Raw genomic sequence first — 962,879 nt, 5'->3', positions numbered from 1 at the left:
GCAATGAGGGAAATATATCCATAAAACATAGACCTTTGCCATGATTGTTGCAAGCTAACTTGGTGGCCTCAAAGATGAAGTACCAGCTGTCAAATTACAGTCAGAGCCATTCACCCTCTTTAAAGTGTAACTGGGAGGAAGTACCTTGAGCATGTCTCCCAACTCAAAATGTTGTTAAGTCCTACCCACAGTGGACCATGGCTATGAGCATGATTCTTTTGTCAGAAAACTTTGTTTTTATTGGTTTTGAACATTGCAAAAAGTGCAATATGAGTAAAAGTTGTCTCTGAAGACCCAAGACAGAGAGATAACTGAAGTCATGTCTCTTATTGCAGGGTAAAATGAAGCATGATCAATAGGAGAGAAATGCGTAGGCTGGGACTAAATAAAACTTCTCTACATTTGGCATTTTGTTGCCTTGACAATACAAGTCTGTGTAAATAAAATAAAAAAAAAAAAAAAAAAATCTCTGAGTACCAGACTGGATGGAGCCACATCTGATGCTGGGAAAGGATCCTGCCCATTAATTTGTATGAGCAGAGAAAACTACATGACAGTATTTGGGCATTGGAGACAAACCACTCAACAGGGAATTTGCACTTAGGCTCCATGGTGGAAACATAAAACACTTGCAAATCTGACCCTGCTTTAGGAATTTCTGCTCCATGAAGAGTTTGTCATTCCCCACAAGGAGGGCAAAAGTCATCCTGCACAGTGAAGCTCTGAGACCATATTGTGTATTGCCCTACAAGTTGGTTTTGATTATATTTTTAATTGATCAGGCCTTATCAAAAGAATCACTTTGACAGTGAATGGCATTTTACAGGTTGATTTACTGCATCCCAGTTGAAGCCAGCTCAAATGGCCTTCAGAGAGCAACCTGTAACAAAACCATTAATTGTGTGTTCTGGTTGGAAACTGTGCATTCTGGAGCCAAGAAAAATTCAGTCACGACACATTTTGTGAATCTTAATTTTTTGAGGATTTACAGGACTATTTCACTGCCTGGAAGGCTTGTGCCAAGGAGAGATCTAGAGCTCAGCAGAGTCTCAGCAGGGAAAAAAAAGCGTTTTCATCAGACAAATTGTTTTTTTCAGTAACATGTTAGCACACACCATTTTGGCTGAAAATCTATTATTTCTAATCTGAAATTGCCCCACCACAGCTCATGGACATTCCAGCCAGATGATCCCTGCTCCTATCCTTCTCTTTATCTCAAACTCCAGGATCTGTTTTGGCTGCAGCATGACAGTGAACCCTGATGAAAATCCTAGGATCTGTGATGTGGTGCATTTCCAGCTGAATCAAAGAAATATCAGTTGTGCTGTTTGAGGTACAGACATAAGCTCACTGTGGTTGGCTGTGCTTCATGGAAGGTTGATCTGTATGAAGTCAAGTGCAGAAAAGAACCAGTAGGATCAAACAGAGAGGAGAAAATTCAGTTTGATATTGGAAAATGAAGACTGGAAACAAATATGGTCGTTTATGGCTACAGTGTAATAAACTCCAGAGAGGGAAGAGAGTTGTTATTTATGAAACAACATTATCCAAAAGTGAAACTGGCCTATGTGGCTTGTGAATTACGTTAGGGTGGAAATAAAAAATTATTTAAAACCTAGCCATGTTCTGGAGTAGCCTTTTGTATGGAGGAACAAAGGCCAGAAACCTAATTAGGCTAAAGATGGATTATATGATGGGAATGTTGCTGCAGTAGGAAGCAGTTCTGGAGACTCAGTAGATTTTTTTCCCATCTGTGGTTCAAGGGGAGGCCTGATAGGGAAGACACATGATATGGCAAATTTGGGTCACACTGTTTTACAGGAACTGCATTTCCAAACTGAATTTTTTTTTTTTAGTTTGGGACTTTCCCTTTTCCAGCAAAAGAAGACTTACTCATGAGAAGCAGACACACTCCACAAACATGCTCATCTGGTCAAGAAGATGTTTCCCACTGAGAAATCATTCATCTGGAAATTTTCAAGTAGCCCCTGCACTAACATCTGCTTGGATTTAAACCCCTTGGGCAATGGCCTCCTCTCCTTGTTTCTTCAATGCTAAACGCCCTTGGCAAGAGAGATAAAGAATGACCAGGCGAGGGAAGCAGAGAGTCCATCCAGCTTCTGCCACCTCCCCTTTCCGTGGGCTGTCTGGGAGAGGAGAGGGCAGGGAGTGACCCTGATGCATTCAGCAGCTGGGTTGGAGCAGGGAATGCTGCAAAGATGTAAACCATACAATGAACCTGACCGTAGAAAACTCAAACATGACTTTGCAATGCACAAGCTCTTACAATGAAGTAAAGCTGAATGAAAGGGTAAAATAATAAATAACAATGACCTATTGCTTTTGGTAAACCAGCCAAGGGTAGTGTTGGGTGAAATAAGAAGGCATCTCAGGAACCCAGGCCCTACTAAAAATCATGTAATTATTTGAAAAAGTAATTCTATTCCAAGAGGAGAAAAAGTAGAACTTAAGAGCTTGGGCTCTTTTTCAATCATTCCATTACGAAATTGTTCTATTTAAGAAGAATTCAAGTGTTGTCCACTGCAGCTGAACCCTTCTGACCTACCTGCCTGTTCTCTCATCCTGTGAGACACAGAACTCTGTATATCTTATGTATGTGGAATAAAAAATTTTCTTCCTGGAGAAGATTAATCCTTTGTCAGGTCTTCCTCATTTTTGCCACCCAGAAGTCTTTTGGGAAATGCTGTTCAACAAGCTTGAGTTAATTCAGAGAATTCAGCAGAGAATTCAGCTCAGCTCTTTCACAAAGCTTTTTAAGAGCTTGATTATCAGCAAGATGTGCAGGGAGTGCTCAGCCACATTCATTTCATGATCTCAAATTGCCCAGAGCTCAGGAGGTCTGAGTACAGTGCATAATTTTGGTTTGTACCCCAGCTCCTCTGCAATGTCAGCTAACCAAAAAAAATGAAAGAATCATGTGTAGACACACACAGAGTGTTCTTCCTGCTGCAGAAAGGAAGGATTCTCCATGCCTGGGAATTTCTGTGGAGAAGCAGTGGAGACAGCAGCTCTCCTCCAGTGTGTCCTTGCTTGTCACAGCCTGGCCAAACAAAAAAGAACATGCACAGATCTCACTCAGACATGACTGATTGCTCCGATTTACCCTTGTAGGTTTTGTTGCAGGTTAGTTTTTTTGTTTGTTTGGGTTTTGTTTTATGGTTTTGGTTTTTTTCCCACAGCCTTCTTTTTCTGCTGTAGCTGCCAAGTGACCAAGTGATTTAGTGTTTTTGCTGGCTCAGAGGCTGTAAGGTCATTTTTACTGTATTGCTCCCACACAGTGCCTAATGATTTGGAGTCACAGCACCCTTGCCTATAAAAGGGAACATAAAGCAGTGGGAATCACTGCCACTTGCTGGACCTGTCCTGAGTGGAAACAGGGTAGTCTCCATTAACAGATAATTATGTTTACATTTCACAGCCCATAGGGCTATTAAAGGTCATACAGGCACCAGACAAGGTCAATGAAAACAGCATAGTTTGGAGTAAATTAAACAATTATAAAGCCCAGTTTGCTGGAGCAATTGCATTGACCATGACAGGAGTGGAGCACAATCCCCATTTCCCAGTGAGGGTACAGATGCATCCTGCAGCGCCCTTCTGGCAAGGCCTCCATAAGCTTCTTTTGCAGGTTTTGCTCCCAGAAGTATGAAAGTATGAATTCAAATACCCTGTAGATGCATATAACAGCAGTTCTGGCACTGGGAATGCTGAATCAACAGTGAAAAGCCAACACAGCACAGGGTCACAGCATTGATGTGCACTGCTCACTCCTGTGTGAGGAGTTCACTGTGCACTCACCCTCCTGGGATCTGTCCTCACGAATCCCCTTAGAGTAGGGTCAGGATTCAGAAGAGGAGAAAGCAGCAACAAGGTGATTTTCATGGCCCTGTCCTGCTGTGACTACTTGCTCATAACTGCTTTCATTACAGAACACAGCACATGATGGCACATCTCATCTATCCAGCCTCGTGGGTTTCCCCAATCCATGCTCTATTCTCTCTCTACCCACACAACTTCTTCCTGTCCCACTGTTCAAAGTGGTGTGCAAAAAAAGGTCACTCCCCACTATCAGCACAGGGGTGTCAGAGAAAATTTACAGGTCACTGCCAATAGACTGAAGACATTTTCAGCTGTCAGGAGTACAAAGTAGAGGTTTGGGGTTTGCCTTGGAGCAACTAAGCTGATCTTTGCTGCCAAATGTGTTTTACAGAGGTTGGCAATGGACAGAAACAGGCACCCATCAGGAACTGAAAGCAAACCCTCTCCTGAGGAGAGCAGCACCAGGGCTCTGCCTGCCAGCTCAGGGACACAGGGAGGAAATCTCCTTTATCTGGCCACCCTGATTCATGGGTAGCCAAATTAATGACATGAAGGCTAACAGGTCCTAGGATAATTCCAGTTAAATGCATTTGTATTTAGGGACCTCACAAGACAACAGGAGGGGGACTGGAGAAAGGTACTGAGCTGAAAAATAGGCTGTATATGATGGTGGGGATAAAAGGGAGGTGCAACATGGGGAAGCAGGGAAAGAGAGGTCTTGCCAGGAGATACTCAATGGCAAAATTTCCTCCTGTTGCCTACAGTGACCATCCAAGTGCTTCAGCAGTGCTGAAATATTTCACAAGCACTTGTCAGTGGTTTAGACATGTTGAATCATAGGTTAACCAGTTAATTAGTACAAATAGAATCCCTGACCTTCCCAAGGACTAAGGTGCTTGTTCACACCATCAACTGCTGCCCCATCAGACTGTTGCTACAGTTAAGCCAATAAAAACACTCCAGTTTTTCAGTCAGCTTCATAATTCATATTCAGACATAGTCCTGAGTGTCTTGTAAGCACTGAAATTTTCTTCTCCTGTTTCATGGTAATATATAAAGCTGTCTAATCTTGAAACCCAGAGAGAACTGATATGTTCTTGAACTGCTTGATGTTTTTGCTTGGATTTGATTTTTCTTTTTTACTTTTCTGTTTAGCAGATTCTCGGGGTCGGCTGCTTGTTCTCTGCCCCCGAGGTGAGTTGGGTGGTCCAGGGAGCGACCCCAGGCTCTGAAGAATGAGACTGGACTCTTTGCTGTTCGGTCTTCAGGTTGTTTATTAAGTCTTATCTACAAAATTTTCTTCCTGGCAGACAGAGGTCTGACCAGCAAGGCAGCCACGACGCTCTCCGCCCGCCCCAAGGCTGCGCCGCATTTGTACTACAAATTACGTATATCATATTTACTTTTACCTTCCAATACCTATCACCCATGTTAGACAGTGCACCTATATTCTAAACCAATCCCCAAGTGCTAACATCACAGCAGAAGATGAAGGCCAAGAAGAAGAAGGAGAAAGGCTGGACACACCCAGTTCCCTCCATCTTGCCTCCTGAACCCCCATACCAAAAAACCCAAAATCTTCTTTTCCAGCCCGTGATAATTTCACTATTATTCTACCTAAACTGTTGTGGCTTGCTGATCTTCATATAAGGTTGGTAATTTGCTCCATGGGTCATAATCAAAACCACAGGTGTCTTGGTCTCTGTGACAGGGTCTCTGAGACCCCTAGCAGGGGTCCTGGTGTCCTGGACAGCCAGAGGTGTGTCCTGGGTCCCGACACAGATCTTCAAACTTCTGTGACTTGCTGACTTTCTTGTGGCATAAATTTATAAAACACTCCCAAATTCTGCAGCAAAAGAGCACTCTTTAATCTGCATCACTCAGAACGGAGGAGAAGCTTTAAAGAGGGCTGTCTGCATGGCTTTAACTTGACCCCAAATGCAGATGCATCATTATATAGTCCTTAATGACACAATTACACAGTATTTTTCTTCTGAGAACCCCTTGGCAATTTACCACATGAGGAGTGTTTTCATCTTTGCTGTTGAGTGTCTCACCCTGAGCCTTGTGCTGGACAATCAGGCTGGCATATTTCCTGCAGAGGATTCAGTCAGAGGAACAAAAGGGACCAACCCTCTGTTCACCCCACCCCAGCCCTTGCCCTAACCACAATCACAGCTGAATCCAGTCATTTGTTTCTGCCCCAGTCTAGGGAGCCTGAGGGACACTAGGTTCCTATGATTGTTGGCTGAGGAAGGGAAAGAGGCAATTTTCATGTCCTCCTGCAGGGTTAATATGCCTGTAGGCTCACACCAGTATCTCCTCCATAAAATCCATGTCCTTACCCCAGGTGTCCTTGGCTCTGCAGTACTGGAAACAACTGCTTTTTTCCTGGTACTCATTCCCATGTTGATGCTGGCCTCTTATAATTATTCTGCTTCCTTGCCTATGGTTTTCTTTTTTTTTTTTTTAATCTTGCAGTTCCCTGGGGCAGAGCAGTGGCTCTGTGAATGCTGGAGAGCAACTAGGAGCAGCGTGAGAAATTGAATTCCTCATAGAAAAAAAAATTAGATTTCTAAGTGAGACATCCTGTCCTGGAACAAGAGAAAAAAAAAAGCCAAACAGAGGAACAAGTAAAGTTTGTTCTTCTTAGCAAGAGGGCAAAGCTGGAGTGCATAGTAAGGTGGTTCCTTTCCAAAATCAGGGGTGGGGCTGGAGCATCCAAGGTCCTTCACAACACTCTCTTTGGGATGAAACTCCCTTTTTATTGACTAGAAAAGGGATTATGACTCTGCAGAGCCAAGAGGTCTCATGGTATCCTGGGAGGGGAAAAGAAATTAAAGATTGCATAATATGCAGATTACCATTAATCTGACCTGTGAAAAGGACAGGGATCTTGTCATCCCCCAAAGTTCAGGCAGCTGTTCAGACTGTGCACCGTTGTAGTCTCCTATTTGAACATGTAAATTGCATTGTTAATAAAATGCACAAGGGCTTGTGTCAGCTCATGATTATAGTCTGGGTTAGCTGGTGAAGAGATTAAGTGCTGGAAGAGATCTATGTCTCCTTGTCTGTTTTAGTATCCAAGAGCATCCACTGCTTGTACCTTGGGGATGGGAGAAAGGGAATACTGTGAAGGTTTTGCAGAGTGGCAGGCACTGTGGGCTGGCAGGGAGGATGAGAAAGCAAAACTGGCCCCCAAATTGGCTTAAGGTCTAACAAAGGTGGGTGGAAAGGGCTCAGCAAAGCTCTGGAAGGAAGAATATTCCTGGTATTTGTTACCAAATCAGATGGGATGTTTTGGTGACACACATCGGAAAAGGAGGGCCCCAATAGCTTTGAAACAGATCTGCAGAGCACTGATGAGAGACTGGCCATGCAGACTCACAGCAGATTGCCTGCCTTGAGAACAAAGGTGGATGCAGTGCCTCTCTAGCATCACTGCTACTAGAAAATGAGGAGAAAAACCTCTTTAGGTGCTCTTTTCTCACTTTACTAGTTACCTCTGCTATTATAATGCAGCTCTTGTGTCCTGCTGTCCCGAAGGCAGTAGATGGTACTATTGATAGCACTATGAATGCATGTGTTAATCAAGTAAAAGTACCCCTAGATGAACAATGCTAAATGCTTGTGTTTTCCTCATATTCATCATCTCAAGGAACCTCAAGGCACTTCTCAAAATTTAAAACCTGCATTTTTATGTCAGTTCATGTTCAACCTCAGTGCAGCCACTGTTGTGTGAGTGCACAGGCCCTGCTCCAGAGAGAAGACAGAAGATAACACACTCATGGTAAATGGCAAAGAGCCTTGCTACTCCAAGTCCCACTGAGCCTTGAAAGATAATTTCAGGAAGAAGGATGCAAAACAAGCGAGGCTGGAATCTGGCAGGGCTAATATAAATCAAACTAATCTCTCAGTTTTACAAGAGAGCCCTTCACAACTTGAGGTCAGGTTGCCATCTCCATTTTCTTTTGGGAAGAGCTGTTCTCAAAAGCCAGCACTGATTACCCTGTTGGCACAGGTAGCTACTCTGCTGCTTCTCAGAATGGGGACTTGTGATCTTGGTCCCATTACAATAATTGACTTTTATCAGTCTCAAAGTAGCAAATTAGGCAAAAGCCATGTTCCCCGGGGGGAAGAGATGGTGCAAAGATACAGCTCTTGCCGGAAACAATTTACAAATGCAACTGCTCCACCCTGAGAAATTAAATAACACCAGCAGTATCACAAAGCTGACAACACTGATTTCTGACTCCAGTTCAGTCGTATTTCCAGGAACAAACTGAACTCCTTTTGCACCCTGCACAAAGTTGTCATTACAATCACAATCCATGCATCCTAGCAGAGATGCTAACAAAGGAACAGGCCAAAATACACAGCAAAGAGTCCTCAAGGATGCTGAACTGCCCAGCTCAGCAAGACGCTCAGCAGAGTGCTTTGTGTTACCAGGCTTTGTGGAAAACATCTGATGCCTCATAAAACTGAGTCAAATTTCTATTTTCTGAAAATGTCAGTGCTCATAGGAAAGACAGCTCCTTATCTGTGAAAAAGGTGCTCAGAGCCAAGAGGAGTTTAAATTTTTCTGCATATCTTAAGTCTTCTGTGTTTTAAAATCAATGTTTCAGGGCTGGTATACAGCCCTTTTCCAAATGCATCCAAACGCACATCCAGCTCTGCAAAACACATGCCAAGCATGAGAACATCAGTCTGGTCCAGCCCCTGCTCCACTTTAAAATCTCCAGTATTTTCTATAATTTTCCTTTGTCAGCAGCAATTTATTATATTGCTCTTTTGAATGTGTACAATTTTTTGCTCTGTAGATGTCTCAGAGAAGATTTATATAGCAGCAGATTGTGTTTGAAGCCTTCCACATTGATGGAAATTAAAGGTCCATTTCCCAAAGCTTTTAAATACTTGCTTAACTTTGGGCATATGAGCAGTGCTATTCAGCAAAGGGATATTAATGTGTTTTGTACAACAGCTGGATAACAATACAAATTTGCTCAAGTGACGTTCATGAGATTACATGTTTTCTTAAAAAATAAACCTACAAGAGGAATATTACTTGGCAGCACATTTTAGGAAGGGAAAGAGGACCTGACAAAGAACACATAACCCTGAGCAACAGAGTGTGTTTTGTCTCACTCTTTACAGGTTAGATCACCCTTAAATAGTCCAAGACCCTGAGACTTGGAGAACTGGGAGGGGCCAAGTGTTTGTAAAGCAGCTGTACAGCAAAGGACGTGGGGATCCTGGGGAACACCCAGCTGACCATAAGTTATCATCATGCCCTTGCAACAAGGAAGCCCACCAAATTCTTCAAGAGAAATTACAAGGAGCATTGCCAGCAGGATGTGATCCTTCCTCTAGCACTGGTGAGACACATATGGAGTGCTGAATCCAGCCCTGGGCTCCCCATACAAGGAACATGTGGGAATGGAGTGTCTGTCATACAGGGAGGAACTGCGAGCTAGGACTGTACAACCTCAGAAAGAGACAGCTGAGGGAGGAACTCATCAGTCTGTAAACATAGCTGATATGGGGGGAAGGGATAGAGAAGATGGAGCCTGACTCTACTCAATGCTATCTAGTGCCTGGACAGGAGGCAATGGGCACAAATGGAAGTACATAAAATCTCATTCAACCATAAAACAAGATATTTTTTTCCCTTCCTGTGAGAGTGGTCAGATGTTGGCACAGGTGCCCCAGAGAGGCTGTGACCTCTCCATCGTTGCTGGTATTCAAAACCCAACTGGACATGGCCTTGAGAAACCTGCTCTGACTGACTTTGCTCTGAGCTTAGGGGTTGTTCTCAACAGATAGTCCAGCAGCAGCAACCGCAGATCTCATGTGAAATTCAGATTTACATTAAGATTTTTCATCTTACTTTTCCTGTAAAATAGTACTTTTAAAGTATAGCAGCGTAGCTGGCTTATTCAGCTGAACCATGAAATAATGGTCATTAACATATACTCAAGGCGAAGGCACTAACAACCAATGATCCTACAAGCAGTGGTTTATGCAGAGCGAACCTGTTAGTCTTTACTCTGTCTTTTCCAATGCTACTGTGCTTCCATTAGAATCTAAATGGACAGTTGTGGTTCAAGTCTAAAATGTCTAAATGAAAGTTACGTCTGCTTTCTCCTTTTAACTTCTGCCTGCAAGGTTACAGGAGCACTAAAAACACCTGCTCTCCTGCAAAATTCCTTTCTGTTGCCAACCAAGTTGTTGCACTAAGTAAGGCCTGCTCCATAGCTTCCTCTTTTGTCACAAAAGCAGCAAATGCATTTTAAACTTGCAGCATATGCCAGTGAAACTCCTGGAACACTTATGGTTCCTCTAGTGCAGGCTGAGCCATATTAGCACCAAGATGCTGGGATGTCTGAAACACTCTTAGAAATATTGACTCTGTTGGTGAATCAAAGCCTGAGTTATCCAGGTCTGACTAATTGTCAGTCTTCTGCAGACAGAGGAGATTGGCTGACCTCCCTCACCATCCAGGGGAAGAGTTTAAATGATCAAGTAACCCAAAATTGCAGGAAAGGCAAAAAGAAAGTTTGCTGTGGAAAAGAACTGAGTCTTAGTATTTGACAGACTTTAATGACTACCATCAAACCCATTTCAGCCATATTCCAGTCATGCCAGTTCAGTTCAGACCTTAATTCTAACATCTTCCTCGTTTTGTGGTGGGCTTGGAAGTACTAGTTTTACTGTTCGACTCTATGATCTTAAGGGTCTTTTTCAACCTAAATGACTCCACGATCTATAGTATAATAATAAGTGCACACATACACTATTATTGTCGGTGCTAAAGTTTGCAGCAGCAAAAGCATCAAACTAGCATCTGGGCAAGCCCTGCATTAGCAACAAATTACTTCAATCAATATTTACTTCTCCAAGAATCAAACCCAGGAACATCTACAGACCAAGAGAAAACAAGAAACATTGGTAATGTGTAGAGAAAAGCCAGTCGCTAGGGAATCATATGAACAGCTTCATTTTCCCATTAGGAACTAACACAGGAGTCATCCACCACTACATATTGCAGAGTTGCTCCTGATTTTCCTATACTACAGCCACAGAAATCATGCTCCAAACAGCAGCTCTCACTCCTACCCTATGGAGATGACCATTCTACAAGGAGAAGACTTCATCTTATACCAGCAACTTTAGTTTCTTGTTTGGCACCTCAAGCAGTGTTGAGATCAAGTCAGTAAAATTGGTTGGTTTTTCTCAGGCCTTGGAGCTTACAGGCCAAAATCTGAGTTGCTGTTTTAAGCTACCTTTCACTTTAGAAAGTATTTATTGTTGCGACAGCTGTCCTCCTTTTCCACTTAGTTCAAAAGAGAATGTGAAAATTTGAAAATATTTCTGCCATCTTTTTTTTTTTTTTTCCTTCTGCATTCCCAGATATAGAAATGAACCAGAACAAAGGGAAGGGCCAGGCTGAGCCTCCCTCTTGCAACTGGCACACAAGCACACTCATTAACCAAATGCATTGTAGCCTGACTGCTGACACAGAGGCAGCAGCTGAATCACAGCTGAGCAGGGCTAGACAGAGCCTGAGTTTGATGTGGGAGACATTTGGGGAGTCAGTCCAGCAACATAAAACCTGTTTTCTAACTCTGCATGTCAGGAGTTAACAGTCTGAGAGGAGCAACCTGCCAGGTACTAAATGAGAACACAGCTGAGGCTCACAATAGAAAACCAGCAAAACTTCTGATCAGTACAAAAATACCATCACTGGGGTTTTTTACTCATTGTTGATTTGTCTTAGAAAGTTTTTACCTAATTTTCAGCTGGTCATTTCTACAGAAAAAGCTTCCATAGAAGTTTCCTACAGTGAATGAAGGAGAATTTAGAGAAGCATTACAGAGCCCACATGTCACCCTTTCACAGAATACAAATAATGATTTGACAGTATTTGAAGTGTTCAAAGTGGCTTTGCTGTTACATATACAGTATTTTATCACATTCTAATTACAAGTTTCTGAATCACTTAGCTAGATGCAAAAAAAAATCCTAGAGGAATAAAATTCAGAAAACAGAGGTAAATAGTTTATATGTGTTGTCATGAAGATGATGGCATTTTTTGTGATGTTGCAAATATTTCAGATAGGTAGTAGTAACACAAATTTACTCAATGGAAAACAAAACAGGAATAGCAGAGATTATTACTTTATATACCCATTGGACACACTTTCCACTGAACCATGAAGTTAATCTCTTCTTACCAATGCTGATTTATTACCACTTTTGCCTGCAAGAGCATATGTATAAAACATTAAATCACAGTAATATTTGCCCTTTCAACAGCCAAATCAAGGGCCAAAATACCAGGTTTGATGACACTGACCTCCCACAGCTGCTCTCGGGTATTGATGTTATGTGGACGAAAAGACAATGAGTGGGGAGTGAGCAGAACCTCTATAACCTTGGAGAGCTTTTGCATCAATCACTTCACAATTTTAAATGCCAAATGTTTAAAAATTAGCAATGAAGGTGTTTACATTCCCAGCCCACTGCAGCCAGTGTCTCTGTGGCACAGTAGGTAGGAAGAAGCTCAGCATAAAAGCACTTGGAATATTCATGTAAAAAGTGATAGTATTTCATTAAGTTCAAACATTGCTTCAAAATACTGCTGGAACAGCCCAGCTCTTGTTTCCAGGGTGGGAGGGAATATTGAAGCACCACCAGATTGCACCTGTAGAAAATTTTAGCAGTTCTTGATATCTTGTTTGTGTAAGTCATTTACCCATGGCTAGAAAGAAGAGTTCTTAAACACCTGCTAGTTGTTTAACATTTTCCTGGACTGACTGGTTGGTAGCATTTGCATTCTGCAGTCAAATCATAACTTCTTCCACTAAGAAACCTACCAACTTCTGTCTACTTGATTTGTGTAAGAGATGCTATTGTTAACACATATGGTCTAGTTCAAATAGAAGTAACAGGACTTCTAAGTCCTGCAAACCTTGGCATTAGAGCTAAATATGTCTTAAAATCCGTCTTGGACCAGACTTGAAAACCTGTGGAAAGATTTAGGAAAATCATGTTGATGGTAAAACAACCTAAGCCATCAGGAAGGAGTAAAGAGTCTGATTTGGTGATAATGAGAGAAGGTCTGAGCTCTATTTATACTATTTAACTCCACTGAGTTAAAATCATAAGAGACTTTAATTTTGCTCTGGGTTTCTCTATCACAGTAAAACATTTTGTGTGGTTTCAAAGGCACTTCAGATAAAACAGTGGATAGGCAGTGCTGATAGATGGCTCCTGTGCTATCTATTACAGGACATCTGTCACACACATACCTGGCCTGGTTCTCACTGCTGTTTATTTAAAGATGACAGGCATGTTCTCATTCAGAAAGGCTGTCTATTTATATAATCCCCTTAACACAGCTTCCTTCACTGCTCTGTAGAAGCTTTATCCAAACAGGAAGGAGGCCAGTGTAATCCAAAGGATGCTTTGAAATGAAATGATGAATTCAGGCATGTCTGTTGGGAAGACACAAGGGGCACATGGCTAATCCAGTCCATGAGTATTGTTCCTGGTTAGCTTAGCCGTGCAGTTTTTAGCTGGGGACACACATGCACTTTGCCAGAAACAATGCACTCAAAGTAGCATCTATATACCTAATGGTTTATAAACGTGTTCTCAGAAATTAACACTAAGAGAGAAAATCTGTGGGGGCCTGCTGCTGCTGTCCAGGAGACTGCAGTGAAGAAGGAGGATGGAGTGAACAGCAGATAGCCTTCTTGGGTCAACACTGTCCCAGCAGAAAGAGGTGATGTGTGCTTCACACATCTAAAGACAGGAGTATCACAACATGCCCAGTCACCAGAATAACCTCTTATTTGTCAGTCAGGGGTGTTTCCCCACTCAGAGCTTCATGCTGGATGTGGAGGTGTCTGAGGGGTCCTCAGGGACCTCAAAAACCATCCTCAGTGATGGCTTTTTGCTCTGGGACCCAAATGTTGTCCAGGCTAGCCTGCTCCTGGAGGAATGCATTACCCAGATGATGTGTTGCTGCCCACCAGCTCAGCCTGCAAACACAGCAGGACAGACACCTGAAGACTGTCCCTGTAGCATGCTACTTACAAGGTATCCTGCTTTTTAGCTGGGCCTCAGAGCTGGCATAAACTTGGTTCTGATGGGATTTTTTTCTTCTGGGAATTTAGAGGGAAAGACAACATGCTTCTCAAGGGAAAAAAAATCTTCAGAAATCAATATATAAATATAAATACTGTGCAAAATGTTTGGGTCGTCCTTCTTGTATCCATTTCTGGCCTTTCAAGGCCCTACCTACCAGAAAGAATAACATTACAAACTAATCTAAATGCAGTTGTCCGAGACCTCAGTTTCAGCATAGTGAAAATGATGGGCTTGCTGTTACTTATGCCCTCCTTCAAATTGCTATTTTCATAGTACAATTTCACTGCAAGACATGTATTCTTTATAAAGATTTGGCAAATAGGAACAAAACTAGGTATTAAAGCACTGGAATAACTACATTAATTCCCTGCAGGGAATGGTACAGAGGAGCCCCTCACAGCTTATGCTTTAAATCCAACACTAAAAAGACAGTCTCAGCTTGTCCTTTAAAAAAATAATAAAAAAGCTGATCTGCAATGACTTGCCATGACTCGCTGGACTTCCTTTTGTTCTTCTCCAAAATCCCTAAATCTGAGTACATCTGAAGACGTAAAGATATGCTATTAAAGCCTCAAACTAGCCTACATTCACTCATCTAATTATTTTCTACATGTAACATAAGGTGCAGTTAATAGTAAATTTAAGGAGAATTTAAGGTACTGCTTAGAGCTAAGGCAGCAATGCACTTTTTCCTTGTCATTGAAACAAACTGTAAAAAATGGACACTGACGATGAAGCAGTGTTTGATGATCAAGTAATGCCACTGCAGAGTGGCAGTATAGCTCAGCCATGAAATACTCTTCCACAAATCATCACGGTCGGGCACTTCCCCTGTAATAAGCTAAGATCTGCTGTAAAAGACAGGAAGCTTTAGAAATCAGAAGAGAGAAACTAGGAGATACTGGAAGAGCTGCCAAAGAAATGCTTGACCTTGAAACAAGGATAATTTCTCCTGATGAGGAGCTCTCTTGCTTCCACATGCACAGTCCTCTAATTGCTTGAACACCCAGACCCTGAGCACTCATCCCCTCAGGGCTTAGGGCTGCTAATTGAGCCCATTACTCCCTGTATCTCAACTCGGGTGTAAAAAATAACCGGGGGACAAACCAGGAACTTTAGCATCTCCCAGTCATGTTGCATTCACAGAGACAGAAGACCCACTGATGTAAATACTGAGTGTTTGCTCCATTCTTCCACCTGTTCAAGTGACTATACAGGCAATGCCATCTCTGCCTCCACAACTGGGCTGTTTCTTATCAGTCCAGATGCCTCAGGCTGTTATTAGCTATCGTGCTATTGATCATCATTATCTCTCAGGCACATCTTCAGAGAGAGGCTGGAATTTGCAGATGCTCTCTGCCTCCCAAACCATCTCTGCTTGAACGGACCCATGAAAGCTGGAATGTCAAATGCCCATTACCATAGACTTTCACTGCAATTAACCCCCTGATGACACGTGGTGAAGGGAATGAGCTGCCCTCAAAGCACTGCTGGAGATGTAATGTGCTCACCCAGAGCTGTGAACTGCCAGCTGAAAAATTAACCCAATACACATTCATGGGAATGGGATGAAAAGGTCATTTGATGGTGATTAGCAACACCTCAAGCCTTCTGTTCAGTGTTATTAGCAACCCCATGCATGGTAGCTATGAGGAGTTTGCTGTGCCTTCCTGGTAGAGACCTCATGGCTGGACTGGGTTTACACGGAGAAGTGCACGTGTTAACCAGGCACGAAACTGCCATCAGGGCTGTGTGTAAGAGTGCAGCCTTTCCCAAAACAGAGGGGAAGAAACAGGACCCCATGGCAGCAGTGTTTTTGGGCCCTGCATGTGCTGAGGAAGGAAACCCCCAAGAGACTCCAGGAACCAGAGGGAGCTCAGGAGACAGGCTCTGGCTCTGCCAGCTGGGCTTGTGAAAGTCATATCCAGCAAACAAGAAACTCCCCCAGTCACTCCTGAATATAAACACTGTGACAAGCAAATGACCAACTAAATCAAGGGCACTTCAGGAGAGGGTGGCATGAACAGCTTCTTGTGAGTGACTCTGTGTTCAGGTAACAGCAAGAAGGTCATTCAGGAGGAAAGAGCCCCTTTGAACCAAGCACTGTACAGCCTGGGGTGATTTCCCTACACCTCTCCAAATCTGCAGTTGCAGGAAGACTGTAGCAAAACAGAACAGTGAAACAAAATAACTTGGGGTGAAAAAATAGCCAATAAATTCACCTTTGTTAACTCTGAATGCGGAATTTCTGACAAAGGCTCAGTTAAATTCAGCCTCAGGATGTAAGAGTGTTGTCTGCCTAACCTCCTCCAAAACGGACAAAGCTCACTCTATCCACAGGACAGCTGTCAAATTCAGACCTTAGGTATATGGGGTTTTTCAGATTCAAAGTTAATTCATCAGCAGCTATAAAGGACTGATGGCATTGTTGGAGTCAATAGTACTATGTTCATTAATTCCAACTGATAATCTGGCCCTTAGGGTTTGATTCAGACACAAATCTTTAATCAACTAAATGCCAACATGAGAAGCTGCAGATGCATTTGTAGACAGCTCATTGATTAGAACAGGAAGAAAGAGGTGATTTTTCCACATATGTTTACCAGCTATGCTTTTTTATTGTTTTCAAATCCAACTCAGTCAGACCTAATATGACTCCTCAGAGGAAGCTGCATAAACCAGAGTCCCTGCCCTTTAATAGAAAAGGACAATGCAGTGCAGCTGAGGAGTATGATGTGAATTATTATTCTCAATGCACTGCAGTCTCATTACATTCCAGGGCAGTCGTCCGAGTCGATTGCAATGTCCAGAGCACTGCCAATTGCAGTCCAGGGGCTGGCTGAACTAAAAGCCAAATAGGATGCTGAAGAATAGGCAAATGCAGATTCTCTCTGCCTTTCAGAGGGGAATTAAAGCTCTTAATTTTGTTTCCTGGTAAGAATCTCCCTGCTGAGCAATGCTGCTGTGCTCTGGTGCCCAAGGTTCTCCTGGAGTGCCCACAGTCCAGGGATTTCTTTAGTCTTATCAACCGTTAAGATTAAAGAGCAGAACTAGAGATAAGACTTGCAGAGGGAATTCTAACTGAAAAGGGAAAGTAGAGGTAGGATAAAGCCAAAGGGAATTCATTCTCTACAGCCCCCACATGTGATCTGAGGAAGAGCACCACATTAACAAAACATCACTCCCTGGACAGGAGGGAGCTGTGGTTTCTCAGGCAAGGCAAAAATCCCAGGCAGAGCTGGCTGCTGGCCAGCTGCCAGGCTGTGTCCACCTTGCAAAGGGACAGCTTGGCCCAAAGGCCAGCATGGAGGCAACAGGACATTTGCTCCAGCAGGCTTCCCCCAACCTTGCCCTCTGTCAAGAAAAGCCGTGGCCACCTCCTTTCCTAGCGATGCAGGCAGGAATGTAAGCTGACATTGAAGAGTAACCAAAGCATGAACTGCTTGGGGGCAGCCTGGGCTGTGCCTCATTCACCCTTCTGCAGAGGACACACTGTGCAGTGTCCCCACACAGCCTCAGACACGGAGAGGTGCCACTGGGTGATGCTACTGCAGGTTTGTATGGAAGCTGCTTGGGCAAATTGAAAGACAAGCATTGATTTACACATTCTTCCAAGGAAGCACCAGTATTTAATGCATTTAATCAGCAGAGGTTCCCCATTCATTCATTTTGCCTACTTAGCAAAGGGATGCCAAAGCTGTCAGCCTCCACTCACTGGAGATCAGCCTGGAGGCCTTTGCTCCCTGTTGAGCTCTGTGGGAGGTGAGCAAGCTCAGCTTCTGGAAGGAATTATTTTCTGCAAGATTGTGTCCTTTGAGACATGGAAAACCCCAGTGACAAGAAAGTCTTCTGTAGGTTTAATCACCAGAAAGCACTGTCCTAGACACCTGAACAAATTGTTTGCCTAATATATGCCAGAAAAACATGCAAACTAATTTCTGCATTCAGTTGACTGAGCTGGAACTTACTGGTCTTGTGTGAAACACTCCCAGGTGATTTTGTTGAAGAATATTCCTGGACTCTGCCTCTGACACTATTTGATATCTGACAGCCAGCATTGTCTCATACATTGCACCTTGTCCAGGCCATGATTTGATGAACAGCTGGTGGTTTTAAAAAACCCAAACCTGAGCACTTCCTACATTGAAGGGAATAGGGTTTTAGTGCTTGGGCTCAGTACAGAAGCTATAAAACGTCCTGCAGTGTGACTGCAGCATTTTCTGGCTCCCCTGCTGTCATCCCATCTTAGGAGAATAATCTTCTCTTAAAATAGAGGAGCAAATGCCTGCACCCTCTGTTACAAGGGACATAGAAGCAAAGACTTTCTCTAAACACGGCAGATAATTAGAAGTTTAGGAACTCTCTCTCTCTCTCAGACATTAAGAGTAAGGCTTGGAAGACCCATGCTGGGGTCATAAATCTTGCATAAATCATGAGCTGAAATCTACCTACACAGTAGTCCCCAAGATGTCCAATGGCTTTGGAATAGCCTACAAACAAGTGCCATCTAAGTGAGAGTTAAAATTGCCTCCACAATTGAAAGGTTGGCTACTTTGAAGGGAATTCATACAAGGTGACACAGTCCTGAAACTAACCCCTCCATTGCTGGTTCAGCAGGCAGAGACAGCACTGCTCACTGGAATGAGACATGTGAGAACTAAACCTTGGGCCAACACAGTTGCCCTCTTTACTATAAATTGTAGTGCAATGCAAGCAGAGTCCTGCCAAGATCAGCTGTTTCCTCTAGAATTCTGTCATGCTTTGACAGCTCATTAAAAGTTAGGAGGGGAAAGGGTTTGATTTGCTTCACTTAGAAGCAAAGCTTAGAGGCTTACCCTTTTGCACAAACAATAAGGAAAAAATGACCTTCGCTCTTCCTGGCTTTTCTATGCAGCACCATAGCTAACAGCAGGGGAGGACCCAGTTCTGTGCACAATTATTGCCAAAAGTCTTTTAGAGCTTTAAAATTGATTCTCCAGTCAGATACTAATTTGCACTGCAAGAAAAGATTTAGAGCTACCTGCAGGTTTAAGGCATACAGCCGCATCGATTATGCTGAAAGCACCAATTCAGGCAATCTTTGCAGCTTGGAGAGCTAAACCTCGCATTTCCCCCCACCCTGTTAGAATCCCCCCACAGACTCCTACAAGGGCAGATCCACTGCAGGCCCTGCATGCCAAAGGGAGATAGAGTTAAATATCCATGTGACAGCATGGCTGGTACTGCCACTGCCAGGAACTGTCGTGGTGTTTGTGTGCAGTGTGTTAGTGTGACATTAAAATCGATGTGTGCTCTGTATACCTGCAGGCAGTGCTCAGTCCCTGGTAAACAAGGCAGGCAGGGCTAGGATGAGAGACAGAGGACTCAGTAACGGCTCTATTTAAAGAGATCTCATTTAAAATACATGGCAATTCCATGTATCTTGCCAAGAACATCCAAAATACCAGAGCACCTTTTTGTTCTTCTGTTAGAGCTTTAATGCTAAAAAAAAAGTGCTGACAATACCTTTTTATACAGGAAAAAGCTTTTGTGTCACATTTCTCTAATACTCTAGGAAGTGACCCAATCAATGTACATCTGCCTTTTCTGTTTCTCAAACCTCAATCACAACATTCTTCTCCCATTAAAACTAATACAAGCAATCTACCAGGGATTTCTTACTTCTTTTTACAGCTGTGTCTGATGGCAAGAAAAAGAGAGGGAAACAGTAAAACTTCTGGGGTAAAGCCTGGTCTTACAGAGTTTTGTGTGCCTCTCTGGTAAGTCCACACACTTGAGCCACTTTGCACTCCCTGGGCTGGCCTGGCTGGTGGGGGCACAGACACAACTGCTGCAGCCTTAGATCTTTGTCCTTCTGTTCTTACTCTTGGCTTGCAAAGCAAGACCATACATTCAGCCAAGCATCTCAAACCACCTTATTCCTATGCTGAGAATGAAAGTTTCTCCCCAAAGCTGCACTTTTTAATTGTTATGCATTAATAACACCATACACTTCATGTAGCACAATATCCCACACCTAAGTCCCTCCTCTCAACTCAGACCCTCCATCCTCTCCTCTTGACAAAGTTTCACAGCCCTTTGAACCAACCTCAAATAAAGGCATCACATAAGCAAGAACTCCATGTTGTACCTTACCTGCAGCATAGACAGTCTTGTCTGGAAGCTTCCCCATCTCTCCTGCAGGGGATCTTTAGCCCACTGTTATACAAGTGTCTGCTACAGCTCACTGCATCTTCATCAAATGCCTTTAGGCTCATGGCTCCTATCTCATGCTGCTCACCAAGCTCCAGTAATGAAGAGCACTTGTGCCCCTGCTCTCTCCCCACCTGTCAGAGCCTCTACTGCCTCCTGAGCTTAATGCACATCACCAATATGCCTGGTGTTTGCAAAGGTGAGGAAAGATGGGAGCTTCCGTTTTTACTGTCCTTGCAAAGTCCAACCTACCAAGGCCACTGGTTGGAAACCAATCTTACAGGAAAGCTGCTCAGAGGCTTTTCATTGAAATAGATGTTTTTCTTTTAATGAGCTATAGTTCATTTTCATGCACATTGCAGCATGTTGGAAAACATGTCAATCACTTGATTTTTGAAAGCCAAACAGAACTGTTCTAGCAGTGCTGAAATGCCTTTGCAAAAGACAGCTCATCTCCCTGGAAAGGTGTGGAACATCCTAGGAAAATGAGCATTTAAACCAGCCTATTCCTTTTTCCACAGACTTTTCTCTTAACTATCCAAGCAAAGCTCTGCACTAAGGTTTTCTTTCTAATTACACTTGTTTGTTGTACATGCTGCATTCTCAGGCAAGGACACTGAAACCAAGCCTCTTTTTTCCCCAAGCATCAGGAAATGTAGGAGTTTTGGGGAGCTGGTTGGGTAGATGACCTTTCAAGGAAATAGGTCACAGCACTGAAAGACTCAAATAATTTATTCAAGCAAAACTTGCCAAACAAGTTAAAGAAGTATGAAAGCTCTTCTGGGGCTGGTATTGAATGTCTCACAATAATAGAAAAGTGTGTGATCAGAGCAGACTGTCAGGAAAGAGCAGTGTGTACATTGCACCACTCTATATCTGCTTGGACAAGTAGAAGAGACAAGTGTGCCCCAGTAGAGGGAGGTTTCAATGAAGTTATTTTTCCATTTTCTATTTGAGCCCACACTGGAGACAGAAATGACCAGCTGTGCTGAAGCTGGACACAACCTCCATATGTGTAGCTATTAAAAGAAGCTGTATCTATAGCCCACAGCTATCCTTTTGTCAGGGGTAGGTTCTACAAAAGCTCCAGCTCCTAGTTCAGCAGAAATTAAGACCATTTAGGGACTGCCTTCAATTTTGGAGGCTCTCTCTACAGTGCCATCAATTAGCTTGCAGTAGTTATTCCAGCCTGTATTGAGGCAAGCTGGAAAGAAAATACACAAATGAAATGGCACAGATTTTCTCTCTGAAAACAAAGGAATGGACATTATAAGATGGTCACTGCAGCTTTGTGCATTTGGAAAGTGTGCCATCTCAGAGAAATATCCAGTGGAAAAAAAATAGGACTGCTTTGTGCTCCACCTGTGCTACCAAAAGGGAACAGGCCAGAGAACCTGGCTTTGGCTTTGCAAGGGCAGAGAGATGAGTGACAGATGGGGAAGAGGCTACTTATTCACATCCAGCCCAGGAAGGAAAAGCCAGGTAGTTGCACTTAGTTTAGTGATGTCAGGATATGTCCCCAAAGCACAGGAATATGTCCCCAAAGCACAGGAATGCACATTAGGAAATGCAAGGTAGCTGCCAGTATCACTCATAGCAACGTCCAAAAAGTGAGGAGCAAATGAGAGTGAAAAAGCAACCACTTCACTCTTCAGCTGTCCTTCATCATCAACTGAGCCAAGCTGGAAAGGTGCCTGAGTTTGGGAGAGGATAGAGAGACAGCACTGTCAGCTCCCAGGATAATAAAGCCCAAGGTGAGAATGCAGAGGAGAGTGCTTTCAGAGGGCTTCAGCTACAGTGAGTGCATTATTCCTCTCTAAAATGAGTGCAGGGAGGAGGTCTAGTCTGTCAGTGCATAAGCTGGACAGCAGGAAAGTTAGGGTGAATACCAGGAAGGCTTTCCCAGCAGGGAAATATGTAAGTGTGCCGAACTATGTCAGTGAAGGCAAAGAGATAAACCTGTAATAAAGGATATTTCATGTAATGAACCAAGATTAGAGCATATTTTGCATTTGCCTTATGTGGTTTGTAGGACTCATTACAGGGGGCTTACTTAAACTACTTAAACTGCTCTACAGATCTTTGATTTCTTAGCCAGCATTTCTCCTTTAAATAGCTGAAGAAGTCACACCAGGTGCAGGGAGATATTTGGATACGACCTGAGCAAGTGTCAGCCCTATTTATTCTCCATTTTTTCTCTCCTGCAGCCCAAAAAAAAGGAAAGCCTTTCCACCAGCCTCTGCCTACAGAGCAGGCACTCAAAGTGTCCAAAACCTAAGGGGAGCCCAGGAGTTCGAGTAGGGTAAGTTACCCTGTAGGGTGAGTTACCAATGCATGGAGACAGTATCTCCCTAGAGGCTTTTCCCTAGCTTTAGACTTATTAAACCTAAGTAATTTGTCTCATTAACTGGCAACTCAGTAGCTGTCCTTGAAAAAGCAAGGGATACAAGAAAGGAAGAAACATGAGGAGTTCCCAAACCTCAGAAGGAGCAGCTTCACGGACGGCCTCACCTCTGCTGGTTCCCAGGCAGACCTGGTGTCTCCTCCTTCTCACGGCCAGGGTGATACAGTCCAGCAGTTCCTGGCTCAGCCCAGGTGTGGGGGCTTTGCAGAAGCCAGCAGACATTCCTGCACACCAGCCATTCTCCACCAGGCACCAAGGGAAAGGTGGGTGCTCAGTGGTTGTGCTCCAGCTGCCAGGGTGTTTTTCACCAGCCCGTGAGAAAAATGTCTTTAACTGCTCTGCTCACTTATGTCTTTCTGATGTTATGTAAGGAAATTGAGAGAAAAAACACTGCCATGAGCAGGTTTCTAATTAGGAAAAGAAATAAAAAGAATTATGGAATTAAGGCAAAACCTCAGCATGAATGACCCAAATCCCTTCCTTGTGCTGCAATCCACAGCAGGCTATTAGAAAACTTTTTAAAAAAAGAAAATCTATCACTAAGATGGCACAGCAAAGTCAAATTCTTTTGTAGGCTGGCACCTGCTTTCCCAAGCAGCTGATCCCACTTGATTTGTCTATTGTAAGTGTGAAGGATGCTTTAGAAAGAGATGTGCTTTGTGACACTAGCACTCCTACAAACATTGCTGAAATATGAGTAACAATGGGGCATACCACAGAGTTTCAGAATCATCGAGGTTGGAAGACTCCTTTAAGATCGTCAGGTCCAACCATCCACCCAACACTACCATGGTAACTCCTAAACCATCTCCCAGCACCACATCCAGATGCCTGTTGAGCACCTCCAGGGATGGCGGCTCCACCACCTCCCTGGTCAACCTATTCCACTGCCTGACCACCGAACAGTGGAAAGGATTTTTCTGATATCTTATCTGAGTCTCCTGTGCCTCAGCTTAAAGCCATTTCCTCTGGTCCTCACACTGCAGAAGAGACCAGTGCCCACCTCACTGCAGGCTCCTTTCATGAAGGGAGTTGTAGAGGATGAAGTACCTCCTGAACCTCCTTTTCTCCTGACAAAACAATGTGAGCTCCCTCAGCTGCTGCTCATGAGTTCTCTAGATCTTTCATGAGCCTTCTTGCCTTTCCCATGCTCCAGTACCTCAATGGACATTTTAAAATGAGAAGCCCAGAACTGAACACAGTGCTAAAGGTGCACTCTCACCAGCACTGAGTTCAGGGCAGTGATCATTTCCCTAGTCCTGCTAACATCCATCCAATCACCATACCATCACCGTTTCCTAATTTGTGCTGGCAACTTTCTCTTGGTGGTCTGCAGACTGTCACTGCAACTGAGAGCTGCCTACAATGAGTTACCTACTATCACACTGCATAGAGGTGTCTCATCAACAGTGGCTTGCTTTCTGAACATTTCAAGCATCCACAGGTCTCCATGACCTGACTTTAACAGGAGGTAAGAGCACCCTACATTTCTCACCACTGAGATCTTATTTCTCTAAACACTCAGTTGCAGATTTAAGTGCCTACATTTTAAAACATTGGCTAGCCAAACAAGTCATTTTATGGTTCTCATAGGAGCAAGTAATTTGAAATTTGCTGAGGAAATCTTCTTTACCCTCACAATCCTGCTATTGTGAGTGGAAACACCTGTCACAGAGTGATTTTGATGGCATTTGAATCCCTAAGGGCATGGTATTCTCTAGCAGATACCCCAGAATGTAGCATGGCTGTTTGGAAAGCTCACATCCTCAGTAAATCAGTTGGTGTTTGCACAAGAAGCCAGACTTATTCTCTGTTTTTGAAGGCACCATCCCTCTGAAACTGCCATGTTACATGACAAAGTCTGCATCAGCCAGAAAATGTGCACTGGTCATCATTGGTTTGATAGGATGGTAGCTTATTTTCTGCACCAGTCCTTTTTCTGCTGGGTCAGTCCCCTCAGGGTGAGGGATCTTTAGGCTTTTTCCTTACTGCAGCAAGGCTACAAGGATGAAGTACAAAAAGGAGACCTCAGCTTTCCTCCCTACTAAGAGACCTTGACAAATGCAGCACAGAGCTGAATGAACCAAGCTGCCACAGGGAAGGACCCCACTCTGGCAGCTTGAGGACTAATGTTTGGCAGGCAGTGGCATGCAGAAACCTGAACCATACAAGAAGGAATCCAGCAAAGCTCATTAATAAAATACCTTCTGCAATTGCCCAAAGGACTGGGCAATTAGTTGATGCACCCTGGCAACTACAAGGCTCAAATAAAGAAATACAAACAACTGTTTTTGGGAATAGTCTTCAGCTTAGGGTGAGCAGACAGAACATCACTGGTAGCAGAGGTACCATGCAACTGCATTATCTCAGACTGTTCTGCTCCTGTCCTTTCATCACAGGAAGGTGTGTGCCAAGGTGGGATCCTCATGCCTACTAGAGATAGGTACATGGATATACCATATCTAGGTACATGGATATACCATATCTGCAAGAGCTCTGTGTCAAAACACTGCTACGATCTGTTGTCTTATGATCTTTAGTACCATAAGACAGAAACTTCCCATTTTTTTGGGCTGAAAATAGTTACTGTGATGCTGATGCTCTTGGATTTGTGTGTGGTGTGCAGGCATGCTGGTGGGTGGTGTTGACCATCTGCCACAGCAGTGACACCACAGGGTTAAAACGCTGCCTTTTCCACCTGGGCTCAGGGGTGGCTGTGCTGGGTGAGTAATGTGCAGTTCTGTGGCAGGGGGCTGCTGAAAGGCTGAGTGAATTGGTGCCAAAGGGGGAGCAGCAGCTGGTGCAGAAGAGCCTGTGCTCATGAGCAGCTGCACAAAGGCACTGCACTGACACAGAAGGAAGCAGACAGGTCTCTTCTCTGGCAGGGACAGCACGTGGAAGCTTCCACCACCACGCTGAGCTTTGCCAGGTGCCAGATCTCAGGCCTGAATCCAGAAAGCCCTTCGTGGCTGCTCTGACCTACACACACCCATCAATTCTGGCAGAATGTTCACCCTTAAAAGTCCTTTCTTTTCCCATGTCAGCCTACAAACAGAGACCCAGAATAATTAAGACAGTGCTCATTTTATTGTACTCAGCATGGAAACCAGATGTGAAACAGCAAAACATTAAATTCCTAAGGGACTCAGTCAGGTGGGTAACATTGCTTTAGTATCACTTTAAGACTTTTCACATGCAAACTTTTGTTGGTATGTCTCAAATGAATGCCATGGTACACCTGGTAGCCTAAGACTAGTTTTATTTTGTACAGTACATCACATTCAATCAGTGTAACTATAAAATTAATAAAGCCACAATAATATTAGTTGTTGTTAGAAGCCTCCAAGTTGGTTTTCTTCTGATGCTGGCTGACTCATGGCCATAGTTTTTGAAATTAAAAGTTCAGATACACTTCCTACCTTTAATTCTGGGCAGAAACTCCCAGTACTCTCCAGTGTCACTGAGACCTTTACTTCACAACTTAGACTCAGTGATTTTATGTGCCACAAACACACAAACCGTTCTCTTCCATTTTATGGAAATTCCTCAGGGCAGTGTCTAAACTTGCTTCTGATGGACTTGAAACTATCGACTGTGAACTGAGCTAAGGGAAGTGTCATGAGGATCCTCCAGCAGAAGGGTCACCTCTTACAGCAGAGCTGCTGAGAAGTATCTGAGCGACTCATATTCTGCAGCAGATAACTGCTGGAGACGTTGCAGGCAGATTTGTAATTTATTTCTACTCCAAGGAGTGTCAGTCTTAGCAGAAAGCTAACAAAAACTTAAGGTCTCATATTCAAATGGGGATTAGTTCATGTGATTCTGTTCCCAAGGAGATCAGATGCTTCCTATCACCCACAGTCTGCTTTTCAGAGACCCAAGAAAGAGAAGGATTTAAACTTGCCTCAAGGTTGTGGAAAATGCTAAGCCTCCAGCATTCAATCAGAAGGGCAAAGGGAAAAAAATCATATTAGAGCATGAGTGATGCATGAGACCTGCACACATGTACTTGCCTTTTAAACAGGGACACACACATAAGCTTACCTACATCAGAATTTTTCCTAGAGGAAAAAATATTTCCTCTCTGTGTGATTTGGCTCAGTAATAACGTCACTTTTCTTTAAAGAAGCCTGAATGATGAAAAGTAGGTTTCACTTTGCAAAATCTTCTTTGCTGGGATTTGATGCAAAATCCACACTACAAACTCTAGGAAGGATGAGCTACTCAGAAAAACACAAAGCAGAAAAAACAATATATCTCAGCATAAAAAAAAAAAAAAAAGAAAATCAGTTTGGCTCAATTCAGCGGTAATACTTCAGTCTTCCTTTTAAACACCTACAGTGACTCAAGGGGGATAATTCAGGCCCCTAAAAGAATATTGAAGCCAGTTCAAGTTACAGGACCTGACCTTCAGGTCACACCACAGCATCTAATGGCACCAGAGATATTTCGTAGTGCGCAGTATTTGGGTGAGGATCTACCTTCATGTCTTTGGGACACCTGAAAATACTGACCACTCATACAGGCATCACAGAGACACCAAAAAATAAACAAGCAGAGATTGGGTACTGAAACATGGAGTTAGGGAAACGACCACAGCCCTTAATTTTCTAAGCCCACAGAGTCTGACAATCAGTTGTCTGTCATTCAGAGCAGCCATTCCCACAAGCTGTGTGCAAAAGTTACTCTGTTGTGGCAGCATTTTGCATTAATTTTTAAAAGGTGTGGAAGGACAGACACAAAACAAGATAATGGAGTTAATAAGTTAATAAAATTTGTACTTTCATACAGACCTTGCATATACTGAGCTAACTAATGAAACACTGGTATGGTACATTCCATGAAGTTTCCAAACTGAAAACCAGCAGCAGCCAATTTGAATTCCTCATCAACACTGATTGTCATTTGGATTTCCACCTCTAACTTTAACACTTCAACGCAGTAATGAAACTTAAGAGAAAAGCTAATGCTATTTAAGAGCATATATTCAACTTTTGAATCTCTTCAATATACTTCTTCAAACAGTGCATTTTACAAGCTCTTATGTTTTAATGGCAGTAACAAACAGGTGGACTGCTTAGAGGTTTTGTTGAATCCTATTTGGATATATCTGTAAATACTAGCAAAATATACAGCCTTTGGAAATATTCATTTTCCTAAAAGACATGGGATGCCAACAAATAGAAAAATACATGAGGTAAGAAAACAAGTGGGTAAAAAAGATATAAGAATGGGAATTCATTGTGAAGCACCTACACCAACTTTATTTTACTTCTGTTTTAGTCCTTCCCTCCCCATGTTTCTCAGCAGTTTCTTCTTCTGTATTCAAAAGAATGTTTTCTTCTCCTGAAATGAAGAAGACAGATATTGCCCTACTTGTCCCTTCAGCTCTTTCCCCACTCTTGTCCAAACCAAGTCAGCAGAAATGATGCAGAATTTCAGCACTCATGCCCGAACAACACAAAGCTAGTAGATCCAAACCAAGTGCACACAGATGGATATCATAGCCTCATGTGAAATCCAGGACTATATTGTAAATTGCCTGCAATAAAATATTCCTTCAGCTCAGGTATTGTATTGGCAACACTGAAACATGCTTATTCTCATCTTTGGATCTAGGGGGCATATGGTGGAAAGCCCCCTGAGTGAAACTAGAAGTAAATCTTCCATTCTTATTCACTGCTTTGATTAATATGGTTCAAAAACAACTTGGAACAAAAAAAAATTAAAAATTTAAGAGTTATTTCAACTGGCTAGGTTGCAACACAGGTTTGGGGTTTTTTAAAATATATATTTGCTCTTGGGAATGACAAAGGATTTTCTGTTCTGAATCCTCCCTTTATTAGGCCAAGTGGATTTCCTTGGTTGCTGCCCATGCAACTAATGCAACATGATTCTGAGTCACTGGGCAGAGAAAAAGAATGGGGGGGATGGCACACGGATCATCTCCGCCCACTCTCAGCCATATTACTACTCCAAGTGCATTTTCATTTTTGAGACTGACACGACACCACGAACAGCCTTTCTTGGCTGCTATAAGCACTCTCAAATGCATAATATTTGCTAATTGCTACCCCCAACGTGGTTGTTCTGCTGTTGGTGAAAGATGTATCGACAGTGAGGATTCACATTGTCGCCTGGACATTGTATTCAGGAGGAAGCACTAATCACCAGTGTCAAATAGCAGGTTGCCTACAGTCTGCCCTAGCAAGGCACAGTCAAAACCTAAAATATTTTCCACGAGATGTGCTGGTGTTTATCGACTCATTTTTATGTGTTGGCTTTTGGCACTTTATTGCTTGGCTTCCAACACACGTCTGCAGGACTTCTGCAGCCACCAGACAGTGACATGGACAATTTGCATCTTTGCACTCATATTTGCCCAGAAGACAGGCTGAGCACTACATTTTGTTTCAGTTATGCCCATGAAGTTGTTCAGGTGCAGCCACTCAGGAACTTCGGCGCTTTGCAGTACAAATGCACTGGCGAAATTTTCCTAGAAGAAAGGTCATTTGGGGTGGGGAAGGGAGGTGGACCAGCTACTGGAGACTCACAGCTGAAAGAAGCTGCAAGGAACCAGGGGAGATCTCTCGTTCCTTGCAAAGAAGCAGTAAGTCCAGTGCTGCCCCAGCATCCTGCTCATTCATTGCCAAGCCTAGTTTGCTCTCAATAAAGCAACTCATACCCATATCCTAGAAATATTTTGCAGAGCTGGCGCTAAAGGATAAAATTCATGGAAATCAGTGAATGAGTGATAGCTGTTTATTCTCCTCTGGAAGAAAAAAAAATAGGACAATCCATTTGCATATTCAGACTGAGCATATTTGTAAAGGGACAGTTCAGAATAAGCTGGCTCACAGCTACAGCAAGGGGAATGCAGAGGGGGACGAGCTGAGCCAAGGGACACGGCTTCACAGGAAGACAGGCTGGGCAGCAGCTAGCAAGGGAAGGGGCAGAAGGGAGGAAAAAGGAGCAGCACAGAGCCTTGGACCTGGACAGGACACAGCAAGAATGCAGGCAACTCGGGGAACCTTGTCAGGGCTGACACAGACACAATGCGGGAAGAGACACTGAACTTGTTGACTAACCTGACCTAATGATACTGTCAATATTAATCCCACACAGAACTTCACATGAAACTCGGATCTCAGACACTGCTAGGAAGAGGGTGGAAACAGCAGTACTAACAGAAAAAAGGTTGGAGACTTTCCTCCTGGTAGGTAGAGGTGGGAAGATGCTCTCTAATGTGGTGTTTCAGAATTAAAAACTCAGCACCACAAGTAGGAGAGGACTTGAAATAACATACAGAAATTGAACAAGGATGTGACATAAAGCCCCCTGGTATATATCTGAGGAAAACTAGAAGTCAATCCAGTACTATGCTTAGGGACAACACTTTTCATTGCACTGGGTTAAAATGTTGTATCTTACAGTATTTTACTTTTCTGCTGGGGAAAAACTGCCCCCAAACAGCTACTATGAAGGTTTGGCAGTTGATATACTCAAGAAGTCTGGCCTCCTAAATAACTGGGGACCACTTCAGGTTCACTTCACAAAAAAAAAAAAAAAAAAAAAAAAAAAAAAAAATACTAATACTCATTTACATGGTGTAAACCTGTAAGATTTAGAGTAAATTGTAAGAGCAAGATCTACAGAGCAAGTCAGGTGTGTGGTACTAGAGGCAGAAATAAATTATCATCATGATTCATGAAAAATCTTTAATGGACTAAAAGTATCTCCTATTTAACTCTAGTACTCTGCAGGATTACAATATCCAAATAATCAGTGCTTTGCAGGATTGATAACTAAATTTTCTACAAACTGCAGGAGTTCCCCAGCCTCCCATAATGAATGCTAGTGGACAAAATACAAAGCTACTGGGAAACACATTTCCCAAGTTGGAAAAATATTATTAAGAAATGAGACCAACATATATTTGAGACATTATTGTATATCATACTTCTGGAGAAACAGTCACTAAGCTACCTTTTATTAGCAGTTTCTATAACTAAGTTCAGAGATACAGCAAAGATTGTCTCAAGATTTCAGTACTGCTGCAAATTTTTCAAGTTAACAGTATAATGGTTCATAATATAGAGTGTTAGGTAAAACAAAATAACACATAGGCTAAATAAATGGTATTTGGGTTTTGAAAGGCAGCGAGAAAAGCACCAAAATACTGAAAAAAACAGTAGAGTTGGCTAAGGACTTAAAGGGAAAAAAAATCATCAGTGTAACACACTGGACACAGAGGCTCATGGACCCCAATGCACAGGAAAGCCTGCTGCTATGGGAAAACATTACTGTGCATCTCTGGAGAGAGAAGAAAAATCCACATCACTTTAAAGAGTGACTTAGAACAGAGGTGCTCAGTGCCACAGGAGGCTGGGAGCAGGGGCTGCCCATGCCACCTGAGGAGGCAGAACAGCTCCCTGCTTTTTAAAGACTTGGCAGGAGTAGCAGAGAAAGGGTGGGCACCGCCCTGCTGGGTGCAGGTCCATCTACCGATGCGCTCTCGATGGCTCACACCTTAAGAGTGGCCACTGCAGGGGACAAACAGCATCTCTCTCACACCTCCCCTTCTGGCCATCAACATCCCACAGATTTAGCTTCTCCCAAAGAGAGAATCCTTCAGTCTTGATCCTCATGCTTTGCCTGGTTCTGCATTTCAACAGGAGGGGAAGACCGGGCTCTCTGGGGCTCACTGAGACCGGCGCCCCACAGTATCAGCAAAGTGAGGCTGCTCAGTGATCAATGTCCATAGCCTGTTCATGGACTGCCTCAGCACAGATAACTTACAAACCAGGAAAGCTGTCTTGTATTAGGTCTTTACAGCTGTTGAACCTTAATTCCACCTCCCTCAGCTTCCTTCAGTCCACCCCTTTAGGTAAGACCTCATAATGCACATAAATAAATTCCCATAATTCTGACAATCCCTCCGCTTCCTGCTTTATCAGAAGGTGCTGCTCTCCCTGCAGCAAGGTGGCAATTGAAATTTGTGCTTTTGCTAAGTGCCTAACTTTTCATCTGACAGCAGTCAAGGTTGGGGCATAATGTGGAAATACACCAGCTGTGACAATAATAATGGCAGGATGGAGCATGTGGCTAGTCAGAAAACAAAGGGAAATAATTTTCCACTGTTGCATCACAACCCCAATTACACAACCAAACAGCAGGACTTGAGGGAAGGGATTCTCTCCACCACCACAGGTATTTAGGCACCCCTGCAAACCATGTCAGTCTAACACAGAGGAAGGAGCAGGTCGGACGCAGCAATTAGGACGCCTAAAATTCTGCAGCATGGACTGGAACACGTTGTGCTGCCTCCCTTTTAGTTTTTTATTTGAGGATGTATCTGAGGAAATGGATTTCCGGGTCTGACTGTTCTGGGCCCGGATCAGTTTCTCGTGTTCCCGTATTTGTCTCTGTAAGTGGTTCTGGATGGCAATTCCCAGGGATTCTGGATCGAGGGAAGCACCATAAACCTCCCACGTCATTCCTTGCTCATCCCAAACAACATCCCTGACGTGTTTGGACTGCTTCACGTGTACTTTGGCCTCCATGGCTGGGGTGGAATGCTTTTTGTTTTCCCCCAGGTTTGGCACAGCCTGAGAGGAAGCAGGAATCACTGCAGTGTGGAGATCGTGTCCGGACTGCCTGGCCTGGAGGCCCTGCTGCTGGGGAGCTGCTGATGCTGCCACGGGAGGGGCAAGACTTGCAGGACTCACACTCAGCTCGGGTGTCAGTCCTGCCTGCAGGTTCTGGCCAACAGCCACCTGAGACTGGCCGCTGTCTCCATGGCCTCTGCTCTCCCTCTCATCCTGTGGGCACACCTTGGCACGGACAGCAGCAGGCTGGCTGCCAACACTCAGCCCTCCTTTAGGATCAAGCACCACCAAGTTTTTTTCCTTTGGTTTTACCACAGATTGATTAGGACTGGCCTGCCCTTGACTCCCACCCTTGCTTTGCACAGGCTTTTGCTCAGAGCTGCCCAGGACCTCCTTCTGCTTGGCTTCACTGTCCTTGCCAGAGAGTAAAGGTGACCGGCTGCTTCCTGCATGAGGGATGAGATCTTGCACGTTGTTCTGGGTTCCTGGGACAGCATCAGTGCAAGTGGTGCTTGGCTCACCAACACCACTCCCAGACTGTGATGGAGTTTGATTACTGGAGTCAACTCCAAGCTGCTCAGCTGGGATGGGCTTTGGTGGGACTGGAGCATCCTTTGGCAACTGAGCATCATCCTTGACATCACAGGCTGCACTGCTCATTTCAGCATTACCCACAGATGTTCCTTGAGAGGTACCAGCTGCAGGGGAGCAGGGGAGAACAGGTTTCGTGTTATCTGCTGATACTGGAGATGCCACATCAGATGGGACCCCAGGCTGGGTTTGGGCTGAAGCAGTCACAGCCACAACAGTCGATTTTGATGTGATACCAGGAGAACATGGAGACTTTTGTTGTGAGGATAAACTGTCAGTAAGTGCAGCCTGGCTCAGCCCCATACCTCCTTGGTAAATTATGTGCAGTTCTTCCTTCTCCTCTGGAGGAGGATTCCCTTTTAAGAAGGCAGCAAAGATGCTGGGACTGGTGGAAGCTGATTTGCTCTCCACAGTAGCCACGGCCTGAACCTCAGCATCCCGCCACGTCCTGCTCACAGCTTCCTGAGTACAAGGGCTGCTCTCTGGCTGAGCTGTCATTGTACCTGTTTCTCTGAATTTGGAGAGCTGGGTGGGGCTTGGACTCCCAGGCATGGGGCCCAGGTTATGTACAGGATGGGGACTCCCGTGGCCAGACTGGGCTGGTGCCTCGCTGCTCTGCACCGCTTCAGTTTTATCTGGGGGATGCGACTGTGGCGTGGCTGCAGTCCCACCTTTTGCCTCCAGACTGGTCTGAGAGTCTCTTCCCAGGTCAGCTTCGGTTTGTCCTGCTGCCAAGGCTGACTGACACTCAGCAGAAGCATTTTTCTCTGCCTCCCTGTCTTCTTCCCCTCTTTGCAGAAGGTTGGCCTGAGAAGTATGACAGAATTGATTAACCCCGACAGGATCACCCGGGGAAGAATAATTTAACACTTCAAGTGCTGGCTGATCATCAGTTCCTTGAGGTTTCAAGGCAGAGTCGTCTATTTGTGTCAGGGAGCTCGTTTTGGCCTGGCTGCCTTGCACAAACTGCCGGGAGCTCTGGGGGGCTGGCATCATCTCTGGCCCTTGCCCCCGAGAGGGCTCCTGCAGCAGCAAGGGCTGGCACTGCCGGGATGCCCGCTGGCTGGGAACAACCAGCAGGCTTTACGTCTGCAGGATGCCCCTCTGCAGTTGTGCTGGCCAGCCTGGGAGAAAAGGCTTCCTGCTGGCTGCCATCATCTGTGTGGCACTGCTCACACCTCTGCGTGCTGGCAGCACCTGCGCAGGTCAGGTCGAAGAAGCAAACCCCAGCTGAGCCGGACGGCGCGCAAGGGAAACCATTGCTGGCCCTCTCGCCACTGGGGGCTTGGGGCTGGTGCTTGGCAGGCTGCAGGTCTCCCAGGTGCTCCTCCTCTGCAGAAGTTGAGACCAGGGAAAGCTTGGCAGATCTCAGAGGGTCTGGTACAGTCCCCATGGACTGTCTTCAAGATGTTGTTTGTCCTCAGCTTCTCCTTGGAGTTTTCTCGCTGGGCAGGCTGTTGACAACAGGTTTCCTGTGAAGCTAATCTGTTAATGAAACAAACACAGTGTTAGCAGCAGTCAGATTCAAGAAAGAGTACCCATAACTAATTGATTTTACAGTGTGAGGAGAAATACTTGCAGGCAGCGGGGGAAGTGAAGCATCCAATTCTGTCTGAAAGTCACAAAAAAGACACAGATTTCAAGGCCCTCCCAATTCTCAGGTCAGGATGGAGAAAACAATACTAGGGATAAAGCAACATGAGCTTCTGTGCTGTTGATACATTAATGAAAACATTGACATGCCAAGAGGAAGGAAAAAAAAAGAAATATGAAATGTAAGAAGAGGTACAGACTTTGCATGGAAGTTTGAGCCACAAAATAAAATCCCTGTGATAACATTCTCTAGCAAGCCACCCATGGAAGGAAATGCCTACGTGAAGAACAGATCCTTAGGTTTGAGTGGATTCCACATCTCCAGTGAGCACCAGTTCCCCCTTCTTCTTAAGGATATCCTTTCTAGCTCCACTACCAACAAGGACAGGGTCACAGGGGGCAGAGATCAATTCAGACTAATGTGGATGAACCAAAACCTCACTGGTAAAAGGAATACAGAGGGATCACAACCTGCTGGGTGATGCAGATAGAAACCAAGAGGAGGTACTGCGCACTGTTGTGGTGTTGTGAGGGCCCCAGGAAGAGGTAAGAGATGAGAATTTGACTCCATGTTCTCAGAAGGCTGATTTATTATTTTATGGTATTATATTATATTAAAATAAATTATATAGTAGAACTATACTAAAGATAGAGAATGGATACATCAGAAGGCTAGAAAGGAACGAATAATAAAAACCCGTGACTGACCAGAGTCCCAACACAGCTGGACTGGGATTGGTCATTAATTAAAGACAATTCACATGCTGGGTAAACAATTCTCCATATCACATTCCAAAGCAGCAAAGCAGGGAGAAGCTGAAGCTTCCCAGCTTCCCAGGAGAAGAAATCCTGGTGAAGGGATTTTTCAGAAAATATCATGGTGACACTGCACACCAGGGCTGTGCACATACTCACTGCTGTCACATTGAGAGCCTTTGAAATAATTACAAGGAAGCCAGCTTGATTAACAAATAGGGGTACAGATGACCTAGAAATCAACTTACAGGTAAGTGGTATGAAATTGAAAGGGGAACATTGCAGCACTGCAGAACAGGAGGGGTTCATGCCATACCCAGGGAAATGTGGGGGAGGGATTTTAAGCAGGTAGAACAGAGTAATCCAGGTTGGAATCATGCCAGGACTGCAGAGAAATCATCCCTTCAAACTGGAGGTGATGTCCAAATGTGTTTGCTGGCTTTCCAAAGGGCTTAGCCTGGACACTGCTAGAGATCAAGGATGGGATCCATGTCCCAGCAGAGTGGTGGTGGCCAGGGATAAAATCCCACTCCACTCTTTTAAGCTTCAGGCCATCTGTGCTTGTTTAAAAAGCTTTCACTAGCTTATGCTGCCTGCAAAACAGGTATGAGACCTGGGAGACACTCAAGTTGTGTTAACCTGATGACAAGAACATTGCTGTACCTGTTTGTGTGCCCCAGGATCTCCCTTGATACATTACTAGGGAGATGATGCTGGAAGCAGTGGAGCTGTCACTCAGCTGTTCCAGACCCTCCCTACCCACTAGCAAAATCAACAAAATTTCTCCCCAGAAAAATCTCTACTCTCCTTTTCTCAGCCTGGATGGAAGTGGTATGACTTCCTTAGTTTGTGTAAAATCAATCCCAAATTTCATCAGCTTAGGATACTTTAAAAGAGCAACAGGAGAAAAATGCTCAATGAAGGAAAATTTTTAAAAATACAGCCAGTCTATTTTTTTCTAAGAAAAGGAAAGTGCTGCAACTTATTACTTATTCATTAAGCTTTCTGTCTTCCAGGTATTAAAAATTTATTACTTTTATACTGCCTCTTTGGGCTCTGTCCAACCACAGAGATACAAGGTCCTGGGTTAAGCCAGCCCTGAGAAACTGTAATCCTGCCCCTGAAGGATCCCAAGTTCCTCAGGTGCACTCTGTGACAGCAGCCCAGCATCACCCCATGATGGCTTTCCAGGAGGGCTAAGGATCACCAAGCTTTTTGGGAAGTACTGAGTATGTACACCAGGCTGCAAACCAATGGAAGGCTATGGCTGCCCACTTGTCTTGCCTTCATTTTGTTCTCACTTTAAGGACAGCCAATGTACTCCTGAAGGAAGGACACACATTCCATGTTCACCCTGTGGTGCTATAAACATCTAAGGGCTGCGAGGAGAGGAACAGATGGCTTTGGGTATCCACTGGACTAAATTTTGTTACTCTCTTCTATCCTTTTCCAAATATCTCTGCAAACCAAACCAGTTCATACAACTGGGCAGGTCAGATATCTTTTTCCCTTATATTTTAGACACAGACTTTATTTAAGAAAAATAAAGCAAATAATGGAACAAAATCAATCCCTATTTTTAGGATGACATGTACTACTCAGCAAACACAGTCAGAAGAAATAAAGATTTCAAAGAAAATCTGTTTGGTTCTTCACTATACAAAACCTGGGCATGGCAATCTGCATACAGGAGCATTATCTTTTAACTCATACCCACTCAATAGGGCAGTCATTCCTAAATTTTCAATTAAATGAATTAGTTCTGGCCTGAATTCTGCATGAATTCTCCATATCTGTTTAGTGGCTCTTTCCTACAATCACCTGAAACACAGAGTTGAATGTCTGCCTCATATGGTAATTAAAAGAGATTTTGCTACCAGTCCTTGATATACAACATCAACAGAAGAAATTTCCGCCAGAAAACCCACCTGAACCTCTTCTCTGATGTGGGAAACTGAGCACAGTACAGACATTTTGCCTGACCCTTGCATATGGGTTGGAGGGTGGGTCATTCTTCTGCCTGGAATGACTCTGCATATGAGTTAGTTAATGAGCATAAAGTTTCTATAAAGACTTTTTTGTCAAAGTCATAGGAATTATTTTCTAGACTGTCACTAAAACATCCTAATGACAGGAGCCAAAGGCACTGAAGTAGCCTAAAAAAGCATGGTAACTTAAGAAAATATTCTAACTTAAGAATTAATAAAAATCAGAAAAAAAGCAAAGTCTTATGAAAGAGAGCAGCAAAGAAGTCCTAGAGATTACAGAATTGGAAAGGCATTTGTATTATTGGAATCTAATTTATGATTATTGTCTCATTTTTATTATTTGAGTCCTGTTATACAGGAATGATGGACAATGTTGGGACCTGTGGGCAACGCTACTCAACTGCCAAGACACTGAGGATTCAAACAAACAAACAACATTGCCTGCAAGCAAATACTTAGGAAAAACAGAAATACAAAACTCAGTAGAAGGCCAAAAAACACGTCAAAACAAATTAAGATCGCTGATGAATTTTTCAAGTCTTGTGTGCCAGACGTGGAGCAATCATCCAAAATTTTCTTTTAACAGGAGGTGAAATCAGTATCTCTACAAAGGTCAAAATCAATTTTTAGTAATAAGAACAGATTTGCTACACCAACAGAATTCTCATCCTTATTCTTGCAGATCAAATTAGCCTGCCTGACTGTGTCATTCTCATCTCAACAAAGAATTGTTCTGGACCTTTAGCAGCAAGAGGTTTCTAACTTTGGCAAAGTCTGTGTTTGGCTTAAATGGTCTGGGAGGGTCCCTGTGTGGCCAGCAGACCTTCACAGATTCTTGTAACTGAGTAGGTCTTTTTCATGTGCTGTTAAAAAGTCCAAAACCCCTCAAATCCCAAGAAGTTTCCAGGCAACTCAATGCTGACCATGTAAAGAAACTCCAATCTATTTCAGTAATAACCAACCCCCATTATATAAAACAACACTGCAAGTGTTAACAGTATAATGCTTCATAATATGGAGTGTTAGGTAAAACAAAATAACACACAGGCTAAATAAATGGTATTTGGGTTATGAAAGGCAGCAAGAAAAGTACCACAATACTGAAAAAAACAGTAGAGGTTTTTTTTTGTTTGTTTGTTTTAAAGTCTTGCTTCTTATGAGAAACTCAACAAAACCAGAAAGTCTGCATGTTTCATAATACAAACCAATAAATTTTCAGGAAATTCCTACATAAGATTCTGCCTTTCATTCTCTCTGGAAGAAATCTGAAAATCTGCAAAAGCACAAATAAGACTTCCAGCATCTCCACCTACCCTCAACCACAAAACCAACTAAAAAGCAGCTCCCAAATGAATCAAGCACCTCATCCCCAATTCTGGATTCTCATCACCTTTCCATTCCTTGAGTCCCGTACTCTTTGAGCCCTCTCTTCAACCTTGTCTCTGCAAATGGAAGAGCTGAACACTTGTTCTTAATAGCTCTAATCTTACAAGATCTCTCAGATCATCCCAAAAAAATCATTATATAGCCACATCAGTTAAGAACAGAGATAAACATCTGCTGAAGTGGGAATTCAGTCTCTGTTCTCATTTTCTGATCTGAGGAAAAAGACAATGGCTCACTTGAACTCAGACCACTAAATACAAAGAAAATAAAACACATTTCTTTAAATTTTAAATATACAAACATTCTTCTAATTCTGCAGCCCGTGGGTTTTTTACCCTCTTTTCAATGTCAAAGGGTGTTTGTCATCCTGGGTTTCTGAAAAATTTGCTTTATGGGCCATTTTCTCGTAATTATCTGTGGGATCAAAAAGACTGGCACTACAAATGAAAGACAGCACAAAACAAGGACACATTCATTAAAATACCTAAGAGGTTGCCTGAAGAGGTAAGATGCAAGATGCAGAGCTTCCATCTTTCAGTGTGTTTTGGGATGCTGACAGGAGACAAATTATTCCCTGTGATGACAGGGAGGGAAGAGGTGGTGGGGGATGCCCACAGACACCCCGCACACCTGTGATTCCTACCAGAGACAGGGCTGGTATTTCAAGCAGAGGGTGCTCCAAGTCCCAGTTCCCCTTCTACACCTCAGGAATGCAGATGTTATTGCAGGTCAGACCTGCAGACAAAGCAGAAACCTGTGCCAGAGGCAGGCAGAGAGCAGGACAGCAGAAGCAACATGTTCAGCACACAGGGCTGCAGCACCCTCTGTGCAGACATTAAGCAAAGTTGTGGAAACCCAGGGCACTGGGAATATTTCTCTGTCTGCTCTGGGGCGTCCTGACCCCTAGGGGAGCCCTGACTTTGACCCTCATCCATGGAGAAAGTTTCCTAGACTTCAAGATAGACTAGAATCCACAAAGTGTGAATAGATTAAAGAGAGTAGTGTAGGTGTATCACTTGGTGAGAAATTTAGGTTTTGGGATTTTTAGTATGTTGTGGATGGAAGCAAGATGGAGGGCACAGGGTATTGTCCTGGGTTTCTTCTTCACACTTCTTCTTCCTCCTTCTTCATGGGTTTGGGTGGCATTTTGTAATTGGCTGGAAAAGTCCGCATTGCAGCTCTTTGGGATCAGTTATTGGGTTAAAAGGGAAATAATCTAGGTGTCAGTTCTTAATTGGATAGTTTAGTCTTAAAAGACCTTGTAACAAGAGATTGTTGGCCATTTTGTGCCTTCTAATGAAAAGCTGCAACTCACAGTAGTGAGACTTTTACTGATAAGAAATAATAAACACTTGAGTCCAAACAGAATTACTGCCTCAAGTGCTTTCAGTCCAGACCCAGAGAAACCCTCAGCTGGTACCGCCACACAAAGTAGGTGATTGCACGTACACCACAACACCAAATCAGCTGGAACTACCAACTGAGCCACGTGGACAGTCCTGAGGAGAAACCAGATCCAGCCAGGACTCCTCTCCAGATCTCAAAGCTCTTCCTCCTGGATGCTGACATAACCAGCAACGTCTATCAGGTTTGCTTAGAAAGGTGTCATGACACAATGAAAAATGGAAATGGCAGAGGCACAAATGGGAAGTAAGTCCAAACACAAAAACAGAGGCTCAGTGCTTGTCCTTGCTTTGTAATGGTAGTTAGCTGAGGAAAATCATGTGAAAATCAAGGGCATGATGCACTAACATTTTCAGCCAAAAAGAGATGGCTGCCAACCAACCGGACATCTACTGAAGATTTATCTAGCATATTTGTACACACCGAAGAAATGCATTTTTCTGGTTGTTGACTCCTCCCATCTTGCATCTCTCTGCCAGGTATAGAGGTTAACTCTGCAGAGTGCAGAGCATGGGAACTCCACTTTGGAGGGACAAAGCTCAGCTAAAACCTGCTGCCCACAACCTACAGATGAGAAAATTTGTAAAGCCAGTCCTACATATGGTACAATGGCCTCTGGAATTAAAACAAAGCAAAGCAAACTGCTTTGTACCTTCCTTCATTTCTCCCAGCTTCTGGCAAACCTTAAGTACATCCTGCAAAGAGCCCTAAGCAGGACCTTGCCCCAACATTTTAAAATAGTCCAGGGACACATGGGTACCTCAGTAGCCACTCAGGGACAGATGTGTGAGGATATCTGCAATCAGCTTTTAATAGGCAGGCACAGAGAATAAAAACTGTGTGGTGACCAGCCATGATTCAGCTCTAACGTCCTGCTGGCAGTTACCCTACAATTAGGAAGATGTCCATCTAAAAGGAAATACAGCTCTGCTACGAGACAGGATGTTCCAGCCTGTGTCCCATCTGTTCCCTGTGGGCAGCACCCATCTCGGCCTGGCCAGGAGACAAGCAGTAACCCCCACATCCAGCTCTGGCACCTGCTGAAGGGGCCCTGGCAGGAGCCCCTGCACTGTTAGCAGTGCTACAATGCAACTCAGCCCCAAAACTGGGCTGCCCCTGCTGAAAATGTCATTGTCCTCTGGCCATGGCCACAGGCTGCTATGTGCTGTGGGTGTGCTGTGAGAGCACCTTGCTTGTATGGGAGTAAGAATCAAGTGTTTATGGATTTACAGGTGGAACATGGTTTAGCAAAATTCTTCCACATTTACAGAGAGAAAATGGGTTTGCCTTGCACTCCAACCCTTTAAAGCAAGAAAAACCAGTATTTAGAAGTGATAGGAAATACAGTATCGAGAAGATGGCTAGAAGACAACATTTGGCAAGGAGATTGAAAATCCTAGTTTAAATTAATAATTGTGGTATCATCTGCTGCCATCGAAGTTTTGAGCCTTCAAAGATCACTCCTTTCGCACAGATTAAAAGCCTTTTCCAAGAGAAGCTCAGATCTTCATGTACCTGCAGCCTCTAGAATCTCTCCAGAGAGCGTCACACATCATCAGAGGAAGGTGGCATGGCAAGGAACCACAGGAGGGCTGGATGAGAGACTGAATGTCCATCCCCTCCACACTCTTCTCCCATATCATCCTGCCCTCTGCTTCCCACTCAGCTCACCCTCCCAAGCATGCTCCCTGCTGCAGACAGGGCCCTTGGGCAGCAGCAGGGGCTGCAAAGAGAGGCTCTCTCCCTGCTCACCTCCTCCCAGGGCTACAGCACACAATAAAAAGGCTTTCTTCAGTGAGCCATGTAAGCACGCAGAAGCCCCTGGGCTTGCTGCAGAGCTGCGCAAAGAGCCCATCAGTCTTTCTCCTCCAAGGTGAAAGGGAAGGATAAATGGCTTTATGAAAACAGCTCAGTCAAACAACAACTACACCGACTGGCAGCCAGCTGCAACAGTTGCATAAGCTACAGCTATATTCCTCCTATCCTGGGCCACCCTGGAGGGGAGACAACATCAGGGTAAAACCCACAAGGATATACCTTTTTTTTTGTTTAATTGCACGTTATTATGTTTAGCCTCATTATTTATCAGAAGTGTTTTCTTATTCCAGTGGCTGACCCTTGAAGTAATTTTTAAGGAAATGCAGCCTGACTTGAAGGGTAAGCCGTGTTTCAGGAGGAAGTCTGCATACACACTCCTGACACATGCACATGAGAGGAAACCAGCAACCTGCTGTCCACATCAGGCAGGTGACTCCACTTCACATAGCTCACTGCCACTGCTTGTTTCTCTTCAGCTTATTATTGCACAAAAACAAGGTGTGTTTTTTGAGGAATGTGAACAGGAGGGTCATAGGGACCTCTCAAACACCACTTTTGTATTTGGTGTTGAAAGCAATAGAATTTCTAAAAACCAATGGGAATTTCACTCCTTACCTATCCTGCTATCTTTCTGATAAAAGCATGGTGAAATCTAACCCCTCATTAATGCATATTATGCAGCCGACTGCATCATGCTAACAGCAGACACCCAAAAGCCCTTCGTGAGCTTTTTGTGAGAGCAATTTAGCAGTGACCAACAACAAATACATTTTTCCTGCCCAGCAATGCCAACACGACTTCATAAAGCAAACTGATCATCTTTAGGGATGAAAGCATAATGCTGGCTTGTTGCCCATGCAATTCTTGCAATTCTTCTTTGCTGCCCAGACAACTTGCAACAACCAGGATGATGTGGTTTACATGGATGTCGATCCACTGGAAGCTAGACTAACACAAAAATCCCATTTCTGTGGTCAGGAAAACATAACCGCTGCTGAGTAGGTGTGTCTTGGAAAGGGTGGCTTCTAGGGACAAAGGCTGTTATGTACTTCTAACATGCTTTCAGGCTCTGAAAAGGAAGTTTCATTAATTTCATTATGACCTCCTTAAGAGCATTCCCCTCAGTGCACTGCATACATTCATCTTATGGCTGAAGCATCCACAGGAGCAGTTACCATCCTAGATAATCAGGTCTGATTTGCTTCTGAATAACTATATTATCAGAGCCCAGAGAAATGTATTGTAGCAGCACTTCTTATTTTAAAACCAACTTTGCAAGTAAAGAAATTCTGCCTTGGAAGAGCTGACAGCAGGATCAATGTCTTTTGCATAAGGTAAAAACCCAAAAATTACAATGTTTAACTCTCATGCACAGTATGAAAAAATTAAGTTCTCCTCATAGATCACATTATTTTAATGAAGATGCTGGGTTCAGTATTAGAGAGGGGAATAGATCTTTACATAACAGGCACCTGGCAAGGGTCGTCTCCATTGTTATTTACAGGCATTATCCTAACAGAAAAGAACTACTCCAAAAGGCATGTAATTAGAGAAGGATGCAGTGCCTACCCAGTCATTACTGTAACAGAAATGTGCTGTACTGTGTGATTAACCTAAGAAAGGCATGATGATGATCTCACCATGTCTGCTCTTACCTCCTGGCTATCACAAAACACAACTCATGTGAACAGAGAGGCTGGCAGCTGAAACAGCTATCACCGTAGGTTTTTTTTTTTTTTTGGTAAAAAAACCCAACAGTTAAAAATATCTTGCCTTCTTCCTGCTGCCACCTCAGCAGTTGCTTCCTGTTTTTTTCACATTGTCACTTTGCTCTGCTGCTGGCTGTCATTGACAGTAAGAGCAGCAAAAAGAACAAAATAATCTCCTTAGCAAACTGCCTCCTGCTAAACACCTTCTCAAGAAACCCACGAGAGGAAGTGCCATGTGCTGGGCCACTTTTTGTCTGATGTATTGAGGCTCTGCAGGAAACCAAATGGCTGCAGGTGAGGCCTTCGGTGTTCAGGGATAAAATCTGAGCAATTCTGTGGTGTCTTTACAATGCTGGTAAATGCTCTTCTGAGGGCAATGACTCAAACCTGTGTGTCCAGCTAAGCACTCTAAGCTGCTCACCTCAGTCACTCAAGCTTATGATGTGACTTTACTGAGACCATTACATGAAAAGCTGCCATCTCAGCTTCAGCCTCTTCTTTTTCTTCACTTGAGGCTACATGCTTTATTGTGTTGAACCCTGACCCTAATGGAACTGGACAACACCAGTGCCTCATTCATTATTTGTATAACTGATGAAGCACTGCATGTGGGATGTGGGGGAACCAACACTTGTCATGTACTGCAGATAACCAGTGAGACCACTGTTCTTTATATCCAGAAATGACGGAACAGCCTAACGGCACACAAAGCACTGTAGGTGGGTGATGACTTCCAGTCACCTGACTAATGAAGGCCAATGCCAGATGGGAAAATGGTGGTAAAATATTACAACCATAAACCACTGCAGGTTTTCTTTGGTCTCCATCCAGAGCTGACAGAAGGTGTGGAAAGATGCATGTGAGTAACCTCCCAGACGACAGCGACTGCCACTATGGCAGAGCTGATCAGGTGAAATTGAGAGAAACTGACTGCTCTGGCTCTGGGCTTGAGCAAAAGGCAATTCTGGCACTGATACCAACTCAGCATTGCTGAAAATCAACTCCCAAACCTTGCATCACTAACTTTGTGTCCTGAAATTCACTATGTAGCCAGAGAGTTCTTTGGGACAAAGAGAGGCTCTTAAGTCTTCTCCATCCTGCACTTAGATGTGCTTGAACAAAGAGAGTGCAATGTTTCCTCCAGGTGAAGCAGCCAACTCAGCCACCAAGTCATTCTTTCAACACCTCCATCTTCCTACAGCAAAGAAAAACACCAACAGCTGTGCTGTATGATGGCTTATTTTAGGAACAACCCATTATTTGCAGTCTATCCCACAGGTGTTTGATGGCAATAACTTTTTAAAGTTGCCTTTGCAGGGAGCCCAGGAGTGTAAAAATCTCTTATACTAACAATTGCAGGAACCATCCTCACTTCTGTTAGAATTGTTTCCTAACAATGGCTTACACAAAACATGTATTTTTATCCTTCTAGCCCCAAGAAGGGGGCCTAAGGTATCCAACTGTCTGACACAATTTATACTGTGATTTAAATATAATTTTCACAGGCTTAAGAATAATTACATTCTCTGCTTCTGAATTCTTAAAAAATCTCAGTGCTTTTAAAACAAATCCTTATTTAGTGTCTGACCTGGGAAGTCCCATCTGTGTTGGAACCAAACTAAGCCCAGGACCACTTCCTCAAGACAGACAATATTTAAGTGGTAGCAGTGCAAAATCTGGAGACTAGTTCAATAAAACAGGCTAGAAACAGAGACACAGAAGGTGTTGTAAGGCAAAGCTTTGCCCACTGCAGTATGGCACAGCCATATCCATACCACGCTTATGGTCCATTCCACACCCTGGAACTCTGCAAGGCTTACACCAGCCTAAAGTGACATCCCCACTCCTGCCAAAGGCTGGCATCTTCCAAGTCAGAGTTCAAGGTTTACACTGAGCCTGTTGCTGGGCACACCTCTTCTCCTTATTTCTTCTGCATTTAGGACAGAGGGATTCACATTTACATTTATCAGGTGACTGAAGCAATGCACGCAGTGATGAAGGCACTGGTAAAAAACATTGACTTTGCCTTGAATCACTGTCCCTCAGGATGATTGCCAAATTGGTTAATGAGAATAATTAGCATTAATTAAAATGACATCCCAAAGGAGTTATCTCACATCTGAGTTCAACTGAGTTTCAGGTTTACTGGAGCTGGCTGCCTCAACCACCTGGCCAAGCCCAAAGCAGACATCCCCATGGGCAGCGTGACTGGCACTCACCTGGCAGCTTTCACTCCAGCTCACCTTCCAGCTTCTCACACTACACACTGCAAGCAAATCATGCCCCAGGCATTAAAAAAAAAAAAAAAAAAAAAAAAAGAGAAAAAATGATGCGGCACCCCCAAGGAATGTCTGAGTTTATCACCTAATGCCCAGCACCTCCCTTCAGGCTGCACTGCTTTTTACTCCTCTTAGGAGCAGTTTTAGCTGCCCTTGCTCAAGCTGCCAGCATATTTAACCTGCAGATCTTAGAAGTGATCTAAGGTCAAGCTGTATCTTGCTAGAGTACAGCTGTGAGAGAGCAGGGCTGTGGGATAGCTTTGTCCTTGTTTCTAAGTCAGCTGGAGAGGAAGCTGGCAGGGTGTGAAAAAGGATCTTTCACAGCTTAGGGTTTAATTACTGGACTCACATTGAACATCAATGCCCCATGCACAGGGGCACACTTGAAAGAGCGAGAAAACACATGGCAACCTTAGAGCCAGTATGAAAATCCAGACAAGATGGTTTATTTCCACATAGGACCTTCTTGAAGATAAGTACTAGATACTTCAACCAGTCATCTGACAGCTGTGAATGCACAGCAGCCTTCCGACCACAATTTATTTTTATTGACATCCTGTTTATGGATACAATTTGAATTACCACAAACTACACACACTTACATGACTGAAGACAGACATACGCATGAAATCTGATATATGCTAACAAAGATAGTCATCTAGCCTAATCTGGGTGATTAAAGATTGAAATCAAAGATGCTCAAAAGTGCTGAATAATCAGAAATACCTGTAAAGCCACTAGGATTCAAAGGTTGCTCGATATTTTTGAAAATACAATTTTTTAGTCCCATTCTTATTCAAGAAATGCCAGAAGGTTCTAACATACTCTGCCATTTTGCTGGATGCTACATGTGAGCATAGAGATACTAAGCATTCATCACTCCAGCAGAAAAGATACAGAGCAAAGGTAGGAACCTCTACTTTTTCTGCCTCTTCAATACAATCCAACACAGATGAAGATCACAAAGAAGGCTGTGCAACAGCCAGTGTCTAATGCCAGTGATTTAAGTACAGAGCACCTTTCTTCTACATCTCATCATCTACTACTAAAAGCTATGCAATCATGAGCCCAGCAATTTGGGCTTCAGTGATCCACCTCTGCAGCATTACAGAAAAAAAATATTCAAATGAGTTCCTTCCCTTCCTAGATTCAAGTCCTGAATCTACAAAGAGGGAAAGAGACCTCTGCTAAACAAAAGACAGAAAACAAAACAAGTGTACAGAATACGCTGCTGCCAGCATTTGCAAAGGAAAAAACCAAACCCCAGAAAACCACCACCTTAAAGCTGAATAAGCAAAGGGTGTTACAGAGCCAGGAAAAGTACGTGCACATACTCCACCCAAGAAAAGTACTTGCAACCACTGCAGATGCATAAGTGTTCATACAAGGAGGTAAGCACTTCTGGAAAGGGCTCTCTTATTGCTCTTGCTCTTCAGACAGCTCAGACAGGGCATGGGATCAGATGGGGTATGAACATATGACAGGAGAGAACAGGACATCCAGTGTAAACAGGGTAGCAGTCAATGAGATACAGAGCCAGCAACTCAATAATCTTTTCATCTTCTTACAGATGAGCTGCTTCTCTTGCAGAGAGCAAGGCTGGCAATTTGTTCTGAAACACCTCTGTGATGGTGTTCGCAGGGGTCTTAGGATGAGGGAAGAGACGAGAATGTTGACTCCATGTTTCAGAAGGCTTGATTTATTATTATATATATTATATTAAAACTATACTAAAAGAATAGAAGAAAGGATTTCATCAGAAGGCTAGCTAAGAATAGAATAAGAATGATAACAAAGGTTTGTGACTGACCGAGACAGTCTGGACAGCTGGGCTGTGATTGGCCATTAATTAGAAACAACCACATGAGACCAATCACAGATCCACCTGTTGCATTCCACAGCAGCAGATAATTATTGTTTACATTTTGTTCTTGAAGCCTCTCAGCTTCTCAAGAGAAAAAATCCTAAAGAAAGGATTTTTCATAAAACATGTCTGTAACATACCTCTCCTATAAACCTCTCCTAACAGCCTGTGTGCTAGAGCAAGAGAACTCAGAGCAGACCAAGAACAAATGGAATTAGTATGTGGACAGAGGCAGACTGTGTCAGAGGATCAGGTAATGCCAGGCTACAGAGCTGGAAACTCAGTGCAATTTATCAACGTGGCTGTCACTAAGGTGGGAAGAAACCTTGTCCTCCATCCCTGCTCAGCTGCTGGTCAGCATAGTCTAGGTAATTACTGTACCTTCGTTTTCATTATATCAGCTCTCTTCACTCTGGTCCCTCATCTATTTATTAACAATCCTGAGCCACGGGTGTGGGCAGCCACAGGAAAACTGTTAGGTTTGTTTTACTCCAAGTCAAGAGGAGAAAAATATTTTTGCAAATGCAGACTGCCATGTGAGGTGGCTCGAGAGAGACAGATGTCTCATTAGCACTGCAGATGGGCTGAAATATCCCCCATCACCACTTCAAAACTCTCACCCTTTTCCTTTTCCAGAAGGACCAAAAATGTGCTCTTTTCCCCTCGTGCGGCAGCTTTGCCTTTATTTTAAGGGAGAAATTGCAACACCTAGAAATTCATTAGGCCCCTGGCCTTCTCTCTGGGCAGCAACTAGATGAAATGGCTCAGCTGTTGAATTTCAAGGTTAGCATTCCTCAGTCCTAAGTTTCTCCCACAAAACTAGAGTGTAAATGCTGACCTTTGGGGAAGACCAGCCTTCTCCCATACAAATTCAGTGACTTCATTCCATGTGTGAGGCTGACATACCTCTACAACTGCTGAGTGAGAAGGCAGGGGGAGATAAGGGCTGAAGGGGAGACCCACTCTTTCAGGAAAAAAAGGAGGATGTGCAGAGGAAAGGAAGTTGGTTGGTCCCTGTGATAAGAGAAATTCTTTGGCCCTCTACCTCCTGGACCTAGGCTTGGATGCTCTTCCAGCACTGATTCCCCATCTGTCTCCTACTGTGTGCTCCTTGCCAGACCATTTCACAGCTTCATATCGCCCAAGGCCAGGAAACTGTTCATGAATGGTTATTTTAAAATTGTCTTTTGTACCATGGTATGGCATCATTTTTGAAAGACAGTTTTAAGTATTTGTGATGTTGACCATGTTCCTATCTCTTGCTGCCTCATGTTGCATGTTCAAGTTGAATAATGTAAACATTGCTTTGTCTTTCTAGGCCTCTGATGAGCACTTTTTCTCATTTTCTGGGGTTTTCTTGGTAAAGTATTAGATCTCTTTGAATGGTTGACCAACGTCAAACACAATTCAAAAGGCTGCTCTCTGATCATACAGAAAGTATTTTTATGTATATATGGACATAGAAAAAAGAAACCAAAGCCCAAAAAATCCACACGAAAAACCTTCAGACAAACAAAAATCCCTAAACAGATGTAACTAAAAAACAATTGTGTCTGTGCATAAGGGTTGGGAAAGCTCATTTTCCCAAAGACTGCCCTCTTTTCAGTAACAAACAGAAAATCCTCTCTCAAAACAGAACTAGTCATTAAGCATATATAACCAATTAACACTTAGAAGTTTCAACAGTAAAGAATTTAAGATCAAAACTAGGTGGCCTCAAGATATTTATCCCAGCTAAATTCTGGTCCTGGAGGTCAGCTCAGAAGCCCATGAATGAAATTCCCCATGCAACACACAAATGTTGATCCCACATTAATTCAAAGGGCAATGTATATTTTCATGTACATTTCTTCTTCAAAATGCTCTCCAAATGCAAACCAGCAGGTTTACCCCAAAACACATTTAACTGCATCTTTAGCTCTACAGTGCAGAAGAGTCACCATATGGTCTACTAGAAAACACACTTTTCATTCATCTCTACCTCATCTGCCCTACATTCATTATCAATCAGCCATCTAAGACAGGATGACTGAAAGGATGATGTGGTTTGGCTTCCTGTCAGAACGGCAACTATGGTATTTGGAACAATTTCATATTAATTTAGTATCTCTGGTTAGGCACCTCTGGTAAAAGGCCAGATTTACCTCCTGTAAACAACAAAGGAATTACAGCCTTTAACTGCAAGGTCAAATTTCACCCATCTAATTAAGTTTCCTACTCTGAGCAGCATGTTAGCTACTGACTTTGATATGATTTTTACAATAACAGGTGTGGCTCTGATTGCCAACTAGTTGAACTCATGTGGTCATTAAAGACTAATTTTGATTGCTGAAGTCAAGAAGGAGGAGTTCAACAGACAAATGAGACAAAATGAGACAAACTGAGGCTGAGTAGGTGGCATTCATTAGTCACTAGAAGGCAGGCTCTGCTCCTGAGGAACCACCACCACATGAATCGTCCTGGAGCATCCACACAGACGGAACTGATGAGTAACAGCAAATAACACTTCTTACAGAGCTCCATTCTTGGGATCAGAATATTACAGGCATAATGTAATTGAAGCTTGCTTTCCTGGTACACACTTAAGGAATCTATTATTAGCTTTGCTGTCCTTTTACTTAATTTTCCTCTCCTAAGGCTTTTTAAGGAACGGCTCAGACATTGTGTGGGTTCTCTCCCTGTCATCTACATGTTTGAGCTGCCTGCTGCTAGAAAGGTCTGCTCATATTCCTGCAGGCATGCCAATCTGGATACAACAAACACATACAAATAGTCTGCCATGCAAGAATCTAGTGGGAAAAAAATTAAGAAAAAATCAAACCAAAACCCAATCCCAAACAAACAACAAAAAACCACCCTGAAACCCCAGGGTACTATCTCATGAACAGATTCAGTCCACTCATCTTCTTTTTAGGGAGTAAGTGTGAGTGTGCTTATTGTCCATCTCTTTGGCAAGCATCCTGCTACCTTTGTGTCCCCTCCAGCATGGAAAACTGTAACTCTAAAATAGGTCATTTTATTATGAAAATTTGTTTTCCAAGCAGTATTCCCTTGAGGCCCTATATACTAAGAGCATCTTTTGAATGGGATAAATACTGTTCTCTTATTTCCCAATATCAACTCACATGTTTATGTGATAATGGCCAAGAACGGTCCAGCTGGAAGCAATTCTCAAATAGACCATTTAATAGAAGAGTATTTCTGAGGGAAAGCTCCCAGGCTTTATGATAGGATATTATCTGCTTTTATTGCACTGTGGCCCCATGACTTGAGCTTTGAATCGTTCCTTTAAAGTTGATGCATACCCCAAACCAGACAGGAGGTAAAATTCCCTTTTCTCACCAAAGAAAATACCATCTCTGACTTTCTGTGCCTGCTATATGCAGGAGGAAACTGCTTGTCCCTTCGCCTTCCTAGGCACCAAGCTAATTGAGACTCAAAACAATCAATAAAGGCTGGATTAATTCCTGAGTGCCAAAAGCAGCCAAATTAATGAAGCTAATCCTTTTGTAGTACCCATTAGTTAAAACTTCTCTGCAGCTCCTGATGCAGCTTGCTTGACTTCTCAGGAAATGAATGAACCACTATCATTCCTCAGTCATAGTTCACAGTGCATCCTCATGCATTTTTAGCACCACTAGCACATGGCCAAAACCATGGGCTGAATTCAGCTGATGAGCCCTGTGTTCTGAGGCACAGATTCTGCACAGCCCCAACCTGAAGCCATCACATGCAGCTTCCAAGTCTAAGCAGCTCTTGGCTGAGGTAGGTGAAAACACATTTGCAGTTACCAATGCTCTCACCTATGGCATGAACGAAGTTTATTTGAAGAATGGGGCAGCAGACAGGGACCTGAAAGCCTGGTCACTTCATTCTGCCATAATGTAAGCTATTCATGCACTTGAGGTGACTCCTTGAAACACCTCTTACCCTTTCTGTGAAAATGCCTTTGGTGCTGCAACTAAGAATTGTCAAATGTTACCACAGCTGACTTTGTAGATAGGATACTTGTCCCTATGGACAGCTGGAAACTGATGCTATTTTATGGAGTACTGAAACAGCAGATCTTGTAAGGCTACTGCTTAGCTTCAGCAGGAATCTGGGTGCTCAAACTCATGCAAACCTCCATAGGCTCTTTTAACAGCTTTTAACAGATACTCCCTAACTATTAACCTCAAGGGCAAGATTAACATTTTTATTTTATTTAACATGGAGAGGCTGTGGTGTGCAGCAGTATTATAAAAAGTTCTGAAATGCCAGCCTTTCGGAGTGGAATAATTCTGTCACCTTGTTTCCACACAGTTCTTCTCAAGACTATCATCTTTCTGACAAGTATTTTATGACTATTACTTCTACCCCTACTACATTCCCCAGCATGCTTATTATATTCCATAATTTTCTTAATGAGTCATCTCAACCTTAATCTTTCAATTGTGTGAAGTTTTTAATGAAACTGATACTTCAGAGGAAGGAGAGTGACTGTAAGGAAAGTGACCCCTTCGTTTGTTAAATACTGAACTGCTATTTTCCTTCAGCATTTCCTAGCCAAAGGGCTGGCTAAGACCTCAACAGCCAGACTGCTTCTAGGAGAGCTGAGCTGGGAAGATTTAGGTGACTTTTACACCTCTCCACTTTCTGAAGGTGGGACCTGGTGATATCTGACTCATTCCTCAGTGCCCAAAGGGCATCTCAGAAGCTGCTGTGAACTTCAGCTCCAGCAGTCTAAGAAAAACAGGGACTGGCTAAAATGCAACAGTGCCCTGTCCACATCACCTTCTTTGCTGGAAAATTTCTTACCTGCTTTGTTATACCAACTTCACAGACGTAATCTGTTATTTGACCCTGTTTTTGGCAAAACTCCACAGAGTCCTAGGGCCTATGGAAGGGAAGGGACTGTTATCTGGGCACTCAGCAGACACACTATTTTCTGGAGTAAGATCTCACTGGCAATACATTGAAGGTAAAGCACTAGTCCCTGCACTTCAAAACATTTCACAGTTTCTTTACTAAGACAAAATGATGACCCACGAGTAGAAAATAACTTTCAGTCAGGCTGGCTCTAGGTTAAGGGACTCTGCTCACCCCAAAACTGGCAAACATCACATTTCCCTGACCAGAGAAACCACGTGCCAACTCTACTTGCTACCAAGAGGAACACTCATCTCTTCCCAAAACCAAGTAAAATCAGATTAGTAAGCAGCCTACTGTTCTTTTCCTTCTCTGTTCCACCCAGGAAAGGAAAAATCCATCCATCTGAAAATTATGCCTAACCACATGGGTTTTTTTCCCACATAAATGTTAATGAATTGACTCCTGTTTATGCAAATTTAAGGTAAACATCGGATCCTTTGTTATCCCATACTGGAAATTCCCACTGTTTCCATGATAACATCTTGACTGATTTTTCTCGGCTTTCTAGTGATTATTTCATGCATGTAAAGATGGGTCCTGGAGTCACCAGAAAATTTCTGAATTAATTCTTCACTGACTTCACTGTCATCATTTGAGATAAGCCATTGCTTTTTATAGTATCCTTTTCAGATTAGTCATAATTTAGCATAGTATTCATGGCCTCTGTTTCAATCTGTTGGGTTTTTGCATGAAGAATATTAAAAATAATTGCACATCTTGTTGTTTCATTTTGCCTTTTTTTCTTGTTTTATTTCCCTTTTAAAAACTGAACTTTGTTTGTTTGCACATTAGCATCACTGGGAAAAAGATCTTCACCATTAGAATGCAGTCTGGGATTCCAACTGCAGTAGCCAATATTTGTTCAATGTTCTCCAAAAGAAGTAGGAAGGCACGTGTGCATATAGAAAGCCATCCTATTCATCCAGATAAAAATGCCAACTGGTTATAATTGCATGATGACTTTGAAGAGCTGACAGTATTAATTATCATCACTGAATTAGAGGAGAATCTCAGGATAGAGGTGTCACTGTGGGAATTCAAGCAAACATTGATTACTTCTCAATATTTTTAGAAACACCTTGTCCATTTAGCAGGAAAAATGAAAACCCAACAAACCAAAAACAAAACAGAAAAAGGGAAAATAAGTTAGAGCTGTCTTTCCAAAGCTGAATGTTTGGTTACTATGTTCTGCTTATATTTGGTGTATGTTTTCTTCAGAAAGTAAGAGTACTCCTGTTGCAAGGCTCTCTAGACAACCTTTCCTGCAGTAGTCACTTCAGTCCTGCCCTATGCTTTAGTCCATAGCTGTAGCTAACTGGAGCACTAACATAACTCTTGCCAGAATCATCCAGACTGCCAAAGCTTCAGGGAACACTGCTCTTCCCTGGCTTGTGTGTGCATTAATGTACAGGCACACAAATGGGAGGGGGTGTGCTATTACCATGTAACCACAATCAATCCACAAATGATATGAATGCTTTTCAACTTAGCAATGCTGCTGCTTCCTGGATCAGGAGGTCACCAGACCACAGTGAAGATTCCTGTCTAGCAAAGTGCTTCCTATCTGTTTTATCATAGTTGAATTTGACTATGAGGGTTGCCTGAGAGGGAGATGATAAATATCTCAGAACACATACTTCTTGTGATCCCCTTCTAAAAATCTTCTCCTCCACTCCCTCAGCATAATATTTCTTCTCCAAAGCTAGACAACAGTGATATAAATTAGATTGGAAAATGAATTGTAACCACCTGCCAAGCAATACAAGCTTTCAGCATCAGCTCAGAGCTGGTCTCCACTATGTCAGACACAGACACCAGCAGCATATAGGGATGCTGACAGCACAGATACCAACAATGTAATAGAGCACTGGGATGCCTGTGTCCCCCTTGATTAACTCCTTGCTCTTCTAAAAGAACTACTGTCAGAGGGAGGGCATAAGCAAGCTCAGCTGTTACTACCACGTTCTACTAATGTATAATAACTGCAGTAAAACAATTAGTAGGAGTAACACAGGTTGCTAACAACTACACTCGCAGATATCATAGACACAAACACATTTTCCTGGATAATTTCATAAATACTGTATCTTCCTGGATGTCTGGCTGATACTGGCTGTGGTAATAGCTTCCATACCTGCCACCAAGCTTTGTTTCACAGGATCACAGATTTAGAGGCATGGGGGAGATGAGGGGAAAGAATTTAATCTGCCCTCTGTGAACACACCTATAGCACTCTTTTACCACAATGCACGGTAATATTTGTCATTGTTGGCATTCTTCCCTCCACTTAATTATTCTCATCAAGTGCACCACTTGTGCACTTTCCACTGCTGACAGAGGAAAAATAGGTGCAAAATGCTATTATGCTGGTTCCCAGTCATTCCTACTCAAGTGCCCATCTTTTCCTTTGCCTTTCTCCCCCTGCACAGCCTGCATGGAGTTGCAGGTGTTGGCACTGCATTTTCTTCCCTATTTACTCAGCAGCATCCTGACACCTCAACCCTCTAGGATCTGCTGCCAATCTACAAATGCAAGCTCCTAGCCACAGACTCCCAAGAGACAAATAACTCGATGTTAATAAGTAACTGATCATGTGTGATTAAATTTTTAATCGGCACCACTTTGTTCCAATAGAACTGTTACTGAGTTCAAAGTCCATATATACAATAAAAGATATATGTATACCTTTTCTATTTTTATTATTTGCAAAAGTAAACTGTATTTACATATACTTTCAAAAAGTTTTCCTATTAGACAGCAACTTAATTTCATTCAGAATATGTCCAGAACTTGTTTTCCCCTAGTAAAATTATCCATCTTTTTTTTTGTTCTGACTCTCAAGAAGGTGATGTTTACCTAAATTAGGTAACATCAGGTCTTAATCCAGGATTGCTCCTAAATCTACATAGGCAGCAGATTCAGCCTGTATCCTAACTCTGCTTTTAGTGTGCGAGTTATAAATTAAGAAGTGATGTGCTGCTAGGAGCATAATTCTCAGTTAGGAAATTTTGTTCTGCCTGTAGCTGTGAGACGACAAGCAGATTGCTTGTACTCCTACAGCAGTGAGGATTTCACAAACTGGAGGCAGGATGTTGTTCCCCTTAGCTTTGCCTGAATCTGACAGAGGGAGTTTATGGTATTAAAAATAACAGTGTCAGTAACAGTTTCAGGACCCAAATCTGACAAATTTTACCACTGCCATAGTATCTTGCTAGTGAAATATGTCTAGCCTAGTGCTCTCAGTCTTCAGCAAGCCTCAAAAATACTATCTTCTGTCTGTTTACAATTAATTAACAGCCTGTAGAATTAATTACCAGCCACTATTCTTAATGCTGGGCTTCATAATTCAGAAATGTGTAATTTTTGGGGCCAGCCACCCCAAGGAAACACACACATATTCTTCTGATTGCAAAAAGAGTTGGAGAAAAGGTGCAACCATGAGAAGGGAAAGCATATGTTGAAAAAACCCAGAGATATTAGCCCAGTCTGGGGGACAGAAGGTGAGTTTGAATGGGTGAGTGAAAGATATCTCTCAGGCAGTAACATTTTAGAATTCATATTGGGGAGATAGAGAATTGGACAAACACCTGAGAAACAATTATTAAGATGCTTACACCAGCCTGTAGAAAATTCAGCAGAATTCTGGAGCTCTATTCAATCAGATGTGATATCTGAGCTCTGTGATGATCTTTCAGACTGTTTATATTTAGTGCACCACTGTGTATACTTCATGAAATCTTATGAATAGACATTTTCTGGGACTTGTAATAAAAAAATCTTGATGAAATTTCAATAGCACTCTTTGTCCTGACATTTAAGTCGTTACACAGTCAGAATGTACTGTTCTTAATTTTAACACTTTGAAGACAACTAGGTCATTCTTAAGGCTGAAACCTGCTATCATTATTTGTGCAAACTCACAGGCATCATCACATCACGTACTCCATGGGATGGTTTGCATGTAGACCTTTAATTTCCAGACCTCTTACACCACCCTCCCTCACCGTGTATTAAGCTCATAGACAGGGCAAGTCAAGGTGGCTACAAACACACAACTCCCAAACAAAAAATAAAAACAACCTCAACCCAAACAAAAAAAATAGTTAATTTCAAAGAACTTTGTTTTGTACCATCTCCCACAGAAGGTGCCTTCAGACTACTCAATCTCATCATTTTGGTGAGATTCAAGATGCTACCTATGTGCTACTGGAAAAAATGACAATATTCTGTCAAAGCCACCTAACTTCTGGCCCATACTCTCAGATATTGTGCTTTCTAGAGAGCTGTAAGTCCAGGCTTAAGCACACTTCAGAGCAAGTAAAACTCACAACGTTGAGGTTAAAGACTCTCAAAATAATGACACTGTGTATGTCAGCCTAGACACCAGAGCCAGCAGTGGGATTTACAGTTCTTTAAGACAGGAAAGCAATTCTCTCTTTCTCTCACCAACACTTTGAGGCACAGCTGAACAAAAGCAGTTACAAAAGCAATTCACTGTAATGGGCACTCTCAGTTTGCAGTTCATACATTACTCAGGGTAACTTCTTAGTATCTTTTACTCCAAGAGACCTTAAACTTATTTGAAGTTGGCTGGGGGAGAAGACAGACCTTTAGGAGGGGAGATCCTGGGAAAAGAAGCCCTTCTGACTTCAAGAGGACACCAGAGGTCTGTTGTGACTCCTGAGCAGCAGACTCCACAGAAGTGAAGTGAAGTGAACTGAGGAGGGAAAAATCTCTAATATATGCAGATTCAAAGGTATAAATGTAGAAATATTTAATTCAAATGCTCCTGACAACCAGCTTCTGAGAAAACCTTAGCTTCCAAAGAAGTGCAGAGATCACTGCCTCTAACTAGTGGAACAGAAGTTCCCACCGTGTAGTCGTGGGAAAGAAAAGTTTGTACCACTGGGTGAATAGACAGGGGAATACTGAGCACGAGGTTATTATCTCCACACGTGACATTAACGAGGGCCTTCCTGGAGCCCTGCTGCTGTGCAGCACCAGAGGCCGGCAAGGATGGTGGTGCAGGCTCAGAGAACAGCAGCCCAGACATTTCTCCTGGGGAGCATCTGCATTCCAGGGAGAGGCCAAGGGAGTCAGGTCTATTTATCTCATCACAGACAATGTTAAGTGGCTATTTAATTACTGCCCTTAAATACTTGAGCAGAGAGAGATGATCTGAAACTAGATAGCTATTTAATCTGACAGGCAAAACATTACAAGATCTAGTAGCTGGAAGATGAAGTCAGAAAAGTTCAAAGGGGAAAAGAGATGCAAACGTTTAACAAAGCTATAAAAATTGGAGCCAATTATCCAGGAATGTAGTCAACTCCCATCGTTGGAAGTCATTTAATCAAGACTGTTTGAAGAGGCTGGTGGGCCAGACCTTAGAACCACTGGGGAATAGTCTCTGCTTTATATTATGGAAGAGGTTAGGCTATAAGACCATAATAATGTCTTACAACTAAAAAACCCACCACCAGCATTATTGACAAAAAAATTGTCTTCCTTGACAAAAAAAGGATGAAGGAATAAAGCATTAATGAAATCAAGGCCTGTATGGGGTACAGAACACAAGCTGAATGTGGACAACACAAAGCCACAGACCAGGAGCTGACATCATCAGTAGTTTTATCACCAACTACAGCAAGAGAAAGAAAAGGCCGTGAGGGATTCGTGCCCAGCCCCAACGCCCTGAGCCAGGCAGGGGACATCACCTGGCCAATCCTCACGGCGCGATGCTCCCTGACCGTGACACCCCAGCCCGCAACCCCCGCGGACCTTCCTGCTCTCGGCCGAGAGCCGCCACACCACCACGGTCTGGGGAGCGCCGGGCTCCGCCGACCACCACCCGGGGGTACCCAGCACACCTCACCGCCCGGCTTCGGCCCCGATCCGCACTCCGGGCGGCAGCAGGCGGCGGCTGGGGTCACCCCCGCGGCGGCGGCCGCCTCCGGGGCATCCTCCGCGCTGCGGCACCGCGGGCGCGTTGCCGTGGCGACCGCGCCGCGCATCCCCCGGCCCGTCCCGGCGGTGGGGGGCATCTCGTCAATATTCCCGCCACCTTCTTTATTTCTTTCCTTAAGTTTTCCGCACTCCCGGACCACGCCTGAGCCCAAGTCGCTTACAAGCGCCGGTTAAACCGAGCAGAGGATGAGAGAGGCGCCCTCGGGGCCGGCCCGGCCGCTCCCCACCCGCTGGTGCCCGCTCGGCGGGGCGGCCGCGGCCCCTCGCCGCCGCGGAGCCGGGCACGGCTCGGCACGGCTCGGACCCTCGGCCGGGCGAGGCACGCCCTCCTCGCCCCGGCACCTGCCCGCGCACCCCGCCCGCTCCTCTCGGGCGCCGAGCGCCCTGGCTGGGGTGTGTGCGGGCCGTGTAGGTGCTCGGCCAGCCCGCTCCGCTCCCCCCGCCCCTCACCTCCGCGGCGGCGCCGGGGAGCCGCGGGCACGCCACTGCCGCGGGCAGGGATGACCTTGCGGAGAAATCCATCATCCGGGCAGGAAAACAAGCCGTTCCTCGGGGTGTGCGGCGGCGGGAGGAGCGCGGCAGGCAGGCAGGGAGGAGGGCTCCGCTTGGGCGGCCCTTCCCGCCGCGGGGGCAGGACGGAGGCGATCCGTGCCGCCGCCGCCGAGAGGCAGGGGCAGCGCGGCCAGCCCAGGCTCCGCCGCCGCCCGCGGAGCTGCGGCTCCGGCCGCGGCTCCCGGCCGGCTCGGGAGGCGGGAGCGGCGGGGCTGCGGCGCCGGGCCGGGCTCCCCCGCGGCCGCAGCGGAGCGGGGCAGCTCCGGGGCCCCGCCGGCGGGCAGCGAGCGCAGCGGCAGCCCCGGAGCGCTGGCCCCGCAGCCCGCCCCGAGCCCGCCCGAACGCGCAGGGCGCGGACACGTACCTGCTGCCAGGGAGACATTTCCCGCTGACGCCAGCCCCACCCCGGGCCTCTCCTGGCTCTTACAGCGCGGGAGCTGGCGGCTCCTGTCCTCCATCGGGCGCATGGGGCTGAGCAAGGGTCCCTGGCAGCCCCCCGGGAGCCCCGGGCTCCCTCTGTATTGCTACCTCTGCTAGCCGGCTTCTCTCCGGTTCCTAACCCAAAAGTGAGCTGCTTCACGGCAGCAGAGTGAGGACCTGACCCCTCAAATCCGCCAGCTGCATGCACCTGTGCCAGCCATGCATGTGTGCGCGGGGGAGGCGCTCGGGCAGCGAGGCAGCTCCCGAGCCCTCTGCTCGCGGGTGGTGGCACAGGTTAGCGCGGGCAATTGCAGCGCATGCAAATGCGCTCCAGCTCTTGTCACGCTTTCAGTTTGGGTTGTTGTTTTTGATAGGCAGACTTGGCTTCCTGTGTGAAGCACTGCCCTGTTTGCCTGGGGGGAAAAAATAGTAGAATCAAGCAAAAAGAGGTTTTGGTTTGGAAGTCTTAATTATCCGGAAATCTTTGATCTAATTTCGGTTTATTCCCACCACAGTGGAATTTTATCTCTCTCTGCTGCAATCACAGGAAATGGTTCTGCAGTGCCCGGAGACTCAAGTCAAGTACAGGTTTTCAGCCGGGAAGGTTTTAACTCTTCTGCAATCCTTTAGGGATGAATAGGAGCAGGATTAAAAAAAAATAACAAAACCAAACCAAAACTGTAAGACAAGCTGTGAAGAGAGCTCTGTTGCAATATGAAAAAAAAAACAAACCAACAACAAAACAGGATATCTAAAAAAATAATTTTTATCCCTGAATATCGTAGGCATCAATGAATCATATTCCCTTGATCCTTATGAATGGACCTATATTTTATTTACTGCTTTAACAAACACCCTCCCCCTCAATTACTGATCCTAAATCTCCTTGACTCAAGAGTTAAGTGATCATGAAAAACACCTTATATTTCCTACCATAGCAAATGTAATTTCTTTCCCCACAGCAGCCACTAACATCAGCCCATATTTGTGTAGTAACCGTTCCTGAATGTGGCTTTCTGACAGTTACTTAAGCATGAAAAATTCAAGATATGTTTTCAACATTCACCTACAATAACTATTTTTTCTCATATGCCAGAGCCAATCCAGCAGTATTCTTAAAAGCCTGAACAACCCAAGCATCCATCACTGGAAGGAGATTGAAGAGAGCATCACACTTTATCAGGAAAAGATTTACAGCACTAGCGCATCCAAGGCTTCTCAGTAGCTCTTCTTTACTTTGTTCTCGTTACAATTTTGCTACTTTTTTTGGTGTTCTGGGGGGCTGAACAAAGCCTGATCCTCCCTGTGCCCATGTCTGAATCAGGAATACAAGGTCAGCTTGGCGAACTGAGTCAGTGTTCAACTCCTCTTCATTATTCTGCTAAATGAGCTATTTTTAAAGAAACATTGCCAAACTTCCTAGAATTAATCCTCCTGCCATTAACATTACTAAAGGGGAACTTCCCTTTTTTTGGTAAAGAAAGAAAAAGGCTGGATGATGCAATTTCCTTTTGTCAGCAATTACACTTTTATGAGGAGATAGCTGTCAGCACTTAGAGGCCTTGCAGCTGCAAGGACTTTGTGGGACCTCACAGGCTACTCAGCAAGGGAAAATTACAATTAGTCTTGTTTTCATAAACCTTCCTAAGCATGAGACTCCTTATCTGGATTCTTGAGAGACCTTTCTGTTGACAATTCAGCCTTGAAAGTCACAGCAAGAAGAGTTACATGCATTCAGCTGGAAAGTGCAGGGAGCTTTTCTATGGGCCATTGTGTCTGAAGCACCTTCAGAGCATGTGGAGGACTCAGTCCCAGAACCTGTGGGAAATTGGCATTTGGAGGCAAAAAAGAGAGGAACTGGGAGCTTTTCTTGCTCCAAGTCCCTGCATGCTCATGCACCTCATAACTAGTGTCCACGTGTTTTCCTGCTGAGTTCAGATAAACCTTTCTTCTGTCTGTACAGCATTGCTGAGAATCCCCACCCTGCTCTCAAGCAGTCATATCTGAGCACTGGGTCTGCTATTACCATATCTGATGGACAAGGAATTCCAAGAGAATAGAAGACAGTAATATGACAAATACTGCTCAGTTAATAATCTCTTTTCCATGCCCCGTAGGGCACGGATGCTTTAGCTTGCAGATGCAGTGATGATCTGGAAGAGGTGTTGCAGAGACTCAGGTCATTGCAGAAGCTGGTTGGGATGATGCACTTTGGGCATGGCCTCTTTGTTCATGAATTATTCTCACATACCTGTTTTTTCCCCTATACTCTTCCCTGAAGCACAGTCTGCCATGTAATGGCTTCATTTGGTACATTAGACAATATTGGTTTTAAAGACCTCTGAAGGATTTTCTAAACCCTGTTATGAGCTCTGCAGTCTGCTAGCCACTGTTCCAATTGTCAAGACAAGTCATCACATCTCAGCACATCAATGTGCCACCATATCAATGCAAACTAAAGATTTAGATAATTCTGATTTATTTATCTGAGTGTTTAACTCCCTTAATCACCTGTGAGTCATGGCCAATTTGCTACTACTTATCCATCCTTTTTTCTGCTTCAATCTCCAACTATATGCATTGGGTTTATTTTGACTTTTTGTAGGTCTCAATGCAAAAAGTATTCGTACCAAGGGCAGCAGATAGATGGTTGCTTAGCTTTAGGCACTGTACTGAGAACTTTATTTAAAGTCAACATGCTTAAAATTAAGTGTGTGCATATTCTCAATAATATTGAAAATAACAAAGAATTGAACCTCTTTAACTTGCTAGTATTTTCTGAAGTGAAAGCATAAATGTAAATGTGTTAGACCAGAGCTCAGGGCAACAGGAGCCTGGGTTTTTAGGAGCTGTCACAGTCCAATCAGCCATCAGAATGACAGCCACACTTCTGCAGTGCCCTTGACTCTTGTAGTGTATTTTAAAATCTCATCTTCAAACTTTATCACTGTCTGGCTAAAAGATGTTCCTTACTGTAGCTCAAAAAATTTCCTTACTGTAGCTGAAAAAAAAATTAGATGTGATGATTTATCAAAATGAGTGGTGGTATAACATGTTGAGAAGATGTGCATGTGGCCTAAACTGGTGTGGCTTCATTTACTTCAGTAGTGCTAGGCAAATTTACGTCGGTGGGGATTAGGCCTGTTGTTAGTGCCGTGCTCCTACATATTTCTTAACGTATTTTGATGAGTTTTGATGACATTAATAACAAATTTAAGCTGTGGGGAAGCCTCTTTTTTTTTTAATGCAACATCTTTCATGTCTTCTTTAGGAAAAGGAGTTAAGAATACTTCAAAAAGTAAAGAGAGGCATAACTTCTCCCCAGCAAAACTTCAGTTCAAGGTAGAGCTGAAAAGGGCAATGAAGAGCAAATTTGTGAATAGAGTCATTTAGCATTTATGCTTTCGTGAAGGCACTTATAACTTTACTTTCCATTAGTGTGAAAAACAAATTGAATGGCTGGATGAATATGTTTATTTGGGACCAGGAGCTGAGCCAAAGAAGGTGCAGGTCCTCTGGTTTGATAGCTGCAGTTGACAGCTGTATCATTAGAGACAAATGCATCAAGAAAGAAAACCCTACCACATACAGGGTGATGTGGTGCATGTGTTCTGTGATCATGCACTTTCTGTCTGACCAGCAGGGCAGAGTAAATACTCATTCCAGGTATTACACAGCATCTCCCTCTCTAACTCTCACACACCTAATGGGCTGTACCAGGCACCTCATAAATGGATGCACTGTTTGGCCACATAATAACTCTCCTGGATCATTAGACTGGGACTGATAGTACAGTTTATGGCTAGAAATAAAGGGTTCTGTTGGTCATATTTAAGAATGATTCCTTTAAACATTTTGGTCTTTATAAAAATAATAATAAAAGGGATATAAAGAAAAGTGCATTGAACACATAGTATGCCAGTGTGAGGGAGCACAATATTGGGGATGCTTTTCACAGTGGTTCTAAAACCCTCTGCATTCATGAGCTGTACCTCTGGCACTTCTGTCAAATTTCAGTGAAAAATGTGTAAGCATGTGAATTTCTACAGCATTGTGAAAATGTTTTTGCATCTTGCCGTGCACCTCTTGACAGCTTTTGCTTTTGTCTGAGCTGTGAAGGTCCTCATGGGGAACTTCAACCACCCCAGCATATGCAGGAGGGACAGCATAGTAGGACACAGGCAATCCTGGAGGTCCTTGGAGTACGTCAGCTTCTTCCTGCAAGTGTCAGAGGAGCAGAGGAGAGGTGCTCACTGCACCTCCTGCTCACCAGCAAGGAGGGGCGCACTGGGGATGTGAGGCTCAAAGGCAGCAGTGACTGTGAGATGGTGGAGTTTGAGGTCCTGGAAGGAGGTGGGAGAGTAAAAAGCAAGTTCACGACCCTGTACATCAGGACAGCAGATTTTGGCCTTTCCAAAGGGCAGACTCTCATGGAATAAAGCCCTAGAGGAAAGAGTGGTCCGAGAAAGCTGGTTAATATTCAAGCATCACCTCCAAGCTCAGGAGCAATCTATCCCAATGAGGAGGAAGCCAGGAAAAATTTCTGCATGAATGAACAGTGAGCTCTAAGACAATCTCAGAGACTAAAAGGAAGCATACAAGGAGATGAAGGAAGGACAGGTAACCTGAGAGGAATAGAGGTACATCATCAGAGCATCCAGGTAAAGTTAAGAAAGATAAAGCCCAACTGGAATTTAATCTGTCTAGGAATGTCAAAGACAACAAGAAGGGCTTCTATGCGTACATAGGTAACAAAAAGAAGATGAGGGAAGATGTGGATGCATTAATTGCTGAATGAGATGGGAGACCTCTTTACACAGGATGTGGAAAAGGCTGCCAGAATCCCCTGTTCACCTCAGGCTTTACTAGCAAGACTGACTTTCAGAAATTCCAGGTCCCTGGAACCAGTGGAATCTCTGTGTCAGAGAGGACATAGCATTGGTGGACAAGGATCAGGTTAGATAATATTTAAAGCAAACTGGACATGCACAAGAAGGTCAGGAAGAAGGACCCAGGCCAGTAAGCCACCCTTCAATCCTTGGAAAGTGACGGAGCAGTTAAACTTGGAAACTGATTCCAGGCACATGAAGGCTCAGAGAGTTGCCCAGAGTAGTCAACATGGTTTCACCAAGGGAAAGACATGCTTGGCCAGCTTAATAAACTCCTATGAATGAATGGCTTTGTAGATGAGAACAGTGATTGTTGTCCACCCACACTTCAGGAAGGATTTTGGCACTGACTCCTCTAAGTTTCTCATAGTGAACATGAAGTATGAGCTGGATGAACAGCAAGCTGGATTGAATAGTGGCTGAACAGATGTGTCCACAGGGTGGTGATGAGTGGCAAGAAATTTAATTGTAGGCTAGTCACTAGTGATATATCTCAGGGGTGAAGACTGGTTAATATATTAACAGTATTAAATAATATTAAATAATAAGATATTAAATATATATTATTTTTATATATATTAAAATATTATATATATATATAAAAATATATATCCAGATCATTTGTGATCTGGATGTTGGTGCACCATCAACAATTTTGCTGGTGGTACAGATCTGGCAGGGTGGCTGACACACCAGAGGGTCGTGCTGCCATCCAGAGACACCTCAGAGGGCTGGAGATATGGGCTGACAGAAACCTGAGGCATTTCAGCAAAGGAAGTGCAGGGAGGAGTAACCCCAGGCACTGGTACACGCTGGGGCTGCCCATCTGAAAGGCTGAGAGGGTGACCAAGGACTGACACACCTGCCCAGAGAAGCTGTGGAGTCTCCATCCTTGGAGGTATTCCAAGGCCATTTGGATGTGGTCCCAGGCAGCTTGATCTAGGTGGCCCTGCTTGAACAGGGGTGTTGGACCAGATGGCCTCCAGAGATGCCTCCCAACCTGCAGCAGTCTGTGATTCTGTGATTCCTTTGGTTGGATGGGAACTTTTGGCCAATGTGCTGCGACACTTCTGTTTTCACCCTCAGACTCTGAGGAGGACAATTGGGTATGATTCATTTCACATTCTGCTATTCCCATTTAACACATTCTGTGTATTCATTGCTGTGTTCCTACATGTGAAGCAGGCCACACACACACACAAATAACCTTGTCCCTTCTCAACGAACGATTAAAACAAACGATTTGATGAGTCAGTAATTTATACTGTTTACCTCCCTTTATGTCAACAATCCCAAGACCTGGAACAACACATAATCATAATGATTATAGACATAATGAGCTGATTTATTACGTAGACACCACATGGTATTCTGGTGCATATTCAGCTGTAATGATGTCAAACAATATGACTGGAAAATCTATCTGCTCAGACAACTGCTGCCTACTGGGAACAATAAATTAAGCTAATGCAGTACCAGACACATGGGTTCTCTGGACTCAGTGCTCCATCTCTACCTAAATTATGTATATATCAAAAGCCTTTGACGTTTTTAGAATTTCAGGAGAAAAGAAAATCAGTCGGGCATCCTTTTAAGGAGTGGTTGTGAGTGCTGAAGGTAAATGTAAATGAAATACTCTCCCAATACAGTTCTGTGATATGGAATCCCTCTTGAAGCTTGTACATTTTCACTGATTCTAAGAAACTGTTTGTTCTGTTAGCAGGTTAGTTCTTCCTACTTCCTTGGCTGTGCAAAGTGTTATTCCAGAGGGAAACATCCTTTAACAGGGCTATCACAGCTACTGTCATACCTTTGCATGTCATTGCACAAGACAGAAACTGCTCCTCATGCTACCAAAAGAACCATTCCCTGGACCACTACAAAAGATGTTTATGGCTCACACTTGCCACCTACAGCATGGATTTTTATGCTGATTCATACAACAGGTGAGATGAAAAGCAGATGTGATAGGTGCTGCAAGGTGAGTAGATAAATGATGGATATGTGGAAGTGTGGAGGATAAGTACCATAAACAGTAAAGAGTGGAGATAAAAAGAACTAAAGAGAGCAGAGGCTCTTTTTTAAATATAAAGAATGTCAAAATCACAAGAATAAATATATAGAGTAAATATATAGGTCAGTGTAGAATCATACATCCAAAAAGGAAAAAAATCTGGATTGAAATCACTTCTTCATATGATCTCTAAACATGTCAGTGCTGCATTGGAACAGAAAACCTTACATTGATTCCAGGCAGCTGACAAAATAAAACATCAGGTTGTTTCTGTTTCCCAGATATATTCACTAATTTTCACTAGAATCCCACTGATTACATGGTCTTAACTGTCTGTGATGCAACTGTGCTTTGTGAAACAACATTCCTGCTTAGCCCCTTTAAATTTGCCTGTGTCTACATTATTCCTGTGTTCTGTGTAAAAACGTCTGATTTACTTTCTTTCGGCCATTCTTCATGTTGTACCTATCATCATAATGTATCTATTAGTCATCTATCTATTTTTTTTTAAAATCTAAAATAAGAAGTCAAACATTTACAGATTATTGCCTTTTCATGCATCTATTGCACCTCTTGCCCAGCCATGGTTCTAATAACATTATTGGTATCACAAACATGTAATAACTGCTCTATCTGAATACAAAGAAATTATGTCTTTGGCTGAAAAAGCTTAGCTGTAGCTAAGAAGCTAGAAGCAGAGCTTGATCTTTTCAAAAACCTGTTTTGTCTTTTTTTCCCCCCTCCTTTTCTTACCATAGAAGCAATTGCCTCCACTTGATCAAACCAACTGATTTTACAGTTTCTCAGTTTAAAGTAGGTCAGGCCCTGTCTTCTGTTTGTCTGGATTACTTTCTATTTGATCTTTCATGCATGTTGTAAACAGCTCTCCTGGTCACACAGGGCAGCCTCATCTGCAGCTTCAGCCAGCCCCATGGAAATGGACACAAATGTGCCCAAATGGACACGTTGCACCTTTCTACGTGGGCTCCTCTGGACCAGTCTTCACCACAGGGGTTGCTCTGGTTTAGTGTCACTTGAATGGACAAGGTCTGCCTGAGAGCCTCTCCCTCCCTCTTTTGTCCTCGTGGCTCTTTCTGCTAGGCTGACTTTTCAGTCTGCCTTGGTTCTGCTCCCTTTGCAGCCCTTCCTTGCTGCAGGGATCATCCAAACGCTGTTTCTATACCAGGAACATGAATTATTCAAACCAGGACTGAATGATCCACTGGGCTATGTGCAGGGCCCATCCTGTAAGATTTCAGCATTTGTATGACCTCTGAACCCAAGGAAAGCATTTTGAGAGAGGCTTACTGCAGCACAGACCATCACTGTTTTCACCTCTACCAAAACACGTCCATTTTGTCTTTTGGTGAATTGCATGAGAGGTAGAAGCATGATTACAGTCATGTGTTTTGTCTGATTATTATTATTTAAATATGTTTGTTTTTTCCTCTGGAGTTTGAAACCTCCCTCCTGATCATGAGCCAGTCAAGGTTCAGTGATCCACAGGGAAATTGGGAAGATTCCTGTCTCACAGCTGCAGAGCAAGAAGACATTTTTCTGTCAGTGCTAAGAACATGTCGAAAAATTGTCTCTGAGCTCAACACAACAGACACTGAAGCTTCTAGGTGACTTCTGGTCTCAGTGGATGAGGCAAAAATCATGGAATAAGTCACAGATGGCAGATGAACAAATGTTTTACTATCCCTTTAAAGTCAACATCCCTTAATATAATTTCAGAAGAACTTGACCTTTTCTTTGAGCTAAAAAATCTTCAGACTCCTGTTAACCAGGGAAAAGGCCAGGGAGAAATAGCTGAAACTAATTCTAATAATTTTATATTATCTTGCCTACTGATAAGATATTTGAATAGAGCTCAGCATGGAAAAAGAAGGTAAATTTTTCATCTGCATCTAATGTCACATTGCTTTATGACAGAAACTTTGATTAATTAGCAGCATTCTAAACTCAGAAACTAATGGTCTGTGAGTTTAGCTTGTCTTGACAAGGTGATTAACTTAAAAACCACTAAGACTTTTCTTTTTAGAATCATAGACTCATTTAGGTTTAAAAAGACATTTAAAATCATCAAGGCCAGGCATTAACCCAAAACTGAGTCACTCCGTCTGTCCTCTCCTTCTAGAATTTGTAGAATGAGGTACCTTCTACTAGTGGAGATGTTCTAACCTGTTCTTCTGAAGACAATATCAAGGTTTTCTCAGCTGATATTAATATTTTCACCTGGCCATGAATACAAATGCACTTTACAGTGCAGCTTACCAGACGGAATAAGAACCACAACATCTCTCTACTTGTTAGCAGGGGAAAGGCTATTTTTGTAGCTGTTCTTTGGAGTGTTTCAGGCATATTTCAGGTAATGGCACAAGAACAAAAAGTATTTTACTTTTGGCTTTGTGAAAGAAAGTTAGACACTATAGCTGACCAAATGACTTCATGGGTTTGGTCCATGGTGTGGCAGTAAGGCAAAAAAATGTAAATTCTTGTTATATACCTTGTTATATAAACAAAAAACATCCCCAGCATGTGTAAATTTTATTATATTGGTCTCAGGAAGCATTGTAGAGGTATAATAGTGGTGAAAACTCCCCAGACTCCAGAAAGATATGATATTTTAGAAAATACACTGAATACACAAGCCTGTCTCTGTCTTTCATTTAATCCCTTACTATTGTTATTTGCCCTTCTTCTGAGCTGAATATAAAGTGCTACTCTCTGTAGCTAAAGAGTGTTAAGATCAATGCTCTGTGCTTAGCCAGAGGTATTAAAAGGCACTTGCTGACACCATCAACAGCACTGAACCTCCACCACCCTAAGAGCAAACCTCCACTCCAAAAACTGTGAAGTAGAAACAAATTACCTAGATGACCATCTGAGAGGCTGGATGTTTAGAATAAATTTGTTAAAGATGCACTCATGGGCTTCAGTACAGTTTGCAGATTAGTCACCAGAACATTCCCAGTTGGCACAGAAATGTGAGAAATGTGAGTGTTGGAGCTGCAGGACTCTAAGTATCTCACTGTGCTTTTGGGTATTGACCAAGGCTGCCTCAAGTACTTTGGGAATTTTTTTTTTTTTTACAAATATGAGAAAGACAGAAATGGTTCAGTGGTTGGAGCACTGGATTCTAACATGATTTTATATCCATTTGAGCATAACCCCAGATCTCCTTCATGGTGCTAGTCAAACTCTTAGAGCTTTGGTTCTCTCTACTTTCCAGTTGCTCAAGAATAGCATTGCTGAAGAATAACAGAATTGGGAGCTATTTGGAGCAAAGGAGGCACCTCTCTGTAAAACAGGGCTGCCAAGTTTGTAGAGTTTTTTCCCTTCTTTTCCAAACTTGCAGTGGAGTAGGACATACCTGAGTACTGTGATCACCAGAGCTGTCAGGGAAGACTTGGTCTAGGTTTGCTTTTTCTGAGCTAGTATTGCAGTAGTGTGAGACAGGAAGAGACAGGAAAATCAGTGGTAGCCACGTCAGTCAACAGTTTATAAAACCTGCAGATTTGATATTTGGGAATAGCAACTGCCTGAAACCTGTATCATATACAAAATGGCACCTTTTTAATGGATAATAGAGTTTGACAGATTCTCCTGAGCTTTGACGTTTCTTCCCACAGGGTACATATGACAGAAGCCAGGCAGCTCAGGCCAAGGATCTCACACATCTCCGTCGCACCAGAGCAGCTTTTTTCCCCCTCATTCTTCCTGTGCAAGGTTGACTGATCTCCTTACCTGTGAATCCTGAGGTGCTCCCAAGAAATAAATAAACTACTGTCTCCCAGGAAATAAAAATGTTAAAAGTAAAATATTATGAAAGTAGAATTGTTTGGGTTTTATATTGATACAATCCTTTTCAGATTTGTTTGCTCTTTTGGCAGCCTGATGCTCTGGAATTTTGGAAATCACCCATTTGCAGATACAACAGAACAAGCTTGACAAAATCTGTCCTGCTGTGCTCTGGTGAAGCAGCTGCTTGGTATTATGGGATGCATATTGACAGGGTGTTCCCTTGTCAAGTGGCACAGCACTGTTTTCTGGCTGACAAAACACTCTAGACGGCCTAGTGGCTTTCCTCAATCCAGTTGCTAATTCCTGCAGTTTCCTACCTTTAGAATAGCCACAAAATCTTCTCCTCTGACACCACAGTTAAACACAAAGACACTCTCACACCTATGAGTCTCCACCAGATCACATTCCTCCATGGTCCTGTTGGGAATGATCTCGGCCTTTATGTGATGGCACTTGTCACCCTCCTATCTTTTTCCTATTTGTGATAAATGATTATGAGTCAGTTGCCATTTTTTCCCTCCTGTGGTGTCATCCTGATGGCATGACTGCAAAATCAGGGGCCTGGGACTAGTCCTGCTTTCCTGCTCATCATCAGAATTGGCTGACATGAGATCCTGGATGTGGTCACTGAACAGGATGCCAAAACAGTGAGAGTGAAAAGCAAATAAAAATCCTCTTTCATCTCCTGCTTCTATATAATGGATGGAAAACTGCAAAATTCTCAGCCACTATGACCAACGCTTTCTGTGGTTATATACACAAACACACACACAGAAAGACATAATGCAGGATAAGGTTTTCCATGCCTACATCCTCATGCTGTATCTTCAAAGGAGCTGGAGCTCTCAACTTTTTAATTATCATTCCCTTAGATATAACCACATTGGATTCAAATGAGCAAATTGTACCTGCTTTTCTTGCCAGAGTGCTCTGAGCCAGCATCTTGATCGAAGTGAGGCCAGCTGGCAATACTGTAAGCAGCAATCATTATCAGTAAACTGAAATCAATGAATCTCTGGCAATTTATAGCAGGTAAGGATCTGCCTTTAGCAAGAGGGAAAGCCTTGGAACTTGTCTGAGAGGTGTGGTAAGACAGAGCAATCCTCATCACCATAAAGCTGTCACAAAGGGCCTAAGCTAGAAGCTCAGGGTTAAGTGGGCATCCTGTGACAGGATGGCACTGCCACATACAGAAACCCCCTGGTTGATGCAAAACCCCTGAGAAATGGAGTAGGTTGCTTCCACAAAGTAGGCCTGAAACTGCTTTTGCTGGGCATTGAGAGCTGTAAAGAGCAGGGGAACAAGGTGGTGGCATGAGCCAGGCTGGGTCCTGGAAAGACACATGGAAGTCCAGTCAAAAAAATTCCTCAGTTATCAAAAACAATTGTAAATTAATTAACTCTGTGTTTCACCTTTTTGTAGTACTCAGAGGGGGAATGTTTCTTACTTCCAACAAAAGATCATGTTTCTATGTCAATGGAATAACAAACATTTTAAATTTATAGGGGGTTGGTTTAGATCAGCTCTTTGTTGAGTATAAATCACTTTTCCTTTTTCCAAGGGAAGAAAAGCATAAATATGACTTGACATTCTTATCACCTATCCATTCCCCAACTAAAAGATTTACTGTGTTGCTCTCTGGGAAACATTCCTGTAGTTAAGGGACTCATGTAGGAAAGCTTAGCTGTGAGACAACCTTATGTGTCTGGGAGATGTAAGTCAAACTAAAGTAATCTCCATGAATCTATAGTACATTAGCTTCCAGATTGCAAAGGATAGATAAGACTCTGCTATTTTTCACTTGACTCTGATATACCTTACACTACCATACAAATATACTCTACAGAACTTTGTGATGTATGAGAGGCTTGTGGCCATTAAAATTTACTAGATTATGGCTTACTATTCAAATCAGAATATCTTAAGGCGGTGAATTCTTTGCTAATATCTTCAGTGTAATTGAAAAATTGATTTGTATATGGTCAATGTTATTTGACGCTGTTAATGTTACAGCTGGACCCTCTGCTGGAGTACTTCTGTAATATTGCTAATTCCTTTTAACCTGAATATATATGCAGAAGTACTCTGCTTCCAGGGGAAACCAACATCCTCTTTCAGAAGTGACCACAGAGATTTGGTTTTTTTCAGTGATGTCCCCAGTTTTCTAAAAGTGTGTGATTAATTCACATTTCTGTTCTGCAGGAAAGGGTCACTTTGCTCATTGGTATAGCAGCCTGAGAACTCTCTTCAGCATAGGAAATTTGGTTGTGACTGGTCTTTAAGTGGTTTATCCTTGTGGGCAGGAAGGCAGCAGCGTGTTACAGATAATGTACAGCCACACTGATAACACAGCTTGTAATAAAGCCTCATCCTTGGCAGGCCCTTTGGAAGAAACTCTGCCCCCATGTAACTCCTTCAGAGCTCAGCACAGCATCAAACTTCACCACAGACAAAAAAACCCCAGAAACTTCAGTAATTAATGAAGACACTCAGTATTGCTAAGTCTTCTTTTTATCATTTCCACTAAAGCAAAATGAATTTGCTGTTGATACTGCTGTTGATACTGATTATCTTCCTGTACACTTCAACAGATGTCTATTGTGCAGATACCTATAAAGAATTCATACTTTATATTAAAAAGGGGGGGGGGAAGTTAAAATTTTGGTTTTTTTAGCTGAAGAGCACTATCAGCTAGTCACACATGAAGAAAACTCACTTCAGATTCTGTTCACCTGACTGAGCTCATCTCTTTTTTTTTACTGAGCTGAATCCTTTGCACTAGAATAAATGGCAGGCTGCTGGGAGATTTTCTAAATGAACCCTGGAAATCCTTGCTGAGTGATTGAAAGCTGCTTCTTCCTGTGATCCATTCTTCCTGGCAGGGATTGCCATCCTCAGGCCTGAGAGAGCAAAGTATGTGATGCTTAAAGCCATCTTTCTTGTGATTTTAATAAAAATCCTTGGAGCCTCACACATTCAAGGAAACCTTTCTCTGTGTTGACTTCACGCTACATACAGTAAGCTGTAGCAAGGGAGTGCAATAGGCACAGGAGGAAGTGAAAAAAAACCAAAAAACCAAACCAAACCAGAGAAGTGAATTCCTGCTGTACTTGCACCAGAAAGAGTTGCAAGTCCATTTTTTAATTCCTTGAAAACATTTGTGGAATCATGCATATGTTAAAGTGTCTCTTTTCTGCTAGTGACAAACCTATGCCATGGACTTCTGAATTCATTCCTGTCAGACTCAGACATACATTTGTCTCTGCTAGTTTTAATGTAGGAATAGTGATTATCGTGCTTATCTTTGAATTTGTGCCTGTCTTGAGTTCTGCAGTTTTTGTTACCAGTTCCCTTTACTGGTTCCCTTTTCTCCTCCTGTACCAATTCTCTGCATTTACTTTTAGTTATGCCATTTACCTGTGTGTGAAGTGAACACTGAATTTATCATCATTGCAGAATATTTCTAAGGAAGTTTGGGGTTGCCAAGGTTTCTATCAAAGGTCACAGTGTAATCTACACCTTTTGCAGAAGATTTCCTTCTCCCTGTGATGCCGTGCCAGGTTTTGAGCATAGAACCCACTGCTGTTCCTTCCTTTCCTGGCTTAGGTTTGCCTTTTGCTGTCCCAGTGTATTCTCATCAGATGATTTTGGCAAGTCTTTTGACCCAAACAAAGAAGCATCACTGTCACAACAAGGTGATGCTGTCAAGAACTTCCCATGTTGCCTGTTTTCTCAGGAGTGTGGCCTTCAGAAGCATCTCAACCAACACATAAGCAGAGCACGTCCTGTACTTTCCCTTAGCCACTGGTGGCTCTTCAGCATCACTGCCCATGAGCTTGCACACATCCACCAGCAGCTAAATAATTCAATGGCTGCTGAGGGATATATTGGAAGAATTCAATTGGTCTTCTAAAAAGTGTATATTAATGAAGTGTGTCTATTTAAGAAACCACTTTAATAGGCAGCAGGAGAATTGTTGAGAATTCTGCCAAGGGCAACGGGTACAATTTATACTGCTAACAGAGGATATTACTCACATCTAGAAGAATAAATTGGATATCACCAATGCACTGAATTACTCTCTTGAAATAGAGTTGGGGAATAGAAGAAAAAATAATATTCCAAAAGCATTAAAGAATCCATCAAAGAGTTTAGAATTTTTATTAAAAACTGTAATCAAAGCTGGATCCCATTGTGCTCTCACTCTAACTTAATGGTTGGCAATGCTCCTCTGATCTCAGTGGCATTGCTAAGAAGGGAGTCAGCACAGTCAGAAACAGATTCTTTTTAGTCTCATTTTTGTAAGTTAAAGGTGAATTGAAGAGAAAAACCTATTTATTTACCAAGATTGATGAGAAGAGGCTAGAGAAATGAAAGCAATATTCCCTCCTGTGTTCAGCTGTATTTCAGCACTGCAGGGATTAACCATGCCACCTCCAGGGACAGTCCCCTCCTTGTCACAGATGTAAGCCGTCCTGGCAGCAGGGCACAGGAGAATTTGCACACTCTGTGCCTGCCTGTTTGCCCCATGCTACTGCATGGCCTCCATTAAGTGGCACCACAGTGTTTATCAGGACTCATCTTGGATGAAAAGGCTCTCAACACTGGCCAAAGTTGTTGATAAAATTTTTCTGGAAGTTTTTTTAACAGCTTGGCAAAGGCTAGCATTGTGTAAAGGGAGAGTATCCAAGGGAAAAGAAGGCGCAAGATGCACCCCATGCTGGGGAGAGATAAGGCAAAGTCATCTCCTTTTCTGAAACTCACTGGGAATTTTGTAATATTCCAGGAAGAGCAGAACTGAGTCTCCCATAGAAAACGTCAGCACCCCAACTTCTGAAAAAACCTCAACCATTGGAAATGTCTCACAACAACGTTAAAGCCCCTATATTTTTCAAATGTTTAATCTTCTGGAAAATACCGCATAGCCTCTCCCATGTGCTGAGCACTGATAAGCCAGCTTTAGCTCCTCAAAAGTTGAAGAAAATCGTGTAGGGAATGGACACAAATGAGTTAATTTCAAGTCTCTCACACAGAAGAGATGTGGTGTGTTTGTAGAGTAACCAACATGTTGCTTTTCTGTATAAGTCAGCAGTGTGTGGATTTTTCTCTTGTGCTGCATGTGCTGTTTACTGAGTCATTTTAATTGTCTTACCACAGAGGATAACAATGTGCTTGCTATCTATAGCCACTGAACTCAGACTTAGCTCTTTCTCCTCCAGGACTTTTCCCTGGCTGCATGCTACAGGAGCAAGGACAGCCATTTTGGACACATAAAATAAAGGTGCAGAGGGGGATTCAAATGGGGCAAAAATGCAGCCACCTGAGATGGTTTTCTTCCCTTATATGGATTTTCTGATCCTCATGCAGCCCAGAGGGCTCATACAATACAGGGCAGGCAGCTGGACAAAGTTTTTTTTTGAGAACTAACGTTGATCAAAATTCAGGCTCCTGGAGGGTCCAGGGGGATCATGTAAGCTGCTAGATCAGAGCATTGTGCCTTCATGTATTTCATCACTTTACCAGGGCCAGCTAGCACTCTGCTGAGAAACTCCTGTGCCTGGCTGGCTGGCAGGTAGGATGCTCCAAGTCCATGCCAAATCACCTCGTTGTGGAGAACACAAAAATTTACGAAATTTGATGGAGCTTGCTCCATGACATTTGGCTTCATCCTGCAGCAGAGGGGCCACAGACACAGCGTTTGCTTCAGGACTGCCAGAAGGATGTGGGGGAATGTAGTTACTGGGCAGTTTTCAGTGCCCTGCCTGCGTCCTTCTCGCAGCTGCACCTTCCTGCCTCTCCTCAGACCAGCACAAACACTTCCTTTCCTCCGTGGTAAGCCAGAGGGCTAATGAAGGCAAAAAGTATAACTCTCCAAATCATTAATTTTATCTATACCAGCTGTCCAAACCATCTTACCACAAGTGTACAGGGACCTCCAGCCACCTCAAGGGAAACGTAGGAAGAGAAGTGAAACCTCCAGATCACAGTCTTGGCCTAAGTTGTTGTGGAACTGTACTTAAGCTGTGGGTAAGGTCTCTCCTCTACCCCTTCTCTTTATGATACTGCTATGAAAAGCAATTGTTTCTTAATTCTGCTTCAGAAACAAGAAGTAGGCCTTTCAGTTTCTACAAATAAAAACCTGCCCTTTTTAAAATAAGCCATCGTAGCTCAAGGTTTAATTCAAAAGGAAGAGTGGCCTTTTCAAGGTTTGAAAGATTTAAAAAATGCTTTAATGGATCTCACCACACAATGGTCACTGATGAAGCAGGGAATTGTGGACATAGAAGCACAGTTTGTCCTGGGCAGGCTGAATGGTCCCATACCAGTGAATAACTTGAGATAGGTGCTGTAAACTCATTTGGTGTGCATCCTTCCTCATTCCATATTTGCACAAGGCTTTACCAATGAAACCTCATTCTCTGTGGCAGCATAAGTAATGCCATAATATGACACACAACAGCTGAACAGGAAAAGTGAGAGAGTTTCCTGCTGAAATCAGGCAGATGGATCCAGGGCCCTGCCTACTTTTCACTGGACTGCCACTGGAAGGCAAGTGTCTGTACAGAATTCACCAAAGCTTTTCCAGCTGAGAACTTCAGGTGGGTCAGGCATCCCTGCAGGACAGCTTGGTAAGCTGAACATACCATTCAAATTTTACCCACAAAAGTAAAAGCTTTCCCCATTCTTCCCTTGAGAGGAACTTCAGGTGATGCCTGGCTGACAGCCCTCTAGACGTTAACCTTAGAAGCCCTAAAATCTCCAATTCCACAAGCAGTACATCTGTAAAGCATGCCTATTATTCACTGCTGTGCTACTCCAGCTGAATTCCAAAGCAGCTCTGTAACTGGTGCAAAATCTGACTAATGAAGTGCTAAATCAAGCCCAGCAAGTAGAAGGGTTCAATTCTTTTTTAGTTCAAAGCTTTTGCAATTAAGGATAATTATGATCCAATATTTAAACTGCTTCTGTTTCAGTTTTCCTGCGGACGAGATTTGGGCTTTGCACACATAATACTATTTTGTTTCAGTAAATATTTCAGTAATAGTATAAGTGGTCTATTATCATGTAGTAAAAATCTGTTGCAACATTTATTTACTAATAGCTGTGAACTATTCAGAAATGGCCAAAAATTAAAAAAAAAAAAAAAGGCAGCCCAGTCTGGAAATGCATGAATGAGTTTGCAAGAGCACTGTTTGCTTTTTCCCTGTAAGCTTCTGTTGCTGCAGGGAAATTTGATTTATGAAGCCCTGAGTCCATGTCTGCTTCAGACCCTGGCCTGTTGCTTAATTTAGCAACAAGGCATCGGCTGTGGATTGGCTGCCTTGGAGCAGCACAGCAGTTGGGCTCACTCTTGCTTTCCCTTGTGTAAGGTCACTTTCTCCACCAGCTTGAACGTGTGATGTGCTGCATACAAATAGACAGGAAAAGGCAAAAGCCTGTTGTGAAAACTGTCTGGCTCTCTGGTACTCATCAACAACATTCAGCCTGCTGAAGCTGAAATGACACTTACTCCTCCCCCCTTATACCTTAAGCCTCCCTTTAGCCCTACTCTGTTTCTGCAAGTTTTCCTTCAACCCCCCGTGCTTCTTGTTTGCTTTATTATTGTCTAGCACCTTTATCCAAGAGGCTTTATTTTGTGGACATTTGGAGTGGTGACAAACCATCTGAGCTCCAGACTGTTCAGTTCAGTAGACCAAAAGGAAGGTGACATGACAGCTGGAGTAAGTATCATACCATTTAACACACATAGTGGGAGGCAAGGAACTCTTAAGTCTTACAACTTCACATGCTGACTGGCTGGAAGATGGAGGTGTAATAGGTAAAAAAAACAACTAAACAGGAGCCCCAAATGGTTCAGCACCTACATTTTAGCTTTATTTTTTCCCAGGCCTGTCTCTGTGTTTTCAGAACATGAAGTAAAGTTCCTTTCTATTTTTACCTTCTAACCCCTCAAGTGGATATTCTTTATAACCCAGTTTAGGTCTGGAAGAGCTGCAGTTGCTCCTGCAGGAATCAAATGGAGGATATGGTCCATTGTAAAAATTTGCATTTATCAAATGGCAAAGAACAGAGATAAAGCAATTTTTAATGTCCTCTTCCAGCAAGTGCAGAGCTTATATCTCTAAAATTTGCTGACCACTTTGGCTGGATTAACCCTTCAGTTATTGACTTCAGGAGGTATTCTACATGTCTCTGCACCGTGTACCTTTTTGGATATACGTATTCCCATGGATGAAAGCTGTATAGAGCTTCATAAGCGAAGCAGAGACATTCTACCACCATGGGACAGTCCTTCTGCCAAGCAGCAGGCTTATTCAAGCAAAGAAAAAGTCTCAAGAACCCTTTCTAATGAAATTTTGCACAGAATATAAATATAGACATTTCTGTCAATTCCCTCATTAATAAATCACAAAGAAGAAAACATAATTGCTGTTTACGCAGGAGAACAAACCAAATAATCTAACCTTTATTTAGCATTGGTTTCTGCTATGACTTTTTCCATAGTTGACCTTTTCTACTTCAAGAGAGATCTTTATAAAGAATAAGCATGGATGGGGGGGAGGAAGAAATGAAATTATCTTGCTGAAGTGATAATTAAGCAAGACAAGGGCCGTGAAAATAATATATTTGCAAAGGTCTGGGCACACTCAGTTGCCTTGGGCAACAGGACAACATAAGTGACGCTCTGCCCCTCCTACAGCCCTTCCTGTCCCTGACATCAGCACATCACTGTCATTAAAACTGTCATAAAAAAAATAGACAGGGCTGATGGGCTGGCTGAGAGGAGCTGTGACAGCTGCTTTGTGTGTGTCACTGGGTTTTATCACTCCATTACAGGATAATGATAATGATTAGCCTTGCCTTGCTCACAGAATGGAAAGAGGTATTTTTGATGAAAGGAACTGAAAACTTGGTTTGGGCATCATGGCAAGATTTCAAGAATCAACAGCATCTGTCAGCACAGCTCTGAGTTATTTGAATCTGCATTCCAATAACACCTGGATGGCAAGTGTATGATGCAACCCCTGGCCTGAAGGTTTAAAGAAAAGCTTTTCATAGGTTTAAAGAAAAAAGGTGCACGGTGTAGAAGAGGAGGCCATTTTTGTGTGTGTTAATGTATAGTACTGACTGAAAAGCATGCATATGTGCATGAACATTTTGCATACAAATGTAGGACAAGCCAGTTTCCAGCACTGCCTGTCAAGCAGCTCTTGCTTGTGGGACACTGAGCTACCTTGTACTCATGCCAGGTTGATTTGACACTCAGCAGGTGATGTGAGACGACTCATGCAGGTTCTCTGAACTGTATGACAGGCACCAAACTCTTCCTGTTGCCTGTGTATGAAACCAGGGTATCCTGAGTTAGCTCCTCTGATTCGCAAAGACAGTGTTTTGTTCTGGGCTGAAAGCATTAGAAAACGAGTCAAAGGTTCTGGGTTAGTTGCAGGCTTCCTTTTGATGCTAAAGATTTAACACAAGAGAATTACACAAGGACCTAATTGCACAGATGATACCAATTCCTGTATTTTCTGAGAACTAAAGATTTCAGTCCTCATGCTCATTAACGTAGTGTTTTAAGCTCTCAAACAAATGTGAAATGTTCCAGATTGTTGTATCTGGTAACTATACATCCTGGTAGGTATTCCCACTGTTTCTAGCATTCCTCTCTTCACTTTTCCTCTTACAAAGGAAGTGGAAATCTGACTGCAAACACACCAACACTAAATGACCTGAAAATATATCTGGTACACCAACAAGTATTTTGTGGCTCTTCTTGGGCCAGGGTCTACCATCTTTATTTAACTCTGAGCATTTCTTGCTCAGGAGACAGTCCAAATACAATTAGTTTTTCCTCTGAATTAACCATAGGGAAAACAGACTCATGTCTTTATTGAAGCATCTTTTTCTATGAAAATGAAAATGGAAGTCCTCAGCAAAGCAAGCACTTCAAACTGTATTGTGGGACCAAGAGTTCTGAAAATTGTTCAAATCACATTCTCAGCTTTCCTCACAGGGTAACATTGTAGGCTGCTTTCTCAACAGCAATTATCTCTAACCAGGCTTTAATGTTTTCTACTTTTAGACTTTTATCTCTTATTTCAAATGGACATTCCTTGGACGTGAGTGATTTTTCTCATTTTGTGAATCTTCAGAAGTCCTCTCTGTTGCACATGCAACAAAGCCATGGGCTTTTAATGACTATCTGGGACAAAACAAAGCCAGTAAAAAAATCTGCCAGAAACACAGACATCTTTCCCTTTAATCAAATGGCCCCCAAATCAGATTGCTTTATGGTGCAAGAGACCCAGCTGTGCCTCTGTCAGATGAAAATGTGACTTGACGTTTGTTCACCTCCCTTGCCACTCAGTAGTTGCTCTGTTCCTCAGCTGGAGCTCTGTCGTGCTGGGTCAGCTCACACTTCGCTGACCACAGGGGTCATGATCAAGATGGACTCTGCACCCTGTCGTTCTATTACTTGCAGGCCACCAGAACTTCAAACTCTTATCTGGCCTCATTCAAATCAGGTGTCAGCAATGACTGAACCATCTGCTGATCTTGGGACAACGGGTATTGTACCTCAGAATGTGCAAATGGAGTTTTCTTCATTTTGTATGGTAAATTATGACTCCAGAAGAACTTTATTCTTTGTCTCTCAGACTCCTACATGTGGTCCAGGGTTGATATGGTACATGTACCCCACATAGAGGCCACAGCCAGAGAAGTCTAAGGTGTCATCTCTTCTGAAAAATTCATTTCCTAGCAAAGCTGGTCCATATCTTTCCAGCCAAGAGAGAACTGTGGATGGGCTAAGCCATAAAGCAGGTAACTTGTGAGAAGGACAACAACTACAACTTCAGAATACACTAGCAATACAAGATCCTAGAAGGACCTGTCTGTGATCCACATGGTGAAGGTAGGATCTGGCTGCATGCTGCTGGTGTCAGTGGAAGCAGAAGCATTCATTCCTCTGTGGGTGTGTAACAAAGTCAAATATAGTTTGGGAGTAATCCAAAGATATCAAGTTAATTGCTCAGTGCTACGTCTGCATGCTGTGCAGAGGAAGGAAATGGCAATTTCATTAACCTTTTAGTGCAAACAACACACCTCTTTGTCTTGCTTAGTTCCTACATGTTACTCGAGATCTGTGGCCTTCATCATATTTCATTTGTATAAACTGAGCTGTCATTTTGCAAAGGGGACACTGGCTTTGATTTAACAACCAGTAACATTATTTAGTACATTCTGGTTTTATTCATAACAAAATATATGTGGTCCTCATAATTTGCCTTTTGGTTTACAAGGCAAAGGTTTGAAGTGCAAAAAAATATGGCATTTTATGAGTTCTAGATTGTAGTAGTCTTCAAAACCACCAGCAAAAATAGCACAATATCCTGACCTATAATTACTTAAACAATATAATTTGTGGTGGAAGCACAGAACATTTTGAAGCACAGTGACATTTTAATACCTGCAGATAAATTCCTTTAGGTAAGCCTTGAGAAGCATGATTTTCAGCAGCCAGACTCTTCCACCAGCAGAGGAGGCAGATGGTTCTGTCCCACAGAGACGTGGAGGAGGAGTCACAGCGGGCACCAGTGGGACAGCCTGCACATTTGGACAGCCTCCTTGGCTCAACAGCATGTAAACACCTCCACCCTTTTATCCCCTCTTTGCCATCCTCACTCAAGGGAATGCAGCTCTGATTTAAGTTGCTGCTGCTGCTTGAGTGGGATATTTGTAACCTTTAGATACACAGGCACCAGGAGTGACCCAGCTCCTTCTTGTCCAAGGCGTTCCTCTACAGCACTGGGACCTTTGCTTTCTGTTCCTGGCCAATTATCTCAGGCTGTCCTTGCCTGCCCAAGCTCTTCTCCCCCCTCCCCTCTGTGCTGCACATCTGCAGTTGTTCCAAGTCTTTGCTGTCTCCACCAGGTGCCCATTCAGCCCTTTGCTTGGTTGCTCCTGCCAAACCATGCAAGGGCTTCAAGATCACCTCAACTTCTGACCAACACTGACACGCTGTGTGTGTCATTGACTTCATCTTCTCCTGCAATGGCAGCCCCCCTGTATTTGTCTAGAGAGGCAGAGAAAAGCCTAAAGCAAACCTGTAAAAGCTGCCTCAGGGATTCCCAGTGCCTGTTACAGTGGGTGGAACCAGGCAAAGCTATCTCCCAGACATTTCAAACACCTGCTAAAGGGCCCAATCTGTCACAATTTTGTGCACTTACTCTGTCAAGAAGAGCATTAGGAAAGAAAATTGAAATGAGTTTCTAACCTGAGAATATTTTTAGTTCCCAATCGAAGCTTTTTGGCATTCAGAATCGTAACTGCATGGAATGGGCTGCAATTTCCCTCCTCCCTGTACTGATGTGATTTCCTGCTCCTTAAGTCTTCAAAACAATTTTTAACAGAAACTGCACATTTCCCATGTTTTTGAGCAGTTATCTTCATTCATGTAAATGGGAACCTTTTGAGGCTTTCTAAGATTATTCAAAATTTTTAAATACAGCATCTTAAAAAAATTTGACTATGAAATTGTGAATTTGATGGGAAGGAGAGCTTTGCAAAAGGCTTTTTTGCTAAAAACTCCTCAATTGCTTACAGAGATGGCTAATATTTTAATCTTCAAACAATGAAGAAAAGAGAAAAGATAATAATATGCCTTCTCTGACTACCTCTATTACTTGCTGTTGGAAATCTTTAGTGAAGAGTACGTGAACTTTGACTTGGAAAACAAAATGCCTCTATATGCTTTACCTATGCAATTAGCACCATATCAGTTCTGGGGGCTTGGTGGGCTGATTTCAGGACTGGCCTCTTGATTGCAATTTGCCTTTTACCTAAATACCTAACGAGGCAATTTTGAGAAAAAGGCCTAAATAATTTTGTTTGTTGGTTTGTTTTTTCAATTTTTCCTCAAATTGGATCCTAGACTGTGGTTCTACAATCCTTTATGCCATAGTTTTAGAAACAGGAGCTAAATGAATTTAAACTGGATTGAGAGTTTACATGTGGTTGTGACATTTTAAATCTGGTTTACAATTGATAGTTCCTTCAAAATTAGATTTAATTAATTGCAGCCAAACTAGTTTAAATATAAACAATCTTATCACCAGACACAACTGTTTAGCCAAATGAGTAAATCTACACCTTAAGCAGGCTGTTGGTCCATGATGGGTTTTTCTAAATACAAAACACGGGTGAAGGGAATCTCAGAAAAGCTCATTATGCAAACCATGAGGTACCTGTATGGTTGTTCTGACCCTTTATGTTCTTTCTTAGCACAGCCACACCTCTCTCAGCTCACCCTGTGCCAGTGACACTGAGCCGTAGGGCAGCTCCAGGCCAGGGGCACTCTTTAGGCCAGCTTCACTGCACTGCAGATGGGGAGGAGGCAGGCTCAGGCACAGCCAGAGCACACCTTCTGCAGCCACCAGAAGCTCTGTGACCAGCTGGCTGGGGAGGTTTGGACACCCAGCCCCTGCACCCCTGCACAGGATGTTTGCAGCCTGGCTGCCCCTTTGCCCTCCTTTGCTGCAGCTGGGGCAGAGCCAAGGCATCCACATCTTGACCAGATGAAATTACAGCTGCTGGGTCCAGGGGCACTGGGGAAAGGAATGAAATGGGTGATTTCATGTGTTTTCTCTATTGTATTTCAATTCCTTTAGCCCACAGAATGTGAAAATGTTTTGTGATATCCTACATCACTGTGAGCAAATGAAATAGAAACAACGAGGATGTGTCTGATTGCAGGTTCTAAGGGAAACTGTGGAATGTTTGCAGTCATATTAGATTTAATCTAATCTAGCTTTTTCCTTTTTTTCCCCGTAAGATAGCAGTCAATGTTCCTTTTTCATAATTTAAAGGGAAAATAAATCACTGCTGAAATATGTAACACTTGCTAGCATTCACCTGCAGGAAGTCCATAACCCTGGCACTGCCAAGCAATACATTAAAGCATGATGTTGAAGATGAAAATAAGGCAATGAATGCTACATAATCACAGATGCAATCTGCAAAAGGGGCTCCAGTCTTTATGAATGAACACCCTGTTGTTAGCCTCCCATCTCTAGGCATAATAAGGGATACAAAAAAAGACATATTACTTTGTTTTCAACTTTTTTTACTTTGTCAAGTATAAAATTTTAAATTTTGCTCCACATCAGTGGCCTGTTATTTTCTGGCTTTGCACCAGTCTGTTAAAACAGAAGAAGAAAAACCTTTCAATCCTAAAGGTCCATAGGGAAAAAGATCTTAGTTTGATCTCATTTTCCTTTTAACATTAATTGCATGTTTATTTTTTGTAGGCAGAGGGCCAAGAAGTGAAATAACAGCTTCCACCATGAGCATGACTAGGGCCAAGCAGCAGAATTTAAGGCCATTTTGTTCTTAGTGTTTCTGGCACTGAAAATCCCCGACTCTGGCTCAGTCCCTCTATTACCATCTTGGATGTGTTACAGAATAACCCTGTGCATCTCAAAGTGCAGAATGGAACAGGAGTGTAGGTGCCTGCAGAGCTTGAGATTATCTACACAAACATAGCAGCTAGTAAATACTGCAGTGCACCCTCCCTGCTCTTCTGCTGTCTCTTCCCCTTAGCTCTTAAGCTGCACCAACCTCACCCTCATTAAGAAATGCCGCTGAAGACTTGATACACTTCTTTTTTAATCTGAAAATGTTTGTCCTTACCCTTTGCATGTTCCAGCAAATATAACCACTCCACTCAAAAAGAGAGCAAGGCATTTTAAAGAGGACATGCAGGGAAGGGAAGCATATTTTCATTTGGTTAGCTCTTAGTGCAAAAGAGATTTGGTTTCCATCAGTGGCACAATACAAACTGAGCCAAATAATCAGTTCTTCACGCTTTAGGAGTTGGGCTTAAGTTCATAACTTGATGTGATCCCAGTTAGAGAGAGGAGCCCAGGACAGCAGACTGAGAGTGGCAGGCTGGAGGTGGGAATAAAAATTATCAGTGGAATAAAATGGCTGTGGTTCCTTCTGCCCAGAACTGACCTGAGAATCCCAGAGTCTGTTGTGAATGCTCCCAGGGCCTTGATGAGAACAAGAAGATGCACTGTCACTGCCCTGCTCATGCTGGAGATGTCTTTGCTCACAGATCAGCTCACCACAATGCCCAGGCAAGTTTGGAGGATCCTATGCCTCAAGCTGTGTTTTCAGAACAGGACAGGACTGGACCATTTACAGAGGCCTGAGTTCACCTTGGTGTGCCACAACCACAGCTTTTAATGCAAGCAGGAACAAGCTCAGTCAGGGCTGTGTTTTTTCTTCTCAGCATATTTTGGGTATACTTATTACAGCATAAGCTCCTTTTGCTGCCATAAGGATTATAATAATTTCATCAGCTGTCATCTACTGAATGATATCCTTCCTTCTACCAACACTATCATTCTTAGGTCCAAATTCTTTAGAAAAAAGCAATTAACCACAAACTTCATGTAGTTAACTAAAATGAGAGGAGTTCTTTTTATTTGTTTGCATTTGTCACTGCAGTAGCAGCACCAATTTGCTGGTTTGTTTTCACAATGACTTAAGGGGAAGCAAACAAATTATTTTAAACATGTAATAAATACCTAGAGAAAAATAGCAATAATTACATTTTCAATGTCAAATAAGTTTTACCTACCCTTATCCTCTGTTTTACAATTTTATGGTGTTTCCATTTTAAAAGACTGCTTTTAAATAATTGTCAGTAAGTGTTCCCCAGAAAATAATGTGTTTAATGGCATTTCTTTTCTCCTGTGCATGAATGGCTTAGGGATTACTGTTGAGTTTTCAGCTATAAATGCAAATGTAAACCTAACCCAGTTTACAGTTTGAATGTGTGCTGTTTGCTCCAGCTGTTTTGTGTTTGCAAGGTGGTCTGATTCAATCCTCTCTATCAAATGACACTTTAAATTCTCTGGTTGTCTGGAAAAACCCACTGAAAGGTGAAAAAAGAAAGCGATTTCAAGACAGACAAATACTGTTTTTCTGGTTAGATAGGTAGGGAAACCACTACCTGTCCAGAAATTTCATAGGGCTTTTGAGCACCACAGTTAGAGAACAGAAAGAAAACAGAACAGAATTTTTGATCCCAGTGAGAATTCTGTCACCTGTGGGACAGTGGAGAGGGAGGTTTGGGGGCTCACCTCTAAAACTTCTGGGGAGCTGCAGGCCTCTGCTCTTTCCTGGCCACTCTATCAGGGAGAAGAAGTACATTTTATTTTCATGCCAGGAGTATGAAAATACTCCTCATGCTGCTTGCTGCACACAGTCAGGGACTGAAGGCATTCCCTGTGGAACAGGTATCTCAGCACACTTACATCTTGCAGGCTGAGAAATCCTGGTAGCAGTGTGGCTGGAATGGTGAAAAATCAACCCTGGGCTGGTGAGGCTCAGCACAAAAGGCACTTACATGCTGGAGACAGGAATGCAGTGGCAAGCTTTAAAGGAAAATCATGGATTGTGTGACCTTTTGGGGAGAGAAGAGTGCTCTTCCTGGCTGTGCCTATATGAGATCTGCTTCTTGTCAGATGATCCCTAATGTCACAATATGGCAATGTGGGAGCAGCGCCAAGGCTGGCAGAAGGGGTCTAACATACAGAGCGCCATGCATCCTCCTCTGAACCTGCCCCAGATTCCCTGAGGTTTTGATTAAGGCTCATCCCAAAGGGTTTCATCATTTTGTTTACATTTTTGGAGCCGCTGGTGTTATTGGCACAGCACTGCACACCTTGAGCTGAACACACCTCCAGCCCCCTGGCACATCAGTTGAATTATGTAGGTCTCGGTCACTGTGGTGAATTTGTCTTGGGGCAAAGCGCCTGTTTGTTTGAAATGCTGCTGCATCTGTGCTCAGTCCACATTAGGGTTGTGCAATCAATAAAAAAATACATGAAAATTGCTCTAAGTGCCAGTTTGGAAACATAAATGAAATCTGGTTACATGCATTGTCAGATTGACAGGCTCTGCTGCAGGAAAGAATAACTTTCATTTTATGGCAGTATTTACTTATGAATCTGCTGGGAGACCATTTCTTTGTTGCACAGTCTTTGCCAGCAGCCTTGTGAAGCTTTGGCATTCCCAATGTTCTTTGTCTTTCTGGTCAAGCAGGGTGATCAGCCAGGACTTGGGAGTGTGACTTTCTTTTCCAGCTCTGCACAGGCTACAGAGGCACAGCCTCACCCAACTGCAACCAGATCAGCTGCAGAAGTAGGTAAATTCTACCTCCTTTCCCCTTCTCTTTGTCTGATCTTTAAACATTTGGATTTAGGAGCAGCCTCCAAAGGTACATCCCTGCTGCACCTTTGCAGTGCAGAGGGGAGGGAAATATCCAGGTTGCCCTGAAGAAGCAGCACGAAGCAGCTCAGCCCAGTCAGTGCCAAGTCCCCACAGGATGCCTGGCATCCTGTGGCCAGGAGCACAGAGCTTCTACAGCTCAGATAGTGCAGACAAGATCTCATCTAGTTCAGTTATCTTTACATTCTGCAGCGTGCAGCCACCTTTCCTACATTTCTGCAGCCTGGTGACACAAAGGGTTGATGTTTTACAGTGGCTTTGTGATGTGGGGATCAAGCTCCTCCAGGATACTGTGGTCAGCTTCAATGTAATTGAGGTCACTTTCAAGCAAGGCATCAAACCACAGTTTGCCTCATCAATACAGCCAGGAGATGGAGCACTTTAAAGGCTTTGAAGGCTGAACAAAAAAAGTGTAAAATCATATCCCCCTTTTTGGCAGCTGTTCTAATAGAAGGTAAAAAATCATTGTCCTTGGCAAGCCCCTTTCCTAACACCCAGAGACATGCCCAAACCTCAAAGCAGCCAAAAATAAAATAAAAAGAGCAACCAAAAAAACCCCATTTTCAGTAACCAGCAAGGTTCCTTCATCAAGCCCTTGCTTCAACAACAGCCAGTATTAAGGCAAGGAAGGCAATGGGATGAAGAGAAGTAAAAATTGTCTGCAGGAAGGCAGCCCATCATCTGAAGGGGTGCTCCCTGCTTCCCTCCCCACAGCTTGTTTCTCCTTACAGTGCACCGTATGGCTTAGCAACTCTGCAAATGCTGAGACAAGTGTGCTGGGGAGCAAAGAAATGTTTCCTTACAGCCATGCCAGGCTGTCACTCCTCTGCCTCCCCCGCTGTTAGGAGCTGCTAGACTCTCTCAGCCATCTGGTGCAGGATTTGAAATTTCCTGCTGCTAACCCTGGCCAGTCCTGGCATTGCTGTGCACTTGCTGTATGGAGATGAGACAGGTTTTGAAGTGTTTCTGCAAAGCTGGAAAAGCAGTGGAGGAGGAAAAGGCTGGAGGAAAATGAGTGGGGAGGTGTGAGCTGGAAATAAGACACACTGGTGATGGAGGCCTCAGCACGTATTCCCTTTTGTGGGGGATAAAGGGAAGAGCTTTGCTGTTAGATTTTAGTGGTCATGGGACACAGCCATGGCAGGATAAATTGTAGATAACACACTCCTCTTTATTCCCTGCTGGGGAATGGAGATGCAGACAGATTTCTAGAGAAGCACAAGGACATGAAGCCCTTTGGATGAGGAAGGGTCTGAGAAGCCATCTGCCTCAGTTTACTCTGCCAGCTCCTCCCTGTGGGATGCCACTCATGTGTGACAGTTGGGAAGCCAAAGAAATCCTTATGAGGTGTATTTAGACCAGCGTGCCAGTAGCTGGGATCAGGACCAAGCTGTGCCTGCATAATCTGCATGGACAAGAGACGAAGTCATTGCTGCTCTTGTGGCTCTCCCTGCTGGAATCTGCTCTGACCCCAAGTTACTCAGGTTTGCTAATGCACAGAGCTGCAAGGCAGGTGTTAGACCACTGTGTTTGTGCACTTTTTTCATTCCACTGGCATTCAGAAACCCGTCACACTAAATGTATGATTAATTTGGCCATGTGAGAAGATGTAGCTCTTTCCATGCACTCAGTGCTAGCAGTGCTAGCAAAAGCAGAGAGCATCCCTTTCCCTGACACGGGGGACACCCACAGCTGTCCCCAGTCAGGCTCTGTGATCCCAAAGTGCTTATTCATCACTGTGCACATATCCCTTGTAGTCACTGTGATGAGTTTTGAGCTGATCCTAGAAAGCCCTGAATATTCCCAGAAATTCCTACAATTACTTTTAAACAAGTCCCACAACATCAATAGGTGTTTTACCTGGGCAAGAGTCTCATAAGGATGTAGCCTCTGGTTGGGTGGAGTGGGTGTGTTAGGCTATTCTTAGACAACATGAATATCCAAAATAGACACTGCCTTGAGTGAAACCCTTGGCTGGGTTTTCCTCTGAACATTATTATGCAGCAGATACAGTTTCCATGCAAGGTGACTTGACATTTCCCCAGTAAGAATGATAGGATGGTCAAACAGTTATTTAGTTATCAGTATCTGAATTTTGAAAATATGCTTGTTCCAGATAAAATGAGAAATATCTTAGAGTATATAGAAAAACCTTCAGCTCTCCAGTTTTAAGCAACTGTCTCAAATGTGTACTCTAATACTTGCAGTGTGTATGGTGGGGGCAACAGTATTGGTGCAGGACTTCTAAGAAAAATACCCCATCTTTCCACAGGCCAGCATGCAACTGCTTGAAAATAATGAGCTGGAGATATTGTTTTCTATTTCCCAGTGAATAGTTGCTGAAATTATTTACAGTCTTCCCACAGTTCCAATTATTTTGCTGTGTGGCCTTACAAGCTCTCTCTATGTGCAAGGCATTTACTCCTGTATTTCCACACAGAGAAGAGAATTTATTGGCACAAGCTGGCACAGCCAAATTGACTTTAGCTACCTGCAGTGATTTTAAGTTGTAATAACTGAGGATGCTTCTCACACTACATGCACCACCCAACTGTGTGCCCTGAAATTCAACTAAAGGGTGCCCATTAATTTGAATACTGTTTTGGTGAGGCTCTAACAAACATACTACCTTGGTCTTGACCAGGACAACATTGCATGGACTTCAGCGTGGATTCACTTTCTGAACAAGCAACAGGTAACTTCTGCCCCATTAAAGATGCAGCTACACTACAGTAGGGAAGGTAAATGGTGATGGTGATGAAGATGATAGTGATGGTGATGACCATGGTGGTGGTGTGCTCCCCAGATGCCACTCAATGTCTTTATCTCACTACTTAGAATGCCTTCCATTTTGCAAGCTAAATGCTAAACAGTGTTTTGCACTGCCATGTTCTTCAGATTGCCCTCAAGCTTACAGGCTTTGGAGAAGAGGATAAGCTTCAGAGAAGCTGTCAGTGCTCCTGTCATCAGCTGGCAGTCATCAAAGGGACATTATAACCATGGACACAACAAGGAGCAGCTTGGACCATAAACAAGCTGTCTGGATACCAACATGTTATTCTCAAAGAAAACAGTTTTCTTGGATGTGTGCACAGCCTGCTGCTCTTTCGATCTTCAGAGCACCAAAAGCATGATATTTTCACCTAAACATCAGTACATGATATTTTCACCTAAACATCCACCTGAACCCATCTGGAGAAACAGCAGGCCTTGTGCCCCAAGCAGGGCCTGTTTCCTTTTTCTCCTACAACTCACAATGGGCACAAGAGTGGCAAATCTTGTGCCTTTAGCATTTTTCCCCCAAATCAATTACTATGGTGGGATGAAAAGAACACATGCTTCTGACTGATCAAACCAAGACTGTAATTTTCACCTGTTAAAAGAAGTTTGTCTGCTAACAGTCTAACACAGTTGAGCAGAAAGACTTGACTGTATTTAAATTAAATAGTACTTCATTTGTAATTAAATTCAGGGAAAACAGAACCATATACAACAAGAAATATATACACGAAGGAAAAAGTCTTTATATTACCTAACCCCCAAAATCCACCTGAGTCTGTGCTGAGAAATAGAAGTACTCATCTGTAAATGGGATCACATTCTTTATGAGTGAGTTCTGTCCTGCAAGTTGGGCAAATGCTGGCAGTCTCAAGGATGACAGAGAAGCACTGACTGCAGAAGACAGGGCCACAGCAGGGTTGACAAAATCAGTCATTCTCTTTGCACAACCGCGAAGCAAGGAAATCACAATGTGTATTGGGAGGAAAGATTTTGAGTTTGCTGCTCTATTGGCACCAGGCCAGTAGGACTTTGAGTATCTGAAATCAGTCTGTTACTGTTAGAATAATGAGAGACCCACACGTCTGCCAATGCCATCTTGGCAAAGGTTTCCCCCTCTACCTTCACCACCAAGAAATAACTTTAGACTTTCAAAGCAACAGCTGTGCCTCAAGCCAGCTGCACACATCATCCCAAATTAGCTGAGTTTCACAGCTCCCTCGCTGTTCCACTTCCTGTCCCACAAAGCTGAAAGAATGACATGTGGATCCTCACCTCTGAGTTTTCATCCACCCAAACTGGAGAACTACCAGGACTGGCTGACCATGAACCAGAGGGACAGCCTGCACATTTAGACAGCCTCCTTGGCTCAACAGCATGTAAACACCTCCACCCTTTTATCCCCTCTTTGCCATCCTCACTCAAGGGAATGCAGCTCTGGTTTAAGTCACTGCTGCTGCTGCTGCTTGAGTGGGATATTTGTAACCTTTAGATACACAGGCTCCAGGAGTGACCCAGCTCCTTCTTGTTCCTCTCCAGCAGTGCGACCTTCACCTTCCCTTCCAGGCTGATTATCTCAGGCTGTCCTTGCCTGCCCAAGCTCTTCTCCCCCCTCCCCTCTGTGCTGCACACCTGCAGTTGTTCCAAGTCTTTGCTGGAACTGGTGTCCATTCAGCCCTTTGCTTGGTTACTCCTGCCAAACCATGCAAGGGCTTCAAGATCACCTCAACTTCTGACCAACACTGACACGCTGTGTGTGTCATTGACTTCATCTTCTCCTGCAATGGCAGCCCCCCTGTATTTGTCTCGAGAGGCAGAGAAAAGCCTAAAGCAAACCTGTAAAAGCTGCCTCAGGGATTCCCAGTGCCTGTTACAGTGGGTGGAACCAGGCAAAGCTATCTCCCAGACATTTCAAACACCTGCTAAAGGGCCCAATCTGTCACAATTTCATGCACTTACTCTGTCAAGAAGAGCATTAGGAAAGAAAATTGAAATGAATTTCTAACCTGAGAATATTTTTAGTTCCCAATTGAAGCTTTTTGGCATTCAGAATTGTAACTGCATGGAATGGGCTGCAATTTCCCTCCTCCCTGTACTGATGTGATTTCCTGCTCCTTAAATCTTCAAAACAATTTTTAATAGAAACTGCACATTTTCCATGTTTTTGAGCAGTTATCTTCATTCATGTAAATGGGAACCTTTTGAGGCTTTCTAAGATTATTCAAAATTTTTAAATACAACATCTTAATAAAATGTGTTTATGAAATTGTGAATTTTGACAAGAAGGTGAACTTTGCAAAAGACTTTTTTATTAAAATTCCTTCCATTATCTACCGAGATTGTTAGTTTTTCAATGTTCAAACAATGATGAAAAGAGAAAAGAAAATAATATGCCTTCTTTGACTATATCTACTACTTGCTGTAGGAAATTTTTTACTCAAACTGATTCCTAGGCTATAGTTGCATGATTGTTTATTCTCTTGCTCTTCAAATAGCAACCAGCTAAATGAACTTACACTGGATTGAGAGTTTACGTGTGGCTCTGGCATTTAAAAATCTCATTTACAATTGATAGTTCCTTCAAAATTAGGCTTAATTCATTCTAGTCAAACTTGTTTAAAGTAAAATAGTCATATAGCCTGACAAAGCTGTTTAACAAAATGAATTTTTGCCTTAACGGGACTCTCCTAGGCACCCACATGGGCCCCTGTACACAAGCAGTAAATAAAGGGTGCATTTAAAGTTATCCTTGGAAAATCTTGAAAAGGAGTCAATAGATAAAAATATGTTTTCCCTTTTCTTCTGTTTCATCTAATTTCACATTGCTTTTATAATTCATTTCACTATTGCTGCAAAAATAACAACTACAATAGTATGTTGTCCTTTACCACCTTCATCTCATGCCGGGTGTTTAAGGCCAGAGGATCCAAAACCATGAGTGGAATTAATCAAAGTGCAAACTGCATATCAAGACAGATTCAGGTCTACACAGCAGAGCTGATTCTGGCCCAGGTATCCACCACAGATGTGCTGAATTAATAGATTAGCCAAAACCTACACACTGAAAATCCAAAATCTCTTTCTGCAGAACACCCTAAATTGGAAGAATAAAGAACCTCTCTCTTCCAAAGGAGCATTGCTTCTTAGAGCTTGGCTTGAAACAGAACACAAAGGAGTATGACAGAAAAAAAGCAGGAAGAGAGTAATTTCAGTAGAAAAGAAGACATCCTTTCCATGACATGAAAATTAATTTCATTACTTCATACATGTTAATGTATAAGGAGTAGCCACCCTATCATAGCAGATAAACATAAATAAAGGAAAACTTTTCTCTCTCAGTCTCATCTGTGGGTTACTATGCTCACCCTTTTTTTTTTTAGGCTACATTTCTTGCTAATATTCTTCCATCTCAGTATTCATTTGCCAGTTTGACCAGCAAATTGAGAAAAATCACCTATACACTCAGCACCTCCTGAAGCCACCTGCTTAGCTGAAGATCTTTGCAGTACAAAACAGAGGGATGTGACTGTTCCAGGATTGCACCTCTAATGCTGAAAAAACCATAATATTTGCGTATTATTAGGAGCTAAATAATCATCCAAGAGTATAGAAAAACCTTCATATCTTGCACAATTGAATGGTTGGAGATGAACTTATAAAACGTCCCCCATAATTTACAGAGAGGAAAGTGAAATAGTAACCTCAATTCATTTTTGCACTGTGAGAACTTGGCTACACTAAATTATTTAAATATATATTTTTATTGACTTTGGAAGGGACAAGGATTAATGTGTTGATATTTTCTATTTCTTAAAATGAAATCCCCAACTGCTGGGATGAAAAATGTTCTCCATCATTTCTTAAAATGAAATCTCCCAGTGCTGGGATGAAAACTCCTGGGATCAAAGGTAAGTGTTAAAAGGAGACCACTTACTTGCCCCAGTGAGTCTTGGTCCCAGCTTCCATACCCAAGTATGGTGGCAGCTTGGACCCTGACACAGAAATCCTCGTTCATGCCCAGATTGGATTAGCTGCTACTTTTTTCTTCCAAAAGCTATCAGTATATCCAGAAATAGGTATACTTCTTTCTCCATTTTTTCTGGAATGATAGTGATTTGTTTATTTATTTATTTAGTTAGTTAGTTGTATTGCAGAAAAAAAGATCAAGAAGTATCTGAACTTCAAAAAAAACTCCATCTGACAGTTCCTCTAGAGAGCTTCCATTTCCTCAGAGTCCATGGAGATAGTGCTTTTATAGTGGGGTTGGGTCAGCCTTTTCTCACTCATCATCTCACTCTTCATCTTTTTGTGTACATGAAAGCTCACGACTTGACAGGCAGCTCAATACCTATAAATGGCCATTTGTTATTTATGGTGATTAGAAAGTGTCCATGCTTTCAGACCTATTACGTGTGCAGTGATGTAAGGCTTCTATTTTAAAGATAGTATTTATTTATCATACCAGAAGGGGCTGATGTCTGGAAAGGTTATATCGGTAAAGTAAACATGGAGCACTACTGAACAAAGGATAACCTAAATGGCCTGTTTGCATTCAGTATTGAATTTTTAATCTCATTTCCCCATTTTGTTACAAACAGTAAGGGGAAAAACCGATAGAGAATCCATAGGGAAAAAAATCCAGGGCACTGAACACTGCATGTGAGGAAAAAAGTCCCCATGATATCCTTCTGCTTTGTTATTGACAACATTTTGCTCCCTGCCAGTAACAGTAAGAGCAGCAGAGCTTGCTTTAAGTTCTGGTTTTCCTGTTTGTAGCTAAGTAAGTTTATTAGGGATAAAAAAACAGGTGGAAAGGGGGACAGGAAGGAAAGAAGTCCTTTATGGTGTGTAGGTTGCACACTATAGAATAAATATTTAACACCCTGGTACCCCATAAAGCCTCTGTTCCCAGGCAGCTCTGCTCTCTTGGGATGCAGCCAACAGATAAGGGAACATACTCCACCTTCAAGTCCCTTCTTTTTACAGTTCTGAAGGTCAGGGTGAATGAGAATTAGAAGAGCCAAGAAAAAGGCAGAGAGAAAGAAGATCCAGATTATTAACTGATCTGGAAAGGTGTGGGAAGTCAGACAATTTCTGAGTTCTCTGTGGACTCAGTGCAAGCTAAGACAGAGTCCTATTTTCTTAGCAGATGTATGAAAAGAGACCTACAAGTCATGCTGACCATGCCACTTCAGGTTTCTAAAGCCTTTCCAGATCATCCTACAGGGAGCCTAGGCTGTGTGAATAGCTATAGAAACAGCTCCCTCTTCCATCTTGACATGATTTTATTCCTAAATCTTCTTGTGGTTTCGGACACTTGCTGCCACATCAGTCTTAAAAGAAAAAAGAAAGTCTCATGTTGTATTATTGATTTTAGAATCAATAGAAAGTCAGAATTCTGATATGATTTCTGTGATGGCCCAAGGAAGATTAAAATGGCAGTTTGCCATAGAAAGCTCAGGCAAGTGAAGATAGGGTGAAATCCTGAAAGGATTTGTCAAAACCTCTCTGAACAAAGCAAACTTATTTGATTTCATGCACTCAGTTGGTACAACACTCTTAGCCTCAGTTTTCCAATGACAGTCCAACAGCCAAACCCACAAACATTTTTATAAACAGTGAAAGCAACACAAAGTAGAGAAGAACAAGGCAAATTTGAACTGACTTCTATTGATTTTGTGATAAAGGCTCCATGGAGACTAGCTTTTAATTACCTTTCAGAGGAGACACTTAGCTTGTAGCCAGGGTTGGGGTTTGTTGCCCCTTTCCTCTCAGGTACAGTAGACTGTACTGCTAGGATTGAAACTATAAATGTGTATTGGGACTCAGTTTTAATTATTCATCCATTTTATTATGGTACTGCTAAAGACCAGGCAAGAATGAGACAATACACAAAATAGACATGCCCCATCACAACTGCTTTGCTAGCGAGTAATATTTTCAGTAGTTTATCACCACTTTCTTTCTAGTCAAAGTTATACCAAAGCAGCACGTACCTGTCCATCTTGTTTTCCTTTACACTGCTGTTTTTACATATGTTAGTGACTTATCTCTTGCGGGTGAATGGCATGAATGACTTAACCCTGGGAGGTACAGAGCTCTCCTGCTGCCTTCAGGGTGGGGGCAGAGGGGAGTCACAGTGCTGTGTCTCTGTGTTTAGCTCCTCTCTGAAGAAAACCAGCAAGTCTCAGCTGTACGATGGCTCTGAGCTATGTGTGGTGGAAGACAAGCAAGTAGGGGCAAATGAGGCTTGAAAACCATCTGTTCACTCACCAGAGCCTGACATGGGCTGATGCAGTGTTTGCTGCCCTGCCTGGGTGATGTGAGCTGCTCCTTACAGCAATAACAGGTGCAGAGCTTTCTGGTGCAGTGTTGTTTTTAAACCCCTGAGTCCCTTCAGTAATCCAGAGAGGCGGTGAGCTGAGCTCTCCAAAGCCGTAGGACCAACTTTGTACATGCAACCTGGGCAATTAGAGATGCAAAATGAATCCTGCAAGTGAAGTCACGCTGTTCGTCACTTCCCAGAATTACTGGGGATAGTGTACACAGAGCAGGCTGACACACAACAGCAGGATGACATGGTTAGACTTTGCAAACACATATGCTTTTCCTCGAAAATCTCTCTTCTGCTACTAGGGCTCTTGCAGTTCCGCTGGAAGTCCTGATGCAGAGATCATGGAATCACAGAATTTCCAGGGACACATTCTACTAGACTAGGCTAGACTCAAAGCCCCATCCAGCCTGGCCTTGAGCACTTCCATTGATGGGGCCGCCACAACTCCTCTGGACAATCTGTGCCAGTGCCTCAACACCCTCACAGTAATGAATTTCTTCCTAACATCTAATCTAAATCTCTCCTCTTTTAGTTTAAGACTATTCTGCCTTGTTTTAACACAATCTGCCCCCTCTTTTTAAGACCCCTTTAAGTACTGGAAGATCTTCCATTTTTTTTAGCTACCTTGAGAAAGAAGGTCAAAGAGAAAGGATGTTGGTGACTGCAGTGCACAAGAAGATGAGCATTTAAATTATTCATTTTATACAAAATCTCCTTATACATGATTGAAAACAGGTGGTGCCTGGAATGACAGCTCATAGCTGTTTTCTGATTACTAATACACCATCATTATGTGGTGTAAGGAGAAGAGCTATAGCAGATGGGGCTCTCTAAAGCCAGACAGCAGCAGGCCATACAGGAAAATGCATGACTCTGTTTTAGCTTACAAGCTGTAAGTACAAATGGCAATATGATTTTGACTCAGAGGGAGGCCTTTGTGCAGTAAAACTTGGGAGTCTTCAAACACTGCAACCACTCAAAGTAGAGAGGCTTTGGTTAGTCACTCTTCTCCTGCCTATCTTGAATTTCTTTTTCTTCTCTGTGCTTGTATAGCAGCATATCTAGTGCAAAATAAGCAAAGAGAGTAAACTAGAAACAATCACCATGATGATCTTGGTTCACACTTCAGCTCACACATCAAGAGTCTCTGTACCTTAACAAGCTGCCACTCACAAGGTAGCCAACTCAATCACAAATTAACAACCTCTGCTGGGTTTTGATTCTAGATCTATTGTGCCTTGAGAAATATTACATCTAAAAATACTCTGAGTTAAGGTCCCCCATGTGCTTCAAGCGGGGTGTTCTAGAAATGATCTGTAACATTTTGCATGTTAAAGAACAGCAGCAGCCTTGGTGCAGAACGCTTTGCTCATTTGTATTTCTATACATTCCCAGACCAGCCAAGTGGCCAAGGTGACTTTGGGTGGAAAAGGCTGCTAGAGTACAACCAGTGCAACTGGGGCCCACAACTTTCTGTGCATGTCAAAAGACATTTGCATATTCATTATCTTTTGATGAGCATTTTGTGGTCAAGGGAAATGTGCTTTCCCCTTTGGTGCATAGCTCAATTTGATCAGCCTTCTGTAAATCTCCCATGCTCTGTATCAGTGTGGGTATAATTTAGTCCATTTGCTGTATGGAAAGATCCTTCCCCCAGATTACTGTGGTTTTAACTGTAAACAAAATATTTGGAAAGGCAGAGAGCCTGGCAGGGGAGTTTGCTGGGGGCAAATATATAATGGCTAATTGTTTAATTAGGACCAGTCCCTAGAAGTTTTCTAGGAGATAAAACAAGTTTCATGCTCACCAATGTTGAACAGCAGAGGTGCCAGGCAGGGTTACTTATAAAGCCAAGAAATTTAGCATTGGGATCAGTCCTCAGCTCAGAGATTATAAAAACCCCACAGCTCTCCTGTCCTCACAAGAAGGGTGAGAATTGAAGCAATTCATGATCCACCCTTAAATATGAGACAGAAGCTACAGAGGAAAGAGTAGGGACTCAGCAGATGAGCTCACCAGTGCAAAGGAGTTTGGCATTGGAGAGGTCATGTTATTCATGTTCTTGGAAGCTGGATGCGCTTGGTCTGACTGCTTTGCTCTAGTAACACAAGGAGTGACCTGGCTTGCAGCTCTATAGGAACAATTCCTTGTCCCTCTCTCAGGTCTACTCTTACAGGACAGCAATGCCACTTAGTGGCTTCATGAAATCTGTTTTATCGTGAAAAAAAATGCCTGTATTAGAGGGTGAGGTGTTTGATGGAACAGCAACTTTTTGCTGAATTCTGAGCAGAGCTGCAGACTAAGGATGAGACACCACCCAAATCTTTTGTCTTCATCTTTTCCAGGTGTTACACAAGGCATAACCTCCAGTGGGATGTTCTACCCCTGCCCGAGTGCCCAGAGCTGGCAGCACAAAGCCCACATGCCTGGGAGGCTGATGGGGAAGGCAAGACTTTGGGGCACAAAAGCCTACTTTGCCTTAAGAAGGAGCTCCATCCTAGCAGTGCAATTAGAGCAAATAACCACAGTTCAGCAGGAAAAGCTATTCTCAGGAAAGGAGAGGAGGCTTTGTGGCTCTCACTGACTGCCAAGCATGTTCACTCCCAGATTTGTCAAGGTGCTGTGCCATCTAGAGGAATTTGAAAGGCATTTTCCCGTGCCTCTCCAAAGAGCTCGTGTCTGCCCCGTGCTGGCCGCTAAAGCTGCGCAGGGCTGCCACTCCTGGTTCTGGGCCAAAACCACTCCTGGCAGCCCTGTATCTGGTGTTCCTGCCCCAGCACAGCACCAAGGCACAGAGGGGATTTGTGTGAGTTATACTAAATGCCTTTTAAATGTGTTCCTTTAACTGTTTGAATGTGTTTTCTTTACGGGTTCAATTTACATCCAAGGGTAATTTACAGAACCAAGGGCACATCCCTACCCAAATTCCAGACACCTGTTACTAGATCTACTAGATGAAACAAGGGCTTCACCCTTTTCTTTTTCTTTGCTCATGTACAGCATCACAAAGAAAACTGCTGCAACATCCAGCTACCAGTGACTACAGGCAGAGATGGGCTTCATGGCTTTTGGTGTGAGGTGAATCCAGAGCACACTAATGCTAATTAACATGGAACAAGCTGTGGCCTACAAATAGAGGCACAGGGTGGGTAAATAGCTGGTGTCTCGGGCTCTCTGCTGGTCAGAGTGACCCTGAGATACGTACAAATATCTTTTCCCAGCCTGGCAGTCGAAGAAGGAGTCAGGATTCCTTGGCTGTAATTTTCAAGGTTGTTTATTACTTCTTATCTATAACATTCTTTCCCTGGCCTGCTGAGGTCTGGTCAGCAGGTCAGTCAGAGGCACACTGACTGCCCTTGGAGGTGGTGTTTTCTTTTATACTAAAAACTATGTGTACATTATTTACAATTACTTCCCAAAACCTATCACCTATGTTAGACAGTGTGTTCCTACCTTAAACCAATCCAAAAGTGCCACCATCACCTAGAAGATGGAGGCTAGGAAGAAGAAAGAAGAAGGACAGGGCATGCCCAAATTCCTCCATCCTGGGACCCTGAGCCCCCATTCTAAAACACCAAAAATTTACTTTTTACTTTGTGACAAACTAACTATTATTCTACTTAAACTCTCTTGACATGTAATTCTTCATATAAAGGTGGTAATTTGCTCCATAGGTCAAAATCAAAGTCACAGCTGTCTTGGGCTCTCTGCCAAGGTCTCTGAGCCCCCTGGCAGGGGCTCAAGCCATCCAGGACAGCCAGAGAGATGTCCTGGCCTCTGACACTGGTGAATGTTGCTATTGACTGAAAACAGTTGTTTAGTCTTTAAAAGTGTTAAGTTGATGCAAAATATTTCCTTCATTCCTTTCCTGCTCAACAATACCTCAGGTTTTATTCACCCCCTGAACTGGCCATCCTCAGCTCTTTCCTGCCCCAGGTCTGTCCTGGATCACATTTGTCTCCTCTGACTGGGAGCCATCCAAAGCTGATGGGCTGATTCCTCTGCATTACCAGAATAACTCTGTGCTCTCAGCCATGCACAATTCTTTTAGGCATCCTAATTCCTTATGTGATTCTGACCATCAAAGACATGAGCCATAAATTAGTAGGAAAAATGTCTGTCCAATTTGCTGTAAGAAAAATAAAGGAATTTCCCAGATTCTCATGAGTTTGAAATCACCAGATGAAAATTCTACAGCCCACTTCCTTTTTGACTTGTCTTCAGTTTTGATGCCCTGTGCTCTTGGTTTTGTCCCCACCAACCTGTGGGCAGTGCTGTATGGCTCCAGCAAAAGGATCACTTTTTCTGGCAGGAGGTGACTGTTACCCAGTGACTGTCAGAGATGGGTGTTTGTTGTCAGAACCATCATCCCACACTGTTTGTAGTCTACCTACAAAAACCCCAAATCCAACCAAACAAAAAAAGAGTGGAAACAAAAAAGCCTATGGTAACAAGAAGTAATCCATTAGCATCATATTTTTTAATGCTTTTAAATTAGCACGTGTGTGGGAGGCCCCTTTGTAAACTTTACTCTGCTTTTTAACTCTGCTTTTTAAGATTTACTTAACTTTCATAGCAAATCTAGAGAGCTCTTCCATGTCACACTAAAAAAGAAGATGATTTTTCACATCCAGAATCAATGTACTTTCTCCTGATTATCCAGGGGGTGAGGTCATGGTCTCACAGGCTTGCATTTGAATTGCTGACATCCCCACCTTGCCCATGTGCTCCAGCTGCTGGGCCAAGATCTGTTTCTGGCTCTCATTAACTTGCTCAGTAGCTCTTAGAAATCAGTTACTTCCTTCTGTCTTTTTATCCATGTCCTGGGCAGTAGGGCATACAGCATGAAGAAGAGAAATGAGCTTTCACTGTATTTTCTTTCCTTCTGGGATTTCTGCAATGTGCTCAGAATGAATGGTTTGGTTTGCCCCTTGTCCCTTGTCCTCACAACCTGCCTGGGTCCCCACCTCAGCCTCCTAGGAGAACAGAAATAATTATTTCAGGGAATAAGTGAAACACTGCTGAAGCAGCAAAGTTTTCACATTTTAGTCTAATTCTGTAGTATCTGGGACCTGTAGAAAACAGAGGAGCATATTTTGAATTCTGAAGGATTAGATTAAGCAACTACTCCAACCACTATAATTTCAGAGCCAAAGGGCAGATGGTTTATACATACACATTCAGCTGAATTCTGACCTGAAAAAGATGATATAGCTCCTCTGGGTGTAGCTTTTCCTGCTTTCCCCATGCCAAACCCAGTTGTGCTTATTCACTAGAATAGACTAGAAAAACAGGTTCAGTCAGTGCCTGGTAAGAAATGACACCACTGTCTTGAAAGTCAAATCAAGTCAACAAGGAAAGTACATATATGCATTTTGATTCATGATATATTTATCAAAATTACCCCGTGTTCTGTGAAAGAAGATTATGTGTATGTTGCAAAACAAGAAATTAAAATGTGGCTGAGTAACTGGGTAAATGCGTAGTATTATAAAGGAAGTAATAATAATAATGATGATACTAATAATCTAAAATAGAATAGTAAATGACAAAACGTGTCAAGGGTCCTTGTTGGGGATAGTTTGTGGAAGTTAATGCAGTGGGACCACAAGGTAGGAAGGATTTCTGGGCTGAATATAAAAGGTTGAATATAAAAAGGTTAAGGGATATAAAAGAGTTCATGATTTGAGTCACACAGCAATTGTATGGTTTGAATTGTCAGACAGACCTAATTGAGGGACACAGAGATGCTGCCCTACTTAGAGTCCAGCTTCGAAAGCTGATCAAAGTCTTGCCAAAAATTGCTACATTTTAATGTAGGAAAATCAGGAAAAAGCTTAAAAAGTGCTATTAAACCAGGCCCTTTAGCACCTTGCAGTAGTGTACAATTGTCCAAACTGTTCTCAGAAAGGTCTTGCAGGTAAGCAATGAACATGGTAGTGAATGACACAACAAAGATGGGGACAAGGGCTGCAGAATTCGGTGTTGTACAAACATGCAAGGCATCACTGACCTTTAGGGCTTTCAGGACAGACAAACAGTGGTGGAAAAGTCATTATTCAACACAATGGAAGGGTTAGCCTATAAAGCCTGGAAGCATGACCAAGCTTCCCAAATCCCTATCGGTCACCTTACCCCCAGCCTCCTTTGGATGATATGAAAGAATTTTTACTGCTTTGTGACTTGTCTTACAGAAGAAAATCATAGGAAGGAATTCTCACAGCAACAACATGAAAATTAAAGAACTAGACTGTCTCTTGAAAAGAAATTTGGGCAACCGCACAATGTAAATTGCACGTACTGGCCTGAAACATCTGCTTAGATGCATTGATTTCTGAGAGGATTTTTGGATTGTTATCTATTTCAGTTGTCTGAGGGTCCTGGTGGACAACAAGCTGTCCATGAGCCAGCAGTGTCCTGGTGTCCAATGCTATCCTGGGGTGCATGAGGAAGAGCATGGACAGCAGGTGGAGGGAGGCTCTAGTGAGGTTCAGCTGGAGTCTGTGTCCAGTTCTGGCCTCCTCAAGACAAGAGGCACATGGAGCTCCTGGCGTGCATGTGGAAGGCAACAAGGATGATTAGGAAGTGGAGCATCTCTCTTATGAGCATAGGGAGGGGATCTTAACCAAGACATGTCAATAAATGTCTGAAGGGAGGATGCCAAGAGGACAAAGCCAGGCTCTGCTGGGTCGTGCCAAGCAATAGGACAAGAAGCAATGGGCAGAAAATGGAACACTGGAAGTTCCACTTGAACATGAGGAAGAACTCACTGCAAGGGTGACTGAGCAATGGAACAAAATGCCCAGAGAGGTTGCAAATTATTTTTGCCTGGGGACACAAAAAGCTGTCTGGACACTATCTGAGTAATGTGCTCTAAGGCACCCTGCTTGAGCAGGAAGGTTGGACTGGATGATCCCCACTGGTCCCCTGCAACCTTATCCATTCTGTGATTCTAATTAAAAATCTGAAAGCTGAAATCCTTCAGGAAGGCTTAGAATCTTCAAAAGGAGATGTGATTTTCCCCTATTCCAGAGAGTGAAGACAAAAAATTGTGGCTCCCTTAGTAACACAAAGTAATCAGCCCACACTCTTAATCAAGCCTATAAATGACCCTGTGGTGGACCTGTGCTTTTTGGAAAATGTCCTCCAAGCCTGACATCGTGTGGTGCTGGATCACAGCCTGCCCTCAAACTAATCAGCATGTGTTTTAATGTGAAACAGCTGATCAGCACTGCTCTTGCTAGTGGCACTTTCCTCCTAACACTGCAGGTGTCACTGTAAAATAGAAAATCTGCTTGTAACAGAATCTGTTCTGGTGACTTTGCAGGGGGATGTACACAGCTAGAGTTTATGGGAAAATGTTTGTCCTCTGATGCTGGATTAGATACTATCCTCTTTTCTAAAACTGTTGCTTGGTCTGGTTCTGGTGGTTATCACGGCTCTCACAGGAAGAACAAAATGTTGATGTTATAAAGGCAGATTTCCTCCTCTCCTACAATATTGCCATTTGTGAGAGAAAGGCAGAGCATCCTTGGTCTGCAAAGCCAAAGTGTTGCTTTGTACAAACGTAGCAGAGCAGTGAAAGTTCAGCAAAATGTAAAACAGAAATTTGTTTCTTGGGCATATGATTGTCCATGGAATTTTGTCTTTCAGAGATGCCAGAGTAATTCTTTGCAGAAGGAAGTTCAGATGCTTTAATTTGGATGGGTATATCCAGTCCACCAAGTGATTAGGATGATATAATGAAGAAATCCACAGCAGGCTCCTGTCTGTTATATGTGAGCAGTATTTTAACTTTGCTGTAGCACAGTTCCATAAAAAAGAGGGATTGTGTCCTATCACAAAGGTTCATTGTGAGGATAAATGTATTAATGAATGTGAATCACTTAGATATTTTAGGTGTGAAGGTCAGATCAGACGCCAAATGAGATTCACCTCTCACTCAGAAAAACTAGGTTTTGCCTGTTGTTTTAACTGTTTTAACTCTGATGAAAAACCATGGTGTGAAAGCAAAAAAAAAAAATCACCTGATGCATTCCCATATTGCAAGAAAAAAATTATTCAATTTGCCCACAATTATAAAGATGTTTGTAAAGGAAAAAATAAAACACAAATTCATTATTTTTTTCTTTCTGCATTAATTGCAAGCATTTATGCCTTTGGAACATCCCTAAGGATATATTTCAGCAATATGAATTTTATACATTCAAAAAAGTCTTTGACGCCTCTTTTAAGAATGATGCAAGAAATTCCAGAGAATGTGACCTTATCAAATGACATAAAAGACTGTTTTAATTGTGTAGATATATTAGAGACATAAACCAGTCTGCTAGCATTTATATATTAGTATTAAATATTTGACTATATTAGGAGATATCGGCTCAGATATCCTGGAAGGAGGAAGACCTCAGCTGTTTAGGAAAGTGACATTAGCACCCATTGAAACATCTGTTATCTATCTGTTATCTAGGAAACCCAGTGAGATGTTTGCCAGAATGTCAGCATCTCCATATTTTCTGTTTCTCAGGTTGGGCAGTGGTTATTCACAGCCCAATATTAACTTCTGCAGCCTGAACTCTCCAGTAAAATCTCGACCACTGGAGTTCTGCCACTGAACTCCACAACACTCAGTACAGACACTCTGTCAGGGGAGTCATTTCCCTTGGCAGCTCTGTGTGAGGGTAACAACAGCATCTGTGCAGGATCTGGAAAGAACAAGGCTGTCAACCTGCAGGAAAAGCACCAAAGTGCAGCCAAGTTGTGTTGTGCCAATATTTCAGGAAGCTGTCTGTGTGGGATAAAGGTTCTCACCTCTCCTGGTATTTTGTGTTGATTCTCTTTCTATAACCAGGAACATGGAAAACTGTTGCTGCTGTTTTTCCACACTTCAAAGAAAATGTTTGCTTCAGGCAGATTTTTACCTTTGGCTTGTCCTGGCTAGTATTTTAACAGGTTCTGAGAAAATGAGAAAGATACATCCTGATTCCATTATAATTCCTGTGCAGGGATTCCTTCCACTACTAGTGTGGATACAGCATACCACTTCAAATACTGTAGACATCTCATATAATCTTTAGTTTCCTTTACTCCTGTCCTGGACATAAGGATAGATTATTTTAATTTCTTTTATTTCTGATGGTGTGCTGTTCCTAGATACTACGGTAGAAATTTTTTGTGACTTCCATTTACATTTAACTTATCATACTCACTTGTTATAAGTAGCATATTTTTATAAGCCTATGGAATGGCAATATTTTTCAGAGATTGCCTTTAAGTTCAGTGCTATTATTATTATTATTATATTATCACATTATTATTCGTCTTCTTTAGGTTGAAACATGAAGGCCAAATGGATATGCATTAAAATAATTTATTAGATTGTCCTTTTTTTTTACTTACAGCCTTAGAAATCAGTTATAAATTGTCTGTATTAGCATGGTGAAGAAATGAATGTAAAACTAAATGTGAAATATGTGTATATATACTATGCAATTCCCTTCAGGTCACAAGCTTCAGAATTAATTATTTTTGCTGTATATGTCACCCTTCCAGTGTCCTGAAATGACAGCCTTGGTTCCTAGCCAGCAAGCAAATGAATTCCAGGAGTATAAGGTAAGTAGCTCTTTTGTATTCCTGGATTACTTTTGATCCCTACAGTTCAACAAGAATTTATAGACCTTCCAATGCGTTGCCAGAAAATTTCTATAGTCAGAGAGTTTATTATCTATTCCCATCTCAGCTCCTGTGAAAAACCCATGAAAGGAAGATTTAAAATCCTGAAATTGTGTATGACAGCTATTCTTATGTGCCTACATTAGAATTATTTATTATTAGGATGGGATGGGTTTGAAAGCAAGAGAAAGAGAAAAGGAGGAATAGAATAGGGTGGGTTTTTTAAGTGCTCTTAGGTGACTTAAAATTTTTAATTTATTTAAAAGATTTAAATTTATTTAATTTTAATTAAGCTTATGCTTCTCTTTCTGGTACTCCCAATGGGTACTCATTCATTTGGAAAACCTGTGGCTATTAAAAATGTCAGTAAAAATGTCCTAATTAATCTAAGACAGTTGAGACTTTGGTACTGTGCCCTGTCATGAACACCTGCAATGCTGCAGAAGGAGGTGCAAAACTCAAGAATGTTTTCTTTGCCATTAGCTTTCAGTAAAAAACCCTTGCTGGTCTCTGGGAAAACACCTTGGACTGCTTTGTATCCACAGATCAACCCTCTGCATCTTCATGTGTTGTGGGATCATATGATTGAAATCTGATTCCTTTCTCTGCTCTCGAGTGGATGCCCCAAACCTGAATTCTCAATGTTCCTGTGCTGGACTGGGTTCCTTGTTATCCTTTGTACAACAAAATGCTGATAACTCTACCCTTGATCCTGCAAAACACTTAAACTTACCTGCACATGTGCTTTGATGCACAGCAGCCAGCACTCAGCAGTTTTCAGGTCCATTAGCCGGGGGAATAATTTTGAAATATTCTGTGAGAACTCCACAAACCAGAAATTCTTTCAAGCAGATCAATGCAGAGGAAAATATTTCTGTTGTTTTTTTTCACTTCTTTTATTTCTTGGGCAGGAAGGAAATTGAATGGAAAGATAGTAAAAGACCTGATGCAGAAACAACATTCCTATTCCTTACTAGCATAGCAAACTTAGGACTCACACTCAGTTAATAAAGTATCCTGCACGATGATCTTCTCCTTCTCACTATATTCAGGTTCATCCCACAGTTATGTGAGAAGCAGGGAACTGTAAGAATAGCATAAAAGGAGAATTCACACATAGAATTTATCTTTTCCATCTTATTTAGGCCAAAAAAATTGGTACCCTTTACAAGGGGACTCGATAATTGTTTTAGACATGCTCAGAAATGTGACTCTTTCCTCTGATCCTGGATAAGAAAATATACAAACAAACCTGATATACACATTTACACCATGTACAGTGAAACCTGCAAGAATAAATATTATGGAAGAAAATGATAAAATAGATTATAGAGATATATTACTCAGACATTATTTAGGAATGCAATAATTTACTGCCTTAGAAAATTTATTTGAATAAGAGACTTATTTTTTTCTGTCCACTGTGTGCAGAAATAGATAATTTCGCTCAGTTTCATTACAGGAGGGAATTACTCTCACACTCATATGTTTAGGCATGTACTAACAGAATTTGATATTAATCTTTGCCTCTCTTTTCTCCCAGGGTAGAATTATTGACTGTGGGATTTTCCTTTGATATTGTTTTTCAATGAAGTAAAAGTTGCCTCAGTCATTTAACTAGAAAATTACATGTATTTATTTTTCTTGTTTGGTAATCTTGTTTTAAAACCAACAAATGTAAGAAATTTTTTTCACACCCAAGGTAGGTAGAAGATGAGGTACTGATTTGAAAACCTTAATATCACACACAGTGGCAGACAGCATTTAATATTAAGGGCTGTAGTTTCCCTAAATCAATTATATTAATGTGCCTATTATCCAAATAGGAATTTAAAACCCATTTATACTATATTACTAATATTTAATGAAGCACTATAGCTACAAAAGCACTTAGAAACTGTAGTACTGCCTAAAAGCACAGTGTGAGTTGAGAAGTCCACACTTCATTCTACCACTTGTTGATCCCATGCCTTCCAGAGGTTTGTAAGGTTTCTGCATGGGCTTTCACCAGCCAAATCCCAGTGCAGATCAGATTCTAAAGTGCAGAGCGGTGAGGTGCTCCACATTCAGATGTTTCATTTCCAGTCTTTGGTGTCAAGACTGGCATGTATTCAAAAGATTTCTGTGAAGGCAGTAAGATGATCCTGCTGCAACACCTCAGCCTTTCAGCTACTGACTTGATAGTCTGGGATGCCAGAAGCTCAACTACATTTCTACATTTCCTTCCCCTTCTTGAGGCAGTTTCACTCTGCCTATTTCCCTATGTCCCCCTGTTGCAGAATTGCCTTAGCTCCTCTTGCTGTTGCATTTTGCATGTGGTAATTGCACAGTCATCAGACAGAGAGACTCGCCATGTTCATTACTTCCTCAGGCATTAGGCAGGACATGGGAATTACATGGTGACAGCAAGTCACAGTGCCAGGAATGAATCATGCATCTTAGCAACTCTGCATCAACAAGGAATCCAATTGCAGAGGATATTCTTCTAATCCCATCAGCAGCCAATTGCCTACAGAGTCAATCTTGCTTTCTCCAAACAATAATAATAAAAAAAAAAAAATCAGTGTTATTCATCATTTTCAGAAGCTGCCAAAAATCTTGGAGGCTTAGCACCTGAAGAACTATATTAGACACAACTATTTGCATTTTCCGTAGTTCCCCTTAGAAAGTCTTGAGTTTTCATCTTGTACTGAACTGGCACAGCTTCACTTAGTTTTCTCACTATTACAAGTTGCTGTTATCAAAAAACCCCCAACTTATAATATATTTAAAATATTGGTTAGCACACCTCCATAGAAAAAACAGCAAGAAAGATGATTTTCCTTCAAGTGATTGCTGCCTGTGAACTTGAAAGTTTGATAATTTTAGTTATAATTAATCTAGTGCAGAGATAGAAGGGCTAAATCATAGTGCTTCATGTCTTCTTTCCACTAAATGAAAGAGAATAGCTATCGACCTTTCTCCAGCAGCAAAAAGAAATTGGTATGTTTAGCCCAGTGTTTATATGGAGGAAAGAATACAAGTGCTCTATAAAACATGCTCACCATCAAGTCCATCCATTCTAAGACTGTAGCCAACTTTAAATGCTAAGCTTATCCAAAGGCCCTACAGTGACAGGATTTCTTCACTAACTTTGGTAAAGTTTGGAGCTGGAGCTAGTTATTACACCAGAAAAATAACATCCATTTTTTGGGATGTGGAGTCCTAGTCTGTTCATGGGAGTGGGAGAAAGAGGAAGGATGTGAGCTGTCGCTTGGATGCTGGAACCCCTCCAGGGCACTGGAGGAAATCTGAGCTGTGGGAGTCAGAGACATGCGCCAGACAAAATGCAGGTAGGAAGGACAACCATGCAAGCAGGTGTACCCCTGCAATCTCTTTCAACAGAAAGGACAGTCTGAAGGAGAGAATTGGTGTCACTGTCATATTTTTGGAAAAATCTCAGCCCAGGATTCTTCTCCTGGGAAGCTGAGAAGCCTCAGAGAAAAATGAAAACAATAATTATCTGATTTGCTTCTCCTGTATTTTGCCACTTTGGAATGTGTTTGGACATTGTTTACCAAGAGGTGATTGTTTCATTGGTTTCATGTGAATTGTTTTTGACTTAATGACCAATCACAGTCAGGCTGTGTCGGGACTCTGGAAGGAGTCACAAGTTTTTCTTTAATATCTTTTAGCCTTCTCTCTGTATCCTTTCTCTATTCTTTAGTATAGTTTAGTTTACTATTCTTTAATATAATATAGATCATAAAATAATAAATTAGCCTTCTAAGAACATGGAGTCAGATTCATCATTCCTCCCTTCAATGGGGGTCTCTGAAAATACCACAGACTTGGGGTGTAGAGGATGTCTCATGTCCTTTTTATATTAATCCTTGATTTATGAGAGGACCCAGGACTTGTTAATTTAGTTATAGGGAATAATCTAATTCATGGTTTGTTTTTTAATTCTGAATTTTTTTGCTAGATATGGCCATGATTGTAATGACATATGTGGTTTTATGTTCACTAAGCACTCTCTACTAGTTCACTAGTAGTTTCACTTTGACTTCAGGAAGGAGTTTTGATTTCTTTATTTACTGACAGTTTTCCCTGACAGGAGGAAGGTACTAAATGTTGCTGTCATCATACTGCTGCAAAACTAAGGCCAGAGAATAGTTTGCCTTGTGGGTGCATCCACCAAAAGTCTGAGTATTGCATAGATGAATAGCCTAACTGGTTTTCTACACTTGAAAGAGAAGAGCTCAGTTAGGCAAGAGGATGATTATCATTTAAGGTAAAAGTTAGACACAAGCTTTTGGAAGAAAAATCCTTCTTCCCTTTTCCCCATAAAATAAAAAAAAAGTCAGGGGATATCGATCAAACATTTCAAAAGATAATGTTGATTCTGGCAGAGTTGAAAAAATAGAGTTTTATCCATTTCTATATTAACTTAAATGATGAATGCTCTTGGCAAGATCTATGAAGACAGGGCAGGTAGGGCTCACAGAAAAACTCTCACAGCATCTTCCTTTGCTTTGATCTCTAATGAGAGAACTGCTACAATGTTCGTGACTCCTTACAGAAGAATTCGTGTCAAAACCTATGTAAAATTTACAGTGCAGAGCCCTGGAGGCCCTTTAAAATGCAGAAAAATCCATGAGATGTAAGGGAAAGGGAATGTAATGCCTTAGGTTTACAATTTGTACTTTCTTTCAGTTCTTATGGTTTTGCTAAAATTAGAACCAGAAGCCACTTTGTACAATTCCCAAGTCACTGTAGCATTACACTGGGGGAGTGTATACACAAGGTATATGCTATACGTTATTAAAAATATATATAATCTCCCTCTATTATACATACAACCACTATATTTATATCTAAAGTAAAAGTATGTACGGAAAAGATACATTCCAAAAAAGGAACAAAAGGAAAAAAAAATAGGGAAAGAAATCTGTTCATTGTAGGGAAACATCACTTTCAGTTTTGAAAAATTGGCTGATAGTCCATAAGGAAATTTAGACACATCTCACTAAACATTATGTCACTGAAAAATAACCTCTCTGAAGCACCTGCAAAAACCCCCCAAAATCTACACAACTCAGATAAGAGACATCCTAAATACTCATTTAAACTGTCTCAAAATGAGTTTTTCTGAGTCAGCAGGTTTGTTGCATGTTTATATCTGATAACTACAGCATTACTCCCTTTCTTTTAAAAGCTGTGCAGAATTCCTGTTTCTAAAACCGAATGAGATGCAACCCTTTCCATTTTCTCTAACAGAAATATCAGCTAAATCATACTACTTTTCAGAGTTGTACGTCTGGAATATGACTGAATCCTATGCTTCATCTGAGCAAAAACACGCTGGCAAACTGCAATTAATATCTATGTGTGGTCAGCAGTAAAATAAATTTGGCAGGCAATGAAAGAAATTCATACCAGTTCTGAAGAGCTGTCAGAAAAAATATTACCCATTTAATAATGACTGAAAAGCTTTTCCCCCCAAACACCTCTCCCTGTAGATCATTGGGAAAAGCTGTGGCAAGCTGCAGTTCTGACTCACAGATAGTGTGAGAACAGGTGCTGTAAAGACTGGTATTATCCTTCAGAAGCGTGAATTAGTATCTGATGCTCTCTCTACATAGATCTCAAAATGTTTTCAAAAAAGCTAGAGAGTAATTTACTGTTATTCTCCAATGGATTGATAATGGACCCAGGAATAGCTTAAATTCATTTATCTGGGTTAATATTCACATGACAGTAGAGAGAGAAACATAATTTAGAATGTGCTATTTTTTTTCCAGATGGCTAACTCCACATTTGTTGGCAATGATGGAGAGATAATAATGCCAGAACAGAATAAATAGGAATTCAAAGAACTAAGAACCAGTATTTACAGACATCAGCAAGAAAGATAGATTGGTATAAAATATCCAACTCTTCTGTCCATTGTCACAGGCCATTTTAAGACAGATTTTCATTCCCACGTCTCATTGAGATGCATCTACAGACCGAGTGGCATCTTTTATTATAATGTGTGTCTGGTTGCCATCTCTGGATTTGTAATCTGTCACTCCGTTTCACAGCTTGAGTGCCTGAGCCAATGGCAGTGGCAATGCACACACATCAGCCTCCTCCAGAGGCTTTGTTTACTGCCATTTGTCTGTTTCCCCACTCTTTTCTCCCTGCTCCCTGGAAAGCTACTTGAGCTAAATCCTGCTCCCAGCCCTCCTTGTGTAACTCTGCAGTTACCCGCTGGAGAGACAATTTAAAATTTGTATGCACTTGTGGCAATCTGCCCACCTTTGCTGGTCCAAGGTTGGGTATGAAAAATGCTGCAACCCCCCCCAAAGGAACAAACATTGAGTCCTCATTAGACTCTAGAGGTTTTCATGGATTTCTTCCCTTGCAGATCAAAATCCACATAACTCTACTGCCTTTAAGGTTTTGTTTTGGTTTGGTTTTTTGGGTTTTTTCCCCCCCAGTGTGTTGGAACCCTGGATGCTGAGAATTTTAACCTTTCTGTGCTGAAAACCCCAGACTCACAAGAGAACACAGCATTTGATCTGAGGCTGTGGAGAAGACCTCCAAAATTGATTGATAGCACTGGGATTATGGGTGTGTAGTTGGTTAGAAGTGTGTAATATCACAGGGTGGAAAACTTAGAGTTTGGGGCTTTAGAATATAGTAATAAATACGAAGCAAGATGGAGGTTTTAGGGAGGAGGCAGGTTGCTCTTCTTTGCCTTCTTCTTCATGGGTTTGGGTGGTATTTTGTAATTGGACAGAAAAGTCTGCATTGCAGGCTCTTTGGGATCAGTTATTGGGTTAAAAGGGAAAATAATCTAGGTGTCAGATCTTAATTGGATAGTTCAGCTTTAAAAGACCCTGTAACAAGAGATAGTTAGCCATTTTGTGCCTTGCTAATGACAGACTGCAGAACTCACAGTGGTGAGGCTGTAACACTAATGAGAAGCAATAAACACCTGAGCCTGAACTATCGTCTCAAGTGCCTTCAATCCTGACCCCAACAGAGGTAGAAAAAACAAGCAGAGAACCCGCACCAGTACTTTTCTGGTGCTGTGAGTATGCCAGGAGGCTCCTTTGAAGATAGAGGGCTCAGTTGAAAAGCAGTTTAAGAACACGTAGAGCTTTGCCTCTGATACAGGGTACTGCACTTGTCCAAACACAGGGCATTTTAATCACTGATTATGCCAGCAATGTTCAAGGTTATATTAGGCCTTGTTCAAGTCTTAGAGTGGCTTTTCTGCTGCTGAATTAACACCTCTGCCGCAACACTGTTAGTGGGGTCCTCTGTAAACGCCTAAAATGGGAGAGTTTTAGTTGACAGTTTTCAGCTTACCACAGTTCAGGCACTGAGGTCACTGTGTAAGGCAACAAACTGGGACTTGAGGCACTTCATTTTCCAGTCAGGAAATTCTCTGCCTTGGTAGCAAACTTCCCTGGGACTTCAGCTGTATCATGCTGGTATCCTCCCAATGTCTTCCCCTGATCTGGGACATTGAGTTACACCTGGAGATAAAAACCCATCCAAAATCCATCATCTCTGCCACATCTAGCACTGAATCTGGATTTAATGCTAAATCTAAATATAATGCAGAGTCTTTCCAACTTACTGGCATCATGTTGTGGCAATATTTTGAACATAGTGAGGATCTTCTGAGTTTTGTGTGCATATAATTTATTTCCTGCTTCCTGACTCACAGCATGAGGAAATTTAATTATATTACTTGAACACGTAATTTAGCTTTTAAAGCCTCAGCACTGAGGTGTGAGCTCACAGGTTCTGCCAGTGAACAAAACCAGTCATGGATCATGCAAGTTCCTCTCCCCAGTGGCACCACATCAGCCACAGCCTGGAATTTCGTGGAGAGCCTGGACACTGCTGACAGCTTGCCAGACACAGAGGCTTGGGCAGATGGCTCTGAGATGAAGCAGGAGTCAGGGTCACAGTATTGCTTGGGGTGCATTTAAATTGAATTGTCTATTGGCTTCCTGACAAAGGCTGGTTTTCTCCTTGGATTACTCAAGCACAAAGAAATATACTCTGCAGGGACCTAGAGGAATGAAAACCTGTAAACTAGGATTGCATTAGGAGAAATTGGTGCCTCAAGAGTGTGTCCTCAAGACACTGTCTCAGGAAAGTAATTTAGGGCTGTAGAAAGCTCTCTCTGTGTAAAGTATCTGCTTATTTGGGCTGCTACCAACACAGTGTTCTTCACTGGTAATTCTGTGGTGGATGAAATGTACCACACTGTCAATTAATAGAAATTAATTAACTTTGCACATAGTTTATAACAGTAGCATGTGCAGGAATATAGATTTTTCAAATGCAAGTTTTCAGGAGGAAGACAGCCTGTCTTGTGCCCATCACTGTGTCAAATTTTCAGGAAATTGCTGTTATAGTTCCCAGTTTATGTAATTTTATGTACTTTTATGTAATTATTATCAAAATGAGACTCAGTATTACGTATACATTTTACCTCAACACTGAAGAATGAACATAGCTGTAAACTATGTGCCTGGTTTTCTGCTTCTGGTTGTTGTTTTTTTTTTTTTTCCTGGCTCCTGTGACATAAATACTTTTAAAAAGTAGGTAAAATTGTAAAAAATCCCCAAACATCTACTGCCCTGATAGAAACCCAAACAAACAGAAAAAAACCACAAACAAAACCCCCAACAAAACAACATCGTTGAAAACAGCTATCAGTTACCAACAGTAACTGATAATTAGCATTTCAGCCATTTTGGCTTTGAAAGTCATTTTGAACACAAGTCTGCTAACATTCATGCAGATGTCTCAAAAGATAGCAAATGAAAATTGTTCTAAGTAGGTGAAGACAATCAGATTTATTAAAAGGACATGCGGTACAATATTAATGGTAACTCTAATAATCTCTGCCATATTCAGTGCCTTAGTGGTATTAAATACTCTTAGCTTTTCCCTGCTCATGAAGGTCTCATTTCACAAATAATATGTATTTATTTATGTCTTTTCATGTTTGGCAGCAGGATTTTCAGGATTTTCCCCACGCTACTAAATATAATATCCTTCGGTAGCATTAAATTCCCTTCCTGGAGCAGATTTCCAGCAGAACATCAAATATAAACTAACAACAGTGCAGGAAAGCCTCTCCAGGCAGGCAAAAGAACATTGCAGCAGCTTGTCCATGTGATCCTCCTTGTTTCTTTAACTGAGCACATTCATCATCTTGACAGCCACGCTTGAGAGAAGATCTATAGTTTCTCTCTCAGCCACATATCTCTGGAGCATGGGGAATCATAGAATGGTTTGGGTTGCAGGGAACTTTTTAAGGTCACCTTGTTGAATCCTCCTGTTAGATCTGGTTGCTCAGAGACTTGTCCAGCCTGACCTTGAACGTTTCCAGGGATGGGGCATTTACCACCTCTCTGGGCAACCTGTTCCAGTGTTTCACCACCCTCATTGTAAAAAAAAAAATCCTTATATTTTATATCTTCCTTATATCTTAGTGTGAATCTATCCTCTTTTAGTTTAAAACAATTTAAAGCCAAATTTGTCCTATAGCAACAGGCTCTGTTAAAAGGTCTGTGTATATGGCAGCACACAGTTCTCTTCTGCTTTCTAGGATATTACTGACATATGGAATTCATGTGCACCTTTAGCCTTGTGGCTGCTCCACTAAAAAAACATCTCCCATCAACTTTATTCAGGGTATTTCTACAGATGAAAATTTCATAGAAAGAAAGGAAGGGCCCATATGTCCCTACTTGCACAGTGAGTATACCAAAATACAGAACTGGAGATGAAACTTTCACATAATCCCAGAGGGAGGACTTAAGCCCTGTTTTCATTAGAAACCCAGAAAAGAATTCATGGGCATGCTCAACTGATACAAAAAACAGTTCAGGGGAGGCTGGCTGTGCTGTGGTCAGGATCTTAATTTCCCTTGAAAATGTGTTTTCCTTGAAACTGAACTTTGTGAAATTGTACTAATTTGGCAAAACACTGCCTGAGAGTGAAAGAATTTTTACAATAATGCAACATGACACTTTTCATAAGAGCTTAGTTTTAGGTGTTTTATTTAGCAATTTCCTATGGTATAAAGGAATACTGAGTGTTTAAGTCAATTTGGTTTCAAGGTCATTTTTCTGTTTAGCATGAAACTTAATTTGGAAATCTGAAAAACCCCAGACCAATCAGACTTTGCATTCTCTACCTCACTTCTCCTCAGATGATTTGTGTTATATTTTTCTAGGCTGCTTGCTTTCTTTACATTGATTGGTGAAAATGAGAATTTTTAGAAATTGCCCATGTCATGGTTGATAGAAATCACTGTGTATGAGGTGCTTAAAAGCCTTCAAAAAAATCTGACTCCAAGTCTCTATGGTATAATGTGGAGATGCATGTAGATAAGATTAATGAACACAAGTTGGGCAGAGAGAAAAACATAATTAGGCTGTTTCTGATATTTATCCGGGAGGAAGGAGCCATGAATGAAAAGCAGGCATTTAATCAGGGTGGAGAGACGTGCTCATGGCTGTAGCTCGCTGTGAGCAGACCTTGCCTTCCTCCTTTAGGAAGCTGTTTGTCAGGAGCCAGGGAGGAGCAGTGGGAAGGCACAGGGACAGGAGGCACTTAGGGAGCACACCTCAGCTCCCTGGCTGCTGTGCCAGCACTCAGCAGCGGGGCTGGCACAGGGCAAGAAGTGGAAACAGAGGGTTTGGTGTGCCTGACAGTCCCATGAATGCCCCCCTCTCCCATGGAGCTTGGGAAGAGGACACAGGAGCTGAAGCACTGTCATGAACAGTTGTCCTTTTATAATTGCTGTGGCGCCCCTGGCAGGCAGCAGAAGCAGAATGTTGGGTATGCTGGTGTCCCCACTTGGCACCACGCTGTGCTGTTGTCACAGCCCCCAGCCAGGTAATCTCATTGACTCCATGATGCACAGGAGGCTGATCAATCTCTTTATTTACTAAGAAACCCATCGCCCTTACAGACAGTCATGATACAGGTGAACCCAATTGGTCCTCCTGTCCAAACACCATCACCATTGGCTAATTAAGAAACCACCCTTTGGTAAACAAATCTCCATAACAGATTCCACATGTTCACAACAACAGCTGCAGCAAGTTAAGATAAGAATTGCTTATCATTCTTTTCTCTGATTTTCTCACAGCCTTCTGCAGGACACTGCCTGGGAAAGTTGTGCTTCTCTCTGTGGCCAGAGAGCTGCTGCCACACTGTGCCACCCAGACTTTGGGTCATGATTTTTAGGGATTTTTTTTCAAAAACATATAGGAAGAGGGGAAAAAAACCCATAAAAGTTTTCTTCCATTCTGGATATCCATCTTGTCAGAGTGGTGCAGTCCATAACAACCCAAGAAGAAAATGGCAGATTCAGGGTCTTGAAAGAACTCAGTACAGAGCAGAAGAGTGCAATGCAGACTAAATCAGCTGCAAGGATGCCTCCAGTTAAGTCTCTGACCCAGTGCACAGAAGCCAAGTTTGATAGCTTTTTTAGTATGACAGTAACTGAGCATGGGCAGTTTTCCCAGAGGGGTAGTGGAGTCTCCATCGCTGGAAATTCTAAAAAGCCATCTGGATGTGATCCCAGGCAGCCTGCTTAGCAGGAAGGATTGGATCAGATGACCTCCATGTGTCCCTTCAAGCCTCAGCCACTCTGTGATTTGTGGTTCAATGAGATTATTACTGCTATTGTTGTGTCCACTTGCTGTTTCTCTGTAGATAGCACAGCAGAAGCTCCTTCTTCCAGCCTCTGGGCTGTCTGCTTACATCTGAAGCTGCTCCTAAGGCACAGAGAACCTCTGGTTTAGTAAGATTGTCAAGAAATGGTGACCTCAGAGGCAGCTTATGGCTAATATCATAATACTGCACTTGATCTAACAGCCTTCTCACTCAGGGGGAAGGAGATAGCATTTTCTATGTGTTTTCACTGAGTATCTATACAGAGTGGCCCAAAGATGGAAGCAGGGCTTGGCTGCTTATTCCCATCACCATAAGCTAGAAACAAAATTAGCCTGAGGTGGCTCACACAGACATTATGAAATTGTTATTCACCATTTAGTGTGAGGCATCTGTTTTAACTACAAAATAATTACAAGCAGTAAATTCAAGCAATTTTACGTCCTTTGGTTCCAGTTCTAGGTTTATACCACCTTAACAACAGCTGTAATGAGTTTTGCCTTCTTGGTCATGCTCAATTTGATAGATGGATGGAGAAAAAGTCTGAGCACTGGAAATGCACATTAACACCACACAACCACTGTGCATGGGAGCACATCCTGGTGATGCCAAATGTAGGTGTATGTTGACTCACAGCATTTGGGCAGTTCTAGGGCTGCTAGCAGATGCCTCATCTTAGCAAGTGAGCAGAGGGTGCACCAAGCATCACTCTGGCAGTGTTTCATAATCAAGATTCCCCTGAGATGTGAGGAAGCACTGAGCAGTTTAGGCCATCTCACACTGGTAGGTGGAGGTGGGCATTGAGGTTGAAAACCAGCCCATTCCCCCAGGTCCTTTCCCTTTGCCCATTTTCATGAACTGCAAACTGCCATTTAAATGTTTAACTCTTCATCCCCTCAGATGCACCTAGAACAGCTTCAGGAACTGCCACAGCAAATGCAGCCTTAAACACACACACAATAAACATCTGGAAAATGTGTGCAAGCATCACTGCACAGCTCTAGATTCACAAAACTCTTCCCCCTCACAGAGACCTGAAAGGCTGAGCCTCATCTGGACAGGGTAGGGGCAAGTGCATCCTTTCCAGGAAAGCACATTAGACCAGTAGTGAGGAGGGCAGCAGGAAGATGGATACATTGCGCTCTCCCAGCTTTCTGTGGTGTTAGGCACCGAGGGAGGGATGGCAAAAAGATGTCACTGTTCAGACAATGCACTTTCAAAAGGCTGTACCAAATGCTTACACTTTTTTTATTCTTCCCAGATACAGCTTGTTTCTTTGAAGACAGCATGGCTCAATTCAGTCCAGGTGTATTTACAGTGGCTTCTCTTGCAACCTCCTTATAACCAGGCTAAAATTGTTCTTTTGTTCCACATTTTCTTTTTCGTAACCAGCCACAGCACCATTGTCCTGGCTTTTAACACTTGTAGCAAACCAGCAATTGCTGCCTGAAGTGCCTTTGTTGTCCATTTGCAAGGGATGACCTTCCTTTTTTTCTCAGCACAAGTCTCCAGATGGAAATGAAATCTTTCACAGTTGAGTGACTTTCAATACACAAGCAAAGGCAGAGTGAAAAAACTTAGCATTGCTATTAAAGCTGCTCTCTGTAAACAATTACTTGTCTTAATAGGGATTAATATAAGAAATAAGCATTGAAAGAAAGTGAAATCACTGCAAAGCCTGTCTTGCAGCTGTAATTTCTTTCTGCAAATAGATCTGTGAAGCTACTGACTAAGTCAGGCACTCTCCATCAACAGAGTGAGTGCAGAAACAAACTACACTGGTATCCATGGGAAGAAAACCTGTTTGTTTATTTGTTGTTAATTATGAAGACTGCAAATACATGCAGACATACAGAAAGCATATGCTGTAAGGAGTTTGTTGGCTTTTTAGCAATAGAAAGTTTACATAAGACTTCAACTAAAGGACAAACTAGTGTGTGCAGAGCACTAGAACAAATAAGAATAAGCTAGGTAGTAACTTTTATTTGGTGAATTTTATGCACAGTCAGTTCATTAGGAGCCACAGCAATAGAGAACTAACTACTCAGAGATGCACTAGCACAATCAGCTAGATTAAATGCAACCTTTTGAACCACTAATAAAATTAGATTTCAGTGAGCTAATCAATGCAATATTGTGATTACATGGAGTTAAAATAGATTTTTAGAATAGAAATCAGGCCAGTCATTTAGATGGAATTAATAGCCCACCTTTCCTTGTTTTTACATTTCTTAAATTTCAAGCTCAGTGCTAATAGCTTTACAGAATCCTTTTTTTGTTATGTTCTGTCTATTTGCCATTCACTGGAAACATCTTGTTCAGCCATGTGAAGTGATTAGTGAAAATCTCATGCTGTGCTGTAATGTGTGGAAAAGGGACAACATCTGGGGAGATGCTTGTCACATTTTGCTAAGGGACACCAGTCACACAAAGATGCTAATAACTGAGCAGCACAGACAGACTTCTTTAAATGCTGAGTGTGGACCCTGCAATCTAACTCCACATTCTGGTGACAGTGCTGGCCTGCTCTGTTCCAGAGTCACCTGTGTCTCACCTGTCTCAAGACAGAGGCTGTCCACATTCCTCAGCTTCTCCATGGAGCTCAAGAAGTAGCTCTGAGCTTAGAGATGGCTCTGGACTCAGCCAGCACATCCCACTGAGCTGTGTGGCTTCCCTGCATGTGGCCAGTCGTGGCACTACCACCAGAGAAGCCATACATGCCACCTACTATGGGAGCATCTCTGAGTGCTGAGCACCTGGAATCCACAAACACAGTCCATGTCTTGCAGCACCAAATGCTTAGCAATAATTGTTAGGTTATGGATAGCAGCTCATTGGGACAATCAAAAAGGCCCACACACATAATCTCCAAGCGTGCTCCTTTTTTCCTTTTTACCTCCCCAGCCAGGCTGTCTCCTGACTGCCCACTGCCCTGTGTCCTTTGAGCAGTGTATCTGCCTTTTTTTTGAGTTTTTTTGTTTGTTTGTTTGTTTTTGTTAAATCTTGTCTCCCTCAGTTTAAATAGTAATTTTTTTTTTTGGTGGTAGAAATCAAATACCGTGCTCTTGTCACTGTCATATTTTCTGAAAAATCCCTTTGCCAGGATTTCTTCTCCTGGGAAGATGAGAAGCCTCAGAGAAAAAACAATATTGTCCCATTTGCCTCTCCCTGTTTTGCTGCTTTGGAATGTGGCTGGAGATCGTTTACCAACAGGTGCAGGTTTGATCGGTTTCATGTGAATTGCTTTTACTTAATGATCAATCACCATCAGTGTTTTTTTTTCTAGAAATAAACACCAGTTTTATTATTTTTGTATCTTGCTTCAATCTGCCATATACCACTGCTCAAGGAAAACTTTTATTTTCTTTTTTCTCTCAAGGTTTTATTTTTTCACAATTCTGTGCATTCTGAGGTCAGATGACAGGATGCAATGTTTATGCCATTTGCTTTTTAATGTTTCTCCTTAGAAAAGGCCATTAATTCGCTTTTTGATGCTCATGGTATTTATGGCATTTTGATTCAGTGCTCATTAAAAATAAAAAATTAAATCATTGACACCTTGAGCCAGAGCTCTGGGATGGAGAATATCCTACTTCCCTGTTTTTAACCTGTAGAATCTTTTTTACCCATTTCAATGCTTAACTATTTATGCTCAACTATTAGGCCAGAGAAGCCTCTGCTGCAATCTTCATCGAAAACAGATGCCAACTGTGCTAAATTTAATCCATCTCTTTACACCACTGTCCCCTTTCTTTTTTTTCCTCTATGAGACTCTTCCAATTTCCTTTGCATGGCTAATATCTGCCTCAGCAGCAGCAACTTTTACTTTATCATTATTCTATAATCTCCTAATATCCTTTTTAATATCCCCCTAGTGCAAGCTTTATTATCCTTTTTTACTAAAATAAATAGCAATCAGAATATTATTATTGTTATTAAATTTTATAAAGATCATACATTTGTAAATTCTGTAAAGAGAATAAGCAGACAAATGCAATTGAAATAAAAGGTAAATGCCAGATTAGTATGACATTCTTGCTGTCATCAGCCTGGTTTTTCTCCAAATGACCAATTTCCTTCAACCAAGAGTTCAGGTTAGGAATCCTCGCCCCATACAGAGATGGTCAAGGATTTTATATTGTTCCTCAAAGCAGAAAGGTTGGAATGGCTTTCTTTGCTCTCCTTGACATGCATTTAAGTATAGGTCAAACAAAAGCAGTTACTGGGTTTTGTGGTAAATCATGGAAGCTCAATATGCACTGTGAGCAAAATTCACACTTTTCCATCTAGAGCAGCTTCATGGTGGAATAAAACACTGTCTGCAAAAGGCATATGCAGGTAATTTTGTTGTTCTCTTGTGAACTCTTTGTAATAACTGCAGAGGAAAATAGCACATTTACAGAAAATAATGGTATTACATTGATGCTGTCACAAGAGCTACAAAAGATCTGACAAAGGTTGAATAAGCCATTAAAATGCAATTTTTCTTTTATGCTACCTGTTCAAAATGCAAATTTCACTTTGTGACACACCTTCTGCCTGGAAATGTAATTTGCTTAAGAGGTAGTTAACTTCTTTGTAAAAATTTACACAGAAGTCTCTGAGTGAAATGGATCTATTTACATGATCTATGTACTTCCAAATATAGACTTATTTTTTATTTTGCATTTGTGCAAGCATTTCAGGTAGTTCTCATGTCTGTTCAAAAATGATTTAAAGACTCCTCTTATTTCTTTTTAATGTATTTTTCCCCCAGACATTTATTTTAAGGTAGAAGGACCTCTATTGCTAAACCTTTATTGCTTAATCAAAACACATTAAAAAAACCAACTACCTGAGTTTTCCTGTATTCTCTTCTGGTTTTCAAGCAATGAAAAAAAAACCCTGATAACTCATTCCTGTTGACCCAAGTACAACACATGATGAGAGGGCACAGCTTGAGTACAGGACCATATCAACAATTTTGGAAGTGTGATATGCAGAAAACCAAGGAGGGTCTGAGTCCATACTCCAGTCTGTCTGCTTTTAACTTGAGCCATGCAGAGTCTTGCCACTTATCATTGTCAGACCTGGCAGCCCAAATGCACAAGTTCATGCACTTACACCAAATTACACCTTCAAAAACCCTCCAGGGACCTGCTGTGGAGTAGTCTGGCCATGGTACAAACATGGAGAGGGCAACAAGCACTGCTACTAAATCAGCTTGCTATTTTGTTTCCTGCTTCTGAACAATGGAAAGCAATCAAGAAAGCACTTCTGGTTTTCTATGGATGAAGAATGAATCTGGTATCACATCAGAAAAGATGCCATCAGCTCCAGCAGGGTCTGCTATCACAAGTCTGTCATCAGCACATCTGGCTGGCAGGTGAGTACAGGAATGATGGTGAAGCAGAGGACAATAGTTTTCTACAAAGAAACAGCAACTATTTCTTAGTTATACCCATATCTTTTTGTTTCACTGCAGTCTTCTGAGCAAGTATTTGGAAATTTGCTTTTCTCAAAATGGCACAGAAGAAGCAGATCACTCCTTCAAAGATGAAAAGAAACAATTCTTCACAATTCTGCATCTACTAATTTTATGAAGAATGATTTATATGTCAACAAATTTCTTTTTTGTTTTTTAACAGGTCAAAAAGAAATCAGGTTAGAAGGTTTAGCCAAGTTTATCAGCTGCACATTGCCTCATACCACTCTGTCCAGACATTTTTGTTTCCTTTTCTCTTCTAGTCTTACTTCCCTTTCACTTCTCTCTCACTGCATAGAAATTTTCTTTCTCAGTGTTTTCACTGTATTTTTGCTTGAAGTTTTACATGCCTGCAAGCAGCCTATGAGCAAAAAAAAAAAAAATTTGAAAGAGCATAGCTTATCTAGCTAGCAAAATGAAACCTAGAAGAGGGTAGGATTTCTCCTCAGGAAAATCGCAGAATGGTAACTGCTACAAACGGAGAACGCTGTTTAAACTACTGGACTGTACTGGCAACGAATCAGGCACCAACTAGTTATAAATTAATTTCACTTGGATGTTTTGAGGGTTCAGTGCTGGGTCTAAGCTTCCAGAATAGTCTTCCAACAGGAACATGAGGATAATTCACCAGAGTGGTATTAAAACAGTGTTTATTACTGCTATAGTAAAAGATTCTTCCTGGAGAGTTGTAACGCCAAATGACTGAAGACCCTCTCCAGATCTATTATCTCACATTGCCAGTTGCCCAGTTCCTTTTCCTGTGCTGAAATTTCCTATGATTCTACATGAAAATTCATGTATTCAAACAGATAAGACAAATAAAAGCCTCCACACTGTGCAGCCTTGAACTGGCCACGTGCACCAGCCGCCTCAGTCACAAAGTGGAACGGCTGGTAACTCTCCAGTGTAGCAGCACTTTGTTTTCCCTAGGTCTGCTTTCCAAAAAATAAAATGGATGAATTAGACTAAAATGCAACAAAGAGTAACACAGGTTTTGTAATGCTGCTGTTGTTACCTCACAAATTCCTGTCTCCATTTTTAAGGCTCAGAACATCTGTGAGTCAGTCGCTTACAGAAGGTAATTAGCTCTTGATTAACACTTACACCTAATTTTATATAATTTCACATTTTCTAGTTTTCCCAGCTTAGCCTGCTCTGGTTCTTTCTTTCAAGGGAAGCATTCTGGCGCTGTTCTGCAGCCTGGTTCTCAGACACTGCTCTGCACCAGGGTGACTCTTGCTAGGACTGTATTTCTCCACATACACAAACAAACAAAAGCACCTTTTCTAACATATTTTCAATGAACTTCAAACTAAGGCAAGAACACTCCAAAACTATCAAGTTGGGGCTTGACTGAACATGCATGAGGCAGCTGGTGTGGTACTTAATGGTGACTGACCCAGCATGAAGCAGGTATGAGTTCCCAGCTATGCCTGTCCTCATCTGATGGATGTTTCTTTTTTGTTCCACATCAACCAGCCCAGCATTCTTCTGGCTTTTTACATGTCACACCTGTGTGTGAAGTAAAAAGCTCTTGGAAAGTCCCCATCTATAAAAATACACCCTCCCTCAGAAGAAAGAGTGATTTTCTCTCTTCAGCATCAACCACTTTAACTGGCAGCAGTTGAATATGTATTTCATTTTTCATTGAAGTTCTATTACCTTTGGAAACCTGTAAAGCTCCTGAACAGGTTGTTTTGAAGACAACTGAAGGTCATACATTTTGGTTGATGGCTGGAACGTGATGGAAGAATCAAGTGTCAAATCAGGCTCTGAAACATAAACTTAGCTTGAATTTTTGCTTTTTAATGAGAACATATGTTTGGGGAGATGGCCTGAGGCCACCTTATCTTTAGATTTGCATGCTTTTATATATTCAGACAATTAAACCATAAACTCTCAAGGTAACAGGGAAATCACCACTATTGGACTAGGATATTAAATATCAATCTTGGTTAGTTGGTAGCTGAGGATACAGCTCAAGCTTAGTCTTATGTTGGTACACTTACTTCTGCCCATTGTCTCACTGTATTTGTGTGTGCTTTATTTTCCATTGGCCACGATGCCCACCAACTTGCATAGGAGTTGCCACTGTTATTAACAGGTGGGTGATGATAAAGTGTGTAACTGTGACTTTTGATCGTACTTTACCCTTCACAAATGTAGCTAATGAATGCTGACCTCATAAGTCCCTGTCCCTATTCACTGGCTCAAGGTAAACAGCCTTTTCCTTTCACACTTTTTGTCAAAGCCTTTCTGACATGCTTCACACACAAAGTATTTTGCTGCCTTTCTTGAAATAAGAAAATCTTTGCTGCAAAGTTAGAATGACCTTGATATTTTTCCCTGCTAAGATTACACTCCTTGCAGGTACTGCTTCCCTTTGAATGGTTTGCTCTGGCTTCTGAAGTGATTTTACAAGGTCTTCTTTATCTCTTCATCCCAGACTAATTCATTATAAATGTCTACAGCCTGTCTGGGACCTTGTCAGTGCTTGTACTGCAGTGCCTGTCCCAGGTGCTGCCGTTGCAGTTTGCTGTGTGTCAGGCAGCTGTTTCACACACTCCACATCCCTGGCAAATCTTTCTGCAGTGATCTGCTGACCACGAGGTTAGACTGGCTCCAGTTAATGCCAGCCATTTTTTGCTTGGCTCATTGCTGATACTTATTACAAGGTGACAGGGATTAACATCAACAGAAACCTTTGGTCTGGTCCCAATGTCATACAGTAAAACCTTCCTAGCACTGTTTTTCCTTCCATACTGGTAATCTCTCAGGTCAGACAGATGAGATGGTGAGCACCCTTTAAAAGTGACACCTTAAAGGGCTGTCTGTAAACATGTACTTCTATAGTCTAGCAAGAAAAATTGCCTACTTATCTAAAGGAAGATATAAGCTTTTATCCGATCAGTACATGTGATTTTTTTTTTGTGTGGTGGATAGACATAAATCCATTCATATTTACAGTACCTCTGTGTTAATGACACAGTTAATGTCACAGCTTTCCTGCAAATATTTCATGAAATCCTTGACATCAGAACAGACCAATGTCTATGTGTCAGCTCCTTCTCTTCAATGAGGAAATGTCCATGTAACCCTGTCCTAACCATTACAGCCACAGAAACGAGTCAAGATTCATGGCTTTAAGAGGCAGCTGCCAAAAGCAAATCATGGTGTGTACAAACCTGCTCCCATTTCAATGGCACTGGCAGGCAAAGCCAAACCTCCCAAGCATCCTGCTTCTCTGTGTGCTAAGCTGACAGAGACTTTAACACAACCAGCAATAATGGCATGTCACCCAGTCTGATTGTTTTACTCAAGGTTACCCCCCAAAATAAGGATCTAAACAGGGGAAACATCGCAAATTTTAGATTCCTTAACAGCACTGACAGCCTAAGTCGTGTTTTCCAAAGGAGAGGGAATCCAGCTGGGCTGTGCAGTGACTCAAAACCATTTTCAGATGAGTAGCCTTTGGCTGTACTTCAGATGACACATGCAGCCTACTGAAGCAAGCACAGCCACCAAGAGAGGCAATCCTGCCCCTCTCCCCAGTTGTTTGTTTCCACACTGCTTCCTTGTGCTAACACAAGCTTTTCTGTGAATATTCTGCAGTACTGAGAAGACTGAAAAACAAATCTTTTCATTTGGTTTTGGCAAGGCCATTTTGCAGCTCCCAGAGTCTCACCTGTCACCTGACTGCACAAATATTTGTGCTAGCCCAAACATGAGGCAGGTTTGAGGCCACAGAAACTACAGCCTTCCTAGCTGTAGTAATCTGCACAGACTTTTAAAAGCCAGATAATCAGCAATGCTGTTTCTCCAGGTGAGGGTTGCAGGCCCTGATCCAAGACCTGTGCCACACCATGACACAGCCATGCAATACTGTACCTTTGGTCCTTCCAGAAGAAAACTACCATAAGTGATCTGCCAAGAGCAAAACAGCCAGAGTCATGGGTTTGTGAACAGCTCAAATAACAGTTTCCCTACAGATTAAAATGAGATTTTCTAAGATGAGTGTATTTTCACAGAGTAGCCCTAATTGCTTTTTGTGCGGGTTGGTGTTTCTGTTCTTGAAACTTTACCTGGTAGGAACCCCTTTTAGGAGAAAACAGAAAAAGAAGAAAAATAAAAGAAACTTTTTAGTCTCATTGCTGAGCAGCTATTTTATTCTGGTTTTGCTGTGTCTTTTCCATTCCTTGGTGTTCCAGCAGTAAGAGAGCAAAACCCAATTACACCTGAAGTAAAGCCATGAAATGAAAACAACTAAGAAAGCAAAATAGAGAACAGCAAGTGGTGCAGGAGAGCACATCTGGCTCTGCCCAGGGAACACAAATACCCTGCCACTTTGTTAGGCTCATGATGACTGGGCAATTGAGCAGCCAAAACTACCTGAAAATGAGAGACTGTGGGTGCTGTTAAGAGCAGAAAGTGCCCTTCTGTGTGCAATCACTTGAACTCCTCCTGGAGGGGGTGGGATGTCTGTGTGCATGGGTGCTGCAGCCACAGCTCCAGTGTCAGTGAAACCAAGGAGTGGAAAGGACACTGGTTACAGGGGGACTCTAGCAGGTGCTTCAAATTGGATGATGCCTAAAATCCCTGGATTTTAGGGACCTGAATTGCATTCTGCCTTAATGCAAATACAAGATGGTACCCACCAGTACAATGTGCCTCATGAATTTAACTGCAGCTACTTGTATCCCTACAAACTTAAGCTGAAATAAGGGGAGGCAATATTGTTTTGTTGAGTCTAGTGCTCACCTGTTTAAATAATCTAACTTGCTGAATAAACTCCATGCAGGAGTTTTTGGGGTTTTCTGTTTTGTTGGTTTTTTTTTTTTTTTTTTAACATTTTTTTAATTTCTTTTTTTTTCCTGAACTACTAAGCCTCTGTAATGTTTGGAGACAGATCTTGAGAAAGGTGCCCTAGTGCAAGACAAGCTATGATGTGCTGGTGACCTTCAGCCAGCTCCCTGGAGCCTCCCTGAGTGTGTGATCATCCATTCATTTAGCAGATTCACTCTTCATCATGGACAGGGTTCATCCCACTCACCTTTAATCATGAAGGTATCTCACAGAGGCCATTTCTCTTGTCTTATTCTGTATGAATGGAAAAAAGTAGTCTCCAATGAGTTATACAAACGAGAATTGTAAACAGAAACAGAGGAGAGTGTAGTTGCAAATACTTAAAGCTCTTTAATTCAACCGAGGTTGTTTTGTAGTTGCTCATCTTTGAAATTTATTGTTCTGATTACTTTAAGACTTGCAAGTTACGGAATGAAAAATAATTTGGCTTTTTTGTTACTTTGGTATATTGAGTTCATTAACTGCCATTGAAATAATGCAGGACTGTTGCCATCTTTTGCAAAGTTCCCATAACTTCTTGGTGATTTCTCATGTGCAGCTCCTCACAGCACTGACTCCTTCTTCTTCACAGCACAACCAACAAACTCCATCTCTCCTCACCCAGCTAACCCACTCTTTTGTAGCACTCATCTTCTTATTGGACACAGCTGTGGCCTATTAAGGGCAGGCCTGTTCCTAATCTTTGGTGATTAGTACAGCTGCAACTCCTCAGGTGTGAGACTACCTTCCACATTAGCTTTATTTTCTTACATTCTATCCCTCCACACAGGACTTACAGAACTAAGAAGTACATGTACCAATTACAGTACTATGTAGATTACCTGAAAAGCCATAACTCTTTCCTCACTGCTCCCTCTATGATCATTTTCATGTATATAACCAGACTTTTAACCACAAATATTACTTGTCTGCGCCTCTAGACAATGAACAGATGCACCTCTCTTTCAAGCAATAATATTCTTTACAGGTGATGGTTTCTTAGTTCATTTGAGTCTAGAATTAATCTCTTCCAAGAGCATCTTTCTTTTGTTTAGCTCTGCACAATACAACTGTCTTCTGTTGTAGTCTTGTGCTTTTACAACTAGTCCAAATGGGTTTCCTTTGTCCTCATTTCCCAAAGGGTGTATGAAACATTATTGACCATTATTCTAAGCTTGTTCTGCAGTGGGCACTCAGCATTTTACTGGCAAGTGTTCACAGGACCTACAGCCAGGTTAAAAGAGAGAAGATTTGCTAATGTTGTGCTTCCAGGAAATCCTTCCAGCTAAACATCTGTAGTCATAGCTAACTTTACCATACATGAAGTGGTCTGGGGCTCAGACCAATTTTTTAAAATTATTGTTTACTTAGTACAATAAATATAAATATAAAGTATGAAAAAATTACAATATTTTAAAAACATGTTGCTACTGTTTAATAAGACTTATCATGCTAATTTTCTAATTAGTGTGCTCAAATTGAAGTGCAATCAAGACCAGGAGCTTTCATAATGCTCTCTATGTAGATAAAAGCAATTATCAATGTATAAATATATTTTATACCCACTAATATATATATTTAATATATATATTTAATATATATATTTAATATATATATATTTTATTTTGTTGGTCTTCCAACAAAAGGTAGTAACTTTAACTTTACCCCAAAAAGAGGTTTTCCTTCATTCTCAAAGATTAGATACTTTTGGCAAAAATAACCATTTAGCTACTGTATTTAAGGTCTTTTCTATTTGTCCACAATCTCAGGAGTGTTTGCTGGTTCTAGTGATTCCTTTAGACATCCCAAAGCCTAAATGATTTCTTTATTTTAATATGCTAAAGTACTGGGCTGTTTTTTTATTTTTTGCTTGTTTGTCTTTTTCTGAACAAAGAAAAATTATCCTGAGTCTTTTGGGTAGTCAGAATGAGCCACCCCCCCTGTCAGACTGAGCACCTTGCAGTCAGATTATCTCAATTCACTTGGGCTCTGTCTCTGCTGGCACAGTGTGCCATCATCTGTGATACATGAGCAGAATGACATAATTTTTTCTTAATTTCACTTAATCTCTAATGTCATTTATGCCTGTTTACACAAAGGAAAAGATCCTGTAGGTGAAAATAAGATATTTTTTCCAACATTAAGCAATGCTTCACCAAGTGCTTAAATGTATATATATGTTTGTATTTCTCACATCACCAGCTCCACTTTTCCCCTACACTTTAAGGGAAAAACTAGCTTTGCTGACAGAATGAATGTGGAGAAGACCAACTTCAAACTGACAGGGGGAAAAGGAAGGACAGGACAGCAAACACAGCACCAGTTTTGAACCCAAGACCATCACCCCCCTTGGACACAGCTAATACCTGTAACACCCCTTGGAAAGTTATCCGGGCATTTTAGCGGCATTTCCCGGCTGCCGGGCTTGCAGAGGGGGCACAGCGGAGGGGAAGATGCCCTGGCATCTTCCAAAGATGGCAAAGAGGGCTCCAAGGGCTCCTCTCCCCGCCAGGCACCAGGTGGCGATGCACGGCCAGCGAAACCCAGCGCTCCCGGCAGCATCCCCCGGGAGATGCTCCCGGCCCGGAGCACATCCCTGGGGCCGGCAGCGCCCTCCCCGAGCACCTGTGATGGTTTTAATTATGGGACAGTGTCGGGTGGTTCCTTACTTAGCTCTCCCTCTCCCCACTGCTCAGAAGGTGAATCTCTACTTACCTCTGTGGGAGCTGGCAGATCCTGTTCAGAAAGGCACAAGATTTATTGCTGACATTTGTTTCTCACTTTGTTTTCCCATCTCTAAAATATAACCAGACAAAATCATTACTAATTACAGCAATTTCTCCTGCATGCAGCCTGTCTGAATATTTGCATTAAGTATGTACAGCTTCCTTCTGAGGGGAAGAGGAGGGGCAGGCACTGATCTCTTCTCTCTGGCCACCAGAGACAGAGCCCAAGGGAATGGCCTGAAGCTGTGTCAGGAGAAGTTTAGGCTGGATATTGGGAAAAGGTTCTTCACCCTGAGGGTGTTTGGGCACTGAACAGGATTTCCAGGGAAGTGGTGACAGCACCAGCCTGACAGAGTTCAAGAAGCATTTGGACTCTCAGGCACAGGGTGTGATTCTTGGGACACTCATGTGCAGGGCCAGGAGTTGGACTTGATGATCCTTATGGATCTCTTCCAACTCAGCTTATTCTATGACTCTACATCATCCTTTGGGCCAGCTGAGATGTGGCAGCAAGAATATTCATGCCCAAGAATTCCTGGGGATGACTATTCCATTCAGTCTTTTGGCAGTGACTTGCAACAACCAGAGGTCTCCAGTACTCTCAGGTGAGCTGCTTAGATTGTACTGGATATTCCTCCCCCAGGAGACTTTCTGTCTGTGTTCTGAAAGGCTCAGTAACCTCAGATCATATTTCCTCAGTCTGGAAGACCTTTGAGCAATAAGCCCCTTTGAGAAAAAGATGTATGAATTAAAAAATGTTAATGCAGATTCCACCTCTATCTACAATTGAGGATACAATTAATTTTCTATAGTCTACAACTAGGACTTCTGTAGCTGTGTTATTACTTGTGCCAATCCTTTCCGTCTCTTACAGCCCAACAACTATTTGCAATTCAGTTGGAACACTCAGAGCTGTTTCTTGGGAGGGAAGTGAAAAGAATTTTCATAATATTTAAAAGAAAGTACTTTCTAAGTTAAATATGGGTCTTTTTTTCTTGCATTATCTAAGGCAGTATGGCTCTACAGTACTTTCATAACCATAAGCTGCCTTCAAAGTCACATGATGGGTGAAATTTCAGAGTTACAAGATGAAATATTTTTGTCAGTTATTTCAGCTTTGCTCTGCAAAGAAAAATTCACAGAAGATGCACAATTTCTAAAGCTGTCCTGAAAAGATCTCATATTGAGCACAGCTCAACAAAAATGTTACCTACCATTAATAAACTGCTGATTGAAAGGGCACCTACAACTTTCACTGACCTCTCCTGGCCTCTCACATCCTGTAATAAACACCTTCTACCGGCAAGAAGGAGGATAGAAATGAGAAGGGATGAAATGCTCAAACACAGAAAGTCAGAGAGAATTTCAGGGCACTCAGATATGCCAACAATAAAAATGTAGGTAGGTTTATTTTGGCAGTAAGGAGCTGTGACTAATCATGCACAAAGGAAACCTCTGTAGAGTGGGAGTTTGAGGTGCAGGTGGGGAAAGAAAAGGACAACACCAGGAGAAAGAATATTAACATGACAGAATTTAGATTTTCAATGTCTGTCTGGGTTTCCCTTCATGATGCCTCAGTCTGTGTCAGTAGCATTCATTAAATCCAGAAGTTGCCATGATGGCAAACTTGTACCTACCTTGAAATTCTAGAGTTCAAGGAAGAACGAGCAGATGCTCATTAGATGCTGAGAGCTTAGATTGGACTGAAGAGGAGGGGGAGGAAGGAAACAAGCCCATTATCTGCTCTCTTTTTAAAAACAAACCTACTAACAGCTCTACTTAAAAGCAAGCCCAAACTCTTCTCTAGGTCAATATCAAAGTAACTAATCCAGGAGTATGCATGAACTCCTCCTGAAGTCTGTCCACATCCATCTGGGACACCAGCAGGTACATCCAGCTCCTGGGCACTGTAAATGCCTTCATGGATCATGAAAATACAGAGCACTGCAACATTTTACCTCCTCAAGTTGTGCCCCCCCCCCCGGTGTAGGTCTTTAAATGAATTAGTTTTTGACTTAGAAGTAGAAATTTGCTTGCCAAATATACTATAGTCTTATACGCTCTGCAGATTATGAAAGTTCCCAAATTTACCTTAAAGAAATGAGTTTCATGTGCCTAAACAAAAACAAGAGTCACCCCCAAAAGTTCAGACCTGTCTGTCAGTGGTTGGTTTTGTTTTTTGGCTTTTTTTTTTTAATCTGCCATTGAAGAAGCTGTCACTCTTCTAAGGGCAACAGGGCTTAAAACCAAGACCCAGCTATAGATTGGCCTGGTGATATTGTGATATCCAAGTGGCTGGCTTGGTACACAAGCAGCTGAAGGCAATTTGTCTCTAGAGCACCTGTGTAGACCACCAGGGAGATACCTCCAGGGCCTGGAAATCTCAGAAGAGGTGAAGAGAGCTTATTCTGTGAGCCTCATCTGCATCTGATGAACACCCATATCACACCCCACTCTTGGTGCAACCTAAGAAACAACCCCAGATTTTCAGCATTCCCACAACTGAAATGTAACAGAAATATCCAGAGCAGGCCTGGGTGGAAGAGGAAAAAAAATAAATCTCAACTGTTAAACAACTATTGGGAATTAGCTGAATACTGCATTTTTACAAAACCAACCAGACCTGACCTTCTAAGAACTCTCTGGAGGGATTTCAGCTCAAAGAAGCAGCTTGAAAAGATAATACGTAAAAGTGTCTCAGGAGAGAGAAGAAAATATTTAGCCTTTTCAGAACAATGGGAAATCATCAACCAGGTAACTGCTGCAAAGATAAAACAGGATCCTGTGTGCTCAACATCACAGAAGGACACAACACTGAAATGTGGGACTGTATATAAAGAACAGAAAAGGAGGGGACACCCATTCCCTGTAGATTATTAATTAGTTTCTTGGCAATGTCTGCTCTGCATTGATAGCTTAGAAGCATAAGCCCAGCTCAGCTGGGAAATCATACACAGGTGAGACCATGCAGAGAAGTCAGGACTAGGTGTTCAAGTCCTTAGGTTAGATCAGGCTCATCAGATTTTCTACTGGAAGATTGTTTCTTCATTTGTACCTAGAATCAAAATGAAAACTACCAGAAGATGAAGAGAACAAATATGTCCTGAGCCATGAAATAAAAAAATAGGTGAAAGATGTTCTTGCAGGTCAAATCAATCTGAAGCAGGCTTGCTAGCTGTCTTATGAACATTCTAGTCTGAAAAATAAAATTATATATTCAACCATCATCATCTGAAGACTGAGAATATGCAGCAGTTTTACATCATGGAGTCAGCAGAATTCTTACCCTTGAGACAATGATTTTCCCTTGAAATTTCCAAAACTCTGTAAATGGGTTCCAAATTAGTCAGAGTTCAGTCCTATGGCATTTGCAGGACTTTTCTTGACATCAACAGAGATCTGTACTGTTATATCTCTGTCTTACTGTGTAGTGTAAATTCTACTTGGCTCTATATCCAAATTTTTAACACACACAAAAAAAGGTAAGTTCAGAGACACATGGATGTATCCTGAGGCTTACAAACATATTCCTCAGCTGTGGAAAAAAAGTAAAAGTAAAATGAAACTAAGAGCGCAGTTATCATATTTTTTTAAAATTTTCAACAGAAAATGTGAATGGGGATCATCCATCCCTGCTGGGCAATTTCTAAGAAAGTATCTGTTTAATGATGGGGCTGTTACACTCCATATTGCATGCATCTAAAAGTAGGAAAGCCTGTAAGTTATAGTCCAAGCCAACTATTAGTCTAATCAGTGTATTGTGCTTATTGTAACTCAGTAAAGAGTTGTTAGAAAGATTTTTTTCTAAGCTGTACAGAATGGCCTGGAAAAGATCCAGTCACTTGACACATCTTAGAATGTCACCAGGAGGAGAGGAATTAGATGTACAATGCTATTGTAAGAAAATGTTCACAATTTCCAATGTTTTTTTACCACTCTCACAATACCCAAAGGTGCATAATTTGCAGTGACAATACAGGGACTGTGAGTAGTAACATTTACCTCACAAATATTTTTGTCAGATACCTGCAGCCTAACTACAGGAAAGAAAACCCAAATTAAACCATTCTTCAGAATTACCCTTTAAATCAAAGTCAAGCCTGCCAGGCATGAGTAGGAAGGGTTCAGAGTCAATACTGCTGTGTCATGTTTGGAGGTAATTGGTTTGTTTTATAAATCTCTCTGCAAATAAAAAGCTGTACTTGATATGTCCAAGACTGTGTAAACATTCCCCATTTGCAGTATTCAAATTCTGTTTCAAGCTAAATAATTGAAAATGTTGTCTGTAGAAACCTTACAACAAGCAATGAAGAATGTAAGTCTGACATTTCACTTTAGTCCAGTTACTTTGAGATTTTGATTTCTTGGACACTCTTCTGGGTCCCTGGGCACCTATTAATGAATTCAAGGCTCAGAACCTGACCACACTCTGCTCCTGCCTCTAGAGTAATAACATCCTGAAAGAGGGCTCCTAAAAATGCCAATGTTCCCATGAGAGAGCTGGGATGGAGGAGCTGGAAGTTCTGGGCTGCCCTGAAGTGATTTGTACAGCAGGGATGCCCATGGGACAGACACACCAGGGATCCCTTCCTGCTTCACAGACCTCATGGCCAGCAACAAGAATATTATGGAGCAGCTCTGAATAAAATATTTACTCAGCTCTGGAGCAGCTGCTGAGTAAAAGATTTTGCTTCAAACCTACTGTAGTCAGTTGCTTCTGAAATGAAGTTTTCTTTGATTTCTGGTTCACAGATTTCTGCTTGAAACAGAAGAAATTAAATTAAAAGAATCAAATAATGTCTCATAAACAATGGCTCCTGGCTGTTCAGTGATCTCCATGTGGTACTGTTCTCTAGAATAAAACTTTATTTGAGGACAGTTCCCATTGCTTTTCTGCTGGTGGATAAAGCAATAACAAGGATACTAGGTATAGCTGTACTGCAGCTTGCTTTAGTTCCAAAACCCCATGAAGTAACTGCAGCCTTAACATCTGCACAAGAGAAGACCATACACATTTTTGCCAAAATCAATCAGTGCAAGAATCTTTAAAACAATATCTGAAGTGGGAGTAGAAAGAACTCCAGCTCTGATCCATCACTGCTTTCACTCAAATAATGTATTAATTTAAAAACCATTGCCTGCAGCATTCTTTAGCAAGGCAAAGAAGGAGGAAGAGAATGAATTTAATCAATGGGTTTTCCTTTCAGAAGAGGCTGGTTTGGTAAATGTCTACAGGGATCACCAACAGGCATGCTGCTGTTTTCCTTGCTTTTTCTGAATGCTGCTCTAGCCCTGAAGAATTTCAGCTTCCTGCTCAGTTGCACCTGAGTGAAAACTGGTACCATGGGCACAAAGGTGACTGAGGGAATTGTGCTCCTTCCTGTGTTTCCCAAGCAGCACTGCAAAACTGCTGGTGGGCATCCCCTCTATCTGAGTTACAGTTAAGATAATATTTATTCTGGTGTTTCAAGCACAAGTTCTGAAAATGAGGTCAAGCAGGCATCTGGAGCTGAGTTTTTCCCTCTCCCACCATCCCTGGCCACCTACCTTTTTTTTTTCTCTCTGGGGCAGCTTAATGGGCTAAAAGTTATCCTCTTAACAGCAGCAGTAGAGTGGAAATACTTAACCAAAGACTGGCAAAGTAGACCCCGTTTCAGAGAGGAAACAGTGAGGTGGTGTGATTTTCATTTGCTGTCCTCTTGGGCACTTTGCAGCAGTTCTGCAAAACTACTCTCACCAGCGGGTAGAATTTGGCCAGTGACAAGATGACAGCACCAGTGCCTCAAAAGAACTGGAAAAACCCTGCTGCCACGGGTATGCCCAGTGTTTTCCAGAGGTATTTAAGATATAATGTATCAGAAGTGTTTTTAAGCAAAGGCTAGCTTTGGTCAGTTCAGGGTGTAGAACAGTATTTCAGCAGGAAATACTCCAGAGGTATTGAAGTTGGATTGCAGCCACTTAAACAATTTCTAGGATGGTGTCAGTCAGTGCAGACAGCAGAGACAATGCAATTATGCACTGAGCCTAAGCAGAGGTCAGGACTGGGCTGCCTCTGAAACCACAAAACCAACTTAAAAACAAAACCAGTGACACATGCAGAATGAAGCTCTTCTTGTGCATCTACTGGATAGCGCTGCCCCATCTCTCCTCTTTAAATGAAAACTCAAAGTGTGAGAAAGAATCCCTGGAAACCCAGACCCCAAAGTCTCAACATTTAGTCTGACTGAACAGGTGGGGAGAGTGGGATTTGGAAATCACCTTTCTCATGAAATGACTGAGACTGCCCCAATACACAGTGTGGTGCTCAACCTCTCCGTTCCAGATGGGAACTGTTGCAGCCTAAGAGAGGGTAGCACACTCTTCCTGCTGCCAGCAAGAGAGGCTCCCACTGCTTGTACTCACAAAACAGCCTCCCTGATGAGCACCTGAGTGCCTGACCTCACTCTGCTCTCTAGAGAATGTTTTAACAGCACACAAGTGTGCTGTTAAACAAACACAATTGCCAAACAAACACAATTACAAGTGACTAGAAAAGGTCTGTGGTGAACAGCACCAGTAATTTTTAGAGACACTGGAGCCAGTCAAAGCTGCTGTGACATAACAGCCTTGAAGCCAGGAGGTGCCTGGACCCCCAAACAGGAAGTTGATTCTGGCAGGAACATCACCCAGTGCCTTTGGTGATGATTTCCTCCATATCTGGAGGCAATTTGGATATGTTATTTTGAGTAGTGATACAACAAAGGACTAAATGAAATATTCATCTCCAGTTGCTCTAGAAAATTAGCTCCATAGGCATCTTTGGCATTATTTATTAGATCATTAAAACTCTATAAACATTTGTTAAATTATAAAAATTGGAGGTAAGGAGAGAAGCTGCAAATGCATATTTGCTCAGCCTTGCCTCCCTGTTGAATGTCTGTGGACTATGATTCATCAACACTGTTTTGGGGTTGGATTTACTTTTAAGCCCAGAAGCACATTTACATTAAATGAACAACTCTGCAATGCATTTGCTCCAGATTCTCTAAGAAAAATTAAACTTGGCAGTTCAAGTTACCCTGGCTGTCAGCCTACAAAATGTTTTTCTCAAAAGACTTTGCACAGTTAAGAGTGGTCTTTGGGTTTGTTTACTTCATTACAAATGCCAGAGAGGGACTGGTAACATCACTCTCATATCAAAATGCTTCCAAGAATGAGTTAATATAATTTAAAGAAAATGAAGCCAAGAAGACATTGCTTCCATTGTTAATCCCTAAGCAGGAGCTAAAAGGCTGGAATAAACAGAAGGACATAAATATTCTGCCTGTGTTTCAGCTTGCTTGCTAAATGTTTACTTACCAACATTGTGGGATACAAAAGGGGTTTTAGGGTGGGGTAGTTTTTCTCCCATTTAATTATTCCTATTACTAGTTCAATTCAACATTTGGCTGTAATATAATTATATTAATCTTAGTTAAGACATTTGCAATTTGTAATACTTTGATGTAACTTAATTGATTAAATTCACTAGATAATGTGTGTACCTTAGGCTGAAGATGGAAAGGAGGAGAAAAGGGAGAACACTGGGCTCACTGCAATGGTTGAAGTGAAAAATCACCAGACACATAATTTCTAGGGAAAATTAAGGAATGTTAATACTGCACTGTTCTTGTGAATGAAGGCAAATAGTGCAGACAAAGAAAATGATGAGTTTGAGAATGAAAGCTCTTGGCTGGGGAAAAAGATAAGAAATTCAGTTTTCAATAGAATGAATAATACCATAAACTGCAGCAGGCTTGTCACTATGAAAAGCAGCAAGTGAGTTTAATTAAAAATGCTGCTTTTTCATGTAAGAACATGCAGTCTGGGCTGCGTCAACATGCTGCCTGCCTAATCTGAGTATAAAAAGAGCTGGTAGCAGTGAGATAAAGTGCAAGCCAAGGCAATGGTTTGGTTGTTTGGATTTTTTTCTTTTCTTTTTTTTTTTAATTGTTACTCTACCTCATGGTCTGTTTTTTTTTTTTTTATTATCAGGTATTAAGCAGCCTCACCCTCTTTCTCAGATCCATATTAAATTAGATCATCCACTTCAGAACTGTAAAACACCAGAAGATGGATCTGGATTGCAAAGGGAGCAAAGGCATCCCTCTTGAATATTGAGATATGTTGGACCCAAGAAGTTTTGGAGTGCTCTTGGCCCAAAGACCTATGAACTTTTTCCAATTTATTGCAAACTGAGTATTTGAAGAATACAAAGGAGGGTTGTGGAGGGGGCATGAAAACTCAGTAAGGCTCTCACATGCAGCCGATACACTGAATATCCTCAATGTTTTCCTGATCTGCAGAGGAAATAAATTCCTATGTCATATCCGAAACGCTTACTAACATTTAAAACCATTTGGAGGAAAACAGAACATGACCCTGAAGGTCTTTGCAAAATGTTGGAATGGACTCTGATGAGTTTTGGCTCAGAGTAAGAGGATTCTCATTGCACAGAGTATACCCCAACATGGAATCAGTCAGACGAGGGGAAAGAAAGAAACAAAGGAGGATTAAATTCCAGAACTCAAACACACACCTCCAGCATATTCTGACAAATCTTCTCATCATTTGGCAATTATCCAAGAAACCTGAAGAGTATAAAAATCACTCAAATTCTATCCAGTAAGCACCTTTTAAATTTTGCTAGTTGGTACATTTGCATGCCAATGATGCTACAAACAGTTTTCAAGTTATTGTTACTGTTAGGAAATAAAGATTTCAATTGTTTGCAAATTATAGCATCCATGTTCTGAACATTTCAGAGTATAATTTTAGTACTGTGATCCAGTTTATTTTCTGCATGTGTCTGCTTGTTAGGAATAAAAAAACTAAAGTGAAAAATCGTATTAATACAAGCACAAGAGAGTTCAATTCTCAAATGCAATTACAGCAAATCAAAGCTGAAGACCTGGAGCAGAACAAATTAAATGGTGTGAGTACAATACTTTTTCACCCTTATAAAAAAAAAAAAGCAGAGTTGAGGGAAGAAGTTTTGAAACCCCTGCTCAGTCTCCAATGAGCCACAGTCAGGGACAGCCCAATGCCATCAGAGCCCAGGAACTTCCAGTGACAGCAGAATCAATAGAATAGAATAGTAATCTTTCTGGTGCCCAAAAAGATAAAAATATATGCATTTTAGAAGTTTTCTACCTGCAAAAATATCCTTCATTTAAAATGAACAGAATCCTTTTTCTTTTCCCCCTGCAAATTAAGACAGCTATTGCTGACCCTCCAGTGTCCCTGATTTTTTTTCCCCTGCTAATATTTTATTCCTGGCAACTTCTGTTGAAGAACTACTGAAGAAAAAAATATGGGTATACAAAAAAAAAAAAAAAAACCCCAAAAAACAAAAGACAACAGTCAAGTGTCTAGCTGACAAAGAGTTTAATTTCCTTTTGGCTCCTAAAGAGAATGCAGTGAACTTTCTTCAGCAGATGTAGTTTTAAACAAATAAACAAACATACATTTATTGTTTGACTATCAAGCAACAGTGTTCATTTATATCCATTTTCAGGAGAAGCAAGAAATCACCTGATGTCTTTAAGATTCATGTGCGTAGTAAAAACTTGTACCTGGGGATATCACACAGGACAGAAACTGGAAAAAATATTTTACACATTAATTCTGGCATGCAAGTTTAGTGGATTTTCCCATCCAAAAATTCAAAAAGAAAAAGGAAGATGACCTAGGGAAATTTAGTTAACATCACTCCCCAGCAAAATCATGGGGAAATGAATACAAGACTCAACTGATAGCCAGTGAAGGATGTAATTAGTGCCATCAACACAGTTTTATGAAAAACATCCTTAGGGATCTATGGTTTGTTTAATGGAGAAAACTACAGGTATGTAATGTAGTGTAGTATAGTATACACAGACCTTGCTGAAGGGCTCAGTTAATCTTTGCAGTGTGTTCTGATAAAAACTGGCTCAAATAAATGGATTTGATGAATTGACAGACTGGCGGACACAAATTTATTGAACAAGCATAATTGAAATCACATTGTTTATAGAGATTTTTTTTCATTGAAGTAAATTAGATCTGATACAGCTCAATAGTTTTCATTAGTGATCCAGAAGCATTTTTCAAAACTTGGATGATCAGATTTTCAGATGACAAAGATGAGTGGAATAAAAACATTAAGACAGACAAGCAGTCATAGAAAATTACAGAGACAATCTGAGAGGGATGAAATTTTCATTTTAACAGGTTTCAGTGCAAAGCACTGTATTTAAACACACAGACTACAAAACAAGCTCAGAAAATGACTACATCCATCCTGGAGCAACAACTCAAGGAGGACTCTGCCACAATATTCAGAAATCTTACCCTGAAATGTCTGTGTCATGGTATGATAGAAAAACAGGTCCTGCAGCAGACTTCAAGGGCCTGAACACCTTATTATGTACTGCTCCAGTGCTTCATAAACACAGAGCAAAAGCCAGCATCCCTTATCCCCAGAAATTAAATAGCACAGATGCAAGAGATGCAAATTTACTGACATCACATTCACATATCCCTGCAGCATTCACGTGGATCTGCTGCAGAGGCCAATTAAAACAGCAAACCAGGTAACAAATCAAACATCACATGGGGAAAAGGGCAAGCATGACAGTGTGAACCCTGCTGCATTTCTCAAGGTGAGCAAGGAAAGAGGAACTGCAGACACAAAGGTCCCTGAAACAAGCCCAGAGCTGGAGCCAGCTGAGGCTGTGTGATTCATGGCATTAAGAATCCTGGCTTCTGGCAAGGTCTGGGATCATGTGCATAGGCAGCAGTGGCCAGCTGGACAAGGATCAGCTCTGGCAGCAACAGCAGCACATTCCACAGATGGAAATGATGACTGCTGAGAGGAGGTTCAGGGATTAAATGCACATATATTAACCTGCACTGCACTGGTTTTTATTTCTGCACCTCCAACCCCCTGGCTAATCCCTCCTTGGCAAGGTTTCCCTGTGTTGTTCTCCAGTGGAAGGTGCAGGAGCTAACTCTGATCCTGACTAAAGAGCATCTTAGCAGAAGTGGGAGTCTTCAAGGTCAGCTCTCAGCCACTGGCTCCAGTCCTGGCCCTGGCAATAAGCCAGGGTAATCTAGGCTTGTTCTAACCTGTGACAACCAACTGGGACCACCAAGGGACCACTGACCAACAGAAAGCTGACACTTCCCCATCCCTCTCTTACTCACCCTCCTAACATGCCTGCTCCTTGGAGTCCTACTCTAGTAAGGGTGTGCTGGCAGTGCTCCAAAGGCCACCTTGATGAACATAAAGGACAAGCAGAGGGATCAGGCATGAACACATGTTGCTATTTCAGGACTCCTACATGAGGGGTTAAAGGCAGCAATAGCCACTTCCACAGACAAACTTCACTGTGAAGATTTGCCTACAGCACAGGAAAAGATTGGGAAAGCTGCTGCCTCTAGAACACCTAGCAGGGTTATGATTACACAAACTCAATTTTTGGTCAGCAGTTCTTTGCTAATGCAACAATTCCTCCTGTTGTGCCATGCATATCAGTGGGAGTTCTGGTATGAACTCTACATACAAGCTGGAGAACAGAAAAAAATACTCTTGCCACCTTATTTTACTGAAAAAGCCTCCAAAAGAAAAGAGACCAGCAAAATCTTTACCTTGGAAAGCAAGAATATTTACAAATTCTTGTTTAATATCTATATTCTTCTGTTTCACAAAGACCCAAGTTGTTACCTACTTGAGGCACACAGAACACATTCTGTGGACAGTAGAAGAAAGCTGCTGTGTTGTAAATAGGGTGCCACAAAATGCCTCCCAAACACCTAGCTCCAGCCTGCATTGGGCGGTGAAGTCAGCAGGTTTGTCTGGATATAATAATGGAAATAATGGATATAATAATGGAAATAATGTTTGAAGGTGCCTTAAGCACCTTCCCCCTGTTGGTGACAGCCCCTGAGGGGAGGCACAGTGTTGTCCCCATGCTCATTTCCTGGCCCAGACATGGGAAGTGCAAAGATGCCATGTCCTCCTGGAGAGAGCTGAACCCTGAGCTCTGTGCTTCTAGATCTCTGCAGAACACCTCACCCCTTCTATATGATTGTATATGATTCAGTGAGAGCCCCATATGTGACAAATTAAGGACAGCAACCAGTAACACACAACTATAGGTCTCATAGCACCTGGATTTCTAAGCAGATGACAGACCAGAAGATTGATGTACTGATGTCAGATTTTCCCTCTCCACTGGAATGAAAGAGGTTCACCCACACCAGCCCAATGCCAAATCCAGCCCTATGCCAGAAATGAAATATCAAGTGGGTTTGAGGCTTTTCCATAAATGTTGCATGACTGTTTTTCTCAGTCTGAAGTATGAGAAGCCTTAACCAGGCAGCAATTACCCAGAGTGCCAGAGTCAGTTGTGGGCAGAGAGCAGGAATGCTTTGCAGCAGGCAGGTGAGCAGCACCTCCGAGGGAGGCATCACCAAGCTCTGCAACATCTCCCTTTCCTCAGAGACACACTGAGCATCCAGCTCCCCAGGAGAGAGAAAACCTTGAAGAAAAGCTCTGCAGCTTTGTTCACACTTGACATTTAATATATCACATAAAATCTGTTGAGCTTCAATAAATGAAACCAGGTGATCATTCAGCTTCTTGAATGTTTCCCTTTACTGTACACACAGACTGGTACAAGGCATTCCTTCCTTTTCCAAGTGTTACAAGGCAGCAGCATGTGATGATGCAGATTCACCCTCAAATACTGTGAAAAGTAAACACCTGCCATTACCTGATTTCTGATAATTGTGTAGCATCTGGGTCTTCAAAAGATCTCTGTAAAATAAACAAAAGCAATAAGGAAATTTAGGTATCACTCAATAACCCAAAGGGGCAATCAGAAAGCTTTTGGGCCATGAAATGTGTATTTGTGGCTGTAGATCTCCTAGCACAAGAGAATTTTGAAGCTTGATTAGGCTGAAACCCTTCGACACTGCCACCCAACAATTAATAACCATATTAACACTAAGAATTAAAACACAAGCTGACCACGTTGCTATGGAAATATAAGAATATGGCAAATACACCCTCCTGAACAGCAGCCAATAACTGGGAATGGCAGAAAGGAAATGAGCCTAAAATTAATCACTAAAATAAATAGAATTTCTTTAAAAATGGAAGGAAGAAAGACTTGCCTAGCCAGGCACCAGCAAACACGGGTGCATTAGTATTTGCACTGATCCTTACCTTCAATAATAACATTTCCAATAGCATAGTTACAAAAAGGATGGGAAGAAGAAAAATGAAGCAAACAAATGGAAGGCAGATAAACACCGTTATTAATCTAAAATCTTTTAAAAGCACAAGCTTTCTGTCTTGTAAGAAATAATGTTGCATCTTTTCTGGTTTGAAAAGGAAAGTTCTACTACAATATATCAAGATAAACAATTTAAGTGCCAGAAGACAACTAAAGTGCTATTCTTCACTGAAATTTATACACCAGCCAATGCAGGGATACATCTGGAAAAGAAAGATCCTCTTTGGACTTCCTTTTATCACCACATTTCCATCTGGTAACCCCAAATCAGAGCATGTATCCCTGTGCCTCAGTCAGCATTTCTCTTACCCCTAAGGGAAGGGGAAGGCAGCGCCTTTCCCCAGGTGCTGAGTTTTTCCAACTTCTGTGTCTGATTCCAGCTCATGGAAGCACTTGAGTTGCTAATTGAGAGTAGTCACATTGCCTCTATGGATAAGAGAAGGAGCAATATAAACAATTTCTGGAAAAACTTACTACAGGAGCAATGAAGAGGCTTAGGAAATCACACTGCTTGTACAGGAAAGCAGTGAGCAAGAGGGGACAGAATTCTTTTGCTTTCCTTTCCCCATAAAGGAGTCCATCTCCTGAGAGGTTTGCTTTCACCTGTTGACAGAAATCTGCATCCAGAATTTCTCACAGGACTGCTTTCCCTGAGGTTCTGCTGTGCTCACACCTAAGAGATTTCTGCTGGTTTGTGTTTGGGCTATTCTATTCTCACAGCTACTGGAAATTTCCTCACATGTACTGGGAGTTATTTCCCAGCAGAGGTGATTAATTTTTCACACACAAAACATTCTGGTGATTTTGAAAGCATTTATTTTTTTGTGCTCATATGTTCTTGTACTGATTCTCCCTCAAAACTGTGGCTGAGAATATCATTCTGTCATCGTTACGGTGGAAAAATCCAATAAATAGGGACAACGACATAACTCTGTTATCTAAATCCTGGGCAGTACATTGCCTTTTGAAATACTGATATATCACTGCTTGAAGACATTTCTGAGCTGGATTCCCACTCCAGCATGAGGAAGCAGGGAAGACATCCCCCCACCTTGGAGCACGCATGTTGGGCACAGGTAGCCCCACTCAGAGCAGTGGATTCAAAAGCTCTGCTCTTTCAGGATTGCCCTGGTCAGCCCCAGATGACACAGAGCACATGCAGAGCAGAGGAGCAGGCTGGTCAGACAGAGATTTAAAGGGGAGGGAGCAGGAAAATACACACATGAACAGTATCTATACACCAACTCCCCACCTTGCCCTGGGTAGAAAACTGCTGCACACAGCCAAGAGCTGTGTGAGCCCCCATGTGAGCAGTTTGGTTTTAAAAACAGATGCCCAGTAAATGACATACATCCCTATTCACATCCCAGTAACAATTTGCACTTTTCTTTGCCCACAGACAGTGCACAGAAATACATTAATTATAATTTAAACACCAGAGGTTATGGAAATTTTTCAGTAGAATAAAGCCTTATACAGCACAAGAGACACAGACTTTATGGACAGAAAACTTTTAAACAACAGGTAGGTGAAAAAAATGGATTATTAAAAGCAACTTGTCATTTTTCATTTAAAGACACCACCATCAATAAAATCAGTTCTTTGCCATGATGCAAGTTCCCTTAGAGGCAGACTCCATCACTTTGGACTTGGAGTTGCGTCTGAAGCACAAAAAGAAGATTGAAGACTTACCTGGAGTAAAATAAACAAATTGCAGTACAAAGCCTGTGGGTATATAAATGCTGTCGGTTCCTTTGAAAAATGTTTCACTGTATTAGCAGAGGGGCAGGAAGGTCTGCTTCTCATTTCATTGCTCTGAATTGTCTAAGTATTTAAGGGTCATAAGGAATATTCTTCACCCAGGACCAAAAAAGGAAGTACCCATGGGCGTTGATTATTGAGCACAGAACAAGATATCAGTCTTTAGTGCACAGAAAAACTCAAGCACTTCAAAAAAAACCTGAAGCTGAGCATCATGAATAAACTGGGTGATAAATGACTGGATCTTAATTAGAAAAAGAAAAAAGCCAACAGTGAAATATATGTTTTTAAAAAGAAAGGAAAAGAATGATGACTGATGCTACTGCTCTCCCTATTTCAGCTGATTTAGTTCTCTCTCATGAAAATACAACACTAGAAAACAATAGATCCAGAAAGAAAAAATACCAGCAACGAAGACAGAACATCACATCAGCTAAAGGGGCAAGCAGGAGCACCATGGCAGTGCTTTGAACAGCAGGCTCTACTCCACAGAGGCTTTGTCTGGAAAGCTGATTTACCATTTATGCTTTATAGGCAATGTTCCAATAGCTGGTCTAATCACATCATTTTTTTTCCCTAATATTTTCAGGAAACCACACAGGTCAGAAATGTAATACACTGTCTGGTAGTTTGGGAAAGGGCTGTAAACGTGAGCAGAAAGGACAGAAGACATTTGTTTCCATCTTTTCTAAACTGAATTTCAGCCCAGGCATTGTTGGGGATTGGATACAATACTAAGAAATCTGTATTGTATTGACAAGGCAACAACCAGAACTGAGTTCTTACACTGAACTGGAACCCAGTTTGGACCTGAGACACCAAATGCTCTACCAGCAAATTTTCAATTATGAAGCATTCAAAGGAAAATTTTTATTGCAACTCTCCAGCCCTCTGCACCTGCTCTAGGCAGAAACAAACTCGCTCACTGAAACTGCAAATAGTGATAAAAATTTATAAAGGGGGAGGAGAACAACAGTGCACCCATAAACAGCATCTGTCTTTATAAGGGAGACATAAAAAGCTGGGGAAGAAATAACGAGTTTTATGGAGGCAATGAGAAAACAAAGATAATTAAAACCAAAACTAAAACTCTTTACCATCATGATGCCCATATAATAGCTTCCCTACAGGAAAATCAAGGAACTACATCTGAATATACATGTATGGGGGAAGAAAGTTCTCTTGGCACCCGAAATAAGAGACAAATCTTTTTTGTTTGGTTGATTTTTTTTTTTTAAATCAAATGAGCACCAAAGAGACTTGACTTCAGCTCCTGTAATGCTAGAAACATTCTGGTGCCGCTGGCCTCCAGTCACTGAAGGACACCCAGCAGAGGCAGGATCACTGCCAGCTTCTCTCTGCCAGTGCTGCCCATCTCCAAATAAGATGGTATGCTTGTTCTGTGGAGAGGAAACATTTGCCTTGTCTCTCTGTTCAGCTAAGACAGCAGATGTAGCAGCTAATTTCACTTGTATTAATCCTTTCCTCCAAGGGCTTAAAAGTGGAAATACTGACCTGCAGCAGTATTCTGGTCACCCTGCACTGCTGCAGTTCTGCCATCATCCAAGCTCCAATACTCATTACCCACCACAAAAACATCCCCTCCAGTCACAAAACTGTATGTGGTGCAGACATCAAGCTGTTTTGAGAGCCAAAATGCAAATAACTACCAACAGTTACACCTTTCTTCCTGCCCATTAGGAACATTCTCCAAATTCCAATTCTCACATGTTTTTAACTGCAGTTAAAAAACACTTTTCAGGAATAACACCACACCATAGCCAAAGTTCTGACAGCTAGAACCAATTCCCTGCTCTAGTAGGCAGTGATGGACAGAGCTGTACCTGTTTCTCCATCTCTCCAGAAACCCCTCCAGTAGGAGAGATGCAGGTAACCTCACCCAACACCCTGCCACCTCCTAGTGTAAGACAGAAAGGCAGCTGAAAGCCCAGACTGCACATAAAGCTACTGCTGTAGGGATAGCAAAGATCCCATTTCAAGGCTCATCTAAAAACCCTTCCCCCTGTGCATGGAAGTCTGCCAGAGCTTTAAGGAGGTGCCTGTGTGCCAAAGGCCCATTTCAGAGTACATATAACCATGTGTGCCAGGGTGTAAATATTGCTTCCTCTTCTTGTACACTCTGCTATTGTTAATAATGCAGCTAAATTTAAAATACTGTGCACCCAAGGTCTCTGGTGGGAAGCAAAGCCTTTGCAGACGAAGCAGCTTGAGCCAAGAGCTTCCTTTCCTGCAAGCCCTGTCTGAACCACCAGCTGCGACTGCCAGAGTGAGCCTTGCCTTAATTCCCTCTCCAGACAATAAGGTCAGGCTGGCAACAAGACAGTTTTCTTGGAACAAGAGTCTTTTTCAAAAAAGCAAACACAAACCCCAGCCCATTAACAGCTCCATGCAAGCCAGTGGAGCTTTAAAACCCAAGAGTTTCAGCTCTGTATCCACGTTGCCCATGACTTCATGCCACGGCTGCTTCTTCACCTGCCCTTCTTCTCTGAACTCAGTGAGCACATATGGTACAGCAGATGTGTGAGCTGCCTTCCCTCCCACCTTCCAGCCACCAGAGCCCTTAAGTCAAGTCTCTGCTGAAAACACTCTCAGAGACTCTGTCATGCCCTTGACCTTCTCTGTTGAGCTCATCTCTGTAGCAGTTTGTACCGTGGAAATGAAATGCCCCAAACATACTTCCTGTAGGATCCCTACCAGGATTTATCCCTGTCCCTTTCCTTGTTCTCTTCATGATAAAACTGATGAGCAAATCCCTGGAGGTCCCACCTGCTCACAGCACCTTTGCTACAGTGTTCTCTCACCTGGGGAAAGAAACACACTGCATTTATCCTCTGAGAAACAAGACTGACTATAATTCTGGTGCACAGCTGAGAAGTATGTAATCCTATTTATTATTTGCAATAGTAGACTGCAACACATCAACCAAAATTTAAGCTTTTGGGTGCTAATGAGAGCAGGCTGGCAGACATTCTATGACATTTTCTTAACATTTTTGACCAAACTCTCAGCAAAGAATATTAAGTAACAACAACCACCAGCACCATCAACCACACAAACAAACAAAACCCCAAGTCCAACAAACAATCACAAACAAGAATGTTTCGTATTCTTCAGACTTAAGAAGCACTTTTCATGAATTCAGCAATGCAGGTCAGGTTAAGATACATGTTCAAAACAGCACAAAGCTGATGCAAAATGCAACAAAAGCTCTTCCCCTCTGCTAAGGGCACCTATAAAACAGTTTATCTGTTTGAGTCATCTCAGTTTTTCTGATGGCACCAGAGGAGACAACAAGTCTGGCTCCTCCAGACAAACCACTAAAGCTAGCAGATGAACACTAAATTCAAGCAGAACATATTCTCTTCCGGAAGGATTTGTTTAAGTTTCTCAATATTCTGTCTACATCTGTATGCACAGAATTGAGCATTTACCATTTTCTTGGACTGATTGTCCTTCTCTTTAAGGAGTGATGCAGGGCCGAGGAAGTGTCAGAATGTTGTGCAGCCCTTGTCACTGTCAGTATTATTTCATACTGTTTTCTTAGCAACTCCTGCTGAGATTCATAAACTGTTTGCACATAAGGATTACTAATGAAGTTCAGTCTCATTCTTCAGCCCCCCTCCAGCCCACAGTGCAAAATATAGCTGTACTTTGGATTTAGAAGACTGACTAATCATGCAAGATACCTACCATTTATCTATGGAGAAGGCAGCAGTTTCTACAAGAGGATTCCTGCCTTTCTCCACTTTGCTCAGCTCTGTATCAAGACAGAAGGACTATTCTGTGGACAGGGAGAGAATTAAGAACATCTAATCACAGAATTTCAGAAAGGGAAAGGCTGGAACGGAGCATTGCTGGGGTCATCTGGTCCAACCTACCTGCTCAAGCAGTGTCCCCAGGAGCCAAGTGCACAGGATTGCATCCTGGTAGTTCTTGAATGTCTCCAGAGATGGAGACTCCACAACTACCCTAGGCAACCTGTTCCAGTGCAGGGTCCCCCACACAGCAGATCAGAGCCTTCAGTCCCAAGGAATTACTAGCAGGTTTCATACCCTACTCTTTAGGAAGACTGCCCACCATTAATAGGTAAAGGATGATTGATCAAGTATTTATAGCATGAATCTGGGAGTAAAGATGAACCTTAAAGTGCTGCCTTAACCTAAGTTTTCATATCTTGGTACTGAGCAAATGCCCTAAAGTCCAATAAAGGTGATGATGACACAGCTCTCTTGGAAAAACTTGGCTAACACAAATAGCCTTTCACAGATCAGGTAGTTATCCCTTCCAGGCTGTATTTTATAGTCCCAAAATACTTGGTGTTAATATTCACCCTCTATTAACAATATCAAAGCATCATAAGAAAAGCCCTGCTACATTTTCACACATTTAATGATTTTCAGGTACAGAATCATTTTTCAAAAGCCTTTGTAGATAAGAAGAGACAGAAAGTTTAAACATAGGAAATATTTGTCTGGGCATCAAATATTTGTCTGTGCAGCCTTTACAAAGAGCACATCTGGAACAGAGAGAAGAAGAAAAGTCTTGCAGAAAAGCAAACCTCTAATAAATCGGTTGCATGTCAGAATCTGTCAGCAGTGTGACTCATTCTGTGCTCATTTCCACTGTAACAAATTATTGCTTTTCCAGGTTTGAATTTTCTCACATGCTGTTTTGCTACCAGCACTGCACGAAATAACCCAGCACTGAGCACCCCACTGCAGGAGTGCCACATGCAGTTTATCATTAGCAATATAATTTTGGCAAAGGATGGATAAGGGTGGTAGTGGAATGCATGAATAAAGCAGTATTGAACAAATAAGCAACATGCAGCAGCAGGTGGATTCAAAACAAACAGCAGGCCATCATTACAGTAGGCTATTTTACACTGAGCCATCAGCTTGAGTCCTGCCTCAGTTTGTCAATGTTGCTGCCATCAAGCAGCCACTTCTTTTCCTGTTTCTAAACATGGCAGTGGCCACAGTTGTTCTGAGAGGGAAGATCCAGATTTTCAAGCAAACAGAACACACCCATGGGCAGTGAAGAAGGCAGAGTATCACTGTCTCCCTGTTCTCCCTTTCCTGACAATAGACCTTCCCTTCAGCATTTCTGTTATGCTTGCTCAGGTTCACTACCATCCTCTCTGCATGTCTCCTCTGTTCTAGCCTTGGCATGGTTGCTGCAAAACCTAAAAACTGTTCTCTAGAAGCCCCAGCAGAATACTGTGAAATATCAGTGAATGCTGGACTTTGCCCAAACACCCAAAACTGCCTTGAGCTTCAGTGTGGTAAGAAGAGAAACTGGGAGTACACAAGCAGACATAAAATAAGGAGGCTTCTGGTGTGAAAAGGACAGACTGGAAGGCATCCCCTGTTGGACATTTCTCTACTGTTTTCAGAGATTGGAGGAGAAAGAGCTGGCTTCACTCCCACACCTTCCTTGGGGGCTTGCCACAGGGTTTTTAACTTGCTAACTTGCTGAAAGAATAAATTAAAAACTCAATTAAAAATTGCATATCAAAAACATTCCCCACCTCAAAGCACATACCCTCAGTCTCCTGTAAATTGACTGTTGAGGTAGTCCAAGGTGAGTGTGACAGGGAAGAGGCATCCTAAAAGTCAGAGTTGATGCAAGAAATACAAATTCACTAATATGAAATGAGATTTATCTGGTACAAAGCTAAATGATTGGTTTTAGAATAGCTTTAACAGATCATACCTCTTTTCTTGCCTCCTAGTAGATGTTTCCCTCTGTGTTACTTACTGCAGTGACAAAAGGACGACTTCTAATCAATAGTAATTTAGAAATCAAGAGCAGTCTCTGTGGAGTGACTGCCCAAAAGCACTGGGCAGGCTGCACAGACAAGAACCTATGCCCAAATAAAAAGAAAAACCAAGAAAATCTTCCTAATCACGTCCATAGCACTGTCTCTGTCCTGACATCTCTAACACTAAACACCTGTGAAGACAGAATTTTAAAGGTGTTTAGACAAAGCCTCTATTTAAATAGAGAGGTGAAGCATTTTAGGTGTTAGCACAGTAACTCTGACTTCCTGGAAAAGTGCTCAGACAAAAGGCTGTATCTATCTGTAACCCTGATATTTGTATGTCTGCATGTCACCAGCCCATGACCTAAAGGCTTGACCTGCAAACTCCCCAGGCTTCATCAGCTGCACAAGACACTTCAGGCTGCACAAGACACTTCAGGCTGCATCTGCACATGTGCCAAAGGAAGGAGAAAATGGTAGAGCTATTATCTGGTGAATCAATTGTCCAAAGGTCTCAGTTCTAAACAGACTGAATGCTCCTCTGCTCCCTCTCTGACAGCCTAAATGGCACACTGCGTTTAAGGAAAGAAAAAAAAAGGCTGTGCTGGTGCTACAAAGCCAGATGAGAGGGTTTTGATGATTCTTTTAGGTCCTTTTTAATAACAATCCATTTGAAAACAGAACATAAATGATGACATATGAATAACATTACTGGTAGGATTTTTAAAGTATATTCAGACATGGCCCCAAAAGGTGATGATGGTTTTTGAGATACGCCACAGCAAGGTTAGACACAGCATTTGAGGGTCATTAATCTAAAATAACAGCAGTGATAAATCTCCAAATCACCAGAGTTTCCTGGGGGGAGGGAGGTAGAGGGAGGAAGATCATGTGGTGGCATCCTAACAAAGTGAGGAGCATGCTGAGTGCTGGCTTATCTCAATACCTGATGTTTAGCTGCCAACAGTACTCCTCAGTTTCCCCACCCTTTCATCAGCAAATGCTAGAACATTGCATTGGAGGGTCAGAATGCAATCCCCAGCAGGTCAGCCTACAAGCCAGGGTTTTTTTCCAATTGATTCTGAAAAACAATCTCCCTCACCCTCAGGTGTGTGTGATTGGTTGCAAATAGGGGACTGCTGCCCTTTAAAACAAAAGTATTTAACAGCGTTTCTTTACAATGTTGTTGTTTATTTGTGTGGCACTGGGAATATGCCAGATGTTTCTAAAAAGCCACAGACACTCACCTCCCTTTCAGCTTTGTAAATAGCAGAAAATGCATTTACATTCTTTGTCAGGTTTGCTTCTCCACCCTGGTATTTTAGAGCCCCTTGGCCCAATCGTGTCTAGGGCCTGAGGATGCTCTCCTAGCACCAGCAACAAATAATAACTGAAGCCCCTGGGATTTCTGAAACCACTGAGAGGTGAAACAGGCTGCCAACCTGTCCAGAGTATTTACAATCTCATAAAACCCACAAAAATGACACCAGCAAGCTGGCTGATAAACTGTACATGACAGCCACAAACACTGATCTTCCTGCAACCAGTATCATTAAAAATGGCACTGGAAATACATCACTGTGTCAAACTGGATGAAAGCCAACAGGAAAGTGATAGGTCCTTCTGTGCTCAGCACAGCTGAAAAAGCTTTTCTCAAGTGATAGGTGAAGCCTTGCATAGCCACAAAAACTGTAGAAAGTTACTTTTAAAGGTAAATCTGATAAGCATCAGCAGAGAGGCAGAAATCTGAAGCCCAAAAGCAGAAATGTGAAACAGGAGGAGGAAATGCCTTATTTTAGGATTTTTGAGTAGCAAAGTACTGAGCAAAGTGGGATCCAAAAGCAACAGCAAGGTGACTTACCTTCTGGAAGAGGAAATCATATTGACAAGCATGAAAATAAACTACTTGGATTTCAATGAGCAGATTAATTAAATCTGGCCTCTGAGGTCTGGCTGACTTTTAATTGCCCCTATAGCTGAAAATGGATTTTGCTCCTCTGGGCATGTTCACACCTGGTTCTCACCTGGACCATTTATTCCAAGGTTCCCTCTTGGCTCTGCAAACTCAATCTCACTACATTGTGACATGTAAATAAAATCACTGACACAGAAAAATGCCTATGGGGAAGCCATTGCAGTGCTGGTTTCCATCCCTATCTATGTGACTCCATTTCCCTTCAGATGGCCAAGACTCCTACTTAATGTCTAGTAACGTGCCCAGAAAAATAAATATGCTCATAACCACCTGGTTTTGAAATAATATAAATGGGAAAAAACAACAAAAATAGAGCAGATTTCCTTTTAAAAAAATCAGCACATATCCATTGTACTAATCCTGCACTTTCTGTACATTATGTCTCCAAAGAGATTCCATTGGGAATCAGGGATGTGCAAGGTTTTGACCTGGCAGTCAACACATCTTGGGCTTTGTAACTGAACACTGTAAGAGCAGCAGGAAGACAAGGATACAAGTTAAGGGAGAAAATAGACTATTCTTTGGCAAGAGTGTTCTGGAAATAACGTGTGAGTGAAATTCTTCCCAAACCCTGAAGATAAAGTCTAGGAAGGATGCACTCCAACTCCTGACACTTGGGCACACAGTACCAGAGCTCAGACTGGAGTTTTGCTGGCCCAATCAACAAGTTCAGAGCTGATGAGAGCAAGTCACAGCTCTCCTCTAGCTCAGGTGTGTCTGGGGTACAAACCCCAGACTTGGGGTCAGAACGTGGCTGTGGCACAATCCCAAGTCAGGGAAGATGGAAAAACAATTACCTTCAGGTACCTTGGCTGTAAATTGATGCTGTGCAAATCAATGATATCCATGGGAATATTCATGTTCCAGTTTATTTAATGAAAACAACAGAGAATTTTTGCATGCCACATATAACCGAGCCCATTCCTTGCTTTCAAGTTAAATTAAGAAGTTAGAAGAAAAGACCTGCTGTTCCTCTTTTCCACCACAGAATGACAAGCGAGAAAATAAAAAAAAAAAAAAAAAAACAAAAGAAATGTTTTGGTAATGTTCCCTTTTATAAAACATCAGCCATCTATAAATAGTATGGCTTAGGCCATTTTAACAGAAATACCTGCATGTCAACAGGGAAACCTGCAAACTCATTCTTTTACACTTTCCAGTTCAGTTGTCTTGACCTTGTCCTGTGTTTCCTAAAGTCATGAGAGCCAGTTAGCCCTGGTAAAAGACAAGTGTGACAGGAGAAGACAGAGGAAAAGAAACATCAAACTATGGCAACTAGCTACAAATAAATTTCCTGTTCATTATCTTCTACTGCTCTATTTTGTCCACATTATTAAATGAAGTCAGGGTAGCTTCAGAACTAGCAGTAATAACACCTCTAAGATCTGCAAGCACTTTGCAAGAACAGCTATTTCAGGTTTAAAGTTGGGGTTATAAGTTCAGTTGAGGTGATTTCCCTACCACAACATCATAAGCAAATAGCAGAATTCGAATGAAAATCTGTCTCTGTATCTTACATCATCAAAGGATGCCCTTGCTGTCCCAGTGTTGTGGGATCTGTACTTGCCCACTGATTTAATTTTCTGATTGCAACCCTTCATGCTCATCAGAGACACAAAAAGCTGAAGGCACAGCCCTGTATGGCTGTACTGCTTCTGCGGGTACTAAAGAAACAGCAAAGCAATACTTCCCACTTACCTCCAGAAAGCATCTGCTTTTTGCAACATCACAGTCACACACTCTTCTTCCTTTCCTTCCCTTTTCAGTTTCTGAAATAAAGAAAATTCCACTTAAAAGGCAGCATCTTCTCTGGAATTTGCATCCCTGTCAAGCAAGTGGAGGTGGAGCTGGTTCAGGCACTAATCAGGAGATGGAGCTGGGAACACACAAATACATAATTTTAAACAATGCAAAATTCTTTAATGTTGGGTAAACTAAAACTTTTATTTCCATGACAGCACCTGTGCTTTGTCTAATGAGAAGCCTGGCAGGAACTTGGGCAACAATTTACAAATGGTTGAAGTAGCCCACAGGGACTGAGAGCTGAACTCTGCTCTAACACCACTCATACCATTTTCCTGAAGATTTCAAAAGGGTCTCCAGAGGCAACACACTTGACTCTGTTCTCCTGACCTCCAATTTAACACTATTATCTTTTTACTTCACTTAAGTTTCAGTAATATTTAAGGTCCTATCAAACAAGGGAATGAACAGTCATGGAAGAGTCAATGACCTTTCCCTCCAGCAACCTTGTGATGTGTAAGACAAGAAAAAGAAATTAAAGAGAGAAAAAAGATGGGCAATTTATCAACACATTAAATGCATTATCTCACCAAATGCTCTCCTATCTTCACCAGTTCTTGTCTTTCAGATCCAGAGGGAGTGAGCACGTGGGCTCTCATTTCTAGACTGACTTGCATTAGTCAGCTAACATGCTCCCAGGAGCTGCCTTGCCATCAAGCTGCTCTGCTAACACCCATCTATTCAGCTGTATAGTCAAGCTCAGGATAATTCCCTTTATTTAAGCAGCATAGCTTATCTTCTTAGGAGAGAGAGACAGACTACCCTGATCTAACATGATTACTTGCATGATGGTTACCCTTGATAGAAAGAGCTTGCTGGCATTCACACAGGAGCCAATGTCCCACTGGCACTTAGGTTCAGAAAAGCCATGCTGTTCTTAGGAGCAGGAGGTTTGCAAAAAAATCCAGTGTGTCACCAGGAAATGCCACGGTTTCTGGGTAGGGTGCTTTTATTATCACGCTCAGTTAAGTGGAACTGGCACTATGACAACTGCTTCAGAAAGAGCACTAAGCACAGTGTGGGGGAGAAAAAACATGGATCTCGACTGATGGAGCTGTATCATCCAGAACACCCAGTCCAGAGGTGTAGTAACAACAGTGCATCTTTATTACACAGTGTGTTTCACTGTAAAGGAACAAATAATGTCAGTAATGCTGCGCTGTAGGTAAGATAAGCCACTTACACAGTTTTGTGTTACCTGCAAAGCTCCGATAATGCAGGCTTGGGCTGTTGGTTGTGAGGCTTGAATTTGGCAGCTTTCAAGTATGTTACCTAGTATTTATATTAAAAGCCTTAAAAATGGATTCCTTGAATTCGGGATAATCCTGCACCCTTGAAGACCATTACTAAAATACACTTACATATACTTGAATACACTTACAATACTTGAAGACAATTACTAAAATAAACTTACAGTATCTAATGATAGTGCCTACACATACTGAAGAACAATTGCAGCAAGAAAAGACTTATCTGTCTGTGAAATGCAGAGTACAGGACAGCTGTCACTCTATTGCACAGCAACTGCCTTTGCACAGACTCTGCTAGCAGACTGAAATTATCATCATATTTGAATTTTTGAGCTTCCATAAAACTGAGAATGAAAACTGAAGCCTTTCAAAAGTCCATTTATTTCACACCTTGGAACACCCAGTTAGTTATTCAAATAAAATATATATCACTCTCTTGCTGCAAATCTGGGCCAGAAAGGAACTAGATTTTGGAATGAGAGAGCTGAAGAAATAGGAGGAATTTTGTTTCAAGGGTTTTGTCAGAGATTTCACCACCTTCCTCTGCCAAGGAAAGTTGACACTTACTTAGTGGACTGAGATCACAGATTTAATTTCTTTTTGGCCTTATTATGTATTGCTTGTAAATCACTGTTCTTTACATTCTCACCATTAGCATGTTTTCCTACATTACACAACAGCACCGTTATGTCTTCCTGCTAAGGCTGCTCCTTTTGAGATTCTTCTGGTTTTGGGATAATGTAGCCATTTTAGGTTTTAGGTAATGTAGCCATTTCAGCAGGATGCTATCTTAACAACTGCTAACATTAGATGACCATCTTTGTTATTTTTGCAAGGATTCGTGGAATTTTACAAGTGAAATTCGCACAAATAAAACGCCTGGCCAAACAGAGATACAGACCCTAAGGGCATCGTGCAGTTTCCTCTTCTGTTCAGGAGACTGATAAAATCAGATTTCATACTTCAGGGTTTTTTTAATTAATCTAGTACACTCCTCAGTCAACTGCTTTTGTTTTTCTGGTACAGAGGATTTCAGAAAAATAGAAAAGGAAATTCAGCATAAAAAGCCAGGTCTCCTCAAACAGCACAGGAATTCTGGCTCATGGAGAGTAAAGCATCCCCGTTCTGCATTTACCTGGCTCCTGGAGGTGCCAGTCCCTGGAAGGGTTGTAAAGCCACGGATATTTTCTATCATTAGCCTCTGACACCAGAAGCAGTGCCTGGGGGAGGGAGGCAGGATGAATGCCAGCCAGTTCTCAGCAAGGCTCTCATGCCTGGTTTTCTCCTCCAGCCTCCTGAACTGTCCCTGCACAGCCCCTGTGCCTCCCCAGCTCAGTGCCTTTGGGCACTGCCTCTGCCTTACCTTTGGCTGCAGCAGGGATGGAGCACAGCAAGGAGGAGACAAACTGTCCTCTTTTCAGAGGGAGGATCAAAGACCAAGAATCCCAGCTCTCTAGACATGCTTACAGCCTCCTCACAATGCACTAGACACAATGGCTGGAGTAAAATTTTGCAATGAAATGGACACTCAGCAATGGGTACAGGGTAAGATCTGACCTGCTGGAAATTTTGCAGATTAATGGAGATAAAGAAACCAATGGGACAGTGGTGAACAGAAAGAAAAAGAAAAGTTGAGGTATCCCACAAGTTGCATTTTCATAAAACATTGTTCTAGTTAAATCTCGTGTTTAATGAGAAGTACATGGGTGCTTTGGCTTCCTGTGAAGAACTCTCCCATGCTGCATCTGAAAACCACACACTTGTAATCTCAGACATTCACCTTTTCTGCAGAAATGTACCCTACAGATGCATCAGTTGTGGGTAGACTCTGACCTATGCACAGCTGTGAGCATTAGTGGGAAATGATGAAACCCACTTTATTGCATCCAGTGGAGGAAGAAGCATTTGTGAAAGCATTTATTCCATCATGGGAGAAATCTCATCTGACCTAGTTTCCTATTCTGTTTGTTACCTCCTGGCTGTCTCATCTGAGGTTCCACCTGCTGTTTCTCCATCTGCCAGTCTTTTTTATATCAGAGGAACCTTCTGAGTTACACGTTAAATGTCAGGCGGGTTGGAGAAAAGCTGTTTATGTCTGCATTTAAACAGATGATATTTCCATTAGAAGTGCTTCATGGAGACACTAAAGGCTAAGATGTCATTTGCATTTGGTTATTGCAATTCACAGGCAGACCTGCCTGTGTGAAAACTCATGCTATTATTTCAGAACTTCATACACCCAAGCAGAATGACCATACCCTGGGAAGTTCATTAATAGTGTCTTTCCTAGTAATATTGAAAGCCTTAAGCTAGGGGCCAAAAAGCTACCAGATAATATAGTTAAAATCACTAGAAACCAAAACCACTAACAGGGAACCACCTGTCTTCTCCCACTTACCTCCTAAGCTACTTCAGAGCAGAACACAAAGAGTTAGTTTGGATTAATGTGTGAATAAACATCAGTTACCGTAAAGAGTAATTAACTCTAAGATTGCAATACTTAAGGGCAACCATCCCATTCAAGCCCAGCACCTGAGGTATATTTTGCCAGCATATAAAACCACAGCTATGCTGAGAATACCTGGTAAGGATTTAGCTGTGGGATTATCAAGATATTTTTCTTGGCTTTTCTGTTACTTTTGCTATTCATAGATACTTTGCAAAGAACTTCCCTTACTTTCAGCAAGTTAAAGATCAGGGAGCATCACCTCCATCACATATCATCTCCCTCACAAAAAAAAGTACTGCACAGCCAGTGCCTCAGGAAACTCTAGAATCAAGGGTTTCAGCAGTTATTTTTGCCCAAAAAAAGCATACAGAAGAAATGAAGTGGAAACTCATCATGTCAGTGCAGACTGCCACACAATTTGTACAAGAAGATCAAATGTATACTGGAGCTACAGCTGTCCTCACACACCTATGTGAAGCCAGTAGGAGTATTTTCACAGATTTCAGTAAACTTTGGATCAAATCTTAGGGCCAATTCAGTAGTCCTATTCTGTATATTAAGATTTTTGAGTATGTGTAGGCAGACATTCTGTACCTGTCTTTCATTGTGCTCCTGGAATTACTTCAGCCTTTAAATGGACAGCTGTGGCTTTTCCAGTCTCCCAGTTCCTGGAGGCAGTGGTCTCAGCTTCGAGTTTGCAGCGGCTGTTTGACCCATTGTCCATGTCTGACCCTTCCACATGAGCATCCCTGGGCCTAGACTGTCCATGCTATGAAAACCAGGATGAATAAAATCTGTGCTTACTATAGAGATACAGGCATGTTACTTTGAGTTTATTGCAATTTACCTTAACTCGCCTACAACTGTCTTGAGGGAATGAAGAAAAGTCTTTGGTGGAGAGAGGAAACACTTCAAATTCATTATACAAAAGTCATGTAACACAAGTATTAACACTATGATTTACAGTAATAAAAACATTATTACAATGTGTTTAATTAGGAACCATTACAAGACCAATTAAAGTTGTCAAAATACAACAAAAAAGCAACATGTGTTTTCCCCTGGAGGAGTGGGATATGGTGAGGCTCATTATTAACTCTTAATTAGACAATAGAAGATTGCTTTTGCTTTGAGTTAAAATCCAAGCTCTTAGAAAAAAAGAGCTCCAAGTTATATTCCTCTCTGTCAGACATGGTTTAAAAATTTTTTAGCACACCACCAGAAGCATTTTTTAATACACAGAGTAGACACTTAAAAAACCTGAATTCAACAGTATCTATTTAGTACAGCTTTAGCACCCAACACAGTTCTGACATCTGTGACCTGCATGCCAAAATCCATCTCCACAGCAAAAAATAAGACACAATGACACTTGGTTTACCTGGAAAGGATGGTCAGGCAGCCCTTAAAGGAACCTAATTAAAATGCAGCTTGTTACCAGAGCAGTGCATCACACTGTGCTGCCATAGTAACCAGGGTCCCACGGACTTTTGGGGCCATCTGAGGGCATGTTTGCAAGAGGCACACAAGAACCAAACTGATCGCACCTTTGGTACACTTTACAAGACCTTAAAACTCTGAATGATTTGCTGATATTACAAATGAAAGAAACTAATTAACTCTGACATGTTCAGACAAGGGACCAGTCTCAGAAACAAACTCATTACTGTTCTTTATGGTATAACACTCCCCCCAGCTTATTTAAGAAGTGCACTACTTACTTGCAGCATGTGAGCAGCCAGTTTAAATTGATTCCCTGGTAAAGAAGCAATAGGGAAATCAAGACCTGGGCTCTGAAAGTGAAGAGGAACAACAGAAATACATGTTCTATTTAGACTGCTCTTTCCAGTGCTATTTTCTGAAGTACCAGGCACAAGACTCAGCTCAGTTGTTGCTTTTGGCGGATGATTCCCTGCTGCCATACTGGGGTATAGCACTGAGCTTTTCTTTCCAAGTCCTTCTCCTAGAACAGAAAGATCCTTAAACAAAACTAAGATATACATAAAAGCAGTATCTTACCTTGTACCCCATCCTGATATAATTTTCCAGGAACACAATAGATTAGTAACAGACGCATTCATTTTTCACAGTAAACATGTCCAGGTCAAGAGAATCCCTTGACACATCACCTGTGAAAGAGACTTCAAACTGTTGGTGGGTTGCTGCAGATTACCATGAAAGATTTCTGCAAAAAAGCACAGGACTTTAGATTCTGCTAAGCAATTAAATTAGTGATGAAAATACCTGAAAGTTGTCTGAAATTTTCAAGGGGATTTTTCATTGCTTTGACAAAAAAAAAAAAAAAAAAAAAAAAAAAAAAAAAGAGAGAGCTTGATAGAAATTCTTCTGAAATAAATCAAAATCCTGAGAAATACTGAAATACTGGGTTGGAGCTGGGGGATGACACAGGAAACTGAAGCACTGGTATTCTAAGCACCATGAAACCAGCATGTTCATGTGACTTTGGCTCACAGTACTACATCATCAGCTCCCACTGTCCACAGATGGAATGGGCACACAGTTGCAAAGATCTATTTCATGTTGGGCATGATAGTACCAGAAAGGTTGCAGAAAGCCAGAAAGGAGCTCAATTCACCAACAAGTTGGAAAGTTCATCCTCCTTGGGTCTGTGTCTCTTTTTGAGCATACCAGTAACACGCATTATGTGGTTGTGCCTAAGTTTCCCCACTTTCAAAACCACACAATGATATTTCCCTGTTACCCAGAACACTGAAAAGGGGAGCTGCAAGTCAAGTTCAAAATCCTACTCAAGACTAGAGAACCTTAAACACAAAACCACTTCAGGTTAGAGCCAACACTTGATCCAAAATAACAAATAATAAAAGATAATAGAAGTAAAACCATCTCACATTTAAATATACTGAGTAGAAAAATATCCAGGTAGCACATGTCTAAAAATAGACAGTAGACTGTACTTCAGCAAAATGAGACTTTATACAAGGCAAATTCATTGCAACTAAGCCATCACTGAATATCCAAGCACTTTAACAACTTTGGAACAGTAATTCCTCAAAGGGCCTCATGATTTCCTGTTAATCTGCTGCAGCCCATTATTAATGGCTTTACTCACTTTCAGGTTGCCCTTACAACAGCAAGTTTATTAGCCTACAAACAAATCTATCTGTCAGCAAAGCTGCACCCAGCTGCAGTAAGTATCAGCCCTGATTTTCTCATTCTTCATGGTTTTTGTACAGACTGGGCTTACATTTTCTGTTTTTGCTCCTCCAGTTCCTTCAAAAGAAGCAACACAGCTTGAATGCTTCAACAGGGGCTTTTGGAAGGAAAAGGTGGTGTTAGAAATCATCACTAATTTAGAAATTCATTTTTAATGGGTTACATTTTATTTGCTTCAGTTGAACACCATTATTTACAGACACAAGTTAATAAAACACATCACAAAACAATAAAATTTCAACAGCTAATATTTATAGGTGCATAGTTCATGCTCAATTACTTTTTTATATGTATAATACATACACATATATAAAGCTCTCACAATAAGTCATCTCTGCACAGAAAGAATAGTCATAGGAAACAAATAAAAACTGTATCATAAACAATATCAAATTACTGACAGCCTATCAACAAAACATGTACAGAATTAGAAATAAGCAGTAGACACTTAGGTGTTTTTACTTAATATTTTCTTTTTTAACTTTTAAACTTGAAGCCACAATATCCACAGCACAACAATGACCCTGCCAACCGGCTTTCATTTCAGCAGGAGGGAAATGCTGAAACAAGGTGGATGCAGTCACAGATACTCCAATCATTGCTGATGGAAGACTTCAAAATACACCGTAAAAACTGTAAAAAAATTGAACGACCGGGCACATTGGAACTCAGCACTTGTACAGGATGGGACGTCTTCAGGAGTTAGTAGACTTCAGGTGATAGAAAGGAAGGAAAGGACTCTCATGCTTCAGGCTCATAGTCTTGATACTCTTCCTATTGAGGGAAAGCAGAAATCAACACTACTGGTATTTTAGATAAAGACATCCTATTTTTTCTATTTATTCTACTCCTGGTGGATTCAATGCCCAAATAGTATGGATTCTCTTGTGACCAGGACATGAAATGTATTTGGATTTTGTCAGATTTCCCAGATTCTGTACCTTACAAGTCATGGTACTTAGAGGAGAATTAGACTTTTACAGTGATTAACACATCATTCAGCTGATGCTGCCAGGAACTCCTGAGGCCACCCATGACAATTCACTTGCAGAGGAAGGAATAGTGCTTTTGGGCTGAACAACACACAAGGTGCTGCTGATCCTCATATGAGTCAGTAAATCATTTAGAGACATGTTTAACTATGGCCACATGAGCAGCATCCATAATTTCAGTGATATTCAAGATGTTACCCTCAAGCTTTTAAGTCTTTTATTGGATCATGGCCTAAATTTTTTATACCTCTCATTTTCAGTCTTATTATCTGTGCCACCATAAAACTACTAGTCCAACTAACAGTGCATCATGCCAGACATTGCAGAGAGCTTGTTCATAAAACCAACAAAATAATTTACTCCCATAACTGCATTAACTTAGGATCATGCTTCACAAAGCACGATGCATTGGTGAGTGGCCAAGCTATTCAAACCATCTATGAAGTTTGTCTTGCATTCCCTATTAACATACAAAAAAAAAGATTCCTCAAAACCCAGGCACAAGTGTTTTAAAACACAGAAAATAAATTCCTATTTAACTTTCTTACTATCAAAAGAACAAATAATTTTCTGACTCGCAGCACTATACCTCCGGCAGATCTTGGCCAAAGAGACCAAGTTTCTGCTGTGCCCTTGCAGCTCCCAGAACCAGCCTGGACCAGGCTCATGTGACTTGAGCATGCACCCTCCTCCTGTGGCTTTCTCTTACATGCATTCCCAGCAAACACCACAACAGATTTACCTCTGGAGGCATTTCGTAAGCCTCATTCTCAGGATCCACAGGAGCACCTGTATTGTTCACCATTCCCTCCTGCAGGAAGCCTTCTTCATTCTACATTTAAAATAGGGAAGGAAAAGTGAGTGACTGCTCCCCTCATCACTCCCACCAAAGTGAAGAAGAAGCATGAGCTCTGCCAGAGCAGAAGCTGCTGGCATTCATCCTGAACTGTAAGAAAACTGATATGAAAACAGGCAGAGTGTCTCAATGGATCTATTGTGACCATGCTGACTTATAACAGGTGTCGACCTAGACAGAAACACACTAAAACCAATTACAGACACTCAGGAAGGAATTAATTTAAAAAAACCCCACCTGCAGGCTGGTAAGAGTAGACAGAAATACAAAATTAAGTAAATCATAAACCAGACTAATGAGATAATTCTTCAAAATCTACAAGTAAGATAGTGGTGCTAAATTAAATTTAGGATACAGACAAAATGAGGATAAGAGAAGCTAAACCTGAAATTCACCTCTGAAAGCTTAACACAAAATAGAATATAAAATACAAAAAAGGTGGCACTAAACCCTCTTTACCTTCCCACAGTATTTACTGCGCTCCCCCATTTGCCACATATTGGCTCCCTCTGGGGTTTAACCAGGTGACCTTAGTCATAACACTCTGTTCCTCACTTTCTGCACCACCCCAAACACAGACTGTGACTTATCTGCCAGATACCTGTTCTTCCTTGGATCTGTCACCTTTCTGATGCATATGTAGGTACACATTTTTCATCCTCATCATCCAAGTTTACAATGTACAGAATTTAAATCCATAATATAGATTCTTCTCTCCATCTCTTGTTTCACACTTTAAAAGGTACAGTATGAAGAGATATCTGGCTCTATTACTCCTCTATGCTTTTTCCTTTGGAGGTAAGCAGCACAGTCTGTGTTGGAGTCTAACTGTTCTGCCAAGCTCCCTCCACGCATGTGCCTGCTCTGAGTCAACACCCTGAGCTGCTCTATGGCATAGACAACATGGACAAATTCCAAAAAGGCATAGACAACATGGACAAATTCCAAAAAGCCAAAGGACTCCAATGAAGTACTTGCAAGTACCTTTATTTAGGCATTTAATAGGCACCAGTTCGGTTTTCCAGAGCTGCCAAAAATTTGGGGTGTTCAACATGAAAGGTAATTTTTCAGGCTTGAAATTATGAGAAAAACTAGGCCCAATTACATTTTTGCCTCATCTTATTAAAACCCTCGAGTTCCCCAGATTACTTCAGTATTTACTTACATTAGCTTCTAAACACATTTTTCAATAGCATTTTTGCCTGTTTGCTTGTATGAAAAGTAGCATCAATCCCCACTAGCTTTGACTGAAATAGCCAAATAAAGTGTGCAATGCAAATTTTACAGAGGTTACTGTGCCCTTGCCCTAACAGACCAGCTCTAAAGATGTAAAACGCCTGCTGCATGCTCTCCTGCTTAATCCAAAATAAAATTTAATTTCTGCTTCCCCCAGTCATTAAGGAACAGCTTCAGTTAACAATCGGCTCATCAAGTAAAACTGTGCCCAAAATCAGGCTTGAGGGTGCACAAGAAAACATGCACACAGCTTCATGTTATCTGTAGCAGGAAAACAGATGGCAAGTGAAACTGCCAGGACCATTATTAACGACAAGGAAAAACACTTCCCAGCTGAATTTCAAATATGAGCTTCCAAGTCTGTATGCTGTTTTTTTGTTAGGAACCTCTGCAATGGATCTGGACTGTCCATCAGGATTACTGAGACACAAGGCCTAAAAGACTGAATTTATCATCTTTCCAAGTCCCTTCAGCAAGTTCAGGACATAGGTTTCTCTACAGCTTGAAATAAAACAATCAGCAGCACTAGAAAAACACAACATCAACCCCAGCTTTCAGAGGAAGTAAATCATAAGCCATAACAAAACTCCAAGGGACCTCCCTGCCCAGGAAAGGTTTATTGCCTTTGCCCAGCTGCAAGCAGCAGCACGAACACCACCTCTCATGTTGATGTCACTGCAGTTCAGGTGAGGATGACATTACTCAAGGTCATCTGTTACATAAAATGCATAACAAAAGTGACCACCTCACTTTAAATGGTGGCATGCTCTGCTTCTGATGTACAGCTCCCCAAAGTAAGGGTATCACAAAAGCAAACCACCACATCCAGTAACCACCTAAGGTACACCTTAAATCATATTTTACCTCCTTTAAAACAAAACAAATTTCATGTTGTCATGATCAGTAATTCCGTATCTTAATTCAGTTATGGAAGAGGAAAACTATCCAAAAGACCAATTCTTGTCTTAGTATGAAAGACACATTTTTCTCTAGAAGCTGCTACCTCTCTCAACCACACTGAAAGGCATTTCCAGAGGGAAAGATTTTTTTATATTAGATCATCTGAAAAGCTCAACTAAAGCTTCTCAGAGATGAAGTCAGTTTTTGACTGGGGAGCATGAACTCTTGCTGGAAAAACACTTTTAAAAGGGGAAATTACAACTCACCCAGTCAACAAGGTGTTAGAAGAATGGTGAGGTGAGTACTTCTGCTTGTTCCCTAAGGATTCCCTTAAGGAGAAATGAATACCCACCCATATATCAGTTTGAAGCATGGTCACTCTGGTTATATTTTGATTCCAGAGAGTCTCATGCCCTCTGACCCCACGTTACAGGCAAAAAGCTTTTGTGCTATCCCAAGCAGAGCACACCACACTGCCATTCTCAGGCATTAACAGGGGTGCCACTTGGTGCTATCAGCACTTCTGCCTGCCTTGCTAAAGGCGTGTGAGAGCTGCACAAAGCCCATGTGCTGCCAGGCCACCTGGCAAGCCCAAGCACACTTTTCCCAGGAATATGTGGCTACATCACACGGTGCATCCCCTCCCTTCCATGAGGTTCTCTCCTTTCATCAAGCAACATATGTCCTTTAATAAACAAAGAGGAGATGGTGTCCCATCATGGTGAAGTGACACTTTTGCATCACCCTGGGCATCAGCTCTGACTCAAAGAACAGGTATGAATATAAGTGGCATAAAAGAGCATGAAGCAGAACTGCTGTGATGGCTCCAAAACATTGATTCTGCCTCTTTTACTGTGGGAATGAATGTTGCCAAGTTCTGCGCACAACAGAGTGAAATGACCCACTTTTGCAACAAAATAGTAATCAAACTAATTAAAAACTCATCCTGAAGACCTGAGCCTGTTAAAATACAGAATATTTGACAAAATTTCCGAACTATTCCTTCTGTGATGTAAATGTCACCAAATAGGTTTTTCTTATTTCAGTGTTTTTGGTGAAAATTGCACCCCATTCTTTCCCTTCACTCTCTTTCCTATGTCGTAACACTTGGTGGAAGGGAAGAGACTGCTTCAGATCCCCTACCCATGAAAAACAGACCAAGTGGTCGACTCCTGGTAGTGCTCCTATGTCAGCACCACGTAGTGAAAGGGTCACCTTCAGGAGTGTGCATTCTGTCCTCTTGGTGACCTGCTGATGTTGTAATGCCAAGTTATTGCCATCAGAAAAAAGGTAATTTATCCCAAGTCAGAGACAAGAGCAACTTCAAAAGGAAGAGTTATAATTGTAATTTAGTGGCTGATCTAAACATTATACTTGGCCATCTCCCTGGTTAGTAATATGTTTCTTCTCTCCATTATGAACACTGATGAAATCTTACAGTCATGCATAATTCTCATGATTACTGGAGACTAATTCCTTCTGGAGTGATTCCACATCCTGAGATAAATAAACCAGGCTACCAAACTGTCTGCTCTTAGAACATTTATACTGGCAAGAGGCAATCACTCTGCAAGCCAGGAACCACAGAGGCCAGAAGAGACCTCCAGAAATTGCCCACCTTGAGCAGGTTGCTCAGGGCCACTCCTGATCAGGTTTTAACCATCCCCACAGACAGAGAATCCACAACCTCACTGGATAACCTTTTCCAGTGTTCAACTAAATACACAGTGAAAAACCTTTTTTCTACATTGAAGTGGAGTTTACTGCTTTGCATTTAGTGCCCACTGCTTCCTGCCATTTCACCACTGAAGAATGCGGTTCAATCTCCTTTACCTCCACCCCTACCAGGTGTTGATGCTCATGGATAAACTCCCTCCCCCCCAAACTCACATTCATGTTGCTTTGTGGTTGCTGATTTTCTGTCTGTTCTTGGGACCTCTATGGAATTTCCCATGCAGATATTGTGGGAGGACCTTTTCTCTAGTTGAAAACCCTACTGACAACAATAAATACGGTGAGGCTTGCCTCAAACAGCTAAAAGATTAATGTAACCTGAGAAGTCATAGCTAATTCCAGCAAAATAGATTATTAAAACTCAATGAGCACTGGTCACTACATCACTTGCCCGTCTGTTATTGAGTGTTTTATAATGTAAAACTGTGAACCAATTAAATTTGATTAAATTAAATCTGTGTAAATTAATCAAATTAAAACTGTGAATCAAAAAACCTATGAACCAAGACAAAAGGCCTTATTGAAAAAGCAATGAACTAGAATAGGGGAAAAGCTGGTTTACAAGATAATCTTCTGGAAAGTCCTTTGAGACCCCAACAAAACGTTCCATGCAAAGCAATTTTAGCATAGCTCAATTTGTTGTACACACACTCCAGTTGGTACCTGTGGGAGATTAAAATCAGAAAATACACATCTAAAAGCATCATTACCTTGAAAAATTATCACATACTAATAGAGTAATGCCTGCCTGCCAGCCATGGGCACGTACATCTTTGTGGGCCCAGATGTTAATTGAAGCCCAGCATTAGTGAATTATTGAATTTGTCGTTGTTACAGTCTGGATAATGCCACTAGTAATCTGTCTTTATTTATTTAGGGATAAAATTGTTTATCCCTAAAGCTGTTGGTCCCGTGCCTGTTACTGCATCCCAAACCTGTAACCTGGCAGGGCTGCCTCAAGCCCTTACAGCTGCTAACTCCATTCCCTGCAGCCTGACTAAGCCATTTCATTTTTGTATTATCTACCTTGTGAGAGCTTTTGTCAGGAACTGTCAGTCATTATATGGCAGAGCTTCAAGTAAAATTTTGGGATTCCTTTCTTATACCCTCAGTGCAGGTGTTATTGTTCCTGTGAAAATTTACCTCCTGCTGCAAGTTGAGTAACAATTTGCGGTGCTTATGGGCTTAGAATTCCCTTTTGAAAAGAAAATAATTTGCATTCCTTTTCCTCCAAAATATAGTCCACCTGGATACTGTACTGAAGAAAAAAATAACTGCCTTCCCCATTTGGTAACTAATTTTTTACAGATCTTTTGACTATAAAGCCCAACTTATCTGGATGGGAGAAAGACCCTTGACCAAAGAATGCAACAAGAGGCAAAGAATCCAACAAGAGGCAAAACAAAGCTATGCTAAAATGGCCTCAATTCATTTACTTTCCTAGTCCTAAGACGTTATATTCATGGAACTGACTGAGTTATACAGTTACAACTGAGTTGCCAGGTCAGGTTAGGATGCTTCAAAGCTCCTGCTCACTCATTGCAATAGTCATTGCCTCCAAGGCTCAGCTGTAAATAACAAAGCATCATCATCAGTCCAGTTGTTTCACTCCAGAGGTACAGAGATGTATCTGTGCACTATCTAGAAACAGACCAAACTGTTTTAATTATCCCTAAGCTGAACACCTAAGTGAAGGAAATTATGAGAAAGCATTATGTGGGAAAGAAATTAGCTGTTCCAGTGCACAATTCATTTAGAATACCAATAAAATGAGACTGTCTCCCTCCTTCTCCTCAAATGGAGAGTTGAAATGAAGAAGAGACATTTAATTAAACAAATAAATATCAGCATTAGCACAAATCCAATGAAGGCTAAAATAGTGCCTGCAAGTTCTACAGGCTGCATTCTCATTTGCATTTTTATGCCTTTCAGTTGGCAATGACAAAAGTGAAAAGGAAAACAACTGAGGCTTACAGAAAAAGGAATACAGTGTCTGTGGAAACCTGCAACCACAGGTCCACCTTGGTGTCTACAAATAGCTAGAAATAATTTTTGTTTGCAACAATCTACAAACTGTTGCAAATGCCTTGAAAAATAAATTTCAGTACAACATAGACTGTGTATTTTTTTTTCCTTTACTTCCTTTAAAATTCCCCAGTATTACTTGTATAGTAATCTGAAACTCTGATTACTGAAATGAGGATTACATGGAGAACCTGCTCATTGCACAGGCCAAACCAGAAGTTGATATGAGTTCTACAGCAACAGACGTGCATCAATTCCAGGTGACAAAGTAAGAGGCTGCCTAAGGCCTGAGTCCATGTGACATCAGCAATACATGTGAATGCAGCCAGGACACACAGCCCTTTCAGCTTCATCCTCTTGTGCTTCCCAAATCCATGGTGACATTGAAAACTCCATGGGTAGGGAAAGAAAAAGCTAGAACACATAATTTGGAAAGACTGAAGTTATTTCTAATTGCAGTATAGTGGGAGTGATGCTAACTAGACATCACGTCAGAGATGTGGCCCAGATCTGCCTCTCCTCCCATTCTCCTGAACAAGGTAATAACAATAATTTAGAATAATAGATCTGCTCAAACAATATCTGTCACTATATGCAACAAATATCCGCTATTAACTTTTTAATTTACATTTTAAAACTGAAATTTTGGACTGCAGTTCCACAGAACTCTTCAGTCAAATAATACCACTAATTCCAGTAAGGATTTGGAAGAAGGGCCAAGGACTGCACTGAACTGTTTGCTCAATCTCATGCAGTAAGAAGGAACAATAAACACCTCAAGTTTGTTTTAATTGTTTTTACTACATAAAGACACCTTGACAAAACTGAGTAAGTGACTGAAATAAATAACATGCACCTTAACAGGAAAATGTGCATACAAGTGTCACTTAGGCACTCACCAAATCAAAGATGATGGGCAAACAGTGCACAAAAAAGAATTACAAAGTCAAAGAGTAACATAAGCCAAAAAATGTCCCCTTAGTGAAAAAAAAAAAAAGGCAGCCATTCTCTCATGCATTAAAAAGGCCTATCCAGCCCTAGGGGGCCTTCTTCTGAACACAGAATTCAGTCTACGCAATGCACTTGGCTGGGGATGTTGGGAGATGCCAAAGCAGAACAGCAGGAATGATCACATCCTAGAACAGAGAGGAAAATTAAGCAAGCTGTCAGACGCTATGTCAGAACATCCATGGGGTTAGCTACACCCATCTGTCTCTTTCTGTAATGGAGGGTTCTCCATTCTGTGTGAACCCATTACCAACAATGACCTCCAAGGATGATATCTAAACATTATCTTCATTAAATAAAAGTAGAACATAATACATGACCTTGAACAGATCACATTAACTAGAAAAATGGTAGTCAGCTGGGAAGTCAGCATAGAAATGAGCAATATTGGTCAGACTTGGCTCTACTAGGTCAGTAAAGATAATTTTAGATAGTGTCTCAGCCAAAACTGCAATGTTATTTTTACCATACTTTATTTAAAACAGTTGTAATATCATGATCACATTTCAATGTTAAGTACATCTTTAGTACAGATAAACTCCAGAAGCTACTGTATAGATTCCATGAGTATAGATTCTCTAAGAAAAAAAAATTAAAGGAGAAAAAATTAATTTCCTCTTGAAGAATTCTCCAGTTACACAAACAGTTGATTCAATGCTGTATCATGTAAAAGAAGCAACCTCTAAACCATAGCTATGTCTCCTACTCTTAGAAAAAGTCCTTTACACAGAACTGCAGGCCCAGCCACCCTCTGGCATTAAGAACAGCATGAGTTCCCACTCACATGGCCCCAGAGAGAGCACGTCTCCCAGCTCTGCACCCTATCTGTCTCCTGTGGCTGTAGGCACAAAGCTCACTCACACTCACTCCCAAGGAAGCTCTTAAAGAAAGGGGAAGATTCTCTCTTCAGGTACTGAGAAGAGGGCAGGTTTTGCTCCCTTCTGCTTTTTCCTAGATTATGAGCAGACAAGCTACTGCAATCAGCACTGACTCATTTGCTTGTTCTCTCCAGCACACTGAGCTGTGGGCTCACAGGTGATCCAGTGGCAGGATATCACCTTCAAAGGCTGGAACTGATTGACAGGACATGTTATGAATGGTCACCCTTCAGTTATTATCAGTGAGCACCTCTCTAAAGCATTCCTTCAATTCCAACCTATTATAGCACTTAACCCAGCTAGGGAATTTTGAAATATATTTCTTGTACAGAGTAAACCAGCACTTGCTTTGAAAAAAAACCCACTTGCAACAATTATTTGAACTACAAAGGTTTCAGGAGTATTTCTTGCCATTGTGATCTACTCAGCAGCAGATCAAACACTACAAAAGACTCAAGAGACAGCCGGCATTTTAAAAGTTATACTCTTGAAGCAACACTCTTCATCTAGAAGCAAGTACACAACTATTCTGAGCTTTCACTTCAATTGGGAAAGGTTACATCACAGTTGAATGGCAAAAAACACAAACATCACTAACACCTCTTCAACTTATTCTTCTCCCATAGAAGAAATAACTCCTTTTAACTAAGTGGAAAGAATTCCTTCATAAAGTCTACTCAGAATGGTGTAGCATGCATATACAATACTTGAGTATTTGTGCTGTCTTTCCCTCCTCCCCTGCACTGCTATTGTTATTTTTGCTTTTCTCTTCTGGTTTAGATGCAAGAAAGCAGCAGACAGAAGTCTGCCATCCTCTACACTACATGAGAGCGGACTTCAAAGCAACAGTTTCCCAGGAAAAATTCTGCTCTCTGTCAGTATAAGCCTGGTGTAGCTTTCCTCTTCACCGAGCCATTTCCATACTTATACCTGTAAGTCTGAGGGCAGCCTGCGTTTATGATTCCCTTTTCAGACACCTGCTGCTCTCCCAAAAGGGATGGACACCAGAAAAATCTTCACTACTACTTCACATATAAGAAGCCATAAAGCCTGTAAGTTTGGATGGCCTTTGAGGAATCACCCAAATTGCACCTCTGTTTTAGGCAGGTTGTTCCCAACAGATATCTGGGAAAAGCCACTTAAAAGCCTTAAAGTAACAAAGATTTGATACTGGAAAAATCATTACCCTGATTCATTTCAGTCTCCTCTGGGCTAACCCAGCTTTTTCTGGAAAAACCTGTGGAGCATCTGCTACCCTGTACCTGTGGTGCTCATTTATGAGAGCTGCAGACAAGTTATATCTTGCTAGTGCTGGACTGTGACCACTTGCTGTTTGGAACAGAGTCAAGTGGAGCAGAGATGCTGCTCACCATGCTGCTGAGAAGGAAAAGGAGGGCAAGCCCCAGTGGTGCCAAAAGTCCAAAAACTACCTGAACCAGTGTGAACTGATGATGATCTCAGCCACAGATGAAACTTCAAAGGAGAACTGTTGCTGCGCTGTTATTACCAGAAGGAGCCTTCTATTAATAAACTCTGTTAAACTATTTGACATTAAAATGCAGAGCTGCTTTTAAAGGATCAAAGCATTAAGTGTTAGTTATTAGAATTGTTAAAATGACAGTTTGCCTCTGGTCCTTTCTTATTATTAATCACAGTAGCTCCTCAAACTTCACCAGCTAAGCAGGGCTGCCCCTGGAATGTATTTAAGTCACTGTGAAGTTATCACCACAAACGGCTAGAATTCACAGGAAGCAGTCAGTCCCAGAGCCACTAGGAACAAAAGGGATATATCACTTTTCACATCAACTCTCCTGATTTGAAAGAAAGAATTCTAATCATACTCCAGCTCTCACCCTGTGAGAATTTTTTACCAGAGGAAAAAATTATGCATACACACAAAGAGGTATGCATAATTTTTGCTAGAGGTAGCACACAAAAACAGTAGTTGAGATAAAAGAGTTTCTTCTGTTCACAACATCCAGAATAGCAGGTAGAAGCACAATTCTGCCAGGAAGTTTTGAGTTAAGTACTGCTTAGTAATTGCACTCATTACACTACTTTGGGGATAAATAGGAAAAACCAAACCACTTTTCTTCAATTTCATGGCATTAACAGTCAGCTACATGGGATTTATGGAAGTTCAGATGAAGCTGAAGAAGAATAATTTCATGTGTGTCACATCAATGAGATTTATTACGAACAAAGCTTATTCTGAGACAAGAATGCTCAGTTAAAACACAGGAGGAGTGAGAGAACACATGTAACAAATTGATTACAGTTGGTACAGCTCTTTCTTCTACAAGCCACATTTACAGTTTCTGAACAACAATACACTGCCTGAAGCAATACAACATTTCCTCCATCATAATGAGAACCTAAATGCTGCTCTTCTGTATTTTCAGAACTGAGGATGAAACAAAAAGACTGGCAGGATGAGTCCGTGCTTCAGAAGAAGATGTGTACTTATCATATGATTCGCTGTAGTTTGAAAACAACACAAAGACCTATCTGCTACCAGCCATAAAGATTGTTTCTCTACATGTGCTGCCCGATGAACATATGGATAAGAATCAGAGCCAGATCTTGAGAATCACCCATGCAGATCTGAACACAACTGACTTGAAAGACTGCCACAGCTCAATGCCCAAGTGTTTCTAACCACTTCAGCAGTACCAGTTGGGCACTCAGCTGGTGAGTTTACGGACAAATGTCATTTTAGAAATGACCCATACTGGAAAATACTTTTATGGAATACAAGGCTAAATGTACTTTGACACGAACAAACAAAGTGAAATCCAGCACTATGCTGTATCATCGCCTTTCAATAACAAGCTCCAAATAGTTCTGTTTCAGTTATCTGGTAAGTATTTGTGCATTCCCTCAATAGGGGTATTGCAATGGCTCTCATTAAAGTATGATATTTTTTGTAGTTGTTTCGCATAAAGCCAAATGATGTGCTTACTGTTCCATAACAAGCATTGTTCAACAAGCAGATTCAATGAGGAAACATAGCAGTGAAATAAGCAGTGATTTCTCTTACACAAGTGTACCATTTCTGGTACAAGGAGGCAACAAACCAACTGGTCTTTGTTCTCTGGTTTAGTTGCTCATCTGCCTGGAATTATCCAAGAAAGGCAGTGGCATTAGAAAAAGCAACAGTTGACTGCTCTAATGTTATTAACCTCTTTCCCATACCTGGGACAGACATAAATATGTGAAGTGTGGATGCCTCATGGGCTCCATTCACCTCCAGTCACTTCTGCTAGGATGCTCTCTAGCACCCTCAAAAAGCTGTTTACAGAATGTCACACTAAGACACAGAATGAAAACTAGTGCCTCAAGTATTCAGAAGCATTTTTCTGAATAGATTACTGCAGAAAAGAGGTTTCAACACATTCTTTGCAACAACAACAACAAATGTAAACCATATTATGTGGCTACATGGTACTTATTTGCCAGTTGGACTTAAACCATGACAAATATGTAAGCAATCTGACAAGAGAAGCTTAAAATAACATTGCTACTGAAAGCTTAAAAGCTGATCGACTTCAACTTGAATTATTTTTAAACATTTAAATTCATTAATTTGATTCAGCAAAGATTTTCAAGCATACACTTAGGCAAGTAGTTGCACAGAAGGCAAAGCTTCCACACAGGTTTAATACTAACAGAACAATGTAGGAAATGAAGAATCACCTTCAGAAATCCAAAGTGTTCCAAGTGCCAAAAAATCTAACCACTTAATATGGTAAGGTAGGATATCTTGGAAATTGTATAAAACTACTTTCATCCAGTGAGACAGACTCAGCATGTATCCATCTGTAATCTCCCACATGAAATCAGTGACAAGTGAGCTCTCCTACTGCACTCTCATTGCAATCAGAGCATCAAGGTTCAGATATAAAGAGACAGCATCCCAACTGAACATGTTCCTAACACCAGTTCCAACAACGCAGTGGAAACCAAGAGTTAAGTCAAAGCAAACTTAGGAGACAACATTCTCCCAATGACTATTCACTGCAGGAACAGAAACCCTTCAGCACTTGAGGCTTTTTTTTTTTTTTTTTTTTTTCTGCTGCCGATTACCCTGTGCAGAGAAAAAATGCTCCAGTGCTTTGTGTTGTGTGGGTGATGCTCCCATTTCCCAGCTGAGTTTGGTTCAACATTTATAGAAGGGATAAAGCATTCTGAATTGGCTTCTATCAGTAAAATGACTCAGTGATCACTGTGCAAGTGGGAGGACTTCAAGCGTTTGACATTGCTTCTCACATTCTTGCTGTCACAAATGCAAATGTTGGGGAATTTAAACTCGTTCCTATCTTGTCATTTTAAAATCCTAAAGGGACCTTTGATCATTCAGTGGCCTGTTAAATATTTAGCAGTCAGGAAGAAAGGATTTTTTTTCCTTCTGTGATGGTTTAACTGGTTTCGAATCTAATACTGCTTCCTTTATGTGAATAGAATGTATCAGCATTTTCCTCAGAGAAAAAAAATCCCTTCAATTAAAAATTGATCTACCTTCTAAACTAATGAAAAAAGAAGACAGAAGTAATATAAACAGAAGAAAGGGTTGTGACCCCCACAAGCTACATAACCTGCATGCATAGAGCACACATACATCTTGGGGGCTTAAAAAATAAATTTTAATTACTCTGTCCTTCGCCTTGCAAATATTGGCTGGGGACATGCTCAGCTTGTTGAAGGCAGCACTGCCACCACCCTCTTCAGAGGTGTAGGGCTTTGATATGAGGGCAGCAATACCCCTACCACACTTGAACTCCTTAATGCCACTGAAGCACCCATGATTGTTTTCATCCTCATACCCACCACACTCCATGAGGAGATGTGTCTCTAACCTAGGAGCTGAAATGAAGCACCAGGGAGCCCTGAGCTGTAAGCAGCCCTGGTGTGCTGGCTCAACCCTGCTCACAGCCTGGGGAGAGAAGGCTCCTGTGGCCTCCCACACAAAGCCTCTCCCGTGCCTGTTAGCATGTCTGTTATATTAATGACTCCTCTTCAGCGTAAAGCACCAGCTCAGGCTTCTCATTAATCACCTCAAGTGTGCTGGCTCCTGCAGTCTGCTCAGAGTCCCTGCTAATTCAGCCTTCAGCATTATAAACACGGGCAAGGAGTTTGTGGGTCAGGCCCCACTCTTCAGCAAGCACTCTGTAACTTCACAGAAAACACAGTCAGGATCTGCCTTTTCCAACCCAGTGTTGGGTAATTCCTGGATATTTTGAGCCAAAATAACTGCTTTCAAAATATGATTCTTAAATTGCATGGGTGGCCAGCAGGTCACTGCTGGTGCACTCCCAGTGATAGGCCCAGACAGGGAAGTAGCCCTGTACCACAGCCCAGTCCACCCTTCCTGTAGAAAAAACAATGAATAGCTTGTCCAATAGTATGAAAAACCTAGAGTAAAAATTAATGCATTGTACTGCAAATTGATTTATCCTTCAGGGGAAGAGAAAAAATTCTCTCAATATATTCTGAAAAAGGCTCTATACACATTATGAGAAGGATGAAGCCACTGAGAAGAGCTGCAGGTTGTGATGAGGAAGCACTGACTTTTCATGGTCTGTGGGCACTTTCTCTTGTATCCCAGCCACCACTAGATTACATTCACAGCTCCTTCTTTACACCTCTTTGGATTTCAATTCCTGTTTCTTCATTATTTCTGTAATAACTTCATTTTATTCCATTTTACAGATAACCATTTTTAATGCTAACTAAAAAGTAATATGGCTTCCTACTCTTGCTTAAAATGGGTTTTGCACAAATAAACAGCAGGGCAAAGTGCGCTGTTAGCAAAAACGAACAGCCTATAACTGATGTAAATTTATGTCCACCCACTGGCTAGCCCATCAATTTCTTCTCTTATGAAATGTCAGACCACCTGTCAATCTTGCAGACAATGTGAGAGGCTTCACCACAGAGATTAAAAGAACAACTCTGCCTTCTAATTTGCCACACCATTTGATGGGTGCACTGTCCAGTACAGAGGTTAGAGTCCAGACACGGGAGATATGCACCAGAAACTCGACAGATTATGTAAGCAGTGCATCAGGGCTGTACCTCTCCTTGACACACCACTTTCTTAAAATACACACTAGATACCACATATGGGGGATCTGTCTAGAGCCATGTATTTGGCAGGTGTATACCAGAGCAGTTGGACTGACTTTAGACCCCATGATTGATCACTTATCTATCCTGACAGATTGCTTACCTACCAAGACTATTTTTGTATTATTGGAGCACCAATTCCCAGGTAGCTGGTCAACTTCAGTTCAGGAGCTGTGCTTCATTCGAGCCAAAAGTACACATCTTCGTGTATAGCTTTCTCCACAAAGGAAGGGGATAGCTTCTCACCTGACTGGGACTGCCAGATTGAGCCTACAAAAGCCTGTAACACTATTGAGACTGGATGTGGATAACTCCCCAGCATTTATATCTTAAAACCACTACTCAATTTCCTTCCACAGGACAAGCGTCTGCAGCTACCCTTCTTCCCTTGCCTGCTTAAAATAAATACCTTTTTGGCACAGGAAAAAACCTACTTTTAGACCTGCTACATATGAGCAATACATTTTGCTGTAAGACAACACACTGAGACCTGAGCTTATGGCAGCAAGGGGCAGCCCACAGCTGACAACACTCAGATCAGCTGAGCTCATGTCACAGGCAGCATTGCTTTTCTGCCTGAAATACATTTTGTTTCCCCTTCTGCTTTAGATTTGTTCCTTTTTTGGTTTTGCACTTTGGGATTACTAACTGCAAACGCAGCAGCCACGTGTTGCTGCCCCTCAAAGTCCCAGCTCCTCTGGTGAATGGCCCCTCAGTGAGGACCTCACCATCCTCATCTCACTGTGCTCTTTTCACCTTGGGTAAGAGCAGTCCAAGCCAGTCAGCACTGACCTGTGTGAGGAATGGTCTCCTGTTACACAGGAAAATTTTCTGGCTCAAGGGGCCAGACTTCTGGAAGTGATGAAGCTTCTCTCCTCTCCATCCCCAGAGGACTACCGGCCTTGCTCCAAGCCCTGCTCACTGCTGGATGGCTGTCAGTGCAATTCCAGAATGCTGGCCCAAGAACTGAAAATTGCTAAAATGTACCACTGACCAAACCTCATTCAGCACTTCATCTTGTGCAACATTAATGCTGTGGCTTCATCACATTGACTGTCTATTTTAATTGACTCAAACACTTGAAATCTCAGTAAACCATCCAGTGGCTGTTCAGGTCTCCCAGCACAGTAGGAGTACTCATGAAAATACTGAAGGAGCTTTCCAGTTCAAATAAAGCAACTCTTTATTTCTCTCCATAATACATTGCTTTAGTCAGAGCAATCTGACACTGTTCAAAAGCCCACATTTAATCAACAGCAGTTAAAAGTTGTCTTTCTACACAGGCACCTAAAGTAATTCATTTCAGCTGCTGAGCTCGTTAAGGACACTTCCCTGTCCAACACTCTCACACCACCTGAGCTGGAACTGAGCCCCCCTACAAGGCTACACCCCCCACACTCACACACAACAGTTTCCCTCACCGGTTGGACCCCAGGATTCCCACAGCACAGTTTCAGATGTCTCCACCTTTTAAGTACCTTAATCATAGTATAATAACAAAATTACAGCTCAAGCTGGTTCCTCTGAGGAGGAACAAAGGAGCCCCTGGACTTTTATACTCTCACAGTGTAAGGGCAGGAGAGACTGGAATGATCAGCTCCCGCTATGTCCCTGAGTGTCCAATCCCCTGAATGGACCATGGGTCCCAGAGCCCTCCGTTCTGCAGGGGGTTGGCACTTCATGGCCTCTTGCCTGGGCTTGGGCTCCTGTCCCCCAGAGCTGAACCTGTAACTCAACAGCCTGAGCCTGAGCTACCTGCACCAAATACAAGCTTGCCAAAAAGCTGAGAGAACTCACTCTGCAGAAATTCCAGAACAAGTTTGCACTGGAAAGTTTTGCTGTACTGGTGGTACATATCGGGAGCATGAAACCAATCTGTCTTTATTGCTATGTCTATATCCACACCAATTCTTGCAATGCAGCTCCTCCATCAGTATAGCATATTCTGAAAAACTTTCTCAATTTTTTTTTCCTTTTACTATAAAAGCTTTGTTGACATTTGGGATGAAGTTCCTCAGAGAGCTCTACCCATCTCTGTCTACCTTCTAAATATAGTCTTCAGACATCTATCACATCCTCCCATGATACACACAGAATCTGTTCAAGCTTTTTGTACAGTCAGTGACAGATTTAACTCTGCATTTGCCAGATTGGGAATGGTATAGATGTGCCAGCACTTCACTGACAACATTTCTGTCCTTTCCCAGCCGTTATTAGACTGTGTAGCTACTTGTCTCCCAATGCCCCACAACTTCTAAGAACGAGCCTATTTCCAAATCTGTTAAAAAAAAAACGCAAAAAAACCTCTGATGCTTGTTCTTTACAAACTGCACAGCAGGAACCAGCTCCTAGTCCCTTCCCTGGATAACATCTCCATTTCCCAGACTGATTCTTGAGGGTCACTTGGAAGTGTGATATGCTTTGCTCTGCTACAAAGCAAAACAATCCCAGAGGATTGCCATGGGTTTGAAGTCAAGGGCATGCCATGTTTACTTGTGATTTCTGTTTTCTTTGGGAAGCCTTGGAGAGAAAAGTCAAGAGTAAGATGCTCACTGCTGACACAAAGCACTGCCTCCCAAGCACAAATGTTTGCACACATGCAGAGACACTCTAGGTACCAGATGTGACCACAACAGCATCTCTGCTTTGAAAACATGATTATTATTCTCACTTTTTTTTTTTTGGTGAGAGAAGGAAAAGGTTTAAATTCAGGTAATGTTCTTCAAAAGACTGCATTAGAGATGCAAAGATAAGCAAAGCACTCAAAAAATCATGAAACACCATCTGCTCTCTTTTATCTTCTAATGTCTATCAGCACCACCAGTGTTGCCAACGTTAGTCACCCTCCTCATGATATTGGGTGTTTTTCTTATGCTCTCAGCTCTCATAATCAAATTATACAATAGCAGTTTACTTAAAATAAACTAAAAAAAGGGTGATGCCTGAGAAAACTGGTGTAAGTCAGCAGCTCAAAGAAGTTAGAGCTATTTAGATAGAATTTAACAGCTAAAATTTGTAATGATATTAAGTATACTCCAGGAGCTATCTTTCAGATTAGCTCAGCTTCCACAGAGGTACCAAAGGGATAACCACACTTAAGACTCAGGGTAGCACACTGAATCTCTCAAAAACCTGCTTTTAACTATGACCACATGATAGCCAAAAAATCCTGTTGCAAGCCACATTTTTACACAGGCATAGCTCATGACAGAGAAATCAACTGAACTCTGTGCCTTTAGAAGCCAGGCAATCATCAAACACCAAGTCCCATATTGATTACAGTCTCATTTGCTCCTCATGGGAGCACCCAGGAGAACAAGTACAGCCTCTGCCTCTCCTGCCAACTTTACACTATCAGGATTACATCTTACTCAGCTGCTTCACACAGCTTTTATTTTTACATAAAGCGAAGAAAGCTTTTGCTATTCTGAAACACGAAGAACGTCACTGCCCCTGCCTGCTGAGACCAGGGTGCAGCTCATGACAAGTGCTGCAGGCACTGGAGAGGCACCAGCAGACCTTGGCTGGCAGGTGGAGGAGGGCAGCCCAGGAAATGCTGCTCACAGGTGGTTTTCAACAACTTAGCACAGGTGAGCTGGGAACTGAATTATTTGGGTCACTCTGCATGTAGCCAGCAGCTGGGAAACACATTATGCCCTGCTCTGTCTCCCCGGTGCATCTCTAGCACAGGTGCCAATCAAGACCTCAGCCTCATCCTTGGCATTTAATGAGATCCAAAGTCTTTAGCCTCAACCTCCTGCTCCTCCTGTTAGAGCTGGAAAGCAGGGGCTGCACGATGTGAAAGTGATCTGCTCTCTGCATGCATGTTACAGCCTGCATCTTTGCAGGAGGCTCTGTGACTCACGGCTGACTCATGAGAGACCTGTACCACCATGAGCATCTAGCACAGCCAGAAAACAGAGTACTTGCCCTCAGGTTAGAAGCTATTTTAATGCCATGTCTGTTAAGGAAGAAATAAGCACAAGGCAAGGTAGCTGGCACAAGGAGATTTGAAGATAATGCTGCCCTCATCCCCACAAGCCTCACCAGCCCAAGCACTGGGGCTTCCACGAGGAAGATTAATCTGAGAACAGCCACCACTTGAGCTTCAGCCACAGCACCTTGGCATCCAAATCCTGCTCAGAACTTCCTGCACATACCCACTTGAGTCCAAACACCTACACAAGAGTGAACCCAAGCACAACCTTGGTCTTTTACACAATGAAGTCCTGGTCTTTCTGGCACTGTGATTTGTGCAATGCATTTCTCAAAGTTTCGTTTCTTTTCCTGTCGGTATTTTCCGACATGAAACAGCCAAGTTAGTAATTTTCTTACTGTTACAGCTTCCCCCTGCCAAGATAGAGGGGAAAACCAGGATTTCAGACCATTTGAATATTTCTTACAAAGTCACCTCCCTCTCTCTCCTTCCAGCCTCAATAAAGCAAAGTCATTTCTACCCCACATTTAAAACCACTGTTCTCATTAACTGCTTAATGAGTTTTGTGCCTTCCTGCTGCACAAGCAGCAAGGCTCAGTCTATTTTCCATGTTACAGCTTTTTTTTTGTTGTCATTTCTAATACACAGTTCTGTGCACAGAGGTTTCCTAAGAGGCATGTGGACCAAGACATGTTTCTTCACAGTAGGAAATACAGAAATCAGTGGAATAGCAGCACTAAAATTAAAAAAAATATTTGAGATGTCAAACAAAACCTACACCACCAAACCCAGGAATTCCTTATTATATTACATTAGATTAAGAAAGCACAGGCAAAATATGTAAAATATCATGGAAATAGAAAATTTGAACTCTTACAGGGTATATTATATTTAGCAATATAATTTAACTGCACCGTAAAGCAAAACTGCTTAAGCACTGGACATGTATATCATTATAGTTCACCCACTGCAAGTAACTCTGCCAGTAGAGACAAGAAATTGTAAATTGCCTGTAGGGATGAATTATCAGAGGTTGGTTGAATATTGAAAACAAGATACATTTTAGAGACCAATTTCCCAAAGAATATCCTGTTCAGTTAGTCCTTCCAGAAAACCAGGCTGGATTTTTAATTGCGTATCAGTCAGTGAAGATCATCTAAACCTATCATTTAAATTACGCTCAGTTTTCAGACATTAGTGGTAAGAATGAGAAGAGAGGAGAGATCACAAGATGATCTGCTTGGTTGATCTATGGCCACTACTGCCATTAGAGCTGCTAGGGGGAAGCAGACAGACATCCACACATGCAAGAATCCATCTTTTTAATCTACTGTAAATAAAATCAAATGACCATCTGGGCAGCATTCAAGAAATGCCATTAACAGCAGTCACCAAAACATGTCTAGAAGGCATCCTTGAACTAATGAGTCAGCTTCCAAACAGCAACAGCTTTCCAACAAGAAAACAACCATCTCATATTGTCACATTTCAAGTCTGTATATTACCTGATCAAAACCACATAAAGCTAACATACTTGGTATTAAGCAAAAGGCTCAGATCCAAAGTCAGTGCCATAACTGCCAAAAACTTAGTCAGTTTTGGACTGAGCTGTCATTTATATCATAGGCTTAACAGTCTTGGATGCTTAGAAGTGATAATAAAAAGTAAAATGCTGTTAGCCTTAACACAAGTTACCTGCATCACATGAACTGCTCTAACACTACCAGAATTCTAAACTTGAATGTTAGTGCAGGCGAAAGCAGGCAGGAAACAGCAGTGACATTGAAAGTATCACTATTTCAGGAAGCATACAGTAGCTGAAGAAAAGGCAGTGGCAGCATCTTTCTCCACATCCCCAATCCTTCAATTACCCTGTGGTGAACCATGGGGAAATCACAGCCTTGGTCCTAGGAGGGAGAGGATAGGTGGTAGATAGTGAGGAGGAGCAGAGGAAGTGGTTTTTAGCAGTAACCATGTAAAGCAGAGTGCACAAATCACCAGCAAATAGCTACAGAAGAACGGTGAGAAAACCAAGAATGAGTCCCTTCCACAGGCAGAAAAGTATGGGCCTATCTCTTTGTAGTAGCTTTTCCTGACCGGAAAAGTCAAGCCAAGTGTCCTGTTGCCTGCAAAGTGGGAATAATTAGAGATCCTACATAGCCATTGCCTAGCAACACCTGTACAAAGAAAAAGTAGCTTCTATCAATTGCAGAATAATATTTTTTAGAAGAAATTTATCCTGACATCCACACGTCTACAGATTTATACCTTTTTCCTTCTGTAAAACAGTTATGTACTTAAATATAGAAAACAATGCTATTTGGCATCTAATAATTTGGCATAAAATCAAAGACAAGAACACATGTAAACAAAATGCTTCAATAGTACAGGAAATACTTACTCTCTTAAGATCTTACTGGGTTAAATCAATATCAAAAAAGGAATGCAATAGCAAAAGGCATCATTACTCATCCAACTACCATGGTATAATGAAAGGAAAAGTCTCACAGTAAGTTTGATGAAACTATTAGTCCTTGGTTTGATCACACTGTTTCTCTACAGATTCTGATGGGAAATATGTGAATGAAGTGAGGAAAGGAATCTCTCAACTACTCAAAACCCATAAAGAAATAAATAAAAGCAAAACCCCAAAGCTAGTATGACAACTTCAGACACCTAACATTCAATCCCTCTTCCCATCACTTCCATGTAATGCTTCAATTTTAAATTTTTTTGTAACCTTACCATTATGCTACCTATGAGTTCCAGTTATTGGGGGGCTACATCTTCACTTCATCACCTTCTGGCCAATAAATCACTCAGAACAAAATATCCAGGCCTAACCTGGCTTGCATTGGAATGACTTTTGAGAGGAGTGATGCTCAAGCTCTATCATGGAGTTAAAGTGAGATCAAGAAAGTCTATACACCTCTGTCAACCACATCCATTAATTTCAGCTTTCTGAATGCTTTGCTAAACACTGTGCTGATGCTCACCTCTGCAGAAGTCTCCCCCTTGCTTACAGTGGCATGCCAAGCTCATATTTAACACAGATAAGGCAGAAATATCTTGCCAGCTCTGCAGGTAGGGAAACAGACTTATGAGATTGTCAGTGATTAAATGCAAAGCTGCAGCCAGTTTATGATAGACCAGAACTGCTCCTCCTACTTCTCCAGCAGCCTCCGTCCATGGATCTAAATTTCAAAGCGGCTCAAAGTACATCCAAGGCATTTTAAGCTCTGGAGTTAAAAATTAATTTTGCCTAGCAACATGCCCTTAAGTTATCTTACTTTCACAGAAGTTGTTTCAGTGATCCTTTTTGTTACAGAGGCAGCTTGGGCTCAGTATCAGCCATTTCATTTACAACTGGTACTGAAAGAACCTGGGAAAAGCTTCACTTCATCCATCCAACCTTGAATTTTCTTCCCTGCTTCCTGCACTAACCCTTAACTGAGTATCACTGTCCCCATTTTCCCCAGAACAACAATTCAGGGAAATTACTTGGATTTTTGCAGTACAACACAACATATTCATTTCTGATTTTCTCTTGACATCTGTGAGGATGCACAGAGTTTACTATGGGGTCACCAGCTGCAAATGTCACCTCCCACATTTTTGTGCAGCTTCTCTTGACTACAGGCTTGTCTGCCATCAAGCAAGTTACCCTGCATCGCTGCCAGCGTCTCTGCTTGTTTCCCAGGACAGAAAATCTAATTGTTAATGATCACACATCCAAAATTCAGCAGCTTCATAACTACACTCCAGCTCATCTAAAGATGCTGTGACAAAGCCTTCACATATTCTATCTTCCCCAGTTTCACCATATGAAAAATTGCCCTGGTCCTTTGAACACCTTATAGTCTCTGAAGAAAACCCTCCCGCCTTGTGCATCACACACACAGAGTTCCCTCCTAATCCTTAGCAGGGACAAGGGACATAAATCCTATGTACAGAACAAAGTTTTCCTCATTTCAACAGGTTTTCAGTGGGAGCCATATGAAACTTTGTGTACCACCCAAATAACACAGTTCAGGATGAATATCCCTCTTTTTTTTTTTTTTTTTTTTTTTACCAGAACTCCATTGTTCCCCTAAATTGTTTTTCAGCCACATTCTCTGCACTGGATAACCTGCCAGATCTTTGCTGATCACACTATATGCTGCTGCTGCCTTTTTTTTTTTTTGCCTGTTAAACTACATTTTTTATTATTTTCAGATTATGTTCTTTGGAAAAATGCAGATTGTTTTCCCAGTTATGCAGCTCCCATCATTACCTCAGTCACAAGTTGTGTATCTCTGTTTTGGCCACTTCCCCTCATTATTTAGTGTAATTTATGAACACTGATTTTCATTCAGCTCCCATGCTTTTAACCAGAGAAAAACAGCCCACTAAATGCTTGCAGGAACTACACTACCTGTCATTCCTTCTGTAACCCCTGGCACTTCTGATCATTGTCCTTAGTAGAAAATGAAAAATTAAGGTGTGAGAGCATGCAACATCAGTGTCTCCTGCTGAAATGACTGCTTTATTTTCTGTTCCTGCAAGATCTGGAGTTGGGTTCTCAAGGTGTAGCTAAGCATATAACCTGTGAGTCGCATGTTCCTCTTTGGGATAGTTGGTGGGCACACCACAAATGAAAAGCTCTAGGGCCAGGCTTCACCAGGCAACTGATACTGAGCTCAAATTGTTCACAATAGGGTTATGCTGGCTGAACATGCAGTCCCAGGTTTTAGTGGTGCAGTGATTTCCTCACCAGTTTCCAGCAGGAGTCGTAACTCATCACTAGGATGTTGGTTGAAGAGATTTTTGACATGTTGCCGTTTTTTATTTTGCTGCTCCCTCCATTCTACATCTTCATTTTGTCTTGATTTTTTTGAAGTCAGACTCCTTTAGAGTTTCTCAGGTCATTCCAAAAAATGACCAGGAACCCTAATAAAACTTGCAGAATTATGTATCAAATTGTATTTTAACAGGGAATAAATTAATTGAAGCATAAAAGATGCTGAACACTAAGCAATTGTAAGGGAAATTATTAAGCCAACATAGCAAAAAGCTCACCTCCTCAACTTCCAAAACCACAATCATTCCTTTTGCCCTAGTGGCTACAGCTACAGCCTTTAGAAAAATCTCAATTTTACATGTTCCTTGCTTTCTCTCAGTCACACTGTGGTGGCAAAACTGTTAGTTTTCAGAACTGAAGGGTCTGGCTAAGAAGTTTCTTAGCTAAAAGAATATTCCTTTTGACTAAAAGCCAACAGCCCATGATGGTTTCCAACTCCCCCCTTGTGAGCCTGGGTAACACCACAGAGGGGAACATGCCATCTCAGTGCTCTCTCACTAGTAAATAAGGTTTCTGTCTGACTTGCCTTCAATTGTACTTGCACTGTTATGCACTTGGAGCCCCCAGAGCCCCTGACAACTCTGTACCACATTTGTTTTGAACACAACAAAATCCCATCTTTCTCAGAGGCCCAAACAAATGCAACCAATGAACTTATTTAATTTCCTTTTCCCTAAAGGAGCATTAATTTCAGTGTTGCATTGTAGCTGACAGAACAGTATGTCTTACAAATGAAGCAGTGAGAAACAGCATTCCCAACATCACATTGCATAATGCAAGACACTGAGATTTACTATGTTATTCTCCAGCCTTTACATACTGTACTCATCTATTCACAGAGCACTGAATCCTCCTTTTTAGAAAAGGCTCCTACATGTCCCATGCTAACAAAGATGACATTTATGAGTTTCACCATGAGTCTTTTTTCTCCACAATTAATTTTGTCACGGTAGGAGTATGTCACTTATTTATGGCACGCGTTTGGGTGGAGTGTGGGGTTTTAATCACCAACTGCAGGAATTTTTGTTGTTGGACATTTTGGCCAAAGCTGTCCTAATTTAAGAGTGGTTCAGAATTAGTAACACTGTTGAGCACTTTAGGAATACCTATTTCAGGATAAGCAATCTCAGATTAGACACCCTGAAGTTAGAATCCTAATTATGGGTCACTCAATTGCCTTGGACAGTGACCTAATCTTTAATGCTAAAATGATATCATCTGTTTTATTGCTGTTGAGAAGGAAACAAAGTAATTAGTTGGTGCTTTTTAACAGGACAACCAGCAATTTAAATTCCTTTTACACGGAAATAGTTGAAATTGCAGACCTATCTGCAAATGAACCTTCACTGAATTGCTTCTCCACTGCCAATAATAGGCCCCCATTGCACAGAAGGCAGAGACTGATGGGAGAGAACTGCATCATTAAAAAGCTAAAATGTGTATGTTATTCCACTTTCTCATGCAAACATCGCTTCTCTTTCACAGCCTTAGAGTAAGAGCATCACATTTGAAGGAAATCGTCTCTCTACTTGCTTTGGAAGGAATAAAATAACCAGTACAAGCCTACACAAACAAAGTAAAAGAATCCCAAGCCCCTAGAAGTCAAATACCTTCAGGCTTCTTAAAAGTCTGGTTATCCTCTGGCCAAATATTCTGTCAGATGCATGACCAGATGTTTAGGTGGGCCAAAATGAACACTGATGAATGTCAAGTGACAACCACTGGCACTTGATGAAGAAGAAGGCAACAGTCTGGGTAGGGATTTGAGAACTGCACCAGAGTCACTGAAGTTGCTCTCTCAGAGAAAATCAGTAACTCTTGCACTGACTGCAAGCGCCAACAACTACACACAGCTGAAAATCCAGCTCCTGGATGGAAACAAACGCAGGCAATAAAACACCAGAGGAATTCTTGCTCGAGAAGATTGCTTATTTTGCGCAGAGTCATAAAATTACTCAATTAAGGGTGCATGGTTAAATTAATCTAGTTAGATTTTACCCAGGCAGCTGGTGTTGTATCTTAAAAATCTTAATTTTAAAATTAATTTAAATTGATTTGAAAAAAAACCAAGGCTTTTTGAATTTAAGATGTAAAGAAAGAACAACAATAAATGCCAATGTTTCAGTTTGAAGGAAGGTGTCTCATCAGTTACTAAAAGGATTTTTTAAAAATATCTTCCTTAAAAGATCTGTGATAGAAAAGACAGCATACTAGTCACAGATTTAGAAGTGGTAATGAAGTGGAAGAAATTCTGATTACTGGCAGCAGAACAGGGACACAAAAAACTAAAAAAATCAATCTGAAACATTAAACTCACAGAATTTATCCCAGAAATAATTGGTTCATAAACTTAAAGTCTTACTTTAAAAAAAAAACCCCACAACAATTTGTAGCAGGAAATCTTGAGAACGTGAGCTAAGTGTAACTGTTACATATATGTGTAAAATCCCAAAAGTACCCAGATGACAACTCAGAGATGCCACATCTCCCCTTCACTTCCAGCTGTTAGGTCAGAAAACTAAGAACAAGAGCTTAAAGTTCAGCAAAATTAAATATCTCAGTAAGCCTTGCTAAAAACTAGCAACCAGCTAAAGCTCATAATACCCACAACTTGGAAGCACTGTCTTTACAATGCCTATTTTAAAAGTATCCATGAGAAGCTGCAGTCACACTAAGCCATTATGAAATATTCCAGAACACTCACGCAAACACAATTCTTGTAACCATTTCAACAGCATTCATCATTCCTTTTATTTACATTCTATTATCATACATATGAGAAACCACTGCAAATATGCACACAGTTATGTATTTGCACAGTTCCTTCAAAAAAGGCTTTGTGAGCTTGGAAGACTTTCCATCCAAGAGCAAGAACATTCAGTGCAATCAGTGACCAAATGTACACTTCAAATAACAAACTGCAAACAGCAGACATAGCAACTGATAGGCTGAAACAGCCAAATAATTTTGAATAATGGGCAAATTAATGGAAATTGAAATCTGTTCACACATCATTTATGGACACAACAGATAAAATCTCTGCATAACAAAGTTTTGAAATAAGCATTAGAAAACACTACAGGAAAAAGATGGCTACCAAGACAAAGACTAGAACATGATCTTTTTTGTTTCCCCCCGGTTTCCTGTAATCATTCAGTCTAAGACAAGAATAGCACAGATCTACTGGATAAGCAAGACACATTAAAAAGTAGGATTTCCCCTTACCCATTTTATTGCAAGGCACATATTTTTCAACAAGTGCAAACAGACACTCAGTCAACGTCAAAAGATATCAGGATGAAGAGCATCTCAGAGAGCTCAAATTTGGTATTTCTTTGATCATCAACTTGACCTTTGCCTGTTAAACAGTACAGAGATAAGGAATGATAGATCAGCTGTCTTCACAGATGAAAACTAAAGGACATGAAATACAGCCACCAGTGCCACAATAAAAATCTTCAAGTGGGACACTGGCTGCAGAGGGTTACACGGATTCAAATAACTGCTCGATAAGTTGAGAAGTACCACAGGGAAACAGCACTTTTCAAACAATGGTTCTGACACCTCTGGTTAGGAAGTCCCTTAATTGAAAACCCCTCCTGGCATGGAAAGAGTGAGACCATGTCCTGCATCTTTGAGATTTGCGTGCCACACCAACGTTCGTAACTCTTCTTGGGTTCTTCTATCTGATGCATTTATAAACAAAAGAACTAAGACATCTAATGCCCATTTTTTCCTTCCAAAGATCAGCAAAATAACAGCATAAGAACTTCAAACATGTCAGCAATGGTTGTAATTTCAAGAAGCACAATGAACAAAAATCTACACTGCAAATCTGGCCCAATGCTGAACACTGAAGCAACAATACCAAAAGATGCAACTCTGAGTCTGAACAACTCAACCCAGCGTGACATTTTAATTTCATGCTGCTTTGTGCAACTCCTCCTTGCCTTGTATTAGAAGCTTTTAAATAAAAATGTGGTTCAAAGGCATGCTACCAAACTTTTTTTTCCTGCTACTATAAGAAACTTTACCTTAAGAAAAATGAAGACAGCCACCACCTAGCTAAAAATTTAATTCGTTTAAATTTAAGAGGACAAGCAATTCATACGGGTTGAGCTGTGCCTGACTAGACAGATGGCATTAAAATTTCTTTCAGTGTTCAGAAACTGTAGAAAGCACAGTTGCTAAAATGCTTTAGGAGTGCTGGTATGTATTAGCCAGTAAACAGTTGCAGGTGAAGCCCCATAAGGTGCTCCAATAAACCATTTAAATATATCTCTAGGTGCCTAAATCAATACTGTGATGGTGAACCTTTGCTTACATGTCCATGTTTGGCAGACATTTGACCAATTCAGGTTCATACCTCTGACATCAACACTACTAATAGGACTAATTAATGTAGCTCATATCCTTCTACTTCTCAAACAGCAAGAGAAATCCAAGCTTCCTGCCTTGCATTTCCAACAGAGTAGAAGCATCTGTTCTGAAGATTAAAAGTGACATTTGCTTTTAAGTTCTTTGAAATAATCCCCATGCTTTTCAGAGTGTGAGGACTAATGATTTTTGTCAGTTTGGATGTTTCAGGATCCTGTTCTAGCGAGCTACATTCCTGTCATGTTTTTTTTCCTGGATAAAATACAAGTAAATCCCAATGCAACAGAGCGTGCACAGTTGCAAACCCTCGAGAGGTGTATTGCGCTCCATCCATCCAAAGTACACTCTGTTGGATACAGTGTGACTTCAGACAACCACTACAGAAGTCTCCACCCACAGATGACTAAAAAACACTGTGTTCTACTTGCAGTTCAGACTGTGTGTGAGGAAAGCACCATGGCTGCCTAGGGAACAACCCCTGTGACTCAGAAACATGGGGTTTGGGGGTCTGGTCCATGCTTACAAGTACAGAAAGAAAGTATCACAGCAGGTTCAGGCCAACATTGTTCCATCTGTGTTCCTCTTCAATGTGATCCCCCAAGGCACAAGGCATCCTTCCCCCCAGCACGCAAGAGGTGAAGTGATTTACTCCCCACAAGGATTGGACTCTAAGGTCATGTAGTTGATGCTGAGAGACTGACTAGGACCCATGGGCTCACCATCTTCTACAATGGAGTAGGGCCATAAAAACACAGTTATTTCTGCAGCACCTATGTCTATCATGTCTGGAGTGATGCCCGCTCAGGTGGTCTGAATACATACTTTTTACCTATATCTATAAATACTAACTGGCACTGAACACTTAATTCAGTTTCCCATCCCTTTTCTCCAACAGAAACAGACATTCATATGTGGCACTTGAGCCAATCCTGTCTAAATAATGTGACACAGAAGGAAGAGATTGTTGAGAAAAAACATGCACAGAATGGTACTGCTATCACATCTCATGCTACTGCATGTGTGTTCTGGTAGGAAGCACTTCAAATACAGCCCAACTACTAAGATGAGAATTAAATCACAAGGAGGAAAGTATTAGAACATGCACTAGAAGGCATGGTAAAAACATGCAAGGCAAAATTCTTTCCCCGAAATTAAAAGTGTAATTACTTTGGTGCAAAGTTTCACACACCTCACAGATATTTTAAGAGCTGCACGTCTACTCCTCTGAAATGCCCCCCTGTTGTAAACACGCCTCCATCCTTGATTACCAGTAATAAGATCGAAGAAAAAAACCCCACCAAATAAACCAAACTCCATAGGAACCACAAAATTCCCTCTGTTCTATTTCCACCTAAACACCTTTATTTCCAGTGGTGGACATAGCCAAGGACTAGAAGATAGGCTATTCTACCATTCTGGCTTCATAAAGCAACTGAAAACTCAAAGGCCACCAGCCTTGTGATCACTATCTCATTTCAAATCAAAAACTCCCATCACCTCACAGTAATTGTCTGCTTCTCTGGCCCTATGAAGAAGACTCCAATAACTTGTCACTGTATTTCAGAGTCTAAGGCAATGAAGAACCTAACTGCTTGGCTTGGGAAAGGTGGAAAGGAAAGCACAAAAAAAAAAACTCCACAGAGTTCTAAATTATTATTACTTACCTCAGAATTAGTATAGTGATCTTTCAGAATGGAAAAAGAGTAACAAGGCAGCATATGCCATCACAGTAGACTAAATGCATATAGATACAATAGCAGTTCAGGAAAACAAACAGATGACAGTCTGGATGATCTGTCCGAGAGCATAGCTAACATCTGTGTTATTTTTTTTTAATTGCAAAGCACTTCTGTGCAATGCTTGACTGATCATTATTTCATATATTCACAGCTAAAGAAGCAGCTTCCCTGACAAGAATATCCTGCTGCCTGGCATTTGTACTTTTTACTAATATCCCAATTATGTTACTACTGATGACCAAGAAACAATAAAGTATTCAGTAAAAAAAAATGGCCATGCACCAAATTCTCAGATTCTCAGATGTTCAGTCTACACAGTCTTGAAAAACAAAACTATTTCTATGGCATAAAGAAGTACTCCAAGATCAGAACAATTTTGAATAGAAGGCAAAATAGAAATCAAACACCAAGTAAATGGAACAAGTTTTCTGTTGAGTAGGTTTGACTGACAAGATCATCCTTACTTGCTGTCAAAGAGTGACAGTCCACACTGAGGTGGCTGAACAAGCAGTGAAATAAAAACTTACTGTCAAAGGAAGTAAGAAAACTTAACTGCCACCAGCTGTCACTGTACCAGCCTTACCCTCTTGTTCTTAGTCAATTCTAGTTGCTTTCCAACCTTGCCAATCTAGAAGGCACACCAGGTTGATCAAGAGTACAAGACAGAACTGACAGCTGACAGTTCTGCAGCCAGACAGATCAAATGGGAACAAGGGATGAGACCAACAGACCCCAACACCATTTTGCATGGTAAGACTATGATGTTATTTGCTGCTTTGTACTATTTGGGTATTATCCACCCACTGCTTGATGCCTCTGGAAGAGCAGCTGCCCAGATGACTAACGCTAACGCCCACAATGGAGAAGACAACACTCCAGATGCTATGGAAGAACAATACAAGGAACAATGAAGAACAAAACATTTCCATGTCACATTTAAAGCCAGAAAAACTACACATCCCATTTGTTTCCACCCTCTAGAGAATTATTTAATCATTACTCAATAATGCCTGGGGGCAAAACTCTCGGGTTTTGGTTTTTTGTTTTGTCAAGGACAAGTACTATATTTTTTTTCTCATATACAACTTTACCCAACGATGGTTGAGATTATTAACATAAATGTGAACACTGAAGCATGCACTGCAATAGTAAAAGACAAGCAGAAACAACTCACAATTGTGTAAATACAGAGTTCAAAAAGGCCCAGATATGGCAATACCCCAAGAGCTGACTTAATGAAACTATGAACTCCTTTTAGCTAGTACACTTAACACATCTGACTGAGAAAGCCTATTGTTAACCAGAACAACTACAAAATTACGTACTAGCATTGTCAATATATGCTAGAGTTCGACCTCACCAGTGCTATACATGTGCATGTACTTGAGATTATTTCATGTTATCAATATGCCCATTCACTTCTGCTTGTTTTTCCTGCAATCACCTGTCAAACCTTTCTGCATTCTTGAGCAGCCTCAGTGGCTGCAGTTCTGCTTACCCACTCACCAAAGCACTGTTGGGTGGCTGAAGAATAGCAGAGTCTTACCCTTGATGCACTTTTAGTTTTAACATTAACATACTAAAGCACTTCAGCCTGTTTAGCACTCCTGAACAATCACAAGAACCATGCACTCAAGCATAAGCATGTTTTTACAGTGAATGATTCTCAAGCACATCCCAAGTATTTCCAGTGCCAGTCCATAGCACATGCAAGTGTTGCACTCCTGTTGTTTGATTTTGGAACTGAAGCAATCTGTGCTTCTTGAGTGGGACATATCAAGTCATCAGCCAAAACAGGAGCTTCTCAGTCCATCTCTGCCACTCGTTGCTGTCCTAGATTGCATGGTAAAGTGTGTATGCTGTTTGTCATCTGTTAGAGGTGTGGCTCTGTTATCTTCTGTTAACTGGGCAGTTTTCTTTATCTCTTCCACAACCAATCCTCCCTCTGGGGAGACATCTGCTGTTAATGGGCCATTGAGTGTCACTGCATCATCCCATTGTGAGATGCTCTGCCCAGAGGGAGGAGCCAACCATTCCCAACTGGATATAATCTGAGATTTTGGGACATCAGGACAGCATTTTCCACAGCATTCCCAGAGCAGCTGTCTTTTCCACTGGATTCCCAGAGGAAGACCAGGCCCATCTACACCACCACTGGATCTTCAGAAGAAGCCTCCACCCTTCTACAGGATCACTGCTTCAACAGAACCACACCTGCTACTCCAGGAGGACTGCAGCCACCATTCCAATTGGACTGCTACCAGCACCCCAACCCACAGGGTGTCAGGCTGTATTCTAACTCTCTAAGTGTTGCTTTGTATCACTGCATTGTCTATTTTATTTTTATTTTCTTTCCTAATAAAGAGCTGTTATTCTTGCTCCCATCTCTCTGCCTGAGAGCCTCCCCTAATTTCAAAATTATAACAATTCAGAAGGAGGGGGTTTACATTTTCCAGTTCAGGGGAGGCTCCTGCCTTCCTTAGCAGACACCTGTCAGTTCAAACCAAAACACTTGCATAGCTTGGGTCCTACCAGCAGCTCTTCCAAGCTTCTGTTAGCTATTCATCCAAAACAAATGAGGGTAGGAACTTCATGCAATGCCTCACTGTGAGCACGATAGCTCCTCTTACGCAAAGATAACTTGTATTTCTGCATTTCTTTGCCCCCACTTCTCAAATCAGTCTCAAATGCTGGCCACACACAGAATGATTCTTTGTGAAAGCACAGTGTGTTCTAATAAAGGGCAACCAACAGCTAGCTGGGTGTTCTGAAAGACAAACCACATGTCTGGGGATGAGCCAGGCAAATTCCTGCCTCTCCTCCAGAAAAGATTTTAAAAATCCCAAAAAATCAAATGCAGCTCAGATATCACGATCAGAAATTATGTGATGGTCTTACCATAAAGGACCTACCAGGTGAGATACTGCAACACAAAAGCTCCTTGTAAACATGCTACATACAGTAGCTTGAAACACAGTCATGATTTTAACAGCTACATTGAAATGCTTTTTTGCAACTAGTTGACAGTTCATGTCAAAACAAAAAAATACAAATTATTTCAAGTTTTCTTCCTTCTGAAAAATGTTTGGTAAATGCTATGACAGGTTTGTTTCTCTCCTTGAATGCCGGATACACTCAACTACACATAAAGAAAACTCTAAAAGTCAGCTTGAGCTCTTAGTTCTCCTGGATCATGGCTATACTTTACTAAAGATCTATCTATCCAAGCTACATACTCAATTTTGCCTGCATAGCCACTGTGGAAAAGTCTTGTACCTGTTCACCCATGGACAAGCAAAGTAGCCTTTGACAGATTTACAAAAATAAAGCTGAGCGTTAGGGCAACAAAAGGCCTACCTTGACTTGCACCTTGATGATTTGTAAGAAAAGCAGGAAAGCACCTATTCGGTTCTGATCTCCTACCAGTCTACCTGGGAGATCAGGGCAAGAAGTGCAGAAAACAAACATTCTGAGTAAATTCTTCATACTTTGTTGAAACAGTTGGCACTTTCCTTAAGTGCCAGTATCACTGTCAATGATGGAGAGTCACTCCCCTTACTACTCTGGCATCTATCAATACACGGCAGTCATTGTTACTTCCACAGGACTGCTGCTGAGATCATGGCAAAGGAGAAGGGAAGATAATGGCTGGGGAGTTGGAAGCAGATTATCTTTAAGGTCCCTTCCAACACAAGTCATCCCATGACTCTCTGGTAGAGCAGTATGATGTTGTACTGGACTGATGAAATAGCTGGTCAAACACTGTGCACCCAACAGAAACCAAAAGGATAGGCTCCTCTACAGGTCACAAGAGTGCTTGTAGGACAGACGGACCTAAGGCCCAGATTTTAACAGATTACAGAACTCACTGGACAGATTTTAACTCACTGAAAAATTCAGAAGGTATTCTGATTTTATCTTTAATGCGGATAGTCAACAAACACAAAGCACACAGCTGTAGATTTTTCTTAAACTTAATCATCTTTGAGAATTTGTTTTGTCCTTCTTTCATGCATACAAACTCATCCAAATTCAAGATTCTCAGAATCTGATAAGTTTCTTTCTCAATGGGGCAAGGGGTACTAATTAGGTGAGCTAGTGAGATGTCAGCATTCAATCTAGGAACATGTGGGTGCATGTGATTGTTTGCACACAGCTCAGGCATTGAAGGGGAGGACACAACATGATGGACCCTGTACAGATCCTTTCAGATAATCTGAAATCTTATCTGAACCTATGTCCCTGTAAAACAACCACTCAAACACCCTGCTTTTCCAAACGACTCCAATTTTAGATGCTAGGCTAGATATTCAAAAGCAGTCAGCCCTTACAAAGCTCTGCTACAAATAAGTTTTCTGGCAATTACCAAAGGGATCCACATTAGGACAGATGCAGAGCACTTATTAAAAAAATCTAAAATGCAACTTATTCTTCCCAAGAGATTCACGTTTATTCAACGTTCACCAAAAAGGCAAAACATCAGGCTGAAATATTTAAGTTCCAGGGCAGCTCAACTTCCCAGCCACTATTTTGCTGGCAAAATCTTGGTAAAAGACAAAGGTGGAATCCATTGCACATCCCATATCAGTTTGAGCCCTTCTTCTGCGTTCCCAGAGGCAGAAAGATTTCTGGAGAGCGAGTTCTGTGCCAGCATCCCATATCCCAATGAAACAGGATCAGAGGTTGCCTCATGGTGCTTGAATGCAAGGGGAATCAAGAACTACCTTCTCTCATATATGGCCACTCTTTTCTCCTCCCACTCATTCCCTAATCATCCCAATCTTCCTGAACCGAACTCATCCACACCGTTGGCTTTGATTCCACAAATAGACTTTTGCTAACTAGGGGATACAGAGAAAGGTTGGGTTTGCCATCTGTCCCCATCAAATCAGTTACTGTTTTCTTAAGCCAACTTTAAATCCAAGATAAACAGAAAACTTGAAGCAACTGAATGTCCTTAAGTCTTTGTGGAACACATTAACCTGACACCTTGACCAGCTATGGTCATCCATTTTGCTTCAAGTACAACCAAGAGATCTCCACGTTCTCTTCATGTAACCTGCATACTAGGATGAATTCCCAAGTCTGATTCTCCTTTAGGAGGCCTGCAAAGGCTTTCATTCCCATCATGTACCACTCACAGTCTAGAGCCATAGAGTTGAGCTAAGGAACACAGAGGCTGGGAAAAGAAGAAAAAACAAATCCACTACTACTCATCTGAACTGTCATCATGATGTTTACAAAATAGATTTCAAAGCAAGGTGTAAGCTTTGCTTACTAAAGTGGTTTCATTACTTCTCCCAGCCTCCCCTGTTTCTCAGTTTGGACAACAGCTGGCACGTACAGCAGCCCAACCAGCCGCATTATAAAGCATACATCTGAAATGTAGCTCAGGGAAAAATCTACAGAGACAGCTAAGACTTAAAAACTCCATCTCATAGATGGTGTGTAGGAGGTGGAAAGAGGCACTGCTAAATCTGTTACCTTTCCTGTGAATGATGAGTACACCACCCCTTCCATAAATAGACCCCAGAGGAAACATTATGCTGGTGACTGTGAAGAAGCAAGCTCACCACTGTGGCTCAGACACCAGGTCAGCTGTATGTGAACACATGCCCTCCTTCAAAGATCCTGGAATAACTATTACTTAGGTGTTTTTTTTAAAGTAAACACAAGGAATCTATTGAGAAGAACAGTGCTTAAAAAAAATGTACCCTCCTTTCAAGAAGATGTTTTATAAACTCCACACTAACAAAAGGTAACAAATGACATAAGGCTCCAATAAAAGCTTCCATCGTCCACCTGTGGGTCTGACAACCCTGCATTGCATTCTATCACAACAGCCATCACTAATCCCACCTGCCTTCCCCTTTTAAACTTTTGCTCTGCAATATGCACTCACAAAGCCGGTCTTCACACTGTGGACAAGGAAGAGAGTTCAGCTGCTAAATGCATTGGTCCAGCATCATCAAATACAGCAAACACACTTCAGAAAAAACTCCAGGACCATAGTAGGGATGAGGAGAGGGGAAGAAATCTTTCTTCCATCTGAAGATCTGTGCCAAGCCAGTGACTTCACTCTTGACCTGCTAGAATAATTTTCTCCAGAGAGGGGAATTAATTCAGCCTCCAGCTCTATTTGATCTCTGACCTTTACAAAACAATCTGCATACAGTATGTCTGAACTCAATCAGTTCTATCTTGAGGGATTTGTAAGATCATCTGGTGCATGCACAAAATTAAAAATGACCCAGCCATTAAAATTGATGCTATTAGGAATTTGAACAGAATCATTTGTTCAGATCAACCATATGAAGTATTAGCTAAGTCAGACAGGGGTTAAACAAGCATGTCTGAGTGCAGTCCTTACTGGGCTGATATGCTGGTTGTTAAGTAATGAACTGAAGTGTTTGATGCCACCAGAGTAATATTATTTTTAATTGACATAAGTAGATTCATTAGGCAAAGTAAAAGTGTTTCATGCACACATTATCATCTTTAAACTGCATTATGGATATAAATTCTACCAAACTGGCCAGCAACTGCATACACACTTGTAATTAAACCACACATTTCAATACCTTTAAAGTATTAACTTATTACAGATTATTAGCTTAGTAATTAAAAACACTTCAAATTAGAAGCAATCAGAAGCTCACAGTGAGTTCCCAACATCAGAGATGCTAACAGGTTTTATAGCTTCCAGCCTCTTCCTGAAGGCTCACACAAAAATCAAGAGAACCTGCAAGCTTCAAAAGTGCACTTTAACCCAGCTCAATTGCCCTTGTCATTTCCTTCCCCTAGCACATTTTGCATTACAAGCTGTAAAAACAATTTTCTTCAGATGAGATAGCTTGTTTCAACCACTGGTTCTTGCCTTCTTCATCTTGAATAGACATTCCCTATTAGAAATACTGTCTCTATAGATAAGTAGAGATTTCTTGTGACTGACACATAACCTGACACCTTAACTGAATTTTTCACACCACGCCAGGGCAATGCATGTTTGTTTAGACCACAGTGAACCCTTTGCCCTTTGGGCCTTAAAACCATCACAGGGAATTAGTAAGGAAAAAATAATCCACATATCTTTCTTATATATAGGAGCACACGAAGGAAGACCTACATTACACAATTAAAAGGTACAGCAGAGGTCAGCCAAAGGAGCCCAGAGCCTCATCCCACAGCTCCTGAGAAGAAATATGCATGGCTGACATAATACTGGCAGGCTATCAGCTGCTCTAGGTGATGCCCCTTCTACACAGGATGGAGTGGGAGGTGGGACAGAGGAATTAGGCTGCTTCAAAGGCACAAATCTTGCTTTATGTGCTTCTGAAGGAAAGGCAATTACAGACAGCTCCTCTTTCTGTTCATAGCTAACCTACCAAGCAGAGTAAAAGTAGTTCTATACTGGCTGCATCTCCTCATTTTGAGCTTGACTTTGACTTTTCTGACCCAAGTCTGGCAAATCTCCAGGGCATGTGCTAATAAAGCAAAAGGAAATAGCTCTGAAAGCTAACACCAAAAGTTTGGAGGGCAATCAATATGTCCACTACACTTGAGAATCAGGCTTTCTGCCTGCTCCAGCCTTGCAAAAAGCATGTTTTTTTGAAGGACAACTTTAGCAGCTTACACCTCAAGTTTCATCATAGGGAATATTTTGCATTAGATAAGCCACTGGCAAAAAAAAATTCCAATCTAAAAGTTCAGATGCATTTCTGAGACATTCAATGTAGCTTTGTCCAGTAACAAATTCCAGTGTCCAGATATATCATGAAAGCTTTTGAAACACTCTGAGACAAGTGCTTAAAAAATGAAAAATTATTACCAATCATCCTTATCCAAGCCACTTAACTTCCTCTAGCAAACAAATTAACACAGTTGAAAGCAGGTAAGAGCCAGAGTTTAATAACAGTTTACTGTAGGAAAGATGGATCATCTCCTCTCTTTCATTATGTCCTAGCAGCTTCAAAACAGTCCCAGACATCTGCAAGCTCTGTCCAAGCTTTTATCAATTACTCCATAGATAATTTAAGAAATTCTACCAGTGGTTAAAATAGTCACAAAAATGGTGTATATCATATTACACTAATATTTGCTAATCATCACCAGTACTCTGATGATATAAGCTTCCTTTCTTCTGTAACAGTAACAGCACCGCCAGCAATTAGGTAGTCCCAATAAAGCATCCCACCTTCTTTAATCCTCCCTCTCCCTCTTAACCTACAGGATTTCTTCAGGAGGGAGATGACATTGGATTGACATTCTGAAAATACAGATTCACCTCTATCTCCACAGAGAAGTATTTACTCCACATTTCAGTTCTTGAAGTTTATACAACGCTCATCATCACATCAATCCAAGACCCCAATTTGCTACTCATGCCTTTTAAACATCCTGCTGCCGTGCTTTGCTGAACACACTGGCAGACATAAACACACACATCGCAGTGCTTTGCCAAAATGTCATTTCAGCACCATAAACTTTCACTGCTAGCTAAAAAACCCAGCCAGCTGCAGTCCTTGGTTTTTACAACATCAGCAACCAGCTACCATCACAAATCCTCTGGAGACAATGATTTCCAGATAGGCGCAGAATGAATCACACTTAAGCTTCTTACCTTCCAAGACTTACCCACTGCTTCTTGGCCAGCAGAGGAAAGGAGCACTGAAACACGGTAGCAGATGCTAAGGAGACAGCTTTAAGCTTGTAAAACCCTTACCCTAAGTTGCCACTTTACAATTTGCCCAGCTATCACGAGCTACATGAAACTATGTCCCATCTGAAATTGCTGAATCTTTCACACAAAGTGGGCAAGAACAGGAAGAGTTGGCATGAACATACATCATCCCCAAATGAACTCAGAAGTATTCCTCTCACCCAGTAGCACCTTCCTGAGTATTTAGCATAGGATTGGCAACTACTTAGAACAGGAAAAAAAAAATTCTGTGAGTACTGCATGAAATCCCATAGATGGATACATAGGAAAAACTGGGACACTACAAAATGGAATTGGTTCCATCGTTAGCCTTAGAGAATGCCATAATGCAATGGCCATAGCTACACAGGGGAGATCAACACAGAAGCTTGGAATGTGCTGTGGGGGCACGTTAGGTAAGTTACATGGAAACAGGAGATGGAGGCTATGGGAGGTGGAAGGGAGACCAGAGTAAAGAAGAGGGAGGAAACAGAGCAGATTGCAGACAAGCAAGTCCTAACAATAAATGCCAAAGGCAGACTCCTGGTAAAGGAAGGGGACTGTCTTTTGCTTCTCTCTCATAAATTGAAGAAAAAGAAATTAAAAACTGTGTTCTATTTAAAGACTTTACAAATATTAGCTCATTAGACATGAACAATTCCTAGTGGAGAATGTGTTTACCCTTCTATCAGCTGACAAACAATTCTTCTTGGAGACAAAAGGAGATAGGCATATACAGATTAAGATGGGGGTACTTAATTTCTCCACAGTCAAAGATAAATCTGAGGTTAAGCAATTGCTAGAAAACAAAGAACAACATGATGCCACCCAAAAGCTCCTTAACTCAATTCCTCCACAGATAATTAGGAATACATTATGGTCAGAAGCAGTGAAGGCAGCAGGTAGACCCTGAATACCAGCCTGCACTAAAATGTTCTCACAGCATGGAAGCCATTAGGAAGCCAGGAAAACTCCAAGACCTTTATATTACACTGACATTTGCTCCTGAATTAATGAAGAGCAATAACCTCCAGGATATTTTGATAACACCTTACGAGTTTTCTTTCCTCAGGTTCTGCTTAAGTCACGGATATGGAAATGCTGTAACAGAGAGAACATGGCTTTCCTTCAAATACTACTTTGCCCTCTGAGAAAAAACACTGGCAACATGCCCCACAGTAGGAAAATTATTTTCTCTGCCAACCAGGGAGGTCAAGCATAAGTTGGTATTCAGAGTTCTACCAGCACTTCAACACCCTTTTCAACAAATACAAAAACTCTAGCACTTCTATATACAGTCACCCATCTTCCACCTTCTGTTTTCCCCCCGCCAAGTATTGTTACTTTCTGTGCACATTCATTTCTATATTGCCCAGCCTAATTTTAAATATTTCAAACAGAGGTGTTAAAAGTGACATAAAATTAATCTACTCACATCCAGAAGTACTACCAGAATGTGCACATACCTGCCAAGGAGGAAGTGACAGGTAAGAAAAATCTTATAAAGCAAAACAAAGGCAGAAGAAAAACATTGTATCTCCTTGCTGGCTTTGTGACTTCTGTACCCTTGCTATTAATCAGCGTATTTTCTGTGGGCATCATTAGCACATTTCATCAAATAAAATTTCCTGTAAACATTGCAGTCTGTTTCACACGCTCCACACTGCTCTTTACTGTGCCATTAAGCAGTATCAACATATACTAAGCCACATATGGTGGCTTGCCCATGTGGAAACACCAAGAGAAAACAGAACTGCATTAATGAAACTGCACTGAGTGGCTTCAACTGTAGCTGTAATGTGCTTCCAAAATAAATTCAAACCACTAAATCAAAGCCACTTGCATTCCAACACTCACAATTCATACCGGATTGCAACACAATTTCACAGCTCTACTGACATTCATTCCTGTGTACAACCTAGATGAGTTATGAGCTTTGCCATCAAAAAAATACATGTGCTGTCATGAGAAAGAGACTGGACTATGTACATAAAGCAGGTTTGAAACTTTAATATCACCTGCCTATGGGTGCCTTATGAGTCATAACAAATCAGAGTTTGCTGTTTCTAGAATATGCATTAGCTTTATAGAATGAATTTCTTATAGATATTTTAGTACAACACACCATCATTAATTCTGAGAGCAGTAAGAAAAGCTCTACCAAAATAAATCAGTCCAGCTGTGCTACAACCAAAGAGTTATGTGAGCTCACTGACAGTTCCACTTCCTCCAAGAACTTAAAGAAACAGCTAACAAAGGCTTTCTCTTAGAGGGTCCTCTGTGAATCAGCTCCTGAGCAGTGTGGATCCCCTAATGGGAAATCCATCCCTCATTCTTCCACTCTCAATCAATTTACAGACATTAAAAAAGGAGACACTGCTACCAGCTGCTAAATATCCTCTTGGTTTTGCAGCAGCCACTCATATATTATGCATAGATCAAGAATAAAATGATAAGCGGAGAAAGAAAATCTACCCCAGACGATATGCTCTGCACATGAGGATTCAAACAGAAATTCGAGAGCAAGTGTTGTCTGACTGTTGTCCAGCTGTGACTATCTGAGCAGTTCTTCTCCTATAAATCATCTAAACCACTTTAGTCTTTGTGTGCTAGTTATCCCACCAGAAACCACCCTATGAAAGCTTCCAGGGCCAGGCTGATGGGGCATTGAGCAACCTCAATAGTGGAAGGTGTCCCTGCTTGTGGAAGGGGGTTTGGAACCAGATGATCTTAAAAGCCCCTTGCAACCCAAATCATTTTATGCTTCCAAACCGTTGCTGTAAAGGCTTGATTATTTAATATATTCAATCAAACTTATCCATTCTCCACTGTGACTTTTATTTGAGCCATAAAGGGTAAGAAGTAGTTGAGGAGGGCAAAAGATGCTGTACCCCTCTAAAGCCTGCCTGCTCTACAGTCTCTACAGAAAATATTTAACTCCAGAAGTTAACTGGTGGAGGCTATTTTTGCATTTGGCACATCAAAAACTTACTGAAGTTTCCTCACTTAAATCAAGGCTTGATGTTTTGCTCATACTGAACACTCTGGAAGATCTGCTTGCTCCAACTAAAGAACAACAGTTTCAGTCTCATGCAACTTGCACTTACCATCCTGCTTTTCCTTGGGGTCTGTTTGCCTTTTGGGACACATCTAGCAAACAGCAAACAATGGAAGGCAAAGGTGAAAAAACTCTCTAATTCTCTTTCTGAAAAAGGAAATTTGACATCTTTGCTCCACAACTTTGTCTTTTTAGCCAAGCTTTTCAAAATTACTTGACTAGCATAGACTGGAAAGATGGGGAATGGTGATCCTTCAATAAGCCAAGCATTCTCTACAGTATACTGAACATTAAGGTGGTCAGAGAATCAGGAGATCTTCATATTCTATCAAAATACGGTTCCACCTACACCCAAATTCTGCAATGATCAGACCTACTTCTACAATTTTATTTACAACAAAAAAGTACATTAAAATTAATTTTGAAAGTCTCAGGAATTTTCCATGTGGCATGTTAGTATTATGGCACTGTAGCAAAAAAAATATGCTAAATAAATCTCAAAAAGATAAAAAGAGACAAAACAAGAAAACACCTGTTGAAGCTTTTCAATTACCAAGGTAGACATTTTTATCATATGTAGGTAACAAGGAGAGCACTAAAGCAGTGTTGGGGAGTTTAATGTTGGTATTCAAACTTTGGAAACTGATATCCAAGATAACTTAAGTAGAAGTCAAATGTCATCCATAAGTTAATTCTGCCTAAGACTGCTACAGAAGGGTTTACAAACTGATCTCCATCTTTAAAATCAAAGTGTAAAAACTCAGGATTTTATATTCAGGTTTTTTAAATTACAGATGGCAATCAAAACTTCTTTGGGAAGACAAAGGAATCTCTGTTTGCAACAAGACAAGTCAGATATCTTTGAAATAAGTGGTATTGCTTACAGTCAAGAAATTGATGCTTAATAAAGCAGAAAAGTATCCTTCTTTCTGCCACAGAAAGGCCAATTCTCAGAGATACTGACAGGGTCTGCATTCCTTCTACTAGTAACATTTCCCAAATGAACAAGTAACAGATGACTGGAATCCACTGTGATGTCTGGTGCCTTAATCAAAACTGAGTTGCTCTCACCAAAATTAAAAGGTGTTTCATCATGTCTTTAGTCTCAGCAATGCACCATGTCTCATGGAGCTTCCCTGTAAGAAGGGTCAAAAAGGCTTCTACAAATTTTTATATTTGATTATGGTGATTCCCCAAAGCGGAATCATTCACCCTGGCTCTGAACAAAGGATAATGTCTGTGGAAAATTTTGGTGGTTCACAAGATTAGCTGTTCTAGCAAAGTAGTAAGATAATAAATACTCTAAACCTGTGGGTTCCACTGCACTGAATGTTTATGCTATGATGCTGCTTGAATTCTAAGGAGTGCCAGGAAAGGCAGGGGGTGGGAAAGGGAGACAGAGCTATCAGGAAGCAGATTCCCTATATACTTGTTATCTGCTACTGTAACTTCATGTTTTCAGAGCTATTTATTGCAAATGTGTTAAATCAAGAGACACTGCTAAAAAAAAGGATTTAGCACATAGAGATACCAAACATGATCCATACAGAACCCAAAAATCTTAGGGACAAGACCTGTTCTTCTGTTTACTTTAGCAGAACTTACAGCACATGAAATCCATATGACTACAGCACCACAGGGTACTCAAAGAACCTTGACATTTCAGCCTGACTGGGAATTATGGTGCCAGAACAGTAAAAATAAAATTACTCAGCATGGAAATCATAGAAGTTGGCAACTGTTTATTCTTGAGATGCCAGGGAACCAAATGGCATGGATTCAGTGAGGTTAAGAACTTCAATTGGTTAATTAACTATCTGAAAACAAACTTTATAATCCATATTTTGTTTTCAAAATATTATACACTGGACACTCAGTTGCTGGTACACCCCCCACCCATTTGCATCCATAGATTCAGGCTGACTTGCAAATAGAACAGGCGTGTTCATCTCTGCATTAAATGCAACTACTAGTAGTTTTTACTTTCTTAAAAACTCAATTAGAAGACACACAGAACACAGAAATGAAACACACACAGTCACACAATAAATGTTTTATGATTCAGTAAAATCCTGCTTGCAATACATTAGCCCTTTTATAATTAATTTGAGCCTACAAACCACCACTACCCTGGCTGTGTTGAGCAGTGACCTTCTGCTAAAGCAGAAATCCCCCAGGCAGCCTGAGATGGGCACCCTCAAGTCATCCCTGTCTGTCACTGTCTCAGCTGTCACTCCACACTGCCTGCTCACACCAGCTGCAGGGCAGGTGGGTGACAGGGGGGTGTCACAGCAGCCCTCCAGCCTGGCCTCACTTGGCTGCTTCAGCTTGTGCTTCATGCTCCAAAGCACGTCAGTTTTTAAGGCTGCACTAGGCCAGCTTGGAGAAACTTCTTAAGAAAGAGTTTTACCAAGAATTTGCTACTTATTTCCTCTGCATAAGTATCATTCCATCCACAGGTTTAAAAAAAATAGTGTTTTTAATTAGTTGAAAGTCAAAACCAAACTTCCATCAGGGCACAAGAAAAATGCCAGTCACCACACAAGACTGCAGGCTTTCCCACAGGCAAGCAGCCTTAACACACAACCTTACAGAGAGAGATAAAGGACACAAAGTTGCACTGGTACTTTTAATGCCTGGTTGGCACCTTCTGTTATCTCAGAAAGACTCACCCTGCTTCCTCCGTGGTCCCACTGCTACTCTGGATGCCCACTCCTGCCCTACCCAACTGTCAGTTTACCTGGAAAATCCAAGCGAAAGCTATCCCATGTGCCTCCAAGCTGCAAAGGAATGCAAATCCACCAGGTTTTAAAATAACTACATGTTACTCAGGGTTGATATTGACATTTTCTAAATGGCCACTCATTCCTTGCAGAAACAGTCAAAGACAAAGGTGCGAGGCAGTCCAGGAGGAGCCACAGATAGTCATCAGCTACATGGCCATACTGCATAGACGACTGAGAATCTCAGTCTAAAAAAATCAGTATCAAGCCTCAAATGAATGATTTTACATATCTACAGAACAAAAAAAAAAAAAAACCAGTGCAGAGTAATGTTGTTATTAATACAAATAATATGCATGTACATTATGGATGTTCTTTCATTTCACAGATGTGATTTTATTCTGTTACAGCCATCATGACTTATATTTAAGCTTGACAATACAGAGAAGATATTTAAATGAAAGTCAGCAGACATTTGCTTTACACTTGATAATTACAGGGATCTCTCCCTATAGAGAGAGATAAAAAGGCATTAGTTATGGTCAATACTAGAGGGGGTAATTGCGCATTACAGCAGTGATGATCCTTATTACACTGAGTTTCAAGAGCTGTGAACAGAAAAGAATATTCTCAGCATAAAACTACACAAGAGCTTTAGCAGAAATGAAGAGCAGAGACTACTGTGACCATGCCATATTCGTGTATCCCCTGGCAGGTCATTAGATTCTCCATTTTGCAAATCTTCCCACACAGCTTTTACAAAGATCCATGACCACATTAAAAGCACCATGTTACTTATAGCTGAAAAAAAGAAGGCTAAAAAAAAATCCCACAGGAACATTGATTTGAAAGAGAATAAAACTGCTTGTGAGATGTTTCCCCAGACAATCCACCACAGTGAAATGAATGCCTACCACAACGTAATAGCCCTTCCTACTCCCCATAGTAAAGCACCAATAAGATTTGTCAGACAGACAGGACTGCACTTCAACATGGATAAAAAAACTCCAGTTTTTAAGGATGGAATTTTTACAGCTCCTCTGGACAACTTGCTGCAAATAAGATACACAATAGAACTTCATGCTCAATTCCATGACAGCCACATTTTTGTGTAAATATTAAATACTCTCCCTAATCCTATTTTTGTCTAACTCTCAAACGTTCATACAAAAAACAGCACAGGAGGCAGCATTTGTCTCTTCCGAGTTATTTTTGTCTCTTAAAAAATCCACTCCACACATTTTGGAAAGCATTGTTCCTGCCACCCGGGGTCACTTTTCACCTAGTGTCAGTGGATATATATTAACTACAGTGCATGATTAAAAATACCTACAGCGTTTCACAGGATGACCTAGAGCAAAGTTGATCTGCACAGTTGAGGCTATTTAGAGGCATTTTTGAGATAGTGTCACTGTATTAATGGAAGACAGTGACTCTCCAGATAATAGTCCACTTTAGATGCAATGTGTCTAACCAGTCAGTGGATTGGTACACAAACCCTCCTCTCTACAACTAGAGAGGATACAACTTGGGCTGTTAAACCTGAGATGTGCTGTTTGACCTTTCAGTGCTAGCAGATTGCTTTTCAATCCCAAATTACTGGGAAAAACAGTTACATTTTCACAAAACTAAACAGCTATCCTGCAGCAGCTGGTCTCCACTAGAGGCTCTTGAGTTCAGCACCACTACTAGATCACACTTTAAACCATGATCCAAATGAACTAAAACATTTCAGATTAGTTAAGTTCCATGCCTGATCCTACCCAAGTTGCCAGATCCTGCAAGTCACTCAAAATACAAGCTATAAACAGCAGACATCTTTGCTGTTTGTTTGGCACAACACAAACTTGTATTCATACAACTGAGACACAGAAAGCACTCCATCTGCCTCTCAGTTCATGAGCCCCTCATCGCTCACTTCTTCACCTGGAAAAGACTGTAAATAAACCAACCTGTTTGGCCAACTGGTCCTTCTTCACCAAGCCAGTGGCTGCAGCAATGTTCCCTGCTCCTTCCACCGTCTTCTGTGCCACCGCCGTCACTCCCGTCACCACAGCTCCCCCAACATTGGACACCTGCTCTTTGGTCTTCTCAGCCACTGAGGAGAAGCAGAAGATGGAAAAAACACACGATGCCTCTGGGAGCTGTAAGTTTTTCAGAGAACTTATCACTGACAGCCCAACATCATGAAAAGCCATAAGGCCGTAAGGCATAAGTTACATTTTCTGTACCCCAAGTCGATCTTAAGAAATTAAACTGCCCACCTGGTAATGCTGGAGCAGCAGAGGTAAAAATAAGTTTTAGCTGAGGCTCAATTTCTTTCATGTGAGAGATATCTGACATTTTGATTCATGTCTAACTCCAGGGAAGAAAAGTCATTATTTAGGTGCTCTTATTATGTCCATCTCACTGTATAATATATTCTAGTTTGGAAATGCATTCCAATTAGCCCACCAAACTGCATGACACAAGGCATGGAAGATGTGATTTTTTGCATTAGACTCAAAAATTGTTGATTATTCCTTTTTTATTTTCTAAGATCTATTTCATTAAAAAGTAGATCTATCAGTGCTCAACCAGAGCATTTCAAACAGAACCTTTTATCTGACCCCCTTGAGATTTTTGCCCCAATGCTGATACATAATATACTAATTCATAAAAAGACGAATGTCAAAGCAAACTGGATTAACAGCTAACTTCCAAGCCCCAGGGAAACAACAACTCATTTAGCCTACATATACATCAGCAGTTGCCATTCTACCTTTCAGAATATCACTGGGGTTTTTCTGCTCATTCATCCCCAAGGGCTCTTTCTGACAGCAGCTTGAACTACAGTGAAACTGCTCTAAGAAAAGGGATGGAATGACTTCATGCCTTCAAGTTACATACCCAGACTTTTAGTAAAACACACATGTACTCCTCTAAACAAGGGAATGTTTTTCAAAAACATCTATCATATATCTTTGCCATTCTAACTAATCCTATACTTTCCTTCAGGCTAAATCCCATCTGATCCATAAAATGTATTCATAGCTTTATCTGCCTCCTTTACGAGCACAGGACAGATTCTGCTTCAAAGTTAGGCCACCATTTCTGCGGGTTTTTTGGGAAGCACATATGAACATTAGACTTTCTGTGGATAAATTACATTTCTTTAATTCCTTACATAAAGGGTGCCAGTTGTCCATATCACAGGGCAGGCAGCATGCATTAATATGATTGATAATAAATAGCAAAAATTAGGAAAAAGCTAGAAAGCTAAACATGACTAATACAAATTTTTTTTAAAGACCCAAATTATAAATATCTGCTCACTGAAAATTGAGGCAGATAATTTAATGCGCATTCTAGCTAATTTAAAGGGAAAAGTTAGTAACTAATTAAGTATTATCTCTTATGACCAGGAGCTTTCATTACAGAGTAGAACAACAGACTACACATTTTCTGAAATTAGAAACAGAAAAAGTCTGTTTCAAATATCTCCCACACTACACATGCTAATAACCTAAAAGTTCATGAGAAATTTCCTGGTATACATCCACTACTCTGCTGCCATGCTTCTTTTGGGGGGGGGATGGAAAGATAATCAAAAGCGGGTTTTGCTGAAAAGCAAATGTTGCCCTCAGGGAAGGTTTGACTTTTGCTAGCAAGTGCAAAAAGACATCTGTTAAGATGCCCCATTTGATTATTACCAGCTTCAGACCACAAAAAGCTTTGGATTTTATGCATGAAATTCATATACGAAGCTTTACAGTAGGTTCTTGCAAACATATGTCTTCAGATGTATGTCCTCATAACTTGCTGTATCTTGCAAAGCCTACTGAGACCTGCTTGTGCTTGGAGTCTTTCAGAAAGCAATTGGGCAATGTTATGAAACAAACTTATTCATGCTGTTCTATATAAATCCCACAGGTGATGCAAAAAGAATTCTAAAAAAATTGAGTAGCATGTTGTAAAAGCAGATTCAAAATCCAATTTTCCAATAAATATTTAAATTTTAAAAAAAGAGGAAATATGTTCTGGGTACATTTCAGTACCGCTTTTTATTTATTTCTTTCTGGGAGAGATGCTGGGGTGCATGCAAAGCAGCACAACCAGCAAGTCAAGGGAGGGGATTCTGCCCCTCTGCTCTGCTGAGACCCCACCTTCAGGGCTGCATCAGCTCTGGAGTCCCAGCACAGGACAGACCTGGACCTGATGGACAGCGTCCAGGGGACACCACCAAGATGATCAGAGGGATGCAGTGCCCCTCCTATGAAGACAGACAGAGCTGGTGAGAGCCTAATTGTGGCCTTCCTAAAGTACCTAAAACCCTACAAGAAAGGTGGAGAGGATCCTGTGATCATGTTGGGACAGGGCAGGAGTAGAATACTTCAAACTAAAGGAGGATAGGTTTAGATACAGAAGAAATTCTTTACTGTGAGGGTGGTGGGGCACTTAACAGGTTGTCCAGAGAAGCTGTGGATGTCCCATCCTTGGAAGTGCTCAAGGCCAGGGGGCCATCAGCAACCTGATTTAGTAGAAGGCATTTCTGCCCACGTAAGGGGGTTAGAATCAGATCATCTTTAGGGTCTTTTCCAACCCAAACCATTGGGTTTGAGTTTATAATTCAGGATCCTTTCATTCTGTTAAATTCTTTTGTATGGAAGTGCCACACATTGTTTTGAAAACTTCCCTTTCCAAAAAACGCTGAATGGCAGAACATGTAAAGTACAAATTCAGTAGGCTTGATGCTGACAAGGGCTCAGTTGGCCTTGAGCAGACTCATCCCCTCTGATAAAATGATAAAGCATGGTTGTACTGTGCTGATGGTCACAGACACTATTAGTTTTATTATCTCAAGCTCTTGAAGCACCTTCACCTCAAAATATGAAGAAACAGAGTGGAACTGAGTGCCCTGTATGCTGCAGTATAAACCACCTGATTCTCAATGCCATTATTACCCCCACATTTCTTACACTATGTTGTCATGGCAGGTACAACCACCTACCATGAGCAACTACCCAGTGGCTGCTGTTCCCCCTACTACAGGATTTTGGGAAGGCATTGTCTCAAGTACATTTCCTCCTCCCAGCAACACATTATCCTAGGAAAGGCCTAGAACACACAAACTCAAATGAAAAAGGAAAGAATCAGGCCAGCAACACTGTTACTGGCACAACAGTAAGATACTGATAAAAGTAGTAACAAAAGCAGTGTACTTAAGACTGCTTCTATTTCAGACAGCCATGGTTTAACCCCAGCTGGCCACTAAGCACCACACAGCTGCTCATTCACTTCCTCCCCCAGCAGGATGGGGAAGAAGAGAATTGGAAAGGTAAATGGAAGAAAACTCAAGGGATAAGTATGGTTCAATTGAAATAAAATAATAGTAATAAAAATTATAACAAAAAGGAAAACAAAAAAGAAAGAAAGGTATAAAACCTACAGGTGATGCAAATTCAAACAATTGCTCACCACCAACCGATGCCCAGCCAGCCCCCAAGCAGATGACCCCCACTGTCACAGACATCTTTTCACTAAAAATCCTTTCTTAGGATTTTTTCCTTCTGAGAAGCTGAGAGACTTCAGAAACAAAATGTAAACAATGGTTATCTGCTGCTGTGGAATGCAACAGGTGGATCCATGATTGGTCTCATGTGGATGTTTGGAATTAATGGCCAATCACAGTGCAGCTGGCTCTCTGTCTGTCTGAGCCACAGACCTTTGCTATTCTTTCCTTTCTATTCTTAGCCTAGCCTTCTGATGAGAAATTCTTCTTCTATTCTTTTAGTATAGTTTTAATGTAATATATATCTCAAAATAATACATCAAGCCTTCTGAAATATGGAGTAAACATTCTCGTCTCTTCCCTCATCTGAAAACCCCTGTGAACACTGTCACACCCCACCAACCTTGCCCATAGTTTTAGTGCTCAGTATGATGCCACATGGTGTGGAATATCCTTCTGGTCAACTGAGGTCAGCTGTCCTGGCTCTGTCTTCCCCAATTCCTTGTGAACCCCCATCCTTCTCACTGAAGGGGTGAGGCGAGAAGCAGGAAATGCTTCCATGTGTAAGCCCTGCCCAGCAGTAACTACAACATCCCTATGTTATCCAGCACAAATCCCAAACAGCCCCATACCAGGTACTGTGAGGAAAATGACCTCCATCCCAGCCAGCAGCAGCACACAGACACAGCATAAGAAAGCTGACACAGGAGTTACCATGGAAGATCTCTCACATGCTGCTTCAGAAATCAGAGCCATGAAGATAAATTGAGCAAACTATATAAATAGCACAGTTTGGTAAAAGCAATCACAGTAAGGAGAAAATCTTTTCTGTCTCTAAGGAATACCTAAACATCAGCATCATTACCTGAGTGACTTTAATAATGAGATCCAGCCTGGTGACCCTAGAGCTCTGAAAACCCCACAACAGGAGAAGAAAAACCAAAATAAGTTTCCAGTCTCATTTATTTTACTGCTTACACCAAGTAGTAATAGGGAAAGCACTAAGTGTGCACAAACAAATCAGTTCAGAATGCAGGGGGTTGATTCCAACTTAGTCAATTTATCTGAATACCAGGTTGCTTAATGACCTTAAGCCATTAAGTCTTTGTGAAATTGATATTTGCTCTGCATCACAGTGTTGAGACCCAGAGGAAATAAGCTTCTGCAGAGCTTGCTGTGCTATGGCCTGATTACTTCTTATCTATTCAGAGACTGTCCATTCCATTAAATGACGCTGGGACAGTGCACAGTGACCACACCAAGGGTGAGTTTAATTTCTAATACTGACTACAGCACTGTGCAAAAAGTATTAGCATTGAAGTTGTCTTTGCACTACCTATTACAGACAACAGGGCAGCATACAGTATCAATGTAAAACCTCTGGAGCAATTCAAAATAATAACTAGTTACTCTCAACCTTGAACAATAAAAGTAGATTCAAACCACAGAATTTCTCTGAATTGATGAACTTAGTCTTATTGTACCAAATATACTTTTGAGTATATATTTCAAACAGTAGGTTTGTCTTAAGTACTTGAAGAACTCATTTACAAAGATGCCATAAATATGGTGGTTCTTTAATTTATGCAATTTTCTGTAAGATACCTGATGGAGTTCAAGAGCAGGAATACCAATGACTAAGAACATTAAGAAGAACAAGAATGATCTTGAATAAAGAATTAAGCCAAACACCTGACTATGGTTTACTATTATCAATATTGTGTCTTCACTCACATGATTGAAGGACTAAGAGCTTTTTTGCCCCGACTTATTTACAAAGAGTTCTTTATGCAGAATATCTGGAGATGGACTGTAAATATTTCATCTTTGATACTGTTCATTTCTGGGAGATAGGCAAGATGAGTAATTACGCATTTACAGTCAAAGGCCAAGAGACATTTCAATCAGGAAGTCAAGTCTAAACACAGGGCATACACCCCATAAAACCAATAAGCAAAGCTGCTTTTATCAGAAATTCAGAGAAAGGGTGAGCTGACAACACACTTATCATATTCCAATGAATATGGAATATTCATATATATCATTCACAGCCTGGAATCCTCATTTCACAGTATCTTGATGTCAATAAACCTGGTACAACCAGGTCACATTTAAAGCAAGAAACACCTCAGTCTAGTAATTCTGGGTTTGAAAATGAACTGACCAAAGAATGCAATTAGGTTTTTTAGCTCTTCAAGGTGTGTCATTTCAGTAGCGTAGGGGCCTAAATCACAACTTATTCAAAGACAGCAAAGCTATCAAGATTATGGAATTCAGGCATTAAGAAAAGACTGACTGCAAAACCACAAACACTCATTTTGATCTGTGATTCTAGTTTGTATCTGACTGTCTCCAACCTCTCAAACCATTTTTATTTACATAACCAAGTGTTTATTTCACCTCAGGTTTCACATGATGCACTGGGGAGTTAATATCATAAGACCAGCACAGCTTGTGAACTCCCAGTCATATGAAAAGAGACAAGCAGGTCTTCACAAGCAACTTAAAAGGCATTTTTGTCACGTCAACTTTAACAGCATTGACTTAAATGGATTTGATTTCTACACCAACTTCACTAGCATCTCTGTCTTAATGTTACACCTCACAGAATCACTACAGTGAACCCAAGTCAGTTTTTATCTACCTTCTCTTCTTGCCAGAAGAACTATTAATAGGCTTCTCATTATTTTTTTATTCTTAAAATGTGTCCAAGCACTTGCTCTGTTCTTACACTGGCAAATCCACACTGTTTCATTTTGGAAGCCGTGGCCTCTAGATTTTGCCTGAAGTCTTCTCTTCTCACTGACATAGTTCAGCCTGTTCACTCCCTATTCATTTTCCATTTTCACACAACAGCCAAACATCTCAACCAGCTTGAAAGGACAGAAGGTGGCAAATTACAGCACAGAACCCATTATTTCCAAGTTTTGGGTGTTTCACTTTGTGTCACCTGTTTCCTAAAGTGTGTGAGGAGCAGCTACTGTTTTGCCTAAAATCAACAGTAACTTCTCTAAATTTTCTGTTCACAGGCGCAGCACATCACAGGTGTCTCCCCATTATGTTTTGGCTGTTTTGTACCTTCCAGAAGAAAATTTAAGGTATTTTAAAACCTATTAAAAATTCTATTCACCCACTGAAAATTCCCTGCCTAATTAAATATATTGCCAGCACATAAAGAGAGGCACAGCATTTGGGATGAGTAGTTTGTTTCAGCATGAGGAAGAGAAGTCCCCAACTGAGGTAGCCCACTACAATCCCAGTGCTTCAGCATGTTTCATACATGTGCAAATGCCCTTGACTTAGATTCCCACAGCATCCCAGCGTGGTGAACACCACCTCTATTAACTTGCTTCCTAGTGCTGTCAGCTGCTGCTCCCACATCTGTGATGATACTGGATGCAGGTGTCCCAAATCTCATTCTACTGCAATCCTCTACTGGTCATAGCAATGGTCCCTCGGAATATTTTTTGTAATTGAGGTCTAATGAGCTGAGATTTCAAATCTCATAACAACAGTACACATGCTCAGCCTGAGCTCTAACGGACTCTCCTCAATATTCTGTTCTATTTTGTTACTAGAAATACTCTTTTTCAACCATTTATGTGGGTTGTGTATTAAGTACTGACATTTGTTTACTTACCACTGTTTATCCTTTGCCTTGTGAGCACAATGATACACTGGCACGTGAGCTGAATGAGAGACTGGCTGTACACTGAGGAAAAAGAAATCCTTTTCTACTGTCTTATTTATTTCTGAATTTGTTAGGGGAAAAACAAATTTATTGACCATGCATTCTCCTCACATCTTCAGAACTCTCACATTCTACAGCAGAAAATTATACATTTTATTCAATGCCCTATGGTCAACTAAGGCTTTTCTGCACTCTGTAGATATCAAAGATGTCCATTCATTTTGCCCCTTAAAACAAATTATTGGTTACTGGTTTCAGTTCATACCTAAAATGATCCCTGCAAATCAATTTAAAATGTAAATTTACTCTTTCTTGGTGTAAAAATGCTATTGTAAAGATACATGCCTGGCATTAAATTCCAAGTTTGAAAGTGCTCTTGCTACTGAGAGATTAGTCATTGAAAAAAATCCAAAACACTCATAACTGTGACAAATTCAAATCAAAACTCTGAAATTTGTTTCTTTCCTGTAAGCCATTTCCATTCAGTCTTTGCACCCTACCAGATCTCTCAATTTTCCTATGCTTTTCCATCTTTAATAAATTATAGTGCTCTCAAAAAAACTCAATTTTTAACTTTGCTCATGAAGCAAAAAAGCTGAAATCAAGAGGTAATTATCTTACCTGTTGTAACTCCATGAACAACTCCTTCCTTGGTCCTGGAACCTAAACAAAGAAAAATAATAGGCTGAAGATACATATTCTTAAGTACTGGTAAAGACTAGATAGATGATAAAGAGGGAATTACATGTAGACTGCATACTGTTGCACACAATATTTTCCAAGGTTATTAAGAAATTCAGTCTAAGGGAAGAGACAAAGCCATCAGTAAGGAACAACTGTTCTTTAAACTAATTAGCACATACTGCTGCTTAAAACATAACTGGGTGTCTTTTTCCCTACCAGCCCTCTACTTGCCCTTGTCAAGTTCCATAATTTGGCTCCATTTCAGGGATTAGTATCCATCTGTGGACTATGATGCTTAACAATGTGCAATTAACAGAGTTTATGGCTCCTAGTTAATCATCTTACCTAGTCTGCCAGAGATAGGATGACATTTTACTTTTCTTACCAACACAGAAATGACCTTATTTGTAATGCATTTTTTTTGCTGTCATTCAGTATTTGAGACATTATAATTTATACTTCTGACTTTATACTTATAACAGAAGCAAATGCATGAGCAGAAAAATATTAGGGGAAAAAAAGCAACTTTTTGTCCAAAATTCTTTGCAGTAATACAATTAAATACAGAAACACAATATAAGCTCATTCATCAATATGTGCCACTTGCTACTAGTGCAAATTTATGCAACTTTAGCCATGTAGTTCTGACACTATTGGATTGATTACAAGATTGAAAAGGCTCTCTCACCCACAGGCAAGAGTAGAATAATAATCTGTGATAAAGACAAGGGAAAAAATACTGCATCAAGTAAAATGAAATGTCCCTTTAGCTAATGATGATGTTAAACAGCTGGGAAGTCTTTTTCCCTCTTTATTCCAAATTTATCATTAAAAAAAGTTGGTTTTTCTCTCATTGAAAAATATTTACCATTGAACAAGAGTTCAAGTGTTTCATTGTATACAGTTCACGCCTAACACCTGTTTTAGGCATTCGGTGCTCAATTTTGTACCACCATGAGACTTGAAGAAGTAAAGCACATCCTGGAATTCAAGCAGATGATGGTCCTGCTGACTTCTAGCAACTAAACAGCACTGTAGGCTTACCATGTGTCTACTGGAATACTTAATATTAAGCACATGCTTTTAAAGGCATTGCTAGACCGGATCAACATCTTGTTCATGTTTTTGAAAAGACTGTTTGCAAGCCAAGCCATTATAGACATGGCAACCTGTGAATTAGCAAGTAGCCAGTTCCCTAAGGCCAGAAAGGGATGGATGGGGATGGAAAGGGATGGTAGGACAGAATTCCACAGGGACCTGTGCAATACACACTTCTCCAGAGGGACCTATTCCAAGTCAATTCTTACTTTACTCACCCAGGTAACAGTGCTATGACCACAACTCACACAGAAATGCTGATCTTTTTTGTGGAAGACAGACTTTTCTTTAAAAAAAGCTCAGCTCACAGACCCATATGGAATGGGGGTATGTATAGCCAGATCCATTAATTGGCAAACAACCAGCTGGTTGGTGTTCCAGAGCCTACAGCATATGTTAGAGCACAAGAGCACTTGCCCCACTGCTGCATATTTGCATGCAAGAACCTGTTCCTGCCATGGCAGCTACAACAGCATCCAGAAGCACATGAGGAGCTGCCAGAAAAGGCCTATAAATAACAACAGCTGAATTCAGTAGGATGACTTCTGGCTAGCCATGAAGGAAAGTTGGTTGTCCACACTTGTTCCAGGATAAATTAGCTGTCTTTCATCCTGGCATTGCCAAAACACCATCAGTCTTGCTCACTGTACGCTGCATAACAAGGGGAACAGAGGAATCAGAGTAGGAATAATATAAAGACCAATTAACAGGACTCTAACCTAAACCAAGAAGAAATAGTAGTACGTGGTAATGCCACTTTTCCTAGCTGTAATAGACATCTGTGTGAGGGGAGGGAGAACACTAAACTCAATTTTTGGGTTTTTTCCAATTATAAAAAATACCATAGGGTCTCTTCATGATTTATTACCATGGCTGTCACTGTGCCAGAATGAAGGAATGTACCAGCAGTTTGCAAATACACTCATTTCTGGACTATTTGAGACCAATGGACTACTGACATTGCTTAGTCAGAGTTGGTTACAGACTGGGAGACAAACCCAAATCAGAGGAAGGGGCAATCAACATTTAAGAAAAACACTTCCTTCCAAGTCCTGAAGCCATTATTCTACCAGACCAACACTGAGTTCCTCAATTACTCTGCTGGCTTTTCTACCACCAAGGGAAAATAAGAACCATTATGAAAAGAGAGTGGAAGAATTTGGATGCCTTTGCCAAATAGGTCATGACTACTCTGCTCTACTCTAAGGCCACGTGCCAGCACAGGGAGTAGTAAACAACTGTCAACCACACTGCTGCTAATAAACTATTCCTTTGTTCTGAGAGCTTATGACACAACAAAAACAACCAGACTGGAAACTTCCATTCCTGAACATGCAACATGCACTCAAGAGTCAACTGAGTAGAAACTCCAGCTCCCTGGAAGCACACAGAAGCTCAGCAGACATCATGAACACTGCATTGTCAAGAGTGTGTGAGCACATCCTCCTTACTCAGTTCCTGGTTTCAAAGCAAGTGGGGATTAAGTACTGCTACTCACTTCCTCTCTGCTTCACACTAAAAGCTCTTGAAAGCTACAGAAAGATGCAGTTTTATACCTACAGCACACACAGGACTGCTGAGCCTTAGTCCTTCTTTCTAAACAATGACCAGGCCATTTTCTGACATCAAGAAAGGTCCTGATGCTTGAATGAGTTAAGACAACACCACCAACTTCAGTCAGCCAATGCTGAAGCCCATTGGCAGAGAAATTTAAGGGGAAAAAAACCCCAATACCTGAAAGCATAAAAAACCACTGTAGGCTGCATTTAAGGGATCTTGGGTACTTAAAAGGAGGCCAGACAGTGGACTGAGGGAAGGAAGTAGAGACTTCAGCATGGACAGGGGAAAAACCAAAAAAAAAACCCACCTCAATTAATCCTCCAATCCACTGCCCTCCCACATAGCTCTAAGTTTCTCCCTTTGCTAAGAGAAATTTTCTTTGTGCCAAAAAAAATGCCAAAACCAAAACAAGAATAAAAGAATTAGAATGACCACATTTCATCCCAAACAGCAGCTGTTGTTAATAGAACTCTTACCAGGTAGAATTAGGTTATAGTCTTTCACATAATAGTTAAGAGCAGCTTGGACAGAAAAGTCCAGATGCTTTCCACATTTACTTAAATTGCACTGATGCCAGTGGGAAGCCACATCACCTAGGGGATCAGGACCAAAGACTCTGCATCTTAACTCTCCACCAGCAATTGGAGGCTGAATGTTATGAAACTGAAAATGATTAACAGGTCCCACTCAGCCCAGTGTTGTTAGGCTCTTTTTTTGCAAGATGTCAGGCAGCTTTCACAGTAAAATCTGGCTGTGAATCTCAAATCTGAAAACCCAACTATAGAAAAAGGGAGTGAGAAGTCTCCACAAGCTCTAATGAATTGTGCTGCTCCTCTCCTCTGCTCATAAAGGGGCTTCACCACCTTTTGCACTGCAGTCATTATCAGCCTGCAGAAAAAAAGATTATCACACTGGCCTCTGCTAATGCTGCACAGGGGAAGAAACACCTCTGCTGTGTGCTTGGGAAGTAGACAGAGAAACACGCAGCTCCTCCTCTCCCTATTTGAACTTGTTGAGATGTCCTGCCTGTATGGGCAAGCACACAGCTGGGCACAAGCTGCCAGAGCTTCTGGAGACAGCTTCCAACCAAAGGCTCTTTTGCCTGCACAACAAACTGTGCACCTGGCCCTTGCCTCCTGAAAAGGAGGCACCTGGTGGGAGAAGGATCCTCCACCATTACTACAGTCACATGCACAGGTCCCTACCACAGCTCAGGGCTCTGCAGTCCCCAGTAATGTCTTAAAATTCTTGGAAAAAAATAGCAAGCCTGCCCTCCAAAGCTCAACCGCAGCAAAAGCATCTCTGAGGACAACAGGAAATCTGTTGCCTTTGGGAACAGAACTAGGTTCAAATGTAATTACGGTCTGGAGAACAGGTCAGAAACAAAGATTAATTTAGCACACAATGCAGGTTTCTAATACAAAGAAATCAATGACCCCAGAAGTATGGCCAGGGCTTCTAGAAAACAAAATAAAGTCCTACCTCTGGAAAATAATTCCAACCTCTAGCACAATATACAGTGGAAGAACATCTATTTTGCTGTCTTGAAAATGAGCAGATGCTCATTTTAAAATAGAATCATTCTACAATTAGTGCTCAAAATGACTGCCATCCCTGTTGGCAAGAGCACTGAGCTTTGCTATGGCTTAAAAGGGAGGAAGTATATTCCAAATGAGTAGTCCACACTATCTGGAGCAGAAATAATTTCTTACAGACTGGCACTAGGCTGCAAGAGGGAATCCAAAAAAGGCACTGGAATACCAGAGATCTCAGTACTCCCATTGAAAAGAAATGCCTCTGGTTTTCAGCTCTGTTTAACTTCTCTCTGTTATGTGAGCACATCTCCCTCAGTACACAGAGTGCCCATTACAGAACTGACCTGCTACAAAATCAACAGAACAGAAATGACCTACAGAAAAGGATCTCTTTTCCCCCTCCATTCTTTTATAGACTGGCTTTATTTGATGAATAAGAGAAACAGATCCATAATCATTTTTTTATAAATAACCACTTACTCATAGTCTTGGCAGATTGTTTTTCTGTGAATTTTTCATGACAGCATTTGCAAGACACTTTTCAAAAAGCCCAACACTTGCTAAATGAAGATGACTATCCTGCATGAAAGTAGCACTCAGGGATTTGAAAATAATTTTATCCCAGGCTCCGTGCAAGACTTGTTTGGCCTAGAATAAGACACTAACAACTGCTCTGCTACCTTGGGGTCTACCTGCCCTACCTCATTAACTGTAGAGGCTCTTCCTTGAGAAGTGGTGGAAAATATTTGTCATGAATTTGCAGTAGTAATTACAGAACATGAAAATAATTTCAGAAGAAGCCATTTGGCCATACAAAATGTTACCCTCAACATACCAAGCAGTCTGTACGTCTACTACTCAACTCCTGAGCTAACTGCTCAAGTGTATTCTCCTGAAATCCTGTTCAAGCCCCAGATGCTCTGTAGAATGTTGTGAAGCTACCTTCACCTACTTCAGCTTTTACATTTTTTCACATTTATTTTACTGTACCAACCACCCCTTCAGCCTTGATCTGGCAAACTTCTTGCATGGAGTGCCACCCAATGACCTGTGCTGTAAGGCACTTGGCTTCAAAGAACCAGAGCTCAGGAAGGCACAAATTTCCTCTTGCTTCTTTTGCAATGGTCTCCTACAAGCAATTACATATATTTTTCTGCAGAAGAATGGGTCTGATGAGGATCCAGCTGTGAATGTTGGGGTGCACCAACCAGCAGAGTGCTCTCTGCTGCCCACCTACCCACATAGAGGACTCCCTCTTTCGTCTTTCCTGCTGCCTCTGCCACACCCTGCTTAGTCTTTTCTGCTGCTGCTACGACTCCCTCCTTTGCCTTGGAAAGCCCTTTCATGAACACATCCATGGCTGAAGACTTTCTTCACACAGCTCTAGAGAAAAAAAAAAAACAAACAACAAACAGTACACACTTTCAGTAAGGTTTTTTCAGCTTTTTATCCCAGGAAGGGGAAAAAAAATATTCCAACTGAATGGAATCACAATTACTTTAAAATTATATTACTTATACCCCCAAATTGTATAGCTATATGAAACAGATATCCTATTTCCACAGAATCCTATGGAGAGGTTGCCAATAATGCAGTTCTGATTGAAAGGTGGTTCCATTGATAGAAGTACCTTCCTTGCCTACCAAGGCATCATTTCTCCCAAAGGACAGCTCTGTTCATGTGCTGAATGCAAGATTTAGTCCTGTGATTTGGTGATACTCCACCTCTCATCCAGAGGAAAAAGCCAACTTAAATAAACATCGGCAACTTAAAAAACCAAACAAACAGACCAAACTGAAAAGCAAAACGTCTTATAAATGACAAATGTTCACTTGCAAGAAAATGCCATTACAACTCAGGTCTGGACAAAATAAAAACTGCAGCATTTCCATTAGTCCAGCATTTTACACACAGTCCACATCATTCTTTTGGAAACCCAGTTTTCCTGAATGGGTTCCTTGCATGCATCACAACTGAGAAAATATTTTACTGAAAAGCAAAAGCAAGAACACAGGATTTAAAAAGCACTGCACTAAAGCTACCAAGAGAGTCCTCTGGCAGCAATACAATCCAGGGCTACACTGAAACCACTGAAACAGTAATTAAAACCCAGAATCAGCATCCCTTCAACAAATCCATTATCAGTAGAGTCTTTTCTCTTCCTCCACCCACACAAACAGAAGTGCTGCCTGTTATCTTCTCTCCTTTGCCAGAGGCTGAGTAGGAGGAATGGATGTCTAGGAAGGCATCTGGGCTGTCGCAGCTTTCCACTAACTCGTGACGAGCGTGCGAAGGAAGGCAGCGTTCGCGCTCCAGCCAGCCTGCCCACGGTACCTGCCGCCCCGGGGATGGCGGAGGGGCTGCGAGCCTCACACACACACACACACACACACAGCGCCGGGGGAGGCAGCGCCGGCCCGCGGCACCCTCGGGCTCCCAAGGGCCGTCCCCGGGGCAGCGCCGCGACCAGGTGCGGGGGCACCTGGATCGAATAACACACCCCAATAACACCTGCAGAGGGAGCGAGCAGGGCGTCGCGCCCATGTATATGTGCAGGCGCATATGTAGCTATACATAGACAAACACACGAATACACGCACACAGCGAGGCACCTACCGAGGAAAGCAGAGCGGCGCGACCATATGGGCACCGCCGGACTCCCGCGGACACGCCGTCGGCACACGGCGGACACGGCGCCCGGCTTCTCCTCCCTCCCCCGTGCCCGCACGGGAACGTGCAACAGGATACCTCTATCTCTATCAGAGACACACACCTATAATTCCATGCAGACACACACACACACAGCCCGCCCCGAGCGGCCCCGCCCTGCCCGCACTCACCGCCGGCTCCTCCGCCACCGGCGAGCGACCCGTTCCGAGCGGGCGGGGCGGGCGGGCTGCGGGCGGCGGCCGAGGCGCGGAGCGGCCCCTGCTCAGCACATCCCGAGGCGCGGAGCCGGCCGGCTCTGCTGGCACCGCCCCGGCGGCAGCCCCGCAGGCGGGGGGCGGGAGGATGCGCCGCGGGAGGGAGGAGCGGAGGCTCCTGCTCCCGGTTGAGTATGCAGCCCCCTGCTATGCCCACCCTATCACGTCCTCCGTGGCGGTGAAGTGGGAGGCGTGATTAACTCGGGGCACCTGTTTGCTGGGCGCCGAGCAAGGGTAGAAAGCGTGCCAGGCGACTTGGTCCCGCTGGGGCTTCGCACAGTCACCAATCCCTCCAAAGGCTGGAGCGCTTCGTCTTAGAAGTGTTAGGAGGCTGTTGATGCGGCACAGCCCTGAGTCACTTCACCAAAGCCTTAGAGAATCCCCCCCAGCTTCTAATTCTTTTTCATTTACTTCCCAATCTTCAACCCTGAATGACTGCAGTTCAATGTCACCGTTCTCACAAGATTCATGATCCCAGCTCATTTTAAGCACGGGAGGTGGTGCTCTTGCAGGTGTAATTCGAGTCTTAACTCTATTGCGCACAGACGAGAATTTTCATCCCAAATGAAGAGCAGTAGGGCCAGTCTTGCCCAACCCTTACATCCTCCACCACACAATCCATGGCCGCTGCCACCTGAATCTTAAACTGAGGCAGAGAAGTCACTTTCTCCCCACAAAGGGAAGCCTATCAAACTTCTCTATTTTGGTCACAGAATTTAGGCATGAAAAGCCAAGACCAGTAGGAGACAAGGCACTAGAACAGATGGACCTTCAGCTTCAGTACATCAATTCAAATCCTGCAAGACTTACAGAAACAGCTTGGGTTTTACTGCACTCCAAAAGGAGAAACAGAACATGGCATAGATGAGATACAAGGTTGTGAGCTGCAAGGAGCATCTTGCATCCATCATCACTTGCAGATAGCTAATGCATCCCTGGTTTTGTTTTCATGCAGAACATGTAATGCAGGGTCTTATTCTTGTCAGGTTTCTTTGTAAATAACATTTCTGTATTGTTTGGTAATCTTTCTTTTGCTTCATTCTACTAGTATTTTTAATCAACCAAGCATTAGGCAGCAGATTTTACTTCTTTGTGTAAGAATGTTCAGACTGGTAATACAAATCATTTTCTCATAATTCTGCCCTCAAGAAAACCTTAAAAAAACCCCAGAAATTAAATTACATAAGGTACCTCACCTCATTCATCCTGTGCAGCACATCTGTAGTTAGTAGTGCAACAGCTAGATGTGGAATTTCTATTTTCTTCCTATTTTGGGGAGAGGACAATAGGTACAGTTCCAGACAGTAAATAAAATCATATTCTTTGCACATGTTAACTGGTCCAATTTATGTATCTTAGTATGTAAATTGGCTCATTGAAAACCCTTGTCAGTCATTCTCTAGTACCCTGAGCAGTAAACTTAGACCCCAAATTAGAATTAAAGTGAATCTTGCACTCCTTATGTAAGTACTATCTTCCAGATTTAAAGAAGGCTTTTGTTTTTCCAGCATGCAAGTGACTATGAGTATGAAATGTTGCTTTTTATTATGCTGATATAAACGTAGATCTACTTATAGTATTTAATTATGTTAGGAGAAACAGATAATCCAGTATGATAAACAACCTTGTGCATTTATGGCTCTGTTTCTGAAAACTTTACAAAGACGAGCTCAGATATTTGCAACTCCTAGGTTTTGCAAGCATTCTTTTTTTTGCCTTGTGTTTATCAAAGGCAGGCATTATGTTCTGCTGTTAAACAAAGTAACAGCTTGTCCTTTAGCAAAATCATGCAGCTAGAAATAGAGAGATAAAAACAAGAGGGGTAAAAGCAAGAGGGATCAGTTGCCACAGCAGAAGTAAAGCTTAAAATTTCAGCTGTAGTATTCAAACAAGGCAGCTGTTAAATTCTAAATCATTGGATAAGAGGCACAGTAAGAAAAAACAGGGTACAAATGTTGACACAAGAAATTCTTCATTCTGAAAATGAATGGGACTTAGGTGGAAACCAGAATTAAATATGGTAGAGAGTGGGCATTGTATCTCCAAGACAATTGCTATTTAAACCACATTGTCTACAACAGCTGGCTGGGGCTTTTTTTAGGTTGTCTCTTCGGTACTATTAGTATCACAGTAAGTTCTCCCCTGAAGCCTTTTCTGTCTGAAGAAAGGATGGTAGCAAACAGATTGCCCACTGATCACATTTAAAACAAATCTTTATTTAATGACACTGTTTACTTCACATGAGCATCTAGAGCAAAAATCAATTAAGTAGTACTAAAATCTTCTTTACTTTATCTTGCCTTGCAGGCTAACTTATTGGTTTAGTTGCTAGTGATCAAGTATATCTACTTTATCACTATGAAAAGGACAATTATGGACAATTGAAAAAGGCTGCAGAGTAAAATTGATCTCCATTTACTGGTTTTGGATTACTGACTCACACAGACTCCCTGTGTTACCACAGGACTGATAGGTGATGCTCCTCAGAGGAAAGGTTCCTTTGAACACCTGAAAGTGGCAGTATGAAGGGAAGCTGGCTTAGGGCACTGTGTTCACAGTTAACATTGATTACTCCACTTCAAGGCCCTTCTACTGATTGCAGATAATCTGAAAATGGTCTTAATTGAATAAATACATTAACTGTGAGAAACTGTGAACACTTTATGCACATATAGTCCAGTATTTTGATTTCTTACAGAACAGTTTACTATGTGGATTTCTTTAGAGGCAACTGGGAGTTCAGATCAGTTTCCTAGACTCTTGCGTCAGAATGTTTGCATTTCTATTCCCATTCAGCTCCCTCTGTGAACCATTGCTGTCTTTACAGACCATGCTGTAACTACCTGTGCACATAGCCCCTTTCTGAGAACTCAAAAATATGCTCAATTAAAAAAAAAAGGTGAAGAAGACCTTTGCTTATAGGTAAGCCTGAGATTTAGCAAACCATTATCTTTTTCTTATCATGCTCATAAGCGTTGTAATTTAACACTCCGGAGCATGCATGGTGTTCCCATGGTGTTTACCCAACTGAAAGGTAAGCACATGTATTAAAGCCTTCATACAATCAAGATGCAACTCATATCAGAGTTGATTTCCCAGTGGAAGCATTTGGTTTATTAATTTAAAATTAGTATTCATTATTATGCAGCAGTCCCATTGCAAAGATTTCTGTTTGTGGACTGTTTTGATAGATATAGTTCTGGGTGCTTATTATGGGCTGGGCTATTGGATGTCCACTGCCATGCAGCCATTGCCAAGAGACACAGATAGAGCTGATCAAAAAAGCTTTAATTTATATAGAAATATATGGCATCTATATGTTGTATTGGAGTACTTGGAGGAATGTACACACCTACACACACAGATGTATATTGTATTTGAAGGGTTCCCAGACGAAGGAAGGAATGATGCATCTGACTCCATGTTCTTAGAAGGCTAATTTATTATTTGAAGATACTATGTTATATTAAAGAATGCTATACTAAATTATACTAAAGAATACAGAAAGGATACTTACAGAAGGCTAAAAAGATAATAATGAAAACTCATTACTCTTTCCATAACCCCGACACAGCTTGGCCGTGATTGGCCAATAAGTCAAAACAATTCACAGGAAACCAATGAAACAATCACCAGATGGATAGACAATCTCCAAACACATTCCATATGAGCAAAACAGATGAGAAGCAATGAGATAATATTTTTTTCCTTTTTCTCTGAGGCTTCTCAGCTTCCCAGGAGAAGAATCCTGGGCAAAGGGATTTTTCCAGAAAATATGACTGTGGCAGATGTACATATACATGTATGTCAGGAAGATTGATGTATGTCTCTCATCTGATGGATTTCAGCTCAGATATACTAATCTTGACACCAGACAGAAGGGTCTCACATCTTTATATCACCTCTGTTACGGGCAGAACCTGCCAGACTTTACCTCTCCTTCACTTGCAGTCAATGGTGAAGTTACAGAGCCATCACAGCTTTCATAAACAACGGTAACATTTCATTAATTAATTAACCTCTCTGGGCTAGAAATTCAGTCCTAAAGGGCACAAAAACTCTGTTGCACCTGGAACCTTTAGCAAAGCTCTACTCTGAAAAGCAGTATCTTGAGTGCCAAGGAAGCCATCTGGCAGCCTGTTTCTACTCAGAGACAGCCAATAGGTCAGATGAGGCTGACCTAAGGGTGCCTGGCAAAATCAGTGTTGGTTATTCTTTAAGATGTTTCCCACAGAATTACTGAATATGCTGAGTTGGAAGGGACCTCATTGAGTCCTTCTCTTAGCCCTGCACAGGAACATCCCCAAGAGTCCCACCATGTGCCTGAGATCATTGTCTAAAGGCTTCTTGAACTCTGTCAAACTTGGTGCTGTGAGCACTTCCCTGGGGAGCCTTGTCCAGTGCCAAACCCCTCTCTGGGTGAAGACCCTTTTTCCTAATATCCAGCCTAAATCTCCCTGTTAGAGCTTCAGGCCATTCCCTCAGTCCTATCACGGGTCACCACAGAGAAGAGATCAGTGTTTTAACCCCTGCTCTTCCCATCGTAAGAAAGTTGTAGACTGCAATGAGGTTTCACCTCAGTCTCCTTTTCTTCAGACTGAACAGGCCAAGTTGCATAGCACCAATAAATTGATTTTACCTGAAAGAAACAGTCACCTTCCTCACATGTGGCGCTATCAGCACCTCATATAACTGAAAATGCTAATGCTAAAAAAGTGGAAATCACCAAGCCAGAGTCAGGTCTGATGCCTGTCCTGTCCCAAGTTCTGTTTGATTGAGAAGCCAGCACCAGATGTCTCCAAGGTCAAAGATAAGGCAGCATGTTCTAAAGTAGCCTGCTGCAAACATAGGCATCTGAGCCAGTGCAGGCACAGCACATTCATTACCTGGATGGCAGCATTTCTCAAGGGGTGCACCAGGAAGCTGTAGCTTTAATTAGATACTACAATTAGTTACCAGAAAACTGATTGAACAGGTGGAAAACCCAAACAGGAGCATATTTCATTCTATCAAATTGTCTTATTTCTTTAATTCCTAAAGGAGAGTAGACCTCACATAAAGGAAAAGTGGCGGTTTTCATTCAGGTATTAACCCACAGGGAAAACCTGAAGTTTTATCTGGTAACAAATGATTCTCTTCTCATTTCTCTGATTCCTATGTTCTAGCTTCCCAGCCAAGTTGTCCCTTGGACATTTTTGCTGGTGCCACTCCAATCACCATAAACTCATAACACCGTTATCAGCTGCCAGCACTTTTTATGTTACACCAGCCACTGGTCCAATTCAATTCCCATTCATGCTGACATTAAACCAGAGATTGACTCAGGGGAACCAAAAATAGCAAAGGAAATATCACTATAAGCACAGTATTATCTGTTCTGGTTTCTTTGGCTCCTTTATTTATTATATGGAATCACTTATTGGAATCCTATTCTAGTGCAATCTCCAACCCACAGGCAACCTTCTTGTTGATGTTTGCATTACCACAAAACATAAAGAAACTTGTCTTGATCTAAAATTTTTAATTTTAAGGCAACACTCTGGGCTATTAACATTTATCTATATGGAACACTAAGCAGGGCATGGAATAACTGTGGGGAGCCATTTCAGATTTCTTCACAAGGGGATGTATACTCAGGCTTGGGCAATGTAGACAATAGGAAAAAAATTACTTTTCCTCGTAATCACGCACAAAATAAATGTACTTGCAAATTTAATTTAAATTACCATTTCAGTTATAGCCTCAAGCTCAAATCTTAGGAAAAAAACTCTACCCTAGAAACATTTAATTTCTGTTATGCTCTCCAATTTGTTTCAATTCACAGGCAGTTTGAAGCATTCACATTTGCAGTGATGCCCAAGAGGCAGGAGAAAAAGACTCAAAACATCACTTCAGTAAGAGACAAGGCAGTTAGGTAAGAGACAAAGGGAAGACCAAGCAGCAAACAGGGTGACAGTGGTCAAAATTAAAGGCCACAGTCAACCCAAGTCAAATTTGTGTAGGTATCTCAATGAGGGGTCTGTCCAGAAATAAATTGCAGGTTGTCAGTGAGCTAAGTGGAGATTTCTGGACAATGAATTTTCATCTGTGAAGATTTCCTTTTGTATTTTCAAATGCAGATGTAGAATTTGTGCAGAATCAGTGTCTCAGGAATTTACCTTCTTCTCATGGTACCAGTCTACAGGAAATATTCAAAATATTTAAGAAGTTAAATTCTTTTCCCCTATCAATATATTCTGGCATTCACTTCACTCATAACTGCTGATGAATGCCCCACTGGGCTTGATATTTTCTAGCCATGATCAGACAATTTTCTTGTCTCAAAGGGGCTTATCTTGGTTTCACGACAAGACACCAATAGGGGAATAAAGCACAGATGAAGAATTTCAGAAGTAGTGAGAATGAAACAGGTGAACCATTCACAGTAACCTATAATCACAGATCACTGCCTTTCTAGGTACTAACTGCCCTGTGAAACCAGAATTTGACATTTCTGTAGCAGTAAATTCTTTGTACCAGTGGTACATACTCATCAATAATATCTTCTGCTGGCATCCTCATAACCATGTAACCAGTTGCTTATGTAGTTTTCTCCAAAAATTAAACTCTTTCAGAGCTACTTGAAATGGGTATAAATCAGAATTTCCTCTTGCTATCCATGACTCAAATGCAAATTTCATTATTCTATGACTAATCAGAATGCTCTGGTGAAGAAAGGCATTGCCAATCATCAGCAAAGTTGAGTTTCAACTTGAAATATGTCTCATTACATGCATTTGAAGTGAACATTCAATTTCCTAAATGAACTTGAATGTTCTTCACTTAAAATCGTTGTGCTGAACACCTTAAAGAAATGTTGTGTATTATATATTCACTTAGTGATTTTAAAAGGTAGTGTTTCAGTCACTGCTACTTCTGTCTGTTGTGGGTAATATAGAATTTACTCTGCAGTGGTCATCTGTGCTGCAAAGTACTAGCAGCATGAATGAGAAAATGAGACCTTGACACTTCATTAAGCCATCTCAGCCTGAGAACAGCCTTTTCAGTCTCTAACATTTTTCATAAGTCAGCTGTGTTGCTCCCATCCAGTATCTTTCCATCACCATGTTACAGTTTTGCAGTTTTGACATATCTAGTGTGTAGTCACCAAAAACAACCCTCTCCTATTTCTTACTTCAGTGATCTCCATTTGACTTTACCTGCCTGATTTGGACTACCATTTAGACCAGCTCTGTGGAAGACTGATTCCTCACAGGCACCACAGAACTAACTCTGTATATAGATGCTGAGTCAGCCAAAGCCACCGGAGGTGGATCTATCTTGTCCCTGTCTCAAAAGATCAAAACATTCAAACAGCTAGGTATTTATAAAATAAACCAAATTTTCTAGTCAAGTCAGGTTAGATCAGACCAACTAATTATCCCAACTGAAAATGAAAATATTTATACCTGATTTTGTCCCACATTGCCATGTTCTGGCAGCAGCTTTTGCTTCCAGACCAGCTCATCATTTTGCAGCAAGCAAGCCCTGCGTGTTTTCCTTTGGTCCTGGGAAAGTCCTTCAGACCCACCTGAGGCCAGGGAGCCTCCCTCTGCTCTTCAGTGCCATTCCAAAGCTCTGTGGGCTGTCGGCTTTGGCTGCAGGTGGTGCTGTGGGGCCCTGCCATAGGACCTTCCCTCCCTTACCAGTCCACCAAAGAGGTTACAATCTCTTTCTGCCTTCTAGGAAGTCTTCCTGATCCAGTCTTCTTAGGCCATTTTTCATCAACCAAGAAAGCATTCACACCCTCTTAAACGACACTGAGCAGTACATTCACAGTTAGTAGTGCAAACATTTGTTCATTTAAAAGTCACACCCTGTTCAGACAGAGCTTTGTTGCAGAGACACAGCTGTGTCATGCACCATTATAAATCTGGAGGTACTGCATACCTCAGATATTGAACTGAAATCCCACGCTGAAGATGGTTATGGTCCGAGCATGTAGAAAGCAAATGACATTTTAGCATTGAGCATTGACCCAAGTGCTAGTGGCACAGTCTGAGACTTTTTCATCTGCTGTTGTGATTACAGATTTCAGACAGACAGCCTACATATGACAGAGGGAGAAAACTGTAAGCACCAGAGCACCAGAGCTGCTTGACAGAAGCGAGGAATGCATTTAGTATTCATTGTAGAAACAGCAGAATAGTGTTAATCAATAAATCAGCAGGATCCTGTTGCAGAATTCCTTTGCAATTGTAAGGAGAGAGAAAGATATTTCTTGCAATAAAACCCTATCTGTGTATGTCCACAAAGACAGGCTTGTTCTTTCTACCTGAGAATATGGTGAGGATCAAATGTGTTTCTCTCAACAACATGTCTGCATAGGCACACGTAGGAAGACCTTTCCTGCTGGAGGAAAGTGAGATTGTTCTGGGAGGCTGTAATAGCATAACTCAGCTCTGCTGAGAAGCTCAGTGTGATGTACAGCTCCCAGTTGAAGTAATGCATGGAAACAAAGGAGCCCTCTCTAGCCAAGGGTATGCTGCCTTCTCAGGCTTAGCTGGCTTGTCTGTGTTGCTGCAGCTTCTATAAAAATCTTAGTGACTCTCATTTATAGAGTAGATCAATACTTGAGCTTGCATGCTTCCTGCATGTTTAGTCTTGCCAAGCTTTGCCTTGTTCTGTGGTTTCAGCTTGGTGATCAGCTTATCACTGTGCAGCCACTCACTCACTCACTCCCCCACAGTGGGATGGGGGAAGAATCGGAAGGGTAAAAGTACAAAACTGTGTGGGTTGGGATAAAGACACTTTAATAGGTAAAGGAAAAGCTGCACAAACAAGCAAAACACACTAAGGAATTAATTCACTAGCTCCCATCCACAAGCAGGTCTTCAGCCATTTTCAAGGAAAACAGGGTACCCATCACATGTTATGGGTACTTGGAAGGTGAAATGCCATAATTAGGAATGTACCCCCTTCCTTCTTCTTTCCCAAGATTTTATTGCAGAACATGGCACCATATGGTGTGGAATACCCTTTGGATCTGTTGTGTTCAGCTGTCCCAGTGTGTCCCCTCCCAACTCCTCATGCAGCCCCAGCCTCTTTGGGGTGTGTGAGGGGCAGGAAAGGCCTTGATGCTGTGTAAGGGCTGCTCAGCAGTAACTAAAACATCCCTGTGTAATCAGCCCTGTTTCCAGCACAAATCCAAAACCTATCCTTATACAAGCTACTCTGAAGAAATTTAACTTTATCCCAGACAAGCCAGCACACTTATTTTTGGTTGAATAGGCTTTCAGTGTGGTTTGCAATCTTCCAGGATTTCTTCTAAACATGTGAGCAGCCATTAACATTAGGAGCTCAACTCTACATCTGTTTCTCTGAGATGCTCTGCTGTGTCACTAGCTCCCCTATCCTGTTCTACTTTGTGAATTACAACTTTGTCTCTCCCTCTCTCTCTCTCTCTCTCTCTCTCTCTCTCTCTCTTTTAGACTCACGTAGGGGAGCATGAAGAGCATGTCATTATGTTGTGGTTGAAGAAGAGGTTCAGTAACTCAAGCAGATTCATCAAGTGTTTCCTCCAAAGGATGAACACATCTCTGTATTTGACCTTTTGCTATATTCTTTCCAGTTTTTAGATACTGAACTCTCTAGGCAGCCAGGATGTGTTGAGCTCAGTGAGAATTAGTCTTTGATGAAAATTTCTGCTGGTTCCTTCTTCTGTTACCTTAACAACCAGCATATGTGCCTCTCAAGTTATATCTTCATCTGAAGTGCCTCCCTCTTCCACATACATTTCCACTCAGAATATTCACCGAAAAATTATGCTGGAAATCAAATATTACACAGAATTTGTATATTCCTGTGTCCTGGTTTTCCCACAGTAATTGAAATTATCAGATAACAAACAACTCTTCTGCCAAATTGTGTGGATTTTTCTTTTTAAATTTACCCCAATCAAAAAGGATAACTTCTTGTTTAAGCTATTGAACACCAAAGCAGAACTAATAAGAAGTACTCAATTTCCTCCTAAGAAAAGATTCTGCCACATTCTACATTAACATGGTGCTAGTTTTCAGTGGAGGACTGCAGATTTTTTATACTTTTTTAAAAATTCGACTCTTCAAAATTCAGTTAAAGCAACAAGATTCGCAATGATTATACATGCAAAAGTCTCACCAAAGTCCGCAGTATACTTCAATAGGATACATCCTTAAGGCTTAAAAATTTTTATGTTCCAATTTTTTTTTATGGCTATCTGCCCATATGAAATAATTTCTCTGTATGGGAACATTGGTAGTTCAGACTCCTCAGTTCAATGGTGTATATCAGCATGTTCTTAAGTTTGAAGAATGCACAGCTCAAGCCAGACTTCACACGTTTAATGCTCAATTTGTAGATACGAGTCCTGACATTACTGATCATACTTTATGTATTTTCTATAAATTACTGTCTCTGGGACTTGTAAATTGTTGTAATACTAAGTTTTCCTTAAAGTCTATCATACATGCACTTTGAGGATGTAACTTGTTTTATGGATGTTAGATTTTCATCCTTCAGTATCATGTGCACATATTCTGTGCTAGTAATCCTTTTCTGACAAATCAGTCTCCCCAAGTCATCACATGAAAATGTCTTGCAATGAGATTACTTTTAAAAGTTGTGCTTCAAACTTGTTAAGGTTTCAGTCAAAGAAAGGACTTAACCTTTTTTGAAGTACAAGTTCAAACACACTCTATCAAGTAAAAAAATAATAGACTTACAATCCATTTGAAATGTGTTTCAAGGTTTAAACAGGGGGGGTAAAACCAACCCAACCATAACCCAAAACATTTTCTATGATTTTTTTTCCTTTTTTTGACAATTTCTTCTCCACACCTATAAGAGAGTAGATTGAGATGTTTTTCTTCAATGTCATTTCCATGAATTTGTATGGAGGTTACATTTTTGGCAGAAGTATGCCTTAAAATTGTATAGTTCAGGTAGATACCTGACCCTTTCTGCTTAGTGAGTTGAACTCTTTAAATAGTTCTGAGCATCTTGCAAGAAAAGCACAGATTACAAAAACAAATGTCATTAACCTCCTCCTGTATTGCTGAATACAACAAACTCCTGCTGTTTGTTGCCTGGGCTTCATGCTTTGGTGTAAGGGCACCTCAGCTGGGCTGCTGGCTGTGTCACCTTCTTAGAGAAACACCCCTTAATTCCTTTGACATATTCCCCTGGTGTTTCCCTGTTGGCATTTTTTGTTTCCCTGTTGGTTCTTTACCTCAAGAATGCCTGACTCATCTCTGTAAGACTGGAAGTGTGCTCCAGTGTGGCTCTCACATTGCCGAGTCCCTGGCAGAGGGGCTCTCTGTTCCCTCTAACCTTTGCATATCACCCCAGGAACAGCCCTGATATTGTTGTGTGCCATGTCTGTCACTCCCCTAGCACACATAGTTTAAAGCTCTGCCAAGTCCTGCTGGTTCCTGAGCAAAGACTGTCCTCTCTTGCTGAGAAAGGTGACTCCCATCTGATGCCAGCATGCCTGGTGCTACGCAGGCCATTCCGCTGTCAAAACCCCCAAAATATTGACCACCCATTTAGCCAGGTATTAACAGACTCAGCCCATCTGTTTCTTCCAGTGTTACTGCCTTCCACTGGAAATCTGGAAGAGAATATTACTTGTGCCACTTGTTCCTTTCCAAATGTTCCAAGGCTCTGAAGTCCTGTTTTGATGGCACTTGGACTACATGTTGCCATTTCATTGTCTCCTGTGTAAGAGATCAGTATTGGGGTACTCTGAGGGCTGCACCAGGCTAGGAATTTTCTTGGTGTCTTCCTTGACTCAGGTCCCAAGGAGGCAGCAGATACTCCCATGGGTTGAGCCAGGTTGGCTTATTGGGCCCTCTTAGAAAGGAAATCCCCTACAACTTCATCTTTCTTTCACTCTTTTTTTTTTCTTTTCTTTGTTTTTGCATCTTTCTTCCTCTTGGAAGTGGGTGTAATACAGGGGGTTGACCTTTCTGATTGTAACATTTCTGATTGGTGTAACTGAGCCTTCATCCTCTACATCCTTTGGCTGGCCTCCCACGTACAAAACCTCATAGCTATTCCGCAGAGGATGAGTTCAAAATTCCCTTGAGAACATACCAGTAATACAGAGCAACTTGTAATTCTGAGATTCCCCCTGAGAATCTCAGAATCCTACTTCTTCTCTTTGAGCAAACAGACTGTTTGTTGCTCTTTTACCAACATAAAGTCACAATGCAAAATCGGGGGGGAAACCCATGGAAATATAACCTGGTCAACCCAGAAATGAGGGTCTCTAGTCACCTCCCAGCCTCTCCACCAGTTTTCTGGTGGCCCTAAGAAGGAGATCCAGCACTCAGGATGGGGGAGCCACGGTTCTCTGCCACCCCACACTTGATCTGGACAAGAGTGAGGCTGAATGCTGATGCACACTAAAGGGAGCATACACAGATTCTGTCTATTAAATACTTTTATTACATGCTTGCCACTGTGGGTTAACATGTCAGCACCATGATGCACCTTCAGTCAGGTGTTCCCATATTCTTCTATGTACCCTACAATGCCTTGCTTAGTGGCTTTAGAAAGGCTTTAGGCTGCTACACTAAAAATACATATTTTTACTGCCACCATCCCAAACTAAAGCTGTCTTTTCCACCCCTCTGACTCAGAAATTTATCAGTTAGGGCTATTTGAAACTCAGTAAATGTAGCTGGCAGTGGCAAAACATCTGGAAACATGTAGAAATGGAAACTGGGGCTCATAAAGAAAATTTTATTACTGCAGAGGGTAAGCACAGCTTGCATGCAAACATAAGCACTCATCTTAGGCCCCAGCCCACCACATGACAGGAAAATGTGTTGCTCAGTTCAAGCAGTTTGAAAAGCAAGGAATAAGCCATCAATCATTTCATTTTACTGTATCTCATAAATTCGTGAAGTCTGTATTTCCCAGCAAACCATACAACCCATTTTATGGAACCATGGAGCTTCACAGGAAGTCAGGCACAGCCCGGCCTGCCCAATTCTATCACATTGTCTTTTCACCAGAATTGCCTGTCATTGACAGTGAGCCTTTTTACAGAAATTAATCCAATGAAACTTCCCTTCCAGTTATTGGAAACATCCCTGGTTAGTGGCCCAGGTTACTGGCAAGGCTTGTCCTGGACTGCAACACACACTGATGGGTTTTCCTCTGCTGTCTCAGTCTGCTACTCACAGTACAGATTCTGCTCTGCAGTTTAATGCGTCCATATCAAAGATTACACTGCCTGAATCCTCCACCATTATACTCCGAAATAATTATTTGTGGCGCAGTTACAATGATGCTTACACAGTTCAAACGAAATACAGTTAAAAATGACAGGTTTCAGGACAGACTTCCTAAAATCTATCCCTTTTCTCTGTTATTGTGCTCACCCTTGCACAGCCCCTCTGGGTATGAAGGCTGATACCTTCAGGACATGGGCAGGGAGTTAGAGCACAGTCAGCATCTCCTCCCTGGGAGGAAGGGGATATTGATTCTCCCTTCCCAAATCAGGACCAGTGGTTAAGATCGATATTATGTTTGGTAAGAGCATCTATACTCTTCTCTTTTTCCTTTGGTTTGTGATACCATGCTACACCTTCATTTGTGAGCTTAGCATGTGTTATATACTGATTCTTTGCTCTCTTCCCCCTAGAAAACTGGCTATAGCCAGTTCTAGTAGGAAGAGAGCAAATAATTAGTATATAACATATATAGGCTGCTTTCCTTAAAAAAAAGGAAACCTATTTGTATCTTCTTTCTAACAATTGACCGGCGCTAAGTCGTGAGTTTGCTGATATGGTCCCTTCCCTGTGCTTTAAAGCTCCTGCCAAAGAAGGCAGATTGAGAAGGAAAAAATCATGCTTATACACTTGGTACAAGGTTTTCCAGCACTTCCTATTGGAATCATTTGCTGGTGGGCATTACTGCCTACTCTGACCCCCTTTGACACTGTGTTAACCTCCAGTTTTCCTCTTACTGGTACAGGTAAGAAATCCTTCAAACACCTTTCCAGCCCAAGCTCTCATTTGGCACTTACTGTGTCATGGCTGCTAGACATGAGCACACATGTGTATATTTAGATTTAGTACTTGCTCCCAAAACTCTTTATTTTCTAAATGAAGCCTCTTCAGGCTCCAGTCCAACTCTAAACTCCCAGCTGTGGCAACCATTGCATCACACATTACTCAACCTTCCTTCACTTTTTTGTTCCAAGGGAAAAATTAGTCACTACAAATAATCTACATTTGCTCAAATAGAAGATTACACACAGAGGTTCATGTTGCCTTCCCTTTGTTTTTCTCCGAGGGCATGTCAAGACTGCTAACTAATTTTCTAGGAATAGAATTAATAATGTGAGCCAGAGAAAACTCTCTCAAATTTATTTTCTGTGTGATGGAAAAAGCTTCTTTGTAAATAGCAGAGGGTTCATTCCTAGAGCTTGGAGCAACATTCTTCTGTTGCACAGTCAGAGGATTTTGAGAAACCTTTAATGTTGATTTTTTTTGCCTATTATCAAGTTTTCCAGGAAAACAAAATGTAGCTTCATAGAGTAGCAATCTACACAGTAGCTGAATGTGTGATATTAAGTCTGGGTGAAAAGGATAATTTTGAAATGCTTGTGTTAAAGGCTACATTGAAGAGTAAATCTGGGCTGGTTTGGAATCTCTTTTCTGACAAATCCTTGTCTTCTCTCATGCTTATATACCATTTTCTGACTGGAAAATTAAAACACATAACCATCAATAAATCTGGAGAAAATTTGCCCTACCTTCAAATAAGGTCCTAAGCACCATAAAGCCCCAAGTGTCTCTTTAAGTAGGGTGAAAGGGAGAACAACATGATAAAGCAATTGTGTGAGAGAAACTGAGCAGGTTAAGTCAGTGTTGGAAATTGGCTCCAGCCAGTCATTGCAAGTCAGGTTATTCTCTTGTATAGATATTCCACATCCTTAGCTCTTCTACCAAACCTATTCATATGTAAACCCACTTGCAAATCCGGGACAAAACTGTCTGCCCCCAGACTGCTCCAGTCTTTGGAGATACTTGGCATGAACTGGTTCTGTTCTGTGACCTAGCTTACCCCACAGTCATATCAGAGGGAAATAGGACACTACCATATCCTGACACAGTACGCTCCAAACCACTGAGATGCCAGCTGGGAAACACCCAGAAAACCAAATTTCTTACCCTATTGAATTAGAACACCATGGTCACTACAAAAGTTAGAGACTGACATTTTTATTACTGTGCGATTCATACACTCACCCTCTGAACAGCAACAAGCTCTAGTCATGTATCCAACCAAACCTGGACAAATTTCAAGCACAGCAGCAAAAATTAGGAGGCAGAATTATGCATAAACTTAAATTTATGTATACTGAAATGTCTACAGCTGTATTATCACCTTCCCTTTTAGGTTCCTATCCCACTAAGCCTTTCCAAATGTCCCAGGCAGAGTTTGGCAGCAGGCCATAGCTCATGAGTAATGGAAGAACTTAATGGCTGTGTGCTACCAGTTGCAATGCCAGGACCTCACTGTTGGAAAAATGGGAAAAGGAATTCTGTGTATAAAATGACTACAATGAAATTGACCCAGAGATATCTCAGAAGAGCAAAATGCAGAAAAACAAAACATCACGAGTAGAACTCCTGTAGTCTTAGGAAATCACATGCAGCTTTTTATCGTGATTGGATCCATAAAGCCATAAAGTTATGCTATGTCCTTAGCATAACTTACACAACGTTCATCCTCCTTAGTAAGAAGCAAATGAGTTCTCACTGTCCTTTTAAGGATCTATGACTCTCATTCCAGACTGAGCTACTTGCAGGGAGAAGACATATTTTCCCATGAAATGCATACCTACAAGAAAAGTGGTAAAAGAGTGTGATTGTAGAAATCCAAGTCTGTATATTTGCCATGGAAACGGCAGTTTTAAGAAACAAAGTGATGGGAGGAATATCAACTATCACTCCAGTCTGATTTCTGCAGAATGCAGTTATAGCAAACTGGCTAAAAGCAGCCTGCTCCTCGTGCAGCTTGACAGACCCTCCAGTTTTATTAGCTGGGTGATGATGGGTCATTTCTGGCTGCTACTTGTGAAATGTCCTAGGTTTCCTTTACGATATTCAGGAAATATAAGGAATTAAGGGGAAAGGGTGAAAAAGGATCTCACCTCACTCTGGACACTCACCTCATTTTTTTGTGAGGCCAGGAGCAGCCTTGATGCATGTTTTGTTCACATGTCTGCCTGTTTCTTTACATCCTAGCAGAGGCACACAGTATAAGGAAGGAAAGGAACTTCCTTGGACATCTCCTTGTCCAAAGCAGTTCAGGCCTAATTCTGGTATTCTACTTTTGGAAGCTTTCTGTTTCACACATACCAGGAAAAACTTGACATCAAAAGCACTTCAAGGGTCTAGGAAAGCTTAATTGATGTAACAAACTCAAATTTTAGCACAGTGTTCCCTTTCCAGGGCTGTCACTACTTTTGTAGTCATCATCTCTCTGGTTTTTGCCTCTTACCAGTATTCTTCCTTTTGATGCCCTGTACCTCTTCAGTCACTTCTCTTTCCCTTCTTTATTCCGTTCTTTTTGCTACCAAAGGTGTAGTGAAAGCATCCCAGTTTTATTTCTCATCCCTACTGATGGGAATAAAATGAAGCAACTAGTTTTATCAAAGGAGAGAGATAAACAGGCTCAATGCAGTCTCTTAGCACTGGACTCTACAAAGCAATTATGGTACATGCTCCAGAAGAATTCCAGCACCTGCCCTTAAGGAATGCCAAGGTGTTTGGCTGCTCCCAGAGTTCAGGGAAATGCTGCTTTTCCAGTCACTTAGGGCACTGCTATTCAGGAGGGTTGATCACCACGTGGAGTTGCCTTCAGCTGCAGGAGAGCAGCCCAGCACAGACATGGATATGTGCTTCCAGCAGAGGAAACTTTTGCTCGTCTGGTCTTTTGTCACAGTCCTGGCTTCCTTCTAGTTTCCACAGAATGTTGTTGACGGATACACTGGGGAATGAGCTGGCATGGGAGCTTGTCAGTAGCACAGGTTTGTTTTCCACAGGGTGTTGCTAATGAAGCTTTGTCAGTAGCAGACATGGGTGGGAAATCCACACTATCAGGCAGATGAAAAGCGCATCCAGGAATTTTCTGTCCTTCAGGCATCATTACTTAGTCCCCAGCTTGCCACATTTTCTTGAAGATAAAGCCAAGCTTTTCTTACTGTTGGATTTAAAGCCTCTGAAGGTAACTGTTGTTTTTCTAGGTCTCTTCCTGATTTCCTGGCTCATGGGAATGGTTTGGTCTCCAGAATAGTGTAAGCATTGCCTCAGCTAAACTGTTTTTTAGCACTATCACCTTGAGGCGGGTAAAAGAGGGTGCAATGATCATCAAAGACCAGTGGCTTCATCACACTTGGGAGGCAATGCTGTGAAAAAAAAAGGCCAAAGTGAGATCTCTGAACCAATAAGTTATTTCTTTTGTTCTAGGAAAAACCTAGTGTTCTTTGGTTTATTTGCCTATCAAGGTCAGAAGGGAAGTGCTAGGAACAGCTCACAGAGGGTTTTTTTTTAAAGCAACCAGATGATTTCCAGTTCCATTTATCTGATGCCAGCTTTGCCATAGGGATAGGCTGAAGTTAGACCAAAGCAGACAGCAATCTCCTTCATCAGCTGCCGCTGCTCCCAAGTAAAAGAATATATAAATGTCTCTGAAGGCTGAAAATGTGCCCAGAGGCAAAGAATATATTGGAATACACTTTAAAAACACAGCTAATACATAATACTTCAGCAAAGGTATGTGCTTAGTTTGATCAAGAGTGATGCTGGGGATGGAATAGGACTCTGCCTTAGCTGGATCCCAATCACAGCTGAGCCTTTAGAAACACTCATGCTGTAACCATGCAAATTTCTCATCCTGTCCTTTTACTGGAAAATCCTTCTGCTGCTATGTGCTTCATACATACACATAAAGCAATGATTTCTCCTGTTACTACTGTCCTGAGCAAACTAGAATTCAAAGGAATTATTTTTTTGAGAGGAACACAGTGGTCTGTACTATGTAATCAGAACAAACCTAAAGAAATCTCACAGATTCATTGAATCTTATTTTAGATGTAAAATTTTAACTTCCTGGATAGACATATTGAAATACTAAATATACAATGGCTTTAATTTGTAAAATGTGGCCACCTGAAGTCTGATTACATATTTTGTAATGTATGCTTTTAATTCGTGCTAACCAGTTATACACATTGGATATGAGCTTTTAAATAAAAAAAAAAAAAAACAAAACTAAAACTAAAAGCAGAACAGTAATTATGGGTATTGCTTAGGAGTCTTCAGTATACTTTTGGACCTTACAGAGGAAACATTATGACCAAAAACGATAGTTTTTCTTTTGATATAGTGGTATTTAGAGCTCCTCATAACTCTTCATAACCTGATAAGAATTTTCTGAATCATTGCAGACTGTCTACAGAAGTGATTTCTTCTTCCTTATCCTGAGATACCTATTTTCCTGTCTTAAGTGCTGCCCTGTGCATCTCTATATGAGAGAGGAAAGCAAAGTGATTTTTTCACTGGACCATTCAGCTGGTACCAAGAGGCACTGCAGGAAGTGTGAGAATTTATGTCAAATATAAGTGTGTTTGATCTGGAGCAAGGGAAAGCAAAATTCTACCAGCAGTAAGCACACTAGTGGAATAAAGAGCTATTCAATAACATCTTTCTTACTGTTTTTGGCTGGGGTAAGACTTAAAATTCTTCCCAGTGGCTGGTGTGTGGCTGTGTTTTGGATTTGTGCTGAACACAGGGCTGATCATATTGAGATGTTTGTGTTATTGCTGAGCAGGTCTTGCACAGAGCTAAGGCCTTTTCTGGCTTTTGTGCGGCCACACTGGCAGGGAATTTTGGAGTGTGTGGGAGGTTGGGAGGGGCCACAGCTGGGACAGTTGACCCCAAAGGGCTATTCCACACCATATGGCATTATGCTCAGTGTATTAAGGGTGGGGAAGAAGGAGGAAGGGGAGGGGATGTTTGGAGTACTGCCTTCCCAAGTAGCCATTACATGTGACAGGGCCCTGCTCTCTGGAGGTACCTGAACACCTGCCTGCCCGTGGGAAGCACTGAATCAATTCCTTGTTCTGCTTTGCTTGCTTGTGTAGCTTTTGCTTTTCCTAGTGAACTGTCTGTATGTCAACACATGAGTTTTCAACCTCTTGCCTTTCTGATTTTCTTCCTGATCCTACTGGTGAAGGATTGAGTAATCTGTGTAGGGCTTGATTGTTGGCTACAGTTAAACCACAACACAGGCATAGAAACTCTCATTTTTTACCATATCACTTTTGACCCCAGGTGCTGAGCAGACAGAGAGCCCACTGAATGACCAGTGTTTTACAGATGTTGGAGCTGCCAGCAGAGGTAGAGGAGAGAAATGATGTGGCTGTCCATTCCTTGGTCTGAATAGCTCTGAGGTAACAAATCCCTACGGATTCAGACTACTCTGCCTAAGACTGGGAATAGGTTTTCTACTGGTGAAGCCTGAAGAATGAGGATGACAGACTGTGGCTGTGTAGCCATGGTGATCTTACTGAAGTTGTTAAATAATCTGGATGATCAACAGTACCTCTGCCAAGGTGGCTACGCAGTCTATGTAACTCAGGGGGGAGCAAACCTGATGCTCTCCTTACAGTGCCTGGGGAGAGGTGAAAGTTCCTGAAGATGGCTCAGGTTATGCAATGAGATGTTCAGGGATTTGTCTGAAGTCACAGTGTTGAGTGTGTGCCATTAGGACGTAAAAGATTAAAGTGTTTCTAAGATCACACTCTTTGGTCAGCTCACTCAACCATAAGTAACTCACCTTGTCTGAAGAACCACAGCTGTGACCCTGAAAATAAATTGTGTTCTTCTGCAGTACAGAGCAGGGATAACTCTTCTGTTAGCAGAAGGGTACTGCTCTTTTATATAATGTAGCCTGGTGACTTAAATGTGACAACCCCAGGAGTGTGTTTGCATCTTCACAATCCATTTCCACCTCCCAGAAAACTGCTTCCTTTACCATCTTTTGCTCTCACAGGAGATGAGAGACTCTCAACATCTTCGGCTGAATGTGTCAATACCTATAGAGTTAAAACTCATGGAGTGAAAGAATATGTGTTCAGCAGCACATATGAGTGTAGACTCTCATATGGACAATTAATACAGATTGGAAACTTGAGATCCAGCTTCTGATCCAAGCTCAATTTTTAAAATTTCCAAGAAAAGCCCATGAGGCCAGCCCAATATGCAGAGATTTCAGTAACATGAATACACAACTAATACAAAAAATGCGGCACCTATGGATTTATGCTTACAGGAGTGGGCAGCATATTGAGTGGGACTTTTCAGGATAATTTTGAATCTAGTCCTGAGTTTCACCAAATGCATCCAAGTGCTGATCTTTTCCTGGGTTCAGTTTACATCAAGACAAGCAGCACTTGGATGTGAACTAATGCTGAAATAAGACTTATAATGAGCTTGGGATTCAGATCCAGCATACAACAATCTGAAAAGGGATATCATGAGTTTCTTACAGTGCCAAGATTGTTTTGCTAAATAAAAACAGCCTTCAAACAATTTTATCCTTTCATTTAAAGCCCAGGCATGTGCTAATGAAGTAATATAACCAATAGATTTTCATTTTGGAGTATTCAGAGAGGGAAATAAACGCTACTGTAGTGAAATCTACCAACCACCAAAAGCCAGACTCTTCTGCATTACTTTTTTCTGCCCCAGCAAAAATCTGCAGTCATTTCTCTGAATTTAGAGGCAGAATTAACACTTGCAATGAAGCGACACAAAGCAGAATCCAAGCTTTTTTTGCTATTAGGCACCCTTATTGCATAATAAATGCAGTATGTAGCTGCTGTATTTTTTTTAATTAAAGTCAGTTTGTGTTGAAGTTGCAAATACAGTCAACACTTATTTACCATTTATTTTGTCTTGGGATTTCTAAAAAATATGGGATGCTAAATGCTAATTCATGTGATTGTACTAATTCAAAATCTCAAATATAAAGCTCAAAAAGATAAGCTCTCACATGAAATTGCTTGTATTAGTCTTTAAATTAAATTGCTCATTAGATTGTCTCCTGTGTCCTATATTCAAAGGTCATGTACAGATTTCACTATGAGTAAGAAAAAAGAGAGGGGAAATAGTCTCCAAAAGCAAGCACAACTGCATTGCATATCTTTTCTAGTATGTTGTATCATAAAATTGCATCTGGTTTACTTACGCAGTAAAAGCCCGTGCTTTCCAAGACAATAAAACAGAAAAATATGCCATAAAAGAGGGAAATCCCAACCCTTTAGCACACCTAAACTTTTTCACATGGAAACTGAACGCAAGACACTGTTATGCAAACCTTCTAAACAGGAAAAACCATCACAGAGATTTATTTGACTGAAAAAAGAGCTGGTGGTTTATCCCCCATGTCTGGTGTTTTACTCTTGAGTTTATTGGTTTGGGGTTGGGGTTTTTTCGAAAGTATTTTCTGAAAAAACATGCAAGGAATTTACCAGCTTTTCCACTGTGCCCCTGTTAGTCATCAGATTTCCATGAAATGGGGATTTTGTGAAAAGGTGATCCTCAAATGATATGAAGCACACCCAGAAGATGCTGTTCTGTTTGCAGGTGTGTGAGCTTGCTTTCAGGGATGTCTTGTCCATAGACCTTAGTACAGCACTTGTGTCAGTGGCCAGAGGCTTTTTGAACTGATGTGCAATGGTCTCTCACATCTATATGGTTCCTGACCGGTCTATTCTGTTGCTGCTTTGTACCCACTTTAAAATTTCATGTGGTATTTCTCTATGCAATTTCTACAGCAATTACCTTTTCTCTTTCTTTTCCTCCAGCAAGAAACTAAGCAGCCTTACTCTCAGAGAGATGGAGAATGGCAGAAGAGGAGGAAAGCTTTCATCTCCTCTTTCCTGGCTGCAGTGTTCAACCTTGCAGCTACTAGGCATAATTTCATAGAGTGATATAGACTAGAAAGGACATCCAAAGGTCATCTGGTCCAGAACCCAACTCTAAGCAGGGCTGAGATCATATTGCTCAGGGTCTTGTCTTTGAGTTTTGGGTCAGGTTTTGAATATCTCCAGGCACAGACATCACTGGTGGGTTCACAGTGTGAACTTCTTCCTTATCTCTGCACTGTTAGCAGCAGTGTGTGCAAATGTTCAGAGGAAAAAGAGAAGACACGACAAATGTTCAGTTTTTTGTAGCACACCAGTTTTGTCAGCTCTTTTTCCAATAACAAGGTCATAAGTTTGAACCATCCAAAGGGCCCATGTGATAAGTCACTTGTCCGTACATGTACATGTGAAAGGAAAAATAACTAACAATTTCAGTTTTTATCCCTCAGGATTACTTCACAGTACATATTTTTCCACATTTCTATTGCACCATTAATCTTCATCCTGTGCCTTCTGCAGACTTCTTTTTTTCCTCCCACATAGGCTGCCAGGGTCCTGCTTTCCAAGGGGTCACAGGTTGCAGAGGGATCCACAGAAACAGGAAACCAGGCTTCCTCAGTCAGTTTTGAAACACCAAAACCTGTTTCCTTTCTACAGAAATAAAGCCTGTCAGGGCATCCTCTGGCTAGGCTCACTATCTGAGCAGCAGCCCAGAAGGAGAGAGAAGCCACAGGATTTCTTGTTTAGGAAATAAATGTGAGATAACTTGTAGCATTTACAAACCATCAGAATGAAAGATATCATATTCTTGCTGCTCCTGTTGCACTTAGAGAGGGGCAGCACTGGATTCAGCGCTCTAGGAAAGCTCTGGATCACAGGACAAGGCGATGAAACCCAGACAAGTCACTCAGACTCAACTCCATCTCTGACCACAATTAGGGGGTCACCCCACTCTGAAATTCAAGCTGCCAGAGCAAGAGCCTCACAGGGACCTCCTTTTGCATCTACAGGCGAGACACTGGGAATGACAGCAGTGAAGAAAACTTCCAGTCCTACAATGTCTACCCCTGCAAGTCAGTCAAATGGACACAGTGATGGTGACTCTGGCAGAGACAAGACGGGGAGCTCATCTCTCAGCAAAGGGACCCTACAAAGCACGGCTGGAGAGATCCCTCTGCCTCAAGGGCTCACTGCAAGCCTGGATATAGCTACAGGGAACAGATCTGTCAAGCAGTCCTCTCGCAGCACTGGTATCACCAGGAGCCAGCAGGATGCCAACTCCAAAGCATCTGGATTTGAAACTACCAGGGGAAAGTAAGCTACGTTTATTTTTTCTTTTCTCCTATGTCCTGCTTGTTTTCCTGTTTCCAGTGGCATAATTGGCAAAAGTCCTAGCAAGTTCAGTAAAATTATTTTTTTACCTTAAAAAAGACCATCTAAAACAAGCAAGGGAACAAACTGGCAGCATTTACTCGGGCAAAACCATTGTAACATTTCTAACAGAGTAAATGCTGCAATGTTTTATTCCTTAGGGTGGTTATCTCAAAATCAACAGGGAAGTCATTATCATATATGGGTAGGAAAAGACTACAATAAATGGCCCCCTGTTTTATGCACAGTAAACTACTGTTGATTTTTTCCTTCTTTCTTTTCTTGTGGATAAAAGAAATTGCAAATGCACTATTTCATTTTGAACCTATTAAAAATATTGTGTCTGTAAACTTCTCCACTAAATTGAAAATACAAGCAATTAAATGTACAAAACGCATCAATGTCTGACAATTTGAAACATCCTATTCTGTGATAAAAAACTTATGAAAAGTGATGTTGTAGATGAATGTGCATTCAGAGCTCTAACTTAATATACAATAGCTGTGCATAATAGAGTATATCAAACTGTACTGTCTAGTTTTATAGTTCTGGAGCACTCAATTCTTTTCTTTGTTCCCCAATGCCTTCAGTTCTCAATGATGGTATTAACACTGACTTTGCAGATATTGCAAGTTTCCCTTAATTGCTGATATATAATCAGATACTGGTAGAAAATGAAAGATGCAAAGGAATGGTTGTTTTCCATAGTATTTATGGAGAGTGAGCTTTCAGAATATAGATTTCTTCTTTTGATACTACTTTCCCATGTGGTACCATCTAAAATCATCACTCCTACAATTTTCTTGCTGTGTGTGGCTGGGAGTTAATGTTCTTTCAAGTGAAAGAAAAGATTCCCATTCACCTGAGCATGTTTTGGATGGTGTGTAAGGAAAATAATGCATAAGGACCGAAAGGAAAGGAGTCCTTTGCTTGGAAGACAGAGCCCAGTAAAGGAGCTGTTTCCCAGACAGCTTTCCTAGCACACTCCTTAGGTACTGAAAGTCATCTGTTACACCACCTTACCACAGTGTTTGGCAGAATGTCTGAGTTCACCTGAGTTAAATGGAGTCTCTTTTTACATGAGTGCTTATAGCTACATCTCCACTGAAATAAATCCTAATACATGCTAACCTTGGTCTTTGGCTTTTACAGCTTCCTTCAAGAACTGTATTCCAATTAAACTAATCTTCAGCAAAACTCTGTGAATCAGCAATTTTCTACCTTTTACTTGAGATATAAATACAACTACCAAAAAAATGAGTCTCTGGTGAAGATGGTCACATATTTTATTTATCATAATGACACATGATTGCAACTGCAGAGAGGCAAAAGAAGCAAATCTTGTATTTGCCAGCCCCTAATTTCATGAGTGGTCAAGGAGCAGCCTGCTATGCAACATGCATATTGGAGTCCACTGATCCAGTTAGCAATAAAACCAGGATTGCATATCACATTTACAGGAATGTGTAGCAGCATGAAACCCCAGCACAAAATTGAATGCTGAATCCCCATTTTCTTGCTCAAACTGCTGAGCTACAAAGCCTCTCCGTCTCTAGCAAATATCTACAGTTTTAAGTTTGGCTCAGTCCTTTTCACAATAAGATTCTTGTGCTACAAGGCTTGCCTTCCCACTGTATATGAGTATTTTTACAATAGGATGTGGTCTTTTGAACTTCCCTTACACTTTTGCCATGACCTAGACTGTGACTTAAGTCACTTCACTGTTCCACCTTCCTTTCCTTATGGATTAGACCTGGGTGAATAATAAACTTGCTTGTGACTCATTTTTCTTTTTCAGCAAGAACATGAGAAAATGCCTAGTCTAGGGTGTTGACTGTTACCAATCACTGTGAAACACATGAAAAGCTACTGCTGAGAAAATATGCGTAAGACAAAAATTTTTATTTTTTTAAGTGCAGGTGCCATAGACTACACCCCAAATAATTTGTCCTATATATTTTCTTTAGAAAAAAAACAAACATAAAACAAATATAGTGAGAAAGATACTGCAAAAATTCCAATAAGACACAGATTTCTTCAAGGTTTTACTCATTTGAAGCCTGAGCAGAGCATGACTCAATAGCAGATTCCACAGCTGTAAAGTGTACTGTCTCTGAGGAAATTTGGAAGAACAATTCGCTTTTTGAATTTACTTTGAATTAAAGCACCTCCTTGGTTATAGTCTGTACTCCAAACTGAATTTTTGAGTGACCTTGTAGGAGCTGCACGACTCTGTAATCCTTTATGGCAACCCATTGTGCTAACATATGTGCAGAGATGCTGATGTTAGGGGACTCCATATTTCTAAATGGAACAATAGAGAGAAATCTGTGAGACAAGGAAAGAAAACAAGGAAGACAAGAATGAGCATTTATTTTTAAACATACTTATAATTTTAAAAATACCAATACACACACTTTGTTAGAGAGTCTGCAAGGCTGTCAGATTGTCCACAAGGTACAATATGTGTCCATTGTACAAAATTAATTACCCAAATACCCCTTTCTCAAGGAGGTCACGTGCCTTAGTGGCTTAATTACAAAGATAATTCCCTTTCTGTCACTACCCTAGGTTATGTGAGGACAATATTATTCACCCATACCTTACCACATGCACTCTAGAACTAGGCTGGGCTTTGAACCTCTCTCTACCACAGCTTGATGTGGTATTACAAGGGCTAAATATTGGGCATATCCTTTTCTCTAAGAAAATTATTCTCTTCCTTATTCTTCCCTGGCACAGAAATGTAATTAAATCCTGTTCTTTCACATTGGAACAATTTTATAATTAACCTTAGAATAGGTACAGGAGAACACAATTTGTTGCTGCCTGCTCTCAAACCATTTTAGAAGAGTGTTTTCTGTGGTGAGGTATCCCCCCTTCAGGCAGGGTCTGCACCCAAGCTTTCATGAGGATAAGAAAACTTCATAGGGAGCATATCTGGAACGGCCTGAGCTGAAGGGAAATTAATTTCTTCACTCCTAGTAATGAATTTGACTTACCCTCTGAAATGTGAAAATTAATGTCTTTACAAATATACATTTTTTTTTATTTCTACATATCTTCAAAGTTTTATGCAGTCTATATCAATGAATAAAGAAGTAATGGAAACCTAGAGTGAGAGAATTTCTCTGAAATTAAGTGACATAAATCTGAGTATCAATTTGGTGTGAAAGAAGAAAATTTATGATGCATTCTTTTCAATTGAGTTAATTTGAGATACATGTTTTTCAGCCTGTGGAGAGAGACAATTGCAGTATTTTACTGTGTGAAGCAGCTTAAACAACAGTGGTGCAATGGAGTAAGTCTCAGGTGGAGTCCTGAGACCAGCACACTCATCTTTTCACTCTGAACATGATTTTATTAATTACCATCCAAGGCAGCTCCTGAATACATGCGACCTTCATTCAGGTTGTAAATTAAGCACAGTATCCCCACACTGCTGAGTGGCTCTACATTACTCTTTTCTCTTATTGTTTGTATTTTACACTTTTTCCAGTTCTCTTGAGGGTCTTTATAAACTTCCTTTACCATTACCCTGGGTAGTGCTGAGGTGACAGTATTTTATTACTAAGCACAGAAAGGTTTAATAGAGTCAGCACCAGGGACAAATTTGCTTAGCTGTCACATGTGATAGGAGTGCTGAAATATTTCATTCGCATGACCAGATGTGTGCATTTCTCTCTGGAAATTGCTTTTGCCTATATCAGCTTGGTAGAAATCTAGTGTACTGGCAAATTAAAATGAATGGGTAAGTTCAGCAGACAGTTCAGATACATGAGGCATGTAGAAACCTGATTTAACTGCCTAGTTAATGCAAGGTTCACAGTCTCTCTTCATCATGTCACTTTTTAATGGAGCAGAGAGAACAATCCTTGAATCGATTTCCTAAGATTTTGCATCACTGTGCATTTACAAAAAATACAGTCACACATGGCTTAGGTTTCTGCCTCACTGGCTATATTCACTATGACCTGGAAGGAAGGAAGAAGCTCTTACCCAGGCCTGAGGTTGCCTTGGTGGCTGTGTCAGGGTGTGTTTGACAGTCTTTTTCCCCAGAATGTTGTACTACAGCTATGCAGATCTTTACAATAAGTCATTTTCCTCCAGCAGCACCTTGAATGTATTTCTGATGCTTGGCTGTAAGCCCACCATCCAATTTTCCTACCCATGCTAAGCTCAGTGTTACTCCCATAGCAGTCCCAAAGCAATGATGGCTAGTAGAGTCAGGACAGACTGTTCACAGCAGGACAGGTAACATAGCACTGGGGGAAAAAAATCACTTCTTAGCCAAAGTTGTTTTTGAGATATACACAAATACTTAGCCTGCTCAGAGCCTTGGTTTTTAGTTTTTCTGTGATCAGAAAAGACACCACTATACAGATGATTTCTGATTTTTTTCAGGATGGTAAGGAAGGTTTCTGCTTGTCTTATTACACTAACTATTGCATTAATGATCATGCTTATCTTGCTCTTGTTCTTTGTTTCATCTGCCATGGGAACAGCAAGGATTAGAAAGAGATGGTTTTCCATCCCTGGAATGTCCCTTCACCCCTGTGAATAGATTAGGATTACTGTACCACACTGGACACAGTGTTAGGATTTACCCACTAGCCACTGCAAATGGTCAACTCTTTGTGGCAACAAAAACATCTGCTCAGGTATGCAGAGAAAATAGGCATTCTTACAAATCTGAATATAATTAACATTTTAGAGAACTAATTCTAGAGTAGACTTGGCAAGAAGAGGACTGCAGCAAGGTGTGTCCCCATGTGTTTTCCAAAGGCATTATCTGTGTTGCCAGATAGAGAATGCAAGTGTCGCAAATGTCACTTTTTCTGCCAAATCTGTTACAGAGCATCTATTTTGTATCATATTCCTGGTAAGCAACACCATTGGTCATGAGGAAAAGCCTGTGGAAAAAAAATCACCTTGAATTTCATGGACTTTGGCTCAGATCCTTTCTGTTCAAGAACCCATAAGATCAGACAGTGACAGCACAAAGATATGTATCTGTATGATTAAGTGGCAAATCAGATACAAAGAAACTGGCAAGGCTTTTAATCATTTAATGAAGGGAAACAAGAAAAGAGAACCTGCCCAAAACAACCCTATAAACAAGGACAGATTCACCCCTGAAACTTTAACAGATCTTATTTTTTATATTTTCATTTTGTCACGTACAAAGGTGGTTTTTGTTTTTTTTATTGTCAGCATTTCTCTAAGTGGAGAAGCCATGTCTGCCATACTGCAATCTCCTTTTCTGTAGATCACAAAAGCACTAAAAAAGCAGTGAACACCAATACCACTGAAGGTTACCTGGAAAGCACTGACAGTAGACAAGGCCAGAACTACCTTAATGAATTTTGTACTCCGGGTCAATTAGAAGATGGAAAATAAATTTATATTCCTGAAGTAAAAAGGAATCCAGACCTCTTTAAAGAGCAGTTTGTCTGCATTTTTGGATGTGTTTTGCTGTTTAATTCTCAAAGATTTGAGATTAATGGATATCTTGTCCAAAGTCTAAATTCTATCTGGAATGGTTTGATTGTGTTAAACGGCTCTGAACATGGAGTGAAAAATCATGTATCAAAGAGGTGATCTGATTTGCAACAAGAAAACATTTTAAATGCTTTAAAAGATTAGTGAAGTGCTAGATAAGTGGAAATTCTGAATTAATTTTTGCAGCACGAGAGAGGACAAAAAGTAAATAAAAATTCGGATGAAATAAAGAGGCTGTTCACAGTCCAAGGCTTCAGTACTGTAATACAAAAAAAGGAAATGAATGATGAGAGCAGAATTTGTGTTTTGTAATAGACAGGACAAAATGTCAGGACACTGAGTCCTGGAAAAAAAACATTAAACAAATCTTTGACACCTTATGCTCCAGTCAGTGTCAGCAAGTCAGCTGTTTCTCAGGGATAAAAACATATCCTATAACACATTTCACTATCACTTTACTATTTTATAATACATGTCACATGCATCTTTTAGTTTGTTCCATTCCAGCCAGCTTGTAAAACACATTTTCCAGTTTGATTTGTTTATGGCCAGTCCCCAGTGAGTACTGAATTTTTATTGCCACTGACATTCATACATTTCAGAGCAAAGGAAGCTGAGCACTGAACTGAAAGAATTAACTGGTTTTTGTTCAAGCTTATAATTTCTGTTTGAAATAGAGCTTATATTTTTGAAAGATGACTGACGTTCACTTAAAGATATAGAATTTACCATATCACAGTGAGAAGTCTCTGTGGTCACCTAGTGGAATTCAAAGGAAATTGCTAAAGCCAGTCTCCCATGCAATAGCAAAAAACAACCTTGAGAGGGTGCTTGCTATCTTTACAATCTGAGTGTTTACACTGTGTCAGTCAACATTATCTCTCCTCATCCGAACTTGGCAGGTTGTTTAAAGCAAATTGAAAAGCCAGCACCTCCTGGCTCTAGATACTTGTGGCATCTTTGTACATCCCCTTTGCTCAGATGTAAAGGACGATACAAAATTAAAACTGTTGTAGAATCAAGGTGAGTATTTCATTAACTATTCTGTGAAATAGAAATAAGCTGCATATGACATGAAAGAGGCACAACCACAAAGCCGGGCATGAACTTTGACAACAGCTCCAGCTCTGGGCCCTTTTGTATTCCGTCAGCAACACAGTAATCTCATTTTCATGAGTCAGTGATGTTCAGCTGGGCTGATTGAATAGCATTTCTATTAAAAGCCAGGTAATCTAATTTACTCACAGACAAAAGTCAGTCATTTTCAGGTACGATATGAAGGGGGCATGACTGATTCTATACCGTTTGTGGTCCGACTAGCACTGGGGTGGCTTTAGGACCACTTAGAAGCATCTGTGCTTACAAGCAGGCAGAAGGAATCACGTACGGGCGTTGCCAGCAGTTTTTGTGAAGTTTGCTTTTTTTCCGGCAATGGACACGGGGAACATTTTACAACAGGAGGGGGGATTGCAGGGACCTTAAAAAAACTGGCGTAAATTGTACTTGGCTTTTTAGAGGCATCGGGTGGCCCAGCGCCGGCACCTCCGCGGGCTGCGGCCGCCACCTGCCCGCCGTGCCCGGCACTGCCGGCCTGAGCCCGGCTGATCGCGGCTTAGCACCGGGTTTAACAGCGCAAAAACGGGCTTAAGAGCTCTCGAGTGTCCCCCGAAACAGGAGGCGGGGATCCCAAAAGCCACAGACAGGCTTAAAGGCAGCGTCCGGGTGCCATGGATGGGTCCCTGCCCGTTGTGGGCGATTTGTTCCAGCCGCCTGGGCAGGCTCCGGGGCCAATTCCCTGCTTAGGACTTGGAACTGGGAATGGCCCCAAGGCCCAGAGGGCTCTGGCTGCCGAGGCTGCCGAGCAGACGGGCTGACAGCTTCCATGCTGCTCCTCCTGCCGTGCCCTGCTGCTCGGTGTGGGTGCTTCCTCAGCCCTGAGGCCTCACAGCCTCCATGCTGCTCCTCCTGCTGCGCCCTGCTGCTCAGTGTCGGTGCTTCCTCAGCCCTGAGGGTGGGATGTCACATTTGGGTACAGCCAAAGCCCACCGAGTGCAGAGCTGGGCCAGGAACAGTTTGATTTAAGCTGGAAATACCGCAGCAAATACCACATCAAGGAGGCTGCTTCAAAGGCCTGAGGACTCTCCCACACGTTGCCACCAGTGCGTGTTCCTGGCCAAGACATGCGAGGGGAGGATGAAATCTGTCACTTGGGCTTTTTGCCAGCTGGGGACTTGTATTGCTCTTTCTTGTTGTTATGTTGTGAAGGTTTTGTTTTGTTTTTAAATACAGCTTTCCTGATTGAAATCAGGCTCAATGCAAAAGAGACGCTAGGCTCCTCCAGCTCTCAACACAATCTGCATGTTAGAAGCCTGTGTTGATGATCTGGAATAAATTATTCCAGAGAGGGTAAAGAGGATTTTCAGGTTTAAAGTCCTGTTATGCAAATCAGTTGTCTTCTGTTCTGCCTTTGCATTAACACAGCCTGTCATAGTTCTTCTGCCACGCTTCATCTTCTATTTCCAAATCTACATTTTTTCAGACAATTTGATTTCAAAATTATATTTACATTCTTAACGTCTCTTAATGAGCTTATTTCATTGGTAGCATAAACTTAATTATGAGTCACACCAGGGGCTCTTTTGCTGTGAATATTTCCTCCAATTTAGCCTGATCAAAGATTGTTGGGCCATGTGAGAACCACAGCTTCAGACATTGCACTCACGTACATTAACAATGAGTTAAATATTTTAAATGGAAACAATCTGCTCAAGTTAGTTACATTTTTGGTAGAGACCAGAGCCTGAGTTCAGACTGTCTTTAGAAAACAAGAATAGCCCTTAACATTTGGGGTGTAGTGGAACATATTTTCCTTTGGAAGGCATCTCCAAATGGGCAAGTCCCAATAGTTGTTCCTCAAAGCTAGATACCCTTAGTAATAATAATAATAATAATAATTATAACAAAAAACAGTGCGAATTTTTAAAGGTTTGGGGGGGAGGTAGGGTTGTTTGGTTTTTTAATTGAAAACCATATTCCAGTGCTTTCATGTCTTTTGCAAATTTTTTTAATGCCTGTTTTAATTATTTTATCTTTTCATTGACCCCATTTGCTCAGGTGTAAAACGACTCTCAGTTACTATGATGTATACCCCAAACATGTGCACTGCAGAACAGGCTGTCAATGACAATATTGCTGTACATCTTCTGTTTCATCCCTTTCTCTGGTGGGCTGTCAGATCTGCATGCAAGGTTAAAGTGCAAGCTAGGGAGCCACAGGCCCAAGTCCCTAACCTCACCCCTGCCCCACTGTAGCCCAGATTTTAAAATCTGACCCCTATATTTGGTTTCTTTATTTTCAGAGGTGGATGCTTAGCACCCAGCTGCCCAAGGCTTTAGCTCCTCACTTCCTAGAGATCTAATGTGGAACAGGAATGCACAAGTGGTACTGCCTAACAGCTAGAGATGGCATCATTGCTTCAGAGGTTTTCTGAGCAGACTTTGTATGCCATCAGTTAATTGCTAAGATTTATTTAGGAATTTAGATATTTACATTCTCTATACTTAGTTTCAATCATAAGCAAATCCCCATGCTTAGTCAGAGCTCTTCCTAAATAGATCAGTGTCAGTCTGGCCCAGAATCACTTCCTGCATTTGTTAAGAAATATTTAGTATCCCATTAATATGCTGGGAGGATTTTTTCTTTTTTTTTTCTTTTTTTTTTTTTTAATCTCTGTGCTACACTTCAGAGGAAAAAAAATACAGGTTTTAATCTTGGGTATGAATTTGCAGAACCCTCACCACAGCTGTGAAAGGGAAGAGATCTCATGCCTGCACTGAGCAGGATAACAAGCCTTGATGGACCTAAGCAACCTCACCTGTAGCTTCCACCCACACCCCTGAGCCAGGACTCCACTTAAGCCCAGCCTTGAGCTTGTGTTACTTTCCTTATAAGGGTGCTTGTCTTTAGCAGTCTCCTGGACCTGGCTCCTTACCTGGGCCCGGCTGGGCTGCTCCTTGACCTGTTCCTGCCATGCCCCTGCAGGTTCCTGGTGCTGTGGTAGCTCTGCTGCTGGTGAGGTCAGTGCCTGGCTGGTGTGGCTGACCCTTTCCTTTGGAAGAAGCCCCACTCTTGTGCTCCCTGATGCTCAGTGAGGAAGCCCCCAGGAAGGGCTGTTTTCCTGGCAGGGCTTCCAAGGGCACCAAGTCCCCTGTGCTGCTGGTGTTTAACTCAAATATCATTACTACTTTGTTCCTACTGCCAGTCTCTGTGATACACGAGACTGTGAAGGACCCACATGCCCCACTCAGAGGGGTGGGTAAGTAAACTTCATTATCCCTTGCAAAACTTGAAAGACTAAAATTTCCTCTTGTTTTTGCCGATTTTATGTCTCTCAAATATAGCTGCTTCTGACTTCCCCAGAGAAAGTGAACAGAATACCTAATATTTATGCTCCTGCTTGATAGCTGCATTTGACTTTTAGTAAATATTTATGGAGTCTTTAATTAATACACACAGATAAAAGACAGTAACTAAAGGAGTGAGAACCTAAAGGAAACATCAAAAAGAGCACAGCCTTTTAATACCTAATTAAGAAGAAATACTATCTTAATGAAAACTCTCAAGCAAGTAGAGAGTGAGTGAGCAAAATCAGATCAAAGGCACTCAGTAAAAGCCCATTTTATATGAGGCACATTATTCCTCAAATAAACAATGTGCGTTGTGAAAGGGAGTGCTGCAATAATGGCAGTAGAGATATTATGAGATTAAATCTGTTAGTTTTAGCATCTTTCTGGCTTATCCTGCTTTTTTTCTCAGGAATCATTTTCCAAGTACAGCACTACTGAGCTTAATGTGTGTACACTGGTAGGATCTCAGTAGACAAAAGCAATCACTTAAGGACAGATGCTGATACTATTTTGTGTTTTGTGCTGTTTTTCATGTTTGAAACACTGTAAATCTATACTAATGCCACTTAAGTAAATGGAACTAATCTGGTCTTAATTGTATTTTGATTTTCACTCTAAGGAGCCCATAGCGAGGTATGCTATCTGGAGTAAATATATATATTAATGAAGCATGAAAAGAACTAACTTTAACTGGAAGAAAATGTTAGCAGTAAAACACAACACAGTAAGATGAACTTTAAGTTCTCATATGCAAATATTGTTTGGAAGTTCTTGCAGCTCCACCAATCCTACAACTGAAATAATATCTAGTCACTAACTTGCCAAGTCAAAAATTACATATGTTTCAGCATAGACAAGGGAATAATGTGATCCTGAGATAGGCTGCACTAAGTTAAAGATGAAAGTAAGAAGTCAGCACTAGGCCAAATAGGCATTTGTTCCACCAGGAGAAAAACAATAATACTTTCTTTCAGGATGCTTTCCAGTCTGCAGCTGGGAGACTTCCCGAGACAAAGATTAAAGTTGCGACTTAATGATTATTAAAAAAACCTGAACCGATAATACCCTATTGGTATGTTTTTTTCATTAAATAGTTGTACTGCTTTTTAATATCCCTTTTGGCTTCCAAATTCAACACAGTCTATGACTATGGAAATGCTGCCTGACTCTTCATTTTTGTCTTCTTTAATTTTAAACCTGTTTTGTTTTGATGCCCATTTATCTTAACAAGACTAACTGAATAATTAATGTCATGACTTCATATCCCTCCTGCTCTTCATTTGTCTTTTTTCCACCTCTCTTTAGGGTGTGGGACCAAACCTGAATTCTCTGTTCGAACTCGCTATAAACTCATATACAGCAACAGAGAGTTCATGTATTGAAGCAGTGGTGATTACTGTTTGTTCTTTAGTCCTTCCCTAATAATTTCAAGCATTTATTACTTAGCTTAGTTAAGGCAAACCAATAAATTGGCCTATTGAGAGAGCCATGACTCCAAGATGATTTTTTCCTCTGATGAGAGCTACTGTATGTAGTGATACTATCTCTATAAGCCTATATTTGTAACTGATTCTGCATTACAAGACCCTTTTCTGACACCTACTTAGTTGGAAACTCGGTATCATGAGACTTGTGCAATTCTTCAAGCTGAGCTTTTTTTACTGCACAAAATGATTTTGTAAAATTCTGTATAACCCTGCCATCCCCCTATTTACTTACTTCCCCCCTAGTTAATTAATATAGTGCCTATTCTAGATTAATGTGGGATTGTGTTGATAAACTGTGTCTTGAAAAAGCAAACTAGTCTTTCATCCCTCTGATTTAATGCCTTATTTATATTAGGATCTGTCTTCTTACTATGTAATAGATTGCTTCCCCCCTGCCCCTGCCATATCTTTTGGTGAGTGACCTTGCCAAGAGCCCCTGAAAATCACACATTTATCTACCTGCTTCTGATTCAAGGAACACCAATATATATCTGTGGGATAATTTCCCTGTACAAATCTGTCCTGAGCCATTATTCGCTTTATAATTTTGACTTAATTCTATTCTCTACTGTAGCCAAGTTTCAAAATATGATTCAACAGTTTGTATTTGCTTCCAACTTCCTTAGAAACCTTTTCAAAGAAACCCAGCAAACCACCTCTTGCACTCACCAGCTCTGGCCCCCCGTACTGCAGTGATATAGTGATATAGAGTTTGATCATTTTGTATGTGACTGCCTTCTCTGGATGGGCATCCAGAGGCACAAGCAAGTGTGGAGCTGCTGCATGTGTTTGCTGTGTGTGGATTTGACCTCACAGTGCACTGGAAAACAAGGTCTTCCTGTACTCACGGTATTGCTGGGCCAAGGGAGAAATACTAGAAAGGCTGTCCATAAAGTGAAAGCTGTGGATGATTAAAAACCTCACTGAAAAATCCTTTGAATTCTGGATAAACAGTTTCTGTAGTTGGAAAATTAGGTGTATTTTAAGACCTGTCATTACTGTCATCTAGGAGAGCTTCTTTGTTCTTGGAGCTCCACAGATGTTTGCAAGTTAAAATACAGATTTGCTATATGAATGTAAGTAGAGATGGAGGAATGATTATTTGTTTTATTTGCTGAAGCACGAAGACCAAGTAATTGCCCAAGACAACATTGGCAGTTTGAGTGAAACAAACTTAATTTTTGTAACTTACTCCTATTCGTAAATTATGGGTTTAACTTTCACAATTAAGTATCATAAATGGTATGGTGGAAAATTTTATTTGTACTTTTAATCATTTTACCTTCTCTGTTTTGCAGAAACTGGTGTGCTTATGTCCATACCAGACTCATACCTACAGTTGTGGTGGATAACCTAGAAACCTTCTCATCAGGCAGAGCAAAACCTTGCACTTGGCAAATTGGATCCTGTGCTCAGAGGTATGGAGAACTGGGAAGAAAGACTATCTGCAAGCACTTTAATTACAACCAAATACACCATAAATGTGATTATGACTTGAAAAATTGAAAGGGAAACGAGAGGGAGCATGCCCTCACTCTGGCACCCTCCAGTCAGTTCAAAGTCTTCGAGTCAAAGAGAGGTGCACAAGTACAAAGCTTTAAAGCACACACAGGGAAGAAAATCCTTTCTGTGCAGTTTTCCAAGCTTGTGCTCTGTTGAATCAAAAAGCTTCCCCTGAGAGGCATAAATATTTTTATTATCTCTCTGCTTAGTGCTTATTTCTGGCACAGCTTTGGTCAGGCAGTGAACCTAGACAAGTAATTGGCCTGGGTGGAGCTTGTAAATAATACCTCTGTTAAACACTCAGGTTGTCCTTTGTGGTTTGGGTGCCTCATTGTATTCTCTAAATGTTAGCTTTCAGTCATAAGTGAAATTGGATTTTCATGCATGAATTTGGAAAATGGCAAAATGAAACAGCACCAGCAAAATGGAGGTTTTAATGTGCTTTTCTCTTGACAAATTTTAAAAGCCTCTTAAAAGTCCGTTTGACTGTTCTGGGAATTGTCCTCTAGATGGTATGGCAGAACACACTTAAAGCTTTGAGTTGAAACTGGGAATAGCTTCCTTAGCATTTGGTGACTCTGAAATGCAGTTGACTGCATGGCAAAACTGTGGAGTGGACCCTGTGCTTGAAGTGTTGCCAATTTTGTTATTTTGCTGTAGGTTCTTTTCATATTTCATTTGCTTTAAGTCCTTGTGCTGCTCCTATAAATAAGGCTCTACTACATAAATTTCTGAGACTCCTTTACATGAATTTTTTAACGTGCATTATTTTTGAAATTGCTATTCCTGATTAACTCCTTTCATGGACCCTTCATTTTTATGAGTGGTTTTAGGAATGGATTATGCTAATGCAGAATAAGGGGTTTTTATCATAAGACCATCCATACAGCAAAATAACCAGGAACTGTCTTGAATTCAGTTCACCTTAATCTTTATTGAGTTCTTGCTGCTGAAAAAGCCATTTCTTAGAGCCAAATCTGGCTGGGGACACATGCAAATCTTCTACCAGCTGCTATGAGAATTTTAATATATGTAATATTACATCCCTTGGGAAAGGGTGACAACATTAACTGGAGTGTAAAATAAGGTGGCATTTTTTAATGCATTGGGAGGATATTTTTCAGTCTGACAGCCTTTAAATCTGTCTCTTTCTGGAATGATTTATACAGGGATTGTGTGTACGAAACAATTCAGTAACTGTTTTATCATCGTATTTTCTGAGATTTTAGAGGTTCTTTGTGTTAGTGCTTATAACTAGTAATAGCATGTGACATTATTTTTTTTTAACTTTGTATGTAACATCTTAAAAGGACAAGGAGAGCTGCTGTGGTTTATTCTATATGCCCTGCTGCAGCATGTTCATTCTAAACTGACTTCTCTGTGAAGTTAAGAAACCTAGGAGAAGTGATGGGGTAACCAGGACATGCAGAATCTTTTGGAACATAGAAATAAAATTGCTGCTTCCTCTGCAGTTGCATGCTGTAAAAGTAATAACTGAGGCCTCACAATTACATAGAAAGGCCCTCCTTTCCCTGAAATCCAGAGTGGATTTTTTTCACACTTTATTGGATTAATGTTTGTATAATCTTGTTTAAAATAATCAGAAGGGAAGGTTTCCAGTGTGCACTAAATGTGTGCTGATGTGGTGTAAATTTATTGTGAATGCATTTTTCTACTGATTTCAAAGAAAAATGGTACAAGAAAATCATATTTTGGCTCCCTTTTTTCAGTTTAGTAATTATTAATGGTAATGTCTTCCATAAAAGATTGCAGTATTTGAATCCTGAGTAAGATATTCTGGGAAGAAATCTAAAGAGACATCGGGTTTCTTTAAAATTCATGCAGATAATCTGGAGGTTGCAGTCTTAAAGCTCTGATTGCTAATGAAACACCAAACCCTGGTTAGATTCACTTTGAATTTCAAGCAGTAATAAAAGGATATGACAAGTGAGATAATGTGATGAAGCTATGCAGGTATCTTACAGCTCCTCTTTGGTTACGTAAAACAGATTTAAATTGTTCTCATTTCACAGGTCCCAGACAACAACACACCAGGCTTACAGAATCAAACATAAAATAGTGACATCACTGGAGTGGAAGTGCTGTCCTGGGTACAGTGGGCAAAGCTGCCAACCCAAAGGTGAGTAGAACTGTAACGGTCTGAACTCTTCACTTCAGCAAAAGAAAACAATGCAAGTTTGATCTGTGAGCAAATGGTTCTGTTGAAAACAAATGCAGTGCTTTCTGTTAAATTCAAATCCAGAAAAAATGCACAGTAAAAAAAGAAAAAGCTTTGGGATGTTGACTGCTCCCTGCATGTGAATTTCCAGAGCATCTAAGCAGAATGTCTTTTCCCTTCTTCCACTCTAAATAATGCTCATAAAATCTTCAGCCATATTTCATTTTGCTAAAATATGGAGTTTGCATTCAGTGTGTCTCTACTTTTGACCTTTTAGTTATTGAGAATTTCAGTGCTGGGGGAATTAAATCCGGGTCTTCTATTGGATACTTGCTGCAATATTCTCTACAGCAGTGTTATTCTTTTGCCTTTTGGTTTCAGACTCCAAGAGTATATTTTGTTTGCGATAAAATAATGAATCAATTTTTTTTTACTTCTCTGAATTTTGTAGTTCTTCTGCTGTTCATTTCAACAGTGACTGAATTTTTCTAGGTATTACAGATGATCCCTGTATAATTGTGCCCTTTTTGACAGAATAGCCTTTTACCTCTGCCCTGGTGAGCAAACATGTGGCATCATATTGTAATTTTACATCTCTATAAAAGCTCTTTCTTTGCTGCTGGCCTTAAGCAAGCAGTCCTTGAAAAATTAGATATGGCATCAGCATACAGGTTTTAAACTAATAAGTATTGCAAGAAAGGCTATCAGATATGATAGGGAATTCAATCAGCAGTGGTAAAGTAAAGGGCTGTGATTAAAAATTAATGTAGAGGAATGAAGAAAAATCACTATTGTTCACATCCAGGAGGGAAATTTCAGTGCCAAAGAGCCAGAACCTTGGCAGGCACAGAATTCTGCTCTGCACAACATTGTGGAGTCAGACATTAACAGATATGAGCACAGTCAATCAGCAAGGCTGTCCAGTGAGCATGGATCAAGTGTTTTAAATAGTTCCTTTCAGAAAAGAGCAAACATTAGCAAAAATAGATTAAAAAAAATGTAAAGGGTAGCATTGAAGAGTGACATCACAGTTGACAAAATTGAAATGGCATCAAAATAACAGGCAAACATCGACTAGGAAGAAAATCTATATAATTCAATTTGTAGTGGCATCTGTGTAAAAAATAAGGATAAAGGGAAGTGCTGTGAATTGTTACAGGAGCGCATGTTACATCTCCTGGGTTCTATTTTCAAACCTCTTCTGGCTTACTGAATAACTTGGGGAAGCCACTTATAATCTGCATAACCAAGTTTACCCATCTAGAAAATTGAGATGACACTTATCTCACAGGGGCACTGGGATATTTAATTAATTAATGCTTGTAGAAATGCTTAAAGAGATTGGGATGAAAGGTGTTATGTCAGAGAAGCTTTTCTTCCTTGCTTCTGGAATCCTGCCTCCCATGAGGAGCAGACCACCAGCACAAGCCTGCCTGTATTATTCAATTCCCACGGAGGGACGTGGGCTAATGAACTTCAACAGCTGGGAGCCCAAGAGCCTTGTCTTCCTTCCTGTGCTCCACAACAGCAGGGGAGAGTGAGGCTCTCCCGAGTCACTGAGCCTCCCACTTGGCCTCTCTGTTGTTCAACAACAGAATTGTTACTGAAGGGTTTCTGTGCCAAAGGAACTGGGCTGTTCTGACAATCCTTTAGATCCTGGAAAGGTGCTGCAAGGGGGATGTCGGTTGCTCGTAGCAAATGCTGATTTAAAATGCCTTCTGGTTTAACTTCTCTCTCAGAGTGAAGTCATATGAAACTATTTCAGTCTGATAGTCTAGGCAGGAGAAACCACTTAGCACCACCTGGTAGCTATTACCACACATCTGAAAGTCTTATTTGGTGGCCCCCTTGTAACTGCTTAGCTACAGATGCTTCTCAAGGTAGTGCAGTAGTGAGAGAGATGGAAGTGATGTGTTCAGATCGCTGTTTCTAACCTTACCTCCCTTGTGGCAACACATGACCAAATTGGCTAAGACAAGGATCCTATTCCAGCGTGGACAATGCAATTTTTGAAGAAATTTTATAAGAATGAAAAAATATAGACGTCATTTTTATAAGTTTAACCAGACAAGTCAATATGGATGATTAAACAGTTAAAGCATCATCATTTTGACCTGGGAATATCAAATGCTTAACTGAGAGCAAAACCACTAAAACAAAAGGACACTTCAACGCGGAGTTGCAGACATCATTACGTCACTTTTACTAAAGACAGTTTTATTTTAACTTTGCATGTGTAGTAATGAAATCCTGGCTCCTCCATGCACATTCAGAACACCGAATTGTATGGTTTAGAGCCAGCAGCCGGCTCTGTCACAGCCGCTGTCAGCACGAAATTCCCTGGAGTGGCAGTGATGCCATTTCTCCAGCAGATGGCCGTGCGATGTCCCATCCTCTGCATGCGGCGAGCGGCATGCAAAAAAGGTGGGAATTCGCCTTGAAACACAGGGAACGGGAGGAAAATACCTACCCCCCTCTCTGGGAAGCCTCTTCAGCCATTCGTGCTTCACCAAAGATATATTGAGTCAAAAAGACGCTATCTCTTTTATTTTTTTTTAATATTCCCTGAAATTATTTTGAGCACTGTGTTTAAAAATATGTAGGAGAATAAATTATACATCTAGGCCAATATACTGGATAATAGACACCTAATGTTAAATTTCTGTATGCATTACCTGTTTTTCTGATACAACTGGAAGGACTCATTGCATTGGATTTCGTATTGCTGCTTTTTTGGTTTTGTTTGTGGTGCTTTGTTATTGCAAATGACCCCTCTAAGGTGGGTCTAGCTGTCTCATTTGATTTTTTTTTCTTGTTTGAACTGAGCATGGCATATCTAATTTTTAAAGGGTCTCAAATGTGAGTCGTTTGATGGCTATTTCTACCCTAAAGAGTATGTCTATTAGGTTTTTGGTCTGGTGCTTCTATCACACCTGCTCTTATCCAGCATCTACAATGGGAATCTCAGCTGTGGGAATAAGGGGCACATAAATGTAATCAACATATGATGTCTTGGAGTGATTCCTTTGGAAAAGGCCTGAGCCCTGCTGGAAGAATGATGTAGGAGAAGCTGTATTGCTAGTGACTCCTCTGAATTTGTTTTACAAATGAAAAGCCTGAATTTCTAATGCTACTTGCCAAGTACCTTTCCTGTACTGTGGTGAAATGTGATAAGCACACAATATGTGGCTGTCTGTGGGTGAGGTTCGTGTGTGTGTGCATCACTGGCTCCAGCCCTTGCTGCTGTCAGAGGCAGTGCAGTGCACTTGGGGTTTGCTCCATGACTGGTTTGCTCTGACAGAGGTGCTGTGTGCTTGGTCTCGCAGCCATTATGTTACCTGAACATTATTTACATGAACAATTTTAAAGCATTGGTAAAACAAGCACACAGGGAGAAATATGTATCCTTGGAACTTTAAGAGTGAATAAAACTGTGAGGATTTGGGTATTCTAGAATGTGGGGCAATTGATTTGCTAAGGAGGATGAAAGATAAGGCGGATAGTATATATAAAAAAATGTGGTGTCTGTAGCACCAACAATTTCAGTGAATGCATTTAGAGCAATGGAAAGACAGTAAATAAAAGGATAAAAGGACATTGATCAGCTGGTCTTTATCACAGGCAAGTAACCGACTCCCTTGTCATAGATTGTATCACCACAACACCACCTAATAAATCCTGTATAATGAGTTGGGCTGACTGCAAGAATTTAGCTTCTGTCAAAAACCATGCCACAGAAAGATAACAGAAGCTGTTGAAATTATAACCATTTGAGGATTTTGTATTTCTCATCAGGCAATTTGAAAAGATTCTATCAAACTATTGATCTGTATGATAATCTCATCTGAGTTCCTCGCCTAATTTTTACAGCACCCTTAATTTACAACTGAAACACCTTATATTGTCCTAATTGCAGTCTATTTATTTTCAAATGTTATGTGAAATGTGGAATTTCTTGACTCTGCATTTTAATCCATTTCCCTGGAAACTCGCATTATGGCTAAACTAGATTTTAATATTTGAAGTGCAAAATAATGTCACCATACCCAAGTTATTCTGCTTGTACTGTACTAAAGACTGGAAATCACATTAGTGCCACATGTGATATGCTCCTCCTGGAACATTGACGTCAAAATGTTCCACAAACTGAGCAAGTATATAAAAATTGGTATCAATTTACACTAGTAAATTTATTACCTAATTTGTGCATATTTTGTTTTTCAAAAAAGTAAAATAAAACAGCATCATTAAGCCTGATGACTAGAGAATGTATGTCAGGAATATAGAAATCTCAGTTCTGTTTCCAGCTATCTGACCAGTTCATTACTTTTTGTGAGTGAAGGCACTTAACTTTCTGGACCTCAGTTTCCACAGCTATGACATTGAATTAATAATGTTAGTCCAGCTATCTGCAAATTACTCTCAGATCTTTTGGGCTGAAATGTAAAATAAAACAGATAATCTCATCTGAGAGAAACCAGAGAAAATACTGACAAAATTGCCACCTTTGTGAAGTTTTTTTAATATATGTATACCAGTCATAAATGTCAGATGACATTTGTTGGAACTTAGAACTTGATTATCTTTTGAAATTGTTCTTATTTTTTAGGTGCCACAAAAATGTAGTATCACCATTGCCTTTAGTAGTAAGATTTCCATGGTTGAAGATCTGTGTGATCTGTAAAAAAAAAAACAAAAAAACCCAACCCAAAAATCAGTTTCAACAAACCTGGTTGATTTTGTAACCATTAAAAATCCCTAATTAACTTTACAGCTGACAGTCTCTGTATTGTCTTTATACTGCTGTTTTATATTGTTCTAAATTATTCCTCTAGAATTTTTTGCCTGTGGCATTTAAAAATTCTGTTCATTATACAGCAAATTTTGACATTTTAATATTAACACCAGCCCCTGCCATTCTTGAGAGGTCTTTTATAAAGACAGTCACCATCTTGAGCAAGGTGGTCCCACACTTCATGAAGCAGGTAAGAGTCACTGCAGATGATCAGGCTTTGGTACAGCTGGTACAGAATAAAGAAAGAAAAAAATTTGTTGTGCAGTCATCCCAATTATCATGTTCTGTGGTTCACTCGCATCCTTTGCTTTCCTTTTTTCTCCAGCTCAAGAACAGCAATCAGTTATACACAGCAACCAGGCTGAAAGCAGCAGAACTGTTGGTGAGAGGACACCAGGAGCTTTGCAGGACCCCAGTGGGCCAGGTCAGTTGTTAAAATTGCTCTCACCTCTACCTGGTCACTGAGATCACTGCAAAAACAATTTGAGGAAAAGCTCTGCCTACTGAAGGGACCTGAATGCAATGTCAATTTCTATCAGTCATGGTGCAGTGGTTTGCTCTTCTGATAAAGATGGGCAGAAGATAATGAATTTAAATGCAGCAGCAGGTCAGAAATAAGAGGGTTTTGTGCTGAAATTAAAACCAGGGAAGTATTTGGTATAGAAATATTTAAACAATAATGTTATTGAATACAATAAATTAATTAACAGGAGGAAAAAAAGAAAATGAAAGCAAAAAACCCCAGCCCAAATACAGAAGTAGTACAGACCAGCATTGCACACAGAAGAAAATGTAATGAAGTAATGGACATGATTATTGCTATGTATTTTCTTACAAATATTGGTTCTTTATTCAAAATCAGTACAAAGATGTTTCAACCCTTAACAAGGGCAGCTCAGGCATCTTTTAAGCTACTATGTCTAGGATGATCAAATAACTAAGAAACAAAATGAGAGTTTAAACATTTATACCAGAGAGGTTTGAGAGTATTTCTTATTGCCTTATGCACTTGCTCATTTTTGTGTTTACTTAACACAATCTGGATATTATGTTTTGGAATATAATGTCAGTGTTGTCTTGCAGAAGTATGTACAGAAAAATGAGAATTGTAAGAGCTGGTCAGTAACAAAAAAGATTCATTCAAATAGTGATCTATATTCAGAACCTATGTTAGATGACTGCTTTGTGAAAAGCTTCTCCACATTTTGGTCGCTATTCGCTGGAAGCTTTGTTTGGGAGAAATCCTGAAAATGTTTGCCATTTTAGGAGGAGGCACCCCACTGCTGCCTATAAGTGCTGCAACATGAATGGTGGCCGTTTTTCATGGGGATAAAGCCCCATTCCCCCAGTGTCTCAGGATCAGGTCAGAGGTGGAGTTTGGGGCTCCGAGGGCAGCCAGAGTCCTAGCTGATGGCAGCTTTGGTCTTGGTGAAATCCTGCAACATTCACGATTTTTGGAGGCAGCACGTGAGTTTGGCCACATGCACCTCATCTCAATTGGTGGCCCTTTTCTACTTTTCATGATGGGGAGCCAAAAAATGGCCAAGATGTGGAGGAGTGTGAAGTGTTTAATGCAAGTATATTCCTTGAACTTTCTTACTACCTTCCTTTTCTTTTGAATCTGTTGATTCTTGTCTTATTTTTGTCTACACTGCCTTTTTGTATAACCATCATCTGTTCCATGCTGTGGTGTTGTTGTCACTCGCCTGTTGGCCTATATCCAGTAACATTCTCCTGAAGCAAATAAATAAGTCAAGTTATATTCTCAGGTCTGTGTTTTGTGGTTTTAAATACCTTCTTGTGGGCTGAAATGCATGCTGAGAGAACAGGGTGTCATAATTAAGATCGCTACGGAGATTTATGGATATTTTACACATGCATGTACTTACATGCATGTATGTGCTTTATTTTAGATCTTAATAGACAGGAGGAGAAAGAGAGGGAAAGATGGAATCTGGCATGGAGATTTAGAGTGGTATTTTTGAAAGGGAGTTAGGCTGTTGTGCCTTGGTGATAAAGTATGAGCAACCAAGTCTCTCAGGGCTGGAGGGAGGGGCATGTTTAGTAAAGCAGGCAGGGCCTATTATAAAAAAAGTGAGCTTGATCAATAGAGCACTGAGATAAGCCACTTCCGTTAGTAGGAATTATGCTCTGAGAAACAAATCTGAAATTGGAATCTCTAACGTCCATATTAATTGCTTTTCAGTTATTTTTAAATCAAACTGGGTCAGTCTAGAAAGAGAGAGATACCTGTTGTGGCTGTTAACCCTGCGAACATGGCCTGGGGCCAGGCCTGACTGCTGTGGTCTGTCATTCCATCAGCACCTGCTATGGTTCTACAAGCCAAATTCTGCTTCCAGCTCCCACTTTGCAGCCATGCCACTTTCAGGCACAAAACCTCACTTTCAGGTCCATGTAGCTTCTCTTCCTTCCTCAGTGGCAACTGGTAGAAACCAAGCTAAAAAAAGGGTTACACCCTGCAAGTTAGTTATCAGTTTGGGTGACTGTGTGTGAGCTGCTAATGAATTTAGATCCCTTTCTCATAGTAACAATTCAACCAGAAGCAGAAGTGTCCAGACCTGTTTGTCTCTCACAAAGCTTTATTATGAAGACAGAGGTCTATCAATGGCATGGTCTTTGCAGCGCCAGGCAGAAGAATTGCCAGAGTCTAAACAAGGTGGTTGAGTTAGAAACAATTTAGTACTTATCTAAGTAGATGCCTTGGGCAGAGAACACAGTTGGAGATCCTAACATCCTAACCTAAAAGAGCCTTACTCTCCAGGCTCTTACTATGATGGCCTTTAGAAGCAACATGACTCTACAGGAGAATGAATGTTGGTCTGCTTCATCTGCATCTGGACCTATCTTTACACACCAGAATTTTAAAGAATACAAGTCATCAGAAGAATATTCCCTTTTGCTTGGTGGTTTTGGAGCCTTTGAACCCCTGTACTTAGGATTTCTGATTAAAGCTGTTTGCTGCCATAGAATAGACACTGGTGCTGTAATGAAAAGTGACAAAGGATCAATAGGAACACTGTAAAATTACACTTATAAATATTCATATGCAATGCTAAAGAATCTCACCCATAGCAGTTTATTAAGTCATAGTATAGCCCAGATCATTTGGGATAATATATCATATGCCTAACATAGGCACTTAGGCTGAATTCTCAAAGGAGATTTTCTAGCTTTGCTGACAGGAATTCAAACATCTAATTTTGTCAGCATCTTCTGAAAATCCCAGACTAAGTTTGATACCTGTCACACTCAGATGGCTGGCTGAAGTCATGTGGAGTCCCAATTTTCAACATCAAGGCATCCTTCACCATATCCTGTCTTAAAAGCATCCATCTAGACCTCTTTATTCCTGAGGAGACTGCAAGTATCAAGAGCAATTTGGGCAGGTTTTAAAATAAACTTGACTTTGTAGGTTAAGCTTCTATTTTTAATTATAATTTTGGAATAATTATTCCTTTATCTATTAGCTGTTTTTCTGCCTTGCTGCTGTGTTGAGCAAGTCTTTATTTCGACCCTTACAATGGAAAGATAATGTATTCCTTGAGACACAAGCCTTGCAAATTCATGAAGTTGTGTTATAAATAGTAAGTAAAAATGAATGCTTTTGTGATTGTGTTAGAGGAGATTGACTAAATGAGAGTTAACTGAATACCCTGTAGGGTGCTAGGTAGAGGAAGAATGGCATTATGTTGATTAAAATTAGCTAACCATTCAGAATACTCTTGTAGAATCATAAATACTTTATAATGGATACATATGCTTCAGTAATTAGTAACTGCTGTGCTGCTGAATCTCACTAATACATGGTACGTGACAAAAATCAACATGGTTCACTCAAAAATAAAAATTCAGAAAATTTTCACCCCACTTTTTGCTAATATTTCTCAGTCAATTATACCTTCTTTTATTTATTCACTAAATTATGTTTAACAATACTTGTTTCGGGGTTTTTTTTCTCATTTTGTTTCCTGACCAAGCACTTTATCAAAAAATGAACGAGAAGATTAGCAGTCAGGAGATGAAACTGACTTTTCTACAGAAGAAGGTTGACAGCATTGCTGCTGCGATGAATGATGTGAGCAAGATGCTTTCTTCTCTGGAAAGCAAAATCAATGAAGATAAGGGCAGAGACTTCCAGTCTTTTCTAAAAGGTAAGAAAAATAAATTAATGTAATCACTCACCCTGTTAGAAGTGCCAGGAAAAAAAAAGGCTCAAAATCTTCATAGGCTGTTCTATTCTATTACTCAACACTTGTTGAGAGTACTCATTTTTAAAATTGCATTTCATAATGGAGGAATTTGTTTATTTCAACATTGCTATGGTGTCTTTCATAGTGACAAAAAATTTATATTCTTGGGTGCTTCATCATCTACATGGTAGCTCAAGCCACTATCAAGGCATTTTCATTTGCTTAGAGCATCTGCAAATATTCTTATGTCTGTTTTTGTTTATCTGGCAGCTGCTAAAGGATGTAGTATTTGTTTTGCTACCAAGTCTAACTAATATTCTTTAATACATAATTCACACACACAGGGCAAACTATAAGGAATTCTGTGGTGGTTGTGTTTATAATACAGCAAACATTCTGCTGAATAATTTGTCCCTGATTGTATTAAGCTATCTTTGATAAACATCTGTACTGATATTCAGTATATGAGAAAGACACAGCTAGAGATCAGATCCTCACCAGCAGAATCATGCATCCATTTGTTGTGAATCCTGTTGCAAGATCTGGGTGTTAGCCAGCTCAAAATGCTGTTTAACAAGCAGATTCAGACTGCAACTTTCATTTCCTCAATATGCAGTATTTTTCTAATTATTCAGGAATGTTCCCCAAACCATATTTTGCACTTAAGAATTCAGAGACTTTTCTACTATTTAAAAATAGAACAGAGGTTCCGGAGTTCTTTACATTGAGATAAAACTGAACAAAACAATAAGGGGTTTTGTATCTCCCTCTGATTTATCAAGTTGGGTGCCATTTCTTGTATTTTCAGTCCTCTATCTCCTGAGCTACTCCTGCCATGTGCTAGATGGCTCTCTTGTATGCAAGTTCATTCCATCTCTTGATCAGTGACCTGCTTTCACCTCTCCCCATATTACTAGATGGCATTCTTGACCTTTGAGTGCACATTTAATCTGTCTTTGAATATTTTCCATTTCCCTTCTGCTTTCTCCTCATTCCTTTTTTTCTATTTCACTCGTTCTAGCTGTCATTTTCATGCTAGTATAAGAGGTGTTTTTCAGCATCCTGTGTTTCTGCTTCTGCACTCCCTCTCTCTATTTCAGGGTCTAAGTCTTAATTAAAATCTGCTGTCCAAAACCCTCCTTCTTTGAAAATGCCTTTCAAGCTTTTATTGTTTTTAGATGTAATGTTTTATATTATACCTGCTCAGAAAAAAATCTCCAGCAGGTATCTCTCTTTTTGATTTGTTCTCAATCTATCTCCTAATCAAGGAGATAGAGCACCAATGAAAAAGATGCTATCAACTACATTCCTTGGCTCTAATTATGAGCATTCCAACACAGGTTATTCTTGGCTTCTACATAGGCAAACAGCAGGAATGAGGAAAGGAGGGGAGAAAGAAAAGGTTAGTGTGTCTGTTGGCTTCTTTGTGCAATGGCAAATGGCAACTGCAGTTTCTGCCCAGAAAATATCAGTCAGTTGTACTCAAATGCATAAACAGCACTGGACATTCCACCTTGCTAAAGATTACTCTTAGAAGCTCACCTGAAGCAAACCACAGGTTTCCCAGTACCATTGCCATCCTGAAGCAACCTGCTTTTAAAGCACACTTAAGTCTGTAGTTGCTTTATGCTAGTCAGGCATTTTACTTCTTCACCTACTTTTCCATTTTCTTCCTCTGGTGCCAGGTCCTTTTGTGACATCCATACATCCTCTTTTTTTCTTATCACAGAAGTTCTAATGTTCTGCCCATCTTTGTATCAGGGTTTGTTAGGAATGAGGTCTGATTATGATTATGTGACCGAACAATTCAATATGGTTTAAAAAGTCTTTAATTCTTGGTTTCATCTATGACTTCAGTGACACAAACATGTCATCTGCTAACAGAGGTCAACACTCACTGGAGTAACTGATATGCTCCTCTGTTCAGTTAATGAAACCTGTTGTGCATTTTAAAAATTGCTTTCAGTATTCAGGAAGCTGTTGCCATTTGTTACTTAGGGAAAATGACTTTGTGCTCTTTTTAATTTAAAAAACTCTGCTTACTTCCTGCTATTATTTTCTTCCTCCTCTAACTCCATGTTTAATATACACCTTTCCTCTTCATTATAAAAATGTACACTCCTTACAAAATGAACTCAGTAATGGAGTGTTAATCACTTCCAAGTCAGAAATGTCATTTGCAGCTGCATATATAACCTCAATTCAGTCTCCTGTGTACATAAATTTATTTTGCACATTATTCTTCAAATAATTGAAACTGCAAAGAGAATATATGTTGACACAGAGTAATTACACCCTTTGGTTTTCAGCCAGGAAGCTAAAATTAAAATTTATAATCTCATAAAAAGTGCAAGAGATCTTTAACGTTCACAGGTAGCTTGGACCTTTCTATTTAAAAATGAGCAACAGAGAAATTGAGTTACATCCATGACTGCACACATGTATTTGCAGCTCAAGCTTAACAATATACCCAACTGTCACCAAGTTTGGGTCAGGTCTTTGTGTGGTCTCCCACAGCCCCTGCTGCACTTTGTTTACAAGCTACCCAGTTGTCCTAGCCAAAAAGCAGGGTAGAGAGAAACCCAAAGCTCTCTGGTTTAGCAGGCTCCACACTCTCCTGGTCAGGGGAACATCTGAAAACCAGAGCTGAGCTCCATACTACACTCACTATCCAACTGCATGGAGCTGAAATTGCTATTCCAGAAAGTCCAGTTGGAGAGTGAGGCTGGCACCTTCTTGTCTGTCACAGAAAGAAAAGGTTGATATAGACCTTCTGGAATGCCTCTCACAGATGAATAGTCTGTTATCAAGATTTCTTGCTGAGATGAACAAATTTAGTTGATTCCTCACAGAAGGTTTAGAGTAACCTTGGTTTTTTCCATAGCCATCAAATTTTTTTCCACAGCTCATTGTGTCTCAGAGCACAGAACATTTTTCAGCATCAGTAAGTAACCTGACCAAATGATCTCTTGGAAAGTTTTTTCTACATGAATTCATATCTTGGTTTTTCCTCTCAGCTGTCAGGACACCTTTATTCTGAGATACTTCAGTGTGCACATACATGTGCATGTTCATGTAAATGCATCTGTCTAGTCACTGACTTGCTCTTTAGGTAGTTAAAAGGAAGATAATAAAGGTAATCTCAGTATTATCACTGCTGTTTATTATACTTTATATAAAATTGCTGGGACATTAGGGACGTCAGGTGACAATAATGGAGTTTAATTCTTAGGAAACTTCATGCCAGATTTCTGATGTGGCTCTTGCCTGGGCTAGCAAACTTAGTTCTGATTTCTTGATGTTTTACTGTGCTTGTTGAGAATGTACCTTCAAATAATTTTTGAAGACATGCTTCACTGTTTCAGGAATGAAGAAATAAATTTCAGGCTGTAGAATTAATTGAGAATAAAATGGAAGAAGGGAACAGATAATTTCTGCCTTTATCAATACACTTTTAATCATAGAACCTGTGGTCATTGAGGCATTATAGAGGTTGAAAAATTTAATCATTATATCAGAGTCTGGCTGCAAATGTTCATAGGGCTTATGAAAATTGTGCAAAGAATGCTTCAGTGTTTCAGTTGGACAGACGAGCTACCTTTGAAGAATAAATTAATAAAATTCCTTCTATTCTCACACCAGAGCAGAACTACTGCTCTAATTGATTGAAATATGTTATGCAGAACTCTTTTATGCCTGTCTTGACCTCTCTAAGGCTATATGGGAAACATTTTCATATTGTTCACTGGGGCAGAGTTCACACATTCACCTCTGCCTAGTGCTTTTCAGGATCAGAATTCCTAGGAGTTATTTAAGGAGTTGTAGTATGGAAGACTTAAAGTTTCTACCTTTAAAATACCTGCATCTTGCAGCAGTTGTCACTTTACGAACTTTAGCTGTTCAATAAGGCTATTCTTTTTTATTTTGCTTTGTTCTCACAACAGTGTGGTGCATCATCACCTAGCACATACAATACAGTAGGAAGGTAATAATCTGCTGTCATTTCTTGACCATAATCTTGTAAAGCAGATTTTTTTTTTTGCCTTACTTTCCTAGTGGAGAAAGGACACAGCATTTTTTGTGAGTAAGCCACAAAAGCACATAGATCTCCCCCTTTCAGTGCTCAGAAACAGCTTAGGTAAGAGGTTAAAGCTGGTACTACATGTAGAGTTTGAGTTTGTCCTTTCAGAATACTGACAAAAGCCCCTACTGATTTCAGTAGAAACAGGGATGGATCCTCAAACACTGTAGCTGTATGTAAATTGTAAGCATCCTCTACATTCTTCAGCTGTACATTTTACTCTATATGTGGGTAAATTTGGGCAGGGACGTGTGTTTCACCTCTGTGCAGTGCTGTGTTTGCCCACATTGTGGGGAAAACTTTGATGTTACTAATGCGGTTGATTTGATTGTTTCCATGTTTTGATTTGATTGTTTCCATATTTCTCCTTTCCCCCAAAGGTCTCAAATCCAGAAGTATCGATGACTTAATCAAAGACGTAGTCAGACAACACTTTCAGGTATTTCAAGGTGAAATGCAAGACAGCATGGCTCAAATTTTCAAGACTATGTCTAGCATGTCAAGTGACCTTGAAAATACAAAAGAACTAGTCAAGCACCTGAATGGAACCCAAAATAAACTTGCTCAGGAGAAAGATAGTGGGCCAACAGAGCTTGACATTCTGGAGCTGAAGAGTCATATGGTGCAGATGAGAGAGGAAATGGCCCTCACTTGTGAGAAGCCTATGAAAGCTTTACAAGAAAAGCAGAAGTCCTTGGAAGTAAACTTGGAGCACCAACAGTCAAGAAGTGTTATTTATTATCAATCTTTAAATAAGACCCTCTCTGAAATGAGAGATGCTCATGAACAACTGTTATCAGCTGAACAGTCTTCAAGACAAAACCTTCCCCCAGCAGATCAAGACACGGAGTACAATGTTACAGAGTACATGATCACACTGCATGAGAAAGTAAAGAGACAAGGCATAATGGTGCTGGAGATCTATGATGACTTAAGAGTGCAAGATAGCAAGATCAGCAATCTCAGTGTTGCGCTGGAAATTCAGAGAGACTCTGTTCTGGCGGTCTGTGATGACATGTTGTCAGAGAGCAGGACAGATTTCCAAACACAGCTTGCAGCAGTCCAAGAGAGTGTGATTGCTCTAAACAAGAGTCTCTCTGATGTGTTCCTTCCATTGGGCAATAAGATGGACAGAATGAATGAGCAAATTAATGACTTGTGCTATGATATGGAGATCCTGCAACCCTTGATTGAACAAGGAGTACCTTTCAGTCTAACTTCAGAGTATGAGCAACAAATCCAAACTAAAGAATTGAAAGAGAAACTTGAAAACCTCACTGTTGTCATTAACGGAATGAATTCTGCAATGACGGAACTTTCCAAAACTCAGGAAGGACTTAAAAATGAATCTCAGGCTTATCAGGAACTGTTTGAGAGTCGTGTTAATGAATGCTCCATGGAAATAGAGGATGGATTAAACAAGACCATGATAGTAGTAAATAGTGCTATAGATGCTATTCAAGATAATTATGTACTGAAAGACATGCTATATGCTCTAAGAAATGAGACTGAAGTTTGCTGTGGCAGAGCTGAGGGACTGGACAGCCTCCTGGCTTTTATTCCCCAGTTCCAACAGTTGAATGAATCCCTCCAGTCACTGCTTTATAACAAGAGACACAAAATTACTTCACAGGTAGCGCTATCTCTTTCTGATCTTGCCAACAAGGAGTCTGATAAAAGTATCCTCCACAATTTCAGTAGAGTTTTCCATATTTTAAATGATACCTCATCAAAAGTGGAAAAGCAGCAACAAGAGATGAGGCGCCTGCAAGAAAAGCTGGTTGACTCTGTGGAGGGTTCAAAGGACCATGAGGTTCGCCTTCTGAATGTAGAATCAAAAATTTCCAAGTTTTTGGCAAACAACTGTGTCTCACTAAAAAAAACCAAAGCTACCTCAACAGAGAAAGAACAGGTGGTCTCACTTCAGCTCCAGGCACTGAGTTCCAGGATCAAGGCCCTGGAAGCCAAGTCTATCCGTTTCTCAAACATCATTCCACTTGTGAACAAGACTGCTCATGAAGCCTGGGGGCTGTGCCAGGATGCCAACAACAGTATCCAGAAAGTGAATGCAAGCATACCTGTGCTAATTAAATTGGCTCAGCCAGATATCCTCCTGCTGCAGAGAGGCCTCAAGGAGCTTGTTGAATCTGTGCTTGAAGTAAAAGCAGGAGCTATTTTGACAAATTTAACCCAGCATGTTGACATATCCCTGGTAAATGCAATGAACAACATCACCAAACTTCAGAAGCTGCCAAAACCAGTTATAAAAAAGCCCTCCCCAACAAAAAAAGTGGCAGGAAATGCCACCATGAGCCTGGCAAGCCGAAGCCAGAGAAACGCAGATAATGTAATAGATCCAGGTGATGCATTTTACTCTACTAAAAATCCAGGTATGTTTTATAAAGATTATGTAGCCATTGTGATGAGCTGAGTGGCAGAACTTGACTGAGAGTAAATAAAAAGTCTAAAGACTGCTGTGAAGAGTGTTTCAGAGGATAATGAGATTAGTCTCTTGCTTACAATAGAATTTATTTTGCTTATGAGATTTTGCACTCAATTTAACTTTCCTTTATAGGTTCCCATCTGATCAGTGTAAGATATATGCACATACACTCAGCTGAGAACCTGACCTTTGAAAAGTTACTGACAGTTTAGACAAAACCTAAAGAACCAGAATTTTATGCCTGCATCTCAATTAGCAATTTCAGTAGAAAAAAAAATGTATGCAAGCTGGGAGAGAAATATGGAGTTGCATCCATACTTTGCAGTGTCAGCAGGGATGACAGGTATCAAAAACCTGAAGCAAGTGAACAAAAATGACTGTAATGAGGCTTTTGCTGGCTCCTTCAGGACTTCATTGAGAAGTGCAGTTACAGCAGTGTGTTCCTGAAAAAGCACGAATCCAGCCAATCAAGTAAATTTGGCTCCATTCCACCTGGAGAGCAGTTCCGCTAAGCAGGAGCTGCCATTCTTAAAAAAGAAAACTTTGAGTGTGATCTGCTTCTGAACTTAAATTCAAATGCCATCATGTGAAATTAGTTATGAATGAATTCACAGAAATACCAACTCTTGAGTTGTAACTTCTGCAATCATACTTGAGTGAAAATCATAAGCACAAGATAATGTTTTATGGAAATATAACTCCTGGCACGATACAGAAAATGAAGAGTGGATGAGTGACTCGAAATACTGAGATGATTTTAATTCACATTAAAATTAAGATTTCTTAATAACAGAGTCATGTCCAGATACTCTTGAAGATCCAGACCTGAATATTTTCTGTAAAATGCTCCTAAACTTAAGAACATTTCTAAACCAATACTTGGTCCCTATTGCAAGCAGATATAGAGGTAGTAAGAGCTGTTACTCTTATCCATGTCCTAAGGCCATGGGTAATTTCCTTCTCCCTTTCCATGTTTTTTTCCTTCCTTTCCACTTGAGTTCTTCATCTCTTTCCATCCTAGGGACAGCATTTCTCAATGACCAATGGAAAGGATCCTTTTTAAAGCCATAATCTCATGAGTAGCTTGGTTTCTGATGGAAGCCATCCCCACTGAAGGATTTCAGTCCTTGGTTGTCTTTAAGTTAGAGCGAGGACACAGCTACTAGAGAAGGCAATCACACTTAAAAATGCACAAAGTAATGTGAATATTTTGCTATTCAAAATTGCAATTCTTCCTCAAGTCCTTTTTGGTTTATGTCTATTACTGGCACTGCACAGGATGGAAATTCAAAATCTTTGCTCAAAATCGAAATGAAGAGAAAATGAGAGATGTCTTTGATTCTTCCCACACCATGTACTTTGTTGGAAAGTATCACTAGTGCTACCTGCCTGGAGCATGGGAAAGGTGCCATGTGCTCTGACTCTCTCTCAATTTTGATGAATTGTCTTTCCCATTTATTATTTATACTCAATTTTAACAAATAACTTGCTTGATAGCATTGGATATATGCTCGCTTGCAGAAAGTGTAGTTCTTTGCAGATGTGGAGAAGCCTTATTTTTACATGAAGTTTCTACATAGCAATGCTTATGCTGACTTTTCCATTGGTACTTAACAAATTTCATGCCTAGCAAAGCCATACATTATATTTCTGTAAGTTAAAGAAGCAAGACCGTTACCCTAATTAACAAATATCCATCTTCTGCCTGGGTGGATTTTACTTCTCCATGAAAGCCTTTTCTTGCAAGTTCTAGGACACCACCAAAGATTTGTGCTGCCTTTACTAAAATTTCTAGAAGACATTCTGAGGCATAATTGGCTAATCATAAAATGTATTTAATCTTAGATTGCATTTTTCAACTAAAACAATCTAGGAAGAGGTGAATGACAATTTTCATTGACTCCAATATGTTCAATATTTGAACCTACTCTAACAGATTAGGGGTTTAACTGGCTTTAATGTGTTCAGGATTTGACCCTGAGGTAATACATTCTCAAGTAATTGGTTGAAATCAGAAGAAAACAATGTGAGTTTGCATTGCATATGCAAGAACATTAAACTTTGCTGACTTCCCATATTGTGGAATAAACTTAAGTTCTCTGTCAAGTAGAGGCTGCAGTACATGTGTGAGGGGTGAAAGCACCAACACTTCAGCTGACACTGATTGTAACAGCAACCCAGGATGCATAAAAAAAGTGATTATCTTAAGACAGCTTCAATATCTAAAAGGAGATGACAACATTAAAATATAGATATATTTTTAATATATATATATATACACACACAGTAACTGTTAATTAGTCCTGGGTGTGGGTTGTGACTGGTCCTACTTTGCAATGCACTGTTCTGCAGAAATGAGTGATGCAGCGTGAGGGCAGTTTAGCTCAGTTCCCATTTTCCTGTTGCTATTAGTGCTGCTCTCTAGGGATTCTAGAGGCTGCTGTGCTTTCCAAATGTGAGTGCACTCTCTTGTTGCATGTCTTGTATCAGTTGTGGGTTTTGCTTTATTCAGATTATGCCACCCTCCCATCAACATGAATAACTGGGAGTCAAGCTGTGTTACATTTGTGCATTTAAAACAGTGCACCTGTATGAGAGGTAATTTCAATTCGTTCTCATTTTCTTTGTGTCTTATTTCTGATTTTGGTTTCGCACAAAAAGATTTCTAACTCCTAACAGAAATGCAAGCTTCTATTGTTGCTTTATCATTCAACCCTTAATTTCAAGTGAAATATTAACCTATTCAAATGTTTTCCATCTTGTGTTTTAATTGAACAAATGAGATGGGTATTCCAGTTCAGCTTGGTGACATACGCTTCAAATTTGCATAATTCCTCTTTAGACTAATGGGTTGATGAAGCTGTTGTGTTGTTTTTAATTTGGCGAGGCTAAAATCATCCTACAGGAATTATTAGATACCTCTGTTTAACAGAGAAACAGAGTTGCTGGAGTCCAAGTAGCTCAGATTGGCCCTGACACTCCACCCCACCCAAAACTGGAGGGCACAGTCCTTTCCTCTTTACTTTTTGCCCACTGTCAGCCTGAGGGTGCTAAAATAGGGGTGATTAATAACTATGGGCTGGCAACCAGTTTGACCCTGTGTGAGCAGGGTGGTTTAGTAGTTACCCAGGTTCTTCCAGTCTCCTGGGGCTTCCTGAGAAGTAGGTACTGATACCTGAATACTGAGAATATGTTTTTAGGTTGCCTCCTGGTCAGAAGAATTTCCAAGCTGAACTACTGGAGTCAATCTTTTCCATAAGGAGACCATTAAATTGCTGAATATTTGTTTTGCTTCTGAAAAAACCCCGGTAGATACTGAGAGAGCTTCATTATTTGTTTGAGATTTGTTTGCGCAAGCATTGGCAGTCTATTTCCCAAAAGAGCTTCTGACTGTCTGCCTTCCCAGAGAGTAGCAAAACTGAGCATTAACTGGCTCTTCTCATTACTACCATACCAAGTTTAATTAGCAACTGCATTTTATTCTCTGCTAGTAATAGTGACAATTTAAGCCTTTAATTTATAGTCTCTCTCTTTTACTCATCTACACTACTAAGTTGTGAAACAATAATCAACAATAAAATATTTGTTTTAGTAGAACTGTTCCTAATCTGCACCCTCTGGTATCTTTACCCCAAGGAGATAATTCAGACATAGTGTCTCAGGATACTCTTCAGCATGAAAAGAGAAAATACTGGGCAGAGGAGCAAATTCAGCCAGAAATGACAGCAGAAAGATGCTATTGTAGCATAGTTATGTGGAGATTATTGACACAGTGGAGATCTGCAGAATTTGCCTCTTGCTCTGAAAATCCTAATTTGACTCAAATCTCATACAACTTCTCCTATTCTAGCACATGGAGGAGCTTCCCAGTTGCTGTTAAGCAGTGTTTCACAGGGAGGGTTAATTTAATGTAGATAGAGCTATGAATTTGAATTAACTCCAAGGTTGAGTTTGGGCAGAACCACACCACAGCAGACTTCCAAAAGGCTAGTCTCAATCTCATTTCCTTTTAGTGATCTTTTTCCTGTTTCTTGGGTTTACTTCTTCATTATGATAAGTAGAGGCCAATTAGCAGAGAGACTGCTGTGTTCTTACAGGAAGCTTTGTATTTTGAGAGTATGATACAGTCAGCACAATCAGCTGTTTTCCTTCCTTTTCTGCTTTCCTTTGACACTTGGCAAATATGTGGATGCTTGGTAAATATCAGTGAAATGTTGTGGGTGCTTGGTGAATGTGAGTGAAAAATAACTTCAATGAAGGATGTAGCAAAAAATTATCTGAGAAGCAAACCATTATTTTCTCATGTCCAGTTGCCTGTGCTGTGACCCCAGTCATGACAGTCCTAAATTGCTTTATTTCAGGCATTCCAGAATAGACATTATTTTCTGTGAAAAGAATGACTGTTGTGTTTATAAACCCGTATGCTATATCGGAGCAAATTAAAGTGTCACTTTACAATGTGCCTCAGCATTCTGCTCACTGAACTAAAATATCTCACAGAAACAGTTTGCCTTAATGCAGCAGTCTGTGAAATACCTGGTTGGGAAAACAAGATAACACTGGAATTACTGAAATATCTGTGTGAAATCCAGGTCAGCATTTTCCTGGCTATGTACTTTTATGCAAGACTTTTTCAGTTCTGACCTACCAACCTAGATTTACCATAACAGAACTGTGTGGAGTTCTCTTTCCAGAGTTTTGCTGGTAGTTCCTGGTGAAGAAAAGGGCTGTTTTCTAAAATATGTGATTTTTATTTGACCAAACCAAGAGAAAGCAAAAACATGTGATTTTAGAATGCTTTGTGTTCAGAATTTTTCATAGCAATATTTATTTTTTTTTATGTGACCTGAATTTTCTCCCCCCAAAACAGTGCTAGGACAACACATTATTCAATTACACTCAGTAATTACTGTCTCAGAGCTCAGCAGCTCTGGCCTGACAGATTTCTCTGTATAGGCTGAGTTTAATTTGGCCAGCTCATACCTCATTCACAACAGAGGCAAGGACATCCTCAGTGAGGGTGCTCTGCAAAGGCACCTGTTTGGTATCATTTTTCTTGCTTGCAGTCCAAAACTTCTACAACAACCTTGATGGGTACACTGGAATTAGGGACTTACGGACAAGTACTTGAAATGGCTGGGATAGCATTTAGGACCTTTCATCACCAGGAGTCTGGGTCTCCTGCAATATTTGTCACATGCCTGGGTGAAAAATGTCATAGACAAGACAGTCCAAGCTGTACAGCAGCAGTACAAAATCTCTTCTGGTACACCAAGGATAAGATGGCTCAGTCCAGAAAGAGCAGTCTGATCTAACTTCTTTGGTGGTTCTTCTTTCTTACTGCATGTGCCTGACCCTCTGAGACCAGCAGAGCTCAGAATTTACAGGTAACCTTGAATATTTTGGAGGATAGCTGCAAGTATGCCGTGCTCAGGTAGAGGGGAAGGCTGGACAGGAACTGAAGTTGGCCTTCACGAAGAACTTCAGCAGAAATTGTGAATTGTCAAAGAGCCTTTCCAAATTACTGCATACTTGGGAATTGTCCCTGCTGTGACATTACAGCTGAGGCTGTTTGGTTTGCTCCTCTCTTTCCCAGGGCAGCTTTCAGCGTGTGCCAGCTCCCCGTGCCAGAACGGAGGAACCTGTGTCAATGACAGACAGAGTTTTGTCTGCGCCTGCCGCCACCCCTTTGGAGGAGTCAACTGCAGTGTGAAGCTGGTGAAGGACAATTCCCTGAGTGTTGGCAAGTACAGAATTTAGCAGTGCAATCCAGGATCAGTGCAGGCCTCTGCCCCAGGGCCTAATTACACAGCATGTGCTGGTCAGAGGTCTCACATTTCGCTTTAATGAGTGACAACTCAAGCAGCAAAGCTCTGTGTTTTGGTGCTGAAGACATCAATCCCCACGGGTGACTCGTGATCTCTTTTCTTAATATTACCAGATGATGGGATTAAATTGGTTTGGGACCGGTGATAATAGCTGGAAAAGCTCCCTGATGAAATGTGCAGAGTGGGAGGGTGTGCAGTAGATACATTTGAATGTGATGTTATTTTGAAGGGGGAGGTAAAATCACATCACTGGGAAATACTATCTTCAATGAAGCCATAAATGTTTTATAAATACCAATAGCTACCAGAAGGTGTGGGACTGTGCTCTCAAGGAGTCATTTTAGGCCTGCCTCCGGCTTTCATCAGCAAAGGATGCAGCCCCTTGAAAGATTCCAAAAGAAAAAAAAAAAAAGTGAAAATTATGCTTATTCAGCATAATAGATACAATAAATAATTTACACCCAGGCCACACGAAATGTGAATTTTATGCATCTTTCAGCAGTCATTTGGCTGATTTTTACTCATGACAGCATATGAATAGTGAATGAAATAATTTGTACAGAGGCAGGGAATGATATTGTACAGGCTCAGCTTGAAGAGAAACCCATATACTTTTATCCCCTCATTTAACATCATGAATGCTAAACCTCCTTGCTGTTTGTCTAAGATTTCTGCTGAAATTCTTGGCTTCAGCTCACTCACATGAAAGAGATCCTGGAGTGGGAAAACTAGGAGGGGGTGTAAGGTGGAAAGAAAGCACCCTTAATGATAACATAGTATAGACAAACATCAAGTTCCCTTGCTGTTGCTAAATTTTTCTCTTGTGGATACACCTAGCACTAAATGTGAAGAAAATTACTTTTTATATAATATGAAAAGATGTGTTTATGCAGGAATACTATGTTTCAGTTGCTCAAGTTCTGTCATACACAGGATGATGTGACATCAGAAAATTTGCATTTGGTCTTCTGGCTGGTCCAAGTTGCCTTTCTGCCATGTAACATCACTTAAATTTTTTCTTTATTCCTTTCCAGATTTTTCAAAAGGATCATACAGATATGCACCTATGGTGGCTTTTTTTGCTTCTCATACATATGGAATGACAACTCCAGGACCCATCAGATTTAACAATCTGGACGTCAACTACGGCGCCTCGTTTGCCCCAGCAACTGGGAAGTTCCATGTTCCATACCTGGGGGTCTATGTTTTTGAATATACCATTGAATCATTCAGCCCACGTGCCTCTGGCTATCTGGTCATTGATGGGATAGACAAACTCACCTTTCAGGCTGAAAATATTAATAACAGCAAGTACACTGACAGAGTAATTAGTGGAAATGCTTTATTAGAGTTAAATTACGGTCAGGAAGTCTGGCTCAGACTGGCAACTGGCTCTATACCAGCCAAGTACCCACCTGTAACTACATTCAGTGGTTACTTGTTGTATCGTACCTAATCAGTCCTAAAAGTGAGCTATTAGTCAGATGAAGCAACCTGCAGGTGAATTTAGCTTTGGATTTAAATTCTTTGCTTCTTTAAGGGCATGAAACTTCCCATGTAATGGCTTTTCTAGTGCCAATCCTCCAAGATGTTCTTTGGTTGTAGCCATGTGCACAACCCCAAGGAGCCCACAGGTTGGACATGGGGAAAACAAAGCATCTTCCTCATATCAATATGACTGGGAAGCACAAATCTGATGTTGTTCCATTGGAACTGGGTGTTCCAATGGATCTGCTGTTCCATTGCATAGACATGCTTACACGAGATTGCTGAGAATCACTTCTCAAGAGAAAGATCAATTTGATCATTCCTTTATATCCTGACTGCAAATCAAAAGTGATGGATAGATTCTGATGACTCAGATGCTGGATTACTACTTAGCTCATTGTATCCATTGATAATCATGTGTATATATTCTGTTTGGAAAAAAAAGATATTTTTTTCATTTTGCCTACCATTATTCACTGCATATTTTGATATGGCAGTATTTAATTAATTCATGATTTTTTTTATGTGACCAGTATGATGATAAAATAGGTTTTTTGAATCTGGCAGCAAAAAAAAAAAAAAAAGAGGAATACATTCAGATTAGAAATAAGCTATTTTTAGCATTTAAATTAGTCATAGGATGAACATCATAATGGATTTGGTGGATTCTCTCTGCTGCTTGAAATATTTAAACCACAGCTGGATTTTGCTTGGGTAATATGTTTCAAGCAAACATTGTCATATTGGCTTCACACAGATTTTAGCATTTGACCTCTAAAGTACACAAGATTAAATTATATAACCAAAGTATTTTCTGAGTTTGAATTCTATAAATCTATGATATTGTTTGTTTCTGCATTATATTCACTAACTACTGAGGCAAGATGAAATTAACTTTAGTCTGCATGTGATTTTTCAAGCACCAATACAATAAAGAAATATTTTTAATTGATGCCTGACTGCCTGAAAAAACAGACCCTCAGGTTTTTATTCTTATTCTTTGCAAAGTCCCAGGCTGCTGCAGTTTCTTGATATCCTGTCCCCTGGTGTGACTGGCCAGCTTTGTTTCTGGTTATTGCCTCTGTTAATGGTATTTGACCAGATTTTTCTATGTCTCTGTGTTTTTCTCACTCCCTTTTCTTAAAAGCTGGGAAAAAATCTAACTATGATCTATGTCAATCTATTGAAGCACAGAATGTTTTGGTGCTCTCTGAATTATTTTGTTTCCCACCATCAGGAACTTTTCTTGAAAACACATGAGCATCATCAACTCTCTTCTTAGTATTACTTAATGGACCTTACAAGATCTTAAGATGAATTTCCATGAAATTACTGAATCCTTGCCATGCTGTATGTGGATAAAACAATCTACAATATCTTCCCTCAGGTGCATAAGTGTACATTTTGCTGTTCCAAACAGAAATGAGCATTCCCCACGAGAAGCAGAGGTGCTAGAGCTTGTCCATGGGCATGTGCTGGCTACTTGAAATATGCAGCACTCAAGAGCATCCGTCCAACTTCAGGGGGCATCTTATCATGGCTTGTGGTTAAGGACAGCAGTTAAGAATTCATGAAAGTTTTCAATCTAAACCCACTTTTTTTTTTTTTTTTTTTAGGTTTTTCTGTGACCACAAATCCTTTCTTCTCTGTAATTAATGGGTTCCTAATGTACCATGGACACTGAATGAGTGTGCTACAGACCTTTCCTCCTGTTGCATACCACAATTTTTCTCTAAACACTTAAATCTTTGATATGGCACTAACTCAGCCTACTGTATCACTGAATGTTATCAAATATAATGAACATAAGCCACACTGCCTCCTTGTATGATGCTGTCATTTTGATGTGCTTAGTCCTCTTTATTCCTGCTGTGGTTACAGCTAAATGGCATGAAAATTACTCTGAAGATGAAATTAAAATGATCCACCAGAGTCTGTATCTCTGTTTTAATGTGACTTTCTTTGCCCTTGCAGCCCTTCCCTCTAAATCCTTCAAGCTGGGTCCTCATCTTCACAGGCACTCTTTTCCACCAGCAATCAGATAATTTCTGTGTCATTGTACTGGTTTTCTTTCCTCTTTTCTCACCCTTTTTTTTTTTCTCCTCTCACAAAACAGATTCATTGGGTTAAAGTAACAATTCTGATTAAGACCACATATGTATGAGTAACATTTAGAAGACTAATTTCCCTAATAGAAATTGCACTGAAACTGATTCTCATTTTCCTATTTAAAACATGGGGAAAATGAATACTTTAAAATGATAATAAATGTATACTCCCCTTTCTATACTGTTTTACAATCCATTCCAATCTTTCTTCAGACGTCTTCAAAGTAGTTATCGTTGACTTTGTCTATTTTTAAAAACTAAAATGCAGATTGTTAACTGTGAAGATAGTTCTGTATCAATCACTGAAGCTTATTTACAGGCTTATGACTGTACTTGAGCTGGCTGGACTCACAATGCAAACCACTGAAAAATAAGTGAGGATCAATAAAATCAGTCAGCCTACCCGTGATGCAGAATAGGCAACAATTAGCCTGAAATCCCAGGAGCACTTTTTAGGCATCACCCAGGATAGGTGGTTCCTGAGGCACTTTGTCGCCCCTCTGCTTTCATCTTCATGTTCTGATTTGCATTCCCTAATGACAGCAGGCAGCAAATCTGAACGCTCATCTCTGCCCACAGCCCTTGTGAGGGACCACAAAGCCATCCTGAGCCTTTGTACTTCAGAGTGAACAGTGTTCCCTTTATTTGGGTGACTCAATAACCATGGCAACATTTTGTCTGCTCTGGCTCTGACAAGCCCATCCAATTTATTCCAGAGTTTGTGTTATCATTTCCTCACCTATACTAAGTGAGTTACAGCTGAACCCAGCCTCTCATACGCTTGGGATTCACACTGAAACCAGCAGCTGGTTTTCCTCATGTGCCATTTCTAGCTGCAGAGCCAGCACAACTCGTGCCAAGCTCCCCTGCTAACCCAGGCCTGCCCGCGTCTGTCTCGCGGCTATTGCTGTCTGTCCCTACCTCTGGGATTTTTCTTTTTCAATTTTTTTGTTCTCCCTGATAATAACAGTGGCAGCAAGCAGGAAAGAAACCATTATAACCATGAATTCAGGCAGTGACTAAAAGCAGCTCTTAGGAGCAACACTGCAGCTAAATCCCACCAAAATCAGTGGATACCTGGTGATGAAGTACCTTTGACAGTGGGATAATAAGTGCATTGAGGCAATTGCAAAACTGAATCTACCTAGCAGCTCAATTGGGCAGGTGAACAGGAGAGTGCACAACAAAATAAGACAACACACAAACAGTTCGGGCATTTCCAAAGTACAAAAGTGTGCACCATGGCTTTGCACATCAGTCACTGGTAGTTGCTACCTGGCTGCAGAAACAACTGCCTAGCAGCTCCATGCCTTTCATTAACCCCTTCAGGCTATCAGATGTGTCACACAATTAGCAACGTCTAGATTTTTTCTGCTTTTATTTTATTAATCCATACTTCTTCCTATCCTTAGCTGACTGCTGGAAAGCCTGACCCAAATGCTCCTGTTCCCATGCCAGAGCCTTATCAAGCACAGAAGATGGAAACCTTTAATTGTTGTGGAATTGTACTTACTAGAGCATCCTGGTGTAATCATATTTTCAGCAGTTTTATAAGAAGTACAAATATTTATCAGGATTTTGTTTTTTAAAATATACAGTAGTTCCATTGCAGTAATTTTCCCTTTGCAAGGCTGCCATTACCCCCCTTTGTATGATGGCCCCAATGGCAGGTGAGTTCTCAAGGGTGAGATAAAATAAAACACTCTGTTCAGATGGGACTCCAGTCAAGAGTGCATGGTAAGAAAGCTTTACCAGCAAGCTGCTTCCCAGCTGAAGTTGCTATAAAAATGTTACAACCAGCATGCTGCCTTGTAATGAACTTCCTTGCTCTGCTTCCCCACCCTCAGAAATCTGTGGTGGCTGTGAGCTGAGAACAGTCTTCTGCACTCACATGTTACATGTAAACAAACCAAAGTGTTTCTGAAAACACCGATTGCCGTGGCTGCTGCTGAAAATTCTTATCTTAGAAAAAGCAAGTTGCAAACAAAACAGACCATGGCTGTTTACAAACACTGAGCAAGTACTTCCAGAAAGTTTGCTATTCAAATCTGCAGGGCTTGGGCAATGCCATAAAAATGATCTGAAGTGCCCAGAAGTCCTTTATAAATACTACAAGCTTTCTAAATGCTTTTTGAGCCGCTGGAAACCAGTATATCTCACATCCACACAGATTTAGGTGGTGAATAGCAAAGTCAAGAACAGTGGCAACTAAAACAAAATCCTAAAATGACAGACTTGTTTAGATAAAGAATTATCCTCAGCTCTATCTGATGTCTCTGTCAATTCTCTGCAAATTGCCTTGGAAAGGAAAAAAAAGGTTCAGCCATCCATTGCTAGGCTACTTATTGGTACTTACTGAAGGGAAAAAACACACGAGAGAAAATTGTGTACTTTCAAAGTACAAAGAAAGGGCCATTACCAGCTTACTCAAGCAAGAGACAATTTTCAGGCTCAGCATTTAGATACATTCTAGAAGAACATAGTAGACTTCAAGTATAATTTTCATCAATAATTTTTAGGGTCTAAGTTGATTGCTGTTACCTTGGCCCCAATACCTGGTGTTATTACAGCTTCTTAATGCACTATCATAAAATATTTAATTCGGGAAAAACAGGAATGATGCTTCCAAAAAAAAAGGGAGAGAGATTCACTAAGAGTTACAATGTAGCTAAAATAAAATGTAGGTAAAATAAAATGAAACTGGAATGGCATCAGCTGTGAATGACAGAATCATTTAGGTTGGAAAAGACCTCTGAGTTCATTGTGTCCAATCTTTGATCACCACCTTGTCAACCAGACCATGGCACTGAGTGCCATGTCCAGTCATTTCCTGAACACTTGCAGGGATGGTGGCTCCACCATCTCCCTGGACAGTCTATTCTAATATTCCATTAAGAAATTCCTCCTGATGTTCAACCTGAACCTTTAATGGCACAGCTAGAGGCCATGTCCTCCCATCTTGTCACCAGATGCCTGGGAGGAGAGGTAAGATGTGCATGAAATACAGCCCATTTGGGGAAACATTGCTAAAAGTCATTCCTTTACATGTGAAATTACTTGTGTGAACTAAACAGAAATATGATGGCAGCTATGAGGAACTCCAAGCTTCTAGAGCAAAAGATACAGATCTAGGGCCACACTTCAATTTGTCTGTGGGCTTACCTTGTTTGTATAGATTTGGACTTTGACTTAACTAGTATATATGGTCATCAAAGGAAGGTCAGATGCTTAAATAATTGTGGGAGAAAGCTACAAATCAGGGAAATAACACAGGACATGTTTGTAAGTGTTAATCAAAATGCATACATAACAATGCATTTGCCTTCCTAAATAAGAATGAAGAGGAAAATAAATTAAAAGTAAGAGATGGGAGAGTGTTTGTCTACAGTTAAAATGCCCAGCTGAAAGGGATTGTTCTCCCAGCTCTCACAGCACCCATGTGCATTTGCTGGCACTGAACTCCAGCCCTGCCTTTTCTCTGCGTTCCCTGTTTCCAACCCAGCATTTTTTTCTGCTTCCCTGCTGTTTGTGTGAATGACCAGATTGCCATGACCTTGGAAATTGGTTATGATGCAATATCCTTGCACCACATTTCTTCTGAGCCATAAAATAAGGACATATTTTTCTTTCCTCTGTTATTTTCGGTTTGCTGATTCCAACGGGCACCCCAATCACCACCATTTTAATTTTCTTATAGTACAGCACAAAACTCCAAAAAAGCTTGTTTGGAAGAAGGGATAGAGCATTCTTTCAATCTATATCTACACAAACACAGTATTTCATTGCTGCTGTTTGTGTGTATATTTTTTTTTCAGGAAAGAACAGGAGAACCTGATGAGGAGAAATTACGTTTCAACCACGTGATATAGACTTTAGTTAGAGAAAAAAGTGCTCGTGGATGAGAAGCTGTCTAGTGTCCCGTTTTAAACTCCGTTCCATGCTTTTCATTTTTTACAGGTGTATTTTCAATCTCTCCACTCATTTGGTAGCCAGTTTCACAGCTCTGCCTGCAGGTTGTGCTACCTCAGGTCATTTTTCCAGTGACTGTGAAAACATGTGTTTATGTCTAAGGCCTTGTATCAGCAGTGAAGAACAATCCATCTGCTACAAAAATACTTGGAGATCCTTTCAGGTTAAGGTACACTGCTGGTCACCCAGCAGTGCTGCCCAGCAGGAGATTGTGGCCAGCCGGCAGACCTTGATCTATCATTTGAAACAGAATTAGAAGCAGGCTCAAAGATACAAAGGTAAAAGAGGAGAGTTAGAACAACAGAGTAGTTAAAAACATTGCAGAAACAGGTAGTCAAAAGTTGGTATATGAATTTGTTGCTCAGTGCATAGGATAGACTTGTAAGATTTCTTAACATCGCTCAGAGGGAGATGAAAAGTTCTTTTCTGTGCTGATCAGAAAAACTTCCTGTTTAGTGAAGACAGAGAACGTGTGGGAAGACTTAGACCTGTGAAAGGAGATTTCATTGAAGCATTTAAACACAAGGAAGGTCTTGATGTCCACCTAAAAGCAGAAGGGATATACAGAATGAAGAATCATGCAGCTTCTGAAACTTGGCAGGAAAGCCGTCGACAGGAGCACCAGAGCTGAGGCTGAGTGGGTCTGAACAGTGTGTGCTGGCTTTCTTACTGGGAAGAACATGATTAAACTGGGGGCATCTGGGGCACCTTGGGCCACCTCAGCTCTTATTGTGCCACTTCCAAGTATTAGATCAAAACTGACTACGGGTATGTAAACAACCTAACCCCAGCTTGTGCTTTGATGTGTATGTTCAGAGCTCCTCTTGGTTTATGAGCACTGATAAAAATAAACTCATTGAGTGAAGTGTCTATCTCATGTCAAATTACCTGGATGTCAGCTCCCTGCAATTCTAAATACTCTTGCAATAACTTACTGTGGAAAAAGATTGAATCCTTATCTCAATGAGAACCACTCAGTTGAATTTAAGCCAAGTAATTACAAAAATGTTTAAGAAAATAATGAGATTACATTTTGCATTTAAAAGTCCCAAGATAGACTTAAATATTACAGCAAAAGATGTCAAATATTTTTTCAGTATAAATTGAGGGAAGCTATAAATGTGGAATTTTTTTGGCAGCCCTTTAGTTCTGCTAACATTACTGAACCTGCAGAAGGGAGGCAATTCCTCCTGCATACAGAGAGCAGTGCTATTGGAAGTATTAGTGTGGCAAGTTTTTTTAAAATCTCAGGCTTAGGTGGTTATAGCAATGAATGAAGACCAAACTGCATGTGTGACACTCCTCCTACCTGATGGAATAGAGCTGCATGGAGAAACGTGCACAGCAGGTATTCTATTGCAAGGATGTAGAAAAGAGCAATGCTAGACAGAGTAAATGAGCACTTACAAGAGGCATATAACAAGTTGAAGTAATAGAGAAGAAGAAGTGCCTGACAGCATTAACAGGTTAAGGGCCAGGCTCCCACTCAAGTCAAGTTTTTTTGCCAGTCTCCTGTTGTGTCTTGGACCTTTTGGCCCTCATGCCATTCTAAGGTGTGCTTGTGAGCCTCACAGCCTGCAACCAGAGCACATCTGAAGAGCAGCAAAGCCCGTTTGCCATCTCTGGAGAGTATCACCAAACCAGTGAGCACTGGTACCGTGTCAAAGCCACTGAGAGTGTTAGGGGGGGTCGCTGATGTCACGGTGCATTGAAGTCTATAACCACTTATGAAGGTGTCTTTGTAAATTGGATAGATCTTGCTTCACAACTACTGACTAAAATAATGATGTCTGGTGAGAAAAGGACTTTCTTGGAGTAGTCTTTCATCACCATCTGGTTTACTACTTTTCTTTACAGAATTATTTTCCAAAGTGCTTGCAAGGACAACCCCTTTCCAGCTAAACATCTTTAATGAGAAATTTTGGTTTGACTTTTGATCTTCCCTCAGCATGGTGGCTCTCCTCTGCAGAGTTACATCAGCAGCCATGTGCTTGTGTGTGCTGAGAACAGCGTGCTGCAAGTACTGATGGTGTTGGGTCTGTCTCTCAAACCTGACAAGATTGATCATAGCAATTCACCTCTCAAGTGGTCAATACTTCTGCAACATTTCAATCTTTCTGAAGTGAATCCCATACAGTTTCATGCTTTTAAATCACTTTTATTTCATGCCAGTTGACTGCAGACACACTGGAGACTCACAAGGGCTCAATTTTTACATGTGTGCTGTTTTGAGTTTTTATATTTCTTTGGAGCAGGCAGCATGTAAGATATTTTCCACCATCATTGTTATGCTGATCATTCAGTGTTTTATCTATCAAGTGCTCACTTTGGGAATTTGCATTCAAATCCGATTACTTGCATAATCCAGGAGTGTTAAAGAAATTGCCTTGGGAACAGCATCTTTGTCTCCCCCCTCAGTACCCCTGTGTTTGGTTTTAAGGAGGTGTGTTGTGTAATTTCTGATCTGCTTTTTCTTATGAACTTTAAAATCATGGTTGGTTCCAATGCAGCACTTTAGGCCACATACCGCTTCAGTTGCTCCCAGAAAGCTGATTCAGATGGGCCTTAAGAAAATTAAACTCTGCTTTAGAGGTAGCTTCCCCTCAATGCTGCACCTCAATAAATTTCCCTTCCCTGTTTCTCAAGCTGTTGTGTCTCTTTCTGTGACACAGGTGTTCCAAATTGAAAATTTCAGGCTTTCCTACCTGACTTGAGAGCAGGGTTTCACATGGAACAAAAAAATGCCACAAACACCCACAGCTGAGAATAAATGAGTGAGTGCTGTGTCTCTCAGCATAAAAAAATAACTTCAATAAAAACCACATTTTGTGGTAACTGCAGAGTCTCTAGCTCCTTATTTGGCATCATACATGACTTCATGAATTTTGATGGCAAAAAGTAACGTAAAATATATTGATTGATTCTGTTTTACCCTCCTCCTGGGATGACTTTGATGTCCAATACTTTCTTCTTGGAGAGGGACTATTTGTCACAGCATTTCAAACAGTTAGCTTGAAATTATGTGTTCTTCTGGGGTCCCCAAAACACTTGAAGCTAAACACTTCAGAATTCAAAGAGAATTTGCTGGAGTCTGTAGATACAAAAATGCTTTGACATAAACTGTTGCAACCCTTTTAAAAATCCCCTCTGTATCATGCCCTGTTTCATTATGAGACTAACTCCCCTTTCAGCTGGCAGATCAAAATGGCACAGTTTGAAGTCACAAAGCTTCCCCATATTCTCCTAGGAGCTGAGAACCCAATTTCTTCACAAAACTATCCAGACTGTTGATCTGCTATAATCTTTCAGAAAATAATGACATTTTGCTTTGGAAGCTTGCTCTCATTTACTTGTATGTTGTCAGTATTACATGAATTACCAGATATTCCTCCTAACCTAGAATCCTCCAAATTAAATGTCTTTATTGCTCATGTGTTCTCATGATCCTTTTATCCAATCATATGGAATGAGTACTGACAGCAATTAATTTGATAATGACTGTGTTGTGCAGATGTACAGAAGGGTAAAAATTCAATTCTTAAAGACAAACACAATGAAAACAAAAGGAAAGCATCTTGCTTTGGCTGGCCTCTCCTTCCTTTGTACCAATACCCTCTAAAACAGGTTTCCCCATTAAGACTAAAACAAGCAGCTTGATTCTTGAGGATAGCAATTATTTTTGAGTGCTCTAGTGAGTATAATTACACTGTCAAGAGTTCACTTATGTTCTGCTGGTAGCCATGTGGGTCTCTTTCAGATTTTCAGTTTCTCTCTCCTACAGGATCTATGCCCCTTGAATGGATTTAAAGCTGTACCAATCCAACACATTTGTGCACGTGCTGTGGTGAGTCACACACCACCTGCCCACAACCATAACAGCACTGAGCAGAGAAATATCATAGTCCAATCCCCAGAGGCTCCTGATTCCTGCTTCCCGACAAGTGGCTGCACAGCAATCCTGGGAATGTCACCAGAAAATGAAAGTGGGAGAGGGAGAAAAGGAAGAACTGTGTTGAGAATATGCACCCCTGAGAAGCCTAGGTGTGAGACGAGTCCTGATGACAATGACAGGGATTGTATTCCTAGAGTGAGAGAAGTCAGCATTGGGGGAAATACCTCACAGGGAAAGGAGATGTACTCTGAGCTGAGGGCTCCCATGCTGCTGAAAAACGGAAAGCAGCAAGAAATAAAGGAACAGTGGTATTTGACAAGACAGATACTGAACCAGAGGAGAAACATATAGAAAAACAGCAGAACAAAAGAAAATACAAGGGTAAAATGATTGCAGGCAGTGATTCATTAGATAACATTTATGGGGTCTCTGTGATTTCCAGAGGATGAAAACTTCACTCAAAGTATGCTTCAGAATAAATTCAGGTCTTCTCAAGAAAGGCAGAATGAATCCATCTGGTGAGCAAGATAAAACAACGAGCAGGAGAGACAATGAGAAATTATCTTGGTCCTGCTGCTAATTTTCTTTCTATGTGACTCAAGCTGCACTTCAGGTAGGCAGCACACTGTACCTAGTCAGCACAACCCCTTGACCAAAATTAAGCATTTATATAAGGTTTGATGGTTTAATACCAAATGCCATATGGGGAAGAACAGAAAGATTTTTACAATGAGCAGAGCATGTTTTCATATGCTGCTGATTCTTTTAAGCTGGAGCAATTTGCGTTTGTGCTATTCTGAAGAAATCTATTACAAATTTCTACTCTTGGTTTTTTCCCCACTGATAGATGTTATTATACCTTGTGTTACATGAAATAGGAGTGGGAGAGACAGAATAAGTCTTGGGGAATTCAGAGTGGAAAAAGGATGAGCTTCCTTTAGAAGTAAAAATGGAAAAGAGATTGAACACCTTGGGGCCTATGACAGTTGTTTTGAAAATATGTCTTGACTCAAATGGGAAAACTTCATAAGAGGATAAGCCCACTTGCTCTGCTTTGACCCCTCCAATTTGCCACTCCCAAGAAAAGATCCCTCTGCTTGGGAGATGTAGGGGAGACTGATTCTTCAGCAGGAAGCAAGAACACTTTTTCTTGGTGTTTTGAAAGGAAGAGATTACATCCCCTTTGGAGCTCAGAGTTGTCTGATCTCTCTCCACCTCTGCTATAAAATGCAAATCTGTCTGAGAAACCCTGAAACCAGCAAAGGAAACGTGAAGACCTTGTTAGAGCACATGCTGCTCCCTTCTCCAAAGGGACAGGAAAGTCCCTGCACAGGAGGCTTGGAAAAGATTGGCCTGGGAAAAAATGTTTGGCCTGGGAAAGAGACAGTGACTGTCGTGCCCTGGGAAAGCACCTGCTGTTGGTGTGTTAGTGTTGAGACCTCTGGAACAACAGTTACTTGGCTATGGGTGTGTTGACTTTATTTGTTAAAGCTATGGAAGGAATAGACAGGGCACAGGGATGAACACAAAATATGTTTTGGACCATTTTTTCATTTTGGTTTTTATCCCTTTTGTTGGTTGTCACTGTTGTTGCCACCTGCAATTTTTGGCCTTATCTTTTCCTATGTGCAATTTTCTCTTTGCACTCTGATTTAATTTTGTAATTTATATTTTTATGGATTTTTATTGTCATCTATATAATGAAACCTTTTCTGCTGTTCTTCCCAAAACCTCAAGAAAGCATCAGATGGTCTGAGTTGGCTGTTCTGTTAGAATTAGAATTCTGTTCCACTGAATTCTAAACTGGTGAAGCAAACCTGGCTTGAACAGCTGATATTACAGTGCAGCAAAGGGAAGAGAAATTTCCCCCTAACTATACCACACAAAATTAATAGTGATAGATATGATTCCATTTCTCATATTTTTGACCAATGCTGTAGAATGAGAATAGATATTATAAAAGCTTTCAATTTTGCAGTCTCCTGTGATATGGCACTTTGTTGACAGAAAGATAATTTATTGGCTTTTTGAGTATCTCTGCACAGCTCATGCTTGTCACAGAGTGACAAGCCTTCCTGATTCATTGGGTCTCTGTAGAAATATGCAGCTCCTTTTCTTGTTTTTTATAAGATCAATACATGGGTTCCTTCCAATTTAAGATATCCTATGATGCTATTCCTTCCCTCCACTCCAGTGCAAGTAATAAAGGATAAGCATGGGATTAAGGATTAAAACAAACAAGTGAAAACATATGTTTATTGATATTGATTGCCTGGTTGTGGTGACAAAAATCTTCTCAGACTCAATGTAAAGTGCAGAGGTTGCAGCAAGGTGCATCCTCTGTGGATTTGGCTTATCATGGGCAGCACAAGGGTGGAGTAAGTATGCTCTGATTTTTTCAGATTAAACCAAAAACAGAGGAAGATGCAAAAGTCAGTGTGAAATTAAGGTGCGCGTATGAATGCTTTTCCTTGTCAGTGGTTGATTTAAAGCTGACAAACCAGTTCCTGCCTGGGATTTGACTCATTTCAGGAAATTGCTTTCACATTCGGGTGAGAATTCTCAGGGGTTAGAAAATGCATTGCACTTGCATAAAAATCATCAACTTCTGGGTTATTTCATTGGGATTTTATTTGTCTGATTTTCTAATTCCCAGTTCTTTTGGCCAAAACATCAGGGATAGAAAAGTGTGTGGAGTGGATTGGCGGGAAATGTCAGTTTTGAGTAAATGTTAAGGTTTTCATGTAAACCCTTGCTTTATGATCTGGATTTTCAAAAAGATTCCTGTGAGACTGCTGGAAGCTTAACAGTATGTTTACTTTTACTGGATGTCAGGTTTCTGTTTCACATCCGGTGAGTTGTGATCTATATAACCCATGTCTCAAATAGCCTTTCCCATGTTTCTTTTCTTCTGACACAACATTCACAAATTTCCTGTTGCTATTTAGTATGAGTGCAACAATTATCTATTATGAAATTCAGGGATACAGCAATGATAAACCATAAGAAGAATCACTAAGTGTGCATGTGCAGATTATCATATGCCACTTTTTGTTACTGGGACTTAAGTAGTCAATGCTCAGTGCTGACCCAGCTAACACTTTACATTTAAATGTAGCTCACAGTTAGTGACAGATGCTGAAATAAATATACAAATAGGGAGGTGAGGGTATTAGTTTATATACAGCCATTTATCTTCTGATAGCACGAGCAAAGCTGAAGTCAGATACAGTTAAATGAACTGAAGCTGTAACAGTACCTCTTGAACTGCTTGAATTAACAAAATCAATCCTCATAAATTAAACTATCATTGATCTATGATACAATTAAGTCCTATAATCAAAATACACTATTGGTGCATGCAGCGTAACCATACTTATTCCAACGCTGAATTTTAACCACTGCTGGCTAACTGCTCCTGCCATGTTCTGTAAGGCTCCCATCTGGCATGGGAGATGCTAACATTATGATACAGTTATTTCTTTTCCATTTTTCAATTTAGGCTGACATCTGCTGGTCTCTGCAAATGGCAGGCAACCCTGCTGAATGCAAACCAATTTGAGGCTGCGGCTTCTCATGTTTTCCCTTTGTCATTTTTCCAGAGCTGGGAATGGCAACCAAGCCACTTAATTACAAAGGAAATTCATGCAGAATAATAACTCAGTGGAAGAAGAAAGGCAGGAACAATGCCCTGTAGAAGAAAATGAGTTTGACATGATAAATTGCATTCATGCACGCCCAGTGCACTGTGCAAGCACTCAGAGAAGCCAATGGCAGCCACTGTATATTGGCCAATTAGACCTATACAAAAAAGGTGTTATTTAAGGGCACCACACTGTGGGTTGTAATGAGGAGGCTGGGGAGGGGAGTTCTCTCTTTTACACTCTCAATGAGGCTGATGAGAGGGGGAGTGGTGTGATATTGGGCAATCAGCACTTGATGTCTGCCCAGACAGACTGCAGTGGTCACAAGGAGCTGGGCATTTGAGGGTGTGAGACATTCCAACAGGAGCTCCAGGTAATGTGCTACACACACCTAGCCCAAAGCAGCAAGAAATAAGAGGCTGCTGTATGATTAAATAAAACAAGGGGCACCTCCACATTCCCTGCTGGCTGTATATATCATGGCTCTGTTTTTTAGGAAAATGAGTCATTTGACATCTTACACTGACTGTAGCACTCCTCACCCTGGCAGACTATTCAGGGATATCTCCAGTGATGCAGCTTCCACCTGCATGGACTTTCAGTTCCATTGTCACCCAGCTGTTATTTTGGACAGGAATCCACTCACAACCACTGCTTTCCCACTGAGATTTTGAAACTCTGAGTAAAACCAGTCACCTCTGAATCAGTTGTGAATCTGTGAGGCTACTGATGCTTGAGCTACAATGCAGATCTGGATAGGCAGCATTTACTGACTCCCCTATGGTGGTTTGTTTGTGCACTTTGAAGTCCAAACAGTTTTTCTCTTGCTACTTTTCATTTCCTTTTGGTCCAGCTCTTTGTTTGAAACAGCTGGCGTGCCTCTTACCTCAGCAGCAGTATTTCCCATTTCAGCTGCATCACTTTGTCTTTCCCAAGATATTTTGTAAGCAAACAGAAGAAAGAAAGGAAGCATTAATTATGTGATGGCAGAGGTACTCCTCTAACTCCAGGGTGTTTGAAGCACAGGTTGCTGACAGTGGGTGCTGTCCATACCTCCTACAGCCTGTTGTCCTTCAGCAGCATGCAAGTTGGAGTATTATCCTGCTCTTCCCTGTTTTCAGCAGGGTGATGACATTGTGGTGGCTGTCTGATCTAACATCCTGAGACATTTCAACACTTAAGTTATTGCAAAGGGTAGATTCACTTTTAATCCTGCACTGCAGGTCCTTGAGTTGGTTTTTTGTAGGGTGTTGAAAGTACTCAATGCTAGGTGTGATAACTCACGATGATGACATTTATCCTTGGGAAACTGGTTGAAGTTTCTGCTGTAGCTTGGAGGAGCCAAGAAAGCCTGAGCCAGTGATAAAGGAGAGCACTTAGAAAGTTGCCACCTCTATGAGTTGCCATGGCTGGTGCTGAGGAGCAGCATTACAGCACACAAAGAAAGGGAGAAAGGGTGGATAAGATCTAGGTCCTTACACCTCATGGGCACTAAGGATCCTCCAGCTGATCCTGCCCAGGAAAGCAGAAAGCCTTTCTGCTTTGGGGAACAAGGAGTAGTGAAATTTGTGCAGTTTATACATGCTGCTAGTATTTCAGCCAGGAATCTGAAGCCTAATTGGGGTTTGGCACAGGTTTAGTGATGGTTACCAATTACAATTAACTGTTATTGTCTGTTAAGTGCTGACAGACGTAAAAGGAGGCAGTGCCACCCCCAAGCATGATAACAATCAAATGAATCAGCAGTTGCTGCCAATAATCCTCATCCCCTGGTGGTAAGGTGCAGCTGAGTTACAGATTTGGAATTGATGAAGATCCTACAAATAGTGCTTGGTTAATGCTGATGGGATGTGGGGGTCAGGAAAGTCCCTTGTGCTTCTTTTGATAATAGTAATAGTGCTACTGCTTCTACTAATAGTAATATTTCTGCAGCACCTCTAAGAATAAAATACCACTTCAAAGTGTCAGCCCTTTGGATCCTCACTGAAAATGTATTCATGAAGATAGGCAAGCCAGCTAGCAAGGTGAGTTTTTCCTCTTAGTGCTTCAAATCATACCAGTTATGTGAAGTAGAAAGCTACAATACTGAAGCTGACACAAAAGTCTTGATATTGCTAGCATAACTCGTATGGGGGTTTGTCTGGTTGTTTGCTTTTGGTTTGTTGGGTGGTTTTGCATTTAGGTTTATTTTTGGAGTTTTAAAATGTCTTTATAAAAATTGTATAAAAATATTAGTAAACTGTAAAGCGAGTGCCAGGGCAACATCAGGGTAACTATCAAGTAAATCCTTAAACTACCTTAAGCCTTTAAAGGACTTGTTACAAAGCAGTTTGGACAGTTATGTAACTGTAGTGACATTTGGTGCTTCTTCAGGTTAAAGCCCTCTGAATGCTCCCAACAGCCCTGAACTGCAGTTCAGATTGCTCTGTGTAGCTGCTTCCCAGTGAAAACTCAGGCATTTACCACTGAATGGCTCTTTGACTGCTGGTGTTCATTTCTCTCACTCTCTGATTCTGCAGACACCCCCTTTCTCTCAGGTGTTTAGTAGTGACATTAATATACTGACAGATACACCCAACCATGTTGCAATTTACTGGAGCTGATGGGGAAATGTTCTCAGAGCTACACTTGCAAAATGGAGCTGTTTTATAACTTTTGTGATTGCTATTCTTCAAAACTTCACCTCTCAGAGTGCTGATAGACAATTTTCCCTTCCATTCATTTCTCTGCTTATTGTAACAGATACTTTAAGCACAGACCAGTGAACTGTTAATCTGAACAGACTCCTCAGCATTTCATACAGTAGGAGAGAAGCACCAGAGAATTCACATTTGTTTTGAAGCTAAAATAAATTATCACTCAGATATCTTGCTAAGATAGAAAACTTGGCCTTATATTTTTTTTGGCTCTGATGTTGAAGATCTGGAACTTGAAAGCTATCTGCCTGCTGCTATGATTTGTGCAATAGACTTTAAATGGAGTGATACACTGGATGGCTGAATGGACCTGTGAAAGTCTCATTTAAATCAATTCCTGTAAGGGTGATGTTTAGTGGGTTGTGTATCCTGGATTCAGATAATGGCAGAGGGTAGAATCACCATGTGTGTACAGACTGAACATTTGTGTAGGTATGAGGCACATCATACTAATGGTGTGCCCAGAAATGTGTTCAGAACTTAGCCAAAAGCTAAACCAGCTATTCCCTAGCCATCTTAGATCTTTAATGGAAAATTTTATTATGGCTGTGAATTTGCTGCAGTTTCACGCCACAGAGCAAGATAGATGTAAGATAGGTTTATGGTGAGTGGTCTTTTACTATTAGTTCACTGCTTTTTTTTTGTACTAACCACTTTTGCAATTTAATGATATGGCAGCAATGGCTTTTATTGTGAAAGTGAAGGCAGGTAATTTCAAATTTTTGAAAACTGTATTGCACTGCCTAAGTTTAGGATATGCTGTGATAACATCTAATTTTGTGTCATCACAGGCATTCAGCTTGCATATGTGGTGCCCTCCTTTTACAATTTCTTTGACAGTGGCATCACTGCTAATGAACAAGCCCTGTAGATGATAATTTTCCTGAACTTTTTGTGTCTAGACCTGATTTGGTCTAGAGGATTTCAGCTCATCAGGTTCTCATTTGAACTGCCAGGTACTTTTACACTCTGGCATCTTACAGAAGTGAGCATAGACGTGATCCAGAACTGCAGCAGTTCAGCTGTGTTGGGTGGTTTTTTTTTATCTATTCAGTTGACAAGGTGAATCATCTTTGTCATTTTAGTATTTCCTTAGACAATAATTTCCTGAGACAATTTTTTTCTTCTTGGAACTCATTAGCAAAAACATTGACCGGTCTGAATTGAAGATAATAGTATCTCAGCTTTTCAAATTGCTGAGACAAGTAGAGTTGGTAACCCCTGAACTTGAAAAAAAACCAGGTTGGAATGCCTGGACCAAACCACCCAGATGACCTTTCAGTCAAGTCAGAGAAAATTCTTTGAACAGTTTGGGGAGAGGAAGGAGAAGTTCATCTTTCACAGCAGAGTCATGAACAGAAGAGGTTCCAAAGCAGTAGTGTGATTTCCTGCCTCTCAGTCCTTTTTTACAGACAATATAATCCTCTGGAGCAGCTTCTAACCACTTTAAAACTCTTGATCCAATTTCCCACTGCCTTCTGCTTTGTCCCTTCATGCCAGTAGAAGTAGCTGTGAGACATTTTAGAAGAGCTCACATGGTCACACTTCATGCCCAGTTTGCCTCTGGTGGAGGCAGCAGGGTAAAAACCACCAGAGACTCAAATATTGACCTGACAGAGGGATCCCAGAGGGGCAGCTGCAGCAGAGAGCAAGATGAGGACCTCTTTGCACAGCAGAGCTCAGGGCAGCACAGGCCACGTGAAGCCACTCCTGAGGCATCCAGCTGGGAGACAAGAGCGGGATGTAAATTGGTGGAGCTGCTCCAAGTCGTGCTGGGATAGCTGATGGCAGACTGGCTAGCTCAGGGGATTTGGGGGCTGCAGGGAGCATGCAAATCCTCTGTAAGACTCAGCAGTGAAGAGCTCAGGCCAAAAAGCTTCGGGGCTGCTGTGTCGTCTCTGCCTCTGTCCTCACTCAGCTCCCACAAGAATGCTTAAGCAGCAAAGCTTAAGCTTAATCGAGTTATGTGAGCCAATAAACTTTGCTGCATTTCTTATTGCCCTACCACAGTTAGATGCTTCAAAAATATTTTGCTTTAAATCAAGGCAGGTTTTTTGCAGATTTCTTCCAGCACAGTCTCTCTGCTTCCCCTCCTGAACTTGCTGCTCTGCAGCTCAGGTGGACTCAGGACTGCCTGGCGTGCATGTCTTTGAGGAACATTATGAACTGCACAGCTTTCACTTGACCTCAGGCTTCAGAAGGAATGTCAGGATCAGACTCTGAATATCTGAATTAAAGGCTTAACTTGGAAAAGCGCACCGTCAAAGTGGTCAGAAGGTCTGTGGGGTGCACAAAGCAGCCGATTGTGCACTTAGACTCCTGTGTTAGCCTTCCATCTGTTGCCAGCAACCAAGGCTGAAAGAACATGCTTGTGTTGCTGGTAGTGGCATGAAAAATAATTGTTCTTGTTGAAGTTCAGTTCTGCAGGAGCTGGCCTTTCTTCTTCATCCCCTCAGCTTCACAGTAATGAGGGAAACAGCGAGCTCTTCCTCTCATGATAACTGAGCTCACCCAGCTTCTTCCCTATTGCGGTGTCTGCAATCCTCCTTGCTGTATTTTAAAAGCAGAACCTGTAACAACTACAAAGCCCTAAGAGAAGCAAAGCTTCAATTCTGTGGACACCAGTGACATTCTCAGGGGTGCATCTTTCTTGATCCCAGCCCGTGCTTCCCACCTCCTGGTGAGCACAGGGGGAAAGGCTCGTGTCTCAAGGCAATGGAGCTCCCAGGCATCTTTCTTCATGATTCACACAGAAACTTTTAATTTATAGAACTGACATGTTAACTGCAGTGTCCTAAAAGAATAAATGAGTAATACTGTGGGGTCTTCCATTCAGAAACAAGAATGTTTTCCCCAAGACCTCTTTTTAATTGAAGCCATTTGTCATTTTGAATGTCGAATGTATTCATTAGAAAGCAGCACCTCGGAGGGGACTGGGGAGCTCAGGAGATTAGTAACAGGGTACAAAGCCTTTTGCCTCCAGGTTGCCAGTTTCAAATCTGGCCATGTCACTATTGATCAGAAGAAGTCATTACAGGCTGACAGATGTTTGGTTGCTTATATAGAAGTGACCTTGTCAGATTAGTCAAATTTTTTGTTAAGAGATATGTCCCTACTGCCTCTCACACGCAGGCACACACACAAACACACACAAAAATCCTCATTAGCACCTTGTTGGTAGTGCTCACAGCATCAGTAAGGACAGGGCACAGTTGTTTATGCATAATCAGAACAGAGAGATTTTTGAGTTATGTGAGGGTTGATTGAAGCATTTTCAAAGTGTTTCATGATGCACTTTGAAATTTCCAAGTTGATTCTGTGCTGCATAATTTAAAATGAACCCTTCTTAGAATATTTGCAGTGCTTTGATCAATATAAAATTTATTTTTTTAGGAATCTGAGAACTGCATTTTTTCTATAGCATCTATCAGCAGTAAAGCATGTTCTTAGCAAAAAAAGAAAGGGGGGGACATCTGAAATATGTGGGGGGGAAAAAAAGAATGGTAATACTGCATACATATTTGTTTAACAACTTTGAGACTAAGGCTGAAAATACTCTTAGTCCTGTGATTTATTTTGAGGACCGATACTTAGGGAACAGAAGAATCTTACAAAATCACCACAGACACTTCAGTCCAGCCTGCAGTAACTCATATCTCTAATTTGGATTAAACTCCTGTTCCATGGACCACAATGGCCACCTGTGGTAACACCAGGCATCTTTCACAAGGCTCTGCTACCTCTTGAGCATAACTCATGGCCTTCAAAATCACCTAGGACAGGCACTTGGAAGAGTGTACATGCAAATTTTAAAACACAGGCTCCTAAAGGGGTTCCTGTGTTCCTTTAAAGATCCTATGAGGAACATAATTCAGCTTGGGTTGAAGCTTCCTCCAGCTTCGACTCAAGGGAAGTTTACCCACGTGAAGGGGCTCTGACAGAGATGAAAACCTCTACACATAAGATCTCTATGAGAGACCCCAATTCTTCTCTGAAATAGAGGAAAGAAAATGCTAGAAATCCAGTGGAACCTCAATTTGCCATAGGGAACAAAAGATTAGTTTTTTGTCAGCTTTGCAGCCCATGTTGCAAATTGAGTTTGAGACAGAAAAAAATGATTTGGGGTGTTCATATTTTTTTACATCACCAGCAATAAATATCAAAGCTGGGCTGGTAATGTTGGCGTGAAAAGTGCAGGTGCCTTTGGTCTGTATTGTGAACAGAGCAGGTAAAGTGTGTCTTGATTAGTGAGGTTGGTATGTGACAGTTTGTAATGTTGTGATTTTCATTCCAGTCCAAACTCGGCTTTTAGAAGACTAAATCAAATTTTTACCTGAGCTGAACTTGCTTCTAACACAGGAGTTTTGAACAAGGTCTTTTTTAAAACAATTATAATCTCTCTGCAAAGGGTGGAGGATTATAGGGTGTGAAAGCAATAAATAATAGCTTTGGGCAGGTCTGAGCTGTTCTGAGAAATGCCAAATGACTGGCACACCTTATTATGTCTTTTAAACAATCACAACACGTGACTCCAGCTCTTTCTATGTCAAGAACATTTGTTGTTAAATGCCACAAGGATATGGGAAGGTGTGCCAAGGCTTCTGTGCACCTTCAGCTGTTCTCAAGGTGATGACTTAAAAATGGCAATTTAGCCTCTGCGGAGCACAGAACAGCATGTGACATTCAAGTCTTGGGCAAAAAGATAAGATAACATGTTGTATTTTAGAGCTGAGGATTATGAATTGGATCTCTGGAGGGTGGGTAGGGCGAAGGGTGAACACTTCACCTACCAAACTTGGCTGATTTGATTTTTCTTATCAGTGAGGAGATTTAACTTGCCTGATTCACCACTTCTTTAAGGTCTAAGTAATATTGGTTCTGCAAGAAGTAATATTTCAGTATGTGTGGCTTAAAACCTGTCCTGCCTTAAAGTCACATCAGCCATAAGTAATACACACTGACTACTTAGGATCCCACAAATGTGACCTTCTACTTGTGTCCCAGCAATGCAGAAGGCACCAGCCCAGAGCAGGTCTATGGATTTCACAGGCATCTAATAGGTAAAATAAAAAGACAGATGTTTCTATGGATTGTAAGGGGAGGGAAGGCAGAACCAACAAGAAGCTCTAAATTAGTTATTGTGGTGATGAATGCTGTGTTATGGACCTGCATGTGTGCCTCAGGCTTTTATGGCCTTGTAATTATATTAGGAGATATTGCTTTGACCTAGACATAACTGTACAGGTTATTTACTATTATTATTTCCCTGAGAGAAATAAAACCCAATCCAAACTCTTTCAAATACTGTATGCCACACTTACATATAACAACATATAGAATAGATTCCCTGACAAGAAAAGGAACTAAAATGGCAGTAGAAATCTATTTCAGGGTGGATTGGTGAATGGCAATATTGCTGGTTTCATGATGGTAATTGAGCTTGTCTTTCTGTGATGGTGTCGATAAATTGAAGTTTGTGCTGCCACTGCCTGTCACCACTCTTCCCAGAGGCAACGTGTCCTGATGGACTAAAGAAACTTGGCCTATTTCAAGACAATGGGACAAATTAAGTTAGATCACCACTGAAGGCATTTTGGAGCAACCTGGCTAAACTTTTCTAGGTGGCCTCAAAGCCTTCACACAGCCTAGAAAAGCTGCTTAGCTGGGAGGTTGCAATGAAGCACTGTTCTAAAATAATCATAAATGTTCATAAAGCAGATGAAAGCCTTCAGTAAGTACAGCCAAGCTGTAGCAAAGGCTAAAGTAACAAGACATGATTTGTTTAAGACTTTCTCTCTATTTGCACTATTTTTTTTCTTTCTTGCATAAAACTGAAAAACAAAAAAGCTTTAAAACAAAAGGCTAAGAATTTTCCCAGGTCAAAATCAAGGCCTTTAGAAGTCCTGCAAAAGTGTGATATTACTGTTATAAAATGCACATAGAAACAGAGGATATCAGGATAAAAAATTTAAAACATAAGGAAATAATGATGCATCCTTTTTAATATTGTTTCAGCAAAGGTAGCCATGCAGCAAATTAAACAACAGTGGATATGAAGGATTCCAATTTCAAGGAAGAAAAGAAAAAAAGAAAGCTGTAACACAGCCTGGAAAGTACAGCTATTAAAGCAGAGAGACTTGCTGAGGCTGAGGCTACAGGTAGATGCTATGCTTCAGGAGATACTGACACCCAGAAGGGAAAATTAAGCTTTCCAAAAAAAAAGGGGGGGGGGAGGGGTTGGAATCTCCAAAACCAATTGAGAATTTATGTAGTGTGTGACTTGACTTGCATTTCTCATTTGTTTGCCATCAGATTTCTTTTTAATACCAATATATACTCTCCATATCCAAACCATAAAAGCGTGAATTATTTTCTTGGTGATTTCTTTGCACGGCTGCAAGCCTTCCAAGCAATGAGAAAAGATGTCAAGTCTCTGTAGCATGAGGTACAACTTCTTAAGGCATTGGAAGCTGTCAGTGTGGCCAAGCTGGACTTGGCAGGGCAAGCCAAGGGAGAAGAAAAGAAAGTGATTATTGTGCCATTGCTGTAGTTGCTGTGTATTGCTGCTTTAAACTGTTTCTACTCCAGCTGCTCCCAAGAGCTTCTAGTGTCCCAGGGAAGCTGCCCTTTCATCACATGCTTTCCCTACTCCTTCACCCTTGCCAGGGGGAAGTCAACAAAGAAGCTTGGGCTGGTTGTCTCCAGGACCTGAGTGGTGAAGTGCTCTTTGCACACAGAGACACTTTCTTGGAGCACGGCTGCAAACAACTAATCGCTCTTTAATCCTGCTAACCTCTTTGCCTTGGCCGTATGGTGGGGTTAAAATTCCTGCTGATAAGATTAAGTGCTGTCTTGGACTGGGGCCTACAGAAATAATAATGCCATTTCCACAGTCTCACTCATTAGAATGAAATGTAACTAAGGATGTTGGTCTTCCTGCTGTGGGATGTCAGCCAGCTGCTAATTGTTTGTGGTCAGAAAGAAGTTCTCCCCTTGTTGTTCTTTAGGGATCTGTGTGTGTTGATGTAAGTCCATTTTACACTTGCACTGAATTCAAGTGTGTTCATCTACAGTGTTTGAACTAGATTTTTACTTTTAGAACGCTGGATAGCTGCATGTAAGTCTAGGTTGCAGTCACCACAGGTTTTGTCTTTTAGTTTTCTTATAAGGTTGTAGTTTTAATCTGAGTGGCACCTACAGTAAAATCCTTTTTCATGGCCAGGACAGTTGCACCTCAGATTTAATCCCTTTATTATAAAGTAGACATGTTTTCCCCATTGTCAGACTGGCTGTGACTCACTGCTCCTTTCTGCTAGCAAGAAATCCATTATATTAATGTGAGTTTGAGAACTACAATGACATTATTCCAGTAATCTCTTTATTTTAAAAATTCATCAGGAAACACCACAGAAACAGAGTGACTAGGTCTGCTGTTTTACTGAACAATCTAAAAAGAAACAGCTGTTAGAGACTGAACAATGAATTTGTGGCTTTAATCTTTAGAGGTGCTCTGTGCCTTGTCAACAGCTTAGGCACAAAAAATATGAAACACATGCCTAAATCTAGGCACACCTGCAATTCTGGAGTGACTAAATGCTTTGGTTGCTTTAGCTGTATGTTGGCAGACCAAAGAAACCTCTGGATACAACCAGTGGAGTCTGGATAATCTTCTAAAGCAAATCATGTATGAAGATAAAATAATCACTCATGCAGCATTTTAAAACTAAATGTTGAAACAAATGCATCTGTTTTCCCTTGAAAAAATAAGGGACACAAAAGAGACCCAAGAGTAGCTTTCCACCTAACAAGCATCTCATGTAGAATAATGCAGGTGTGGCTGAAACTACTCTTGACATAAAGTATACAATAACACGTGTGATGGAGATGTGTTGACATTCCCAGCAGTTTTGTCTGAATGCTTATGTCGAAAAAAAATCTGTTTCCTTGCAAATTTCTCTGCTGCAGGGTGGGCAAAGGGTTGGAGGGTAGGAGCGCTGATGTTTCCCATTTTGCTGGAGATGGCTTTGAAAATGTGAGCTGAAGTGGCTGTTATCAGACGAGGAATCTGGCTGGCTGGGGAGCAGGGCTTTGCCACAGGAGCTATGTAGGGCACGCCTGCAGAAATGTCAAATAACGCCTGTCTGTGATGCTGCTCCCCGTCGAGCATGTCACGAGTTATCCTCACTGCTCCTCAGCCTCGCGCTCGTAAGAGGGAAATGCAAATTTCCTGATGTCTTCTGGAGGGCTATGGAGGGAAGAAAGTGAGGAAGGGAATCAAAGGGAATACATTATTGGTGACAGCAAGTATAGTAAGTGAGAGGTGGAAGCAGGAGCTGAAGATGTGGTTAATGAGGGCGTGCGAGGGAAAGCAGCCCTCCACGCACACTAAACCCTCAGCAGGGGGGAGACACTGGAGGAAAAGGACAAAGCAGGGATTCTCTGCTGATAGTTGTGATGCTGCAACCCTGCCCTTCCAAGAAAGCAGAACCCATCTGGCGGCATAATCAGAAGCCCTCCAATGCTTTTATCCCTCTTGATGTGTTCCCCATCTAGAGCAGAGGTTCTCTCTCCCCCTTTGCAAGCCCCTGCTACCCTCCTGCTCTCCAATACTGACACTAAAAACAGCAAAGCTTGGTGCCATTTTGACATTGCAAAATGAATTGCTTATAGCTGCAATGACTTCTTTCAGTTTTCGTTTTTTTATTATTATATCTTTACATATTTTCAGAATGAAATCCCTTTGGTTTTCAAAAAAATAAGGACTTCCAAGTAAAATGATTGTTTTCCCAGAATGTTTCTTTCCCGGGGATTTCAAAACCACCATGTTTCATTGTAACTCATCTTGAAGCCAAGCCAGATTCTGAGTTTTTAAGCCTTTGCCAAATAATATTTTCATCCTTTTGCCAGGTCTGGATTAGACTTGTAGCAAGACAGCAGCAGGACAGACCTTGTACTGTACATTCATCCCTCTCACTCTTACACAAGACTTGTAAACACGCGTATACGTCCTCATCTTGGCCTGTATCTTCATTTTGTTGATGGTTTAGTTTATTTTTGTTGTGTTATTATCCCAGCCCTGCTTTTTCCCTAGAGGCACAAAAACCACATGGAAGCAGCATAATATCACAATTCTGCAATTCTTATGGTAGGTGCTTTTGGAGATGCTTGGTCCCACTGCTCTGCAACTATTACCGTACTAATGCAAAATTTCCAGAGATCTTGATTTATACATTTATGCAATATATATATATAAGCACACACCTAACCCCAATCATTCTTTGTATTTAACTAGCATTGGCATGCTTTCATCTATAATTAAGATGGTCTTTCAGGATCAATACAGTCTCCAGTGAACATTTTACACGCACTGTCTTATTAGCATCTCTCCTCAGAGGTCATGCCTTTGTACACTCTACTCCATTGCATTTAGAACTCCTTCTGAAATTGTAAGATGTTCAACCAAGATTGACAAAATTATCTTCATAAGAATTACTATCATGATGAAGATGGAAAACTAGATATATAGCACATAGTACTTTTTATGTGTATTAGGAATATTGCTTTAAATTTGTGTTTTGTACAGAAATTTTGATGTTTGAATATCCTGACTGTGTTGCAAAGAAGGAGGACTCAAATATTTTAGAATGAGGGCAGAAGCAATGCCTGGATTTAGGGACTTTCCAAAACATAAATGAAAGTTCTAGTGGATGCATTCAATGTACCATATTCAGGGATGTCTTAGTTATTGTTGAGTGGCACTTGCATGGTGTTGAGGCCTTTTTTCACCCCACCAGTGAGGGGTTGGGGTGCACACGGAGCTGGGAGGGGACATAGCCAGGACAGCTGACCCAAGGGATGTTCCATCCCATGTGGTGTCATTCCTGTATATAAAGCTGGGGGAAGAAGGAGGAAGGGCAGATGTTTGGAGTGATGACTTTTGTCTTCCCAAGTCACCACTGGATGTGATGGGGCCCTGCCTTCCAGGGGATGACTGAACACCTGCCTTGATTTACTCTGCTTGTGCACACAGCTTTTGCTTAACCTGTTTAATTGTCTTTATGTCAACCCATGAGTTTTCTCACTTTTACAGCTCTTTCCCCCATCCCACCAGTGGGACAGTGAGCAAGTGGCTGTCTGGTGCTCAGTTGCCACCTCAGGTTAAACCACAACGTTGCTGAGAATAGTTTAACACATAAATGCTCTCTAAATTTTGTTTAAAAAATGTCCAGTGACACTTTGTTTTCAGATCAGGTAGCATATGCCAGTGAAAGCTCTTTTTTCCCCCCTCTAGTAAGAAAAGTAATTTCTGAGATTGTGTTTGACTGCACTTCTGACAAAAAAAAAGAAGACAGGTCAGTTGAAATGAGTTAGTATTTCAACAGAGCAACAATACAAACCTTTTATCAGGAGACTGCTTGAAAAATAAAAGGCATGTTGGGAAGGAACAAATAACTCCCTAGATGAACAAATTTTTGAAGTGCAGCCATTCATTTGAAATATTACAGATTTAAATGAGTACACTTCTCTTAGTCTGATAAGAAATGAATTTGTGCTTTGTAGCATTTTAACATACAAAATTATTAGAATGAAATTATTAGAATTATTTTTAAAATATAATAAAAAAAATCTATTAATAATTTATTAATAATAAATTCAAAATCGAATAATAATAATTAGATTTTTTTAAGGCTCAAACAAAAATAACTATATACTTTTTATCAACTTGTCCAATCCCAGAAAGTTCATATTTCACATAAAGCTAAGATTAAGCTGAGACTTCTAGAAGGATGAAATCTGTTTTCATAAGCACCATCCTGCATTACAGGAAAATCCACACTTTAGGAAAAGCCAAAATCCAAAACCAAACTACCCTCCAGCTCTAGCAGCCTTATCCTAAGGCTACACATGGTACCTACATACACTTTCTTCTCTGTAAACACATAACTGGATTAGAAGGACCGTGAGGGTGATGATTTGATTTGCCTCTTGCCAACAGCAGAATGTCTTGCTGCCTTATTTTAAATAAAGTTTATAAAAGAAAAGCATCTATACAAATAATTTTCCAGGCAGTGCATAAAAATCTTTTAAATTTAAATATTAAGATGCTAGGAAATATGATTGCTAACTGGAACATAAAAATGTTAATAATTTTTAAATCCTTTTTTAATGTGGAAATACATAAACTTGAATAGAAATGTCTTTCTAGCTAAGGAATTGTCCCCTTTTAAATTAGCAATCACAAATCTGTCCATCAATTCCACATGTAAGTATCAAGCTAGAAAGCGGTCTTGTCATTCTCACTTTCATTTGTGCATTTCTAATTTCAATGCAGAAATCCCTTTGTGGGAAAATCCCTGAAACCAGCATCAACATGTTTTCTTTTTTACACAGTATAAAGCTATGCCCACAGAAACTGCAGTTTTGGAATTCACTGATGATGTGTGTCAAGAACTGCAGCTGTTTTGCAGAGCATTGCTAAAAGAAACAACTACTAGTCACTTTCTACTTATTTTACTGTGTTTTACCTTGATCAGCAGCTAATGGCTTCTGCTGAGGACACAGGGGAGGATAGATCCTCTTCAAAACAAACAACACTATTTTTAATTCTTCTGTTGTAACAACATATTTATGGATCTAGTTCATTCCTTCCCTTTTGGGAAATGTATGTTGCAGAACTCAGCAGCTCCTGCGTGTTGGGTACCACCAAGTTCCAACTACAGACCTTGGGAAGGTGGGAACACCAAATTCAGAGGGGGTCAGTTCTAAAAACTGCAGTGATACACTCCAGGCTGAGCAAAGCACGTGCTTAACTATGAGCAACTTCAGAATCACACAGCAGATAAGAGAGCAACTTCTGCACTTGCAATTTTACTGCTCATTGAAGTTTTGGGTTTTTTTTTTGACAAAGTCCAGAGTCTCCAGATTGCAGGACTGAACACCCCACTTGACCTCTTCACGTCTGAATCCAAGCCCAGTACAGGCAAGGAAACAGTGCCTGAGTGTTCATGGACCCTGTTATCTGCACCAGCCTTGAACGGGGCCCTCTCATGGCAGCAGTATTTTTAGCTTTACTGAAAATTTTGTAGCTCAAATTTGAACAATTATGGAAATTTCAAAACCCTTTTATTATTCCCATCGCTTAAGTAAAATGTCTTCCTAAAGTTTCCACAATATTATTCTATTACTTGTCAACTTGTTTTTCCCTATTATCTGGGTCCTCATTAACGCATAGTCTCTCATACCTCTTCACCATTTTCCTTTTCTGGGTGACTGATATAAGACAACAGGTCATTAACCCCACCATTATAAAATTCTTGTTCATTTGCTGATCCCCCTCATTTTTCAGTGATCCTGCTTTTCCCTGGTTCTTCCTTTATGCCTGCTCCATTAAACAGGCATTTATTATCACCCTTAGCTTTGTTGGATAGCTCATTGCCTTTCTGCACCTTGTCTTGTTCACTGCTGGTTATTTTCTGCTCTGCTCTAGTTTTCCCTCCCATTTCAGGACTTCCTTGCAGCTCTCTGTGAAGCAATGGCACGTGTGTTTTTAGACACCCACCTGTGGTATGGTGGTTCTTTCCCTTTCTTTGGTGGCTCTGAAAGTATGGAGAAAAGATGAAGTGTGCCCTGGACACATTCCTCTGCAGTTCTCCCTCACTCTTCTGTCTGTCTCCCTTTGGAGAGGTCCAGAGCACTTCAGCTTCAGGACTAAATTGCCCTTACTACTGACAAAATATGAACTCAATTCATTATTTCTGCTGAAAATGAGTTCATGCTGTAAATCAAGCGCTGCAGAGATGAGATTTCAGAAGAGGTGCATTTATGGTGGAAGGAGGAAAAAAGAAATTCCTGTCAGTATCCTGTCACTACTTTTGGCACATCATGTTTGGTGGCACATTACATGCTGCTGCACAGGCTTCTTCTACAAAACACCTGCTTCTCATTCAAGTTAAATTGCAAAGCTGCCATGAGTTTCAACATGACAGGAAGGCTTTGTGAGCTTTGCTGCTGGTGGAGTCACCACTGTGTTCTTCCTGAACCTCTGGCACCACACCATCAAACAGGTACAAGTTTCTGTGCTCCTGCACTCTGTAATTTCACACACTTCTCTTGTATAAGGGCATGTTTGAATTTTTGCCTTTCAATATGTTTTAACTGAGTACCAGTGACAGGTGCTTCATAACACACATGGTGCAGAACTGCAGCTGCCAAATCTTCCCTGCAGATTGGGCCCTTCAGTGCTGCTAATTCTTTGCTGAGTTAACCTGAGTGATCAGACTGAAATCTGGAAAAGGAGCCCAGCCCACATCACTCAAAAGAAATCTCCTTTACCCTCCCCTGATCTCCTGTATCTGAAAGATTTCCAGCCAAGGTGATGCTATCTGTGCTCACAAGAGGGAGGAGATTCTGTAGTTTACCATCTTTTGTATTCTTTCATGTAATCTCTATTTACGTGACCAAAACACTAGGAGTAGAAGAAATATACAAAACTATTCCCAAAAGAAATGGCTGGAGCAATTTGATTGCTTATTTCCCAGGAGCTCTTCTCATGTTAAAACCTCTCAATCTCTAAAATTAGTAGCTGGAGAAGAACAGATTATAGAAGAGCAAACTAACAAAAAACCCCTGCAATCATACAGCTCTATCACATGGATTTGTACTCTGGATCAGCTTTTGCTACTTAAGTATCTATTACTGGCAAAAATTTCTTCGTGTTGTCTTTATTCAGAGAGTTACTCTCAGTCAAATTACTGGCTAAAATCCAAATAGGTAAATGCTGGTTCCTTTAATTCTTGAATGTACCCATTTCAAAGCACTTACTCTGCATTCTGCTGCATTTTTCTCTATTAATTAATGCCTTTCTATGACAAGACCCTGAAAATCCAAAATGTGCTGTACAACTAAATAAGAAGCCACAGCTTGCTGTCCTTGGCTCCAGGCCATGCCATCCCTCCATACAGATCCAGACAGGCACAGGTATCCACGTTCCTGCATGTTGGTTGTAACGCAAACTGAGGGAAGATTGCAAAGGCTTTGACAGATGAGATAAAAACATAATTTGGAGCTTGGGGTTAATGATAAATATACAAAGATCGGATGCCTAAACTGAGGCAAGGATGCTAAATGGACTTGTAGCTGGCATTTGATTCCAGAAGCCCATTTCCAGGAAAGTATTAGCAAACAGATTTACGTGACCTGTGGGCATGTGGATTGTAGAGAAAATGGAGTCACACAGTTTTTCTCTGTAAATCTGTACACCTGGAAGGAGACATAGGAAACATGGAAACAATCTCCCAACCATGCTCTGTCTCTTCTAAATGTTTCCATGCTGATGGCTGGAAACACAGACCAAAGACACTCAAATACACCGGGACTTTTTCTCACTGCAACAACTGCATAAATGCCTCCACAAGTTCAAGGATGCTGCAACAAAACACACACAAAATAAAGAATATCCCTCTCCCAAAACTTGAAAACACCATGAAGTTGATGTTTCTGTTATACTTGCTTTCATCATTTACAGAGTACCATGATCTGCAGGGTAACCTGGAACATGCAGAGAGCTCATTAGCACATTAGTTGTCATGGGGAATATAATTCTAGCTCCCATTTCTGGCAAATTAAATTTTATAATTAGTTCTGCTCTCCAACACGTTTTATCCATCAGAATCAAATAATAATTTTGTTTTGCATAATCTTGTCAGTAGACTTCAACCATATAGGGAAAATTTGTGTAGAGAAAAATGTAGAGAAAATATACTCCATAGAACACCAAACAGTTTAGGAGAAACTGTCCATGTGAAAGATTTTGACCCACAGCTTCCACACTCTGCTGTCCCTTATAAGAAATGTGTTCTTCTCTTTTAATTTTTCTGGAGAGTACCATGAAACTATGACATGGCTTCTCCTTGCTTGTAACAGGATCATCATTTGCTTAATCTTCTCACCATGAATTTGTTTCCTGTTTCATTCTCCTTTTCTTTTTAAGGGAGATTTATTTGCAAATACAAGGTTTCCTCTCAGACCTATTAACTACTCCTACATTGTTCCTTGACTTTCTGTCTCAGCGTGAGTCTTCATCTGACCTAAGATACCATATCTTGCCAGTGTAGATAGGTGGCTAATGAGTTATTACAACCTAGATATTTTAAGAGTTATGTATTGCTTCTGAACAGATGTGACAAGATAATATTTAATCACTGTAGAATTCTTGACATCCACTGGGCTAAATGTCTAAAACCTACAACTCATATCAGAAATGGATGATTGCAAAGAAAAAGGGAAATAAAAAAAGATTATTTGCCTTTATCTTTGACTGCTGTGGAAACAGACACACAGATGTTCTTTTTCATTACTGTGTAGCAGACTGAGCACAGTATTCATTGTTGAGTAAAATAATTACAGGAAAAAAGGAGAGATGAAGAGAGAAGAAAGACTTGCTTAATAAAGATAATTTGTTTGGAACTGAGGAATCTGTAATCCTTCTATCCATGCCTATTGTTCATTTGCACTATATTTGTTTCCCCATAGCTGTGAATAATCCTACAGGCTTTTTTTTTTGTTTATCAGAGAAAACTGGAATTTTTTTATTAATTTTGCATTTATGGTGTATATTCTTCTGTGCCCCCTCTCAGATGGCACTGACACGTTACTTGACTACTAAGAAGCAATATCTGACACAGGAGTGGAGTGGGGGCAGGGCAGGGAATTGACTTTTTCAGTCCCTGATCATGCAACCACATCTGGAATTGTGGGATGCCTACAGTAAATCCCATCTTCTTATCCTGCATATGAAATATAACTCAACTAATGACCATATGGAGCAGATTAAAGCAAGCAGTCTAATTTCCTAAAGGCAGGGGCAAAAAAGGGAAATTTCTTGCTTAATTAACAAGGGCAGAAATGCAGCAACAGACAGTATAACAGGAGGACCATATTTAAGGCATCTCCAATCAAATGTTTTAATGGCGTATAAGACCCAAGGGAGATCTAAAAATGCCTGGCACTGCTAACGCACTTGAAACATGGTTCTACTTTTCAAGTCATTTTGGGTAACAGTTTAGAAAACGATCAGTTATTAGGGATATCTTGATTTTTCTGTCTGTCCAGCTTGCAATGCCTACAAAGGGGATGATATCTATCACTCTGTACAGTAATTACATAGTTATGACAAGGCAGAGCAAGATACACTCTCAAAAAATCAAGGCACCGTGGCCTCAGCTGGAGGAAGATACCACATGAGCCGAAGGACAAGGCAAACCCAGTGTGTCTACCTGCTTGTTCCCAAGTGGTACCTAAGAAACATGATCTCACCTGGGACAGCAGTCTGTCATCATCTCAGTAGCTGTAAAAGCAACTTTCAAACATCATCCTTGGCCTGCGTGGGCGGCGCTCCATCGTGTACTGCGCATCCTTGCTTTTGATTCCTTATCCAACCCAGGCAGCTCCTTTGATTACTACTGCAGCCCTCAGAAGCCTTTTGTTTTCTCATATATTCAAATTAGTCTTGGAGATGACTACTGCATGAAAGGCTATGGAGTGTGTTTTGCCTGTTAAAGCAATAGTTTTTAACTGATTCTTTTTCCACTTCACAGCTGCTGTGAACCTTGTGAAGTTCGCTGTACAAAAACATAGGAAAAGGCATTTCTTTTTCAGGGAAAGCTTTCTGTCTGAGAATCAAAGCAGGAGAAAAGTGATTCGTATAAACCTAGAGAGACAGTGAATATATTTTGAAGAAATTAAGAAATGTTAACCTTGAAGGGCTTTTTCCTGCTTTTTTTCTTTATCAAGACAGTGTAACAATGGGAAATTAGTAAAACCTGAAATATTTCAGATTTTTTATTTTGTTTTTACCTATGACCCTGGAATTTTTCAAAATGCAGGAAACCACAAACTGTATTTCTTTGTATTCCTGACAGCCTTCCTTCAGCCTCACTGCCATCCCAACTTCAAAACCATTTTCTGTGTTGTCACATATATGACACCGGATGGCTCGGATTATGTATAGCAAAATGTAATTAAAGATACATATTGCATGGGAGAGGTAGAGTCACCAAGGAAAAGAAGATTTGCCAACCCTGAAGTGAGGATTAAGGAAGAAGGAGGTTTGAAGAGACTTGAATACATTAATTTTCCTAACAGCTTACATAGCAATTCAGTGACTTCTATTGTGCAGAGTGTAGTTACCACCTTCTCTGACCTGAAATCAAGAAGAAAGGGTGTGCTTGTGTGGAGTGAGATGAAAGAACATGTTATTGCAGAGTCAAAGAACAAATATCCTAGTCCTGAAAAGAAAAGCTGATAGATTGTAGCCAAGGATTAAAGTGGCTATGTCCCTGAGGAAAAAAACCTTTCCATCTCATCCTTTGGGACTGTAGTTAAATGACAATTAAATGGTCAATGAGATTATTTTCCCAAATCACATTGTTTCGCAGTGCTTGTTGGACTTTTCTTGCCTTGGACGCATCATGAACTAGATCTGGAAATAAGATTAGAAATACCACCTCAGTGTTATCTCTGAGCTGCTCAGTCTCAGCTCTGAAACCAGCCTCAGTGGTTGCACAAAGAAGAAAAAAAACCCATTTCATGTGAACATCTGTTACAGAAGAAAATTATGATTTAGGGGCTATGCTGGAATAGGAAAGTATGTTCTCTGTTATTCTCCATTGTATGTGTCTGTCCATCAATTTGCATATTTTATACATCTTTTCAACTTCTGTGTTTTGTGTTATACTATAGACTTTGCCAGTAGGAAAATGAAATACATGCAAAGGCACAGAGGGAAAAATCACACCACTACAATGTGAGGATTTTCATTATTTTAATGATTAATTATTTAAATCTCTGCTGCTTTACTTACAGTTATATTAGACCTGTGAACAAACAAAGAGATGATGCACTGATCAGAAGATTGTGTGGCAGTACAAATATTTACCCCAGCCCAGAAGCTACTGAGCAGATGATATATTACTGAGCAGCAAAGACACAGAACAAGGCACAGACCACCATGAAATTTTGATATCTGCAATGGGGAACACTGTATTTCCCTCTGAGGCCACAAAGACATTGCTGTCATCAAATGAATACATACAAAAAGGACTCCAAAAGACAACTGAGCTGTGGTAGAACTTCAGGAACTTGAAACAGTGATGTGATTCACTGGAATCAACTTCATTTAGTTTTAATACTAAAGGTTTATTTCTTTGTAGCCTTGTTTCTCCAGACAGGCACAGGTCTGTTTCCAGCTCTGGCAGGAGGTTCTGCACACCCTCAGAGGGCTGATTCTTTCTGAAGCCTTTCTAGTTCTGCCTTCCCAATCTGCCCAGTCCTTTCTCCAGCTGCTTTTGATCTGTGGGGAAGAGCTATCCCAGTGGGGTGGGTACAGAATTTCCTGCCACTCACATACAACACTCCACAGCGATTGTTCATGTGTTCAATACAAACAATTTTGTGTTGCATTGCTCGAGTGTCTCAATCACAAGCCAGGCATGTTTGCTACATGCTGAAAATCCTTGCCTTGATTTCACAGGAACCCGCATGATGTAACAGTGTTCTTCCTGGATAGGTTGAAGTTTATTTGTGGAGCCTAAGGAATGAAAAATAAATAAGTGCAGCCAGACTGAAGTTCAATGAAACTTGCATTTTGTGCTGCCAATTGTGCATGCATAAGTGATTGCCTTTTGAATAGTGATTAAGGGTTTTTCAAATTCAGTGATTATTATGAGGGCTGAGCTTTCTTTCAACACACAGTTTGTAGGGAAAGTGAGAGCAATTCCCTCCAAACTTTGCCCCCTGCTGTACAGCCCATATGGGCTCATTTAATCTGATTCTACAAACACAGGCCAGTGGAGACAGCAGATGATTTCTCCTTTTCCTTTTTTTTCTACCTGAAGTTGCAGTAGTGCCGGTGGGACAGTAACATGAGAATCCACGGAAGGAAAAGCAATTGATTCAGCCTGAATTTCTGGTGTGGCCTGTGAGATATCTCCCCCTCAGCTCTGGCCCTTTCCCAAGAAATAGCACAGCACCTGAAATTTGGTCCTGCTGCTGGTGCATCCTCTGGGATGCTGCAGCCCTGGGGAGTTTGGTGGCGTTCCCCAGACCCCGTACACGAACATTGGGCTCTTCTGCAGCCAGGGCTGAGGCTGCCCTGCTGGACCACTCACATCCCCAACCTTACAGAGCATAAACTTCCTGTCTAGAACCAAGAAACTTGGATCCTGCTGCTTTTGCCTGTCTAATAGGAGAGTTACCCCAGGATAGCCTTGCATGCAACAAACCTTCCCAACACCTTTCTTTTGTCCATTGGCAGTTTTAGCCTGGCACACAGTTCTGTGGTCAAGCAGTTTAGAATGGGTAGCTTTAACCTATGACAGGTTTAAAGAGCTTAAGTATGGGCTCTACTGGAAAGTGTAACATTTCTTTGCTGAACTGAATAGCCTGGGTGTCTTGATAGTACAGGAGATCATTATGCCTGGCTTATCAGAATAATTACACTATCAATGACCTTGGCTAAGAAGGTCAGATCCTTTCTGCTTATCTCCCAATTTGGTATTATCTTTTTCATGCACCTTACGCTGGCACTTAAGTAATCCATACAATGCAATTAGCAGGGAATGGCCACGATTTTTACCTTCAGAAGTAGGGAAAAAAGGTAGGATTTCTCTAGCACACTCTTAACTATTCACTAATTAGCTCCTGTTGTATCATTAACATCAGATACTGGTCTCAGGAAATTAAGGGTAGTTGACACTGAAAAAAGACCACTCAGCATTAATTTCCATACAGCCAATGCTATCTGCAAAAGTTTCTGTCTGTTCTTATAATGATTTATCTTATAAAGTGCTAATCATCTCAGGTGTTACAAAAACTACGAGGGGATTCTTAAATTATTATTATTGTTGTTGTTGTTGTTGTTTTTTTAAAGCTTTACTATAAACTGTTAATTCACAATTCATACTCTAGAATGAGAATGCTAAGAACGTACTGTTTCAAAGAGCCGACTGATCATGTGGTACTTATTGTTTCTTAGAAAAATTGTGTGGAAATGCTGGACTTGACTCATACCAAGTGCTATGTAATACTGTGTGCTCTGAAACATCATGTTCATCATTGATCAAACCAGATCCCCACAACAAAGGTGTCTGTGTTTCAGTTCCTTTCTGTATAACAGAGATACTATCATCCCCTCAACTCACAAAAAGTGCAACAAAAATGAATTATTTTTTTCAATGCACCCAGGTATTAGCGTAGTGAGATTCTAGCCCTCACCCCCTCCCAGCTTGCTGTAATATCTGATTCCCTTCCCTTTTACTTATTCCTATTTTGATCTTAGAATTCACCCTTTTTAAGAAGGCACTTGTTCAAAAGTTCTTACAAAAATTAAGAATAAAAGTGTTGTCCAGTATTGGACAATTCTTTTATGAAGAATAAAGATTTCCACTTTTAGTTTAGTTAACCATATTTTGCGAATGAAATGAATGTGTTACATCCATTTAAATGGTCTGAAAGCTTCAATTTTTCTAAAAAACTTCTCACTTTCTAATTTACAGAAAATTGTGTTAAATTCAGCTTCGGGGGAAAAAAACCCCCACACCTGAGATAGGCTAAAAATGGTTACAGCTGAGTAAGCAACCATACTTGGTAATAAAGGAAAAGCCCCTGTGAATCAATTCAGCTGGGAGATTTAATCAGGGTCCTGCTTCAGGTGAGAAGAAGCCTCTAGGGCTTGCTTTTGGGCATAGAAGGGTTTCTATTTTACCATTTGAGGACTGTTATGGCCTGACCAAAGGAGGGAAAGAAAAGGCTTGTTATTTTCTTCTTTCTCTTTGTCTGCAGTTGTACTATTTTTTCTATTTAATCTGTGGAGAAAAGGTCTGGCTAAGTAGAATGGCTCTGGCATTTATTGTCCTGTGCTTGTTAAGTCCTGCAACAAATCTCAGGTGAAATGAAACAGAATAATCAGTCTTGGAAGAAATATGTCCCCTTTTTCAGTTTGAAATGCCTGGGAAAAGTCAGGAGATCAGTTTGATTTCAATTTATAATGAGATTATTTTTTAAAATTTGTCTTCTGTTGTTGTAATGGAAACTGAGTTTTAGCATTGTTTCTTTGAGGGCTCTAATGTTTTAATTACTCTTTACCAGCAACACATGGCTACAACATGAGTTTTTAATTAACAATATATGCCAGCTGAAAGAGATCTTCCTTTTCCTCACTGCCTTATATCCTGGGCAGGAGAGGTGCCTTCTGTGAGTTGTGTGGTCAGAGCATGTACTCCTGCTCATTTGTGTTTGTGCTCTCTGCAAGCAAGGTCCAAGGAGGAGATGTGAGAGAACTGGGAAGAGGGTCCCTGTGATTGCTTTCAGCATCCAGAAGCTACAATTCTAAGCAGCCAAGTGCTTTGTCTCCCTGCTCTCAAAGTGCTTCTTTCAGAGGCTAAAGAAGCAAAGGTAAGTCTAGAGTAATGGAGACAAAATAGCTTCTTTAGCTGAGCAGAAAGGGAATAAGGGAGAATGTTGAGTTTCCCTCTTTTGCCTGGACTGGGTTGTAACTGCAGTAAGATGACTACAGCAAACAGTCAGCCTGTCTGAAAGATAGTTTTGCATTTATTTATCTGTGTAAAATTGTTTTCATTTTGGAGTGTTTGCACAGTTGCCATACAGGCTTATGCTTATTTTCTGACTAGTTGTTAAATTGGTAGACTGGGGAGATGTGAAATTTCACGCTATATTCTCAACTTGTTTCATAATATTCCGGTTATCATAACATCTAATTAGGAAAATACAAAATTAAAATGCATTCTTATCTAGGAGGACTGAAACAGGAATACAAAAGCAAACTAGAAAAGAGCTAGTGAGAAGCGTTGCCCCTTAACATCTTAGCTCTACAAACTGCTCTTGAAATGCAAGAGGTAAGTCTAGGTATTGGAAAGCCAGCTTAGAGAACAGCTGTGCATTAAGAGATGTCTAAGCTCCTTTCTCTGCAGAAGCAATTAGAAACCTTTCCCATGAAGTTAATACTATTAATATAGATTAATATAGCTGTAGTAGATTTCAAAGTCTGGATTTAGAATGAGAAGTCCTTTGTGTCTATGCGCACTTTGTGTCTACGCAGCCACAAACAAATATTCCTAAGACAAAGTAGGGGGGAATTTCATGTGTTTTGGATCACAGGTTTTTTAACTGTTCCCATATGCTAATACACAAAGGAATGAGAAGCTGGCTATTCTTTGATTCAGTTGTGTACATGTATAAAATGTGTTTGCTATGTAGAATGCATATATGTGTCGATTCTCGTCTTTATTTGTATGCATAAAGAGACACAACATTTCAGCAAGGGTCTTTGCCCCAGGGCCTCCTTACCTAACTTGTCACTCCTTCCAGCAGAAGAGCACTCCCAGCATTCAGGGCTTTGATGGGTTTCTTTTCCCTTCCATGCTTCGTTTGTTCTCCTTCCCCAGGGTGTATGCAGTGGGTGATGAAGTCTAAAATGAAGGATGTGCCTGGCTTTCTGAACATGCTTGTGCAGAAAACTGACAAGGATAGGATGCTTGCTAGCTCTCTCTAAAACTTCCTCCTTACTGCTCTGTATTTCAGATGTGCAATGCTACCAGCTTGTTTTAAAGATATTGTTTTGGGTAATGAAACTTCCTATTCTTTAAAATTAAGTGACTGAAGTGTATCGATGACACCTAGGGTAAAAAGGGGTGTTTTCTGCTGAGATATGTGTATCTTGTGATAGTGATATAAATTCTTATTTAGCTGATTCCATTTCTACTAATGAAGGGGTCACTATTGTCTATTATGCCTTTTGGGGAAGTTATGGCTCTCTTCCAAGATTATTTCTGCAGAGATATGGTGGAATATGACTTACTGCCAAAGCAAAACCAGACCTTACAGAATACCTGGAAACAGGCCCTCATTCCTCTGTGTTAGTGTTTACTGGAAGGTGCCACCTTTTTTCTTTCCAAGGACAGATGAGGTCCAAAAATTCAGCAAATAAAGTGTCACAGTGCATGTCTTCCTATTTTCTGCCAAGGACTCCTCAGATCTCACAATTACTGTGTTGCTGTGCTGTTGTTGCTCAAAGGCAAAGTTGCACTAGACCCTACCAGGCAGGGAAGCTGGAATTTTTTTTTCCTAGTGGTTTAAATTTTAGGTTATGAGCTGCTGTAGAAAATACTAACTCATCTAAAAATTCTGGGGAGCTTGCTGTATACAATCTTATCCACTTGTACCTCTTATGCTACAGTCTACTTTCCACAGAAGAGGTAAAAGATTAATGATTGACAATTAAATATATACCTGTAGGTGTAATTATGTGGTCTCACTATTTTAAGGCGACTTTCATGAGATGATAACTTCATTGGAAAGAAAAGATAGTTTAAAAAGACTAGTTTTTTTATTGTCTTTATTTGAAGCCTGTGGATCCACAGTCAGAAACAAAACAAACAAACAAACAACAACAACAAAACAAACAAACAAACCAAAAACCAAAAAAAAACCAAACCAATATATCATGAGAGAGGTACTGAGGGACAGATTACTTCAGTGTTCCTGAAAATTGAATGCTTGCCACAGGAATGCAAGGGGTTACTGATGTCAGCAAACTTGCCTCTCAGCTCCCTCAGAGCACAGGGAATATAAATTGGGGACAGACCTTGCCACTGCTGCCAAGTTGCCCTTCTGGAGGCTGGAAGGGAATTTAGGTAGAAGCTAAGCAGCAAACATGAGATTTTCCTGCCAGGTGGCTGGCCATTTAGATGATGCTGGCTCTAAAAATCAAATTCTTTGTTTCAGGTGATAAACAGTTCATAACATTGAGTACCAAATGTCTGTGTGTGCTAGTGATCTGCTAGGGTAATATGTGAGAAGATTTCCTTCTCTGTAGCCACAGGAAAAGAGGAAATAAAGTGTTAGAAAATGCTGGACTTTGATTTTGGCTGTCAGAGTATTTTGTATATTCTGTATAGTAAGAGCAAGAGTCTTTTGCCAATCTTAGTATAAAATTTTGAACCTGGAGTCAATGTAAGTGATTCTTGGGAGACCCTCTCTGCAATCTGTGAAGCTATCAATGGAATAGATTAAAGCTCTTCTTCAGACTCTGCTGAGATATTTTGTCCTTTGACTTGATAAGTCAACACAGAAAGATTTAAGCATTAAAAATAAGATCTTGTTATCAAGTGGACTTAATTGGTACAATTAATGAGCTCACTGGAGGTCTCTAGGTTTTTACATTGTGAAAATTTTTCTGTTAGGTTATGGACCTGTGTTTTTCTGGGGTTTTCTCATTTCCATCTCCTTTCTCCTGCAGAAAACATAGATTGTTTTCCCTCCCTGGCCCCCTGCCTATTACTTATTAAATACAGCATGAAAAATGAATAGCATAAAGGTCGAAGTAGTCTGAGTAATCAAGAAAGCTAATTATGAATTTTTGTATTTACTTTTAAGAGCAATTAGTCATTAGAACAAAAATGCCTGGAGGAAAAAAAAAATGGATTTTCTTCCACTTGACATCTTTAGGTTGGGATATATGTTTCGCTGTTCAAGCAAAAGCTAATTTTAATGTAGACATTTCTAGATTAGATTTTAATCTAGTCTAGTAAACTAAGTGAGCTCATACAAGGCATTTAAAATAACACCTCTTAGGTAGTGAATTTAGACCTATCGGTGGTAACATTTTGCTCTTTGATCAGTGAAGGTAATCACCAGATTGTACTCTTGCAGAAGGATTAAATGCTGTTTCCTGTTCTGATGAAAATAGTTGGCAGAAAGGTGTAGTCATCCTCTGTGGTCAGTAAAAGCTCATAAAAACCCAATTGTCTGTACTCAAGATTCAACAGGAACAAGTATCATGTGAGATGGCTTTGGCTAACACAGGAGGCTTTCCTGAGCTTGGGAACTAAAGGCTTTGTAACAAACTCTGGATTAGGTTTTGCAGTTCAGAAAGGATGATTTAACTGCGTTGCCCAGTTGAAATATTTTACTATTCCTGGGCTCTATCTGAGCATTTTTTAAAATTGTTATGAAATCCTGTTCATCACTGAGTATCTGATGGCTAAGATGGGGTGATGGGCATTTTAAAGGTACTTGGTGTTTGTCCCTGTGGAATGAGATGCACAATCTCCTTTGTGTTGTGTCAGCCCTGCTGTGTGTCACATTGTCACTGGGCTGTTTCATGTGCTGTTGACCTCTCTGAGAGCAGGCAGAGGAGATTCAGTGTTGAAATTCCCCAAGTCCTTCAGTCTGTGCCAGTGCTGTGACAGCTTTGTGGAGAGGGAGGGCTTGGGGAGTAGATCTTGAGCTACAGGATATGAAAATTATTTAGTTTTCTTTTGTGTAGACAAAATGCACAATTTCTCTGCACACTTCTATCCAGCAATGCAGCCAGGCTCAGGGTGATTATTTTTTGTGCTTCTTTTCTATACTGAATACCATCTGCTACTGAATGAACTGTATTAAGGAAATTTTTAGTTTATCTCATGTTTAGCTGATAGCATCTATAGTTAGAGCTGACATGGTTCTTATTGACTGGTAGATTAATTTCTGAATGTATCAGGTGAACTAAATCCAAGCCATGTAAATGCATATTCAGTGAGAGCTGGAGAAGAGTGCCTACTCCTGTAGGATGGGCTGGAACAGACGTGGGAAGAAGCTGAGTGTACTTTGGCAGAAGGGATGTAGCAGGTGCCTGGAACACTTCCTCCTTTTTGATAGGGTACCCTGCAGCAGAGAATTATCTCAAGCACAACACAGGTTCCCACTGATAAGCAGCTTGCCACTGGACCCAAGCATTTCTTACAGACCCAGTTCTTCCCTGCCCCATGCATCTCATAAAGCACCATCCAAAAGAAATCCTCCCAGCTTTGGTCTCTAATACAAACACGATTTCTGTAAAGCAAACAGAAACTTATGCTTCTGTAAACATTGCTAATGGGTGCTATCAGAATTACCTATGTGTGGGCACAGTGATGACAGGAAGAAGCAAGAAATGCTGTACACTTGCGTGGGAGGAGGCTGGACACAGAAGATGCAGCCTCCCAGCCCCTTGTGCTGACAGTCTGTCTGCCAGTGTCTGTCTGCAGCTCTTTCAAGGTGCCTCATGCTCCTGGAGATCTGAGGGACAGCCTCTGGCTATGCCAGGGGTCCTGCTTGAGGCAGAGCTGTTGTACAGTCTCCAGGCTTGGTCTCTGGGAGAGCCCTGGGGAAGTCTGATGTGATAAAGATGCAGTTTTAATTTATTTGTTTTTTAACTTCCTTGGAGAGTGCTGGGAGTCAGCTTGCTCTGAGAAGTCTGTGAATGACTGATGTTGCTCAAGAGGAGGCTTCAGCTCAAAATGTGAGGTTTTCTAGGCTCACTGTGATGTTTTCAGGCTGCTCTTGGGTAAGTCCAGAGTCAGGTAGCTCAGAATGGCTCACCCTGAGCTTGCTGTCGTGGGTCAGTACTTTATCCAGCCCTCTGCATCTGACAGTACAGTTCTTCAATTTGGTTTTCCCTACCAAACTACCTTGCAGTGGTTCATAGTGGAGGTGGAGTAAGCACATCCAGAATTATCTATTGTTAGTGGGCACAGGGACTTTCAGACCTCTGTCTTCTTTGGATAGATAAAAAAGAAACTGTTCAGTAGTTTTCAATAAACAAAAATGAGCTGAGGAAAAAGCAAATTAGACTCCATTTCTTATCTTCCAGCTCCTGGTAACACTTTCAAAGTGGTTTTGTACCATTACTTCAACTTGTTCAGTCTGTATGGTGGGTTGTTTCCAACCCATGAGTGTGTGGGACTGCGTTAGTGACATGGTGATCTAAACCTTGGCTGATTTTCTTGTATGCTGTTTCCTACCCAAAAAGAGTAAAACCGGAGGAATTTTTACTTTTTACTGCTACTTTTATTCAATCAATGCAAAATTACCTAATTACCTGTCACAGAAGTATTTTTAAACATGAGGCAGTATCTTTGCCCAGCTATAAACAGAGGCATGAGTACCCCCAGTCCATGAAAACCACTGGACCCTTTTTTCTGCTTGTAACCACAAATCACCCTGCAGCCATCTGCATCCATCAGCTCATTTTTATAAGCATAAAATGGAGTGTAAATGGGTTAAGTGAGATACAGGCCCATCTTCTGATGTGCTTGAAATAACAATAGCAGCAGTTGACTGCAGTTTCTGTGGATACACTTGGTCTCATTCATGTGCCTTCTCTATTGGCAATTGCTGCTCTGCTTTGCTAAAAAGCTGAAATACAAAAAACCCCCCCCCTGCTCTGTCAAGTGTCATCTGATTTACAATGGATAGTTTGTGAACAAAGACAAACTGTGGGCTTATGGAAAGCAGAATATTGAGTAGAATGAATCCCTAGGATAAGCGTTCATTTGTTTTGTGAGTTTTATATCTAAATCATAAATAAGGCATAACAATTTAAATCTCCCTTCTGAATTAATCTGATATGGCTCTGAAACAGTACTGATAGTTATGATCTTTTTCTTTCCCTCCAGTGCCTAGGTGAGCACTGTCTTTATTGCCCTTTGTGTTGTTTAATCTAGTGGCATTAATTGCTGTACCTTAAAAATAAATTACCATGAATTCACATGTCCTGTGATTGGCTTATGTGGTAAATCCATACACAGCTACAAGAAATATCCGAGTCTGTTTATGAGCCCTTAAGTGCCCACAGCTAATGACAGTGTGTTTTAATGCAGCTATTACTGTTGTTGTTTATTCTATTAAATTGTGAATAGGTTCCACAATTAATTTTAATTATTACTAACCTTACATTAATGTTCTAAACACCTCAGATATTGGCAATAAATATATATGGATGAATAGTGATCTGGAAAAAAATTAAGGCTTGAGCTTTCAGCAAAGTGACTTGAGAGGAATTATGGAAACACTTGCCCTTTTTTAAAAAACTAATGTGTGTGCAACATTTTACTATTAAACAGACAAGCAAATTAAAAAGGAAGTCCTGGCACAAGGTACAGCCTTCCTCATCACGAGCTGGTATCGACAAGATATTTTAAAAAATGCGGACAAAACAGTAGATAGAAGCAGCCATTATTTAAGATTATTTGAAGTTAGCTGAACAATAAAGGTCACAGGGAAAGGTGTGGCATTAAGGTCTAAGGAAAATATGGCTGGTACTTGAACTTTGCTAATGAAGCAATTGTCTAACATGTGGAGGCCAACCCTAAAGCAGAAGAAAATTGGCAAAGAAAATGGAAACGAAATCCAAGGCATTTAGAACAGCTTCTGTATTTGTAAGTTGGAATATAGAGCATCTCCTACTTTGCTCAGGAATGGGAGGAGATACCAGGGCTTTGTTTTTTCTGCAGTTATTCCTGCTGGTTCCAGGCAGGCATAAAGGATGTTCCAGTGGGCTAGGCTGAAGGGGAGTTGGTAAGAGTAGAAATTGTGCAGACTCTGAATCAACCATCACCTCCTGGGACCTGCAGTAGAAGGCAGGGGCAGGTTTGTCTCTGAGAACCTCAAATGTAGGGAAAACTGAAGGAATAATGTCATCTCTCTTGCTCCTTCTAAGCACCAGCTGAGTCAGTCCAACTGGCACTGTATTGAAGAATAATCTCAGTTTTTAAGTTATTGTTGTATAGACTGAGGAAACCCATGTATAATGTAATCATGCTGATGATTTAAAAAAAGGAGAAGATGAAACACCATTCTGAGCATTTTTTAAAAAAATAAAATCTGTGGTATCTTTCTTCTTAATTTCCTCATGCTTCTTAATTTGCATGTCAAATAAAACCTCCCTGACTGATTTTGATGACATTGCAAGCATTCAGCTCTGAAGACCATCAGTGTAAATTGTCACACATTATCAGATAACCACTGACAAACTACCTAACCATGTGCTTCACAGCCTAATGTGTAATGATTTTTCTCATGAAATTAAGAAAAATTGAGATCACTACAAAACTGTGCCTTTTGTTTGGGAACACATTATGTGCAGAGCTGGAAAATGAGAGTCGGGTCAGGGAATGTGACTGGGCTTCCTTTTCGCTCTGCCTCTAAGGCCCATTTAGCCTTGAGACATTTACCATATGCTGCAGATTGTTTTAACCATGAGTGCTCCATAACTTTATGGATATGGAGCTACCACTGGGCTTTCACTGTTACTGGACTTTCAAGGTTATTTTTCTGAATCAGTCAAAGAATTATGCTGATATTGCAGACATGTCGATCCTGATCTTGGCATTGTTTTTCCTTTTGTTTTTTTTCCCATGAATAAATTTAAGCATCTGCGAACAGCCATTGGTTACCTTGCAGTGTGAACTTGAGGCAGAGAGAGCAGAGTGTGTGCGTGTATATATTGCCTAGCAGGGGCGTATGTCTTCCTGTAAACTATGGGAAATGTGGGTATTGCATTTTCATATTAGGCACATTGGGCTCAGCCAGTTATCCCACTTGGTGAGGTGAAGTGATCCATACTAAAGGCATTTTTCAGCAATATCTTTGCAAATGTCATAGAAACCATCTCTTTATCGATGGCAATTATTTTTCGCCAGTGGAATGACATCCCAGTCTTATAGGACAAAACAATAGGAAGGTGCAAAATTGGCCTTGTCAACTCTGATAGACTTGATTGAATGCACAGCAACAAAGAATAACTAAATATATATGCTTTCTTATCCTGGGATATTTTTGTTTGTATCATGAGATATAATTTCACTTCTCTCCATATTGCGGTTAGCAGAAAGAGGGAAATATCTCAGCTATGCAATGCTGTTATTAGGTGTTACCTATAAACATGGGTTTGCATTAGTTTGATGTGCTGATATACCATTTGTTAGAAATTATTTTTCTCCTAAGAAAGACATGGTCAGAGCATTTTTTCATAAATGCCATTTGCACGTTGTATATAATTTAACAAGGAATGAAAAGATGAAAGGTCATGTACAGGTTTTATCTCATTTGAAATGTAAGCTTAAACTGCTTAAGGTTTGGTAGCAAAAAAACCACCAGAGTGAGAGCTTTTTCCCTGGAATGTTCCCAGGATTTTCTGAAGGGCCTCCTTGTCATGTCCTTCACCTGTCTGAGTCTCAGGTCACTTCCCCATGGCTGGAGGGCTCATGGAGAGCCCATCACATGCGGCAGGAGTGTTCCTCAGCTATCCAGCTTCAGTACTTTATCCTTCAGCTGCAAAGGGGGCAGGGAACAACTGAAAAAAATGTAAAATGCTAGCCAACACACTGCTGTCATTGTGTGAACAGAATGCTGAGCTTCGTGTTGCACACACACCTCTTCTCCCTGTTGATAAGAAATTATTTGGGTGCTAGTAACTTGCTGGCTGACTGGTATGAGAGCATTGCTTAACAGCTCCTACCCACAGATGCTGGATTTTTGCCTTTTGTTTGGATGCAAACACACTTGAAATACTGCAGAGGACCACTGTGAAATTTTGTTTTGAGGGCTTGCCTCAGGTGCTGCCTTCAACCTGTGGCTCAGGGTGGAGGAAGAAGGGGCAGTGAGGAACTGTGCTCAGACACCCTGTGTCAGGTGGGTGCTTAGAGGAGAAGGCAAGCCCTGAGAGCCCACCAGGGCAAAGCAGCCCTCCAGCCCCTCGGGCTGAGCAGGACCCTCCTCTCCTCCCTTCTCCCCCCTGTGCTCTCAGCCTGGCCTCTCCCACGGGGATGGGAGGCGCTCCAGTCAAAGGGATGGTGTTCACTTCCCTAGCAGCTGGACAAACTTGAATGTCTGGTTCTGCCCTGGTTCACACGGGCTGTTCACTGAGGAGATCAAAGCCTATTTATTTCTGGCACAAGACTTGATACAGATTGTTGTGGCTCTATGGAAGCAGGGCATGGATGGACTCTGACCATCGCAATAACCCCAGATCCATCAAGATGTCAACACCCCCCACCATGCCTTTTGGGAAAACAGCCTTTTTTTTATCTAGCAGACCAACCTTTTCTACCAAGTAGTTTGTAATGATCAAAGATATCAAATTCTCTTGAATATTTGTTATTTTTGAGGTTTTATGGATTAAGTAATATCAGATTTTCAGGCGTCCATGTGAAATAGTTGTGAAACAAGATGATCAACTGACTCATTTAATGTTGTGCCATAATGCCTGGCTTGATTCAGCTTTGAGTTTCAGCTATGCCTACTGTAGTTATACCTGAGGGGTGAATCACTACCTCTTGGTCACTGGCCCTTTTGGAGTTGCTTGGGATCTATGACTAGAAAAAAAAGGCTTGTCCAAGTTAGAAATTTCCTGTTGCTTGGTCCCAACCTGTTGTAGTTAATTATCTGTGTACCTACCATCCTCATGTTCAAATAGTTTTATTTGTTCGTTTTTCTTACTTTCCTAAGAATTCTTGCCAGCTTGTGAAGAGGCTGGTTAGTTCACAGCCTGTCCCCCACAGCTCTCTACCACATCACAAGCTCTGTCATATGTTAGGGTGACTGGCACTGAGTCATACTTTCCTTTAATGTACCTGTACTGTCTTTTTTCTTCCATAATCAACTTTACTCATATTCTTTCCTGCCTTTATTGAAGTAATAATTCACATGCTAATGGGATTTTGTTTGGGCCTGTTTCTAGAAGAGTAGCTCTTAGCTGAAGTTTGTCTATACTTTCCATTGTGAAGATCAGTTTAGATTTGAGGGTTTTTTGTTTGGTTTTTTTCCGCCCCAATAGCTGACATGGGTGATGAGCAAGCAGTGTGCCTCTCTAAATCCCTTGTGAAAAACCGAGTAGGATGCCTGTACTATTTGCAGTAGTTTGCCAGAGGTAAAAGCAATGTTAGAGCTCTCATGCTAAAACCATTGCTCTCTCCTCTGCCTCATGATTGTATCTGGCAATCCCCCTTTGAAAGGGGCTGATTTGACATCTTAGAGGGTCCACAGACAAATGTCTGTCATGGTAAAGATGCTCCAGAGTGCTGCAGGGCTTGCTGAGTAGCCAGGTGCCCAGCATCACTATCTCGGGATTTCCACCTGTGTCTGAACTCTCACTGTTTATTCAGCATTCAGGCCTCATTTGGGCATCCAGGCTCCTTTGTAAAAAGGTTAAGAAAGTTAGAGAAAGGGATCTTCTCAAACCAGGAAAACCCATATTGCTTGTGACAGCTAGGAAGTGACTATTAAAGGAAAGAACTGGAGTTTATGTATGTGCCACACTCCTCTTCCTTTGGGGTCCAAAGTGTGACCCTTTCCTGGGGGCTTATTCCAAAAGTGGCATTAGTTAGATACATCTTTGAGTGGCCCTGCTTTGAGCAGGATTTTGTACCTGATGTCTTTCTGAGATCGCTTCTGACCCAAATAATTCCTGCCTGGGGGGAACTGGGTGGAGGGACATGGAACAACATTGTCTTGTTTCCAGGGGTTGGGATTAAAGCAGCAGCATGTGAGAGACCCAAGTTTACGTTCCTGTCCTGCCTGTTTCACAAAAACACAAATCCCTCTGTTCTGCTCCTCAAGGGGCTGTCCTGACAAACAGGTTAATAGACACTCTGGAGAGCTCAGGTCTCCTTTGGTTTCTTTGTCTGGAGGAGTTTACCTTGAGAAAGAGACAACTGGATGTTGGCTCCATAGGTTACTGCAATTCCCTGCAGATGCAAAAGACTGGGTTAATAAATGTGGGGTTACTCATGAAGTATACACAGGAAAGAACAGAAAATAGCTTTCCATATGCTGTGCTTACCTGAGTCAGACAGCTAGGTTGAGGGAATCTCCATGTTTTTCTCTGACTTCACTGCACCAGTAGATGTTTTGGTATTTGCTACCTCTTCAAAAGCTTTATAGCTCTTTGGGGAACATCCCTGTATATGCTGTAAACTGCATATCAATGTCAAAACCATGTTTACAAACCATGGTAGCAGCCAGCCCAGTACTGAGGGAAAGGAGCAATCCCTGAATGAAGCTAAAATGTACCCTCCTTTTTCCTGGCAAATCTCAACCTTGGCATGACCACCATGAGGTCCAGGAGGCTTTCTGCCTGTTTTTATTTTGTTTTGTTTTGTTTTCTAAAGAAAGAAAGTCTGACTCTACAGAATGAGGAGACTTCCTTCTGTAAATACTGCAATTATGGGCACAAACGTGTTTTACAAACAGCGCTGAGCACAGTCTTTTCTTTACCTGCTAAGTAAATACTTCAATCTGAGCTTCTAGAAATGTTTGCTGCAGTAGGTGACAGCATATCCCCACAATATGGTAAGATTGATCCAAATAATTCTATGTAAAACTCTAAACTTCTACACACGTGCATACATAAAATTCTATTGATGTAATGGATTTTCTACTGCAAAGGGAAATGCTTGGCTTGGATTTTTCCCCTCTGTTCTGCAGGAGTAAAATATTTCAGTATGCATTAAAAAGCATGCACTTAAATTCAAACTAAATTGACTAGTTTCTATAAAAAGTAAAACCAGTATTTTCAGGCATTTCATTAGAATAAAAAGAACTCTGCTGCAAGAACAGCTTCAGCCCTCAGCCCAACTCACATGCTTGGCTAGATTAATATGAGAGGAACTGAAATAAGTGAGTCTGGATCAAGTCCAAGTCAAAATTAGACTGCAGTGAACCAACCATTGAAGTCCAAGATAATTTTCCAATTGATTTTGGTAGATAGGGGATGTTAGAGCCAAGAAAGATGCTGAAAAACCTGACATTTCTGTTAATAGTGCTGTGTTGAGGATATACCTGCTTCAGATTTTGCCACCTACTTTCTGTGCAGGGAAGGTGCAGGCAGCAGGCTGGGAGAAAATGGTTGAACCCAGGATTTAAGGGCTGAAACTCTAAGTTAGCATCCTCTTAGAAGGCTAGTTATGGAATTCAAGACTCTAGAGCCAAACTGGCTGTTCTAGGAATACACTGTTAAATACCTGATCACTCTTCTGCTGAAACAACCTAGGAATTTCCACACTAGACACTAATCCAGTGGCATTATTTCCCTTGCTGTGAAGAGAACCTGTGAGGTCCTTTTAGATAATTGGGTTGCTGGGCTTTTTCACACTAATTAAGCAGAAAATGTTTTGAAGTGAAGTCAGTCACTCTGCCTGGCACGTTGCCATGTGAATTGGTGCAGGGGCAGACGCCCTCACAGCTCTTCACTGGCTGCAGCTTACAGAAATTGGTAGGAAAATGACTGAGTGGAAAATGGCCAGTTCTGTGGAGATGTAATAAATAGCAACATCAGACAAATAAAAATCAACAGTGTGATGTTTTTATATGCAGCTGTAATTATTTTCCACTAAAGGAGGTGAGGGAGAAGTACAAAGCCTGTGATTCCCGTTGGCAGCAGCCTGCCTAGCAGAGCGCCTGCCTCCTCCTCACTGCCTCTCACAGACACACATCAAACAATTGCATTAGCACTTCTGCTGCCTTTCTTCTCCCACCCTCTTTTTTCACACTATTTAAGAGCTAAAGAAGAGTGGTGTTGATAGTTGAGCCTAACAGTGAGTTTTGTTTGAACACAGCTTATCCTATCAATGATAATTCAGAAATTTCTGCATGCGTTTTGAAGGCAAGTTTAAGTAATTTTTAAAGATGCACTTCTCCATTTGCAAATAGTAAATAATGTGTTCTGTTTAGTGCTTCTCAAAGCGTGTCTTTTTGGAAAAGCTTGCTATGGAATGTTGGAATAGGATAAAATTCTGCCTCTAATCACACAAATGGGCTCTATGTGTTTGTGGATTTAGAATACGTGGAGTTGCAAAAGACATTTTTATATCGTTTATGCCTTTTTTAAAATTAAAAGGCCATCATTACAGAAGAACAAATTTTAATACTTCATCTTTATTGCCACATTTACTACTGTGGGAGCAATTTTAAAGAGTGGCAGTTGAGTAACTCTAGGTGCTTTCTGCAGACAAGTGCTTTTTTTTTTTTCCTTGACATGTTTTTAACAGTTTTTGGATCAGGCCCCAAATATGTGTAATTAGTTTTTTATAAAAGCTATTAGAATGTAATCGTCCTCCCATCTGGATTTTATGTTCTGGCTATTAATGCTACAGATGCTTTAAAATATACAGCTCCAAGCCCTGCTCTGATCCTATTAGCTAAGGCCTAAATTCCATTTTATTTTCCAAGAGGCATGGAGAAATTCTTGGGATTTTAAAAATGTACTCACCTGACATATAGGGAATGTGTTTAATACTGTGGTTTTAGATAATTCACCAATGATATAGGTCCGGTGCTACTCCTACTAAAATTACTAGGACCTTTGCCATCAAGTTCAGCATATACAAGTTTGTGTTCTTGTATGTATTAGCAAAATACACGTACATTTGCTTATCAGCTTGCCTGGCAAGCTTTCTCTTTGACTAAGTCAATGTATCTTCTACAAGGGTTCAAGTGTTGTGGTCTTACATAATCAGATGATGATCATAATGTCTAAATAAAATCTGTGGGCATAATTTGATATTTTGAGCGGTCCAACCTTTGCAAGCGGAAATACAGACTCAAAAACAAATGTAGTCTTGAAAAGAATGTTCATTTCATATGGAATATTTGTGGAAGTCTGTGGGAGTTAGTATCCAATTTCTGGTATTTTAATAGGATTTAGGTCCCTAGCTCCTATATGCTCTCCAGAATCTCTGACTTATTTATTCCCCAAGATTTGCAATGAAGACCAGAATCCTGCTGGGCTAAACCACAGACCCAGTATACAATTTCTGCCTGAAAGAATCCTCTATATATTACTTCAAACATAGGATCTGGTCAAAGCACAGAAACCACAGGCTGGTGTAAAAGTGCCCTGTACCTACATTATAGAAAAAAATATTTTGTCCTTCTAGAGTGTTTTTTTTAATAGTCCTTTAATGAATAGAATTATATAAATTTTTTTTTCCCCAAAGATTAGTTCAGTTTCTTGGAATTAACTAAAGGGCATATGATTCCTCAGGTTTCATGGCAGGTATACAAATGTTTATTGAAGAGAGAAGCATTTAGGGACATAAATCCATGCTGCTTGTTGAGGCATAACTTACTGTTGCCCTTGGGAGAGAACAACACACAGCACTTCTGTGTGTGTGTGTGTGTGTGTCTTAATGAACACATATTTAATATACTGGCACGTTTTACTTGCTGCAACACTCAGGTTTTCGTTTTCCATTTTTATTTGTCAGCTCCAGTGGCACTAAGATGTCTGTGGTCTAGGTACTGATGTGTTAAAGTAATCTGAACACTATATAGAGTGAGTAAGAAATATCTGCGTTTATTTCATAACTATTCTCTACATGTATCCTGTTCATTGTCTCTATATGGTTTGAAGATTGTAATGATAAATAGAAAAGTATACTCAGGGAACAGTAAATAGGGATATGAAAGTCAGAAAAGGTTGTAATGTGTGAATTATTGTCACTATATATTAGTGAAATAAGTTTTGTGTTTTAAACCTTTTTTCTTAATTTTTTGCTTGTGAAGGGTATCTATCTGGTAATGTTTGGGCACTACTGAACTCCAGCAATTTCTGGTGCCTTTCTACACACATCCTCTATGTTTCTGCATTTGCTAAAACTTTTGAAATCCCCACTACTGAAAATGTGTCTGTTTAATGGCAGTTATCACATTTATGTGACTATAAATAGCAAAAATTAAGAAATTACCCAGGTTGATGTTAACAGACCTTTCTGGTATCATCCTTCAGGTCATTTAAACTGGTCACCAAATGAATAGAAACTTCCACAGGAAAAGTGCAGTAGGGAGCTGCTGTCTCTTGCTGAACACCAGACTTGTCCTGTTAATATAGATTCTCTTTTCCAGATTCATGTTTCCTAGGAAGGGATATGTGCTTTAAGGACCTGAGCCAAAATACGAGCCTGTTCAAATATTCAGTGCATGAGGCAACACTCAGCATTTCTATATTTGGGAAGTGTGCTGATTTTTTTTTCTCATACTGACTATGGTGGAGCTATACATCATGGGTGCTTGTGATGTTCATAAAAATAATACTGTGTAATAATAGAGTGTGCCATAGAGTAAAAAATATCCTTTAGGATGTAAGACAAAGCCTAATAAATTCATTAAGCAGACTAGATTTCCAGCCTCTAGCAGCAGACCTTGCACTTAAATCAAAATCACAACATGCATTTGTCTTTGATAGAGACTTGGAAAGAGACTTTAAAATGAGAAGTCTGAATAAAGAAAATGCCCTTGCTTTCATAAATACTAAGTACGAATCTAGGCATAATAGACATGAATGTGGAAATGGAGGCATCTTAGCATCTCTTTGTGTCTCAGTTTGATTGCACATTGTGAGGCCTGGTGGCCGATGCCTTCTCTCCTTGAGCCTTGTGATCACACCAGCCAGGGCAATGGCTGATGAAGCAAACCCATCCCTGCTGTAATAGAAACCTCAAGTGGAATGCAAGGCACTAACCTCTTCTAGACTTTGGTGCCAATTTGGATATTTCCATGCAAATGCTGCTCTGTAAAAATGCAATCTCACATTTACATAGACCTGCCTGAGACTGCATCATGCATGGCAGCAAATACCAAGTCAGGGTGGTGCTGTGGGAAGGGCAATGACATCAGGCTGAGAAAGTGTTTTTGTTTGGGTTTTTTTTTCTTTGTCTTTTTTTCTCTAACCCCAGTTCAGGAAGGGACTGCCAATTCAATACTCTCAGTTCTTTTAGTCCCCTAAGTCCATTCTCTAGCTGCAGCCTCAGACAGGGCACAGGAACGTGCACATTGATTATTCAGATGCACCATAGTGCAATAGTTCATAGATCATCTGCCTACTGAAGTAAAAAATTTAAAAGTTTTAGTGAAGTCTAAAACACCTTAATTTTAACTTGAGCATATGTTTACTGTCGTATTGGCATTTGAGGTCTGCCACAGGTTGATTTGTGTGACTACTAAAGATGTAAAAATTCTGATTTTCCCGTGCTTGGGAGAATATGGAGCTGGTGTTTTATGCAAAGACTAAATCCTTTGCCTCCCTGAAAAAGCAATGGTGACCATCCAAGTTCAGCTTTCCAAATTCTTGCCAGTGTGACCACTGCATGATAGAACCCAGAAACTATTGCGTATTTATTTCTAGTCTGTTTTTTGAATGAGCTCTGAATGAGCTTAGGCATCTTTCCGGGACTTGCCAAGATGCTGGTAATTGATCATACAAGCCAGTTGAATAGAGTAGAATTCATGATGTGTTCTTCTGATTTTGGTATTAATTCTTATTCTTTGACCAATACTTGAAGGCTTTGTAGACATTCTTACTAGGAGAAAATTTAATTTTTTTAATTTAACAGTCTGAAGGATTAGATAAACAAATGTTTTCTCTTCTGTCAAGTCTCCATCAGTTGATAGGCACATGAAGAACATGGGTGTTTCAGGGGAGAAGTTAAAAGTGCAGCTGTAGAATTGAAAAGGAGAATTTGGGAAGGTAATGCTGCAAATCTGGCTTTGCTCTGCATGGGTGAATGATACTGAGAGAATCCTGTGGTATGGAGTGTCTGTAACAGCTGCAACAATAGACTAAGGGCCCTGAAGCCCATCTGTGCTGGAAGCCTTTCCAGTAACTGGTCTTTTAGGCGTTATTCTACGTAATGTATGTGTGCACCTTATATGTTTTGGAGTATTAATGTTTACAGTTGGATATTCTACATTCCCTGCATAATCTCAGATGATGTATACCTCTCTTTTTTGGCTCTTGTCTCCGGTCTTTTGTCTGCAAACCGAGAAGCTGCTGCTCACTAAACACATGAGGAAAACTTCAATAATTCCATACAAACTGAATAACTTGAGGTGCTATTTTGGCCCAAGGCAAACCGAATTAATGAGACTTAAATGCAAAATTTGCTCAGCCCTCCCAGGTTCACTGACACTGAAGAAAGCTCCTGCTGTGATGATGTATTGGAGTCACAGATACCACAACATGCAGTACATATTATTCTTTTATAATCCTCTCTTTTCTGGTACAGAATATCATGGTCAGACTATGTTTTCAATGCTAGCACTCAATCTATTACAAATAGAAATACAATTTTCCCTTTCAGCATATTTCCTTCCTTTTCCTATTTTGTACAATGGATAAATAACAAGGCTGGAAAGAATGCTTGTCAACTTCAATTTTGCTAAACATGTAAATGTTAAAAGAATAATCTGTAAAAAAAATCCCTAGACAAACCAGAATATTTCCACAATTTAAGTAAGATTACAAAGATGAACAGATAATTTACAAATAAAGCCTGGTAGCCTGCAGAACCAAAATATTTTGTCATGGGGATCCTCCAAGTGAAAGAGCTTAGAATGAAAAGTAAAATCTCATTCATGAAGACTTGTGTTGTTCAAATCAAAAGGCACGGAAACACACAAGGCAGCCTTTGGAGGCTTTTATTAGCTACTGTTTGTGAAAATAGAATGCTCAAGTTCTTTGGAGTCCTTCAGGTTTATGTGTCCATGTGGAGCTTTGGGGATGACAATGGAGAACCAGAATTTTGCTCACCTACTTCAGGATTAGATCCTCAGCCAGTGTGCTGAGATTTTACTGGGGAAATAGGCCTCCAAGTTGGAAGTTTTTATTCTTTTTCAAGACAGTTTTGCCAGTGAAACACTGAACTAAATAAACAAAACTTCATTCTCCAGTTATGGCATGTTTCTCTATGGGCATGTAAACAAACATTACCACTAATCTAATTTAGATGAATATCAGAGCTGATAAGATTTTTACGCTTTTGATTATACTGATAACAGCAAAGCAAGCAACTTGCATATTGACAGTGTTTGAAATCGGATTAACCGGATAAATATATTCACAAAGCTGGTTTGTTAAAGAGAAATCTTCTGGTGCTCTTCTGTGGTAGTTAGACATTCATTGGCATCACACTTTCCAGTGATGAGCAATGATAATATCTGCATTAACTGTTTGAAAGGAAATAATAAAGCCAAAATAGATGAGCTGTTCTAACAGACTAAACAAAGAGAAAAGTGCAGGTATGGGGATTGATCCTTTTTTAGTGCCAAACTGGAGATTTTTCATCAAGGATAATATCATGTCAGTTATCTCACCACTGGGAGTCAAATAACATTTCTTTGTTCAATTTATTAAACTAAATTTTGAAGTGTAAGGAGCATTTATCTTTTTGAATGAACAGATATTGTGTATTTCTAGTTGTAATGGTTCTTTCTGGCTTCAGTAGTGAATGTGGTTATAGCTCTAGAAAGCGGTGTAATTTTTGGTGCTGAGGGAGCCAAGAGACAGAGTATAAATCAATTTACAGCCTGTTTAAAAGTGGGGAACAAAATGCATGAACCTTAACTCAAAAACTGCTTCAGATTATTATTTTTTTATGATTAACTAAAGTGCACTTCAACCTCCTTGGAGGTTTCAGTGTTAGCATGATAAAATTCATAGCTTTTAACCAACTGTCTGGTTTCAGTATTTATTCAGTACATTACACATACATGGAACTGTACAGCAAGGGGAAGGTCACTCGATTAATCCTTGCTCCAAAGATGTAAGTGGATATGATCACATGCAATACAAAACTAATAGGTATTGATTAGTGTGACAATGCTTCACTGAACAGATGCCTCTTGAAAGGAGAGTGGAAGCAATTTGGTAGTGGAGGTTTTGTTAGTCCTCTCCTCTCATGGTAAGGTAAAGCAGGACCTGACCCCAGAGCCCTCCATGCTCACACCCCTAATGCCAACCTGGCTCAAACAGTACTGTAAGAGAGAAACATTTAGTGAAGTCCATACATCCCCTGGACCTCCCAAGATGTCTCAGTGTACCCCAATGCCAAGGTACGGTTCTCCCAGCCTGTGGTCATGAGTCACTGCTGGGCATACTTAGTTCCTCCAGCATACCAGTCCTCCAAAACTGGCTTCTTTCAGGGTCATAAAATGCTCCTACAAAACCAGAAATTAATCTGTTTTATCCCCAAGGGCTGTTTATAGCTCTGGCCAGACCGAAAATTCATGCAGTTAGGAAGACAACCACTGCATATCACGTCAATGGAATAAGACAGACTAGTGCTTCTCTGTGCCCTGAGACTTCTTTTGAGAATAAAGAGATGCTTGTTTGGCCAAGGGCTGAGACCTTCAAGAAAGTCACACAGGGATACATGCTCAACCCTGATGGACAGAGCTTTTGAAACCAATTTGATCCCACATGTCTCAGCTTCCCCCACGCCTGCCTATGCTGGAACCATACATGTGGAAACAGAACCACAAAGGGATAAAAGTGGGAAAAACATTAATCCCTTTTATTCTTGGAAGGAGACAGCATCAAGCATGAGGATAATGTGAAATCCTTGGTTAGGCAACAAGGAATGAATGCCAACAGAGAGAATACAGAGACCAGACAGCTGATGCAAGGGAATCAGACATATCAGTTGTAATGACTTTCATGACATATCTCAGTGAATGAGCATGTCTTGATCCTGGTGAATCTCCACCTCTGAATCTGAAATTTCCTTTTAAGGCTTTGTTGTGGTAGCAAAACCTAATGAAGATTTTGGTGAAACACCCTATCATAGCCTCAGAGAGGTGCCCTCTGCTGAAGTCACCAGGGCCACACCAGTAGGAAACTGGAGGGAAAAGAGGATTAGTTGCATGTGCTTGGGGAGATCTGGGGTGTGGTGACCACAAGTGCTCCTCCTCCAGTAACTCCCATAGCTATCTGCTGAGGCCTCAGGTAGCAAACCTACTTCAGCACAGGTATTGCTCAATGCTTAAGCTTATGACCATGTTTAGGCCTTTTTTGGGGCCATCCTAATCCCTAGAATTTGGAAATGGTGACATTTTTCCATACAACCTCTAGCTGCAGTCTCTATTGTTTGTCTGTCTGTGTCACTGGACTAATCAAAGCCTTGACAGCTTCGCTGGAAGCATCACTTGTGAGTGTGTCTGACTCAGCTTAACACAGTGGCTAAGAAGACCCATAATTTTACTTGTGACAAATACCCTCCTCTTCACTGAGACGACTCATGCCCTTGCAGTTGCTTAACTACTTTGTGGGTTGTGAACCACCTCTCAGTCAAGTCATCTGGTTACTGCATACTCTCCTTTGAAATTCCCTCATTGTGAAGATAGGTACTTTCAATAATGAGTACTCTTGGGGCTGCGTCACATGAGATCTTTTGCCTTTTAAATGCAGATGACAGGTTACTAAAAATGTTTCTCTCAATGTAGCATTTTTTTGCAGGGCTGCTATGTGCTGCATATGCCTGTAAAATATTTTATCTGGTTTACATTTATTATCTGGCCCAAGAAGAAAAAAGAACACCTTGAGATTTGGTTATCACATTTCATTGAACAATCCTGTGAACATGTTAAGCAGATTGACAGTTATATTTAAATATAATTAGGTATGGTGAACTCAGTAGTTTAGTTTTGTAAGACTTGTTTAGTTTTGTAAAGTTCAGTTTTGTAAAGACATAAGCATTCAGTTTCTTGTTACTTTCATGCCAGGTATGACACGGACCTCTGCACTCTGACAGAATTCTTACTCAGAATTTCAGTGGAACCTCATTGTTGCTGTTAAGTTGTACCTGTTTTTTTGTCAAAATCTGTTTTACTCAAAATTCTTCAAAACTCTGACTCTTCTGGATCTGTAGCCTAATGGTTCAAAGTTCTTTGGGTTGCAGTTGCAGCATAAGCACAGACTGTTACAGAACAAACACACTTTATTCTTGTTCAGATGGCAGTCTGCCAAGTCCATGTGTTGCTTCAATGTAAGGAGTTTTATGTGTATTATTTTTTGGTATGAGAGAATAGGGCACATATCTGCAGCCTGTCACTTTTGAGTCATCACTCATTTTACTCAATTGTTCTTAATGAGGCAAGGTAGCTTATTTTGGTGGGTGATACAGGAGAGATGCTGTATAAATTGGCAAAAATCTCAGTCATAGTCCTGAAGTATTAGTCACAGAGAACACGGCTATTTCTCTGCTTTACCTTATCCTTCTGAATTGATTAAGGAACTTAGATGTAATGAATTAAACGCCAGGTATTTGACCTCTGCCCTCGCCCGATATTCCACAGAAATCATTCCCGCTCCTAGACCGGTGCAGCCGAGACCTGGCCTTGGTGTGGAGCTGCTTCTTCAACGTCGTTTCCTAGTTCCCTCCCTAGGACCAGCAATGCACCGGGATGGCCACGGAGCAACCGGGAAATAATTACAAAAGGCATCTCTGGAAAAGAGGACGAGGAAGTGAAATCAGAAGGCTCCGCCGTCCTTCGGGAAAGGGAAAACTACGCAGAATCCCTGAGCAGATGGTGAGTGTAAACACACCGGAGGGAGCTGAGCTCCTCCCGGGGGGAACTCGGACTTTCTCCTCTCGCCCGAGGAGGCCGGGGGAGCTGCTTCGCCCGGGGACACACGGACAGACACGGGGAAGCGCGCACACAGCAGCACAGATGACACGCTCTGTATCATCCCTTGCACACACACACAGAGGCACACAGAGACCGAGGCAGCCACGCTCCGCTCCGCGGAACCCGCGCCCCGCACCGGCACACGGGCGAAGCGCCGCCCCGGCCCGCCCCCGCATCCCTCCCTCCTCTCCTGCCGCCCTCCCTCCTCCCCGCCCGCCGCGCACACACACGCACACATACACACCGGCCGCAACATGACGGGCGGGCGGACAGACTGACAGACCGGGGCACCGCCGCTCCGTACGGATTATTCTCCCCACGCCGGGGCGACGCGGCGGAGCAGCGACCCAGCGGGGCGGGGGCGGTGCCGCACCGCGCTGCCAGGAGGGTCCCAGCCCCCGCCGGCGAACGGCGAACGCGTCGGGCGCTGGAGGAGCCCGGCCAGGTAATGCGTCCCTCCCGGGAGGGCGGTATCGCCGGGCAGAACCGGGCCAGGCCGCGGGGTCCCGGGCGTGCGGGTGCCCCGGGGCGGCGGGGCCGGGTCGCCCCGCTCGGCAGGTGCCGAGGTGATCCGGCGGGTGTCGCCCCGGGGCGCGGGCGGCCCCCCTGCCTTGGCCTCGCCTTCCCCCGGCCGCGGGGCGGCGGCCGCCGGGCGCCCTGCGCCGACCCGCGGCGCGGCTGCGGCGGTGGGGGGCGGCGGAGGATCGGGGCTGCCGGTGCCGCAGCTCCGCGCTGATCCCCGGCAGCCGCGCTCCGGGAGCGCGGGGGATTTGCGAGGGCGGCGCGGGGACAGCGGCACCGGCGGCTTTGTGGCGGGGCGGCCGCAGGTGTCCCCCGGGGCTGGCCCGGCCCGGGGCAGCGGCGGTGCCGCCGGGGTGGCCTGGGGACAGCGCGGGGCTCGTCGGGCCCGGCCTGCGGGGGCACGGCGCGGGCAGCCGGTGCCCGGTGCCCCGCTGGCCGCCGCTCCGGCCTCGCTGCCGCAGGTGACGGGGAAGAAATCCCATCCTTTTTTTGTTTATTTTTTGGCATTTCTTCTTTCCGTTTCCTCCCCTCTCCCTCCGTGTGTGAGTGTTAAGCAATCTGGAATTAACCAGGGAAAGCGGCAAGAAGTGGTTTCAGAAATGGGAATGGGTAGGACCCGGCCACTGGCGGTCATGTGTGACCTTTGCCATGGATTGGGAGGCAGGAGCTGGAGGATGCTGCATGTGCGTTCCAAAATCGCATGGCAAGCTTAAAAAGTGGAGCAGATGGTGATGGTAGTGCTTATTATGGAAGAGGTTCACGGAAATCCTTTTTTTCCTCTAGACAGTTTTTGTTTTGCTCCTCCTAGCTAAAGAGATTCTTTGACTTTTGGCAGGGAAGGGATGTTGCTGCGAGTTGTCTTGCAGAGGAACAGGGTTATTTTGCTCTTCCACAGAGAAGGGATCCCCCTCCCTCCCAGCTTTATGTCTCTCTTTCTCCTTTGGGATTGACAGCAGTGTCTTGGCATAGACAAACTGCAGTATGCTTTATTTTCTTATCGCACACCTTTATAGTTGAATGTAACAAGAAAGGAGACTGAGAGTATTCTCTTATCCCTCTCTATGCCAGATGTGTTTTTCTATCTGGTATATATTGCACTTGAAGTGTTAAAGTCTCAGGGGGCACGGAGGTGGGGATGTGAGGCAAGGTCTGCTAGTTACTTCAAACAATTCTCCTTGCTCATACTTAAGAAGGAGAGAAAGGAACATGTTGTAAAAGCAGCTGAGGAATATATAAAAGTGAAATATTAATGAAGTGAAAAAGCTCAGATAGCAAAGACGTTGTGCCTAATCATTCAGGAGGGTTCTTGTCCTCTTTACAACTTTTCATTTTATGTGTTCCTGTACTACAAATGCAATTGGTATAAAGGATGGTAACAGTTGTATTTATTTAGCTGGAAGCAGTAGTAGTACATTTTGGGATTTTTTTGGCATTAGTGATCATCTCTGGAGTAGCTTCCTTTAGCTGTGATTTTTGAGGCTGCTGTAAGAAAAGGGATTATTGCAGAAACAGTAAAAAATACTTCAAGAATGTTTTCTTGGAAGTGTAAATGGGAAGATCTGACTCAGCCCTGGAATAACCCAGAGGAAGAACTAGTCTTGGAAAGTCTTCTTAGAGACCTCATGATGACAACTGAGACATTATTAATCTCTTGCGTCCCAGAGAGCAATGTCCCAAAAATAGGCAGCATTGTCTGAGGAGAAGGTAGTAATACACAACTGTCCATGGTGTGCTGAAAGTGAGACATAGAAGCAAGGGGTATTTTCTGCCAACTGAGGTTCCTTTACCTCTTTGAGTCTGGAGTGCAGTGGTCCCTGTAGTTTGATTAACTTCCCCAGTTTGGCTTGGAAGGAAACTTAAGTGCAGCAGCTTTTTGCTATAGTTTGGTGAAGGACTTTAGTTCAGTGAGAAAGTCAGCCTGCAGTGTGAAGTCTTGTAACCCTGGCTCTAATCCTTGGCAGGACTTGTTGAAGTAGCTGGTGGCTTGAGTGAAGCCTGCCTTCTGAAGAGCTTGGTCCAGGCCTGAGTAGGACAACAGATACAGGAGCTGTACCAGAAGGATCAGCTGGAACAGCACATAGGGCATGAATCATGTCTGACTTATAGGAGTTAATGTTTGTTTTTTAAGTCTGTTAGTCACAGAAGATGCTGAAAAAGCATCTTATATCCTCAGATCTGTGCATGTGGTTATGTGAGAGCACGATCTCTTGTGCTGTGTAAGCTATCTGTGGCTGGATTTCTCCTTTTTCATTCAAACTTAACATCACATGAGCCTTTTAAGTTGACATTGAAGAAATATTTGGCAGTGTTTTGGAGCTTTCTTTTTTGCTTGAGTGTTTCATAAACTGAAAGAGAGAGGTAGAGAAGTTGCTCCATTGGGAGAAATTCCCACTCTTCCACGAAAGTTCGTGGAAGATACTATGGCTTTGTTGGATTAGCCCATCTGGAGTACTGTATATTTTTTATGATGTTGGGAATTACGCAGATACAACTAAGTTATCGAGAAAAGCGTTTTGTAAAATTAAGCTCAATGATAGTTTTTAAAAATCATAAATCTATCTGCATATTCTAGAACCATGATACTTTCATACTGTTTAATTGGATTGTTTACACTGTAGTTTTGGAGGCCTCCTTTTACCTATTTACCTTAGCTTGAGGCAAGGGAAGAAGTGAATGTTGCACTGTGGTTTTTCTGAGGTTGATTGACAGTACTAAAGCACGACATGAAATAACATTCATGTGTCAGTGAACATATCAATGGAAAAGAAGCCATATGAACACTTAGTTAAATTAAATAGCTGCCAGCTTGTTGTGGTGAGGAGCTGAACTACATCTTCTATCTTCTTCTAAGAAGTTAGTCTTTGTTGTAAGTTTCAGTGCCTCAGGTCTTCCCCTTGAGGACAGTTTTGCTGCAATTGGAGGGGCTCATCATCAGGTGGGACGGAGGGAAACAGAAGGAAATACACACATAAATAATGGCAAATAGGGGACTGGGTTTGTTTTCTGAAAAGTGACTGCAATTTCTTCAGGTTTTTCTCTCAATATTGCCTTTATTTGGCAGTTTTCTGCAGTGACAGTAAACTGGGTTACCTTGATAAAGTGAATATGTTTTAGTATTAGACTTAAGCTATGGAGTGTATGGGCTGTGTGAGATGCTATGTAAAATAACAGAACTTGGAAGTACCTAAAATGTATATTGCCATTTGTACTGTTAAGATTTCATATATGCTCCTGTGCTTTAGCAAGAGCCTGTAACTTTAAGAGTATGGAAGATGCATCTGTATATTTTACAGGCATCAGTATTAAGCCTCTGTAGCTGATTGGTAGTTAAATGTGTGGTTACTTTAACTTGCTGCTTCTTGACTTGTTCTCACTGCACTACATAGTAAGCTGTGTTGGTTAGACAATACAAACTCACTCCATGACTGAAGGCTGTAATATCAATTGTCTATTTTATGGCAGTGAAATGATAGTAATAATAATACTAGTAGTAGTAATAATGCTTTCTATGAAGTCTATCTTTACCTGAAATGTGACAGAGGATAGTTGGTTTATATTAATGGAAAGGAAGCTACAGGCAGGCAAAAGTAAAAGTAGTGAAGTGGAAGAAGCAAGATTTTTATTAAATGTGCATTGTAGTCTTGTTGCCTATGTTTTGTAACTCTGCACAAAAAGTAAAACCACACTGTTGAGAGGTATTACCAGATCTGAATGATGATGGTTTTATATCCAAACATTGCATGTTGCCTACACATGGTGCTATGTTTTTGCCCTGATTATTGCTATGGAGGCCCACATAAGTGTTGAGGTATGGATATGTAGTTCTTTTCCTCATACTTGGGACATTGAAGCAGTGATGTGTGGAAGTCACACAGCTGATTTGTGATAAAGATAATTGAACTGGAATATGCATCCCAAGTCCCACAGTCTTATCTTAATGGATTAATTTATTTATATAGTTTGTTTGATAACCTGGCATAGATGTGGAAACTTGTTTCAGATCCAATTACAGGATTGTGTGTAAAGTTATGAAGCATTTTCTCAACAAAGACTAATTACTATCAGGTGATTTATTTTTTTTTTCAGTCTAGGCAAAAGAGCTTTTCCTGGATTTTTTTGTTGTTAAGTTTGAGAGAAAGCAGTTCTGCACTCGTAGAATGTAATGATGCTTTTGCATTATTTAAGGAAATACCACTTAATTTTTTATAATGCTCTAGCATATCAGGAATTTGAGATCTGGATCAGTCAGTAATGCTTCTGAGGATCACAGCTGTTTTCTAGTGTGAAGAAGCAGTTGTGACAGACTGGTAGGAAGCTTTTAAAAACACTCCTTTATAAATTTTAGTAGTGCAAATCATTGCTTCTGAAAGTATATTGTTTGGTTCTAGTGCATATCATATCCAACTGTAACATTTTTTACTTATTTCATGCTTGTTTTTGGGCCCCTTTACTGATCCTAGTTTGATGTGCCATGTTTATGTGATTTCTTTAAACATTTTAATAAGAAAATAACAGCTCTAAGGGATGTACTGATTTTGTATAGTACCGTTGGATTTAAATTTGGGTGGGGATACAGAAGTATTCAACAGGTTTCTCATCAGTGTGTTGCTCATGGCATAGTCCAAACCTTGTAATTTACCTAAGAACCAAAGACATCTGTTCAGATGTCACCTCCCAATGATGTTAAACTGTCACTGTGTGCCGTGCCAGCCAAATCTCACACTGAGAGAAAGATGGAGTCACCCAGTACCTCCAAAATATAGTCAGAGAGGTGTGCTGTGCTCAGGTGGCAGTGGCAGTCAGTATCCTACTCTGTCAATATCCAAATGCACCAGCACTTTGTGTTTTGTTCTGTGTGCTAGGTACTAATTCCAAATTCTAGTGTGTCTTCTAGCTTTAATTTAGTGCAGTGCCAATTTGTGGGGCTGTTTTTCAGAACTATACTGCCTCATTTATTTGTTAATTTACAGTGTTTTTTCTTATTTTTTTTTACTAAATGACTGGCGAGGAGAGAGGAGAAGAGCCAAGTTTGACCATCTATTCTTGAAGAAGTTTTGGCCAGTGGCAGAATTACTGCCGATTTGAATAGGAGCCTTGGTAACTGTTTTGTCAGGTTTTATGACTTTAAAATATGCTGGCTAGATTCTTGATGACCAACTCAACATGTTGTGGCACAGAGGCAATGTAAATAGAGTAACAGTCCTGCCAAAAATAGATTGCCTTTCATTTTTTTTTATTAGTTGTCACCACACATATTTATTCTGTGCAAGAATATTTATTTCATTTTTAACACAGAAGCTTTAAATAAGAATGCAGTGTATATATTGGAAGGATGAAAATGCTAAGAAGCTAATTTCATTTGAAGTGTTCAGAAATATTAATAAACTGCCTTGGAAAGCAATTTCTGCAATAATATATTCATGTTTCTTTTCTCTTGATTTTGCTGAAGGGAGGTGAGTGGGAGAAAATGGCAATAGGGAATGTGGCTTTCTCCATATTTTTCCATTAAAGGGACGCTGCAAGATGATGTACATTATTTTGCATTCATTGAGACCTCTCAAATACCTTGAGTGCAGATCATGCCTTCACCTGTGAGTGTAAGATATCAATTGTGCTTGAAGTGACATGTTAAGCTTCTACTATTTCTTGATCCTTAAACTGAGTATGTTTAAGTTGGGCCACCTAGCATCTGCAGGAAATGGCTCATCCATGTTGATATCATGCAACATACATTAGGTTCAATTTGCATGTAGAAGCACAAACATTGTGGTATAATAGAATCATAGGATCATTAAGGTTGGAAATAAGCTCTAAGATGGAGTCCAACCTTTTATCAAATACCAAGGTGCCCAATAAACCATATCACAAAGTGCCATGTTTCATTTTTTTAATACTTCCAGGGGCTGGAACCCTTCTACCACTTTCCTGGGCAGACTGCTCCAATGCTTAACTGCTCTTCCAGTGAAGAAGTTTTTTCCTCATATCCAGTCTGAATTTCCCTTGGTGCAACTTCAGGCTGTCTCCCTTTGTCCTGCTGATAGTTGCCTGGGCGAAGAGGCTGACCCACAGTCTTGGAGTGCCTGAGCCACAGCCTCATTTCAGACAGTTGTGGAGAGTGATAAGGCCTCCCTTGAGACTCATTTTCTCCAGCCAGTAGAGCACTCAGCCTCTCCTCATAGGGTTTATGTTCCAGACCCTTTCCTTGTTGCATGACTACTTGGCTATTTGGGAAAAAATCCAGCCAGCATGTCAGGCACTCCTGCATGTCTTCCAGAGGCAGCCTTTGAAGGCATTCTAGTTGATTTCTTGTTAGAAGTTACTGAACTGTCAGGGATCCTGGGCTGGGAGAGCCGTGTAGGAATCTCCTGTTCTCTTCTGGTTTTGCTGTTTCCCTATGTAAAAGTAGATGTGGTAGAAGGAAGGTGATAGCAGGCTCTGCCATCTCTGTGAATAGCAAAATAAAATGGTTTTGTTGTACATGAATTTAAATTTTGAATTATGTGAATATGTAGTGTTTTGTAGCCAGTTAATACAGAGGATACTCTGTGAGTAGGACATTGAAGCATCCTAATTTGTTATGGTTTTGAACCTGTTTTTTCACTGTAGTGGCTGTGAGCTCAGGGAGAAATGTTGGCCCCATAGCTCAGTGGCAAAACTGCTACTGGTTTTAAAGAGGCCTTAATTATACCCTTAAATAATATTTTAGTGTATGTCTATTTGCTTTATACAACATTCATTTTTTTTAAGGACTGATTTTCAAAAGTTACTGAGCTTGTACTGTTTTGATGGTTTTTGTTACATCATGAAATTCTTAGTGCTTCTAAAAATTAAGTTATAAGAACGTTTCTTAAAATAAGTAAGTCCAAAAGAATAGGAATTTTAGAATGTTTAAGACTGCAGATACAATAGATGTGAGTAAGTTCAGTGTCTGAAAATGAACTGCTTTGTACCTATAGCTACCTACTCTATAGCGATGGTGATTATGCAAGGGGACAACACAAGGCATTTAGAGTTTTTATCAAGTCCAGCTGGAGCAGAGATTCAAAAGACCAGGGTAGTGAAAATCATTGCCTAAATTTAAAATTTTCAGAAATAGATGAGTGATGGGGAAAGTAGAAGGAAGAAGATAAGATTTAGGAAAACTGTTTCAAAATAATATTGACTGGAGAGTTGTGAAAAACATGCCTATGGAGTAGATGAGGAGGAAATAATAGAAATATGAAGAAATTAGTTTGTCCGGTGCTAAGAGCTGACACCACAAATGGCTTCTTTTTACCTGCTAATCTTTATTTTATAGCTAGCAAAGTCTGGGGCATTTGCTGAGATAGGGAAGAAAAAGTCACAGAGGAGAGGTGGTGGGGAATGAAGGGAAAATCAGCAGTTCTGTTCTCCCAGCTCTTTGCCTTTACTCAACCACAAAACGGGTGTTAGAAGAAATTTAGGGATTAGTCACATGAGCTGCGAGGTAATCTTTATTGTGTTTAAATCCTCATCCCAACATCCTGATCTTGGTCAATTATGGCTTCGGTGTCTGTCTGTGGCAGCATCTCAGCAAATTTCACACCAGTCTTTAGTACTTGCTCATGGCCCTTAATAAGGGAGCAATGTACAATTGTCTGTTAATGACAGGTTTTGTTACAGATTAAACTTTTAACAGGCAGAAAGCAGAACCAGAAGCTACAAGGCTGTTTTACACTGTCAGGTGTGCAGCTCTGCAGCACTTGTGTCTATTTTTAATAGTTTGTTTTGCTAGTTAGCTCTTTTCATTTAGTATTTGCCATGAGCTAAGAACATGCAAATAACCACCTTACATGGCTTAGCTAAAGGCCTAATAACTTATGCATATGAATCTTCTTTGGCAAGAGACACGTACCATTTTTACCTGTAAGAGTTTCAATTTCAGACTGTTAGCAGGTGAAGAAGACTAGGATGTCAATATGTAAGCAGCTCACAGACTGGGTTAGCTCAAATCTTAGTTCAAGTAATATTAATGTAATATTCCCAAGACACTGTGGGGATAAATTTTCTGGAGTAAATACTGCATACACGTGTGTGTTTGTGTGTATATATAAAATACAAATGTTTTCAGTGAAAGAGGGTCAGCAGTGGTGGTTTCAGTTGAAAGCTATGCTGTTTTTAATATGGAATAGTGAATGGTTCAGAAAAAATATTTCTTTCATTTATTGCATTAGAAACAGTAAAATTGAAACAGAAATCCACTCTCAGATATGCAAGTAGGGGGCAGGGGTAGGCAGAAAATAACAAAAGCAAAAAAATAAGAAAAGCTGCTTATCCTGGTTTTAAGTAGTTTATTTTGTTGTGTGCAAGGTGCTTCTCAAAGCTGTATATTGCAGTACACACATTATTTGTAGCCTTGATTTGAGAGGGCCTTAGGATGATACTCTCTATTGAAGAAGGTGAGCAAGAAGTTACTGTTGGAAAAGGGTGTGTAAATTTTAGGTTTTTTGTCTATTTTCTCATGCTTTCATTTGAATTTTATTGACGTCTTGCATTATGAATGTTTCATTATGATTCTGTATGCTTTGAGAATAGTTAAGGGGGGGGGAAATGTATGTATAAAGGATACAATTCCCTAATCGCAGTAATGGTTCTTACAGTTGGTATAGGACAATGCATGGGACTTCCAAAATGCTGAAGTTGAACACCAGAGAAACGGTAAAACACTTACACAGCACTGTATCTATATTTAGAAAATGTGCAGCATTTCCTAAATATAGACTAAATCCTTGTCATAAAGAGTTTGTATAGTTAAAATAAAACAAGACTTGACGTGACACAGAACAGCTTGAGAGAGGCATGAGAGCTGTAGGTGAGAAACTGTGGGAAATGAAACAGCTGTTTCAAGTGAAGGATTTTGGGAAGGCTTGGAAGGACAGTGAAGATGCCTACCCCCTTCAGTTGAAAAAAAAATTAGAAGGGAGTTTAAACTCCTTTTGTTGCCTAGTTTCTTTATTAGTAGGTTTTTAGAAACCACTATTTGTTTCTAATTTAGATAATAAAAACAGTAACTGTATGAAATCTACGGAAGGTTTTTTGGTAATAAATAAGAAAGGAATTTAAGCTGTTGTCAGCTGTACACATGTGGGTCTAGATCCTCAGCTACTGTTACAGCTTCCTTCAATGGAGATCGATTCAGGTATTGCTTGTAGCTCCTGTTTGTATTTATTAGGCTGAGCAGTAGCTGCTGATGGCAGTGAAAGAAGGATGGAGTAGGCAGAAAATGCAATAGCTTTTGATCTACAGTGCCTCTAGCATCCTTTCCTTGGTATGTTGTTGGTTCTCCTCTGTTCCTCTTGAAACTGGTTTTTTGTCCTAGTAGTTAAAAATGAAGCTTGCAAACCTTTGGTAAATTATGCTGCTTGGACAAAAAATGAAAGCACATTACAGAGAAAACAACTTATCCTGATTTTCTATGGAAACAATAGTTGTTTATCCTACTGTCCAAGGATCCTACTGCACAAGCTGCACCAGATGTGTTTGAACTTCTTCGTTGCTTTCAGGGGTGTTTGACAAAATATTGGAAGTCTTAAAAATTACTTGAAGTTTTACTGAGTTTTGAGAAATTGGAGGAGAGACACTCGTGTAAATTCTCTGGCTGAGAGAAAGGCTGCATTTTATGATCAGTATCAAAGAGTCTGCCTAGGAGTTTTGTTCATGTCCCAGCTGCTTGCAGCTTCTTAGACATTGAAATGAACAAACCACAACATGCAAATCTGTAGGTAAATAAGCCTTGTTAGGTCTGGCATTTATAATGGCATATGAGAGGAAAAAAAACCTGAGTGCCCTTCTTAAGGTGTTGTTTGTTTGGGGCTTGGTGTTTTATTTTTTTGGTGTTTTTTTTTTAATGGTCTTCCTCCCTTCCCCTGGGTTATTTTATATCACCTTTTTGAAAGTGGGGTGTGGAGCACTTATTCAGGGTGTTGGACTGACGCCTGCTTGATGAGAATTGATTTGTTTAAGCCCTTCTGTTGTATCCATTTACAACGCCTGAAGATTTGCTTCTCTTTATTTATTTTTTTTTTTTGTAATTAGTTTCTTACCTGAAGTCCTCAAGCAAGCTTATTGAAGCCACGAACCTTTTATTTAATTCAGCTTTTGCCGGGAAAGATATCAGGTATTGTGTTTTTTAATTGGTCTGTTCACATTGACACTCAGCACGTCTATTGCAGAAGCAAAGAAGACCAGACTTCTTTTTGTTCTGCGGTGTCAGAAAAGAATGGAAAGCCCAAACAAACCCTGCTGTGAACAACGCACAATTGAATTGGTTTTGCTTTGAACTAACCTGAGTGCTTGAAAGAACAGACAGAAACTGTGCCTACTTAGTGAAGTGTGTATTGGGCTGGCTGGCCATAGAGTAATAACTGAGGGGAAGATCCCAGTTACAGATGCTCAGCTGAAGGTGGGAAACCAGTAATTTATGTATGCTCTGTTGCCGTTCAGCTTCTCTGTGTACCTCTGGCTTGAGAAGGTTTGTTAAACATAGGGAAGTAGGAGAAAACTTCAGAGGCATCTGCTCTTCTGTGCAGTAGCAAAACACTTAGCAATTAGTCGTGAATGCAAAATCCAAATATTTGTATTCAAATAGAGTGCATTCCTACTGAAGCGTTTTGAGTGGTTTGTTGCTCTAGTAGAAAATGAGCTTAGAAATAAAGCAAGGGAGTCTTTGTGTGAAGAGAAACTTAATGGAACGTTATGTTTCAGTACTAAAGTGTTTATGCTAAGATTTGGAGAGCATATTACTTTTCTGAACCGTACCTGTGCACAAATTGTGGTGAAGAACATACAGGAAAAATGTTGAAGAGAGTGACTCTGAGAAATAATGGTATTGTGTAAGTGTTTGGCACAGTAACGACATCAAACCCCTCCTCATGTGTTTATTTTGGAAAACAGTTTGGGCAGGGCAGAACTGTGATTATTCAAGTCATGTTTGGATATAAAATGAGCTTGGTTTGCTCTGTCAGGCAGGTGCTGCTGCATTCCAGTAAAAAACGTTTGCTGAGCTTGTGTGCAAAAAATGCACCTGTTTATGGGAGTGACAATTTCAGCTGAGATAAACTGGTCTGCAGGGTACAGCAAAATGGCTCAAGGGTGAGCCATCCTTTTTTAAGCTAGTATTCTTCCTTTGGCACTGTGATAATTTGGCCTTTGCTCCTGGTAGTTGTGCTTCAGTCAGTGCTGCTTGTACTTCAGTTGTATGTGTGTGTTAAAAAGACCTTGTGTAATTTATGTATTATGAATGATGGTTATTGAGGAAAGTTATTTCATGGGCTACTTTATTATCTTGAATACAGCAGCTTGTAATACTTATGGGTTTACCAGAGGGATTTAATGAAGCTGTGACAATAGAAACAATTACAGGGGTGGTAGAAAGAATTCTTGAATGTATTATTTTTATTTCCCTGGAGTTAATCTTCACATATCAAAATAAATTAACCAGAATATGCTGTGTTGATGTCTTCTGGATTCCCAAGTCAGAAGCTATTATGAACAAAATGTGATTCTCTTTATTCCCTGTCCTACAATCCTCTCTCACAGAATGCTCTTAGTGAAGTCTATATAGTGAACAAAGTGTAATATTCTGCATGTGTTCCTGGTATTAAGGGAAAGACACTAGTCACTGGGATATGTACAGGTAAGATTGTTTCAGGAGATATTTTTGCTTCCTGAATCTTCAGCTCCTGCCACCCTCTCAGTCTCCATCCAGCTGGCTGGTGTCACCCATCTTCATGTTCTTTGTTATCCTGAGGGTTGGCAGTTCATGGCCTGTTGTCTGAGTTTCCACCCAGAGCTCGACCTGCAGCTTGCAAGCCGAGCAGCCTCCATCAGGTGTATTCCTCAACACTGCTATAGAGTGTTTGCATGCCTCACTTTGTCCCTGTGATGCCCTGAGGGATTGCTGTCGGAGTGGCATTTGCTGAAAAGGTCAGGTTTGATGGAAACTGCAATTGTAACTTAGCTGGAGATGGAACAGAATATATTTTGTGTTTATTTGCCTAGAAGTAGATACATGCAGAGATAAATTTCAGTGTAATCCTCAAACTGCTTAGTACGTTGTGCTAATCTCTACAGCTACATCTGATTACAAAAGAAAAAAAGGCCACTGGTAGGTTTTAAAAGTTTCTGCCATCTGTCCTGGTGCTTACCCTTCGTTCCCTGTAAGGATGTATTGTGAGAGGCTAGACAGCCTCCCTGTGTGAGGCTAGCAGCCTCTTAGGCTGTCTTTACCTTCTGTCTCTCTTTTGGACTCTGTTCAAATGGAGCAGCATGTGGGTCTTCTGTTTTACCAGGACAATACAGATCCTCATATCCTGTGCTTCAGTTGTTTAACCTACCAGCTTTGGATTTGGGATCTTCTTTTTATTGTGTACCTCTTCACAGCAGCTTGCAGTGGTGTTATCACAAGGAAGAGATCTTGTAGGTTTGTTCTAGCAAGAGGAATGATGTGATTTCTTCTTAAATCCTTGGGATTTTAGTTCTTGTGGAATGGTTTCGCACTGCATCCCCTTGTTAGCTGAGTGCATCTCTAGATCCCTGCCGTGTAAATGACTGTATCCTTTGGGTGTCCTCTGGATAAGACTCCTCCTTTGTCCTCATCTGACACTTCAGTGTTTCTGTCTCTTGGGGAGATCTGCCTAGGTTTGAAACCACAGAAGGAGGGGGATAGCATGTACTTCTAGCAGGAAAATAGCTTTCCTGCAGCTCCTAGCCTGCTGTCTGGTGTGCATGAGTTAGTGTAGTTGAAAGGAATTGGATTACTTGTGACTGTGTGGAGGAGCAGACTGATGTCTTTGGGAGAGCTGAGGGGGTGCACTATTTACAGCAATGTTGTTCATGCTGAAGTACTTCATTCATCTAAATCACATTGTGTTCATGTCCTGAGTGTAACAAACACCATGTTATTAAAGCTAGCAACAACCACCATGGCTTTTGAGAAAATACTATCATTACTGAAAAGCTGGGTTAGGGTCTCCCTAAATCCAAAAGTAATTCAGACTGCTAATGGGGTTTCAGGACTCTTCCCTAGAAAGCACAGACCAGGCAAGTGATGGACACGAAGAAAATAATATACAGATACCAAACTTGAGAGCTAATCCCTGTATTTTTAAACATTCAATGAATAATTTAGCAAAATATTTTAAATATTTAAAATGTATTTAAAGCATCATTTCAGCAATTCCTGTATCTTTAGATTTTTCTTTCTAATCTTTTTGGTTCATAATAGGTTTCAGATATGCTGTTATTTCCACCCCTTAGGCTATAATGAAATGAAGTATTAGTTCAAGATATTAAATTGCTGATGTCACTGCTTGGGCAAAGTTAGACATGGAGACCTAAAGGATTTTAATTTTATGATGGAAATCCATTGTAATAAAGTTGTGGCTTTCATAGAAAAAGCTGGGCTTAATTGGAGTTATTCACACAACTTGATGGGACAAAAGAGTACTCTTAGAAAACATGATGAAATAATGATCAAGTTTTAAAGTTTTTTTGCCTCCACAATGTATACATTCTCTATATCAGTTGTGGTGTGAAAAATTGTATTGGTACAGTTTTTTATGCTCAAAATATATTATTTTTGTTTATTGTTTGTCACTGGCTGTGGCACATGAAAGTAGCTGTAGCTTAAAAAAAAAATTAATTTAGCATGGTCTTCGTGCAGTGGGTGTGTAAACTTGAAGCTTCATGCCAAGATGTGTGTTGACAGTTAAGAGCATGTGTGTTCTAAAGGGAATGCAGGACAAGTTGATGTGAAGTCCAGTGAGTTCATGTATGCAGAAATTCTGGCATGGAAATGGAAGGAGAATATTTTGGGGAGGATTGGTATCTTAGGTTCTTCCTGAGGATAAGATTTTGCAGGGCACATGGCCTGCCCCAGATCCAAGTTCTGCCTTCACAACACACCCTCAAAAGTGTTTAAAACTGTAGAAATGTGGAACTGGAAGTTTGCATGAGAGCTGGTTATGTCTGCAGTGCCCAAGGTAATGCAAATTGCATGAGCTGACAATCTTATTCTGTGAGCTCAGGGAATGCTGCTGATCTTCTTTTGGTTTTTTGAACTTTGATAATCCACTGTCCCACGTGGCTAAACAAGGGAGAGAGATCTTGTTTTCTATTTATCTAATGATGGCAGCAATTTCTTGGCAGCTGAATTAATTTCAGATTCTGTAACATGGCTTCAGATTAACATGAGTTTTCTCATCACTAATGGTATTTTAGACTCCTAACTCTATTCACAGGAAGAAAAAATCCTCTCTGTTAGAGGTATTTGTGTTTTACATCTGATCTCCCCTACTTTCTTATATAGTGTGTGTGTCACAGTTTGACCCTTTAATAGATAAAGGTGTGAAAAGCACCCTGGTCGTGACTAGCATCACTTCTTTTCAAAAATTATTGCTTAAACTTTGAGATTCTACATGAACAAAAAGGTTGTTGGTGTATACATAATAAGAAGAATTCAATTTCAGAGTGATCTGTGCTGCATAATAAGATGAACTCACTTGTACAGGGTTCATTTTAATAAGCTAAATGAAACATTGAATGAATAGGAAGCAAAGATTTAGGTCACTCTTAAACTACATTAGAAAAACAGTGACTCACTGAGGTAGTGGGTCACCAATCCCCTTGTTGTACGGAGGATGGGGTTACAGTGGGTCTCTGCATGGGAGACTGACTACTCAGCAGAAATAAAGGAGGTGTTTTTTGTGCCGTGTATTTTGATAGCAAGGCGTGCTGGATCAAGTCAGTTTGGTGTCTTATATGGAAAAATAGGATGTCTTTTCATGGAGGATTTAAAGAAAATGAAGGAAACTTCTTCAAAAATCAGGAAATGTTTTACCCTGAGGGGTTAAAAAAGGGCTTGTTTGATTTAACACGGAAAAAAAAAGAACTTACGAATACAAATATGGAAGTGCAAGTGCAGATGAGAGGAAGGCTCTGGAAAAAGAATGATGTTTAGTAGTTGGAACTACAAAAAATGGTTCTATAAAAGCTGGAATCTGAATGTGAAGGAACTGATTTGTGTAGGCTGTTATATACGTGGTCGGAAACAGTGCTCATTTTGGTTACTCCATCCCTAAAATCTGAGAATAATAGAACTATTCCTGGGATGCACACAATCACATGGTAAATTTTATTTTAAGACTCTGATGGATGGATTAAAAAAGTAATTGTTTTAGGAGAGCCCAGGTATTTTCTGTTTGAAATATTTTAAAAATGGAAGCAGTTTTCGCTGTACATGCTGATTACTTTCTCTGTTAATTTATTTTTAGCAGCTTAGAATAGGGAAATGATCTAGTCTTTTCCATCTTGATGTTCTTACACATGAGGACAGACTTAATAGAAAAGATGATGGAGAGAGGTTAATTAATTTAATTGGTTTCCATGGGACTTATAAAAATAAATATGGATACAGCTCATTTTCTCATGGAAGGCTGTTTTCTGTAAGCCTAATAGAGTGAGTTAAATTTGGCTTAAAATCTGTTTGGAGAAACTTACTTTGATGTGGCCTGAGGGATAGGATGGCTCATGTTTTTGGGGTTTAGAGGGATCCAGGGCCTGAGAAGTGCTTTCCTCCATCCTTGGCAGCAAATGTCATCCCCCAGGCCACTGTGAAAGTGGCACCTGTAGCGTGTGCTAGACTGTGCTTGAGAGGAGGTGTTCAGCCCTGTGTTTGCCATCCCTGAGCAGCTGTTCTGCATCTCCTGCAGGTGACAGCCAGATGGAGGTGTCTCCTGTGCCTGCTGCAGCCCACAGGCTGTCCTCTGGATGGTCCACATGGCTGGCCAGTGCTCCTGGTGGCTTCTCCTGCGGGCATGAGCGGGTTTTCTAACAGCTCGCAATGCTCTTGGGTGTGAGTGTGCTTAAAAGCCTTGCTTTGCTGAGAATGCTGGATGGAAAAGATCAGGAATCTTTCTAACACAGAAACTGACTGTTCATGAATTTTTCTAACCACAAACTTGTTTCTTCTCTCCCACTCCTGACTGCAACTTCTTTCCATGTTATCTGCTGGGTTTTTGCCTTTTACATCTGTGGCTGCATGCAGTTAGTCAGTCCCTAGCCCACATTAGCATTCTGTGCTGGGAGGAGCCCTTGGAGACCATGGCTTAGCTCTGCTTAGGCTTTGCTGTACAAGCCTGTTGTTAGACAAAGCTTCACATTGAATTCACATTTTCATTATGAAAATGTGCATCTAATTGGTTCTTTCAGCTAACTGAAATGAAGGATGGGTGGCATCTGTTTAATAAAGTCCATAATGATCTGGAGATTAAAGAGGGAAATATTTATAGTTTGCTGTATCTTAGTGTATCAACTCTGTGTTTCTGTAGGGGCTTCAGTGCTGACCTGGAGTTTTATAAGAAACTTGATGCAGTCAGTACGTATCTTGAAACTGTTATGAACATGTGACCATATTGATATTTTCTTGGACTCTAGTGGATATCTAAATATTGTACCTGTAAATTTGAACCTCCAGAAAATTGAAGTGTGTGAAAGATAAAAAAATTAGCAGTCTTTTATCTGAGCTGTCCCATACACGCATCCTAATTTAACCATGAGTCTCTCTCATTTACTTCCACCATGATGCACTGTATTTCTAGGAACCTAGCATATTGTATTTTTTTCTGTCTTTATTTCTTCATACTTCGAAAGAAATTTTTGTGCTGGGAGTTGGAGGCAAACATTGACACAAACCTGAAAAAGTATGTAGGTACTTGAGGAATACTGTATATTGCCCCCAACTTTGCTGCAGCTGGACATTTCAGAAGCTTGTCATGGAAGCATTTCATGGGGGGAAGTGTATGGAGGACGCATGGCATGTTTGTTGGCGGACTGTGGATTTCTTATGTTGTTGTGTATAAGCAAAGATATAATACTTTCTTTTTATAGGTATTGCATGTTTGTGTGTGAATATGTATATGTATGTGTATATATATACATATGAGAGCTGAATTTATGCTACACTATTGCAGAGTAAGTGTTGTAAGGTATAATTAGACAAGCTATCATTAAACTACTACTGAGTTATGTAGTTTAGGATTATACATAATTTCATTTTGGATTGAGGCCATTTCTCTCATGTGGTTTCCATATCTGTGATTTCTTGTTCTTCAAAATACAATTAAAGACTCAGCAGACATATACAGCTAATGACACAGAGAGAAATTCAATGTTTTAATGACTTGAAGTATAAAGCACCATCCATTTATTTCTTTACTAAAATATTATTTAATACTTAATCTGTGCTCATGAAATAACAAAGGTGCAACCACAAAAATACACAGCATCTGTGGTGAAGCTGAGCCTGAGATATTTAGGATCTTGTAAGTAAAGGGTGTGTTTAAAGGCTGCCCTTTGTGCATGAGCTAAAACTGCTGTTATGCCATGTCATAGCAAGAGACCATAGTGGGAGCGCTGGTTTCTTGTTGAGGGGCTGCTTGTAATTGTTTTGATGACTGAGGGATTTTGTGAGGTTCCCCTACTCCAAGGACTGTCCTTGTTTCTGCCCAGTCAGCTGTGGCTTAGGTTAAATTCCTGGACTGGTTTGGGTCATCTTCTTCAATACCATAGCTCAGGTTATAACAAAAGAGGAATTCTCAGGACATTGCTGGTGCCTGTGAGAGAAAGGGAAATGTGCCCTTATGGAAAAGTGTGGACAAAGAGTGATATAGCTAGAGAGGAGCAGCATTAAAGGGCCTGTGAGGAGGAAATGGAGAAATGTGGCCTCAAGGGAAGAGAGATGTTTTGGGTGTACATGAGCAGGTTGTGTGCTAGGAGCTTGATATTGTCTTTGGGGGATGACAGTAGAACTGCTGCGTTTGAATGATGCTTATTTTGCCACACCACAGCTGGACAGCTGTGGCTCTTTGGAATTAACCAGTTCAGCTGGACACCTGGAGAGGCTTTCAGAGAAAAGGCAGTGTCAAATGGATAGGTGACAGTGAACATTGCTTCCCTTCGCTTGTTATCAGGAAAAAATTCTGAACAAATGTAACTCACTATGTTTGTGTATATATGCTGTTCAATATGTACATATTTACATAAGCTGCAATCCTTTCGCATGCATGATTTCTGTGATAAAAGTATTTATTACTGCCTGGTGAAAATTTTATGTTCAGTTTAAATAAATGTTTTGTCAGAATTTCTGCAGTAGTGATCTTAGAAATAGGTTTGTTTTTTTTAAATTTACTTTTCTCTGTGGTTTAGTTAAAGGTTTAGTTAAAGACTTAAGAACAAATACCTGTTCTGCTATAAGAATAAAGAATGCTTTATTTGAACAAAGTGCATATATTTTTCAGCTACTTACAAGCTTTCCCATCTCCTTACCATAGCAATAACTTTTTAGTGCTTACACAGTGCTTGACTTTTCCAGAAGCTCTTTGCACATATTAGTTAATTATTTTCCTGGGTTGGAAAAGTTGCACTGTGCAGACATGTGGGTAGGAGGAGTTGGGGACAGCCAGGCCAGCAGAGCGATGTGTCTTGCTACACCTCATAATTTCCAGTTGTAAAGATGATTGTCAAAGGTGCCAGCCACCTTTCATTGTCCTTCCCTCTTGATGGCTCTTATCTGGAAGAGTCCACCCTGCATATTGCTTAATGAATCTCACCTCTGGGAATGCACCATCGGGTCTTGCCTCATATATAATTTTAGGCACACTAAGATTTTCACTGGAAAACAATTAGTACTGCAATATTTTCATATTGTGCCTCAAACTAGCAGTGATTAGAATTTGTGTGGTGCTTTCCAAATAGTGATCTTAAGGAGTCTAATGAAGTTGGCATTTCCCTATTTTGGAAATGTATAAAAAAATTAAAGGTCAGAGAAGCTGGAATTAGAAATAGCATATTGGACTTCTGGCAAATAGCTTCTCTTAAAGTGAATGAATAAGGTTGTCTTAGTATGGTAAACAGAAGTGCTTTGAATTATGAAAAAGAGTAAGATTACAGGAGTTAGGAGATGCAATATATTTCACATCCCACGCTTAAGTCAGAGAAAAGGAAAAGCCAATGCCCATGCATGTTGAATTGGGTTGACAGTAAAATGGTGAATGCCTAAGAACTTGTGTAGAAATTAATTGCTATTTAGTTTTCTTAATAGATTAATTAGCAATTAATTTATTGCTTAATAGTAAGTTAACTGAGTGGCCAAGTAAGTTAACTGAGTAGCAACAGCCAAAACTATTGTCAGACCACACCTATGCGTTGCAGTTGACTTCGTGTTGCGTTTTTTGCTGTAGAGGAGGCAGCACAAATCTGTTTAAATCCCAGTTTTGTTACCAAGCACATTAACCTGTATTCTTCCTGGGCACTTGAGAAGCACTGAAATGCTTCTTTCCAGTGCTGTTTTTTCACTGGTACATCAAAACCAGGATTGCTGCTGCTACAGAGTCTTCTCACCTCCAGCTGCCAGTTACAGGTGTAGCTTTAGTGTCATGCTTCCCTGGGTTTGGTGAGGTGTGGTTATGATGTGTGCCCTGGGTTCCTACTGATCCTTCTGTGTTAGTTGCCTAGACTGCTTCTTGAAGGTTTGAGTGTCCTTTTTTTTTTTTTTTTTTTTTTTGTGCATCATGCCCCATCATGTCCAAGGAGAGCAGGATGTCATTTCCAGTGATCCCACTTGGAGTTAGAAGGTTGAGTAGGAAAGGGAAGAAGTTGTCAAGAAAGGAGGAAATTCAGATGAATTAAGGGCAGGAGATTAATATTCAAATGAGTCACTTTTTTTTTTATCTGGTATTAGGTTTTTGTAGAAAAATGTCTGCTACAGATTAAGAAAATTGTATATTTGATATTGTCTGCTACTGATTCAGGAAATTTGTATAAACAAAAAATGGCATTAAAGGCTCCAGTCATCAGTATATTCTTCTTTGTAGAATTGAACACAATTTTTGATTCATTCTGAATTCTGGCCTTTACAACTGGTAATGGCGTGGATATCTGCAATTCTTTGTACCCTCAAGAAATGAGAGCTGGGGACATAAATCATTGTGTTGTCAAGTACCTAACAGTGTGCTAAAATCCTGTGGAATTACAGATTTTGATCATTATGTGCAGCAAAATGATTACCTTTAAATGACAGTGAGATTTTTTTTTTAATTGAAAAAGACAGCTCGACTCTAACACCACAATTAGCACAGATTATCTTCAGCATTTGTCTGTTTGTGCTTTTACTTCAAGGGGCACTTAAGGATGGATGAATATTTGTTAGAGGCACCTTGTTGTAACCAGCTGGAAAGTTAACATATACATACACAAGTTAGTTGTAGATAAAAGCTTTGCTGTAGAAAAAACTTTGCTTTTTAGATCTTAGTTTTAGTACTCCTCTTTGCTTAATGGTGCTCTCCAGTTCTTTTCAAGTCCTCTCCATTTTTGTCTATAGCTTTCTCTATGATAGTGCATCCTAATATTTAGGAAATTTGTTTTTTTTGGTAAAAAGGTAATGCAGCTAATAATTTTTTTTTAAAGATTGATCTCAATAGGTGTAATTAAGCACCCAGTTTGTCACCTCAGTAGGCAGCAATTCTACTCTTGTCCTAGTATCTTGTTGCGCTGTGTCTGGTCACACTTGGTTAACGTGTTATCTGAACATTTTATCTGATCTGAGCAGTGGTGAAGTTCTTAGGTTGATCTTTGAATTACTAAATTAATGCATTGCTTATATGAATATAAGCAATGCAGTGTTGCACATAGGCCTGTACTTTGAGTCTTAACTCAGAGGAATAACTCTGCTTTGTTTTCTGTCTACTTATACTGGAAGACTTACCTTTGGAACATAGAATTTTCTTTTTCTTTTTTTTGGCAGCTGAGGTTCTTTCAAGAATGGTAAATCCTGTGATCAGAGAAGGAATTCTGAAGTTTTTTTAAATGTGAGGTTCTAATCGTTGCTTATTAAGAAGGTTGAATTTCCATGTTAACTAGAAGGAATTAAAAAAAAAAGCTTTATGCTGAAATCTCTTATTTGCAATCCTAAGCTTTTTAATTATCTGAATATCATATCTGATTTGTTTGTACAATTTTTTAGAAAATTATCAGAATAGTGTTGTGGATGGTAGCCCTAGAAGCTCAACAGAAGTTAAAGCATCTCTGCAGCCGAAAAATACACACCCTGGGATGTAGATAGAGTATCACATATCTCAAAACACAGGCTTGGCCTATTGCATATATAAATTATGTTATGATTTCCAGTATCAAAGTAGGAACGATGTTTTTGATCAGTGGTCAACCGGGGCTGCTTGGAACACCTCAGGTCATGGGAGAACTGATAATGCGTACAATTTTGTCTCAAATTTAGACTGTTATGAGCCTGCAGTAACTCTGCCAAGGACAGTAGGGTTATTCTATGTTTATGTCCAAATAGATGATTATCCAATTAGTTCAGTAGAAGAAAGACTAGAAACCACTGAACTGAAAGATGTTTGGCTTTATCAAGGATGTTGATATTCATGGTTAAATACTAAAATATAAATGAACATAATAAAGCAAAGAGTGATAAGAACAGCCTGTTTCTTCTGGCCATGTGGATGTTACTAAGGCCTTAATGGTGAGAGAATTGTTTTGCATCTGTATTGGGACATGCCTTGTGGAAGCATTGAGCATAAACACTGCATACCCAAGCAATTTTGGCAATTTAGATCATGGGATGTTTTCTAGCAGGAAATGTCATTGCATACTGCCTGCTTGAGGTCAGTGAGTTAAATATTGGAGTTGGATTCTAACAGGGCTGGATAATTTAATAACCTGTAACAGCATTAGCAGTTAGGCATGCAAAGATAAAGGTTATCATGCTTTGCTCTGTAAGCTGATTGCAGTGGGACCTGTGGGGTCTCTTCCCTTCTCTGCTCGCTTCAGGGCAGTGCAAGAGCTGCTCTCTTAAGACTCAAATCACCTTTGTAAAAAGAGAAACAGTAGACTTATAAATTCAGTGATCTCAGCTTATACAGTGGGTGTGGCATCACTCTGTCTATTCCAATAAGATGCTTGAAAAGCAGAGATGTTACAGGAGGGTTGGCACAGCACCACAAAGAGATAAAGTGCTCTGCCTCACTAATGCCCAAAATGTTATTTAGGGCAAAGGAATAGGAGCAGCTTTGTATAAGTTAGAGAATTTACAAGTGGATTAAGAACTCTTCATCTCCATGTCAGTACAGATGGATACCTTGACAGAGGGAATCTGGTAAGCTGTTGGGAAAAAATGTGCAGAACTGCCATACTGAGACTATTAGCTAATCAGAGCTGAACAGCTTTAATCTGTTTACTGCTGAAAAAGTACACACAAGGAAACATAGAATAAAAATTGAACTTTAAAGTGAGTAAAAAGTTTCTTGTTTGTTGATTTGTCATACTTTTTAAATAAAATTTGCAGTCAATTAGTGATGTGAGAGGAGGCAGGGTACCTGCACCTGACAGTCAGATTTGGAGTAAACCCCTTCTGCTTCTTAGTATCTGCTTATTCAGGACTGGCTGCAAGCATGTTCTCTGTTAATCTGGACTTTATGAAAGAATGTTGTGCGGAAGGTACCAAGTTCTTTGGAGATTAATTGATGCTAAAACACACTGATCCAGCAGCTGAGTATGTGCTGAAATGTGTTATACTCTTAGAACCAGTCTGGGCATGAAGAAGCTTTGATTATAGTTAGGTTTTTAGCAGTTAGGGGGGAACTGTTGGCCTAAAATATAGCTACCTTGTATTGCAAAATATTTGTTCTCATAGTCTGCTCCCCTCTTTATGTATATTGCTGCTGTTTTCCCCTCACATCTTGCTGGAAGTTTGCTTCCTTCTTTATATTTCGTTTTTTCTTCCAAATTTCTGTATTTAATGGGATGATGAATGAATATTGGAAGTGTTAAATTATTGTTTACTGTCTACTGACCTTGCAGTAAACTCCAATATGGGCTTTTTACTAAACCAGATGAAAACTATAATCAAAAAAACCTAACTGTATTCTGTCTCAAGTCATTTAGAGTTGAACTTTATCCCTCATTGCATATTTAACTGGAGAATTGGAACCTGCCTAGGCTGAGATGCTTTGTTGAAGTCAATACTCTAACATGTGTGGGCTATTGCTCTCCAGCACATCTGTCTTAATCATTTGGTGCATTGGGATACAGGCCTACCTAACATTACTCACTGTCCTGATCAACAGATACTTCCAGGAGACTTGGTGTGTGAGTAAGATAAGCTTTAACGCTGTGAACATTTAATGGATAAGTGAAAATCAAATGCATAGGTTTTTCTTGTTTGATTTTATAGAAGCCTGGTTAGAGCATTGCAGAGGGACTTAGGGTTTTCCCCCCTTTCCACCTTTTTTTGATCTTGTAGTCAAAAAAAAAAAAAAAAAAGAGCTGGGATGTGCAGATGTCTTAAGCTTGCCAGTAACAGGAATTCCCTCCCCCTTTTTCAACCTTAAGCTGCAGAGCAAAAAACAATCCCCTCATCTAATGGAGTACCTAACTCCTTTTTCATGCTGGTGGTGGTTACTGTAATTCTCACGTTCTGAAATTGGTCTAGCGGTCTGTTAGGGGACACAGTAAATGACTTCTTATATAGCTGTGATTGATCTCTCAGAGAGCAGGTAGTTTGTCTGGTGCCAATGAGAAATGTCAGTAACAATGCACAGAAATCAGCATTTCAGCAAGGATTTTTACCCAAGTCTTTGAAATTGCAGAGACCTTTTAAATCTGATGGCTTAGATTAGAGGCATAGGAGACAGAAGGGAAGCTTGATTTTGAGTGTGACTGCGTTACTAAACACCAATTCTCTGATAATATAAATATTTGCTCTTTTATTCCCTTTAATTAGTGAGAACTAGTTAGAAATAATGATTTAAAAAACTGCTTTAAAAATTGAAAAGTATTTCATGTTTCTTCTGCCTTCTCAGGAAGGGAGAAACTGACTTATCCAGGAATAGTGAAGTTACTCTACCTAAAGTATAGCGTAGCTTTGGAAAGAGCCAAAGACAGGTGTATTTATATTTATGAAGGTGCAACTTCTAAGCATGCATCTTTTGCTATTGCAGCTATGATATTAATGTTGGAAAAATACTAAGTAGAGGTTCTGTTAATTATTGCAGTAGGTGATGGCATTCTCTTTGTGTATGCCAAACCTTCTTCCATAAAGAAGACTAAGTCCAGTGTTTTAGATGAAGACTTGTGCAGGAGAAGCCCATCAGCAGTTTATTTAGAATTTGGTAAACTTCCCATGTGAATTTTCCCTTGGAAATTATATTGATGGGAAATGGGCAAGAAGGTTTTCATCTCTTCTAACCTGACCAGAGGTTAAAATGCCTGCCTGGTTGTCTCACTTGGAAGCAGCCTAGTGTTTGAACAGTAAAACCTGTAATGCTGTTTAGAGTTCATTGCCAGAAGAAAGACTGACTGCCTTGTAGTGGTTCGTATGATATGTGAATTTAGCATGCAGGAATTACACTTGCGGAGAAACAAATTGGCTTCTTTAAATGGGTACAGCTGGCAGAATTGCTAGTCAACATGCAGTTTACAGTATGAACATGGTTTTGAAAACTCTTGGTTAGCTTGTGCTTCAGGTGAGATAAAGATAAGACACCAACTCTTTTCCTTTTCTTTTCCTCCTAAAGTATCTGTTGTTATGTTTTTCTTGAAAATAAACTCAAAAAAATGAAATTAAATAGTTGCTCAAAAATTGGCATGAAGTTCACTGTGTGTCATTTACACAGAAACAGCCCTCGAATGGAAACCTTACAATTTTCTACCAAGGAATTTTATTTCCTTGTATTTCTGAAGTTGTTAATTTAAATGTTTTGGCAGTAGCAATGTTTCATTTTAAAAACCTTACTGGGAATACTTTGTGTGGGCAACAATTCCAAACTTTTATGCAATGGACTGGATTTCATTACATTTTTGCAAATTGGATTTTTTTGTTGTTTTATTTACATTTTAGAGTTTGTTTTAGTTTTTCCTATTGATTAAGAGCAGATGGTTAGCTTAATGCCGACTAAGCTTAATATGGCCAAACAGGTTAATTTTCTGGGTTTAATCCTCTAACATGCATCAGGAAAACTTTGGAGTATTTTCTGCTACCTTCAAAATATGGTGGGCCATATTTCTAAGATTTCTGAGGTCATCTCTGCATAGCATTGCATTGTAGATAATAAATAATTTGACGTTAGTTGAACAACCTCCTGGAGGTGATGTCTTCTCCATAACCCTTCCTAATCTCTCATGTCAGTAAATACAGGCTCTGAGCTTGCACCTCTCTGGGGCTGTGGTGCTTGATGACAGCGTTATCACAGCCAGGGCAGCAGTGGCAGTGAACTTGCTGGTGGTGTTTTAGCTCTATTGAACGAAGATCAAGTGATTTCAGACAGAAAGTTTGTGGAGAAGAGGGGGCTGCTTGTCACCTTTGCTGCATGTTTGGGTTGGTGTGAAGTGAGGAACAGGTGAGAATGGTATTTCTGCTAATGGTACTGGTGAGAGATGAGTGTACATAGTATAAAACTTACCCTGGGTTACCTGCTTGGAGAAGAAGGCAGGGTTTTATGTGACAGCTGCTGTTTCGGCTTACAAGCCAGTGAGTGAACTGGTCCTGTGAGTTACTACAGTGTTACAGAGCACAATTGTGTATCTGCAATTGCCACAGGTCCTGTTAGCACTGGTATCAGTGGGGATGCAACACCAGTTGGTTTCTTCTTCAGGGAAAGTGAGATGTGACATAGGGGTTTATGTTTTCAGGATGTGTCTTCGGCTTTGCAAATCAAGCAGTAAGTAGTTGTATTTCAGAATGTGCTTTGATTTTCAAGATGTGCATTTTTGAAGGGAAGAAGCATCCAGATCTTCTAACTTCAGCCACATAGCTGAGATCCTTATATTAGAATTCTGTTCTTCCTCTGTAGTCAGTGGACACTGAGAGACTTCTTGATAAAGCAATTCAGAACATCTAAACTGGATTACTTCCTTGATTTGTTCCATTATGGAGCCCACCGTTCTTCACAGAGGAAACTCAGGGAAGCTAAAGTCATTATATACTCTCTCATGTCAGGTATGGTAGAACTCCTCTACCCAGCTTCATTAATATTTGCATTACATGGTGGAAAAACACCTGAAATTTGGTATCATTCCTATACATTTTTCCATAAAAGATTGGTGATAATGAGCAAATATTGCAATTACTATGAAGCGGTATTTTCAAAATGTGTTATATATTGTCTTGGAAAGTAACAAACTCTAGATGTTTTCAAACATCTAATTCAAGATGGGATAATAACATATTGTGGCACATGCTTGGAAATATTTATTCCAACAACAGGGGACAAAAAGAACTTAGTCAATTGTAATGAATGTGTGATTATATCTCTGCAAAAATAGTCTCAATGCTGTCTGGGCCCTGTGCATTTCAGTTCTGGATGTTTTGCAAATGAGAAGGAGTTACAGTCAGAGATACTTTCAAAAGTATTATACATATGCTTGGAGGTTTATATAAAGTATATTTTATATACTTTATATAAAGTAATTATTTGACTGACTTTGAGTAAAACTTCTTTGTGTGTGGAGTTATCTGTCTTGCTAATACATTAAAATGGTAACAATTACAGTGTGCAGAAGTACTGCTTTTGGATCTCCATTACTGACCTGCCGGATTGGCACAGAATTGCAGGAATAATTGTGAGCAGTCAGGCTTTCTCCATGACTGACAGTTAAGCAGATTCTTGAGTAGCTTGGTGAGAGCTGCAAAGGATCACTTTGTGTACTTGAAGTTAATCATTGGCAAAGTGCTTCCTTGGATCAGGATTAGCAGTTCACTTCCTCAAGGAATCCCATCTGTATTTACCATAATCTATTTTTCAGATTTGCTATAATTTTCAATTCAAGGAGGACTTGCTTTGGTGTTTCATTTGTTTTTTTTTGTTGTGGCTTTTTTGTGCTTTTTTTTGTTTGTTTGTTTTCAAGAAGAAAAATCTGAAATAATTTTTTAGCAGATGCCTGGCAATAAGGTGACTTCTATCACGTCTGTGTTCCTTAAAGTACAAGCAACAAGTTCCTAGTCCTAGGCGCTTGCAGCCTGATAGGAGGCCATGGGAACCAGGGAGGCAGTGTTCATTTAGCCAGGCCTGGGAAAGGAGCCCAAAGGTTGCTGCAGTGAGATCATAAAGTTGCTCAATTTATGAATATTTGCATCTTGATTCAGTTCCTTTGGTGTGAGAAATGAGTTTCTCACTCAGCTGAAATAAAAAATACTGAAATGCAAAAATACGTTCTTGGAACTTCTTGCTTCAGTAATTTTCATATGAAATAAGACATGTTAAAAATTAGTCCCAGGTTGACGGTGTTTATACTATCTGTTGTTCCTGTCTCTTGCAGTAGCATATTCTTAGTGCTCTGGATTAAACAGGGTGTTTTCATGCAAAAGAAATGTGCCATGGTGAGCAGCAGAATGGCCAAAGACACTGGCTGACATTAGAGAACAGTGTTAAATGAGAAAATGTTTAGAGTGATGTTGTTGGTTTGAAATATGTATGCGTATTGCTTTAGAATCCCATAATGAAAATAAAATCAAACATATAAATCTGACAGTGCTACATTCAGTTGACAAGTCTGGCTTGTCAGAAAGGACATAAACCAGAAAAATATTTTAATGAACTATAACTCTTTCCTGGGAATATTTGGGTTTACAGTAGAGGGAAACATAAATAAAATAGTCTTGGAATAATTTATATGATGCTAGGCTAGTGAGTGCAATGGACTTGCAAGGTCTCATCCCTTTGGAGAATAATACATATATATATATATATATATTTGGAGATAAAAATACAGTATCTCAATGACTGAATTTAAGAGCTGTTCCATTGCCAGAAGCCCAGGTCTGCAAATTTAGGGAATTCAAATGAAGAAAACTACTTTCTGACTTAGAAGATTGAATTAATTACAGACTGCACAGGCTTTGGCAGTATTCCCTGCATCCTTCCAGTCCATGAAATAACTTGACACCAACAAAATGAGGTGCATGACAGTGGAAAATGGCCTGAGAGCTCAGAGTGCAGCATGGCAGTGACTTGTAGCATGCTCAGAGCTGATGGGAGAGCCCTGCAGTGGGAGTGGGGCTCACCTGGCCCTCAGTGCCCAAGGAGGCACCAATTCCCCTGCCAGCTCAGTACAGCCTTTGCTTGGCTCCATTTAGGGCTCAGCTCCAGCTGCTGTGTCTTCTGTGCGCTGCTTCCCACACAGTCATAACAGCAGATCTTAAAAGGTCACAAAACCATGGGTTTTATAAAATGACTTGATGACACAGTCTGTTACATGGAAATATGAAACAGGGTACAAGTTTGGGTTGTAGTGGTGTCTTTTTGCAGAATGTTTTGATGGAATCTGTTTTTTTTTTTTTTGACAAAATGTTTTATGGATATTTTCATCTGTTATTTGAAATTAAATTACTGTAGGTGAAAATGAAAAACAGTTGTAATAGAAGTGAAGGCAGACTAGCAGTCATCTCTGTCTTCAGGTTTAAGACACTAGTATTTTCTTGGAAACAGGTATTTTCTGCAAATAATTACATTTTGACTTCAAAACTCATTACCTTGATTAAGTGGAAAATTTTATCCCACATGTGGACTATTCTTTTCTGTTCATTATTTGCAAATGTAGTCAGTCCATATAAGATTCAGTCATATGCTTCCTATTTTATGCCAGTCTCTGAAGACAGAACAGGGAACGACAGGGCTAATTATAATCTGTCATGCTTAGTCATCCACATACACTTCTGTTTTCAAGGGTGAAAGTCAAACTGTTGTATGTGCATCTCATTACAGTCAATAAAGGTATATTTTTCTTGGAAATATTAAATATGTGAATTTTAAAAAATATTTTTAACAATCACAAGTAAAATGAATTGGAAAATCACTCAAGTTTCTCACTTGATTCTGTCTGTGGCAACTCTAAAAGCAAAAAGTAGGAGGATGAAAAGAATACAAGCTTTTTTTACTGCTTTTAGTTTGAAGATCACAGTTTTGAAAAGGTGGTGTCTTTTCAAGTGAGCCTTATTTTTTTTAATAAGATTGTGACAATTTTTAAGAAAGCATAATATTTTTATTGTATTATAGATTAGCTGTCAATAAGACTTTGGAATGCCCAGTTGACTGTGACTATTCATTGGTAGAGATATTGCTTGCCTATGAAGTTGATGATTAGCAGAATTAATTACATCTAATTGGGTGATCATATCCTAGTGCTGTGTCTTGAGTTCAACACATTTTTACAAACTGCTGAACAAGTGTTTGCTCTCTTATGGGAGTTTTTAAATCCTTTTCTCCTCTGTGTGAATATGCTGTGTAAAGCCTCTGGACTGTACTGCAGAGAGACAGGCAGTGAGATGAGTCCAGCCTCTACAAGCACATTTCTCAGTGCAGTGCAGGACCAGACCTTCCCAGAGCAATAGCTAGATTCTGATAAAGCCTGAATTATACTCAGTGTGAATGTTTTTACCCTGAGGGCGTGTGTCCCCTGCTTGAAGTGGCGTATCAGATCACATCTCTGAGCATATGTAGCCACTGTTGAGATTGAGAGATTTAAAATGCAATTGAAAGTGATGTGTAATCCCCTTACTGGAATTAATTCTGAGTTTTTTTTCCTCCTTCATATTCATTTAGTTTAAAGCTCTGTCTATTAAATTAAGTTGCCTTTTCTTCAATGCTTTCTTTCTCAGCTTCTCAAGAAAATGAGTGAAAACAGACATGTACATGTTCTATCAAATCCGTATTTAACATGCAGTCTGAACACAGAGATGCAATGGTGAAACGGTGCAGAATCAATAAAAATCAGCTCCAGGCTTTGCTGTTTAGCTGCATTGTGTTTCAGCACTGCAGGGAGAGAAAGCTCAGGTCCTGCCTTTCAGAGGAGAGGCACTGCTAGCATGGGAGCTGTTAAAACGTTCCTCCTGCAGAGCCCAGCTTGTGTTAAATGTTCTGTTCATTCCCTGTAACTCCAAACCCATTCTTTTGGAGGGTTCTTTCCCACTCAAGAAGCATTTGTATCAAGGGATGTCAGTTCTGTTTGGAACAGCACAGGGAGGTGTGGGGGTTGATGGAATGTATCTAATGACACAAATTTTATAGCCAGTTGGTGGGAACACCAGGCTTCTCAAACATCACTCTTAATATGTTTATGTCACTGAAATTTCTTGACACTCTTGAAATGTGTTTGTTTGAAAGCAGGATCTTCCAATTCCTGCAATTCTTTGGTGGGGTTAAACTGGCTCTCAGTTTCCAGCTTGACAAAAAATGCCGTTGTGACAGGCGCTTTAGTCACGGGGCCATTAACCCCCCTTGGAAAGAAGGTGAATGTTGAAATTAAAGGCACTGTCACAGTAGATGCAGCTTTTCTATACAAAGAAAGAGTCTCAGAGGTGGAGTATAGTTCATTTGCTATTTAAAATACTAGTTTTAATTGATACATTCTTTTAGAGGCGTTCATGGGCCTTATTTCAGTATTCTGACAGCTGGTGTCTTCCTGCCTTCCCTGTTCAGAGGGAAATAGCTTAATGTATAATAAATTTATGTCTTCTTACATCTTGAAAAAGGAACTTGTAAGTAAGACTGAACATGCCTAAAGAAAAAGTTTCAAGAATTTTACCTTTTAATGCAAACCTTACATAGATTTAGAGTTAAAAAAAGGGAAAGAATGATATGGGAAAAAAAAATTGGAATGCATTTAAGAGATGGTCATAGGACTTGGAATTGGCCTTGTTTTGGTTCTGTTGTTCTAATTTATTGAAAACAGTGTGAAAAAAAGTATTCAAACCAGTAAGTGTAAATATAAACAGTAAATAAACTGATTATCCTTACAAGTTCAGTAAAACTGTAAAGACGTTTTATTAAAACTTATTACTTCTGTTAGTAGCAATAGAACAGGAAGAGAGAGATGTATCCTCAGGATATTTTTCCTGCAATTCTGTAGCCTTTTTTTGCCTTGCTTTTAACAGTAATGTGATAAAAGCTTCCAGAAATCTGTTTGACACAGACCTTTCTTGTGCCATCTTCCTACTATCCCCAGCATTGGCCAAGGGGAGCTGAAGCTTTCACAAGAGCAGGTTCTTTTCCCCATACTTTCTCTGGCAAATGGCCTTCAAAATATAGCCTTTATTTCTGCTTTAGACCCAGAGCCAGCACATAACTTGTCAAATGCATCTCTTACCAAAGTGCAGTGGAAGGTTGAGAAGGAAGGAGTTGTATTTTAGAATATATGTAAGAAAATGTTGCTTTTCTTTGTGGTGCCTCTTTTTCTCTAGAGAACTGATTTTCCTGGAGCACAAAAGTGTTTGTTTTGGAAAACTACCAGGTATTATGTAATATACCAGTTTCTTTATCTCTTTTGATTAGTGGAAGCTGCTGTTGCAAGATACAAAAATGAATGCTGTGGACAGCTTAAAATTAGACGCCATAGAGGAATTAATTTCCCTAAAAGCTTTCCAGAAATATAATTTTTCTATTAAATTAAATCTAGCATTAGACAATATATATTTCTTTCATTCAAATCCTGGGAGTGGAAATGCTCTGGACAGTTCTTTAGTCTCCTCCCACAGAGGAAGCATGAGAAATGAGGCACAAAATCAGACTTGGAAGGTAGAAATTTGTCCTGCGTTCATCCCTAAAATATAGAAGGTGTGTAATAATTATCACAAAGCCTCATACATTTGTCATTAATGCTGCATTTAAGGGGATCCAGACTGTTCTCTTGAGAGGTGGCATGAGCAGATACTGGCCTAAATAGGAAATGATGTGAAAATTTGTGAAGTCTTGCCCTTCCCCCCTCCTTGGAACTGGTCAGAGTGCTCTTGAGGGTGCAAGGTGAATGTAGGATAAAATTTGACAGCAGCTCAGATTAGGATCCTTGAGAAGTAGGAGGATATGCATGTCCTAGGTTTGGCTGGTGCTGGCTGCACAGTTATTGCACCTGGAACACTATTAGTGGTGACAGAGCAGCCTTCCTGTGTGCAGAGGAGTTCTCTTTGCAAAGCAGCGTAGAATAGCTTGCAAAAATCTCTCTGCTGCAGAACACATGTGAAGGAGAAGAAAGGTCTTTGTGCAGCCTTATGGTTACAGGAAGGAGATGGTGAGAGCAGTGTGAAAGCTTCCTGTAAAAATTAGGAAACATGTAAAGGTTAAAATGTTATCCTTTACTCATCTCACAGGAGAACAAATTTTAGCCACTCATTCTGAAAGGAAGGAATAATTTGTTTGAAACTCTGCGGAAATGGTAGAGTTCCCTTACATGTACACAGGTGTTTCCTGGATAGAATGGGATCTATCCATATATTAGTGTATAGTTTTGCATATATTTGGGCATTCTCTGGGGCCAAATAGAAAATTGAGCTGTTCTTGGGCTTGAAGGTGGAAAAGTAATGATCATCTTTTCAGCTATAGCATGCACTGTGCTGAACATTATTATTATAACACTAGCATTATTTGTTTTGTTACAAAACTTTCTTTGTCAGTGGGTTAAGATGGAGCAGGATGCTTTCTATAAGGGTAGCAAATTAGGAACAAAGAATATTGATGGTTAGTGCTTTTGACAAAGCCTTAGTTACGTCAACCCCTAGAGGATCAGGGTGAATAAACCATTTGAGACATGTTGTAAAATTAAACTGTGCAACAGTATAAGAAGACAGTGTACTGCCACTTCATTTTTGACTATTGGACATTATTACATGTTGCAGCCTTGTTTAGAATTAGTTAAATTCCTCAGATGTCCATGCTGCCACCAGAAGGGTATTCCTGCCATTGTTTTGTCCCAGGCCTTAGCATTCATTGTGTGGCTGTTCTTCATCACAGCAGCATCATAATTAAGCTGGTGGAGAAATCACTCTGCTTGTGTCTGATTAGATTTCAGTGGTTAAATTCTCTAACTTGATTTATTCTGTGCTCTAACTGCACCCATCCCTGGAGGAATGGGTGATGGTGCAGTGAGACCTAGCTGAGAGGAAGCCAGAGCTTATTTGCAATGGTCGGATGGGTTGAAGTGTTCCTCAGCTATTTGTGGGGTGATTTGACAGGTCTGAAAACAAACAAAAAGCAAAATAAATGGTGTATTTTGTTTTTACTTTAAGAAAGGAAGTAATTAAAAAGGAGAAAAATGAAGAAAAATTATTAATGCATTTCTTTCAATACTGAAAACAAAGATGAAATTTGTAGTGCTAGATTTGATCTGCAATTACTATCCTGTTACTTTCTGAATATTGCTGGGGCACACATAGTTAGGATGGGGAGCTGTGTTGATGGAAAGCAGCATGTCCTGACTGCAATGTGACAGCCAGGAGGAATTTCCAACTGCTGCCAAATGTGCTGGTGCGACAGCCAAGTAGCTGAATTGCTTAGGATGCAGGTTGCACCTCCTGCCCCAGATGTTCTGAGTCCCTCTGCAATTCAGACTGGACTGCACTTCTGAGTGTTGGTGTTTACACCCCCTCCCTCCGCTGGCCTTGTGTCAAGGATTACTGCAGAGGAATGTGAAGCTCCATGGGAATTTCCTTTTTTAACACCTAAGGGCTTGTCTGACTTGTGCTTTTGTGTTTTAGGGCATTGCCAAGTGCATGACTGTTCTGTGTGGCCAGTGCATTGCTGACAGGTAGAATTCCCATTGCTTAGTTTGAGGATTCTTCCCACAGCTCAGTGAAGTTTTGTAAAATGTATTTAACACTTGCTGAACAAGTCCTTGAGCCAGCTCTTATATTTTTTTCCAGTTAATGTGGTACTTTGCAAAGCACAGCTGCATTGTCCATCTGATATGTATTCTGTATCTTTTCCTGTCTGTACATATTTGAAAAGGGTTTTGCTAATTACAGTTCAGTAGTTCAGACTTATTGCATGTTGAGATCAATCTGATTAAATTCTCAGAGTGTGCATTAAGCTTGGTGGTAGTGCTTATGAATTTTTTTTCATTGAAATTGCTACCTCTTGTTTCATCCATGCAAATGCTTTCTCTCTGAAACACAGCTGCATTATGATTTTCTATGATTAATGTTAATTGATAAATGATAGTTGGAGTCTCTTGTTTTGACCTTATTAGAGATTCCAAATTAAAACTCAGAAAGCATGTTCCTGAATGCATGAATGGTACAAGGAATGAGGAAAAATAGCTTTTGGAAAACATGTAAAAGACTGCACAAATGGATAGGCAAAACTCTTACCATCATTTTTTCAGCACATGAATGATTCTTACATTAATCACTAAAGCGAGCACTAAAGGGACTCCTTTTCTAAGAGATTCAAGTGATACACTTAACAATATGTATTTCCTGTTCATTGGTGTATGAAAAAAATCTTAGTTTCCAGCTTTTGTGAATATATCTAGGAAGGAGGTGATTTATCCTCCTGCTGCATGCAGTTTTATTGTAACTGAGAGCTGCAGCTGCCATATAAATTCAGCAAACAAAAATCTCTTAAGGTTAAAAGCAGTTTACATCTTTGGAAATACAGCAGTTCCTGAATTAGGAGAAGTCTAGGAGTGATTCTAGAGAGGAGATCTCAAAATCATAACACTTTAGTGAGAAGTGGGATCTTTCTGATGTAGATTTTTGATTGTGTTCTATGTAGCTAATATGCATAACTTCATTTTGACAGGATGATGTAGCTGATGAATGTCAGGTCCATCCTGTCTCCCAGCCAGATCTTTTTACATGATCATTGCTTTAGGAAACTTGTAGTGGGAGAACAGTTGCAACATGATGAATTTGAAGACTTAAAAAATTATATAGCCGCTGTCAATCCAGTTGTGATTTGTTGTCACTGCAAGTTCTGCTGGGTTAGTGTAAAGGTGTATTTTGACACCACCTTTATTTAGGAAGGTAGGAAGGTACATTTGTACATATATATATACACTATACATGCATATATCTATATATACAAACTATTTATATATATACACTATATATCTGTATACACCATATATCTATATCTATCTATCTATCTATATATATGTAAAAACTCTCCTGGTGCCAGACTCTTCTGCTGATTTAACTTACTTTAATGTCATTATTCATTAGAACCAATTTCATGGTATCATGTACAGTAAGTGATACTTTGTACTGAGAAGTGGAAAGAGTAAGGATTGTTTTCTGTTTTGTTAATGTGTGTACAGTAAGCACAGTTTTGCTAATCTCAGTATCGATCTATGTGCATGTGTCAAATTTAAGATTACCATTTCTGTTACATGAACACTTATTACTCTGCCTATTGGAGTCTGTTGACTTAAGAGCGTCATTGTGTATAAAAACATCATACGACCCTTTCCACTTAATTTTCAGATTTTTTGCTGCCTTTTGGTAAACATCCTTGCAGTAAAAAGGGAACTTTATCCCAGCCTGTGTCACAGCAATGCTGTTTTCAGTTTAATAGGACTGCACTTACTACACATGTTTAGAATGTAATGAGTATGTTTTTATGAATGTTGACAGTGTTCGTGTATTGTAAAATGAGCATTTTGTATTTTGAAGATTGGATAAGAGGATTGGTAGGTTTTAAGAATGAAGTGGGCTGATTTCTGTTACCATTTGGTGCAGCAGTGTAGCTTATACTTCTTTAGGCTTCTTGCATCATTGTATGTCTGCCTGTCCTCTTTTCATTTATTGTAGAATGCCCTTCTTTCAAAAATGCCCAAGTCAAATAAAAAAAAAGTCTACTGGGCTGTTACACAGCTGGGACTTTCACCTAATTATTGATCTTGATTTCTAGATGTTTTAGTCCTTGAAAGCTATAGAAGTTGTACTGAGTACTAAAAGGCTGAGATCTGAAATCTATTTGATGTTGAATTTGGAGGCTTAATTATAAAATAAATGACAAAAATAGCTAGTCAAGAATTATTGCTTTGTTATATGGCAGACTAAAATGAACCAGGAAAAATTGTTTTATTATGACAGAAAAACCAATATTTTATTTATTTTAACTTTTATATTTTATTGTGATTCTTGGCCTCATTTGAGTAGAAACAAAAGACTTAAGGTTCCCAGAGTTTGCAGGAAAAAAGATGGGACTGTTGATACTTTTCCTGCAGGTGTCCTGATTTGACTTTTGTGACATAGGTGACTCTGGGATCACTCACTTTGGTGGGACAGCTTTCTTTCTTTTCTCCTGCTGAGTGCGTGTTTGTGTTTGCTACAGAATGGAATTGGTTTGACCAGAGAGCCTGCTTCAGAGGGTCCCAGGATCATGGCACCCTGCCAATGAGACGCTGCCTGGAGAGCAGGCCTTGGTTCACATCTCTGCTCAGAATCATGCAGAGAGGCAAGCTGTTCTCTTCTCTGTCCATGGCAGCTGGATTGGATCCTTGTTCTTGGAAGGCAGTTGTAACCTTGCCAAGGGCCAGCTGGTCCTTCACCCTGTCCTAGCACCTCTCTGCCTGCCTGCCTGCCTCCTTCAGTCACCTGATCAGTTATACCTGCAGGATGGCTGCACCCACCAGGGGAGATGCTGTGCGAAAAGCAAGAGGGAAGGGGTGGGAAGCTCATCACAGACCATGGGTGAATTTTTATTGGTGTTGAAGAAGGTGGAAAATCTGTGAGTGAGCAGTGCTTCCTGTTTTCCCTGCGAGGCAGTGGACAAGTTTTTAAAAAAGGAATATTGATCAGATTTTATTTTTAAGAATTACAACCTCCACAGCAATGCAGTTGTTGGTTTAAAAATTGTGCCCAGAAGACCACTAAGAATATGGAATTAAAGGGCATATGAATGAAAGACTAATTAAAATGATTGGGCTATGAGGATATGGGTTTGGGATGAAGAGGAAGGAATGGATATATGTGGCAAGTGAACAAGGAGGAGGTGGATGATATGACATTATGGAGTAAGGTTACACTGTTTTAAAAATGTTTTAATGCAGTTTTAGTGATGCCTTTCATGTCCCTAAAATTGATCAAATTACTGTGCCATTTAGAAAATGAATCAGGCTTCATTTCTTTGGTCTAATCTGCCCAGATGTAGAAGTGCAGTGTTCAGTTAAATTAGTGCCAGCTCCATGTAAGTCCTGGGGTCTGTGCACAGACAGCTGAAATGAGGCAGACTGAAGATAGCTTAGTTTCCAAAAATAGAAAGAGGAAACCAAAATTCTGCCTCTGTACTTGTCTTAGCAGTAAGGGTTTTTTCCCCTGTCTCTCAAAGGTCTTTGTCTCTTCTGATATTCCTCACTCTCTTCTTTGGAAGCTCACTTTAATCTACAAAACTTATTTTCCCTTATCTTTTCCCTAGTCCTTTTCCTCAGGGTTCTTGTAAGATTCTTAGCTGCAGCCTTTCTTGCTAACTCTGCTGGTTTTTTACCTGCTGACTTGTGACTGATGACTCTGCTTCTGATGCTTACTCTTCAATTTCTGCAAACCTATCTGGCACCACCCAGAAGAGCCTTTGAATGTCTGCAGCTGAAACCTGCATGAACAGTTCTTAACCTGTTTGCCTTAGGGTGGCCATAAGGAGAACAGTGCTTGTGGATCTTGCTTGAGGAATGCTGTCTTTCATTGTAAAAAACCTCTAAGAAATGAAGAGTGTGAACCAGAAATGTAGCAGCATAATTTCCCATGTCTTGCTTCTTCATTTACTTATATATTTAAAATTGTATTTAAATTTAAAACTGATTCTAGGAACTTTTTCCCATGACTATTGTTTAGATTCCAATTTATTTACTTCTTCATATACTATCCTATTCTGCTGAATTTTGTAGTAAATCCTATAACAGTCTACATAGGAGATAAGGCCATGTAGTTCAAAAGTTATTTCCTTGTCTCACAAGAACTTTTAACTTGAATGAGTATCATATGACACTATTTACTATTACTGTTTCGCTTTTACTATTATTATATCATTGTTTTTCAAGTAGAACTTTGAGAGGTTTTGCTCTGTTTACTTATTTGAGGTATAATAAGATTTTGCTGTACAAACTTGGCTTCTTTGGGGCAGCTGAGTAGTTACCATTTATAGAAGTGTGCAGTTTACACATCTGTATATTTACTAAGAGAGAGTGAAGCAGTGTACAAAATTTAGCAGCTGACTAATGCCAGTTAAAGATAACTCATTCTGCAAATAATTGGTTTATTTTCTTTCAGGCAAGAAATGGAGATGTAGTAAATTTTCACCTGGTTAAATCAACAGGGTATTAACTTTCTTTGCTGGTATGGATTTTCTTTATCAATATTGATTTTGGGAAGATAAACCTCTTACCTTATTTGCTTATGGGAAAGGCAAAGCAGCACATATTGACTCATTCCTTCATTCCTGCTGCAGCTGTAATTTGGTACTGAGGTTTATAGCAGACTAAACGAGCTGTCTGAACTTTGAGCTCCCTCAATAAGATTCAGCAAAGTCTTACCAGTTTTTAGAAGAAAAGGTACTGAAAAATTGAGTTTTTCATGTACTTTGCTGTACAAGGAGTAAATTTATTTGGAGATCCACACAGACACGAAGACATAGTCTTTTTAACTTGCTTTCAACAATGAACAAATTTTATTCTAAAAATTACCATGTTTGTGGGTTTTGATGTTTGACTGTCAGTGAAAACCTTTTATCCTCTGTTTATCCATTGGTAATGTCACTGTGTGTAAGATGGGTGTGTGGCTTGGAGAACACCAACAAACCACCGCAGTATTAGTATGAAAAAATTCTGAGAGGTCTGGAAATGGATGAGGATTTTACAATGTAGTTCTAAAGGTAGCACTTTGAGTGTTGTGTTTTTGTTGGTTTTGGGGCTTTTTTGAGGATTGTGGTGGGTTGGTTTTTTTTTTATGTGTTTGTTGTGGGTTGTTGGGGTTTTTTGCTTGGTTTTTTTTGGTGTGTGTTTTGTTTGTTTCTTTTGCATTTTTAATTTCTCTCTTCCTGGAACATTCTTTAAAACTCTGATAAAATGTACTCCTCTGACCTTGCACAGTTATTACTAGGTGTGTTTTCTTGGTAATAGTTTTTCTTGGAGGCTCTTTGTGGCTTGCCAATTGCTGGGTCATCTTGTTTGATTATAATATGAACTCTAGTGTTTGGTAAACTGTGTAAGCTAACAGCATTAAAGCAGGTAGAGAGAGAGACACTAATGATGTCAGCAAGAAATTATGTTGGTGGTTTGAGATTGTGTGGGTGCCACATACCTGCAGGAAAAAAGGACTTTTTTTCTTATTTGGGTTTATTTGAAGGAATAATGTAATTCTAGTAGTGATACAATGGCAATTTTTAATGTTTCTTGAAGTTAAAACCAATACCATTAAAAACATACACAGTATTTATATCTAAAGAGAGAGAACACGTGTACGTTATAAGTGGAACTGGTACAATGAAGTGTTAATTTCAGCTATTTCACTTGTTCTGATTTCTGCTGTAATTTAGCTCATGCCTTAAGTACTTATGGAGCAGCTTTTTAATGTTTTTAAGGGTACTATTATAGTCTTAGAGAAGTAGCATTGGAAGTAATAATGATTGTGAATGTAATGTCAGAGGATTAAAGCCTAAAGCTCATTTTCCCTGTACAGCTATAGCAGTACTTTATTCTGGTCAGTATTATGCTGTGGATAGTGATACCAAAATCCTCAATGACTGTGAATGAAGTCAAGCAGAGAAAATACAATGTTGAAGAGACTGATAACTGCAATGTCTCTGTTTGCAAACTGCTTTGAAATTCTATTGATGGCATGACTTGCAGCATCAGACTTCAGGTCTTTTGATGTGAATCCTTGTGTTTCAAAGCCCTCAGGAAAGAGATTCACCTATGCCTAGTAGAGTTAATTTGTTCAGTTTTGAAAGTAGGACAATTCTTCTAATTGGTACTACTTCCAAGAGCTCTTCTGTTGTTGATTTACCTTACATGTATGAGAGATTCTGCTTTTGAGAGGTTCTTTGGAGTTTAAAAAAATGAGTTTTTATAACACAGATTTCTGATGAGGTATATAGAGGGAGATGGCAAAAGGGTAGTACCAGCGATAATAAGTTTCGAAATCTTGGAGTAAGCTAAGGCTTCATTCACATTTTTTCATGACTGATTTTACAGCTTAGGAAAAAATTCTGTGTAGAGTTAAGTGCACAGTTAGAAGCAGTTAGGCTATTGTATGTCTGTTAAGCTCTCTAGACTCCTGCAATTAAACCTGCAACATTCAAGTGTAGTCAGGATCTCTGATATTAGTCCTCACTGATGATATGGGACAAGTGTATTGATGAAGTTGGCCTCAGTAGGTGGCCTGACTTGTCGCACACACTGGATCTGTGTGGATCCATGTGAAGGAAGAACATAAAGTCTGCAGATGTGCGAGGGTCAGCAGTCATATATTATATTAGAAATGACATGTCAGCTACACAGCGTGTTCCTGAGGTTTCAGTGAGTGCATTTCATGTGCAGATCATTACAGCCATTATTCTCCTTCCAGAGATAGGGAAGGTGAGGCACAGAGACATTACCTGCCTTAAGACACAAGCGAGTCCACTGGCTGGATGGCTGGGCTCTGTATCTCATCAACCTCTTGTCTGTCTTGTGTCCACAGAACCAAAACAAGATATTTTTATTGAATCATTTTCTTAAAAATCTCAGGAAGGGCTTCTCTGTTGTTATAGGCATTGTATTTCAGAATGCTTTTAGATGTTTCTATGCATTATAATTGTTTGTATTCAGGGAAAAGTGGAAAAACCCCAGACACTTTTATTTCCATGCAATGAAAAAGGTATTCATACCTACTGGCAGAACCAAAGGACACAGTCTCAACCTGCACCAAAGGAAATACAGGTTGGATATTAGGAAAAAGATTTTATGGAAGGAATGATAAAATACTGGAGTGGTCTGCCCAGGGAGGTGGTACAGTCACCATCCTTGGATGCGTTTAAAAAAAGACTGGATGTACCATGGTTTAGTTGTGTTAGGGCAGGGCTGGACTTGATGATCTTGAAGGTCTCTTCCGACCTAGTCATTCTGTGACAGATGCAAAATTCCATCCCAAAGCAAATTTTACAGCTCAGTTATTAACCCTGGATAAGAATTCACAATGAAAATGCTGTCAGTTCTTTAATTACAGTGATTATAATAGAACCTGTAATAATAAGGCAGCACCCAATTTTTTGAGCTGCTGTGTCAGCTGCTGAACCGAGGCGTACAAAAATCCCTGAGTGGAAATATGGTGTAATGCTATTCAAGGGGGACTTGCATCTGCTCTTTTCAATGAGCACATCAGCTAATGTATGAAACTGTCTTCCTATCATTGCAGCTGCACAGAAAGAATGTCTTAATGCATTTGCAGTTATTTTTGCTTCTTTAAAAGAAAAAAAAGCATTTCATTCTTAGACTAGATAAAAGCCACTGTTGTTTGTGACAATAGAGGAAGTATTAGCATTGCTAAGAATGGTAATTATTCTTTTTTGTTGAAAATATCGTAACAGCAAACTTTAGTTATGCATAGGTCATAGTGGCAAAGTCTTCCTAGCAATACTTTCCCACACAGTGTGGAAGATGATACACCAGTGACCCAATTTGTCAAGATCCACCCATTTTCCATTCTGCTCCATTATTACAAAAACACTTCTCCACTTGTTTCCTTCAGACTACAGAAAACAGTTCATGAAGTTGAACTTGGTGGGAACAAGGGCCATGAACTGGCATTGAGTGTCCAGTGCTGGCAGTTCATCTGTGGAAGAAATAATTTCCTAGGTGAATGGCCAGCCAGAAGTGAACACTGGTAGGTTTACACCGTAGGTAGGTAGGTGAACCATGGTTATTTTGAGTCTCCAGGAATGGCTCATATTTGGAGTTTTTCCTGGCTTATGAACATGTTGCAAGTACAATACATGATAATTAGCATGGATATTTCTGAATCAGGTTTGTTAGCACTTAAAAATGCATTAATGAACAATGAGTACTTTTATATGTGATTATTAGCTATTCTGTTTGTTTCTAAAAATATTTCATATTGCGCTAGTGATGAAACCTCTATTGTCGTTGTCCATCTTAAAGTTGATTTAATTGGGCTTTAACAGTCAAACTCATCTACAACATGACTTTCAGAGTAGGAAAAAGATAAAAAAAGATTGCTGCTGAAGACAAACTTTTTTTTGTCTGTGATTTTTAAGAACATGCTTTCAGTATGGTATGAAAAAATACCTTTGTAGAATAATTTTGTGTGGTAAAGGAATTTGAGATAAGTCATGGTAGTGTTTATGTATGTTCAAGGAGGTAATTCTCTTAAAAATAATAGCTTTTTAGAAGCCTCTCTGGTCATACTGATCACTTTGCTACTGAGACATAGACTCTTCTTCAGTAACACTTGGGGTAAATAATCATATAAAATTAACTTCAGTTTTATTTTTCAAGTATTGTAGTGTCAGGAAAAATAAAGAAGTCTTGAGCAATATTTAAAAAATCAGTTTTATTTGTTATACAGTAATTATAAGATTTTAATTGACATATCCTTAAATAGTAAAAAAAAAAATCAAAATTCTATTCTTTCTTGGAGGGGAAAGGAACTCATTGTTTTTTGCAGATGGATTCATAAACATGGCTCTAATGGCTCATAATGCAAAGTCTCCTTTTCTTTATGTAATTAAATGAAAACAAGGCCACTCTGGTTTTGATGCTACCACATGTCCTCTGCTCCTGATGTTCATTAGGGAGGAATAATGGCTGGAAAATTCTTAATAAAGGTGCAAGGCCTGAAGTCATAGCCTGCATTCTCACAGACAGCTGCTTCTTCAGGTCAAGCCCTTGAGGAGCCCTCTGAAGTATCTGCAAGCTGCCTTTGCCTCACACCCATATTTATACTGTTATAAAAACCAATGGGAGAGTGGTGGCTACCCTGGAGTCTGGCCCAGGGGCACAGTAAGCAGTTCCTTGTTGCTAACCTAAATAACAGTATTGGTTTTTAGGTGCTGGGGACTGTGCGTGCCTGCACAATGTGACAGCAGTCAGTCATTTCTAGTGCTTTGACCCCTATGCCACCAAAATAACAGTTCAGAAAGAGACATCAAAGTGAAAGCTATGCTGTGCCCTACAACCACTAACATACAAGTGCTTGCAGTTCTCTTACTGTTTCTATGTTTGTCCTGTATTGATAGTTGTAGCTTACTGATGGATGCTAGTTGCAGCTTACTGATAAAAGCAGCATTAAAAGAAGATGTTGCAGGAACCCACTTCTTTTGTGACCTAATCAGCAGACAGGCCATTGTGGTGATGGATAGTGAACATCTGTGTTTCAGATGGAGTCCAGTAAAGCCTGGCCACAAAGCACAGCTTCTCCAGATTTTGAAGTGGCAGTGATATAGAACCATGCTAATGTTAAATGGTGTGGTTAGATGGGCAAACAAGATATAATTGGGTATAATCTGTCCTTCTTGTATAACTTGGTGTGAGTTGTACGCTCTGTTATTGTGGGACCTGTTGTGCCTTGGGCAGTTAGGATTGTGAGCTGTGTACTGTGTTTACAGGTGAAGCTGAATCCTGTCAGGTTGATGTCGTTTCAGCTGAAATGTCACCTTCTTGTGACAGAGTTGTGGCCATCCTCTCCAGGGAGCATTGTAGCTCTTCACATCTTTGTGCCATCACTGCATCTGGCCTGTTACGCTCAGACAGCTGTCAGGACAATAAATGTTTCCTCCTTCCGCATATTAGGAAGGAGAAAATATATTCTCAGAAGTTGAATTGACTGTTTATTGACCAAATTAATTAAACATTTCCCATTTGGCTTTTCCCATGCAGTTTAAAGTGAGGTTATCAGAATAGGAACTTGTCTTTGGGTTTTTATTTCTCTTGAGTATTTCTATCTCCCTCAAATGAAGACACAAAAGAATTCATGTAGCCCAAAAAAAGAGCATCAAGAAATTGTTTCTATTTACTTTTCTAGTTTTATTTTGGAAATGCTTCCTCATAGGTGTTGTACTCCTGTATAGCTCATTCCTAAACAGGGCAATGACTCAAGTAAATATTCCTGGCCAACCTTAAAAGACTTTTCTTCTCTCACTCAATCTTGCCTTTTACTTATGTCTGGCAACAGTAACTTTTGAAACTATTAAATGGTCTTAGTTGTGTAGAAAGACAGAGAAGACATTTTATAAAATCCAGCTCTCTCACTTGATCTGCCTTACGTATTTCAGCACTCCTGTTCACAGCACTGAGATTTGGTGTTTTCATAAGCTCCTGAGGAACATTATAAGCATAATATAATGTTATGTTATACTGCTGCCATCTGTACACAGTCCACATTGCCCTGGAATTTGTGTCTGCAGGCATTGCTTTTGCCTTGGTACAGTGCATTCTGCGTTACTGCTTTTCCAGAAGCTCACTGTGCTGCCTGCTATTCTTTGGAAACTGCGTAGGGAAACCTGCGTTTGTGCTCTTTGGTCAGTTCTGTGGTTTCTGTTTGTCAGAGCTTGAGGATTATAGTGTTCTTTTTGGCTATTCACTTGGGAAGCTTTTGGAGGTCTTTTAGTTACAGACTGAAGCTGGGGTATTTTGGAGCAGATCCCTGGGCATGATGTGAGAGTGTTCTGCTGGAACCATGGGCAGGTGTCAGGGCTAGACCAGGGCAGCCATGCAGGTGTGTGCCTTGTGCTGATGTCCCCAGCTTGGAAACTTTACACAACATGAACTACTATCCCAAAGAGAATAAAGCCAGAGCAGAAGTTGTGGGAGCAGAGAGTAAAAAAACCACGGATTCACAACTTTCAATCAAGTTTATTATTCGACAACGGCTTTAGTGATTGCAGCGATTATGAACTGGATGGTCAGGGGCAGGGTTAGTATTTGATGATTGGCTCTTTCCATGTAACTTCAGTTGGTCTGGATTAAAGAACAGATTCATGTATTGCAAGTACATATGTGTGTAATAGCTTAAAATTAGCTGCAGTAAGGCTGGAGTTAGGCTACTGGGGTTTTTTTGCCAGTATCTTTGGTGTGGGTGTTCCCAGGAATCCTTTGGTTTTTGTGTGCTGGAAGTTTTGTGTTGGGCTGTAATGGGCTATCTGTAGTACTTTCTTCAATTAAATAACTATAGTTACATTTTCAGTATAATCTGAATTGTCTGTCCATGCCAATTTCCTGTGTATCTTAACTAGTACTTTGATAGTTTGGCTCCACCTCCATTTTCAGTTACTATGTGCCTAAACCTCACTTTCCTTGTATTTTCTGTTTACGATTCCTATGTATTTTGTTCCTTGTATTCAAACAGCCATCTTTCTGGGCAAAGTTTAATGTCTGAGTCATTAGCTGTTTTCTCCATTTCATGGGTGTGTCAGCATTTTGTTTTTAATTTTCTTCAGTTCCTCCTTATAAACGGAGACTCTTAAAGCTGTAGTCAGAATTCATAAAGATAAGACCATAATGGTTAATGTAACCCATTGGCCTGAATATTGCAAATATTTCCTTGTATATGGTATCCCCAAATCAGCCAGGAGTGAGTGTGTGAAAGTGCCTGAGAAGTGTTTGTGTGAGAATGCAAATAACTTTAAACAGGCACACCAGCATCTGAGCTTTGATCTGTTAATGACTTCCTCATTCAATAAAGTGTGGAATGCCAAATCCCTGTGCTTGGCAAATTCAGACTGCTAATTTGTCAAAGCTGAATAAGAGGAAAACATCTATTTTGCAATTCATTGTTAGAATGTAAGGAAGACAGAAGTCTTAGTAAAAGGCGCAGTAAGATGCTGAATATCCCTTTTATCTGCTGAAGGCAGATAAAAGACAGTAGGACTAATCCATAGTGTCCCATATTTCCACTCTCTTTTGTGTCAAATTAGACAATTCATCTGCTCAAGTACACACAATGATTTGCTTGGTGAAGAGTGGGTGGTGCTCCAGAACTGGAGTAATAAGAAGTTCAAGTAAATGTGAAATTGTTGACACTTACCTATACCTTTCAAATTGGTTAATCTAAACAGAAATTACTTAGAAGGTTTATTATAGGCTTATCTTCCTTTCAGAGATTGATGTAAGCTTCCAGAACAGATTGTAAGTCTGATGCTGTCACTTGGAGACTCTTAAAAAAAGAATTATCTTTGTTTTGATAATTATGAAAATGCTTACCTTCTCTGGACTTTAGCCTGAGGTGAGAGATATTCTTTCCTTCTGAATAATTTGATCTATTGAGTGACTTTGTGTCCTAGCTACATATTTTAAAAAGAAAAAAATATAGATACATGATACAGAACAGTTCAAAACAGGGCCATGAAAACATGTGCCCAAATCCTGATATGCAGTGAGCGGAGAATGGACTGAGAGCAGCCCTGAAAAGAAAGATTTTGGGATGCTGGTGCATGAGAGGTTGGACATGACCTGTCAGTGTGTGCTTACAGTCCAGTTGTATCCTGGGCTGCATCACAGACAGCATAACCAGCAGGGTGAGGGAGGGGATTCTTCCCCTCTGCTCCAAGTGAGACCCCACCTGTGGTGCTGCATCAGCTCTGTGGCCTCAAAAACAAGGACTTCGTCCTGTTACAGCATGTCCAGAGGAGTGACAAAGATGATCAGAGGGCTGGAGCACCTCTCCTACTCAGGCTGAGTGAGTTGGGATTGTTCAGGCTGGCGAAGAGAAGGCTCTGGTGAGATGATATAGCATCTTCCAATATCCCGCAGGAAAACTTCGAGAAAGCCAGAGAGGGACTTGTTACAAAGGCATGTAGGGGTAGGACAAGGGGTAAAAGGCTTTAAATGGAAAGAGAGTAGACTTAGATTAGATACTGGGAGGAAATTCCTCAATATGAAGGTTGTGAGACACTGCACCAGGTTGCTTGGAGCAGCTGTGGATGCCCCATCCCTGGAGGTGTTCAAGGCCAGGATGGATGGGGCTCTAAGCAACCTGGTCCAGTGGAAGGTGTCCTGGTCCGTGGGATGTTGGAACTAGATTATATTTAAGGTCTCCTTTAAACCATTTTGTGGTTTTATGAACGGCAGAGCATCTTGTATGTGGTTAATGAAAGATGATAAACAATACAAGTGCTTCTCAAATAGAGTGCTGTATTTCCTTAGACAGCAGTTCCCATTACGATTGCACCATATGTTCTCAGCAAGCAGCAGATGTACAGTCTAACATTTAGCAATGGAACTTTCCCACTTGAATGTTTGGGATAATACTAAAATAATGAATAATGAATCTTTGACATTTCTAAGGCAGTTGCTTTTTGTTGCTGTTTGTCCCCACTTTGCTGTGCCTATTTGTTTCAGAAAGTCTTGCCACTTAATGATTTTAGAGCTCTTACATAGCAATTTCCTTATATCTCTCCAATAACCCCGAAAGCATTATCCATTTTAATGCTTGGATGACTAGGTGGCTTCCCCAAGATCACAGCAGGCACCACAGAAATGCAGGGGGCATCGCTGGTGTCTTGAAGACTGATGTTTCTGTCGAGACAGCCACAGCTGCAGGGTCGATGGGGAGCTGCCAAGGGCATGGCATCTGGTAAATGACAAAGTGCCACCTTGAAGGCAGTGCTCACTGACATTGTCTCCTCATTCTCTTTCCTTTATCCCTTTTGAATACTTTATATTTCATTAATAAAGGTAATTCTGGGGACTGGATGTTCATTCTAGCATTCTCTACTGGTAGAAGGAGCTTGCTTTCTAATACCATGCAGGTAGGTGTTAAGTTATGTCAGACCAGGGGGCAAGATAATTAAACCAGGGGAAAATGCCAAGTCTCCACTGCAAGTTTTGATATATCAGTTCATGCTTAAAGTAGTCTGAAGAATATAATCTGAATTAAAAGTTCATTAAAATTAGCTTTGCTTTGGGAAGTGGAAGGGGATTGACTGGCTGTAATAGGATATGTTTTTGAAAGTGTCAGGTGAAATTGTTTTTGTCTGGTCATGTTCTTTAAGAGAGATCTTATTGTGGGTAGTATGTTTTAACCTCTATAGCCTCCTGAGGAATGTATTGATTAACTTTCTTTTTTCAATTCAGCCTTACAGGTCTATGGAAAAATATACAATATGAGTATAATATGTAGAAATGTGTATAGTATTTCCTTCTTTGGAAAAGTCGTGATCTTCTTGCATTGCCCTTTGCTAAAGAGACATATAGTCTTATGGGACTTTGGTTCCTGAGTTCCTGAAAATAGCAGCAAAGCTGTAAGGAAGGAAGAACACTTTGTTTTTATTGACTATTTTATAACTGTAAAAGGTTTTTTAGCTATTTTGTCAAGCGTGAAACTTGATCTGTTCCCTACAAACAAACTGTCTCTTTCTGCAGTTTATTTAGTTCATTAGAAGTTCATTACATGCTTCCCCCCCTTTAATTCTGCTTAAGACAATCAATAATTGTCAGATCTTTTCTTGGTAGTAATTTTGCAGGCTGATGTTTGATCTCCATTCCTTATATAATTGAGGATGAGTCAAGGCTGAAGACTCATTTCTGTGTTATGCACAAAGTTATAAAAAGAACAGTAAATGGGGACAAATGGTAGGTGTTTTGTATACAGATTAACTTGTAATAGACTTGTGATAGATATATTTGTTGCCTCTTGAATTATTTTGCCTTATTGGGTCACTGCATTATTCAAAGGGTCTTCTGAGGGTAAAATACAAGAAAAAATCCTTCCTTTGTGCAGTGATAATTCTTGATGATCTGGATGAGTGCTCAAAACAGAGTGAGTTAGTTGCATTAATATTCTGTACTTTTCTGGGATATGGACTGTAGTTCTGGTGAAGCCTGTATATTATTTTCTCTATGAAGGCAGTCATTAAGTTTAGCATTCAGCACATCTTGTCAGTTGGACTTGCTTTTTCTAATTGAGCTGAAGGAGTGGCCCCTCCAAGTGATTCTCACTTTGTTGTAGTTCCTGACACCATTCCAGATTTTTTCTGAAGGAAATGCCATGCTGTTAGCTTTTTTTGCCCTGGACCTTCCTGAAACTGCCTCTAGGGATGTTGACCTCATTTTTGAGTTGTCCAGTTATAAGATTCACCAAAATTAAAGGATTTGTTCTTCGCTGCCTCTGTTTTCCCACAGTTGCCTACAGCTGCATTCATAGAATAATATTTTTTTTTACTTCTTGAAAGGTTGGATTTTTTTTGCCTTGTCCAACCTCTCTGATGTCCCTCGAGGAGTTTATGTGCAAGAAATATATAAATAATGTGCTGGTGCTCTAAGCTTACTTTCTATTAGATGAAAACATGAAATCCTGTCCCTGCAGAGGTTTAACTCTGACCGTTACTAGAAAAGTATCTAATTAAATGAAGGTGTATTTTATTAAAAATGGAGTTGTTGTGATGGCGAGAAAGTTGCTCTGTCATTAACTTTCCTCTCTGCTAAAGATCCATGGTGTGATTGTTGGGGTTGTCCTGTGCAGGCCAGGAGTTGGACCCATGATGCTTGTGGATTCTTTCTAACTCAGGATATTCTGTGATTTTATGACAGGCATCTGTTAACTTCTGCCTTGCTCTACATTTTTTCAGGATGGTCAGATAGCTGTGGCTCTTAAACACATCTCTTTTTCTTCCATGTCTTCTGAGTCTGTCATTTTATTTGATGAATAAGTGAAGCTCCTTGGCTTCAAATTTGAAGGTTATCAGCTCTCTTGCAGGTATGAAATCACTTGTCTTTAAGTCATTTATTGAAGAAGTGGTGTCCCATCATTGCAGCTGGAGTAACCTGATTCATATACTTAAGTACTTTGCTTTCCTTATTAGCACAATATACTTAACAAAACTCAAACCAGTTTTTTTCTGGCACTATTTCTTCATTTGGAGTCTAGCAGGCCTCAGATCCTCTGTGTTCCTGACTCCAAATCCCTAGCTGCTGACCTCGAGGTTCCCCTCGTGCTTTCTGCCAGAGGCTCCAGGAAGGTCAGTTCTCCCTGACTGTTGTTTGTTTTTTACATCTTGTCCTGTCTAGGCTGGTCTGAGGGCTGCTGCATGAACTGTGCCACCTGTTTGATTTGTTTGAAGGCTTGTTGTTGCTCAGAGCCCCGTATGAAATTGTTCTTCTTCTGGGTCACTTAATAGAGAAAGCTGGCAATCCACAGTCATTTGGAACGTGTGTTTTTTGGAAATCTACAATGCCTAAGAAAGCTTGTGTGTGTGTGTTTCTTACCAGTTGGTGGATATGTAGGTGTGATTTTGTTGATCATGCCCATTGGGATTTAACAAACTGTCTTAGCATTTTATTCTTGTGCAGGTGTCTTGATCTTACTTTGTTTAATGGCAAAAGCAGCTTTCACAAAGGTTTGAGGTATTTTTTTCTGTTTGTCAAAAGCTTCTTCTGCTGTATTACCCTGCATGATGGCGTCATCAATTTACTGCAGGTGTTCCTGAGCTTCTCCTTGTTCCATTGCACCCTGGATTGGTCCATGGCAGATGGTGGAGCTGTGTCTCTCCCCCAGGGGTGGGGGATTCTGGATATACTGGGCACCCCTCCAAGTGCAAGCGAGCTCTATTGCCAAAGGGATTGAGAAAAACACATTAGTGGTACCAGTTTTGGTACACTTTGACTGTGTTGAAGTGTGTCTGGTACAGCAGCAGGTTGATTTCAGTCATGCCACAATAATCTACTGTTAATTGCCATTCTCCATTAGACTTTCCCACTGGTCATATGGGGCTGTTAAAGGGTGAGCAGTTCCTACTGCTGACTCTTTGGTGATTCAGTTGGTGACTCAGTTTATGGATGAGAAGCATGGAGTCTTGGTTGATGTGACATTGCTGCTGGTGCACTGTTATGGTAGAGATCAGTACCTGAGGTCCTTCAACCTTCATTAATCCTGTGAGAGTAGGGTCCTCAAGAGACCAGGCAAGATGGGCAGCTGTTTAATTTCCTTTGTCTCCAAAGCTATACAGCAAGCCCACTGCATAGTTCAATGCCATCAGGGCCCTCTGTGCTGGTATCTGCTAGAGCTTTGTACTCCTTTGTTTCTGATATTCCAAGCCACTGGATCCACGCAGTCCAGTAAATCCAGTTATCCCTCATATCCTCTTGGCTGGAGGCAAAGACCCCTCTAATACTCATCATAGGATCCTTAACTTAGATCTTCTAGAAGTGGGTTAGAATTTCTTTCCATAGGATCAAGAGTAAAGTCAGCCTTAACTCTCTGCCTGGGAAATCACCCGCTGCAGACTGGAGCAGCAGCTTTCTTGAAAGAACTCCCATTTCTGATTGTTTTCCCCTGTAGTTCATGTACCTGTGTCTCTAGGGCTATGGTAGGTTGTCCATTCCAGTTGCTCATATCTTCTCCATGGTCTCACAAGTAAAACCATAGGGTACCCTGTGGTTAAAACTTCTGTATCCTCTGTCTTGAACAGAAGTTGGATGAATTTTCCTTATCCACAGTGCAAAGTCTCAGTGATGGGTTCCCACATCCTTGCATTGATTTGTAGAAATACATAAATTGGCTAGAAGTTGGTCAAAGACACAGTTATAGTACCTGTGACCTTGCCTGCAATGTTCCTGCCCCCAACCCCAAGCCTTGCTGCAGCTGTGAATCTATGTCAAGTAGAAAAATGTTTCTTTCTCTTCCTAGTCTTCCCATATTTTTTGTTTGTGGAGAATATCTCCCTGCAGGTAGCAATGGCACAGATGCCTTAGGTACCTCTTCATCAAGTCAGGGTTTTCCTTAGCCCAGTAGATAGCTTACAGTTCTTGCAGGAACAATCACCCTGGCAGCATCTCCCTGGAGAAGCTGAGGGTGTCTGACCCATGTCATGGAAGGCACAAGAAGGGAGGGAAATCCAAGAGGCGGCATGGTCTGAAGAGGCTGAGATCTCTCTGTTTGGGCTTGGCTTCTCTTGGATGAATTCAAGCCTGGCTGGGCTGACCCAGGCAGCAGATCATGTGGAAAAGACTTTAGGCAGGCTCTGTCTCATCCCCCTTGTTTGTCAGCCTATCCTGGTTTCCTCTGCAGCAGCTGAGACCCACCTCTGCCTCCTGGGATGGGGCAGAGGGCTGGGGAAGAGGCAGAGGAGCCTTGGTGCCTGCCCAAGCTTTTCCTCCACATGGGCTCTCAGCCCTTGCCCTGCATGTTGTTGGCCCCAGGCCGTGGCGGGCCCTGGCTCACAGCCGCCTGGCACCGTCCCACCTGGCTGAGCCCCGTCACTCAGCGCTCTCAAGTGTCTCCTGGCTTTCCTGCAAAGGCAGAGATGAGCCAAACCCCACTGAGCTGCTCCAGCAGGCCACCTGCCAGCACCTCCAGGTGGCAGCCAGCTGGGCACAGGAGGACTGGCTCCCTGTGCTCGGGCACTGTCGCTCCAGGTCCTGGGGAGGCACATCCTATGTGAGCGTGGCCCAGGTGGGATGGCTGGAAAGGGCAAGGCTGCTGGGGGAGAGAGTGGCTGTGGAGGGAGCTGTCCATCCTACCTGGCTTGTGCATGTCCTGCCTGTCTGTTTTGCCTGACTTTTTGTTGTGAAGAACTCAGAGAGTTCTGAGTCAAGGGTGAGATAGAGCACAAAAGCAGTCAGCTGGGGTCTGGACTGGAGAAAAGCCTGCCCTATTGCTTTAAATCAGAGATCAATCTAAGAGAGACTTCGAGCTTGATCATGGGAATCTGAGGGAATATATATATTTACTATTTCAGCAGGATGAAGAATTGTGTGTTTATATTTATGCCATGTACATAATAAAGGCAAGGTAATTCATGAGGCTGCTCTTGGACTTTACTGAAGCTACACCTATTTTTCATCTGGCTGTGTCTTCTGAAATTGTTTCTGATAGGATCTAAAAAAGAGACTGAAAGAGAATGCATCGTTGTGACAGCTACAGCTGGTCTGTAAGGTGCTCAGATAAATTTGCCATAACAGACCTCACCTCAACCAGCCTCAATCAGGTGTGTAATCACGGGAAATTTGAAGCCCCTATAAAAGGGAGTGCCCATGAATAACTTTTGGCACTTGTCATATGAACTTCAGTGTGTTCAGTTGAGTGCCTGTCTCCAAAACTGCAAGACACTGGAATATGGCCTTTGGCTCACTGCCAAAAAATACTGTAACCCTTGACATAATTATTAGAGCAGTAATGATCTTAAGAGGTAATAGAGAGTGCAGTCTCTGCCCTTCTTGATGGGAGTTTAGGACTAAAGCAGAGGTGTTAATTTTATTGATATCATTAAAAAAGTAATACAGTCATAGTGTAATTTTTACATGGGATGGAAATCAAAGAACTCCATCCACTTTGCAGGTGGGTTGAAGACAGAGAGTCACTGATAGGATGCATGATCTTTCGAAAACATTAATAAAAATGTGGATTTCGTATGTGTAAAACAACTACTATAATTTTTTAAAATTTATTTGATAATTGGGCATTAAATAAACAGTGTAGACAAACCCTTTAGAAGTATGCCTGATGAGACACTTTGGAATTCCTCAGGGACTGTAATTGGCACAGTAAGTAGGAAATGGTAAAAGTCAACAAGGGGGAAGACTCAAAGGATTCTCCACTTCCTCGGGGTACTCAGTGAATGTGTATAGGAAAATTAAGACCGAGAAGTGTTCTCACCAAGGGAGATTTCCTTTATTTTGTTAAGCCTTTTGCTTGTCTGTGAACGACCTAAGAAATCCTCGTTTGAATTATAAATTATGAGTACAAAACTTAATGTGAGCATGAAAGAAGAGGCTGTGGCTAACTAAAAAAGTGGCAAAATACCTCTAGTATCTCTAGAGTCATGGCAGAGGAGAAGAAAAACCTATTTCTACTGACTTTCATCGAGGTCTATGTAATGCATAATCTCTGTTTTTAAGACTAATTTAGAACCATACTAGAAAACTTTATACCATCACAAAAAACCTAGTTTCTATGCTATCCTTTTAATTTCATCCTTCACCTTTGCTTATTCAGATTTGTTTCATATTTGAATTGGAAGCTTATTGAAGTATTGACCATACTTTCTTAAATGTGGGTGTGATTAAATAAATAGGGTGACTTAGGACCTACAAGCATTGATCTAATGTCAATCATGGCTTCTGAAATAAGAAGCTCATTTTTTTAAAAATACAAGATATTTTTATCATCTGTGGAAGTAGAGAAACTACCTTGAAGCTTCTCGTAGCACCATTTTCTTTTTAAGAAAGGACTTCATTTCTATTCAGTGTTTTACTCTACTAAGTTGCAGTGTCTGGTCGCTGTCAGATGCTGGAAGATTATTGCCTCATTTCTTAGACATCTCCTGCATGTGTTACTTGCCTTTATGACATACGTTCTTGACAGAAGAATATGAGGGAGATTTGCTGTTGTCATCATCTGTCACCACTGAACATCAAGACATTGGATGTAACACTATGGGAAATTATCTTAAGAAGCTTATGCATCTTTTTGCTATTGTCTGTGTAAGCTGTAGTCAGATATAGTAGATTTTTACAAGTCCTGTTTGTCCCTTTGCACAGAGTTTTGATTTTTCAAAGGATCTCAGCAAGAGCTGACTAGTTAAGACTGCTGTGCATCAGATGTTTTTAAATATCTCATCCAAGCTGGTGGATGGCACAGTGCTGTCACTAGATCAATTTCTTGTAACACTTGTCAAGTTCTAGAGCTTTCATACCAAATATGTCCTGCCCTGCTAAAGCAGAAGGCTGGTTTAGTGGCTCTGGGTCTGGCAATTTGCTGTCCAGGAACAGACCTCTCCTTCATTACTTCTGATTATATCCCCTCTATGGACTTTAACTCCATTTCGCTGTGTCATTTTGTTAGCAGTGCTTTTACAGTGTGCAGAGGGAGTCTGCAAGCAGGATGCTTGCTTAAATGTGACATTTACAAGTGCAAAGTGACTGCCTGATGTCTAACAAGAGCTACTAGATTAAGTATTAATATACTCACCCTCCTGGTGCTACTTCTAGACACTGTGTGCTTGCTCCTCATTCATGCTATCTGTATTTTGGCTATCTGTTTATGCCATCTGTTTATATCCTCACAAGAATTACAAGCTGGTGTACTCTACCAGGGTTCAGGACATGCTTTAAGTTTTGTAAATAAGATTCTTAATCTTAGTACTGCTGTTGGAATTCAGGTGATGTTGCTCTTTTGAATTGTGGTTGCAGTTCCCATCTTCTCACAGAACATTCCCTCTTTACGTATTTAACAGGTGGCAGAGTGTTTTGGTTAAGTAGTTTAGGGTTTTGCTTCTGTTTTTTTTTTTTTTTTTTTTTTTTTTTTGTGGGTTTTTTTTTTTTTTTGTTTTTTGGTTTTTGGTTTTTTTTGGTTTTTTTTGGTTTTTTTTTTGTTGTTGTTGTTTTGGTTTGGTTTTGTGGTTTTTTTTTGGATTTTGCTGTTTGTTTTTGGTTTTTGTTTGTTTTTGTTTTTCCTAAAGAAAAATAGTCAAGGAAGACATACCATTTTTAGAAAATACTAGAAGAGCAAATATGCAAAGAGATTCACTGTTGCTCATTTTGTTTAGTAATAAAAGTTCTTATACATAGCAGTTGGTAATATCAATGGCTTAAAAGTCCCTTAATTTATCTGTTGGTTCCAGTTTGGAAGCTTCATTATGTAACAAACAAAAAAACCAAGGCAGACACGAGAATTAGAATGTATGGCTATTCGTAGATGTTTCTGTAAGCAGATGTAAACAGGCTGTGTTTTGGGAATACATTCACATGTTGTGCTGCAGTGTAGGAGGACCTGCTTCAGCAGCTGTGTTAAGCAGTTCTAAACAGGAGTATTTCCCTCCTGGTGTGCAGAATCTGAACTGTGATGCAGGCTCATTTTTATGTCACTTATTAAGGGACTTCTCCAGCACCGCCCATCCCAAAATCAGTTCTGAGGTACCTTTGAGGTTCACCTAGAATTTACATTTGTCCTTAGTAGGCAAGGTCTCTTGCTTCAGAGAGTTACTTTAGCAGGCTTTGTGCAGCTGACAGTTTTTAGGTGCCTTTCAACACTGCAGCTCTGGCAGTTGATCAGACTCACAGAAAGAATGGTTTGGGTTGGAAGGGACCTTTAAATATCACCTTGTTCCAACCTCACTGCCACGGGCAGGAATATTTTCCACTAGACCATGTTGCTCAAAGCCCAACTCATCTTGGTCTTTAACACTTCCAGGGATGGAGCTTTTTTTGAGCAACTTGTTCCAGTGTCTCACCACTCTAATCATAAGAAGTTTCTTTATGTGCAATCTAAACCTACATACTTCCACTTTAGAGGTGTTCTTGGTGTAATCCACAGACCTGTGGAGAGTGCACTTGCTTTCACTGTCTGTCTTAGTGAAGAAGATACTCAGTTACACTGGTCCTAGTAAAGGACCTTGAGGGACGTGACTGGTTAGTGTTGTCCGTGTGGACATTGAGTTATTGACTGTAATGAATCATTTGTTGGCTTCACTTTCAGGTGCAGTAAAGCTTTCTGACCAGTATTTTTCATTGTGAATGAGATACACCTAAGCAGAAGCAGCTAAAATTATTGACTATGTCAAAGCAAGCCTTTAAAATAGGAAGGGCCAGTCTTTGTAAAACCAGCTGCAATAGGGATAATATTTACTGCCAGAAGTGAGTATTGTTATCTGAGCATTGAGGGCTGTGGAGAAAGATGGGTGTGGAATTAGTGCTTTTGCAACAGCTGTGAGAGTGTACAGTGCATTCACAATATGCCCTCTGATATTTGTAGGCAACTTAGAGTGTAGCAGCTCTATTGCTCTTTAATACTGAAGAGCTTAGGTGTGAAATAAGTCATGACTTGACAGTGCCATGAGCTAAAACTTAAAGCTGTCCAAAACTTTTAGCTGTGAGCTTGTAATAACACAGTTGTGAGTGCTGATGTAGTAACTGAGGTGGCAGACTCTTAATGTCCTGAATTTTCCCTCCTGTTTACTGATATCTTCCCTGCAGCTTTGTTCAGGCTCACCTGGTGCTACTAAAGCAGACAAAATATGCTTGTGTAAAATGAAATATGTGAAAACAGTTCATCTCACTTATCTCAAAAGAACATAACTAAATCAGCAAAATTTCAGATTTGTGTAAAATCAGAGGTCAGGGATATACAAATGTTGGTATCTCATAAGTATACATGCAGGAATGAACTAATATGTCCCTCTGAATCAAATTTTTAAAAACCGGTATTATTAGCCTTTAAACAATTCCCGTGCAAACAGTTTACTTATTGAGGTAATTGGGAAATACCCATAGTTGTTTTTTGACACCTCTTTAATACATTCAAGGCTGGAGACCTGCTGTATTTAGCTGTCTTTTAATCTGAGTTTTGTGTTCACACACAAGTGTGTGAAATCTGCTCTTATGTCTCTGATTTTTGGAACTGAGAACCATATGGTATCTTGGTTTTGCATTTCTTAGATCTTCTTAATTGTGCCTGCATAGCAATTAGGCTTGTGCATAAATTTGAGAAAATAACACATTCATTTGTTCTTAATGTGTAAAGTACACTGAGAATTCATTTCAGCTTTCACAATAACCATAAAAAGCATTCAGAACAGGACAATTTGGGTTACAGTTACTACATACTTAATTTGACCCTTTAAGGCTTGCTTTATTTTTTTTTGGTCTTTTGTTATGAAATGGCAAGACACAGGATGTCCAATTCATCCAGTGAAGGGGGTTAAATTATGTCTTTGTGCACTGATCCAGCAAAGCACTTGGCATTGTGCTTATATCCCATTTGAACTCAATGAGATCACTTATGTTTTAGAAGAAGTGTGTGCTTTTAAGTGTTTTACTGAATAGGGGTGAAATTATTCCCAAAGTCAAGCATGTGCTTAAGTCCTTGGCAGAACTGAATTAGTTAATATCCATGAGTTTGCACAAGAAAAATTGAACCTTGTAGCCTGCTTGTTTAGAAGATCCTTTTTTTAAGTTCCACTTGAGTTTGACGGGCTCTGAGAGAATGTCATTGTGCAGTAAGTCAGATCCTGTGATGTGTCTTTCAATGGAATTAAAAAACAAATTGAGATGACTTTAGGACTCATCCTCATTCAGACATGGTTTTATAACCAAACTTCTCTTTTCAATTTTTGTCTCTTATTAACTTTTTAAATGGATTTTACATTTCTGCTTTTTTTTTTTCTTCTTTAACTCTCAGTTCTAGGCATTTATCTTCTCTCTAGGTTGAGAGGTGAGCTGAATTTCTTCTTTGAGTTTCTGAGCAGCTGTCTATCTCCCATAGGCATCTCTCCTGTTGAGAGAGAGGTCTCAAAATCACTCACTCTGAATTGACATTAGGGGTTATTTCTGCCATCATTTCTCCATTCCTGTTGGCATCCTTGCTGACCAAATTTTCGGTTCTATGTATTTGTTGATCCTTTGTGTACAGTAAAATTGTTGAAGGCAAAATGTTGACTACAAATTTGTGTCGCTTAGATGTGAGGAAACATGTTGTAAAGAAATAGCAATTTGTTTTCCTAGCAAACTTGTAGGCATGGTGTAGTTATCTGTGCTTTCTGTCGTCCCAGCCAGGAGGCAGAAGACCAATGGATTGCACCCTGCTAAGAAGTTAATTATTTGATTGGACTTCTAGGACTGGCATAAAGCACCCACTCTTGTAAAAGTGCTGTCACTTAATGTCCCTGATGTTTCAGGGAATCAGACTAGCTTTGGGAGTTATATTTGGTGATGAAGGGGAGCAAATGATACCAGCTTGGACATAATGATGGATTCTGATTAAAGCCTTTTAGAAGCTGTACAGTGGTTAACAGTGACAAAGCACACCAGAGACATCCAGGAACATACAGTAAAAAAATTCTTATATCTAAGGACTCCAAAATCTAAACATGAAGTTAAAATACTTATTAGGTTAAAATATTCCTGGTATCATAATTCTGGTGAGAGGGATAGGTTTTTATGGGTCCCTTGGTTACAGAGCCAGGTCACTAAGTAGGGGAAATGCAGCTGATGGCTTCAAAGACCTTTACTTTTCCACTTAAACACCTGGATATTTATGTAATACCTGGGATAAATTGAAACTGTGATATACCACCTTTTTGTAGACTTTTCTGTGTTGAACTTGGGTTGAAAACTATCATTAATGGAAGTTTGTGTTGACTTGTGATTACAAGCTGTGAAGTGCCAGATAATTGGGTTCTTAAATCCAGAGAAACAAATTAAATTAGGCTTTCATTTTTTCTGGAATCCTTAGGAGCTTCCAGGATGATTTTGTTCTCTTCAGGCAGCTCTGAGTTTTCAAGCTTTCTTTTCAGGTTTTCTTTTATTGCTTTCTGTGCTTGCTTTGTGGGCTCACTTTATGCTTAGACTTTGTTAACCTTCAGTTTTCATAAAAAATGCAGGTCTTTGCAGCGTGTGTGTAAACTTTTACACATGGTTCCAGGCATTATTATGGCACTTGTTTATCTTCAAGTGTGCTATACTCAATGCTACATAAGTGTGAGCCACTGTGTTTTAAAGTTTTATTAACAACTTGCAATTAGAATTTAAGTATATGAATATATTGAGTTGTCTAGAGTGTTCTTCTCTTTCATTGTTTTTAATAGCAAGAAGACAGATACAAATGAGTGTGATAAATTTAATCTAGAAATAATATAATTTGAATATTAAAAAAGGGGTATTGCCTGAGTCTTTGCTAAGGTTCACGGAAGTCCTAGGTAGAACATGATAAGTATAACGACTTAGTTTTAAATGTAGTGTATTTGATTCCTAAAAATGTATTCTTCTTATTAGTAGTGTCCAGTGGAGTACATTAGCATGTAAAGAAATGCAAGCAGTTAGTTGGCAATTAAAATAATGAAATGACACAGTATTGAGGATAGTAATTATGAATGTATTCAATATTCATCCCCATGAGGCACACATCTTATGTGTGGTAAAAACTGCAGGGAACAGGAATCATGTGGTTCCCTTTCATTAGAGTTAGTAAGCTGGGAGTAGCTTGCCTGGAAGTTTTCAGTCAATCTGAATCCTCAGTCTGGGTGTTAACAGTTCATTTTGCATCACCAGATTTCTTTCAAGGCATGAGTTGGGAATTGGTCTTTTCTGTTGAACTTAGAGAAATTTGGAAGAGAGCTGCTATATTATTTTGTGGTAATGCAGTCAACAGCTGCAACAGTGATATACTACAATTACCTTTTTATTGATCAAAGGCCAATCTGTAAATTAAACTGCTTAGTGTTTAGTTTTCACAGTTTAATGAATAATAATAGCCCCAGATATGTTGTATTTTTAAAATCCTTTCACTCAAAAGCACATACTTTCAAGACATGAATGGTCCTGTTGACTTCAATGGGACATAAATGCAGTGGATCCCTTGTAAGAGTTTTTAGCACACTGCCTTTTTGGCTGTGAGGACATGAGGTAAACCATGGATCTGTCTGTCTCAGTGGTCTGTTTTTAATGTAGCTCTAAGCAGACATGTAGGGAGAAACTGGAATGGAACACAGGTATATGGCTCTTCAGAACTGCATGATTAATTTGCTAGGATTTTATTAATTTTCATTGTAATCTATTAAGGGATTCTGTCCTTGGTCAGCATATTAAAAAAAAGACAGAAAACCTTGCTTCCATCTGCTTAAATTACGAGTTTGTGTGCCGGGAGTGATTGGATCATGCACGTCCAAGTGTTGCTTTCACAAGAGTTAATGAAGAATTGCAGATGGGATGATTGAGGCTTATAAGGATGAAAGGCCAAATGATTTAAACCAGCATGATCCACTCATCAAAGCCTGTTGAATTTACAGCAGATGAGGATTTGGTCCTTTTTAATGTGACATTAAGGTCACACACTGAACCAGTGACAGAGGTAATAAATGATCCCAACCCTTGTTGTCACTGTGGTTGCCATATACACAGCAGAGGCAGGCAGCACTTGAGACTGAAAAGGAGCCAGACTGGGAAACGTGCAGGAAGCTTTATAATAAAAGTAAATTGCTGCTGACATTGGAGCTGTGATTCAGGAAGGTAAGAGGAATAGAGAGAGCACTGAACAAATTGTAGCTCTGCTGGGACTGCACAGTGCTGAGACATTTGTGAGGTGGTTGCTTGAAGTCAGCAAGAGAAGCAGATTTAAGAAGGAGCACATTAAAGCTGAATTTGGGCTACTAACTGTGCAAATCAAATGGATTATGCTTTAGAGTTCCTTATGATGTCTTATGGTCTTGTGAGACAGCAGAATATTTTCAGGAAGCTGTTTGTTTTTTGGTGTGTGGTTGTTTTTGTGTTTTTGGGGTTTTTTGGGTGAGGTGGGGGGAGGCAGCACTGATAGAGATGCTTTGAATGCCTTTGGAAGTAGTAGCCAATATTGGTGCTTTGCTTCACTATGCCAACAATTTTTATGCACTGAGCAGCACAGAGCTAGGGCTGTGTTATTCTGGGTATTTTCCTTGTGAGAATACCAACTGTCTTGTGCAGTAGTGATCTGTTCCACTCAAATTCCAGAGCAAATAGTTGGCAAGAATTCTCTTCCTCTCTTTGTGTCCTGGGCTGAGGCAAATGCTAGATCTGCTGGTTTTCCATGTGCTCTAGTAGGCATCTTACACCTATTTTTCATGCATGAAAGAAAAAAATACCCTTGATTGTCTGTAGGCTTTCCCTTTTAGTCAAAGCACAGCCAAAAGTCAAATTGCTGTCTATATATAAACACATCCTGTGTTTATGACTAAATACTATTATTTAGTCATAAACACATCCTGTGTTTATGACTAAATACTATTATTTAGTGTGAAGTCCAAATATAATTATTTTCCTTAGAATGTTGTTCAAACATGATTTTCTGCTATCTCTAAGCACTGTAAAAACACAACTGTGGGCATTAAGAATGGGAGTGAGAGGAGAGAAAAATATGAGGGAAGAAGGATTGCATCCTATTGAATCCTTCCCTGTCCCCAGACTGCTATCTCTGTGTCCACCAAAAGATATCTCAAAATTAGTCCATTTCTCCCTGTCCCTTCATGGTATAACTACCATGTGTACTCAGGGATCTGTGTAAGTCCACTTCACTTGTTAAAAGTGAATAATTCATTGTGTGCAAGCATATTTGGGGAAGATAATTGGGGAAGTTGATGCTATGGCATTTGAATCACAAAGCAAGCTCATGCTCTTTGATGCTTGCACTTCCAGGTTATTACTTGTAATTGTTTCTAATTAAACTGTTAAATATTGTGAATACCAGATGCTGTAAGAAATGCAATGTACACTTTTCCAGAATCCAGATGAGTGACAGGTGAGAGAGGGATGGTTTCTTCTCTGTTGGAAAAGCAACACAACACACCAAAATGTGAATGGGACTGCTTCTTCTTCTGCGTATAGTCCTTATCATATTTCTGGCCTTTCTTATGTCTGATTGTTGAATGGGTGAAAGTTCATCTTCTTCACACAATCAGTTTTTTTGCTAGTAGCTTATCCCAGCTCTTACTGAAGAACAACTGGCTGCTAGGTAGATGTAAAAACGAAGAATAATATTGGTTGGTTCCCTTCTGTTATTTTGTGATTATACTGAAGTTCTTTGAGATAACCTTTGCTGTGATACAGAGACATTTGAAATAGGGCGTAGCTCAAATGTGAGAGAACTGTGGCCCCTAGGTTTCTAAAGATCAGTTACCCTGGTTCTCCTTTATTACAGCCACAGTTCACATGGTGGAAGTGGGATAAATTTACATACCCAGTGATAATAAATGATAGAATGAGTTGTGTGTAACTTGTCTTATGTTTTTCTTCTGGCTCACTTAAAGTCAAAAGGGGATATATAGATCACTTACCTAGAGTTGTTGTCTTGGAATGATTATTGCACTTACAATTTAATCGCAACACTGGGAATAGCAGTTATGGATATATGAAATCACAGTCTTCAACTGGTACATGACGTGTCAGAATGGGAGATGGGCTTATGATGTGTTTGTGTAGCTTTAGACTTCTTTATTGCAAATTTATCTGCTTGTTTCCTCTCTCATTTCCTGAAAGCAGAGGAGTATTTGAAAATAAAGGTAGGCCTGAGCTGCAGAATGCTGGAAACTGAAAGAAATCTCGTCTCTTGCCTTAGGGTAACTGAGTGTTTGGATTCTGTGTTTTTGGTTTTGGTTTCTTTTTTAGTGTTTTTGTTTTGTTTTCCAGATATATAAAAGCTTCTCCTAGGTACATAAAAGCTTTTTTTGCCCAATTAGTTTTTCAGCGCAGAGGGGAATAAGACTGGAGTTGTACATGTGTGCATATGTAGACATAGATAACTTTTAAAGGTCTGGTACCCTGTGTTAGGTGCTCCTCAGTTGTTTATAGAAACTGTTCATAAAAACTAACCTCCAATCAGGTGTGGATGTGGTAGGAGTTTACAAAATTTCACTGTGAGAATGATGACTGTGGCTGCTGTTCCACAGAATACACTCTGTAGCTCTGTACCACGCTGCAAGGCTTACATGCACGAGAGAGGAAAAGGGAAGAGTATTATTCACCAAAGCAAGTGGAGCTGTTATGTATTAGGAGGAGTTTCACTCATTTAATTTGCAAACCTAGATTGTTTCAAACCCCCCTTTCCTTGCTAGTGCCTTTTAATTTGCAACCCCCCCCTTTCCTAGCCTAGTGCCTTCTATTGTTCAGGCATTTGGTTTTGCTGGTGTTTTCAGTAAGATCCAATTAATTCAGTTACATTGTCCTTGGTAACTGCTAGAGCCCTGAGTATTTATCTGGTGTTTGTTTGCTTTTGTTGTAAATGTAAACTGATTTTTAATGGCTTTTTTAGACTCCTACATTGTGCTCATGGACAGGCATGATCACACACAGTGACCTCTGGGAGCTGTGCAGGTAAAACCAAGTCACAAACGTACTAGAGTAGAGAGACAAATAATATTAGAACTTTATTGAAGGCGGTAATGCTTAAATGCTGAGGGCAATACAGCGCTGGAATCCAAATGATGGAAGCTTAGCCTGTGGCTCCCACCCAAATTGTTATAATGTTGCCCCATGGACTAAAGGACTGCTCCTTACAAGTGTATCAGCTGCGTCAAGACTTCTGCTGACACACCGACAATTAAAAATATTTATTTTCATGTAGTTTTGTGGGTATTTGTAGTATCCTGGGGCAAATTTAATTTCTGTGTAAGGTTGGAGCCAGCTGGTCTATAAGAGACTGTGTCTGTGAGGTGGTCCTTGCCTCCTGCTGCATGGTAGCGCTCGTGTAAGGGATGGAGGCAGGATTTTCGCAGTGTAAGATGCACATCTTAGTCCTGTATGTTCTCCTTTATTGTAAAGTTCCCAGTTCTAAGCAATAAAGAAAATGTGTCATCATCCCTAAGCTATGAGTGAAGCCTAAAAATCTTCCAGATGCTTATTGATATTCTGCTCTGATTTAAGGTTTGAGGTGTTTCAGCCATGTGTCATGTCCTCTCCCAGTTTAAACTTTGATAGCTAATTCAATTTTCTTTCTTGTTTGGAAGATGTTGATTAATATTTCTAGGAATTGCATCTTTGAGGAGAACCTCTTTAGGAAAGCTTTGTTTAGAAAGCGTTGAGAGGTAGTAGCAGGTTGGTTTATGTTTATGGAGTGTTTGCACTCCCCTAGACACTACAGTGTTGAATAAACATATATTGTCTTTTCATATGTACTTGTAATTATAATAATGGTAAAATTCACAAATAATTTCAATTCCTAAATTTTGCCTCAAAGGCAGTAAGAAATGTAAAAGGCACAGACTGTTTCTTTTTCATATTTGCAGTAATTGAGAAAGTAGATACATGGCTCCATCTGCTGGGGTTCAAAACCAGAAGCGCAAGGAATTCCTATTTATTGAAAGCGCTGAGTTCTGGCACACTTGTGAGAGTAGCTGCTGAGTAGAAGCTGAAATAAAAAGTACTGCATTTTATTTTTCAGCTGGTGAATTGATGGAGTATGTTTCTCTGGAGATGTTGGTGTAATATTTTGACAATTTTGCCCGTCTTAAAACTTGTGGGTTTTTTCCCTGCTATTACATTCACTGTCTGAGAGTTGAGCAATTTGTCTCTTTTGACAAGATACAGTAATACATGCAATACAGAGCTGCTTGTATAATTTTTCCCCTATGTGTTTTTTGTAGTCAGACAAATTCTGTAGGCAAGATAAAGGCCTGATATTGGGATGGTTCCTCCAGAGATCTCTTGTGGGGAAAGAATAAGACCAAACTATAAAAAACTTGACTTCTTGGTCTTCTCTGGCAATTAAGTATGTGACATTAAGATATTTTTGAGATTAATTTGCATTTTGCAATGTCTTGGTGCAGACCAACATGAAAGGAAGCTATTTCCATCTGATTAACTTTTAAAATTTCTATTAAGAGGGGAAATATTTTACTCACACTTGGTTTTCCATTTCCATTGGTCTGAGCACAGGAGCTCAGAAACTCTGAGCTGTAGCTTAGCTCTTGAGGAAGAGAATATTCTGAAATAATCCACTATTACTCTGCCTGCAATTGTTTTCAAAGCAGCTTTGTCATTTTCTGTCATTATAGCAAAATCTGTCTTGTGTAATGCCAGCTGCAAGAATATGCATCAAAAATCCATTCCATAAAAAGCAAAAATTGTCTGTCTTGTTCAGCACTGAGTAAACACTTCAGTTTCAGTAGAAACTGGACTTTGGAATTTGGAAGTATTACAAAGTAATGGCTGTGTACTTGATCAAGATTCAAACCTCCACACAGGATAGTATGCCTGTTTTCTTGAGTATTCTCATTATGTGCTAGCATATTTTGTCCTAAACAAGGAGCCTAAACAAAGGTATCTTTTTCTGCTCTTTTCTTTTTCCTCTGTTGAACGTTTTAAGAATGATGCCCATAGGGACAAGGATTTTAGATAAATAAAACTAATGGTTTTGCAGAGAAGATGTAGCTGGAGTGAATTTCACTCTGTAAGGGTTACTACTGTAAAGTTGCAAGTACAAATGCTTATGTTAAATGTGGAGACTGAAAGGAAACACCTCCTATGTTAGTCATAACAGGACATATATGGCGGTTTATAACTCCTCTGCTGTAAACAAAAAATTAATGGAAGATCAGACTTCAGTAGTATCTGAAAATATTGCTTTCTTGAAATACTTGTTATTTTTCCTTGTGTGGCAAGTAGAAAAGTTGTCATTTTAACTTAATGCTAAACTTTGGCAGGTTAACAGTGCAAAACGTGTGTGTATGTAAATTAGATATAATTCTATTAAATCATTAATATTAAATATATTACTAGAAGATTCACAACATTAAAAGAGTGTATGCACATGGGTATGCATATATACAGGTATATTTGCACAACAGTGTATATATCAAGAAATATTCTCTAATAGCTATTGTAGACCTAGAAAGATTAGTGTATTGTACTTCGTATTTTATGGGTGAGGATTTCTGCTGTTTAGACAATTAGAGGAATGCTGACAGTTTGTGTTCTTCCTTCAAGAGACAGGAAAGGAGGAATCAACTGAATAAATACTATTTTGTTATCTGCTGTTAGAGGCAATGTATTCTATTAAAATTTATTACCACGTGGAAAGCCAAGGCTATGTTTATTCAGGGTCAGTCCTTATGAATAATCGCTTATTATTTAGACACAGTCTTTGTATTCCCAGTGCAAGTTACAGACTGTGCTTTTTGCTCAGTTTTCTTCTTCGTTCTGCTCTCAGCATGGAAAATTCTGTAGTTATAAACTAGGATGGCTTGTTCTTCAGTGAAATGACAATTTAAGCTGTGGGCAGGAGAGAGAACAGTGGCAGCAAATGTTTTATACACCCATAAAATGCCTATAGCAGTTTAAGGTATTTTAAAAGTACTTTTTTAATCTACTGCTATTGTAAAACTGCATTCTAAAGTGTTTTTTTTCCAGCAATTATGATCTCTCCTTAAAATACAGGAAAGAATCCTCACAATCTCTAAAAATCGCGTGTATGCTTAAATGTACCAGTAAGCCTCCAGGTAGAGATTCACTACAGCAAAGAAATCCCAACATAGTTACAGTCTTGAAGTGGTTAAAGAAGCCAGAGAAGCTTGAAGGGGAGGGATGAAGAGTTTGATGTGGCTTTCAAAAGCCCATTTTTGGTAGGCAGAGTTGTGGAGATGTGAACAAGCTGGGATAACACCAGCTAAATGCCAACTTTCACACCTGTCAGTGAAATGGAACAGCTGTCTGTGCTTCAGTTCACTTGTGGATGTAAAGTTTTTCTGGTAATGTTTTTCTATTTTTTTCTCAATTCGATTGGGTTGTCAGTCACAGAACCTGGGCGTTGTCTAGGTCGGGCTTTAGCTTGCCATCAGAGATCACCAATGACTTCTTGCAATTAGTGACTATTCCCAAGCTGTTTTTCTCATCCTGAACTACAAAATTGCTTATTGATTCCTGGTGCTTGTGAATAGTGCAGCTGCTTGGCACTGCATGTTCAGAGTGGAACTGTACATATAAAAAACTGTAACATTAAAAAAATGTTAACAGCAGAAAAGTACAGTTCAATCTCCAGTCAGAAACAGTCTTTGAACTTGTTACCCTTTCTTTCACAGTGATGTAACACATATGTAGTTTTATTAATACTTAAATATTCTGTTTCCATTTATGTATATTTGTGTGTATGTATACACTACTTAAATGTATACATTGCTCACAGGTACTTGCTGAACCACATAACACGTATTAAATTGCTCATTAGGTGAATTACTTTGTTTTTGCACTTGACATACAAACATTGTCTAGACAGCTGACATGGGGTTTGTTTTTATGTGCTGAATGCTAATAGCTCAGGAAGTTACATAGGGGTATAATTCCTACAGCATCATGTTCCTGTGATTATATATTATGTGTTTTTATTGCTGTCTCTCTGTGGTCCTGATTTTCACAGTGGTAGTTAATTATAACGAGAACAAAAAGATGATAGAACTGGTATATATTTCATGAAGATTAATATTCTTCCAGTACATCTACAGTGCTGATCAAAATAAGTTTTACATTAATATTTATAAAAAAGGGCCAAGTGCCTGTGCATGGAAGCACTTCTCCCTAATTTCAAAAACCATGAAAAATTAGCTAATTATAAGCAAATAGGCTGTGAGAGAATTTCAGAGAAGTGTTCAAAAGAAACATGACAGTTAAAATCTAGAAACATGATCCCATATTTTGACAGTCAATTCCTTGAACTTACAGTTCTTTAGGAAGAATTTTTGGTGTTGCATATTGTGGCTGGACTGCAATGCCATCATTTTCTGTACTGCAAAATGTTACAGCCTTTAACAGAAGCACATAAAGTAATTGAAATCCAACTGGAAGTTCTGTGAAGATTGAAAAATCGAAATCCTCTTCTTTCATGCAAAAATCTGAGTATTTAGAAATTCAAAATAATTACTTGTTCCACTCATGATCATGAAAAATCAACTATCTTCTAAGAATGCTTACACTTTATAAGACTTTAAAAACAAGGACGTTTGGATGATATGTTTATATATCTCTTGGCATTTAGATTTTATACCATTACCTTTTGCAACAGTATAAAATACTGTTGTACAGTATTGTATATAAAATTGTATTGTATATAAAATTGTATCTTTTGTCAGTAGAATGTTTTAAGTGACATGTTTGCTCAGTTTTCAGTACTGGCTATTGAACATGACTTTGAAATGCTAGAAGTCTTCGGTAATGTGCATGCAACAAATTGATGTTGACATCTCATGTATTTAGGCTGACTGACAAATCTGTTTGAGTGGTCTTTGAGACTGAATAATTTATCTTCTTTCTCCCATCTCTTTGTTTTTCTGTCATCCCAGGTTATTTTATTGGCTGTGAAGAACCACGGACCCTCTGTGCCCTGATGGGGGACTCGGGATCCAGACGATCGACTCTTGTATCTCGGTTGCCAATATTCAGGAGAAGTGTTAGCCGGAGACACGACTCCCTTCCTTCCTCGCCTTCTTCTGCCAATGCCATTGGTGTCCACACCTCCTCCCCATCCAGCACCAACTCCAGCTCAGGGAGCACAGGAAAGCGCCGGAGCATTTTCCGCACTCCTTCCATTAGCTTCCATAACAAGAAAGGGAGTGAGCAGAAGCCTGACTCAGCGAGTCAGAATGTTAACGTCTCAAATGGTGCCCAGTCCTCTCTTAGCACTTTTCACAAACTCAGCTTAGACGAGCACATAAAAAGCAGAGGAAGGCATTCAGTTGGCTTTGGCAGCTCACGTAACAAGAAGATAACAAGGTCTTTGACAGACGATTTTGAAAAGGGAAAGGAGCCCTCAGCTAATAAGAATGTTTTTATCAATTGCATAAGCTCTGGGAAGAATGAGGGTGATGATTCGGGCTTTGCAGAAGAGCGAAGCCGATACTCTGTCAAACAGTCCACACGAAAACTTCTCACTAAGTCTTTTTCATCACACTACAGATTTTCCAAACCAGTTCCGGAGAGTCAATCAGTTTCCTCTGTGCAGCAGCCCAGGTGCTTGCTGGAAGTTAAATCCTACGTGGAGAGTGAGCCTGTGATGGCCAGGTCGTCTCCTCCGTGCTCGGCTGAGACGACGGAGTGCATGGGCAGCTCCCTGCAGTCCCCGCTGCTCTCGGCTGACCTCACGGCTGCCCAGACCCCCTCGGACTTCATCGCTCTCACTGAGGACTCTGTTTCAGAGGCTGATGCCCTGCTCAGCAGTGGGCCTGGGGCACTGCTCGCAGAGGATTTTGGCCACGATGTCTCTACCTCTCAGGTCTTCTTTAATCCTGCTGCTGCTCCTGTGAGGGAGAGAGAGAGTGTGCAAAGTGCTGGCCATTCTGTTGGTGTATCTCCTGTGAGTCATGCAAGCTCGTGCAGTGTGGAGTCCAGTACCTTATTCAAAACCTCAGTTGCTAATCAAACAAAAGTACTGTTGCAAGCCAATGGACTGCATATTAATGATGCCAGGCACATAGAAAAAATTAACTCAGAAAATGCACATTTAGAAACCTTGATGTTAGAGCGTAGTGAAGAACCAGTGACGCGCTCTCCAAAGGCACAGGGGTTGAGTGGCAGCAGAGATGAAAGCACTCCATCCAAGCACATGAAAAACACAATTCCTGTAGTGGAGTCAGACTCTGTTCCATGTTCTGAACCTCAATCCTTTATAACACAACAGGGTTATGAACCAAACCATTCTAAAGGTATGTTTCATGGTCTTTTCCTTTTTGAGTTTGGTGGGTTTTGGGTGGGCTGGCCTCATTTCTTCTATAATGACTGTTTTGTCATAGAATGTTTTTTAGAGAACTATGAAGTTCAGAAAGTAGAAATTGTGTCCTCCTCCAGACCTGTAGGAATTAAAGGAAAAGTCTGTGGTTTTTTTGAGTTTGTGTTTTAAAGTTTGCAAAAACCCATCAGCATTGTTGATTAATAGATAATAGCTTTGCTTAATAGAAAATGAATTAAGAATGCAGCTTGTGTTGGAGCTTGAAGCTAGGATTCTGGGATTGAGACCGGGCTATTTTGGACTTCAGCCATGGGATTGCATAATTTGGGATGGGAATGTCACCAGAGACTACCATGTTCTTGTAGTCTGATTATGGGAAATAATGCAGTTTATTTTATATTGATCTGGGTTTAGAAATTTATAGTCTTGCTTTCTCTATTCAACTGATGTTATAGAGTAGCTCAAAGTGGATATTTTGTCAAAGTATGAAATATCCTATTTGTGCTTCCATCTGAAATAAGTGTTCAAATTCTCATTTTGTTATCTATGAAACTGAGGGAGTTAATATTACCATTTAAATTTCACACTGGGTCTTTAGTTTATGAAGAGTAATTTGGAAATACTAACAAGATTAAGTGGCAAGACTGTGCCTAGAAATCCCAATCTATAGAGATACAGATAAGTAAGGCACCAGGCCCTTGAGTGAAGGACGCCTGTCAGAAGACATTTATCACTGACAGTTGATTTTCTCGAGCCAGCTTAATGACTGGTGCTTTCTTGCTTAATCCTGAGGCTGTATGTGGTGGTCCAAAATTTGAGAGTTAACAAGACAGCATTTGTAGTGATTGTATTAGAAGATAAATGATGGTAAGTATAAACTCATATAAATTCACACCCATCATTTTGCTTGGATATTTATCTAGGCATGTGGATTATAAGCAATCAAAAGCAATCTTGCTTTTTGAATTATTAGTCGCTGCTAGGCTTGGTTGGATATCTTGTACATAAATGGCAATAGAAAGTCAAATTAATCCACTGAATTAGCTTTCACCAGAGGGCTCCTCTTTCACTCAGAACCTCAGTCACTTTGGGGAAAAAAAATATTCCCATTTATCTATATTACTGGTCCTGAACACTCAGTTTGTCTTCCTTGCCACATTGTCGCATCTGTAAATAGCTCTTATTTCAGAATCTGTCTTGCAAGAGTGTACTGCAGAGCACTAAGTGAGCAGTTTGGAGGGATGTTTATAAATACCCCCTGCATTTCAAACTCATGCATTGGCAATTTGATATTTAGTCTGTATTTCACTAAAGCAGCTTAAGGGAGTTGAAATTGTGATACAGATGTTTTTGTAAATTGGATTCATGTTCACAGAAACACTAGAGCTAGTACTGCACTATATAAAAGTTGTTGATTAATTGTTCTGTTTTTTAGTACTGTTCAAAATACTTTTTTTTCTGGTGTTGTGTAGAATGTATTTCAAATTAGCAATTCCCAGGTGTATGAAGGAGCCAGTGAAAATAAGACAAAGTCCTGCCATATGAAATGAGTCAAATACAGAAAAAGCTTACATGGCAATCAGTAAGATATGGTTATAAGTACTTATGCCTGTTGCAAACAGACTGGTTTGAACATTTGGTTTTTGAAAACAGTATTTAAATCTAGATGTGAATACAAAATACTTCTATGCATTTTCTTGGGTAATAGATATTTTCTCTTCTGTACCTGGTCTCATAGCTGATATCATTATAGATACCACTGTGAATGTGAAATGAGTCAAATACAGAAAAAGCTTACATGGCAATCAGTAAGATATGGTTATAAGTACTTATACCTGTTACAAACAGACTGGTTTGAACATTTGGTTTTCTAAAACAGTATTTAAATCTAGATGTGAATACAAAATACTTCTATGCGTTTTCTTTGGTAATAGATATTTTCTCTTCTGTACCTGGTCTCATAGCTGATATCATTATAGATACCACTGTGAATGTGACATTAATGTATGAGCAGGTTTGATGTGCCATGTATTTCTTAGCATACCTTTATGTGTTTTTATATGATACGGATTTTTTTGAGAACCTTTAGAGAAATGTCTCTCTTTTTGCAAAATGCAAAAGAAGGTAAGATTTTCTGTATGTGTGACATTTATTAGGCCACTACTCTTTTATCTGTCCCCATCTCTAAATTTTCCCTAATGTATCAAAGTGTATTTTTTCTCCTCTTTTCTGATGTGTTATTGTTTTAACTGGACTGGGACTTTGCCTACTGACTGCAGGCTGATGGAAGGTGCAGGTGTAAGGCTAAACTAGGAATGCTGAACAGAAATGGAAACCTGTCTTATGTGCATCCCTGTCTTATGCAGGGGTAATGAAGTTGTCACCTGGCCCTTCAAGACTGGACTTACTTGCCTTTGGGCCTAGGGTAAGGCAGGTTGGGTTTTGGCACCACTGGACAAGTGATAGTTTCTCTGGTAGATTTTATTTTCAGCAATTTGGAAGTATCCTATGATGAAGGGAGAAAGAAAAGGATGGAACAAAGAGTCTTTCTGGACTCTATGAGGTGCCCTGGACTGGGCTGTGGTGTGCTGAGCATGCCTGTCATTGGGGCTGACCACTGAACCGGGGCCCAGGTGACACCTTTATCTAGGTAAGCATGGTCTGCTTTCCACAGAACATTTCTCATGCGATTTCAGTGTAATTGTTTCAAGCAAAGCAGTGTTCTGATGAAGAAAATTGTTGTCGTCTTATTGTGAAAGTTCTCATACCTTCTCGGTGATTTCTCATGGGCAGCTTTTCACAGCACTGATTCCATCTCTCTTCACAGCAAAACCAACAAACTCCATGTCTCCTCACCCAGCTAACCCACTCTTTTGTAGCACTTGTCTTCTCATTGGACACAGCTGTGGCCTATTAAGGGTAGGCCTGTTCCTAATCCTTGGTGATTAGTACAGCTGCAGCTCCTCAGGTGTGAGACTACCTTCCGCACTAGCTTTATTTTCTTACATCCTATCCCACCACAGAAAATACTTGTAGAGAGCAGTTCCCTGTAACAATTGCTGATTGCTTCTCTCTTTGTAGTTGATATTGCCAACAGCCTCAGTCCATACCGGGAGGGCAGATTTGTTGAGAAACGCCTGAGGTCCTCTTCAGAAGGCACCGCTGGGGGCAGCCGGCTGATCATAAAACCAAAGGATGGAAATGCAGAAGAGCTTAACAGCCTAAGGAAGCAGAGAGCAAGCTCGTCCTCTTCCAAAATGAACAGCATGGTGAGTTTTATTCCCACATCCATAAGTTTGTATTTTTCTCTGATTGGCGTAGCTGTAGTGAGAAGCAGTGACTTTCCAAAATGAACAGCATGGTGAGTTTTATTCTCACATCCATAAGTTTGTGTTTTTCTCTGATTGGTGTAGCTGTAGTGAGAAGCAGTGACTTCACAAATAATAGTAATAAAGAGGGCAGTAGCTGTCTCAGGCTTCCAAAATGTGATCCAGGCTCAACTTCAGATATTAAAAGTATTTTTTTGCTGGGTGTTGTGCTGTGAAAAGGTTTGTGTACTTTGTGGGAAGAGTTTCTTGTTGATGTCTGTTAGTGATTTGCTTGTGTTTGGAGCTTTTTGTGTATCTCTGTTTTTGCAGGAAGTTTGCATGCAAATATCAGTGAATAACATGTAATTTTTCAAAGCCAGAAGGAACATGATGATATTTAAAGATGCTGTTTCACATAGGTATACAAAGCATTATGCAGGTGGAGTTCATGCCCTAAAATACTGGTTATCCTTGCTCAGGCCTATGAACCTTTTTGGGGTTGTTAGACCCAAGCTGTTAAGCAGATGTGTGTTTATTTAAATACTAGTTTGTGCTGATGCTATTGCACTTCCTTCTGTTTAGCTCCATATTAATGATGGAAATGGGAAGGTGTGACAATCCAGGAACAGCAGGAAGTAGGAAAAGTGTGGATGGGATTAGGTGGTAATCTGACCCCTTCTTTGTGTTTTGTTTATGAAATTGATGAGTTTTTTTTCCCCCACTGCTATTAGCAAGTTTGTCTCCATATCGACATGATTTGCTTATGCTTGTTGGTATTACAGTCATAATAGGACATCTAAAAGGACATCTAAAACAAGATGAGAGAGCATGCTCATGAGGGAAGGTAAAATTATTCCTACTTTTCCCCCAATACATATGGATATTACCTTCCCATCTTAAGAAAATAGAGCTTTTTTAGTAAAAAGTGAGGTTTAGGAAGTAAATCAAAACCGTCTCCTCCCCACAAAGAGCCCAAAAACAAAAGAAAAAAATTGCCTTTTCTGGAAGAAAAAAAAATTTTTTTGAATGGTCATAGTAATACATATTTGAACAGGAAAAATGCCTCTTCAAAATACTTGTCACAATCAATTTGTGTTTAACACCACAGTAGCAGATGGCTACCAATGAGTGATGCTAATGAAGAATAAATACTAGGTAAAGAATCGGTGTTACACAATACACAAAGTATTATAAAAAGCCTTATCTTTCTTAGGTGGCTAGAGCAACATGAGTCCCATGGCTGGCTGTATTCATGTTTTTCAGTTCTGGAGAAAAATGAACCACAGACATTTAAGGGATGGCAAATCCTTGGGGGAGAGCAGAGGCCCCTGTGGCAAGGGCAGCATTGCTGTGCAGTTCTGCTCTGAGGCACTGAGCGAGCGGCTGTGGCTGTGGCTGCCGATTTTCTGGCATCACCCAGATGTCTTGTGAAGCTGAAGCAGCTGTGTACTTGTATCTTTGCCCTTGTTTGTCTTCTTTTTCTTGTTGGCAGGCAGTGTGAGCTGCTTCTGCTGAGGGACTGGGAGTGAGGAGCAGAAAGTCTCCCTGAAGGGGTGCGAGATTTTTCACAGGAGACAGGAAGTAAAAAAACCCAGCATCTGATAAATTCTTCTTTATCCTAAACATCTTGGTCAGCAGAGTATTCTTGCATAATTGCCAGTTAATTGTTTCGAAGATGAAAGGTAAAGGTTTGGATAGACTGACCTCCTAATTACTAGGAATATGTGTCAAACCTACAAACAAGACCACTGCTTCCCCTAAGAGTGGCCTTAACTAACTTGTGAGGTGCTGAAAGTAATTTATATTCCGGCTAAGACCAGTGCTGTTTGCAAATGAAATTTAGGGAACAAAAAAAATCTTTCAAAATAACTCTGCAAGCGTGCCTATTTCATGGTATTGTAAATAACGATGTGAAAGAAATGCTTGAGATGGATTGAATTGCCAGTTGTGTGTTTACAGAGCTGCTGTTCTTGCAGTGGCTGATTCCTGCTACAAGAGGGCACCGTTTCACCAGAAATGGTTTTGGATAGTGATCACTGCAATTCAGGATGTGTCTTTGAGCAGTTTCATGTTGTTAGTCTGTGCAGTATAATAGACCCTTTCCAAATGAGAAGTACTGATAGTGATGCAATTTAAAGAGATGGATATTGCTCTATAGACTCTGGTCATTCTAATGCTTTAACAATGAACTCATGAGTTAAAAATTTAAATCTTTTGATATAACATACAGACTAGTTAACTATGCTTCAGAAGGTTGGTAGAAATTATACTTTGCCTGCTGTTTATACCTAGGTGGTTCTTCTTTTCCAATGTGTAAGAGAGACAAAAGGAAAGAAAAATGTAAATTAGTACAGGCAAAAGACCTGAATGGTCTGAAATATGCAGTCCTGCAAGACCAATGGAAAGAATGTCAACCTGGATATTTGGTACAATGAAAATTAAATATACCACATTAAGAAAAATAAGATCACACCACCAAATCACTCTAAGCAAGTTCTTTAAGAGGCTTAGGAGGCAGAACAGCAGGGAAAACAAAAGCTTCATATGTAACAGAACTTGGAACTAGGAGAAAGTGAGATGTGTGTGAGCAACAGAACTATCTGTCACTTGTCATAGTAGTGGCTAATATGGAAAGGTGAGTATCTTGAATATCACATTTATCAGTACAGAGATAAAATATTAAATTTTTTAATGTATTACAGAGATTTTTAAATGCTAGCAAATTAAAGTCGTTAAAACTGGATAGTTGTGAGGGATGATATGAATGGTAGTTACTGTGAATTACTTCAAATTCAAAGAAAAACTTGAGAGAATGGTGGGAGCACCTAGATCACACTGCCCAACTTCAAGGCATGAGCTACACTGTGCTGTATGCATACATGTGTTTTCACTCTGCATGTGTGCAGTGGATTACATTTGACCCTTGCAAATCTGCCCTTCTGCCTCTCTGCTGCTCTTTACAAGGAAAACAGTTATTTGTCTTTACATTTGCTCCCTTTCCCATGCCTGTCTATCAGCATATGTACTATTTAACTAAAAACCCCTTATTTCTCAACTTGTCTCAGTGGGTGAACACTGCAGGACTGTGTTTCTCTGGACACTCTTCAGCACAGTTTTCAGTTTCTCGTACTTGCATCTTCTCTAAATGTTGCCTGTTTTTTGCTTCTTAAATTCAGCTTCAACTTTTCACCTTTGCAGGTAAAAATGTTTGTGCTTGCCTTCAGTGCTGCATCATCAGCTTCCTTTGCCTGGAGCAAAGCAGCCTTGCCGACTTGTGCCAGCCCAATTAGAGCAGCACAACTTATTTTTCTGCATTGTTGCTTTGGCTGTGCCATTTCTTTCTTTGCATCTTTGCTGTGGTTCCTATATATTAGGTATAAAACCAAGGACCTTTGAGGCCTAAGGACATCCCTGCCTTTTCCCCCCGAGCTTTAACAGTGGCCCCGTTGCCAGGCTGTCGAACAATTGTATTCTTGTTTTCTCCCATGCTGCCTATCATGCACTTGGGTAGCTGCAGATACCTCAAAATTTGCTTCTTTTCCTTTCTAAATTTTCAGTTTAATTTTTTGCTTTGCATAAAGACAATTTTTCAAGATCCATGCTGGTACTATATTACTAAGGTTTTTACTGAGCTTTTTTTGCTTATCCATCCATTGCTGATGCTGAGCCAAAATCCCCCTTTTCTCACGCTTGTCCCATTCTTGTTAAGTGGGGATGCTCCAAGTACTGAGAATCTCAGTAAATGTACCTACAACATAAATTAGGACCAGTGAATGCAAAACCCAGTGTCACAATACAGGGCAGTACTTCATGGGCAGGAATTCAATTTGATAATGGAATTAGTTGAGTATGTTAGTTAAACATTAAATTGAAAAAAAAATAATTTACTAATTTAGTGTAGAGGGAGCCATCTGACATTTTGGGAATATAGAATAAAGGTAAGTGATTGACACAGAAATATGGTTGCAAAAGAGAGATTAACTGCAAGTATTTGAGACTCCTAGTGTGTCTGGAGGGAGCAGAAAGCCAAAGCAGAGGTCGCTAATAAAAGTATGTTATGGCCAGAACATCTGTGGTAATTATCTATTTAGCAGCTGCAGTCTAAATTAGGCTGGTGTCCTGGATGTTGTGTGTGGGTAACTCCACCTCAGTTGTGTTACCCAAGTGATTTGGGGTGGCTTAGTAGTTAATAGTCAGGCTTCTAGTATACTTCAGAAATGGTACTTAGAGTGATGTAGCTGTTTTCCAAACCACTGTATTCAAATCTCTTCCTGTATTTGGTATTGTACCTTATTAGGCCATACCCAAATCTGTAGCTCATGAAAGTGTGCTTATTGATTCTCACAGATAACTTTATTTTTAATGCTACCTGAGCACTCTTATTTATTATCAAGCATGCCAGTTTTAATCCAGTTGCTGCATCGAGACAGAAACAGCAGGGTGCTGTGCCCCCATGGACTTCAGTGAATGTACGTGAATAAGGGCTAAGATGTTTTTCATATTCCCCTTGCTTCTGCTGAGTTGTATGATATTTTGCTGATGTGTGATTAAGCAGAGTATGAATCAGACTAGTTTGGTTGCTAGTCTAGAGAGAATTGAAGTAACTTTCATATTTGTTTGAGGTTACTTTAACCTTGACCTTCTGGAAGCTGTGGTTTTTATGCAGTGTGTGGCTAATGTATGAGGTGGAAGCTGCAATTGAAAGTACTTGACTTGAATGAGTTCCAGAGTGACCAATTAGTAGATTTGAAAGTGAAGTTGAATGTGGCTGTTTTTTGTGACCCATAAATGTGACCTTTAAAGGCCTGAGAAAACCTTGTGGGGTACACTCCCTTCTACAGACTGGCATTAATTATTAATGTCTTAGCAGCCTGCCCTGGAAAGGCAGTGAATGAAATGTTAGAGGGAGGATCTGAGTGCTCAGGGCTTCAGTTGAGGTTGAAAAAAATCCTCAAACAAAACAGCCTTTTTCAGATATGCCAAGGCTGTTAGAAAAATGTGAACTAGGTAAGCAAGATGCACACAATTCTTTATTGTCTTCTGCACAACCTTCTTTACAACTACCAATGTTATGTGTGCTCAGAATAGCTACAACCTGCTTTTAACTTGCTTATAAGGGTGTATTATCTCTGGTATCTGTGGTGTTCATGAAAGCTTTGTCATAATGAAAATAGATGTGCTATTCTTTTTCTGTCACTGAATTATGGTATTTCTGCTTAATTCAAATTCATCTCTGCTATGCTGGGCTTCTCGAGGGGGAATATTTAGGAACATCAATTGTTACTGAGCTGTTCAAGCAAACCCTGTAAGGCAGTGGTTCACCCATCATGAGAAGAGGACTTGACAGCATTAATTTATAACTAGATTGATACTAAAGTAACAAAATTTTCCCTTTTTGCAGTGAATGTGGCATATTGCTCCTTTCTGAAAAGAAACTGTGGAAGCCACTTAAAGTGAGAACTGTCAGGACTACTTTGGTTGAACAGTGCTATCCAGATAGAAGTAAACTGCTGACAATAGGTGCTTAGTAATTTGAGCCTTATATTTCTAATTTAGTGTGGAGAAAATGCCTTTCACATACTAATAGGATAAAAAAATGGAAGATAGGGATTTAAGCATTTTGACTGTGATTTTTAGGTCAACTGAACTAGAAGCTTTTTGGGTAACTACCCTGTGGGAAATTAATGTCTGTAGCGTAATGTGTGTTTCTTAACAAATGAAGGGCTTGTGAAAATCAGATTGCAGTTGTTAAACACTTGGAATTAATTCTTGAGATCAAGTAACTAACAGAAATTAATTTAGATGTGACTTAATGCTTATGCTGTGATGTTCTGTGCTCTTCTTTAAGGACGTAATCATGGCCCAGAAAAGGGTAAACTGTTAATCTAACATTGGAGTCATTATTTAAATTGAATTGAGTTATATTTATACAGGTAGAAGGTAGAGCTATTAGCAATTTTAAATCCCAGAATCATCATGGCAGTGGGGGGGGAGGCATTTGGTGTGTAGCAAAAATAGAACAAAATTAGTTCTTTCTGTGGTTATATGGGTTAACCGCAGTGGGTGAACTGCACCCCTCAGCCACTGGCTTACTCCCTCTGGCAGCATGAGGAAAAGTGGAAGGGTAAAAGTGTGAAAACTTGCAGGCTGAGGTAAGGGCAGTTTAACAGGGAAGGCAAAAGCTGCACACACAAAGGAGTTCATTCAGTGGTTCCCAGGGGTGGACAGGTGTCCATCCATCCATCACAAGGCTCTGTCACACCTTGTGGCTACTTGAGAGGATAAATGCCATGAGTGCAAACATTCCCCCTTCCTTCTTCCTTCCCAGCTGGAACTGCTGAGCCCAGCATCATATGGCTGGATCCCTTTAGTCGGGTGGGGTCAGCTGTACCAACTATGCCCCCTCCAAATTCTAGTGCACTCCCAGCCTCTTCAGTGGCAGGGCAGTGTGAGGAGCAGAAAAAGCCTTGACAACTGTGCAAGCCCTGCTCAGCAATAGCTGAATCACATCTTGCTGTGTTGGTAATGCTGATTTGGTCATAAATCCACAACATAGCACCATAAGAGCAAGTGGATATGAAAAAATGTAACTCTTTCCCATCCAAACCCAATACAAATTGGGCATCTGATATTTTTTCTGAAGACTTGGAGGAGTACTTACTCTAAGTGTTGTTTGAACTAATTTACAGGACACTGAACTTCTTAAACTATAGGTAGGTGTCCCCTGTAATGCATTGTGTTTAGTTTTCTGTTTTAATATTTTTCAGAAAAAACATAGCTATTTATTGAGACTCAAAATAGAAACTACGGACAGTTGATGGATTTTTCTAACAAGACACACTTCTGTGCTAGTCTTACTACATCCCCAAATATTTTTGCCAGTTAATGTAAGAGGTAGCTTGTTCTGAAGCTGCTCATCATTTGGAGTTTATATTATCTTTATGGATTTCTTTTTCCAAAGGGAAAGATTTTTTTCTGCATAGAAGTATCTGATAATATGTTAAAATACACTGTAGTCATAAATATTGTTTAAATAGATAGATATGTTTGTCAAGCAAAATCAACTTGGCTATTTTTCTATTTTATGATGACTTTTACATTTTACTTTATGGTTCATTACCATATTTTCCATGTTCTGAATACAGGTGAGTGCTGCAGCAAGATTGTTGTGCAATCTTCTTGAAGTAAACCACTCAGTCTGTTTGTGCATGTGGACTACTAAAATCTTTGTCACCACCTATAGTGCCACCACCAAAGCAGTAACTCATTTGTGGTGAAGATACCTTCTGCTCAGTGCCTGTCATGCTGTGGACCTGTGAGAGAGGTCAGGGATTTACCAAGGATGAAATAATCCTGTGAAAAATCTCATGAATGCTCCCTGCCAGCTCTCACAGTATGTTAATCAGTATTAGGAGAGAAACAATTCTGATGCATGAAGGCGCCTTCGGGCATGATCTGGTCCAACACCTCTGCTCAAATGGGTGTCAGGGATGGAATCCCTGCACCCAGGGATGTGTGCAGCTGGATTTGGTGTCTCTGAGGGTGGGGACTACAGAGCCTCACTTGGCAGCCTGTCCAGGCGTTTATCCAGATTTATGGTTTAAACAAAGAACAAAACTTTTGTTGGGTTTCTTGTATTTCACTTGCACTTCTCTATTCCCTGGGCAGCGCGAAGAGGAGTCTGACTCTGTCTTTATGACACCCGTGACCACCCTTGTGTGTCAGATACTCAAAGGCCTTTGATACTGGGAAGAGATGAGTCCAGTATTGAAGGATAGGGAGCCAAAGAGAATTCTGAACAGAGCTCTCTTGACACTCCCATTGTGCTCCCAACTTGTTTGCTATGCCTGTGGGCTCTGCCCAGTCATTCTACTTGGAACTATGCTGTGTTGAGCAGAAATTGTAAAGTCACAGGAACTGGGATCATCCTCATGATGATCTGTGTATATGCACAGTCTCTTGTATTTCCCCATCCTACTTCATGGAGCAGGTGTGCCAGAGAAGGGAGGTGGTTTACAGGGAGTTCCTGTGATACCCAGTGATGGTGGGTGGGAAGTAGAAGTGTGAGAGAGGCCATTGGGACTCTTAAGTGTTTAAAGAAAGAATTAGGAGAGATGGAAGAGGCACCTGACATACTTAGCTTGCATACTGGGATCTCTTCCTTGCAGAAGGACAGAGGTCAGGGGAACATGGAAGTTATCATTGGTGGAGACAGGTTAGAGGGTTATCTGAACTAGTGTGGCTGATCTAATGTCTGTGTTTTATTACACTTTATTTTTAAATAAAGGAGGGGCCTTCATGTGGTGAGTAATACTTAAGTAGAAACAGTTTCCTATCCAGTATTGGTAACTTCTGCAGAAAAAGAAGGTAAATTAATTTATATTGATAATGTCTGCTATGCCCTAGAAGATTACAGTCATGTCTCTTATCTTGGGAGATGCCCTTAGCACAGGCAGTATTTTTGCAGCTGTGGTATCTATCTTCTTGGGTTAGCATATGCAAGTAATACATACAATAAGAAAACTGAAATATTTAGAGGACTTTTGTAAGGGAGACAGTTCATGGACAGCTAATTCACTGTACTTGAATTATGATTAGTGAATAGAAATCAGTGTCTTTGATTTATCATCCTGTAGGTCAGATGATTCATCGGTAGTTTGCACTCACTTATTTTTTATGAAAATAAAAACAGAAAATTGCCCTGGCTTTGTTCTTAGAGTGACTAGTTTTGCCCTTGTCCTTTCTTATGCACATAATTTCCTGCTGTGTGGGTCCCTCAAACAGTGTGTGCATAAATGGTTCTGTAGTGCAAGTTCTGGAATGCCTTACTATAAGCTGCCTGTTTGTATTCCTTTGCTCATGTGAGAATAAACTCAGAATAAATACAGTGTTTTTTTCCCCAGGCTACAGCAGTTCAGGGTAGGGTGCTTCTTCCAGGCCTTTGATCCCTTTGATTGATAAAAAGAAGGTAATGGGGTGAGAAATGGAAATTCTGTTGGGTCACTTGTTAGGTCGTTTATATATGCAGTCCTTCTTGTCTTGGCAGCGTGTTGCTGGAGGCATTACTAGATGAACCCTGGCTTAAGGATTTGGCAGGGGCTGGAAAACTAGCAGTGGACCCTGAAGCTTGCCATTTAGAACAGGAGATTTTTCTGGTTTAAAGTCAAGTACATGCTAGCCCATGAAAGGCTCAGGATCGTGCTTTGTGATTTGATACCTGGAAATCAGGTTTGGGAATGTTTGTCTAGGTTCATTCCGCTTTTAATGAAGGAGTAGGCCACAGTATATCATTCAGGAAAGGAATGAAATGCTAAAACACATTTTGTTGCCCCTGAGATAATTTTCTGTATTCATAGCATTCATTGACTAAAACTAATAAAATTAAATGAAATAACATAGACTGGTGAATAACTTAGTATCTATCTTGTAAAATTTTTTTTAACTCGCTGTGTAGATGTTTTCATGAACAAACTGCACACAACCCCCCAAACAGCATAAACTTTCCAAAACTATTACACTTATAATGTGTTTTGTATTTGAACTCTTGATAAAGTAACAAACACTCCATAATTTTGTTCTATGAGAGGCTTTTTGGACTTTGAAGAGTACTAGTGTTGGATAAATGTGTAAGGTTTATATTTGCATTAACAGTCTGGATAGCTGTTATGATTTGGAGCTGATTTGCAATCAGAGGAACTTTGGTACCTGAGAAGTAGTTGTTAGGAATAGGTGGAGCAATTAGTTGCACGACACAAAATGCCTTGTTTGAGACCAAAGAAAACCCGAGGAGGGAAATTAAGATGCTTAGTAACAGCCTGCTTTGGGATCTTGAACATCTGCAACAGCATAGCAAGTTTTAATCAATTGAGAGCTAATAGAAGGTTGTTCACCGAGGTCTGTTTCTGTTGCTTAGACAGGTATCTTGGATAGGAAGAAGGGCTTCAGTTTTTCTTACTTATTTGTTTTTTATTCATGTGTGTTTTAGGTTACTCCTACATACCCACCCTGTTAGGTCTGATGCTGTGGAGCAGGCAGCACTGTAGCAGAATTCATCTCCTAAAAATGACTCCAACAAAATTCTTCACTGAATAACTTTTTTTTTTTTTAGTATATCTAAGGAAATGAGGTTAGTTTTGACTGCTCCAAAAATCAGAAGTCTCTTGTCGTCTTTTTTTGGCATCTTTTAGTTGATAAAAGTAAAACCCAACAGTTTTGACTTAGTCACTCTAACCAAAATGATTAGATTCTAAGTGTTGGGAATATATTTTGAAGAAACTATCCCAAAATAAGCATTGTGAAACTTGTGATATGTGAAGCAACAGGAGTAAACAGTGAGAGGGAGCACTTATCTAAATGAAATTGCCTTTATAAATCTGTAGACTTGGCAGACAGTTATCCTGGAAGACTTTCATCTTTCTAAATTTGCCAGGTTTTGAAATCTGTCTCCTTACTGAAGTGGAGGAAGTGCAGTAGGGAAAATGAGAACCTGATCCAGAAAGCAGCAAGGAGGATAAAGGTCAGGACTTTCTGGAGACTGGGCTGTGTTGCCTTTAGAAAATGGGTGGGGTTATGAAGTGCTGATAAGAAGAGTTAAATGTATGAAAATTGTGATTTAGGATGGGATGGAGTTCACTGCAGGTGCTGTGGAAAAGGAAGAGATGAAGCATTGGGAAGGAAAAAAGTTCAGGAGAAAGTTTTGACTAGGAGATCTGAAAGTTAAGAGGATGGGAAGTAGTTCAGTTAAGGAAGCTGGGAAGATTGGAGAGGCTATCTATACTTTTATAAATTAGGCAGGAATTGAAGGAGAAGCTGGGAACTAACAAGGTCAAGAGCTTACAAAACTGGTTGTCAAGAGAAATTTGTAATCCTTTTGTTACCTGAAGCACTGAAGTTCAGGAGTTAGTTTTATCTTCTGTGATTATTCCCTATAGGGAACGTTGTTCAGAGGAAAATTCAGCAGCCAGTAAAGTAAGCATTGTTGGCACAAACCTGTCAGGCACTTCAGCTGGAAGAGGCAGTAATGCAATTTTCCTGCTGAAAGTGTGGCAGTATGCACTATAGTTTAAGTATTTTCATTAGTCACATTTCAGCAGAGTTTTTCCTCCAGATGAACATAAAATGTTGTCATTTTTGTCTTTAAGGACATAGTGATATGGTGAAAGCAATTTGATCTTGCTATCAAAGCTATATATTTTCTTTTGAAATACTTTGCCTTCTCTTAGCCTGTAGGAAAAAAAAAAGGAAAAGGAATATTTTTGCATCTTTATGAATAAAAATGTATGCCTGTAACTTCTGTTCGTGTTGGCTCGGGTTAAAGTTAAATCACAAAGTTTTTCTGAGATATTTAATTAATATGCCTTGGTCACACCTACACTGTTAAACTAATCATCCCAGTACAGAGTCAGGACAATTTTTTTCCTTGTGTCTGAGAGAAGGTACCTTTTGCAAAACATTTGCTTTGCTCGTAGCTCAGGATATCCTTTGCATTCCTCATCCTGAGTTTAGAGGAAGTGTGTGCAATCTTTAAAGATTATGCAGAAAGAAAAATTAATAAAAGTACCTATGACACAGTCACGGTGGGGCTTCAGATATTGTTTGCTCCCAGGCACACGTTAAGGATGCGTTTTTGATGTTGTAAAATGCCTAAATAAGGTACGTTAGTTCTCAGTCTATCAAGTTAACTTGCTTTTACACTGAACCACTTCTAAGGTTAAAAAAAAAAAGTGGATTATTTTCTGTGATCTGATCACAGTGGGAAAATTTGTTTATCTTTTAAACAAACCCAGATCATCATCAGTGACAGAGAACTATCTGTGTAGACAAGCTGTCAAGCTATTCATACTGCTTTCCAGGTTCTGAGAACAGAAGGGATGCAGAAGTACAGTTAATTCGTCAAAACAGTAGTTTAGTAAGATATGACCAGATCTAATAACAAAATATTCATAACAAATAATAATAGGAAAGTAAAATGTCCTTCTTCCTTTACTGTGCCCAGACACAAAATGAAGAATAAAAAGTTCCATTGAGAAGTAACCAACAAAGCTTATTTGTGCAAATGAAACTGTCAGAACAGACACTGGGGGTTTGTGGATGTCAGATTTTTCATTGCCAGTATTAAGCACTGATAAGATCAGACATTGAATCTTAGTGCGTTGGTGTCTTTGTGAGCTTTTTATTTCAAAGAGATACAGATACATGAATAAAAATCTTGAACCTAAGTGAGAGGAACAGTCAACCACTCAGCCATGGTTCATGAATCACAGTAGTTCATTTTAATAACTTCAGTTGGGAAAGTGGATGCCAAACTATTCTATTTTGATGCTTCAAGTGGACTCAGCTGTCTACTGGAAGGACCTACAGGTGGAAGAGAATAGGACTGAATCAGGGATGCTATGCTGACTCACACAAGAAAGAAAAGCACTGTGAATGCATAGTTTTGCTCTCGAGTAGCATTCACCCATCTATACAGTCTGCATAACAAAAGCAATTGTGGCATTATTAAATGGTATGAAGTGATACACTGATTTCTTGAGGCATATTTATTGCAGCTCAGTAGGAGGCCTGTAAGGTCTATTAACCAGAGGAGTTCAAAGATATATCTTGTTGTTCAATATTTATTTTTTAGAAAATTCCGTGCAGCAGGGTGTCTGTTAAAAAGGTTTTAGGATGCTTTGTTGTCTCTCTAATATGCATTTCAGTTTGTTTAATGGAGCTCTCCATTTTGGAGCTAGCGCATGAAACTGCCAAAGCTAAATTGTTTGTGAACCTGGTTGTTGTTGTAAAGAAAGAAAAGCCAGTGTTCCTAATGGCAAATAAAAACATTTTCACAATCAGATACTTTGATCATTGTTGCATATTTTAATAGGTGGTGAACAAACTTATTGTTGGTTTTTCTGCCTCTGTGTTGTGATGGCAAACAGTGTCTATTTTCCAAAAATAGACCAAACAGTGCAAAATCTGTCAAGGGCTTTGTTTAAGCTTAGAATTGTTTGGCAAATAAAAGAAATTTCAATCTTCATTCATTCTGCCTATTTCAAAGGCAGAGAGAGAACATTTTTGCGTTGCAAGCTCTTTTCATATTCAAGGTGAACAGAAGGGTTTAGCAGATCCTAACTTGAATTAGGATTTCATTTAAGACCTGAGTTCCATTTTGATACTCTATTGCTACATACAAGGTTTGCCCACTTGTGTTTCAAAAGCCAATTAGCCTATTACTGTTCATAGGTATTTATAGGGAATAGGCATACATCAAATTTCAAACTCTATGTAATACTGCCTGATGTCAAGAAACCTTTAATTTTAGCTTTTTTCTTTTCCCCTGAGACTCACTGTTGGAAATTATTTTGCTGACACTATTTCTGGACCAAAACCAGGCTATTTTGTTGTGTTTTGTACTCGTGTTTTAGTAGAATGTTGGTGGTAAAGTGGCAGTGCTGTGTCCAAGCACTCTGTCCTCTGCGTGTTGAAGTAAAAGAGATGCTGGGATCTCAGACTGAAGGAGAACGGAGCATTTGCTTGTGTGTGTGTGTGGATATCAAACAAGTGCCTGGCCTGTATGTGCCTACAGGTTTCAACAGGAAAAAGTGCTTGAGAACTTTTTAGAACTGGAAAGGACTGTTGGATTCTCTGGTAGACCTTTTGTATGCCACTTGTCATAAAAGGCTACCAGTTACCTCTGGGTCAAGGACAATGACTTCTGTTGGAGTAAGGATATGAAAAACATTAAGATATGGGATAAATGTGACTTCACTTGTTAGGTTATTCCAAAGCTGTGAGATTAAAAAAAAACAAACCTGAAAGATCAAACCAAGCAACAGCCAATGGACCAATCCATGAAAAACTGTGGAAAAAAAACCAGACCTGATTCCTAAATTAATGGTAGATGTGTTTTTACTTCAGCCATTAGGCTTCAGTTTGTCTTCTGTACCTAGACTTAAGTCTATCTTTTTAGTAAGTGGCATTTTTCTGTCCATTAAAGCTACTTGTAAATGATAAAGCTACCTCCTTGGTATTTTTCTTTTTATTTGAACAGATTGAGTTCTTTGCACACTTTACTTTGTAAAGTTTTTTGAGTATTTTTATTGGTTTTATGATTTTTATTTGGCTGCATGAATTTTTTTTAGGGAGAGTAGGTTAAGCAAAAGGAAAAAAACCCAAACCTGTTTAATTCCAACAAAATAAGTGAAATATTTGTGAAAATAACTGGTACAGAAAGACAAAAATTGCCATCATATTACTGTCCCACTCTGTATGTATAGGTGATAGCTACAGTAGCAATGAATATCTTAATTCTGCACCTCCCAGGAAGATAAATTTTTCGCTGTGAGGTATATTTGACTGCACCTGGATGTTAACTCATGTAAATGATATGACTATCCAGTCCTTCATAAAGCATTTTTCTCAGTGAAGAGAATTGCTCTTTGTTAATTTGTGCAGAATTGATAGTTTTCCACTGCTGTTTCCTGTGAGGCTGGTCCAACTATATATGCAATATATACATATATATATATTTAAAGGAAATAAAGTAACACACATTTTATTTCATCAGTTGTATTCATTGAAGCAGGAGTCCTGTTGTAGCTCAGTGAGATGACATAGGAAGTTATTCCAGTGTGCCACGGGAAATGCTTTGCTTTGGATTTTGTTGCTGATGTTCTTCATGCGTTTTTTGTTGGAGGGCTACATACGTATTTTATGGAAGGGCTGCTGATCATAACTGCTTGTCTGTCAGCCTTTAGGTGAATGTTCTTCATCTGTCATCCACATGAACTGAATTCCACGCATCCTATGAAGGGATATTTGTTTTTGTCAAAAGATGTGCCGTAGCTTGGTGCAGAAAGATGTGAGCAGTACAAGCAATGTAATTTATTAGTCTAATTAGTTTAATTGAAACAGGAAAAAACTAAACAAGCTTTTGTTACAGAAATCCTTTTCAGGGCCAGTTCCTTAGGTAATAAGTAATTATCTTGGAAGAAGTGTTTGTGTCTAGGGAATATGTCTTGGTTTTTTAGCTGTAAAACTGGTCTGGTAAAAGATACTGTTTCTTCTAGTAAACTTTGTTTTTCGTAGCTTTGTAGTCAGTCATGCTTGCAACAATTCTGCTAATGTAGTTTTTCAGCAGCCTATCTCCCTGCTTTTATGTGCTTTCAACCAACACAAACAGAATGTAAATATCTGTCAGTCACACATTGAAAAGTCTGGAAAAGTTGCAACAGATCAGAAAAATTAAAAATATATAGGTAGTTTATAAACTTTTTTCATATAGCTGCTTTTTACAAAGGTAATGCTGTTGCTTATCTCCCACTGCAGCCATTCACTGCAAACTCCTATTTCTTTGTACCTATTATTGGGATTTAAAGGAAATAAAAGATGGTGCATTTCTTAATTTGGCAGCTTTCATCATTTACATTTGTAGGTGAAAGCTGCCAAGCCCTATTAAGGGGCTAAGCTAACCATGGGGATACTTGTGTCATTTCCACCCTTGTCATGTTATTTTCTCTACACTTGTTAACTCAAACTGTCAACCTGTAAAGTGCTCTTATCACATCTGCACATGAGGTGCTGCAGGAGGTGACATAAGCTAATAGGAGGAGTTCATGGTAACAGAAAATCTCATTTGTACGTAGTGGGAGTGATGAGCTCAGGGACTTGCACTTTGATTGCATTGTAATTAATGATGCTTTGTGTATCTTAGCGTGATAGCTGCAGAGACTGCTGCTGTCTCCTTGGTCCTGTCTGACAGGGTTGTTTCTCCTAAGAGGTGTGGACAGGAGAGAACAACAGACAGGTACACAATACAACCGGACTGATTGCAAGTTTCTCTGCTAATCACAGGCCCATCACTCATGATTAATAACTGAAAGCCAGTCTTCAGCCTTCTGTCCCACTTGTGGATATGATGGCTGCAGAACTGTCTTTTGAAAGCATTTCTTTTATTTATCAGCAGTAGAAAGGTTACGTAGGTATTCACAGGACTAAATGCTAAGAAAAGGGAACAAAGAAAGAAAGTTACATGATTGCCATGTAAAAGGATGGCAAGATAAACTCCTGATGCTGAAGGTCCTGAACATCAAGATTTCTGCACCTGATGTTGAGAACCTGTGAGCTGTTTGGTTTCCTTATGATTACCTCTTTAGAGAGCCGAGACGTTATCAACTGAACTTCTTATTGTGCTGGGCTGCCATTTCTTCCCTTTCCTTAGAAAAAAAGGCTTTTGAAGGGAATGAATAGAGCTATCCCTGTCTGGTAGCTGCAGTCATCTGAACTTACTTTGGTTTGCCCTGGTGGCAAATTGGCTTAGTTCTCTCTTTGTGAGTCCAGAGGGGTCTACCCTTTTAAGGTGATAAATGCCTGTGTGAATGTACAAGCCTGATTAAGGGGGAACCTGTTTGTTATCTCTTCAAGTCTGTGTTGGGCTTCTGACTTCTAATATCACTAACCCTACTGGTTCTTCCATGCTGAAGGACTGCTCATGCTTTTAACTTCTTGCAGGGCTTTAGACATTCGGTATTTCCCTGTCTGCTTTTCACTTATTTTTCTCAAGGCTTGGTGAATCTGGTCTTGAGCGAGTATTTCAAGGAATGGGCATGAAGAGCTTTATTCCTTCTGGGCCATCTTGCAATTAGCAAGCAAAGTTGATTATATTTTGCCTAACTACCCAACATTTTTCATTTATATACTGAAGATTACATCTCTGTTTTCTTACTGAGCAAATATTTGAGCCTAGAGCTAAAGGAAGAGAAACTTTATCTAGCTCTTGAGAATGTTTCATATTAACTCTAGTGTAATAAATAAATTATCTATTGCCTTATTTCTATTGAATATCTCATCTCCCTACACTGGGCATTTTTCCCCTGTAATCTTGTATAGCAACTATCTGTAGGACCTATTTTTTAAACTTAGCTTTTATCGGATGATTACTATCCCAGGTGAATTTCATAGTCAGTGGAGAAAAAGACTCCTCCAGGAGATAACATAACAGTGGCTAATGTCAACCTTCTTTCTAAACCATGTGTAGATTTTCTCACTGTTCTCCTTAAAAAAATACAAATCTGGAAAACCTGGCTACAGGGGTAGCAGAGGGCATTACAAACAATTGCACTGAGTCAGTGGAAAGAACTCATTTGAGGTTTTCTTTTGATTTGCTGCCCTTGGAAGCCTTTTGGTAAAGGGATTGACTCAGGGAGAGGAGATGGAAGACAAATTTACTAAGGAGTAGAGTTCATCCAGGTACTCTTGTGTCCAGTAGTAGGGGGTTATTCGTCATTAACAGAAATGGTAGAAACATGATTTGGGTTAACCTTCAGCACAAATACTAAAAGTCATGAAACAAATCACCAAGCTATAGCAGTTTTTTTACAGCAGCTTTCCTCCCATAACTCAGTGTTCCTTGAAGTCAGGAAACCATATTCATACATGAAAATGCATTTGAATATAATAATCTGAAAAGTCTGTGGTTACTACACATTTACATACTGTTCATCCTGGCCTCGCCCATGTCAGTCAGTCTCAATCAGAGATAAATATTTTGTTGTAGGCTTGCAAGATTAAACTGAGACTGGCTTCTACAACTGTTGCTTTGAATTTCTTAGATTTGATTAGCATTTTTTTAATAACGCTCCAAACTGCATGTCAAGGAGATTTAATTCTTGGTGTTATCTGAAATAAGATTCTTACCACCTCGGGAAAAAACACATCTTCCCTCTTTAATTTCCTAGAGCGTTAATGTATACAGAGTACATGACGTTTTGTCTTATGATTGTGTTTTTTATTAGACTAGAAGAAATATATTGAGGAACTTCTAAGAAAAATCAATTGAAATTTTACATCAGGAAGGATATGGTGTAAATGGATATAACCAAGATCATACTATTATTCTTCATGACATTAAAATATAAACTGCATTGTCAAAAAGTTGAAAATACCTTCAGTTTAGATTACTTACTTTAGACTAGATTTAATCCTCTTTTTCAATATGACATTTTCATTTAAAGTCTGGAAAAAATAGTACAAATGTACTCAAAGGCTTCTTTTCAAGGTGGTTATATTTTTCTGAATTCTTACATGAATTGAAGTGATACTGTAGCCTCTTATTTTATGATCCTGGAATTGAAGACCTGAGAAATAAGTGAAGGAGTACACTAGATTTTGTGGTGAGTAAATAAGCTTTTAATGTCATCAACATAGAAATGTCAATCACCAAGCAAGTAGACTACTCTTTGCCTGAGAAAACAAAAACATGCTTTCAAAACAGTACTTAAAATCCTTTTCTTCTTAACCCACTCTCTAGAAAAACATGTTCAGAAAAAAACCAAAAAGTAACATTGCTCTCAAAAGCGCCTGTGGTAATACAAGAATTCTCTCTTCTCATTTTTGCAAGAAGACTGACAACTACTTGTTGTAGTAAATGCTCCTACTGCTGGCAAAAAAACCCCAAAAAACAAACTGAGATGAAAAATGCTTGCTGTGTCAGTGGGCCCTTACAGAGGGTTGAAAAAGCGTGCAACAAGAATAGAAAAGAGATTATTGGGGTTGTAAACAGGTATTAAAATATCCTAGTAAGGCAAAGCAAATGTTTATCTCTATTCAGCCAATACATTGAAGATAGAGGTGGAGGCAGAAACAAATATCAAAATAACAGATAAAGAGATAACAGGTTAAGATTCCAAGAGCAGATATTACTCTTTCATTACCTCCTTCCCTCTGTTGAGTGATATATTATGGTAGTTTGGTTTGCTGCTCTCTTTGGGATTTATTTCTAAAAGCATGCATATTGTATAGCACTTTATCATCTACTTCAGTTCTCCTGCTTACTGATTCCAGGGTGAAATCTGCTTTAGGCTTGATGCACTACATTTCACTCATTACACCCCTAAGAAAGACAAATGGTTGTAGGCCTTTGCAAGTTGACAACTCATAAATAGGACCTTTAGGAATTAGAGGCTTCTTCCTTCTGTCCTTCCTTACAATGATATAAGCACTTTGTAAGAACAGTAGAAGGGGAATGAACAGTGCATTATAACAACAAATAATGAAAAATAAATGTACATTGATGGTTATTGTGCATAGCTGGCTCCCCCAGTAATACTCAGGGCATTTTGTGCAGTCACAGTTCACGGTTAGATCCAGACATTTGGCTCCTTAAAACAAATACTTAGCTTATAAATAGGAAGCTTAACATTGTGATAGAAAGTTATAGCCTGGCTGTTAAATTGTCCCATTTCTTTTTGGAAAATCGTGCAATCACTGTGCCTTTGAATTCTTCCTATTCACAGTCCTCTTGCTTAAAGCCCTCCATCCATCCTTCATGATAATATGATGACGATGATGATTTGGATATCATCAGTCATGTTTATTTTCCTTTTTAGTTTTTTTATGTCCAGGACTGATGGAGAGCTCCATGTGTCTGATCTGTTTAACCTGAATACTCTTTATATTCACAGCATTACCTTTATCTCTGTACAAAGCTTGTGGTATGCTTGAAATGTTGTACAAACTTTAAAATATTTGTTATAATTTCACCCCGATCTTTGGGCAATACAGGTTTGATTACTGTAAGAGAGGGTATTTCCCTGTTAGTTATAATCTCTGTAGATAAGGTGGAATGTACCATGGGTGTCTCTTGTTTTTCTGAGATAACACAGTGAAGGGATATAAAAGGGATAGTAAAACCTGGACAGATTTTTTTGAGTTTGTGTTTCTTGGAGAAGAACTTTGATTTGCGGTGCCTGGGACTGTAGGCTGTAAAAAGGTGAGGATCTGGTAACTGTGACGCTCTCTCACAGGCTCACTGCTTACATAGCCTGAGTTGCGTTGCCTTATTTTTTTCCCCATCTGGAAAAAAAAAAATACAGTAATCTTGCTGGCTGTGAAAATGTTGATGTAATGAGGGGTTATCTTCCCTAGAAGCAGGAAGTGGTAAAAGATATTTTATTGAGGGGTTTTGCTATTTCCTAATCTGTGCTTTTCAGTTTAGTGTCTGTGAATGCATGGCAGAGCTAAAAGCCTGTATGAGCCCTGGATTTTGCTGTAATGAATAGTGTCAGAAGCAGCTGTGCATATGTGCATGACAAAGGAAAGAAGATAAAGATTTATGCTTGTAATTCTGAGGTAGCTACTTAATATTCTCCAGTTTATTACTGCAATAGTTCTGCTAATGGTTTTGAGGCTGGAAATATACTTCAAAATGTTGACTTAAACTAGCAAGTTGCTATTATTTTGTTCAGAATTAATTTTCCATTCATTAAAAATGTCATAGCTAATTTATAGGTATCAATCTGTTTTATGGGGCTATTGACATTTCAGCCTTGTGACATTTGTTAAGAGGAAAGTAATTTCTTTTCCTGTTAGCATTACAAGCAGTAAACAAAAATCACCCTTTTATGTCAGTAAAACAGAAATTTATTCCAAGAACTTATTTCGAGAATTACTGTTCTTATGGGAGAAGGAGATACTTTGATGATTTGCTTAAGGAAAATCATAACTTTCTTCCCAGATTAAGGAAATTTCTCTTTGTGCCCTTCCTATTGCACTTAAAAAGCAACCAGCTGTCTCCCCATCCAACCCTGTTCTCCTGGTTTTTACTGTGGTGCACACCTCCATTAACTTCCCCGGCTTTGTTGCATTTATATTACTAGAGGAAAAAAAAAATGAGGTTTGTGGTGCATTGACTGGCCAAGCGCATCCAATCTTAGGTTGAAAATGAAAACTCTGACTCCAGTTAGCCTGCAGGCATGGCTGAGCTGTTACAATGAACCTAAGCTGTTTATCTGGTGCAGTAAATTACATGTATGTAGAACACAGTTGATAAGAGAGACCTGTCAGGGAAATACAGCAAAATATTGTGAAGATGAACTAATAATCTATTTGTTTGGCAATTAGAGGCTTTCACACTTGTAACAGAGGTACCCTTTGTGAGGACACCAGTGTTTTGGTTTTTAGAACTACCACCTCCTATTAGGTTTTGCATTTCTTTTTCTCTGTATAAATATAATGCTAAAATTTGCCATTAATTCTGCAAGTGCTATATGGAAGCACATGGTGGTCACCTTAGACTACACAACAATTTGGATGCAAGAAACCTCAGCATAAGAATGAATATTCTGTTTTGAAAAGAAAAACTGGGCCTTGCTGGAATGCTGCCTCGTGAGAAACAATTTGAAGGATGGATATGAAGCCTACAGTCCCAGCATTTTAAACTTAAGATATGTTTTGACTGCGGTTCGCTGGGACACCAGGAACTGTGATGTTCGTTGGGAATATTCAGTCACAGTTAGTTAAAGCATGAGTTTTGCTTTTCTGGAATCCTTGGGGTGTTACTTTGTCTGAATTTAAAGCAGGAGTAGGAGAGCATCTATCCATGGTAGAGGTCTAAAACTGTATTGCTTTATTAATATAACTAAAAACCAAATAGCCCCCCACTCTCACTTTTGAACTTTTTAGTAGCCTGTGTGAAAAATGCTGAGTTTAGGCTGACTTGATTCTGTAGGCTCCAAGTGGAAGAGGGATTTTCTCCAGACTATTGAATGAAAATGTTTCCCCTTTTGAATTGTGATCAGTAGTGATCCTGTTGCATGCAGTACTTCAGTGGCATGTACAGGTGGTGGGTTTTGCTTTTTCCATTTGAAATACTGTATTTCATTTGTTTATCTTTTGGTAATTTTAACTCTGGACATGAAAAAATGGTATCTAAGTCATACGATAAGAACAGATAGGCAGAATGGAGCATTTAAATTGCTGTGTACAGATAGCCATGGGTTGGTTTTCTTGAGTTGTACGTGTTTATTTATAAAAGGGAAGTGCATAAAATGTTAAAACAGAGGGAAAAAAATCCATTCAAGTTTTCCATGGAGGAATGGGGTATAATCTGATGTTAATTCTGTGCATTCACTTTTATATGGTTTTACTTGCTGTTGTGTGTTCATGTGTTGTTTTTATCAATATGGTTGCCCATACTAATACATTTTAGGAGTGTGGGTGTCTGTGCTAGAGGTGCAACAGGCAGTGATTTAAAGGTTTGCTTAATGCTTTAATACAGCCCTTGATCAAGTTAACAAAATTCTGCATCACCAGGGGAGCAATCTTCCCTGGCTGGGCTCTGCTCTAATCTTACAGATCAGCACAGCCTGCAGAACTGGGGATGAGAAACTTGAGTTTGGATTTGCAGTGCTGAGAGTACATTATACAGGGAGGTAGCTGGTCTCTCACTCACCAGCACCATAATAAAACACACTTTTATAGATTAAGAGATACTGGTGCTGAGCTCCATATAGCCTGTCGCGGGTAAATAAAGTGCTGCAAAAATATTGCTGCTTCAGGCTCAAAGCATGAAATAGTGTTTTTTGGAACACAATTTTTCAGTTATATTAAACTTGGCCCAGCAGAAAAAAACACATTGCTGGTGGGTAGTCTGAGCCATTGGAGGTTGTATGTCCTGAGTTTATATTCAGGAGAAGAGTCTGAAAAGCCAGGCCCAACTCTGTGCTTATTGCATCAGGGGAAGAAAACAGTGGAAATAAACTCCTCTGCTGGTACGTCCTCCCACACCCACTACAGGCTCCTTTTGTATTGAAATATAGATGAGTTTTTAGATATCTCCTTTTGTATTGAAATATATCTGAATTTTTAGGTATTAATTTATGTTCATTAGTGGCAGCATTCTTGCAGAACTAGTAATAAGCTGCTTTGGTGTGTTATGCTAACTTGGGAAGAACTCCCTCTGACTATGAAAGACATGGGCAAGTTACTAGTGACAGGATAAAGAGTTTAAAGTGGAAATAGTTAAAATTTGCCTTTCTCTAGTGTTGCTCATGTGATACATGGTCGCCTTCAGCCAGGTCTTATGAGCTCTTGGAGATCTATATCACACCCGAGATAGCTCAGACACCTCAGATGGCATAAAATCAGCAGGATGCCTTCTGTGGCAGTGTTGAAAACAGAAAAGTTTTAATAAAAGGCAAAATATCAAAACTCTTTACAGAGAAAAACCAAGCCAGGGCAAGAAGTTCTTGCTCCTGGTAAAACACCTCAGAAAAGGGGTTAGTTTCTTTGTTCTCTTCTTTGTCTAGTGAATTGCTTAGGTGGCACTTTTTGGCTTCTGTCCAATTGGCTATCCTGAAGTTTGAAGTGAAGTCATGTTACAGTCATGATGCAGATTCATAGGTGGCAGCCCAGAAATACCCAGCAGAAGGTAAATAATTGGCCACTTCTCCATGGCTTTTTCCTTATGCATCTGGAGCTCATCTTTATCATCCCCTTAATACCTCAGTTTTAACTTAAGTGTACTCTAGCACATCTGGTTGTAGGTGCCTTTCTTTCTTGATGAGGTTCCTCTTGATATTAATTTGATTTGCATTAAGGAGGGACGAAGAAGTATATTAGGAAATGGTTTCTGAGGGTAAGGGTGGTAAAAAACAGATAGTCTGGCTAATGGTATTGTCAAATCTACGTCACTGTCAATCTCTTTAAGAACATTTTGGATAAGCAGTGGATAGAAAGCACTATTAGATCACCATTAACTGAAAGTATTTTTTCTGTTGGGTCTGTTATGTTACTGGACACATGTATTGTGTCTGAGAGAGGTTCTGGAGTGTAAATCTGTGTGTGACATGAATAGTTCTGTATTGGCTCATGTGTGCATATCTGTGTGTATAACTTCATGAATTTGTCATGAGTTCAAATGTCCAGAAACTCATAGAATGTGTTTCTTTGCATCACAGTTGCTCAGAAAAACTACATTGCGAATATATCAGTGTGTTTTTGTTTTTTTTTTTTACTTTGGCAACCAGTGTATATCTATAAACATTCTTCCCACAGTGACATTTTGTGAAATTCCCTCAGTTGCACATTCCAAGTTATGCTAGCACATCAGCAAGCTGCTGGAAAGCTATCTGTTGGTTTTGTCCACCAGACTGATGTCATTCCACTCTCTTTTCCAGGGACCAAGTTTTCTGTTCTGAGTCTTCAGATGTTTGAAGTATTTCAAGGATTAGTCATCTTAAATTGAACTAATTTCTTCTGCCTTTAGTGCTTCCTGTTGGCTACTGCAGACCCTTAAGACAAGCAGCAGTAGCCAGCACTTGGTAGTGTGACTTTGATGGAATTGAAGCAATCCGACACTGAAGCTGTATATGAAAATATTCTTATATAGTCTTATATAATGAGGGGAAAAGATGATAACTTGTCCTGTGTTCAGAAATAAAATTCACATTATTTCTCTTCCCCAAAACCACTGAGTGAATCTTTCAGTGAACAGAGTATTGTTTTAAACCCTCCCACCCGTCCCTACACAAAAAATTGCTGTGTAAGGCCGTTCTCTTTGTTACAGTATTGTCCAAAATTCCTGCAGCAATTAATTTACCATGTAACTTACATTTTCTGTAGCTAAAAGAATGCCTTAATATTCACTGAATGTATTAACTGTAGTTTAGAACAAAAATATTCAGTATTTTAAGATGGAAGATAGCTCTGCTAAGGGTGTGCTGTCATTTTGCCCATTTACCACTTCATTTTCTATTCCCTTTCTCTTTCTACCGTTGATTAAATACTGTGCTATGGTGCTCATGAGAATAATTGGGATGAGCAGAAGCATTACTAACAGGAAAAAATTGCAGCCTCCAGCAAGTACTTTTTCTTATTAGCCAATGTGCCACCTCATAAGAATGTGATTAATTTCAGATCAGAACTTCACTTTAATGATGTGCTGATGTAATACTGTATGTAGGTCATTTGTTCTTCCAGCCCTCAAAAATCTGCTGGGCATCGAGGTAGTCCTTGTCTTGTTTTTATATCTGTGATGACCCCTGAAAAAAGAATAGCTTTTTATTCTTATTCTGTGTCTTCACTGGAGGATTTATCTTGGTCTGAAGCCTAACACTACAGAATTAGTAGTAATACAGTATTTGGAAGTTTTACTTTATTCAAGTAAAAAATTGCTGGTAGGCCCATTTTGCTAGAACTGTACTCATGTGGAGAATTGGCTGTAGCCCAGGCATGGAGACTGCATTTCTTTTTTTTGCTGTGTGATTTCAGTAGGGCATTTCAGAAATGCAGTTTCTGCCTAGTTGTTAATTGTTGCCCGTATCCTGAATTATCTTGGATCCTGAGATGAAAAATGAAAGAAGAGCAAAACATTGATACTTGCTAAGCTTGGCTTTGGTCGGGAGTGTTGATGATGTTGGTGCTAGGATTGGGTGGTAACAAAATCAGCTGAGTCAAAGCTGTAACTTTTGTGGATTATTCCATATGGTCAAATTATTCTTCTTGTGGAAATTGTAAGGCAGCTATGTCTCTCTACAAAAACCTTGGACGCTGCTAAAAAAGGCAAAAATTTTTATTCTTAATAATATGAAATTGGTTTGTGTTCATTCAAGATTTCCCTAGTATTTCTCTTTTCTCCTTTAATTGTATCAGACTGTCAGGAACTTTGGAAAAGAAGGGCTGAATGTCCAGCTAAAATGAAATGGAGGTAGAGGATTCAGAAATTTTGTTGGTTTTAAGATATTTGCATTTCACTCAATTTACATCCTTCTAGTTTCTGGGCCTTTGTTAGAAGCATTCATTAGTGCTTGTTTCACAAAAAAATCCATTTTGCTAAGGTTTTTTTTTTAATTCCAAAGAGTGAGAAGAGCATTTTGTCTTGCACAGCAAAACTATTAAACAGCATTCCCATTCCATGTGAACCCATGTGAATCCAGGGAACAGACTTCCCTAAAACAGTAAGGAAAGGGCCCATGTAAAACATCTCAGAGAGGCAGTGATGTTAAGATGCTCCGTTACTCACTTGCTTCAGAATAAGCACTTGGAAATAATCTCACTCATGCCCAGCTGTTGGTCACATATTTCTCCCCACTTGCTCCTTTAAGGGTAGAAGTGTTTTTCACTGAAGACTGCACTGTTGGGGAAGTAATTTCATTTGTAAGTGAATAAATTCAAAAGTGCTGTTTTTTTTGGTCTTGTTCCTGGCTCCTGTTAGTCAAGGCGCAGTTCCAGTCCAAAAGCCTTTCCTGAAATTTGATTAGCTTTGCATTTTAAGCTGGTAGAATGTAATCCTTTGTTCTGAGAACAACTTCTGTTTAAATGGTTATGAGATATTGAATAGTTGAAAATGTTCTTGGGGTAGTGTTTGATTAATTTGCAAGTCTGTGGGATGGTCTGAGGAACTCCGCATGTAAACTCACAGCTGCTTTGTTGTCTTTACTAACCAGCTGATTCCATGAGCTGTCAGCTTGGGATAACTTCACAAAGGACCTGCTGTGCTGTGAACTTTTTGTGATGTGAACTCTGAACGTACATGTGGACAGACATCACATTACTTAGATTTCACATAGAGAATTTTGCTGCTCATTAGAGTTTACTGTTCAGACACTGAAATTTAGCATCAAAATTAATTGCAAAAACCCATTTTTATTTGCTAACTTTTATTCTTAAAATTTAGTAGTAGTAATGACTGTCTTTTCTGTCAGCATAAAACGTAATCATCTGATATTTTATCAGCAGGTGCAAATGAGTGGGAAATTTTTCTTCGGCAGTACTAAAATAAGAAATTGTGGTGTCATACAGTAATTTCATAACTCATAAATTTGGAGTCTGACTCTGAAGAGGAGACTCCTTTTTCACAATCATGGGAAAAGATTCAGTGCATGAAACAGCTACAGAATGGAGAAGATGCTTTGGTTGCTGATTGGAATGTTGTGCGAATTAACTTCTTCTGTACCATGTCCTCAGAAAAATAGTTATCATTTGTTTTTATAATTGCTGTTGGTTGGCCCCCAGCCATGAGCTGGGAACCGAGACCATTTACCAGCTGCCTGACTAGAAGTCAAGCTTTTACAGACGAGTAGAAAATGAACAACTTCTCTTAAGTGTAAGCACAAGATGTGACTAATGATTAAAAGAGAAGTGTAACATAAGGAGTCTGGGGAGTGAAAGAATAGGATGAAATTCGACATGCCGAAGATTGCAGATGCTTGGAGATGATTGAAAGTCCTACCTTATTTGGTAAGGAATCCCATTTAATTCGCCCTAATAATTTCCTGAAAAGTCTTAGGGTTTCTACAAAGGGGAACCTCTGCTGTTACATGTATTTAATGTGTGAGTTGTCTGTGAAAAAACCGTCTTGTTTTATTACCTTATCACTACTAAAATGCCAGAAACAACAGTATAACATCAAGTGATGGCCACTTTTTATACTAATACTGTCATTATATAGCTGTTTATACTTATAATGTCATTCAGGTCAGATGGGACCTTTTGAGGTCTCTGGTCTGACCTCCTGCTCACAGCAGGGCCAGGTATGAGATCAGACCAAGTTAATTCCAGGCTTGATCCAGCTGGGTCTTGAAGATCTCCAAGGCTGGAGACCATACAGCCTCAAGAAAGTGTTTCAGTACCTGTCTGTCTTCCTATGGAATGAGTTTCTCCACATGTCAGGTCTGAACCTCATTTCAATGTATGTCTCTCTTATCTCTTGTCCTCTGGGCCATGCACTACTGTGAAAAGTCTAAATCTGTCTTCTCCTTGACCTTCTCCACACTAATGACGGGCTGCTTTTAGTTCCATTTGTATCACATTGTGTTAAGGGCTGTACTATCAGCTAAAGCAGCAAAGATTATTAGTTATACTGTAGAGATTAAATTAATAGCTCTTTTCTGAGTGCACAGGCAATCTATGAATAGATTTATCATGATGTGGAATTTCACTACCAGCCAGTATTCAAAAAGAAATGCAATCTTTAGCAGCTTTTCTTTTTGCCCGTTGCTGACTTGAGAGTACAGTAAGAATGCCTGTGTCAGAGACTGTTATTTTCTCTGACCTGAGTAGAGGCAGTTTTAGATGTACAAAAATAAACTTAAAAACATAATTTTTCTTTGCTTTGTGCTTGGGTTTAAAGTATCAGCTAGTACTGTATATCCCATGAAACAGAAAACTGTGGTCATTACCCTGAACTGTTATTTTTATTGGTAATGGAACAGAGAAATTTAGAGTATCTATGTGGTGGAATGCATTACCTGTGATGTAATTTATGTGGATACAGAAAGTTGGTGTGGTTATTGTACTAGGGCTTTTTATATCAATAAGAGAAAATGACAAGTTGCCACTGAAGAAATTGCACTGTGTTTTGTAGTTGTCTTCAAATCAGCAGGACTGGGCCAGAGTTTCATAACAAGATTATGCTCTGTTGAAGAACTCCCATGAAGAAATAAGGAAATATTTTGAAATATAAAGTTCATATACATCAAAGGCAAAAGGCAGTGAGTACCATATCATCCTGGTCTTAGTTTAAAAGGAAAGCATGTGTGGGTTTGGTTAGAATACAAGTGTAACAGAGAATGCACTTAGAACTTCTGCACCCAAAATTAATTTTAACAGGATGCCAGCAAGCTATCAAGTCTGCCACTGGTAACAACTATATTGTACTTCTTACATTCTGGATAGCATTAATATTTAAATGTGTAAACTTTTCCATTTTACTCTAAATTTATGAAACAGAGCTCTGATGCAAAAACTGAAGGCAATTACTCTGTGGTGCCAGTAGCCCATTTTTCTCTTTCACAGATCCATGAAGTTGTCTGTTGATTGTTGTGCCTAGAAATTAATTTTTGATTACCTGATTTTCTCAACACAAACAGGCTGCCAACTGCAATTCTAAGTCATTCTTTTCGGAAATGTGTCTGCTTTCTGCAGATCAGTGCATTTTACCCAGGAGCTAATTTTCCACTTAGCCACGTGGTGGCACTGGGATTCTTCAGGATGATGGAAGCTGCTGGAAAATGTGCCTGGCTTCCGAGTAGAAGGCTGCTCGATTTCTTGTGTAGCATGATAGCTAAGCCTTTTGATTAAAACACGGTTTATGTTTTCCTTATTTTATACAAATAGCAGTCAGATAATATTTGGAGAGCATTTAGGAGCAGCATGCCACTCTGCAGCGTAGAAAACTGTGTTGAGGCTTTGGGAAGAGAGCAAGCAGGGTTCTTTTGATTTCTTGGCAGGTGAGGCCCATGGCAAGGAAGTCTCTTTGAGCTTTTTATTTCTGATGATGCCACTGTCATAACCAGGTAGCTGTAACCCTGCAGTGCTAAGAAACTGGCAGTGCTTTGTCCTTGGAGTTGGGAAGGATATGGGATCTCTCAGGAGTAAAGAATCCTGACAGATAAAATACCATGGCAAGTGAAATCCTTATGCTGGAGCTTGGCAAGGTCATGTGCCAAGCTTCAACTTGAGAGTTCTGTGATGTTGCCTAAGGGGAAGAGATGCCTCAAGGCATTGGGCAGCTGGCAGGCTAAGGAGTTCTCTTGTAATGTGGAGGAATGCTTTGAGTGAGGTGATGGACAGGCCAGCTCAGCATGCTCTTGCTCTGCGTCTGTAAGCATCATCTGGCTGTAAAAACAAATTTGCAGCTTTTTGAGTAGCAGAGTGAGAGTATCTAATTGTTCAGAGCTGTTGCTTAGTAACAATGCAGGTACTGTATGGAGGAGAAAATAAAATCCTACTGTATTGAGGCATAGCAGTTTAGACTTGGTTTCTTTTTTACTATGCATTGCCTCAAGACATTTCAGAAAAGAATGATTTAATAATAGACACTGTACCCAAACGAAAAAGCTAAATTTCATGCAGTATGACATCATGGCAAAAAAGATACTATGTGAATTTTCTTTTTTAAATATTTTACTAAATATTTTTTTGTTTTATTTATTTTTTTAAAGTATTTAAACACTGCATAGAGATACTGATTAAAAGGCACCTTTATCATTATGCATAGGCGTAGGATGCTGACACTGAAGGAAGCCATGATGGCCGAGGCAGTTAAAACTCTGTTTTCTACCTGGCTTTTGCTTGTAGCAAATGCAGTGCTTGAATCTTACTCTTTCAATTAACTGCTGTAGCTCAGCTTCTGCATTTTGCCTTTGAGACTGTCACTTTCCAGTTTAGTGAATGTTGGTAAAGAGGTTCAAAATTTCCCAGGGAAAGGACAAAAAATGTTGTGCTTAGACAATGGGATGGCATCAACCTTGTTCTTGAGGAAAGTAGGCTAATAAGGTGTTAATTGTAAAAATTCATGGACTCTTCCACTGCAGAGCTGAGAATAATAGCACTGCATAGTACTGAACTCCAGAACAGTTTTTATATGTGCTGGCTTTTTCACAATGATTGTGTTTGCTTTATGACTCCAGTGAGTGGAAAGAAAAAAGAAAATCCCTAGTTTTTTCTTGATCCAGTCTATACATACAGCATTAAAGCTGCAGAAGGGATGGGCTTTAATGTTTGATCATATTTCTTTGCTCGGCGCATTCAGTAGTATCTGGTCTTTATGTAGCTTCTGCTGCCTGATTCATCAACATCTTTACCTCTCTACTTTCATTTTACACTAAAAACAACAGCAACTAGGAGAAGGAGCTTACATGCAGAAAAACATAATAAAAATAGGGATACTGACCAAGAAGGAACATGTCACTGTTTTGGATGTGTGAAGATGTCTGCTAATCCTTGTAAAAAGTGACATTGGAACCTGTTAACTGAGGTGAGGTTAGAACTTGGGTGAGAATAAGTAGTTTGTAGTTTTAACATCTCTAATGTTAGTGATAGGTATAGTGCAAGTATTCCAGAGTAAGATACTCAGAAGTATAGTACAAATACTTGCTCAGTCTTGCGAACATTTCAAAATAATGCCGGTCTGCCACCTCTAAGACATCAAATACTTGCTGTTTAATACTTCAGTCTACTCCTAAAGTCCTCACTATATAGTCTCTAAGTTCTTTTTAGTATAAATTTGAAAATTGTTACACGCTGAACAAGATCTTGTGGCACGTATTCTCTAAATGAATATATTGTGATGGACCTACTGAAGCTTAGCCTATGAGGATTCATCTCATTCATGTTATGGGATAAAAAGCTGATGCACTGGGCAAGTTGGGGTTTTTGTGGTGTTGCTTTAGAGTGGGAATGAAACGGAAACAGTTATCTGAACCTATAAATGCCACTGTCCCATTCAAATCAGAAGAATGTGTTTTACTTAATTCTGAAATAAAATTAAAACTTACCCAGTGATCCTTTTAAAGTCTAGACTGTTGACCAAGAGGCTTTTTTAGGCTTCTTAACAATTTGCCCTGAGCACCTAGCTGTTAACAAATAATGAGAGCATTGATTCGATGAAAGGAAAAAAAGTCCCAAAGTGGAGCACATTAGACTATTAAATTAAAAATTTATTCCAATTAGTACTGGGGGACTGCTTTCTACTGTAGCAAATTAGGCAGCTGGGAATTAATGGCAAGTGAAAATCATTATAATGACAGTCTTTTTTGGTTAAGATTTGAGAAAGTTTCTGACAGTGTCACCATGACCTCAAAGAGTTTAAATTGCTCTCTAGACTGAAGATGCATAAATGTTGATTAGTGAGAAAGGTCTTTGGAGTACTTCCTAGCAGACCTGAGCCTTTCTAGACTGTCTGAGGTCTAACTCCTAATTTTAATAAGCCACCCATCTCCATTTGTTCAAACACCAAGCTTGTCACATCCTCAGGATGAAGACTTCCACAACTGCATATTTGATATTTATATGGCAAACCAGAGAGCCTTTAACAACCAGGTTGCTGATTCAGTGACTGCATTTTTTCGCTTACTGTCCTTCTAAGCCAAAAATATGCTACTTCTATGCTATTCTATATTATGTGCCCATTATTTGTGTTAAATTTATAGGAAGAAAGGAAATTATCAAAGAAACACAGCAACTGTTTAAAAGCAAAGCCACACAGTGAACAGAAAGAAATGGAAACAGAACTGGGGGCAAAAGACCTATAAGCAGAGTGAAAGACAAGTTTTGTGCTTTGCTTTGTGGTAAACCCTGTACCTAATGTTTTAGAATTTTGTTTTTGTCCGATCTAGACACTGATCCAATCCCTACAATACTTACATGCATATGGGGTCCAAATGTCATATATATATATAAAACATACGTTTTCTGTAACATTATTATTTGAACTTCACTGGTTGGGGTGTGTCAGCAACTACATTTTCTCAATCTGATAAGTCTGACATCAGTCTGATTTTTTTAAGCTGCTGTATTGACTCAAATTACTGAAGGATTGGATGTCCTGCAAGCAAGTAACAGTGTGTGAGGCAATTAACATTGCTGAGGGTTATGTTGTACTTAAAATGAACTCTGAGTTCATTGCCTTAAAAAGGGAATCATCTTCAGCTTCTGCTTTAGGCTCTGAAGCAGTGATGAAATAGTGCTGTTTTTGGGGTAGGCTGAACAGACAGAGGTGCCCAAAAGCTTTAAGCTGTCCTAATTATCTTCCCTGGCCTTAGTTCAGGGTGTGTTATACCTCTCCAAGAGTGTTGTGTTCTCAGGCCTTCCTGCTTTGCTCTGGCAGGGAGATCACCCTCCTAATAGCACACTGACTTCATCAACAGATAATTTTTTGGAGGGAAGCAAATGCTGCGACACAGCCAGATTGTGTTGGTTGTCCCTGGTTGTGGTTGGCAAGGTGGGTGGCAGTTTTGGTGCAGTTTTGGTCATCTCTGGATTTGGATCTAACAGCCAGGTGAACTCTGACATGCACATAGTGTTCTCTTGTTAAGCTGGGATGCCTGGCACGCCAAATTTTTCTGTGCAGGTGTAGCACCTGTGTAAATCATGGGAAAGAATTGGACGCTGTTTTATAGATATTGAGGCTGTTCTTTCATTCTGTGGTCTAGAGCCAAATACTTGCTAGAAGACTAAGCAGATGTAGATACTGAAAGAGATAGGTGTCTTAAGCATCAAATACTTCTGAAAGTACAGGGGAGAAGTAGCAAAGCCAGTCACATGGCTGCATTGCAGGATTTTCTGCAAGTGGCTGTGGTTTCTGTCTCTGTGATTTCAATACCTCTCCAAGAAGGGATGTTGCATTTTGTATTGCTGTTGTTAGTCAAAGCTTGTAATGGTTTGCCTTGCTTCAAGTTCTCAATTCACTGCCCACTCAAATGTGATAATAAAAGAAAAAAATCTTTCTTCTGGACCAGTAATTGACATTACAGTTTTTCTTCCAATAAAGAAAGAAAAAAGTATGCAGTAGTGGAAAAAAAGCCTTTTGAGCAGAATAATTTCTCAAAGAATGCTATAAACCCCTGTTTACCAGAGCAGTTGTAGGCCAAAGTTGCCATGGAAACAGAAAAAAATTAAAATAATATTAGCCGTAGCACATCTATTATATTTTGCATTAATGACACTATACCAAAGGGTCACTTGTGGTTTCATTTTCAAGGCTCACTTTGCAGTGATTTATCACCAATATTAGAGGCTAGAATTTAAAATTAGAAATGGAAGGTTCAGCCTTAATTGGCTTATAATAATATTGTGAAGGAAAAGTATTTATTTAATCGTATGTCTAGAAGAGTTTTGAGTTTTTGATATGCAGAAAGTTCTTAGTCTTTTCTGAGAAATAAAATCATGCTCAAGCCATAAAACAGATTATTCTCACTTGCCATCCAAAAGTGCTGACTCCAGCTGTATAGCTGATATAACTAAAACTGGAACATTATTTTATTGGCAAGGAAAATCAATCAGTTCTTGAACTTGGTATGTACCTGTTTGGGGAAAGGAGTTTGAGTTCAGCTGTGTCTGCCAGATGACTGTGGCTGGTGCTGGATTGTGGCAATAGGTGAATTGTTCTGATGTAGTTTGTCAGAACAATGATATTCTTTAGGTAAGAGTTTGACACAGGAGTGGTAAGGGTTTGTCATGAGTATAAATACTGAGGTTCTTCCTATTGTATCCCCTGATATTAAATTTTTCTCTTTTTGGCACTCAGATTCTCACTAGTTCTGTGGTTATATTCTTTTTTCTTCCCCTTTCTGTACCACTGGTTAACAAAAGGCAAAAATAGAATTAAAGATTCCTTAGGCGTCATAAACCAAATTTTGACCCTTTAAATATTGTCTGAAGTACTGACTTGGGTCCTTTCATGACACAGACAAAGTTTCAATTGACAGAAAGTGTAGCTCTGAGTTATGTTAGTAATTTGAGTGGTTTTGGAAAAAAATAACCAATCTGTGTGTTGAATAACCTGTTGGACACTGTTAAGATGTACTCACATCTCTAGGGTATATACAAATAAGCTTCACAGAGGGGTCTGAATTACATCCTATAAAAACACAGGAATGAGACACTCAAGGAGCTTTTTCTGTGCTTGGCAGAAAAATCTGGCGAGAGTGTAGAAAAATTACACAAAGCTGTGTTCTGATAATGACTGCACTAGAATGCTTGCATAACACTTTGCCTATTACAAAAGCTGTAAAAATATTAACTAATCCATAAAGCAGACTACGTTGCAGATGTGTCCCTCTGCTGGGAGGAACGCATATGTATGTGTGAGTGAGGAGGGGAAAAAATAGTTACTAAAGGAAGCTTTGTTTGGTCCCTTTAAGCTTCATTGAATTTTTTTGAATGAATTTTCATACTTCCCTAAGAGTGGTTTTTTTTTTTTCCCCTAGGATTCTGTAGATGAAATTGCAGATTGATGTATGGAAAACATACATACCTTTTTGAACAGAGAAAATCCCATTGTCTTGGTTCTGTTTACAACCAAAGTGAATCTCAACACTCTAAAATTATTTGAAAGAGTGGCAACTATTAAGTAAAGCACCTCTCTGATAGTTTTTTCCTTTTTTTCATAGATGCTGTTCTCAGGCTTTTTGCTTCATGGAAGCTTTGGCACATTTTCAGTGTGGCTTTTACTTTAAAAGTCTTGACAAATAGTGAATTCAGGGTTAGGTGACTCTTGTCTTTTATCATGTCTGTCAAGAGTTGATCCTTATCTAGGGTTGACTTGAACATTAATTTAGAATGCTATGATAGATGCTTAAAATTGCTTAAATTATCTTAAAATTGTATAAAACTACGATCTAAATGCTGAGGCCACCTGTTGCCTCCCAGTTCTCTTTAGAGCTGTATACCTGTGCCTGTGTTGCAGGTGGGTGTGTGCACGTATGTGTATGAATTAAAGATGGCTGCTGAAGTAAAAATGGGATTGTTTAGGAAATGAGGAACAAGGTCAGTGTTGCTGGGATGGTCCTTGCCATCGCCCTCACAGGGTCTGTGGAGGCCGGGCTCTGCTCTCTGAACTGTTGGAAACTGGATCCAATGTGTGCTGCTTCTTCCTGCCTCATCTTTCTGCACTCATCCTTGGCTTTGTCCTTGTCAGCCTCCACTCCAAAAGGAAAGGATGGGGACTTTATCCACCTCTCCTATAGGTCATCTAATTTTTGGAGTGACGATTAGTTCTGATTCCAACGCTTGTCTCTCTCCTGCCTGTCACATCACCTTTGTTATCATCTTTCTGAGGTTTTTTGTATGTTTTGCTACACATGGCTTGTGCAAATATGTCACTATTCTCTGTTTCAACTGCATATTATTAATATTCCCGTGCTTAGCAGTGTTACAAAAACTTTTGTCTTGTTAGCAGTTATACTATTTGTGGCTTTCCTGTGCTGCCAAAACACCGGCTATTGCCCCTCTATTTTTGACTGACACTGTGGCAGGACAGGAGCATGGGCAGGTCCTGTTCCTGCCACCAGCAGCTCTTGGGCTTGGCTGCATTTCCCTTGAGTGGCTCCGGGCTGGATCTGTGGCACGACGAGCCCTGCGTGGGTGAGTGCCAGCCTGAGACCTGTTGGGAGACTCCATTAGTTATGATCACTCAGGCAAGAGGAGCATCATTGCAGACATTGATTTAATGCACAGGGAGAATCGAAAGGGCAGAAGCACCAATCAGGTGGAAAGTACTGCTCTTCCCTTATACGGCTGAAAGAGTGCACGCAGAAAATATTTTGAAGAATAGCATGATGGATCTGAGCTCTGTAGTTAGACTGTTCCCTCCACTGTTAATTTTCTGTCTTTGGTTCTTAAGGGCACATTAATTTATTAAATAATCGGATTTTCACATATTAGCTACAAAAGATGTTTTTACCAAACATGGCAACATTTGTTTTGTCTTTTCTAAAGTCTTCAGTTTATTCGTGTAGTGAATAATAAGCTTTTTGGGTGGTGCTGTTCAGGAGAAAATAACTGTTTTAAGCTGCTCTTGGTATATGAAAGTAATCCATAAGGTTTACACTTGATACTAAGATTTTCAGGCTGTTGGCAGAGATTCTATGTTTTTAAAAGTTTTTCTGTTTGCTGGATTTTATATACTTTCATTTTCCCTTTGAAGTGTGTGGGAGAGAGCAGAAGGGGAAATACTTCATTATGTCCATGAATTATTCAGGTACAGTTCCAGCAGCTAACATTACTTTAAATAGCTCAAGGTCTTTCTTTTTCCTTGAGTATGTCTCAGTTTTCATTCTTATGCTGATTGTATGCCACGTTCCTTTGTTGAATACAATTTTGATGAAGTACTATCCTTCGGCAATCTTTAGAAATCATTTCAGTCTTGAAATAAGTATTTAATTTTGTTCTTCTCCAGCATCAGATATTCAGTGACCCTCAGTTGATACAGGTGAATTGTCATACATGTGACTTTACAAAAAATCAAATGATTCTCCTTAGAGTGTGTTTTCTATATACTCTTGTGAAGGCATTGATCTCGAATAGCCTCCCACATATATTTATACAGTAAAGGAAAAAAGGAATCTATAATATTAGATATTAACATTTACTACATAATTTCAATGGGGAGACGTGAACATTAAATCCTTACCTTTTGGAAATGTCCTTCCCTCTCCTACCAGTAATATATGAAAATCTGTATTTAGAAAGTAGTTAAGAACATTTATACAGAGGAAGACAATTAGAAAGGTGTCTTGAGGCCAATGTGAGAGGAAAGGAAAGCAAAACAGAACCCAAAGTGAATTTAAAATACTGTTCTTGTATTTCTAAAAATATCTTTGAAAATCCAGTGATCGCTGCATAATCACTTATGGAAATGAGACCCTTGCTATTATTTCTGGGGAAAAAAGTGTTAAAAAAATTATTCCCCTGAGATTTCGGGCTTTCCTAATAGCGTCTGAAGAGGCAGTGGGACAGAATTTCAGACAGTTGAGGAAAAATGTAGGTCTGTGTGTGTTCAAGACTCAGGTTTCCAAGAGGGATGCCCATGACCAAATCTCAAGTGCTCAATTTAGTTGCAGCAGCAGTGAGAATTTTGCAAGGCAAGCATCAGAGGAAGTGCCACGACAGAAGAGTGTCAAACAGGGCAAAGCTTGACCAAAAGATCCATTAAAGAATGAAATGTAGTCAGTATGTTCATGTTCATGACAGTGAGGTTATAGCAATGTATTTATAACCAATGTTACCTTAACCGGTGTATATTTTCTTCAGCCATGGATGTGTTTGAGAGAAATGGTTTTGAACTGACTAATCGCAAACATGCCAATGCTTGCAATTGTAGCTTAATTGCTTACTGGACCTCAGGTTCTCAAAGCCCTTGAACAATCTCTGAGCAAACAGTCAATATTTTGTTGCAGTAACACAATTCAGCAGTGAAATGGAAATCTCAGTCTGTGTAAAAGAGCCTGGAAATACATTGGAAAATGCAAGGCCCCAGATTCAACCTGTGTGTGGTAACCAAAAACACTGGTCAGAAAAAAAAGAACTGCATCCCCTTGCTCAACAAAACAAGATTTATCAGGCCTGAATCTCTCTCAAGATGACCACTATAGGCCTTGAGAAATATACAAAAGTTGTTTGAATATCATGTTGACCAGGGAGTACATGTTAATTAAAATAACATTGAAGATAACAGATAGAACATTCCAAAAATGCTGGTAATGACAGAGAATCTGTGTCTGCAGCCTTGGGGACCTTGGGGTTAGTGGATTATTTCAATTGTTTAGAAGAGCAGTAAGTGTAGAGCAAAGATGCGTGACAACATGAAGAAATTAATCTTTTGATTGGTGCCACTGATTACTGGCTGGTTCAAATGGGGAGATTTGTTACCTCAACCCAATTATTAAACTTGGTTTTATCTATGAGCTGTAAATACTCAGTTCTGCATGGATTTAGCCTGCTTGGTTTATATGTATTGTGCAACTAATACAGTTTTGCTTGGTCCATGTGGAATTGAATTATGTTGCTTAACAAAATAATATACACTAGTGTATTTACATATTCAAATGTGTGTTTTATTGCCATTTTTAAAAAGCAAAGTAGTTAGTTTTTAGAGGACTATACTGTAATTCCATAAGCAGTAATTTGACTAGGTATTTGTGTGCTTAAGTTAGTTATTTGGAATAATAATTAGGAAAAAAAACATAGTAAAGAAGCCTTCATAAAGAGATGTTATTTGCTTTTTATTATTTAAAGCCCAGTGGTAGATTTGAGACATATTACCTTAGGCATTTTATATATATTTACTGCTAAAGCTGCTGTTACTTGTTCCAGACTCATTTTTAGTGTTGTCCTCTGAACTGAACAGGTATAAAAATAATTAAATACTTTGCTATTCTGGAAAGGGACTAAAATTTATGTATTATGCACTAGAGTTCTTTTCATTTGCCCTTCTTAGGAAGGGAAACTGGGAAGAGAGAAAGGAGATAGGGAGAGTACTAAGGAGGTGTAGGAAGGAAAGCCTTTTCAAAAAGCCTGAGTAAACTTACTAGCTAGGGGAACTGTGTGCCTGGTACATCTCTATTACTAAACAAGTTTTAGCCGTTTCTGAACTGTACCTGTGCAAACCATTGGGTATCTTTTCATACTAAAGCTATTTGTAGGTCATATTACTTAAGACTGTTAATGAAGTTGTAACTAGGCCCAGACTGAGCTGAGTACCATTGAATTCATTGAATCCTGTGTAAGATACCCAGTTGGATGAAAATAGCAGTTTGTACTTCTTGTGGTTGCTGAAAGAATTTTAAATATGAAAATGTTAATAAGAAGATACTGATGACTTGAAATATCCTTAGACGAGCATCCTGTTCTGCTTACAGCCATTATTGGTTAGCACATCCTGAGCTGTTGTATGAACCGCTACCGTTTAGGCTGAGTTTGTAACCTTTAAATTATTACTGCTGAATTCTTGTGTGAATAGAAACTTCTTAAAATAACAGTGGTAGTCCACCAACTCAAAGGTAGAAAGTATGGTTGGCAAACTGAATTTATTAGTTTTTAAACTGGCTGCAGGCTGTGTTGACCAGGAAAATCTGAGACATGGGCAGATGATTGATTAAGCGTGTTCACGTGCTCTTCTCACAGGTTATGATCAATTTCTAGATAGACTGGAAGAAAAAAGCACCATCATGTTAATTTTGAGTCCGTTATAAAGTCAAAATGGTAGTAGAAGGCAAGCATACCCTGGAGGTAGGAAGTATGTCTTAAGGCTTCTCAAGGGCTATTACAGGGTCAATAAGGAACTTTTTGCTGCAAGGTTGTGCCTTAACTAAATGGTTTGCCTCCTAAAATAAATAAAAGATATGCCACTCTAAATAGACAACAAATGGTTCCTTGAGACTTTGATGGAAGAATTAGTTTCTTTTTCTTTATGTAGCAAAGCCTTGAAACTACTCACTTGGAATGCTCTTTAGGGCTTGATCTCTCTCTGATTTTAGTTTTTTTAATATTTAATTGTGTTATTCTTCAAAGACCGCTGTGGCAGTGGTGAGAGAAAGAATGGGCAAAGGGTCAAGAGATATTAAACTTTAAAGGAAATTACAATTTTTGCTAATTATCATAGCAACAAAGGAGTAATGAATTCTGTGAGGAGGTAGAGGGGTGGGAGGACGTTGCTGTGCACTCGTGGCGGTATCGCTGAGCTGTGCTGTGACATTAGGCAGGTCGTTCTGAGAGCTCAGCTCTCTTATTTTCTAATTACATGTTTTTAGAAAATACTACTTAGAACAGCTCTGGGAATCTAACTAGTGCTCTCTGCTTGGGTGGGCTTTTATGCATTTGTGAGTTCATTTTTGGTTTGTGTCCACGGAAGAACAGGATGGGCTGTCAGAGCAGGGAATCAGCTAGACTGCCATCATTGTTATCCTTGGAGATGAAGCAGCCCTGTCAAGCCTTTGTTCTTGCCATGATGGATAGTAGCTGCTCAAATTGTTTGGTCCCAGTCCTGTAATTTCTCCCTTTATAAACAGCAAGTGAACTCCTGGGAACAGAGGGAGATTCTTTGCCTGGAGGAGGTACTTATGAAAGAATAAAGGGCGCTTTGCTATGTCATTTCAGCTTGCCTGCTGTTGGTGCAGTTGAAGAGGCTGTAGGAAAGGGAAGCAAAGGGGTCACAGGTGCTTTGGGAGGGCAGCTGGGAGCCCTTAGCTCAGGTGGACGAGAAGAGGTGTTGCTGTGTGGAGCAGGATGTACGTCAGCCTTGCAGGACAGAGAGGATAGAGGGAGCACTGTTTGCCTGCTCTCGAAGCGTTACTCAGGTGGTGAAGATCTTCCTGAAAAGCAGTATTAAGCAGGAGGAGAGTTGAATACAACTCTTTTTCTTTTGGTCCCTCTTACATGGTTTTTCAGCTCTTCAGTTTAGAAAATAGTGGTTCTGTTTGTGTTTGTTTGTTCCAAATCAAATGGAATTTGTTTCTTGATGAAGGCTGTGAGTCACTATGTTTTTGCAGGCAATCTCCCGGGATTTCAGATCACACATAAATTACTGCCCAGGATGTAGGAGATGCTCAATTAACATGAATTCATTGCTCCTTTCTAGTGTAGCTTATCGAAGGATGCTCAGCATTAATATCAATGTGGCTTCAGTTGGTCAACTGTAGTATAGACAATAATTTTAAGGTAAAGAACAGACCTGTGTACTCCAACCTTTTTACCTTTTGCCTCTACTGGCATGAAAAACTTTTAGCTGTTGCTTAAAAATTGCAGGGATTGTTCTTCTGGATGTTTTCACCAAATGTTTTTGTTACATGGAAAAAACTATATAAACAAAGTATGTGGTACTTTGTCTGAGTTTAATATACCATTTGATTAAGTTTGAGTGCATAATAGCATCTACATTTAAAAAGAGAGCAAAAATCTAGTAACAGCATTAGCAGTGGCTTCTGTATCTCATAAGAGGTGTCTTGTGCTGATATAAGTCAGGGAAAATGCAAGAAAAAGTCCTTGTGTTGCATGTATGTTGTTTGTGAAAGAGTAGAAAACAGATTTTGAAGAAATAAATTCTTCAAAGGGTTAGATAGGTGCAAGTGGTGAGTAGGAATAAGAGGTGGCATCTATTGTGGTGGGAAAATTTTGAAGAATTAGAAGGAACCTAAAAAAAATACGATTGGAACTGAAGTCAAGAAGGGCTTTTACTAGTTTAATGTATATTACTGTCATATTTCTCTACTTTCTATACAGCAGATTGCTATGCGGAGATCTCCCAGACAGTTCAGTGCTTTAGGACAATAACCTGGCCTCTTTCACTCTGATTTGTTATGTTACATTGGTGTTGGGAGCATGTGCAGTGCACAGGTTGCCAGCATCCATCCCACGCAGCATCTAATGACTTAACTTGCCTGTGGATGGACTGAAAAATTGAGCCCTGCAGTATTGCTTGTTGATCAGCAACCAAAATGCTAGCTGGAGAAGGCATTGTATTAGCTTTGGTTCAGTGTTGGTGACTGTGGAGAAAATCAATGTATTACCACATCAAAAGAAATGACAGTAAACTAAAATAAACATGAGAAGAAGATGGAGAATTATTATCCCTGTCTGTAAACATGCCTTATCTGTCTGTGGTTAAGACTTGACAAACAAATGGTAATGGAGACCTATGCAACTACACTTAAGGGTCAGGTTTCTTCTCTGTCTATATAAGCCTTTGCCACCCACATAAGTACTTAAAAACTGATGAGTTGATAATTCATGCCTGAATTTCCTGTTTATGTTACATTTGCATCTCTTTATCCTTTTGATAAATAAAACAGTAAATCTCTCTTCTAAGTATATTAGTAAGGGCAGGTAGTGCTCAGAATTACAAAATGTAATAAAAAACATGCACTGATACTTTTATGTTGTGCTAAAAATAACTTTTTACCTTCATAAAAAGTTATGATTAAACTTGCAAAGGCGCAAAACCATCACTGAACAGGTAGATGATATTACTTGTACTTCTGGGTTTTTTTGTTAAATATTTGAGGTCCTGTAAAAAGACAACAGTGACAAACACTTTTGAGGTTGGACAGTTGTTTCATAACCATTTCTCACTGGTCTAATGTTAGCAGAATGAATTTCTGTAGCTCCTCCTTAAAAATGTTTTCCAGATCTGATGGGAAATAATTTTATGCAGAGCAATTTGGCTAAAACATCTGTCTAAATGTTTCTAATGCTTCTTTTCCTTTTTTCTTTTTTTTTAATCTATGCTAGGATGTTTTGAATAACTTGGGTTCCTGTGAGTTGGATGAAGATGACCTAATGCTTGACTTGGAGTTCCTGGAAGAGCAACATCACCAGCGTTCTGGTAAGTCAGATAAACGCTGTCTGTCTTTAGTGAGGTAATGTTATTCTAGGAATAAAAGGCAAATATGTTCAATACAATTACTTGGAAATAAAAAGGAGTAATTTTCTTGGAAGGAGGAGAGTGATATTAATTTTTTAGAGTTATTTCTAAATGTGTTTGTAATTAATGGGAAAAATGCTGTTTATAAAGCACTTGGACTTCATATGGTCAGTTATAAAATGGAAGTGATTTTTACAGCTACAGGATTTCAGTACCAAGAACAGACCCATCTGTTTTTCTAAATACTTAAAATGACTGCTGCCTACCCCAGGCACTTAACAAAAGAGCATCGGTGGAGTAATTGTGATCACATTTCGTGTATGCCAGAATAATATTTTTCAAATAAAGGAGGTTTGGCTTGAAACATCAGTGTAACTTGATGGTTTCTCTCTCCTTTGGTTAAAGCCTTGTTGCACTGCCTTGGTTAATAGCAATAAACTATTGCTATATACTGTGTTTACTACCATTTTATAGTAGGATTATGCAAGGTAAGTTGTTGGACCTATGAAGAGGAATTTCCTTTGCTGGGATGTAGGACAGCAGGGCCTTGTCTGTGAATAGAAGTCCTGCAAACTCAGCAGGATTTGGAGTCTTCAAACCTGTGTGGGACTTGTGCTTGATCCCAGGTAGAGTTCTGGGTTTGTACTCTATTGTGATGCTCTATTCTGGCAGTGCTGTGAGTTTAAGCCTGAGGAGTTCTCACTTTCTCTTTTACCTGCTGGTCCCTGATTCCAGTTTCTCCCACACAGATGCCCATAGTGCACATTCTTGCAGACTCCTGTGGAAGTGGGTTTTTTGAGACATATGCTGGCTGGTGTGGACCATCTTCAGTTCTGGTTCCTTCTTAGATGCAAATTTAGCAATGGTTACAGATGAACTGCTGGAACTGTGGTCTTGTTTGATATTTTCTGTGTTTGATTGTTCTGTGAACATATCTGAATTATCTCTATGATAATTCTGTTTAACCATTGTGCCGTGCTTTTAAACCTGTTTGCATATGTACTTATAGGATGAAACATCTGTTCTGTTTGCTTTGGTAGGGAGTATGGAGTGGAGGGTTGCAGCAGTAATATGTGCATGATTATAGTTTTCTAAATTGTTGGAAGCTGGGATGCAATAAATGAACTGCACAGAAAAGGAATTTTATAGCCCATTCTGAATAGTGCTATTAACTGTTTACAGAAAGTTGAATGATGGGTAAAGAAATGTAGTTTCAAAAGGCTTCAGAAACAAACATTACATTTTATAAAAAATTATATGGGTTTCAGACTTATTTTCCCTGGAGTGGTTGGAAAGGAGTTAACTGGCAGAATTATTTTCCATTAGTAAACTTCTCTAATGTGTTGCACTTGGCCTGACCTTTGTTTTTCTTCTCTTCTTTTACATCACACTGAATTAATAGTGAAAGAAAAGTTATGTCCAGTATATGATTACAAAGATTTTGTAGCAGCTTCTGGAGCAGCTAAAATAATAATGTCTAAGCGACATACTTGATAGAGAAATAATTAAGATGGAGATGTGATATGACACATAATCTTCCTGCTCTTGGCTCATTATCTAGAGCAAATGAGATGCTTTTAAAACAGAGATCTACATTGTCCTCTGAAGAATGGTGACTGTTTCTATTCTGAGCAATAAAATAGAGACACACACTGTGGTATGCACATTGTCTTTAAACACAAATGTGTTTATTTTTAGTAATATTTACTCTTTGGCTTTATTGGTTTGGTGCTAAACCTAGCTGTAAAAAATTTAGGATTTCTCTAGCTCTCACTGTTTTTTTAAAGTCATTCACTTGGAGGAAAGATTTGGAAGGGTAGAGCCACAGTATGAAGTTGACTAAATTTTACCAAAAAAAGCTGATATCTTTATTTTGCTTGAACATCTGGCCCAGAATGGTTAATGTGGTTGTAAGTCATCACCTTAATTTGTATTAAGATATTGAGGCAGTATGCTTGATTTTTAGTGACTTAGCATTTGAATACCACTGAAGTGCATAAAAGCCTTGAACTAGATACTGACATTTAAACACTTTTAACAAATTCCTTTTCTGATTCCTTTGTGAAGTTGTGGCCAACTTTCAGGATTTAAGAAATTTCAACAAAAATTATTTTCAGTAATTACAAGTCAGTCTGTTCTCTGTTTTCACTTCTGGGTATGCTTTTTTTTTTCCCAAGAGGCATCTCTATTCATACCTAAATAGAATTCTTCTAAACTTTTTCAATTAAATTACATTAGCAAATATTTTTGGTGCCTTTTTTTCTACAGGCACCATAATTGAGAAATTATCACGTTAAAGACATAAAGTTAATTTAATGCAGAGCTTTACACTTCCATAAATTAATCAGACTGAAATTGATCATATTTCTGGGCACGCACATATAAGCTGTTTTGGATAATTGGGAAGTAATGTATGTTTTTTAAAAGATTTTTAATTCTGACTGCTCCAGAAACAAGAAGATCGCAGATTGCACATGGAGGACGCACCAGTACTGTTACTGTAGAACATGTTGTTCTAATGGAATTTTGGACATATTGAACATATTGATCTAATGGAATTAAACATATTTAAAGGACTGTTTAATTCTTCAGGTATGTGACTGGCCTGAAAAGTAGATGATTTTCTGGAATTTTTGCCAGTTGCAGGTTTGTTGAACTCTTTGTGAAATCTTCTTTAAAATTATGGGCTCAAGAGTTTACCTATGGCTTACTTTGGTAAAATTTGGTCAGGACAGTTGCAGGTTGTACAGATTTGTGAGCCTCCTTTAGTTAGAGGTTAGATGGACGTGCGGTCTTGTCTATAGAAGATTCAGCCCTATATTATGTCAGCTTTACATATTTAATCCATTTTATTGCAGTATTTGTTTACCTTCCTGACAAGGTCCTCATGTTTCTCTAATACTTGCAGGGGATCTGTGTATCTGACATTCACACAGTTGTGATACTGAAGTCAGCTGAGAGTTAATGCATGTATTCTTAGTCTGATATCAAAATAAAGGTGTTCATGAGTATAAAAATATTCACAAAATGCTGCTTTTTGAATAGCAACATCAACACTATGCTCTTCTGGAAGTCAAAGGTATTAGCAGTACTGTGACTGTTTGTAGTACAGTAAAAATCCTGTTGATGTTCTGTGTCCTGATGCTGATTGCAGCATTTATTTAGTTAAAGCAATCAGTCCTATAGCTGTATTGCCATTCACCTGTGCTCTATTTGGCTTTTGATAAACAATTCTGTGGGGAATTACTATGGTGAGAAATGCTCCAAGAGAAGCTCTGTTCAGTATTTTAACAAATAGATTGCAATATGAAGAGGTATAATTGGAAAATTATTCAATTCTTTCTTCATTTGTTACAGAGGGATAATTAAGGAATTGCTAGGAATAACTATTCTTTAAAAGGCTATGACAATTTCTAATGACAAATTACATGTGAATACAAGGGCTAACATCACATTTCTAACTTGAATGTCAAAAATTACACCTTGGTGAGGAGGCTGTATACATCAAGCTGAGTAATTTAGACATAACAATTCTGAAGGGTACTGCCCCAGTTAATAAACACTTTTGATGAACTGATTAATGGCAAATTGAGAAATTCTCTTGAATGCCATTAGGAGCTCCAGTTTTTTAGAGATTTGTTAGTTGAGACATGATTTAGAATAGTTTCTGCTTTTAGCTTCTCTGGTTTAAAGAACAATATTTGTTAGTGTGAGGATATGTCTCTGACTTTGTACTGAAGCTTACAATATTATACTAATTTTACAAAATAATTGTATTGTATTGATCTAGCATTGTTTTAGTGACCATTTATGCATAGAAAATAAGATTATATTGGAAAGATTTCTGCGAGAATTATCTTATTCAGGAGCTTTCAAGAGGAGCTACAAGCTAGTTGGTAGGAAAGGAGATGTTCCAGAAAGTGGTATGCTGTGTTAATTAAAATATAGAAATAGAAAGGAGAAAGAGACAAAGATCTGTTACCTCTTTTGTTGTTTATGGTGTTATTTATTTATTTGTTTATTACTCCAACTCATTTTTCACTTGTGCTCTTGTTCTGTCCCCTCAGCTTTTCCCTAATGAGCTGGTTGCCCTCCAGCAGCATCCTCATGGAATGAGGTTCCTGCAAAAAGATGCTATAAATCCTTTTGAGTACTGGTGAATTAGCAAATTTAAAAATACCCCTAACTTTTTCTCTAACCGTACAACAGAAGCTGAGGAGACACTTGCAAACCTCAGGCAGATGCTTCTACTTTGGACATAAAAGTCTGTGCTTTGCTGGTCTTAGCACAGGTTTAGGAGTCTGGAATTCCCTCATTTCCGACTTTCTCGCTGTGAGTTTACTACTTTAGTTTACTACTTTTGCTTCTGTTTTAAAGACTGTTGTTGAGACAAAGGATGTGAGACAAAGACATTTTATTATCCTGCCTAACACAACTGCTTTGAAATTTAATAAAATAATATTTATATTGTACTTGGTGAGTGCAGAGCGCTACTGCATACAAATTCAAAATATTAATCAATGTGATTTACTGAGAGTTTTGCATACTGTTCTTAAGATGGAATGGTTAAAATGAAGCACAATATGACATACATGATGAGTCTTGAGGGTGTCTTTTTATTAATCTGAGTAAATTAGACTTTTAAAATATGCTGCAGCTTTGATTTCTGGTTGTAAAATAATGAAGTCAGTGGTTTCTATAGCGGGAAATCATTGCAGGTTTATAGAAAGTGACAGCATTAATTTAAATTCATTCATTTTCCTTTTCCCTCGTGAAACACGATGTATTTGATTCCAAGTATTGATTAGTCAAATGAATGAGGAAGACCTTTATATTCAGTGATACAAGCAGTGGGGAGTTTATTCAAGTAATGCTCGTTAATGTGCGTGAGTTGTGTGCTGGTGTTGTGCTGTAGCCTATTGAAAACTAAGGGGTTTTATATGGTTGGTGTTTCATTAAATCAGGACTGCAGTAAATAGTAACCTTTTCTGAAAGTTCATGAAAGCATAGCTATCCAGGGGCTTTGGTAATTCCTCAAGTATTTGCCATGGGTGGCAGGGTGCCCTGCATCCTCCTCCAAAGAGATGTGTGTGTAGCTGGAATTTGCAGTGAGTGGTGTGGCTGAAAGCTGGGGGACTGCTCCTGGTGCTGAATATTAAGCACATGCTCCTGTCTCTTCCCCATCAGGCTGCACACTATGCAGTGACTGTTCATGGGTGCGATATTGATTAGCTGTGTACCCACGCTGGCCTGTGCATCCATCATGTTGCTGCTGGAATGCTTGCTGAATAGTTTTGAATAATGTAGCTTGCTAAACTTTTTAGGAGAGATTTGTCTTTGGCCAGTGCTTTAGCTGATTTGGATTAAATGCCCCAGCCTCAGCTGAAAAGCTGTGACCCACTGTATACTGAAGCATAGTTACTTCACTTAGCATATTTCAGAAATGAAATTATTTATCAAATTTGCTGGAGAAAAAAAGTGCAAATATGAAATTTTATATGAATATGAAACTTTATAATCCATCAAAATATTATTTAGCTCTTAAAAAAACAAATACTTTCAGAGATGGAACACATTTTGATCAAACCTAAGTTAAGACTGTGTCTTTTAGAAGCATTTTAAGTGTGTTTTTAACTCTGTGGTAATACATGTTTTGGTTCTTGCTCAAGGTTTATGAATGAGATGACAGATTACAACGTGGGTTTTACAGACTGAGGGGAAGGCAGAAAGGGTTTTGACGTGGATGCACAAAAATACTTATGTAAATGTCAAATTAGAGTAATTCAATTTATCAGAATATGGTCTTTTAGTAACATCCCTGTATTATATATTAGCTGCCTTACCAACAAAAGCACAGTGTACTTGTTTTTTTAGGAAGCAGAAGTCTGGCATTTGTATTTTATTTCTTTGGAATCCAGCTAGTGTGCAGATCAATTGCCATCAGAACCCAGCCAAACTAACTTGTTGGTGTAATGACCCAGTGATATTAATTAGGTAGTTACTGAAGTATTTTGAATGTGATGAACAAACTGTGTGCAAATTCTGTGATGAGTTTGGAGTTCCTCCTGTGTCTTATTAATTAAATATATTAATTATTTTTATTAATTTTTTAGTAGGCTGTAGGAGTGCTGAGTTGTGATGAAACTCCTTTGGTCTTTTGGTGGTGTTTTTTTTTTTTGACCAGGAGTTTGTCAGTGCAAGGAAAGCAAATTTTTCAAAGGTTTTAATTTGCTTTTAAATAGATAATAGGAAAAAAAGACCCTAACTATGCATTTTTGTCAAAAAGTTGCTTAGAACTGGAGCAGAAATACTTCAGTAATTTGAATGTATTGCTTTGCTCATGAATGTGTTGTTGGCAGCAGATTATGTTTCTGCACTTACAGACAAATGACCTATTTTGATTTTTAATTGGAACTGGACGCAGCTCCTTGAGCACTTCTGAGACCCCGTCATTGCCAAATGCCATCTTTTAGAGAGTTGTATGTGTTACAGATCAGGCTAAACTAGAACAGCATTTCTTTAGGTTTCTGTTTGGAATGTGCAATAGCAGTTCGGTTTATACTTAAAGGTTTTGAACATAATAAAGATTGTGACAGTAAAGTAATAGAGAACTCTGTGTCTCTGCCAAAGAGGAGGTTTAAAGAGTATTTAGCTAACTAGCATCTTGCCCTGTCACTACAAATTTTGGATAATAAGGTAATAAAAAAGTAAGTACTAATAATGAAAAAAGCAGAAAGTGATGTGTGACTTCACTACTTTAATTATACCACTATACAGATGTCCTAACACCAATCAAAAGGTAAAGTTCATGTTAGTTTTCAGTTTTGCAAGAGAAAATGTCTTGCTGAATAAATGCCTGCAATTCCTCCATCAAACTTCGTGTGGTGAAGAGCCACATCATGAGCCACAAGTGTGGCCAGCCTGATTTCACTCATATGTCTGAATTCCAGCATGGATTTGAAGTATTGATTGGAAAGTCACATGCTACTAGTTTCCATAGATCTAGAAAAAGTTATAACAGGGCTTTTTGTATATTTTCAGAATGACCTCTTCTACTAAGCTGCACATTTTCCCCCGAAGCATTGTTTAATAAATGCTGCACAGTAATGGAATAACTTAGGGTCTCCAGGGAATGGAATAAAACTTGGCATCTTCTAGACTTTTCTAACCAGGGTGTATAGCTTCTGAAAGAGCACTGAGCATGGAAGAAAGGGATTTCTGCAGGGTTTGCAAGTGAAGGGATGTGTGGCACTATCAAATAAAAAGAGCGTATTTGTGTTAGTTGCAAGTAACCACTGCACACTTGTGGCTAGGCCTGCCTTAGGACTCTGGAAGTGTCAAGTGCTGAGAGTAAGGAGAAGAAGAAATAGTGAAGTTAGTATTAAATTGGAATGGAACTAGTCAGAAATTATGGGCTAATATAAGGTTAGTCTTCCAGCATCTTGATCCATATTCTGGAAAAGAAATACTGGATTGAAAGCCCTGTTTCTGTTCCCTTATTTATGTAAATGAATGGTGCAATCCTATTTTAGTTGAGAAAAACAAAACACAACCTAGGACTGCGACCAGATTAACTGCTACCAAATTAACTTTATCCTAAATATCTTTTAGTGTATTTTACTTTAAAAGTTGAGTTGTAACCAAACCTAGTTGATAAGGGAGCATGTAAGACTAGCTTCTAGCTATGCTTTCCTCAGAATATGTTTAAAACATGTCTGGGATATAGATAATGTGCCTGTGCTGTGTGTTCTCAGTGGATCAAGGAAAATACTCAGTTTCCTGAGCAAACTAGTATTTTTAGCTCTTTGTTTTGTTGTGAAGAGTGCTGAAGGACTGGTATATTCAAATGGTGTATGTTAGATTCCTATCAGACTGTTAAAAATTTTACTAGAGATTTGTACTTGCAAATCGTACTCACTTAAGTGGAGCAGTATCACACAGCATCACATAATTTAGATACGAAGAGATTTTTTCATTAATGGACAAGAGGTGCAAAAGAGCACAGTTGTGAACTTCAGGGTCATTAGAGAATACTTTTGACTGAGATGCACTTGTATGGTTATCACAGAACAATTAGATTCAGAGTCTGTATCTCAACTTCCTGCTCTTTCATAATTATAGTGTGACATTTAGTTACAAATCCTTATTCATATTGGTATGCTCAGCCATCATTTACTGAAAGAACCAGGACAGTAATTAAATTAGGCAGATTGCCTTTCTTCATTCCTTTGATTTTATACATACTTTGAGATGAAACATCATCTTTAATAATATCTGCAGGCAGAAAATAAATGCAATAATAAACATTATGAAAAATCAAAGCATAGTGTCCTATTTAAAGCAAATCTACATTTCTAGATGGCAAAGTTTAAGTAGGATGCCACATGCTGCTTTTCTCTCCTGCTTTGTAAATTTACAAAGACCTGGGCTGGATGTCTTGCTGAAAGGAGAATGTGATGAAAACTTTGGAAGAGTATGGCCTGTATTCTTAATTTTGTGAGAGATTTAGGGAGTAAGAGAAAGAATTATGAGCTTATATTTGTTTTACAGAATAGCCATAACACTTTTTATATAAAAAAACAATTGCTCCTTCCATACAACTTCTGCAGTAATCCTACTTCAAGATCAGACTTAAACTGTATGTGAGTTACTGATGGCTTTTGACCTTTTAAAATACTTATCTCTGGAATCATTGTAGCTTCACTCTTAGGTAAAGAAAGAAATAGTATTCTGATAGTTAAAACTTGAGCGTGGGTCTCTTGGGTTGAGCTGGATTCTCTGATGCCAATTTCCAGCGTTACCATGGGCTCGTCACTTAATTTACTTGTAGTACATAAGTGGTACTCCAGTAGTCATGGGGGTTTGGCATTAAAGTCTGAGAGATACTCATGATACCAATGGGATGGAGCTGCAGTAATAACGAGAGTCATTTCAGTCTTTAGAGGCCAATTATGTTCTGGTTTGTGCCTCTTCATGTGTCATTCCAGGAAGTGGAGCAGACACTGCCATTGCTGTTGCTGGTGTATCCACTGCTGTTACTGCTCTTGTGATTTTTTTATTTCCTTCTGCAAAAAAAATGCCAAAGCAAACCACAAGTTTCTTTATATAAACAAGAGGAAAAAATATTGCAAAAGCCTATCATACTAATCAACTAAAGCCTGGGCTCAAATCTAAATTACTTCTAAAATCTTCCCAAAATCCTTCATTAATCAAAGATTGGGTCAAATCTGCTGTAGTGTTTGAAAATATTAGGTGACTTTATTTTTGTATATTTTTACCTGAATCTCTTGTGATTAGAAAGTCTGTTGTCCCTTCTTTTGTCCCTGTGAGTGTTCTATCAAATCCTTCATATTGTTTGGATTTTTTTGAAATTTATTAATGTTTTAACCTCCAACTTCCCTTTAGGGGGAAGGAATTCAGAAATAAATGCTGTGCAGGTAGTAAACCCTGAGATTTATTGCAGCCTAGGTTCCACTTTAGGAGGGGGATCAATAGGTAGCAAGTGCTTTGCAGGTTGTTTGGGGGTACAGGGTCTTCCTGAGACATTAGAATATTTTGTCCTCTTGGGGACTCCTAGAAGAAGGCTGTGCCTTTTGTTTGTATAGCCTAGCTAGTTTTCTGCACTAAGAAGGACATTGTACATCTTTCTTTGCCAAGGGAACAATTTGAGATAAACTCTGAAAGGTAACCTTGAAGAAATTTTCTGTTTGTAACCTTCTGTAGTTAGGCTTGTGTTAGGAATATTCCCTCTGACCCAAAGTGAATAATGCCCAGCAATCTCCTTATCACATTCCAATTCTCAAAATTCTTCCATGCAACCCTTTCTGTAAGGAACAGCTTGACAATGAAAGTTTGTCAAAGCAAAGTTTGCCTGCTACTGCTCCAGTAGCTGCATCAAAGGACAATGCAGTCTTTGTGCCTGCTGAGGGTAGCATCAGTGTTATGGGGTTTGGGGGCTCTTCTTCCCCCCTGTTTTCATAATGTTGTGATGTCTTTAGGAGATAAAGTCTGTTTCCAGTTAAGATTTGAAGGGAAGTGTGTTTGCAGTGGGAGGTATTCCTAATGCACTTTCAAGAATAAGAAACAATTGTTCTGTTGCAGGATGGGTAACACACATATACACAGATCTGCAAATGGCAAGTCATGCACAAAATGTTGTTGCACACTGCAGTGTTACTGAATCTGTGGATATCCTCTGTAATTTTTCTTTTTCTCCTTTTCTCCTTTTCTCCTTTTCTCCTTTTCTCCTTTTCTCCTTTTCTCCTTTTCTCCTTTTCTCCTTTTCTCCTTTTCTCCTTTTCTCCTTTTCTCCTTTTCTCCTTTTTCTCCTTTTCTCCTTTTTCTCCTTTTCTCCTTTTCTCCTTTTCTCCTTTTCTCCTTTTCTCCTTTTCTCCTTTTCTCCTTTTCTCCTTTTCTCCTTTTCTCCTTTTCTCCTTTTCTCCTTTTCTCCTTTTCTCCTTTTCTCCTTTTCTCCTTTTCTCCTTTTCTCCTTTTCTCCTTTTCTCCTTTTTTCCTTTTCTCCTTTTCTCCTTTTCTCCTTTTCTCCTTTTCTCCTTTTCTCCTTTTCTCCTTTTCTCCTTTTCTCTCCTTTTCTCCTTTTCTCCTTTTCTCCTTTTTCTCCTTTTCTCCTTTTCTCCTTTTCCCTTTTCTCCTTTTCTCCTTTTCTCCTTTTCTCCTTTTCTCCTTTTCTCCTTTTCTCCTTTTCTCCTTTTCTCCTTTTCTCCTTTTCTCCTTTTCTCCTTTTCTCCTTTTCTCCTTTTCTCCTTTTCTCCTTTTCTCCTTTTCTCCTTTTCTCCTTTTCTCCTTTTCTCCTTTTCTCCTTTTCTCCTTTTCTCCTTTTCTCCTTTTCTCCTTTTCCTTTTTCTCCTTTTCTCCTTTTCTCCTTTTCTCCTTTTCTCCTTTTCTCCTTTTCTCCTTTTCTCCTTTTCTCCTTTTCTCCTTTTCTCCTTTTCTCCTTTTCTCCTTTTCTCCTTTTCTCCTTTTCTCCTTTTCTCCTTTTCTCCTTTTCTCCTTTTCTCCTTTTCTCCTTTTTTCTCCTTTTCTCCTTTTCTCCTTTTCTCCTTTTCTCCTTTTCTCCTTTTCTCCTTTTCTCCTTTTCTCCTTTTCTCCTTTTCTCCTTTTCTCCTTTTCTCCTTTTCTCCTTTTTCTCCTTTTCTCCTTTTTCTCCTTTTCTCCTTTTTCTCCTTTTCTCCTTTTCTCCTTTTCTCCTTTTCTCCTTTTCTCCTTTTCTCCTTTTCTCCTTTTCTCCTTTTCCTTTTCTCCTTTTCTCCTTTTCTCCTTTTTCCTTTTCTCCTTTTCTCCTTTTCTCCTTTTCTCCTTTTCTCCTTTTCTCCTTTTCTCCTTTTCTCCTTTTCTCCTTTTCTCCTTTTCTCCTTTTCTCCTTTTCTCCTTTTCTCCTTTTCTCCTTTTCTCCTTTTCTCCTTTTCTCCTTTTTCTCCTTTTTCTCCTTTTCTCCTTTTCTCCTTTTCTCCTTTTCTCCTTTTCTCCTTTTCTCCTTTTCTCCTTTTTCTCCTTTTCTCCTTTTCTCCTTTTCTCCTTTTCTCCTTTTCTCCTTTTCTCCTTTTCTCTTTTTCTCCTTTTCTCCTTTTCTCCTTTTCTCCTTTTCTCCTTTTCTCCTTTTCTCCTTTTCTCCTTTTCTTCTCCTTTTTCCCTTTTTCTCCTTTTCTCCTTTTCTCCTTTTCTCCTTTTCTCCTTTTCTCCTTTTCTCCTTTTCTCCTTTTCTCCTTTTCTCCTTTTCTCCTTTTCTCCTTTTCAACAAAGAGCTAAGCATTTATGAGTTTGCTATTTGAGGAGTTGCTGAACCATAGACTAAAAGGTGGCTGTGAAAAGTTGATAACTGAAGACATTGGCCTCATGCAGCATCTCTCAGCCTACGGTGCTCTGTGTGCATTTGCTTAAAATAGCTTTTGTAGAAATGTCTGTAGCTAAGGACTAGCATGTACACAAATGTGAAACACACCTGACAGACCAAAGGCATTCCCCTGAGCTGTTTCAGTGTCTAAAATGCTTTAATTCCTTACATCCAGCTTTTGATAGTGATGCTTGTTTGTAACGCAGTGACTGCTGAATCTGAGATATGAAACAGAAAATTGATGGTAAATAAGTGTGGTGCTTTGGTTGCAGGATGGATAATGTGCTCATTTTCTCTTGCTTTCCAAGTGTTTCCAGCCCTGCAAACACAGTTCACATATGTTTTAGGGGAAAAGGATCACAGCAATGTCTTTGCAAAGGCTAAGGAAACCAGGGAGGCCCTAGGGCCTGAGAAACTGTTATGAAAAAAAATGCTGGCGATAAACTTTTTTTATTATAATAAATTGATTTTGCTGACTCTCAAAAGCCGAGGCATCATGATTAACCTGTTGAAGATCTTCCTGACTTGACCAATTTTTTCTCTGAGGTTTTTCTTAATAAAAAAGCTATCTACTATAAAAATATACTTATTTGGAGATTGAAAAGCAGGAAGTAGATAAAATGAAAGCGCAGCTGTGTTGTAATATTATTTTTGTGCTTTTTCCCAAAACTGTTAATTTCACAGAAAATAGTTTTGATAAGTCTCTGTATTTCTAATATATTTTCTACTTTAATAAAACATGAAATAACTCTATATCTAAGGTTCAATTTAATTGTTTTCTTCCCTACCTAATCTTTAATTTGTTTGACTCATTTGGGGATTTTTGCAGGATTGGGGGTTCAGGAAAAAATACTCTGTGCTCCTCAATATAACATTACTGATGTGATGTACTTGTAAATGATGAGATTTAAGCTAGAATGAAAAATACATTGCTTAAACATCTTATTGTCAGCATGTGCTGGATTAAATGCAAATTGCTCCTGGTTCTGAGCATATTCAATCAAACCCTTCAGTTTGCAAATACAGCAGACTTGTATTCACAGATGGGCTGTGCAGAGCTGTGTGGAGTTACATGGAGAAACTGTTGGCTGTGTCATTGAGCATCTGGAGGGGGTGGGTTTGGCTGGTGGACGAGGCTGACCAGGCAAAAGCCATTGCCTTGTACTGAATTTTTGTGGAAACCCCCACACTGGGATCCTTTGACACTGAGTTAATACAGGTAGTAAAGAGTAGAGGTAGGCAGAAAGGGGAAAAGAAATGAATAGAGCTAAGAAGGAAACTGGTATGGAAAAATCTCACCTTTAGCTTCTGGGGAAGATAACATGTTTGGGAATGAAGTTTCTCTCAACTTCATTCAGAATGATATATGACAAGCAGCTTTAAAGAATTTTTCAAACTCTCCCAGAAGTAGTATTTTGTCCCTCTCTTCTGAAAACAAATCAAGAGGTTGAGAGGAACCCAGGTGGTTTGTGTTTTCCAGGCTGCAGAGGCCATGAGCAGGCGCTCTGTGGAACACGTGTGTTCCTCCTGCGCGCGCTGCTCCCCCTCATCCCCACAGCAGACACAGAGGAAGGAGTGCTGGAGACCTGTGTTAGCTGGTACATCTGGTTTCACAGCAGCCTGCTCTCTTACCTCATCTGCAGGAAACACTCTTGAGGCTCTTTCCCCTCGGAGTACAGGAATAATGAGCTGTTGAAACAGCTCAGTGGTACGTGCTAGATGGGTCGTGAAGGATCTGCAGCAAGGCCGGAGGAGGTGACAGGAAAGACTGCACTTTGTTTCAGTCGAAGAATTTATATTTCTCACATTTTCAAACAAACTGTAGGTAAAGAAAGACACTTGCAGTTGTGTCACTTTCTTCTTAACTAGAAGTGAGCTTGTTTTGCTTCCCCTTCCACAGTTGCATTTAACACGCCTTTTCCTTTCTTACCTGCTAAGCTTTTTGTGCTTTGCTGAAATATGCAGGAGCCTTAGCTTAGATGGCACTTGGATTTATTATGATTGCAGCTTTACAAAATCAGTTACTACCTTTGCATTTTGGAGTTGTTATACAGAAAACCCCATTACTATTTCATCTTGAGTCCTTCTCTTGACCTAATTCTGATTGATTTCTGTTAAAGAATTGTGGTTTGATGGGCTTTTTTCTACTGTACAATCTTGTCTGAATCTCGTATTGAGGAGTGGGATGCTGACAACCTCTATTTTGTATATTTCCAATCTTTGATTAGTGCTTGATTTAAGTTTTTTCAGGTAACAGTAATATTTGAAACTGTAGGTAAAAGATAGTGAGTTTTGCTTGCTTTCAGGCTTAGAAGCCCAGACAGCTGAGATAAGTTTGATGGATTTTTATGTCTATAATAATGAAGAATTCTGTCTCCCCAGTAGACTGTAGATGTAGAATAGACTTACCATGATTATTTAATAATGCTAGCTGTATTTATAAATTACAGTTTAGACGTTTTGGAGTCATCAGAAGTCCTTGGAGATTAGAATACTTTCTAATTACGTGTGGGAATAAATTGTCCCTTTACTTACTGCTGCAAAAACGTATTTGAAATGCTGATATTTCATCAGGGCTTAGGTCATCACATTTACTGTTCTATTCAGCTTCCTATCTATATATGAAGGATGATTCAGCATGTTTTACATTTATCACTTTTCCCTTTGATCTATCTTTTTAGAGTTCATTATAGATTCAAATTTATTCTGTGTCTTCACCCATTTGTATAAATGCATGTTCTCTGTTTTTGGGGAAAAACATTACTAGTGAATCAATGATTTCTAGAAAAACCATGTTTTCCTTTGGGAAATGGGAATTTTTTTGGTGCATCGAGAATTTGCTGTGAGAACATCTCAGTGGAAAATTAAAGAGTATATTTAGCCTAAGGCACATAGCTAGCTCCATTGAAGTCAGGGGGAATCACAGACTTGAAATTTAAGCTCATTCATAAGTGACCTCAAGCTTTGGAGCCTGGACTTGATACATCCAGTGCCACCTGTGAGTCTTTTTTTTAATAGCTACTCAGTTTCTGTCATTTGCCTTAAACACAATTATGCTGTGGCTAAAAGTATATATGAGTACAGTATTGCTAACATATGGTAAAAGAATAAACTCCATAGGAAATTTGTCATTATAGCTAATGTATGGACTGGTTTATTAGCAGCAGCAGCATAGTTTAGAGGAACAAAAGGTCATATTCTGGATAATGATAATTTTTCCAGTAAATAAATTTGGGGATGCCCTGTCTGTTTAATTTCAAGTGTTTTCTAGGAATGGATATGAAAGAAAGAGATTTGAAGCTAGCACAGCCTTTTTATGTATATTGCAGGGAAAACTAGAATTAGTAGCAAAGCACAGTGTGCTTTCTTAAATTAAAATGTTAATATCTGTTTGAGAAAAAAAGCCTTCAGGAAGTACTCCTCCCTAGTGAGTGTTAGTCCATACAAACTCTGCTATTTTCCCAAAACAATGAAGTCATAATTTCTGACTATTTCTTAATCATCCAAGCAGTGTAGAAATACATAGTAAGAAGGCTTTATTCCTAAAGAAAATTTTTATTAAACAGATTTTTTTTTTATAAGACCTACACTCACTAGCCTGCTCAGACCTTGGAAGCAATTATGAGGAGGAGAAAGAAAATCTACAGCAAAAATAACTTATTCAAGGTTAATTTAGATGAGGTTAATTTAAAATCTCAGCATGCCTTTTAACCCACTAGAGCTCTGTTTAGAAGTCATGTGAGATTGGTTCTTTAATAGAAAGTAGAAAGAGATAGGAAGCGGATTAGGTCCTTTGCTATCTCTGACCTTAAAATAATTTTGTTCTCTTGCATGAATATGATGCCTTGATATTTTCCATCTATCAAAAGACATTACTGGGAGGCTGTGTTGCTTATTGTTCTAAGTAATTTCCACTGTCAGCCTAACAAGCTGAATGGTCTGGGTCTAACTTTGTCTTTCCTGGCAGTCTTGATCACATGTGTAGGTTTTTAAAAAACTAAAGTAATTAAAAAAAATCTAAATGGGGTATTCTTAATGATGATATTTGATTTTTCTTAGCCTAAGACCATAATCTGACAGTTTCATTTCTGATTTTTCTATCTTGAGCATGTATTTTCTGATAGACTTTCCCAGTAGGTGACTAAAATTGCTCTCTTCCACACACGATTTTTTTGAGCACAGGATTTTTATAAGTCTTTCCATCTTTGACATGATCCCTAATACTACCATCTTGAATACTCCCACTGGGAAAAATTAGTCAAAAACCAGGGAAAGACTCGGAGGTTACTTTGTAAGCATTTGTGTATTGTGGGATCAAATCACAATTTTGGGAAAAGCAGTTTTGTCTCAACAAGCAGAGGCTAAATCTACTGTGTTTTAATGGCTTCTTAGCTTCTAGCTGAGTATGTAGTCTCTGCCATTAAGTGATTTAGCCTCTGCTCCTTACCCCGCTGTTCAGGTACCAAGTAATCAAACAATTTATTGAGGTGGTGTGCACTGATTTAAAGTGATTTTATGGAGTTATGGAGCCCTGACAGTTGCAGTATAAGGTGTTATGATTTGATAAAAATCATAATTCAGTCCATATTTTCTTTATCTGATACAGTGCATGAATACAGTAAGTAGGATGCACATGAATGTAAAAATAAAGGAGGTTAGGTACAGATTGCTTACTGGAAGGAGTTGGTCTTTGAAGGCATTGTCCTTTAGGTTGTTAATAATGTGGTGAGCTGTAATTTCTCATGTGCTGGTGGAGCAGAACTTGACCTTCTACTGTTTCATGATCTCAGTAGTTTTTTTTGGGGGTTTTTTTCTCCCTCTTCTTCTGTCTTGCTATTCGTGTGGATTATTCTGTTCAGTATAGCTGTCCAAATTGCAAGAATAAGCTGAAACCTTTTCCTGCATTTAGTGTACCTGTGTATTTGAAAATGATGGCCAGTGTGCCATCTGAGCGGAGGATGGGATTTAGAAATATCTATCTGTTTGTTGAGGACTTTTTGTCAGTCTTTCACCCTAGGCTTTCATGTATTAGCTTAAAAATTAATTATCTTGTCTATAGGAAGTACTGTAATGAGTATTACAATGTGGTCATTGTCTAGCTTTGGACTATTTTCTGTAATTTTTTTTCAAACTCTTTTCCTAAACTCTTGCTCATTCCTGAAAATTACCATGTACTATCTGTGAAGATTTAAGCATGTTTGTGTGAGGTAATATTAGAGAAACAGGACTTCTTGCATACTGAAAATACTTAAAACTCCTTGGTTTTTTTCTTGATTCTTGAGGTGGCAACCATGCAATGCTGCTAAGTCGTTACTGGTTATTAGTTCCACCGTTTGTCACTTGCAAATGGAAAGAAGCTGTCAGCTGTTCTGGAGGTGACACAGCAGATGTCACAAAAAGGGACTTCTCATGGACAGTCCAAGGGTTACACAGAGTTTCCAATGAAGAATAACTGTGAATTTCAGTCATCTTCAAGGAGCAATTTTGGTCCTTCTGTTGATGTAGTAAATGAGATTTTGTGGTTGTGATCTAGGGGCCTCTTTGTGCCCTGTAGCACTTTCTCAGTATTTAGGGAATAGTTTGGAAGGGAATGTAATGTTCAAGATGTCATTTAGGTTAGATTGGTTTTTTCAGCATTTTTGGTAAAAGAAAGCATTGCTAAGATAGTGATAAACTTTTAGATACATATTGGCTTTGAGAACAGCAACAAATGTTTTCTGTAGTCCCTATAATTCTACAAACATATTTACTTCAAAGAAATATTTGTGTTAGGAACTTCAGTTTCCAAATTGATGCAGAACTTTACTTTTGACAGTAACCCTAGCAAATTGCTTGGTAAAGGTGTAGTTTTGCTCCAGTTAAAAAAGTCGAATCAGCTTGATTATGTTATTTTTTCAGACTGTCTTCCTTGGTGTTTTATGATGTTGGAGTTGGTTCAGCTCTTATGAAACTGGGGAGGATCGAGGATAAGCTGAGTTTCAAAGACTCATGTCTTCTAGTGTAGACTTGTTAGATTCCTTGGAGATGTAGTGTGTTTTAAACGCTAAAATGAAGTAAAAGTTAGTTGTGAGGATTAATTGAATCAAGGACTATAATTTTGAGTGTGTGCCTGTTGAGTCAGATGAAAGCATTTACTACGGTGACTTTGCAGGGAGTGACATTTGAGCGATGATCCTCTTTGCATTTGCACCTAGTAGAGAACTCTCTGGTAACGAATGTGAGATCTTGTGTATTTTTCACATAGAGGAATTCTAGCAGAGGGATCTCAAGGGTATTGTGCAGATTGGTGCATTCTCTGCAATGCCTCTGGTCCAGAAGTCAGTAATTAGGCTGTCACAAAAATACTGTGGTTTACCTTGTTTGATTTTTGGGTTTTTAGAAGGAAAAAAGGAAAGACTCAGAGGGAAGTTAGGTTTTTCTTGTTAGTTTTGACTTTTTTTTTTTTAATAAACTGTGTACAGGTAAAAGCTATGTAAAAATTAACAAAGAATGAATATATTTTTAAACTAGATTTTCTTTATAAATAACCTAAATAAAACCATCGCTAACTTCCCACTTAGGTTAATATTTTGTATCCTGAACAGCTTTTTTTAGGGTTTTATGACCTTCCCAGAAGCTTTAATGGAATTACAGATGTACTGTGGGCAAGCAAAAATGAATCATATAGTTTACAGGAAAAGTGTGTAGTCTCACTTCAGGAAATTTGAGATCTGCTTCTGTCTGTGCCACAGGTGGTCTTGTATAACCCTCTGCAAGATGCTCTGCTCATGAGTATTTATCTCTGGATCTTTTTGGGATGCATTCTTTTTTTTCATAGGTGTTTATATACTGTGATTCCAAGTGCTATAATGTATCCTGCAATTTAATAACTTGCAGTAAGTGTTTTGCAAATAAGATTCTGATACCGGCTGGATTGTTTGGGGAATTTCTTGTTACGCCTTCTTCTGCTGTAATTTTGCAAGTGATGTTTACTCTTAACAAAAGAGAAAGTAAATAGCTTTCAAATTGACAGTGATGAAACAAACTGCTCTGCAGGGAGCTTGGTGTCTTGACTGACAGTAAATAGAAACAAGCAGGAAATTCTGATCTGGATTATCAGGAATGAGGAGCATCAAGTGCTGCATCCTCAGGTTGTGATGATGAGTCTGTACTGAGGTAGGGGCTGATCCAAGGGCTCCAGTGCCCTGTGCTGTCATTCTGTCTTTGGCAGATCTATAGGTGTGCTCTCATCATACATATCCTACCAATATGTGAAGTGCATTTTGTTCACAAGTGTATTTTCTGTACATGCATCTGTATTTTAACTGAAGCTTTGCATCCTGAAGAATCTCAAAATATTTTATTTCAAAATAACATTTTCAATTGCATTGCAATCAATACTAATGGAATTATCTCACTAATTGTATTCTTGGTTTAAAACACATTTTGGAAAACAAGCTACAATAAGGCAAAAATACTGCAAACCACTTGAGCCTTTTTTTAAACTACACTTACCAGTGTGCTCCATATCAAATCATAGATGGGATTATTTTGTGACTTTGTGGATCCTGTGGTTATAAGACCTTCTCTGTACTGTTTTGTGGTATCCACTAGTATTGAGAGTTGAGATACTTCTAGTGTAAAACTTATTGATTATGATATTGCTAACATCTGTTTATTTGCAGAAGCGGAGAAATGCTTTCTTTCAAAATTAGATGGCGAAACTTTGAAAGAACACATAATTGACCGTCCATTCTTGTGTGAAAATATTTTGACATCTTGTATCCAGCCAACAAACACTGATTTTATGAGCCAATATGAATCACTTCAGTTCTGGAAAAAACCCAGTAGTTTGGCTTATGTTAATGAACAAGCATCTGTCTTTCTATGCTGTAGCTGTGAGAAGGCACAGTATGATCTTTTTTGGTATTGGGACAGGGAACTAGTGCTCTTGTTGAAGCAACAACTCATCCCCAAGACACAGGTGTGTCCTGCTTTTCCAGCGCTTCCTCATCTAAATGCTGGTCAGGCCTGCCTGATGCAGTGAATGTTCTGGTGGGGAGGTTGCTGCCTGGAATACCATGCCTGAAAAATGATCAGTTAAATGCAGTCATATCAATTTACAGGCAAATTACCTGGTAATTGTTTTTATAAGTTTCAAATATCATTACTCAACAGAAATAATTGGCAGAATGGTATGGTTTTATGCATAATTCAGCATCACGGGCAGATAATTTTAATGCCTTATTCTCTTGGAGGAGGTCTTAGTTTCCTCACTGTGTCATGGACTTCAGTCAGGAAAGCTGCAGTTCAGAGTGCTTACGGAACGTTTTCTGAACCTCAGGTTGAAGAACCAAGTGTGTTTGTCTAAAATACCACCCAATTATTCCTGAATTATGTTGATCACCATAGTAACCTACATTGATTGTATTTGTATGAAGTAATTTAAAGTCACTTAGCTGGAAGAAATAAGTGATGTCAATTATTGATACATAAATGTAGCCTAATTATATTAATGTGAAACATTTTTGTAGGATGAATATTTCTTCATGCACTGGAGTTTCAAGTCATTGTCATAAGTAGTTCCAGTCATTTATGTGAACTGGAATTCTGAGAGGTTTCTGGTTTGGGGTTTTTTTTTCTTGTTTGTTTTTTTTTTTCCCTTCCGTATCCTTCTTATGCCATGTGTTATATTCAGCATTTTTTAATTATTTCAGTTGCTTACTTTTGCTTGCAAATAAAACTGGATTGTATTTGAGAAGTACCAGATTGCCTGTTAGGTTCTGTGGTAAAGCTGTAGTCACGTACAGTTGTGTATCTACAGAATATCACCTCTATTATTTGTCTTTTATTTATTTTCCTGACAAAACACTATTGATCTGATCTTGTAATTAGTTTTGAAGTTGCTGGGAAAGTTTACTTGATCCTGATTTTTAATGGCTTTTTGGTTATATACTTGATTAATCAAACTGTTGCTTGTTTGTTTAATTAATTAAATGCAGTGATGTTTGAAGGTTCAAAAAGCAATGAAATAAACAGTCTATAATTGACTGAAATGGGAATTCTGCTTGAAGAACTGCTGGAGAATCAAGTTCACTATGTAATCTTAAAATGCAAAATACTTTTGTTGTTTATGTATGCAGCTCCTGTTCATTATGCTGAAATTGAGCTGAAAATTGTTTTCTTTTGCTGCCATTAATTTTAGCTTTTAAATTCAAAGCAAATTAAGTTGCTAACTTCAGCCGCTATTGAGATGACTTCCTAAATATGAGATAAACTCAGTCTCCAGCTATGTCTGGCAATTCTCATTGTGCTGAGTTGTTTCCAAATACCTGCAGTGAAAGCCAATGTATTTGAAAAAGAATTTGTCATTATTGCTCCAACTAGTATAAACTGTCCATTGCCAACAGTAGGCAAACAACCCTCAAGCTTTACTGCTCAAATTTTACATGCCAGTTTTACCTCTTCCACTGCTAATCACATCACCAGCAGCATTCAGACAGCCTAGCTGAGCTGGATAGCACAGAAGTTACAGATGGGAAGAGCTAATTACCTCACCTGGCGCCTTTGTTTTTGTTGGTTTTTGTTTGTTTTTCTTCTTTCTTTTTTTTCTGCCAGTACAGGATTTTTCCTGTAGTGTGTTTCTTACCAGCTTTCCATTATCTAAGTTATGAACCTGCAGCCAGTTGCCTTGAGAGTTTTCTCTGTTTTGTCATTTTTAAGATTTTTATCTAGCATTCATAGATCTAAGTGATGTGCTATTCAACTGATAGCTTAAACCTCATTGTAAAGGAGATTGTGTTCAGTCCCTTAATACACACAGAGCTAAAAATACAGACAATTATCACATTATATTTGTTTTTGTTCATAATTTCTATGAAACAATGATTTCTTCATTGTGGTAAGGAAAATGCCCAGGTAAATACCATTTTGTTCAGTTGCATATTCTTATTCCATTCTGCTCGCTTTCTGACATAAGTGAATATCCAGACTTGTTCATTGCATTTGATTTTTTAAGTCATTAGTGGAAGAAAGAGTATAAAAAGGAAGAAGTCAACTATTTTCCTCTCCTTTGTCCTAATCAACAGGTTTTTCAATCAACAGAGCTGTGAGTTGCTTTTGATTTGTATTAGCAATGGTTCATTAGCCTAAAAAGAAACCCAGAGGCCATGTTAAATATTCTGATGTTGCCACGAGGGAAAAGAAAAGGTTATGGCAATAAATGGAATATAGTTGCTCTGGAATCATTGTGATAATAAATGCAGGGTATTGTGAGACTCCCACACAGAGTCATGCTGGGATGATATTTTCAGTGAATACATACACCAGTCCCCAGAATAATATAAATATTCTTGTGTCTGAAACTCTCCGAGAACGCAAATGATTTCACTTTGGTCAGTTGAATTTGCACTTGAACTCTCAGATCTGCACTTCATCTTTGTTTGTCTGTGTTTGACCATCCATAAATGCTTACAAGATGCCTAAATGTGAGCTTGAATACTGCCAATTTCAGCAGATTGATTTTGGTGCTCATGTGCACTTAAAATGTAGCCTGTTCATCTCAGCCTGGGTGTCATTAAATGAAGTGTATTTCCCAAAGTGTTTAATGTTTACATGGAAAACAAATAGCAACAGAACTCGGTTCCGTTCTCAGTTTCTCCATCTGAGGGTTGAAGAACAACTTAGACTCTTGAATATACTATGACTGAGGAGATGCTGGAAGAGTATATTAAAGGTAGTGAGTATATTATAGTATAAATAGTATATTAAAGCTAACTCTTCCAGGGTTAGAGATGAAGAAGTAGGGATGTCAGGATCCCACATTATCACTAAGCACTTGGACAGTGCTCTCAGGCAGATGGTATGATTCTTAATGTTCCCCTTTGCAGGGCCAGGAGTTCGACTTGGTAATCCTTGTGAGTCCTTTCCAACTCAGGATATTTGGTGAAATAATTTTTATTTCTTTGCCATAATCCTCAGCATCTTCTGTTAGGTGTCAGTTGCTCTGAATGAATACTACTGCTATGAAATAACGAAATGGTAATATTTTGAAATAAGAAAGAACGCCTTCTATTTTACAAGCTTCTTTGTGCAATCTTTGTTGTAAAAGAGAATTAGGATGCAGCTGAAGGATTTTCATTGATTTGCATTTGCACCCCCCTGCTATAAACCCTGGTGGTTTGGCTCCTGGTTACCCCTCCTCAATGGTATCCCATTGGCCGCGGTCCTCCTTCCCAGCCCCCATCCCCTCAGGTATGAAACTCCACTGCAGGCGTGTCACGCTCTCTTTTTCATCTGGGTGGTCGCCGTGACCAGAAGCGTCCTGTCCCAAGCCAATAGACAGGACACTTGTCCCCAGGTGGAGAAGAGCGCTTCTCGTCTTTAACTTCATTCATGTAAGACTGTGTGGGCCGGGGTCCGAGCTAGCTGGATTGGACCCATACAACAACCCCTGGATACACAGATTCTTACAGAGGAGCATAACTGCTGTGGACATACAGTTACCTCAGTTGCCTCACTTCTTTATTTTAAAGTAACTACTGCTTCTGTTGTTGAAGCTCCTTTTCATATATAAGTGTCAGCACAGTTTTATCCTTTCCTCCTTACCAAAGGAGGTTTGCTCCAAAAAATAGGTTGTGACACCTTCTAATAAACTGCCTGAACAGCTCAGTGTGAGTTGATTCTTGTGGTGTTCAGGTCTCCGAAGTCAGTAAATATGAACTGTAAAAGCAGCCTCAACCATCTAAGACTCTCTAATAGTCTCTGAAAACTTCAGAGTAGCTGAAAAATGAGTGATGTATCTCCACTATGTGCAGCATAAATGATGTTATGACAGTGTTCAGTTGTTTGAGTGAGTACTCAATAGAGCCTCAGAGGCATTGAGGGAAGAGCTCTGGGGGTGTGTGGTCAGCTGCAGGTAGCTGCTTGTCATGCCTGTCTCTGTGAGGCGTCTTCATAGGCTTTGTTACCGTGCCTTGAATTGGTAGGATGAGTGCGGAGAACGCCAGTCTAATTGGGAGGAGGAAGAAAGTCTCCAAACACTTTCATCTACGACAGTGTCTGTCAGAGAACATGAAACACTATTCCTGTGGTACTTAATTAAGCCTTGGGTCTTTGTAATGAAAACAGCAAACAATTAAAGATTAAAATTAGCGGTGTGTCCTTTGTGTAGTGATTTATGTACATAATTAATACTGTAGCATTTTAAGGTGTTAGCTGTCCTTTACAGAGCTGCAGAATAAATGGTGGCTTCAGAGGGTGTTACTTAAAATTCAAATTAACATTTACTCCAAAAAATTCTCAGTGCCTAAGAGGATAACTAGAAGCAGAAGCCCCCCCCTGCCAATTTTCTGTGTGTGTGAAGAGACATCAGTCTTGCACAGGGACTACATTATTCTCCATATCTGCTCTAACTAGCTAGGCAGGCTCTTGCTGGTACTAGGAAGATGATTTAAACTGCTTCTGTTCTCAGGCTACCAGAATGAGTGATTAGACAGCCCTGTTGAACTATAGATATGGGTACTGATGGACTGTTGAAATCAGACTGAAGTCCAACATCCAAAAAGAGTGAGGTGTTGTATTTTGTGCTTGTTAAAACTTTTGGACCTATTAAAGCTTGGTTCAGTTAAGCTGTACAGCCTCAGCAAAGCAACATGCGCATCTCTGTTAAAAAGCTGTGCCTTACCTTTACTTTTGCACATGATGGACAAAATGTGAGGGTGCAGTTCAGGAAACGTGCACATTACTTGATCTACTCTCAGGAGTTTTGCTGTATTGGTGATGGATTTAGGAATGATGGCCATTTTTTGTTGCGTCCAGCCTCTTCATCTGCACTCCAGTTTTGTGCGAAGATTATTTCAAGGTTCACTCAAAATGCACGTCCAGTTTGACTGTGATACCTTGTACACTTAAATACTTTTAAAAATCCTTAAGCTTAAAATAGTATTTCAAAACCGTTTATTACTATGCAGAGGAATATACTTTTATGCTCCTACAAATACAGTTTCAACTATGAGCATTGATTGGAAAATGAAGGTCTAAAGGAAAGTTGTGATTCAGTGGCTGTAAAATGCTTAAATTGAACATGTGAATTAAGGAGGAAGCAATTCACTGGATATAAAGCACTTGAAATAACCAGAATTAAGGCCGCAAGGAAAAGGTACTTTAGAAGCAGACTTTGGTAGAAATAGGGTGAGAAATTTAATTATTTTTATTTTAAATAAATATTTTAAATATTTCTCACCCTACCTATGACTGTCTAGCTAAGTTTGGGATAATAAGGGGTTAGATATAAATAATTCAGTACAGAGGTGATAATTCATTTTGTAAGTACAGGGAGTTCCTATATATAGAAATTATTATAAAAAGGCCAGAATAACATGGCAACCTGGGAGTTTCTGTTCTGGGTTAGAACTATGTCTGTTCTCATTCATTCTCCTGTCTTTACCTGAGAGACCTTAGCAACAGAGAAGAGAAACTCATCTTTTTGTAGAAAAGATTTTGCAAAACTAAATATATTTCCATTATAATATGGCATATGCTCAAAACTTTTTTTTTATTCAAGACCACAAAAAAAAAAAAAACAGCACAAAAGTGCCAAATTCATCTCTTTTATAACTTTCTGTAATCTAAAGCATTAGGGAAAATTTGTCCAGCTTGATTTTCTGATACATGGCAGAATGTGGAGAAATTGTATTTTATCCTTCTGCATTCTCATTTCCACATCCTGTCTAGCCCTTCCACCAAAATTGTTTTTCCTGTGTATCTGATGCCAGTAAATTCCAAAACCTGTTGATGGTACAGTTTGTGGTCCTGAGTTGAGACTTTGGACACAAAGAGTGTTTTGTAGGCAGAATAATTCTGATAGCGTTTGTTTATGTGACAGAAAATTTAATCTTCACCTTCATCTTATATAATTGTTTTAAAATCTTATATGACACTGGTAATTTCAGCAGTAATTAGCAACCTGGTAAGAAGGTAATTACATCTACAGAGACTGTGTTTTCACATGTTTAGCAGTCTGCCTAACAAGTCACACCAATGAAAACAAAAACCAAAAAGAATATTTCATCTAGAGCAATTACAGGTTTACTCCTATCACTGTAAAATCAACACAAGGTACTGAGAATTTGAATAGCAATCCCTCTCTATCCAATACCTAATTAATGAAGGTTAATGAGATTCTTAAAAAGCAAATCTTTCTACAAAGTGTACCTCTGCCATTGTTCCCATTCAATATCAGGGTCACAGGCCTGCTTATTCCTTTATATAAAACCTGCCTGTGGGGTATTTTACAGTGTAAGGCCTTCATGGTGCATGCATTCCCCGTATCAGGAAAGCAATGGTCCATTTCTGAAGTCCATAAGAAATTAGGCATTGAAAAGATGTGAAAAGCAGCTGACATTTAAGGTGTGATTGTGTTCTTTCTCTTAGTGAGCCAAAGTGCTTTTTGACATAGGCAGTAACTTTGCTGATCAGATACTTTGTCAGCATGAAAATCTTAGTCAAAGGGTAGGGCTTTAACCCAGCACCTAGAACATTCTTCCCTCCCAGAGCATCACTGCAGTATGCAAGGGCCCATGGTCCATTTCGGTCCTCCTCGTCTTCTGGTATTTCTGCTGGGATGAGTCTGGAGCAGTACAGTGCTGCACCAGGAATGTATCTGGTAGTGTTGAAATACCTAAACTAGAGGGTTTTTTGTTTTCTTTTTTGTTTTTGTCTGGGATTTTTTTTTTTTAGTGTGAGTAAACTAACACGAGAGTCTGTGTGAGAACCTGCATAAATACACTATCCCTAAAAAAGGAAAAAAATACTTTGTTTCTGAGTAAAAGTGATACTTATTTGGTAATTAAGCCCGTAAGTAACAAAACAGAATTCTTTTTTCAGGCCTTTTATTGTCTAGAAAATCAGGCAGGGTGTGTAGGTTTTTCTGCCTTTCCTTTTCTGCAAATCAAAACTGTTCTGTTGAATTTCAAGGCAAGAAGCTGGAGGCTGGAAGGCAGTACTAATGCAGAAGCTTCTTGAGTCATGGTTAGTTTAGACATTTACTGTGGAGCCTATCAAGGGAACCCTTTCTCTTTCACATCAGTTCATAATTTCCTCAGTTTTATTTGTACTTGTTTAGAAGACATTTGTAAGTATCGGTGTATGTTACCCAGAAATTCCAACAAGATGGCAGTGTTTTTGAAACCATCTTTTAAGGACGTGTCACTGGGGAGATGTCCCTGTCTGAGTCCCTGTCCCAACACTTGTGACCGTATTGCTTTTAGTAGTAGCAGTGTCTTGGCCCACAAACTTGTGATGTTTCATTGTCCTGTGAGAAAGTATAAAACCCCAAATGGTTGTTGCTTCCCTTTGCTTTCAGTGTGTCATCAAGGCAGAACCTGGAGATTGCCTAACTACATTTCTGTGCTAAGTTTCAATTTGGTTTTGATGCATTCATTTAGAAATATTTCTTCATTTTCTTTACATTCATGGCGAGCTGGACATTCCACAACCCAGGAAGAGAGAGCAGAGCTCAGTGTGTGTTGTGATTGACTGTACAGTCTGCATACATCTGCAGGACCTCATGGATGCTTAAGTGCCACAGCAGGCTCCACATCTTTGTGTTAGTCTTTAACTGAGGTGTGGGAAACTCCTGTTGAGAACAGCTACTGGGCACATCAGCTGTATCCTGGATTTTACAGAAGGATTTTGCATTTGACACGCTGTGTATTCACCTTCGCACTGCAGTTTCTTTTTTTATTCAGAGGCCTAACTGGGTGATTTTAGCATTAGCCTGTTGCTGAATAAAGAAACTGGAGTAGAGATTGTATCAACTTACGGTTCTTTCTGGTTTGCTAACTCCTTCTAATTTACTAACAGTTCTCTTGCTCTCAACTGGAATACAGGCTACTTCCTCTGTGTTCTTCAGAGTTATGCCAATAGAAAAACAGAAAGGGTAACCTAAGCGTGACCCGCAGAACGAGTAGAAGCTTCCTGCCCCATAGGTTTTAGCTGCTAATTGAGACACCAAGCTGGGGGCTGTTAGTTCTGGCTGATAGAGCCAGAAATCCTGACTTCCACCATCCTGAAAAGACACCACTTGTTGGCTAGTTTTGTTTACTAATAGTTTAAATTAGTTATGTAAGAAGGAAACTTTCATGTATTCCACAGTAAATGTGTGCCTTTGAGATCTCCATGGTCAGTCTTGATGCCACTGTTGTCCTGCCTAATCTCTCACTTAGTTTTCAGTCTTTAGCTACTTGTTACTTGAATTCCAAGGGATTGAGGAGGAGTGTGCTGGTCCTTCTGTCATTCTTGACCTTTCTTGTGGGATGAGGGGGCTACATATAACCTGTGTGAAGCTGCAGTGAACCCACACCTTACTGTGCAACCTTTGCATCCTGCTCTATCAGAAGGAGCCATGGCTATGTAAAGTAATCTTTCCTTTTTTCATGTTTTATGTTCTGACATAATTAATACTGACAGTACAGGTCTGGGAATCATTTACTTGTTAGATTGAAGTCTTACTGCAATCTCAGCATTGACAGATTGTAAAATGTTTAATGTATTACTTTGTATTACAAACACATATCCTTAACAAATCCATTAGCAGATCTAAAAATCAAAATAGATGCTCAGAATTCAAAAGTAGGATCAATCTAAAATTTTAATGTATTGCTCATTCTTAGCATTTTCATCTGTGGGTAACAGTTCTGTACATAATCATTGCCACCTACATTGCTGAAACATTGGTTCAGAGGCTGACAGGGAAATGTAGTCAAATGAAACATTGGTCATGTGTTTAATCCCAGGGGATTGCAGCACATAAAACAGCATTTTATGCTTTATGTTCTTAGACTAAGCAGTACCTCTGACACCAAAGCCAGTAAAGAGATAGTGAATATATGAAGAAAAAGTGAAAGCATACAGTGAGAAATCTTTGCTCAGTACAAAATGTGTTGCCCGCTTTTTAGATCTAAATTGGTGCTTTAGCACATTTTATGCATGACTTCTCACATCAGAGTACAGGAATTACTCTTTCAAATGCAATAAAGATAATTTAGATAGCTGATTTCCTGGCTTTTTTATGCTGTGGAGTGTATAAAGCATCTAGCTAGTTCAAGTGCCACTAGTGGATACAAATTAACGATATAGGACAATTATAAGAGGGGTTTTTAAGGAAGATGATGTGTTCAGTGTGCTTCCTTCACCTTTTGGATCTTTATATTTGGAATATTTTTGTAAATTAACTGCAGTGCATACCATTTATATTTAAGATTTTATCAGAAGTGAAGTTTTATTTTGATTAATACATATGATATTTAAAATATTGGGTGACTTCCAAATAATTCTCGTTTTTAAATTTGAGGGCTTCTAGCAAATGTCAAGTGTTAATCTTAGGCCTGCTCTTAAATTCTAATCAGCTAAGAGCATAATTGTTCTGTAGAGAGTGAAGTAAATTGCATTCTTAAATGCAGTGGCTTAGAGAACTGTGGGAAGGAGGTTCCAGAATTAGTGGCCATGTGCTCCAAAATGCAAAGAAGTGCTCTGCATAATCCATGAGTCCCCCTCTCTCTGAAGAGACGAGGGTAACCTTTGCACCCTGGTGTCTGGAGTGTTCTTGAGGGTACTGGGCCTCCTCCCAGTGAGGGCCAGAGTTTTAAATTACATCGTGCAGGGGCTGGCTGTTGACATTTGGCTGAGAATGGAGCGGTGTCACTGAGTGCTCTACCTTTCAGAAACTTTGGAGCCAATTTGTTCTGATTCTCTGTGTAGGTTACAGCTTTTCTGGAGCCTGGACTTCTTTGTGGATGTGTTGTTTCTGTATGCCACCCTTTAGGAGCCAGCTGCATAAATATGCAGTAAAGGACAGTCCTGTCCCTTGAGAGCAGGCAGTGAAGGCTGATGGATATAGCTGAGTTTTTAAAAGGCCACATCCCCTGATATGCAGTTGTAGGTCAAAGATTACTCCAGAATCACTGTGGATTAGGAAAAAAGTGGTTTGTTTTAATTTTTAGGTACCTCTAGAAATCTGGTCCACTTGCACTCGGCTAACTTTCAGCAGGATCTGTTGTACTTGACTGGTTTCTTGGATGCCTCTGGCATGACATCTGAAGTAAGGATGGAAGATTTCTCAAGGGAAGGCAGAACGTGGGGCTGTGAATGTGTTGTCACTATTTAAATAGTCATTAGGCCAGATTTTGCTGGATTCACAGATGCCCAACCAGTCTTCCATATTCATGAACACTCTTCATCTGCTTTGACAAATGGTGCTATTTGAGAATTGAGCTTTCATCTTTTTGCTTCTGTTTAACCAATTCACCTTGGGTTCAGAAATTCTGAGGGTGGTGAATCCGGAGAAAGCTCCAGGTGAATCTGGCAATTTGATTTTTATATTCAGCTGGAGTGTTATTCACTGAAAATCAGTAATGTAGATTTTACTCCTCTTTTCTGTACATCTTCTGCTGGTTTAGAATATAATGACTTTTTCTTTGGAACAGGTTTTTGAGTTAAGTTTCCTGCCAGCTCCTTCAGAATTTCCCAGTATCCTCTTCTGTAATCATAAAATTTAGAGCCTAGTTTATCACCTTGTGGAGAGCAGGGGCAACAGCATGTAGTTCTTTACTGTTGAGGGAGACAAGGCTAAAATATTTAGTGCAGGTTCTAAATCATGCTTTGAATAAAATATCATGCTTCTCAAAAAAACATTTACAGTATTTCTTCAAGTAAAAACAACAGTATTAGTGATTGTGTCACCACTCAGCATTTGCAATTCCTGTGATAATATTGTCAATGTGAGCTACTGCATTCAGCTTTAAAAGTGCAGCAAATCTACCTGACCACTAAATGGCACTATTTCCTTTTCAGAGCCAAAACCAGAGGAAAGGTGTTTAAATCAAAGTCGAGGGATAATATGCGAATGTTTATTTTCTTATTATCTAATCTCCAAATTGTTGTTTGTCACTAAAAGAAAACTGACTTGTTTGTTCATTCTTTGCTTTGCATTTAGTATTGCTGGTAGAATCCAAACAGAAGCTGATGAATTTGTAATGGCTTGGCTTTAGCTGTTGCATTGCTTCAAAGGTTTGTATGACTGCCTTCTGTGGAGAACTTCACCCATAACACAAAGAGAAACAACTGATTTTCTTTGTAAGTTAAAATTTTATTTGATACATGTTAGGAATTTAGATTACTCTTCTTTGGTAATTTTTTTGATGTTTAATGAGGCTAGAACAAATGTAATACAGGGATGGGTGGACACAACTGAGTTCTAGTTATTCTGTTTGCAGCATCAGTCTGTATGAATGATGCATTGTTGTCCTGTGGTGGTCCTCTCTCAAGTTTTTCAGACATTTTCATATGGGTGACAGTATTAACAGACATCTGCATGTAATTACCTATGCAGAGGAAAATACTTTTTGAAGAAATTAACCCCTTGTAGTTTTATATCTCATTTTTTAATATGTGGTTCTTCTTTCTCTCCATTGAGTTCTGTGGGGCTGCAGTGTAAGTATCAATATCAGATTTGAAAATCAGGGCTAGGGGAAAATGGCTTAGGTAACTTTCTTAAAGAAAACAGCCTCCAAAATGCTTCTATATAGGCTAATGCCATTTTGCTTGCCATGACTGCTTGTATAATTAAAAACACTGGCTTAAGGGTTGGTACAACTGGAGCATCTGTGTCACACCCTTTAAGTGTGACATGCAACAACCAATATTTGTGACTCTAACAGGTGGAGACCTCAGTTCATCAAGTCCAACCTCCCAAACAGCAAGGTGATTATACTTTGCCAACTTGTGTGTTTGTCAAGTATGCATTTTAAAGCTGCATAGCACATCTTAGTTTTAATCTTAATTTAAATATGTCTGTAGACAGACAGTCACCAATTCTGTTTAGTGTGTGGGATTTTTCCCCCAATAATTTAATTGCTTTTAATGCTCTTGTTTGAATTCTGCTTATCTGGGGAGGTCTGGAATTTTCACCTGTAGAGGGTCACATACAGTGTAGTGTATCTTTTAGTTATCTTTCTGAGAAGTTGGAATGGTAACCAAGTTGTGCTTGACTTCAGTGACTTCAAAGTCACCAATTCCATGTTTGTATATATTCCTGTGCCTGTGTTGGACATTTTTGCAGTGTCAGCACACTGAGTTGATGGTTTACTCTGAACCAAAACTGCACTTCAGAGGCATAGTGATAGTCTGCATTATTTCTTTCTGGGGCTGTAATCCTGCATTGGGCTCCATTTAAACAGTGTTTGTTAATCATCTGGTTTAATGGCTCTTCAAGATTGCTGAGCTTGTCTCACATTCCTGTCATTTTGATCTCGACCATTTTTACCCAGCACAATCTATTCATATTTCAATTCATTTGTCTTTAAGGTAAAATATGTTGCTTTCAAAACTTGGTTGGACTTCAAGCCCTATTGAATTTGGGTTTTTTTTAGAATAGTTGAGACTTTTAGAGAAAGTGTGAACAGTCATCAACATAGTGATCAATTGTTTTATTGCTTTTCAGAAAGATGCATATATATTACTTGGCATATGCTTTATCTGCAGCATAGATGTATGGCTAGAATTCTGTACTTCTGAAAATCAATTGGAAAAATTATGCTATTATTTTGACCATTAATTGGAAGAATTCGTCAGATCACTTACAAACCTGGCATAGCAGTGACCTGAACTCTTCAAAGTTTTGCATCAGGACTATAATATTGAACTTTTGGAAGAGCCACAGGATGTGCTTGTGCCACATGTCAGATCAGATCATCCCTGTAGTTTCATCTGGCCTTGAAATGTAGTAAATCATATGCAGTGAGTACAAAGCATAGCAAAATCTGCAAGCTGTGCAAATGGGCAGGCTTTTGAAACTGCAGGTACATCAAATAGTATTCTCTTTATCAGTTTTCTTTGTGGCATGGGAGGCTTTGTATCATTTCCCAACTGCCTCTAACCTTTCTTGTCACATAGCCAACTTGTGAACATGATTTCCCTGGTACTGCATGAAAAGCTGTGAGAACAGCCTAGGAAATTGCTGGATTGATCTTCTGGAGTCCATCTTCTGCTTGCTGTCACAACACACCTGTGAAGAGCCTTCACTTGACAGCCCTTTGAACACCCAAGTGTTTTTCCTTCACACCCAGGTTTAGTGGGTGCCTGCCATAGGTGCCCACAGAAGGAAGGTGTTGTGTATTCTGTCTGATCCCATAGTTTAACCTGTTTTTCCTTAAATCCTTTCATTTCCCCTCTTGGTTCAGAGGTCTGTCCCTAGGGGCTCCTGCTGGCCTGTCCCTTTGCTGTGGGAGTACTGAGTGGTAAGACTGTGGGTGATAGGTATGTAGGATTATTGGGATTACCTACCTACTTTGCTCATTTCTCCCCTGCTTTGTGGTTACACTGGAGCATTCAGCTGGAGCAGTAGCCATCTGCTAGCTTGTGTATGCTGGTTTGCAGGATTGTTAAATGACTGCAGAGGCACTTGGGCTGAATTTGCTTTCCTCTATGAGTGTATCACCTTAAAGAGAGCAAAGGTATAAAATAAATTCCTTGCATTTTATAATAAATTTGGAAAATATCTTCCCTAAGAAAAGAGGGAGATCTTTGTTACAGATCTATTTGTTTCAACGTGTGGTGTAAATTTCTAATATTCAGTATGTGAGTGACTTCTGTGAAGGCAGGAATGAGTCTGGAATGGTGTGCTGTACACCTACTACAGACCAATGTGCTGTAGCAGGGACTGATCACTGAGTTGCTTGTCACTGGGGTTGACAAAGGCTGTCATTCTGCAGAGTTGTACAGCTCTACTGGCAGCTGTACCTGGTGCTCCTGCTAGTGACTGCCAGCACAGCTATAATAGAAAGTCAAATAGCCTCATACTCCTGCAAAGCAAAAATACCTCATGTAATTTTCCTGGTGAGCTTTTAGAATCTGCAAGGAAACCCAACATTATGATTTTATTTAATAATTTCTCTTGGGAAACTGTACTTTTGGTGGTTTGTCTATGTATTAATTGCTGAAGTAAATTTCTTGTGACTACAGCCATTCAATACAAGACACAATAAATTAATCTTGCTTGCCTGTCAGTCTTTATTTCAGCTAGGCTAAGAATAATAGTTGAAGCCAGGAGACTGTGCTCCTGAAAACACTTGCTATTGAGTTTTGACAGTTTTACTTGCAGTGAGTGACAGTCGAGGATATTGTTGTTAGAGTAGTCATTCCTTCAGGGGATTGTATTATGCCTACAGAAATGCCCTGCAGGCCTTTTTATATTCTGTCTTTTAAGATGCCAGTGTCACAGTCACTCCTTTTTCTCTCCTTTTCTTGAAGGCATCACATAACATAAATGGAAACCCAAATGTGATCAAAAGCAGAACTAAAACTATTATTCTTCTCTTGGCTGAAAAAAGAATTTTGAGGCAGACAGCTCTTGCAGCTGGTGGCATCCCTGTTGGGATTTCCTCCATGTCCTGTAGGAAGAGAGACAAAAGTTTCCCATTTCCTGGTACCTTATGGCTATTACCAGGGCATGCACCTGAAACCAGCACTTTCAGTACTACCTTTTCCATTCTTACTGGACAATTGGAGTTTTGGGCTGTTCTGTTTCCTTCCATCACCCAGGAGCTGTGGTGTTTTTTGTTCTTACTACCCAGTGAGGCAGCTTTGCCAAGAATGGCAGAGGCTACCAGGAGGGGAGGTCTGGGTGAGCCTCATTTCCCCCATGAACCAACCTGCAGCTATATTCTATGGTAAATTAATTCAATGAATTTAACCACTTGTCTTTAAAGACTCTTTGGGAATTAACAGATGCACTTGTCTGGCCCACATGGTGATCAGCACCACACATCCTAGATCAAATGACTAATCCTCCACTTTTTATTCTAATAGATACTCATACTGTTTAATTATGAGGCTTCCTGGTATTTGGCAGAATTAGATATGATTGGTGGGATTCAGATCATTAGTCCTTCGTTATAACCTTTCCCTCACACAGTTGTGTATTTATGCACACAGTTCTTATTCATGCTTGTGTCACAAAACAAGTCATAGACTAAAGAGCTAAAAATACAGGCTTGTGACATCATCCTGACTGATAGTGCTGCCAAAAGCTAATGAAAGTTAGTAGTAATTTTACAAGTTCTATTATTAACACTTAACCAATGCTTTTTGACATTGAGAAGCAATATCTAACTACTGGATACAGAACATGCCATTATTTTTAAAGGCTGATTTTTCAATTCCTTTGTAGGCTGCTTGGAACAATATTTGATTTAAGTAGTTCACTGTGAATAAGAAAGTATCTCAGAAGCAACCTCAAGCACAAATAGATGTACTTAGAATGTTTTAGGCGTACAGTAGTTACAGCTGAAAAACTAACCCACTTAATTTGCTGGAAATGCAGTTACAGTTTCTCCTGGCCTTGCTACAGTGATCCATCATTGTAGGAACTTCAACAAGGAATGGTTGGTTGTAGAGGGGTCAGCAGGGTGATCAGAGCTATGGAACAGGTTTTAAACAGGAGCACATGCAGATAATGCAGCCTGTGAAAGAAATGACTGGTTAAGTATCCAAAAGAAGTCTGTAAAATGCAGAGTGGAAGGTGAAAGGGGAATTTGTGCATTGTCTTCTCCATGACTAAAACTGGGGGAGTCAGATGAAACAAGTGGTGGCAAGTTTAAAGTGGACCGATAGGAATAATTGTTCACGTAAGCTATATTCAGCTTTGGAAGTCTACAGGACATTGTGGATACTCCAAGTTCATGCAAGAGCAAAAGTAACTGAACAAATCCATAAAATCCCTGAGGGATTGGTAAATACAGGCACAGCCACTTTGTAGAAGAAAATCTGCCAGTCGCTGTGAGCTGTGGGAGGCTGCTTGAGAAGACTATCAGGAGTTAAGTGCTACCCTGTGGCATCTTTCTGCCTCAGGAGAAACCAAACTGCAGTTGTTCTCTCAACAGAGTGGAGTTAACAGAAAATATGCAAGATGTGGGTCATCACTTTTGTCATTTCCTATGTGATTATTTTAGGAGTTGGTGTTTCCATCACTCACCATGTCTGTAGGGTCAGTCTTTAGGTGATGAGGGCATACCCTTTCATTCAGCATTCCATCATGCATGAGCATTGAAAAATTACAGTTTAATTTCTTATGCATGGGGTACAAGTCACCAGACCCAAATTGTGCTTGGCTCTTGCTGTGTTATCACAGTGTGGCTTGTGACAACAAACAGACTTAGGACCAAGGTGGCAGATAATCCAAGGGTGCAGATAATCACTGCAGAACTGCTGATGTGTAAGAGGAGTTCCCTGGCTCCTGCTTAATGCTGCATTTTGTACCCTTCATGTTTGTGTGTAGCACAAAGCAGATTGTGTGTGCAGCCTTTGTGTAAAAGAGCCATGAACCATAAGAACCTGATAGAAAGTAATTCATTTGCCTATAATGGGTCTGTAATTGTTGCTATTACGAAATTTCTGATTGTGACTATGTTGTGTTTAAGAACCAGGCCTGTGGTTTTATTGCAGAATTATTACAGCAAACCCTTTGGGGACTGTGAGCATATACGCTCATTCTCTTAAGTATTCACTTGGCCAATATTGTGAAATGTAGCTGTTTCTAGGGAACAAGGGGCTCTAGACAAACTGTTGAACTAATAAAAATAGAGATTCATTTAGTTTCCTTTTTTCTCCAAAGACCATCATCAAATCTAGGATCAAGCAGCAGGAAAATTAGGCTTTTTTATTATTATTTTTAATATTGAGCTTTTTCTAATATAAGTAGGTGGGCAAAAATAGCTTTCACATAAAGTACCTTGACCTTTTGTGTTCTTTTAAAGAGACTTAAAGTCTCCTTGGGCTTTAGGATTTAATAACAACGTAGTAAAAGACTTTATTGTGTTTCTGGGGCTGAGAAAGAGGGTATGGAACTGAATTCATACACATGGTCTTGCTGAAGTGTTTCACGCAGGTATGTTTGGGGTTGATGGCGAGACAAATCAGAATGCTGGTTCTTTTCTGAGCCCTCTAGGTGACCTAGGACTGTCAGAGGCCATATCTGTGCAATCAGCAATGGATTAACATGGTGGTTAGTCACAGTTCTTCCTGGACATACCAGAATTAATACACTGGATTTCAAGATTCTCTCTTACATGCTATTTCTAATGTCAGCAGCTTTCCTGGCAAAATAACTTCAGTTGCATGTTGTGAAAGTTTTTTTTTCCTCAGCTCTTCACTTGTTCTAATATACTGAAGGAATTTACAGTGTATCCACTCTTCCTTTTTGGTTGGTTGGTGTGCTTGTGGTTTGGGTTTAGTTAGCTTGTTTGTTTTAGCAAAAGCTCTGCTTTAAGTTTAACAGTTCTTTGTCCTAAGTTTCCTTTGTCTGAGGAACCTGTATAGGGGTTACATATTTTGCAGCTCTTGTTCTTTGTTCAGAGTACCTCAGAGGGTGACTCATCTCCTGAGCCTTTTCATGGCAGAGAGGTGTTGAGGAAACCATGTGCCAAAATGTTCTCAGTGCCTGCAATGAGAGTTGATGTTCCAGAGTTATTAAAACATAATGTCTGACCTTCAGTAGTAAAAGGGATGAGGGATTGAATACTTGGCATCCAGATGTTGCTCCCTCATGCTCTAGTCCCCCATCTCCTACAGTGGCAGCTGACTGATCTTTGAGGGCAAAGCATTTAGTGCTTTCCATACTCCTGGCTGCTTGCCTAGTTTTTTACCAAAGCAGAAGGATTTTTGGTATAAACCAACATCTGTTTCCAGATTTGATCTGTCTCTTGAATGATTAGAGCTGATAATTTTAAGTTTCATAGGCATAAATGTAAATACTTTGGATTGTCAGGATAAGTGACCAGATTTCTGAAATCCAGAAATACTTCACTGTTTTTGTGTCCCTGTGTCATGATTCCCTTATGCTTCACTGCACACTGCATATGAACATCTCCCTTCTGTTTTCTCTAAGCAGGTAGTACTTGCTGCTAATTTCATCCTGCATCTTGTCTCAAGGGAGACTTTTTTTGATAGCAAGCAGTGATAACCAGATTTTCTTTTTCCTCAATTAAAAAAAAGGGGGTGGGGGAAGTGTGTACAATTAAGTGTTTGAAATAGATGATGTAAATGACACCCCTAGAGCTTAAAAATCTTTCTATTCTCTGGAGAAACACATTCTGTTCAGTAGCTGTTGAAGGCTTCCTACTGTCCTTCTCTTTAGGGAATTAAAAATTTTTCACTGGTTGGTTCAAATTAGAAGAAAAATGTTTTTATTAGTCATTCTCATTGTTCTTGAAAGAAACAGCAAAGAAAAAAAACCCAAACTAATGTTTTTCTTCTCCAGATGTAAAAATCTGTTTTGATAGTGAATGATATTCTGGGACTGCCTAAACCAGCTAGGGTAAATCCAAGCCAGCACTTCTAGTGTTAAATATATGGAATACTTTTAAAACACTTGGCGATGGAAGAAAACAAGCTGCATGCATCATTAAACAGAAGGATCTGGGGAGAAACCGTGCGGCTTCAAAAGTAGTACAGATCTTTTATAATAGTAGTCTGTGAAGTTAGGACTGTTTGTTTTCCCTTTCTGTCGAGTACTCCTTTGCATGACTTGTAATTTGTAGGTAGTGTCTTTTGTTTCACTAAGAAAAATATGTTTCTATAATGATAACACATGGATATTCCTCTGGTTGTGTTATTTCACTACAATTATTAGCTTGTTCGTGTAATGGTTGAGTTGCGAATAAAGGACTGAAAAATACCATCTCACTTGCATGCAAATTGCTTTTTTTTTTCCTGAAGATACTCAGTGTATAAAACATTCTTAGATACTAAATGTTAGTTTCTTAAACTGCTACAGGTAGTATAAAATTGGCTGAGTTTTCTCCTTGTTGATAACTTGTACAGTTTTTTCCACCATTCTGCATCAGGAATAATACAGTAGGCTGAGACAGCTGATTACATTGATGGCTTTGCCAAACACTAACTCAGATGACTGAAAATTCTGCTTTCCTTACCAGTTCATATGGGAAGGCTAAATTTTTAAGTTCTTGCTGGATGTTAAGGAACAAGTTTGACATGTGAGAGGATTTATGATTAAAAGGAGTGATCCCTTAGAGTAATTGTTTTTCTGATGTTTGTGATATTTTGGGGATTGACCAGATTTCAGTTCATAAAGAGTGCAGTGTGTAGACATCATGAATGGTCTTTTTTGGGGTAACATAAGCCACTTGTAGATTAAAAAATGAAGTTGTAGAAATTAAGCTATGCTTAAGAGTTGAGTTTGAAATGTAAAATGCAAAAAGTCTTAAATAAAGGTGTCCATCCCTGTCAGTGTTAAAATTGAGAGTCCACATTCAAGCACGTTCTCATTATTTTAATGCAAGTTATGAACAGATAGTAAGAGCATACACTCGAGTAGGTAAAAATTACTTGCTGCTGTGCCATCACTACTTCATGACATTTTAGTTAATTATATTGTTCCATAATGACTTATGACTGTGCACAGAGAGCTGAGATAAAAAGGAGGAATTGTAGTGATTTTCAAAAGTGAGACCAAAGAATATTGCTGTCTAGGATGGGGGATAATACATTCCATGAGCTGCAGTCACTGGATGACCACAGGGTTTGTCTTCAGCTGTAAATTAGGGGATTATACAACTCATGTATAGCATTAATTATTAAACAAAAGCAATTTCACAGTTTTATTCATTCATGAAATTTCTGTGAAGAGTGAGAGACTTGCAGTGTCTTCTTTGTTACTCATGAGTCCCTCTTTTATCTTTTTTGTAACTGCTCTGATGGACAGTGCCTGATCTAAGCAAACCCTCCCCTGTGATGCTTGTCACCAGACCTTTTATGACTTCTAAAGTAATAATTTGATACTCTAGTAGTAATACAGGTCTTCTGAAGAAAAAAAATGTGTATTTGCTTCATCCTTTATGCTCTGTTTTATCAATGTTTCTGGTTAAAACTCAGATGCTGAATATCACTGGTGCACTATGACAAGCCTGTTTTTTTGCAATTCTTTTTGACTGTAAATAAAGAGACAAAGAGACATTCGTGTTCTTTTTTGCATGTACTCAGTAGCTGATTGTAATGAGAAAATACTGTTTTGTAAATTACTTGTTGCCTACCAAGCAGAATCATGCTAGTGGATGGTCTGCTGGTCATACATAGTATAGTAGGATGTAAAATCACCAAAAATTACATTTTTTCTTATGCTGTCTCTTTAGTTCAATGTATTTTGCATTAGTTTCACCTTAATCTGTTGTGCATCAAGCTATAACAGAAATCCTACTTGCATGCCTGCTGTCAATATAGCAAGTTCTCTTTGTATATGACTGTCTTTTGGAGATGTGTGTCTATGATAGTGACAAAGTATTGAGTAATGCTGGTTCCAAAGAAAAAAAGGAAGGTAAGGTAAGATACTGGGCATCTTAGGTGGCTTAGTCGCTTAGCACAGTGTGGACATTAACATTGAAAACATAAACATAACTAATGCTGGACAACATCAGATAAATTAAATGCAATTACAAACACTCCCCAAGAGGTTTCCTTCCTGACTGAGCTGCCTGTGCTCCAGCCAATTGTGCTGCTTGATGAATGGCTCAGAGCTGCTCAGGAAGCAAAAAAAGACCTTTGTAGAAATACCCAGCCCTAACCTGACCTGTTCCTGTTAGTGTTTCAGGATGTTTGTGGAGCACCTGTTGGTGTGTGCTGAGTTTGGGCTGAAGGTAGTTTGTGCCCTCAGGGTAAAATGGTACAGTTAGCTGTTCTTGACCTAGTCAGGTCAAGGTGGGTGAAGTTTTACTCCAGGTTTGCTTCTTTTGTAAGGGGTGCATAGGCTATACCAAAGGTGTGTAGTCTGTGGGCGATAACGAGGCACATGATTGTGGAGAATGGAATAATAATAAATCCATGTCACAGTTCAATGTTCCCAGCTGTACCAATCTTGCATAAATGTATGTACTTGTGAAATGTGTTCTTTCTGGTTTTGAATTGCCCAGGATTTGCCACAGTCATTCTGGTTTTACAGGCTATGTTATTGGCTCTGTGTTCACTCTCCATGAAAGAGTTCTATTTGTTATAAAATACTGTGTGTCTTTCTGTTTAAACATTTCTTCTTGCTTGTATATAATGCATTAAAGTATCAAATGTAAGATAAGAAGCTCTCATCCTTTGTTCGATGAAACCAACTCTTAATTCCAACTTTCATTTGTTTCATGCCTTGTCTGTAAAGGAAATCTAGTTTCAAAATCAGTAGGAGTGGTCACTGCTAAAAGCTGAATTACTAGTGACACTTGAAATGTAGAATTTAAGAATATTTGTGGATTGTAATGATATAATTGTCTGTTCAGAGGTCAGAAACTTTTGGATATTCGTTTATTGGTTCTAATTGAGCCAAATGCTCAGCTTAAGTGTGTGATCATTCTTCTAGCTCTAAATACTGTCTAAGATGTAACATTCAGCACAGTAATACCAATACAGTTTTTATTAAAAGAAAGCATGAGTCAATATATCAGATATCATCACTTCTAGACCATTTGGATTTGGCCTTTTTGGAATAAAACAAGTTATAACAGTTAAAAGTGAAAAGTAAATCACTAATTAGATTTTCTTAAGTCTAATTTCTTACAAAGTCTAAAAATTTTGAAGGTGGGAGGTTTGCCTGGAGACCACCCATTATTTTCAGCCTTATTTTCAGTCTGTGATGGAAAAGAACTAAGAAGTGAATCAAACTCTAATGTAATTTATGAAATGTGTTTTTAGGACTCAGACGCACCAATGAGCTAGAGCAGATCTTGTGCTAGATAAAACTTAGTGAACGATCAGTCAATGGCAAAAAATGTGCAAAGCAAGCACATTAGGAAACATGAAAAATAATGGAATTTTCATTGCATGTGATCACAGTGAAACCTGATTAAAACCTGATTAATTATTTGTGTTTGTGTTTATCACAGTATGAATAGATTTTTTTTTCTTTTCCTTTCAAGCGCAAACTGAGTTTACTATTTAACACTGATACTTTTTATCTTTGCAGTGTGCCGGGAAGACTCATACCAGTCAATAGTGTCATGTGCTGCTGTAGTACTCACCCCTGTAGAGACCACAGTGGATACAAGGAAAAAAGAACAGATGATAATGCCTGATGTGTCCAAACAGTGAGTTATTTGAATAACATGATCTTTTACAAGTGCAATTTAAACACCAGACCAGATTCCCTCTCAGGGATATGCTTATACACTCTCCTTTCTCTTTCATCTGGGCTTTCATAGGTGTTTCCAAAAGTAGAAACTGGCCTGAGGCTAAGCTGCTGCTCTTGTTCATTAGCCTACATTTTTTTCCCAAGACTTTTGGTAATGACATATATAGAGGGAATGGGCCTTTATGCCGAGAAACTGAGTTTTAAACAGGTTTGATAAGGTGATTCTTTTTTGTTTAAATAGTCCTTTCATTCTTGCAAGTAGTTGATTTTTATAAAGAAGGTGATTTGTATATGCTCAGCTCATCTGCTGTATTTCAGTAGTTTCCAGTGACCATTTTACCTCTGTGGCACAAGAGGCATCTTCAAAAGTGTGGTAGTGCATTCTTCTAGGGAAATTTTGTTTATTTAATTACAATTCATTTTGGTATCTTACATCAGATGAAAATCAGAGTGTGCAGTAACATTTGCCTTGCAATACTAGGCAGGATGGTTATTTCTTAATGACTAAGTCCTTGGAGAATAAAAGTAATTTTGTTTTCATGAAAACAAAGAAAACACAATTGCAAGGCTTTATCACAACACAAACTTGAGGTCTGTGCCTTTTAAAGTGTGGAAGGTATTAAAAATATGACACTGGATAACATCATTCCTGTTCATTTATGTTTAGTTTTCTGCTTCTCTTGGTATGCACAATTTTAGCTTTAAAATTGTCTGTGGAGTCCTGGCTTGCATGCCTATTACTGTAAGAAAATTAAAACATCCCCCCACATCCCCGAAATCCCTGAAACATCCAAAACAGCACTGATGGATTAGAGTAGATTAGATGGGTTGTGATCTTGCTACAGATCTATGACTTACATCTATATCTGGCCGTGATATCTTTTTCAATGTGGCGATAGATACATTAAACCTGTTTCATCTAGACTAGCTGTATTTAAAATTTAACACAGTATGTTACCTACTGTCTTGGTATTACTGCAAGGGGCCTTATATTTGAAATGCTGTGGGCATCTAATTGCTGTAGTGCTTTTGTTGTGTGGTTCTCTGAATACCAAGAGATTGGAAAGGCAATGGACTTAAAAATACTGTGCTGAAATCCAGAATAATCTTTCTGGTTAGCTCAAAGCAGCATAGAACATTTTTTCTTGTCTTCAGTAAAAGAGAAACCCACACTGTTTGCTTGGCTTTTTCATCTACTGTGATGAGATTCACTTACGAATTCAAAGTAAGAAACTCTGATATCTGTTTAGCATGTGCTGAATGAAGCTACCTCCCAGATTGTTGGCATGTTTGGATTGTGTTTTTTTTTTTTTAAACCTGACTAGTGTTATCTTCTAAGAACACATACATAACTTTTCCTAAGCACTCAGAGGTCTCAGAAACATGCTCTAACCTCTGCTACTCCTTCTAATACTAATGTTTAAAAATATGACCTGGAATTCTTTCAATGAAGAACAAGATTGTGCTTAAACAGATTAAATGTTTGAACTTCTCCATATTAAACTGTATCAGTGCATAAGTGTCTTTAAGCCAACATTTCTGACAAGTATATTTGAAATTAAACAGAACCATCCTGCTGGAAAAAGTTTGCAACTGGAATTTAGTAAATTTTGTAGAAACGTTCAAAGTAATTGTAGGGAGGTGAAAGCATGCAGCTTCAGGAAAATTTCCCAGCATTATAAATGAAATATCAGCATACTGATCTTGCATTTCACCATGTGCTTTCTATATGCAGATAGCTTTCTTCATATCGAGTTAATGGAAGCAGAACAGATCTTAATTCCTGTGTCTAAGTGTCCCAGTGTCATCTGTCTCCAGTGCAAATGTGCCCTTGGTGTTTGTTGAATTCCATTGACTGGATTGTAGACTCCATGTATGAGCTGGTTTGTTTGTGAGGATTATAGTTATTGATACTCAATTCATGTGGAAAACAACATGGATGCTTTGATTTTTGTACTTATCTTTGTGTACCTATATGGTTTGGACTTGCATGTCCAAAAATTGTGCCTATCACAGAGGGCTGAGAATAGCCAACCATGGAGGTCCTGCAGGGAGAAGTTTCTGTCTTCAGGCCCTACAGGGACAGAGTATGTTTAGAATAACTAAAAAGCTACATAAGAAAGTCTGTAATCCAAACCAGATAAAATGCATATTAATGATAATAAAATGTTAAACAGTTACAAATAGCTAAAAATAATTCTCTTGTATGGCACAGTAAAATTACATCCCAGACATTCAGGACACAAGAAGCTGTGAAGACTGGGCAGGGAAAAAAAAGAAAAAGCTTTTAATGCTACTTGTATAATATTTGATTAATGATGTTATTTTGTTTTAGAAAGAAACTGTTTAGTGGCTTTAAATAATGTATTTGCCTAATGTATTTTTTTTGTAAGCAGCAAATGGTGCCAGAAGTGGTAGCAGCAAATCTTAATGAGATTTTAACTGTCTGTGATAAGTTCTTATCAGGATTGCAGGAGTAAAGGGCCAATTCCCCCACCATATTTTTTCTTGGAAGCTCAAACCATTTCATTGGTGAGAAATTTCATGGTGATACCCGGGTAATTGCTGACTCATTGCTTGTGCACTGGGCAAAATCCCTACCTCAGGAATGGATTTGGCAGGAGGAAGTGCATGCCTTTGTGGTTTTTGTCTTTCCTCTCCACAGCAAAATCAATGGTCACTGTGAGGTTAGGGTGACAAACAGGAAATGTGAGCTCTTCCTTTTTTTTTTTTCTCAGCCTTCCACTTTGTCTAGGATGTTGCATTAGCTTTGCAATATTTTGTAGAAATCTAAGCCTTAAAAACCTCTTGCTGTCTTAATAGTTCAAGTTACTGAGGCCTCTTTGTGTTGCCATAGTGATGCATCAGTCACTTGTTCTCAGAGGTTCCCAGATGCTAAAACAATTGGAACATTTTGGACAGTGAATTCTGCTTACAGGGTCCTAATTTTAGTCCTTCTTATCTGAATTCTAATATAAATAAATCAGCTGCTGGCATAGAGCAATGGCATGAGGAATCCTCACTTCAATTTCAAGTTCTTACAAGGAAGCATGGGAGGGAATGTATGGCCCAGGGAACTGTATGTTATACTTTAAATTAACTTAGCTTCTGCTTCACTGGGCAAACTCCAGGGCTGAAAGATCAGCCTACAAGGGGCAATGTGGAAAAAGTGCCTAAAGACACATGAGTTTTGGAACAGACAATGTTCTGCTGCTGTGTGATGTTCATAGATAAACAGGGAAAACCATTCATGTGCTACTAGAGCATGAAAAAAGTATAGTGAAGTTCAGGTGCACCATTTTTTAATCAATTTAAAGTTAAGCTGATAGTGATGGCAACATGCAGCCCTCTGAGCTGGCTAATTTAAAGGTGATTTGTGCGTTAGTACTTCAGCTGCTGTCATATTTCTGATTTTGATTTTTACTTAAAGATATTATTTGCTGTTAAAGTGTTCTTAGAGCTACAGATCTTGTTATGTCATGAAGCAGACACAGTAATTTGACAGCTCTTTTTCATGCCATAAATATTTTCCTGAATTTTAGGAGAGATTTACAGATGAAGAGCATACAAAAATGATAGGATGAGTTCAATGTTTTTAAACTGAAAGAAGGTAAATTCAGACTGTATCTAAGGAAGGAGGCTTTTACAGTGAGGGTGGTGAAACACTGGAGCACGTTGCCCAGAGAAGTTGTGGATTCCCCATCCCTGGAAACATTCAAGGCGTGTTGGATGGGTCTCTGAGCAACCTGTTCTAGCTGAAGGTGTCCCTGCTTAGTGCAGAAGGATTGGATAAAATGGCCTTTAAAAGTTCCTTCCAACTCAAACACAGTCAGTGATTTTATTTTATGATTCTAAATGTCACTGATCATTTGACAGTTCTTCAGACTCTTAAGATCAAGTTGGATTTTTTCTGGTAAATGCCTGAATGAGCCTATGTAGTGAGTCTTTTCAATATTCTGTCTGTACCAAAGCTGTTTCACTTGCTCCTTGCAATTGTACTTACCTGGGCAAGGTTCTTAAGTGTGAGATCAAATACAGAGAAAGCTTCTTGAAATCAGAGTGACTGCCTGGGTTCTTGCTGATGGAAACAGGCTGCTAAGGGGGAGAGTTACAGCCCTAATGCCATTCTGTACTGCACTGTTAGTGCAGATGCTAACCCAGGACTTTGGGACTGATACAGATTGGAATCTAGGAAGATTTTGGTGCATATATAGTCTGAATGTATTAGCTGCAGTAAGCATATTCCAAAATTTAGGAGGTTTTTTCCCTTTCTCATAGTTTGAAGTTGTAGGTATATAATTGGTGCATCAGAAGACTGGTAATCTTTTTTGACTCTTGAAGCCTTGCCTAATTCCTTTCAAAAGAAGTTCAAACCAAGCTGATTATGTATTCTTCTTCACTTAATCAGTTGCGGATTTTCTTTTCTTTTTTTTTTTCACTATATATATATATTACTTTTTTCATTTTTGTTAAGTCCCAGGGAAGATTTTCTTTCCCTTCAAAGCAGCAGTGATCTTATATTACCTCTGTAATTTTTGATGCTTCTGTTATGATCCTGTTATTGAGAGATGCCTCTGCCTGAATTAAGGTGTAAAGGGGTTGAGGTGATACCAGCAATATGCGTACATTCTTCTCCACAGTTTGCCAAAGTGGCAACCTTTGTCTGGATGCATTACCTAGGATGTGCCAGGCCTGGAGCCAGGCCACCCTGCCACTCCATCCTCCATGGCAAAGTCCTTCTGTGGCCTTGAAATCACATTTGCCTGTCTCAAAGGCCATTTCAGTCCTTCCAGCCCCTCCGTGGTGATGTGAAGTGTGGTTTCTAAAGCAGCCGTGTTGTCAGGCAGTGGTGTCCACATCCACAATTCCTGTCTGCTCTGGCAGTCCTTTCAAAAAGGCATCTTTCAGTGGTGTGAAACAGAAATGCTTTTCACACTTGTTTGGAAAAGGAGAGAAGAGATGGTTGTACTGTTTCAGTTTCTGGATGATTGGGAGAATGGGCTATGGAAGCATGTGCCACTCTTTGGGTGAGAGAATGCAGAAGAGAATAGGGATGTCCAGTGTTGCTCTGGAATGACCATACTTTGAAAGCTGTGGTTCCAGCCCAGCTGAAAAACCTGAGACATCAGCTGGATTGCAGTATACACTGCATTTTAGTGATAACAGGTAGCAGAGGTAGCATTTATATCCATTTCTTTAAAGCAGATACTTTGAAATGGAGTAAAAATGTGTTTATGCTGTCAGTGGTCTACTTTTACATTCTTTTATCTGTTTTGCTAGTTAGTCTTTGAGCTCTATTTAGTGACTTGAAGGGGAACTGAAAATTTCTATTTTCTGTGTTGTCTGTCATGGTGTCCTTGTGCATCCTCTATTGCTTTTTGCACATAATGGGAAAATAAATTATTCTGCTGTACTCATGTCTCCTTTGATATAGGAAACTTTTCAGAAAATAGTAAAAATACAGTATTTTTTTATCGTCTGCTAACTAGTTGAAACTACTACCTGACATTGCCTCTTGTCTAGGCTGCTCAAATTGGTAACTTCTTTCTTCTTGCTATTAGGAAAAACAGAGCAAAAAAACCAGACTCTGTTGTTTCTACTTTTTCCCTGTGTCCAGCCACTGCAAAAATGCAAATGATTTTGTAAAATCAATTATAGGTAACAGTTGTGCAAAGGAAATATAATTGCACTGCAAAGTGAATATGGAAGGACCCTTATATCTGGTTATAGAATGGGAATATCATCAGTTCTCATGTTCCTTCTCAGTCACTGCAACCATCAGTTTATAGGTGAGATTGATGGGAAAGCAATCTACATATGTAATTTAAATATCCTAGGCAATTGTTTGCAGCCAAGGGATTAAGCAGTTCTGTACAGCTTAATTTGAGCATGAGTTGCACATGTTGAATAAACTGTTTTTTGAGACCACTAACTAATTGCAGTTACTGTACTTACTACTTTCAATATTTTGTAATTCAGCTCCTGTTCTTTCCTCCTGTGTAGTGGTGAATAATGCAGGAGGAGGAGGAATGATGGCAGTTGTCCTATGGAGGAAGGGTGCAACATAGATTTTATCTATAGCCTGGTCAAGGACTTTGCAAATGATCCTGTCCAAGTGTAGTCATTGTTTGGAAAGCTTCCTCTTTTCTATGAGAAAAGATTTGGTTTCTAATACACAGTCAGCTGTGAATGCTTCAGTATTTCCCTTAAAGTATTACTGATGTGACTGAACTCAACTTGAGAAAAAGATACATGGATGGAATGTTAAGCAAGGTACTTAATGATGTCACTTTGAATCAAAATGTGGAGGATCAAGAAAACTACAGCATTTTCTAGTTGAGATAGTTGTACCTGCAAAGTAAGATGAGTGCATTGTATCATTGTGTGGTTAGTCTTCATTAATAAAAAAAATGGAGGAAATAAAAATATGTAGGGATAATAGAACTTTGCTGATGATGGTTCTGAGCCCCAGCTGGTGAAAATTTGGATAAAATTTTTCGAGTCGAAATACAGTTACTGTAATATACATTGACAGTGTGTGGCCAAAGCCAATTTAAAACACTGAACTGCACAAACCAAGGACAGTGCAGTTACAGTAATTGGGAGTACAAATTTCCCCTGCTTTAGCAGCAAGCACTGGACAACATAACTGCATCTACAACTACTGTTTCTGAACTAGATCTGAAGTTATCATAAGAAAAACATTGTTACCAAATCACAGTGACATATAGAAAACAGCTTTGCCTACAGCAAGATCACTTTGTTTCATTGAGATACATTAAATTATATATCGTTATGATACCATAATGTCATTCTAGTTTTGGCCATCACCCTAAAAAGCATGTCCTTTGGAGTAAGATTATCAATTTATTTATCAGATCTGAGAAATGTTTTTAACTTGTAAATTAAATAAAAATCTGTGCATTCCCTTGCATCCTTCTTTCCTCTATTCTCTGTGAATCATCACATTCTCCACTGGGTGTTTCTCAAATAGAAGAAGCTTTAATTACATTACTTGCTTGTCCTTAATGTCCACAAATTTCCCCGAAAGAAATACATCAAGATAAGTAATTTTGCACTATTTGGTTATAGAGCTTATTTAAAAATATGCCTTTCTTACATACATATATGGGCAGGTGCTTAAGGTGGGCTTGGTTCCAGAGTGCACGTTTTATCCTATATGTACTGTAGTGTCTGAAAGGGTCTGCTTTATTTCATAACTGAGAATTACAAGTCAGACCACAAATACCAACTTAATTCCAAAGTGGCAGTCTCACACTTGGCAACCAAGAACTCTTCTAAACTGATGGCCTTGAGTAATCATTGCTAAATATTTTTGGCAAGTACATTTTAATTAGAATAATGAACCATAAGACTAAGTTTTCAATTTTGATTTTGGGCTGAGATTTTTGCAGTGTGATAAAATAAAAATTATTTTTTATATATATCAAAACGCCTTCATGTCTGGAACAATTCTAAAAGGAGATGTAGCTGAAGTAAATAAAATCTTACCTGGTTCAAATAACCATGAAGAGGATGGTTACTATAGGTAATGGAGGCAGAGATGTTTGAGACAGGCTTAGGCAATGAAAATGAATTATTTTATCTGGACACTTAGACCAGAAGAGCTGCTGTTGTAAGTTGTAGTGTTAGTCACTTGCAGCGTTTGTTATTCTAATAAAATTCCAGAGTTTTCCATTATCTTACGTGGCAGCTGCCTAAGCCCTGAAGAGCACACCAATCAACTGCTGTGATGGCTGCAAAGCCACTCAGGACTGCGGTATGGCATGCAGAAAATGACTCACTCATTGCCTTTGGACTTAAAAGAGAAAACAGACTTCATTTTCATCCAGCCTAAATTCATACCCAACACAGGCACTTGTTATGCCCTCAGTTTCAGGTATTAAAGGAGATCTACAGCTTTTATTTACCAGGTACCTATTCAAAGGGATGAAGGCACTTCATTTTTGGGCAGCACAAAGAGTCCCCAAAATAATGGCCTTAGTGGATTTATGCTTCATTTCAAAAAAGCCATTTGTTTAGACAGTCTGAGCGTCAAGTTAGATCATACACGAGTTTTTAAATTTGTATTTCAATAGCCAGTTCTTGTAACATCCTGCGTCAGTTGGGAAGGCAATGTTAGCTCCTGTTGTTCACCTTGGTGCCTGGAGTTGCCTAAAGAGAATTTGCTGGGAAGCTTTACTGAAGGAAGGTGTTTTCAACTTACAGAACAAAAGATTTTGGGAGCAAGCCCGTTTCACTCATATGGGGAGAATGAGAGAAGTACTAGCTGTGCCCATTTCATTCCTATTTCTCATACATCCAAAATCTTGAAAGTATACAAAAGTTATTTTGCTGTAAAATTGGGGCAAATATAGTTATTAAACTTCTTTAACTCAAGCTTTCACAAACTTAAGTGGAAGTGCTCAGTCTTAGGAACCACTCCAGAAACAGAATTATACTTTCTAGTCTGTAAAAACATAGGCTGTTGCTAAACTCTAACTGAAGTTCTGTTTGAGACCAGTGGCTGTATTTTGTCCTCTTGCAAGGAAATTAAGGCAGGTTTGGGTCTCTACCTTTGTGCAGCAGAAACATCTGTCTGGGGTAGCATTATCTAAATGCTGAAGAGATGAGGGTGGAGTGGTGGGGAGGAGGGACCAGGAGAACATTTGTTTTTTAATTTAGAAGCCTGTGGTTTTTATATTAAGGTACAGCCTCAATTCTTACAAATTAGATTTCAAAACATAATTGCCACATCAAATATAAAAATTAATCAACTGTGTTATTACTTGTGAACAATTAAAGCATCATAAAATGAAAAATATGAGGGAAATATGCTCATATGTGTAATGCTAGGATTGCCAAGTATTTATTTGGTTAGACAAATGTATTGTAGATTGAAACTAGAAAAAACTGTTCGAGTGCATAGCAGAAATGTATTTGTTTCACTTTCACAGTAATTTAATAATTTCTCTGAAGCATAACAAAGAACAGCATTTCTTATTTCTTACTGTCATTGGAAGGTGGGGGAAGGAGGGATGTCACAGAAAAACTAGGTAGATTTGCATTTATAATTGCATGGTGTAATTGTTGGACTATTGTGCCATGCTGTTTCACAATAGCTCGCTGTAGGATTCCAGTGAAAGCATTATCAGGCAGTCTTTTGAATCTAATGGGTGAAAAATACTGGTATTGTTGTGGTGTTATTACTGGCTTATTGAGGGGTTTCTAAACCAGGTGTTTTGCAGAACGTTCCTGAAAACCCATCATCCTCTGCAGTGGCTATATTAGGGTTAGCTTTGTTAGGAAATACACTACTCTTGAGTCATATTATCATGACTCAAATAGGAATACCACTGCAGCAAATGTAAGTTAAATCAGCATACTGCTTAAAAATATATAGACTGTTTCATGGTGCTTAAGGTTGAGAGATTACCTGCATCCTAGAGGGAAGGAATTATGTGAGAAAATATCCACACCTGCATGCTATGTGCATAATCTAAATATTAGTATTTTTAAGAGCAAGATTTGGTCTGTTTTGTGGAGAAAAAAAAGAAATACTAGGGAAGGACAGAAATAATTTTAAGAACAATCTCCTTATGCCCACCTCTACCTCCAGTTTGTTTTGTTCTTATTTATTTTTTCCTGGAGGTAACAAAGAAATAGAGCCAATATTCTTCTTTCTCTACCATGTACGATTTTCAGTGTATCTGTGAACAGCCCTGGGAGCAGTAATTTTAATAACCTATCAAAATCTATGTTTGCAGTGAGTATTGAATACGTTACTTTTACTTGCATGGATTTACTGATAGCAGCGGTGGAAGACCATAGCTAAAAAAGGACAAGTGGTGCTATTGTTCTTTCTTTATCTCCTCTTCACCCTCCTGTTTTTTACCAGTCAATACACTGGCTGCATTGGCCAGCATATGGGATGTATAAAATACCTACCTACATTAAAAAAACAGTGAAAAGCAAGATGGGAAATGGAGTGGTAAGAAGCAGAGGAAATAAAAGCGAAAAGACTGTGCATCATCGCACTAGGACACATGCAGCTTCGGTGCAGTTGGATTAAGACATAAATTTGCAATTACATTGCAGTAGTGTTAAGCCATGAAGACAAAATATTGTGCCAAATACTAGTGAATTTAAAAGAACCAAACGCTGCAAAAACTATTTGTACAGTTACAAAGTGAGTACAAATGTAAGTTGTTCCTCCTGGGCTCCAGGAGCAGGATTAAGCTCTGTTATACTGAGGACATCAACTAGCCCAGCTGCTTTTTATCAGCAATAGCTGCTGTAGCCACCATCTAAAAAGATGTTTGTGAGGAAAGAATATTTTTTGCTTTCCTTTTCCTGTGCTGAAGCTCAAAGTATTTAGTGTGCTTCCAGGTCCATTTACTAGTTCTTTGTGGATGTGGTAAGATTTCACTTCAATTGTTTTGTTTTGGTATTTTAATCCTCTCTTAATCATTATGTAAGGGAGTAGTATGTAGCTTTTGTTGCGCATCAAAAAAATATTTGCTGCTACTACATTGATTAAACGTGTAACAGCATGTATTGCAGATATATCCACCTAATATTAGTAATAATCCAGATTTAGAGCTTTCATCACAGCAGCGCACAGCATCAGCTTGTGTACAGCTTTTATAAATGTCTTCAAAAAATAGAAGTGGGAAAAGAAAAACAGGCCAATGCTTTCATCGTAAGTGTGAGGTGGCATTTTCAGAAGCATGTAGATAATACATCAAAATATGATAGATTCCAACGCCTTTTTCCTCCCAGATCAGCTGTTTTATATGTTCAGTGCATGCCCCTAATCCCAGGAGAGTTCCTGTGATGAGCAATGAAAATAGGAGACAGATAGGAGTGAGCTACTGGGAAAAATCAAGGGAAGCACAGGCAAGGGGAAGAGGGAGGTAGCTTTGAGGTAAACTTCCCCATGTTTTATTTAGTCATGCTTACAAACTATACTCTTGATAAAAGTCTTTATCTATCTGTCTGTTTGTTCATTTGTTTGTGCAGAAAGCCTATAGAGTATTCATCCAAAAATATGGTAATGTTCCTCTAATTTTTGTAGTCGTTTACTACTCCATCCCCAACCCTTTATTCAGTATTTTCAATACTGATTTTTCAGGAGCATTCCATCTGCACTTCCAGTTATTATGTCCTTTTGCAAAATTGACATATTTGTGTACAATTTTAATATGTGCCCAGATTGCTGCTTTAGAATATACAAAGTTAACAGGGCTCATCTCTCCTGGCAGCCATTGGTGCAAAGTGACAGAGACCTCAAGTCTGAGCCACAAAGCAAGCTGGAATATACATTATGAGAACCAAGAATGAAAAGCATTGTTTTGTTTTAGAATACATTTCTTGATGGTTTGATTGCGTTGATCTAAAAGGTCACATGCACACAGTTTAAAGGCAGAGCAGAAGAAACAGAATTCCTTTTTAACAGATGAACTAAAAGGTGAGGTGATGTCAAGTTATTTTGTCCTACAAGAGCCTCCTGTTAATAGGGCTGTGTTTTGGGCCCTTTCTTGGTCATTCCTTTTAAAATTTAGTCTAATGTTGTAATTTTATTTTTGTATTCTTTATTTGGACCTGTGTAAATGGAAGTGATTGGTACTTTTGGCTGGAAAAATTTAGATGTTCTACATAAATATTTTCAGAGATACTGCCTAGATAAGCATTGCTATATTGATTATTTGTTGCCAATTCTAACAAAATGCGCTTCAGCACTCTAAATTCAGTAAATAAAAACCTCCTCATTTTCTTGTCCAAGGAACAGTGAACACTGTTTGGGATAATTTTTGGAGGAGATAGAAAAGAATATTTATTGATCAGTGAGAAAGGACTCTCTGAAAGGTGTTCAGAAGTAAGATTATCTATTACTTTCTGAAGCCTGTGCTGGTGTTTTGTTGGAACAAATACACATAAAACTAGTGTTTGATATCAGATAGATTTGCAATGGAACTATGCAAGTAAGGTGTGTATTAGCAATAACAAATACTATCTGTGAGTTCTCTACTTGCAATTCTCTTAACTGTGCTGTACATTCAAGTCAAAGAATAAATACAGTGCTAATACAAGCCAGATTGTTTAAGAAAACTTAAGCAGGCAAATCGTTATTCTGTGATTTATTCTCTTAGACGTTACTTCTGTTTTTTTGAAGATGTCACCTAAAACCAGGAATACATTCACAGGGCTTGGAATTCAGTCCAGATATATAACAGAAATGAATCACAAAGCTGAGTCATAGTTCCAAAAGGGAATAATTCAGAGAGGGAATTCTTATATGAGCTCTAGCAAGGCTTGTTTTTCCTCGTATTTGAAGTTACTAAAATTCACCTGTTCAAAACAGTGTTTGATGCATCTAGCTTTGTGCTATATCTACATTCTTCTTCCTGAATTATTTTATTATTGCAATATTACATACTTAAATGTAGTAAATGCCTTAAATGACAAAGTAATGAAAGCAAGCCTGAATTTATAATGAAAGCTTGATAGACTTCAGGGAATCCATAATTTAGATGGCAAAAGAACACACTGATTCTAGCTACAAAAACAGATAATATTTGAAAAGGCAACAATTAAATACAAAGAATGGTTTTGGTTACTATGGGAACAGTTAAAGAAAGGTTTTTCAGCATTGCAAGCTACTGTGTGTATACAAGAGAAATTATGTTCTCCAGAGTCAAAGAAACTATGAAAGCTTTTCAAGGAAAAGACTAAATAATAAGAAATATTTAAAGCAAAAGCTTTAAAATATCTCTGTATTGTTGGTGGTTTTATATTCTCTCTTCCTGCTTTCCCTCCAATTTTTTCTGCCACTAATTTTTGGAGTTAGAGGTTTTTTGAGTTGTGTAGCAGAAAGCGCATTGCCAAGAGGATTAGTGAAAAAAGGGCAACGTGGATGAGTTATTTTATTTCTGGGTCTGTTTATAAGAGATCTAATCCTATCTCATAAATTTGCTTAGGTGAAGGCATTTGAACTATAGATTAACACTTTTTCTCACATACTTTTCTATTTCTTCTCATAACCTGGAAATAATGAAGAGACAAGTTAGAGTAGGAAGAAGTGGGGGAAATTATCAACTCTGTATTTCACTAAAGCTGAAGTGCTTTGTAATGGAGTTGCGCAGTCATGTTATGTATGCTGTAGTTAATATTATTGCTAAGGCAGGTGTTAATATTTTCTTGTTTTGCCTTTTTTTTTTACTTTAATAATTATCATTGTTTCATCAATTTTTTATATTTGCAAAAAATAAAAGAATGTCAGTCAGGTACTTATTACAGCGTCAACTTTGCAGTAGACCAAATGTTAAAATATGCAGTATTTAGATATATATATATAATATAATTTAGGTGTTTGGTGCTTGATCTAAATCAGAGGGTTTGTTTAACTATTGAGGAAACTTTAAAAGTTGAATCATCAGGAATGCTGAGTCCTGCATGGAAACTGTCTGCAAGACTTGGGACCATCTGAAATGTGGCCCCTTGGAATAAAAAAAAATAGTAGCTGAAGTGAATGAGCATATTTATTTTCATGATATGGTAATGAATTTATCATGGAGAAGGTTCTTTAATTCCTTTTAAAATAAATAAACTGTCTGAAAAGTGTGTTGTCAGCTTTTATTTAAATATGCATTAAACAATACTGTGCTATTTCTGTGTATCTTTCAAACTTCAGATGTGGGAATGTGCTGACATTGAGCTACAATCCAGCAGTTAAGTAAAATACACGAAATTTGTCATCTAATTTTCGGTGCTTGCTTGTGAGGTGAGCGCCTACCTTGTGATCCTAAGTACCATACAGCTCTTTTTCTTTAATACTGAAGCAACAGTATATATTTTGAGAAAAACATGTTTAGGGGCACTAAGGAGATATACTTAAAAGTCACAGCTCTTTTTGAATGCAGTATTTATTATGAGATTGATGTCCAGCATTGTTTGCAGCTGGATATGAAAAAAAGAAGAAAGACAGGAAGTCCTTCCGTGTCCTTGTTGAGAGACCTGGGAGTAACTGACATCTGTGTGTACAGTCATAGGTGAGAGGAAATGTTACTGCTAAGTCAGACGTGACATACACGTGATCAGGGTCCAAGAAGAAAAAAGTTTTTTATTCTGCTTGTTCTCTAGCTTATATACTCTTAACAAAGCGTGAGTTTAAGTCATTAACTATGTCACAATAACTTATTATATTCATTGGTGCAAAGCAATTAATGTCAATATAATTGGCAAAAGTTTTACAGAAATTTAGTAAGGCATGTACACACATCTACTTATGCATGTAGTCTACCTTACAAAAATTTTCATATATCTTTTCTAATCTGTTTCCATGCTGACGACCTTGTCTTCTTCCTTTCTATGGATACACTCAAAAATCATCAATTGTTACTTCTTCTATTAACTCAGCTTTGCTTGCAGACCAGCTGTCAAGCCCCTCCATAGGGAAAGTCTCCAGATTTAGACCCATTTTTGCGTGTTTGGGACCATACGGTGCTTGTGTATGCAGGCCTTGTTTTCTTACAAGTCATCAATAAAAAGGAAGGACATGTTCTATATCTCACAGCCACATTTCATTTATAAAATCAACCTTTCTGGAGTCTGCATTTGGGGAAAACATATTTCTTTATAACTGATTTTCACTTTCACCCACATTCATTTGTTCAGATCATTTAATAACTTGTAACTTCAAGATGTTGTCAGGAACAAGTGCATACAGAACTGCTAGGGTGAGATAATGCTGGGTGTCTCAGTGGCCTTCTCAACCTCCCTGATAGTCATTGGCCTTGACATCCTCCTCCATGAAGAATGAGGCCAGTAAGTTGTGTTACAGATGGTTTTGTGCTGACCTCTGTCAGTCCGCTGTGGTGCTCTCCACTGAGCGCCACTGCAGGGGGCATAGGCTCCAAATGTGTAGCTGCCACGATTTCCATGTGCTGTTCCATTCCATCCTGAGCCTTTTCAAAGCCATATTGAAAAGGTGATGAAATTGCTTTTAAGGGGGATTAAGACAAATCTGTTGTGCTGTCTGCAGACAAATTGTTGCTGGGACTGAAATGAGTTTAGAGCTCAGCATTTCCTGTTTGAAATTCTTGTCTGAGCTGTTTCCCATCATCTAGGCTGATGGTCATTCTGTTACCCAGGGAAAAGAGCAGTGAGAACAGGCACAGCCTGTCCATGGCCAGGAAGAACAGGCGGGGATGGGCTCCTCTGGCCCGGCAATAACTTCAGCAGCACTGACACAAGGGAGGGGCTGTTTCTCTTTGCTTGTTGACGGCTGCTCCAAAGATGACCTCAGAACATGTCAGGAAAAGTAATAAAAGACAGACAAGAAGCCTGGCTTTAGACAAGAAGAGGTAATGAGTACATTTTTATAGATTGCTTCCCTCACCTGGGCTGGAGAAAGCTGACTCAAGGCTAGCCACTGCTGAGGCTTCATAAGTAGTGTTACAGGTACTCTGGGGATTTGGGGCAGTCAATATTTCATAAAATGTTAAGTTCCTTTTCGATGAAGTAAGAGGAACCTTGCATCCCTTAATCTTACAGGTGGCATTGGCCTGATTGGCCACATTTACCTATTTTCTTAAATAACCTTTGCAAAGTTAGCAAAGAATAAAATGAGTCATTCAGAAAGCTTACTTTTATACCCTGTTTTTGCTTGCGCTGACTATGGAGAAAGTATAATTTTGTGGAAAGTCTGGCAGATTCATTCTTATTGGACCAGATAATTAATTCTTTAAAATCTTGTCTTAAAAATAGTAACTTCTGATTTTCACACAAGTTCTTGAGGGATAGAGTTACTTTTCTATGCTGCAATTTGCCTAAAGTTAGGTGAAGTAAGCAGTGTTCCTTAATTTGAAACTAATTTTCCCTAGACCCTGAATATTTTCTAGAATATTTTCCAAATATAGCTTCCTTATTATATATAATGAAATAAAGGCAGTAGTAAATAGTCAAATGTAAGAGCAGAGATTATAAGTCAGTTTACTTAATAATAATCACCCTACCCTGCGATCATCCTCAGAGCACCAGCTTTTGGAGGCAGTGACAATTTCAAATCTATAGGGAAGATACAAAGGCAATGCATCTTTGGGGGTTTTTAATTGACCATACATGAGATTCATAAAGGTCAGTTTTGTTGCCTACTTATTCTTTATATCAGAGCAAAACCAGAATAATGATACAAACTTAGGGAAGCCCTGATTATGCAGAAAGAATTTTATTTACTTCGTAGCTGCAATTTTGTTGGGGTGAATGGGGAGAAATACTTCACATGCAATGGGATGCCTGTTCCTTCTGCATTGGATTCATGTGTACCTTGCCAATAAATCAGGCTGTGCAAGGCACCTTTGCTGCTTATTATCAGAGGTGTTTCATCTCATAACAAGGAAGCTGCACAGATATTTCTTGAATAAATATACACGATTATGCCTGTAGATGTCAGTGGTTCAATACAATGCCACGACAGGAAACCTAAAATAGGTGAGCAACCTTCCTTGGATTCCAGAAACAACAGTTAACTTAATTTCTTCACTTGTTAGCCTTACTAAAGCATGGAGCATTTTACCTTGAATGAAATGCTACCTAAAGTGATTGGAGTATGTCCAGTAGTGGTATACTGTCAACTAGCTACCTGGAAATAATCACAGATAAATTATTTTTAGCAATTTCTTTTTTGGTTGATAGCGTTAATCAGTGTAGGAAATGGTTTTGTCAAGTATGGTTTAGTTTTGGTTTTTTTTTTTTTTTTTATTGTAGCTTTGTAGACTCTGTAGGAAAGAACTCGATTTCTCTGTTATACTGAGTGATGCATCATGTAAGGGTTCTTCATTGGTGGTGGTGAACAGAGGAACAAATGTTAATCTTTGTTCAATCATCACGCTTTTTTACAAGTGGAATTAGCCTTTGATGATTTTGATAGAGCTGTTGTGTTTTGTGAGGCATCTAATCCTGAATCTGTACTTGCTTACATTAGGACATTGTTTTCTAACAATGCTGTGTATAATGTGGTCAGGACTGCTGCTGAAAACATACACTCCAGCCCTGTGTATCCTGTGAATGCTGATGAGCAGGAAGCAGGTTTGCTGTCTTGCTGTCTACTCCTCAGGTTTCTTGGGGCTGTGGATCCCATTGTATATTGATGACACAGGGATAAACTTGTTCATTCAAGCATACCTATGAAAAATTCATGTCTGCTCTAAAGATCTGTCACTTTGGATGCGTATTGGTGGCTATGTGAGCACATTACATCGTGTATTGGTCAAAGGCTGTGGTTTTTAAAAATTTTTTTAGAATGGCTTTATCCATCTGCCAAAGCAGAAATAAAGGAAAACCTTTGGTCAGCCAAAATTTATTAGGAAAGTTTGATTGAAGAAGATCATGCCTGTCATGAGTTTGCTACTTTGTCTACATAATGATGAATTTAGGTATTTAAAAGTAGGAACTTTAAACCATGAGTTAAATAGCTGGATAAATATAAATGTGGCAGCTGCGTTACTGTCTTCAAAAGACTAATTACAATCTCCCTTTTCATATATTAATGCACATACAGTGATAAAGCAGTTGAACAGTTGAGATTTGCTATGTAGAATTTAATTTCCTGACACTAAAAGTTTTATGTATTAAATGATAAAATGCCGGGTACTACATTATGCTGGATGTTTTTGCCCGCTAATTTGTACTGGCCAGGAGTAGTGCTGCTGCTCTGCAAGAAACTAGTAGAGAACATACCCTTGCATGCATGTGTGCTTGTAAAATAGGGGCCTTCAGCATGTATAAATAATACCTTTAGAAATTAAGTAGCTGTTGATTTTAGTCTCTTTCTGGAAATAGTGGAGGTTGTGTTTTTTGTTTTTTATTTTTCTGAAGCACAGTGGCTATGTGTATGAGAACATTGTGAAGTCAAGCAAGTTCATGAGAGTCACTTGGATTCATATGCACAATTTGATGCTCAAACCCCCCCCCCCCCATTGACAAGAGAGAAGTATAGGAGAAGATTTGAAAATTCTTTTTTTGTTACTTCTGTCTGAAAGTCATAGGTTCTGATGTATTGAGTTTTGCAGAACTCAAGTAACTTACCATAAATGCACTTTTATCTGAAGTCTGAAAATGTCATAATGAAGTTAATATATGTTAAAAATTCAGCTACAGTGCTATGAAGATCTGCATAGTTATTCAAATTTAGGCAAATGACTGGTCCATTGAAATTTAAGCTTGTGCATAAGTCTTTGTGGCAAGCTTATGCTGTTTTATCCAGTGTTCTTTCATTCAGCAAAGTAGCTGGGATGATACATGTCTGTGAAATGTAAATATAAGTACATTTGCATGGCAATATTTCAAGAACTTTAGGAAAATAAGTACTGCAACACAGAAATTGAAGATAAAAGCATTCTTATTTCCAACAGCACTCGTCAGAAATTTTCAGCTATGGGAAAATACAAAGGACAAAGCTGTAATTCAAACAGATGAAGGTTGTGTCCTTGTAAAGAGTGGACTCTTTTAGCTTTGAATAATTTAAACTATTTCTTTCTTTTGAGGTGAACATAGTAGAGTGATAAAATCTCTTGTACCATTTTGACCATTAAAAAGAAATTTGGTGATATCTTACCTTTGCTGTCCTTCATTACATGTACATTTAAAATTCACTTTTGATATTAATCATACTTAGAATTCAATTTAATACCCATAGTAATTTCACTAGGGAAGACTTGTATCTTTCAGGGTAATGGAGTTCTAACTAAGTATTAGTTATTAGGTACTTAAGATCTTACTTTTTCCAGATGGCAATGCTTAATCTAGATCTTACACACATCTGATGGATAAAGATTCCAGATCACGTTCTGAAAAAGTAAAGAAGTTATTCTCATAGTCCAGTTGAATCAGGTGGATTCAGCTTCTGTGCAGCTCTACACCTTGCACAGATAAGTGTCGCCTTCTGCAGGCTCCAAACATTGTTCATGGTGATTGGCACTGCGCTGAAACCTTCCAGCAGTGAGGGAGGTTTAACCTGCAGTCTTACAGCATCTTAGCTGAGCATTTATGGAGAGGTTTCTACACAGCTTGCTTGAACTGGAAATTGAAAACTGTCAGCAGTGTTCTGAGTCCCTGCAGCATTGGCTTAGGCCATAGTTATTCTCAGCTATGGATCATAAAAAGTGAGGTTCATGCCTGTCTTACTGCAGCATTGTCCCTCATCCCACACCCCTTTGAAATTAGGTAGGGCTGGGATGAGCACTTGTCTGCTTGCTTCAGCACCACTTGGGAGCAGAAAACTAAACAGACAACTGAGGGAGAGGAGTGAATGTCTGGAGAAAATTAAGTATTAATGCTGCAGTAGATATTAGCAGAAGTGGGACTTTTGTAAAAACCCATCCCAGTCAAAAGTCAGTGCCCTTGAATAACAAAATAGAATATCCAGTAGAGTGTACTGCTCTTCACATATAGGCTTTATACTTCCTATGTAAAACTAATAATTCTGTGACAATCATTAAAACAAATACAACTCATTAGGAACAACCATTAAAATAAATCTTAACTATGAGCAAATCTCAATACTCATTAAAATAGGTCTCAGCTCATTAGGATTTTTAGTATACAGGTTGAAAACAGAAGATAAGATCATTTTTTATAAGAAAAATCAGGCATCAGTCCTTTTCTGTTTCTCTTACCTCCTCAGAATTGAGGACTGGGGATGCGCAAGGAGCTGGGAGAGGACATAAGCTAGGGCAGGTGATCCCAACTGACCAAGGGGGTATCCAGGACCATATGGCATCTGCTCAGTCTATGCAGCTGGGGGAAGAACGAGGGATGTTTGGATTGTGATGCCATTTGTCTTCCCAAGCAACTGTTGCTTATGATGGAGCCCTGCTCTCCTAGGAATGGCTGAACACTTGCCTGCCCATAGGAAGCAGTGAATGAATTCCTGGCTTTGCTTTGCTTGCATGTGCAGCTTTTGCTTTACTCATTGAAGTGTTTTTATGTGAAGACAAGCTTTTTAGTTTCTGCTGTTCTGATTCTGTCACTTGTCACACTGGCAGGGCAGTGAGCAGCTGTGTGCTGCTTACTTGACAGCTGGGGTTAAACCACGACAGTCCTGCAGGAACTGCTGGTACCACAGTGTAGGCACACAGTTTGTGGTGACTGGCAGTGGGGCTGTGGCCAGCCTCATCCCCAGTGGGCTGCAGCTGTGAGCAGCAGGTGAGCAGCATTGACAGCAATGAGCCATGGAGTGCCCAGGGGCACTGACCCATCACCAAAGGGAACAGAGGGCACACAGGTGCAGTGCATGGACATGAGGGGTATAAAAGGTTGCACTGAACAGCAATAAAGGGCAGATGCTTGCAGCCTTCTGAGGTGATATGGTGTTACTCTGTATGAGGAGATGCCTGAAGCCTTCTGATGAGGTATTATATAGGTGTTACTCTGTATGGGTGAATGCTTAAAGCCTTCTGAACTTGTATGGGGATGCTTGGTGTATCGTGGCTGTTTCAACTGTAGCATATGCTGGGAAACCACAGCTGTTCATGGCAGTGTGCCTTAGCTGGTTTTCCATTATGCTGTTTGAAGGAGAACAGAGAAGTGTGAAGTCATACCAAAACCTTGGTGTATGGCCACAGGACTGTACAGTGGAAACTTTTAACAGTTGCATGTATATTTTGCTATTATAGTGGAGATGTTTGTCTTTTCTATTCAAAAAAGATACTAATACTGACAATTTAGAGGTACATATTTTATGACAGAAAACTGTTCATTTGAAAAAATTCTATTACATCAGAATCCTAAAATGTCTTTTAGTCACTCTGGATCAAAATCTTTTTTTGAAATAGTGTTTGTATTCAGTGCATGTTGTATTTCTTCACCTTTGCCTCCTATGCACATGAGCTTTGGTCATTGTTTTGTTCTTCAAATTAAAGGAAATTGATCAATGGGAGTCAAAATCAGTGGCTCAGCTGAATAGGAGTTACCCATGCATACCTGAGGTCTGAGTATGAACCATTTATGTTTAATTAAATGTAGTGGTCTCAGTGCAAACCAGATCTAATCTCTGTTTGTTGCAGTGCAAGAATGAGCAAATGTAGTTAAGCAAAAGAATAGAAGCACTCTGTTGGATCTCAGGAGCTAGAGGCATTGTTAGAGGTCTAACACTGGCTCTTCATCTACACCTGAAATAGATTGTATAGAAGACTTTAATTAGTGCTGACTTGTAGTTTCTGGTACTAATGAATTTCTAAAATTAACAGAACACTATTGTAGGAATGAACAGGCCTGTTCAAAAAGTGTCAGCCAAAGACAGCATGCCTTTGTATTAACTCAGCTTTCAGATAAGCATTTAAAGCTATGACAAATATTTCTAAGGTTTTAAAAGCCTGATATCTTCCTTTTAATATTTATCAGACTTGGTTGTGATATTTTCTTGGAAACTCACTAGTTGTGAGCACACTTACGAAAACATGATATGTGGACTCTTTCTAAGGGATGCGAGAGGGAATGTAATGCCCCTTTTTTCTCTAAAAATTACAGCGGTACTTTTTAACCCAAATAATGCCCCTTTTTTCTCTAAAAATTATAGTGGTGCTTTTTAACCCAAATAATGCAGTATTTTTCAAGTGGTTCAAGGCTGATTTATTTTGCTCCAGAATAAAATCCAGATTTTATTCTGAAATCTCATGGTCTGTATTTGGCATAGTCTAAGAACTGAACCTGAGGGAGTATTTATTCCTACTGAGCTCAGAGGATATGGAATCTGTACCCTTAATGTTAGGGACAATCCTTCTGCATTTCCTCCCAAGACTCTTCTATAGAATCCTATTAGGCAGATAATAAAAGATCAAGTTTTAGCAGTCAAAACTATTTTGGCATTATTAAATATGCTTAAAAAAAAAAAGTTGCTGAAAAACCGCATTCTTTAGTTTCCAAACTGATAAATCTTCATCTGTCTGTGGTATATTTGATAAGACACAGATAAAAGCAGATAAAGGCAATCCCAGAAGAGATGGTTTCTTACTAGGGCAGAGACATCCCCCTGCCCCCTTAGTTGTTAGGCCATTGGTTACTTCCATTTACTGAACTCCATAGTATATTTGATTTATACAAATAACTGCTCTGATTTATGCCAATAACTTTTACACTGAAAAATCAGTGTAATAGAATCTTGGGATTTTGCAAGGGTGTGATATGGCTGCCTTTTCTCTCAACCTCCTGTGGAACATATTTCACACCAGTCTGCATTTCCACTTCTAAAATATCACTGGTTACAGGAGCCATAGCTGTTACTTTGTCTTTGCTTGGTGAAGGGTAAACGTATGACTCTATTAATATTTCTTCTCTATAGGTTCATTTGTGACAACCTGGTCAAACAAAGCTCCTGGTGATGTCCAGTCAGTAACTGAACTAGTAGAATTTCCTAAAATATCACTGCACAAGGAAGTAGAAATGTATAGTTCTATTTATAGAATTGAAATGTGGTTGGGAAAAAGAAAAATACAAGAACATTGGTTTGTTGTGGTTTTTTTTTTTAATATACTCATTTCCTATACTCATTCCAGCTAAAAATGAATGTGGGGTTTGAGGTTTGTTTGTTTGTGTTTGTTTTTAATCCAGAATTCATGAGGTGCTTGCTGAAACAAAGTGATTAGGTTAAGATATTTTTTTGTGCTTGTTCCAGCACACTCATGCAACAATATTGCTTTAAATCTCGATTTTCTCACTGTTGCAAGCATTTTATTATAAACACATTGAAGAAAAAAAAATCTTACTTGAATTATATCAGCATGCAAGAAAAGATGTTAAAATGTTTGAAAGATTTTAGTGTTCGTACTGTGCAAGATCTGAGGAGCAGAGAAGTCATTTGCCAAATGTAGCAAAATATAAAAATTTCAGTTTTAAAATTTTAGTTTTGAGCAAGACTTTTAGATGGTGTATGATAGATAAAAAAAAGATGTATTGGAAAAAACTGCTTTCAGATACTTTTTGTGCCCCCTGTCCCTCCACTGGAAGTTGGTTCTCACAATGCAGTGCCTTTAGTTTGCTTACCTGCTTACATGAAGATTTTGTGCATTTGATGTAGGGTTTGGTAATCTAAAAAGCTCAGCTGTATAATCTAAACTAGCTCCAGAGAAAAATAATTTCCTTTATCAAGAATTCTTTGGTTTCATTTTGAGCAGGGCAGAGTTTATTTGGGATGTTAAAAGCCCTTGTGGCAATGAACAGTGTAAGCAGATGGAATCTCTGGAAAACTGAAAATTTTCTGAGTTGCAGCTAACATCTAATGCAAGATTAAAATATTCAAATTTGTATATCTTGAATTTAAAAGTGATGGGTGTATGATGAGAAGATATGTGAAGAATGGCCTCTGCCTTTCGTCAGGCATGCCCAGATACCTACACAGATAGCTACACTCCTTAGTGTAAATTCTGCCTTTGTTTGGATATATACAAAGCCTTGTAAACTGTTGAAGATTCACTTGTGTGATTGAGAGTTTGAAATGGGCCTCTTTTTTTCCTCCTTATGAATATAATGTAAAAGATGATCTCCTGTGCAATATTATAGTTTCATATAAAAAGGTAAGCTTGCATGGATATATTTGACCTTAGGGAACATCAACAGAGATTAACATCAGACAAGATAAATAAACCATTACCGGTTTTGCTGTCAAATGTGTGCTTGGGCAGAAAGTTTTATTTTGTTACTGAAACATTTTATTGCTCTTAAATTTGTATTTGTGTCATATATTACGCTGTGTTCTCATGTTGCCTCAGTATTTTACTACTACTGCAAAGTTCTGTAAATAAAAAAATAAGAGATTGCCAGGCAATTTCATATTACTTTAATGGAATATAGTGCAGATTGCCATATGCAATTGATAATACTTGCTATAGTCAAGCTAAAATGAATGAAAAATCCCAAGCTTTATCATAAAAGATATCACTGAGCCCTTGATATCCACTTCTAATGTGGCTAATTACAAGCTAATTTCCTCTCATTCCAAATACATAGTTGGATCTTTACCTCCAGATGGTAAAACCTTACTGAAGATGAGAATCAGCTTGATTTCCCATTGACTAGTTTTTCCTGTTTCTCATGACTGCTTTGGCCCCAGTTCCTGTCCACAGCCCTACTTCTTGAAGATTCAGCCAGCTGTAAATGGAAGCGTTTTGTTTTTCCCCTTATGGCCGTGCTAAACCAGAGTTTTGCCACCAGGTCACATTACCCTTGGCAGGTGTAGTTTGTGTGAACTCCTTGCTCACACCTTTGCCTACTCATAATCAGAATAACCAAAACCATTGCTGCCACCCACCAACTCTACATTTAAATGCCAGGTTTGGAAGCCTGGCAGTCTCAGGTGCCAAGTAACCTTACACAGTTGAGTACTTACACAAGTGAGTACTGCCCTAGCCCAGCTTCCCTGTCCCAGCCCTGCCTCTCAGCTCCTTCCGGTCTGGCCAGGTCAGATTGCTGAAATTTAAGACTCTGAGAAATTAATTTATTCCCAGAAGGGAACGAGGAAGGCAGCTCGTACAGGTCATCTTCATTTCACTGGGCATAAAAGGTGTTATGGTGTGTGTTGGAGTGTGAAGGGTGGAAGTGAAACATGCACACAGAACCTGTGCTTTTGTTCTGGTAGAATTCCCCTTGGGACAGCAACACCTTACCAGAGCTCTGGCACTCACTGCTCTGGTGAGTGGCTGAACGAGGCTGATGCTGTGCAATTACACCAGCTGTTGTTATGTTTGCACTGAGGACCCTGGTTTCTAAAAGGATTATGTAGAATTTTTACCATTGATATTTATTAGATATTTCTTTTGCACTGATATTTATGATTTGTAATGGCAATTCTATTTAATCCTTATTTACAGATATCTATTTCCCTGACTTTGAAAAAACACCACCAATGGTGTTTTGCTTAAGGATCAACATACTGGCTTTCATATTTCAAATGATTCTGCATGAAAGCGTGAATTCTATTCCCTGCACTGTAATCTTGAGTCATGCTAGGAGTCAGATGGAGAGCTGTTCCTTGCCAAGTGACAGGATGGTTTCCCAGAGAAGCCTAGGAAATTAATTATCCTGGGCAGCAACCATCCGTATGGTGCGTGGAAGCTAAATGGGTAGCAAATGTTGAGGGGTGGCTCCTGTGGACAAGCGGATGAGAGCAGTTGCAGTAGCTGATTGTGGGAGATGTGTGGGGACACAGCTGCGTGTGCTGGCACACGGGCAGGTCTGGGGGTGTGGTCTCTATACCCAGAAAATCCTAAATCTGTTGACTTGAACATACTGGGTTGTTTTTCTCAATGATAATTTCTTTTAAAATTATTTTAAAATATACAAAACCCCACACTGTACGGGTGGGGTAGCATTTCAGGACACAACAGGTATTTTGAAATCAAACACTGATGCCATCCCTTTCCACCATATAAAATGAAGTATTTTGTCTATACCTTTATGGAATGTGTTTTTGTAGGCTTTGCCTGAAGGAATTATTGCTCTGCATCTGCAGTAATGTCAGATCTCCATGGTTTATTAATCTCACAGTAGGCTGGAATTTAAACAGTTTTCTTGTGGTTCTCTCCTTCGTGTTGCCACGTAGTTCTTAATAGTAGGGAAGAAAGCGACGGTCTTTTATGCTGGAAAAGAAAAGAATATTGAAGATCTGTTGTGGTTTTTTTTAAGCACACTCTTCAGTTATATGAGCCTGACAAAAGGAAGGAATAACAAAAATTACCTCAAAAGCTGGGGAAGGCCCACAGTTCAGCGCTGCTTTCATCATTATTATTCACTTGAACTGATAAACTTTGAACTTTTGTAAATTATGTGCAATCAGCAACTGGAGGGGCAAATCTGGAGTGAAATCTGCTTAGTGCAGTTTTTTTAATCCCTGTGTCCTATCTTTTCACATGATGCTATGTTTTATGTGTTTTATTCAGCACTTTGTGTGGTGAAACACCGGTTTTGTGTCTGAGTTGCTGGTTGTGGTTATCCTTGTTCCTATCCCCATTTTATTCATGGCACTGGCTTTATAGCAGCTATAAAATTACATTTTTTCTTGCATCTAAAATATGCTCATGAAATACAGTGAAGAATGCAAAAAACCAAGCAAGCAAATAGGCAAAGAAAGGGAATACTTTGGTTAATACAGAGTTGTTTAAAGCTAACATTGTTTTCTGCATGAATTAATGAGCAGTGACTGGGCCAACTGAGGTTCCACAGAAAGTATTGACATTTTAAAATGTATTCTCAAGTGTATTTGTATATATTGGTTTAAACTATTTGGTGTTCCCATTCAAATTCATATGGCAAGTATGGCTCAGAAATTTTGTGCCATACTATAGATGGAGTTTGGAATACCAGTTTATCATTGAATGTGCCTTCAGCTGTCTTGTCAGGATGAATGTGATACTGAAATTCTGCAAAAAGAGAGTTCTTGTCTAGTGCAGTGCTGCTTTTGAAAGCCCTGCTTCTGGAGTGTAGAGTGATCATGCAGAAAGTATTATGTCTTTAATAATGATGAGGCAGCAAATTAAGATTTAGAAATCTGTTTCTCCTGGGAAATTGCCTGATACCATCCTTTCAGAGCAGGCATTGGAGCTTCATGACATGCATCCAAGATTGACTCTCCAGTGATGGCCTGTCAAAGAATCTTACTATATTTCAGAGAGGGAGGGAGGGAAAAACTCCCACACAATTACAGTGGAAAGGATCCTGTTTTCATGATTATTTTTTAGTCAAATGATAATTTTTTTAGACCAATATGCTGCATTCACTTAGTTGCATAGAGTAGAACTCAGATTGCAGGTTGAGAGGTAAAAAACTAAAAGTCAGTTTCTGGCTTTCAGTTCCCTGAATAACATAAATTTCCACCATACTTTGGGGAAATAATGGAAGCTTCAGGCCTGTCATGTCTGTGATGACTTTTCTTATTGTATCCTTTGATAGGAGAGGTTAGGAAAGCTTTTGGGGTTTTCTGAGAATTTATACAGAATGAAAATAAAACACTGATATTACCTCTCTTCTTGCATTTTCTCCACAGAAATAAGTGTGGTGGGTAATTTTTTTAATGGTCCTTAGTTATTGCTCAGTGCAAAGGCTAATGCATTCTTGAATACATCTTCGTGGTGTAAGTGAGACACTCATTAAATCTATCTATTTGCAGTTGCACACAAAAACCAGTCCTTAATTGCCTCCCTGGATATGGACAAGAGCTTAAAAAGAAGGAAAATATAAAAGATTAAAAGAGCATAATGACATCTTCTAAAGATGAAAGATATGATCTAAATGTTAAAAAAAAAGGCGAAAAGCTTGAAATCTCTTTGTGTTTCTCCAAGTTAAGTAGGAGAACTTTGAAGATGACAGTAATTTTCCATTGTGTTTCATCTTTTTCATAATAATATATTTTGAAATCTGGAATGAGTGTATCACCTAGTGGTGTTTTTTATGCACGTAATAATGTTTTTTATGACTACATAAGTTGTAGTATAAAGCACAATATAAGCAAGATTTTCTTCTATAAGAAGAAAACCACAATAACTAAAGATACTGTGCCACAATAATTAAAGATACTGTGCTGTGTGGTTTTTAATAATTCTAATTGGATGCATACTTGGATGAGGCATTCCTAAAGAAAAAGGAGATTGATGCTGGTGATTTATCAGGTGTTGTTCTACAACTTGGTTGCAAACTGAGATCTTAAGGGCTCAAAGTCATGCGGTGTTGTTTTTGAATGAAGTGTAAGAACATGATTCTGACCATTTGTGGTCATGAAAGCTTCCATGGTACCCTCCTGTCCTGGCCAAGTTCAGTTTTTGTTAGTTCCATGGTGAGTGCTTCATTCTCCCTGCAGTTTTGGTTAGATGTGGCATTCCTTGCTTCCCAATCAGAATCCCTGGTATGAGTTACTTTGATGTTGCTCACCCCATACGTTTCAGCCTGAAGGAGACTGTGCTGTTCAGCATAGAACTGTTAGGTAAGAAGATTCATCTGGATTCATTTGGAAAAAAGATGTTTTTGCTAGGTAGAGATGATGATTTCAACACCAGCCCAGGCCATGTGAATTTACACATGCTGGACAAATGTCTGGCCTGTTGTAATAAACACTGATGAGGTATGTAATAATATGATGATGATGATTCTGGTGCTGTATGTAATAACCTCTGTCAAGGAGATGAAAAAGGATTGTATTTTCGAAATGCCTCAAGTTGCTAGAAAATTCCTGGCTAATGGTTCAAAACCGGCGTTCAGTTTTCTTATCTGAACATGGAAGTGTAACAAATGTATAACAAAGGCCAGTGTTCATGCATGTGCCCACTCGTTATAAAGGGATTGGTGTGCCAATGACTACCATGACTGAAGTAAATGGAATTACTACTTCTGTTTAGATTGTAATATGAAGTCCCCTGATTTTAGAACATCAAGGAATCTGAAGTTTTCCACTGATTTTGACACTGTCTCTTTGTAACAATGTAGTTTGTTCAATTTTCCTGTGTGTTATTTGACAGGGGTGAATGTGACTAGCATACTGATGATCAAGATTCTCAACTTGTTTGCATCAAATTTCTTTTTGGGTGAAGAGATGCCACATTATTCAACAGTGGAGTGAAACATTTCCCTTATAGCTTCAGAGTCACAGCTCGTGTCAGATGGACTTTGATTACACTTAGCAGAGAAAGTTTCTGTACGGCTTCTTTGTATTTTCAATAATGTTTTTGCTGTACCTCTCACAGGAAAATATTACATCTTTGCAGTAAAATTGTCTATCTTTGGGGTGGATGGGTTTTTGTATGGAGTGGAAACTCTTTTTCTTGATACATCATCAATATGAAGGGCTTCAATTGACAGCCTTTTATTTACAGGTTGCTTAGAAGGTCCTTAGAAACCATTGGTCAATAACTTTTCCTGGTTATTAGGTGTGTTTTTGTAATGCATCCTGATGTGAGTATGTGTGCACGTAGGAATGCCTGCATTAATATTGCATGCTGAATTTTTTGTGGAGTGATTTATATGTGATTTTGTGTCTGGCCTTGTAAACATGCAGGCGATGATAGATCTGCTTGTTTTCAAGGAGTTTGATGACAGAGCCAATTTGGCCTTGGCAGGAAGAGCCTGAGCTCCATCTCACAGCCTGTGTCTGTCTAGGCAGTGGGGTGGAATTAAGTACAGTGCCTTGGCCATCATGCCTGAAGACTGAAAGCTGGGGTCTGTCCTAGCATGTTCCAGCCATTGCATTGCTTTGTTTTACATGGAGGCCTGGATACAGCAGGTACATGGGATACAGGGCAGCTATAAACTCTGTCACACAACACTCACACCAAATGTGGTTTTAATAAATATGTATCATTCATGTCTCAGAAGACAAAATGTTCTTTACCCTTCTGTTCTTGCACAGGTGGGTTTAAAGATGGGGAGAAGTAATTTGCTAACTTGGGAACACTTGTTTTCATCTTACTTAGGCTGAAGTCAAATGATTGACCCAGCACTGGGAGGAAAAGAGTTTGTCTTACTGTGAACTGGTGATTTTCGAGAATTTAAGGGTTGTCCTTAAGTTATGACGCTTTAGGGCTTCAAATAAGATGTTCAGAATCCCCTCCTTGTAAATGGTGTCTCTTTGTTTATGGCAAGGTAGGGAGCACGGGCGCCTGTCTTGGACCATCTGAACTGTGCTTATATGAGATCCCCCAAACAGATGAGTTGCCCAGCCCTGAGTCTCTGGATTGCAGGAGGAGGCTGTAAGGGTGCAGCCTGAGCTGAGGGAATGTGCCCTGAGAGAGCACTCCTGAGAGAGATTTCCATTTTAAGGATGCACTTTAAACATGAGGTTTTTGAGGTCAGCATTTCAATTGCCTGCCATGGATAAGGTGTAATGTGCTTTGTTCTCTTCATGTCCTGTGATCTGCCTCAGGCTCCAGCTGAGCTTCCTGCATGTCATGTGTGTGACATTTCACTGGCCAGCCCAGTCCTTTCTGTCTTCCTCATGGTCTCCAGCTGGACCCCAGTAAGATGAAGGCCATCTTTCAGGCTAGGAGGAAGTTCGTGCATTAAAAAAATCAGGCTTTAAATGAGGAGTGAGCTTCAATCTTATCTTTGACCATCATGCTATAGAAGAGGAGCAAAGGCTTTGTGTCTCTAACAGTATTTCTGGCATGAGTTTCTTTTATTGGTTTCATTAGCATTTCAATACAGCTCTGCTTTTAAAGATACTCTGCTTTACTTAAAAAGATTTTAACAAAACAGCAGATGAAAAATCTTCCATTTAATTGTATTGCTTTGTGAAGCTGTTCAGCTCTTTTTTGCTATCACATGGACCTTTCGCCTCTGTCTTAAGCAAAAATAATTGCAGGTCTTCTGAAATGAGTTAGATGAAGAAGTCATTATTATTTCATTCAGATGTTTAGAAGCCAGATTTTAGATGCTGCTTGAGGTGCTGACATGAGCACTTTCAGTGAGCTACAGCAGCTGTTGTGCAGTTACTGCTCCTTAGCTAATGCTCTGCAACCAGCAGATTATTTATATTTCATTAACATTTAATTAGCCCTCTGTACCTATGCCTGAATAATGACAGATGGATACAGTGAACTTGAAGACTATCTGGCTTTTTAAAGTTTATAATTTTAAACCTGTTTTTCTTCTTGTCTTCCTTTTACCAATCTGGCATTATGGTAGATTTTATTTTATTTTAATCAACTTTTGGGTACTTAAACTTGGAGAGGGGTAAGCCTCATAGCACTAGCAGTCACAGACTGCTGTAAGAGTGTGGCAATTTCATGTTCCTTAAGAGAATATCTCAAAATGACCTTTTCCAACAGATCATGGCATGGCTACACACAGAATCATTTGAGGGGCAGGAAATGCAAAAACAGTGTCAGCCATTTCAGAGAGAGTGCTCCAAACATCAGGTTATCCTTGAACTGCTGAAAAAAAAAATCTGACCAATGTAGTTGTTTAAAGGTTTATTTTAGTTATTTCTATAGTCCTTTAATGGCATGAGAAACTTTCCTGCTTTTGTGAGAATAAGTTTTAATTTTTTTTTAATAATATTGAATGAAATTATAGAAGATTATATAGACTCTGCTTCTTTATACAGACCCTATGCTGGAGTATTAAAATGCAGAAAATGGCTACAGCATAAAATTCGGAAATATTAAAGTATTTTCTAGCATTAGGAGGGAAGTAGTGGAAAGGAAACACTGCAAAATGAGGGAAAACTAGTATTGTTCTGAATTGCAACTGGTTTGATGTGAGACTCTTCACTGATTTTAGTATGGAACAGTAACAGGACACATTTCTTTCTTGTAATTTTCAGGAATCTAGTAAATACCCAGAAAACTAAAAGAACAAAAGCAACAAACAGTATTATTGACAGCTGTCCACGTTCGACTCTTTTCCTTGTGTCCTATCTTCTCTTAGGAAATTCAAATCTGCTTAGAAAGTTCTAACTCCTAGGTAGAAGTAACTAGAAATACTAGAATTTGCTTTCAGAGTCTAGAACAGAATTGAAAGCGCTGTTCCTCAGAGTGCCAGGAAAGTCTTTGGTAAATGTGCCTTATAGGTGCACATACCCTGTTGTTCACTTACTGTTCAGGTCTGTGAAGTCAGATAAGCCCAATGGGAATCGTACTCATTACCACAAATGCCTAAATACTAAATCTGATAGGATTTACAAGGACAATGAAAAAGAAGAGCTGTTGTAACATTTTATTTTTATTTTCATGGCCTAGCTCAAGTTTATATTGGTGCCATCAATAAAAAAGACCAATAAATTCAACAATAAAAGATTACCTCTTCAGATATGGTCAGTGGTATCTGCTTGGTTAAAGTCACCAGTGATGACTGGTGACTCCTTTGTGATGGAAACCTATACAGGAGTCAGGTCAATATATATTTTTCAGCCTCATATGGCCAACAGGAACACTGAGCCTATCTCAGGAAGGAGGAAAATTTGTCAAAGGAAGGAGTTTGCTAAGAACTCTCTAGCCTGTAAAGGTGAGGGATGCTGGAAGGACAAAAAGCAGTCTGAGCGAGTAAAGGTTGGAAAGACATATGTTGCCCTTACCTCTGCCTGTTGGGATCTGTCAGTCAGTTCATTTAATGTTCTGCTTTCATGACTGAAATGGTTCACCTGGGAAGTTAGTAGTGGAAATGTCCTCATAAACCCAGAGTCTGCCTGGCTGCCCTCTGCCATACATCACCTGCAGGCTGTGAGAAGGCTGAGTTTGTCTGAAGTGAAGGAAGACATTGCAAGAAAAGCTGGTTTATAAACCTGCATCAGGTATCATGTGTTACTGACAGCGAAGGGTTGTGCCAAAACCAGTTGTCTGTCATTTCCAACTGCAGGTGTAAAACCCAGGTGGTGACAGTGTTTTGTATGTCATGTGTGGGATTTGGGAAATGATATTTGAACAGAAGCTAATATAAAATAACCATTTTAACCACCCCAGAATTCCCACCTGGAGCAGCACAGGGTGTTTGTGTCTGCCATTGTAGCATTGAACTATTTTAATTTCTAAGTATGAAGCCAGACACAAAAACTTGTGTTTTGGAAAGGTGAATATTTTCATTCTCCACAGCAGGCCATTTTCTTTGTTGAAAAATTGAAAGTAACATTTGTGGTTGAAAATTTCTATTTTCAGCCCTCAGAAAAGAGAGGAAATTAGATTAATACATTCTGGATTAATTTTTTTTGTTTTCTTATGTGTGCATTTTTAAAGGGATGAGCTGTATTTCTTTGTAAGACTCTTACAGCTATTCTTCTATCTTCTAAAATATCATTATGCAAACTGATGACTGCATACCCCTGGGGATATTGCAATATAGAAAGTCTGGTTTTCTGAAACTAATCTCTGTAAAATTGGATAGAAAACATAAGCAGCAAAGCTCTTGAAGAAAATCTGTTGATTTTAGCAATTACATATGCCATTTCAATGCTGCCAAAGGGTGATCACAACTCAAAGGTATTGTTTACCTGTAGAAATATATCATTCCCTCTGTTTAAAACTCTTGATCAACACAATATTTTTTGTATATTTGTGTTTGGTAACCACACTTTGAAGGGTTTCCTCTTCCTGTTCACAATTTTCAGTAAATACCGTAATTAGTTTTTCAGAGTTTTACTTCAAAAAAAATTTTTAAATTTAAAAATTATATTATTTAGGGAGATGAAAAAAATGTCAGGTTTTCCAGTTCCTGCTGTCCTTCATGTTGTCATGGAAGAATGTAGAAGTGGAACGGTAGATGAATGAGAAAGACTTGATTTCTTACATTCAAGTCTTATGTAATCTGTGCAATTTTTATCCCTCAAATTTGCCAGTCACACAATAGTCTTTACAGTTAATACTATTGTGATATTAGATGTGAATTCAGGAGTTCTTGTGGCTCTGACAGATTTTTTGTTTTCACATACTCAGAGTAAAATGCATTAGGTTGATCTCTGTGGTATTTCAGATGATGAGGAAGGATATTCAGCTTTGAATACTAATTCAAATAAAATTGTCAGAGACTGATTTTTGTGATTCTGCTTTAAAAAAATTTAAAACATCCTGATAATAGACATTATTTCCAAACTAATTTTTGTGCTAAGTATGAGTGGGGAGAAGAAACTTTATGAAGTTATTTGTATCAAAGTTTGCAAAGAGATTAGCATATATTACAATACATTGGTGTCATTGTTTGCACATGAACTAAAAAATGAGAGCACAATGCTTTTGAAACAGCTACACAAAATTATATAACTGCTCTAAAAAGTAAATCATACTTGTTTTCATGTATTCCTTTTTCACCATATTAAATCTCCTTTCTGACAGCTAAAAAGAAATTACTGTGATTTAGGCAGTGAATCTTTATCAGTAGCTGACAGGTAGGAAAAAAATGTTAAGTCCATATAAACAGTTATTTATAATAGCATTTAGCTGGAAAATGACAATCGCTGAGCATTTGATTTATGTAATTTTCCAGGACAGTAGAAATACCTTCTGCAGTCCACCAGGTACTTTTTGTGAGCCTGGAGCATGGAAGTCTGCCTGCTCACTCCAGAAAGAACAAGATAAATGTAAACTGGATGTCGTTGTGTAGCAGATAAAGTGTTTGCAGATTCTTGTCCTGCTTGCAAATAATGATTCCTTTCTAAAGTCAAGTTGGTATTTAAATGTTTTGGCTGTTTTTTGGAAGTGCACACAGTGGCCAAACTGTGCCTGCATTAGTCTGCTGCTGTAAATGGGAGCTTGGCACAACCACTGAGGATTTGCCAGGTAGAGGCAGACTAGGGATACTAATTTCAGCATCTTTTCCATCTTTTTTGTATTTCTTCTGTTCCAGAGGAGAAATTCTTTGTCATGTCACTAGATGCTTAGCTGGTGTTTAGGGTGGAGGGATGACTCCCCTATCTCTGTTATATGTTACTGAGAAACATTGGTAAAACTGATTATTTGAAAACTCTAAAACTGTTATATTATGTTGCTTTCTAGGACAGGATGACAACTACAAAAGCCAAAATGTGGTGAGGCTGTATTTGCTTTTTGTTGATGTTCCTGCCAAATTCTGAGGCAGAAAACACCAATGTGAGTCTTGACTAGAAATTGTTCTTATGACAGAACTTTATGGTTTTGGAAGGATGGGAATAATCAGCTACATGTTTTGAGATTCAGCTGAAGGAGCTGTGATGCTTTGGGATCACCTCAGCTCTCTTCAGTTCCTCTCAGTTTGAAGGTGACTGTACAAAACGAATGTTTTGCTCATGCTGTACTTTTCCAGCTGTTGAACAAAACTGCTTCATTTTGCAGGTATCCAGTCAAAGTGGGTGAACCAGGTGAATCTCTGGGTTTCTGGAGAGCTGGACAGATTTAGCCCAGGATTACAGCAAACACGCCCCTAGGGAATTCTTTAAGGGGGAAAATATTTCAGTATTGATACAATACAGTTTCAAATCTCATGATGGTGTGAATACACACAAGTCAGAGAGATGATATCAAGCTAATTTGTGGAGGAGCTGTCCTGACCAACATTAAATCCCTAGGAAAGAACTGATGAAAACTGAAAACAAAAATTAATCATTCAGTAATCACAGCCAAAGATGACTCATTAGAAATTAGTTTTTTGTCAACTAAACTGTTTTCCTTTTTTTTCCTGAGTTTGCACCCTCCACCAACTGCTTTTGTCCATGAGCAGTGCCTTCTGAAGTAGTGCTGGATTGATGTTGCCTAGAAAGGCTCATAGAAGAAGACAGCATTTGCTTGAGGCCTTAGGTCAGCCTTATTGTGCTCTAAAAGAAAACAATAGAATCCTAAAAACCAATTGTTATTGTTGCATTAAAGCTACAGGAGAAAATTGTATTTGACCTTTGCCTTTGCATGCAGATTTTGAGAAAAAGTGGTTTCTCTCATTGCAGGTTTCTTTTATCTGTTTGTTAAAGCCTTCCTCTGCTGTGCTGTTGCAGTTGATGATTTTACAGTGCTTTCCCTAGCAAGCACCAGTTAATCATAAGGTGCTTAGATTTTTTTCCTTAAGTCTCAGTACAGAAATTTAATAGGGGTTTCAGTGCTTCAAGGAAGAAAAGTTAAGTAGTCTGCTAGCTGAGCTTCCTCATTATATTACCTTATGCTTAGCTGCTCAGATGAAATGAATAATAATTTTCTTCCTTGGCAGGATTAGCTCTACAGAAGCACTATAACATCCAGTCAGGCAATTCTGCATGTTGAACTGTTTTTAATTCATCCATTTGAATACCAGTTTAATGTGTTTTACTATGATTCTGCCATCACACATAAAATGGCATATCTTTTATCAATTTTTTTAAAATTAATTTTGAGCTCCCTATGTGTTAGGGTGTATATATGTAACTAATGATTCGTGGAGGTGTACATCTTGCATCAGTTGTTTGAATAATTAGATAGAGGCACTGAATGTGGACTATGAAACCGAAATATTCAAGCAGAAATCCTAATCTGCCACAATAATTTAAAGAAAAGGTTTGTCATTGCCTCTTGTAAGTCTTGAAAAGACTGTTATCTTGCAAAGCCACAACAGCATAAAATTTAACTTAGTGAACTAGAGGTACTTCTTTAATATCCTGGGGTTATCAGCTGTGGAGATAAGCATTTTGGAAATAATATATTAAAAAAGCACCGAAATTTTGCTGCTTTTTGGTCCACCGATAATGGAGGTGAATTTCTTCTGAAATATGTGGTGCTTTATGTAGAGAGTTATAGCAGCTAAGTAATAAGGTGGCAAAGTTCTAAATGCTTTGTCACTGGCAGTGCAGACGATGTTAATATATTTAAAAATAATGGGGAGAAAAAAAGTAATCGGTCCTCTTATTCTGCATACCTGTCACAATATGTTTCCTCCCTCTCAGTTACATGGCTTTTCTGAGAATGAATTTTTCAAGATTTTTCTAAATATTTTTTTCTCTAATGGTTCAGTCTCACATTTTGGCTTTAGCAACCATAGCTCAGAAAACGGAACAATCTGGACTGGTGGAACAAGCTCATCCCATTGGATCAAAACTGCAGACCTTTTTAATGTAAGTTTTTTTCAATCTCAGTGCAGAGTTGTACTTACATGTGGTGAACAGCCCTGTGCTGTAGGCAATGTCCCTGTTGTTGCCATCAGTATGAGCTGACTCTGTAGCTATACTCTATTTTCCATATCAATAGATTACCTCTTGTGCAAGATGATGATGGAGTTCCTTTGGACTTGAGACAGAGGGAAGTGTTTGTCATTTCTTAACTTGTTAGCATATTATTGCGGGCTCGTCTTGTCTCATGGTATCCTGTGATGGGATGGTGATCAAACATTACTTGTCAGAAGAGCCATGTGACAAACCAGTGCTAAATTACTGAGTCTCAGTTGACAGCAGTTAGTGGTGGAGAAGGTCTTTGAGTCATCAGTTTGAAAACATAAAGGTGTCAAAAGAAGGCATTCCTTGCTGGGGAAAACTGAAATAAATCACTTTGTAGACTCAGCTGGCTTTGTGACATGTCTTTGTGACATGTTGATTTGCTTTTCTTCCTCTTCCCCTCCCCCACCCCCCCATCATGATTTACTTTCTTTGTCAGTATTTAACATTCTCAGATGAGCATAAATAAATTATCATGATAATAATAGCATGATTGCTTTCCAAGATTCTAATGGCTGCAATCTCTGGTTTTCATTTCCGTGATCAAAAGTTATGGTGGAAGGAACTAAGTTAATAAATTCCAGGATTTATAGGTGCTAGGAAGGATCTAGCTTTATGTCTCTTGAATGCTTTTGTGAGCTAGGTAGGGTTTTCAGTATCTGTGGGAGAATGGGAAGGGGTGTTCATTTTTTGATTTGTGGGATTTATATGGTGTGTTCCAGAGTGGTTCTTCTGCTGTATTTGGCTGTGTTACATGGTGTAATTTTGCTTTCTGTGAACTTCACTGAAGATTCACTGGTTTTGCTGAGTTTTCTTATTAAACTCACTTGGAAGGAGATTTGGAAGACATGACTGCGTGAAGTACGCAGAGAAAAGCAAAGGGAGTTGCGGTTTTATTTCCTGTTTGTTTCTTTCTATTTTTGTGAATGTTTGTGAAAGAGTTTAAGATACTCCTCTGGGCTGGGAAAGCATTTTGCTTCTCTGAATGAGAGCAGTTGCTTGGAATCAGTGAGAGCTCTGTTATTGACTAATGCTCCAGCTGGTATCAACTTGTTGCAAGATTTGCCAACACAACCTGACCATGTTAAAATAAAATTTATATATCCAGATATTTCAGGTCTAAGACTTGTTGCATATATTTTTGAGTTCATACTGTTCATTTTTTTGCTACTGTTTGGGAACTACAAATTCACTTGCAATTTTTTTCCAAAATGCTGTAGCTTGATTGTTTATCTCTTCTTTGGGATGATATATTAAACTAATTTCTCCAAAAACCTAAGCATTTTTGTTTTCAATTTAGTATTTTATCAAGGTTATGAAGCAAACAACACTGTAGATAAATAATTTAGTTTTTTACATTGGAGATAACACTACTACACTGTATCTCTCTTAAACACATCCAGTATTTATCTGGCAGTTAGTTTTTTCTTAAGATAAGAATGAAATTGTATTGGCACTTAGAATTTTAAACCTTGAAAACAAATTAGGTATTACCTTATATATTCTATTGCATATTTTAGTTTGGAAAGGATTCAGGTAATTGCAGATTTAAAAACTACAAGCAAGCAAGGAAATTTTATTCAGGTTTATTCTGGAAGGTTTTAATGTCTTTGCTTTATTATATTTGTGTTATTATTGTAAGAGCGAGAACAGGGATATTTTTGCAACTTAGCAGTATTTCAGTGGTGTGTAAATTAATCTTTTTTTGACAATTTGAACTTAGAGTGTGGTGTTTTAGGAGTTGTCTGGGATTCTTATCATGTTTACATATGTTGTATATGTTCCTCTTAACCAGTAGGCCAATCAAAGTGCTTCAGTGAATATTCACTGTTAGCAACTCGGTGCCGTATATAAACTATTGAGTAGTTAGCCCTTAATTTTTATCTGCTTTTATGTACTCACACATAGAAATCATTAGAGGCACAAGGAAATAAGGAAGACCTTCTCTGACCACTCTTTACTTGTCCATCAGGAGCCTGAAGTTCTTTTGTACAAAGCAGTTTTTGTCCTGTCTGTGCCTGCGCTGTGTTGGTACCTGGTGTAATCCTGGGGACAGGCAAACAGCTCCATTCTTGCTTCCTCCCTCTGACTTGCTCTCATTTGTTAAAGTGAGGGTGGAGCATGTTCTCATGGCTTAGATGCCTAAACACAATAAAGAAAATCTGAGTGTCAGTCTGACAGTTGTAATCTTTAACAGAGCAGGTGTTGGACAAGGCAGGTTATAATTTTCCAGTTTGGGATGTCTCTGACATCCAATTTAGTCGTCGTAAATGGAAAAGATTTAAGAAGGTCTTCTTCTGTGAGTGTTTCTTGTGGATTGTTTAAGTGTTTCTGTTCTGAGCCTGTTCTACTTTTAGGCAACTTCTCTACCTACTTTACAGTAACTTTAGGTGCCCAAGTTAGGGCTGTGCTTTCTGCTCCAAGGAGCTGGGTTCTCAGCATCTGTTGCCTTGTTCAGTGTCACAACCTTTAAGTGTCTTTTGTATCTTGCCACAAGTGACTGGATCACTGTGCATAATTTACTTGACATATTTAGCTTGTTTTTTTCTGGCTTAATGCTTGTGAAGAGAGTACATGTTAAATGAGTTGAATAGCCCAAAAGAATGGCTTTGTCAAATATTTTTAAAATCACAGCCTTAATTGCATGAAATTGATACCCCACATTCAAAATGTGTGCTATATCATCAAGTTGATCTTACTCCTTTTGTCATGGCTTTTGTTTCTTTTCCTGCACTGAAGTATTTCCCATGATAGGAAACTGAAGATCACAATCTAGCACCACATATTTCCTGTGAGATTTGACTCTTCATGAGAGTAAATGATTCTTTCTCTCTAGCAGGACAAGTTAGTGCCCATTATTCCTCACAAAAATATGTCACCTATTTGTTTGCCCATATTGGATATTTTTTGTTCTTTCCAGTTATGTCAGTGTGCAGATGTATATGTAGAGCTATCAAGGGAAAATAAATATATTTGAAATCCAGTTGTTGCCATTGCTACTGGAAAATAAGACAAAGCTGACTAGCAGATGAATAAACTGGATGTGACAAGAATTATTGTGCTTTTTCGATACTGACAGGTTATATTGGATCAGTGTTTATGTGAATAAACTTAGACTACCTTAGATCAGGTTTGTTAATATGTTTGGGTTTTTTGTTTGCCTGTTTGTTTCCTGTTTAGAGTTATGGAGTCTCATAATCTGTGCAAGTACCAAGGTTAGTTATAAAGTGATAATAGAAAACAGATTTTGTAGGCAACTTATTAGAGCCTTCTGTTGCTGGGCATACTGAAATGTTGTGCTTTGCATTTTAAAATCTTGATTTTCAGATTTTTTTTTTTGTTGGGGCTCCTTTTTATTTTTTGTTTTGAGTATAAGCAAGGTATAAGGATAGATGCAAAACAGAAGCCAATAATTGCCCTTATTTTCGAATCCTAGAGTGGGCTGAAGTATAAGAGGATCTCCAAGATTCATTTGGGTTAGGGAGTAGAGGGATAAACAGAAACAGTCTTTTGTATAAAGAGAAAGGGAAGCTTGAGAAGAGTGTAGTGTTAAGATTGAGTTTCTTAAAGAAGAAATAATGAAAAAATACATGAACAGTTACTGCTTCCCTTGTCCTCTGGAGCACAACCTAGACCAGATAGAGCCCTGAGGGAATGAAGAGCCTTTTAGCAACAATTGCCAAGAGGAGAGAGGTGTTATCTAACCTGTTTTGAGTGTAATAGACAGCCCAGGCTTCTCAAAGTGTCAGAATCCACCCCCAAGGGAGAGTGAAATGTTAATGTTGGGGTTAGCTTGTGGAGGGAAGAAGGTTATGCTTAAAAGAAAGTGCCTTCCTGGGAAGGTTGCTCCCCAGCTGGGTCCCATCTCTTTGTGGAGGTGTACACATCATCCCTGTCCTCCTGAACATGCTGTGGTTTTTGTGGAAATCAAACCTAAGCACGAGTGGTCCAGGACTGTCTGCAAATGGCCTCTGGGCTGTTGTTTACGTGTAACCTGTGTATCTCAGAGCAAACCTGAATGGTCACCAGTTAGGATATAGTTCATGTGTCCACTCCAGAATGCATTTGGTCTATTTCTATGATTTATTTTCCATCTTTGGTTGCAGATTCAATGTGTCACTGTGAAAAATCTGAAAAGAAAGTGTTCAAAAGAAGGTAGTCTAGCAGATCTGAAGGGCTGTGGCAGGCAAACTATTAAGCTGACAGCAGGGAAACCAGGCACCTTATAGTGGAGACTGAACCACATTCAGAAGAGTTTGCTTGATGCAAAAGCCACCCTGCGTTTTGTGCCACAGCTTTTCTAAAAAAACTTAGAGAAATGCTGTTTCATGATGCTGTCTATCAGGTATTTTAGGAGCAACAGAATTAATGAAGTTAGTATGTTTAGGGTGGCAGAGCCTAGCAGGATTGGAATTGATTGAAACACGTCTTTGGAACAGGAGTGTTCAAAACTGGTTACCACAGGGAAATATTTCAATGAAAAAGGTAACCTGGGTAAGAAAGACTGATTATAGTAACTTGACTATAGTCAAGTTACTTTTTATATGATATTAGTGAAAATGGTGTTTAATTTGTAGATCCCTTCCTAGTCTTCATAGTCTGGCCTTAGATAAATGTTACATGCAAGTATTATGTTCAAACTCCTTGTTATTTGTATCAGCCAGCTTTGCATCTTCTATATCACTAGCATTTTCTCCAAAAGAGTTGCTGTGAGTGCAAAATCATTTGCAGCAAGGTATCATGTAAAAATCTTTTCCAAAAAGTTGATGTAAAAATACCTATAACTTTCTAAAATACTACTAAAATCAGATGTTGAAATAAAAGGATAAAATGTGTATTACATTTGTTAGAGGAGGTGTTTTCCAAAGTGCCTGGAAGTACAAAGCTCAGCAAATGTTTCTGCTTCAAATACTTGAGCTCCTAGGTTTCACTGCACCCAGTGAAGTGTACAGCTAGATGACAGCTGACTGTAATTCTTCAAGTAAGAAATTTTTGAGTAGGTATGATTAGGGTGCATGCTAAGCTGAATGTGTGTTGTGGCTGAAGGGAAGGTTGCAAAGAACCCAACCTTCTAGGTGTGTGGAGATTCTGTTTACTACCCTACTTGAGTACTTTTGGAAACAGAAGATCCATTTTCAAAGTTTTTGAAGTTTGTTTGTCCAGTCAGTTGTATTGAACCGTTGTGGAATTTTGATTGATAAAAATGCTGGGTTTTGATTGATAAAAATATTTGTTGCTGTTTTTATTGTGGGCAAGAAGTTAGAATAATAGTTAGATTTTTACCTGGGATCTCTTTTTTTATAGGCACCAAAATACATATAAGGTTATCCTAAGCCAGAGGAGGCTTTGGGTCTCAACCAATTAACCTTTGCTCTTGAACTGTTCATCTACAGTGTTCAAATGGAGCAATGTCTGACACTGTGCTTCACACTCTTTGTAGGGATTTTGTCTCAATTCTGAAAACAAAAGCCTGTGCAATTGAAGGCAGGACATATTCAGTAGCAGTTTTTGGTTTATGAGTTCATTCATGCCCCAGGTGGTTTGGGGGAAGTGACTTTAGCATGACATGGGGCACAGTGCTTAGAGGCATTTGTGTGGCATCTTGCTCAATGATCTCTTCATGTGACAGTGGAACTGATGCCTTGTGAAGGCTGACCTAGAACAGAAGCTAGATGGAGTTAAAGAATAAAATAAGTATTTATTAAAAGGCCTCAATGGATGTACCTGGGGCAGTACAAGAGCCCAGCCAGGGCTACACCCAAGCTGAACCCAAAATGGGCACAAAAATGGACAACCAGTCACAGGGTCTCTCAATTTTATAAATTCTGCTCCATTTGCATATTGGAGTTAATTGTCCAGTTACAGCTCTAGCCTATGAAGACCCATCCTTCTTGATTTTCTCTCTTTGGTCCTTTGTTGTTTATGTTCTTGGGTGTGAAATTTGGATCATTTGTCCTGGGTCCCCAGCTAGAGAAGGAATTGCTTCGTCTACCTACCCTGTGAAGAGAGTTTACCATCCCTAATATGAAGCTCAGAAGTACAGACTAAAGCAGCACAGAATCTGAAAAATATAAAAGCTAAAACCTGAGGCATCAAAGCTCCTGTCTGGAAATGTACTCTGAGCATGAGAAAGGGGCCTGATGATTCCCCATTGCCCCAGATATACCAATTCATTAGGGAAGGAGGGATCTCAAGAAAGACTTCAGAAAAAACCAAGCAGTCTTTTCAGTGAATACTTACATTATGTATTTAGATTAGAAAACAATGGTTTGGGTTGGAAAGGACCTTGAAGGTTAATACATGGTCTCCTCGAGCCAGGTCTCATAAGCTCCTGGAGATCTATATCGCACATGAGATAGCTCAGCTACCTTAGAAGGCATAAAATCAGCAGGATGGCTTCTGTGGGAGTGTTGGAAACAGAAAAGTTTTAACAAAAGGCAAAATAACAAAACTCCTTACAGAGAAAACCAGAGCCAGGTGCAAGAATTCTTGCTCCTGGTAAAACACCTCACAAAAGCAATTAGTTTCTTTGTTCTCTTCTTTTTCTAGTAAATTCCTTAGGCAGGACTTTTTGGCTCCTGTCCAGTTGGCTATCCTTAAGTTCAAGGTGAAGTCCCCCAGGTCCTATGAGGTGTCTTTTTACCTAATTGAGGAGAGAAACTTTTGGGTTTTTTCCTTTTTAAGGAGACGAAGGATAGTTTTGCACTCTGTCAACAGGGGGCACATTGCTATAAAAGGTCATCCTGTTCCAACCCTCCTGCTGTGGGCAGGGACACCTTCCACTAGACCAGGGCTCCATCCAACCTGGCCTTGAACACTTCCAGAGATGGGACAGCTGCAGCTTCTCTGGGCTGTCTGCTCCAGTGTCCCACCAGTCTCAGTGATGATTTTCTTCCTAGTATCTAACCTAAACCTACTCTTTGAGTTTGAAACCATTGCCCCTTGTCCTGTCACTACCTGGCTTTCTAGAAAATCCCTTTCTGGCTTTCTTCTAGGCTCCCTTTAACTACTGGAAGGCTGCAATTAGATCTTCCTGTACCTTTCTCTCCTCCACTCTGAATAACCCCAGCTCTCTCAGGCGGTCTTTGTGGGAGAGTTACTCCAGCCCTATACAACTTCCTCAAAGTATGACAGATAATATAGTGTCTGTGGACTTTTTTGTGTTCCCCTTTTTATAAAGTGACACAATTTAAGATTAGCTGTCAGATCACATTCAGTTCTCTGAAATATCTGTAGTTTAGATGAAAACAAGTCTTCACACAGAAGAAAGTGAGAAGAGCATTTGTGCCAGTCAAGTTTATAGATGTTGTTCTTTCACAAATTTTCTTCCCCTTTTCTCTCCCTATTGCTGGTAACAATTGCATCAGTCATAAGAGAGCTATCAAGTTAAGCTTCATGAACCCCAGTGAAGTTGTTTTCATGCAAATATGGTTCAGTTGCTTTAGTTTCTCATTTGAGAGAATTTTTAGTAGGAAACCTGATAAATCAACGCTAGAGAGCAAGTGGGTAAAGCAAGATAAAAAAAAACAGAGCTCCTTCTTAAATAATGGCCTTGGGGATTTTTTCCCCAATTTAAAGGGCATTGATTAAGTTTAGAATAACATAATTTTGTAACCGTAGTTCAGATGAAATCTGAAATGCTTTAGGCTCACCAGCTATGCTGGCATGCTCTGACTGAAGCACAGGCAACTGGACAGGCTCCCCCCACAGCTGCTCCTGTGCATTTTCTTTGAAGCCAAGCACTGCCCCCAGGGTTACCCTTGATGAATTTGGAACATTACATTTGTTCAGCAGGGGAGTGTGTTCATTTGCATCTCTCTGCTTACTTGAGAGATTTGCATGTTCCCTAAAAGCATTTGTCTTAACAGCACAGTTTCTGTCATTTCAGAGACTGTGTTTTCTCTCTGAAGTGATACCAAATTGTGGTTTCAGCAAAGAGAGCAGTGGGGCCACAGGAGCAGACTCTGAGAAAGTGGGGAAAAGACCTGCTAGCTGGCACCATCAGATGTTTTACAAATTAAGTCTGACTTTTTACAGTAACTTTTATGTGCCTGTGGGATCACACTTTCTGACAAAGATGGCTTTAACAACATGCAGAAAGACAGTAAATTTCAACATATTCTGGAAGATAACCACCAATGCTTGGCACGATTCTAACAAGGAGCTTCCAGTGGTTTCTTCTTCAGGTTCACACCGATTTAAAACTAAGCTTTCATTGTTCATAGTTCTGTTTGTGAAATGTTTAATTTCTGCCCAGGAGACTGTAAGGGGCTCAGGCATGTCATTGTGCACTTCTGAAGAATACAAATGTTTACACTTAGGTATGCTGGTCTGCAGTACTTAATGCTGAATTGATGGCTGACTTCTTACTATTGTTAAGTTTCAGCTAGAGAAAAGACATAGAAAATCCAGTTATCTGTGGAAATAAGCTTTTCAAGTTCCTAGTGGGTGGTATTTCTTAATTAGGTTGAAGAAAGAGTTTGAAAATCACAGAGTAAATAGGCTCTGCCATTTTATACTGGCAATGACAGTGTTAAAGTCTGTGTCAGCAACATGGACCTTCACATCACTAAATGCATTTGTCTGTTGAGCATGGAAGAAGTTGTTTCTCTTTGTGTGAGTGGTGTTCAGATTTGGCCTCTGCATCTGGAGAAGTTTCAGCGAGGATGATATTGAAAAGGGTGCTGGCTGGCCTAACACAGACCTGTTTTCTAGTCAAAGCCTTTGTCAGGTTCTGAAGATGGAGAAATCCCTTTTCCTTGTATCTTTGTCCCTATTTAGATTCAGAATCTTAGTATTTTGCATTCTTCCTGACAAAAATGACATCACTCACTGTTACTTGATGCCTGTCAGTTTTAAAGCAGAACAGCAGTGTGAACAGCACTCTGGTGAAGACAGATGAGAAGAGGCCAACATTTTTTATTAATACGGAGCACTCTGTTTTAACCAGTAACCTGGCAAGTTCCTTTTCTAGTTCTGTTCTGCATTAAAAGTTAGTATGAATTTAAATTTGCCTTTATTTGCTTTCATTGCATATACTTAGACTGACAGGTCATAAAAGATGTTTTCCTGTAACTAATACAATTTTGTAACTCCCATGTGATGAGCTGATATGTATCTTGATTTGTGCAGCAATCTCAAATTTATTTTCCCTTTAAGAGCTCTGGTTTAAATACTCAAGATACCTAAATCTCATTGATTTCTACAAATTTCAGTGTTCTTCATAGTTCAATTTGTAGCATTTGAATAAACATTTCAGAAAGCTTGAGTATAATGCAATTGCATTATTAAGCTTTGGTTACTTGGCAGTTTAAAACTATTTTCTTCCAATTTGGAATTAAAGCCTTTATTGGCAGATGTTGAACTAAGTATAAGCTGGATATCCTCAAAATATTTTGCTTCTGTTTCAAATTTTAATGGTTTCTCTTGTCCTTTATAAAAACAAAATGCTTTTTTAGTAACATGATTTCCTTCCAACTGAAAATTGCATATATTTTTAAATTACAAGGGCTAGCAATATCTATTTTTCCAAAGTGTTTCCAATAAAATTTGCTCGGAGCTATAATTCTTTTTCCATTTGATGGAATCCGTTATGCATTCATGTAAAACTAGAGAGAGCAGTTTCTTTGCCCTCTAATTTTTTCTTTTTAATGAAGGCCGAGGAGGTAAATTGAGTAGGCAAAGAATATTTTCCTTGCAGTCACTTTACAGTCTTCAGCAAAGAGCCAAAATTTTGGCTCCTCTGTATGTTTAGAATTCCTAAATTTCATTCTCCACCTTGGAATGTGTATGTGTCTACGCTTATCTGTCTCTGTAACTTATTTGGTTCTGTTGTGCCTTTCTGGGCGCTGTACTGGCTGCCGGACTTTTTCCTTGAGCTCCTGGCCCCAGAGCAATCCCCCTTCTCTTCTTGCATCAGCCTGCTCAGTTATTTGTGGTTACCTGCAGTAGCAATGGAAACAATCATTGCATGCTCCTGTGGTGCTGTTGGAGCTGCAGCAGATCCCCTGCTTATTGCATCTTTTTTTCATTTGAGGAACTTGTGGACAGCTCTTAGAGAAATGGGGAAGTTTTTAATTTTGCATGCTTAATTTACTGGACTTCTCTTTGATTTATCAACCTGGGAAGTGATTACACAGTAACCTGGGCAGGATCTTCTAGGATGAATCCCACTTTGTATTTCTAGATCATTTTGAGTTTCTAAAGGAGGAACTGGCATGACTCATTGGAGACACAACTACCTGGGTTTTTGTGATCAGGTGTCCTCAAGTTGCAATGTCTGTTAATAACTCTTTGCCTCAACAAAGTAAAAACTTGCTCCATTCCCTCTTTTTAGATGACTCAATAAAGTCCGGTGCTTGAACATTTTATACTATATTATCATATAAAGAGAACAACTCTACATAACACAAACATCTGTATCAGATTAATTTGTGAAGCCCATTAATAGCTCTGGACTGAGACTAGACCCAGTGGTAATCAATGGCTTTGGGTTGGTACTAAGTTTGTGACTGACTCTAAATCACATCATGTGGTGTTTCAACTGCTGGAGAAAGTAAAATATTGAATGTAACATTCTTTACAGCCGTGCAAATGTGAAGCTTCTTTGATGAATGCAGTGTTTTGTGAGAACATATCAGCTCTAGTCAAAAGACATTTTTTCTTAAGATTTTTGATTTTTTGTTGGTTTTTTCTTTTTTTTTTTAATATTTAAAATGCATTACTACTCGGCACTCTTAACTTTTTACTACTGTGTGTTTTCTACCAATATAATTTTTATCAGACAGAGTAGTTTTTAAGATCTTTTAGGGTTTATTAGCAGTGGAGCTGCAAGACTGCCTGAACATGGGTTTGACACATTGGTTACATTTAAAATTTTTCATTTTCTTTGCAGAAGAAAAATATTGAATGTTCTGGGTTTTTATTAATTTTTACTTAGTATTTAAAGTTAAGAATGATAAATAAGCTTACAGAATTTCATGCTATTAGGAGATAATAGTTGAAATTATTTTATGGAATTAAAAACCTAGTTGTACTGAATTGTTCTTTTGCATACTAGAGCTTCACTTGCTCTTACTTCACTTTTGAATTTGGCATGGAAGATTTCACAGCTCACCTTCCAAAAGTGCACCTTGACTGCCCCTAAATTCTGTTGACTGTCATTGGAGGGCATTGTCTGTCCTGCTTAAGTACTGTGGGTTTTCTGTGCTCTGGACGTGTTGGAAATCCACATAGACTGATTTATTTTTGTCAATAGTCCAGAAATCCTGGCTATATTACCTTCTTCACCCAAATACCTCTGCCACTTAGAAATGGAGTTTTCAGTAGGAAGAAAACAGGTTGTGTGGTCAAGGTGGATTGATGTATAAGATGGGAAACAACAAAATCCCTGCTTGATGAGGGGTTTTCCCACTCTCCTATTACCCATTACCATAGAGGCCAGCGCAAATTGTACAGAATTCTTTGTAAAGAGAAAGAAAATCCTTGAAAGTAATTATTAAAGTCTAAAATAGAGGGAAGCATTATGAAATTTATAAAGCAGTATCATGAAATTTATAAAGCAGTAAATCTTTAATTCAGTAGAAATAATGCCAAAATCTTATTGTATTCAGTAGAGACAGACTTCTAAACACTTTATAAAAACTTTTAAATGAATTTTTTGGCTTGAATTCAAAGAAATTGATTTAATGTATATATGCTTGAGTTTATGTACATATTTAAAATAGATTTTAAAACTGAATTACAAATGCCAGGTACATATGAATTTCCTTGATAGTATACTGTTAGTGATACCACAGAAATGCATTTTTATCCTTTTTATGAATCTGTTTTCTGGATTCCCTCCCTGTTCCTGGAACCAAGTCATAGTACGAGGCAATCACTCAGCCAGGAAAAATGTCTTAGGAGAATTATTTCCGCAGAAGAGCTGCTGTTGCTTAATCCACCAGACACAGCCCACTGTCAGAAAATCCCTTAATCTGTTTTTTCTTTTGTTAAGGTATAAAGAAAGCAAAGGTACAAAAAAAAAAAATGAAGCTAGCAACCTTTTTTTTCCCCTCTAAGGCTTCAGTAATTGTTAGTATTGTTAATTCATTATTACAGAAGATTTTGTAATTTCTTGAAGCAGGGCTTGTCCTCATGTGCTGAGATCAGCTGCAGCAGTCTTTTAGTTGACACACCACCAGCAGTAGCAGTAATTATTACTTAATTAAGTAATTATTTATTCATATGTTCAATGCAGTGTTTTTACTCATCAGTGTTATTACATACATGCACCTTACTGTCCCCATTTATTAGAAGAAAATTTGAGGGGGGAAAAAGAAAACACATTAATGTTCTATGAAGTTTAAATCTAGAAGAAATTTAAACAACATCCGAGACAATATTTCACTAAAAATTTAGATGTAATATCTCTTGGGGAGGATTAGTTGGTAAATGTGATTTTGAATCTCCCTCTGACCTTTGCCCTGAGTCTTCAGTTAGCTATTGTTGAATTTAGATTTAAAGACTTTGCAGTTTGCTTAAAAATGGCAGTATTTGTCTTTGTCAACTGGTAGACATAGACTAACTTATTTCATAAGTGAATTATTTATTACGTTTATGTGAAGGGCAAAAAGTTCAATTAAATAAGTTGCAAGGTCTTTTCACTGTTCATTCATCTGAACTAGATCTTCTGAGAGAAATAAGAATTGTGAGATGTAAGATGCATTCGACTACAGCAACATAAAGTAAAAGAATGCCTTCCTTTCTATTTTACTTAGAGGCTTTTTTTGGGCACGGTGGCTCCCAGGTTAATGTTGAACAAAAAGATGGTATCTGGATGATAAAGCACAAGAGAATGAGTATGACTTCAGTACCACTATAAAGGTGGGAGGATATAATTCTCTTGGAATATTGAAGTTATCCACACAGAAAAAAAAAGGAAAAATTAATAAAGTCAGACACAAGCAAGAAAACCCATTATGACTGACTATTAAAAGAGAAGGGGAACATATTTGAAAGTAATGGCATGCAGAATAGAACTTATTCTGACATACCATATTAAACATGGTGCTTTGCCTAAACTAGAGATGATACATCACCCACTCTTTATGAAATAACAGTAGGCATGCTTGAAATAGTCGGGAATGGTAGGATGTTTATATAGGCAGTATGCTGTTTGAAATGTGGAAAAGTCAATGCTGTAATGGATTATGTAAATAAAGAAATATAGATAGTATTTGAATATAGAGGGGGACTAAATCAACCTAACAATCATAAAATGGCATTGATTTTCTTTGCAAAAAGGCAGGTTTGCAAAATAATTCTTGTTTGTTTGCTAAATATGGTGGCTCTTGAGGTGAGATAGTTGTGTGGATTGTTCTTATATCAACTGAGGAGCAATGAAACTGTAAAATTTATATCCCCATATTTATTTTAGCTGTCTCCATAATGGCATTGGTACTTTAGTCCTTATGTAACAAGCTCTTCTATAAATGCAAGGATGGAGGAAATAATTGTTGTGTATTAATAAAGTGAGACTGCTTACCTCATCAAAGTTACTTTTGACAAACTAGTTTTCACTTAAAAGCTATCACAAGAAGAATGGATGTTATCCATTTCTGCTTTCTGACCAGTCAGCTTCCCTTCACATTTACTCTCCTCTAATGCTGAACTTCCTGAATATTTTGGAATCCAGTATTGATACTGACACTACTCTTGTCAAGAATTTGATAGTGAACTTGTTTTTTGGGGTCAGGTTGCTGGTCACTGTTAAATTGGTGATTAATGGGTTATGCTGGAGTAGAACTGTGCACTTGTGTATCCATACTGCAGCGTTGCACACCTGTATCTTCTTGCCATGGATTTATAGGTGTCTGAGATCCATACCTGTGAGGGGAACTCCTGGCAGGCACACACGCAGTATTGTACTCCAGCAGCCCTATGACATCTTCTAGGTTCATGTTTGGTTGTCACAGTTTACAAAAGGCTGTTTATAACCTACGCTGCTGAGAGCTTAATGATCCCCTACTACTTGTAATATTAGGAACTTTCGGCCAGATTAATTTGCAGCTTCCAGTTCTCTTTGCTGAGGAGTAAACCCTCAGGGCTTTAGTTGCACTGCAAGAAATTAAAGCTATACTTATGTTGTTGTGCTGTGAGTTTGCTTTCTTTTATCTAAATAGTGAAAGACAGGCCATGAGTACGGACGAGAATGTAAAATTCCCAATGCACTAGAGTGAGGCCAAATATGAATGTGAGTCATTGGCTTGAGGGGAATTTGCCAAAATTGCAAGTAAGATCTGCTGAAAATGAAGTATTTCCTGCTGAAAAGATCTGTAGCTTTTTTGCAGATGTCAGTGACAGCTGCAAGCACTGCATGTACTGGGATTCAATCAAAATATCTTAATAAATATGTCTTACAGCAAAGGAAATTGTGAGAAGAATGAACTTCCCTTACTATTTTAATTCTCATAAAACTGTTTGTCTAACTAAATATCAAAAGGCGGGCACACTTTCTGTTTGTATTTCCGCATCTTTTCTAGAACTAAGAAGTTAGTTTTATGAAGCATAATAGGGATTTAATTGTATAAATAAGTCAAATCGCATAATTTTCAGTCAAAAGTCTTGGTTAGATCTTGTTGGTCAAGAGGAAGCTGTTCTATTTTTTTAATGCCATCCTGTCTCTGCTTTTTCAGAAAAACACAAATAGAAAAATCTTGACTAAATTAAGCCTCTTTGGAGATTTCTCACACATGCCCCACACCCTCCATGTGCATAAATAAGATTAATGAATACTGATGAGATTTTAAGCTATAGGTTTACAACTTCATATTACAGCAGAATTTCATTCCTGTTTAGAAACATGGTATCTGAACTGTTTGTCTTCCAGTGTACAAATTTTTGTTTTATTTTGTTACTTCTCGTGCCAGTATAAACCCCTGACACTTTGAGTTTCATTCTTACATATGTGGCATAAATATGCCAAGGCCAAGAGTAGAACTTGTGAAAAATATGAATTCTGATCATCCAGTAAAGATAGTAAATAATTCATAGGTTCTCCAAGCTAGCTGGAATCAGCAGGTCCTCATGTCTGACCTCTTCCTGAAAATAAGCACGGGAATTTCATTCAAGTACTCTTCTACTAAGAATATTATAGCAAGTTTAATGTATTTGCTACTCCAGTCGAAGTGGATCAAAGTCACTTTTCCTTATGTAAAGAAGTTGTATGTCAGACAGGTAGGAGTTTATTTCAACCATCACAAAACTTTGAACTGTAAGTGGGCTAAATAAATGCTATAGAGGGCCTGAGGAAGGCAAGAAAATTAGCAGTACCCTGGCTGGGGAAGAAAGGGTTGGTGGAGATCTACTACCTATCTGCTACTACAGATAGGTAGTAACAGCATCAAGGGTCCTAATTTCTGAAACTTGGAATTAAAAATCCTGATTTCAGATGTTGCTTGTGTATTTCATATTTTAGAAGCAATGATTCATATTTTAGAAGCAGTCAATAATGAAGTTTAGGATGAGCATCTAATTGTCTTAAATTATAGAACATAGGCAAATTGCTTACACCAAGTAGCTTCTAAATTTTTCCCGTGGTTTCTTACAGCCTCTGCTCTGGGTATCTTGAACATCGTCAGTGATCATCTCCTCAGTTTATTGAAATGAAAAGGATAGAGAGTAAAATTGTTCTTGAATTTTATTGCAGTGGTTCTGACACAGGGGATTCCTCTTTCCAGCCCTCCAACACTTTTTCACCATTTCATGGGCAAAGCGGTTTTCTGTATTTCTGGCCTTCATTTGTATAAACTACAAGAGAAAACACAAAGTCCAAAATGGTGTTTTTTTTAATGCTGTGAATAGCACAGCCTCAGTTATTAATTCCTTTCTTGCTTGTACCCTCTGAGTTTAGCAAATGTGCCCTAATGCAGTATTTTCACCCTGTTTCACTCATGCCTTCCTTCATCCCGTTTCATGCCTATCCCAAAGAAAGGCTGGAGAGCACAGCTCTTGGAATCTGATGGCAAAATGGCTTGATCCTCTGTTAACATCAATGAAAGAGCTGTGGAATTTTCAAACTTTTTTGAAAAGAAGGAATGTTTGGAGATTGAGAATTTTAAAAGCCAACAAGGTTACCTTTTCATAGGTGATTAACTCCAAAGAAAACTTCAGTCTTGTTGAAAATTAAGAGTAAACAAAGGAGATAATATGGAGAAACCATCATACAAAAACGTGCTTCTGCAACTTCTGTATTTCTGTATTTACTTCCCAGAATTCCATGAATTACTGAATTACTCCAACTCCAGGCAACCTGGTTTGAGTTGCCTCTTGTGTGTCAGTGCTGTTTAGAATATCCTTGACTGCTCTCAGGAGCTCTCTTTTCTGTACACATCCAAGGCATAATTCACAGCATAAATTCAGTTCCTCATATGTCAACGATTTAATTAAGAACAAGTCTTTCATCATTGTATTCTTCAAAATTCTGCTACTAGCTAGAACTTATTTACTGTGCTCACAGGTGATCTGGAGATAAGGGAAGTAGCAAGAACTATTTAGATCCTTAGTTCTGGTATGCTTCCATTCAAATTTGGAATTTTTTTTTCCCTCAATATGATCAATGATTCATATTTTTGGAGGCAATAAGGGGACCAGGCATCTGACTCCAATGGATAACACCACAAATTGGATGCAGAACCCTAGAAGGTTAGGGCCTGTGTGAATTATACTTGGTTACTCAATTTTGAGTTGATCCTGTCAAATAAGTCTTTTAACTTGGTTCTATCCTTCCTCTTACCAATTTTTCTTCAATTATTTATGACATTATTTTAATGTCTCACTGCTATTCTTCAATATACAGTGTTTCCTTTTTTTTTTTTAAAGCTACATTTAATTCTACATCTTCTGGCCTATATTTCCAACAAAGACATTTGATTTTTTTTTACTGTGAACATAGGGTTTAAGACAGTGTATTTACTGATCTCCTAGAACAGGGGCTAAGTCTTTTTGTACCAGAAGTAATGTCTGAAGTAGTCATCCCTTTTATTGATGGATATTAGATTTCATCTTGGGCTATCATTATCTGAACAAGTGTGGATAACCAATTTTTTTCATGTGTAAGCAAATATTCCTGTGTATACAAAACCTATTTTTTGTGAATTTTTCCTGTGGAAAGCTACATAAGGTAGCAGTGATGTGTCCATGTATTTTAGTCTTTATTCTCTCTACCCTCAACCTTATTTTCCTTGTTGTTATTCCTCTGTGGTGTATGCACTGAGTCCCTAATACCATTGATTCAACAACTATTCTTTATTTACTTGTATGGTTCCAGACACATTTATATGTATTAAGAGCCATGTATGCCTAAAAATACAGCAATAATGTCATCTGTACTGCCACACAGGTTAGAAAGGATATCACTGCACTGCCTGTAGCCTGTCACCTTTGTGAAATATTGCTCTGCCAGTAGCCATTGATTTTTGTGAGTCATTCAGGGTTTATGGAGAGTAGTGATTTGGGAAATGTCAAGACACCAATCACAAGGTGTTATGGAGTAGTTTTGTTCACAACTAGTAATCATTTTTACCAGTAAAACATTTTTATTGTGTGGTCCTATACCCCTGTCAGCTGTTGAAAAGTGTGACTGTGGAACATAGATCTGAATGTAGCCCAAGTGCTTAGTGTCAGCAAGTCTGCGCCTGCCTTCAGCTGGCACCTGCCACCACATGGATTGTTGGGATTCTCCTTTGAAAGGACTTACACTGTACATTGTGCATTTAAAAAGGCTCCTATTTGAAAATCTGGGAGCAAGTGAAGGAAGAATATAAAAGGATAATGCTGACATTTCAGTGTGTAATAGAAATTTGAATTGTGATGTTACTGCTATTGTCTGCATTCCAGCAATGTGAGCTTTAAGGACAGAGTACTAAAGCATCATTAGTCCAGGAAAAAAAGAAACCATAATCATCACAGCAATGTGATGCTACTTTTAAAGGAGAAAAAATGAAATATAGTTAGGGAGTTTATGATTCTTGCCATGTATTTTTCCTTTCCATTTTATTTCTTTTTTTATGTGGTATTTCCATAAAGTGAGTGATAATAAAGCAGAATTCTAGGTATTTGAGGCCACTCTGCAGCATCTCTTTGCTCTGTAACTGCTGTTGGCAGTATAAAGTTAATTGTTTGAGCCCTGAAAGAAGACAGTTCTTCAGTGGAAAAATCCCTGTAGCAAAAGTGGATCACACTCAACCCTACTAGACTCACCACCTTGCATAGAGCTGTGAAAGGACTTAGCTCAATTTGTGTTGTCTAGAAAGTAGTAATTAGCTGATTGCTATTTTTAAGTGAATATTGTTGTACAGAGAAGCTCAGTAAGTGATTTCCCTAAAACCATTTAGAATTTAAGTTCTTCAAGAAGAACCAGCATATTTGAGTCCTAATATTATATGTAGGGTTGTACTGCACATTTAAGAGGAAATGCTACTAGAGGTTTAATTTCTCTGTTAGTATTTCCAGGAGACAAAGAACACAGAAACAGAAGAGTAGACAGGGAATAAAGATTTTAACTTCATAGTTTGTATGTGTCCAGGAAAACACAGCAATCAATGGTGGAAGTTAAAATCAGGATATCACTTGTTATTTATGACTGTTAATATTGTAGAAGTATTTTTAAAGCCTCGTGTTATTAGTAGATGGCTGGGGAAGACATACAGTTTCATATTTGAGAAAAAGAACTTGGTGTCTAAAGGTACCAAAAGTCTGAATAAGATAAGAGGGAGAAGTACTTGGCAATTAAATCAAAAGTGAAATGGAATACATTTGCAATGGAATGAATTAGTTGTTGCTAAGGGTTTTCAGAATGCTGGAAACAACTCTTTTACAAGCACAGTATTTTCTGAATGTCTTTGAAAATCTCTTTTGGAACTTGACAACTCATTTGGTAGATGTCAGCTTCAAGGTTCAAAAAGCTTGGCAAATAAAATTCAGCTTGGAATGGAAAATCTAGAGCAGCTTTCCTGGCAGATGCTCCCAGCAGCATCACAGAAAACTTCCACAGTATAGGTGATGGGGTTTTAACACAGTTGTCTTAGTGCTAGATTAATTTGTAGACACTGTTCCCTAGTTACTTGGCATTGGGGCAAGTTAATAAAGGAGGCATCAAGTTCACGTGAAGAGGTGTGTAAATCTTGACAAAAGCAGCTAAGTTAGAGCCGACACAGCACGAACCCACTCGTGCAGTAGCAATCTGGGCTGTTTTCTTGAGAAGAATATAGAGCTCTATTGATTTTTAGTAGATAACCTCTTTTTTTTGCTTTTTGTGAAGTGAAAGCTGTTGGAAATGACTCTGTATATGTTATGAAATCAGTGATAATTTTCAGACCGAGATAAAAATGTTAAATTTGTCTGGTTATTTTCATGGAGAGTTCTGCCCATTAGTGGGAGTAGAAGGCAAAGATTACGTGCTTTGTTCTTAATGCAGATCTCTCTGAGGTAGTTAATTATTTTGTATATATCATCTTCTTAAATGTTACAGAGAATGAAAATACCTGATGGTTGTTTAAATGGAAATGTGTATGGCTTTTCTTAACTTTTCTCACTGATTTCCAGTGTTCTTTATATGCTGACAGACCATTTGTCTCAGTGCTGCTATCTATAATAACATATAATATTATGAAAGGGAAGCCCTATTTTTTGCGTAGGACATAAGTTATTGAATTTAAAGTTTGACTTTTTGACTCTTTCTATGCTCCTGGAAAGAAGATAAAAGATCTCTGCTGCTGCTCTCACTTCTAAATCATCATTTACAATTCTTTAGATCTGCCTGAGGACAGTTTTTATTGTCTTTGTACTGTAAGAGGCCACACAGAGAACTCCTTATCAGAGAGTAGGACCCGGCCGTGCTGGCATGACACAAGCGTACAAGGTAAAGATAGGGCACATCACCTAAGGAGTTTGCAGGGTGTCTGTGTGTGTCTGTGTTCTGTGCCTGGGGTAACTGCAGACTGCTCTTCTTGGTGGCTGTAAGCTGTGTAGCCACCACACCTGGATTCTTATAGTAAGAGGAGGGGCAACCCTGTCCTGGGGGCATCAGGCACAGCATCACCAGCCGGGGAAAGGAGGGGATTGTCCTGCTCTGCTCTGGGGTGGCCTCACCTCCAGTGCTGGGGATGGTTTTGGGTGCCACAATGTAAGATATTAAGCTATTAGAGAGCAACCAAAGGAGACATAGGAAGGTGGTGCAGGTTCTTGAAGGGGAATCCTTACAAGAAGAGGCTGAGATGACTTGGTTTGTTCAGCCTGGAGATGAGGAGACTGAGGAGAGATCTCACTGCAGTTACAGCTTTCTCATGAGGGGAAGAGGAGGGGCAGGCACTGATCTCTGCTCTGTGGTAAGAGTGACAGGACTCGAGGGAAAGGCCTGAAGTTGTGTCGGGGCGGGGGAGGGGGGTGGTTAGGCTGGATATCAGGAAAAGGTTCTTCACCCAGAAGGTGTCTGGACACAGGATCAGACTCCCCAGGGAAGTGGTCATGGCACCAAGCCTGCCAGTGTTCAAGAGGGTTTTGGACAACACACGAGGTTTGACTCTGTGTGTGCACAGCCAGGATTTGTACTTCAGTGATATGTGATTTCCCATTGAAACGTTTATGTTAGTTGAACAGGTATATGTGATATATACATGCCATGCTGCTTCTAAGACAAGTGATTTTTTGAACATAGTGTCCAAGGGTTGAAACTCTTCTATATTGGCCTACATGACAATGGAGGCAGCATGCAGTGCAGTCTTTTCAGGCTTTGAACTGAGAAGCCTGTAGGTATTTGTACAATATTAGATAAATAATTTGGTAAAAATATTGCAGTCTATTATTGGTAATATTTTTCAAGTTTTAAAGGATGTTTAACATCTCGTATATTTGGGTGTGTAATTCCGTGGAATTCAGACAAGAACTATGACTTTGCTACAGAATTAATAATAAATTATGTTTTTTGCAATATCAGAGTCAGAAAAAAATGTATAGAAAGAAATCCACTTGAAACAGTGACTAGGGAAATGTAAGTAACTGAATAGCTTTAAAAATGTACATAAGAACCTCCAGACACTTCACTATTCACAGAATCGTTATGTAATTTGTGGTTCCCAAGTTTATGCCTCTAGGTATGCTCAAAGTCAGTTAATTTTGACATCTGGCTCCTTTTTTTAGCTTCTTTGGGTTTCACAGAATAGGCATTGCCCTGACTTCTTCACCTGTGGAACCAAATGTTAGAAGGATGCCTACAGTGTCTTTCAAAAAGCCACTGAAAACACATGAAGGAGCACTTTCAGGTTTTATCAGCTCTCTCACATAAAACCTCTTCCAGCTTGACAGAAGTATTTCTACCAGTTTCTCAGTGATTTGATTGTCATTATATTTCTTCACTTGAACACTGTTTTTCTGCTGGAAAAGAAGGACCTAACTGGTGTGACAGGAAATGTTGGAACAGGTTTGGAATAGAATCTCAAACTTCTGCTTTATCCAGTAGGTCAACGTTTTGAAAACTGGAATATATTTGGGAAACCTCCATTTCAGTCTTTCTGAAGGTCTTCGACTCCTGCATTAAGTTAGTATTCTGAGGGTATTTCCATCAGTTTTGCTGGAGCTCTTCTGTTTAAATTGGTTAGAAAATCAGTGAAGCATTCAACACTTTCTGAAAAACTCCCTGTAGTTTTGTGATTGAATCATAAGGAGGAGTACAAACATGCAGGTCAAAAGTCCCTGAGGTAGATGAGGGATTTGAGTCCAGGACATCCGAATGTTCTCCTAGATTCTTATCAGGCTGTGGAATAGAGAGGCTTAGCAGCTCATAGATTTCTTTTTCTGCTAATGTGTAAAAGTGGTTACCCTAATGTTTCTCTAATGCTTTTAAGGGCTTTCTTCCTCACTAAAAAAGCCATTGAAATGAGTGTTTTCCCAATAGAAGGAGGTGATTTTTATTGTTGCTGTGATATGTGCAACTTAGGATCACCATCTGCACTCCAATTCTACCTCACATAAATTACTGGTTGTTTAATTTAGCTTTTCTCTTGTGTCATTTGTTTTCACATACGGAGGTAGCAGCTTTACCAGTAGATAATAGGAAGTTATTAACTTGTTTCACCTTACATTCCCACAACCACATGCTGCTGTTTCTTATAATAACCTTGGCTTCAGTAATGTGGCCCTTGGTGGGATCGTGCGAGTGTGCTGTGTAATTATATTGCTACTACCGAATGAATGTAGGCTGTCATTCCATTACCCTACTAATCTAATATGGTGATAGAGGTGTTGTTTGTATGATACTTTCCCGCTTGTCTCATCTGATAAAATTCTGTTTGAAATTAACTGTTTCCTTTTTCTGCAACACTGGTGGATTCTGCTGCGCAGTTCAGCCAGGGAAGGAGTAAGGAAATGTCTGTGAAACTGCTAAAACTGAATTGGTAAAATTGATAGAAATAATACTGATTTCCACGTTTTGAAGGAGCATTGCCAGCTGCAGACTCAACAAAATTTCAACTGTTTCTGGGATTTTTTCAGTGGTTTTAATGAGGAAGCTTAAAGGTTTTTTTTTTTCTGAAATGCTTTAACCTGAAACAATTACAAATAATACTTGTCAACATGTCAAAAGAAAATAAATGTGTTTATTTTCTTTTTAGTTGTGTATTACTTACTGTATTCTTATCATTGCAGTTTTTCTTTGTAAGCTCCTAAGTAAAATAAATGGAGCATAAATAACTTAAAAATATAAGGGGGAGAGAGGCTGAGACTCTAAAACTAGGGAATATATTCATTGTGCGCATTTAAATCCTTTTTGTTACCATTTAGTGCTGAGTTTGGCTCCTTTCGAGAATATTCCTGTAATTGGCAGATTATGGGACTCTCTGCAAGGAGATGGCAGCAAATGCAGTTTGCCATCTGTGGGCAAATTTTTTTGTGGCAGCATACCTGTATCAAGAATGGTTGTTAATCGTCATGCTGTGTTTTGAAGTTAATGTCCAAATTTTCTAGTACTGCAGACCAGCCTCTTCAAATGAAACTTAATGGAGTTTAGCTAATTAAGCCGTGTGAGGTCTGCCCTGTTTTTCAAGATGTCCCCTATTGTTTATAAAGTGACATATTGGTAATTGTTAAGAAGGACACCTTAGTGGTTGTAAAAAGTAAATTAGTTTCTGGAAGATAAGAAGTTGAAAATGTAAGCTCTAGTACCATAAAAAGATGGCGACCTCCAAGTAGATATTAACTTTCTGATAATTGCAGTGGATCCCAAATAATGCATGCCCCCACTCTGGTTTCCAGTATTTGACTGTAGTGGTTACAATTTCTTTGGTTTGCCTTAGAAAAGGTCATCATGTAGCTTTCCTCCTGCTGCAAAGAGCACATTTCATACCATGAAAAAACTCCTTGATCTGCCCTCTCCTAAATTTTTTTCAATAAAATGAAGATTGTTTCTGTTGAAGGAGATAATTTGTGGATCATTGTAATATATTAATTGGTTTATGAACCAGAAGTTCTTTAGAGGATGCCGCAAATATTTATAATGTCCTTGAGTTCTACACCAGATCTGTAAATTAACTGAAAGATGTGTAAAAATTCATACAGTCAGACAGCTCACTCTTGGCTAAGCACATAAAGTGGTTGAGGAGCATAAATTATTCCTGCTGAGGTCAATCATAATTTATGCTATTTTGCTTCTGCATCTGCTCTTCTGAGAAGGAAGAATATAAAGAACATCTGTATTTGAAGAAAGATTTCCCTCTTTGCATCAAATTTCATTCACTTTGGGAAATCTTTTGGTACAAATGATAATCTGAAGAGCTGCAATTTGAATTGGCAGGTCACAAGGGAAGAATGCTTCAGATTTTATTTATAAAAAAGCTGAAAACATTACCACAGCCTGGACAGCTGAACCTCAGAGGTCTGTAGAGATGTTGTGATTGAGGATGAATTCAGTCACATGCGTATGAAAACAGAATAATCCTTTAAAAAATTGTGTCAGACCAAGTCCAATTTCTTTTCTGTAGCATGTAGGTGAAACCTGCATTTCATGTCACCTAAGTTGTATTTTGGTGGGAAGAAAATTGGTTCTGTCTTTGTAGTGACAGTGGCCACATTTAAAACTTGGCTGTCTCTTTAGTTTTCATATTTTATGTGTTCTTAGCTCCTTAAAGGAACTTTTCATAATATACCCGAAGTAATTTTAATACGTATGTTGATGATACCATCCATGGATTAAAGGCTTGGATGGGGGTAATAATTTCAGTAGCTTGTTTCCTGTAATTCTTTAGCTAACTGTTCTTAATTTATTTAGGTGTGTAATGCTTTGGTTTTAAGATGTCTAAAATGAACAAAACTAGCAGATAAGAGCTGTGGTAATGCAGGTAGAAGTCAACAAAACAAAATAAGAGAGTCAAACTATTCCTACTAAATAATACTGCCTGTCTTTGTCTTCTGCACCTTTATGACAGTGTTATCTGAAATTCCACACATTGCATGCTACATATAATAATAGCTCAAATTGTAAATTAATTTAGGAATTTTTCTTAATTTCTTAATCTCTCTGATATATATCACTAGATAAAGATTGACTCCACAGCCATTATGAGGAAAAGAATCCAATTTTTCTTTACGTCACTTCCAAACAAAAGATATGTCTCTGAACAAAGCAGTCAATTTAGGCAAGTATGAACAGGTTATTTACGAGACCAAGTGGCTGTCTTATCTCCAGTCTTTTTTTCTTTCTTTTGGGGAAAAAAGAACACAATGGAAAAATAATGTATCAGCTTATGTTTTTGAAGTTCACCCTTTTTGAGACATAGTAATACTGGTGGTTTACATTAAAAATGGCCCTTGTAAGTTTGAATTCAAAATGAGATATTTTTGTGTTATATTGCCATTTTAATACCTAACTCTAAAAGCTAACTTAATTTCATTCTAAGAAGGAAAAAACTAGACTTTAGCTTTTCCCCCCCCCCACTTATGTTCAGCTCATTATTTACAGTCTAGTTAGCTATCATAGGCAACATATACCATATTGCATTTTCAAAACTATATTTGATCATGCTTCTTCTAGATTAGCAGAATTGTTGGGAAACAAAATTAATAATAACAACATTTGTGGTATTAGTTTTGCTGGGCAGATGTGCTGTCTCAGGGTAAGGAAAACTAGCAGTAGAGAACACATACTGTTGGAAAGGCATCAGGATGCCAGTAATTTTATCTGTAATGAACGGAAATGAATGAGTCAGTCTATATTTTTAATTTTATATTTGTAAATTATTTCATATTATTATCATCTATTAGAGCCTCCCCTGCAGACAGGCTGAGTGAGCTGGGAGAAGACAAGGCTCCAGGGAGACCTGAGAGCAGCCTTTCAGTACCGAACAGGGGCTTACAGGACAGCCAGAGAGGGATTTTGCAAGGGCACGTAGGGATTCAAGGGGGAATCCCTTTAACTGGCACAGGGTAGTTTGGGGTTAGATATCAGGAAGAAATTCTTTACTGTGAGGGTGCTGAGGCACTGAAGCAGGTTGCCCAGAGAAGCTGTGAATGCTCCATCCCTGGAAGTGCTCAAGGCCAGGTTGGATGGGGCTCTCAGCAGCATGGTCTAGTGCAAGATGTTCCTGCCCATGGCTGAGGTTTGGAACTTAAATGATCTTTAAGGTTCCCTTCCAACCCAAACCATTCTCTGATATTCTGTGACAATCCCTGGAATGAGACACTGTGCCTAGTGCTTAATCTCCTACCATGAAAAGTTAGGCAGCCTGATATCAGCGCTGTGAAGTGCTAAACAGCTCCAAGAAATTCTGAACTCCTTAAGCTGCAGAAACAAGCAATGGCATAATTATCATTTCTGATGCCAGTACCATCTCTAATGATGGATGTTTTTGTGCTGAGGTGTAAAAAATTTGCATTTAAAATTCTCCTCTCTTTTATTTTTAAAAGGCAGTTTATGTCTGAAGAAGTGTCATTTGCTGCAGAATGCCAAAACAGAAACATGCAAATGACAAGAGAGTTTACCATTTTCATCATGAATGTTGTTATTTCTTGCAGAATGAAGATTTTGCTCCTTTTTACACTCTTTGTTATGTATATTTGCCATATTCAGCCTGCTTGATCTTGATTTTCTTCTAAATTTCATTTTCTTTTGCCATAAATAATAAACAATGATAATGAAGCATAGTGCCTTTTCTATCCTGTACTCTAATTGATTGCAGCATATGATAGCATCCTTAACAATATATTTCAGGAATTGCTTCAAATCGTGTTTACTGTATTTCACTGCTTCAGAAGATGTTTTAAGGAACAAAAATTGTGTGTGCTACTAGCTTTAGGCTTTTTTTTTAGGGGGGGGAAAAGAAAAAAAGTAGAAGTATCCATTTGAATATTGCTGCCTGCAACAAGTTTTGCATTTTTCTTGCTACTTAGAAAAGTTAATTCACAAATGTAAATTGTCGTTTCTTTTTTTATTACACTGCTTTAATTATAATTATAACTTTTGATTCTGTTCTTGAGGGTTTCAGCTCTTAGTATTCAGTCTCTATCTGCATCATATTGGTGCATTTTGTATTTTGAAGCTCAACCAAAATGGAATTCTAAGGACAAATGTATCTAATTATCTTTTATTGACAAGATTACTTACACACCAAATACCAAAACCAAGCAGATTTTACTTTGCAATTGCCTTTTTTCTGTTCAAATACTCTAGTACTTGCAGAAATTTAACAAAAGGCAACAGAAAAATTTGAGGGGTTTTGGAAGATTTGTCACTGTGGCATGTGACAACTTCTGTTATTTTTAAACATTTTCAGTCATGTAGACCTACATTTTCACAATAAGGAAAAAACCCCTCAGTCTATCTTTTTAACGATTCATAGTTGATATTTTTTTTTTTTAAACTGGGAATGCCAAAATCCATATGGTGCTTTCCAGGCTGTTAATACTTCAAACTTGGAATGTGAAATGTGTTCTCTTTTAATTCACCCCAGGACAGATGGAGCAGAGTGATTCCAGTGATTTGCAAAGCCATCATTTTTTATCATTTCTTGAACGGTTGTTTCTTAGGTACTTTCCTAAAGCAATAATTTTACTAATAGCAGCTGAAAATTACTGTATAATTTTAGCATTACATTTTCTGACCTTTTTAGTTGATCACACAGGAATTGTAGTACGGTGCCTTCTGCACAGCAGATTATCACATTACTGCCTGTGGTATCGGTCTCTTCCAATACCATTCCTCTTAGGATCATTGCTATCCAAGTTCTCATTTACCCCACGGCTTGTCAGATCTACAAGGGGCTCAGTTATTGTTGGAAGGGGTAGGGGGCTGAGATGTTCCCCAGTAGCTCTGGAGGCTTTCCTGAAGTGCCGGGTTTGAAAGCTGCGCCATACATGCTGTACCTTCGGATCAGGTGAAACCTCTTTCATCCATAATGTTGGGCTTGGGAGCAGAATGACAGGGCTTTACCAGATGTCTGGCTGAAATCTCTCTTGGAAGATGAAGGGGTAAGGAGTATAAATTGACCTCTGGTGAGTACTTATCTGCCAGGAGTGGACCTTGGGGCTGTAGGACACTCCATGGAGCTGATGGTGTCCTCACCTTTCTCACTGCAAAACAAAAGAAGAGAGCGTTGGCTCCAGATATCAAGAGCTGAGTTTGAAAGCACTTGAGCAGTATGAGCTTTTCTCTTCCCTTCTTTGTGCTGCAGATATTTGAGACAGTTGTTATGCCATTCAGTTTTACTAAACCATCCTTTGACCCTCATCATGCCTTAGTAATGGCACACAAATGAAGTGTGAAGGCACAGAAGTGAACATGGATATGGGGAAATAAATATCCTCCATAACCCTTCAAGTGCTCCACTCTTTATCTGCTGTACGTTTTATGGCTGGCCCCAGAGGTGGGTGAGAAAGGAAGTATATCAAAGTTTTTGAGCCAAAGGAAGTTAGCAATTGTTCAAAAGCCAGCAAAAAACTGATTTTCATGGTTCTCAGTAGAGGAGGATGGACATTAAAAGGCAAATTGACGCTTCATACACAGAGATGTTAATATGGCTGTAGCCTTTTACTGTGCCAATAAAATGATACATGGCCCTAAATTTCTAACTGTGAAACATTTGGCTTTATATCATCATTTGCATGAAGATTTTTTTAAAACAAAAGTGAACCATGCTTCTGCCATTTGGTTTAATTCATTTTGTTTGACTACGACAATGAAAAAAAATCACTCTAAATTAGATGGGCACTACGATGGCTTTTTCAAGGGTTTTAGTTATCACACAGACATGAGCCCAAAAAAATGTTAGGCAATGCAGTTCAAATTCTTTTGCTTCCTGATAAGCAGCTGAATAACTGAAGCCTGCTTCTGTAGTATTGATTCTCGAGTAACTTTCCAGTGCTATTTTCTTACATATTGCTGATACAACTCGCTTTATGCTTCTTGCTGTTTAATTTCTTTTCATTGTAGAAAGGTCCATTTAAGAAACTAGCAGAGAGATCTGCCAAAAAAAGAAAAAAACAGTAGCTGTACTTGAGGCACTTCACATCAAAACTGATGAGTATGAGACCCTTCCTGGGTTAATTTATTTTCCCTGTGAGATGTAGTGTAATGAATTTTCCATAGCTGAATACTATTCTCAGTGGCAGTGGCTAGTAAACCTTTTCTATTTTCTATAAATGGGTTGGTTAGGAGACAATCAGTGTTTGAACCTACTTTTTCTCCTGTTCATAGAAAACAAAAGAAAGCAACTTCTCCCTGCTATCACTGGTATTTAAAATAAATAAAACAAACAGCCTTCTCTAAAAGTTGGTAAAATTACATTCTTTACCTAGGTGTGCTGAATGAATGGCAATTCATACCATGTTTAATTTGCTCTCATAAGCATTCTCCAGCTTCATAAGGGTACACAACTGTTTTAGCTGAGGTGAATGCTTTACAGAAAATAGATATATGGCTTACATCCTAGTCTGTGTACATCATAGACTTTGATCAGCCACTTATACATAGACAAAACTAATTGTCTGCCTGTCTGAAAGCCCTGTCTCTTGACTGGTGACAGATAGGGAACAGATTGTGCTGATAATCCCTAATGAGTGAGTTTGCTGGGCACACATTTTGAGCTGTGCCTCTTAACCAGTGCACAAAACATAATGTTAAAAGAATGCAGCATGCCACATCAGTAATTATGGAACCTGATTGAGTAACTGTGGAACCCAGCGCAGCAAGATGTTCATTGCACTGCGGACCAGTGGTCTGGTAACATCAGAAAGAAGCACAGCATTGGGATCTTCAAGGAGCTGCAGGTTTTCTTTGCCACAGTTTCTGCTGTCCTCTTCTCTGTTCAAGAAATTTCGAGACAGGAGGTGTCTCAGCAGAATTGTTTTGCTGAACGCTATATGATATGGCATCATTCCCTCAGCTTCTTATGGTGCTGTGACAAAATCCTGCTGGTACTTGTTGTCCTCAGACAATTTAACATTTATGGGACTTATTTATTGCCAGTTTGCAGAATGCATCCAGAAAATCTATGCAGTACTCTCGTATTGCTTGAGGTGCTTCCTTCTGAGTGGTAGAGCTCTGCAGTGCTGAGTTGCAAGGCTGTCATCATGGGAAACAAAGGTCTTCAGAGAAGCCTTTGGTAAGGGGAGTTTGGTAGAAGAAAATGTGTAGGTTATCTCTGCAAGGAGGTAGGAGGAAGGTGTTGTCAATCATTCCACTGCCCTTTTTGGACCTTATCAGGCATAGGGGAAGATTTTGCCCTGTACACTGATAATTATATACATGTATACTAGAAGGGAAAGGCAGAATAGTAAATGGCATACTAAGTTGTCGAGTTATATTTAAATAATGTAGATTTCTGCTAAATTTTGGAGTAGCAAAGCATGTGCAGAAGTTGAAGCAAGGAAACAAAATTAAAAGGAATATGTATGCAACCAAAGCATATTAAGATGCAGAGCAGGGGGTTTTGATAGAGTCTAGAATGAATGCAGTAATAAAAGAAGAGGGTTCAAGGTTGAATTGAAAGGTATCTGTGGACTTAAAAGGTGAAAACTTTAGGTATGAGAGGAACAGCAGTAGAAGGGGAAATTAAATGTTGCAAAGTCACCAAGTGTTAGAGATTCAGTCAGGCCTAGGAAAATTGCAGGCGCCTGATAGCACGTCTGAACAAGTTAACAAATTGCTGTGATGGCATGTTTTTCTTGGCAAAAGATTGGCCATGCAAGAGAAAATGCTATGTTTTGTGAGGTGGAGATGAGGAAACAAAATGAAGGAAGAAATCAAAAGGATATTGATGAAAGTAGACAATGTAGATTTCGTGGAAGTAAAGAGGAAGGAACCAAAGGTAAAAGAAATAAAACCACAAAAATACTTTAAAGCAGAGGTGATTAATCCAAAACTAAGGAACCAAGCCTAGAAATGAATTTTAAACTTGGAAAGATAAGGCGAAGGATTAATCTCTTCCCTGGCACAAATTCATCTTAGTAACTGATTTGCTGCCTCACACTGGGCATTGTTCAGCTACATTCTGCCATGTTCTCTTTCAAATCACTGTCTAATATCTCCTGAGAAGAAAAAAAAAACACAATTTACTTGACAGGGGAAAAAAAAGTAATAATTTTGAAGCTGTTGTTATTATTTGTTTATTAAAAGCACACAAACTCCAAACTTCTCATTAGAACGTTTTCAGGTGCATACACCCATGTAGAATTTTTTTTTTAATAATTTTTTTTTTCTACCACAAACTAGTACCATAGTCCTGAAGGGGCTATGGTATGAATATGTCACGGACTTCATAGATTAGCCCTTCCTTTCTGGTTTTCTTTCATTATCTTTTCCTGCACTGAATTGAGCTTTTCACATTCTCACCCATTAAAAAAAGCTTTTGGGCTGCAGAGTTTAGATGCACTGTGCTCTTCCATTTACATAAACTCCTGTATAGGAAATAAATAGTTCAAACACCTGCAGTCATAAAAAGTCACTTCTATCTCTGTTCTCTGGGATTAATTGTTCTATTATGTCATTTTGTCTGTGTTTGAGTAAATGTTCAATTTCTTACTTTCTCACAAGTCTCAGAAAATTACCCTTTCTGATATGTAATAGAAATGAATCCTTATTACTTTTATTCTTGGAGCATCACACATTGTGATGAAATTACAGCAAGAAGTCCAAGGGCTATCAAGAGATGTCAGAGCCTTGGGATGACTGGTTAAGAGGTAAGGAGCACAAGCAGTACAGCCTCTGTCCTACCAGCTGCAGAGAGTGATGTTGGAAGGAGCAGGCAGACCTCACTGACCAGTAACAGGCTTGGTGACTGCTGTCACCAGGAGAATTTGGGGTTCTTCACTCCTAGGTTGGTCTATGTGACGCCAGGCCTGCTGGCAAGAGGCAGGGTACTCCTGTCTCAAAGCGGCAAAAGAATCTTCATCTAAGAGTTAACAGGGTTTACTGAAATAGACTGAAACTAGATTTGAAGGGGGAAGGGGATAAAACCAGGCTTGGTAGTGATGAGCCATGGGATGGCCTGTCCCTGATTAAGGGGTAAAATATATTAATTTTCAACACTCTTGAGAGTCATGAATCTAAGAGCAGCAAAATTCACACTGCTAGAGCAAAACTCTTGTCCAACTGTGACCGTGTTTTTGATAGGGTTTAGATGCTATAAAAGTGTAGCTCATGCCATTGACTAGAATTTAGACTGTAAGTGCAAACAGCCCCTAAAAATGCACTGTCAAGGAGAGAGCTTTCCATTTAGAATATACCAACAATTTTGTCAAGGAAAGAAAACACAGTCTCACTTTCTGCAACAAGCAGAAAAAAAAAAGCTATGCAAAGAATTTCAGGCTCTGAAGGGGGTTCCTAACTTTGGCTTTTCAATAATGGCTTTACTCTAATCTAGAGCAGAAACTCAGATCACACATTTAACTTGCTGTTTCCATATCACCACAGCAATGAGGATAACAGGACATAGCAGACTCCATTCATGGGTTGTCTTGAACTTTTCAATGTATATTTATTCTGATTCAATACTGAAAACTTGTTTTTAACATTTCCAATGAAAAAGAGGCTCTAAAAAGTTAACTCCAACTGTTTGTTTGCAGTACTAATTGGCATGCTTGCTTTTACAGTGAAAAATGAGTTCATTCGAGTAGAATTAAACAGCTGCTGTTAAAAACTGAGCAATGAAAGAAAATCTAGTGTTTAATTTTTCTGTTTCAGGTGTTCTGTATTTAACAGTGGTTCACCTGTTATCCAGAAAGCATACAAAGATAATATTGTCCTGACTGACAAAATTGACACAGAGCTGAACTACATTGAAAGATTTATGTCAGTGTTTTAAGTGCAGCCAACATGGTAGATTTTTGGAGAACTGAGGTGTCTCAGAATGTGTTCTGTTGAAAATTGTTGCTATAAAGGTGTCTGTTCATAGGATGTTGCTGAGGGAGGCAAGGAGATCACTATGAGATCACCATTTCTTGTGTCTTGCCAGCAGGTCAGCCTGGCCATTGCCTCATCAACCTCACTTGGGAAGAATTGCAGCAGCTTTGCCAAGCTTGCCTCAGTTTCAGAGATACCTGCCACATCTGGTAGCTGCAGCAGTAGCTTACCTCATTCTTTGTCTTACTGATTTTCAGAATTTAATGTATTCTATACATCTTAGAGTAACACCAAATTCACATCTGACTTCCTGCTGTTTCCTTTTCCCCTGACTGCATTCCTGTTGACATAACAAGCCCTTCTGGCACACAATACTGAGAAGGCAATTTAAATGCAGGAGTACAAAGGTTCCACAATTTGAATTTTTCAGCTATGTACCTTATACAGAAGAGCATGTTTGGCACATTTTCCATAGGGAGTGAACCAAAGCCCTCTGTCTGCTGTACATTATTATAATGGGAAGTGTCCCTTTATGCGATCTTTAATATTTATTTTATAAGCTAACATCATGAAGGCTGAAACTCTGTCATTGCTATTTATACTGTATTTGTGCTTTGAGATAAAAAAGAAAAGCATCTGCATGGAAAAGGCTTATGGGGACGTTCATACAGAAAGATTTTTCATCCTGGGGTATGAAATGCGTTATATAAAAAGCAACAAGAAATCTTAATCCTGTTTATGCTTCCCAAGTTCCCTCTGGGCTTTAAATTTTTCTGACAGTGGAGACTGAACTCTTTATGAAAACATTAATGGTTAGAAAGGATTTTCACATTAAGTGAAATAAATAGTTGGATTTTATTCCAAATGAGATTGTATATAGTGACTTGATTCACCTATTGCTTTTATGCACTTTTCCTGCAAGGATATAAACGGATAGGTGTAAATGTCAGGCCTGCAAAGGAGCACTGGATGGCACAGAATCTTCCTTTAACTTCATGTGATTAAAATATTTTACTGATCATCCAATTAGAATTGCAGCAGCAATTAGGTAATGTTTGAAATTTCTAAGATTATTACTGGGGATGGTCTTATGCAGAGCCAGGCATTGCACTGGATGATTCTTGTGAGTCCCTTTCTACTCAACATAGTTTGTGTTATATATCTATTTCTTCTCTTCTTTCCCCATATTACTTCTATATAAAAAAATTCTCCTCAGATGAGCAGCTACTTCTGCCCATTTTGCCCCATGTGCAAGAATGATGTGCAACATGTATTCCATCATTTTTTTTCTACTGTGTAGGAGGGTATTTAAATAAAATAAATTTTAAAAAAGAACTAAATATTTCTAGATATGAACTAAAAATACTTAGAAGATTAATGTCATGGCTGTAATTTGAAGAAATTACAGCAAGGGAATACTAGAGAAGGAACCAGTTGTGCCAAATTTTAAGTCTGTTTTTAATTTTGTTTTCTAGACTAAAGACTAAAGCTAATATGTTTTGTAACCTCTCTAGAACGTGCAGTGAAATCAGATAAATCTGAGAGTGATGGTTTCATAAAAGTAATAAATCTGGATAAATTAGTGCTGAATTTCATGATCTCATCAGGATTTCTTTTTTTTTCTGTTTGTTAATGAAGAGGTATTAAAATGCCAGTTAAACTCTCCCCTTGTTTTTGTTAAACAGTTTTTACAGATTAACTTGTTGCTCACTGAAATGCTTTGGTTTTTATTTTGAGATCTGATAGAGAAGTTCTTGGACTGATTTTGGCTGGGGTAGAGTTATTTTTTTTCTTGGTTGCTGCTTTGGGGCTGTGTTTGGATTTGTGCTGGAAAGGGTGTGAGTGGGTGAGGGTGCCCTATGAGCTGGGAGGGAACATAGCCAGGACAGGTGACCCCAGCTGACCAACGGGATGTCCCGGACCATGTGGCAGCTGCTCAGCATATACACCTGGGGGAAGAAGGAGGAAGTGGAGATGTTTGACCTGATGGTGTTTTGCTTCCCAAGTCACCATTACATGTGGTGGAGCCCTGCTCTCCTGGGAATGGCTGAACACCTGCTTGCCCATGGGAAGCACTGAATGAATTCCTTGCTTTGTTTTGCTTTGCTTGTGTGTACAGTTCTTGCTTTACCCATTAAACTGTATTTAGCTCAGCCCACAAGGTTTTTTTCACTTGGTCTCTTTGATTATCTCCCCTATCCCACTGGTGGGGGATGCCAGCTGGGGTTCAAATCCGGCCCTGCTTAAGTCAGTTTTGATGAAAAGCATAATCTATGTCTGAGATTTTCATCTGTGTGTGGGTGACAATGATTCTTGGCTGTCAGTCAGGGCTTGCCTGCAGCTGTATGCTTACCTTGTAGTTCTTAGTCAGTCTGCTTGGAGCTGTATAATATCACAGGTGATGCTAGACTGAAGTGGAGCTGAAAATACCTACATTTAGTCTCCTTTGTCCTGTCACTTACATGTGCTTTGACTGTGGGACTAGGGCAGGTTTGTAAAACTGGGCTGTGTTCCCTCTTTCTGGATTTTGGATTGTCCTGAGTGATGAAGTAAGGCACAGAGTGAGTATTACACCAGTTGCCTCTCATCACTGGGTACTCCAGATAACTGCCAATGTTTACACTTTCTGTTGCTCTTCAGAGCTGTCATTCTCTTTGTCAAATTGCTCTTACTGTAAATTTCATACTCAGTTATTGATTTTTCTCTTCTAAAACTGGTTCATATTGCATTTATTTATTTACTAGTGCTTCAGTGAAGGTTTTATTTTAGCTTCACTTCCTTATGAAATGCCTGTTTGATGTTTATTTGTCTTTCCAATCATTACTGCTACTAGGAAACAGTGATGAGTAGTGGATTGGTAATATGGTGTGACTCTTGGACTTTGATTTTTCAAAACAGAGCAATAACAGTTTGGAAAGAATATCCAGAACAGAAGTAGGATTTCCTGGTTTTTTGCGTTCAGGCAGCAAAAAGTACTCTTTTTTTGCCTTCCTTGCTTCCAAGCAGCCCTCCCTAAAGAGCAGGGGAAAACTGTAATTTAGATTTTCAAACAATATTTATATTTTCTTATTACTGTATTGCCCAAATGGATTGCAATGCAGGAACCTCTTCGCCCATTTACAAGGAGTTGTCTCACAAGCAAGTGCAATGGGAGAAGTATAAAGAAATGTTAGAAAACAGTAGCAAGGGAAATTTTTCTTGAATATCTTTGGTAGAATCAAGGAAATGTACAAGGCTTTTAGCCAGGTGTCTTCACCTGGAACCACTGAAATCACTCTTTGCCATCTGTCTGGCATTACTGGAATATGTTTGGAAGGATAGTTTGGGGGATTAGCAGCATAAAATGAGGTGATAATATTTGTTTTATACCCTCTGCTTTCGCACACAAGTCCTTGAAGAAGGGAGTATTTTTGATTATATGTCCTTTTTCACTTGTTCTGCCTGTTTTCACCTGAGCCCCTGCATCGATTCTGTGGCTGAGAGCTTCCTCCCACTCTCCCCTACCTAAGTGCAGTTTGTGCACCTATGCCAGGAATCTTGGATCAGTCAAGAAACAGCATTAATTACCTCATGCAGTAAATCCAGTGAGGTAGTTTGGATAACATTCACACCTTCACATCATAAATGAAAGTTGTTTTTTCATCTAAAAAAACCCTTCATCAGCAGTAGCCTTTGTCACATCAGGTAGAGATCAGCATCCTGCTGCATGGAGCTCCTTCTTGTATGGATCTAAAACATCATCCTGATTTCTACTACCATGAAATAGAGGGAGGCAAAATGCACTTCTGGTTGTGATGTTCCGCAGTGCTGGGTTTGGCACTGCCACGTCCCTTGTGCCTTTAACAGCAGGGTAAATGATTGAGCAGCACTTGACCAAGCTGACCTGTTCTGGTAGTGGTGGGCCCTACAGATCCCAGTGCAAGAGCTGCCCCTACTCTTCAGATTTTTAGTAGAAGACTTTTTCAAAAGTCCCCTTTTTAAACTCTGCTTTGTCACTCAAGTACTGACAGCAAGTTACCTGAAAATGGACTTTTTTTTCCACTTAGATGTTGAAATTTGAAATTCAGTGGAGAAAGTCAGGAGAGACCACAGCAGAAGTTGCACAAATAGTGTGATAAGCGCTGAAATGCCTCAGCAGAATATGAAATTGCTTTTGATCTCACTCTTAGCTGGAACATGCACAAAGATAGACTGCAGGAACATAGGTGAAATAGTGTCCCCCAGGCTGGGAAGAGGATGTCCTTCAACAGTACCTCCTTATATGTTCACTCTACATTATTTTTCTTCCTCTCTAAGAACTTCTCAAGAAATATTTTATGTGTTATTACCAGCGTTTGGATGTAGGACTGCCTTAAAATTGCTGCCTCTCTAGCCAGTAGGGCTAATGAGAAGCTCAGTACTTTCTTTTCATATTCAAGGAGTAGTTTAGTGTGATGATAAAATGTGCTAAGTTAAGTGATATAAAGTAGAATCTTTACCTATGTTGTTAAGATTGCAAATATTTCTCTCATAAGAGTAGTAGCCCCAGGTGTTATTTGTAATTGACGCTTCTAAATTTCTTCTTTTCAACTGGACACTGTGCTATGCAAAAACTTGAAGAGATTTTTCCTAGTTTAGAAGGAGAAATTTGTATTTCAGTGGCAAATAGGTTTATGTCTTGTACCTCACATTGTGTCAGAAATAAGCTGTGCACTTATCCAGGGCTTTCATTGTTTTTGCTGTCAGTACCAAGAATAAAAGAGGGAGCATGTACAGATGCTCACAAAAATGACAGAACTTCCAGCTACCAGACATCTCTAATACTCATTTTGCACCTGTTTCTATTGATAATCTTATGGGCTATAAACAAAAACACTTGTGGTTTGGTTCAGTTGGTTAAATTCCTGGAATTTTTTGAATAAAGAGAATGTATGTATTTTCCAAACTTCCACAGTTTTCAGTGATGAAGATAGATATAAAGAGATAGGTATAAGCATATCAGTGAAGGTGTGGAATTGCTATTTTATCACTTCTGTTATTCCTTGCCATTTACAGCTGTAGTTTCCCACTGAGTGTTGATGTAGTGGAGTTTAGAACCAATTACAATGCTAGACTTTTTTTTTTCTAAAAATCTTGTAGCACACAAACAATTGAAAATAAAGTAATTAAGAACAGAATGCTCAGCCTGTTGTTTTAGATGATGCTGTGGGGAAAAATGTTGTCTACACAAATAACATTACTGGTTGTCTCAGTCAGCCAAGCAGGATGAAAACAGAGTGGTAGAGGCTAATGAAGATTCACCATCTAAAACTTTCTTCCTTACAACTTTTATTTGTTTCAGTGGCTGCCTCAACAGTTATATTGATACTGCAATGTCTGCAGTAAATATGCAAGTGAATTCTCTGGCTCATGTTCTGAAGAGATGATCATTTATTCTTGTGTAAGTTAATTGTTCTTGTAGGATCCACAGGGTTCCTCCCTGTTGGTAGTAAGCTGATCACAGTTTGGAAAAGGCAAAGTCTACTCTTTCACTTAAAAGTGTGAGAATTGCAATTATTTCTTTGGTTGTCCTCACTTCCTTTGTTCTAAAAATGAAGTTAATATTCCTGTTGCATCAGCTTTACATTTCCACATTTTCTCTCCTCTTCATTATTGCAAAAGAACATGGCTTGTACCATGCAAGTTTTGCATGTCAAAAACTCCACTAGCTTATCCTGAGGAGGAAGAATAAAGATATCCTACTTTTCACTGAGAGTTTTAAAAATGCCAATCAGAGGTCCAGTAGGCTTGGACTATTTTATTTCTGTTTTCTGGCACATGGATAAAAGTGTTAGTCATCTGACTTATGGCTTTTGCCTACATTTAAATGACTTGCTTCACTCATCTCTGAGTTATTCTAGTGACAGCCTTTATTCAGGAGAGAACAATCTGCATTAGGTTAATTATTTCTTACTGCATTTTCTGTTTTCTAAAAGTAATTAGTAATATTACAGGATTTAGTAATTCAGAAGAGATTTTTGCTTAATCTGTGCTCTGATCTAGGCATTTTTGTTTCTTTGTCTTTTTCCAACATTGCACTTGTTCTTGAAAATGAAAAAAAAACTTGATAAATGATGTTGTGTAGAAGAAATGCCAGCTTCAACCCATCAGGGTTCATTTAGTCTGAAAAATGACACTGAAATTTCAAAATGCTGCTTCTAGAACTAATAAAAATGTCTCTAAGGGGAAGCTTTATTATTTAATTCTCTGCTGCTAGGTTTTGCTATATGACTCTGGCCAAGCTGAAAATGCATTTCAGCAAAAGATGGACAGTAGTTCTGTTGGGATGGAGAAAAGCTTATGGATTATGCTTGGAGTTCTGTTGAAACCCTCGTACTGCTGATGGCCAATCTCCCTGTTGTCCGTGTAGTTTGACTGTGCTTAATTATGTCAGTTTATTGTGCTGCCTGCATGGAATCCTTCAGGGCAAAGCTGGAGGCTTGCTTGGGGGTGTGTGTAAGGAGAGAATCTCCTTGCTTTGTGGGAACAGCTCCTTTGCAGTTTTGAGAGGTTGCTGCCAGATGTTAAGTGTGGCAGATGCAGGCGCACACAGGCTGTAGGTACTCTAGCAGGCCAACCAAGGGAGAGGGAATAAAAAATTTCAAGGACAGATATCCCTACTCTTCAATATTGCCTCAGAGGAACATGAATAGTTCCTGGCCACTCAAAGAAGTGACTAAAAATATGCATTCTGCATTCCTTAGGACTTCAGTGCCCTCTTTCTGGTCTGGAGATTTGATCACACTTTCCATCAACTTGCTGTTACAACCAGTAAGAAGAACTTTGGGTTATGTGGTAAAAATCTTTATGACTGGTTTGATGCAGACTAAAAGACATGACATTTGGATTTTGGGGACCTAAGAACTGTGTTTTAAGTGAATGCTATTGTTTTATCTCTTTTTTGTAACATCTAAAGGTGGGACAGACTTTTTTAGCAGGATCACAACTTTTTTGGTGTGATAGGACAAGGTGTACTGTTAGATGGAAGGAAGAAGTGTTCTAGAATAAGGGTGGTGAGGCGCTGGAACAGCTGCCTAGAGAGGTGGGAGGTGGTGGATGTCCCGTCTCTTGAATGGAAACATTCAAGGTCAGGCTGGGTGAGGTTCTGAGCAACCTGATCTAGTTGAAGATATTCCTGTACATTGCAGGGGGATTGGAGTAGATGACTTCTAGTCATTCCTTATAGCCCAGATCTATCTGTGATTCGACAGTTGTCCTCAAAATGTTTCACTGTGTGTTCAAAGCTGATGTGTTTTTTCCCTTAAAAAAAAAAAAAAAAACCAAACCAAAAAAAACCCCAACAAACCAGCAAGACCAAAATGAAAAAAAAAAAAAAAAAAACAAAAACAAAACCACCACCCACAAAGAAAGAAAAAGTGACTCAAGTCAAATAAACAAAGAAAAAATTATATTCAGGTCATAGCAGGCAACTTTCTTGTTCATCCTTCCTTTGCCACTTGACCATGGGTTGTGGCTCTTCTTGTCTGTCCATGTCCAGTGTGTAGTTTTACAACATATTTGCTGTTAATACACTCACATCCCAGCATGTTCCTCAGGTTTGTTGTGTCAGATTTAGGCAACAGCAGCCTGGCCAGTAATATGCATGCCAATCCAAGTGGCTGATGGATCTCTGGTCCCTGAAAGCACAGGCAGAGAATGGCCTTGCCACAAAAGGTTCAGACTCATAAGTCAAGCAGTATTCAACCTCACAGACTGTACAGTGTCTCTATGTGCACGGGTGTATCTTTTAAATGCTTTGTCTTCTGCGTCCAAAATCTATGGGGTGAGCTTAGATCAAAATGTCATGCTGTATCTGGCAACAGTGTGGGCCAGAAATTGACATTTTGTGCATTTTATTTTTAAAAATGGAATTTATTCGAAAAGCTGGAGTCATACTGTGAGGTGCCTTGAAAATAAATGAGTTGGCAAGTCCAGTTTTAATCTCAGTCTAAGTTGAACTACAGGCAGCAAGTTTTAACATACACTCCAGTACTTATTACAGCTGCTCTCCTGCCAAAATCAGTAACTTAAAGTATTAATTATGCTATTATGTAATGTACATTTATGTTTTCACAGAAGAAATGCTACAAATTCTTTTATAAATTAATAATCATACTAAATTTTTAATAACTTCCTTACAGCAACTTTTACAAGTGTGTTTTTTCATTATCATATTTGTTGCAAGCTTTAATAAATTAATGGCACAAGTTATTGCAGTAATGTTAAATTAAGAGAAATTGTATTCTAAATATAACCGTCATTTACTGCTTAAAATTTGAAAATGTGCTGTGTAAAAGGATTTAGACATCAGACATCCAACCCAAATAATGGGTTGCATGTTTTCAGTGAGATGCAGCTTTTCTAAACTTGCATTGTTTTGCACAATATTGCTCTTCATGTTACTCTCAGTCTTAAACTGCAAACTGGCTCTGTAAACTAGAAGCTGCTGCAGTAACCCCATATATTCAGGTATTTCAAGCAGAATCCCCAAACTAGGGAATGTAGCAACCAGAGAGTAAGCAGCTGAAATAAGCATTGAATTTTAATATGACAATCTCCAAACCCAGTGTTAAAAGGCAGTAGACCTGATGCCCTCAAAGTGAAGAGAGACAGGAGGCATTGCAGAGAGAATGAAGCTTCTGATGGGACACGGTGTGAAGGCACTTGCCTGTCAAGCAGTGTTGCATCAGAACAAAAATATTGCAAGCATGAAGAGCCAAGCTAGTATTGAAGTTTTATTATTTCCTTCTCTGTGCTGGTGTACAAATAAATATTTAGAGATATTTTCAGCGTGATTCAGAGATTTGAGCTTGTCAACCAAATCAAAAACCATTGTCTTTTTCATTTGTCTCTGGCCTCAGTTTGACAATTCATTAGATTTTCTTTTTCACAGCAGGCCACATTATGGGGGAGAGAAGGGACAAGAAATGTTTTCTTCTGTAAAAGAACAGTATGGAAGCACTACTGCAGTGCTCTAGTCAAATGAAATTAAATATTCTGATTATTTTTAATGAGTTATTTACAATCAAAAATAAAAACACTGAAGGACCATACTGGCAAAGTCAAAGAAATCTCCTGTAGGTGGGCTAATTTCACCAGATGATAAAATAACATGTTTCTGCTGTGGCACTTAGTGATTGATAACATCATGTGAGAACAAAGCAATTAGGGTAATTTACACATTAATTAGTTTATTGCTTTCTTTTTGTTTGGTCTCTGATGTCTTTGTTTAAAAAATTGAATGTGTGCTGTTGCAAGGCTTTAATTTCACTAATTAGGTTCCAAGTGCCGACATTGCAAACACCTGCCTTGTAAGTGAAACCATTCTGTGTTAATTTAAGCCCTCTGGTTGCTTGAGAGGACACTCCCAAGTAGGCTTTCATCCTTATATGTAGCTGGGAATTTTTCTTGAAATTATTGGCCTCTGTTTGTGCTAGGGGCAGTTTTTGTAAGTTGGTGTCTGGAGCTGTGCAGTATTCAGGAGAGGAGGAGAGATTTTGAGCCTCTGGAAGGTGAGTGGTTCCTCAGAAATCTTTGTGCTTGTGCAGCTCTCAGACTCTTGTATTTCAAGATGATGGAGTGTGATCTGTTTTTTCACTGAAGCAATAAACTAGCACTGGTGCTAGAATTCTTCTGTTTTGTTACTTTTGTGTGGCTCACACTTCCCTAATATTCCCCAAAACTTTAAAGAAGAGCACAATATAGCCATGAAAAAACAGCTTGTATGTAGAAGATTCTTGAAGATGTCTTCAAGAATGGATATGTAGTTACATACATGGTCTGGATTTCTTTGTAAATTATGTTCCTGAATCCATTACATGCTTTCAGTTATTAGTCATAAAAGAGGATTTAACATAAAAGCTCTTTTAATGTTAACATTAGGTTCCAGCTGTTGTATGTGATAATGAAAAAGGGTGGGTTTTAAAGTTGAAGTTTCCTCCTGACATATTTATAAAGTTTGCTCCATACCATAGGTGGATGGCATCCTCTGAATTTAGATGCAACAGTTTTCTACTCCTTACTGTAAAAGTGCTAGAGGGAAGGGAGAAGGGATACATTGGTTTCATCATACATATTCACCAAAATAGAGGTCCATTGTGTTGATTTCATTGAAGAGTATTGAAAGGTATCATCACTCAGAAAACTATGTTTGTAATTACTGAGTATTTTGGAGATAACGTTCTATTACTGACTTTATATTTCACTATATACAAACATAGAGTTAGTGCTAAATTTTAGGGTTACTAGTTAGACTTTCCTGAACACCCACACAGTTTTAACTGCCTAATTGTTGTACAGGGGATCCCTTAACTGCTCAGCTCCACTTAGATTTTTTTCTCTGAGTCTCTGCCATCTAATCCTGTAGGCACGGGCATTTTTGCTAATGGAGGAATGTATGTGGCTGTAGCATGATAACCTTTTGGATGGTTATTTAGATGTCTGTGTCTGGTTTTATGCCCTGGCAGGGTCAGAAACTTAGATGTTTCTATAAGTGAATCCAATCCAGGAAGAGTTTCCTGAGTTGCCTGATGAGGGGAAGACAGGCAGAGTTTGGGATAAAGGGAGAGATGACAGAATGCTGAAGGTATTTTAGTAAATATTAATTGGACCTTTTTTAAATCTCTTATGCATCTCAGATGAACCTCTTGGCCAACACGAGCTATAATGAATTGCTTGCTTGCTCCACATAAGTGTTTTTAATGCTCAACAAAAGATAATATCTTGGGTTAGGCAGTAATAATATGATTAGGTGCTTCCCAGGTATTTAAAAACCAATTCAGACAGGTCTTGAAGTGATTGGCTTGTCTCCTTCATGAAGTATATGAGTTTTCTATTTAATTTTCTGGTCTCACTGGAAGTCCATCTTTGTCTGTCTTGCCCATGTCTGTGAATTCTACTTAGCACTAAGCAAATATAACCTTTCCTGTTAGCATACTAATCTTCCCACTAAAGCCTGTACTAACAGTTCAGTACCTTCTTATTGAGCACAGAAAATTGCTTGCCTTTTTCTTCTTTCATTTAAAATGCACATAATTTTGATCAGGATTTCATAAAATTTTGATAGCAAAAAATACTACCTGTAGCAGGAAGCATTTGACAGTTTGTTTTCAAGTAATGAAACCTAGTTTGGTAACTGAATGAAAGGAGTGTACTACTTGTGCTTCTTGGAAGGCAGTCATCAAATCCAATATCCATTGTGATTTTACAGGGTTTTTTTTAACCTAGTAAAAGCTGTAAAGTTTAATGTTGCATCTGCACATTTTGTAATGGAAAGACTGAAGCATTTCGAACAAAGCTGAAGAGAAATGTTGCTCTGATCTAGAAGCTGACAGTGACGAAACAGATTTGCCCCTAGTTTTTTCCCATTTCCCCTAATAGTATTAAGTTTTCTGGACATGTTTCAGTGCCTGTTGTTAATAGATTAGATCAAAACGTTGTGGTTTTAGTCCCAGGTCAGCTGAGGTGATCCCATTGTGTGGAATGCATTTGGAGTGAGACTCAGAGAGACCACCAAGTGTCTTCAGCTTTAGTCTGTACTCAGGCAGCATCCAGTCAGAAGTGTGTAGTTTTTACAAACACTGCAATGTCTGCAGGGAGATGTATCCTTTGTCCAAATAAAATAATCACAGGGTTGGAACAGAGTTTAAAGATCATCTAGTTTCAACTCCCCTGCCATGGACAGGAGTAGGCAAAATTTATTTTTTCTTTATATCCTGAACAGAGACATAGTGTTAATTAGTAGTTGTAAAATGGTTTCAAGAATGATCTCCTGCTGACTTGTTTTTTTTCAGAAGGTGGGGAGGAATTTAAAAAGACTGAAGCTACCAAAATCTCAGTGCCAAGCCAGCCTCATTTACTTTTGCTGGTTTGTCTTTAATGCTTTACTTACTACTGCACTGTTAATATTTGAAAGTGAAAAAGGCCCACTGGTCTTTTTCAAATAGCTATTTTTTTAACATTAGCTGATGATTGATGACATTATCTTACTTTATATTTTTACATTTAAGTTTTCCTAATAGGTTCCAGGAGGAAGAAAAGGGCTGAAGTTTGAAGTGTTTGTGTGCTGGTTCAGGGGATAAAAACAGAGCTCTTAACACCTGTGGAGCTTAGAGAAAGGAAAGAAATGCTTGACAGGCCCTTAAGAGATGTACTTTACCAGCAACTGGAAGATTCTATTTTAAAATGTTTTTAAAATAAAATTGGATCTGTATTGTTGATCACCATGTTTTAGCCAAAGTATATCTTTTATGACTGTGATATAAACCTTGGAAAGAAAAGCAGTTTTAATGAAAAAGGTTGACAGTCTCTTAGAGTAGCACTGGCCATTAGAGTTTGTGTGCACAGTTGTGTGTGGGTGGAGAGTTTGATAGTGACAGATACTGGACATCATTTCTCTGAAAGGCTGACCTTGAAAAATCATAGCATCAGTGGAGGATCCACAGCTCTAAAAGCTGTAAAATGTCAAACAACATGTACCTTATGACACACTGATGAACAAGATTCCGAGATCTTATCCCTACAACTTCTGAAGCATTTTCTGTTAGAACAGAAGCAATGTTGAGAGATTGTGTGAGACAGAGAAAGATAGAAATTTTGATGCCAAAGAATGCTAATACAGGTAATTAGCCGAATGTTTTAAGTTCTGGTTAGCTTTTTATCTTAGTATTGCAAAGCCTCTGTTTTCAGAACTGAGTGAGGAGCTTGCCAATTTTTTATCCTCCCTGACTATGTCTTGAGAACATTTAGGCACGTAGCAGGACATTATTTTATATGTTGATTGTGATATTTAGGAACATGCTTTTTAAAGTCTTTGCCTTAATTCTGCTAAATGTGGTAAGGGGCCTTTGTTTTTTGGTTTTTTTTTCCAAAATATGTCCCTGTATTTCAGTAGTGAACTGTTTGGGGTAGAACATGTCTCTTGACTTAGATGATATTAATAGGAGATCGCTCAGAGATTAAGAGTCAGTGTGGGATTATAGTAGGTTTTCACAAGTAATGTACTTCATTTTAGGAAAGCCACAGAATGCTTCAAAGTGAATTTTGGAGGTATTTGAGGTAGGCAACTTTTCATCCAAAAAGCAGAAGCAATTGCTCTTACATGTATTACATGGTCCAGCTGAGGGATATTTATCAAACTAATAATTAGTTAATTCTCTGAAGCAGGAAGACCTATTTACTGTTAGTGAAGAAAAAGAAAATTCTGGATGGGAGAAAGCCTTCAATCCATATTTCTTTCTAGATTAATATGAAATAGGATTTCAGGACATAACCTCTGTAGGAAACTAAAACCGTCTTTCTTCTAATGTAAAAGGATGGGCCAAGCTATGGACAAATGAGAACTACTTGTTTTTTTGAAAAATTTACCAAGACCAAATTTTTATGTGTTTATATATATGTATGACTTCTACACACACACACACATATATATATGTATACGCACACACACAGAGAGCTATAAAAATTCATGTGTGTATATACATGGTATCTTTATGAATATTTACACACACAGCTGCACACTTAAACACTGCAGATTAGAGATTTAAGGCTTTTTCTAAGACCCTGCTTTAGAAGATAAGCCCTGAGGGAAGAAATCAAGTATGTTCAGCTCTTCTCATAGAGTCTGGGGTCTATTGCTTGGCGTTCAGAGCCTTCCTGATGCCAGCAGTGTTACATGGGTTCTCCTCTGTTAAGCTGATATCAAGAGAAGCAGACTCTGGGGAACCAATTGTATTAGTTTAGGCTAATTCTGATTTAGCAACATCTTGAGCACTGCTGATGAAAACTAAGAAGATTAAAGTCCACATAATCTGGGGATCTTTATGTAAGTGAAGTTCAAATTACCATAAGCTCTTCAAGTCATTGATCTGAGGATCAGTAAGAAGGGATGAATGACTTAAACAAGCTCGAGCTGCAAATCCATGTCTTTGGGTCCCCCCTCCCTTTTTTTTTCCTTTCTTTTTTTCTCTCCTTTCCCTTTTTTCCTATTTTTTTTATAAAACACTCTTAGAATTCTTTAGTAAGGGGAAATTGGTTTTGTTCTACCTTCCTAGGGAAAAGGAGCTTTCAAAGGGTCTGCACAACTGTGTCTCCTACTCAGTTAACATGTGGTTACATTGGATTGATGGAGGCTATTAAATGCTGAAAGCCACTGATTGATAATTTTAATGCTAGCATACTATTCAATAAAGACTGCTTTTGAAATAGAAATCTACCTTAATGGCACTACCATTTTACTGACTGTGGATATTGTAGCTTCTAATTCTTTGTATCAATTAGAAATGAGGGAGTAGATTTGTGGTGCTCAGTGGATATGTCCAGATATATAAGAAACAAGCCAGCAGGACCAAAGTACGAAGTACCATTGAGTTGCACAAGTTTTCAGTGTATTTAATATTTACAGACTTGTAACAAGGTTTCTGTGGATTTTCTGACCTTATGGTGGCAGTAATTATACCAGCATTTTGTCCTTTTCTCTGTTATCATTCACGGCTCCTTTGCAGTGCTCAGGGATTTGAGGTGACCTCTGTGTGGGACGGTACTTGACTGCACATCTGCACCATTGATGCTCTCCAGAATGGAGTGGAACCATCCAGTTCACCTCTAGTGACAACCAAACTATGCCAGGGAGTCATTGGGAAAAGTGGTAATGGGGTTGGGTTGAGCCATTTCAGAAGCGTTTTGAAACTGACTTCCAGTGCTCAAAACATTTTCAGGTGTGGTTTTGTTGAAGTAGGAACTTAGCTTGAGCATATGGCAGGTGAATTTAGAGCTCAGGCCATAGCCATGTATTTAAAAGTGGCCAAATTGCCCATCTGAAATACTGTATGTTGATAGTATTATGTAGTTAGTGTTGTGACTTCAAGGAAATACGTTGCTTTGGTCATTAAAATAGACCTTTTGAGGCTTTTTTCCAAGGGCTTAAGAAGTTTGTCATAGATAGTATTTGCATGTGAAATGTTTTTGTTACACTGAATGCATATTAGGGAGGTGGAAGGGTCTGACCATCTGTAAGGAGCTCCTGAACTACCAGTCAAGAAACCAGCCCTACTCCAACTTCAGAGGCTGAGATGCCTTACTAAGGAAGTGAAACTTATAATTTCAGAAGAATTGGATTGTTTTTGTTTTTTTGGGTTTTTTTTCCATTTCTAAATGTCTGTTGCTGCTTTGAGATGAACTGCAGTGGATTGCTGTAATAATAATGTAACAGACCACCTAGATGCTGTTAATAATGAACTTGATGGAATACCATTTCTGGAATGAAGCTTAAATGAGCTTATTTTTTTCTGCAGCAAGTAGAATGAGTTGTATCAGAGAGTGCGGAGTTTTTGTGTCACAGATCAGTTAAAGTACCTCTGAACTATCAGGAAGGACTGTTTAATCTGAATGCTGTCTGTATACCATTGAACTCTGAGTCACCATTTTCAAGAAGCAGTTGAGTCAGATTTTAAACTCTTAAGACTGTGATTGGTAATATGTTATTACAGTGCTCTTCATGTTTTAGTGCAAGACTCTGTGTTTGAAAAGATGGTAGTTTTGTGTGTTGAGCACTGTGATAACAACGTGAAACCCACTGAAGTAACTGAAAATATTGTCTTCATTTGAAATTCAGAATTGCTATATTTCCAGTACATCTATAGCTTATACATAAACAATGTATCTCTTCCAGAAGGGAGGATAGTTTTCCAAAAATACCACTTATTTTCTCCTCACAGGAGAGCAGGGCATGCCTGGTGATACCAGGGTCTTCTCTCTGATAGTAGGCAGTAAAAGACTCCTCCTGGGAGACAGTACATGTTAAATTGATCCTTTCTCAGGGCCAGGATAGGACCAACATAGAATGCCTGTAGAGGAATATGAGGAAGATGAAAGTGCAGTGGGACTTACGAAGTGATTGTACAGAATATTCTAAGGAATAATCTGCCTTCTAGTCTGCAGGTGCTGGGTGGAGAAGAAAGAGAACCTTGTTGTTTCATCTTAATTTAAATAATGTGCTTTTCTGGATACATACATCTTATCCAGGTGTAGAGTCCAATAGTTTGAATGGTCTTCTTTTATAGATCTTTAAAAGTGGTCTATGTTATGATACTTCAGTTTCATAAGTTGTTTTTTCTTTGTGTGATTTATACCTGGGTCTGGTTTAAAGGCTATAAAACAGCAGTGGTTTAATATCCTTCAATCAAACGCAACTTTACCATCCATCTCATATTTTTATTTTAAAAGATGCAAAATATGCCACTCAAAGATGTTTCAGTGAATTTTAAGATTAAAACAGACTAATTTTTGTTGTTTTATGAGTCTTGAAGAGCCTGAAGTTTTAGTTCCATTGGCCAACATGAGGATCTGTCCATGTGTGTGATCTCTGTGATACATTGCTTGATCGAACATGGTTTTTTTACTGTGTATTACATAGCTTTCAAAATATTAAAATGAACCATCCATAAAAGATATAGTATCCTAATTTCCATTTTTTTTAGTATGATAGTGGGATTTGTTTGTCTTAAGAAATTGCATTAATATAGTTTTGTTTGTGGATCCTATGAAACCAAAGCTAAGGAAAATCTTATGGGGGAAAATGTCCTTTGTCCTTCCAAACTATGGCAGAATCAGTTTTGTGTTGCATAAGAATTCAAATGGAACAGAAAATTGGAACAATATTTTAAATGAATAATAGTTGTGATTTTCTTCACTGCTTATCTTTAATTGTATCTAGCATCTTTAATTGTACTGAGTTAATTTAGTATGACTTTCTTCATCTTGGGAAAAATTATTAGATTACTTGTTCTGAAATTAAAGGAAGATGGTGTGTAAGCAGCAAAATAGTGGTCTTTCATTACCTTTAAAGTCCATCAAAATCTTTGTGTCTTTAATGAATTCTCACCCACAACTTACTGGTTTTTTTTTTGTTTCATGTTCTGCTTATATAGCTTTAGTAGTAACTAAACCTAGAGTGAGTGCAGATTAATTAAATTCCATATTCCATTTTATACAACAGCAGGTTCATCTTACGTCACTGGGCCAGCTCAGCCCAGAGGGGAGGTGGTTTTTTCCTGTGTTTTGGTGGTTTTTTTTGGGTTTTTTTTTTGGTGGGTTTTTTGGGGGGAGATTTTTTTTTCCCCAGTTTTCTTTTCCTTCTGAGTTCTAAGTCAAAGCGCATGGAAGATTGTGATTTGATTTAGCTTCTGAAAGTGCATGACAGATTCATTTTTTTGTAAAGCTCAACTGAAATAAAATAGACCTGTAGAAGTTTTGCCCATAGGGTATTTTGTTTTAAGAAAATTACTTTCTTTTGTAGGGTGTGAGCTAGAACATGGTTTTAATTTCTGTAAAATATGGTCCTTTTATAAATGTGTGTTTTATTGCTAGCACCATATGGCTACAAGTATGTCGGTCATAGTAGTGGGCTCCAAAAGCAAATGTGTGTCTTTAAGCTCAGAGGACTTACCACCCCCAAATTATTAGTTCTTTTTCATATTTTAGTGTTGACCTTTCTGTTTTCTCTCACAAGGAATCTATCCTTGAAGCTGTCGAAGGAGGTGGAGCAAGGAGAAGCCAGGTACCCCCGTGTCGGCCAGCTGGCTGGCAGCCCATCTGTGGAGTGGCCTTTCACTGGGCTGGAAGAAGGTGGAGGCATTGAGTCTCTGCCCTTCAGACTGATGCTCCAAGACTGCACGGCTGTCAAGACATTGCTTCTGAAAATGAAGAGGGTTCTGCAAGAGGTAATCACCCACTTATTTGTTAGATTAATATATTTCAGCATTAATGAACTAGGCAGCAGAAAAGGGTCAGTAAAGTTTATGGACTTAATGTATTTTAATATGTCTTGAATACATGGAATTGATGCAGAACTATAAATAGTCATGCCTCAACATGGTGAAGGTCAGAAAGTTTATACTTGAACAGAATTTAAATGATCCTACTACCTTGGTGTCCAGAGTGTAAAGCTTTTTTTGAGCTTTTACTAGAAAGGGGACAGGGGAGGCCAACTGCTTCTTGTCGGGACCCAGGACACACCTCTGGCTGTCCAGGACACCAAGACACCTGTGGTTTTGATTATGACCCATGGAGCAAATTACCAACCTTATATGAAGATCAGCAAGCCACAACAGTTTAGGTAGAATAATAGTGAAATTATCACGGGCTGGAAAAGAAGATTTTGCGTTTTTTGGTATGGGGGTTCAGGAGGCAAGATGGAGGGACCTGGGTGTGTCCAGCCTTTCTCCTTCTTCTTCTTGGCCTTCATCTTCTGCTGTGATGTTAGCACTTGGGGATTGGTTTAGAATATAGGTGCACTGTCTAACATGGGTGATAGGTATTGGAAGGTAAAAGTAAATATGATATACGTAATTTGTAGTACAAAAGGCGGCGCAGCCTTGGGGGCGGGCGGAGAGCGTCGTGGCTGCCTTGCTGGTCAGACCTCTGTCTGCCAGGGAGAAAATTTTGTAGATAAGACTTAATAAACAACCTGAAGACCAAACAACAAAGAGACCAGTCTCATTCTTCAGAGCCTGGGGTCGCTCCCTGGACCACCCAACTCACCTCGGGGGCAGAGAACAAGCAGCCGACCCCGAGACTTCTGGTCAACGTTTTATTGTTTTCTTTCAGCACTTTAGAACTTCTCAGTTTTCTTACTGGAGTTGTTATCTATTACGAAGTCACATGGAATTCATTTAGAGGAGAAATGCAGAGGGGAAAAAACATCTCTTAGAGTAACAGTACTAGAGTTAGTACTCTAACTCAGCCAGCTTGAGTTGGTAAATGATGGCTGAAATCAGATTTTATAGGCCATTCTCTGGGCCACTCTGAACAATTTCAAGAGTCCTGTCTTGTCTTGTCCTGATATATTCTCCTGCTTTCCCTATGGACTGCTGGTGTTGCTTTGAAGATTTTCTTTTCTGTTTGTCTTTAGAATTCTAGAGAAATAAAGTTATTTGGGTTTTTTTTTAATACTTTCCAGCTGTGGAGACTTTACTCAGGTATACACTGTGAGCTTTCATCTTCATTGTTAGAGAATTGCAATTTGCGTTATGTTTTGATCTACAAGAAAGTTTTTTGTTTGTTTTTTCTATTTATGTAGTTCATAGGAATACAGAATAATTCATGTGCAGAAGGCTCTCTGGAGGTCTGTCTTCTTTACTCAAAGCAAGGCCAACTCAGGAGAGGTTGCTCAAATCCTTGTGCACTTAAACTTTTGGTACCTTAATGGGGTCTCCACATCATTTCTGTGGGTAACTGTTCAGTATGTGCCTACATAATTTTTAACTTTTTTCCTGAAGATGAGAACAGAATTTATCCTGTTGAAACTTCATATAATGAAGACTGAAAATACATTGGGGGGGGTTTTACAACTCACTTCTAGGTCATCTGTATCTAAATTCAACTGTTGTCCTATCTGAAAAGATTTGTCAAAGGTTTAGCCCTGGTAGTTTGCAATTACTCCTCCTAAACATCATGGTTTTTGCTCATTGGCAAGCCCCAGGCTTTCCGGTTTCACTAGGAGCTTGATTTGTACTATATGGATCCTGAATGCACTTCTGAGTTCCTGCATCCAGAACTGCAATCATTAATTCTCCATTAGTTGCTTTTTTAAATAATGTGAGAATATAGAGTGAATTTAAAGGATTTGTAACTTCATTTTATCTTGAATTAAATAAGAATTATGAAATTCTGTGACATAGCAGTTCTAAGATTCAGGTGGTGATATAGGCAGCATTCTCTGTTGCTTTTAGTGTGAATAATTCTACAATGCTCGGAAAAGGTCATTCTTACCATGATGATAAGTGTAAGAATTTTAGTTTTAACTTGAGAGTTCCATTAAACTTGTGTAAGAATCTACTGTTATTTTCTGTTTGGAAATATGCTGTACCTTTCAGTACTTCATCTTTAAAAACATTCACCAGGTGATCTCCACAAAAGGAAAATAGGGTATTTCATGTGACTCACTGGAATTTCATGCCCACTTACTAATACCTCCTTATGTAACTCATTGATCTTATTTTTTTCATCCTAATCATTCAGTCTTTTACTTATTTGTTCCTTTATACTATATAATGTTAATCTCCCCAACTGGCGATAGTACAGTGTGTCTCTATAGTTTTCTTTTTGTCTTGCCCTATGAAATCAAAATGGCCTTTTCCTAATCCTACTTTTGGATGTCTGTATGTGCTGTAATTTACCTTGAAAGAACCTGAGTAGCTGCTTTGAACAATCAAGGACATGACCCTGAAATATGTTAGAAATTTATATTGAAATGACACAACTTGATTATCTTCAGATATTCAGACATTTATATGTTTATGCCACTTTTAAATTATTAGTGAAAAATTACAGGAAAATATAATCCCATAAAATTGAAATATTGTATTGAAGAATCTGACAAATAAGTCATCTGAGCATATTAGCAGACAGTTTCCATGGATAAGATCCCTTACTTCTATTGCAACTAGGTGTAATTTTTTCATCCAAGAATCGCTTCTGCCCCAACCAATATTATAAATCAAACTCAGAATAGTACAGAACAAAAGACATAAAAGAAAAATTCTTTCCTTACTGTGGAATGCTCAGGCATTTTTAGATGTAGAAAAGCATAGTCTCTGGCAGTCTTTTATAGAATTGAAATATTCTATACTTGCAAGAGTGTAAAATAAGATTATATATTTATAAAAATAATAATATGTCACATGTTTTCATCCACTTAAAAAGTATACAAAGCGTACAAACGTCATAGGGGAAAATTATATGGGTTACCACAAAAAAAAAGTTGCACTGTTTCTATTTTATAGCTGACATTACCCATAGAAGAAGGAGTTACGGTGGTGTATACCTCTTTATTGAAAAATAACATGCTAATTGAGTTAAAATATTAGCCCTGTTATTCAATGTAATCCTTCTTCTTAAGCACTGAGCACTGCTTCTAAGGAATAATTTAATTATGATCTGCCAAAATGTAATACTGGCTAGTAAAATATGCTTTTTTTGCTGCAGTTGCTTGTAATTGAGGAATCTAAATGGAAAAACTGCACACAATATATGCTGTACTGTGCTGCAGACTTACAGGCTTGTTATTAGTCTTATCTTGAAAAGGGAAATTGAAGACATGGCAGTAACTTTCAGGATTGAGAATGTTATTTAGTAAAAGGCTAATGAATGATCGTTCAATTAAGAGAATTAATTACCATTTCACTTTCAGTGAAAAAGCCTTGAAAATGTGTACTAGTAATTCTTTATGGGTTGGGCCATGCAAGGCTCATAAGGCAGATTGTTAGCCAGGGTTTGGGGAAACCTCACTGAACAAAGCTGGATAGTCTGAAGGGCCCTGGCATGTGAGGAAACTTGGTGCTTTTTCAAGTGCTCCGGAATATCTCTCTCAGTCTCGCCTGCAGCTTTTTGTCGTGGATGTTCCATTTCTGATGGACAGATCTGTGATAAATTGTGTAACCAAGGCCTGTGGGATGCATGATTTAATGAAAAAGTACTACCAGAGAATTGCCTGTATTACCCAGCATGGGCAGCTTGATAAAAGCCACTTCAGCACAGCAGACAGTGCAAGCTGCTCTGCAGCCTGTCCATGATTTTGTGGTTTCCCTTTTCTCTCCATATCTTGGATGCTTATTTTGACTGTTTGGTTTTGGATTTTTTTATTTTCTCAAAGTTTTTCTAGTACTGACCTTTTTGTCAGTAGTAACTCCTCTCATTTGAAAGAGAGAAGACAAGAAAATAGGAGTTGGATGGATGAAATTGGGAGCTTTATCCACTCCTAAGAAATTGATTCTTTACCTTCTGACTTGAGACAAGCCTCTCTGCTCTGAATGTTTCTTCAATTATTCTCTGTCATTTTTTTCTCCCCCATTTTGAGGGGAAAGTATAGAACAATTGATGTTCTATACTTTCTATGTTTTATAACATTTCTGGCAATCGTTGATTGTGTTTGGCCAATGAGCTTCTGAAAACTAGACTGTAGCTTCTTTCTCACTCATTGCTATCAGCAATAATGAATATATAACGCCTCTTAACCAAGCAATATGTTGGCTTTCCTGTACTCTTCCAGATGAGAATGAAATTATTTCCATCTGTTAACTGTTTTTATGGCTTGAGTTGTAGATGGCTTAGGCAATGTTGAAGTCTGGCTAATCAAGGGGACATTTAAGGACTTTGCCTTTTTTTAAAAGTCTTTGGTTGAACACTTCAGGTAGATACATATGAGCAAAATTTGTATGGCTTTGGCTTTGTGCCTAGCAGGAGAAGGTCTTTATGCTGAAATAAACAGAATGGAAAAAATCAGTTGTATTGGGAAGGAATCCATGTAGTCAGTGATAATGGGCTTTTGTTCAAACTTTAGTAGTTGAGCTTGTAGATTAATTTTACTGAGTGCCATACTAAAAAGAAAATCTCTAGGCTTGTAGAAATAAGGTCATATTTTCCATGCATTCTTTATGAAATATATAGTTTATCAGCTGCATAATTCTACTTTTAGGTATTTTTAAGGGTCTGTCAGAAGTGACCTTACTGGTTGCTTATCTAGAAGACTAAGATATGTTGTCTTTATGTTTGTGTAATTTGGAATATAAATTATTCAGCCCAGGGTTTTGTTTTTTCTTTGGAGCTGTGCAAAACACCATGGAGGCTATGGAGTTTTAGCTAATTGCTACAATTAGCAATAGGACTAAGTCACTTTGGACATATATTGCATACTGTGTTTTACTAATTAATCATTTATTTTACTGAGGGAAATTGCAGCTGCCTGTGGCTGTCATTAAAAGTTAATGTGTCCGATACAGTGTCTTTAGATTACACTTGGAAAGAAAAACCTCAAAAAAAGAAGAAATGTGGAAAATTATGTCAAAATTGCTGTGAGACAGGCCATTAGTGTTGCCTGAGATTAGTGGGGCAGAGTGATGCCACTCAGGCTGCAATTAGTCTGTCAGATATCACTGGCTGCATTACTTCTCCCCATGCATCTTTCACCTCATCAGTAAAATAAGCATAATTATAGAGTCCCCTTTTATACTGCCCTTGCAATCCACTGATGGAAAGTACTGAGAGAAAGCTAATTGGTGTTTGCTAATTTCTGGTCAATATGGAATTGGCCTTAAACTATGGTTTTTAGAGACATTAAAGCATTTCCTTCAGTCCTCTATGAAATGTATTATATTTGCTAATACTGTGTTAGCCATGCTAAGAACCAACTGCAAGTTGAATAGACTGTAAAATACTACAGGTCTTCTTCCTTTAAGTAACTTTGTAATTAACCACTCTAGCATTGCTGCTTTATTCAGCAAGTCTGCATCTAATGCAGTCCCTTTTATCAAGTAATTTGTGCTGGAAATTGGTAGTTCCTTCATTTCATGATATGTTGACACCACATACACTCTTAAATTTAAATAAATACTGATGAAAGTGTACTAGATTTTGTAATAGAACTCAAATTTATCATGTTAAATTGGCTTTTTCACTTGGAAAAGTGAAAAAAATATACATTGGCATACCCATGCCCAACTGGTTGCAAAGACATGTAGAACACCCCATACTTCCACTTCACGCGATTTTTTTTTTCTAGGAGTGTATCTCAGAGTAGTAGAGAATCTTAGGAACAAGTGGATATAATCAGGTGTTCACTTTGGCAGTGAAGATGTTTTATTCTAAGATTATCCATTATAAGGTATTTAATAACAATGAACAAACCCAATGTCAGTTATTTAGTTATGCACTCCTAAGGTACAGGAACAAGTCTGTCCATTCCATGTGATGGCTCTTAAGGAGATCTGGCACCAAGCTGACAGGCCTGTAGGTTCTGGGAGCCTCCTTCCAGCCCTGCTTGTAGAAGGGCATCACATTTGCTAACCTTCAATCAATTTGGGAGCTCCCTTGCGAGACAGGATGAGGGTAAATGGTTGAAAATGGCTCAGTGAGCTCTTCCACCAGCTCCCTTAGTACCCTTGGGTGGATCCTGCCTGGCCCCAGGTGGGAAGGATAGAATGTAAGAAAATAAAGCTAGTGCAGAAGGTAGTCTCATACCTGAGGAGTTGCAGCTGCACTAATCACCGAAGATTAGGAACAGGCCTGCCCTAAACAGGCCACAGCTGTGTCCAATAAGAGGAGTGGCTACAAAAGAATGGGTTAGCTGGGGGAGGAGAGAGTTGGAGTCAGTTGGCTGTGCTGTGAGGAGAGATGGAGTTTGTTGGCTGGGCTATGAAGAAGAAGGAGTCAGTGCTGGGAGGAGCTGCCTATGAGAAATCACCAAGAAGGTATGGAACTTTTGCAATAAGTTGGCAACAGCCTCATAGATGTGTGCATGTGTAGCAGGAGATCACCTGGTGATTGTTTTTAAAGATGAAGTACTGAAAGGTACAGCGGATTTCCAACAGAAAATAGCACTAGATTCTTACACAAGTTTAGTGGAACTCTAAGTTAAAACTAAAATTCTTATACTTATCATCATGGTAAAAATGACCTTTTCTGAGCATTGTAGAATTATTCTCACTAGAAGTAACAGAGAATGCTGCCAATATCACCAGCAGGTTGCTGGCCATTGCCCCTTGGATTATGGTGGTTTCATTCTGCTCCCTGCCTCTGTCTTCCAGCTCTGAGGACAATTGATCTTACTACTAAAGATGGATGCAAAAGCAGCATTAAGTTCCTTATCCTTTGTTACTTTGTTTCCCCCTGCATCCAGTAAAGGATAGGGAGTCTCCTTAACCCTTCTTTTGTTGCTTATGTATTTATAGAAACTTTTTTTTGTTATTTTGTATAGCAGTAGCCAAATTAATTTCTAGTTGGGTTTTGTCCCTTCTAATTTTCTCCTAGTGTAATCTCATGAAGTCTTTGTAGACCTCCTGAGTTTCCTGCCTCTTCTTGCAAGGAGTCTCTGTGGAGTCACACTAATCCTCAATAAAAAGACCTTCTGAATTGGTTCAGCCCAGTTACCAGTTTGTCATTGCCCATGCTCACATTGAAGCTCTGTTGAAGGCTACATTCAGGATGTTTTTTGAGCCACACTTTGACATTATCAGTCTGAAATGAAAACCCTTAATTTTTAATACTGAAAATGGAAAATTTCTCTGTTTCTGTTCTCTTTGTTCTGCTACTGGTTTAGTGGCTTAATCTTTGTAGATTACATGTGTCTGTGTGCTACAGGCTCACTGAAACCAGGCTGACCATGAAACAAGTTCTCTTCCACGTGTAGAGGTGGTGGTGATGGAAGTATCTACTCCATGTATTCAGAAAGCAAGTGATGAGTTTTCTTTTTGTCCTGTGGTTGTCTTAGTGAAACATTTTCATATGGCAGGACAGTGTGGTCCAGGTCAGCACAAATTTGCATAGATTGTGCCCCAGCTACCTCAACAAGCCAGGTCTTAGCAGCACCTTGGAAAGAGGCATTAAAAATAGTAGCCCTATTAATATGTATTGTTGCTACATCAGCAGTTCTGTGCAATTGGCTGTGATTAACCTGTGGCTGAGCACCATAAAATTATAACTGTTGCAAAACTGAAACCATTTTCTCGTTTAGTACTTCCATGGTTTTGATCAGTTGCTGCAGGTCAGTCAGGTAAATCCCACCAATGGAGCTGATCACACCAGCTGCATTTTGGGATAAATCTACAAATACCAAAAAGTGCATTGCAAAATAATGAGCAAGTGGTGGAAGAAATCCATAATGTCTGCAAGAGTCTATAGAAGGAATTATTGCACTAAGTTATTAGGGCTTATGAGTAATTTGAGTTAAATGACAGTAGGTAGATGGAAGAATTTCTGATAAATACATATGTAATACTGCCAGGTCTAACAAATTTCCCAGTAAGTTACCCAGTTATGCAGGTTTTTTTAAGGAAAAACTGATTGAAAGTAGGAGTGGGATGAAGATAAGTGCACAGCATCTAAGCTTAGTTTTATTTGATTTCCCTGCAAATTTATTATTGTTATGAAAATACCAACTCATCAAACAGTTTTGTAATTTACCAGGAGCATTTCATATGAGTTTTATAGCTGGTGCCATTACCTTCAAGTCCAATAGGATGAAACCAAAAAGAATTGTCCTCATCTAAATAGTCTCTCAACTTCTGAAGTCGTACATTATATTCCTCCTGTGTATTAAGGTTTTTTCTTCCTCGTGATAGGTTTCAGAGTCTTCCTGGCACTGAAAAATGACTGGTTCTATAGATAAAGCAGTGAAACTGGTAATATGCAACTGTTGCTGTAAATTGCTGTAAGAAGAATTACAATTGCTGTAATTGCTGTTCAAGAAGAGTAAAAGGTAACAGATAAAAATGTAGGTCTACTCTGGCAGTGGAGTGCCAGCTGTCCATGTAATTACCCATTTCAGTATTTCTGTTCATATATGACCATAAGGATGATTATGCAGTATTTAAATTTGATTTCTAAACTGTCTCTAATGCCTTGGCCATCCAGAATTTCTGAAATAGGAGAAAGGAGTCACAGGAGAAATTCTCACAGTTTGTAGCGTAGCTGGATCCTGGCATAGCTCTGTACTGCAAATTTGTTTAATGTTTTCTCTGCACACTGCATTCTATTAGAGTTATCAGAACAGTGCTGATCATTTTTCTCGTGGGAGAAAGAAATGTATGAGAAATGCTGATACAGCATGCTTACAACTGAGCACCCTGATCTAATAGATGTCATCTCTGCTCACTGCAGGGCAGTTGGACTGTTAGGATTTTATGGTTTTGACAGAAAATAATAATGCTGATTTTGTGCAGTCTGGTTCCACTTGAATTCATGAAGATGGTTTGGTTCAAGGCTTATGTGATGAATGCCAGGGACAGAGAAAAAGAAAGTTGTTTTTTTTTTTTTGGAAAAGTATTTAGAAATTGAACATCAGGGACACGTCTGGTTATGTAATTGTCCAGAGCCACTTCGTAGGCACATATGTTTTTCACGAGCATTTGGTGTATCTAAAGAAATACTGCGTATGTCCAGTAGTCTGTATTTCACTCCATTATGTACCTTAATATTGCAAATACAGTAGTTTTCTGCCTCTGGTCAGAGCCTCAGCTGGGTGGGAAATAGCACAGTGCATTTAATCCAGCTGGGACTTTGTGCCTTGTCAGAATGCTGCTCCTTTCATCTTTCTTTCTCCTTACATGTTTGTGTTCATGGTGAGTTCCCTTTACAGAGACAATAATCATCCATGTGATGAAGAGCTCATGGATGTAACATGCAAAGTTGCTCATGCCTAGGAATTGTTTTTTAAATCTGAATTGAAAACTCGCCTCTGTTTTCCCTCCTGGATTTAACAAAAAGTACCGAAAAGTTGTCGGGTAAAAGTAATATCCTCATTTGCAAGCTGAAGAGGAAGATTGTTCTTTTAATCAACAGCTCTTGTGTCAAATCTCTGTGAAGATAATCAGAATAGGAACAAATATGTGTTCAGAGATAACTGATGTTGCCCCAGCAGAAATTCAACATGTCATAAAGCAGCCAAGAAAGCTGTCAAACTGTATCTTTACACCTCTTTTAAGCAGGATAAATAGAATGAATGACTAGCCAAGGATCACTTATACCCTAGGAATTTTATTTCTCTTATGTGGCACTATTTTTCCAGTCCCTTCCGGGCAAATCAGTATGGTGGGATTTTGGGAGGGTTTGGTTTTGTTTTAAAATTTTTTATTTTATTATGTGAAGAAAACAAATCTCTGGTCACAGCTACAAGCTGCCACTGTGGAAATAGAGGAGCAGTTTCCATTACTTGCCACCCTATGCAAGAATCTCTTCTAAACATTATTCTTCACGTTTCATTTAAACTATGGTATAAAATTAGATCAGTGGTGAAGTAAGTTCTTAAATCTTCAGTACAGCCATGGCAGCCTTGCTCATCTGTGTAAGACCTCTGCTGCTCATAAACTTCTGGTAGTAGCATAGAGAAAGGAGGCAGTATTTGGGTCAGTCCTTTTGCTATGAAAATGAACATTTTTCTCACCAGTCCCTGACCCCTTTTGGTTTTCCACCTTTATGCTTTGTGATGCAGCTTTGGATCAGTTGGCATCTTAAACTTGTGCTCCTACCCTCATGCACCGTGCTGTGGAACAAAAATTGCTTTCAAAATTAAGACTGGCAGAGTGCATGTAGAGAGAGACAGTGTAGTGGGTCAGAATGTTTTATAGCTAAAATCATCACTTAACAAGTGAGCAAATCCTTTGAGCAGGACCTTTCCTGATTTGCCCCATCAGAAGGAAGAACTTCGTATTCCTTTTGTGTAGATTGCTTTTATATTGAAACAGACATTAGTCTTTTTGAAGTAGTCAAACTGAACATTCAAGATAGAGTTTTAGATAACTGGTAAAAATGGTAAAAATACTGCTGGATCATACTGATTTTTGTACAACTAGTCAACTAGTATAAGTTTTGCTGTCTAGTTTTTTATTTCAGCAAAGCTCTCTTTCAAAGTTCATTGAGGCAGTGTGGAGCTCTGCCTCGATATTACTGAGCTCTGAACTCCCTGAGTGAGTATGACAATGACATCAGAATGGATTCACACTCACAGGTTCTGTTTGCACGTGGTTGTCATTATAATCCACATTCTGGTGGGCCTGACTACCCTTTTTCATTGGAGTTGTGTGTGTGTCTGTGGGTAAAATATGAGTGTATAGCTGTATAGTAATTATACATTTTTACAATAAATAACTTAAGAAGATACATGTGTTTTTTTAATACATACATAACTCCACAGTTCTCACAGATATACCTAAAATGTGCCACTGTCTCTTGCTGGTGACACTGATGGTTTCATTGAATTTTCTGCTAGAAAGTGAACCCATACCAAAAATGTGTTCTATGATTTCCACAAGAAAGTATTTTTTAAAAAATGTTTCTTAGGCTGAGCTTTCATAACCTACTTCTTTCTGTCATTGCATTGTTCTTCACAATTTTTTTTCAAAACTATGTTTCTTCACAACTAATTTTTCTAATGAATATGAATTTCTACTGTATTTCTTTGACTTCTGTGATGAAGCTCTTTCTAAGTTGTGTCTGTCTTTATTATGATGCCATTATGTTTTGACAATGCAAGCTTCATTAGTATATGTTGTAGGCCATATTTTAACATATGCTGTAGTTTGCTGATATAATACAATATGTGGCTCTTGGTTTGTTTATTCATATAATTGATTTTTTTTCACAACTAAAGCATTTTTCTTATTATCTTGTGTTTATGGCATCTTTTTCCAGCTTCTTGAGCAATTTATTAGGATGATTCACTGTCTCAAAATACAGTTTTTTACTATTTATATCCCAGATTTTACAAAAAATATAATTACATAGTATTATTTTGATAAATTATTTTCTCACATTCTGGTCACTTCAGCACATGGATTATGTGCAGCTTAATTGGCCAGGATTAGTAAGAATTAGTATAAAATAGAATACTACTATTAGAATTAGTACAGAATATTCTTCTCATTATTTTGATATTATTCCGTTTCCTTCCCCTATATTTCCTTCCCCCAGCACTGTAGCTGAATGCTGCAGAGGATCTTAGATAAGCATTTGTAAATATCTTTACAATATTTAAATCATAGAAAAAAGCTAGTTTTGTATGAACTTTGGTCCTATAATATTGTCATTGCATAGTGCTGTGTTGTCCACAGTGTATAATGGGTACTGTTTATAAGTGATTTTCAGAACTGTGGACAGATAAATGAAATGCAATATGGTCTTGCAGAGCCTGCTTTAAAAAAATTGAGATTTATTAGTTTGATACGGTGTCTTATGTAATATGTTTCTGTCAGAGTTGGGAGAAGATCTAGTGTGGTGATAATTTCAAAGCCAGTGCTTACTTTTTATTCATGTGGTAGAATTATTGTATAGATAGATATATGGTGAGTCTTCAAGACCACATTATTCTTTTGCTAATATTTTTATTAAGATTTCATTTAGTTTTGTCTGTGCCATGGTTGCAATTCAGAACTTCATTCCATTTTTTATGGAATACAGATAGGAATTAACCTTTTTGGACATGCTGGGAACTGAAAATACTTGTTCTTATGGAACTGTTTCAATGTGTCAGAATAATAAAAATTTACATATCTTTAAACTACTGTTTCATTCAGATCTTTGGGGGAAATGCAATACCAGCAGTGATATCTTTGCTCCTGTGTGTCATTCAGAAAGGATTCCCTGTTCAAGTTACACCCCCAAAAAACCCCTTCATTTATTCCATCTTGGTTTTAGAGTTAATTTGCAAATTCCTGCCATTATCTGGAATATAGCTGCAAAAGGGAGAGGGAGGAAAGCACAGATGCAAAAATAGGAGCAGGAGAAAAGTGATGAGATAGGAACTAAATGTAGAAATGCTTTGCTGGATAGGGGGTGGTTGTTTGAGCTAGTCTGGCACCCTGGCAGGCCTGCTTCTGTATTTGCTATTTGCTGAAGCAAGTAATTTATCCTGACAGTAACTTTGCCAGTACTGCAAGAATCCTATTTCACTGAGATTAACACTTTCTCCCTTGTTTCTAAGGGCAAATATGCTTAATTTGTTTCTGGATCTTCTTGTCATCTGTCTCTTCGGTGGTTTATGTGTGTATGCTTTAGCAAGTGTATACATCAACTCCAGAAGTAAGATCAAGCAGCTGAGCTCTTTAGCTTTCTTAAGCTAGTCAGTTGTTTGTTTGTTTTTTGTGTTTTGTTTTTTATTTTTGTTTTGTTGTTGTTGCTTTTTGTTGTTCTTGTTGCTTTGTTCTGGTTTTTTTTCCCATTGTTTTTTGGTGGAACTGGGCGGTTAATACAGTTTGCTGTTGCAAGATTATGAGCTCCAACCACAAGGGAAAGCAAGAGGACTAAGGTTTGGGGGTAGCCATTATTCCAGACAGCTTTTGGAGCAGTAGCATAAAATATTGATGTACTGTCTGATGAAATCCTCGTGGCTTTGGCCCATAACATTTTCCAGGGCTTTCTTGCTCATCACCACTATGGTAAGAAGTTCACTCAACTTCTTTTGAAGGAAAAAAAAAAACCTGACAGAGTGAAAAGAGAGAGAGAGAAAAAAGGTGTTTATAATTGCATCGTGTACAGCATTTATTCTGACTTAGAAGAGGGCTGGTAGTGAGATTGTGAGACTTCTGTGTTCCTACATTAAAGCTTAAGGCAAAGCTTTATTTAGAGAGGTTTCTGCCCAGCAAAAAGCAGTGGTAGCTTGTAATACTGGCAGTTAGAGAAGATATATTGTACCCTTGATACCAGCAGAGAGGAGGCTTGTACCAAAGCACTGTTCAGTTTTATACCATGATTGGTAAACTACAGCTGAAATTAAAATAAGAACATTAATTTAAAAAGAGCTCTTTTTTTTAGAGTAAACCTAATCACAAACTGTAGTTTCTGTATTTTTCAGATTTTTATGTGGACTCATTTCAACAATTTTAATTTTGACTGAAAGCAACAAATCTAAAATCTGCCATTTTTTTCAGTTTTAAGTGCTGATCCTCCCTGAAGTCGTGGTCTTGCAGCAGAAGTAATCAGATAATCACTAGCACAGTTTTTGCCATGGTTGCCTGAATTCCAGTTTTCCACATGACTCCAGTGAACAGCAGCTCAGTTGCATCATGATGCAAAAAAATTGCCCTTCACAAAATGCATGACGTCAGTCTGGCAGCGGGAATTGAAAAGAACTCTACACAGGCACTCCTCATGCACTGACCATCTAGAAAGGCCCAGCCATCCAAGCTGACATGAAATAGTTGGGGTGTTGCCCACATTGGGCACTTAAAGGGACAAAACCTCCCATTTCTGCTTCTGTGTGTAAAGCCAAATGCAGGCACCAAAACTATCTTCTGGAAAGAGTGGCTTTTTCCTACACAGACTCTGTCTATGCAGAAACTAATTTTTTTAAGCATATAGTTAGATTTCAGTAACAATGAATGTTACTGTGGACTTGCACTGGTGATTGTGATACTTCTGTTGCAGTAGAATAAAGAAAATTATGACAGTGTATGATTTTACAGGTACCTTTAGGGTCTAGAGGGGAAGCCCTATGAGGAGAGGCTGAGGCCACTTAGTTTGCTCAGCGTGGAGAAGATGAGTGTGAGGGGGAGGATCTCACAATGGTGTACAGCTTCCTCATGAGGCAGAGCAGAGGGACAGGTACCGATCTCTTCACTCTCAAGACCCAGGGGAGCAACATGAAGCGGTGACATGGGTAGTTCAGTTTGGATATTAGGAAAAGGTTCTTCAGCTAGAGGGTGAAAAGGAAAAAAAAAAAGCAAAAAACCAATCAACCACTGAAGACCTAGTTTAAATTTCTTTAAATTTCTGAGAGCCAGGGATCTCAACAGCTTTATGGCATTTTCACATACAAGGCCTTTTGTGGGCACCAAGAAGCTTCTTTGCCTCTGTGCAGCACAAGTGTATCCTGGTTGGTGCTAGGTTTATAACTCTGTTCCTCTGCATGCTAATGGGGAATTGTGCAGTCATCAGTTTTATTTTAATGTCTGCCTACTGCAGTTGTTTTGTCTTTGACTAGGCAGGGAAAAGATCCTTGGCTGTGGAAATTAAAAGGCTTTGTTGTTGTTATTGTCATTTGATTGATTACGCACCGAAGAGTTACAGTGTAGGTTGGTGCAGGCTAATTCTGTTTACAAAATGTCTTTACCTGTAACTAGAATAAAGATTGTCATGGTTTAATGTAACCTTAACAGTTTTTTTAAGCCAAATCAGTTTCTGAAGTTAGGTGTTTGGAAAGGTGTGTTCATGGTTTTTTCACCTGTACCTCCAGTGCACTATTGAATTCCAGATAGGAGTTGGACAAAAGGCTCTTCACGCCTACTTTTGGAGAACAGGGATGATGCTGTTCTTGATCTGCATTTGCCACTTAGGTTTTAAGCTTTTTAATTGTACTGTGAATGTTGCAAGTTACCAGTATTTTCCTAGTTTCTTACTCCATCCAGAAATTGATTAATTAATAGCAAATCTCTGCTGCTCTTTGTCACTGGCCTCTTGCTCTGTACATTCATATCACTTTTTGTAATATCCATCTTTCAGTGGCTATCTGATATATAAAAGGTCAGCTCAATAGGTGCCAATTGAGAAGTCTTTCCAGCTCCTTTTAAATAAATTTTACAGGGTTTGATGTGGAAAGATAAGTGTTTGTTAAGGGGTTTTTTATCTATCCTCTGAAAATGAATAGATTACTGTACACTTACTATAGAATTTTGTAGGACCTGAAATACCTATTAAAAACTTAGCATTTTCCATAGAATCCTATACGTTGGCTTTGTTGTGTTTTCACCATCATTTGTTAAAGGACAAATAAGGAATCACGAAGGTCATACAGTTCTCTGTTTAGGGCACACACATCCTTGTATTCCTAATAATGCCAAGTCCTGTGCAATATTTATGATATTTATATTTTGCAAGCCCTGATGCTGAAATGTTTACATATTTTTATTATACAAATTTAGTGTTGATGGCTTTCAGAAATGTAACGTAAGTGATTTTGAAGTGCATGCATTGGTATTTTTTTTTTATATATACAGGCTTTTGGAAGTAGAAACAAGGTCATCTTAAGTTCCAGTAAAAGCAGGATAAAAGCTTGTGAATATCTTCTGAATCAATATATAGTTTCACATGAAATCATACCCTTAGGCTCAGTCTTCAAGAATTGTAGTACCACCTGAAATATCTGCAGTTGCTATTTGTCTTTGTGTGCTGGTAGGGTTTTGGGGTTTTTTAATAAATAAGGTGGCCTAATCAGATAATCAGAAGCAATAGTCCTGGGAAGAAAGGGCAAACAGCTTTGGAAGGAAGGATTTAATATTGATAGCATGCAGAGAAAAGACTCCTCAGGACACCTGAGATTACCTCTGAACTATTTCTAGGTGGGAATAGATTTTATTTATTTATTTTTAATGTGTTTGTGTGGAAGATGAAAAAATTGTGTGTAGAAATTCCAAGAGGCATTTTCAAGTAGGTAGTTTTACATCCTTAGCTGTTAAGCTGTGACCACTGTTAAATGCCTTCAGGGAACAGGAGTTGTTTTACAAACAATGTATGGAATGGCAAGAACAATTCTGCATCCTTCCATTTCAAAACTTCCAGCAAGTGTTTCTAGTAGTCTTAGTTTTTTCATTCTGAAAAATGTGATAGAAAGAGATACAGGAGATTTTAATCTGGTGCTTTCTCATTCTCTTCTGTGGAATAGATTTTGCTCTATACCAAGGCTACAGCACATGGATTGGGATAGCATCAGTCTTTGAACACAAGGAGCAGCTGCTAACTGCTGCTCTTAGAGGAAGCCAGAGAAGAAATGATGTTTGATTTCTAGCCTTGCTCATCTTTCGGGCAAGATCAGGAAAGATAAGGGAACTAGTACGGTTCTTCCAAGAGGGCATCTCATTTCCTTCCTTTTGCCTGCTCTGCTGTACTGACTGCAGCTCAGGACAGCCAACCCTCTGTGTTCTTTGGAAGGATAGTTTGAACACCTCAGTGGCAGCAAGGGAGAATCCACTGGGCAATCACCAATTAGACCAGAGCAATTTCTGAGTAGGAGAAGTAAGGTTGGAGGAGGAGGCAGTTAATTCTTCTGTGAGGCTGAGAGCGCACTGGCAAATTGTGACTTCGTTATGCAGTTGCTGTGTACCAAAAACCTGCCTTTATTTTCAAATTAAGCAACATTTACTGGCGTTTTGCAAACACGTAGAACAAGAAACAAGTTGTTGTTTTTGCAATTTACCTTTGAATGTGTAATATAAACATGCATGTGTGTTTTACAGTGCCTCTGTGACTGTTCTCATATTTGTCACATGCAGGTTTGCCTTTAAATATTGAAGAATAAATGGGCTTGAACAGACAACTAACGAGACATTTCTTCCTACATGGAAGGCTTGCATTTATGAGCCACATATGTCCTACTTGTATTTTCAAATGACAAGCCTTGTCAAATGGTGAACTTGTTTTCTGCCTCATGCTCACAGAGACGTTTTTTGGTATTTAGAAGTACATTTGCAGATTGCAGATCTACACCAGTTTCACAGAATGACAGACCAAACTCTAAATACTGTTTCTGAATGTAAGAAAAGATGAAATTATCCCTTTAAAAATTTCTGTCAGTCATTATAAGTGATAGCAAGCTTCAATTTAAAATTGGAATGTAGTGGAATAAAAATAGCTGGGAATAAAATTAAAAGAGAATGCAGTGAATCTAACCTCTGCATGGAATGCTACTTTTTAAAAGCTTTAAGGCAAAACCCAGAGGTGGAAAAATATATCATTTTCAGTCTGGAAGAAGATTGATAGCCTTAAAATGTGTCTTATCATGCCAAAAATAATCTTTATGCTAATGGACATTCCTCTTGTTACCTATAGGTAATTAGAAATTATGGAAGGGGGCAGGAGACCTTGAGTTCACATTAATAAAGTGATACAGTGAGGGAGGAGGGAGAGCAGCTAATGTGTACTGCTCTCTGGAAGGCAGCATGGAAGATCATTGAAAGGATATTTGATTTTGACACTAAATCAAAGTTGTGGTAGGAGATGGGAGACAAACTTTTTCCTAAAAAAACCCAAATATGTGAAATTAGATCTTCATTGGCTAGTTTTAATTGTAAGTTTGAGAAGAGTAAAGGCTGTTGTTGCTGCTGCTTCCCTCATTGAGAAGAGTCTCCCAAAGATATAAAGGCATGGGTTTGGGTATAATCAGTGGTAGTGTCCCTTTATCAGACAGACTGGAGGGGGAAAATACAAGTCTGTGTGTGTGAGGGGAAAGAGAGTGTAACTGCATAGGAGTGGTAAGGTGTGGAAAAAAGAAAATTATATGTATCCATCAGTAACAGAATATAAGGAATAGGAACACCTTCCTGAAGCTGTTTGCTAATATGTGCACAGGAAGAAAATGAGAATACGAGAATGGAAGGAGATTTCTTCAAAGCAGTGTTAAGGTATAATAGGAACTGTGGAAATGTCTGTTTATATTCAGACATACTATACTGAATTCTGAGGAGGACAACATTAGGGGTGGTACTGTGTGCCTTGAAGTTTTCTCGTGTTATTTTTGTAAGTAAAAAGTATCATGTTACAGGATTGAGTTAAAATGGCATTTGGAGTTCATTGGTGAGAAACATGCTTGTTGTGCTAATGCTGCTTGCAGTCCGTGGTTGTGCTGGGACTCAGATTTGGGTGGAATTATCATGGTTTACTGTAAACAAAAGTATATAAACTTGAACAAACACCATGGTGGTTCAGCTGCCTTCAATTTCTTCCAGAAATCCAGAGAGACTTCAGTGGCTTCTAGAGTATAACGTAAGCTTTGCATGAGCCAGATGAGATTTTTATGCTGTATTTTCCTAATTTCATATATAGCAAGAAGTAAAAAAGGAATAGGTGGAGACAAATAATAGATAAGTAATGTATTATAAACCTCAGTAAATATTATTCTTTTGGCTGAACTATTCTTAAGGTTCCTCTTGATGGCCAGGAGGTTTGATGAGAGCTTCAAAAGTTGCACTTCCTGAAGTACCTCATTTCATGTTCAGGGTGTTTTAAGTGGAAGAATCCAATCTTCCTACAGACATTCTTAGAGACTTCTACCTTGCTATAAACTGCACTCTTTCAAAGTTATGTGCACTAGCAGGACATAAAGTAAATATGTTTGAGTATTGGAAGGGCTGGTTTCAGTTCCCTTGCTGTAGATGTTGAGTGCCATTGAATATATTGTATTGGAATCTCATCCAGCTTCTAGCTCCAGCTCTAGAAGGGTCTCCTCCATGTCCTGTGCCAGATCTGCTGGCCTCTATATGGCTCAAATACCTTAGGATATCCCAGAGATACTTACATTTAGGCAACTGACCTGCTCCCACAATCTCAAGTCAGAAACCAAACAGTTCAAAAGAACTGCAACCTACTGGAAAAAATTTTTTTACAATGAAGGTGATGAAACATTGGAACCGGTTGCCCAGAGAAGTGGTGGATACCCCATCCCAGAAAACATTCAAGGTAAGGTTGGATAGAGCTCTGAGCAGCCTGATCTGGTTGTAGAAGTCCCTGGTCATTGCAGGAGATTGGACAAAATCAAGGTCCCTTCCAGCCCAAACCATTCTATTGTTAGATTTTTGTAAAACTATAATAGAAGATAAAGTGGGAGTAATAATAGTTCTAAATGTATTTGCTGTGCTAGGGCTGCTTAATGTGGGGGTGTGCATTCTGTTTTCCCTATTAAAAAAAAAAGATAAGCTACTTTCATTCTTGTAGCATGTCTTTTTAAGAACAAGATTACGAACAGGTATTTAAAAAGCCAACAAAAACCCCCAAACAAAAAATAATCCACAAGCAAAAACCATTAAATTCAGTTTATGTGGAAGTCTCTTTGCCTTTTAGACAAGAAAACCTAAATCTCCATTTTTCAGCATTGTTAAACATGCAGAAAAATAATGCTGTTACAAGACTTAATAGCAGTATCAAGCCCACACAGCTTGGCTCTATCTTTCAGAAGAAACTTTTCATGTGAAGCAAGAACGACACTAAAATAGCACATCTAAGAGCACCATCAGTGCTTTTCTGCTAGGTTTAATTTCTGAAGTTATGGGCTGTTGCTTTGAAAGCTCAAATTTCAGCTAGTGTGTATTAGATTTAGTGAGCTGTTTGATTTCATTACAAGGCATAGGTCTGCTGCGTTTCTCTGATGGCACAATCCACCTGCCTTTGCTGAGAGCTCTCCCGCGGGAATCAGAGTGTTCCTGTGATGATGAAAAATTAAACCTTCCATTTGATGCTCCTTTTATTGAGGCTCGGCAAAAGGATGTTGAAATGCCTTCTGTGTAATAGGCAGCTGGAGTAAAGTATTATCCATCAGCGTGGGCATAATGATTTATGTGAATACATATTTGTCACTGTATGTGGTGACAAACTCCAGTGAAGCTCAGAGCATTCCTTGTGGTTACCCAAGGAGTGTTATTACATTTCCTGTTAGACTTTGATGCTTTTTTTTTTTGTTTGGTTTTTTTTTTTTTCTCTAATGCTTGTTTTTATCAGTTTCTCTGTATTGAAGAGAAGGAGCATTACTCTTGGAAGTTAATCTTCCTCTCTGTAGGGACTTAACCTTCTTTGGGGACCTCGCTGCACACCCAGAAAATACAAACCTATCTGAAGGGACTGTCTACAGCTGAAAAGGAGCAAGCACAGCAAATATCTGCACTGCAGTGACTGCAGCTTCTATGAACAGGCTTGGAGTAATGTGCTGTGGCTGCCACACCATTAAGCACAACATGAAAGCCTCTGGTGTCTTTTTGAATAGGCTCTAAAGCTACCTTAGTGCCGCTGTGAACTCCAGCCTGCTCCAGCTTCCTTGCCGGCCGTGTCCGGTTTAGCTGGTTGAATGCTGGGCGTGTAGGTGTTCTGCTCAGCAGAAGTGATTTGGGTACATCCTTTGCTATGGCTTCAATTCTGTATTGGCCTAAGGAACTTCCCTTTTAAATTTTGGAAAGAAACATGAAGGCAAGTCTTACAAATTCATTTCAGTTGCTTCATTTCAGTTGTGTCTTCAGTGGTGTAACTTGGAAGGCAGCAGGTGCTTCCCCACCTTTGTTTTGGGTTTCTGCAAAGTGTTTTGTTTCTTCTTTTATTAAAAAGAAATTTATTTATTTATCCAAAGAACATTGTCTGGTTTTAACTTGAACAGACTTCTATTAAAAATTTCCTATATAGTGGTACAAAGATCTTTTTAATGATCTTGTTCCTAAACTCTCTAGCCTCTGAAGTTATTAATTCTTTAATGAGTAAAATTACCTCATCATTTCTTTCTGAGGCAACAGTGTTGTCCCAGCTGTGTGATCTTTTCAGGGTATTCCCAAAGAAGAAAAAAAAAATTAGCAACAAGGTCAAAAACCCTGAAGGATTTCCTGCGAGCAATTACATTCATCACATGCAGCTCTCTGGTGGCTTCTTGGCCTCACTAATTGCCTGTAGTGTGAAGTAATTTAATGTCTAAAATAGCTTATGGTGCCTCTAGCTTGGGTGAAGGCCAGAAACCGGGCCAAAAGTTACAGCTGTTAAATGGAAACAGAATCCAAGCTATTGAAGAAGTAAATTGGCCTGTCCCATCCTCTGTCTGTCATAGCTGAGCTCAAGTCTTTCTTCCGCTTTTTTTTAAGGTGAATTAGTGATTTTAAACCAACCAGTTGGCATTCTGCAAAGGCATGTGGTTTTGTCAGCTGCTCTCCGTGAGCTGGGATGGAGTTCTGACTCCTGGTAACATCCAGGGGGCTCCAGGGGACCTTCCATCTTCCAGCTACTGCAGCTTAGCAAGGAACCATCAGACTGGGTGTGGGACATGTGATGTGTAATTGGTACAAGTCTGAAGACTGGGATATTTCCTGACAAAGTTCTCTTTTCCAGAATGCTCTGCTTCCCAGCCAGAGAGGCAGCCCAGATTGTCACACAGCAAGGCTATCAGGCAGTGGGAATCCACACCCTGATTACACAGGGTGGTGTGTGTACATCCATGTACATGCCCACACAGCATGCTCTGCCGCCCCTATTCCATTGGCAGTACGGGAACCATAACTGCTTTTTAGCTGGGATTTTTTACACTGTTTTAAATATTAAAGGAATTTGTGTCCTGGTTGTCATTCTATTTTATTAACAAAGAAACAAGTACAGTACAGACCAAAACCAATCTTCCTTTCTAATTTCCTCTTTTCCCTTCTCTTTCCCATTGCCTGATAGGCACCTGGGAAGAATTAACAATCTGAAGAGTAACACTTCTTGGAGAGATGACTGGTTTTCCCTTAAATCAGTTCAGTCCCCCACAGTGGTTTTGCTCCTTGCTTTTTTTTTTTTTTTCCATTCTTATATCTCACAGCTTATACTATCCATGTAGTCAAGATAGATACCCTGAATAGTTTGTTTTTGGGCTTTTTTTTTTATGTTTCAGGATAGCAGATCCTGGAAGATAATAGAGTGTTTCCCCATAAATCAAGTTAAATTGGAAGCACTTGGCAACAGTATTTTCCTGTGTATGCGTATAGAAAAGCTTTTTCATCCTCCATCTGGATGTTATGGGTAGAAATTACTGTAAATTAGAAGATGCTGTGTTTCTGTGATGGCATCTTTTATTCTTGATACTGAACAATCAGAATAATTTCCATTCATTTTTGGTGTTATGTTAGGATATCACATTTTCTTCACTAAATAAGGTTTGTTTGCTGAAATGAAGGATGCATTTTATGCTCAGCCTGTCAAAGTGCCCTTTGCTATAATTCAATGTGACATAATAATGGTTTGAGTGTCTTTTTCTTTGCCTATATCATTTGCAGTATGGGAAAACTAAGAAATCATGGCTTTAGTGTTGCTTGTCAGCAAGCCCTGAAACTGTCTCTTACCTTATACCTTCACTTTTCATCTTGTGCAGTTTACTAAAAGAGGGCAAAAGTGGTTTACTTTTTGAGTGACAGTTGGCATCAAATAGCACATAGAAAAATAACAGCAAAGCTTCTCAAATAGAAACATTGTGAAATAATATATAAAGTTTTCGTGCTAAAGAAAATTTCAGTCTCTGTTGCCTCCTTAATTAGAATTTAGGAGTCTCCAGCTATGTAGGAGTCCTAAAATTTGGATTCTGAAACAGCAAACATAGTTCAGCGGTGGTTTAGATTTACTAACCAGGAGGAGGTGTTAACTTTTTTTCTGGCTGTATGGAGCATGTAGATGGGGGTTTTCAGCATCTGTCCATAAACTCACACTATGCCTCACAGCTTCCTAGGTACTTCTCCTCTTGCATTGTCTTTTAAATCTCTATGCTTACTTGCTCTTTCTTAATACTGTGCAGATTTGTGAATTTAGGCTCTTCAGTTGAAAATATAGTCTATGTAGTGGAGGTTTTAAGTCCCAAAGACCCTTTTAGTTTGCTTCCTAAATTACTGGCAGAGCTGAGTGTCATACTGAATTTAACTTAGAACAATCTATTTCATTCTCTTTTTGTGATGAGTGAATTAAAAGTCAAAGCTGCAGTGATAGAGTGAGCTAGTCTTGGAATAACTACTCAAACCCTGATTTATTCTGTCATTTCTTCTCTGGAATTCATGAAGTTACATAGGGCATGATCTAAATACCAAAAAAGTCAGGTAAATGTCCTTTACTGGCTATATGGCCACATATATATTCCATGCAATTCCCAAAAGCCTTTGTTCAAAGAAGCATCTGAGCATATTTTAAAATATTTTGGAGGTCCATGGAATGCAAATGCCTGCATAGATTGAATCTATTTTTTAAAGAGGGAGCAATGTTAATGATTATTTTTACTGTTATTCTGAAACAGAGGCCTCAGCTCCTGGTTTTGTGCAGGAAAGGCCTGCCTAGAAACCAAGAATCTGTTTATGTGAACATCAATACTGTGAGCATCTCACTTCAGTTTCAACCTATAAGGATCAATATAACACAAGGAAGAGAGGAAGGACTGCTTATTGGTCTAATTATCTGTCTAGAGCCTTGTATTGTCTTTTTCCCTAACGTTCAGAAAGACAGTAGTGAAGCATCTTTTGTGAAAAAAACATTGTTTGAAATTAAGATAAATGTGTTAATACAGGCAAATCTGCCCATCTCTTAAAATTTAGAGTGCTGTCTGAAGATGTCAAAATATGACATTGCAGTTACACCAGTGACTGCAGTTTACTATTAGGAGTTTGTAAGTATAGCATGTGAGAGGTAAGTATAGCATATGCAAAACTGATTTGCTTGGAAATAGAAGGGAGTTACTGGTGCATGGTGAAATCCCCCATAGAAGCAGTAAAAATTTGTACTAGCTGGTTACTTGTTACAACAGTATATACAAGAAATAAACCAAACACTGTCTTCTCTACCTTGAGGTTAACCTTTGAAGGCAGTGAAAGGTATTGCTAATTATGATGCTAACATTCAGGCCAAAATGGCTAACCCTTTTTTAGCCCTGAAATGCTTCTCATTTTTGTTTCTCAATTAACTATTACTTACATCATGGATTAATGACTGTTCAGTAACTCCCCTGCAGAAAAGGAGGCAGATTTGAAGGCCTTTCTCTTTCTCCAGAAGTGTCTACAAGTGATCTTTGCAGTCTTGTTCTCTGCAGACCTTGATGCATCACTCTGTTAATCCAGCCTGGAGAACACCTTGGGCATGTTGTAGACTACCCCATGCCCCAGGAGTGCTCACTTCCTTCTTCCTGCCAAAATACTGACAGCTGTAAAACTTGGGCTTTCAAATGAGCCAGGCTGAGCTTCCAGCAGCTCACAACCAGGTCTCCATTATTGTGTTGCCCTGTGGTGACATGGAGGTGAAATTACCTTGACATGGCCCTCCAGTAGAGTGTCATTTTCATTAAGTTTATTTTAGCTGTGGTGTGTATGATATGAATATCATGTTGTGATTCCCTATTCTTACTAGAAGGAAGAGTTGTCTTCCTTTCTTGTTTTGTTTTAAAGAACATAGGGTTCAGATTCATTCAGGCTATTGATCACTGATCAACAAAAGCATAAGGTCAAAATGTGTCTGCAAAAAATACCACAGCAATTTTATGCGGATATGTAAGTGGTAGTTACTTATCACAGAATCACAAGGTTGGAAGAGACCTTCAAGATCATCGAATCCAACCCATACCCTAACACCTCAACTAAACCATAGCACCGAGTGCCACATCCAGTCTTTTTTTAAACATATCCAGGGATGGTGACTCCATCTCCCTGGGCAGACCATTCCAGTACTTTATCACCTTTTCAGTAAAAAACTTTTTCCTAATATCTGACCTATATTTTCCTTGGTGAAGCTTAAGACTGTGTCCTCTCGTTCTGTTAGTTGCTGGCTGTAGAAAGAGACCAACCCCCAACTTTCAGGGTGTTGTAGAGAGTGATAAGGTCACCTCTGAGTCTCCTTTTTGTAAAAGAATATCTATTGGCCTGCCAATAAATTGTTTTCATCTAAACTTCTTTCTGTCAAATTCTATGCAAAGCACGAAATCTGTTTCTTGAGATAGAATTCAATGACATTCAAAAGATTTTAATTACATAATTACTGTTGACAATAAGAAAAAATAGGTGTAATCAAAGTTACCAGATCTAACTTCAAGAAGTGTTTCAAGTTTGTGAATTGTGTTAAAATGAAGGAACATGTATTTATGGCTTCTATATGGCATATATGTTGAAGTATGCAAAACATAGTTTAAACATGAGTGTGCATTAGTGTGTGTAAATGTGTATATTAGCATGCATTGTCCATATGTGTGTATGCAAAATTATTAATGTTCTTAAAAAATTATGGTGAAGAGCATTGTGATATTGCTCGTACAGTGGGAATATTAGAAAATCCTATTTTGGCTCCAAGTGTGTTATCCATGTTAAGAGGGTAACTTTGCAACTGGGAGTATTACTAAACTTATTTTTATTGCATACTTGTGTTTGGATTATGTAGGCATATTTTGAATCAAGCATGTGCCCTGCCAAATGGCTGGTGCAGTTTGCCAGTCATGTGGAAAAGCAAAAATCTCTATTTGATTAGGTGCTGACAGATATTTACATATATATTTCACTATTTCCAAATATGTTCATATAGTTGTAAGCACTTCTATTTTTATAAAGCTAACTCTTACTGATCATGCAGAACTGTTAATGATCCCGATTCAAAGAAACTTTAATCATTTAAGAGTGACTTGGGAATGTTGTTGCTGAAGTGCTAAACTGGAGTCTAGCAAATGCTGTGTCTATTATGAGGCTGCCAGAATGCTGTCCTTGCTCATACAGAATCTGGCTCAAGGTTAGGAGTAGTCTCTTCATCGCCGTGCACTCAGGGGTCTCTCTCATACTTGTTTTTGGTTATATTTGCTGAACGTCAGTAAAACCAGGTGTCCTCAACAGTCCCACTGATTCTTAGCAAGCAGCCATAGGAAGTGGGAGCAGCAGCACCTCCTTTTTCACAACAGCAGGGTGGGAGGGATGTTGGATTGTGCTAGGGAGGGATTATGTTCTTCTTGCACACGAGTAGATTCAGACCCATTTCTGGCGATTGGGCAAGCAGCTCAAGAAGGCAGAAGGTAAATGCTTCTCTATTTCTTCTTTCAGTATTGTGCCTCTGTGCAGAAATGTATCTAAGATGAATTGTCTTGGAGAGAGAGAAAAAAAAACCCCAAGAAGCATTATATGAGTATCAGTGAGTGTGATTTTGCATTGGTCTTTGTTCAACACTTGTCTAGGGAGGAAATGTGTTTTTTCCCAACTAGATCCCGGGACTATCTCTGTATTTAATACAGTGTTTTTTTGATGAAAATTATGTTATTGGAAATGGTTAACACATCAAGAAGAGTTACATAAAAAATACTGAAGTAATTTAAAGCATTGCAGAAATTATTTTGGATTACTGTGCCAGTCTAATGTGGAAAGCAGACAGCTGGCTTTAAGTAAAACATTCAGTATATTGGTATTGGAAGTTAACAAGCCTTCCTCAGTCAGTTGAATAACAAAAAGGCAAGAAATACCACAGAAATCAAATTCTTTGAAGAGCAGTTCTAAGTTCTCAGTTTCCTAAGCAGGGATCTTAGGAAATGTTATTTTGGTTTGCCTTGCCTTTCGGTTTTTCCCTTGGCACTTAGCAAACTGCAGGTCATGTATTATGAACATAGTCTAATACCAAAGTCACGATCTTGGCTTCATTAACTTCCACCTAAGGAGAGATGCCTCTGGCTGATATGCTCATTCATTTGGCAGTTTCATCTATTCTGGGAGAATTACTGCTTTTTCTTCTGGCCTGAAGCATTAAATTGTTCACTGAAATTGAATCTCAGGTTTCTAAAGAAGTGAAAAATATCACATAATGTGCAGTTTCTATATTAACCAGCAGAAACCTTGTAGTAGCCTTTGTTTTGATGTAATAGCGATATACAGGTTTTAGAAAATGGGCAGCCTACATGACTGAAGGTTTCAATCCAATTTGAAGTAAGAAGATAAAGCAATGTATGCATGCAAATTCATTGAAGTGTTTCTTCACTTTCCCTTGCAAGGAAAAAGGAGAATCTGTCTTACCTATGGACAACTTGGCATTTTCAGGATCAGTTCCCTCCTTCTTTGTAATTGACATAAGCTTCTCCATGATCAAGTGTGAATCTCCACAGCAATTTCCATTCCCCAAATACACACTACTTTTGTGGCCAAGTTGTATGAACACTGTCTGGAAACCATCTTGCAATGCCTTAATTACAAATGTAGAGACTGCCAGTGGAATTTCTAGGAGTGCTTGGCATCAAGCAGAACTGAAAAGAAGTAGAAAAGCTCCCGTTACAGTCTGTCTCCTGTGCTAAACCCTGTGATTTGAAGCTTGTGGTTCCTCTTACTAAGCTGATGTGTCCTGCCAAGGGAGCCTTTAGAGTACACAATTCCTAGGAGCACTATTTATGGAAGTATTTGTTCCTATTTTATTGATTCGCCCTCCTATTCTAAAGCAGATCAGTTTTAAGATCATTTCGTGCATGTTTTTTTATGTCCCTCAAAGCCACTGGCAGCAGCTTGACTCTTTTCTTCCTTCCTTCCCTCCCTCACACCCTCCCTCTTTTGTTCCCGTAACCTAGAGGCATTTTATTTTCTAATGTATAGTTTTCTCCTCTTCTGTCAATCTTTGATTATGTTATTGATCATGGTTGTTCAAGTCACTCTCCTTCACCAAATATTGATATGACTAAGTGGGTGTAGATGTCCACTTAAAAAAACCCTTATGTTGCAGAAAGAAAATTTCCTTTTGTTCTGTTGGAAAATTGGTCTTTCCTCCAAGTAAGTTTCTAGTGAAGAAATAAGATGTTTTCTTAAAATGAGTTAAGGATTGTTTGGGGCATTTGCATAATTGATACTGCTCCACAGAGCATATTTAGAAGTCTTGAAAAAAGTAGCGTAATTATAATTACATCACTCACTTCACAGTCTTCTTTACAGGACATAAGGCTTTAGTATTGGCAGTTGAAAAGTCAGTGGGAATGAAAGCTGACCTGCCTAGGACTTGGGCTCTACTGCTATAGCCAGTAAATACTGGGAAGACTTCCAGGTGTATTATACTTGAACAGAACAGTTAAAAATAATAACCATAAGCTATATACCCTAAGATGTACAATATGTGGCAGAAGTATGGGGATAACAGATTTATGTGTAGAGCCTGGATATGAAATGCACTGTGAATGTGCTTATGTAAAAGAAAAATTAAGTGGAATTTTCTTTTTTCTTTTAAGACAGAGTCAAGGCAATGTCACATTGTACATTAGCTTGGTCCCATTATTTGTTGGTATATCACTTATGGAAGCTACATGGCATGCAGCTGCATTTTGTCATGCATTTTGATGATGTGTTTTTTTAATGTTTGTATATGTTGTATATATTCTATAAAATCTGTGTAAGATGGAGTTGTCTTAGAATACTTACCTGGGCTTGCACTAACCTAAAATTGAGATTATTATAGTCACTAATAAAGTTGAGATTGAAAGTGCAGGTTTATTTTACTCATTATTAAAACAATGAATTTCTGAAATTAGAATTTAAAAACCTTCATTCCTTTTTTTTTATTTTGCACAGTGTTTTAGTTAACGACTTGAGGGGCCTGATCTTTTCATTCTATTATTAGAGACTCCTATAGTAATGTTGTGGTTCAGTATACAGTCAGTCCTTGTTGCCACTCCAGTGACTCTAGCAAAGGAGCCTTCTAAATGTGCATTTGAAGGGCCAGAGTTCTAGAAGCAGTTTTTAAGACTCATGTCCTGAAGTAGGCTGGTGGAAATGAGCTCTGATTCAGTTGATGAGTTATGAAGGTACACATTTGCACTTTGATTCAAATGTCGTGATTTTAATGTTTAGTTTTCACACATTATGCTTCTTAAATAGTGCCTTTAATTCCAATTTTTCATGAGGAACAGTATCTCAAGTCTCTGGAATTTTGTCTGTATTATTTTTATGTTCCTCTTTAGAATGTAAAGTTGTCAGTCCATTTCACTCATGCACAGTTGGCCATCTGTCCAGATACTCTCCCTTGGAATGGTGCTGAATCTTGAATTCACTTTGGTCATAGTCCCTTTCAAATATTATTTTGTTGTTATCTGCTGTGTAGCTGATGGTGAAAGCAGACACCTGTCATTTGTAGCTTTGTCAAAGAGCTTTCCAAAGAAAGAGAGCCTCTTCTAATCTTTTCACAGCAAATCAGAATTTCTTCAGCTTTGCTAGTTCTTAAGGCTGATTTTTTTGGCATGGTGCAATATTCTTTTGTGTTAACCTTGGCTGACTGCTAGTTGTCCACCAAGCCACTCTTGGTCTCCCTCCATGTGCATGATGGGGAGAAATATGCATTGGAAAGTTCATGGATAGAAATAAGGGCAAGGAGATTTCTTAATAATTACTGAAGAGGGCTAAACAGGCTTGACTTGAAAAATTATTTTAATTCCTTTTATTGCATTGCCGGTTAATTGTAACAGAGTAGAATATTGAGAAACATTGAAAAACTAATAACACCTACCCTTCCCTTCTTCACAGGCTCTGAGTCCTCTCACCTCTTCCTATTCCCTCCCATGCACAAGCCCTGAAGTGATGCAGGGAATGGCGAATAGGGATCATGATCAGTTCATAATGCTTCATCTCTGCTGCTCCTTTCTCCCCACGCTCTTCCCTTTCTCCAGCATGAGGTCCCTCCTCAGGGATACAGTCCTTCACAAAATTCTCTATCCTGGGGTCCTTCTCAGTAGCTGCAGTGCTTCAAGAATTGCTCCAGTGTGGGTTCTGGTCATAAGGTTCAGTCCTGCAAGAGTCATGTGCTCATTGTGGGCTCTCCACAGGCTTCAGCTTCCTGCAGGGAACTTCCACATAGTCCAGTGTGGAGTGCAGGTGCAAGTCTGCTCTGATATGAACCTCCATGGGCTGCAGGGGCACAGCTGCTTTGCCAAGGGCTTCACACAGGCTGTAGGGCAATCTCTGCTTCTCTACCTGGAGCACCTCCTGTCCCTCCTTCAGCACTGATGTTGGTGTCTGCAGAGCTGTTTATCTCAGATATTCTTACTCCTCTTTCCAGGTCCTGCACAGCCTGTTTTACCCTTTCCTAAAACTGTTATCCTAGAGGTGCCACCCCCATTGCTGATGGGTTCAGCTGTGGGGAGCAGTGAGACTGACTGGAAGCTAACTGTCATTGTCTCTTCTTCTCACAAAAACCTCCTTAAAGTGTCCTTTCCTTCTACCAAAACCTTGCCATGTAATCCCAGTAAAAACAATAAAAATTGGGATTTATGATGTAGGGAAATAAAGTCTTAATAACATTATTAACAGCTACAAATAATTGTGAGCCAAGCTGTTTAATTAAAAGAATCAATGCTCTGCTTCCTTCTAGCAGCCTGTGTTTTCATAAAGAATTTTGCTGCAAGGTAGGAAATTTCTGGAACTTGGTTTTCTTTCTTCTATTCTGCCTCTCCCTTCAGGCTTTTCTCATCTTCAGTAGGAATTGTAAAGTTTTGCATTTAAGGGCTTCATTTACACTAATCCTCCTGAGTTTGTATCATGACTATCCCTAAACGTGAGACAGGAATGGAATGGCTTGTGTAAATCATCAGACTAAGTACTCCCAACTGTGGGGTTTTAGTGAATTTGATATGGCACTCCTTGTATGCACATGTATGCTGAATTGTATTGCATTTATTCCTGATAAACTAGTGTCACATGTAAAGTGAGAATTGTGTTGCAAGAGAAGCTCATAGATGTCTTTAACATCACTGAGGAGTTTTTAAATGAGGTATATCTGTCAAAAATTTCTAAGCCAAAGCATCTGTCCCAAATATTTGTACTTTTGATTTGTGTCAAAGACACCTAAAATCTAATTGGATGTGCCTCTTGAGCAATCCTTGAAATTCAAAAGAATTAATAAATACTTAAGACCAGCATCAGCAATTGAAAGTACTGGAGAGAGAGAGAGCCTCTAGAGCACCAGAACTTTCCATAATGGAAGCTATTTGCTTTTGTTTTTTCTCTTTGTGTCCTTACATTTTTTAGACCCACTTGTGTTGTGTAAGCCACTAGAGTTCATGGTTTTTATATATTGTAGTGTGTTTGTGTAAGTCTTTATTTGGGCTCTTAGGATTGGTTCTGCCCTAATGGTTAAGTACTGTTAGTGTTTAAGCTAAGAGGGAGTTTTAAAAATCAGAACTGCTTGTTAATAAGAACAGAGTATGCGTGAAGGCTCTGCTACATCTGTGACACAGAATGCTGAGAACAGGGCTCTGACCGTCCTCAGGGAGAGGAGAACAGGAGTTTTACAGTTAGTTTACAACAAACAGGTGCTGGAGAAGAGACTGCCAAGCCCTGGGAGGAGCCATGCAGAGTCATGCCAAAGCCTGACAGAATTGATGTGATTGTGATATTGTGCAATATTAATTTGGAAAGAGCTTCAGCTGACTAATCACCCTTTTCAAGTTAAGGCTGCACGCTTCGTGTTAGCTTTACAAGTATCTGGATTTGCTGAGGTGAGAATCAGCATGGTTCTCCTCTACTGCTTGTAGGGTGATGTCTTTGAGTTTGGGAGCTCAAAATTTGTCACTCTTTGAAACTTCTTCACCATATGTGGTGCAGAAAAATGCAACATATCATTCCCTAACTGCTTGTTGAGCAAGCTGCTTTGTGAGCTGAGCAGGAGATGAAGGGGTTATAGTTCTTTATAGTGCCTTCCTTTTGGTTCTTTATGACATGACAATTCAGGGGTAGATATCAGTGATTTAATTTGTCCATTCAGACAGTGCCAACAATAATTTTAGTTATTGCTTTAAAATTTTGAAAATTCAGTACAAAGCATCCCAATATCTTCCAGAAGACTCTAATGCCATGTAAAGATAGTAGGATATGAAAGTATATTATCATCTAGTGCCTAGATAGCATATACTGCTGCTGTATTTCTCTTTTTTTCCACCGAGCTTTATAGAGTTTGCTTTAATTCTCTTTTACTGTTTCTTAATTTAGCCTGTAACCTCTGTGAAATAAGTTGTTTTCAGAAAGCAAGTGTTTATATTGTAATGAAGTCTTTGCACTGCTCTCATTTTGCTTTGTAAGCTCTTTCTTTTTGGTCTGTGAGCAAGTGATTAAAACCAATAAGGGTGAAAAAAGATTGTATGGGTGAAGCTCTGATTTGAGACACTGGCAAGTACAAAATTAGTATTGAATCAGCAATGAGGCCTTTGATTTTTGGGCCATTTCTTTGCTCTTTGCATCATTGACCTTTGTCAAAATGAGTTCTTTGGTGTTGGGTTTAAATATCACTGTGATATATCAAAATATATGTCTGTGTTACTGTCTTTATCCATAGCAGAGCAAGTGGGGTAAGGGGTGATGGTTTTGAGTCTGAAAGGCTTGCAGACGTGAGTCAGTAAGTGCTGGGTAGCTAAGCAGCAGAATGAAGGCGTTTGCTCCATCAGTTTCAGCAGAAGCAGCTATTATTCAGTTTATTTGAGTTGATCTGCACTGATGAGGATAATAACCAGTTTGGCATATCTTCTTTGTTTCCCTGGCACTGGCCAAAAGTGCTTGAATAACGTGATTGATACTTGAGCCTAAATCTCATTTTAGCAAATCTGAAGGGCTGCTAGACATCCTGGAGGAATCGGTCAAAGCAGAGGCACCTCCAGGTCTTTGGGCTCTCTTTGCTTCTAAACTTTCCCTCTTTACAACTGATTGTTCCCTGCAATTTGCGTGGGGCAAAAATATTAGAGCATCAAAACCTCTTCTGAAACCTGTGATTTGTGTTGGTTCACTTGAGGCTGCTTGCTTTGAAGGCTTACTATACTAACTTGGATGTTTTTTTTCTTGACCTCTTTTGGTTCTGAAGAAATCCCTATAACTTCTGAGAAGCATGCAAAAAAATAAAGTTACACATTACACATATTTGAATTTTAATTCCAGACTGCTTTTAATGCTTTCACAGTTTCTTTCATTCCCTATAATTACCACTAAGGGGGCAGTTCATCTGGAATGCTTTTTGCTTAAGTGGAATTGTAATTTTAAGGCAGTGAACTATAAACTTAAAAAAAATCAACTTAAAAATTGTTGTTTAGTATTCTGCACATCTGTTATATAGACCAGCTTACAGACATTGGCACTTAAAAATAGATATGCATAAAGGGTGTATATTCTAGCCTAACCTTCACAGATTCAAGGATGATGGTTAGAGTAGGCAATGTGCAGTATTAATCAGATGAAATGGTGTTGCTATGACTGTGCTGGTACCAGTAACCATTTCTAGTCCCTTTGCAGTGAGTGAAGCCATGGCTGTAGCATACCTGTTACTCACAGACTGAATGCTTACACATTGCTAGGCCTGCCTGTGCAAACGAGGCCTGTGCAAACCACCTAAGTGTGTGTGGTCTGTCTGTAGCAGCCTCCATCCATCTCCATCACTTTCTTGGTGCAGGCTTCCTTTCAGTGCTCCTGCATCTTGCTCTCTTCTCAGTGATATTTCCAGAAAGCTGGTCACCTGGGATGAAAAATTACTCTATCAGGTGAAGCCTGCTTTTCAGCCAGCACAGAGCCTGAGTGCAGGTACTGAGCCTGCAATCTCACTCTGGCTTCAGATCAACAGACAAGGCTTGGTAGCAACCCCTTTCATCTTGAAAAGGAGTCACAGTTAATCTCCTTAGTGTATTAGAACAGCAAGGGAAGAACATCCATGGTGCTGAATAAACAAGCCTGCTAATGACTACTGAGTAATGTTAAACTGTAATAAGAGAGCTTTATAGTTGTTTTTTGTTTTCACACATTAATCTGTGTTTTGTGAGATCTCTTGAGTATTTATTTTGTCCACTTTTTGAGATTGAAGAACATTGTCAGATAGTTGAGGTGTCCAACTTTCAAACACTTTTTTATTTGTGGAGTGATGGCCTTGTAAGATGGATCATGATACGAACAGTGCAATGGGGAAGAAGGTAACGGAGTAGAAGTCTATTTTTAGGCTGATGGGGATTTTGAAGTTTATGATGAACTTTCATTCCCAGAAGGAGATGAGGCTTTAGGAATGCCCCTAAAGCCAGGGCATTAGGACAAAACTGCTCTGTTTGCTGCTGTTGATCTGAGGGTCACCAGTGGTAAGGCACAGGGGAACTTGAGTACGCAGCTGCCTTTTCCTGGGCTGCCTTTCAAACTGAAAGCAACTTTGGTGTCTTGCCATGCCATCCCACAAGGATCTGCTGTAGCACTTCATCTTCAGAGAATTTCCTCCCAAGTTCCCAGATGTGCATCAGAAAATATATATCCCACCAGATAAGGACTGGTAACTCTGCTGGCAGATACAGTGGGCACATTTTGCTTCCAACGTCCCGTACAAGTCATGTGCAATTCTCAGGAATTTCCTGCATCTCCTGCCTGCTCTCACAGCAGTCGCCCACACGTCTGTGGTTGTCAGCTACCTCAGCAGTCAGGAAGCACAGCTGAATTGTAAACAGTTTGACAGCTTGAACTGGATAGAATGACTGTCCTGAATATTTTCCTTGTAAGTAGGTGTTGCATCTGGTATGTGCTACTACAGTTCTAGGTGATAAAGATCACATGTCAGACCATATAATCTAGGTGTGGTGTCTTAAAATTTCATTTTCAGGAATTTTTTTTGTGCATGTCCACAGATTTCACTTTATGGTTCAATTCAAGTGGAGAGTTCTTTATTTCCTGGTAGAAATTGGTTTGTATGGTACAGCAGATGGACAGTTTCCTTCCACTGACAGCTCACAGCTAGTCCCCTATGGTTTCAGTAGCACACAATAGCATTTCAGTAGTGCAATAAACTAAGTTTTTTGGGTTTTGTGTTGATGGGCTAGTGTTTTAAGTAGACTGTGAACATTTTCCCAGGAAAGGTGAAAAAAGTGTAGTGAAATTGTAATTTTAAGTGGTTTATACCTCAGCAAGATTTCTTGAAACAAAAGTCACTTCTTCAGTTCAAGGCTGTTTTCTGAACTAAATATAAAAGACCTGCAGAGAAGATGGGGTGCATGAAAGCTTTGAAGAAAAGGTCAGAGGAATTCTTTAAAATGAAAAACATTTGGCAGCCTGCCTGTAGGTGTCATTACAAGCTGTCTTGTGTGTACCCGGAGGCCTAATCTTGGAAACAATTAAGTGCAGACTTGTGAGTAACTTTAATTGTGTGCCTGCCAAATCAGTAAGACAAACTGCAATCTTTCATCATTTGTAAGATCTTTAGTTTACATGTTTCCGCATCAGCTTTTAAAATAAAACCATGTAAATGAAACATGGGAACTTGTCTAATATAAGTTTAGTGTTATATTGCAAGACAACGAAGAGCTCTTTTACATGATACTTGTGGGTGGTTTTTTTTGTTTTGTGCTCTTACTAGGTTTATTTTCTAAATACATTAATAACTATTATGGTTTCTGCTTTCCATTTCCTTCTCTGATAGACTTCTTGATCTTAAATTGACATTTCACTTCTTTTTGTGTGTTAGAGAAAATACTGTCTTTCAGACCAGTGTGTGTTACAAACTAGGTGGTTTGCATATAGTGTCAGTGCATTTTCTGAGAGTAAAAACCAAATAGTGAGCTCTGCTGGGAAAAGAAATCAGTCTAATTACCTGGTTAATTGCATTTGTTTTGTGCTATATATTGCACTGGGTGCTGCAGTGCGTCTCACAAGACATCATAGCTTATCTCTATTTTCATCTGTCTTATAGGGTTCTCCTGCAGGAAAATAAAACCACTCCTTTTGCTTGGTTTAAAAATCATTGGGGGGGTGAAGCATAAGTACTTGAGTATGTGTATTGAGAATTGATGGATAGATAGAGACACAAACCATGTTTTTTCCCCTTAGTCAAAAATATTGTTGATCAATGTAATAAACACTTGCATTAATATAGCCTGTTATAATATAGTTTGGTTTGGTTTTCTCTGTATTAATTTGTAAGCACATTAAATGATTTTATCATTTGTACTGGGTGTTGTGTCAGACTGATTTGAGTGCTTAAGCTTCATTTTATTTTGCCACTTTTTTTTAATATTCAGATCTAGCAGTACTATGGTTACACACAAAAGCTGTATTGGAACACACACATGAAATTGTACAAGAAATCTGTTACTGGGATAGGAATAGCAAGATTTTTTTTCTCCTGTATGGTTTTCTCTTTTTTTGTTTGTTTGTTTGTTTTGTGTCGCACATTGTGAAACTGAAGAAATCCATTTCTGGAACAAACTAAGTATTGAGGGTGCTGTGTTGCTTTATTTCTTTGTGTTCTTTGCCTCCTTCAGAGAGAAGAAATGGGGCAATACCGTCTTCTACTTCCCTCTTCTATAAAATTCCTTTTCAACTTCCATCAGGCTATACGTTTAGGCCATATCAAGATCCTCACTTGTTCTCTTTCTCCAGTCTCCCCACTTGCCCCAGTCAGACCCTGTATTTTGATTAGCTTTCTATAGAAAGCATACTGCAAGTGTTTCCTCCTACTTGTTCTCCCCAGCCTCTTCATGCCCTCTCTGTCACAACACAATCCTGTTTCAGTGTCTTCTGCAGTAACTGCAGATAACCCTGGGACCACTTTATGGCTTCTTTCAGATTTATGGAGAGTCCTATGCTTAGACTTTCCTTAAGTCCATCCTTCATCTCCTTCACTTAAAACCCCTTGCTCCATTCCCCCTGTTTCAGACCTGCCAACCACTTAGGTCAGGATGTTCTTCTTCAAGTCCTGTCCTTTTTGGCATCACTGAGTGTTTGTCCCTCCTGCCTCAGACTCTAGAGTGGTGTCAGCAGTACAGAATGCCCTGGCTCTCTCACCAGCACATTGTCAGATGCCAACAATCACATCAGTGTCCTTTTCTGCTTTATTCACACCTCACTGAATTATCTCATCTGACTACATTGATCTGTCAATTAAAAGGTTAACTTGGAGATTTCATAATCTTCTACAGCCAATTCCTGTTTTGTCAAAAGTAAATCTGACTGGGCTGAGAGATAAACCCCCTGTATAGCCACATGTAATGTTGTTTATTGCCCTGATATCAATCCATCCTTACTTTACCTTGCAATGTACTTATGGAATTAATTATGTGCAGCGCTCTGGAATCAATTACGCCATTAGGATGCCATTGTATTTGGCTTCCTGAATTTTCACCCTCTTATGAAGATGCACCAATAAAATAATCTCTTCTCAGTTCTGGGTGATTCTTCACATCAGGAGCACATCACCAGGTATCAGCTGAACTGATAAAGATAGAATAAAGACTTTTCTATTAATTTTTTGCATCCTGAAATGTATTATTTATCTTTCTTAAAATAATATACATAAAATATACAGAATTAGTAATGAAAGTCAGATACAAAACTTGTTGATGGTATACCACTGAGGTGTTTTTCAGGAGTTGTCTTAGTGACGCAATCCTTTAGTAAGCACCAAAGTCTATTTTTGGTCTGACATAGCTCTTTTCATGTCAGAGGAGTAATCTTTTGAAGGCTTCCCTTCCCTCCTTCAAGTTTCTGTTGCTCAATGGAAATTAACTGCAACTAATGTTGCTTTTTATGGAAATCCCCATATGTGGTGTGCAAGTGGATTTGCACAAAACCCACACATCAGAGTGCTGACTGATACTACTGGAGTAGAATAAATTCTTGGATACTGCTGTCCCATGGTTTGTAAAGTCTTCTGTTGTCATTTAACTGGGTGAAAATAATGTCACATGAGACTTTAGTCATACCGAATATTGTTCTGCATGTATATATTATCGTAGAATTGAATAGGTAGTGAGTTACCCAACTTGATCCAAAGAAGTGTTTCAGCCCCTGTGTAATCATGCTTCTTAGTTTTGGATGTGCTAGTGGCAGTATATTCTTTGTAAAGGCCATGGGGATGGATAATTAGTGAAAATTAAATCCCCCCAAGTACATCATCTTACACCAGGACTGTAGGTCACTGCAGGATCACTGAAGGTGAGAAAGAGAAAGAGACATCTGCACATTGGTGAAATTCCTGCTAATGCCATTTTTCAAATGCAGTGATGATTCACTGTGTGAAAATGGTCTTCTGTATCCCCTAGCAACCAGAAACAACATGTCTCTGTTCTTGTCTGCTGGCCTTCAAAAACACATATGAGAAGTGATTTGTTTTCACAAGACAATCATGCAGCATTAGAAGCCTGCTCCCATCCATTCTTCATCAAGAGTAAACACAAAGTAGACAAGTCATTCTAGCTCTTGATTGAGTTGTAGGGCAAGTCTTTTTTTGGGAGGTGTGTGTTTTTTCAGTTTTGTTCTTTGACTTTTTAATGCATGAAAAATAAAACTGTACCATATGCAAATTACTGCTAGTATTTAATATACTCTTGAAATCTGAGAGATGTGACTTTTGTCCTCAGTTTCTGAGACTTCTATAGCAACACAGTATTTTATTATTTTTCACTCAGCATGCTGTTGAGTTTTATGCTTTAGTATGTTTAGGAAAAAAAAAAGCCAGAGACTTCTTATTTCACAAAACATGTAAAAATAAGGAATGCTTTCTTTAAACATAATATATCAAATGAGTGGTGTATCTTTGTGTAGGCAGCTGAAATTCAGCAAGTCAAATGCTGAAAAGATTGTGTCAAAATAAGCACAAAAGACATAAGTTCCTTTTTTCAGGCTTGTTTTTCAGCAATCACACCCTTTTCTCTTTCCTCACAGCATCTAGCAATTGATGCTATTTTTAGAAATTAATCTGATAATAATTACTCAGCAAACCTTAGGCTGAATTGTTAAGAATACTGTACACTTAGCTGGAGAATTGCATGATGATGTACAAAACGCTTTGACCTTTTCAAATCTCCAGCTTCCCTATTTTGCTTTATAAATGTAAACCATGAGGGGGAAAAAAATTGGGTTTTATCCAGACGAGGTGCTTATTGCACAGTTACAATTTGCATTTACAGAGCAGTGGGTTTCTTCCAGTTTTGAAATAGTTTGGTTGTATTTCAAATAAGCAATTGTGTGAAGAATTTTCATGTGGAAAGTTAAATGAGAACAAATCGTTCTCTGTGTATGTTCATGTCCTGACTGACTGCAGTAGTAACTCCCTGCCTGCACAGTCTGGGGGGGAGAAGATTGTTCAGTCCTGGAAGAATTGGCTGGCTTTGGCTTACAGATTAATTTAGCCTTGCTTATACAAGTGGTGTAAGATAAAGGTTAAATTTGTGCACCTGAGGCACAGATTTAAATGAGAAGCAGCTGAAGAAAAACATGTTTCTCTTGAAAAGTATTTAAATTATCATAAGAATTGAAATTTGAATTCATTTTATACTATAAAGCATTAATCAGCTTTATTTATAAATAAATTCAAATTAGACTGCATAAGTGATCACACTGCTTAAAATAGAAAATAGAAAATAAAGTTATCAATGCTATTTTGATGCTCATGCATTTCTGCATTTTTACATTTTTTCCCTGCATAATTTTTCCTTGTATTTTTCCACTGCTGTTGATTCTGTAAATTGAACTTTATTATTCACTATTTCAGGCCCCATTTATATATGACACTCCATGCAGGCAGTACCTTTCATCTGCTTTAAAGGGCTTGCAGAGCAGGAACATCAGTAACTTAAGTTTGTGACGGGTGGGCATAAGTCACTGCTGCATGAATCTGTTGAAGGCCTGTGTTTGTGTTTTTGAAGATTTGGAATTCTGTGATATCCTGTGTTCAAGAAACAAAAAAACCACAAACATTTTAAAGGCCATCTAGTCCAGTGTCCTGCAATGAGTTGAAGGGACATCTTCCGCTAGATCAGGTTGCTCAGAGCCCCATCCAACCTGCACTTGAATGTTTCTAGGGATGGGGCACCACCTCTCAGTGAAACCTGTTCCAGCGGTTCACCACCAGCACAGTAAGCAACTTCTTCCTTATATCTAAGCCAAATTAACTCTCTTTTAGTTTAAAATCTCTATCCCTTGTCCTAGTGCAACTGCATCTGCTTAAGTCTGTCCCCATTTTTCTTACACACCCTCTTCAAGTCCTGAAAGGCTGCACTTTTCTCAACTTTTCTGTTTTCTATTGCTTCATCCCCCTGTCTTGTCATTGGGGTTGTCCCAGTCCAGGTGCAGCACCTTGCGTGTGGCCTTCCTGAACTGCATCAGATTCCATGGGCCCACTTCTCCAGCTTGCCCAGGTCCCTTTGGATGGCATCCTGTCCTTCCAGTGTGTCTGTCACCCTTGCAGCTTGGATCATAGTGGCTTTTAAAAAACACTAGTGACATTGTGGAAGCAAACTACTTCTGTTGTAGGAAACTTTCAGTAAACAGATGGGAATTAATAGTGTTAATGGTGGTTTTTTGTGCCATTTTGTAGAAATCCTCTGAAAAATACATACCTGCAAGTAGCTTCCTTGAACATAGGTTTTAGGAATATACCTCAAGTAAAAATACTTTCTAAAGCATTCAACAAGAATCCTGTGAGAATTTTCACTTTCCTTCAGGAAAACCATACTTAAATGATGAGAATTTTCTGTTGGATTTTTCCTTGCATCTATCAAAAAGCTACAACATGGCTTTATGTTTTTTCCTGCATTTTAGCTATGACACACTCTAATTTGCAGAAAACAAGCAAATTAGAAGTGATGTAAAAGTTATTTGTGTTAACTGCTAATACCTTGTTTTTGGGAGCCATTAGTAAAAGTTGCAAATTATTCTTTTTTAAAAATGTGTATTAATGTGGTTTTGTTTCATTTAAGAGCTAGTGCTGAACTCCTTGCCTCTGCTTAGGAGAAGGATTGAAACTGCTTCTGGGCAGCTGTCCATTGCCCTTTAATACAGGAACCATTTAGACTTTATACTACTGGAGAGTAATCAGAACTGAGTGAAAGAAATGGAGGCATTAGACTAGAAATGATTGAAACTTGGCAGCAGATTTTTTTTTTCTGATCATATGTGGGCAGCTTCCAGACCCTTTGCAATATCCTAGTGGTGCAATATGAGTTCTGTATGTTAAAAAAAAAATACTGAGAAGCTTTTAAAGGCCATCATCATGTGCTCTGATTGATGCAGGACTTAGGGAAAAAAAGGTCCGTGGCCATTAACTGAAAGTTAAAATAGATGGGCAATGGGATTGATTTTAGTATTATTTCCTCAATATTGATTTCTTCTGTTGAAAATGAAGTGTTCCACAAGTATCTTTTTGCATCTTCAGTCTATGTGCTTAAAGTTTATTGTATTTTATCTGTTTCCTGTATTCCAGTGCAAAAACCTTTTGCCTCTGTTCTCAGGGCAATCTCCTTTTCAAGATTCTTCTTTGTATGCAATATCTGATATTGTAAATAGTAAATTGTCCCAACTTTAAGAGGCGTGACAAAGCAGACTGGTGAAATTTTTGTGCTGAACTGCCTACTCCTGAAATGTTGAGAGCAGCAGTAGGATAAGAGCTGGAGTTCAACAGGAATAATTGTGAGCTGGGCTTTTCAGGACAACTCTGCTGGTGGACATCATTTAAACCAGGGTATTTCTGCTACCGGTGATCTCTCAGGGGATTGTTTTATGTGCTTTTGGAGGTCAGTTTCTTTTGGAGTTCTTGAGAGTTGTAGGAAGAAGAGGGAGAACCAGCTTTTGCTTATCAGTGGGATGGCAGCAGTGACAACCACAGGGCCTCTGTGCCGCATCCAGGAGGTGTTAGCACCTGCCAGCACCTCTGTGGTGCCGAGCAGGGAAAGATCCAACAACTCTGCCAAGGAAAGCTTCTGTTTTTACCGTAACTGAGCCTACAGACATTCCTGTAAGCAGTGGCAGCTGCTGAGAGCTAAAATCATAGTGGTGGAAGTGAGGGGAAAAGGAGCAGATAAAAGTAACTTGCTGGAGCCATGCAGAGAGGCTTCCATCAGATAAGCCAGAGTGCCAACTGCTCCATGGCATAATGGGAGTATGGATAAACTCCTAGCCTGTAGCACGAGCCTAGGAGTTTGTTAACATCTCTCCTCATTTCCTTTGTCTCCTGCTGATTTATTTTTGTAGTTTTACCAAAGCTGTTGCAAGGAATGCTGATATATCTCACATAGTGACTGAGCCAGCACCTTAACCTTTCTTTGTGAAATTACAGAACTAGAAAAAACAATAAAATGTATTAATACTGTAGTGGAGATCCCTGTAACAATACCTCCAAAGAAAACAGATAGTATTATTATTTTTAAATTGTTTTTCGTTTGAAAGGCTCTTTATATTTTATTGTAGTTAAATGAATGTGAAAGGTGTGTTCAATTTTTCACCCTGGTTTCCCTATTAATGTTGATGGGTAGGAAGAAATTACACTCATTTGTATTCCTGGACATGATATAAATGAAAAATGAATATTTTATTGCTAATGGCTTTATAAAATGCTATTCAGATATCTCAGCAAATTTAGTATATAATTCTATTGCAAAACATAAAAATAAAAAAAAAGCTCAGCTGAGGGCTCTAAAAATAACCATAATGCAATGCCTAAGTACTAGTACAGCAGCTTTTAACTCCTCTTTTTCTTTGCAAATGGTATCAATTTCTTAAACAGTGTAGCTTGGCCTCCCCAGACTTCACAGAGCTTGAGGCTGAAAAGTGTGTCAAAATGAAGGTTCTCTGTAGAAAAACCCTACAACTTTTTAACATTCACTGTTTGTCCAGCTTCACTGTGTATATCTTTTCGGTAGCAAAGCTAATTGTATGGCAGCTACAGAAGGATTCCTTAAGGCAATTTTGTGTGGATTTTTGAATCGAAATGTGTATATATATTAACCTCTGTACAGACTGAAAGGGATGGATGTTGGCCAAAGAAGGGAGAAAGGTAGAGAATATGGGAATCCTTTCAGGTTCAGAGAGATGGCACAACAGGGCTAGTATTGGCAATGGAATGGGTGGAGGAGTGGGAGAAATGGGAATAGGAGATGCTGTGCAAATAAACTAAGAGGTAAGAAAGAGTAGTCAGTCTTGAAGAAAGTCTTGGGAGTGCTGGCGGATGAGAGGCTGGACATGATCTGGCAATGGGCACTCACAGCCCAGAAAGCCAGAAATATCCTGGGCTGCATCCAAAGCAGCGTGGGCAGCAGGGGAGGGAGGGGATTCTGCCCCTCTGCTCTGGTGAGGCCCCACCTGCAGGGCTGCATCAGCTCTGGGGCCCCAGCACACGAAGATCTTGTTTAGCACTGGAGTGTAGAGAGGGAGAACAAGGGGAGCTGGAAGGACTGTGGAGAGCTTACTGCAGCTGGGGTAGTTTCTACTGAACCTTCTGACAGGGTGGGAGTTGAAGTTCCTGTTGTGCCTTACCCTTAAATCCTTCCCTTAAGAATGAAAGCTGTTGTGTCAAGGTGGGAATTCAGCATACCATGTTTTTACAAAATCAAGGAATTTTTGTTCCGCCTTGACCAACTCCACTGTGGAATCTGTTTGTTAAACTAAAAAGTGGGCTTAGTATTCTAGAAACTGTCTGTGGTAATCAGAATTTCTACATTTCAGAAGATGAAATATTGCCACATATATATGCCACATAAATTCAACTTTCAAAAGTCATTACTATTGGAAACACTGTGAAACAAGTAACATAGCATAACTCGCTAATTTTTAGCTTTTACTTCTATCAACATTATACAGAAGTGCTGCAACCATGAAAAACAAATTTCAAATTGTAAAATGTCACTTGTTTCTTTTCATGTAGTGTGAAGAAAACACCCAGCCTGTCTTCCTTGATTTAGTAGCAGATACATACAGATGTTTAAAATGTTTCCTTTAAGCTGTTATTGGGTAATTCAAGATAGTTTTGAGAATGAAGCTACTGCATCTAAATAAGTTAAAATACCCTGTCAGGAGTGGTTCCATACTAAAATTGTAAAAACCCTTCTGAGAACTGATGAAGAAGTGAGAATAATTGCAATCACAACATTTAGGAAGTGCAAAATAGCTTGTTAAAACCTCAATGAAATGCATAGCAATTGAAGGCATCTGAATCTTTTTTGGGAATCACAGAAAAATAAAACATAGCCTCAGATTAAAACACAGTTGTGAAGCTCTGGCAGAGTTCTCCATGGTGCTTACAAAGTAAAATAAACTTAGAAAACAACTGGACAATTTAGCAGAAAATTATTAATGAAAGTCAGGTTGGTTTCATTGTGTTCAGATTAAAAAAATAAATTGTGTCAATATTATAAAACATTGCCCTCATTTAGGTGAAAGCACTGTAAGTCAGCGAAACTGTAGTCAGTTAACTGATCAAAATATTGGAGGATATACCACCTATGTATCCCTATGTACTTATGGGCAAAGGAATATACTGGACAGTAAAGCATGTGCAGTTTTTGGATGTGAGTTTGGTGTATGTTAAAATGTGTGCCTTCAAGAAAGATACTCATTAATAGCAATTACAAATAGATTTTTGTCTTGAAGGAATCATGTCTTTGGTAGACAAAAAAAAAGACATTACATTGGCTGTAAGGAGATGACAAACGTCTTTCAGAGCTTCATGGAGAACAGTGAATTGTGAGCATAGGAATTGTGCTGAAACCGGCACCTAAATCCATGTCTGGCTTCAACAGTGGCCATCTTTGGGTACTTCAGAGGAACTTAAGAGAACAAACTAGTTTGGAGCATTTTTTTCCCTAACCATCAAGACAGTTGCTTCCCTATATCCAGCAGCAAATAAATGCGTATTCTGTTTATACTTTCATCCTCTTTAATGTAACAGTAGGTGCATTTATTATTTGTATTGATATCTGGTCCTTTTAAATTCCACCTTTTATCTTGGTCCCAGTATGCTATATTAGGTAATGATGCGTAACATGCCTGTGTGTGTAAGGGAGGGAGAGGAGTCAATTCTCTGATTTGACCTTTCTCAGTTTAATTGATTAGCTGTGTTCTAAGTGCTTTATCTGGATGTGCAGGAAAACAGTGGATCTCTATGCAGGGAAGCTGTAGAAGTTTGAGAGAGCCCAGAGGTTCTCTGCTGATGGCTTCTTCTTTGAGTGGATGCCGACCAGACATTTTCTTTCACATTCAGATTATGGCTGTGGTGTGGAGTATCAGGTAGGTACTGTGAGTGCCGTGATGCCAGCTTTGGAGAAAGAAAGTGTCTTTGTGACTAGAGTTAAAAAAACCCCACACTGAACCTACTGTGAGAGACAACCATCTTTTTTTCTACAAAGCTGAAAGCAGTTTGAGAAAAAAAAAAGTGTACATTTGAAAGATCTCCTGCAAGGAAAGAAAAGCAATTGAAATAGACAGCCTGCAGATTAAAATCCCTGGAGAGCACTTGGTTCTCTCAATTGCCTGCTGAAAGAGCAGAAAAAGCTGATTTTATATGATATTATTAGGGAGGAATATACAATAACAAAATGTCAAGGCTGGATAGTATAGTCAATGAAGTATGAAAGAAACAATAGAAACTGAGGAGGGGGTAGAGTTTTGCTTAAGGAAATCGGTTCTCCACTGTGTTGTCAACAAAGCATTTGCATCTGTGAAAGCAACCCCCTGGTTTTCATTAGGATAAAAATATGACTGGAGTTGCATTTAATATCATGTGTCATGGTAGCAGTCCCAACTGAGAGAGTGACAGCCACTGATGATCCCGCAGGTCTTCTCTCAAAGAGATGTTAACCCCAAAGTCATTGTCCAAATTAGTTTTGAAATTAGATTCTGCTTGCAATAGAAGTGAAGAGGATTTTTGGAGATTAACTTGCAGTGAATTTGCTGTTGGGAAGGTAGAAATGGTTTTCTCCTACATATTAATGGACCCTTCATGTAACCTCTCTGTAGCAGGAAGGTGTCTGACAAGGAAACTTGCGTCTCTGTTTATTACAAGTTTTGTAGAGGAAAGCAGGGAGAAAAGACAGACTGGGAGGATGAGCAAGATATAATTCAGGTGAAAATAAAGAGCAGGAAGGAAGATATATTTGGTGTTAAATAAATGCGTTAGTTATTAAATAACCTATATGTCAGTGTCTATTGTAAGAAATGTGATTTCCTGTGCTTATAAAACCAGACTTTTTTTCCCCAATTTGTATGCACTGAGTTGTAAACCAGCAACCTCCCATTCTCAATAGTTCATCTTTCTACTTTGTTTACAAATTTCAAAACCTGTATCAAGGTGTTGTCCTTGTCCTAGCTACCAACTTATTTTTATGCTAAGAAATTTCATTGCCATTTTAGAAACTGAAAACTAGATAAAAATAGTAATTTGTGCTTTGTGTTTTGGTGTTCTTACACTTTTGCAATTAATATAAAGAGAGATAGGTGACTTAGTAAATGTAAATATATGAGTAAATTAAGTTTATATTAAATATAAAACAGTGTGAAAATATAGTCTGAGTCTAATCTATTTAAAACAGAGTAGCCCTTCAACAAACCATGTACTCTTTATGTTACTTGCTGGTTATGGGCTTTATAATTCATTTAGCCTTATTAGAAGGTTGAAAGAGCATCTTTTCAGCTATTTTTCCAAGTGGAAATAAATAACAGTCAACAAAATATTCTTCGTACTAACCCCTCCTTGGTGGAAGAAAAATTTTTAGATTTAAGAGACTCCCTGAAAACTCAGACTCTTCTGAAAAAAAAAAAACAACCCCAAAATAAAAATCAAACAGTACTGAAGGTACAAATACTGCTAAGTGACAGATCAGTATCTTATCTTTTATGAGGTGGAATTTCCCAACTTCCCCAGGTGATTGGCTTTGCTTAGATTGAGCGAGGAATCAGGACTAATCTGTGTGCCTGTATACTAATTGCTGATTGAGAATCAGTAGCTAATTGAACCACTGAAACCTTCCCTGGCCGTCTGTACCTCATGGAGCATAAAAAGAGGTAGCAAGACACAGTAGCAGCTGTAATTTATGCTTCACCCCTGCAATGGGAGCTACAATAACTCAGGTCAGATGCAAGACCCTCACAGCCTTCCTAGCTGTGGGAGCAGCAAGCTCCAGGCAAATACTGGAAAATAATACTTAAATGTCTCAGCTGTTAATTGCATGCATTAGTAATTAGTAAGATATTTAGCTGTATTTTCTAAGGAAGGAGATGTGACATGGGTTTATAAATAACCACCTGAATTGTATCCATGGATATTACAAAACACATTTTAAGGAGGCTCTCCGTTCTTAATGAGAGCGATGGGAGATGTTGGGGGACGTTACTCAAACCTGATAGAGGGTGGGAGGTGAAAGCTTTTATTGTGTGTCTACTATTTCTTTAATCTAAACCAATTTTCATTTTTCTGGCCTCAGTTGTTTATAGAAAATTTATTTGCTGGAAGTATATGTATGAGCAAACCTCTTCATGACATTAAATAATGCAGAAATTACAGAAATCAGAGCACTCCAAAAGTGTGTAGGAGAGCATTGCACACCCTGGATGAATAACTGGATGATTCTGTCTTTGTTTTTAACCTCCCTTCATAGCTTTGAGCAAATCACTTTCCCTTCTTTTTCACTTCCATGGATAAAATGGGATAATGATATTTAAGTACAATATTTCATAAAAATACTGTGCAGACCCATTAATAAATCCATTTGCAGGTCTTTGATTACCCTCAGTATATCAAAATGTCACTACTGAGCTTGCTGACTGCACTTATTTAATTTCCTAGTTCTGCTCAACTTCTAGATTATAAAATTATATTTTCTGACATAACTTATGATACAACTAAAACTATCACTCTGAAAGTCACTTCAGCACTCATCTGCTACCTCTTAGACAAAGCTATAAAGTACACAGATTGTCTTTTCTTCAGTTATTATAAAGATTTATTGGCTCTCTAGCTCTAATATCCACTGAAGGTTTTCTCTGTCAGTATTAACTCCTTAGATCAATGAATTGTGATACTGGTCTCTGAGGAGTCAGTGTCTGCCAGCTACCATTGCAGTGTTTACCCCTGTTGAAAAGCAGTTGTAGCAAATTAAAATTGGCTTCTGTTGGTGGATGGTCCCTATTTTATGGCACAATTAATGAAGGCTGACAGATAGGCCACTTCCTAAAGAACGTCAGATTAAAGGCAAGGGTTTGTAGCAAGAAAAATCTGAATTTATGCGGTGAATCTGCTTTCATTTATAGAAGAGTTGCTGAAGACTGGAAGATGACTCTTCAAAAGAAGGAGTCCTTTTCAAAGGAGTGTGTTTTTAACACTGTGCACAGACCTTATCTTCTTTGTTGCTGGAGAACCACTGACTACATTCTCTCATCTGCTGTTAGACAGTTTACATTGTTATGTAGGTTTATGAAATGTTCTGCTTTGAGGAAGGTAGAGACAAGTGGAATAAAATAAAACCAAACCTGTACTTACTGTAAAACAGCTCTAGAAACAGGTGCTTTCACTTCCATCTAGCTCAAATGATGAGAATTGGTCCTCAAACAGGATCCTGACCTTGGATCTCCAAAATGGATGTAGCAATGGGAAAAGCTTGTTCTATTGGACTTGTTTTCTCCCTTTGTCTCATTATCAGGATACTTCCTGATCACAGTTTTAACATTGCTCTCCAAGGATAAATGATTAGCGTGGCCTGTCAGTGACTCCAAGGTACTTTTTCAACTGCACAGTAAGGATGATATATATTTAGACTGATTCTAGAAATTAGAATAAAACTTAGTGTTGATCTTTGCAATCATGGAAGATTTATTGACAAAATTCTAATAATGTCATTTTTCTGGATATTAGCAGCCTGTTCCAAACAAAAAAAAAAAAAGGCCTAAAAGCACGGAGAGAAATGCTCACAGGGTTTGTTTTTTTTTTTTGGCATGGGCAAGATGGTAGTTTTCCAAACTGTTGTTCTGAGAAATACTTGAATTGCTTGGTATTCAGACATTTTGAAAATGTAGTTTAGGTGATTAAAGCTGTGCAAATTTTCTGCCCGCTGGTAAACTGAGAGGCTTCCAGTGGCACATGGAAAAGGCTCAGTCAACAAAACCCAGCTGTGCATTTTGTGCATAAAAAACACACATTAAAATGATAGTTGCACAGCAAAGTACTGCAAAATCAGATGTCCTAATTTTTGCCTAATATTTTGAATTAAGATACAAATTATGTTTATTTAGCATTTGCAATGAGTTACACCATGTAATTATAGCCTCATGGTCTAGCATCTTCTGGTTAATTTATAACTAAAACCTATCCAGTTTATTCTGGTCTTGAAGTGAGTGGCTGCTTTTATGAGAACACAATTGGTTTAGACAACATCAAATAAAAAGTCCCCATTGAGTAAATTCCTCACAGTGATTTTTTTTTTAATATGTATGGGGAGCTTTAGACTGCAAAGTGTGGTTATATAAACACACCGCAGAGAGCAAATTTAAGTGGGGAGTGTGGTGTTGTTTGAAATTCTTAGTATATTGCTTCAGGAATGCAAGCTATCAACATCTTTCATAGCAGTGATTAGTTTGTAAGGGTTTGGGGTTTTTAATAGCTTGAGAAACAACCCTTTTGGTGCTGTCTCACTCAGTCCTCCACTATAATAAACTGTGTTAGTGCCGCTGGGTTTAATTAATTTACACAGGCACAGATAGTGCTCTGCTTTCCTTAGAGAGGAAAATTACTGAAGGTGTTGGAGGAGCCACTGAGAATATGTATATGTGGACAGCTTTAGGCTCTCCTGCCTATGCTCCTGTCTGGCCAGACTCAAAATAATGTCAGTCCAGAGGCCATGTAGTTGTAGTGCCCCTCCTGACACACCCCCCACCCCCAACAGCCCTTCTGTTTCAGGCATGGTGCCACAGCAGCATGACATTGGACCTGGGCTGGCTCCTGTACACTCATCATGGAAGAGCAGATGTTTTTCTGAGGCCATCCTCTGCATGTGCCCTGCGGTGTTTTGTGACAACACGAGCATCATCCTCAGGGCTGTTAAACCTTCCATGGATTCCAGCTATCCCTGAACAATGTGCAGCTCATGCTTTGAAGGTTTTCCTAGTGATGCTGTTTCAGTGCTTAAAGATGGGTCTGTCCTGCACACTTCTAATTGCAAATTAGGGCACTTGATTTGGTTTGGAAATCAGATGCTTGATTTTTTTTTTTTGCTATTCTATGTAAATTAAAAGGTGAATGGTCTTCTGCTGAGCTGCTGGCATTTGAGGCAAAACATTCCCACAGAAGTGTCCAGTTTTGTCTGCTATCTGTGTTTAATGTAGAACAGCTAAGTTTCACTTCATTTTATAAATATACTGGACAGTTTTCTTGATGATCAGGTGCAGGAGTCCGAGTTCAAATTTGTAGTGTTTCTGAATACAATGGATTCTGCAGAGATACTGGCTTTCTGACAAGCTGCAATCTCGCTTTATTCCTCAGCATCATCTCTGTGTTCCGTTACCTGTCTCTTTCTTAGGATATAATTAGCATGGCCCCCTTCTTTTTCATTTACTTGCATCTCTATTATTTAGCAAGTAGCTGTTGTCTTTTCTTTCAGCTATGGTGTAACTGAGAGGTATCTAATTTAACTCACATTTTCTCAGTGGCTGTTGACGTAGAAGTCTCTGTGCCCTGTTTTGGGTTTGACACAGGGATTTGGTACCAAAAATGTTGTCTTTTTTCATCCCTGACCAGTTGGCTGAGTAAAATGCAGTGTCTCTCCATAAGCATCTTCTGATCAATAAAATGTTAGAAATTACTGGGTGGAGCAGTGTGCTTCACTTGCAGAATTTGGGTTTATCAAAGGACTTAGAGTAGATTCATAGCGATGCAAAACCAGGTATCGGATTAGCCAAGTGCACAAGTTGAATTTATGAGATCATTCTGCGTTGCAGTGCTACATTGTGAAAAGGAATGCACTACCAGGCCATGCAAACTTGTTGATATTTTTTAAATTCTTAATTTCTGTTTTATTAGTGGTCATGTTGGATTTTTTTTTTTTTTTTTTAGCACTTGGGGAATTTTTTTCCCCAAGAGGTAGCATTATTCTAGTTTTCTCCAGAACAGCTGTGATATTGTTTATATATGTTTTTGAAATCCAGGTTTTGTTGTTCTATTATTATTACCATTCTGTATTGTTAAAAGTCACACACTTTTAATATCTGTCACATCTGTGAAAATAATGACCTTGCTAACCAGCAAGTTACTGAAATATGATTTGGAGAGAATGGGGTTCTAGGTCAATCTTTCAAGCATTTTGAATTGACAGATTCATTGAAGCATACTGAATTGTTTTTATTTATAACTTTGGTCTTCACTGTTTCTTTTCTTGTATTAGTGCTTGTTTGTAACGTACATTGACTCGTGTGAACAGGATCTTTTTTTAAACATTGAATGTAATATTTTCCTCTGATATATTGCTTTCATGTTAATATTTCCTTCTAAATATACTGTTGAGCCATCCCGAAAATAATTTTATGTCATACTTTCTTTTGACATGAATAAGTTTTTCTATATGAACAAACATGAACAGCATGTTTGTGTACTTGTGCATGTGTTTCAGTCTTTGAATGGGGAGTTAATTCAAAATAAAATGCAAGTACTTACCTATTAGTGAAATACTTGAACTAATTACAAGCAAATAAAGTACAGGTTGCAGTTGTCAGTCAAATTCTGTTGGATTTCCAGTGCTGTTTTCAAGCTCTTTCATCCCTCCCTCTTCCAAAATGTAGAAAAGTTGTCCATAGAAGTTGATTGGAAATGCAAACTCCTGTGTGCTTTTCTTTCAGAGTACAGACATGAGCCCAGCTGGCAGCACAGCCTCCCTCCCTGTCAGCCCCCTTCCTGAGGAGCCACTGTTTTTCAAGGTACAGTTAATTCACTTAATTATAAATATTGTCTATTAATCTTGGCTTATCATGTTATCTGCTGTATTGTGAAGTGCTTATTGTTGCTTCTTCCTTTTCGTCAAATTACTGTGATGTCAGCAGATGTTCTGTGTATATACCATGCAATTTCCAAGAAATACCTAGAATACAATGTTGGTTTTGAATAGTTTTCCAGCAGACTACAGCTGTGAACTGTTATTTGTAAGACTGCTCTTTTATCCATCCTCCATTTGGATATGTGCATTTCTGTATAAGTGTGTGTCATCAACAGACCTCTCTTTATTTTGTATTTCAAGTGTATCTTTGAAAAAACAATGGTTAGTTTCTCCAAAGACATAGGAGACATTAAAGGTCTGTCAAAGAACAGTTTTGGCATAAGTCCAGTGTAAGCCACAGGCCTGGCATTTTAGTTAATAATAAATGTTGGGACAATGTCCACAACTTCATGAGGTTTAACCTGTGAGGAGTGAGTTGCCATATGTCACATTTTCAGCTGACACCATGATATCTATCCTGGGGACACAGAATAGCCTTAGGCAGATCCTCTTGGAAGAGGTCTCCTGAGGCCACCCAGGTACTCAGAGCAGTGCTGGCATCATCTAGCAAAGAGGTCACCTTGCCAGTTGTTCCCTTAGATAAGGAAGAGGGAATTTGAATTTCCAGCCCCATTTATTCAATTGGGTGTCAAAATATGGACTAGGTTACACTTGCAGAAATAGATTTTTTAAAATTTTCCCTCTCCCAAGTAAGTTTCCACCTTCTGTGTGCATACAATCAGTTGCCTCGCTTGAATTTTAGCTTTGTGATGATGCTAAGTTAAAGCTGAGTAACTGGAATTAATGAAGTTTGATGATGCAAAGTTTGTGTCTCTCCTGCATGTTCTTCCAGCACAGAAAATAACAGTGTCCTTCTAACCTGGCCAAGCCCAGAAAAGAAACTGCTTTTTTTTCCCCCCCATATTTTCAGTGTCTGTGCAACAGTTGTATAACCAGCCAGTTGATTCTTGCTATTAGAAGGGTTGAGGACTGTGCTTGCTCAGTTGTTTCATCAGTGGAGGTACAGATGCGATATCAGTGGTCAGCTATTCACTGATTCTTATGCCTCTTTTGGGATTTTATGCTTTTAAGACCCATCGCTCAGTCAGATTTGGCTGAAATTGGGTAGATACTAGGGTAGACATTTTTATTTTTTTGGAACACCACTTTAAATACACATTGAAGTCTGCTCAGCATTCTAAGTCAGATCCAGTAGTTGAATCTCCCCGTGCCTGGAGAACCACTAAGATATTAGGCTTAGAAAGAAATGGGCTGCTCAGCTCAGCTAAAGGTGTAAGAGCTAAGAAAATCTAACTTCTTAATTTTCATGCTGAGGTAATCAAACATTGCTCTGTTTGCATTGGGGCACTGACAAGTACACTGTAGTGCCTTTATTTTTTAAAGAAATGGTGTTCCTATAACCCAAAATGGGTTGTAAATTACTTATTTGAAGTGGAATAGTTGCTCTAATAAAACAATAAAGATGTTTTTCATATTAAAGGTCTAGTAGAAAAATAGGGCAGAGAGAATTACTTAATCTTTCATTTTCAGTCAATTTTCAAACCAGGAAACATTTTCCTTTGCAGTTCAAGTAAAATGAATGGAGTTCAGACCAGGAAAAAGTTAAGTGCATTTTACAGCATTTAGTAGAAATAAAAATAATATAAAATGTTACAGTTTCTGTTATTTCTCCTTGGCTCACTCCAAGAGAGAGCACTGTTGTTCCAGTTGTAATGTCAATGACTGGTTTTACAAGCCATAATCCTCTGTGAATACTGTCAGTCAATAATATTGGCTTTTGATGATGGGATGGTGCATTTCCCTTGGCAACATGATAATAACCTTTCCCACATCCTTGCTGTAGAGAAGGAGATTGAAAAGGAAATTCCATTCTGTGGTTCAGAAAGCGCAGGTGTAAGGAAGCAGGGCCCTATCAATTGCCTCTCTTTGGGACAGTTGAAGATCTCTGAGCTAATGAGCTTTTATATTAGACTGTGAAATGAAACCAAGCCTGGGTTCTCAATCATACATGGTTTTATACCAAGAAAGAGAAGCGTCCTTCCTTGGATTTTAACGATTTTCCTTCAAAAGAAACTCGGCGTTTCTGTGTAAGGAAAGAATACAAATCCTGTCACCATATTCTTCTTGTATATCCAACTTCACCAAAGCAGATGCCTGTCATTTTTAGTCCCACAGGATATGTGCTGGGAAAATATGGAGACCCTAAGCTAGTACAAAACCATTTTAAGATTTTGAATTTAATCTAATGAAAGTTAGAAACCAGATTTCCCTGGAAGTACTTTTTAAGTTGATCTCACCTCTGCTAACACCAACCTCAGCTACCATTCTCCCAATAAATTGCACATGCTATGACTTGTAGCAGAAAGGTCCAAATCATATAAGACCCTGCTCAGGAGTGTTTGGAGCAAGATATTTTCCAGTGCAGCAAGGGATAGTCCACCTGAGTCCATCAAATGCCATTACTTTAACTGAGGCATTGTGCTTTACTTATATCAAGACAGTACCTTTAAAAGCGTATCACCGATACCCAATGAAAGGAGTACAAAACAATTGGGTAAGAAATAAAGGTAGCCAACTCCAGAGCTGTTGAATCCTAAAAGCAGCCATGAGAAAATTACCAGATAAACATACAGTTAATGCCGTTTAGCAACCATTCTTCCATAAGTGCTGTAAATAGTAGATTTGGTTTTCCTTGAGGAAAGGGGCAACTTTGCACAGCAGCCAGTACAGCCAATTTTCTGTGTGGCTTTGGGTTCCTTCTCCCTGGGGAGTTAGCAACACACAGATGTTCAGAGCAGTCTTCCTTAGCTGTGCTCTTCAAAATCTTAGAAAAAATCCTGTTCAGCCCTGTACACAGACACTTTGGCAAAATGTTTCTACAACAATTTTTGATAAAGCCGTCATAGGCATTTCTTTTTAATGAGGGTTATTTTCAGCTTACAATCCTCTGCTGTTTTCCATGTGTTTAGAAAAAGAAGATCTTTTCCTATACTGTAGAAAAAGTTTATTTCTCCTCTCAGAAAAGAACATATTGTTGGTGGTTTTGCACTTAAACTTTCAAGTAGGTAGGATCTTCTTTTGAAGAGAAGTTTTTTCTTCTGTCCCTTTATAATATTTCTTGAAGAATTAGGTCTTTGTCTTGTGGGAAAAAGTTATGTCACAATTGAAATATTCCAAACCCAAGAATTTGGAATATAATGGAGTAGAACAGTATTTGTCATGCAACCTTAAGGGTTATTATCTGTTATAATAGCAAAACTGTAGCTGGCTCAAATGTGAGTGACTTTTAATTATGAGTACTTACATCTGCTCTCATTAGCTGGAATTAAAAATAATCCTGCCTTTCATTTAGAAGATAAGTGAAGGAGTGGGTATTTCTAAAAGGTCAACTTAGCAAGCAATGTCTCATCCATTTTTTTAGAACCTGTTCTTTTCTCCTACTCATTATCCTGTGCTTTATTATAATAGTATTTTATTATTTTAAAATTATTCTAAAATATAGTGACAGTCTTTTAAGAAGAGATCTATGACAGCCATTTGGTACTTCAAATATCTAATATTAGCTAATTATACATTATTTGTTGTAATGAGCATCAGTCTCACTGGTTATTAGTCACAGCCAAGTTGTAAATAATAACCATAATAGCAATTTATTGTAGAGATGTTTAATTGTGTCTCAATTCTGATTAATCTCGACCATGCTTTACTAATTGGCATTAAATGAAAGAAAAAAAATCCTCCATTATTTCCTTTCTCCTTCGAGGGAGCTGAGAATTTCCTTCAGTATTTATTATCCTACTGTGTTCTGATTTCTGTAATTAATACCCTTGATGCAAATTCCTTCAGTAAGAAAACAGAAGTGCCAGGTCAAGTAGCAAAAGCTGACAGTCCTCAGTAGAGTTACCACTGCTGTAGGTCTAGTAAAGTGTAATCTGTACTAAATTATGTCTATTCTTAGAGGTATACTATTCATCCTGCAGCTCTACAGGCTCTGGAAATGCAAATCAGTGCAGTTCATGAATGGGCATGAGCTCTGGCAGCTCCTGACGTTTGTGCCTAGAATTAGCAAGAGATAAATTATCCATTTGGTCTGTAATCATAGTTTAATTTTACTGCAGATATTTGGAATAATCAATATGAAAGGCACATTAATGACTGCTGTTTAGCCCAGGGAACACATCTTTCAGAGTGGGGCTTTGTATTTCTAGGTGTAGAATGAGATATTTTCTTGATTTACTCAGCAGTGATGACAGCAAGCTGGGCCTGTAGCTCCAAAAGCTTCCTATGCTAGTTGACACAGCCAGCTTATTTACCCACTCTACCTTAAATGCATTAATTTGGATATTTTAAGTATTTGCTGACACTTCCTTAAAGGAAGTTTTTAATTTGTTGCTTTGTGTTCAAAATAGACTTTGAAATCGTCACACAGACCTTGTGACCCCATGGCAGATGGAACAGGCTAGGGCTCAGTGATGATCTCCAGTGGGCTGGAGGCCTCAGTGGCTCTTGTCTCTCTCTTTCCACCCTCCAGCTCAATTTCTGCTTCTGCTGAGAAGCATCTGAAGCCTCTGTAGTTTTGGCTTTTTTGTTTGTTTTGGAGATGTCTTTGATATTTTAGTAAAGTGAGTAGAGTTGTAGAAGTATGACTCACACAACCCCACCTTTACTCCTCTGCTGCCTCAGTCTCCATTCTATTTTAGACCAGTCTGTCACCATTCTTCAGTGGTTCAATTGATTCCTCCCACTCTTAATTGTTCTCTCCCATGTCAGTATTTCCTTTCTTTATGACTCCTGTGCTGGTATAGCACAGACTTTTAAAAGCCACATCCTCACAGCAGCTTTCTACCTTTGGTGCAAGCCTTCCATTTTGTCATTTCTCAAAAAGATTTATACATCTGATTTGTTTCACAGTCTTTATCATCATAGGATATGAGATCTTGAACAGCACTGAATTTGTTCTGAAGGGAGGAGTGTGAAATAGGTATTGTGGGCCCTGTTACAAGAAGCTTCTGTGCATTTATTCACTGTCTTTTCCTTTTTCTCAGTAACTCTGTGCACATTTTTCGTAAGAAAAAGAGCTCTGCCAGCAAGTCTGTCTGAATAGAACCACATCACTTTTGAACATTTTTTTTTATTGTGGGGAGTGTAGGTACAACATTGGTAGTTTCACAGTATCACTGATATATTTACTAAATACTAAGATATTTACTAATGACTAAAAGGATCAACAATGAGACTGGGAACTACACATGTATTGTTTGATTTCTTTCCGCCTCTATGCCTTGATCATAGTTCTCTTTCTTTCCAAATTTTATGTACATGTATTTTTAGTGTATTCTCCTTGGTTTTACTGAAGCTTTCATCACAGGTTCACCACTAGTTCAAAATTAAAATTCGTATCTTAGGCAAAACTGATGCTTTAAACGCTATAAATTCAGTCATCTACTCAATGAGCCACATATAGGAAAATTATTAATGTATGTCTTAGTAAAATCTTCAAAAGCAACCAGAAACACAAATGATGCTTCAAGAAAAGCATGCAGAAGGATCATAACTACTTTTTTTTTCAGTTAATAGGGTTTCCAGCAAAACTTAACATTTTATGTAATCCGCACTGCAAGGGTAAATATTGGGTTTTTTCAGGTTCCTTCCCTCAGGCAGGCACAGGCTCACACAATGAATTCTGATGCATACCTACAAAGTAAGCTTTTCCTGCTGAGTGCTCTATATCCAAGATTTAAAAGTCATAAAACTTGTAACATTATAGGTTGCTGACAAGATTTTATCACTAAGACTATGAAAAAAGATTGTCTTGAAACTCCATGGGAGGATTCTGATACACCCAGCAAGAGCACTTAAAGTGCTAATCTAATCATCTCGATACAGACAGTAAATCCTCCTAATTTCTCTTGTCATGGGACTGATAGGCATAAGGATATCTGGGGCTGTGTTGAGGAATCCATTGAGTGCAGGCAACTCGGGGTGGAGCTGCAGGTTCAGCTCTGGGGGGCAGGATAGGAGCCTGAGCCCCAGGCTGGAAGCAGAACAAAGGTCCCAGGTGCCTGTGGTCCTGCCAGGGGACTGGACACTCAGGAGCTGATGATTCCAGACTTGCCTGCACTCACTTAGACTGGGAGGGTGTAAAAGCCCAGGATTTTTTTTGTTTGGGACTGCTCCTCGGAGGCACCAGCTGGAGCTGTGATTTGTTATTTTGTTACTGCACCTTGATTAAATTGTATTAAGGATCATTGGAAGTCTGAGACTGCTCAGGGAAACCTGGTGTGGCTGTGTGAGTGTGGAGGGTGTAGCTACAAAAGGTCACAAGTCCCAGCTCAGGTGCTGCCAGAGGGGCTCCTGGATGGTCAGACAGGGAAGTTTCCTTATCAGGCATTTGTAAAATATGGTACATGGGTTTTTTGTTTGTTGGGCTTTTTTTTTTTTCCCTGTTTGTTTTTGGGTTATTTGGTTGGTTTTTTTTAGTGAGCAGATTCATTATAAAGATTTTGGAATAAAATTTCATCTAAATCAGTGGCACAGTGCCCACTGACTATAGTGACATGTGCCATCAGACAGTGGATGGCATGAATTATTTCAGAGGCATCAATTACTTTAGAAGTGAAAATGTTCATCTGTGTTGACCATTTTATCCCCATCAATTATTTTAAAGGTGAAAATGTAAATCCATTTTGACCATTCCAATCCAAGAGTACTTTCTTCAATTGTTGGAAATGAGATAAAATTCAAGTGGTTTCATCAATTATGTTGAATATAGTGAAAATGTAGAACTGTTTGCAATGCAGGAGTTTATTAAATAATAATTATTCATGTCCAGCATGTGTTACAGCAATGAATGTTTTCTTCCTAGGATAAATTAAACAAACTGGGGACTTGAAAATGGGTTTTGTACATTTCAGATGTGTATTGTCACTGTAGCAGGTCCTCTCTCTCCCTCTTTGGACAAGGACTGCTGTTTTTTCATCCAGAAAGCCTTTGAAAGTCATAGGTGTGGAAACTTGACATGTTTTTGGCAAGAAGTTTTGACTTAGTGAAATTAATGATTTTAAATGGAAAACATCTGATCCTTGACTCTTCTATTAGAACATGTATAAACAACTTTCCCAGTACTGAGTAATGTTAATGACCCAGCCATGTGTTTTCAAACGTAATCCATTACAGTAAGAAATTGAGGGTTGGCATTTTGAAATCCTTATTGAGTTAAATGTCTCAAAAGTATGACACTAAAAATAACTGACTTTGGAAATGTTCACTGAGAGTTTAAAGAGGCAGATATTTTTGTGAGCAATTTAGACAATCATTAACTGAAATTAAAGGCAAGATCTAATTGCTGACACATAGACACCTTGTGCAACTTCTGGAAGCTTTATCCTGCCTTTCCTCTGGCTAACTTTCTAGCAGAGCCAGTTATTGGCAGGTGATGAAAGCTATTGTGCTGTAGTTTGATTTTTCTTGTCTCCCTGTTTTCTTTTCCATTTAAGTTTGTGACTTGGTCGTGATCTATCTCTTGGTAAGTTATAAACTCCTTTGTGAGAGCCATTTGTTTATAATGAGCTGTTTAGTTTTACTGAGGAATGTAGCATGTCTGGGAGGCTTTGATGGCCTGATGCAATGGTGACTTAGATTGTTAGGTAAGGTTTTCTGAAGTGCTGTTCCTGTTTCACCAACCTTTGCATTGTTGTATTACATTAAAGCTGATTCTGTGTGAAAAAAAATAAATTTCTCCCTGTATTTAAAGATTATAACATCATTATGGTAGTACTGGGGTAAATTTCTTGGTTTTGAAAGGATTAGTATACTCTGATTTTAAGCCATAGCATGTGCATTCAGTTTATTCTCTGCCCTACTCCTTGCTCCTGGTATAGTTCAATACTTTGATTATTGGTAGTGAAATATATTTGTATACTTAAAGTAACTTTTTAGTGCCTTACAATTTTTTTTAAGAACCATGAAGTTTCTTCCATTTTTTGGCACACTTTTTTTAAAAACAGGACAGGTAAAAGGATATCTTTGTTGATTGAAATTTTCTCAAATGTGGCTGTATGAATGTGCTCTTAATAGCAGTCCAGAAAAGTTATGTCTCTTCATGTGTATAGAATAGGAAATGTATTTATTCAGACTTCTTCATTTAGCAGAGATTTTAATAAGAGTCCTGAAAGTCATTGGGGATAGAGACAATGGAAAGTGTCAATTTTAATTATTTTTAAAATGTTGGAAACTCAGTCTTAAGGCTGTGGGCTTGTTGCATTGTTGTCATGGGGAGCACCTATAAGAAAATACCTACTGTGAGTATCTCACAGATAACGTTGACAATTTAAGAAAAACTTCTAAGTTTTAGACTATTTAAATTTTCAAAATATTTCTTAATAAATGGATGAAGACATGATTCACTTAAAAATTTTGTTTAAAAAAAATGGTCTAAAGGAAAAAGAACATGACCTTTGTGGTTGAAGGAGTTGATAATGGGAGGGGGGAAGCACATAAACAGACTTAATCACTTTATTTTGTCCTAGTGAATAATGATGTAAATGTTCAGCAGATTGTTTTTTAGATTTGATATTTTCAAGCCGGGCTGAATGCTATATATGAGAAGGAACACCAAATTTTTAATTTAAATAAGATTTGTTAAGCATTTCAAACTGGTACAACTATGTAGTACACTGATAGCTTTGTGATAATTGTATCATTAGAGTTAGCATCTATCATTAGAGTTCTGAAAGATTAAATTAAGATTAAGGAGGGTGCAGTGGAAAAAAGTTTTCTTTAGGTGCATATCTGATTACCTTTTGTTGTAATCATTACGTTTGTGGATGTTGTCAGTAACCAAGAAAGAAATGAACAAGTACGCCTGATTGTTGTTTATTTTGGGGTTTTCTGCACAGTTTCACATTTAAGTGAAAGGGAGAAGCACATCATCCTCCACATAACTGTATGAAGTAATATTTATTTCTGGTTCTTCAAATAAGTTGCCAGTTTATTTCAGTACGTCAGTAAAAAGAGGTAAAGTTTGGGGGGGGGATGTTTATCTACAGCTGAACCAAGGGAAAATTTCAGAATGAAGATGAAAGGGTTTTTACAAACAACAGGAAACAAAGATGTTTCCTGAAGTTTTCTGTTTACTGTTCATTAAAATACCTACAGCCTTACCATTTTCCTAGGCTGATATGTCTGCATCAAATTTAAAATGCTTAGGAAACATAGACTAACTGGAAATCTGCAGGGGATAATAATATATCGTAGAAAAACAGCTGCAATGGAAACCAAGAAAAAAGAGAAATAAGAAAACTGGTGACAGTGAAATTTAAAATAAAGTAGTTAGTTTGGCATGCCCATGTTACAGAATGTAGGAGATTCACAAACACAAATTAAAAATTTTTTACTACTTTGAAAGAAAAAGTTTAAAGATATTAAATATTGCTTTTATTCTGGTATTGCAGATGTGAAGTAGGATGAAGTTGGCATATGGTGTAAGAGGGGAACTTGGGCTATTCAGTTGACTTACTGATATTTCTCAGGGATTGTTTGGATTCCTCTCGGTCAGTTTTCTTTGATCAAATCTTCAATCTCTTTGGATAGAAATGTTCCTGCAGTTGGAAGCTTAATGGGCTGGGGCTGGTGTCTTTGTGCAGGCAGTTCTGGGTTTGCTGCTTTGTCCATGGTGAGCTCTGCTCACTGAGCAGCACTGGAAGGAGGGACTTTGTCCAACCTGACCACTTAAATGACAGTTGTCACATCAATGCAGAATTAAATTTGAACAAGAAACAGTTTTCCTGTACCATGGAAATTCCAAATATTTCAGGACACTCTTGAGCCAGGTATGAAACAAGCAGATCATAATCTGTGTCATTTGGTCACCCCAGCTCTAAGCAGCAAAGCCTTTAGCTGTGATAGTGTTTGTCAGGATTAGAAATGGCCAGAATGGTACTTATGGCTTCTTATATCTTCATTATTTTGCTTTATGCTTTGCTGTATTCTTGAGGATCATCTTTCAATTGCGCGTTTGTGTATTTGAAATCTATTGCCATGTTTATAAACATTTTGAATGAATGATATGTATATATATGGGCTTTTAAGTTATGAATTCTTTAAGCCTTTTGCTTCAGTCTCCTTTTCTGAATGTTTTTATCTTCTTTCCTTCCATGACCACAGAATGGTTGATTCCAGTACTCTTCATTTTCATAATTATCCTTAGTGATGTGTGAGGATGAATGCAAATTTGTTAGCAGAATGATAATTCCTTATCATAACAAGGAAAAAACCCACAGAAAAAGCTGTCCATAAATTAAGTCAGCATTATATTGAGTCTAATCTGTTTTATAAAGCGTTGTGCACCTCTTAGACAGAAAAAGGTCCTTAGAGTAAATGAAATTAATTGGGGAAAAATTAACAAATGTTATGAAGCTGTCATTTTTTATGTATCAGTACCACAGCCATATAAATGCTACTCACATGTTAACTAGATGTCTTCAGCATGCAAATTTGATGGGACTGATCATCATAAATATTAATTAACTCTGAGGTGCAGAGGCTTTTGCAAGCACTAATCGCTGTAACACTCCTATAGGGTGGAAAGGTGTTATCTTTCTTTCACAGAAAGAAGCTTGAGCTGTTTGTATTGGTGATCCTGCCTGCTGCCCCGGTCTCGGGCTGGGGAGGTGATCCTGCTTTTCCTGGCTTCAATTTCCAGTTGTTAGTAATTCCTCACTGACCTGTGTCTTACTCAAAGACCTAATATTGCTACTCAGAAGAATTCTGGAACTCCTTTGCTGCCACACTGGGAAGTGAAGCCCACTCTACAAACAGATTTCCCCATTCACAGTCCGGTGAAGGGAAAGATAACTTCTCTTTAAATAAAGAAGTGGCATCTGAGGAATATTTATTATGTTTTAAGATAGCTTTCATTTCATTACAGCATTAAACAGAAAAGTGATGGGTATTGTGTGATGCTTCAGTCCTCTGCAGTATAATGAACTTTTTTTTGCTTATAGGAATGGAAAGATAACATGAAAAATAGTTTGTATATACAAACACACAAATACACACTATATTATTTGTTGGGAAATGTAGAGTGTTAACTACTCCTTTGTATAGTTCTTTATTTTCTATCTCAAGAGTCCTTCTCAACTCATAAGAAAATTAATTTTTTTTCTGTTTTATGGTTTTTTTCCCCATTGGGTGTCTGTACCCCAAGGGCTTTAAGTGTGGAAACATCAAGAGCAGAGTAAGAAACTTTAGTGGCTCTTCTGGCACAAGGAGATGAGTTCTAAGTGTCCATCATTATTCAGTCCCTCTTCTCATGAATTCATACATTTATTTTGTGGCTTATGGAAATGATAATTACTTGTACATAAGAAAGTCCTGCACACCTTTATGAATCATTCAAAGCAACAGTGCAAGCAGGCTTTGTGGATGCAGTTACTTTGAATGAGTATTCCCAGAAGGGTCCAAAAAGGCAAAACTGAATCTAAGCAAGTGCTTCCCTCACCAGGGAAGAGTTTTAATTTAAATTGGCTTATGATGGGGATTTAAAGGACATCAAATGTTGTTCTGTTATGCATCTACATTTGACTGCCCAATTGCAGCAGCTTCATCCCTTCAGGGTCTATTGGCAGTTTAAAAAAATAACTAAATGTGAGGATGTGAACTGGAGTGCAGCTGGTGATATTGTCAGGTGCCTTTGTGCCTCTGACTGTGGGTGGTTTGTCACAAGAAAGGTAAGAAAGGTGACTGCTAGCAAAGGTGTGGCAGTGTGAGCCTAATGGCAGAGAAAGAAGTAGTCAAGAAACAATCACTTGATTTAAAGAAAAGGTCAGAAGCAAATTAAGCACCTGCTCTGTGTTTGTGGTGATTTTGGAGGCTCTTTTGTGCCACAGGTTTGGGCCTTATTTATTTCACCCAGCAGGAGTGAAAGGGAGTCTGAGCCCTGCAGTTCCAGGCTTTCTGAGATGTCCAGTTAAAAATGGGTGAATGGCTGGACAGATGGATGGATAATGTCAGATGGACCATGCCACTTGTCTCCCTGTTAATGAAGAATTGACTCTTCCTCAGATCCATTCCAAAGCATCCTGTGTGCACACAGAGGACTGACCTATAGTTCAGTCCAGTGACTGAAGTATTAATTGAAACTACCATTCTAATCAACGTGACTAATATTCTCCTTTGTACCTGCATTAGTCTAATGCCAGAATAACATGGAAGAGATACTTGTAACCTGCCTTTTCTACATTCCAAAACTTAAGTGCTGCCAGGGAAATTAATCAAAGGGTTCATTTGAAAAGATTTCCCCTACATAAACTGTGCTGTGTTGCTCTTTGTAATTTTCAACCCTACCAGGCCTTATCAGTTTTGGGGTTTTGTGGTTTTCTTTTCCAGTTGAGATGTAGTTTTCATAAAATGAAATTAAGCTTAAGAATGGCTAAAGGAACAGGAGTTAAGGAAGTTTTGTTCCTTTAAATGAATCAGGTAACACCTTCATTTCTTGGTATGTGGCTGTCAAAAGGATGGAAGAAACCCACCTGACTGTCACACTGTGATTCATGCAACATTATGCTGTGGAGCAGAACAGAGCATTTAGCAGCAAAACCAAAAATGTTTACAACAAAGATGTTTAAAAAACTGGGCAGTTGTTCAATCAAAAGAAGCCATCTTTCTTTGCCCTGTAAGAGTTCAGTTTATCAAGCTGCTCTTTCCGTCTGGTTGCATGATAATCTCTTTTTTGTTGTTGTTGTTTATTTCCTTTCTTAAATAACAGCACATTCATAATTTTGTCTTCTTGAGTCATTTTTGTCTCTGTGATATCAACTCTTACAAAACAATGCTACTGCATAAAATATCACATAGCTAACACCAGAAAAATCTCTCCTCTATAAATGTTTTACCTAAGAGAGAGGTTCAAATGCAGTCTGTGATGTGACAGTTAACGTTAATCCTGTTTTTAAATAAAAATCCTTCTGTGTTACATGATGAGAAACCCTGCTGATATGAATAGAGGATTCTTCTTGTGCCATTGCAAAAAGATGAGCATCGTGGGAAATTTTACTGTGTCAAACAAGCTTCTTGTAGATTGACTCTTTCACAGTCCTTTAGGCAATTGAATTTTGACAAGTAAGGATTTGGAAGCTTGTTGGGATTTTTACAGTGAGCTGAATGTATTTCCTACTGTGATTAGGAAATGCAGCAGCACAGCTTTGTCCCCAGTGGTGTTATTAGGAGCCTCTTGCGGATTAGGTTGATTGCCCCTTGTTACTCTGTTGATCAAAAAGAACTTTCTCAATGCTCTTGGAAAATGGTGATAACCTTTTCTGATATTAAATCCAGTTGGCATCAAAATTAGTGTTTACAGGTATCATGGTGATATAAAAAAATGTAATTTAAAGAAACACAGAAATTGCTGACGCTTACTTAAGCTAGAGCTTTAACTGTAAATTTATTTAAAAGCACTATAAGAGTCTAATTGGTAAAATGACTACAAAATAGTTTTTAAAAGATCTGGACTCCTAGTCACCTACCTAAGAGTATGACAATGTTGCAACCTTAGCAGAATGATTGACTTGTAAGGATAATATTGTTTGCATGACAGCTGTCCTCTCCCTGAGTCTGTGTAACACTGGATTCTTGGTATTTGAACAAGGATCCAGTTTTTTAAAAGGCCCATGCAGTTTTCTCACAGAGGTGGAATATTGCTGCTTTCTTTGTTTAATTTTAGAGTTGTGTGGAAAATGCTGTGAACACATAAATATGAAAATATGAGAGGATCATGGATCAATTATAATTTCAACGGAGAAGATTTGGTAATACAGAATAGAATTTGCTAATCCAAGTTGACCTTGTTTTAACAAAAGAAAGTTGTTCAAAGAAGGGATGGAAAATGCATCTGTGTAGCAGATGACCTACAGAATGAATTGTATGCTTGTCAATCTTTACTAAATGTGTGACATTCTTAAGAGTATTCAAAAAAGCACTGCAACAGTGTATGTACAGTGCAGATAGGCTGCCACACTCTGTTGTGCAGACATGAAGTTGTTGGGTGGCTTTCTCAAGGTCATAAACTCCCCCAGGAGGTGTGAACCTCCCTGGTTCTTTGCTATAACAAGTTTATTATTATTTTTTCAATTAAGAAGATCTTGAGGTTTTTCTAATTTAAAGTAAAAACAATGACCAGGGAAGAGTACAGCATGGATCTGTGACTTTAATAAAAAGCTTGTCAGTGACAAATCCAGATCTCATGATCTTCCACTTTGTTACCTGGTGCTTCTCTGGCTTAATCTCTTTTCAAACTCAGTATAGTGGTAGACTTCCAGACGTAGTCACATTCCAGCCTTGCTTCTCTTTTGCCATCACATTTGTATGAGAGATCTCTGTTTTGGTTATACTCTGCTTGCTTGCATACAGATGGGAAATGAGCTGAGGTTGAGGAAAGGGCAGTGAGACCTGGTCTCTTGGCACAGAACCTGCTGATTCTGATTAATTATTAATTGCTCTATAAGATCAAAGTTACTTGCGCTACATTTTTGTAATTAGTTTAATAAAAACAAAACCAAAAGCGAGCCAAGCCCAAAAACCATGACAACTTTTCTCCTTGTGTGACAAGCTAGAGCAAAATTATCTGAGTGAAACAGCTTTCAGTAAACCTGTGGGTGACCATGGTCTGGTCTGATCAAGAACATATAAGCATACAGCTTCAACTAGAATATGCTCCCACTGGAAGGATAACCAGTGGAAAATCAAAGGTGCCTGGAATGAGGGTGGAGTTTCTTGGATGGCGGTGGTTTGGTACATAGAGAAGCTCCACAAGACTTACCCAAGACGTGTTACAGGCAATAGGACTGAAACAGAGAATTTAATTTTTCATGACTACGTGCTGGTTTTGGCTGGGGTATAGTTAATTTTCTTCCCAGGGGCTGTATTTTGGATTTGTGCTGAACACAGGGTGGATAATATAGGGGTGTTTGTGTTATTGCTGAGCAGGACTTACAGCCAAGGCCTTTTCTGGTTTTTGTACTGGCAGGGAATTTAGGGGTGTGTGGGAGATGGGAGGAGAAAGAGCCAGGCCAGGTGACCCAAACTGACCAAAGGGATATTCCAGACCATGTGACATCATGCTCAGTGTGTAGAGTGGGGGGAAAGGAGAACAGGGAGAAAATTTGGAGTGATGCTGTTTATCTTCCTAAATAACTGTTACCTGTGATGGGACCCTGATGTCCTGGAGGAGGCTGAACACCTGCATTGGAAGCACTGAATGAATTCCTTGTTTTTCTTTGCCTCTGTGTGTGGTTTTTGCTTTTCCTATAAAATGGGTGTTTTTTTCAACCCACGAGTTTTATAGCTTTTACCCTTGTGATCCTCTCTTTGGTCCTGCTGGGGAGGGACTGAGTGAGTGACTCTTTGGTTGCTGGCTGGCATAAATCCAGCAACACACACATTGCTCTTGTCACAGAGAAAATTCAATTTAATAATAGAATATAGAAGGTAGTGGAGTGCTATGGGAGATGCTGAAGCCAGGTAGAACAAGATAACTCCCATGGCAAGGGGGCAGCTGAGGAGTGACTGTAGTTCTCTTCAGTTATCCCTAAAAACTCAAAAATTTCCTCTAAAAGTTTCTTGGAAATGTGTATGTTTTTGTTTTAATCCTAGCAGATCTTCTGAGCTGTGAGAGTTAAAGACCATTTAGACTTCATGGAGTTTTAAGAAAGTTTCATATAAAGTGCATTTAATAAAAGGTTTACTAGCAGGCTCCCTGGGGAATTGATTTCACCCTGATACCTACCCACCCACAGATACAGGTGTACATTTCTTACAGACATACTTATTGTAAACATGCTGTCAATTTCTAGGTTGCTTTTTTCTTTTTTAATTATAGCTGCTGTTTTTCACAGCTGCATCTGTGTAGCTCTCAACAGCAGCCTACTCATCCTCTTTCTCCTTTGTTTCGTGAGAAAAAAAGGCATTAAAAGAAAGTAGGAGGAAAAGTAAATCAAATGCCAATCAAAGGCTCTTATCAAGAGCCCCAGGAGAAGAGAGGGTTGAATCTACCTGTGATTATCCAAAAAGAATACTGGATTTTCTTTCTCCTTCTGGATGTACAAAAGGCAGAAGTTGAAGGGGTGAGAATTTCCATTTGTGAATTACAAAAATGGGTTTAAATTGCAACTAGTGCAAGCTTTGTGCTATATTAGTAGTTTATTTATAGAGAAAGATGGCTTTGGGTTTAAGGTACAAAATTGAAAATCGGAGGATACGGATCTTCTGGCCCAGAAACAGCATATCTTCCTGGGGGAAATAATGTAGGCGATTTAAATTCTATCTGCAGAACTGCCAGAGTACATTTTTTCCTTTTAGTGGTATAGTCAGACTAATTTTTATTAAACCTTTTAAGTGCTGAGAAGGCAGCCATGGTATATGTGCAAAATACCGGTTCTTGGAAGTGTTGTAGATGCCAAAGTGTGTAAGAATAGGGCAGTGAATGTGATCCTTGAGGCTGCATTCTGAAAACCTGGGAGAGCTGATCAGTAATAAGAATATTAATCCACCTAAATAGTCCACACGGACTGTTTGACGTGTATGAATGCTGTGATTTAATTACTGCTTTTTGGCACATGTGAGGATGTTTTCTTGAGCTGGTAAGATTAGATCTCCTATCCATGAAAGGAATGGGCATTATCTTGCCTTTATAAATATCTCTAATACTATGTCTTTATTAGTTTTTTTTGTATTATGAACATAACAGAGCTTCAGAAAGGTTGACACCTTACATTACAGGAAACATTAAATCCCCCTGCTCTAGTGTTTTTTCATCTCATGCACACGATGAGATTAAAAAACATAATATTTGACAGTTTCAATGAAAATCAGGTTCCCCTCTAAGTCTCATGGTCCCTAATAAATAAGTTTGGATCAAGAGAGCTGTCATAAAAATCATAAGATTGAATATATTTTGCAAATGGCTGCTGGTCTTGAAAGTTTGTTTATTAAGTTCTTAGTAGTCATTTATTTGATTATGTACATAATGTCATAAAGTTAGGATAAGAATCTTTATCATTGAATTCTAGGCAATATTTCATTACTGATTCTCTCTTTTAAAGTCTTTTCCCCCTTCCCTCATATCACAAGAGGACCCAAACACTTCTTTCATGTTTAACAGATAATGAAATTGAAATTCAAATAATAATGAAAATTCCATTAAAGAAATAACTGGCTTTATCCCTCCATTTCATGCCACACGAAATGGATGAGAGGTGGATGAGAGACTAGGAACAGGTAGTGGAGTCAAAATGCAATGTAATTACAACTATGACATTACTGTTTCATCTTTCCAGTTACTAAATTTAAAACAAAAAACTACTCAAAGCCTTAAGATTTGGTCCTATTTACTTTGCTAGAAAACAAGCTCAGAGATGATTTTTCACTCATAAGGGAAAGGAAGATACAGTTTCTGAATGAAAAACAAGAATACAATTTCAGACACTGCTTGTGAAGACAGATTCATGTTCAAATTCTGCTACAGCACTAATTTCTTACTCCTAAATATATCCATCAAATTTTTGTAGCTATTAGAGTATGATAGCAATGTTTCAATTAGCTGAAGTTAAATTTTAGCAAAGCAATTAACAGAATGGAGATAAAAGAAAACCTTAAACACCATAATGGAAAGATTACAGGTATCATGTAATCATACACCTCATAAAGCATGACCATTATTTGAGAACAGCAGAGACGTAAGTAGTAGGAAATCCATAGGCAAAGAGTAGTAGAAGATGGCTAAATTGGGGATAGCCACCAAATGGCTGATGGGCCATATCCTGCCTTCAGGAAGAGAAATCAATGGCTTGATTCCTCCTCTACCTTGTTGACAAATCTGTATGAAAATGGCATGTCTTAGCAGTTTCATGATGCCAGCTTGCCCTGATGGACCCATGGTAGCAAGGTTAGTTTTTGGATGCAAAGGTTATACTGGGAAGAAGATGGCTTTTTGCTGCTGAATTCCCATCTGTCCAGAGTCTCTTTAATGGGGCTGGAAGAGGCTGGTCAGAGCTGGGAGCTCCTGCCAAAGACTAGATTTTGAGAAGGGAGCAAGTATGAGACTGCTGGATGGATTGGAGGGACAGCATCCCTTGCAATGGTGGAGGTACTTTTACTCTGGTCATTTCTGTGGCTGTGTAAGAGGTTCATTCCAGATGGGATCTGTGCTAGCCTGAGAATTTACTCATGAGCAGAGGGCTGAGAAGGGTTTCCATGACTTCACTGAGCTGCAGGTACTCCCATTGGTAGGTCTTGCAGTTACCACTACTTTCTCCATTATTTGGAGTATGCCACCTACTTGGTATTTTGGGAAATGATAGGTTTTCCAAAATACGCCTGAACAGAAGCTTCCAACTCTGTTTGCAGCAATGAAGGTTCAAGGACAAAGGTCATTTGAAGTGGGGGTTTCAGCTTTTCCTGGGTAAATCAGCTGCATACTGCCACTGTCTTCTCTGTTCTATGTGGTGGTAGAAAGGGAAGAAGAATTCTGTCTTTCCATTTTATTCACATCAGCTATCTTCTATAAATCTTTCCAACAGAGTTTGCGTGCCAAATTGTAGGCACACAGTTTGTGGTAACTGGCAGTGGGGCTGTGGCCAGCCTCATCCCCAGTGGGCTGCAGCTGTGAGCAGCAGGTGAGCAGCATTGACAGCAATGAGCCATGGAGTGCCCAGGGGCACTGACCCATCACCAAAGGGAACAGAGGGCACACAGGTGCAGTGCATGGACATGAGGGGTATAAAAGGTTGGGCTGAAGGACAAAAAGGGCAGATGCTTGCAGCCTTCTGAAGTGACATGGTGTTACTCTGTATGAGGAGATGCCTGAAGCCTTCTGATGAGGTATGGTGTTACTCTGTATGGGCGAATGCTTAAAGCCTTCTGAACTTGTATGGGGATGCTCTGTGTATTGTGGCTCTCTCAACTGACACCAAATAATCTCTGCTCAACTTTTTGTCCAGTTCCACTCAAATTGCTTGGAATATTTTTTCTATACTAAGAAGGTAAAGATCTTACTTAAAGTATCTTATGTATTCAGAAAGCTTAATGAATTCAGTGGCCCTTTCTGGGAGCTTTTACAGTAAGCTTCTGCAGAAGTGTTTTTCTCTTGCTCTTCTGAAAGCATTGTACTTGATTTGTGAAATTTCCCTTGTGCAAAAAAGAATGCATCAGCAATGTCTAAGAAAAAAACAGTTCTGCCTGATCAAATGAAAATCACTTTTTTTTCTAACGTGAAAATGTACTTTTCCATCATTGGAGTTTCTATGGGGGAGGAAGGGGCAGAGAGACAGGAGATTAATTGGATATTTAGAGTCAAGTGTGCAGTTCAATGCTAAGATAAATCAGGGTAATATAGCTGTGGCTGAAGTTTCAAGGTTGTCAGAAGTAAACAAAATAGTTGTTTTTCTCATTCTTGGGTTCTTCCTCCTCCCTCATCCATCCCTAAGTGTCTGTAAAGCAAAAAAGCCTAAGCATAAATGGTGTCATTTCAAGAAAGACACTCTTTCTTAAATGTAACCCTTTCAGATGTAGTTATGATGTTACTCAAAACTGTCCGGTTTTAGCTGAAGTTTGCAGGAGTGCCTAGTGATGTGAGCTCTTTAGGTTTTATGCGTAGCCTAAGACCTTAAAAGGAATAGTATTTTGTGCTCAAATACCCAGTAGTTTATTCAAGTCAAGTCTCTTGAGAGTTGCTTTTACCTAAAATTAAAGATTGCTTAAGAGCCACTGGTAAAGATCATCTGTACAAAAAAGAAATGCTGCTCTTTGGAGCAGTTCATGCTGGGTATGCCAGAAAACTTAATTCCGAAATTTAATGTTTGGACATTAGAAATAGAGCACCCATCTATGGTGTTTAAGATTAAACCGATAATAGTTTATGTTTTATGTAGCTTATGACTTTATCTTTGAGGGCTGGTCTGCAAACACATTCTCAAAGACTTCCAAAGGATTGCTGGTAGTTACTGTAAAATCCATTACTGATTCATTTGAATATACAAGAATGCTTAATATGTTAAAAGCATTCATTGAGTAATCTTTGATGGTGATTAAAACAGGGAAACCCTTACTCTGGTCATGGTAGGTGTTTATATAAGTGAAGTCTTTCGTATAAAAAGTAGCTGCATCATTTACACAGCATGTGGAGAAATAAAGTTGTCCAAAAATGTGGTTTTCAAATTGTTCGTTGTTTGTAAAATGCACATCCATGCACACATCCAAAGAGGTATACAAGGCACCTACTTACTTTAGTACTCAAAATACTTCTAAAGAAGTAAAGTCATAAGACTCTCTCTTCTATTTGGAAAATTTGTTCAAGTCCATATTCCCTGTAGTGTATATATATTTTTCCTGTTGTTTAAAGCATAATCTCTAAATGCTCTCAACTTTTTATTTAATAAATTTATCAACTGAATTTTCAGATGCTGCAAGACATGCCCATGTAACTTTGATGCCTCTGTCAATATACTGATTTTTACAGTAGTTTCCCAAAAGTATCTTTCCGTTTTCTTAAAAAGTTATTTCTGTACCTCTGATGTCTTGCTTAAAACATAGGATTTCTGCATGGTCTTTCAAGACACTACCATATGGCACTCATTGAATATTTTGAAAATCGTAACTACCTGCAACAACTTCCTTCAAAGAAGGTATAATAGCATGTATATTTCTTTGCGTGTGTGCTTGGGTTCATTAATGCACATCTTTGGTATTTTCAGTGCTGGAGAAATGAGATTCAAGAGTCATTAAAAGTGTACTTTTCAAAAAGAAAGCAGCCATACTGAACAGGAATGTTTTCTGAAGCGATGGTCCCAACTGTTGGGACTCAATGCATAAAAGTAGAATTCAACAGCACTCAAACAATTTAACTGAAAACCTTCTGCATATTCATAATATAACAATATTCTGTTTTCAAGTGGTGTTGTGATAGCAATTCTTTCCTTTAAAAAACCCTCAGGATTTATCTAGCATTCCTTTATTACGTGGCCATGTCAAATTCAGAATGAAACATGATAATCTGCTGCCTTTACTGCCAGTGTCTTTACGTGGGAGTGCTATTGTACAAACAGCTTAAAAGTACCAGAGCAGAAGTGGTGTCATGCCCTCAGAGATGTAGGGAAATCGTTCCAGCAAACTTGATGTTGGGGATGAACAGCCATCACATGGCAACGAGGCAGTTTGGATATTGTGCATCTGCCAAGTGAGTGCTCAGTAATGAATGTCTGCTGAAAGAAAGCACAGACCTGTGATCCCACGAGGAATGTTTGATGAGTCTCAAGACCATCTGATCTGTACTTGAGATATAAATCTCTTTAACCTTTCTGATAGGGATACAGCTGTAACCTGATATTTCAAAAAAGATACATGTTGCTTTTTTGTTTAGTGAAAAGTTACAGGAGTAATGGGTCATTGGGTTATCCGTTTATCAAATAATATTGTGGTTTACACCTTAAGATATAGTTGTCAAATTGTTATTAATTTTGAAAGATTTTTCAAAGTCAAAAATTATATTCAGAAAGTTCTTGGAATAACAGTCTAAATGAGCACAATTTCTTTTCATTAGTCACCTGATGAGACTCAGATAACTTTGACTAAGTAAATATTCTGATTTTTATTGAGCCTCTCCAAAAAGAGATGAATTCTGTTGTGTTTGTTCACATACAGCACAGTGACATCTCCCTGGTTTGATCCTGTGTTTATTACAGCTTTATTAGCTAAGGTTGCATAGCATTAGCACTTTTTGGGAAGTTGTAATTGCATATTGAAATTATATATTTTAATCTAATTTTAATTTAAAATGTTTGAGCAGCTGAATTAGAAAGTGTTTTTTTATGTGTACTTGAGTTGTAGCTCAAGTAATGAAAGATCCAAGTTTTATGCCTGATCATAAACTTGTAAATTTTAGAAATTATTTGCCATATTTTATGTCTGGCTGTGGCAGGATGTAACCCAGAGCATTCCTCACTTTGAAATGGTGCTGTACTTCATCTGATCTGTGTAATATTCTCCCTCAGAAGTTTACAGAAAGCCACTCCATCTTCAGTATGACTCAGTCCATGCATCCTCCTCACCTTCTCTCAACAGGTGCCTTCCTGACTCAGTGGGCTTTATGAAGTAAAAGCCCCGCTTTGGCTTTCAGATCCATGCTGAAACAATCAAGCTTCCTTGTCCTGTCTTTCTGGACTCAAATACCAGATCTTTGTACATCTCTTATCCTTTTAATTACTGTAAAAGTCACCACATTTTTTGTGTGAGTCTCTCACAATTGCTGTGTTTGGAGTTATTTCTCTTTTAGAAACCTGAATTCTCATTGCATTTCTTTCTGTGCTGAGTAGCAATAGCCTTTTTTAGTCAAATTCTCTCACGAAAGAGGAGGTCACTCCTTGGATTAATGTCTTCTCCCACCCCATTCTTAGTTGCTGTACATTTTTATGACTGTGCACCCTTTCATTGCCCACCCTGCAGGCTGTGCTCTGGACTGCAGCATTCCCGTTACTGGCTCTCCTGTCCCTGCAACAAACTCTTGCTGAGCTTTCTTGTCATGGTTCTCAATTCTGATAGACGCCATTTGAGTTCAGCAGCCTAAGTGGGACCTCTTCTAACCCATAAATGCCATGAGATTAGTCCCACCACCCTCCCCAGCAGCCTGGATGACACTCCACAAACCACAAAAGGAACGTGTTACCTTTTGTTGCAGGTGGGAGTGTTTTGTTCTCTGTATATAAATTAACCAGTTTTACAAAGTTCTCTTGTCCTCTTACACTTATCCTTCAGCAAATTACTGATGTAAGTTACTTATTGGTCCATTTAGAAGACCTCTGTAATGAACAAATTTTAGTTAATTTTTTTTTTTACTATGCTTTTAAAAATGTCAAAACTGTTGGTGGACAGCAAGACAGTGACTATCCTGGCTTTCAGCAGTGGAAAACTGAAAAATTGAATAAAATGAGATACAGTTTCTTTCTTGGTTCTTAAGCTCTGGATCTCGGTACTATTGTCTGATTAGTTAGGTGGCTCTGCAGTCATTCTGTGTTTAAAAATAAGCCAGATACCTTTTTATAATACTTTTCCCTGCTTTAAAGGAGCAGTGGGGGAGTAATCAATATGTTAAGTCATTTTCTATCACAAAGATTTTCATAGTGGCATAAAGCACAGAGAACGTTTCTGTCAGTGCAAAAACAATACCATCTGGTATTTAATTTTGATTATTATATGACACTTAGAGTAAATTTGTATGATTTTCTGACAGTTCTGTGTAGTGATATACACATTCCTCCATTAAATCACATTCATTATGATTGCCATTCTGTTGATACTGGAATAGGTACTGTATAAAGCCATAAAACATTTATGGAATCTCAACTAGTGAAGCTTGCATGAGTTGGTGATCCATCCTTTCTGTCTGAGGAGAATGAGCCCAATGTGTGGCTATTTTAAGACACAGGTTGAATTGAAGAGGCAGAGATCAAGTGCTCTGCCAGCCACGTGTGAGCTGGCTTTTGTCTGAATCCAGAGACTGAAAATTATACCAAAATAATATATAATTATCAAAGCATTGCCCAGGGAACAGAAAAAAAAAGAAATTACTTGAAAATGAGGTGTATTTGCCCTTCTGTCAAGCCCCACACTTCTCACCAAGCATCCAGAGTTATGTCCTCCTCATGCCACGTCATTTGTTCTGACCCTTTATTTTCTGTCTAATTCTCAGCTTCCCTTGATGGGAAATGGTCCTTAGCTTATGTTCCTGTCCAGGTGCACTGTCTGCTCAAGGTCCAGTTGATTTTTGTGGGTTTTTTCCTAACTCTAAAATGTTGTCTCTTATGGTCTGTAACATCTAACTCTTCTCTCTATCCTTTGCTCCCTTTTCATTGAGTCTCTTTTTCTGCTGGAACAGCAATTTTTCAATGGGTCTGCCTCTAAAAATTATTGAATACATAGAATTTTTCGACTGTTGGCATTTTTTCATGTAACCCTGACTTCCTTCCTTAAGCCATTATTTCTTCTGGATGATTTCTGCAGGATTGCATGCCTTTTCAAGGCAGGAATGAAAGATGAATACTGCACCAAGTTTCAGCAAATTACTTTCTCAGAACATCAAAAGTTCAGACGTTTCATAAAACATTCATTTTAGATTCTTGTACAAGAAAATTAGTTTCTGCTTATATATAAAATGAAACTATTTACATTGCTGAATCTGTTCTGTTGTTGATTACTATAAATTGGAGTGGAAAAAAAATCAAGTTTTCTGTGGCATTTATTTTGTTTATCTTTCATTTTAATCATATTTTGTTATCAAAACCTGTCAACTTTTCTTCCATTATTTTTTGCTGACTTCCTCTAGCCTATTTTTTCTTTCATGTAATCTTCTTTTCTTCGTGTCTTATTTAATCCATTCTTCTATTACATTACTCATTTACCCTTCTTTCACAGCTCCTCTCGTCACAAATTGGAGGGTTTGTTTTTGCCACCACATACACAAGCCTGGACACTTAATCGGCTTTCTAGTGTTCTGGGTCTGATAAGCAGGGGACAAAGCATCACTTTGAAAAGAAGATTAATCCTTTCCCATCCCAGTTTCAGCCAACAGGTTTTCTGGATAAGAAACTGTGTCTGAACTGAGCTTGAGCTTTATGTATAAGTAGCCTTTAGCCACAGCTCATGAACCTGTCACTGGGTGGGTTTCTACACCTCACATCAGCATCCAAATCCATGAACTTCTGCATAGCAGGCTGCTCTCTCTAAAATCAGCTGGTTTATATAAATTTTCTTGTTCAGTTGTGTCATATATGTGTATTGAATTTTAGCACTGAGAAAGCCAGAATAAATTCAGTCAGCAAACTCCCTGAGCAGCAAATGATGAGCAAATAACTCTTTTTCTAATAGATTAGGATTTTACTTACATTCTGGTGACTAGTTCAGTGCCTTTTGATGTCATTCATAGTTAATGCATATAGACTACTTTGCTTTTAATGGACTGGATTACAAAGGCTAATAGCATTCTTAAAGATTATACAATAGCTGGTTACTAGCTGTGCTACAGGATTTTCATTGTTGAGAGGCTTAGTAGAACACTGAAAGTAGGGTTAAACAGTAAATAATTCATCTGATAGTTCATGAAGAGTGAAATAATGTCATCATTTTGTCAACAGGCTTGACTACATACCAACAATATTAAAAATTTTAGGGATGAGAGTAAAATAATTACAATTTAGCCTGGCAGTAAGATACCTAAGAGGACACACATTGGTCTTGTGGACAGCAAAATGGGGGTTGCTCAAATTGATCTTCATGATACATAAACCAAGGTGTTCCTGTCCACTAAATAAAAAAAAAAAAATCGATGCTTCCCTTTTAATGAAAAAATTCTCCTTTGGGGTTTTCATTCTATTTGACACCTCTGTGAAATCAGTCTGGGTTTTTCATTTTTGTGAAAACTATACTCATCTCTCTGCAGGATATAAAAAGTTGCTGTTCGCTCCTGTAGGTGTATAACACAGGCTTTCTGATTTTCATAGCTCCATTAATTTTCCTAACACCTAGCAGGAAAGTGTTAAGCCTGTTTAGACAGGTGGGGAAAATATGCTGGGCAAATCAACATCTGTCTTCATACAACTGTGGAGATATATAGAGGATGAAAATCTGATGACATCAATATTGTGGTAGGAGCCTTTTGTTGAAGAGCCACAGGGTGAATTTTGTGTAAAAGTAATTGTTTTGTTGGTGATAATGCTTGCAGCAGTGTTCACCAGGGCATGATCTGCATCTATTTACATGGAAGAAAGGCTGTGCTGCAGCTTCAGTGGTGTTATGTCTGGGTACTACATCTGTATTTCTTAAATATACAGGCAAACTTGTTTAACCTTGAAAATTTTCAAGTTTTTAACAACAACCAGCTATGTTCATGACCTTTACTTGGTTCTGTTTTGCTTAAGCCTTTTAAAATGGAAGTAAGTATTCTAATGTTTTTCAGTTTGCTTCAAGGTGTGAGCATACCTCACACTGGCTTCTTTGTTTTAGGTCACAGAGGTGGTGTTAAGGTTTTCACAGGCTTTTACATGAGTTCTTGTTTTATATATGGCAGGCAGAAGAAACTAAGCTGTGTCTCAGTATAGCATAAAGGAGATTTCTTTGTAGATGCCTTTTAGTAGGCTGGAAACTTCCTGTGAAAATGAGTCATTCAATCAACAATGGAAGTAAATGTTACTATTTTCTTTGGACATTTAACCAATAAGATTGAGAGTGCTTAGTATCATCTTTAAGGATCAGGACCCCACTGGGACAGATGTTTAATCATATATAGTAGATATCGAAGTCACCCCTGTCTCTAGTTTATAGCCTTAATTAACTAATCATCTGCTGATGTGAAAGGTGCTGAAGGACAGTCTCCAGGACCAAAGTAATTTTCTACGTCATTTCTGTTACTGTTGTCATAGGATTTTCACACATCTGAGTTCTGGGGTGGGGGTGAATGCAGTCAGATGAAACCATGCGTATAATTACCACAGCAAATTTCACACTTTAATGATTTTTTTCTATTAGATTTACCAGAAACTTCTGCTCTTTTACTGCAAAATCAGCCATTTCATATTTCCAGGGATAGCATTTGGCTTTTCTAGGACAAAGTTACTACAAATGGTGTATAAATACAGCAGCAGCTGAGGACTAATAGTTGGGTCTAAATTCTGTTTTCTGTCAGACTGGGAATCTTTGAATGACAGATGTTTAAAGCATTGACAAAGGCACATAGACTCTCGCTGAGAGCTTACCAGTACTTACCAGCTGGAGTGAGAGTCATCAGTTTGTTTCATTCAGATTTTCATTTCATCTCCAATCAAGAAATGTAACTGAGGAGAAAAGAACACTTTCTTCTCTTTCTTGCTTTCTGATATAAGCTAATTGTTCTGTGTAATTTGAATTGAGCAAGAAGACAAAGAAGTTTGAAACACGAAAACACACAATTAGCTAAGCGAGAAGGAGTAAGCTTAGTGCTAACAGTTATTAAACATATATGTGCTAAGAAAATCAGGGTCCAGGTTAATCAACAGAACCTGCTTATTTTTTTAAGCACATGAACGTGTGACCTTTAATATTCTATCCTTGTTTTGCTGATAGTTTTTAATTAATTCCCTTAGTTTTGTCTCTACCTCATTATTTCTTTTTATAGGTAGGGCTGATGCTTGGGTTCAAACTTGTTAAAAAATGTACATAGAAACAGTATGAACTATAGAACAGTAAAGACTTTAAAAAAAATAGAGGTGAATGACTGAGATCTTTCACATTTTTGAAGTGAGAGTCCTAAAGACTGAGTTGTAAGATAGATTTTTAGACATTGGTGATGTCATTTGGATAAGTCATTTGTCATGAACAGGATATAGTAATGAGAAATTTAGATAGTATTCTGAAGAAGTATTTTCTTCACACATAATCAGATGATTTTCCTATTAGGTCTTTATTGTGTACAACATAGTAATTTTCAAAACATCTAAACAGGTTTGACATAATTTTATGTATTAACTGTGCAAATGATTTGGTTGTGTAGCCTTATGAAAATAAAAAATGTACAATTGTCAGATGACTGTGCCAAATCAGCTCAGCTCCTCCCACCTGGATGTGAAAGGGGGTTGTATGGTGGGCTGGGGTTACTCTGTTTCTATTTTCACTGTTTCACATCTTAAACTGCAGAAAATGTTTCTCCTTACTTTGTATGATTAAAATAGAGAAAATTTCCCTGTTCACATGTTGACTAGATACTCATAGTATAGTTGCTAGGGATACTGTCGACCCTCAAAAAGATTATGTACAAGAGGGAGCAGCATACAGCTTCGAACTGGTTAGGAAATCAGTATTAATCAATCCTAAAATAAGATCCTAAAAAATCCTTCCAGCTGTTTCAATGACTGAAAGTAGACCCAGGAATCCTGTGGTAAATACTTTCAATTTTAGGTTCACCCTACCCACTCTCAAGTGTCTGGAAAACTTCTGGGAGTGTAAAGTTCTGGGCTCCAAACCAGCATGGCTTAGGAAAACTGTGAAGCCCTTAATTATGCCTGATGCAGGTGTAATACAGGATAAAGAGGATTAAGGGATCTGAGAGCCATGACAAGCAAAAGATAATTCAGTTATGGTCATGGCAAGAAATGGAAAATAAAAACCTCCGTTTTATTTGGAGATGTTTTTCGTTGTCCTTTTTGTTCAGCTTCCTCTTCTCTAGGATCACAATCATGACAACCATGACCTATGTCAGAAGGCTTTTGTAAGGCTCATTTCTTTAGTTCTCTGAGCTACAGCACAGTAGCGGCAGCTGCCTTTAGGATAATGACACAGAACTGTAAAGAAGTCAACCCTGAAGTCTGTGTGTTGGCTTTGTTTGTTTATTTTTATTAGTCTTCCATTTGTGTTGCTTACATGCAACATATTTTCAACAGGAATTAGAAAATATCTGAGAGTCAGATGCTGCTGCTCTGACAGTCCTAGTAGTGTCATATTCACCTAATAGCTGGTGGAGTCCCTTTCTGCAGGGAATGTTGGTAAGGAATGAGGTTCTAGGGACATCAGTTTATATACAAGAAGCAAAACAACAGTGGGCAATTGCTCTGATGTGAAGTCAAAAATATAACCTGTTCTTTTGCACTAGAAAATTCATGAGTAACTAGTATTTTGCTTGTGAAAATTTGAAAAAAAAGAATTGCTTTGAGGGTAGTGGGTGTTTGGAGTGGCTCAACCACACAAGGCATGAAAATGTAATGGTATGTTTGAGAGCTGTGAAGCATTTTTTTTGCACAATGTTTAGTTACCTTACAGTGGTGGGTGGGGGGGAAATCTTCCAAGATGCCACTCTAAAACCACCCCAAAATCATCTTAAAATGGACAGAATTCTTATCACTAAAAATATCCTCAGCCATAATTTGCCATACTTTATTATGATATGCGATTGAAAAATTTGATCATCTCTGATCTTATGAACTATTAATTTATATATAGTCTCATGACGTGCTCTGACCATGAATAGAACAGGGGTACTTACAGGTATTTCCTTAACATTTGTATTAAAACAAATGCCAAACTCTTGATTAGACATAGAACTTGATAATGCTAAGCAATTTAGGCAAAATAAAACTAATCAGGAAGGTAGGGCTTAGGAACATTTATTGTTGCTTAGAGTGAAAGAGAGTGTAATTAAAATGATAAGGTAGTCATGATTGGAATAAATTATTGAGGTTTCAGAGATTACACCTTCAAGCATTTGATTAATGTTGAGAAACCTTGATTGTGAATATGTTCTAGACCTTTAAACATTGAAAAAGTAGATCCTAGAACATAATCCTTTCTTCAGCGGAGCTTTTGCAGACTGAACAGAAGTCTTATGCTAATTTTCTATTTCTCTCCTTCCATATCTTCTACAATTTTATCTGCATATTTTTATCTTTGTGTACAAGTATTTTTTACCTGTTGTTTATCTGCAACTTAGAATTATCAGAAAACGTGTGGAAATGTGTTTGCTAATCTGAGGCATGACTGGGAAAAGCGTCTCATGTACTCCTGAAGAAAATCCGGTTACCAATTAAGATTTTCATTAAAATATTTGAGTCATAGTTAATTTGCACTAGGATTTATTATCTGAGCAAACCTGACCTATTAAACCTTCTAAATCTATTACTGTCAGTTAATGTCATGATTACAGGAAGAGCACATGGTGTGCCATGGAAACACAGCTGTTCCACTGAATTTTTAACTTGAAATCACTATTGTGCAGTTTATCACTGAATTATTAGGCACAATAAATTATTTTATGCTAGCCACTCTCATGTCCATCTTCTTAATATTTTCCTTGTCATTATAAGTGCCTTTAGCTTTACAGGGTAATGAAAGGTTCTCGTATCAAGTCTGATTACTACTCTAATGTTTTCCAGACATGCTTGGTGATGAGCTTGGCATATGAAACAATTTCCTACAGTAATAAAGCTAATTAAAGTGGGCAGTCATCCCCACATCACTCTTTAATGAATTATAATGAGCTCATTAATCTATCCAGTCTTGCTCACCACATCTATTGACTAAGCTTCTCTGGCAGTATAGGATAGTACACATGCCCAGGAAAAAAAAGGGATACTGAGACACATCTATTTTCCCATTTTTGGCATAGAAACAGGAGAAAGCAGAGGTATGCTTTAAGTGGAATATGCTTTTTAATAATCAGAATTGGAAAGGGTAAACAGCTAAGTCCATCCAATGGTGGTGAAAGAAGAATCATGCAGGACCTTAACGAGGTCTAGTATTGCATTGCAAGTGATAGAATAATTAATGCTTTTGTGGCACACACATATCATGTAAAATATGACTTACAAAAAATCTTTTAGTAACTGGCTCTCTGGGGAAACTGCCTGAAGAAAATAACATGAAGCTCATTTTTGGCTGAGTTTCTTGGCATTTTTCTTTGTTTTCTCAAAATGAGCAAAGAAGAGCTTGCAAGGTTATTTCATATCCAATTTCATAATGACAAATATTGGGGATTTAAGTGGTAAGATTTATGAGTGGAAAGAGATGATTCATGCAAATATATATCTAGAAAACCACCTGTTTTTCTTTGATTCTAACCCCACAACTTTCCCCATCTGTAACAGATAAAGTCTAATAATAGCAAATCACTGCTAACTGATGGAGTTAACTGGTTCTTCTAGCATTCCAATGCTCTTAGTCAAATCTCACAGGCATGTTTTTGTATTATTTTACGCGCAGAATTTTATCTTGATTTAGCTTTGTGCATTGACACATTTCTTTACATGGTAGCTCCGAACCAGGGAGAGCAGTTCTGTATTAGCATGTTTATTATGCTGGTGAGTGGTGCACTAATTATTTAGACTGTGATGTTTTCTATACTGACCAAACAAAGGTAGGCATTTATAGTTAGTATTGTTTTGTCTGAAGAGACTTAAATTTTTGTAGTATCTTTGTAGTTATGCTCTCATAGGACAATCATTTTATGACAGCTGAATTGTGTTTGTCTCAGTAACCTGACAAAGCCTTCGTTCTGTTTTTTTTTTTCTCAAAGAAAAAATCATAAGGATAAACAAGTCTTGTCTTTTGTAATGACCATAATGTTAGTCCAGAAATTTGATTTTCTGCATGTATGCAAAGTGGAATGTGTTCAAAGATTGATATATCTGCATAAACTTGCAGGAAAATTTCTCGGTGGTTGAACAAAGATTTATTCTCAACTAAAAAATGTGTTTCCATTTAAGGTCAGTAAGTAATTGAATATGCAGTAGAGGGGGGAGTCATGCTGAATATGCAGTCTAGTTAAGCTGGTTGACTTCACCACAGCAAAGTACATCCACTGTAATTCAGAATCTAGTCTTGACTAGTGATGAGAGGCGAAAACCTCAGTGGGTCTAGAAAGCCACTTTGTGTCAGAGCTCATTGTACTAAATGGCTGTAGGTGAAAGAGGAGATAAAGATTTTTTTACGTGGAGAAACAAATCCAGCTATGGGTGGCAAGTGTGATAAAGGCAGGAAACAATCTTCTGATCTCAGCACACGTTTTATGTGTGTGAATTTTGCATAAAGTATAGCAAGGTATTCTAATCTATCAACATGATTTACTGATTTGCTCACCAGCTGTACATCCTTTTGCTGTTCACTGATATTTTCTTTAAAGGGTCAGTAATATTGTATAGGATGTCTATGTGATAGTCTTTAAGCAGTAGTAAATTACAAGTATTAAGTGTAGGGAGGATCATGTTCTCTCAGTACACTTTCATGATGTAAATACAAAGAATCAGTAGAACATCTGGGGTTTCATTTTATCTAAATATGAGGATTTCTTTCTTTGTCACCATGGTGGATCTAGGGAACCTTTTGGAATAGATTAATTAGGCTGATATATTCTAAGATTGTCAAAGAAAAGTTATTTGTTCTTTGCACACAATATCCATGCATGTAAGCATTTGTATATTTGATCCTAAAGACTTTCCTGAAATGACATACTATTTTCATAATTATAACTTCAAGCAGAGCTGGCTGGATCTGTTTCTTACTCTCTTCAGAGCATTTAACAAGATTACTTCTGTTAATTCTAATGTACTTGGAAGATCTAAAAGCTAATTCATTGCTTTCTTCTCTGAATCATCCTCATCAATCTAAAATTATTTTAATATATTTTTATTCAGATCCTGAAGAAAAACTTGACTTGGCTTTAAAAACAGTAATGGTAAAATTAAAAAATGTATTTTGTCCTTTTTGTGCACAAGATGTTGTTTTGTCACATTTTTCCTCACAACTGGTGGAAACCAAAGTCGCTATTTCATAACACTCTCCTTTCCTCCTGTCTGAAATTTTCTTGTGATTACAGGAGGCAGGACAAAGAATATTTTAAAGCTGATATATTGCATTCAGCATAAAATAATAAATATTGTGTGACATGTACAAGCTGATAGTAGAAGACCACACTGGATTCAGGGGAGGTTTGAGCTTAGTGGCCTGTGCTGTGTTGGAGCTAGAAGAAACTTTTCTATTGATCACCTCACAGGGCAGCCAGGATCCAATTTGGACTTGTCTCCTTCTGTTCGGACAAATGAGGTTTTGTTTAGGACATTTTTCTCTGAATATGAAGAAATACATTTACTGGTATGGCAGTAATGAAACTTCTACAAAATGCTGCAGATTGGCAGATATTTTACTTTTTTGGCCTCATTGTTTTTTGTCATGCTGCTTGGCAGAAAGAAACTGACATACAAATGAAAAAGTGGCTGCATTTCAGTTGTAAATTAAATTACATTTGCACAAACTTATAGATTTTATGGATATTCTTTCATGTGACTCAGTCTATGTGTATTAACATGATTAATAAGGTTGTTTACCTGTAAAAGTATGAAGAGGTTTTTGGTTTTGCTGATTCGACATTAAGGACAAAAATTGGATATGAATATTTTATCCCTGATGATAATGAGAGTTAATAAGACAATATTAAACTGCTAAACATATGGTTACAAACAAACTAAACCCCACCCTTATTACAGAAGGCTTTCATCAAATTAGTAAGTGCAGTGGGGTCTTGTAGAGAATTTGCAATGCTGAAAAAAAAAGGTGGTTAAGGAAGCACTCTTGGCTAATTAGATCATGTTGAAGGAAAACAAAAATTATAATTAAGAAATTGATGTTTGTTACCACATCAGTAGATACATCTGCAACATTGGGGGAACTAATCCAAAGAATGAGTCTTGAAACGCCAGTTTAAGATATCTGAGAATAGTAATGGAACAGCAGAGAATAGGAAATCCCTTGCAGCAGCTACTCATTTAAAATATGAGACTGATATGACAAATGGTGGAACTGCTAACTCTTGCCTGTTATCTATTGCTTTGATCTTTGTGGCTGAATGTCAGATTGAAATAGACAACTGCTTTTTGTTTGTTGGGTTTTTTTAAAAAGTTCTTTTAATTTGAGTTGGTTACTGGTTAAATTAGCAGAAAATGTTCTGGAAAATAGATTTGCGTGGAGTATGAATGAATGTAATAAAGGAGGAAGAGCAGAACAGGCTTCCTGAGATTTTAATCAGACCTCAGAAGTCTGCTAGAAGAGTCATGCATGTGAGTAAGGATGATCTGTTTTGTGTAGTTAACTCAATTTCCAAAAACCTTTCAACAGAGCCCTTCATCAAAGGCTTTTAAATAATATGATGATGAGTAGAGGAGTCTTCTCTTTGATTAATGGCAGATCACGAGTACAGTACAAAAGACATAAGTAGTCATTTATTAAAGGAAGAACTTTACTTCTAGAAGGTCCAGAACAATCAGAATTAAAATGGAGTTTGAAATGTTGCAGAAAGATTTAATCATACTAAATGATGTACAGATGAAAGACAGTTGAGATTCAATGTCAGCAGACACAATGGAGAGGAAGGGGAAGAACAATCCTATTTTTCCAGATGAGGAAAGAGAGCTTTGAGATGTGGTGCATAGTTCCTTGAAAAGACCTCCTTTATTTTAGTACTTACTAATTTTTTTTTTAAAGGGACTTACAATCAACTTAAAGTTGATTGTTAATTTAGCTTTGTATTCATAAATGTCTGAAGTCAAAGTAGCATTGCTATACTCTTTGACTGTTACCTTCACAGTTGAATATCAATTGAATTCTAGTATTTAAATGGGTGTAACTGCCCTAATTCACCCAGTAAAATATTTATTGACATGTTCCATGTAACTGAACTTAGAATATGTTATATTATTGCATAGTCTTTTTTTAGGATTAATCACCGTTATGTATCATAAGAAGATCAGATCCTGTGCTCCCCAAACTCCATTTGATTTCCTGATCAAGAAATGAAATAAGTTGTTCCTTTAGAAGTGTCTTTTTAATACTGGAACTGTGTGGAAAGAAGATGTACAAAATTATGTCTTTTTCTGATATGATCAGGGTTTACAAAGCTGATGAAGGATTTTATTTTTTTGTGGTTTTCCTCATGGAAAGATAACTTGGAGCGAGACTTTGCATGTGCTGCGTCTAGATGGTCATGGGAGTTGGCTGTGAGCTGTTGTGTTATGCTTTAATGGGAATTCCTGGAGCATAGACTTGTTCTCACCCTTGTTCTGGGCTTCAGCAACAGCTGGTGGGGCAATGTGACATGAGAAGTAGGCGAGTTAAGTGTGACCATTGCCTGCAGCCAGCAGGGATGCTCTTTGGGAGAGGTGTTGGGACTCCAGCCAAGACTAACTGCTCTGGCAAGGCACCCAAAGAGAAGATGAGCCAAAGGAACAAATTCCATGTGTGTTGCACATGTGAAGAAATGCAGCCAGCCAAATAATTAGTCTCTTGGTGTGATTGAAAGGGATTGATACAAGAGATATGAGGTGATGCTGTAGGTAGAGGTAGAGAGAGCACAGAAAGGGAAAAGTCATGCTGAGTATGTGACATGCCGTGGTGTACTTAGAGCAGGGACCAGACCAGTGACTTGGTTTTGACACATGAAAGAAATAATGCAGACTTGGTCTCTCTGCTAATGTTACGGTCTTTAAGACTTTTGTTAAAACAAGGGTAACGATAAACAGTGCAAATTCTCATGATCTGACTGAAAACTCATTTCTGAAAACACAGTCTGTAATATCTGGCAGTCTACTTGTGTAACCTCAAATAGGTAGATGCTCTTCCTTTTGTAAGCCATGCTAACACAAGTGATATCTCAGTTTGGAGAAAGATAGTAGCACTCCTCTGAAAATTTCATGTAAGATCCACAAAACTACTTGTTGCTTTTTTGATGTCAGGTGGTGTAAAAGGAACCATAGAAGATATCCACAATCCCTATCTAGACTTGCGTGGTGTTCACAGAAAAATACTAATAGCGTATATGTTAAACCTTGTGTTTTTTTCTGAATGTTCTAGACAGTTATCCAGAAATTTATGAGTTTTTCTGCATAAATCTGCTGCCTAACTGAGAGGAAGTTTCAACTGTTGTAGCATTTGTGTACTTTTCTGGACCTGATACTCAGTTTTAAATTTTTAAATTTTGTTTGTTCCAGGATTATTTTCTTAAGACACTGTATCCTAAGTAATTGTTGATTTTTGCAGTGCCCTAAGTTTGTAAACAATCCATTTAGCATCTGAAATTCAGCACATTTATCAAATTAGTTTTATCATATTCTAATTTTATGGTATTTCTTTAGAAACATACTCTGTTTAGTATCAGAGGAAAAGCAGTAAATTTATCTCCCAGAATACTTGGTTAGTTCTGTTTATAGCACTTTGATTACAGTAAGCACAATATGCCTCTGTGTTCCAAATTATGAAGAGGTATAAAGTTAGTTTTCAAATTTAAAATGATTATTCATTTTGGCACTTATGCATAACCTGCTGCAGCTGTCTTCACACACAGCACAATTTTTCATCTTGTGACCTGATCCGAGGAGAAACAGATTTGCTACTATGTTTAGCATTTTCCCAAATGAGCAGAATTAAACTGAAATAGGAAGATACTGCCACTGAGACATAGCAATTGCTGTCATAGCTAGCAACTGAAGATAAGTAAAAAGGTGATAATTTGAAGAATATTCTAACCACAAATGTAGGTAGTAATAACAGGAGATCCATAATGAACTTGCACCTAAATCGTGGATTTTTTTGAGTATCACAGGATATAAGTGAAGAAAATGATAGATAGCTTTTTGCACACAGCTACTTTTACATTTTTATGAAATGCACTTGGAATTTAGTCTGAAAAACTTTTTTTGATTATCTGTATTTAATAAAAGAAAGTATTTGAAGATGTACTGTTTATGGATTATGCTGTCTAGCAGTTTTCTTTAACAATGAGGTGTTAATTGACTTTTTATCAAGCATTTCCAGAGTCATGGACATCCTTACTACAACTGAGAGCAGAATTCTCATCCTTTTTTTCATAGTAAAATAATGAACAGCATTCATAAAAACAATGAGAATAATAAAGACAATGTAATATGTAGTATATATAATTTATTAAGCTCTGCAAAATGGCCTCAAAGCTGCAGTGGTGCAGGTATCTTTTGAAAACATGCCTAGAGATTAGATTGAATTGTTTGGACTGATAATTTCATAGCATTCATGTTCTTACTGGACTAGTAGCCTTGATAAAATATTGGCATAAACTCATTTTGCAGAAAGATAAGGAATCAAAAGTGGCAAAGGGATTTAGTAAACAGAAAAAGTAAATGTCACCCAGCAGACTTTTATATCTGTGGACATTTTATTGATTTTAATTGGCTTATGAACTCAACTTTTATGACAGTCTGCTCTTTTACACTCTACAAATATTGTAAGGGCTGAAAAAAGTGGGAGACATATTTTGCAAATGTGATCATGCCCACACTATAATTTGGCTTATTTTTCTAATCACAGAAATACATGCATCAGATGTCTACTGGAATGTGGAGATAGCTAAGAGGCTGACTCTCACAGCCCCAGAGTATTCAAAGTGTATTTTGAAAGCCCTACTTTTTGAGGGAAATGGTTTTTTTCCAGGTTAGTAAGATTTAGTGTGGATTTAGAATACACTGAGTGCATGCTCTCCTAAAAGCAGGCCATCCACTTCAACTTACTTCTTCTTTAATACCTGTTGCTGTGGCAATTCATTAGAAGGCAATACTGGGGTTTTGGGAGGTTTGAGCTTTTTTTTGTTGTTTGTTTTTTTTTGTACTATAAATCCCCATCAGACTGTATCTGCTATTTCTCATTTACTTTGAGAAGCTTTTCTCAAAAAATTTTTTGGTCTTTCCACAGCAGCTTTGCCCTGTATTATAGTTTCTCAGCAGATAAGGGAGCATTTCAGGCCTCCTAAGGAATAGAGATGATCCATTCCTGAATTCACACCATCAGATATATATTGCTGTTTACCCACAGACTAATGAAAAACACAGCATTCCACGAGTTTTTGCTGCCCTGCACACCTTTCCATAACATGCAATTTCTTTAATATCATTCATGCAATCCTTCACTGAAATAGTTTGGTTCTTGCATGAGAAAAGGATTTTCCGAGCCTCTTCTTCTGCCACAGCTTTCAGTAGTTACTTTCTGGAGGGCCTATATTAAGTGTTTTGGCAACAGTTTTTTTCCACAAAATTTTTTATTCTGTTAGTGCTACATTCAGACAGATGTCTGGGACACTGAAATTGCCCAAACCTTTTTGCAGTCAACTGCTTGACAATGTGTTTTCTTTCTTTTATTCATGCTCTTGCATTTGAAGAAAGACTGATGCCTCTGCAGATACTGTGCAGCAGAATGAGATTATAGCGTCCTAATTCTGCTCTGCATTCAACACCAAACAGCTGTCTAGTGCTCCAGGAAAGCAGGGTTCTGATGTGTGTAGTGGTGACTTGGGAAGATGACCACCATCACTCCTTCCTCTTTCTTTCCCTTTCTTTGTATACCCAGCACAATGCCAAATTTGATGGAATATTCCTTGGGTCAGTTGGCTGTCTTGGCTGTGTCCCCTCCCAACTGCTTTGTGCCACCCCCCTCTCCTCACTGCAGTGGCAGTACAAGAAGCAGAAAAGGCCTTGACGCTGTGTAAGTGCTGCTTGGCAAAAACAAAATAACATCTGTATTATCAACACTGCTTCCAGACCAAATCCAACCTGTAGTGCCATAAAAGCTGCTGTGAAGAAAGTTAACTCTACCTCAGCCAAAATCATTGCAGAGTCCAAACCTGAGAATCTCAAACATCCCAGAAATTGCAGGGTGCTCTCTAACAAGGCTGCAGTGGCCTGTGCAGGAGTTGATAATGTGGGGCACTGATTTCCAAGCACCATGTCCCACTGGAAGGGTTAATCAGAGTTTTGCTGAAATGAGGCAATGGAAGGGAAAAACCTTAACTCTCCATGCTTTTCTCCAAGCTCTAAGGATGACTGTGGTCTAAATTTTATGAGACAATTGTTGCATGGAATGTGGCAGTTAAGTGCCTGGAGAACTTTGTGGTGCAGGAGGGGTCCATTCCTTGCATGCCAAGGGTGCTCTACTGCTTTTTGCCAGGAGAGGTGCACTGTGAGGTTTTAAGTCTTTGGAAGCTCTCTGTGGCAGAATCTTTCTTCAAGCTCTCACTAGTGCAAGGGAGTTCTGCTTTGCCTCTTAGGTAAAATCTAGTGCCAAAGCTCATTGCAAAAATCTTTCCTGCTGTGGTTGAGGCATGATGTTACAGGCCTCCTTGTGTATGCTTTCCAGAAGTTATTTTTGTAATAGTCTTGGCTATGGGACTTTGATGTTTTACTTTTTCCACTGTGTGTTGTACTATATTACTGTAAGTTAAAAAGGAGAAATTCAAAAGGTAGCAACAGTGTAAAATTGCGCTGACAAAAAGAACTCAGAACAATGTAACAGAAATTTGAGGTACCATTGCTAATGCCATATTGTTTTTAAAACCATTTTGTTAAATAAAGACCTTGCTTGTTACTGGTACTTATAACCATATTTTTTAGAAGCAGATATTTTTGCTAACAGTGATGTTAAATGTGTACCAATATCATATTCAGTGCTGCAGGCTGTATTCTGGGATGTGCTAAAATTTTATTTTCATCTAATACGGCTAAACATCAATCTGCCAGTAGATAGTAAAATGCTTCAATAGCATATAATAAAGAAAACTTCCATGAGTTTCTCCCTAGCAGAGATAGTGTGAGTTCTGGCTTTTTTATAAATTTGGATCTTTCAGAAGATCTATAGTAGTACTGAAGTAGTGTGCAAGTGGCCAGAAATGGTGTAACACTTTCTCTTGCAGTTATTTTAAATATTTAGAATGTTGATGTGTGTGTGTCTTGTTTCTTCTTCCAATTCTGTTAGAGCAGGTGATGAGCAATATAATTATTTTGAAAGAATGTAATTATTATCTTTTATGTGAGGAAAATGGGATCACACATCTTTTTTTGTGTCCTGTGTTTCTGTGTTGATTTGGATTTACAAACACATTAGCAATGGCAAAGTGCAAGTTTATCACACTGGTTATAACCTTTCGAACCTCTGAACTCAACACAATATAAATAATTTCTGCAATCTTATACTGCTATTAGCTGATAACTAGAGGTCATTTTTTTTTTTTATTTCCAGAATAAGCGTTGTGAATATACCACCAGATTGCCGAAAGTTTTCTTGTCATATGGCTGGTGGTTTTCTGGGGTGGTTTTGTTTGTTTGTTGGTTTGTTTTTGTTCCTTGGGTATTTTTTCTTTCAATAATAGTACTCCAAATTAGTACATTTCCCAAACTACATGTTTCCATACTAGAAGGATGTAAAAATAGAGTTCTTCTGTTACAGTTGCATAACCAGCTAGTTGGCTGCTTAGTTTACTAAGTTTTTACTTTCCAACAGTTCAGTCTCTTAATTTGAATTTCTCCTTTGGTACGTTTATCAGAACAGCACAGAAGTTGATATTTCTTCTTCAAATATGGTGTTGAGACTTACATGAACTCTTGAGATTTCCTGAGGACAGCTTGCATCCTGCCTCCTGGGCATGGGTTTGGGTACAGTTTTAGCTATTAGGGTCACTTTCATGCAGGTCAGATTGAGTTGCAGAAATTATTTCACTAAGTGGTAACTATATTCTTTCCTCCCCCAGTTAATACCAGAACTACTGCTGTTTTAGCTGTTGTGGGACGTATAAAAGATGTATATATGGGGAGTGTGCTTTCCTTTTCCTGTGGATGTCTGTTGTGCTTTCTTTTTCATCTCTCCAAGATCAAGAGCTCTGCAGTAATGCTCTAAATTGATACTTCTCTAATGTTGTTTTGCATGATTAAAATTACAACATTTCATAGCTGTTTCTCAAATGAAAAGGAATGACCTGATAGGATCTTCAGTAAAAAGAATTGAAAGATTCAGAAAACAATGAAAAGGACTTCGGTGCAGGGAGCTATTCAAATTTCTATGCAATGTTTTTGGATACATTAATTTCTTTATGCAGCAACTTAGGAAATGTTATTGAAAATACCACACATGACAAAGAAAAATGGAGTTTGATTATTTGAATGTAATTATTTCACACTATGTGAAACAGCCTTTTCTTGTCATGAGCCAAGTAGAAGCGTTAAGCCTATTATAACATCTCCTTTTGATGTTTTTCTAGGATGGAATAAAAGATGAATGCTCAGTGCTGAAGCTGCAGCTGAAGGAGAGAGACGAACTCATAGCCCAGCTTCGTGAGGAGCTGGTAAGCAGGAGAAGCAATGGGGGGTTTTTCTGGGTGTTTTTGGGTTCATTTCCCTGATAATGTCACTCCAACACCAGATAACAAAGAAATACAATTTCACACCTGCTACAGAATTGCTATCCTAAGGCTATGTTAATCATTCAGATAAACACTGGTAACACTGACTGTACTTTTCTAGGGACTTGTCAGCCTCTGAAGTGGCTACAATCTAGGTTCACTGCTTGTAAAAGTTTCTTTGAAGACATTGTGTTGACAGTTGTCTGATCAGAGGCAGATAAGCACAGCACTGTATGCATATGCCAGAAATCTTGAAGGGCCATGCACATGCCTGATAAATTGTCAGTATTTCTGCCATGAGCTGCTTTTCACATTAATGAGATTCTTCAGTAGGAAAAGGAAATAAGGGTTTGGTTTTTTTTCCTCCATAACAGATGTCTTTGCGTAAGGTAATAAATATTCTTACACTTGCTGAACCTTTACTTAGCATATGAGCTCATAATGCTTGGCCACTACTGCTTTAAAGATTGACAAAATACATCCCAGTGACTGAAGCAAAATACATGATCCAGCAATTACAAAAAAAACTAAACACGTGAAAATGCATTTTATTATTTTGCTAAGGCTGTGGTAACAGAATATTAAGATTGCTTTTTGATGGAATGTGGTTAAAGCATGGATGTCTTCAGTATTTTCAAATAAACAAGAGGGAGTTTGCATCTCCTCTCTCACTGCAGAGAAATCCTGTAGGGTCACCACCTTCAGGAGGACATTCAGCACATAGATTCGTCCCATGAAAGCTGCAGCTGTGTGGGCACCTAAGATTTTGTTTAAGCACCCTTTGGGACAAGGGAATGTTTCCCTAATTAGATCTTAATTTGCTGATCTACCTCAGGGGATTTTTTTGCCTTTCTGTCTTGTGCCTCTCGTGCCTAGCTCTGAACTCAAACAGAATTAATTCAGGTCTAGCTATTACTGCATGGTTTTATATTCACTGAAAGCAGGAGTACACTTTTATGCCTAATAAGTTGAGTTTCAAGTTGCATGGGAAAAATGTAATCCTGCCTAAGAGTGAAAGATTTCTTTGCTATATTAACATCTGCAAAATAAATACACATCATCAATATTCTTTGTTTTGTATTTGGCTACATTAAGATATGATGTATTATGTAATTATTATCTAAAATTAAATGACAAAATGAGACATAGGGTGCATCAAACTTCTTCACAGTCCTGGAGCATTAATTTTATATCAGTCTAGTTCAGAACATATGCTATTTAACTGGTGGACAATTTTGTCAGTGTAAAATTACCCGACATTGTTACAGGGAGCTGTAGCTCATCTGCTGTTAACTGTTGTCAAAATTCATTTGTGTATACATCGTTTGAAGAAACCCCCCCAGGGAACTGTCATAATAGACAAAAAGTACAACTTCCCAGGGCCTTGAAATAAGGATTTCTATATGATTGAAAGTACCATCGATTTAATCCATGATTCATTGACTTCAGTTTTCACTCTAAGACTTGTAAAGGAGTGCAGGTGGGATTCTTGAGACCATGTTTAGTTGTTAGAAATTAAGCTTTGAAAGGACTGCGTAGATCTGATTTACTCCTAATTGAACTGACTAAAGCCAGGTTGGGAGGTGAACATGAGAGAAACTATTTTAGTTTATGATACCTAGAAAAAAACAACTGGAAACACCACAGGAAAAGTTTTTGTGGTTGTGGTGTGATTGTGAGCTGTTTTTTGTTTTTTTGTTTGGTCGGTTGTTTTGGGGTTTTGGTTGTTTTGTTTTGGAGTTTTTTATTTGTTGTTGTTTTGAGTTGTCGAAGTACAGTCATAGGTGTGCTTTTTAAATCTCTACTGCATCTTCTGCAATACTGCACATCCAGTGCCCTTTTTCTGGAGCTGTCCTGGGTCCTGCCACCATGGCACTTGATGAAGTTGGCTCCTGATTGTGTGAGATGCTCTTAGAAACTTTTTTCAGTGCTCTTGGGGGAAAGTAAGCTGTCTTTCAGAGCTGTTAAAAATGAATTAAATCTGTAATGATTGCCAGGAAATTCTAATAATGTTTTCCTAGCTTGCATAAAACTCACCAAAAATTGATATGAAATATGCTTTAATATTCTGCAAATGCTGCATTTACTTATGTGTTTGTGAGACTGTAAACATTTGGAAAGTGAATGTTTAGAAAAGTTAAGAGCAGTCATTTGTGGCTAATGAAACTGCACATATTTTCACATAGCTGCAATTTATTACAGACATAGCACTTAATAGAAAATTAAAGCTTTTGTTCTTGTGTCTTGGGGCAGCCCATGTTCCATTTGTCACTCTGAATACGGAAATATAAAATTTGTAAATGCAACTTGCCTGTCTTGAAAGCATGGCATCCTGGTGCTAATTCAGAAATAGCACATAAAAATTAATTTGAGTAGGAGTCAGTTTTGTGCTTTTTGAGAAGTACATTAAAATCTGCACTTCCAGCATTCAAGTTGAATGTTTGCATGTATATGTAAAACCCTTGTTTAGTTGGTTTTACTGCAAAGCTCTTCAACTAACCCAAACTGAACTTCAGGTAATTTTGGCTGTGTGGGAGCTTTTGCTTCTTGCTTTCCTCTAGATTTGCTAGACTTTTCTAGTAGTTTTCCCCTCTGATTTTTTTTTCCTGGATTTTAAATACTTTTAAAAAAGCATTCCTACCTCATTTGAGTGCATTATGAAGGAGCTGAGCTGAGGAAAATGTCAGTGGAGTGTGAGCTGATGAAGCTTCAGAACTTAGAATTGTTACATAGCTTTTTAAGGGGGAAAAGGCTAAATACTAGAGAAATAAAAAATAGGGGTTTAGATCCTCAGCTGCAATACCCAGGTAGAAAGGATAAAATACAAGGAGCTATCACCTACCTCCTAACAAAGAAGAACATAGTCTCTTGCAGATTTTTATTTGTTCTCTTATTTAATGATTATTAGAGAAATAAAGATAGGTAGGTAGGGAAGTGGAATTAATTCCTCCATGCTTCCATTATCTCTTGAAAAATGCTTGCTTCAGAAATGTCAGGTACCCAAACCTGCCCTAAAGATACCTGCAAATGGTAAACCTCAGCAGGAATTGAAAATTTGGGTTCAAATCACCAGTTTTGTCAAAACTGTACTCGTTTGTGAAAATATTATCTGGGGAATCAAATTAAGCATATCTATTCTGCAGGGAATGTGCTCTTCTTTTCTCTTTTCTTTTTTTTTTCCCTAAAATAACCAAAATAAATAAACATCTTACTTTTCTTTGGGCATGAAGATATTTGAAACCTCAGCTGTCTCATACCCAGCTCTGCCTGCAACTGCATTTTTCCATATATTTTCCCAAATCGATCTTTTTCCGCTGCAGTGTGAGCACTTAGAGTGACTTTAAGCAGAAAATATTTTCATGCTATATTGGCAAAAATAACTGACTGCTGTTTACAGTAACATTTATTCTATTGCTGTCATTGGTACAGCAACATTCACACTGAAAAATGAGAGTTAACACCATTATCCTTTCAACCTTGATTCCCTGTGTGACTTAAGTCGTGTGTTGTGCCACCTAAATGAAAAATGTAGTGAGGCAGTTGGAGTCAATTCTGAGTGGAACTGGAGGCAAAGTTAGGTCAGGAAATTAATCCCCCTTATAGCCCAGCTGTTGGGAATATTTTTCTGCCATGGAGGTGGCTCTTTATCAAATGTTAGACGTTCTACATTTATGGAATAGCGAGGCACAGTGCCACCTAAGTGGGCTTTACCTCAAGCTGCAGCAGTTACTGCTTTCAGGCTATACTCTGGAGTTAGCTCAACAAAACATAGCTGCTCTATTTTTATTTTTTAAACTTTTTTTCTCATCTTTTCAAATCATAAATAAGCTCTACCTCCCTGCCCAAAACATAGGTTAAATGATTTGAGAGGGCATGGGACTTGTGCTGTGGTTTGGGCGAGGGGGTGATAGCTTTCGTGAGGAACGATTTTTTTGTATTTGTTTGTTTAGTTGCTGTATCCTAAATACAGTGTATTCCTGGAGGGCAAGAGTGATGGCAAGCTTAGCTGTTTTCTGTAGGTTGATTTCAATAATGGGCAATTAGCCAATTGCTCACTTTTTGAAGTATGGTGAGGATGAGTACTTGTTAGTCAGCTTTGAAGTGTAACAGAAAACCTTAGATGCATTTGAATCCTGCTGATGAACTATTTATGAAAGACACTTAAGTGGAAAAATCACTTCAAAATGTAGTTATGCCAGTACAAATCCCTTGAATTTTACAGTCTTAACATTACAACTTTTTCTGACAGGCAAAGAATGAGATTCAGATAAAAATGTCATGAATGCATGGGAAAAATAATTTTTTGAATTGTTGTGAAAAATAGACATTTTCATTAGTCCAGGTTACTGTCTACGTTTTAAAAAAGTTGTCCTTGAAATGTTAAAAAAATTAGGTAGTTCCCATTTGAAAAGGATTATATTCATTATTTTTGGAAAAAGAAATCTAAATTACTCTTTACTTTGATTACCCATTTGCTTTATATTCTGTTGGTTTGTAGTATTATTTAATATTGGCTGTTTTTATGAAGGGGTATTACAAACCCATGGATAATTTACATAAGAACCAGCATTTGTAAGTAGTTTCAAATCCTCTTTCTTCACCATATTTAGGAGAAATTAGGAGTAGAAAAGAAATAGATTAGGTGTACTTAAACATTATTAAAGTGTCAGGCATCTTCCCCCTTTTTTTGCAGGAGAATTAATTGCATATATTCCAGAAGAGGCTTATCTGAGCAGTAATTACTCTCTGAATCAGTTCCACAAGACAGACATGGAGTGTGAAAATGGCAATATCCTATAACCCACAATGGGGATTAGGCTCCAACTCCTTGTCTACACCAGTCCCTTGATGAAAAGCTGTCAGTCAGATAGGATCTTTAATATTCCTGGGCACTTGTAGAGGTGATTCTGTATATAAGTTTAAGTTCCTACATCAAAAAATTGTCATATCATGGCGTTTGGTATAGATAAAAAAAATATGTCATGAACACAGAGTGTATTCCTGGTCTCACTGAGGCTCTGCTCTGGAGTATTTAATAAAAATAACACTGCAAAACGAACAGACCTGAAATACAGAATTTGTCCAAAGTCTCCCTCGAGACACAGTGCTGAGGCTTGCCCTCCTTCAATAATAATGCACTGTGTGTGTGCTTATCTTTGGCAGGAGTGTCACTTGTAGACAGCTGCCTTCATGAGATGTGCAATGTTTTACTGATGGGCCTTCTAGTATAAGCAGGCAATTCTGATCTGGCCTTAGGCCAAAATCTAGGAAAACTTTAGTTTTTGATCTATCTGAAGGACAAAATGTATGTCTCAATGTCACCTTTCCTTTTTTTAACTTAATTTTTTAAACCGATTTTTACTCAAGTGAAGATCTAAAGATAGCTGACAACAGGTGAACTTTAGGACAAATGGAAATGGCATCTTGGGGATGTGCAGGGAAGGAAGACTCTGTGTGTTGCAGTTCAGCTTTGTAGATGTTATCCTTTGTAGGATGAAAGTTGGCTAAAAAGTACTGAAATTCATTGTTGCTTGATTGTAAGTTTGTGATATTAGATAAATTCTCAGAGAAGTACTCAAGTTTGAGCTGGCATGAAAATGACTGCTGTCAGTATCATCCAATGAAATACTATTGCCTATGTGTGTTTGTAAGGGAAAAAGAGAGAAGTAATGTTGCTTAAAAACAAATACAGGTGTGCTGGGAAGCTTGTTTTGCTTCTGAAGATCAGCAGTTTAATTTCTATGACTTAACACCTTCAGTATATTGCTAAAGGCATGTGTGTGACACATTTTTATTGTAATCATCTGATATGGATAACTTTCAGATTGATAAATGCATTATCCTCAGCTCTGCGCTGCAGTGTGTAATGAATCAACTCTTAGTGTTGTTTCTTCCAAAAATTAATTTTCTGATTGGGGAAATATTTTTGCTCTTCACGATGTGGGGATATCTGTCTGTGCAGTTTGTTAAGGATCTGATGGAAAAATAATGTTTTGTATGGTTTTTCTTTTCTTTCCTCAATCTTAGTTTAGTGCCTTTTCCAGTTTTCTTTGCCATAGCTGAGCATAATTCACAGAAAAGTCTGTAAATACACACTGGTGTAGCAACCATCACAAATGAAGAATCATCTGTGTTTTAATACTAAGGTATAGTTTTTCTTTGCATGCTAATGAAGATTTTTAAGGAAGGGTGTAATGTAATGTTCATCCTCAGTGAATATTTTTTCATTCACTCTTAGTATATTCCAGAATTTAGACATCAAATATTTTTGTCTGTAAATAACACGTTCACACAGAAGAATTTTTAGGAAAAAAAAATTTGAAAACATTTTGATGTTGGGACTGAGAAGCTGTTTTTAAGACACCAAAAAGCTGAACTACAGTTTCTGTCCTTTCCTAAAAAAGTAAACTAACAGCAAATTAGTTACATGAAAGAATTTCTTACAACTCACTAATACTGCTTCTCAGAGACTGACTCTGTAGATCCTCTCCAAGTTTTGTATATTTTTGTTGTTCCATTACTCTACTTCAGTTTGTTATTTGAAATACACAAGATTTAAGAGATTTTAAAAAAATCTGTTTCAAATTCTGTTAAAAAGACTGAGCACTTTCTCACTGAAGATACCTTCTGTACTTTGGCATCATAAATATTGCATGGTTCAAAGGATGCTGAAACACTTCCTCAGATGCTCTGCCTTCTCTGAAACACATTCTTTAGTGATTTTAAGTTCTGTTTAGAGCTGGGGTGTGTATGTGGAGTTTTAGTAGAATTTCCATAGAGAAGTTCTGATTCATACCTAGTTTGTCCACATGAGGTTGTAGCTCTGAAATTGGGAAAGTCGCCCCTTCCAGTTTTTGGAGAGCAAAAATACCCTTTGCCACAGCTGTTTCCCATGGTTTGGAGAAATGAATTAAATAAAGTAGTACTGATGTTCTAGATTTGAGTAGCTAATTATTATACTGCATGCCCTCTCATATCTCTGTAATTAGCCTAGGATGGGTGGGACTGATGCTGGGGCTGGAGAACTGCTGAAGTGACCATTATTTCAGAGATGTTAGATAAATGCCTTTTTTTTCCCTTTCTTTTTTTTAAATCAGAATAGCAATCTTACAACGAGATGTAGGTTTTGGTCAGTGTCAACCCTCTTTATTCCATCCAGGTCTTTAATGCTCCCCTTGGATTCTTTGTTCTACTGTTCTGATTTCCTGCATCTTTCTTCATCTTTTGAATTACTGTTTCCCTCTTTCTATAGAAACCACACACAGTCTGCACATCTTTTAATGTCCTGTGCATGTTTTATCAATTCTTTATCCAGAAACTTATTAATCCTCACTTCTGGTTTTTGGGTGGAGACTTTTTCAAGCTTAGGCCTCTGTAGTGCTGCACAGCTGTAATATTTTTGGCTCTGATGAGATTTTGTCAGTATCCCAGGGAAACAAGAAGGGAATGGGTTCTGTAGTCAATCTTTCAGAAATTGCCTGCTGGTTACCCTGTACTTAGGCTGGGTGTTTGGTGAGATGGGCATTGTGCTGTACAAATGCCCTTCATTGCCCTGCAGGGAGGAGGCAGATGACTGAAGAGCTGTAATGCATTCATGCCAAGTGGTAGTAAAAACTCCCATGTGGGATATCATGGATACAAAAGTGTGTTACAAGAGTATGTACAAAAGCCAGAGTAGTGTCCTAGCAGAGAGCTAGCTTGCAAATTTCTACTTCTACTTTCTAAGCTGTTTCTAAAAATTATTGCTCAAGTAATCTTGTTTCCTGTTTTGTCTCCTCTGATAGTTTGATGAAAAAACATTTTATATTCCTTTTTATCTTGATTAGTTTATGGTCATTATCAAAAATCAAATAAAGAACCAATCTTACTGACTTTTAGCCACATATTACAGTTAAATTGCAAGGAGAAAATAAGGTACTGGTTAATATTAAGTCAGCCTAATCTCACTCGTACATTAATTTGGTTTGTTTGTGTACTCAGTACTCAATTCTGACTATTTTTTCATTAGATTGGTCTGTATAGCTAGGAAAATAAAAGCAATGAACTGTTTCTTAATATTCTTTGTTGACTTGAGAATATAAAGTGAAAATATATCTTTTTTTGGCTTGATTGGTGAGTTTTTTTCCCCGAGCTGTTCTTCATGAATAATTCAGTACGTTTGAAATGTACTTAACGTATTTTAGTGTTTTCTGGTAATAATGGAAGACATTTATCTTACACTTCCCAATTTGACTTACAGATGATATTGTTTTTCTCAAAAGGAGCTCTTGTGATTTGCCAGAAGAATAATAGAGTTTGCAGGCTATGGTATTTATCAGAATTCACCAATTATTAACATAGGGATTTATAAAACCAGACTTTCTCCAAGTTTGATATTTGTGTTTCAGCTTACAAATGAGGATTGCACTCGCCTATGCTGGTTGAGAAATAGGATGCTGTATTATTATGACTTAAGAAAAAACAAGTGGAGCTGTTGTGCTGGTAGTATGGTGATGAGAAGGAATAAAGATAAACTGTGTAAACATGCACCAGGCTGCTTGCAGTGGAGCTCAGGTTAATAGGCTGGAAAATAAAAAGTGATGCAATTAAAGGATGATCTAAAGCAGCTGAGCAACTTGTTCTAATTTTTTAGCTGAACTGTGTGTTTTTCATACTGCTTTCAAGAGCAGGGTGATGGGCTCTGAGTGGAAGGGTGGTAGAGAGAGGACAGGATTTTTGGATTTTCCCTGAATGTATACCTTCTAAGAACACTGCAAATGGAGGCATGATTGAAAAATTGCTGTGCAAATAAATAGAAATTGCTGTGCAAAGGATCCTCATTTAGCCAGTGAAAGCTTTGACCATTTTCTGTAATTTTTTAGAAGTCATCTTGTTGCATCTTCAATTTATGGAGATGGAATTCAGTACTTAAGGGACAAAGATATTTGCTTTCTTTTGTCCCTCCACTTCAGAACCACTGGGGTGATGAGGCTATAGAGAAAAAGCTGATGAACCACAAGTAGCTGAAGACATCTTCTCTAGTACTATTTTGTCTTTATTTGTCAAATCACAGTAAGGAATGTGTATCTGTTTGTCTTGACTTTTAACTTAAAAATTGATGGACCATTCTGCTTAGCCAGCAAAATTAAAGTAGTATCCAGGCAGAGAGCTTTTTTCACATACTTTATTCTGCAGAAAACCAGATTTTTGTAATCATGTAAGCAGATTGAGGGGGAGAGAGAGAGAGAGTGAGAAAACTGCTACTTAAACTCTAAGGTGACAATTAAGTGGGAAGTGCAGTTGTTCTTAACCTGTAGGGAAGCAGGAAGCTTCAGGCTGTGTGCATGCCTGTTTGTCAGCATAGAAAGAACCCTAAAGTGTGGCAAAAACAAGATTATGACTTGGAAAATTCTTAGAATCAGTAATTAAACAGGCCTGTAGAATTTTTATCTTACTTCCATTTAAGCTTTTTTTAAAAATAATTTTGCTAATTTTTAAAATTTATTATTCAGGAGTTATTAAAACCTTCCATACATATGAAGGCCCTAACTTCATGGGAGGCTACTCTGATAAAGAATGTGTAGAGTTGGGGATGAGAAGTATTAGAAACAGCAAAGGCCTAGCAGTGACCTTGTTGTCAGAGAGTTATTGATACAGGCAGGTTTTTTTTGTTTCGTTTTGGTTTTGGGTTTTTTTTTTCAGTAGAACCTAAGCAGGTAACTTAAGATGATAATTTAGGAGTGAAGGGTAATTTAGGAGTGAAGGACCTTAGAGGGTGCCCTAGTCCTACATCCTGGCTCAAAGTATCCCATAGCTACATAAAATCCAAGTATCTCATGAGGTATCCCATATTTACATAAAATCTCTCCATGGCCACTGGCATTTGGGATAATCATCAGTGTCTCAGTAGAAGACAGTCCACAGAGCTGAGAACCCAGCATTGCCTCTGTTAAACTGAATGCTTAGGAATGCCTGAGAAACTACACTTAAATGGGATGTATCTTTAGGGAACTAGGATATTTTTAGTAATTGGACTTTAAAGAAAAAAAAATGTCTGGGAAAACATTTTTCTTGTCAAGGGCAGTATAAAGCTAAAATAGATGAAATGATGGAATACAAGTGGATATGGGTGATTACAGCTCAGAATTTGAGTACTGCATGGAAGTGTGTATCAGATGAGCACCAGGTGCACCAACTAGATGTTACTGTGCTTTGTCTCAGTAAGAACAGGATACAATTACTCGATAATTACTCTTTCTTCCTCAGATAAGGTATTGAAGGCATATAGATGCCTTTTCACAACAGACTTTTCACTTTCTTTTTCCACAGCTTTGACCAAGATAGTTTGTAAAATTTGTTGTCATAGCTTTTATTTTTGCCATTTTATTCAGTATGCAAAGATAGGCATGTAAGCACTGCCAAAAAAAAAATCTTTTTAATGGTTATGTGCTGCTGTTCTAATTTCTTTGTCTCCTTCTTTTGCCCAGAATGCTTTGTAGTTTAATTATTTTATCACTTGGTATAATATAATTAATAGAAAGGACATCCCAGGCTAATAGACTTCATCAAGACAAATAAGTTTGTTTAGAAGGGTGAGCAATCTATTCACCTTTCCGTGGAGAACTGCTCCCTAGGTACCTGCTACTACACAAGAGGAGGGGTTTGTGTGAGGTGACTTCTGGAATGCTTTTCAGGCTTTTATGTCTACTTACACCGGTGTGCACTGAAAATGTCAACATAAAATGTTGACAGAAGTTTGCTCATTTGGTTTGCTGATCATCTCTTCTCAGCTATATTGTACCATACATCAAACCTATGGGACAGCAGCTTTAAAAGGCTCTTACTGGCCTCACATTTACAGGCTACAGGAGTTTAGCTCTCTGAATGCCTTAGTGGTTCTTGGTCAGCTTTCCTAGTAATTACATCAGGCTGTAGAATTAGAAATGTTTATTGGTGAAGAATGTTAGAGAAGTGTCAAACCCTGCTACTTGACATTTCATCATGGTTTTCATTTTTCTTTTAGTAGAGCTCTAATAATCATTAACATCCCTCTTTGTGTTTCGTGGTGCTGGAGTTCTTGTACCTGTATGGAATGATGTGAATAAATAGAGCATAGAATATTCCAGAGCCCAGTAATGTTGCTAGTCTCCTAGTGGGCATTGGGTCAAGTAGCTCCTGAATTGTACTGTAAATAGAATTATATTTTTCAGAAGGCATAGGAGTAGAATTTTATACTTATGACTAATCAATGCTATTGAGAAGAATCACATACAAGGAGACATCTTTCACAGCTCATCTGGTTTTATGCTAAAATAAGTGAAAGTAGCTATTCTTCCTTTATCTGTGAAACATCTGCTTTGGTTTTTCATATGTAATTATTGTGAGAGATTTGTATGAACAGGCTTATGCATGGTTGTTTGCTGTTAAAAGCAGAAAAATGTGTTTATTAATCCCAGCTGTCAGCCGTACATCAACATGTACGCTGGGCTTGGTTCCCTGTTGTGTCTGCCTTGAACATAAATGCACAAATATGTTGGTGGCATTCCGTTCATGTCTTAGGGTTACAACCAGGCAATCTCTTATTCCACTGGAGTAATAACTGAAGTGATAATTCAGCCTTTTTCTCATTCACTTGTGCCAGCCCAGAGTAGCTGTTTTCTGTTTCTTACACAGGGTTGGGAAGTGCCTTAAATCATGTCATGAAAGCTCTCATGTAGAGGCTTCATTTCTGGCAACTGTCTTTGTTTGCGTTAATACCCACATATTTTGTTTAGCAGAGGCAAAAAGTCCTGGGGAAAAAAAAAATCCAAATAAGCAAAACATTCAAAGTGAGATCTTGTCTACTATAAGCACAATTAAGCCATTTCATCGTGTTTAAAAAAACAAAAAAAGATGGTTTTTGTGACTTAAACTTTTTTCTGCAAGACTTCAGTGTGAAATAAGAGGAAACAAGCTCTAATTTCTGCTCATGGTGATGTATTTGTCAATAAGGGCTAGGCCTTTAGTGGGCATGTGGAATGATGTGCTGATGGGTCGTGCTGATTTACATCTAGTCCTGTCATTGTAAGCCTAGAGGGGAAAGTTGTAAATATCCATTTTGTAAGAGAATGATGGAATGGTTCATTTCCTTAACATGCTTTTGGTGGACAGCTATATTAATGTAGCACCTCACATGTAAAGATTGCTGGCAACTTACCTTGGCATTGATTAGATCAGGTTATGCCTTTTGATTTAAGGATGATTTGGGCACTGCACTGGAAATAGAGAAGTACAAAAAGGCCGGTGTTAACAAAGTTGACTGCCTCCCTTCATGATTTATGGTGTGACCTCCTTAATTAAATAACCAAAAAGAACAAGGTGTTATTTTTAACATCAGGATGGAAATGAAGAAAGGAAAGAGTTGACAGTACCATATGCTATCCCACATGCACACCCACACAGACTTATCTCAATAGAAAATTGAAATTAATCTTTTAAAAGTAAAATAGCAAGTTTTTCACAGACTTCATGTGATAAAAACAAAGAAAACAAGATAATAACTTTGGAAGTTTAGTAATTATTTTTGTTTTCTGAGACTTCTCTGGTTTATAGTAGCTGAAGGACAGAATCAGTGCCTCAAGAGTGCAATCTCAAAATCAACCAGAATGGTTCCCTATTAGGGAACTTTTGAAAAACTCATGTGCTAGAATGCTATAGAAAATCTCTGTTCACAAGGTCGGCTGTTGGAGGTTACTGTTCTTTTCACTTCAGCTGCTGTGAATCCTGTAATTTTTTTGCCCACAAGAGGAATCAGAAATGCATTAAAACATGTCTAAGCTTTAATGAAGCATAGGTGGGAAATGGCTTTGAGAGGGGTTTAGGCACTAGCATCACCTTAAAGGAGTATTTCAGTTGTTCTGGGGAATAAAAGGGTTTTACCAAAGCAGACTTATGTTAGCCTTGACAAAGGAGTTACCATAAGGTTACATACGATACGAATTTTGTTATTGTGAGAACAAAACACTGCTGTTGCTGCAGACTCTCTTGGTGATGAAGTAGTGGAGTTAGATATGTATTTAAGTCTACCCTGCTTGCAGGAGATTTACCAAGAACAGAAGAAAGAATGTTTGTGTTCTTTGGTACCTCTTTTCTTGGTCATCCAAAGGGAGCTTATCCTAACAGAACTAAATTATTCTCTTCATTACTTTAGTAAACCACAACATCATTGTCAAAAAAATAAAAAGGCATTTTCTTTTCAGGCAGAGACAATTAGAGCATTACCAGCAGGGTGCAGTTCCATAGTTCAATAGGGCATTTTTTGTACATATATAGATTATAGTGTGATAAGTACCTAGAGAGATATGAAGATAGTTTTTAAGGAGAGAGATGCAACATAGTGTTGCAGGGGTTTAAAACAGTACATTACCCTGTAGGCTTTAGAGGATGGGGTTCCAAATGATCATCTGAGAACCCCCTACAGTCTATTGAACACAGTTATTTTTATTTGTTTCTAAAGTATGGCTGAACATACAATGCCATGCAGGCCATTTTTTAAAAATACTGTTTAAAATAATGATGAACTCGATTTAAACCACTGTGGAGTCCTCTCTTCATCAGGAGTAAAAATTCAGCAGTTTAAGGCTTTCTGTGTGCAGTTCCACCAGGGATTAATAATTTTTTGCAAGTTACTTCTGAAAATGAAAGGGTTTTTTACTTCCTGTTGTGAGGATACTGGAATTACAAAACTTTTTCTGAAACATTTTATGTAGTACTTAATTTTTATTAAAGATAATGTTGGCTTTGTTCTTAGTTTTAGGGTTTTGAAAGAGCTTGGTTTTGTTTCAAAAGGTGATAGTAAGTATTGATGCTTTTCTGGGCCTCCTTTAAAAAGTAATCCATAACAAACCAAACTTCTTTTTTTTTTTTTTTTTCCTTCTGTTTTGGGTTGGTTTGGTTTTTTTGATGGAGTTTTGTAACACATCTGGGTGTATGCACACACAGTAAGCATTAAAGATGTTATTGGGGATTTGAAAAAAGCACCATGAAATGATCTTAGTGTTTTGAAGTCTCCTTTTTTCTCTAGGAAGTGACTGAAATTCACATAAATGCCATGTTTTTCTGCTTTTTGGTGAATGTCAGTCCTTTAAAGATACACAGATTGTAAGTGGACAAATCATTATTTTTCCCTTTCAGTGCCTAAACATTTTATAACAATCCTGTTATTCCCATTCTTGTAGCATTCATCCCAATGTGATGTTTTCAGTGTAGATCTAAAGAGAGAATGAGTTTTTGAATGCAGGTGATAGCATAAAATTTTGCAGTTTATGAATGAAGCAGTACAGAATTCATTTGATTATCTCTGAATGTTTCATCATATTAAAAACCTCTGCAGTTCTACAGTTTCAGGTAAGCAGATACCCGTCACTTGGAGAAGTTGATGGCAGTTGATGTCCATTTCTGTTAACATTTGATTAGATCAGATTTTTCCCATGTGGTTGTGGTTACAAAATAACTAAATTTGCTGGGGAAGAGGTCTGTGCTACATTTTTAGGTGATGATTGAGCTTTGCTCACATTAAACTCAATTTCCTGTGGATATCTGTCTGTTCTCCCACTGGATTGTGTCTCACTGTACATTTCCCCTAAATATATTGATTAAAACATCCTTTGTAACCCTATTAAGTTTATTTCTCAAAAAAGTTCAAAGCCAACATCTGATTTCTGTATTTACATGAAGTGATGCTCACTTCCTGATTTGAAAATATGTGTAGAGTATGTTCCTCTACACAATGAGTTTTTAAATCTTTGCATCCATATTTTAAGCAAAAAATAATGGAGAATCCCCCAAACATTCAAAACAAAACCTTGACTAGGTTTATTCCACTTGAATAACTTGGACTTCATCTCATGGCACCTAAAGAGGTTTTTTGACAGTATGGCTCTTAGTGCATTATCCACAGCTTTGGAATGAGAGGTCAAACCCCAGAAAGATTATGCCATGTCCTTGACCACTCTTTCAAGCATTAGAAGCTTTAAGTTATGGAGAAAGTGAAATCACTTTTATGTTATTAGTGAACAGGACAGCCATGTTCTTAATGCTGTGTGTGTCTCTTCTAAGTCCTTTTTGATACTTAGAGGAAGACTCTGTGTTTTGGGAAATGCTTCTGAACAAAGTGACTTCTCACACTGATTACTAACACTGGCATAATTCTGATATTTTTGAAGTGCCGTTATGAGAAGTCTTATTAGCCTTTAGAAAATTCAACAAAATCTTCAAAAATGTCCTTTGGCTAAGCTCTTTTATCTTCCAAGGTTTTGCAGTTGTTCTTGTCAGCATACTTGTGTAGTTACAAGTTGTTTCTTTTTATAATAAATTGAGGGAAATTGCAATTTTTTTCCCTTAATCTGAAGTGAATTCCAAAATGTTATAGGATTACTTTTTATGCTATGCAGGATTAGTAATTGCCTGTTCATTCCCAGGCTATAAGAGTGGTTATGAAGGCAGTATCACTACATAGTGCTTTTCTCAGTCCTGTTTTTTGAAGCTATTATTTTATAGTCCTTCACTGAAACAACTTTGAATGAAAACATAAATGGATGCTGTATATTTTACTGAAAGATTGAAAAAGGTATCAGTGACATGTAGTACCTGACATTAACCGCTATCACAAGCAGGAAGTCTGGTTTTTGAATTGACATTAAATGGGAAACTGTTCATATCAATTGATATTAAATAGGTTCAGGGGTCCTAAATTACTGCCAAAAATGAGTTGGTAGGGTAGAAAATTGTCTTCCCATTAAGTGAGATTCTCCATTAAACCACCTGTCACAAAACAGAGCTGGCTCTTCTCACTGTTTCAGTGTTTGGTTTAATATGTGAAGCATAAGATGGTTGCTTTGAGGTTACAAATGTATTTCTTTTTCTTTTATTTGAGTGAGAAGCAGCTGTTTTGAAAGCTTTAAATGGACTATTTCATTAAGAGTGAGCATTACCAGGATCTCCCTATACTTTGGTTAAACTCCCTGAGCTGAAGGGCCATGATTATGGAGTTAAGAATAGCAAGAGCATTAGAGTATAATCTAAGTCTTCCTGCATTGTGCTGATCTACTCAGCTGGTGCAGTCAATTTAAGTACAATCAGATGTGTTTTGCCATATAGAGGTGGTTGTTGCTTTGAAAATTTGATGTGCTCCTACAGTTTTCTCGGTTAAAATCATGAAGTGCAATTTTATGTAATGCAAGTTCTGGTTTGGATCTGTTCGTTGCTGCTCAAAAGCTCTTATGCCAGCTGAGATTGCTCTGTAAGCAATGCAGCATTCCTAGCAGAGTTTATTTGTGGCACTGTGAGCCTGCAGAAGTCTCCAAAGAGTAGGTCTGAAAGATGGAGCAATCTGCAGCCTCTGTTCTGAGCCATCAGTTGGCTCCATCAAGGTATTCTATCTATTTTTCATTTACTGTGTTAAAGATTTAACTGGTGATGGAAGTTTAATAAATTACCAAGTGCTATCATTAGTAGGATCAAACTGATTCTTCTAGGGAGGTATTTCAAAATCTCCTTTTTGTCCTATGAGGATGTGGAGGGATAGAATGTAAGAAAATAAGAGAAATGGTGCAGAAGGTAGTCTCACCCCTGAGGAGCTGCAGCTGTACTAATCACCAAGGATTAGGAGCCAGCCTGCCCTTAACAGGCCACAGCTGTGTCCAATAAGAAGAGGAGTGCTACAAAAGAGTGGATTAGCTGGGTGAGGAGAAAGTTGGAGTTTGTTGGTTGTGCTGTGAAGGAGTCAGTGCTGCAAGGAGATGCCCATGAGAAATCACCAAGAAGGTATGGAAAGCTTTGCAATAAGAGGACAAAATGAGGATAACGAAGTTACTGCCATTTAGGACAGTGTATAAGATGATGACAGAAAAATGTATTTTGCCACCGAGATGCTAGTATAGAAACACACTGACATTATTTTACTGTATTTTCTGGGTACATAATTTTCACACATCTCCATGACTCTGATTTAGTTTTGTAATGCGAAGGGAAATAATTTTATAATTCAATTATGCATTTTCATGGAGCCAGCAAAATGCATGGTTTGTAACACACAAAAGGGAACATTTTGCTACAGTAGCTTATTTCTCTTCTGAAGTGGAAGCACCTACATCCAAACACACATTCATTATATATTGAAAGTAAAACTTCATTTTCATTAGGCTACATATGAAGTATTATCTTCCAGATGAACAGCCTAACGCTGACATCTTTAAAATGACTATTTCAACCATATTAAACCAAAATGATGCCTTTCATATTCTCATTTAATGACTTCAATGATCCAGCTTTATTAAAACATTGGACATAATCTTTCCTTCAGTTTTCCAAAGCATTAGTGGTGATGTCAGTATGTAAAGGTGTATCCAAACTCTTAAGACACTGACAGAATCAAATGTATGCAGAAACTCTTATTTATTATAAAACTGGAGAAGAGCCTATAGCTGAAAAGTTAGGCAGGATATGAGCAATTCTGTACCATCCTCTGGGTTTCTTAATGCTGCAGCAAAGCATTTGAGCATTATGTGTGATTTAAATACTTAAGGGTTTTTTAAAGTGACTTGAATTATTCATGATGTTAAAATTAGGCATGTGCTTAACTGCTTGGCCAAAAAGTGAGGCTTTAATTTTTCTAGAATTTCATTCTGAGCTGTATTGCCTGTTCCATTGTAATGCTTGTGGATTTCTCTGTAAGGCCATAAAAATATAAGAGTATAAGAACATTCATATATTTCTGAAATTATGAGAAACATCATCCGTTGGTTCAGCTGAATTATTTGTCTCGTACCAAGTCATATCTCTAATAGCAGTCAGTAGCAGATGTCTTGGGAAAGATACTACACTACTGTTTTGCTAATAAAGCTTTGCTAATAATTTTCTGTCTTTGAGCAGTTGAGTTGAGTTTTATTTTATGTCTTATAAACACTGATGGTGGGTTTTTTTCCTTCTCCAATTCCACTAAATAAATTTCTAAAACAATCTACATTTTCTGCATCCGCAGTATGTTGTATCTGTGAGAGACATTATTAAGCAACATAGAATAACAAATATCACCAAGTGGGAAGATAAAAAGAAGAAAAAAAATAGATTTTTACTAACTAATTCATTTTTCAATTTTTTGAGCAAAATAGAATTAAATATTAACAAAATGCGTTTACATAAATAATGCTGAGGTGTTAATATTTTATAAGCTGTATAAAAATTTAATTAGTTAATTCATTTTGATACCTTTTATCTAATACACTATATGAAAATATTTATTTATTTACATACATATGCAAATGCTTTTGAATACTACTTTATATTCCTACCCCAAATCCATCCATATTCAACATGACTAATTTGTGTCACTTTCCATTTCCTTGCTTCCCTTAATACGGAAATAAGAAACCAACACTGGCTCCATGGGTGTTAATGGGTACTTACTAATAAGTCTCATAAGTATTCATATAATAAATTTTAAGTCTTCCTTCAGATCTGTGAATGAGAATAAAATCTGTGCATCAGTATCAGCAAGTCGCTGTGATAGAGCTCTCACAGGCTGATGAGGCTGTGCAGCTAAATTGGGCTTGGAAATGTCTGTGATCCTTTAGCATGGCACTGTTGGGTGTGTAAACCCAATACTGCTCCTGAGGAATTTGGGACTTCTGTTGCTCTCCCCCCCCAGAAGCTTGTGGAGGTCTCCTGTGCAGTCCCTGGCAGAGCAGGGAGCTCATTCCTGCTCCTTTCCAGAGCCTTCTTGTTCTCCCTGAGCTATGGGAAGAGAAAGTGTGGCAAGGTTCACCATCCTTGTCCTCATGAACAACAGGTGCCCTCTGTGTTTGATGTTTGTGTGTTTGCTGAGCCAGAGCTGCAGCGGCTTGCAAGTGAATGAATCGATGTCTGGAAGGGCTGTGCAGCCGTGGAAATTAAACTTAACAGAAAGACAATGCTTTTCTTTAAAAATCATTACCATACCCATAAAACTGTAGTCTTCCTCAGAATTGTAAAGTAATTTATTAATCTCTCCAATGCAAAGAAAAGTCTAATGACAAGCAAAGCTTTTATTTTGGAAGGGAGAAAATGCATTTCCATCATTCCATTAGACTCTTCAGTGAATGTACAAACTGCTTAAGTCCTTTGCCTCTTGGTAGTGTCTGGAAACTTTAGGATAAAAGGGAATTTTCCTCAAAGGAATTTACTCTGTGCCATACAGTTCTAAAGCTGTAAATCTGTGTTCACGTCTTTTTTTAAAAGCTTGTTGACCACTTTTAGATGAGAGCTGTTAGGAATTTCTAGTTTTCTTGAGATTGTCTGGAGAAAATTTAAGTGTGTGAAATATAACACTTAGAATACATTCCTAGTGTGTTTTAGAAAGAGATTGCATAGGTTTGGACATGTCACTTCTGTTCTGAATGTAGTATAGTCCATGATGAGAAAATTAAACACTTTTCACACATGTTTAACCTGAAATCTTTAGCTATATAATTCTTGGTATAATCAGAACTTACATTTTCATGTACCATCCTTTTGTTTCATGTAAAGCTGATATATATATATGTATATATATGTATATATATGAGATTAGTAGAAAAACACAAGCATTACTAGCCTCTTTCCCCTGCTCTTTTACCTCCAGGAGGGCTCAGATCTTAACTGTTGTTATTTAACAGCTGTCTTTGAAAAACAGAACAACTTTTTTCTTCACCAATTTGTCCAAAAAAGAAAACTTCTAAGGAAGTTATACACGTATCCTTAGTGAAAATAAACATCAAGTTTTAAGAATTACAAAAAGGATTGTTTTCTTCTGAAATTTTTATCTAGCAGAAAATAATGTGTAGGAAACCTGTAGTCAGCAAAGCTGCTGCAGAATAGAATAGAGAACATTACTGTTGTTTGATAGGTAATGCTTCAGCAAAATATTACAGTAAGAGTTGCAGAATTGGAACTTTTTCTGGAAAACTTCCTTGCCTGCTTTTTTCCTGTTCCACAAGACAAAATAGGAAATAATACTATTTTTTATATTAAGATTCTTGAAAGGATATCTCTTCCATTGCATTGTCCAGTCTTTCACACATCCATCTATTAATGTTGGCAGGTCTAAATGTCTTCTGACAGAAAATACCATTTTGTGCACTACAGTGTTGTTACAAAATGCAAATTCAGGTGGCATTCAACCAAGTGCACCATTTTTGAGCAACACTTCAAAGTTACATGCTGCATGTATAATTTTGATTTCAGTAGTGAGATAGTTTTACGTTTTTAGATGCTTATTCCTGCAAGGTCCACCAGTTTTGGTCATCAGCATATGTTAGGAGAAAATAAAGTGAAAACTCCAGAATGAAATTCAAGTGGGATTCTGGCATATGTTTCTTGTTAAATACAAGCTTCTTAGCTGGAATAATAAAGAAGTAATATTTGTGGGAACTCAATTATATCGATCAAAAAATAAATAAATAAAAGAGCAGACATCTGAGCAAAGCACCATTAGGTTCCCCTCCCTGCAAGGATTCCAAAAGATTTTAAAGATGCTAGTGACCCCGGGAAGTCTCAGACACAGCTAATTTTTAGGGAAAGAAATCAGATTTCTTGGTTTTTTAGTACATTTTTTGGTGTTTACAAGACCACTAAGGAAAGTGCTATAGAGGTTGAAATGCACTTTGTTAGCTATTAATCATTCGTTGTTAATGTTTTCTTGGCGTTTCTTAACCATAGTGACAAAATGTTTTAACTCAGGAGGTTTTTTACCTTGAAAGTTATAAATTAAGGATTAATTTTTTGTGCTTTGGGTTGAGGTTTTTTGGGTTAGGCTGTTTTGTTGTTGTTGTTTCCTTTTTTGTTTGGGGTTTTTTTTTCACAGATCTTGATTTAGTGTGTTCTTGTTACAAAATTTAAAGCCTGCTTTTACAGACACTTGATCTAGTTTGCAGTTGCCAGAGTAACATAACATTCTGATTTCAGTATTGGCAGGCAAACAAAGGAGGAATTGGCTGTCAAGTGTTTTGTGTTTAAATATAATTATTTTGGATCTTCATTTTGCAGTTTGGGGATTTTTTGTTCCTGTCTGAGTTGTAGCACTAGTGTCTGTTTGAATGGCAGACTCTAATAATTTGAAAATGCTGCCTATATTAGAGTTATGATTTCCAGCATCTTGTGTTCTGAAAATACTTCATTTTTTCATGGTTTTTAGTTCTCTCTGGGAAATTGTTTGAGATTGTACAGGTGACGCAGGGTTTGCCTAAACTTCTTTGTGAATGTTTTAATGGTTGTTGTGTTAATAAGGATCCAGCCAGGAATTTGCACTTTAAAAATATTTTAAATCATTGTTGGCAACATTATAAACCATCCTAAGGCTTAACTTGACTTTGTTCATTTTGAGATTTTGAGGTTTTTTTCTGAATCTGAAAGAAAGATTTTTAAATAATTCTATATTTCAAATTTTTCTTTGCGCCAAGTAGTCCTCAGTTTTTCAAGTGTTAGTGCAGCAGACTTCTGATTCTAGAGAGTAGTGAAAGTAAGAGTCCACCCTTCCCTAGATGGTAATAGTTCTGTCATGAGGATGTTGGAATTGTAATCTGCTTTCGAGCAGCCTTCCTCAATTGCATGATCCCTTGATGAAACTGCCCATTGCAATCATGCATAATTGTAATATGGCAGGGGAGCAGAGTGATGATTAAAAGGCATTTAGAGAAATAAAAATGGACTTCTATTTTACTAAAATGTATTTAAAATTACTGTATCTTGGTGTTAAAGGTGATGAGTTTGTCATTGTTCTTGGAGTAATAGGAATAACAGGTATTTTTTTCCTTTTTTTAGTTGAGGCGAGTTTGAATAGATTTCACTGAACTAGTAGTTTTCCAGTTTCCAATAAGGGAAGCTGCACTAACCCAAATAGAATGAATCCACAAAATGCTTCCACACTAGAAAACACATTGTCAGAAAGCTTTACACCTTTCTAGCTGCAGCATATGTGTTATGTTTCCTATATTTATAAGCCATAACATCTGTAGATTAAACTTTTTAAAAGAGCAGCTAACCACCCATAGAACAAAATAGTGAGCTGGTTACTATGCATTATGGTTTTGCCATATATCAATTTTATTGCTGAATCAGTTCCTTTCTAGATGGTTAGCCTGAAGTTTCAACTTTCATTGCATTGATTTTCACACTTTTTGCATGTGATAAATATACATGTCATCGTTTTTATCTCCTTTATTAATCTCACAAGACATTCCAAAAGGTATTGGTTTTTAATCATTCAGAAAGTGTTGTTCCTTTCTCCTTTTATACATTGCCATTGTCAAGAAAAATACAATGGTTCAACACTGTTGGAGTGGATTTTCTCTCATGAGTGCTTCATAGTTAGAAGATGCTTGGCTTTGGGGTTTTTTTAATTGTTTTTGTTACAATTATTCAGCTCTATGTACTGTATTTGTTTGGGCAAAATAACTGCTTAAAATGGTGCATTATGACAAAATAGTTAATGACTTTTTTCTAATTCTCTCTTTCTCACAAATGGAGAACCTCCATTAGACATAATAAAGGATAAAATGTAGCCGTAATCGAACAACACATTAGACAGAAGGCTTTGAAACTGTTTTCAGCAAAGGCTAGAACTGTTTGTTCATTTATTCTCTATAATATGCAGCTTTGACTGAATGCCTGTGCTGTTTACAGACCCAAAGCATAAATGACAATGTGCTCTGTGTAAAACGTAGTGAAGATTTTAACTGTTTTGAAGTGCATTTAGCTTAGTAACATGAAATATAAGTTATTCCCTAAGGTATTGTGTAGTTGTAGATCATAAACTTTTAGCCTAAATTAAACATCACAGCTGGTTGCCTTAATTTGATGCATTATAGCACAAATGTTTCAACAGCTTGACTAAAATGAACCATACTGCGAATTCCAAAGAAGAGCGAAGGTCAACACACATGATGCATAGTGATTTGCAAATTTCCTTTATTTGGATATATTAAATGTATTTTGTGGAATTTAGCATAGAGGAGTGGAATTTGGCAGGGTAGAACTGATAGCAAAGTATGTTCAATCAGTTTTTCTTAAAAATAAAGCAGTATAATAAGGTAGTCAAAATAGTACTGTCTCAGATTTTCAGAAGACAGTTAAAACTAGAACATCTTCTGGATAGTTAAAACTCTTGGATTCTTTTGCACATGTTAACATAGTTATGTTTTTTGTAATCCTGATTTCTAATCCGTGTATACCTTTAAACTTCATTGCTTTTTAAGAACACAGTATGGCTGCTACCTCGTTCACATTTAGGAGATTGCTTTGTTGAACAAGAGGCATCTAGAGATACCTGATCTGTGGCTGTGTTTCTGGTTGTCTAAGGAAATGCATCATGTCATGTTCAAAGAGGTCTGGAATGCAAAGCAGCTGCCATTGCTCCCTATCTCTTCAGTGGGAGTGTAGTGTTAAGAATTCATATATGTGCAATAGAAAACATTGGATTGAGCTGCTGCAAAGGAAATGAAGGTAGCCAGGGAACATTGCCAAATACAGTATGTTTAATACTGAGTGCTGTAATTCTTTGTAGAATCTTTTCAATATACATCAAAAATACGTAAAACTGGTAATTTATCTGTAACTGCACTTGGTGTACATAACTGCACAACATTGAAAGACATAATCCAGCAGTTTTCACTCACCTAAGTAGTAGGTAATTCTAAACTGTGTGTGCTTTAGGAGTTTGAACTGGTTTATACCAAAGATACTTACTTGTACTTTGAGGAACAAGCCCTCTGGAAGCTTCAGATTGCAAAAAAAATGCTGGCAGAAATTTGTTGGTTCAGTTTGCTTCTCTGCATTTTTTTCCAACTACTGCCTTGCTTTGTCCGAGTCAGGCTTGTCCTAGTGGTATTTCTTGTAAGAAATGTATTCTTACATGATTATGTAAATCCAGAGGTTTAGAAAATCCAGTTACTTCATGTTCTTGCTTCACCAAACAAGATTTAACTGTGCCTTTCTCATCATCTCGTCTTCGGATCTAAATTGTCAGTGGCCTGGCACCTGTGGTACCTGTATTGACACACTGAAATATCCCTGTTCATGCAGGAACTCTCTGCTACAAAATAAGGTCCCTACCAGTCCTCTTGCTGGGAGGTCTGTGCAGCCACCAGCTGCTGTTCTTGGTAGAAAGCCTTTATGTATGTAGTTAATAAGCAGCGACTCCTTCATAACCATCTTTCATGGCTCCCTAACCTCCCAGATACTTATTTTAGTAATTTTTCCAAGTTTTTTCTCATTATATTAAAGTGACTTTTTTAGTTCACTACTTCTATACTTTATTTCTGTATCCCTGTTTCTTTGCTCTTTGAAAATTAAGTATGGGTTTTATTTTTCCCCAGATATGCCATTTTATGTGAAGCTTAAGAAAATATTAAAATCTCATGATTAGATGATTATCACTGTGTAACAATACGTAACAGAAATTGTTGAGAAATCATTGAGAAACTAAAACCCTTTGACTGCAAAGTAAAGCCTCTACTTAAACTGCAAGTGCTTGCAAGTTTGCCTTTCCACATTAATAGTATAATGGTAATAACATGGTATTAGGAATATGGTGATGAAATTACTTTGTCATTTGTGTGAGATCAAATGCAGGTTTTTGTCCGGTTTTATTCCTGAAGGTATGGTGATGATGGTGTAGCAATTTTGATTGATGTTTTTTGGATTCACACTGTGATACTGAAGCTGAAATGTGGTGCAAATTCAGTACTTATATCAATCTTAATTGGCTTCAACCTTTGCAAATTCAAGACTTGTTACCATAACTTGAAGTAAAGACCAAAGGCAGTACTGCACTGAAACATTTTCAGTCTGATTCTTTTAACAATTTTAATCATAGAGAGTGTAATTGGAAGTCACCCTATTCATAAGAAATAGAAGGTACATTGATTAAATAGTTATTTGATTTACTATTTCAGTGTAGAAAAGAAAAGAAATAATATCTGCTAAGTATTTCCATTACAAAAAGAAACAAACTGGTGCATTCTCTGGAATTAGTTCCATACTCAAAACACCCATTCTTCAAACTCCAGGATCTAGTTTTCATAGTATTTTTTGAAATACCTTTCATTTTCTGCAACTTAATTTCTTGTGTTTATTTTGTTTTTTTTTAATGCCTGCGGCCGCGCGTCCCGTTGAGCCCGGCACGCTCCACAGCCACAGCCGGTTGGGCCAGCCGCGTGGCCACTGGGCCCTCGCTCCAGGCAGGGAGCGGTCGGGGCCATCGGCTGCCGAGGGAGACCTCTCTCACGGCAGGGTGAGGGAAGGCGGCTCCCCGGGAGGCAGGCTACGGCAGCGAGCTAAGCCAAGGCAGCAAGGACAAGGCGAGAGAGGCAGCAGTTCTTCGCAGCAGGAAAGGTTTAGTAGGAGAGGCAGTGAATAGGTAAGCGCGCGGGCTGCAAAGATCCGCCAGAGTGGGTGTGGACAACACAAGGTTTTAAGGAGGACCAGAGGGGCGGAGTAAACCCGCCCCCTGGCCAGTAACAGAACAGAACCGACTGATGGACAAAAATGAACAACGAATGGGAAGCGAATTGGGGAGAGACAGCAACCCCTGCTCCAATCACCCTCAGCCTAGAGTGGACGATTCTAGGGACTGGGAGTGGCAGAGGGTGACGGACAGGGAGGTTGCTGTAGGAACATAGGAGGGGTTAACTAAGAAACCATAGCAACTTAGGAGGGAACCAAGGATTGACATGACAATGGATACAAAGTGGCGGGAGTTTCCAGGGTAACTGTAGAATTGACAGATAACTGCAGAGGGGGAAGGTGGGGAGGGAGCCTAAGACAGAACCATTTTTAACAGAAACGGGGCGAAACTGGAACATACCAATTGAACATTAACGACATTAAAATACAACTTAAACTTTAAATCTTACAAACAACAAAAGCAAAGCGGCCGCGCCGCAACAAATGCCTTTACTTCTGGGCTGATGCTTCAGGTTTTCATTAAAGTTAGTTTTACTTGACAAGCTGACAGGGACAATTGTTGCTCACTGGCCCTTCAAAACTTAATTCAGTTGGTGAAATAATGTGTTGTTAGTCAGATGCTATAGTAAGAGGATACTTAATTCCCTTTTCTCTGCTTTTCTGGTTTAAGGGCATGAATTTATCAGAGAGACAAGTTTTGAAGACTAAGTGCTTATCTTGTGGTATTTTGAAATTCTTATTAAATTTTGAATTCTGGGTCCTTACCTTGAAAATGGTCTAAGTCTTCAAATACAATTGGTGTTTGAGAACCTCATGGAAGCGAGTACAGATAATTGTGTACTTCCAGCATTTGAAAAATGGGTTATTTATGGATTTAACAGCTTAATCCAAAGCTGCGTTGTAATAAAAAACATAACAAATCAAAACCCCAAACCAAAACTAATCCACACCCCTCCCACCCCCCAAAAAACCCACCCCAAAACTTTACAACTTTGTTTCACAAGCAAGTCCATCAACCAGCTGCATGAATTTCATTTTGCTAGAGTCACTTTACAGTGAAGAAAGCCAAATTGTTCAAGTACTTCTCTTCCAACGAAATATGTAAAAGGTAGTTCTAAAAGAAATACTGGAAAGCAAGGATATAACCTATTATCACTTAGCTCTGCTACATGTTTTTAATAAGTTGGCTATTACAGTGATAAGTGGAAAATTGAAACTTGCTCTTTTTGTGGGATAAAATTAGGAAGTACCTAAGTCATAATATTGTTTATGTGACTAAATTATGGAAATACAATTACAAAACCTTGAAAGAAAATGAAGGCTGCGAAGCACTCCCTTGGGAAGTACAGAAGACTGGCTTTAATTCTGCTCATATTCCTGCTGGCAGTGATAAAATTTCCAGTTATGTCGGCCTCCTTCCTGCTTCCCCCCTCCTCACCCCAACCCTTAAAAAAAAGGATAAATTAATCTTCTGATGAGAGTTTATTGCATTTAATAATGCAATATTAGTCATTGTATGCTATGTAGTTCAGATTTTGTCTTTTCATTTCTGCTAAACACAAAGTGTAATTCCTTGTGAGCTAAGCCTTGGAAATTTCCCCGTTTGTGCCTGTAATTGCTGCCGGAAGATGGAGGTCTTGGAAATCAATTAAAAAGTTGTATTTCACGTGGATTAATTTTTGATAACAAATTAAACACTTAACCCCAAAACAAAACATCAAAATTCCCAAGATAAAGTAATTGTTAAGAAAAAAAACTGAGAAGGCTGAACTTCATTGAAACTATTGTTTCGGGAAAACTATCCCTTTTGAGAAACAGTAAATGTTCCCCAGTGTTGTGTAAGGATTTTTTACTATCAAGGAACAAATAATAGGGCAGTATGCTTATATGGTGGTGTTCTATTAAAACTGATCAGCAAAAACTCATAATGGAAAAAAAAAAATCCAAGATTTAGAAAGCAGTGCTCTTTATCATACTAAAAATTATGTCTGTGACATACAACACAAATTTTTTTACAACTTCCTACTGTATAACTAAACTTACCTCTTTATTTTTGGTTGTTTGGGGTGTTATTTTATAATTTCATATAATCTGGAATATTTTGTCTGAGCTAATGTCTGACTGCACTTCCCACGGGTCCCAGATAATTTTAAGAAATACATTTCTACTACCACATTGCTTTATTCGGAGAAAATATTTTCATGGTAGATTACAGGATCTGGACAAGTAATTTTGTGACATTCTGAATTGTATAAATAATAATATTTGCTCAAGCATGCAGGAGGATCTTCCTCTTTTTCTCCAGATTTTCCACAAAGGTATTTAGTTTGATAGTCCACTGAAGTATTCTGTCATTGTGCTTGTGACTAAAACATGATGATGTGCTCATGGTTTACTTTTGAAAGAAGTCTAAAGGGTATACATTGTTTTGGAGCTTCCTTTTTGGATGAGGAATGAAGTGATAAGCTGGATATGCTAACCTGACAGATTGTAATGACACAGTACACTTGGGGAAATCAGAATTACTGTTCTTTCAGAGTAGCAACCTGAGACTACCACTCAGTAACTAGAGGGAGCAGAAATTCAGAGATGGATAAAGAAACCACCTGTCTAAAGCAGTCAGCTGAAACACATGAACAGACAGAACAGGAGGGAGTATATGAACTGTGTGACCTGTACTGCAAGGCAATTTGGTGAGAATCATTGATATAGAACATTGAATTTCTGGTGACTACCTTTCTGAACTGCAAAATGAATGAAAATAGAAGAGAAAAGGGTATCTCAGAGAGAGGTGTGGTACATCACATATCCTTTCCCTTTTGACCTTGGATCTCTCATTGTGTCCAATTTAAAGATTTCCCTGGAAGGGTAGCATCAAAGACAATGCAATTTGGAGCATTTTTTTTTCTATTTTTCTGCCTAAGAATGAATTGCTAAAAATATGTGTTAAATTAAATTCAAAACCTTTGAGTTTTTCTAGAGTGCAGAGGAGCTACACTCTACCAGGTATAGCTTTGGTAGTTGAGTCAGTTATAATACTGTTGTATTTATGAGATACATAAATAGATTCTGTAACACTTCTTTTGGACACTGTAACAAAGTTTTGAATCATTTTGCCTTCCAGCAGTAAAGGCCCAGTGCAGTGATACACTTCCGTGCTGCTGGTGCATGCAGAATTTCATCCCATTGTCTGGGGGCACGTCCCTGCAGGCTCACAGTTAACCAAGTGTGGTGGGCTGACCATGGCTGAGCACCAGTTGGCCATCAAAGCCAGTCCATCACTTCCCCTCCTCAACTGGACAGGGGAGAGAAAGTGGAATTAAGGCTCCATGGGTTGAGATAAGGACAGGGAGAGGTCACACACCCATTACTGACACAAACAGTCTTGAGTTGTGGATGTCAGTTTGATTCATTGCCAGTCAAATCAGGATAAAGACAAGTAAAATCAAGTCTTTAAAAAAGCCTGTCACTGACCCCTCCCTTCTTCCCAGGCTTAACTTTGCGTTGGATTTGCTCTAGCCCCCTGTGACAGCATTGCAGGGGTCAGGGAATGGGGTTGTGCTCAGTTCATCACACACTGTCTTTGCAGCTCCTTGCTCAACATGGGGAAGCTTCCTCACACTCTTTCCCTGCTCCAGCATCAGTTCCCTCCCACAGGGGACAGTCCTCCACCAACGTTTTCATCATGGGTCCTTCCCATGAGCTGCAGTTCTTCACAAACTGTTCCAGCAGAGATCCCTTGCACGGGGTCCAGTCTTTCAGGAACAGACTGTTCCAGGGTCGGTGCCCCATGGCGTCACAGGTCCTGCCAACAGACCTGCTCTGGTGTGGTCTCCTCTCTCCATGGGGCCACAGGTCCTGCTGGGAGTCTCCCCTCCAAGCACAGGCTGCAGACAGGGTAAGAGACTCCTTTGCCCATCTACCTGCTCCATCATGGACTTCTCCTCAGGCTGCAGGTGGATCTCTCTTCACCATGAACCTCCATGGACTGCAGGGGCACAGCTTCTTCCCTATGGGCTTTACCTCAGGCTACAAAGGAATCTCTGCTCCAGGTCTGGAGCACCTCCTTTCCTTTCCTTCACTGACTTTGGGATCTGTGCATAAACATGTATTTAGTGACATTTTATAGAAAATGTGGTTTTTTTCCACTTTGAACCATATAAGGTCAGCATACAGCACAGGGCTGTTTTTTCCTGCCATGATAAGCTAAGGAATCAACATCAGCTAGCTTCTAGGACAAGATATAAAAGATTCCATTTCATTAAAGCATTCCTACCTGCCTCTGATGAAGCCCAGTATGGCCAATGTGCCAGCTCTGGGGACAGCACATTAATGAAAAAGGGTGGTCTTCGTTTCTCTTCTGAGAACTTGGAAATGCAGGAGTGTGTATTGACAAAGGGGCATTGGCTGTGTCCTCCACATTGACCTATTTAATGTCCCAGTTGACTCAGCTGTTTCTATAAAATGTGAGCTGTGCAGGCTCTTTTGCTGAAGACAGAGGAGTTGTGGAAGTGGGTATGATGTAGGAAGATAGGGTGAAGACTGGCACCATATGCAGTGTGGTGGATGCTGTGCTGCTCTGCCATAGTGTCACTGGGAGGTCCTGCACTCAGGGTGACACTGTGGAGTCCCAGCTGCACACTCAGCTGTAGCTCCACTTCTGGTTGCAGGGTAACTTCCCTGGAGCCAGATGGAGGAACAAAAAGATCACATGTGAGGCAGTGGTTGGAAGAGGAAGCGGAAAGTGAGGGACATCACCCTGACTTCTGAAGGGGTCTAAGTTTAGATCCACATTTAGGACATAATATAAAGCAAATATACTCAGTTTGTAAATTATCCTGTGACAGAGAAAACAGGTGCTCTCCTTGCTGGGAAAAAAAAAAGAAAAAACGTAAGGAGAATAACAAAGATGCTGTGTTTGTATTTTTATGCCTCAGGATGTTCTAAAGCCATGAAAGTATCAGTTCAGAGATAACTTCTGCAGTCAAGTAAGCTCCATTTTTTGTCCCCTCTGCAACACTTCTACTTCTTCAGAAAGAACTTTTAAAAAAGATGGCAACCGTGGCACTTGAGAAGCCAACTCTTGTGGCTGCCCTTCAACTGAAGTTATTGCAGTCGGGAGGGACGTTGGATTTCAGGATTGCACATATCAGAGACTGAAGTCTAAAGGGAAGAGCCAAGTGTTTCAGGGGCAGAAAAAGAACAAATGTTGTCAGCCATTTCGTAGCAAGGAAAGAAAGGACCAGGAAAAGTTACAAAGTAAGGAAGGACCAGGTCTCCAAGGAGATAACATGAGTGGAAAGCAAAGAGTACCAGAGGTGGTCATCTCAAATCTAGTGCAGATGAAAAGAGGAAAGAGGAATTGAACACAGATTAATAGAACTGAGAATTTTGTGTCAGAATTTTAGTTTGGTATCCTTTGAGTCCGATTCTTAACTATCCTGATCACTGATAATGAGGAAGCTGTATGTGAAATTGGGAGGGGGTGAGCTGTGTTATTTTTTTTCATTTTCCCTGTTTTTTATGAGTGGAATAAAATGTGTTATTGGGTCTCTAACAGTGTAAAGATCACACAAATTACACCAGCCTAAGGAAGCTAAACCTCAATAGTACCACCTGAACTGATGAGAGAGCAGCTGTAGGACTAAAGATGGTCATCTGAGGTTCTCTTACAACGTCAGTGTTTCTATATCCACTGGCAAAAAAAAATATTTGTGTTGCCCATTCCATGTGTGTGTTTTGTGTAAGTTCTTTGACTACGTCTCTGCACGATATGGTTTCCTTCTAGTTGTGAGGCTGTGTAGTGACCTCTGCCAGGACTAGTAAATAAACAAAACAAACAACTAATGGAACATTATATTCCAGCAGGTAAAACTTGGCATGTGGATAGGGCTGAGCTTAATATATAGGATCAGTTGTCATGGAAGATCTCTGAAGTGCCTCAGGAAAAAAGCTAAGGCTAGGATAGAAATGAAATGCACTCAGAAGAACAGAAAAAAGGCAAATTCACCTGTTTATAATGTCTACCATAGTGACTGTGGTAGAATTGGAGACTTAGGCTGCCAAAAACAATTAAATCTTTCACAGGTTGGGTGCAATTTGGGCACTTCAAAATGTAATTGCTTTCTTTACTTCTGCTTGTATGCGTATTCTGACAGTAAAGCAAATACTGTCTCTGTAAGTGATGCTGGAAAAGCCAGTGTAAACAGGATAAACTGAACTCTTCCTAAGAATATGGAACACTACATCACTTTTCAAGCTTTCCAGTCTTGATATAGAGTGGTGCTTGTAAACAAGTCCATTTTTTTCTGCAGCATTTTTAAAACAAATAGCTAGAAGAACCTGAAAGCTTAAGACAATCTACTTGAGAAATTCTGTGGAACTTATGAAAAACTCAGCTAATTTTCCACAGAAGACAAGTTACATCTACCATATCTGTACTTTATAAATAATGTTTGCTCAAGTAATTCTGGGTTTTTTTCTGCTTTTGTATTTCATTTTTTATGCAGTTTGGAAATAGACATGTGACAGCCTACTGTAAATGAGTTGTATTCGGAGGAACGAGACTCTTGGTTGCCATGAATGGAATAATGTGCCATAAATGCTCAAGACTCAGAAATGTCAAACCTTCTGTTATTATCAAATTGGCAGGGATCTGAACCACTTTATTCATTTACATCTGACTTTGAGAGTTCAGTGATGTTCTGAGTTGTTGGTCTGTTGAACCAGTTTGAGTTTCAATACTAGAAAGTCAGGAAACAAATGGATTGAAGAATTGGATTAAAAAAAAAAACAGCTCAAAACCTCAGAAGGACATACTCTAATTTGGGTTCTGCAAAACCCATTTAAGGAACAGAGCAAAATCAAGATTTTTACCTTTTTTGACTTTGTTAAATTATCAATGAACAAAAGTGGGCTTAGCTTTTTACCCACCTTGCACTTAATGATTGTAGGTGATACAGAATTGCTAAATCCACAGATATCTTAGGGAGGACAGTGCAGAAAGTTTCTGAGGAAAACAGAAAACTGAACCAAATGTCTGTAGTATGGTTTAGAGGCACAGGTTGCAATCCCCAAGGTCTCACAGATAAATGCTTTTGGATGCACCATTTGAGGGTCTTTTAGAGTATCTTTTTACTTCTCTGCTAATAACACACCTGTTTCTTTAGCATGTTTGATAACTTCCATTCAGCTTGAAATTTTGGAAATTGAGAGCTGCCATATGGTTCCCGAAGAGTCACAGGTTAAAATAGGTTGTCTGGATTTCTTTTAGATTAAAGGGGTGGGTTTTATTGTGTCTACACAAAGTATCTTGTAGTCATTAAGAAACAAGGAATGACTGGATGAAAAGCGGAGGAAACCAATTTTCTTGTCCATTGGAACAATATGAGCTGGGTTCTTGGGAGTCTGATATTGCAGTCTTACAAAACAGAATGGATTTGGTTTAGTCTTTGGAATATGAAATGAGAAAATCTGTACTGGGTCAGTGCAAGGGTTTATCCAGCCCTTCAGCAGTCTGTCTCCAGTGGTGGCCACAAGCAACTGCTTTCAGAAAAGCTGGCATTTGAAGAAATTCAATATTTTCTTCAGTGTTCTCCCAGTCCATCAGTTTGCAGCTCAAGGGATCTCCTGAAATGCTTTTTACCTGTTAATTTATTAACCCCCAAAGGATTTCTGCTGCTCACTGGTGCAATGCAGCTGGACCATGTTTGTAGTTTTGTAGCTCCATCTTGTACTGCAGCCATTCATTGCATCTTTTAACCTGACTAGCCTGAAAGTGCTTTTGGTTCAAAGCTGTTTTTTGGTTTACACTTGGATATCAGAGGGAGTCCCTGGTCTTTGGCCAACAGACAAGATTCATCTCTCTTCTGCGTGTGTTGAGAAATGAGACATCTTCCTAGGCAACACTGGCTTATCTAAAAGCGGCATTTGCAAACAAATCCTTTTTTCATAATAGGTACACACAATGAGCTCAGACAGCACTGGGACAGCATTAAAAGCACTTGTAAAAATGTTAGCAGAAAAATTGTTGTCAACAATAGTGTACCAACAGGCTGATTATGAGACAATAAGGATGGTTTATTTGGTGGAGTGAATTTATGTTACAGTATAAACTGGATATTAATGTTTTTCAAGCGCTGTAGATTCACCTTCATCTCTTTTTTATTTCTTATTTTCTGAGGCAAAATGAGAATTTATTCGTCTTTTGTCTGAAAAACACTATAAGAAGTATCAGGGTGTCTTTAGACTCGTATAATGTAGTTCTCATGTTTTTATTAATATATCATAGTTACAGTAGTGATTTCCCTTCTTAGAAAAGTTTTATGTGACAGCTGCTTTATGGTCATGATTATAAGTCATCCTTTTTGGTTTGATTGCAGCAGCAATCTGGGGACCATAGCAACGTGTTTTGCTTATGAAATATGTCAGTGGGAAATAAAGATCTAGTCACCATCTCCTTAATGAGAAATTGTAGTTTAAAAAGAAAGAAAAAATGCAAGATCTTTTTTCAGTACTCTTTCTGAAGGTCCTCTAATTCTTCTGGAAATAGTAAAATGAATCCTATTTCAATTCTTTGTGCAACAGTTGCCTTTTTGCATAGCCATCATAGCAAAAACCTGAATGTAATGGTTACTTTCCTTGTACAATATTATGGTTCTTATTATCATTTGCAGATGCTTGGAAATCTCCAAGTTTTATATGATAATGAAAATACTTTGCTACATATTTTGTTAGTTTCACCAGTTGAAGTCAAAATGTTATTGCTAAAATGCTCGACTCAGTCCTGGCATCCAAAGTCCTGGCATCCAAATTATTTGCTGTAGAATTTGTAACATTCTCACAGCTCTCACAAAGTCAAACTCCCATCATTGGGGAAGTTTCTGAGTTAATTAAAGACATGTCTGAAAGAAGGGGAGATTGATATGCTCCTCTCTTCTCGATTGCTTTGGTGTTGTAAAAGTGAAAGAAAATGCTGTTGTCTGGTCACAGCTATTCTGCTTAGACAAAGTAGTACAGAGCTGCTGAAAATTACTTGTGGGCCTTGCAATACTATTTGGAATACCTGATAATGCATATTAAAGTGTGTTGGTTTTGTCTTAGTGAATTGAATATGATGTGCTTCAAACTTAATTTTCAGTGTCTCAGTTGAGGTGACTGAGTAAAAATGGAGGGCATGAATGATGAACCTGAACTCACAGTAAAAAGCTATCTACTTTAATAACATTCCAGTGTCAATTACTGGGAAAAACCATGCTGTGACTTCCCCTGAGAGAAGGTTCACAAAGGGTAAAAGTGCCTTTTGGTCCTTGCTCAAGCAGTTAATTGCCCAGGAAAAAGTCTTTGCAGCGTGAGTGCCTGGTGTAGTGACTGAAGCATTTTCCTGAGCTCTACTGCTAAATCCTGAGTAGGTCTCCTTAGTCTTTCATTGAAGCTTTCTGTCTCCCTATAGTTCTCCTTGCCTCACTTTCCCATATAATCCCTACAAATCCTTCTGGGCTCCAGAGTGTTACCTGGGCAGAAGGTGCTGCACAGCTCTGTGCTGTTACCTGTGGGCTGACTTTCAGGTTGAAACTCCTCCTGAAGCCCCTTGCCAGCTGAGGCCCTCCTTATCTATCCAGACAGTGACTTTCATGAAAACTCACTCTGTTGCTTGTACCAGTTAGAGCTGACCATTGTAAAAAAATAATTAGAGGGACAGGCAGCGTGATCACTGCCAGTGTGTGCATTTGAATGTGTGCATTGAATGGGCTGCACACCAGTGTAGGACAAAAGCAAGTCAAAGAATTGTCTGTTCTGGCCATGCTAAACCCAAACTGATGGTTCTGTCCAAAACACCTGCCAAAATGTATTGAATAATTGACTTAAATTCATAGAGGCAACAGCTCAGAGTGGCAGCTGTGGGTTGTTTTCAATATTGCTGGATGTATTTACAATGATGCAGGGAGTATATGTTGTTGAAGTCAGTGAATAAAACTGCAGCCTTATTTAGCACAGAGATTGGTCCAGGGATTTGTTGATTTTCATGGTGGCAGCAATTATCTGATTTATGTGATTATTTTTTCTATTCATTTGACCAACAGATGATCAAAATCTGCCTTCCTCATGCAATTGCTGCTGGGAGAACTCGCAAATGACCCTTCCATTGCCTTTGTACTGTAAGCTCCTAGTGCCACAATTGTGAATCTCATTCCTCAGGACAGCAATCTGTAAAATTGTTGTAAATACTTAGCTGTGTGAGGTTTAATTAATGCCAGAAGCCTTCAATAAACAACAGTTGCAATTTGGACTGCGATGATTTAATGATTCTTGCACTCTGTCTAACGCATGGTGTTAAATCTCTGCATCAAGTGACTGGCACTGATGTGAATCACATCCCACTGATGTCCCTCTGTGCAAAGAGGCAAAGGAAACCTCAAACCAACTGAAATATTTGATAGGCAATGCTCATAAATATCTCCTCTTAGAGACCTAAAGGATGTTAGCATTTCAATGGTAAGTAGGGAAGAAAAACGTAACAAAAAGTTAACAAATGCCTTGGATAATTTAAAAAGTTAATGAAACAGCTTCCCCAGGTAAAACCTTATATTAAATGCTTTGCAGAAACATCTGTTAGTAATGCTAGAGGATTTTGATAATGCTGTTATGTTGTACTATATTTATTAAAGCAGAGAGTTTTTCTTTTGATGAATAGGGATAGTCACCAAAAAACTGTGAAAGAAGTTACAAAAAAATAATTCCAACCCTTTCAAAGCAGATGTTTTGGACAGACTAAAATTCTGTTTGTGTACCCATGCAGAACCTGGCAGCATTTAAAGTCGTGTACACCATAAAAGTGATAAATGTGGTTGTTCTGAAAAGGTGTAAAGGAAGAAAAAAGCCCAAAGTTATAAACAGTGCTTCCTTTCTTAATTAAATTTAGTAGGTTTTTGTCCATTTATATGTTAGCTTTGTGTATGTGTGTCAGCATAACTCTGCCAGGTGAATCATGAGCATACCAACTAGAGGTGATGTTATTGCAGTATATTTCAGTGAAAGCAGAAGGGCAGGAATAATCTATCTAATCCATATTTTCCTATCCAGGTTCTTAGCTCATGCTAGACTGAGAGAGGTAATGTGCAACCCCCATGAGAAAAATACTTGTAATAAATACGTTTATTTCCTTGTTCAAGGAGTACGATTTTCTAAGTTGCAGTTATTTCTGAAAAACCTGAACATGAGTTTGCAAGCAATTTAATTAGAGGCTTTGTCTCATCTCCATTTTCAGCTAGCAAATATAAGAAAAGCAGAACTTAAATGGATTTAAGCTTGCTTATTTTTGATGATCAAGTACTTTAGACATGAAGGGGCAAAAATTGGTGTGTATAAAACTGGTAAATTGTTTCATATCTTGAGGGGCTAATTAATACTGTTCAGTTAAGTAAATGAGAGCACTAATTGAGGAGAGTTCCTTGCCAATTTGTGATGTCCATTTAGATAAAAATGCTGTGTAAAAGTACTGTGAATCAGTGGTGTGCAAGTTGAATCTTTGAACCCTAACGTGTAGCTCTCCTTTGCAGTAATCTTCCAATTCAGTGTCGTACTGAATACTCCTCTGCAGTGGGCTCTGAGAAGGTGACTGAGCCCAGAAATTCCTAGCCTAAAGCGAGTGTGTTGAATTTAATGGTGTGAGGAAGTCCGCTTTTCCAGGACACAAGATTTGGGCTACATATTTATGCAGCACTCCATAACTCTTCATTGGCTTCACGTGACCTTGAAAAATAAATCACTTATTGTTTTTCTTCAACTATTTATGGGATGATTAAGTCAATAGTGTTTATGTGGGGGTTTTTTTGTGTTTTGCTGCTGTGTAAGGTTTAGTGTCCCAGTACCACCATTTCTGAGTTATCAAACTGGAGTAATACTGTCTCCTCATCTTGTCTGTTGGGTGTTTTATATTTTGGGACAGGATTTTATTTGTCTGGGTGGTCCTAGCAATTGGTGTAGCAGTGATAACCCAAGGAGATATGGGGTGAAAGAGATGCTCTTCTCTATTAGATAAGCTTCTGTAAGACTTAGTAATACCTTCTTGGACATCTGCATGCAACCACAACACAAATTTAAACTAACAACAATACTTATTAAAGGTTCAAGGCTATTTGTAGAGATAATTTCTACATGAACTCCTGTACCTGATATGTCAGCCTTTTGAAGGGTTATGAGTGCACAGCTGCTTATGTTTCCTTTTCTTCCAATAACTTTCTCAGGTCTTGGTTTTTTGTTTTGTTGTTGGAGTGTTAAGGTTGGCATCACTTGTTATGGCCATGTTAGTCAGAGAGTGTGACCATATAATTTTTTTATTGCATTGCATTATTCAAAGCATGCATGGCTATATCTGGGCCATATGTGAGTATGTGAATTTTATGTGGGTTTTTGTTTGTTTGTTTTGGGTTTTTGTTTTTGTTTTGTTTTTGTTTTGTTGTTGTTGGGGTTGGTTTGGGTTTTTTTTTTTTTTTTTTTGAGATGTGGTCAGTATAAAAAAGTTCCTCTATTTTATAGTGATATATTTACATAGGTATATATCTAAAAGTAGCCATGGGAGCCATAATCAGTAAGGAAATGACAGCTTGCTATTCAGATTTACTGAATGACTGAATGATAGAAATAAGCAACGTACAGGTTTTGCTTTAAAATATAAATCATAAATTCTAATAATAATAATTTAGCATTCTATTGATGCAACAGGTAGAATAGTAAGTAATTAATCAAAGTACATCTATTGTCAAGAAATTCTCCTGATCCAAGAAATGAAATAGGGATTTTTTTCACATGGAATAAAGATACCTCCCACTATTTAATGCTATATTTTAAAGCATCTTCCCAGGATGCTATTGAAAAATAACTTAAAAATTCAGGTATATTTGGAAGATTCTTGTTCTGAAATTCTGAGATGGTCTTGGATACCTGTAAACATTTATTTTTAATTTTGCAGCACATACACGAGTGGTAGTAGCAAATTTTACAGTACAGCACCTTCCAGTCAAATAAATGAGTCAGAACATACCATTTTAAAGACTGTTTTCCTGTCTCTGACATTTGTCAGCTCAGTGGGCTAGGAGATTCACTTTTTTTGTGTTTTGTCTTTCTAAGTAGATAGACATAGACTGGGCTCTCAAAGTTTGGAGTCATCTCTTGTTGGTAAGGTCATACAGCACTCAGCAAAAGAGAAGAATTTTTATATTGCAGAACTTGGGGATGAAAAGTTTAAGGCAATACTTTGGATTGTAAGGCTCTTAAAACTTAAAATAGTAATAATCCTCTCTGGTTAAGATGTAGTAAACCTTTGCAATACTGTAAGGTTAGCTGGCATGTCTACGGCAGGACTTGTAACTGTCAGAGATTTTAAACCTTGATAAATATTGTTGATATTCAAAGACCTGTTATGAAGTGATTGCATTTTTAGAAACTGTCTTTTTTCCATCAGATGTGTTCAGACTTGGCAGACTTCAACTAATTCTTGAAGTATTGCAGACTGCTTGGAGACTGGCTTGTCTTAGCCCTTCTCGATTCATACCTGGATATTGTGATCTGACAGAAATCAAAGCAGAAGGTGTGCTTTCATTGCAGATGCCGTATTTACCATATGCATAGAAATTTGCCTTGTGTTTTACAAAAGTCTCCTAATGTAAAAACTGAAAAACTATTTTGGTTTGTGTAAGAGTCCTGTGTGAGAGCAATGGAATGTTCTTTGAGATTCTGTGTAGATTTGGTGTTTGTTGTTTACAGTGATTTGACAGCACTATAACCGTCAGTGAAACCTGCGTTTGGGCATACTTGGGTGCATTTCCACCAAGTTTTCTCACGTTTTTCTCCTGATCAGTGGAATAGTCCCCTGGGGGGATTGTGGGGATGGTCACACCTGTTTGTGACTGTGGTTCCAGAGTAATGCCTCTAAATTTGTTGTGGCTATGTAGCACCTCAGTTCATAGTACATTTATGTGTGGACAGCTGAAGCAAGTTGTAGCTGTTTTCTCATGCTGTGCTCAAGAGACAGCTGGGCTTTTTGCTGGGCTTCACAAAGTGTTTTCAAGTGTGATGTGACTCAGCTGTACTGCAGCTGATCGCTGGAACTATGCTGGATATCATATGTTTTCTTCCCAAACTGAGACTCAAACCAACAGGGACTCAATTTCTGTGGAAATAGCTGTCATAAAGTCAATTCTGTAGCTCATTGTAGTCTGTAAATTAGGTAGAATAGATGGTGGAAAGCAGGTTTTTTTCTATTGTTATCCCTTTGCTCTCTGCCTAACTGCTGCTGTTGATTAAGTTTAATCCCAAAGCACATCAGAATTAAAAGACTTTGCATTTTTATAAGTCTTCTGAAGAGCAGCTTTTTCTCCTCAGTTCTGTGGTGAACATAAGTTGTTATTCTCAGTGGGGTTAATGCCTGAGTTAAGAGAAATAATCACAAGTTGTAAATCTGACTGCACTGTTAATGGCTGTTGGAGGCTGTTCTGGATGTATGCTGAGACAAAACATTAAAACACCACTTTTATTTTCATGAAGTCTCAGAATAATCTGTACAGACTATAGCAGACAGAGGTAAAAAGTTAATTTATGATATTGTATATTTTAAACTAAGTAACAATAAAGGTGAAACAGCCATTAGGAAAAAATATTTAACATGCTATCTACTAGGCAAAATATAATCCATGAGGATTAAAACCACAGCTCTACTGGACAGTAGACTTTTCCTTTTAAATAGCTGGAGCAGTAAGTTTTGCTCCTTGATTTAATGTTACCATTTGAAATAATTGGCAAGCATTTTCTCTTTGGAATTTGCAATTAAACAAAGCACCACAAGTGGTCACCATGCTGTCACTGGTAGGGAATGGAATAAGAAAACAGTCACAAAAAAACAACTTCGACATGTTCGCAGTCAAAGCTGTGAAAATTGTTTTGATACTCTCCTGTTCAGAGAAGAAATATTTTAGAAAACCAATGTCATGTTCCAAGATGTATCAATATCAACTCCTACTGACTCCCTAAATCTAAGTAACTGACTTTTTTCCTATCTGCCTTTCAGTGGGGAAGACTTAAGTCATTTTCTTTGTCTTACATTTCTTTTTTATCTTACATTTCACTTTTCTGTTTTATTTGTAATATTTTTACTTGCATCAGTTATCAGCTAATATCTGTTGTCTTCCTATTTCAGTACCTTCTGGTGACTTATTACATAGTAATAAAATAGTAAGTATTCAAACCACTCTAGTACCAGAGCTAGTTTGAGATATAAACGATGTGTGAACTTATTCCCCTGTGAAGAAATGGACAGAAACATGATCCTTATTGATGGTCTAATGCTTTTCACTGTGGTTGTTGAAATACCAAAATCTCAATAATCGAAGCAACTGGAATGTTTGAGAAAATGTCCTTCCATGTAGTTTTTCTCTCTCTCTCCCCTCGAAACACGCACAGGTACTTCAGAGAGAGGGGTGCAGTGAATGTTCCTGGCAATGTTGCTGTTAAAACAGCCATTATCTCTTCCTGCCTTTTCACGAATTAGGATCGACCCAGGGAGTAAAACTTTTTCATGCTCTTATCCTTGTCACCTACAAATGTACTTTTGTGCTGTTTATTTTAATAAGAAGCAATAACAACACACAGAATGGTAAGAAAAGATGCTCATTAATGCTCTCACTTTAAAAAAAGTCACCTAGAAGTACTTTGGATGATCCTAAAAATATTTTTTAAATAAATTACTTGGTCCCTTCTAAATCTTTAGAAAGGCAAAGGTACCTGCTTTGTTTACCCTTTCCTTTTGTTTTCCTTATCCTTTTTCTTAAAAGGATCTATTTGCAGTCTTTTTACTATGTAATATCTTAGAGAAGGGAGAGTTGACTCCTCTCAGATACATAGAGGAAGGGCAGAAAGCATGACTGGGTCACATATGGAAAAAGTCAATAATTATTCAGTTTCACTAGGAAGCCTTTAAAACTAAAACTAAAAGCTAAAAAAGGAAATTTTTGACTTTTGTAAAATGGCAAGAAAGTCTCAAGGAAGTTTCAGGGCTTGAAAAAACTTCAAAAATTACTTTAAAATGTTACCTGATAATAGTAATCATCCTTAGAAGTAATGCTGTGATGGTAGTAGAAGGCTGCTGTGTGAATAGATGTCCAGATAACTCACTTCTTTGTTCTGAATCGATGTTAAAGCGTGCTACCTGCCTTGTAAAGATCTTTCATCTTCTGTTTTGCTTTACTTGAGAAGAAAGAAGAGAGTTTTAGTTTCAAACTTTCTTTTCCGGTACCTGGACATCTAGAATTTTTCAGTTTTTTCCATTTTATTAGTTAACTCACCGAAAGTAAATAAAAAATATTACTATGGTAATGTGGATTCAGAACTTGGATATGTTAAAAATGGATCTCACTGCATATACATAGTTAAAGGAGCATTTCCTTTCCTCTAGGAAAGGAAAGAATATTTGTTATTCCAACCTTTCTAGCTCTCCCAGTTAATTTGTTGCCTTAATGAATATTTAGATTTATTCTGGGCTTTTTTTTCTCTCTGCTTTTTCAAAATATGTATTTGTGAATCCATACATAAAAAACAAAAATGTTCCATTTGATCAGATACACAGTTTAATGATAGTATTGCTTCAATTGCTATCTTACTTGAACACTCAATATCTGTGTTTGTAACTTGAAAATTCATGGAGCTTCTGTGCAGTAAAATGTGGTAAAATAAGATAGATATATCATAATGGCTGTTTTTTAAACATGTAAAAGTGAGTGGACTAGTATATTCAAACCTCAGGAAGACAAACCATTTCTGTTAGAGATAGGAGTTCCTTTTCTATGAATTCAGTTTTAACTTGGTTGTTAACATCAGCAAATTTGGGCTCAAGTGTTTTGTACAAGTGAAGAGATCAGTCCGAATTCTGTTTTCCTCCGACCCTTATTTAAAGGGTTAAAATAGTGTTGATGAGGGTCACTGAGGGGTTGACTTCTTCCTGCTGTTTAGGCAATGTAGTCATGTGCTTACCTTGCCTTGAATCAAATAATATGAGAACTTGAGAGTCAATTAACTTGAAATGCAATTTATGCGATTTCTGTTTTATTGTAATACATTCCTGTCGGCAGCATTCAATTATATTTTGTACATCTTGAGGAATTTGAGTTCAAGGTAAGCGTTTTTCACAGATACAACTGAAAAATTAAACTGAATCAGTAAGCAGGAAAACATAAACCAATGCAGTGAAGAACTTTGCATTCCCCTTCCCCTCCTGTGTGCCTTTTCCTGCCTTACCCCACATATTTAGAGTTGTTTTATCAAATACCTTCTCGTGGAAACTAAAATAGTATGCTCAAGGGCTATATGAGAGTCAGCAAGCTTAGTGATCGGTTTCAAATCAAGTATCACAATCTGGGCTTTTTTGTGTCAAAGCAGCCAGATATCTTTACTCAAACCTGTTCAGAGATTCCATGCCACACTTCCAAAAATTATTCAGGTACAGAGGGACAAGGATGGGAAAAGCAGAAATCAATGCAATACCCAAGAAATGCTTAGGATTTGCTAACGTGTTTCTGTTGGGGGAGGCAGAAGTCATCTCAGGCTTGTGATCTGCGAGTTTGCATATTCCTTAATGTTTTAAAAAAAGTAAATTGTTTCTTTGCTGTTGGAGTGGTGCTGGTATTTGCTGGAGTCCCTGCAGCTGCTCAGTGCTTCATACCTGTCTGCCTCTGTGCCGTTGCTCTTGTGGACCCCGCCGTAGCACAGAGTTGGACTATCTGAGTCCACCCTCTGTTTAAGAGAAAGATACATTTATGAAAGCATACAATAGGAAGGAAATCAACCTCCCAGTGTGAAAAGCACCATAATAAATCTATTTCTTACCAGCTGTCCATGCATAAGTTTTGAATTTATCTGGATGTTTGGAGCTGCAAAGCCCAGTGAGGAAAACCATGACTCACCTATGCAATGTTATTCTGTTTTACAGGAAAAGGCTCAGTGCTTTCAGAAGGCTCTCAGTTCCCAAGCAGATAAATCCACACAGACAGAACTCGTTGGCCATGATGTAAGTAGCTGTATCAAACAGTATTTTTTTATCATGTTTGTGGGTGTTCAGACTTCTGTCAGCTGGTTTGCCTCTGCTGTTGTTGTCCATGCATGGATTTGGTGATTCTAAAGTACCTTCAGAAACATGAGAAGATAATTACAACTGCCTGCCAGCACACCAATGCCCTGTTAATTTTAGGCTTTATGAAGAGCTGAGAATTTGCATAAAGGAATGTGGATGGTATGTATTAGTGCTTTGTAATTTTTTTCCCAGTATTTATTTGCACACTTACTGACAATTAATAAGGTTATTATGTTTAGAATTGTCATATGCTGTCTAAACAAGATTTGAAAATTGGAAGATAATGGAATAAGTACAGTTTTGCCAAGTGATGTTAAAGTTCTGTTTCCTAAAGAGCATCTGCCAGAATTTCTCCTAGAATGTGTATTGATAATATATGTCCTCATGCAAGAACATGGTCAATGAAGATTCCTTAACTGTAGAAATATTATTGCCCCAGTTCTTCTAACTGGAAATATTCTGTCTGTGTGTGGTGTTGCTTGAATATGTGTAAGACATTCTCACATGAGTCTCTGGAATAATCTTTGTTGAACATTTAGCACAGTTCCATTCTGGGACTTGTGCCAAGCCTAAAAATAATTTTTTAAAAACTCTTCTGCAAAGTAGTGCTATGGTTGTGCCTTGGTATAGATCATCATGCTGATTCAAGTTTATGGAAAGACCTCTGGAATTAAAGCAGGCTTTGAAAGCTTCTTTTTAGTTCTGTGTCAGTGGAGCATTAAAGTTTGGTCTTCTGTGAATAGAAACATGAAAATTTCATGCTTTAATATGAAAAGTTTTATCTGCATTAACTTCTTTTTTGTGGATTACCAAACATGAACCCTTATATTCTACTGTGTCTGTGAAGTCATGTCTGGTGGAATTTACTGAAACTCTGAGGTGCGTATATGTTACTGCTGAAAAATCCAGAATTTTCAAAAATATTTAAAAACATTTTTCTATATTGCAATATGATATCCACTTCTTCTGTGACCAGTTATCCTTCACAATACTCTCTTGTGCATTAGATGTCAAATAAAATTCTTCCACTGAAAATGGGAACAGGAAACATGTAGAGTTTGGGGCATTTTTGGTGTTGTTTTGTTTATTTTTGGGTTATGTTGTTTGCCTGATGTTTTTTTTAAGCAGATGTGATTTATGCTTTTGGTTGTTTTCTCCCAAATCAAATATGTGGTACTCATGCTGCAGTTATTCATGCTGTTAGCAGATTACATATTTTTTCCCTTTTTCCAGTCTGTGTTCCCTTGGAGTTTGGTAGGGAGTAAAAAATAACATTAGAACCTCCTCTCCCAAACAGGTTCAATTTTCTGGCTGAGATTTGAGTGTTAAATGTCATAATAACAACAAAAAGTTAAATAAATCCTTTCCTTTACCATCATTCTCTTCAATTAGTGGAACATATTTTTCAGCCTTCCCTGGTAAAATTCCTACCTTGTCACAGTTTTAATAATGTATTATCTCATACATTATCTTATAGTCTGTTGCAATGCAGGAATAAAAGGAAATGTTCAATGTTTTTCTATGGAACAACATTTCACCTGTTTTTATGTGTTACAGAGTTCTTGTGAAAATTCCATTGCAAGGGATTGATAGCAGGGAAATTTGAATGAATTTACAGGAGTAACACAAGCATACTATGGTCACAATTAGGGGGGCTCAGTGAGGAGGAATGTGCAAATAAATAGTGTTAACACTTTTTGTTATACTGTTTAAACTTCTTGCTCTTTTATTTATCAGATTGTGCAGCTTTTCTGTGAAGGAAATTAATGATTAGAAATTATTAATGATTAGTTCAGCTGTGTTTCTGTTGAATCCAAGTGGCAATTACATTTACATTCTTTGCTTTTGCATGAGATTTTAAAGAACAAGTTGTAACTGTTGCAAGTAGTATCTGTATATCATTTTATTCAGATGTCAGTGTGTACAACTACAAGAATATTGTGCTAATATGAAATTCGATTAAATAGAAAATACAAAACAGATCAGAGAATATATAAGATGTATTTTTCGCCCCATTAGTTACACATTCTGAGAATAGTATACATTGAATACTTCAGATCTGGTTTAAGAGGTAAGCAGAAAATTTAACTTCATTTCATCATTACAAATTTGCAGCTTTAATTTAAAAAACCAAATGATGGCAATAACAGAGATGTCCTCACATTTTTATTTTTCCTTAATTCAAATTTAGAAGCTAATATTAGTTGGATAAAAAGTGCTACCAGGAATTTGCATAGCATTGTTTCATGAATGTAGTACAAATATTGATATACACTACACAGTGTAATAATTCAGAAATGCTTAAAACAATGCCTCTATGAGTGATTTGGTTTATATTCTCATATATTCTTTTGTTCCACTGTGTAATCGTAAGTTACCTGTTTTGCAGTTGAAAATACTGAGATGGGTTAGTCCCAAAATAAAGCACTGCTTTGGGTTTTTTGGTTTTTTTGCTTCTGGACATCTTCCAGTAGTTGAGACAGTTCTTTAGCCTTGGAGTTCATTTAGATGTGTCATTAAAAGTAAATGGAAGTTCTGACTTTGACTTAGATGAGGAATTAATCCTTTTGTCCGTAGGGTGTACAGTAATGAAAAAAAGCTGGAGGCGAGTCTATATTTAGGAAGGAATGGCTGAAGAAGGAGGAAATGCAGTGTTTCACAAAGAGGAAATGCTCTTGTTTTTGTGGACTGCTTTGAAAAAGTATAAACAGTATTGAATGAGTGTTTTGGGTGTGTGAGTAGTTACCAGAATGGAAGTTGTTAAAATGTATTTTATTTTAGCGGCTATAACATAATTACAGTCAGAATTTGACTGTCAAAGTGATCAGTAAAGTTTGGATGATGCAATGTCCTGCAATATCTTTGAATTGTTGGATAATATTTCTGATGGAGCTCTGATTTTTTTCCCCGTACAGCACTCAGAGATTTTTCAGCGGAAATTGCTTTAGAGTACTGTTTTAGTAAGCAAGGAGAAGATAAAGTCTGTAGCAGTAAAGAAAATGTTTCTCATAAAGAACTGTTTGAACTGGAAAGCAAACTGCTTAATGTCTTTTCTGTATTAAAACAGTCTAATGTGAAGCTTAATTACGGAATTAAAACATAAAGTTTAAAGTAATTTCTAATAAGGACAAAAGAGGGCCTTGATGAGAAATGCTACAGTGTCCTTAAGTGAATAACGTGACAACTTTGCTACTTGAGGAAATTGAAAGTAAAATAGCAACACGACTATTGTATGTGTACTGGGGAAGACATTGGAAGGCTCTCAGGGTTTCTATAAAGGCTAGTTGCTTTCTAGTGCAGTGTGTCAAGGAATCCTCATCTTATGTTAGACCTAAATTTATTCTGTTTTCCTATATGTTTACTTAAAATCATTTAAAACATGTTGGGAGTCTTGCAGAGAGAGCCATGTGCACAACAGATTGATATTGAGGCTGCTAAATAATAAATTATTAATGTGTCTTCAATAATCAATGCTAGTTTAACCTCCTTCACCCTCCTGTGCTTGCAGAGTTTTCTTTTTTTGAGAGATCAAGGAATAATTTCTTTCATGTTGGTCGGATAGCTAAAATGGACCAGAAGAGGGATAGATGGAGTTGGCTAGCACTGGGACTGGTTGCAAGTTCATGTTATGGGATACAAATCTTATAATGGCTGCCAGCAAAATAAGAAGTCCAAAGTATTGTGCAGGCATCACACAAGCCCTCTGCAGCATGAGCGCTGCTGATTAGCTTTCATTAAAATGTGTCTCAAAACTGAACCAAACAATCACAGGACAATTCTTATTTCTGTCTCCAAGGGAAGTACAACTCAGCACCACTTTGTCAATCTTTATCAGCCTTTGGATTAAAAGAGTTTGTACTTAATTTTATTCTCCACAAAGTAGAAATTCCTAAGAGCTGACATGATTTCTGCAATGCCTTTTCTTTTTGCCTTCTGCTGATGTCATAGGTTTCATATCTGAGAACTGCTATTCTGTTTGTTCTTTGTCTTTCATACTGAGATGTAAACAGCCTTTGGATTGGTCCTAAACTCATTCCCCATTTAATGAGCATTGTTTCCAGTGTAGTGGTCCTTACATTTTGTGTGATGCTTCTGATGTCTCAGACAACAAACTTGTGTACTGCTGCTGTCAATCTGCTGCAGTTTTGATTGCACAGCTACAGACAAAAATTACCTTTCTTTGGTGATCACCAGCACCGTGTTTACAACAGTGCTGTGGGACAGATCAGAAGGCACTGACTTTTTTCACCTATACCATCATGCAGTTTTAAAATCCATACTGATACACATTTTAGGGTATTTGTTTTGTAGCTTGCTGTGCATTACCTTGGACAGCATGCCTCCCTTAACCTCTCAAAACCTGGGCACTGCCTTCTGCAGAGCCTCTGTGTTTGATTGGGAAGAAGTGGAAGGCAGGGAGGAGGGTGCTCTAGCTGCACCTTCTTGCTGTGCTCCTCTTCCTCCCCAGCAGCCAGCCAGCCAGCATGGGTTATAGATGCTGTAAAGGGGCTGCATTGCATTGTGACCACTCCTTCAGGAAGGCAGGGAAGAGAATACCGAAGTAGTTGAATTTTCTGAACTTTCCAGTCTAATCCAAATATTTTCCTGCCTAAATATTTGTGTATTTGTTACGGCCTGAAGTGATTTGTATTTTGCCACCTAAACTGGAAAATACATTCTACTTCTGTTTCTGCTCCTTCCCTTGGAGACTGATGTCCATCTGCTGTTGTATTTAACTCCCGAGTTATTTTTCACCATATTTTTATTTAGTCTCTGAGTTTGTAGTCTCATGAATACAGGGAAATAATAAAAACTTGTGCATAATATACCTTTCCCTAATGCAAAATTACTTTTAAAAAAATCTTTATAAATCAAACCAGCCATTAACCATTTCAGTATTTGCTTTTATTGTATGTCTCTGTACCTATTAATATCTGGATAACCAAGTTGTTCTTGATATGCTACATCCTTTCCTACAGCTTCCTTTAGCATACATTTTCTCTCCTTCTCATGTCCAGTTTCCATTTTTTACTATACATCTTCAAAATATCATTTCAAAATCTGTGGTTTTTGTGGTGTGTTATGTGTGCAAATTATCAAGCTTTGATGGTGTCGAGCTAGGATGATACTTCTTTTGGTTTTAATGATTGCCTTCTACCAACACTTATATTACTTTGCCATCAAACCTCTACATACTTGGTGTTTGAATTACATTTAACCACCAAGTCATGAACAGGAATGAATTGTTTCACCTGCTCGTGACAGGGAAAAACAGTTCAAGTCACTGGTGCCAAATTCACTGGAAGATGAATGCTTGTCCTGAGGGTTTGGTGTTTGTGGTGCTATATGAAAAGTGGTAACAGGTTTTCACAGAAACTTCAGTAGTAAATGGGCTCTGGAACAGAAACTGAGGTGTGCCATATGACAAAGACACCGATTCTGTGGCTGATTATCAGCAGGGTATGCTGCATTTAATTTTGCCATCTTCAGGACTAAGGAACAATGAAATTTGCCTTCTGCAGTGATGCTTAATTGATGTGAATGATCTTCAGTTTTGATTTGTGGCATGCAAGTGGGCTTCTGAATGCTTGTATAGATAAGCTCTGTGCTGTTTAAATATTTGTAGTAATATGATGATGATATTACAACTGAGTTTGCTTTCTGGATCTTTAAAACCATTGTTTTCCTGTAATATAATTTTCAAAAACATTGCAGTGTTTTTATTGCCTTTTAAATTTTAAATCTTTCTATTTATTCTACATTTTTCTGTCGTAGCCTTCTGTCTTTACGTCTGCAGTTATGCTACTGCTATCTTGCTTTGAAATTACAATCAAATACCAGGTACTTTGAAGTATTGACTGAACTTACTAATTTTGCTAAGATGTGTTGGGGAGGGGGAGAAGCAAAGGAAACTGTTTAGATATTCCTAATTTTTCATCCTAGAAGTTTTGTTGGGTTCAGACAGAACTCTTCCCACTTTTTCTGCTTTAGCTTCATCACTGTCTCCTCCTTAGACTTTTCCAGAAGTTTGCTTTTTTACTTAAATTTATCCATCTAGTCTTTTTGTCTCATTTCTTACTTTAATTTTTGTGCTGTACTTATGAGTATGACTTAGCAAAATTTATTTTCAGTAGTGTATTTGCAGTATGTTATAATTGCATTATTTCTAATGTAAAGAAAGCAGTTCATTACTACTCTCAGTAGGAACTAAGTGTGCAGCTATCCCTAGAATAAATAGCATGTCCTTACTATATCCACTGTGACCTGTTACATTAAGAATAGAAAGCAGTAGGACACTGACAAACAGGATATTTTAGTAGGTTTATTTGATTGAAACAAAAAAGCTATCCGCCAGATTATACCTTGCTGAATCTGTTGTTGAATAGTAGCAGTGTCTTATTTGTAAATGCAGAAAATAGCAGCACTAAGACTTTTGGATATTGTTCAGAAGAATGAACTGGGAATTTAGTAAAATACACCCAATAACAATCAAGAATTCTAAAAAAAAGCAGCATTTTACAATAGGTGTTGAGTATATTTTCTGAAAAAGGAGAAAAATTTGATTTCACCTTGAAGAAAAGATCAACAAACAAAATTGAGAAGTGAGGCATGGATAACCACTGCATTATAAGTAATGTGTATGGGTTTTGCTACATTAGTACACTTAGGGTGACTGCTTTTTATTACAGACTGATCTATTTACACAGATTTATTGTAATGTGGAAATGTTTTAATGTTGTGTGCATGTTGCATGTAGATTTCCTCTGTTAGTTCAGTCTGGTGACCTTATTCCAGTAAAAACACAGCGTCTGTTGTACATAAGGGTTTTCTGACTGGAATGGTGTCATGCACAAGATCAGTCATCTGTTTTTCTCTGCATTGTCACTTAAATCATTGTTGTGTTGATCATTAGTGTGAAAGAAGCTTTATTATTACATGCTGCCTGCATGACTGCATACAGCAGAAACAGTAATTCTTCATTTACTTTTTGTTGCCATCAAACCATGCATGACTAAGATTTCATTTAATTTCATTTATTTTTTCTTTTCTTTCTTTTTTGTTTGTTTGTTTTGTTTGTTTTTAAAGGCCCTGTGGAACTCTCCATGTTCTGAAGGCTTAGTTTACAAACCTATCAGCATCTCATTGGTTCCATCATTATTAAATTAAATGCAACATCTGGACACTCTGCACTTACGGATATCATTAAATACTGCTGTGTATGAAATGGGCTGCAAGTTACCATTGCTGGCAAAATTCTACTACTTAATATTTGTATTATGAACGGTCAAACATCCCTTTTTGGCAGTATCTTCATTATTAAGTGTATCTATGAATAAATTATTAGTAAGCTATGACAAAGTTATTATTTGAAATAAAGAATATTCTTACAATTTTGTGCACTTAGTCATCCATTGATGATTCACTGCAAGTAAGAAAGTGTAAGAAAATCCTTCAGTCATGCTCATCTCTTGAGATGGAAAAAATATGTCTTCAAGATCTGGAAACCTGAGGAAACCATTATTTTTTAAAACCTGTATTTTTCCTTTTCCAGTAAAAACACTATTGCACTGACTGTGAATACAGGATCAGGACCTTTCAGTACGTGGTCTATCTGATAAATGTTCATAATGATGTACATAATTCTTATGTGGCATTCAAGAACCATTTCTGTAGGGTGTTTGGTAAGCTTTTAGAAGGCCAGAATTTACCCAGCTTTATCCCAGGAAGCAGAAGAGGTGATCCTAAAAACATACACTGCTTCTTTAATCCATTAGAATCATAGCTTTACTGTACTTTCTATCTAATTTTCCTGTGGCTTCTAAGAGACGTTGCTAAGAAAGCAATCAATGGGGGTAAAGTAAGCATGGTGTTTGCTGGACGTGACTGTGCTGCTTGAGTGGATGGTGGTTGTTGTCCTGAGGGGCGGGGTGGGTGAGGAAGGGCAATTCCAAGTTTAGGGCTTTATTAAGCAAGAAACCAGTGAAATTCGCCACTGTCAGTTGCTTCTCTGTAACCTTATCCAAGAAGGACTTCATTCACCAGGATGTGCCCTACACCCACCCTTACCAGGTAAGATAAGGTGGTTGTGCCAGCAGTATTCTTTACCCTTTTCTCCTAATATATTTTCTTACTAACAAGAAACAATGCTTGAATCTTTTTACTGCACCATTTCAGTCGGGCCTCATGGTATGTAATATGAACAGTTCCTCAACTGGAGCAGCATTTAGCACCTGTAGCTTTAATTTGAAACAGAGGACATACTGCATTCATTTAAAATAACATCTTACCAGTTATTCCTAAATGGAGCAGAACTGAAAATACAAGTATTCAGCTAAATATTCATGCCAGTCTTGAAAGCGAATGAACCTTCTTCAGAGGGAATGTTGCATTATGTTGGCTGATTCTGTACAATTAACATGATGTTACTGTTTCTCAGTCTTACATTGTCTTTTCTTTGATCCTAACAGTCATCCTTCAGCATCCTCTCTTGCCCTTTTGGTCAGACTGCCTGGAATTTCTTTGTGTGTGTAATTGCACAGTTCATAATGTATTTGTTGGAATTATCTTGTAAAAGCAATTAAGTAGCTAATGCATAATTTAAAGAAGCAACAGAAGCAAGCATGTGCATATTATTCTTTTGAACTTCACCTTCCTTGTTGAACTTCACCTGTTACAACTCTTCCTTCTTTCCTTGAACAAAAATCTTTTTTGTAATCATTGGTAAGCATAGAAATACCTACTTCTTGCTTCTGTCTTTCATCACTCTCTTTATTATGATAATATTTTCAGTCTTTGTCAGATACTGCTCTTTGGAAGAAGAGAGAGATTACATTTTTCATTGTGATTTTTTGGCACAGAGATCTGCATTTCACTTAAAGAAATATATATATATGGATAATGGAGAGGTTGTGAAAAATTGTGTAAGTTAGTTAAAGAACAGTGGAATTAAAAAGATGTTTCCAGGATTCCAGTGAGAAAGAAATAAGTTTCACTTTCTAAATAAAGAAGCCTTTTGCCTGTTCCTCCAAAGTCTGTGAAAGGATGCTTTAAAATACTCAAAGAGCTAGTTTATTTCTCTATCTGTTGCATCACAGAGATGTTACTAGCAGCCAGCATTTCAGTGCAAAACTCAAGCCAGCCCTTTGGCTTTTGGGTTGGAGTTTAAGAGTTCTGTTTTTAACTTTCCCATGAAATTATCCGTAACTTCCAATACCTTTCTTTTCTTTATTTTCATTTTCTATAACTTTACAAAGTAGTATGAACCAATAAAAATTACTCAGTTTGCTATTTTGCTCACCTAGCATTGGAATGATCTGGAAAAAAACATGACTGACTATTCAGGCTTCAAGGATACACAATCAATAGTTTGCATGCATAGGCAGGAACTTAATGCTAGTTTAATTAAAGTCTTAACAGACTGATGAAAGATTTTTTTTTAATTATTATTGCAGTAGAGAGTGATAAAGCACATCTAGTTCAAACAATCCAAAATTAAAAATACATCATGTTCCTAGTACCTGTCTCTTTCTTTGATATATTTTATTGCTTACTCTTGCACAGCCTTTTGTGATCTCGGATCACAAAAGGTGATCACAAAAGGTCAGTGGCTTCTGGTCAGTTGTGGGAGCATTGCATTAAATCTACTATTACAACTGCTTGTTTGAGTCCTACAGTAACATTCATTTCTTTCTTCCTCGCTCTGGAATCCAGTTGGGATCTGTCTTATATGTTTGTTAACATGTTGTACACCTTGCTCTTACCATTGATTTCAAGTGCATGTGGCATCTCTGTTACCCTTACAAATGGTTTTACCACACTGCAAAGATTTCTTTCCTTTGATGGTGAGTAACTTGATAGCTATGGAGCCTCTGGTGTCATGCAATGCCTGTAATCAGTTGGACAGCTTGTTATTGGAAGATCATTCATAGAGTAAGTGCTTGCTAGTGATATCTCTAAGATAGAAACTTCTAGCTGATAAAGCCACCTTGCTCTCCTCTTTTGCTCTCCTCTCCACCACCAAAACCTTGCCAACTAAACCCTATAAAAGGTGTTACACCACATAGCTATAAAAAACTGAACAACTGGTGCAAAAAGGGTCATAGTAACCTGGTCATTTGGTGACTACCCTTTGGAGCTGAAGTAAGTTATCCTGTAAATAGTCAAAAATAAAGTAATCTGTAAATATCTGAGTAAGCAGACAAAAACAAATGATGCTCTTGTCGTTAGCTTGATCCAAAGGCTGTGTCTTGTTTCAAGCAATGGTAACACAGTGTTAACAGAGATAGAACACTAAAACACTATTGGCAAAATACTTTGTTCTCATTCTGAACATTGGCATTTAACAGATGCAGAGTTTGTTACTTTAACCAGCACACAGTGTTTTGTCTCCATTTGATGCTTTTCAGGTGATACCAGCTAACCTGAGTTTGCTTTCTGCGCTTTCCTCTGGGGACTTCTGAATGTGCGAGTGCAGGGGTGTTTTGTACAGCACAGGAGGGGAAAAAGTAGAAGCTGATTGAATGGACTTAAAAGTAACAAAGGTGCAAAAATGTTACACCTAGAGCAAATATTCTGTGATAAATGTTGAAAGACTGAGAAGGAACAAGAGTGATTTTAACAGTTATGAGCAGTCAAAGGCAGACAAGTCTCAAAAAACCTGGGGTACTGTAGAGAGGCAGAAAGATTACATCCTGCTTGAATTAAAAGCAGATATTTTTATCAGATAGTGGATTTGGGGGTTTTTTGTTTGTTTTAATCTTCTGAAGTTATTTCAATCTGAAAACATGCAGAATATTGTAGACTTATAAGACTTTTTGTGGTCATAGGTATTGTGTGTGTGGTGAAAGAGCTGGACATTTCATTGGTTTTGGGTAGATACGAGAGCTACTCGGTGGCTTATCTTCTGAAACTGAGTTTACCCAGTTTTAATGAGTGTTTTTTTAGGTATATTTATGCTATTTGGTAACTTCACTAGTTTAAACTGCTCAGTATGCTCTAGAATTTTAGTTAAGTGTTAAAACTTCGGGGGATAAAGCCAGTATATATGTTTTGCTGAAGAAACAAAGTGCCATTTCTATCATTTACCTATTGCTATTTCTTCGTCAATGGAAGCGCAGTGAGCACTATATCCAGGCTGTGTACTTGGCCTCCATTTCGAAAGTATGCTCTCTTAGTATTCATTTATTCATTTTTAGTAATGTAAACTTCTACTTCTTAAGAGTCAACAGAATATTAGCATTAATGATAAAACAGCAAGAAGGAGCATGAAGGGAAAGGATTGTAAATGACATTTGGGAAGTAGTAATGTTTCTTTTGTATTGTACAAAAAGGCATTAAAATGAAAGTAGAATCTACTGGATACCAGCAATAAAAGGGAAAAAAGTTGTGTTTGGTTGCTAGCCAAATGCATTACAAAAAAAAAAAACCAAACTTGCAAAGATACATTTTTGTGTGTGCACCTATTAAATCATACTGGAGTTGAAAGTGCATGAATTAGATACCATATTACAACTTTATATTCAGAACCAACTTCATTACTTTCAGGGAGAATTTAATTTGTCTAAAGACACCAAGGAAAAGCTTGGTGGTGCTGTTAATGATAAGTTTAATGATGAAATTAAGTGGTAGTTTTGTATTTGATGCTATGTGTAATGGTGCATGCGTGCTATCAAATATTTGGAGAGAAGTGCCAACACCTGCACTGACATATTACATTTTAAGCAAAGAATGGGGAAAGCACAACTGCATGAAACAGGTGATGGAGACAGTAAGATCTTCATGTCTCAAACACATGAAACAATTTTAAGAGCACACATCAAAGACATGAGCTTCCCAAGGTGCAGGTATTAAAAAAGCATATAACTTTGTGTACGTGTGTATGTCTATTATTTCATTTTCAGTCTGTGAAATGATTGATTCAGGAGAAAAAATTAATGCAGAGGCAAATCTACTACAGGAGTCCTGTTGTGTTATGAATAAATTCTGCCAAGAGAACCTCTAAGAAATTGCCACGTCAGATATTACTGAAACAAAGACAACATGGAAGAAGCAAAGTTTCACTGGTTAGAGGTAAAATTTGCAAAAGGAGCAGTTCAGTGATTCTATCAGGCTTCAATGAAGTCATCTTTTGAGATCCTCTATGTTTTGCAAGCCTCCAGATAGCCCAAAAACCACTCAAGTAATTTAACAGAAATTTAACATAAACAAAAACCGTGAGACTAATGATGAACAGTTAGCTTTTCAGACATTTTCATGCATCTGCTCATACTCCCACCATCACAAGTTTCTTTGAAGGCTTGTGGCACTGTCCTCTTACCTTGGTTCATATATATCTATACATACACACACACACACACACACACATGTATAGCAAAATAAATCCAGGAATTTTTAATCATTCTGATACCCAGACAGAAGTGAGCCCTTTTTTTTTTCTGTGTCAGAAGCTTGCTGGATTGCAAATCTAAATATAAAATGAGCTGAAGCCATAGGTAAAGTTACTTATGGAACTCTGGAAATAATAAGAGCATTTCAGTGAACTCAGGGCAGGGCTAAGAGGTTGTGTCATTTGTGCTTTCCTGGTTTTAACTGGGATCTGGGACTGAGTGTCTTACTGTGCTTCAGGAGGTGCTCCAGTGTGGGCTCCTCATGGGCTGCAGTTCCTTCAGGGCATATCCATCTGCTCCAGTCCAGTTCTCTCCAGAGGCCGCAGTGTGTATATCTTCTTCAGTCCCTGGAACACTTCCTTTTCGTTCTTCACTGATTTGGAGGTTCACAGTGCTTTTTCCTCACCTTTTTTCCTTCACTTCTCTGCATCCTGGTGTTTGTTCTTGCTCTTCAATATGTTTTCAGAGAGGTGACACCAATTTTAGTGATGCTTGTTGTGCCCTGTGTGTGTTCATTGTGGAGCTGCCTGGCAGCATCTTTGTGCATGGAGTTACAGATCTGGTAACATGGGAGAGATGAGTATTATAAAGTGGCTGATTAGATGTGTGAGTTTAGGTCCATAACAAATTCAGGAACAAATGGAACTGCACAACTTGTGTTCCAAAATACCTGGATCCACTGAGACTGTGGTGTTGATGATGATTGCTGTGGAGACATCCATTGACTTCCATTGGTATTCCAGGCCAAGGGACCTCTTTATTCCCAGCAGGAGTTGGGCACTGCATCACTTTAGGAGGAAGGGAAGAAATTACTTGGTTGGTTCCATTCCTAAAGACCAGTTTTTTTCTGTTTTCCTTTCTCCTGTTTCCATGTCTGCAAATTTCTCTTGCTGTTGGAAATATTTGCAAACCCTGTTAGTGGTAGGGCTTTTGTTCTGGCTCATTATTTTCCCCTGCTGTTGCTCCTTTGCTCATTTCCTTTTATCTTGCTGTATTGTTTTTATTCTCTCTCCACATTACAGTCCCATTTGGCTCATCCTCTCCTTTCTTTTCTATAAAACATGATTTTTATCACCCATAAAGCATGCTTCTAAAACTTCAACAATACTAAAAACCGGAAAGTCACACTTTTTCTTGTAAGTGCTGTTTTGCCTCAGTCTTTTTCTTATTTTTAGGCAGAAGGAAAGAGAAGAAGACATTTAAAGCAAAATTACCCATACAGGATAATTCTCGGGGAGTAGGAAGTGATTCCTTTTCTGTAGTTCTTAATGCTAGTTGCTATGTTCAAAATCTATGAAAAGAAAATAATGCCATTTACAATTCTTGGCAGAATGTTATTTATCTTTTTAAGTGTGTAGAAAATTATATTGGTTTATTCTAACTTGTACCAAAAAAGAAATTCCTGTAAAACTTGTTTATCCACCATTTGGTTTTCTTGAACTATTTGTAACATACTCTGAAAGGAATATCAAGGGATTTGTACTGTGTGCCGCCAGTTTGAATTGCATAGAGGACAACCATTTTTAGCTGACCATGCAGATGTACAAATTAATTTAAATGCTTTTAGATTCTTTTTGGGATCTACAGAAAACTTTTTAGACTCCCAAAAGGCTTATTTTACATTAGTACCCATAATGTATTGGATTTTCAGCAGGTCATGCCACTATTCTGGCTAAACAAGAATGATTTCTTCGTGTTGGTCATGTCACATGTTTGTGGAAGGTTCTAGGACAAGCAAATTGGAGGATACAGAGAGGGAAATAATGTGAGATATTCCCTGCTCATATTGCTGGCCTGGATTCAGAAAAGATCTTACAGTTCTTGTTGCACAACAAGAAGATTGCTTCAATTCTTGAAGCAATTCTTTTAAAAGTTGGGAGGAGTGACTTAATGTTATAGTGTAAAGACAGGCAAATTTAATATCTTTACAACATTGGGCAGCTTTCCTCCTGAAGACTCTCATTTTGCTTCATTTCTGTCCTGCACTGTTCCAGCTGTTGCTCCTCTTGCCCTTTGGTTGTAAATAGTGAATATAGTATGCTCCTTTACTTCTGATAACATTAATTAATCTGTGATTAGTACAAGTATTTCTCCATAAGCATTAAAAAACATGCTCAAAGACTTGGGGCCATGTGTTCATAAAATATTCATCTTATTCCTGTATTAATTTGAGCAGATTATTGCAAGACCAAATAAAAAAACTCATTAAATCCACCTGGCAAATCATACCTACTCAAGATTTTGCATGGCAAAATTTCACCTCCTTTTCATAGGAGCCCTTTTAAAGGCCAGGCTATAGAACTGTTCCTGTTGTCTAGGTCATTCTTGCCCAGGGGAAACCTGCTGCTGCTTCAGACTTTCTTAGCCATCAAACTGAGAAGACTACAGAAATATTTACAGTGTACAGCTCAATACCTGTAGCCAGAGGAAGTTCTGTTTGGATTGAATGACAAGGAAACGTGAGCAGCCTGACTCAACTTCCTTGTTCAATTTGGGACGCCAGAACATTACACTGAACTACCCTGAGGCTTTAGGGTGAGTCTTTCAAAATGTCTTCTGCACATTTTCTTAGTTATTTGGGATTTCTTTTGCACATAGTGAGCTTTTTTAAAAATTTTTTATAAAACTTATTAAATATAACCCCAGCAGTAATGCGAAATGTTATTCTCTAACCCTTTTTTGGATACGTTTGTTCCACTGTGTGTGTGTAAGAGCTGATGTTGATATTTAAAATAAATAGCAGGGAAACCTCCCACAGTCATGAGATTTTTTCCCTCTTACACCTCTCCCAAGACTGAAGTCCAGGTCAGTTCTCACAGGTTAACAAATGCATTATTTCTGAAAAAGTTCTGCTGCCCACAGGAAACTATTTTCTTTTGGAAGGTGCAAGTGTGGGAGGCACTGGGGAGGGAATCAGGGATGAAAACTCTATGGTCTATTTCATGGAGTGTTCAAGTTTTTTAAAACTTTTTTCTACCTTTCTCTGAACTGTTATCTGGTAATTTCCAGTGCTTTCACTTCCTAGTCTTTTAAGCTTGCCTCCTTGACCCATTACAGTTCTCTAATTCCCTAGGCTCTGTTCCTCCCTGTATTTTTTCCTTTTCCTTTGAGACTTTTTCTTTGTCAGCATTTCGGTTTCCATGCTACTCCTGTGCTCATTTGTGAACAGTCATCTTCCCCACCTGCAGTTGTCATTCTTGCTTGGCATCTTTCCTTGAAATATGTCTTTTTTATTTTCTTTGGAATCATATTGATAGTGCAGAACCAATAACTTAAAGTCTTAAAATGCAAGTTTATATGGAGGTACCAATGAAGCCAAGAGGGAAAATTTTTGACTGTAGAATAAAATTTCCAATTGGGAAAAGTTACTGCATAATTTTTACTAACACTTTTTACCTTACTTAGCATCTCTGGCAGTTATTGCAAAATGGGTAGTATGCCCAGGTTAAGAAAATAATTTATATCTAAGATTGCCACAAAATCCTCTTCCCCCCCCCCCCCACCCCGGAGTTCTCCAAGCTCTTGGTTAGTGTTGAGATACTGTATCTGGTTTGGATTTCCTGAATACATATTGGATTAGCACATCACTATTACTCAGGCAAGTAAACTTTGGCTGGTGCACAAGCACTCCAGAAATAATAATGAGGATATTTAAATATTCTGACACTTTTTCCTACTATTGGCTGTCATTTTCAAGTGCTTTGTCTTTAAAAGCCGTTATCTGACTACAGAGTCAACATCTGTGGGTAAGTTTCAGCTGTAGCTGACAACTGGAGGACCTACATGATGGACTGCACTTTCATAATAATCTTTACTACAGATGTTTTTGTGTCTAAATCAGCTTTGCTTTGGTCCTTGCACTACAGGGAAAAAGCTCTGCCAGTTAGGCCTGTTTTCATAACTGCGGAGTTGTCATAGAATTGCAGTGACCCTTGGGAGTGCAGGAGCTTTCACTGCTTCCTTGCCTACTAATTTCTATTATTTTGCTTAACTTTAGTCAGAATTAAAATAACCAAGAAAACCCTCATGTAGGGTTTTTTTTAAAAGTTCCTTTAAAATTATTTTGCTGAGCTCTGTGGGGAAAAGGCAAGTTTTGGGAGAGAGAGTATTTAATCCACAGGGCAGTTTAGGTTCTCATGCTTTAGATTCCAACTATTTCCTGGATTGGTAAGAAAAAGGCCACAAGGGAACCAGAATGTGTCTCTAGCTTGCTTTACTTAATCACCAATTGGATAAATGCTATTTTTCCATGTACAAAATGGCACACAGGCACTAGACATAACAATACACAAAAGCTGCCTCCTCGTTGTTACTGCTTTGAATTCAATGCAACCTTTCCACATTAGCTGATCACATGATACATGATTATAAGAAGCAGCGTGCTGGTGTTGACACCCTCTTAATTTCAATTTACCAAGCTAGGAATTGGCCAGTACAACTCTGGATTTTACAAGTTGATGAATAGCCATGCTTGAAAACTGTTCTTTTTTTGTTGTCTAAATTATTTATGAGGCCTGAGGTTAGGCAAAGTTGGCAAGCCAATTTATGATTGTACATGATTATGTTACCTACACAAGGACTACCAATTTCATCTCTAGCCCTAAGTGGAAACAAAATCCAAATCGCATCATTAAGTGTCAAAGCATCTCTTTATCTATATGAAGTAAGGTATCCAAAGGGCTTTTTTCTTGGGTCTCTTTTAGTAACATATTTTAAGAAGGGTAAAGTTGCTTGCTGCAATAAATATTAACTTTGATAACTCAACATCTTCCTGTAGTTTTCTTGTTTCAGAAGAGCAATTCATTTTAGCAGTGTAATACACCACTAGGCTCTAAGATAGCTTTAAATTAGTTTTAAGATCCAGGTCTTCCTTTAGCAAAATATAAACTTCCATCTTTAACAATATCTTTGTCAGTAAGCTAGGTCAGATCAGCACACAGATCCTTCCCTAGAACTTAAAAGGAGGTGTTTTGATATACTGAATTTTGTTGCACATTGGCCCAAGTACAAAACTGTTTAAAGTACCAGCTGTAGTAGGCATCCTCCAAAAACCTTAATGTTGATTGTGGATTTGTATCAAATAGCTGTTGAAATTTTAAATATCTTTGTAATTTAAGGGACCCAGGCACAACTTTTTATAAAAATATGAGGAGCTGGTAGGTTTGCAGAAGAAATCATTATTTGTAAGTCTGGAGGATGGGATTTTGTGTTGCCTTTTATTTTTTTTTTCCTTAATAGAGCACTTTTTCACTAGTGCAACTCTTTTTGTCCATCATTGTATTCTCAATGGGGGTTTTCCAGTGTGAACCTTTTGTACATGAAAGGTGCTAAAATCTTCATCTTGTACTGATGAGTATTAATTGTTGTGTCACTTTGTATGAATGCATGAAACTGTCATGTTCTAGGCATAGGGATTCTTCACTGTATTTGCCTGAAAAGAGGGTTCGCCATTGCTAGAATAGAAATCCGCTTTGCCGCTTTGCCTTTAAAAGGCTGCTGTGAAGGGGGTCAGAGATGGGAACCATCCTTTTTTTTTGTTTTTTTTTCTTGTAATGGGATCTAAAATTGAATATAATGTTCATTTATTTGTGTAAACGTAAATAGACTAGTATGGATTTTTTTGTACCATTCCTGTGAATGCATATGCCAAGATGGAAATAAAAGCTATTTGCAGATTTTAAGAAATGGGGAACATAAATTGCTTGTTGCTTCCTTTGTTTAGCTCTCCAAATTCAAAAATTATTTAAAATTTATGCCTTGCTCTGGCTTTGTATGGTTTCTGTGCCTTTTATTGAAGGTTCTGCTCAGATCTCATTTTGTGATGAAACCATGCCTTACATGGAGAGACACAGTGTGGGTATTCAGCTCTGTCACTTCTGAGGCAGACAGAAGGGAATATTCTATCACTTTTTCCCAGCTGTCACACTGAACCCTGGGATCCTGCTCTGTGCAAAATGAGAGCACTCCACCAGGGAATTCTGGTCCATCATAAGCCACGTGCGTTGCACTGCCTTTCGTGGGAGATGGTCACATGCCTTTTGTATATTTTTGCTATGAAAGTTTCTGAACTGATACTGAAGTATGTAGTTCTCCTTGTTGAAATTTTTTTTTTTTTTTAGAACTGGTGCTGACTTGGCTTAGTCTGTTACTTGAGCAAGTGTGATTCATGGTTAATCTTCACTTGCATATGCTTATTGCAAATACTAATTAATCCTTTTTGCAAAGACAAATTATGATTAATGCATATCCTTATAATTTACACCTAATTAGTCAGAATATAATCTTTACATTTGTATAAATAGAAGTTAGCATTTTGAATGTTGTAGATAATAAGCAATTTTCTGAACTTACATTTGCATGTGCTAATTAATGGCTGCTTCATTGTATTTACATTTGCAAACAGTTTTTTTCTAATTACTCAACTTACTGCTCTTTGAACAGAGGAAAATAACATAAACATTTCACATCTGATTTTAAATTCAGCTTCATCTTTTATAAAATTAAAATAGTGGCTATATTGCTATAGATTTAATTGAATTTGCCTATACTTAAAAAGGAGGGAAATTCTGAACTTTTATCCTTTTACTATATTGATGAATTTTATTCTTGGAAAGGTAAACCCTTACATAGTAATATGCTTGATGACAGCATTCTAAAAATGCCTGGGTCTGTATGCAATATAACAATTTTCTTGTGATAATAAATATCTCAGTAATAATAAATATTCTAGAATTTTTCTTTATGTATACATTTTTTGTCCATTCTTAAATACATGATTTTGAGATCTGGACAGTCTAAAATTCTGAAGGAAAAGAAAATTTCTCAGAGGCTTTAATTTTTGGTTCTGTTTCCAGAGGCAGATTAAACAGTTAATATGCACATTGTGATGAAATGGGTAATTTGTAAAATGTGGTAGTTAAAGCAAAGTACTAATTTTCAACTATGATATGCTAAAAATAAATGCTAGCAGATCTTATTTTTGCAGCTGGTCTTTTACACACTACTAAAGTAAAACCCATAGCTGAAACCCAATCATTATCTTGTATTTGAATCCATTCACTGCTTTCAAAGAATTTAAACTTTTTTTGGTTCCCTACCATGAGTCAAAAAAATGTTTTTTATAAACATTTACTATCAGTAAGTAAAAATACACTTCAACCATCTTAAAAAATCATAGCTATTAACAGTAATTGGTGATTGTATGCTGCTTAGTGAAATATTTGTTGTTTTGGTTATTGGATATGCCAGCTACAGTATAAATAAAGAAACCAGAAATTATTGGTAAAGACTTTAAATACATTTGATCTCAGACATTTTATTATTTTTGTAATTACATTTTCTACACTACTAGCGTGAGTTTCTAATTTAAATAAATGATTCCAGGGCAGGTCTTGACATTGCTGCCAGTTTTAACACTGGGTTTCATAATGTGAGATGTAATGCAGGTCGGAGATGTAGCCTGTTTTTCAGCTCTGGTCACATAATTCAGTGGTGTGGTAGTGGGTAAATTATCTGCCTTCAATATGTGGAAAGCTGCAGTACAGACTGATGACAAGTTACATTTATAAAAACTTCCTGAAATAACTTAGCCTAACTTGGAGGTTATTCAAATAAGCTAGAGATAGCTTTGGTTAGATTATCCAGTGTCATTTCTCCTTCTGTCTATCAGTCCCTGAATTTCAGCTTTTGGGTTTGTAATTACACCTGGTAATATTTTAAAAACTACCAACTTTATTATGTTTTTTTCTTCAGGTTATAGTGTGTCTTACTCATTCTTCTGAGTCAAAAATGGACATCAGTTTTAAGGAACACTTTTGTGGGTTTTTTCATGTGTGTTGGAACTTTTGACGTGCATATGCTTTTGGTTTGTTTATTAATTGCTCAAAACAAGACTCCAGGGAAGGCTTCTGATATTCTTCCATTGGAGGGGGATTCATGACATGTCAAACAGATAGGGCAGAAAATAAATTGAGCTGAGGACAACAAAGCTCTTTTACTACCTGAGGCTTACTGGTATTGAAGGTCTGATTTCTTAGTAGTTATTGATCCATCTGTGACTACTGAGATACAACCACACTTCTTAATGCAAATTATTTTTTTTTAAATTGTGATTTATTGCTTGGGGGTTTTTTGGGCCAGAAAAAGACAAAGATTATGTATTCAACAATGAAGCATTATTAGGATCAAAGTAGGAAGACAAGGTCCTCTAAAATGTTTTAATCACATTTTCATTTACTTCAGAAAACTTGAACCCAATCCTCTTTATGCAAGTTTTCATTGCTAGTTGCATCTATTTACCCTTCCACGGCCTGTTGCTTCCCTTCTGTTAACTTCTGAAATCAAGCTCTTTGCTCTTAACCTCCTGTGAATTCTCCAGGTCTACAAAAAGCAGTTTTATTCATATTCACATGTTGTGACACTGCTGTGTCACTGAAATTTCAGCAGTTTTCTGTACATTTGCCTACCTCACATTATGTGTGTAATTTCCTCAGAATTTTACCTTTAAAGGAGACAGATCTTATTCACAAGTACAAATCTGATCTTTAAGTTCTGACAGTTGTTACTCTAATATTTGTCTACATTTGTCTGTTTAAAGATTTTTTGGACAAAAGTATTCAAAATCAAAACACCCTGTAATATAAATAGAACAACTTTCCCTTCACTGAGATTCAGTTTAGATAATTTACAGTTATTCAATAGGTCCCTGTTTCACAGTTATTTTTAAACCTTAAACTGCATCATTTAGGTGTTGTTGTTCTTCAAATAATGTCGCTATTGAACTTCAAGAGCTGTCTGCAAGTTGTGATGCAATGGTAATTTATGTAATAATGTTTGCCAGGGACTTGCAAGAGCTGCAAGTAATCACTGCTAAGGCAATTTGAATCTCCACATGTGTCCTCATTTAGGTATTCACTTATGCTGTCATAATTACTTAAATGTCACATTTAAACATTTCATCTTTTTCAATGCCTTAAGAGAGCCGAGCGATTACAGTGGCAACACCAGTTACCTGCAGGGAGGGAGTGCTACATTTTGTATAAATGTATATACACACAAGTGGATCAGAAATTTAGCCCCAAGACACCCAAAATAATCCTTTTTGTCAGCTGGGGGCTGCTAAAGTTTCCTGAGATTGCTGCTGTGCTTTGGGACTGCATTTCAAGACTGGAAATTAATAATTTTTGAAAGTCCAAAGGAACTAGAAGGAGATGAGCAAAAGTCATCTCCTGTTCAGAGAATTTGCTGGAATCTGAATAGCTTAAGGGAAACCATCCTAGAGACACTGACATGGATCTCTAAGCTTAGAGTTTCTGCAAAATGTTGGTGTACCAGTTCTTTTGCCGCTTAAGTGTTGTATATAAACAATGGTGAAGTTGAGACAGTTAAAACTAAGTGGGAAAGAGGAAAATGTTGATAATTCTTTATTAATAGGAACCTGGGAAGCAGAAAACATTTATTAGCAAAAGCAGCCTTCAGTGATACAGATCTGAGGTTCCCTGAGAGCATCACCCTGGGATTCAGATCCATCACAGAGTGGACATCTGACTTCCTGCTGCCCTTTTCAGTCATGCTGAGCTGCTCACTCATCTTATGAATTTACATCTTCACTTCAAAAAGTGAACAGTTTTCTACTGGCTGCCTCAGTTTGAGAACTGTTTAAAGCTAGGTCTGGCAGTTTAAAGAGCAGTATCATGAAATTGGGAAGAATAGGTGGTTATGGGGAAGACCAGAACCTCCTTGAAGACGTGATTCACTCCAGCTAAACCTGTCATTGACAGTTTGCCACTGATTTTCACTATCTCTCCCCAGAAAACCTGGAGAGCCAATCCAGGATGTCATTCACTTCTCTGTCTGGTTTTGGTGCCACTGCCTGAGGTCCTGCCCAGGCTCTCTGGGGTGTGAGAACAGCCAGTGCTTTTAAGAAAGGAGACCAAACAATATTTTTGCTGCAGCCAGCTGGTGTAGCACTAAAGGTTTTCATAAAGCAGAGGGCCTGGCATGGCTTTTCACTTTCTCCTCCTAGTGGACAGTGATTTTCAGGTGTTTGGGTGGTCCCTTTTCTCGCAGAGCTCACCATGACAATAACCTGTGATGCAATTGCTGCTGCTTGCATTGGACTGGGCAGGGCTGCAGGACAAGACTGTGAGACCAAACCTTGAATTCTTGTGCTCTGGAGGAGTGATATGCCACTGGTGTAAAGAATTGAACTAAAAATTAACCTTAACCTGATACTTTGTTGATTTGACCGGTTTTTCAATGTGGGGTTAAAGTCATGACTCCGGCTTGAGAATTCACAGGGATAGGTGTAAATCAGTGTAAAGTTTAAATGGGGTAGAAATAGCTAGTTGAAGCCATAGCATGGGTATAGGCATGCTCAGGCTTCTGCCTGGGATATAGATTCTTGCCAGTCTTCATAAGTGTTTTAAATCATGAGTAATCAATCTCAAACTGCCACATAATGCAGTAAGTTGATGGAGTTGCTTTTTTGAATAAATGGAAGTGAAAATACTGATTTTGTTAACTGCGTTCTCAGTTGGGTCATTAAAAGTAGTTCAGTTACCATATGCACCACAGTGCTGAGACCCTGAGGGTAATGAAAGGAAAGCCTGAAAAATGTAGTTTTATGTTTCCTAGGAAAACTCAATGCTATTAATATAAGGCTGGCGAGGGATAAATATCTGTTCATCAATATTTCATCTAGACAAATTTATCATAATGTTTTCAGAAGCACCCATCCTTAAATATATTCCCCAAACCCAGCTGAAGTGTCTTTGTGCTCTATCCTTAATCTAGCATCCTGCAACCCCTGGAGTATAGGAGTGAGATGATGTTTACATAGTATATTAGCTCCAAATGTTGATTTCTTTATTTTTTTGACAGCTGTTCAGTCAACTGTGGCTAGATCTTCTGGGACAAGAGGAATCTTTTTCTTCTAGGCTGGAGAAAGGAAGAGAAACAATCACTGATCATGTAGTTCTGCACTACTTATGGCACTCCAACAGCAAGGTGCTAACTGGAGTGGCTTCAGCTTTCTGTGTAGTGTTGGATTTGGTCATCATGGAGCCGCTGTGCAAGTCAGTGGGCATGGTCACAGGGCTCCATCTGCACCAGCTTGTCCTGCTGGTGCAGATGGATCTCTAAAGATTGGCATCCTGATCTTTAGAGTTGATAAATGAGTGGAGGCATGTCAGAACCCACTGACTTCCCTTTCAGTGCAGCTTGCCCCTGCAGCAGCAGGTTGGTTGTGGCAAAATGCACCACCTTGTAGTTGTGAGAGGGAGAACCAAGCTGCCTCTTGGCTTCCCCCACTGTCTGTGGGCTGTGGGTGTCAGTGGAAGCACACAAAGGTGCTTCTTGGTGGTGTCATCTTGTATGGGCAGCTGCTGAAGGAAGGGGATGGTGACATGGTGATTCCTTCTGAGAAATAGAAACATTTACATATGGCACTGAAAAGTGGTGCTTAAAAAGCTCAACGTTTACACACCACCAGGAAAAGAAAAAAATACAAACAAACATACACAGTATTATTTTAAAAAGATAAAGTATCAAAATGAGGGATTCTGATATTCTTAGGATGCTACCATTGAAGTTGAGAACATTTATCTTCATCTTAAAATGATACACAAGTGTAAATTAGTCTGTCCAAACAGAAATAGTTCATGCCTGGGTTGTAGGTGCTGTGACTAAAGCATGCTGTACATGAAAATTTTACTTTCTACACATTCACCACTCGAAACAGTTCACAGCATTAGAAAAAAATACAGTAGTTTTAGGCAATCAGGTATTTGTTGAAGATCAAATGCCTTAATATCTTTTAGACCTCTGAAAGGTCTAAGGAGTGATGAGTTTATCATATATTATTGTAATTTTTGCTTTATCTTCATTGCTATTTTACATTATATATATAACTGTAATGTTGCTCAGTGTTTTAAGGATTGTTGTGGAATTTCTGTTTTACCTTTCTGTACCTGCATCTTTTTCTTTTTTCTTGTTTTTTTTTTTTTTTCTACAGCATGATTTAGCAGTGAGGGTCTCAGATTTAATTGTTAGAAAACCTGTTTCCTGACCTCATTCTTCCACTGAAGTCATGTGTGATATCACCTTGGTAATTTTTCTTTTCTCTACCTTGGTTTCCTTATTAGCCATTTATTGAAGTGCTTTGAATTCTCTGAATGTTCACAATTACTCTTTATTATGAAAAGGTACCCTTTTTTTGGTTGTTATTTGCATAAAATATTTCTTTTTGCCTCACTGCAATCCTACCAGTTTAGTAGAGGTAACAACTATGATGGCTTTGTGTCAGCATTTCAAAGTAAAAATGATTGTTCATGATGCAAAATTTATTCAGCTTGTTATTAGCAGTTAAAATGAGCAATTTTAAAACCCTTTCCTGTCTTTACCTAACTTTAAAAGTAGTGCAGTGAGATTTATAGTGAATCATAAATGTCCAGCAATCCAGGAATGGAAGGATCAAGATTATTCTATTTTTTTCCTTGTTTGAACTGGAATACTTACCAGAGACTCACATGCTTTAACCCTAGAAGTTTGGATGGGTAATTTTTCTGCTGTTTGTTTTTCAGGGCTACAATTTAGATACTTTGCAATCTAGTTTGTTATTTACTGGCTCAGAGGTAAAATACTTTTTAATATATCTGGAGGACTTTAATCTGAAAATGCATTCTATGGTGCTGAGATTAATACTGATTTTTAAGACATAGTTCATCTTTTATTATAGAAAAAAAGAAGATTTCTGAAAATAGAACTTAGTCTGCTGAAGATTATTGCCTATGTGGGTTTGGATGGTTAACTTTGAAATTTTTGATTACTAAGGTAACTAAACAAAACAAAAAATCCCTGCAATTTGTCTCCTGTAAGTGCAGATGCAGAACTAACTTTTGCAAACTTCCCCCAAAAGCTCTCTTGGTATCTGGGACACCTGTTCCTTGAATTAGCACAAATCACAGTTAAGGCACATGTGAAGGATTCTCCAGTGGTGTGTGTGGTATTATCTTATTGAAGGTGTATGGGAGCATGACATGGACCCTTGTTCTGCTTTACTGTGCCATGATGGGATTAATTTCTACTGTAGTCAATGCTCTTTTGATTAATGAGTCACAAAATATGGGCCAGCTGGACAGCAACCTATCCCATGAGCCTTGTGATGTTCCCAAATCCATCATTCTTGACGTGTCTCATTTTCCCTGTGGGCTTCCATAACCTTCTATTCTGCAGCGAGATTGAGCTTCTAAATTATCACACTTCAGATCAAAAAGTGAAATACAATTCAAAAATTCAGAATTTTCTTGTAACCAGTGAATCCTACTGTCTTTTGTTATGGATGATCAGTCAATTGACTTGCAATTTTATATTCTGCTCTTCTGATGGATTGGATGTAAGGATGTGCTATTTTCTTGTGGTAACATACCAGCAAAATAAACTGGCATGGTGATTAAATACTTTCTGATTGCAGATAGACATGTCTGTAGGTTACTTCATAAGGAGCTCAGACCAAGTTCAAATTTGCAGGCAATTCTGTGGTGTTATTTTGGGTTTCTTTTATTCCTCTTCGAGCTTAGAAGAAATTGTTTGGTGTCTCCAAACACAGCCAACTCAGACTGCACCTTCTTTGACTACTCTGTGAATAGCATTACTTCAGTGAAAATGTAAACCCTAATTTACATTTACCCATTGTAAACCCTAATGCCTGCACTTATGTCTTACTGCCCACATGCTTTCAAGTAGACATTATATAGAGAACTATAGAGGATTTGGTCCCAAGGAAAATATGCTCTATTATGACAAAGAAAGTTATTTATACTTGTGTATTTAAAAGATATTTTGTAGTTGTATGTGTCTTAGTGTTTAGTGAGAAGTGTACTGTTTGCTTGAAATATTATCCATCAAAGAGTTTCATTCAAGCAAGTGGTGATTTCAAAATTGACCCCTGCAACAGGATTGTTAGGGATAAAGAAAATGTAAAATGCTGCGGGAGGCAGCAGTCTCCTATTTATCTTTCTTCACTTGTCCTTATAGTTTTCTGTTGCTTTTTCAAGGATCTCTGCTTTTCCAGTGGGATACAGATCCCATAGGGGAGAACATGAGCTGCTTTGTGACAGCCAGCCTGCAAGCTGCAAGCAAACCATTTGCTGAGGCAGCAATTTGTTTAAATTGTGGGGAGGTGTGCTGAATAATATAAATTGACATGGGTATATCCAAAACCAGCTTGTGCTGTTTTACATGGCTTCTGTCTCTTTCCTTGGTAGTGGAAGATTGAGAAATACTAACGTTTGTTTGTGGAGTGCCTGATCAAGTTGGAGCTTTCGTTTTTAAATGGATTATTAAAAAAAGTGTTTTCCTATGAAAAAAACAGTTTTTTTTAAAAAAAAAGCATTGCAAGCATGTATCTTCTAAAAATTTCATTCTGTTTTGAAAGGATATGAGAAAATATGCCAACAGGAGAATAAGCTTGAACTTCTGTACAACTGTAAATGGTACATAAGTAATTTTTGTATCATCTTTACAGAAGTATTAATTCTATAAAGTTACTTTTCTTATCTGATTTACAGTGTAACTAGAACTGGCTGAAAATATAGACATAAATGTGGTTTCTTGGTTAATTACTTGAAAGCGACAAGGTAAAATAGTAGCAGTAAAATGACAGTATAAAATTTATTTTGCAGAAAAACGGATATATTTCATGGGTATCTTCAAGTTTGTACATCTGAAAATGCACTTTGAATTTATGCCAGGATACTGCATCATTAATGTTTAATAGAGAAATAAATCAAGGTATCATCAGCATAACAATGCTATAATCTTTGGATCTGAGTAATGTGTCTCCTGTGGGTGGGCATCAATGGCAAGGAAGATTAGATAAAATATGCAACTTTATGTAAGGCACTGTGGGGGATTGCTGAAGATCTGGATGCTATTCCTGAGTCACAGCATAGTAATGTTTATGTATAAAAACACTATAAAATCAGAGTTAGGCCATAAAAGAGACAGCAATATTAATATAAAATAAAAGGAAAGAAATCTTGACTTTTCTGTAAGACACACACAAAAAAAAGTACAATGAAAACCCCACTATAAACAGAAAACTTAAACTTAGAATTATTTTCTGTGCTACGATAATTTTGTTACTTAGATCCAGTAGCTTGTATTCCATAAAGGACAAAGCCAAACCCTTAACTGATTTCCCATGTGAAAAGACAGCAATTTTGATTCATGGTTGTTTATATTAGATCTGTAGATTGTATGGAGATTTATAGAGAGCCTGTCCATATATCAGAATGGTTCACTTTATCCTCAGAAAAAATGCCACTGCAGTTGTATCAGTAGCACAGCATAAGCAGCAGCAGGGCTTTCATAAAGCTTCATTAGCTGCTGATAACAGGACAAGATTTTGGTGAAGACAGAAATTTCAGGGCTAAACTACTGCTCTCCACTGTTTGTGTTTGACTATACCTTAGTATAGTCTCTCAGCTTCTATGATAGTATCCTATCTTATGTGCCTTAAGATCCCCCCAGGGACTGATAATCAGAAGTCACTCTGTCTGAATTTGTTAGAGGAGGGCAGCCAATGTTTTTCTAAACTTTTGTCCTTCAGGCAGCCTGTAAAATACAACCAAATTTTGTAGGGAAGCTTGTCAACATATTCCAAGCTATAAGCAGAGGAGCACTCTGCTAGAGAGCTTCAATCTACTTTTAAGTTTTTGGAATTGCTGTTGCAGATTTTGCAGTTTTTAACATTTAGGAGAGGAGTGGGTTAGCTGTTGGTAGTGTTTTCAATCTTAGTTATTTCAGTGCATTGTTAGTGCTATTGTGCGTTTATATAGAAACATAAAGCTAATGCCTTTTATATAAATAAAGTTTAGCTTATCTCCCTTAGAGGTGCTACATAGCATTTTTTTATTCTCAATTTGGTAATTCTTATTAACATAGGCCCACTTTTTCCTTTCATCTGTCTAGCATTTTACAATCTTCCCACATATTGCATCATTTGCAGGTTTAATTAATGGCTTCTTCATTTAATGACTATTAGTAGAAGTCTGGTGAAGCTTTAACATTCACCTAGCCGCTAGGGGAGTAGGCTGTGTTCCATCCACACTTGGTGAAATTCTGTTACCAGCAGTTTGACGTATTAGTTGGCACTGGTTGTGATTCATCTAGTGATAACATTAAAGCCAAATTAGTTCAATTTTGTTGTTAAACTTCCAGACATGATTTACCAGTCACATTGCATTGCTTTATTAAATGTAATAAAATGTCTCAGATGAAGAACATGAGTAGTTCCAGAGATTTTTGCGTTGGTTTAAGTGACTTGTGAAAATTAAACATTTTGCAAACATCAAGTTAGACAGAAAACAAATACTAAAATCTGGTTTTGTAGACCAAAGTCTTCAAAGTATAAGGTCCAGTGATCCTGATCATTGCCTTAGGAGTATTTGAAGTGCAAAATTTTCCAGGCTGTTGTTGTCTTAATACTGATAAACCGAGTATGTACCTAAGAAAATACAATAAAATTGAGAATCTCACTGAAATGCTTATTTTCTTTCATAAGTATTGTGCAGTAGTGCAGCCTAAGCAGGTTTCCAGAATTTGTTGGACCTTTTTGCTCCTGTGGGTAAAAGAAATCTGATTCAAACAAATAAGGACAGTTGATCCCACGTTTATATTTTTGCTTCTCTTTTTTTTTAATAGCTGTAGCTTTCTAAATTTAAGACTTCCGTTTTTCTCTGTCTTGCAGATATGTCAAATGCTTGCTTTTCTTCTAAGAAAATGATTATTCAGTTATGTGTATGTGAGCTCTTAGATAGGTTGAGGGGGTTAATCCTCACTCAAAATGCCCTTAAAATGGCCAAAGTAGGAGAAGTGTCTGAGAAACAGAGTCTGTAATTCAGTAACATATTTAATGTATTTATAACCTGTTTTCATTTTGTAGAAACCTAATCTAGGCAGAAGTGCACCCGCTCTGGAGTTCTGTTGAGTTGGAATGGAAGCACTAAACTACTCATCCTCAGGCAGGAATGGAAATTTATAGCAGAGCTAGAAATGGAGCCATAATACTTTAGAATGTTATCTTGGCTCTTAAGAGATAACCATCATCCCTTCCATTTACTTTATTTATGGTTAACCAAGATGTACTATCCAAAGAAGAGAAAATATGTACTTTTTTTTTTTGGTCGCTGTGTTTTTATCTTCTACATGTATACTGTTTCTCTCCCCAAAACATAGTTTTTGAACTATCTAGCTTTGACTGTATCATGCTTATATATCTGTAACAGTAGTAGATTATTTGGGATTTGCCAGTGAGGAAATTTCCTGAAGTATATATACTTTTCATACTGCACATATTCTCTTCAACATATTGAAATGGTAGTAGTTGCTTAAACAATCACAGGACAACCGCTGTGTCCTTCTGACCTCACAGTCCATAACCCTAAAGCATTGCTAGCATGATAGCCTGGGATTACAGGGCTTCAGATTCTATAGCTGGCCTTTAAAAATTTTAAGCAGTTGTAAAAAGAGGACCAAGAAAAACCATACAACAAATACAATCTGGTCATTTTTTTTCATTTTGCTTTGGTTCTACCGGACTTTGTAAGAATTTAAAACTTCATAACTACTTCCTGAGTTAATACCTATCATAAAGTTCTGAAGGCTATTAAACAGATTTAAACTCTCCTATTTGAAGTGAGAAGCCATGTTTTTGCACACCATTAGCTGGAAGGTATGTGTAATAAAAAGAATAGTTTATTGGGCAATAATGATGAAAGTCAGAGATATTTATTTTAGTTTCCTGGAGGAAGTATTCAAGCATGTGTTTGGCTTGTATCTGGAGCTCAGCTCATGTGAACCTGATCTCAGATTCCATTCCATCTGTTCTTGATGTTCCTACAATTTCCTTGTCACACCTATTCCATGGGGGGGTTTGTCACCACAATATATTCTACAACCCCCCCGCCTATCTCTAGAACTTAGTACAATTCTTGACATCACCTTTAGTGAACTGGTAAGTATCCAGTGGTACAGGGTTGCACTGCAGTCTTCTGGTGCAGTGCATCCAAACAGTGCTCCCTTTTGTAATAAAAATCCCTATAATTGCATTTTCATGCATGTGTCCCTTTTAACCTACTGTGAAATGTGCTGGCAGTGATGCATCAAGCATAAGAACTGATGAAAGTAACATTCCTTCAGCATGGTTTTGGAGAAGGGTCTCTATTTCATTGTGTTTTGTCCCATTTCATGAATACATTTCGAAGAAAAAGGCAGAATAAAATACAAGCCAACCTCTAGAGAAGGATTTGAAATGAACAGAAAGGGTTTTTGTTTTGTTGCAGGAAAAAAAGTAGTGTTTCTTTTTCTATTTGCATTTGAGCTACAAATTTTTTAGCAACTACTAATAGTTTGTAAAAAATTTACTACACAGAGGCAAGGCTTATAAATATTATTTATTTATCTATCTATTTATTTATATTATTTGCATTGCAGAAACCACATATTGGTATACAATAGAAGAAAATCCTTTTTCTTTTTTTAATATTCCTCATGCATGTAATAGCTCTCTGATTATTTATATTGGCAAATGGACACAGAAAGCACAAGTTCTGGTGAATGTAATAGGGATTGTCTCCCAAAAGATCTGATATTTAAATTATCAACTTCGGAAAGATAAGAGTTTGGTCTAGAAGGAATGAATTTAGAGTAGCACTGCCAATCATTTAATCATCTTTAATACACATTTTAATGTGCTAGAAACAATTATTAGCTTAAGCAATAGGAAGACCAAGATGCAGGTAATGGTAAATCGGGGCAAGGTTTTCTTTACAGTTACTCTGGAACAGAAAAAATTGAAATGCAGTATTTTTAAAAGCAGGGAGACTTAATTACCTGAATAGTAGACCTTGGAATGAAAGGAATGATCAGATGATTAATATGTTTTGCAGTAGGAAAAACAGTAAAAAAACCCATTTTTATTGCATGACTCAATTTAATTTGAAATTTATTGATGAGTGAGATTAACAGAGTTATTTATTCTTTCTATTTGGTTTCTGCAGGATTTTTTGCCCCCCAGGTTAGATAATGCTAGCAGATCAACACTCCATCTAGTGCTCCTTTTTACCTCACTATACATACTGCAGTGTTGTTATAATTTAATGTGGTTGTTGGGTGGCAGGATGTTTATAAAATTTATGTTTGAGCCATAAACATGGAGAAATAATGTACAAGCAGTGACGATGGAGAAGGACTGAATTTTCCAATCCTGAGCAGAGGAGTGATAATTAAAACCCTGAACAGGGGGAGAACTGAAGAGCAGGAGGTCACAAATAAATCTCTGGGACTCTGTTGTAGGCAGCAATGTGGTGCCAGCCTCTGACAGCCTCTGTTCCTATCTGCAGGGCAAGGACAAGGACAGAAGAGTATGAGGAACCATAAAACTGTCCTTCACTTGAAGGGATGTGAAGGAGGTTTCTAATTTTTTGAAATTACATTAGACTTTCCAAGTTGAGATGTTTTTACCCTGTCATTCTTATTCAGATTTGGTCTGTCTGTCCCCTAGTGCCATCTTGTTTCTTTCAAGGGTGTGTGTGGGTGTATATGTGCACATGTGTGCATCTAAAAATTCCCTGTATCACAAATTCTGTGTGTTTGTAAAGGACTGTATCCCCCAAAGCTGAAAATTATGGTTTAGAAGATAAATTAGGCAGTAATTTCATAATTTCATAATTTCATTTCGGACCTGTTTCAAAATAAATTGGCACAGAATACTCATGAGCTTAGCAAACATTATTTTTATTCTCCAAGATGTATTACAACATAGAAATAAAAATAAACCTCAGTCTCTAAAAGGGAGCGTTTCACAGGCTGGTACTTGTCAGCCTTGTTCTGCTTGAAGATGGCAGCATAAACAGTTACATAAACATCATTTTGCAGAACACACTGCACTTCTGCATCTTATTTATCCCTGTCTGAGGGCTGGAGCCTAAAGTCTGTACACAATTGGTGTGATCCCATTAACTTAATGTTTTTATTAAATAATGCTTTCTGGAAGTGATAGATTCCATTGCCTGTCATTGGATTGAGTTGACTGTTTACACATCTAAGTAAAGGAAGGTTTGTAGCCCAGGTTCTACAGTTTAGGAAAGCACTGAAGTATTTGTTTTAGTGACTTGGTGAATCCTTTCCTTGTCCTATTCTTAAACAAGGCAAGGTTGAAGAAGTATTTAACGTGGAAAAATTCATGCATTTATTTGAATTTTTACGTGTTCCATTCAAGTACAAGTTGATTTTTTTCCTAGTATTTTAAAGATATTTTGTCACTTCTTATAGTTCATAGGCCTGGGGAAAGAAATCAGTTGTTAGAAGTATCTCCAAATTATGTCAAGGAAAACATAGAAGGGATTTCCAAAACTAAGGGTTAGATGAAAGGAAATTTGTGAATACATACAGACAAACGTTATTACAGATGTTTAAATAGTGGTAGAGATAACATAAATTACTTATCCTAGATCAATGACAGATGAAGAGAGCCCTTAATTTCTAATAAATTCTTATCTTTAGCCTATGGATCTTGTGACATTCTCCAATTCTCATCTTGTAATCAGAATAGTCATTCATAAGCATGTAATGAAAGCTTAATCAAAGTTATAAACATTTCATTTAATCTGATCGAGAAATCAGGATTCTTTAGAAAAAGTAGATCTGTAATAAATTACTAATGAGGTTGGCAGTGACTCAGATTACTACTTTGAGAACAAAATCCATACTGAGAGCTCTACAAAAAGAGCATGGAAAAGAAATATTTAGCTATGTTACTATAATTCAAGTAACTTCAACCTTTACTTTGATTTTTTTTTGATAACATAGATTTAAGCTTTTCATGAATGATTGTATGTAGTATGACTAAATATTTTCTAACTTTTTTTTACTCATTACAAATGCAGTTTATATCATGCCAAGCTTAATAATCAATTGTGGTATAAGACAGAAAGAATTTGAAATAAGAAGGAAAAGATTTTTTTATCCTTTTTTCCAGAGCCTAACTGTGCAGAAGAGGGTAAACCCAGCAGTGTTACTCAGTCTTCATAAGTGCAGATAAATCTCTTGTCAGATCATGTATCTATTCATGAACCATAGATATTTTTAGTGTAGAATTCTGCCCTCTTTATATATTTTCTACCCTCTCTCTTCTTTGTTTGAAATTAAAATGCTGCTATAACATAACAAAATGCCATCTCTCAAACCGATGTCCCATAAGAAATTCCGCCACTCTAAAATAACAGTGGCACGAAGCAAATTAAACACTAGCTTAGCTTTTAAATATTAGTGTAAAAACTTTTAAATGTTACTTAGTTAGTCAGAGCCACCTGCTAAAGAAAGACTGATACATGTGTTAGTGAATTTCATTAAACTTCATTTTTGATGCAGTCATCAATTTTAGGAAATCTCCCTTTTTCTGTCAGCTAAATGAGGTCTCACTTGTTGGGAATATACAGTGCTTTACATACATGTCTTTGACCATGTCTTCAGCTCCTGGGGAAAAAAAATCTATATTGAATGGATCTCATAATAATTCTTGAGGTATTTTGTGAATCAGTGGATATCAGCAAAGGAGTGCATAGCCAAGGCACTATCATGGGACCTCATATCAATCAATTGCTTTTTGTGTTTACAGCTGCAAGATGTTCTCTTATGAAGCTGATGATGGTGTTGGATTTTACAGTCGGTTTTTGTTGGGAAATTTGCTCCAGTAAGGTCATGAGCCTAAAGCACACATGTGTTACAAATGCATGTGCACATGGTGAATCAGGAATAAACAAGTATTCCTGAAAGCTTGATCTCCAGAGTGGAAGGTATTTCATTTAAGGGTTTATAAAGTAAAATAAAGTAGGGTAGTTCTCTTATGGATTCATTGAGGATTTTTTTAGTCAGTTCTGGCAAAATCATGGCATAATAAGGTAGGTTAAATTGTCTGGGTTTTTTTTGTCAGAGAATCAGTCAAATGAATGCTGCCTGACAGAGGTGTTCTCGAGAGAGAGCATTATTCCAGGTGCTTCATCAAGGAACTCAGCAGTGCCTTAGAAGCAGTATTTCCTCTGTTTTATCTTTTGCATTTTGGTAGTACATGCCAAAGGCAGGGGAGAGGAGTTTGAAATCCAGCAATGGGTGAAAAATTTATTGTGTTAGATGCTAACTGCATTACCATCAGAGCAAGAAAAGTATTGGAGGGAACATTAGTGTGGTGCCATGCTGAAGTGAACGTAACTTGTGTTGCAGATGCCTCTAAATGTAAGAATGGAGATGACAATTCTGATTTTTGACGTCTGATTCTTTATTTCTGTACTGTGTTTTGTTCTTTGCCCTGTGCAAACACATTAAGATATTATCTCTTTGCACGTGAGGGAAATATCAGTGAGAGAATGTATAAAACAACAAGAGCTAGGAATTCAAATTCTTGCTGAAGGATCCATTCATGTGGCTCAGGGATTTCATTGCACACTTTAAATTAATGACAGACTGTATTGTCCTAGTACTGAATAAAGGAATATCAGGTGGTTACTTTTAAATTGCATTTGTCTTTCAAAAGATCATAGGAGGATACATTTCGGATGTGTTTGCAGTTATCCCTAAAAGCCTGGTGAAGGAGTTGGTCTTTCAGCATTCTAGAGTCATCTAAGTAGTTTTCAATGTTAAGGTTCATGTTATTAATTTTCTCTTGATATTCTTGTGGCTTCTCAGTGGACAATTTCCGAAGGGTCCTTTGGGTGGATGTTGAGATGGTTTGCACATTATCCCAGAGGTAGTTTGGGACATGGATGCCCAGAGGGGCCAGTAAGAGGCACCATGAAAGGGTCTCGGAGCGCATGCCCAGAGAGGGCAGTATGGTGTTGGTTTGGGAAAGGATTGGTTGAAAGGGAGTATGGAGAAATGTGGTTAAGGCAAATAGCAGCAGGAGGTTATGTGATAAGGAAAGAACAGTGAGGAACTGGATAGTTCTCTAACTTATCTTCAAAATCTGCAGACTAATACAGGCTCAGCTGCAAGTCCTATGTATTCCTGGCTTCCAGGAGAGGGCAAACAGGGAGATACTGTTCCTACACCCCCACCCCTCCCTGGGCCATTATGGAGCCAGGGTGGAGAATTTGGATTTGCTCACTTGATAGTCAGGATTGGAAGGGGGTTTCTCTCAGGTGAGGAGTGCCAAGGCCAGGTACAAGAATACAGGACCAGGGGCACGGGCTGGGACCGAGCTGAGGAGGCCGGAGGGGAGCAGCTTTGATGTGCAGTGTAAGGTACAGCAACCAGCTTTGGTATACAGTGTAAGACACAACGTGTCACCAAAGCCTGGCCAGATAGAAAAAGGGACTCTGTTTGAGTCACAGTTGCTCTAAATTTAGCTTCCTGATATCTTATGTGGAGCTTTTTTGCACCCCCAAGTGGTGGGTTGGGTTTTTCTGGATCCAAGAAAAGTTGTATGTAGGTATATGTTTTAAGCAGTTTTTATGAACTTTGTAGACACGAAAATTGAGGGGTATGGAAGACAAAATTTTTTTGAGAGTTGCAAGCATCTGACTCAATGGAACAGTTTTTCTCTTGTGTTTGTCAATGGATTAAAATCCAGAATGGCTTAATAGTAGGGCAATCATGTATAAAATTATGAGCAATGGACTGTTGCAGTCCTCTTACAGAAAGAGGAGAAGGCTAGAACTGAAGAGTTCCCATGTCATTATGCAAGAAATCCCTAGGCATGGAGGTTGCCATGCACTGCAATGCATTGTTTTGACAATGACATGCTGCCAGGTGTTCCATTTTCATTGTTTTCATAGGAGAAAAATAAAACCTGTGGGTGTATCACAAATGAAGCAGAACTGATGGTGCCAGCATAAAATTTCTGTTTGGAAAAGTAAATCCCAGGTGCTGTGTAACTATGGGTTAGGTAATTTACTTCACTACAGAGGAAATATACCACAGGTTGAAATTGTTAGGCTCTTTTCTATTAAAAGTATGTTGCATATGCTCACTTAAAACAGAGAAATTCATGTAAGTTTGTGAATGTGAACCAATTAGTTAATTTAAAAATAAGAAACTTAGAGTGAACTTAAGTTAAATATCTGTATCTTAAAATAGATACTTAATGCATTATTTTAACTATGTAAGGTGTGTATTTTTTTCTGAGTCAACTGTTGTTCCTTAGAACAAGTAATTGAGTATTTCTTTTGTTCCCTAGTTTTGCTGTGAATCTACAATCTTACTTTTAAGTAAGCTTTCTACAGGAGAGGCCATGCCATTTGTTTTTTCAAATGCTTACCACAGCATTGATACTAAAACATAAGCAGTTATTGCATGCATCATTATAGTACAATGGCAATCATGCATGTATATTCCTAGTAATATTGTATTTTATTTTTCATAGATTTTCTTGAATTACTGTATTTTAAAAGGGAGCTTCACTTGCTCTAGCTTACGCCAGTTCCATGCTGCTGTGATTTCTTCAACTTTGTTGAAGACCTTTGAACCCATCCATAGCTGCTACTGCTGTGAGGTTTTTCAGTACACAGTGTGATATTCTAATAGGTTATGATGCAGAAATCCTGGAAATTTCAGTTAATTGCTGGGTTATGAGACCAGGGTGCATGATAAAAATTGCATGTGCAAATTGTCCCTGTGTGCACTTACTACTGATCTCTGGGAAAACATGGCACACACCTGCTGAGCTCTGCTCCTGTCCATTTGAATATCTCTTTCATCTTTAGCTCCCTCCTATGTGTTGCGGAATCCACCCAAACCAAACTCTGCTGAGTACTTGCATCTAAGCAAGGGCCATCAACCTGGCAAAATCTGACCCTGTCCCATCAGAGTCTTTAGCAGAGAAAGAGTGGTCTTTGCAAAGAGCTTCATTTTAGGACCATGGGAATGGCTGCATAAATAAGATTTTGTGTGGAGCTGTGGCACAATCTCATGAAGATTAAAAGCCCAGTAGTTTTTCTGCCATCTCTAAAGCAAGATCAAATCACAGCTCAGTGGCCAGATCTGTTGTTTATTTTGCCCGAAAGCAGCAAAATCTCATGGAGATGAAAGGCTTGCTATCAAAATAAGTGTTGCTTCAAGGCCTAATTTTTGGTTCTTGCAGGTTTTTTGCTGACATGGGCATGAAGTGTTACTTACCTAGACCTTCTAGGACCTGTTTTGTGCTTTAGCACTGATGATCTAAAGGGGGACAAAGCAAATAAAGCTGTTGTGGAGTTCTGCTGAGGGGTGTTGGTATTGTGGGTCTGGCAAGATACCAATGGCAACATGAGATTGTTAGGAGTCTCATCCCTGCTCAGATGAGCTCCCTGTCTTTGTTGAGGAGCAGGAGCCAGACACTTGACGGCCACTGTCCCCACCTATAGCTGCCTCCCCCTCAGAAACTTCTGAAGAGAGCCGGGCAATGCTCCCAACTCATTCTTGTATTGTGATTTTTGTGGAATCGGACGATGCTTCCACCATGAGCAATAGGCAGAGTATCTCCTCTTGATTGTTGATAATTGTCTGACTGACTTTAACAAGGATTTTAATAAAGGATTGTGATTGGAGTTGTGGTCCCCTAATACCACTTTTATTTAAATTTATTATAATAATTGCCATGTGATTAATAAAATGTTAGTGCATTCATTGAAATCCCTGCTCTGCTATCACACAGTGTGGTACTTAAACACAGTAAATGCTTCTAATTAGTTAGTAATTGAATAACGTGCATTAATTTTTATTATCTCACCCATAGGATGTTTAATTGTATAGTTGGCTGTTAGCTGCTGTGAAATATATGGGAAGGGTTAAGTCATGTAATTTTCATGGTTCAGGCCTTTCACTACTTCCCAGCTCCAAACATCAGAACAAAATACTTCTATTTCTTAAAATTACCTAAACATGAATTAAAATTCAAATTTTTAATTCCTGGAATACCTTTTCTGCACTTCTAAAAGACACATAATTGGAAGCATAAGGACATATAAGAAATGTACTTAAGTAGGATCAGTTTGTCATAGGTAGAATGCCATCTGTTGATAATGCAACAGTCAACACTTTATAGTAAAGAATTTTCTATCACTGCATCATTATTTTTGTGTTGCACTCTTTTCCTCCCTCCCCTGAGCCAATTTTCTTTTAATTGCATGTATAATTTAAAAGAAGTTCAAATTATCAAATTTCGTTAAGCTTCTGAGTCCAGAAGGAGCACATAAAAGGAGGGAGTGCTGGAGTTTTCTTTTAGAGGGGCATTGTTTTATATTCAAAGACCTAAAATTTGTTGTATTAAGTATAAGAGAAAGATTGTAATGTAATCATATCAATATCATAATAACAGCAGGAAAAGATTTTTTTTTTACTATTTGTGGTTTTGCCTTTTTCATTATCTTCCACATAAAAGAAAAAAAAATAGGACATCTGGTCTCTCTGAGAATCCCCAGTTAGTGTTTTCCAGCTTGGTGATACATCAAAACAGCTCTATTTCACCATCACTGGTTTTTCATAAGCAAATATTCTAAGAATATTTTAAGAAGACAAATATTAACACGTAAATATATAAAAATAAGAACTGAGTAGCTTGATAGATATTATGGTATTTTCTTGCTTTGAATAGAGGAGTAGAAGTTGAGAATAGAGGAAAGCAATTTTGAATTAATTTTTTTAAAAAAGACTGGAGACATTCAGGGTGTAAGGAACCTGTTCACATGCTGAGTGTCTGTTGTATGGGAGAAGAATATCTTGCAAGAGTTTTTTCAAATCACCAGGATGCTGGGTCCAGCTTTACATCTGAAATAAATGCTGGAAGGCAAACTAGCAAAGAGTCAGTTCCAAAGAACATCCTCCAGCTTCTGGCACCATTTGTAGGCAAATATGTGATTTTTAAAGACCCTTTTTCCCATCTGCAGTCTCTGATAGATTCTAGCCACCGTTCCCAGGTCCCACTGGTTATTTCTAAGATGTAAAGATCAGCTGGTGGATTGTTTCTTCTTGTTATCACCAGTCCTCCAACTTTTGTGTTTATCATTGAAATATACTCAATTCAGGGCTGGTGTCATGAAAGACACTTCCTTCAGAACTCAGTCTGAGATACAGGGATGAGATCTCACTTCCAGCTGAGCTATGGTTTCCGAAAAGCTGTGTTTCTTCTCGCCTATAAAGGACTACTGATAATATTGATCAAAAACCACAGACAAGTGAACAAACACACCATAGATCTGATGATGGGAGCATCTTACCACTCTTCTATTTTTTTAGGCAAGTAAAAGTTTTTAAAGATGCTTTTAAAATATGTCTCTTTATGTTAACATTTCTTCAAAGTGACCTTTGAAAATAATATTGTGGACCTCTACAGAATATTTAATGAGAAAATCACACACACACCCCCGATTCTTTTTTGTTTGCAGCCGATTTTAATTGCTGAGATTAATTGGTTTTTCCTTTGTTCTCACCCCAAATCAGTTCTGAAGGGTTTTTCTTTCACTTGCAGTGGTTTTAATTGGAATATAAGCGTATATAAAGGTAAAAACTTAGCTGAAAAACTTTTCTTCAAGTGATTCCAAGTCAGGCACATTGCAGAGATGTGGGTTGTTGAGTTTTGGGGGTTTGTTTTGGTTTTTTTTGTTATAGTCTTGCATATCATATTCCTTCTGCAGTCTCCACCTACCTTTGCAAGAACTAATTATTTGAAGGTTTAAAGACTGCTGCTGCCAAATGGTCTCACAGTTAGTGACTGGGTATAGAAATGAAACAGAGCACTGAACCTTGGGGATTCACCTGGCCTCCTTTGCAAGCCAGGTTGGTTCCGACAGTGTTGAATAACAATTAAAGGAGTTCAGGTTTGAAAGTGACTCTTCAGATGTCAAGCTACAAAGCAAGTTTCACTTTCTTGGCATAGAAAAATAACACAAAACAGGAAAAGCAGAGAAAAAAAATAAGTACATGGGGTGATGTTTGAAAGTTTTATCACTATATTCATGATGTTTCCTCATTATTCAGGAGATGTTAGTAGTTAATACTTGTTTGTTATAGTTCCCCTAGGACCATGACCATACAGTCATGTGTGTGTCTGCATAATCCATACGTGTCAGAAGGGCTCCAAGATGAGAACCTTGTTTTTGCCTTTGTAAACATGTAGTATGCAGGTTGCCTTATGAAACACAAAGGGTCATTGGCATTTATGCATCAATGTAGCGAACGCAAGTGTCTCCTTTTATTTTCAATCAAAAGATGTCAAACCATTATTATATCCTTGGCTATGCAGTCCCTAACTGAAAAGTTCAGGCATTCATATTCTAAGATATCAAAGATTTCAGGAAACCAAGTATCTGTGCACTTTTCTGCTTAAGGAGCTGAGACTGCCCATCTCTTCCCTTCCAGAAGGTGACCCACCCGCCAGCCTATGGACTGTCCCTAACACTCCCACCCAGGCCCATTGTTGAAGTAGTTGTAGAGAATTTGTGGATTTTCAGACTGGATAGAAGGAAAATATTTTTTTATAATAAGGGTTTTGAAACCCTGGAACAGGTTGCCCAGAGAGGTGGTAAGTGCCTAATCCCTGGAAACATTCAAGGTTTTTGTTTGTTGGGGCTCTGAGCAACTTGATCTACTTGAAGATTTTTGTGCTTGCTGCAGAGATGACTGTGAAAGGTCCCTTTCCACCCAGACTTTTCTGTGATTCTGTTGCTACAGCCACTGAGGCACATGCCTGGGAGAGGAAATCAGAGATGTAGTTTATGCTTTAATGCATTTCAGGTGCATTGGGCAGCCATTGGGGCAGGGTCAGGGACTCTTGTGTCTCTGCACAGTGCAGCTGTGGTGTTCCTGTTCTCTGAAAAGTCACATCGTTTCAGTGGGAAGGATTAAAGCTTCCCACTCCACAGCAGGGGACAGCTTGCTAATTAGAGCACCCTGCTGGGAGAATCGAATCTCCTGAGTCTGAATAGGGAAATCAAACTCTTTTCTCACACTCTGGGTGCATGTTCTAGCAACATAAACTTTGGTTATGAGTTCTTACAACTCAGGCTAATGCCTCCCAGTTTCCATTGGAAGAGCCATTTTATTCAGCACCCTGCCTTTTGTGCATTCCATACTGATATTTGTCCTATTTCACATCCTCAGCAAAAAGCCTATAGGCTTACCCTGTTAGATTGCTGGCAGCCACACACATCCTCAAAGGCCTTTTGAGCACTACTGTGATCTCTGATTTTACTGGGAGCAAAGTACTTAAACATTTTCAGAAGCGAGGCCTTGTTACATGAAAGGTGAGATTAATTTCAAAGAGCTGAGCTTGTCTGTCCTCTGCAGCTTAAATGCAGCTTGCAGTCTGTCCAAACAGTGTGTTGACATTGTCCGTGTTCTCCTTGGCATAGAATGTGACCTTCTTCTTTTCTTTACACTTGCCTTGATCTACTTAAGACTCCAGATCTCACATTGTTCGCCAGCCTATGGAAGGGTGAAATAATCTGTTGTGAGTATAATGAAATTTAAGTCCAGATTGCATTCAAAGCGCATGATGTTTGAGAAGTTGTTTAGTCTAATATATTTTCTTGCTTATGTCGTGTTATGTTCTGGAAACACTGATTGGATGAGGTGTTCATTCCAGGATTGGAGACATTTAGGATTGGGGCAGCACTAAGTGGAAGGTGAATAAGGTTGTTGCACAAACTACTGAGACTAAAATTTTTCTTAAGCACTGCATTCGTCCACTTGGTTCTTCTGCTCTGATTAAATATTTAGAACTTCTCCTAAAGCATTTAGACATAAAAGTTCAACATACAGGGAGGAGAGATAGCTAGCCTTGAGAACTACCATAAGAACCTGTAAAGGTTTTCATGATCAAACCTGGCTCTTAAGTAGTCCAAAGTGAGAAATCTACTTTTAAGGTTTTGGTGGAGAGGGGTGTGAAGCTGGGCTAATTCTTAAGCAGTTTTCCATATTCAAGGGAAAATCTTATGAGCTATTCTACACTAATGTTTCCAGAATGCTGTGATTATCTACTATTAAATAAGTAAACCTTATTTTAAAGTGAACAAGTATTTTCCAGTTCCACCAGTAAGAGGTTTTAGCTTTATAACTTTGAGAGATGTTGTCTACCTGACCAAAGTCATCTTGGCTGGTATTTGTCTGTGCACCTGAATTGCTTCATTCCTGCATCTCCAGTTCAAGAGAGAAATGTTACTTTCAAGCAGGCTGTTGCTATCCATGATGCGCACACTGTTTGCTGCCTTTGAAAGAAAGAGATTTGAAGTCTGATGCATCATGCATGGTTCATTAGGCAATATTAGCCGCTCACAATTCCAGAAATCTTCTCACTTCTGTAAAGCACATTGTGTTGTATTGACTGCAGGCCAGACACTGTCAGCTCTAACTCAAACCCTCAGTACAGAAGGGGCCAAAACATGCAAGCAAATAAGTTTGAATGATAAATTCCTGTCTAGGATCTTGGTCAGTGAAAAGTTCTCATCCTCCTGATTATCTGCTAGCTCTAGACCAGCAACAGAAATTGACCCAGATGTCTTTAAATGAAGTCAGAGCTAAACAAAAGTATTCCTTAATCTGTTTAATCCCAAATGATGAATTAAGAGGTATATTATTTTTTTTTTTATTTCTTGCTGCTGTTTTCAAAGTAAATGCTATTTAGAAGGCACATAGGGATCCTGGTTCAGCCAGCAGATGCCAGGGGACAAGCACACACATCAAGTGCATTATGCGTTTCTCACAGCATGAAATCTTTAGTATGATACAATAAGTAACAATTTAAAACCTCAACACACATCTGCTTTCTAGGGAGATCTGCTGAAGAGGATCACAGCCTTCTTCAGCATGCTATGATAAGATATGCAGAAAAGCATTGAAAACACTTTAAGATTTCATACTGTGATGGCCCTTAAGTGCTTCTGGGGAATGGGGCTGGGGTGTTGTCTGGTGCTCCAGAAATGCAGCTCTGTGTTTGAAGTATATCATAATGCAATTTATACGTAACTAGGAAATAAAGTAGAGGGATAAACATGGACATCAAAGCTGAATTTGATTTGGGAAAGATGCTTCTAAGTATTTTGTGTCACACTTTTTCTGATCTGGGGGGGGGAGGATTGATTTGTTTTGTTTTATTATTATTTTTTTACTTATTCTCCAAAGGGTTTGCATTTTAAATGAAAAATGTTCAGGCTGGAGTACAGACTGAATTTAAAAGGAAGTGTATAAGCTGTGAGTGCTGATTTAATAAGCCATTAGCCTATTCGTCTTGTAAACATCTTTGGAGAAAAACTAATGAACTCATTCTGGACAATATTACTTGGTGATAGAACATCACTGCTGAATACCAGCAGATAATTTGGTGCTCTGAGGACATGTCTACCCTGCAGGACAGATGCCTGCTGCTCTGCCACCCTTGTCCCCATTTGCCTAGTGGAGAACCTCTTACAATGATTTGTAGCTCTCTTCCAACCTGTGTGCCCTGCTTGCCTCCCATGGGAATGAGCTGTCAGACAGATGGTGTGTTCCTAATCCTGTCCTCCAAGGCCAGGAGCTTATATATGCTTCAGGGCCAAAAAAAACCCTCCCTGCTTTTCATATTAGCTAGAGAGAAAGGGTGCAAGAGCTTATGTGGCTGAGGAAAAGAAGCATGTTTGAATCCCTCCTGGTTTTGTACAGTAGCTGTAATGTTGTTTTATAGTCTTTATTTTTAACAGTGGTTGGATTGTTCACTTTTATGCCAAGAACAATATGGTTATTTTAACAATTTATATCACACAATGTCAATGACTTTGGAAATTTGTTGCTCTTAGAAAACTGTTAGGCTCTGAAAGATAAGAAGCAAGCCAACAATATATTTACAAACAACAAGATATTTATTTTCTTCTGTGTATTTTTGGAGGAATTTCTTCTGAATTATATGTTATATAGAGAATTAGCAGAATTCTATATGAATTACTGAATTTATGAACAGAGGAGGGAGTGAGATGAAGAGAACTCCTCCTGATGTGAGTAGTGATGACATGGTGAATTTTGGATTGAAGGGAGTAGAGCAGACCAAAGAATAGTTTTTAGCACTGAAGTTACTCATTATGCCATACATGTTTTAATAGTTCCCAGTTGTTCCACAGATATAATTAATGGGAATTAGTGGTTGAATTTTGTCTTTAAATTACTGTAGACAAATATCCTACTTGCAGACAAATTTAAGGATCCCGTACAAAATAAATTCTTTATGCTAGTTTGAAAGAATTGGGCATAAATAAGGATAAAGGTCACTGTGCTCAACAGACAGCAGCTGAAGGGCGAGTGAGATTACCTTTGGGAGAATTCAGAGGCTGCTGTATCAGAGATCTGTGTATCCTCAGCATCTCATGAGGGGAAAAAAAAACCCTCTAACTGAACATGTTATCTAACCTTTTGTTACCTACACGTAGAGGTTTTGGTCAGTGGCTGAAATAGACTCTAAAGAGTTTCAGCTCTTTGCTCACTGGTGCAATGGAATTTATTTAGGCAACAAGGAGTAAAAAACAACTGCATATCCTATGTTCAGACTTTTACTCAGACTAAATATTTCATTTAGCCTTCAGCTATGATAACCACAGACATACCCTATGAAATGTTATTTGTGCTCATACAGTACCATTAATTTTCTTTTAATCTTTCTCTGCCTCAGGAAAGATTTCAATTTAATTTTGCTCTTCATGCAAGGAATCAAGAGTACCGAGAGCCCAACTAATTTCCTTTCATTTTCCCTTTATTTCCATATTTTTAATAGATTCATGACCCATGATGTTAATACTCTAGCTATTGTAAAAACTTGTTAAAATAAAAGTATGTATTTGTTGTGTCCATCTGCTCAATTCCCAACATCTTTCTAGAGTTTATTGAATTTCCTCGGAAATTCATCAGGTCTCAGTTTGACTCTTTGGTCTAGTGGCATTTTCCTGACTGGTAATTTTGTCTTCTCTGCCCTTCCCATGGCTGCTCTCATTCTTGCTCAGTATTACTCATCTTCTCAGGCTTCCATGGATTCCTTATGCTGCACTCCCTGTCCTTATTGTCCAAGGACTATCTCCTGTTCCCCTTTTAAATTTATCAAATTGTCCTAACCTTCTCTCCAGCTTTATTCTAGTTTTATTTCATTACTTTTGCCTTCACCCCAGGTAGGGGAAAGCTGTTGTGTTGGCAAGAATCTGCAGAAATGCCACTGTCATTTGTGTGAGAGCTTGAGAGAGAGGGTATTTTACTCAACAGCAAATACTGAACAACTCTGCATTTAATACCCTATTTCACTCAGCATTCTGGTGGCATATTTCTCTTAGATGCATTGAAGCAGCTGTTTGACACAGAATAATGCCACAGCAGAGCTTGACAACTTTTTTTTTTAAGCAGGCTTTGGATGGGTAATGATTATAAAATCAGGATCTCTGCTGAAAGATAACACCTCTAGCAATCTCAACCCTGAGATACTGGTTCAGAATTAACTCAGAGGGAAGTGTACCATCTGTTGCTAAAACCTCACACTAAGAGCTCAGGCAATTTCTAGCTTAAAGGGAAACGTGGACATGAACCTATCTAATTAAGGGAAGCAAAGAGAGAGATGGAAGCAAAAACTTTAAAATAGCTTCTAGTCCTCTGCTTGTGCCTGGTGCTGTCTGATTGGAGAGACAGCAGAGAGAATTGACACTGCAGAGAAAAAAATCTGCAGAAAACGTTCTGTCAAATGCCCAAAGTAAACAAATGGGAAGCAAATGTTGTTTCATTGCTATTTGATTTATAATAACTGTACTGTATTATGTAAACTGTACTGTATTATGTGAGCTTCTCCAGGCTCACTTAGGATGTTTACACTGTTACTGTTCCTTCAGTGCTTGATAATCAGGACTAATTTCTGTGCCAAAAATGTATCTCCAGATAACTTGTTTACTTCAAGACTGCCTATCAGCCAAACCTAGCAAAAGAGTGAAAATTTCTTGTTGGTGCTTCTTTACATGAATAGCTTATTCTATCTCCTAATTATTTAATTGAGTGGTTTAGGTGACCTGGAAGACAAGCCAAAATGTTCTGTTGAGCTTTGGTTTTAGTTCTGTTAAGAGGGGAAAAAAAGAACATCAAAAAAGACCAAATAAGAGCTGGAGGCCTTGTCTACTTGAAATGAAATACAGTGCTCCAGCTTGCTTGCCCATGCCATATCTTCAGATAATGCAGTGATAAATCTCCCATAACTGTGGAACCTGGGTAAATGCAGATCTGACCTTTTGTTTACAGGGTATCATGGGAAATCTTTATGAGACCACAGAAGTGATTCAAAAGGTTTAGAAACATTATGAGATGGCAGAATGTGTCCCCTGTGTATAATTCTGACAGCAAAGATCTGACACTGTTTCTCAATGAGCAGTGCCCTTTCTGTAGAGCTTTGAACAAGCCATTTGGTAGTGATGTTTGAAAAACATTTTTGGTAATACAATTCAGGGAAAAACTGATCTTTGCTGCTATAATTAGGCAAGGTTTTAATGTTGTTAAAATATTGATGTGAAAATATTTCCTGGGTGTACAGATGTTGAGGCTGGTACAATGCAAGATTAAATAGAAAAAGATAGCATTTTTGGTTTAGGAAGAAAATTAGTCAGATTAAGCTTTTATGCTTCCTCTAATTTTCACTGGTTATGATGGTTTATCTGCTTATAATTTAAATGGGGGACTTAAATCAGCTTGATTAAAAATCCAGATTGTGTTTTCTTACGTAAAATGAATCTATTGATTAAATAAATACAGAACAAAAATGTGAGCAAGAAGGGAGCCATGCTGCTGAATTCCAGATTAAAGTCTGTTCTGCTGTTCTCTGCCTGAAAGGAACTACCTTAAAGAACAGAATAGCAGTAGAATGTTGGGACTCATTTTTTGGGTTAAAACACCACTTCTGGTTTTGGTTTGGTTTCGTTTTAAGTTTTAGGCATCTTCGCAGCCTGTGATTTGGTTTCTGATTTGTACAAATGTACATATTATGAATACATCCACTAATTATCCCTGTGTGATGTTGGCTCTCCTGGAAGTGAAGAATGGTTGGACTCATTGATCCAAGAGGTCATTTCTAACCTTAGAAATTCATGAACCTTTGTGTATTATGTGCTCCTACACCTGTGGTCACTTCGGCATTCCAGGTGCTCCAACAGGTTGCTGCAGCAACAAGCTTCTGCAGGGAGACAATTATCTGCTAAATGTGTTTACTGAGGAGCTGTGGAAACAACAAACTTTCAACACTGCAAGTAAGCAAGCATCTGGGTTTGCCATCTCTGGCACCCTGCAGCATCAGAGTGCTATCACATTTATAAAATGGCTATAAAATATTACCTGACACCAAAATGCTTCTGAAAGGATTACCGAGCTTTTGCAATGCAGGTTGCGTATTTTTATTTGTGGGTGTTATGTTTGCTTACACTCTTATCTGTTGTTGGCCTCAGGCCATGAAATAAATACATAAAAATGTTCTAAATAGAAACATAACAGATCAATAATATGTGTAACCCCCATACCATAGTAATACAAAAAGGCAAATTAAGAAAAAAAAAAAAGGCAATTTAAGAAAAAAAATTCTGTGCTTTTGTATCACCTGTCAGCCTATTTGCCCTAACTTATGATCTCAGAAATTAGGTCATCTGAAAATGAAACAGATGGAGACTGGGTAGGTGTGGGAATGGGAGGGAGAGGGACATAGCTGAAGGCACCTTCCAGGGTGAGCAGCGCTACTTTAGCACCCAAATTTTTGGCTGGTGACATCAGCCTCACAGATACGTTCACTGTGATTCACTGGATTTACTGTGGTCTGACTCCATGAGAGGGGAGAGGAGAATGACAGATAGGAAAGTAAATATCAGCTCAGTATATTAGTCTGACCCTTCTGCCAATATTGATTCATTCCCAAGCAAAACAGCCGGCATAATGCAGTTCCCATCTTCTGTCATGCAAGCAATGTGCAGAAAGGATTCCTGCCTGCCATCCCCTTTTTCCCAAGAAAGTGAGCTGAAGCCTGGTACTCTTCAGGCTATTAGAAAACATACAAGGTTTCTGTTACGTATGCCTGCATTTTGTTTTTCATTATGAACCGCTTTTGTAATAGGTGAAACTAAAATACTAAAACTACAGAAACTCTCAGCTGCACAACAGTGTTTTTCTCTGGGAGCTGTATTCTCTATATTACCTAGAAAATAAATTTTTTCACATAGAAATTCTTCATGTACCAGTCAGAAATAAACCCAAATGAACAAAATCCACTGTTGTGCTATTATGCTTCTCTAGAACCAAAACTTGTTTTAACCGTGTCACATGTTAGATTCAGTGTTTAATTAGCATTTTTGAGTGCATTTCTTAGTTCTTTCATTGGTTTCAGTTTCCAGTTTTCTTTTTGGCTCTGTAGGTGTTTTTGGAACAAAATATGTGCTTTTTTTAGATCATGCATGATCCACTCTAGTGTTTACCTTTTTAATGTTCACAGCAAATCTGCCAGCTAAAAAACAGATTTATTTTGTATATATACATAAGGTTTTAAACACTGTCATTGTCAAAGTGGCTGGATCTCTTCATATGACTGACATACTACATCTTTGATACTGATTACAGAAGAAAATGCAGAGTAAATAATAGACAAACTTTTTTTTTGTGACAGTAGAAAAAGATAAAAAGTACTTTATTTTCAAGACTAAATGGAAGAGACAAGAAACATCTCAGTATCTGTCATTTCATCTAGGTAAATTTTCTTTCTCAGAATTATCAGAACTGGTGTTGTGCATAGACAAGACCTATAAGTCATTTAAACATAAGCAAACACCAGTTTGCAGCTTTCATCATGAAGATTTAACTGTCACGCATACTGGATTACAAAAGTCAGTCTGTTGTATTTTCATTTTTCCTCTGTGACATATTTTTATAGTGAAGAAAAAGCATTTTAAGGAACAGAAGAAAAATCTAACCCACTTTAAAATTCACTGTTCAGAAGCATGTACTTCTGAGCTGATGTAAATTCATAGCGCTTAAAAAGATCTGGCACAAGTTAGCATTCTTCTCTTTTTCCCACTGAATAACAAGTATGAGAAGTTCTTTCTGTCTGCCTATTTAAATAAGGAGCTAGCAGTATCAGTTCAGGCAGGCTGAGTAATGTATGATTTATTTTTTTTTTCCATGCTTAGATTTATTTAATAATACCCCTTCCTGGTCTTATTGGCTACAGTGGAAATAGACTTTCCTTGAAACAAGTGTTTTAAAGAAAAATGAAAGGACTATTCAAGCAAAGCAGGGTAAGCTGTACATAATACTCTGTCCAGGCTGAACAGCTTAGTATATGGTTTTGCATTTCCTCTTAATTTAAACTACTTTTCTCAAGCTCTGCACAGGTATAAACTAATAGATAGGGAAGTTACACATGGTAGAGTACCAAACTGGGATTTGGTGTGTCTGTGTTAACAGCTCAGGTTTGCTAAAGGCTTCCCATGGGGCCTCCTAATTTAGGAGTTTGGGACCTCACTAAATAATTATGTCTATAAAAATGCAACATTAATGATTTTTTTCTTCTGTTCTTTGCGTGTCTCGTTTGCTGTCACTACTCTCTCTACTTGCTGAGATGTGCTTTTTTCTGTGGGCTGAATGCAGTTTGTGAAATTGTATGGAAGTACCACAGTCTACATGGAACAGTGAAACAGCTATTTAATTGTTGGACATTAAGTTTTTTTCTTTTATTAAGAAAATACTCTTCTTTTCAAATTACATGAGCACTACCACATACATGGTATCAAGATGCTATATTTTAATATGCAGTGTCACACAAACTTTTCTTAGGTTACCCTTAGCAGAATCTAACTGCTCCAAAAGGCCACACAAATCATTAATTTTTTTAACTTTGTGCTTTCCAAGCTTAGATTGTTTAAAATTGTTCACCTTAAAATATGCTGTGAAAAATTCTATGCTCCCTTTATCTTTTTATTTCTAGATGTTGTCACAAAAGCCTTAAAAAAATCTTAAGGTTTTCAAATATTTTTTCCTACATAGGCTTTAAAATATGACACTGGATAATATCACAGTCTGTGTCTTGCAAACAGAGACCAGTTGAGTTCTGTTCCATTTGATGTGATAGACCAGACATCTCTGATTGACAGACTGGGAGCAGGGAGAACAGAGGAACTGACATTATAGCATTCCTTATTGTTCAGCTGTGCACTTACTTCTTGTCTAATTTTTTTTTCTGGTAAGTTTACCCAAATGTCTTGAGGTGAGATGAGGTTGTTTTGATGAAATAACTTCAATATTTAGGTGAGGCCTAGTTTGTCAGGTGGCTTTCACAAAAGATGGTTCAAATGACATATGGAATCCATGTACAGGAGAATTACATGCTGTAATGTTGATGCTGTCATAAAGAGATGGATTCAAATGTATTCAGGCTTTTGACATTTTCTGGATTCATTTTTTACAGCTAAATGTGATTGAAATATGGACTGTCATTGTTCTGCTGAAAGGGGCTTACTTACAGGAGATAGATTTTTGCAAGTTACACTTTTGCTCAAAGTGTCTCAGTATCACAGGTCAGGTTAGTTAAAAACCTGTGTAGGAACAGCAGGGTCCTGCAGGTGCTTCTCCCTAGACTAAGCATCCTTTTTGTGCCACTGATAAAGTGTACAAATGTCAGTGATAAATATCTTGGTAATAAATTATGTGTAGCTGTACAGGTAACTGCAACTTTATGGCAAAAAAGGCCAAAAATAGGTCAGGACAAAGGGTAAGAAGAAAAATAAATGCTTTCTTTGATTGATGTTTTGTAGTACATAAAAGTCTTTTGTAGTATGGATATGATTTTTGAGCATGAAACTGTGTTTCAAAAGATACCACAAATTAGTATTTCCATTCTAAAATTTCCTTTTATATTAACCATAACATCCTCATGATTGGTAGTTATTTCATAGACTGATTTTTGAGTTTGATTGGGAAAAGACATTAATGGAACAGCAACTCTGAAGAAGATACAGGACTCAATTAGGGGAAATTAGCAGTGATTACTCTGATATGTAACATGAAGAAATTGCATAGTGTCTGGGTGGATTTGCTGAAAGGGGTCAGAAAAGCAAATTACTCTGTTGCTCAGCTAGTAGGATCCTGAGAATTCCTGTCAATTCTGAACCTTGTCAAGGAATATCCATCAGTCAGGCATACCTTACTGATTCTATAAACCAGCTGTGATTTGTAACCGTGGTAGCTGACAGTGTGGCTCACAATGTGAGTGGCATTGTGATACCCAAAAGACTCACTGGCCAAAGTCTTTCCAGGAGGAGCCTTAGTTGCCCATGGCCTGCTCTGAGGGAGGTCTGTGTGAGGATTTCCTTTGAGGACCCTGACTGGCTCGTAGAGTAGGCTGGTTTATAGCTTCCACATGGATGTGCCCCAGGAGAAAGCCTGCTGGAGGCATCCTAAGCTGAACAGTGCATGACTCCAGCCTGACACTTGGGCCAGCTCCCACCCTGTACAACTGTGAGTTTCAAACTCAGAACTTTGTAGCAATAATTGTCACTGATGTACTCCAGTTTAACCTGCAGCTGTTTCCTGAGGTATGTTCCAAAGTGTGTTCCAAAGCATCCTTTACCAAGAGGTCTTGAGGTGAGTGCTGGCTGTGTGAGTTGAAGAGGTTCCATCTGCTTATTGGAGGGAATGACAACGGCTGAGGTGTGCTTGGAAAGTAAAAGTAGAGAATAGTTTACTGTCAGCTAAACAGGTAATAAATACTCCTACAGAGCCAATTGCTAGACAGCAAATCAAATGCTGCATGGTGAGTAGAAACATATATGAAGAAGAAAAGATTAAAATGTCATTTCATTTACTTTAAAAGCAGATAACAGTACATTGATTCATTAGGGTATTGGTCTTAGTAACCTTAAATAGTGCTTTCCATGTTACTTGCATTAAGCTCCTAAGTATAAAGATGTAACCGCATATTACCAATCCTTTTACTAATAAGTATTGCCAATAATGTCGTAAGGATCTGAGAGGAATTCTGTTGTTAGTCCATTATTGTACCTTCAAATGTGGTTTGTTAAAATCCTGTCATTTATCTTGTGATCTAACTTACCTTTTCATCACCATAAAACTGAGTGATATTATACTGCTGAATGCTGTCATTTTCCTCATGTTTATGAGATATATTGTCCTTTTGCAGGGCTAATATATAGGCTACAGAAAATGTCTTAATATATCCTGTGCTTAAATTTGCAACCTATAAAAGGGAAAATGTAAATTTATGTTCAGACTTAAATGCAAGTAGCTTGCATGGAAAATATATGGATAAATCAGAAAGTAACTTACAGTCCATTTCCTTGCTCATCTCAGCACTGTTTCTCATCTGAGCTTCATTAAGTGGTGCAAACTGCATGTCTAGAATATGCTTTTCCAAAGGGTTTGCATGAATATTTTCCTTAGGATGCTGTGAGAATTAACGGTGATTTGAACATCCAAATTCATAGAAAGCTTTTAAAGTCTCAGCTACAAGTTAATTTTCTTCTACCACTACCAACATCAACCTTCTTTCTTCCTCCTTTCTTCACCCCAAAAACTTTCCATGGGCTCTGGACACTGAATGAATCTGTTACAAGTGAGTAAACCAAAGATACAGTACCAGTTATGAACTCCAGTCTTGCAGGGGAGAGCAGAGGCACTGACTTGAAATTTATAGCAATATTCTGACAAAACTTCTAAAAATTCCTTTCTAACTATTTCTATATAAAGGAACAGCTAAGGCTGTTGAAGGAGACATGATTTTCTTGGGCTGTTTATAGTAGTTGCTCATGATGTGGGAGATCAAGATTCAGTTACCTGTTCTCATGAATACTCATTTACATATTCAACAAGGTCCCAGGAGAAATGAGTACTCACCTTGTGATATCTGCAGCTGCCTCCCAAGGGGCTCCTGTGCAGTGTGGGTGGCAGAAAAGCCAGGGTCCATGTCAAGAAAGTAAATCTGGAACTGTGCTGTATTTACTAAGGACGTAGTGGACCTTCACCTCTTGCCTTTCCAGATTAAGTATTTTGGGTCCTGCGAAGGACTCGGTGCTGGGGGATGAGAGGCTGGACATGATCTGGCAATGGGCACTCACAGCCCAGAAAGCCAAACGTGTCCTGGGCTCATCCAGAGCAGCGTGAGCAGCAGGGGAGGCAGGGGATTCTGCCCCTCTGCTCTGGTGAGACCCTGCCTGGAACCCTGCATCAGCTCTGGGGTGCCAGCACAGGAAGGACATGGACCTGATGGATTGGGTCCAGAGGAGAGTCACCAAGATGATCAGAGGGATGGAGTATGTTTCATATGATGGAAGGCTGAGAGAATGGGGGTTGTTCAGCCTGGAAAAGAGGAGGCTTTGGTTTGACTTGGTTGTAGCCTTCCAGTACCAGAGGGGAGCCTACAAGAAAGATGGAGAGGGACACTTTGGAAGACCGTGTAGTGACAGGACAAAGGGGAATGTTTTCAAACCAGAAGAGAACAAGTTTCAATTAGGTGTTAATAAAAAATTCTTTACTGTGAGGATGGTGATGCACTGAACAGGTTGCTCAGAGAGGTGGTGGATGACCCATCCCTGGAAGTGCTCAAGGCCAGGTTGGATGAAGCTCTGAGCACCCTGGTCTATTGGAAGGTATCCCTACCCATGGCAGAAAGGCTGGACCTAGATGGTCTTTAAGGTCCCTTCCAATCCAGACCATGCTGTGGTTCTTAAAGGTCTTTTTTTAGCCATCTGAGTCAGTGCAGTACAGCTGGGTGATATCAGAGCCAGGGTCCTTGTTACACAGGCAGCAAAGCCCCTGGGGTCTGTGCGTGTGTGTGGAAGGCACTTCCAGCACAGTTACAGAGAGATGGGATCACACAGGTTTGTGAAGTTAACCTCATTGCAACCTCATCTGCCACACATTCTCTCTTGAGGTTTAAAAAAATAACTAAGATGGGATTAAGTCATCTGTAGTCTTAACAGCTGGATGCTTTATTCATTATAGGACACATCAACTTTCTATTCCCTTGGGGAAAATACAGCTGTTCAGTTCTTAACATACAGAGTTTGTAGTTCCTAAGAGTATATGATTTCAGTTCTCTAAATAAAACATTAGTTATTATTTGAAAAAAATCACTATTTACAAGTATCCCAATGCCATTATGCAAACAGGAACTTCCCAGGGTGAGACTGTGCACCTGTTCCTGTGCTATCAGAAATTAATAGGAGTACTGTAAAACTACGTAGTTTTGGGTCCTAGGGCCAGCTGCTCTGCCTTTTGCCAAAGTCCCTCCAGAAAGGAAGGAAGAAGAATGTATCCGTGCAGGGGATTCTCTAAGAGTTGAGCAGGAATATTATTGTCCACAGTCATTCCCAGGTGGATGTAGGAAGAGGAGCCTGTGCTGCGTGTTTGTTGTGTGCAATGAGATGTGTTGCTTTTGTAGTGGCTTTGGATATGTTTTCTGTTTCTGCTCAGGCAATGCAGTTTTATTGTCTCCTTAGGCCACTTTGTGTTTCTGAGTATTTTACCTTTCGTATTTTGAATTTTAAATAAGTCAGGACTACGTGTTAGTAGTTTTGCTTTTAGGCAGTGCAAGAGGGGAAGAAAACACCAGGTAAAATTTAAGCTACAGTTATCAAAACAAAACAAAGTAATAATGGAAAATTCTATTCTAAGCCCTTTTTTGGTGATTAGTAAGGAGTGATTGACCATTTAGTAATTTGGGTTACAATATCCTTCACAAACCGCACAGTGTTCCATATTCCCATTGCCACAGCAGAGGTGAGAGCCGCAGTTTTCCTGAGGCGCAGGAATGGGTACAGCTCTGCCAGGTGAGCCAGAACAAAGCCTGCCTCTGGCAAAACCAGCGGGGATGCTGCTGAGCTTGTCTCAACTTGGAAGTCATTCTGCATAACTTACTGTAAACACACAGGCATAATTCAGAGATGAAAATTAATGCAGACATGAAAAATGATAAATGAGAATCCAAAGCTTTGGTCCTATTTGACCTTCAAGTTTGGGTTCCTACACACACAGAAACATCTGCATAGAGTTTATTAAGTCAGATTACACAGCCTTAATGGTGGTCTCCATGGCAAGCTCAGTGGCTTTTTTCTTTTTACTTGATTTATAGATGTTCATTCTCTGTGATTTGCAAGCATTCTACAGTTAATTAGAAATTTGAATTAATGAAAGGTGTTCTGTTAGAGTGTCTCATTCGTACATTACTTGCTAGTTTCGTTTTTTTTCTTTCCCACCCTTTTTTTAGATCTAATTGGTGTTACTGAATTACCCTCAATGAAATTATCTCCAAATTATGAGATTGTAAGAGTGCCATTAAAGTTTTAAGTTCAAGTATCATCTCTTGTGATAAATCTCAGAAGATATTCAGAGCTCAAGTCATTTAGCAAAGCACATACAGTTTGACAAATACTTTACAAGAAGAGAAGGCAAGAGCATCAGGAGAAGAGGAACAACGTAGAGGGAAAACCAGTTAATTGTTTTCCTAGCACTGAGACTCGTATTAGAAGGAGCTGGGGAAGCAGGACATTAGAAAATTACCTAGGCTTTTAAGTAGATTTTAAACTCAGCAAGTAACACAAAGCAGAAAATAATTCATTTTAATAGAGGAAGTTTTTTAATCCAAAATGCAGTTTTTTGGGACACTGTTTTATATTTGTATTATATGACTCGTGGTCAAGTAAAAGTGCAATTTTTGGTAGAGCTTTTAGAAGTCATCAGAAAATTGAATATATAGAAATTTATATTTTTACTCCCTTGTGTTGACATTTGGAGATATCTGGGGTTCCCAGAAAAAGTGATAAATGGAGGCAAATTCTATATTCCCCTGCTCATTATAATAAAAACAAAAAGCTTTTAAGTGGGCATGCTTTCCATAAAACTCACACCTTGCCCTGACAATTGTTGGGCTGTAAGAGAAAGTGTTTGCTTGTACTGTTTCTAGGAGCTGCAGACAAATGATCTGCAGTGATTTAGCAGAATGTAGATTTTTTTTTTTGTTCCCTGGAAATTGTATTGTCACATTCAGATGGATTAAGCTGAAAGTTTCCTGAGCAGCCTGTAGATTCTGGCCTAATGACCTTTTTGAATATTTCCAGTGACTTGCACTGTAATTGCATGATGAATGAGCCCAGCCAGAGGAATGACTACAGCCTTTGGATGAAGAGTTCAAAGCTGGCCCCAGCAGCCATCCCCATCAGCAAAGGCAGTAGGCAATATCAGTGTGCTTCCTGGTGTGGTCCTGGGAGCTGATACAAAAGAAAAGAATTTTTTTTGTATTCTTTCTCACTAGTAAAAGATCAGGACTGTTGCTTTAAAGAGATCTCTCTCTGTACAAAAGACTTGCTTGGACTATTTGCAGAACATCTGGTGCCCTTCCACAAAGAGGAACCAAACTTAAGATGTATTTTGGGTTGGGACTGTCCATTGCTATAGTAATTACTTTTTTTCTATATCAACTCAAACTGAAAGCAATTTTAGAAATAAAGCTGATGCAAAATAACTTTCAGCTTTTCAGTAGCTAACCTTCTACACTGTAAATGCACAATGCTATCATTTGGGAATAGAAATTCAACAGCTTTGAACAGTGTAATATTTCAAACTGAAGGAAAGGTGCAGTGTTAATATTTTATATTAAATAAGAGGACAGCAGTAGTGAAAGTGCAAGGTATCTGCATGTATCCTTCTTTACCTAATGTCCTGTCTGCCGTGTTTAAAGTACTGTGGTGATTTCAGAAGTTTGGCAGATTCCTGTGAGATTAAAATATTGAATAGGCAATAAATTTTTGTGGCACAACTGGTACTTTTCACGGCCATCTGTCTTTGCCCATCTTTAGCTATCATGTCATTATGCAGTTCAGGATATCAATACCTAATTATACTATATTGGCATTCTAAGTGATCTGCCATCTCAAAGACACTTTGAAAGGTAATAACATCATATCCATAGTTAGTGGAAGTGTCAGCAATTTTTGGTAGCAACTGTATGGGATTATTAATTGTGAATTTAGGAAAGGGATTATGCAAACAGTTTTCATAAAGCCACAGACTTCCATGATCTATAGTACTTACCATAAACACCAAAATTGTGATTATAGTGGTCACATTGGTAATTTTTTTAAATTTTAGAGTTTTTTAATTTTCTGAGTCTAATGACAAATATTAGCTCATCCAAAAGTCTCTTTGTATTTTAATTAGTATGTTGAATCTTTTTCAGTTAAAAAAGCATAAATGAAAATCTTTCCTGGAGTTCTTGTCAGAAGTACAAAATAACTTCATGTACCAGGCAGGAATGTTCCAGGTCTTAGGCTGTACTGAACAGCTCTGTCTAGCAACAGTAGTGTGGGAAATAATTTGCTTTTCTGTAATTGAGGAAGCTCCTTAGCTGCCAGTCCTTGGGGAATTGTGTGAGGAAGATTTCAGACTTCATCTGTCTCTTCCACTCGTGAAATACATTCTCTTAGAGGCAACACAAACTTTGATGAGCTGTGGTCAGCTAAAGCAAATGTCTGTCCACAGCCTTTAAAGATGCTGCTGTTCATGCAAAGTTTGCTTGCTCTTCAAGGCAAGTGGTTCCAGAGAAGGGGATTACTGCCTCAGTTCAAACTTGAAAACAGTCTGATCTTTTAGTGGCCTGAGGTTGTAACATTAATTTTATAATTGGATAATAATTAACTTTATAGCTATGTTGAATGATTTTGTCACCACACTGGTCTGAATATTAATGTTCTATGTGTGATTGCAGTTTGCTTTCTCATCACCTTAGGTAGGGTATACCTGATGCTCCAGCTGAATTTGAAGATTAATTTTAAGAATTGTGTTTAAAATGTCCATTTTAAAGTGATTTGATTTCTCTGATTTTAACTTAGTTTGATGTGCTTCTAAGAAGAAAAAAACCCCACAAGTTTATCTTGATTGATCACAATGTTCTGAATTGGCAGTTTTCAGACTGGTTTCTCTGTTGCTTTATTAATTGTTGTTTCTTGTCTTTTTTTACCTCTCTTGCCCATCTGCAATAAAAACAGTAAAGTTAAGTTTAATTTTCAAACATTGTATTTTTGGGCTTGAAACTGTATCCTCTGAAGGGGCTGTTATCTATCTGTAGTAGAGCAAACATATCTTAAATAAAAGAACCAAAAAATCCACCCCCTATAAATAATCTTAATGCAATCTCAGATGAATGACTAACCCTTATTTCTATATAGGGTTGAAGTCAAACTTAATCTAAAAAGCAAAAAAAATGAAACTTTGAGGAAAAATAAATCCAGAGTCAAAATGTGTGTTCAGGACCACCTTTGATAAAGCAAATATTTTTGCCATGGCCTTAATGCAGAGTGAGTTAGATGTTGAGCAAGCCGAGGAAGTTGGATGTTGAGGAAGTCCAAGTTTTACTTTAGTGTTTATTTCAAGTCTTGAATTTGGATTGTTTAGATCCCCATTCGTCTCGCATTTGAATGAAAATCATGCTCAACTTCTTATCTTCCTATTTTATCATTAACAAAAACCATAAGGTGACTTAAAAATGTGGCTAATTGTTTCCCCTGCCCCCTCCCCTCAGCCCTAGGATTTCTTTAATCATATTTTGGCACTGATTATTGCTCTAAAAAGACTAGTGATTTTCTGGAGCTCTTTCTCATTTTGTCCTTTTTCTGTTACTTGAAACAGTGCTCCCTGGCTAAGAGATTAGCAAAGGGCAGGTGTATTCCACCTTCATCTCCCTTCGTTAGTACAGCAAGAAAATTCATTAATTTCCTGCTCATACACAGGTGATACTCTGTAAAGGCAGGGCAGGAAATTTTTTCTTGCAACCTCTGACATTTTGTCATTTATGCAGTGCTAAGTTTGGAGCTCTTGGGTTATTTGTCCTTCCACACAGCTCTTGTGGAATGCAGGCAATGCTAGATGCTGCTGCTATGAAGGCAATTTGTATATTCAGTTTATGACAGTTAAAGGAGGTATTAATTGTATTGCCATTTTGTACTTTAGCAGAAGTTGTAGCTAGATAAATGATCACATTCCTTATCAGCTTTTGGAAAAGCACATGAAAAAAGTAATTTTTATTATTTTTCCTTTATAGGATTTAGTGGCAAGATGGATATTTTTGTCTTTTTTCTCAGTTAAGTAGAAATCATACACATTTGTGCATGCATAATCTCATTAAATTTCTAATCAGATTACATCAGCTTTTTTCTGCTCCTAAGCAGTCCTGAAAGCGTGTTAGTTTGTATAAAATTCATTTTGCCAAAAGATAATCACTTTGTTTCCATTCTGAGGCCTCAGAAGCAACCGTGCAGTGTTTAGAAAATGTTAGGCAGAGCTATCCCATATAAATGTGGAAACCTGTTGCAAAAAGGAATGAAATTTTTTAGGTTTATGGTGGTAAAACCTTGTCAAGGGGCATGTTGTTTTTAGGTACTTTCTTAAATTCTTATCTGCAGACTCCAGGAGTATATAATGATGGTCATTTGAGGGGACATTATTAGAACATGTGTGTATATCTAATGTGCCTGGATTCCAAAGGTTAACGACACATTGTTGTGTTCTGTATGCTGATGTACTGCATTTCAACAGCTATACTAAAAGGTTATTACAGCTTGGAATTTGATTAGAACTAGTGGAATGAAAATTCTTGCAGCCTCAACTGAGTCCCTGAGTGCTATTCTGTAATAAATGCACCCAAACAGAATGGCTTTGTCACAACAGTGTTGTATGTTTATTTCACGTGTGGAAAACGGAGACAAGGGGGTGCTAAGGTTTCAAATGGTCAAAAATGCACAATTGTTTGAATTTTTTTAATCTGTATTGTTTTTTTACTATGCTTTGGTTTTATTTTTGTAATTTTCAGAACGTGGATACAGATGAGTTAATTTGCAACCCTGGCCTTTCTGTACTTCATCAAATCAAAGCCTAAATGCTTCACATAACCCTGCAAATATAGAATAAACAGGTTTGTGGATAGCTGTGAAAATTTGAGGGTTGTTGGCTTTGCTGCATTTAGGAACTTAATGGTGGAAGCAAGGATCTGATTTCATAGGTACTATTCAGTAACTTCATTAATCTCTGTTATTTAACGTCTTCCGATTTCTACTCATCAAGGGTACATATAGCTAGCAGGATCAGTCACTGGGCAGTACTTACCTTGGGCACTGCATCAAAGAGGCACTCTAGGGGAAAATGTGTGATTATCAGGTTCTGATCTCTCTTGACAATGTTTGAATATGTTAGTTCAGTGAATTCTGATGATTTTTTTTTTTCACCAAGGAACAAGATTGAGATTTGCTTGTGTTGAACAAATTCCACAGGTGGTTGCTGTGACTAAGGAAAGTTGGTTTTGTCCCAGAGCAGGGAGTCTAGTAGTTGTAGGCTTTTCTTTTCATGTTCTGTAGCTTTAGCCTGCATCTGATTTCTTAATGCCCTCATTTACTGTGTCAGCATGCATATTCCTCTGCTTTTTTTCTTGCCTTCTCTCTCTCTTTTTCTTTCTTTCACTCTGGGTCCTGTGGCCTTTCTTCTGACTTTCCCTTCAATTTCTTGTCTTTAAAACAATTGCTTTTTCATTTTCCACATAGCTTGAGCATCTGCCAAGTAAGTGGTTAATTGAGAGTTAAGGAAGGGTTTGAAAGCCCATTAGGAACTGCAGACAAAAACCTGGACATGTGGTGGGAGGAGTAAGTGCCAGTGAAGTTCTGCTCAGCTGCCTGCAGCACTGTAGGCATATTTGGGACTTGAGAAAGTAGGGGTTTTTTGCACACAGGAAAGAAAAAAAAAAAAAAAAATTAGATGCCAAATGCCAACATGTCTTCCATGAAGCCCTGTGAAGAAGGCTTTTCAATGGCTGGTTATTTTCCCAAGTTTTGATTCCTTTCCGTAAGAGAAAAAGGACGTATCCAAGAAACAGATAAAAAGATTCTCTGACCTCATAACTCTGAGGAATTAAAATTGTGAAGTGAATGGTGTCAATTTGGGAACTCTACCTTAGAGTGTTCTAATTTGGCACCATTCTCAAATTTAGCGAACTTATTTCAAGTTCAAATTTTTAAGACTCCATTTTTTAAAGAGTTGCATTTAAGTTACAGGAATTACCAGCCCAGACTCTTTTAAAAAAATTAACAAGTGATAAACACTTTAAAAAAGTTCTATCTACGGAAAAATTCAGCAACCAGAATAGTACATAAAACTGAACTATCAGCACAGCCTATAATCTTTTTATCCTGTGCATTACCAAAAAGATTAGAAAATAAAAATGAAAAGCCTGTACAAATAACTGTATAGTTGCAATAATTCCAGAAGGAAAATGCTAGAATTTTTTTTCTAATGCTGTTGAGATCTTTAGGATATTCCTATGCAAGTTAAGTGGTTTTGACTAACAGTCTTGTTCACTGACTGGTATTTTGTTTGTGATTAAAGCTGGGCTCTGCTGTTTCTCAAACTCTTCTAAAGGTACATCATGGTCTCAGAGGTGTCATTCTTCCTCTGTTTCAGGGACAGGTGGAGAACAGCTTGAGGTCACAGGCATTCCTGTGAAGCCTGTTGACATCTGAATCTACTCCTTTGTTTTGACTCACAGTCAGCATTATAAAACTCTAGTGAACTCAGTGGAAGTTAAGGATGCTCACAATGACCCCAAATCAGACCATAACTGAGACCAGTCTGTATGGAAGAATAATTCAATATTTCACACTTCCATAACGGTGTTACTGTGCATGGATATTCTCAGTCTGACAGATGTTTAAGAAAGATAAGAGTAACTAAGAAAAGCAGGGATTATTTAAAAAAAGAAAAATAATTTCTTTAAGCCTGAAGGCTGTTTGAGTTTGGTGCATGATATTGGGACTCTCTGTGGGCATGTTGATAATCAGTGACAATGTTTTTGGCAATTTAACCACTTTCTTTGACCCTTACATTGACACCTTTGTGTGTCAGCAATGCTCTCAAGAATTCAGTAAAAGAATATCAAGCATGAGAGAGAGAGAAGTTATCAAGTAAAAGCCAGCCAGTGAAGGTTGAGTGGGGCCACTTTTTATTTCACATATGCAACAAGAGTCTTGAACACCATCACCTCCAGAAAAACCAAAGTGAATATTTCTCTGGTAGAGCAGTAAGATCATCTTGGCCAAACAAGGTCAAGAACCTTTTCAATGCATGTCAAGAAGATCCATCATACTTTCACTTGGAGTTATCAGCCATGAAGTGAGTGTTCAAAGGAAAAAAATGTGCAACTGTTCAAGCTAATTTCAAATGTGTACATAATTTGTAGTTCCGAGGAGTACTTTCTGTCATGGTAGATTGGCTTCTTTATCTGCTAATTAGGGCGCTTCAGTTCCTCTGCATAGACACCTAGAGTTACAGCAGTAGTAAGGAAAACAGCTCATTATTCATCTAGTGATGAGGGTGTAAAAGCTGAATGAGGGTGTAAAAGCAATGAACGCACTTGCAATCAAACCTGTTGCTTTTCATGTGTCTAAGCCTGCAGTTTAATCATTAAAATGCAACTTATTTTGATACAAAATCTTTGCACTTACAGACAAGGCTCTCTGACTTCACAGAGCATATTCATGGGAGGAAGGTGAGAAAAATGCTTTCTTAGAGTCCTAAATGGTTGATCAAACACATGCATTTATTTAGGCTTAATTCTCTGTATGTTGAATACTCACTGTAATCAGGGTATCATTTCTTATTTCAAAGAGAATTGACAAGCTGTGGTGGTGAAGTAGCAAATGTCGTCTGCAGATCCATGCCCCAGTCTGCCACTGAAGTTCTGCTGTTCCTTTTTGTCGTCAACTCTGAGTTTCTTTCCAAAAGTGTGCTGTGAACATTATATTCAGTGTCTCCACAGAGATAGTCAACTAACTCCCATATGCAGAGAATTTTGTTGCAGTTTGTGTTTGGGAATTTGTGTTCCCTCAAGGAAAAAAAAAAAATGGTTTCAAACAAATGCATCTTTTGCTCTTGTCGGAATGTGACTAATTACTATGACTTCCAGCTCTTTTGCCACAGTATTCTTCTGGGACCAAGTGAGAGGTATGATCCAGCTGCAGTCTGTAATTAGGGCAGAGCAAGTTAGCAAACAGTTGATGTGTTGCTGTACGGTGTGCAAACCGGATTCCTGTAATACACCTGGAGAAATTGCAAGAAAGAAAAAAAGAAGCATAAATTAAAAGAAAAATGCTGTCAGAAAACCATATTCAACACTGTATATGCATAGTGTTGTGTGAAATCATATTCTGTGCTAGAAGGAAGGAGAAGGCTGTTGTTCGTACTCTCAGGGGTATTTGTGGCTTTAAATATATTTTACTGCATAACAACAGCATACAGAATTCACTGCTTAAATATATTCAAGTAGCAGCTTAACCTGAAAGGACTGTATATCATATACTCAGTTCAAAGTTGTTTTTTGTTGGTCTTTGTAGTATTCATGTAGAACTCATGAACATACGCCATCAAAATTTGACCACCGGAGAAAACAAGGATTATTTTATTGGGTTGTTGTTATTTTTTTCCCCCTCTGTAGTGCTCTGTATAGAATAAATAACACTAAAAATACCTAGTGAGCTTGTGTTTGCTTGGGAGAGCTCTGCAAGTGTATAGATGAACGTGCTTTGCCTGTGCTTTTTAAATTACAAGCATTTAAGCTTAATCACTTGCTCTTTCAAGTCATTTGCAATCATCTGCTTTTGTTTTAATATTCATGCTTTCTTTATGCATGCTTTGGAAAGATTGCTTTCTCTCACATATATAATTATACTTAAATGATATATAATGGTTATTACACAAATCAGAAAAACAGCAATGTGTTTGAAGGAAGTATAAAAATGGGGGAGGTAGGTCAGACTGTCATCATGCCATCTTTGACAAGCAATACCTTTAATTAGTCATTAGCTGACTTTCCCAGACAGTTTTCCAGCAATGATTGTGTCACTAACATTATAGGAGAAGGCATTGCAATTGCATGGCAAAAAGGAAAGTCTAGCCAACAGTGTCACTCAGAGCTGTTTTTAAATGGATGATTTAAAAGTCTCATGTCTCTTGTGGGGCTCTTCAGCCAGTTTTTCTCCCTCTTGGCTGAGACTTTCCTCTTTGCAATGGATTAGGGGCTGTATTGTTACATGCCTGTTGCTTTTTGGTTGATTTGTTTCTCAGCAAGTATAAATGTTGTCTTAGCATTTGTTATGATACAGAAAAAGCAAACCTGAATACCAAAAGTGAACCGTTCAATTCTGGCCTTTTCACTGACTCAATTTTCATTCTAGTGTATTGTCTTGGTCTAGAAAATTATAGACATATATGTATGTCTCTGTATAGCTGCATTAAATGTCATCTTAAGAACTGTGCTGGATTGCAGTTGTAAGCAATGTGTTCTTCAGCTTTTTAAGAAAAATAATTTTAAAATTATACTTGTGGTTTGGGAGGGAGAAGTTTCTCTGAGTCTTCATATCATCTGGGTGTGCTGATGGACTAAACTGTGCCTCCTAGAAGTGTCAAGGCTTTCAACCTAAGCTCTAAACCAGCACCCTTTATCTCCTTCCTGTCTTCTTACCTAATACTGAATGTTTTGATTGTATTCTTCAAACCAGCAAGAAATTGGAGTTAACAGAGGAGTTGCTTTTCCACAGTTCTGCTGTTGGATCCCGCAGACTCACAGATGACTGCAGGTTGGCACTGGCTTTCTGCCTGTTTCATAGGGTAAAGGGTAAACCCTTCTACTTGAAGAGCTCTAAATGTCTTAAGAATCCCTTCACAAATTCTGAAGTCTTGCTACCATGTTTTTTCATTTGCTTCTTCCACTATTTTTTTAGCAAGTCTTTGTTGTGTCTTTCCATGGGTAATGAATTGTTCACTCATGGGTTATGATGCTAATATCTTAAATTTCTTGGAGTCTCTTGTTCTTTGTAGCATCAGATCCCAGTAGCTCTGTGATGAAAGTGAGTATCATCTTTATGTTGAACATGGCACTGTGATACTGTTATAATCATCCTTGAACTCCTATGGTGTTACTCTGGCTCTCTTTCTCCATAACCAAACCAACATAGCCATTGCCAAGCTGCACTGGTTATACTCAGAAGCACCAATATAAGAGATAATATTACACATTTGTGGGTAGAGATTGAGTTCTTAACCCATGTATCTGGTTCAGACTCCTGCTTGAAAGCACGAGGGAAGGACATACATGAGCAGCAGTTTGCCTCATTTGTTCCTGTCTCTGTTATGCTGTCAAAATTACTCCAATAACTGCTCCTACCAAAGCAAATGCCTATTTATTGTTAGAGAAACCAATGATTTCTCTGGAAGGAGTAGAATTTCTCACAAAAAAATGGTAACTTTTCTCTGTGCTGTGGCTGTTGTCATTTTTAAGAACATGGCCATCTAATTGATATGAACTTAATTCTGCACACAATAATTGTCTCACAGTAGGGAGCACCTCTAGCTGACTGTGGAAATTACCAGATGAAAGCCTCAGAAGATAATTTAATTAATTTCTTTTTCTTTGAAGCCTTGTAAAACAGTCAATACTTTGACTTTTAAAGCGAAGCTTGCACTCAAATCGGTGTCTTTTTAGTAGTGTATCCTTTATGTACAGTCTATAATTTAATGGTAAAAAATATCAACAACTGTACTTAGATGCTTCTTCAATCTCATGCAGCAGTTTGGCTAGAAACTGGCAAAGACTGAAATTACTAAGTGAAAAATAAATATATTTGACTTGACTAATACTCATGTATTAGTCTCTGTAGGTGAATATAGAGGATTAAGTATCTGCATCAGTACATTTTTACTTTATCTGTTTACTAAGAGACTCATCTCAATCCAGAGTATTTCAGCTCAGTATAAAATTATTAGTTTGTAGTGTTTGTTACACTCTATATTGATAAGATAATTAATATTTATGAATTGTGGAGTTTGGTATGTTATTTATTTCAAAAATAGGCTATTATGCAGTTTAATTCAGTGATTTATATACCTCATGTTAAGAAAATGAGATTAAAAAGTAGCATAGAAATTTAAAATCTAGCTATTTTTTTCTTTTGCTGAGTTAACAGAATGTGATCATCTGATACAATGACTGTCTTCAGAGAAAACAATGGTTTTGAGTCATAAAAAAATTCCATTATTTTCCATAATGGAAAATTCCTAACTCTTATTTGGATATTTTTTCTGACATCGAAAAGAAGCAGGCAGATGCGGTGGTGGCTATTCCCACTCAGTCATCAGATTCTAAAACATTTTCAGAGGTTAATCCAGAAAAATGTTTTGCTTCATTTGAAGTCAAAATATTTTTATATTTATCGTCCACAAAAAAGTTACCAAGTTGATGTTAGACATGGCTAATAGTTTTAATTATGTTATTAAATACAACTTCTCTCCTCATTTATATGCATTATATGGAGTTAGTTTTTTACCTTTGTCTTCATCTACAAGGATAACAAATAGGTTTGTTGATTTCACAGTCTTCAATTTTCTGCTGAAATTTTGGACTTGTCTATAGGTAAAGATATATTTATTTCTAATATGTAGAACTGCTTCCTTCTGAATTTTATGAACACATCTCACCAGTACCTAAGAGGGGACAATCTTCATGTCACTGATATTAAGCAATTAAAAAAAAATCAACTTTGAACATTTCATTGTGAAGTTGCAATGAGATTCTCTTGAGAAACTAGTTGTGGAATGGTCAAATCATTTTATAGTGTAAAAACAAACTCAAATTTAAATGTTCTGGAGCCTGAGAGTGTTATGAAGCTTGAATAATGCATGTATTGAAAATAATGGCAGATGATAGGTGATATATAGGAAAGAAGTATTGTAACTGCATTGTTGTTCCTTTTACTCACACTGCAGACATGGTCCCTATGGTTTTGGGCTCGTTTCATTAATTTGTTTATTCTCTGCATATATTTTGTACAGGAAGTCTCCCATAGCATTGCATTTTAGAGGCAAATGTTTGCAAAAGATGGAATTTTTCATCTTGCACAGTGTGAGATGACCAGTGGCTGAATGTTGCTCCCAATCCCACTGTCCCTGTGACCAACAGCGATGTTAAACAGGGCTGGTCCCAACACCCACCCCTGAGGTCATCACTCTCACTGAGCTCCACCTGGGCACTGAGCCACTGACCACAGCTCTTTGGGTGTGACCACCCAGACAACTCCTTTTCCACCAAGTGGTCCATGCATCAGGTTCATGTCTCTCCAGTTTAGACACAAAGATACTATGTGGGACAGTGTCAAACACTTTACATAATTCCAGGCAGAGGATTTCAGCTGCTCTTCTCTCACCCACCGCCACTGTAGCTCCATTGGAGAAGGCCACGAAATTTGTCAGGTGTGATTTTCTTGTAGTGAAGCCCCAGCAGCTGTCAAAAATCATGTCCTTACTTTCCACGTGTCTTACCAAAGTTTCCAGGAGGATCTGCTCCCTGATCTTGGTGGGTACTGAAGTGAGACTGACCAGCCCATAGGTAACTGGGTCTTGCCTTTTTTTTTCCTTTTTGAAAATGGGAGTATTTTCCCTTTTCCAGTCAGTGGGAACTTAAAGAGACTGCCATGACTTCTCAAATACGATGAATAGTGGCTTAGATCTACGTTCTGCTGATATCTGTTGATATTCTGAAACTGTTTTGTTTTTATTGGCTTGTTTGTTTGTGGGGCTTTTGTTTGTTTTTCTGTTTGTTTGTTTTTTGGGTTTTCTGGGGGTTTCTTTGAGTTTTGCTTGTTTGGGTTTTTTTATTATATTCGTGTGTGTTAAGAAACTTTTCCTCTATTCTTATTCTGCCTGAAGGCTTAAAAAAGCTTTATCGTGGGTTGCTGAAGATGTAACTCATATGAATTCAGGATTAAGGAACTAATTCTCTTCAGTCTCTATGTGCAATGTGCTTTAGAGCCCTGAGTGTCTGTGTCAGGATTGTGTTTCTGCAGCTCCTCCAAGAGAGAAGCCAACTATTCAGGTATTTTGTTGGTGATTTCTGATGTGGGATTTGCTTGAGCTTTCCAAGTATGTCCCAGTTGTGGTCAGTGCTTCCTTCCAATGCCCTGGAAAGCAATCCATTCAGCCCAGTGAACAGCACACTCTAAAAAGTATAAGCCTAATTTTGGCCAGATTAGCCTTACTTCTAAATCAACAAGTTTGCAACAGATAGCATCCAAGACAGTACAATTTTCTCTTTTTTTTGGAGATTGTTTCACATTTCTGTGTCTTTCCAATCCCCTAAATTTGTCCCTCATCTGTGCCATAATTTCTGTCTCTGTTCCTGGAGAAACCCAAACTGTACTAGCCAGAATGAGCTACACTTGCAAATATTTCTCTTAAATATTTTCCTATTATTTCTTAGAGCACAGTTGGTACTCTCTGTAATACACCTTATCTATCCTTGCTGCTCCTGGTGGTTTTCTTTCACCAGAGATACCATCTCAAGAGAATTGGGAAAATAACAAGTATTTTCAGTATGATCTGTAAGAATTTACAACCTCACCCCCTTTTCTTCCTTTTACCCCAGAATCCAGTTGGCTTCAAAGACATTAATTAGTTCAGAGAGATGATTTCATGCTGTCAGGTAATCCTACCCCTCTGGGATACCTGGTGAGTTTTGCGGTGTGGCAGGTTTGTCACTGTACCATAGTGTGAGCTCAGCCCCAAGCCTGAGCTTTGGCAGGGGTCATTGTCCTTCACTAGAACTGAGCAAGTTCAATCTGAGGGAGGTTTTTCAGCCTGTGCAAGGTCCAGGCCTTGGTGCTGTTGAAAGCAATTTCCGAGGGAAAGCAAACCAAGCAGCTAGGCTTGCATTTTTGGCCATGGAATGCAAGGTATCCATACCTGCATCATGAGGTCCTTTTATTTCTTAATTTAAATGGAAGACTGTGGTTATAACATTTTTGTTGGCTGTGGGTTGTTGGGTTTTCTGGACAGCATAAAAGGCAATAACTGGCTTCTTTGTAAGGTGGTTTGTGTGTAACAATAGAAACACGCCATCAAAATTGTCCTGGTGCTGGAAAAAGGTCAATATACTTCAATTCCAGTTCTCTTATAGAGAAGAAACATACTTTCCCCAATAATTGTTTTTGTCACCATTCAGTGCTTTTTTCTTCAGAAGGAAATGAGTAAATACCTTAAAAAAATAAGTTAGGAACCCACAGAGGGATCAAAATTGCCTGATACAAGGGTGAGATATGTAATCATACCGAGATTAAATATTCAGAAATAATGAAATAAATGTATGGAAAAAGAACTGATCTGTTATTAATTAAATTTTCCACAGGCATTTCCATAATATGATGCAATCAGCACTAATTTTGAATCGTATTACCAATTTTTTATAAATGTTATATGCATAAATATATTGGTACAGTTTCAAAAGCAAAACTGCAGAAAAATCCTAATTGGGGTGAAAATTTACAGTTATGTCTTTAGGTAAGATAGATTTCAGCTACATTCTTAAAAAGTCAGGAATAATTTAGGATAATATTCTTTTTAAGAAAAATTGAGAAAGCATATTTTTACCTTGTTTATTTATTCCAGATAAACTTCAATACCTACTTTCTATATTCTCAGGGAAATAAACATGATAAACATAGAATAATAATCTCCTGCTTTCAGACTATCAGTAGAGGAATGTAAATTTAAAATAAATTCACTGAATTTATGTGCTAGATAAATTCAGTAGGACGTCAAAGAGCAAATTCTCAAAGTCTTGGTGAAAATAAGAATTTAGTGGCAGAGTGGATTAGTTTTTGTACAAGGGACAAACCCCAAATGTCAGGTCTGTGTGTCTTACGTGTGCTTACATCCATAGGAGTAGAGGGACTGTGTAGTCTGGGATAAGTTTCTCATTTTATCTAGGCCATGGATTAAAAGGAAGATGAAGTTCATAGGAGAGATTCCTTGGACAGCACAGATTCCACATGTGCTAGTGTAACTGTCTCATGGTGCATGACCAGCTGATGTTGTCATAGATGTTCCTGCACATTGCTTGTGCAGAAGTACACACAGACACACTGAGTTGCATATCCTGCCACATTTTCCGAGTGCAGAGTGTTCAGCAGCCCTGGGGGGCAGCCCCAGGGAGTGCATCATTTAACCAAACACGGCCTTGGGCTTGACCTCAGTGGCTGGGGCTGTGTCAGGCTGCCTCAGGGAGAGGCATAAGTACAGAGAGAGAAGCAGAGGTGAGCAGGGTCATCAAACTGTGGCTCCCTGTCAGCAGCAGGGCTGAAGACAGAGCTGCAGGTGGCTCCAGGGAAAGTCACATCTACGATTTCCCTGTAGTGATATCAGAGCATATAAAGTGAGACAGGGAACTGCTTTTTCTTATCTCTGCATCTTTGAATTTTTATTCCTAGCAAGTGTACATGTTCTGCTGTGGTAAATGTGCATTGTCAATTACTAGGCACTGCCTGCGGACTGCAAGGGGTCATTTCAGTACCATGTCACATTTTAGGGCTTATATACACAGCATTGTCTAAGTATACAGGTACTTGAATGGGCTTGGGTAGCCTGTGTGGGACTTAAAATGCTGCTGAGGTACCTGTGCTGTTTATTTCAAACTAGCTTGAGTGGAAATGAGCTTTCATTAAAGCACTGCATGCTGAGGGGTTTATATTGTTAGCTTGGCGGTGAAACTGCTTTCTTTCTTTACTCCCTCAGAAAAACCCCAACAACTAACCATCAATTGACAACAGAGTTCCTGATTCAAGCTCCCAAAAAAAGCTGCCTTTATAAGTGAAATATGTGGACCTCTAGGAGAACAGTGTGTACAAAAGCACAGAGATTATTTAACAAGGAGTAGTTTTTATGTGTAATATTGGGCACTGTGCTTTTCATACCTGGGAAACAGCATGAGTGGGATCTATTTAACTATGTAGAAATCACTGCAAACCAGAAGCTTTTACCCTTACATGTGCCATGTAGTATCTCTTTGCATTCAAAGTCTTTCAGATTTCATTATGTTTGCTCAGTACAGATTGAGCAGAACAGTGATTTGGTCAGTGGTTTCATACATGCTTGTGCTTCTATGTTTATGTTAGGGGGTGGAGTATATTCTCATGTTACTTCAATCAAAGCAGAGAGCAAGTTATGTTACTTTATTTCCTGTACATGTGGTGTTTAATTATTAGTAGGACTATGAAAATTTACTGTCTTCATAGAATGAGTGTAAAACCATTGATGAGAAAAAAAGATTCAGCTTGGCCAGCAGTCTTATATCTACAGTACATGTTTTTTCTTTATTCTCTGCATTTTCTAACACCATTGTGTTTAGATTTTTAGGTTAAATTGTGTTGGACTAAGGTTTTATTCTGGCATGTGTTATCCTTTATGAGGAGCATTGCACAGTAGGTACCTTAGCAGGCAAAGGATTGCTTGCAGTGTATTTGAAGTACTGGTCTGTTGCAGCAAGGCAAGAGGAGAAAGCACCTCAAGTATTCTTTCCTTAGTTCCTACCCTCCCTTTTTTCTTTCTTCTCTGCTACTAATCCTTTGAGCTTTGACACCCGAGCTCAGAACTGAGAAGTATAGTTGTTGACCAAGTGTGGAAGAAAACAAGTACCAATCCATTTGTTCATACAAAGTCTAATTTATATGAGGAAAAGTTGTTTTGAGTTGACAGTTTTCATTTACCTTTTATTCCCAGTGCTGTTGAGAACCTCTGTGTTCTGTGATAAAGCTGGCTAACCGACTTGAGGCATTTGCCATGTTGTCAGCAAGCATTTGGAAACACATTTGTAACTGCGTTGGCCCTGGCAGACAAATGCATTGAGTCTAACTTCTGCCCAAGTGCTGAACTAAACCATTACTTAACAGGCAGCTCTGGGAGGGGTTGGAAAGGTGTGCTGATGGGCTGCTACAAAGAGCAAATGCACTCTGACAAAGTCCCAGTGGTGGCTCACAGAAGTGTATGAGACTGCTTGTCGTGCAGCTAAGAACTGCAGGCCTGCAGTTCTTGAGCACATCTCTGATTTGATCATCTTTCCAAGTAAATCTAAAAACTTACAACTACTAGTTGAAAACCTAATTTTGAATTATTGACCAAGAATTAGTGAATCATTCATATGTCGAAATATTATATCACTCATATGACATCCTCCCACCGTGTTTCTTCAAATTGGAGGGAAGGGAGGAATTAAAATGGATTTTGAGTGAAGACAGCAGCAAATAACAAAGTCTTGCATTAAAAGTTATTAAAACAATGAACAAAGATTCAAATTGACTATCTAATTAGTTCTTGGAATTCACTGCTGGGACCTATACAGAAAATCTAAGGTGTAGTTAGAATATTAGATTGCCAGCTTAATTGGGCAGTATAATTTTGAAGCAGTATATAATGAGAATCCAAGCCAACAATTAATTCAGTAGTTCAGCTGGTAGAATTCTTGGGTCGCAGCCAGCTTTGCTTGTAACCTCAGTTACATCCTTTCTTTCCATTCCCACCTTCTCCTGAGGACAGTCAGCTTGCTTTTCTACTACTTATTGTAAAAGGAAATTATTGTGAAATATTATAAGTTAGATGACTTGAAAATCCAATGCCATTCATGAACAAAGATTGAGTATTTCATGAGGCAAAAGTAAAGGAAGAGCAATATGTTAATAAATTATTTAGGTGAAGTAAAACACTTCAGTCTAAACAGTATACTCTGCTAAGAAAGGATGTTTTTCTGAGTTATATTTAATAAATACATAAAGCTGTACTGAAAAAGCCTTTTGAAGCCCTCTTTATTCTCTTTATGTCATGACTGTAGAATCTTTCACTGTTTTTCAGACTGAAGTATTGATCCTGAAGTGTGTGCCTGTAAACCAAAAATGTAATAATTATTCTGCATATTCTGCGGTGTTCATAAATTTGCTTCTGTTCCTTTCAAAATGCTGGCAGGCAGCAACCTTATCTCCTGATACCTTTCTAATGTATTTTAGGTCTGTGTTCTTTGAGGAGGAATGATAGAAGAAGTTTATATGTAAAATGTACATAAAATTAATCACAGATTCAGGAATTACTTCTAATTCAAGTCTCATTTACTTCTGTATAAAGATGAACAGAATTGCCAAGTCTACAAACTGTTTTCTTATTTGAGAAACACTGAAGGGTACTTCAGTTTGCTGTAATTACTTAAGAGAATAAGCCAGTGTTGAGGCAATTTAAATTATCAGTTTATATTACAGACAACTTTAAATCCAAGTGACTGCCTATGAGAGCTAGAATTTAAGAACAGTGGTAGAATTATGATTTAGGAATTTTTCAGTTCTTTTTAGGACTTTTGATATGGAATTTTAAGTCTTTGTTTCATATGTAAACCTTGTGGTTTGCCCAGTCCCAAAATACATATTTTCATTACTTTATTGGATGCCCTAGTTAAGGAGGCAAATGCATATTCAATGAAGAAGTTGAGTAGAAACTGTCACTTTAAACAGTGAAGCTCATTTACTAACTGATCCTTTCCAATTTTTGATAGTACTTTCAATAAACATGCTTTATGTTATAGGAGTCACAGTGCTGAAATGCCTTTTTAGAGATCAAAGCACTGTGCTGCATGTCTCTGAGACATGCTGTAATATTTTCTGTTACCTTTAAAACTGTCTTGTGCTAATGTAATTTGTCCTGAAGAAATTACTTTAGGCAGTCCCGTTACAGTTCAGCATGGTATGTTAGTAAAATAGTTGGATAGGAGACTTTGTAAAGAAGTTAGATACCATAAACAGAAAACAGTGAAAGATATTTGCAAAAAATCAAAACAGGAAATTGCTTTAAAAATATGGAATCCCCTGGGAATTCACTAGGTGTAAACAGGCTTGGGACAGGAGAAGAAGCAAATTGTAAGTCTAGTGGAAAAGCTGCCAGGATTCAAATTCTCCAGCTTTCTTCCACATTTAATTGGTTAGTCCTGTATTCTGCAAGCTGCCTATGTACTTTGTCTAAAATTAATTTCCCCACCTTGTTCTTTGTTTACCTATGGAAGGGACAGGAAGGGGAGAAAAGGTGGAGCAGTAGCATCTCACTGGAGCTGTCAAAGGTACCACTGTCAAAGGTACACCAGACTGTCCTGCTCTAGGAGAGACCAAAAACCTCATGGATGTGTTGCCTTCTGACAGTGAAAAACAAACCAAACTCGAATGTAATTAAAAGATAATAGAATGCAAGTGTGTGTTTCTCTTAGTATTATCCATCAATGACAGATGAATTCTGAGACCAAGCTGAGATACTTATTTTTGAAGCAGATGCAAACTATTTTCAGCAGGAAAGTTCACATCCTATTAACGTTGTCACTATCCAAGCAAATGTTAAGCTTTTAAAGCTTAGATTTCTACTCTCCCAGAAGATAGTTCAACCTGTCACTTGGATTGAATCCAAAAGTCTTTGCTGCTGGCATTATTACGGTGACACCCAAAATTTTTCAGTGCCATGCAAACAAACACACACACTTTGCTTCTCAGAAGGCTTGTGGTGTCACAAGTGGTAAAATCTCTCTTTTGAAAACCGTAGGAGAGTTGATTTACTTTGTGTGGCTGCCATAGTACTGTTGCTAGTGCTGCAGTGTCCTGAAGAGCTAGTTCAAGATTTGTCCTATAAAATGTGGTATTCACTGATGTGGAAATATTTTTGTAGACTATACTAGAGTAGCTGGTCTCAGATGTTGCTCTACACTCTCAGAATTTTGACTCAAAAATTAAGTTATTTTCCTAGCTTTAGTAGCCATTCCTTATTGTTCATAAAATCTGCTAACAAAATATACCATAAATGGCAAACTGTGCAGACTGCATACATTAATAGTTCTCCTTTTAAGGTTTGAGTTCTGTTTTGGAAACTAAGGTCTTTGCTGCTGTTTCTTCCCCTGTAAGTTGTACAATACAGCTTTATTTTTCTCAGCAGGTTTTTCTCGGTTTTTGTTTTGTTTTGTTTCCTAATAATAATTTAAAAGTCCAGCATTCATGAAATGTAAATATGTAGTAATGCAGCATTTTGATCATAGATCCAGGTACTGTGGTTGCTCTCTTGTGCCTCTTCCTTGAAGTAATTTATTATTTGGGCAACAAGGGGGGTGAGCTGCTGATCATGCTATTACACTTGCAGCTTTTGAGGGGCTCTTCCCTTCAAGTAGACTTCATTCCCAATTATGTGCTTCATAACCTGTTATTTGTTAAGCAATCTAAATCCCATTTCAGTCCACACAGATGTGCCACAGAAAATAGAAGGAAAAGCCAGCATTTCAAGTAATACTTCAACATGCTTGGCCTGAAAAGCCTATTTTCTGTTAGAATAGATGCAGTTCAGCCAAAGACAGAGCTATAGTTTTGGATGGAGAGACATATGAAATTTTTACAGGTATTTCTAGCTTGAAGGAAGAAATGCATAATCAGTCTTCTTAGTTTATAATAAAAAGTACAATTCATGTTTGCAGATCGACTTATATTAGAGAACACCTCATATCAGAATAAGCTTCAGCCAGAATAACCTTCCTGGAAAGAACAGATGGTTTGTTAGCCTGTTTATTGTTGTTTTGTTGACACGGTTTTTCTCAGAATCCAGAACGCTGAGTTTCTCTTAGCAAATATGCTTTAAAGTGTTTTCTCAAGAGTGATATAAAACTGTTTGGTCTCCCCAGAAATGTTAGCCTTTCAAAGTATGGTCTGGAGTAAGCATTACACTTCTTTAGGGTTTTTCAGACTGTTTTGATACCTTTTTAGTGGTTATTCTTTGCTACTTATTGGCATGTCATGCCAGCACTGGGAATCTCCTGGAATTGGTCAGATACAGTTGATGTATCTGCTGCCTGTGTGATGTACCTTCTCTGTGGTTTCAGAAGGCATTTTGCAGCATCTAGAAATTAGAAAATTGTTCCTGGGTAGCATTAGTAGATTTGGCAGGTGCATTTCTGCCACAGAAGCAGCTTCAATAGTTTATTAATAAATGCATTTTATGCTTTTCTCACAACCTACTACTGCATACACCTCATGCTATTGTCATATCTTGGCATAATTAGTGTATTTATAGTGTAAACACCCTCTGATGATTTACAGTGTCATTTTTGAAGGCCAGGAAGCAAGTAATATTTCATGAGCTAATTGTTTCATTTTCTCTACCAAATCTAAAATTTTGTGTTGCCACTAAGTTTATGCTTGTCATTCAGAGTGTTAGGAGAAATAAAATTTGTTTGCCTGCTTTTCCTGTGATAATTCTGAATATTATTGAGATCCCTTTGCCTTCTATCCCCATCACATGAATTCAGAGTGTAGCTCTTTCTGCTACCTGTACAGGGACTTGGAATTGAGACACCGAGAAGAGAGATCTGAAATAATATATAAATTCCTCCCACGCTCTTTCAGAAGAGATCAGGGTAAAGGACAAATACAGAAAATTCTATTGAACTTTTAAATCATTATTATGGTCTTACTTGGGATACTCTTAACAGTGATGCTTAAAGATAAAGCATAAAAAAGATGACTGAAGAATGGAGGTCACAGAGGTGATATTATCATCCAGTTCTAATGAAAGATGGGAAATTCACAAAGTAAAGAATTTGAACATTGAAAATAATCACACTACAAAACTATTTTTATACCATGTATTGAAGTTAAAATTTAAAAAAAGATATTGCAAGCAGTTCATTATATATGACATGTGTTTTTTGGATTTTAAGAAAATTCTTAAAATTCGATGTTAAAAATGGCATATTTGAAACACACTGTCTTTCAGAAATAAAAAAGCAAATACTTCACTTCCAGAACTATAAAGCACTGAGTGATCATTTCTTTCAAAATAATAATCTCTCCAACTGTTAGTAAATCTATTTACATGATCTGTGTGATACCATAAGGTACCATTGATTATATAAAGTTCATCTTAGTGTTGCTTTGTAAATTAATATTGGGTTTATGTACTGTCATTATTCTGTTCTTTAGCAATCAGTGCCAAGGAATATTTACATTTTCAAGTTCTTTTGCTGAATATTGTTAAGATGTGAGGGGGTCTGATCAGGGATTATTTTATATACTTTCAGAGTAAGTGCCTGTTTGCTTTGATTATGACATCTATAACAATGTGTTTCCAGTAGCACAATTGGAGTTGTCTAAGCATAAATGGGTTCTGTTAAAAAACAAATTGGTTCAGTTGTACTTATATCTCAACCTCTATGGCAACATCACACACCACTTTTAGAAATTGTGAACTGGTCTTTTTCAGTCTCTGTAACATTTACTGCAAATGAAATGCCAAGCTTGATGGCCAGCACGTGGTGCCCAGGACAAGGTTTCTTTCTATTATGTGTAGGGCTCTTCTCCAGATGACAAAAATCTGCATCTTCTTAGAAGACAAAATTCTGCCTGTAGTTGGAAAGCCTTCTAACTCTGTCCTTTCCAGGGCTTTTATATCTCTGGTAGAAATTGTAAAGATCAGCTGTTAAATGGGTCAAAGTCACACCTGCTGTGACTTAGCTAGAGGGCTGGTTGTATTAGAGGGAATGCAGACATATAATTTCGCATTCTTTGAAGGTGCTTAGGAAACTCCAGGAGATGGATTTTTTTTTCCAAGATGAGGTTGTACAGTCGTAGGCGGTTAATTGACATTATTTCTCCCAAGTCTATATATGTATTTTAATAGTCAATATAAATGTTAATATATCTTTCAATAGTGTAAAGTATTTAAATATTTATGTATCTGATACATAAGACAATTTGAAATGTATCTGAAATGGCTGAATCTTTACATTTGTAAGGCAGGATGAATGAAACATCTTTGTGCCACAGACTGACTTTTTCTTCCACAACCTGCTCCAATTCAAAATTAAGTGACCCCACATTACTGAAGCTCATTAAACAAGATGTTACCAGTTCTAGAAACTGAAATTATTCTGTTCAAAAACTTCCAGGTCATAATGATATTCAGTTAGCTTAAAGATTTTTAGAAATCACATTAATAACAGTTAAAAATTTGAAGATAACCTGCTACTTGTTTAAGTGCGCCAAAATTTGCAAATGCAGTTTCTTTTGTGAGAAGTAGTTTACATTATCTGAGATCCAGCTCACTTAAATACAGCTGTAAAAAATATAAATACACATTGTCTTTGTTTATATATTTTTAATTCCTATGTATGTATATATTTGTAGTCTAGAGTGTGTACACATATAATATGAAATAATGTAAAAATAATTGTGTAGACAAAAAAATTGCCTGCATCCCTATGTTAATATTTGAGTAAACTGTATATTTAAAGCCATAGAAATGTAAATGTTCTGTTGTAAATTGTTTCTTCTTGCAGACAATTACACAGAAATGATAATCATGTGTTTTAGCTTCTCTGACAAGTACTAGTATGGCTTAGCATTATGTATGGGCCCATTCAGCTATACGTGTGTGTATTTATTGGTGTAAAAATGCCTTTCTGTAATAGTGAAGTTTCAAAGGTTGTATTACAAACTCTTACTATTATTAACTTGACCAATTTTCTGCTTAATATATCACTTTCTTAGTAAATGTTAGCAGATCCTGTACTGTGTATCATTAAATATACAGAAGCCATGATGTTGCTCTGGAAATGTCATTTATCTTTTCCCCTTTGGAATCTTAGTATCACATTATTATAGTTTCTGTTCAGTCTCCTCAGCTTAAAGTATGAATAAATAATGGCTTAAATTGTGTTCAGTAACATTTCCATAACTAACTCTTAATGTTTAGGGCCCTTCAAGGTGAACATCAGGCTATCTGTGGATCAGCTAACTTTTATAATGTTACTATGTTGATACAAAAGCCAGTTACACTTTCTCCTGAAAATTAATTAAGAATTACTGAATATTGTGGTCTCTGGTAATTTTTTTTTTTTTGTCTGGACATAAAGTTTTCACTATCATGGTATTTGTCACCATCGTCACTTCTAGAAAAATGGGCTCTGGTGCCAGCAGACAAAATGAGTTTAGAGATTTCATGTAAACTGTATTTTATATTTCAAATGTCCAGGCTGATCCCTGTTTGATTTGGGAGTAAAAATACAAAAATGTCAGAAAGGCTGGGGAGTTTGCTTTGCTGAGTGATGGCATTGCCGCAGCTTAGCATTTCAGTAATGAAGGCCCTCAGCCCGCTTCTCCATCACCTCCTAAGTCCAATTGTAGAGCAGCAGTATTGCTCCCTGATAAAAGAGTCCCTGAATATAGTTAACAAATTGGTTTCTTTGTTGAGGTGATAATCTGTTCAAAGACTTTTACAGTTTATTACCTCTAAATTATATTGTAGTAGGTTATTCCCTGAAAACAGGACATATGCTAACAGATGAAACCAGGAGGTAGAATCTCAAATTGGTTTATGGTACTCTGCTTAGCACAGCTGGGTGATACAGTCATATTTCCTACCCTGCTTGACAAAGATGCCTCATGATACGCTTCTCTGAAGATTTTATTTTCTTTCTACCTCTTCATCTTTAAAATGAAATTTAATGGATTTTATCCTAGACAAAGCTTCACCTGTTTATCTCCACCACAGTGGCCCTTTGGTGGAGTTCAGATGAAAAGCAAGAGTAGCATTATTAAAAAATAATTAAAGGGGGGGGAAAGGCTCGAAGTCTTTTCATATATGAAACTTCAAGCTCTTGTATTCACAGTGAAAAAACAATGTTTCTGTTTAATTCCATTTCTTCTGCATTTAGTACAAGGAGAAAGAAGTAATTGCCTTGCCTGTAGAGCTGCTTTGTTCATTTTGCTATGTAAAATTGATGGTTTGAAATTTTTATAGAACTGGTACTTCTAAGAGTATCATTTTTCATTTCACCCTTTCTATTATCTCAAATAACATACATTTTGTGTTACCACATTTTGCTCTGTTTATTCTTCACACTCTTGGTTTTGCACAATTCAGTAGCTCTGAAAAATAGCACAGATGTATTCCTAAAAACAATAACAGTACTAGGTGAGTGTTCTTTAGAAAAATAAACTTTCCTTTGTCAGTTTACAGCTCTGCTGGAATAAATGTAAAGCTGTGTATTTTAACTACATGGTATTGTAAAAATGATGGAATGCGCAGTAAAATTGCAAATTAGCACTGGATGAGACCCAGGCCCTGATAGAGTAAAGGAAGATTAGAAATGATTTGTTTGGTCTCTGTGGGGAGATGTGCCAGATGTCCCTCTGTTCAAACAATCCCGGGTGATTAACCCCTGAAGCGATACTCTGTAGCTGAGGAGAGCTGCTTGCTGCTCTCAGCGTCAGGTTAGGCATTGCCTCAGGTGTAAAAGATATTGCCCCCACAAAAGAGAACTTCCCACAGAATGTATCACGTGTAAAAACATCAGGTTTTGGTGAAGTGCTTAGTTTTCTATAGGTTAAAGTGTCTTACTTCCAGACTATGTAATGGTGCAGTCCAAGACAATCAAGTAATACACTTTTACTATAGTAGATCTGCATTTTGTTGGCTAATGGGCCAATTGAATCAGAAGCAGAACTGTTTGCAACTAAGGGAGGGCAATTTTGAACAGAGTAAAAAGTAAGTTTTTCTAACATGTCTTTACATGGATGTGCTTGTATGCATAGAGATCAAATGTATGTAGCTTTTTCACAGAGTAGAATATTTACCTAAAAGCATTGTTGAGGTTGTGCATTAGTGATTTAAAGGAAGGGAAGTGTCACAACAAAGACCTAGGCATGCTGCTGGTGTAGATTGCTTAAACCTGGTAAAGTGAGATGGTGGGCTGCCTTTAAGAGTTGGCTTTGGTTTTGTCCTCTTGCTCAGTATAACTCGCTGAAGACAGTAGTTGCATGGGCAAAGTTTTTCTCAGTAATTAATAAATCACCATCTATTTTGGCAGTTTGCTGAGTGAAAGCCTTGCTTTCTAGTGTAATTTTTATTTTATTTTATAATACTATAAAAGTGAGCGTGAACAGCTAATAATGTCTGTGCTATCTTAGTCTGCAAAATATGAATACCTACTGACTATGGATGGTTTGGAGCTCTGGGTATGCCAGTGAGAGACTGACCTACTGAACCCCTGAGTTTAGCTGGCATAACCATCCTCCTCTTCAATATGGCTTTTTAGGTGTTGTGTGTCTGACTCCTCCTTGCAAGTGGTCTTTTACCTGAAAACATTGTGTATCTTAGTTAAGGTAGCTTATTTGACTGGCTAAAAAATCAGTGCCTTCACTTTGGTGTGGTTCCAATGCAAAAGTGCTTCCGTGAGGGTTAGCTGCATCCCAACAGCAGTCATGATTGCAAAGTGCCTTTTTAGGGAACCGGAGCTATTGTGTGGAGGTCACAAGGGCAAGTGGAGACAAGTGTAGTGTGTCTTTCCTGATGCTCAGTTTCCTGAGGAAGTGTACCAAAGTGTGTGTCTACTTTTCCCTTTGAGGCAGTTGTTAGGAGGCTGTGCCCCACGGTCAGCGTCTGGAGTCCCTCATGCTGCACAAATATTCATTATGGCTTTTCCGGAGATCATGAGTGGCAGTGACTTGGACCTAAGCCGAGTTGACATTTTGACCCAGATTTAGCTGATTAGGGAAATATTTCCATTTCAAATTTGGCATGTGCTGTAGGCTACCGGGAAACTAGGGCACAGATTCCCAGAGGGTGGGGGTTTTGAATTGGATGTGTGTTCAAATGTATGCTTATGTAACTATGGCACTGCTAAATCACACACCCCTTCGTGCTTGACTACTAAATAATCAAAAGAAGACATTGCTCCCTAATTTTATTCTTATTTTCCCTGCCAAATTCAAAAATTTTGTACAAGTAACAATTTGTGACCAACATTATAGTTGTGATTTTTCTATGCCTAGAGATTAGTGTGTTTGAAGGCACAGCAGTGTTTGCAAAGTTCTTTATGGATAGTAAAGGGTGGAACTATGGTATTTGTCAACCCATCTTAGTCAGGTAAGCATGAAATTTCCTCAGCATCTGTGAGTTTTGGGATAGGACAGTATGACTAAAGGTTGGGAAAGTGCTTCCAAAAGTGAGGTTGTACTGCCTTGGCAACTTTGTTGCTGCTTAGGTTAATGATTGAAAAACTCTGGTTTTAGAAACAATAGTTCTTGTAAAAATTAATCAGGGCTTTGTGTGTAACTCTTGTGTAGGAATGTAAATGCTTGAAATACTGTTTGCATTATATTTCCTAGCTGTTTGGTGTAAACAATTGTGTAGTACAAGGTAGCTTTTGGCTACCAGCTGCTTGCTTGTTTTTGTAAGGATTTGTCCACAAGAGAACAGAACAAAAAGGCGTCTTTATTAAAGAATACAATGACCAAATTGTTTAGCTCATCCCAGCTTAAATAATTGTCAGCTTAACAAATTAGTCAAATTAGGCTAGCAGCATAATATATAATAAATATGATACCCTGAAAATCTTCTGTGGAAGTATTTGTTTTAGTTGTTATACCATTTAATTGCTAAAAGCTCCCTTCTCTTCTTCAGAAAAAATTGACATTTTTGTTGCAGAAATAGTCATAAAATATAGACATGATGGACTTGGAGGGAAGAAGAAATATTATGGCAAGATTTAAATGTGATCTGTTGTTTCAAATTGAATAACTTTTTTTAAAGTGATTTTATTACAAATACCTCACAAAACTGTCAGTGTTGGAAAAAGAATTAAACCAAAAGAACTTGACAGTATTTTAATATATCTTTGTTATTTGGATTTATCTTGCTTCCATAATGTTAAGCTTTCTGTCCTTTCAAGTAATTCAGCAAGATTTAGGTATTTTTATTTCTAGATCAGTGTTTGGCTGGCTTCCTATAAGGCCCTTTTGCATTTTTTGTAGTTCTTTATCCAGTCATCCATCTCTAGATTAAAATGCAGCAGCAACTATTCCAATATTGAAGCTTGAATCAAACTTTCCATTATATCACTTTTTATTAATTTTTTTAATCCAAGATTTTTCTGCAATAAAATTATCTCTGAAATTGTAAATGATACATCATAGCCAAAGTTTCCTTTCTGGACAAATTATATTTATGGAAAATGTTTTTAACAAGGAATCCTGAAGCACAAGAGTACCTTGTACTTGCCTTTTTTTTTTACCACTTTTCTTACCTGATGCCTTGGCTGAAATCACACTGTTTAGTAGATGTCAAGATCTTTTTGACATAAAAAGCAATTCTCCTATCTAGAAAATGTGCTGCCAAAATGAATGTTTATAAATTGTGTACATCAGTTGGAAATTTGTACTTCTGAAGTTAGAATCAGTAATGGTGAATCCGTGGGTGCCACTCACATGTGTACAGCTTGATTCTCCTGTTTAAAGGCTCCTATGTTTTAAGCAGCTCTGCTACTTGTAGCAGAATTTGCTTTTCGGGTATAAAGTAAAACAATAGAAACTTTTTTCCTCTGCTGCTAAAGAAATTGAGAATATTTTTACCTCTTTGTTCCCTGTTTCTGGGGAGTCTCTCCTGTTGAGATGTAGAACAAACATCATTTATATGAAGAGAACATTTATAGACAGGGAGCCAGGTGTCACGGTTGAAAGCGCCTCTCAAGAAAGCAGCAGTGGCAGGTTCAGATGTATAGCCGGTAGTCATAAAATTCACACCTACATGTGAGAGTACATATTTACTCTAGCAGCACCTACAATGTGCTAACTAGCTTTGGAAATTACATGCAGAAGTTATTCCACAGAAACGTTTAAAATAAATTTGAGTGTTGTGGCTGCTTCATGATGTTTACTTCCCATCCCCCTGTGCACTTAGTTAAATTCACTGTTTTCTTCAGTTCAGTGTAAGCTTTAGTCTGTGTTAGAGTTTGACTCACCATCTTTGCTCACTCTGCAATTATGCAAACCTTTAAATCGTGTGAGTGGCATTGTACTGCACATCTTTGGGTTTCCTCCTTTCCCAGCCAGTGTGATCATGGGATAGCAGACATCAGTGGCATACTTGGCAAAATGGGAGACTTTCTCATTTCAGTTACAGCATCTCTGTTCAATTCTGATGCTGTACAGGCAACTAAAGGGGTGGAGGAGCATTGGGAAGCTCTGCTGAGATTAAAGGAATTTGTCTTCATGCAGACCAGTAAATTGCAAGGGTCGTTGGTTGCAGTGGCTGGTGTCAGCATTTTGGCAGGAGCCACCACAATGTGGTCACTGTCCTTCACAGTTGGAAAATGTCCTTTCCCCTCCTCTTTCCTCTGGCAAGCATTCTTGTACTCTTCCAAGTGCCTCTGTGTCCATACTACACTGATCCCTTTTGCCTGACCTATGGCTCACTTGCCATCCTAGTGCTTCTCCAAGAAAAGGGAGACACAACATGGACAAGGAAGTCCTAACCTAGCAGTAAAATAACACATTTGGGCAAACTTTTAAAACTCTTTAAATTCCTATGCAAGCAGGATGTTTGGTCTTTGAAGAACATGCTCTTGAATTGTAGCAGCTGTACCTGCATTTTACTTTTTAAAATTATTACCAATTTCTCTTCCCCACTCAAAGAGTCATTACAGTCTGCTTTCCCTTCCTTAGATCCTGATCTGCTTTCGTCTGTTCCGCTTAGACTGTAACACCATGACATGACGCCTTTTGACCTGCAGAGTGTGTCAGAGAGTTTTAGAAACAGAAAGGAAGCTTGTACTCCAGTCCTGGGATTATATTTTTCAGTGCTTGAGAAAGCATTTAATGTGGGTTTCTTTGCAAAATGGGATTGGGGAACAGTTATTTCTGCTTCCAGTACAGGCTGATGGCTTGTGACTATGATCTTCTTTTTTCCACTTTTGCTGGCAACTCACTTGGAAAAAATGCTGTTCAGATTAATTTGTTATGATTATGCTTATTTTTATTAAGGTATTTTTTCCTACTTGTCACATTCAGTTGAGAGAAAAAGAAAAAAAAAGGAAGATGCAGCTATGTGCTGGAAGAAACTAAAGGGAAGCCAGAATGTTTAGCAAGGAAGCTGATAAAAAAAATTGAAGAAATTGGAGGTTAGAATCTAAAGCAGATCAGTTATAGGTTTTGCACCAGAGAGGATCTAAGAGCAGTATCTCAAAAAGTTTTCACTGGGGAGTGAGGAGAGGCTTGCCATCCTAGCCCTTCTGATAAAGTGACATAAAATCTGGGTAAGGTGTGTGAAGCCTGAAAAAAAGGGAATTCTCAGCATTACCAAGAGCTGAGATGTAGATTGGAGGACAAAGCATTTATACTATTAATACTGGTGACATGAAATGTGCAGAAAATCAAGGGAAGGAGGGAGGAAAGGAGGAGTGGAAGGAGAGATGGGCAATTTATGACAAATATTGGTCAAGAGTCAGCTTTAGGAAATGTGTCCAGAGCTTAGAGTCAGGTAAGGAGACTTGTTTTTTCCATTATAATATGGATATGGAATTGGAAGCATTTCCACTGGCCATTGTAATTGCATTGGTGTGTTTCATTACTTCTAAATGTTTTAGTATTTGAGTAGTAAGTGATTTGTAGAATTGACAGCAGCTATAGTGAAAATGTAAATAATGTAAGTACAATTGGCACAAAATCCATCTAGCCTGTTGGATTCTGTTCTCAGAGGAAAAAGTATTCAGAAGCTGAACTCATTCACACATATCTAGTTTGGCTTCATTTTGTCTTTTAATGAGATGGTTCTCAGGATATATAAAGAAAGTGGAAAAACGACGAGGAAACTAAGATTAATAACCAATAGTTTGGCTGTGCTCAGAACTTGAGTTTCTATTTCAGTTAATGTATCCGCATCATTAAGGTGGCCTTAAATGAGTAAAATAAGGGGGAAAAGAGAAATTATCTACTTACTGTTTCCATTAGAAGAAGTCTGCAGACTAGTTTGCTTGCAGGTTCAATTTGTCAAGAGGTCTCTAGATTTGTTTTGCCTTCCTTCTTGATGGGTTTCCCCATGAAGTGTTTGGTTTGTAGTGGTTTGTAGACTTGTTTTATGTTTTGATTTTTGTTTTGATTTTTTTATCATTTTGATGTTTTGTTTTGATTTTTTTATCATTAAAATGCAAGATCCTGGCCCTGCTATGATGTTGTCTTTGTTTTTGCTTTTAAATTGGAGGAAAGATCACTGAGTTATGATACATTGTTCTCTATGAAAAATACTGCAGGAAAGGTATAAATATAATTCTGGAGTACCGATTTCAGCGGGAAGGGGTGAGCTTCTTTATTAGTTATTGGGGTCTTTTTTAAAAAAAAAAGTGCTGCCATCCACATATCTGAATCTGAGCAAGAGCTGAAAGCACAATCTCTTGAGTACTCAACATTTGTCACACTAACCATCTCCAAAGTGCTGAAACCTGCTAAAGAAAATTGTGCAACCTTGTGCAGTGAACCGCCAAAATATAAGTTTGAAAGACCTGCAGAGTTTTGATTTAAGAATTGGTTTAAGTTTTATTGATCTGAGATTCGTTTAAGTTTTTAACATGCATTATAGACAGAGACAGTTTGCACTCTAAACTGGATATTTTTATTCTACCTTTGGTAAGTACAATTACTCTGCCTGGGGCAGTATCCAGCCAGACTGCACTTTTTAAACAGTGAACAAACCAAACCATGAATTAAGGGAAATAAAAGTACCGTACTCAGTAAGAAGTACTAGAAGCAGGAAAAAATTAGTAACTCCAGCTAATTTATGTCGTAGAGTGCAGTTGTCAGTTTACATTCACTCACTCTCAATTCTCTTATTCCAGTTCTTATCCAAATCAAAATACTACTCAAATATTGTACCAAATTACACATTTGCACAGTTTTGGGGGTAGAAGCCTAGGTAAGGAAGAGACTAATGAAGGGATCTATTTTGTCTCCTAGAAAACGTGTGCTTTATTGATAGGTGATTGGACATGTTGTGGATTCTTATTCTACAATTGTCCTTGGATTTGAAGTTAATCTAATCCCTTTCCAATTATTCCAAATTAATCCTTTTCTGAATAATGGCATTTTAAAGACTCAGGTTGAGTCTTTGTGTTTCATCTAGGAGTTTAAGTAGCATGCTAGTTAATTGCAGTAGCAACTAGTTAATGCTAATAATATCCCTTCTAAGACAAATGGCAGAGATTCCCTGTTTATTGAGGGATTTTTCAAAGAATCTAGTCACAGACTGGAAAGAAAAACAAGAGATTGAACATACATATGTAACCTCTGGCTGAAATGAGGAGCAGGTCAGGTTCTGGAACTTTCTAGGACAAGGGTAGGGAATCTGAGGCTGTTAATTGGTACCTCACAGATTATATCAGACTGAAAGATAAAAGGTGCTACTAAGCATTGGTGCGCCAGGAGGGAGAGGAACTCGCAGCACATGCTCTATACTGATATTCAGTAATCATGCATGTTAATTTCTCTGAAAAATGTAGTTTGTGATGAGCTGGGTGTTGGGTATTTGAAATGAGTTTTTGCATTGGTATAGGTTTTTACTTCTGTTGAGCTGTATGCAAGTGAACTTGCTCTTTAAATTGCACATTAGAATTATCATTGATCTAGAAATCTAGATAATGGTCCCTCTCCTTTTTTCTTATTTCTTATTAACTCTGCCTCTTCTTTTGAAACTAGCAAGTGTGTTCAGGAAAACAGAATTTTTCTCTTATTTGCAAGGGATTTGAAAACACTAGATCCAAGTACAGGTAGCTGTAATCAATATTCAGTGCTGTTGTGGAAGACTACAAATCCTGTTCATCTGAACAGAACAAATTTTCATCTGGAAGCCTCTAATCCCACTTCCAGTTGCTACCAGCCATGAATATGCCCATAGTCTGTATTTTACTGTTTGTCCGTGAGGTGGCAAACACTGTTGATCCTTGGCTTGCCACAGAGAGATATAACATGTCAGCGTTGCTGATATTTTTTACCATCAGCATAGTAGTTGCAGCAATCTTTCTGATGTTTTGCAACAGAAGTTTTTTATATTTGCCAGTACATAACAGCATCATGATTTCTCTTCTGAAAAAACAGGTCTAAAAGGTTATGATCCCTTCCTTTTTCCTCTGCTCCTTGCCAGGTTCTGGCTCAGGTACAGTGGCAATTACTGCCAGTGATTTAAATGATGCAGTGCAGGGAGCAGGAGGGAACTGGAACAGGGTGGAGCTAGGAGCACATTTCAGCAAACTTAAAAAAAAAAAGTCTGTTGTAAAAGAAAATATTGTGTGGATTTATACCTTAGTTTCCATGGAGAATAAGTTTATCTCTTGATCAGTTCATTTTTTCCTCCTGCATGGACAGGGCACCTGGGTCTTCTGATTGAAACTTGCAGGATTTAAGTCCTGGTGGCAAACAGCTAGGAACCAAACTGTATTAATTTTTAGGAGAAACTCCAGAAGTAGTTTCTGTGGTTTATATATATATATATATATATATATATATAAGGGTGCTTAGCTGTACTTCACAGATCTCCCCAACAGGATGTACACAAAAAAGCTTCTTTAAATTTTTTGCGTTTTTAGAATTTAGAAATCTGTGGTGATTTTTATTTGTAGGTATTCAACTAACTATGAGCTCTCTTAGATTCAGAATGTTGTTAAAACAAAGTCTTCCTCTAATTAAGTTTAAACACTCAGGAGTCTCTGACATTTAGCATACTTAATCGCATTTCTTTCATTTTTGTAATTTAAAGCAGGTCTGCTGCTGGCAGATATGTGACCTTACCTTTATGTAAGGTCCATTTCTTCTTGTATTTGGTTTGTTAATTCCTTAAGAAGCTCCATATTTAAAGAGTGTCAAGGTAATAAAGTGATATGTACCCTATAAAAATCAATAATTATAAAAGTAGACATTCGCATTCTTCCCAGATTCTCCTGCTTACTAGCTCTGGGATACAGTGTTCTTCAGTTGAGTTCTGTACTGTTGCCTTTCATAAGGCAAAAAATCAATAATCATGCTTAGCTGTTTTATGGCAGTGTACATTTGCCAGTTTCCTTATCTGTGTGTTACAAATGAGAAAATTGAGAGCAGCTGTGTGACTTGCTCGGGGTCATACCTGAAATCTGGCAGTTCTGCACATTGCCTGACTTGAGTTGAAACCATTAGACCACTTTACCTCTCTCTGGGGAATTGCCTGGAGACGATGGTGCTGATCACACAGAAATAGAAGTTTTGCTGCTGGCATCATTGGATCAGAATTTTTCTCATGTTGCTTGGAATTTTTTCCATCTTGTTTGTCTTTAGTGAGTCTTTGTGTTGATTGATAAGGGACCATGTACCCAAAAGTTTATTGAAACAAAGGGCAGCTGCTAACAGCTGCATTATGAAAAGAGGGAGAAAGCAAAAGGTGAAGCCAAAAGCCAAATTGCTTTGATCAAGGCCATGATTTGCTGCCTCTATTCATGTGCAAGTATTTTGTGATTTTTGAAGACTGCATAAAAAAAAAATATTTTTCTAGCATTGAATGAGTAGAATTAGGGGGGGGAATTATAAACTTGATAATTTGTCTCCTGAATAGAGAAATGTAAATATGTTTGTGTTTTGGAGATCATATCATTTTAGGGAAAGGCTCTTTGTTTACTATTGTTAGTAGCCCATATCTTGTGGGGATTTTGAAGTCTTTATTTACTGACCATGATTCTCATAGCAAATAAAAATGAGCATTTTTTCAGCTATTTCAAGTAAGTACAGGGGAAGGAGGAAAAAATTTACAGCATTTAAGAGTTGTAGTCTGATTATTACTGTTTTACATTATATTATGAAGACATCTGCTTTCTTTACTGCTTTCTTTTTGTGGTGTTTATAGATTGGTGTTTTCAGTGCATTGCTCTTCTCTAGTTATGGCAAGTAGTTATATTACCACCTATTAAATACCATGTTTATACAACAAGTAGCTTCAATAATGTTAAAATTTTATATTTGTTCAATGCAGAAGGAAGCTAATCTCTTAGGGTTTCATTTCTATAGAAAACTAATCTCTGAGGGTAGAAAAAGTAAAGATTCTGACAGCTTTGTTACCTTTGTTACTTATATTGTACATTTTATAAATCCGCTTTTCTGTAATAATTTGTGAGGGACCTTCCCTTAAAATGATTAAATACTTTGCTTTTGAAAATGTTTCTGCAGCCTTAAATTCTTGCCAGTGCTAGGACATGATTGCAACTTAATGATTCTTGCTAGGGAATAGAAAAGGGGATTAAGCCTGATCTGTCTAATCTGGACTTGAGCATGGTGAGATACTCCTACAACTTCGATCAGGTCATGGGGAAAAGCTCTAATGCTTCTCATCAGGTTTATGCCTCTGGTCTTGCCTTTGACTGTGATCCTATTAACAAAAAACAAAGGTGTTTTTAATTTCTTGCCTTCCCAAAGAGAACTTTCTGTCCCGCACTTTTACATCGAGAAGAACATTGTGTCTCCTAAACAGAATAAAAATTGCCATTTTTGCTGTTATTTTGTGAAACATGGAATATTCAATGAGATTTTTCAGAAGACATTGGATCACGCTTTTTCTCCTTACTAGCTGTGTTCTTAGTCAGCAATTATGGCACTTGAAATCTGGGCTGTGATTGTGTCTTACATGGATGACTTCAGTTTGTTGGGAACAGAATGTTCCCCACTATTCTCTGTGTCAATTTTTGTCTAATATAGAAGAAAAACTGTTGGAAAATGTTCTCAAATTTACGACTTTGAGACCTCTAGTTCCCAGCTCCACAAATAATTTACCATCACTTACATTTAAAATTATCATCAGTTGGAAATAGGAAATGGAATTACTTCTTTGACAAACTGAAATGTTTTGTTCAAATGACTGCTTTATGCCTATGATAAATCTGCATCAGTCAATAAACTCAATTTGCTCTGTCCTGAAAACCAGTTCCTCAGTGTAGTTATCAAAGGAAAATAATCACTTTGTGCACTGAACTCTTACCATCATTTAGATAATTATCCTTGGTAGTTGTATTTGTGTGTTGGATGTGATATGGTGCCCATCTGATTTAAGATTACTGTCTCTGTGAGGGTATAAGGAAATAATACAGAAGTCTATTAAAACTTTTGTACATTTCATTGATTATTATACTTGTTTCAAAAAGCTGTTCCTTTTTTTTTAATCTTTCCGTAAAGAAAATGAACATATTTGCAATCTCTTATTATCAGAAAACACATATTACAAATATGCTCCTCTGATTTGGCAATACTCTTACAATGTAGTTTTATTTTTGTTGCAGCCAATTCATCATTACATTGAAATAAGAGAATACTTTACCTCCTGATGGCTGGGGCTATAGCTAAATGTTCAAGGTCACTCTGTCTTCGATAGATTTTATTTTTAACATACGTAGCAGTTTCATTTAGCTAATCCATGATCAAGCAGTCTTTTTTTTTTTTCCTTTACTTTCTTTGATAAAGCTTGCCCAGGGACTCATTAAATCTTAATTCACAGTGCAAACCTTAAGTCAGCTCATTCCCTGCAGTGTAGCCTGTCAATTCTTTGTAGATCTGTCCTTTTGTGAAGTAATTGCCTATCTTCTAGCCCCTGCAATTCTCATGCTAGCCTGGGCATTTTCAGGGAGCACCATTCTTACTTGTCCCCCTGAAAGAACAACATGTTAAAAAATACCAGAGATAAACAGTATGCTTGACTTCTTGAGCTGTTTTAGAACTGAGTCCAAAAAGCTGTGCACAGCCTGTGTGTTAAGCCTCTTACCTAGAGGTCCAGTCCAGGAAAAAAATGTAAGAACATACTTAATTACTTAATTTTCAAAGCATGAATAATTTTATCAGTGTCAATGAGATTACCAATGCTTAAAGTAGGTGGCCTTATGTCCTGCACCAGTGTGAAAGTTCAGAAAACATTTCTGTTCTTTTAAAGCCAAAAATAGTCTCATAAATACAATGATATTAAAAACTGCCCAAAAAAGTTGGGTTGAAGGAGTTCTTCCTGCATTTCAAGCATACTGAATTTCCTGCCTGATTTAGAAATACAGGAGAAAGGCCTTCTATGATAATCTGGTCATAAACTGCAATTACAGTGTATTCTGTTGCTATGTAGTAATAAATAGGATGGTTTTGGTTAGTTGGCTGTTCAGAGGGTTGGTTGGTTTGTTCTTTAGTCTACATGTTCTTTTGGCTTATAGAAGTCCTGGAAGGTGCTATCAGGATGAAAAGCCAGTTCTGCAGAGGCTGAAATAAATCAAGGAAAAAATCAGCCCCTTATGCTGTTTAGTGGAACTGTGAAGGCTTTTCTTCAATCTTGACACAATTTTGCATTCATTTCAATGGTAAGATTTCCAATAGTTTCCATGGCACCTTATGGGGCTTAGTATGGTTTAAACACATAACAGGAGCACATCTTATTTCTAGGCATTCAGAGTGTGAGTATAATTCATCATGCTGGAAGAGCCTTTATCGGAAACTGTTATCTCAGAATGTATTGTTGTGACAGCATCTTTCAAAGGTGATGTGAAAGTGACTTGCTTAATAAAGTAGTCATTTTTAGATAAGTCCCTCTATCCAAAGATGCCCCTTTGGAGTTCAGGAATAATAACTTGGCATGCCCCTTTGGAGTTCAGGAAAAATAGCTTGGCAAGCAGCATGATTTCATGTAAATTATTGAAGCTAACACATTATTTGAAACTCTGAAGCATGATACAGTAGCATGTAACTGAGAGGGTACTTCTGTAAAAAGTTACTTAGATCATGTTATTGAATGAAAAAATCCAGCTTATTTTTGATAAGCTAAAAAACCCCCAGGAAAAAAAAAAGTACAAATTGTTTCTGTTGGTCCCAACAGATGGCATAACCAGTTTAAAAATGTAAATGCAATGAGCAGTGTATATTGCTTAAAGTGTAAATTTGTCATTTATGACTGTTGTTCTCCTTTCCTGTTCCAGTAATAATTTAAAAAAAAAGTTAAAATTCCGTTGTGGTACAGAAATAATGTTTTTGAGCCATGCCTTTAAGTGTTTGTTAAAACTTATCTGTGTGAAACAACAACATCTGTTTGTTGCAGTTACTGCTGTGGTTGTTTCAAGAAGCACTGCTGGGCTTGGCCATTTGGGAATTTCTTACATTTGTTGGGAAACCTGCCTTTCTGATTAACTGCTTATGTTCACTCTGATTAGGGTCTCTGAAGAGGCTTAAGTGGGAATCCTTATGGGTGATTTTAGGCTCTTACAAGCAGGGAATTAGTATGTGGCTGGTCTTTTACAGTCTGAATTGCTGAATTGCTCTGCTGTTGTATCAGTCATTTCTCTGCAGAGGAAAAAGTGGCATGCTTTCTTCTACCTCACTGGAACCTGGAAGGACTTGGTTGTATAGTTGCCCTGGGGTTTAGTGTCTCCAGAGGTGGAGAGTGAGGGTAAATGTTTGAAATACAGAAAACTGAAGTCCTGGAAGACCGTGTGCACTCTCATGCTGTGCTAAGAGTGGAAATCAGCATTAGATTTCTGACTTCAGTCCAGTGTGTGGGTGGGTGGTGGCTGATACAAAAGAGTGCTAAAAATCTCTGAGATGTAACACAGAGCAAATGTGAGTCCCATTTCCGCTGCCTGATCCCACAATTGTTTACTGTAGCACTGCTGTATACCATAGAACTGAATGTACTGTGGCACTGCTGCTACTGCTTTGCCTTTACCTCTGTGAGTCAAAGCATTTCCATCCTACAGGTGGTATTTCAATATTGCATTTATTGCACTGCTCTGCTTTGTCAACTGAGTGCCATCTGGATTTTTTTTCTTGCCTGGGAATATCTAAGCACAGCGTAGATAATTAGTTTAAGACTTTAGGACATGTTCTTGGGGCTCCCTTAAAAATAAATAATACTTTATCTATCTGTATTATGTTACAGTAAAAAGAGCGCTTCCTTCTCTTTCATTATCATGATAAAGGTCAACTTAAAAAAAGAGAAAGAAAAGAAACTTAAAAGCAAAGTTTGTTTCAGAGACCCCCAATCCAAATGTATTTATGTTTTATGGCAGGTGTTTCAGCAATTATTACTAATTGGAAAATTAGATGCTGTTGCTATAGCAGCATCTTTATTCACTAATTGGTTTTGGCACATTTTAACTAGCACTAGCTCAGCTAGACTCAGTTATTCAAATGAGACTTGTGAAGATTTGTATGGAAGTGATGAGCCAGTGGTGCAGGTCAGTACATCAGCCTTCCACCTCTTGATCCTGGGCACAGCCCAGGTTCTCTGTGGGAGCACAAGGAAGACCTTGGCGGCCTCATCCATATTTGTAAAGCACAAGAAAACAGGAAATTAATGACATTCTGAGCTACAGAACTCTTCAGTTCCCATTCTTCATGTCTGTTTTGACTGTATCAGTTGCTGCAGGGTCAACAAACTCGAGTGATTCTCCTTTTCAGATTGCCTTTCCATTGGTTTTCTTGCTTATATTTGAGTGTGTGATACGTTTCTTTGCTGCTGTCAAAAACCTTTGAACTCATCTTTTCTTGACCTGTCTTGTGCTTTTTCCTTTTGGTTCCTGCATTGAATATTTACTGGGGCTTTGGGGCTTTTGTCACTGAATTTACCTCCATATAACATGTAACATTTATTTTCTGGGCAATTCTGGTTTCTGTTTGAGTTTGTCTTCGCATGTGCTTCACAGTAGGATGAAGTTCCACTGACATGCTGCAAACTGGAGGACTTTCATATTTAATCACCTTAATTCCTTCTTGGACTTTGAGAGGTACAGCTTGCTATGCAATTTTTTTTTCTTCTTTTTTTTCCTAATTTTTTTCTCTACCGCTCCTGGATTTTGTGAAGATTTTAAAGTCTTGGAGGTGAGTAGAATTTGAAAGTCAACAGCACTTTCAAATCTACTTGTTTGCCCCTGCCCTGTCTGTACACTGTAGATTATTTTCCCATCCACCCTTCCTTCTGTGACTGTAGGTACTGTGTAGAGGGCAGAGAAGGGTTACTTAATAAATCTGGTTTCTTGGCAAGTGTTACCTTTTCACCATGCATTCTCTGCCTTTTCTATGTCAGAGTCTTTTTGAGTTAGTGAAAAAAAAGTTGAGGAGCTTTTCAAGGCAAGGATAGTGTAAAATTTTTCCTGCTGTATGTCTGACTCAGGAAGTAGTGAGCAGGTGTGAGCAGGCATTATATATTCTGTTGGAGAAAAAGATTTCTGTTTGGGTGGTATGGGTTGTCATGAGAAGTCTTGTGTGTGTGTGTGTATGTATACAAATATTTAAAGTTATTCAAAGTACAATTGTAGCTGCACCTCTTTTCCCTGCAAACTAATTATAGGGTTATTTGCCAAAATATTGAAGTGCTGTGTGCCATAAAACTGCCAGTAATTGTTCATTCTCAAATATGTTTTTTAATGGGTAGTGAAATAAACAATTTTAATCATGAGACTTCAAAATAAGCAATTCTGTTAAAAAGGGATCTCTATTAGAAGGTGCATCATTAGGACTGGATAATATGTAAGTGAGAGTTTGATTTCTAAATGTAACATTAGTTGCTGTTAATTATGTCTTGGTAGCTTTTAAATAGTTTTTGTAGTGATAATAATTTTTTTGTTTATAATAGTAATTCACTTGTTTTGGTAAGATGCATACTGATAAGAAGTACTCAAGGACGAGTTCTTTGATGGGATGACAAATACACTTTATACAAATAACTTTTGAATTCTAAGGCATAGACCATATTGAAAGAGTAGGAATTTTTTCCTTTGATTTCTTTTTATTAATTTACATGTTTGTTAATTTTGGAGATGGAAAAAATATGCCTTGAACCCCCAGACAAGTGGCTGTGTTTATTCTTCATGTTCTTGGTAGTACTTTCTTCTCATCATAGTAGACATTCTCTAAAAGGAGAGGGAAAGCATTTTGAAAACCCATGTTTGTTATTATAACATTCACTCTAGGACAGTTTTGTTCATCATAGCTGATATTCTGTACTTAATAGCAGGTGAATTTTCCTTGACAGTAGCCTCAAAGCTAAAAAAAAACCCAACAAACCTTGTGACTTCTTGCCTTGTCATTCAGGTTTGAATTCTACAGTGTTTAATAACCTCCTTTTCAATAGTTGCTCTTTTTTTTCCATATCTAATCTCCTCTGTTTTGTAGTGGTTATCCCTGTGATTTGGGAAGTTATGAAATTTCAGCTTGACACAGCTTGAATATGTCTCTGACTGCACTGACTTCTATTCAAATGAGAATTGCAAAGATCCCCAAACCTAAACCCAAAATGTCTGCAGCAGTTTGGAGTTCCAAGTGGAAATGTCATCTGTCTTATTTTCAAACATGTTTCAACCTACATTTATTAGAAGTAATTTCCACATGTCATCATCCATAAGCTGTATCTGAGCTCTTGACTTGGCATTGTTGTTGATCCTAATAAGAGAAGCAGACTCCTAGGCCATCACCTCCTCCCAGGTTTGTCCATTTTTTTCTGTTTCTTCATTTTTATCCACACCTATAGTTTTCTCTTGTTTCGTGCTTCGTTGTTAAATCTTAGTAAAATAGGTACCCTTTTTCTCTTCATATCCTACTGTCCATTCAGTAAAAAGTTGGAATTTATTATTGCATGTATACTAGCCGCAGATCTAATGAGAGCAGTGAATTTTAATATATTAAGTGCTAAAAAGATTTTTCAATTTTGGTACTGCATAAAAATATTAATTCAGTTGCAGAATGTGGGAAGGAAGAAATTATTTGTGCCAAATCAGGTTTTGTTGGGCCACACGTGCTCTGTGCGAAGCATGCAGCATGGTATTCTTAGGAAAATATGCATTAATGAGATATCAGGGCATCTGACAAGCAACAGAGGCAGGGGATTGAGTTATGTTCAGAATGTTTTAATGTAGTTACAAGGCATTCACTTGTTTTGAAAATGCTTTTGTATGAGGTTGGAAAAAAGAGTGTTCAGCTGATTATTTTTGATAAATGTTGGGGAAGGGACAGACTCCAATGGAACAGAGAGTGTGTCTGAAAGGTGTGCCAGCCCTCACACTGAAAGAAGTATAAAATCAAATAGGAACAGGAAAATAGTAATAGCACCACACAGTTTGGTAACCCTGCAGCTGTGTTGTGGGTTTGCAGGGTTTTTGCAATAAATTTCTTAAACAGATAAGGTGCTCTTGAAACACTGTGCTAAAATGCCTCTGTAAAAAGCTGATGGGTAGCCCTATATTATATAGAATCATAGAATTGTTTGGGTTGGAAGGGACCTTTAAAGGCCATCTAGTCCAGTTCCCCTACAATGACCAGGAACATCTTCAACAGGATCAGAAGTTTCAACAGGTTGCTCAGAACCCCCTGGTCAAGAATGTTTCCGTGTGTGAGACATCCACAACTTCTTTGGGCAGCTTGTGCCAGTGTTTTACCACCATCATTGTAAAAAAACATCTTCCTTGTATCTAACCTAACCCTAATTGTGACCCTCCTTCACTTGAAAAGCATTACCCCTTGTCCTATTGCAACAGGCCCTACTGTGATCTGTCCCCATCTTTCTTGCAGGCCCTCCTTAGGTACTTGAAGGTTGCTATAAGGTTTCCCTGGAGCCTTCTCCTCTCCAGGCTGAATAACCCAACTCTCTCAGCCTTTCCTCATAGGAGAGATGCTCCATCCCTCTGGTTATCTTGGTGACCCTCCTCTGGACCCAGTCCCAGTCCATGTCCTTCCTGTGCTGGCACCCGAGAGCTGATGCAGCCCTGCAGGTGGGGTCTCACCAGAGCAGAGGGGCAGAATCTCCTTCCTCCCCTGCTGCCCATGCTGCTCTGGATGCAGCCCAGGATACATTTGGCTTTCTGAACTGTAGGCATGCATTGCTGGGTCATGTCCAGTCTCTCATCCCTCAGCACCCCAAGTCCTTCTGGGCAGGGCTGCCCAGGATAGCACTGGGGATTGACTTGACCCACGTGCAGCACCTGATACGTGGTCTTGTTAAAGTGAGAGTCCCGTGGGCCGTCTTCTCAAGCTTGTCCAGGTCCTCTGGATGATATCCTGTTCTCCTGTGTCAAATGCCCCACTCAGCTTGGTGTCCTCTGCAAACCTGCTGAGGGTGCATTCAACCCCACCTTTGATGAAGATATTAAACGGTACTGGTCCCACTAGACCTCTGAGGGGTTCCACTTATCCCTGACCTGCATTTGGGCATGCTAGAAAAGGTGAAATACTGTATTAGTCAGGTAAACATAGGTCAAATTAATTCACATATATATACAATTACGTGAAAACGAAGACAAGAAACAGTTAGCAAAGCTGAATCTAAAGCAAACTTTTGTGATTGATCATCTGATCAACAAAGAGTTATTTTTTTATTGTATCAATTGAAAAGCTGAGATGTTGAAAAAGTGGATCAAAGTATGAGCACATTAATCAGACTGTGGTTTAGATACAGGAATCATAAAAAATTTTTGTGATTTCAGTTTTCCTAATGGGATTTTTATTATTATTATTATTTGTAAGGTTTAACTGGCAAGATACTCCCATCTGCACAATTTGGAAACAAAAAAAGAAATGTTTTCTTTTTAAGGGAAAAGAACAGTCAGAAAAGATAACTGTCGTCAGGAGCTAAGAAATTGAGATGTTTACTACCAGGCAATTGGAAATTAAATTCTGAGAGCTTGTCATACTGCCTGTAAAAAAAAAATCAAAATTAAATGTATCTAGAATCATGTCCCCTTTTTTGTGTAGGATGTGTTTTATTTATATTTTAATTTGCTTTTGAAAAGAAGCTGAATCAACAGACTGAAAAAAGGAGTCTTGTGTTTGAAGGTGATACAAATTAACATACACTCAGCAACAAAATCTTTCTCAAATAAGTTTGCTTCAGCTTTGGGCATAAGAGAAGAACTTGTATCCAATCTTGTTAATTTTTTTCTACTGGATAAGGACGATAATGTTTTCTACCTCCTTGCCTATCTCGTCCCTACACCCCTGCAGCAGTGCTTTGTTGTAATGTGAGCATTTACCAGTTAGGTCCAGGAGCCCTGACATGGGGGCCATATTTCTTCTTCTATTAACCATTCCTTTTCTTTCTTGCCAGTCAGTCATCTTTGTTTGTGTATAATCATATGATTACTTTTATTTGTAGATAATTATTTTTAAGGATAATCCACATTCCTAATAGAGCCATTCGATTAGTGTAATAACTCATGTTATTTATTTTAATGAGTTATTAATGTTAGCTACATATATCATTTGTTACAAATAACATTTAAATTAATTTAATTTAATGGAAGCTTTTACAATTATTCTCCTACCTTGTGGATTGTGAGTACCAGCCTTTATGTGGACAGCTAATTGATTCAGAGAAGGCTCTATACTGTGCTTGAGCTTTCACAAGAAGAATATACTTTAGGATGAGAAAAACTTCCAGTGACTTTTGGTCAGACCTGTAATGTAATCACATCAAAACTGGCACTGGTAAGCACATTTATGGTGATTTGTACAAGCTTCATATTCACCCCTTAAAAATAGGAAAATGAGTTTGACTTGCTGGGATATTTCTGACAGTGACAATTACAGAAAATAATGTACAGTACTGTGGAAGTATTTATGTATGTGGAAGGATTTATGTAATTTGGCAAAGCAGACATTGCAGATCTGCACTTTCTGGGCACATGAATAGATTTGAAGCTTGAAGAGGGAGAAAAGTCCAAAGTTCAAATGTTTTTATCATTTTTTAACCCCAGCCAGCAACCACACAGCCACTAACCCACTCCCTCACCAGTGGGACTGGGGAGAGAGTCAGAAGGGCAAAGACAGAAAACTCATGGATTGAGATACAGACTGTTTAACAGATAAAGCAGAAGCCACACATGCAAGCAAAGCAAATGAAGGAATTATTCTGAGCCTCCCATGGGCAGGCAGGTGTTCAGCCATCCCCAGGAGAGCAGGGCCTCAGCATGAGTAATGGTGGCTTGTGAAGACAAACACCATCCCTCCAATGTCCTCCCCTTTCTCCTTCTTCCTCCCTCGTTATACACTGAGCATGATTTCATAGGATATGGAATATCCCTTTGGTCACTTTGGGTCACCTGTCCTGTCTGGGTCTCCTTCCAGCTTCCTGTGCACTCCAGTTGCCCTTCCAGCCTGGGAGTACAAGAACTAGAAAAGGCCTTGAGTCTTTTTAAGCACTGCTTAGCAGTAACACAAATATTTCTATATTATTGAACCTGTGTTCTGCACAAATCCAAAGAGTAGCCTCATGCCAGCCACTGTGAAGAAAATTAACTCTACTCCAACCAAAACCAGCACTGTTGTTCATTGTCATAAATTTCTTTTTAGCATTAACGTTGTTTTTTTGTGAAACCACAGAGGGTTTTTTTAAAAAAATAAATGATGTCTAGGCAAAATATGAACTGAGCTGAAAAGGTAGCTGTAAATGTGTGCTTCAGCATTGTGTTCTGATTAAATTAAAATTGGAATATGAATCCCTAGGCATTTAGTTAAGCTTTGTACAAACATTTACTGCAGCATTATTTTCTGATCAAGATATAATCATCCAATGGTCTCTGCCCTTAGTCTATTGAAATTTTAATTTAGGGGTGGTTAAGTCAAAATTCATTGTTGACAAAGGCTTTGAGTAAGAGGGGGAACTATGTGACCAGCAAAGGTCTCTTTCAACTGGAAGAATGGTGTGGGTTGTGTAACAATAAATCAAAAGGATATGCATACATCTATATAATACATATTTTTGAAGTGTTTGTTTAATGTTCTGCATGCACCTCTAATGCATATGTATATCGGTGAAGATAGTTGTGTAGGCAAAAACAATAGCTAAAAATGGGATGTGAAAAGAATTAACTTCACAAACAGAATCATTTGTCTTTTTGCCTCCCTTGGAATCTAGTGAAGAAAGTTTCTCATGTTTGATGCAGTGAGTAACTTAGTGCTAAGTAAGTGCAGGCTTCAAAAAACCCAGCAACCCAGCCCAGTGTAGCCATGTCTCAGAATCACTGTGTCTGCTCCTGGAGAATATCAGATTCACCCACAGGGGTTGCTTCCAGGTAGACTGTTCACATTAGGGATAGCATCCACTCCACCTGGAAAGGTAATGTGAACTGAGAGGCACTGAGGTACTCAGGACTCCTTAAGCCATCTAGAGCCCCGCACTAAACATAGATCAGCAAAAAGTATTTTTCTGAAATGAAATAAATTTAAATTGTGGGAAGTTTTATTCTTCTGTGACACACTCTGTGGCAATTTATAGCATTGAAGTTCTCTAATTGTCCTTAAAATAGACACCAAACTGACTTGCTGTATAATGCAGTGAATTCCTTTGTTTATTGTTTTTGCCAAACAATGGCTGAACTTCGCTTTGCAGAGTCCGATGTCATAGTTATAAACCAGGTACAAGACAAAGAAGTCTTGTGGTATAATCCAGTGGTAGACTTGGTTCGCCTAAGAGGACCTAAATACATGGGATCAGCCTGGATCAGACTGTGAGCAGAAGGGGTGGCTTTTGGCAGGAGCAAGGAGCTTAGAAGAATGGGAGAAGGGGTGAAAGTTGCCTGAGTCCTGAAGATGTCCATTGGAAATTCAGTCTGAATTTCCAATGCACAGCCCTAAAATAGGAAAACTTTTCTCAAGTGTGTACATTGATTATACTTTAAATGAAAGACGTCATAGGCATTAGTGCCTAAGAGACCGGAAGAATCAAGTTCACAAAAGACTTAAATGGGCAAAGCAGGGTGGCTTTAAAACAACTTGTGTAAAACTGGAGGCAGGGATAGCAAAATTCAAGTCCCCTTAAGTCAAATCTCCCAAAAGGAGAAAGAATCAGGAGACCAAGTGAATGAGCAATTAATGTAACATAACATCTGTAGTGTGAATGAGATGTCTGCAAACAAATTAATATTTTCCTATTTACTTTCTGTATTATGCTTACAAAAAGTTGTCTTTAAATGTATGAACAGTATTTTAGCAGATGTTGGGACATGCAGAGATCCACAATTTGTTAGAAATGTCTACCTAAGCAACTTGAGCAGGTTTTTGTTTCTCGTGAGGTAGTACAAGGAAATATTCAAGTTGGAGGGAAGCTGGCTGTACATAAACATTCCTTGGATTATCCTTTTGAAACAGGTATCCCATCACTATCAGGTAAGGGACTGGAAGTACCCAGAAAGATTGTTACTGTCTTCTCTGATTGTATCTAGATCTAAGGTAGTAGTGTAGTTTGGCCTTTATGAGATTGCAATCCAAACTTTGGTGTGAAAGTGTATTTTAGGATCCTTCGCTTATATGTGGAAGCAGATTGCTGAAAAATGCATGTAAATGTTGATTCAGAGTTGAAAGTGTGCCAAGAGACTGCTAGTAAAATATTTACTGATAACTTTAAGATGGATATACGTCTTCCTCATTGAGCTGTGTTCACTTTGGAATGTGTTTTGAGGAGGAACATATTTATATTAATATCTATAGTCTATGGAGCCACATTTGCTCTTGGGGATATTTTCTTTTAGTAATTTTGTTCATGCCTGGCATAGCTTTCAAAAAAAAAATGAAAAGAAATGTATGTGATTATGTGCTATCATCTTCATTTGCGTATACATTTAAATATATCAGAATTGTATGAAGGCCTTATGTTATTTTATGCCACCACAGGAACAAAATATTTTTTTCTTCTTTCTTTGTAAAAAGGTAAAGCGCATTGCAATCTGAAATCTAATAAGGGAAAAAGACACAAATGATAAGCGGTTTTTCATCAGAGGGAATGTAAAAACTGAATGTTGGCCATTATTAAAGTTGGATAATGCTATAGAAGAGATTAAGTTGTAAACAATTCTTTGTGAAAAATAATGGGAGAGTTGATTGAGCATTCTTAGCATTTTCTAATCCTGTCTTTCTAAAAAGTTGAGCTTGGCTTTAAAATGCTGATGTTCCTCTTTAATACTACTGCTTTTACTCTGATTTTTCATTTCTATTTATGCAGATGATTTATTTTCCAAAGTCTCAAGTTCTCCCCCTCTCTTTATTCAACTTGTCAAAATTAGCCTAAAGGATGGATGGTTTATACAGAAGTGGTCTCAGCACTTAAAATTTTAAATGAAAATTTTTAAAAACATTTTTGAGTGGGATTTTTTTTAGTTAGGAATGGAGTTAAGACTAAAAGGCAGTGTATGAATTTCAGGTAGAAAACAGGACAAAGCTATTGTAACTGACATAGTGTCATTGAATCAGCTCACACAAAAAATAGGCCACGTGACAAAAAGCAGGTTTTTCTATCAAGATTATAAAAATCTTGAAACCGAAATGAGTGCAGGTTGAGTGTGTACAGTGAAATCCAACGATCAAGAAGGTGTTCAATATGAATAAGTTTGTTGCACCAAAATTGAAACTTTGAAGAGAGAATGTGAAGTTTGATAGAAGTCTGCATCTCTTAGAATCTGGTGGCACCATATCTGAAGACATGCTCGTGTCATTGTATTGAATTAACTTAAATATGTAAAGCCTTTTCAGAGATATTGCACTGGAAAAGTAGTAGATTCTTCTTCAGGCAGCTTTTATTGAGCTTGGAGTAGCAGCAGAGTACTTTATGTGTCACTTCATTGACACATCCTCTGGTGAAGTTCTGTGTAATGCAAGTGAAAGCCATCGCACCAAAGCATATCTTACCACTTCAATACTTACTCTCTTTATGAAAGAAACTTATTTTGCTCTTACAGCAGAATGTGGGAGTGATGTAGCAAGTCTTTCTGTCTCTAGGAAATCTTACAGTGGTGTTTTGCCATCATGTGCTGATGTGAAATTATCTTTCTTAACAGTTGTGAGATCAGTTGACTTTTTTTTTATGTGATAATAACTAAGACTTCAGTATAGCCTGTCTTCTAAGACTGTGCCTTTTAGTTCGTAGCAGTGTTCTGAAACATTCTGTGATATTGGCCTGACTTCTGTGATGAGAAGAAAGGGATATGTTCATATTCAAAGTTCATGCCAAACTACTATGTGCTAGGGAAAATGTTGCATATCATGAGTTAGCCTCTTTTAAAGTCATAACATGGGGTTGGGATGGTTTAGAGTTTTTGGGTTGTTTGGGGGGGATGACTGTTTGTTTTTTTAATCTGCCTTTTAACCATGTAGTAGGTGGGTTTGTGCTCTAAGGGAAGAGAGGGCATTTGTTGGAAAAACATTGATTTGATGGGTAGCAAGTGCTTCTATTTATTTCTGGCATTGATTGGTCTGTTGTCAATACACATCTTTGTGGAGATTCCTCATAGAAAGTGACAAAAAGAACAGCAATATTTGTGTAGTTATGCAGTAGAGGGGGTATTTAGCTGTATTGATGTGATTGTTTCATATATTGCACTTCTCAGATTTTCAAGTTGCTCAAGGTGAACCCAGAGGACTTCAGTCACTATATTCAGTTAAGATCAGGTGAAATCATAACTTCAGAATTCAGGCAGATGTAGGAAATACAAAATTGGTTAAGTATTTTTAGTGAAAAATATAATACTTCCTTTGAACAGCAAACTAATACATACTTGGTTGTTTTGCTTTGTTCAAGAGGTGGAGTTATGAGCCCTTTTCACTTGGACTTCCTTGCTACTGTTGTCCCAGAATAGCTACAGTCATAAATATTTAGACTGGTTGGTGTTTTCAGTCATTACTTTGAAAAGCTGACAGTAACTTTTGTTCAACGTGAGGATGTGAGAAACAAAACAGCAGTGGGAACTAAGTGCCATATTCCCTTACAGAGTTCATTGGAGTTTTCAGCGAATACTTAACTGCGACTTCTGACAGAAACTGTGTCATACTCTCACCTTGACAAGATTAAAAATTGATAGTGTTTTCAAAAAGAACTAAGTTTTGTAATGTTCTGATTGCATTTCTGAAAGCTAAGTGAAAAGAAGTTAGAAATGACTGACTGAAGCAATGTAAATGGAACAACTGTATATCTGCTTGTCTGATGCATAAAATCCACATTCACTTTAGAGCTGTCTTGGGTAATCAAACATTCCTGCATTAACAATGAGGGGATGCTGCAGATATGTTATATGAAGGTAGAAAAGATAAAAGCCTCTCTTACTTTTCCCTGTTGAGGAGCAAAGACTGTAGCACTGAATTGCATAGCACAGGAATGCATAGAAAAATTAGTCTGTGCCCTTCTTCCACTGGGAACATGGGAATCTCTGCTAAGCATGAGTTAATTAGCTGCTTAGTGTTTAGTTCAGCATCTCATGCTATGGTAAATATTAAATAAATTAATCTGACTGCGTAGAGTACTTAAGCCTTAGGCCACTCTGACCCTCCCAGGCCAGCAAGCACTTCAGACTGAAATCTCAATATATTTTATGACAAAGGCTATAAGATGTAGGCAGGAATCAAGACCTGAGCAGGTGTATTTTCTCGTCATACTGCGTCCATGTGCAAAGCAGTCCTAAAAACTGCCCTCATTGGCCTTCTGAATAGGCCATGTGTTATAAATGAAGCATCCTGACACTTTTGGAGGCCTCCACATCTTGATAGGTACCTGAAATAATCCCATAAAAAAACTGTGGGGCTGGGAGATAGTGCACTTGTAGGGCACTGTCTGCCCTGGAGGAAAGGGCTTTGAACACACTGCCTGTTTGCATGTTTTCCTGACAAATAGGAGAGCTTACTGCCTTTTCCTGGAAGCCTGAAAACAAGCCTGGCAACCTTGAAGACAAGGGGTGAAGCTAGTGGGTTTTTTGCTGTCCCAGCACAAGTTAACCCCAGCTTGCGCCCTTGGCTCCTTGTTGCTGTGTCTGTGACCTCTTTCTGCAGTTTCAGTAGGGGGTCTTGGACTGAGAAGCTTGTGGTGTAGTGAGACAAATGGTTTCTGCTGAGCTACCCTGCACTGCATGTGGTCACTGTGGCAAGCTGTGGTCTCAGTGGCACAGCCATGATATCCAAGTGAAGAATAATCCTATTTATTCTGGTTTTCCTTAAAATGTGGTATGGGAATCAGTAATGTAAAGGCGTCTCTTCTACAGGTCTCACTAGATATGCATATATATGCTTCACTCATCCTAGGCAAAGGAAAATGAAATTACTCAAGACCTGGAAGAGAAAATTATCTCCAAGATAATTGGAGATAGTCTAGTCCTGTCTAAATGTCTGGTAAATCAGCTCCCAGCCTTGACTTCAAAAAGATGACAAAAGTCAAAATGGAAGCCAAAATCCACTCAAGACTCATAAGCTTCAGGTGGTTGATCAGTTATTTTTTAAAGCAATACTTCCAATATAAATATTACTGTCATTAGTCCTCCTTGGCTACCCAGTCCAAATGGTCAGTAGGTCCTTTTACATTGGGAAGGACATTGCAGTCTTGGACATCAACTCAAAACAAAGCTCTGATTCATTATCTAGATTCAGAATGAGACAACATTGTTTTAACAGTGCTTTTCAAATTTTATATACGAGAGTTTCTCTTTAACTAGTCATCTCCTTTTTTTTTGTTATTAGTTTGTTTTTCTGGGATTGATTTGTTGCTTTGGGAGGGAGTGGGCTGAGGGAGATTGTGGGAATAGGGTATCACACTGGGAGGAGATTTGCCTACAGATCTTAATTGGCATGACTTGCTTGGTGTTTGGTTCATGTTTTGTTTACATGCGCAGCTGGTATTTCAGAGATGTGTGGTAATTGCTGGCATAATGCACAAAAGATGAAGCAGTCTATCTATCGGAAGAGCGTACTGTGTGTATTGATTGGGGGTTTAATAGAGCTGCTTCCTGTCAGCTGGCATAAAACTGACCCAGTGAGGACATCTTAAAGAGAGAGACAAGACAAGGAGGAAGTGGCAGGAACCAAGCAGTACTGTGCACACTCTCCTTCCTACCTGTTTGAAATGAACCTTCAAGCAGTGACAGTATCAGCTAAGACATTGGTGTCATTGAGCCTTCTTGTAAGGCTCAATGTACGACTCTTATTGTAAAGGAATTCATATTAATATATACTCTATATATTGTCCTTTCCATCAAATTTAATTTTTGACAAGTGTGAGCATGCCTGTCTTATGCTGATACTTTTTTCATGTCTTCTTTCTTTCTCTCCCTTTTCTCTCTTTTTGGTTCATTGTGTCCAGTGATGGGTGGATTACTCATAGAACATTCCCCACTATAATTTATGTTTATCTGAAAATAGGAACTGCAGTTCTTCAATAATAATAAACTCCTCTATCTAAACAGTCTCTATTTCTATTCACTGCCTTCATTTTCTTCATGTCCTGTCATTTTTTTCATTTGCTGCTGCTGTTAATCTGACATCCTTTGCTCCAAAAAAAAAAAAATGTGTTTTATTTACAGGGCACAGCATTGGGAAGTGCTCCTGTACCTTCTCGCAGGCAATTATGTGAGTCTCTTAAATTCTGCTCTGTGTTGTAAAGATGACTATGTGTTCATGTGCTGTAGCATGGCATGCCAATCTAGAGTTAATGCCCCGAGGTCAATATTCAACCACTGGTGTTGTATATTGCCTGTAATGTGTTTGTAGCTAAAAGCTTCTATTGACCCCTTCTTTATTTCTTCGTTGTGTTTTGTTCAACACATCATGAAATGGGGCTGCGCTGTGCACTACAGACTTGCAAGCAGGGAAGAAAATGCCATTATGACTCAAAGTCTGGAGGGGAATAATGTTACCAGATCATGTGTGCAACATTGTAATGAGTAATATTGTTAAAACTAAAGAATCTCTTTTTCCTATTCTTCAAATTAACTTCTCCATTGTGCAGACAAAAAGAATCTGGACTTCAAAAAACAAATGGAAAATCAAACAATATGGTGTAAAGCAGATGTTATTGAGACCAGTTGTATTCCTTATAGGACTTTCCTTGTAATTAATTTGGAGAACAAGTCCATCTGCTGAGTTGAGGAGAAAAGGGAACTTTTAGAAAGGGATTTCAGTAATTTTTTTTAAATCCACTGGAATTATTGACGATAAATGATCTTTCATTTAAGTTAATATAAATTCCCCTGTCATTCACCAAAACCCCAAGAAATCACAAACAAAATGTGCTATATGTTTTTAAAACAATGAAAAAAGATCAAAAATAAGGGAAAGGTTTGCATTGTAATTCCAGATGATTTCTCTGCTGCATTAAGAGTGTTCACGTGTGAGTGTGCATATTAAATATATAGATCCTCAGAATACCATCAGACTTTGAGATAAGGACTTTCTTACATTCCTTATTTCTGTCTTTCTCCTCCTACCTTGAGTTAATTTCCATCCTAAAGACATTGGTGTTTTCCATATGCATATAATGAGCTACAGCCATGCACTGCATTATTATAATTACTGTGCACTGCATCACACCGCTGAATGTGAAACAGACTCATTACAGTATAACATTACAGGCTTATTCATAAGTACAGTGCAGTTTGACTGATGCTCCATTGTTGGCAGTCTTGAAACATGTTGCTTGCGTACATTCACCGGTGCTGCTCTTGTGTATTCCTAGGAAAACATACGGCATTTGTCTGTGAGTGTGGGTCTTGCAAAAGTAACAAAAAATATGATCTGTATATGATTGTCCTTTCTTTTGTACAATTATTTACGATGTTCCTATCCAACTGAGAATATCTAAGGGAAGGAAGAAACACCAGGATGTAGCACTCTTCATGAAATATAATTGTGCTCCTATTACAGTTATTTAAGGTGTGGTGGAAACAATAAATATTATCACTGTGTCCTTCAGAAAAAACAATGCTGAAGTTATTTTTCATCCAACATATATGTCACTTAGCAGTCCCTTAAAATGAAAATTTGAATTTCTGGCTGGCTTACTCTCATTTAAACTAGTCCTGCTACTGATTTATATGATTAACAACCTCAGTGAAGACTTTGGGAACACATTGAAACAATATGCTTTAACATTCTTAGTTATAAATAATCAGTATGTCCACTTCCTTCCTTGTATGGAGCCCCTGTTTGAGGTGAATGATGAAGTGTCACAGAATGAAGTGTGAGGGATTTGAACATAAGGGAAGGTGTGGAAAGCACAGAACATGTTTTATTTGGCAAAGACAGATGTGTAACAAAATGAAGATGCAGAGCTCTGAAATACACAGAGGAATGGATAATGGTTGGGTTAAATATGTGGATGGGTAGGCTGGAAGAAGTGGTCAGAATTTCTGCTCTTTCTTGATGAAATAAAGCTAACATTGCTGAAATTGTGAGATGTGAGAAGTTTAAAGCAGCACATATAGAATGTGTCAATGGCTTAACTGTGAAGCGAAAGGAAACAAAAACCACCCTGTAAATAAGGGAACTCATCATATCCAAGTGAATTATTTCAGCCAGCTGTTTCCTTCTTTTATGTGTTCTGGTAGGCAAAGATTATATGGAACTATGAATATGTTGTGGTGAAGTTCTAACAGGAAGCTAAAATTAGAGCTTGGACATCCTGAGCTTGTCTTCCAGTCATTGGGAATAACACTTCTGGTCCTTGCAAAGCATTGGATGTTACTGTTTGTGGGCCAGAATGGGAAATGAGGATGTGTGGGAATCCAGAGCAGCAGTGCTACTGAACGAGTGCTGTGTCCTATTACACTGAAACTGAGAGGTAGCAGGAATGTTTTCTTCCAGGTGCTGTGACTAGTAATCCTACAGTAACTCTACTGCAGTGGAAAGGCGAGAGTGATCTGATCTCAGTTCATGCAAGATGTTTTAGACTACAGGGCACTTGTGGCTGCTTCACCTCCAGAGTGACTGAGGGGGCTCAGTGGTGGTGTTGGAAGTCACTGGAAGTCACCTCTGGGCATCCAAAGCTGTTGAGGACATTGAGTGCCTTCTATGCCAGTGCTGTGTTCTGACATTTGCTCTTGGAGCTCCGAGGCCAGAGGAGCTGCTGGTGAAACGTGGAAAAGCAATGAGTGGTTGAGACTAAGTTGCTGTTTATAAGCCATTTTAAAATAAATTTCTACTCATAGGAAATTTTAACACTCTGGCTATAAACTCTGAGACACTGAGTATAATGATAGAAAATAAATTACAATATGGGAGTTAAGTCTCCTTTCTACAAGATAAAAACCTGTCTTCTGAATTGGAATATAGATTGCAACTTAGTTTCTATTTTACAATAAAGCCTGGAGTGGGGAAAAAAAGGAAGGTACAATTCAAACTAACAAAAAATATGAGAGCATCTGTAATTAGCAACAAAATAAGATGCAAGGAGGGAGGATAAACTGAAAAGAGAGTCCAAGGTCAATACAGATGTCCTCAGAAGTCTAACGATAGCTGTCTGACAGAGCTTTGGTCAGGAGAGTGCTGCTGACCTGAAGGCAGAACACAGATTTGCAAAATACAGTTATGACTAAATAAAATGTAATATTCAAACAAAACGTAGCTGCAGATTTTTTTGCAGAATTGCACTATAATTGCTTTAGGGAGAAGAAAGCTTTCATGTTTTCTCCTGTTGCTTGTTCATCACGTGGAGTGGAAGCACAAATACACCAGTGAATACAGGGAGTAGAGTAAATCCCACAATTCTGAAAACACTTTGGTTTGTTGCAAGATTTCCTTCAAACTGCACCCTAGTCCTGCAAAAGTATATGTTAGAATAAGGATTGTAGATTTATATCAAGTGTTAAAGCACAGTGAATCTTGCACCAGATTACAAAGTTTTAATGTTTTTATATCTGTGGTCCTTTTTATAAAAGATTTTATTCCAAACATTTTTCTTTATTTAAGCTCAAATGTCCTCAGACTGAAAGTAACTGCTAATTTAATGTGGCAACTTTTTAAAAATATATATTATCACTTACATGTAATCTGGGAAATGAAAAATGCTTACCTGTTTTGATTAGTACTGCTTAGAAGAAATCAAAGGGAAGAAATAGCATAGAAATACCCTTGCTGTAATAGAATAGAGCCTTGCTGTAATGTTCCTGAAACAGAGTAGGAAGGCATCAAAAATCAATACAGTTATGTGGTACCTGACAATCAACTTCACAGACAGAAAAAAAAAACAAATCAGGTGCTTGAAATAGCCATATAATATCCAAAGAATTTCATACCATCTAGTGATAAGTGCCTGAACTGAGTGCAGCTAAACTTATCTTCTAAGCTTGGAATTTCATACAATAAAACATTAAAAATAAACCAACCTGATATCAAAATTCAGGGATTCTTGGCTGGCTTATAAAATGGTATTTTAATGTTACACTCTCATGAAGTTTAATTGATTAGGTCAAATACATCAAGGTTTTAAATTGTGGTGATTTTAATGACAGCAAAAAATATGTAGAACTGAAATTAGGAGAGTTAAGTTCCTAATGTAGACAGTTGTACTTGTCCACTGTCAAGTTATTTCAAAGAACTAGACAGATTCTTTGGTCAACCAGAAGGAGAAAACAAGGAAATAACAAAATGCTGAGAAGTTAACTACTTTTTTGATTCATGGTTTATTGCAGAGGAAGAATCCTTTTTCAGTGGAGTGGTTTTCTGATAAAGAGAAAAATCCAAGGTGGTTGTGGTAAATGAATAAGTTGTGAATGAAAAGATTTGAAATGTTTCATTTCAGAGTTTTAATGAAGTTCATGATGAATAGGCATGCATACTAGGGAAAACAGAGTCTTTTGGGGAAAAGTACTGGCAGTCATTGTCTTGGAGAGTTGATCAAAATTATCTTGGTTAAAGAAATGCTTTATAAAAGCTTAGGAATATAGATCAGTGTATTTTGAGCTTTATAATGAAGTTTTATCCTCACAGAAGGGTGCAAAACTCACCTTCCAATCACAGATGTGAGTTTTCCAGACTGAACATCTGACTTAGAAAAAATGCTATAGAATATTAAGCTGAGATATATATTCCATTACTGTTTGGCTAGAGCATAGAACTGTATCTGACTAATTGTGAAAAACTTCCAGTCAGGTTTTCATTCACTTTCAAGAAAATTAAACACCAGGATTAGAAATAAATTATGTAAATAGTAATAATCCTTAGTATATATTGGTTTACATTTTTGGCTCATAATTCTTCATTTCCAAAAAAGGCCTCATCTGACAGTCACCTGCTAAATTCAATTTAAAACTTCATCTGAAAATTATCTATTTAACTGAATAATCTTTTGATCAGGTTTTTTACCTCAGTAATATGTTCTTAGTGATTTAGGCTTATTGTAATGTAATCAAAAGTTATAGCCCTATTAATTCCAGTGAATGTCAGATCATGCTCTGCTTTTGCAAAATGAGAAAATGTATATTCTGACAATTGTTTTATTAATATATTATTATTATTTTTAAGTCTTTCATTTGTGGGAGAGAATTCTAATTCTTTTGACAGCAGCTTCTGCTTTCATTCCTGTTTCCGTGGAAACAACATTAGCACAATGAAATTTTTTTAAAATTGATTATTTTAAAACATTGGAGACTGGAGATTTCATTTAGCAAATTCAGAACCCACTAATAAAAACCATTGAACTTACATATAAAATAGAAATAAAAAGTTTCTATGTGACAGCTTAACATGTGGGTTTTATTTGCCTTTGTTTCTTCATTCCATGATTGAAAAGAAGGATAATTTTGTTATTTATTGATTTGTGCTTGGTGAGGGAGAGTAGTATTTATTGGACTGCTGTGTCCAGTAGTGCCTTGAAAGCCAGTTTGATATGCAGACTTCATCTGAATATGGAGGAAGAAAACAAATGTGTTGTTGCTGTCTTACTGTGGCATTGACCATCTTGGCTGACTTATCACTGAGCATGGAAAAATGGCTGTGGCCATAATTTGATTGAAAACCAGAATCTGTGTCTGTTTTAAGTACAATAGCCCTTCAAAAACTTAATCTTTCATATTTGGAAGAAATAGTCTATCAGGGCAAGGTTCACTAAATTCAGGCATAATCACTTCCTATCCTGCTCTGAATTCTTAGACCTGATTACACCTCAGTCAAGAGAAAGTAGAGTATGGAAGCCATGAGCTTGAACAATTGCTTTTTTCTGTTTGTTGTCCTTGCTTTCACTTCCATTTATAGTGTGTAAAAATGAGATACATTGTTTTGCTTTTATTTTGAAAGTTAAAAGATGAAAACCGATGTAATCCATTGAAATTAAGGAGGCTATTCCTAAGTAAATTATAAACCACAAGGAGATTTTCAAAAGAAAGCTTTTTCTGGGCTTCTTGAGCTGCCTCAAGTTCCTGTAATTGAATATTTTTGAAAATTTTCTCTTCAAAACCTTCATAAAATAAGTAAAATTTCATTAGTAAAGACTTACTTTGAAGTAATTTCTGTATTAAACCCTTTAATATTTTGGGGGCCTGTAAACTCTTTGTTTCCATGAAAATAAGCAGAAATGGCAGTTTCTAACAGATGTAGTTTACACTCTTAAGTTGTTGGGTTGTTTTCTTTTAAATTTTTATTAGTAATTTCTGTGGTGACTATGTCTGTGGTCAATACAAAATGGAAGAAAGACTGTAGGATCTCTTTCCCTCTAGCATCTCAGAAAAAAATGTGTAATTAAAATTACTAATAATTCCTTTCCTAAAAAGACTGAGCTCTATATTTTCCACAGAAATTCATTAACCTTTTCCATGAACAGGGAGTTGACAATTCCATGTCTCTAATGCTGGAATTTGTGTCTGTCACAAACAGAAGGCAGTGAAGGAAAACCTCTAGAAACCCCTTGCAGCCAAGGCTTCTGAGTCTGTAATTTGGGAAGCACTTCTGTTGATGGAAAGAAGGGAGAAAATGCACAGTCTCTGAAGCTGCATCTTTCTTTCAAGTTTATTTTCTGTTTTCCAATTCATGTGCAGTTAATCTAAGAAACTTTAGCTACTGAACCTAGTAATTTATCTTTTTAAGTGGCTAATGATTGCTTTCAGGTCTTCCAAATGAGATTGACTTTTCCAAGTGGTGATACTTTCTTTAATTCTAAAAATAAGGTTAACGCGGTAAATAATTCTTCAATTAAATTAATATTTAATTCTAGGCCTAACAAAATATTTCTGATTGATCTGATCACTTCAATTCAGGCATCGAACTGAAGAGTCCCTTATTCATCTAACTCAATTTTGAGTAATGAATTTGAATCTCTGATAGATCTCCTTTAGGAGTAAACTCAAGAGTTTCATTTATTCTGAATAAATTACATCTCAAAGTAATCCTGTTTCTGATTAGTCAGTTACCTAAAATCTGACCGTGATTTTTTTTGAGAGCTATATTTGAATTTTAATGAGCTGTCAGTGTAGCCATATGTTAACTTATGCTTTGTCAGTGGAGTAATTTCCCTCATTCAGTGCTTCCCCTTAGCCTGCTGTAATATTACTGCTGTTCCTGGACTTTTCCACACAGAAAAACATCTTTCTCTTTCTCCAGTGATCATCTACTGTCCTATAATAATCGTGATACATACTTTCAGATTGTCTGTTGATAAATTTTGCTGTGAAACACTTGTCCTACTACCAGCTTAGCTGTTTGTTTTTTATAAATATTCTGTTGATCACATAGTTACCAGATGTTTATATAAGAAAAGCATCAGGAAAATGAAGAAAAATTACTTGCTTTATGTCATTAATGAGAACAGTAGGGCAGAAGAAATAGAAACATAGAAATTCAAAATAAGGCTTCCAGTGGAAGAAAGGGATAGAGAAAGAATATGATAGAATGAAAGTGAAGAAGAGTGAACATTTCTGCTCAGAAGATATGAAACCTGAGGCTGAAAGTCTCGTTCTCGGGACCTTTGAGTGTCAGAGACTTCATGGCTTCAGATACCAGTCTTCTCATTGATGTTGGAGCAGTCTTGAGCAAAGCAGTCTCGGGCAGAATTTAAACTAAGGAACATGCTTTCCCATGTTTTTCTCATTTATATGTACAGTCATGAAAAAAAAAATTCCTAGATGTGAGGAGTTACAAAATCATTTTATGATGACTTACAGCCTAGACACTTGTATTTTAATTACCTTGGGTGACATTCAGCATTTACAATTATGGAGACTGCATTTGCTTTTTGGTTAATCATTATAATGAATAGTGCTTTTCTCTCATGTACTTAAGTGAAAAACTGTTATGTTCATTGTTTTGGTCAGTAGTTCTATCTTCAGAGGATTAATGAAATTTAGGAGTGCTAAAGATGTTGGTTTTTTTTAATTACTGAAAGGCAATTTTTTAAATTACTGAAATAGGCAAGTCAGTGTTCAAAAGTTTCCAAGACATTTCCATTAGCATCCATTAAATGCAGTGGAAAAATTCTATGGAACTACACTTCCTGCCACACTTCTGGGTGTTACATATGTGACCGAAGATAGCAAGAATATGTTTTGTTTGGCATTGCTAAAGATGTATATAGGCTGAGTAATGCACTATGGCATTTTTTATTCTTCTGATATAGCTGTTGAACCATTTAACAGTTTTCTGTATTGTATTTAAATCCATTGAAGAGATTAAAAAAAAACCACTGCCTTTAATCAACGTGGCATAACTTTTTGTCCCAGATTTCCCTTCTGAAATTCTGCAAGTATTATTATTGCAATCTCTTTTGCATTTTATCAGTAGTGGAAAAAGAAAACCGACAGACATTTTGCTTCAGATGGTTGAAAAGAGTTAAATGTTGGAGTGAAAATATTCTTCATTTTTCTGTATCATACAAGCATGTATGTGAATGCCCCCTTTGCTGTTCTCTCCCTCACAGACAAGAGACAGTCTGTGCCTTTCTAGAGAGAAGCTACACAAATGATTCACTCTGTTGTTTTCCCATAAACAACATGGATTTCATATGCTTCATACACCACTAATTAGAATTATTTGTTTTTAATGTTTTTAGTACATTGCTAATGCTTGAATTATCTACAGGTATTTATCAAGTTCATCCACAGGAACTATAAATACAAATAATGTGGTATGGATTGCCAAAAATGAATATTTGGCATCATACAGTTTTAAGCAGCATTATATATAATACTATTTAATATCACCTCCATTTATTCCTAGTGCACTTGTTTTTCTAAGAAGATTTTTTCCCTTTTCATCCATTCATATCTAACATCTGCAAAGTATCTGCTGCTTTGCTTTTATAGAGAAGTCAATTCATTATTGTCATTTGGTCATACTGCTGAAGTTCAAACACACAGGGAAAGAATGAGAGGCTTTTATGTGCTTTGTTAGAGTCATCTATTGTCGAGAAATAAATATCTGCTGAATGTTTTCTGGAAGCTATTTTGAGCATTTGTTATAAGAAAATGCAATAAAAGTGGTATAGAAAACCTTGTTAAGCTTTTCTGTAAAGCAACAATCATTTTTAGATCCCTTCTCTTTAAAATGCTAATAATTGCCTCCATTTGGTTGTTAAAATAGCAGATTATATGAACTTTGCTTCTTTCAGAACTTTTTTTAAAAGATAAGTAATGTTGTTGACATTTCCCTGTGTATCTGATCTTTGGGGTTTTAGAAGACCAAAGAAAAGAGATATAAAAATGAACATAGTAAAAGTGAACTCTACCACAGATAATAAAGATATATGGGGGTTTTATTATTTATTTTAAAATTACATGTTTTGGCAGTGAAAAATCTTATCCTCTGTACTAAAAGTATAGCTGAATAAACCCACTGCTAATTCCCAAGTGGAAAGAATTGTTCAATTTCTCCTGTGGGGTCTGTCATACTTCTACCACAGCCTCCTGCCAGCTCTCTGGGAGTGACTCTAGACCTGGACTAGCAAACCAGAAAGTAGAAATGCTCTATGGCTTATTTTGTATAAATTTCCCTCTTTCCCCTCTCTAGCAAATGGATGCAGTATCCCATGTTTTTTACAGGTAAAAACTGTAAGAAGAGCTAACAGAGACCAGTTTTTGTTAGGATAGTGAGTACACGCATAAAGTTGGCCTCATGCTAGCATTTACTATTTACTCATCAGATTTTTACTCATCACATTATGACCATTACCCCTGCTTATATTTAGTTGTTACATGTAGGCTCAGACATTGAAATTTAGGGATCAGGCACTTAAAATAACAGAAGCATGACTCCAAACAAGCAAAATGCCATCATGCATGCAAACAGAGGTGTTTGGGAGACAAGCACAGGCAGTGGTACAAAGGTGTGATTCACTAGCTAGACACAGAGACAGTCCAGAAGGACAAATTCATGTCCTTGTGTATTTCTCCCAGGAAGACTGAGGCTGGATCAGCGTGCAATAGTCATGGGTTTGTGTACAGAACAATTCCTTCTCTGCCTGCTTCTGGACTGTCCTTTCAACACAACCAGTTCTTGCTGACTGTATTTTATCTCCTATAACATCAAAAATAGTTCCTGATGTAAAAGGCCTTATTATTCTATTTATTCATAGTGGTTTCTTTCAAAAAGAAATAAAAATCTGTGGAGGTTGAGAAAAGAGAAGATACTACTGTGGGATCAGCTTGGTCTGTACTTGTCACTAGCTACTGTTTTGTAATCCTCGCTTGCTTACAGTTTCTGTTTGATTTTCCAGTCTGAGTTGCTGTTTTTGTAGATAAAACTTCAATGGAGATGATCAGTGTGTTGTCATTTTTCTCACTGGGGCTTGGAAAAAGCTTTTGAAGTTCGAATTCATTTAGGTTTTGGCTATCTTGGTCATGTGCAGTGTATCTGATAATGTCAGATTTGCCTACTTACCTGAATGAATTATAATCTGTATAATGTAAGCTATTTCTAATATTCATTAGAAAGGGTTAAGGAGTCCTCCCATGAAGAACATAGTGGCTGAGGCCAAACAGGCCTTTTTTTTTTCTTTAATTTTTAGCTTGCATGGAGATTTCCTGTCACCTCACCTTGTTGGATAGCCCTCAACTATGGCATGTGTGGTGGTTTGCACATGGATGATGATTTTGCCTACCAGTTTATGACTGTGATTTAATTTTACTTGCAGTCTAATTGTTATTTTAGTTTCATTGACTATGTGAACCTTTTCTTGGGCAGTGGCATCTGAGAATATACTGGACTCAGCTAAATATTTCTGTTGGTCTGTTCATGTTCCTTGGGTGGGAAATTTGAAAGAATGACATTTATTTGGACCATACAAAAGATGGTAAAACTATAAACCCCTGTAGTTTTGTCTGTCAGCAACAGTGATTGTTTGTAAGTTGAAAATTGTATCTAGCCTTATGAAACAAGCAGAGTCACTTCTCTAAGCTGTGTTAATTAAAACAAAGCAACTGCTACTGTAGGTTGGGAGCAGTATGGCTGTTCTTTAACATAACATAAAAGACAGTGCATAAACCCCCCCTTTCTGCTTTTTGTCTTCTTTTGTCTCATGTGGCAGAAGTCAATGATGTAGGTGCCATAACTGGACGACAACGGTAGTCATATGTTTATTTTCTTCTAGTGGCACCCCTTGGCTTGACCTCAGGCATCCTAAGAGAGTAGGACACTGAGACATGGGAGGTGGGATGCTCACCTGGAGGGCCGTGTGTCCCACTTCTCACCTTCTACATACAAGATTTCTTTTTTTCTCCCTAATGTGCCTTTCAGCCAGAGAGGTGGTTGTACATGCTTAACTTCAGGGGTGTGAGTAGGAGAAAGTGAGATGGTTCCTATGTCGGAATCGATGTTTCTCTGTTCTTGGAGCAGGGCTGGGCGTATTTCCACCCCATGTCTGATTTTGAGTTCTCTTGCCTTAGCACTAAACACACAGCGAGAGGATCGGGGCATTTAGGCAGGTTTCTTGTGCTGGAGTGAAGGAGTTTTATTAATTTATAAAACATTTACAAAACTTCGGATGATATCACATCCAGCTGTGAAACTTGCCAGCAAGTTGCAAATCCAAATGTTCTGTTAGGAGCAATGGAGATGTTGCTTTACTGAAAGTTTTGAGGATGCAATAATTTCATTTAGCTGTCTAGCTCAAATATGAGCATGGGTCTCAAGATGTGAGAAATTATTTCTCTACTCATCTTTGTGAAATAGAATCTGACTTTGGAGACAAAGACAATATCTTTTATTATTAAATATTATGTTTATAGTACTATAAATACTTCAAGTATTTTTAAATGACCTGTCAAATACAGCCACAGACTAAAACAGGAGTCACATCTGGACATTTTACAGTTCACTTTTACTTCAGTGCTAAAATTTAAATGCAATTTGTGCAATAAGTCATATAGAATAAAACAATAATGTGGAAAATACCCTGCAGTATTAATTTGTCTGCAAATTAATTTGAAGGAAAATTACTGAGTCTGAGTACTTCTGTGTGCCAAACGTGTGTTTCATGGCCGTAAGTGCAGGATGCCTCATTCCTGATTCAGTATTTACTTTTACACTGAGCCATTAAGTACAAAAGCAACCACTGCAGGAAGATGGTTTTTCCTAACTGATTTATAATGACATGGAACAATCATTCCCTAAAAATACCTAACAAAATAATTACAGGATAAGGTGCTGTATTGTTACAGTTTTCAGGTGTATTGTTTAACCAGTTGCCCTGCTTCTGAATTAGGTGGAAAATAAAGCAAGATAAATATGAAGTAATTCTTCATATTGCTTATTTAGTAACTGTTTGAAGACTGATTTGGATTTTTTCTCCCTTTGAAAAACAACAGGCAGAAGGTAATTTAAATAGTGTAATTTATCTTTGATGGATGACGTATTTAAAGTAGCTGGAAGCAAATAATTGGAGCATGTAGCAATTAACATTCTGATCCCGCTAAGGGAGCTGCATGTGCTGACCCTCACCATCCAAATGTGACTCCTAGCAGGTATGAAGTCTAGTGCTAGTTTCAGCTTCAAAGGGAAGTTGTTGCACTTTCCTGGGCTGATTTGAAATGAAATGCCAAATGAAGCTACAAAGGAGTTTCTAGCCCTTCCAGATTAAGGTGTCCAAGTCTTGTGCTGCAAAAAAATCCACAAGCTTTTGGGAAGGTGTGAAAGGAGTCGTGACTCAGTGACATGTCAAACCCTGTCCTTCTTTAGTCTAAATAATATGAACTGAGTATTATCTAAACCATGATTTGCATAAATCCTTCTCATTGTTGATGTGGAGTCCCTCTACAGCTCCTTGTGTTTTTTCTATTCTGTTTTATTAATGCTTGGTGGAGGAGCATCAGTGGCAGCAGAGGGACTCTGCTGATTCCTTAAATGATTTCCTTGAGGACAGTACAGCTGTAGTACAAGTTTGTGTTACAAAATGGCCTTTTGGCTCCCCTGGAATCAGACACTGCCAAGGAGACAATGCAGGTCCTCTCAGGTAAACAGAATACTTCACAATCAGAGCTCTGAAATAAAACACAAAATGCGTCATGTACTTTTGCACTCCCGGTTGAAATCAGTGATAAGAATGCAAATCTGTAAAACCAGACAGAGTTGTTACAATCCTATTTCCAGCACATACTTTGCAAAGGCTTCAGGGTGATTCACATTACAAAATTTTGCATGCTGGTTTCACCTTGAGATCCTGACATCAAAAGTATTAAATGCTTATTTGTGCTTCAAGCAAACATTAAGAGCTTTCTTCAGAGTTAGCCTAAATTTTCCTTTTTTTTTTTTTGTCAGGTAACCTTGGAGATTTTAATTTTGCTTTTAATTTTGTCTGTTCATTGTAAATTTAATTATAAACTGTACATTTCTCAATGAGAAAATTTAGGTGCTTGTCTTTGTTGCTTTACCTTGACAATGGAATGCTGATCCACTGATGTCAGTGATTCATGATTCTAGTTCTACCAGCATTTTAAGGTTTGGGGGTTTGTTTATTTTTGCTTTTTGTCAGCCAGTTAATTTTTTTCCTTGATTGTCTGCATTTGTGGGAGTAATTTTGGAAGTCTTGACATTTTTAAATATATATTTCACAGGTTTGAAGTTACCTATCTTGTTACAACCAGAAGCTCAGAATAGGCAGTTTGATTGGACATTGTTATCTTCTTATAATTTCAGATAGCTTATGATTTTAATTAAATTTTGATGTATAGGATTGCTATTAATACATATTTTATGTAATGACAGCACAGGGGAAGGACTGTTCTCTACCCAGATCAGTGAATTGCTAAATTGAAGGAGAGATACGGGTGTTCTTGTCCTTCTGATTTAGCTGAAGAGCTTCACCAAGTCCTACACAAAGTAGGGTTGTAAATAATTCCTTTGAAGTGTGAAGAGTAACACATTTTAAATAGTGTAACAGATATAATTATATTTGAGGCTTAACATTTTCAATAAACATTGCTAGGTTGTGCCCAGCCCTGGGTCAGGTGTAAAAGTGAGACTATTTGTATGACTTTTCTGGAAAATCTGTTGATATCAGAAATTATTTTTGTAGTCTCCCATTCCCTCATAAATCACTCCATATAATCAGATGCCATTAAGCATACATTAACCTGTAGTTTTTTAACAGGATGAAAAGGCAGAAAAGAGATGAAAGACCATCTTTCAGACTCTTGGTGCAGATCTGTCTGAGATAAGAGCCCACATACAATTTTTGTGTTAGCAATAGTGGTGTCACATCGAATGAAATCAAGTGTTACACTGAGTGTTCCAATAAAAGTGATTCCGTAAAGTCAACTTAAGCCTTTGGTGGAAGAAAAATTTCTGTTTGTCAGTGAAGCTTAAATAATTGACCTGAGGACTCAGTGTTTTTACTTTTCTTGGTAATCCATCATAACTTTCAAGCCAGACACATCACAGTCTCATCAAGGTTCTGCTTCTTGATGTGACTTATTTCGAGACAAGCTTTCTGTTGTACACAGCAATGTATTAAAGAATGCAGAATGATACTGCATATAAAAATTATTGGATTCCTTTATTGCACTCTAAATTGCACTACATAAATATTTTTAGATATGCATTCACCTATAACCCTATCAGTACCTTTGTTACCACTATTGTTATTAGAGAACAGAGCATAGCTTGGAGGACTGCATTCTGAGATTGAGACATCAGGCAAATATCAAAACCTTAAGCAATTATTTATGCTCAACTAATTCTATTTGGACTTGTCTGGATGGGTGTTAATTCCTGTGTGCAGATGTAGTCTGGCTCATTGAGACCAGCATTAACTATTTGCAGGCTGGAAATTACCTGAGTATTCATATTTTTGTACCAAATGAAGAACTACTACTAAACACTTTGCTTCCTTTGTTAAGTCAATTTTGTATATCAGAGCATAAGGCAAATCTAGCAAAATCAGAAATAGTTTGTCTACTGAGTCAGCTTCCAACTTCCAGTTATCTTCTTCTTTCAGGTCTTATCCTCAATTTCAGGTATACACTGTTTTTCACCTACTCCCTGAAAAACCCAAGAAAGGGAGTACATGCATATTTATTCAAACATAAGAGATCTCATAAATGCAGTATTGCTTTGACCATTCATCTGTTTTCTTCCATTTGCTCTGGTTTGCTATTTTTTAATTTTATTTTATTTTTTTATAGTTTAAACCAGATACTCGTCAAGGTTCAAGTTCTGTGAAAAATTGTAAAATATCTAGGCTATACTGCTGTGTTAAATCCATAATGGTTTCAGTTCCATTTATTTATAATAAATAACCTAATCACTCACAGCATTCCTTTTGAGTGAAGCACACATGAGGTTATATCTCTCAGGAGGTGATCCTGGAATAATTTTCTTATTAAAAGATATTGTTTACATTCTTTCTTGGAAGAGCTATAAAACAAGAAGACTATAGTATAAAAGGAGGGAAAAATGTTGAAGTGGCATATTTTATTGTTTTTTTAAAGCTGCCTCCTAAGAAACAGCTCTGTTTTATATTTAGAAAACCTTGGTGTCTGTGGAACATCATTATACATGATATATGAACTTTAATACAGGAAAATTGTGGGTTCAGATATAATACAGTCATTAAGTTATATTCAGATAACATTGCTTAAGTGCTCAAAGGCTTCAAAGTCAATGCCAATCATTGGATCCTGGAGTGAACTTACTTGATAAACTGCTGTGTTCTTCATCTGTGCAGGGCAGTGGAGATTGCTGGCACTATTGATTTTAATGCTGGAAAACAGAAAGGTGATCTCTCAGGGGAGCTTGTGCTTTTAAATAGCAATGTAAGCATTAAAATTACACCTTTATTTAGTACTAGTTCTTGAAGGGAAACTTCAGAAGAGAAGTAGTATTTATTCACTGTTTGAATCAAAGTACCGTGTCATAGGTGGCATCATATTCAACAAGAGTTTTATAAGTCCATGAAAGGCACCACAGACAAAGCAAATTTCAAATCAAAACCAACAGCTGTGAGTTTTTAGATGTGCATCCGTGCACTTATGGGAGTGGAACACTAACTGATACTGAGCAGTAGATGATGTAGTAGCGAGAGGGTGCAGTAAAATGGTGTGTAAGGAGGAAAGAGACAAGAAAATAATATGTTTCATTCATTATGGAGACAAGAAGCAAATAATTACTTTATAAATGTGTGTTACTATATATAATTGCGATTCTTCTAGGAGAAAAGTAAATAAGAATGTCTGGGAAGTACTTACTCCAGTAATTGATTAAAAGGGTCAACAAGTAAGGCAGATACTGTCTTACATGCAGGCAGCTCTCATGATGAAACTATTCCTGAGGCATTGGTTCTCACAGAACATGTTTTTGATGGTGGGCTAACTCAGGATAATGAACTGCTTGAATTATAGAAAATATGTCTCTGGGAAGATTTCTTTGAATACTGATCATCTTCTGGTGCTAGGTGTACCTGTTTAGTGACTTTTAGAATAGGTGCCACAATAGGGTAGGAAGTGACATAAAGTGGCATCCAGGATGTACAGTCACCAACAGTCTATTACAGTAAATTCCTGTGTGTTATTCAGGTAGTTATTAAAAAGTGTGATGTGTTTCACTATAGGTGAAGGTAGCTCTACCAGGAACAGAAGTAGTTAATACTGTGTGTTTATTTGCTTAAGAGTACCCAATTTGCACGTTTTAGATTGAGCTGTAGGGTGGCAAATGGCACCTGAAGTTCCATACATTTTTCACCACCACCAAATTTTAGTTTGTACAGCTGGGAGTTAAATATGGATTTTAATTTCCATTTTTTGGTAGCTTTTATCAGTGCTCAGCTGCTGAATGCAGCACATGCTCTTAATTGGAAAAGGATGTTTTGTTCTAAGCTGATCAGGGTAACGTGATTTGTACTTCTCTCCTTTCACAGAGGAATTCCTGTGAAGGATTAAGCATCTCTACTGAGTTGTTAAGCCTGAAGAGTTCAGGATATTCCTTACCCCTCAGTATTAATCCAGTTAGTCTATCCATAGCAGAGAGAGACAAATGAATAGCTGTGTGCCCTGCTCCTGCTGTGCTGTAGATCTGCAGCTTCATGTGTAGACTATGTGTGTGTCTATAAAGCATCCCTAATATTGTTTCCTTTGTTTCATGGTTTTCCTAACCCCATTATGAAAATTTGTCATCTTAAAGACTAGAATTTGAGGAGAAAGGCTGTAGCCTCATCATTTGATAGCATCTGGTGAATAAAGCAAAGCACATGAGGAAGATGAGGGATAAGGTACCATCAGAGCCAGCAGCTGAGTCAGTTCATTTGCAGAAATAAGCAACTCAATAACTTGTTCAACTGAGCATTAAAGTGTTAAGGTAAAGGGCACCTGTATATGCATGGTGCCAGACACTGCCTAGACATGAAGGAGCAACACAGGAGGAGCAAATGGCATAGTCAGGGCCCAGAGCTCAGTTCACTGAGCTCAGTTTGAGGCTCTGTCTTTGTGCATGTGCAGGATTGTGTCTGACTCACAGAGGAGTCAGTCCAGCCCTGTACAATTATAAAGCAGTCTCTCACTTTCAGAATGTTGTGGCCTTTTGGAAGAAGCTTTTCATTATATTCCAGCAAATTTACTATGGGTGGTGGGAGTGTTAAGAGATGAAAAACGTTTGACTACAAAAATGAAATACAAAATTTGCTGATGAGATACTGCATTATAATGAACAACAAACTTATCATCTGTCTTTTAAGTTAAACTGGAGTACCTTATCAAACAAAAGAAATACGCTGCAATATTTTTGTGAAAAAGTAGAGACCTCTTAAATTTTTATATTGATTGGAGAATGTTAGTACAAGGTTTCTCAGAGGTAGCGCAAGGAAACAGAAGTTAATGTTTGCTAAAGTCAGTCCTGAGAGGCAGTCAAGACAGACGTGAGCCCAGGAGGTGAGCTGATGGACTGCCTGATTCCAGGAGAGGGACATGAGCTGATTTCTGCTCCCCACACAGTGCTCTCAGAGATGGAAACAGAGCCTGTGCTGGTGTCTCCTGGCACAAGTTGGTTTCAGGGGGCGTTGCTGCCCTCGCTGCTTCTTCTGGGAGTTTTAGGAGCACTACCATTTCTTTTACTTCATGGTCATCAAACACTAAGTTTTTCATGTTTTTTTCTCTCCACAAGTGGAGCTACGTGTCTGAAAACACCTGGTGTGTTTGAGACTCAAAAAACATCGCTTCTGAATGTTGTGGTTTAGTTCTTCATAAGAACACAGCTGGGAAATTTTGCCTTCTGTTATTTGTGATGCAATTAATTAATCCCTAGGAATAATTTCATGATTTTTGGTCCAACTCTCCATAAATCCATTAATTTATTTGTTTAAAATTAGAACACAGATATGGTAGTACCTAATACTGTCTTTCCATAAAAAAAAAAAAAGAAACTGCTGGCTCCCTAATCAAATTCTGAATATGAATATGAAATAAATACTAATATGTATTTCAATTTTGCTGAATACACAAGCCTTGAAGAAATACTAGCAGCTTAGCTTTTTTGCCTGGAAGTTGAGAACTTTTCAGGTAAAGATTCAATTTCAAAACCTCGTAATAACTTCATCATAAATGCAAAAAGTAATGTGATAAAGCAATGCTTATATTTACAAACCAATATTTTTCAGTGACAGCATTTCTTTGATTTGTTAAAAATCCATTATTTTCAGGATGGGTATAATAAATTTCTTATAAGATATTGAAAATATTAATTAATTACTGTAATAAATTGCTATCAGACTTACTGATAGAAACAGTTATTGTAATGAGTTTTGCGTCTTGAACTATAAATAATCCTTCCATACAGGACCAAAAAAGCTCACAAAGATAACCTTTTTGATTGAATACCTTAAAAGAAGCTTATATATTGTTATGCAAAGATGTCAGGAGTGCAAAAGCATTTTGCACAAGATCTCTGTATTTTTACATGTCTTGGCTACTTTTTGGGAGAGGCTTTTTTTGTGCGTGACCTTTTTTATTTGGATCCCTGTAGTTCTATCACACTTTTTTTTGTTGTTGTTGTTCCTGTTTTTGTGTGAATAATTATAGGCTCTCTAAACGCCATTAACTGAAGCAATCTAAGTTGCACCCACAATATGCAAAATACTGAAGAACATTTTGTTTCCGTGCTTGCCCAGCGTGCACACCAGCTCCCACACACTCTCTGAGGTGGATCACCCCAGCCAGTTCCTGCCCATAGTCAGTCAGTGCTGGCACTGTGGATTGCAGATAATCAAACCTATCATTGATGGCTCTTAATGTCAACACTCTGCAATTCCACACCTGTCTGGAGCAGCACCATGGGAGACTATAAAGCAGATGCTACTACACTCTATGCTGCATTGACTGAATTTGAATGACCCCACTGCTGAATAGTTTGTCAGATCTGTATTATCCCACACACACAATGGAGTGTGTTTTCCAAGTATGTGTCTCTTCAGCAGGGTTCCTAATTTTCCCCCATCACTTTTAAGAACCAGCTAGGGTAACCACAGGACAGAGGAGGGGGGCTGGTCATAGTCGTGCTGTTCCCACATATATTATCAGTGTGTGGCTGATTTATTATGGGTCAGCAAAAAACCTAACCTGTGTCTGGTGTATTTCCCTCTAGATGCAGAAGTGGGCATTTTTGGTTTTTCTTATCTCTGGTGCCATACAGCAAAATGATATTTTGAAAATACCTGAGGAAAGAAAAATATTAGTAATTACAGTTCTGAGCAGCTATCATATAAGTGAAATACAGAGGAACAAAGAGCAATAACTCCAGAAGCTTACTCTTTGGAGGCTTCTTCTCATACAACTTGTAAGATCCAACAGTTATTTCAGATTTCAACATTTCCATCCTTATCTTTACTAGCAGTGGAAGATACTCTAAAAATTACAGGTTGGACTTCAAATATTAAGACACTTAAACACTGTTCAAGTATGTTTAGCATTTAGTTTTGGTTCCAGAACTTCCCCACTGTTTTCCTAATAGAATTTGGCCTTTATAAGCATTTGAGACTTGAATGAAAACCTCCTTATATATAAATTATGTTTATGCAATTCACGTTTCAGTATTTTAAACAGGAGGGGCAGCAATATATGTTAATGAGCTTGGTTAAAAGAGAAACAGCATCAAAGAGATCAATGGTTTGCTTAAATTGTAAACTACCAGTGCTGAGTGTTTAAGGGAGCTTGCAGAGACACATCCAAAGTTTACCTGCAAGTTATCTTAGTGAGTCAGTGCTCTTGCTGTGCAGGTATTTAGAGTAGCTTGATTTGCTGAAACCTGATTTCATTTCAGTGACGTACCGGTGATCAAGTACTCCTCATGTCCCTTTGATCCACCAGATTGCTTCTTTCTATCCTGCCAGCTCCTTTATAGTATTATGAGGCATAGCCACCTCAGAGGAGAAGATTATTCAGATGTTCTACAGGTCATGACATAGTGAAGCCATGACTTTATTCACAGATATTTTGTATATGCTATGTTTCACTGTCTTGGAGAGGAAAAGTGAAAGTTTATCCACCAAGCTATTGACTGGCACATGATGGCCCTGTCCAGATATTTTCTCAGGCCCTAAGACTATTTATTTCCTAATGACCTGAATGAAAACAGATGGAGTCTAGAGAGAATAGTATTAAAAAAAAAACGGGAAGTGAGACTATAGGGATGGGTTCATGAACTACTGCTGATTTTGGTTTACTGTACACTTGGAAGACAGGGCTCATTTTCTGAGGAATAAACTATACTCAAGTATATTTAAAACTGAGCTTACTGGGATGCACTACTGCATTAACTCTGAGGTGCTGGGCTGGGCCATGCTGCTTGACCTCCTTCTAAAATGTAAGATTGTGTTGTAGCAGCAAAGGATCAAAACCAGCCCACAGAAATTTATGATGCTTTAGATAGATCATCCATCTTTTTATTCTGTTAATTCTCTGTGCTGCTTCTTTCCCCACCTTTTTAAATATGGAGCCAGTGGAGACAGTCTCTTTTTTTATCATCAACATTCAAAAGACCACAAGAGAAATATTTTGTTGGCCAAGATTGCTTTCAGTGTAGTTAGCATTCTAAAGAAAAACACAGATTAAAGCATGTGGCACAGCCTTGTAGTGTGATGTCTCAAGTCAGACTTGTGGTCTCACCCATTTTTTGTACTGAGCATTGCTTACTTGCATTGCCAGCATTCTCTATGGTTAATGCATGAGCCAATTCACAGATCTTTCTTCTTTTATTACTTTTTCTGTGCTAGGAATAATGTGCCCACACATCCTTAGTGCTTTGAACTGTTATGTTTCTCTTTCGATCCTAGGCAAGAAAAATGGGCTGAAATCACAATTAAATATTAATAGCTTAGAATACTGTGGGTTTGAAAATTACCCATTACTTTTATCTTGGAAAATAAAGATGTTTATTCATTAGTCACAACTTTATGAATCAGTTATTTAGTGGAACATTAATCTTTTTTTTTCCCTATTTGCAAGAGTAATTGTTTGACTTTTGCTTCTGGTGAAATTTTCTTTGTGTGTCTTACATGCTCACATGGCTCTAAAACAGCTTTTCACTTAAGTTATTCTTAGCCTAATTTGTTGCCTTCTTAGAGGAAGACCTTTGCAGCAGGGTTCAAATGGTATTTGTGGCTGTGGGCCGCAGAACCAAATATCCTGATCCTGGAATCCACACACTTTCTAAGAAAAGAGGCTCCAACTACAGCTAATTTTGGATTTTTTCATTAGACATTGATCCTCTTGATGGGTCAGTGATGCTCATACCTGCAGTGGCTCTCAGGTGCAATAAGGGATATTTGTGTCTCTCTCGTGAAAGAGGGGCATGAGGAGAAGCATATTTTATCCTTCTACCTACAAAAACTTTAAATACCAATCCAGTCCTGCTGTTTCCATAGGAAATTCAAAACTTCTTGTTCTTATGAGTTCTTAAAAGTAAGCAGGCATGCCTGGGGATATCTGATATATGATATAACTAGCAGTGGAAGGCAAAAAAAAACCTCCCAAAAACTGTAATATAAAAAAAAACCAACTTCATAAACTTGCAAAGACAGTTGATATCTTTTGGCCACAAGTAAAAAGCCAGTTCAAAACAGAAAGCCTGCTTGGGTTAGAAAAGCTGGAAAAATGCAAAATGCTCAAAAAGAATTATTGCTTCTCACCAAATAGATACTTTGTCACAATAGAATTGTCATTTCAAATGGTTAGAATGCTTCTCGTATGGATTATTGCTTGGTATAGATGCACAATTTTATTTTTCTCACCAGGAGATAGGAAGATTATTGTTTGATGTAAAATTGAGTATGTATAAAAAACTAGTTTTAAAGATGGCAGGAGTTTAAAAAAAAAGAAAACTTATGTGAAAGATGCTAACTAAAGATCCTACCATAATGTTCTCTCAATTATAGCAGTTCATCTTTTATTCATTTGTCACCCTTGGCACTCGATTACATCAAATTCTCATTGGAAATACAAAGAGTGGATTCCCACTCACTTTCTTTTTTTGCTGGCTTTTTTATTTATGTGGATGCACTTGAAAAAAGAAGCACGTGTGCAAATTAGTCTGAAGGTGGTGAACTTCAGAGCTCTCCTGACCTGTTCTGCAAATTAGTCACATTATACCAAGTGAAGTGACCCATCTTCTGTGTTGGGGGCAGTCTTCCTCTGTGCTTTTCTCTGTCTTTGCTCTGCCTGCTTGGACAAAGGGCTCAGCTGTATGGCAGGGTTGCTGTGGCTTCTGTAATGTGAGATCCTGCTGGGGCTGTACATCTGCGGTGGTTTTAAAATAACACTGCTGAGCATGCTCTAAGTGTGCATCATAGTCTGTGTGTTCCACAGCTCATAAAACTGACAGCATCATCGAGGATGGAAATGGCATTTAGTTCAAACTCTTGGACATTGCCAATTTCTGAAACTTTCCTGTTGAAAACTCTTCTGCCTAGCCATGAGGCTGAACAGAAGAATTAGCAAGATGGTACAAATCACAGTATACACATTGCCATAATTCTTGGATGATTTTCAGTAGAAAAATTAAAAGTAAAAACTGGACTATCTTTCAAAGTGTTTGCACATGCATTTTTGCAATTATGTGCCACCTATTATTCAATAAGTGAAATCCTAGTTAGCCTTCACAAGATTTCCAAACCCAGATATCCTTCTTTGAAGCTCAGACATGGAAGATAAAGTCTAAGAATGTGTATGTGCATATATATCTGTTTAAAAAAAGAAAATTAAGGTGCCCAATATGACTTCCTGGGTCAGTGAAATAACTGAGCTAATAGCGGGGCATGCTGTTGTACATAAGACCATGCAGTTTGGCAGATTTAACTGATTGTCATGTTCTGACTTCCTCTGAGGAGAATATGGGCTGTGTGCATGTATATTGAAATGTCATAGCACTGATGGAATTATTTAAAATATTTATGCATGACACTCCCATCTTGCAGTTGAATAATAGTATTTGGTCTTATGCTGTTTTATGATCTTCTGGAGGATACCTGCAAAAAGAAATCTTTTCACTTTTGCCAGTAAACTGCTCTTGCTTTTCTTTCTGGTACTATTGTTCTATTTTTAAATGAAGTTATAGAGCTATGTAAGTTATGCATAAAAATCCTTATTCTAAATGATTAATGTAAGATCAATGACCAATACAATATCAGAAAATCCTGTCAAATTTTTATGACTTAAAAATCATAAGTAAGATTTTAATCTATAGCAAAAATGAATAAGTCTGGGAAGAGGAAAGCTTTCCAGAACGAATTACATAAATTAAGCTAAATGTTCCAAGCAAGATTGGTTGGTTTTTTTTTTGTCTGCTTGGTCCCCTCAGAGAGAAACATGAGACACATTTTATTTCTTTTTATTTACATCCACTCAACTCATTAGCACTTGAAAAAAAAAAGGCAAAAAACTTGTACTAGAGCTGATGAAATAATTGCTGCAAGCTGCATGTTTAGACACACTGTACAAGTTAAATGAGTTAAATGTACAAAATTCACCCATTGGGATCCTTTGTGACCCAGTTTGTCATTCACTCCCAATTAGGATTTTTCTGTAGAGCAAACAAACAAAATCCCTCAAGGACAAACTCTTCAAGACGTTGAGTGTACAAAGAAGGCAAATGTCCCTTGCTTGAACTGAAGTCATCTCTCAGAAGTTCACACCTTTGTTCAGGCTGATGTGCTGGCATATCCTATACCCACTGTAGTCATTGAGGAATTTTGACATTTTGATATATTTTCTGCTCTTTCCATTCTCACCACCACCATTTAATTTTTTTAAATGTGTTCCCATTACATGAGACCATTTCTCTATAGCACAGAGTTGGTTTCTTTTTATATGTTTACGCATGGTCAGCTGATAGTCTACAAGCTCTGATGAAGTTTTGGAGTCTATTAAAAAATTTCATTGCTTCTCATAAGGAGATCTGCAGTAGGTCCACAGCAGTGTGGGAGCTGAAAAGGTCTGTTGTCCTCCAGCTTCCCCTTTCCCTCCTGAGCAGCTTAGTATAAGACACAAAGTATATTAAGTTTATAACTGCTGCTCTAGCTTAGGATATTGAGGGTACCTAACTGCATCTTTAATTATTTTCCACGTGTTTTTATTGCTGAAAATTGTAAAGATTTTGCTTTAAATAACACTGATGAGTGTCTAGACACACTTTAAAATCCTGAGCTTCTGCAGGAAATGGCATTTGAATCCCTTTCAATGTAAAGAGGTTTTGGCATATGCTGTGCTCCATACGGAATCATAATGGCAATTTTCTTAGCCCTCTTTTCTTCAGTCAGTCTTATTCTTGGTGATATAACTTCTTTTTTTTTCTTTTAAATTATAACAGTAACAGTTTGGGATGGGCCAGTGATAGCTATGATTCTACATGTCTGTCCTCTGGGCTGGTGGAACGTGAAATATAAGATACCATTTTGCAATTATGCTGCTGTCGAGTTTAGGTTTTATATGGTGAGAAGTGATACAATATTTCAATTGAAAACTATCTACTCCCGCTAAGTGGGTGCAGGGGATAATTCTGATGAAATGAAATCTGTATAAAAGTCTGTTTAAAGCTAATTCATCCTGGTGAATAGCTGCAGCCGTGTACCAATGAATTTGGGTAGCAGCCTTGATGTTTCAAGAGGAAATGAAAGAAGTTTGTTCTTTGCCCAGAAAAACCCCAGAGTAGCATTGATAAAGCAGTTAAGCAAACTAAGTTTCAGATACAGTTTTAGCACATCTATGTCAGAATACTATGTAGCTTCCAACAGGGCCTTGCAAAAGATGTGACAACCAGGCACAGGCCAAAATAGTGTGTGGAGGACAATATTTGTATTCTTCTCTTGCCATTTATTGGCAATACCTGGCACCCAACTCTTGTTTTGTAGGAGAGTTGGTTTGCTGTTGTGTTTTGCCAAGGACAAGATGGTGCGTAGCTGAAGGGTATCATGAATCTCAACAGCCCAAAGTGCTCCTACTTCTATGAAAAAAAAAGCTAATTAAAGTAGGAAGTCAGTGAGTTTGGAAAGGAGGATTTTTTTCTAGTCAGTAGAATGACTGGAAATAAATGGATTGATTAATTAAAATCAGTATATCTACTTACGGAGTGAGGTACTGGAGCATGATTTATGTGAGGAGTTATTGCGCTGGACTCTTTGATCCCTTGCTTTGAGAATTAAATGTAGAAGTCTCATTCTCAGTTTCAAGGTTGAATACAAATGCTTGTGAGCCGGCCCCTGTTAAATTGTGTCCTGTCACTCTCAAGCCTTCAAAACTTCCATCGAGGCCAAACTCACAAATTCCTTCCTTAACCTCCAGTTTCTTTGCTATTGCTACATGTGGAGTTAACCCCCATGAAAATTTACTAAATTGAGTTTTTTTTCCAGTCTTCCTATAAATCTCTCTCTATGTATCTTACAGTGCCGTATAAAATTTGTTGATGAAAGATTAAATGTGCGGTACTTGCATGCTGGTTAACCATCATAGGAATAATTAATTGTAACTACTCCCTTTCATGCCAAAAGACTTATTAGGCATGCTCCACTGGAGAGATAATATAAAATGTTTTACCAAATGTTAGATATTTACTTATGGCTATGTCTCAGTGTTTCATTATAAAGTGTCAGGAAATCTATTTGTATCAAGGAAGTATTTATAAACATTCATTTTGCAACAATTCTTATGGAAGATTTCCAAGTGGTTATTGGATGGTTCCAAACAGAAACATTTTTCTTCCCCAGCAGAGACACAGATAAGACAATTGTGAACCCATCAAATAGATATATCAAGAAATGTATTACAGATTATATTCCTGAAGGGAATTGCATGAAAAAAATGCAGAAAGGAACAAGTTTTCTTTCTAAAATAAACAACAAAACTTTTGAGGCGACCAGATTTTATGTTTTCTGCTGGAATAGTTCACAGTGTGAGACAGTAGTAACACGGATTCTGAATAAAGTCCATAGACAAACCCATGGGAACCTATATGAGGGAAGGGGAAATAACATTTGGAAGAATAGAGTTTACCCACAAGAAATTAATGAAAGAAATTGCCACTTGATGCACTGAATGAGCTGAAAGGATGTCACAAAAACCAAAATAAACCACCCAACCAGCCAGCCAAAACCTAAAAACCAGCCCTCAGAGAAGCCAGTCTCATACTGTTTTCAGTCCCTGTTGGCCAGTTGCATGGGGAGATGTCCCACAGTTGCACCTGGAGCTGATCCTGCTACTGGGGAGCTCTACCCTGATCCTCTGGGTATTGGGGTTTTTGTTTGTTTTTAGTTTGGTTGGTTGATTGATTTGGTGTAGTTATTTGGTGTAAGATTTCATTTTAGTTATAGGGGGTTTTCCACCTTAGGATTTTGTACATTTTCATATCAATGTTTGTTTTTAAATCTTAGAGCTGCTAACTCTGCCCACATCAGCAGTGAGAACAGGTGTCTCGAAACTGCATAGGCCTGTGGGGAAGGAGGGAAAAAATTACTTCCAGGTCTTCTTCTGGACTACCACACTCAGTGATAAGCAGCACAACATCTCTTTGAGTGAATTTCAACAACAGACAAAACGTACCCCCTCTAAAGTACTGATATATCCATGTGGGAAGATGAGATAGAGCTCCATGCAAAGGATGGAGGAGTATGGGAATTAGTGGGCATTTCTCTGTATTATACCCCAGTCTAATCTTCTTATTGAATTACATTAAAATGTAAGGGGGGAATAAAAGCCTGGGATGAGTATTTAAATTACAGTGGATCTGCATGTAGAATTCCAGGAATGAAGCCCAGTGGTTGAGGTAGCTGAGTGAGCTGTGGCAGAGCTTTGGGTGGCTTCAGCAGGACCACTTGCATTCAGCAGTTTGAATTTGAACCTTGATTCTGGTAGCCTTTTGCATTCAGGATTATTTTTATTCATGACGTGGGATCACCTCTGTTAATAATCCTCAGCTGATTTATTGACAATAATTTTTAGTTTTAGTTACAGGTAACTTCGTTAAACAACATTTGTTTTGAGTCTTCTTTCAGATCTTAGTGGTATCCAATTAGAAGTAGAAGATGTTTAACTTCTATCAGTTAACCATGGCTTTGCTGACCTACCATCAAAATTTTAGCAAAGTCTCTGTTTGAAAGTACTGAAAAGTTTCACAATTTTAATGAAAATATTAGGAAGAGGTGGGATAACACAGTGGTTTTGCTGCTTGCATCTGTGGATTGAGCTGCTGTTTCATCCTGGTGCCTTGAACTTCTTGTGTTATTACAATGGCTTTCACTTCTTTGATTTATATGTGACTTTAGAACATAACTTTTTGCGTTTTAGTTCTGTGGTTTATTTTTAGATGTATTTTCTCGGTAATTGAAAGCTGTGATGGTGCACTAAGGAGAATGGTAGAATAAAAGAATCAGCCTGCTGTGATTCCAACATTTCACTTTGAACCATCAGTTGGCTCCATGATATGTAGCAATTTTGCTTTGAAACATGGGATTTCAGTCTATAATCTAATTATTGCTGATTTATAAGGCAATTTAAATTAATTTAGGTATAATATTAATGATTTCTCAGGTAAATCAAGTGAATAACAGAAAAAAATTTGCGCTATTTTTCATCATTGTATGGTTGCTTTAGTTGTATTTGATTTCTCAGTTTTATTAAATTGTCATGCTTTTCAAATTACACTAGTCAAATATATAAACCAAAACCCCTGAGTGCTTGAAGTTTCCAAGAAAAGAAAAAGAATGCATAAGGTGAATGCAAAGTCAGTTCTTAGTAAATAGAATTGTTTACTTGTTTATAATTAATTAATTGTTCTTTTGCTGGTCATCGTAGAAGACTCATGTCCTAGGTTTTGCATTTATTTCCAAATTGTCATGCTTAGGTAGTTTTCAGAAAATGAACATAATCTGTGTACATACAAAAAATATATACAATGTGTTTAGTGTATACTTACAGTAATGTATATTAGCAGAGGACATACAGATAATATTGGTAAAAAAAAAGCGCCAGTTCAATAAATTTTCACTTTTTGTACAACTGTGAGTAAATTCTTATTAAATATAGTTACCATGTGTCTCTATTAAATTGATATTGTCAGAATGGGAGATTATTCAAAAGATTCAAAGTTTCAGCAATTCAAGTAATACTAAAATCTTTAATTTCTCATGAACCTGTATCCTAATTGCAAAAAAACCCCCACAGCTGTAATGTTAGCCCAGTCTTTATAGTTGTATTTCTTATTTCTAATGGCGAATCCAGAAATGCCGTCCCTCAGCTCCTTCCATATGGAGCCCTGTCTATGCATAAGAGGTCACTGCAGTTAAATCTTCAACCCTTTCCTTCTCCCACAGTCAGTAATCTGGCTATTTATGGTTGCAGAAAGAAACCCCCCCCCAAAATACAATAAGTAACAACAGCAGATTTTTTCTGTAGTAATTTCTTTTGTATCTCTTTCTGTAAATGGCTTTCAGCAGTGATTACATCTTGCAATAGAATCTATTCCATTAGTGGACCAACATATGATAAAATTTGTAATTCCCATTTTAGTATAACAAGGTAATTAAAACACTAGTTACAAATGACAGGTGAGTCTAAGGTTATCTGTAATTTTATTTTTCTGGTCATGTATCACTTGAAAGGCTGAATATAGGAGTTGTGAGCAGTTGCTGCTGCTTAATGTTGCCTTGCTTTGTTGCCAACAGAGGTTAAAAAGGTCCCTTCCCTTTGCTGCCATCCGTCCATGCTCCCTCAAACCAGAGCACATTCCTTCCCTTCTGTTCCATGATGGCCTTGTTCAGGAGGGGGGAACCTAAGCACATCAGTGAAGGAACAGACAACAGGAACCTCCTAAGTGGTGCTTCAACACCTAAAAAATTATGGGCAGCCGAATTAGCAAAAAGTCACTTAATTAGCTCCCCTTGGGTACCCTGCTGAACCAGAGAGTCAGAACTTGGTGTGGCCTGTACTTCTCTAACCCTCCATTTGTTTCTTCTTTTAGTTGTATAAAAACCAGAAGATTAAGTCACAGGGTGAAGTTTTAGTGGAGGTGGTTGTTATATATTTTTATATGTATATTTTATAACCTTGTTTACAGTCATCTAACACTCTTGGGAATATATCAAGATAAAGTTTAAATGCTTCTTCATGTGTTAATTTAACCAAGCTTTTTCCCCTGTGGTTGAAAAGATATTAAACACCTCACTCCATGTGTTCATAACCTAAAGTAACACATAAGGTCAAGGTGCTCAACAACACAAACCCAGTTGCACTCTGGTGACAGTGGTGGGACTTGTTTCCAGTCTGTGATACTCTAATAATGAAGTAAATGTTACACTCAGAGAAGACCAGTCTTTCTTTACTGCAGCTACAAGCAGAAAGTAAGCAAAAATCAAGGTGAGGTCTGTAAAAATGATCAGTTTAGTTTAGAGGTCTGAAGTGAGTTGAAAGGGGTACTTCAGTATGTCCATGAAGTTTTCTAGTTGTTCATTTTTTGTTATGTGTTTGAATACCATTCTCATTCCTTCTCTCTTTTTTTCTTTCTTTTACCTTCCATTCATCCATCCATCCATTGTCATGCATTGCATTCTTGATTACAGTCTGTGTAATCGTTACCACCGTGTGAAGGCAATTTCCCACATCACCAGGTATGGTGTCCCACGTCAAGAAACATGTCTGTGTGCTCTCAAACATAGTCAGTGTTGTGATAGCAAATTTATCCTACATTAGCCTCTTTTCTTCCTCTCTTCCTTTCCCATTCAATATGAAATAACACTGCTGCAGGAAAGTGATTTTTAAAATTAATGTCTTTTTTTAAAAAATTTTCATTTTCTGGATCAAATATGTACTGTCTTTCTTAAGGGCTAAAAAGCAGTACTATAGAGATTTTTGGTTGTCCACAGGTTGTGGCCTGGAACCTGTAGTCTTTTTAATGGATTAATAAATGCTATGAAGTTCCATTTTTGTAAAATCCTTGAGCTGTGTTGTTCAGTTATGTTTTATTCTGATTGTGATTGGTTTATGTTAAAAGCCTGATACTAAGCTGTAGTTTTCATTTCTGTAATGGTAAATACAGATGGATAAATTAGTGCTTTTGTCAATGCTTGTTGTTCTAGTTTTGTATCTAAACTGTCATTCTTCAGTGTTTATGTGGCCTTTAGAGACGTTATTTGCCGGTTGCTACATGGCTAGATGATTTTTTTGAGAAAGTAGTAAGATCCTGAAGGTGCTCATTTACATGCAAATTTTTATAACTTTTAATGATGTTTCTGAACATCACTGGCTTGTAGCTTGATTACTTCTTGCACTTGGCAGAAGAAAATTTCATAAAAGAGCTTTTGCAAGAAACTGTTTTAGCAATAGTGGAAAACGATGTCTTACGACCCATTTTTCAGGGATTAAAATTAATATAATTATTGTGAGTTCATGAGCTTATGCACATTTATTATACCTAGACATGTGGAACATGAATCATGTCTTTCTAAGCATTCTTCTTACAAGAAATAAAAAGGAACAAGTGTTCTTTCTAAATGCAAATTATCAAATTCAAAGCTGGTAAAAATGATTGCAACCCAACTGCACCTGATGTGACACATCTCATACACCATTTCTAATGCCATTCCTTTCAATTTAATATTTATTTTGGATCAACTTACAGTCATTATGGCTCTTGAAGCTGCAATGTACCAAGAGGTATAACTTTTTTGGAATGAGGAAACAAAGTTTTGAAAATTACACAGTGACTAACTAAATAACTAAGCTTTTTAGTTCTATTTCAGCTTTGATATCCAGTGTCTCTGCAACAACTTCAACAGCATAATCATTTCCCCATTTGAATATATTTAACTTACTGTATAAGTTCTTCTTTTGCTAGGACACTAGTTGTTTCGTCTGTCCCTTCAACTTCAGACTGTAAAATGGTAATAAATTAGGTAAATGGCAATAAATTAGGAAAAGGGAAGTGGCAAGTACTTCTTTCTAAAGTAATACTCTGAAATAGCTGGATTTATTGTACAACAGTGTACAGCTTCTCCTTGTATTGAGTGATAACAGCACTTAGAGCTGCTAAGATCCATCTCAATACTTCATTCACAAGCTGGAGGTATTCAGGATGTTTTTTGGCATAAATAGGATGCAGTTCTAAACAGCTGCAAGCTGCAGCTTTGTAGCATGCAAATTGCAAGGTGCATTGTTGCAAGGTCGCATGTAAATGAACTATCCTTGCTCCCTTGCTTCCAACGTTGCATAATTACATTACTTTAATGGATTTTCCTTACTTATTAGTAAGGCAAGATATGTGGGATGTAAAATTATCGATCAATTGGCACGATTCAGCCAAGGGATAAGGGTCATGGTTCAGTTGTTGTAATCGCGTGAGGTAATGGCTTTGTTATGGTACCTGGTGTAGAATCACTAAATGCAAAAGGACAAATTTAACTTGAAATAATTAAAAATTGATTTGTTTCAACAGTGAGCTTCCTAGAGAAGGAATAGCTGGAAACATTGAGATAAGTAGAGATACCTGTAATGGATGGATGAATAGTTGTATAACAGTCTAATCCCACTGGCGGGTTCAGTCATTTTGGAGCATTTTTGGACTCAGATTGAGACTATTCCACATTATAAACAGTACTTTTGGGTCAAAGAAGCACACAGTATACCTGTTATGGTTAAAATAAGACTTAAATCTGTTTGCGAATTTAAATATTCCACTTTCACTAACATTTTGCAATCTCAAGATCACTCCTGAAGTTCAAACACCGCTTTTGGTATTTGAAGACCATATAACTCCAGTAGCTTTTTTCTTATATTTTTTAACATAACCTTAGTCTGATGATCAAAGTTCAGTAAAGTATAGTCATTGAAAATAATTTTTAAAGTGAATGTCTATAAGAAGGGAGGAGAACAGGACCCAAATAAAATACAAAAGTCTGTATTTTGCTTCTGGGAACAGTATGAGAATAAACAGGAAAGCCTCATTTTGTAGCACTGCTCACAACAGTGCTAGTAAAATCTACCAAATAATTCTGCCTGTTTTCTGCATTGTATGTTGCTGGTAAGAAAGTAGGGCAATTCACACAGAAGTGTTATTATAGTGTATGGATCATGAATTTGCAGTAAGTTGCGAAAAAGAAAAGATGTATTTAGCTACTGCTATTTAAATCGCAGTCCTGGTAATCTAAGCCTTCTGCGATTACATTGTTTGTATTATATTATTAATCACAAATACCCCTATAGTTATTGCACAGGTTGGACTAGCACACTTTAGATGTAATCAGTACTAAATTAAGCTAAACAAGAAGTACTACTTTTATCTGGCCTCTTGGCCTGTGCTACTGAACTTTCTGTTCTGTGTATTTTCACTGGTAAAGCCTTATTTTTATTTTGTCACATCTTGGCAACTTGAACTACCTCAAGGAGATTGTGTTCTATGGCTATTGGCATTTAATACTTTATATATTTTATCATTTTTAATTTACCTTCTAAGACATATAATAAGTGTAATATGGGATTTTCAGGTAATTAATACTGTGCTTTTACATTAGACAATGAATAATTGATATTTCAGGTTATATCCAGGTGCTGTTCTGAGATGAAAATATGAGATTTCAAAATATTCTTTCCCCCAGATCATTAGAAATCTGCTGGAGGATTTTCTTCTGAGCCTGTTTTGGTTTTATGTAGAACATATTAAAAGCTGAAAAAAACTCCAAGCCCCCAAAGACTCAAGTTAAAGGAAATCTCTCTAGTTCCACTCATGAGGCAGCTGAAATTCTACACCATTATAATTTTGTGAAAAAGCAAGAAATCAAATCTATCTGTAATTTCATTTTATAAAGAAAATACTATTACAGTTTCTCTGAAAATGTGCTTGTGGGTATATTTGAAATGCACTGGGAATATGAATGCTTGATGGAATTAAGTGCAGACAATGAATCATGGTGATCAGATATTCTCTATTAAACAAATAGTATCTTTTAAAAAGACTAATTTTTGTAACTCAAAAAATCAGTCCCTTTTGTTTCAGACGTTAATGAAACAATTCAGTTTTGGCACACAGCTGTAATGGACAAATGCCAGAGGATGAAAGCAAAGGGCAGCATGTTTTAGTAAATCTAAATAGATTAATGATGTTCAAACTCAATTTTAATGTCATTCTTGTTGTTTTCAAGTCTAGCCAGAGTCCTTTGGAGATGTTACTTGGTATTTTTTTCAGCACAGACTGGGAAGATCAGTGTGTCTCCGTTTGCTTGGTACCTGCTGCTGTCCTGTGCTTCTGCAGTTAGGTCAGCTGAACTTCACACAGCTTTTGACTCCTGCTGTTTTTCAATGCTAATTTTAAGCAGTTTATTAAGTGAGGGCGAATTTCGCATGGCTCAATGTATTCCTGTGAGCCTTTGATAATTAGAATAATCACTTTATTTCCACTTGCACTCGTCTAAGCTACTTAACTAGATAGTACAGTAGGCTGAGGCAATGAATGATTTCTTCTTTTCAGCCGTATGTCGGTCATGCAATAGAACTGCAAATCAGAGCTAGACAGCGTGCCAATTACTACTTCCAAAATGTGTCTCTCCCACAGAAGTTATTTATGCACACTGCTAATTAGCCACTGAGATTTTTGTTCAGTGGAGGAGAACAGATCCACATGCATGGCACTGCAGGAAGCCTAAAGTACAGGGAAGGATATCTGTGTCCAAGGCCCCAGGCCTCCTGCTTCTCAGCAGGACATTCTGACTTTCAGTAATAATTTACATTTTAAGATAAAATACTGCCACAGGTGTTTGTGGCTTGTAATTTCAGACCTTACCTGAAAAAGGGCACGAGGGAGTTTAGGCAGGATCAATATGAATAAAAGTACAGGAAAATGTACTGCCTTCTCCCATTTTCATCACTCAAAATTTTCTCATAGTGCTGAGGAGCCTTTTAAACTGTCTATATTTAGGGCTTTCCAAAATAGCAATTCACTCTTACTTTTGTTTCTTTTGTTTCATTTCTTTAGCATAATTTATTTATTTTTTGTTTCAGATACTTCACCCAGGAAAACGTGTGCTTCTGCTATCTTGTCTAACCGAGCCTTCTCATTTTCACCACTTAGACATAAACACCCCATATAGAAATAATGTATCTGAGACATATCTCTGCTCACAGGTATAGCACTTGTTTCAAATAAATAGAAAGTTGGTGAGGAATGGGTGAGAGATGTAACAGTACAATGCAGTCAACCATAACTGGGGAAAAATGCTAACTCAGTAGTAAGGCAGAGAGCAGCCATAATGGAGAAATTGTTGTAATCTGGCTGACCTGTGTAGGATGCAAGGAAAGCATGAGGAGCAAAAGGAAAGTTGTCATTAAATCAGTTATAGGTAATTTAATTATTATTTTAGGTAGAATCAAGATTTCAGCCTGTTATTGAACTTTTGCTCCCTTTCCCCTTTCAGTTCCCTTTTTTTTTTTTGCATGTAGCTCTGGTGGCAGCCTCCTGTTAAATGTGGTTTCTTGTTTTAGTCAGTTGCTGTTCTTTGTGATGTGAGTTTAGGAGTAATGTCTACTGAGTGCCCTCACCTCAAAGATCCTCAATTATGCTCCATACTATTTGTGTTCTTTCTGAGCCCATACATCTCCCCTTTTACAGTGGCACAGCATCATTAGGATGAGCAGTGAGTACTCTGCTCTCTGTGATCCTCTGCCACTGTGGGGACCTCTTACAAGGACCTTAGAGGTAAATGACTTTGGCCATGCAGCTGAGGAAGGGATGAAAACAATATTGTTTAAAAAATTACCCCTAAGTGCCTGCCTTCTCCTTCTGCTCCTGTTTTGCACCAAGAGTGAGAGGCTTCTGCCTTTCTCTCTGAGATCTGATGGGGCCTCCTTGCCAGGGAGGATGCCATACCCTGGGGTACCCTAATAGGTACAAATGTTGCAATCCTGAGTCAGCAGCATAAAGATAATATGTGTATTTATATACTAATTTTGGGAGCTCCAGCTTTATGGAAACTTCATAGTATGTTTAAGGGACAATGATTTATTAGCCACTGTCAGGAAAATCTCTATAAGCAGGATGGAAAAATTGCAGAAGTTGTGAAGTAGGTGATGCAATAGAGGAGAAAAAGGAAGCACTCAATCTCACAAGTGCATATTTTATTCCAAATGTTGGAGGCACAGAAATTATGGTCATGGTAAATTAAAGCATTCACATAAAAGAGTGAAACTCAGAATGTAATCTAAACTTGTGATAATAGTATCATCTATGAAAATTGTATGCGTTCAAGTTGTTTTTATCTATTTCCAGTGTCAAATGAACAAAACCAAGAAATTCACATTTCTACTCCTAGGAAAAGGAGAAGTATGGCATTTAAATAGCTGTGCAAGTTAGCTTTGAAAAACCTGCAGTTGAATATCTAATTGTTGGCAGTAATGCTTCTCTGCATTCTCTGACCAATGTGGAAAAATTTTAAATAGGAGTTATTATCTGTATTAAACCTTTCAAGAGAAGCTGTAAGTAAAGGTAAATGATAGTCACTCATTTATCACTGGCCATAGTAGAAAGTGGCAGCCAGAAACTTATTCAATTTTATCCTAAAAAAATGCTGTCACACTGTCAAACATGCCAAAACAATGCTTTTTGGGTCATTTTTCATATCTGTTTTCCATTTCACAAAAACAGCACAGAATGAATGGGTTAACTTTTAAATAAATTTCAAGTTTATTTTTAATCAATAGCAAATTAGGGATTTAGTTTTCTGAGCAGCTGTTCCATAAATTATAACAGCACAGCTCAAAAGAGAGATTTTTGACACTCCTGAAGACAGGAATGAGCAGTCAAGGGACAGACAGATGGGAAACTCGTTTAAGCAGCTTCATTGTCAGTCACAAAACCAATGTGATTTTACATCTTCTGAGAGGGGAAGAAAAAGCATTCCTTTAGTATGTTTATACCAACTTAGAATAAGTTTGTGCAAAGGACCATGGAGAGGCATGTGATTTAGGTCTAAGTGAGAGTTCAGCCAAGGTGCCAAGATGAAAACATGCTAAATAAGATGGAAATAAGAGTGTCATGACAGCACTGCAGCTGCCAGTGCTACCACCCTGTGCAAATCTGTCTTGCTGGGCTTGGTAGTCAAGACCAGTTGTGGATTTGTTTCATCTTATCAGAGCTGTAATGCAGTTTTTGGAAAGAAGCAGAAAAGAGGGGCAAACATAATGGTATAAAAATTCATGGAACTGCAATTTTGTGGTAAAAGCTGCAGATTTACAGGACAGTCAGCAGTAGGGAATGCAATGGAAATAGCTAGCTGTTTCAAATAGTCAACATTTTTAAGGCTGTCCAGTCAGCCAAGTTCTTAAGAAAATCTACTGAGCTCTTAAAAGAGCAGTGAAAATATTATTTTTATGTGAAGCAAAATATGCTGAGATACAAACAAAAATGTAATACACAATAACTACAATAGGCTATGCATTAGAAAAATGGTTGAGAATCGCTTTTACTGTGAAGGAAATGCATTATACACAGCAGTGGTGCTGAAGCTCTACGCTTCTCAAATTAGGTTTACACTTTCAGATTAGAAAAATGAGTTGAAAATGTGTTGGGAAATATGAAATTTTCCTTGGGAGCTTAATGGCTTATTTGCATAAACTACAAAATAATCAAACAAACCTGAGGCTGGCTTTTAAAATGCTCACCAAGGAAATCATATACTCTGTTCTTATGTAATTTTAACAAAAACTTTAATTGACCTCACAGTGTGGGGGTGTAAAAAGTGTGTGATATAGTTAGGTATTGAGATAGGCTGTTTAATAAGACATTAAGAAAGAAATAGCAGATGTGGTAATAAACAGAATCAGTGTAAAACAGGTGAAAAAGTGTCCTTAATGGCTGATGCACTGCAGCATGTCATTTTATACTTAAATTAATGATGCAATTTAAGGAAAATGCTAATATACTACTAGAAGTCATATCAATTGTATTGCTACCTTAAAATTTTATTTAACCATGTGTGAGTAATAAAATACTTTATTATTAAAATCTGGTTTTTGTGTTCTTGGGGACAGTTTGGATTCACAGAGCTTGATGGCACACTAATCCTCTATGCATTCTGATCCAAATGAACCTGTGCTTGTCTGTGGTGTTGTTTAGATATTTCATGAAGTCAGATAATCTAAAGCTGAAGGCAAAGGTTTCATTACTTAGTTCCAAAATCCATCAATTGAAAACAGCCATCTACCTTTTTCCCTATATTTAGTTAAAGACAGATTCCTCATGTCCTGCTCTCACTTTTGGCTCTTTCTACTTGTTTCTTTCCTTTGTTAAATTAGCTGGAGGGAAGTGTTATAATTATGCACAGTTCAAACTTCACTCTGCCCATCTGATGTATTGTAAAAGGGATGGGGGTCATGTATGATTGCAGAAGAGCTCAGAAGGGTTTCTCACCCTCAGAGGAATAAATAATTTTGTAAATAATTATATACTCTATGCTGTGTTTCTGCATGCTCTGAGTAAGAAGTGACACACTGAGCACACACACTAAATTTTCTACCCCTTCACTGATGAGTTGCAGTGAATTGGGGTTTTTTCTTGTCTTGAGCTAACGTTTATGTTTTCACAAAACTGCCATATCTCTTGATGCAATTTTCAGCTTCTATAGCAAGTAAGGTTTAGGAGTAAGAATAAATTAATAAATTATTTCCAGAAGCAAGAGACAAAGCTTTTTGTTGCAAAGATACCTGGGAAGGTCTCATTCAGATTTTAAACAGTGCTAATGCCAAGATGTCCAACAAGAAAACTTTATGTTAAAGATAATTCACAAGTTAAGAACCTATTCAAAATTAGCCTTGATGGTAACCCTGTGGGGACCTAGGGGAATAATTCTGTAGCCATAAAATGTTGTTTATGGGTCTGTAATTAAACAGTAATCAGTCAGTACTTGACATTTTAGCACTTCAGCCGGCTGCAATGCAAAAGTACTAACTTCAACTACAAATCCCTCATTAAACTTCCAGTAAAACAGAATTGCTAACTGCTATGACTGTCAACAAGCATTTTATTTTAAATAGTAATCAGAGAAATTATTGTAGTTCATTTTATAAATATGCATTTTTTTTCTATCCGTTTTTTTCAAGTTTTTAGCTGTGACAAATTAAGTAGGATGAGGTCATTGAGCGTTTTCCCTTGAAATAGTCCACAGTTCTGTGCCAGTTTAAATCTTTAGCTTCAATTATAAAGAAAAATTAAGATGTGCTGTGGAGTGAAACTACAATGGTGAAAGATTAATTAGCTAATATTTGTGAAGCTCCAAAGATAAATCAGGCTATGCAGCGTGTGTGTTAAGTAATACTGTAACAAGGTTGCTAAATGCACAGTTGAGAGTTAGCTGGAGGGATGAATTTTTTCCCAATTCACTCCCTTGTTCTCAAATCTTCCATATTGTGAGGACTTTTGGCTCTCATGATAATCTCGCTGGCACTGGTGGATCGATACTACTCAATTAGTTCAGCCCACTCTTCTTTCACAGTCTATTAGTGCCTCTACATGTCTCATCACACTAAATCCTTTGGGGGGAGCTGAATGATGAATCATTCCTCATTTGCAGTTCCTTGTCTATGGAAGACAGCTTAGCAACTTGGTTGTTTTGGGGGCAGCAGTGACCAGTGAAGAAAAAGTTCCTTTTGTAAAGTGAATGATGCCTGGACCTAAATGTTCCTGCCCAAGCAGAACCCACACTGTGGACTTCTCAATAGACAAGCTGTTACAGTGTGTGCAGACCTCTTAGTACACAAGTCTGAAATGTCACAGTCATATCAAATGAAGTGCCAGTCCAATATAAACTCACTCTTTGGCTCAAAAAATCTTGACAGGTCAGTATTGTCTGGAAGGACTTAGGTGGGTTCAGGCATAGCCTGGTTTTAAATGCCATAAGGCCAGCATGAAGACATTGCTTTTATTCAGATATATGAGGTATTGCCTCTTCTGCTACCATTGGATAATCTGTAAAAGCGAGGTTTGATTTAATAATAATAATAAAAGTGGTAATAGTACTACTAATAATAACTGGATGTAGGATTTGTCCTCCCACCTATGAAACAGTAGTCTGAGCCACTGCTCAAAGGAGCTGTAAAAGGAAGATGCAGTTCTCAGTATTAACCCAGTGATAGTTTCTTTTCTTAAAACCCACTAATGTTGTATTTTCAGTATTTTAATGTAATTTGTCATTAAATTTGACATGTTGTTCACAACTTTTTAATGAGTCTTTCCCATAAATCTGAAGAATATGTTCTCTGAATTTTGCACTTAATTGCGTCTAAGTAGCAATCTATTTTGACAGTGATAACATCATTTTTTCATACTAATTTCACTAGTGTATCTTGTAGGCATTTACTGAACCATTCAACATTGTTCTGGTAGGCACATCTGTAGCCTTAACTTTGTCTTCGACCTTCTATATTTATTTTATATTTTAGTATTAGAGTCTCTTTCCTGTTTAGCAGAATTCTCTTTCCCATCTCTCACACACAGGTTGGGAAGGTCAGGTGGTTTTCTGCTCTCTGCAGAAGTAGGAATAAATTTGGTAGTGCTTTCTGGTTTTGCTTAGCCAGTGACAGTGTCGTGCTACCTGGTGAAACCAGAGGAGTTGGAAAAGAGCTGGGCAGTGGTGTCTTTGTGGAGAGCACCCTGCTTCTGATCCTGCCTTCCTAAGACTTCTCTGTGAAGCCAGCAGAGCTTGGCTGCAGTTGTAGTTTATTCACTACAATTGTAGTGAAAATTGAAAACTAGGACACTTGTGAATATTTTAGTTACTTTTCTGTAGACGTCAGAAGGAAGTTCCAGGTTGCTGCATGATAAATAATAGAGACTGTGATTTATTTACTATTTATACACTCTGCGTTTGTCAGAAGAGTGCAAGTGAAAAGTCCTGTGTCACCAAAAAATTTTCCTTACCTCATCACAGTTAAGCTGTAGCTGCAGCATAGCTTTTTGCTCAAGAAGGGTTTGCAGAATTTTAGTCTCTAGTTCGCTTAACCTCTGTAGAGCTGTGCAGAGCTGTCACACTTAAAAATGAAGGAGAGAGGATATCAAGCTGCTTTTGTGAAACAGCTTGGAGAGTTGTATTTTAGTTCTACTGTAAGGCCTGGAAGTGCCTTCAAGTGCAGTGTGAATTAGTATGCCCGGTATTAGTTATATTCTTTGATTTTTACATTTTTAAGAACTCTGGTTCTGATATGCAGTAAAAAAAGGAATAATTTATCTGTTCTTTAATTATTAGTGAGATGGTTGGTGTAGTCTGATGTTCTGTAGTTGTTCAATCAGGGAAATTCTGGTTTTGTCACTGCATAAAGAGAGTGGACTTCTTTTCTGCTGAAAGAAAGCCTCTGTCTTCCTGGAGCTCCATCATTTCACTTAAACAAGCTCCTGAAACTCCTAAATTTTAAATATGCTGTATACCACCCATCTGTAAGTGGCCATAACAGGCGAATTTGAGTGTGATTACGGATTTTCTAATTTTGAAACATGTGTGTTGATTTACTGCACATTTATTCGTGTTGCTGGAACCCTGAAGAAGGTGTCCTTTTCCAACTCAGAAATAATAAAGAAGTTACCTGATTTTTTTTTCCTAAATAAATTAAATAAGTTAATACCAAATCAACATTTCTGTAGATTCCAGTTGCATATTGGTAATGATAGTATTTGCTATTTCCTTCTGGAATTTAGTAATAATTTTACTGTTCATTAGTAAGAATGTTTCTTTTCCCTTTCTTGATATTCCCATGCTTTTGCAACAACTTTGAAGGAGTAGTGCATGGCCACAATGTAGACCAACAAGTTCTCTTATCTACTTTGTTGAATGTTTCATTTATATTTATAAGTTTCATTGTTGTTGAGTGATGTAATGTTGTAGGAAATGTGGTTGGAGTGTGCTTTTTTTAATCTGCAATTATTTGGATATTCCAATTTCTGTATTTTGTAACAAATTTTCTCATTAACAACTTTATTCACCACTGGGTACTTGGATTCTATAAGAATGAAAGCCTTGGTATTTTTTTGCCTAAGTTTGCATCGTGCCACTCAGTCTTCAGGTTAGGCAATTTTCTGATAGGAAATAACAGCCACAACAGCAATCATGCATCATCTGAGTATCTTGGGACTGGATCTGAGCTTGTGACAGTTTTTGGTTATTTTTGCCTCATTAAAGTTCTTGCTCTAAAGATATTTTGCTGCTGTTGACTGGTCTGCAGTCTGTGACAGAACAGGAAACTTACATTTGCCTGGAAGATCTTTGTCACATCTTTGCAACACTTCTCCGGTGTACATTTGTTATTGTTGTCACAATTACTACATGTTAGTGTTTCTTCTGGATTAAATGAAGTTGTATCTTATATTGATCTGAAGCTGCAGTGCATGTACTGCCATTCTGCAAAGTGATGACTTTGTAAAGTGTTTTTTAATGCAGTTGCTTGAACTACTCCTTTATTTCCCAATAGATTAAAAGTGCATTTAGATTTACCACATCTGTTTGTGCAGCCCAGGGCCACCACACAGCAGTGATAGGGGGCTGGAGTTGAGACAGGGTCCCCTGAGAGATAGCAAGGCTTGTGTGACATTAAGGGAGGTGTTTGCACACCAGGGGCACCCACTGGGCAGAGATGGTGGCAGATGAGAAGGGGCTCACATGGAACCTCTCTGAGGAGGGTGGCTGGCCTTGTCCTCACCCCTTCCCATCAGCCCAAGAGAACATTGTTTTCTCCACATCAAATATTCTCTTTATTTCTAATGTAATTCACTTGCTGTTGAATTCCCACCTAATTCACACTTGCTGTATTCCCTTTGTCCCTAAGTGTGCATGACATTATACCATAAATGCTTCAGCCTCTGTTAAAACTTAATGAGAAGAAAACTGGCTTGAATTAACCAGGTCTGGCTGTATCAATATTTTAGCAACGTAATTTAAGACTGTATGTAAAACGTGACTTGTAATTCAGAGGATTATCTACTGTTGTATAATGAGGGGAGGGAAAAAAGATAACATTTTAGTGCCTTTTTAAGGCTTTTTGAAATTAAGTTCTCCCTTGGTTGTACTTGCAATCAAAAGGATTTTTATATTTTTATTTTATTTCTGTTTTGTCTGCAAGCTTTATAGAAAAGCTCTCCAGACCAGTGGAATTTAAGTAGGATAAAATAGTGGGTTATTGCTGAAATTAAGGACCAAATTGTCATGCTTTCTCCAGAAGGAACCGAGTGTCTGTTAAGGCTCCCTTGTTCCCCGAGATTTACATTTATTGGTGGAACTGCTTCTGTTTCTTTTCTTATTGATAAGTTGTTGTAGCTTAGCAATAGTGATGTAATCACTTTAGTCTCATTCCTGGGAGGGTCATAGCTAAACTGTTTTGAGCCATATTTTTTTATCTCCCCTCAACCCTTAGCTCAGGGATTGTGACCAAAAACCCCAGCCCAGCAATCACAAACAAATCTGTGTTTATGTGACAGTTGCTGCCACGTATAATCTACCTTTTAAATGAACTGTGTATTGCAGGTATAATACTCAGCTGACAACAAGTGTGACATACTTGAGGGTACTTGTAGCTTTTCTTTAATGTTTATTTGCCTAGAGCTGGTTTGGAAAATATTTTCTCACCCTAATGTAATCTCTCTAGTATATTTTCCCTAGTGTTACTGAAAATTATTCATAACAAAAATGCCAAAGAACACCTCTGCACCCAGCCTTTGTAATCTGGTATCTACCAAGTCTAGGCTTGATTGCAGCCCTTACCAAAATCTGATGAACTGGCAAAGAGGAAAAACAAAGTCTCTCTATTTTCTTCTCAGAAAATGACAGCTACATGCACTGTAGAACACACCAGTTGTGTTTACAAGCTACCCAGAATAAAAGTAATGAATTCAGATGTTGGAAAAAAATTAATTCCTTTCTCAATTGTTTTCATCCAGTTATTCCCCAATATTAAGCAAATTTTTAGAAGAGAGCTGTTCCACCCCTGTTAACTCCAAGTGGCTTCTGAAAGCACATGTAAACCACGGTGTCCCATTAGTAGTGTGCCATTTTTTCCAAGGCATGAACAAGGAAACTGTTACTGCATATGACAGTTGTGACATCATGTCACCTTCTTTTGGCTTTCACCTTCATGGCTGAGTTATAGTGCCTTTGACCATTTGAGTCTTTGTCAAAGCACAGTAGTCCTGGCAAAGCAGAAATTTTACTCTGAAAAAAATGAAAGTCTCTTTTTCAAACTGGAAAAAGGCAGAAATTTTGAGGTGTCTACAGCACTGGTTTTCCAGAGTTTGTAAGGTTCCCATTTGGCACTTGGCAGGGAACTGGGCCAAGTGTGTGAAAAGCTTTTTGAAAGGCCAGCTTCCTCACTGACCTTCACGGTGTATAAGTGATACAATGGACTAAGTCTCCTGAAACCTGCTGACAAATTTTGCAGATTTTCACACTCAGGTTTCCATCTCCATACAACCACAAGGGAAAAAAAGAAAAATTACAAGTGTGATTTTCATCAAGCATCATCTGCAATCCTATTAAGAATGAGAGAGTGAGGCATCATTATTTTTGCATGCAGTTTGAAAAAAAAAAGATTACTATTGCTTTGAAAAACTTTTTTGCTAAGTATTGTGATTTGCACCAGCTGTTTACAAAGGAGGGGTGTGATCTGCACTCAGCAAGAAAGATCCAATCCTGTCTAAGAGCCTTTTCCTCCAGAGTAAATAAAAAGAATTTATGTGAATAGATTTGTCAGGAGATCTGTGGAACTTTGTCTCTTTTTGTCCCTTTGGAAGTGCTTTGTTTTCATGCAGTGAGCATGAGTCAGTAAACAGTCATACACATTGACATAAAAACGATGAAATTCTGGCTTCTGGTCCTAGAGACTCAGTCATTAATTTGCTATCTTTATGTTCACAATATATTGTTTCTCCTGCCTGATTTAGTTTTTAAATTCCAATTTAAAACATCACAGAGTTTGGCTGAATACATGAGATCTAGTAGCTGGAATCACTGTTTTTCCAAACTACTTTTGAGGGCTTGCAAAATCTCTTTTTGGGCCAGCTCCCTTTTCCCACTTCATTAGTAAAGACCAATGTGTTTGTGCACTCTTCATCTTTCTTAGCTGGTAGCATGTCAGACAAGCAAAATTATGAAAAATGTCATTTTTTAATGATTTCATTATATCTACCCGGAGCAGGACCAAAAATATTCCACATTATCATGCTGCAGTTGAAATGACTGTGCTAGAAGTTAATGTTGTTTCACGGTCTACCAAACTCTCTTGAGTTTCTTAACACCCACTTCTTGTTTATTGGCCTGTTCCTTTTGTAGAACCATTGTTTATAAAATTACAAAAAAAAAATCGGTTCCGTGAGTATTACCAGTATTACTTATTAATATCTTTTTATGAACTGAAAATCTGCTATGTTGCCAGTTAGTATATTAGAAAAATTTATAATACAATTGACCATCTGCTACTTGTATTCTATGATATTGGCTGGCTCTATCAATAGAGGTAAATGCTGCCTTAAATTGAAAAGGTTGTTGTTCATAGTATTATTAAATTTTTGTTGTTTGTGCTCTCTGTGCAACCCCACAGCTGCTTTTATAACTTTTATTAAGAAAATAAGATCAATTACTTAGTAGAAGATCTCTTATTTTTATTAAGAGAATGTGAATCTATGAATCCTATACACTGACAACTCTAATATCTTGGCTCTCCAGTAGTTTAATTAATAAACATACATTTGCTCATTTTGTTGGAGCAAGTTTATTGGTATAATGTAATAATGTTTTACTGGTGAATGAAACTCTCCAAATCTTCAGCTTGATTAATTTCTTACCATGAAAATGAAGTGTATTTCTTAAAAAGGTTATTCCAACATGAATTTAATATAGCTGCTTTTTTTTCCCATTAATACATTTCCATAGAATTTTCCTTCGTTTTGTCTTTCACGTAGCTCTTTGGAATATTGCATTTAGAAACTTTTTCGTATTTTTAAAATGAGATGATCACATTTTCTATTTTCTACTTTTTGTGAATTGATTCCATTCTGTTCACTGAAATGTTACCCGGAATTTTAGCTATGTATTTGAATTACCTTTACACCAAAATGTCTTTCCTGTAGGTAGCTTTTGAATGTTGATAAAAGAAGCTTTAGAATATTATTTAGCAATACTGCATTTTGTCCTTTGGATGATACATCCTATTTCCCCAGGTTAGATTAACTCCTTTAACACAAAGCTAAAACAAAAGTGAGCCTAAAATGTTTAATGAGTCTTGATTTGTATAGGTAAAATGTGAACACATGTATTTTCTAGTTTAAATGTATATGGAATTACATTAAATTGTAATTCATATTATTTTTATTCCTCTGTATGTCATTTTCTCTCTCTGATTTCCAATCCATTTGGCGTTTGGACACCTAAAGAAGCTAAAGAAGTCTAATATTTTTTTTCAGAACCCTAAAGGGGAGTTTGTTTTTGTTACTCATTTCTGGGAACACCTGTGCACTGTTGAGTTTAATTGGGCTACAGCTGGTGCCACCGATGTGTGGAGTGAGCAGGGCTTTGCAGCCCGACCGGAAATCTTGACTTTGTGTGTCATTGTCTGGCTCCTAGGCTGTTGCTGTGCTCAGGTAAGATAGAAGGTGTTCTGATTTTTAGGGAATTGCATCTCTGTGGACTGGTGCAGTTGGTTTAGGAAGATCAATGCTGTGAATTGTGAATGCATTGCCCACTGTGGCAGGACAAGTCTGCTGGACACCCAGAGGGCTGGGTTGCTGTTTGCAGAAGTTAGGTGGTCAGCTTACAGCTTTGAAATGCTGAGGAGAGTTCTATTTAAAAGAAGAGTGAGGAGCTGCACATTCTATGGCTTTAAAAGTGTGATGGAAAGCAAGCTAGAGTACTTCTAGAGTACTGGTACAGTGCAAGAAAGGAGGAAATAAGATGGAATTAATGCACCAAAAATGCTGATCAGAAATAAGAGAAATTTGAAAACAAAGTCTTTGCTTAGTTTTTTATCTATGGAATATATTAAGTTTAGAAATGGTAATAAAAAAATAATATTGAACCTAAATTATAAGAATTTCTCTGCTAAAGGGCTGAATAAAACCATCAAGTAAGAAAATCAGGGTATTATTCCCTGTGTGTGAGAGATGACCTGCTCTTCATTTTCTTACACACCTGATTTCCATAGGTTTGTTGGCTGTTTTACACAGGCAGTAGCACATCACTGCATGAAGAAGTTGCAGAGAGTGGCTTGACTAATAAATCAAGTTCACCAACTTTTGTGGTTATGTTAAAATTGGTTCAAAGCACACAGTAGCCCCATGTGCTCCCCTGACAGAGAGGAGATGGACGGGGTATGTGGTAGAGCAATGGATCTGGCTGCTGGCTCTGGTCTGCTGAAGAGCAAAAGCTTGGCTTGTACAGCTGAAATAATTTCAGCATAAAATTCCTGTGGTGGCCTTGAATTACCACAGACAGACTTAGCCATTGGCACTTTTTGAGGACCTGCTGCCAAAGGACCAGCTGCTTCCTGTAGGAGACCTGCCATCTGGAGCTTAGAGAGTGATCTCTTTGATAGACATCTCTGGCAGTGGATGGTTTGCCACATGCAATTTTTCCTCTTTTCCTTTTTTTTCTTTCCCCCCTGAAGTTTTGGAGGATTTCATACAGTAAACTTTGTGGAGCTATGTTAAAACATTTCTCTTCTCTCTGAGTTGACAGTGGGGAAAGTTAACTGAATAATTGCTTGGGATTCAGCCTTAAATAACTACAGTTCATAGTTAGAAGGTGCGGCAGAGGACTGAGGGTCATGTCAGTAGCAGCCAGAAAGTATGTGAGTGGATGCAGTTTCATACAGGGAGGTTTAAATGATTGTGTTCCTGACAGGAATCTATTAAGTAGCATTTTGTTTGGTATGTGATTAAAGATTCAAGAGAAAGAACTTGGAACATGATGAAATCCTCTCTTGAGCTGGAACTGCTGAAGAAAGCAATGAAGTATGGAGTGATTTAGACAAGCTTGGCTTCAAGCTGGATAGATGGAATTCCAGTGACACATAGAGAAATATAGAATAACAGTAACACAGGATAAAGGACCTAAAAGGGAACATGCACTCACTAGCCAGAAGTTAGTAAATATTGTACAGGAGTTCAGTCTGAAGACAGGACTAGGTGGAATTGCAAAATCCCTGTGATAAAGAGAGTAGTGAAGCTGCATTCTCCTTGTGGGGTCTAACTGCTGACTCAAAAGATGTAAAGATAAAAGATATAAAAACAAATCTGATGCAGATTGTGGATCCACTTCTTCCTAGCATTGCAGACCTGTGCTTGATAGGTTTTGACTTTTGACTTTCCCTACAGTTTAGTTCCAGCTCAGTTTATTGTGGAAGTGTTCCTGAGGCAAAGCAGGGTCCACATGGTGACCATGAGCTGTGTGCTGTGCTGGTAGGTCATTCACAGCCTTCTGCAAAAGCAGAGTTGGTCCCTGGGAGTTTCTGCTCCAGTTCTCTTAGTTGTTATAATAAACATTCTTAAGACAATACAGTCCTGAACCATCTTCTTGAGCAGCAGGCAAATGTCTAGGGAGATCTGATCCTTTTCAAAGCAGCTCTGGGCTTACTAGTGAGGAATAGAAGCAGGAGGGCAGCACATCCACCATTCCAGTGGATGCAGTGGTGAATCAGCTGTTTGTGAATGTTTTGCCCTCATTTGCTTTATGACTTTGCTTTACAGTTTACTACGTTTATCATCTTGGCTACCAAAGCAGTTTTTCAGATAATAATGGTCCTTGCCATGACTTACACAAGTCCTACAATAACAGGACCCTGCTCTTGCTTGTGATGTCTATGTACTGGTGACATTTACAGAATCATTCCACTGTTTGTTTTCACAGTGGTATGAAGGAGTTCACAAAACTTGTGCCAAAGGTGTAAAGTTGAATTAAATTAAAAGCTTTGTTTTATTTTCATGTCATTTCATTTCATACATAGCTCTCATTCCTTGTAGTACAGCAAAATAATAAATTGTTGCTGCAGATAATTAAAAGTGGAAGTGCAATTTAATTATTTCACTTTCTGGAAGCACTGTTTTGTGCAGACATCAAGACAAGAGAGATAATTTCTTTTACATAAAGGTTCTATTATTAGGAAATAAGAGGATAATTCATCACAATCTAGTTTTACTCTTTGAGAGCTTCAAACTCTAAATTTTATTTTATGATGATATGTGGGCCTGGCATAGGTAAAGCACACATGGATGTTTACAAATGATAACTTACTAAGGAAATTATTTTTGTCACATGAGGGAAGCTGTGCCATGCTGGAATACAGGTGATAGTTTTGGAAATGTTTTTATGAAGTGATACAATAGTCTTACTGCCATGTCAAATGTCACCGTTATTCTTCCTGCTGTGATTGCTGCAGCTATGAGAGATTACCAACACGTGTTTCCCACCCTCTGTGGAAGGATTAGTAAAGCCACAGCAGGAGCAGTGAATAGCAATGTGTGTCTGGACAGCTGTGCCAGTTCTGTACTTCCAATGCTGAGCTGCATTTGCTGGGCCTGGGACATGCTTTTGTTTCTGCTGCAGGTGCATTGGTTTTTCTCAGCAGCAGCAAGCAGGGCCAGTGTACTCGAGCATCTTTGTGGTATTTGGATGTGTTCCACAGGGAAGAAAAGTCCTGCGCCTTGCTATCTTGCTTTTGTTAGGAGCAGCAGTTCCTAGCTCATTCATATATGATGTTCTTGAAGAATCACAAAGAAAAGCCAAGGTAGAAATCTGTATGCTCCCTTCTGAAGGTTGGTGGAGCAAATTTGGGAACTATGAATGTCTGATTGCCCAGTCTCTTTAACCCTGCCCTGGCATTAGTTCTTGGCTGCAGTCAGAGGTAGGATGCTGGGTTGCCACAATTTTACCTATTTCCTTCTGTGTTCTCTGTTTCATAAGCAGCAGGCAGGAGACTTGGAAACTCTTTATGATGAAGCTAATGACAATCAAAATTAAAAGAAAAAGGATAAGATTTTTAACTCACTGAGGTACAAAACTATGATAGAATAGATTTTACAAATTTATTTTCTGTTTTTACCTGCAAGTGGTCCTTTAGAAGATATGCCAGTGATCTGTTAGAATTAGGCCTGCAGCAGATGAAACTTAAAAAACAAAGCATCAGAAGCATGAACATTAAAAGCTAGTTGAGGATGAGAAATGTTAATGTTACTGGATCTATCAAAAATGCCAAATGGTAAAACTGCAACAAAAATACCTTTGGCCAAATGTTAATTCGATCTGAAAACAATATTGCATCTTTTTGTGTAATGTCAGCTTTCCATTTGCATTGTTACAAAGTTTTGCAGCCACCTGACTTTATCAACAGAGTGTTTCAGATTTGTCAATTAATTGAATAGTTCTCACTATAAAATGGATCTGGCTACCAATGTGAGCATAGAGAAAAAATATATATTCTTTTAAACTTTAAATACCTGAAAAAATAAGAAAACTATTATTTAGCTCAAAGATAATTTTTGACTGAAAAGATTTATTTGGGAATGTTATGAGAGAAGTGGAGTTAGGTATGAAAGCTGGAACCTAAAAGTAATAATTTGCTTGTGTTATACTGTCTGTTATATATTGTTCTGTATGTAGTTTGTTAGATGTTGTTGACACATTTTCATTTTTTATGCTAAGTTAGGCTAATAACAGCTGGGTTATGCCAACACTGTAATTGCTTGATAAGAAAGGCTTTTCCTTCTGTCAGTTTTCATCAGTTTTTCTTTTCCTTTGAAGCTGATACAGTATGTACAGTATTCAATATGTTATTCTAAGTAAAATTTACAAAAAAATATGTCATATACCTCCTATAAATAACTTGGCAGTCTTATTTCCTCACCAAATTACTAATAAGAAAAAGATTCAATGGTTGAATTCTGAAAGGACAGGTTTTGTAACATCCATTTTCTTTTATGTGTACACTTCACACCTACTGTTGCAAAACAGTCATTCTTCACTGTGTTATTTGTTGATGCTTAAAGGTTCAATGAATAATTCAGCCCCCTTACCCTTCTTGCTTTGTTGCATATGTATTGAGCTCCCAGAGCAGAGTTGTATCAATAAATTCTGGCTTATTTTACAGCTCCAATTTCATGCCTGGCCTTTCCTAAGATACATACAATCAAAAATAAAAGAAAGAAAATATCTGTACAGATCATTTTTTGAAATCTCATATGCATGCAATAAGCCCATCTCTCCTGAACTGGAATGGATTGTTAAAATAAGTTTGCAATCCTTGGATCAGGCAAACACTGTTGTGTTACAGCTCTGTCCACCAGTGTGAGGATGCGAGTTTAGAACTACAGTGAAGTTGCAGAGCACTGTGGGTGCAGACTTTAAAGGCCATGAGCACAATCAGTGTGTATGTGCATAAATAAAGGATATAATGTGGTGGGAAATGGAACCACTGAATCCTGCATTTAGGAAGCTTCATGTCTGCATGGGCACACTTCAGCGTGGTTGCAGGTAGGTAGATCATCTGCATGTGCTACTAACTTTGCTATTGTGACAAAATACAAACTCATCCCACCTTAGCTTTAATTGTCAACAGTTTTTTCAACTTCTTCATTCACTTATTCTTTACGTGCAAAAAAAAGCTAATTATGTGCTGATGGATCAGCAGGGGAAACAGTGGCTTTTAACCGTCATTGTAGAGATAGTGTCTGTATTGGAAAAGTGAGGACTTCTTCAATAGCCATAACGTGAAAAGTGATTCATTCCTTAGTGTAGTCAAGATAATCAGAGCCTGTCTTAGAATAGAAGGCAGAGGTTTCTGCTCACATGGCAGAAACATTTTGGAACCTAAGTACCCTTGCAGTCAGTGGGATTTATGGATCCATTATGACTCCACATTTAGTTTTTCTAGAAAGGTGAATTGTAGGTTTAACCACAGTCATTTGAAACAAATCCCAGTGGAGGGTTTTGTTGTCCTCAAAAACTCAAAGGTGTTCATTATTATGCTACTTAACCGTGCCTTAATTATGTGTTTATTAGGAGTTAATGCCTGCAATGATTAAATAAAAAAGAAGTGTACTCCTATGCTGGAAGAGATTATTTAAACTTATTTCTTGAGAGCTTCCTTCCTATGAATTTGTTTCAGTGGAGTAATCATCTGGACTCTTCTGAAAATGAAAAATCTGTTGGCATTTAAATTAGGATTTCTGTTTTTGCTCAGTCACCAACTTGTGAGACAAATATCTTAGAGTTAGAATTGTTCAGGGAAGGAAGAGAATGTCCATTTCAAAAGGGCTGATTATCTGTGAAAAATAAATTCTAACAATAATTGAGGAGAAAATATGATATAAAGTACTCAAAGTATAATTGCAAGTCATATTTTTCTCTGTGATGAAGCAAAGGGATTTGATTCTCCTAAAGAGACAAAACCTTTGGCTGCAGATGAGCTGTCCATAATGTCTGCAAATTTGTGAGAAGTTCTTTTTTTCTGAGTAGCAGTAGAAGACCTTGACTGCTAAATTATTTGCTAGACCTCAAGGCATATTTAAATATAGTTTTGTTTCTCCTCTTCCACAAGAAAAGAAATATTGTTGACAAAAGTTGCTTGGAAAAATCTTTTCTGAAGAACATTTATAATTCAAACACTATAGTGCAACTTCTCCCAATATGCCCCAAAGGACAAGTCTTTAGGAATTCGCTAAATGGAAAGACTCACGCAGGGTAAGATAATGTGAGAAACTCATTTGTTTAGTGTATTTTTTCACAAAGTTTAGATGTTCACAAAGTTTACTCATTTGGGAGTAAAGTGTATTTAGTATTTCTGAAAATGATGGAATGCTTTGGTTTGGCAGGTGTTATTTTCAGCGAGATCTTCATTTGACAGTAGTGTATTTACTGGCTATTACAATGGATAATTGAATTGTTATTTAGAATTCTAAAAAAACCAACAGGTTACATGGAAAATATAAGTAGTTCTATGAGGTACATAAACACTTTTTAAAAGTTTTAATTGTTGCTCAGATACTTCAGGCTAGAAATGAGAACAGCTGTACTATCATCTTGTATCTTTTTCCCCAGACTCTTAGTATCATTGTCTAAATATTATCTATTATTTAACTTGCTTGCTGCTTGTCTTAGTAATGTACTCATTTGTGGATGGCAATGCTGAGATATTAGTCCTCTAGAGTTCTCCGAAGGGGACAAATATTCCAGATAATATTCCAAAAATTTTTAAAGTCTTCTCATTTTCGGGGTATACCTAGCACATAATGTCAGGTTGGCATATTAGTATTCTTTTTTTCAAAGAGCGTTTTAGCGAAAATTTAGTGAGTGATGACCATACATCACTCACATTACCTAATTATATTCTGCTCTTCATATCTCATCAAGCATGCAAGTTGTTGGGACAGCAGTTCCAAGTTAGAGCAGATGGAAGTCACTATTTTTATAACTATAAATAGTTAATTTACTGCCATTTTTTATTCCTCCAGAGGTAGAGGAAAAAAAAGGAAGTCAGTTGATAGAGTAATAAAAAGACATTTGCAAGGTTTTTACGCTGGCTTTTGCTACTGGCTTTGTGTGATTGATCTTTTTAGATGTTTCTTTGTTTAATGACAGCAGTGGGACCATAATGCAATTTCCGTTGTGGTTGTTTCAAATTATCATCTTCCAAATAATACCATCTTTTTTGAGAATGACATTATCACAATGATCCCCTGGCCTCTCACAGTTTGTGTCATGTTACTGACCTCAGTGCCCGCCCTGCATGTGGGTCAGTGGGAAACACGTGCCTACAATGAAAAATGCAAACACATGGATGTGGCAGCAGTCAAAAGGGATTCACTGCAAGGAGTGCATGAATTCCATTTGTGCTCATGCCTTTAACCTTCTCTGAGTTTTTTTCTCTCCAAAACTCTGTGTCTTAAGTGTAACTTCTGGCAGAGTGTCACTCCTGCTGACTGCAAAACATGACTCAGCTCCGAGAGTTCTTGGCTCTGATACCTCTGGACCTCAGCTGGGTTTTCCCGATGCCTCACAGTCCCATCTGGGGTGCCAGAATGCTGCCTTAAACAGCTGGAACAGAGGCTAAGGGGAATAAAAGGAAATTTATTGAAGGGCCTTCAAAGGCCACATCCTGGCAGTACCAGAGCCACAGCTTTGGCTCTGCCCAGATGGCTCCAAGATGGAAGCAAAAGAGGGCTTGTTCACAAGATCTCACATTTATAAGTTTTGGTCCATTAGCATATTGGAGCTGGTTGTCCAATTATAGCCCCAGCCCATGAAGTCCCATCCTTCTTGTTTTTTCTTTCTTCAGTCCACGTTGTTCATATTCTTCGGCCCAAGATCCAGATCGGCTGTCTGTGGGTCCCCAGCTAGAGAAGGAATTGTTGTGTCTACCTACTCTATGAACAGGGTTTACTATCCCCATATTTGAAAACCCGGACCTTACTATCCCCTTATATGAAACCCAGACCCACACACAAAAGCAGCACAAAATCAAAAACAGAAAAAAAGCTAAAACCCAAGGTATAATGAGTAGATCTGGCATCCCTGGAGCAGTGAGCACACATCCACAGATTTCCAAATGTTTGTTGCATCCTCTGTCATCCCAAGATCACATGCAGGTGTAGTAGCCAGAAAGCCTGTGGCATGATCACTGTTGAAAGCAAGAATTGCTTTTCATGTATTTTCAATTGTTTTTCATATGCAAACAAACCTTGATTTTATTATCTTCTTCCAAATTTAAGAATCTGAAACAGTTTCTCAGCTACAGGAAGAAGGCAGTGAGCAGTACATATTATTTTTTTAGACTTAGAGATAGAAGTATTGCAATTACTTTTCTTTTTAAAAGCTTTTTAGAATTTGTTGGTTCTCTTAGTTACAGGAAGGGACGTCTCCAGCCTGACAAAGTGATCATTCAGATGTTCTGCTTTGCAAATAATTTCCATGCAAAGATAGTTGGAAGGATTGTGTTTAGACTCACCCAAAGAGTTCAAGTTTTGGTCCTCATTGCCTGCTCTGGGTTACAGGACATCTGATAGCTGCTTCTGGTGGACCAGGTTCTTACACCTGTCGTTACATGATGTGAAGGATTTCACTCCACACCAGTCAGGTATACAGATTTGATCCTTGGTATGTGTATCAGTTTCCTGACAGCCTCTGCCTGTAACAAGCAGGGATTTGCACACTCCCACAGATTTTTCTGTATCTTTCCTTCTAGAAGGACTTGTTTAATATAAAGCAAGGCACAAATAACTAGTCTAATGGCAGAGTCCTACTTGGCTCCTGTACTCTGAGAAAAAGATTTCTCGTTAATCAGAGTTACATTCTCCATCCCACTCACAAGCTGCTTGCTTGTTGCAATAAGTCATTGAAGAAGTCCCAAATTCATTGCATCTGTTTTCCTGTGTAAACTATGCAAGTCTAACAACAATCTCCTGAGTTAAAAAAATTCTAATAGATACTCACAAATTTGCTGCATTTTCGATGATGTGCTCAGTTGATGCCTTTACTTAACTAAGTACGGTAAAATCTGTGGCCGACTACTGCAGCAATAGAAAATTGCAATGAAGGAAACTTCTCATGATATGTTGAACTGTACATGTAAGAGAACCTCAGCCTATAAAATCAGGAAAGATTTTTTTGATTGTTTTCTCACAACTACCAATTTTAATTTAAAGTGATTAAAGCACTTGTGATATTTAGCTCTTTGGGTTAACAATGAACAGAGTAATTTAAGCTGCACTGAAGGGCAGGTTTTAAAGGTTAACATCTTCTGCATGCTGTTTTGATGAAAGCTTTGATGAAGATACAGTATTCAAAGGAATGAATTTTTATTAATTAGGAAGATTCATTGGCAGGTGTAATGGGATTTAAAAAAAAGTTGGGGAGAATTTTTTTTTTTTGCTTTTTCTTAGCTGTTACAATTTGTACTGAATCTGATGATGAATAATTGAGGTCAGATTTCCAAATTTCAGCGCTGACCTAAATCAGCTTCTACTGAAATCACTGGGAATTCTAACCATGTTTTGGGACAAAGGTGGCTCTTCTGGATCTTGTATGTGTAGTTTGGGGGGGAGGTGGGGGTGTGTCAATGCATGAACTGAGTGATCATTGTTCATTTTTTTAGTTCCTCAAGTTAATTTAAACCATTGAAAAGTATTCAGAATATAATTTTAAAGAGACAAAAGACAATTAAATTCCAGTTAGAAAGAAGTGTGTATTCTTAGCATCCTAGGATAAATCCTCCTATGTTAACAGCTTTAAAGCAGTAAGAGTTGATTGTTTGCAACTGCATTAATTGTCGGAGATGATCACTTATGATGGAAATATTTCACTTAAAAATACAGGTAATACTGTAGAAGTCAGTGTTGGAGATATTATAGCCCACTTATCTGAGGGAAATAGTCACATGTTTCACTGTCTGCCTTCTGAGTTACACAATATGACCTAATTTCTTTCTAGAAAAATTGTATGCATTCAGAATAATTAATATTCCCCCTTGAGACCTCTACTAAGTTAGTGTACTAGAAGAAATAAAATTATTTATTTATTTCCCCCCTCATGCCTAGCCTGATCTCTAACTGCAAATAGCTGTTGAGTCAACTTTTGTTTTGGCATGTGATAGTGATCTGCACTGCTATCAACTCTCGAGGGAAATGCCTTGTAATGGGTCACTGAAGTCCACTAGAAACAATCTTTTGTGTCTTCTGACACTCACTGTTTCAGTTTTCTGACAGGGTTTCTGAAGGATGCCCTGGAAGTTTGATATAGTTGCTGCTCATTTCATTGAGATTAGGATGTGTTGATCACCAGGCTGCTTTGAAAATCTAGCCTTTAGAATGGATTTACAAAAGCAATTAAGTGACCTGGAAGCAGTATTTCTCTTACAATTCATGGACAACAGAATACAAATGAAGGGGGAAAAAAGATAAGCATTTAGACATGTGAGTGACTTGAAAATTCCCCTATATTTAGGATCAAAGATTAGACTTATCTGATAGTTCTTCTTCTGGGTTTCTTCTCCTGTCTTTGAATTGCTTTGGACTGTTCAAGCAAATCCAGGGGATTTCTACTGCTCCCTGTAGCTTGTGAATGTACACTAGTTAAGATGGAATGGAATGAGTAATTCTTCATGAAGTTTAATGTTTTGAATTACATCTTTATTTATGGTGCATATTATCTTTCTTGAAAATAATCCTAATAAATTCAGTAGAAATCAGCCTGAAAAATAGTCTGCTGTAACTCCACTAAGAATTTCTGATTTGAGTCTGATACAGGACTATAGCAGCTTTGCACATTGTAGAAGCATTCAAAAGCTGTTCCACCCAAGGAGTCAAAATAAGAAATGGCATTTGATTGCCTAGATCTCCATAGTTCTACAGATAAGGCTGTTATTAAAAAAAATTCTTTCTGTTTTGTATGAAAAGGAAGATGTCTGCCTTTCTTTGATTTCAGATTATATATGATGATTCTACATTGTGATTTCCAAAAGGATTCCCATCATGTGTGCATCAAGCCTGGCAGTCTCTGGTTGAGCAGGTTTTGTCATTCACATGCCACATTTGCTGAGTTCTCAAGTTTATGGGTTGTTTTTGAAACATGGAAATAGGTGAAAATACAGCAGCAGTCACTATTCAAAGGGAAAATATTTGGGTGTTGGGTGTATTCATGCATTTTACTGGAGCATCTCTAGTTCAAACTTTGTGAATGTAAAGCTGCAGCTGGAGTGTTGAACTGCAAGTCTAAACATGGCTGGGTAGAAAATATCTCCATATTCATGACACAGCAGAAAATTGTGTGTCATGAAAAATTGTGTGTTACCTCATTAAAAAAAAAAAAAAGAGCTGAAAATTGAAAGCACATAATGTTTTCAGAAGAAACCACTTTATTTCAATCTTTTAAGAAAAACTCAAAGGAAATGCTTTTATTTTAAAAAAGATAGGGCTAAGTTTTCCTTTAAAAAAAGCTTCCAAAATATAATTTGTCTTCATTTCTATGAATCCATTACCATTGACAGCGCCTTAAGATACTTAATTTTGTCTTTCTTCCCCTTCTTTAAAGGCAGAGTAATGAGATTTAATTGCATCAAAGTATTGTGAAGAATCAGAAAACAGCTGAAAGGAAGGATCTTTAAAAGTAGTAAAGAGTATAACTTGGGCTTAAATGTCTTCATGAAGTGAAAAGCTCAAGTTTCTAAATGACATTAATTGTTTTTTGGTTTTTTTTCTGCAGGCATAAGCTCAGGTAAATCATGTACCAAAGAAAGCAGTGTAGGAATGGTATGGAAATAGAAAAAATAATAATTCAAATAATAAGGCACATGAGCAGAGTGAATGCATAGAAGGGGAAATTAATTAATGCCTTCCAGTGGCACAGCCTGAAACTGTGTCATGGCATTGGGCTGGATTAATGTAAATGGTATGACAGCATGATTCTAGCAGTTGTAGTGCTGCTAATTGTTTGTGTTCATGGCTTAATGATGCTCGAAAGAAATGGTGCATTTCTCAGTAAAATACATCTCACTGACACTTAAGCCAGCATTATGTTCAGCACTGAACCGAGTGACTGTGAGCTGCATGTAGCTTCTTTGCAAGTGTTTGAAGCAATGGTAACCTTTGAGATTCCCTGAGGGAAAGAGAGTGTTATTCTCTTGATTTAAAATGTATTACAACTGTTCACATGCTAAGCAACATATGCATTAGAGAGATTGCTGTAGGCTTGCAGGAAAGTTTGCATGTCTTACATGATAATATTTCCAAGTGCCTTTCTGAGCATGCCTGTGCATTTTGCCCTCCTTGCAGGACTTCTTCTGTAACTGAGCTTGGCTTAATGGGAAGAAGAAAGCTTTAAAGATTAGATTTCCTAATGTGGATAAGGATTTCTATTTCAAATGTTCTTTTTAAAAAAGAATATAAACATTCAGCAGCGGCACACACGTAATTACCTTATGTAGGAACATAGGACAGAAAAATTGGTGTATCTGTAATTGAACGTAGTGCCATGGAAAAAGGCTGGTGATACGCACCAAGTTTTAAGCCCAAACACAGAGCAGGTAGGTGCAGCTGTCTCTGGCAGTCTCAAAATGTGTTGGAAAAGGCTCAGGGCAGAACCTTTAACATGCCCCATGGGGAGAGGACAATGCTGCTGATGTCCCAGGTCTCTTCAACACTGGTGTCAGCATTAGTAAAATTCCTTTATATAACCCCAAAGCACACATCAAACCCCAGCGATTTTAATGACCTGATGGGAGCAAAGGAGTCCCTGCTGTGCCCAGAACATTGGTTTGCTCGAGTGTGAGAGCTGATACACACCGAGTACCTCAGAAATGTTGGTACCACTAACTTACACTAGTTTATCTTGCTTTATGTCTTACTTGCAATTGCAACAGTTGCACAGTTACAGCACTATCAGCACATACAATACACCAGAAGTTATCTCCTTGATTTTCCAACACCGAGATGCTGTGTGCAGACCAAGAGATGAAGAGCACTTCTTTTCCCTCCATTTGTTTTTGGGCGTTTTTTGGTTTTGGGGGGTAGATTTTTAATTTGGAGGTGGTGTTTATTGTGGGTGTGCGCTGACAGGCTTTTGAAATCTTTTCCCACTTAATATCCATGAAAAAGGAACCAAGGACCAGTTTATTAGGATTTAAATTCTCACTGAGTCACATGGGAAAATTTCAGGATAGGAATTGTTGCTGGTACTGGCTCACCTTGTCTTGCGTAGAGTTTTTAGCTGTATGTGTGGTTTTGACAGTCATTTTGAAGGGTGAGAAATGGCTCCATATTTGCATTTTTAACATTCATTATGGAGAAGCTAGAAGCCTGTGGTTTTCAATTGCCTTTCTAACAGTGGTCAGATGATGAAGACAATCTGTTTAACAAACTGGCATATAAGATAGCTCTCTCCGTATGTCACACATTTGCCATTCCATCTGCTGGGAAAGAAAGCCAGCAAAAACCCAGCCTGACCAGCCCCTTAGGTGATCTTCTTATTGTCTTCCAGAAAACACCAGAAAAAGTGACAAACTCATTTCAACTTTAAAATATTTTATTTCATTTAGTGCTTCCTGTTGTTCTTGATACTAAATAATGTAGCAAACACATAATAAGGATAAATCAAGTATTTGAAATAAGCAGTACTTTTTGACCCTAAAGAGGGAAATGTGGCGGAGTTGTGAGAATATGGTGATCCTCACCAAGGATTTATCATAGGAACAATAAGCTAGTGCTTTTATTTTTTTAGGTCAATTAGTGTTAGTGAAGAAGACTCATAGTATTGGAAGAGGATGACCATGGTAGGTCATAGCATAAGTAGGAACACGGCCAGACAATGGGACAGTTCTCTGTGTGACAAAGAGAAATTAAGCAAAACACCAGTTTGCCATATCTTTAATATGCACTTCGAATGCAATGGAAAAGAGAAAACTTTTTCAAGAATTGATTGGAACCAGGTGTTTTAGCTGTAGGCCAGCTACAAAGCTGGACAAGCACAGCAATTAAGGGAAAGTTCAGTTTATAGCATTATTAGAAAGTAAATACTGTCAAAATGCACCACGGAAATTTGAGCATTAAGGAAAAATGTTTTAATTAGGCAGAAGTCTGCCAGAAAACCCCTTCAACTTCTGGGAATTATTTGGGAATTCAGAGGTGATAGTAGCAGAAGTTGATGATTTATTAGATGTTAGACTGTAAGATGACCTCAAGTCACGGATGTGATCACTAACTGCAAGATTGTTACTCAAATCCTAAATGGAGTTGGTCTTCTCCAGCATTTCAGATTTGTGATGTGATTAGAAAGAGGTATACAAACACAACACCAATTTGCTTTGAACTTTTTCACTTAGCTCTTGCAGAAGTCTTCAATAAGTGCACACAAAACTGTGCATCATTGCAGTCTGTGACATACAGCCAAAGCTCTTATCTCAAGTGACAAGCAGGCAGGTACTGAGAAGTCCTTGATGGATGCATTGCCCGTTTAAGGGACATTTGTGTGGGGCATTGCCACCATGCCCTGATCTAATGTCAGAAATCCAAGTACAAGCTGGGGATGTTCACTTTTCTGCCCGGTGAAGCCCCTCTTTCTGCAGACACTGAGTGGGACAGCCATTTATTCTCAGTTCATGGCTCCATGAAAGGATGCTGTTTCAATAGCCCAATTTTAATTTATTTTTTTTTAATATGAGAATAAATACCTTATTCTTGAGCCAGAATTTATCCTTTGACAGGCACAGTTGTGCAGCATATGTTAGCCACTCAAATCTTAGTGCCATGAAGACCACATACGAGCTTTAAGAAAAAAAGGCGCTGCCAGAAAATGAAGTATTGCAATTTCCTTCTGTTGAAGCAAAGAACTTCCCATGCCTACATCTCTGCACTGATACCCTGGAACTGAACTTCAGTTTCTGTGCTATTTCCAGGTTTTATCAGTGTTTGCAGTAGTCTTCAAGTACTAAGAGCTTCTCTTCTGTCCCTGACTAAGCTACTTGAAACTTAACTCTTATGAAGCACTGGAGAGAATAAAGAGATGGCTTCTATTTTTTTCCAGAAGAGCAGGTGTTGCTGAAACACAATGTAAATATGGATGGATGCTGCTGTGATGAGAGCTTTATAAAAGTACGTATGACACAATGAAGGGCTACTTCTGCAGGGAAGGCTGGAATATGTTGTTTAAAACCTGATAAAAAGGAGAGAGTTCAGCTTTTGATTCTTTTTTTTGTTAACGCAGCATAAAACTACATGGCAGGCTGTTCTAGGACTGATTATTATCTATTGATTGTATTATACAAAGTATTATATTCTGTTAGCAGTGATTATATTATCTTGAGTATTACCCCAGAGGAGAGAATTTTCATTCTCTCCCTGCAGATCCCTAAGTGACTGAAATCTTTTAAAGGAGCATACCTTAGCACTTTCATAGTCCTCATTAAAAAGAAATAAATAGCAGATTGTTTTAAATAAATAAATAAATAGCAGAAGATAATTTTAAGCTTTGGGGAGTGAGAAACAATGAACCAAAGAGTCCACTGTGTGTTACAATTTAAGTTCCATTTAAGCTGGAGAAGCAAGTTTGATAAATAATATTTTAATTTGAGATTGACATTTGTTTGGGAGAGATTGGTGGTTTAGGACTTGAAAGTTAGATACTACATTGTTCACTCCTTTACAAAATAGAGATTTTAATTTTTAGCTTTGCTGTATTTATCTTACTCTTAAAGTTTACTTATAATCTCATATTTCTGTATATGTTTTTGTGTGTGTAATTGTTTTGTCCAGTATATCTCTGTAGTGATCTGTCTTTTTATGTTGTAAAAGCATGTCCTTGCAGTTACTTCAGAAATTGTTCCAATGCCTTCTCAGATGCCTTTGTAGCCTAATGTGAACTCTTTTTTTCCTCCTCTGGGAGAAAACCTGGATTGAATTTTTGTCTTGACTGAAGAATTTGAAATCCCAATTTCCATCTCCTGTCCTAGAGATAGAGTTATCATATATTAAGAGGTGACTTACTTTCAGGCTTTTCTGTTGATTCTTTTCTGTGTTGTATTTCAAACATGTTATGGGCTTTTTTGTAGTGGAGGAATTAAAAAGAGGGTATATAGGTGGCTGTGAACATTTGAGAAGGTAATGCCTGTATTATAGTCCCTATTTCAGTACATTTTCAAGATTTTCATAAAGAAATATGAACAACAAAATGTTGGGTCTTATCTCAGAATGTTGTGTAGCCCTGTGGTTTTGACCCTTGCTCTGATAAGGGACTTGACATTCATTCTTTTTAACATAAAGATTCAAATCTTTTTTGTCTTCTGCTGGAGATACTTGATACTCCCCACCAGTCTCTGAACAAATACTTTGTGCTGAACAAAAGGAAGTGTGTGAAAGTTACCTTCTCCTAAAGGGATACATAGGGTTGTTTTATTTGGTTTTAAGTTCAAACCACTTTTTTCCCTTTCTCAAAGGTTGAAGGATGAGTATTGTCTCTGACAGGGACCGTCATGACTGCACTTTCTCAAATAAAAAAGGCAACCATAAAAATACATACTTTATAGGGTGTTCCGAATTTTCTGTGGTGTTTATGTCTCTTTTCACCAGTCTATGGCTAAATTTGTTGTGTGTTTTGAAATTCTAATGGAGAATGGGAGAAGTTGAGAGTCCCTAACATAAGTTTAACTAGGTGGAAAAAATGAAATCAAAGTGAAGAGTGGGTGACAAGGTTTTGACAGATTCTGTGGTAATAAATATTTGAAGCATTTCCTTTCAGAAGTTCTTTAGGTTATTAGAGAATGTTGCATTTTCTGAAACCTTAGTATTTCTTTTGCCTTTCTTTTTACAGTTATTTGATATTTTTGCAGCATTTTTTCATAGCTTGTGCAAAACAAATTATTCCACTATACTGAATCTTCTACTTCCTGGAAGAAAGGAAGCTTGGCTTTGTGCATTGATCCATCTGTACATAATGTACTTGTGTACATTTGTAGTGCTCTGCTGCAAGTTCAAATGCCTTAAGCTGCATACAGGAATAGATTATATGTAATATATTGCATATTATAATATAGTAAAATATATGCATAAGCACCTTTTATGCCAGTAAGTGTATTTTTAGCTATTGCAGGGGTTCTTTGTCATTTCCATCTCTTCTCCAGTGGCTCAAAATTGATTCTAGCATTTATGCAAATACCATATTCAGTACTTTATCTGCGATCATAACTTGTGACCTTAGGCTTTAATCTTCGTTTGCAGTCCTCGCATACTTAGTGTTCACATTATTCATGTCTACCATCATTGTAAAGTCATCCAAATTGTATTTATGGAATTTATATGTGCCATGGTGTACTGACAGTTTTATGGGGGAAATTAATCAAAGCATCTAGAGATAAGTTTGTTACTTGCCACTTTCTTCGCATCTCTCTGCCCCATTATAATTAATCAGCTTCTTTTCTTTTTTATAGCAGGCTGACATAATTTTAATGATGTTTCTTCTGTGCAAGCTTTAATTATATTTTATAATCTATGCTACATTATATTTTCTCCTTCCTTGTGCTAACAGGGTGATAATCTGTAAAATGATGCTTGTCTTCAGGCTTGTGCCGACAAGGAGGATGAACAATATAGATACAAGCTGTTTTTCTCTTAAAAGGAATGTCAGCCATCAGTGTAGCTTTGCTTGCTCTCAAGCTGATGATATTCTTGATGAAATTGCATTCTTCTTTTCAAGTAACATGGCCTGAAGTGAAAGGGAAGCAGTATACAAAGGCTTATTTTTTTTAATTATTGCAAGTATGCCACATGAAGTAGAAGACACTAGAGTGTTCCTGATTTGTCATCCTGCATGTTTTCAACAGTAGGATTTTAGCACTCATGTTGCTCTGAACTTCAAATGTTTTCCAGCATGATGACATGAGAAGGCACCTCCATTGATTCAGTGCTAAAATGGATTCACAGAAGCCAGTGATGTTGGTTCACTGCTGAACATAGTAGGTGTAGATCTATAGTTTAACTCCAGACAGCTTGAGTGTATTCAGTCAAAGCTCACAGGTATAAACGACATTTTTATACAAGTGTAAGACCAGATTTTGCTAAATCAATGGTCTCACCAACACTGGAGTATTCACAGGAATTTGGGTCTTTTCAGTCTCACCTGCTTTTGGAAAGCAAGATTTTGGCGTCAGTGTGCAGCATCATCAATACTTAACAATCTGTGGTGGCTCAAATAGGTTGGATACTGTGATTTACAAGCCAAAGTTAAATCTCTGGTATCTAATGCCCAGCTGAACAGTCCAGGTGCAGAATGCCTATTATTTGCTAAATGAGAGGTAGGCTACACTTTAAGGGAGGGTCAGCTTCTTTTGACCTTCTAAAGGAGTACAGCTCAAACAGAAATCCTGCTCAAAAGTAGCTACTTAATGTAAAAGCACTGCAAGGATTTCATTTTTTTTTCAGAAAATAGGCACTTTGTGAGTATTGCATCTAAATTCTGCAGTCTTTTGCCTTGAGGGATATGCAGAAATGTGTTAAATCAGGTCACTTCTACCTATTTATCTATTTAAAAACAGCACATTTGTGTTCACTGGGCTTGTGAGAGCAAAAATATGTCAAACTTCACATACAGGTTTTAAAATAAAGGTGGAGCAGTAATCCAGAGAAATGTAGTTTTACTTTCTATTCATAAATGCAGAGTTATATTTTTACAATTCTGCACTGAGATTTCAGTAAGGTAATCTCATTACATCGCCTGGCATTTAAAATTCTTGTCTTGCTTAGGCTAACATAAATCAAGAGAAACAAAAGTGGTTGCCTCAGTATCACAAAAAGCAGATGCAGAGTTTCTGATAAACGACTAGACCTCAGATTTTTAATGAGTGGTGAAGATAGGAAGATTTTTTTTTGCCATTACTAGCATATCCATTCTTTAACTTGCTTTTCTCTCACCTCACATATAAGTGATCTTACCCTGCCCTTTATTTTTCCCTTTCCCCTTTCCTCCTTTCTCACAGATACCTGGCTTCAGTTCACCCTTTGTTATTTATTTGCACTCACTCCTTTTGCCTATACTTTTTACATTTTTTGCACCCATTTATGTGACCATTTGCATTCTTTGCAAGGAAGAAGTGGTGCTTTCTATATGCCTGGAATATGAAGTGCGGAAAACTTTCCTTTCCAAACTTGATGAATAAGATTAAATTTCGTGCAGAATAAAATTTCTGCATATTTTAATATAAAGCAAAAATGTTAAAATTTTATGGCGTTTTATGTTTTTAACAAAAAAGGCAAAAAAATGTTTTTTCATATTTATATTTTGCTCAAATCAGCATAGTGTTATAAGTAAATACCCTTTTTTGGTAGCTGTAAAGGTATCTGAATGATAATTTTAATTATCGGATGTCAGGACAACATCACTTACTTTGCTATTTGATCTGAGGATTTAGACTGTTCATAAAATTGATCTTACTTTCCTGCAGCAAGAGTTAGTTGCAAGAGTTAGTCAGTCTTTCCTTAAACTCTTCACAGAACATTAAAGGATCATGAGCGAAAATCATGAACCTTCTGCAGCTTTTTTTTCTTTTGTTGCTTTATACGGTTTTTTCCTTCTCCTGTCTCTAAAGCACTGAAATTTTTGCTGTGCTTGAAATGAAGTTGAATTACAGTGTGATTTAAAACTTGTGGACAAGATTAAAAAATAGACTGGAGAGTCTCAATAGCCCTTGGCTGTGCATGTCTGTGAGATATGAACACAGCTTTAATTCCCATGTTCGTAACCGTGGTACAGATCAGTGGGATGGAATCAGATCAAATTGTGATTCAGGAGTAGAGGCTAGGCAACTACTGCTACTCATTCCAATTAAAGGTATATTGAGTATATTACAGCAAACTGAACCTAGCACGTTTCAGTTGACCATTCCATAGGAATCCCATAGGAAAGACCACACTCTGTAATACTTGAGTCAGTTGGGAATAATTATCAGAGTGTGAAAGTTGGAGGTGTATGTGGGTGTGGTTCTTTGCTGGTTAATAACTGGCAGAAATAAGATAATCTCTTTTGTGGTACCTTTTAGGTTTTCTTTTGAAGAGGACTTTCATTGTTTCTTCATAAGTCACTTTGTCATTGATGCAGTGACACACTTCACTCTTAAGAGAGAAGTAGCAATATGTTTATTGATGCAAAACAGTGATTAAACATGGTTTGATAGTAAAATGTGGCTGTGGCTTAACAAGATGAGATAGCTTCACGGAGAACAGAGTCACACAAAACTGCCAGGGAGACCCTCCTGTTGAGTCATGGGGTTCAGAAAAGAGCCCCTTGAATTCTCACTTCTTTTCTGGGGAGATTTTAGGTGTGTCTGGATCCACATTTGGTCAGTGGTTTATGTCTAAAGGATTTTATGCGCACAGTCAATCCTTCATCTCACTTAGCTGAGATTTCAAAGGCTCAGCAAACTTATTCCCAATTCACTTACCAAGTACCGGGCACAAATAAGGATTCTGTCAGCCTCAAGGACCAACCTGGAGGGTGTCTCTCCTCCAGGGGAGATCCTCGTGTGCAGCCCACTGGCATGCAGGAGAGTCCAGCAGGCTCTGAGCTGTCCACTATTCATGGAGTGAGATGATTGAATTATGCTTGCAATACCAGTTGTAGTTTGGCTGGTGCATGGCCAACCAACTTGAGCTGTTGAGAAGATTTAGAGCCCTCAGCTTCAGCCAGATGTGACCATCCTGACCGCCATGGGTGGCTAAAGCAGAACGGGGTGGGGGGACACACGGCCACACTCTTTTCTTATAGTAGTTATAATTTTCACTTTATTGCACACTTCCTTGTGGGACCTATCACCTGCATGTTAAAATAGTTAAGAGACTTTCGGTTCACCTCTTAAATGTGCCTTGCACCTCTTAAATGTGCCTTTCAAGATATTTCATCTTGAAAGTATTTCCTCTGTTCCCTTGTACTTGGGAAATATTCGTGGCCCTGGATACTCATACATAAAGAATAAAAACCTGAGCCCAAGACTAAGCTTTGTGGCATAGGTAAGTTCACTTTTTATCTTCCTCCATTTTTAATACTTAATTCTTCCTAAGACCTTTTCTTTTTTCTGTAAGTGGGCTTTAATTCATTTCAATAATTATTTTCTCCTGTGGCACTCTGACACAAGCAATCGAACCTCACTGCAGGCATGAATCTTACACTGTGAGGCAGTTTCTCACTTCAGACAAATCATATCCATTACTTCACAATTTTGCTTCCCAGTTCAGTCGTGTGCTTGGAGGATCTCAGGCATGTCTGACAGGTGCAATCCTCTTTTCATGGATGTGGGCTGGTTGGCCCTTCACTGCATATAATCTTTCTCTCTTATTAATGTGTCCTCACAGCTGAAGACAAAACCATTTCTTCATCTTGTTGTTTTTTTACCTCTGGGGATATCTGCACATATTGAATATCTCCTGGAGTTTGTTCAGGATGGTGTGTATGACAAATCCACTTGCCAAAGGTTTACCTCTTTTCCTCATTAATTTCTGGACCTGTGACCTTCTAATTGTTTCAGTGCAGCTTTCATGTCTGGGCTACCAGCACAATGAACTCTCTAATTGATTCCAGGATATTAAATATTTAGTCCATGCCTAAAGTCATGCCCCATTATCAAGTGTTCTTTTACCCTGTGGTAATCAAAATAGTAAGTAAGGCACTTCTCCATCAGAAAAATATCTCTCTCAGGGGATCACCTTCAGCTTTCACTGTTTAAAAAATTGGCAGAGACTTCAACCTCTCTGCAATTTGATTTCATCTGTCACCGCAATGTCACTCTTGTCCCTTAATGGTCCTACTGTCTCTTCATCATCCTGCTCATATCCTGGATTTTTAAAGACTTGCTTGCAATCCATCTTTATTTTCTGTGCTATTTTTATTTCACTGGCTGCTTTTATATCTGCTCATCCATGCTGAGATTCTAATTTAATTATTGTTTGTATGTCTTTCACTCAGCCTCCTTCACTAATATTCATACATTCCAGTAAGGTGTTTTCTCAGTTCTTTTGTCAATCTGCCTTTCTAGGCAAATGTCACAGAGCTGCGGCATTGCAGCAATGTATTATTTACTTTCTAACTCCTGTAGTCAGTGTCAATACTATCCTGTATGTTCAGTTAATCTTTCTCAATTCCTCTCTTTTCACTTATTCTTACTTTTGTGCCTCAATCTGTTTGCTTCCACATGGTTTTAGCTGTACCCAGCCTTGACAGTATATGTCTTCTTCCTGTCCTAACTACTACTTTAATAAAATTTATGTTGCTGAGATTCCTCTCTGCCTTAAAACTGTCATTTTCATTCTTTTCCCTTGAAATTTGATGTTCATGTTGAATTTAGTCACTTTCAGCTATTCTGCCGACTGGTCTTACTACTTCAAATAGATGCAGTCTAGTCTCTATGTCTCTGGTTAATTCAAATTTTACAGTGCTATCATTTCAACCTTTTAAAATGCTTTTTTTTTCTTTTTATCATTTTGTAGGCCAGTTGTTCTTGCTTCTGAGAACAGAGCCAACAATCTACCCCTATGACTAACTCACCATCTGAAGCTTTTTCAGCCACCATCCAATCTAGTTCTTTTCTGTCCACATTTCTCTCCTGATCATTTCATAAGAAATTCTAAGTCCTCCTTGATAAATCAAACTCTGTCTTTTTCTTTGTTGTTAGCAATGTAGCATATATCCATATTCTCATTTTCTGGAATATAATAATGGAATATCTTGCAGACAGTTTTTCTCATCATATGATAAAGAGAATTCTTTGCCATTTTTCATTGGGAAGTCAACAGGGGTAGGAATTCAAGTATCAGCTGTTCTTCAGAAGACCTAGACTAATGGTGATGAGTGCAATGAGTGGAAACACAGGTCATCTTCCATTCTATGGTTTACTAGTGTAACCCTCAAGTCATTGTCCAACAGCCTTTTTTCATTTAGGAAATATAATGTAAAGCAGAGTCACCCATTCACATGTTACCATCTGTGATACTCATTTAGGACACCTTCCAGGCATCTCAGTGTTGGGACTCCATTGAACCTTCAGCTGTCCCAGGTGTGTCCCCTCCCAGCTTCAAGGCCAGAAAAGGCCTTGATGCTGTGCAAGTGCTGCTTGCCAGCGCTGCTTTGGTCACAAATACAAAGCTCAGCACAATACAAGCAACTGTGAAGAAGTAAAACTCTGTCCTAGCCAAAACCAGTAGAACTGGGGTAAATATTTGTAGTGCTTTAATGAAGTCCTGTCTCCAGAGCTGTGGCCCAACTATTATGTGCAAGTTACATGCTGCAGTCTCCTAAGGGACAATGGAAATGAAAGAGACAAATAGAGCACATAGATTTCTGGAGCTCAGAGACAAGCATCTTCTGTAGCAAAGCTGTAGCATCTGATGCTCTGATGCTTCCATTAAAAAATAAGTATAATTATATACTGTCAAGTTTGAAATTACTTTTGATTGATTTACTTATAAAGCATAATTTTAAGTAAAACTGACACTTGATATTTACTGCGTATTAACACTTCTTCTAAGTATGGTTGCACCAGCAGGCATAATGTGAAGCCCTATGAGGAAAATTTGTGCTTGACAAGACTCAGAATGGGCTTATTGTTAGTAAGGCTGTATTTCATAAATGTTTCATGCTGACCCAAGGATATGCTTGTGTACAAACAGAATGTGAACACTTCTGTCTAAATAGGTTTCCTTGTGATTTTATAGTAGCCTTTTCTTTCATGTAACCCAGATGGGAGGTTTAAAGAATCAAACACGCCATGTTTTGGGCGTTTTTTTTAGGTTTTATTTTATTAATTATGTTGACACATTTGCTTTATTCTGTCTGTCCCTCTGCATCCACACGCAATACTTGACTTGTGTTGCATTTACCTGTGTTCATTTCCCTGCTGTTTGTGCTTAAGATGATGTGTGTGTTTAGCACTATCAGAGAGCTCATCAGGTTCTACCCTTAGTTTGGTGGCAGCAAGGCTGCAAGGGGTGTAACTGTTGGAAACAGTGATTGAATGTATTTCTAGAGTCAGAAATGGTTTCTAATGTTTCCAGTTTGGTGTATCTGCAATGCAGTGTCACCCCTACTCTCTCCTTATTTTCACCTCTCTCTTCAAGTTGCAATTTCTATTCCTTTCTGGGAAGCTAAGTGTGATGTTTTAGTATAGTTGTTTTGATTTATAAAGCTCAGCACATGGATATTCTTTATTCATTTTTTAACAAAAATTGAAAATGGGTCCACTTTCCATCCAGTTGGTGGGACACATTAGTCTTGGGGATAGGAAAAAAAATAGGGAATGGTTTTATTGTAATGATCCTTAAGTTTTTGTATCACAATTACTCTCTGAGTTGCAGAAACGTAGCTGTCTAATTGTTTGCCTATTCTGTCGTTCCATGGAGGTGCTGTGGAAGTGGTATGTAGGCTCCTAGGAGTTTTTTTCATTTTGTTGCAGGGAACATGGACTAAAATAAACTCCGTACTGACGCACGCAACTACTTTTTGCATGAGCAGCATTAAATCCGTCCATTGGATAGATTAATCTGAGTCTGAATCAGTCTGCCCAACCTCAGCATACCTTTTTTTCCAGAGGATATTAGACTAGAGAGAAAAAGCCAGAAAAGTTGTGTTTTAAAGTTGTGGGTCACACTAGCACAGTGCATTGAAGACGACCTTTTTTGGGAGAGAGAGGGGCAATTCTAAGCTTGGTGTTGTGGTAGCATGAGAAGTAGATGTCATCTTCTTCTCTCTGTACAGTGGAAGTAGTGTTGCATATGTAAATAAAATGTTCAGTTTACTTTGTAGCAAAGAAGTAGAACACATTGAAATTCAATATATGTTTAAGATGAAGTGTTATTGCATGTGGGCCATTGCACAGCATGCCTTTGAGAGATTGCTGAGAGAAAAGAAGGATACTGCTTAAATGACAGGTCAGAAGAATTGTCAGGTTGCAGCAAGTCATCATTTAGAATAAATGAATTTGGCATGTATATTTTATATAGCTTTAAAGCAATAGAGGAAGGAAATTATGTTCCATATACAAGATTTCCCAGTCAGCTTAAATAGCCCTGCCTTTGTTATAGGCATAATAAATTTGCTGAATTGCAATTAATTTAACGTTCCACAGAAGGAAATTGTTCATCTGAGCTATTCTTTGTACTTAACACTTACCTGCCTCATATTTTATAACAGAAAAACCTGACTCTGTGGAAATTTACTTGCAGCTCAAAGGCAAAATTCAACATTTGTTTATGTCTCACATCTGGTTTAGTAAAATAAAATCTTAAGGAAGCTGTTACTGAGAAAATGAATTTTTTTTAATGTTTCAACCAATATTGGTAGGAATAAACACAAGTTGTGTGTGTGTGTGTGTGTGTGTGTGTGTGTGTAATAAAAATGGTTAAGCATCACATTCTGGTGCCTCTGATTAGGGGTGGTAGTTGTATCATTGGTTCCATAAACCACACAGGATCAGATAAAGCATCTGAAGTTATTTTTCTGTTTTTCTTTATCCTACAAATTACTTAACATTTTATAGATTATTCATTTAGAGAAAGGTGCCTGCAAGAAAATTCATTTTTAAGAAAACCTGGCAGCTCAGAGGTAATTTTACACAGACTTCACATCGGCATTGTTAAAATAGACTAGCTTTCTGTATGTGAGTGTATTACTATTCCAACCGAATTTAATATGCATTTGTTTTATTTTTGCAACTCTCTTGCAAGAAACAGAATTATGATATTCCAACATCAATTATTCTTTATCACCAGCTTCATTTTCTAATTGTCCATGTTGCAATATTGGATTGGAGATAATGAATAGGATTTTTTTTCTCATTTGACAAGCCTAACAATAAAAAAAGGTATTATATATAATTGTTTTAAAAATTTCTATTTCTTCATGTGTACAACTTAAACATTTTTTTTTCCGTAATTTCCGGCCAAAGCTTACTTGTGACCAATAAGACTGCAGAAAAATAATTCAAAAATAGTATTTATGGTTGCCGTGTTTGGGAACAATCTTTGCACATCAAAATATACCAAGCATTCAATTATTTTCAAAATAAAGAAAGAAATTATTGCTAATTAGATAAATTACTTAATGGGTTGTTGACAATTCTTTTTCCTTTGAAGCCCTTATTGAAAACATATTAAAATATTTCTGACTCTTAGATTAGAAAAAACCCTCTTTTTCATATTACCTCTGATTTTGTAAAATTTTAATTCAAGTTTACCTTTGAAACCATGTCAGATATACATCTTCAAATGAAAATAAAGGCAATTACTACTAATACTTACAAGTAATTAGAGAAAATATGTTTTTTAGCAGCAAGACTCATTAAATTTAAAAGTCTTTCGCATGTTATCAGCATTGAGAGAAATTGCATTCAACTGGCATGAATACAGAAGCAACTACAGAAATAGCTGTATATAGCTAAAAAAAGACCATGGCTTCAGACAGGTGTTGGTGCAAACGTGCTTTTCTCAGCCTTCTAAGTATCTGTGTAGAAAATCTTTCCTTTCCATGCTCTGCAGCACTGCTTATCTTGCAGCAACTTCTCACCTTTCTGGGCACCACTGCAGAGGCTGATTTGTAAAAGTTGATTGAGGTCTTTTCCTCAACTTAGGGTGTCTTTAGACAAGATGCAAATTGTTCTTTTCCTGAATCAGCACTGTATAAATTGTGTCTTCTCTACTCGTCCCCACACTCCCAGCCACCATTGTTCAACTCTGCAGATCATTTTGTGGCACAGAAGTGTTTCTGTATGTGTTCTTATGAGCTTTGTGAAAAAAAAAATATTGTTTGCATGTATAGGAAGACTTTCCTAATGCACCTGGAACATAACATTATGGCAGTTCATCCAACTGGATTTTCTCTTGCCTTTTCAGAGAACAAAAATCTGTAGTCAGTTACCGTAGTTGACATTATTCCTGTAAGCACTTCCCCAAGAAATTACCCTGTCCTGATTTAGAGCAAATTTGGGAGAGAAACCTTTGAAGGGGTTCCTCTAGAATGCAGATTCAAGCAACTCTGCTAACTGGTTCAGAAAAATATTTTCTTGGAGAAAAGTGGAAAATAACTGTTTATTTAACAGGCAAAGCCTTCACCAGCACAAAAAAAAACCCAAAAAACCAAAAAACCAAACCAAACCAAAACAAAAAAAACCCAAAAAAAAGCCAACCAAAAACAAAACACCATAAAACCTCTTGCCACTCTGAAGAGATGACAAACTCAGAAAGTCCCTTTGTGGGCTGTAGCTTGGCTCACTCAGTCTCTTATCAGTCCGTCCAGCGCTGGAAATGCCACTACCCAGACGCAGCCAGGAGTGCTACAGGTGTGGGCTCCGGTGCTCTTCTGGGTGTTCAGTCCAGAGCAGGTTTAAACAGGTCCAAAAAAAGGAAAAGCCACAGTCCAGGGAACATCTCTGCCTCACCTAGCTAAAAACTAACTAAAAAGCAAAAGAAAGTTCTGTCTCCCATCCGTTCTGCAGCCAGCACAGTCCAGGAGCAGGATGTGGGGCAGCCAGTGCAGCTTCTGATAACAAACTCTGCACTTCTCCTGCCATCCCCTTTGCTCTCAGAACCGGCCTTAAAGGTGTGGAACTTAATACCCAGCATAAACAGAACAGATGATGGGGGATACAAGCATCATAAAGTCACCATAGGACATACCCATATACTGACTTCCCACTGGTAAGTAGGTAATTTTTTCTCCTTAGTGTTTGGGGAAGTAAAACAACAGGCAGAGTTAAATGGTGGGGATGTCTCACAGGGGCTGGCATGCAATATGGTGGGATGTGAGGTCACTTACCAGGATAAGTAATGTAAAGTAACACCACTTAGATTATTTTCAAGGGAGAAGAAAGCTGCCAGATATCAAGCAGTTTGATTTAATAGTAGAAATTCTGGGATAGATAGAAGGACATTTTTATTTACATTCTGTTACTCATAAAATAATGCAGAAGTATTTATTTTTTCTTTGGGGGGTTTCTTTTCCTGGTATATCTCTTTTTCACTGGTACTAGAGATGCTTTGTTTCTCTTAGTTGGGGTTTAAATGTATACAGCATGATTGGTATGGGGTTTTGTATCAGATTTGTATCTCTGAAATACAGAAGGCATGTTCTGGCTTGGTAAGGAGGAATAATATCTTTTAAGGTTGGAGAGAAAATGAGTGAAAGCTAATCTGCTAGCCTCTGACAGAAATGATGAAAGCCATGTCCTGAATCCACCTGAAATTAGGTGAAGTGGAGTTATCAGTGAGAAAAGTCTAGTCTAGCATCATGGTGGAACAGGTTGATGTGATAGGTAAGTTCAGAGATCTTCTGGCAAGTTTCCTGCCTTGCTCAGGTAGCAGCATCAAGCCTAAGAGAGCATCTCCATGTTAGAAAATAAAATTCTTTTACTAAGGGATGTGAAGCATTTAGAATGGTTCAAGGAATAAACATTTTCTATGCTCTCTTACCTCTAATTTCATAATGGCTTCCATTCATGCCCTGTACCAAACTTTTCAGAATAATAAACAGACAGAAAAATTGGAACACCTGTCAATCACTGCCTTGAATCCAACCCTCAGTCTCTGGGCTGTGTCCTGCAAATCCTTCTTCCAGACTGAGTTCAGCAAGTGAAGTACTGCAGTGTCAAACACAGCACCAGGACAGTCAGCGGGTGTTTGTGGCAGGAGCCTTGCCAAAGGTGTGTTCGGCAGACAGACAAACAGCACCAGCACAAACCTGCCAAGAGCAGCAGCTCAGGGTGCTCGGGCAAGGGGGAAGCTCCCATGGATCTGCAGCCACCTCTTAGGAAACAGACACTATGAGGGAAGCCTCAAAAAGGAGACAATTTAGGAAGTGTTAAAATACAGCAGGGAGCTCCAGGCCTAAAAGGTAATGTGGATAAGAGAGTATTTTAAAAGAGAGGGAACTGGCCTGAAGGAGGGAGCCATCATTGTGTTGGAGATGGAAGGAATAGAGAAGCTCCTGGAAAGCTGCTCAGCTCCTAGCTAGAGACAAGGCTGTAAGCTAATGGAAGGATTTGAGAGAATAAGTAATGCAAACAGAAGCAACATTTATTTTCACTTCTGAGGAAGGAAATTCTTAGAGATAGGATTATTTTAAATACAGTCTGCTTAGCATAAAAGCAGTTCAAAACAGTTAGCAGTAATGGTAATTATTGTGCCATGGTTTAATACTGAGTAATAAAAGACTAGCATATTTTATAAACATCTTCACACAAATACTTCTTCAGGATTTAAAGTAAAGTCTATATATATTTAAGAATTCTGCTTTTTAAGAAGCTGTATTTATTCACTTAGCTAATTTTCATAATATTTTGACAACTTTTGTCTTTAACAACTTGTGTATTTTTAACCTCAGGGTTTTTCACAGTCTATCTTGAGGCAAATTGTTAAATTGAACTTATTGTTGGGCTATGCTGCCACAGGTTTTCAAAGATACAGTGAAATATCTGCTAAAGGATTGACAGTGATCAAAAACTCCTCTCCCCATCCCCCCAGTCCCTTGGAAATTTAATGCTTAATCCAGATCTGCTGACAATGTGTTCAGGAGAGAACATTGAAAAGTTGGTATGAGCATCAAATGCTGGCTCTATGAAGAGATAAATGGATGCCAAATTTTTGATGGAAGTTTCTCATGTCTGTAGTGACACAGCTTTTGAATGGTACCTAACCCAGAGGTGTGTAAATTATATGAGGGTGGGGGTCCCAGGATTCTGCAATGCACAAAGACATGGGGATCCAGGCCTTTTGTAGTAATTATTAAAAATTACTACAAAACTACCACTAGTAAAGATATAAACGCACTAACATTCCCAAACACCCTACAGGGCACTACAAAATTATCACTAGAGAGGCAAATACATGTACTAAAACTCACTACAGAATTCCAACTAGTGAAATGAGTATATTATCACAAACCTTTACCTGTGGGCACCTATAAATGTATTATGTGAGGTGTTACCACTGTGATGTTCAGCAGACCACTCCCAGCAGTGGGGCAAATCAGTGGCAGAAAGATCTCGCTTCAAAGCTGACCCAGAGTCAGTCAGGTGTCCCTAGTTAGGGGTCCCAGACTGCGCAGGAGATCTTGTGCAGAGAAGTTCATTTTGGGTACTAGCAGTTCACTTTTTATCACTTTTGGTGTAACTGTGTGTCAGACATCAGTTCCCAGGATTACTGTTGCTGCTTTGTGTTTTCCTGAAAGGTCAGTTCCTTATCGTGGTTTCTTTGTCCTGTACCCTTCAAGGTTTTTGTCCTACACCCATCAGGTTTTCTTTCTTTGTCCTGGGCCCATCAAGATCTCTGCCTTACACCTTTCAAGGTTTCTTTGTCCTGTGACTGCTCCTTATCAGGGTTTCAGCAGAGCTTATCAGGGATGTCTCAAGGCTCTCACTAAGGAGATGTCCTTTGTCAGTTTGTTTACCACTCTTTGTGGAAGCTCAAGACATTATACTTTGAGATAGGAGTAAAATTTGCAGTTCAAAAGTAAAACTGCTGTTTTTAGGGAAATATTTACTTAGTTAAAATATTTACTTTTAATGTTAATTGCTGGTCTTTCTGACCTGCAAATTTACATGTAGTGGGAAACCTATCCTAGGCCTTCTGAAGCACCTGCTCCCCAGAGTCTTGTATGCTTTAGAAAGGTGCTAATTGAATATCCACAAAATATGCCCAGTACACAGCCCTCTGTTATATAATAATACAGAGGGCTGTGTACTAATAGACTAATTAATCTTTTACTTGCGATACTTCGTAATTTTCCTTTCTTTTTTTTTTGTTTGCTTCTTCTTGGCTTTTTTTTTTTTCATTTAGATTAATGCATTCACCTTTTCTGTGAAAGCATAATTATTCATCGTTTCAGCTACCATATAAAGCCTTTTCTGCAAGAGTTAGTAGAATCACTTAAGAATGAGTGGTGCTGAGTAATACTGGCTTGAGATGGGCATGGAGAAGGCACCTTGCTCCCTTGGCAGTGAACTCAGTCATCTCAGACTACCAGAACAGTGACTCATTTGCTGTGATCATTGGTAAAAAGGCACCTGTGTGTGAAAAGGAGATTCAGCGCCCTTTTGTTCCCCCAACCTTCCCATCTCAACTTCATCTTCACAAAGTCTGTCTATTGAGTCACTGTGCACTTTGTAGAGCATTCGTGGGCAAGGTCACACAGCAAACAGGAGCTTGATGAGGAATCTGATTCTCTTTTATGTTCAGCTTCTTTCTCTGCTCTCTAAACAGGAATGACAAATGTACCCTTTTCAGGATGCTTTCCCTTCTTCCAACATTTTTGACTATTTGGGTATGGGTTGTGGTAAAATAATGTTATTATAGTTTACTTGTATTCTTATACCTCCTTAGTCTCTGTGCTGTGGCAGATTTTATTTTTATTTTATTGAAATGCTGTTAAATGGGTTGGATGGTCTAGAGGTAAATTTTGAGGTATTAATCTAGTGTCTGATGTTGTCAATGAATGCTGTAAATAATTAAATTTTAAAAGCCTGCAAATACTTCCAGAACAGCTTTGTTTTGATTCTAGTAACTTTTTACAAAGTAGTTGCAAGATTGTTGGTTTTTTCTCTTTTTTTTTTTGGTCTTTTTTGTTTTGTGGGTTTGTTTCGGTTTTTTTCCATAAAGTATTATGTCTGGCATTGCATCTCTGAATTTTATTTTGCACAGTTTTAGGCATCACACCACTTGTCATTTATATGTCTCAATCTATTAGACAGAGAGAAGGAAGGAAAAAGAACAATTCTCCTTCAGAGTAATTTTGCTTGGTTGGACAATGTAACGTTGGTGAAAAACATCAAGTTTGCAAAAATTAATGGAGGATCTTTCAGTCTTTAGAATAGTCCAGTTCACTCAAAGAACAGCACAATTGTCAGAAAGCAAAATTCTCTGTATATTGATTATGAAACATGGAATACTAAAAACTGCTGAAAAATTGTGTGGATGCAGGAGGAGGTAAGAAGGGAATTTTGGAGAAGTGAAGCATAACACAAAAATAGGGGGAAGATTTTTGCATTTTTATGGATGTAAAAGCAGAGATAAAAAGTCATTTAGGGTTTCACTCATGCTTGTGTGTTTGCATCACTTTTCATGGTTTGTATAAAAAGAGGAGTAGAGCTTAGAGGGGTGGGGGTTTTACAGACACACAGACTGAAGTTTTGATAAACAGAATATGTTCTATTATCTGTCAAGAGAAAAGAGTCTTAGGGAAAAGGTTATCAGCATTGATTCCTTTATTAGAAAAAAGGCAACTTGTATGATGGAAATCTAAAGTGAGACAATTTCCAAAAGGCTGAAGTGAGATGGCGGGACCCAGGAATGTAGTGCTGCCTCCATTTTTTGGAAAGCCTGGAGTGTATGTTGAAAGCTGTTTGCAATTTTGACTTTTCAGTGTTCACTCAGATGGACACATCCTAATGGTTTACCTTTGACAGGGGAAGCACATGTTACTTCACTGGTTTTGTTCTACCAAGAAAGAAGTAGAACATCTGCTGTCATTTCCTAAGTGCAGAATTGATCAAAATTACATTATAAAATTTTACAGCTTTTTGGAAATGGAGAAGCTGCTAAGGTGGATAGCTACAATGTCTCTGAGAGGTATTACATATGAAGCAAATTTAATATCCTGTCTTATATTTAGCTTTATCTTCTTCTGCTGAAGTTAATAGTGATACAGAAACAAGAGTTGGTGGTGTCAAAGAGAAAAATACTGTATTCTTTTCTAATGGAGGTCTTGATCTGCCTCCACAGAAGGCAGGACATGGAGTCTTAACTTTCGTGAAGTCATAATTGACATCCCATTGCATAAACAGAGATCTCATCCCAATTAGGATTCTTGCAATAAGCAGACACAGAAGACCTTTTTTTTTTTTTTATTTAAGCTCCAGGGCTGGACTAGAAGCTGATAGAAATGGATGTGCTTCCATTAGCAAGCACAGGTATGTGGAGTCAGGCTGCTAGAGCTGCTCATGAGAAGCACTGTCTTCTGATGAGAGAGAGGGCAGTGCCCAGCAGCAGGAAGGTTCACTTAGCCAAAGCTTGGGTGCCTTCCCCCAGATGGAGCAAGGGGAAGATTTGATTAAGTCTCCTCCTGCATATGCACTCATTAATCAAATGCTTTGGAAGTACAGGTAGCAAATGCATTATGTAGTAGACTGGAAACAATGAGGAGTTAGAATTGGTTTGTTCTGTTTCTAGATGATCTAGGGACTTGCAGGCTACTCTTGAGTTGGATTCTCCTTCTGTCTATGTTTCCCTAATGAAGAGTAGCAATGTTTAACTAATTATGTGGTAAGATATGCTCTCTAATTCTTTCTGCCAGATTTTAACATGACTTTAGAACTTAAATGGTAGCCTACTATACCTAATTGACTATGAACAAAATGAAACTTAAGCTGAGTAGAAAAAAAAGGAACATTTGCAAATATGAAGCTAAACAGTCTTGAGGCAGGAATCAATTGTACTTGGCTTGCATATTTCTTGATCTCTTTTAAGGATACTTGTCAAAGACACAGAGATAAACAGTTGCAAAAAGATACAAGAACATTCAGTTTTCACGGAAGGTACACAGAAGGATTTTGAAGGAAAGACTAGTTAGTGGAACATATGCTGGCATAAAAAGGGGGAGGAGTGGCTGGAGAAAGGGATGGGGGTGTTCAGGTTGACAGCAGAGTCATATGGCTCAGCTGCATCCTGGGGTGCATCAAACACCAGCTGGTCAAACGAGGAGATTTTGTCCTGTTGCATTTAGTGTTGGTGTGGCCTGACCTCAAGCGCTGTGTGCAGCTCTGGGCCCCAGAATTTAAGAAGTGTGTGAAGGGCACTTAAATGTGTCCAGAGGAGGGCAGGTGAGCTGGCCAAAGGGCTGGGAGCCCTGTGAGCAGTAGCTGAGGACTCTGATCCTCTGGTCTGGTTTGAAGAGAAGGGATCTGAAGGGGAGACTTCATTGCACTCCACAGCTTCCTGAGGAGGGGACCTGGAGAGGGAGGTGCTGAACTCTCCTCCCCAGTACCCTGTTCCCCTCTGTTCCATTCCATTCAAATGAAGTTGCAGCATTAAGAGGGTCACTTCCTTGACAACCAAGATAACCAACATGTACATGTTAGATAGCAGAATCAGCTACAAATCTCTTGCTCATAAATATAATATTAGCAGCACAATGTTTTCCTTGATGTAATGTAGACATGAGTGTACTTTTCTAAGGACAAGAAACAACGGTTCACATTAGCATCATTTTTCTTGAATCTGCAGGTGGCTCAGCTTCACAGGGAAGGCTAAAAGAACCACTTAATGCAGTGCAGGTAGAGGATTATTTTTTTATACTCCAGTTTTATAGAAATGGGGGAGGAGAATAGGAAATGATAGGAATCAGTTTATCAGCTCTACTGTCATCATAAAAGTGTCACTGTCATCAGAAGGCGTTGTTCCAGAATACTTCAGAGGACAAAAGGATGATTTGACAGGCTCAGAAAATCTATGGATTGTGGAGGAAATGGGAGAATATTAGAAGGAGTCAATTTACATACCTGAATTATGACAGGTTTATAGTTTAAATATTTCTGCATAGTAACTAATAAATATGTCCCTTTTTTTGTTTGCTTCTTTCTTACAAAATGTAGGGGAAAGTGAAACTATATTTTCCTGAAGCCATGGGCAAGTCTAACAAATCCATTTTTAATGCATGAGGAAGGAGAAAATACACTAAGGAGGCACTAAGGAGGATGGTTTACTGTGCTCTGTTACTCTGCAGTGACTCTTAAGCAGTGCAGTGACAAGTAGTATCTTTGCCTTTTATTTGGTGTTTTGGAAGCAGTTTTATTTGCCACAATGGTTGCCACCAGTGAAACCATTCAACTCCAATATTTATAGCATTTAATACATTATGTAATTTTATTTCACTGCAAATACATATTCTGTCTTTTCCCAAATATCATTCACTGAGAACTTAATTTTTATATTCTTCTACTGTTCTAATATTTATTCATTATTATTTATTTATGTGGCTCCTCTTTAAATAATGGTGAGGGTTCTGTTTAGCAAGGAGACAAGGGAGACTGGCAAGAGCTTTGTAATATATAAATGTGTAAGCTGTAGTGGAGATACTGAAAAAGATGTTAGATATGGTTAGATTTCATGTGTGATTATAAGGTTTTCAATTGCAGAGAAAAGTTTTCAGTTCCCCTGTCTGTTTTAAACAGGTTGCTTAGCTATGTGCTTGAGCTGGGGCTCCTAGACTTTGAAAGGGTAAAAGGATCACCAGAGAAGGAGCTTTGCTCCAAAATTCCTGTGTCTCTCTGCAAGAGCACTAGAATAATAGAATTTGCTATGTCATTTAGAGCTATTCTGCTCTAAAATGTTGTGCCATAAATGGATGCTGTGCTACTGAAGTTGAAACAAGTCACAGCTGCATTCAAAGGGAAGCGCATCAGACAGTTTTTAATTAAAATCCATTAGAAATAACTACTTGAGCAAGAGACCCTATTGTTTTTGCAGACTTCCACTATCTTTGCACTGAAAATTATTTGGCTATTAATGGGGCTTGTATTCTCATAGTTTGCTGTTTTCCTTTGAGATTTCTTTCACTTTGTAGCAATATTAAAAAAAAGTCTACCTTGACTTCTCATAGTTCCTTTCCAGTAATGCGTTTGAGAGTTTTGCTTGCTAGCAACAGCAGCTTTTAAAAATGCCAGAGGGAGGCTGTGGTACCAAGGGCATAATAATGGTACAGCTACTGCAATAATTAGATACCAAAATTGGTACAGGATATTCTTCTCTGGTGAATAGGACAGGAAAATGCTCTTATGAAATGTACATGCAGACCAGTAAATACACAGGGAATGGTAAAAGCCATAGGTGCACTGTTCTGCCATGGTAAGTAAGTGGTTTATTATACAAGTAAATGTTAACAAAGAGTTTTAGTCCTTTTGATTCATGCCTGTTTTTCAGCTGATTTTTCTGATGTGGAATTCAATTGATTTATACAAACAACTTAAAGAATTAGCAATACGAAGGATAGGGTATTTCAGGTTTCATTTCCTTTATTACAGAGGAATCAAAGGATTTTGCCTTCTTTATGAGCTCTCACTGACAGAAGTTTAATTTAGGAAGAGCTGAACTCTATTGAAGGGCAATAACAGTGGTTTAGCACAGGGATAACTCCTAGGCAAGCTGTAGGTTTTCTCTATCCATTTCTGACTTTTTTTTCTCTGTCAATTAGAAGCAATAACACAAGTTTCCAATTTTGTTATGAGTTTTAGGAAGAAAATATACTTTTATTGTATTTTCTGCAAAGAAAAAAAATCCCCATAAGTTTGCAGTTCATCTGTTCTTTATACCACTGTAATACTGAGCACATAAGAAGTCTGGCTGAAGTCAATGACAGTTCCTAGAGGCTTCAGTTTCAGACTGTTGTTTAAGTGCTTTTCTAGATGAGAACAAGTCATTACTAAATTGCATCACATTATATCCGTCAAACAAACAGTAAAATCTTCATAGTTTTTATGCCATGGGACACCTGAAATGAACAACCCTTGTTGATCAGTAAAAAGCAATAAGCAGTTGATAACTGCCATACGTTTAGGAGCTAGAGATGGGGTGGCAACAATATTCAACCTTCATTTTGACTTGCCTTTAATTGAAAAGTTCCTCCTTTGCAGTACTAAGGACTTGTGGACAAATATTTGTACGTGTATTTAATTTTAATAATTTGTCATGTACCAGGAAGGAACTGGTTAAAAAATATGTTTTCAGAAGAATGGAACCAAAAGAAGCTACAAGAAGTATGCCACTTTCTTAGCAAATGATCCAACTTAATGTAAAAACCCTTTAAGAAGTAGAACTTAACAAAATGTCAGTGAACAAGATCAGCAAATGTTCAGTTCATGAAGTTAGATCAAATTCAATGAGTACAGTAAGGTCAAGGAGAAAAGCCACCATGGTATGCAAATATGATTATTCTACTTGATATTTTATTTAAAAAAATAAGTAGAAGGAAACTTTTTTTTATTATTTAAACAACAACAACAAAAAAAACACCCTAAGTTTGTAATTTTTTTTCTGTCTTTTACTGCCCTCTGCGCAAAAGAAATAAATGGCTTGGGACAGATCTAATGAATGTGTTGTAAAAGACAGTAATAAATCATAAATTAAAGGGAAACACAAAGCTTTTTTTCTCAGAGATTCAGAAATATTCTCTGAAGCTGATTATCTTACTGTTAAATCTCAGCTATTGAAAACTGGACTTAAATTATATCTCACTTTTAACTCCATCCTGCTCTGCCAGTCCCCCTTGTCTTTGTAAAAAGCTGTAATGCCACAGTAGGTTGAACCACAGAACTGTACATAATGCACATGTGTGTGTGGTGTGCCTGTGAAACCCTGGCCTTGCTATGCCCAGCATAATGCATACATTGTCCTACACGCTCAGTATTTTGGCCTTTTGTTGTTGCTGTTGTCCTTCTCTTTTTTTGGCAGGGGAGAGAGTGTTGGGGTTTTTTTAGTTTTTTTTCCCTTTTTTTATCACAGCTAAGGAGGTGGATTCTTTTTATAAGGATTGTGGCCTTCTCTGTTAAGTAGGGTGCAGATGTGTTTTTTCCCTCTGCTTTCCAAATGCTGCTTTTATTTCCAGAATTGGATGATCACAGAATCATTTCTAAAACTACTCAGACAAACTGGTGTCTATATTTAGTTACTTAATGACCTGTTTATTTCTTAAAAGAAAATGGATCCCTTTTCCATGTTTTCAGTGTTCATTACCTTTGAGAAGATAATTATTTAGCAGATGCCTGAGATAATTGTAAATATGAACGTTACAGTTATGTATATGGATATCTCCATGAAATCTGTGGAATTCATTGGCTTTGTTCTATCTTGTTATAAATTTAGCTTATTTGCACACTTTGCAGATTTAGATTTGCTGCCAGGAGCTTGCCAGCACTTTCACCTTGCTTGTAATATTTTTGTTCCAAATGGTGAAAGACTCCATTTAGTCTTCCCATTAAACAGATGGTTTATTATGCCATGTTATTTTTCTTCAGCATAATCTGTTGATTCCCTAGCATTACGAGGTTAGCAGATGCTATCACACCTATCACAATGTCCAACCAAGTTGTCTGGTTTTTTCTCTCCCTCACCTGTTTGCAGTAATCTTTGTCCAACAATGCATCCCTGGCGCAGCATTTTCTATATGACACTCAGAAGCTGCAGTGACCTGGTGTTTTGAAATCATAAATATGTGTTTTCCTTTTTCTGTGCCAACTCTAGTTTTGCTAAGTTCTAACAGGAAAGGTACATTAGCAAAGGTGGCAAGCAGACAGTGGTTTGACTTCAAATTTTTCCTCTGCACCAAAGGCTCCCATCTTTCTTCATTTTCCCCAAGCCACTTTTGGCTGCTTCTAGTGTTCCACAAATGTCTTCCTCCTAATTTGCAGAATAAATCAGATTTGAAAATGAAGCACTTTGTTTGACCACCAGCTCAGGGGATGTTTACTTCCAATTGCCAATCTCAAGCTGCAGTACTCCTGGTCTTGTTTTTCTGGTCATTTTACCTCTGTTATTTGGAAACAAATTTGGAAACCGAGCTGGTTGGAAGAACCAGTTAGAAGAATCAGTTGGAGGATACCAATTCTCTGAGAACGCTGCTGGCAAGAGAGCCCCTCTTTCTCTGTCTTGGCCCTTTTTTCCCCTGGATTACTCAGTCAGCTCTTCAGGCATTTGCTTAATTCCCAGTTTGATACATTTCTGCCCATACATAAAGCTACATGGAACTGAAAATAGCACATAACTTTAATCCTCTATTATAATGAAACAAGGTAAAGGAAAACAGTGTTGTATGCAATTATATTTACAAAGACAAAGTAACAGGCAAATTTTCATCCTGTTAGTTTTGAGTGAGGCTGGAACCTGGACAGGATACTAATAGGAACCAGTGCAAGGCAGCAATTGATTATTGCTCTTGATCTCGTGGCTAATCAAGCTGCCAAGGCAGCGTGTTAGGCCTTCGTTACAGTCCACTGCTTTTCTTCTGAAAACCTATTCCCCAGCAGTCATGCCCCTGCAACAAAATACTGCCTTTGAACTCATGAATCCAGCTGCTGTCTTTTAACACAACCTGTTTGCAGAGCAAAATTAGTTTTGAGTTAGAAGTTTAGAGCTCAGTTTTTGAGTTGGGATGAGAATTTAAATGTAAAACCTCTAACACAGAATGCAGTTTTCACTAAAAACCTCTTATTAACTCAGACTTATCTTTAATCCCGGTTGCACTGCAAATTTGAAGTTACCCCTCTAAAAAAGTTTTGTAGAGGGTTTTTTTCCTGCATTCATTTCCTTCATTTTAGAATTTGTTTAATAAGTCATTTAGCTGTCATTCTGCTGGGGTCTCCTCTGAGTCACAGAGTCCCTTTAAAATAAGCAACATCTGGTAATCATGTGGATTAGCTGTACAGGAGGCTCAGCATCTGTTGATGTTTGCCCCAAGTTTACACATTTTACAGGACATACCAAGAAAAACCCTATCTGTGGATTTCTAAGCAGCACTTTTCAACAACAGTGGACATTTGCCAGGGTATGTTAAGAACAAAATGCAGCTTTTACGGTGTGAAGAACACAGTATCTGCACCATGCAGTGTATCTGCTGATAAGTTGCTGTCACACTGATCTTCACAGAGCAGCTCTCTATTCCAGACTATGTGTGAAGAGCTTGAAGGATAATGGGTTGAACTGTGCTGTCTGCATAGTTGCAGCTTCTGGCACACAATGCAGATGCAACCCTTTTCTTATAGTACAAAAGATTTTAATCTAAAATCACATCCAGTCCCTGAACAGCTTATCTGCACCAATGCATTATTCCTAGTACTTGATTCTAGCTAGGCAATACCTGGGAAATGATTTGATTTTCAAGTTTCCCCCAAAATGAACTGTTATGATTGTAAAAGCTCAGCTCTGTGTCTTGAAGCTGTGATTGTCTTGTCTTGCTGTTGTTCCTGATTCCCATTCATGCACTTTTTCCTGATTGGCAATACAAGATCACCTTCGCCTGGCTTAAGTCCATCATGATGTCCCCACGTGTTTCTTCATGAGTTTTCCTTGTCTTACCCTCCATGAGTGCTGCCTTAGCAGCTCTCACACACTTTCCTACATGATATATCCACTATACAAATGCCAATCTAAAACACCCACACTCTCCTGACCAATCCCTTACTTTCTGCATCTCATCTTCTTAATTACGTTCCCGTTGCTTTTAATTTGCACTCATCACACACAATATATGAAATCACTTCCTCACTTGAGTCTTCCCATTTATGCCACCCTTCTGAAAATGAATTCATAATTAAACTATCTTCTCTCCAGTTTGGGTTTTGTGAAGTATATAATCTACTATTTTAAGTTTTTACAAGGTGGTTATCCAAATGTGCATCATCCAGTTTGGAGGAGGTGAAAGTGAAAAAACCTTGTTTAAGTTTCCAGGGAAAGAGAAAAAAAATCCACAGACAGATTTAGCATCAAACTGCCTGTGAGTAGCGTGCTGGAGCTTGCTGTGGGGCAGAGCTCTGGTCATGGCAGTGTCACTGAAGCTGCTTGGTGGTCAGAGGTCACAGTTGCCAGAAGGCTCTTGCTGCTGAGTGTTCTTATGGAAATGCCTACAGAAAGGATTTCTACCAAAGGTTTCTAGCATAGGAAGCTGAGATGTACCTGTAGGTATGAGGCTCTCTTGTGCAGTCTGCCTGGTAGAACTTTAGGATTTTTTAAGTCAAAATTTTCTTTATCAAAATAAACAGGAAGAAGTCTAGCACTGTTCTCAGCAAGTGCTGTAACATCATAGAATGGTTATTTCCAGATCTGAGATAATTACTGTGAACGCGTACATGATAAGGTCTCTTTCATGTCTATACACATATATACATGCACACATGCATGCCATATAAAAATAACATTTTGAGGAGTGTATTTGTGTTCCCATGTGTAGGACTCCTCCAGTTTGTTAACTTGTTCTCATGCTTGCATCTGAAATGTGCTGTTTCAATGCCACCCTACTGGGATAATTCCCTATTTGCAGTATTTAACATCAAAGATTATATTCCTTTTTCAGTTGGCACTCTTTTTTGGGTTTGTTGAGTAGTAATAATAATAAATAAACAACTGAACATAGAATAGTGGGGGGAGAGAAAGTGCTGGTTGTTACAGGAACAAAAAAGTTATGTGAGAATTGTTAATGATCTTACCCTCAGGAGTACAAACACATTCACAACATTTAAAGAAATTATGTAACTTTAGCAGCTTGACTATATCATTGTCAGTGTTCGTCCCATGAAATGTATCAGATCATAGGTGACATCCCCATCTGTAGAGCCTTTTTGTGTTATGAATCTTCTCCTTTGTGTCTTTGTCAGCTGCTGGTGCGGTTGTCTGCCTCCCTGTATATTACAGCAGTGCACACGCATTCTTCTGTGTGAACATCCATCTTAGAACATTAAAAGAAAACCAGAATGGAAAAGAGAAAAATAAGGAGGAAACCTTCATTTATATAATGCAGTACAAATCACCATGTCAGTGACTGACTTGTTTGTCAATAGTATTAGGTAGGATATTAAAGGAAAAACAATTTAATACAAATCAAGAGAACTACAGCAACATTTAGAGGAATAGATTCAGTGAGTGAAACTAATTCATATGTAGCATGGTGGGCTGTATGGAGAGTATTAGTTGAGAGTATTAATGGCTTCTATCATCACTTTTCTCATTTGAGTTTTTAAGGTAGCATATTTAATTGTAGCTGTACAGATGGCTGGGAATAAAGTATGGGCTAGCAATTCAAGGGGTCTTCCATAGATATGAAATTAAGAAATATTGCTAGAGAGTCCTGTTTCAGTTGTCAAGCAAGTGTGGCTTTCTAATTTTTTTTCGCTTCTTTCTGCTGATTAGTATGAATTTTTGTGGGATCACATGTCCTGCATTGTCCCATGCACCTGAAAGGAGATCCTAGTGCAGAAACCTTTGTTGCAAGGGGTTCCTGTTTAAGGTCTGCATTACAGGATTAATTACTAAGTTGAGACAAAATTCTGCCTGCTTGTGGGGAATCCTTTGTCTTCAGAATTTGCCTTGAATATCACTGTCTTTCACTTCTTGGAGGCTACTTCCTTATTCCATTAAAGTGAAGGAAAGAAATGCTGTGGATGTGAGTCCTAGCATTTGACCATATAGTCGTCAACAGGTGGAAGACAAGACTGAGCATAGTTTTTTTCTGCAAAATACAAATGTGTCTATATCCATAGTGCTCATTACTGGCTGCTAAGAAGGGCCTTGATTGAAGACCCTCATATGTGACAGGTAGGATACATGAATAAACTTCTTCCTCATAATGTCTACATTGTCAAAAGCCAGGTAGTATCCTAGCCTGATATACTTTTGGAAGCCTGATAAAATTTTTGAATTATTAGAAATTTTCATATGCTTTTGTTTTCAAAGTGTAACCAATGTTGGCCAAAAATTGTGGTCCAGATAGATTCTCCTCCGTGCAACTTCCATGGAGCATCATGAAATCACTATAGCTTTATGAGACTATTTCTTGTGAGACTTTTAAAAGGATTGGGAAATGAAAAGAAAGATTTCATCAGAAAGTACCTCTATTCTAGAGATTACTCTTGAAGGCAGCATCAAGCAGTTGAATGCTCTTTGTTTAGAAATATGAAATGGTTAAATTGCTTTGATCTGTTTTATATGATGCTTAAGCATATGCTATCTATTTTGCTTTCTGATGCATTTGTAATTGATCCTAGTCATGAAAGAAATCAGTTGTTCAGGTTTTGTATTTAAAGAGAGAAGTAGCTAGTCCTTGTGTGATATGCCTAAGCAAACAGTTTTGGGGAAGAGTACAGAAGAAGGGTAATGGCTTCCTCTTCTATTACTTCCAAAGACAAGAAAATTTAGTTGTTAGTATTGCCTGTACGTTACCAAAGGCAAAAGAGCTGTTGGTGGTGGGGGGCTGTAGTGGCAGCCTGTTCTTCTTAAGATAAAATGTTTGAAGTGCAAAGTTTGTGGGCATTCTTGGAAGTAAGAGAGAAAGTATCCAGACAAGCTTTCAGTAAAAAAATGGTAGTTCAAATGCTGAATAGTCCCAGCAACAAGAATACATGTTCACTACACTGGTTAATTCCACCAGGATATGGGAGGAGACACTCAATGTGTGGAGGTTCACTGAGAGCTTTCATGAAAAAAAATTAGAAGTATTGAGTATGACTTAATGACCAATGGACCTTCCTAGGCACACAGGTCTAATGGTTTCTCGAAGTCTCACCAATTCTCTTTCCTCTGCTGTCTTTTGATTGTATTATTAATGTACGCTACCCATCATGAAGTGGAATGTATATGGTTTACCTTGGATTTTTTTCCTATCAGTGAATGCAGGTAGAAATTATGCTGAAAGTTCAGAAGTGATCATTTTGATGTAAACTTACCACTAAACAGAGTGCATTTGGAAAGCATGAAATACCCCGTGTCTACTAATGCAAGTTTTTCATTGAAATCCTTCATGATAAATGATTATTTGCTGTAGGAAGACCCCAGTCTGCTAGGTTTATCTAATTTTCCTCACAAAAGTTAGAATTTGAAAGTGTGTTCATCTTGCCAAGTTCAGCACCATATTTTTCAGTCTAGTCCCAAATAACCTCATGGTATAATCTCCCAAAATAAACATTACATTGCACAGAAAATACAGAATTTTCATAAGCTCTCCAATAAAAAACATGTGTACTTGTATTCAAGACATTGTTTTGAATTTAGGAGGTTAAAACTACAAATAAAATTTATGAACTGAGTATTTCTAATTCTACTGAATGTGAAGAATCTCCACCACACTGACCTTACAGGTTATTGTTTTTAGTGCACAAAATGCTTCTTGCTCAGCAGCTTTGTGTTATATAGAAAATAACGCTTTCAGGTTTTCTTATCTGTAGCATTATTACTGTGTTGTTATGATGTATTATCACTTGAGGAGCTCTTTCAGCAGGTTCTGAATTTGTACCTTGCTGTCACCCTTCAGAAAACCCTGTGAGTTTTTTATCTTTGCACTCACAACAAGTGTTTGAGATTTTACAGCTCTCTGCCATTGGAACTTTTTCACATGGTTGAGAGTCAGAGCAGCAGGGAGCAGAAAAACCACTGACATTTGTGCAAGTTGTTGCAATCAGCCTTTGCAGAATACAGGTTTTCGGTTTTGGGGTTTTTTTGGGGAGGATAATGTGGTGTTTGAGATGAAATGCTGAAGAATTTTATGTAGGATAGATGCTCCTCTCTTTCACCCTTCCAAAAGTTTGAATCAGTGGATTTATCCATAGATCAAAAAATAATTTCTCAACCTGTTAAGCTTCTGCTTTCTCTTTTGTTAGTATGAATTCTTGTACTGCACATTCTGCAATGCAAATGTCATCAGCTGTATTTCCAAATAACATATTTCATTATTCCCTATTAATGAGCTTTTTTTGTATAGCAATATATAAATGCTGGTACTGCATGGTAATGCAATACTATTTTCTCTGCTAGAGTTTTGGTTTATAAATGCTGTTGCCACTGATCTTGATGTATTATGTCTTTTCCAGGGTAATTTCTTATATAAATCTATGATTATATTTTTTTAAATGAAAAGGAAGAAAGGAAAAAGAAAGGGGAAAAAAAACCTTCCCAATGTTCCTGTGACTGTTATTGAATGTTAGACTTAGGGGTTTTTTTTCTCTAGAAATAGACAGTGAAGAAAAGTCTATGTGCAGTTTAATTTTTGCTAAGGCAATACTGTAGCTCACACACATTGACAATTGAATGGGATGAATCAATTCAGCGTTAGAAACTTGGAGAGAAAATTCTGAGCAACACCGGAAAAGCTGTTCCAGGTGCCCCATCTCCCTTTGTGGCATTTAAAAAGCAGCATTCTAACAGTTTTTAAAGCAAGATTATGTAACACCTCTGGCACTAAGCTAAAGTAACCTCAGGTCTTGTTCCCAAGAGTTTCATCCTGCAGTGACAGTTCTGCCTGGTGTGTCTGAGTGTCACCTCTGAGCTTTGGTGTGTGTTTGAGGCTTTCTTGGAGCTGGCTTTCCTCCTGGTATAGCTGCATCCAGCTTTGCCCACGAGAGCTGTTTGCCATGCCAAGGCAGAGTCCTCTTGCTCCCTCTGTGTGAACCCAGCTGAGCAGAACCAGCACCTGGGGTGAAGTTTGCTGCCTGTTCCACAGGGGTCTCTAGCACAGCACAGCAAACCAAATCCTGTTGAAAAGAAAAGGGGAAAACCCATAAATGCTTACTAATTGTGGCAAATGAAATGTCATCTGAAATAAAATCAGTCTTACTGTTCTTAACCCATCAGTTTAAAAGCTGTTTGTTCCAGTGAGATTACTTACTGCTATAAACATGCACTATAGTTTTTATGGTTTTAGTACAGTTTCCCTTGGAGTCCAGGGAACAGGAAAGGAGGAAAGAAAAATAAAACAGATAAAAATCAGATCTTGTTGAACACAGTATAGAGAGAAATGAGGAAAATCTCAAGCTGGAGCCTACTATTCTGTTTGCACAAAATAAAACCTTACTGAGTATGTGGTCTTGTTGAATTAAATACACTCATTGAAACAGGAAAGAAGTTTAAAATCCCTATAAAAAAGATTCTTACATAAGGAAGAATAGGTATTATAAAATAATTATTGATCTGTGAATTATGTCAAACCATAAAAGCCCATTCAGATGATGGTGGTTAAAAACCAAAATAAGTGAAGACAGCTTTGAATATAATAATTTAGAATTTATTTAGGACCATGAATAATAAGTCACGTTAGTAGTAATTCATGTCTGTGCTGTTATGGGTCACTAAAACTGTCTTATCTTTTTATGTATTTATCTCCAGTAAGAAATATATGTTAATATGCCACATATGTAAGTGATAAAAAACTAAAATTTGAAAGGGGAAGGTTTGCATATTCTTGAATAGACATTTATGATAGAACAGCTGGATTTGATTCATTATTTCATGAATCTTTAAAAAGCTTTTTGCCTTCCGACCAATCATAAGGCATAGCTGGCATCTAGTACAAGTCATAGTTCTGTGAGGGGAACAAAATGTAAAAAGAAATTTCTCAGGTTTTTCCTCACCTTGCTTTTTATTTTTGGCCTTATTGGTGTTCTTGGTTTAAAGGAGAGGAGGAGGTGTATGAAGTTAAACTTTTATGGCATAGATGGTAGAAAATCAGTTTCTTTTAAAAGAGATCTAGAGTTGTTGCACAAATCAGCCTAGAGGAGATTCTGGGCTGCAGAAATTCCCCTTATCAGTGAGCTAACCCAGCCAGGACAATGCAGATAGGGGCCCTGCCCTACAGTTTCAATCAATCATGCCATGCTAGTTTTGTACTGCAGGGGCTGCAAGCACTACAGATTTGCTTATCAACACTTGCTAAGTCTTTTGTGGCTTTCCTCCACCAACCTCCAGTGGAACAGGTGCCAGAAAAGCTAAGAAAAGTCAGTAGCCAAGGAATTGCATGCTAAACCAGAAACAAATAAGTAAACAAAAGCAGAAAATGGTGGCAGACCTTTCACTGATGTACTATTCAAGCATACAGGGGGTAGTATTGGTGTTCAGCTCCTTCAAGGGAATGATTGCACCTTATGCAGTTAGAATTGGAGAACTTCAGTTATGCAAATCAGGATTCTGCACATGAGGAAAAATCACATTTTCCAGACTGGTGAGAAGACAAAAGTTTACCACTAAAATTAAAACCTAGTGAAACTCAAATCTCTATTCCCTTCTACCCTTTTCTACTTTCTATAACCTCCTCCCTTCCCACTTTGATTTTTTTTTCTCTCAGTGTTCAATATCAACAATAGTTCCCCTCTGACTTCCAAAGGAGTATTCTCTACATTATGCAGATCAAGAAAAAGCAAGTGCCGAGCTCTAGATGCACATTAGATAGTTCTTTCTAAAAATAGGTGGTCTCTATGGCAATATTTCACAGTGCCCTTGAAGGTGAAAATTCAGTTTTGCTAAGCAGAAGTCTTTCAGCAAAAATGACAGATCTCACTTCCATAAGGAGATTGCTATTGTCAAAGCTGTATATTCAAAAAGCCAGAAGTATTTTTTAAAAAGCCAGGAACTAGACAAACTCTTCCTCTAGAAACTGCTGCATGTTACTCTTTCATTACTTTGATATTATTTTTGTATCCTTTTGTCCAGCTCTACAAAATTTCATAGTTTGATTTTCTCAATTTGATGGCCAAGACCTTTGTGAACTATTTATTATAGAAATTAAATGCTCAACTCTCCTTATCACTTCAAGAATTGTTTGTGTTTGCAGAAGGTGCCTGAATATTAACTATAATTGACTAATATTGCTCTGTAGTATAGCCTTCATTAAAGTTTGGCAGGGTAACTTCATTACCATAGCTTTAAGTCATTTAAAATAGCGGGCATATACCATGACAAAGCAGGATCCCTGCTTTCAGCAAATGACATTACAAGGATAAGGTAAAACATTTGTTCTGCTCAATTCTTAAATTGTGGGAGTCGCTAAGATTAGTACTGGTGGAATTTCAAATTACTTCTGTCCTCCTGGAGTTTTGTAGCCAGTAGTTTAGTATTTGTGTGCATTAAACACCAAAGTGACAGATCCATAGGCATGGGCAGATCCATGTACATGGATTCTCTTGCGGGTCTCATACAGGCAATAAACAAGAGATTTTATATCAGCTGTTTATCTCTTAGTGTTTTTCATTAGAAGACATGAAGAGCACTGTGAAATAAAAAGGAACTGGAGAGGGCAATAAAGAAACCATCAAATTTAGTTATGTACTGATTTTCAGCGTGCAATACATATCTACATATATGTAGGACACATGTACAGTTATAATGTTAGTGAATTCTGGGATGCTTTCCTAATAATAAATATGGAGTTAGAAGCTTTGAGAAAGCCCTGAGAGTCACACATAGGATTTTCAGTGTCAAGTCGTGTCACATCACTGCCTGGTGTATCAGACCCTCATAACATCACAAATCATCTCTATTTGCATATGGTCCTGCTGTACTGAATTAAGTTAGCAAAAGTGCCTCAAGAATCTGTCATTATTTTATGAAGCTTCTTGGGGATGTGCTATTGAAGGGAACCTGAAGCCCCATAGAATCATGTAAAAACTAATATAAAAACACAAATGTGGCAAACTAATGTGAATTATTTTCATAACATTTGTGTTAATTTTAGCTTTATTTTCCATGAGCATTAGATGGTTAGATGTTGTGATGGGACTTATTATGATAATATTAGAACCTGCAATGATAATTTGCAGTGCTGCTCCTGTAATTTCTTTGTCTTCAAAACAGAATTGAAAATAATCTATAATGTGACTCTACATAGCAAGTTTCTTTTTTTTTTTTGTAGAGGATCAGAAAATCCCTCTTGGAATGTGAAGCTGCCAGAGAAACATGAGAATTGCTTTATCTGTTACTGGGAAAGCCATTGTTTGATTTTCCTGGTCTAGCTAAAAAACAAAGAGACTTTTTAATGAATTTTACTTGTGTCCCTTTCCCATGTCACATGTTTGAAACATGTTCTGAACATTAGTATTGACAGAATGTGTTGTAGATATTTATAAAACAAAAAAAAACACATAAGAGGGCAGTGAGAAGGAATTTATTTACTTTTTGTATGTATATTGCATCTCTTCCCTGAAGCACTTCATATCCCAAGAGCCTTTTCTTCTCCATTATGAATCATTTTCATATCCACTGAACACTGAAACTCCTTTTCAGAATAATAATAAAAATACATTTTTAAGGCAACAAATCTGGAAATCAAAATCCTATGCACAGTACTTACATTGCTGCAAGACTTCCTTTTTCTATAACTATGAGGAAAAACCCCACCAAGTCAGGAATAGAAGGATTATGAGAAGCTTATTTGTTCTTTTGTTATTCACACCGATAAAGCAACCTTGAGGTTTGAAATGCTGCTATCCTAAAAGATATTAGTTTGTTGAGGTGCTAAAAGACACTTTGGGTTGTACTGAATGGCTCTGGTAATAAATCTGAAGGTAATACACATCAGTGAAATACAGTTTGAAAATACCTCTGAAGGAATTATTTCATGCTAATAGTTTGCTAACTTCTTTAATTTCAAGGAGTATATGAGCCAGTTTTTTTGAATGTTTTTGTTGTGTCCAAGTAAAAGAAATAGAATTTAGAGACACACCAAAAATTATATCTCATTATTCATTCCAAGTGCTCAACCTTCCCAGTTGATCAGCTTTCAGCATATTTTTGTGCACCGTGTAAACAACAGAGCTATGCTAAGCGCATTAATCAATGGCTTCATGAACAAACAGAAATGGAAAAAAGTTCTGTTGAATCTTAATTCCTAATGGACACATTAGGTGCCTTCCTCCCCGCCTTTCTTCTTTTTCCCATTCCTCCCTTCTGCCCTTTCTCTCTTCCCTCCCTCAAGGTTATTGAAGTTTGTATCACAGACCATATACATGGTTTTTCCCCTCACCCTCTCTCTGCCCAGCATTTTCTGCCCTTTCCCAACCAAACACACTTTGCCCCAGGCACTGCCGTTCTGGCTGAGGGGCTCAGCAGTGCCCTGTGATGTGTTGGTTGGAGCTTCACTGCCTTCTCCTTTGCTTCCCCCCCAGGGAAGTTTCACTTTATTATTAATCTGAAAATAAAGTAAGTTCAAGCCCTGCATGCAGGGGTTCAGCAAGCCCTTTGCACTTCACAGTGGTGGAGCCTTCTTAGCTAGAATAAAATTTGTTGCCTGGTGAAAAGCACAAAACCTGGGGATTGCTGAGTCATAGACAAATGTCCCCTAATTAAATTCCAGAATGCAGTGTAATCTTTACTATTGTTTTGCTAGTAATGCATTATTATAAGACTGAAGATGGAGAATAGTGTGCATTGTGTAAAGTGGCCATTTTATTACACAGCATAAGATAACTGGGGCTTCTGTTTCTTCTTGAGAATTGTTCTCAACAGGATCATTACAGAATATTGATTAGTTGTAAGAATTAAAATGTTTCTCATTACTATCTGACTGTGCAAATAAAGAAAATAGCAAAATAAATTCCTGTAGGTTATAATCTGTCTTCTTGTTTTCTTGAAAGTACAGAGGTTGTGTTTCTGTCTTTCCCCTGGCAAATTTGAACCACAGTGTTAAAGTGCAAATTTGAATGTTGCTTTTCACAGAGCTCTATGAGCTCCAAGCTGTGAGTTTTAAACAAGTTTTGATCCAGATCTGATTTTGGCTTCCACAAGATGATAGGTTTGCAGCTTTACTGTTCAAAGTAGAGTAAAATTGTATGCAAACTCTGTCATTAGAATTGATGTTGTTTTCTTTTGAGGACTGTTGACTGTGCTACTCTACAATAGCCTTATCAACAGGCTGTACTTGCTGAGAAAGAAATGGGCTGAAAATATTCTATGGTGGTTTCAGAAACGAATCTTAAAGTATTATCTGCAATTCAATGTGTAGTATAATGCTAACTAAACTAGTATTTCATAAAGCAGCTTAATGACATTTTAATTATATTAAAAAAAAATAAGTCGTATGGTTTTGCACTTTGTTATAGGAATGTTACCACATTTATTATTTTTACATTTTCCAATTTTTTGTTACTATTACCAGCATTTTGTAGTCTGAGCAGCTTCAGAGTGAAATTTCTTACATTAAATCACCTGACAGTTTTAATGCTAATAAATTTTGCTTCTTCAAGAGGGAAAAGGGTGAATTTGGATTCTTGTCTGTAGGAGAGCGTGTTGAACACAGGGAACTGGTCATAAACCACAGCAATCCAAACAACTCCCCCTCCCATGTAATGTGGGTGACAAAGAATCCCAATCCCAGTGGCTAAGATTGGCATTATCCAGACATTGCATAATTGCAGTCCTAAGCCAAGCAGCTCTTTTTAGACTTAACAGAACCTCTGAGGTAGGTAGGTGTCCCTTCCTTGAGAGCACAAACAAGAGTTTTATCTTCTGAGAAATCCAGACATGTCTAATTGTGAAGACATAATGATATCCCGACTCCCCCTCATTGCATCCTAAAGATTGCATGTGTTCTTTATGAAACTGTTTTTCCATATAAAACATGGTGAACTGACTGCTGTGTGTGGTAAAACTAGAGAACTGTGCCAATTTTCAGTGAACTGACAATCCCAAATTTATATTGAGAGTACAATAGATTATTTTCTTCTGAGTTATGTACAGTCATGATCCTATGATGAAGGAGAAGGAAAAAACAGAGACCACAGAATTGCAATAACCCACTATGTTCTCACCCAAAGAGCAGTGAAATAAAATGAAGTTTTTGCCATTTGTTTCAGTGAGGACTGAATTAGCTTGATTCTGAGGAAGCAGCTTCAGGAATAAAGTTAATAAAAATGAAATAGCTTTCTGTTATAAAATACTTAGCTTCCTTTTCCTTTTTCTTTATCAAAACAACAGGGAAAAAAAGACATAGAATACTCTCTTTGCTTAAATACTCCCTAGCATCTAGTCTTCAGACTGAATTTAAATATTACATCATTACACTTTATTGTGACTTTTCAGAATACTAAATACCATGTTCTATCTTTCAAACAAGGTCTGACTTAACTGGAATTGCAAAAGGTCTTATATATTTCCTCCAGACATTTTTTAAGGATTAGTACAAAACTTTAACAAAGCTCAAACCTCAATCATTAGGCAAATCTTTTGAGGTTTTTCTCCTTTTCTGTAATTAGTTTTAGTGGAGATTTTATTGATATTCAACCTGCTGTTCTGCTGCATGATAATGGTACATTTTGGCCAGACTACTGGAGTAATTTGAGAGGAGCAATGACGTTTTGGTTATTTCCATTTAAGCACTCAGTCTTACTTGAGATATATTACTCATGATCAGAGTAGCATTATGAGCTCCTCCTTTAAAATATCTAATATATTAATATAATATTAGGGAGCTTTCTTTCCAGCAGGGTCCTAATGTGCTATGCCTGCACATTAAAACATTCAGAAGTAAATTCCAATTATTAAGGACCTAATTTGGAGCTCACTAAAGTTAGGGGGTTAATTTGTAAATTCCGTGGTAAGAAACACTGAGTTATGTAATTTAAGGACTGAACTGAAGCCCTTAAGAATTTTATAGAAGTGCACCTTGGAATACAAATTAGATTCTTTCTACATAATTTTTAAAGTTAATATATATGATGTAGTTAGCAATCCTGGGGAGGTAGGTCGGAAGTTATCCTTTTCAGATGGGAAAGCAATCCTGAATGAGTGAGGTGACAGTAAAAGTAGCAGTAAATTTATATGAATCATTAAAAAAAGACAGGGGGAGGAAATAAAAAATACAAAAAAGTTCTTTTAAAAATAAGATGAATATAAAGAAGACCAGAAGGACATAGGATTAAAGGCGTTTTCAACAAATATGTTCATACCACTGAGGGAGGTATGCACTGGCTTCAGAGAGCTTTAATTTAAACCTCAAGCAAGGTTTTTAGAAAACTCATAGCCTAAACTTGTGGCATTAAGATAAATCTGTTGGATTGTTTTGAAAACACTACTTGCAATGGATGGGAGGATATATGCATGAAATACATGCACCTTATACAATTGTTCTTGGCCTCAGGAAACCTTTCCACTACCTTTTGTACAGAGTTCAGAGACTTGACATAAAAATGAGGAGGAAAGGATTCTTGTATTGCAGTGAATTCTCTACTGCCATGTCTGAGCTTCCATTATAATGGAGGAAGTGGGAGGTAAAGGTGGATTTCACCTTTGCATCCTTGCTCTAAAAGCTCAAAAACTAGAGTTGCATCCTTAATGGTCTTAAAAAATATACTTAAAATGAATCCTTAAAATATACTCTGATAGCAATATCTGCCTCTAAAATCTGATCATGCACATTTCACTTTATACATAACAAAGGAGAAAAGCAATTTCTTCCTTCTCAGTTATCTGTATGCTATCTGTAAAGCCAGGGACAATAAGTTCTCACTTGATACTTCTGGGAGTTCGTATCTCTCATATTTGCAGTTACTAAGAAGATATCAGAAGGGGGGGAAAAACCAAACAACCGAACAAAAGAGCCTTTTAGGTATGTTCCTTAAAGCCCCAAACCTTCAGTAAGAGTCATGTTGGTGTATGCTCAGATCCACTGAGCAAGTGCTCTCTGTAAGCAGCTGGCACAACTGCACACAAAGGACTTAAATCGTAGCGAAGTTCTGTTTTCAGCCACAAAATGTTCTGGAGACCTTACAAGGGCTCTGTACAAAAGAGTTTCACCTGAAAGCCACAGCTGCCATTTGTCTTGTGTACAGCTTTATATCACCATCTGTAGTCATTTGTCTAAATTCAGGATCACCTCCCAGAAATCTATAAGGAAAAGAAAGGTTTAATTATGAAAAAGGCTTTGTCTGGGTCATTACATCACTTGGTTATGAGCAGTGTGGATAAGCAAAAACCCTATTACCTTCACTCTCAATATAGAAATATCACAGTAATTCAAAGTTGCAAAATTTTTGGAAACATCTTTTTCAATATATGTAACAGGGAATAGAAGTGATTCTGATTTATTTATCCTATATTGAATAGTGTGTTTGAGAATAGCAGTAATGGTGATAAATAATAATCTGATAAAGTGTCTCTCACATCTTAAAACTAAGCAAATGCCTGCCAGACCAGAACAGATGGACTTTGGGTGTTGCAGGATAAGAGTGCATTGAGAATTTCATTATCTCTTCTGTATGAACAAACTATGAACCTTTTATTTGCTCTGTGTAAAAGCAGGTACCTTTTACAAGCCGTGAAGGTGTAAGAACCATGTTCTTCTGGACTGGAATCCAAAATGCCTGAGTCAGTCCTGGGGTTGAATGATTGCTGTGTAGAATGAGAAAATTCTCCTCTTTGTCATGTGCTTATTAGCTGATATTTCATCCTTTTCTCCCTTGATTGTGATCAGAATAATTGTATTAATACTTGTGAAGTGATCATATAGTGGAGGACAGTATTTGTATGAGTGGACACATTAAAATGAGGGAAGTGTAAATGAAAACGAATTATTTAAGCTGAACTTCTGAAAGATGAAACACTCAAGTACTTTCTACTTGGCATCATCCTTCAACTGGTACTTCCATAATATGGACAGCAATGTTTTACGTCCTCCTGTGTCCAGTAGGCTTTCACAGCAGCATTTACTGAATCATTTTATATCCCAAATTTAGTAATAAAATTTGTCTTTACAGCTTCTTTTTAAAACCTGGAAAATATGCATACATTACACTTTTGCAGATAGATTTTTTTAAATGTCATCCTACAGAACAATATATTATGTTTGGTTTCAAACAAATCTGATCTCAGTGGAAGCCAATTGACAGCTAGTGCTTTAGGATGATGTGGAGCCCATGCAAATCCCATGTAAATGTGTTTATTCCAATACAATTTTTATTAATAATTTGCATCCTAGAAAGAATTATGAAGGGCTCTGTATATATTTTAGGTTTTGATTTGGGTTTTGAGATCATTTACTTGAAGACGTGACATTTACCATGATGATGGCTTTAATTTAACAGCCTAATAGGATCTAAGATAGTTTGATGTCAGCAAAGTCATGTTAGATGGTACCCTTGGGAGATTCCAGAGTTGGTGACTCTCCCTGATGTCACACAGAGAAAAGTTCAGGCATTCTTAGTGGAGTATGCTAATAATGGGTGAATTCTGGTTCTTACAAAATATCAGGGGAAGACAAGGAAAGGAGGTATGAGAATGAAATAATTTGGAGAAAGTTCAGCCAGTACTTGCAGCTGCTTCCATGCCAGGATAAACCAGAACTAGGAAAAAGTCCCGGAGAAGAACATGGCAGATCCAATAGCCATGGAAGCTGGATGGAGGTGGCAGGGACATAGGAAGATTGTAGTCATGAACAGGGACAACTGTAGATGGCTGGGACCATCCCAGCACTGCAGATGACTGGGATCCTTTGTAATGCCCTGTGTCCACAGGAGTCTTGCTTCCCTTCGGGAGCAAATGCTGCGGGTGCATCACAGCACAAGAGAAGCAGAAGTGCTCTACATCTGGCAGCAGAGCTCAGGCAGGGGAGGAGATGGATCTCAACCAAACTTTCTTGCAAAACCTGCTTTCACTTTCCACATTACTGTTCTCTCATTTAAAAAAAAAATAAATCTTGGTATCCCTCTTTCTCTTCAGCTGATTGTTCTGGCTGCTTTTCTTGTGTGACTAAAAAGCATCTGATCAGTGAACTGGTTTTGGTTGAAAAATAACTTTCCACATAGAGAGAGGTTGGAAAGATGTAGTTTTCATCCACGCCAGCTTCCTTACTTAATTCACTGCATAGCCACTCAAACCCTGACACTGGCACAAGGGAATTAGCAGAGATGGCTGCAGAAAGTTAAACAGTAAAGGTACAAAGCTTAGTACAGTGGGGTGAGTTTTGCACACAGAGGGTTCTTCCCTATATTGGCTAGCATAGCAGTGACTGGTTTAGTAGCTAGATTTTAAAAGGTGTGGTTCCCAAGAGAAATGTCCTGTAGAGAACCCCAAGTCCCCAGGGTAGAAATTTAAATAATGCTGTGTGGATGCTATACCCTGCTTGAGGTGATTCCCTGCTTGGTAGATATCCTGTTACAGCCTCATGTTTGAGAACAAAGCAATAATGACCAGAGTGAAACACAACAAGTGCAGCCTGAGCAGAGACACAGCTGCTAAATACGGGGCATTTCTGAAACAGGCTTTGGAATGCACTGCATCTGTTGGAATACACACACAAAGCTTGGCAAGATAGGGACATTAAGGGCTTTTTTTAAGCCCTCACCCCTATAAATGATTTCTTTCTCATACCTCATTTCCTCGTCTTCCCCTGATAATTTGTAAGAACCAGGATTCACCTCTGATTAGCATACTGTACTAAGAATGCCTAGTTAAAGACTCTGCTGACACAGTACAAATGGGAAGCTGCATATATTTTTCTTTTATGTGTCTTTTTCAGATCAAGCATTTTGCATGCTAAACAGTCAAGCTGTTGTTGCTTTCTACCAGTAATAGCCATAAATGTTAAGAATAAAGTGAAAATAGCTTAGCAAATTACCATATATTTCTTTCCCAAGAGAATGAAATCACCTATTCTAGGTATTGTTTATGACACCGTAGACTAGTTAGATTTAGTGTGCTTTTTATTTCACATCTACACTGGCTATACATATATATGTAATATTATATTTCACATCTACACTGGTCAAATTCAGACAGTACATCATTTCAGCATTTCTAGCGGCATTATAGAAAATAATACCTGTGCAATGTGACCTGACCTGTTCTTACACTTCTTGTGGGTAAGAAATTCATCATTTTTTTCACTAGGGTAAAGGATTTTTTCCTTTCTGCATTTTAAAATCTGTGTGATTTTTTTTCCTTCTCTACATTCATGAGGTTTGTTCTAGGCAACATTGTTTGAACACTATTTAATATTAAAAGCTCCAAGTTGGAAGTAAAATATTTTTATTAAGAAGAGTCTTAAATAACAATCAATAATTTTTCTGTGTAAATATCTACTAAACCTAGAGAGGGAAGTTTGAACTGCGGGTATAATTTTTTTTTTCTTCATGTTTACATACAAGTCTGCTTGATCTTATTTTAATGTGATATCGTGATATTTAAATTTTATTAGAATAAAGCTTAGTGACTGTTACCAGGTTAAAAAAAATTTAAAAAATTAAATATTATATGTCCTTATTAGAGCTTTCAGTAGCATGTGTTTTAATATTAATGAAAACTTACAATTGGTCATTTTGGTCACGGATTCCCATATGGGTTTGTTGTTGAACTTACAGCATAAATTTAGATAAATCCACCATTATGATTTCAAAGCAATGGTACTCTTATCTTGAAATCAAATTTGTTGAATGCAGATTATTTTTCAAACAAATAATTTCTGAAGCAAAGGAAGAATCTATGTTTCTGCTATTTGGAAGTAGTTTCCTTTTTGCATTGGCATGGGATGTAGTTTTCTTCACCTTTAAAGATTTGTATTCACATACACCTTCAGCATTGCTCTTCAGGTACTAAAAGGAGTGTTTTAGAAGCACTTTAAAAGTGCTTTTCTTTCTCCACAGCAACTGCTTATTACTTGTTTTCCTATATGCTTTTCTGAATTTAAAGGAAAGCAGTTTGAAAAGGTAAGATCCCCATTTCAATTCAAACCCATTTTGAAAAGGAGTCAGTCTGAGGGTGTTTTGGCAACCCAGTTTACTCCACAGACTACTGCATCTCATGGAAAGATTTCAAGTGTCTGTGTGTTTCCCGACATTTCAAGAACAGATAATTCATGGAAGAGGAATCACAGTGTCATGTCCCTGGTCAAGCTTGCAGAAAGAGCATGACTCCAGCGTTGGTAGTCTGCTCCTCTTCTGGCAGTGTTGTTCAAATTCTTTGCAGCTCAGGGCAGGAGCAGCTCTGTGCACTGCAGCCTGGCACTCAGGCACAGTCAACATTTTCTGTTGTCATTACTCGACATACTGTCACTGTGACTGTTGGACAGATTGATTTTTGGCGTAGAAGCAGCTGCAAGCTGGAAGTTCTTCTCCCTTGTAGCTGTGCCTCCCGAAAAATGAGGAAATGGAAAAAGAGAAGGGCAAGGAGAGAAAGATCAAACAGGGATGCTTCTTGAGCCTGACTGTTCCCAAAGCAGCAATGTTCAGTGCATTAACTGATGGGGGTGGCTGGGCTGTGTTGCAGGGCTGTGTTGGAAGTTTGGGGTAATCAGGCTTGGTGTAGAGCTTCTACATTTACTTTCCTTCCCTAGCACTATGCAGGCAGATGTCAGCAGGGCAGTTTGTCTGCTGAGAAGTGTGTAATTACTCCTCTCTCTGTGAAGAGCCGGGAGTTGGCTGTTAACCTTTTGGCCTGTGGAGGTGAGCTGTTGAGCCTGGGAGCTGCTTATTGCACATAGCAGGTACCAGTTGGTGGCTGTCCTAGTGCTTGCCAAACTTCCTGAGCTTACTCGTGGCTCTCCAAGCAATTGCTCAGCCAGTTGGAGGGAAGGGTAATCTTGGGACTATCCTGGCAGCTGTAAAATAGATGTATGTTAGGACAAATCGGCTGAGTTGGGTTCCAATGTGCTCCAGTGCCCCAAAACTTGTTTTATTATATTCTGCTTGATAGGAAAATGTTTGCGAATTGTGCTTTTCAGAATTTCTCCTTGAGATTCCTAATAAGACAAGGGTGCTTTTTCAGCACATCTAGTTGTATAGTCATCAGCATATTTGTTTTTACTCCAGGACATCCTGCTTAATCAATCTCTCTTTCCACAGCTGAGGAAGGATTTTACTTTGGGACCAGAGCAAAGAACTGTCAAACTAGTGCCTAAGCATCTTCCACATCACAACAGAGATTGTGTTGAAGAGACCAAATTGTAGGTGACATGCACTAGCTGAATGTCTGGAGGCAGCAGAGTGGGTGTGTGCCTTGTCTTAGAGAGTATTCCCTGTTTCCTGTTATAAAAGTGAGGGGAGCAATTTGAGAGGCAGAAATCCAAAGGTGAGATAGGCAGCTTGTAAGATATCCCCTCCCAAATAATCATAACCTGTGCATGGTAATCTTAGCCTATGGAGCCTGCTTCGGGTTGGAATATTCTGGGAGTTGTTTGTGTGTGCTTTATATGTTTTTAGGAGTTGGTGGATGTCAGTGTCTTTTATCAGTCCTCAAGGTGTGTGTTGAGTGTGTGCACTCATATTGTCCTCTTCCATTAATTTTAAACATTGCTCATCTTTTATCTCTCTCTGTATAGTTAATTGGAGTGTCTGGGATTTTGCCTTAGACAGCTTTGCTCTCTGTCTACAGTTTTCTTATCCACCTTGTAGCTTTCCTGAGTTGAAGCACAGTTTTGGCTATATTGACTCAATTTTTAGCTGTATTGGCTAAATTTTCAGCCAGTTTATGTTGTTGGTACCTCTCAACCAGAAGGCACATTCATTGCCTGTGGATTACATTAAGCTGATCCTTTGTAGGTAAGCAGCCATTTAAAAATATGCTATTTTGGCTGGTGTGGGAAAACATTGAGAATATCTGCAACAGCAATAACATTGCGAAATTGAGGAATTCATCTTCAGAGGGACTTCAGTTTGCAGCAGAAAATCTGATAGTCAGGTCAGAGATCTGTCCTCTAGAGAGTGCTTTAAAAGCTATTTGTTACTTGAATGGTTTGACTGCAAACCATGCAGGTCGTGCCACTTAAGCTGCTGAAAGCTCTCACCCCTTGGAAAAGTTTGTATTCCTTCCTAGATTTAGCTGTAAGGTCTTCTGGTCTTATTTAGGACAAAGCTCTACTTCTGAGCTTCAGCCCTGGTGACAGTGGTGAGCTAGGCATTGGAATAGAGAAGCAGAAACCAACAGAAGTATTCCGGTATTTTTGCCAAATTTTTTATGTCTGTTCTCCTAGAAGAAAAGGTAAAAAATAAAATTTCAGTGGATGTTTTTGTTTGGTTTTGTTTTCTTTTGTTCATTTTCCCTTGCTGAGTTTGTGTAATACAGTTTTGCTGAAGGAAATACGGAGTTTTTATGCTGAATATTTTCAAATAACTGCCATTTTTTTTTTAATTTCCCTCATATTTCCAGGAAAGTAAAATAGAAAGGAAAGTTACTTTCTAAGTAACATGATCTTGGTTCTGTAGGTTTGGGGTTTTTTGAAGTTTTGGGTTCTTTCTCATTTGAAGGCTGTACTGGGTTCCTCATGGTTCCATTTGTGTAAGAGAATAGGGCCTTCAAATCATACATCTGACTACTTAAATGACCAGAACTTTCTCCAGACTGGCTTAGCTCCAAATCCAACCAGCACTTTCTCCAAGAATTGCATATTCCCAAATGTCTTAGACACAGTCCCCTCTGCTCTGTAGGGACACTATCTCCTAGCAGCAGCTTTGTCAGCAGCAATATGCCTTCTTTTTCTTGTTCAATGCTAATGTAGGATTTGTCACCAAAATATAGCAACATTTCCAGTAAGCACCTGGATAGCATTGTTCTAAAAATATTTTAGTGAATTAAGAAGAAATAAAACACATTCTCCATAACTTTTAGTCTTCTAAATTATGCTGTAATTCCACCTCCTCTTCTGGAGTACCTGATTTTGCAAAGAGAAATCTATGGCTCCCACTGCAGAGAAGGGCAAACAAGATGATTATAACAACATTTTCTTGCCTTAAAATACATAAAATACATGAAATTGTTTTACCTTGTTAGAGTTCATTTTCCTGGACACTGAGTAGTGTGTCTCATAATGAATGCTGTCCTGCACTAGTTGGGTTAAAGAGAGCTGAACTGAATGGATCCTTAGAGAGGTATAGTAAAAATGCTATGAAATATTTTTCTTCTTTTGTGTAAGCCACTAGTGTAGGCAGAAAGAGGTTATTTCATGTACTTATCTGATGGGTTATTTTACCTATGTGAAACTGGATTTGTCTGAAATTACACAGTGAGGGAAATTTTCTATCACTGCCAAGTATTGACAATTTAGAAATGTTAAGAAGATAAGGTTTTGGATATTTTTAGAACATAATGGATTGGTGGCAGCCAGCATGGCTTCACTAAGGGCAAATTGTGCCTGACAAATCTGGTGGCCTTCCATGACAGCATTGCAGTTGGTTTAGGGAAGAGCAAGTGACAAAATCTACCTGGGCTTGTGGAGAGCATCTCACACTGTCCCACATGACATCATTGTCTCTGAACTGGAGACACATGGATGTGATGGATGGAGCCCTCAGTGGATAAGGAGCTGTCTGGTCACACTCAGAGTTGTGGTCAGTGGCTCAGTGCCCAAGTGGAGCTCAGTGAGAGTGGTGACCTCAGGAGTGGGTGTTGGGACCAGCCGTGTTTAACATCGCTGTTGGTCACAGGGACAGTGGGATCAGGAGCACCCTCAGCAGGTTTGGTGATGACTCCAAGCTGTGGGATGTGGCTGCCACACTGAGAGGAAGGATGGCATCCAGAGGGACCTGGACAGGCTGGAGAGGGGAGCCCACAGGAACCTCAGGAAGTTCAACAAGGGCAAGTACAAGGTGCTGTGTGTGGGTCAGGGCAATCCCAAGCACAAACACAGGCTGGGCAGAGAATGGACTGGGAGCAGACCTGCCCAGAAGGACTTGGGGCTGCTGGTGGGTGAGAGGCTGGACATGACCCAGCCATGGGCACTCACAGCCCAGAAAGCCAAATGTGTCCTGGATCATGTCCTGCATCCAAAGGAGTGTGGGCAGCGGGGAGGGAGAGGATTCTGCCCCTCTGCTCTGCTCTGGTGAGACCCCACCTGCAGGGCTGCATCAGCTCTGGGATCCCCAACATAGGAAGGACGTGGACCTCTTGGAGCATGTTCAGAGGAGGGCCACAAAGATGATCAGAGGGCTTGAGCACCTCTACCATGAAGACAGGTTGAGAGAGTTGGGACTGTTTAGCCTGGATAAGGGAGCACTCTGGGGACACCTTACAGCTCATTCCAGTACTTAAAGGGGTCTTAGAAAAAAGAGGAAGAGTGACTTTTTACACAGACAGATAGTGACAGGGCAAGGGAGAAGGGTTTTAAAGTAAAAGAGAAGAGATTTAGTCTAGATATTGGGAAGAAATTCTTTCAGAGGGTAGTGAGGCACTGGAACAGATGGCCCTGAGTAGCTGTGGATGTCCTGTCCCTGGAAATGTTGAGGACCAGGTTGGATAGGGCTTTGAGCAACCTAGTCTACTGGAAGATGTCTCTGGCCATGGCAGGGGGGTTGAAACAAGGTGATGTTTAAGGTCCCTTCCAACCCAGATCATCCTATGGTTCTGTGATTACATCAGTCAACTGCAAACACTGTTTTGTTAAAGCAGCTTCTCTTTCATGAAAATCAGTTATGAGGAATCTTTATGGAGGTCACATTTCCTTTACAACTGCTTATACCTCTTGTCTGGGAGTCCCTTTCCTCTCTCTGACAAGATTTTCTTGCTGTAAATGCATTTGATGCTGACAGATGGAGATTAGAGAACAGAATTTATATGTACCAATTCCATATCAACAAGGCCAAAACATTCTCGGGTCATTGGTTTAACAGAAAAAAGAAAAAAAAAAGAGATATTCCCTATTCCAAGAGAATCCTATTTATTCATTTTCTATTTCTAAGATTGCCAATGCCTTAAAAAAAACTAGTCATAGAATGATTCACTCAGTGTAAATTTATAACTTTCATAGTTAGTAAGATTTTTGAAGAAAATAGTTTAACGTAAATTTTTCTACTATGAATGAAGTCTGATTCACTGAGTATTGTGCTGTGTTGCTAAGTTCATACAGGTTTTTTTCGTGACTGAATCCTACAGCAGGGAGTCAGTATCTTTCTGGAATAGTAATGCTTCATCCTGTCATAGGAGTCCATTTCTTTATCTTGTTCAACACATTAAACCAAACAAGTCAAGGCTAGGGATTGATTATAGTTATGTTATATTTTTTTTGGTCCAGCCACAAGGAAAGGCTTAATTACAGAAATTTACTTTTGGGATAAAAAAAAATCTGACTACTTTGTGATATTTCATTCCTAAAACAGGTGCCCTCATATATAGATATTAAAGCAAAAAGAATATTTTTCCTTCAAGATTATTACGGTCTCAGTAATCTCATCATAAAAATAAAAACTCATGTCAATTTAAGGGTAATTAGGATTTCTTTCATTGTCATCAGGATAAAATTTGCCCTTTGCATTAGTCTGCTGATTTCTCCTTTGCAGACTGTTTATTGACCTGAGGGGCAGTGTCACTGATTAATACGACAGTAGCTGATCATCATTTGCCAATGTGTGCAATTTCCCCTGCTGTAGTTATAAGTTCAGCCCTTATGGCTTTCAACAGTAAGGATGCTAATTTATGGAACTCATTTATGAAAATTTAATAGAAGGAATTTTTATTGTTGTTAAATAATGTAATGAAAAAAGATGAGTGTTGGCCAAGTACAATCCATCTGGGGTTTGTGTGTTCCTTTATGAAAAAGCAAGCAGTGCCTATTTCAGAAGGCAGACATTCATTAGAAATCTGATCTGTGGCATTCACTAATTGAAAGCTAGACAAGAAAGTCCTGAACTCAAAGATAAATGTATATGATAATTTTCTTCACAGAAGGTAAGATACAGAAATAAACAGAGACACAATTTGAGACCCCATAATATGCCCGAGCTATTAAAGCAAACGCCTCACATGCCAAAGTATTAGGATTCTTATCCTAAACATAACATCTGTAAGCAAAGTATCTATAGTTTTACTTTCCTTTCCTAGAAGTATTTTTCAGATATAGAGAAATACTAGAGAAGTATTTTTCAGATATAGGAAATAAGCACCTGTAAAATGCATATTAAAATCTTCTTGAGACTACCACTTCTAAGGCTGCTGTCTCCTGGTATATTATCTAAGGGAATACATCCTCATACGAATTTCATTGTAGATATGAAATTCCTAATACTCTGGGAAATCATGCTAGGTGATAGTAGATAAAGAAAACCTAAGTGTATGATTGGAAACTTAGTAAAGACTAAGCATGTATGTATTAGTAGTTGTCAAAGGTACTTGCCACCTACCAGTCAGTTTTAACTCAGATGATTAGGTACAGTAATCAGGTTTTGGTGATCACGTGTCAGGCCTGAGGCTAGAAATGGACTTCACATCTTTCAGATAGCTGGTTATCAGTAAAATAGGTAAGGCACAAGGCAGAGATCCTCAAACAACTGATTATGTCTACCTGGCACATCAAATGCTGTGCAGGAATACTGGCTTGGCTTGCATAGCAATAAATGTCAGCTGAGTAGCACACATTTCCAGAAGGGCTAATTAGCATTTGTGCAGTTTTCCTGCTTATAATTTCTGAGCAAAGTCCCTTAGTGTTTCCTCAAGACCTTTGTGTCTTACTTCACTGCCCACACTGCAAAAACTGTGGTCTTTTGAAGTGACCCTTGTGTTCCCATGGACCCACTTCTCCTTTCCCATCAGTTCATTTTGCACCAGTTATGCCACAGAGGACCTTGGCTCTACACACATGTGGCTTTTTATATGACTGTAGCTAAAAGCATGGCATAAGTGGCCCTAATTTCTCTTGGGTTGCACAGGGTCAGTGAGACCTGGTGTGCTGGGTGAACAAAGGGCCTATCCAGTCCCCTGGAATGTACCCTGGGAGGTCCAAGGACAAGTTTGACTTGGGCATCTTATTCCAGACTCTGCTGCCTGTAACCAAAGGTGGAGCCTGTGCATGAAAAGAGCTTAATGAAGAGATTCTCCTCATTGTTGGCTGCAATAGCTGGGTCTGCCCTAAGAACCTGAGGGGATACAAGATCAGTAAAAAAGATGCTAAAGGCTTCTGTAGGAGCAGAAGTGTTATGAGAATTGCTGGAGATAGGGGAGCTAGTATTTGCTAAAGATAGGATGTTTCCAAGATTGGGGATTTAACAGATTTTTTAAATGTGTGTAAAAGTCCATTTCATCTGCAACAAAAGAAAAGTTCATTACCTTTTCCATTTTGACTTTCTGATCTTGGGGACGATCTTAGGTGCAGACTGAGAAACATAAGATTTGTTATTTCACATAGAATGTCCTGCTGTTTGGTAGTTCTGTCATTGAAAGATCCACACTATTTGGTAGCTTTCATTTCCATAAGTATTTTTAGAGTTATTTAAAAATTGAAACCATAGTGTATAAAAATGTGTACTTAGTATCATCTAAATGAATTTTGTAGTATTTTTAAAGAATGTGATTAACAGCTCCAAAGTTCTAATTGTTTTGTTTGGAAGGTGTGATAAACAGCTGTAAAATGCTGAATATTCTCCTTAGCTTTACTGATGAGAAAAATCTTCCACTTAACCCTTGAAATGCAGTATTGAGAGTGCAGAGCAGTGATTTCCTGTTACTAGAAATTAATGGGAAAGTCTTTGCTGTTTTCTTCCTGCTTTATAAAACAGTACTCTATCTTTTACACCTTGTTATCTTAACTGTGCATTATTACTCAGATAAATAAAATTTGTCATGGATAATTCCATGTTGTGAGAAGATGAAGATCTTTTTTAAGCAGTCATAGCACTCAGTCTGTTACTTCTCACATTGTATCCTCACTACTATTAAATTCTTTTAGGATATTAACTCACCACTATAGTTAACCTGTATTCCATTTTCCTGTTTGTTTAAATGTCCTTATGGCAAAGAGGCAGCATTTTAGTATCTCATAATTTTTGCTTTCAGTAAGGAAATGGAAGTGTTTGAAAGGCAGAAAGAAAAATGTTTGTGATTTATGTTGACTGCATTCATTTTATAAAGGACAACAGTAGAGCTGACAAATTGATCAGCAGCTAGTTCTTACCCATAACCTGTTGATAAAGTCCATGCCTTATTTTGCCACGCTGGACTTTATTTCTTTCATTTGTCCTGTGTTGCCAGAAGGCAGCATGAGCTGTACAATAGATGCAGGTCTGGTTTGTAAAAGCTACACTCTCAGCCCAGGTGCTACTGAAATCAATAGGAGTGAGTGATTTTTAAGAGACTTGAATGAAGAACAATTACCTGCTGCAGCTAAATTACATTTTGTGTTGAATCATCTCTAGGCTGGAAGCTGGTAAGCACAAAAGTGAGGAGGTGTAGAAATTAAGAAGCTGACATAGTGACAGATGTGGCATATCAAAGCACTGAGTTAACCTGTGTTTTGGTAAATTAGATCTGCACTTTTATAAACTGTCAGAACTGCAAAAGGCATCTGAAGGTGTATAAATTCAAAAGCATCATGAAGGGCTTCATCCTTTCCATCCTTAAAAGAAATATAGAGCTATAGCACCTTGTTTTGTGTCTGTATTCCTTTATGTTGCTTTATATTTTAAGAGTCTGGGCTAGGCTGCAAATTGGGACAGTTCTGTGGCAGGTGCTGCAATCCAGCTGAGACCTGACAAGGACCAAGGGAGCCATGCTGGGCCATGTAGTAAATATTGCATTGGGAACACATTTTACCTTCCTTGTGTATCAGCAAACACAAAATAATTAAGCAGTAGAAAACATGAGGGAATCCAGAAAGTCTTCATGTTCCTGTCAGAATAGTTGCTCTCTATAGTATGCTTCCATTAACACCTCTGAAAGTGTAAAATCCTTCAGGGTGGTAAAACCGTGTTCTTGAACTACAGCATTGTTTGGTTGTCGGGGTGCAGCAGGTATACCAATGAGAGCATGTTTTGTTTGGTTTTATTCTCTATGTCTGTTGTCACAATGATGTATTTAGGAAAGTTGCTGTACTTGGAAGAATTGCATTATAGGCATCTAAGACTCCCAAATGCCTCTGGGCACAAACATCTTAAAAATCTGCACCCTTTTTAGGGTGTTTTTGTAATTCATGTATTTTCCCGTCGTTTTTTATTAATACTTTATCACCAGACAGTCAGAAACAATATTCATTTTCAAATGTCCTGCAGCAGTGTTGTCTTGTTGTTAACTCTTGTCATATTTCACTCATTGGCTTTGAAAATGGAAAATGATGAATGGCTGCAGTGTTTTGTTTGTAACATCTCATTCTGAAGTTTTCTGTAAAAGTAGTATATTTTCATTACTTACCACTGGGTTGTTGAAGGGGCTTGGGTTTTTTCTTAATATAAGAAAAAGTTATTTGACTTACAATCACAAAAACGAGCCCTCAAAAAATTACGGAAAGAATATTTTAAGAATATTAAGTTCCCATTTCGGTTCAATCCTAATTTATTTAGCGCTAGTTTGGAATAATCAAAGCTAAATTATTTTGAACTTTCTCATACTTATGTACCTTAAAACAGAAGCGATCATGACACAAACTGACTAAAATTGTACAGCCAATCAGATTTTAATAAAATTTTTTTTTCCTTTTTGAGAAATAGACTCAAGCATGAAGACATGCACTCCTTGTGAGTGTGTTTAATATCATCAGGAAATTCAAATCCAGATGTTTGCTTAAAGGTTAAGACATATTTGAAACAACAAAGGAGGCCTTTTCTTTCTGCTGCATATATTTAAAACAGGCTACTTTTGAAAGAAATTTCAGAACCCCATTTGCATCCTAATTGCAGCCCATTTCCTGAGTCCACAGTTAGGCAGACTATAGAGTGGCATTGGGGATTTCTGGGGCAGAGAAATTGTTGGTTCTAGCTGAGCTACTGAAAAATAGAAGGGAAAAAGATGAATGGATTTTTTGCTTCAGCAGCCACCAGCTGGCAGATCGGCTCCTTGGAGCTTGGCCAAGCAGCAGTTTACAGCAGCCCTGCAGCTGCTCTAGGCTGGGCTGGAGCACGACTGGCACCAAGCCACCTTCAGCTTTGGACAAGGACTCAGCCTTGGAATTGGCTGACAGATGCACTGGGATTGTGGCTTTGCTCGCTCATGTCTGATGCTCAGGGAACGCAGTTGGTACCTCAAGGTTCAGTGCTGGAAAATCTGCGTTAATCACCTACGGGAAGATAAGGAGAATTAGGTTAAAAATAAATGTTTGACTTGGTCCAAAGTTGGTTTGGTTTGGGAGGTTTTTTGTATGGCTTTTACTTTTGTGCGTCTAATTCTGGGACATTTTTCTTATTTTTGCCCAGTTCATGAGGATCCTAAATAACTGTAATATGGACCAGCAAGAAAATTTGGTTACACTTCATTCTTTCAAACTAAATTACCTGAATTCATCAAAATAAGAATTAATTAATTTCAATCCTATATGTTGCAATTTTTATAAAAATGTTATAATCATACAAAAAAATAACTTGCATGAAAATCAAAGCAGCACTGTACTTTTTATTGACAATATTTTGTAGGGAGAATAATGTTATTGGGATGAGGAGAGAGGAGAGGATTTCTTGTTGATTTTGACTCCTGTCTGACAACTGTTCTCTCTTTTCCTGATTGAAAGCTGTTCTTCAGTCATTTATCATACATAAAAACAACAGTATTGGGTTTTGGCAGTGTTTCACTGAAGTCTCTGCTCATTTGATGTGTAACTATGCATCTGATAGAATGAGTCTGTCTTTCCTTGTTAACCATCTTATTATCTTATTGCTGGGGACAGGACCAAACCAATTTCTTAAAATTATGATGGCATATTCTGAATTTCTGTTGGTGCTTTAATGTAGGTAGATTAGCTCCTAATTTGTCACCATGTGGTATTTGTTTAATTGTTCAATAGGAGGGGAATTTCAGCAAGTTGCAATTTCATAGAACCAAGACCTTCCCTAACCACCTGTATATTAATAAACATTTATTGACACATACACACACATTGTCTCCCCCATCAGCCCCCAACCAGAAGCCAATATTTCATAGACTTACAAACCAAACATTTATTTTCTAAATTGAAAATATTTCAAGTGAAATATAACCCTGATAAGGAAGAGGAAAGAAACACCCCAGTGCTAGATAGTCATAACAGCTTTTCATCAAGTTAAAAAGCAATAGGTGACAATAATCAACTGAATTTAGATATAATTTTGCATTAAAAATCATGAAAATATTGTGGACAACTAGATGAAGATGAATAAACAATTTCATACTGTTGCCAAATAAAATTACTAACCTCCTACTGAGGTAATTAATAAGAAGCAGATGAAGAAGTCCCTCATAGGATTAATAGTGTTTTTTCTGCTTCATAATGGTGGGGAATTACCTTGAGTACTGTACTCCTGACAGTACTTCAAGAAAAAAATAGTGGAATTACTGAAGGGGATCTATAGAGAAGTGTGGATGGCTTGGAGTCTAGCAGATGAGTCCTATGAGAAAAAGTCAATGTGGTATTTTTTATTCTAGAGCAGAGAGGATTAAAGGGTTGCTTGACAGCATTCTCTGAAGACATAACCAGATCAAACAGCAATTCTTTCTTAATTTTCATGAGAGAGAGAGAAGGAAGGTCTTGAAGCCAGAAAGATAACATTTTAGACATTAGGAAGACCTTTTCAAAAAGTAATATAGTGAAAAAATCTTAGAGGAGAAGGCTGTACAGGTTACATTGATGAAAGTCCTTAAACAGATGATTAAGGGCCATAAATGTCCAGAGGGATAAAATGGGGTTAACCAGAAGTTCAGGATAGACTGGAGGTCCCACCATGAAGTGCCTCTAAGGTTCTATAACAATCTTTAAGTTTTCAAAGATACTAGGTGACATATTGTAACTCCTGAATAATTCCCTTACAATAAATGCTTGGATTTTTGACAGGGCATTAAATTTAACTCTTGTCCCAATAGGAAGATTATATTTACTGGCATGGGAATAAATAATTTATAGATAGATAGATAGATAGATAGATGGATGAAAAGTGTTTGAATTTAGAGACAGGTGCTCCCAAGAATGATATACTAGGAAAATAATGGAATTTCATTTCAACACCTATGTCCTGCATGTGTAAAAACTGAAGTCATGTTTTCCAGAGGCATTCTAAGGTGTCCTACTCCCATTTATAAATGTGTGCAATCAGCACTGAATAAAAAGTGGGAAAAAAATGATGTTCCAGTCCTAATAATTTTTTTAAATATCGTCTCTGATGGCTAAAATACACTGCAGTCCTTATACCCAAACCTGCAAATGTGTCTGCGTGGCATCATGACCATTAGCCTGCAGTAAAAAAAGGATTTAAGCTATGGATACTGACAATATCATTCTTCTATGCTGCTTAAAACAGAAATGCATCTGAAGTGATACAATTAATTCTGAAACAATAGATCTGAGTTTCCTATGGAATCATGGGAACACCATGAAAGACTTTTAGCCAAATACTGTTGGAAGGCTTGGTAGTATTTTTTATTCTCTCAGCTTTGTTCTGCAACATCAGAACCCATATATCAGTGTAAATGTCAAGAAGCTGCTCCTGTGTCCTTTCAGAGTTCTGCTGCAGAAAACCTGTAAGGAGTCAAATTGGACATGTGTTTTAGATTAACCAGTTGCTTTAACCATTCCCTGGGAAAGGGTGCCATCATCTCCTCCCCAGTCAGGTGTTCTAGAGACAGTACAAAGCATCACACCAGGTACACACTGAAAGTCTGCAGTGATCTGATTTCCCATACACAGATAAATTACCATAATTTCAACAAAATCAGGTGCATGCGTGCTTGCACAACATCAGAAGTTGGTAACCTGCTGGAATCTTTCTTACATTGTATTTTTTCCAGGCAACTGAAATAAAATTTGTGCTCTCCTGTAGCATGCATTTGACTTGTAAATACACAACAAAACACCTGGATTCAAGGGACAGTGAAAATTGAACATGTTCTGAGCTTAACCGAGGCACGAAGATATTTACAAAATTTGTTCTTTATATTTTGTAAGGATTTGAGAGTACTAAGTGTTGAACTCTATGCAATCAAAATTCTCTTTGTTTCATTATGTGAAATGCTTTTGAAAATCTGCTTACAATTCATGAAAACTTCTCATCCATTTATTATGTTCTGAAAAAGAAATGTCCTTTGATTTAAACTATTTTTTAAGGAAAATGGCCAAATCATTTCCTGTAGGAAGCATTTTTCAATCCTAGTACTATTAAATGTGAATGAAGTTTTGGAAGTTTTACCATCAATTGGAGTTGTCTTTCATTTTAATCTGCCAGACCCATGTGCTGTTCATGTGTAGTGAGGAGTGGTTTATGCACTTCACACTTCTCTACTGTGTTCTATTACTAATACTTTTTGGTTTGTCTTCTTTTGTTTCCCCAGACTATATATCCAATCAGAACGGCGAGCCAAAATCTCAGCACAAGGGACAGAAAGTCAGCACTTACTCCCACCGAGGACCCTTTTAGACACCCACTGGGCAACCAAGCAGCAGCGTATGAGAGCAAGAGCTGCCAGCTGTCTAATTTGTGTCTGAGCAGCCTCCTGAAGGAGAAGGAGATCGTGGAAGCCATCAAGCACACCCGAGGCACGTATGAGACCCTAGCCCCAGAGGGTGTCCAGAACGGTTTGGCTGTCACGGCGCCCAGCCCAGCCCAGCCAGCATCCAAGGCCGACGGCTTCCCCGTGTTCCCAGGAGCTCCCAAGGACCAAAGTGCCGTGCCTCGGCAGCACAGCACCTTCACAGGGAGACTGGGACAGCCCCCCAGGGGACCCATCTCCTTACACATGTACAGCAGGAAGAACGTTTTCCTCCACCACAATCTGCACACGGCAGAGCTACAGACTTTAGGTCAACAAGATGGCTAACAAGGTGCTTATTTTCTTGCCATGGAAGGAGAGTTGATTAAAGAGGGATGTAAGCTCACCTAGAGCTCTGTCTTCAGTTCTCATCTGCTGCTACTTTCATGTGAAAAAAAAAAAATAAAAATTACCTTTGTCTGTAGGTTCCATATTTTCCCACCTTGGACTGAGGCAAAAGGATGAATGAGATTGTTAAATAACTCAGCTAATTTGTCATGCAGAAGTCGCCATGAGTTCAATAAATGGGACCATTTGGTTGGCATTGCTAGTCCAATATTGGCTAAATATATTTTACCCCTCTATAAGTCACTATGATTCCCTGAAGTTCTAGATGATCTTAAAAAAAAACCTGTATGTTTAATAATATTACTGTTAAAGTAGATGTGAGGAATAAATAGATAAGTAATTAGTAAACCCTCTTGAATTTCATAAAGATTAGGGAAATAAGGAGTCAGAAATCTTTAAGGACCCTCTTTTTACACATTTTTTTTAATACAGTGAAATTTGGTAACTTACAGAGCGTTACCACTTCCTGCTGTATGTGTTTCATGAGTGCCTCATGCTACAAGTGGAGGAAGTAATTGATTTTCCACTAACAGGTTCATAGAGAGTTGCCAGGTATTTGAGTCAGTAAATTGGGTCCCAGACTGAGGATGTCAGCTTGTTTCCTCAACCTTCCCTTCCCTCTTCACACTTCTATTTAACTACATTTCTCTGAGTGTTTCTGTTCTATGAGGTCATGTCAAGTTGTGGTGATCTTTGTGCTTTACAGGCACTGTAGCACTCATGATGCGATGTGACATTCTGCTGTGTAATTCATCCTATAATTTCATTCCACTTCCCAAACCAAAAATGTGTGAAAGCCTAAAGTAAGAGAAATCATCTTATTAACCAGGCCGAACAACCTGCATCAGTCATAATTTCTGTGGGCTGTATCATCTGCACTTCAGGACCTGTTGGTTTACACCAGCTCACTGGGTTTGTTAGTCTTGACATGTAACAGACAAGTGAGATTAATTTATTGCCTGGTCTCTGGGAGTATGAAATCATCTGACCATGCCACAGAACCTGGAGACCTGTCGGTTGCAAAAGATCTGGTTTTCCCCTCTCAGAGGCTTGGGAGCCTCTCAGTCAGTTACTCCAAACATGTCAAATATGTGAAACATGACACTTGGTCTACAACCTCTCTGGTGCAGGGTAATCTGTTTGAGTTACAATGGCACATGCAGTGAGTAGTTTAAAAATAATATTGCATATTTAAGTACGATTGAGGCAGATCTGAGACAAGTAACTTCTCTCTTCAACCAGTGATTAATAAGGAAAGACAAGGTTGCAGCACATTCTCATACACAGAAACAAGCAATTGTGACTTAACAGGTAGCATATAATGAAAAATAAAGCTTCTGTAGCCACTAAAAATCTGCAACTTTTATAAGTTAAGTTACATAGAGTATACAAAATAAAGACAAAATTTTACCTAGTGTTAAATATATCTGCTTTACTGCTTAATATTTGGATTATTACAAGGAAATTTTATTAACACGGCTTGCTTAAACTAAGAAAAAATTGGACCATTATCTTGGCAGATATTCTGTAAAGTAACTTCAGCAGCCTGAAGTTTCAGGCTTCTGTTCATTGAGAATTTTATTTTTATTACAGCGGAATTTATCGTATTATCTGTTATTGAAGAGAGCAGGTTTTGTCTAAATATTCCGTAGTGATAATTTTGGGTATCCAGAGATGCATACATAAGAACCAAGACAAACATTTGCCAAAATGCTTCGTGTTCATGTGTTTATTGATACTGCCAAAACAGAATGTGCAAAAATTGCAAACACAGCTTTACCGAATTAACTGTGGGTATTCAAGACTCCCAGCCCTGCATTGAAACTCATAATTTAAAGTCTACCAAACAAGTTTAAAATAGTAATAAGATAATTTCGCTACTCAGAATCACTTCTTCTTCTTAGCAATATCTTAAAGTCATGGTAGACTGAAAGGACAATTAATTCTTGCTATCAATTCATTTCAGTATTGCTCATCTCAAGAGCTCATGTATGCAATTCAATTTCAGATCTGTAAATAAATTAAACAGACACTGTAATCAAGGAATTTTTTTCCATGATACAAATGTACTGTACTACATTAAAAAAAAGCAAAACAAAACAAACCAATACCCTCTTCAGTTTTAGGTTATGTTCTGTATCTATAGTTGTTTTTTTCCTGGGAAAATGGACTTTTGGATTACACTTTATTAAAAAAAAAAAATCCGTCTATAAACTTCAAAAATAGCATTTCAAATGCTACTATTTTCTTGGAGAATCTTTTATAGAGCTGAAACTTAAAAAAACTGGAAAAAACAGTTCAATAAATATGAGGGATATTTTTAAGATGTCATCTTGAAGCTGTTTTGTATCAGTATTTTCAGCAATGTTATGTTATTTGTAATACTGAGTGTAAATCTCACGCAGAGAAGGGTATTAGCCACATGTTAATGTACAGCACAGCAGTAACTGTAAAAGAGGTCCTTTCTTTGGTCCTCTCGTGTATATAGGAAATCATAAAGCAACAGCATGTGGACATTCTTGCAGTGAATTGATTCCTTTGTACTAAAAATCTCTAGTTTTTTAAGAGTTCCATGTACAAAATGATTTATACATTTCTCCAAGGCTGTACATATCCAAAGACATGACACCGGGGGAAAAGGCATTTATTATTTTTTTCCATGGATGCACCTTTCTTCCCTTCTTTTTTCTCTCTTTCTGTACAACAAAGTGTAACTGCAAAGTTTCTGCTTAAAATGACTTGTTAGTTCCATGTCTTTCAGTGTGATAGAGGGCATTGTAAGGAGAAGGAAATCCCCGAAGAAAAAGTGTTTCTACTTGAAGCAGTGTTCATCCCACTTTTTTAGAGGAATCACTTGGCAAAAGAAACCTTAGATCTGTGCCCTAAATATTTTTTTAATAATTTACCAGAGCCACACCTGAAATGTGCTTATCATCATCTCTAGCCTTACCCTGACTAGGACATGTTCATAAGACACAATAACATGCTAGGGGCAGCCCTGGTGATAAATTCTTGAGATGGAAGGAAAAGATTTGTCCAATACTGTTTTTATGTTCGGCCTTCAGAGCAGTGGAAAGAGTTTTTTTTATAACTTGTGCATGTAGATGAAGCTCAAGCTGTGTGCTTGTGCATACTGGAAAAAAAAACTTGCTACAAAGCTCTCCTCTATTTAGGCTATTTAGTAGCATATGAAAGTATCCAGCAACAGAAATTCCTGCCACCTTTCCAGGCATGCCAGCCCTCTCTGTGGAAATGAAACAGCCAGAATAGATGCCTTTACTTCAATCCAGACTCTTAATGGTTTTTATTCCACACACTTCCACATAAATGTTAGAAGGGCTTTCCTTATGTGGCTTTTTTCCTGGAAATTGTGAAAGGGTGTTTGTGCAGACTAAGATGCTCAAATGATGTTTAGATAAGCATTTGAAAGCTTACCAAAATGTTCATATTTGTCCTACAAATTCATTCCAGTCATTACAGGTTTATTACCAATAAAAATTGGTGGTTTTCCCTTTCCAAAAAGCCAGTTTGGAAGTAATGATTTCTGTCTGTGCTGATTCACTGTATACTGTTAAATACACAGTACACTTTTCAGACTAATAAAAAATAAGGTGTTTACAAAGCAGTAGCGTGCTTTACATGCCCTAAGAGTTGTGCCATATCTCCACTGGTTTGATTGGTATGACACTGACTTCAATTAGGTTCTACTGAGTTAAGTCACTTGATGATTGGGATTGTGGCCTTTAATCCAGCTAGTCTCAGTTTATGCACAGGAGTTCTCTAAATCTAGAAATCTCTCCAGTCAAAAAAGACAAGAAAACACTTAATCTAACAAAAACATCAGGTCATGATCTATGGTGAATGCACTTCTTTTTCCCCTTCACATCCAAAAGCAAAAAAACCCTGCAAACCCCTTTGTACATCTACACAGTTCACAAATGAACTAGACTAACATCTAACAAAATGCAAAATCTTGAAATAAATACCTGGAGAAAAAAATACAGGGGAGTCTTCTCACAGGTGTTTGTAAAGGTGATAAATTTGTCAAGATATTGGGAACTTCTGTATCTGAGTGCAGTAATGAAATATGTTCTATGGCCTCTACCACTCTCACTCCAACAAATTCTTTTGGAGGGAGAATTTACTGTTTGAAACTTGCTCTAGAGAAAGCAGGCACTACAGTGTGAGAAAGTACATTGAAAATATCCATGGAGGTCTTCTCCCAGCTGGGAGTAACACACAGCATCCTTTCCAGGATGTATCTTAGTGTTCTTCAGCCAGCAAGAAGTTGGCAGAGATTCCTCAGGAGAAGAGCCTCAAATCATGCAGACCACCACCACATCTTTAAACAGACTTTACTTTAACATGTCCCATATAAGGCACTTCTAAAATAATATGGAAATTTCAGCAGCTGCAGAACACACCTTGCTGGGTTGTTGGGGTTTTATTTTGGAGATAAAAATGCCATATGCTGGTTTTAACCTTGTAAACTCTGTTTGGAACTTGCTTGCTCACTGGCCAGGATGTGAGAGTTTATCCACTGTAACAGATATGATCCTAACTCCTCACAGTATAAAAGGCATTGGATATCTTCCCTGAAGAGCTTGAGATTTGCAATGTATTTTCAGTCTAGGAGAACTATCTGGATTTAATTATCTTCTTCTTCAAGGATCTTCACTTGTTGCATAGTCAGTAGAAAAGAAAGTTATTTAAGTATTTTGGAAAGATTTTGGCGTTAATTTTTATTTTAAAATACACTTAAAATTTATCTCCCTGTATCTAAAGACAAGAAAATAAGAAAGGAAAAGAAAAAACTTTTATCAGCATATGTTTCCCATAAATCTGTGATTGTCACTAGCCACAGCTGTCACTTGCATTCTGTACAGCTGTGAAATATTTTTGGATTTGTTGGTTTTGTTGCCTTCATTACCTGGAAATCATTACCTCTGGTTCTGGGGGTTTTTTGCCATCAATCCAGTACTTGAAACACACAGGGAGGGCTGTTGAGGATTTCTGCAGAAGTAATCCTGCTACTCTGAAAGCAGCACAACAAGAAAATACCTGGAGGTCTCTGTGTGTTTCCTGGGGATGGAAAACCTATTCTGACTGATCTTAACTCTGAATGATTTGTGAGAATCTGATGGAGGTGGCAAATATCAGATCTGTTTCTACATCAACGTAGAGGTTGTAGAACAGAAAATACTCTACTGAGATGATTTTTCTAGTGGGCAAATGCTGTCTCCTTATATTCTGTATCATAACCCTTTCTGTCTCTCTGGATTTCAGGAACATTTCCCTTAGGTATGGAGTTGTGATGACTCTATAAGACAGGATGCACCACAGTGTTGTTCCTGCTATGAGAAGGCTCCACTGGATTTAAAAAAAACATTAAAATATCTCATCATTAAAATATTTTAACATCTTCTAGAACTGCTATACTGCTGGGGTAGTAGAAAGAAGTGCATTCACAGAAAATGTCCTTTTCCCATCTGGGTAGGCTGTGTTAGGTGAGTTGAGGTCACAGCTGATTTACATCTACCCAGAAACTGTCAGACTTATGCACCTACACAGACAAATACATTGCCAGGTTTGACCCTGCTTTTTGTCACATTGAAAAGGCCCTAATAATGTCGTTTTTAAATGCATATGGGTATCAACAGTAGTAGTAGAATTTTAATTTATTTTGAATTTTCCATTTTATGTCAATGCACTTTATAGAAAGGTTTCATGTGAATTACACAGGGACTTTTATTTTTTTTTAACCTAAACTTGATTTCAACGGCGTTAAGAATACTTAAATTTAAGCATGCAGGCAGTCCCATAAAACAGTCAAATCCCTCTTTTTTAAAAAACAAACACACAAATAAATATTTTTTCTGACATAAACAATGTCATTCATATTTATTGTTTGAAAAGTATGATGTATAAAAAGTATTTTTACTTATATCTAAATGTTACTACTTTTCAAACACTCCACATAAGTAGAAAAGACAAGAAACGGCCTTCATCCTAAAGATGCTTGTCCAGCTATACCATTAGGCTTTGTTTGCCAAATCATTAATTTCTTTTTAAAGAAAATCTATTTGTTTTCCATGGTTAAGAGTGTGAAAAAAAATAAAATGTTTTAGTACGTGCTCTACAGAATGTGTGGAGAGATGATCAACATCGCAAGGAGAATATAAGCAATCAAAGTCCTTAATCAGTGATTCACCCGATGTGTTTTAAGCAAGAGGATCAACAGGATATAAAAAATCTGTGTAGGAGGAGAACAGATGTTTTGTTGCTCAGAAAAGTCTAATGGAAGGGTGAAGGCTGACAGATTAATAGCTCTTTTTCTGTTCCAGGGCTGGTGGTGCAGAGCCATTTGCTGTGAAATAACACTGAGGCAATATATTTATGAAGTAAATCTATTGGAATAACAAGAAATGAGATAAAATGGTTGCATAACATTCCAAAGTATGGTTAAGGTTACTTCCATAATTTTATCAAACAGCATCTGACTGAATTTACATCCTTTTATTACTAGGGTATTATCTTTATCTGAAGGATAAGTGTAAGTGGAACAGTGCAATTTGCATTGTAACATAGAAACAATTCAGACGAAAAGAATACATGAAAATATTCTATTTCTAAAGCCTTGCACTTTGTACAGTCTTCTCTAACTATCTGAAGCTGTTTTATGTAATTTTATTTCATACAGCTCTGGTAATGCCCTTATGTTGGGCAGCAAGGAGAAAACATTGAAGAGAGTCTTGACCCCAACCCTACATCAAGAGCTGCACAGTTTTGGTTTTCCTTTCCAATAAAGAAACAGGGATCTTGTGAGAAAAACTTTATTCAAACATTCCCACAAACAGCTTGGCCAATGTGACGTTTAAATTGGTTAGGGGAAAATTAAAATTTTAATTTAAAAAATTGATTAATACTCTGACTATTTTTGCAAATATGTTCTTTAGTACTGCCAAGGGCAATTAGAGTCCTCTTGGCATTTTTCTATAAACAAAAGTGTTCTGTTACATGTATCAAAATAGGAAATTTTATCTGATAATTTCCTCATTGTGAACTTGTCTGTGAGTATCCTGCTGTCCAGGATGATATTTTTTAAAACTACTGACCACTAAAAAAAATTAATAACTAATAAGACATCGAATTTTCTGTTCTGTGCTGCTGAACACCCATTTAATTTTAATAACAGTACATGGCAAGGCTATTTGCTATATACTATTGAAATTAACTTTTAAAATATAATTGGCAATACTATAGAGATTACTTGAATTGAAGACTTTAAAAGAACAACACAGATGAGAAAAGGGGGAAAGTATTAACTTGAAGGTAAGGTATATGTAATGCACTGTTGAAGAGTGTTGAACAGTAAAGTTGTGTGGGAGATAAGGTGAAGCTTTTTCACTGAACACACTCCAGTCACTCCAGGATCACTGCTGATTTAGATGGTAACACAGATTTAAAAGGAAATAAACGAGAATATTTTTGCTAAGAGATAACACAGTTAAAAATCAACTTGGAGCAGAATTTTCAATAGTGAAGGTATTTGCCTCAAGGTATGGTCTGAAAATAAAGCTGTAAAAATGGATCTAAATTCTGATTAAACAAGTTCATTAGTGATTTTAATGGTTTTATTCTACAAAGCCATGAATTGGTTGAACTCATTCTTATTTAACAGGCAAATACTTTGTAATATTTAAGAATTGCCAAGGCATAAACCTAACCTTTGATTTTAGTACCACACATTCTTTGTTTTTTTTTTAATTTTCTGCTCTTTTTAAAATTTTTTGAGGTTTTGTAGCTCCTGTGCAATAAGAATCTGAGTGTTTCAAATTCAGTCATTTTGCACTGACTGAAAACAGATATGTAGCCTTTAGGTGAGAGCACTTTGTGTCTGAAGAAGATCAAGCAGCATTCTGTTGGTTTTTTTAAATCAGATTGTTGGGTAAGTAATTTTTGTGGATTACTTTGAAGAGTTATGGCAGTATGTAAAACAGTTCTGTGGGATTCTATTTGTATTATTTAATGGTCATTTGTTTGTTCCTGGCTTTATTTGACATTATTTTTCCTTCTGTGTTTTATGGAAAGAAATATATTTTTTAATATTTGTACAGACTTTAAACTTTCTTGTAGAGGTTCACATTCATACATTTCCATACTTGAAATGAACATAAAGGGCTCTTTCAGGTTTTTTTTCTTTTCATGCTGCTGAAATTTTATTTGTTAATAAAAATCTTGTGTTCTAAGATAAGCCTGTGTTGTTTTTTTCTTTGAAATAGTTCATATTTCTTTGACATTTCTTCACACTTTTGCTGGGAAATACATAATTCACTGTAATAAACACTAATTATTTTATGGTTTAATGCTATTAGCACTCTGTCACAATCAAGAGATGTATCATTTTTCCTTGAAGTTCTTTAATCGCTTAATGAGAACTCTAGGTTGAAGATATTTGATCCTGTGCTAATAATAAAGTGCGAACACCTGTGCAGAACAGGTGTTTTTATTTATAAAAATAAAATACAAAGATTATATACAAAAAATTCTACTGTCCTGCAGAAAAAAAAAGAACCCCAAACATTCTGCCTTGATATTTTGCAAATTCCTTATTACACTATTTCCTGAGTGTCCAAATAATTCTGCTTACACAACATTTCTCAATTCCCTACTGCACTTCTCAGTTGATCTTAGTGTGAATATAGCAATTTCCATGAATAAAATTAGGCCTTACTTTTGTTTTCCTTCTCTTTAGCATCTTGTCCTGCTATATCTTTTGCTTTAGTATGTGTGTATTTTTGTGTTGTCCATCCCAGGTTTCAACTAAGGATGTTATAAAGCACTCCTCCACTTTGCTTCATTTTCCGCATAGCATATCTAAATGATATGTCTTCATCTTCAAAGGCCAAAATCATGAATATTACTTTAAGTCAAATATAGAAGAAATAAGCAAACTTACACATGTGTAAGGCTATAAAGTATTTGTCAACACTAACAGCAGTATATAAATAAAAGAAGTATGAAGACTAAAGTGATTGCTCATTGTGTCGTAACTGAGTTCCATTTCAGCTTTCCCCTGCATGAACATAATTCTAACAGGCTGCATTCTCAGACCAAGAGGTTTATTTGTTTGGAGGGGTTCTGCTTATTGGTTTGGGTTTGTTTGGGTTTGTTTTTCTTCATCACTAACAGTGCACCATTTTCAGCGCCCACTTTGAAAGCCTCAGCTCAGCTTCCAATTCTTCAGCTAGAAATGGCTGCAGATCATTTCACAGTACTTAGTTAGATGCCTACTACTCTCTCAGTAATACTGTTTAAAATATATGTCCCACTCTAAGCTGTTTCTTCCTGTTGCTATCCACTCTTGAATAGCTGGTCCATTTCAGTGCTGTTTATAGGAATTCTTTCTAGTGTTGGGTCCCTGGCAGGAATATGAAGCTAATAGGTTATTTGACTTTATATGTAATCTTCCCAGGAAAAATAAAGCTTAAATAGTAGAAAAGTTTTTAGTCTGATATTTTTCAGTGAATTTATATTACTGTATTACCAGCCTTCTACTAAATGAAGCTAAAGAAACATCAAATTAGACACAAGTGCTGGAAAGTGGAAGATTCTTTGAAATTAGCACAGGTTATGCAAAGTGCTTGGGAGCTAAGGAAGCTTTCCCACATAACATCACTTCTATGAAACTTGAGCATGTCCAAAATAAGGAACGGCTTAGTCTTTGTGTTCTGATGGGCTTTAAAGGGCCTGAAAATGTTTTCATAGTTACATTATATATGTTTTCTTACTTCCTCATAAGGCATTCTCTTCTTTTATGAAACAACAGGACAGGAATTTATTCCCTATCACAAAAATGCCTCCAAAGCCACTGATTACTGAGAGCAAAACAATATTCATCAGACAGCAGAGTAATTCCTCAATTAGCTTGTGTGCATTATAATTCATAATATTTTATGTTGTGATATCTCAAAAAATAATATGAATGTTGTTGCTTTAGAAAAACTGCATATTCAGAGAATGAGCTAAGCCTTAAACATAGTTTCAGATTGAAAAAATACTAATATGAAATTAAAGGAAATTGATCTCTGATTTTTCAAGTGTTGGAAGCACACTAATAATCAGCATAGCTCGATTTCACTCGATGACAAACATGAAATATTTTTTCTAAGCCTTAAATGTCATTCAGAAAAATAGTGCATACATGACTAAGTGCAAGTCAAAGTAGTAGCAAACACGATTACGTCTCCATGCAGCACTGCTGCAAGCACCCTGATGTGCAGAGCAGGGTCAGAGGAATCAGCAGCTACCCCTAAGCTGCTGCATTCCAGCCCTGCTTGCAGCCCTGGCCAGATGCAGATACTGCTCCAAATTACATCACTTATTTTAATACCTTCCTCCTTCCACCCTTCACTTTTTTCCTCTTTTCATATTTCCTTTATTACAAATTTCGATCTGTACTCCTAACTATCTTGACCCCTTTGAGACACTGGGAACGTTAGGAACTGAGTTCCACCTGTGCTTGATTGCATTACCAGGTGATGAGAGAATTACCAGGCCTTAAAAGGTAAGGGTGGGGAAAGGGAATCATTGCCCTCATCAGCAGCAAGTGTTTAGGGTAGGTAGCAGCCTGGAGAAGGCAGTGGCAGTGTATTTTGGGGTAGGACAATGTTGAGGCTTGTGAACAGTATAGTCTTATTTGTGTAGATATTTTGTTATTTGGTTTAACACTGCATTATTTTAGGCTCTTTACTTGATTCAAATGCACAAATTCAAGACTTGTCTGTACAAAAGATGCTACAAGAACCAGCTGAAGAAGTGCTCTGGTAAGTCCATGCATTCATATGATTTACTGTTCTGAAATATTTAAGTGGAGGTGGTTGTGCTGTGGAGTCCAGTGTTTTTGCTCCCATTAAATAATATTGGGTTTTGTTTAATCTTTTAGTTTGTTGTGTTTATGGACCTGTTAGTCATGCCAGTTTTTCATTACTCTTCTGTTGTATTTCTCCTTCTATTAAATTGGTTTTCATATTGGAGCTTGAATGGTGCCTCCTAAGTGAATGTGGTATTTTTTTCTATTAATTAATATGGCTTAGTGGAGAGAGCTCTGATTACAAATTAAGGTTGTGTGAACCTGTGTTCCTAATTCTGCTAAGTGTGTGTAATAACTTGGTGTGTAATCCTAGGGTAGTTATTTCTTTTGTGTTACTGCATTTGGTTTTGGCCTTTTTTTTTTTTCAGACTATGATAGCTTAAGGCCCAAAACTCTTGATCTTTAAGACCCAAGTGTGAAAAACATCCAGATTTGTGATTGTTCTGACCCATGGGCATACACACGCACAAAATCTAGTGTGAAATTTTATAGGTGAACCTACTGTAAGTTTTCTCTTCTTGAAGCCTTTTTGCTTTCTTGCTGCAGAGGTACAATTCTTCCCGTGTCGATTTGTTTCTAAGTGAAGATTTTTAAGCAGGCCAAGCTAGATAAGAAGATGAGAAGAAAAAATACTGTGATGGGATCTTGGAGTAGGAGGAAAGGGAGGGAAAAGTATCTCCTATGAGCGAACAGGAAAGCGTTGCCTCCAACAGAGGAACCTACCTGTGGGATTTTCTATGCATTCCACTTCATTAACAATAAGAGTAGCTGAGGCACCTCAGTGTCTTAGCTGCACCAAGACTTAAAAAAGTATGAACTAGAGAAGCATCAGATGAAGTGCATATGAAGTAAGCAATTTTATTAGTTTCTATGGTAACGCACCACTACATAAAGCTAAAGAAATTGTAGTCCACAAAATGCAGCATTAATTCACCCATGTGAACAGTGTCACTGTTTGTCTGATGTGTAAAGGCATAAGGGAGCTGTAATGTGTACTGGGAGCAATCTAACTGTTAAA

The 962,879-nt window shown here is 38.8% G+C and overlaps 4 protein-coding genes across 6 annotated transcripts; 2 read left to right on the top strand and 2 right to left on the bottom strand.

Annotated features, from left to right (window-relative positions):
- Window positions 1-25,659: 25,659 nt before the first annotated feature.
- Window positions 25,660-59,176, bottom strand: GPRIN3 (GPRIN family member 3). Its single transcript, XM_030948179.1, is given in 3 exon segments — window positions 25,660-33,802; window positions 33,804-34,275; window positions 58,916-59,176. Coding segments are annotated over 2 exon segments (2,355 nt in total). The 5' UTR covers window positions 34,184-34,275; window positions 58,916-59,176; the 3' UTR covers window positions 25,660-31,827.
- A 103,439-nt stretch (window positions 59,177-162,615) lies between these two features.
- Window positions 162,616-224,653, bottom strand: SNCA (synuclein alpha). Of its 2 annotated transcripts, XM_030947519.1 has the most exons (7): window positions 224,495-224,616; window positions 224,271-224,410; window positions 222,892-223,037; window positions 217,399-217,440; window positions 209,548-209,693; window positions 164,203-164,292; window positions 162,616-163,242 (listed from the first exon to the last, which is right to left on the bottom strand). In XM_030947519.1, the coding sequence occupies exons 3-7, from the start codon at window positions 223,010-223,012 to the stop codon at window positions 163,210-163,212; spliced, it is 432 nt and encodes a 143-aa protein (XP_030803379.1). In that variant the 5' UTR covers window positions 223,013-223,037; window positions 224,271-224,410; window positions 224,495-224,616; the 3' UTR covers window positions 162,616-163,209. The 2 variants fall into 2 exon arrangements, with proteins under 2 accessions (XP_030803379.1, XP_030803378.1); XM_030947518.1 differs by lacking the exon at window positions 224,271-224,410 and having other exon boundaries at window positions 224,495-224,653.
- Window positions 224,654-247,273: 22,620 nt separating this feature from the next.
- Window positions 247,274-286,235, top strand: MMRN1 (multimerin 1). The gene is made up of 8 exons (XM_030947779.1): window positions 247,274-247,865; window positions 260,616-260,735; window positions 262,854-262,960; window positions 268,120-268,218; window positions 271,793-271,966; window positions 276,467-278,446; window positions 284,126-284,272; window positions 285,392-286,235. Exons 1-8 carry the CDS (start codon window positions 247,342-247,344, stop codon window positions 285,811-285,813), a joined length of 3,573 nt encoding a protein of 1,190 aa, XP_030803639.1. The 5' UTR covers window positions 247,274-247,341; the 3' UTR covers window positions 285,814-286,235.
- Window positions 286,236-345,313: 59,078 nt separating this feature from the next.
- CCSER1 (coiled-coil serine rich protein 1) lies at window positions 345,314-954,041 on the top strand. 2 transcript variants are annotated; one of them, XM_030947275.1, is made up of 10 exons: window positions 345,314-345,333; window positions 414,468-415,826; window positions 418,931-419,118; window positions 461,425-461,518; window positions 503,401-503,521; window positions 590,062-590,272; window positions 642,071-642,148; window positions 682,826-682,909; window positions 726,378-726,455; window positions 950,443-954,041. In XM_030947275.1, exons 2-10 carry the CDS (start codon window positions 414,512-414,514, stop codon window positions 950,926-950,928), a joined length of 2,655 nt encoding a protein of 884 aa, XP_030803135.1. In that variant the 5' UTR covers window positions 345,314-345,333; window positions 414,468-414,511; the 3' UTR covers window positions 950,929-954,041. The 2 variants fall into 2 exon arrangements, with proteins under 2 accessions (XP_030803135.1, XP_030803134.1); XM_030947274.1 differs by lacking the exon at window positions 345,314-345,333 and adding an exon at window positions 345,655-345,877.
- The last annotated feature ends 8,838 nt before the right edge of the window (window positions 954,042-962,879 follow it).

The sequence above is a fragment of the Camarhynchus parvulus genome, chromosome 4, assembly GCF_901933205.1.
Source record: "Camarhynchus parvulus chromosome 4, STF_HiC, whole genome shotgun sequence".
Classification (NCBI taxonomy): domain Eukaryota; kingdom Metazoa; phylum Chordata; class Aves; order Passeriformes; family Thraupidae; genus Camarhynchus; species Camarhynchus parvulus.
This window is presented reverse-complemented; position numbering and strand designations above follow the sequence as displayed.

Coding starts and splice junctions, on each gene's coding strand:
- SNCA (XM_030947518.1), bottom strand. CDS start 223,012: ATGGATGTGTTCATGAAAGGGCTTTCCAAGGCAAAGGAGGGAGTCGTA. Junction 217,441..222,891: donor AGAGGGAGTCCTCTATGTGG/GTAGGTGGGCAG, acceptor TTCTTTGTTTAG/GTTCCAGGACCAAGGAAGGA. Junction 209,694..217,398: donor TGTTCATGGAGTTACAACAG/GTAAGATAATTA, acceptor GCTTCTCCTCAG/TGGCTGAGAAGACCAAAGAG.
- MMRN1 (XM_030947779.1), top strand. CDS start 247,342: ATGAAAGATATCATATTCTTGCTGCTCCTGTTGCACTTAGAGAGGGGC. Junction 247,866..260,615: donor TTTGAAACTACCAGGGGAAA/GTAAGCTACGTT, acceptor TCTGTTTTGCAG/AAACTGGTGTGCTTATGTCC. Junction 268,219..271,792: donor GCAGGACCCCAGTGGGCCAG/GTCAGTTGTTAA, acceptor TTCCTGACCAAG/CACTTTATCAAAAAATGAAC.
- CCSER1 (XM_030947275.1), top strand. CDS start 414,512: ATGGGGGACTCGGGATCCAGACGATCGACTCTTGTATCTCGGTTGCCA. Junction 503,522..590,061: donor ATGCCTGATGTGTCCAAACA/GTGAGTTATTTG, acceptor TTCTCTCACAAG/GAATCTATCCTTGAAGCTGT. Junction 682,910..726,377: donor CCCAGCTTCGTGAGGAGCTG/GTAAGCAGGAGA, acceptor TCTGTTTTACAG/GAAAAGGCTCAGTGCTTTCA.